The following is an 889304-nucleotide window of genomic DNA, read 5'->3' on the forward strand; positions in this document are numbered from 1 at the left end:
AGCCACGAACAGACCAGACCTCATCGACGGTGTCAGTGTTCAGACAGGGATTAGTGATCATGATGTTGTCATTACGACTATGGTTACGAAAGTTAAAAAGTCGGTCAAGAAGGCTAGGAGAGTATTCTTACTAGAAAGAGTAGATAAGCAGTTGTTAGCATCCCACTTAGTAAATGAATCGACTTCATTTACTTCCGGTACGATGGACGTGGAAGAATTATGGGCAAATTTTAAATACACTGTAAATCACTCATTGGACAAGTATGTGCCGAAAAAGTGGGTTACGGACGGAAAAGACCCACCGTGGTTTAACAGCGCAATTCGGAGAATGCTCAGGCAGTTGCAAGTTGCACTCGCGGTACAAGAAAGACCGGGAGAATGAGGACAGGCAAAAGTTAGTAGAGATTCGTGGTGCTGTAAAAAGAGCGATGCGCGAAGCATTCAACCACTACCACCGTCATACCTTAGCAAAAGATCTTCCTGAAAACCCAAGGAAATTCTGGTCTTACGTAAAATCGGTAAGCGGGTCGAAGGCTTCCATCTAGTCATTCACTGATCAGTCTGGCCTGGCAACGGAAGACAGCAAAACGAAAGCTGAAATTTTAAATTTAGCATTTGAGAAATCTTTACGCAGGAGGATCGTACAAACATACCGCCATTTGAGTCTTGTACAGATTCCCGTATGGAGGACATAGTGATAGACATCCCTTGGGTCGTGAAGCAGCTGAATGGGTTGAAAATAAGAAAATCGCCAGGTCCTGATGAGATTCCAATTCGGTTTTACTGCATTGGCTCCTTACTTTGCTTGCATTTATCGCGAATCTCTTGCCCAACGTAAAGTCACGAGCGACTGGAAAAAAAGCGCAGGTGACGCCTGTATATAGGAAGGGTAGAAGGACGGATCCTCAAAATTACAGACCAATACCCTTAATATCGGTTTGTTGCAGGATTCTCGAACATATTCTCAGTTCGAATATAATGATTTTCCTTGAGACAGAGAAGTTGCTGTCCATGCATCAGCACGGATTTGGAAAGCATCGCTCCTGCGAAAAGCAACTCGCCCTTTTTTCACATGATTTCTTGCGAACCATGGATGAAGGGTATCATACGGATGCCATATTCCTTGACTTCCGGAAAGCATTTGACTCGGTGCCCCACTGCAGACTCCTAACTAAGGTACGAGCATATGGGATTGGTTCCCAAGTATGTGAGTGGCTCGAAGTCTTCTTAAGTAACAGAACCCAGTACGTTGTCCTCGATGGTGAGCGTTCATCGGAGGTATCATCTGGTGTGCCTCAGGGAAGTGTCGTAGGTCCACTGTTGTTTTCTATCTACATAAATGATCTTTTGGATAGGGTGGATAGCAATGTGCGGCTGTTTGCTGATGATGCTGTGGTGTACGGTAAGGTGTCGTCGTCGAGTGACTGTCGGAGGATACAAGATGACTTGGACAGGGTTTGTGATTGGTGTAAGGAATGGCAGCTAACTCTAAATATTGATTAATGTAAATTAATGCAGATGAATAGAAAAAAGAATCCCGTAATGTTTGAATACTCCATTAGTATTGTAGCGCTTGACAGTCACGTCGATTAAATATTTGGGCGTAACATTGCAGAGCGATATGAAGTGGGACAAGCATGTAATGGCAGTTATGGGGAAGACGGATAGTCGTCTTCGGTTCATTGGTAGAATTTTGGGAAGATGTGGTTCATCTGTAAAGGAGACCGCTTGTAAAACACTAATACGACCTATTCTTGAGTACTGCTCGAACGTTTGGGATCCCTATCAGGTCGGATTGTGGGAGGACATAGAAGCAATTCAGAGTGTTGCGGAAATGCTTCATGTACTCGGGTGGGAGTCTCTGGAGGAAAGGAGACGTTCTTCTCGTGAATCGCTACTGAAGAAATTTAGAGAACCAGCATTTGAGGCTGACTGAAGTACAATTTTACTGCCGCCAACTCATATTTCGGGGAAAGACCACAAAGATAAGATAAGAGAGATTAGGGCTCGTACAGAGGCATATAGGCAGTCATTTTTCCCTCATTCTGTTTGGGAGTGGAACAGGGAGAGAAGATGCTAGTTGTGGTACGAGTTACCCTCCGCCACGCACCGTATGGTAAATTGCGGATTATGTATGTAGATGTAGATGTGATACCATGTTGAAGCGTTCGATTGGCATTTACAGCAATGGAGGGCGTTCATAAAATGACTTGCATTAAGCGTACTGATGGCTTTTTGTGTTTGCTAGGCGTATGAAATTGAATTTTCTGGGCGATTTAGATTATATCACGACAAACACCTATTTTAATGAACTTTTTTTCACTCATAGAAAAAGTCTTCTGACTACTTTGGTACTACTCGCCACGAATTCCTCTTCTGTGCCAACCTTTCCATCTCAGAGTAGCAACTGCAAACTGCACTCTCAATTATTTGCTGGATGTGTTGCAATCTCTATGTTCCTCTACAGTTTTTATCTTTGAAACGTCCCCTTTGAACAATTATACAAGACTGTGCTTAAACTGACACACAATATTGTTTTAGCGCAACGCAATCTGACTTTAGGAAAACTCTACAAAGGAATGGCCCTGACTAACATTAACCTGTACCTTTCACAAATCACTTACCTCACCAAAAATCTTCGTTACTCGAACTACTGCAATACAGCGAGCGCCACTACTGCCAGCTAAATAAAAGATTCAAACTACGGAAGTCACTAACTACTGATAGGGATAGTTAGCAAATGAAATATTTTAATAGAGAACAAACAATGTATTTACCTTAATAGTCATAATATATATAGCAGTTCATAATATCCAGTATAACAAATTTCAAAACTCCGCCATCTCTCTCCCCACATCCACCACTGCTGGCGGCTCACCTCCAACTGCGCAACGCTACGCGCTGTTCACATCCAGATGCCCAACACTACAATGGCAGACAACAATGCAAACTAGCCACAGACTGCACACAGCACAGCCAGTGATTTTCGTACAGAGCGCTACGTAACGTTGCCAATAAGAAAACATAAATAGCCTACTTACATAGCCCCCATGCTCCCCACAAAAAATTTTACAAATTGTTGTGGGCAGTGGCCAAATATGATTTGATAAAATTTTTCATAATTACAATAACAAAGATATCAAATGCACACACTTATTGATACAATGTTGGTCAAAAGCTAAAACTTTCTCACAGTCCATAAAGACAGTCCTGATCATTCATCATAGTAAAACTGCCGTTTCTTTTCTCAAAGTCTGAGCAGTAAAAGAAAATGCACACGGAAGTAGTGGATTTCCATGCAGTCTTGAAGAAGTAGTGTTGTCCTTCCAACGGAAAGACAGTGCTGACTCTTGACATGCTGACAGGTAATGGGCCACAACAGAGAAAACCCACAGCAGAGCCATTCGACGTTTTGAAGAAGATTGGTAGGTAGGTCATCACAGAGCAGACCCACTGTAGTCCTGGTAGAGAGTATGGTATTGGTGGGCCACCAGAGGTGCAGACCCACTGCAGTGCTTGTAGAAATAATGATATTGTTGGGTCATCAAAGATGGAGACCCACTGTAGTCCTTGTAGAGATAGCCAGCAGCCATCTGTTGTGACTGTGCAGGTGCACAATCACCATCGAAGAGTCTTGCGGATAATATAGCAAGTTCATAACCACCACTTGTGCACTCACAAACTTTTTTGAATTGTCCTTAGAACCAGCAATGCTGTTATCCAGTCCCTTGCTGAATTATTAACACATGTGCAAACACTAACAGTCCCAACTTCTCACATATTGTCCATATACTATGACCAACAGAAACGTGTGCAGTGAAATGGAACTTACAAGTTAATAATATGATGCACTGGCGTCAATTACAATTTTATAACATAAGAATACAATTACAAAGGTACAAAATACATCATTAAAAACATAACAATACAGATAACATTTGTGGTACAGGCTTTACAAAAGAATCGAACTAACATATACATCAGTGTTACAGGAATTATGATAAAGTAAATACATAAAAGATCAGAATAACTTTTGAAACATCAACTTTACACATGAGCATTAAAACAGAACAGAATAAATAATGTCTAAGCATATTTACAAGGTAAATAACATATTATTAATGCCAATTATATTTGAGGATAACAGTATTCCTCATCATAGTGAATGTAGCTTAGTATTAGAAAAATTCTACAACATAAGTCTTATCAGATAAACATATAAATACAGGAAGAACATAAATACACAAGGGTACACAAACAATAAGCGGAATAATACAAGGAAAGGACAGGGTTTGTTTTACTGCAGTATTTTGCAAACAAAACTTTCTTTACTTCTCGGAGATCTCCCTTCGTTCTTCATTATTTCCAAAAAGTCCTATCTATACCTGCTTTCTGTACTTTTCTCGTATAACCTCTCAGTGCATTTCTTCAAATTCATTGCAACTCATTCTCTTATAGGCTACCCCCTCTTAAGCTAACTTAAATCTACTGAGCTCAGATGCTAAACTAAGGGACGAGGCAATGCATCAGCACATAACAATTAACACAAACATCAATGACAAAAAATTTAAATAGGCAAAGCAATTGCAATATTACAACTAATATGCAATGAGCAGCAAACAAGAAAAATAAATCAGTAATAAACTGGCTTATCAGAGTAACACAAAGTCAAATTCAGTAACACTATGCCTGGCAAACAGCAGTAACTTATACCTAAACATGACATAGCTCAAGCAGAAAAAATATTACAGTAAAGACAACAATGCAGATAAGGGAAATGTATATTCACATCTTGATGTCTATGTAATTAAAATGGTGCACCACAACTTATTCTACAAAAAAAATTACCAAGTACTTGAAAAGAAAATTCTGTATGCAATTCCTGTGAAATGTTTTTGTGCTCCTTCGTTTTTTTTTTAAGTACATGAAAGTTATTCTTTACTGGGTCTGTAGGCATAAAATATTTATATTAGTACATCTATGAAATTTTATTTTAACCAATATGGTGCAGCTAGAAACTTGATATTAAACAAAATGAGTAAATAAATACATAAAGGAAGCCATATGGCATTTCTCTCAACTAGAAAGACAGTAGTCATAATCAGGTGTATAGACATAAAAATATTTCTCGTCATTTCATTAGGCATTGCAGTAAATATCATAAATTAAGAGCTCCACAGTGTTATCATGTTTTCAAGTTTGAGGGTGTCGTATTTACGATGCTTTCTACAAAGGAATGTCAACAGCAAGGATAAGGACCTCCCCTTTTTTTCTACCTGTGCCTCTGGAAAGGCCCTCACTAATGGCTTTTTTTTTTTTCAGGCGTCTGACGCAGCTGGGTGCCCCCGACGCATTACGTGCAGGTGGTCACTTAACTTTCTTACGGAAATATTTACGACAGCAGTTTGCACAACAGTGACAGTCTCGTATAAAATTTCACAGGTCGAGAATTTACATTGGAAATGTGTAGCAACAAAATCCTATGAATATAACAGTGTTCAAAACGTTTTCGTCGGCATTGTGATACATTCATGCATTTACATGCATTTCATAACTCTTAAAGTACGATTTTTGGTTTCCAACATCCTTTTTCACAAGTCAGAGTCCCTAACCACTATTCATTACTCCTTACCTTATTCGTCGACACTTCTTCAATATTTCATCTGAATAAATACGTAGCATAATCAAATAACTCATATAGCATCAGCCTATTAATCATAAACATACCTCAGCAGCATAATACACATAGTCATCGTAATAATAACATCTTAACACCTCAGTCAAATCTCAAAAACGTCGTAGCTTTCTGCAATAATTTCAAAACCTAAAAAAATTCTCTGCTCATTTCAGTAGTGTCATCTACCTCAAACGTACTTTAAAAATCGTGATCCCATACCAAATATATCATTCAAAGCTCTCATAATTTCACAATGGGTCCGAAAAAATATGAACAGTTCACACAGTACAGACAAAATACAGTTTCATAAGTGTGAAGTTATCCAATTGTGTAATTGCGTAAACACGTGTCACTGATGTAGTAAAAAAAGTTTGTCTCTCTCAGTTAAATGATCAGATAGCTGTGTAATTATGTGTTAGAGAAATATGGTACCAACGTGTAAAGTTGTATAAGCAAATACCATATTAGCTAGGGCTCCTTGTGCTTGCCAAACACATGATACACAAAGTAAGTGTGTACCTCCCTGAGGATTAATGTAATTATACCCTCAGATGCTACAGATTACAAGAATGGAATGAAATGTGTTATGGAAAACCTTTGTATCATTGTACTTCAAATATCTTTAAAAATAAATGTTTTAAGTACAAAATTAATCACTCAAATACGTGTACTGTAGCGCTAAACTGTGCGTCTTGTTGTAAGATAATCTCTGTGGAAGTGTCGTAGTTATCGTCCTCCGAAAGCTAAGTTCTGCAGAAGTCAATGTACTTACCTCATGATAAACAAAAGTGAAATGCATTGCGTATAGATATCTTAGTTATTACGCTTATTGCTGTGATGAGGAAAGTACTGTGCTGTAACGTATTGTTGTGCTAAGGAAAAGGCTGTCTCATTGTAGCTATACCACAAAAGTTACTACTAAAACATGTTTTACTTTTCAGAATAATACAGAAAAACTGTGCAGATATGAAACAGAAACACCGCAAAAGCAACATTGTAAATTTTCACTCATTAGTAGCGTCGTGATAAAATCGTGTAGCTGTCACACAAACTAACCACTGTGTCATCTGGTATCTCACAGAAAGTACTTTAATTCCAGGATGTATTTCCAAGTAAACCAAAATGTTGCATGAAAATCTCATTAGCAGTACCAGTATATGTCCTAAGTATGTAAGCCTGATAGTCGTTACGTAATCGTCCAACTAACAAGCAAGAATGTACAAATACAACACTGTGTCGTCTGTTCACTATAACAATGCATTCGTAATTTCTGTTTAAATAAGTTCTCTTGGTTCTTGACTGGATATTTAACTTCAAACATTGTTGCATGGTAACAGTTTCTAAAACATACTAGAAATGTGAAGTGAAACGTTTTATGGCAAAGACAAAGTTATAAAGCAGATTATCTCTCAATAAACGGTTTTACATGTGAAATGTAGTGTAACCCTTTGCTCTTCCTAGTACGCAGAGTTTCAACTTTAACGCAATTATCATGTGGTATACGTCGGTAAAGGATACTGGAATTTTTCTCAAGGTTAGCGTCTATGTTATTTTTCCCTGAGCCAGCCGGCGCAGGTGGCTGCCTGCGGTGCGAGTCATTGTCTGTTTCTTTGTTGGCGCGCGCCGTTACTGGGATTTGGAGACCTAACTTCTACAAATTCACTGTGACGAGAGGGCCCTGCCCTGTTTAAATCCCGCCAGTTCTGATGGAATTCAGGTCTGTCGTTACGATCACATCGTCTGTCATCATGTCGGTAGTTCCTGTAGTTTCTTTCTTGTCGGTTAAGTGGTGCAGAATTTCTCCCTGAATCGTAACTGCGCGCTGGACCATTGCGTCTAAAGTTATTCTGTCTCCCGTAATAATAATTGTTTTGGTTCCCATATTGTCTGTTTCTCTGATTGTCTCTGTGATAGTCATTACCACGGAGAGGTGATCTTTCCCTGTAATTATTACTACTCTGCCAACGGTTGTCATACGGGTGTTGTCTGTTTTGGTCACGATTTACGTTGTGGAGGAGGAGGACATTGGTGTTTAACGTCCCGTCGACAACGAGGTCATTAGAGACGGAGCACAAGCTAGGATTAGGGAAGGATGGGAAATGAAGTCAGCCGTGCCCTTTCAAAGGAACCATCCCGGCATGTGCCTGGTGTGATCTAGGGAAATCACGGAAAACCTAAATCAGGATGGCCGAACGCGGGATTGAACCGTCGTTCTCCCGAATGCGAGTCCAGTGTGCTAACCACTGCGCCACCTCGCTCGGTATTTACGTTGTAAGAATAGCCTTGTCGTGTCCATTTATTATTTCTTTCATCGCGGAATTGCGACGGATATGACCTGCAGTGATTGTTTTCCTGTTTTCGCATTTCGCGGCTGTCTGTGTCAATTTCTAATTCTTGTAAGAGTCCCTGAAAAGCTTCAATGTCGTCTTTGCAACGTCCTGCCAAAATAATATGTCGTAAATGTTCAGGCAGTTTGATTAAGCAAATGCGGATGAGTTCTGAGGGGCTGTATGGGTTTGACAGGTACTGATTCTTGTGCAACATGTCTTCAAAATATTTCACAAGATTGGAAAATTCCGATTGTTCGAAATGTTTCATCATTATGATGCGACGTTTTACTGGTCTTGTGTAGTTTGAGACCAATATGCTGAGAGGAAGGCATGGTAAAATTCTCCTTCACTGTGACAATCGTGAATGACCGATCGCATTCTTACAGCTGGTTCATTCTCCAAGAAGCCACACATAAATTCTAACCTGTGCTCCAATGACCAGTTGGGAGGAAAACAATGAGAGAATTGATGGAGCCACGCTTGTGGATGAATGTCGTTGGCAGAATTCTTAAGCGTTTTGAATTTACGTGTAGTAATGAACAGCTTATAGTCAAAATCATCGTGTCGGCGAGTAGCATGTCGGTCATTGTTACGTCATTTCGGCGGTTCCATCTCAAAATTCGGTGTACCTTGCCAATTTCTTTCATAATTTCCGAAGTGCCCTGAGTTATTATTTTGTTGCTGTTCCATATTTCTATGTCCCTCTTCCCGTATTGGAGCGCGAGTGGCCTCTGAAATACGTAATTCTTGTATTACCTGTGTCAACTGATCTTGTACTTCCCGGATTTCTCTTTGTTGTTGCGTATTAATTTGATTCTGATTTTGTTTGAATTTCCTAATTTGTCCGCACTTTTCTGTGTCATTAAAGACTACTGGTTTTGTGTCATTCAGATTATCATCTACCTTCGTAGATAAATTATTTAGCTGATCCGAAAGTTCAACTACTTTCTCTGATAATGAACTAATTTCCTCCATGTGTCTTTCTACTGTGTCCTTTAAGTTTTCCTGAGTTTTTGCAAGTTGCGTAACCGAATCGGTAGATGCAACTGAGTCCATTTTAGCTTGCAAGGTCTCATGATTTTCATGAACAATAATTTGCAGTTCTTTTATGGCTGCTTCGTGATTCTGTAGTGCATTTTCATGACGCGAAAAAATAGGTTGGAATGCTCACAAATTTGTGTTTTTACGTCATTACAGACTTTTTGACATTTCGATTCTATTTTATGTAACTCAGTAGTTAAATCTTCACGTGTTTGTTCAAGCGTGGTGTGAAGATTTTGTTCCATTGCGTCTAACTGTTGCTGTGTTTGTCTCTGGTGTTGTTCCATTGTGTCTAACTTTTGAAGATTTTGTTCCATTGTGTCTAACTTTTGAAGAGTTTGTTCCATTGTGTCTAACTTTTGAAGCTTTTGTCCCATTTGTTGCATTAATTGTAATAACAATGGACTGGTGTCTGAAACATGTTCCTCAGTGCTATTCGGCAATGCATTTGAACCGGCAATATTCGCATTTTGAAAAACAGAAAATGTGTCTTGGCTTATTTGAGAAATGGTGAGGACGCAAAACCTGAATCTACAGTATTTGCAAGATTGTGTCCTGTCATTTCGGATTCCTGAGACAAGCTGTTGCCGACCGATCGATCGATAATGCTTCCCTGTTCACTAATTGTTTCACTGTCCACACCATTGTTTGCAGCCCACTCCATTTCCCTATGTACAAATACCAAATTACTACTTTGAACATTAGTTAATTCATTACATGGTGGCGCTAACACACTGCTTTCGTCTTCACTGTCATTTCTCAGTTTACTTTGGAGCCTAGTATTACGTTTCTCACACGCCATTATTGTCACAATATTTCGCACGACAACACAGAAAAGCACAATTTGAAGAGCAAAAATAAGAGAACACATTAACATAGCACTGAAAATAGTATCTAGTTAATTGCAGCTGCGAAATACTTGGTGCAAATCTACATGCATGCCACAACTGTTTTACTGTACAACAATGAAAGGCTGCAACTACAAAGGAGATTCTCTCTACAATTACACTCTAGCAATAAACAAAATCTACACTAATTACACAAACTACAAGAAGAAAAAAAATCAGAAGATTCCAGTGAGGTATCCTAGGCTAAGGGTCGACATATGAAACGTCCCCTTTGAACAATTATACAAGACTGTGCTTAAACTGACACACAATATTTTTTTAGCGCAACGCAATCTGACTTTCAGAAATCCCTACAAAGGAATGGCCCTGACTAACATTAACCTGTACCTTTCACAAATCACTTACCTCACCAAAAATCTTCGTTACTCGAACTACTGCAATACAGCGAGCGCCACTACTGCCAGCTAAATAAAAGATTCAAACTACGGAAGTCACTAACTACTGATAGGCATAGTTAGCAAATGAAATATTTTAATAGAGAACAAACAATGTATTTACCTTAATAGTCATAATATATATAGCAGTTCATAATATCCAGTATAACAAATTTCAAAACTCCGCCATCTCTCTCCCCACATCCACCACTGCTGGCGGCTCACCTCCAACTGCGCAACGCTACGCGCTGTTCACATCCAGATGCCCAACACTACAATGGCAGACAACAATGCAAACTAGCCACAGACTGCACACAGCACAGCCAGTGATTTTCGTACAGAGCGCTACGTAACGTTGTCAATAAGAAAACATAAACAGCCTACTTACATCTTCTACAGCTTCCTTGTTCCTCTACAGTTTTTATCTTCTACAGCTTCCTTTAATACATGGAAGTTATTTCCTGATGTCCTATCATCCTGTCCCTTCTTCTGGTCAGTGTTTTCTGTATGTTCCTTTCCTCGCCGACTCTGCAAAGACCCTCCTCATTCCTTACCTTAGCAGCCCATATAATTTTCAGCATTCTTCTGTAGCTCCACATATCAAATGCTTCGATTCTCTTCTGTTCCGGTTTTCCCATAGTCCATGTTTCATTACCATACAGTGCTATGTTCCAGGCGTAAATGCTCCGAAATTTCTTCCTCACATTAAGAACTATGTTTGATAATAGCCAACTTCTCTTGGCTAGGAACGCCCCATTTGTCAGTGCTCGTCTGTTTTTTATGTCCTCCTTCCTCCATCCATCATGCGTTATTTTGGTCCCTAGGTAGTAGAATTCCTTAATTTCATCTACTTCGTGATCTCGAAGTCTGATGTTAGGTTTCTCGCTGTCCTCATTTGTGATACTTCTCTTTACCTTCACCTTTCTTCGTTTGAGTCTCAGTAAATATTCTGTACTTATTAGACTGTTCATTCCATTCGGAATACCCTGCGCTTCTTCTTCATTTTCATTGAGAATTATAATGACATCAACGAATAGTTTCATTAATATCCTTTCACTCTTAATTTTAAACCCACATGTGGACGTTTCTCTTATTTGTCTCATCGCTTCTTCGATGTCTAGATTGAACAGCAGGGGTGAAAGACTACACCCCTCCCTTACATACTTTTTTAATGCGAGCTCTTCGTTCTTGGTCTGTTTCTTCTTGGCTCTTGTATATGTTGTATATTACCCGCCTTTCTCTATAGCTTACCTCTATTTTTCTCAGAATTTCGAACATCTTGCACCTTTTACGTTGTTGACGCTTTTTTCAGAACGACAAATCAACGTGCCTTAATTTTTCTTCAGTCTTGCTTCCATTCTCAACCGCAACTTCAGAACTGCCTCTTTGATGCCTTTACCTTTAGGAAAGCCTAACTGATCGTCATCTAATAGATCCTTAGTTTTATTTTACATTCCTCTGTATATTATTCTTGATAGTTGGTTGAAGTCAAAAACTATGAAGCTGATGGTGCGATAATTCACGCTCTTGTCGGCTCTTGCTATCTTTGGAATTGTGTAGCCGTGTCTCCGAAAGTTTGATGGTATGTCGGCAGTCTGATACATTCTACACAGCAACGTGAACAGTCGTATTGTTGTCACTTCCCAAAATGATTTTAGCAATTCCAGTGGAATGTTATCCATCCCTTCTGCCTTATTTGATGTTAAGTCGTTCCAAGCTTTTTTCAGTTCTGATGCTAATACTGGATTCCCTATCTCTTCCCTGTCGACTCCTGTTTATTCTTCAGTCACATCATCAGAGAAGTCGTCCCCGAATAGAAGCTTTAAATGCACTCATTGCACCCATCCGCTTCCTCCTCTTCATTTAAGAGTGGAATTCACGTTACACTGTGCCCTCGGAGTCTTTCACGGCAGCATGACTCGATAAAATCTTCTCGGTTTTGAAGCCACATCAATTCCAATAAAATGCTCGAGCTTTCGATGGCTAGCTCCGCCATCGTCGCCCTGACGAACTTTCAACTCCTAAGTGACTTGTATTTGTGTTTCGTGAGTTTCCCTGAATATTTTTGTACTTCCTTCTTTCGTCGATCAACTGAAGTATTTCTTTTGTCCCATGGTTTCTTCGCAGTTACCTTCCTTGCATGTAATATTTTCTTTCCAACTTTTGTGACAGCCCTTTTTAGAGATGTCCATTCCTCTTCAACCGAACTGCCTACTGAGCTATCCATTATCGCAGTATCTATAGCCTCAGAGAACTTCAATGTTTCTTTTCATTTTTTAGTACTTCAGTATCCCACTTCCTTGCACATTGATGCTACCTGACTAGTCTCTTATACTTCAGCCTGCACTTCATCTTTACCATATTGTGGTCTGAGTGTATATCTGGTCCGGGGTATGCCTTACAATCCAGTATCTGATTTCAGAATCTCTGCATAACTATGATGTGATCGAACTGAAATCTTCCCTTATCTACCGGCCTTTTCCAAGTATATGACCGTTTTTTTGCGAGTCTTGAACAGATCTTTCTCTATTACTAACTGATATTTATTGCAGAAATCAATTAGTCCTTCTCCTCTCTCATTCCTACTACGAATCCCATACTCTCCCGTAGTCATTTCTTCTACTCCCTTCCCTACAACGGCATTCCAATCCCATATGACTATTAGATTTTCTTCTCTCTTTGCATACTGCATTACCCGTTTGATATCCTCATATATTTCCTCTATCTCTTCATCCGTTGATTGCAACATGGGCTTTTACACCTGAACTGTTGTTGGTTTTGGTTTGCTGTTGACTCTGATGAGAACAACCCTATCACTGAACTGTTCACAGTAACTCACTCTCTACCCTACCTTCCTATTAATAACAAATCTTACTTCCGTTTGAACACTTTCTGCTGCTGTTGATATTATCCTATACTCGTCTGACCAGGAATCCTTATCTTCTTTCCATTTCACTTTACTGACCCACACTATTTCAACAATTACATATGGCAATACTTAATTACATATGGTAAAACAATTACATATGGCAAACATGTAAACATGTATGGCATGTAAACATGTATGGCAAATATGTAAAACAATTATTGCCAATACTTAATTTGTGATTGTAAAGTGTGAGGCAACTCACAATATGTTGTTGTTGTGGTCTTCAGTCCTGAGACTGGTTTGATGCAGCTCTCCATGCTACTCTATCCTGTGCAAGCTTCTTCATCTCCCAGTATCTACTGCAACCTACATCCTTCTGAATCTGCTTAGTGTATTCATCTCTTGGTCTCCCTCTACGATTTTTACCCTCCACACTGCCCTCCAATGCTAAATTTGTGATCCCTTGATGCCTCAAAACATGTCCTACCAACCGATCCCTTCTTCTAGTCAAGTTGTGCCACAAACTTCTCTTCTCCCCAATCCTATTCAATACCTCCTCATTAGTTATCTACCCACTCACAATATACGACTATTAATTTTATTTGTTTTCCGAAATATAGGCTCTGATACTGTATTTGGAAATGTCACATCTCTTAATGTTATCATCTTTGATTGTGCGTTTACACGCAGCACATACTCTTCTGTAGTCTCAGTAATATTTCCTTTCTTCCCTAATAAGACCTATGTTTTGTGTGTGTGTGTTTGTGGTGGTGTAGTTGGTTACAGGCTTTATTTTGCGAGCTAAAGTTTCCAGAAATGTAACTCCATATAGGAAATACAAAATTTAATTATTTAGATAGAGCTGCAATGTGAAAATCGTACTTTTCATGTTGCTGATGTACTTTTAAAATTTTGTTAGCAATAATATAGGTCAAATACAGTCTGTAAAGCTTCTAGAAAACCGTATGATTGCAATCTGTAGTTATTTACATAGCCTCCTGTAGGCCTGTGTCATTGGTAATAACAGCAGCAATTTTCAATCAGTTTCATCGATCCTAATTTTTTAGTGAATAACATCATGTAATATCTCTGTTCCTCCTAAAATGGTGCTTGAGGAAATTTAGATGCGGGAATATATACTTTGACAGTGTGTGACTTAGAGTAGGCCATATTAGTTGCATTCAGGTTGTCTATTCCCTGCTTAGTGCAGTATTTAGATAACAAGTTTTTTTCTGTAGTTATAAGCATAGCTAGGTTAGTTTTATGACTTCAAATTGTGATGTCTAACTCCTAAAATGTCAGCTGTTATTAGACATATAAGTCAAACATTGGTGTACATACTTCAGAATTTTGGGGGCTAATTTGGTGAATATGTGGGAATGTGGAAAGTAACTCGCCCTTTCTTTTATACTGCAGACATATTTTTCCAATATTGTGACATCCCATTAATTAATTTGAGTCTGACAGCGCTTTTTCATATCTTAATCTCAATTAAGCCCTCAATAACGGGTGTGAACATTGCATTTTTTGCGCTACCGACGAATTTTGCAGACTCTTAGAATATTGCATTATCTTATCTGTGGAAAATAGTTAATTTATGACTCTGTAGTGTTTTTTACTGTAGAATTATCTGTTGCTAATAGTTAGAACTTCTCATTCATGGTAAAATCAACAAATTATGGACGATTTTAACAGCGGAACCATCTGTTGGTGTGGTGCAAAGATCGAACTACACTCAATTTTTCAGTGCAGCCATCTACTGGTGAACTGGGAAGTGAAACAAGACTTGCTTTCATTTTACGACTCATAATGGGAAATAATCTCAGTATTTGGAGAGACGTAATAAGAAAATGTAACAAATTGTGAATAGCTGTGGTTATGGTGGAGTACTTACAGAAAATTCATTCTTTTTAATGAATTATTTCGTCATACATTAATAATGCACGGACAAGTTCCTCACAGATTTGGTACTTAGCAGAAGTTCAATTAATAATGCAGTGCAGATTGGAGACGTACAGTCATTTTCGTTTTTTGTAATTTCAGCTAACAACGTGAGGTTTACATATGAGGGGCGTTCACTAAGTAATGTGACACTTTTTTTTCTTGGCCAATTACGGTTGAAAGGACAGGAAATTTGCTGTGGGTCATCTATGGAATATTCCCGCTTCAGCGTCTATAGTTTCATAAAGCTCTGATAGGTGGTGGCACTATACATAACCTTACAAAATGGCGTCTGTAATGGAGGTGCATTCCAAGGAGGGACATGTCACTGAGTTTCTTTTGGCGAAAAACCAGAGAATCACACATATCCAGAGGCACTTGCATAATGTCTACAGAGACCTGGCAATGAAAGAAAGGATGGTGACTCGTTGGGTAAGGCGTCTGTCATCACTGCAACAAGGTTTCCCAAGCCTGTGCGATCTTCTGCGAGCTAGCTGGCTGCACACAGCTATCACTCCTATGATGTTGGAGCGTGTGACCGCAGTTATTTGAGGTGACATAAATCACAGTCAAACACCTTTGCTGAACATCTGGATATCTGTGTCGGTAGTTCTGACACACTTATCCACCAGGGGTCCTATTCTATATCGTTCATACCGATCGGTGCAGTAGGTTAGTCTCGGTAGTGACATCATTTTCGGTTCTTTATTCGAATTTACTATTCAGTAAGCTTCTGAGACCTGTTACCGAACGGTCTTCCCGCCGATTTTTCGACAACTGTACCGAGAGGTTTTGGACTTCGGTATGGCCCTGTCTTTCGGTTAGCTGTCGTTTATTTGCACTTATAATTTGTTATATTTAACATATCGAGCAGTAGTAGCTTTGGATTTAGTGATTGTGTTACTAAAGAACCACCACAGGACGTGTCCGGTTGGAAAGTGAGTTCATAATACACTATTTTCCTTTGTTAGAAATATGGTTAGGTTAGGTAGTTACTGTAATGATTACAACATTAAAAAAAAGTTTTCCGTCAATATTCTCTCAAAATACCTGTTATTTTATGCAATTAAAAGTTTAAAGATCATTAAATATCAAGACATCAGCTCTGCTCACATATATTACATGAGTGTTAGCTGAAACTACTAGTGAATTCATGTACTGTTTTCTGCAAATATTTTACTTATTAGCTATCAAAACGCGTTTAAAACTTTTAAGTAACAACGCAGAGGAATTTTGTGAAGCCTGATAGAGGAAACCTTCCAAATTTTCATGCATTTACGGCTTACGCCCGCATCATTCGGCAACGAAGCCAGTCTGTGTCTGTCTTGAGTGAAATAAAAAAAAAGCACTAATATCATGTAAGCTGCAGTAGCAAAGTTGATAAGGTGACGAACTGCTCTGGTAAAGGACGTAGTTTCGTATTCTGCTGGATGTGGAAATATTTTTTTTCCTCTTCGTGTTTGCAACACATTCTGACACTCTGTTAATCGTCAGAGTTAAGCATTTTTCTGAAATATTCGTTCTAATTTACATGTAAAAGCGCGTCTTCTCAGTAACGAGTACCTCCGATTTCGTAACTTCCATATGTTCAAGTAATGAAAGATGAAATTACTGTGTGTGAAACAAATGACAGTGACATTTATACTACTTCTTGTCACAAATAATTCATCATTTTTTTTCGAATACGTAGCGATTTACGAGTGCGGTCAGACTGGAATCTAAGAGCACAAAGTAAATTACTGCGAATGAAACTAGCAGCAATTGTCTTTATACTCCAGCTTGTCACAAGTATCTATCGGCGATCGAATCGTTAACAACAGTAGACAAAGATGAAAGGTTCCCATTACAGTGTTTTCAGACTATACCACCGTATATGAAACATTTTGATTCGTCAGATACATGTTATAGACTACAGCGAACTTCTATACCACCCCTCGCCACACGCTCTTGAAAAGGCAATTTTTTAAATTTTGTTTTTATAAAACAAATCGTTGCTGTATCATACAGGGAAGTAAGCTACTTCAGCATTTGGATCTCTAGGAGCGAACTACAACCACATTCTATACATCTTATTCTTTGACATTCTCTTAAAAAATTTTAGGTTTCTTGGAGATGTGTTCTGTCGAAGCAACTAACTGAAGGCAGTTTATTCCCATATGCGTTTCGCTTCTTTTATTTGTGAAGCATCATCATGAATAAAGGAAACGAAACGCGTATGTCAATAAACAAAATGCCTTCAATTAGTTGCATAGACGGAACGCACCTCCATGAATTTTGAAGCAACTAAGGAACGACGGAAAACAGAAAAAATTCTATACTGCATCCCCAACTCATATTTCGAAACGTAAAATCCAAAACAAGACGTTGTGTGAATGATAATAAAATGACATATCGTTATCATACATTCATGGAAGCCCATGGTCAGCAGAATTTGAACAGTGTTCCGTACTCTAACCACACTTCTTGGTACTGTGAAGAATGTCATGCCTGTGTCGGCAGCTAGCCGCTTCGAGTTCGTGCCACAGTGGCGCTGCAGTGCGCATGCGCGGATCTGAGGCTGATTGCTTTTCATTGGTTAGCAGGAGAAGAACTGACAACAGTGTTTCGGTTCGCTAGGACCGTTCGGCATCGCTTTCGAAATGCTTACTGAATAATGTTGGGGCTCCATTTCGAAAACAAGACGGTTCGATGCGCTAGTGTACTGAACCGATCGGCAAAATGACGGAAAGGTACAGAATAGGGCCCCAGTTGGGGTACTCAAAAGGTGTGTGCCCACTGGATTTCTCGCCGCCTAACAGAAGACCATAAAGAGCAACAAAGAACGACCAGTGTGCAATTGCTTGCATGTTACAAGGCTGATCGTGACAAATTTTGTCGAACATCGTCACAGCCGACAAAATATGGGCTCATCACTTCGAATCGAATATAAAATGACAATCCATGGGGTGCCACTGCATTACCCCTCCTCCGAAGAAAAAGTTCAAAGCTCACGTGAGTGTCTTCTGGGACTCTGAAGTGGTTATTCTGTTTGATGTCTTCCCTCATGGCGCAATGATCAATTTGTAAGTGTATAGCACTACTCAAAGGAAATTAAAGGAATGACTTCAGTGTGTTCATCACCACAAAAATGCACGCGAACCTCTCCCTCTCCATGACAGTGCAGGGCCTCACACAGTTCTGCACACCAGAGAGGAGCTCACGAAACTTCATTGGACAGTTCTTCCTCTTCCACCCTACATTCTGGATCTCGCACTTTCCGACTTACATCTGTTTGGCCCAATGAAAGATGCACTCTGGAGAAGAAGTACATGGATGATGGGGAGGATTATGATGCAGTAATACGTTTGCTCCACCTTGTCGACCAATAGAGTGGTACCATGTGGGCATTCAAGGATTATGTTAAAAAATAGGGGTTTGTAGCCAAAAGATTGGTGAACAATACGCTATATTGAAATCCTGAATAAAGCCAACCTGCTTTCAGAAAAAAAGCATTGCATTACTTATTGAACACCACTTGTATATTCTAATATGCACATCATTCTTTAGCAATGTCAGGTAATGATGTACCATACATGCTGCGTATATAAGAACAACAACTATTGCAATTCTATGAGAAAACGCCCTGTGATGTACTGTGACATCCAAGCTTTGTAATCGTGAACCATACGTTTCCTAAAAATCAGTGCACATACTCGCATACACCACCTGAGACGTTCTTTCACAGCACTCTGAATAGTTGTGCTAGCACTCATCAAGATTCTGAATGTTGACTCCTGAAAGAGAGTGTGCTGATCGAATGTCAGTTGTTATATTTCCCAACTGTTCTTCGGTACTTGCTAACACATATTGTATGGTAATCCAGTAACACAGGGGACATGTGAACATTGAACATAGCAAGTCAGAGAAGTTCTGATGTAATATACACCATTTGTAGTGTGAAAATGTTACATCCATACCACTGTATTGGGTATTTTGAATCACTACCACTGCAATGAACCCACGATCTAAGTATAAACCTGCAACCAAACATTTACTATCACTCGCATTTAGAGTGCGCCTTACAGAGAATAACATCACTTTAATAGCTCAGGTGTGACATGGTAGCTGTCTGATGAGCAGTGCTGGTGGGCAATGGAAACTCCATGATGGGAAACAGTTGTTATATGTCAGATAGCCTGTCGCTGTGGTGTTGATGGACGTATAAGCTGGCTGCGTTTCCTGATCCCATAATCCATGTATCTACTGTGGTGCCAGATACTCAAACAGCAGATCTTTTTAATCTGGTATGCTAACTGTGTGCTGTTGCTGCTGCTAGGCTGGTCGCGCAGGTAAAAGAATCTCAAACATCTGCGTGTCCTGGTCCAACATATCTGCTAGTGCTACATCAGGGGTCCATTGCACTCTTGGAAAATAAAAAAAGATCGTAAGTAAAAACACAAAGAATATATTAATAAAAGAAAAATAATAATGAGGGAGGTGGATGGATTAATACTCACTTTCAAATGTAATGTAATTGGATAGATAAAAAATCTACTCACCGAGCGGCAGCAGAATTACACACACATTGAAAAAGGTTTAAACAGGAACTTTCAGCGTTAGGCCTTTGGGAGTAAGTAAACGAACGGACTAGCGCATAAGGTAGAAAATAGACGACAATTTGAACAATACAGACGACACCAAAGACTAACAAGAGGATAACATACGAAGGAATGACGGCCATAAGGGCTAATACAACAACGAAAATAATCAATTTTTGACAATATAATGTAACTGCATAGATAAAAAAGCTACTCACCATGCGGCGGCAGGAGAACACACACATAAAAAATGATGACCTTGATTTTGATCTTAGAACCTGCACAGTGGATGGACGCCCATCATCAGACGCCTGGGCGGCGTACCATGTTACACCGTGATCGTGAATCAGGCGCTTGGTATCTAGTTGCTATCCTACTATAGAGGGGGTTATTTTGCCAAATGTGTAATTCGATCGATGGACATTTGGTCAATAGAACTTAGTACGTCATACTGGACGCCGAAGGTTCAGTAGACAAGAAAATGACAGTGAGTCTATCGCAAGTAAACCTGATAGGATAACGAATGTACATAAGTTACTAATATTTATAAACAATTTATCAGATAAGATGTACAACAATGTAAGACTGTTCGCTGGCGATCCTGTTGCCTACAAGGGACTCTCCACTTTGGACGATCGTGAGGAAATGTAGGAACACCTGGACAGCATTTACACTTGATGTAATGATCGTCAGTTCTTTTTAAATGTGGGAAAATGTAGGATAATGCCTGTAAGAAGATAAAAAACCATATACTATCTAATTACAAGACTACTGGTGAACATCCTGAGAACGTCATGTTCATGGATATTTGGGGTAATACTAAGAACCAGTGTGAAGCAGGACGATCACGTAATGTCAGTATTATATAAGACTTAGATTTGTTCGAAGGGTTCTGGGAAAATTCAGTGCGTTTTAAGAGGAAGACGATGTTGTTGTCGTTGTTGTGATCTTCGGTACGAAGACTGCTGGATGAATGTTTGCACACTAGTCTATCCCATCCAAGTCTTTTCATCTCGGAGTAACCCCTGTAACCTACATCCATTTGAACCTAATGCGACCTATTTTAGAGTATTCTTCCGGTGATTTGCTGTCCTCATCAAGTAGACATGGCAACAAACATCGAACGAATTCAGAAACATGTCGCTATAGCCCATAAGTCTCTGAGAAGCTCATCTGCAGAAACCAGCACGGTTTTAGGAAACAGCGGTCATGCGAGACAAAGCTGGCCCTCTTTGTGCATGATATACAACAGTCTCTAGATACCGGCTCCCAGGTTGATTCCATATTTCTCGACTTTCGATGGGCGTTCGACTCAGTTCCGCACTGTCGCTTGCTCCAAAAAGTGCGCGCTTACGGTCTATCCGATGACATATGCGGTTGGATAGAAGGTTTTCTAACAGACAGGGAGCAGTATGTCGTCCTGAACGGGGTGACGTCAACAGAAACAAGAGTAACTTCAGGTGTGCCCCAGGGCAGCACAATAGGTCCACTGCTTTTTATGATTTACATAAACAATCTGGTTGATGGTATAGACAGCGGCATTAGACTGTTTGCCGATGCTGTAGTCTACAGGAAAGTAGTACCAGACGAAAGTTGTGAACGAATCAATGAAGATTTGCAGAAAATAAATGTGTGGTCTAATGACTGGCAGTTATCTCTCAATATTAGTAAGTGTAACCTACTGCGCATAACAAGACGAAAATCCCCATTAATGTACGAGTACAAAATAAATGCCCAGTCTTTGGAAGCGGTAACATCCGTCAAGTATCTGGATGTGACTATTCGAAATGATCTCAAATGGAATGATAAGATTACACAAGTAACGGGCAAGGCGAACTCTAGATTGCGGTTTATAGGTAGAATCCTGAAGCGATGCAGTCCTTCAACAAAGGAAATTGCTTACAATACGCTAGTTCGTCCAGTATTAGAGTATTGTTCGTCTGTATGGGACCCTTACCAGTTGGGTCTGATTCAAGAGATTGAGAAGGTCCAAAGAAGAGCGGCAAGATTCGTGACTGGTACATTTACCCATCGCGAGAGCGTTACAAATCTCCTAGAAATTTTGAAGTGGGACACACTTGCAGATAGACGACGCGCTAAACGGAAGGGGTTGCTCACTAAATTCCGAAATCCGATCTTCGCCGAGGATGTAGAGCATATACTATTACCACCAACTTTCAAATCGCGCAATGATCACGATTCAAAGATAAGGGAAATTACAGCTCGTACTGAGGCGTTCTAGGCGCTTCAGTCCGGAACCGCGCTGCTGCTACGGTCGCAGGTTCGAATCCTGCCTTGGGCATGGATGTGTATGCTGTCCTTAGGTTAGTTTGGTTTAAGTAGTTCTAAGTCTAGGGGACTGATGACCTCGGATGTTAAGTCCCATAGTGCTCAGAGCCATTTGAACTGAGGCGTTCAGACAATAGCTTTCCCTTGCGCGATTCGCGAATGGAACAGAGTGTGTGTGTGTGTGTGGGGGGGATATGACTTTGACGCAAATTGTGTCCTCCGTCACATACCGCTTGGTGGCTAGCGGAGTATATATGTAGATGTAGATAGCAAAAGTACTTGAGAAACTTGTACGGGAACCTTTGGGAGAAAGCCATCGAGTTCTTGCGAAGCCCTGCTGAGTAAGTTTAGAGAACCCCTACCAAATGAAGACGACTTGTTTACACCGTCGCGTATATCACGTAGCGTTCATGAGAGTAGGATAAGAAGGATTAACGTGCATATAGTCATAGATTTTTCTCTCGCTTTATACCCGCATAGCACAAAACAGAAGACCGAAAATACTAGTACGATGTACGCTCCGCCATGCACTTTACAGTGGTTTGCGGAGTATAAATGTAGATGTATATGTGCAAGCAGTAATGTTATTTACATTAACCCGAAATAAAAGTTTTCAAAATTCAGTGAATTCTTTATATCGTATTAGTGTACCTAAATTTGTCTATTTTTCGATACTTCTACTTCTCGAAGAAAGACGTCCCGGACTTGCACAGTCATTCTCTTGGGAATGTTTCCCAACATTTGCACGGCTCACGGCTCCGCACCGGTTCTCACAATAGCTGACATCTCCGTTAAGCCTCTTCAGCATATCTTCCCACGGCCAAGCCAGCAGCCGAGTAAGTCAACTTTATGTTTTCGGTGATCCCTCCCAAATGGTGGAAATCTGCTTTCAGAAAGCCTGGAACTTCGCGGGTTATAGGGCCTTTACGCTCATTCCTCGCACTGATTGCTTCATTTGTTCAGTAACTGAGGAACTATAGCTATCAAACGTCTGATTTTGCTCCCTAAATCCTTATTTTGACTGCAGAGGGCCAGGAATCAGCCATTCGTGACTTCCTCCTGTCTGTGACTCATACTATTTGATGTGCCACAACATGTACGATTATGTTTTGAAATCGTATACAACACGAAAACTTTAATCTCATAATATGTAGCAGCAGTACAGTATTTCTTATTATTTTCTTGATCATGGTTTGAGGCAGCGCTCCACGAATTCCTATACTGTGCCGACCTCTTCGTTTCAAATTAGTACTTGCACCTTGAGTGGTGATTGATTTGTCTTGTCTAGTTTTATCCTCTATAGCTGCTTCAAGTACCATGGAAATTATTCCTTTATGTCTTAACACATTTTCCGTTCTGTCTTTACTTTCTGTTAATGTTTACCGCATGTTCCTCTCCGTGTCGATTTTATGGAGACTTCTTCATTTATTTTATTTGTCCACCTAATTTTCAACATTCTTCTGTAACATCACATCCCAAATGATTCGATTCTCTTTTTTCCAGTTTTTCCATCCAGAGTCCATGATTCACTACCACACAGTACTATACTCCTAACGTAGATTTTTCAAAAATTTCTTCCTCAAATTAATGCGAATGTCTGATACTAGGAGAAATGTTTTGGCCATTTCTTCCTCAAATTAATGCCAATGTCTGATACTAGGAGAAATGTTTTGGCCATGGATGCCCTCTTTAATGTGCTAGTCTGCATTTTATGTCCTCCTTCATTCGGCTATCATGCGTTATTTTGTTTCGAAAGAGGCTGAACTCCTTCAAGTCGTCAGCTTCGTTGTCCCCAATTTTGTTATTCAGTTCATCGCTACTGATTACTTTCATCTTTCTTCGAACTACTCCCATTCCATAGGGTGAGCTTATTACACTGATCTTCCATTCAACAGGTCTGCAAATCGTTCTCACTTTCATTTGGAATAGCAATGTCATCAATGAATCTTATCGCTGATATCCTTTAATCACGAATTTTAATTCCACGTCTAAAACTTTCCTTTATTTCTGTCCTTGCTTCATTAATACACATAATGAACAGTAGGGACGAAGGACTGTATGCCTGTCCTATACCCTTTCTAATCCGAGTACTTTGTTGTCGAGCTTCCACACAATAAGCATGCACGAAAGTAGTTGTCATATTCGCTGGTGTATCCAGAAACTATGGCAATTCACGAAATGTTCACGCAGAAGATTTCTACAATTAATTCAGATTGAACAAGCATAAACAGACATTAATATGTATTTGAAGAAAAAAGCTTTGTAATATAACATGTATCTAAAATGGATTGAAAAGTATAAAATAGTTTCTGCTACCACATACAGATTCATAGCCCCATAAAGATAGTCCTGAAAACTTGTACTTGGGAGTTCTTACTAGCTATGGAATACTTATAACGTTTAAAACGAAGAGCGTTGAATGCATGCAATAGATAGCTGCTGCATGAATAGTTCACATAAATTATTAAAAAATGCTTTGCACTGCAAAAGATATGAACTGAGGTGTGATTTTTCTCAAAGTCAGCTACTCTCTACACTGTTTACTATTATCTGTTGCATGCGCCCCATGTTATTCATTTTAGATTTTACTAGTATTATCATACCTATCAAAAAACCTACAAGCACAAATTTTCAGGACTATGCGTTTGGGGTTAGAAATCTAAATGGGGCTGCGAAATTATTTTATATTTTTTAAATCGTTTTAAAAATGTTTTGTGCTTTTCAGTCAGCTCGTGGTCGTGCGGTAGCGTTCTCGCTTCACACGCCCGGGTTCCCGGGTTCGATTCCAGGCGGGGTCAGGGATTTTCTCTGCCTCGTGATGACTGGGTGTTGTGTGATGTCCTTAGGTTAGTTAGGTTTAAGTAGTTCTAAGTTCTAGGGGACTGATGACCATAGATGTTAAGTCCCATGGTGCTCAGAGCCATTTGAGCCTTTTTAGTCTTGTATATGTGAAATTTTTCAATCTACTTCAAAAGTTCTGATGAGATTACATTAGACATGTGGAAAATTTCAGGTTTCTTTCAGTTTTCTTCGCCTGAGGTAACGAATATATTGCTTGCTCTTACGTATATCTCACGAATAGATCACGAAGTTAAAAATTAGAGAGAATCGAGCTCACATGGAAGTTTATCGGCAGTCGTTCTTACCGTGAAACATTCGCAACTGGAATGGGAAAAGGGGAAAATAGCAGTGGTACACAAAGTATGTCCACCAAACACCTGACACGGAACCGATTTAACAGTGCATTTCACCCAATTATGAGCTGTGTTGAAAGTTTCAAGTCTGTAACTCATCCCAAAGTGAGTTTAAAATCAATTACAAAATTTGTACCGAACAGCCAGACAGAAAAATGAAGTACCCTCCGTCACACACCAGACAAGAAGGTGAGTTAATATTTCATTGTCATCTAGTTCTGAGCTATGTTTAAAATTTCAAGTCTGTAGCTCATTGGGCAGTTAGTTTAAAATCGGTTGCAAAATATGTACCAGACAGACAAGACAGTGACCTAATAAAAAAGTGTTAAAAATTAAACAAATTATCAGTCCATTGGTTGTTAGGAGACCGCAGTACTTTAAAAGGCATGGCCTTTTTAGGAGAAAAGAAACAGCAGAGCTTTAAAAGGCATGGAATTCTTTGGATAATTCTTATCTGTCATACAGATTTAGGTTTTTCTGTGCTTTTCCTGAAACAACTGAGGCCAATAATTTCTTTCGAAAGACCAAGACCAGTTTACTTCTTCGTGTTTGTCCAGTACGAGTTTGTGCTCAAATTCTAGAAAGAATCAAAGCCAGAGATTGACGTCCCTTCTACGAGGAGGTGACTAGGCACAGAGCACAAGCTAGGATAGGGAAAAGAATGGGGAGAGAACACTACCGTCATTTCAAAGAAACCATCCCAGCATTTGTCTTAAGCAGTTTATAGAAACAGTGGAAAACCTAAATCTGGCTGGCCAGATGGCGATTTGAAAGACCGCCCTCTCAAATATGAGTCAGGCGTGTTATCGGTGCGCCACCTTGTTAGGTTGCTACGTCTCTGATAACTTCAACGTTGAAGAGGCTTTAACACTCATTCTTTCTTCCTTCCTTCCTATTTTAAATGGTACGCACCTGCCGTATCACAATATGAAAACTGGATCACATAGCCTGTTAAGTACACTATAGGTTCACAAGTATGCCGACACCAGTTGGTGGACATTAATATGGAGTGTGTGCACCCTTAGCCTTTATGACGGATTGAACTCTTTTGGGGATGCATTCAGTGAGGCGTCTGAACGTATGTGGAGAAGTGGCAGCCCGTATTATTCAAGATCCTAAATCAGAGAAGATAGTGATATTGGATGCTGGGGTGTGGAGCCAAGCTGATGTTCTAACTCTTCGCAGAGGTATACCATGATGTTCGGATGGGACTCCAGGCAGGCTAGTCCATTTCAGGACTGTTGTCTGCAAACCTTGCCTCACAGATGCTGCTGTATCACTGGCTGCATTATTATACTGATGCAAACAATCATCGCCTCCGTATTGTCCCTCTGCTGTACGCAGTACACAATGATTGTAAACTGTATTCATATCCTTCGGCATTTAGAGTTTTCTTGAACGCAGTAAGGGGACATAACCACGAAAAACACTTCCACACCGTAACCCCACGCCCTCTGTACTTCACTGTTGTAACAGCACACGATGGCAGTTAACGTACTCGAGGGATTCATCAGGCGCGGTTCATCACTCGAGATCACTGTCCTGTGATGTCGCCCTTTACTCTACTTCAGGTGTCGCTTAGGAGGATCGTACAAACATACCGCCGTTTGAGTCTCGTACAGATTCCCGTATGGAGGACATAATGATAGACATCCCTGGGGTTGTGAAGCAGCTGAATGGGTTGAAAATAAATAAATCGCCAGGTCCTGATGGGATTCCAATTCGGTTTTACAGAGAGTACACTACTGTATTGGCTCCTTACTTAGTTTGCAATTATCGCGAATCTCTTGCCCAACGTAAAGTCCCTAGTGACTGGAAAAAAAGCGCAGGTGACGCCTGTATATAAGAAGGGTAGAAGGACGGATCCTCAAAATTACAGACCAATACCCTTAACATCGGTTTGTTGCAGGATTCTCGAACATATTCTCAGTTCGAATTTAATGAATTTCCTTGAGACAGAGAAGTTGCTGTCCATGTATCAGCACGGCTTTGAAAGCATCGCTCTTGCGTAACGCAACTCGCCCTTTTTTCACATGATATCTTGCGAACCATGGATGAAGGGTATCAGACGGATGCCATATTCCTTGACTTCCGGAAAGCATTTGACTCGGTGCCCCACTGCAGACTCCTAACTAAGGTACGAGCATACGGGATTGGTTCCCAAATATGTGAGTGGCTCGAAGACTTCTTAAGTAATAGAACGCAGTACGTTGTCCTCGATGGTGAGTGTTCATCGGAGGTGAGCATATCATCTGGAGTGCCCCAGGAAAGTGTCGTAGGTCCACTGTTGTTTTCTATCTACATAAATGATATTTTGGATAGGGTGGATAGCAATGTGCGGCTGTTTGCTGATGATGCTGTGGTGCACGGGAAGGTGTCGTCGTCGAGTGACTGTCGGAGGATACAAGATGACTTGGACAGGGTTTGTGATTGGTGTAAGGAATGGCAGCTAACTCTAAATATAGATTAATGTAAATTAATGCAGATGAATAGAAAAAAGAATCCCGTAATGTTTGAATACTCCATTAGTAGTGTAGCGCTTGACACAGTCACGTCGATTAAATATTTGGGCGTAACATTGCAGAGCGATATGAAGTGGGACAAGCATGTAATGGCAGTTATGGGGAAGACGGATAGTCGTCTTCGGTTCATTGGTAGAATTTTGGGAAGATGTGGTTCATCTGTAAAGGAGACCGCTTGTAAAACACTAATACGACCTATTCTTGAGTACTGCTCGAGCGTTTGGGATCCCTATCAGGTCGGATTGAGGGAAGACATAGAAGCAATTCAGAGGCGGGCTGCTAGATTTGTTACTGGTAAGTTTGATCATCATGCGAGTGTTACAGAAATGCTTCAGAAACTCGGGTGGGAGTCTCTAGAGGAAAGGAGGCGTTCTTTTCGTGAATCGCTACTGAGGAAATTTAGAGAACCAGCATTTGAGGCTGGCTGCTGTACAATTTTACTGCCGCCAACTTATATTTCGGGGAAAGACCACAAAGATAAGATAAGAGAGATTAGAGCTCGTACAGAGGCATATAGGCAGTCATTTTTCCCTCGTTCTATTTGGGAGTGGAACAGTGAGAGAAGATGCTAGTTGTGGTACGAGGTACCCCCCGCCACGCACCGTATGGTGGATTGCGGAGTACATATGTAGATGTAGATGTAGTATTGACTACAGAAGTGAGTGGTTTATGAGGAGCAGCTCGCCTAATGTACACCACTCTTTTTAACTCACTATGCAGAATCATTACGTTAGCTTGATTGATGGTAGCCCTTTCGAACTGACTAGCGATTCTTTCCGTTGATTTCATGCGATTTTTTACTGTGATTGTTCCTTCGCGTTTCCACTTCACAATCACTTCACCGACAGTCGACTTGGGCAGCTGTAGAAGGGTTGAACATCCCTGATCAATGTTTTACTCAGGTAACATCCTGTGACCACTCCATATTCGAAGCCACTGAGCTCAACTGACCAACACATCCTGCTATTACTACTTCTCTACGGACAACACAACACTCCCCGCGTTCTTTTATACTGGCGACTCCACCTCTCGTGATAACTGGCCGTCAATTCCGCATTACACACGGTTGTCCGGATGATTTTTATCTGATAGTGTAGTTAGATCCACATTTTAACGCGGAATCCGAATCACAGTAAGTTTCCTAAGGCTCCTACGAGTATTCTACTACAGAAGCGACCTTACATACTAAAGTGAAAAAGATTTATATTTCACTATGTCCATACGAAGAAAAAGCACGCAAAAATAAGGACTGTATCGCACCCAGAAGGGGAGGAGGAAATTAAATGAAATTACACATCCTGAGAGAGTATGTGATGTTGTAACAGTGATTATAAAATCGAATCAAATTTATAAAGAACTTGGCAATATGAGCCTATTTATCACTATGACACTACACCCCATGTGGCCTGGCATTCACTTATTGGGTGGGTGTTGTAAAGATGTAGTTATCCGCTTTCTGAGGCAAGCTGGTCGACAAGTGCTGTAACTGGTGTTAGACATCCTTGATATTGGCATTGGGACGGAGTTGGCATCTGACCTGGTCACATACATGTTCTACTGTAAACAGTTCTGGGGATCTTGCTGGCCACAGGTACCTCAAAATCTCGCAGACAATTCTTAGAGATATGTGCCACATGTCTATGAACATTGTCCTGTTGAAAAATGGCACCACGATACTGTCACATGGTATGTAGCACATAAGGAGAGAGGAAGTCTGTGACATATCATTGTACTGTCAGAGTTCTCTCTATCACTACCAGCCATGAAGTCGTAATTGCTGACTTCTGACACTATCACCCTGGAAGTAACACTACTGTGCTTTTCGATACATTGGAAGAAAGGGACCTCTCTCAAGGTCACCGCTATACTGGCCACCAGTAAACATCCAAGGTAGTGCAGCGCCGCGATTCATTGTCGAACAAAATGAACCCATTCATCAGCAGTCCACGTTTCCCCGATCTGACAATACTCCAAACTCAGCCATTTGTAGTCTGGTGCTAAGAGCAGCCTACGCAAGGAACGTTAATTCTCTAGTCATACATACATTAATTCTTGTTCCATAGATGATGAATACGACATTTCGTGATGATGTGGAATGTGTCACTTTAACATAAGTTTTCTTTACACAAAATAATTAATTAATTAAATTTTTTTGCAGTTACTGCTTCATATCTAGAAAACATCTATTGCGTAGAAGGAGTTATCATTTAGAAATTCTTTTAATTTGCTTTTAAATGTTGGTTGGCTCTCTGTCAGACCTTTAATACTATTTGGCAAATGACCAAAGACTTTTGTGGCAGCATAATTCACCCCTTTCTGTGCCAAAGTGAGATTTAATGCAGAATAGTGAAGATCATCCGTTCTTCTGGTGTTGGAGCTATGCACTTCGCTGTATTTTTTAATTTGTATAGATTATTAATGACAAATTTCATCAGAGAATATACGAATTGTGAAGGTACTGTGAATAAACGGATTTCCCTAAATAAATGTCTGCGAGTTGATCTCGGGTGGGCTTCAGCTATTATTCTGATTACACGCTTTTGTGCAATGAATACTTTCTCTCTTAATGACGAATTCCCCCTAAATATGATGCTATATGAAAGCAGTGAATGAAAATAGGCGTAGTAGGCTAATTTATTGATATGCTTACCACCAAAATTTGCAGTAACCCTAATAGCATAAATAGCTGAACCTAGCCGTTTCAGCAGATCATCAATGTGTTTCTTCCAATTCAATTTCTCATCAATGCACACACCCAGAAATTTTGAGTATTCTGCCTTAGCAACAGACTTCTGTTCATAGTCTGTATTTATCAATGGTGTTATGCCATTTACTGTACAGAATTGTATAAACTGTGTTTTCTCAAAATTTAGTGAGAGTCCATTTGCAGAGAACCACTTAATTTTCTGAAAGACGTTATTTATAGTTTCCTCGGCTGATTCTTCCTTGTTGGGTGTGATTACTATATTTGTATCATCAGCAAAAGAACTAGCTTTGCATCTTCGTGAATATAGAGTGGCAAGTCGTTAACATATATTAAGAACAATAAGGAACCCACGACTGAACCCTGTGGGACACAATTCTTGATACCTCCCCAGTTAGAGGACTGTGCTGATTTTTGCAGACTATCTGACTGTTAATTTCAACCTTCTGCAATCTTCCAGGTAAATATGAATTAAACCATTTGTGCACTGTCCCACTCATACCACAATACTTAAGTTTAGCTAGAAGAACTTCATGATTCACACAGTCAAAAGCCTTTGAGAGATCACAAAATATCCCAATGGGTGATGTTCGGTTATTCAATGCATTTAATACTTGATCACTGAAAGCATATATAGCATTTTCTATTGAAAAGCCTTTCTGAAAACCAAATTGACATTTTGTTAGTACTTCATTTTTACAAATATGTGATGCTGCTCTTGAATACATTACTTTTTCAAGAATTTTGGAAAAATCTGTCAGAAGTGAGATTTAGTGGTAGTTGTTGTAAGTAGGCTGTTTAGGTTTTCTTATTGGTAACGCCACATAGCGCTCTGTATGAAAATCACTGGCTGTGCTGTGTGCAGTCTGTGGCTAGTTTGCATTGTTGTCTGCCATTGTAGTGTTGGGCAGATGGATGTGAACAGCACGTAGCGTTGCGCAGTTGGAGGTGAGCCGCCAGCAGTGGTGGATGTGGGGAGAGAAATGGCGGAATTTTGAAATTTGTAAGACTGGATGTCATGAACTGCTATATATATTATGACTTTTGATGACTATTAAGGTAAATACATTGTTTGTTCTCTATTAAAATCTTTCATTTGCTAACTATGCCTATCAGTAGTTAGTGCCTTCCGTAGTTTGAATCTTTTATTTAGCTGGCAGTAGTGGCGCTCGCTGTATTGCAGTAGTTCCAGTAACGAAGATTTTTGGTGAGGTAAGTGATTTGTGAAAGGTATAGGTTAATGTTAGTCAGGGCCATTCTTTTGTAGGGATTTTTGAAAGTCAGATTGCGTTGCGCTAAAAATACTGTGTGTCAGTTTAAGCACAGTCATGTATAATTTTTCTAAGGGGACGTTTCATATGTCGACCCTTAGCCGAGGATGCCTCATTGGAATCTTCTGACTTTTTCTTGTAGTTTGTGTAATTAGTGTAGCTTTTGTGTATTGCTAGCGCGTAATTGTAGAGAGAATCTCCTTTGTAGTTGGAGTCTTTCATTGTTGTACAGTAAAACAGTTGTGGCATGCATGTAGATTTGCACCAAGTACTGCAATTAACGAGATATTATTTTCAGTGCTATGTTAATGTGTTCTCTTATTTTGCTCTTCAAATTGTGTTTTTCTGTGTTGTCATGTGAAATATTGTGACAATAATGGCGTGTGAAAAACGTAATACTAGGCTCCTAAGTAAACAGAGAAATGACAGTGAAGACGAAAGCAGTGTGTTAGCGCCGCCGAGTAATGAATTAACTAATGTTCAAAGTAGTAATTTGGTAATTGTGCATAGGGAAATGGAGCGGGCTGCAAATAATGGCGTAGACAGTGAAACAAATAGTGAACAGGGAAGCATTATCGATCGATCGGTCGGCAACAGGTCGCCTCAGGAATCCGAAATGACAGGGCACAATCTTGCAAATACTGTAGATTCAGGTTTTGCGTCCTCACCGTTTTCTCAAATAAGTCAAGACACATTTTCTGTTTTTCAAAATGCGAATATTGCCGGTTCAAATGCATTGCCGAATAGCACTGAGGAACATGTTTCAGACACCAGTGCATTGTTATGACAATCAGTGCAACAAATGGGACAAAAGCTTCAAAAGTTAGACACGATGGAACAAAATCAGAGACACACACAGCAAAAGCTTCAAAAGTTAGACGCAATGGAACAAAATCTTCAAAAGTTAGACACAATCTTCGGAAGTTAGACACCACGCTTGAACAGACACGTGAAGATTTAACTACTGAGTTACATAACATTGAATCGAAATGTCAAAAAGTCTGTAATGACGTAAAAACATAAATTTGTGAGCATTTTCAACCTATTTTTTCGCTGCATGAAAATGCATTACAGAATCACGAAGCAGCCATAAAAGAACTGCAAACTATTGTTCATGAAAATCATGAGACCTTGCAAGCTAAAATTGACTCAGTTGCATCCACCGATTCGGTTAGGCAACTTGCAAAAACTCAGGAAAACTTAAGGACACAGTAGATACGATTTCAACACAAATGGACCTCTGAAACTTGGTTCAGAAAAACACATAGAGGAAATAATTTCACTATCGGATAAAGTAGCCGAACTTCAGATCAGTTCACTAACTTATCTACAAAGGTAAATGATGATCTGAATGACACAAGACCTGTAGCCTTCACGGACACTGAAGAGTATGAACAAATTAGAAAATTCAAACAAAATCAAAATCGAATCAATACACAGTACAAAGAGAAATCCGGGAAGTACAAGATCAGTTGGTACAAGTAATACAAGAATTACATATTTCAGAGGACACTCGCGCTCCAACACAGGAAGAGAGACATAGAAATACTGAACAACCACAAAATAATAACACCTGGCACTTCGGAAATTATGAAAGAAATTGGCAAGGTACATCGAATTTTGAGATGGAACCGCCGAAACGACGTAACAATGACCTATATGCGACTCGCCGACATGATGATTTTGACTATAAGCTGTTTATTACTACACGTAAATTCAAAACATTTAAGAATTCTGGCAACGACATTCATCCACAAGGGTGGCTCCATCAATTCTCTCATTGTTTTCCTCCCAACTGGTCATTAGAGCACAGATTAGAATTTATGTGTGGCTATTTAGAGAATGAACCAGCTGTAAGAATGCGATCGGTCATTCACGATTGCCACAGTGAAGGAGAATTTTATCGTGCCTTCCTCTCAGCATATTGGTCTCAAGCTACACAAGACCGAGTAAAAGATAGCATCATAATGATGAAACATTTCGCTCAATCTGAATTTTCCAGTCTTGTGAAATATTTTGAAGACATGTTGCACAAGAATCAGTACCTGTCAAACCCATACAGGCCCTCAGAACTCATCCGCATTTGCTTAATCAAACTACCTGAACATTTACGACATATTATTTTGGCAGGACGTTGCAAAGATGACATTGAAGCTTTTCAGGGACTGTTACAAGAATTGGGCGCGACTGCTACAGTCGCAGGTTCGAATCCTGCCTCGGGCATGGATGTGTGTGATGTCCTTAGGTTAGTTAGGTTTAAGTAGTTCTAAGTTCTAGGGGACTGATGACCACAGATGTTAAGTCCCATAGTGCTCAGAGCCATTTGAACCATTTTTTGTTACAAGAATTGGAAATCGACACTGACAATCGCGGAACGCGGAAACAGGAACACAACAATTACAAGTCACATCCGTCACAATTCCGCGATGAAAGAAATAATAACTGGATACAACAATGCTATTCTCACAACACAAATCATGACCAAAACAGACACCACCCGTATGACAACCGTTGGCAGAGTAGCAATAATTACAGAGAAAGATCGCATTTCCATAGTAATGAATATGACAGAGACAATCATAGAAACAGACAATATGGCAACCAGAACTATTATCATCACGGGAGACAGAATAACTTCAGATGCAACGGTCCACTGTGCAGTGATAATTCAGGGAGAAATTCTCCACCACGTGACCGACAAGAAAGAAACTATGGAATCTACCGACATGATGACAAACGATATAATTATAACGACAGACCTGAATTGCATCAGAAATGGCGAGCTTCAAATAGGGCAGGGCCTTCTCGTCGAGGTGAATTTGTAGAAGTTAGGTCTCCTAATCCCAGTAACGACGCGCGCCAACAAAGAAACAGACAATGACTCGCACCGCAGGCAGCCACGTGCGCCGGCTGGCTCAGAGAAAAATAACACAGACGCTAACCTCGAGAAAAATTTGAGCAATCTTTACCGAAATACTATATACCACATGATAATTCCACTGAAGCTGAAGCTCTGCATAGTAGGAAGAGTAAAGGTTTACACCACATTTCACATGTAAAACCGTTTATTGAAAGATAAGCTGCTTTTTAACTTTGTCTTTGCCATAAAACTTTTCACTTCACATTTCTACTATGCATTGTCAGACTTAGAAACTGTTACTATGCAACAATGTTTGAAGTTAAATATCCTATCAAGAACCAAGAGAACTTATTTAAACAGAAATTACGAATGCATTGTTATAGTGAACAGACATCACAGTGTTATTGTGTGTGTACATTCTTGCTTGTTAGTTGCACGATTACGTAACGACTATAAGGCTTACATACTTAGAACATATACTGGTACTGCTAATGAGATTTTAATGCAACATTTTGGTATACTTGAAAATACATTCTGGATTTAAAGTCCGTTCTGTGAGATACCAGATGACACAGTGGTTAGTTTATGTGACCGCTACACGATTTTATCACGACGCTACTAATGAGTGACAATTTATAATGTTGCTTTTGCAGTGTTTCTGTTTTATATCTGCACAGTTTTTCGAATTCTTCTGGAAAGGGAAACATGTTTTAGTAGTAACTTTTGTGGTATAGCTACAATGAGACAGCCTTTTCCGTAGCACAACAATACGTTACAGCACAGTAATTTCTTCATCACAGCAATAAGCGTAATAAGTAAGATATCTATATGCAAAGCATTTCACTTTGTTTATCATGAGGTAAGTACATTGACTTCTGCAGAACTTAGCTTTCGGAGGACGATAACTACGACACTTCCACAGAGATTATCTTACAACAAGACGCACAGTTTAGCGCTACAGTACACGTATTTGAGTGATTAATTTTGTACTTAAAACATTTATTTTTAAAGATTTTTGAATTACAATGATACAAAGGTTTTCCGTGATACATTTCATTCCATTGCTGTAATCTGTAACACCTGAGGGTATAATTACATTAATCCTCAGGGGGTACACGCCTACTTTGTGTACCATGTGTTTGGCAAGCACAAGGAGCCATAGCTAATATGGTATTTGCTTATACAACTTTACACATCGGTACCATATTTCTCTAACACATAAATTACACAGCTATCTGATTATTTAACAGAGAAACAAACATTTTTTTACTACATCAGTGACACATGTTTACGCAATTACGCAGATGGATAACTTCACACTTATGAAATTGTATTTCGTCTGTACTTTGTGAACTGTTCGTATTTTTTCAGAACCATTGTGATTCTATGAGAGCTCTGAATAATGTATTTGGTATGGGATCATGATTTTTAAAAGTACGTTGGAGGTAGATGACACTGTTGAAATGAGCAGAGGTTTTTTATTTAGGTTTTGACATTATTGCAGAAAGCTACGACGTTTTTGAGACTTGACTGAGGTGTTATGGTGTTATTATTATGATGACAATGTGTATTATGCTGTTGAGGTATGTTTATGATCAATAAGCTGATGCTATATGAGGAATTTGATTATGCTATGTATTTATTATGATGAAATATTGAAGAAGTGTCGACGAATATGTATATGAGTAATAAGGTAAGGAATAATGAGTAGTGGTTAGGGACTCTGATTTGCGAAACAGGATGTTGCAAACCAAGAATCATACTTTAAGAGTTATGAAATGTGTGTAAATGCGTGAATGTATCACAATGCCAGCGAAAATTTTTTGGACACTATTATATTCATAGGATTTTGTTTCTACAGATTTGCAACGCAAATTCTCGACCTGTGAAATTTTTATATGGGACTGTCACTGTAGTGCAAACTGGTGTTGTAAATATTTCGGTAAGAAAGTTAAATGACCTTCACGTAATGTGTCGTGGGCACCCAGCTGCACGACAGTCACCTGGAAAAAGCCATTAGTGTGTGCCTTTCAGAGGCACATGTGGAGAAAAAAGGAGGCCATTATCCTCGCTATTGACATTTCTTTGTAGAAAGCATCCTAAATACGATACGCTCAAACTTGAAAATATATTATTACACTGTGGAGCTCTTAATTTATGATATTTACTAAAATGCCTAATGAAATGATGAGAAACATTTTACATCTATTGTCTTTCTAGTTGGAGACGCCATTTGGCTAGTGAATGACGTTTCATATATTGCTTTATATATATATATTTGCTCATTTCGTTTAATATCTAGTTTCTAGCTGCACTGCAGCATTGGTTAAAACAAAATTTAATAGATGTACTAATATCACTATTTTCTGTCTACAGACCCAGTAAAGAATATGTTTATGATGTACTGTCTTAGAAAAGAGAGCACAAATAGACATTTCCCTTCACAGGAACTGCATAAATAATTTTTTAACGATTTGGTAACTTGACTGCTAGAGTAAGTTCTTGTGATGCATCACTCTAGTGTTAAGATGTGACATAGGTATTAAATATGGCCATTTTTACTGTAATATTTTTTCTGCTTGAGCTTTGTCATGTTTAGATATAAGTTATTGCATTTGCTGCTGCTTGCTTTGCCAATTTCCAATTTTTTTGTCATTGCTGTTTGCGTTAATTTGTTATGTGCTGCTGCATTGCCTCGTCCCTTGGTATATGTATCAGAGCTCAGTAGATTTAAGTTAGCTTAAGAGGGGGTAGACTATATATGAAACTAACTGTGATGAATTGGAAGAAATGCATTAAGAATCTGTAAGAAAATGGTTTGGCCAAAAAAGTAGTGTACAGTGGAGAAAAACTATTTTTGAAAGAGGATGTGAACAGAATACAGAAAGCAGGCTTAGATAGGACTTTTTGAGAATAATGATGAACGAAGGGAGAACTCCATGCAAAATACTGCAGTAAAACAAGCCCTGTCCTTTCCTTTCGTGTTATCCCACTATGTGTTTGTGTACCCTTGTGTATTTGTTTTCTTCCTGTCTCTGTGTACTGTTTCATAGAATTTTTTTCTCTTCTAATACTAAGCTACATTCACTATGATGAGGAATACTGTTATCCTCAAATATAATTGGCATTAATAATATGTTATTTACTTTGTAAAGATGTTTAGACGTGATTTATTCTGTTTTGTTTTAATGCTCAAGTGTGAAGTTGATGTTTCGAAAGTTATTCTGATCTTTTATGTATGTACTTATGTCATAATTCCTGTAACACTGATGTATATGTTATTTCGATTCTTTTGTAAAGCTCGTATTACTACAAATGTTATCTGTATTGTTATGTTCTTTAGTGATGTATTTTGTACCTTTCTTATTGTATTCTTATGTTATAAAACTGTAATTGACACCAGTTCATCAAATTAAGTAACTTGTAAGTTACATTTCACTGCACACGTTTCTGTTGGTCATAGTATATGGACAATATGTGAGAAGTAGGGATTGATAGTGTTTGCACGTGTGTTAATAATTCAGCAAGTGACTGGGTAACAGCATTGCTGGTTCTAAGGACAATTCCAAAAACTTAGTGAGTGCACAAGTGGTGGTTATGGACTTGCTATATTATACGCAAGACTCTTCAATGGTGATTGTGCACCTGCACAGTCACAACAGATGGCTGCTAGCCATCTCTACAAGGACTACAGTGGGTCTGCATCTTTGATGACCCACCAATACCATTATTTCTACAAGGACTACAGTGGGTCTACACCTTTGCTCACTCACCAGTACCATTATTTCTACAAGGACTGCAGTGGGTCTGCACCTCTGGTGGCCCACCAATACCACAATCTCTACCAGGACTATAGTGGGTCTGCACCTCTGGTGGCCCACCAATACCATAATCTCTACCAGGAGTACAGTGGGTCTGCTCTGTGATGACCTACCTACCAATATTCCTCAACTTCGACTGACTCTGCTGTGGGTTTGCTCTGTTGTGGCCAATTACCTGCCTGCATGTCAAGAGTCAGCACTGTCTTTCCGTTCGAAGGACAACACTACTTCTTCAAGACTGCATGGAAATCCACCACTTCCGCGTGCATTTTCTTTTACTGCTCAGACTATGAGAAAAACACTGCTATTTTACTGTGATGAACGATCAGGAGTGTCTTTATGGACTGTAAGAAAATTTTAGCTTTTGACCAACATCGTATCAATAAGTGTGTGCATTTGATTTCTTTGTTATTGTAATTGTGAAAAAATTTTAACAAATATGTATTGGACAGTGCCCAAAACAATTTGTAAAATTTTTTGTGGGGAGCATGGGGGCTATGTAAGTAGGCTGTTTAGGTTTTCTTATTGGTAACGCCACATAGCGCTCTGTATGAAAATCACTGGCTGTGCTGTGTGCAGTCTGTGGCTAGTTTGCATTGTTGTCTGCCATTGTAGTGTTGGGCAGATGGATGTGAACAGCACGTAGCGTTGTGCAGTTGGAGGTGAGCCGCCAGCAGTGGTGGATGTGGGGAGAGAAATGGCGGAATTTTGAAATTTGTAAGACTGGATGTCATGAACTGCTATATATATTATGACTTTTGATGACTATTAATGTAAATACATTGTTTGTTCTCTATTAAAATCTTCCATTTGCTAACTATGCCTATCAGTAGTTAGTGCCTTCCGTAGTTTGAATCTTTTATTTAGCTGGCAGTAGTGGCACTCGCTGTATTGCAGTATTTCGAGTAACGAAGAATTTTGGTGAGGTAAGTGATTTGTGAAAGGTATAGGTTAATGTTAGTCAGGGCCATTCTTTTGTAGGGATTTTTGAAAGTCAGATTGCATTGCACTAAAAATATTGTGTGTCAGTTTAAGCACAGTCATGTATAATTTTTCTAAGGGGACGTTTCATTGTTAGCATCAGACCTATCCCCTTTTCTTATGCACTGGTTTAACAATAGCATATTTTAGTCTACCTGGAAGAATGCCTTGTTTCAGTGAGCTACTACATATATGGCTGTGAGTCCTACTCATATGTTGAGAACAAACTTTTAGTACTCTATTGGAAATGTCATCAATTCCACATGAGCTTTTACTTTTGAGTAAATTAATTATTTTCCTAATTGCAGTAGCAGAGATGGGTTGAGTTTCAATGTTATCAAATTGCATAGGTACTGCCTCTTCCATATACTGCCTTGTATTTTCTAATGAATATCTGTATCCTATTATCTCTACAACACTTAAAAAATGATTATTAAAAATGTTTACTACTTCTGACTTCTTGTTCAAAAATGTTCAAATGTGTGTGAAATCTTACGGGACTTAACTGCTAAGGTCATCAGTCCCTAAGCTTATACGCTACTTAGCCTAAATTATCCTAAAGACAGACACACACCCATGCCAGAGGGAGGACTTGAACCTCCGCCGGGACCAGCCGCACAGTCCATGACGGCAGCGCCCTTGACCGCTCGGCTAATCCAGCGCAGCGACTTCTTGATAAACTTTTCATTGTGTTTGAGAGAAATACAGTCTTCCTGTGCTCTCAGTTGCCATGTTTCACTTTCAACAATTCCAAATTGTTTTAATTTTATTATCAGAGGTGCTAATCTCAGATATAATGCACACACTTCTCGACTTTTTAATAACTTTTCTTAATAGAGTGCAGTAATTTTTATAATGTTTCACTGTTTTGGGATCATTACTCCTCCTGGCTATTAGATACATTTCTCTTTCCTGTTTATAAGATATTTTTATCCCTTTAGTAATCCATGGTTTCTTACAATTATATTTCACTGCCTTCTTAGGGAAATTCTTTTCAAATATACTTACAAAGGTACCATGAAATAGGTTAAATTTTAAATTAACATCATATTCCCTGTCTAACTGTTGCAAGGTTTCACTAAAATTTTGAATTGTTAAATCGTTAATTGAACGCACTATTTTGGAGGACTGTTTTGCTTTACTGTATGGAGCTATATCATATATCATGATCAGACAGACCATTCTTTACAGGAAAAGTTTTTATTTGATTAAACTTATCGTGGTCTATGAAAAAATTATCTATCAGTATGCTGCTTTCCTGTGCCACCCATGTAGGAAAATCAATATCTGATTTTAAATTGAAAGAACCAAGTTATACTTCAAGGTCAAGCTTCCTATCGGACTCTTTCAGAAAATCTACATTGAAGTCCCCACAAACAATAATTTTCTTTCCTCTGTCTGACAGATAGCACAACAAAGAATCCAGGTTTTTCAAAAATAGTTGAAAGTTTCTCAATGGGGACCTACACACAGTTACAAGAGTAATAGGAGGCAGATTACAAACTATCTAACAGATCAAAACGAAAATTTCTGTTCCGACACTGACAATGTTGAGTGTTTATGGAAAAAGTTCAAGGCAATCGTAAAATGCATTTTAGACAGGTACGTGCCGAGTAAAACTGTGAAGGACTGGAAAAACCCACCGTGGTTCAACAACAAAGTTAGGAAACTACTGCGAAAGCAAAGAGAACTTCACTGCAGATTTAAACGCTGCCAAAACCTCTCAGACAAACAGAAGCTACACGATGTCAAAGTTAGCGTAAGGAGGGCTATGCGTGAAGCGTTCAGTGAATTCGAAAGTAAAATTCTATGTGCCGACTTGACAGAAAATCCTAGGAAGTTCAGGTCTTACGTTAAATCAGTGAATGGATAAAAAAAATGGTTCAAATGGCTCTGAGCACTATGGGACTTAACTTCTGAGGTCATCAGTCCCCTAGAACTTAGAACTACTTAAACCTAACTAACCTAAGGACATCACACACATCCATGCCCGAGACAGGATTCGAACCTGCGACCGTAGCGGTCGCGCGGTTCCAGATTGTAGAGTCTAGAACCGCTCGGCCACTTTGGCCGGCAGTAAGTGGATCTAAACAGCATATCCAGACACTCTGGGATGATAATGGCATTGAAACAGAGGATGACACGGGTAAAGCTGACATACTAATCACCTCTTTCCAAAGCTGTTTCACAGAAGAACACCGCACTGCAGATCCTTCTCTAAATCCTCACACGAACGAAAAAACGGCTGACATCGAAATAAGTGTCCAAGGAATAGAAAAGCAATTGAAATCACTCAACAGAGGAAAGTCCACTGGACCTGACGTGATACCAGTTCGATTCTACACAGAGTAACCGAAAGAACTTGCCCCCCTTCTAACAGCCGTGTACCGCAAGTCTCTAGAGGAACGGAAGGTTCTAAATGATTGGAAAAGAGCACAGGTAGTTCCAGTTTTCAAGAAGGTCGTCGAGCAGATGCGCAAAACTATAGGCCTATATCTCTGACATAGATCTGTTGTAGAATTTTAGAACATGTTTTCTGCCCGTGTATCATGTCATTTCTGGAAACCCTGAATCTGCTCTGTAGGTATCAACATGGATTTCGGAAACAGCGATCGTGTGAGAGCCAACTAGCTTTATTTGTTTATGAGACCCAGAAAATATTAGATGCAGGTTCCCAGGTAGATGCCATTTTCCTTGACTTCCGGAAGGCGTTCGATACAGTTCCGCACTGTCGCCTGATAAACAAAGTAAGAGCCTACGAAATATCAGACCAGCCGTGTGGCTGGATTGAAGAGTTTTTATCGAACAGAACACAGCATGTTGTTCTCAATGGAGAGGCATCTATAGACATTAAAGTAACCTCTGGCGTGCAACCGGGGAGTGTTATGGGACCATTGTTTTTCACAATATACAGGGTGCCAAACTTTCAGGAAACATTCCTCACACACAAATAAAGAAAAGATGTTATGTGGACATGTGTCTGTAAACGCTTAATTTCCATGTTAGAGCTCATTTTAGTTTCGTCAGTATGTACTGTACTTCGTCGACTCACCGCCACTTGGCCCGATTGAAGGAAGGTAATGTTGACTTCGGTGCTTGTGTTGACATGCGACTCATTGCTCTACAGTACTAGCATCAAGCACATCAGTACGTAGCATCAACAGATTAGTGTTCATCACGAACGTGGTTTTGCAGTCAGTGCAATGTTTACAAATGCGAGTTAGCAGATGGCATTTGATGTATGGATTAGCACGGGGCGGCACGGGTGCGGCACGTTTGTATCGAGACAGACTTCCAGAACGAAGGTGTCCCGACAGGAAGACGTTCGAAGCAATTGATCGACGTCTATGACTCGCGACTGGGGAAGACCTAGAACGACGAGGACACTTGCAATGGACGAGGCAATTCTTCGTGCAGTTGACGATAACCCTAATGTCAGCGTCAGAGAAGTTGCTGCTGTACAAGGTAACGTTGACCACGTCACTGTATGGAGAGTGCTACGGGAGAACCAGTTGTTTCCGTACCATGTACAGCGTGTGCAGGCACTATCAGCAGCTGATTGGCCTCCACGGGTACACTTCTGCGAATGGTTCATCCAACAATGTGTCAATCCTCATTTCAGTGCAAATGTTCTCTTTACGGATGAGGCTTCATTCCAACGTGATCAAATTGTAAATTTTCACAATCAACATGTGTGGGCTGACGAGAATCCGCATGCAATTGTGCAATCACGTCATCAGCACAGATTTTCTGTGAACGTTTGGGCAGGCATTGTTGGTGATGTCTTGATTGGGCCCCATGTTCTTCCACCTACGCTAAATGGAGCACGTTATCGTGATTTCATACGGAATACTCTACCTGTACTGCTAGAACATGTGCCTTCACAAGTACGACACAACATGTGGTTCATGCACGATAGAGCTCCTGCGCATTTCAGTCGAAGTGTTCGTACGCTTCTCAACAACAGATTCGGAGACCGATGGATTGGAAGAGGCGGACCAATTCCATGGCCTCCACGCTCTCCTGACCTCAACCCTCTTGACTTTCATTTATGGGGGCTTTTGAAAGCTCTTGTCTACGCAACCCCGGTACCAAATGTATGGACTCTTCGTGCTCGTATTGTGGACGGTTGTGATACAATACGCCATTCTCCAGGGCTGCATCAGCGCATCAGGGATTCCATGCGACGGAGGGTGGATGCATGTATCCTCGCTAACAGAGGACATTTTGAAGATTTCCTTTAACAAAGTGTTTGAAGTCACGCTGGTACGTTCTGTTGCTGTGTGTTTCTATTCCATGATTAATGTGATTTGAAGAGAAGTAATAATATGAGCTCTAACATGGAAAGTAAGCGTTTCCGGACACATGTCCACATAACATATTTTCTTTCTTTGTGTGTGAGGAATGTTTCCTGAAAGTTTGGCCGTACCTTTTTGTAACACCCTGTATATAAATGACCTAGTAGATAGTGTCGGAAGTTCCAAGCGACTTTTCGCGGATGATGCTGTAGTATACAGAGAAGTTGCAGCATTAGAAAATTGCAGCGAAATGCAGGAAGATCTGCAGCGGATAGGCACTTGGTGCAGGGAGTGGCAACTGGCCCTTAACATAGACAAATGTAATATATTGCGAATACATAGAAAGAAGGATTCTTTATTGTATGATTATACACTACTGGCCATTAAAATTGCTACACGAAGAAGAAATTGATTACATTTTCACGCAATTTGGGTGCATAGATCCTGAGAAGTACCCGGAACAACCACCGCTGGCAGTAATAACGGCCTTGATACACCTGGGCATTTAGTCAAACAGAGCTTGGATGGCGTGTACAGGTACAGCTGCCCATGCAGCTTCAACACGATACCACAGTTCGTCAAGAGTAGTGACAGGCGTATGGTGACGAGCCAGTTGCCCGGCCACCATTGACCAGACGTTTTCAATTGGTGAGAGATCTGGACTTGTGCTGGCCAGGGCAGCAGTCGAACATTTTCTGTATCCAGAAAGGCCCGTACAGGACCTGCAACATGCGGTCGTGCATTATCCTGCTGAATGTAGGGTTTTGCCAGGGATCAAATGAAGGGTAGAGCCACAGGTCGTAACACATCTGAAATGTAACGTCCACTGTTCAAAGTGCCGTCAATGCGAACAAGAGGTGAACGAGACGTGTAACCAATGGCACCGCATACCATCACCCTGGGTGATATGCCAGTATGGCGATGACGAATACACACTTCCAATGTGTGTTCACCGCGATGTCGCCAAACACGGATGCGACCATCATGACGCTGTAAACAGAACCTGGATTCATCCGAAAACATGACGTTTTGCCATTCGTGCACCCAGGTTCGTCATTGAGTACACCTTCGCAGGCGCTTCTGTCTGTGATGCAGCATCAAGGGTAACCGCAGCTATGGTCTCCGAGCTGATAGTCCATGCTGCTGCAAACGTCGTCGAACTGTTCGTGCGGCTGGTTGTTGAGTTGCAAACGTCGCCATCTGTTGACTCAGGGATCGAGACGTGGCTGCACGATCCGTTACAGCCATGCGGATAAGATGCCTGTCATCTCGACTGCTAGTGATACGAAGCCGTTGGGATCCAGCACGGCGTTCCGTATTACCCTCCTGAACCCACCGATTCCATAGTCTGCTAAGAGTAATTGGACCTCGACCAACGCGAGCAGCAATGTCGCGATACGATAAAATAGCGATAGGCTACAATCCGACCTTTATCAATGTCGGAAACGTGATGGTACGCATTTCTCCTCCTTACACGAGGCATCACAACAACGTTTCACCAGGCAACGCTGATCAACTGTCGTTTGTGTATGAGAAATCGGTTGGAAACTTTCCTCATGTCAGCACGTTGTAGGTGTCGCCACTGCCGCCTACCTTGTGTAAATGCTCTGAAAAGTTAATCATTTTCATATCACAGCATCTTATTCCTGTCGATTAAATTTCGCGTCTGTAACACGTCATCTTCGTGGTGTAGCAATTTTAATGTCCAGTAGTGTACGATAGCGGAACAAACACTGGTAGTAGTTACTTCTGTAAAATATCTGGGAGTATGCGTACGGAACGATTTGAAATGGGATGATCATATAAAATTAATTGTTGGTAAGGCGGGTGCCAGGTTGAGATTCATTGGGAGAGTCCTTAGAAAATGTAGTCCATCAACAAAGGAGGTGGCTTACAACACTCGTTCGACCTAGACTTGAGTATTGCTCATCAGTGCGGGATCCGTACCAGGTCGGGTTGACAGAGGAGATAGAGAAGATCCAAAGAAGAACGGCGCATTTCGTCGCAGGGTTATTTGGTAAGCGTGGTAGCGTTACGGAGATGTTTCGCAAACTCAAGTGGCAGACTCTGCAAGAGAGGCGCTCTGCATCGCGGTGTAGCTTGCTGTCCAGGTTTCGAGAGGGTGCGTTTCTGGATGAGGTATCGAATATATTGCTTCCCCCTACTTATACCTTCAGAGGAGATTACGAATGTAAAATCAGAGGGATTCGAGCGCGCACGGAGGCAGTCGTTCTTCCCGCGAACCATCGCGACTGGAACAGGAAAGGGAGGTAATGACAGCGGCACGTAAAGTGCCCTCCGCCACACACCGTTGGGTGGCTTGCGGAGTATAAACGTAGATGTAGATGTAGACAATTATAAAATTGCTATTATTTAGTTTAAGCTCACAAACACATGCTTCTGTATGTAACTCTACACAAAATTTTTTAGTTTCCAAATTTTTCACACTATGACAGATTTTAACGTAGTATATGGCAACTCCTCCTCTCTCCATAGTGTCTCTACTTACATGTGCTGAAAGCTTATAGCCACTTACATTTACCATTTCCATACCTGTGACTATATGATGTCCTAGTCCGGCTGCAATTGTAACGGATGATAGGGAATCTTATATGGAGTTTCACAGTCCATTATTTGTTCGCAGGTGGTGGCCACAAATGTGAAGGGGTTATGATATGCTTGGTATTCAAAACAACGATCTTCACTTGTAATGGGCAGACGTGGTTGATCAGTAACTCGACAATCTGTATGCCTTTCCTCACATTCGCATGAAGTGCCCCATTGGGCCATTGGCAGGTCCGAACCCCCCAGAAATATTGATACTGCACGATTCGATCATTCGACGAAACGAATCCCATAATGCTTACCTTTTCAGAATCTGTCAGGTGCTGATAACGCTGTCTCACACGAGTATGGAGCATCCTCATGTCCTGCACAGTGCTTGCTCAACATCAGGGGCTGTTCATGTCCCTTACCCAGCCTACCAGGACTGGTAACAAGTCTTAGCAAGAAGTACTCTAATGCACTCTGCTGGCCGTTTAACCTATCTCACGGAATTGCATCTCTCAACTATGCAATTATGTTACCACACAAACTTTTTCAAGAATATCCGTTACGAATATTAGCCTACTTTGTCCATTAATACAGCTACATACATATTGCATAAGCCGCTTTAAGGAGTCTGGCGGATGGCACTTTGTGTACCAGTGGCACTTCCCCATTTATCGTTCCAGTCTAGAATGGATTGCAGGGAGAACGATTGCTGGCAGGCCTTCGGGCGGGCTCGAAGCTCTCTACTTTATATCCTCGAGATACACGGAGGAGGAAGCAATGTATTGGATGACTCTTCTAAGAACTTACGCTCTCGAAACTTTAACAGAAAACCACACCGCGATGCTGAACACTTCTCTTTCAGCGTCTACCACTGGAGTTGGCTGGGCATATCCATGACGCCTTCGTGCTTACTAAATGAACCTGTAACGAAACTTGCTGCTCTTCTTTGGATCTTCTCTATTTCCTCTATCAGCCCTATCTGGTTTTTTTTCTGAGGATTCTTCCAGTGAATTTCAGTATCGTGTCTGCCATACCAGCTATTAAATTTATGTGGCCGTTCAACTTTAAACTGTTCCCCACACTTACTCCTCGATATGTTACGAAAGTAACTCCTTTTTGTCTATGTATTCGCAGTAGGTCATAGTTGTTTATGTTGAGGATCAATTAACACTCCCTGCACCATGAGTTTATCATTTGCAGATCTTCCTGCATTTCGCTAAGATTTTCTAGCATTGTGACTTCTTTGTATACAACAGTACATACGCGAAAAGCCTCAGTGAGCTTCCAACCTTATCTACTTGGCATGTACATATACAGTGTGTACATAAAGTCCGGGAACACTTTCAATTACTTATTGCACAAGAACTAAACATTGTACAGATGTCATGCATATTACATTTTGAAGATAAATTCTGAAAGTTTTTTTTACAAACATTCGATATGCGAACCATGAGTGACCCGGTAGACGTCAGTACGGTAATCGTATTCTTGCCATACCCGTGCCAGTCTCAGCATGACATCATCGGCTGTGCGGTCACTTCCCGTATTCTCTCCTGGAGCTCTGCTACATCACATGGTAGAGGCGGTACATACACCAGATCTTTAATGTGTCCCCACAGAAAAACGTCACACGGAGTGGTCGGGGAGGCCATTTCATAAAACAGCTGTCCCTTTCTGTAGCATGGCCGCTTGTCTTTGTCGTCGTCATTGAGCTTCTGCACTAGCTCCAATCTGAATGGTTTCATAGACAGGTTCTGTCGCAGAACTTTCCACACTGTCACTGGAGCCATTTCGAGTTCACAGGATGCACGACACACCGATTGCTTTGGACTCCTTATGAATGTCTCTCATACGCTCTCCACATTCACTTCACTCACAGTGGGACATCACTTCTCTTTGCCGGGCACAAGCAACCTGTCATAACGAATTTGTTGTGCCTGTGGTAAATGGCCTACCTTGTTGGTGGCTCTTACCGTACTTGGTTCTAAACGTCCGTTGAACAGCTGTAGCACACTTGTTTTTGTCCAACTCCAACACAGAGAAAGCTCGCTCTGCACCTGAACTCGCCATGTTTGCGACTAGCGCTGACTATCGTCAAATTACCATACTACTCTGTGGCAGTATACATTAAAAGAACTTTCAGGGTTTCTCTTCAAAATGACATATGTATAATATCTGTACAACGTTTGGTTCTTGTGCAGTAAATAATTGAAAGTGTTCTCGGACTTTATGTACACCCTGTATTATGAATAGTAATGGTCCTATAACACTCCCTTGGGGCACGGCCAAAGTTACTTTTAGTCTGAAGACGTCTCTCCGTTGAGACTGATATGCTATGTTCTGTTTGCTAGAAACTCATCAATCCAGTCTTACAGTTGGGCTGATATTCCATTCGTTTGTATTTTGTTCATCAGAGACCAATGCGGAATTGCATCGAACGCCTTCCGGAAGTCAAAGAACATGGCATCTACCTGGGTGCCTGTCTACAGTGTTCTAGGTCTCGTGGACGAACAGAGCGAGCTGGGTTTCACTCGATCATTGTTTTCGGAACGCATTTTGTTCCTACAGAGATTGGTCTCTAGAAATGCCGTAATACGCGAGGATAGAACATGTTCCAAAATTCAACAACAGGCCGACGTCAAAAATATAAATCTATAGTTTTGCACGTCTGTTCGACTACCCTTTTTTAAGTCGGGAATTACCCGCGCTTTGTTTTTTTTTTTTCAATCAGTAGAAACACTTCGCTCCTCCAAAGACCTACGGTACGCTGCTGCCAGAAGAGAGGGAAGCTCTTTCCCATATTCAAAGTAGAATCGAATTGGTTTCCCAAAAGGTCAAGTGGCCTTTCCTCTGTCGAGCGATTTCCCTCGATTTTCTATAACTTGGTCACTTATTTCGATATCTGTCATTTTGTCGTTTGCGCGACGATTTACAGGAGGAATTGCAGTGAGAGCTTCCCTTGTGAAACAGTTTTGGATCAAGACGTTTAGTATTTCAGCTTTTCCTCTCACTCTCCATTTCGAAGCCCTTATTGTCACAGTATCTGGACATATGGATTCGATCCGCTAATGATTTAATGTAAGACCAAAACTTCTTAAGATTTTTTGCCAAGTCGGTAGATAGAATTTTACTCTCGAATTCGTCGAACGATTTATACATGGCCCTCCTTACACTAATTTTAGTTTCTTTTGGTTTTTGTTTGTCTGTAAGGCCTTGGCTACTTTTAACTTTGCAGTGAAGCTTTAGTAGCAGCTTTCTAAGAGGTCGAACCACGGCGGCTCCTTTCCATTCTTCACATCTTCACTCAGCACATACAGGGATAGGCAAAATAATGTGAACACCTGTACTTATTTGGGAATGGTTTATTAATAAGGGGTTGGACCCCCATTTGCCCGTAATACAGCTGCGATTCTTCTTGGAATACTAGCAGAAAATGATTGTGTAGTCTACAGTGGAATGTCATGCCACACTTCGATCGGAACCTATTCTAACTCCTGTAGTGACGAGGGAGGTGGAAATCTGCTCCAGAGTCTGAGCTCCAATGCCGCCCACAAGCGTTCGATAATGTTAAAAGTCTGGGCACTCTGCTGGTCAGGGAAGACGCTACAGTTCAGTTACGTGCTCCTCATACCACGATTGTACTGTCCTGGCTATGTGAATGGGTGCATTATCGTCCTGAAATACGGCACCAGTGTTGGGGAACAACATTTGAATCATGGGATGTACCTGATCACCCAAAATGTTCACATAATCGTTGGCTGTAACACGGCCTCTGAGAGTAATGTTGGGACCAGCAGAATACCATGATATGGCTGCCCTCGCCATCACTCTTCCACCTCCATGCTTAACCATTGAAAACAAGCAATCAGGATTGTAGGGCTGTTTTGGCGTTCTCCAAACGTAAAGCCTGCCCGATGTTGGAAATACCGAAAATGTTGACTCGTGGGACCATATGACGTGTTACCACTGATCAGCCATTCAGGATTTATGCTGCTGACGTCATGTTTTACGCTTCTTTGCACTGGTTGTCGTCACTAATGCTTTCAGTATAGCAGCTCGTCCTTGGATGTTCACTTTACGGAGTTCTCGGAGGACAGTGTCCATTATAACAATATGTTTACTTTTGTGCAATAACATATAGCTATAATCGGCAGTGGAAGTATATTTGCAGAGAAAAGCACATAATGATATATATTGTATTTTAGGCATAACTAGTTATTGTAATAGTTTTGAATACCTTTACAGGTCAGGAATTTTACGCAGACTGTGTGCGACTGTTTCTTGTTGAATCGGCTGATCAGTCGGAAGTTGCTTTGCAGATGAGAGTAAATGACTATTGAAAATATAATTGATTTTGAATAGCTCAACCTGAATCTCCTAAGGGACCGAAGTTTATCATGCATTTACCAGTAGAATAAGGTGCGGAGAAAATGTTTCGCCGTATGCAACTTTCGTCCGATTTCGACGAAACAATTCGTGAGTGTGAACCATCAAACTTTGCAGAAACATAAAAGAAAATCAAATATGTATGGTCATGAAGTAGTGAGACATAGGTTCTATACTAAATAAATAGCCCATAACAAGTTCCATTTAACTTTGAATTTATGGTAATCAATAGATAACGAACTTACAATGCTCTGAAGGACCGGTACTTCTCTTCTCATAATGAAAATAAATCCTTTAACATTTCCAGATACACGTCGCACAATATGGCTTCTCAAATAAATCTACTGCTATGCAGTATGGCACTTTCACATTACACTAAAATAATATTTTTGAAGAATAATAATACGGTGGCAAGACATGCGTGTCCGACACAAATTACAAGACACAGAAGAGAGAGTAACTGTTCATCGAGAATATCTCGTATATAAAAAAAAAAAAATGTGTAGAAGTGTTCTTCTTTTGTCCACCTTTCGCGCAGCGGCTTTCAAGGTCAATAGCTCACTGCATCTCTGATGGCGCTTCCACAATAAACACGTCACGTCACAGGACGTTCGTTTTTTATATTCTCGCAACGCTATTTGCTAACTGTAGCTGTTGCAGAGCAACTGCTCGGTTAGTGAATGATTTAAAATGGTAGGGCAATCACATAATGTTACATTGCCTTCCATGGGAATCTTGGAAATCAAGGAGATTACCAAGATTCACATGTCTCCGTTAACATTATGGGATTGAATACTTCACGGATTTACATGGATCAAACACGGTATTTCTGTCATTTGATTATTAGGATTATACAAATATGGTGATCTCTCATTCTGAGACAAAAGACAATTCTTAAGGTAAAGATACACAGAAAAAATTTGAAAAGTAATGCAGTAAATCTACAAAGTTTACAATCGAGATAATACATTATGCTCATTATATTCTTTTTTAGAGAGTTCATAAAGACCATCTTTGTGGCCTCAAGTTATTGCCCAGAGCTCATAGGCTCTTTGCTCCTGCAAGAAAACACATAGACATTCGTCTTTTTATACACATATAATTCTCACACATGGAATTTCTCACACGTGTCCATCTTCCATTGCTCACTAGTTGTCATGATTTTTACGCTTTCATTATTTGTGTATTTGATAGGTAAGTTAAAATTGATTCTTCTCCCGATGAAGCTTATCCCTTGAGAAATTGGATTGCTACTTTGCGTTCTCCGAGAAGAAAACTTTTCATCAGCTCTGGTGGGCGAGTCTCGCTCGCACGTTAGGTACACACGTTACATGTAACAAAAAAATATGAATACCTATTAGTCTAAGAACTAAGCTTAAATCTAATTTTAGAACGTGGGATTCATAGGAGTCAGACTTTGTCACTATTCGCGTTTGGCGTTGGGTTTTGCTGTTCGCATTTCATTCACGGGATTACATTTTGTTTTTAGTGCATAACATTAGCATAGTATGTGATATGTTGTGAACCCATATAAGAGTCTTTTATTTTGGGAGCGGCTTTCAAGGAAAGTCCATTACGTTGAACTACAGCGGCAGTGCTGTGCTGGTACACCACGTTAACGCGTTTGCTGCGTCGATGGCCGTTGGTACAGGCTGGTTGACAGTGCTGAATCGCAGCTCTAGGCGCTCACTAGCCGCCACGTGGTATTTCAGCTTTCCCGCGCACGGTTCAGTGAACACGCTGCGTCGATGCTGTTGTGGTGTTTTGTGGTTTGCTGAGCTGGTGCGGAGGGACGATTACCAGGGATAGACACTCAATTGAAACCATCCCGGCCTCCACATTTTCCAGCCGATTTTGAAGATTTTAAGGTAGGCTAGCGCTCGCACTTTGCAAAGCAGCTAACACTCATACTTGGTTTCTGTGTAAGTAGGCTGTTTACGTCTTCTTATTGGCAACGTTACGTAGCACTCTGTATGAAAATCACTGGCTGTGCTGTGTGCAGTCTGTGGCCAGTTTGCATTGTTGTCAGCCATTGTAGTATTGGGCAGCTGGATGTGAACAGCGCGTAGCGTTGCGCAGTTGGAGGTGAGCCGCCAGCAGTGGTGTATGTGGGGAGAGAGATGGCGGAGTTTTGTAATTTGCCATGAACTGCTATATATATCATGATTATTGAGGTAAATACATTGTTTGTTCTCTATTAAAATCTTTCATTTGCTAACTATGCCTATCAGTAGTTAGTGCCTTCCGTAGTTTGAATCTTTTATTTAGCTGGCAGTAGTGGCGCTCGCTCTATTGCAGTAGTTCGAGTAACGGAGATTTTTGATGAGGTAAGTGATTTGTGAAACGTATAGGTTAATGTTAGTCAGGGCCATTCCTTTGTAGGGATTTCTGAAAGTCAGATTGCGTTGCGCAAAAAATATATTGTGTGTCAGTTTGAGCACAGTCTTGTATAAATTGTTCTAAGGGGACGTTTCATCTGATGCACTACTCTTAATCACATCACCGCCTTCGGTTACACAACCGGAGTATCATGGCCGTCAGCATATCTGCACGTTTAACACTTATTATTTTCATCGTGAATGAAATTATCACTTATTTATAACAACGCCGTATTGCTTTATGTCTGTGGAAGACTTCCACAGCATTTTAAGCCTTCACTTATACTCTATTATGTACGCAATACTTTTTATTTTTTATTTATTTATTTATTTTTTTACAGTTTATATCAAATAGTTTGTCTCACTTTGAAGCTTGCTAATTGAGAGCTTCGATTACCATGACCATTTCAATTTCTGTTGCTTTGTTGGTAATCACCATAACGTTTCGCTTTACATTGTTCATCATCTTTCTCTAAGACTAATTACGCTTACAGTTCACAGTCACAATACATTAGTTTCTCCGATTTGTTAGCAATTATTTTTTTGGGTTCATTTGAATCGTTCTTTCTATTCATTTAAGTTATCACTGTCGTTTCGACAAAAATTTCCTTTTTAATAGATGCTAGGATCAATCATACACACTCTATCGCCCTCTCACATGAGAACAGAACACCATTCAAGAAAATATTAAAATTGCTTATCGCGATCGCGGTTCGCGTCTCGGATTGACTTTAAAAGAAAAAGTAAAGACATTTCAAAACTAGCTTTCCCCGGTTTCGTACACGCGTTTCCTTTTGAAAATCGTTTGCCAAACCAGCCTTCCACGTCAACCGCATTTCTCAATCTGTGACGTCAGGTCTACGGGACGGGTTTAGGCGGGTTAAGATATTTACACAAATTCAGAAGAAAGACGTAGATATAATAGTATATAGAAGAAGAAATATAGCAAACAATTCCTTGTTCCTTATGACTTAGAAATTAATTTTTCATTCCGTCGTACGTCTGCGTACGCACTGTAATTAAGAACTACCTGCTTTGTTTTACAGGCGGTTTCATTGTCATTTTATTTTCGCTTTGACGCCTGCTTTCGTTGCGTTGCATTGACCTCTATATATGACGTTAAGTCATCATTGCTTTGTCCTTGTCACTTATGCTCTTATGCTTTGTATTTTATTTCACTTATGGCTTTAAATGTATCTGACCTGCGTATTGCCATTACAATTAACGCCATTATCTAGCTGAAGGATAGAGCTTTCGTTGTTATGTTGGTACTTACAAGTAACTCACATGCTTCGTAAGCATTACGTTATTTTAATGCAAAGATGAACTTGTTCCAGATTTCTTTGTACATTAGAACTTAATCTAGACATCAAAAAATGGTTCAAATGGCTCTGAGCACTATGGGACTTAACTGCTGTGGTCATTAGTCCCCTAGAACTTAGAACTACTTAAACCTAACTAACGTAAGGACATCACACATATCCATGCACGAGGCAGGATTCGAACCTGCGACCGTAGCGGTCGCGCGGTTCCAGACTGTAGCGCCTAGAACCGCTCGACCACTCAGGCCGGCATCTAGACATCGCTGACTTAGAAACTAGTTACTTATTTTCCTTTTTAGTGTCATCATGAACCATTAATTGTCAAGCAACCATTGTCCTTGACGAAAATAAATTTCCTTTTTCGATCATTGCTCCTTGAACAAAAAAAATTTCTTACATACTACGTTTTATTTTCATTTCTTTACCATTTCATATCGCAGAAGCCGGGTTGTTAGGCACGTCCTTCTCTTTATATTTCATTTTTCTCTCATAAATATTATATGCGTAAAACTAAATCTTAAAACTAGAGCTCTCGGAGTTGATCACTTTCTTTGTTAAATAAGAATATTTCATCAGCTTGTCTGTACATAAATTATGGCTCAAGGTATTTTAAATTCTGTATAGCAAGACAGGCTCACTGTCGTGTAGTTTATTCTAAGCACTTTTAGCGAAGTGAGGTCAGTTTTCACTTAGTTACTAGCGGCTAACCATAAAGCTTTCTCTTGCTACGTGGGCCTGTGTTTGCAATTATGTTACCTATTTCTCCATATTACGGGCTTCTCGACGTTTGCAGAGAAGGAAGTGTTTCCTATTACTTGGCAATAGCAACAGGTACGAGAACGACGTATCAGGATAGTTTGACCAGACTCAGCAAACCATGTGGTTTGGACTCGACTGAAATTGATAAAAACTGGAGTTTTGAATTTTGAGGCTTTCCCTGAAAATCATTAGCCTGTACACGCCCACACTGACGGCGAGAAAAAAAAATTGCACTCCAATGCGAGGCGCTGGACGCCAAAAGTCACAAAATATGTGGGTCAATAATTTGTCAAAGGATTGCATGTAACAAAGACCTAGTAAAGTTTTCCCTGTTAGACTATATTCTTCAGGGGTACTGGCTGGCTTTACTAGAATGACAGGAAGAGGAACCTCACAATAAATTTAATTTCGGTGCGGGCAACAGGGAGTAAAGTAGTATTTGTTTTGTATCCCAGTTCAAATGAAATAAAAAGTAAAATGTATGGGTGTATTTCAGTACCTAAGGAGAATTTCGATGACAAAAAGAAGCTTGATATTCGCCACACTGGACAAGCACCTGTTGCGTTCGTTAACACGAATATTCTCTCATGATTTACATTTACATATACAGCTCTCTCTGGAGAAATCTATTGTTCTCCCTTCTCATGTGATAGTCTGAGAATCGTGGTATACAAACAGGACTCATGTCAAAAATTGGAACCTTTCAACCTGAAACGTCTCTGGGCGATAATTGACATAAAGCTGGGTGACCATGTGAAGAATTTAAATGTACAAAGAAAGATGGACTATTAATGTTTAATCTCTCCTTCTGAAAAAAGAATTTAGATGAATGGGACATGTGGTCCGAATGTGAAAGTTGTTGAAGATCTGTTATGATGAGATTCAGATCGGAGAGAGGAAGGTTGGAGCACAAAGGCTTCGTTTCAAGAACATCACATGAGTCACAGCAAGCCATAGAGTCCAAAGCATGAATAGCTGCAGTCGGCAGACCAAGAGGGGGCACTCACTCATAGTTTTTCTTGAGGGTTTAAAGACATGACAGGGCTTCAGCAACTTCTCATTGAATCTCCAGTAATTTCCTTGCAAGCCTCGAATAATGGAAATGAGACATTGTGAACCAAAAGCGCCCAAAGCACAGGTACAATGTCTTGAGAAAAATAGATATTTGTGTAAATCAAATTTGTATGCAAACTGTCAGTTTCATAGGTTTGATTCGTTTCTAACCAAGTCTCAACGTCTCATATTTCCTACAAAATATCGTGTACCTACTTCATATTATGAAATTTTAATTAATATTTAAGATTATTATTATTAATGTTAATCCACAAAATTTTCATATTTAGGCTAGTGGAAATAGTTTATCTTTCACTGTTGTATTGTTTGTAATGAATGTGAAACTAGAATCAGAACATAAAGAACAGATACCAAATGCACCGCCCACACAATTACAGCCTATATCAATATTTGATGATCCTTGTTATCATCATCTTCATTAAGCACATTTTCTGACTCCATGTTCAGCTAAAACTATCTGTTCACTTCAGGCACGAAATTTAAGTATTTAGGTATTAGATTTTGCAAGGCATCTATAAAATGTGGAGAAATAACAAACTGTGGTCTCCCTCGATGTGACTTGGAGACAATTGTGGCTCCCCGGGGCTCCAATGACGAATGTGTTATTGTAAATAGCAGTTCGTAGCAACCTGTTGAAAACTTTATGATTGTAAAATCTCTTAAATGTATGTTGCTATTATATATATCCACTTTAGGTTTGGCAGTGAGGTCGGTAACATTCTTAAGATTCTGAAATCCTCAACATCCATTTTGCAGACTTGGATTCTGAAACCATGGAACGTGGCTCTATGATGCGGCATTCCTTCAAGAACTTCCCATTTTTATGAAGAAATGGGCTTGTCTTTATGCAGCAATGCAGATTTGTGCTTTGGGCCCATATGGAAGTGAATTTCAGAGAAATGGGTGAGACAGATTTTCGGAAATGTTCATGTAGACAATGTACCCCAGATCACGTTTCTTACGTGATCTGGGCAGTGTAGGGGTACAGTACTGATAAAGCTGATTTATCCTAAGACCAACAAATGTCAAGAGCACGCATACACACTACAATCTCAATCAAAATCGACGACGGTGTGCTTTAGACCCTTATAATTCCCTGCCAGTTTCTTTGTGTTTATTTTCTAATGAGGCTATTGCAATGTCTGTTTTCGTAACATTCTGCGAGTGGTACTAATAAATGAAGGTGGGCATTTACTGTCTTTTTTTTATTATCGAGTTGAGCCTCAATGGACTGCGTGGTAACAACGCATTTCGTTTTAGTGTCTAGGTCTTGCTCTTGTTCCAGCTTTGACTTGCTGCCAGTAACTTCTGAGCCCACCAAGAAGTGCCTGTTTATGCTCTTCGGATAATGATCCTCTGCGTCTTTTGAACGTTGATGCCATTTTAAAACCTTCTTAGTTGTTCACCGGTCTTCTAAATTTGTTATTGTCAGGAATTTCTCACTCTGAGAAAGCTCTTTTTCACATTCATCGGACCATTTTGGCCTTGTTTTCTTAGATTGGATGAAACTCCATATTCTTTTTGTTAGATGGTCACCGTCCATCCTCATGAGATGACCGTAAAATAACAATCGTCTTCACCGAGATACCTGAAACTCTTAACTCGTACGATTTTTCCCAGATTGATGATCATCCATTCACGTCCTGCACAGATGTTCGTCATATATTTTTTCTTTTGAATAAAGATCTGGAGTCCAACTTTTTCAGCAATCTCTGATAGCCTATTGATCTTGTTGATTTTACGCGGCATTTTTTTAACGTAACTGCGGTTTATGATCTTTGTGCTACAACCACAATTGTTCTGCCTTTGTCGAATTTGAATTTCTCCGTTCGCATTTTTGCCACCAAACAGTAACCTTTTTGTCTTAGACAACCAGCGTCCATTCAGTAGGCATTATGCGGCCAGGATCTTGAGGTAAAATTACACAAACATATCTGAACATTTCTTTACTACTTGCTCCAGCTAAAAACCGGAGCACTTTGTTTTTCATGACAACTTACGACTTACCTTAACTTCATATCTTGTTTCTCTAAAAATGGGGGCGTTTTTCGCATTTGCATCTATGTGTCTTCATCTACAAATAGGTAATACAGGAAATCGTTTTCTACCATTGAAATGTAGCTCATTCAACAGATTTTAGTGGCTACAGAACTTCAGTTTAAGTACGAGCGGCGTGACTAATACCGGTGTTATATCTTTTTGGCTGATACATTGTCGATTTAGAGCATAACAGAGATAAGAACGGTGCCTCCACTGCCCATTAGGAGTACACACTACAGATTGATCGATGGATGATTAAAGGAAAACGGACAAGGAAGTGTGCTAATGACTGATAAGCCGTGATAGATCTTGTTCACCTCTGTCATGTCTTCAGTAGCATGAATGCCGCTTGTCACATTTTCCTCTCAGTTTTCCTCGCTAGGGACAGTGGCAGATAAAGCAAATGGCAGGCAAGATTCATTCGAAAGGTTCCATGAAACGGCAGTTTATCTGCAATAGAGACTGTATACGAAACATACTTGGAGATATTTTTATATGGGCATTCGGCTGTGGTCTGAGGCACGTTTCTGTGAGTAACGTTTCGTCCACTAGTGTTGGAGACCTCACCAGAGGCTATAGACGCTGGTAGTGTTTTCTAAAGAAAACAAGTTCATCAAATCGAACTACTTATACTAAGTGGCACAATGGTTGGATCGTGATGTCATACAACCGCTGTCGTTCGTGGAGTCGACGTGTGTTGTGGAGCTTGTACTGCTGAAGAGATGGCACAGTCTGCTCTGTTTAGCACTAACGCCACAGTTTGTCTCATTTCAGTCCTTCTTTTCTGTTAAAGTTGTTCTTGTGCTTCTGAATGTTTGTGGCCTGTCTCTACTTTCTGGGATAGGAGACGAAACGGTAGACACAAAAGCAGGCTTTAAACCTCGGCTTAATGCCCATATAACTAAACCCAGCTAGCACGAAAATATCTCCCTACAGTGTATGTACATAAAACATTTGTATGGCTCACAACTGAATATTTTTAAAGTGTACAATTTCCTTATCAGATCGCGTTGACGCGCACCTGATGTACAGAAGACGGAATTTATGAAATAGCAAGATTGCAAATTCTGAATGACGATAAAAATAGCTTAGCAATAGGGGAATCATATGTACATTTCTAACATCCTGATAAGGTGCCGATCTGACAGTGCCGTTTATGAATAAAAAACGTTTGCTAATTATTAAACTGTCTATGACAGGATTAAGACAAATACTACGAAGTAGTCGTTGTTGCCAGGCTGAAACTTCGTTACCTGTCACCTCTCTAAAGCCTAGTTTACACGACATTGGGTTGCGCCACTCGTTGCTTGGAATGAGTTGCACGCAAGTGGTTTCATACATGACTGTAGACACGGCGACACCAGTATACACTTCAGTTTCGTCGTTTTGTGTGTCCCTGAGACGTGTCTGAAATGAAAGTTTTGGCAGCTGCACGTCGCACGAGTTGTGATAGAGTTAAAGCTTGTTGCGTGGAATCGCTGTATAAGAAAAAAAATAAAAAACGTGTTTCGATTCGTGACTGGATGAAGACAAGACGTCAGCTCGGTTGCTCGGCATCCTTGCTTAAATAACTTATAATGGAAATCCAAGAAGTTCTTTTAATTATATTAGAACGCCATCAGAACTGTTCACGTTTCTTCTAAATAGAGTTAAATGTGTGATAAGGAATAAAGGTACTGTAATGCATGAAGCACTGTCGCCGGAACTGAATTACATATCACATTGCGTGCTTTACAATCGAGAACACTCGGCAAGCCATAAGATACGGTTTTAGTTGGTGATAACGCTTTTTCATTAACACCAATAATTATTAACTTTAACAGTAATAATTATTGTCATTAGCAACAATAATTATTCGAAGCAGGCCGCATTAAGAAGAGAATGGTTTGCAAACTACTCTCTTGAAGATAGATCTGTACACTGGCAATATTTCAAAATTCTAACATAGGTGAATGGAGAGTACTGCAGCGACGTTTTAAATAGACGAATGTTAAATAAAGAATGCATCTTCTTGAATTTGTATAGCCTTCCCTCCTGTCAACAATATTCCTTAACAAAGAGTTGGCCGACTCGAGCGATGGGATTTTAGTCTTGTAGACGAGAGCATTGCCACAGCTAGAATTACACTTGTATGTACACTACTGGCCATTAAAATTGCTAAACCAAGAAGAAATGCAGATGATAAATGGGTATTCATTGGACAAATATATTATACTAGAACTGACATGTGATTACATTTTCACGCAATTTGGGTGCATAGATCCTGAGAAATCAGTACCCAGAACAACCACCTCTGGCCGTAATAACGGCCTTGATACACCTGGGCATTGAGTCAAACAGAGCTTGGACGGCGTGTACAGGTACAGCTACCCATGCAGCTTCAACGCGATACCACAGTTCATCAAGAGTAGTGACTGGCGTATTGTGACGAGTCAGTTGCTCGGCCACCGTTGACCAGACGTTTTCAATTGGTGAGAGATCTGGACTTGTGCTGGCCAGGGCAGCAGTCGAAAATTTTCTGTATCCAGAAAGGACCGTACAGGACCTGAAACATGCGGTCGTGCATTATCCTGCTGAAATGTAGGGTTTCGCAGGGATCGAATGAAGGGTAGAGCCACGGGTCGTAACACCTCTAAAATGTAACGTCCACTGTTCAGAGTGCCATCAATGCCTACAAGAGGTGACCGAGACGTGTAATCAATGGCACCCCATTCCCCACGCCGGGTGATACGCCAGCATGGCGATGACGAATACACGCTTCCATTGTGCGTTCACCGCGATGCCGCCAAACTCGGATGCGACCATCATGATGCTGTAAACAGAACCTGGATTCATCCGAAAAAATGACGTTTTGCCATTCGTGCACCCAGGTTCGTCGTTGAGTACACTATCGCAGGCTCTCCTGTCTGTGATGTGATGCAGCGTCAAGGGTAACCGCAGCCATGGTCCCCGAGCTGATAGTCCATGATGCTGCTAACGTCGTCGAACAGTTCGTGCAGATGATTGTTGTCTTGCAAACGTCCCCATCTGTTGACTCAGGGATCGAGACGTGGCTGCACGATCCGTTACAGCCATGCGGATAAGATGCCTGTCATCTCGACTACTAGTGATACGAGGCCGTTGGGATCCAGCACGGCGTTCCGTATTACCCTCCTTAACCCACCGACTCCATGTTCTGCTCACAGTCATTGGATCTCGACCAACGCGAGCAGCAATGGCGCGATACGATAAACCGCAATCGCGATAGACTTCAATCCGACCTTTATCACAGTCGGAAACGTGATGGTACGCATTTCTCCTCCTTACACGAGGCATCACAACAACGTTTCACCAGGCAACGCCGGTCGACTGCTGTTTGGTATGAGAAATCGGTTGGAAACTTTCCTCATGTCAGCACGTTGTAGGTGTCGCCACCGGCGCCAGCCTTGTGTGAATGCTCTGAGAAGCTAATCATTTTCATATCACAGCATCTTCTTCCTGTCGGTTAAATTTCGCGTCTGTAGGACGTTATCTTGGTGGTCTAGCAATTTTAATGGCCAGTAGTGTATTTTTCTTAACTCAATTGTATAAGTGCTCATAACTTAATGAATTTTGCCCTGCAGCTCAGATATTGTCAAACCATCTACGTTATGATCGCACATGACGGTCTCAGTTGCAGCAATATGTTGCTTATTTTTGTAATCAGCATTACTGAAATCCCACAAACACCTATGCAAACCATAGCTATCCAAAAAGCGAACATTATTCTCCGTTCCCCACTTCATATTTTAGTTTGTCTACAGTCTACGAACACACGTAACCTCAAAACTCATGAAACTAGTGTCGCCAAAGTTGAAACACGCCGAAAGTGTTTACTTTCACTAACGAGTTGCGCAAACGCGCGGCGCCCATGCGCAGTGATCGGTAGCGCAGTTGCCTGCAACCTAGTGTCGTCGTGTAAACTAGACTTAACGTTATATCTAGCTGATAGAACGGATGCCTGTCTGCAGCTGACTTACCTGCAAGGACTGGAAAGTCTTTAATGCATCCCGTTACTTCCCTAAAAATACTGAAACGCATTGAAAACTCTGACATGGTGAGTGCCTACTGGCTTTCGTAGAAATTCCTCTTCATATTATGAAACACGTTTAGTTCGCCGAATTGGTCATTCGTGAAGACGGACATCTGTCTCTCACAAACGGGAGTTGTTCTGCTTGAGCTATTTTTTATTCTTCTCTCTCTCTCTCTCTCTCAGACACACACACACACACACACACACACACACACACACATACACACACTCACTCACTATATCACTACAACCGGGAGAACGGATTCATAGGAGAATCTGATTTTCAGCGTAGCCTTAGAATAGTAGCTAGGGAAAAAAATCGTAAATTTTGCTCCTCTAGAAAGTCAGTTTAGGGACTTCATCAAACACCTCGAAATTTTAGGTCCGGTCTCCCTGTCAATCGTACGATTTGTGGTTAGTAAAAAAGACAACCGTATCGCATTATTCACTCAATGAACACCAGATAAAAAAAACGATTTACACGGGGTTAATACTCCTTAACTATTCTAACCACAACTCTTCATTTTCAACAGACGTTCAAAACATACGAAAAATCCATCTCTATCGACTTTTCGTAAAAAGGCAAAGATTCGTCTCTGTTTTTGCTCGAGGGAGGGAGAGTGTGACACACGTCTGTGGTTTATTTTCGGTTACCTTCTGAATTATAACACGATTTGACCAGGTTCAGTTATTTGAAAACTTAATACATGTGCAATGACAATGAAATGACTGCAGATACGAGGTGCGTGAGAAAAGTAATGAGACTGACAACATTGCGAGCGATCTAGCAACGCAATGTTGTTCTACTTTCGTAGACAGGCGTATTCGTCCCTTCAAGATTCTCAGTCTGAGTTTCAGCTCAAGAGATTTTTGAGAGCTCCATCTCTGAAGTTGTGTTTTTGTCATGTGTTAACGAAACTGGAACAGCGGAATTTAGAGCAACGTTATGCCATCAAGTTCTGTTGTAAGCTTCATTCGATCATAGCAACAATGCAATTTTCCACCCTTCATACTCATGGACGAATTCGCAAAACGTCTCGTTAGCCTTTATCACTGCAGTGAAAGAGAGAACCACATATCTTCATTACAGAAACGTTACCGACAAATCTAAACCACTGTTACGAGTTTGCTGATTGTTATACGAGGTGCTATCCAAAATTTTTGGGACTGGTGCTGCTATCTGTTGAAAACCTTACCTTTTGACTAATGGTCACCATCATCCTCGAAGTACTTCCCATCGGCACGTACACACCGGTTCCAGCGCTTCTGCCAGTGGTCAAACTTTTCTGGAAGTCATGTTCTTTGAGGGTGTTTATCACCGCCAGCGATGCTTCTTGAATCCTCTCTAGAGTGTCTACACTCCCCTCCTTCCCCTCCCTCTCCCCCTCCCATTCCCCTCCATCCTCCCCAAGAAAATGACAGTAATTTCAAATTTTGGCAGAAAAAAGGTCACTTGGGCTACCTCCACTAACCTTACAAAATGGAGGGAAAATTTTGACGGGAGAAAAGGTCACTTGGGGTACCTCCACTAACCTAAGTCATCCAACCACAACCTCTTCATTGGAATTGGTGGGAAAAGGACTCAGCCTGTGCTGGGCTGCTGGATAGAATGGACGTAAGTATTTATTTTGCATTCAGTGTTTATTTAAACAATTAGTTTTCATAGGCAGTACCTCTATCCAGTGTGTTCATCATGAGGCCTGGAGTCCAACTAATATAGCACACAGTACAGCTACCAAAGGGTGCTTTCATCCCACAGCGGTGTGGGGGAAAAATTGCGGGTAAAGTACTCAGTGTGTGTCCAGCTGCTGGAGAGAGGAAGGGGTGTACTTTATTTATTTTCATTGGGAAGTGTAGAACAATTTATTTATAAATGAATTTTACATAGCTTATTTACTATGCTGATACAAAACACTATCCCTGGCGTGCTTGGGGTCACAATAAATAGCCTACAGAGCTGCAACTAATCGTAAATTACCGAAATAATGCAGTACACTGCTGTACAGACACGCAAACAACTTGTAAATTATCGAAATAATGCATGTAACACGCTTTGCAAACACGATCACTAATTGTAAACTGTCGAAATAATGCATTGCAAAGCCCACAGACATGTTCACAAAATAATGCAGTGCACTGATGCACAGACACGTTAACTGCATGTAAATCTGGTAGAATAATGCACAATGCTTAAACACCCAAAATAATGCAGTGCACAAACACTCATTGCATGTAAAAATGCTTTCAGGCTCTAGTTAAGAAATTCGATGGTGGCGTATCAGTGAACTGTTCCCTACAGGGTTCCAAAATGAAATGATGACCGGATGCATTCTTCCTAGCGATCCTATCAGTACAGTCCATCCCACATGCGAGATGCCTCTGGCCATGCACATGTTTACGAAGCCACTGTGGTTGACACACACCTTTAAAAGCTGTGAGTCCATCGCCGAGTGAGATGTCTGCATAGTGGCTCACCCTCGCAGGCGCAGCTAAAAGTTTGTCAGTGTTGTATTGACATCACCTGTCTATGTAAATAAGAGGTAAATCTCCCTCTGGGAAATCATAAGGGTCGCTTTTGTTGTAGGAGCTTTCGTAATCTCAGCTTCTCTGCATGGAAATTCTTGTCCTAACAGGACCTGTTTACGAAGATAGCCCAGAATGACACCAAATGCATTCTTCGTGATGGTCCCAATGAGGCATCCGTTGTTACCCTTCCTGGAAATCGTGACGTCCTGCTTTCAACAAACGTCTCAGAAACGGTAAACGTTCTCATTGCTAAAAGCCTTCATCATGTCTGTGCACGATTGCGAAAACACTGTTAATCATAAAAGCATTCTTGCTGTTGGAAAGCGAGCACTGTCTAGGCACAGACGGGAAAATCAGAACAATTATGCAAAAAGAATTCTATGCACAATCCTACAGAAGAGAAAAATGGCTGGAATTTTCGGTGTCCTACAGCTGTTGGTCTGAAGATGTTATAATGTCACAATGGCAGATGAGGGACAGCATCTCACCAGAGATGGACGGTCTGCTTCAATCTGTCTTTGAACACTTGAACAAAGAACTTACTCTAAGAACTTTCTGTATATACATTGTCCCCATCATGTTTGAACCAGTCTGCACCAGCACGAAGGCTGTCTTGTAAATGAATGGAGCATTGTCATTGGCTCTTACTGAAATTACCCACCAGATTACTGATGCTGCAGGTGTGGGAGCATTGTCCGCTATTTTTCTCTGCAGACGAGACTTTCAGCAGCAAAACTCTTTGTACAGATCGCCATGTCGTACTGACAGTTAAGCCTTGCAAAAGTGGTCTACAGATCATGAAATACGGAAAGACACTCCCTTTATTACACTGCTCTGCCACTGTAGAGGAAATCTTGAATATTTCAGCATGAAACCGCTCTCCAACATGGCTATATATCACTACATACCGTATCAATTTCCATTCAGACAAGCTGAGACACCACGAAAGCTCCTACAACAACAAAAACGACCGTTACAATTTCCCAGAATGACTTGACTCTTATTTACATAGACAAGTGACGTCAATATATCACCGACAACCTTTTAGCTGCGCATGTAAGGGTGAGCCGCTATGCAAACATCTTGCTCGGCGCTGGACCTGCAGATTTGAAAGCTATGCGTCAGCCACGGGGGCTAGGTAAACACATGCACGGCCAGAGGCATCTCACATGTGGGATGAGCTGTCCTGACAGGACCACAAGGAAGAATGCATACAGCCAGCATTCCATCTTGGAATTCTGTAGGGAACAGTTTAGTGATACGTCTCTGTCGAATTTCTTAATGATAATCTGAAAGTGTTTTTACATGCAAAGTGTGTTTGTGCACTGCATTATTTTGGCTGTTTAAGCGTTGTGAGCGTGTTTGCAGAGCATTATACATGCATTATTTTGCCAGGTTTACATCTAGTTAACATGTTTGTGCATCAGTGCACTGCATTATTTTGTGAAAAAGTCTGTAGGCTTTGCAATGCATTATTTTGACAGTTTACAATTATTGATCATGTTTGCAGAGCGATTTATATGCGTTATTTTGATAATTTGCGAGTTGTTTGCGTGTCTGTACATCAGTGTACTGCATTGTTTCGGTAATTTACGAGTAATTTCCACGTCTGTAGGCTGTGCAATGCATATTTCGATAATTTACAATTAGTGAGCGGGTTCGCAGAGCGTTTTACATGCACTATTTTGATAATTTGCGAGTTGTTTACGTGTCTGTACATCGGTATACTGCATTATTTCGGTAATTTACGAGTAGTTTGCAGGCCTGTAGGCTATTTATTGTGACCCCAAGCACGTCAGGGAGAGTGTTTTGTATCAGCATGATAAATTAACTATGTCAAATCCGTTCCTTAATAAATTGTCCCAATTTCCCACTGAAAACAAATAAAGTACACTCCTTCCTCTCTCTAGCAGCTGGACACAGATTGCGTCATTTTCCTGCCACTTTCCGCCTAGACCCCGTATGGGACAACAGCAGCTTCTGGCAGCGGTACTTTGTATTACGTCAGTTGGCCTCCAGACCTCATGGTGAACACACTGGATAGAGCTACTGCCTATGACAACTCTAATGGTTAAATTAAAGACTGCATGCAAAATAAAGACTTATTTCCATCCTGTCCAGCAGCCCAGCACAGAGTCCTTTTCCCGCCAATTCCAGGGAAGAGGTTGTGGTTGGATGACTTACATTAGTGGAGGTAGCCCAAGTGACCTTTTTCCCCCAAAATTTAAACTTCCTGTCATTTTATTTGGGAGGGGGAGAGTGGAGGGGGTTGGGGAGGGAGGGGATTAGGCTAGTGGAGGTAGTCCACTTGACCTCTTTTCCTGCCAAAATTTTAACTTCCTGCCATAAGTTCATTGTAACATTGCCACATCTATCGCCGCCATTTTTGAACCGCCATCTTGTATAAATCTGGCAGTAATGCACGTGGGTTACGCCGCCCTTGCCCTACTACTTGCATTCATACTCCATTGGAGTGATACTTTATACTGTATCAATGTGCATACTTAGAAATGCCTGGCATTTAAACATACAAAAGCTAAGAGGGCAAGCATCACACACCTGGGCTGACCAATATGGTGCCCCTGGGTTTGGTTGATGGCTATGCTCGGCATTGGTATAGCCATCTCCCCTCATTCTAACCTCCTTGTTTCGAACATAGTTCCAAAGTATATAATTATAAAGGCACTGTTAAAATAATATTACAGGGCTTGAGAACATTTATCAAATTTACAAATTAATTCATATTTGTGGTCCATGACATACTCAGAATTATCGTCGCAAACAGGACAGCCACCTTTCAACCTGTGCATCGTTTTTTTGTGCAGAGGAAAGATATAGTGGATCCCAACATTACTTGGAGCCAGTGTAAATGGCAATGCCCTTTCCTTTTGTGGTGATCGAGTGATTCTGGAGCTTTCTAGAGGCGCAAGACGACTAGCGATTTTTTGTATATACCAGCGTCTGACGAAGGTGAAGACCAATTTGAGAAGAAAAATCATTTAATATGCTTTCTGCCATCTTAGTAAAACTAAAAAATTATTGAGCTAGGAACACCATCAATATGCCAGTTTTTGCACCCAATAGTCTGGCACAGTGGTCGTGAAACTGTGGCCTGCTGGCCACATGTGGCCTGAATCACGTGTTCATGTGGTCTGATGTTCCCAAACTGTATCTTATAAAATATGCCGCTAGCAACTAACAGCAGAATCCAAAAACGTCAACTAACGTTAAAAGCTTCTGAAGAGTCCATTTTTCTTGCTCAATAATAAACGAGAATAACAGAGACGGTAATATATTAAGATGCGCTTAATTTTAATTGACAGTGGTGAATTCGGCCGTGAACTAAATAAAGTTTGTCGTTTATGGCTGGCCGCTGTGGCCGAGCGTTTCTAGGCGCTTCAGTCTGGAAATGCGCTGCTGCTACGATCGCAGTTTCGAATCCTGCCTCGGGCATGAATGTGTGTGATGTCCTTAGGTTAGTTAGGTTTAAGTAGTTCTAAGTCTAGGGTACTGATGACCTCAGATGTTAAGTCCCATAGTACTTAGAGCCATTTAAGCCATTTGTCGTTTATGTCAGGGACAGAGTGATATTTAGCGCGGCCATTGAAGGCTTAAAAGAAGTGAAAGGGGGCAGATTTTATTGTTTGTCTTCCAGTGCTGACGACTGACGAGCGTGCGCAACTATAGCTCACGCAGAATACGGTGGCCGATGTGCAGTGACTAGTTTTCGTCCAAAGCGCTGGCCGAGTTCATTCGTTTATTTGGAAGTGGAGGCCGATAAGTGTTTCCCACCTATCGCCCAGTCAGCGAAAACAGAATCGAGGCGTGCAACGTGCAATATTTCTCAAACAATTTTACAAAAATTGTTCTTCATTTTTGTTTTACTTTTAGCTTTATATGTCAGATTCATTATTATGTGCCCATCATTTTGTTAATGGTCATATTTATTGTTATACACTAAAGAGCCAAAGAAGCTGGTACACCTGCATAATATCGTGTAGGGCCCCAACGAGCACACAGAAATGCTGTAACACAATGGTGCATGGACTCGACTAATGTCTGAAGTAGTGCCGGAGGGAACTGACATCAGGGCTGTCCATAAATCCGTAACAGTACAAGGGGGTGGAGATCTCTTCTAAATAGCACATTACAAGACATCTCAGATATGCTCAATGATGTTCATGATGGGGAGTTCGGTGGCCAACGGAAGAGTGTTCCTGCACCCACTCTGTGGCAATTCTGGACGTGTGGGGTGTCGCATTTCCCTGCTGGAATTCCCAAGTCCGTCAGCATGCACAATGGACATGAATTGATGCAGGTCATGATACAGGATGCTTACCTACATGTCACCTGTCAGAGTCGTATCTAGACGTATCAGGGGTCCCATATCATCCCACCTGCACATACCCCACATCATTACAGAGCCTCCACCACCTTGGACAGTCCCCTGCTGACCTGCAGGGACCATGGATCCATGTGCTTGTCTCCATACCGTACACGTCCATCTGTTCAACACAAATTGAAACGAGACTTGTCCGACCAGGCAACATGTTTCCAGTAATCAACAGTCCAACGTCGGTGCTGACGGCCCAATGAGAGGCGTAAGACTTTGCGTCGTACAGTCATCAAGGGTGCACGAGTGGGACTTCGACTCCGAAAGTCCATATCGATGCGTGAAACACGGAAAAGTGTGCGTTGAAAAATAAAGGTCGCTATGACATTGCGTTTGGTGCATATTTCATAATATATTGTTGCGTATGAAACTTAGGTAACATTTTGCATTTTTCTTTAGACTTGGGTAAAGGTATCTATCTGCCACCAATCTCGAGAAAATTTATCTGATGCAGAACACTCATCTGCAATCGCGCCTCGCCAGCGATAAAGCCAGAATGAAATATCTACAACATTCCTCATGTTTCATGAACGGTTTCAGATATCGAAATGAGATATTGGCAAATAATAGCATGCAAAGAGGAGAGTATTTTACCATATCGTTATTATGTAAAACTTCATTATCTACCGTGTTATTCCAATAACTACAGACTTTTTCGGTGAACGAATGTAATTTTAAGGGACATCGATGGCTGGTGAAACGAGAAATACTATAGGTTTTGGAACAACATATTTGAAGACATTAGACTTTTTTGCTGAGGATGTGCTTTTTCATAAGCTACTGACATTACTTTTCCTCAGTCCTCAATTAATAAACGACTATTTCAGTATTCTCTCGCAACTGTGTCTGCATAACAAGGCAATGAGGTGAGACAGTGTAAATTCCGCTGTGTTTTGGCAAAAGAAGCAAATTTTGATATGGCAACTGGAGAAATGAGTAGGTTTTACTCAAAATTCGCCACTCATAACGCTTCTCTGGAAGTTACAAATGGGTAACAAGCCAGGTGAAAATAAATTGCTGCATTTTCGATGGAATTGTTTTTAGATACTAATGAAAGCAGAGGTGACAGTAGATCTTTCTGAATGGCCACTATGCAAGTGTGGGAGTGGAGGGGCCTCACTTAATATTTACAAAAAATGTGAGCGTTGGCTTCAGTTTAGAAAGACACTTCCCCTCCATCGCTCGGAGCGGCCCACCACCACTGCCGCTCTCCGCACGCTTCCCCAGCCAACTACGCCTCTAGCGGCCACGGTATTTTCGCGCGCCCTATACCACGGAGCCGACTGCGCATCTAGCAGCCGCGGTATTTTTGCGCGCACTATACCACGGATCAGCTGTTATGGTATAAATTCCAAACGGAAATTACTTGGCTTCCTGAGTGCGCATTGGAGAGATCGTCATGTTCAAATGTGGTAGTGCATGTTTGTAGCAGGTACTACGAAATCAAATTAAGGCTGTTGTGATAAAATGTAGTGACTATAATAAAAATGACATCCAAACATTTAGTAAACCTTTATGATCGTGTCTCATATTGAAATTAGACCCACTGTTATTGCTTAATACAACATACTAATTTAAGTGGACTGCCAATTAATAGTAAGAACGGTGTGATAAAGTGGCCAGGACGGGAAAAGTGGTCATTGCATGTTTTTTGCCCTGGACAGCTCTGCTGCTTGCTGAAAGGTGGTCAGATTAGTTCTAATATACGTATATCGCCATTTTCGTAAGTGAGATTACAGAGGAAACTTCTTCCGTTTTTTTAGTAAGTTTTTGTTTTGTTTTGAGTCATCTCATTATATTATTGTTGTTTCTTCACTTGTATGGAGAGTAATATCTTTCTTTAAATCATCAATGTTCAAACAACGTTTTTGGCCTACAAATGTAGTTCTTCATTATTTATTTCAGTTTGATACTTTAATTTGTCCATCGCTAGTGCGACATGGCATCCAATCGTGAAACGTGACCACACTACATATCGGGAAAAGTGGCCAAGGTGTTCAGCCCAGTAAGAGTTACTTATTCCCAAAAAACACGCACAATATACAACAGATAAAACCGACTTCTCATCCCTTTTATATATACAGCTACCACCCAACATTCTATCCATTTGAAATAATTTAGAATTAATTAAGTTACAATATTTAAAACCATCGCTGTTCTATTTGGCCTAATACAAAATGTGACTGTAAAATGTCTGGTGTTCTTTCATATACTAGGCCTTGAAGATGCCTAGAAAATGTAGCTGGGAATTTGAAAAATAAACATTGGATCCTGTTGCGATGACACTGGCCGCAATATCCGCTTAGGTACGAACAATTGGTCACTATGTGAGGCTCCAGAAAAATGCATATCGTTCCAATACATCGTTTTCTTTTTCACTTAAAAATAATTGGTGTGGCGCCTTGCGATATGCATAAGTGGTCAGCTTCTGTGAATAACTACGGTTTGGTGAAAACTGAATTTCTCTTTGAGTACCTATTCCCCCCCCCCCCCCGCAACCCCCACCCCCACTCCCCATCCCCAAAACACCTTCCTTCCTTGCGGCCCGATCCGTCGTCCTACTATGTTTGACGACATGGCTGGTCTAGCATGTCAGGATTTTAGTATGCATCGTTTTTCACCTAATCGAGGAAAGGGTACAAACATATGCCTATACGTATTTAATGTTTAATATATAACAATCTTTTATTTTTATTTATTTATTTTTACTGAAAAATTGTCCATAATAACTTACAACAAATCTTCTCGTTGAAAATTGAAATAATTATTTGTGAGAACTGGATATGTAATGAACTAAACTGCTGCATAAACGTTTTCGACACAACTTAATACCTTCTGCAAGAGAACTACAGGCCGTGAGGTTGGGTTGTATCACCGACCAGTGTCTTCTCCGACTTAGTTTTGACGTGTTCCATTCTTTTTTCCACTCGGTAGCAATTCTCGACGCTAGGAAATTTTAAAACTCTTTCTGTGAAAGTTTAGTATCAAGACTTAACCGTTTAGACATTACTTCTTTCGCCAACTGGTTACCCTTCTCATTATCGAATATTTCACTGTAACTTTTAATCCAGACAGGTTGCAGTTGCCACAGACTGCTGTACGAGTTCCAATATTTTTCTTAATAATGAAGTAATCTTTTTCTTAAACCAGCTCTTGGTCTCCAGGGCTTTCACTGCAGACATCGAGCATCTTAACAGCAATTTGTTTGTTTTGGAATTCTCATAAACTTCAATGCCTCTCTTATGGCAACGCTTTCGCCTGTATACATAGAATGCAACGCTACTACTTTCCCGAAAATGGTCATTACCTACCGAAATTAAGCACCTGATTGCAAATAAACTTAGTGATCTAAGACTGGAATTATAATAAAGAAAGTAAATATAGAAGTTTTCGGAAGAAACTCGAACAATTTTCCATCTGTGAGATCAACAACAGAAAGCACACTTCGCAATAATCTTCCTCAACTATTTCGAAATCTGCGTTAACTCCCTCGCACCAAATGATTTATATATGTCTTCGTTTGTTTTTGATTTTCTGTAGTCAGTGTGAGTTACATTCGCTCCTTCTTTACCTAGACTGGAACTTTCGCTTTATACTGCAGCGCCTCATTTATCAATACAAAGGTTTTCTCTTTTGTCTTTCGTTCCTAATTACTCCCTTCATTAACACACTCCATCCTTCTTTTGAAGAATTACATTCAGTACTTCATCCTAGCACAATCCTCGTGGTTCTGAAATTTGTTGCATCTCGACCAACCTGTTCTTTAACCTAAAATTTGCTTGATAATATTGGTAGAGTAGCATAGAGGATGTCGAATAGAGCAAACTTTCCAGACCGCAAATGTACTGTTGTATAGCTAAGACCATAGAACGACCACTAATCAGCGTCACACACTTAAGTTTGTTCTGTAAGCGAACATTTTTGATGCTGCGACAGTCATTCGCAACAGGTGGTACCTTCTCGTGAGATTACACCAATAATTTTTTCCACAATTTTGAAGTGAATTTGGAGGCAGGAATTATGGGAATTTGCTTCAAAAATATTATTTGACAAGAAAATGAGTGTTTAAAATTGAATTTCTGTTTTATTTGTTCATCAGCGGCTTAGTTCACGCCTGCTAATCTACAGTACTTGTTAGAAAAAAAAAAAACCCTCATTCGCGGTCTGTGCAGATTAGCGTGTAGTTGATTTGTGATTTAATAGTCAAGCTTTATCCGGTAAACAAATTGAGAAATTCACGATTAACGTAACCAGCAATAAATATAAATTTGAAGTTTGCCTAGTTTCGACTAGCTAATTTAATTTGTATTACCTGTAGAAAGGCAGTTAAATGCACACACTTCTGTGCGCTCATCACTGCTTGGTTGTCGTTTTTTGGTCCTAGCTCCACCACAACGCAGTCGAAAATTTTGCTTCATTAGACGTCGCCCATCCTACTCCGACCTTATCATCAGGTTGTGGACCTCCACCCTGTAGGCTTGTCTTGCGCGATGCTCACGTTCCGAGTTCTATTATGAGAGCTCCCACAGGAACAAGGAATTTATAAGTTTTGATATTTGTTAAAATGACTAACAAGAATGGTGGAATCGACTAAGTCTTTTGATTTTGTTGAAATGACTAGCAAGAATGGTGGAATCGACTAGGCCTTCCAGAAAGGCTTTTGATACCGTTCCATACAAATTGCGTGCATATGGAGTATCATCTCAGTTGTGTAACTAGACTCGTGATTTCCTCTCAGAGAGGTTACAGTTCGTAGTGATAGACGGTAAATCATCGAGTAGAGCAGAAGTGATGTCTGGCGTTCCGCAAGGTAGTGTCATAGGCCCTCTGCTGTTCCTCATTTACATAAATGATCTAGGTGATGATCTGAGCAGCGCCCTTAGATTGTTTGCAGATGATGCTGTAATTTACCGTCTAGTAAAATCATCAGACGATCAATTCCAATTACAAAATTATCTAGAGAGAATTTCTGTATGGTGCGAAAAGTGGCAATTAGCACTAAATAAAGGAAAGCGCGAGGTCATCCACATGAGTACTAAAACAAATCAGATAAATTTTGGGTATACGATAAATCACACAAATCTAAGGGCTGTCAGTTCGACTAAATACCTAGGAATTACAATTACGAGCAACTTAAATTGGAAAGACCAAAACAAAGAGTGCGCTTTGTTGGCAGAACACTTAGAAGATGCGACAAACCCACTAAAGAGACAGCCTACATTACAGTTGTTCGTCCTCTGGTGGAATATAGCTGTGCGGCGTGGGATCCTTAGCTGGCAGGATTGACGGAGGACATCGAAAAAGTGCAAAGAAGGGCAGCTCGTTTCGTGTTATCGTGCAATAGGGGTGAGAGTGTCACTGATATGATAGGCGAGTTGGGGTGGCAGTCACTGAAACAAATACGATTTTCTTTGCGGCGAGATCTGTTTACGAAATTTCAGCCACTAACTTTCTTTTCCGAATGCGTAAATAATTTGTTGACACCCACCTACGTAGGGAGAAACGATCATCGTAATAAAATAAGAGAAATCAGAGCTCGAACTGAAAGATATAGGTGTTCGTTTTTCCCACGCCCCATTCGAGAGTGGAATGGTAAAGAAGTAGTATGAAAATGGTTCGATGAACCCTCTGCCAGGTATTTAAGTGTGAATTGCGGAGTAACCATGTAGATGTAGATGAAGATGTCTTTGATTTTGACTTGTTACCTTTACACAAAAATGTTCTCGTATTTACTTCGCTGAATACTAGGTGTTTTCGGTTCGTTGTATTAATTTTCCTGCTTCACTTTTTGCCTGTACTGGCCATCATGCTTGCAATTATATGGATTCGCCGCAACTGGCGTTCAATAAGCCTTCCAAAGGGTGGAACCAAACGGTGCTTTTGGCTGGTCATCTGAGCTGAGTGCTGTTGAGCACTGCCAGTTGGATATAAACGTAAGCTGTGCGTGTACTTCAGTGACCACAGTGCGGTGCGACGTTGTAACTTCCGCACAAAATTTATGTAAATAATATGAATATGATTCTAATTTAGTGTAACCTCAAAACAAAATTTCTTTCCCATTTAACCTCCGCACAAAATTCATTCACATTTAACCTCCGCACAATATTCATTCACATTTAGCGTAACCTCAAAACAGAAAAATTCCTAAAACTCTCAACAGTAAAAAATTATAATATTGTCGTTCACATTCAGTGTAACGTCCCAACAAAAAAAAAAAAAATCAGCAACCTGGTAATAATATAATGTAACTAACCTCTCAATTAAATTATCACTCACTTGTAACTTTTCAATAATTGACTGTGAATTTAACCTGGTAAATTTTGGACGTCAGCAGGAATGCGTAATGGCCCTGAAAGATCATTCTGAATAAAAGAGAAACATTGTTACCTCAATGAAGTCGCCGGATAACGCATATATATCTGCTCTTAAAATAATCTTTTCTGGCACACCTCTGTGCAATGCTGGCTGATAGATTTGTCATTTATGAAAGGAAGCAACTGATTTTTCTTTTGCAACAATTGGGATGATCATGGATGGGAGAAATTAGTAAATTCTTTAAATTGAAATGAATGGTTGTTGAAAGTTACTTTTTATGAGAAAGATTATTATTACGAGATTTTTTAAAACATTTATATGGGACTTGAGATGACATTACTACATATGCGTGAGGCTGCTTTTTATCTTATACAATAATACTCAGGCCCCAGCATCGCTGCACAGCGACCGGCCACCCAACACCAGACCAGACCAGAGCAGACAGCAGACTAGCGCAGACTAGCCACAACTTACTGCTACCGCTACACAGTTCGTACTCAGTCAACACTGCTCTCTGGTCAGTGATTCTCTTATACCTTGCATATCGCAGGGAGCGCATCAGCAATACATCGAAACTACATCTGCTCGGACCTCTTACATAAAATTACATCTGCTCGGACCTCTTATATAACCCTCCACTGGGGTGGCAAAAATTTGGCAGCAATGGTGAGTCAATTGGACTTGGCATGAGCAACAAATTTCCCTTAATTAACTAAGTTTACAGTCACAGAGTATATACATATATATATGTGCAGAACATAAAATAAAATAGAGTGCACATGCACTGAGTACAGAACATATCATGAAATCACAAAATGTATACGCAATGAGTACAAAACATATTAACAAATGATGTAAACTGCACACGCACTGTATATATTTCTACCATTTTACAAGAACTAGGATATGCAATGAGTACAAAACATATTAACAAATGACATAAAGTGCACACGCACTATATATATTTTTTACCATTTTACAAGAACTAGGATAGGAAAGGGAAGGATTGCATCATGGTTGTAGCACAGTAGGTTGCACATAGCTGCACTGAAAGTCCATATCTTTCTACAGAAGCACAACACCAAGTGAGACAATCTGAAGTTCTCTTCCCTGAAATATTAATCAGTGTAGCCAAGACACTGAAATGTCGTATTAATATTCAATGTTATCATTTTGGTAGTGCATTAGGTACACCAAACAGTGGGACCATAATAACATCTCCATCGTTCAAGGTGGTGGACAGCATGATGTGTCAACACCACATTCTTGTAGAATCCATACTCTTTCACCAACGTAGAATTAGTGCAAAAACCAAATATAGTGCTCCATGATCATGAGGATGGACAGGACAAACGGATATTGCAGTAATTTCTGGTAATTAGGTCAGAAGGTAAAGGACATTAAGTCTTATGCTAGTCATCATTGAGAATTACACTAGTCTATCAACCGATTTGAGTAATTGTTGGCACTCATTGCCTAGTTACTAAACATTTCTGTACTATGTATGGAGTATTACAGAACATTATTCATAAGTCATCTAATTACAGTAAATATTGGCACTCATTGGCCAGTTTCAAACCATTTTTATGCATTATTCAGAAGTCATCATTCAAAATGAGAGTTAATTAATGGCATAGCATTTACATAATTCATCTAATTATAGTAATCATTGGCATTCATTGACCAGCTACAATCCATTTTTTTGCATTGTTCAGAAGTCATCATTCAAAACAGGAGTTAATTAATGGCATAGTATTTACGTAATTCATCTAATTATAGTAATCATTGGCACTCATTGGCCAGTTACAAACCAGTTTTTATGCATTGTTCAGAAGTCATCATTCAAAACAAGAGTTAATGAGTGTAGCATCAAGCTACTGGTATTCATATATGATATCATGTGAGTGACATAAGACAAATTTAAAATATAAGAAACAGTGGCATTCATTGGCCAGTTACTAAACATATAGTAAGTATTGAATATTACAAAACATTTTTCATCATTCAAGTGACATACGACATATTTAAAATAATTATTGGCACGCATTGTCCAGTTACAAAACATTCATATCGTTTTATAAAACATTATTCAGTATTATTCAGAAGACATCATTCAAGTGACATAACAAAAATATTATTTACAGAAATTATTGGCATAGCATTTATGCATTATTTTAAAACATCATTCAGTATTACTCAGAACTCATCATTCAAGTGACATAGTACATATTTAAAAAGTAACACACTGTAACTATTACTCAAGGTCTGTGGTTAGAAAACATCTGAGAAATTTGCATTATATTTAGAACTAGAAATATCTCTTAAACTGGTAGCATTATTTAGGACTGGTAATACAATTTTTTGTGCTAGCAATGCATTGCGTTGGGATCGATAATTAATTGCTGGGGCATGAAAATATTTGCTTTTGACTTATTGCTGCAAATAACAATTAATAACATCATTTGTCATGAGTCAGCTGTAGCAATGTCATGAAACAAGTAGAGTATATGTGATCACATTCATGAATGACACACACAAATGGGTAAAAAAAATGCAAGTACTTGAACAGGTTTAATGACTAACTGCTTATAGCACATTAATTTCATGAATAACTTCTCCTAGAAAAAATACAAAATGGATTATTGAGCTGAAAGAAGAAACGCATATTATGCTGAAAAGTAGTGAACTTTGAATTAACTGGTAATGAAACATGTACTCAATATGTATGTACTCTAGCTGTCCTTTCCAAAACATTCAGTCATTATACCATGCGACATAAGACATACTGTCAAAACGAACTGCAACAAATACTTAAATAACTACATAGCATTTCTTAACTAACAGTAAATATATAAACTTCATCATTATCCTCATCTGCAAAGAAAAACTTCATTATTCATATTACCATAACTTCATTACTATCATCACCCACAAAGAAAAACTTCATTATTCATAATAGCATATTCTTCATATAATTATTCATCATCATTTATTATCATCTGCAAAAAAGACACTTCATTATTCATATTACCATTTACTTCATACAACTATTCATAGTATAGAGTTTCTTACTTCTAGCATATTTCATCACTAAAACTAAGATGTGTAGTTCTGTCTGACAGCTTGCATCAATCGCCTTGTATTCTAAAAGAAAAATAATTAGTTAAGACTGCTATCATACGATGTGTATAGTATATTCTTGTTAATGCTTGTTAATTCTGATCCATTTACTCTTCATGACAAGGTATTGTATCTTCTTCCGTTCATTCCGAAGGTGAAATTCCCATTGCATAGTAATCCACTGTGGTTTGTTTAATTTATTTCTTTTAAACGTTATTGCTTTCTGAAAATGATGGAAAAGGATTAATATCTTGCATTTAAATCATTTCCTCATTAAATAAAAACTTGTTTCTAGTGATATAATTAAGCATACAGCATAGCATGACAGAAAATGTATTGTCAAAAACATAGACAGTTTTCAAGTGCAAAAAAAAAAAAATTGTACACAGAGTATCATAATGTAGTAGCAAAAAAAAATGTAAAATAGTCAAGATATTGAGATATCATAAGGAAAAATGTCAAAGTCAACTGGAGTTTGTTACATCTTAAACATTTCATAGCGCATACAGACAGAACAGGAAAACAATCATACATACACGAAAAATGGAAAATGTGCACGGTCTGATATATAATGACAAGAAAAGCGGCCTGCTAACCTTATCTTCCCGGGCACTTGCCAAGAAAAAATACGATCATTATCAGTAAGTACTCACATAAATATAATTGCTCAAGTGGTCATAAAATATGTAAGTTTATCTGGAAAAATGTGCACGGTCTGATGTGTAACGACAAGAAAAGAGACCTGCTAACCTTACCTTGCCGGGCACTTGCCAAGAAAAAATATAATAATCATCAGTAAGTGTTCATATAAATATAATTCCATAAGAGGTCATATAAAAATCAGGAAATGGCATTACAGTGTGATAAATCATAAAGTACGTTCATTCAATAAAGGGTTTAATATTGGAAACATGGTGATTGCCCTTGCTTTTTCTGGTTCTCAAAGTTTCGACGTGTACTACATTGGGGTGAGAAATGCTGCGAATTCGATATGGACCTGCGTATAGAAGCTCAAATTTACTACATCTACTCTTTCCTCTGTTGGATAAATAATGTGTGCGTACTAATATCTTCTGTCCAATGTGAAAGTCACGGTGTGTACAAACCTGTTTTTGTTGTCTTCTTCGGCGCTCTCGGCACGTTTGATGTTGTTGAGTGCAATGCCAATTATTTCATGGTGTCGTAGTCGACGAGAGGTAGGAAAGGATACTGATTCTTTAATTTTGTTAGGTGGTTCAACATTTTTCAGTATAATAGTCGGAGATAGCATAGTGGATTCATTTGGTATCGACTTAATTACATCCTGGAATGAGAGTATGAGTGTATCCCAATCAATATGTTTATTATGGCAGTATATTCTACATAGTTTACCAATTTTTTTCATTAGTCGTTCACAAGGGTTCACTTGGATATATACACTCCTGGAAATTGAAATAAGAACACCGTGAATTCATTGTCCCAGGAAGGGGAAACTTTATTGACACATTCCTGGGGTCAGATACATCACATGATCACACTGACAGAACCACAGGCACATAGACACAGGCAACAGAGCATGCACAATGTCGGCACTAGTACAGTGTATATCCACCTTTCGCAGCAATGCAGGCTGCTATTCTCCCATGGAGACGATCGTAGAGATGCTGGATGTAGTCCTGTGGAACGGCTTGCCATGCCATTTCCACCTGGCGCCTCAGTTGGACCAGCGTTCGTGCTGGACGTGCAGACCGCGTGAGACGACGCTTCATCCAGTCCCAAACATGCTCAATGGGGGACAGATCCGGAGATCTTGCTGGCCAGGGTAGTTGACTTACACCTTCTAGAGCACGTTGGGTGGCACGGGATACATGCGGACGTGCATTGTCCTGTTGGAACAGCAAGTTCCCTTGCCGGTCTAGGAATGGTAGAACGATGGGTTCGATGACGGTTTGGATGTACCGTGCACTATTCAGTGTCCCCTCGACGATCACCAGTGGTGTACGGCCAGTGTAGGAGATCGCTCCCCACACCATGATGCCGGGTGTTGGCCCTGTGTGCCTCGGTCGTATGCAGTCCTGATTGTGGCGCTCACCTGCACGGCGCCAAACACGCATACGACCATCATTGTCACCAAGGCAGAAGCGACTCTCATCGCTGAAGACGACACGTCTCCATTCGTCCCTCCATTCACGCCTGTCGCGACACCACTGGAGGCGGGCTGCACGATGTTGGGGCGTGAGCGGAAGACGGCCTAACGGTGTGCGGGACCGTAGCCCAGCTTCATGGAGACGGTTGCGAATGGTCCTCGCCGATACCCCAGGAGCAACAGTGTCCCTAATTTGCTGGGAAGTGGCGGTGCGGTCCCCTACGGCACTGCGTAGGATCCTATGGTCTTGGCGTGCATCCGTGCGTCGCTGCGGTCCGGTCCCAGGTCGACGGGCACGTGCACCTTCCGCCGACCACTGGCGACAACATCGATGTACTGTGGAGACCTCACGCCCCACGTGTTGAGCAATTCGGCGGTACGTCCACCCGGCCTCCCGCATGCCCACTATACGCCCTCGCTCAAAGTCCGTCAACTGCACATACGGTTCACGTCCACGCTGTCGCGGCATGCTACCAGTGTTGAAGACTGCGATGGAGCTCCGTATGCCACGGCAAACTGGCTGACACTGACGGCGGCGGTGCACAAATGCTGCACAGCTAGCGCCATTCGACGGCCTACACCGCGGTTCCTGGTGTGTCCGCTGTGCCGTGCGTGTGATCATTGCTTGTACAGCCCTCTCGCAGTGTCCGGAGCAAGTATGGTGGGTCTGACACACCGGTGTCAATGTGTTCTTTTTTCCATTTCCAGGAGTGTAGATCGGAGAAATGTTTCTTGTTCGTAACACACGTGTCCATATAGCAGATCGAAACTGTGGTCCATTGTCAGAAATTACTTTCAATACATGCCCTACATGAAATAAAGAATGTTTGACAAATGTATTCGAAATCGATTTAGCAGTAGCTTTGCGTAACGGAGTGAAGTTTACAAATTTTGAAGTGAGTTCAACAGCGACAAAGATGTAGCAAAAACCTCTATTAGTTCTGGGAATCGGACCAAAAATGTCTACAGCAGCCATGTGTCTCAATTTAACAGGTACAATGGGATGTAACGGAGGAATATGTGAAGTCGTGTCTGACTTAGCTTTCTGGCAGATTTTACATGACGCTAAAACTCGTCGAATACGTTTCTCCATGTTGACAAAATAACAGTTCTGTCTCAGTATAAGAAAACATTTTCTGGCTCCGTAATGTGCGTAACTTAAATGAGTATACCAAATTAATTTGTTAACAAGCTCGTTAGGAATGCATAATAACCAATTGTTGCTGTCAGGGTGAGAGCGGCGAAACAGAATGTTATTGCGTACAGTGTAATGGTTTCTGATGGTAACATTATTCCTATCTTGCCAAAGGCGTTTAATTTCTTTCCATATGTTGTCTTTACTCTTCTCTTGTGCTATGTCTCGTAATGATGCCGAAATGAAATTTTCAAATGCAACTTGTTGAATGTACATGACGCTAAAATTTGCTTGGCAGAAGTTGGTTGCGATGTCTTGCTGATTGTTGCTCAGAGAACGGGATAGTGCGTCTGCTACAATATTTTGTGTACCGGGAATGTGAACAATTGTAAAATTAAATTCCTGTAAATAAAGTTTCCATCTGCTTAACCTGTTGTGTGTAAATTTTGCTGGAAGTAAAAACTGGATAGCTCTATGATCTGTGTAAACGGTCGTATGTCTTCCATAAAGAAAATGCCTAAATCTCGTAAATGCCCATACAACACAAAATGTTTCAAGTTCTGTAACAGAATAATTGCGTTCAGCAGGTGACAGAATGCGAATCGCAATGGCTATGTTTTTAATTACTGTAGTGCCATTTTCTTCAATTTCCTGACAAATGTGTACGCCTAAAGCTGTGTTAGAACTGTCGGTGGCAATGGAAAAATTTCTAGTAAGATCTGGATGTGATAAAAGAGGTGCGTTCAACAAAGCTTGTTTCAGATTAGCAAATTCAGATTGTGCTTGGCTATCCCATGACCAAATAGTGTTTTTACTCGTCAACTGACATAATCTAGGGGTGTCTAAAGCCGAGTAATGAATAAATTTACCAAAAAAGTTAATTAATCCCAGAAAGCTGCGTAGTTGTTTCTTCGTCGTAAGTACAGTAATGTCACGTAAAGCTTAAAGTTTTTCCGGGTCAGGCGCAATGCCTTCTGCTGAAATTACATGTCCAAGAAATTTTATAGAAGTTTTGCCAAAGTGCGATTTGCTAAGATTAACTGTGAGTCCTTCTGTACGAAAAGTTTGCATCAGTTGTTCATGAATCAGATTGTGTTCAGACCAGTTAGCTTCTGCAATAAGAATGTCGTCTACATACGTTGTGATTCTGTCTTTAAGTTCTGTCGGAAGTATAGTATTCAATCCGCGAATAAATGCTGCTGAAGAAATAATTAAACCGAACGGTAATTTACAAAATTGATAACAGTCACCAAAACAGAGAAAAGCTGTGTACTTTCTGCAGTTCGGATGGAGCTGAATTTGCCAAAATCCCGATTTCAAATCTAACGTGGAATAAATAGCAGTACCATGAAATTTCTGTAGAAGTTCTTCTAGTGTCTGTGGGCGATCTGTTTCATTAATAATAATGTCATTGATGTGACGCGAATCAAGTACGAGCCGAAGTGATCCATCCTTTTTCTTAGCAATATGGAGCGGATTTATGTACGGACTAACTGCCGGTTCAATAATTCCTTGGTCAAGGATAGCTTGCAATTCTTTCTTCACTTGATCTCTGTGAATATAAGGAATGGGATAATGTTTGGCTTTAAATGTGTCGTGCTGTTTAACTTGAAATTCATACATAAAACCGGACATAGTACCAGGGACGTTGTCAAAAACTGGACCTTGCTGTAAAAGAATTTTGCGTAGTTGCGTGCGTTCGTCGTCTGTATTTGCACTGCTCTGTTTAGCTTTATCACAAGTCATCTGCATAAAGTCATAGTCGGCTTCGTCTGGAGTATTATAGTTGTGTACGTACGTATCTGTGAACAATGTGGAATGACAGTCTATGTTACGTGATGCGAAAATGACCTCTGTACGATTAATTGTTTGTTCTTCTGCAGATAAAGAGTGCTGAAATTCCAATGCCAGTTGTACATTTTCATCCTTTAACATTAAATAGGAATTTTGAAAGTCAATAACTGTGTCGTGTTGTACCAAAAAACTCGTACCTAAAATAACGTCTGTTGTCAATAAGGGAACAATCCAAAAATTTGAGTGGAACGTATGACCTGCAATACAAAATGATAAGTGTGTCTGTAACTTTACATCTACTCCTTTACTAGATACTTTAGTTTTGCCTAATGGCAACGTAGGATAGATATTCTCTTTGTTACATTCGTTGAAAGTTTCCTCATTTATAACTGACATAGGTGATCCAGAATCGATTACTGCTGAAAATTTGGATGACCCAATCTTTACTTCAATGACAGGGTGGGAAATGGTTTTTTGAATAACTGGTTTTTCCTGCAAAAGAGTGTCTCGGATGTCGTCAAAAGTAATAACATTTTCGTGAATAAGATTCTCTGTGTCAAAAGTAGTGCTTGCGTTGCTGGAAGATGCAACCTGTACTGTATCTAGTCAAATTCTATCTGACGTGCTGTTATTCACGGGAGGATGCTGTGGCATCTCGACTATTTGTACTGTTCTGTTACTTCGTCCTGACGTATTACGTTCGGGATGATATCTACTGTCTGGTTGATTCATGATAATTTGTTGTTGCGGATAATTCTGCTGCTGGTAAGACCGACTGTTACACTGAAAACTGTGCTCATTACTCTTACGTCTGTCATGATAGTCATTACTATACGGCGCGTTGCGATAGGAATTGAAATGGTGTGTTTTCTGTACGCAGTGATTTCCTTGCTGCTGTGCGTTACTATTTTGTGTGGCCGACGCTATACGTGCAGGCAGTGTTGCCAACACTAAAAAACCCGAGTCGCTAGATTCAATATCAAAAGTCGCTAGAAAGTCGCTAAAACTGATTTTACTAGGGGTGTATCGAAAATTTCGTGCTGTGAATGGTGCAATAAGCCAGTGGGGGGGTTAATAAAGTATTAATAAAAATTGTCTCATATGTAATTGCTATATTGTCTTAATTAAATGACGCATCGCTTGCAACAACATACATATAAAATACGCTAACGTTTAATTAAACATGTTATCAACATTGACGCAACACATAAATTGTTGTTTTAATCACAGTAGTCAAATATACTAGAAATATACAACTGTATTTGTAACAAAAGAAAGCAAGAACTCAAATTAGGCTACAAAATATGTACATGCCGGTATGTGAGCTATTCATCGTCGTCACTCAGAAGATCGAATAACTCTTGTGTTTCATGCTCTGACAGAACTGTAGTTGATGTAGAGGGCTGAACGTCGCTCTAAAGATGATGTTAAAAATCGACCGGTTTTGTCGCAAAAGAGTAATTTTTGTTCGTTCCAATAAGCTCCAATACGTCTGACGGTATGTCAAAAGATGCACAATCTTTAATTTGTTTCTTCAATTGGTCTCTCAATATGATCAAAGCGTTAATTGTGTTTAACGATAATCTGTTACATAGTTTAGTTTTTATAATGTTCATAGAATTGAATATTCTTTCCACTTCTGCATTTGAATGCGGTGGGCATAGAACAGTCATTGCTAGCTGTGAAATCAAAGGAAAAGGAATCGCCCCTGCGGCATTTTTACACTGCAAAACCTCACTCCAAAATCGAACAGTGTTAGTAGTGTTATTCCACCTAATGAAGTTGATATTATGCCATTCTTGCAGCATACAGTCTACGAAATCGCCACTAAAACCCAATTCTTTGGCTACATCCGCTACAGCAATATTTTTATTCACTTTTAGTGTTTCTTCAACATTCAGCATTGACATTTTTTTCAGGATCGTAACGTTGCTTGGCAGTCTTTGTTGAATTTAGATATTGATACCTCTGTGGATTCATCTATTAGTACACTGTATTTTTGGTTACCTATATCTTCAACCAATGATTCTGTAAAATATGGAGCCAAAGCTTCAGTTATAATGTTGTGCACTTTGTACGATATAATTGCATGTTTTTAGCGCCCTCATCACCGGAAAACACCTTCTTGCACAGTATTCCTAAATCATCCACAGCTAAAATAGGACAATGTTCAGCAATAAATAAAGAAAGGGCGCCTTCCGCTCTGCTTGCTATTCTAACTGTAGTTTTCGGGACAATTTTCACAGGTAAGGTGGTTTGTGTTTTTTTTAAATCAATTTTTTGTTTATGCTTAATAGTTTTCGAATGCTTTCTAATATCACACAATTTAGCATAAAAAACTGTTGCACATACTTGACATCTTGCCTTTGATAAGTCTCCAACGACTGGTTTCAGCCACCCATTGAATTCAGGTTCTGCTTCCCACGCATCCCGATATTTTTGAGCGTACTGCTTCTTCTTCTGCGGTAAATCCATTATGTAGGCCACCACAACATAAGTTTCACCAATTTATAATCACTGAAAATACATTAAAACTCAGGCGAACTAGAGGTCATGAAACAATCTACTCACTCAGTAACTCGATATCAGTCCTACTGTTCATTGTTTAAAACGTAATGTCTGAGATACCCCTACCGAATTGTTCTTGCGTTACCACCGTGCATGTGGTAATAATTTGACTGCTAGTTAACATTTCGAATAATTAGAGGTTGCTGGACAGAAATGTATTTTATTATACTTAATATTACGTATGTTTTTTGTCAATTCGAAAAATAAAGGTAGTTCAAAAGTTAAAGAATTACAGATCGATACGCTATCGACAATAACAGGCTAGGGGGTAATGAAAATGGATTGTTCTATAGTCAAGGTTTGCTTACTCTGTAGGCAATTCCCACATTCAGGTTTACTAAATGCTGAACAATGCTGCACGATCTGCTAAGAACTTAATTTAACTTAGTAATCTAGAACAAAGTCAGTGTAGTACCCATTCTATAGTTAAAATCTTAGTTTTGTTAATGAAAATACTGGCCCAAAATAGTTTTGATTTGTACTTCAAAAGTCGTCAGTACTCCAAAAGTCGCCAGAAAAGTCGCTAAATAATTTTTGTCGCTAAAAAGTTTTTTTTGTCGCTAAGACGAAGGCAAAAGTCGCCATTTCTAGCGACAAAGTCGCTAAATTGGCAACACTGCGTGCAGGCAGCGAAACATTAAAGCTTGGTTGACCTTGTAGACTACATTGTTGGTTAGGTATGCTAACCGGCTGGTTTTGTTGCTGTTGTAAGGAAAAGCCTCTATTGTTGCCAAAGTGTGTCTACGATTGCTGATAATTTTGTACATACTGGTGATTACACTTCTGTCTTTCATTAAAATTAAGCTGATAATTCTGGAGTGTTTAATGAAAATTGTCACTTTCGATAAAACTTGTCGTATCAGGTTTTTCTTTACTCATCCTCAATTCTAGATAGATCGATAGTTGAAGAGCTGTTTTGATAGATATAAAGGATAGTAGAAGAGAAGGCAGCAGTGGAGAAAACTAAAGATGAAATAGCACTACTACGGCACATATTCATCGAAGTGAATGAATCCCCTGAGGTCATTTACGCGCTGCAAATAAATATTAGTTTCTGCGTTACAGGCAGTGCCGGCGAAAATACAAAAGCAAGTTGTTGTATCCAATCCAATTCTAGTTTCTGCATTACAAGCAATGTCGATGAAAATTCAAAAGTAAATTGTCGTATCCAGTCCAAAGGGTGTATTTGTGTTCTGTCATTATTAAATACTTTAAATTTTCTCACGGATAGAAAGTGCTTGTAATCAAAATTTTCGTCTCTGAATGTCTGAACAGGTTCAGGATTGTATGCTAATCTGTTTGTGACTGTTCGGAATCTAAGTCACGTACTCTCTGTAAATTACCGAAATTATACAGGCTGTGAGAGTGTGAGAAATGTTCGGAATGTGGCGTATGCTGTGCCGTGTTAGAGGCTGAAACATTTTTCATCTCTGTAAAGTTGACAATTTTCTACGTAATGTATTATTGGACGAACCTATCTCACTAATCGTCTGCTGTAAATTTCGTAATTCGGGAGTTTGATTAAACGAAACTGGTGAAGTATCGTCTGATTTGGTGTCATTATTACTTTCGATAACGTCAATACGACTGGCCAATTCATCATATTTTTCAGTCAGTACTTTTACATGATCGTCGTTTTTAGCGTCACAAGCATTAATTTGTTTTTGTATTTTACGTGTGGTTTTGTTCAATTTTTGAACGTCTGCTTTGATGGCATCGGGATCCTGTATTAGTTCCAACTTTTCAAGTCTGTTGGTCATTGTCTGAAAGTCTAATGTGTGTGTGTCTGTTTTTGTTTTAAGATCGGAGATTTCATCATGCAATTCGGTGTTCAACTGTTTGATAGTATTAATTTCGTCTGATACTGTAGCAATATTGTTGTCTACGTATGTTTTTGCTTTCGTAAACAATTTACGCTTATCTTCCTGTCTCTGTACAGTAATTGTTTCCATGACTTGTTGTTTTACTTTATTCTGTTCCTGTATAAATTTACTGTAACGCGTTTCACTGTTTTATAGGTGGTGATTAAAACGTTCGTTAATTTGGCTGTTCTGTTGGTCAAATTTCGCCTCTACTTTCGCATCCAGTGTGCGTGAAAGTTCTGCTGACATTAATTTAAACTCGTCGCGTAACTGTGTTGCGTTTTCAGAGCAGTGTTTAGCGACTGCACTAATTTCATCTCTAAGTAATTTAGTTGTGGCTGCATGTGTATTATTTAATTCTTGAGCCACAGATCTAATTTCTTCACTACTGGTCCTAGCACAAGCCTTAATTTCCTCACGTAATTGTTCTTTAGTATCATGGCATTGCACGGCAACGGCTGTAATCTGTTCACTAAGTTGTTTGTTCTGTTCATTAAGTTGTTTGAAATTGTTGTCTTGCTTATCATTCGACTGTTTGAGACTTTCATTAAGTTGTTTGAAGTTGTTGTCTTGTTTTTCATTCAACTGTTTGGAATTGTTATCTAGTTTTTCATTAAGTTGTTTGTAATTGTTGTCTTGTTTTTCATTGTTTTCAATAATTTGTAGCAATAATGCCATAATTTGATCCAAGCCAAAATTAGCGACTCTTTTCTCTGAGCTGTGTGATGGTGTGTCTGCATTTGTCACGTTTTGTGTAACCTTTTCATTCTCTAATTCACAAAAAGGTTTGCCCATCGGATGTGCACTGTTGGTCGCTACATCGGAATCAAATAAATCTGACATATTTTGACTACACTGTTCATTTTCGTTAGAAACGTTTATCTGTTGGTTACGTAAATTTTGCAAATCAGGTGTGTCAAGCTGGGCATCGTTTATTGTAACGAAACGTGCCTCGTCATTATTTGCCGTTAAATTAAGTGTGGACATAAATGAATTTGTTTGCTCATCATCTGGAATAAAAACATTACTAGTGATCGGTACACACTGATTATCTGTAATCAGAGGATTATCACTATTACACAGAGTGTCGCTAGTATTATCGGTCAAATTATTCGAGTCAGCTTTTTCACTCATTGCACATCGCGATGTACTGTTAACAGTTTTTCGTGGCATTTTTCACAAATCAAAATTAAGCACAAAAATGAAACAAAGACGAAGTAAAAATGGAACAAATACAATTACAACAAAGAGCAATAAATTGCCGATGATCTGTGAAAGAAAGAGTACAAATTAGTAAATGCGTTGCGCCAGATGCAAACTACATTTAAGTAAATAAGAGCAGATATATGACTACTTCTCAGAAATTCACAAAGAAATACGATCCTGGCAAGTTGTTGCCAAGTGTAACCTCCCCACAAAATTTATGTAAATAATATGAATATGACTCTAATTTAGTGTAACCTCAGAACAAAATTTCTTTTCCATTTAACCTCCGCACAAAATTCATTCACATTTAACCTCCGCACAAAATTCATTCACATTTAACCTCCGCACAATATTCACTCACATTTAGCGTAACCTCAAAACAGAAAAATTCCTAAAACTCTCAACAGTAAAAAAATATAATTATGTCGTTCACATTCAGTGTAACGTCCCAACAAAAAAAAAATTTCAGTAACCTGGTAATAATATAATGTAACTAACCTCTCAATTAAATTGTCACTCACTTGTAACTTTTCAATAATTGACTGTGAGTTTAACCTGGTAAATTTTGGACGTCAGCAGTGCTGCGTCATGGCCCTGAAAGATCGTTCTGAATAAAAGAGAAAAATTGTTACCTCAATGAAGTCGCCGGATAACGCATATATATCTGCTCTTAAAATAATCTTTTCTGGCACACCTCTGTGCACAATGCTGGCCGATAGATTTGTCATTTATGAAAGGAAGCAACTGATTTTTCTTTTGCAACAATTGGGATGATCATGGATGGGAGAAATTAGTAAATTCTTTAAATTTAAATGAATGGTTGTTAAAAGTTACTTTTTATGAGAAAGATTATTATTACGAGACTTTTTAAAACATTTAAATGGGAATTGAGATGACATTACTACATATGCGCGAGGCTGCTTCTTACCTTATACAATAATACTCAGGCTCCGGCATCGCTGCACCGCGACCGGCCACCCAACACCAGACCAGACTAGCGCAGACTAGCCACAACTTACTGCTACCGCTACACAGTTCGTACTCAGTCAACACTGCTCTCTGGTCAGCGATTCTCTTATACCTTGCATATCGCAGGCAGTGCATGAGCAATACATCGAAATTACATCTGCTCGGACCTCTTACAGCGTCAAACATTAATTATCACAAGAAATGTGGATCTTGGCTTAATTGCTTAATTTGCTTCAGACTCGTCAGTTGTATTAGAAAATATCGTCGAGACAAGTAACTGGAATGACCTTTTGCCTAGATGGCACTTATCATGCTGTTACCACATATTTCTGCATTACAGTTTTGATAAGCGTATTGTTGTTTCGTGATACTTTGTAAGTTTTGAAATTGTCACGTCAAGAGTGAAAAGTATCATTTGTGTGATGTATGCACTGCCCTCCTAAACACCAGAACTGACTTTCGGAAGTCCACGTCTTTTGGGTGGTGAAGCTGTTGCTGAAAATGTACATGATGGAGACGGGATCTGCTTGCCTGCAATGTGCTAGCCTGACTATTCCACTGACACACAGTTTCTCTTGAGCAACAGTCGGTAGCAGGGAGCCAGCTGGTGGCAATACACAAAAGACAGAGCTGGTGAATACGACGCTACCGCACAACACCTCACGGTGCATTGTTCGCGCCCCGATACAAAACACACCAGTTGTTCTTCCCACTCACGTTGCAGCGCCGAGAAAGGCAGCACAGTACGTCAAATCTCTACCGTTGATTTTCATTCAAGCAGAAGAAAAAAATGAAAAAATGGTAGTCTGATAAATTAGTAGTATTGGCTGCTAGTCCAACATGCAGCATGATACCAGAATGAATTTTTCATTCCGCAGCGGAGTGTGTGCTGATAGGAAACTTATTGGAAGATTAAATCTCTGTGGCGGACCGAGAATCGAACTCGGGACATTTGGCTTTCGCAGGCAAGTGCTCTAACAACTGAGCTACCCAAACACGACCAACAACCCGTCTTCACAGTTTCACTTCCACTAGTACTTCATCTCCTATCTACACAGTTCTCCTGTGAAACTTGTGGGACTTGCACTTTTGGGAGAAACGATATGGCTTAGTCAAAGCCTGGGGGATGGTTCCGGAACGAACTTTTCGCTCTGCACCATGGCGTACGTTGATATGAAACTTCCTGGCAGATTAAAGCTGTATGACGAACCGGGAGTCGAACTCGTGACCTACCAAGAAGTTTCATATCAGCGCACACTCCGCTGCAGAGTGAAATATTCGTTCTGGAAACATTCTCCAGGCTGTGACTAAGCCGTGTCTCGTCTTTACCCTCTCTTCCAGGAGTGCTAGCCCCGTAAGTTTCCCAGGAGAGCCGGCCGCGGTGGTCGTGCGGTTCTAGGCACTCCAGTCCGGAGCCGCGCTGCTGCTACGGTCGCAGGTTCGAATCCTGCCTCGGGCATGGATGTGTGTGATGTCCTTAGGTTAATTAGGTTTAAGTATTTCTAGATCTAGGGGACTGATGACCTCAGATGTTAAGTCCCATAGTGCTTAGAGCCATTTGAACCATTTTGAACTACTAATTACTTCCTTTCCTGTTGCACTCACAAACAGAGCGAGGGAAAAACGACTCTCTATATTCATCCATACGAACTCTAACATCTCTTATCTTCGTGGTCATTCCGCGAACTGTACGCTAGCGACAATAGAATCGTTCCCCAGTCACCTTTTGAAGTTCTAAATTTTCTCTCAATAGTATCTCGTGAGAGGAACGTCGGCTTCCCTCCAGGGATTTCCGTTTGAGTCCATCAAGCGTCTCTGTAACATTGTCGTGATGATCGTATCAACCACCAGCAAATCTACCAACATTCTTCTGTATTGCTTCGATATCTTCCTTTAATGCTACGTCGTGGGGATCCCTTACCCTCTCGCTCCACTTAAAAACGGGTGGCACTAGTGTTCTATAGGCGACCTCCTTTACAGATAAACCACACTTTGCTAAAATTGTCCCAATAAATCGATGTCGACCACTCACCTTTCCTGCTACGATCCTTATGTGCATGCTCCATTCCATACTGCTTTTCAACGTTATGCCTGCACATTTAATTGACGTGGCTTTTTTCTACATGCAGAGCAAGATGACATCCATCACACCAACTAAAAATTTTCTCTAAGTCATCTTGTCCTCCTACGGTCATTCAACGACGATACCTTCCCATATCACTGCATCATTAACAAACAGTCGCAGATTTCTGCTCACCCTGTCCGTCAGGCCATTTATGTGTATAGAGAATAGTAGCGGACCTATTACTCTTTCCTGGCGCACTACTGGTGATATTCTTGCCTCTGATGAACATTCACCGTCGAAGAAAACATCCTGAGTTCCATTAGTTAAGAAGTAAGTGCACACTGTACAACAGACGCTGTGCTTGCTGTACTGGCGAGCTAATGTCTTATGGTTTTTTTCTCTTTTCTTTTTTTTTTGACGAATTATATTTTTGGTCACCATACCATTGTTCCACAATATTATCCGCGTTGCTTGTTCAGTTCACATTATTCCAGAAAGTGAGCGGTAGCTACCAGGGCAGATGTGTTGTAACGTACCGTTTCCTAATCGCCCATGTGTGTTAGATCTTTTCGCTGTTGTGCTCGCATCTGCCAGTTTATGATGCTAGGGAGGAAAGAGATTTTGTTCTAGCTGCAGATGATGGGCTGGTCTCCCCCTAGTCCTCCTTAATGGATTGTGATCGGAGCTGACTAGGCTTGACTGTGCGATCTATCAAACGATAGCCCTTATCTCCCATCCCAGTAAAATCATGCTCACTGTATTGACTGAGAGGCTGAAGACATTATTTCAACAAATATTAGATGAGCAAACTCGGTTTATTCCAAGAAAGGAAATGCTTGTCCAGATCCTAAACATACTTCAGCTCACAGAGAAGGCAAGAGAATACAATATCAAGATGTTCATGTGCTTCGTGGTTTACAAGAAAGCTTTCGACAAGGTGGACTGTCCTTATCGAGATGAGTACGCAGAGATAGCTGGTATATCTGACCCAGTTACTGTATTTTTCGAACACAACTACTGTAAGAATCGATAACAGCTTCTCAGACGTGTTTTCTACTAATGCCGGCATGAGACAAGATTGCATTCTCTCTCCAGCATTGTTCAATGCATATAGTATTTCTGAAGACTGATATGACTGCATCGTTGGAGGTGGCAAACAAATTAACAATCTCAGCTATGCAGTCGACACTGATAAATGCAACAGACTAGCAGCAACTGGAAGCCATCATGCAAAGGTTGGCCGAACGAAGCAGAGACTATGGTCTTGAAATCAACAATACAAAGATCAATGTGATGATTGTAGATCGTGCTAATTAGAACGGACCTGACATTACAACTATTGCTGCCTATGAGGACGTCAGCCTCTTCGAGTATTTGGGTTCTATTGTCACTGATACTGGGATTTGCGAGCCTGAGATCCGTAGGCGCATTTCTATTGCGAGAAATTATACAGCAAAACTTGCTCGCATGTGGAGGGACACCTCCATCAATGCCAAGACAAAGCTCGCTGTCGTCCGGACTCTAATTTCCTCTATCGCGACATATGCAATAGAAACTTTGACGCTGAAGATGGCGGGTTGTCGCACTCTGGAAACGTGGTGCTACATAAGATAGCTTCGAATGCCATGGACAGCACATCAAGCTAACAAATCGATCCTGAGGCTACTCGGCATCAGAACAAAACTTTCGACTCTTGTCAATCAATATCAGTTGAAATATATTAGTCACATGCCAGAAGGCAAGAGGCAATGGGAAGAATCATGATAGAGGGAAAAAAGACGACACCCGAAGATCTAGAGGACGAGCATCATTACAGTGGATATACCAGATTAAGAACTTGACCAGGATGTGCTTGCAGTAAGCAAGTCACCATGCTTCATGGAGATAGATCGTCAAGGAGCTTACCACATGATCCCGCTGCACATTCGCGTAGTGTTAGACCACAGACAGGTTTTCCCTAGGACATCCAGTTCTTTTCCAAAATATGTGTCAGAAAATTTCTAAAAATGCTGCCAGGAAACATCACCTTACAGAAGTGCTATATGTGGCAGCGGAAAATGGCCAATGAAAATGCCTATATCCTGCTCTTGAATTGGCTGAAAGACCTAAACGTTAATTAATTTCTTAGAGTAGTCTGCAGCTCGCGAAACCGTGTAGTCGACTTGTGGCCCTCATGGGTTGGGGGTGGATTTTTCTTAATTCTGGAAGTTGGAAGAGCGTGATCCTTCACGGCCAATAGAGGTATTTCTTGCAGCAGAGGAAATTGAGAGCTCGGGCGTGAATTTCAGGTGGAACGCTCGTGTGTTCCAGGTGAGGGTTTCCCAGTTTTGGTTGGTTAGTATCTGCTAACGTGGTACAGCATAATCTCAGTATCGCACTCAAATTATGCCATTTCTCTTTGAATGCAAGTCAGAAATTGCACTAAAATTACACCAGTTCTCTTCAAATGCGTGCTGGTTTGCAAATAAAACGGAACTAAACATGTTTTGTTGTGCCCTCTCAGCGATGACAAGAAGTCAGGGTCACGCACTGAAATGAAGGTCGGACACGCTACCGTCGGCTCAGAGAAGGAATGCAGTTGTCGACTGCTCTTGCTCTGATGTGACCTCATCGTTTCTGGCGCTACAAGTGCTACGTTGCTCAAGCATCAAGTCAGTATTTTCCTTGGAACTGCGTGTAACATACTGTACAAGTGTAGAGCTTGAGGAATTTTTGGGGCGGAGTTGTAAATATACTGTGGCCAAGTGGTGAAATATCTCTGGATAGCAACGTAAATAATCACCTAATTTCTGATCTTTCTGCAGTAAAATTGAAAAATACAGAACATCTAGTAAGAGATCAGTGAAAATTGTGTTATTGACTTGCAGTACCTCTAAATAACGGAGTTCCTGAGATAAGTTCCAGTCCGTCTGTGTAGCAGCCATGTGTGTGGTGAGTTAGATGCCGTTGCAGCGCTTCAGAATACTCGTTTTTGACGCGTCGAAATGTATCGACTATAAAGACGACACGACCAACCGGAAAGATACCTTAAAGATCGAATCTTATGGAAATTTTGCACACCCTAAACCACATGAAGTAGAACAGTTCATAGAGCAAGCAGTAAAGCTAAATACAGAAGATTCAGTTCGGATCCATCTGTCGACTAAAAATAGTTCAGCGAACATAAAAATGACGAACTCAGAATGTTGTGAGACGGTCATCGAATCATGTGAGGGAACATTTAAGTTTAAACATTGTGACGGAAATAGAGGAGAGGTTCAGGTCACTCGCACAGGTCTTGGGATTAGAACCGTCAGGACTTTTGAAATACCATTTGAAATTTCAGTAGGTGAAATTAATTCAACTACAAAAGGACATGGGAAAGCATTAACTAACATTGGAGAATACCCTGTCCTAAATGGTCTTAGACATATATATATATATATATATATATATATATATATATATATTTAGGGTGAGTCACCTAACATTACCGCTAGATATATTTCGTAAACCACATCAAATAGTGACGAACCGATTCCACAGACCGAACGTGAGGAGCGGGGCTAGTGTAATTGGTTACTACAAACCATAAAAAAATGCACTGAAGTATGTTTTTAACACAAACCTACGTTTTTTTAAATGGAACCCCGTTAGTTTTGTTAACACATCTGAACATATAAACAAATACCTAATCAGTGCCGTTTGTTGCATTGTAAAATGTTAATTACATCCGGAGATATTGTAACCTAAAGTTGACGCTTGAGTACCACTCCTGCGCTGTTCGAGCGTGTGTATCGGAGAGCACCGAATTACGTAGGGATCCAAAGGGAACGGTGATGGACCTTAGGTACAGAAGAGACTGGAACAGCACATTACGTCCACATGCTAACACCTTTTTATTGGTCTTTTTCACTGACGCACATTTACATTACCATGAGGGGTGAGGTACACGTACACACGTGGTTTCCGTTTTCAATTACGGAGTGGAATAGAGTGTGTCCCGACAAGTCAGGCCGATAGATGTTTAGTGTGGTGGCCATCATTTGCTGCACACAATTGCAATCTCTGGCGTAATTAATGTCGTACACGCCGCAGTACATCTGGTGTAATGTCGCCGCAGGCTGGCACAATACGTTGTTTCATATCCTCTGGGGATGTAGTCACATCACGGTACACATTCTCCTTTAACGTACCTCACAGAAAGAAGTCCAGGGGTGTAAGATCAAGAGAACGGGCTGACCAATTTAAGCGTCCTCCACGTCCTATGAAACGCCCGTCGAACATCCTGTCAAGGGTCAGCCTAGTGTTAATTGCGGAATGTGCAGGTGCACCATCATGCTGATACCACATACGTCGACGCGTTTCCAGTGGGACATTTTCGAGCAACGTTCGCAGATCATTCCGTAGAAACGCGATGTATGTTGCAGCTATTTGGGCCCCTGCAATGAAGTGAGGACAATGTTTCAAGCGTCAACTTTAGGTTACAATATCTCCGGATGTAATTAACATTTTACAATGCAACAAACGGCACTGATTACGTATTTGTTTATATGTTCAGATGAGCTAACAAAACTAACGTGGTTCCATTTAAAAAAACGTAGATTTGTGTTAAAAAACATACTTCCGTGCATTTTTGTATGGTTTGTATTAAACAATTACACTAGCCCCTCTCCTCACGTTCGGTCTGTGGAATCAGTTCGTCAGAATTTGATGTGGTTTACGAAATATATCCAGCGGTAACGTTAGGTGACTCACGTGACTCACCCTGTATATATATATATCAGTGTGTGTGTATACAGAGCTATAGTAATGTATGACTAACATTACGTGTATGTGCGGTTGCAGGCTTTCTCAGCGTATTTCAGCTATGAAATCTTCACGGGTTATCAGCCGAGTGGCGTCGCCTTCTAGTCGCAACGTGATTGGTCGGCGGCCGGAATCTGATAGCGGTCCACCAGCTACAAAGGCGTGCGACAGATAGCCCCCCTGCTTCAGATGTCAGGGCCTCAACCACATTGCGGCACACTGCTCAATGGCAGTGAGGTGCAGAAAATGCGCCGAGGCCCATGATACACGAACGTGCAACATAAAACACACGGACCCGCAAATAGGGTGCGCGCTGTGTGGCAAAAACCACACAGCGGGTTACCAAGGTTGCGAGGTCCATAAAAGACACACACAGCAGGCAAAGGGCGCAAAGGCCGCCCCCCACACACGAAAAGAAAACACCACGAACCCATCCAGACACACAAGAAACCAAAACATAACACACACAGACAAGGCCTGGGTAAAACCAAGGCCAGACACACCAAGGGCAACATATGCGGAAGTGGTTTCTCCCCCGAGGAACCACGAAAGCATTGCCCAACCACCACAACATCAGACACCAACACAAGAACAACACCGGGAAATACACAGCAACAACGACCAGGTCCACCTTGACGGAGAGGGCCCTAGGAAACCCCAGACACACTTCCCCCCCATGGATCAGTTGTTAGGTGTAATGGTGCAGACCATGAACCTCGTCATGGAAATGATGAAGGAATTCAGGGAAGCCCAAAAGCAGAACACACAGATCCTCGCTGCCCTTCAGGCAACAGTCCAGCAGTCGCTCTCCTCTGCGACTTCCTCAGAAGTATCAAAACCCCATCATGGATAGACGACCAAACATCCAAGGCCTGACAATGTGCGTCTTTAACGCAGACGGCATTGTTAATCAAGAGGTCGAGTTCAGAGAACTCATGAAGGAGTTCTCCATCGACATATGCATGATGGGGGGAAACCCACCTAAAACCGGGAATAAAAGCGACAGTCCCCAACTATGTTAGCTATCGCAAAGACAGGCCAACCCAAGGCGGAGGGGTGGCCATATACATAAAAAGAGGGATCCCCCACCACCAGGTATTCTTACCAGCTACCAACAAAATTGAAGCAGTGGCGGTGGAAGTAACCACTGCCACCGGACCCCTAACAATTGTTGCAGTCTACCGACCCCCACATGACCAGATAGATGAGGGAGACATAGCTGCTCTAGGGCAAATTGAAGGCAAACTCGTAATAGGGGGAGACTTCAATGCCAAACACCCTGACTGGAATTCTAGAGTAACTTCCAGAGCAGGCGCCAAACTGCAACAACTAGCGCGCACCCACCACTTCGAAACATGGGGTCCAGTCGAGCCCACACGTTTTCCGAAAAACGGAAGCAGGCCCGATGTGTTAGACATAGCTCTCACTAGGAGGATAGCAGGGTTTTTGACCGCAAGGACAATCAACAGAATGTCCTCCGACCACAACCCAGTGATTCTGGAGGTCGATGTGGGAGAATGGGTAGCACTCCCACGGTACCAGACGTCGTACAAACGTACAGACTGGGAGCGATACCAAGAAACTGTCGCCTCTGATATCGCTCGCGCTCCGCCACCTACTGCCGAAACAGTAGAACAAGCGCTACAAGACCTAACAGGCAGCATCTTACAGGCAGCGGAAGAAGCCACCCCTCCACAAAGGGATGGCCCACCACCGCAAATACAGCTCCCGGAACACTTGCTAGCTCAAATTCGACATAAGAACAGAGTAGCAAAAGAGTGGAAGATCACCAGAAATCAGGCCACCAGGAGGCTGCTCAATCGTCTACAGAGAGAACTGAAGGTAGCGCTCAATGAGCACAGAAACCAGCAATGGCAAAACCGCCTCACAGCTCTCAAAGTAGACGACCACACACTATGGCAAGCGACAAAACAGTTTACAAAACGACGCGCTAGGATGCCGCCACTGCATGGCGAGCGGGGACTGGTCTACAGCCATGCTGGAAAGGCCAACGCCCTCGCCGACTCCTTCGAGAAGCAGTTCCAAGCGGCAGAACCCCAGGACGACGAGCATGAAAGAGTGGTCCGTCGTCAACTGGCTGTCTTCCTCAATGCCGAGGAGGACCCAGAGGACGAACCCATACTTTTTGCCCCCGAGGACGTGGCAAGAGTAATCAGGTCTCTCCCTACAAAAAAGGCGCCAGGGCACGACAGTGTCACAAATCAGTTAGTCAAAAAACTCCCACCCACAGCGATCACACACCTCGCGAACGTCCTCAACGAGATTACTCGATCCCGTGTTTTCCCAGCTTGCTGGAAACATGCGGAGGTGGTCGCGATACACAAACCAGGGAAAGACCCTCTATTCCCGCAGCACTACAGGCCGATTAGCCTCTTGCCAACTCTCAGCAAGATCTATGAGCGCCTCCTGCTAAGACCCATACAAGAACATATTACCAGAGAGCAAATTCTGCCGGATTTCCAATTTGGCTTCCGACAGAACCACTCTGCCCCACAACAGGTCATGAGAATGGTTGAAGCAGCAACAGAGGGCTTCAACCACAGAGGCTACTGCGGGATAGTGCTACTGGACGTAGCCAAAGCCTTTGATTCAGTATGGCATAGAGGGCTACTCTACAAGTTGTACACACAAGGGCTTCCCGGGAGCATAGTTCAGCTGATCAAGAGCTACCTCACGAATAGGACTTTCTCCGTCAAAGTAGAAACTGCCACCTCCACCAGAAGGCGTATTCGTGCTGGGGTGCCACAGGGATCGGTCCTGGGGCCCGTATTGTACAGTTTGTACACTGCGGACACACCAACAGCCCCCCTGGTGCACACCGCACAGTACGCTGACGATACAGCCTTCTACACGAGAAACGCGAACAAGGACCTGGTCATCCGTAGGTTACAAAGGGTTTTAGATAACACAGAAACTTGGGCCCGTTGCTGGCGCATCACCATTAACTCTGAGAAGACGCAGGCAATGCTGATTACCCGCAGGATCGGAAGGCGCGATCCTCCTCAACGTCCCCCCCTACACCTTCACCTAAATGGAACCCAACTCCCCTGGCGCAGAACCGCCAAGTACCTTGGCGTAACCTTGGACTCTCGTCTTACGTGGAAACCCCACATAGACGAAGTCCATAGGAAGGTCTGCGCCAGAATGTCCATCCTATATCCTATCCTGAACTCAACAAGCTCCATTCCATGCCCACTAGCATTAAATGTGTATCAGGCCCTGATCCGGCCAGTAGTGGAGTATGCGTGCCCTGTCTGGGGATACGCGGCGAAGCAGCACCTGGACAAACTCCAGAGGCTGCAGAACCGCGCCCTCAGAAGGGCACTGCGCTTACCTCTTGGATTCCCTACAGACGACTTGCACGCCGCAGCCGAAATCCCACTCCTGAGAGAGCGTTTCCAGGATCTGGCAAGGGCCTTCTATGAGGGTTCTTCCAGATCCAGAAACGCACTCATCCACTCCCTAGGTCAGTATGACATGTCCCGCGATAAGCACAAGCGCCCTGTGACGATCTTTGACGACTAAGTCGAAGAGAAAATCCCTACACCAAATCCATCATCCTGTTCCTCCCCATACAACAACAAACTTCTCGCCCACCTCAGGCAAGTACCAGACACACTCACAACAATCATCACAAATCACAGACACCAAAAACTACAGAAAAATCACACACACACTTTCACAGGGGAGTAAAAGCCTAAAGGCTACAGACTCCCCCTCACACTTCCCCAAAGAGGGGAAAGCAAAAGATGAGAGAGAGAGAGCCCCCCTGTTGCAATCTGCACAGTACCTAGACGATACAGCCTTCTACATGAGAAATGCGAACAAGGACCTGGTCATCCGTAGGCTACAAAGGGTTTTAGATGACACAGAAACTTGGGCCCGTCGCTGGCGTATCACCATCAACTCTGAAAAGACGCAGGCTATGCTGATTACCCGCAGGCTCGGAAGGCGCGAGCCTCCTCAACATCTCCCCCTCCATCTTCACCTAAACGGAACCCAACTCCCCTGGTGCAGAACCGCCAAGTACCTTGGCGTAACCTTGGACTCTCGTCTGACGTGGAAACCCCATATAAACGAGGTCCACAAGAAGGTCTGCGCCAGAATGTCCATCCTATACCCAATCCCTGAAATCAACCAGCTCCCTTCCCTGCCCAGTAGCAGTAAACGTGTACCAGGCCCTGATCCGGCCAGTCGTGGCTGCAGAACCGCGCCCTCAGGAGGGCATTGCATTTACCCCTCGGATTCCCCATAGATGATCTGCACGCCGCAGCTAAAATCCCACTCCTGAGAGAGCGTTTCCAAGATCTGGCAAGGGCCTTCTATGAAGGTTCTTCGAGATCAGGAAACGCCCTCGTCCACTCCCTAGGTCGGTATGACATGTCCCGCAACAAGCACAAGCGCCCCATGACGATCTTCGACGATTAAGTCGAAGAGAAAATCCCAATACCCATTTCCTTAATCCTGTTCCCTCCTATATAACACCAATCATCTCGCCTACCTCAGGCAAGTACCAGACACAAACAGAACAATCATCACATATCACAGACACCAAAAAACTACAGAAATAATCACACACACACGTACACAGGAGAGTAAATCCCAAAAGGCTACAAATTCCCTCTCACACTTCCCCAAAGAGGGGTAAGTAAAAGATGAGACCAGCAGCATCCGAGACGACACGAGGCGCGTTTTCTTGTTGCAGCGGGCCGCGCCGCCGGCCGTTTCGAGGACTTCGGCTGCCGAAGAGCTAGTCTGTGCCCCCCCTCCCCACCCCAATAATAGGGAAAAAGTAGGCCAGGACCTGGAAGCAGGCCGTGGAACCACAGAAAGGTTTTCCGCCACCTCCGTCCAGAATTCCGCGTCTGCCATCGTTCTCCTAGGGTCAGCAATGCAACCGGAAAACCCAACGGTGACAACAAAAGTTGCAACTGACAATCACCTGGCAGCAACCCCACTAACCGCTCCAGGTCTGACAACCGGTACACGCAAATCACAAACAAACAATTACATTGTCAGTATTTGCGATCCCCTCCCTCCCTCCTCTCTCCTTAGCACGCTCCTGCTTGCCAATGCCCGAAATCGCCTCGCCGAACACATCCTCGACCTAAATGGCAAGCAGAAGTCTCGTCAACCGACCAAAATCCTTCCCAAACCCGCAACGGCTACCCAACCACCTACCCGATCTCAGTTCCTCAAATCCCCCCCCCCACTCAAGTCCACCTCATCCAAACAGCGGCGTGTAAAGAAGGACCGCAAGGACAAGCACCCTAAGAGCAAGAAACGCTCCAGTACCACAACCACAAACACTCCCTCACCCTCAGAGGAGCCTGCGCCCCTGACAGCACCTGTAGTCACCCTGGGAGGGAACCAGGAAACTGTCGCCCTGGAAGGGAACCACATAACCGGGCAGGATTCGGACGGTTTCGTGCTGGCGAAGAAAACCTTTCGCCAGCCGAGGCTTCTGGCGGCCCTGGGAGTGGAACCCACCCCGAACAGGTTCCAGGCAGTGGCTGATGAGCCACAGACAACACAAAACAACACAACAGAAGCACAAACACAGAAACAAGTCACCCACCAACTCCCACCGATTGTCGCTGAGTTTACTCGGAATTACGAGGAACTCTTTGAGCTGCTAAAATCGGAAATTGGGGAAGACAGCTTTAAGGCAAAACCTGCTGGTGGTGACAAAATAAAAATAACACTTAACACATTGGAGCACTACAACACAACCAAAACATTTCTCACAAACAAAAACATACCCCACTACACGTTCCCCACAACAAAAACACAGAACAAAAACATAGTAATCAGAGATCTCCCAAGACAACTGTCCCCCCAGGAAATCAAAACAGACTTGACTGCCCAGGGGTACGTCTTCAAGGCAGTTGGGCAAAGTTGAAAGCAAGTGGCCCCTATACCAGGTGACACTTCCAGATATCCCCCAAAACAAGAGGGAAATAAAAATGGTCCTGGCGGTGCCTGTCACCACTGAGCTGCTGCGCCGTAAAAACAAGATGGAGCAGTGCTTTAGGTGCCAAGGCCCAAACCATATCGCCACACATTGGACAACGGCGATAAGATGCAGGAAGTGCGCCGAAGCCCACGACACGAGGTCCTGCACACAAAAACACAAGCACCTGCAAATAAGGTGCATGCTGTGTGGCAAAAACCACACAGCGGGCTACCAAGGTTGCGAGGTCTACAAACGACAAACACAGCAGGTAAAGGGCGCAAAGGTCGCCCTCCACACACGCAGACAAAACACCACCACCATAAACTGTCACATAAAGAAACAATACACAGCAACACACACAGACAAGGCTTGGGTAAAACCAATACCGGATACACCGAGGGCAACATACGTGGAAATGGTTTCTCCTTCGAGAGGCCATGAAAACGTAGCTCTTTCACCACAACACCAAACACAGACACAAGAACAGCACCGGGAAACACACAGCAACAATGACCAGGTCCACCAAGACACAGAAGGCTCTAGGGAACCCCACACACAGCCCATACCCTTGGATCAGGTGTTAGGCATTATGGTGCAGACCATGAACCTCATCATGGAAATGATGAAGGAATTCAGGGAGGCCCAGAAGCAGAACACCCAGATCCTCGTTGCCCTTCAGCCAGCAGTCCAGCAGTCGCTTCCCTCTGCGATTTCCTCAGTAGTTTCAAAACCCCATCGTGGATAGACGACCAAATATCCATGGCCTGACAATGTGCGTCCTTAACTCAGAAGGCATTGTTAATCAAAAAGTCGAGTTCAGAGTACTCATGAAGGAGTTCTCCATCGACATATGCATGATGGCGGAAACCCAACTAAAACCGGGAATAAAAGCGACAGTCCTCAACTACGTTAACTACCGCAAGGACAGGCCAACCCAAGGTGGAGGAGTGGTCATTTACATAAAAAGAGGGATCCCCCACCACCAGCTATTCTTACCAGCTACCAATAAAATCTAAGCTGTGGCGGTAGAAGTAACCACTGCCACGGGACCCCTAACAATCGTTGCAATCTACAGACCCCCACAAGACCAGATAGATGAGGGAGATATAGCTGCTCCAGCGCAAATTGAAGGCAAACTAATAATAGAAGGTGACTTCAATGCCAAGCACACAGATTGGAACTCTAGAGTAACCTCCAAGCAGGCGTCAAATTACAACGATTAGCGCAAAACCACCACTTCGAAACATGGGATCCAGTCAAGCCCATACACTTTCCAAAAAATGGAGGTAGGCCCGACGTGTTAGACATAGCCCTCACTAGGAGAATCGCCCACAACCCAGTGATTCTAGAGATAGATGTGGAAAAATGGGTAGTACTCCCATGGTACCAGACGTCTTACAAACGTACAAACTGGGAGCGATATCGAGAAACTGTCGCCTCTGATATCGCTCGCGCTCCGCCACATGCTGCCGAAACAGTAGAACAAGCGCTACAAGATCTAACAGGTTCCATCTTGCAAGCAGCGGAAGGAGCCACGCCCCCGCAAAGGGATGGGCCGTCCCTGCAAATACAGCTCCCGGAACATTTGCTAGCTCAAATTCGACATAAAAATAGAGTGGCAAAGGAGTCGAAGATCACCAGAAATCAGGCCACCAGGAGGCTGCTCAATCGTCTACAGAGAGAACTGAAGGTCGCGCTCAATGAGCACAGAAATCAGCAATGACAAAACCGTCTCACAGCTCTCAAAGTAGACGATCACACACTTTGGCAAGCAACCAAGCAATTCACCAAAAGACGCGCTAGCATGATGCCACTGCATGGCGAGCGGGTTCTGGCCTACAGCCACGCTGAAAAGGCCAACGCCCTCACTGACTCCTTCGAGAAGCAGTTTCAAGCGGCAGAACCCCAGGATGAAGAGCATGAGAAGGTGGTCCGTTGTCAACTGGTTGTCTCCCTCAATGCTGAGGAGGACCCAGAAGACGAATCCACACTTTTCACCCCCAAAGACGTGGCAAGAGTACTTAGGTCCCTCCCCACAAAAAGGCGCCAGGACACGACAGTGTCACCAATCAGTTAGTTAAAAACCTCCCGCCCTCGGCGATCACACACCTCGCGAACGTCTTCAACGAGATTACTCGTTCCCGCGAGTTCCCAGCTTACTGGAAACGTGCGGAAGTGGTCGCGATACACAAACCAGGGAAAGACCCTCTATTCCCGCAGCACTACAGGCCGATAAGCCTCTTGCCAACTCTCAGCAAGATCTATGAGCACCTCCTGCTAAAAACCACTCTGCCCCACAACAGATCATGAGAGGGGTTAGAGCAGCCACAGAGGGCTTCAACCACAGGGGCTACTGCGGGATAATGCTACTAGACGTAGCCAAAGACTTCGACACTGTATGGCACAGAGGGTTACTCTACAAGTTATACACACAAGGGTTCCCCGGGAGAATAGTTAAGTAGATTAAAAGCTACCTCACGAATAGGACCTTCTCTGACAAAGTAGAAACCGTCACCTCCACCAAAAGACGTATTCGTGCTGGGATGCCACAGGGATCGGTCCTGGGGCCAGGTTTGTACAGTCTGTACACTGCGGACACTCCAACGGCCCCCGTGGTGCACACCGCACAGTACACTGACGATACCGCCTTTTACACACGTAATGCGAATAAGGACCTGGTCATTCGTAGGCTACAAAGGGTTTTAGATGACACAAAAACCTGGGCCCGTTGCTGGCGCATTACCATCAATTCTGAAAAGAAGCAGGCAATACTGATAACCCGGAGGCTCGGAAGGTGCGGACCTCTTCATCACCCCCCCCCCCCCTTTAACCTTCACCTAAACGGAACCGAACTTCCCTGGCGCAGAACCACCAAGTATTTTGGCGTAACCTTGGACTCTTGTCTTATTGTCTTATGTGGAAACCCCTCATAGATGAGGTCCACAGGAAGGTCTGGGCTAGAATGTCCATCCTATACCCAATCCTCAACTCAAGCAGTTCCCTTCTCTGCTCTGTGGGTGTGGACGTATATCAGGCTCTGATACGGCCAGTAATGGAGTATGCATGCTCTGTCTGGGGATACACAGCGAAGCAGCACCTGGACAAGGTCCAGAGGTTGCAGAACTGTGCCCTCAGGAGGGCACTGCACCTACCCCTCAGATTCCCTATTGACGATCTGCTGCTGAAATCCCACCCCTAAAAGAGCGCTTCCAAGATCTGGCAAGGGCCTTCTAAGAAAGCTCTTCCAGGTCAGGAAACGTCATCATCCACTCCCTAGGTCGGTATGACATGTCCCGTGACAAGCACAAACACCCAATGACGATCTTCGACGACTAAGTCGAAGAGAAAATCCCCACACCCAATTCCTGATACTCCTCCCCCCTCCCCCCCCCCCACACACAATATCAATCATCTCGCCAACCCCAGGCAAGTACCAGACACACACAGAACAAACATCACATCACACAGACAACCAAAATCACAGAAATATACACACACACAAGTACCAAGTGGAGTAAAGGCCGCAAGGCTACAAACCCCCCGAAACACTTCCCCAAAGAGGGGAAAGTAACAGATGAGAGCAGCAGCAGCATCCGAGAAACTGTCGCCTTTGATATCGCTTGTGCTCCGCCACCTATTGCCGAAACAGTAGAACAAGCGCTACAAGACTTAACAGGCACCATCTTGCAGGCAGCGGAAGAGGCCACCCCTCCACAAAGGGATAGCCCGCTGCCGCAAATACAGCTCCCGGAACATTTGCTAGCTCAAATTCGACATAAAAATAGAGTGGCAAAGGAGTCGAAGATCACCAGAAATCAGGCCACCAGGAGGCTGCTCAGTCGTCTACAGAGAGAACTGAAGGTAGCGCTCAATGAGCACAGAAACCAGCAATGACAAAACCGCCTCACAGCTCTCAAAGTAGATGATCATACACTATGGAAAGCAACCAAACAGTCCACAAAAAGACGCGCTAGGATGCCGCCACTGCACGGCGAGTGGGGTCTGGTCTACAGCCATGCTGAGGAGGCCAATGCCCTTGATGACTCCTTCGAGAAGCAGTTTCAAGCGGCAGAACCCCAGGATGAAGAGCATGAAGAGGGAGTCAGTTGTCAACTGGCTGTCTTCCTCAACGCTGAGGAGGTCCGAGCGGACGAACCCACACTTTTCACCCCCGAAGACGTGGCAAGAGTACTTAGGTCGCTCCCCACAAAAAAGGCGCCAGGACACGACAGTGTCACCAATCAGTTAGTCAAAAATCTCCCACCCACGGCGATCACGCACCTCGAGAACGTCCTCAACGAGATTACTCGATCCTGCAAGTTCCCAGCTTGCTGGAAACATGCGGAAGTGGTCGCGATACACAAAACAGGGAAAGACCCTCTATTCCTGCAGCACTACAGGCCGATTAGCCTCTTGCCAACTCTCAGCAAGATCTATGAGCGCCTCCTGCTAAGACCCATACAGGAACATATTACCAGAGAGTAACTTCTGCCAGATTTCCAATTCGGATTCCTGCAGAACCACTCTGCCCCACAACAGGTCATGAGAGTGGTTGAAGCAGCCACAAAGGGCTTCAACCACAGAGGCTACTGTAGGATAGTGCTACTAGACATAGCCAAAGCCTTTGACTCAGTATGGCATAGAGGGCTACTCTACAAGTTGTACACACAAGGGTTTCCCGGGAGCATAGTTAAGCTGATCAAAAGCTATCTCACAAACAGAACTTTCTCCGTCAAAGTAGAAACTGCCACCTCCACCAAAAGGCGTATTCATACTGGGGTGCCACAGAGATAAGTCCTGGGGCCCGTTTTGTACAGTCTGTACACTGCGGACACACCAACGACCCCCCTGTTGCAATCTGCACAATACCTAGATGATACAGCCTTCTACACGAGAAATGCGAACAAGGACCTGGTCATCTGTAGGCTACAAAGGGTTTTAGATGACACAGAAACTTGGGCCCATCGCTGGGGCATCACCATTAACTCTGAAAAGACGCAGGCTATGCTTATTACCCACAGGCTTGGAAGGTGCGAACCTTCTCGACCCCCCCCCCCTTTCCATATTCACCTAAATGGAATCCAACCCCTCTGGTGCAGAACCGCCAAGTACTTTGACGTAACCTTGGAGTCTCGTCTTACATGGGAACACTACATAGACGAGGTCCACAGGAAGGTCTGCGCCAGAATGTCCATCCTATACCCAATCCAGAACTCAACCAGCTCCCTTCCCTGCGCAGTAGAAGTAAACGTGTACCAGGCCCTGATCCGGCGAGCAATGGAATATGCATGCCCCATCTGGGGATACGCAGCAAAGCAGCACCTGGACAAACTCCAGAGGCTGCAAAACCGCGCCATCAGCAGGGCACTGCACTTACCCCTTGGATTCCCCACTGGTGATCTGCACGCCACTGCCGAAATCCCACTCCTCAAAGAAAGATTCCAAGATCTGGCAAGGGCTTTCTACGAGAGCTCTTTCAGATCTGGAAATAACCTCATCCACTCTTTAGGTCGGTATGACATGTCCCACAACAAGCACAAACGCCCTATGACGATCTTTGGCGACTAAGTCGAAGAGAACATCCCTATATTCAAATCCTAATCGTCTTCCCGTCCCAAAAATAACAATCATCTCGCCAACCCCAGGCAAGTACCAGACACATACAGAACATTCATCACAGCATCCCGACACTTTGCCTGAAGACGATGGATACGCAATCCATTGAAACGTTGTGACTAGAAGACAACGCCACTCAGCTGATAACCCATGAATATTTCATAGCTGTGTATGTGCTCAGGCTGTAGTTTAACTGGACTTGTACACTCAAAGTATATACAGCGAAGGGTGACCAGATACCACTAGAAAAATCAGTCATTCCAATGCAGATGAGAATGGTGCCAGTGACACATGCAGCGGCAACTCCGACGAACACAGTCATCGAATCAAGTGTTGCGATAGACACAGACATAAAGATAAAAGGCACTGATCATGGCACCGTAACTGAAATCATCAGTATGGGAAAGATCAGTCCAGCTCACCCCCAAACAGCGACACAGAATGTGAACAACCTAGTACAAATACCATATGACATGAAGAGGAAGAAGCTTTTGTACAAGATTCAAGTACAGAAAATGAGGAACATAAACAAGGCGGACCGTCCTTAAAAAAGCACAATAAAGAAAGGGTAGTTCCTTCAGTTGCCGACGAGAAACCCAAACAATACGTGAAAAGGCAAATCAGATATGGAGCAAAATAAGCTACAAAATGCCTGAGAAAGAGGACTTGATTCATAGGATCCGTCATACAGCAAGGATCGTATGGAATTTGTCTGACGCAGAAATGATTAACCAAGAGAAATATGAAATCAAAATGACTACCAAAAAATGTAAGACAGAACGTATCGTTGGGCGGTAATATAACACACTTTAGATGTCGTTTATGCATTTGTTTAGCGCTGAAGTAAGCGAGAATAACATGGCAGTACAAAAGTTGCAAGCTGAGAGAGCATAGAACAAAGGTAGTACAAAGATGCTAGAGTCCAAAGATGTGGCGCTTTACGCCAGAGGCGCCACAGAGGGCCCCCGCTCCTCCTCTCCCCCCCACCCTGGCCGTGCGGAGCACAGCGGCGGGAAGCTTCCTCACTTGAACTCGTAATCATCGTGCCAGTGCGGAGGTTTAAGGTGGCGTCCAGCAGAAGCACTGGGCGCATCGGGACCGCGCTGTCAGGAACAGCTGCATAGGCAGCACTTCGCTCGAAGGGTCTGTGGCGTTCGGATGCGGAGCAGCAGCGACGACAGGCAGATTGAAAGCGTCGGAAAGCGGATCGGAGAGGGACCACGCCGGTTTTAAGCGGTTAACGAAAACTTTTTGAGGTCGTCCATTTAGATGAATTATGAATGTATTCACTCCACAATATAAGATATGGTGTGGGCCAGAGTAAGGTTGTTGCAAGGCCACTCACATGGAGTCATCGTGCAGCATCATGAATTCTCATGATGCAAAGCCCTTGTGGACGAACACGAGCGGCATGGAATGAGGGCGAGGCAGACATGTGCACATACCTGTTCCACAAGGACCAGAAGATCGATGGTGGCAGCCGGCGGTGCATCCTCCACAAACTCTGCTGGAAGGAGGAGGGGTTCTCCATATAGAATCTCCACCAGCAATGCATTCAGGTCTTCCTTATGGGCGGAGCGGATGCACTCGTGCGATCAAGGCTGTCTTTTTGTCTTCTCGGTCCCTCGCGGGGACCGCCCCAGAGGCGATCGGCGTCGCCGCCGGTACCGCTGGCGCGGCGGTTGTCTTCTTTGCACCCTTCACCTGCAGTGCTGCTGGGGCAGCCGCTCGGACAGGCACGCGAACGTCCTTCTGCGAGGTCGCAGAAGTGTTCGCAGGTACTACTGCACGGAGGCCTTGGGCAAAGACTGCACACAGTTTCTCTTCCTTCTCTGCAGCCACGGCGACTTTGAAGGCAGACCTCTCTGCCGCCATGACGGCTTTGAGGGCTGCAGTGGTCTCCTTCACGGCGGTGCCGAGTTCGAGGCCACAGTTCTTCTCTGGGGTGCGAGCTGCATCCCGACTGCCAGCCTCCTGGTGGTCGTCCCTGCTCCTGGCAGGTGGAGCTGCTTCTGTGCTGTCCCTCAGCTGCGCCGGGCTGGTCTGCGCCCTACGCCGTTGCCGGCGTCGTCTTCTCTTCTTCGGCTGCCTCGGTGCGGCCGCTTCGCCGCCGTCGGCACGGTTGGGGCTTCAGAAAGCCGGGCAGCCGCGCCAGCTGGCGACGTGCGGGTCGCCACACCGGACACAAGTTGGCAGAACGTTGTTGCCGCGATCGCAGGCGCGGCTGTCTTGCTCGCCGGAGCACTTGACGCACCGCGCCACGTTGCGGCAATACTTCGCGACATGGCCCTCGCCCTGGCACCTGAAGCACTGGGGCTGGGGGTCCATGGCGGTCGGGAGAGCCTCTGTCGTAACCGGGAAGCCCAGCAACTTCCGCAAGTTGAAGATGTCGCTCTCGCCGTCGGCCGTTTGCACTGTCACGGCATAGAGCGGCGCCCTCTTCTTGTTGGTTCGGTTGTGCAACCTTGCGGTTGCATTACCAAACCCGGCTCACAGCGGCCCTTCCCGAACTGCTACCTCGTCACAGCACCAAGGTAACCCCCTTAGAAGTGCCTTGGTCGTCTTCTTCCTTCCAACACAAGGTTCCTTCTCACGCGCTGGCGGCGCGTCGACAATGTGGTCGGCCACTGCGACCGTGATCGCACTGTGGTCGGCCACGTTTGCAGCCCTAACGCAGGTCAGCGAGTCTGTGTCGAAAGACTCGTAGACCACCTCGTTCTTGGCGGAATTCGTCATAATGTCGAACAGCGCTGTCCACCCGCCTTTGCACTTGACGTACAAAGGGGGGACAGGCCGCGACTCGTCTTCTCGGAGCTTCCTTGCCTGGTCGGCAGACTCAGTGAGTTGCACAACCGAATGACCCTTTGTAGCAGCAGGGTCCCTCTGTGCGTGCTTCTTTCCCATGTTGTGGGGCGCAGAACCGACAATCTGCAGGCGTTGTGAAAACAACACACGACAATTTGCTTTCCGCGGCGCCCACAGCACAGAAACCTCTTCACAAGCTCTCAACGGCCGAGTATGCGTAGCCCGCGTTGGCAGCGATGCGCGCAGCTCGCTAGCTCAGGCCGCTCTCGCGTCGGCGCCGGTGTCGATGAGAACAAGAATGATGCACTGCCTGGCTTTACTGTCATCACTCAGCAATTCGTATTGATCGAATATACACAACAGCAAACCTGAAAAACCATGTCCTTCAAACTGAAATATGGCCGACCATATTTTCAGATCACGTGACGTATACATCCACCATGGACTTAGAAAAGTAAGAAACTTGCGGAAGCTCTGGCTCTGAGCATTATGGGACTTAACTTCTGAGGTCAGCAGTCCCCTAGAACATAGAACTAGTTAAACCTAACTAACCTAAGGACATCACACACATCTACGCTCGAGGCAGGATTCGAACCTGCGATCGTAGCGGTCGCGCGGTTCCAGACTGTAGCGCCTAGAACCGCTCGGCCACTCCGGCTGGCAAACTTACAGAACCAGATGACAATGGAAGCTGCATGTAAAATATTTTAAAGACCCCAGATCTCATGAAGCTTTCAACAATATACGGAAAGAATGCGGGAAAAACTTCTCCTTATACAATTCGGCAGTCACATGGTGGTTGAAATGTGCCAAACCAGCGATAAGAATATCGATGATAAATTATTTACGTGAGAAAAATATTTGGCAAAAACGGATAATTCACTTTTATTGTCAGTGCTTAAGACACCAATAAAAACTTAACACGTCGGCAACTAAAATTACGTGAAAATCAAACGAAAGTAAGCCCAAATCTTGGCATTAAAGAGGCATCAGCTGGAAGACTGTAAAATTAGAACCCGATTTCAAAATGCAGTGACAAGAGAACAAACTGCAATATACCATGTGATACACGAAAGCAAGGGCAAGAACAGAACAACAATAAACGAGATAAAAACTTCTGACAGCAGGTCACCGACGGAGCAGCATGGCATCAAACAAGAAATGCATAACCACTTTAAAAAAAGCGAATAAAATAACTGACATAACGGAGCAAAATTTCTTTGCATCCAAAGTGACAGGAAGACTCGACCCGGAAGAAGCCAACAGTCTCTTAATGCAGATATCGGAAGAAAAAGTAGTGGGCTCTACAAAAAAAGCCCCAAAAATAAATCGCCAGGACATGACGCTTATCCAGGTATACCTATACTAAACATTTAAAGGATCAAATGACAGCCAAGCTAATGTACATCTGTTATGAATTAGTCAACACCGAAAAGAACATACCAAATGAATTCCGGGAAGAAACAATGATTTTAATGTCGAAACATCAGACAGACAAAATAATAGCAAGTTTAAAGACCTATAAAGACAAAATAATAGCAAGTTTAAAGACCTATAACACTCTTAAACTGTGACTATAAATTATTTGCACTTGTTATAAATGAAAGCCTAAAGTTAGTTAACTTCTCATGGTTGGGATTCACAGTAATATAATATTTCTTAAAAGACACAATAATAAATATTTTATACAGTCAACGGCGACTATGATGTCTTTTAAGAAACTAAAGTTAGTAATGGTAACATAACAGCACCAAAACAATCGAGCGTGGGCAAAGACAGAACCATCCACCTGACACTATGAGACAACAGGGATACCAAACCGACGGCTACAGCTTGTAAAGTAAAATGTGCACTGGTATCGCTCGATTTCGAAAAAGCTTTCGACAGACTGAACCACTCCTACCTCTTTCACACTATGCGAACAATGAGCTTTCCAAGACCTTTTGTTGACGTCGTAAAGAAACACCCCAAAAACACCACATCAAGAATTATCGTAAATGGTCAACTCAGCAGTCCAATCGAAATCAGTAGCTCAGTAAGGCAAGGATGCCCGATGGCCATGACACTCTTTGCAATTGCAATCAAGCCTCTGCTTTTTAGCTTAAATAATAACCCACAGTCGTTAATAATACATGATCGGCGGATAGTATGCAAGGGGTATGCTGATGACGTTGGGTTTCTGGTAACGGACGCCAGCGAAACGGAAGCATTACAAATAATGAAGAATTACGAACTAGCATCAGGCACGGAACGTAACAGAAGTAAATCTGGAATGATGAATATAGGTCGTAGATTAGAAGCTCTCACCCAAGAAGAAATTAAAGAAATTACCCATATGAAATGTTTCGGGATAGAATTCACTTTTAATAAAAGGCACATAATTGCTATAAACTACAGAAAAATATTCACTAATGTACGAGCCATTATACGTCAACACAACCAAAGAATTCTTGGGATGTACATACAAAGCGTGGATGTGGTGAACATCTACATAACATCCAAAATAAATTATTTGGCACAGGTTCTGCCATTGCCGAAAGATGTGGCCAAAATAATTTCATCCGCTATCGGTCACTACGTTAGCCGCGGACGTATATTTAAAGTGAGACGTGAAACACTAAAATTGTCAAGTCTTACTGACGTATACAATAAAGCATAAGCGCTGTCGTTAGTTAGTTAATAACGTTTTCCATGGATCATTTTGCACAACAGATAGTAATGATGTGGAATGAGCATTTATACATTCACAGCGCAAATTAATTTGTATATACGGTTACATTCTGAAAATTTCTAATTTTTTTCAAAAAGAAAGAAAAGATATACAGATGTGGGTTAGTAATTCCTACCCACCATTATTTACACATCACAATAATAGAAATTCTTCTAAGCACTAGAAGGAGTTGTCAAGGAGAAACTTTCTCAGTTTGTTATCAAATATTACTTAGCTGCATGTCAGACATTTTATATCACTGGATAAATGATCAGAAATTTTCGTTGCAGCATCGTGCATTCCTTTTTGTGCTAAAGATAACCTTAATGTGGACTAATGAATCCCATTTTTCCTTTTTGCTCCTCTTGAACTGTAGTGGATTATTTACAGAAAACTTCATGAGGCAATAAATATACTTCGAAGCAGCAGTCAGAATTACCAGCTCCTTAAACAAATGTCTACAAGATAATCGTGGGTGAGCGGTACATATTATTCTCACATCACGTTTTTGCGAAATGAGGACTTCCTTTCTTATAGATAACTTAACCCAGAACATTATTCCGTACCACATTATTCAATGAAAATATGCAAAATATGTCAACTTATTGATATGTCTCTCCCCAAGATTTGCAGTGATTCTAAGCGCAAATGTGGATAAACTAAGTTATTTTAGGAGTTAAAAAATGTGTTTTTTGCAATTTAAATTCTCTTCAATATGGACCCCTAAAAATTTTGTAGTTTCCGTCCTATTTATTATTTCCTCAAAAATGGTTCAAATGGCTCTGAGCACTATGGGACTTAACATCTGAGGTCATCAGTCCCCTAGAACTTAGAACTACTTAAACCTAACTAACCTAAGGACATCACACGCATCCATGCCCGAGGCAGGATTCGAACCTGCGACCGTAGTGGTCGCTCTGTTCCAGACTGTAGTGCCTAGAACCGCACGGCCACTCCGGTCGGCTTCTTCTGTTTCTGTATGTATGTTTGGATTGTTTGTATTACTACTGTATCTGCAAAAAGAAGTAATTCTGCTTGTCGTGTACTAGATGGGAGATCATTTAGATACACGAGGAACAGCAGTGGACCTAAGATTGAACTGTGGGGAACCCCATATGTGGTTTCTCCGCAGCCAGAATTATGTCCCTGGACTATTTTGGTTGAATTATTAAGTACAACTTTCTGCATTTTTTGGTTAGCTATGACATTATCTGTTGTTTGGCTGTACCATCAGTCTCACAAAATGACAATTTAACTAGGAGAATACTGTGATTCACACAGTCAAATGCGTTGGAGAGATCAACTGAGTTTTATTATTTAATCCTTGTAAAATCTGATTAGTAAACATGTAAATGGCATTCTCAGTAGAGCAGTTCTTGTGAAACTCAAACTGTGAGTTGCTAAGGATAGTATTACTGCTAAGGTGAGATACTATTGTAAAACTTAAAACAGTGGAAGAAGTCACTTAGTAACATGATGGCATCACTGTCAACTGAAATAGCGCTGGCCACCCTTGACCCCTCTCTCTCCCCCCACCCCCTCTCCATCACATACCAGATGAATCATACCATTTGAAATACTTCCTCTTAGAATATAGTTATGCTAAAAGGAGAGCTCCTGAGAAAATTATGACCAAAGTGAAAGTGGTGTACAAGAATTTGATGCATAATAAAAGTAGTAATGTCATAGAACAAATGTATAAATATTTCAACTGGCACAAAACATAGAAGAATATACATGATCTGCTATTACCCACCAGTGTAAGGGCAATGTGATACTACGTTGTCAACAGAAAATTCCCGACGAACTCGAGACTGCATACCTTTCATTTGGCAGATTCTTCACCGTGTGCCACCTGCAATCTAATTGACACCGAAGAACATTATTTCGTTTGTGGCAATGCAAACAACATATTGCTAAGAGAAAAAAAATTAGGCAGTCTCCAAAGGATACCACTCAACTTGGTAACACCAACGAGCCTTCTACTTCCAAATGAAGAAACTTGCTGGTTAAAGGGACATACAATATTTTACATATTCTCAAAAAGGGACAGGAGTGAAGAGGATTTCTACAACAAATTAACAATTACTATGAAAAAGGTGCATTCTTTCTCAGAAGTACTGTAATGTGAATTCTGCACAAATGTCACATAAGAATTTACACAACTGAAAATTTGTTACAGATCTCAATACTGAAATACTAAAATATGAAAAAATAGGGTATATAACTATTTATAATTTAATTTTGTTTTCTGATGACTATGTGAAAGTGTTAAATGTTAAATAAAGTATTGGGAACGTAAAGAGTGCTGACTGGCGATTGATAGGTTTGGGTTCAATTCTTTCTGCTTTCATTATTATTCTTTTCATATTATTTTATTCCTTGTGATGTTAAATTGTTAATTATAAAATTTAAATATGTTTCAACAGTTCAATTTATCTATGTAAACTTAAAATATTCAATTTAGTTATGACTACTATACTTGTATGCCAGAAATCTATAGATGGTGGTAAAAAAAGCGAGTATACAAAAATTAATATGAAAGTGTTTTTTGCAGATTATATGCTAAAGAGGCCCTTTTCTGTTAGATCTATGGAGGAAAAACTGAGATTTGAGCTAGGCAGGTCTACTCCAAATGAAAATCTAAAAACAGGAGGTCGATGTACGAGGCTCATTGTTTGGCTCAAACTATGTGAACAGAAGCAGGTAGATGCTCCCTTTATGTTCCCAGAATATCTCAACTGAGTGGGCCATAAGTAAAGGTAAAATGCTAAGGATTTGCACGTAGAATTTGAGGGATTTTTGAAGAACAGATTGCCTATTGCCATGGTAGCCCAGTGGTTGTGACAGTTGTGATAACTCCATCTTGCTGTATATACACAGAACAAGTCATACTCCAGGTCAGTTAAATGTGCTTTTGGCAGAGGCTGGTGTGCCATGTGATGACGTAATAGAGGTGGAGATGAATTAGGAGTTTCCGGAGGCTAATGTAGTACTTGTCATGGGTGTCAATGATACCACCAACAGTGCAGTTGAAGATGATCCAAATTCTACAATAGTTGGCATACCTGTCTTGAGAGTGTGGAAAGCTGACGAGGTTGTTGTCATGAAGTGATCACTTGGTGTGGCGTATACTGCTGTTGACAACCCAACTACCTACAATCCAACAACATCAATGGTGCTTGGAGATTCAAAAAAAGATGTGTGATGCTTATCTTAACAGATTAAAAGAGGAGTATAAGAACCACTATGGTACTGAAGAAGATTAAATCTGGCAGAAGTAAATTGTTGTTATCATGTGATTACAATATTGTCCCAATATTATGTACCTGCCTATCCTGCAAGTTCCACCATTTGTTTATGAGGATCTTAATATTTTGTGATATTTAACGATTATTCTCCAAGTGAAAAGTATGTTTGGATATGTTGACATTTGCTAGGACTGCGTTTGGTTGAAATAGGTGCAAACAAAATTTGAAATAGAATATTTTACATGAGAATGAATTTTAGGTTATGTTTGTTTGTACGTTCTGCAGCCACAAGTCTTTATTAATACTGTTCATTGATTACAACACACCATACTATGTAACCAAAGAAGAAGATTTAGGAACAGGATATAGGGTTTTAGAGAAGAAAGTAGGTTTTTCTGTTAAATATAAATCATTTGCACAACAGTGATATGTGGAAGAACATGATTCTATACAGTATAAGATATTAATTCCTTATTTATAGCCATAATTGTGTATAATGTAGATAAGAGCAGTATTTCAGATTGTACTTGTAACATGTTATCTGTCCATGTGTGCACTCTTGTAGCTACTTTGGAAAGGAGGAAAATACTCTTTTACAGATGGTAAATTAAAATCTGAATGTTTCAAGGAAAAAGAGTAGTAAGGTGCACCAACAAGAAATTTGTCAGCTTGGGCTTGACTCCCTCTGCTACTACCTTTTTTCATTTTATTTTATATCCCGCATTTTTAAACGATTAATTATAAAATTTAAATACATTTAAACAATTCTATTTATATATGTAATAATTTTATCTTCAGTTTGGTTACGATTACGACCCTTGTAAGACAAAAGGCTACACGCACCATGTTGTAGCACATTGGTAAAACTTTGCTCGAGCCGCCATTTGTGTTTTCTTTAAACCCATTTTACACAGTTGACTTTCTTACTTCAACTGACTTCTAGTGACAATTAAGTCTACTGCAGCACATGTGACCTTTTATTCCCTTACCGAATCTCATCTGTCATGAGTGGTCGTTTTCGTACATAAGTCATCGCCAAAACTTTGTGTGTTGTCAACTGCACAGCTTGGCACCTGAACGGTGAAAGTGATCTTATGAGGAATTATTCTTTTTACCCAATAATCGAAATATGGTGACAAAATGTAAGAAAAAGAAATGATAAAACGCTGGTGTGCAAAACTTATGAACGAAAGTAACTTTCGTAACGTGTATCACTGCCAAGTAATACTGCTCGATAAAACCCGTACCATACATAGAAAGAACTGTTGCAATACAGTAGAGAAGGTAACTGGGAGAAATACTCAACAGGACCCACAAAAATGGCACTTTTATTCCTAATACACAACGATTTGTGATAGTCCCTTGAAGGCAGGACATGGTTCTTAATAGAGTGTGTTATCCCCACTGACAGTGGTGCATGCTCTATAACGTACTCCCATGCTGGCCAGAAGGTTGTTAAGGAGTTCTTATGGTAGGGCGTTCCATTCCCCCACTAGCGCAAATGGCAACAGCTTGATGGTCGTCTGTGTACATGGACGTTCTATAATACTTCTGCTCAAAGCATCACACACAGGCTCAATGGGATTTAAGTCGGGGAATGGGCAGGCCTGTCTATTCGCTGAATATCCCCCATTCCAAGAGCTCCTCCAACCACGCAGTTCGATCGGTCATGGATTGTCACCCATAAAGATGAAAGCAGGACAGAATGCACGCTTGAAACGATGAATATGGGGAATAACAATAACATTGACTGACGAGTGTTCAAAGATTTGGAGGTCAGTATACCCATGCAACATTATGCTTCCCCATACCATAACAGCTGGACCACCAAAACGGTCTTGTTTTGGCAAAATTCCTGGGTGCATACACGCATATGGCGAGAGGTAGGAACACGTTTCCGTGAGAAAGTCGGATACCTCGGTGTCTGGCTGGACTGAAAGCTCTCTTGGGGGCAACCATATACAAAACATCACCAATACAGCACACGCGATGCTTCAGCAAATTTATGCTATGCTTAACAGATAAATCACACTGAATAGCAGAATGTCATTATCTGTGTACATGACATTTATTAGGCCAGCTGATGTCATGTACAGGCCTAGTCTGGGGTTACAAAGCTCCAACACATCTGCACGGCCTGCAGATGAAACATACGAAGTTATTACGAGGGCTATTCAGAAAGTAGGGAACGTTTTGGCATTAAAAAAAACTTAAGTACAAGAAATACATCTGAAAGAGCGACTGACATACTACTTTCCCACATAGTCACCAAACACTTTGGGGCACTTATCATGGCGGTGGACAAGCTTTGGAGACCTTCGTCGTAAAATTCTGCGGCCTGAGACTTCAGCCTATTCTGGTCAAGATGGCGTCGCGTATGCAAGCAGTAGTAAATCGCGCCGTAGAAAATCGTATTACATTCAGTTTAAAATGCATAGTCTGCCAAAACAGTGTTCACAGCGGTATCCGTTTGTGCTCTTTCTCACATATATGGATCAATCTATCGTGTATGAAGAACAGAAAAGTGATAAATCCGAACTGTGTATGTGGCTTTGTTCAGTGCAGTGGTGAAAAAGTGCAGTCAAGGTGTATAATGCTGGTACTGAAGAACTCATCTCTGATGTGCTGAAAGAAGAACTCGCAATAGCTAAAAAATATATCAATGACATCGAATCGTTAATTAATTCTTTGAATTTCGATTTTAATCCTTGTGTGAAAAATGTACAAAGTGAAACTTACAAGACCCTCAAAGAAACCGTTAATGAAAGTCAAAGTGCTCCAATATCTGCTATAGTTACGAGAAACTCGTTTGCACCCATTGCACAAGAGAAACACCGAGAAATGAAATTATTGAGAGAAGACGAAACAAAACCAAAAGTTTGTATATTTGCAGACAGCCATGGGTGAGATTTAGCCACGATTCTTATCAATATACAATCTAAATTTTCCGTTACTGCCACAGTAAAACCCGGGACCCCTTTCCAGCAGATAATTAAAGATTTAAGCCATCAACCAAACGATGTTCGAGTAATTATTGCTGGAGCTAACGATGTTTATAAAAATGAGTCGAAAAATACAATCACAGCATTGCGAAATGCACTAGAAAGAATCTCGCCAAGAAAAACAATCATCGTTAGCATCCCACACAGACATGACCTAATAAACAGTTCGTGTGAAAATAATGAAATCAAATTCACAAACAGAATGTTTCTAAAGGTATGCAAAGCATTCAAGGACGTGCAGTTTTTGGACAGAAATTCCGAAGAGATGGAATGCACAGGAACTGGCTAGGAAAACGTGTACTCGCTAAAGCACTATTAGGAGAAACATTCAAATTATTTGAAAGCACCACTCCTCCTATCACACTAAAAGCACCTGTGCTCATTGAAACTTTACCATTGGAAGAAATACAGACAGTGTCGTCAAAATAATCTTTCAAAACTAATGGAACAGCTGACAGGAAGACTTCGTATGCAGCAGCACCTGTTTGTGAATCAACACAAACAGGTCTCTTATACAAAAGCAAGACAGCACCAGTAGTTACAACTCAAGTGGGAAAGGTAGTCCACTACCAACTTGTGAAGCAGCAGCAGCATTTAAGGAGGAAGAACGGTCATCAATAGCAGAAACAGCAACACCAACCCACACAGGATCAAGTGTACCAGCTGACAGTGTAGAAACCTCACCAACAGGAGATCCATCCTCTATGGCAAAAAGGAGCACAGTAGTGACTGCAGCTGTTCCACGTAGGATGTGCCTGAGATCAAGAAAGTCCTCAGCTGCAAATGGGGATTTTTTTATGGTAGTGGGGCAGAAGGAGGAAGGTTCCAATCAGAACATAAGTAATCCAGTTAATAACAACAAATGTGGATGTTACCAGCACAACAGCTCTCCCTTTCCTGCAGAAAACTGTTCCTGTAATACTGGTATGTCAAAAGAAATAAAACTCAGTCCCAACAGTGGCAGCACCAAAACCAATCATGTAATTAAAAATAAGCTCAAAATTTTTCAACAAGATATTCAAAGCCTGCTCTGTAAGTTAGACCAATTTATTGTAAATATTGATGAACCAACAGGCGCAAATTGTGCTCATATTCTCTGTCTGGCAGAACACCATGTCACTTTTGGCATCGAAATGCTCAATATTCCAAACTATGTATTAGCTACCTCATTTTGTAGAAGGCATATGTGCAAAGATGGGGCAGCTATTTATGTGAAAAACAGTCTGTACTTTAATACAATAGATGTAGAGAAATACTGTGTAGAGAAAGAGTTTGAGGCGTGTGTCACAGAAATAGTAGATGCTAACAAGAAACTGGTAATCATAGCAGTATACAGGGCGCCATCTGGTAATTTTAAAGTATTCATGAAACAATTAGATTCTGTGCTATTGTATCTCACAAGGAAAAATAGGAACATTATAGTGGCTGGAGATTTTAATATAGATTTCCTAGATAGACAGAGTTTGCAAATCTAATGCATCCCTGCAATCTTTTCTCCACTGTCAATTTTCCCACAAGAACTATTGCCACTTCCAGCACTCTAATAGACAATATCTTTGTGGATATGAGTAGAACTCATCACATCACAGTTGAAAAAGTTGTAAATGGTCTCTCTGATCATGATGGGCAAATACTCACAATTGACAACTTTAATACAAATCAGAACAAAGCTGGTGCACAGTGGAAAACCATTAGAAACATAACGAGGAAAATATCCAAAACTTCAAATTATACATTTGGGAGACTGACTGGAGATATGTTTATCTTGCAAAAGATGTTAATACAAAATATAATTTATTTACTGATGAATTATCAGGTATATTTGAAAGTGTCTTTCCAAAAAAGGTCTGCAGACTGCAAAACAGACAATCAAGCAAAAAACAATGGCTCACCAAGGGCATAAAAATATCTTGCCAGAGAAAAAGAGAACTGTATATAATATCCAGACAATCCAATAATCATATATGAAGACAGTAACTGTTCTCGAAAGAACAGAATACTGTTGATGAACGTGCAGCTTTTCCCTAGAATAAATGATGACCAACTGAAACCCTCAGCTGCCGACAGGTGTTGTTGATATGATGCACCACCTGGACAGAGCGTCTGCCATGTAAGCAGGAGATCCAGGGTTCGAGTCCCGGTCGGGGCACACATTTTCAGCTGTCCACATCGAGGTATATCAACAACACCTGTCGGCAGCTGAGGGTTTCAGTTAGTCATCATTTAATCCAATAATCCCCTCCAGATGAATTATTATAGGACGTACTGTAAAATTTTAACTGAAGTCATTAAACATCTAAAAATATGTGCATACAACCTGAAATTAATTGTTCAAATAATAAAATCAGAACGATTTGGAATGTAATAAAGAGGGAAACAGGTACGGCACCACCTGACAATGTAAAAACTGCTGTCCTAAAAATTAACGATTTGGAAATAATTGATAGTAAACAGATAGCAGACACATTTAACAACCACTTTCTGTCACTTCTCAAATAGGTTGCAGTGGTGACCGAAGGGAATCTGCAGATATTCTGAAACTTAACCTCCCATGATGTTTTAATGATATAAATGTAACACCCATAACTGTTAATGAAATTAAAAAAATAATTCACTCATGGAAAAGTAAAGGATCTTCAGGTATGGATAACATCTCTAGTAAACTGTTGAAAACCTGCAGTAATGATGTAAGTGTAGTACTTGCTCACATCTGCAACACATCTCTTTATGAGGGAGTTGTTCCAGAGAGAATGAAATATGCCATTGTGAGACCTCTTTTCAAATCTGGCGATGCTACAGATGTCAAAAATTATCGTCCTGTCTCTCTCATAACAACATTTTCAAAGGTTCTTAAAAGGCTGTGTATAACAGGATTGTGGAACATCTTGATAAATTTAATATTATTAACCACAGACAGTTTGGTTTTCTAAAAGGGGTTTCCACAGAGCGTGCCATATATTCACTCACAAATGATGTCTTGGAGTCTATTAATAGTAAGAAGTCACCTGTTGGTGACTTCTGTGATCTTTCCAAGGCCTTTGATTGTGCAAACCACAAGATACTCTTGGAGAAGGCCTACCATTACGGAATCAAAGGGCCTATAGGTAACTGGTTAAAATCATATATTGAAGACAGGAAACAAAAGGTGGTTCTAAATGGCAACAAAGCATCTTCTAATCTAATGGATTCTGAATGGGGCGAAATTGAGCATGGAGTTTCCCAGGGATCTGTCCTTGGACCCTTGCTGTTTTTATTATATGTTAATGATTTACCCCTGTCCATTAGTAAAAACTGTGACTTCACTTTGTTTGCTGATGATACAAGCATTGTAGTAGATGGTAAGTCTACTGTTGATCTGGTGACTGATGTTAATGATATACTCAGAGAAGTTACAGCTTGGTTTTCAATTAATTCTCTTTCAGTTAATATTAAAACCTAATTTTGTACAGTTTCACACAAAAAATAAAACTCTAGAAAAATAGTAATTACTCATGACAACCAGGAACTAGAACAGGTGCACTCCACTAAATTCCTGGGGGTTCACATTGACAGTAGGCTCAGCTAGGAACAGCATGTGTCCCTTACTCGAAAAAGGCTTTCATCAGCAATTTTTGCTCTAAAAATTATTCATTTTGGGGACATCAACATTTTAAAAATCAGCTTACTTTGGATATTTTCATTCTTTAATGAGTTACGGAATAATCTTCTGGGGTAATTCACCAGCCTCAGAAAAAATCTTAATGGCTCAGAAGAGAGCAGTCAGAATCACGTGTGAGGTTCCTCCATGAACTTCATGTAGAAAACTTTTCGCACAGTTAGGTATACTGACCACAACATGTCAGTACATATACTTTCTGATGAATGTAGTTAATAAAGACTATGCTCAGTATGAAACAAATTGTTCATACCATAACTACAATACTAGAGGTAAAGATGATCTACATGTTGAATGTTGAATGGAATACGCATGCCAAATAAAATAAAATAAAATAAGTCACGCCCGCCTGTAGTTCCGCGTCATCACCAAGGCACTGCGTTGCAAGCCAGTTCATCATCTTGGGAAACAAGTGAAGTCGCTTGGTGCAAGATCGGGGCTGCAGGGCGGATGAGGGAAAATTTCCCATTTGAATGAATTAAGGAGTTATTTAGTGCGGTTTGCCATGTGAGGTCGGTCATTGTCAGGCAAAAACAAAATTTTGGACGTCAGCTTTCCTCGGCGTTTGTTTTGAACTGCTCTTGTAAGGCTGTGCAAAGTTTGACGGTACCAGGCAGAATTTATGGTTGCTCCACGTTCGAGAAAATCAACAAGAAGCACACTTTGCCTATCCCAAAACACTGTCGCCATCAACTTTCTTGCTGACAAGGTTTTCAAACATTTTCTTGGTTTGCCCCAACTCCATGGACTGTAATTTTGTCTCGCAATTAACGTGTTACACCCAAATCTCGTAACCGGTTACGATTCGATCCAGTAATGAATCACCATGTTTGTGGTAGGCATCCAGAAATGTCAACGTTGCCCCTATTCACTCTTCTTTATGGTGCTCTGTAACCATTTTGTGCACCCATCGTGCATAAAATCTGTGGTAGCCTAGCTTTTGAGTGACAATTTCAAACAACAAAGTCCGTGAAACTTATGGAAAAGAAAGCAAAAGCTCAGTTACTGTGTAGCGACGGTTTTCACGAATCGTTTCATCAACTTTAGCGAAAGGATCGTCAGTCACAATGCTCTTCATCATGAACGCTGGTTCGGCCATTTTTAAACCGGATGCACCATTTCCGGACGGAATATTAAATCATTGGGTTTTTTCCGTACACTTCGCACAGTTGATGATAAATTTCTATAGGTTTTAGGTTTTTTGCCAACAAAAACCGTATCACAGACCGCACCTCATAACTGGTGGGATTTTCCATTGCAGCGCACATTTCAAATTCGAATATCGAAAAAACCAGAACTGCAGAGACGTTCCCATTGTCACGGATGGATGCCGACTAAGCTGCCGAGCACGCACATACCAAAATATACGCGATTGGTGCGCGCCTAGCGACGTCAGACGGAAACATTTCCTAATTTCTGAACAGCCCTCGTACGAATCACAAGCAATGCGCCAAGAAACATATGCACCACAGACGTATACAATGAATCACAACTCGAGACTCTCGTGGAGGTATTAAAAAATTCGCCACATGACTGCACAAAAACTTGAGACATTCAAACAACCCCTTCAACGTAAGTCTAGGGGACTACGATCACAACCATAGGTGCAGCGCTTAGTAGTCCAAAAACACTTTTCCTTCTTTTTTTCTTGAGTTCTCAGTCTTCTGACTGGTTTAATGCGGCCTGCCACGAATTCCTCTCCAGTGCCAACCTCTTCATCTCAGAGCAGCACTTGCAACCTACATCCTCAATTACTTGCTGCATGTATCCGATCTATGTTTTTCTCTACAGTTCTTACCCTCTACAGCTCCCTCTAGAACAGTGGTAGTTATTCCATGAAATTTTAACAGATGTTCTGCCATTCTGTCCCTTCTTCTTGTCAGTGTTTTCCATATATTCCTTTGCTCACCACGTCTCCGGAGAACCTCCTCATTTCTTACCATATCAGTCTACCTAATTTTCTCCTGTAGCACCATATCTCAAATGCCTCTATTCTATTCTTTTCCTGTTTTCCCACAGTCCGTGTTTCATTACCTTTCAATGCCGTGCTCGAAACATACATTCTCAGAAGGTTCTTCCTCAAATTACAGCCTATGTTCGATACTAACACATTTCTCTTGGCCAGGAATACCCATTTCCCTTAGGGACAATCAACGAGCTATGTTAAACCTTTATTGAGCACACCAACAACGAAATATCAGCGAGTGCCTTTACTACAGCAAATCTGAGTGGCACTGGTCGCTGCACTCATACAGCCTACTAACCAAAGAAAATAAGGAAGCCGAACACCGAAACACAAACTCCACACGACTCAACATAACGAGCGGACGATTTCGAAATCAAATTGCCCTCCCTGATGACGACTTTGGGCCTTTTATAGGTAGGCGTACGCTGGCGCTACAGCCAGCCTGGGAGATGTCGTCGCTACCCAGCTACAGTGGTAACCCCCTCTATTAACATTTCTCTACACACAAGCATGAACCGTCTCTGGACCAACAGTTCTACTACCCGTCCCCACTGCCGAATTTTATTTTTTTTTTTCTCCTCGGCGTTTGACGAAGCACTTTCTATATCCACGGCCCTTAAAAACCGCTACCCTTCAATCGCTTTCTGTCTACTATCTTTTCGGTAGGACCATATTGGGGTATTGGGGGATAGTCGTACCCAGACGTACCGATGACATCTCAGATCCGCATCGTGTGACTCCTTGATTAGCATACTAATCATTTATTTTTATCAGAGGCGACAATAGAGCTTTTTGTGTTGGACACCATGCAAGTGCGGGCGTGGAGGAGCTTCACTTTAAAAAACAAACGCAAAACTGACGAGGGCGATGGTGGTAATGGCCGAAAGCTCGAGATTTTAGCCTGTATTGACGCGACAATAAGTCCGAGAGTATTTTATACAAGAATGTCGTCCCGGTCCGACACAAATTTTTATTGTCACCATTCCACTACACAGCTGATGGTTGCCCACATTCGCAACTGTGAATACATTTAATGTATAAGACGTGCAGGTGACATAAACAATACTCCATCTCTGCGAAAAAAAATTCATTCGGCGAACGGTACGCTTGTCCGCAAAAAGAGTGGGGTTCTCCTAAATGCAACCAACGTAATGTATCTGTGTCGAAGGTCCTCTAAACAGTGAAGCCATGTGGAGTACTGTCGTTTGACTATACGCAATGGATACAACAAGTGGGCACTAGCGAACACTGCTCATTGTGGCAGTCAATTCAGACGTAAACTAATACCGTCGTACAACAATTTTATAAAACACATTATTACAGATGAGACAGTGCTTAACACTCAACTGACACTGCGGAAGCTTGAATGTGTGATCGAGATTCGAGTAGGCATAAAGAGACATAACATATCGAAGTGTTCACCAGTATTAGTATACAAGGCCAAATGTCTGAACCTGGGAATAAATGATGATACGTTTAGTACTGCACCGGCAACCCCACGAAGATTGTATAGCCCCTGTGTGGTAACCACGAAATTTATGTAATAAAATGCAATGCACAAGTGTCAAATCCCATGAAGTAATGTTGTGGTGGTGGATGGGCAGTAGAACCTAGTACCTATGCGAATAGTTAACTAAGCACAGTCAGATGCTAGATATTAAATGTGTTTACCAATAGCGTGATACTGGAAAGTGAAACGACGATACAAATGACTTTTGCAGGGATTCGCTATTCTCCTATGGCTACAAACAGACATGACATATTTATTGTTTCTTCACCAGTAGCGAGATGTGTACTTGTTCGGCTAGAGGTAACGTAACGGATAGTTCTGTGCTGCCTGAGACTCCAACCCCGCGCATACTGTCGTTATTGACCCCACACGAAGAGGTGTCAACTATCAAATTCTCTTTCACTAGTAGTTAGGGTTGCGCCATTCGTAGAGATCTGGAGGAGTCTGGCATCGTGAGGAAAGAACGAAATGATGGGACAATATCATCTCGAAGGGTTCCAATCCAGAGAAAAATTGGAATCGGAGCTCGAATCCCAGTCCAGTGGCAATATGTTCAGAATCTCGACTTTACTTAAAATAAGAAATGAAGATCCTATGATCAGACATGACGACTGGATCGTGAACTAAAATAACGTTTCTAGTGTAAGAAAGCTTACTTGAGACAGAGTTTCTGCAAGCAGCGACTTACACCTCTGACAGCCAAAACTAATCCAACTCTGCTCCAGTCAGCAGCGAATGGACATGTTCAGTGTTGATTTGGAACCATGACACAGTCCTGCGTTGTTTACTTGGCGATACTGGAGGTGAACAGGGTATGTTTGCAGTCTGGTACCACCAGCGGGAATCGAATACACACCTTAGCCGTCACAAGACAGCCTCAGTGCAACCAACCAGCGAATTTCATATGTACTACCATCATGTTTTTGTCATAAGGGATACGCAGTATACAGTACGAGAAGTGTTGACGTCCACATGTGTAGTTGTGAGTAATCTGTTCGCAGTCTAGTGGTCAACGTCATGCAGTGCTAACACAAAGCCGTGATATCAAACCCATTCTTTTCCATTCTTTTACAGGCCACATTCCATCAGTCTCACAGAAGGTCATAGACAGTTGGGTTCATTTTCTGGCCAGCCAATAATAGAAAAATCTTGCGGAAACATGTTTGTGAAAGAGCTCATGAGTGCCTCTCACGGTAAGACCAATTTCAGGGCCATCAGCCAGCAGCCGCTTGATACAGACCGGCAGCCATCCAAATGATCACGACGCATCATGTTCCTTGGCGATTCTGTCTGGCTAGTTGCTATAAGCATCCTTAACTGTGGTCATGTTTTGTTCAAATTTTTAGTATAGCTCATGCTTTGACAACTTAAATGTTTTTCATTTTAAAGTTTGAGGAGCATAGTTTGTGCATTAGAAAACGAAGTTTAAAATGGAGTAAATTCTAACATTTGTGGCATTGTGTTCTGTTTGTTTTTTGAAAGAGTGAAAGCAGTGGAGACGATTCGAAATACCTGTGTCCTGTGTGGAGGGAGTGTTGTCGATAAAGCCAAGTTGTATAGTTTCAGATACGATTGTCTTGAGATAAATTACTCACCACATTCAGGAAGACAGACAGTCGTGGATTAAGGATGTTTCTGCAATTTACTTCAAATGGCTCTGAGCACTTTGGGACTTTATATCTGAGGTCATCGGTCCCCTAGAACTTACAACTACTTAAACCTAACTAACCTAAGGACATCACACACGTCCATGCCCGAGGCGGGATTCCAACCTGCGACCGTAGCAGTGGCGCGGTTCCGGACTGAAGCGCCCAGAACCGCTAGGCCACACCGGCCGGAGTTGCAATTTACTACTACGGCCAATGAGAGAGTATCTGATAATTGGAAAGTGTGATGGCCAGTTAACCTTGGTGTGACAGTTGCTCAGTAGTCATATTGAGACTAATAGGAAGGAAGGAGGATTATGGTACATCATCTCTTCGAAAACGAGATTAGATGCGAGGCAGAATCTCAGACTGGGAAGGATGTCGAAGGAAGCCGTCTGTGTCCTTCTAAAGGATTGATCCTGGTATTTTCCATAAAAGATTTAAAGAGGTCCCCGTAAACCTAAATCAGTTCAGCCTGACGGCGATTTGAAGTACAGTATGGTAACTTCATAAAGAGAAAATAGTGGGTAACCATGACAAACATTATCGCAAACGACGGCCTGTATACGTCCACAAATTGTAATGTTATTGATACACGTCTGGTGGCACGAGAAGGTGTTTTGTGTTACTAACTGTTCCACAGGGATGTCCCCTTCCCAACTGATATTCGTTGTTAAAGAAAAATGAAATCCCTTTAGTCGCGATCTGGAAGACAACACCAAGGCTCTTGGTACGCAAGCATACCAACTGCACACCTTGTTATCTGGCACATTCATGTGTTTACCTTTCTCGTCCCCATATCGATCAGACGCCAAGGAGTTTAGTTTTTGTTTTCTTTGGTTTGTTTTGTTTTCGCGATTGCGCTTTAAACCTGTCTTTAACTCAGAATCAGCAAATCGCTACATGCTTGGGATCGAACAACTACCTGCGCATCATCAGACGGTTTCCGATAACGAGGTGGAAAATATTGTTGAAAATTTCTTCGAAATTTATGTCTAATTTGTTCAATAACCTAACGGGAAACGCTGTTAATATGCACTACACTGGTGTCACGTCATTATATCACATAACGAATGGTTATCTTAATTAAAGGTGAAGTCTTTAGTCACACTCAAGAAGCTTCACCAGACTGTAACGTAAATACGACAATGTGGGTGTGAGAGCACTTGCTGAATGAAACACAGTTAACAGAGTATTCAGTGATATGATTTCAGCAACAGATTTGTGTATTATAAGTAGCAGTACAGTAGTATTTTGTTTCTTACCTCTAGATCTACAGTGTGTTAATTGTAAGACGGTAGAGTTGTGTGGGGAGTGCGGGAAGAGGAGGAAGCAAGCATTGGCTGGCGATAGGAGAGGAGCCGTTGGGGGGGGGGGGGGGGGGGACAAGGCACGCATACCAGTTGCAGTGCTGGCACTACAAATTGCGCGTCATACTTACACGAAAGCAGACGAAAGGCTTGGAAGTAAAACTCGCTTTAAATGTTGTTCGTAAACGAAACTGAAATCGTCATGTATATATATATATATATATATATATATATATATATATGTGTGTGTGTGTGTGTATGTATGTATGTTTGTCTACTATGTGCTCACAAACCATTCATCCGATTGCAATGAAACTTTAGTAAGATGTTCTCCGAACGCCCGAAAAGAGTAATGGACAATGTTTCAACAGACAAGTCACCGTAGCATACGTAGCACAATTGATTAGGTAAAGGTTTGTCATGCATCGGACCTGGGTGCGATTCCCACTGCTCGCAATTTTTTTTCATTTTATTTCATTCCCCGCAATGTTAAACTATTAATTATAAAATTTAAATATACTGAAACAGGTCGTATAGTATAACGTAACTGTCAATCTCTATATATAAAAATGAATGTATGTATGTATGTCTGCCCTCTGTGCGTTCCCAAACCATTCATCCGATTGCGATGAAATTTTGGTGATTTGTTCTCCGTACCCTCACGAAGGTTCCTAGCCGAAAAAAAAGAAATAAGACACATTCTTGAGGAGATATGGCGTCATAAACAATGAGATGCCACCGAGGGAAAATACCCAGATTTATGCATCTACTATTTGAGAATGAGAGCACTTAGCGACCGGCTAAGCCATGCTGTGGCTAAGCCATGTCTCCGCAATATCCTTTCTTTCAGGAGTGCTAGTTCTGCAAGGTTCGCAGGAGAGATTCTGTGAAGTTTGGAAGGTAGGAGACGAGGTACTGGCAGAAGTAAAGCTGTGAGTAGCGGGCGTGAGTCGTGCTTCGGTAGCTCAGTTGGTAGAGCACTTGCTCGCGAAAGGTAAAGGTCCCGAGTTCGAGTCTCGGTCGGGCACACAGTTTTAATCGGCCAGGAAGTTTCATATCAGCGCACACTCCGCTGCAGAGTGAAAATCTCATTCTGGAATGTGACTATAGTTCAAAGACCCCCTGCCAAGCACCTCACTGTGAACTGCAGAGTATTCATGTAGATGTGGATTCAGATGTCAGTGGAGGGTAAGCAGGAAGAAGGGAGGTATCTGGGAATGGATAGGAGTGCAGAAGTGGAAAATAAAAGAGTGAAAAGCTTGCAAAGTATTCCGTACTTAGACGTGTGGCATAGTTTGTGTTATCTTTGTATGGAGAGAAAAGGAAGGAATATTTTCAGAACGAAGCATGGATTATATGTAAGGGGGTATAAAAGAATTCACTTTCATAGGTTTTAAGAGGAATGACAGAGGACAATAAAGAAGACAAAATCAAACGAGAACCAGAAGTTTCAATGTAAACCGCTAGAGTTGTTTATAACGTTCTGGGAGAATAGAGTAGAAGATAAAATACGAGGAATTAGGGCTCATACGGAGCTCTATTTGCGAGTGGAACAGGAAAGGAAATGACCAGTAGGGTACAGAGCACCATCCACCGTGAACGGTTTTGTGGCTTGCGGAGTATCGATGTAGATGTAGACGTAGCATCGCCAGCTGCATCAAATCAGCCTTCTAACTAAAGACCACAACAACAACATTCTGTGAAGGCTCGTTTGCTTCCTTCTACACCAGTGTACACATGAGCTATTGCCTTTACCTGACCGTCTGGGTTTCTTGGGGCTGACAGTACGCCTAAACCATTATGGGAGGCATCTGCTCCTGAAGTATAGATAGCCCGGCAACATACAGTATTCGGTTTTTCGTGTTAATGTCTGTAGAACGTGTTTGCCTCTTTCGGGCCAAGTAAAGAGACTCCTTCATGGTGTAAACTGTTCGGAATGTTGTTGATGTCCACAGCATAATAGTTGACCTTTCCTAAAACTGCCTATAGTTCACTCAGTTTCTTTGGTTGTAGTGTGGAGTATGTAATGGTTTAGCCCCACAAAATTTTGTAACTGCAAAAGTCTCAACATCTGATGCGCCCCAAAATCGATGGCACATCGTAGGCCAAGTGTCAACAACGATGAAAATTCTTGGTATACGTCTTCCAACATTTGAAAGAGAATATCATACCTGATCAGATATGGAAAATCCTTGACAATGAGTCCGAATGTGGTACAGGCATCTGTCAACATTGCTACAGGCTGTGCTGCATACCTTGAGGGCTTCTTTTTCTGTAATTTCGAATACTTGTGATTACCAGCTAAAGAAACTATGTGATACGAGAGTGATTGTGCAGAAGGTTGCAAATGGAAAATAAATCCAGCTGACAGGAACATGTATTGTAAGAATATATAAATGGTAGAACACAGCCTATCGAATTTGTCCTTTTCACAGAATGCAGTCACGATATTATTCTCGGATTGTACTTCGTACAGACTAGAGATGGGCAAACTCGTTCATCCTTGGGAACTAGTTCGCTGGTGATCGTTCTTTTTTGGGAACCGTTCATTTTTACTCGTTCACCGTTCCTTTGTGCTTGGCATATGGTTCTTATGAAAAACTGAAAACTAGTAGTGTGGGTGACTGAAGGATGGAGGGCACCAAGAGGGCACTTCCCTCCCCCCCTGGAGTACAGAGTTTTTTTTTTTTCATTACAGAATTCTCACACACTTGTAGAAGTAATTTCCGTGATTCTGCAGAACCACTCGTTTAGCCAACTGTAGCGTTGTGTGGCTGATTGTAGGGAAATAATATAGGGTGGCGCACGGAAAACCGGCCCCGAGTACAGATTGCTCGCCAATTGCGCACGATTTGTTCCCCGTTACGAGCAGATACAACAAACAGATAAACATGTAATAATCAGGCAGTGAAAAAATAGCAAATAAGCTAATGCACGCAACAACTGCGAAACAATAGATGACGATTGTTGGGGGACAATGGGCAGTCTGGTACTCGGGCCGATTTTTCGTGTGTCAGCCTGTACCACTGAAATAATACTGTAGCAGCAGACTCTCGATTACGGAGCGTAGGCTTCATTCGGTTGTAAGTCGGCCTGCCTTCCATAACAATGAACATGCCGTTTTACCTTGGATCAAAGAAATCGGAAAATAGCCGCTCGTCTGTGACGTACCGACTTCCTTCACTACCTTCTTCGAAATATTGTTGTGGAGTTGCGTATGAGGCGTTTCACCGCTGTCGTGGAACCGAATTCCTCGTCACAGTTTTCTTAACTTAATCAGCAATAGCTAAAGATCGCGCTCCCTAGAGCAATGTTTTGTTTAACAGATTGCCGTGTGCATTGCGCAATGCCTTAAAATTTTTTTTCCTGCTTCATCACTTTCGAGAAAGACTAGTCAAAGGTTCTTTATGACTGGTTCATTTTTGTTTATAACCAATAGTATTCTCATTTCTGATCGTTTCATACTTCAGATTTTTCGCTTTCAGTATCAGTTTGACGTTACTATTACTTGATAAAAATATGTTTTCTAAATATTTTGCTGTTTTATTTCCTAAAACTGGTCATTTTCTTGAATACATGTTAAATGCTATCGTAAAATGATATAACGTTAGATCGTCAACTTGAGAAATGTGTCATTTCCAGAATCATATTAGTAACACAGAAAGGTTTACTTCAAAGAAGATAATCGTGAATCATGCCTGTCTTATAAGTATCAAAGTAGTCTACCCATAATAAATACGAATATTGAGTCGATGTCCATCATTTCGCCGAGAGTTCTGGTGGCATGGCACATCTCAAAAGTGATAATTAATTTATATCACAAATGGTTATTTTAGAGCCTTGCCCTTCTGCTTGGAAAAATTTCTGCGGACACTCACGACTAGCAGTATTGCACCCTACAAACACTACGTTTTACAGTGTTGGATAAGAATTGTAGAAACAGTTTTTTAAAATTACAATTCATAAATCTTTCTTTCATGACACACTCATTTCCAACAAAAAAATATTACAGGTAATACAAAATTTGTAGTATTTGAATAAATAATACACATTTTATCAACTCAAGTGGGATCAGACATTTTCGAAAGACGTGCTATTAAAAAAATTAATGGCTTGAGGGATGTAAAGGAGATTAGAATGAACTAAAGCAGTCAGACTGCCCTGCAATTCCTCCAAAGGATTACCAACCGAATTTGAAATGTTAAAATGGTACACGGGACTGTTTAGATAAATTCATTTCACTTCATTGTAAAGCTTTATTTAACAGCTTCTAGAACACATATGTACAAGCTTAAACATTGCCGTTGATAAATATAATTTCTGAAATTTTTGATGGCCCCAGCCGACTTCTTTTTTCAGTCAGTGTTTGTCCTGCTTTCGAAAATATCCTCTCTGAAAGTACTGAAGCAGAGCCTATTTAGGACCAATGAATATAAACGTGGGTAAAGAAGTTTCCTTTGTTCCCACCACAACAGAGGATCACCATCCCTCGGGAGCAACATCTCAGAAATGTATTTGTACATTTCAGTTACAAACATAGCCTTAGAATCATAAGTATGTGTTGTTTTTGCTACTTGTTGTCAAAGGCTTTCCACAAATTAAAATTTGTTAATGTTGGAAAAGATGATGATGATGGAAGTCCCTTTGAAGAGGAAGCTACTGAAGTGGGTTCATTAGATTTTTCTTGTGCTAATAGTTGATGAACTTCACTCACGATTTCATCGTATGCCTGCATATACTTCGTGCTTCCTGTTGTGAACCCGTTTTTTTTTTTTTATCGTGGATTAAGTAACGTCGCTTGGCCAACAACATACAACGTATTAACAAGCCGCTCTTCGGCAACATTTGTCATCGTCTCAGGCACTGCAACTGTTACGGGGGGCAACCCTTCCTGGTTTTTAAACGTAGACATGAGGTTTAAAAGCGTCCAGGTTAAAGCCTCCGTTTTGGGCAACGACACAGTTTCCTAAACGCTCACCGCTTTAGTTACTTCATAAAAGATTTGAAGTAACATAGTTGAATATTCTATTATATCCGACTCCTCTGGCGTCAGTTTATGCTCATCGTTTCCGAGAACAGCTAAAGTGGAAATTATGGGCAATTTGTTTCACGTACTAGCATGTCGAAAAGCGAGTTACATCGCGTGGGGACTTCTTGTTTTAGTTTTAGTATCGGCAGATTCATTTGCACTTGCATTTCCTTTAGTTTATTCATTGCAACTGAACTTTTTTTGAAAAATTGAATTAGACATTTAATTTTTTCGACCACACTCTCAATTGGTTTTATACCAGATTTGACAATTAAATTTATAGTGTGGGCGTAACAGGGGATGTGAACCCATTTACCAATTTTGACCGCAGCAACCATGTTAGCTGCATTGTCGGTTACAACTTCCACTATTTTGTTGCTTATTCCCCAGCTGGTCGCTTCTCTTTGTAGAAAATTGCCTATGTTTTCTGCAGTGTGTCGAGGCGAAACTTCCAGGCAACACAATACATTCGAATGAAGTCTCGAGTTATCATCCAAACAGTGTGCAGTAATCGCAATAAAACTTTGATTGTTCGAGGCAGTCCACCCGTCAGTTGTCAGAGCGACTGCTGCCGTCGAATTCAATTTTCATCGTAAATTATCCCGCAATTGACTGAATATTTGCGGCAGCAAGCTGGTCGAAAGCGTTTTCCTACTTGGAAGCTGGTAATTGGATCAGAGCAGGGAAACAAACTTCCTAAACTCTTTGTCTTTCACAATGCTGAAGGGATGGTATTCCTTACAAATAATTTTAAGCAACTGTAAGTCGATTTCTTTGCTTTTATAAATTGGGAGGGGCTTAATATTACTGACAAAATTTGTCAAAGATGACTGTCCTCCTCCTATTGAAACAGGTTCAAAGGTGGCAAATGCAGGCATCCTGCTGACCAGATTGTTCGACGATAGTGACAGATTCGCTCACAGAGGCTGAGGAGGTAGAGGCTGGGGTGAATCGCTGGCAAGATGCAGTTGACGTCGTAGCACTTGTTTGTGCAAATGTTGACGATGGAAACCTAGATCGAAAATGCGTCCTCTCCAGTGGCACTGTGGAGTGTTTGTTTATAAGATGCCTTTTTAAATCAGCCATGGAGCCTCCTGCAATACTGATGATGGCTTTGCAATATTTGCATTCTCCTCTATCCACCTCTATTTTCTTGTAGTGATACCACAATACAGACGTTGAAAATCTTGGAATTTCATTACTAACTCGCCTTAAAAAGTTACCTTGAAAAGTTTTAAAGAGAATCTCTGTATGCATTGTACAAATAATCATAAATAAATATTGAAACGTAAAATTACACATGATTAAAATAGTTGGAAATTGAATAGCAGGGAAAGGTGTTGATAAAGTCAATGATAAAAGATTCGAAGTATAATTATGGTTGCTCTTATGACAGTTTTAAAAGTTGTGCTTTCTTTTCTTGGGCTACCAACCCTCCCTTTCCTTTCCCCATCTGGGCTCCATTCCATGTAAAAACGAGCTGTGAAATTTGAGCTCAATGAGATAAGGCCCCTTGACCATAAAAATTTGAAAACCTTGGAAAAATATTAAGTCCACCCAAGTATTACTTCTGCACGACTGCATGATAAATTCATTAATTCCCTTATGTCGACAGATTGTTTACTTAGACTTTCTTAGCTGAATGCGTTTTTCGCATCGCAATATTCGTGTGACGAGCCAGTGACTACAAGCAGACAAAGATGTTACTCGGTGGCCACATGGTCAGGTAAAGACTAACAGATAGGCCGGCAGGCTCAGCGCGAACGGAAGTATGGATTTATGGAACTAAAACCTGTTTACGACCCAGCACGGCCATCCCAGAACACAGTCGCCTTTCCTTTTCGAGGGAAGATCTTTTAAGTGCAACGTCTTTGTTTTCTGTTCGTTTACGTAAAATAATTCACTTTCGAAATAGAATTGCTCGCTTTAAATAACTGGCCAGTAATGAGACGTCTATCAAACCAACATTAATAGTTTTCTTTTGCTATTTGCTGGTATCTACATCACATTGTCTGCGCATCAAACTGTCATACTAACTGTGCGGCGGGAACTGAAGATTTATTTATATAAATCATAACTTCCGACCAGGAGCTGAGAAACGGCATATAAAATCAAAAGCTTTGTATCAGCAACAGTGGCAACTACATAAGGATGCTGGAATATCGTCTTAGCTTTATAAGTGAAAAGAAAGAAGATGGGGGGGGGGGGGGGGGGAGTGTTCGTCAATGGAATCAGTCATCAGTTATTTGAGAAAGAGAACTTCTGAGCGCGCAAGGGCAGTCAGCTCTATGTTTTTCTTTAATAAGTGAAAAACCATGGCCTCTAGCGAAAACGTATACCGATATAATACTTAACTACATTAAATTTCCTACAAAAAAGGTCCTATTCATTGTTGTAGCACTAATAGTTTGCGTATAGAGAGCTAGAGAAGAGAACATGAAAATCCCACGCGACGCGCATGGGCTATAGCTCATGTAGTCTTGTAAACCCCTTGGTGGCTGTTTCCCAACTTAATAGACCACAAGTGTCTTGTATATAATTCTTCGTCTCGACGTCCTCTACACAGCTACGCTACGTTGTAAACAATAATCGTTTAAACCTATGTATGTGAATATACACTCCTGGAAATGGAAAAAAGAACACATTGACACCGGTGTGTCAGACCCACCATACTTGCTCCGGACACTGCGAGAGGGCTGTACAAGCAATGATCACACGCACGGCACAGCGGACACACCAGGAACCGCGGTGTTGGCCGTCGAATGGCGCTAGCTGCGCAGCATTTGTGCACCGCCGCCTTCAGTGTCAGCCAGTTTGCCGTGGCATACGGAGCTCCATCGCAGTCTTTAACACTGGTAGCATGCCGCGACAGCGTGGACGTGAACCGTATGTGCAGTTGACGGACTTTGAGCGAGGGCGTATAGTGGGCATGCGGGAGGCCGGGTGGACGTACCGCCGAATTGCTCAACACGTGGGGCGTGAGGTCTCCACAGTACATCGATGTTGTCGCCAGTGGTCGGCGGAAGGTGCACGTGCCCGTCGACCTGGGACCGGACCACAGCGACGCACGGATGCACGCCAAGACCGTAGGATCCTACGCAGTGCCGCAGGGGACCGCACCGCCACTTCCCAGCAAATTAGGGACACTGTTGCTCCTGGGGTATCGGCGAGGACCATTCGTAACCGTCTCCATGAAGCTGGGCTACGGTCCCGCACACCGTTAGGCCGTCTTCCGCTCACGCCCCAACATCGTGCAGCCCGCCTCCAGTGGTGTCGCGACAGGCGTGAATGGAGGGACGAATGGAGACGTGTCGTCTTCAGCGATGAGAGTCGCTTCTGCCTTGGTGCCAATGATGGTCGTATTCGTGTTTGGCGCCGTGCAGGTGAGCGCCACAATCAGGACTGCATACGACCGAGGCACACAGGGCCAACATCCGGCATCATGGTGTGGGGAGCGATCTCCTACACTGGCCGTACACCACTGGTGATCGTCGAGGGGACACTGAATAGTGCACGGTACATCCAAACCGTCATCGAACCCATCGTTCTACCATTCCTAGACCGGCAAGGGAACTTGCTGTTCCAACAGGACAATGCACGTCCGCATGTATCCCGTGCCACCCAACGTGCTCTAGAAGGTGTAAGTCAACTACCCTGGCCAGCAAGATCTCCGGATCTGTCCCCCATTGAGCATGTTTGGGACTGGATGAAGCGTCGTCTCACGCGGTCTGCACGTCCAGCACGAACGCTGGTCCAACTGAGGCGCCAGGTGGAAATGGCATGGCAAGCCGTTCCACAGGACTACATCCAGCATCTCTACGATCGTCTCCATGGGAGAATAGCAGCCTGCATTGCTGCGAAAGGTGGATATACACTGTACTAGTGCCGACATTGTGCATGCTCTGTTGCCTGTGTCTATGTGCCTGTGGTTCTGTCAGTGTGATCATGTGATGTATCTGACCCCAGGAATGTGTCAATAAAGTTTCCCCTTCCTGGGACAATGAATTCACGGTGTTCTTATTTCAATTTCCAAGAGTGTATATATATATATATATATATATATATATATATCACGTTGTCTCTGAGTTCCTAGGCGAAGAAGAGACTTTATGGACGAATAAATAGTTTTAAAATAAAATATGGTTTTCTCATCACACTTGCCATACACGCTTAGTAAAAATTAGGTTTTTATGGTGCATTATTAAAGTTAATGCAGCAATAATTATAATTAAGTTCGCAGTAATAAAGTTTTTGGTTTTAAAGCTCCTTCTGAGCAAATGTTTTTGAGATAATAAGTAAATACGATTTTATGGCAATCTATGTCTTTTAAATGGAGAGGCACCCCTTTACCTACTAAGCCAAAATGACTCACAACCCATTTCTTTTTTTTTCTTTTCAAAGAAACCAAACTTGCAGGTAATGCAAATTAGAAACAACCAAACTTAAAAATAATTAAAGCCTTCTTCAATGTAATGTTTTGTATATGAAGGATACACGAAAATCGTTTTATATGAATTTTCTTACACTGCAAATTAAGCAAATTATTGAAAGTTAGTTGCTAAATCAAGTCGATGAAACCAAAACATATATGAATAACAAATTAACTTGCCTTGTTATAAGTATGTCTTCCGCTGTTCATCGATATAATGAAGTGAGCTGATACGCCCTTTTGTTACCTGAAAAGACGTACCTATTACATACAACGTAATTTTTATGTAATTTACGTAACTATAAAATACTTTTTCATTACCGGTCATGGACACTGAATAGCCAGGACCAAGTGCAAGAACAGTTTGAAACACATGTAAAATGGGCGAGCGCAGTGAACGAAACGAACAACTGGATACTGAACTAACTAGGAGCAGTCGGCAGTGGAACTGAGACAGGTGGTCATGAGAAGGACGACGGGTGCGGCCGAGGGAGACCGAGACTGAGACGAGCACGCGACAGACGCTGGAACAAGTGTGCCGAAATTACCGCCGCGATCGCCAAGTGAACTGAAGTGCGCGACATTTACGACGGTGGCCTAGTTTAGGTTTGTTCTGCGCATCTGACGTCACAAAACACAGTCAGCCAATGAACAGAGAACGACGTTGCCAGAGCTAACTGCAGTGCAGAGCACGGACGAGTGTCTTCAGTTTTAGAAACGTTCAGTCATAAATAAAGTAATTGAACAAAAGCAATGTCTTGATAGCAGACTTTCTTTTATAGAAAGTTTGGAAAAAAACATTCTTTATACCAATTGCTTCATATTATATTAATTAATTAAACCAAACAAGCAATAAGCCTCCTAATTCAGGCGAAGCAAGGAAAGGTGTTTGTATCATTCTCACTAAACGTTTTTTCGCAATAAAGAACAGCGGTAATTGTTTATTTCCTACTGTACTTTGACGAAACGTGAGTGATTCATAGTAATACCAACAGTGTTTGTCGGTATTTTGGGTGGCATTTTAAAGTCTTCTGGGAGACATATTGAATGACGAGCTGCGTTAGCGTAATTGTGTAAGTTTCTCGCTGCTATGCAAAAAGTTCTGAATTCAAACCTTGTTCGGTACTTAATATTTTCTTTATTTAAAACAATATCGAAGTGTCTTACTTCATGAATTTTATTCGTTTGAATGTAATTGTTTTGAAATTTCTAGTGGCAACTAAAATCGACCATATGGAAAATATACGCTATGAACTTTTACCTTTGCAAACTCTTCAAAATTTCGTGCAATGGTTTATTACATCTAATGCTGCACAATAACGGCATTGAACATCGAAACAAAATTAAGTCATTTATGGGGGGAAGGTATCAGTCAAGAAGATGTGTAAAAAACAAATTTTTGGGCCAAATAGTTATTGTGAAATCGAATGATAAAAGTGTGTCAAAGCAGTCGAAACACTATGTATCTGCACAGGCGAGCAGTGCAGTGATGACAAAATCGCACGTCTGCGGCGAAAGGGTTAATGTCGCCTGGTGGCTTTACTTCATAAACTGCACGCTCCCCCCTAAACGACTAAGTTTGCGAACTATACTATTGCTCTGCTTCTCTTGGCGCGTGCAACTGGCAACGCAGCAATCTCCCGCGTCTGGGGAAAATCAGGGCTTCATATTGACGAAGCTATTCTAACAAGCACACATAAGGAAGCTTGCTCTTGGCGGTTGTTTTCCGGTGAAGACACTGTTATCCAGCTGTTAGCAACGAGACGAACTCCAGTAGTCAATACAGGTACTCAGCTGAACTGTGAAATTTTTGTCGGTAGCAAAAAGGTACTCAAACTCACAAAAGTACTTCACATACCAGCAATAGTCATATGCACAACAGGAGGTCGAGGAGATTTTTTTTTTCTAAGTCATCATTCTTATGACTGGTTTATTGTGGCCTGACACAGATTCCTCTACTGTGTCAATCTCCTCATCTCAGAGTAGCACTTGTAATGTACCTCCTCAATTACTTGCAGGATGTAGTCCAATCTCTGTTTTCCTCTACAGTTTTTAGCCTCAGCAGCTCCCTCTAATATCCTTATGCCCTGATGTCTTAACTGGTATCCTATTATCCTTCTCTTCTTATTTTCAGTGTTTTCTATATATTCCTTTCCTCTCCGATTTTGCGCAGAACCTCCGCGTTTCATTGCCGTACAATGCTGTGCACCAAACGTACATCTCGCAAATTTCTTCCTCAAGTTACGGTCCATGTTTGATATTAGTAGACATCTCGGGTCAGGAATACTTGGCTCTGACCACTATGGGACTTAACTTCTAAGGTCATCAGTCCTCTAGAACTTAGAACTACTTAAACCTAACTAACCTAAGGACATCACACACATCCATGCCCGAGGCAGGATTCGAGCCTGCGACTGTAGCGATCGCGCGGTTCCAGACTGTAGCGCCTAAAACCGCTCGGCCACCCCGGCCGGCGGGTCAGGAATACTCTGCTTTTTATGCCCTCATGGGTTGTTTTGCTGTCTAGGTATAAGAATTCCTTAACTTCATCTACTTCGTGATCACCAATCCTGAAGTTAAGTTTCTCGCTGTCCTCATTTTTGCTACTTCTCATTACTTTTGCCTTTCTTTCATCTACTCTGAATTCATACTGTGTACTCATTGGAATGTCCATAAAGCAGATCCTTTAATTCTCCTTCACTTTCACCCAGGATAGCAATGTCATCAGTGAATCTTTTCATAGATATCCTTTCACCTTGTGTTTAATTCCACTCTTGAACGTTTCTTTTATTTTCATAACTGCTTCTTCGATGTATAGATTGAATAGTAGGGAAGAAAGACTACATCCTTGTCTTACACTCTTTTTAATCCATGCACTTCGTTCTTCACCTTCCACTCTCACTATTCCCCCTTGGACCACCCACCGATCAGCCAGTGTTCGTTTAGAGTGTCACTGTCTAAACGAAGCATATTTTGGGAGGAATGGTGGAAGATACTGCAAAACGACATCATTTAAGCTTCAGAGACTCCCCTTCAGTAGTGCTTGTGAACAAGAAAGCCGGTATTACTGCATCGACTACCGACAACTGAACAAAATTACGCAAAAAGTATATCTACCACTTGCCGCACGAGGAAGACATCCTAGACTGTTTGAAAGGGGCAAAGTGTTTGTCAACTATGGACGTGCAGACAGATTACTGAGAAATCGAGGCTGACGAAGCTGATCGGGAAAAGACTAACTTTACAATACCTGACGGCATCTATGCGTACAAAGTTACGACGGTTGGACTAGGTAATGCTCCTCCCACCTTCGAGTATAGCATGGACAACCGTCTCTGACGCCTTAAATGTATGACGTACCTTTGCTTTGTGGTGACATTGTCGTTTTTTCCGTATGTATTTGAAGAATATCTAAGTTGCCTGATAAATGTGCTGAAGTTTGTTCACACCGCAGACCTCCGCCTGAATCCAAAAAAGGGACTCTTCATCACCCAAAAAACGAAAATCTCGGGGCTTCTAGATAATGATGATACAGTCTGTCCTGATCCAGAGAAAATTAGAGCAGTCACCTGCTTTCCGACTTCTTGGCACGTTTGTGATGTCAGAAGTTTTGTCGGAATGCGGTTGTAGCCTATTAATGACGATTCATGTAAACGCCTTCTGTACCGTCGCCGTCCATTGCAAGAACAACTGCAGAGAAACGCGAATTTTTCCTGGAACGAGGCGAAAAAACCTTTCTTCGTCCGTAAGGAGACGCTAACATCTTCCCCAGTGCTAGCATTATGTGATGAGAATGCCAAGGTGTAGTTATAGCACAAATTCAGGAAGGTGTAGAAAATGTGATAGCTCATGCTACCAGAGTACTCTCGAAGTCCGAGATGAACTACGCTACAACCGAGAAAGGGTGCCTTGCAGTTATTTGGGTCATCAAAAAGTTCCAGACGTATTTATTTGACAGACCTTTCACCGCTGTGACAGAGCACCAATCTCTGTGTTGTCAGACCAGCCTGAACAATCCGTCAGGTCGACTGATGTGATACGCGCTGAAGCTTCAGTAGTACAAGTCACAGTGGTATACAAAAATGGACGCAGACACAAGGACGGCGACTGTTTTTCAAGGAATCTTTTGTCAGAACGCAGCAGCATGGACAAAATCTCACTAGTCGCTGTATTAAATGACGTTGCTGCTGAACAGATGGAAGACCCAGCATTGCTGTAAGCCATAGAGGCGTTGAAGGAGGAACAGACCAAAGAACTCGAATTAATAAACGGTACATTGTATAACAGGAACTGTGATCCGACGGGGCAGAAACGATTTCTCGTAATCCCAGCTCATCTACAGCTCATGAAGTATTTCCACGACGCTCCAACATCTGGTCACCTCGGATTCGTGAAGTCTTGAAATAGGACCAAACGCAGATATCACTGGTAAGCTCTCCAACGATCCGTTAGACACTATGTGAACCACTGTAGGGAATAAATACAAAATATATCTGTTTTAAAAAGCAAATAAAAATTCGCTAAGCCCCTTCGTAAGAGTCAGTCTGCACTCCTTCCATTCTAAGGAAGCATAAATTCGAAGAATAGGATCGATGACAACTGAGATATTTGTACCAAATAAATTAATAAGAAATTGAACTGATCCACCATGATACACAAAAGATGTCAGATCACTGCTGCAGAAGCAACGAAAAAAGCATGCCATATTTAAAAGAACATAGAATTTCCAAGAGTGGCAATGTTTCAAAAAAATGGTTCAAATGGCTGTGAGCACTATGGGACTTAACTTCTAAGGTCATCAGTCCCCTAGAACTTAGAACGACTTAAACCTAACTAACCTAAGGACAGCACACACATCTATGCCCGAGGCAGGATTCGAACCTGCAACCGTAGTGGTCACGCGGTTCCAGACTGTAAAGCCTAGGGCAATGTTTCACAGAAGCTCAAAACTTAGACCGAACGTCAATGCGAGTTGCTTTTAATCGTTTCCACAAAGAAATTCTGTCTCAAATTACGGCAGAAAATCCTAATACATTCTAGTCGTATGTAAAGTAGCCCACCAACAAGACACAATCAATACCTTCACTGTGCGATAGCAATCGTAGCGTTGTCGATGACGGTGACAACCAAGCGGAATTATCCGTACTAATCACGGATTTCCTAAACCCCTTCATCAAAGAACGCGAAGAAAATATTCCAGAATTCGAATCAATAACAACTAGCAATAAGAGAAACATATAAGTAAATGTCCTCATTGTAGCGAAACAATTTAAATTACTTAATAAAGACAGGTCTTCCAGTCAAGATTGTGTACCAGTTAGGTTCATTTCAGAGTATGCTGATACAATGGCTGCATACTTAGCACTCATATACAACCGCTCGCTCTACGAAAGGTCCATTCCTGAAGACTGGAAAGTTTCACAGGAAATAATAGTAACCCGCTGAATTATCACTGACGTCGCTCTTCAGTATGATTTTGGAACATATACAGTCTGGACATCATGATTTACCTCGAAGAAAACGATCTATTGACACACAATCACCACGAATTCAGAAAAAGTCGTTGTTGTGAAACAGAACCAGCTCTTTATTCACACGAAGTGCTGAGTGCTGTCGACAGGGGTCCTCAGATTAATTCCATATATCTATAGTCCCAGTTAGCTTTTGACACCATATCTCACAAGCGACTTCTAATCAAATTGTGTGCGTATGGAGTATCGGCTCAGTTGTGCAACTGGATTCATGATTTCCCTTCAAGGAGATCACAATTCGTAGTAACTGACTTGAAGCCACAGTGTAAAACAGAAGTGATTTCTGGCGTTCCCCAAGAAAGTATTGCAGGGCCTCTGCTGTTACTAATCTATATAAATGATTTAGGAGACAATCCGAGCAGTCCCTTTGGATTGTTTGCAGGTGATGTTTCATTTATCGTCTCGTAAAGTAATCAGAACATCAACAGAAATTTCAAAACGAGTTAGACACGATATCTGTGTGGTGAGATAATTAACAATTCCCACTAAATGATGGAGAGTGTGAGGTCATCCACATGAGTACTAAAAAGAATACATTAAATATCGTTTACAGGATAAATCACACAAATTTAAGGGTTGTCAATTCAACTAAATACTTAGGAATTACAATTACGAACAACTTAAATTGGAACGATTACACAGATAATGTTTGTGAGGACACAGTGAATAACTACTTGCGCAAGGGCCAGAGGTGGACAAACACATTATTAACTTGCTCAGATTCTGACGCTCTTTCTCTTGAATAAATGATCCAGTTTTTCTGAAATTGTAACCTGACCAGGAGCGAATTATTTTGTCTCACCTGTGTGCTTTGGTAGTTTAGTTTTGAACGTCTGTATGTTAACCAAATTTATTAGACACAGTTCTTGCACAGTGTCTATAGTCGCTTGTTTGTCAGTATAGTGCAGTTTTCCACCATCTTTGGAATGGATACAGATTGTGATTGCTGTGTGCGGACATGCACTGAGTTGATGACACTTCGCTCTCAGCTCCAGGCTGTGTTGGTTTCGGTTACATAGCTTGAGGCTGCATTGGATGGGCACCACTGTTGTGGACCGGCGATGGGGATCCAACGGACGTCCAGCACGACCCAAGAGTCCGCCGACCGATCTACGCCGGTGGTCAGCCCAGTTACTGCTCGCATTGGAGTTAAGTCCCTCACCTGTGGTCGAGCGGGAGGTCGTCACAGTATAGTTGACAGCACTGATTGCTGACCTCTAGTACTGAGCCGAGAACAGAGTTTGAATCAGAGGCTCCGATTGTTCTGCGACAGTGTAGGTTGCAGATTCCTCGACTTGCGAATATAGGGTGGTGGTTTTCGGGTTCCGCTAAATAGGCCAGGAGCCCATTACACGCAGGAGGCTGCTACACGGCTAGCGGGGGCTGTGTAGCGTGGACTGTGAGTTTTTTTTTAGATTAGAGGGGCTCGGGCAAACACAAAAAGGGCTTCAGTCTCAAAGAGTGCAGGTCGAACATAGGATGAATGTAGATCTAGGAACCATCAGTATAACAGTTGTAAACTGTCATAGCTGTGTTGGGAAAGTACCAGGACTCCAAGCGCTGAAAATTGGCTAAAGCCGAAGGTAAATCCAGTCAAAATGTTCGCAAATGATTCAACGGTGATCAGAAAGGATAGGTGGAGGCGTGTTTGTTGCTGTTAGAAGTAATCTATCTTTTAACGAAATTGAAGTAGGTAGTTCCTGTGAGTAATCAAGGATAGAGCTTATTCTTGGCAACAGGAATAGTGACTGGATCCCTTTATCTACCTCCCAACTCAGATGATATAGTTACTGAGAGGTTTAAAGAAAACTCGAGTCTAATTTTAAACACTTAGCCAACTCTTACAGTTGTAATTGGTGACGACTTCAATTTATCCTCGATATGTTGGCGAAAATACATGTTTAAATCCGGAGGTACGTATGAAACATCATCCGAAGTTGTACTAAACGCATTCTCTGAAAATTTTTTCGACCAATTAGTTCATGAGCGCACTCGAGTAGTAAACGGTTGTGAAAACACACTTGACCTCTTAGCAAAAAAATAATCCTAAGCTAATACCGAGCGTCAAAGCGGATACAGGGATTAGTGAACTCACGGTTGTCGTAGCGAGACTAAATACCGTAACTCCCAAATCCCCCCAAAATAAATAAGCAGATAAAAATTTGCTTGACGCCTTCCTGAGAGAGAATCTCCACTCCTTACATACTAACAAAGTAAGTGAAGACCAGACGAGGCTTGAATTCTGAGAAATAGTATCGTTAGTAATTGAGAGATTTGTACCAAATAAGTTAACAAACAACGGAGCTATCCCTCATATTACGCAAAACAGGTCAGAACACTGTTGCAGCAACAACGAAAAAAGCAGGCCAAACTTAATCGAAAGCAAAACCCCCGAGATTGGTGATATTTTACACAAGATCGAAGTTTAGCGCGGACTTTAATGCAAGATGTTTATAATAGTTTCCACAACGAAGCAGTCTCAAAACCTGGCAGAAAATCCAAAGAGATTCTGGTCGTACGTAAATTATGCTAGCGGCAAGGCACAATCAGTGCCCTCTCTGCTCAGTAACAATGGAAATACTGTCGATGACAGTGCTGGTAAAGCAGAGTTACTAAACACAGCCTTCCGAAATTTCTTCATCAAAGAAGACGAAGCAGATATTCCAGAATTTGAATCACGGACAGCTGCCAACATGGCTAACTTCAAAGCAGATATCCTCGGAGGAGTGAAGCAACGTAAATTACTTAATAAAAGCAAGTCTTCCGGGCTGGATTGTATACCAGTTATGTTCCTTTTAGAGTATTCTGACGCAAAGCTCCACACTCTATCTAGGTATTTATTTCTGTTAAGGCCGTACATTAGTGTACCAAATAAACGGAGTTTCAGTGCTAAACGTTCTACTTCATTGACGGGATTACTTTCCAGTTTAGACCCGAGTGTGGTTATTCGACGCGACAACATACAACAGTGGTTGCTGTAACACTGCTAGAATGCGAATTTCGCAAGCAACTTGTTTGTTCATTGCTTCAGCACTGAAAGTGCTTTTGGCCAGAACATCGCGCTTGCTATCAGATATAATTGATGGAATGCATAAGACAATAGAGCGACACTAATTTGCTGAAAGATTCCCAAATTACAAAAGTGACATGGAAGAAACATTGCTGATCTATGGTCAATGTTAACGGGTATTTTTCACGGTCTGCTTCAGCCCGGAAAACACTGTATTTCTAAATCGTTTACGTCCCTCGGTGATGATATGAGTTGAATGGGCGAAAGTCCTGGTTCACTGCTTCAGACTCTCTACCACTACGTTCCCAATGTGGTCGCATTTGTTACAAATCCTACAGGAACATAGAAGAAAGGACAATCGTACCATTCATTGACATAAAAGCAGTATGGACACGACAAAAGGGCTTGTTGGGGGAATGCACTGATGCTTGGTTCGCTGTTCCTTTTTCTGACAATGGTGTTGCTACACGACGCTTAGCCAACGGCCTACACAGAAATGACCGATGGCTGACTGAGGCCTCAGCTGCTTAGAACGAGACAGCAGTCAGCCGAACTGCTGGCAGTCGTTATGTTGCGCCTCATGTGCACCTCAGACATGACTATATGTCTGTGACATCTCACTCCGGACCAAAGAAGAAAATACATTGGGGCAGGGAACTTCGCTAACATTAAAAGGAATTTTTAATTTTATTAGTATGTCTGAACAATTTTTAATGGATCTCCCATGAACCTAGCAATAAGCTGATGAACGAAGACCAGTCTGGACTCAATATTTCTGCCAAGAGATCTCGTCCAAGACGTGGAGGAGATGACACTGCTGACAGTTGTTGAATGCACTTAGTAGAACCAGTGGCGAATCATTGTTCATATCAAAATCAATACACATGTAGCCTGAGCGCAGTGGCGACTTATTCAGTAAAATCTAATGAGATAGAAACAGTCAGAATGTTCTGCACTTTTCCAAAACTGCTATTTTTTTTACTTCTAGATGAAAGAAATAAAAGATACAGACACACAATTACAAATGTTGGCAGCAAAGTAGAGCCCAGTTGACATCAATAGCAAGTGTAAAAAGTTTCGAAAATAATTATTCACTCGTGTTTTGGGACAAAGTGTATAATCATCATACTGTAGTGTCGCGGAATAGTAAAGAGTTGGAAACGTGGAATATTGTCAAAGTTTCGTTGCCTATGCCGAGAGCTAGAGGCAGTAGGTTAGCCAAGTGGTAGGAGCATTGCGCATATATCGGAATGTGTCGTCACGCAGGGGCAATGGCCGAGTTACACACAACAGGCGAAAGAGAATTGCTTAGCACGCGGGTTTGTGTTAGAAGGAGAATTTCGTAGAGTGTAAGACAGAGGTATAGCGTCAGCTGTACTGCTTTTCACAAATTCGCGTAAGTCTGCCATAACAACACGTAACTGTGTCGCAAGAACACCTAAGGGACGAGTACGACAGATAAATCAGCAATAAAAGTGGAACGAATGCGGTCATTAAACGAGCATGACGTCAGGACGTCGCTCGTGCTTCCTTTAAATAAGCCAGCTTTGATAGCAACAAGGCACTCGCAGTCAGACTTGCAGTTAGATGTGTACTGGGTCGCGGCGTAGCGCTCAGCTCGGTGATCGACATGTTAATCTTTATTAAGGAGATGTTGCAGTAAGGGCGGCCCATCCAGCAGCAGACGTGATGGGACAGTACTAGCTCTGGTCCTCTCTGCTGCCGCTGTCAATCATCAACCCAGGATTAGCAGACATCGCGGCAGACTCGCTCGCCGCCAATGCTGACCACATCAGTGAGCCATCGTCGAGATCGTGCGGGGCCTAGGCCCTGTGCATCCGCCGTCACAACCGGATGAGCCGACGACGCTGGGGGACTGCAGCCCGTTCCGCCCGTCCACCGCGGACGACCCACCAGGAGGAGCAGGGAAGAAGACGGGGTGGGATAAAGTACACTCCGCACGACGAGAACGCCTCTCGTGCCGACAGCGCCGGGACTCCAACCCGGAGCCTCCTGCTGTCCGCCGCCGAGCCGGCCGGACAGCCGGACACCACCAGCCACGCGCGGCCGAAGTACGAAGTAAGGACATTCCTTCGCTACATCACAGCACGCGGCGCTGCGCTAGCAAGACTGGTGCAGCCCGGAGCTGGTGTCATCGGCACGAGTCAGCGAGGACTCGGGGAAGGTCGTTGATATCACCAAGTTTAGCCGGCCTGTGTTACGCGGACCACATTGTACTCGGCAGGAATAAAGGTGTTATGAAATAATAATGTTTGTTTGGCGTTTCTGACGCGTCCACAGTCATTTCCTAGCATCCTGACAACTGGAGAGGTCACCGCCCGGCCTCCAGTCCACCATAGGCGACCGGGACCACCGGAGCGTCTACAGATTTGGTGTCAGAAGTCCTCGCGTCCATCGCCTATAATACAGAGAAAGAAGAGGATTTTAGCACTAGGAGACGCTAAGTGTAGCAGCAGTATACGAAGGAAGACAGTGACAGGGATGGCGTATTTCAGTCCATGTGCTAGGAGACATACACATAACTCTCTTCCATTAGTGTGACCTCATGAGTACCATCATCTGCAGGATGTTTGAGATCAGACATTAATCAGGTGGAGTGCTTTAGAGCTGTGGCATAAGGTCCTCCTCTCTCGCTCTCCAACCCCCATTCTTCAAACTGGCACATACAGTTAGAAGCAGCTAGTGTTCTTGAGGTCGACATCAGGGAAACATCAGTTGAATCTTCTGGAAACTTCTGAGGCACCCATAGGATAGCTTGCATGTTAATCTCCAGTGTGTAATACGGTATTACAGTGTCAATGCGAAGGAACCTTGCATCGTACTTCTTACAAACACAGGCACTGCAATATCGCATTTATCTGCCGATACCAGGCTAGCGACTTTCGATTAAATGTATCCCCCAAATGAGAATGATGGGAAGTATACGAGTGCAGGTTAATGACAACGGATGAAGACATATGTAAATTTGGTTCTGGCCATGACATGGTCATATAGCCTTAATGGTCAAGGTGAAAATGAAATGTCGTGTGGCTAGGGCCTCCAGTCTGGTAGACCATTCGTCTGGTGGAAGTCTTTTGAGTTGACGCCACTTCGGTGACTTGCGTGTCGATGGGGATGAGATGATGATGATGAAGACAACACAATACCCAGTCCCTGAGCGGAGAAAATCTCCAACCTAGTCAGGAATTGAACACGGGCTCCTGGGCATGACATTCCGTCATGCTGACCGGGGTGGGCGGTGGTCAAAGTGACCACTCGCGATGTTTGGGAAATCCAGGTTCAATTCTTGGCCAGGTTTTCAGTGTCATCATTCCATTCTACAGTTAGAGGTTGCCCATTTTTGAAACTGTGAATACATTTCCTGTGCTCCATTGTGTGAAATGGTGGCAGTGACGTCATCCATTTGTATATGAAGTCTGCGTTCAGCTGCTAATCATCTTTGTGAGAGGCCTGAGGGGATGGCGTCAGAACACTGTTGTGGGAATGAGGTCGTTCCTTGAGAGCTGAGGGCTATAATGTATCCACTTGGTGTGCATAGTGGGGCACACCATCATTTATTTTGAGCCAGAGAACAGGAATAGAAATGAGTTTGCCAATTTGCAACCATTGATAGTGGTTCACCAATTACAGACATAGCTGGTTCAGATGATGGGTTTCCTGGTCATCATGTACTTATATCATACTAGACCCTAGGGGTGGGGAGGGATAGAATGTCTATGGCTCATGTCTGGCATGCATGGTGAATGAATGTGCAGACGAGATAATGTTGCAAAGACCTAATCATATCCTTTCCAGTGAACTATACTTTAAGACAAAAAAAGAGAGAGAGAGAGAGAGACGCACCACGAAGGAATTATCCGAATGGGATGGAAATAAGTAGTTGTGATGTACATCTACAGACAAACAAATGCTTACAGTTTCCGGAAATCGGTAGATGTGATGTACCGTACAGGATGGCAGCCAGTCAAGGAATATTTTCGGGAATCAGTTTAAAAAATTTATTTCAAAGGCCCAGTGGAATCTTTACAAATTTTCTCCCTGAGTAATTCACGCCGTGTCTACGTGACACAAATCGCTTGTCTTTCAAAACCGAGGGGGTTCTGTCCAGTTAAAGCTGCTGACAGGAGACGCCCTGAGTCCTCTTCTGAAACTGCTAGCGAATTCACGCCATTGGTCTTAGCCAATAGCGTGCACGGGATACTGATCACGTATGTTAACGCTGGAGTCTTCTGCGGTACCGAACACAGTTGCTTCTCTCCCTTGTAATCCAGATCTCAAGCAGAACAGACGTCTTTTTGAAAGGCAGAGCTTCTGGCTCTGCTCTTCGCGACCGGCCACCAACGTAAATCAACATGGACCGCTTCCCTTTCCGTTGCTCATTTCACTTAATTGTTCGACCTCCTAGACTGGCCTAAACCTGCTAACTTCCGACCCTACGCGCGCCTTTTGTACACCGTATATCGAAATACATTCTCTTTATTGTACTTAATTCCCTGTTTTGTCATTTAACGGCAGCCCTGGATGCCCACTATCAAATCCTGACTGCTCGACCTCCTGCACACTGCCGCCACGAGGCATATTTAACAACCTGCTTTCCCCTTCCCTGCCATTTTATACATTAACACTGGTGTCAGAAGTTTCTCTCCCCATCCCCAAACCACGTACTCTTTTTACAATGGTTTCAGAAGTGGGATGTAACAATTATATCCCCCCTTCCTGGCACGAGCTCATTTACAGTACATACACAGACAAACAAATGATCACAATTTCAGAAAAACTGGATGATTTATTCAAGAGAAAGGGTTTCACATAATAAACAAGTCAATAACACTCTAGTCCACCTCTGGCCCTTATGCAAGCAAGTATTCGGCTTGGTGTTGATTGATAAAGTTGTTGGATTTCCTCCTGAGGGATGTCGTACCATATCTGCCCAACTGCCCGTTACATCGTCAAAATCCCGAACTGGTTGGAGGAGCCTGCCCATAAGGCCCCAAATGTTCTCAATTGGGGAGAGATCCGACGAGCTTATTGGTCAAGGTAGGGTTTGGAAAGCACGAAGACAAGCAGTAGGAACTCTCGTCGTGTGTGGACGGGCGTTATCTTGCTGAAATGTGAGCCCAGGATGGCTTGCCATAAAGGCCAACAAACCGGGGCGTAGAAGATTGTTGATATACCGCTGTCCTGTAAGATTGCCACGGATGACAACCAAAGAGAACCTACTATGAAAAGAAATAGCGCCCCATACTACCATTCCTTGTTGTCGGGCTGTATGGTGGGCGACAGTCAGCTTGGTATCCCACCACTGTCCAGGTCGTTTAGAGGCTCGTCTTCGGCGTTTGTCGGGGCTCATTCACCAGCAGGACACATCACTGAAGACAATTCTACTCCAGTCAGTTAGATTCCAGGCGAAGACGTGTCTAGAGACCCCTTCGGACAGTGGTGGATTATCAGCCTAATTGTCACTTGCCATACAGTCTGACAGCCGGGAGTAAGGGTCTGGGTTGCCATTTAATTTCATAATAGGACGTCTTTTGTTGTCATCCGTGGCACCCTTACAGCACAGCATTATATCGGCGATATCCTACGCTCTGTTTTGTTGACCTTCATGGTAAGTTTTTTGGGCCTATGTTTTAGCAAGATAATGCCCGTTCACACACAGCAAGTTTTTCTGATTCTTGTCTTTGTGTTTGCCAACCCCTACCTTGGCCAACAAGGTCCCCAGATCTCTCCCAAATTGAGAACGTTTGAAGCCTTATGGGCAGGACCCTCCAACCATTTCGGGATTTTAACGATGTAGAGCGCCAAATGGACAGAATTTGGCACAATGTCCCTCAGCAGGACGTTCAACAACTCTATCAATCAGTGACAAGTCGAATAACTGCTTACCTAAGGGACTGATGCATAATTGACTTGCTCAATTTGTAAAGCTCTTCCTATTGAATAAATCACCAATTTTTCTTGAATTTGTAATCGTCTGTTTGCCTGTACATGAAATCTACCGATTTGGGTCCTATTCAGATAATTCCTTTGTGGTGCGTCTTTTATTTTTCTTAGAGTGCATTTAGTTTGAACAGGGATGTTGGATCGTCAGTGGCTTTTTTTTTGTATGGACCTTAAAATTTGTAGATATTATCAAAGTGAATGAGTGCGATATAGTTCGGCGTGTTTCACAATGTTTGAAGACGAGTACGTTAATATTAGAGATGTTATCTTTTATTCCAGAAGAACCTTGACATCTTTCATAATGAATTGTAAATAATTACAGTTATGCCAAGTAGGCAGGCTGCAGTGTCATTTTTATGCAATCGTGGCTGAAGTAAGTCTCTCTTCTCATAACCCGACTGCTAACCATTAGGAATCACGGTCGGAAAGCTTAAAATTAGAGGGATGATAGCTTACACTTGGTATTGGCTGTGTAGAGAAAACGAGGATATAGTACAAATAATTATTATTACCATTGGGATGATAGATAGTAAGATCCAGTTGATTAACTGCATGGGGGAATACATGTCAATGGGAGCAGAACAGTAGTGATACGGGTGATCACTATACACATTCTTTTCTCACAGCTGGAAGTGATTAAAAATGTAATATGTCAAGTAGAGTCAAAGCTTGATACATTATATCACCATACGTGATCCTTGTCCAACTCATAATACAAGACGATGAGGAGAAGGCTGAGGAATCAGGGCACTCTTTATTCATAAATTTGTACGTGACGCTTTATCCAAACAGTTGCTGTCCACACTAAAAAAAAAGTAGTCCCATCAGAGGACAGGCTGACATATCAAATACACCACGTAATGAATTAAAATTTGTCCCATTTTAAATGGAGATGACAGTGACAATATAAGGACATGGCTATGATTTTTGTCTTTCGAAATTCAAATTAAATACATTAACACATCTTCTGTCCCTTTATTTAAAAAGTGCACTTACATTCACGAGTCCATTCACCTTCACACGTACTTTCAATGCACAGCTACAGAACTTCTCGTGGAATAACATAAAATGAAGATGAGATCACACACAGGACTAATCTGCAGCAAGACAAACACAAAATGCGAGTGTGAGCAAGAAATTTAATGGGGCAAAGGCGTATGTGCCTGGCAGCTCTCACCTCTCTGCTTTCTGCCACCGTGACCATCACCCGTACTGTCTCCACAGCCTCCTTAGTCATACCACCATAACATCCATAACCTCCCTCGTTACCTGTGTCTTGACTACCATCACCTCCTCTTCCACTTCTGCCTCTGCTATTATAGATCCAGCCATTCCATCTAGCTTTTGCATTGCTTTTACACTGATGCTTCGTTTTGCCGATCACAGAAACTCCTGTACAACATGTTCAGGTTCAAATGTGATACATCAGACACTTTTCCACTCGTTCTTTGACTTGACAACTGTCATTTCTACCTCCAGTATTGTTCCTCATTGTGAAAAGTAGTTCTTTATGTCATCAACTGACAGGCCTTAACCAGAGTCTTCTCATACCTGGCCTTCTCTATCTTTGGCTCAACTTTTCTCTCATTTATTATGTGGTCCCCTGCACTCATCACCTTGTCAATTGAGTCTCCCTGTGAGAAAAAACCAAGGCAAACCCTCTTGACCTGCCAGTATTTAAGTCAATCTTGACAGTAATGGATTCAGTCTCGCCAGATGTTTGGAAGTGTTCCCTTCCTTGACTGTCGTTTTTCAGCTGATGCCACCAAAAAACAGTTTCCTGTCACTGTCCCTCCTTATGCTTCTGCTCTAGTGCTGTCTGTTGGCACATCACCATCACCTCCACCATCAGCTTCATTTGTTTCTTTCCCTTCAGCATTAACTTATTGTTGCTGCTGCTGTTGCTGTTCGTCAGATTGGCTTTTCTTTTCACCACTGTCCTGCTGATACTCGCCGTTTCCAACCTCATAGTCGCGATTTTCAACCATATCTAATATCCGATTCTCTCACACGACTTAATTCTAACTGCAGTTGATAAGTTGGTAGCTTTGACTGTATTGTTCTCAGTTGCCGTTACTATCAGCACATCTGATACAAAAGACTCCCAGATCTCCCTTTCGCATGCAATATCCCATCCAACGTACCCCAAAAAGGTAGCAAGCCACACATAGTAACTGAAACACAGAGAATGTGGCCCTAGAGTAAAGAGATAAACGTCAGTTTTGACCCCATGGCTAGAAGCTGCATAGTCTCCTTTGCCCAAAATTTGCCTATCACACTGTAATGTATATCCTGTTATGTAACTGAATTATAATAATTGAAACCAAGATACAATAAATTCTTTTTCTTTTATTGAGATGTAGCTGACTGGTGGTGCAATTAATTACATTTCACTCATTTCCTGACATATACCACCTTTCCTGGACACCACACATTTGTAAAAGCGCTATGGTAAGGCAGCTGGTGTATATACTGGTGCGCCTTCAGTTTGTGATAATAATGACGATTCATGTGATCCTTCTAGTTCATCAACTTACTAAGCAGAAACCTGTCTTGCTTCACTGCAGAGTAAATTTGCCAACGAGTCCTCCTTACGAAACCTAACTTTACTGACAAAAGAAAATAAAATTATACCCACTACAACTTCATTTGCACACAAGAAAGGAAATTATGCATACACCAGTTGCAACCTCATCGCCTCTTTCGATACACATCACACAGATAATCAACACAGTCAATGACATCACAGAAAACAGACTTTTTCTTATGTAAGTATAGTGCATGTCAACTGATATTACAATCTGATATTATAATTTTTTTTGCATGTTTAGTTTATGACTATCGTCACGGGAAAATTCGAGTAGTCATCCCTACACTTTGTTGTTTACTTTTGAAGATTAATCAACAAATGTGACATCTGAAATTAACTCTTTTTTGTTACATAGACGTCTCAGAAACCACAGCTATGAAAGTGTAAGTGTCTCCCTCCCCCCCTCCCCAAAGTTATTTTTAATATATCAGAAGTAGGTTACAGCACTTTTATGGATTAATCGTGCATAATTGTGCTGTCTGGTGGAAGGATTTAGTAGTGCATTGAAACTCATCCATAAAAGAGAAAGTGTTCACAAAGACTGCCAATTTAAGTCCATCATCTTTCACAATTAGAGCTCAATGTAAGTGGGAAACTCTTCCGCCTTAGGCACCACTAACAAAGGATCTAAAACTACACCCTGTAGAATGACCAAAAAGTTATATGGGTAGAAAGTCACTGAAGAATAGACAAAATTTGTTGTGTGTGCCATGTTGAGGGAATTAGATCAGGAGATAAGACACAAAACTGAGTTTTGCTATTTCTGCAGGAAAATACCTATTGATAAAATTGCGGATGATATCGAATGAAGATATCTGCTCGGGCCGACCATCCAGTGTCGACACAACCTTTTCAAAACCGGAATTTTTCAACTAGTTTCTTTCAATAAAAAGGATGTTTCCACACATCACTCTGCAGCGCACTTCAAACCAAATATAATGGATGTGCAAAGCAGGGATTGTATTCTGCATATTTATTTATCTTATTTATTCGTTCTTCTAAGCCACTGTACTTTCCTCTCATGTTTCTAGCATTGCAATAGCTTTGCCCATGACAGTCTTTGATGTCAATACTATTCTCATTTAAAAATTTAGTAAACTTTGGTCGAGTTGCACATATTGTACAACAGTCCACTAGCTACATGAAACCACCATTCTAGATGGCTCATATCAAAAGTACTGTAACAAAAGTAAATTCACTATATGAGGAATGATCGCATGTAATAGCAGACTTACAAAAAACAATACAGTGTCCATTAATTACTTTTTATTGATAATTGATTGAGTTACTATGAGTATCTCAGAAAATACTAGGGAATTCCTCTATAAGTTTTGCAGAGGCGTCAATTAATGACAATGTGCATGTGACCAGCACTCACTTTTGGAAATGAGCTAAAATTGTTACTTCTCATTGTAGATTTGGACACCGCCGTCTTCCCATTGGACAGTAGATAAAATACCATTCATATTTAACTTGGTGGACTTTTTTTACACCCAGATGCGCGGCCCCCTTAATGCATGGTGTTTGTAGCACTTGTTAACTCTTGCTATGTGGCTAATCCAACACTGCAGGTAGACAGTGTCAGTGACACCCAGCAGCACATCTTCTTCTTGACCTATGCAGTCCTGGAAATTTATCATTTACCCTGAAGTGGATCCCAATGCCCTCCCATACAATCCCTTGAAGAATTGTTTATTAGACCGATGACCTCAGCAGTTTGGTCTCATAGAAACTTACTACCACCACTTGTTTTTACAGTATTTCGACTCTCGTGGAGCTTGAAGTGGCCTTCCATAGGAATTTTAACTGCCACAAGCATAGTGGGCAATTCTACTGAGATTGAATAGACCTGCCTGATTCAACTGGTGATTGTCGGTGCCATTGTTATAAGCCTCAATGTAAACAGTTCCACATGACTTCTTCTGTCAGAGCCATGATTCTTGTGCATTCACCAGGGGAAGGAATTCGTAACAACTCCCTCAAACTCAAGGATCCCAAGTTAGAAAATTGCCTCCCCATCCTTAGGGCTTTTGAACAGTCTCTACTAGGTATTTAGAGCAGAGGGCAGAGCAAAACCTCTCTGTCGCATCTTCCATTAATGCTTTGGGCCAAATGCCGACTGCATTTGCAGTTCAACAAGAGTCTCAATCAGAACCTTCACAATGTTCGATGCCATGCCACATCAGCACCAACGACTAAGGGTGCTGCTAGTGTCTGCCTTCACCATCACTGGGACTTGGCTTCTGGACTCAAAATTAAAAATATTCTTTAACCACCTTGAATGTAGTCTTGACGGTATCAGGGGCCTAAACAAAACAATTATAATATGTGGCGACTGTAACACTGACTTTAACAAAGTTTCAAAAAATAGAGATGATCTTATTATTATTTGTCCAACATACCACCTGCTCTCAATTATAAATTCCCCTACCTGAGTTACAAGTGTATCCAGCACCACTACTGATATGATGCTGATAAACAAGGAAAGCCATGAAAATGCAGCTAGAAACTTCAGCACAGGTTTCAGTGACCACTATGCACAGCTTCTTGAAATACCTTCAATGCCAAACTTAATTTAAAAAATAGAAACAAAAAAATAGGAAGAACCTTCAGCCACTAAAACATTGAATACTTTAGGAATTTACTAAAGAAGGAAACATGGGCTGAAATGTAGATATGAAAACACAGATGAGAAGTTCAACATATTTATGGATGTATTTATACACTATTTTACCACGTCATTTCCAGTTAAAAATCAGAAAATCATGTGTAGTACACTTAAAAGAAATAATTGCTGGTTGACAACAGGTATAAAAAAAATCATGTGTTGAAAAACGAAGATTATATGAGATCTCCAAGACTTTCATGGTATCCAATGAATTCCTTGCATATTACAAGAACTATAAAATGATACTTAAAAAAGTGATCAAAGAAGGTAAGGTAATGGCAAATGACTTATATAAATGAAACCAATAACAAAATGAAAGCTGTATGGAGTATAGGCAACAGCAAACTGACACTGTTCCTCCACAAAATTCCAATATTAAATTGAATTGTAATGGCAACGAAATTAATGATCCTAAAGAAATAGCAAATGTGTTCAATACTTATTTAGCAATATAAGTGAGCAATTAACTGCTGAAATCAAATCTTGCAATACAAACTACCCAGTATCCTCTGTAAATACCAACATAAATTCTACTTCACCATTTCTGTTTCTAGCAACCCAGAAAGAAGTCCTGTTGGTTATCAGAACTTTAAAAGTGAATCATTCCACTGGAATAGACAGCATTCCAAACAGCCATATTAAAAAATGTGGAGATCTCATTACTGAATTATTAGCTCACCTTTATAATAGTTCCTTTCAAACCAGAATTTTCCCATCATGCCTAAAAGCATCTAAGCTCAAACCACTATTCAAAAAAGATAAAAAGGATGAAGGGTCTAACTACAGCTCCATTGCTTTTCTATCTGTATTCTCAAAAATCATACAAAAAATTTTCAAAAAAGAGTAGTAGATTTTCTGGAAGAGCAAAAAATACCATCCACAGCACAACATGGTTTCATGAAAGGCTGATCAGCTGATACAGCAGTTTTTGAACTATTAAGCGAAGTACTTCAGAAACTAGATAATGGCGAAAATGTCATTGGAATATGTCCAGATCTCTCTAAGGCTTTTCGTATCATATACCACACAAAACTATTGCCTAAGCTTGACAACATAAGGCTTAGAGGAACATCTAACAACTGGATAAAGTCATACCTAAGGTAATCGAAAACAAGTGGTTGAACTGCTACTTCAAAATTTCACCAAACTCACTCAACACTATTCAGACTATGAAACCATTAAATATGGAGTGCCACAAGGTTCAGTTCTGGGATCTCTTTTATTTCTGTTATATGTGAATGACCTAAACAAAACCTGTGAGAACAACATCCAGTTTGCTGACGATACAAGAGTGTTGTGAGTGGGAAAGAAATGGAAATGCTTCAGAAGTCTACAACAGAGACACTGAACAATATTGAAAACTGGTTCAGTCACAACAAATTTGTAATAAATGGGAGAAAAACAGTGGTACTAAATTTCTGTAATGTGAAAAAAGGCGAGCAAATTCTTCAGATTATGTTATTTGACAAAGACCTTCAGTATGTAGACAACATTAAGTTCTTGGGAGTATGGCTCCAAGATAATCTCAAATGAGGAATGCATATTGAACAAGTCTGTAAGAAACTAATCACTACATGCTACTTAATGAGAATATTAGAAGGATGTTGCAACAAAGATTCTCTGAAACCTGTGTATTATGGCTGTATATACGCATAATTGAAATATGGAATTATTTTCTGGGGTAACTCTTCTCCTAGCCGAAAGCTCTTTAGGCTACAAAAAATAACTATAAGAATAATGGAAGGTGTAAAATGGAACAAAACCTGTAGACCACTCATTAAAAAGCTAGTAATCCTCCCACTTCCATGTATATATGTGTATAAGACAACCATTTTCGTGAGAAAATATTCAATGGAAAATCCCACTCTCTTCCAGAAAAATGAAAATATCCACTCCTATAACACCAGCCAAAGAGCAAACTTTCATTTAGAGCCCTCCAATACCACCCTGAATAAAAAAGGAACCCTTTATTATGGGAAAGTTATTTATAATAAACTTCCCCCACAAATTAAATCAATAAATGACCAGGCAAATTTCAAGTCAACTGCTAAGGCATATTTGACTCATCACTGCTTCTATAGCCTCCACGAGACCCTTCAGGAAGCTCAGTAACAATTTGTGTCTTTGCCTTAATGACATATCATATAAAGGTTACTAGAACTTTAATGATTTACCATGTAAATGTTCCTGTAATACAAATATTAATATGCCAGTACAGTATATGCTCTTTCTGCTTTAAAATATCTACTCTTTATTTTTGTACAATATTTGCTCTGTATATTGTAACTCAGAGCTCATTTAATGTAGAAATAATTAAATTAATGCAAATTTAACATTATATTTTGTTATACATCGACTTGTCCTACATAAGAATGTACTATCTGTGTACAATATGATTACCAGGACCAATAAAACTCTATTCTACTCTACTCATTGGAGACAATTAGGAGTTTGCTATCAGCTGCTGACCTTCACTAGGTTATTTCGCTCTATATCTGAGTGGATATTAAAGCATGAATGTCTCTCCATTACATACTCCATTCTAAAGTTAGGATTTGTGTAAATCCTGTGATAATCCCGTATTTTTACAAGCTATTGTAGTGACTAAATTTTCTCCATAAGAAGAGTATTTTGGTTTATGTATTTTCAATAAAACTGTTCTATATTGTACAATTTTTCGAAGAAATGTTCAGTACAATGTTTCTCTTTTGGACCTGTTACTGCCACTCACTAGTACCAGTACAGACTGACTGGGATTCTAAGACTCGATTTCTCGGTGATCTGTTTCAAATTTTTCCTCAATATATGCAACCGAAATGTGCTGTATCAAAATTACATGTCTCTGAATCCTCTGCGTTACTAAAAAGGGCTGTCAACGTTGGCAGATAATATCCATATCAAACTAAAAACATCTCCCAGTATTCTGACACTGTCTGATATTACAAGTGAAATCTGACTGCAAGAAAATTACATTTGTCGTGAGAACCATTGTTTTCTAATTTCATGCAAATTTTAACGTAAACTGAGCTACCTCGTTTTATTTTATCAGGGAAGTGTAAACACAACTACAGCCTTAGTTAGGAATATGTGTCAATACGCTATACACACTGTAAGTGACTGTTGAACACTGTCTTGTCCATCATATCACCATATATGATGAAGATATTGAAATAATTTCGGGGAGTAGAAAGAATGAAAAGTAGAAGAAGAAAAAAGAAGCACAAATACAAGCACTTTGATAAAGCTTCACATGTTATCTGAAATTTCTGACAGCGTCTGATAAAAGGCGGAGATGCTTGCTGATATTTTGTGTGATCGAACATTTAAGATTTTGTTATGATAATTTGCTAAGCTCTTTTTTTGTTTATACGAAAAAAGATATAACTTATTGGCAATTACGATGTAATTATATAAAACATGAAAAGCTTTGAAGTGGATTAACGCTTTTTTGATATCCTAAAAACTCTGATTATATATATTATCATAACTAATTTGAGAGCCGTGTACTACCTCTTATATGATCATTCCAAAAATAATCATTGATCCCCAGTTTTATCGGATCCATAGTTATCGAACTATATTGTACGTCTCTGGAATAGTCCACCTATTGTTATCTATGACAGAAGTGGGATTGTAGTGACGTCACGGCCTGTAACGTCGTAACGTGGCGGATTAGTGATTAATAGGAGGGGCTGTCAATTTTCGTGGTTTAATGATTTCTGTGAAACGGTTTGCATAAAAGTTACATTTAATATACGTACTAATTTAGATAAACGAGCCGAAAAATGTCATCCTCGGGCGATTTCGGCAACCCATTACGCAAGTTTAAATTAGTTTTCTTAGGAGAGCAAAGCGGTAAGTTGTGCTTTACTGTTTTCAGCATAAAAGTATTCTCTATAAATATTACGAGCAATATATCGTGATCATGCTGTGATTATTTTATTGGCAACTAGACTATGTACTTACGAAACATGACGTGCATTGTTCATATCCGGCTGTCAACTACTGTCATACCGTAATTTGAGTTTGTTAGTACTATCGTGAACCTATTTTTACATTGCTGTTGCTTTGCCTAGATGTAAATAACGGGCATCATACAACATATTTACTTTCTGCGGTAGTGACGGGTTCCTTTACTTACAACTTTACTTAATAGAGAACAAACTTTCATCGAAGTTTTTGCGTATTACCAATTAACCCATAAAATTCAGCAAATATATTTCCGTATTTTACTCATAATTTGTATTATAAAAGATCGCGGAAAGGCCATACTAAGTTTGCTCATAAAAATTACCAATTTTCTAAATGAGACAAAAGTGCAAAAATCCGAATGACTATTTTAAATTCTTCTGTTCTTGTAATATGTTGATGCAAAGTTCACTGAAGATAGACATAATTCGTTGTTTTTCTGTAAATAGTACATGCCCTGTATTAAATGTCATTGTTTTTTGTGTTAGGAACTTTCAGCAATTTCCATAATGTACGTGACGTTTTTAGGTATCAGCAACGTCGTTTTTATGTATCAGCAACGTACATTTTTCACGATTAAGGAGAGTCAGGCTCAGAATATGGGTAGTTGAAACTTAGGATGTAATACTTAATGATACTTCGGTTTGTCAGTCTGAATACTGAGCGACATGTAATAATAGCAAAACATCCCTCTGTTTTGTCATTGTACTGCAATGCTCGTGCTGTTTATTCATTACTTCCCTCATTCACTGCTATTGGTATTTTCAATTATTTCTTAACAATTGTAAATAACATCACTCACAAATGGTTAAGAATTAGAAGTGATGGAAATGAATTGCTTTCTCTTATAATGTACGTGAAATGGAGAAGTAGGCAGTTGTCAGTCATATGGTTGTAGGTGCATGTAAATCTTCAGTGACATGTTTCAGTGGTGCTGCTGCTGTATAGAACCTTCTGCTCCATTGATATCATGAGTAAATCTGGCTCATAAATGTACATCTTTGAAAGTCAATATGACAACTATGAGCAGCACAGTATTACATGGTCACTACTATGTCCTGCATTAGACATCTATTGATTTGATCCCGTTAGGAAATAGTGGGCTTCACATTCCCTTTAAATCATTCTGATTTAGGTCTGCCTTGTGGTTTTCCTAAGTAGCTTAAAGCAAATATTTAAACAGTTCCATTGGTTTTGTCCCCCATTGTTGCCCTACATGAGATTGTGCTCCATCTGTAATGGCCTTGTCATTGGTGGAATGTTGTACCCTAAATTCTTCCTTACATCTGGCACTGATACAATCAGTTCATACCAAGTGAAGTGATGCCGTAGTTAGAACACTGGACTCTTATTCAGGAGAATGATGATCAAATTCTCATCTGGCCACCCAGATTTAGGTTTCCTGTGTTTTCTTTAAATCACTCCAGGTGAAAGCCAAGATGGTTCCTTTGAAAAGAGTATGGCCAATTTCCTTTGCCATCCTTTTGTAATCAGTGCTTTTGCTTGGTCTCTGATGATAGCAGTTTTGACAGGGTATTAAACTCCTTTTTCCTGCCAGAAGTTCTTGCAGTTTCATCTTTGAATGTGATAGGAACAGAAAATCAGAAGAAGATAGCAATTAGAAAGAACAAGTATATCAAATGAATTAATAATTACAGTTGCCAGCTAAGTAGGACATACATTGCACATACAAGTGACTAGGGTAAAAGTTGCATAGTGGACTGTGCTTGTATTTTTGTTGTTTATGTATGATCTGTGTACATAATATGCATCAAAATACTCATCCATTATCTGATGTAGGTTTTCTAAATTCATCTTTGAGTTTTAGCTTTTATGGTGAGAAGTGCATTAAATAGGGCATGAGCATAAACAGTAGGGTGTGCAACAGATAACTGTAGTACCACAACCTTCGTTTGGCACTCACATTTGTTGGCTTTGCCAACTCTCAACCAAATTACCTTCCAATGTAACCTACACTTTGGGTTATGCTACAGATCAGTGTCAAGACAATAAAGACTTTGGAGGGAGGGGGATCAAGTGTCACACTCTAGTCTTGGTTAATATTTATGGAGTGTTTCTTTTACATGTTGGTAAGATCTAGTTTGCTTGTTGCTTTCTGGTGCTGAATTTTGAAAGCTGCCTAAAACAATTTAAGAACTTGATGGCATAATTTAACATGCATTGTTAAATCATTTTATCAAAAATGCTTGTAATTAACAATTTTCTTTTTGCAGTTGGGAAAACGTCTCTCATCACAAGGTTTATGTATGACAGCTTCGACAACACATATCAGGTAATGAACTCATCCTTATTTTGGTATGTGAAATATTTCAACCTACTTCAGACATTTTACAGTAATGTCTGATGTACCCTAAATCAACATGGCGTAGATGACATTCATTTGCTCGCTCGCTCACACTTGATGAATTTCTGCATTGGTTACAATAACTATTCGGTCTAGCATTTTATGTGCCAGAAAGTGAATTCCACTTTGATGGTTGAAAATGGTTACTGCAGTTGTAAGGCATTGGTCGTTGCAGTTGTTAATGCATGTTAAGCATGGTTAATTGTTAAACGGGGGTATATTTGGTTATTAATATGAATTTCCCTATATATATTTTCTGCATTCTGTGGACAGCTTTTTAAATTGAAGTTGCCTATGTTTGAAATATCATATGAATCACATGTCAAAAAAAATATATTGGCCTACTCACATTACAGGGACAAAAATTTCACGATAAAAATAGTAAATAAAATGGAGAAAATGAATGTCACTTACTGTGGATTGATGTTTTGGGACATAAACACTTAACTAGTTTCTGATCCGTCAGTGTTTTTCTTTTGTAAGGTCTCTCACGCTGAATAAGGGTTGTCAGTGTACTGTTGTGCCAACGAATTGTTGCACATCAACAATGTGCCACTGTTTATCTATTTTCATTTTTGTTATTACTCGTCCAATATAAACATAAAAATATTGCTGTGCAGTTGGATTAGTGCAGTGCTTAAAATGAAAAACTGATTAGTTATAACAGTATTTGTAAATGAAAATTATACACCCTAGTCTCAATGTTTTGGAATTTGTTTACTATCAAATATAAACACTCAATTTTTCAACATGTAATTGCTGTGACTTTACTTGATTGTATATTTATTAGGCCATGAATATGATTATTCCTTACACATAGTTACATTCATTCCTACTTACGTTATTATCCATTATTCTTTTACCCTGGGATGAAGGGAAGTAGTATCACACTATAATTAAAAGGTTTGATAGGTAATATAGATTTATAAATTGCAATGGCTGTTGTAGCATTGTAATGTTTGCAGGTGCATGTTGTGGTAATGTAAAAGGAGGTGTGCTGGTGTAGTCCATGCAGTTGTGCAAAGCCACTATGCAAGGGTGGCTTAGGGGTTGTGCATCTGCCTAGCAGAAGCTTGGTCAAATCCCAGACTTCTTACCTGAAAGATTCTGCTAGAATGCAGTGTCAACACTTAAAATTGAAATTAACCAGCCCTTTTTCAAACCTCATTACTTCGTTGTAGTACAAGCCAGCAATGTAACATTTGCAGATTGTGTAAAAGAAATTGCTCAACAAATTCTGAAAATTTACTGGCTAAAGTAAGCATAGTGTCCATAGTTCTTCCATTTTGTGCTGCTATTGACATGACATCATTGGCCATAGCCAATCTGGTGGTGATATAGCGTAGCCAATTGTAGACTGACATGAGAAATGCTGAAAGTGCCAAATGTCAAACTAAGAAAACAAAGATATATTCACATTAAAAATCATATTATTTGAAAGGATGCAAATTATAATTTCATATCATTTGCAGTGCCTAACAGAAAAAAATATTATAGAAGAGTAAAAAGTTCAGAATTAAAAAATTTATGAAAACGAAATTTAGGTAAAAATGTAAGTGACATGGTTCACTTCTGAGGAGTCACTGAATGTGCAAAGCTCTTATTTCAGATCAGTTACAAAGAATACAGTAACTGAAATCACTGGTACAATAGGAAATAAAATTCCCTGTGTTTCACTTAAAGACAGTGGACCCTGTCTCTTTCGTTTTCAGCACTTAATATATTGATCAATGGGAGGTAGTGAATATTTCCTAGGACGAGTAGATCATGCAGTTTGAACCCCAAAATTACTGCGAGTTTTGTTTTGTTTTATTATGCTGTACAATGCGCAGCTAAATTCTAGTGATTTCAACTTACGTCTCGGTAGTTCTTTTTTACTGGACAACAGCTGCCACTTTGCTTCAGACACTTTCCTTGAACACTTTGCCGAGTATTCTTCTTCATTTCTAATCTTGTTGTTCCTTTCCATCATAAAACACAGGACACTGAAATTAAGTAACATATGCTGTTGCTTGTTGCTTGCAGCAAAGTTAGTGAGAAAAAGGTTGTATTGTGCTTACCACCAGTCACATACATTTGGGGCATTCAGTATTCCTTATGCCTCAGACATAGGAACTTAGACACTGCATAATCTAGTGTAATGTTTTGAAGTGCCAGGGAAGTCATTTGGGTACTTTCAACGTATCTCGAGTTATTAGCCTTGGCACATTCAGTGGTTTACAGGAAACAAATGAAAGTATCCAATTTTGACACTTTCTGCATTTCCAGTATTGAGCCTTCAATTAGAATCACTCACTTGTCAAGTCTTGGTCATCACAAATATTTGGCTGATGTTTCCAAACATGTCCAATTTATGGTGTTGTGGTCAGGTTGGTACCTAGTAATGCAGCTTAAATTGCTGCTAATGAAATGAGCAGCAATGAAATTTGCAATCTTTTTCAACATGTATGAGTGGCTATTTTGTAAAAGATACTGCAAGATTTCTGAGGTTGTGGTTAGCTGAGAACTGATAATACAGTTTACATTGCTCCAAATGAAATAACATTTCTAATCTGGATTATCACAAATATTTGGCTGTTTTAGGGTGAAACAGAATAACAGCCAATTTGATTTAGGAGGGAAAGAAAATTATGGATGAACAATTTGACTGACTCCACATCCAAAACAATTCATCGTGATCACTTCTCGTCATTTGTTAAGCAAACCATTACTAACAACAGAAAATCTGCAAATATCTTAAGTACGTTTTCAAGCATTTACTTGCACTAATCTAACGGCTTCTGTGTATGTAAAATGATCCTTGGACAAATGAATGTAAATACTGATCCTTAACAACTGTGTCAACATTCCAAGATTCCATTGGCTTATCTGAATATCCACGAATGTACAACCAGCTGATTCATATACACACACACCCCACAATATTGTTTGACGTATTGCAACATGTTAAGGACACACACACACACACCTGTTCTGTTCATATTTGTCGGTGTAAAAGACGCATCAGTGTAAAAGACTTGCTCTTTTAAGATCTTTTTTAGGGAAAAAAATTTCTCACCTAATACATCTACTGTAAAACAACTATAACATGTATTTGAATGTGTGTCAAATGTCTAGGCAGTGTAAGTAGAAAAGATTGCTCACCTTTTAATTTTTATTCTCAGAAACAAAGGAAGAAATACTTGAAGCTGTTATGTCAGTGTCTGCATCCTCATACCATAAATTATCCTCTGTACATTCCACTCCAATATTGATTCCAAACTTCAAAGATGGGTTAATCACTGTTTCAGTTTCTATAGGAGTCCCATGAAGCTCTGACTCTCTCACATGAGAAATGCTGTATCGTCCTTCTTTCTGATGGTGTAGTTTCAAAATCTGTTTCAAACCTCCTACATTCGTCCCTTAACTAGTGCGTTGATACATGCATCTAACAACTGAAGTAAACTAGTAGCCCACCTGGAATTACAGATAACGTGTCTTAAATTCAATTCGTCTTTTTTTATTGTCTTGTTGTGAGAGACCAAGTCTGGTCCCTTACTAACAGGGCAGACTTCTTCAGTTGTTCTCCACATTGACTATACCAAATGTAATTGGCAAGTGACTGTGCAATGGGTCTTGTCATGATGTGAAGTCTTAACAGTAAGTGATCGAATAAGTGTTTGCCTGGGATGCACCCAGTTCTAACAGAAATGTCTTTTGTGCCCTTGGAATTAAGTTCTGTTTGAAGTTACATTGAAAGTTAGCAGAGTCTTGCCCCTCTATCAAATTTGCAGAAGTTCAAACTTCCCTCTTTTCCTTGCATTAATGACAAATCAATGAAATTCAACAATTTGTTCTTCATACTCATCATCTGCGATATTTTTGCCTTGGTCTGCATACAAAGTTGAGACCTCTTCATAAATCTTAAACACTACGATGTTGATATTGTGAAGCTTGGCATTGCTTTTGCTCGAGGAAAAATTTTGTAAAAACTGAAATTCCTGCTTGTCTGTTCTCTAAAATCCAAGTATTTAGCTGTGCTTCAAGTTTTGGCCATTTAACAGTTCCACTTCTCATATTATATTTACTGTAAGGTAATTTATTTAAAATGTCTACCTGATCCCACCAATGTCTTAAGATTTTTTTCAATTGGAGGTGGCCCGAAATGGCTTTCTACAGCCCTGTTTTCATGTTCTTTAGTATATGCAATCACTTGCACCTTAAATGCAATAGTATAGCAATACCATTTTACAGCCACCATAGTTTGCAAGCAAAACCACAATAAAGATATGACTCAAGTGGGTCTCTGCGCGAGACACAATAACTGGAGCTTGAATGAACAATATATAAACTGTTAACAGCTGCACATGTGCATCTGCTAAACTCTGAACAGTGTTCAAAATTTCCAAGGAAGCTAACAGTGAATTGCTTCAAGCCCAAACACAGAAATTTTTAGCTTTTAGGTACATACCTTAACTTGCTACCAGTGTATGATACACCCAGTTTTCGGGCCTATTTTCGAAGGAAAACGTGTTTTAAAAATGTGGAGAACATCAGCATCAGACTTGGCTGGAAGTAGAAAGAGAACTGAAGAGTAGAAGAGATGGAGCAAAAACCAGTAACATAACAGGCAAGTTTGTGGATGAAGGCTGAACCAGTTGCACAAACTGTACCTAAAAAGGAGTCTCTCTCTCTCTCTCTCTCTCTCTCTCTCTCTCTCTCTCTCTCTGTCTGTCTCATTGTTTTCAATTGCAAACCCTCCTTTATTCCTTTATTATTACTTCAGCTAACAGTGATAAGGTGTGTTGCTATGCACCCAAGTAAGCAACAGTAATATAAAATAAACAGCAGGCCAAGTGAGAAAAAATTTACATTCCATGTTAGCAGAATAACCCCATAATGAGGCAGTTGCCCGCGAGATAATTAGTAATCGAATAAGTGTTTGGCAGGGATCTGATGGAATTGTACTGTTCAATGTTCCGAGTGGATTATTACTGTGCAGTAACACTTGAATGTGACGACTGTCATGTGATGAAAGTTCATTTCATTGTTTAATTAAACTGAGATTAAACTGTGATTCTACTCATACATGTTTACCTTGGTAACAAAGATAGTTATCCTCTACATGTATGTAAAGTACGCCATGCACCCACTCCCGTTATGAAAATTGGTGTGCTTGCTCAAGGATTATAAAGAGGATAAGCAGAAGTGTACAGTTTTACGTGAGCCACAATAAAGTGAAGGTTAAGGTGCCAGAAATAGTAAAGGTAGAGAAACAAGTTATTGAGCTTGAGTATTATATTTTTAGTAAGACATAAGGTCTACAGACCTCAAATTTGTTGCAGTGTTACTGACAAAATACTATTAGTGACTTTGGAAGTGCCTCACAATGGAAGCGGCATTGAAAAAGCTTGTTAAGAGTATTTCAAGCAGAAAACTTCGGAACAAATGGAGTGAAAAAAAGTTAGAATTAACAAGAATCAAAAAAATTGTCAGATTAGAATTGTTCCAGAAAAGAAAGATGTAACCTATAACTATGCAGTACACAACAAATCATCTGCAAAAATTTAATAGGAGAGGAGGAATAAAAGTTCATAAACTTGTGTGTGACAAGTTCAAAACTGTTTCCTACAAATTAGCAAATCGAATGACTATGAACAGATATGAATATCTTCCTGGAAGGAAATAAGCTAGATTGACTCACACTTTGAATAATTGTCATATTGAAGACAGCTTTAAGAGGCAGAAGAGGCTCAGGAGAACTCAAAAACAGTGAAGCTTATCATTCATATGGAGTGACATAATACCAAGAAATGCTTAAATAATTACCTGTCTTGCCAGTTGGTATTTACAAAATAGAAAGACGGAGTAAAATCGAAGTACCAGGAATAAAAGTAGGCAGTACTGTTAACCAGTGGAGCAGCAACTATAATATTACTCAAAACAGGAACAAGTCGATGGTGAACTACCTGCTGTATAAGAAATCAGTGGCTGGAAACTGGTATGGCCATGTTATAGCAATGAAAAATATAGACAGCAAGCACAATGATTTGATGTGGAGGAAGCAAACTGGTACTAGGCAGGTAGTGGTTAGGAATGGTCAAGACAGAAGTGGTTTGAGAGGAATTAAAGTTCAGAAGCAGGAAATGTGAAATGAATAGAAGAGTAAATATTTTTTGCTCCATGCCCAGGAACCTAGAGTTTAATAATATTTTCATCTGAAAAAATAAAAAAAATAAAATGAGGAACACACATTAGGGGGTATGCATATGAAGAATATTGATCTCCATACTTTCTGTGCTTCGACATAAGGCATGTACTTCTCAGTTATTGTTAAATTGCTACATGGGAGATTGTTTTTACACTGTTTCATATAAAAATCTCATTCTGCCAAGGCTCATTGTTAGTTTCCCACATAAAGTTACCAATTTATCCATGTGTACTTCCAGTAGTTGGTGCCATTACCCAAAAGTTGCAAATTGTTTGAAACCAGACATGTTGGACTTCAGTCCTGCAGAATCCTCTTCTGTACACAACATAAACATTTGTGTGTACATGTATTCTTATTCATCATGAATTAGGTTATGTTTGACTATGTGGTACATCATGCTCCAGGACAACATAAAGCCCTAAATTTTTATGTTTTTTAACATATCAGTTTCTGATATTTACTTTTGGTTGTATAAACTTTATTATACCTGAAGCCGTTTGGTAGAGTTATGACATCATTTAGTGTCTGTCTGGCTGCTCAACAGTTGTAAGTAGGTGCATCACCAGAGTTCGTTCATATGAAACAGTAGTAGATAAAATGGGAGATAATATAATTGAAACCCATTATGTCACTCTTCTAAAGTTCATGTGACATCACATTGATTTGAGGTACTGTGCTGTCATGGTTGTTACTATAGAAGTAAAAGGCATTCATTTTAATAATGCACGAAAAGATGGCACTTTTAGGTTTTGAGAAAATAAAAAAGGTTTCCAAAATATATACACGCCTTAAAAAAGTTAAAGGAAGATAATAAGGCTCTGATCTCTAGATTATTTCGTTTTAGCTGCTGTTACGCGATGACAGTATTATTTGACCTGGCACGTTTAGGACCATTTAGTGCGTTATTGTTGTTTGGTATGAAGCCATGAAGAATTTAATATTTTGATAAGGCATTTAATAACAAAGCCCATTGAAATAGCGTATTTACTAGTTTCTCTGTGTCCGGTGCGTTTTGTTACCAAACTCAAATTTCGATGTCTTTTTATAGGGTTTAGAGAAACACTTGCGTAGAATATGGACGGAGACGTACATTTTACGTTAGAAACGCGCCAGATTTCCGTGAATGTGTTTAATTTACGGATATAATTTATTATTATTACGTTAACAATAAAGAAATAACCATCCACAGACAGGTCTGTTAAGTATGTAAATATTTTGCATTTGTTGAAAATGAACTCTAGTATCGGTAGAAGATTGACTTTGGGTCTGGAGAAGTATCATTAAAATTTTTGACGTAAAATAAATGAAAATTCCCAGATTACATATTTAATTTCTATTGTTAGGCCTACTCTTCTTTGTTCGCCTTCCTGTTATTCGTAGTTAGAGTTCGTCATTTTTCGTTAGTCACAGGTGTGAACAGGAACCTCTTTCAAAAGTAGACGCGGTTACGATTTGTTTCTCTAGGTAAATGTCAGCATAGAGCAGTGTCACCGACCTGCTCGGTACCACAGTGGAAGGTAGGAGAACGATCGTCTTAGGAGGGAGTATTGATTTTTTCCCCCGTGTCGCTGTTAACAGGCGCCGGGCTGGCTGTGTTGAACCAAGCGCCTCAGCGGCGGGACATGCTGCAGTGTGCGCGTCAGTACACATTGTTTAGATATTTTTCTTGGCTCTTTGTTAGAAAGGCCTGTTTGACCCAGTCGAAAACGATTGGTACAAATGAAATCGTGGTTGGTGCTGATTATCTCATACTCTGCAGAGTAGCTTCACATCTTGCGTGTTACCTATTTTACTGAGAAGAAAAGTATTTTGGGTGGTAAAACAGCATTGAGAGCGAAAAGGACAGATACTAGTTTTGGGCAGACCTGCAGACGTAAGAAAGTACTGAACGCGTTAATGTGAGAATTTTGTAGGAGAAGTATTGCCTGAGACTAAGTGAGGCTGCTCTCTGAAGTACAGTTAATCTGTTTCTGATAGCAGAGTTAGAAAAGAAAAAAAGATTTTCAGAATTTTGGGTTACGTTCACAGTGGCACCGACAACGGTCGTCAAACTGTAATCAGAAGTCGTCCAGTAACATCAGCTGACATCATGGTCAGTGTTCCCGATCTCATTCCTGAGTTTTTGGCGGGGTAGTGGTGGTTAGGTTAGAATCTATTCTGCGTATGAAGCAGTTTAGATTTTAACCTCAAAGTGGATAACATGACACTTCTGTACTTGGATACGAGTACTGCAACGCGGCGTTTGCTATTAAGATGATGCCGAATGCATGTAAACGAGCTATAGGACTGCCACGAAAAGAACATGATGAGTACTGTAAACTTCTCTGCACTGTAAAAACTTGCCAAGTGGATTTGAGAAAGGAGGTAACAAAATTGCTGGTGCCAGTGTTATTTCAGATTGAGTATAGCTTTTAATAAAGAAAATCATCCATATTACAGCGTCTTTTAATAGACTTCCACGAAGCTCCAAAATTCGATATGGAATAATTTAAAAAATCGTAGTATTTGGGATGCAAGAATGAAAATATTAGCCTTTAGATTAGTAATTTAGGGCATCGTAAATAGCGTCAAACATATCACACAGAACTTTGAAACTTTACTTTTCAGAACTTAGTATACTTGTATGCCGAATGATTGGAAAGATGTAATAGTTGGACGTCCAATAACAAAGTGACACTTATAGTTTTACTTGAGCCAGAACTGTATCGGATTGTTTAATAGAATTCGAATCACACCTCAAGTACTCGAAATCTGCTTTGATGAATTTATTTGATGATAGGCAGACATACGCCAACTAACCTTCAATGGCTGTCATTCGGATTACGTGTGAATGACAACGTTTAGAATAAGATATTCTGCACACCTAAAGTACTGAAAAGTGGAAACATGTACGTACATAAAATTTTCAAACCACTTCATGTGACAGAATCACAATTCTACTGGAGTAAAAACGGCAGTAAGCAGTAATAATAAATTTTAGACAGCTGACGTCCACCCATCACTGCCCAAAAAGATCCCTTGCAGTAACTTTAAGCATAAGATACGCCATACTTGTCACGTTAACTAATTTTTTTAGAGGTTATAATCTGTTCCTTAAATTTCCAATAAAGACTTTGCCAACTTGTTGTTTCCAATAAACTTCGATTTCAGTCCATTAAGTACGCACTGAATCCCTGTTATGATATTTTTCATCCCCGAGGGCGCCACAGACTTCTCTGACTGCACTTAAGTTTCCAACAGTCCATTTTTAGTGTCGTATTGGGCATTATGACCCAAAAACAAGATGATTTGAATTTCACCTATCTTCGTCAGAAATCCTTACGTTCAGGCGATGAGATATCCTGCATTGAGACCGCGCATGTGGTGGCGTAATTATTCGAAAAGATCTGCCGTCATTGTCCGATGAGCTCGGTTGAAGTGGCACAGATATCCGTGGATACCGCCGACGACCGACATCGGCCGAAGACGGCGGATGAAGCCTTCGGCTGCGGCCACAGTGGCTCCGATATCTGTGGATTTCGCAGACGGCCCGCGTGGGCGGGGACGACCGATCTTATCCAATCACTACGTCCGCGGTCGCACTACAGCCGATCTTATCGCCCGAAAGTACAGACCTCGGACGACGATCGGTGAAATTAAAATCAGTTTTTCTTCGGTCGAATCGACCCACGTTCTCGCACACACAATATGGAGTGTGAGAAACTGACAAGATTAGTTCAAGAAAGACTGTGGACTGAAATCGCAGGTTTAGTCGAAGCTTCAATAGGCAAAATCTTTATTGGAGATTTTAGCCATAGATTATAACCTCAAAAATAATTTGTTCAAATGAAAAGGGTGTATCTTATATGCTTATAGCTACTGTACTGGATCTTTTTGTGATAGGTTGTCATTAGTTGTCCACAAATTTATTACTTCTTACTGGTGTTTTATGCCAGTAGGGTACTGATTTGGTATGAACTGGTTTGGAAATGTGGTGTATAGTATGTATCTTCACTTTTAAGTGCTTTAGATTTTCAGAGTATTTTATGCTACAATTTATGCTTGTCTTTCACTCGAATGCTAAATGACAGTCATTGAATGTTAATTGATGTAAGTCTGTTTGTAAAATTTGTCTGCTTATTCTGATAAGTGTATAGTACTCACCATTTTGTTTACAAGACAAGAAAGCTCATTCACATGCATTCAGTGTCTCTTTAACTAGCAGAAGTGGCTACGCAGCACTGGCATCCAAGTCCAGAGGCATCGTGGTATCGACCCCACATTAGTAGGTTAAAATCTAACCTACTACATACATAAGAGGTTCTAACATAGCCTAACCTCCTTGACTGACCATACTATCAGCCGATGTTATTGGGCGACCTCTGCCAATGGCGTCTGATGACAATTGTTGGTGCCAATGTGAATGCAGCCTTAGAGAAGTGTCTTCTGTATGTGAGAACTTTCGGCAAACTTCTTAATAGGTTGAAAACTAAAGCTCTTTTAAAAGAGGCAATCTGAGATGTGTGGTACAGAGTAGACAAAGGCTTCATTGTTGTCAAACATATAGTGGCTTAGAAATCGTCAAATATTCGTAGGTGCATAATTAGAACTGTAAAGCTAACCTTGTGACTGTTGACGGCTGACTGTAAACTGGTTAAACAGCTACAAACACATTCTTGGTGCCTGGGAAACTATGCCTTGAATGCATTGAAGTGCAGTGCTCTGACATTTTTTAATGACCGGAATAAGCGTGCATTCTGTGATCGAAGTACACCACCTTAGAACTTGGCCCCATTTGCGTATTATCAGTAAATTTAACATCGTCAGAAAATTTGGCAGCTGCATGAATAAAACAATAACATTCCGGTCCCCTTGAAACCATTCTGTTAATTTCCGCTTTGTCACCAATGTGATGAAAAAATATGAAAATAGTGTGTCAGAACAACCACAAAATTATCAGAGCACCTTACCAGCAAGAAGCAGATATAAATCCCTGACATATCAAATACTGACATTCGTAAATTTATATACACATAAACAGCTGTATACTTAAAATTTAATGCACCTTAATTAGCAAATATAAGAGTTGTATTCTTCCAGCAAAAAATTAAATTTTTAAAACTTTTTTCCCTGTTGTAACAGTTTCACAGGTAGAATAGTACTATTACTTCTAAATTTGTTTTGTGAATCATGTGTTGGGGAATATCTCTGTACGAGCTGTTTCTTGGGTGTTGTTATTACTGTGTCCATGCATGCTCTATGTGGGTATCAGAATGACTTTCCTAAGTTTTTCTTCATAGAATTTGCTTGAAATTGGGCATATTTAAAATTTTTCCTGCCTTTTTTATTACACGAGTCAAATTTGTGACCAGTTGTGTTGCTGTTTGCACATTGTTGTATTCATGTAGTCTAACCGAATATTGCTACCACACATTTGGATAGAAGCCACAAGCATTTTGTAAGTAATGTCTCCTGGGGATTCCCAATAAACAGCAGTGGCCTGAAGCCTGTTCCACAAAGTATTGCCCAAGTAATAGCAACAGGAATTTGAGTCTGAGAAACCAGTCAGCTGAGTATATTAGTTAAGTACATGAATTCTTTAACACCAGTTGGCAATATAAACAGTATGCTTGTTAAAGACTGACTACATATTCTTTCTCTTAAGCATCACACACAACCACATCATGTACTGCGATTACATCTAATATAATCTATTAGTGTGACTTATTTTGGAGCTATAACAACTCCAAAGAGCACACTTGAAATTATTCGTGTCATCAAAATTCTTGTTTCTTACCCTATTCTCGTGATCCTTAAGTGAGATAATCAGGGGTGGCGGCTGAATTGTCACTTAGTGTAACGAAAATGATTCCGTACATTTACCAACAGGGTTTTGCAAGAATGTCACCATCTTTATTTCAAACTTTCCCATTTAAATTTCAGATGTGATGATACATGCTTCTCCTCAGAATGTACTATCTTGGTATAATGTATTAACTTCTGCAGTTTGTCAAACAGTTGGTCCTGGGTCAGCGTCATAATACTTGATGTCATTTAACAAGCAAGAAGCAATGCCTTTGCTGCATCCTAATTCAGGTGTTAAAATGCTGAATAATATTACAGAGCTGCAGTATTCAATGTTTCCTCACCAAATTCCTCCAAAATTGTTACTTGTTCAGTTCATTGCGGCATCAATAAAGATACTAAGTACTTTTAAAATTATTGAAGTTGCTTTTTCTGCAAAAGTTTCACTGCAGTTTTCTTCTTACAAAGTGACCATAAACCAAACACACAATGCTGATACACTAGCCCAGAGTAAATGTCTATGTCATTATGATTTGATTTTGGCCCTGTTAAAGGCTGTAGACCTACTGTAATCACATTTTTTCGTAATCAGTAAAGTTCCATCCCTGATTCTTTAAAGAATTGAACTCCCATGTTTTAGGTTGGCACCTAAGTTTGTAGCATTTTTCATTTTGCGTGCTGATATTCCCGTTCCTAAGGATTTATTAATGGGTCATTTTCTTACTTGTAGTTGACTGTTCCACATGAGTTTACATTTTGTCATTTGGAGGTAGTGAATGGTGCTGTGGATGCTTGAAATTGGAATGCCAAGTGAAAAAATATCCAACAACAGTATTCATTGTGGAAAGGTTGACGCATCTGTGTCAAGTGACATGAACTTTGTGATGGCATGGACATAAACATAAAGCAGTGAGTGCTATGGAACAACCAATATGCACTCATGACACAGAAATGATGATTGACAGCACCAGGGATGAAAAAAAGTATCTAACAATAATTAAAGTCTTGCAGAAGAAATAAAAAAGTTCTCCACAAAATACGAAAAAATTCAGATTAGGCTGATAGTTGTGCTTCTCAAGTTGCCCAAGCTCACGTTGCCCAAGAAGAAAATTTAGTAACTCCTGTCGGCAACTCTGAATCGTCGGCGCAGTGGTGCCTACATAAAATAATATGTACAGATATCATAAATAGTGTTTCCTCTTGGGCATCAGTTCGTATGAACAATTCAGACATCTTACCTCAAAAAGGACGATCGCAATTGGAAATAAATTTCTGGGGCTTGTCATAAATTTGCTCCTAAGGCAGCTGATCTAATACTGGTTCATTTTTGTCCAAAAAAGTTGGCAAACATGCAAAAACTGAATATCTCTACTCAGCAAATACATGTTTCAAAATCAGCTAGCCCAAAAGCAATGATAAGCAAAAACATTGGTGTACTCAGTGACAGTCATGAATGTGTAATTGGTGCATTATTGAGAGATAAATGTTATTTCATGATAACAGATTTTGTAAAGCCAGTAGTGCAGTTTTATGAAATAAACTAACAAACTATTCTTAAAAATCTGGCATCAGTAAAGGCGATTTTGGTGTACTTCTTGGTGGTTCGAATGATACTCATATAGAAATCGTTAAGTTTACAACAGAAATGAAGAAAAGTTTCAAGAATTTATTACATACAAATATATTCATTGTTAATGTTCCTCCTCATGATTATTTCTCTTCCTGGTCCTGTGTTGACAGAGAAATTTGCATTACAAACAAACTAATCTCAGAAATAATGTAAAGATAGATACATACAGTTTAGGAAGATGACTTTCATACAGCTCATGGGCTACATTTAAATATATTGGGAAAAGACCAACTAACAGGAAATCAATAAAATCATATCCTCAAGAGAAGAACCCGAAGTTTCAAAATAGCCAGACAAACACAAATTACAGAGTGGTTTAGACCAAATATAACAGTAGCGTGGGCTCAAGCAGAACAGTGCCAACCATTCAAAATCATCTCATCTACTGAAAATTTCCTGCAAGAAGCCACACACAGAAACAACTAATCTGCAAATTTTTTAGGTAAGTGCTTTGTCATAAATGCTTTTAGAAAAAGTTAATTACACCTTCATCTCAAACCACAAAGCCCAATATTTGTTGTATTACGTCATAATGTCCAGTTGATCAGAAACAAAATTCCATTGCTGGGAGTGTTTCTTAAGTCTCAGATTCAGAAGTAATGTGTATTACTGAACAGTGGCTGTGTAAAGAAGAAATTCAGTCAACGTCTATTCCAAGGTACTCACTAAAAAGCCACTATTGTAGGCAGTTCTTCACTCATGGTGGTACTGCCATTTTTGAAAGGGACCAGAAAAATCAGAGGTTTGATCTGAACTGTCAGTAGATAAGGACTTTGAGCTTTGTGTGATGAAACTGCCTGATCTAAACTATATAATTAGAAATGTTAATAGAGCAGCAAGTTTTAGTATTTTCATCATTATTAGAAGTTCTGCTCATTAGCGTCAGCTCATTAAATCTGAAAATAATACTTCATGGTGATTTTTAAGTGATTCTCCAAAAACGCTGTAATACTTCACATGCTGCGATAAATGTGTGCAAATTATTCAATATTATCCCTACAATACTCTCTCCAACAAGATCAACTGAGCACACAGGTTCAATAATTGACCAAATCTTCATAACTGATACTAGCTCTGTATTTACTGGTGAAATACTGAGCATTGGTTACAGTGACCATGATGCTCTGCTACTGAGCATTGATATGGGAAAAGTAATTCAAAGAACCACCTTTTCTGAAGACAGTATTAAGAGTTTAATTTCCTGTTAGCCAGTGAAAATTGGAAAAGTATTTACATGCAAATTGCTGATGGCAGTAGGTTCTTAAGTTTTCATTACATATTATTTTAATACAGGATTACCTCTTGAAACAAAAATTTCAAGCAATAAAAATAGAAAGTCATGGGTAACAAAAATGAATGTAAATGTCTAGTGAGAGGAACAGATTTCTACAATATTTCTTAAATACAGTCTCTAAAGATTTTTCCGATTGTTGCAAAGCCTACAAAAACACATCTTAGAATTAATAGACAGGCAAAACTTTTATGGAATGGCAATTTCATAAGTAACTCTTCAAACAAAATGAAAGCCGTGTGGAAAGCTATTAAAAAAGAAACTTGTAACGCCTAAAAAAGAGAACATATTTGTTACTTAAAGATTCTAAGGTCTTAGATCGACATACAGTTGTCAACAAATTCAGTGAATATTTCAACTCAGTAGCCAGATATTATTCAGGCTAACTGCAAGGTACCAATCTCAAGTTCCACCAATCTACCACACACTACTGACATTTTAATGTTAGTTAATGAAACAAACCCCAGCAAAATTATGAACATAATAAAATCATTGAGCAATAACACATCTAGTGGCTATGATGAAGTACCTGACTCCATATTAAGTGTTTGCTCACCTCATAGTAAAGCCATTATCAACCCTCTTCAACCATTCACAAAAAATTAGCATTTTTTCCAGCTCTCAAAATAGCTTAAGTCTCACCATTATTTAAAAAAGGTTCATCTGATTTAGAATCCAATAATCGACCCTTGTCTTTATTAAGCATCTTACCAAAAGCCCTGGAACAACTTTATGACAGACATAAATTTCACAACCAAGCACCTGTCAGCAATCAACAACATGGCTTTAGAAAATCAATGTGCATCCAAACTGCAAGACAGACAAAAAAAAATCACTTTACAGGAGCTGGGTTGGGAAGTCATTCTGCACCCACTTTTATTCACCATACACTCTTGGATTTTCACGTCTTCCGCTCTATCAAACAACCTTCAAGGAACTTCCTTTCTGGATGAAAATGTGCCCTGAACATGACTCAACGAGTTGTTCACCTCACAGCCATGTGGTTTTTAGAGTCGCAGAATCAAAAAGTTACCCCAGCATTGGCAGTTAGTTGTAAATAACAAAGGAAAATATATTACTGATGACTAGAGTGCTATGTACTTTTGTACCAACCTAATATAAAACACCTTCAACTGATTATTTTACAAATTAATTAATGTGTTAAACATTTGATTAATCATGTAAGGGAGAAGTTTAAAAAAGGTTTGAAATTATGTTTAAAGTTTGTTGGATGCCACCTAGTGCCCGCTTTCTCAAATATTGGAGGAATAATATTCACTTTGTGACTGTAATGTTTTTCTTACTGTGTTAAGTCTTTAAAATTGTAGGCCTACCTCTTTAATGATTGACACATTTTAAATTTTGGTCAGTAATTACATGCAACATTGCAAATGAAATTTGTTTCCCCTTAAAGCTGTTAGATAGGCAACCTGCAACTAATCCTTGTACCAGATTGACTGTTTAGTAATATAGATTGGACAATTGTTTAATTAATTTTGTTTGTACAGATTCAAATTGGCGCATCAAAATAGATGACAAAGCTGACAATTATTTTGCTGCTTAAACAAGGGTGAAGAAGTTTTTATTACCCCCTCCATTGTCTTTCTGCAAAATAATATATAAATTTTATTTTGTAAATAAATACTATTACTCCTTGCCTCCAAACACACTTTACCTTAGATATTATAGGTATACATTTTTGCTAGATAATTAAATCAATTTTACTGAATAAGATTTCAACAGTAGTTGCAAAAGAATTAAATCAAAATCTCAAGTACGACTGAACAACTTCTCAATTGCAATTCAAATGCCACAAAACGGAAAATGTACTTAAAAACAGACTCAAAAATGGAAAACCCAGGATCGAACGTAACAATATTATGAAAAGGAAATTACATTCTCCACCAGGGTTTTGACTATCTGAAATGAGAAATGTCCTCTCCACTATCTTTCCCACCCCTTCCACAGTGATATTCTGCCGTCCACCGAACCTACACAATATACTCGTACATGCCTAACAACCCAAGCTCCTCCCACCCCCTTAACTTGTGGCTCATATCCCTGTAAAAGACCTAAATGCAAGACCTGTCCCATACAACCTCCCACCATTTACTCCAGTCTGGTCACAAACATCACCTATCCTATCAGAGGCAGGGCTGCCTATGAAACCTGTCATGTGATCTACAAGCTAAACTGCAGCCAATGTGCTGCATTTTATGCGGCATGACAACAGACGTGCTGTCTGTCCTCACAAATGGCTACTGACAAACTGTGGCCAAGAAACAAGTGGACCACCCTGTTGCTGAGCACGCTGCCAAACACGACATACTTCATTTCAATGACTGCGTTACAGCCTGTGCCGTTTGGATCCTTCCCACTAACACCAGCTTTCCTGAATTGCACATGTGGGAACTCTCCCTGCAATATATCCTACATTCCTGTAACCCTCCTGGCCTCATCCTTTGTTAGTCATTGTCCTCACCCATCCAGCCCCTTCCCTGTTCCCATTCCAACACTACAAAGCCCTCTGTTCCACCAATGCACCCAGTCTTTTTACTTCTCCACTTATCCGCTACCCCCACCTCTTGCCTGCCCTCCATCTAACCTCCCGATTGCATCTAGCTGCTCTACCCCTCTCCACCTTGTCCCTGTGTGCTCCCCAGCAGTAAGTCACTATCCCCCACCGCTACCCTACTACCATTACCCCACCCAGTTGAGCTGCTGCTGCTGCTGCTGCTGCTGCTGCTGCTGTTCAGTGTGTCTTCAGCTGCCAGAGACTGCAGTCATGCATGTGTGCGTGCACGTACGGTCTGTTTTTGACAAAAGCATTGTTGCCGAAAGCTTATTTGTGATGTTCTTTTTGTTGTGACTATCTGCTACTCAGCATCTCTGCGATGTGGTGAGTAACTACTATCCTTTTCATAATATTGTAAACAAATCAGCAATTTCTATTAATTTTTCAGTGATTGAATAATGTCCAGTGGTGGCACAGTTGGTTGAATTTGACTCTCATGGTCACACTGCTCTTTCACGTAACAAAATACAATAAATAGATTCTCATTATTGGGTGTTGCTGAAGTGGGAGAAATGAGTGCTGAACTTCATTTTTGTGACCTTACACTGAGCACCTCTGTCATATTTTGTATGGGGCATATCAATCTTTCATTCTTAGCTTCATGTTTCTGAATTTATTTGATGTGTGCTGCCATTGCCACACTGATAAGGACTCCAGATGCTGGAGTCCCTTGCATTTCTCTGGAACCTTTCCAGCAAATGTCTTCCATTCACCTTCTGTAATCCTGATGGTAAAATCAAGCTTATCCCCTTTTTGTACAAATTGTTTCTATTACCCGTAAATATTTAAATGACAACATACAACCCAAATGTTCGCTACTGATTTTATAATTATGTACTATTGAATTCTTTCTGTTTGTTACAGACATTACCAAGCTATTCCTTGCATTAAATGAAACTTTCATCAAAGTTTGGCTGGAGTTTCTTAAAATAGACAAACAACAATATTTTCTGGTCATTGCATTGTTAGCAAACAGTCTTGTAGTTCTGCTTATTGTATTTGATAAACTGATTATTCGTATAGAGACCATCAGAGGTCCTGTTCTCTTTCTTAGAAACGCTCCCAATGCTACTTTTTTTTCTTTTGAACATCCACTACCCAGTATCACATCTGGTTTCAGTTAGTCAAAATGCAGCTGGAAAATCGCATATCTGCAAATATACGCAGTATGATTGAGTGTATTTTGGTTATTAGTTGACAGTGTGGTGCTGTCATATGCTTTTCATAAGTCTTGAATAAAACTACCATTCAATGCCCATTGACTTTTCACAAAATATTGTGTATTAGTAAAGCAAGCTGCATTTCACAAGAGTGGTTTCTTTCCGAACCCATGCTGGTTCTTTGAAAGGTGCTTCCATTCCTTGACGTATATCATAATGTTTGACTGCAGAATATTCTTATTGATTTGCTTTCTGCAACAGACGGAAGATCTGTAAGGCATTGGTTACTGGGGTCCGAGGTCTGGGAACCCTCTAATCCTGGGATCTTTGTGGCAATTCCTTCACTTTGAATCTTCCCCAATGAATCCTTCTCTCCTCCCTGAGGTTTCAAAATATCTATTAAGTTTGTTGCTTTCATTTTTGTGTGCATGTTGGTAATGGTGTGTGTGTGTGTGTGTGTGTGTGTGTGTGTGTGTGTGTGTGTGTGTGTGTGGTGGGGGGGGGGGGTAGTTAAGTATGCTAGACTATGAGAGCAGAGGTCTTAGGTTCAATCCCCAGTCGATCTTAGGATTTTCATCTGCCACTTACCTCCTCCTTCTACATCTACATCTACATCTATACTCCGCGAGCCACCTTACGGTGTGTGGCGGAGGGTACTTATTGTACCACTATCTGATCCCCCCCTTCCCTGTTCCATTCACGAATTGTGCGTGGGAAGAACGACTGCTTGTAAGTCTCCGTATTTGCTCTAATTTCTCGGATCTTTTCGTTGTGATCATTACGTGAGATATATGTGGGCGGTAGTAATATGTTGCCCATCTCTTCCCGGAATGTGCTCTCTCGTAATTTCGATAATAAACCTCTCCGTATTGCGTAACGCCTTTCTTGAAGTGTCCGCCACTGGAGCTTGTTCAGCATCTCCGTAACGCTCTCGCGCTGACTAAATGTCCCCATGACGAATCGCGCTGCTTTTCGCTGGATCATGTCTATCTCTTCTATTAATCCAACCTGGTAAGGGTCCCATACTGATGAGCAATACTCAAGAATCGGACGAACAAGCGTTTTGTAAGCTACTTCTTTCGTCGATGAGTCACATTTTCTTAGAATTCTTCCTATGAATCTCAACCTGGCGCCTGCTTTTCCCACTATTTGTTTTATGTGATCATTCCACTTCAGATCGCTCCGGATAGTAACTCCTAAGTATTTTACGGTCGTTACCGCTTCCAATGATTTACCACCGATGGCATAATCGTACTGGAATGGATTTCTGCCCCTATGTATGCGCATTATATTACATTTATCTACGTTTAGGGAAATCTGCCAGCTGTCGCACCATGCATTAATCCTCTGCAGGTCTTCCTGGAGTACGTACGAGTCTTCTGATGTTGCTACTTTCTTGTAGACAACCGTATCATCTGCAAATAGCCTCACGGAGCTACCGATGTTGTCAACTAAGTCATTTATGTATATTGTAAACAATAAAGGTCCTATCACGCTTCCTTGCGGTACTCCCGAAATTACCTCTACATCTGCAGATTTTGAACCGTTAAGAATGACATGTTGTGTTCTTTCTTCTAGGAAATCCTGAATCCAATCACAAACCTGGTCCGATATTCCGTAAGCTCGTATTTTTTTCATTAAACGTAAGTGCGGAACCGTATCAAATGCCTTCCTGAAGTCCAGGAATACGGCATCAATCTGCTCGCCAGTGTCTACGGCACTGTGAATTTCTTGGGCAAATAGGGCGAGCTGAGTTTCACATGATCTCTGTTTGCGGAATCCATGTTGGTTATGATGGAGATTTGTATTATCTAAGAACGTCATAATACGAGAACACAAAACATGTTCCATTGTTCTACAACAGATTGACGTAAGCGAAATAGGCCTATAATTATTCGCATCTGATTTATGACCCTTCTTGAAAATGGGAACGACCTGCGCTTTCTTCCAGTCGCTAGGTACTTTACGTTCTTCCAGCGATCTACGATAAATTGCTGATAGAAAGGGGGCAAGTTCTTTAGCATAATCACTGTAGAATCTTAAGGGTATCTCGTCTGGTCCGGATGCTTTTCCGCTACTAAGTGATAGCAGTTGTTTTTCAATTCCGATATCGTTTATTTCAATATTTTCCATTTTGGCGTCCGTGCGACGGCTGAAGTCAGGGACCGTGTTACGATTTTCCGCAGTGAAACAGTTTCGGAACACTAAATTCAGTATTTCTGCCTTTCTTCGGTCGTCCTCTGTTTCGGTGCCATCGTGGTCAACGAGTGACTGAATAGGGGATTTAGATCCGCTTACCGATTTTACATATGACCAAAACTTTTTAGGGTTCTTGTTTAGATTGTTTGCCAATGTTTTATGTTCGAATTCGTTGAATGCTTCTCTCATTGCTCTCTTTACGCTCTTTTTCGCTTCGTTCAGCTTTTCCTTATCAGCTATGATTCGACTACTCTTCACCTGTGCAAATGATTGTTGGTACAAAAAATGCTGAGTTCCGCTGTGGTTTGGAATCAGTGTTAAACTTTACGCCTCCCCCCAATAGCTGGATAAGTCAGTTCAAAGGATGTAGCAAGCCAACAGCATCAAGCCAACAGCATACCATGTCCAGCAGAACCATGTGTTCTCAAGCACTGTGCTGTTCAAATCATTGAATTGATGACTGCTGAACTTCAGTGCAGTATTACATACTTCACCCGCTAGGCAGCAATTTTCGCAATATATATGTGTGAACTTCAGTGTTTTTTTTCCCATCTTGAAATGCCTTCTGGTTACTCTATAAACTTTGTTGGGCTACTGAAGCATGTGTACATCAGTTTTGTCTGTTTCAGTTTATGGATGTGACTGTAATGTCTGCAAGACTAATACTTCAGGTTAATTTTAATATTTTATTTCTAATAATTTTGCGTACATATGAGTGTGTGAATAATATCTGTAGCTTGACTGAAATCTACAACATTGAACTTGTATTTCAACCATACTTTGTTGAAAGCAAACATTTTTATTATTGTCCAGATACATTGGACAGTGATAATTCATCGGGTTTGATTTCAATATTTTCAGTTTAATCAGTCTCAGTTGAGATGAGAGAAATTTGAAATACGTTTATTATTTGAAGTTGTGGGGAGACTCATCTGTTGAACACTGTTGTAAAATACATATATTTCCAATCCATGTCTTTGGTTGAAAAAGTAAAAGGGAATAAATGTTTATGAAACATATTTGAGAAATAATTGAATTACTGAAAGTAAGCCATAGATCAGTATATATTCTTAAACAAGGGAAGCATATATTAAAGGTACTGATATTATAAAAAACTAAAAATAACTTACCAAAAACAATTTCCCTACTGTCAAGCTTTCAATGGTTGTCAACAGAACAGCAGCTTCAACCAAGAACAAAATTTATAAAATACAGTGAGCAAATATTTCAACACATATTTTACATGGAGTACACACACACACACACATAAAGGCAAGGTGAGCTGATAGTTGGAAAAACATAGGAAACTCAGTTAACACAGTGTTTCTTTATAAAATTAGCAGATGTGTACACATGGAGGCCAGTTATAAAATGGACAGAATTTAAATTTAGTATTTTCCTGATTTTATTACACTTGCAACAGTTTCATCTTAGTTGTTTCATTTGTTACATTTCTTTTTTTCTTTCTTTACAGGCTACAATTGGAATTGATTTCCTGTCGAAGACTATGTATTTAGAAGACAGAACGGTATGTAAAGCAACAGACATGTGTTTTAACTTCCTTAAGTTTAATTTAAAACTTAAAGCTGCAGTTAAGGAGCTACTTCTTAAATAGGAAAATGAAACTGAGGATTGTGCAGGACTCATTGGATCCCTCTAAAACAATACTCTTGGCCACACCAAGTACTTCGTTATCCACAATGACTTTTCACTTGGCACTAGTGGCTGTGCTGTTTTTCTAGTGTCACAAGGTATGCAGGGTAATTTCTATGAAGTTTAGAATGTAGAAGAGATGGTACTGGGGAAGTGAGTGTGTATGAGTATGGGTTGTGAGTAATGTCTGGGTAACTAAATAAGATAACTTGGCTGTGAAAGGCAAAGGTTTCAGGGTAAAGTCCCAGTCTGGAATAGTCATAATGGTCTGTTTTCACATACAAAAATGTCGTAGATTCCCAGAACCTCTGTACCAACTGTTCTTTATATTAAAAAATTTCAACCTATGGTTTTAACCTCGAGCTGTGAGTTGTATTTCTGTGCACACTGCATCAGGGACACTGTCTTAAAAAAAGTGCATAAATAATTGACAAAAAGTCTCATCTGTACTGATATGCTTGAACTTAGGAACAGAAACTAGTGATGTATTACCTGATTTTTCTATAACATATTTCTTTCTGTAATTCCCCCACCTCCCTTTCCCTACCACACTCTTGTTCTCCTTCAGGATAACTCGGTAGTTTCCAAGATGCATTGCAATCAATGTACAGGGTGTACATAAAGTTCGGGAACACTTTCATTTATTGCTTAAGAACTAAACATTGTACAGATCTCATACATACTGCATTTTGAAGAGAAACTCTGAAATTTTTTTACAAACATTCTATATGCGAACCGTGAGTGACCCAGCAGATGTCAATACGGTAATTAAATTCTGGCCATACCTGTCCCAGGATGCCATGGTCGACTGTGGCAGTCACTTCCTGTATTCTCTTCCGGAGCTCTGCTACATCACGTGGTAGAGGTGGTATGTACACCTGATCTTTAATGTGTCCCCACAGAAAAGTCACATGGAGTGAGATCTGGTGATCAGGGAGGCCATTTCATGAAACAGCTTTGGGGAATCAAGCTCAAATTCAATCCATTCATGTGGATGCTTTGTACTCCAGATTGGACAATTATGCCTGTTCACTTTCCCATTAGTGTGAAAACTGGCTTTGTCACTAAAAATTAAGTGATCACAAATGCCATCCCCATCCTCATTTAATTGTCCGCCGCTCGTGGTCTCGCGGTAGCGTTCTCGCTTCCCGAGCACGGGGTCCCGAGTTCGATTCCCGGCGGGGTCAGGGATTTTCACCTTCCTCGAGATGACTGGGTGTTTGTGTTGTCCTCATCATTTCATCATCATCCAGGAAAGTGGCGAAATTGGACTGAGCAAAGATTGGGTAATTGTACGGGCGCTGATAACCACGCAGTTGAGCGCCCCACAAACCAAACATCATCATCATCATCTTCCTCATTTGATTATTGCAACTGTGAACAAAATTCAAAATGCTTGTCTTTTTCGTCATCATTGAGCTTCTGCACTAGCTCCAATTTTAACGGGTTCATAGGCAGCTTCTGTCGCAGGACTTTCCACATAGTCATTGGAGCCATTTCGAACTCATGGGACGCATGACGTTTCGGTTTATTTGGACTCCTTATGAATGTTTCTCGTACGCGCTCCATATTCACTTCACTCACATTGGGACCTCCGCTTCTCTTTGCTGGTCACAAGCAATCTGCTGTAATGAATTTGTTGTGCCAGTGGTAAATGGCATTCCTTGTTAGTGGCTTCTTACTGTACTTGGTTCTAAACATCCATTGAACAGCTGTAGCACACTTGTTTTTGTCCAACTCCAACACACAGAAAGCTTGCTCCGCACCTGAACTCTCCATGTGTGCAATTATCAGCAGATTACCAAACTACCCTGTGGCAGTATACATGAAAAAAAACTCTCAGGTTTTCTCTTCAAAATGACATATGTATTATATCTGTACAGTGTTTGGTTCTTGTGCAATAAATAATTGAAAGTGTTCCAGGACTCTATGTACATGCTGTATAATTTTTTTATTTTATTTTCCAGTGTTACTGACATCAAAAGGTGGATGTAATGATTTACTTAAATGTTATCTTAGCAACAAGTGCTTGTGAGTTGACATTTAATCTGTCTACTTCAACAACCTTGTTTTCACCACCTACAGCAAGACTCATTTGTCACAATCAAATAACACACCTTCCAACAAAAACCATAGTAATCATAAACAGTGTTTTTAGATAACCCAGTTTCTGAATCAGTGGTTTCTGACATATATTCTTGAACCTGTCAAAGCACTAAAATAGTACCCTGCTGTATCGGTAATTTACATGGATCGAACAATGTGTTTTCCCAGATTGCAATTATTTTGCAATATTTTGTGCAATATAATTGGAATGGGAAGTCAACATTGCTGCTGTTTTTTCCAGGTTTCACATGCATCTCCCCATGACAATCCACACATTTCCTAAAATTGTGATTTGGCAATAAATGATACTACAGAGCTCCAAAGCTACTTTCCCTAGTACACACTCTCAGAATTAATTCTCATTAGGTAAGAGTAGTGAAAGTCAACACTGCACAGGCTTCATTCATCTCTATAACACTACTGACATTAGAGGAAGCTGTGTTGTCAACAATGCTGCAAACAAAATTGATCTCTCTTGCCATGGCAATTGTGTGCTAGATATATATTGCTTCCATTGGATCTTGAAATTACTGATAACTTATCTTGAATTACATATTCTCCAGAAGCTGCCACCGTATATTTGCCTTTCCATGAAACAGAAATAATTTTAAAGCTCAGCCAGAACCTTCGCTAGGACTATGTGTGGTAGGCTGAAAATGTAACAAAGCTAAAGACCTTGGACTGGAATCTGTTCAACTTTGGACAAACTCCTCTTCTTTACAGAAATCTCATAAATTAGTGCTGCATTCTCTGAGCACACATGACCACAATTTCATTCTACAGTCTAGAAATTAATGGAACTTGCATGTTTAGGTACGCCTCCAACTTTGGGATACTGCAGGACAGGAAAGGTTCCGGAGTTTGATTCCTTCATATATACGTGACTCAACAGTTGCTGTGGTAGTTTACGATATCACAAGTAAGTACAATCACTTAATTATACTATCTTTTAAAAATGTTGCATGAGTTTTTGCTCATTCATTGATTAACTTAATATTAACAAAAAATTAAAAATTGCTTTTTAAATTTTTTTTTCTTCTGGGCTCTCTGTTTGAATTAGAAGTACTGATAAGACTGTGAACTAGTAACTTGCTGACAACTTTTATAAAAGTTTATTGCTACCTCATAGCAGCCATAATGGTGCTCAGTGCATTTATTTTCCAGACTTGAAGTGTTTGATGTTGAAATGACTGAGGTGGGTGTTGCTTTACCATGGATACAATCAATAACTCCTACGCATAGATTTCAGTACGAAAGTTAGCCACTGCATGTTACTTTTTGCCACGTGTGTGTGTGTGTGTGTGTGTGTGTGTGTCACAAACCTCAAAGCACCTATCGCATTTCTTGTGGTGGCACTGTGAGACAGCACTTTCTTTCCACTCGCCATGAATGTCTAGTGTTTCATGGAGTTGATTTTTATCACTGTGATATCGAATTAGGTACATTTTTGCATTAGTATTCCCAATAGACAATTTTAAGAATAAAATTTGTTTTCTGGGCTTCTGATGCACTGCTTGAAGTATGTCACAGTTCTGAATAATGAAAAATGTGGTTGAGTAGAAAACTCGAAACTGCTAAGTTTGTCACCTGTATATCTGTGCAAAGAAGTGACTTAAAAATGTTCCTCACCTATCGTAAGCAGTTGATATTTTAAAATTTCCTTTAACTGTTGCTGTTCTCTTCAGTCTAACGAATGGTTTGATGCTGATCTCCATGCTAGTCTTGCACTGCGCAAGCCCCTTCGTGTCTAGATAAATCCTGCAACTCATCTCTTCAAAAATCAAATAAAAACAGTCTTGATCATGTTTTCAGATATTTGCTTGCTAAGCAATGTAGTGTTTCGGGGTATTAGTGAACATCCCAACACACCGTTGGAAAGCTGTTGACAAGAGGTGCTCATGAGTAAATTGAATAAGGATAAATGTAGTGGGAAAGGGAAACTGTGTGTTTTCCTTTCTTATTTGCAGTGAATGTGGAGCAGTGGTGGAGTCAGCAAGAAGGGGGCCAGTAAAAATATTACAACCACTGGTCATCTGGGAGTCATTTTTGCCATGGTGCAGCAAGTGCCTGAATCAGAGCCATGGACTAAATGACGCACCAATGGGGCATAATGAACAATTGAAGAGTGGTAGTTGTTTTTCTGGATTTTATCTCTGATCCTACAGTATGCATGTTTGAATGTACTCAAGAGAGTGGTATTACCATAGCAATAGTTAGTTGTGTGGTGAAAAGTAATAACAAAAATGTTGTGCAAAATATACCCCTGTTTGTGAGAAGTGTGGCATTTATGTAGTAGCACAATAGAGAGAACTTGCAGAAGCATTCCAGGGACCTTCACCGCAGTTGGTTTGGCAAGGAGCTGGCACGGAAGGATCCAGACCACAAAAAAAAGAAAAAACTTCTTTGAGAAGAGGGGATAAAGGTAATACTACTTTCATCTGGCAATGTATTGGGGTCAGAAAAATATTGCCCTGTTATATCAGCCAGGGATGCAACTTCCTGCTACTGCTGGTATAAGATCCACCACAATCTCACAAAATAAACAACAGCAGGAAAAGAAAGGAAAATACACCTCAGCAGCCGACTTCAGCCCTTTCCTCAATTTTTAAGCTTTTTCCCACAGTTTTATTATGGTCCCATGGCCTGAGGAAAGGGCCAAAACCATTTGCTAACAAATAAAAATCTGAAAATACTATAAAGACTGTTGTTTGATTTTTAGCATTTTATACCAATCGCTGCTTTGCTCTATTTACTTAATGCTTTCTAAAATTTTACATGTATTCAAACCTGCTTACTGTAGTCAAGCTTTGGTCTCCCTGTAGAATTTCCACCACGCACACTTGTTTGCATTGCCAAATTGATCATTCCTTGATGCCTTGGAATGTTGTGTTGAACTATCCCTTCATGTTGTCAGATATAGCTATAAACTCCCACCCACCCCCCAACTTCATTTCAGGTATTCATTAGTTTTTGGTATATATCACTCTAATTTTCTGTAGTCATCTGTAGGAACTTGTTTTTAAAAAAAAGCCTTTAAAAGACTTCATGACACTTGAATTTATTTTCACCTTTAACAAAGTTATCTTTTCAGAGATGATTTTCTTACCATTGGCAGTCTCCAATTTATATCCTTTTTACTTCGGCCTTCGGCATTTGTTTTGCTGCCCAAATAGCAAAATTTTTACAGCTTATATTATCTCTTTTTATAATTTAATTCTGTCAGCATGACTTGACTTAATTTGACTACATTCTATATACCTTGCTTCACTTTTGTTGTTCATGTCATACCTTCAGTTCAAAGCATTATTCATTTCATTCACCTGATCTTTCAAGTCCTTTAACAGGTCTGACAGTATTAAGATATTGACAAACCTCGTAGTTTTCATTTCTTCTCCCTGACTTTAATCTCCTTACTAATTTTTCCTGGGTTTCATTTACTGCTTGTTCAATATACAGATTGAATCATGTCGGAGGTAGGCTGCAATCCTATTTCACTCCTTTCTCAACTCTGCTTCCCCTTCATGTCCTTTGACTCCTATAACGTCAGTCTGATTTCAGCGAGTGTATTCCAATCGAGAGTGCCAAAACCGCTCTCTAAATCTACAAACGTTTTAAGTTTGCCTTTCTTCAGTCAATCGTCTAAGATACATTGTAGGGTCAGTATTGCATCATCTGCACCTACATTCCAGTGGAACTCAAACTGATCCTCCCTGAGATCAGCTTCAACTATTTTTTCTATTCTTCTGTAAGTAGTTTGTCTAGATTGTGCAACTATGACTTAGTAAATTGATAGTTCTCTAACATTCATACTTGTCAACATCGACCTCGTTTTATACATTCTTCTTAAAGTCTAAGGGTATTTCCCATCTCATAAATTCTGCACACTAGGTGGAATAGTTCTGTCATTGCCAGTTTTGACTAAGTCTTTGTGCTCTGTTGTATTGTTCCCACAATGTTCACCCATCTCATCTTCTTCCTCTATTCTTTCTATAATAGGTCGTAAAATGTTTCTCTTGTGTAGAGCTTCTGTGTATTCCTTCTACCTTTCATCTCTCCTTTCTTTACTATGAGCTCAGCTCTTAAAGTTGGAGTATGTACTTCTCCACATTCAGCAGGTCTCCTTGATATTCCTATGGATGGCATCTTTCCCATAGTCAAGCACGCTTACACAGACTTCGTTTTTCTTTGGGTCACTCCTGCTTTGCTGTTTTACACTTTGTCACTAATTTTTATAAGCCTGTATTCCCTTTCCCTACTTAATTTTCTGAGTTGCACTTTCTCCTTTGTCAATTAAATTCAGTCCCTCACAAGTTACTCAGATTTATACTGTATCTTGTTTTATTTTGCCAACTTGATCCTCTGCTGCCTTCTTTCATATATCAAAGCCACCCATTCCTCTTTTATTGTATTTCTTTTTCATGTTAGTCAACCATTGCAAACATTCAGCAACCTCTGATTTTTTTATTTTTCAATTTATCCAGTCCTCACAGCTTCAGTTCTGCCAGTACAATGTCTCCTACCTTCCAAACTTCACAGAAGCTGTCCTATGAACGGGGCATGAGTCGTGCTTGGGTAGCTCAGTTGGTAGAGCACTTGCCTGCGAAAGGCAAAGGTCCCAAATTCAAGTCTTGGTCCGGCACACAGATTTAATCTGCTAAGAAGTTTCATATCAGCTCACACTCTGCTGCAGAGTGAAAATTTCATTCATGTAACATTTTTGTATAGAGTTAATAAGGAAACCTATTCAGGTCTAGTTACTGTTCATTTGGATGCTGAGTACTGCCTGTCAAATAATTGTTTGTAAATGTATAGTTTACCTGACCAATGATACTTAAAAGCATTGAAAATGAACATTGGAAAAAGTATTAAATATGATGTTTTAAATGTTTAAAATTATGCATAAGAAAAGGCCTTTTTTAATGGAAGAAAATTTTCTCTTTGGTATTGAGAGTTAAATAAAATCCAAACCACACATTAGGCATATTTGTTAGTGTGTTGTCATTAGCACAATTACATCTAATTGATTCCATTTGCAGATGCGAATTCCTTTCATCAGACATCTAAATGGATTGACGATGTTCGGACAGAACGTGGTAGTGACGTAATAATTATGCTTGTTGGCAACAAGACTGATCTCTCAGATAAACGACAGGTCTCCACTGAAGAAGGAGAACGGAAAGCCAAGGAATTAAATGTCATGTTTATAGAAACTAGTGCAAAAGCTGGCTACAATGTTAAGCAGGTAGAGTAAACTTAATTTTTGTCTTGACATGGCTTATAGTAAGTTTGCAATAGGTAACATATAAATTAACATTTTGTTAAATTAATTTACGCTTGGAAGCAAGCTTAAAATTTTGTCTTGCATGAATAAGGAGTATTGTTGAAAATACCTGTTACCAGTTATTTGTATAAACTGTAAAATTGCTACTTCCATCTTTAGTACCTTTGTGATTTACAGAAACGCACTTTAAGCAATGTCCATTGTTGCTAAGTAATATACTGTAGCATCTGCTGGATTTGGTGGCTGCTGATGTTTTTATCTGTGCTAAAAGTGCATTGAAACTCGAGGCTCATCATGATGTTAAAGTTATTTAGCACCATATCAAAGTAACTACAATTAAAAAGCAACAAATTTTTGCAAAATGCGAAAGAAAATTGGAAGTAAAATGGTTTCTCGTGCATACTTAAGCCTTCTTGAGCTTTGAAGGTGTTGCTTCGAAGTAGACAGTGGTAGTGCTAAGCCCTTTTTCAATTACACACTACTTATAAATCTTTTTTGTTTGATATATGTATCATCTATGAATATCACCTGAAACACAGAAATGTACACATTTTTATTTTAGAACTCGTGTATGCAATTTGTACTAAATCTGTCAATTCAATTGAATTATTATTCTAAAAATAATTCACTCCATCTGAAGATGACAGTATAATGCTTCAAAAGACATCGTTGAATCATAAAAGGCACTTGTTTGTCATTCTTCTGTGTTTTCATTGGTTTATTTCAATGGAAGTTGGGCGGTATGTGAGAAGCAGACTTGATAAAAGTGTTGCAATAACTATGTTTATCAAAGCAGTGCACTAAATTTTCCTGTAAACATATTCGATGTCTAGTTATTGTTAGCACAAACATAATTCAAGAAGTAGGGAGAGACAAATGATCACCTTTTATTTCATATAAGTAATGGAAATTCCTGTATGGAATAATACAGGAATGGAATAATATAAAGGAAAAGCAATCACTAATATATAGCTGACTGGTTTGTGGTACATAGGGCACAGAAAAAACAGTATTTACACTATTGTTCGCATAATGTAAGAAGGCAGCCAAATTTTCAGCCGTTCTGCGCATCCCTCTCTGCTAGTCACTGGTGGCCAATAATATTCGTTCTCTTTCTGAGCAGCTAGCAGAGAGATACAGCTAGAGAGTGAGAATCTCGCTCCTACATGCTGTACTGTTGTTGCATTTCACAACAGAATTATTCATTCAACTATCAATTCTTTTTTTCTTCTTGCAGCGGTATAGCTGTGAATTTGTATGAAAGAACAGATACCATCTTCATATGTACAAGCCTTACCGGCCAATGATCTTCGGTGCGGATGCACTCAGATTGCTCAGACTCTTACGGGGGTCAGTAGATTGACTGCCGCGAGTAATGAGTATAGTGGGCAGGGGCACTCCAAATGTAGTTTGTGGACAGTAAGTTGGAAATGTGGGTCTCATGGGGAGCGTGCCAAAGATAAATCCCTACAGTCGTACTATCCTCTGTATCCTCGATGGTTGTCAAACAGTGTGTGTGCCATGTAAGCAGGAGATCTCGGGCTCAAGTCCCAGTCGGAGCACACATTTTCAACTGTCACTCTTGATATTTATCAACACCTGTAAGTAGCTATTGGTCTGGATTTCATTGTAATTTCATTCTTAGAGAGCTGCAAGATCACTAATGGTATCATATATTCATATGTAAATGTCGGAGCTGTAGGAACTGTAGAAACAGTTGGTTTCATGTTGCCTGGAAAGCGTCGAAATCGCAAGGAACCTGTAACACAAATAGGTAGTTTTAAGATTGAAGTTTTAAAGTGCTTCATGTGAATGATGAATGCCCAACATAACAAAAATGTGTTAGTTATGCAGGCTTCTGTGGTAAGCGCTTCATCAAGGTAAAGAATTTTAAATGATGTTGGTTCCAGATATGTTAAGAGTTTTTAGTTCAAAGAAGTGACCTAGGTGCAGTATGAACTATATCCCATATAAAGAATCAAGATTCAAGAGGAGGAGGTAGTTCAACAATGTATTAGGTTCATTAAACATGGGTCAATTATAATCATTCCAAGATGATCTGTTGGAAAATGAGTGATGGTACTGGCGGTTTTAATGTTCTCATAGGGATAAGTTCTCAGATAATTATTCTGCTTGCTGACTCTTCTTCTGGTTTTATTTCTGAGAATAAACTTGTATTTACGTTCAAGAAAAACAGCAGTGATAACCATTCGACAATTAACACTGTCAGTTTCGTGACATGATTCACAATTCTTGTCATACCTTGCTTCAAAGTCGGTCATCGCCAGTTATAATTCAACTGTTATAGAGAAAATATCAAGTACAAACACCAGAAAAGCTGATATTTTTCTCTGGCTTAAAAATAAAAACATTAAACACCATATGAACCAGACTCGTACCGATCTGCTGCAGGTCGTTAATTTATACTGTAAAAGTCATGTGACAGAACGTACAAACTTGACTTCCTTGCAAATGAATGGGATCACACAGTTTGCATTTACCCCTGTGTCGCTGTCATCGTAGCCCTGTGTCAGTCATTGTAGCCCCATGGAATTTGGGTAAAAAGTTTTAAGGCTATGTGGGAGAAGAAACAAAACATTCAAGATGACATTGCGAATATCTTGTGCATGGGGCAACAGACAACATCCCACCTCTAACGTGGGCACAGTCTGTGTGGCATGTTGAAAAGCTTCAGAAAGAAGAATTTGACAGGGAAGTGATGATGGATATAAGCCTTGAACCTATCATCGTAAATCTAAAATCAGATTGTTTGGAAACAGACTCATAGAAGTGACAGTGGTATTACAATGTAGACTTCGGAACAAAGTAATAATATTTCTTAGTTTTAAAGACTCGTGGCTTAAAAAATGTTGGTCGACATATCAGTTGCATGCATAATAATGAGAACTTCCTAGCCTTTTTTATTAGGACTTTGTATCCTTTTGATGATGCGACTATAATGTTAAACATATTGCCCAATGAGAAGTTCAGCTTCTTCCACTATGTTGTAAACCTGTCATTTTCAAGGCACGAACTGGATAAGGCCCTAGAATGACAGTAACTGTTACTTGTCGAGATATTGGTGGTTTTCGATGTTGTCGGTCAGATACCCTGGAGTTATTTACAGTTGATGGTTAATTATTTGCTTGTTCAATGGATTATAAATACAGTCTTTGACTGTAATATCGAACATGTTAGTTTACACTCATAATGCCCTTTAACGATGAAAAATAACAACTTACTGACCGTTCTTACGATAGTCTTTTACATGTCTTCTCCACCACTAATTCTTTCTTACACACCGTGATTACACTTAACTATGGTCACACATACCCACACTCACATTTTTAAAAATTCTATTGAGCAGAAGCAGTTGTCAAGCAAATGTAATTATTTCAGTTTGTGCTTGAAGTTAATTTTGTTGTATATTAAATTTTGACTTATAATGCAGTTCAAATACAAATAAACAGTAATTATTGCAAGCAGTTTCAATATTGTTTTGAGAAAAATTGTTCTTCACGTCTTCACGAAGTGTATCAGCTGTTCTCGCCTCCTGACATCATGCAGAGTAAATCTGTGGAGCAGTGGACGTGAATTAATATTTCTCTCATGACGATTGATCGAAATTGGTTTTAATATTTATTATTCCCCTCATAGATTTGAGCACATAATACAATGTACCGTAGGCAAACGAGCCTGACTGTTATCCGCAGCGATGCAGTTCGGTAATGTGGTCTTTGCCCACTCTCTGTTGGCGCACATGCGCAGTTCTCATCCCCCCATGCTTCCTTTTCGCTCCGCGTTTTAGCAGAAGTGCCAGCCTAGGTGACGTGGGCTGTAGGACATGGGCTTACCATTATAATTGGTATCTCAGCCTGTCACCCGTCCTATCACAAGAATGTCAACCTTCTCCAATTCCATCAGTCCCTCACCTTCATCATTCTGGTCCATCATAATCATAAAATTCAAGCTCAAACCAATCTTGACAGCCTCTACTAGTTTTGCCATATCCTTTTGCTCTGTACCAAAACTTCGTGTGTGCTATCACTACTATAGAAACTCTTGCCTTTAAACAGTTAGAACAGTATTTCCAGTGCCATCTGAGGAAGCGTATCCCTGTTACTCCTGTTATATGCTTGAACAGGATTACCTACAGCCAAGAGAGAGCCTGTCGTTCTGTTCTAACTTCTGTGAACCCTTCATAACTCCCCAACCGTGCCTGGCTGACTTTCTACTTTCCCCATACCAAAAATTTCCTCCCTCCTCCATCACAAACAGTGCTCCTTAACACCCATCGTGTAACACTGTCATCAACCTGTTTTCCAAAATTCCGGTCCCTGCAGAAGTATCGGTACTTTCTAAAGGCCTCACCTTTAGATCAAATCCCAAGTTCATTCATAGTGGATTGGTAAAGGATCTTTTTCCTTTTAGTCATTCTCTTCAGTGGAAACATTTCTCAGCCCCACACTCCACTGACAACAGCCGACCAAAACCACATGTAGAATCTTGCTTAACAGTTGCATTCTTGCAACTGTGATCTTCCTCCACTTCCATAGTCATCTCCAGGAAACTTTACAGGAATGCCTCACTTATAATCTGGCCTCCTCTTGCTCTCCTAAATTCCTCTTGAATGTGTCCCACTCACTCTTATGGAATAGACAGCTATCCGTAACCTGAAAACCAATCCAGCCTTTATCATCCTTCCTGCAGACAAAGGCTCCACCACAGTGGTCATGAATCGTAGTGACTATGTTGCTGAAGGTCTTCCACCAAGTTTGACACCTCTCTATACAAGCCTTACAGCCATGATCACGTTCCAGAAGTCCAACATAACGTCCAGCAGCTCCTCAAGGCCTTCGGTCCATCCCAGAACCTGACATTTCAATCCATCTCCCTCCTCATACTAGCTGCTCCACACACTCCTACCTTTTACCTAATCTCACAACCACACTCACAGATTTCCCTGCTGATTGTCCTGTTGTGGCTGGGTACATTGCTCCCACAGAACGAACCTCTGCCTTTGTTGGCCAACACCTCCAAACTACTGTTTATAACCTCCCATCGTACATTCAAGATACCACTCGCTTCCTTCACCACCTTTCCACAGTTCCTGTGCAATTACCCCAGATGCCCTGCTGGTCACTGTGTATGTGACTTCTATACACAGGGTGGTCCATTGATCGTGACCGGGCCAAATACCTCATGAAATAAGCATCCAACGAAAAAACTACAAAGAACGAAACTTCCTTGCTTGAAGGGGGAAACCAGATGGTGCTATGGTCGGCCCGCTAGATGGTGCTGCCATAGGTCAAACGGATTTCAACTGCGTTTTTTTTAATAGGAACCCCCATTTTTATTGCATATTCATGTAGTATGTAAAGAAATATGAATGTTTTAGTTGGACCATTTTTTTCACTTTGTGATAGATGGTGCTGTAATAGTCACAAACATATGGGTCACACTTTAGATGAACAGTTGGTAACTGGTTTTTAAAATTAAAATACAGAACGTAGGTACGTTTGAACATTTTATTTCGGTTGTTCCAGTGTGATACATGTACCTTTGTGAACTTATCATTTCTGAGAATGCATGGTGTTACAGCGTGATTACCTGTAAATACCACATTCATGCAATAAATGCTCAAAATGATGTCAGTCATCCTCAGTGCATTTGGCAATACGTGTAACGATATTCCTCTCAACAGCGAGTAGTTTGTCTTCCGTAATATTCACACTCGCATGTTGTAAGGCATTGTCGGTGGATCACGATAGCAAATATCCTTCAACTTTTCCCATAGAAAGAAATCCGGGGACGTCAGATCCGGTGAATGTACGGGCCTTGGTATGGTGCTTTTATGACCAATCCACCTGTCATGAAATACGGTATTCAAGACCGCTTCAGCCGCACGCGAGCTATGTGCCGAACATCCATCATGTTGGAAGTACATCGCCATTCTGTCATGCGGTGAAACATCTTGTAGTAACATCGGTAGAACATTATGTAAGAAATCAGCGTACATTGCACTATTTAGATTTCCATCGATAAAATGGGGGCCAATTATCTTTCCTCCCATAATGCCACACCATACATTAACCCACCCAGGTCGCTGATGTTCCACTTGTCGCAGCCACCGTGGATTTTCCGTTGCCCAATAGTGCATATTATGCCGGTTTACATTACCGCTGTTGGTGAATGATGCTTTGTCGCTAAATAGAATGGGTGCAAAAAATCTGTCATCGTCCCATAATTTTCCTTGTGCCCAGTGGCAGAACTGTACACTACGTTCAAAGTCGTCGCCATGCAATTCCTGGTGCAGAGAAAATATGGTACAGGTGCAATCGATGTTGATGTAGCATTCTCAACACCGACTTTTTGAGATTCCCGATTCTCGCGCAATTCGTCTGCTACTGATGTGTGGATTAGCAGCGATAGCAGCTAGAAAACCTACTTGGGCATCATCATTTGTTGCAGGTTGTGGTTGACGTTTCACTTGTGATTGAACACTTCCCGTTTTCAGACTGAGATTTTCACTCTGCAGCGGAGTGTACGCTGATATGAAACTTCCTGGCAGATTAAAACTGTGTGCCCGACCGAGTTCGAGTCTCGGTCGGGCACACAGTTTTAATCTGCCAGGAAGTTTCACTTCCCGTTTTCTTAAATAACGTAACTATCTGGTGGACGGTCCGGACACTTGGATGATGATGTCCAGGATACTGAGCAGCATACATAGCACACTCCCGTTGGGCATTTTGATCACAATAGCCATACAACAACATGATATCGACATTCAGACTTCATGGCAGATTAAAACTGTGCCGGACCGAGACTCGAACTCGGGACCTTTGCCTTTCGCGGGTAAGTGCTCTTATCATTTCTTTCAGGAGGACTACTCCTGCAAGTTTTGCAGGAGAGCCTCTGTAAAGTCTGGAAGGTAGGAGACGAGGTACAGGCTGAAGTAAAGCCGTAAGGACGGGGTGTGAGTTGTGCTTGGGTAGCTCAATGTAGAGCATTTGCCCGCAAAAGGCAAAGGTCCCGAGTTGGAGTCTCGGTCCGGCACACAGTTTTAATCTGCCAGGAAGATCAGCGCACACTCCACTGCAGAGTGAAAATATCATTCTATGATATCGACCTTTTTCACAACTGGTAAGTGGTCCATTTTAACACGGGTAATGTATCACATAGAAAATACTGTCCACACCGGCAGAGTGTTACGTGATACCATGTACTTATATCTAAAAAGAAAGATGATGAGACTTACCAAACAAAAGCGCTGGCAGGTCGATAGACACACAAACAAACACAAACATACACACAAAATTCTAGCTTTCGCAACCAACGGTTGCCTCGTCAGGAAAGAGGGAAGGAGAGGGAAAGACAAAAGGATTTGGGTTTTAAGGGAGAGGGTAAGGAGTCATTCCAATCCTGGGAGCGGAAAGACTTACCTTAGGGGGAAAAAAGGACAGGTATACACTCGCGCGCACACACACACATATCCATCCGCATATACACAGACACAAGCAGACATTTTTGTTTGTGTCTGTGTATATGCGGATGGATGGGTGTGTGTGTGTGTGTGTGTGTGTGTGTGTGTGTGTGTGTGTGTGTGTGTGTGTGTGTGTGTGTACCTGTCCTTTTTTCCCCCTAAGGTAAGTCTTTCCGCTCCCGGGATTGGAATGACTCCTTACCCTCTCCCTTAAAACCCAAATCCTTTTGTCTTTCCCTCTCCTTCCCTCTTTCCTGACGAGGCAACCGTTGGTTGCGAAAGCTAGAATTTTGTGTGTATGTTTGTGTTTGTTTGTGTGTCTATCGACCTGCCAGCGCTTTTGTTTGGTAAGTCTCATCATCTTTCTTTTTAGATATATTTTTCCCACGTGGAATGTTTCCCTCTATTATATTCATACCGTGTACTTATACGTTTGTGACTATTACAGCGCCATCTTTCACAAAGCGAAAAAAGTGGTCAAACTAAAACATTCATATTTCTTTACATACTACATGAATATGTAATAAAAAATGAGGGTTCGTGTTTAAGAAAACACAGTTTGTATCCGTTTGACCTGTGGCAGTGTCATCTGGCGGGCCAGACAGAGCACCATCTGGTTTCCCCCTTCAAGCTAGACGAATTTCGTTCTTTGTGGTTTTTTCGTTTGATGCTTATTTTGTGGGATATTTGGCCCAGTCACTATCAATGGACCACCCTGTATACAAATGTTGTGCCCCATGCCCATGGCTTTGCAGCAATTGAACACTGATACCAAACCCACCAACTGTTTCCTAGTCCTCCTAGCCAACCTTATACCTTATCCTGACCCACAGTTACTTCATTTCTGAAGGGCAGATCTGTAAACAAATATGTGATACTGTCACAGGTACTTGCATATCACCATCCTGTGAAAGCATACTTATATGCCATCTGCAGGAAACCTTCTGATGCAGTCAACTTGATATCACTGCCGTATACACTGTTACCCTTAAACAGTTGGAAAAGCATTTCCAGCATGGTCTGAGTAAGCCATCATTGTTACTACTATCAAAACTTATGACTCACGTGGAACGTCTCAACATGTCATATTCAGAGATCTTGATCTTGACATCTCTGGTGGCTCCTTAAATACATCTGTTCACATCAAGTGCACCAACAGTACCTCCACTTTGACAGCTGTCATCATTGTCGAAATGACCGATAACCTTGCCTGAGACATTATTCACAGGCAGTATGCTAGCCATCTCATCCGTGAACAGATCTCCCAAGCTATCTCCTCCCGACACTAGTAAACCCCTTTAACTAGCCTCTGGACAACATTCTTCTGATCACGCCTGGCCTTGAAAAGCTCAACCATGTCATTCACCAGGTCTTTCATTACCTCTTGTCATGCCTTGAGATGAGGGATATCCTACGAGTAAATCTACCTACATCACCCAAAGTAGTGTTCCACTCCAAACCCTCATCCCCCACCTACAGAATATCCTAGTCCATCCAGTTCCAATCGTGCACTTCATGAGTCTTTCCCTTGCAGTTGGCCCTGCTGCAAGACCTGTTCCAACCCTCCATTCACCACATGCTGTAACTGTCCAAAGGCACTTCATACGATATAAAAGGGGGGAGGGGGCTTCGACCCCTTCTCACTCCGAATTAGCCTCAGTTTTTATGGATGTCACCCCCCATCATCTTTGGTAATGACCACTAACGCTGTGACGTGACCTCCCCTCTGCTTCTTTATGTCTAAGTTGTACTCTTGTCACACAGTAATCGAGTGGAATTGCAATGGATATTACAGCCAACTACCGGAAACACAGCGGCTTGTTTCCTCTTATTCTGTGTTCGTGCTCTTCAAGAAAAGAATTTCTGTGATGACCACTTTCCAACATTTTGTCGTTATCGGGCATTCTGTCAGAACCGTGCTGGCCCTGAGGTAGCATCTGGAGGGCCCACCATTGTCATTAGTGACTGGATTTTCCTCCATAGCAATGTGGAAGCAATAGCAGTAAAAATGTGAACGACCCCAGCAGTCACCATTTGCAATGTCTACCTCCCTCCAGGTAGGCCACTTCCTTATGTTGAACTGCCTACATTAATACAGCAACTCCACTCGCGTATCTCCTCCTCAGGGATTTCAATGCACACTACCCCTGTAGGGGAGTGCCACTTCAGTGTGACGGGGTCTTCTAATTGACCAGTTTATAAGAGACTGGTTTGTGTCTCCTCAATGAAGGTCCTCTTACCACTTCAGTGCCACTCATGGCACCTTTACTGATATCGATCTCCTGATCCCCTCCCCTGCTCTCACAGCTTCATTACATTGGCCACCCCATTATGATCTTTGTGATCACTTTCCGGTGATTTTATTGTGCCCCTGCCGCTGCCACGCAGGCAAGCCCCCACATTGGACATTCCCCAGTTGGCCTTTATATACGTTAGCTCTGCACTTGGACACCTCTCGGATTGCATTGATGCAGTTTTGCAAAACATCACTGATGCTATTCTCCATGCTGTTATCCCCCTATCCACAGATCCCCGTCGTCATCAACCAATACCATGGTGGACCACGGACGTAGCAGTCGCTGTACGGGACTGCCGATGGCCACAACAGGGCACTACAAAAATTTAACCAACACCCTTTACAGACCAGCCTTACTGCTTTTAAGCATCTCCATGCTAAAGCTCGGTATCTTAATAAGCAGAGTAAAAAGGAAATCGAGGAGTGCTATGTTTCCTTCATGGGTACCTATGCCTCATCCTCTCAGGGTTGGTCTAAGCTCCAGAGCCTTCTGGGCACTCAGTGACAATCAACTGTCCAGGGTATTATCCTAAAGGGTGCTCTGTGTACTGATCCATTGGTCCTTGCAAAACCTCACAACACACTTTGTGACAGCATAGGCATTACCTTACTATACTGGCGCCCTTTCTCTGGCAGAAACAATAAGTTGAACAAACCCCCCCCCTGCCCCCCCCCCTCCGCCCAACCGCCCCCTCCTGTTTTTCAACCCCCACCAAGCTGAAGTCTGTAATGACGCTTTTCACTGAATTCTTGCATGCTCTTACTTCTTCATATGATGCTGCCCCAGACCTAGATTCAATTCACAACCAGATGATCCAACATTTGGACATTACCCAGAGGTAACATCTACTCTGGATCTTCAAACACATTTTTCTTGTAGGTGTCTTCCCCTCGCAAAGGAAAGACAGCATTGTTATCCCCATACTTAAGCCCGGGAGGAACCCAACGTCTCTCGATAGCTATTGACTGTTTAACCTGACCAACATACTTTGTAAATTACTTGAGAGGATGTTTAGCTTCAGATTATGTTGAGTATTTTATATACTCAGATTGGAAACAGAAGACTGACAGGCTTTTCGTGAATGCAGACACCTTGTTTGATCTTCTTTGGCCTATATAAGGAATACGACATGGCTTGGCACTGTCAATTTTAGTTACCTTCCATGACTGTGGCTTTCGTGGTGGCCTTCCAATTTTTATCCACGTGTTTTTATCCCACAAGCTCTTCCAGGATAGATCTCCGCACCCCTCTGATCCAGAAGAACAGAATTCCAGAGGGTTCTGTGTTAAGTGTCACTCTCTTCCTCATCGCTGTCAATGGGCTTGTAACCTTTGTTGGTCCTCTGGTTAGCCCAGTGCTGTATATCAACAATTTTTCATATGCTGCAGCTCCCACCGGCAGAGTCAAAATTCTTGACTCTCCATTCGTACAAGAATTACTGGCATGTCTTAATGGATGATACCAGATAAAATAGTTTGCTGTTTCGCTGCTCATCTTACCTTAACCTGTAAGATAACTTGCAGAAAAGGTAGGACACACCATACAATTGAGCAAACAACCAACAAGAAGGGAGCAATAAGTGAATAACAAAGTTTGCTATGTCCTGTGTGTTGGTGCATTCATGGAAGAAAATAGTAGTGGCTTCCAGCAACTCCGTTGTCGAGAATAGTTGCATGCTGCATCAGAATATTCTAAACAGTTGAATGTGTGTTTTTTCCAACCACTTACTACACTGGCTTTGTTTAATTACCAACATGAAAAATGAGGAATCGGATTTATGTCCATAAAAATCCATCATCGGTAAACTTTTAAGTTCTCCATTATTGTAAAGATGCCACTTTGCAGGTACAAAAGTTAAGAGATACGCATCCCACTGCATTCCCCCAGAAAGACTACTGACTGTGTGTACACTTAAGCATTAAGGCTTAATCACCTGTATTGCAAGGCTGACTAATCAATGAATGTCTTTCCCATGTGTAACTATGCATCTGTTATTAACTATCTTAAACCAGAAGGGCACTCTGAAAAGTTTGTGGTAATTGTGAGCTCTGTGTTCCAATCTAAGCCAAGGGATATAGATGGTCTCTCCGAAGCCCTATACACTTTCAAGTGTCATGTGGTATTGGCGGATTTTACTATTGTCGGCAGATTTTGTGTATTCAGTTCATATTACATTTGCCACTTTAAAATTTGAGTGAATACAGGCTTTTTTAAGAGGGGGGGGGGAGAGAGAGAGAGAGAGAGAGAGAGAGAGAGAGAGAGAGATAGATTTAGTTTTAATTTGAAAATTCCCTGGTAAATTGTTTTCAGGGATCGTATAACGGAACCATCTCTGAAAAGATTTAAATACCAAATTTTGATTGTGAATTGCCGAAATATGTAAACTGCAACATAAGGAAGTGAAATGCAATGATTCTAGATTCAGAAGTCAATTTACAACTAAAGTTACTGTAGTTACCACCATAGAAATTAAAGCAAACCCTTAGAAGAATAGAAATGACACAAAAAACCTCATGAAAACTTCTAAACAAGAAAAAGGGTCAGACAATCAGTGTCACATGTATCGACAGAAGGAAAAAAGGTAACTCTTAGCTATGAGAATGCTGTAATATGAAAATTTTCAGAATGAAAACATAGTTCCTTTAGTTGTACAGCTGGCAGACTGAGTGTCCACTGTATCTGCAACTTGCACCAGTAAGAAATACTTCATTTATTGCTGTTGGTTAGAGCCCAGAAAGTAGTGGAAGATGCACAGGTCAAGCAGTTTACCACATACAGCATTTAAATACATAAAATTGCCTAACATAACCACTGCACACATATATTGAAGTATATTGCCCAAGAGACACACACACACACACACACACACACACACACACACACCATAGCTACGAAAATGGAAGAGAAATGGAGTTTGTTAAAAAAGACATCGAAGTAATAATATGTCTAAACAATGACAATAGCAAGTTTTGAGTCCACTCACTATAAAACAACAAAACTAAAATAATAGTGCTGGTATACACAGGTTGTAGTGTAAAATAGGCTCTTAACGTGCACATATTAAAGCCCGTGTTAACTGTCCCTCTGTCACGGGTATGGACTACACTTCGCTCTCTCCAAGGTTGCCATCGGCAGTCCACCCTCGCAGGCCTTCACCTCCCGGATGGCATTTTTACGGACCCATTAGTTCTTGCAGAACATCTAGCGACCCATTTTGCAGTGGCATCAGCGTCAGCCTCCTATCCAGCTGCTTTCCTTCATCAAAAACAGCGGGCTGAAGCTTCCACCTTATGTTTCACCCCTTGTGAGTCAGAATCTTACAACGAACCTTTTACTGAATGGGAATTTCTTTCTGCTTTATCTTCTCATGATACGGCCCCTGGCCCAGATTCCATTCATAACCAACTGCTTCAACATCTCAGTGCTCCACAACGGCAACATCTTCTTCGGGTGTTTAACCGTATCTGGCTCCAGAGTGACTTACCTTCTCAGTGGAGGGATAGCATTGTGGTTCCTGTCCTTAAGCCTGGTAAGAACCCACTATCTGTTGACAGCTATTGGCCAATTAGTTTGACCAATGTTGTTTGTAAGTTACTTGAACAGATGGTAGCCCGTCGGCTCAATTGGGTCCTCGAATCTCGGGATCTATTGTCCCCTTACCAGTGTGGCTTTCGAGAGGGGTCCCTTGGTCGCCCCTGCCCTGTATGTGGATGATTTCTGCATTTGGGTTAGTTCCTCCTCGATGGCATCTGCGGAACGGCAGCTCCAGGTAGCTATACGGCGTGTCTCTGCATGGACCCTCTCACACGGGTTTCAATTCTCTCCTTTAAAATCGCGAGTGGTCCACTTCTGTCGCCGTACTACGATCCACCCTGATCCAGAGCTCTATCTCGCTGCACAAAGATTGCCTGTGGTCCCAGTTTCGTTTCTTGGGTCTTCTTTTCGACGACAAGCTCACTTGGCTGCCCCATATCAGACTCCTGAAGGTAGGATGTTTCCGTAAACTCAATGTCCTTCGCTTCCTTGCCCACTCCTCTTGGGGTGCGGACCGTTCCCTCCTCCTCCGTCTTTATCGTGCTCTCGTTCTGTCTCGCTTGGACTATGGTTGTCAAGTTTATGGTTCAGCTGCTCCTTCCACACTGCACGTGCTGGATCCAGTCCACCATCGTGGTATCCGTTTGGCCACCAGTGCCTTCCCTACTAGCCCTGTTGATAGTCTCCTGGTTGAAGCTGGGATCCCCCCCCCCCTCTTTCTGTTCGGCGGTCCCAGCTTCTGGTGTCATGCACTCAGTATCCATTCCTCTCCCACTCATCCTTCCTATTCTATCCTGTTCCCAGACCATGGATGTCGCCCACCCGACTCCCGCCCTCGGGCGGGTTTACCGGTTGGGCTGCGCCTTGCGTCTCTTTGCCGTGATTTTCAGCTTCCTTCTTTGTCCTGTCTTCCTCGCTCCCTCCCCTCTACCCCTCCTTGGTTAGTTCCTCGGCCTCGAATTCGGATGGATCTCCGGCGAGGTCCGAAAGATTCCATCCCCCAGGTGGTGTTCCGTTCCTTTTTCCGCCAAATTTTATGGGAGTTTCGGAATGCTGTTGTTTTCTACACTGATGGCTCTAAATCTGCTGATCATGTGGGGTATGCCTTCACGTCCTCTGTCGGAACGGAAAATCATCTGCTGCCACCTACATGTGGGGTGTTTACTGCGGAATTGATGGCAATTTCCCAGGCCCTTACCTTTATTAAACAGTCCCAACACAACCGCGTTTTGTTATGTACGGACTCGATGAGTGGCCTTCTTGCTATTGACCAGTGTTTTTCGCGCCATCCCTTGTTCTTTGCCATCCATGACCATCTCGCTGATCTTCACCGTGCTGCTTGTTCCATTGACTTCCTTTGGGTCCCTGGCCATGTGGGTATCTCGGGTAATGAGCTCGCTGATCGTTTGGCTGGGGGAGCAGTTACTTACCCCCTGTTTTCTGTAACCCCTCCTGCAGCGGATTTACGGCTTCACATCAAATCCACTTCGCACAGTCATGGGCCACTTCTTGGGAGGCTACTCCCCTGTCTAATAAACTTCGTGCAATTAAGGTGACACCAGGCCCGTGGCGTTCTTCCTTTCGCCTCCCCGAAAGGACTCGACCACACTGCGTCGTCTCCGCATTGGCCATACCAGGCTGACCCATGGTTTTCTTTTGCGTGATGAGCCACCCCCACTATGTGGTTGTGGAGCCTTCCAGTCAGTAGCCCACATTTTGGTTGAATGCCCCCTTCTTTTGGCTCTGCGTGCTAAGTATAGGCTCCCCAACACTTTACCTTTGATGTTGGCTGACGATTCCCGGATGGTCTCTCTGGTTCTCGGTTTCCTCCGGGAAAGTGGTTTTTATTCTCAGTTTTAAGGTTTTTAATCTCTCTCTGGTATTGGGGCAGGGCGGTGAGTGTTTGGGTGTCTCCCACTGTAAGCGGTGTTCGGAGATTCCCGATTCCCCTCCCCGACCGAAATCCTCTTTTCTTCCCCTTTTACTCTGTTTTTACCCTTTTTTAAAAAAAAAGTCTTGGTGAGTTTTTCTATTCCCATACGTACTTTCTACATTCTAGCAGTTGTACCTTTTACGTTACAGGTGGTCTTGCCTATGCTGCTTCAAGCATAGTGTTGGGTTTGTTCTCTTGCCGACTTCCCTCATTTTGTTTTTTACCAATGACAACATGACTGCCCTTTTACGTTTTTACCTTTTTCCGTTTTATTTTTCTGACTTTACTGCGAAGTCCCATTAGCGGAATGGAGCCTATTTGAAAGAAGGGACTGATGACCTTGCTGTTTGGTCCCTTAAACCTCAAACAACCAACCAAGTGACAGCTTATGCGTTGCATATCCATTGCTCCCCGGACCTCCCGAACTACTGTTTCCTTTTTCCAGATACAGAGATTCACCTCTTGCAATGGTGGCCTGGGGACTATGATTGCCATCCACATACAGTCCCTGCCATCCACATCCAGTCCCTTTTTTTTCTGTTCCTCTTCACCTGGCCTAGTCATGCACATCTCCTTGGTGCAACCCCTATCCACAACTCTGTCTTGAGCTATCACATGGTCCGAAAGACTCAGCTCATCCTGAGGCCCTCCGCTCCCAATTCTTCAATCTCGGCATGTTTTGGTGTTCAGAAGTAGCCTATGCTGGTGGCTCAATGGTTGTCAGTCATGTTGGCTTTGCTTACGTTCATGTGGGCTGTAATGAAATCGGCTCCTTGCCAGAAGGCTGCAATGTTTTTGCTGCAGAATTGGTAGCCATCTCTTGTGCTCTTGACCATATCTGTTCCTTCATTGGTGATTCCTCCCTCATCTGGAGACTCTGTGAGCAGTTTACAAGGTATGGACCCATGTTACCATGACTGTTCAGGATTCCCTTTTTGCTCTTGAAGAGTATGGAGTCTTTGTGGTTCTAATCTGGGCCCCAGGTCACATTGTGATCCAGAGGAATAAACCTGCTGACAAGCTGACTGAATTGGCTACCAATAAGCTACCTCTTGAGATCAGTATTCTGTAATCAGACCTTTGATGAAATTACGATGTCAACTTAAAAGGATTTGAAATATGGAATAGCGTACTCTGACTTTGCTGAACAAACTACACACGATAAAGGAGACCACAAGTTTGTGGAGGTCCTGTGCAGCCCTTTTGCAAGAACTCCATTATCCTTGGCCAGCTCCACATCAGCTATACTTCGCTAACTCATGGTCATCTCCTCCATTGCAAGGATATGCCCCACTGTCATTGTGGTGCCTGTTTGACATTGGTTCGCAGTTTGCTGGACAGTCCTGACATAACATCTGTGATGGACTCTTAATTCCTGACTCACTACCTGGTGTTAGCACACGATGGGTTGTAGAGCCAAAACTTAAGGTAACTGCCTATGCTAGGTGTTTGCTTGGGAAGTAGTAAAAGTGTATGATACCTCAAGATCATCCAGTCCAATGTGGTGGCAGTTCTGTAATGTCAGGGAGAGGTACTCTTTGAACTGTACAATGCCCATACATATGTTCTGGTTTACATAGTGTGCATTCCACAGGGTGGCCACCAAACCCTGAAACTGTGAAAACTGGGAAAAAGCCTTGAATTTTGAAAAAACTTGGAAAATACCTTGAATTTCCGTGAGAAGCCTGTCGTTTTCATCTAACAATTTTTTTTTTTTTCCAGTCGAACAATTATAATATAGTATACATTAAAATACTGTGTAAATGTTCCAAATTGTATGTCAGACTTGTTATTTATAAATCAAAACCAGAATTTGCTTATGTTTGTGAAATATAGGGATGTGTATATATGTCATGTGATTTCAAAAAATATTATTAAAGTTGATAAGAAAACAATATAAATTATGTTACATAAGGATAGCAAACTCGCATTTATGTAGTTTGCAGATCATCTGTATGTATGTCAGTGTCTTTTTAGAACCATAAGAACAAAAAATGAAGCATGTTAGTTAGAACAAACTGATATTTTCATTTAGAATGCATTATTGAGCATGTACCAGTAATGCTTGTGTTACTGTTAGGCTCTCAGTGAGACTGAATCCTACATGTCCTTTTGGTCCTGAAATGTGTTTTAGGTGTTTTTTGAATTCCAGAACTCTTTAAACTTCCAACATTCTGCATGAGGCCTGTGTGTTATTACACACACTGAGGCATCAATATTCGTTGATGTGGTGCTAGTTTTGGAGGACAAAACTTGTTTGACTACATAGATGTTTTAAAACCATTGTTGTGAAAAATATGAATGAAAAACTGAAACAGAAAAAATAGCTGTTCATTTCCTGAAAGAGTGTCATACAAAATGCATTAGGTTTTCAAATATCGTTTTGGAAATAGTCAGTCCTCTCTCTCTCTCTCTCTCTCTCTCTCTCTCTCTCTCTCTCTCTTTCTCTCTTTCTCTCTCTCTGTGTGTGTGTGTGTGTGTGTGTGTGTGTGTGTGTGTGTGTGTGAGATAGATAATTGAGGCCCCTCCCACAATGTTTCCTCAGAAATAGGACTTGCACCGATCCGTCACTTCATATTGCAAAGTATTTATTAGAGAATCATACAAGTTAGAGATGGGCTAAATGGTTATTCTGAAGGAATAGTTATTGTGGTTCCAGTTTTTTTATAACTGTTACTTTTAACAGTTATAAATAACTGTCACGTTATTTTTCAGTGCCGAATACTGAATTCTCTGACGGGGTTACAGTTGAATAACGACGTAGGTGGAATTCATCATTTTAGTTACCAGTATAACTGCTAGTAGTGTGAAATGGCAGGTATGTCATATGAATCATGCCATAAGCTTAGCTAATTAACTGCGGGTACATTTCAGTGGATGTTCGAATGATTATTAGTGTGTCATATTACATGTACATAGGTTATCGGTCGCTATGAGAAATATTATCCTCACAGCTGTAACAGAAAGTACTCGGAACTTCGCCACGGCATTGTTTAAGTAAAATGTTAACAACTTGTGTTTTTAAGTATGAAGTACTGTGTAAGCTGAAAACTGCAGATCAAATTCGAAGCTTAATTTCTTGTGCTGTTCACTTAATAGAATAAGTGTATGGCCTTGTAAATATACATCATGTGATAGATTCGTTTACTCTTGTACAAGATATTCCTATTCGGGAAAGTGAGAGTACACCAATCCAAGTTTCATCTGAGATTTGGAAAACTGCTAGGTTTCTCCAGAAACAGCATGTGTATAACATGAAGACATGCAGATCGAAAAGATTGACATTTGTGGGATTACAACTTGATAATAAATTCAGTTGGGAAGGGAATACCATAGAATTGCCGAAGCGCCTAAACAAGCCTGTATTTGCAGTGAGAACGATGTCAGATGTAGGAGACGTAAATATAAAAAAGGTTACATACTTTTACTGTATTAAATCATAAGGGATCATATTCTGGAGTAACTCATCCAACCAAGCAAAAGTTTTTAGCATGTAAAAGCGTGTAATAAAAAATCATTTGTGGTATAAATTCAAGATCATCATGTAGGAACCTGTTCAAGGAACTTGTATTCTAGCCACTGCTTCCTAGTATATTTTATTCCTTCATGAAATTTGTTGCAAGTATTCCCAACCGGTAGCTCAATACATAATATAAATACTAGGAATAAGAACAATAATCTACATAAAGACCTAAAATCACTTACCTTGGTCCAGAAAGGGGTCCAATATTCAGGAACACACATTTTCAATAAATTGCCAGCAAGTCAGCAACCATTAAAAACTTAAGTTTCAGATAAAGGACGGTTTACAGGGACTTTTGAAAGGCAACTCCTTCTACTCTATAGATGAAAATTTTAACAGGGACTGTTAGACCAGCTTAAGTAAAAATTCTGCTATATTCCAGTTCTGAGCACTTGGTCACAACAGTCAAGATCAGATATTCTGTGTATGATACATTTATTAAAAGTGCATAACTATGTTTTATTCTGGCAGTGTATTAATCCTGTAAATATTAGCAGCTCCAATTTACTGTAATATATTCCACATATTCTGACAATCCCCTGACAGATGATGAGGATATTAAGTATTATATTCAAATGTTTTATGTTATGCTTTCTGACACATTGTTTGTCATTCCTCCTCCCCCCCCCCCCCCCTTTTCTTCCTCCCCGATGGCCAGAGGCTATTTCCATAGAAGTACGAAAAATATTTGTTCACTCCGGTAACTATACTCTCTGGAAATATCACCGGGGTCTACTACGACCTTTAACTGGAATCAGGAACATAGTTACTCAGTTACCAACTTCCAGGTTACCTGTTGGGGTTGCCCATTAACTGCCAGAGAACAAGAACTGTGAGCAAATAACGATAACTGCCAGAGAAAAAATACTGACCTCTGAGAGTTACTTCCATAGTCGCTCTACTTTCTTGTGGTAACTCTATTTGTACTACCCGCCTAAACTAAATTGACAAATAAGGCGGTGGCTCAAGGGGACGACAATACATGCCAATGCCTGTACTGCAGCTCCTATCAGCCACCACTCTGATATTAACTTTATTTAATAGTTTGTGCTGAAAGTAGCAAAGGCATATGAAATAGTACACAGTTCTACCAACAGATGGCACATAGTCTCTTATTTCCACGACCAATAGAATGCCCTCCAAATGGTCTATTCCTCTCCTCCGTAGCCAGATCTCCAATGAGTTGACGCAAAAGCGTAGTACGGTCATCGCTCAACAGATGGCGCAAGGCACTGTTGGCAGTTATTGAAATAACTGCCAGTATCAGATGAGTGGTTATCACAGTAACCTTTACTTCTCAGTAACGTGTTATTTCTATCACTTACATTATTTTTTGCCACCTCTAATACAAGAAATTTATGTGGTAAAGAAACCAATTTTAAGTTATTGTTGCCTCTATAAACTTCAACGAGAAAGTTCTAGAAGAAACTGAAGTATTCTTTCAGAATGAAATGCAACATTCTACAGCCATTAGTTTGTGGGAAATGATTCTGTATTTTAGTGAGTTTACCCTTTGTTGCTCCTGTCACGCACTGGCTGTTCAATCCATCGAATGATTATGAGACATGTAGCTTAAATGAACAGACAGTGTTATATAAATGAATGTAGCTCTTGGTCGATTATATTGTAGGCTATGTGTTGCACGTCATAACATGACTTGGTGTAGTTTTTATGACACACACTTCAAAAATGTTACTTGTTATTTCGAGCACATTGTGTTTGCTAACCTCATGTGGATAAAAATAAGTTATGTGACAACCTGGAAAACCAGGGGAAAAAACCTTGAATTTGAAAATTAAGATTTGATGGCCACTCTGGTTCCAGTACACACGCAAATTTCTGTTGCCAATGTTATTTACAGAAGTGTCCTCCACTGAGTATATACAGGACTGGATGTATCGTCAGATTTGGTTTGAGTTACCATGTTCTGACTTCAACCAGTTTTGATGTCACATAGTATAGGCACCTAACCAAGGTTTCATATATCACTCTGAAGATGATTCAGTGCAGGATTACAGAGCATCATGTAGTGAAAGATACTGAAATTGTCATACAGAACAATCTGTAACCATTGGGACCATCGTGATGTACTTATATACAGTGCAGTACAACATTCATGTAGCATCATTGATCCAAGTACTTTCTCATTTTCACTGCTGTAGGGAATTTTGTAGAAGCTATTTACCATTATCACAATAAAGAGAAGCATACATTTTATTTATAGTTCTAAGTTCCTCAGTAAGCCATTGCGGCATTTACTGTTGCACTGATTTGATTAAAAATATAAATTGGAAAGACATTAAAAGCATCATTTATGCTAGATGTTGTATTTTTGAAAATAATGCAAAATATTCCCAATGTTTTGTAGCTTTTCCGACGTGTCGCTGCAGCCCTTCCAGGCATGGACTCTACTGAAAACAAACCACCAGAAGACAGTATCCTTAAATACATGAAATATATATTTTTTTAATAATGTTGGTTCTCTATATATTTTAAATTGTTTGTGTGTGTGTGTGTGTGTGTGTGTGTGTGTGTGTGTGTGTGTGTGTGTGTGTCTGTCTCAAGGTTGTAGTAGTTCCACGTCAGTGGAAAGTTAACTTCATTTACTACCCACCTCCCTCCTTTTTAAGACACTAGTTTCCAGTGTTTAATGTGGCATATTTTGACATTGTTGTTTTTTTAGTTTTTTGCTTTTGTTCATTAAGGTATTTTAAATTATCTGAGAGTTATTATTATTATAACTAAGACAGCCGCATAGTTAATATGGTAGCTTATGTGTTTTCCATAATGACAGTGGAATATGGCAGTGTTTGTAAATGCACTTTAAGAAAAATCTCAGTTTGTTGTGAATATTTCCTGGTTTTCCCATTACGTAATTGAATGAAGCATTATCCAGTCTTGTAATGGAAGTAGTGCACTGTATTTAAATGTAACTTGGCTTTTCATACGAAAGTTTCTGTAGGTGAATGTAAGACACTATCTGTAACTCCACTCCTGGAATTTCCCATATGTGAAATGTCAAGTTTCAGTGTGCATATAGTAATGATATGATTCCACAATCACTCTCCTTTGTATTCATGTTTTCTTTATTACATGTAATTTTTCTAAATTTAAGGTACATGCTTTCAAAAATATGCATTATCTAAACATTGCTTATTTATGTAAATATTATTCTTTATGTATATTTGCAGCAGAAATAGTAACTTACGCATAGGACTATTAGTGAAAAGTAACCTGAAGTGAAGGGCTGAGAGAGGTGCTTAGGAGTGTTACCTACTAACCCTCACTTTTTTCCTTGTTTCAGGGATATTATTAGTTATAAATTAAGGCAATCGGAATTTGTTTAGTAGGTTAGAGCTCACATACAAGTAAATTTTGAAACGTGACTATTGACTTCGTACCCCTCCCATTCATTGAAAGTAGAATAGCATTTATTCAATAGTTCAGAAGAAGCAAAATATCTGAAGAAATTAGTTTGACTAAAACCTCATCCTGGATAGTTAAATTTTACACTCTCACTCTTCACTTTCACAATCATTAGTAGCTTTGTGGATTGTTGTCCATGATTTTATTTGTGCATGATTATTAACGCATTGAGTCACTATCAGGCTATTTTAAGAGTTCCACATCTCTTCACCTGTACTACGAATGAATGTTATTCTCTCCACCATGTTTTCCCTGCTTTATGAATGTCAACGTTAATCTCATATATTGTGGATTACACTCGCACATAATGCTGCTACTGTAACTGTGACCCCACCCAACACAAATGATTGCTCCCTACAAAAAACGCATGTGCACCTGAATGAAAAACTCGATGCCAGAAACAGTGGTGCCTGATGAATGTCCACCTGGCTGTCAAAGAAGTTAGCCACAGTAGATAAGGGACACTAGTTTGTTACACATCACTGGGTAAATTGAAGATGCCAGTATTTAAAATGGGTACTGAATTGATTGGTGAACCTGAAGTTTTCAACTGAAATAAACATGGAAATAACAGCAGTGGGGCTGAGAATAGATCACTAAAAGTTGAAGTGAAAATAATTACATTACAGCAGAACAGAAATGTTAGGTAAATAGGGTAATGAATAAAAAAATTCTTCAGAACTCAAAGATAAAATAGCAAGATTTAAATGAATATAGGTAGAAATTTCTACTGGGGGGTGGGGGTGGGGGGCACAGGATAGCTTAGTTTACTTATAATCAAGAATGTGTGCTTGCTTCTGGAGCTGAAGGTTAATTATCTGGCAAAAGAAAGGGGGATGGGAAACAGAATGAATTGTATATTAATTAGGAAATACACAGAGGATATTGGATCAATGGAAAAATAACTGAGCAGCACGAAAGGGAAATTAATATTGAAATGGCAGAAACAGATTGTGCCCATAAACCTGTGCAGTGATAGTACAGTTGGCTGTGGATGGGATACTGGAAACAAGCATCTCAGAATATATATGGGAACTTCCGAAATCTGACTAGTGGATAAGAAAGGAAAATCATTGAAAATAGTTATTGAAAGTAAGCAGGGATGGCTAGAGGACAAATGTAAGGATGTAGAGGCTTATCTCACTAGGGGTAATATAGATACTGCCTACAGGAAAATTAGAGACCTTTGAAGAAAAGAGAGCCACTTGTATGAATATCAAGAGCTCGGATGGAAACCCAGTTCTAAGCAAAGAAGGAAAAGCAGAAAGATGGAAGGAGTATATAGAGGGTCTATACAAGGGCGATGTACTCGAGGACAATACTATGGAAATGGAAGAGAATGTAGATGAAGACTAAATGGGAGATATGATACTGCGTGAAGAGTTTGACAGAGCACTGAAAGACCTGAGTCGAAACAAGGCCCCGGCAGTAGACAACATTCCATTAGAACTACTGATGGCCTTGGGAGAGCCAGTCTTGACAAAACTTTACCATCTGGTGAGCAAGATGTATGAGACAGGCGAAATACCCTCAGACTTCAAGAAGAATATAATAATTCCAATCCCAAAGAAAGCAGTTGTTGACAGATGTGAAAATTACCGAACAATCAGTTTAATAAGTCACAGCTGCAAAATACTTACGCGAATTCTTTACAGACGAATGGAAAAACTGGTAGAAGCCGACCTCGGGGAAGATCAGTTTGGATTCCGTAGAAATATTGGAACACGTGAGGCAATACTGACCTTACGACTTATCTTAGAAGAAAGATTAAGGAAAGTCAAACCTGCATTTCTAGCATTTGTAGACTTAGAGAAAGCTTTTGACAATGTTGACTGGAATACTCTCTTTCAAATTCTAAAGGTGGCAGGGGTAAAATACAGGGAGCGAAAGGCTATTTACAATTTGTACAGGAACCAGATGGCAATTATAAGAGTCGAGGGGCACGAAATGGAAGCAGTGGTTGGGAAGGGAGACCTCTCCCCGATGTTATTCAATCTGTATATTGAGCAAGCAGTAAAGGAAATGAAAGAAAAATTCGGAGTAGGTATTAAAATCCATGGAGAAGAAATAAAAACTTTGAGTTCGCCGATGACATTGTAATTCTGTCAGAGACAGCAAAGCACTTGGAAGAGCAGTTGAATGGAATGGACAGTGTCTTGAAAGGAGGATATAAGATGAACATCAACAAAAGCAAAACAAGGATCATGGAATGTAGTCGAATTAAGTCAGGTGATGCTGAGGGAATTAGATTAGGAAATGAGACACTTAAAGTAGTAAAGGAGTTTTGCTATTTGGGGAGCAAAATAACCGATGATGATCGAAGTAGAGAGGATATAAAATGTAAACTGGCAATGGCAAGGAAAGCGTTTCTGAAGAAGAGAAATTTGTTAACATGGAGTATTGATTTAAGTGTCGGGAAGTCGTTTCTGAAAGTATTTGTATGGAGTGTAGCCATTTATGGAAGTGAAACGTGGACGATAAATAGTTTGGACAATAAGAGAATAGAAGCTTTCGAAATGTGGTGCTACAGAAGAATGCTGAAGATTAGATGGGTAGACCACATAACTAATGAAGTATTGAATAGAATTGGGGAGAAGAGTAGTTTGTGGCACAACTTGACAAGAAGAAGGGACCGGTTGGTAGAACATGTTCTGAGGCATCAAGGGATCACAAAGTTAGCATTGGAGGGCAGTGTGGAGGGTAAAAATCGTAGAGGGAGACAAAGAGATAAATACACTAAGCAGATTCAGAAGGATGTAGGTCGCAGTAAGTACTGGGAGATGAAGAAGCTTGCACAGGACAGAGTAGCCTGGAGAGCTGCATCAAGCCAGTCTCAGGACTGAAGACCACAACAACAACATGTACTTACTAATACAGGCTACTAAGTCATGTTTCAGCAGAGGGAGAGCTCTCTGTAAGGTGATGATGATGACCCATTTCAGTGTGTGGCCATATATTACATGGCAGTGTGTGCATTTTTTAATTATCTTTCCCTATTTCTCCCTCTCTTCCACTCCAGTTACAAATTGTTAGCCTTTGTTGTAAAATCAGAGAAATTTTAACTTACACAGACATTTTGTGAACAACATATGAAGTGAAGTAATATGTTGTTTGACTCCTCGTGTAATGTGCATGCTATGATTCTTAACATTAAGCATCTGTGCGATATACTGTACCTCTCTGATAGTGTGTGCTGTTTTAGTTGATTGTACGTCTCTTGGCTAATAATGACCAAACTGACTTGCGAAGAAACACACAGCATTCAGTGGAAACGAACTTCAGAATTATTTAACACGCTTTCTCTCCTTTTCTTTCCCTCTCTATCCCCTTTACCAGCAGTTCACATCAAGAACTGTTGTTAGAGATCTACATAGGATCTTTTTTTCAAACCAGAGTGCCATGATCACTTCTGGGTAGAAGGCTACAAACAAGAAGTCACACCTACAGCCTGCATGCAATGCTGATAGTCTTCACCACATGAGCCTGGTGTCAACAACCTGAAGGTAACTTCTAAACCCAGAAAAGGCAGCCTTGCTGCCAACATAAAACAATGTGTTCATTGACTGGCAGCAGAGGCATTCCCTCACTCAAATCTCAAAAGATGTGCCATATTCTTGCAAATGTAGAGTGTGCCCACTGGGCTAGTCTGTGTGTGGCAGTTCATTTCTCTGTGGAACTCCTTGACGTACCAAAAATAAGAGAACATACTTACTGACCCCATTGGCTTATTTTCTCACGCAAAAATGTTTTCGAATGATAGTTCGATTGACCAGAAGAGTGGCATGTCCACCATGCCAGTGTTTCTGCTAGACGCACAGCGTAACTTGGTATTTCATGTGAAATGGTGCTGGTAGCAAATCTAGAATATTGTACGTATTTCTCGACATAGTTACGGAGTACGTAGCTATCTGTCCTGAATGATGGTAAAGCACACAAAATTTATTGCACTCCAGGTGTGTTGAGATAGAGATTGTTTCGCTTGTTGTTGGTTAAGAGTGACCTTCAGAACAGCCAGGAAACTAGTTCCATCCCGTGCTTTCTTGGTATGTATCCTATTTTGATGGATATTGTCACTGTAGGGTAGAGCCGCAGACAGTCTCCTACAACCATGTGAAAACTTATGAGGCCACAGCATAGAGGTACGAAACAATAGGGCCTAGAAACTGCCATGAGTCAGTGGAACGTGGCATCCAGGCGTAGAGATGACTAGTTGCCATCATCAAAGTGACAACCCCCAGGGGAGTCCGTAACTCTTTTGCGGATACTTGCATGGCGAGCACGGGACCCCGAGCTAGTGCAGCCCTCTTACCTTTCCGGGTTGCATACCTTCCTTTTCCACATCCTTCCCCGTCCCCCATCCTTCTCCCCTCCCCCTTCCCCCACCTCCCCACCTCCGCCTCTTCTCTTCCCCTTCTCCCCCTCTGGGAGTATGTTTTGTGCCTACGTCCGGATAAGGACGCCTGTAACTGTAAGACAGTCTCTCATCTTCGCTTTCTCTGCTGGAAAGTCTCTGTCCTTCCTTTGTCCTTCTCTTTTCCTTGCCTCTTCTCTTTACCCTCTTCTCCGCTGTGGCATTTGAGACCTCTTATTTCCTTTACTTTTCTTTGTTTCTCCCTTTGTCTTTTTTCCTTCCAGTGTGTGTCTGAAGGCTGACCCACGCATTCCCATGTGTAGACGGTGACGGGGTAATGCATAATTCCACGCCCCGGGTAGAGAGGTAGGTCACATACGTACCCAGGCAGGGGTGATTGCCCAAGCTGGTACCTTCCGAATGTGCCGATTGGTCCCTCCGTCCGTTTCTCGGAAGGTGTCACTTGAAGTGTGAACAATCACCTAAGGCAGGCATGCCCTCAGAGGGCCCCCACAAGGAAGGAGTGCGCCATCAGAGATGCTGGTAATTGCGGGGGATACTTCTGCAATGGTTTCCTCATGATCTAGTTTGTCTGCTCACAAGCGAAAGTTAAATGAGTCTCAGCCACGGACAATTTTTCCATTAGTACCACAGTTCCTTGTTGTTTCTCAGTCGGACAAAGGTCAAGACTTCTCCACAGTCAACCCTTTCATTATTCAGAAAGGTGTTGACACAATTGAAGGTCCTATAAAGTCTTGTTCCCGATTACGAAATGGCACCTTGCTGTTAGAAGCAGTCAGTGCCCTACAGGCACAAAAATTGCTGCGAACTTCACTACTACACACCTTCCCTGTCCGGATGGAAGTGTACCGCACTTTAAATTCATCATGCGGGGTGATTTATACACACCCCCTTGAGGGATTGCCCGATGAGGAAGTTCAAAACTACCTGTCTGACCAGGACGAAACGGCTGTTCGTCGAGTCATGAAAAGGGTTGACAAGAACTTGGTTCAAACCCGTACTATCTTCTTCACATTTCAGAGTTCAACTTCCATCGAACATAAAAGTGGGCTATGAGATAATTTCAGGTCACCCTTACATCCCCAATCCTAAACATTGCTATCAGTGTCAGCGGTTCAATCACACCAGCCAGTCGTGTTCCAATCCGGCCAAATGTGTTACGTGTGGCAAGGATGCCCATGAAGGTGAAGGTGCTTGTCCACCTCCATCCCCTCGTTGCATCAACTGTATGAGTGACCAAGCTGCTTCCTCTCGAGATTGCTCCATTTTAAAGATGAACGGCTTATTCAGGAAATCAAATCAGAGTGAAGGAAAAGGTGTTGACATTTACTGCTCGTAAGTTATTCGCCAATCAAAAGCCCACTGTGCCTCCTGCAGGTAAATATAGCACTGTCCTGGCATCTTCTCGGTCTACTAAGCAGGCAGCCAAGCAGACTTGTGTTCTCACCTTTAGTGCCGCGGTCATCGATCGGCCAGCGCAAAGATCACCCATTCAACCTCCCCACTATCATCTTCTCACCCTTCTTCGGCTTCTGCTAAATCACAAGCCCCAAAATAAGACACCCGGACTTCCAAAAAAGAGCATACTCGCGAAGATTTTTTATGTACCCTGACTTCTGAACCATCGATTTCTCCCTCATCTCATCGACCTGTTTCCAAGAAGGCTCATAAGAAACCCAGTTCCTCTCCTCCTCCACCATGGCGTATCTCATCTACAGCACCACCTGGTGGTAACTGCCCTCGACCGTCTTCTGTGTTGCCAAGGCGCACTGCTGGCGGCCGATCGCTGGTGGCAGGAGCTGCTCCCGAACAACCTATGGATCAGGATCTTCTGCCTTCGGCTGAATGCCGTTCCATGCTGTCGGCTGCCGGCTCTCAGCAGTTGCTGAGTCGAGGGCAACCATGATAAAATTCTTCCCTTTCCTGTCCACCCTATGTCAATTATCCATTGGAATATCCGCGGCATTAGAGCCAGTCGGGATGAATTGTAGAGCCTTTTACGATCCTACTCGCCGGTCATCTTTTGTCTTCAGGAAACAAAGCTGCGTCCCCACGACCGCTTTATTTTCCCTCATTTTCAGTCAGTCCGGTTTGATCTCCCCTCTGTTGATGGCACTACAGCACATGGAGGACTCATGATTCTTCTTCGTGATACTGTCCATTATCACCCAATCCCCTTAAACAGTTCCTTCCAAGCAGTTGCTTTTCGTCTCTCCCTTTCTGGATACACCTTCTCTCTTTGTACTGTATACATTCCATTGTCCACACCGATGGCAAGAGCTGATCTCCTTCATCTCCTTGGTCAGCTCCCGCCCCCTATTTCCCCCTACTTGCTGGTTGGGGACTTCAGTGCCCACCACCTGCTTTGGGGATCTCAGTGTCCTTGTCTGTGAGGCACCCTATTGATTGAGGTCTTCCACCAAGCGGATCTTGTTTGCCTCAACACTGGGGACCCTACATTTTTGTCTGCCTCCACGACAAATTTTTATCATTTGGACCTTTCGGTTGGTACTGTTCCGCTAGCTCGGCACTTTGAATGGTTAGCTCTTGCTGATACACACCCGCGTGACCATTTTCCATGTGTCTTTAGATTGCAGCCATAACTGCCATCTGTGCGCTTGAGACGCTAGAAGTTTGCCCAAGCCGATTGGACACTTTTTTCGTCTCTAGCGACATTCGATGAGAGTCGCTTTCCTAGTGTCGACGATCAGGTCACTCATATTACAGAAGTTATTCTTACAGCTGTGGAATGTTCAATACCTCGCACCTCCAATTTACCCCGGTGCCCCCCAATTCCTTGGTGGAACAAGGCATACCATGACGCAATACATGAGCAGCGACATGCTCTTCACGTTTTCTGCCACCATCCTACTTTGGCCAACTGTATCTGCTATAAGCAGTTACGTGCGCAATGCCGGTGCATCATCCGCGATAGCAAGAAGGCAAGCTGGGACTTCTTTACTAGCTCTTTTAACACCTTCACTCCCTCCTCTGAAGTTTGGAGTCGAATTCGACGGTTATCTGGAGCGCCTAGTTTCTCCCCGATCTCTGGGCTCACTGTCGCGCATGATACCCTGTTGCAATTTTTAACTCATTGGGTCAACATTTTGCTGAGATTTCGAGCTCTTCAAATTACCCGCCAGCCTTTCTTCCGAAGAAACGTGCAGTGGAAGTGCAACCTCTTGCTTCCTCCTCTCAAAATAGCGAAAGCTATAATACTGTTTTCTCCATGTGGGAACTCCAACACACACACACACACACACACACACACACACACACACACACACACACACTCTCTTCTTCTCGCTCTTCTGCCCCAGGACCGGATGGTATCCACATCCTAATGTTGCTGCATTTATCATACCATAGTCTGTGCTACCTCCTTCGCCTGTATAATCGAATTTGGACCGACAGTACTTTTACCAGAAGATGGCGGGAAGTCATTCCTGTCCCGAAACCTGGAAAGGACAAACATCTTCCCTCCAGCTATCGCCCCATTTCTCTCACGAGTAGTGTATGTAAGGTTTTGAAGCGTATGGTGAATAGCCGTTTAGCTTGGTGGCTGGAGTCCTGCAGTCTTTTAACACATGCCCAATGCGGTTTCCGAAAACATCGTTCTTCAGTTGACCATCTTGTTGCTCTCTCCACTTATATCATGAACAATTTTCTCCGGAAACGCCAAATAGTAGCAATATTTTTTGATCTGGAGAGAGCATACAATACTTGTTGGAGGACAGGCATCCTCCGCACACTGTTCTCTTGGGGCTTTCAAGGTCGGCTGCCCCTTTTTATTCATGAATTTATGGCAGAGCGCACATTTAAAGCGCAGGTGAACACTACTCTCACCCGTACTTTTTCCCAAGAAAACGGGGTACCCCAGGGCTCCGTGCTAAGTGTTGTACTGTTTGCCATTGCCATAAATCCAATTATGGATTATGTCCTTCCTGATGTCTCGAGCTCCCTCTTTGTGGATGATTTTGCGATCTACTACAGCTCTCAACAGACCAGCCTTCTTAAACGATGTCTTCAAGGATGTCTCGATCGCCTCCACTCTTGGTGCATCGAAACTGGCTTCCGCTTTTCTCCCAGTAAGACCGTTTGTGTCAATTTTTGGCATCGTATGGAGTTTCTTCTGCCTTCCCTACATCTAGGCCCTGTCAACCTTCCATTCGCGGATGTCGCTAAATTCTTGGGACTTACGTTTGACAGAAAACTGTACCGGTCCACCCACATCTCCTACCTTTTGGCTCGCTGTCTGTGATCCCTCAACCACCTTCGTGTCCTGAATGGTACCTCCTGGGGAGCAGACAGAGTGGTGCTTCTCTGCCTCTATTGCACTTTAGTGCGCTTGAAATTGGACTGTGGAAGCATAGTTTAGCGTCTAGAGCTTTTTACACCAGCCCTGTGGAAAGCCTTTATGCTGAGACTGCTGAATCTCCACCATCCAATCGGCGAGCTGTCCTGAGTCGTTATGCTAGCCATCTGTCTTCCATGCCTGCTAATCCAGCTCATGACATTTTTTTTGACACCTCCTTGGATTTAGGGTATGCAGGCCGCCCTTCCTCTCTCCTACGACCAGGAGTCCGCTTCCGTCAATTGCTACATTCTCTTTCCTTCCACTTTCCTATAACTTTCTTGGCAACTTGGGATACAGCACCACCCTGGCTTCGCCCCCAGACCTACCTGCTCCGTGAACTTTGTCAGTTTCCCAAGGATGGTACCCCCTTCTCTCGTTTATCATCAGGCATTTGCTGCTCTATGTGCACAAATGAAGGATGCCACATTTATTTACACTGACAGCTCAAAAACATCATTTGGTGTAGGGAGTGCCTGTATTGTTGGTGATACACCTAATAGATTTCGGCTTCCCGACCAGTGTTTGGTGTTCACTGCGGAGCTTTACTCTGTTCTCCAGGCTGTCCAATTCATCTGTCGCCATCAGTGGATACAGTATATAATATGCTCAGATTTGCTCAGCTCTCTCCTCAGTCTCCAAGCTCTCTACTCTGTCCACCCTCTGGTCCACCGGAGTCAGGACTGCCTCCAATTGCTCCACTTGGGGGCCGTCTCTGTGGCGTTCCTCTGGATCCCAGGACATGTTGGTATCCTTGGAAATAAGGCAGCCGATATAGCTGCCAAGGCTGCAGTCTCTCTTCTTCAGCCTGCTGTTAACATGGTTCTCTTCGCCGATCTACAGTGTGTTTTATGTTGTCGTGTTGCTCTTTTATGGCACGCACATTGGTCTACACTTTCCAATAATAAATTGCGGGACGTGAAAGCTCTTCCCTGTGCTTGGACCTCTTTCTCCCGACCTTGTCGTTGGGAGGAGGTAATTTTAACTAGACTCCGGGTAGGGCACTGTCTTTTTAGTCATTGACATTTTTTAAGTGTCGGTCCTCCCCCGCTTTTCCCCCCTGCTCTCAACTGTGGACGATAGAGACCTTTTACTTGAGTGCCCCTATTTTACTCCGTTATGTGCCTGTATACAACTGTTGCCTTATATATCTTCCATTTTAGCAGATGACACGCGCTCAGCCGATCGCGTTCTCGAATTTATTAGTGCCAGTGAGATGACGTCGTTCATTTGAAGCTCTTTTTGGGGACAAACAATCCCCCTTCTACAGTGGTTTTTTAAGCTTTCCTTCTGTTTTTAGTTTCCCCCACTTTTTGAGTTTCGCTCCCATTGCTGCTGATTCCCAGTTTTTTTACCTTTTCCTAAGCCACAGACCGGGTACTAATGACCGTAGCAGTTTTGTGTCCTAAAACCATAACAACAACAACAAAAAAAATCAAAGTGACAACACCATCACTGTTGCAGGTGAACTTTGAAAAGTATCAGATGCTGCAATAAGTAAATATGAACATTTCATGCCATTACATAGGTTGTCTCTGGGTGCAATTGCAGTGTGTCCGTTTGTAGTCTGTGCTGTTTGACTGTGATGGTAATTGTCTTGTAAGTTAACTGAGTTTTAATTAACAAATGTCATAATCTGCACCTTACTATACGTCCAGTCAATATGAGGGACTCTTGTTACTTCAGGGACTTCATAGACACTTATTTTATAACTGTTATGTTACCTCAGTTGTCTCTTTACTCATGGAGGTACGAATTAAGAAAGACTGAAATTCTGTTACATGAAAAATTTACGCTCGTTACTTCTAGTAGTCAGTTTTACCTGAGCCTTAAGACTGTGTAATCTCTATATGGCAGTGAATCGTATGAACTGATACGTGGCACAGCAGTGTATTACTGACTATTGCCAGTACTGAAAAATTTGTGTATGCAATATTTTTAAGACTAACAGGGTGTGTACGACCAGGAACAACTGGGAAATCCAGGAAAAACCTGGGAATTTTTCGGAATTCCGGGAATTTTTCATTGTTCTGGCTTTCAGTTAAATTTTTGTAATTTTGACTGGTAAGAATTGATTTTCTAGCGAAGAATGTTACTGTGTCCTGCTACTGGAGGATGATACTGCAGCAATAAAATATAAACAAGAGGGAAAAAAATAAAACTTTACTGGCAAAGGAAATGCGCCATTTACAACAATAAAACCACTGTGCGCGCACAAGCGTCTACAAACAGTAAAAATATGCCAAAGGCCTTAGGGCGAAGACTATGTAATACTTTGTAGCAATAAACTATTTTCTATGAGCGTGACATCACAACTGTTTACATTAGGTTCGTTTGACCCATTGCCAGCAGGCTCATGCACATTCGCAGTTGGCTCACGTATCTGTCAGTACCTTCCCCGCTTCCCGCTACTTGAAGTGTGGCTGTTAGTTGTGTTGGCAGCAAGCAGCCAGATGCTAACGAGAAAAATTAGTGGGGCGGGGGTTTTCCCCACCTGACCCCTGTTTGCGTAAAGTGATTTTGTTATTTCCTCGTCGTTTACAGCTCCCACGTCAAATGAAAACAAAACGGATTTCTGTGGCTGGGAGCTATCAAGTGAATTATAATAAATTCACGTAATTATGGAGGGCAAAAATATATTATTAATTTCAGTTTTCTGATTTTATTTCGATATTATTAGCAGTCACTCATTAATCGCCTTGCAGAACAATGAAGTTATTTTTGTCAGTTTGCCAAAGAAATTTGGCTATATTAATCTTTCTGCTGAGGCACTCAATTTATTTGAAACAGTGTTTCGTTCCACACTATTGGATTGTTCAACTGTTCACTGAATTTCAAGTGCACATTTTCATCTTGTGCCATGTACAGCATTATGCCATAATAAAGAACCAAATATGAGATAGTTCAGTATTGGTACTCCAAGAAAATTTACATCCCAAAAACCACACTGAAAAGTTAATATCAAATCGGACCTGCTTCATTGTGAATCTGGAAAACAACCATGTGCACTTAAAGCCGAATTATGCGTTTTAATATGGTTCACGAAATTCCGATGCTTTTGGAGTATCCTCTGATGTCCTGTATCTTTTATGGCATAATGTAAGCTCTCGTAGTGCTTTATACATGGAGACTTCCTACACCACTGCAGCTGCGCACGCACAATAATGCCTGTTTTCTGGTGCTCTCTGGCAACTGCTAATCGAACATATTTCTATCAGTCTTGGGCTAGTATTGCGAACGGTGATTCAAAAAGCGTTACTTTCAAAGTAAATTTCTTTTTACTCAAGATAAATTATGTTATGTATGAGAAAGTGGGATGAATTTCTTGAATCACAGAGTGTTTAAAACTGAACACTTTGTGGACCAGCCACTTACAAGAATTTTGAGCCCAGAAGACCAGACATTTATGTCATTATTTTAAATGTACTGGCACATTTGTGTGATGTATCTTAAAGTATAACACACGCAAAATAGGTCAATATTACGTCTGAAAGCTTAGCTTAGCTTCTCTTGTAGCTTATTAATCATCGAACCAATATTATATGTGAAAGCTTAGCTTTTCTTGTAGCTATACTATGTATATTAATGTAAACCATTAACTTTTCCTCCTTGTGTGTTAGCGCTACGTAACTGTGATCTTGCTATTGGCTGACTTCATCACATGTCCTATGCTCTGAATATCTGCTGTCGTCGGCTGGCGAGAATACGTGGCATGAGATATGATTGGCTTACAAAAGGACAACGCAATCACTGTTTCAATGCTCCGGAAACTAATGTGCTGTGTTTGGTGCAATTCGAATTTATACTTTCGTAATACAAAAATATGCAGCGTATATGTTGGTGCACATCAAAGGTCTTTCCAAAACGTCTCGCCCGTTTTTTTCCCCGAGAAGGAGTGATAAGTTTTACAGTTCCAAAGGAATAATCTACAGAAAACCTAATGTCACTTAGCACGGAAAAAGTGTATTTTCACCCGGGAAAAAGTATATTTTTTAAACGAAATATCCGGGAATTTTTGTTGTTGTTGTCCACGTATACACCCTGAATAAGGCTGCAGTCAGTTGGCGTCAAACTGACATACTCTTATTACCAGTTCATGGCCAATACTTCAGTAATATGTATCCTCGGTGAAGTAATAGTACAAAAGTTTCTAGATCATATAGTGGCCATATAAAAATTATATCTACTGTGGAGGCAGAGAGAGACAGGGAAGTACCCTTTTTGTATTCTCTGCGTTGGAAAAATACACTAAAGAGCTTGCAGGTAAACACAAGAAGTTTCCATGATCTGGTGCTGAGAGCTTTTCAAATGCATTATGTTGTTATAAACTAATGTCACTTAAAGCAGGTAAGTCTGAATAGAGATACGAGAGGAAAAAGTGTTAAAACTTTGCTACAGCTGTTTTATCAGAGACAGGATAACTTGCTGGTCAAAGCATGCAAGGTGGTGATATGCATGGATAGACAAATAGAATTGACTAATGTGTGGCAGCGAAAGCAACAGCAGTTGCACTGTTGTCAGTGCCCACATCATTTGGCTCTTCTTTGACAGAACATACAGTAGGTGTGGCACAGTCTTTCAGGAGCTCTTTTCACAAATATTAAAATTACCAGCCCACCTTTTAAACTTTCAAAAGCTGTTTACTCCCATATATATGGAGAGAACATCATTGTGTCCTCACAGACCCTTTTTTCCCCATGACAAAATGAAATATCAAAGTGGTGAGCCATAACATCAGAAGTTTCTGTGTCTGATAACTGTGGAAGACTATGAATCTCTCTCTCTCTCTCTCTCTCTCTCTCTCTCCCTCCCTCCCTCCCTCCCTCCCTCCCTCCCCCCTATCTTAATTGTTATGAATCTTGTCTTTCTTAATATCATCCTGACAAATTCGAAACTCACAAGTAAATGACTTTGTTTTAGATGATACTTCACTTTCAGAAAATCCTTTCTTCGTAGTCAAAGTTTGTGTTGGTGTTATGAGATGAGCAGAGGTCTTACAACTGTAGGGTAACTGTATTATTACCTGAGTACATATTCAACTTTATTTAGTTTGTTTGTTATGTGTAGTTTTAGTTCAGAATTTTGTGTGCTATTCAAATTTCTATAACAAGTTATATGTTTTGGCTGTATAATTGTAATTCATTTTTCATCCTCATAATTCCAATAGTTGCAGCATTATATTAGTCAACAATTAAATATTTAAGTGGCAATAATTCCTTGATTTTGAATGTGTTCAAATGTTTCATTTATTTGCATGCTATATACAAATTGCTTACTTCCGGATTACGGATGTCCTCTTTCCTACAGCAGTATTCTTAAAACAACTGAGACAGTATTGTATGCAGTATAATTTTCTTCTTGTACATATGTCCCTGCCTGCATACAGAATGGCCTGGTGGCATTCTATCACGCAGAATGTAAGAAATCTGTATGTTTCACACAACTGTTAATAATGCAGAAATAAAAGATTTGATGTAGATTCCAGATGGAAATGGCAGTTTTGAGCATTCAGCTATACTTGTATGACATTCAGGCTAATCCATCTGTTGGCGGTTTGTGAACGTCCGTTTCTATGAAGAAGGAAATGAACAACAGTTGTACTTGGTTCAGGATACAAGTGCCATTAATTTTCATATTGGCTTGTAAAGATGTAAGTTGCAGTTTAGTTAAGTGTCCTTGCAGTATCATATATTGAAAGAGACTCTCTCTTGCCTTGCCAACAGTGATGATGCCTGTCATGTGTGGGATCTCTCTCTCTCTCTCTCTCTCTCTCTCTCTCTCTCTCTCTCTCTCGTGTGTGTGTGTGTGTGTGTGTGTGTGTGTGTGTGTGTGTGTGTGTTTTCAATGGCAACATTTTTAATAATCTAGTAGCAGTAGATACTTTGTTAAATCCACATCTGTGCTTCAATCTCGAAGTAGCCCTGAAGTTGGCCAGTAAAACTTTGATTTTTATTGATTTGTTTTAATGCACTTTGAAAAGAAAGCTTCATACGTCACACTGCCTGTTGAAAAACTTTACTTTATTCTTCTCATTGTTCAGTTTCATTTCTTTATGTTAATTTTTGTGACTTCATAATTATTTTGTGTAGTTTTGTATTATTTTCCTTAATATTTTTTTAGTGCAAGAGGTTGTGTTAAAGGATACACCCAATGAAGTGAAAAACCAAGAGGGAGGGTGCTCATGCTTAAGGAAAGGTTACTGAAGTCTCCTTTTGCTGGAAGACTGGTTTGTTATAATTTACATGGGAGCAAAAACACATGGTTGCAGTACATTAACACAACGTGATCAGGTATTAAAGTCAGTGCTCCTCAAATGAGATTTACGTGAATTGTGTGTAATTGTTTTGCTGTGTGCCAGCAGAAAAATGCTTTCAGAACTAATTTGTTCGTGGGCATCGGCAGCTTGAGGAACTGTGGAATTAAGTAAAGTTGTGTTTTCTTATCCACTGAGGGTTAAAGCTGATTGTCATGCAGGTTTTTTAGTGATCAATGGCAAGTACTTCCATAAAAATATTGGAAAGATGCAGACAAAAATAAAATTGTGCGCAGTGGCATCTGTGCATATCCGCATAATTTGTGCGTAAATGGCGTAGAAAAATTTCTTTCAGAAAAGAAATTCTATGCAGACAGTATACAAGCCTCACATTTCATTTGGGTATGTTGCAGAACTTGTATGTTGATGTCAGTTTATCAAACTGTATTGTCTTCATTAAAAACAGTAACCTGTCATTATCAATGGCTTTCATCATTTGTTTTGTATATGACTTGCCATTTATTAATATGAATGCGCATTGTACATAAGTTATTTTTAATGTTCAGCTCTACTTGTAGTAATTATTTCATGTGTAAATAAAAATAGTAAATCTGTGAAGCCTTCAGTAGTATACAAATCATTCCATTACATTAAACTAAAAGTTTTGCTTAATAACTCAGTGTTACCTAATCTGACTTGGCTTCATTTGAGAGCTGAGATATTTTTATTTATATAGTACCTGCAGAGAACAGTATGTTGCCATAGAATGTCTTGTGAAGTGCATTTTAAGATGAATCTTCATTGCAGAATTGATTTCACTTCTGGAAATTTTATGCTTCATATGTAGAAATCTGCATGAATTTTGTGACTACTGTTTATAGTAGTTCAATTAATGTAATTTTTACTTTTTACCCAATTTTACAAAGCAATTCTATTAATGCATTGAGCATTTCAATCTTACCTTACTGTCTAAAACAATTTAAACAGTAGGTAGATAGATTAATGATGTTTGGAGATGTCTGTATATAGTTTTTCAGAATTGAAAACTAAAAAAAATTGTAAAGGTAGATGGAAATAAAAATGTGAGACTTAATTTATTTTTATATTTGTGTTTTTGTTCATGTGTCACAAGTGTCCTTATTTCAGTATTTTACAATGAAATTTTTATCATATCATGGCTCATCAAATAGACTTTGTTACAATACCAAATGTGGCTATGATTAATTTGAACCTGCTGTATGAAATCAGTTGCAGAAGATTTGATGTTATACAAATAACTACTGTTGCTTTAGGCATTGAAAACTACATATTTTCGTGCTAGTTATACATCCACGTAAGAGATGAAAATATTGAGAAAGTCAACTCAACATATATCCTTTTTTCCCTCTTCCCTACTCTATTCTTACTTACTCTCCCTCTCTGTCTGTGCCATTGAGATGTTTGTGGTACAAAATGTGTCAAGTGTCACATACACTGCATAGTCAGTAATTTAGCTCCTGTTAGTGACAGTAATACCTACTGGGTAATATTTGGCTTTGCTTTGTTTCTCCAATGGAAGTTTCATTACTTTGAGATTGTCTGCTGCAGAAGCTAAAAGCATTTAAATGTCATCTGTGAATTGAATAATTAAAACATTTTCAATATCTATTTTGTTTATAATTATTCTTCTGTGAGTATTAGTTCTTATATTGAAATGCTAATGTACTAATAGACCTCATGACTGAGTTACAAACCTATTGCACAAATTCTGCTGCTACATTCTGGAGTACATTAAAGAAAATTTGGAGAGCACATTAATTTCATATAGAAATTCCATTGCAGTATCCGCACCAGGTATGTGCCCAGCAACTCCATGACTGCAAGGCAAAAGAATTAGATCAGTCACTTCTGAATCGTAATGTATTTTTCTTCTGATTTTGTATCCAAAGAACTATGATATGATATATTAAGAGACCATGAATTTGCATCTGTTAGTTGTTTTTCTGTCAATTGGTTCCTGCTTCATGAGACAGGTGAGTGATCATCTCTGAAAATATAAATTGGAAAATTATTTATTATCCATTCACAAGTGAAGCATTGTCATTTTTAAATATTAAGTGTCCCAGCTAGAATGAAACAAAAAAAATCCAGTGGTCACAACAAATTAGTAAACTCTGCCTATTATGTGACTTTCAATGAAGCAAATCAACCTGATACAGCATTTCATCTGTTTGGTACTATTTCCCCCCCATAATGTCTTCACTTGACTGCCGATTTGTGCTAGACAAGGCATTAGTTTCATAATTCCTACAGAGAAACCAACAAAGCAGTGCAGTATTCTGCTGCATTGATATGAACTTCAAAGTGATTTAAGTTAAAATATCAGTCTTATCAACAAATTTAACTGTCTAGAATGAAGGTAAAATGTGAGTCATTTTTGGGAGACTCGTGAAAATGAAGTCAGTTGTTATGGTTCTACTTCCCTTAAGTTGTTCATGTTCCTGATTATTCCTTCTGAAAGATAAATTAGTAAGTAAAAATAAGCAATTAGTGTCAATGGTAAGAGTGCCAAAGGGGGTGGGGTTATGGGAAGCCGCAGTATTTGTCTTTGGTACCTCTGTTGCAAATTTTCACTTTCACCCTGCTGAGGGAATACTTAGTGGTATAGGAAATGCTTAATTTGCATAATGAAATTTTTGTAGATTACCTGTATTACACAATATAGAGGCACATAAATTCACTGTTTGATGTGCAAAATTTGGCCTGTCACATAATCTGAAAGTCTTGTGAACGTCGCGGAAGCAGGTGTAGCATTTGGTTCAGCTGCGTGGAACTCTAGCATATTATTCATACAGAAGTGTGATTGCTGATTGAATAGTTTCATGTACCTGTTCTAACTGATCAAAAATAGCTACAAACTTTTAAAGAAATCCAGTTACTGGACTCAAAACGTGTATGTTCCTTCCCCGATGCTACAAGACCTATTACACCCACAGTTGCAACAGAATTCATACAGTTTCTACATTTTCTTCAATCCTAACAAGAATTAAATTGCAAAACTGCCCTTTAATTTTTGGCTGATTCCTGGGTAAGGATGCCAGTGGTAAATAAAAAACATAGAATTGTATTCGTTAAAAATGTATTTTAATTGCAGGAATCATCAGTTGTCTTGCCTTCAGAACATAGTGTAGCAATAAAGAGAAAATTCTTTTAAAAAATTAAATAGCAATCCATACTGATATAACTTATCATCTGTGGAACTGTCATTCAATGCTGCATTACAGTTTATGGCTGGTGAATGACTAATGAAAAGAATTTGTACTGCATGCATGCATTTTGTGCTTTAGATTGGACAAGGTTGTTCTGTCAGAATAAAGTGTCTTAAACTATGATCAAACATGGACCAAGAGGATGATGAAAGGCAAATTGTAGTGTGTAAGCTGTTTGTGACATTAAAACATTTGAATCTAATTCTTCGTGGACTAATCAGCATGCTTATATGGTTATATATGAATAATGTAATGCATGTCTTAAAAATAACTTTTTCTAATTGCTCTTCAGTTCACAAAAATGTTAGGTTTCTCTGAATAACTTTTACTTATGGTTGATATAAATGAGTTGATTTGTTGATGGGATTTTTCTACTGTAATTTGTTTAATCTAGTTACTCATATTTTCCCTTAACCACTTTTCTGTAGCTGTTGATCTTCAGACACAGACACCCCAGCAAAATGACCAACAAGATTCTGAAGGTGGCTGTATGTGTTAAAACTTGAAAGTGAATGAAAAATGGAAGAAAATCAGTTACATTTGCAACAAATCTGGGAACAAGCTCGTTGTCATTGTGATTGTTGCAAAGACTGAGGTTAATTCTTGCTTATTTCAAACGAAGTAATGTAGGATATTGAGTTGCTGTAAGATGCCTAAATTTTTTTATTGAACACCGTCAGTCGATAAGGTCTTCATTGTATTTCATAATCATACTTACCTTTTTAAAAATGCTGTTACTGAAACTGTCATTCATCAACTTGGATCTAGGACTTCGGATTCACATGTTACTTATATTTATGCTTTACGTATAAGATATTTACATAAAAAGCACAATGTTAACATAAAAACAGAAACTGAACACAAACTGTTAATATCCCATAAAATAAGTAGTTCTGAGTAGTCGTTGGGTAACTTGTTTTAATTTTGTTATTGTGAGGCAAGAATTGTACTGTGTTGTAATGCCTACACAATTCTGTAAAATTCAGTTTTTAAAGTTAGCTCAATTTTGTCTAATTTGTAATAGACATCATGTTTTTCAGAATGTGTACAGAGAAGTGTCCTGTTCTCATGTTGTTCACTTTTTATGTTCCTTTGCTTTCATTACAACAGTCCTAAATTCAGCTTGAAAAAAAAAAAAAACCCAAGCATTGTTCAGAGAGTAAAGGCTTGTACCCATCAGTAAAAAGTTAAAGCTAATACCTGTTAGTGCACTATCATCCAGAGTTCTAGTTGCATCATTTTGTGAGAGTTTTATAAAGCAATTCTGCATATAAGATAGAATTTAATCAGAAAATAACTTTTAAGATGGGATGCTGCAATATAATTCTATTAACATATGAAAATTAAAGTATAGAGTTGAATTTTGGAGATGTTGTTCATGAATTTCTGTGGGAACTTGCAAAAAATAATTATATCCGTTACAAATCGTATAAATATTTAAGGTGTTAAGTTATAGCAGACATCAGGATTCATTTATGCAGTTCATAACAATTCATTATGGAGAGAAACTGAAGTCTTGCAAAAGGAATCACTGTCACCTCAGTAGCTAACTTATTTCGTGTGGTATCAAAGTCGCTCTTTATTTTAAATTGTGAGCACTTTGTGAATCTCGATACTTTTATTTGTGTAATTGTTTGGTTTGTATAAGATAAATAAATCTGTCTGTTGGAAAGTGATGTATTAAGTGAGATGCTTTAATGTTTACTGGTTGAATGTTTTTGCACCAGTTAAACTTTGTTTGGCTTTTGTGCAGCTTCCCTGTGCATTATTGGCTCAAAGTTGGTGAGATTAATTTATTATGAATTCCATAGTGGAATGCTTATTTAAAAATAAAAATCATTGAACATGTTAAATGGTTTGTCTTTATAAATATGTAGCAGCATGTTGCTTGAAATGCACATTTGAAACAGTATTAACAAATTTTGTAATTGTGATTCTGTAAATAACAATCTAGAATTACTAATTTCTTTTATTTTATACTGTAAGTTTCAAGTAAGTATTACATATCATGCCATGTAATAAGAAGGAATAATAGTAATAGCTTGATTTCACTGGGGGTGTTTGTGAATTTAGTAATTTTTGCCAGTTCTGAGATTGTCACATAATTTGTTAGATGTCAATATGAAAACCGAGAACTACCACATTTTGTAACTGAGTTTGCAATTTTTCAATTAACCTGCACCTAAAATTTTGATTGTGGAGTTATCAACAATAAGCTGGTATTTGATTTTGTTGGAAACTCATTTAGAATACTTAAGACTGTGTCCACAGTACAAGGTTGTAAGATATTTGCGAAGACCCATTAACTTCAGATATTTAAGTTACCAATTTATAATTGGTAACTTTTTAAATATTTTTTTTTTCAAATATTTGAAGTGGAAAACACGAGGAAGATGTAAAGTGCTTTTAGAACCAGCAGCCCCCTCGTGCCAGAGTTTGTCATTGAGGGCTTATTCAATGTCCCTTTCTTTCCAGTCATAAAATCTCCCTTGACCAAGAATCCATTGTCACCTTTCCTATATCCTGAAGCTTCACCAGTCTTATTCTTCAACTATTACATCTCGTCTACCAATAAGAGCGCCTGGTTCTGATGGCTAGCAGCTTTGTCTGAGTTGATTCTATTGATACTGTAAAGAACATTAAAAGAAAATGGTAGCTGCTGAGGTTTCACTCTGAACTTTGTTGCAGAACATACATTCAGCTATAACAAATTTTTTAGGTTTTGTTTTGACATTTTTGTATTGCCATTACACTAAACCCTCAGTTTTTTAATAATTTTTATGTTGAAAGTCTGTATTTCCTGCCACAAGTCAAGATTGATAAACTCACTAACAGTAAGCTTTGTTTTTCAGACACATCAGAATTTGAAACCCTGTTTAGATTCTCAAAAGCACCCCATGGCATTCACTTCTGTTTATACTCTGTCTAGTGTTTTCAGCTGCCGCTAATTTAGAAGCTTGTCAACTTCTACAACTTGCTTGGTAATTTGTACACTATTTTCTTTTTAATATTTGTTTTATTGTACATCGCTTAAGTGGTGTTAGAATTTATTTTCATTTTATCCATCAGTTTCACTCTATTAAGTTCTATTAGTTGTTGAAGTTTATCTATACTAAAAACAAACAGTACAATGTTATTAGCAACTCGTGCAGGCTTAGTGCTCTGCAAATTCCAGGTTAAGGAGGAGGCCACCAGGAATGTGGAATGAGTCAAGTTATACATTAGCAGCCACTGCAGGCAACTTCTGTTGAGTATCTGGAGATTGTTAGCCATTGTAGATAAAACTTCAAGCTGTCTATACCAGAAAAGTTCAGTACTTATGTGATATAAACATTACTGCTGATCAGAATTTACATCACACAGTTGAAATATTGTTATAAATTATAGGAAGATTGGCTGGAAAGGTATTTGTATACTTTCTTTAATTCAGGTTTTCCAGTTTCCTGACTGTTGTCACCAATAAGCTGTTACACTTCTGCAACTCTATTGTAAACCTTAGACAAGGATTCATATTCTACAGAAAATTGTATATGCTGCTTGGTTGTGAATTTCATAGTTCATAACAAAAGATGATGATTCAGCTGTATTCCTTTAATATGTATTCCATTCTCATTCCTCCATTTAAGGACCTGGAAACTTACCTGTAGTACTGCTGAGAGTAGTTTTGGTGACACAGAATCGTCCTGCACAACTCTTCTTCCAGTTCCTAACTTTTCACCATCAGTTTAATGGAAGCTGTAGCACCGACATAACATATGTAGAACAAAGCTTTTCTCAAGTGGCACTGGATCAGATGTTTTAAAGTTGGTCAAAAGATCTCTTAAAATCTGCCAATCCTAGACAAGCAGTAACCCATAATTATTGCTCCATTCTATAATTCTGCTCAACACATGCTAAAGGTCCATTGTGCTGTAACAACTACTAAAGACATGCTGTTCCTTTGCCTGAATAAAATTTATTTATTTTTTTCTCCTATGTGATAAGTTTAATGAATGTCTTGTCTGTTCTGTAGTTCTCTTCTGTATGTTCTTGAGAATGATATTAATTACTACATTCTTCCAGTTCTGTAAACAATTCTTGTCCTCAGACTTTCTGTAGTTTTTCAGTTTCATTTTGAAGTAATTTGCCTCTGGCCTTAAACCATTTGTATTGGAAACACCATTGTCTCTAGGCACCTTACTGTCGTTCACCCTGATGGCTTAGTAATCACCATGTGGTATTACTAATTACTTGCAGAATGTCTTGTTTTATTATTATGTATCTGTGCTTATGATTCATTTCTGGAAGTTTGTTACTTGAAGCTGTTGTCAGCATAGAGTTTGAACTGAACATCACAGTGCCACTGGTGTACAGTTGCCATTCTCCAACCGTTCAACTGGCTTAGCCTGTTATAGGGGGACCTACAATTTGTAGACTCCCAACCACAGTGCACTTCATATTTTTCATGCCACCATAGGTGAAAGAAGTAATAAGTGACAGAAAAAATCCAAGGACCAGTGGGCGATTGAAACTCAGTTTTTTAATTGTAGTCCAGCAGATCAGATGCCCGATGAGTCACTCTTTAACTCTACAAACATTTAAGGAAGCTTCTCTCTGTTGATAGAATATCATCATTTCTCTCTGTTGGTATTCTATCATCTGATACCTTAACAAACAAAATGTAGTATCTTACTGTTTTTTAATTCCTGTGTTTTATGCTTCATACATGTTGTTTTCCACTGTTTCTTTTGCCATGTTTACATTGTAACTCCTCTGACATCCTCAAGTGTAATTAGCAATAATTTCATTTAACTCATAAAATTGTATGTAGGTTCTCTTTCTCATTCTATTTTGGTTTTTTTTCCCCACCTGCAATAATTGTCTTCAACTTCGAATAATCTTCATTTTCTGAAATGCCAAACAAGTTGCTTAATTGAATGTTGTTGTTGTTGTTGTTGTTGTTGTTGTTGTTGTTGGGTGGTCTTAAGTCCAGAGACTGGCTTGATGCAGCTCCCCACACTACTCTACCCTGTGCAAGCTTCATAATCTCCCAGTACCTACTGCAACCTACATCCTTCTGAATCTGCTTAGTGTATTATCTCTTGGTCTGCCTCTACAATTTTTACCACCCACGCTTCCCTCCGATACTAAACTGGCGATCCGCTGATGCCACAGAACATGTCCTACCGACCAATTCCTTCATCTTGTGAAGTTGTGCCACAGATTCCACATCTCCCCAACTCCATTCAATACTCCCTCATTAGTTACATGATCTACCCATCTAATCTTCAACATTCTTCTGTAGCACCACATTTCGAAAACTTCTATTCTCTTCTTGTCTAAACTATTTATCTTCCGCGTTTCACTTCCATACATGGCTACACTCCATACAAATACTTTCAGAAATGACTTCCTGACACTTAAATCTATACTCGATGTTAACAGATTTCTCTTCTTTAGAAATGCATTCCTTGTCATACCCCCTCTACATTTCATACCCCCTCTACATTTCATACCCCCTCTACATTTCATACCCCCTCTACATTTCATACCCCCTCTACATTTCATACCCCCTCTACATTTCATACCCCCTCTACATCAACCATCATCAGTGATTTTGCTCCACAAATAACAAAACTCATTTACTACTTTAAGTGTCTCATTTCCTAATCTAATTCCCTCAGCATCACCTGATTTAATTTGGATACATTCCATTATCGTATTGTTTTTCTTTTGTAGATGTTTATCGTATATCCTCCTTTCAAGGTCCTGTCCATTCTGTTCAATTGCTCTTCCAGGTCCTTTGCTGTCTGACAGAATTACAATGTCATCGGCAAACCTCATAGTTTTTGTTTCTTCTCCATCAATTTTAATTCCTATTCCAAATTTTTCTTTTGTTGCCTTATGTACCACCATATTATTTGAAACAGTTCTCATGATGATGTTTCTGTCTTTGGGCTTGACTAGTCTGTTTCTTTCTAGGTTATGAATCTAAGGCCACTTGAAATGTGGAAATGATTTAGGACTGTTGCATGCTGTACATGTCTCTACTATTTGATAAAATGTGGTCAGGTTAATGTTTACTTTTGTTTGGTACTTGTCAAGTCCATTTTTTGTTGTTTTTTTCTGCAAGAAAATACTTTCTGTTAATGTATCTACATTTTCTCACTGACAAATTAGTCTTTAGTTCTTGTTCTACGTCCATATTAAAATCTGTTATCACCTTGTAGTGGAATACATCATCATTTGTGTGCATCAGAGGCTATTTGCTTAAGTGACAGACCATTAACCCAAAGATTTATACAGTTTGATGTTGTATAACTCCTTTCAACATCACAAACCTCTCCTCAGATTTAAGGCTTCTGAAGTTTTTGTCCCTGAACAAAAAAAGTTGTTACAGTTGTGGTTCCAAGGTCAATGCTGTACCTATTTGGCCCACCATCCTATAGCAAAGTACAGTTAAAATAGTATCTAGGCATGTCTCATGGCCTGGAGCCATGCCAACTTCCCTCAGTCCATTTATCTCGGAATGCAAACCACCCTGAAAGTAGAAAATGTAGTAGGGCCTCCAACAACCCTACCAATGTTACACCTGCATACCGGGGAGTGAAGAGTTCAGTATGATGTGCAAATTACGTTAAATTTTGGCAGAGCAGTCTCATATTGGGCCTAAGTGCCTATAAATATCGAAGCCTATGATGAATACCAGTCTGTTTGCAAATCGCATGCAAACAGGGATGAATAGTTAGTTTTTGTGTCAAAAATAATGCATTTAGTTGAGATTGTAGCAGATATTGGTGAGTTACTGTGGGTTGGTTGGTTGGTGAATAGCTCATCTATATTTGTTCTACATAGAGTGATGCAACACCTTACTGGTGCTAACTACTGCACAGTGTGATTAGCTGGACTGGACATTTGGGTCCACCCTGCTGGGTTCACCAAGATGTAATTAAGGGCATTCACTCCCAGTTTTAAGTAGTCACCTTTTGCAGCCATAGACATCTAAAACTCACGAAATATAACTCCCATGTACCCTCCAGAAAGTGACAGTAATAGAAATAAATAGACTAAAGTTTTATCACTTGATATTAGGTTTTGTATCACTCTTCAGTGGAATAGTTACAAGAATATAAGGAGTTTTCCTACTGCATTGTTAGATAGATGTAAGACATATTTGAAATAGTGAATAATTATAATTGCACAGGGCATTTCCTGTGAAAATACCTGGATGATTCTTTTTAGTATGAATTCTACTGTTTTGATGTTGCTCAGAAGGTAGTTTATGACCCATTATGCAGAAGGGAAAATGTGTGATGCCTGTCATTTGACCTACAAGGAAATGTAGACTACTTTTAATCATAGTTGGAAGCTAGATATTTTATTCTTTAGGACATTTCAAAATCTTGTATTTTTAAGGTTTTTTCACGCACACTATGAAATTGCTTTGCCACACTATTTTATCCACCCTAAGTTTTATGGACATATAGTCTTCATATAATTATTTTTCTCATATTGTTAGTTACTTTTCAATACTTATCAGTCAGTAGTAATCCTTTTAAAGCTGCTAGTTTTGTAACTAGTGACCCACACAATGTTTTTGTATCCTGTAATTCTAGCTTAAAGATGAAAATACACTGATTTATGGTAAGAATAATTTCCATGTAATTGTGGAAAATGCAAGTGAGGACAATTGTAGAAACACAAGATACAGATTGGCAGTGGCAACAACGTAGACAAATGAGTTGAAGACTACAAAAAAAAAGAAATAATCTGGGAAATATTCAAATTTTAGTTCATTGGGCCCATTGTCTCCCTTTGACTCTGCAGAGACAGATGAATTCCTTTCTAAGTACAGATCATTGCTTTATATATTTTCATTAATCATATTTCTTCTTCCCGCAACACCTCTCACTCTTGACAGATATCTGTCATCGCAAAAACTTGTAAGATTTTTGGCCATATTAATGTATCATCACTATTATATATAATAAATATGTTAATGGGAGTAGAAATAAACTGGCAATTGAAATTTGCATTTCAGAGTTGTAATAATAATGGGTTTGCAATAATAGTACAAAGATAGAAACTAAATTTGGAAGAAATGACTGGCTACGAGTGGCGCTAAAGAATTTAAAAAATGGAGATGGACTAGTTGGGGGGTAAAGTAGCAAACTACAGTTAGATACTAAAGTCTGCATACACCCTAAAAATAACACTTTAAGTTAAAATCAATCAAGAAAATATTATGTATTCACTTTCTGTGACATAAACAGACATGTTAGGAATTGAAAAACAACACATACATCACATAATTAATAATAATTCCATATACTGACATCTTGAGCGTATAAATGGAACAGCGGTCAGATACAAAAGTAAAAATATACTGTGATGATCTTCACTTTCAGGCCAAATTTAATATTTTGTATTGCCACTGTCTGCTTCAATCACAGCTTCCAAATGTCGAGGCATAGTGTTCACAATTTTTTTTTGTGTACACAGGTGTAAAGTTACTCCACTCTTTCACTAAGGCTGCTTTTGAATCATCTTTGCTTTTGATGTTGTATTCTTTTATCCTACACTTCAGTTCTCCCCAAAGCTGTTCAATTGGGTAATATCTGTTGAATGGGGAGGTGAATGCAACTGTTTTGGTGCATTGTAAAGTAGCCATTCTTTTACAATGGCCATATGCTTGGTGTCATTGTCTTGCTAGAAAACCCAGTCTGTTTTTAGTCCCAGTTTCTCCGCAGATAGCTTCAGATTCTCCTTTAAGATAGTGATACATTTCCATTTATTCATAATACCTTCAATAAATGCTAAATTCCCAACTCCAGCTCCAGCCATGCAACCCCAAACAAGAATATTTCCACTACCATACTTCACTGATGGGACAAGATTCCTTTTTCTCCACACCTTTTGCTGTCCGTCACACTGGAAGAGGTTAAAGTTACTCTCATCCGTGAAAAGTACTGTATTCCATAATGTGGAATCTTTATTTCAGTGCATAGTTGCAAATTCTAGGCACTTCTGTTCATTTACCCTGCTTATGAACGGTTACTTCCTTGCTGTTCTACTTTCAAATCCATTATTGTGCAGCAGTCTTTGTACTGCTGTGGGATGAACATTATTTCCACTAGTATTTGCAACATCTAATGTCAACTCCCTAGCTGTAATTCTGGGATCTCCATTCACTTTCCTAATGATGTGTCGGCACTCCCTGTTAGATAATTTTGGTGATTGTCCACATCTGGCTTTGTCTTCTACACGTCCTTGATCCCTGTATTTTCTTATTATGGTTTGGACACTTGCATGGCTCCTAACAATTTCCACAATTTCCTGCAGTGAAAAGCCCTCTCCACTGAGCTCAATAATATTTTTCCTCACCTCCATTGGCATTTCAATTCTTTTTGAATCCATGTCACATGATCGAATTATGTATTCCAATACACATCTTTTATATCAACAATCCACACCACTTGCACTGTGTTCACTGCAATATCTCTTGCAACTAACAACAGACTCAAAGTGCGTGTTGACTTCTGTACCGCTGTAACCAAACACTGTTGCATCTACCATGCTTTCAGTGCACGATACCGATCTGAAGACCGTGGTTTATGTTGTTATGGATATGGACACAGGCACAGAGTTGCACGTCTACCTCTGTGCATCCAGGCTGTATGCATCATGTTACAAAATGGGGGTGTAAGTAGACTTCAGTGTCCAACTGTATAACACAATGAAATGACAAAAATCTTTTTATAGGGATGTGGAGCAAAATGAGAAGGTCCAACCTGATAAAATGAATGTAACACAGACAGAGAGAATTTTTTTTCCCTTGATGCAATAATTTATAATTTACCAACAGCCGTATGTATTGTAGAGAAATTTATTTTATGAACTTGTATGTGCTACCAGATTTGGCATTACATTGATGCCATATTCAGGCCCTTATACAGTGAGTAGAACAAATGTACTATTATAAAAAATATAAAACATACGTTAACAATTGACAGGTATCATGTTAACTCTGTGAGTGACTCAAAAAGACATATTGTGTATCATTAAAACTATACGTAACATTAGGGCAAATATGGTTCTGCCTATGTCATGCTGTTAATAGTTCACACTGTTATACTTGAATACAGCATGATAGCTGGACATATGTATACGCTATTATTCATAAATCCGTACCACACAGTTGTAATAGGCCATGCAACATGTCAAATGTACTGCATACAACCATGTGTCCAGTGGAAGTATATATATATATATATATATATATATATATATTTAAAAAGAAAGATGATGAGACTTACCAAACAAAAGCGCTGGCAGGTCGATAGACACACAAACAAACACAAACATACACACAAAAATCTAGCTTTTGCAACCCACGGTTGCCTCGTCAGGAAAGAGGGAAGGAGAGGGAAAGACAAAAGGATTTGGGTTTTGGGGAGGGTAAGGAGTCATTCCAATCCCGGGAGCGGAAAGACTTACCTTAGGGGAAAAAAAGGATAGGTATACACTCGCACACACACACATATCCATCCTCATATACACAGACACAAGCAGACATTTGTAAAGGCAAAGAGTTTGGGCCTCAAATCCTTTTGTCTTTCCCTCTCCTTCCCTCTTTCCTGACGAGGCAACCGTGGGTTGCGAAAGCTAGATTTTTGTGTGTATGTTTGTGTTTGTTTGTGTGTCTATCGACCTGCCAGCGCTTTTGTTTGGTAAGTCTCATCATCTTTCTTTTTAAATATATTTTTCCCACGTGGAATGTTTCCCTCTATTATATTCATATATATATATATATAGACACAAAGATGATGTAACTTAGCAAATGAAAGTGCTGGCAGGTCGACACACACAAACGAACACAAACATACACACAAAATTCAAGCTTTCGCAACAAACTGTTGCCTCATCAGGAAAGAGGGAAGGAGAGGGAAAGACGAAAGGATGTGGGTTTTAAGGGAGAGGGTAAGGAGTCATTCCAGTCCCGGGAGCGAAAAGACTTACCTTAGTCGGGTATACACTCGCGCGCACACACACACATATCCATCCACACGTGTGTGTGTGTGTGTGTGTGTGTGTGTGTGTGTGTGTGTGTGTGTGTGTGTGGTATACACTCGCGCGCGAGTGTATACCCGTCCCTTTTTTCCCCCCTAAGGTAAGTCTTTCCGCTCCCGGGACTGGAATGACTCCTTACCCTCTCCCTTAAAACCCACATCCTTTCGTCTTTCCCTCTCCTTCCCTCTTTCCTGATGAAGCAACCGTTTGTTGCGAAAGCTTGAATTTTGTGTGTATGTTTGTGTTCGTTTGTGTGTCTGTCGACCTGCCAGCACTTTCATTTGGTAAGTCACATCATCTTTGTTTTTAGGTATATTTTTCCTACGTGGAATGTTTCCTCTATATATATATATATATATATATATATATATATATATATATATATAATAGAAGGAAACATTCCACGTGGGAAAAATACACCTAAAAACAAAGATGATTTGACTTACCAAATGAAAGCGCTGGCACGTCGACAGACACACAAACATACACACAAAATTCTAGCTTTTGCAACCAACGGTTGCCTCGTCAGGAAAGAGGGAAAGACAAAAGGATTTGGGTTTTAAGGGAGAGGGTAAGGAGTCATTCCAATCCCGGGAGCGGAAAGACTTACCTTAGGGGGAAAAAAGGACAGGTATACACTCGCGCGCACACACACACATATTCATCTACACATATACAGACACAAGCAGACATATACAGAGGCAAAGAGTTTGGGCAGAGATGTCAGTCGAGGCGGAAGTGCAGAGGCAAAGTTGTTGAATGACAGGTGAGGTATGAGTGGCGGCAACCTGAAATTAGCGGAGATTGAGGCCTGGTGGATAACGGGAAGAGAGGATATATTGAAGAGCAAGTTCCCATCTCCGGAGTTCGGATAGGTTGGTGTTAGTGGGAAGGATCCAGATAACCCGGACGGCGTAACACTGTGCCAAGATGTGCTGATCGTGCACCAAGGCATGTTTAGCCACAGGGTGATCCTCATTACCAACAAACACTGTCTGCCTGTGTCCATTCATGTGAATGGACAGTTTGTTGCTGGTCATTCCCACATAGAAAGCTTCACAGTGTAGGCAGGTCAGTTGGTAAATCACGTGGGTGCTTTCACACGTGGCTCTGCCTGTGATCGTGTACACCTTCCGGGTTACAGGACTGGAGTAGGTGGTGGTGGGAGGGTGCATGGGACAGGTTTCACACCGGGGGCGGTTACAAGGGTAGGAGCCAGAGGGTAGGGAAGGTGGTTTGGGGATTTCATAGGGATGAACTAAGAGGTTACGAAGGTTAGGTGGACGGCGGCAAGACACTCCAGGTGGAGTGGGGAGGATTTCATGAAGGATGGATCTCATTTCAGGGCAGGATTTGAGGAAGTGGTATCCCTGCTGGAGAGCCACATTCAGTGTCTGACCCAGTCCCGGAAAGTATCCTGTCACAAGTGGGGCACTTTTGTGGTTCTTCTGTGGGAGGTTCTGGGTTTGAGGAGATGAGGAAGTGGCTCTGGTTATCTGCCTCTGTACCAGGTCGGGAGGGTAGTTGCGGGATGCAAAAGCTGTTTTCAGGTTGTTGGTGTAATGGTTCAGGGATTCCGGACTGGAGCAGATTCGTTTGCCACGAAGACCTAGGCTGTAGGGAAGGGACTGTTTGATGTGGAATGGGTGGCAGCTGTCATAATGGAGGTACTGTTGCTTGTTGGTGGGTTTGATGTGGACGGACGTGTGAAGCTGGCCATTGGAGAGGTGGAGGTCAACGTCAAGGAAAGTGGCATGGGATTTGGAGTAGGACCAGGTGAATCTGATGGAACCAAAGGAGTTTAGGTTGGAGAGGAAATTCTGGAGTTCTTCTTCACTGTCAGTCCAGATCATGAAAATGTCATCAATAAATCTGTACCAAACTTTGGGCTGGCAGGCCTGGGTAACCAAGAAGGGTTCCTCTAAGTGACCCATGAATAGGTTGGCGTACGAGGGGGCCATCCTGGTACCCATGGCTGTTCCCTTTAATTGTTGGTATGTCTGGCCTTCGAAAGTGAAGAAGTTGTGGGTCAGGATGAAGCTGGCTAAGGTAATGAGGAAAGAGGTTTTAGGTAGGGTGGCAGGTGATCGGCGTGAAAGGAAGTGCTCCACCGCAGCGAGGCCCTGGACGTGCGGAATATTTGTGTATAAGGAAGTGGCATCAGTGGTTACAAGGATGGTTTCCGGGGGTAACAGACTGGGTAAGGATTCCAGGCATTCGAGAAAGTGGTTGGTGTCTTTGATGAAGGGTGGGAGACTGCATGTAATGGGTTGAAGGTGTTGATCTACGTAGGCAGAGATGCGTTCTGTGGGGGCTTGGTAACCAGCTACAAAGGGATGGCCGGGATGATTGGGTTTGTGAATTTTAGAAAGAAGGTAGGGGTGCGAGGTGTTGGTGGGGTCAGGAGGTTGATGGAGTCAGGTGAAAGGTTTTGTAGGGGGCCTAAGGTTCTGAGGATTCCTTGAAGCTCCGCCTGGACATCAGAAATGGGATTACTTTGGCAAACTTTGTATGTAGTGTTCTCTGAAAGCTTACGCAGTCCCTCAGCCACATACTCCCGACGATCAAGTACCATACTCGTGGAACCCTTGTCCGCCGGAAGAATGACGATGGATCGGTCAGCCTTCAGATCACGGATAGCCTGGGCTTCAGCAGTGGTGATGTTTTTAAGAAGGATTGAGAGGCAAGGCTGGAAGTCGGAAATTCCTGGAAAGTTTGGAGAGGGTGATTTTGAGGAAGAGGAGGTGGGTCCCGCTGTGACAGAGGACGGAACTGTTCCAGGCAGGGTTCAATTTGGATAGTGTCTTGGGGAGTTGGATCAATAGGAGTAGGATTAGGATCATTTTTCTTCGTGGGAAAGTGATATTTCCAGCAGAGAGTACGGGTGTAGGGCAGTAAATCTTTGACGAGGTCTGTTTAGTTGAATCTGATAGTCAGTCTCCCTCGACTGACATCTCTGCCCAAACTCTTTGCCTTTACAAATGTCTCCTTGTGTATGTGTATGTGCGGATGGATACGTGTGTGTGTGCGAGTGTATACCTGTCCTTTTTTCCCCCTAAGGTAAGTCTTTCCGCTCCCGGGATTGGAATGACTCCTTACCCTCTCCCTTAAAACCCAAATCCTTTTGTCTTTCCCTCTCCTTCCCTCTTTCCTGACGAGGCAACCATTGGTTGCGAAAACTAGAATTTTGTGTGTATGTTTGTGTTTGTTTGTGTGTCTATCGACCTGCCAGCGCTTTTGTGTGGTAAGTTTCATCATCTTTCTTTATATATATATATATATAGAAGGAAACATTCCACGTGGGAAAAATACATCTAAAAACAAAGATGATTTGACTTACCAAATGAAAGTGCTGGCAGGTCGACAGACACACAAACACAAAATAAATTAAAGTAAAAGAAAATGTGACATAACCATATCAGAATACATAAGTTACATATGTGTAGCCTAGGTCGTATTGTGTGTGCTACAACAAATAGCTGCCACAATATTAATGATAAAAGGCATAAAAGAGTTTGTCTTAAAACCCAATTGCATTCACGAATCAAACGAAGTCAATCGTACTATAATAACCATCAAACAACTGGTCATTGTAGGCACTTTATTAGAACCCCTATGTAAGACCACCTCACACTGTGCTTAGTGGATTAATGCAACGACAGTAGCTGCATCATATAGTCATAGTTACAAAGAAGATTCTCAATATCTGTATATCAAAAAATGTCTATCTCCCTACATATAAGTCCTATACAGTTATGTAGGATTATACCAAGTGGAATCAAACGATTAAAAAGGAAAGGAAGAAAAAGAAAAAATATAGGAGGCCGTGTATATGTCCGAACATTATGTGTGGACCCAGAACAGAATCATGTGGTAACCAACACTTTTCATTACTGCTGTCAGATTGAAGCCGCCTCCCTGTTTGTTGACACTAGAAGGACCAACCGCTCTACTTTCCAGATATTAAGTGAAACATTGTTGAGCTCTTTTCTCTCGCGGTGTTCCAACTTATGCAAATGTATTGTACGATTCACACAATGAAATGCCTCCGTTAAATCAAAAAAAATACCTGCTGGCCTCAGCTTATTGTGTAGACCTGCAAGTTCCTCACACACAAAAGAATTAATGACATATTTTGTGGATACTCCTTTCCTTACCCCAGATTGAGAGTCGACAGCAAGTTATGTGAACTGAGACACGCCAATACTGTCCTATAAATTGTCCGCCCCGATAGCTGAGTGGTCAGCGTGATGGATTGCCGTCCTATGGGCCCGGGTTTGATTCCCAGCTGGGTCGGGGATTTTCTCCGCTCAGGAATTGGGTGTTGTGCTGTCTTCATCATCATTTCATCGCCATCCAGTGAGCAGGTTGCCCAATGTGGTGTTGAATGTAATAAGACCTGGGGCCTCCCGGCCAATGATGCCAAATACTCATTTCCATTTCCTATAAATTGCTTTCTTATAAACCTTTGAAAACACTGGCAGTAAAGAAATTGGCCAGTAATTGTCAGTTTAATCTCTTTCACACTTTTTATAAAGTGGTTTTACCAAGAAATTTTCAACCTGCTAGCAAATTAACCACATGTTTCACAGGTGAGTGAGTGCAAAATTAAATTGTGGTCCACTGATCATAATTCTAACTGGCATTTTGACATACCCATCTGAGTCATTGCTCTTTAATGATGTAGTAATTAATTGAGTTTCATCTTTGGTTGTTCCCTATTGCTGCATGTGATGTGTTGAACATACTTTCAAGAATTATCTATATTTACCTACACACTGATAACATTTTGATTTAAGTAGCCAGTTATTTACAAGAAATGATTCACCCAGTTTCACTCTCACACAAGAGAGTTGTAATATGTTGAGCACCCACATTCTGTCCTGATACCTCTTTCAAAATTGGCCATGTAATTTTCGCTTTGTTCAGAGACTTTCTAATCTCTCTGTGTAATACAGTGTTTTAGCCTTATGACATTCCTCAGCACCAACTGACATGTATTCAATGCACTGCTTTTCATACAGGTATGGCTGCCACTAAACTTGCTGAGGACATAATTGGTTATTGAAGAACTGTCCACTTTGGGGACATCTTATATTCAGTTGCTGGGTAAAGATGGTTCAAAGGACCATAAGTGCCAGTGATACCACAGAGACCAATTGGATCCCCTTATGTGCTATCAGCTTCCCTGAACCAGAGTCATGACTACAGGGATATGCCAATATTGTTCTATACATTGCTTTCTTACAAAGTTTTGAAAAAACTGCTAGCAATGAAATTGGCCAGTAATTGTCAATGTTATCTCTTTCACACTTTTTATAAAGTTTTTTTCCTAACAAGTTTCTCTCCAGGATATCCTTTTATCCTGCAATCCTCCTGGGCTTAACCCTCATCAATATACCCCTTTGTTTCTTTTTCTTGGTAGTATTTGTTTATTTATTTACACAATAAGTAAGTCTGCTACTTTTTACTTTTTTACCTTCTTGTTTCCTCTTCCACCCCACACCTTTCCCCCCTCTATGACCGAGCGAGGTGGTGCACGGGCTAGCATACTGGATTCGCATTCGGGAGGACGACGGTTCAATCTCGCATCCGGCCATCGTGATTTAGGTCTTCTGTGACTTAGCCTAAATTGCTCCAGGCAAATGCCGGGATGGTCCCTTTGAAAGGGCACGGCTGGCTTCCTTCCCTGTCCTTCCCTAATCCGATGAGACCGATGACCTCGCTGTTTGGTCTCCTTCCCCAAACAACCCAACCCAACCCAACCCAACCCTCTCTATGGTTTATTCCCATCTCCTTTCCCTCTTTCTCTTACCCCGTCTTTACCCCTCAATATCAATGTACTTTCTTTGACCTACTCTCTCTCTCTCTCTCTCTCTCTCTCTCTCTCTCTCTCTCTCTGATGCCCCTCCCTTCATCTTTGTCTCCCCTTGCCCTCGCATCTCAGCCTGCCTAAGATGTCAATGTCCTGCCCTCCTTTTCTACCTTTGCCATACTATACTATACACTATCCCTTCTTTCTCCCAGAGGAAGGAACTTCAAGTTTCAATAGCTTAAAGAGTTGTTTTTACTTTTATATATGTCTAAGTCAGCAGTATCCTGAAGGTAAGTACTGGTCAACCATTAAGTCTCCTTGTGATCTTATATAAAAATCCTGGCAGACATGTTTTTAAGCCCACTAAGGCTGTTCAAGGATGATGCAGGGAAGATGATAGGAAAGTCACTTCATTAAACCAACAGTTGTTCCCCCCCTGTGCATCATTCTTTCATGGAATAGGATGGAGGAGTGGGATAGTTCTGGTATATCATGTACCTTTTTGTCACATACCATACAATGACTTATATAGTACAGACGTAGACAGGGTAGGCATCATTTTCATTATCCCACACATAGATTTTCTGTAAGACACGTAACGTGTATCCACAGGACATGTGGCCTGTAATTGAAGAAGTGTCATGATGATCTCTCCATTGGCAAAAGATTCCGGAATAGTTCGGATCTCCGGGAGGGGACTGCCAAGGGGGAGGTTACCATGAGAAAAAGATTGAATAATCTACGAAAGGATAACGTTCTATGAGTCGGGGCATGGAATGTCAGAAGCTTGAACGTGGAAGGGAAACTAGAAAATCTGAAAAGGGAAATGCAAAGGCTCAATCTAGATATAGTAGGGGTCAGTGAAGTAAAGTGGAAGGAAGACAAGGATTTCTGGTCAGATGAGTATCGGGTAATATCAACAGCAGCAGAAAATGGTATAACAGGTGTAGGATTCGTTATGAATAGGAAGGTAGGGCAGAGGGTGTGTTACTGTGAACAGTTCAGTGACCGGGTTGTTCTAATCAGAATCGACAGCAGACCAACACCGACAACGATAGTTCAGGTATACATGCCGACGTCGCAAGCTGAAGATGAACAGATAGAGAAAGTGTATGAGGATATTGAAAGGGTAATGCAGTATGTAAAGGGGGACGAAAATCTAATAGTCATGGGCGACTGGAATGCAGTTGTTGGGGAAGGAGTAGAAGAAAAGGTTACAGGAGAATATGGGCTTGGGGCAAGGAATGAAAGAGGAGAAAGACTAATTGAGTTCTGTAACAAGTTTCAGCTAGTAATAGCGAATACCCTGCTCAAGAATCACAAGAGGAGGAGGTATACTTGGAAAAGGCCAGGAGATACGGGAAGATTTCAATTAGATTACATCATGGTCAGACAGAGATTCCGAAATCAGATACTGGATTGTAAGGCGTACCCAGGAGCAGATATAGACTCAGATCACAATATAGTAGTGATGAAGAGTAGGCTGAAGTTCCTGACATTAGTCAGGAAGAATCAATATGCAAAGAAGTGGGATACGGAAGTACTAAGGAATGACGAGATACGTTTGAAGTTCTCTAACGCTATAGATACAGCAATAAGGAATAGCGCAGTAGGCAGTACAGTTGAAGAGTAATGGACATCTCTAAAAAGGGCCATCACAGAAGTTGGGAAAGAAAACATAGGTACAAAGAAGGTAGCTGCGAAGAAACCATGGGTAACAGAAGAAATACTTCAGTTGATTGATGAAAGGGGGAAGTACAAACATGTTCCGGGAAAATCAGGAATACAGAAATACAAGTCGCTGAGGAATGAAATAAATAGGAAGTGCAGGGAAGCTAAGACGAAATGGCTGCAGGAAAAATGTGAAGACATTGAAAAAGATATGATTGTCGGAAGGACAGACTTTGGTGACATTAAAAGCAACGGTGGTAACATTAAAAGTGCAACGGGAATTCCACTGTTAAATGCAGAGGAGAGAGCAGATAGGTGGAAAGAATACACTGAAAGCCTCTATGAGAGTGAAGATTTGTCTGATGTTATAGAAGAAGAAACAGGAGTCGATTTAGAAGAGATAGGGGATCCAGTATTAGAATCGGAATTTAAAAGAGCTTTGGAGGACTTACGGTGAAATAAGGCAGAAGGGTTAGATAACATTCCATCAGAATTTCTAAAATCATTGTGGGAAGTGCCAACAAAACGACTATTCACGTTGGTGTGTAGAATATATGAGTCTGGCGATATACCATCTGACTTTCGGAAAAGCACCATCCACACAATTCCGAAGATGGCAAGAGCTGACAAGAGCGATAATTATCGCACAATCAGCTTAACAGCTCATGCATCGAAGCTGCTTCCAAGAATAATATACAGAAGGATGGAAAAGAAAATTGAGAATGCACTAGGTGATGATCAGTTTGGCCTTAGGAAAAGTAAAGGGACGAGAGAGGCAATTCCGACGTTACGGCTAATAATGAAAGCAAGGCTAAAGAAAAATCAAGACACTTTCATAGGATTTGTCGACCTGGAAAAAGCGTTCGAAAATATAAAATGGTGCAAGCTGTTCGAGATTCTGAAAAAAATTAGGGGTAAGCTATAGGGAGAGAGAGGTCATATACAGTATGTACAACAACCAAGAGGGAATAATAAGAGTGGATGATCAAGAACGAAGTGCTCGTATTAAGAAGGGTGTAAGACAAGGCTGTAGCCTTTCGCCCCTACTCTTCAATCTGTACGTCGAGGAAGCAATGATGGAAATAAAAGAAAGGTTCAGGAGTGGAATTAAAATACAAGGTGAAAGGATATCAATGATACGATTCGCTGATGACATTGCTATCCTGCGTGAAAGTGAAGAAGAATTAAATGATCTGCTGAACAGAATGAACAGTCTAATGAGTACACAGTATGGTTTGAGAGTAAATCAGAGAAAGACAAAGGTAATGAGAAGTAGTAGAAATGAGAACAGCGAGAAACTTAACATCAGGATTGATGGTCACGAAGTCAATGAAGTTTAGGAATTCTGCTACCTAGACAGTAAAATAATCAATGACGGACGGAGCAAGGAGGACATCAAAAGCAGACTCGCTATGGCAAAAAAGGCATTTCTGGCCAAGAGAAGTCCACTAATATCAAATACCAGCCTTAATTTGAGGAAGAAATTTCTGAGGATGTACGTCTGGAGTACAGCATTGTATGGTAGTGAAACATGGACTGTGGGAAAACCGGAATAGAAGAGAATCGAAGCATTTGAGATGTGGTGCTACAGACGAATGTTGAAAATTAGGTGGACTGATAAGGTAAGGAATGAGGAGGTTCTACGCAGAATCGGAGAGGAAAGGAATATATGGAAAACACTGATCAGGAGACGGGACAGGATGATAGGACATCTGCTAAGACATGATGGAATGACTTCCATGGTATTAGAGGGACTGGTAGAGGGCAAAAACTGTAGAGGAAGACAGAGACTGGAATATGTCAAGCAAATAATTGAGGACGTAGGTTGCAAGTGCTACTCTGAGATGAAGAGGTTAGCACAGAAAAGGAACTTGTGGCGGGCCGCATCAAACCAGTCAGTAGACTGATGGCCAGAAAAAAAAAAGATTTTCTGTAAATCCCCTCATGAAAGAGAGCCCTCAGGGATGTGGAGTGAGGTAAGTTATGCATTAACTGATGGGAGTACCCACTGCAGACTACTTCTGTAAATTATATTGGTAACCAGTTATGACTAGTACCAACCTACTCCCACTGGTAATTATGGATATTGCTTCTTTTTGTTTTAATGTAATATTGCATAAGAACTATTTATGTACTTCTAAGAAGAATAATATCAAATGCATTATGGGGCACAGGTTGGGATCTTGCTAAGGACAGTAGTTGCGTCATTTTTGGAATCTCCATGCCATCATCGTGTTTACATCCAAAGCCTGGCCTGGAGGATTCAGCTTGTGCTTCATATTTCATAAAGTCACCATTGGACTCTATATTTTCATTATTTTGTCATCTTGTGGAACTCCAATTCGTCAGAACATTTCTTCACTGATGCTAATGATCTCAACTGCCACATTGAACTATATTTTCCATTTGTATACCATGAGTAGGAACTGGGTGGACTGGCTGTATCCTCAATAAAGTGTATTTTACACTTTGGCAACTCAACTGTGAACAGGCACTGTCACCATTTTATTTCCTGTCTGCTTTTGCTGGACGGTACGTTTATGGTTATTCTTGTTTTTATGGAAAGCATCCATAACCTGGTGGGGCTTGTCTGGCATTGTTCTGGGGGGGGGGGGGGGGTGACTGTGACTGGTCCTTGTTTCCACTTTTTGTTTCATGACCTCTCATTTCACTCTAATCTTGTGGGAGGCAGCTACTCTTGTGCCCTATTGTATGACATCAAATAACAAAAACTCCAGGTAGGAAAATAAACAATGTAGGGAAAGGTGCTTACAGTAAAGAAGACACTTTACATTGCAGACAAGCACAGATAAAAGACACTTAAATAAAGCATTCAGTCGCTGCCTTTATACTCCAGCATCTTTGGCCAGAATGAAACTATCACGTGGAATGCAAACAGCAATCTGGAGGGGGCAGGGAAGGAAAAGGGTTAGTAGTGTATGGGTGGGGAGAGAGACGAACACTGTCCTTTGGGGTGTGCAGGGACTAGAATGCCAACAGGTGCACTGTCAGGAGGAGGTGGGGAAAACAGGAGCAAAAAAGGAGAGAAGCAGGGAAAGACAGGCCGATGCACTGGCAGAGGGCAGCACTCTGCTCCCTATGCAAGGTACTGATACTGTGCAATCCCTGCTTCATACATCAAATCTCTGGCATTGAATCCCTCGCTCTTCAGCACCTGGAGGAACATTTCGGACACCACTTCCATATGTTATCCAATCTGCTGACATCCTACTGCTACCTCAGGACACCACTATCCATCCCTTATCGTACTCACTGTGTTCTTCCTCATCCACCCCTCATAACAGCTAAGCCCTGTCTACCTGAGCTTCTTCAGCTTGCCACATCCCCTATACCAAAACCCTCAGCTCCTCAGAAGTTTCAGTCCTACCCAAATTTAACCATGCTGTACTTGTCAAAGACCTAATCTCCTGCCGCCAATTCCTCCAACCAAAACCATCCTAATTTCAACACTGGACCTGCCTCTTCCAGTTCACCCACCTCCAAGCATGATTCCCCCCCCCCCCCCTTAACCTCCTAACCACCCATTGGTCACCTCTTAGGAATTCCTTACCTCCAACTTAGCCTCACTTTCCTTCCCCAGGTCCCTTCCTCAGAACACCAACCTTTCAGTAGAAGAAAGAACAGCCATACACAACCTCAAAACAAACCCTGACCTAACCATCCTACCTGCAGACAAAAGTTCCATCACTGTTGTTATGAATCACGACGACTATCTGGCATAAGGCCTCCACCAGTTACACCTGACTACTCTACCAATTAACTCTGCCAGAGTAATCCCATTTCAGAAGTCCAACACAACCTCCAATCCCTGCTTACGCCTTAGGTCCTTCCCAGAACATCTTCCCTGAATCCATTTCCCTCCTCAACCCTGCACACTCACCTTCTACATGCTCCCCAAACCTAACAATCCTGGACACCCTATTCTGGCTGGTTATTGTGCCTCTATTGAAAGAATTTCAGCCCTCATTGATCAACACCTCCAACCAATTGCCCGTAATCTAGCCTCATAAAAGACACCAACCACTTCCTTCAATGACTGTCCATCATCCCCACTCCTTTACCTCCTGGATTCCTTTTCTCACTGTTGATGCCACCTCCTTATATACCAACATCCCTCATGCCCTAGTCTTACTGCTGTTGAACCTTACCTTTCCCAACGTCCCTCAGACACTAAACCCACTACCACATTCCTAACTTTATCCTAACCCACAGCTACTTCTGCTTTGAAGGGAAGGTATATATACAAATCTGCAGCACAGCCATGGGCACCGCCAGCATTCTCTTATGTCAACGCTTTTGTGGACCATACAGAGGAGACCTTCCTAGCCTCCTGAAACACCAAACCCCTAGTCGGGTTCAGGTTCATTGATGATATCTTCATAATCTGGGCCAAGACACCCTGTCTTTGTTCCTTCACAACCTCAACACCTTCTCTCAAATCCTCCTCAACCCAACGTGCCACCTTCCTAGATGTTGACCTCCTCCTCTCTGATGGCTCCATCCACACCTCTGTCCACATTAAACCCACCAACAGTACCTGCATTTTGACAGCTGTCATCCCTTTCACACCAAAAAATCCTCCCATATAGCCTGGCCACCCAGGGATGGCTTATCTGCAGTGACAAAAGCTCCCATGCTCAGTATGCTGAGGTTCTCACCAAGGCCTTCACAGATAGGCACTATCCCCCAAACCAAGTCTGTAAACAGATCTCCTGTGCCATTTCCCCTCACATTACCAATCCTCCCTCCACCTCCAAGAACCAGCCACAAAGGAGTGGCCCCTTTGTCACCCAGTGCTACCATAGACTGGAACAATTGAACCACATCCTACACCAGGGGTTTGATTATTTGATTACCTACCACCAAGCTCTGAAAGGAGACGTCCTACTGAGATACTCCCCACCCCCTCCTAAAGTGGTGTTCCACCATCCATCCAACCTCCACAACATCCTAGTCCATCCCTATCCCACTCCCAATCCCAACCATTTGCTGCAAGGATCATGTCCCTGTGGAAGAGCCAGGTGCAAACCCTGCTCAATCCACCCCACCTAGCACTTCCTATTCCAGGCCTGCCACAGGTTTATCCTACCCCATCAGGGACCAGGCCACATGTGAAAGCAGCCATGTTATCTACCAGCTCTGCTGCAATCATTGCTCAGTTTTTTTATGAATATATTGGTATGACTGCCAACCAGCTTTCGACGAGGATGAATGGCCACCACCAAACTGTGGCAAAGAGCAAAATAGGCCACCCTGTGGCACAACATGCAGCTGAACATAACACACTTGATTTCTATGGTTGCTTCATTACCTGAGCCATCTGGATCCTCCCCTCCACCACCATCTTTACTGAACTCTGCAGATGGGAGTTATACTTGCGACACATTCTCTGCTCCTATAATTATCTCAGCCTCAACCTACAGTAACTAATGTCCCTGCACCAGCAACCCCAATTTTGGTGGGTGGGCAAAATATGCTCTTGGTGTCATATTTCTGGAGAATCCTGCTGATTTTGCCTTTCTCTTCACTAGACATTTGGACACAGTGTGTACCACAAACCTGCGCACACTGACTTATACCTACAAGCCAGCAGTTGCCACCATCCACCACAGAAGAATGGAGTGCTCAAAACACTGGTCCACAGAGCACAAACTCTGTCAGATCCTGATAGTTGGGCCACAGAAATAGAACACTTACGATCAGTGTTCAGCAGGAATGGGTATTCCTTTGGAGATATCCAGAAGACACTCCAACCTGCCAGTCAGCCAAAGGATTCAGAAGAAGAACCAGAAGAGACAAAGAAGATGGCATACCTGCCATACGCCACACCTGTCTCTGCCAATATCATCAGGATTCTCCAGAAATATGACATCAAGAGCATATTTTGCCCACCCACCAAAATTGGGGCTATGCTGGGAAATGTAAAAGATGACCTGGGGCTAAGCAAGCCAGGTATTTATAACATACCATGCCACTGTGGGATGTCATACATTGGCCAGACCACCAGAACTGTGGACATCAGGTGTAAAGAACACCAGAGACACACCAGACTCAGACAGGCAACTAAATCAGCCATTGCAGAGCATTGTCTGGAACTTGGTCATTCAATGGATTACAATGACACCAAGATTGTGACATAGACCTCAAGATTTTGGGACAGTGTCATTAAAGAAGCCATTGAGATTAAGGTCACAGATAATCTAATCAACCGTGACTTGGGATACCAAATCAGCACTGCCTGGAATCAAGCACTTGAGCTTGTGAAAACTCAATGCAGGACATTCCGGGATTCTACAAGAAATAGAAGTGGAGACCGAGAGAACAGCCGTGAGACAAGGTGTCGCACATTAGAGACCAGATTTGCCACACCCCAGATCATGAACTCGACTTCAGAAGACGGCCAGGCCAGGTGCGGACAGCGGTCGGAACAACGGCAACCAGACGGGGCCAATGTAACCTCGTCTGGCGGGAACGGACCGCAGACAGAACACACGATGCGGCACAGACAGTTTCCCGCATTAAGGGCAAGAGAGTGCTCTCTTGCCCTCTCTGAAAAGGGTGTTGACAGAATTGTATCTGAACTTTATTTTATGAGTTATTTAACAATATGTCAATTATAGGCAGGACTAGGTTTGATTAGAATACATTGTTATTTACTGTTGTGGGTCTCAGTGTGGTAGAATTGCAGAATGGCGGTATCATCTTGTTTGGTATGGGTTTTTCTCTTTTGTAGTGTTGTTTTAAAAGTTCAAAAATGTACACTGGCATGACAAAAGTCGTGGGATACTTGCTGATATCATGTTGGACCTCCTTTTGCTTACCGTAGTGCAGCAACTTGACGTTGCATGGACTCAACTAAAACTAAACTGAACTCTGCCTGATCATGCCGTGAGGGCCACAGTCACTGGAAGTCCCCTGCAGAAATATTGAACCATGGTGCCTTTATAGCTGTCCATAATTGCAAAAGTGTTGCTGGTGCAAGGTTTTGTGACCAAAGTGATCTTTCCATTGTGTCTCATAAATGTACAATGGATTAATGTCAGGCAATCTGGGTGGCCAAATCGTTTGCTTGAACTGTCCAGAATGTTCTTCAAACCAATCTCAAACAATTGTAGACCAGAGACATGGCTCATCATTATCCATAAAAAATCCACCGTTGTTTAGGAACATGAAGTCCATGAATTACTGAAAATGGTCTTCAAGTAGCTGAACATAGCTGAAGCCCCAGTCAATTCAATGTAAACACTGCCTACACCATTATGGAGCCGCTACCAGCTTGCATAGTGTGTTGTCGGCAACTTGCATCCATAACTTCGTGGGGTTTACACCATGCTCAAATACTACTATCAGCTCTTACCAACTGAAATCGGGATCATCTGACCAAGTCACAGTTTTACAGCCATTCTAGGGGCCAACAAATAAGGTCATGAGCCCATGAGAGGTGCTGCAGGCAATGTCACACTGTTACCAAAAGCACTTGTGTTGACTGTTTGCTGCCATATACCATTAATGCCAAATTTCACCACACTGTCCTAACGGATACATTCATCATACCTCTCACATTGATTTCAGTGGTTATTTCACGCAGTGTTTCTTATCTGTTAGCAATGATAACTCTACACAAAAGCCACTCCTCTCAGACATTGAGTAAAGGCTGTCAGCCACTGTGTTGTCCATGGTGAGATATAATGCCTGAAATTTGGTATTCTTGGCACACTCTTGACAGTGTGTCTCTCAGAATATTGAATCACATAACAACTTCTGAAATGGAATGTCCCCTGTGTTTAGCTCCAACTACCATTCTGCTTTCAAACTTTGTTAAATCCCACCATGAGCCATAATCATGTTGGAAACCTTTCTTCATGAATCATTGTGTACAACTGACTGCACTGCAATGTACTGCCTTTTATACCTTGTGTACAGATACTACTGCCATCTGCATATCTGCATCTGCTATTCCATGACTTTTGTTACCTTAGTGTACATGTTAATTTGTGCACATGACAAAACAAGAAAAAACGTAATCAGGCCTATCATGTGAGAATAATATCAATGAGTCACAAATAGAGCTAGTCAGCTCATACAAATACCTGGGAGTAACACTTGTGAGGATGTGAAATGGAATGGTCACATAAGCTCAGTCATAGGCTAAGCAGGTGACAGACTTTGATTCATTGGTACAACACTGGAATGTAGAGTCTACAAGGGTGGTTGCTTACAGAAACTCTTGTGATTCATACTAGAATATTGCTTTAGTTTGTGAAACCCAAACCAAATAGGTTTCCCAGGGGATACTGAATACATTTAGAAAAGAGCAGAACAAATGATCACAGGTTTGTTTGACCCTTGAGAGCACATACCAGAAACTCAAAAAACCTGCCCTGGCATATGCTTGAAGACAGATGTTGACTATCCCATGAAACTTTAAATATGAACATTTTTAGTTAGGCTTTGCCATCACTGTGATTAAAGTCAAATGAAACAACATATTTACTGTTACCAGCCAGAATTTATTTTCACAATGCATTTTGGAAGTTTAAACCTCGTTCATCAGACGTATTTTTGTGGATTAGAATGATATTAAGTGTTGTGTTATGGCTTTATGTACTCCATGGCAATAAACAATATTAGTGGCAGTCAACTGAGACCATGTGATACCAGAGAAATAGTGTGATGAATGGATTCAAACAATGCAGACATCGCTTGATTGTATCAACTCTATTATAATAAAACTTGTGCTTATTCAGATATGAGTTGTGTTACATCTAACCTATAGTATAGTACTAGATTAGTGACCTACGACAACCATGTTTGCGTTCATTTCAGGACATCTATGGTTATTCTACAGCTACAGTACTGCCATCTTGCCTCCACTGTGCTGAGCATTTCATGCATCGAGACAGCACTTCTCCTGCTATGATATCCAGGGTTACAGATAACATCATTCACACACCTCAGGTTATTAAAAATGATAGTGACATTCTTCATAACACTGCTTTGACAATGAACAATGTTGCTGAGCAATGGAGTGTGTCAGATAACCTACTCTGCGGTTTTGGAATGGACTCTGCTCCACTCACAAACTGTGCTACTTTTGAGCCATACTAAACCAGCTTGGTGTTCACTCGCTTTAGCCAAGGTGTCACCCATGCCATGCATGAATTCATTTGTTCTGGGCCTCATGCAAGCAGCTGCACTGTATTCTGACCTGTCCACTGCACATCAAATTGTGCCACATATGGAGTCAAACTGGACAGCTGTTTTTTCTCTATGGATGTCACCATAGCAACCTACTGGACTGAGGACTGATCTTATGTTGCCACCTTTTTGGCCGATCAACCAAGCCTGTGTTTCACCATCATGGAGAGCATTTTTGCTTTGAGTGGCATCATCAGTGGCAGCACAAAATTCCTCACTCTGCTTAGACACTTGGTAAGCACGCAGATACAATCAGCGATATCATCCTCACCTCCCATCGGCAAATAAATAGGAGGCTGCTAAAACAGAACTACTCTACTCCCTCTCCCATTCGCCAGAAGAGCCATTACATCACACTATCTATGGTGAAGATTTAAAGGCCAGGACACCATCCCAACTAGGGCATCAGTTATGCACTGAAATAGATTTGGACATTATTCCCAACCATACACTATCGACATTACGGGTCATCAAAATTCCCCCGCAAGGTCAACTGACCATGGCTGCCATGAGCAAGAGCCTCTACATGCATGCTTCAAAACTGTGGACAGAATATTTTCTATCATTCACCACTGACACTATATTAATTGTGTGACACAGACAACAGTGGCACTGGACATGACTCGCAACCACAGTGAGAGCACAGCCAACCTCTCACCTACCACAACCTGATCTTACTTGACCTCTACCAAATCTAATGTCACCACCACCAGCCATAGTGATGACCTATGTACCATTAAAAAAAAAACATCTATTCAACAATCAAGTTGCACCTGCATCTGCACAGAACCGCTTCAGCTGTCACCATACATGATTCTGTGACTCTGCTTGCCGTTGTCGTCACCCACATGACTACCCAAATTCGATGCATGGCTTGCAGGAGGTGCACTTAACCATGCAGGATATCTATATCACCTAGTCATTCACAACAATGATGCCAGCTCTCACCTACCTCGCCCTCATCATGACAACAGGCTCTTCATTCTTGGCTGCATCAGGAGCGGATGCTTCCTTGTTGACTCCAGTTCAGAACTTAGTACATAGCTGACTTCTTCTCCAACCCCCGATGCCTGGCTTTTTAGCCCTCCAGCTTTGCACAGCAAATGATTCAAAAGGCTGAGATGATGGATCTCAGATCTGCATGCTTGAACTGAGTTTTGATGACATTTTCAACTGGACATTCACTGTTAGGGATATTAGTAAGGCAGTGCTCGGTGTAGACTTCCTTCGAAGATTTCACTTGGTTCCTGGTCTGTGCAGTGGTGGTTTGACTCAAAGTGCTCTGTCACAGTTATCATCAGCCATGCTCCCACAGCGGCCCAGCACAATGGAGTCATCCACTATATGCAACAGCTTCCACCACCTTACCCGAATGTCCAACAGCCAGTGGTACCTTTGGACTGCCTATACACCACTGATAGGATTCAGAAACTACAGTAGCTCTATTTTGACTCACATGCAATAAATATCCATTTGCAACATGAAAATGATGCCATCCAGCACAGAATTCATGAAGTTGAGGAGTAACTCCATGTGGCAATGCACCATCTCGACCAGCTTCATCGAACCCCTCTGCCTGATTCGTACATACCCGCTGTCTCCCTGCACAGATCTGACCTTGAAGCTCTTTCACCATCTGTGGATTTACCTACAGCATTGTCACTACCTGCAGACACAAAGGTCAATACTGTGCTTTTCAATTGTCCTCCTGCTGATGTGCTTTCGTGCTCTTCCCCACAAGACTGGTTTGTGCAGTGTGGCATTAAAAACAGAATGATTCTTAAAATTAGCTCTAAGCCTGGCCCCTCAGTACATCACAGACCCTGTAGACTACAGCTAAGGTAGCAGTTGACAAACTCCTATAGGTTGCCACTGTGCAGCCCCGTGATAGTTTCTGGGCTTCACCCATCAAATTAGTTCCCAAAAAAGATGGATCTCTTAGGCTGTGTGGTGATTATACAGGGTGGTCCAAAAGTCCGGAACACCCTGATAAATTCCAAATGGAGTAGCAAACAAGGAAACAGAGTCCCTATATGCGAGGAATGGGAAGGGGGAAACTTTATAGGCTATGCAACCAACATGGCAGGCATCTTGAAAGCTGCCAGCTTGGATTCAACTCCAAAATTTCAAATGGGAATGTGGTCATGTGACATATCAAACAGATAGAGAATTTCACCAGAAAAACAATGCCATTGTTATTTTAAACATAGCTTTATTCATTCTCGGGTTATAGCCAATTACTTGCGGCAGCAGTGGGACGCTCAGCAGCATGAGTATTACGTACTGAGAAGTCATAAAATGGAGTCTGAAATGGTGCAAAGTGACTATCCCATGCCTGATACGTTACATGTGTTTAACTGTTAGCTACATGTTAGTTACATGTGTTTAACTGCTAACGTTTTAATCATTGTTTCCTTATTTACAGGTTTCAAAATGTCCTTAACAAATGAAGAACGCATTGAAATCATCTTGATATCAGGAGAAAGAATCACACGGGTCAGGAGAAAGAATCACACGGGTCATTGCTGATGATTTCAACAGTTGTCCCCCAACCAGACAGCCCATCACTCGCAGCGCAGTTGCCACGCTTTTGGCCTAATTCCAAGCAACAGGTTCTGTCGCAGATAAACCTAAGGCTGGAAGACCAAAATACGCCACCGATGAAGCAACAACAGTAAGCGTGTTGGCATCATTTAGCAAGAGTCCGCAACGGAGTACTCATCGCCTGTCACAAGAATGTGGGGTTAGCTGTACCTCCATACTGCGAATTTTATCGCAGCACAAATGGCACCCGTAAAAAATTCAGCTTCTCCAACACCTGAAAGAGGATGACCCAGACCGTCAGGTACAGTTTGCAGATTGGGTGACACAGCAGCTGCAGATAAACCCACGTTTCCCCTATCAGGTGCTGTTCAGTGATGAAGCCAATTTCTTTATCAATGGTGAAGTGAACAAGCAGAATCACAGATACTGGTCCGACACAAATCCACACTGGACTGATGCTTCCAAAACGGTTGACTCACAGAAATTGATGGTCTGGTGTGGTGTGTGGGGTACCAAAGTCATTGGACCTTTTTTTATTGATGGTATGTTAACAGCCAATGGTTATCTGAGGTTATTGGATGAAGAAGTGTTTCCCTCATTCTTAACGGAGGACGGGACATTTCCAGAATTCTTCCAGCATGATGGAGCCTCACCACATTATGGGCACAATGTGTGAGCATACATGGAAGTGCAGTTCCCTCAAACGTAGATTGGTCGTAGGGGTGCTGTGGAGTGGCCATCACGTTCACCAGATTTGACTCCTTTGGATTTTTATCTTTGGGGTCATGTCAAGGCACTGGTTTATTCTGTGAAAATACAGGATTTGCATCATCTAAAGCAGCGCATTGTTGATGCGTGTGGTCAAATTCAGCAATATGTGTTGGTCAAAGTTCATCAGGACTGGGTTCGGAGGATAGCATTAACAATCCAACATAACAGACAACATATCGAGCCATTCCTATGACTGTTGGTGGTCTCTCAGGACTGTGTAACATCACCATAATGTCTCTTCAGCACATAACACACATGCTGCTGAGCGTCCCACCGCTGCCACATGTAACTAGCTATAGCCCGAGAATGAATAAAGCTATGTTTAAAACAACAACGGCATTGTTTTTCTGGTGAAATTCTCTATCTGTTTGATATTGCACATGACCACATTCCCATTTGAAATTTTGGAGTTGAATCCAAGATGGCAGCTTTCAAGATGCCTGCCATGTTGGTGGCATAGCCTATAAAGTTTCCACTTTCCCGTTCCTCGTGTGTAGGGACTCTTTTTCCTTGTTTGCTACTCCATTTGAATTTTATGAGGGTGTTTCCAGACTTTTGGACCATCCTGTAGAGATCTCATTGCTGCCATATATTGAACTGCTATCCAATTCCAAACATCCAGGACTTCAATCACTGTCTGGCAGACGCCTCTGTGTTTAGGGTCACTCACTGCAATAAAGCATACCTGCAAAGCCCTAGACACCCAGAAGATATCCACAAAATGGCTGCTATTGCACCTTTGGGCTTACTTGAGTTTATGTTTATGCCTTGCAGATTCAAGAATGCCCCTCAAACATGGCAGCTGTTTATTTACAGTGTACTATTCAAGTTCCCATTCTGTTATGCTTACCCTGATGATATTCTTATTACCTCACTAGATGAAGTCTCCCACAACATACAGCTGAAACAAGTTTGCAACACACACTCTGACAGTGGAGTTGTGATCAAGAAAGAAAACTGCCAACTCTGAAAAAGAAAGAAGTTTTCCTCAGCAAACATAGTAAACGCCTCCAGCATTTGCCCTAAAACACAGTGGATAGAGATCATTCAACAACTGCCGCCACTGCAGGACTATTGTGAACAGTATCACTTTTCAGGCATGGTTAATTTTTACCACTGGCACATTCCGCAGGCAGCTTCTCTTCAGGCATCACTCACTCAAGCCCTCATCAGGAAGAACGGTAGACTCACATGGACTTCAGAGATGCAATCCGCTTTCAAATGTCTTAAAGACTGCCTTGTCTGACCCATTACTTTGGTGTACCCTCTCCCTGATATCCAACTCATCATAATGGCAGACACATACAGCTCTACTTTTGGTGCTGTCATGCAACAATAGGTGGGGATGTTCAATAACCACATCATTTTTCTTGAGCAAGATCTTGCATTCACAGTGCAAGTGATCAGTGTCGGATCAAGAGCTACTAGCAATTTATGAAGCAGTATGTTTCTTCTGGAAAGACATCAAGGACAGCCTCTGATTATTTATACAGACCATCAACCACTCGCAGACTCTATAAATTCATCCAAGGACATCTGCCACTGACCATTTTGGCATTTAGCTTATGTCACATTGTCCACCATCAACAGCTATGATATGAAGCACACAGTAAATGTCATGCCAGATAACTTCTCACACTTCAATGCCATGTCATTGCACTTCTACTATGTCTAGTACATGGAAGCATGACAGCAAGACCAATTGTCACAGACTCCTCTCCATGACTTCTCCACAAACCTCTGTATCAAACTTTAGCCTATTCTGGGCATGACCTACCTGATCCCCTGTAATATCTCACAAAAACTTTCAGGGCTTTTATTTCCTCAACCATATTGTCATGTCTGTGAGCTTTTACATAAATTAGGACAAATTACATGGAAAGAAATGGAAATAGCTGTGAAGAAGGTGAATGGGGGGAAAGCCCCAGGACCTGATGAAGTATCAGTGGACATGATAAGAGCAGCAAGTCCAGTGGGAATGCAGTGGCTGTATAGGGTACTGTCAGGTGTGAGGAGAAATAGTACAATACCTGATGATTGGAGAAGAGGAGACACTGTTCCCATCTTCAAAAAAGGCAATAAACGACTCTGTAAAAACTACAGAGGAATAAACCTTATGAGTCATACAGCCAAGATTTTTGAAAGAATTTTACTAAATCAAACAAGTGAAAAGATAGAAAAGGACCTGAGTGAAGAACAGCATGGGTTTAAGAAAGGAAGAAGCACAACTGACCTGATATTTTCTATCTGTCAAATGATGGAAAAAAGTTAGAAGTATAACAAAAGGGTGATAATGGTTTTTATAGATGTAGAAAAGGCATATGACTCAGTTAACAGGGAAAGACTGTGGGAAGAAATTAAGAAGGTAGGTATAGAAGATGGATACATTAATGTAATAAAGACAATGTACAGAGGACACAACTGTAGAATTAGAACACCACTGGGGAACTCTGAATACTTCGAAATAAGACAAAGACTTAAACAAGGAAGTATTCTGTTTCCTGCACTTTTTAATGTTGTGGTGGAGGGAACGAATAAGGCAGTTAAAGATACAGTAAAAGAAAAAGACAAAAAGATTATTTTTGAAGATGATATGGTAATATGGGATGACAAAGAGGTAGATGTGCAGTTACAGGTTGATGCATGGAAGGAAATAATCAAAAGGTATGGATTAAAAATAAATAAAGATAAGAGTGAAGAAATGGTATTTGGAAAAGACAAAGTGATCAACAGGACTATTACTTTGAATGGAGAACCCCTCAAAGTGGTAGACATTTTCACCTATTTAGGGAGTGAAATATCTAGTGATGGAAGAATAACCAATGAAATTAATAGGAGGTTACAGAAGGGAGGCAATTTCTACCAAACAATAGAACACCTGATTTGGAATAAGGAAGTTTCAGTAAAAGCAAAAGTCCTTTTGTATAAGAGTTATTACTTCCCTATTGTCACCTATGGAGGAAAACATGGACAATGACAGAAAGAGACTGGAGCAGACTGCAAGCAGGGGAAATGAAATTTCCCAGAGCAGTTAGGGGAAAAACAAGAATGGACAGAGTAAGGAATGTAGGTATTAAAAGGGAACTTAAACAAGAAAGTATGAGAGAATATATTTAAAAAAAAAGAGAGATAAAGATGGTATGGGCATGTTTAGAGGATGTGTGGGCAGAGACTTCCCAAAATTATGGAAGAACTATAGACGGATGGCAAAAGACCTAGAGGGCACCCAAGAACACTGTGGAAAATGGGAGTGAGAATATCTGTGGAAAGGAGAGGTGTGACATGGCAGCAAGTGGAGGAACAAAAGTGGTGGGAGTACTGAGCCAAATGGAGAGGACTCATCAGCACCCAGACCCGGAAGTAGCTAGAGCGGGATCCGGATACTACTACTACACGTAACCTTTTGGCCACAGCCTTCATCGGAAAAAGAGAAACACACACCATTCATACATCCAAGCAAGCACACCTCATGCACACATGACCACCAACTCCGACAGCTTGGGCCAGAATATCACCATAATGTGGTATGGAACCAGCAGCCTGGAGGAGGCAAGGAAGGGAGGGGAAGGGATAGTTGTGTATGGGATTGGGGGGGGGGGGGGGGAGAAAAGAGCCCTATCTGGCAGTGTGTGCAGGGACTAGAGTACTAACAGGTGCAGAATGAGGAGGTTGTGGGGCAGCGAGACGGGGAAAATGGAACGAAAAAGGAGAGGAGCAGGAAAGCATGGATGGGGTGCACTGCCAAAGGGTGGAAAACAAAGAGAGTGGGAGACAAGAATGGGAAGGAAGTGGTACGACAGTTGGGGTGGAAACTGTTGAACAGAGGGTGTGGGGACACAATGTTACCATACGTTAACACTGGGATACTTTCGGGAATGGAGAATGTCATGTAAGGATAACTCCCATCTGCTGGTGGAGTGAAGGATCCACATGGCACTTGTAGTGAAGCAGCCATCGAGATCAAGCTTGTTATTGTAGTGGTGTGTGTTGGGAGCCAAGACAACTGCCCATGGTAGCGAGCCATGGTGTGACCCGCTGCTGGATGGCTACGAACCCCATGTTGGCCTCAGAGGGTCTAACCAGCGACCTGCCATGGACTGGAATGCTGGCACCCCATCTGCTGCTGTGTGTAGCCAGTGGTGTGACACGCGCCACCATTAAGGAGAGCTGTCACACTTGAATGCCCTGCGTTGGCCTCAGAAGGTTGAACCAGCGCAACACCGTGGACTGGAACACTGGCGCCCCATCTGCTGCTGCGAGTAGCCGGTGGTGCAACATGCCCCGCCATCCAGGAGAGCTGTCACATTTGAATGCTTTGTTATTGAACTAGCACCTATTTATATGTGGCTGTGCGCCTCTGTTTTGCTAAACGTGCCGCTCTGTATCACATACTCCTAACACTTAGGTTGGCCAGTGGGCCCCTTCTGCCTGTGACTTGCGCTGTGCAAACCTCTGCGTGCATTTTTTCCAGCGGTTCTATGCCCCTGTGGCCTCTTTTTAACTTTGCAACTGCTGGTGAGTGTAACTCACTGTAAACAGGTACAGACCTGGCTGTAACTTTTGTGCTCAGACATATTGCACCAAAACTGACTTTTCCTATCTCAAACGGTAGTACTGCTACATTATTCCCCCATACGGAAAGACCCGGTCCCCAGGTCAACCTTTAACTAACTCTTAGCTTGTTTGGGTCGACACCTATGACATATTTCCTTACTTTTAGAAAACTTAAATGTGGTCTAGTGCTCCTTAAAACACATGACATGAAACAAAATGTAAAAATTCCTTACTAGACAACCACTGCTCGATCAACCCCTTGCCTGCTCATCTCACGCCCTCGGTATCCAATCCACTAGGACTTGGACTACCCTTGGTTCCCTCTTGGAATTGGCTCTCTGCCTGATCAGATTGAAAACAACACATAACAAAGTTAAGGCTGAGAAGACACTTGGCACAGAGGTGCTCAAAATGATCATTATTTGCTGTTGTCTTTCCCTATACTAAGTGACATGCTGCACAAGCTATTTGACTGATATGAACCCCTCTTGCCCTAAAATGACTGGTTTATGGATGTCAACAGACATGGCTCCAGAGTTTGATTTAACAAGGTCAGATTCTGCCTGGGCAAAACTCTAAAGTGGCTTCTGGCCAATACATCTGTGGCTGTGTAACATTCAATTGTGAGAAACCTGAAATTGATGCTGGCAGGTGGAAGGGTGGTCCTATTATGTTACACGCAGTTCCATTGATTAAAATTCCACTCCCCTCGAGCTCTATGCATTTCACTTTGGCAAATACTCCCTGCTCAAAACAACTTGCTACTATTACCAAACTCCTGTAGGTGGAGAAGATCCAATGCATCCCGACCCATTGCCAGCTCAATTTTGGCTCCACGATGTCCCTTGGACAGTTTATTCCTTTCCCCCTAGCTAAAAATAGCTCCACCGTGCATGTGTCCAGATTGGTGCTTATCATCCTGGCTGGACATACTGTTACCTTCCCTCTATGGCAGCTCCATAATTCCTCCCTTATCATCTCGTTGTACTGGCTATTAACTGCCGAGATCAGCAATACCTCCTCAGTTTTTTACTTCTACCAGCTTGCTCAATGCTCCCCTTTTCAGTGACCTGAGGACAGTGATCACCATCACCCTTCCTCCCTCTTCCAAAAGACTGCTGTCCCCAGTAGGCTCACAATACTCGAAAACACATACAACATATGAAAATACAATGCCTAATTAATCTATGCAAACCCAATGACACATTATGCTGTACTCTATCTTCCTGGTTTTCTCTGCACTGAACACTTCTCTTCACTGTCTCTCACTTCCTCCTCCCTTCCTGTAACATGCCTGGAACAACATTGGGACAACCCTTAAACGGCTGCAACTGCCCAATGTGTACTATTGTTGTTCTATTTGACAGCTAAAGCTTAACATTAACGGGGGATGTGGTTTCAACTACTTGGTATGGCTCTTGATACCTCATGAGGAACTTCTTCATTTTCCCTTTTTGCATAGGAACTGGACAGCATTGCCCATTGCCCTACTGTATACTTCCTTTCTGTAGCCTCACCAAATCAAATGGTATGGCATTTTTTGCCCATACACTACCTCATATGGAGACAAACCGGTATTGGTGTGGACTTTTGCATTGTATGTGCATACAGTATGCTTCAAATACTCGCCCCACTGACGCTGATGAGAATCCACATAAAACCTCAGCATCTTCCCGATTGTTCTGTGTAGCCGTTCCATGCTTCCGTTCACCTGTGGATGCAATGTGCTCGTCCTAAACTTATTTACATTCAACAATTTACACAGTTCCTTCATTAAATCTGACATGAAGTTGGTCCCTTGGTCAGTAATTATTGTCTCCGGTAAACCAAACTTCAAAATTCAGTTGTTTACTAACAATTGCGTGACCATTGCTGCCTGTTGATTTGGCATAGCCACCATCTCCACATACCTCAAGAAATGGTCTATTATCGTCAGAATGAATCTGTTCCCTGATGGTGTTCACCTGAAAGGTCCTAATACATCAATCCCTAACAAAGAAAATGGACATGTCACTTTTGGCAATCATTGTGCCTGTATCTATTTCTGACTCAAATCTGCTCTCTGCACACATGGGATACAATTCTTGGCATACTGATCCACATCTACTTTCCTACCTCTCCACCAACACCTCTCCACCACTCTTCTATTCATTGCTCTACACCCTCCATGACCAGATAACACATGATCATGTGCTTCCTTTAAAATCTCATCCCTCAGCTTCACAGGCACTACTACCCTTGGTCCTAACTTCGTTTCCCTGAACAGAAGACCATCGTACACATTAAATTGTGGCTGTGTCTGATACAATTTACAATCGTTGTCCACATCCTGTAATTCTTGCCATACCGCTATGTCATAACCTATGACTTCTAATTTTGAGACCTTCCTACTTAGTGCACCTGCATTACCCTGCTTCTTCCCAGGCTTGTGCACCACCTCATAGTCAAATTTGCTAAGTCTCACAGCCCATCTAGTGGGTCTAGTGGACAGATCCTTCATCCCCAACAACAACTTCAATGCAGTACCTGTCACTACCAAAAATCTTCTCCCATATAAATAACATTTAAAATATGTGATTCCATAGATTTTGCTAAGCATCTCCCTCTCTGTTGTTGAGTAATTCCTCTCTGTTGTTGAGTAATTCCTCTCTGTTGCATTCAACTGCCTAGACGCATAGGCTACAGGATGTTCTTTCCCATCAATTTCCTGACTTAGAACACACCCTAATGCTTGATTTGGTGCATCGCATGCTTAGTATAAACTCCTTTTCAAAATCTGGAAACACAAGAACCGGACTTCATGTTAACACTTCTTTCAGTTTGTCAAATGCTTTCTGACACCCTTCCATAACAATCATGTCAATGGCTGTGCTAAATTTGCAAAACCCTTCACGAACTTTTGATAGAAATTGCAAATTCCAGTGAATGACTGCACTTCCTTAACTGTTTTCGGCTTCCAAAAATCCCTTACAGCCTGTACCAACCTCAGATCTGTTCGCACTCCATCCTCACTGATAATATGACCCAAATATTTTACTTCTTTTAATGCAAAATGACACTTTTCCAAGCTCAATGTCAAATGAGCCGCTCTTAACCTCATAAAGACTTCCCTTAATTGCTTTTTATGTTGCTCCATACTACTTGAAAACACTATAATGTCATTCAAATAGACAAGACACTCCCGTGGTTTCAAACCCCTCAACACACTGTCTAGCAACCTCTGAAACATTGCCAGAGCGTTTTTCAAACTGAATGGCATTCTGATGTACTGTTAATGGCCTCCAGGAGTAGAGAAAGCAGTTTTTGGACGATCCTCTGGAGCCACCTCTAACTGATGATAATCACTTGTGAAACCCATCACAGAAATGTACAGGCATTGTCCTAAGTGATCCAGAGTCTCCATTATGTCTGGAATGGGGTATGTGACAATTACTGTCTTATTACTGAGGTATCAGTAGTCACTACAGAACCGGTATTTCTCAGTTCCATCCATAGATATTTTAGGCACAATGTCAATGCCCGCTCCCCATAAATTATTACTATGCTCTATAATACCGTTTACAAGCTGCTGATCAATGAAATCCTCCACAATCAGCTGCAAATACCTCGATATTCTGTATGGTTTACAGTAAACAGGTGCTTCACTCCCTGTTCGTATCCTATGTTGAACTAATGGAATTGCTGGCAAAGGCCCTTGCGGAAAAACAAATCCTTAAATTCCCACAATAATTCTTCTATATGCTCTCTTTCTCCTCCTTTCAAATGCTTAATTTTGCTACACAGTGCAGTTCTATCAGCAGTTAGTGGTTAATCACTTCACCCACCTCTTGAACACCAGTTTTCATCATCTGGTACATCCAAATTTGCTTCTAAAACCCCTTTTCTCAAATTCGCATCTACACCGCTAAAATTATCCATGTTCACGGGAACTACTACCTGCTGTTCCCCTCCTGTATGTGTACAACACTACATTTCACAAAACAACCCAATGGACCCAAAACTTTATTATCCTCCAATGCTCCAATGGTTCAATAACGCATACTGTACCCACAGGTAGATTCGACTCCACACTTGCCGAAACTGACTTCCTGGTGCCACCAGACACACACTCATGTGAATTAAGCCTTAATGCTAATGTACGCAGTTCAATTGGTTTGTTCATTACTTTGAACACTACTTGTGACACTCTGCACTGACAACAGCTTCCCCTAGCTGAAATAACATTCCACGAAATTCCACAGTTCATTGACCAAGGTCAATTTTGGCATGATGTTGATGCAAGAAATCTACTCCTAGGATCATGTCATAGCCCTCACTTGCCCATGGTACTACCTCCATGCATGCATCAAATTGGACTTTCCCTATGCGAAAGTTAACTGTCACTGACCCCAAAGGTGTGACCTCCGTATCCCCTATTCCACGCAACCTATAACGTGCTGGGTCTAACTTCCTTCATCCCATTAAACTCTTAGTGGCTACTGACACTTGCAACCCTGTGTCCAACAAAATTTTAAGTGTTTTAGTTCCCATGGATCCTACCACTGAACATTCCACCTCTGCATACGTATTTGTAGCATTTAAATTAAACGGGAGCTCCCTTAGGTGGGTCTTAGGCCCTCCATGCCATTTAACGATTGTCCACCTCTACTAATTCCACTTCTTCATCCTCCACACTGCTGATTTCCACCTCTTCCTCTATTCCTCGGTGACTGGGTACATTGCCTCTGCACATGCCCCATACGACCACACTTGTAACATTTTATTCCTGCTGTAAACACTGTTTGTCCATCACGTACCCTTTTGCTATGTCTGTCTCCTCACATTGGATTGCCAGTTGAATGGCTGAATACAAATCTTTTGGAGTCCCTTCACGCACATTGCGCAACATATGTGCCGGTAACGCCCTCAATAATACATCGAGTGCCCTTTGCTCAGTCTCCTGTAACAGAATACCATTCGCCTTATCACTCTGACCCAACTTGTAAGTGTACTCAATAATGTCTCTTATTCTGTCCACAAATTTCTCTACTATCTCCCCCTGTATCTTTGTCATTGTAATCAACCTCTCCCTAAAGTACTGAGCGCTATTCTGTTTCTTGTACCTTTGGAAAAGCCCCTCCTTCAACTGCTTAAACTGCTTTGCCTTCCTTAAGGCCTCAGAACACCTTACATATGTCTTTGCTTCACCCATTAATCTGATCTTGGCTACATGTAACAACTGTTCATCCGACCAACCATTCATCACAGCTGAAGTTTCCAAGTCCTCCACAAACAAACACACATCCTCAGATGCCTTGTCAGAAAACAGAATAATCAAACTTGTGGCAGCTGGATCAATCTCCTGCTGCAGCACCCTAGGCAAAAACAACTGATCCGATGTGGTATCCCACTCACTTCTAGATGTCAATTCACTTCTCAACTGCATACTGTCTGTTGTCAATTGTGCTACCTTTTCCAATAAAATCTGTACCGCTTCTGGTACTGACACACCTTTTATCCACGACTCTGTTATTGTGTTGCCTTCATTCCCCATTAATTCCGAAACAAAACAATCAAGTTCAAAAATAAGCCTACTCCCTACACCTCAGTATCGTCATACTCAGTAACGTCATACTGAAACCAATAAAAAGTAATTAAATGTCACGAAAAAATAATAGATCTTACTGCCCCAAACACACTAACATTTATTCTGTCAAAAAACAATATGCCTATGCAAAACATCTAAAATGGCCTGCTATGGGCCATACTCAAAAACACAAAAAAGAAAGAAAACATCCAACACTCAAAAGAAAACTTTTCAAAACTCACCACATCTTGCGACTGTAATGCAGGCAGTGGGCTCGAACATCGTACTGTACAGATGACTTCCACTATTTTGACACCAAATGCAGTGGCAACTTCTGACACCGAATGTAACAGCAACACCAAATGTAGCGAGAAGATGTAGAAGGCACTGTATTGAGACTCGTCCAAGCTTTCCAAGTGATTTATTGTTTCCAACTACAGTGCCGCGTACCCCTCAGGCTGCGTCACCAGGTCCTGCGATGCTGAGGACACCACTTCGCTGACTGTGAAACTGCTTGGCACAGAATGGCTGCCTCAGCGACCCGTGCCAGCACTGCTGTGTGTCGGCCTTGTACGGCCGCAACTGCCTCAGCGCCAATCGCCAGGAGCCACAGGCAGCCTGCTGCAAGCTTCTTCACTGCCGTGGTTCAGATTGCGGGCGACAAGTGCCTGCGCTCCGACATCCGAATCTGTGGCTCTTGCCTCGGGATGCCTCCGGTGTGTGTTGGGAGACAAGATGACTGCCCACGGTAGCGAGCCGTGGTGTGACCCACTGCTGGCTGGCTACAGATCCCATGTCAGCCTCAGAGGGTCGAACCAGTGACCCACCGTGTACTGGAATGCTGGCGCCCCATCTGCTGCTGTGAGTAGCCGGTGGTGTGACATGCCCCGCCATCCAGGAGAGCTGTCACACTTGAATGCTTTGTTAGTGAACCGGCACCTATTTTAGGCGGTTGTGTGTATCTGTTTTGCTAAACATGCTGCTCCGCATCACGTACTCATAACACTTAGATTAGCCAATGGGGCCCTTCTGCCTGTGACTTGCGCCATGCAAACCGCTGTTTCTTTTTCTGGCGATACTACACTCCTGTGGCCTCTTTTTTTACTTTGGAACTGCTGGTGAGTGTAACTCACTGTAAACAGGCCAGTGCCTGGCTGAGACTTGCGCACTCAGAAATATTGTACCAAAACTGACGTTTCCTATCCCAAACAGTAGTGCCGCTACATTATGTTCAGCTGCATTGTTGTACCACTTTGCTGTTGGCTACAGTTTGATGGTGGCCATCCAGCCTGGTGGACGGGATACCAATATAAAAGCTGTGCATTGACAGCAGCAGAGCTGATAAATGACATGGCTGCTTTGATAGGTGGCTTGGTCCCTGATGGGGTATGATAAACCTCTGACAGGACTGGAATAGTGAGTCGTGGGTGGGTGGATTCGGCAGATCTTGCACCTGGGTCTTTCACAGTGATATGATCCTTGCAGCAAGGGGTTGGTATTGGGAATGGTATAGGGATGGACTAGGATGTTTTGGAGGTTGACTGGGCAATGGAACACCACTTTAGGATGGGTGGCAAGGATCTCAGGTAGGATGTCCCTCACTTCAGGGCATGATGTGGGTAATCAAAACCCTGGTGAAGGATGTGGTTCTGTTGTTACAGTTCAGGGTGGTATTTGGTGATGAAGGGGACACTCCTTTGTGGCTGATTTTTTGGGGTGATCGGAGGATTGGGGATGTGAGGGGGAAATGGCACAGAAGATCTGTTTGCGGACTAGGTCTGGGGGATAGTGCCTATCTGTGAAGGCCTTGGTGAGACCCTCAGCATACTGGACAAGGAAGTTCTTGTCACTGCAGATATGCCATCCCTGGTTGGAGGAATTTCTTGGCATGAAAGGAATGACAGCTGTCAAAATCCAGGTATTGTTGGTGTCTCTGTCACTGCCCTCCAAATGGCATCTACTTATGTGCCACACTGTACCAACGACTTCCATGCACAACACAGGCTTCATGACCATGCAGATTGTTGATGCAGCATCTGATGCCTCAGATTACTTCCTCTGATAGTTGAACCTGTATTTATTCCTGCTGATCCCACTTCATCCCTCATCCTCACATACTTCAGTGTTTGACTTTCCACACCTGCCCATGCCAAACACACTTGGATCCTTGACCTAGCTCATTCCCCTTCTCCCTCTCTTCCCTTATTGCAATACGCACACACTCCTGTACCTCATCTATTCTTTTTCTCCTACCTTTATGTACGTTTTAAACATATTTGTGCATTTATTTACGTAGTTTCACTCTGTTTCATGTATTTTTAAGTATCTGTGCATATTTTTGGATGATTGTGCGTGTTTTTGCGTCTTTTTACATTATTTTTTACTCGTCTTTGCTCTTATCCAACTCCTCTCACAACCATCACTCCCATTTTCTTTACATAATTCCTGCCACAATGGACCCATGCTCCATCTTTCTGTACCAGCTCAGAAAAGTATCCCTTTCCATGGCTAAACCCACATCCTATTTCTCAAATGTCACCTAAACCATGAAATCCCCCAAAACGGCCTAACCGTAAAAATTACTTTTTCTGGGCTCCACCCCGCCTTTTACAATGACCTTCACATTTTCAGATTCTGCCAGTCCCTGGCCCTCACAAACCTAGTACTGCCAAAACACATCGCCATGTCACAAGCATTCCAGAACCACTCTGTTCCCTAAGCAAGATACTGATACTATGCAATCCCTGCTTCATACATCACATCTCTGAAATTGAATCCCTCACTCTCCAGCACCTGGAGGAGCATTCAAGACACCACCTCCATATGTTATCCAACCTGCTGACATCCTACTGCCAACTCAGGGCACCACTACCCAATCCAAACCCTACCCATAGTGTTCCTCCTCATCCTCTGCTTATAGCATCTAAACCCTGTGTAGCTGAACTTTTGAACTTGTCACATACCCCAAAACTCTATTAACACTCCACCTAATTCAAAGCCAACTACCTGTTGATCACCTTCCAGGAATTCCTTACCTCCAACTTAGCCTCATGTTCCTTCCCCAGGCCCCTTCCTCAGAGCACCAACCTTTCAGTAGAAGGAAGAGCAGCCATACAAAACCTCAAAACAAATCCTGACCTGACCATCCTACCTGCAGACAAAGGTTCCATCACTGTTGTTATGTATTGCAGTGACTACCTGGTGGTAGGCCTCTGCCAATTATCTGACTCCTCTGCCAATAAACTCTGCCATTGTCATCCCATTCCAGAAGTCCAGCATAACCTCAAATTGCAATCCCTACTTAAAGCCTTAGGCCCTTCCCAAAATCTCTCCCCTGAATCCATTTCCCACCTCACCCTTATGACACCATGTACACCACTACATGCTCCCCAAAATCCACAAACCCAACAATCCTGGATACCCCACTGAGGCTAGTTATTGAGCTCCCACTGAAAGAATTTTGAACCTCATTGAGTGACACCTCCAACCAAATGCCTGCAATCTAGCCTCCCAGGTCAAAAACATCAACCAGTTCCTTCACCGACTCTCCACTGTTCTCACCCCTTTACTTTGTGGATCCATAATTGTCACTGTTGTTGCCACCTCCCTATACACCACTACTGTTGAACTCTCTCTTTTCCAACATCCTTCAGACTGCAAACCAACTACCCCATTCCTCATGCTCTTAACTAACTTTGTCCTAACCCACAACTACTTCTCCTTTGAAGGTGAGGTACACAAACAAATCCACAGCACAGCCATGGGTGCCCCATGGGCACCCTTCTATGTCAAACTGTTTATGGACCATCTAGAGGAGACAACCTTCCATGCCACCCAAAACACCGAACCCCTAGCTTGGTTCTGGTTCATTGATGATTTCTTCATGATCTAGACTCAGATCCAAGACACTCTATCTTCATTCCCTCTCAACCTCAACACCTTCTCTCCCATCCACTTCACCTGGTCCTCCTCCATCCAGTGTGACACCTTTCTAGACATCAACCTTGTCCTCTCTAGTGGCTCCATACACACCTCTGTCCAAATTAAACCTACCAACCACCAACAGTACCAGCATTTTGACAGCTGTCCTCGCATACAGACCAGACAACCATGGGATAATGTATCTGCATTGACAAGACCGCCATTGCCTAGTATGCTGAAGGTCTCACCAAGGCCTTCACAGGCAGACACTATCACCCCTACCTAGTCCACAAATTGATCTCCCATGCCATTTCCCCTCACATCCTCAATTCTCACACCACCCCTAAGAGCTAACCACAAAGCAGTGTCCGCTTCATCACCCAATACTGCAGCCTGGAATCACTGAACCACAATCTTCGCCAAGGTTTTGATTACCTTTCATCATGCCCTGAAATGAAGGACACCCCACCTGAGATTCTTCCCATCCCTCCTAAAGTGATGTTCCATTGCCTCCTAACCTCCACAACATCCTAGACGATCCCTATACCACTCCTAATCCCAACCCCTTATCACAAGGACCATATTCCTGTGAAAGACCCAGGTGCAAGATCTGCCCAATCCACCCATCCACCAGTTCCTATTCCTGTCCTGTCACAGGTTTATCCTACCCCACTAGTGGCTAGCCCACCTTTGACAGGAGCCATGTCATTTACCAGCACTGCTGCAATCATTGCACAGCTTTTTATATTGGTATGACTACCAACCAGCTGACCACCAGGATGAACAGAAACCACCAAACTGTGGCCAATAGCAAAGTAGACCACCCTGCGGCACAACATGCAGCTGAACATAACGTGCTTGATTTAAATGGCTGATTCACTGCAGGAGCCATCTGGATCCTCCACTCAATCACCAACTACCTGAACTGCACAAATGGTAGTTTTCCTTACAAAACATTCTATGCTCCCATAATAATCCCGGTCTCAACCTACAGTAACATACTGTCCCCATAGTCTCCATCCTACAGTTTCCACCGTGCCTCTCCTGTTACCCCCTACCCGTTCTTGTCTCCCACCCTCTTTGTTTACCAGCCTCTAACCACGCACTCACCCATCTTTCCCTGCTCCTCTCCTTTTCTGCTCCATTTTCCTCATTCCCCTGGCCCGCAACCTGCAGACCCTGCACCTGTTGGCATTGTAGTCCCTGCACACTTCCCCAGACAGCACTCCTCTTTTTCCCCAACCCTACACTGCTATCCCTTCCCCTTCCCCTTCCCCTTCCCCTTCCCCTTCCCCTTCCCCTTCCCCTTCCCCTTCCCTGCCCCCTCCAAACTGCTGCTCCCATCCCAATTGATAGTTGCAGTCTGACCCAAGCTGCTGGAGTTGGCAGTCATGTGTGTGTGCTTGCTCGTGTGAATGAAATGGTGTATGTTTCTCTTTTTCTGATGAATGCTGTGGCCGAAAGCTTATAAATAACATTATTTTAGTTGAACCTGTCTGAAACATAACATTTCATCTTTACGGTAAGTAGCAATCTGTCTTTTGCTACATTATTGTCATTCGGTCATTGCTACCTGAAGTTTCCATAGTTTGAAAACAATATGTCAGTTTATGGTTCTAGTTTGCTGGAGGCCTTTGAAAGGATGAACAAAAATATAAAAGTAAAAGTATAAAAAGCTTCAATGGTGGCAACCACTGGAGGTATTTCTACTTTTGCATTTACATTTCCATTCATCATTTCAATCACAGACCTGCACAAAACTCTGAACTATGTATTGAAATAGTGCTTTGTTTTTGTCCTCTATTAGACAGTGCAACAGGTATTCCAAAGCCACAACAAAACAGATAAGTCATTTTAATTCACATAAATCCACCCAATGAAAGTGTTTTAAACTTCTGAAATGTATTGTGGAAATAAAAAATTGTTTTTGATGTTGCTGAGCAACAGTCATATAATAATTTTTAATGCACACAGTGCCATTTGACTGAATTGTTTTTTATTTAATTACAACCCAGGTTTTGGCCTTTTATGCCATTTTCAAGTGACTGAATTTATGTCATTAACCAGGTACATTGCAGGACATAAACTCAATCACTTGAAAATGGCATAAAAGGTCGAAACCTGAGTTGTAATTTAATAAACAACAATGCAGTCAAATGGCAGAGTGTTCATTTAAAACATAAATAAATTGTGCCTGGCAACAGTAAACTTGTTGTTACATTTGATATCCATGAAAGCCTACTTACAAGAGAGTTGAAGGGTCATTGTGACACTAGGTGGTCACTAAACAAAGAGCAGTCACTGCTTTAAAAAGAACACTGAACAAACTGTATGCAAGTCTGGACGAAATGGCTGATATTAACCAAGACAAATGGAACCTGGAAACATCAGTGGGGGCTCAAGGACTCATCAAGCAAATTCCTATGTCTTTTGCATCTGTGGGAAAGGATTCTAGTCTCGAGTGATAAAATCAGCAAGTCACTTCAGAAAGAGACTGTTGCAGTCGACAAGGCTAGAAAAATGATAAAGGGATTTTCAAATACAATTCAGGAAATCCAAGATGAAGGTATTGGTCCAGCAATTGACTATGCAATAAAGCAAGCGCAAGAAATTGGTATCGATGATAATTTTGCTGAAAAAAGACGGAAGATCATAAGCCAACGTCTTTCACATTCAAACAAACAAATGCATGATGACTACCTCAACTCAAAACAAGAGTTTCAGAGGGAAATAAATTTGGTTTATGATCAAATCCTGACAGAGCTCACTAAGAGGTATGAGGCAATGGCTTTAATATCTTCAGAATTTTATTTTCTAATGGGAGAAGCTCTAAAAAAAAAGAGCCAATTGATGTTCTTCTTAAACATGCTGCAGATTTTGCGACTAAATATTCACATGATGTAGATGTGGTTGAGCTGTCACAAGAATTGGAAATTTTTCGAATGCAAGCTAAAGAACTCATTAACGATGTTGAAAAAGCAACACCACTTGACATTCTTAAAAAGAATCAAGAGTTTTCTTTAGAAGATATATATCTGAATATCCAAATAGCTCTTAGAATTTACTTATCACTTCCTGTTACAGTGGCCTCTTATGAGTGAAGCTTCAGTAAAATATAGCTCATCAAGAATTATTTAAGATCATCCATGGAACGTTTGTCAAATTTAGCCATTTTATCGACTGAATATGAAGAGGTAGCAAAACTTAACTTAGAGGAATTAATTGATAATTTTGCAAAAATCAAAGCCATGAAAGTAGCATTTAAGTATGTTATGTGGACATGTGTCCGGAAACGCTTACTTTCCATGTTAGAGCTCATTTTATTACTTCTCTTCAAATCACGTTAATCATGGAATGTAAACACAGCAACAGAACGTACCAGCGTGACTTCAAACACTTTGTTAAAGGAAATGTTCAAAATGTCCTCCGTTAGCGAGGATACATGCATCCACCCTCCGTCGCATGGAATCCCTGATGCAGCCCTGGGGAATGGTGTATTGTATCACAGCCGTCCACAATACGAGCACGAAGAGTCTCTACATTTGGTACCGGGGTTGCGTAGACAAGAGCTTTCAAATGCACCCATAAATGAAAGTCAAGAGGGTTGAGGTCAGGAGAGCGTGGAGGCTATGGAATTGGTCCGCCTCTACCAATCCATCGGTCACCGAATCTGTTGTTGAGAAGTGTACGAACACTTCGACTGAAATGAGCAGGAGCTCCATCGTGCATGAACCACATGTTGTGTCGTACTTGTAAAGGCACATCTTCTAGCGGCACAGGTAGAGTATCCCGTATGAAATCATGATAATGTGCTCCATTGAGCGTAGGTGTTAGAACATGGGGCCCAATCAAGACATCACCAAGAATGCCTGCCCAGACGTTCACACAAAATATGTGTTGATGACGTGATTGCACAATTGTGTGCGGATTCTCGTCAATTGGGCCAACTGGTGGTGAATCGAGGAAGTACAGTACATAGTGATGAAACTAAAATGAGCTATAACATGGAAATTAAGCATTTCCGGACACAAGGCCACATAACATCTTTTCTTTATTTGTGTGTGAGGAACGTTTCCTGAAAGTTTGGCCGTACCTTTTTGTAACACCCTGTATATGCCGAGAAACGTCTTCACATTTTCTTGGGACAAGGGAAAATATCAATCTCTCTGTATTTATAAGGGGGTGCAATCTTTGCTTCCTGGAGGGTTCTTGAGAGGGCACCATTTTAAATTCTTGCCAGGGGTGCCACATACCTAAGGTACACCACTGGTCATTCCTACCTGAAGTTTCCATAGTTTGAAAACAATATGTCAGTTTATGATTCTAGTTTGCTGGAGGCCTTTGAAAGGATGAACAAAAATATAAAAGTAAAAGTAAAAAAAGCTTCAATGGTGGCAACCACTGGAGGTATTTCTACTTTTGCATTTACGTTTCCATTCATCCTTATAATCACAGACCTACACAAAACTCTGAACCATGTATTGAAATAGTGCTTTGTTTTTGTCCTCTAATAGACAGTGCAACAGGTATTCCAAAGCCACAACAAAACAGATAAGTCATTTTAATTCACATAAATCCACCCAATGAAGGTGTTTTAAACTTCTGAAATGTGTTGTGGAAATAAATAAATTGTTTTTGATGTTACTGAGCAACAGTCATACAATAATTTTTAATGCACGCAGTGCCATTTGACTGAATTGTTTTTTATTTAATTACAACCCAGGTTTCGGCCTTTTATGCCATTTTCAAGTGATTGAATTTATGTCATTAACCAGGTACATTGCAGGACATAAGCTCAATCACTTGAAAATGGCATAAAAGGTCGAAACCTGAGTTGTAATTAAATAAACAACAATGCGGTCAAATGGTGGCATGTTCATTTAAAACATAAATAAATTGTGCCTGGCAACAGTAAACTTGTTGCTACATTTGATATCCATGAAAGCCTACTCACAAGAGCTTCAAGAAATAGTATTAACTGAGGGATTTAGGAATACACAATAATCACAACAACCTCCTGTGTACTGTTCCTGCAGGGATTGTAGAAATGAATTGGACTAAATACAATACACAGAGGCACTGAAGCAGCCACTACTCCTACACTTCATACAGGTATGGAACAGAAAAAACCATAATATGTTATACAGTCAGAAATATCCTTTGCCAGGCACTTCATGATGCTTTGGAGAGTATGGAAGTAGATAGATATGACTTCATACACATCACTGAGACAGCTCTTCGGAAAACCAAATGTGAAATCAAGGTCACTTTGTGTCGTATGGCAGACTCCAGGGTTTGTGACTAGTACGGCAGACTCCAGGGGAACAATCAGTTGAAGATAGAGGGATGGAACATGGTATAATTCCCACTTATTTCACATAATCCTCAACCTAGCAAGTTTGGTGGAAAGTAGGTGTTTTTCTGGATTATGCTTCACCTGAGCTTTCTGGTGAGATATAACTTAAAAGAAGGTAAAACCGTTTTGTAAGGTGAAATTTTGTAAATTACATTTTTCCACATTTTGATAATTTTGAAGATTGTTTATGATTTTTGGTTTGTAACAGACTAGGCTGAGAATCAAAGCACATTAAATTTCTTTGTTATTAATTAGTACCATTTTGTTACGTAGTTTCAAACATGTTAGGAATTTTAGTTTTTTATCAAGTGTCGCTAACTGGGAGAGACTAATTCATCTTTTATGTCAGTAGGTATGTGTTTGCATCCTGGATAGCATAAAGAAAGTTATTATTCCAATTACAAGTGTTAATCTTTGAGTCATAGTGAAAAAATATCAAGTGAACTTTTTGAAACCAAGTCTGACAAGTTCTGTTGTTCAGCAACCACCTGATTATAAAGTGAAGGGATCAATACCATGCAAAAAGTGTTACAATTCTCAAGGCTGTCTCTCCCTTCAGCAGCAGCCTTCCTCAGGCCATGCAGTGTATGAGTTGGTATCCTGCAACAATGCACTGCAAGTTTCAACTGGCCTCAAGCGTGCGCAATCAGAGATGGCTGGCAACATCACGGGTCCATTGAGTTAATGCCTGCTTCTTAAGGCAAAGCTATTTTGTAAGGATGAATCTGGTTTCTCATGCATTATCATCTTCAAATAAGTTGCAGGATCCTATCCTGACACTGTACAGCCTTTGATGGACACCCAAAATTTGGCCCAAAATATTAATAATCCATTATGTTACTTAACCCATGGGACTGGTTACCTGACAGATGCTGCAGTACCCACCCACCTCCAGATTAACAGTAGCCAAGCCAGTTGTTGGCCACTAGTGCTGACTGCAAGTACAGCTACAGTTGGCTGGCTGCTAGAATCCAGGCACTGACTGTCGAAGACAGACACATGCAGCCGAATACCATGTGCTTAATAACGTTGGCAGACCACAACAGCAACCTGCTGATCTTTATTCATGTCATATGACAAGAGCAACATGTCACTCTGCGTACATGCCAGACTCCAATGGGTCCCATAAGAGGCACCAGCATCTCATGCCAGCAGCGCACATGTCTGATTGTGGTCCTGCGAGCATGGCACTACGTTTCATCCACATATCACATAATGTGTGTCCCTACATCACGTGACAACTCTTGGTATTCCTCCCACTGGATTATTTAAGATGCTGCATAACCACTATGCAACAGCATGCCCTCTGTTCCCTGCAGTGCATACTTGTTTCATCTGCGTTTCTGCTGTAGCTTCAATATCTAGTTACTATTGCTTATCTTTTATCAATATTATTAGTTACAATCAATGAGAATTTTGTAGGCAATTTTGTTTACTCTGTATTAAACTTGCAATGTGACACCTGTAATATCATTATAAAATATGATATATGGACAAAAATTACCTAAACTAAATTATGTCTTGGATGGCCCATTTCATCACCCAATCTTAATTGCCTGGGAACTGTGTGTGACTATTTGAAAGAGTAGGCAAAACATGGTGATCAACAGCCCTGTAATTGGATAGCTGTATGGGATCTAATGTTACACAGTGTTAGTATGATGTCTCCTGGAGGCGACTATTTCTTTTATTCTTTTTTTTTTTTGTTGTTGTGCTTATATAGCTTAGTCAGCATACTGAATCTCTGGTGGTCACATATGAAGACAAATGTGTCACACAAAACCACATATGAGCCAGACAGCCACTAACCATTAAGAGGAAAATCAGAGAGATGATCGACATGGTAAAGTAAAGCAGCCAGTATTAGATTTAGAATGAAAAGCAAAAAAAATTTAGTCTTGGGACCAGAAAACATGACAAATGGATTAGGTTCGAACTTGCTACATTTTTGGTGGTGGAACAAAGTGCTAGTGGTCAGGGAGGCCTGCAGTTCACCAGGCCAGATGTGACTGCAGCAGTGTAGTGGGTAGATCCAGGTGGATATCTGAAGTCCTATAATAAAAACAGCATTTACATATGATCTTTTATTCTATGGCAAAACATATCATTCACAGTTGTGTTAGAAAGTGGTCAATGCTCTCATAGTGCAGGCCACACTCAGTTTGTGAATTGTGCTTTGATCAACAAGCAGCCTTTCCTTGTGGGCAGTGGGTAGCATCACACAGGTGACATGATAAGCACTCCAGCAGCATTGCACTGACTCAGGCCCCAAAGCAATGGGTGGATAGTCAGCCACACCACATGGTATGAATACACAGGTCAGTGTGGGATGCACTGTTGCATAAAGAGCCTAGTGCAGATGGCAGTGCCTCACAGCAGTGACATGTGCCTACATGGGCAATGTTGGACAGCAATAAATTTTGCCCAACAGGTGATGCCAGTTGGGCGGCTAGGATGGCTCAGGCGCAAACAGTAAACTTCCAGGGTAGACAGCCAGCAGTGGATGGAAGTTAGCCAGCAGGTGGCCCGCTGGTTGGAAGGCACCAAATCAGTGGTGTTCAGACTTAGTGTGAATCGCAGTCCTGCAGCTAGTAGTTACAGCATCTGGCAGTGACAACTTCCTGACCCATTTCTGAATGCAGACTAGCATTCACCTCCCATCATAGCTGGCTACTGGGGGCAATTGATACTGCCTGTCTAGAATGGGTAATATTTATACACCCAGTTCACTATTATTTAATAAATGGTACTGCTTCTCTCCCTAAGTCACAACAGAACTATGCTGCAAGGCATGGTCGTTGGGCAACCATGACATCATTGTCCCAGCCTTTCTGTAGTGTCAGCAATTACACAACCCTGCCTGTGTCATACCAGTGCAGCAATGTTGTCTTTCAGGAGCGGTTTCTGTGGTGTCAGCATAATCTACTTACAGCATCTTATGCAGAAAGACTTACCCAGTCCCTGTAGTGTGGTTTCTTTCATCAGCCTGCTATAGCGTCTCCTGCTAGGTTGGCCATGGGATTTTTCTGCTGAGAGAGGCAGAACTATGGCACAACATGTCTCCCCTCTTCGGAAAATCTGTTCCACCAGATTGTAGACCATCTATAACTCTGTAAAAGGTCTCAACAACACATCTCATAGCTTGGCAAGTATGTACAATATATTTTGATTCTCCTTATACTAATCAAGCATGAAACACAATGTTCATTGACTGCTTACTTCGTTAGTTATTATTGCTGGAACATCTGCTCTTCAGTAATGCAGCCTTCTTGAGTTGTTATTAGCTCATGCAGTGAATGGAGTTGGTTGGGTTCCAAGGCTTCATTGAGGTAAGTTAGGTTCCAGGCTGGGAATATTTTCAGTGATATATCTGGCCAGTATAACAAACATTGTATCACATTCACAATGGTAGTACCAGATATGGTAGCTGGGAGATAAAATGTTAGTCCTGATATGTTACAAATTATGCAGTTACTTAGCAGGTGGCTACCTTGCTGCTCCACTCATATCACACACCTAAGTTGGCCTAGCTCAAAGCAATTGGCAACATTCACTTCAGATTCATACGTGGAATATATTCAATGTACACGTCCCCTTTGAAAATAAGATTGTGGTGACAGGATATCTGATGAGCAACCTTCTGCTATTGTTTTGATTATAAATAATTGCACCTTGCATGGCTCTGTGTTGGTCTGGACAACTTGGGATGGGCATATCGCAATCCACTCTCTCTGACAATGATGGAGTTTATCTGCTGGCATGAGCACATAATTCTTCCTTTTCTTACAATTAACTCTATCATTTTTATTTGTATATACTATCCTAAGGATAACCACTTTACTGGGCGGGGGTGGACTGTGAAACATTCATATCATGTGCTGGTTCTCTCTACCAGAAATTGGACCAGTACATGGAGTCAAGAGTGCTCCTGCCATTGCAACATGGTAAAATAATGACAAGGTTTGTTTGGTTAGTGTGGCAATGAGCTCTAGCTCAGCCGACAGTACCTCCTGGACATTCCATAGCCAACCAGGAATCATTGAGGAGGCAGCAGTGTATATCTCAACTGCCTACGCACTGCATGCAGTATGGCCTCCTGCATCTCATTACCTCTAGCTGAGCAGCCCTATATTGTCAGCTAGTTATCGCAGTAGTCTTGCTGCAGCTATTCCCAACATCAAGAAATCTAAATGGGTGTATACAACATTCAGGTCCCAATTCACCAGACCAATGGCCAGTTTCACATACTCAGTGGAATCTGTTAGCTTTCACAGGATTTCATTTTTGTTCAGTATGCCATGTTACAGGTTAGTCAACTGTGTAGTGTACCACACAGTTAAAGCTTTATTACCATCCAATATTTCTTTCACCCTCCCAGAGTATCATCCTTGGTGGTGATGCTACCTGGGGAAAAGAAGTTATTTACCATTGCATACGCATATGTGTCTGCCTGTTGATTTGGATCCTAACATACTGTGAGAAATGATCTATAATGTAGCAACAGCAGGTATTGTCCAATGGGAAATTGCAACAGTTAAAGTTAAGTTTTTCAGAACAGCCACAAATGTCACTCAATATTTTTTTACTGACCTGTTTCACTCAATTTAACGTGAGCATCATCTTGAACCATGGAATTTACAGTTCAAAGTAGTTGACTGCTTACTCTGAACAGTAAATTCCACAGTTTCTGATGGTGCTCTTGTTAAACTGAGCAAAACTGGTCAATAAAAAATACTGAGTGTGACTTATGGCTTCCTGAAAAACTTAAATTTGATCTGTAGTAGTCAGAATGTAGTTGTCTCCTACTGCTGTCTGGCTAAAAGGTCCAATCATCTCAAAGGATTTAGGTACCTCTGGCAACCTCTGTAGCAGCACTTGATGAATTAAATCTACAGGTTGCATTCACGGCACACTGATGTTAACATACTGGTTTACATCTTGTTTCTGTGTTCTCCACCAAAAATGCTCAACTGCTCTCCAATTTGTTATCCTATGCCTTATATGACCAGATAAAACATGATCATGTGCTTCCTTGAATAGTTATTCCTGCAATGCAGTAGGCACTACCACACATGGCCCAAACCTCCTTGTCCTACCGGGCATACCACTGTGAACTGCTAACTGCAACTGTGTTGTTAATAGCTTGCAACTTGTGCCTTCTGCCATTCCACAAGGCTATGACCCATAACCCATATTAAATTCTGTCTCCCTTGATTTCTGGAAGGCGGTCATTAGAGTTCTGCACTGCCACCTAATGAACAAACTATGACCATATAGAATGTCAGACCAACTGCATGACTGTATTGATGAGTTTCTAGTAAACAGAACACAGCTTGTCGTTCTTGGTGGAAAGAAGACTTCAGACATAAAAATAACTTTGGCATGCCCCAAGGGAGAGTTGCAGGATCATTACTTTTCACATTATATACGTAAAGGACCTAGCAGACAATGCCAGAAATTCTAGGTGACTTTTTGCGGATGAAGCTGTTATATGCAGGGAAGTCAGAAGACCAGAAAATTGTAGCAAAATACAGGATAACCTTCTTAGGATTGACGTTTGGTGCAGGGAGTGGCTACTGATCCTGAACATAAACAAATTAATGAGTTGCTTATAAACAGACACAAAAAGCCTTTATTGTATGATCACATGATTGCAGAATAATCACTGGAGCAGATACTTACATAAAATATGTAGGAGTATGTGTATAGAGCATTTTAAAGTGAAATGACAGAATAAAACTAACTGCAGGTAAGGTACCAGGTGAAGAAGTATGAAACCAGAATTTGGCTGCAATAATTACACATGTATTGTTTGAAACCGATAAACAATATTTTATTCAAAATAATCTCCATTGTTATTTATACATTTAGCCCACCTCTCTGATATGCTATGAATTCCATGCCAAAAAAAAACACTTCTTCTTATGACTTGCTAACCAGTCAGTGAGCCATTTTCATACATTGCGTATTGAAGTGCTGTTAAATGAGAGCATGTTCCAGTGATGCAAACAGATGATAATTGGACAAAGCTTACTTGTGCCAGAAAACTTTGCATTGCATGTATCAATGATGGATCCATTTTTACTGCATCTTGACTAATTACCTCCCCTAAGTAGATTACTTCTCTTAATGCAAAGTGACACTTCTTGATGCTTAAGAACATTGTCTCACTTACATACACTTTAAGAGTCTATTCATCAACCGGTGAAACATTGCTGGTGCATTTTTTAAACCTAATGGCACTCATTGATACTGATAATGACACCACAGAATTGAAAATGTAGTCTATGATCAGTTCTTTGGCACTACTTCCAGTTTTTAGTATCCACTTTTCAGGGCTGTTGTGGGAAAGAATTTAAATTGACTAAAGTTATCCATGCTCTCCATAATATCTGATAATGGATACACATTTGTAATCATTCTGCTATTCAAGTAGTGGTATGTACAACAGAATCTATATTTCTTTGTACTGTATGATGATTTTTTTGGTACTGCAACAACTGATCATACCAGGAACTTGTACTTTCCTCAGTTATGCCGTTGTTCAGTTGCTGGTTAATAAATTCTTCCATTATTGGTTATAAACAGTTGGGTATCCTATATGGTTTCCGATACACAGGTGACGTAGCTTTTCCATGCCTACACACTCTGCTCTCTTCAAACGCTCCACTTCTCAGCATACTTATTCTGGCAGTTTGTTTTTGGCTAAAGTCCACACTTGATCTGTCTATATCAGCACTGAAATTATCCACACCTGAAGAAAACCACTCACTAATGATCCACTTTCTGTATGCATATGACACTCCTACATGTAAAACATTGTGATAGGCCTACAACTAATTCATCATTCGCCTCTAGGGGTTATACCATACATAATACCTTGACAGATAGTTCCATTTCCAAAAACTGTGAACATGTCAACAGGTTCCTCAAGCCTAATAAATTCCATCCCCAAGTTCCTATGGCAGTCCCATCTCCCAGTCATAACTCTTGCACATGAAACATGAGAGGGAGAGAGAAAGCAGTCAGTCCACTCAGCCCACTGCATTCTTGATGCAGCCTGCTGCAGCTGCCGATGTCACCCTCGATGCAGCTGTCTATGGCAAGAACAACTCTGACACCACTTGCAAATCCCACAGGTGAATAACCTCTACAGTAGGTAGTGGAGCTAGACTACTAGTGGTCACAAAAGCATGTAGTTCACCACTCTGGCTGTGGCTGCAGCAGTGTGGCGAGCAGGTACCAGGTGGATGTCCAACATCCCATCATAAATACAGCATTTACATGTAATCTTTTATTCCACACCAAAATGCTTCAGTTGTGGTGGTGCTATCTGGCACTCAATGCCCTCAAGCCACAGGCCAGACTAGTTGGCTGAAGCATGCTTGGATCAGCAAGCAGCCTCATGTCATGGCCACTGGGCAGCATAGCTGTGAGCAGCAGTTGGCATCGCCTAGCAAGTAGCCTCTAAGCTGGGTGACATGGCCATCACTCCGGCTGGGTGACACTAATTGAGACCTCAAAGCAGAGTGGTATGCAGCAACAGGAGTAGTCAGCCACACAGCTCAGTGCAGGATGCATCGGAGTGTGTAGAATCAAACCATAGATCCCAGTGCAGATGGAGGTGGCTCACAGCAGACTTGTGTGTCCACACAAGTGATGATGAACAGCAACAAAGTTTGCTCGCACCAGACGATGAACAGCCAACGTATCCTATATAATAGTAACTATTTACTGAGCACCTGCAGTAAATTATAATCTATTCATAAATCATCTAGAAGCTCTTTTGGGTTATTTAACAGGAAGAAACAAAGAAATTTTGATTGCTGGTGACTTTAATACAGATTTTCTAATGCAATCTTCAAGTAAACATTTACTGCAGTTAGTAATGTTGTCTTTCAATCTAACTCACACTGTAAACTTTCCAGCTAGGATCACTAAATCCTCAAGTACAGCCATTGATAACATTTTTGTAGACAAATCAAAGGAACAAAATCATATCATAAAACCTGTAATAAATGGACTATCAGATCATGACATGCAGCCCCTTGTGTTAGACGTAAATTCTAAGCAGATTATCAAGACTGCTACATCTGAGTACAGGAGAGTAGTCAATCAACCAAAAATTGAGTGTTTTAGAAAACTACTCAAAGACATGGAACAATGTCAGTACCATGCTAACTGTTTTCCTCTAAAAGTTACTCAAATTAAACAGAAGTCTATAATAAAACCATGGATTACACAAGGAATAAACATAACCTGTAAGACAAAAAGGAAAATGTATCTGTCGGCCAAGAATAGCTCCAATGCTGATGATTTAGCTAAATACAAGGAATACTGTAAAATATTAAAAAAAGTAATTCAGACATCTAAACAAATGCACTACGAGAAGAAGATAGCAATGTCAGGGAACAAAATAAAAACAATATGGGATATAGTAAAAGAGGAGACTGGTAGAACCAGAAAGGAACAGGAGCAAATAGCATTAAGGGTAGATGACACATTAGTAACCGATGGGCATAGTTTGGCAAATCTATTGAACAAGTACTTTATATCTGTTACTGATAGAATTGGATTGTCAGAATCAGTAAATAATGTCCCTGAACATCTGAAACTGGCCTTTACAAATAGCTTCAGGTACATGAATATGTCACTCACATCACCAAAAGAAATAACTTCCATAATAAAATCTTTAAAAACAAATCATTCTAGTGGTTACAATGAAGTATCAACAAAGTTAATTAAGGCATGTTTTTGTGAGTTTAGTACAATTCTAAGTTACTTGAGTAACCAGTCAATTATAACTGGGACATTTCCTGACTGGCTAAAACATACAGATGTTAAGCTTCTCTTCAAGAAAGGGGATAAAGAGCTACCATCAAACTACACTTTTGGCAGCATTCTCAAAATTTTTAGAAAAAGTAATGTACAGGCACCTTCTCAACCATCTGACCACAAATAACATATTATCAAGAACACAGTTTGGATTTCTGAAGGGTTCTGATATCGAGAAGGCTATTTACACCTACAGTGAAAATGTACTTAATTCATTAAATAACAAATTACAAGCAGCAGGTATTTTTTGTGATTTGTCAAAGGCATTTGATTGTGTCAACCACAACATCCTTTTAAATAAATTAGAATTCTATGGTGTCACGGGCAGTGCTGCGAAATGGTTCAATTCATATCCCGCTAACAGGAAACAAAGGGTGTCAGTGCAAGGGACTAGTGAATTAAGTCATCATCAGAAAGGGAAGAAATTACATGTGGTGTCCCACAAGGATCTATCTTAGGGCCATTGCTTTTTCTTGTGTACATTAATGATCTCTAATCAGTTACACTGCCAGAAGCAGAGTTCATTTTGTTTGCAGATGACATAAGTATTGCAATAAATAGTATGTCAAGTGTAGTTCTAGAAAGATCTGCTAATGATATTTTCATGGATATTAATAAATGGTTTAAAGCCAACTCATTGACATTAAACTTTGAAAACACTCACTATATGCAATTCAGAACCTGTAAGAGGTTTCCACCCAGCATATGCATAAAGTATGAAGAAGAGCAGATAGAAGAGGTTGACAGTCTTAAATTCCTGGGATTACAACTTGATAATAAATTCAGTTGGGAGGGGCACACCACAGAACTGCAGAAACGCCTTAACAAATCTGTATTTGCAATTCAGGTTTTAGCAGACATAGGCGACATAAAAATAAAAAAGTTTGCATACTTTGCTACTTTCATTCCATAATGTCATATGGTATAATATTTTGGGGTAACTCTTCAAGTCAAACAAAAGTTTTCAAAGTCCAAAAGCCTGTAATACGTATTATTTGTGGAGTAAATTCACGGACGTCCTGTAGAAACCTCTTCAAAGAACTGGGTATACTAACTACTGCCTCTCAGTATATTTACTCCTTAATGAAATTTGTCCTAAATAATGTATCTCTTTTTCCAACAAACAGCTCAGTTCATACATACAATACCAGGAACAAAAATGATCTGCACAAGGACTTAAAAGCACTTACTTTAGTTCAAAAAGGGGTCCAATACTTGGGAACACTCATCTTCAATAATTTGCCAGCAAACACAAAAAATTTAGTTACAAATAAAGATCAGTTTAAAAGGAGCCTGAAAGACATGCTAGTGGCCAATTCCTCCTACTCCATTGACGAATTTTTTTTAATAGAAACAAATAATGTATTGTATATACTCATACTATTAGTATTGTTATTTCAGCTTTAAAAAAAAAAAAATACATGTTCCACATCCACGAGGATCTCCTCAGCATGGATCTATGAAACGGAAAACTAACTAATTTAATCTTCTTGCACAGGTGATGGCAGCTGGGTGGCTAGCCTCACATGAGCCTGGGACCCAAGGTTAGGTAGTCAGCAATGGATGGAAGTTAGCCAGTGCGTAGCCTGTTAATTGGAATGCACCAAGTCAGCGACATTTGGTTTTAGAGCAAACAGCACGCCCACAGCTAGAGGAGACAGCAGCTGGTTTTGGCAGCTTGCTCATACATTTCTTGAAGGAGACTAGCATAAATCTTCCCTCATATCTGGCTGCTGGTGGCAACGTATTCTCCCTGTATAAAATGGATAATATTTATCTGAAATGGGTCTGCTATTGTTTCTTAAACAGTAGCACTTCTCTCCCGTAAGTCACAACAGAACACAGGTGGCTGTTGGGCAACCATGACTTCACTGCCCGGTCTTTATGTTGTGTCGGCAGTTTTACAGCCCTGGCTGTGGCGTGTCAGTGTAGCAATCTTGTCTTTTGGAAGCAGTTTCTGTGATTTCAGTATATTCCACTTACAACTTATTACACAAAAAACCTTAACCAGCTCCTGTACTGTGGTTTCTTGTGTCAGCCTGCTGTGATATTTCCTGCTAAGTTGGTCATAGGATTTTTCTGTGGAGCATTAGTGCAACATCAGAAAGCCATGAATCAAAGCAATCAGGTAGATGCAATACTTTTTGACTTCCAAAAAGTGTTTGACTTGATACCAAACCAACAATTATTAACAAAATAACAATGATGTGTAGTATGAAACAAAATCTGATTGGATTCAGGATTTACTGGGAGAGAGAATGGAGCATATCATCTTGAATGATAAGTCATAAACAATTATGTTTTTCCTAAATCATTTTAGGCATGGCATAGGAAAGTGTGTTGGAGCTCTTCTTGTTCATATTATATAGAGTGGAAAAGGAGCTACACACACAAAACTTTTAGAGTGTTTGGAGGAGATAGAAACCAACACTTTTTTTTATACATTAATGTCATGGATGCATTGTTTCCCCATAGGGATCAATGGATGTTTAGATGCTAGTGATATCCAGAGATGGTGTTCAAACTGCTGTGCGACAAATATTGTTTTAGAGAGGTTGTTAACCTCCTACGGATTTCTTTTTATGGGAGTAGCTGGAGCTTTTGATAATGTACAAAATATCGATGGACACACCAGAAGAGATGACTGCCTGTTCAGCTGAAGCTGCTGCCACTATTTGTGAAACAACTTTTTGTTTTGAGTGTGTTAGACAATAATTGGCATGCAGATGCCAATTGTGCATTAATGTATGCAGGAGACATTTTTAGCAATCTCTCTAAAACAATATTCATCAGATGGCAGCTTGAACACCATCTTTGAAGATCAGTAGCGTCAAAAACCTCGTGGACCCCTAGCAGTGAAACTGTGCACTATGACACTTTTTTTTACATAAAGTATTTCTTTTTGTCTCTTCTAAACACTCTAAAATCTTATATACATAGTTTCTTACACCCTTTATATTAATGATGTGGCAGAATATTGATAGTAACATCAGACTTTTTTAAGATGATGCAGTTTTCTATAGTGATGCACAGATATCGAGTTACATCTTGATAAGATTTCAAAGCGTTGCAAAAACTGGAAACTTGTTCTAAATGTTCAGAAATGTAGTTTCTAGGACCACAATGCAAGGGCACCCATTCTCAGGGGCAAGAGGGCAACTGCAGCCTCTTCTCCCCCACCCTTCCCCCCTCAAGGAAAGCAAAAAATATAGTGAAATCAAGTGTTTTTCTTTCAAGAAAATTATTTAAAAGTATTACGCAGGTTTTTAACAGGGTCAGAAATGAAACTTTTTTATGGCTACTAACAAGTTGCCATTCATCTTACAAAATATTAAAAATATTCCATACCCCCAAAAAACTATTGTATGGGTTCCCTTGCTAAAATGCCAATGAATTACAACTGAAATCAGAAGACTTGTACAAATACCTGGATATGACAGTTTGTTAGCTATAAAATTAAAGAACCACACTGGTGCAGTCAGTGGTAAAGTACGTAGCAGACTTTCATAATTTGTCAGCTTCGGTATCATAATCTCATATTGTGCTGCATATAATTAACTGAGATCTATTAATGAAACAAATACAATGAGCCTTCTTTTCATTCCACACATGTTTTTATCAAGATTACACTTACCTCTAATGCTGATCTCTGTGATCAAAACCATACTGATTTTCTTTCAGTGTTTTGTTTCCATCAAAATAAACACATATTTGTTTATGTGTGTCATCATTTTAATACTTTAATACAATTCATAGAGGTGTAAGTTTATTGTCACATGTTTCTTTTTGTATGTATTCAAGCGTTTGCGTAGCGATAAGTGTCGAGAGAAGCAGTGAACAGTGTATCAAGATACCTTGTTCCAAGTATGTGTAAACATAGGAGCATTGCACTATAAAGCAAATGCGATGGCGCCTTAGTGAGTCTGTGAAGACACTGACTTCAGATGTGGGGGGACTGACGTTCCTGCTTTTCTCCATGTAATTATGCTTTGATGGTTCTTTCAACTATGTCATGGTTAGCTACCTTTCATGTTCTAATTAAACACATTATATTGATTATGCTTTTTCCTTGTATTAAGCTGACAAATTCAAAATCACTGAAAAAAAGCAACAACAAGACCTACACGATAATGTACAAGTGTATAATGTAAAATTACGATAATGATAAAATTAAACAAAAACTGTGCTTTAGGCATAATTTTTGTAGGCCAGTTATCACTTCACAGATTTCAATAAGGAAAACAAACTGTTGAGGGCACAGAGGTGTTGAAACGTGTTACGATAAAAAAAAGTTTTGCTTGACGTGTAGTTTCCACATCCAACAACTTTTACTACAAACATGGAAAATATAAGAGCAGCGAGTCTAAATTATAAATATCACCCCAACCATTACTCAATTTTAAGTGAAGCAGCAAATATCATGAAATGAGTTCTAAATAAACTAAAATTATACATTTTACAAGTCTGAGGATATAATTGGAATATAAACCCTCATCCCCTGTCCCCATCCCCTCCAAGAAAAAAAAGTAATGTGGGAATGAGGCATTTTCTCAGTCGCAGAATTGGTTGATAGGTTTGACTACTAGCATGTTAAAATATCTTTCTGGTGTAGCTACTGCCATTTTGACACACCACCATGTGTACTGATGAACTGGTCTTTTCTTTGTTGACAGAACAATACAAAATTTATTTCATATTTGTTACTTTTCTTTCATGTAAAATAATAAAGTTGTACGATCAACTTTTATTATTTCTTCCCTTTATATATATTATTTTTATGCTTAATGACGGAAAATAAATATATAAATACCGGTGACCCTCTCCTAAGGGCTACTTTGCACCAGTTTGTAAAACATAATTAAATTTCACAGATGTATCTGTTTATAGTACTAGGCTATCTATACATTGCTTATATAACATCGTTTCAAAAATCTTTCTGCAAAACTACTATGTATTATATGATTTGGTTTGAAAAATCTGTCCATACGTGGAGCAAAGTACGATATCGCTAAATGTATTGACTGAGGAAAGTCATCTTGTGCCATTTTTTTCTAGTACTTCGTGCCAAATATGAAATCATTAAATAATAACGCGGATTTAACGTACCGGTACTTCATGAAACAATAACTGAGAAAAGCACGGGAAATGGCGAATGTGTTCTCTTCTTGTAGTTATGTACTTCACTTTAACGTTTTTCTTTGGTATTCTATTGGTGTTTCTCCAAAATTAAGATTAGAACAGCATTATTTAATTTCCAAAGCGTTCATTTGGATACGAGCTATACAACGATTCATAGCAAATATCATGGAAATTATTGACGCCAGAAATAATACCTTACCAGTATCGCCTATTTAAGAATATTGTATTGTATTGTATTTTTATTGATCCAGGCAATCATAGTATTGTACAGCTGTACATATGATATTGGATAGGTCAAGAGAGCTATTTACAAGTAATTTTTACAAATTGATTTTTACATTATTTTGTAGCAAGGAAATTATCTATCTTAAACAAAACAGTTAATACAAATTTTTACAATTGATGTTTACATTATTTTGTAGCAAGGAAATTATCTATCTTAAACAAAGCAGTTAATACAAATCATAGAATTGTAAGGTTGTACATACGATATTGAACAGGTCAAGGGAACATATTTACAAGTAATATTTAATAAATTGATTTTACATTATTTTGCAATGAGGAAGTTAGCTATCTTTAACAAAACAGTAAATACAAATGTTGTATGGTAAAATACAAACAGCCAATATAAATGTAATAGTAAAGTAGTCCAGTGTATTTCATAGACATGCACAGTATATAATAATCCAGTATATTTCATAGACATGCACAGTACATAATTTTCAGACCTAATTGAACGTTTCTCATATTGTTTACATTTTTTAATCCTTTCAAAAAAATGATCAACTGCATAAAAACAATGGTCCAAGAGATATTTTTTAACTTATGTGAGAACGCTCTTGGGTTCTTTGTTGCTTTGATTTCATTGGGTAAATTATTATACATTTGTATCCCAACATTTAAAACACTTTTTTGGTAGCAGGTAGTTCTGGACTGAATCATATGTAGGTCAGATTGCTGCCTTGTTGCATAGTTATGAATATCTCCATTGAATTTTAGTGTGCAGTCATTGTTTAACAGGTATGACTTGACAAATGAGACGATATTATAAATGTAAACAGAGGGCAGTGTCATAATGCTATTTGTTTTGAAATGTTGTCTGCATGATTCGTTATGTCTTAGATTACATATTATGCATATTGCCTGTTTTTGCATTTTGAAAATATATCTACCTCCAGGTGAGTTCCCCCAAAATATGATTCCATACTGTAATGTAGAATGGAAGTAAGCATAATATACATGTATGAGAACAGATTTTGTGACTGATTTTTTGAATATCCTTAAAATGTAACACACAGTTGAGAGCTTTTTTGAGATATAATTTGTGTGAGTCTCCCACTTAAGATTTCCTTCAAGCCATATGCCAAGAAACTTGACAGAGTCCACACACATAAGCTCTTGGTTATTTAGAATCACATTAGGCCTTTTGTTGTTTTTGGGATGAGAGTCTGAAGTTGATGTACGTTGTTTTCTGTATGTTTATAATCAGTTTGTTCTCGTTGAACCATTTGCTGAGTGACGACATAAGCGGTTTAATTTTTAGGTTGTGGTCCTCTGTATCAGTACCCGTTATTAGTATACTTGTGTCATCGGCAAATAGTGTGGTATGTCCTGTAGCCAGCTTCGTGCTTATATCATCAATGTATAGCAGAAACAGTATGGGTCCCAGGATTGAGACTTGTGGCACACCATATCTAATGGGCATTGTGTCAGAAGAGTGGACAGTAGATCGATGGGTGGTTGTATTATTTATTTTTAAAAATTAATTTCAACTTTTTGAAATCTGTTTGACAGGTAAGATTCTAACCATTTGTTTGCAATTCCTCTTATACCTTTATTTCCTAACTTCTTAAGGAGTATGGTATGGTCAATTACATCAAAGGCTTTGGATAAATCTAAAAAGATACCAGTAGTTCTACGTTCTGAAACCTATACATGTAGTATGATTTTCTTGCAAAGTCTACAAATGTAACTAAATCGGAGAAAAACTGTTTTGCACGGCTTATTTTTTCCTGCAGTGACCTTATTTTTTAAATTATTCTCGCTTTTTCATTGTTACTACGATTGTACTCTCAGTTATCGACTGACGCGAGAGTCTCAGGATTACTTTTCGATTGCTGATCAAATTCAGGATACATCGAGAAGGCTGTGAACGCAGGAACAGGAAATGATGTCAAAGAACTAATTTGTGCTTACATTTGGAGATCAGCCAAGAAGCAGAGAGGTGTGTATGTCAGATAGTGTTCAACGCTGTGTGGGTGCTATGGTGTGTGACGTCTGTGTCGTATTGCGTACACAGTGATTACGTATCGTGGAGCGTAGTATGAAACTGTCGAATTACGTTGTGCGCTTTTAGCTTTGTGAACTCCGTGCATTAAATTTAAAGGTGAGTAATACCTCTCATAACATAGATAAGATGGGAGATGTTCAAAATATTTAAATATCATAATTATTTGTTTATTATCGATGGTAGGTTGTTTATTGTAACATTAATGGTGCTTGGCGTCGCACAACAGTATTAATCACTGCACTTTTCCGAAGGTGGTCGTTTTGTTTACATATTTTGTATGCTCAATTTATGTATTGTTTACGTAAGGAAAACGTCATGTACATACGGTAGTTGTCGTTTAGTGACAGCTCTTTGCCCACCGGTGTTGACATTGATTTATTCCCATGTACAGACGTGTACTGTTCAATATCTTCATAAATGTATGCGAACAGATAATACGTAACCATGCTCTGCTGATTTAATTTCGAAATAAACCTCTAATAATATTGTATGGCAACGTTTTTGATTTTAGCTATTCCTGTTATTTGGTTATTCAATTTGGAGTCACTGTATTTTCCGTGAATAATTTGGTTCAGACACTGAACTTCAGTGAAGTTTATTAATCTGAGCTCTCTCTAATATTCAACAAGCATGTTGATTTCTGTGTTAGTTTACTTCTGTTTAGTGGCATCTTTATATTTACTTTGATACTAACTGCTTATAAAATCGAAAATTCCCAGTACGCTTAGCTTTTTCCACAATTCGCAAGCTCTCGGTAAGGCTTGCTACAGTCTTTCTTAGCCCTAATAATGTCGGTACTTTATGGGTAGGAGAGCTGAAAATTCTGGGGAGAAGTAAGAAGGGAACTTGTTTAGATATTGAAGCTGATTTGATGACACTTCTGTGTTAAGTACTTTGTCAGTCACGAGGCAAAGCCGGGGGGGGGGGGGGGGGGCGTAGGTAATCTTTTTGATAGGGTATTTGGTGGTCCATAGGTGTTCGGAATGTATCTGTCAGGTTTACTTTGAACTAAAGACGACACGACGTGATTTTTCATTCTTACTGTTTCATTGTAACCTGCGAAATGCTTGTTTCTAAATACCGGTAGTATATGTGTTGTTTTTACATAGAAGTTATTACGAAACCAAGTGTCAAAAGTAGGCAATGGACATACAGTTCCACATATAAGCATCAGTGCTTTTCCCAGAGGGATTCTAAAATATTATGACACATATAATCCGGATTTTGAAATATCGATATTACGAATATTACCCAACCTGAACAGCACAAGTTTTATATCACGTATGCTGTAATCAGATTCTTGTACTAACTGCTTGATGAAATATGAAGAAATCTGCATCCGACACAACATTAATTGTACAACTCTGACGCATTTTGCGTCTTTCCGAGAAGGCTGCAGTGATCATAGCTGTCATGTCACACCAAACCACGTGCCGGGATACACGCTCCCTTGATGCTGTAAAGATCTAGTGGTGGTGTGGTTAGTACCTTGCCCAGTAACATTATGTAACAGTGATGGACTGGCCTTTAAAGTGAATCGAAAGACTATGTCGATGGAACTTCTATTTCATTTGCACTTAAAACGCCTGTTAATTGCACCCTGCATTGGCAGGTTAATGTGTTAATTTTAGGTGAATATGCAGTACTCAAGAGCAGACGAATATTCTGTGCCACTGCCATTACCAGGTAATCAGTGGTTCAACAAGAATAACAATCACAGTGCTGATGGCTCTCTTTGCGGTGTGTGTATGGCTGTCTTTCCGACGAGGTGGATTCTCCTTCGGGAGGGGCGGAGTTCAAATCCTGCCGGGCTATTCATATTTAACTTTTCATGGTTTTCAAATTTATATAAAATCAAAGGCTGTAATGCGTCCATTGAAACGGTGATGAAACGACCTAATCCCTAAAATGACAATCATATTTTAAGTGTTGTATCAAGCAATAAATAAATTTATTCGGTTTATCATGCCCCAGCCCGCAATTATAATCCCCAAGAAACCAGTCACTATGCCCAGTGTTTAGGGTGTTCCCTCGAGTAGTCTGTTATGTTTTCATTGAATGTGAACTTCCGATTGTTCTACGACAGGAGGGTGCTGGTTATCAGCCTCGCTCTCATTGCCGTACTTACTACTTCCGTGGTGTGTGTGTGTGTGTGTGTGTGTGTGTGTGTGTGTGTGTGCAAACATCACTGTATGTAGTGTTTGAAGACTTATAGTAGTCTTTCCTGCAAAGAAACACGCTTCCCTTTTGTTTCTGCTATTGTTCTTAAGTCTCGGATGCGTATATGTGAAACACGTGTGTGCTTCTTACATTGTCACTGCCCTTAGGTCTTTATTTCTTAGTTGGTCCTGTCCAACCCAGCACTGTGCACACCTTTTCCAGCGTTTGAAATTTGAACTAACCACTTCCCCCAAGAGTCAAGAAGGTATGGTTTAAGATAAAGTTCAGTTTACTGCATACTGATCCCATTGACACTGCTTATCACTGCATTTAGTTTTGATGATTTAGAAACTTACTGAAAGCTAACTCTTTGAATCTGTTGCTTCTGCTAGTTACCGTTTATGAAATACGTAACTCAGGCTCTTTTTTATTGAAGCGAAGTTAGCCTTTGTTGACATTAGGTTTGAATAGTCATTTTCAGATCTGTTCACTGAAAAAGCAAACCAAATTCTCTTCATTATTCGACATACCAGTTCGGCACCTCCATATTGTAAACTGTACAAACCGAATCTTTAATTGGCATTTTTCTCAGCCAGAAGCTGCTGAATGTAGAGTGCCTGCAGCACAAGGCTAGATCATACTGTTTTCCACAATTGCATAAAGACAGCTTCTGGATAATTAACACCTTTGTCGAATATGATAAACTACATCGCATAGAGGGTCATTTGCGATACCAGAGGACACCCTCTTCTCAGGAGAGGGTAACATTGGAAAACAACATAACGAGTAGTCTTGCCTCGTATAAAGTAGCTACGTTCGGGAAACGCTGTATGCGGGAAGCTAATAAAAGTGTTGTTCAAGCAATTTTTTTTATTTTTTTTTAGCACTATGGGACTTAACATCTGAGGTCATCAGTCCCCTAGAATTTAGAACTACTTAAACCTAACCAACCTAAGGATATCACACACATCCATGCCCGAGGCAGGATTCGAACCTGCGAACGTAGCGGTCGCGCGGTTTCAGACTGAATCGCCTAGAACCGCTCAGCCACTCCGGCCGGCTTCAAGCAATTAATTACAGGATGGAAAAACGCTCGGCATCTCTCTACAGGTCGCTCGCGTATGACAGAAAGCGTGGGTAGTGCATATTGCACTTCCAGTCACATTGTGACCACCTGTCAGAAGCCAGATTAACCACCTTTTATACAGCACAGACAGCTTCGAGATGTGCTGGAAGAGTGTTTGAGAGATTCTGGAAGGTACCGACAGGAATGTGCAGCCATGCCAACTGCAGTGCCGTGGCTAGCTGTGGTAGGTTTCTCTGTTGAGGATCCATGGCGCAGACAAACTGCGTGTACGGGTGGACGTGGTCGCCAAGGATAATTGCGTACGTGAGTTGGTCCATTGTGCGTTCGAAAATGACGGAATCATCTGGGGAAAGCCGCGAAAACATTCCTAGACCATAACGCTCTCTTCTCCGGCCTGGACCCTTTCGTCGATTGATGCAGCCTGTTTGCTTTCAGACGTTTTGGCGCAGTATGCGCAAGCGGCCACATGTCCGATGGAGCATTAAACGTGATTAATCTGAAAAGGCCTCGGTGGACGTCCAGTTGCGGTATTAGCGTGCAAATAGCAGCCTTAGTCGGCAATGATCACCAGTCAGCATGAGTGCATGAACCAGGCGCCTGCTACAGATTTCCATATGCCGCAACGTTCGTTGAGGAGGCATTGTTGGTAGCCCCCTTCGTTCATCGTGACGGTCAGTTTTCTCAAAACCTGCATGTATGTGCGCCCAGACGCATCTCCACTGCCGTCTTTCATCCCCGTTATCTGTTGTCCATGGTACACCACAGTTTCCTCTGTGCTGGCAGTTTTGGTAGCACCGTTTTGCCATGCATTGTGTACTTTAACAGCGCTGCACGCGAACCGTTTATAAACATAGCCGTTTCTGAAATGCTTCCACCCGTGGCCTGGAAGCCACTGATCATGCCCTTTTGGACGTCAGATAAATCGGTCCGTTTCCGCTTTACGATAACGACTGCACTGTTCACTTCCACGAGACGCTTTATATACCGTCCACTGCTAGTGCTGCCGCCTGTGAGTGATTATTGCATGCTGAGGTCAAACAGGCGGTGGTCACCATAATATAACTGGACCGTGTATAACACACAGCAGAGTGGATGATAGACTGGCGGCAAAAGCCTCTGTGACTATAGCTGTTGCTATGGCCATATTACGCTAGGTCTTAAAATTCGCTGGAGACTTGAACTGGAACGTAATTATAGTTCCGTCAGAATGGACCACTGCGTTGATAAAAAAAATTAATATCAGTAATTATCTGGTACGTCAAATAGTACAAGAAATGACAGAATTACATCGTTGTAAAAAAAATAACTTCCTCGTATGGCTGAAGAGGCACACCATCGTAAGAGGAAATAGTTGTCAAGGCGTTTGTGAAGGAGGCAGTGCACAATGGATAGGATCAGACGCCATATGTACGAGGTGTGAGCAGAAATTAATGGGAATTTTTGTTTTTATTAAAGACTTTCTATTTATTCACCACCACCACCACCTTTGTCCCCTTAGAAGTAATCCTCGTATATATTTTACTCTAGTGCCAGCGCTTTTTCCAAATTTGGAAGCATTTCTGGAAACTACTTTTCGTTAGTGTTCAACTCCTTCAGTGATTCTGTTTTTATCATCAGTGGGGGCAAAACGAGGTCCTTTCATGGTTCTCTTCAGCCTCCGGCATAGAAAGAACTCGTAGGGGGCCATGTCCGACGAATACGGTGGCTAAGGCAACATAATGGTTTTCTTTTTTGCCAAAAAGTCACGAACAAGCATTGAGGTGTGAGCTGGAGCATTATCGTGATGCGATTGGCACGGCTGGTTTTGCCACATTTCTGGTCGTTTTCTTCGGATTACTACACGCAAACGACACACAAATTCCAGATAGTATTCCTTATTGATCGTGCGACGTTAAGGCAGGAACTCATGATGCACTGTCCCATTGTAATCGAAGAAAACAGTGAAAAACCTTCACATGTGATCGAACTCGACGAATTTTTTTTCGGTCTTGGCTCTTCAGACAGTTTTCATTGGGACGATTGGGCATTGGTTTCGACGTCATATCGCTATACCCATGTTTCCTCATCTGTTATAACATTCTTTAAACGTTCTGAATCGTTGTCGGCTTCATTTGTCAATTCCTGAGCGATGTCTACATGACTTCGCTTTTGGTTGATATTTAACAATCTCGGAACAAACTTTGCTGCTACGCGTTTCATGCCCAAAACACCCGAAAAAAATTGCTTGGCGTGAGCCAAAGGATATGCCGACATCATCAGCAACCTCGCTGATTGTGATTTGGTCATTTTCCAGAGCCTTTTTCTTTACGTCTTCCACATTGTCGCCAGTAACTGATGTGCTAGGGCGTCCAGGGCGGTAGTTGTTTTCAGCGTCTTCTCGACCCTCTTTCAAACGTTTATATCACATGTAAACTTTTGTCTTACTCATAGTAGATTCGCTAAAAGCCACAGTTAACATTTCGAATGCGGTGCTGAACTTCATTCCAATTTTTAAAGCACAGTGTAATGCGGATTCTTTATATCCATCTTCTTTGAAAGAAAAAAAATTCGGCGAGCACTCGAAAACACGTGTAACTCTCAACAATAAACTAGGTATTAAAAATAGCTGAAAATGCAAACATAGATCAGGAAAATGTGTACCAACAAAATAAGAAAATTAGAAATCTGACATATAAACTCCGTGAAATTGAATTCCCTTCCTTTTTGATCACACCTCGTACACTGTCTCCATCATGTCAGGGTCCAAATGAGAGCTAGTTGGAACAGCAAACTGTTTAATACAAATACAGGGAAAAGCACTATGCGAAAATAGACCTGAATGTCCCGTCACGATCGTTGCGTATCTAACGCGTGTCATAAAAGTTTCTCATGACAATACTCTGCCTCTGCTTCAACCACTGAAGATGTAGACAGCACCTTCGTCGATTACAGTGGATTGGATCACCCCTGTGCCATTACGTAACAGGAGACATTAAACAATATGATTGACTATCCTCTGCAGTCACGAACTTGTCTGAAAACTCATTGTTAAGTAATTAGTCATTTCCGTACAAGAAAACAGTGGTCTCTCTGGAGCACTATAGATGGTGTATAGGTGATACCACGTGGTCACGTGATCGTCAACTGCTGGCGCAAGTCATGTCAGTGTTGTTTAGGTGCCTGTCGATTCCATGGAATTAACTCAACGTCGTGAAGAAGTGACAGAGTGAGATAAAGGAGCTATAGAGTGTGGGCATCCCATCACCACATTTCGAATGAAGTTGCCTGATTTGTTTGTCAACGCATACCAGTCGACTCTCCACAATGAGTGATGTACCACTCGCAGCAGTTGAATACCACGTAGTGACAGTGGACATAAGATCCTAAGCAGTAAGGATAGTTTCAAACATGAAAGGAGTTCATGCATTCAGTGACAGCATGTCCACATGATTCAGTTTCGAGCGAACATTGCGAAGATAACTGCATGCACTGGACAATATCGAAGTCGGGCACCTCGCAGAATGCTACTGCTCGCTGCACTCGTTTCACGTGAAGCTGCACGTCTTCAACGGATCAAACAATACAGCGACTTGACAGAGCTGACTACGGACGTTTAGTGTGTTCCGACGAATCGCGGCATTGCCTCTTTTCAAATGATGCAAGGTGTTGAGCACACGGACGAAGTACTTGAGCGATTAACATGCACTATGTGGAAGGTGTTAAAGTCAAGAGGTGGTTCTGTGATGTTTTGTGGGTTTTTCGAAGCATAACTTTGGTCCACTCGATGAGGCTGCAGTGGACATGAACAAGGATGTTTATTTTAATGTTACCGATGACCAAATGTTGTCCTTTCAGCTACACTTCCTTCTTCCCAATGTATAACCATTTCACAGTGCAGCATGATGGAAGTTCTATACTGAAAGGATCTTTGATCTGTTTCTTGATTAACGTGTCTGGTAAATACTTCAGAAAGCAATCACCAAGCACAGTTAAATAATCCATAGGTGTCTTCATTCAAGAGAAAGTCATTGTCTTCTAAAACCCCATGAAGAGCAGGGAAAACGTAATAAGGCTCATATATTGACATCCAACGTTTACCTCCATAATGGTAGGTTCTTTCTGAAGACTGAAGTTTTGTCTAACAATTGCAGGACGTTGGCCTCGTTACCTTGAAGGAACATTTTCAGTGAATGAATTTTTCAAAGGTGCCACAAAGTACGCAGACATCGAAACACACTGTCAACGTACTTCTGACCTCAAATGTTTCTCCTGAACAAGACAATGAGTAAAGTTCATTCGTGATTTCATACGTCCTTTTCAAGACACTCCCACGTGAAAGCCAGCGAGAGTTACTGAAATAAAATAGGGAAATATGCTCATCCCCATATCAACACACATTTGTTGAAAACATCTCTACGTAACAGGCCGACTGTTAATGGAGTTTGTACACCATCATGAAGGACAAGGGTCATGCTCGGTGAATAAGAGTGTGTCGAAATAGCATGGGAGCCCTTTTACGTATCAGAGCCTGCAATCCGGCGTAACAGCCAGCTGTACCGCGAACTCCATCTGCACATACACCTACACAGTTTTCCCAATTAATATCGTTTTCTCCCAGAAAGTTAGTATTTTAAAGAGATCTGTTGCTTTTGTTCCAAGAATTCTTTTCCTACGGAAAAAGTTCATGAAATTTGTCGCCACGTATAAACTGCACGCATCCTAAGTAGAGCTATAAAAGTTTGACACTCTTGGCAAGTTAAGTGGACGGCCGAGGTGTTTGCGTATTGTCATTGTTATTCCTAGCATGAGTAAGACAGTAATGGTGAATGAAGAGCAATATGCAGCGGTTCCGAAAGACAAGAGTGGTAGCGCAGAACATTCGCTCCCGCACCGTGTGAATCGGCTGCCGAGGGCAGACCCTTCCCATAGGGCCAGTATGTTTCCCGCGAACGAGCCCTTTCAGCCGTTCCGGCAACGTTCGGCTTCTTTACACAAGAGCCATTCAATGCGAAGCGAGCCTGGTTCCTTCCCCTCCGCTCTCCCACAACCCTGCCAGGCATAGGAGACGGGCGCCTCTTCCCAGGTCTCAGTCGAAAGTGGACTCTTGTTGTAACAACGGTCACCAATGACTTCTTCGTCTACTGGACGTTAATCCGTTAATGTTCTTTCCTTTAGGTCTACAATAGTATTTTTCTGTGGTAGTTACGTCTCTTATACTGATTACTTGACTCAGATTAGGGATTAGATTCGACGATACGAAAACCCAAGATAGTTTTTTTCTTTTTATTGTTGTTGAACGACTACGTCCCCTCTGACGAATTATTTTCGAAGGGACATTTGGCTATATTAATTAACGTAATATGACATCAACTTGCGATTTTTTTAGATCACTTAAGTCTATAAGCTACCTCAAATATCATTTTACAGGTGTCAACTGTGTTTTGATTTTTGTCGATTTTCTTCTACATGTTGTTTCGGGAACTCGAGGCTAACGTACGATGAAATAGGCTACAAACAGATAATCTTTTGTTGTACATAACTGAAGGCGTATCCCAGCGAAGTGTTTAGAGGCCAATTTTGGATATGTTACGCGTTAATCACTTAGCATACACTGTTAATAGTAACCTCAGATCTTTTTCCAGATGATGCTGTTATCTGTAATGAAGTATTGTGAAAAAGAAACTGCACAGATACTCAGCCTGTCTAGATAAAATTTCAAAGCGGTGCAAAGATTTGCGTGGAACCTCGTTTATCAGGACGTCGTAATCCCTGTTTCCAGTTTCTCGGTCCCAACCCTACAGCTGCCTCAGTGTGGATCTGTTCCTTGCAGAGTTAAGAAGCAGTACCGGTATTCTTTTGTTCCCGTGATTTGAGTGTCCGTGAGTGAAATGGCTTCGCTGCGAAAGAAAGTGGTTGTTTCTGTTAACAAAATAGTTGGAAGCACTATACAGAATAGACAAGAAAACTGCTAATCGTCAGTGGCAGACTGGTAGAAGAATCGAAAAGGCACTGAAGACTCCTGCTTCAAAGTGACTAAAGACAGTTTGCAGAACTGCGGTACAGTAAAGAAAGCAGAAAATGACACTAGATGAAGCAGTATTCGTTTGGTTCAGTGAGAAGAGGGGATAGTGTTAAGATATCCTGTCCAAACCTGCAGGAAAAGTTGCAACTCCAGCCGAACTGATGTTAGTGAAACGTCTAAGCGATCGCGATGCTGTCGAACGCCACACAAGTTCGCAACAAAAGGAACTTACTATTTCACTGAATAAAAGTGAATATACTACAGTAAATATAAAGTGTCAAAATGTTTCTCGTTTGTGCCAAAACAAATATTTATATACTGTTGCACTTATTAGAGTTTTTGTATGCAGTAGAATATTTCCGAAATTTCGGTAAATCGTATTGCATCCGGTCCTACCCAGACCGGATAGACAAGGTTCTCGTATAACTTAAGAGACACAAAATCATAGTACGCTGTGACTATCAGTCATAATTAGAATCATTAAATCCATATAAATACCTGGGCGTAGCAATTTGTGCGGATGTGAAGTTGAAGTCGTAGGTAAAGCAGATAGACTTCGGCTCATGGGCAGGACACTGGAAAGAATTAAATCTGCAAAGGAGACTGCGTACTAAAGACTCGAGGGACGCGTCCTAGAATATTACTGAAGCGTGTGATACCTATAAGAAATAATTGTGACGATGGATACTGAGAGTCCAGAAGAGGACAGCACAAATGGTGATAGGTTTGTTTGCCCCATGGGAGAGACTCAGTGGAATGCTGGAGAGCGAGAACTGGCAGACACTTGTAGACAGACGCCAGCTGTTCCGCGAAAGACTACCTACAAAGTCCCAAGAAACAGTATTAAGTGAAGGGACAAGAAATATACGGGGTGTCCATAATTAAAGCTCCAGTTTCAAAACGCTGTAGAAAGAACCATAGGCTCAGAATGACGTCCAATTTAGGCAGCTTAAACTGAAACTGGAAGGGGGGAGTCACGAAGAAGAAAAAAACGAAATATTGACCAATAGATAACGCTGTAAGCATCAGAATATGCACACCACCCGACGCGCTGCTCATGGCTTTTCTTCAGTTTGCGCCCGATACGTCCAACATGACTGTCTCCAAGAAGGATCGCGCACTTCTGGTAAAGCTCTTTCACAAAATCGGTGACTATGGGCCATTAGCGCTGCAGTAGTTCCGGACACTCAAGGATATGAAAAAAGGGGTGGAGGGAATCAGCAGTGTTCTTTTCAGACAAATTATTCCGGAATTTACTTCCAGCGATTTGGGGTAAACGGCGGATAAATATGGTTTGCAGGAAGGGATTTGAACCCTGGCCACATCCCTGAATGTTTATCATAATATAACCGCAACATATTTCACACTGTTGACGGCGAACACACCTGTGTCTCCACCTTTCGGTAAGGCGAACGGGTGGAGGAAAACCTGTTGCGGAGCTAGGGCATCCCTCTGACAGTCGACGCTTTCTTCCTCTCCTTTTTCTTTTGCGGTCATGTCAAGGGTGTCGTGTATTTCTCCAGTTGCCTCCTGAACTGAGGTGACTGTCGAATCAGCGACAAGAAATATTACCCTGCCACGTTCCAATTACTCGGAGGATCATACCTGATTGTTGCCAAGATTTAATCCATATAATGAATCCTAAAATAGACTTCGTTGAACATCTGTGGTAATTTGAGTCTACCTTTACTAATAACCTTGTTAGAAATTCGCTACAAAAGCAAAGAAAGCGTCAATCCGTTAGCGATGGATTCGAAAGCAAAATTCTTTCTATCGACTACCTATCCTAGGTAGCTCTTGGCTTACGTTAAATCAGTAAACGAATTTGGCACACTCTCTGCGACCATAATGGCGTTGAAACACGATGGCACAGTAAGTATTTTTCCAAACGTGTTTCACTAAGGAATATGGCACCGTAGTTCCTCCTTCAAATCGTCGCACTAACGATGACATAGGGATAGAAAAGCAGCTGATATCGTTCAACAGAGGAAAGGCCACTGGATCTGACGGGATACCAGTTACATTCTGCACAGAGCATGCGAAAGAACTTGCGCTTCTTCTAACAGCAGTTTACAGTAGGCCTGTTGAGGAACGAAGCGTTCTTAATGGTTGGGAAAAAGCACAGGTCATTGCCGTTTCCAAGAAGGGTCATCGAACATACGCACAAAAATGTGATTGTGTATCTCTGACGTATGACTGAATTTTGGAACATGTTTTAAGCTCTCTTACTGTTCCACTTCAGGAGACCAAAGATCTTTATAAGAATTAGCTTGGTTTCCGAATACAACGATCGTGTGAAACCCAGCTCGCTCTATTAATCCACAAGACCCAGAGAGCAGTAGATAAAGGCGCCCAGGTAGATGCCGTGCTCCGTGACTTCCGGAAGGCTTTCGATACAGTTCTGCACTGCCGCCTAGTGAACAAAATACGAGAGTACTAAATAACAGAGCAACTGTACGATCGGTGTGAAGAGTTCCTAGCAAAAAGAACACACGTTATTCTGACCGGAGAGAAGTGTTCAGACGTACTACTAACTTCGGGTGTGCCTGTGGAGCGGTCAATTGTTCAGTGTTTCAATTGTTGAGTGTTAGGGGACCATTAATGTTCACAATACGTGTCTAAGTGGCCTAATAGATAACGTCAGAAGTTCCATAACGCATTTCGCGGGCGTTGCTGTTAATACAGAGAAGTCGCGACGTTAACAAATGTGAAGTATCGCGTATACATAGACGGCAAGGCTCGTTATTGTATGATTATACCATTTCAGAACAATCACTAGAAGCAGTTACTTCCATAAAATACTAGGAGTAAGGGTGCGGAGCGATTTGAGGGGGAAACAACTACATAAAATGAATCGCGGATAAGCCAGATGCTCATTGGAAGAATCTTCAGAAAATGTTGTCCATCAGCAAAGAAAGTAGCTTACAAAACCATCGTTCGACCAATATTTGAATATTGCTCGTCAGTCTGGGAACCGTACAAGGCAGGATTGACAGAGGAAATTTAGAAGATCCAAAGAGCAGTGTGTTTCGTTACAGGTTCAGTTAGCGCGAAAGCGTCACAGAGATGCTCAGCCAACTGCAGTGGCAGGCGGTCTGCATCATAGTATGGTCTTCAGAGAGCGTATGTTCCTAGAAGAGTCAACCAGTATATTGAGTCCTCTTACGTATATCCCGCGAAAAGATCATGAAGATAAAATGAGAGGGACTCGAGCTCACCCCGAGGCTTACCGGCAATAGTTTTTCCCGTGAACTACACTGCTACTCACCGCAAAGTGGCTCGCGGAGTACAGATGCAGATTTGGTGCGTGAGAATATGAATACTATCGTGGCTGCCTAGTACTTCCGTCTTTACTGAGCGACCAGCATGGCAAATCTATGTCCGGGCTCATTGTTGTGGAATCCGTCCGCAAATGCATACATATTCGCAGTTATTTAACATCTAATTGGAATTACTGATGCATGCAACATACGGCTTGAACACGAAGTTGGTCAATCGTGTATAGTTACCTTTTTATATTAGATTTTGTTTTAAATAAGTACGTTTGGTCTAAGAGATGGTTGAAGAGTGTTAAACGACAGTTAAGTATTAGCAGACAGAAACTATAATGGAGGCACTGGACATTCAGTGTCAGGGGATAATTCACAACAACGTTAGTGGCTTTAGGCAATCATTGTCCCACGGAGGCAGGAAAAATGTCTGTATGCTTCAGTATGCACTTGCCATTAGTAGAGAAGACAAATGGGTGATATCCAATGTCTGATCAAAAGTATCTATGTAAGACGGAATTGACCATTACATGTCACGAGAGCCGGATCCACCAATTTAAAAGGAGGCAGGGAATACTGTGTTGTCAGTAAAGAGGCAGTAAAGCAGAATGGATCGGTCAGCAGAGCTCAGTGACGTGGACCAGTCATTGGGTATCACCTGAGTAACAGATCCATTAGAGACATTTCAACCCTCCTACAACTGCCCGAGTCGACTGTTGGTTTGATTGAAAAGTGGAAACGCGAGGGACCAACCACAGCTAAAACAAAACCGGGCGAACCTGATGTACTGACGGAAAAGGATTGTCGCGCATTGCGGAGGGCGGTTGTTAAAAACCATGAAATCAGTAGAAGGAATCAGTCACGAGTTCCTAATTGCTAGCAGCAGTTCAGCTAGGACAATGTCTGTGCGCAGGGAGCTAAAAAGAACGGGATGCATCGTCAGGCAGATCCTAGTAAGCCACACATTTCTGCAGTCGGTTCTAAGTGCGCTTGAGGTGGGGCAAAGAGCGGCGCCACAGGACAGGGGATGACACGAAACGAGTGCTTTGAAGTGATCAATCACGCTGCACCTTGCATGACATATAATTTTTAATAAATAAGCTGGAGGAGGAAGCCGTAAATGCCATATTTGAAACTAAAAAAGATTCCATTGAGTTGTCTTTTTAGAAAAGAAGAGAGATACGTAGGCAGCGACAAAAGGTTAGGACATAAGAATAATGAGTCGGAGTAATTATCATTTGATGCAGTAATGATGTAAAAAGGAAAAGGAAAAAATAAGGAATTTGAGTACGTACCATGCACATAGCCCGTCCTAAGCCTGGATAATATGTGAAGGGATGTTATTACAAAACTGTGGGCAGAGCCTCTTCCACCCTTCTGTGCTCCGCGTACCTGCAATACCGTTTGACAGATCTTCCGGTCATTCTAACATACTTTTCCACACACAGACGGTATACAGTATACACACAACATTGCGTATGTGTTCTATTTGCCCATTGCCGTTCCGAGACACACTGATTTCCTTGGTCCGTTTTGAAACATCCTTGACGCCGAATTCTCACAATATACAATATCTGTCCGTCATCCTGAGCATGTATGTTAGAAAGACCATGCCCGACACATCTTCTTTAGACTTGTGACTGCACTTGATATTAGCTTCGTGACTCTTCTTATGCAGTTGCTGGAGTACCCCGTGCGCTTTCTAGGTGCCGCACGAGGTGCTGTTGCGCACCCGTGCAGGAAAGGGGCATTGTTAATACGTTCGTATCGCGCGCAGGACGAATATGTGAGCTGAATACGTGTGTGTGTGTGTGTGTGTGTGTGTGTGTGTGTGTGTAGGAATACTAAGTAAAAGAAAACGTTCGATCCATCAACGTTATCCTACCTTATTATCCCACAGACAAATCATCTCGCTACCGCCGCTGTTACGACGCAGCAGACAAAAGCTGCTACTGTGGCTCATTCATACCCTTGTACCTAATAATCTTCTATATTCTGCAAGTAGCTGTACAATGCACGGCGGAGGTTACGCCGTGTCAACGTTAACGGCTCCGTCCTTACTCCATTCACGTGTGACGCGAGCAGAAAAGTGTTTGCGTACCTCTGTTCTCGTCCAAATTTCTAATCTTATTTTCATGATATCGACGCTTCTAATGCAATGCAATCTGCTGTTGCACCATTTTTCTGAAATAATGATTTTCTCATTTTACACCACGCCACCTTTCTTTCAAATATCCTTACTCCAAATTTCTAAATACATCTCCGTTAGATTTTTCGTTTAGGCTTCTCTGTCTCTTAAGATCCTAACTACGGTTTTTCGAATGAATTGGGTACCTGCTGTCACACTTTGGTCCACATTTAACCAGAACTTGCACTCTGTTCACAAAGAAGAAATGTCACATCGTTCTGTTCTTTCTTACGATCACCCAGTGACCATAATCTCCTGTTGAAAGCAGTATCACAAGCGAACAATCTAAAGGTGTTGCGGTCTTTAGTTGCTAAGTCGTTTATGTACGTCGAAAATAGTGGCATTTCTGCGATTGTTAAGAGTATTTGTGGAGCACCCAATCGTACTAGAGCCTCTGTTGAATATTCGCCATCTGTTGTAACGTTCTGGGTTTTATCATGTGTTAGGATACTTCTTGTATATCACTCAGCAGTACGATATATTGTCGACCACCGATCGGAAATGTAGAAAGATGGACTTCCTTCTTCACTTGCGTCTACGCCTTGCAGTACATTGCGTCTCAAGGAAAATAGAAAAATTAGCTCTTTATTGCACCAGCAATATGTGGTTTTTCCGACTATTTATATGCATTACATTAACACTCTTACTGAGTGAATCAGCTGCCAGTCTTAGCGGTGGTCACCATTTGGTCGTTGTCAGTTTCTCGACAGTTTCGTAATTATGCGAACTCTTTACACATTAATGGGCCAAAACATTGTGATCACATGCTCAACCCCTTAATACCTGAACAAATTTCTACTAGAAATAAAAATTAAGTTATATTTTGTAACAGTAATGAAGTTTGCGTAAATAAGGACAAATCTGTTATGGCTGTCAGGTATAATTGGCTATGTCGCATATTTGCAATAACAGGCATTTTAGAAATTGAACACTATACCATTTCATTTAGTAAGAGATTTTTATTTAACATTTTAATGATACATTAGTAGGTTTTCGTGATTAAAAATAACAACGTGGCGGCATAAATTTTAAATAATTATATATAATAAAATTACCCTTATTCGTGAAATCCTTGGAAACAGTTTATCATCTTGTTTAGACACACATGAACGTACACTTAATAGACATGAATACTATCTGCCCTTTACAATTTGGTCTTTCACAGCTTTGTCTTGTGTCTTAAATGCGAGGCCAGTGACCGCTACAATGTTTCGGGCAAACTTAACTTGAACATGTTTTGTTGGACCCCGATCCTTTTTGCATAGTACTTCTGCCTCTATAATAGTTGAAGGCCTCTCTTTTCATTTGTAACGCCTTTTCCTTTTTTGCGGAGTGGGTCTTCTATTTTGAATTTAAATGATACAGAAATTGGTAATTACGGGGTTTTTTGAAACTGTCACAGTCCCTTACAAAAGCTTGAAAATCTCCATTTGCATTTCGTGGAGCATAAAACCCCATGGATCCATTGCCTATAAAATAAAACAGGCAGAGTATTTGCAGTTCCATTAGAAATTCCACATTATAATAAAAGTGAAACGTAATCAGTCAAAACGATGTTCAGGTCGGATGTTCATATGAATTATTGGTAATTTTGCAATAAATTAAAGTATAAAACGAAAATAATGAACAGAGTTGGTCACTGAAGAACTCTGGTGCTATAAATCAACGGGAATAATGATGCATATTTTCACGAACAGTATTTGTGACTTCACTTGCACTTGCAACTAGTTTATTACATCAAAATGTTATTTCATCACATCACAGGTACTATAGAACAAACACACCATTTTCAGAACTGTACTCACCTTAGTATGTAGCTGTAATTGTACAAACAAGGACAGTAACCTTTCGTGCGTGTGTCATGAACAAAATTGCGAACAGCAAGTCGCTGTAAAAGTATCCTAGGCTGGTCACTGTGGCCGAGTGGTTCTAGGCGCTTCAGTCCGGAACCACGCGGCTGCTACTGTCGCAGGTTCGAATCTTGCCTCGGGCTTGGATATGTGTGATGTCCTTAGGTTAGTTAGGTTTACGTAGTTCTAAGTCTAGGGGACTGATGACCACAAATGTCCAGTCCCATAGTGCTTAGAGCCATTTGAACCGTTTTAGAAGTATCTTAAACATTCGGGAGACGGAAACACCTGTCACAGGCATTGTTAGCTCCGTGTAAAATCTGCATCTACCGTCATTGGCACTCAGAAACAATTAACCTTCCATTTATTAACGAGGCTCTGGCATGATGCGTATTCGCGACGCATGGCATTAAGGGGTTGATAGCATGTTGGTCTACCACTGAAATGCCATACAACCGCGATTCTTCGACAAGGTCATGATAGGCATGTGGCACCAGATATCGTCGCACAGGTCATGAAATTACCCCAAATCGCGGACCAGTAGGATTTCAGATGTGGTAGATCGGATTTAGACCATATGCAGTTGGTGAACAAGGTGTGTGTGTTCACTATCATGCACATGTTAGTTCTCAGTGTTTCCTAGATGTCGGGGGGGCTGTCGAGAGTTACATCTAAATATTTAGGATGTCGCCTGTGTAATAACTTTTTGCTGCGAAAGATTACAGTCAGTTCCTAGTTTGCCATTCGGTGCTATCTGGGGCTGTAATGAAAACACCTCGAGAACTACAACACAAGCATTTGTGTATGCTGTTGCCGAATACTCTTCTGCTTGGAAAAGAAGTAGCCATATCAACAAACATACTTCTACACGATGCAATGAGGATCGGGCAAAGTACTGTTCAATCCACACCATTATCATGGCTGTCAGTTTTCGCCAATACTGACCCACCAAACCTGCAACTACAAAAGCAATAACGCTTCAATAGACGGAACTCAAAAGTTCTAGAATTACTAATTCATGAAACACTGAACAATTGAACAATTGACCGCTCCACAGGCTAAAATCTAGAGAACAGGTCTGGGTAAAGAATGGGCAACTAGCCCCAGAAAGCTGTGGTCTAAGAAGAGAATGGAGATACAAGTGTGTCCCTCCACGAGTAGGAGAAGATAGTAAAAGAGATCCTACCATTATACACGACTGCCTAAAAAGAAAATTCATGGGTACCCGGAAAGGTTTTGCAGATATAACACCTGCAGCAGTCAGCTGGCTCGACTCTTTGGGTATTCAAGTACCAGGTGATTCAAAGAGAAAGAACAGATTTCAATATTTATCAAAGACAAATTATGACAGATAGAAACACATTGCGCATGTCACTTGATAGATGTTCAGAATTTTGGCACTTCTGCGCTGTTCTTTGTTTGTAGCAAGAAGGCCACTACACCACAACTTAACAAGATCGTGTTCATTCCATTTTGCCTCCCAAGTCGCCAGAAATTACACCTTGAAACTTTTTTTGGGGGGTACATAAGAGTTCTTGTCCTACCTATGGCAGCTACTTTTAAAGATCTGAGAAATCGAATTGTTGAAGCTGTCGACTCAATAAAGTGTTCTGTTGATTCGTATGTGGAATGAAAGAGACTGCTGTTTCGATGTTTCTCGAGCAACGCATGGTGCTCAAGAATAGTGTATGATATAGTCTTTGTGAAAACATAAAACTTTGAACCTTCCTCTATCCAGTGATATTCGTGATGTGTTTGTCTTTCATATTTCGTAATAAGCAATCGAAATCTGTTCTTTCTTTTTGAATCAACATGTATATTGGAAATGACCATATCAACCTCTTATAGCCACTGCCGGTTCTCCAGCTGCCTATATAGCATAATTCTGTGAGCAATACTCTGATGCTGCTCAAAACACGGTAGCACGTTTCGTGACACAGACAGTTACACTGCTGGCATCGCCGTCGGGGAAGACATGAATCACCGAGCGAGGTGACGCAGTGGTTAGCACACTAGACTCGCATTCGGGAGGACGACGGTTCAATCCCGCGTCCGGCCATCCTGATTTAGGTTTTCCGTGATTTCCCTAAATCGCTTCAGGCAAATGCCGGGATGGTTCCTTTGACAGGGCACGGCCGACTTCCTTCCCCATGTTTACCTAATCCGATGAGACCGATGACCTCGCTGTTTGGTCTCTTCCACCAAATCAACCCAACCAAGACATGAATCATGAAGGGACGCAGGTGGTACTCAGTAATGTTCACGTAGTGCACAGAGGTCATGGTGCCTTCGATTATACCACAGATCGCATAGAAGCCCAGGTGAATGTGCCTCCGAAGCATAATACTGCCATCACCGGCCTGCGACCATTGCGCGGTGCGTGTTTCGAGCAGCCGTTCGGAAGATGGCGACGTATCCGGAAATGTTTGTAGACCTGGTGTAACCAGAGACATGACTGATTCAACCAAGCGACACGTTTCTAGTGATCGACGGTCCAGTATCGTGATACCGTGTTCACTGCAATCCTAACAGAAGAGCCGTTGGGTCAACATGACACCACGTTGAGGTCGTTTTCTGCGGAGTCCTATGTCAATGTGCACTGAACAGCGTGCTCCGGAACTTGTGCATGCACCCAGCATTTTAATCTGTCGTCAGATCTCGTACAGATCGCCGCCTATCCCGCCTTTCTATTTTTGCAGAGCGGGCAAGCCTCCGACCTCAAAGATCTGTGATGAAGCGCAGAAATACAGCTGTTGCCTACTCGTGGTTTCACCGTTAGTCAACAACTTCCTGTAGATAGTCACGACAGCAGCACTCAAAACAGCCGACCACCCTTGCGTTTCCGAGATGTTGGTTCACATGCGTTGGGACATGACATTCTACCTTATGTCAAGATGCTTATGTCAATGGGTTTCCTTTATTAGCGGCCCGTATAGTCATCAAAATGGTTGTCCTTTCGTCACTGCTCCGCTTACATACTTCACTTACCGCGTCACGTGCTTGCCACGCAACAAGGCAGCATTCAGTCTATCGTTGGGCAGAGGTCTTAATGTGTGGGCACACCACTTTGTGACGTTTGATTAAAAAAGGAATTGACCAAGAGCGAGTAGGACTCGCGATTTGAGGGCTCTGTGCAAACTTCATGTCTGTATATAGAAGGCTGTGTCGGACTGACTCATCTCCCAGCCCAAACCAGTAAGGATAGAAGCTTGAAATTTGTAGAAGGTGTTGATCTTACACTGTAAACATCTTTTAAGAAGGGATTGTTCGAAATTCCACTCCTCAGAGAGTGAAATAGGGATCAAAGTCTTTTTGAAAATGTGTCGCTCTGAAGACAATTTAGCTTATCATCATCATTATCATCATCATCATCATCAGAAGTATATGTGAAGGTAGTATCTGTTCCCGAAAGAACAAATACAATTGAGGACCGTGCAGCCTCTCTAGAATGAAATGATAATTAAATCGACATCCTAGCTGCAAACAGGTGTTGATATACATCATTGGGGACATGTTGAAAATGTGTGCCCCGACCGGGATTCAAACCCGGGATCTGCTGGCTACATGGCAGAGGCTCTATCCATCTGAGCCACCGAGGGCACAGTGGATAGTGTGTCTGCAGGGACTTATCCCTTGCACGCTCCCCATGAGACCCACATTCCCAACATGTCCACACCACTAAATTCGTAGTGCGCCTAATAGAAGTTTGCCCATCACACACAGTACTCGTGGCAGATTAATCTACCCGGCCATTGACCTTCTTGTGCGAACACACACTCTATGCCCCAACTCGTACGGGACTTCGTAGATCAATCTGCCACGAGTAATGAGTGTGATGGGCAAACTTCTATTAGGCACACTACGAATGTAGTGGTGTGAACATGTTAGGAATGTGGGTCTCACAGGGAGCGTGCGAGGGATAAGCCCCTGCAGGGGCACAATCCTCTGTGCCCTCGGTGGCTCAGATGGATAGAACATCTGCCATGTAAGCAGCAGATCCTGGGTTCAAGTCCCATTCTGGGCACACATTTTCAACGTCTCTCCAATGATGTATATAACGCCTATTTGCAGGCAGGGTGTCGATTTAATTCCCATTTCATCATCATAAGTCGTTGTGCTCATTGCTGAGCGTCGTGATCCCATGAACCAAGCGTCTCCATTCCGGACAGTTGCCAGATACTCTTAGTGCTTGCTGAAGAGGTAAACCAGAGATCTTCTTGATTTGATCTATCCACCTGCTCGCTGCTCTTCCCCTTGGTCTTGTGCCCTCGATCTTTCCTTGCAAGATTATTTTCTCTAAATTCTCTCTCTGTCCCCCCTCTCTGTCCCCCCTCTCTGTCCCCCCTCCCTCTCCCTCTTCTCACAATATGGCCAGAGGACTGATAATTTCTTTGTTGACTCGAGAAGAAAGGCGTCTGGAGATATCGAGTTGCTCAATAATGGACACATTTGTTCTTCTTACTGTCCATTTTATGCGTAGCATCCTATGCTAGGACCAAAGCTCAAACGCACCAATGCGCTATTTGTCTCTGGCCTTGAGTGTCCATGTTCTGCAACTATAAAAGAAGACAGAAAACACGAGTGTTTCAACTAGCCGGATCTTCGTGCTATTTGTTATTGTTCTGCTCTGCCAGATCTTCGTGAGCTTCTTCATAGCCATTCGCCCTAATGTGATCCGTCGTCTTATCTCATCTTCACAGCTTCCCGTGCTGCAGATCGTTGACCCAAGGTAGACGAAGAAATGCACTGCTTGCAGTTCCTTTAATCGACCTGTGAGCTCTATCTGTTCTTATCGATCAATTACCGTGGTACAACAACAAAGTTAGGAAACTACTGCGAAAGCAAAGAGAGCTTCACTCCAAGTTTAAACGCAGCCAAAACCTCTCAGACAAACAGAAGCTAAACGATGTCAAAGTTAGCGTAAGGAGGGCTATGCGCGAAGCGTTCAGTGAATTCGAAAGTAAAATACTAGGTACCGACTTGACAGAAAATCCTAGGAAATTCTGGTCTTACGTTAAATCAGTAAGTGGCTCGAAACATCATGTCCAGACACTCTGGGATGATGATGGCATTGAAACAGAGGATGACAAGCGTAAAGCTGAAATACTAAACACCTTTTTCCAAAGCTGTTTCACAGAGGAAGACCGCACTGCAGTTCCTTCTCTAAATCCTCGCACCAACGAAAAAATGGCTGACATTGAAATAAGTGTCCAAGGAATAGAAAAGCAACTGGAATCACTCAACAGAGGAAAGTCCACTGGACCTGACGGGATACCAATTAGATTCTACACAGAGTACTCGAAAGAACTTGCCCCCCTTCTAACAGCCGTGTACCGCAAGTCTCTAGAGGAACAGAAGGTTCCTAATGATTGGAAAAGAGCACAGGTAGTCCCAGTCTTCAAGAAGGGTCGTCGAGCAGATGCGCAAAACTATAGACCTATCTCTCTGACGTCGATCTGTTGTAGAATTTTAGAACATGTCTTTTGCTCGAGTATCATGTCGTTTTTGGAAACTCAGAATCTACTATGTAGGAATCAACATGGATTCCGGAAACAGCGATCGTGTGAAACCCAACTCGCATTATTTGTTCATGAAACCCAGAAAATATTAGATACAGGCTCCCAGGTAGATGCCATTTTCCTTGACTTCCGGAAGGCGTTCGATACAGTTCCGCACTGTCGTCTGATAAACAAAGTAAGAGCCTACGGAATATCAGACCAGCTGTGTGGCTGGATTGAAGAGTTTTTAGCAAACAGAACACAGCATGTTGTTCTCAATGGAGAGACATCTACAGACGTTAAAGTAACCTCTGGCGTGCCACAGGGGAGTGTTATGGGACCATTGCTTTTCACAATATATATAAATGACCTAGTAGATAGTGTCGGAAGTTCCATGCGGCTTTTCGCGGATGATGCTGTAGTATACAGAGAAGTTGCAGCATTAGAAAATTGTAGCGAAATGCAGGAAGATCTGCAGCGGATAGGCACTTGGTGCAGGGAGTGGCAACTGACCCTTAACATAGACAAATGTAATGTATTGCGAATACATAGAGAGAAGGATCCTTTATTGTATGATTATATGATAGCGGAACAAACACTGGTAGCAGTTACTTCTGTAAAATATCTGGGAGTATGCGTGCGGAACGATTTGAAGTGGAATGATCATATAAAATTAATTGTTGGTAAGGCGGGTACCAGGTTGAGATTCATTGGGAGAGTCCTTAGAAAATGTAGTCCATCAACAAAGGAGGTGGCTTACAAAACACTCGTTCGACCTATACTTGAGTATTGCTCATCAGTGTGGGATCCGTACCAGATCGGGTTGACGGAGGAGATAGAGAAGATCCAAAGAAGAGCGGCGCGTTTCGTCACAGGGTTATTTGGTAACCGTGATAGCGTTACGGAGATGTTTAACAAACTCAAGTGGCAGACTCTGCAAGAGAGGCGCTCTGCATCGCGGTGTAGCTTGCTCGCCAGGTTTCGAGAGGGTGCGTTTCTGGATGAGGTATCGAATATATTGCTTCCCCCTACTTATACCTCCCGAGGAGATCACGAATGTAAAATTAGAGAGATTAGAGCGCGCACAGAGGCTTTCAGACAGTCGTTCTTCCCGCGAACCATACGCGACTGGAACAGGAAAGGGAGATAATGACAGTGGCACGTAAAGTGCCCTCCGCCACACACCGTTGGGTGGCTTGCGGAGTATAAATGTAGATGTAGATTATCATGAGTTTGGATTTGCTGAGGTTGATGTGTAATCCATATGAAAATTAGTATTCGGTTTCCCTGTCAGAAGTAAAAAAAAAAATGTTTCAGCATTACTGGAAATTCAGCTACTAAGGGCAATAGTGGCAGAAAACATTTTTTGAAAATAAATCGTTAGTAAGGAACTATTGAAGCATTTTAAAGCTACGTCTATGAAAATTGGTATTTGACTTCTCTGTTAAAAATTTAAAAAATAAGTTTTTCAGTATTTTGGACATTCAATCCTCTAAGGGAGTGAAATAGGGAATGAAAAGTTTTATGAAATTATTCGTTATGAAAGCCTTTTCAAAACTATATCTATGGAAATTTGCGTTTGTCATCTCTGTTAGAAAAAAAACCAAAACGTTTGTTTCTCGTAATTAAACTCCAAAGGTATAGATCGGGGATGACATTTTTTAAGAAAACGTTTCATTATATTTAAAAAAGCTAAATCCACGAAAACTGATATTTCACTTCTGAGCTAGATACCAAGAAATGTGTGTTTTGGGAATAAGTGTCTAAGGAAATATCACCACAAGAACGCAAAAGGCGTGATTAACAAAAACCATGCACTCCGGCTACCAGAATCGCTTTCTGGTCAGAAGTATCATACATTCGAAAACACACCACGCTTTAGTAGCCTAAATTAGTGTGGAAACTTTGTCAGAATGGCGCAGAAGAATAAAAGGCTGCGCTAAGCTATTTATGTATACAGACAGTTCATCTATCCGGGGAATGGACAATCTCTCCGATTTTTGGCTGTTATGGACATTGATATTGGGAAGATATCGGTCCCAGAAATTCCAAGATTTTCGAGAATGTTTTAAGACGGATAACAAATGGCAAGATAAATATATTTTTTCGTGTGATATCACAAGTTAACAATTTTATGATTTTTTTTTCCCCTTCACTTTTACTTTGAAACCTTTGCTTCTTGCCAAATTTCATGATTCTAGACAAACGGGAAGCACCCTATAGGTTTTAATTGGTGCGTTTTAATCAAAATATGTAACATGAATGCCCGTATCTGTTGATTGCATTGGCTTAGAAGTTTAACGTATTTATACCTTAGTACGTGACATAAACTTAAACTTGATTCATCTACCCGTTCCTGAGTAAAAGGGTTCTACACACACACACACACACACACACACACACACACACCCGCGCGCGAATGGATGAACAACAAAGTGATCCTGTGTGTGTGTTCCGTTTCTACCTATTGAAGTACAGAACACTAAAAAATTAAGAAAGGAGTAGTCTGGTATCTCCACTTTGTGTGACCTTCGGCACTTCGAAGCCGTGGCTTCCATTTTATATTGTGTTGGCGTCGTATGCGTTTGATTCAGTAAGAACTAGAACATCTTCGTTCAAAAAATCTAACAATTTTTTATGTACCGGTATATCCCCGCTGCTGTGTAAGACTGTTGGAGACGAGACGTATTCCAGAGAGAATTTTAAGTGGCACAGTTTCTTACACTGCGCTATTTATGAAAGTGGTTCAGGTTGTTAAAATACGGGGGCAGCGCCTTTTCATCTACAGGTCATTGGTGGCAGGAAAAAAGGCGCGTTCGGTACCAGATGTCATCGGCTGCGTAGAGAGCACGGGGTGCCAAGTGTGTAGGTGGGCGAGTCGCGCCCGCGGAGCGCGACCTGTCTTCGCAGTCTGAGGTGGAGGTGCGACGTGATCGATACTTCGGGGTTGCATGCTGGGCTGGGCGTAGCACCTCCTTAGCGCTCTTCCGCCCAGCCGCTTACCTAAAACTTCATTTATTTTTCTTATGCAGAGCGTTTTCTGCAGGGAGCTGCATCATGAAAACCATATGGCGCACTACTTTTGTATGGTGTGTAATTATGATAAAGCCTTCAATTTCCTTGCATTGCTTCAAGGTAATCCACTATAAAAATAGGGAGTATACTTTCTCCTTTTATTGCTCTTAATGCTGGTCTCAAAATCAAACTGTTATTGAGAGTAATAAATGTCCGTTCAAACCGCCGCCAACGTGTCGTCTCGTCAAGGCAACGTTCCATTAAACAATGTAGGCACACTACACATAGTGCAAGCGTCACATTAGCCCACACTGTCCCGTGTGGAAGAACTAGTAATAGGCACCCAGGGCGCAGAGAAGCACCTGAAAGAATTGAAAATAAAAAAGTCGCCAGGTCAGGATGGAATCCCAGTTCCGTTTTACAGACTGCTGCATTGCGTTAACCCCTTACTAAGCGTGCAATTATCCCTAATCTCTCGCCCAACGCAGTACTAAGCGACTGGAAAAAAGCGCAGGTAACTTTTACAGATAAGAATGGAAAAAGAACGGATCCGCAAACTTACAGACCAGTAGACTTACCATCGATTTGCTCGAGATGTCTTAAACATATTCTCAGTTCGGAAGTAATAAATTTCTTTTAGACAGAAAATTTTACTGCCGCCAACTTATATTTCGCGGAAAGATCACAAAGATAAGAGAGATTAGGGCTCGTACAGAGGCATATAGACAGTCATTTTTCCCTCGTTCTGTTTGGGAGTGGAACAGGGAGAGAAGATGCTAGTTGTGGTACCAGGTACCCTCCGCCACGCACCGTATGGTGGATTGCGGAGTATGTTTCTGGATGTAGATGTAGAAAACCTTCTATCCACAAATTAACACTGATATAGAAAGCATAGCTCTTGCGAAACTCAGCGTCCTCTTTTTCTCACAAGGTACCTGTGAGCTATGGATGAAGGGCAACAGGCAGACGCCGTAATTCTAGAGTTCCGGAAAGCCTTTGACACTGTGCCTTGTTGCAGAATGTTAACGGAAGTAAGAGCATACAGAAGAGGTTTCCAGATGTGTGAGTGGCACGGAGACTTGGCAAGTAACAGAACCCAGTACGTTGCCTTCGACGGCGAGTGTTCCTCAGAGACAAGGGCATAGTTGGGAGTGCCCAAGGGAAGTGTAATAGTACCGCTATTATTATCTGTATACATAAGTGATTTGGCGGACTGGCTGGTCAGCAATTTGCGGTAGTTTGCTGATGACGCTGTGGCGTGTGGTAAGGTGTCGAAGTTGTCTCTGACTGTAGGATGATACGGGGTGATTTGGACAAGTTCTAGTTGGTGATATGAATGGCATGTAGCTCTAAATGTAGAAAAATGTAAGTTTATGCAGGTGTGTAGGAAAATCAGTCCCGTAATGTTCGAATACAACATTAGTAGTGTGCTGCTCAACACAGTCACGGTGATTGAATATCTAGGTGTAACGTTGCAAAGCGATATGAAATGGTGTGAGCACGTAAGGATAGTGGCAGGAAAGGCGAATGGTTGACTTCTGTGTATTGGGAAACCTTTAGGGAAGTGTAGCTCATCTATAAAGAACAAGGCGTATAGAATACTAGTAAAAACCCTCCTTTAGTACTGCTAGAGCGTTTTGGATTCGCACGTTGTTGGATTAAGGCAAGACATCGAAGCAATTCAGAGGCGGGAAGCTGGATTAGATCATCACGTTTTACAGATGTTCTTCAAGAACTCAAATGAGAATCCCTGGAGGGAAGACGACGTACTCTGCGAGCACTACTACTGAGGAAATTTAGAGAACCGGAATTTCAGGCTTATTGCTAACCGATTCTATTGCCAACGTTCATTTCTCGTAAGGACGTCGAAGGTGAGAGATATTAGGACTCTTAGAGAAGCGTATAAATAAGTTTTTCCTCGCTGTATTTGCGAATGGGACAGGAAAGGAAATGTCGAATTGTGGTACAAGGTATCCTACGCCACACACTGTGGAGCGGCTTGCGTTGTATGTACATGTAAATGTACTCGGCGGTGAAAGTGTTTAGGGAGTAGCATTAAGCTTACGAACAACCACAAAAAAAAACTCATAAGTGGTGTCCATGTCATAGGTCAGATGGTAAGTTGTTCACACTGGGCTAAAGTGAAAGCAAAAGAAGTGTCGTACAAATATTTTAATAGGTGGGAATATAGATTTTGTTGAGAATTTCACGGATGACATCTTGTAGGGTGATGAACCGAGTAGCAGCGTCGACTTGAAGCAGCGTTTCAACGAGTTTCTGACTCCCCATCTTCGGGTGAAGTGTGGGTCGTTGTGGGGTGTGACCTGTGATAGCTAGTGTACCGGAGCAGCCTATGCACCGGAAGGTCCCATTGTGTGTCTCCGGGAGCGTTCCGGCCGGTGGTGGTACGCTCCGGCAGAGTGCTGGTGCTGCCTATACATTCTATCTGATGTCTGCACCGCTCACAGGCGACACTGGTTTTGTTAAAGTAGCATGCTTGCGGTACTTGGTTGAAAACGGCCATCGTCCTGCCAGGCAGAAAAGTTTGTAGGGCTGAAGACAGCATCAGCTTAGTGTACATGTTCGATATTGAGTAGGAATGGGTGCGGGTCGTCTTAATGCTTCGCCCGATACGTACTCGGCAGAGGAGGCTGCAGTTCAGTAATTATAGAAGATCGTATTACACTGGAACCTGTTGCTTTGCCTGAAGGTGACTAATTAGGCACCTTGTTAAAACGTTGCTTATAAAGACGTCGCTCCATTCATCTGAGAGCTCGAACGTTTACTCTGCAACGGATTAATAATATTTAGATGGCAGTACGCTCTTTGCTTTATCCTGTGCATCTTGTTTCCTCTCCAGTTGGAGAATCACGTCAAACAGCTATATTTTCCCATCGAAATAGACGTTATTCCACTGCTGACGCAATTTTCATGAAGACTTTGCTAAACGTTTATCTACGTTCTTATTAATTATCGGAATAGGGTTTTGTATCCGTGTGCTGGAAAATCTAAATTAAATTTCATTTCCAGATATTCGGTGTTCATTCGTAGTAGGAATACTCGTAGGACACATGTTCTCAAGAAGCCTTCGGAATTTGTCACGAAAACGCGGCAAGCAGTAAGAGAAGTTAAGAAGCCACAAAAGCACAAACTGACCAACGTGAACCAGAATAGCTCAACTGAAGATGTTAAGACGATGAAGCTGCGCGAGATCAGTCGTGATACGACCGTCCCTCAGCGTGAAAACTTCATCCACAGAATCCTTAGTGACAAAAACTGACTTAGTGGTTACTGGTGATCTTAAGTCTCGACTTCTGAAACAAATTGTCGAATGTTTCTGTGTGACATGGCATGCAGTGAGAATGTTCCATAAGCGCGAGGATTTGACAGAAAGTTGAAAACAAAATGACACTGGCAGCGGCTATTAAGAGTGTATTTATTGTTAAATAATAAAAAAATGAACAAGATAGTCGCCTGAAACTGTGAACGTTAACATTCAGTATTTTGCATTCTTTGTTGCAACAGTTAACGTTCTGCGCCATGGGTGACTTCTGTATTGCTGCTTCAAGAGCATATTTGGTGCTACGGAGAAGTAGCCTATCTTTTAAGCATAACTTATGTAGGGGAATAGGAATGGAAATTATTTTGCAGTGATGATAGACTTTTTGCTGTGGTTTTCGCAGACGTTTCTCGAAGTTCTACACTATAGATGATGTTTAACTTCCATTGAGACCAGAAATGATCAACGGTATGAGAATTTAGTATAGTGGGTGTTTCTTACCAACGAAAAACAGTTAAATAGGTTATTTTCCTACCTGCATCCAGGACATTCAGTTTCTTTTCTGAAGTCTGCAGTAAAATTAATTTTCGTATGCTTGGTTGGTGTATGACGCGGTAATAAAGTATTGATTTATACATGTTGTTGAAGATTTTGCAAATACTTCCATGGAATATTTTTAGGTTAAAAACTAAACACTTATAGAATCACTTTGTCTGTCTGTCTGTTAAAAATGCTTTTTCTCTGGAACGGGTAGAAGTTTCATGCTTAAATTTATGTTGCATTATAAGGTCTATTGACTCCTGGCGGTATAATAAATGTAAGCTTTTAAGTCAATGCAACCAATAGACGCGGACATTTGAGTCACATATTTTAATACTCGCTTAATCACTCATCAAAACCTATAAGGTGCCTCCTGCAAACATTGAATCATGAAATTTAGACAGAAGCAAGGTTTCATGTTACAGGTAAAGGGAAAAAATCTGAAAAGGTTAATTTGTAATTATCTCACAAACAATTTTTTTGTCATTTATAATCCGATGTCGAATTCTAAATTAAAACAATCAGTAGTTCTGTATTCACGCTGATTTGGTCGTAGTGGTGAAGTCAAATATCACGCAAAGAATGACTTTATTGTTCATATGACGCGTTTCGGAATGTATCCATCATCAGAAATCCAGGAGCGATTACTGCACTTAAATATGGCGTTTCAAATTGTATATGAAGTAAGCATTCCCAGACTAGTCTGCGCGAGTCCTGCTCGCGCATTTTATGTTGACAGCAAATTTACACTGCACTGCATTATGCGAAGTCCTGTAAGCTGTTGTATGTAGCTAAAATGAAAAAATCTTAGTTCTGAAGATGGCTAGATTGTTAGCTGAAACTAATCAGTCAAAAAGAGATGATTTCCTGTGCTATCTTGACTTCATGGGTTTTCAATCCCTAACATAAATAAATAAATAAGGCACATGTTATATGGGATATTTTATTCGAATTCATCCATAACAGCAGCACCTAAAATGTACTTTTCCTCTTACCGGTGACGCCGCTTGGTATTGAATATGAGGCGCAGCGATTGAGAGGAGAGAACGGCGAGCAGGTAGTCAGAAAAGGCCGGCGCCGGATGCAGCGGCCGTTCCCAGGGGTTGCCAGCTGCTTCCCACGGGTACGGCTTCAGCTACTGGACTTGTGCTACTGGCGAGGCACCAGCCGCCACGCTGCTCCAGTCGCAATTACCAGGATGCGTTACTTTTGCTATAGCAGTAACACCATAGCATTCCCGAACATCTATTTTGCTTGAAGAAACCAATCACTGTACTAATCTTAAATACATATATAATGCGTCCAAGCCCTAGGTCAAAACGCTACTGGACTATTTACTAAAAAAATCTAGGTATATGTGTAATCTCGTACTATGGCTGGTTTTAGCCCCAAGTGACACACACACACACACACACACACACACACACACACACACACACACACAGAGCCGCATGAGGGGCTACCTGTATACTGGTTGTGTCATACCGTAGAACTTCGATTAATAGTCGCTTTTGGGACCAGGCCGTGGTCGGAACGCTAAAAAGATCAGTTAGAGGCGAATGAAGAAACAAGTCATTTAGAGCTCAGAAAGGCGTCGTAAAAAAAAATTAAATTCAGTTACATTTCTAATAAAGAGGAAGGAAGACAGTTTTATAAATTGAAAAACGTTTTAAAAGGCTTAATTTTGTGTTTCTGTTTCGTAAACCATTACTTTGCGACTGCACCACACCACTTCTTTGCCCACAGTATTCCGTAGCTGTAGCGGTTTGCTGCTGTTCCAAATATGTGAGTGCAGTCATCTTCTTTCTTATCACAATCATCTGACTCCTCTTGCTCGACACTATACTGTTGCAAAGCAAGATCAGTAATGTGATCATCTTAAAGTTCTTCATTGGTAACGGCAGCAAAACGCCTTCTGGTACCTATTCCTCTAAATCGGTATGCTAGATGTCACTCCGAAGAGTTTGCAAATCAGCGACTGAAGCTGCAGCGTCTGACTCATTAAATTCTGGAAGTTCTTGCTCGTGGTTTAGGCAGCGATAAACTTTATTCCATGATTTTTGTAGCATTTTTCCCGAGATGGAGCGACTGTGTAAATTTCGTCTTTTATGTTGAGGCTTTTCGTTGTTTCAGAGAGATCACAGGCCTCTTCTATTTCTCTACTAAAACGTTTCTTATTTCCTCCTGTAACATGATTCTAACCAGTCAGTAACACCTTGGTACATTGGTTGGATTATTGCAGTCATATGGGGGCGCAAAAGCAGCTTTCATGTCATGTTACTGAAGTTGACACTCAGGGGTGGCTTGGGGCGTTGTCTAGCAATAACAATCCACGGAGTTGTAGGTTTATTGATTTCAAGTATTTTTTAACCGTCAAAACAAATGCCTCAAAACACTATTCTTTAAACAAAGTACCATTCATCCAAGCACTTCTTTTCACTTTGTAATGAACGAAAAGTGTTTGTTTTTGAAGGCTTTTGGTTTCGTAGATTTGCCGATTACAGATAACAATTTACTTTGCCTGAATCTGACGAACGGTTACACTTAACCACGAATGGGGTTCTCCAACGTCACTATCGATCAAAACTGAATATGCGTTACTTCGAAAGCCTTCTTCGCATAAATCCGAGGTGCTTGGCCAGTTTTCTACGACCTTTAGTAACATTAAGGATGTTTGCCATCCTTCATTGTACTGAAATCTTCCAGTTTCTCGTACTGCCTGAAGCGCATATGGCTTATCATTAGCATGTTACTGTTTACACAAGTATAAATAAGAAAATACATATGCCTACCACGGATATGTCTCCATATTACCGAGTTGCCTCGTAGACTGTCCCCGTATCACCCCAACATAGTCTGAGCATTCCTAAACGAACTACAAGCGTCACAATAAGAAGATCGTGAGTTCTAAATTTGCGACTTTCGTAAAGTGTATTGTCCGTAAGTCTCTGGATGCTGTCAGAGGTGCTAGTGCATGTAACAGAGTTACGATAAGATGTATTTACTTAACACTTACCCCCACAATCCATTTGTCATTACAGACTGTAGTGGTCCCTTCTTATGGAGAGCATCGTTTCTCAGAAATTGTTCTATCTGTTTCAGCTTTTATTGTGAAGATAATGCCCACGTACAGTCGATAGTGTGTTCTAAACTGTCTTTTAATATAATCTGTTGCGTCGTTAGGCATAGCGTATGGTAGGAGGTGCACTGGAAACTGACACCTTGTAAGACAGGACCATCCATCTTAAGCGCTTTGTGAACAACCTTACAGAACGAACCGAGCGGGGGGAAGAAAAGCTATAGCCACGGCTCACTGGAGACCAGACGTTACAGTTTTATGGAAATGTGTTTACGAAGCTGGTCATCAACGACAACACAAAAACTTAGTGAAAGGCGCCACAAGACTTACAAAAAGAAGAGAAAAAAAAGCTTTACTAGCTCCGAGAACTTTACATTACTCATCAGTATCAGCCATTTGCAATGGCGTTTCAGAGACTTCAGATTTTCGTAAAACAGGCATTTTCAGGATGAAACAGAGGTACATAGACTGTAATCGTCAATGTAGTAGCTGGCTCGCCTCTACCACTTTCTTGAATTAAGAGGTCACACGTCATCATAGATCTAATAATATTAGATAATGTATACAAACTTAAAAACTTCCGCACTACGCCATCTACATCCGATGGCTTTTTTTAGCCTAAACGATAACATTGGAACGCTACAAGTTAACTCGTAGCTAATACTTCTACACATCATGTTTCTGTGACAGACTGGGAGGAACCAATCCAGTGTCTCCACCTGATGGTCTTACATTACGTCACTGGAATTCAGAATGTGCATTGCAGCGATGGGTTAGCAACTCAACCGCAATCATGTCAGCTGGAAACTACTGAGTTTGATCTGGATATCTGTCATCGAAAATGTGCTTTGCTGCTACGCTGCTTCGAATTTGCATTGAATTCTTCAGTGGCGGTAATGCGTTCCAAGCCGTCTTTCACCCAAAGACGTATGTAAAACCGCTTTAAATTTCTGTGGAATAGTCATCGTTCGTGACTATCGATCACTGATGAATCGTACAGTTTTTCTTTTAAGCTCCCTGTTTAACAAGCAAGCGATTAACCTGTTACACTACTTACGTAGTTTCCGCTGCAGTGAACTAGGGGGAAAAAAAGAAACAACTGAAAATGAAGTTCCTGAGCGCAACTGAGGTACTACAAAGGTTGTTCCTAATAACAATTTAGTAGGAGACTTGCTTGCAGAACAAAACTGTGTTGTACCAAAAGTCGAACTTGGGACCCTGGCCTTTCGCAAGCAAGTGTACTGTCGGCTGAGCTATCCAAACACGGTTCACGACCCGTTTCACAGCTTCACTTCCGCCAGTACCTCTTTTTCCCAACTTCCAGACTTCATCGAAGTTGTTCTACATACCTCGAAGGATTGGCACTTCTAAGATACCGCGTAGATAATAGTTTAGCAACAGCCTAAGGGGATGTTTTCAGAATGAATTTTCACTCTGCAGCGTAGTGGTCGCTGATTTGAACTTTGAAGTTTGGAATCAAGAGTGAAAATTCATTAAAAAAAATCCAATATATTAAATTAATAATGAACTAGTCGCCCTTCACTGACGGATCATGAAACACGTACACTACATCGAAAATTTTCGGAATTTAACATTTTAATATCAACAAGTGACACAATTTTACGCTGACAGCATAAATTATAATATCGTGCAGCACGTAGCATGACAGCTGATTGTGGTTCAATACAAAAAGGAACAAAGCGAGAGCATAATTTGCTGATATTTAATTCATAGGAAGTTTCGATGAATTATCAACTTTTCAATAGTTTCTAGCGCCTCGCGTTAGGAGAAAACCACCTAAAATAATGAAAGTAGCCTGTGAGAAATTGAAAACTGCAGCGTCTCGCACCGCAGCCCTGAAGTATTGCTGGTGACAATCTCTCTCCCAGCGCGCATCCAGCCCACAAGACGTAGCTGTTCACAGATCGGCGCCAAGACGACGAGCTTTCCCGACATTTTTCTCAGTGACATTTTATTATGTGAGCTTTTTATGAGAGGAAATGTTAAACACTTGAAAAACGTTTTTCGTCGTATGTTTGTATTTATGAAAACCATGAATGTTACATATCTACTGAAAGCCATGAGCGTTATATATATATCATGTTCAGAATTTTAGGAAAGCAGTGGGCCTTTGCTACATTGAAGTATTTAAGTTCTTTTGTTTATAGCAGTACTAAGAAAATAGTAATGAATACACCACAGTATAACGAGCAAAAAGATACGCTCTCGAATACACCACAGACAATAATGCGTATCAAAGTATACCACCCTGTTAAGTAATATTAATTTCTTCGGTCGTCTGCTACCTAGGAAGTCTCAGTAAGTCAAATGAAACGAGTTAGTAAGATATTAAAGGAAGGATAGCACATGCTAAAGCATCATTCGTAACCAAGTTACGGTTTCTAACGTCAAAAAGTATCTGGAAGTAGACGGAAAAGCACGTTTGGAAACATGACTCTGGTGTACGGAAACACGTGCATCTCGTAGCCTGACCCTCGCAAAAGCTGAAGAAATGAAATGAACTCATTCAAAATGTGATGCTTGTGAAACATGCTATGAATGTTATGGACTGTAAAAATAATCAGTGAAGATGTGCTATGAAGAGCAGAATAAACATCTCAGTTGAATGCAGTGGTAGAGGAAAGAAAAAGTAGAGTAACGGAACAGTTGGCAAGACATTCAGTATGGTGCACGAATCTGATGGAAGGAAAGATCAGGGAAAACGAAGGAAGAGCAACCAAAATTGTTATTTTATAGACTCAATAAATGAAGGCCCTCACTCAAGCAGAAATGAAGGAGCTGGCCCTGAGATTATTACCTATGATAGACTCAGGATATGAAGTTACCTGCTGACCTGATGCTTGAAGACATAGTGCCTCAAAATGTACTGACTGATCATTTTCAACAGTTATACTCGTACATGGTAACTGTAGCCTTAGATTCATTCTAATTCTAGGATTTCCCGCCGTTGCCAAGTTACTAAATCCCGAAGTTACACATGCCAGAAATGTCATAACACTGTCGTCAGTCTGCTTCGCTACTCCCAAAGTGGTGAATTTCACGTTCTGTTGTCCTCGATTATTGTCGTATGTCCTCTCCTGCTCATACTCCCAAGTGTGAAAGTGCCGTCGGGACTCCACACCTGTCCACGTAATAACACCGAAAACCATGTATTTATCGCTAGTATCCGTCGTTCTCGATAATTTTTACAAGTCTCCTTCTTCCCTTACTCCTCACCCCTAGTGGTGCTTAGGAGTATCTCACCTTCACAGCATTTTTTTTTTCCGTTTAGAATAAGCCGTGTGTGTAGTGTTCGATTGAAATTTCTGCAGGCATCCAAGAGCTATCAAACAAATATAGCTCATCACGTCTTCCATACGAAGATTAGTCTCCCCGAAAAAGTCAGTTTTTCTCGTTGCAGACAAGATGTTTTTTGGTGGAATTTTGTATGTGAATTCAGTTACTCCGTACCAATATTCGATTTAACGATGTGTATTAGGAGAAACGGCGAAGCACGAAGAATAAACGGAAACTGAAACAATAGGATAGTTTTGCTGAAATTTGTTGATAGTGACACTGTATCGGGATGTGTTAATACTGCGCCCTCATGACTTAACTCTCGATCCGTCTCGAGTGCTGACTGTAACAAAACAGATGGCTGTGGATCGGTAAGCACTGCTCGCCTCGTCTCGTCTTTCTTTGCCACGTCCGATGCGCTGAGCTGTCCTGAATGCTGCGGCCATGCTGTAACACTATCGACAATGGGACCATCAGACCTGTTAATCACGGATTTCGAAGAGTCTTGGGTGTGTTGTAGTGGAACTGTGTCGAGTACATGGCTGGCAGCTTTTCGTGGGAAGGGCGCTAGTTTCCGAGAACATCGACGTTGAAGTTTTAGATGTATCTTCTGTACTCGTAACGTTATGTTTCGACCAAGCTAGCGAAGGGTACGGCGTGAAATCTTGACCGTGTAATTCTCTTCCAATTTAATCTACAGTGTTACCATTTAATAGTGTATGTCCTGCAAAGTTATATAAAGTAGTCAGTTTCGTCCTAGTAACTTCATTTATAAATCCATCGTTACAGCAAACGTTCTTCAAAAGCGTACTTCATTTGTTACAGAGATTATGGAATCGACGTAATCGCTATCGCTTGCATCGCTTTCTATCCTAGAACAGCATTCCGTATGGTATTCATCGTAGAAGCAACCGAAACACAAATTCATAGAACACTACGAACATTTAATGAAAGTCTCGCAGACACATGGAGTTTCCAGAACCGACACCGAAAAACATAATTCGTTTATATTCAAAAAGATTGTTCTTTATTCCACCAACTTCGATGCGAACAATACGTGTTTGATCATTCCTGTGAAAGCGGTTGCACTACATGGATGCAGAATTAAGGAATGTATTTTTATTGAATCTTTCATCGAAGCTATTACTCTGTTGCTTTCACCAAGTCGGGAGCATTGATTTTCTTTTTTTTTTCGTGAAAATTTTAACCTGCCTTTACAAATAAACGTCACAAGGATGGCAAAATACATTCGGGTGAGAGAATTTTTACAGTGTAGGTGCCTATATTATTTACGTATAATCTGATCAGTCTGTGCTCCCAACAAATCAACAGTGTGAAATAAGACAAAGGCATGATTTAAACCGGTACCGCCACTTGGTGTCCATGAACCGTAGGCGTTGCTTTACGCTCCCTTGACCGAAACATGTCTAACGTTAAAAGTGTAGGAGGTACATACGAAACATAATGCGATTTTCTCGGAAACTGGGGGCAGTCCCATGAAAGGCCACTATCCGGTTACTCAGCACACGTCCCTCTATAATTTACGAAAGTCTCATAGAAATTCATGATTAACAGTTGTTATTGTCCGTTTGTGAGTCGCAACAAGGGTACTGGTTACTTTTCATCTGTTGCTGGCTCTGTTAATACGCACGTCAAAACGAATATCGCAATACAGTAGTCTAGGACCGCTATTTCCAATGGGTGCATAACATTTCAATTAAAAAGCATTGTTTATGACTATAAACGGATGTTTCCGTTGATAATGGGCTCCGCTTGGAACACATGAGTGGTATTTGTTCGCGCGACTCCATCGACACATTGCAAAAACAAAATTGTTGCCAATACACACACACACACACACACACACACACACACACACACACACACACACACACACACACGGCGACACTCCCCAATATATAAACTGACAAGGGGGCCCTAACGGACTTGAGCCTCTTTGATTTTCTTAATACTTACAGGATAGGAAGCTCAGTGAGTGGACGTGAATTTCCTAAAATAGTACGACGTAAGTATAACTTATTTTGAACTTATTAAGACAGTTGTCGGTAGCGGAGAGCGTAGCGTAGCGTTCGTTCGTTCTTGGGGTAGTAAAGTCACTGGCTCGAATATCGCTAGTAGCAACATTGTTTACTTTCATTTAACTTCCACACTTCTTAACTAAAAGAAATGTTAAATAGCATGTAATGTATCACCGTGTTTAATCAAAATAGGTTATGTTTTTGATTACCGATCGTGTGAAGATAAATTAAAAATGATGCAGACATGCAAAATGCCTTATTCTTAAATGAAAAAATGGGTGACTCAGTTTTATTGTGCAGTCTCTAAACATAAAAAAAGCGCCTGGATTGCCGTTCGTATTAAAGCGTCGCATCCTGGACGGGGTGGTGCGCTGGTCCCGGATTGAATCTGCCCGTCGCCTAGTGGTCTCTGTATCAAAAAATGTGGCCAAAAATCGAAAAAAGAGATAGTTACAGAATAATTTGACTACTAGCGAATCTTGTAGAGGCGGCCATGGAGGAAGCTTTGATGCGTGTAACTGCGAAAGGAAAGCCGGATATCATTGATATCCGAGATGCTACATTAGTTTAAAGTTACTGCTCTCGGCTTAGCGTTCAGGATGTGTAACAGCTCCGAAATATCACAGTTGTTGAAATTGTCACTTTTTCTCGGATGTCATATTTCAGCTCTGTTTGATGGAGGGTATTGAGGAAGGTGTGTAGAATATTAGCGTGCATAATGTTTCCATTAATTTATACTACTGTGTGTTTTAAGTAAATGTCAAAGATTGTTCTACATATTATCCTTGTAAAAAAATTTTTACCGAAAATTAGCAAAAAAGTTACATATTCAGCGTTATTCAGAAACTTCTGACATGGGGCCTATAGCTTAGGATGATTTGTAATAGAATGTGAAAGAAAATTCTACCCGTCTCTGCGCTGTACTTTTGAGATAAACAAGACGCCGAGCCACGCTGGGCAGGTGTTTTGATAGACTATGGCCGACCACTAAGACAACTGTCGCCTTTTTTAATAGATTTTATATGTATACATCTCTGCGATGCCACTTGGTGTGAAGTCAAAACAGTTTAATAATCTTTATTTTGTAAAAACTATAGTGACTCGTACGGCATTGCAGCCGAATAACTTCCTCGACAGTCGCAGAGGATTTTGCTAGGTTAACATCCAATCATTCTCAAGGTACAAGTGAAACGAGTGATCGTGGTGCATGGTAACTTCCACAGTCTCATTTTATTTGTGCTTTAAAAATGACTGATCGATTCTTGTCGAAATAATGGCGGTCCGGGGTAGGTGGAACCCCAGTTCATACTGATCATGGAAAACCCTAAGAACGAAAAAAATTATCAAATTCAGCAGCAATGTTTTTCAACAATTCTGTACAGTGCATCCAACTTTCTGTTCATGAACGCTCCCACCGCACCCACTCCCTCTCAGTCCCCTTGTAATATGACCCTCGCAACAAACAGGGGCAATAGAATACAGTACTACTAAAAGTTAACTTGATGATATTGCACCAGGATCTGTTTATGGCGGTTGGCCGAATTTAAAATTAGCCGTGTCGTCGTCGATTATTGGCTGTTGTACGTCCGGAGTACTGTATAGTTATTGTGTTAAGTACAAAAACAAAAACGTGCGATGCGGATTAACACAGAGATCCGGATTAATGAGAGCCGGATAAACGAGGATCCACTATATGAGCAGTCCAGCAATAGCTTTATTGTAAATTGTTTTAAATGGCGTGTCCGCCATCGACTTTGTACTATTGTGGTGTACACAATAGCAATTTTGACCGTAAATCACTATCAAGTGGTTAAGGTGGTGGGAAAACGGCAGTTGTCAACATTAATAAAATGATAAAATGCATGTCACCATTCGTCATATACTCATTCGGCGATACGTAGCGTGCGGTGTAAACATGTGTAGAAACGAGTACAGTTTCGAAAATTTTATTTCCATCTGTTGCAAACCGATGGTGTGTGTGACGAATGCTGACGTGAGGTATTTCAGGCTCACATCCTTTTTATTAATTTCATTGATATTGTCAATTGACGTGTTTTCAGCGCCTGAAGCTCTGCTTAAAGTCGAAATTTGGATTGTGGAAATTATGATCAATAGTATTGTCAATGGCGAACGTTCGTGTGGTCTTCAGCCCTATCCAGTGCATTCTTCTTGACCCCTGAATAATTACCGCAGCCTACATCCCTTTGAACCCGTTTGCTGTATTCAACCTCTGATCCCCCACTACAGCGCCCCCCTCCCCGCCCTCCCGCCACAGTTTCATTTCCGTACAAAGCTACAATCCTACAGATACTTTCAGATAGGACTCCCGTACACTGAAATTGATATTAGATGAAATCAGAGTGCTTGTTTCCAGAAATGTTTTTCTTGCTGTTGATAGTCTGCATTTACACTGAGGTGACGAAAGTTATGGGATACTTCCTAAAATCGTGTCGCGCCTCCGTCTGCCCTGCATGCAGTATGGACTCTACAAGTTGTTGGAGGCCCCTGCAGAAATACTGAGCCGTCCTATCTCTATGGCTGTTCATAATTGCACAAGTTTTGTCGGTGCAAGATTGTGCACTGAACTGACCTGTCGATTATGCCCCGTACATGTTCGACGAGACTCATCCATTACATGTTTATCAAAGAAGAAACGTCCCAGCACATGAGCTTTCCACAAACCACACACCCTCACCTTATGGCATCCCTGCTTTTGGATGGACTCATCCAATGTGGGCTGCCTGGAGACAGTTTCGAACATTTTATCTGTTCACTTTACTATTGACATCAAACACAGCTTCATCAGTGAACAACACACAGTCTTCAGTAAAATTAATATTTTCATCCAATTTATCTGCAGACCATTCACACATCTGCATGCGTCAATCAAGGTCATCTTCATTTAAGTGATGCAGTATCTGTGACGTGTACGGATGAAGCCTCTCCTCAGCCAGGATTTTTTTGGAACACCCAACTCCGTGGATGTCCGACGAAGCGATGTCTTTGGTCTAGCATAAATCTCGGCCGAGAGAACCTCTTTCGTTTCGTCAGAAGCCTTTGGTCGCCCAGAGTGGGACTTTTCAAACACATCGCCTGTTTCTTTAAACTTGGTGATTAATTACCCGACAGCAGTAAAACAAATAGGTTGACGATGAGGGTGTCGAAGGTTAAATTCTTCTGCAATTTTGCGATACGACCATCCTCCTCGGCCGCATACCAACTCCACTCGTTCGTCTTCAGACAGAGCCGTCATTCAATCTGGAAACAAAAAAATTATGAGAATTAATAGAATTTTTGTTGCCATTTATTTGTTAATATTTATAGGATATAGAGTATTTATTACAAATTATTAGAATTCCCTATGTACCCAGACAGTCTGAACACCCTGTACTGCTGGCCGCGGTGGCCGAGCGATTCTAGGCGCTTCAGTCCGGAACCGCGCGACTGCTACTGTCGCAGGTTCGAATCCTGCCTTGGGCATGGATGTGTGTGATGCTCTTAGGTTAGTTCGGTTTAAGTAGTACTAAGTTCTAGGGGACTGAGGACCTCAGATGGTACGTCCCATAGTGCTCAGAGCCATTTGAACACCTTGTACTACTTAGTCTCATTTTCCAATCTAATTCCCTAATAATCGTCTAATTTTCTTAAACTACGTTACATTAATCTTGTTTTAGATTTATTGATGGTTGCCTTATTATATGTTTCGAAGACATATTCTATTACGTTCAGCAGCTCTTGCAAAACCTTCGCCTTCTATGACAGAATTTTCTCATCGGCAGACGATGTTTTTATTTCTTGTGCCTGAACTTTAATTCTGTTTCCGCATTTTTTCGTGGTTTCCTTAACCCTTTCGTGGGCAAAATCATTCAGCAGTTTTTTAATGAATGGAGAGCAAATAGTAGTTAACAGATAGGTATATTTATCATACAGAATATCAAATTTGCTCCAACTGTGAAAGTGGGGTCACACAACAAGGTGGGAAGTATTCTTCCCACTGCCCTTCCTTGGGGTTAAATGACAAAAACATCTTTTTCAATATATGTCACATTTATTTGATAAATTTACTTCTCTTGTTACAATGATTGTTCACAATTATTTGCCATGAAATTTTCTGAAACATGGGTCTTTGCAAAGTGGTATTTGACAATATGTACAAACACAGCGAGTGCTCTTTTCCGCAGCTTTGGTACTACAATGACGGCACGTCCAGTAGGTTTCTCCTAAATAGGGTTGATGCTCCCCTACAGCCACATGACGAAAATCTTCAGGTACTTTACCCCTTTTTGCCAGAAAGACAGGTTTCTGTCCACGCCTTTTTTGGGATGAGAAGCCAGCGACTCAGTTGTCTGGCTAGATGGATCCTGCGTGTGAGTTGATCATGCTGTCCACTTTCTCTTTTACTTATTTTCTACGGGATAAAACTGCTCACTGCAGCAACGCCCACCAGGAAATAAAATATTCTGTGCCACCATTTTACAGAATGTCTGCCAATAGCATACCTTTCTCGTAATTGATCAAACTTATCGACACCACCCATTATTTTGTTGTATTCTGCCACAACTTCGGGACAAGAAATCTCTGTACTAGTACCATCCTTGTTTTTCCTTTTCACTGTGGCTGTTTCTCATGGGTCATGAATTGAGGACAGGAAAGTGACTGAACGGTTATCCATCCATTTTACTGCAGAAATGGCTCCTTTTGTTTCAAACTGGAATTCTCGTTCCAATTTTACGTTTTCCTTCATAAATTTGGGTAAATCAAAAGTATTTACCTTATAGCTTTGAGGAAAAAATCGCAAAATGTCACACAAACAGCACTGAATGGCTCCTCTACAGAGCAACACTCAGCTATACAATGTCTCTGCGCGAAGCTACAGCAAAAACGGCGGGAACATCAGATTGGAAGTAGTACCCTATACTGTTCACTAGGTGGTAGCACCGTACAGAGGTGGGAACTGTGAATCCCACGGGACTAGGAGCGAGTTCATTGTAGTGGGGAGCATGTTTCCCACGGCTCACGAAAGGGTTATCAGTACGACTTTCTCGTTCCCTTCTCGACTATGACTTTCCTTTCATCTCCATCGAATCTTATAGCTGCAGTGTGTTCATTATAAAAAAAGAAGACTGTAATCCCAAAACAAAATTGTGTATTGTAGAATTAGATGTGTTTCCTGAGGATATTCATTTCATTCGGATGTAATATACCAGACGGCCCGAAGAATTTTTTAACGTACCTGTTGTGTGCTTTGAGTGCGGTGTAGGGCAGTAGTTTGATATTTGTGGGGAAGCTTCAGAGAATGCTTGCTGACATTTAAATATTTCCTGTCGGATTGACCAGGCAGGTAGTAGCAGTTGTATGAGCGGAGCCTTTTGTGGGGAGCCGGCGGTGCGGAGCGCGCCCGTCGCCGGCTGGACGCAGCAGACAGCAGCCGGCCGGCGCAATTGGGCGACCCGCCGGGGTAGGGCCAGGGAGGCAGAACAGCGGCCGTCGGCGCGCTGAGTGAACGCCATCCAGCCAGCGCGGCCGGGCGCCGCCCCTGCGCTATCGATCGCGCGCCCTCGCCGACGCGCGGCTGTCGGGTTGTCTGCGAAAGCGCGCCGGCGTGGCGTGGCGTAGCGTGCGTGCGAGCGAGCGGCGCTTTCCCCCTTGACTCACAAAACCCCTGCGTACGGCCTCGCTCGTTCTGCCCCCTCCGCGTTAGACTGCGTGCACAGATTAAAACCAAACGCCCCTTCACGGGGCCCACCCCCGTTTTGCAGCGGCCGCTATAGATTGCTGTCATATTGCGTGACGGGCATTGTGCGCGGCTGCGCGGCGGCAGTCTGTGTTCGCCAATTAAAAACGGCAGAACGGCGGCATTGTGCGACAGACGAGCGCGAGCGGTCAGTCGTCGGCAGGCGTACGTACGTGTGTGTGTGTGTGTGTGTGTGTGTGTGTGTGTGTGTGTGTCAAGTTGCGTTTAAAGGGTCGATAGCAGTCGTGACGAAGTGGGCCCCGCGGGAAGACGCACGTCCGAAATTGGTTTCGCCGAGCTAGCCAGCGCTTAATCGCTTTCTCACTTTAGTTCCTAATTGCTGGAGTCATTCCTCGCGTCGTCTAATTAAGAGATGGAGCGGCTCGTGCGGCGCTTACTCAAGTCCTCGCTTAATGTCCGCCGTAGCTTCCGCTGCGCGCTGGCGCCGCTGCGTATTCCTAAACGACGCGATTGATAGCAGGAGCAGACAGCGCATTGTTCTAGTAGTACTTCATCAAGCTGTGTTCGCACCGGTACTGAACATAAATAAGCCTCCAGCAGCTTCGTAAACCAACAGTAGTTGCTCATTTACTTGAAACTGGACACGCAGTTCACAGTATTGATAACTACCTATACCCACAACTGTCGTTTTATGCAGCCCGCAACGTGGAAGCTGTTCTTCATAAACCAAGAGCAAGATCTTCATATTTTCTCGCTCGCTACGCGCAAATTATTAGTTCTACAGAAAAAAAATAGCGGGGCCCTTCTGTATGAAATGTAATAGTAAAATTTTATAGGGATGCATTTTCACTGGAGGCCACGATTTCCGACGTGTTCAAGAAAAGCTTACAAAACTGCCCTTCAGAATCACCTTCACCTCACACCCATCCCTCAGCAGTCAGGATTTGTAGTATGTTGCTCGTGGCATTCCCTCCTATCACTTTACTAACATTTCATACTATACGAAATTTCCCGATTGTCTACCGTTTTCGGTCTCTTTTGACTGGGCTAATATGCCCAGAGTATAGACGGCTTTTTCGTTAACATTGCTAATTTAAAGCCTGAAGAACACAGCGATGAAACTGTTTATTTTGTGCCCTAAACATTCACAAAACAGATAAATTTTACAGTTTGTAAGTTCTCGACTAAGCCGGGAGCGTAATAAGGCCAGTCATTTAAGACTTAAAAAAGGTCGAATATAGTCGCATATATTTGTACAGTGGTAGGAGGGAGTGCCATGAACAACACACTAGAAATCCTGGTGGGACTGAGTGCGGGAGAGGGGGTGTGTCTGAAGGTCATTTTTGTTAGTTTTTCTTGAATAACTCGAAACATTACGGCCGCTAGCGAAAATTAGTCAGAGTAAAACATTTAACTACAGTAAATTTCCTACAAAAGGTCCTGTTCATTTTTCTGTGCAGGACAAACAGTTTGCGCGTAGCGAGCGAGAGAATACGATAATATCTCCCATGCCTTAATGAACATCATCTGTAATATGGCGCGTTGCATAAATCGGCAGCTTTAGGGGCAGCTAAATTACCCTGTATAACACGCAAGCAGAAACTAGTAACCGAAAGCTGAATATCCTAGAACACCAGAAATTTTCAGGCACACTATTAAGCAGTCAAATCACTTATTTAACGACAGGTTATAGCGAATACGCCATACTTCTCACTACTGTAGAGAAACTTCTCCATACCAGGCATACCTCATAGTGAACACAGTGACGATCTTGGAATTTTTTTTTATTGTACATTTTCGGTCACGTATCACACAAATGATGTGAGTCGTTCCGAACGATAAGGGCGTAAATCGCCGTCGAGCCCGCATTGAAGTCAATATCAGAAATCGGTGAGACAGCTTTTCGTGAATGTTCATAAATACAGTGTGGGCCTACAGCACAGGTAAACCTGAATCACCATAAGATCAACAGATTCCTGAAGCATGAATAAATGCTGCAATCTCACAATAGACGATGATGTGCTTCATGCCCTTACTGCCCTCGGCGCCTCGAATCACTGTCGATTCCGACTTACTGGCTGGCCATCATCGAATGATATGTTTGAAAAGAATGAAAAGGGGAGAGTAAAATACGAGGAACACAAATTAACTTATCTGCACTAACGAACATGGCTGAATGCCTTACATAGTAACTAATCAACTAAACAGGTTCAGAGAGGAGCTCAGAAACTGAACATTTTTGCGCTCTGATTGTTGACGACGATTTGGCATTACAGTGCACACTATACGGATAATGAGAATTTGCGATGCTGGACGTCGGTTTTGACCAGTGACCGTAAACATGCTACAAAGCTTGTAAACAATATGGCGACTATAAACTCAAACCAGCGGCGATTATTTTCAAACATAAGAAGCACTGTTTTCAGTACGAGAATTTACTACATCGCGAAACAAATACTGCGAACTACGTGTTACGACAACAAACCATTCTTAGAAACGAAACGAATCGAGTATCGCAAAAACAAGCTCTACAGCTATAATGGACATCACCCCGCCACGTACGAACTAAAAAGCAATATTCGTCGTAAATAAGTGGTAGCTGATACCGGAAAATGCAGTTTACCTATATATCTATATATATGCGATTGCGTTGCGTAGTTACGAATATATGTACTTTTGAGGAGTAATTCGGAACATTGGTGACAAAAAGTACGCCGGCCGCTGTGGTCGAGCGGTTCTAGGCGCTTCGGTCTGGAGCCGCGCTGCTGCTACGGTCGCAGGTTCGAATCCTGCCACGGGCTTGGATGTGTGTGCTGACCTTAGGTTAGTTATAGGTTTAAGTAGTTCTAAGTTCTAGGCGACTGATGACCTCAGAAGTTAAGTCGCATGGTGCTCAGAGCCATTTTTCATCTGTACAATCGGAAGAAAACAATCTAATATTGCAAAACAGCTTTATAGCTGTAACGAAAATTACAATATACAGTAAAAAAAATTTAACGTAAATAAATCGACGCTGGTATCGAAAATACTTTTCAGTTATGCACCTCAGTTGTAGACGAAGATGTGGAGCTACAATTACATGCATGTACCAGTAGGAAACCGAATCGGTTATCACGTAAAACTTCATTTATCGGAATGAAAACGCACCGAGTATAGTAAGAAAACACTTCAGCTGTCGTATGGACAACGATAAACAGTACGAATTTTAAAAATTGTCATAAAGAAGAAGACTGGAAAATCGGCTAAATATTATTCCCTCCGAAACAGAAGGGGCAGTATTTTTTTATACGCAGCAAAGATTAAAAATATAATTTCTTTCGTAACTAAAGAAAATATGACGTGTAGTGCTGTACAGAATTGCAAATCAAAATGTGACGTCGAAGCAGCGATTACCATTACGTCACTGGTCAGAGCCGACAGTACTGCAAATTGATCTTGATTTCAGAATACTTCAATAGTGATGTGGTGGTTCTCCAGGACGTTATGAATGTTACCCTGGAATACTCCGTGACACGCCGCTTGAATTTTCGCGCCTAGCTGCTACAAACTCGTGCAGGGCTGCATTTCTGACACCAGAGCGAATAGCACTACACAGTCGATTTTTTTGGGGGAGAGGGGGATGGTTAGGTGTTGCTCTGACAGTGTATCCACAGCTGCAGTGCTAAATCTGGAGGGGCGGGATACGAAATAGAGCAGTAGCGCGGATTTAATCTAATGGCAGACCCGCTGCTCACATGTCATTAACGAGACACGAACCAACGTTTTTCGTGGAAATTGAGTTTCACCTGAAACACATGGTACGCGCTGCTGATTTGGGCTGACACAATCTACTCATCTGCAAAGCCGCGTTGGAAATATTTGCCGAAAAACCAGAGGAAATGTGTTTTAGGGCTATTTGAAGAGTAACCCGATACGTAGTGAAGATTCTGATACTTAGCTGAGTTTTACCAGACGTAATTTTATCTTCTAACGATGTCTCCGGTGTACTAAGTTTTGTAGAGTAGGAAGTTTTTTGTACAATTGCAAGGGGGCGGAACAGTTGGATTTCGCAACCCACAGTATTCTGAATTTCGCGAATGAGCAGAGCAATCTGTTTCATACCTGTGGTGTTCGTGTATCCAGTTATTCCTTTAGAAACTATTTATTTTTTTTAGAATCGAAAAAGTTATCACAGGTTAACACTAAAGATTTTCCAGATCGACGCCTGTAAGAAATCTGTTTTCTGCGCATCTGTCCTCCGATTCTGCTTAAAGTACTGAACGACGATCGTGTCTCTCCATTCACATGGTACTTCATCCCAGCGATTTGCGATATGCTGTTGTCAGAATAGCGACAGGTCTTTTACAAATTTGATATGTAATTTAACGGACATCTACAGCTGGCTGGTTGTTTCCTTTCCTCTATCGGGCGCTTTCAGTTGTTAGCGCCCGTGATAAACGGCGGTGATAGGCATATTGCGTCCTCTACTGCGACCCTAAGCTGTCGGGATCTAGGACATGTGACAACAAGCCGCTCATTTCGGCATTGGCCATATTGCCTTCGTAGAGGGCATGCTACCCGTTGCCACACAGACAAAATCGTGACTCATCACTAAAGGTCACCCACCGCCATTCTGCAAGTCTCCATCGCAGTCGTTCACGTCCACCATTAATGTGCGATGATACCACTGTTACAGTAGCAGTCGTTTTAAGTCTGTATCTAGCTGGTCCTTCATTGCGTGGCCGTTCACTTGAGGTAAGGACATTCACTGAATGCTGTTTGAATAACAGCAGTCGTGGTAACTGGAACTGTTAACGCTTGTCGTAAAACACCAGTTCTCTCTCGTTTATAATTCCTAGTAGTCAGCTATGACCGGTGTGACTTGTGCACATGTGCCCTCTCCTTTCATTGCTATTAAATTTCGACGATGTCTGTCACAGGATTGTGTAGTGCGAGATACACTGGACTTTTCAACCAGTCTGTCACAGAGTTACGCCCTTTTTCTATCGTACGTGTCTAGCTGAAAAGATTGCAGTCTACTGCCCGTCGAAGTTTGCAGTGATATTGTTACACATGAATAGACGAGCGCTCTGTGACGCCCTGCGTAACGATAGCCATGTGCTGAAATGGCTGGCCAAAGTCAGCAAGTTTGATTAGTCATTTCGGTCTGATCCTTATAGCTGCACGTGTTATAATGTTTGTGAATGCTCCTGTATGTATTTTTTACACCACCGTTTGTGAAAATTGGAACACCCAGAAGGAAAGGCTTAATTGAACAAACACAAGGAGAATGTTTGGACTCTCGTTCCAGCAATAAGCTCTTAATATTACAAGTGAAGCACCCTAACTCACGTAACAAGAAAGTAGTGTTGCGCGAAGCTGAAGGCGAGCCGACAGGCGAAGTGGAAACGTGAAGTCATTGTCGCTATGGCTCGTCGATGTCACAGGGTGCAATATGAATGTGCTAGTTCAAACAGGGCAGAATGATTGGTCTGCATGAAATGGGGTCGTAGACTAAGATACTGAGTGTACGCAAAACATATGCAAGTTGCACGCAGCTTGAGATGTCCGCCATCCTGTCTGTGTAGCAGAACCGGGCCGCACTCTTTCATCGGTAAAGGCTGCTCGACTGAGAAGTGCAGCCTGTGTGCGTCAAAAGATGGACCTAGCGCGCTTGGCCTTGCGTCGGCAAACATTTTCCAGTAAACACAAGCGACCCTAACTATGTGCGTGTGTGCAAACTATCGAAGTTTCCGACTAGTGTACTCGTATCGGTGCCACTTCATGTCATACGGTGACGGCAGCATATTTTTTGGACGCTAAGATGGGGACCAGTCCGGCAGCCAATATTGTTGAGCGGCCTAACGTAAAATAATCAGTTGTGGTGATTGCGCCATTGGATGCAACACGCGATCTTTACTGTAAGGTACTTGGCCAGCACGTTCGCCAGACTTTTGGCTCTTTGAAACTGTGTAGGACATGATCGTTCGGCAGATTGTTTAGTAAGATTCGCCAGCAACCGCTGTAGTTGCTTGGTGGAGTATCAGTAACACTACAAGGAAGGTGATTGTCCAAATCACCCTTTATTTCAAGTTGAGATATTTAGAGGTAGTGTTCGCAGCACGCGAGCGTTTCACGCTGTACTGAATTATTTCAGAACATGCACAACTCACCAATGCTCGTTTGCGCTATAATTGACTTGAAGTAAAAAAGTTATTTTTGTTACAGGTATCTTTCTTGTTACAATTTTCGCATAATTACTCGCATATGCCCATGATTGTAAAAGGAACAGTTAAAATTAGGTAACTCACAAAGGTACTCCACACGTGTACATCAGCCATTCATATTAAAACTCAAGGCTATTTCAGTTATTTTGACTTCAGCAGCTCTGTAGCTGGGCCTAAGTATCAGACTGTTTGCCGCTGACGGTCTTCACGTTTTGCGTCGTAAGTTTGCGGCCAGATATCGCAACCTTAAATATTTATTTGCATTTCTTGTGAGAGTTTAAGCTGTACTTTTGGCAATGCCGGTTTCTGTTGTCTTGCCTGTGTCTTTTGTTACATTTTTAATTAAGGTCGTCAAATATCGGAAATGTAAGTAGGAAATATCGCGATAATTAAGCGGAAAAAACTAGGGTGGGAAAGTAGAACTGGATTCAGTGGAATCTCTGGAGGTAATTTGATGCAGAAGCCATGGTATGCTCTTCTGACGACGGATGAATATGGATACAAAAACACTGTGGTACCTTTCGTATTCCGTTTCCCCCACTCTGACAGTTTATTTTTGGAAGAAAGTGTTAATTTTGTTTTCCCTGCTCATAAGACTATCTTTGACTTCGTGGGTAGTGCCTATGATATAAATAATATTCCTCCTATAGACTGTTGGATGGCTCGCGGTAGTGTCACATATCGGGAGGGGGGAGGAGAGAGAGAGAGGGGGGGGGGAAAGAGGATGGTGCTTTTAAAAGGGGTAATAGACCGTCCAAATAAGAGGGTTCAAAGCTTAGTAATTTCAGATAAGGAATTAAGGGCGGTAATAAAAGAGCGTATAGGTTTTTTTATTCACATAAAAACTTGAAGCAACAGCTGAAGCGTACAGCAAGTGGTTACAGTAAAGACCGACAGTCTCAGTGCACGCATTAAAACCACTGCTATCTTTTGGCGAATGAGACAGGCAGATGGCAACTAATTCCTCTTCGGTTTTGTCTGAGGTTTGATGCAGCATGATTAATATAGTCCCACAGAAGCACCTAGCATTCGTCGCTCAGTCATGACCATATGCTCCTTATTTAAAACTTTTACCATCAGTATAGTTCTACCCCTAAAGTTTTGGAACAACCTGTGTATTTAGAGGCAGCATGTAATGGCCATAGAGCAAGTGCACTGAACAACCTGGGTGATTCTTTTACGCTTCAGATTCATAATCTACATATATACTCCGCAAACCACCTGATGGTTAGTGACAGTGGCTGCTTCTTTTACACCTACCACTGTCCCATTTCCCTGTTAGTCACGAATGGTTCACGGGAAGAATGATTGCTGGTAAGCCTCTGTGTGGTCACGAAGCTCTTTTCGCGAGATATACGTAAAAGGAAGCAATATATTGGTTGATTCTTCTAGGAAGATAACACTCTCGGAATATTAACAGTAAGCCACACCGTGGTGCAAGACAAGAGGAGTTGGCTGAGCATCTACGTGACGCTTTCGCGCTTACTAAATGAACCTGTAAAGAAACTCGATGCTCTTCCTGTTTTCTTTACCAGGCCTATCTGACAAGCAATATTGAAGTTTTGTAAGCTGCTTCCTTCGTGGATGGACTACTCTTGCTGAGGATTTTTCCGATGAATCTGTCTGGCATATGCCGTACTAAGTTAGTTTCATGTGGTCGATCCACTTAAAGTCGCTCCATACGAATACTCCTAGATATTTAATGGATGTTGACCGCTTCCAGTGATCGTTCTACAATCGCGTAATCGTACAGTAAAAGGATCTTCGTATCTATTTATGCATAGTACGTTACATTTGCTTTCGCTGTGGGTCAACTGCCACTGCCTGCAACAGGCGTCGATTCTCTGCAGATCTTCGTGCATTACAGTTTCCTAGCTTCGCGACTTTTCTGTTTACATCACCGTCATCCGTGAAAAACTCGTGGAACTAGAAACTTTGCCAGCTGTATCATTTATACATATTCTGATAAGTAATAGTCCTATAACATTCCTTAGGGTATGTACGAAGTTACATGTAGGCCTGCGTCTGGATATTTTTCTTCGTTAATTATGATATGCTATGTTCTGTTTGTTGGAAATTCTTCAGTCTAGTGTCGGCCAACCACTGTCGCACTCGATGTGATTTTAATTCCTTTTGTCTGGTCTCTGTGTCTTTCTTGTCCTGTGTGACGTCTTTTGTCATCTCCATTGTTTTTATTCCTTGTGGGGGTTTAAAGTTCATGGAAAAAGGGACCGATGGCCCTAGTAGTCTGGTCCCTTCAATCCCACAAACCAACTAACCAATCTTCAGTCCAGTGACACAGCTGTTCTGATATTTCGTACTCCCGTATTTTGTTCTTATTTATGCGACAATACGGAACAATATCGAACGCTTTTCGGAAGTCAAGGAGCACGTCACTAACCCGGCCGTCGGTATCTACTGCTTTCTGAGTCTCGTGGACGAACAAAATGAGCTGGGGTTTTCGCAGAATACTTGATAATTCATTCAGAGGAGATTTCTGGTGTCCAGAATGTTACAATACGGGAGCATAAAACGTGTTCCAAAAGTCGACATCGTGATGTTAGAAATAGGCCTATCGTTTTGTGCATCTGGTTCGGTGTCCCACCTTAAAAATGGAGGTGATCCGCGCTTTTCTAATAATTTGCTAAGAGTGATAATATTAATGCTTAATACTGATGACCTATACTTTTCTTGCAATAGTCGTTTCCAGTGCTACGAGGGCATTCTATGTCAAGCTTGGCAGTGTCACAACAAACGAAAATAAAAGGTATTGGCACGGTTATCTGGATCTTGACAGTCTTAAATTTTAGTACTCCATCCATCATTTCTGCTGTCGACCTTCGCACCGGTTTCAAACGTGTTACGAATTGTGGCGGAACCTGTTAAACCTGGATACGTCACTCAAAGCGAACCCAAGAAAATGGCGACTCGAATTTTAAATCACTCGTGCTTTCTAACATACCGATGAGGTCAGCGGAAGAAAGTGCTAATCCGCAATGGGGTATTTTGAGATACTGCATATTATATTTATGTGTGGCTAAATTTGAAGACAAGGACATAGAGGCAGTAAGACAATTTACATAATCGGCAGTGCATTCAAGCTTTACATGGAAAACTACCTGGCAGCAGCTGTAGTGCATTCAAGAATAAAACGGATAAAGTGGACAGTGAAATCCGTGTTCAGCTGGGGATTCGCAGTTAGCACCTTCTCCGCCGACCTTCCCCCAAGCCGCCGCCCCCACGCCCGAATTCTCATAAAACTACCTAGGCTACATATACGTTTTCAGCCAGCAGCTGTCTTCACAAAAACGTGTTAAGATTTGAGCTCGTCTGTGTCCCTTTTGGTAGAAATGCACGTCCAATGTCCACGGCTTTTGCGTTACGTGCTGCGGTTGGTAACAAGTCGCCTGATGAACAATATGTAATAAGCCGTCCGGAGTGGCCAAGCGGTTCTAGGCGCTACAGTCTGGAACCACGCGACCGCTACGGTCGCAGGTTCGAATCCTGCCTCGGGCATGGATGCGTGTGATGTCCTTAGGTTAGTTAGGTTTAAGTAGGTCCAAGTTCTGGGGGACTGATGACCTCATAAGTCCCATAGTGCTCAGAGACATTTTTTGAATATGAGTATGTAGTAAACACGACGAATCATGAGTTAGATGTGGTTTGCCAATTACATTAATCGTCCACAGCTTCCTGTGATTGACCCGCAACAACTTAAGCTGAACTATTAGGTACCAACCTAAGCACAATCTCGGAAATAGTGGCATATTCGGGAAAACAGCCAAATACTTGTAATAACCAAGATAAGATTGACCGAGTGTCGTCGGTTTCCGTATGTCATCGCGTCATTGTTTCGAAAAGCAATACCGAACTGTCAGCAGCAGTACGCAACGGGAGACCCGCGAACACCGTCGGTCCACTTCAGCCCAATTTGTATATCACAGGGACTACTGCACCTTAAGTACTTTGTCTCCAAAAAAATTAGGCTGTACAGACGCATAAAATGTCTAGTTATGCTCTGCATGTATATAACACTGGTTTTAGTTACTGACAAACATATGTTACGCGAAGGGCATATAAAGCCAGGTACCTAATACAGTTACGAAGTTGGGAGTCGGATCTTCAAGGCTTGCAGTTGTTACATGTTGAGCTTCATTGGTTTGTGCGATTCCGTCACACACGCGGTATTCTCTACGAATCCTAAGAGTCAAATGCCAGACAATTTAGTCAAATCAGAATTGCCCTCTGTTCAGAGCAGGGTGCTCAGACAGAACTGTAAAGTTATTGTATATCTAGCTGTGTAAATACCAAACAGCTACCATTCATTCTAAATTTTTTTTGCACGAATTTAAAATTGGAGAAACTGGAAACATTATTCGCTACTATTTGTTCGATTTTCGCTGCTTCGTAATGACATGATCAGAAATATTGTAATATTTTTTTTCCATGTGGATGGGAACTGGTTGTCGGACGAGTTGTTATTCGATCCGGATTTTAAATCCGGTGAGTAATTTTACGTTCTCAAATTGCGATGCAGCACATGGTCATGGTCACTTCGCGGGGTGTGAGCTGTAGTGTGGTTTCGGACGGCGTTCCAAACGGCAGAGCAGATTGGGTACTTCTTTATTGCTAGCCTTAGACCCATGGGAAGGGGAATTATCCAAAACCGTGCATGGCAAGGCACTCGAGAATGCATTCTGGTCACGTGGTACTGACTGTTGCCCATGTTTGTTACTGTACTTCGCCTGTCGTTATCGTTAGTGTGCCACATTTGTTCACGTCTGTTGTTGCTAGTCTATCACGGACTCTGATCAAGGGAAAAAAGCCGGACCAGCGGCACTTGGACGCGGAATGTTACCTCCATTTCAGAATTTGTATAGGCGTAATCATTTGAGCGCAGGCACGCTTGATTTTGAAGTTGCAACTGTGCTGTAGGAGTAGCAGGTGGACAGCTCCGCCTTTTAAGCCCAAATTGGTGTCATTATTTAGCTGGAAGACTAGCTCATCAAACAGACTGACTTAGTAGAGTTAAATAAAGAGTGAATAAATTGGATTGTTTTAGCGTAAACCATAGAGTTGGATTCTAGCGACACTTCCCGATCGCTCTATTTTTGAACTGTTATTCTGAGATATTTTTGTTTGCTAAGTTAGCCGAGCAAGTCAACAACAGCCGATTGGAAATCAAGCTGAGACGTCAGCTTTGTGTGTTTCCAGTCCAGTGGCTGGATCTTGAAAAGCAAGTGGAGAATGTTTGCCATAAAGTAGGGGTAGGTTGTTAGAGCTGTTAATGCGAATCTAGTGTCGCTTGTCAAAAACTGTTAAACTGATATGGCAGTGCAGAGGCGTGATCCACGCCATCCGATTAACAATGGACATTCAGTGGCGTAACGGGAGCGCGCATTTCGCAAAAGACTTCCGCGTGTGGACTAATACACGGAGGCGCTTTCGCAACGTCGTACTGATTAGGGTGATGAGAGAAAAATTACTTTGACTTCAATTTTTTAGGCCTTAAAACCGGCACAGTCGCTCTCCATATTGAAAGACACTTTTGTAATGTAACAGTACAAAATTTTATCGCGTGTAAAGTGTAGGACGCATGCGTAAGTATGCGTGTCTGCATTCCGGCGCTACTTCTTGGAATTAGTGGTTGTTTGTGATAACTGGAACTTCAAACTATTTTCACTCATACGAAGTAGGTGTGTGTGGTGCATTAGAGTATAAACGATTTATAATGTGAAAAGGTTTTCAGGTTTTCCCACGAATTTCAGAGTGCTCGAGTTATATTTTATGCTTCTTGCCGCCCTTAAATTACGGAAAAGTTTGTATTTACGTGTTTCACACCTAGTCTACTGCTGCCAATTTTTCTCCAGGTGCTGGGGAGGTCTTCCGATCGGTACTTAAGTATAACAGTTAACTGGGACCGCACTGAAAAATACCAGGAGTCAAAAGGAAACCTTAAAAGTGTCATTGTTCTGTAAGGTGGCAGTACTGTTACTAATGATGTAAAGAATATCCTACAGGCAGCAGGATATTACAGACAAGCGAAACGTGGCCGCCATACCAGTTCGAAATTGTTGCCCCGATTGCGACGTTCTGTTTCACGTTTTTTGAGCAGAGAAGGTACGAAACTTACTGAAATCCGTCGGCGAATGTAGGTCCGTTAAGGTGATCCATGTCTATCACTGCAGCAAGTGTATGAGCGGAGCAGGAAGTTCGTAAATGGCCTGACTTCCATGACAGACGCATACTGGCCGGCACAGGTGCACCCCATTGTGACGCCAGACTCTGCTACAGCAGTTAAAACCATTGTGATGGGAAAAAGTCCAAGATGGTGGGTGAAATAGCCGAAAATCTGAACATTAGTCACAGCTCAGCGCATCACATCAGTTCTGAAGTGCTTCAATTACGCAAAGTGCCTGCAAAATGGGTGCCACAGCAGTTCACTCCATAAATGAAACATTATACTTAACCACATCCGCAATACTCACTAGACCTCGCACCGAGTGATTACCATGTGTTTGGACCACCCAAAGAGGCAAAGGGAGGAAAGAAATTTCGTTCTGATGAATAGGTGCAGCAGGGTGTGCACGTGTGGCTGTGCACAAGACAAAAACAATGTGTGTTTTTTTGAAAAGGAATCCGTGCACTTCTATGTGCTGGAAGAAGTGTGTTGAACGACAGGGAGACTGTCGAAAGATGATTCACTTGCGTTCCACTTTTGTTCAAGAAAAAATTTTAGGCCCGTATTTGTGAGATCTCTGGTAAGTTGGTAGAGCGTCAATTATCGTACGAAAGGTCCCGAGTTTGAAACTCACTGTTTTCTTTTTAACAGGCTATGCGTGACATTGTTATATGGGAGAACATTTTTCTGCCATGTAAACGAATGTTCCGGAGTTTGTAGCAATGTTCTTTTGGTAGTCTACTTTCACTTCGTTAGTTGAAAGGAGCAAACCAGTAGCGTACATTTGTATAGATACCGCCACACCTATCTATTCAAATGTACGCTATAGATTTGCTACTTTCAACTAACAAAGCGAAAGCAGACCGCCAAAAGAACATTACTACAAACTCTGAAACATCCTTTTACATGGCAGAAAAATATTCTCCCATATAACGATTTCACGCGTAATCTGTTGAAAAAAAAAAATCGCCATCTGTGGGTTTCGAACTCGTGACCTTTAGCACGACAACCTGACGCTCCACCAACTTACCAGAGATCTTCACATAGAGTACTCACAAATACGGTTTGCCTATAATCCGTAGTTCTGGTGTCACTTTTAATTACCGTTTATGCATCTTCTTCTGGACGACAGCACGCAGCACAAACTAAATAGGTGTTTTGGTTGATACTCTATCGACACACAATGTTTGACACCAGTCTGAGTTTCTGACATCTGGAGGTTTGGGTTTCAGCTTACAGTCAACGAGGTGGCTCGTACAGTGGGCATTCAGACCGAATTATTCGGCCCTTACACATTGTTCAGCCAAAACATGACTACTCAATAACATGTTTGTCCACATTTGGAACACAATACAGTATTCTGCGTGACATGGTTTTGAAAAATACTTGTCACGTTTCCGGATATGTCATCAGAAGGCAATGCATAATTCTATTAGTTCCCGTAAATTACAGGCCGGTGTTCCGAGGGCTCGTAGCTGACGCCTGATGGCGTCCCACATATATTCCATCGTGTCAAGATCATGTGAAATTGATGGACAAGGCTTCGACGAGTGGTTACTGTCATGGTCCGTAAACCGCGGTACCACGATACGGGCCTACTAACGTGCACAGTTATCCTGCTGGAAGATAAAGTCGTGGGGAAGACATCAAGTATGAACGGATGTAGGTGTCTCCAATAATACTCCTGCAGACCGCAGCTGTCATGGCGCCTTCGATTACTACTATAAGACCCCGTGGACGCCCACGTGAATGTCCCCCATAGATAACATTGCCCTCAATGGCCGGCGACCGTGGTGTGGAACATGTTTCCAGCACACATTTTCCTGGATAAGGCGTATCCGCACACGACCCTCGACCTGGTGTAACAGAAAACATGTCACCCGACTAGGCGACAGATATCTATTCATCCACAGTCCAGTTTTTATTATCCCGAGCCTGCTGCAGTTTTAACTGACGGTGTCGTTGAGTCTACATCTACATCTACATCCATACTCCGCAAGCCACCTGACGGTGTGTGGCGGAGGGTACCTTCAGTACCTCTATCGGTTCTCCCTTCTATTCCAGTCTCGTATTGTTCGTGGAAAGGATTGTCGGTATGCCTCTGTGTGGGCTCTAATCTCTCTGATTTTATCCTCATGGTCTCTTCGCGAGATATACGTAGGAGGGAGCAATATACTGCTTGACTCTTCGGTGAAGGTATGTTCTCGAAACTTTGACAAAAGCCCGTACCGAGCTACTGAGCGTCTCTCCTGCAGAGTCTTCCACTGGAGCTTATCTATCATCTCCGTAACGCTTTCGCGATTACTAAATGATCCTGTAACGAAGCGCGCTGCTCTCCGTTGGATCTTCTCTATGTCTTCTATCAACCCTATCTGGTACGGATCCCACACTACTGAGCAGTATTCAAGCAGTGGGCGAACAAGCGTACTGTAACCTACTTCCTTCGTTTTCGGATTGCATTTCCTTAGGATTCTTCCAATGAATCTGTCTGGCATCTGCTTTACCGACAATCAACATTATATGATCATTCCATTTTAAATCACTCCTAATGCGTACTCCCAGATAGTTTATGGTATTAACTGCTTCCAGTTGCTGACCTGCTATTTTGTAGCTAAATGATAAAGGATCTATCTTTCTGTGTATTCGCAGCACATTACACTTGTCTACATTGAGATTCAGTTGCCATTCCCTGCACCATGCGTCAATTCGCTGCAGATCCTCCTGCATTTCAGTACAATTTTCCATTGTTACAACCTCTCGATACACCACAGCATCATCTGCAAAAAGCCTCAGTGAACTTCCGATGTCATCCACCAGGTCATTTATGTATATTGTGAATAGCAACGGTCCTATGACACTCCCCTGCGGCACACCTGAAATTACTCTTACTTCGGAAGACTTCTCTCCATTGAGAATAACATGCTGCGTCCTGTTATCTAGGAACTCCTCAATCCAATCACACAATTGGTCTGATAGTCCATATGCTCTTACTTTGTTCATTAAACGACTGTGGGGAACTGTATCGAACGCCTTGCGGAAGTCAAGAAACACGGCATATACCTGTGAACCCGTGTCTATGGCCCTCTGAGTCTCGTGGACGAATAGCGCGAGCTGGGTTTCACATGACCGTCTTTTTCGAAACCCATGCTGATTCCTACAGAGTAGATTTCTAGTCTCCAAAAAAGTCATTATACTCTAACACAATACGTGGTGACACGTGGGGTCGTCTGCTTTTTAGCACCATATTTATAACAATGTGCGTCGAACGGTATGCTCTGAAACACTTGTGCCTGCACCAGCATTGTACCCTGTCGTCCGATCTGCCACAGCTCGCCTACTGTCCGGGCAAGACTGTGACCTTCGTTTTGTGATGAGGCCTGGACGCCCAACACTTTGTCACCTACTCGTGGTTTCATCGTCCTTCAACCAGTTTCTACAGATACTCAAGATAGTAATACACGAACAGTCGACTAGCTGCGCCGTTTCAGAGATGCTGGTTTCCAGACGGCGGTCCATAAGAAACTGCCTTTCGTCCAAGTCGTTTACGTCAGTGCCTTGTATTCGCGGTCCCTAAAACGTAGGAGGGTGAAGTATTTTACTAGATTTTTGCCGAGTACTGGTTGTTGAAATTTCGTAAATCGGCTTCAGCAGGATATTGGCATCCACCTTCTAGTGTCTGTCGCTTGAGGTTTTCAGCATCTTCATGACACACCACTCTCGCTTCGGTAAAACAAACCGGTCACCATTTGTGTTGTCTCCTCCCTTGTAAAAGTTCAGTATCCTCCGCCAGTGTGGGCTCCACACACATCAGCAATATTCTAGAATATAAGGAATCTCCGTAGACTCACTGTTTCCAGTGCCCTATAAACTGTAGTCCGCTACTTTCTTACCAGTTACTAAGTCTGTGTAAACTTTCCGTTGCGTATCCCTACAAACTGTTACGCCCAGGTATTCATATGAGTTGAATGATAGCAGTTGTGACTCATATGTCGTTAAAATATACTGCTGTACTGCTTTTGAAGAAGTCAGTATTTATCGGCATTTAAAGCAAGTTGGTTATCGCAGCACCATTTTGAAATTTATCAAGACTTGACTGGATATTTATGCAGCTTTTTTCGGATGATATCTCATGTAGATAACGGCATTATCTGCGGGCATCTCAGGTTTTAGTTAATGCCTGCGTCACTAAAGGACTAATCCGGGGCAGAATCCCTGTTGAAGATTACCTATCTGACGGCCCCAGCGGCAGCAAAAATTTTATTTTGGTATTTCGAAGAATTATTCACAGAATTTAACAATTTAAAATGCTTTCATAATAAACTCATTAAGAGGTATGATCTAATGTTGAAATTTTAACACAATAAGACTATTACATTTAGAAATTGTCTTGGGGCAGTGTATCTTACGACGCCCAAATTACCCAGGTTATATTAATGCAGTATTTGAGAATGAGAAAACTGAGACTTCCAAGAAACTTTGTGGATAATTTCAATCCTTTCCATGTTTCTTCTCGCCAGCATTCCCAAAAAAAAAAAAAAAAGTTTCACTTCCGACGTTTTAGCTGTTCATACTGTGAAACTTCAGCACGAGACATGACATTTTAATTCAGGATATCTTACTGCTAACTCTAATGGCAATACATCAGCAGGCATTAATTACATGTACCATCGAATGTACCGCCAAAATTATATAATTGTGTAATGGGATGAGTGAAACTGTTGTTTTATGCATGGGAGTTTGGTCGAGAAGAATTGCGGGTACCGAGCGGTTCTAGGCGCTACAGTCTGGAACCGCGCGACCGCTACGGTCGCAGGTTCGAATCCTGCCTCGGGCATGGCTGTGTGTGATGTCCTTAGGTTAGTTAGGTTTAAGTAGTTCTAGGGGACTGATGACCTCAGCAGTTAAGTCCCATAGTGCTCAGAGCCATTTGAACCAATTGCGGGTAGGAGAAGGGGATTTACTGATTGTCTGCTGAGTCATTAATATAGAACACGAACTGCAAGGGGCCGTACACACTTCCCTGGGGCACCCATGAAGTCATTTGATCTGTCGATGACTTTCCATCCAAGATCAGCATGCTGTGCGCTTCCTATCAAGATACCCTCCACCCAGCCACACGTTTTTTAGTACGTTACTAGCTGTAGTGCCTGGCGTTGCGTGGGGTGTGTAATACCTGCCGTAAAAAGTAATTGCCCCTGTGCCTTGTTGATAATCATAGCGAATGCAAGCCGCATGGGAAAAAGGAGTTGCTTTAAATCGAAGGATATGTTTGAATCATTGGGTGTCAATGGAACGTGACGACTGAATAAGTCTGCACGTTCAATATTCATTAAAATAAAGTTCTAGCCTTCCGGTTCTGATTTTTGCAGATATACACAAATTTCAAACCAAAAGGTTAATAATAATTGTACCTTACATGACGTTTTGATTGCTCTACGAATTAAAAATTAGAGTAATATGTCTGTAGTACATCATGTGTCTAAAATGTAACGGTAAAATACATATTTTTATCATTTCAGTACACTTGATTTTGTGCAAGAAATATTTTGACTCTAAAAATATGCTGTTACATTTTGCGAGAAGTATCTCGTTGTGTTTTCGGGGAATTCGTCTTCTATAGTTTCAGCTCAGTTTTTACTGTATGAATTAGGGGTGTGTTTGAGCACGCTCTAACTGTTCGAACACTTTCCGTCACAGTTCCGGAAATCTCGGATTGTGTTCATATATATATCCTATGGCCGTCCAAATGTTCATTAGGGAATCGCCTAGAAATTTTAAGCAAATCGGCCAAATGTTGGTAACAACCCGTTCCCCTTTTTATATATTACATACAAATGTTTCAAGTCATATATGAAATCTTATGTAACAGTGTCTTGAAGGTAAAGTGTGTAAAATATCATCCACATCGAAATAAAACTGTATGTATGAATTATAAACAAACGTTTAATTATCGTTGGTACAGTACTGAGTCGAAGCTTGTTAGAAGTAAAGAAATATAGCGTCCTCCTGGTTGCCTCAAACCATGGATTTCATGTCACGTGACAAAAGCGCGCGTTGGGTTTCGCATGGCCGATGTTAGCGGACTCCATGCATTTTGGCGTGGATGAAATCAAACTGTTAGAGATCCCTCAATATCTTTGCGCTCAAAATATTGTAGAAGATGCTAGAACAAGTGGACGTACTGGTATCTCATTGTGCACGAACTCTGCTGTAGTGCACAGTTCCGTAGGTGCTATTTACCTCTACGTGTGCCACGCTGAGTGCGCGTCTCCAGAGAGAATGACTGCATTGTGGTACGATGGAGTGTGGCAGTCGAGGGGGAGGGCTTTCCCCCTACGTGAAGAACACGTTAGTCGTGCCATTCGCGAGCAGGCTGCGGTGAGCGGCGGGTTCCGGAGATGCGGGCCGGCAGCCAGGCTTCCGCTGTGGAGAGCAGAGCACAGCACAGCACCGTGCAGCGCCGTGGGCGGCGGCAGCAGGAGCCGGTCTGAAATATAAATGCCGCGGGCGGCCGGACACGGCGCCCTAATGGCAGCCGCTCCACGTAAAGTCCCTCCCTTCGCATTCGCTATTTTGGTACTCGGCGAACTAGGGCACCGTCTCCCTCCCACGGATACCACCTCTTCCAGTGAAAAATGTGCTTCGGAGGCACCCATCAGCCCCACCCCTAACAAATTGAAGCGTATACGGGGGACGTTCAATAAGTAATGCGACACTTTTTTTTTCTAGAGCAATTTCGCTTGAAAAAATGCGGAATTTGTTGTGGGACGTCGTGGAATATTCCGGTTTTAGCCCCTGTAGTTCCGATAGGTAGCTGCGCTATTCATAGCCTTCAAAATGGCATATACGGAGGTGAATTCCAAGCTGGGAGCTGTCACTGAGATGCTTTTGGCAGAAAACCAGAACATCGCAGATATTTATAGGCGCTTGCAGATTGTCTACGGAGACTCGACAGTGAACAAAAAAGCACGGTGAGTCGTTTCTCATCGCGACAGGGTCGCGCAAACCTGTCAGACTTCCCGCGTACTGGCCGGCCACACATAGCTGTGGCTCCTGCGACGTTGGAACGTGCGGACACACTCATTCGAGGTGATCGATGGATCATAATCAAACATTTCGCAGCTAAAGTGGACGTCTCTGTTCGTAGTGCTGACTCACTCGCGCAACAGTTAGGGGTCCTACTCAAAGGTATGTGCCCGCTGGGTTAGTCACTGCCTAACAGAAGACCATAGATAGCAGTGAAGGACCATCTGTACGGAATTGCTTGCGCGTTGCGAGGCTAATCGTGACAGCTTTTTGACGAACCTAGTCACAGGCCATGAAACATTGATTCATCACTTCGAACCGGAAAGAAAACTGTAACACGTGGAGTGCCGCCACATCACCTCTCCTCCGACGAAAAAGTTCAAAACCGCATCCTCTGCCGGTAAAGTCATGGCGATGGTCTTCGGGGACTCTCAAGGGGTTATTCTGTTTAATGTCCTCCCTCATGGTGCAACGATCAACTCGGAAGTGTGTTGTGCTACTCTCAGGAAATTGAGGAAAATGCAAACTAACTTCGCCTTCTCCATGACAACGCAAGGCGTCACACAATCTGCGCACCCGAGAGGAGCTCAAGCTACATTGGACTGTTCTTTCTCATCCATCCTACAGCCCGGATCCCGCAACTTCCGACTACCATCTGTTTGGCCCAGTTTAGGTTGCACGCTGCGGGTAGCGGTACGTTGATGATGGGAGGTTATTTATGGAGCAAGACGGTGGCTTCGATGTCGACCAGTAGAGTGGCACTATGGGGCACACAGGCGCTCACAGTAGGCCGTCGCATTGGACCGAGATTATGTTGAAAAATGGGTAATAATATGGGGTATTCGAACAAGGGTAATGGAATATAGTCGAATTGAATTGCGCTGAGGGAATTACTTGTTATGGGCATCCAAGGGCTGAAGAGGGGACCAAGTGGATGAAGTTTCGATAAGGAACACATCTGTTACCGGCTGACATACATTTATATCATGCTTGTTACTTGCAGCCAATCAATCTGTATGTATTTTTGGTCGCATAGATTACTGTTTCGCCGAACTGTCGTGATAGTTTAGGTGCATTGGCGTACTAAAATTTGTTAGAGATCTGGTAGTCCCAAAGCTTTGTATAGTTGCTAAGGAAGGCAGGAGCACAACTTATTTTGTCTGTTGAGGTATTAATTCTTCGCCAAGATAGGGCAGCCCGATACAGCGGTCGCAGAGCATACTCATAAAAGTCAACCTTTATCGTCTTGAGACGTTTCCATTACATACTTTTCTTATTCTTCGTCCTTGCGGCCTGATCTTGGGCAGACACTATTAGGGCATCTGACTCTTACAAGTTACAGGTGTGTGTGATCTTTGTCAAAATGTAAGTTTTCCAGGCCGTGTGTCATCGCCGTTATCTTCATAACCATTATCCTTAGTTGCGTATTAGTCTTTATTGTGATTTTTTCTTTCTATAACTGGAGAAGTGTAATTGGTTGATTTTAAGACATCCTATTCAGTTGTCAGAATGATTCCAGAACTTCGTATTGCTGTAAGACTTATTATCAAGGATTCTGTCATTGGAATGCTGTCGCTTCAGTCGATGGCGCAAACGTTTGGTTATTAATTCCACTCTGCGTAACGACGCAGAAGTTTTGGTCGCTGCATGTTTAAGTCCCTTCTGTAGCGAACATATGAAATGATGAACAGAGAAAATTTACTTTCACGTCTTTTGTCAGTGTTAACGACCCCTCTCTCAAGTGTAACCCGGAAAATAAACTTAGCTTGTGCCATGTGACAAGGCCAGATGTGTGATGGAGTTGTTCGAGGAACACAGTAGCCAGTTCCAATTGATATGCAGCTTGGCGTACCAAACTCTGTAAATTTACGGTGCTCTGTTGCCCATACTCCTCTCCACAGCCGTGGTTCCTACATGTGCAGGTGTAAAATACCGACTAGTATGAATTTTCCCCCCACTGATGCAATCGGTATTGTGTAAAAATCAGCTCAGTGGTAAAAGTTTTTTTGCGAGTGACAGCAGCAGTCACGAAATACGGCATCGGATTCGCGGACGGTTTTAGGTAAATACCAGTCACGACTGCTGGTTATATGCCTCTTCCAGACTTCTCTCAATACATTGCGGTCTTCAGTTTTTCACATAAAAGCTCGAGTCGCTGTTGCTTCAGTTACGTCGTCCTTGGGTTTCTTTCTTGTGACGATCACAGAATCTCCTTCGTCTGTCTCACATTTCGTCTCGCTATGTACCCGGCCCATCTCCATTATATTTTACTTAAATGTCATCATTACGCTGTCAACTCTTTTCTTTCTATTAACCATGTGATGGTTTCTCTTCCCTTTCTTGTTACGCCCAACATGGAAGGAAACTCTCTCAGCGCCTCGCGACGACGATGAGATCAGGAGCACAAACTCGGAATGGGGAAGAGCCTACATCTACGTGATTGCTCTACATTTCACACTTGTTTGTCATAGGATTCTTAGAACCACATACAGATTATTTCTCTACCGTTCCTCTCACGTAGTGCGTGGGAAATATGAACATCTAAATCTTTCCGCACGAGCTCAGATTACTTATTTTATTATGATGGTCAATTCTCTCTCTGTGGATGGGAATCTAAAAGCATATGCATTTGGAGGAGAAAGTTGGTGATTGGTGCAGAGATCCCGCCGAGTGTTATTCCAACTCGCTTTCCATATCCGTGACACTCTCACCCCTATTTCGTGACAATACAAACAGAGCTGCCCGTCGTTAAACTTTTTCGGTGCCCTCCTTGAATCCTCCTAGTAAGGATTCCATACCTCACAGCAGTATTCTAGAGGCAGTTTCTTCAGCAGTTTTGTTGCACTTTCTAAATGCTCTGCCAATAAAATGCAACCTTTGGTGCACATTCCCCACAACATTTTATATGTGATGGTTCCAATTTGTTGTTCGTAATAGGTACTAAAATTTGTGTGATTTATCGTGCAACCAAAATTCAACCGATTTTTTTTATATTCAACATCTCACGCTGTTCATTGTCACTGTCAAGAATCGGAAAGGAACCATTTGGGCTTGCGTCGTCCTTGATTTAGGGAAATCAAGGAAAACCTTGATCTGGATTGCGAGCCCCCCCACAAGAGCCCAGTATGTTACCACTGTGCCGCCTCGCTCGGTTGCCCAATCTGTATCATTCCATCGTCAGTTGACAACGCTCAACTTTTCTCCTGTATGCACATTTGACGTCGTTATATATCACTTTCGTAAGTTATTATTGGCAGTAAACAATTGTTATAGACTTTTTGTCTCATGCTCTAAGTCCAGCATTGATTTTCCCAAACTTGAAATTATTTTCATTTTTCCGTTCATTTCTTCTCTACCTGCAGGTTATTTGCAGTTGCCCTAATTTGAAAAATTCTTCGCGTTTTCATCAGTCTTAACTGTGCTCTATCGGCTCACTGATCGTAGGTTATTTTGTTCTTGCTGTAATGAATATTCAGGATTACTGCGATGCGTGTTACGTGCAGTTCCTGCATCCATTGCGGAATTCCTTCTGGATCCGAAGCAAACAAAGCAATGTAATCACCATACGCTTGTATGTAAACGCCTGGTGGCAGACAATTTACGAAATGTCTGTGGTACGAGTTCCAGTTTCTCTTATCTTCGTGGTACGTACGGGAAAGGTATTGGGTAGCAGTAAAATCGTTCCACAGTCAGTTTCAAGTGCCGATTCTCTAAATTTTCTCAGTTGTATTCCTCAAAAAGAACGTCGCCTCCCTTCCAGTATTCCAGTTTGAGTTCCCGAAGTGTACCTCTGTTATACTTGCATGTAGTTCGAAAGTACCGGTAACAAATCTAGTAGACCGTCTACTAATAGCTTCGATGTCTTCCTTCAATCGGACCTGAAGCGGATCCCATACATTGGAGCAGTTCTCAAGAATGGGTCGCACTAGTGTCCTACATGCAGCCTCCTTTACAGGTGAACCATACTTTCTTAGAGTTCTCCCGATGAACCGAAGACGGTCTATCGCTTCCCTGCTTACATGTCCTCCCATTTCATATCGCTTTAAAACGCTACGCCCATATATTTAAAAGAAGTAACTGTGTCAAGGAGCACACTACTGTTGCTATATTTGAATATTGCAAGTTTGTTTTTCTACCCATTCGCATTAACTTAATTTTTCTACATTTGGAGCTAACTGCCATTCATCATATCAACTAGAAGTTTTGTCTGTCATCTTGTCTCCTCTTGCCGTCACACAACGACGACACCTTCCCGCACATCACATCATCATCAGCAAACAACTACAGATTGCTGCTCATTCTGGTCGCCAGATCATTTGTGTTTATTGAGAATAAGAGCGATTCTATCAAACTTCCCTTGGACAGTCTTGGCGGAACTCTTGCCTCTAATGAACATTCGCCATAGGGGACAAAGTACTGGCTTTTGTTATTTACGAACTCTTGGAGCCACTCACACACATGGGAATCTATTCCAAATGCTAGTACCTTCGTTAATAGTCTACTGTGGGGCGGCGTGTCCAGTGCTCTTCGAAAATCAAGATAGAATCTGGCCGTTGTCCTTAATTTATGGTTCGCAAGAAATCATATGAAAAGAGGGCGAGCTGGCTTTCGCACGAGCAATGCTTTCTAAAATCGTACTGATCTGTGGAAAGAAGCTTCTCCGTCTCAAGGAATTTATTACATTCGAACTGAGAATATGTTCAAGAATTGCAGTCACTCGACGGTAAGGACTATGGTCTGTGATTTTGCGGCTCCGTTATTTGACCCTCGTGATATACAGGAGCCAATTGCGCTTTTTTCCAGTCGCTTGAGACTTCGCACTGGGCGAGAGTTTCCCAAAAAATCCAAGCTATGAAAGGGGCCGAAGCCGTAGGCTTCTCTTTATAAAACCAGACTGGAATTTCATGTGGACCTGGTGACTTATTTGCTTTGAATTCTTCCGGTTGCTTCTCTACGCAAGAGGTCCTTTTTACTATGTCCACACGGGAGTGTCTGCGAAACGACGGTATGTTTGCACCATCCTCCTGGGTTGTGTGAACGATGTGTTAATACGAGATTTAATAATTCATCCTCCCTTTTGCTGTATTTTACTAGCCAGACTGTCGACGACCGTCCGGATAAAACTCTTAGAGCCGCTCGGGTGCTTGACAAAGTCTCTTGCGAAGGTATAACAGTGGTAGTTGTATGCTTCGCACATCGATTGCGCGTTTACTTTTGAACCAAGAGTGCAACAAGTTTTGCTTCCTCAGCATTTTCCGAATTCAGTTATAAACCACAGTGGGTCTGTACAGTCTTTAATACATTTACTCAGTACATACTTCTCCATAGCATGAGTTTCAATCCGTTTACACTTTCCCCATAGTTCTCGTAATTCCATGATACTGGAGCTAAATGTCAATTCATTGTCTAAGTGGGATGCTAACAACTACTTATCTGCTCTCTCTAGCAGAAATACTCTCGTAACCTTCTTGATTGGTCTATTAACTTTAGTAACCATAGTCGCTAGATCATGGTCACTAAGCCCGGTCCCTATCGTGACACTGTTGATAAGGCCAGACCTGTTTGTGGCTTCTTACATAGTCAGTCACACAGACTGCGACGCTGATCGCGATCAATTGCAACGTTTTTAGCCCACTGTCACCTGTGCGAAAGTGTTGACTAAGATCGAGAGGTGTTGAATGTCTTCACAGCTTCCGAGGCGGATGACAGTGTCACACACCGGCAATCCATCAGGTGATGCTGCGGGCGGGTTTGGAATTTAAAGAAAAAGATAAACTAGTGATTATATTTCGTACCCCCGTAATGTGACAAGCTATCTCCGGGGCGTGTAGCACCGCACTATATCGGATAGGCCACGAGTTATAATTTGAGTCACAGATGTATAAACTCATGGTGCTATTTCATTTGTCTTGTCCACTCCGTGAGTATATCCTTGTTAGATTCTCACATTCCTGTATCAATAAAATTTCAGGGGCTGTACCGTTCTACATTTCACGTATTGGTTTAAAGTAAGCAAAATTTCGCAGGTTTCTAATTCGGATTTGCTCTGGGTAATATGTATGTCTGATTCTCTTTGCCGGTAGGTACGCTGGGAACGAGATAAGATGGGTAAGTAAACGCACAAAATATCTGCAGAGATTGCTGGTTACACTCGGCGCTTGTAAGGAAAAATACCACAGCTTAACAGAGGTCTTCGGTGCTTCCTCTCCTGTGATCCAAGGCGACGGCTATCGTTTGCATGTTATCAGCTCACGGTGCCGTCAGCGACCTATAGCGCCAGCGGCGGCGTTTACACAGAGTTATCAGCACTCGAGCGTGTTGCTCGTCTGTCCTCCGGCAATATGCGCCATATGGCACACACGAGGATGTAAATTTTTCACGCATGTACTCCACACGCTGGTTCAAAGAATTGGCACATTCAGAGGAATTCGAATAGTACTTCGGTTGTGAAGAATCGAGGCGCGATAACAGATACGACTTAAAAAGCTGGCATATTTCAGGTACTTTCATTCCATAATCCCATACGGGAGCATTTTTAGGGTTCGGTACCTCAGTGTGTAAAAATTAAACCCACGTAGAGTCATTTTGGTGTCTATGTGATTATCTGTTCGTCTGTTAAGACCCTCTTTTTTTTCATTCGAGAATTGTTAGAGAACTCTAGAATTTTCCAAATCTATTAAAAACTGTGCTAAAAATTGAGATAATTAACCATAAAATTTGAGTTTTTTCTAAACATGAAGTTTAGAATGTAACAGCTCATTCATTTTTCATTAATTAAATAAATTCTAGAGTTTCGTACACCTGTAAGTATGGTTTGTATGCTGTGCAAAATTCATCGAAGAATCTCTCTTACTTGTGGAAAGTGTACCTATAGCAACAAATGCAGCCAATAGTAAGTGAAAAAAATGATGAAATTTCACACGTAAAAAAAATTATTTTGTTACACTTTTGAACTTACATTACTACGAGTTCGAATCCTGTATCCTTCCTGGTCGTGTTGACAAAGTTTTATGACTTTATTTGTAAAGGTATAGACAGTGGAAATTAAAATGTCGTTTGGTGCCTCTCCTGCTCCAAGTCGGCCCGTTTGACGTCCTACCCCCCTTAAGGAAATCTTACTTCAAAAAATGTGACCAGTACATGTAAGGATTGTAAACGTAATTTTCACTTTGATTATATATGGCTACAGTAGCAGAATAATTATGGTATGCCTCTCAGTATATTGTACATTCAGATAGTTCGTAAAAAGTTTTTGACATCTTAAATGAAGATCTTTTAAGTTTTCGATGTATTCCACATCCATGAGGCTCATTCCTCTTACGGCCTGTGGACGAAACATTTAGCGTATCTCTTTATGTAACACTTTACACAGTCATGTTATGCTCTACAACCCTGAGAATTTCTTCACTAGAGTTTTGTGGAACAAAAAGTAAATCAAATTAGGGGTTTTTCCTTAAAATATAAAAACGGAGTGATGTGGCGCAGTGGTTAATCCTCTTTATTCGTTCTCTGCATGATTGGCGCTCAGATCCCCGTCCGCACAGACAGCTTTAAGTTTTCGAGGGTTTCTCTAAATGAGCTGTCTTGAATGTCCAGGTGATTCTTTCGAAATATATGGTGACAGGTTTTCCGCCCCCATCCTGGGCAAGTCCAAACTTCGACTACGTTTTTAAAAGCCTCTTTGCCGACGGCACATGGATGTTCTTAAGGAATGTAAACGGATTGAGACCATTCTGGTAAGTCTAGTGTGTCCTTAAAGCGCTCGGTATATTACGTCCTGTGTTGACGTAAAATAGGAAAGCTATAGGTAAAAACTAACAGTTGTGCTTCTCTCTGGCAATGGGGTAGCAGAGATGGTCTTTTGATCTTATCCAGTACTACAGGCATAACTTAATACCGAGGAGACATAGTACAGACTCAACGTCATATTCCAGCCACGTTCGTTGCAAAACTCTGATTTATACCGGGCAAAGGTGGCCTACTTCAATTATCGCGACGAAGACTCCTCGCAAGTGCGAACTGTGGTAACGTGCCTGCACAGCACTCTTCTCTTCCGTGGAACAGAATGTAATCAGTCAGTGTAATGCGTGCCTTATCTGTAGGACATAAACACCTAAACTGTGTGATAACTAAGAGCACACTGGCGTATTGCAGCGCAACAGATGGTCAGTAACCAATAAATAATTCGTGGGAGTCAATTTTGTTGAATTATTGCTCCCAGGTAAGCGTGTGGCGTGAGATTACTCAGCCAAAAGGTTTAGTTTTGGCCTGAAGGCCATAAAGACAAAAGTCTGAGCTTTATACGACAGTTTACACGTGCACCGAGCCACGAACACCAGCAAATGTCACCTTTTGACAGTGCAGTGGTAATGCAATTAAAATAAAAAAGTTAAAAGTTGAACAATAAATATAAAGGAAGAAAGGTATGCGACCTCTGCGGTGATGGAGGAAGCTGGTTGTGAAAGATCAGAACGTACGGCAGGTCACATCCCAGGGCGTGGCCGCAGTGGTGTGGTGGCAGCTGTAGGGAGATAATTCCTAATGTAAACAATAATGCTTGTATAAGTATTTTATTCTACAAAAATTACAGCAGTGGAGACAGAGTTCGAAATCTGGTCAAGGGGAGGCATTCCTTCCATCCTACAACAGAAAAATAACTGGTTATAATTTAAGGTAGATGCTGAATACACTTTAGGTAAACATACTACTGCAAAATATTTACTCACGCGCCAAAGAAAGGAGCAACATTTGAATGTAAGGTCCCACAGGTTGTGGATTTTCACAGCATCGTGACCTCTAAAAAGAAATTGCATCTTCAAGTTCTCACCACGAAATCAGATAAATTTTGAACAAGCGTGAATACTTGAAAAAAGTCAATGGTTTCATGAATCTTACATACTTTAAAGTCCTTCCTAAGGATACTAAGAAGTTATTCAGATATGAGATTAAATGTGTAACTAATTCTTGTAAAAGTAGGGTACGCTTGTGATTTTGAAGCCAAGCTAATAACTAAAATGAAAACAATCCTCCTAAACTGTATGGGCTTCCAAAACTGCATGAACAAGGAGTACCCATTCGAATGAGTACCCATTCGTCCAGTTGTATCATTCACTGCTACATCTTACAAACTGGACAGTAATTAAAAGTAAGACAAACTTCAAATCAAAGTATAGCATTTCAAACTCAGTGGCCCTTGTAAACAGGATAAGAAATCTATCTCGGACACAACTAAATTTGTAACACCCAGTAACACAGTAAAACATGGAGCAGACCTATCAGTAATGCAGCATCTCATATCTACTCTCATATCCAAAGAAGGTTCAAAGCAGAGTTAGACGCAATAAAATTTATTGCTGCAACTGATGGCTAAAAGCCTGTCCTGATTGACCACATCGTGTATAGGTCACAAAAATTGAAAATTATCCCCTCCGCTATGCTCCCTCTGCTGTTCCTTCAGATGTCTGCGGCAAGTGACGTACAATCCCATACGTAGGACAGGTATGACAGAGTTCAGTCAAAACACTGAAATTCTTCAACTGTGTGGTTCCCTACTACATGAAGAACAACCCAGTGTACTTTCAATAGTAAGGAATAAGACTCAAGTTTTTAGCCTACAATGGCGTAAACAAAATTATTTGTCCAGATTTTGATAAGTTTTTTTATATTGGTTAATCAGGCACAGCCATAGCATCAAGGTTGGCTAAACATGTACACAGTTGGAGGTTGCAGAATAATGACCCGACATTTGTTTATCATTTACTAAGTGAGTGTCGCAGCTACCTTCCACAGTCTCATGTCCACTTAACAAACATAAACGAGAAACTTACCTGTTGAAAGCATATCAAATCAACAAAAATCTTGCCTACTGTTTTAACGTAATCTTAAATGACGAAAACAATCAATACTTCCTCTCCTCTAATCTTAACTTGACCCTCAGTTTTCCAGTGCTTCCACACAGTCTGTTGCATTCTGTTGCACAGTTTTTCGTGTATTTATTTATTCTATTGTGATAGCCGATGTACTCAATATATTCTAGTGTTAAATACTGTTAGTGGTAGCTTTTAATGGGTTTCCATCAGTAACACCTGTTAAAGTGTTTCTTTAGTATTGCTGCCACATAATTATTTTATGTTATTGGGTTTGTTAGTTTAATTTATTGCAAGACACTGTTTTTAGAGTTTTTTCCTGTTCGCCCTCTTTATATTTATTTACTGTTCAACTTTAAAGTGTTGTTGTTTTTTACATTACACAGCAGTGTGAAAGACGACATTTACTCGGTGCTCGTGTTACAGTACAGATAAGCAACATCTTTCCAATGTTATTTTCAAATATTATAACTACTTTGACGACGATAGTCAGATACTCTGATGATGGCTTTGTAAACCGAAAACTGTTCAACTGAGTGAATTAATTCTGTACAACATACACAGTATTGTGATTTTTATTTATAAAGCGCTGCTTGTTGTGACACGGCGCCTGAGAACGCTCATCAAGGAAACGTCGAACCTGGCCGCTGTTCGCGTACTACAGTCATATCATCGGGAATTAGTTGGAAGACAGTGAAACCATGAGTAGGGTTCCAACGAAGTGTTCGATGTCCATGTCACACAACACAACCTTGAGGTCGGAGGCTTGCCCATTCTGTAAAGCGGGATAGTGACGATCTGACGGCAGAGTACAGTACTGGTGCAGACACAAGTTTTTTCGGAATACACCGCTCAGCACATATGGTTGAACGTAGGTCTCTGCAGCAGCGACTACTTCGTGTTACCACAGTGGCCTGACGTCCTCGTCAGTTAAGGTCGCAATGGGCATGGGATCATACGGATCGAACTGTGTATCAATGGAAACGTGTTGCCTGATATGATGAATCACGTTCCTTGCTGCACCAGGTCGATAGTCGTATGCGGATACGCCGCCATCCAGGCGAACGACTGTCAAAAAGATGCCTAGCACCGCAGGCTAGTCTGCATCCCTTCATGCTTGATTTCTTCTACGACGACGACGTCGTTTTCCAGCAGAATAGCTGTCCATATCACAAGGTCAGAATCATTCTACAGTGATTTGGGGAGCATGAAATTAAACTTTCGTTGATGTCTCGCCGGCTAAATTCGCTTGAGCTTCAACCGAAGGAACACTCAAGGGACGCAATCGCTCGCCATCTCCATGTCCATAAACCACCAGCACTTGAACTACGGTAACTCAGTGACATTTGTGTTGACATCTGGAGCCAAATACTTCCGGAGACCTACCAAGGGCTTGTATCCATGCCACTCAGAATCGCCGTTACATTTCGTTCCAAAGGTGGACCAATATGTTATTACGGAAATGATCATAGTGCCCATTGTAGAGAAAAGAATGGTTGCGACCTTGCTTGTCTCGCTATTCAAGGCTGTTTGGAATGTGTCTTCAATAAATACAAACATCTTCCGGATTCCCCACAGAGCACAAATGTTTTATATGATCAGTTTTGAGATCAGTGATAATTGCTGTTAACTCCATTTATTGGTGTTGATTTTAAATGAGTAAAATCCCTACAACAAATTCATGTCCATTTTTGAACATGCTCCTATGATGTTATTGATGAATGTTTGCAATGTACTTTGCTCCATTTAATTCATTTCCAATTAATATTTCCAGTGACTAAAGGACTATTCTGTAAATCTCTTCCTAGGCAGGGTATTGAAAAACCCTGTTTTGCCATTCTGATTTGTGTGTTTCACTCCAGGTGAATTCTGGAATGATTCTTACATCGGCAACACGATGATTGTCTCCTTCCTCCAACTGCCCCCCCCCCCCCCCCCCCCCCCCCCCCCCCCCGCCAGGGGGCTCGCCGCTCTTTGGCGGGTTCATGCCTGGCTACTACGGGACCCCAAGCTCTGCAGCATTTTTTCCCTTCTGTGCTGCATGTATATCCTCTTGTTATTCTTTTTCCCCTCCCTTGGGAAACATGTCTGGGATGTTATTGGGAATGTTCTGCATTGTCTGTCGCTGATGTAAGAACAGTCTCACCTTTGTTTTTCGCTTTTTTTCCCTTTCTGTGTTTCCCCTCTCCTCTCGATCCTCCACTTTGGCGTTTGAGGTTTCTCTTTTTCTTCATCCTCCTGAGCGCTTCTGAAGTCCAGCCCACGCGTCTGCCGCATAACAGGTGACTGGGTAACGCGTAATTCCCAGTCCAAGTTCGAAAGGTAGTGTTCACACGTACCTCCTGGTACAGACCAGGTCCAGGGAGGTGTCCCCCCTGCGGGTTCGGGGGTTAGAATAGGCCTTGCGTCCCTATCTTAGTTTTGCTAATGAAACTTAATGATGCATTGCTCCAGTGCGCTGTCACAAGGAACCTCACTTTCATTTCGTCTAACTGGTCGCAGTAGACAAATCACACGTAGTTCAGTACGCTGGGCGGTTCGTGACGCTTCTACACTACTCTTATATTGAGATCATCCTGTTTGCTATTTAGCCTATATATATTTTAGGGCCCTCATTCAGTAGCTTGTGTAATCCACAACTTCAGCGGTTATACTTAGGTCGTGGTCGTTTCCATAAAGTTCGAGGGTTTATTATTATTTGCCTCCAGCCCAAAATAAAACATGTATTTGCTCCACTTCAATATTGCCGTTCTCAATGTTGCCACATACAATTTCCCAGAATAGAATATACATCTGAATTTCAGACCAAACACCACTTGCCTTTCCCTTGGTTTAGAGATAGGAAAACAAATTATTAATATAGTTCCAGCAATCATATGCCGTTCTCCAGAAAATTTCTCTTTGCTGCTTTTTATTTTGCGGTCTTCGGCTTCAGTAATGGAGTGGTATTTCGTACGGGAAATGCAATGTCTGTAAGAAATTGTTGTTCCGTCCGTTGGTAATCTTACGTCGGAAAAAAAGCATGTATCCACATTGGTGTCATATTTTAGGGCGTATGCTCTGGACCATTTTTGTCATGCGCTCACAACTAGTTATTGCTTTCACGGATAGTCATCTCCACTTAGGAATTTTGTTCTTCACGTAATCTTCATATTGGACGTATCATTGGCTTTATCGTTGATCCTAGATAATTTTTCACAAAGAAAGCCTACATGGAATGCGTCTGAAGCTACAGAATGTACCATGCCTGAATACTTACTGTTACTTCTTCGCTGAACGCAAGAACGATTAAAATTTTTTCGAGGGTGTTTAAGCAATGAATTTAAGATGGACTATTGTGGGTTTGGAATAGGGCATCACTTCTTTGAACTTTTCGTGTTTACGAATTTTCAACATATCAGTAGTTCTTTCGGAGGTATCAGATTTTTTATAAAAGGGTCACTGCTATCTGGATACTCGTTCAGGGCTCGAATACTAACAGGATCAGTGTTCTTTGAAATCAGTGAATACTTTGTAGACAGCAAGGTTGTTATAGAAAAGACTTGAAAGAAATTTATTCAGTCGAGACGATAGCTAGGGGAACGAGGAAAACTAAATCCGAAACCCTGGCTGGAAATCATTTTGCTGTAGTGTTTCCAGTCTTGTTTGCAAAATGGGTTGTACAAATATGTAACAGAGGGGCGATTGCTTATACGATACTTCAAAACCACTGAAACACTGGAATATTGTTTTCTTCTGATTCCTCCATCTGTCATTCAACAATAATTCGATCACCTTCAGTACTACCGAAGTCTCGAAGCGTAGAAAACCTATACAGACTGGAGCGCACACCCAACCACTGCTAGTAGTCCGTCTCGTGCGCGATAGTTCGTTCTAATTACTCTCTCCTGTGGAGCTGGGCAAGCAGAACAGATGGCAACGGTCTCGTGGCATACAGACCACCTTCGCGGAGGCGCCTGCGAACCGTGCTGGCAGATTCAGGTCAGCCAGTGACGCACGCACTTGTTTTGATGTGGCGCGAATGTTTCTTAGAGCCACCCACGCGGACGCGGTAGTCATCATCGACACGTGGTCGCACTCCACTGCCAGTATACCCCAACGTTTCGATATATGTAGCTAGTTCCACGTGTTACGGCTATGCACCACGGAAAATATTCACTCACAGTTCGCGTAAACACCAGTGCAGTACGTAAGCGCTGTGATTGTACTGTTCCGTATTACCTGAGTTGGGACTGTATTATGCATAACGTCAAAATGCATTGCATTGTGCGGACTCTTTGGGAATTTTCTCAGTATTAGAAAGAGCCTGGTGAGAATGTACGGTTTAATAAGTTGCATTTGGATTCGGTTTATTATTTTATTCTGTGAAATTGTCTGGTGCATCCTAGACAATATTGTAGATAAACTTCAGCCACGAATGAAAGAACGTAATAGAGAAAGTGTGGAAGAAGGCCTGAAAATGAATTACACTGAAAATAATGGACAACACATCGAAAAGAAAATAATACAAAATTACAAAGAAGCCTTTAAACCGTATCAAGAGTTCTCAGTTGGGACAGTCAGTGGGAAATTATAGTGGTTCCACAAGTACACACTACCAGATACCGTAGCGTGGCATGCAGATTGTAGTTTAGTAATGGACAGAATCGAGAACTTTAAAAAAATTAGAGTACCCTGTTCTATATAATCAGAATCTTATCTTCCCCATGCAGGACACCACAGCTAAGGCGGGAAATGTGCCTTGCATGCACAAAATAAAAACACCTAGAGGACAGTTCGTGTAAACCAATACGAATTGAGACACATTGTGAAGGCACTGCCAGTTTAGGCATTTGGAAATTTTAAAGATGTTCATTAGACAGTGGTTTCATAAGCCGAAACCGGCAGTGAAAATAAACAACAGCCTAAGCGAAGAAAAAAATATAAAAAAGAAATCTAATAATCAGAAAACTAAAAACGTTCATGGGCACAGCTTGACAGCTAGGACATACGCTTCGACCATTCAGCCGGCTGTATTCCTAAAGTGATCGGTCTCGGTTTGAAAACAGTCTAGACTTAAGTTTAAAATGAAGATCTTTAGTATTTCCTTTAGAACTTCTTCGCAAAATATTTTCGCCTTTTTTCTTAATTTTTGAAAACTAATGGAATAGTTTTTAAGTAAATGCTGTTGTTATGTTAAGGGCATTAAAAGTATGTATGGTAATGTTTGAACGATCCATTGTTTTTTTAATAAATGGCTTAATTCAATAAACATTATTTCTGTAACAAGGAAACTAGTGAAAGCTTTTGCATTGAAAGCCTTTGCATCAGTTCCTTGTGTAATAAATTTTTCCTCCGCAATTCGAAACAGTACCTCATCATTAGTCATCTGATCTATCCCTCTAATCCCCAGGAGTCGTCTGTAGCACATTCCAAAAGCTTCTATTCTCCTCTAGTCGGAACTGTTCGTTGTTCACGTTTCACTTCCGCAAAAGGCTTAATCTCAAGATATCTTGAGGAAATATTTCAGAAAGCTTAAATTTATATTCGATGTTAGCAAATTTCTTGTCTAAAGTCGACATTAGAAGAATCATGACTGTAGGGCAGTATTATAAGGTTCATAATTCAAAACAGCACCCAGGCGCAAGTATTTACTGCTGGAGACTCGTTTTGTAGACTTTACTGATTTTGTGCACCACGATAAACAGTGTTTCGTTGAAAATTCAGTTTACTTACCAAAGATTTTTCAGTCGGTAAAAACTGAACCCTTATAGGAGCACTTTATCTTCTTGTCTGTCTGTCTGTCTGTCTGTCTGTCTGTCTGTTCAGACCACTATTTCCCAGGAACGAGTAAATGTATAAAGCTCGGCAATGTAAAAAAGTGAATCTTCTAAGTCAACACAATCAAAAGGTACGACCATTTGTCATATTTTGATACTCGCAAACTCACTCATTAAAACCCATATGGTACTTACCCTTGACGTATAATCATGAAAGTCAAGAAGATAGGTTTCACAGTACAAGTGAAGGAAGAGATAATAAAATTGTTAATTTGTAATTATATCACATGAAAAATATTTCTTTTGTCATTTGTTATCAAACTTCAGAAATTGAAACATTCTTGGAAGTCTTGCAATCCCTGGAACCGATATCTTGCGAGTATCAGTGTAGATAACAGACAAAACTCGTAGAGATCGTAGAGTCCCATAATGTGTGAACTGTCTGGTAATACATAATCAAGTTTGTGCAGAACCCTCGGTGCGCCATGTATTTCCCTTGTGATCTTCACAGAAAGATAAATGAAACTATTTTGAAGTTAAAAAACATGAAATACGGCGAAATTGTACGTGGTATATGTTTCTGTGCGACCAATTCGTCGCGTGTTTATGTTACGTATTTTAAAGTTGCCACATTTTGGCCCGTGTACTATGTGACAGTTGTTATATTTTCTGGAAACTGCTTGATCACACATCCTACGTTTTATGGCAGTATAAGTACTTCGGTATGCAAAACGTGCCCCAGCTTCAAACAAGTAACGAAAATATTATTTTCAAAGACATTAGAGTACTAAACAAGTTACAGACGCTGTATATATTTACTATTATAACGTCTTTGAAAGCGATGTTTGGTTACGTACGTGAAGCTGGTCCACGTTTTGTAAACGTGGAGAGTGTGTGCTGCCATAAAACGTAGAAAGATGTGTGGTCAAAGAGTTTCCCGAGAATTTAAGAGCACTCGGATAGTGCGCGTGCCACGGTGTGGAAACTTTAAAATGGGTAACACAGATGCATGACGAATTCGCCGCACGGAAATATATACCACGTGCGTTTTAGCCATATTTCATATTTTATTAACTTTAAAATAATGTCCTATATGTTTTTAAGAAGGCAAAAAGAAAAAAAAATCTGTGGCAAATTAACCGAATTTTGAGCGAAACATTTTTATCGTACTGCACAAAATCAATAACGACTACAAAACGAAGCTCCAGCACGAAAGCAAAAAGTTTGTAGGAGACATCTAGAGATGGCTTTTTAATTAATCCGAAACTAGTTGGTTTCATTTAAGTGACCGTTTTTGAACCATATTTGGGGCTGTATGCTTTGTCAAATTACGAACTGTTCTCTTTTTTCAGAAACTATTTTCTTGTTATTGCCAGTCTGCATTTAAATACTCTCTACTTCGGCAATCGTCGGTTACCTAACTCCCCAAAAAGCAAAATTCATATACTACTGTATTGTCTCATCCTCTAATATCATTCCCTAAAAATAGCTAAATTTGATTCGACTGTTTTCAGTTACCCTCGTTTTAATTTTCTTGTTGTTTTTCTTATCTCTCATCAAGAGTCTCTAAATTCCATTCAGCTGCCCTTAAAGGACCTTTGCCGTCTCTGACTTCGGCAAATCTTATTTTCTATTTCTTCTCCCAGAACATCAATTCTTACTCCATTTTTTGTGTGTTTTCTTTGTTATTGCCATTTGGCCATCGCTGCACAGCCATCCACCACGTTTACAAAGCATTCTTGTGAATGGTTATTCTACTATGCATTTTGTGAATTGCTGTTCACAAAATGATGTAGGATATGAATAAATGATTGATGCAAATCTCCGCTATAAACTCCTCAAGTGATTATACCACAATAATAAAAAAGAAAACATACGAAAATAGACACATAATGATCTGTGTGTCTAGATATTATGGTCACACATATTTAAGTGGTTGAAGATCACATTTAAAACTAATGCACTATCTGTGTTGACGTCGTCACTGTAGCTACGTTAGAAGAGGAATCTTTGCGTTAACCAATGCGCTGATTCAGGATTTTTTGTTGTGTCTTGTACGTGGTACACGAGAACAGTAAATGATTCACATCTCCTTCTTTGCATAAATCACATAAGGGAGATTTCTTCAGTACTTTACGGAATAGGTGGGTGGGGAATTTGCCATGATTTAACCGCATGCGCGTAATCGTTGTTATGAACCATCTGCTCGTGTTACTCAGTAAGCCAACGGGACAACGGTATTTTAGGATGCAACTGGCGCATTCCAAATTTTCTTCTGTTTCATTCACGGCGCACACGGGTTAAATTTTGAGTAACTTGGGGGATGGACTAAAACCCTGTCTCACTCCCTCCTCGACTACATCTACATGATTACTCTGCAATTCACATTTAAGTGCTTGGCAGAGGGTTCATCGAACCACAATCATACTATCTCTCTACCATTCCACTCCCGAACAGCGCGCGGGAAAAACGAACACCTAAACCTTTCTGTTCGAGCTCTGATTTCTCTTATTTTATTTTGATGATCATTCCTACCTATGTAGGTTGGGCTCAACAAAATATTTTCGCATTCGGAAGAGAAAGTTGGTGACTGAAATTTCGTAAATAGATCTCGCCGCGACGAAAAACGTCTTTGCTTTACTGACTTCCATCCCAACTCGCGTATCATATCTGCCACACTCTCTCCCCTATTACGTGATAATACAAAACGAGCTGTCCTTTCTTGCACCCTTTCGATGTCCTCCGTCAATCCCACCTGGTAAGGATCCCACACCGCGCAGCAATATTCTAACAGAGGACGAACGAGTGTAGTGTAAGCTGTCTCTTTAGTGGACTTGTTGCATCTTCTAAGTGTCCTGCCAATGAAACGCAACCTTTGGCTCGCCTTCCCCACAATATTATTTATGTGGTGTTTCCAACTGAAGTTGTTCGTAATTTTAACACCCAGGTACTTAGTTGAATTGACAGCCTTGAGAATTGTACCATTTATCGAGTAATCGAATTCCAACGGTTTTCTTTTGGAACTCATGTGGATCACCTCACACTTTTCGATATTTAGCGTCAACTGCCACCTGCCACACCATATAGCAATCTTTTCTAAATCGCTTTGCAACTGATACTGGACTTCGGATGACCTTACTAGACGGTAAATTACAGCATCATCTGCGAACAACCTAAGAGAACTGCTCAGATTGTCACCCAGGTCATTTATATAGATCAGGAACAGCAGAGGTCCCAGGACGCTTTCCTGGGGAACACCTGATATCACTTCAGTTTTACTCGATGATTTGCCGTCTATTACTACGAACTGCGACCTTCCTGACAGCAAATCGCGAATCCAGTCGCACAACTGAGACGATACCCCATAGGCCCGCAGTTTGATTAGAAGTCGCTTGTGAGGAACGGTGTCAAAAGCTTTCCGGAAATCTAGAAATACGGAATCAACTTGAGATCCCCTGTCGATAGCGGCCATTACTTCGTGCGAGTAAAGAGCTAGCTGCGATGCACAAGAACGATGTTTTCTGAAACCATGCTGATTACGTATCAATAGATCGTTCCCTTCGAGGTGATTCATAATGTTTGAATACAGTATATGCTCCAGAACCCTACTGGAAACCGACGTCAATGATATAGGTCTGGTCCCCTTTCATGTTCTTGACCTGCTATAACTACAGTCTGGTTTCTGTACCGGTTCTGAAAAGTTGAAACCAAAGGGGAAGACGAGGTCTCTGCTTTTGGGGAATGTGTGACCATGCAGCGGACATGCTGTGTGGCGCCGCGGCAGAGCAGTGGGAAGCGCGGCGCGGCCGCCGCAACTGGCCTGTGACCGGGAAATCCGGCGCGCTGCTCCCTCCGCCGGCCCGGCGCGGCGCGCCCTCGCCTCAATAAAACGTGGTTCGCGTTGCTCGTGCCGGTAACTACGCTTCCTGCGACGTCATTCGCGGACCGACCCTCTGAGGCGCGCGCGCACTAACAGCCCGCCGACTGTTGTACGTCGCTCGTTCGCTTCGAATGGCTGCCGGAGGACGACGAGCCAGCGCCTTTATCCCCAGATGGAACTTGGCGTATTTCCTGTGCTGTTTATCGCCTCACCTAACAGCAGCCGTACTCAGCGGTTTCCGAATACACTTGGCTTTTAATATTATCGCTCTGCTTGGTCTCGCAGTCGTAAAACGAGCATTAAGTCTTCGGGAATCTATTCAGATATTTCGGAGACAACCCGAGTGAAAGAACCTTAACTATACGAATTCATTTGCTCGTATTTGCCCAGGCCACGAATTACGACTGTAGTTAAGGTAGTCTGTACGGTTGTGGTGACCACTGTATGGATGGCGTAGTTGTCAGCGCATCTGCCAAGTAAGCAGGAGGCCCGGGTTCGAATTCCAGTCCGGCACAAATTTTCAGCTTGCCCCATTGATATAAATCAGTGCTCAATGGCAGGTAATGTTTTTAATTCCTTTGTCTCTTCACCTCCTGGAAGCATGTATTGATACGGTTGGGAAGGTTGCCATAAAACCATTGCCTTTGTCCCTCAGGTATGCAGGGTCAGCGTGGTTAATCGGATTTGGCAATGATAGATTAAGGGATGGCCGGATGCCCTTCCTGCCGCCACCCCGTACCACCTCCCCCCCCCCCCCCCCAGGATGGTATTAGTGTACCCCAATTGTCTGCGACTAGTGTAATCCATGGAATAATGCGAAAGTGTTCAGATGTCTGCGAGCCATGTAACTGAGGCGGGACGTGGGGACCAGCCCAGTATTCACCTAGGGGGATGTGGAAAACCGCCTAAAAACCACATCCAGACTGGCCGGCACACCGACCGTCGTTAATTCGCCGGGCGGGTTCGATCCGGGGCCGGCGCGCCTACCTGAGTCCACGAAGCAGCGCATTAGCGCTCTCGGCCAACGTGGCGGGTAAAAAATGACTGTCCAGTATGGAGGAGGAACTTAAATGTTATATTGCGCATACCCAGAACGAGTGTAAGACTTCAGTATTAGCATAGATAGAGAGAGAGAGAGAGAGAGAGAGAGAGAGAGAGAGAGAGAGAGAGAGAGAGGGGGGGGGGGGGAGAGATTATTTAAAGTTCAATATTAGTCTGCACAATATCGCGTTAATGCATAAAATTTGTTACTGGTGGAACTCGTGCCCTTTCTTCTTCGCAGACTTAGAAGCATTATAAACAACGCACTTGTGCCCAACATTAGAAAAAAAGGTATTAAAAAGTCGTGATTTGTATCCTTTCCTCCGTTTTAGAGAGGAGTTCAGTTTTTCCCAACGTAATAACTAGGGGCGCAAATTTATTGCGAGGAATGCAATAATTTCAACTGTAAATGTATATGTAGTTGAGATTAATTTTCGAGGCAGAGAAGGTTATGTCGAAAGAGCTATATAAAGCTGCCAAATAACGGACGTATTAAGCTACGGAGGCTACCCCGCTCAGTACTTTACTGCGTATAATTACCTTTCAACAGAGGCCATTTCAAGTTACTCCTGAGAAGCTAGAATAGATGGCCGCGCAAGCCATAGAGGCAACTGAGCTGTCGGAGAATATTTATCTGATGCCTTCTTTTTACCTCTTAGTTTTCATATGATACACACTAGATACCTATACACAGCCGGAGCTTTACTGGTAGCTGAGCTTTTCGATGCAACGACTATTAACTTTTAAGACGTAGTGAAACAACGAGCTTTGTCACTACTTTAGTAAACACACACAGTCCCATTCTCATAGCCGCTAAAGAGGCAGGCAAGCTTCCATCTGCTAAATCCACGCGGAACTTATCATCCATGTAGATTTACGTGTTTGTGCAGATAACATTATAGATTTGACATTTTTGTCTTGTGTAATACCATTTGCCGACGACGCCATTTGTAAATAAACTACGGCACGAAGTAATGAAGTATATTATTGTCAGGTTCCCAAATAGAGCTTGTACATAACAGAAAGATAGGACAGAATGAAATTGTTTTGTTAATAAGTAGATAAATAGAAGACTTGCAATCATAGCGATCAGAGTCGAATTGCTGGGCTGGTTACTCATCTTACACCTGGAAACGTCCTGCCAGCAATTTAAAGTAGCATGATCTGTTACCCGTAGTACTGAATCTGTCAGGAAAGATAATGTTGGTTTTGTATCGCCAGACTAACAGGCAGTTAATGTATGGTTTTAGCAGAATGTCATGGCAAGCTTCTCTTTGCGATGCTGTTGCAGATTATCACCATAATGTTCATTAGAGAAAAAACATACTTTCGATAGCACACCCTAAATGTGCCCAAGAGCACTCTAATTGACTTCGGGTCACAAAAATACCCATGTCGCCATATGAAACGAGTGATAAATTTTGGAGGCGACGTGGTATTGTGCTGTGTCGTTGGACATACACGCTATCTTCACTGGTTATTTGCAAGCCTTTTATGGTATGTAGCAATGAGTACTTCGTGTACCATGCTCTCTTTCTCTCCTGTTCTGTTAGAGTTTCGAATGGTTCGCGGGAGGCACGGTAGTAACTTCTTCCCACTAAAACGTTGTAGACTCGGTCCGCCAAACGGCTATCGTATATAATCAGTACATGACATGCTTCGTTCAGAAGTGGATTAATTCTTTCTTTATAGTGGTATTCTTAATGTGCCTTGTAGGCTCAGTGGATATCAAGGCTTAAGAATGTGCACAGTCAGATAATTTTGACTGATATCTAAACGCGACTTACACTTTACGGAAAGCACGGTGTAGGTAAAAATTTCAGAATTTCAATGTGTTTAGGTTCTTCGCTGGCATGTCTTGTCCCAGCCACACACAGTGAGCTAGTTCACGCCATGCAGTATAGTAAGCGCGAGCTGCTGGATGCTGGAGGACGATGCCCCTCAAATCACCGTGGCGATGAAAACATTTTGTTTGATCACTGCTTTACAGTAATTAAATTCACTTATGTCTGTAGCCGAGATTATTAATTTCTAATAAGGAAACGAAATATTTGGGGAAAACCCCTGTCACACGGTGCAAAGCTTAACTTTTGCGTGATTGGTGACTGCCAAGCCAGCTTCATGAAACTTGGACCATCATAGATATAACAGCTACAGTAAAGTACGAAAGGTAACTAAAAGAAATACGCATTGAGACAAACAGAACTGACACTTTTGACACCGAAGCCATCGCGGTGTATGATGGCCCGTTGGACATTGAAAAGACGGAACTGCTTCGGATGGTTGTTGGTGCACGCGGCCGTGCTGCAATACGTCCCCCTCCAATGCATCCGACACGTGGTCGGTGGAATTAATTCGGGGAAACAGGTCGGGCCCATTCGCCGAATATCCTCTTGCTTCAGGATTTCTCCACCTGCGTTGTTCGGTATGGTCGTGCATTGTCATCCACAAAAATGAAGTCAGGGTCTAATGCACCCCCTGAAAGGATGCACATGGGGAAGGATAACAAGTGTCTCAGTAACGTTGACCGGTGAGTGTACCGTGTTCAAAGATCTGGAGGTCAGTACGCCGATGCAACAATATGATTACGCATATCATAACACCTGGGCCACCAAAACGGTCATGTTCGGCAGTACGTTATATACCCTAATATGGCGAGAGATTGGAACGCGTAATGCACCCAGGGACATTGTCGATCCGTTTGGTGGTACAGCTATTATGGGCGTACTGACCATCTTATCTTTGAAATCTGTACACTTTGTGGCCAACACTATTGTGAGATTGTACGCCATCCCCATGTGCGTCTTTCCAGTGGAGCATTCGGCTCTTACTTCATCTTTGTGCATGACAGTGCGCGATCAAATAGAACTGCGCAGGTGGACGAGCTCTTGGAACGAAAGGATATTCGGCGAATAGACTGACTTGTCCGTTCCCCGGGCTTAAACCCCATCTAGCACGTGTGGGATGCGTTGGCGAGATGTGTTGCAACACGTCCACATACACCAACGACCGTCCAGCACTTGTGAACCAAGCTAGAGGAGGAATAGAACGTCCTACCACAAGAACTCCTTACCAGCCTTGTGGTCAAATGGGGGAACGTATCACAGAATGCGTTGCTGTCCATGGTGATCACACCCCCTATTAAGAACCACGTCCTGCCTTTTGTAATGTGCAGGGGACCATCGTAAATCGCATTGACTTCAGTGTAATTTTTATCTTTCAATAAAAGTTTCACTCCTGTTTCTCATTACGTTCTTATTTCAGTTACATCCTGTACTGTACTGTACTGTACTATACTGTAGTAGTTCTACGTAAGGTGAAAGTTTCATCAAGCTATGTTAATCGGCGGTGGCACGTCATCTGAAAATTATTTTCGTCTTTAAGATTTTCACACCATTGTACATGCCATAACCTCAAATTTTTAGGTATAAATGGCTTTTGGCTACCTCATAAGTGCCACAGTTTTCCCAAGCCCGTTCAGAATGTAACTGTACGTATCTTAAACATTAACGTGTTGAGTTATATCTGTTCCACATTTTCCCCACTGGTAGGTGCGCGCCTAAGCGATTATCCAGTAGAAGTATTCCAATGGGAAAGCAAATTTTGTACACATAATAACCAGAGGTTCTAATATATATCACATTTTAAAACTTCGCCCCTAGATGATATATTGTTGGTACCAGTTTTATATTGTTGTGGATTAAGTCTTCGCGTTATCCTTCATTAAAAGTGAAATGACAGGACTCATCTTTGGTGGCTGTTCAGTGCGTTCAGTTGATCTTAAGAACTGAAAGAGGAGCAGTAATATTGACTTCAGTCCATGTATCTGGATGATCTAAGTTGCCATATTACAATCAAATTATCAACATTCATGAAAATGAGGTAACATGTGATGAGTACATTCGTTTTTTCGCATTTAAAAACTGGTGTTCGTTAACATCCTTCATTGAGATTTTTCTTGGTAGATGGTCCATGAGCTTTGAACAGATTCGTCACGTCTCGAGTAGAGGAATGTTGTTCGTGCCAAGTCTGTTTTTAATGCTAAGGAAAATGCTGTACACGCGCATTGCAGTGATCCCTGACTACCATTGATGCAGTCGTCAGATTTGGAGCAGTCTTTTTTTTAGTAGCTTATTTGAGTTCCCGTGATCTCGGATCTCCAGTCGTGGCCCAACCAGTGTGGAATTGCCCTGTAACGTACCGTGATACCCAGTGGATGTGTCCCGAGGGTCGCCAGTGAGCTCTCGAGAGGCGCGGTGTGGAACCCCCTGGTCTACGTCACATGATTTTACTATAGCGACCCTGACAAAGGCGTTGCGTCCAGACAGTAGTGCAAAGCCCACAATAACACTGAAGATGATTCATTATGTGACCCTAAAACATGAAGCGGTAATTTGTAATCTGCAGACCTGGCGCGGACAGTCTTGTGGAAAATTTTAGCAGATGACTCTTGACTCGGCTGATAAGCGCGTTAAATTCGTAGTCGCTCACGACCGCTTAAGCCAGTTGTACTGGCAAGGTGACCTTACGTTGGGAAAAAATCACTTTAGAAGATTGCTAGAATTTGGAGCACTGTTTTGTACAAAGCATTTCCACCATTTTACAATATTCGCGGGTGATTGAGAGTATCTTAAGTCCCATAATCACAAAGTCTGGTAAGACTTTTTGTCGTTTTATTTAAATTATGTTTTTGTTGTAAAATGCAGTTCTTAATTAACAAATATTCAAGCATATTTGTAAACAAAAAATCTTCTAATTTTTAATTTCCAGTCACATGAGACTAAATTAAAATTTGATACACATGCAAATGCTTTATAAGCGAAACAAATTTAGATACAGGAACAATACCATCAAATCTCTAGAAATATTTTATTTTCTATTTATTCTGAGTATTTCCATATTCTTGAAATTAGTAATCACAAATCGAAAAAATTCAGTGTTTGTTAATTAACATTTACATGTGATAATAAACAAACAAGTTTTTTGAGTACGCCCGGAAAAAGACCCCTGTAACCGTGTCCAAAAGGATGATTTCTCAAGAATGGTTTAGCGTAATGACTTTCATGTCAGCTGACTCTGGCCGTGGAGGCCTGCACAGTTGTGATACACACCTAATTCGAATAATGTAAAAAAAAACCTACTAACGAGGTTAGGACATCGCGATTACATTAAATATAAGCGACACACTCAGCTAAAAGAGGCTGTGTTAAAGTAGTCGAAATGTTTTGTGATTAATAATTATTCGAAGGCCAATATTTTTCAAATTTAGAGAATTGCGTCGTATTGCTTTAGGAAATTAAAAGATAAAAACATATTGCGCGTGTCACTGGATAGAGGTAGGTTCAAAGTTTTGACACAGCTGCGCTGTTGTTTGTCGCAACATGACGACTACACCACAAGAGAAATCATTGTGTGTGTTGCAATTTGTCAATCCATTATTCAAATGCAACGTGCATTCCGCCGTCGATTCAGCAAGAAGCCGCCTGTGTACAAAGAGATTTGTGTGTCATACAAAATTCTTGGAAGCTGGTTGCAGCGGAAGAGGATTGATCGACCACGCACGTCTGATGAAAATGTCGAGCGTATGTGACATGCGTTAACACGGAGCCCTTGGAAGTTCACAAAATAGGCAAGCCAGGAAATTCAACTTCCTCAAACAACAGTGTGACGTGTTCTGAAACACCGTCAGCATATAAAAGCAAAGTTGCAGTTACTGCAGTAATTGCGTCCCGGCGACCATAACAGAAGGTACGAACTTGGCATTTCATTTATCCAGTACATGGTAGAGGGCAGTTCTTCCAAACGACTCATGTTTTCTGACTAATCGACGTTTCATCTATCGGGTAAAGTGAAATGCCGTAAATCTTGGCGTCGAACATGACTCACCGCAACTGAAAGGGTTTGGTGTTGTTTCTGTTTACAAAGTTTATGAACATTTCTTTTTTTCTGAGAAAACTGAAAGAATTGTCGTACCTGGACATGCTTAAAAACTGGTTGTTTCCTCAGCTTCACGAAGATTCCAATGATTTCATTTTTATGCATGACGGCGCCGCGCCTCACTTTTACCTTGAGGTGCGGCGTTATCGTAATACCACGATCCCACATCGTTGAATTGGAAGATGTGGCCAACGTCAACTTGTTCATTGTTTTTGTCACCAGACTTCACTCCTCGCGATTTTTTTTTTTTATAGGTATATAAGTCTTTGCCCCACGCGTGGCAGCTACTCTTAAGGGTCTGAGAAACTGAACTGTTGAAGCTGTCGATACAATTAACAGGGACCTGTCGATATGTGTGTGCGGAATGAAATGGACTACCGTTTCGAGGTTGCTCGAGCAACGCACGTTGCTCATTGAGTGTATGGTATCGTGACTGTGCGGAACCTAAAAATTTTGAACCTTCATCTGTCAAGTGACAGGCGCAATGTGTTTCTATCATTAGAGTTTGTCTGTAATAAACAGTTGAAATCTGCATCCAATTTTAACAGAACAGAAAGGAGATATACCAGACTGAAAACCAAAGACTATAACGGAAGGGGCATTATACAAACATCAAAAACTGTTTTGCATCACCTCGGTCCCTAGAGTTCCGGTAGCTGTACAGAAAATTGGAATAGAGATCAACATAAACATTATTTCCGCCCTTTTCATTGCTCATGAAAATAACACGTTGCATGTTGTACCACCATACAGAGAGACCTTCAGAGGTGGTGGTCCAGATTGCTGTACACGTCGGTACCTCTAATACCCAGTAGCCCATCCTCTTGCATTGATGCCTGTATTTGTCGTGGCATACTATCCACAAGTTCGTCAATGCACTGTTAGTCCAGATTGTCCCACTCCCGGTTCTACGCGCTTCAGTCTGGAACCGGGCGACTGCTACGGTCGCAGGTTCAAATCCTGCCTCGGGCATGGATGTGTGTGACGTCGTTAGGTTAGTTAGGTTTAAGTAGTTCTAAGTTCTAGGGGACTGATGACCTCAGATGTTAAGTCCCATAGTGTTCTGAGCCATTTGAACCATTTGTCCCACTCCTCAACGGCGATTCGGCGTAGATCCCTCGGAGTGGCTGGTGGGTCACGTCGTCCATAAACAGCTCTTTTCAATCCAGGCATGTTTCATAGTGTTCATGTCTGGAGAACATGCTGTCCACTCTAGCGGAGTGATGTCGTTATCCTGAAGGAAGTCATTTACAAGATGTGCACGATGGGGGCGCGAATTGTCGTCCATGAAGACGAATGCCTCGCCAATATGCTGCCGATATGGTTGCATTATCGGTCAGAGGATAGCATTCACGTATCGTACAGCCGCTACGGCGCCTTCCATGACCACTAGCGGCGTACGTCGGCCCCACGTAATGCCACCCCAAAACAGCAGGGAACCTCCACCTTTCTGCACTCGTTGAACAGTGTGTCTAAGTCGTTCAGCCTGATGGGGTTGCCTCCAAACACGTCTCGGACGATTCTCTGGTTGAAGGCATATGCGACACTCATCGGTGAAGAGAACGTGATGCCAATCCTGAGCGGTCCATTCGGCCAGTTTTTGCCCCCATCTGTACCGCGCTGCATGGTTTCGTGGTTGCAAAGACGTCGGGAGTGAAGTTGCACATCATGCAGCCTATTGGCGCACAGTTAGAGTCGTAACACGACGTCCTGTGGCTGCATGAAGAGCATTATTCAGCATGGTGGCGTTGTTGTCGGGGTTTCTCCGAGCTATAGTCTGTAGGTAGCTGTCGTCCAGTGCAGTGGTAGCCCTTGGGTGGCCTGAGCGAGGCATGTCATTGACAGTTCCTGTCTCTCTGTATCTCCTCCATGTCAGAACAACATCGCTTTGGTTCACTCAGAGACGCCTGGACAGTTCCCACTGTTGAGAGCCATTCCTGGCACAGTCACAATGCGAACGCGATGTAACAGCGGTACTGTCCGTCTGGTCATGGTTGAACTGCAGACAACACGAGCCGTGTACCTCCTTCCTGGTGGAATGACTGGAACTGATCGCCCGTCGGACCCCTTCCGTCTAATAGGCGCTGCTCGTGCATGGTTGTTTACATCTTTGGGCGGGTTTACTGACATCTCTGAACAGTCAAAGGGACTGTGTCTGTGATACAGTATCCACAGTCAACGTCTGTCTTCCCGAGTTCTGGAACCGGGGTGATGCAAAACTTTTTTAAATGTGTGTGTGTGTGTGTGTGTGTGTGTGTGTGTGTGTGTGTGTGTGTGTGTGTGTGTGTGTGTGTAAGATCTGGTGAGCGCGCGAAAAGCCGGCCGCTGTGGCCGAGCGGTTCTAGGCTTTTCAGTCTGGAACCGCGCGACTGCTACGGTCGCAGGTTCGAATCCTGCCTCGGGCATAGATGGGTGTGATGTCCTTAGGTTAGTTTAACTAGTTCTAAGTTCTAGGGGACTGATGACGTCAGATGTTAAGCCCCATAGTGCTCAGAACCATTTGAGCGCGCTAACATCGGCCACCGTATGTAGATTATTGTAAATCGTAATTCCAGCTCCATATTCAGAAGTTTATAAATCTACTTTTTTGAACCGGTACGGACTTTTAAGCCGCAGGAGCTCCCTGTTTGTCTGTTACAAATCGCACAAAAGACATTTCTGAGCCAAAGAGAGTGAAAACTGGCGTGCTTGGCTGGACAGGGTTCTCTTCTCCCGTTAACTTTCGATCAGCATTCGATAGGCAGTCAAATCATTAGGATGTTTTAGAAGAAAGGGAACACAACAAAGTGAAAATTCCAATTTGATAAACAATCTACACTCCTGGTCATTAAAATAGCAACACCAGAACGACAGCAAATTAGAAAATTTTACGTACTGTGCGGATATAGTATAGTAGGAAGGGTCGGGGTTAAATTTGCCGTTGATACGTGGTATGGAGGGTGCGAGTTTCAGGACAGAGCTGCCACCTCTGGCGGCAGCAGCGGCTCTAACGCTACTGAGCTTTCGATCCTGCTTGAATCCCATGCAAGAGTTAATCGTAGTGGGTGGTAAATAATGTGCCAGTCTCTCTGTAACCCATGACTAATTTTAAGTGGGTGAGTGTTATGGAGAACATGCTTCTTCTTGGAGGGTGGTGTAGTACGGTAACATTCATCCTCCTTCGAGACTCCACATTGATGCTTCCATAGTGATGCTGTGCGCAGAACCGGGACTCGTCTGAACGACGTGGTGCCATTTGTGTGTCCGCTACTGTCGTACGCCTTACCAGCCACGCCAACGGAAGCCGCAAAATGGTTGCCTTGCTTGACAATCTTATTAGTGATCCAGACGGCGGATTGTCCAAGTCAGTTTCCTGGGGCAAGGTACGTGATGTGGTTCTAGTGATCCTTTTTTTGAGTTATCATCTTCTGACTGGTTTGATGCTGCCCTCCACGAATTCCTCTCCCGTGCTAACCTTTCCATCTTAGGTAGCACTTCCGCAACCTTCGCCCTTAGTAATTTGCTAGATGCATCCCAATCTCTGTCCTTCTGTACGGCAGTGGTTCCCAACCTTTGTTAGACCAGTACCCTGAGTGCAATTAGGTATTAGGTAGTACCCCCGCCCTCACTCCCCCCTCCAACCTCCTCCTCCTCCTCCCCCCCCCCTCCCCCCGCTGTCGTCTGTTGCCCACACCGTCCCCCACATTATCGCACAATATCTAACTTAACTGTAGAATGAAAGACCTTTCCTGGAACACGTTTATTTTTAAAATGATGAAAGATGAATGACGTATAGTTTGTGTGTGTTTTGAGAATGAATGACGAAGGAATTCGTCGTGCATCGGAAGTGCTACTTATAATTCGTTCTCAGATAAGAAAGCCAACTACCCACGGCGAGGGTGGACACTCCTAACAAAAATATACTTCCGCTGCATTACTCCTCTCCATTGCGGCACTTGTTTAACCTGCACACTGCTGTAACTCCATTTAAAATCATCCAAGTAAAAATGTGTGCACTATACTTACTGGTCGGTGTTTTACAAGTGTTCTTTACTCGATGATTCTGTGAAAAACCACCTCATTCCTTACCTTATCAGTCGACTTAATTTAAAACATTCGTCTGTAGCACCACATCTCAAATGTTTCTGTTCTCTTATATTCCAGTTTTCCCATAGTCAATGCCACACTGCCATACAGAACAATTCCGTGCTCCGAACGTACATTCTCACAAATTACTTCAAGTTAAGACCTGTGCCTGATACTGGTAGACTTTTCTTGGCCAGAAATGATCCTTTATGGACTGTTCTCTTGGGTACATATCACGCGGGCCACTGAAATCCTTCATGGCGTTGAATGTGGCCGTTCTGAACCCGTCGATTTCGCATTCGCCTGATACTCGTTGAATTGCAATCCCACAATCATAAACCAAAATCTCGTTTCGGAAAGATATTGCCCATGTCGAATCCTGACATGTGCTAGTAGATATTTCTTCTTACACAAGACATAACAAGATCTTCTCACAAATATACATATACATACACATGCGATTCCTGAATTAGAAACCCACTTCATGATCTTCCCTTAAATACAGAATGGAGATAGTGTACTCGTGTCTCCTTTGCGCAGTTACGCTGAAATGCTTATAGTCTGTGTATCCAAGCATGTAATGTACTCAGTGCCGTTTTGATATCTGTTGCACACAGTCTTCATGGTTTTGAAATTTCGAAGTGTCTCGGCAGATGCGATGTTTTAATCATTTAAAATACAGTGTTGTCTGTACTTCCAGTGAAATGAAATGTAAAAATGAAATCGGGTCGAGAGTAAAGAAACAAATATCTGTGGATATGAAACGTGAATCGATTTATATTCGCCCGCGTCTGCTGATGCGGCGCAGGTGAGCACCAAATTGCGAGCCACGGCGGCGGGACGCCGAGAGGCAGCGCAAGTTCGTAATTGGCAGCGAAGGAAGCTTTTCCATCTGGTCATTTATTCAATCACACGGGGCGCGCGGAGAGGGGCTGCCGAGGAAATGGAATCAGGGCCTGCGCTGTAGCTCGCGTACCCCCCCCCCCTTTCCCACCCCCACACCCCCGCTAGACTCCCATCGCAGCTCTCCCGTCCCTTCACCAATTACCTGTACGCCCAATCGCTGCCGGGCCTACTCTACCTCGGGAATCTCTGTACGTCGTTCACCTGACCATCTGAGCTCTTTTTGACTTCCTTCCTGCCAGTCCGTCAGTCATTTGTAGCAAATGTAGCTTGCAGTGAAAAGCTGAGACAGTGCTATTCTTCAGCGAGGCTGGCGCAGTATGGCTGACACAATATGACGCTCGTGACTTGCTACGCACCATAACTCATAACTTCAGCTTATTTATTACAGTGTAATGCTGTAAGATACAGCCTGGGCTACTTAGCATCATTTATTTGGATTGCCGGTTTCGGCCTTCGGTATACTGCGGTGGCAAGTCATGGGATATCATATCGTGTCTGACTTCATTTTGCCCCGCATAGTGCAGCTACTCGACGTGGCATGGACTCACCAAGTCGATGGAAGTCCCCTGCAGAAATATGGAGCCATTTTGCATGTATACCCGCCCATAATTGCGAAAGTGTTGTTGTGGACGAACTGACCTCTCGATTATGTCCCATAAGTGTTAAATGGTATTAATGTCGGGTCATCTGGGTGGCCAGATCATTCTTTCGAATTGCCCAGAACAGTTGTGGCCCGGTGACTTTGCACATTGTTATCCATAAAAATTCCATCGTCGTTGGGAACATGAAGTCGATGAATGGATGAAAATGATCTCAAAGTAGTCGAATATAACAGAGGAGCCAACCCAGGCTTCTGGAGCCGCCACCAGCTTGCAAAGTGCGTTGTCGGCAACTTGGAGCCATGGCTTCGCAGAGTCCGCGCCACTCTAGACCATCAGCTATTGCCAACTGAAATCGGGAGTCATCTGACGATTTCACGGTTTTCCAGTAGTCTAGGGTCCAGCCGATGTGACCACGAGCCCAGGAGCGGCGCTGCAGGCGATGTGCTGTTAGCAAAGGCACTGGCGTTGTCGTCTGCTGCTAATAGCCCTTTAACGCCAGATTTCGACGCAGTGTCCTAACGTGTACGTTCGTTGTGCGTCTCATATTGATCTCTACGGGTATTTCACGAGATGTTGCTTATCTGTCACCACTGACAAATGTAGCAAACGCCGCTGCCGTCTGTCGTTAAGTGAAGTCCGTCGGCCACTGTTTTGTCCGTGGTGAGAGGTAACACATGAAATTTGGTATTTTCTGCACACTCTTGACACTGCGGATCGCAAAGATTGAATTCCCTAACGATTTCCGAAATGGAATGTGTCTCACATCTAGCTACAACTAACATTCCACGTTCAAAATCTGTTAATTCCCGTCGTGCGCCCATAATCACATCGGAAATCTTTTCAGGTGAACCACTTGAGCACAGGTGACAGCACCGCCAATGCAGTGCCCTTTTATACCTTGTGTACAGGATACTAGCGCCATATCTCTATGAGCATATCTTTATCCTAAGACTTTTATCACATCGGTGTGCAGTCACCCTCGGAGCCGTACATGTAATAAAAGAAGACAAAGCTGTAGGACAGTACAAAACTGAACGTATTGTGGGAAAAATGCAAACAGTGGCAGTAATAAAAAAATAAATATTGAGTCAGTCAGTCTTACTAACTGCAAAAACGGAACATTCCCACTTGTAGGTTGCCTATCTATCTCTGCTTCCAGGGGCAAAAAGAGTTTAAATACTTAACATGATTATTAACTGAATTTAAAAATTTTAAATGTTGTCATAATGTACTCATTAAGAGATATAATCTTCTGTTAAAAGTTTGACAAAGTAAGCCAACTATTAGAAATTGAGTCAGCGTAACTCACGGGATGCAATTACCCAGATTGTATTCATCCAGTATTTGAGAATGGGGGAGCACTGGACGACTCGCACAAACTTAACGGATAATTTCAACCCTTTCCGTAACTTTTTTCTTCTTTCTCCGGCACTCCGCACAAACTAATGGAAGGAAAGAAGCCTATGGCTTACTAAATTTTTCGCTGTTTATGATGTAAAGCTTAAACATCGGCATGACGTTTTGATTTGTTGCACCTTTACAGCTAACTTGAATCGCAATGAATTTTGCAGTATTTACATATACCACTGACTGTACTTGCAAAATTACATCACTGTACGACACACAGTTCGAGATATGACGTCATAAAGATTGAGACGAGTGAAAAATTAGCTTTCGGTTTAGACGGAGCATCCAGAGTTTGATAATGGGAGCACTTAGTTGCCTGTAAACGCTTTAAACATAATTTCAAGTCTTTGCTAAATTTTTTCCAGATATTTAACATATCAACTTATTTGTAAAATAATTATAAAATTGAAATTGTGTCGTTATACATGGGACTTCGAGTCTTTACAGAATCGGGGGTTTACGGGTATGTTAAGAGTGTAGTTTACGGTCGAACACGTGAAGATGATCACCTGCAGCAGGTCGAGCGTGGCACTGGTGTATTTATTCAGGTATGCCACAACCAGCGGTCGCGCAGACAACACCGGGCCAACGTCAGATCACAAACCCACAGATCATATTCCTGATTACGGAATCAGGCAGACATCAGGCTCCTCGATTTAGCCTGTGTGTTGCAATAGGCATTCCGAGAAAACTGGTACTACTAATTCAAAATGTTGACTTGTTTTTTTTCTGCCACATACCCACTGCATAAAAACAAAACTGAATCATTCAGAAAACACGGTCAGATATCACTGTACCTTTGTACACGTTCACACATTTGGTGGGTACGTAAATGATAACTGCAATTCTCAGTAACGATTAGAATGGCCACCAGAATGCATTAATGTTGTTGGTGTTTAATGTTGTTACCAGACTTGGTAGGGTATATAAGGGGCGCGAACAGCGTCAGAAGTTGAGTGATAACTGTAAAGGACATGGGGATGCCGCGTGCATCACATAGTTCGAAATGGACCTCTTGAGGGTTTAAATCCGGCCGGCAACGTTCAGATTTGTGGGGTATTAGACACTGGACTGCATGAGAGGTGACGGCGAACATACTCGTAGCCAAGGTTTCGGTCCACTGCTGACCACCACAAGGGAGGCTCGCCGAATTTTGCACCAAGCGTATCGTCTGTCACCTTAGAAAAAGCAATGCCGTCATCCCGTACCATTTGTCGGAGACTAGCAGCAGCTGGACTACGGAATTACCCCTGAATAGGCTGCCGTGCACACAGCATAACGTGAGGGCTGCGTTTGTAGTGGTGCCGTGACTGGGAAGCATGGACTGCTGATCAGTGGCAACGCATTGTGTTTAGCGATGAATCACGGTTCTGCACTACTCCGAATGACGATCGTCGTGGAGTATGGCGGCGATCTGGGGAGAGATCCCATTTATCTAATGATTTGGAGAGGCACAGCGGCGTTACTGCTGGCGTCATGGTGTGTGGAACCGTCAGTTATGACTTCAGGTCACAACTGGTAGTGATTGAGAGAAATCTGGCGCCACAACGGTAGGTCATGGACATCCAGCGTCCTTTTATCACCTCTCATGCGACAGGATCGTGGTGACATTTTTGAACAAGACAGTGCTCGTCCATACATGGTATGTGTCTCTATGAACTGTGTGCGTGCAGTCGAGGTACTCCTTTGGCCAGCAAGATCTCAAAGATAGTCAGGTATCCCGTGCAGTGGTAACCCGCCTGAGCAAGCAGGCATCGCAGCAATGATGCCCGCCGACCTGTAGTCCCACGTGGATGCTGAGAACTAGGTGCCTGTCCGTTGGGAACACCGGGATTCCGTACTCTGACTATCGCACCAAGTGGTCTAGGCCCTGGCTGGGTGGCACGCGTGGGGAGAGCCCTCGTTCGCAGTAGGCGGCATCGTGGCGGATATCTGACCTTAGTTACCAGTCGCGAGTCCTCAGACATAACGCAGTTCTGTGCAGATCGTTTCGACCCTAGGTACCTTCCCATCTTGGCCACGCCATGGGAAGAATACGAAACCAAGCTACTTACATAAACTTAGTTCCCTCAGTTTCTGGTTTATACATGTACAGATGAGGTGTATTTCTCTATTGAGCTAGTGTTGTTTGAGGATAACACTGAAAATGTATTTGGCAGACTCTCCCCTTAGTGAACTATGAAGTGGTATCATCTTAAGACAAGTTCTGCCCCGCTCCGTACTTTACTCTCTAGTAAACATCGTGGTGATGTACCTGTTACCACAAGAACCTAAACATGGTGCAGGGTTTAATTTTCAACCAGAACCTAACGCTGCAGATAGACGAACAATGCAAACACTTGAGTAGGGAGGCGCACACGTGCTGAGCGAAGCGACCCAGTGGTTAGCACATTGGACTCAAATTCGAGAGGACGACGGTTCAAATCCGCGTCTAGCCATGAAGATTTAGGTTTTCCGTGATTTCCCTTAATTCTACATGCAAATTTCTGGCTATTCCCTTTGAAACATCACCGTGTGATATCTGCAGTTCACGATGTTCTCTCTTATCTTTCTTGTAATGCCTGCTCGGTTATCGTTCTGTGGGTCCCAAGTCATGTGGTTATCTCGGGATATGAACTAGCAGACTAGAGAAGCGATTAGTCACCCAACATTCTCCTTGATCATCCCAGATGCGGATTTGCGAGCGCAAGTAAGATCTCTCTTCACTCGGAGATGGAAGGTCTAATGGGCTATTGTCATTCCCTGCCCCTCTCCTCCCTCCCCAACTTCCGCTGATAAACCCCGCGCTATCGAGTAGAGTGTTGCTGTATGACGCTGCTCCTTCCGTTTCTCCCGGAAGAAATCCATCGTCCTGTGTCAACCCCGTGTCGGTTGTACCAGATTAATCCACAGTTTTATTTTATGTAATGAACCACAACCACGTTGTGATTGCCGAGCCTCACAGACCGTACCTCACGGAAGTGGAATGTCCCCTCCTACTACCTCTCTACGCTAACTAACCATGCTCTTCCAGATTCTTTGCCTGTAATATTGGCGAGCAACGTACGGACTGTTTAACTGGTCTTTCTTTCTCTCAGAGAAAGTGGTTTTTGCTCACGGTTATAACGTTTTATACTACTATTGGAGCAGGGACTGAATGATTGGGGTTTGGGGACCGTCTATTCTGCCTCCTCTGCCAATTTCCGTGATCATTCCTGTTTCACTCTCATTTTATTAACTTTAGATGTTCCTAGCGTTTTTTTCTGTCACACCCTATTTCATGATTTAGAAGTATTACTCCGATGAAAGCGAGACTTTAAAAATTCTTTATCCTTTTTGTTGTCCGATAGCGAAAGAAGTTGGGCAGGTTTTTATGCTTCCTCCTACGTCGATTGTGGGTGCTGTTCACATCATCAACACTTAAACTATACTCGATATAAACGTTCTCCAACCTGTTCCTCAGATTTTTATTCAGTGGGTTGCATAGCAATTTCCTCTACTTGTCTAATGCTTCCTCGTCTGTCTCTGTCCTCGATCTTATGTCTGTGTCACAATTTAGGTAAGCAGCACCTTTGTGTAACAACGTGAAATTGTAGACGTCAAACTGTTTGTACCTGAAGGTTAAACTTAGCTAGCTTTGTAGAACACTTGTGTTGCACAACAGTTCGCATCACTTTTATCTGACAAAATTAAGACCTTAATTCCCGTGAGAAGCATTGTGTAAGACAATGGAAATTTATTCCTCGAGCGGAGGTTAGTCTTATGTCATAGCGAGAAATTGTGTCTTGAGAAACGCTGAAAACTGTAATGAAGCTTTATTGCCTCCTGAAATATTCCCCAGAGGTGTGGCGCGCAAGTAGTTACCAAACGGAACAAATCTTACTTCGCGCTGCCTTTGGCGTTTAACGCGTCTACTGCCGCTGATGCAAATTCTCCGTTACAGGCCGCAGGCTAGCGCAAAGTTCGTGACAGACGTGAAATGCTCCGTGAAGGAAGCGAGTTAGATGATCAAACTTCAAAACTTGTCTATTCATATTGTCACGCGGTTATAATTCCTCCACAATTCAGTGTGTGTTACCGTAAAAGCGTTTCCACATTAGGGCTGCTGACGTCGCACATAGTTCTCAGTTACAAGTGATGAGCGAGTAAGAAGACGGGTGATGCGATCTGCGCAGACAGGGACTGGGCGACGCCAGTGTGGTCCGTCTCTGTCCCACGTCACACGCCCAGTCGTGCCTAGCCTAGTAATTTGCAGCGCTGGCCACTGCCCTTGCTTCTGACGCTCGCTAGAAAAGTTTACATATCCGGAAAACTGTCGCTGCCGCTTCTTAACGTAATACTCCTCGTGTTTGCATTATTCCAACCCTAGTGCACACTACAGGGGCCGAGTACCTCCACTATACCTAAAATAACATGAAAATAAGCGCTGAATATTATATGTGCACCAAGATATGCACGCGACAGACAGACTCAGCCTAATAACGTTGTTGGTTGGAGTGTCGCATGATTCACACTGTCCCTTGCTGCTGTGCATCTCCCCACCACCCTCCTTCTCAGATGAACACCACTTTAACTGTCTAACTGAAACCTTCAGCTGCCGACAGGTGTTGTTGATATATCCCGATGTGGACAGCTGAAAATGTGTGCCTCTCCCGGGACTGGAACCCGGGATCTCCTGCTTACATGGCAGACGCTCTATCCATCTGAGCCACCGAGGACTCAGATGAATAGCGCGACTGCAGGGACTTATCCATTGCACGCTTCCCGTGAGACTCACATTCCCAACTGTCCACAAATCTACATATGTAATTTACCTTATAGACATTTGCCCATCCACTCATTACTCGCGCACTCTTTGGCGATTCCCGTAATAGTTTGGGCAACCTGTGCGCATTCGCACAGACGAAGGTCAGTGGCTGGGTAGCCCTTAACTATATATATGAATGTGAGTCTCACGGGAAGCGTGCAAGGGATAAGTCCCTGCAGTCGCGCTATTCATCTGTGTCCTCGGTGGCTCAGATGGATAGAGCGTCTGCCATGTAAGCAGGAGATCCCGGGTTCGCGTCCCGGTCGGGCACAAATTTTCAGCTGTCCAGATCGACGTATATGAACAACACCTGTCGGCAGCTGAGGGTTTCAGTTAGTCATCATTTATTCCAGGGAAAAGCTGCACGTTCATCAACAGCATTCTGTTCTTTCGAGAACAGTTACTGTCTTCATATATACTTTAACTGTCAATGTAAAAGGAGGAGAGGGGAGGGGGGGGGGGGGGAGAGCGAGCGAGCAGGGTAGGAGAGGACAGTTTTCCTTATGGGTGGCATTTTCAGTTAGTGGGTGCGAGTGTTTGATCCCAGGCTCTTCTACGCTTCTGTAAAAGATTGAAACGTTGATTCACTGTTTAAATTAGAAAAGGCCTTACACGAAAACAAAACTAAAGCTTTGTTGAGAAAATGTAACGCCAAATTTTACTTACGCTACAGACAAAACGTAGATAACGAATGCCAAATGATGTCACTTATGTCACACATTAAACTTCCTATCTGTAGTAGTTTGTAGGGCCATTGCCTGCGAACGACTGCTGCTTCACCCTTTACGTTAGGATTATTGCGCATACCTATAGAAGTCGCGAGAGCTAAGCACGTCGCTATCCTGATCATTAATGACGGCTTATGTCTCCTTCAAGTGGGTCCGTAATAGCCGGACTGGTACGCTGAAATAAATGGACGTCTTATCCATGTAGCCACATCGTTGTGAAGCGAAACTTTCGGCTTAGAAGGCTTCAAGTTGAATTAAAATCTCTGAATAAGTAAAGGATTTAGTTTGTTATTCCGCTTTCTGTAATCCACACCAGTGAATAGAAAGTATTGGGGAGGGAGAGAAGAATAAAGTTTTTTAAAGATACTGTTACTCTGGCTTTTCAGCGTGTTTCTTTTAGTCAGACGGTTTTACAGCGCTGTCTCGTTATTACTGCACCCTTTCTCGCTTCATTTTTTTCCGACCTCGAGATACTTTGTACGCGAGAGATTGCATGGAATGAAATAGTAGGTTTTGTAAGCAGATACTTCGCTTGCGGCAATGTGCTCTTACGAATAACGTCAGAGCTGTTTGAAGTACTTTATGTAACACTAGAAGAGGCGTAAATCGTTCTTTAGTGCGTTCCATTTTAGCTGTGAATATTGGACTTAAAAAGAAACTGCGGTTGATCTGGTGACAGCGTACACATAGTTAAAAAGTATGTGCTTTCATATAACGAACAGTGCGATAACATTTAGTTACAGTGTGACCATTATTACATTACAGGGACTCTCATCACGTAATAAAAGATTCCCATGTAAAATGACCGCAATCTCCAACTTCAGGAAATTTTCTTCCTAGCTCAGTGAGATCTTCTCAAGGGGGGGAAACCGCGTTAGGAGGCTGTTTTACACTGATATTTTGGGATTTTTTTTGGGTGGTAAGAATTAATTAGAATTTAATCAAATTTTGATATTTCATTCATATTTCGAACAGTTTTTGTGAACTTTTTTGGATAATTTCAGCCCAAAATAACGAAGTTACGCTGTGATGTCCGCTGTAGGTTGTGAGTATAGTTCTCAAATTCCGTGTAGTGTAGCCATTCCGATTTCTATCTGAAATCAAAAAGGTTTTGATTTTACGTGAACAACTCATTTTCTAAGAATATGAACCTCAATGCAGGTGGAAATAATGAAAATTAAAAATTTTGCAGGCGTTGGAACAATTTATTTCGATTTTCACGACTTTTTCTCCATTTATGCAAAGAAAATACCCTTAAAATCATGATATCATCTCACAGGTTGGTTCATATAATTCGTAATTTTATAAAGAATCATACTATCAGTTTTCATAATGATCGGCTCTATATTTTTCGAGTTAGACAGCACCCAGATGTGAAAGTCATCTCGAGATAAAAACGTTTGAAAAATAAGTTCTTGGAAACTAGAAATTCAATGAAGTTAACAATAATGTTAAATGCTCACCGATTAATATGCTATTCCAGCAGCATATAGTAATCCTTCTTCCTCATAGCACTTCCAGGTTAGTTATCATCACACTGTTTCTCGTCGTGCTGGTTCCCGTGGAACTTTCTTTTACGCGGCCTTCTGCGGCACACTGGACTCGCATTCGGGAGGACGACGGTTCAATCCCGCGTCCGGCCATCCTGATTCAGGTTTTCCGCGATTTCCCTAAATCGCTCCAGGCAAATGCCCAGATGGTTCCTTTGAAAGGGCACGGCCGACTTTCTTCCTCTTCCTTCCGTAATCCGATGAGACCGATGACCTCGCTGTTTGGTCTCTTCCCCCCCAAACAACCCAACCCAACGTACTGCGGCGTTCTTTAGACTCATGGTCGTCTTCCGGATGCGAGGACATTTCTGTCTCAATTACAAACATACTCGTAGAAAACTGAGTCAGAACTGACTCCAAGTAACGTACAGCGACCCTTTAACGTAATACAATCGAAATAATCCTTTGTGTTGATGCTTCTAGTACCTTCTATACCGTCATTTGAAAAGAAAGATACAAAGGCGGGGTTCCGTTCGAAGGCTACTTTACTATACAAAAAGACTGTGAGGTTGAACCGGTCAAGCCTACACGACGTAGTGCTCCCTCCTACCTGCACTCGAGCCTGTACCCGATGTGCACTCTTTTCTATGCTCATAAAATCTAAAAGAATGAGAATTTCACTTTGAAATTCTGACAACATATTCTTGGACAGTTAAGCTAAGGATTTATGCAATTAAACTCTGATTTTTTGAACCTCCTAATGTGGTTTCCCCTCTTAAATCGTGGCTTACCTGCCACAATTTCTTGAGGCTAAATTGAAACTTCATGGAAGCACTGTAGGTTATAAAATATTATAAATCAGTGTAGGGAGTAGTATTGTCTGAGATGTTTAGTTACCTACTTGTCTGACTTGAAGGCGAGTCAGAATTGTACCTAATTCCCTAAGCTCCATGTCTCGCTGCGAAGATGGTAAGAGGAAACCACAAAAGGCGAGGAAGAAAGAGCCACTTTGATAAAAAATGCTAATGCTATTCACCAAAGTTTAAGCTAAAATGTTCAGTAGTTTCTTAAATATATTGGAACACACTACGTTACGTAGTTTAACGGTAGTCAGCAAGCGTTGATGATATGAATTAGGAATAAACTGCAATGGTGAAGAATAAAATTACTTTCTTAGTGAATTTTTTTTGTGGGGAGGGGATGCGGGTGTTCATAAGAAGATCTAAAAAATATTAACAAAGAAAAGAGGTGTACCGAACGAAGTGGGTATCAGTAAAATGCTTTTATATCGATTGTGACAGTTTCATTTACGGTCCAGTAACCTTAAGTTGTTGTCAGCGTCTGTAGCTGAACGGTCGGAGCGCCTTACTGCCGTGGGAGGACCCGGATTCGGTTCTCAACACTGCCACGGGTTTTTCATCGTCGGAAGGGGTGGTGGCGGGGACGGGGTGGGGGGGGGCAGGGTGGCAGCTGATACGGGGTGTATGGGTGTATTCAGCCTCGTGAGACCAACTGAAAAGCTACTCGATCGATTAGTAGGTGATCCAACGTAAAGAAACTAGACGACGACTGGGAGAACTGTGTGCTGACCACATGCCCCTCCGTATTGCATCCAGTGACGCCATTGTTGGAGGAGACACGACGGTCGGTTGGACCCGACTGCCCCGTCTAGAGCCATAGTGCGGAACTTTACCCTATCTAGGTTTAGTTGTTGTTAGTTGGTCCAACACCGGGAGGCCACTCGTTGGGATCACTAATTTTTTTCAAACTTCGTATACCTTTAGTAGACCACTGGAAAGATGTGCAAGTACTAACTTGCAGTACTCCGGAAATTCCGAGGAATTCGCAAGAGAAGTTTTACGCGTCAATTATGCAACTATTGTTTGGTCCCCTCTCCCCAATCAATCAACCAACTGATGTATCTGTGCGTAGGTGGCGGACGTCAGAGTTCGTGGTGATCAAGTGGTTAGCTTTCGAGCGTCGTAAGAAGAAAGTGTTTGAGTCGACGGTTCGACTCCTGCTCCAACCTTCATTTTTTGTAGCGCAAGTGTAAAATCTGCGATATTCAAAAAATTTGCGCCTACGCAATTCGTTCTTGCTACTTGAGCCACGTCTCACCGCTACCTTGGTTAACTACCAAATGGGGCCTGCTTCTGTTGTCTGCAACTCAAATCGTTGAAGAGCAGAGTGCTTGTAGCTCGGTACCTAACCAGATTCCATGTTTCAGGGATTTCGCAAATCACTGCAGGCATACATTGTCAGGTAAACTCTACACGTTTCTTCATCTACTTGTCTGTTTGTTATAACAATTAAATTTAATTAAGAATAGTTAGTAGTCAAATAACGTGAAATTCAGTAAAATTTCATGCAAATACGTGTTTTTTAATTATATTCTTCTCAAATGTCATAAATTAAAGAATATGAAAAAATATAGATCAAAAATTACGTTCGAGCAGGACTCGTACCGTCGCCTCGTATACATTCGTCTTGCGTAGCTCGAACACTAAGTATTTGACCACCATGGACTCCAAAGTCCGGCACCTACGCACAGATACACCAGTTACATAATAGACGCATGAAACTTCTCTTGCGATTTTGTCGGAATTGCAGATTAGGGCACCTAACTGCTTGCACATTGTTGTTTTGATTTCCTACTAAAGGTGTATAAATTTTGAAGTAAATCTGTGATCCCAACGTCGTGGCCTCCCCTTGTAAGAACACTTGTCATTGGTATCAAATAGCATGGATGCCAAATGCGTATTAAAAAAAAACTTACGGAACGTCTTTTAATGTAGTGATCATATCTAATTCAGTTTTTGAAAGAATAAGCGTGGGGGAAATAAGTGGAAACGTGAATTTGTTATTGATGGAGGATAGTGTTGTAAGCATGTAACGGTATTCGTTTCGGCGGAACGGGTGAGGACTGGATAAACGGATCGAACTATGGCAAATGTATGATCTAACGGAGATGTAAGACAATGTAAGTTGAAGAGACAAAAAAAAAGTCGCACAGATTTGTTGGTCTTTACTGTATTAAAACTTTCTGTGAAATGAGCACATCCTTACCGGACAGGCTTGTGGTGGCGTATAAATTAAATGTTATAGGCTTCGGGGATGCAGAGAGAAATTTCGATCGTCTCCAGCCTTAATCAGCTTTGTGAATGGGCAGATTGGGGTGTCCCGAAACGTAGGAACAGACACTTGCGTGCTACAGTCATTAGTCCGTCAATGAAGTGTACAACATACACCGAAACGGCGATTAGCGCAATGGCCGTTGGACGCTGGAGCCTTATTTTCTCTGCAAAAAATAGTGAATTTTGTGGAGGACTGACAAAAGGCGACACAGCTTTAATCTCACAATGCTAACCAAGTAGACGGCTCTGGCTTATTCTCTTGTTGTTCAAACGCTAGTTCAGATGACACTGGAAAATGCAGTTTTGTAATGGAGTCGTGGGAATGAGTAGTCCGGTCAGATGAATCTCCTTTCGTGGCAAAACGTCGCGATAGTGACGTGAAGAAACAGTCATCCAACAGAACGCCTTCTGGTCACATATACATACGCAGATTGGTGGTGGAAATATTGCATATGGAGAAATTGATCTGTGCTCCCCTGGGACGTTGGTTCTTACAAATGAAATCAGCGAAGCTTTTGACTGCTTCTTATTTGCACGCGACCTTTCATGGCACACCATATTGCTGCCGCGCAGTCGTCTATGTGGTCACGGTCGCAATGCAATAAGTTACGATCAAAATGCGATGTCGCAGACGTTTTGGTCTGAACAGTCAAATACATGTGGGACTTTAATCAGGCGCCAGTTCATAACCCACAAACGTCCAATAGTATCGTAAGATGTGGTGGGGACGTTAGTGCCATTTGCTTCTCGCCAAATGCCAGTATTACTTGCAACAGCGAATAGCGGCTTTTTGCGTTCCATAAAATGCACACAGCGTTTCCGTTTTCAAAAAAAGGTGGTCAAATTGTTGCAAACAACTCTAGGCCTGTATCGCTGATGTTAGTATGTTTTACAATTTTTTCGCCGTGTTTTATGCTCCTGTGTTGTGACGTTCCTGGAGAGTGTAAATCTTCTCTTTATGAATCCTCATGGATTCTGCAACCAACGGCCGTTCGGAAACAGCTCTCTCTCTCTCTCTCTCTCTCTCTCTCTCTCTCTCTCTGTCCGTCCAAGAGACCCAGAAGACAGTAATACCGGCGCCCACGTTGATGTTGTGTTCCCTGACTTTCGGGGGACATCAGATACAGTTCCAATTTATCGTATGATGAACAGAATACGAGCGTAGGGAATGTCAAACCATCTTTGTGGCTGGACTGAGGAGAACACACTGCGTCATTCTTAACGGAGAGAGAACTTCAGACGTACAAATAACTACGGACTGTTTACAATACATAGAAATGACGTGGGGGCTAATGTCAGAAGCTCCTTGAGGCTGTTCTCAGATAATAATATTGTATACAGACCGTAATGTTGGAATTCCAGCACAGGGTCGACGCTTGGTGCAGGGCTTGGCAATGATCCTAAAAATAAAAAAAGAAATAGAATACTGCTCACAAATAGGCGGAAATTGCCGTTATTCTATGATTACACGATTGCCGAACAACTAGTGGAAGCAGCCACAGCCATTTAAATGTCTGACACTATGCGTAGGGAACGATTTAAAGTGGAAGTACCACATAACTAACCGTAGGAAAGCCAGGAGTGAGACTAAGATTCGTTCTCAACAAATGTAGTAAACTAGTCCACCCGCGAAAGACGTAGCTCACAAACCCGTCATTCGACCGGCACTTGACTATTGATTTTCAGTCGGGATCATTCCCAAGTAGAGTTAAGAGGAAACACGCAAGATCCAAAGAAGAGCAGCGCGTTCGCACAGGTTCGTTCAGTAACCGCGAAAGCGTCACGGAGATGCCCAGCCAACTCTAGTGTGGCAGATGCTACAAAAGATGCGCTGCATATCACAATGCGGATTACTGTACTTTATTATAAGAAGTCAGTCAGTATAACTCTTCCTCCGTATATCCCGCGAAGAGACCATGAAGGTAAAATTGTGATGGGTGCTCAAATGGAGACCAAAAATCGTTCTCGCCGCCTACCAATCGGCAGGAATTGAGGAACAGGAACCAAGCGGTGGAGGGGAGGCTGATATTGGTACACAAATTACATTCCACCACACTCCATAAAGTAGCTTTTTATATAAAAGCTGGACTGAGGTTTAGATGGTCTGTTTCTTTCATAGTACATGAAATTATAGTACTTTCACTTGCACGCCATCAAAAGTATGATCTTCATTTATGGCACATCATCCATTCAGAATGGGTGATACTTCATTACGGGGTTTTCGTGTGTAATTTAGACTTCGAATCCTTTTCTTCGCGATAAATTCTTGAATAGATCAAATGCAGTCAGATCTAGATAATGCTTAATGTTCTAAATGTATTACAGCAACGGTGTTCGTGGATATGATGTTGGAATCACGCATTGTCGTGCAGTTTTGTCCTGACTGCGTTTAACAACTGTGGTTCTTATGGCTGCTTGCAATGTAGCTGTTCTGCAGATTGCGGCGTTGTAGGCGCAAAGAACTTGACAAACATTGCGCCTTGAGATTCCCAGTGCTAGTTTTTCATACGACGTATTGCGTGGTGAATATTTTTGAATGCGGTGACCCAACATGTTTTACGTCATCATCTTGGCTGGCTTTCTGATGGAACGCGTGAATTCATTTACATAAAGTTTTTCAGGACAGCCACAAGTCGCACTCCGTATGTTTTATTGACCGGTGTCCTAGTATAATATTAAAAGTGCATCATCAGAACCTCTGGAATTTACAGTGCGAAATACACAACAAGGTCTTCCATTGACACGAAAGAACATTTTCCATTTACAGTGTGGTAACTTATGTTTGAAGTACAGTAGTTGGCTGATTACATTGTCGGCGCCAGCTGTACAGCAGTGGTATTCTTATTCAGCGCGATATCTTTAAGTGTATGTAAATGGAAAGTTCATTAATGTCAATGTAAGATTGCATGTTGTCACACTTCGTATATTTCACAGCGTAAATTCCAGAGATTCTGCTGATGCTCTTGTAATACTCGTATTACAGCGAGAAACCGGTCAGTAAAACGTATCGAGTGCGAATTGTTGCTGTTTCCCTGCGAGCAATGCCTGCTCACTACATTTATATCGGTTGTGGTGGTAGGCAATATCCAACAATATTAATTGAAATTTATCAACTTCCAACAGTCTACTCCACATACGAGTAAACTAACTTCGTCTGCATATTTCGTGTGCCGATATCTAATAGATAATGCATAGAAAGAAGAATAGGAACAAAAACGATAAAACTTAGGCTGACGGTAGTGCAATCTACAACCTTCACCTAACAGAACACTGTGATTCACAGAGTGGACTTGGGGTGGCTGCTGTCTGACTTCAGTGACAAGGATGCGCTACCGTCACCGCAACTTCCCGTCCAGTTCAACAGGATAGGCGTCACTCACTCAGCTTGTTGTTCGCGCGACAGCTTCAGTACGTGATTTTAGATTAATTATTCCTTTTGTGTGAAGAGCATCGCAGCCATTAAGCCACTTAGTGCAGGAGACTAAGGGAATTGAGGCACCAATGTCACCAATATTGTCACATCAGAAAATGCAAAACTTTAAGAATCATCATGAAATTTAAGAGATTCTAAACTGTTCATGTCAATAAATGTGAATTCCCACAGAGCTCTTGTGTACCAGCTCATAGACTGTCGTTCGGACAACAGAGCGGTATTTACATAAACTTTGATTTTTGCCCTAAAGAATACGCCTTATAACTAGAAAAATATTTAGCAACTTTGTTTCAGAATAAATTCATGTTTTTATACAAGTCTTCGAGATTTTTCTCCTGCAGTATAAAGGAATTATGCCGTTTACCATAATGTATTCGTATGATCTATAATCAACTACTGCGTTCTTTACGCCCTCAAGCAAAATTTTTAGTCATGGGATTTACGATTTAATGTACGCTGAGACCACAGTAGATCAAAATAAACTTGTTCTATTCGGTGTCTCATAATTAATGGTGAAAACTGACACGGGTGGAAGTATAAGATACTAGAAGCAAAAACGTTCCAAACCTGACTTTATATATGAAATACGGTCCCAATTGCCACAAATAGACCATACAGGTGTATCAAAATAAATATCCGGGTTTTAAGGCTGTGTAGTATTTATTACAGTCAAATTATTGTTATAAGTAATACATCTAATGAAAGAGCAACTCAGTTTTTCTTAAGTGTTCAGTGTGAGCACCATTCATCACACGGCACACATAGTCGACGCGTACCAACTTTGCAAACGAAATGTTACGGCATGACGATGAAGATTTTCTGGATCGTGGCGTCTTCAGTGATGAATTGATACTTCACCTAATGGGGAAAAGTGAACACACGCGGTCTACTCTTCTGGGTGTCGGCAAATCCCCACGATATGGTAAAACTGCAGCGAGACTCTGAATCGAATATTTTTTATGTCATATCCCGGCTTAAAGTTTGTGGGCTTTTCTTTTTTAACGAAGTGTAACTGTGTTTATCTTGATGCGCTGGAACTATGGTTCTTTCCTCAGCTGAAAGCACCTGATGCATAGATCTTAATTTGGCAGCAAGATGGAGTGCCGCCGCACTTGCATAACTCGGTACACCATTGGTTACATGATGTACCCGACCGCTGCACTGTCCGCAAGGGGCCGGATGACAGAGCTAGTTTTGCATGGTCTCTACGTTCACCCGATGTGACGCCATGCCTTCTCCAGGGTGCCGAATGGGAAAAACTTTAAGTTCTTATTTACTAATAGTTGTTGTTGTAATCTGATACGGTATTAAGGATGAGGAGGGGTGTGAGTCGTCATTTATTGGTACTTGTTCTGTTTGTCATTGGTGCCGGCCGCGGTGGTCGAGCGGTTGTAGGCGTTTCAGTTCGGAACCGCGCGACTGCTGCGGTCGCAGGTTCGAATCCTGCCTCAGGCATGGATGTGTGTGACGTCCTTAGGTTAGATAGGTTTAAGTAGTTCTAAGTTCTAGGGGACTGATGACCTCAGATGTTAAGTCTCATAGTGCTCAGAGCCACTTTCATGGCTGTCATTGGCAGAAATAAACGTCCTTAATTGATGTTCGCTGTATTTCTTGCCATTGGTGGAAACAGGCGAACAGGAAACGGACGGCAGTTATGGATGCCGGCTGAGGCGTGCCAGTACTTTATCTTCGGCTGCTGAGGTCTCCCGCGCGCTACAGTGGCCTTACGTACACGGTGCGGTTACATACCCTGAAGAATTGTATTGATAGTGACAACAGCTGCGTAAGCCTCGCTTACATTGTAATTGTTACACCTTTGCTATTATTTAGACGTATTTACTCCCTTCGCACGATTGGCCTATTCCGGACTTGAGGCCATTCTCCAATTCAATTGAATTATATCCTATCATTTAGCACCGGACATGGCAGTTCTGAAAGCGAGCACATACACGTGCAAGCGCCAAATTCAAAATAGAATGTTTACTGAATACAGTAATAGTCATCGTAAAAACTTTTGACATATTCTTAGTCACCGTATGTGCCCGCTTTCGTAGTGACAGTAGTTTCTACGACGGCTATTTCTATATTCATTAAACATTGTTATAAATTTTACGCTTGCACGTATATGTGCTCTTTTAAAGAACTGCCCTGTCCGTTGCTAAATAGTGTGATACATTACGGCATGTTGGCACCTACAACACTTAAGAACAGATTGCAATTTGGCCAGTCGTGCGAAATTAAATGAAGTAAATACATGTAAACGTCACACGACGTGTAACCATTAAAAGTTCTTTCTGGATTCTTTAGTCTGCTGTCAACCCATTAATACCTAAATAGCTTCCTAGATGAAATATAAAAATAAAAAATCGCGGTGTTTTACATACCAGAAGCACTCAGGAGAACGCAGCACTTGTCGGAGGTGTTGGTACATTTATGCAGAAGCAGGACCTACAGGCACAGGCGCTCAAAAACAGTTAGCCTTCCCGTTTTTAGCAAAGCATTGGTATGATGCGAATTCGCGACTTTCGGCATTAAAGAATTAAGGGCCGGTTTAAGCCGAAGTGCCCCAAGCTGCCGCTTGGGGCGCCAAACTAAGAGGGGGCACTGGAGGCGCCACACACATTTCTCACACGTGTCATTTACGTACAAGACGTATCACAATAGTAACGCCGCTTGGGGTACCAAGCTGAGCGGGCGGCAGTGCGAGATTTGTGGTGTGTGCCTGTTACAGTTAGTAGCAAAAACTGACCTGGTTGGTTGATTTGGGGGAAGAGACCAGACAGAGGGGGCATCGGTCCCATCGGATTCGGGAAGGATGGGGAAAGAAGTCGGCCGTGCCCTTTCTAAGGGACCATCCTGACATTTGCGTGAAGCCATTTAGGGAAATCACGCAAAACCTAAATCAGGATGGCCGGACGCGTGTTTGAACCGTCGTCCTCCCGAATGAGTGTCCATTCTGCTAACCACTGCGCCACCTCGCTCGGTCAAAACTGACGTGGGTGAAGGTGTAAGAGAGAAAAGAGGGGGGGGGGGGAGTTTGTACTAGACTCTGTACTTACTACAAAACGTCCGTAAGTTCATTCACAGTACATTAGCTTTCACTCGAGGTAACCGTTGTAATGCTGCTTCAGTCCGCTCACCTGAAAATATTGTACGTTGCCTCATTCAATACAAAACTAAATTGAATCAACAAATGTCACTGATCGTGCACGCACCGCTCGTATGCTACTCCGTCTGCAGACCACTAGTCAAACTGCCGCGTGCCAAATCGGCAGGCGCCAAAACCACTCCTTATGCCAAATCGGCTGGCGCCAAAACCACTCCCTATGGTCGTTAGATGGTTCATCGCCGCGCCGTCGGTGGGCTGTAGTCGAGCCTGGCCGTACATGAGTAAGGGCAAGATTCGGTACGTAGAAACGTATCGATATCTCTGTACCTATCCTTACACGAGTCATCTCAGAAGTGTACAACACTCTCTTTGATACGTTTGCGGAGCTAGACCTGCGAATTATACAGCCTAAGCAAGATTTGCGATATGAGACGGGAAGGTTTGATGGAATTCTTAATTCAGTGCAGAGGCGAGTCCAGTATTCCACTGAAATGAGGGGATGACATATGGAACTCATCCTTTAACAGACATGAGTGCACAATAAATTTCAACATGGTATGTGCCATAGTAGTGAGGCGGGCCGTTGGCAAAATTTGAGTCAATTTACATGGAGAAGCTTACATTTAAAATACATTTTTTGGTAACTTGGACAATATGACACACTGAAATCAGCGGCGGCTCCCAACCACGCATTCTCAGTTATAATAAGAGGGTTGGAACTTAAATAGTGGCAACTATTTATTCACAACCGATACAAAAGACTTACATGTTTCCACCTGTTACTGTCGTTCAAAGTAGTCATCAGCGTTGTGTAGAACCCGTTGCCAGCGATGTGGAAGGCGTAGTACACCGTTAGCAGAGCCTGTTCTGTTGATGGTGCGAATGGAGCGGTCTACTGCCTGTCGAATCTCTATAACAGTTCTGAAGTAAATGCCACGAAGTGGTTCCTTCATCATCGGAATCAGATCAGTCACAAGGATTTATGTCCGGGGAGTGTGGTGGATAGTACAGTACTTTCCAGTCCCATCGACCGAACAGAGCAGCCACAGTATGCGCCCGCACATTGTCTTGCTAAATGATGAGTGGGTTGCGCAGAAAGTGTCGCCGCTTCTTTCCCAAAGCTGTTCGCAAGTGATGCTAAAAAAAAAAAGAACAGTAATACTGTGCGTTGACGGTCTGCCGTGGAGCAACGTAATACGTTAGGATAACACCATCACAGTCGTAGACGAGAATCACCATAACTTTCCCATACTGGGGCTCTGACGCACTGTCGACTTTCACGGGGACCATTAATGACGCCATTCGTTGGAGTGGCGCTTCAGTTTTAGCTCGTACGATGTGGCCCATGTCTCATCCAGTGTTAAGATACGGCGTAAAAATGCCTCTCCTTCGCGCTCTTAGCGCTCCAAGTGCGTCTTAGCAGCGTCGTAACGCATCCATTACTGCATTTCCGTCAGGTCATGTGGAACCCATCGTGATAGAATTTTTCGCATGCTCAGGCGTTCTTTCAGGATGCAAAGCACAGTCGTATACCCTAATCCGGTTTCGTGGGCGAGCTCACGAATCGTATGGCGTCGATCACTGTCCACTAACGTGGCAACAGCATGCACTTCTTCTTCAGAGACGCTATGACAACCTCCCCCATGTATGTCTGCCACAGTTTGCCGACCTTCGTTGAAGGCTTTTACCCAACGTGCCACTGTTCTGTACGGCAATGCCGATTCCCCGCACGCCTCTTGAAGACCTTGATGACACTGTCGTGCTGTACGACCTCTGCACATTCGATATTGATCCAACTCCGTTGTTCCTGTTTCGAAAACATAGTGACAGCGTTACGTTAGACCGCTCGCTCACAAGTGATTGTTTTTCCCTCAATTATACGCTTGTGGGTGACGTGGGACAGGCGAGTTCATTTGCTCGGAGTTAAGGTAGGTATGTCAACAACCTTTGCTATCAGCGACCGCAGTAGATTTCATTGCATAGTGTCTCCACAGCTCCAACCTACGTATAAACAGCTCCCCAGCGGACCTATACTTGCTGGAACGATTTTGCTTCTGTTATAGTACATTTCCTCTTAGACAGTTTTCGCTATTATGATACACCGTGTAGACTGATGTGACAAGTCATGGAATAGCGATATGAACATATACAGATGGCGGTAGTACCGCGTACACGAAGTATAAAAGGACAGTGCATTGACAGAGTCATCATTTGTACTCCCAATGTTTCTGACGTGATTATGGCCGCACGCCAGGAATTGACAGACGTTCGACGAACGTATACGTTAGGTCAGTGCGGCGAATTTTGGCGCCAAAGGGCTATGAAAGCAGACGACCGACGCGAGTACCTTTGCTAACAGCACGACATAGCTTGCAGCACCTCTTCTGGGCTCGTGACCATATCGGTTGGACGCTAGACGACTGGAAAACCACCATGACCTGGTCAGATGAGTCCCAATATTAGATGGTAAGAGCTGATGGCAGGTTTGTGTTTGACGCAGACCCCACGAAGCCATGGACTCAAGTTGTCGACAAGGTACTGTGAAAGCTGCTGGTGGCTTCGTAATGAGAGTATGGGTGTTTTTACATGGGACTGACTGGATCCTTGGTGCAACTGATGAGTGACCATTTGCAGCCATTCATGGACTTAATGTTCCCAAACAACGATAGAATCTTTTTGAATGACAATGGGCCATGTCACTGGTTCGCAATTATTTAAAGAACTTTCGGGAAAATTCGAGCTAATATTTGGCCTCCCAGATAGCCCGACATGAATCCCATCGAACTTGTATTGGGCATGGTCGAGAGGTCAGTTGGTGTAAAACATCCTGCACCGGGAAGACTCTCGCTATTATGTACGGCTGTAGAAACAGCATGGCTCAGTATTGGGGTCTTCCGACGACTTGTTCTGTTCATGCCACGTAGAGTTGGCACACTACGCCGTGCAGGAGATGGTACGACACGATATTGGGAGGTATCCCATAACTTTGCTCACCACAGTGTGTGTACGGAACGACAAAGATTGGATAGTAAATACATTGAGTTTCGATCTGTTCGTGGGCGATATATTCATGAACATAGTGTTTAAATCGTGTGCAGCGTCCTCGTTATTATTATTATTATTATAATAAACCGTCTTTTATAGATTCTAATGAAATTTTAAGTTGTAAACATACAAATGCTCGACGTCAGCTAGATAGCGTATGCGGAGTGAACCCGAAATGTACCGACAAAATGTCGTATGTATTTCAAGAATATTTTCTGAAACTTTTGTTGAAAGTGCTCCGTGGTCTTCAGTGTTTCGTTAAGAGTAATTGCATTTCGTTTGATTTCTCACAATCGTATCTGTATTGTTCAAAATATATGCACAGCAGTGTAACTGATGTTATGCATTGTGTGTCTTGTTCTGAAGAACACGCGCAATAAACAAACTGTTCCATTCACTTACGGTAGATATTTGGTGTTGACAGCGGTAATGCCTATTGTACTCTTCGCCTTCAAGCGTGTCTTCATTAATGGTCGTGTCTCGCATTAGTTTCTTCGGTAGTGTTATTTCTGTTCCAGCAGCGACCGCAGTAAAATCACAGCAGTTTTGCATGTGTGGATTCGCACTAACGAGAAACTGCGTCCATCCTTGTTATATTGATTGCGTATTACGAGGTTTTTCACCGTTGTGAAGATATTTGCACAGAAGAAAAGGTAGAGAGAGGTTGCTATGGGTAGGCCACCTAAGGAAAAGGTGTAATAAAATGCTCGGATACTGAAATAAATATTTTATTTTCAGTGTAACTTAAACATTGTTTTATATTTCACTACAGTAGGCACAGAAGACAAATATTCACTGTTAATGAAATATTTGAAAAATAAAAACACGTGTCATCGGCCCTATCAAGGGTCTGGTTTCCTTCATTTGGCCAGGCAGTTTCTTTGAATGGGGCATAGAGAAATTGCTGTTAAATACTACACACATCTAAATAAGTGTCGATACATTTAATGTTAATTATTTTTAGGAGTTTTTTTGCTAGCATCTGAAACTGAATATCGAAATAACGGAGGTTAAAAGTAATGTCGCCTTCGAAGGTAAAAAAGAAAAAAAAATTGATTGCGCGCGCGCGCGCGCACACACACACACACACACACACACACACACACACACACACACACACACACACTATTAGAAGACACACAATGAAACCCAGTACTTGACTTTAGTTCATAATGTCCTACTTAATCTAATATTAGACGGGGTTCGAGGTGACTGTTTCAAGGCAACTCACACTGCATCGCTTAACATCACAAATTCTCCATCCATTGCACGTAATTTTTATGTTGCGAATGGTCGCACTTTCCAATGACGGCTGCAGAAATTAATCACGTTTACCATATCACTACGACTCTCGAATCATTAATTTTAGTAAATTACAAGAACATGGTGCAAATCTTACTTTCTTTAATTGTTGCTCTTTGTCTTCGTGGAACAAATCACCACACAGATAGCGAGTATTGAATGTGTCTGTTATCAATTTCCACATAGAAACCGAGCAGGCGCATCGATAGCAACCTTACCGTAATTGGGCAACAAATCGAACAAATCATAATTACGACTATCGAGAAAGTAACAGACGTTTTGAAAAAAAAATTAACAGCATAGAAAAACCAAATTTTATTATATACTTCTTAAAAATACGCCCTTAACCTATTTATCTACATAATCGTCATTCAAATTGGGGGCTTACCATACCGTGACACAACTTCCTCAAGTGTTGTTCACAGTTACGTTACGATCGATAACTTTCACCATTTCTCGTAATCTTCGGGGAAGGTCAGTGCTGCAGCCATCTTCTGTTTCTTGTGGTGTTCATTTAGGATTTTGGGAACCCACCTAGCACAAAATTCGTGGTAACTAAGCTTCTACGCCGCAGTTTTGTGCACCGAACTCCGTGAAATTTGGGGAAAACGTTGCGAAAGTTCCGTAATCGTGAAACGACAATTTCCACGAATTTTGACGTTGATTATTACCAACATTCGTCAGTCGCAAGGCTAGGCCTAACAATGCGCTCCTCATCGTGAACATTGGTACGGCCATTACTGAAATCAGTGCACCATTGCCTCACTCGGTTTCCACTCCTTAGCACTTTTCCGTACACATTACAAGGATCGCGGTAAATTTCATTTGGTTTACAGTTCTTTGCCTACAAAAATCCAGTCACAGAACTCATAATTGGCGGGATTTTCCGTTGCAGCGCACATTTTAGCACGTCACAGAAAGCAAAGTAGCAACGATACAGACCACATGCTACCGCAGAGTACTGAGTGTAGGAACGATATGGCACCAAGATGGCGGCTGTAGCCCCGCCCATCGCTGCGATGGACCAAAACATCTATTACATTCCGAATTGTTTGTTGTTGTTGTCTTCAGTCCTGAGACTGGTTTGATGCAGCTCTCCATGCTACTCTATTCTGTGAAAGCTTCATCATCTCCCAGTACCTACTGCAACCTACATCCTTCTGAATCTGCTTAGTGTATTCATCTCTTGGTCTCCCTCTACGATTTTAACCCTCCACGCTGCCCTCCAATGCTAAATTTGTGATCCCTTGATGCCTCAGAACATGTCCTACCAACCGGTCCCTTCTTCTTGTCAAGTTGTGCCACAAACTCCTCTTCTCCCCAATTCTATTCAATACCTCCTTATTAGTTATGTGATCTACCCATCTAATCTTCAGCATTCTTCTGTAGCACCACATTTCGAAAGCTTCTATTCTCTTCTTGTCTAAGCTATTTATTGTCCACGTTTCACTTCCGTACATGGCTACACTCCTTACAAATACTTTCAGAAACGACTTCCTGACATTTAAATCTATACTCGATGTTAACAAATTTCTCTTCTTCAGAAACGCTTCCTTGCCATTGCCAGTCTACATTTTATATCCTCTCTACTTCGACCATCATCAGTTATTTTGCTCCCCAAATAGCAAAACTCCTTTACTACTTTAAGTGTCTCATTTTCTAATCTAATTCCCTCAGCATCACCTGACTTAATTCGACTACATTCCATTATCCTCGTTTTGCTTTTGTTGATGTTCATCTTATATCCTCCTTTCAAGACACTGTCCATTCCGTTCAACTGCTCTTCCAAGTCCTTTGCTGTCTGACAGAATTAAAATGTCATCGGCGAACCTCAACGTTTTTACTTCTTCTCCATGGAGTTTAATACCTACTCCGAAATTTTCTTTTGTTTCCTTTATTGCTTGCTCAATATACAGATTGAATAACATCGGGGATAGGCTACAACCCTGTCTCACTCCCTTCCCAACCACTGCTTCCTTTTCATACCCCTCGACTCTTATAGCTGCCATCTGCTTTCTGTACAAATTGTAGATAGCCTTTCGCTCTCTGTATTTTACCCCTGCCACCTTCAGAATAGCCCTCGTAAATTACTGTTCTGTAACGAGCCACCGGTGACTACCAGTCTCTTACATCAAAATGTTCAGAAAATGTCTGTTTAAAACCTGCGGAACCATGTCGTTGGTGGCCAGGTTCATCCGGTATGAAGTTTGTTGCGGCAGACGCTGAGGTAACATTTGGTCCAGGCAGGTGTTCGTACTACTGAGAGAGAGGGGAGAGCAGAGTTGGCTGCGTGCCTGGCGTCACGCGCGCGACCTCGGCTGGTTTCGTGAGCTCACGCGGCCGGCTCGCGCCAGCCAGCTGCATTCCGCGTTCCTTCACCCCGGTCGCGCCGCAGCAATTACCCGCCCTAGTAGTCCGAGTCGGCGCTCGGACGGAATTCTGAGGGCTAGCGACTACTGCGCAAGTGCAACGCCGCTTCCGTGCCAGACAGGTGGCCGGAGCGGGTTCAAGATGTTCGCAGGAACAGTCACAGTTCTCTCTCTATAGTGCGCCGTGAGGGCAAGCGAGCCCTCTTCCGTTGTTCTACTCCAGTGGCGCGTGAAACCGCAGGTAAACTGGCCACTAACCAGCACGCTCCTGGAATTTTCTTAGTGTGATTCTCTTGCCAACAGAACGAAGTTACTCCAAATATGCCTAATACGTTGCTGGCAATTAAGATTGCAGCGCTAAGAAGACTGTGCAACAAACGTCATTTTGACATGAGATGTGTTAGATTACTGCATATGCAAATGCTCAGCATTTCAGCACAACATAGGAATCACGTCGCCTTCATTGTGTATACGAGGGCTGTTCGGAAATTAAGGTCCGATCGGTCACGAAATGGAAACCACTGTGAAAATCAAAAATGTTTTGTTTGCTACAGTTAACTACATCTTCCAGCTACTTCTCTACGTAATCGCCACTCCTACAAGGAACCCCGTGAGCGCGAGGTCGCAAAACGCCAATGATCACGGAATTTGATACCCCCGTATTGTCCACCGAGCAACCACAATACTGGCTGCCAATGACAACAGGAGCCGGGGCTGGAGGTATCCGATGGGGAACATAGCATGAGGCTACGGAGCCTAGTAGAACTGCTTAGTCGACGAATAACTCAGAAGTGCTACAGTGCTAGTAATTTGATACAAAGGAGAGCAGTGACAACGATAAACAAAGCAAACATTGCATAATATCCACAACAGCAGTTGCCGAAGTTGGCATTTCGTAAGAAAGGAACCCAAGGAATTTCGCAGAGTGAGAAAGAAGAGGCACATGAAATATTAGCGTTTCTGCGAGATGAGTCAGTATGTGTGGTGTCGTATAAGCTCGACTGTACTGACAATGTGCATGGGGCGTACATTGTTGATACGTCCTAAACAACTGAAAGTGATATTGAAAAAGGTATCGAGCCATGTAGTTTATCCTCCTCGTCTGACAGGAGCCACAAATCCCGTCTCCAGTGAAATGTAGTGGAGGACAATCGTTGTCGAAGTAGCGGATACTAAACGCAATTACGTACGATCATCCGCAGAATAGTTTAAAAAAATTACGAACAGATTTTGAATAACTACACAGCAATACAACCGTGTAGTGCGTAAGAAAAACTACGGCTATTCATGGGAGGACAAGGTGCACATGTTACAGAAACTGGTGTTTGCGCGTTTCAAGGATGCTCGATAGAATTTACAGGATGTGAATGATAGTGACCTAAGTTATGCCCATCTAATTTCGCGCGACGTAGATTTCGGTGATTTCAAGGGAAACAGTAGGGGTAGCATAACTTCAAAAAGTGCTATAGAATTGGAAGAAGTAAGCTCATCAAATTTCAAACAAAGCGTCAACTTGACGATGTTCTACGAACTGCGGCCCGAAAATTTGTTGATGAGATAAACAAACTTATCCCATCGTTCAATAAAGAATTTTTTTTCAGCTCCGACCAATCGGGCTTTGAAGAGAGAATGCGTATGGAAGGAATCCCCGGAAACTAGAGGTACCAAAAGATGTATAAAGACCAAGTAACGCATTCGTATACAGTTCTGCTGCCTGTTAGTCTGTATTGTAAATTGGCTGGAAAGTTATTTGTGATGCGAGAAGTTGGAACTGCTGTGCCGCCTACGATTCTTTCTCATGTGCGTGTTCTTGCAAAGGCTGCAGGGGATATTTACGTCACAGCAAGCAAGAGTGGGAAAATGGGCATAAGAGAGCTAAAACTATGGTATGAGCACTGCTTTTGGTCTGTGGCTCGTCAAAAGAACTTGCTTGTGCTTGATCCGTAGTTTGTGTATAAAAATCATACCCCATTAGAGCAAACTATTCCTCCTGAAAAGTGTGTGACATTGCAGTTCAGACCACCTGGAAGCGATGGACAAATTCAGCCTCCGAATGTTCATTTTTTCCTGGCCTATAAAACGTATTATTGTACTTTTTGCAGCTACGCCTTAAAAGATAGCCAGTTTGACAGTAAGCCCCTAGACAGGCTGTTTCCCTTTCGGTTGCATGCCGTCACATTCCTTCAGTTCTCATCCCCCCGTTACACCAATATGATTCTACAGTATATGCATTCATTGAGAGATACGTAGCTGGACGTCCTGCACGGTTTGTAACTACCAGAGTTCATTTTCAATCGTAATGGTGCGAACCTTTGTGATCATTGTGGCGTGCCATTTTTCATTCGGTGTTCATGGTGCAAGTTAATTGTTTATTTTGCACATTTCTTGAATGCCGACGATGTCCATCGATCCCATAGTAGGTTGACCTCCCGGACACCCATCATCTGCCGTTCTCCTGATCCGCGTGGTGAGTCATTAGCAGCTAATATTTTTCCTGTCGTAATTATTAACAAAACACTTTCAAATGAGCTTTAGTAAAGACTGCACTTGCAACCTCGCACACAAGGGATTCCTTTCAGACCATTTGTCGTAGCGTTGCAACATCCTTCCAATACCCTCGTCTTAGAAGGCAGCCGCCTGTGCTTTTCGCCACTTCTCTGAGCTGGTCGGCAGCTCGTTGTCGGTGCCAAAATCTTAACTTTACAGCCAGCGGTTCTTGTGAGCAAATATGCTCAGGGGGAGCCAGTTCGGGGCTGTATTGTAGATGGTCAAACACTTCTCATCGGAAACGCTGCTGGAGCGTCGTCATTGTGGTTCGCAGCTGTCAGCGTGTCTTCGATTATTACCACAGGTCCCATGTAAGTGCAGACGAGTGTCTTCCACAGCGTAGTACTGCTCCCACCAGTCTGCATCCGTGGCGCGCTGCACGTTTCGAGCCGCCGTTCATCTCGATGGAAGCGTTTGTGGAGACGACCAGCGATCTAGTGTAGCATACCTCGACTATTTACTATAGGATAGTGACACAAAGACGATCGCAGGCCGGAGTGGCGCTTCAGTTTGGAACCGCGCGACCGCTACGCTCGCAGGTTCGAATCCTGCCTCGGGCATGGATGTGTGTGATGCCCTTAGGTTAGTTAGGTTTAAGTAGTTCTAAGTTCTAGGGGGACTGATGACCTCAGATGTTAAGTCCCATAGTGCTCAGAGCCATTTGAACCACTAAGACGATCCTTCTGTTGAGTATACAAATCGTCCCTAGTCCAAGGCCCATCCAAAACTCTTGACCCTACCTTTTTATCAACAGTAGAGCCCGAAGTATGATCACTGAAAAATCCTGATCTTACGCGCGACGTTTTGCAACGCATTAGGTACGTATGCTCTCGCATGCACACGGATGACATATGAAAGACTTCAAAACAACAGCTAGAACAACACAATACCAAGACAACGCAGAATACGTAGCCAAGACAGCGATACACAAATTTACCAATACTTACGAAAGTAACTAGTTCAGTAAATAAAACTTAAAATTCACTGTTTGCGAGGTTCAGTAATTCAAACAGTTATAAAAATACTACTTTCAAAAGTTAATTACGTCTGTTGTACTACAAAATATTCGTAATGACTGATTAATCAACAAGAAATGAACCTCTGACTAAAGAGAGAATTTTGCTATTGGCAAAAATTGCCATCTATTACATTAACATTTTTCCATTCGTGGTATGATACTTGGTACTTCAGATAATAGGATATTGACCCTGTTTATGGTCGCATTGACTTGGGTTAATAACCACCATAGAATTATTATTAAAGTTCACACAAACAAGGCATAGTCCAAAGAAAATTCCAAGACACTGGCAAGTGCTTTCCAGAGCTAGACGTCTGAACTGGTTTAGCCTTACCTTCTGCGAAGCTGCTGGCCCTAGGCGGCAACAGTAGCAATAATTCTCATCTTCCATTTGCTTAGGTCAGGCAGTACTACTCTTTTATAATCCTCTCGAAGCCGCCTCGTCAGTCACTGTAGTGCGACCAACGGGAATAGCGCCTCTCACAGCCACAAGGCACTGCTGCTGGCGTAGCCACAACGCCAGCACCACACACTCTTGCGTCCTCTTTCAGTCGCAAGTAAATCGCGTCTACTACTGCTCGCTACTCTCAGCGAGTGTTTCAAAGAGTCTTTCTTATCAGTCAGACGATATAGACTTCATACAAAACAACACTGATTAGCCAAAACATTATGACCACTGCCCACCGCGACGTTGGATGCCGATGGTGGCGTTGCGGGCACGTGACGCAGTTTTGAAAAGTATGTAAGCGGAGTAGACATGGACGGGGGATCACCCCCAGCGAAGATATGGGCTGCAAGTGGGGAAATTCATCGAGATCAGCGACTTCGACAAAGGGCGTATTATTATTACGCAGGGTCTGTGAAAGAGTACCTCGAAGACGACGAAGCTGGTCGAATATTCACGTGTTACTGTCGTGAGCATCTACGGAAAGAGGTAGGAGAGTGAAACCACCTCTAGGCGCTAAATGTCTGGAGGTCCACGACTCTTCACAGAACATAGGGTTAGGAGGCTTGCCGTGTCTGCTCTGTAAAGTAGGAGAGAAGGTGATCAGTGGATTTCTGTCGAAAGAGCGCAATGCTGGTGCGCGCACAATTGTCTCGGAACCCGCCAGTCAACGTACATTGTTTAACATGGAGCTCCGCAGCAGACTATAGCCCTGCGTGTTCACATGTTCACGGGACCACCGGGATTGGACCATCGAGATTGGACCATCGATCAATAGAAACGTGTCGGCTCTTCGGGTAAATCACATTTTTGCTACAATAGATCGCTGGTCGTCTCCACAAACGCTTCCATCGAGATGAACGGCGGCTCGAAACGTGCAGCGCGCCACGGATGCAGACTGGTGGGAGCAGTACTACGCTGTGGAAGACACTCGTCTGCACTTACATGGGACCTGTGGTAATAATCGAAGACACGCTGACAGCTGCGAACCACGTACATCCCTTCATTCTTGATTTCTTGCCGGACGGCGATGTCGTCTTTCAGCAGTAAAATTGTCCGTCTATCGGAACCAGAACCGTGCTACAGTGGTGTGAGGAGCATTATAATTGAAGTCATGTTGATGTCTCAGCAACCAAATCGCATGGAACAATTTTGGATCGCTATCGGGCGCCATCACAGCGTACATAAATTAGTGGACCGTTATTTACGCGAATTGCATGACATGTGACATCTAATGCCACATACCTCCACAAACCTACCAACAAATTGGCGGATGCGTGATACACAGTCAGTGATGTATATCTTTCCAAAGACGAGCAAACACTTTATTAAGCTAGTGGTCATGATGATTTGGCTCATCCATGTGCATCCCTAACATATCCAGTGTGTATGCTATACGAAAGTTGCAACATTTATTTTTGTCGTTCATAAAGGAGAAATCAGGAAAACATTACCTTCATCAAGAGGAATAGACTTCAGTGATCCAAAACGTGATTATTATATACTTACAGAACCGTGTTGTAGGGTGACGCCTGTTGCGTTCATCGTGATACCACGACTGTCATATTGTTGAAGAGGAACCCAGTCAATGCATGCTGGATAATATGACCACGTCGCGTACATTCAGCTAGGAAGTGGGTTTATTTGCAGCAAGAAAAGTGCGCTTTCTTTTCACTGTTGTATGCAGCGTCTTGACCCGCCACCAGAAAACTTTTTATTGCGTCGTGCGCGCCACACGGACTTTTACATGTTTCGTTACACTAAGGTGACAGAAGTCGTGGGATACGTCCTAATATCGTGTCGGACCTCCTTTTACGCGGCCAAGTGCAGCAACTTGACGTAGCATGGGCTCATCAAGTCGCTGGAAGTCCGCTGCAGAAATATTGAACCATGCTGCCTCTACGGCTGTCCATAATTGCGGAAGTGTTTCCGGTGCAGGATTTTCTGCACGAACTGACCTCTCGATTATGTCCCATAAGTATTAAATGTGTGGCCAAATCATTCGTACTAATTGTCCGGAACGTTCTTTAAACCAGTCGCGAACAATTGTGGCCGGGTGACGTGGCGCAGAAATCAATGTGAGACGTATGACGAACGTATCCTTTAGGACAGTCCGGCCAAATTTGGCGTTAATGGACGGTGGCAGCAGACGACCGTCGCGAATGCCATTTGTAACAGAACGACAGCGCCTGCAGCTCATCTTCTAGGTTCGTTACCATATAGGTTGGATCCTAGACAACTGGAAAACCATGACCTGGTCAGATGAATTTGGATTTCATTTGGTAACACTTTAACTTCTTGTAGCTCTAAACTGTTACATCTTGAATGTGTTCGATGCTATGTAACCGTAACATCTCGTTGTTAGGTCGGTGCTTTCAAAACTGTTGCTTCATTAGGCATTGTTGGGTGTAACATTAACTACAACAAATTCCATGGACGGTTGCATAGTGCACCACCCGTCTACACTCATATCATTAGAGACGGAGCACGAGCCGCCGTGAACCAAAACGAAGAAGAAAATTCGCTATGGCCTAGCCAAAAGAAGAGCCCCGGTATTCACCTGAAGAGATTTTGAGAAAACAGAGAAAGCCTCTGCAAGGTGGGCTGGTTGGAGATTTGAACCAGGTTCCTTACGAGGGGGATAGACTGAAGTAACCATTGTGTAACTCCACTCCGTGCAGTAAGACGAAAGCTGTGATTTGTAAAGAAACAAAGAATACGTTTTCCTTGATGTGTCATGATATTAAGTATCTGACACGTGGACAGTCACTTTACCCTTGTTCCCTTTTTTGCGCTGTCTGAGTGCATCGTACGAATTGTTTCATTAACTGCAACCATGTTAGTTGTGCAGAATTAATAATTCATCCTCGAAAGGAGAGGGATAATGATGTTCAATGTGCGCATATGAACAGATCCCTTTTTTCTCCGCCAGGGCCATTATTTCAGAGTGAAACATTATCTTGTTACGGGGCAAGTTCACTTAAGCTAGGTTCCAAATTCTACAAAAGTTGTGCCTCAAACGGATCTTGTTGCATAAGCGTGACTTTACGATTCTTAATTACAATTAGTTACACTAATTTTTTCGTCATATAGGAGCTACAGCTGGACTTGAAAGTACCTCAGGTATCTATTTAGGTGCTCAGTAGATTACATTGTGACTAACTTTGGCGATTCGTACTGTTTCTTTTTTTGTTCTTAATAATAATAATAATAATAATAATAATAATAATAATAATAATCCCCGTGGAGGCCCGGGAAAAGAATAGGCCTCCGGTATGTTCTGCCAGTCGTAAAAGGCGACGAAAAGAACAAACCACTAATAGGGCTAACCCCCCTTTTAGTGTGATTACTTGGTTCAGGACAGAACTAAAGAAGCCTCGGACAAGCGCCGTCATGGTCGGGGACGACGCTTGAACCCTATGCCCGCCCACAATGGTAACGACACTGCTAGCCAACTGGAAAATGATTTAAATCCGAATAGAGGTGTTTTGCAGGATATGCTTCCTGCAACCACCCTAGAAGGAAAACAAAGACAGAGGATGAGATGGTCAGATGAAGTTAATCGACACCTCATGTTCTGTTATTACCAAGCAACAAACCTAGGAACCAACACAACTGGATACAGATCACAAGTATACACAACATTTATTACCAGATACCCGGAATTAAAATTTTTAACAGAACAACGACTAGCTGATCAGATCCGTGTAATAATCAAAAATAACAGGATACCCCAGTCAGAATTAGAAAACATCAAACAACAAGTACAACAAATTCTGGAACAAAATAATGTGCAATCAGAAGAAGAAGAAAACACAGTAATGGACACAAACATCCCAGAGCAAACAAACAAAGACCAACACGCATCAATTAAACAATCAAAGGAAAACGAAATCTTAAGACAGCCACCAGAACCAGCACAAATAGAACACGAAGAGAGACACGTGTTAGATATAGAAGAGAAATTTCAGCTGACATATATAGAATACAAAGACACAAATACAGACATTAGACCATTCTTGCATAGACCGCCAAATAACCCACAAGTCGAAACAACAATAAAAACTATCAACACAATCATACACAACAAAATAAATGAAAACACAACTATGGAAGAGTTACAACTACTGGTTTATATAGGAGCACTCACTACACTAAATATACACACTAGGCAGAGATCGGAACAAACCAACACACAGAAGAAACCCACAAAACCAGCATGGCAACACAGGTTACAGATCAGAATAGAAAAACTGAGAAAAGACATCGGACAGCTAACACAATTTATAAGAAATGAAATATCAGACAAAAAACGAAAAAGGTTAGGTAAAATCTCACAACAAGAAGCAATAGAGCAATTAGATGAAAAAAAGCAGAAATTGCAAGCATTGGCCAAACGACTTAGAAGATACAAAAAAAGTGAAAATAGAAGGAAACAAAACCAAACATTCAACACAGACCAAAAGAGATTTTACCAAACAATGGATAACACACACATTAAAATAGACAATCCACCAAACATAACAGACATGGAACACTTCTGGAGCAACATATGGTCAAACCCGGTACAACATAACAGGCATGCACGGTGGATACAAGCAGAAACAGACTCATACAATATGATACCACAAATGCCTGAAGTGATAATTTTGCAACATGAAGTCACCCGAGCAATTAATTCTACACATAATTGGAAAGCCCCTGGAAATGATAAAATAGCAAATTACTGGCTAAAGAAGTTCACCTCAACACATTCACATCTAACTAAATTATTTAACAGTTACATTGCAGACCCATACACATTCCCTGATACACTTGCACGTGGAATAACCTATCTGAAACCTAAAGATCAAGCAGACACAGGAAACCCAGCTAAATATCGCCCCATAACATGCCTACCAACAATGTACAAAATATTAACTTCAGTCATCACACAGAAATTAACGACACATACAACACAGAACAAAATTATAAATGAGGAACAAAAAGGCTGCAGCAAAGGAGCACGAGGATGTAAAGAGCAACTGATAATTGATACAGAGGTGACATATCAAGCTAAAACTAAACAAAGGTCCCTACACTACGCATACATTGATTACCAAAAAGCCTTTGATAGTGTACCCCACTCATGGTTACTACAGATATTGGAAATATACAAAGTAGATCCTAAATTGATACAGTTTCTAAACACAGTAATGAAAAACTGGAAAACCACGCTTAATATCCAAACAAATTCAGATAACATCACATCACAGCCAATACAGATTAAGCGTGGAATATACCAAGGAGACTCATTAAGTCCTCTCTGGTTCTGTCTTGCTCTGAACCCACTATCCAACATGCTAAATAATACAAATTATGGATACAATATTACTGGAACATACCCACACAAAATCACACATTTGCTATACATGGATGATCTAAAACTACTGGCAGCAACAAATCAACAACTCAACCAATTACTAAAGATAACAGAAGTATTCAGCAATGATATAAATATGGCTTTTGGAACAGACAAATGTAAGAAAAATAGCATAGTCAAGGGCAAACACACTAAACAAGAAGATTACATATTGGATAACCACAGCGACTGCATAGAAGCGATGGACAAAACAGATGCCTATAAATATCTAGGATACAGACAAAAAATAGGAATAGATAATACAAATATTAAAGAAGAACTAAAAGAAAAATATAGACAAAGACTAACAAAAATACTGAAAACAGAATTGACAGCAAGAAACAAGACAAAAGCTATAAATACTTATGCTATACCAGTATTGACCTACTCATTTGGAGTAGTGAAATGGAGTGACACAGACCTAGAAGCACTCAATACATTTACACGATCACAATGCCACAAATATAGAATACATCACATACATTCAGCAACAGAAAGATTCACATTAAGCAGAAAGGAAGGTGGAAGGGGATTTATAGATATAAAAAACCTACATTATGGACAGGTAGACAATTTAAGAAAATTCTTTCTAGAACGAGCAGAAACTAGCAAAATAAACAAAGCAATCACTCATATAAATACATCAGCTACACCATTGCAATTTCATAACCACTTCTACAACCCTTTAGATCACATAACATCAACAGATACAAAGAAAGTAAATTGGAAAAAGAAAACACTACACGGCAAGCACCCGTATCATCTAACACAGCCACACATAGATCAAGACGCATCCAACACATGGCTAAGAAACGGCAATATATACAGTGAGACGGAAGGATTCATGATCGCAATACAGGATCAAACAATAAACACCAGATATTACAGCAAGCATATTATTAAAGATCCCAACACCACAACAGATAAATGCAGACTTTGCAAACAACAAATAGAAACAGTAGATCACATCACAAGCGGATGTATAATACTAGCAAATACAGAATACCCCAGAAGACATGACAATGTAGCAAAAATAATACATCAACAACTTGCCATAAAACATAAACTAATAAAACAACACGTTCCCACATACAAGTACACACCACATAATGTACTGGAGAATGATGAATACAAATTATACTGGAACAGAACGATTATGACAGATAAAACAACACCACATAACAAACCTGACATCATACTCACCAATAAAAAGAAGAAATTAACTCAACTAATTGAAATATCCATACCCAACACAACAAATATACAGAAGAAAACAGGAGAAAAAATTGAAAAATACATCCAACTGGCTGAGGAAGTCAAGGACATGTGGCATCAGGATAAAGTCGACATTATCCCAATTATACTATCAACTACAGGAGTCATACCTCACAATATTCACCAGTACATCAATGCAATACAGCTACATCCAAACATATATATACAACTACAAAAATCTGTAATTATTGATACATGTTCAATTACCCGAAAGTTCCTAAATGCAATATAACATATACCATACAGTTACAAGGAAGTCACACTTGACCGAGGTCCGCGTCACGTTCCATTTTTAACCAGACTTAAGTCTGAGAAAAAAAAGTCAATAATAATAATAATAATAATTGCCGTGGAGACCCGGGAAAAGAATAGGCCTCCGGTATGTTCTGCCAGTCGTAAAAGGCGACGAAAAGAACAAACCACTAATAGGGCTAACCCCTCTTTTAGTGTGATTACTTGGTTCAGGACAGAACTAAAGCAGCTTCGGACAAGCGCCGTCATGGTCGGGGACGACGCTTGAACCCTATGCCCGCCCACAATGGTAACGACACTGCTAGCCAACTGGAAAATGATTTAAATCCAAATAGAGGTGTTTTGCAGGATATGCTTCCTGCAACCACCCTAGAAGGAAAACAAAGACAGAGGATGAGATGGTCAGATGAAGTTAATCGACACCTCATGTTCTGTTATTACCCAGCAACAAACCTAGGAACCAACACAACTGGATACAGATCACAAGTATACACAACATTTATTACCAGATACTCGGAATTAAAATTTTTAACAGAACAACGACTAGCTGATCAGATCCGTGTAATAATAAAAAATAACAGGATACCCCAGTCGGAATTAGAAAACATCAAACAACAAGTACAACAAATACTGGAACAAAATAATGTGCAATTAGAAGAAGAAGAAAATACAGTAATGGACTCAAACATCCCAGAGAAAACAAACAAAGAACAAAACGCGTCAATTAAACAATCAGAGGAAAACGAAATCTTAAGACAGCCACCAGAACAAGCACAAATAGAACACGAAGTGACACACAGGTTAGATATAGAAGAAAAATTTCAGCTGACATATATAGAATACAAAGACACAAATACAGACATTAGACCATTCTTGCATAGACCACCAAATAACCCACAAGTCGAAACAACAACAACTATCAACACAATCATACACAACAAAATAAATGAAAATACAACTATGGAAGAGTTACAACTACTGGTTTATGTAGGAGCACTCGCTACACTAAATATACACACTAAGCAGAGATCAGAACCAACCAACACACAGAAGAAACCCACAAAACCAGCATGGCAACACAGGCTACAGATCAGAATAGAAAAACTGAGAAGACATCGGACAGCTAACACAATTTATAAGAAATGAAATATCAGACAAAAAACGAAAAAGGTTAGGTAAAATCTCACAACAAGAAGCAATAGAGCAATTAGATGAAAAGAAGCAGAAATTACAAGCATTGGCCAAACGACTTAGAAGATACCAAAAAAAAGTGAAAATAGAAGGAAACAAAACCAAACATTCAACACAAACCAAAAGAGATTTTACCAAACAATAGATAACACACACATTAAAATAGACAATCCACCAAACATAACAGACATGGAACACTTCTGGAGCAACATATGGTCAAACCCGGTACAACATAACAGGCATGCACGGTGGATGCAAGCAGAAACAGACTCCTACAAGATGATACCACAAATGCCTGAAGTGATAATTTTGCAACATGAAGTCACACGAGCAATTAATTCTACGCACAATTGGAAAGCCCCTGGAAATGATAAAATAGCACATTTCTGGCTAAAGAAGTTCACCTCAACACATTAACATATAACTAAATTATTTAAGTTACATTGCAGACCCATACACATTCCCTGATACACTTACACATGGAATAACTTATCTGAAACCTAAAGATCAAGCAGACACAGCAAACCCAGCTAAATATCGCCCCATAACATGCCTACCAACAACCTACAAAATATTAACTTGTCATTACACAGAAATTAATGGCACATACAACACAGAACAAAATTATAAATGAAGAACAAAAAGGCTGTTGCAAAGGAACACGAGGATGTAAAGAGCAACTGATAATAGATGCAGAGGTGACATATCAAGCTAAAACTAAACAAAGGTCGCTACACTACGCATACATTGATTACCAAAAAGCTTTTGAGAGTGTACCCACTCATGCTTACTACAAATATTGGAAATATACAAAGTAGATCCTAAATTGATACAGTTCCTAAACATATTAATGAAAAATTGGAAAACCACTCTTAATATCCTAACAAATTCAAATAATCACATCACAGCCAATACAGATTAAGCGTGGAATATACCAAGGAGACTCGTTAAGCCCTTTCTGGTTCTGCCTTGCTCTGAACCCACTATCCAACATGCTAAATAATACAAATTATGGATACAATATTACTGGAACATACCCACACAAAATCACACATTTGCTATACATGGATGATCTAAAACTACTGGCAGCAACAAATCAACAACTCAACCAATTACTAAAGATAACAGAAATATTCAGCAATGATATAAATAAGCCTTTTGGAACAGACAAATGTATGAAAGATAACATAGTCAAGGGAAAAGAAGATTACGTATTGGATAACCACAGCGACTGCATAGAAGCGAAGGAAAAAACAGATGCCTATAAATATCTAGGATACAGACAAAAAATAGGAATAGATAATACAGATATTAAAGAAGAACTAAAAGAAAAATATAGACAAAGACTAACAAAAATACTGAAAACAGAATTGACAGCAAGAAACAAGACAAAAGCTATAAATACTGATGCTGTACCAATATTGACCTACTCATTTGTAGTGAAATGGAGTAACACAGACCTAGAAACACTCAATACACTTACATGATCTCAATGCCACAAATATAGAATACATCACATACATTCAGCAATAGAAAGATTCACATTAAGCAGAAAGGAAGGAGGAAGGGGATTTATCGACATAAGAAACCTACATTATGGACAGGTAGACAGTTTAAGAAAATTCTTTATAGAACGAGCAGAAACTAGCAAAATACACAAAGCAATCACTCACATAAATACATCGGCTACACCACTGCAATTTCATAACCACTCCTACAACCCTTCAGATCACATGACATCAACAGATACGAAGAAAGTAAATAGGAAAAAGAAAACACTACATGGCAAGCACCCGTATCATCCAACACAGCCACACATCGATTAAGACGCATCCAACACATGGCTAAGAAAAGGCAATATATACAGTGAGACGGAAGGATTCATGATCGCAATACAGGATCAAACAATAAACACCAGATATTACAGCAAGCATATTATTAAAGATCCCAATACCACAACAGATAAATGCAGACTTTGTAAACAACAAATAGAAACAGTAGATCACATTACAAACGGGTGTACAATACTAGCAAACACAGAATACCCCAGAAGACATGACAATGTAGCAAAAATAATACATCAACAACTTGCCATAAAACATAAACTAATAAAACAACACATTCCCACATACAAGTATGCACAACAAAATGTACTGGAGAATGATGAATACAAATTATACTGGAACAGAACCATTATAACAGATAAAACACCACCACATAACAAACCTGACATCATACTCACCAATAAAAAGAAGAAATTAACACAACTAATCGAAATATCCATACCCAATACAACAAATATACAAAAGAAAACAGGAAGAAAAATTGAAAAGTACATCCAACTGGCTGAGGAAGTCAAGGACATGTGGCATCAGGATAAAGTTGACATTATACCGATTATATTATCAACTACAGGAGTCATACCTCACAATATCCACCAGTACATCAATGCAATACAGCTACATCCAAACATATATATACAACTACAGAAATCCGTAGTTATTGATACATGTTCAATTACCCGAAAGTTCCTAAATGCAATACAACATGTACCGTACAGTTAAAAGGAAGTCACGCTTGATCAAGGTCCGCGTCACTTTACGTTTTTGACCAGACATAACGTCTGAGAAAAGAAAGAAATAATAATAATAATAATAATAATAATAATAATAATAATAATAATAATAATAATAATAATAATAATAATTAACCTGGTGAACTTGTTGTTTAAACTGTTGCAATTATGTCAAAACCATGTTAAAAACCTGAACCAATAAATTATTATTACTGTTCTTAAAATTAATTACTATTGGTAGTATTAGTAGAAGTAAATTTGACCTTCTTCGAAGATATGGTGTCTTGTAGAAAGCAGCGTGATATATTCTATTGTCAATCTAAGCAGCTGAATTTTAAAGGTTGTCATAGTGCAAAAAGTTAACGGTAGTACAGAAAATGAAAGATCGCATGCATCTTTCTCTCAGGGCCATACATAATGTACTGCACGAATGTAACTGAATACGGTCACGCGCTAAGTTTTTGAATTTCATGCTGGATAACAGGCGGAAATTGCCTTCGCTCAGAGACAAGAGCTTTATTTGCATATGATTGGTAGCGGTACCTGACAGCTTATGCAGATGAACAGTTCCGGTCAATCCTCTGTCCTCTTTGATCTTTATTTTTTTATTTTTTGCCTTTTTATTTATGGTACCTGAAAATGTCGTCCCTAACGATAAGTCATTTGCATTGGCTACATTTTGCAAAGGAAATTCCATCCTGATCAACTGTATAGATTATTTCTATGTAATTTTGTGACGAAATATTATTTTGTTTGATTAGAGGAAGCACAGGAGATATTTAGTGGATCGTTACATGGCTTGATCATGAATGGCTTCAGGGCGAAGACAGACTGCCAGAGCAACACGCATCTGAAAGGTAGTACAACAATATTTAAATAAAGTCGGATCGCATTGTGAGTGGAATTTTTTGGGTAGACGCTTACTAAATAAAGCAGAAATTTTCTTCGTTCGTCTCACGACATTAGAGCGGCACGATTATCGTTTGTTAGTGTAAGAGACTTGATAGTCATCAAGTCTCTTACTGTGTTGTTAAATATGAGAGGAATTGTTAGGGGACCACCTTACTGTTAAAATATATGCAAGATTTTATTGTAACTACACTCATCCAAATAAGCTGTGAGGCCCACGTCTCGTAGACTTCATTGTCCCAGGAGCGCTCTGCTACTTTTCCGTATTCTGCACTGCTCTTCCTGCGCATTTAATTAAAATATAGAGCATAGCATGCGAATGTTGAACACCGGCGGTAAGTTGTCGCAGTAGAATACCACTACTGCGCTGGTAAATGAGAACCGGGAAGATCGGATAAGGAGACCTCTAACTGACTGCTCTGCCCTCCCATTTTCTTCATATTTGCCGGACCATCAATTATCAATTTTCTAAAGCAGTACGATGCACACTGAACGTCTAGCGAAACTTCGGCTTTGTTTGAAAGACAGGTTATCAGACTCGGAGATCCAGAACAACTAGAACAACTTACGATATTAAACACGCTTTCAGGAAAGACAAGAATTACCATATTACAGAACTAGAGGCAAATGTGACGGAGAACCACGTCTCAGAACTATACGACAAGGTGAAATACTTGGCACGGACTTTTCACCCAGGACTCAGATTATTAAAGACGACCAGGGGAATATAGTCACAGACTCAAAAAGCTTCGCTAAAGTATGGAGAGAAAACTGCATCAAGCTGTACGCGGAGGACTCTCGACCAATGTCAAGGCACCAAAACACAACACGCACTCAATCAGCGATCCTTAGAGAAGAGGTGGAACATCCACTGAAAACGCTGTGAAATCAGAAGATACCAGGCCAGGATGGAATTATTACTGAAGTCTTTAAAACATGTATATACAAAGGGTGGCCGGACCTCCTGCATAGGTTATGTCAGAAGATTTGGATGTCTGAAAATTGGACAGACCAACTGTGCCTCTTCATTTTCATACCACTGTTAAAGAAGGGCTCTCCATTTGACTGTGTGAACTATCCAATGATAGTCCTTATTTATCATGCCAGTAAAGGCATACTTACTATACTGAATGGGAGACTGAGGACCTTTTTACTTCCTCAAATATAATCTCAACAAACTTTGTTAATCCACACAAGGAACTCGTCAGCAGATCCTAATATGCGGCAACGCATAGAGAAGGCAATGGAATATAATATGTTCAGTACATACGGTGAACACATTGTGAGGGAGGATCTTGAAGACTTACGTGACGGCATCATTGCAGGTGGCAGAAAAATTAACAATATCAGAAAAGCAGTCGACGCTCTGATAATCGCAAGAGACAAACGTCAACTGGATACTGTCATGCGAAGGTGGGCCGAACGAGGCACCGAATATGATCTTGAAATCGACAATACAAATACCAAAGTATTCACGGCCCTAATGGCAATAGACCTTACATCAGAAGAATTGCTGGCTGCGACGTCGTCAGTCGCTTCGAGTATTAAGGAACTGTTGTCACTGGTACTATAGATTGCTTCCCTGAGATCCGTAGGCGCGTTTCGATTGCGAGAAATTCTGCATCAGAACTTGCTCGCATCTGGAAGGACATCTCCATCACTGCCAAGAGAAAGCTCACCCTCGTCCAAACTCTAATCTTCCCTATCGCGACCCATGCAGCAGAAACTTGGACGATCGCTGGAAGATTGATGCTCTGGAAAGGTGTTGATACAGAAAGTTACTTTGAATACCATGGACAGCTCATCGGACTAATGAATCGATATTGAGACATCTCGGCATCAGAACAACTGTCAACACTTTCCAGTCAAAATCAGTTGAAATATTTTGGTCGCATTGTCGGAAGAAAAGAGACGATGGAAAGAATAGTGATAGAGGGAAAAGTCGACTGCCGAAAAGCTAGAGGTCGCACACCATTGCGAGGGATAGATCTGTTTAAGAATTTCACTGGGATTGGCTTGCAACAAGCAAGTCACCATGCCCAAAACAGAGCTTTGTGGAGACAGGTTGTCAAGGGGGTTTACCACGTGATGCCACAACATTGCATAAGGTTAGGTTAGACCAGCGAGAAAGAGAAAGAGAGAGAAAGAGAAGAGAGAGAGAGAGAGAGAGAGAGAGAGAGAGAGAGAGAGAGAGAGAGACGATGCACTTCTAAAAAACTGGAATAAATTGCCTTAAAGATTTCAGAGCGTCAACATGCACTCCTGGAAATTGAAATAAGAACACCGTGAATTCATTGTCCCAGGAAGGGGAAACTTTATTGACACATTCCTGGGGTCAGATACATCACATGATCACACTGACAGAACCACAGGCACATAGACACAGGCAACAGAGCATGCACAATGTCGGCACTAGTACAGTGTATATCCACCTTTCGCAGCAATGCAGGCTGCTATTCTCCCATGGAGACGATCGTAGAGATGCTGGATGTAGTCCTGTGGAACGGCTTGCCATGCCATTTCCACGTGGCGCCTCAGTTGGACCAGCGTTCGTGCTAGACGTGCAGACCGCGTGAGACGACGCTTCATCCAGTCCCAAACATGCTCAATGGGGGACAGATCCGGAGATTTTGCTGGCCAGGGTAGTTGACTTACACCTTCTAGAGCACGTTGGGTGGCACGGGATACATGCGGACGTGCATTGTCCTGTTGGAACAGCAAGTTCCCTTGCCGGTCTAGGAATGGTAGGACGATGGGTTCGATGACGGTTTGGATGTACCGTGCACTATTCAGTGTCCCCTCGACGATCACCAGTGGTGTACGGCCAGTGTAGGAGATCGCTCCCCACACCATGATGCCGGGTGTTGGCCCTGTGTGCCTCGGTCGTATACAGTCCTGATTGTGGCGCTCACCTGCACGGCGCCAAACACGCATACGACCATCATTGGCACCAAGGCAGAAGCGACTCTCATCGCTGAAGACGACACGTCTCCATTCGTCCCTCCATTCACGCCTGTCGCGACACCACTGGAGGCGGGCTGCACGATGTTGGGGCGTGAGCGGAAGACGGCCTAACGGTGTGCGGGACCGTAGCCCAGCTTCATGGAGACGGTTGCGAATGGTCCTCGCCGATACCCCAGGAGCAACAGTGTCCCTAATTTGCTGGGAAGTGGCGGTGCGGTCCCCTACGGCACTGCGTAGGATCCTACGGTCTTGGTGTGCATCCGTGCGTCGCTGCGGTCCGGTCCCAGGTCGACGGGCACGTGCACCTTCCGCCGACCACTGGCGACAACATCGATGTACTGTGGAGACCTCACGCCCCACGTGTTGAGCAATTCGGCGGTACGTCCACCCGGCCTCCCGCATGCCCACTATACGCCCTCGCTCAAAGTCCGTCAACTGCACATACGGTTCACGTCCACGCTGTCGCGGCATGCTACCAGTGTTAAAGACTGCGATGGAGCTCCGTATGCCACGGCAAACTGGCTGACACTGACGGCGGCGGTGCACAAATGCTGCGCAGCTAGCGCCATTCGACGGCCAACACCGCGGTTCCTGGTGTGTCCGCTGTGCCGTGCGTGTGATCATTGCTTGTACAGCCCTCTCGCAGTGTCCGGAGCAAGTATGGTGGGTCTGACACACCGGTGTCAATGTGTTCTTTTTTCCATTTCCAGGAGTGTGTAAAAAACGTGTCGACCATTTTACCAGGGCCGCCATTAGCGCATTTTAACAGAGTCGCCATTACCTGAGTGTGTATAGCATGTCTTGTAATTGCGAAATCGCCGGCTACATTCTCGCTAGCAAGAACTTTGATTTTGTATTTTAAATAAAAGTATATATTTGTTATCAAATCGAAATAATAATTAACAAAGTTTGAGTCATAATTTTTTAATAGCAATAGCATGTTTCATGTTTCTATTTTCAATTACGATTATCTTGAAAATTCACAGTGAATTACAATTTTTATGACGTGCGAAAACTCAAATAGAAAATAAGTTATTTACTTACTTCTATAAATTGAACAGTAATAGTAATAGCGATATACACACAGAATGATTTTAAATCTTCACATCAAACGCATATAGGTGATAGAACAGTTTGTTCTCCGTGATGTAATCTAAGAAAGAAAACGTTCGCTAACGTTTCTCGGCAAAGCTAGAGGTCCTTCAGTATTCGCCGGTCGTGGGACAACGAGATTTCACCTAACTAGCAAGGTCTGCTAACTATGTGAGCTGCATACTACCTACTTTGGTAAACTATAGTGATTTTCAGCAAGAAAACTATAAAAACGAGTGTTTTTAAAGAGAGAAATATTTTTTGGAGGCGGTACAGGAACATTAATTTTGCGAAGCCCAGCCTCTTTCACGAAGGGATATAACTGCATTATAGGCAACGTGCAGTGCACACTTGCTGCACCGTGGCTCTGCTGCTTCTCTGGGGCATAACGAACACAAAATGATTTCCAGCGTCCGGGTAGCATTGGCGAACATTCTGCCTCTAACAAAAGTTGTTCCCTGTGTCATCTATCACCCCTAGAATTTTGATGCAAAAACTTTAAAACATTCTGAAATTTTTTTCCACTAACAAAGACGTGCACTTATTCGTATAAAATTTTAATTCATTCTGAGTACTAATATTTTAGTACGGTTAGTAATAGAAAGTAAACATTTTTTAAAAATTATGAACCAATGTTTGTCGTTTAACATCGGTATTTGATAATGAATTTATAATTCAGGTAAAAATAAACTACAAAAATCATGTGAGAATCTAGTCAGCAAGCATGTGATCACAGGGCAAGAGCACTACACACAAGCAGGCAATATTAAAAATTCCCGAAATTGTTTGTACTCTGCGGCACTCGAAAATCTACAAAGAAGATTTCTTCCGGTTTTTTGAGCAGGGTGTAGAGTTGCTTTAGGACATTAATATCCGAACACTGACCTCCAGATCCTATAAATTTTAACAAAATGAGAGGGGCATCCGTAAATTCCCATCGTCAGATACGTTTACGTTGAGTTTATTCTTATAAGGGAAGTTCCGCAAGGGTCACCACCAATAACTTCTGTCATCCTAGCAAAAAGCTTGGGGCTATCCTCTTAATAATTTGTGGTTGACGTCAATTAACCTCATTATAGAACTTCGGAAACGCGAATTCTCCATACTCCATTGGCTTGAAAGTACGCACAACAACTTGAGGTTCACGCACAAACAACGTGTTACGTCAGTGAAGATTTCTAAACTAGGAAAGTGTCCACATGATGTTATTGGTCATCAGCAACTAAGGCACCTTCTGCCAATTCCTCCTCGTGTTGATAGAATGGAATCACAGATTTGTTGTACATTTTTTCTGCAATAGGTGTCATGTGCTATCAAGTACCTGATACATAGGGCCCGGGTTAATATGTAAATAATATCTTCGTTTTAAGTGAGTTTCATTCTTTTTGTAGTTTACTACATATATCATAACATTCGGAGTCTGAAAATGTAACTTTAATTTTCCATATATTTCCATATTTCAAGGATTAGTCCATATTTTTATACCAAAAATGCATAAATCCATATTTTCAACGCTACGTTATATAAAACTAATCTTACTGAAGCGTAACAGCATTAAAAAATTTCATTAAATGACACTTCAAAGCGCGATTTCTAGCCTCGGAATGGATGAGCCGAAAACACAAATCGTACCATCTGAAGCAGCCTAGTCTTTCAGACAGCTTGCATGCCCGTTAGTGTTGCTTCCCAGGCATTATTGGAAGAGAGAAAGAAGCAAAATCACTTCCGGGGAGTGAACCATTGAAATGATGATTTCGGAGTGGTGGGGAGGGGGAGCAGTTTTAGACATGTTGTCCAGTGTTGTCAACAAACTCTTCCCTGTCAGTCATCCTGTAGTGAAAATGTTGCACTGAAGTTACAAGCTTCTTTGAAAGCAAATTTATGAACAAGCTATTATCGAATGTGATACTTGTTCGTATTAATGAACTTGATATTAAATTGAGAAAGCTAAAACGCAGAACTAAGTAGTTTACAGACGGTACCTTATATGCCGTCTTCGTCGAAGGCAAGTTACATGATTTCTGTTCCTCCACTTTTTCTGTTTCGTCATTCGATAATCTTTCGCATGGAACGCAAAACAATTAGGCCATACAGTCAAGCGGGCTAGTTCTACAGCTACTTACACATCTACGTTCGTCCAAGTATAGAGGTTGCGTATCTCAGTCTGTGGTATATATACCGAAAGATAAGCAACAGTTACTTCAAATTGCAAAAATATCTCGAAGATTTCCCAAACCCATCGTAAAGTACAGATGAAAAAGTACTGTTTTGTTAAGCTTGTGAAAAATCCTTGTCCACGGAGAATCGGTTTCTAATACCACAGCACATATGTACCACAAAAGCGTAAGATAAATATTAAAAGGAAGAATAAATCAAATAACAGTTTGTTTCTGATGTAACAGCCAGTGGCTCCCAAAGATCTACCTTTTCGAAAGATGTGTGTTATGCCATGATTTTTGCGGATATGCCATTATGTAAATTAAATAACCCAGTGTATAAAAGCTTCCAAGAGAAGTATTCAGGCAAACACATTCCTGACGAATCTACACTTAAAATGTGTCAGCAGCATGTACAAGGATTGTTTGGCATCGATTCGAGACGTAATTCAGGATGGTGCTATATGGGTCGCAATGGACGAGATTACGGACACCCAGGGGCGGTGCATTGGCAGTGTAGTAATTGGTCGGCTATTTGAAGATACATCGAGAAAATCCTTTCTTTTGGCGTGTGAAAAACTTTCTAAATGTAACCACCAAACATCAGCAAAACTCTTTAAGGATGTTGTGAGTGTTTTATGGCCTATTGGCGTAAAACCCGAAAAAGTTATCTTTTTAGTTAGTGATGCTGCTCCGTATATTGTTAAAGCTGCAGATGTCCTGAATGTTTTATATCCTTTCAACGTGCTTGCCATATGGAATGAATAGATTAGCTGAATGCATAAGGACAAATTACAAAAATGTTGATAGTTTAATATCAAAAATAAAAAAATATTTTTGAACGGTTCCAGTAGAATCTCAAAATTTAAAGAGAATCCCGATACATTACCAGAACTAGTACTGACACGTTGTGGTACATGGCTAGCAGCAGTTGAATACTATGCTGAGCGTTTCGGTGATATTAAAAGAATATTTCAGTTTGAAGATCAGGCTGCTTGTATTTTGAACGCAAAACAACTTGTTGAAAATTATGCTCTACAGAGTGATTTAGTGTACATCAAAAGCAATTACTGTTTTTTATCGCATCAGATTAAGGTACTGGAAAACCTTTAAACATAAGTGAAAGACAATGTAAAGATTATCGAAGGCACAAAAATTAAATCTAGCGAAGCAGAAGGGACCCGTTGCTGGGTTGTTAAAGCAAAAATTGAACTATGTACTTGTGGAAAATAAAGGTTTTAATCTGCTGACAAAAATTAAGTTCGCTGTGCGGAAGAATAGATGACAAACTTGACATCCCATACTGTTGTTGTTGTTGTTGTTGTTGTTGTTGTTGTTGTTGTGGTCTTCAGTCCTGAGACTGGTTTGATGCAGCTCTCCATGCTACTCTATCCTGTGCAAGCTTCTTCATCTCCCAGTATCTACTGCAACCTACATCCTTCTGAATCTGCTTAGTGTATTCATCTCTTGGTCTCCCTCTACGATTTTTACCCTCCACACTGCCCTCCAATGCTAAATTTGTGATCCCTTGATGCCTCAAAACATGTCCTACCAACCGATCCCTCCTTCTAGTCAAGTTGTGCCACAAACTTCTCTTCTCCCCAATCCTATTCAATACCTCCTCATTAGTTACGTGATCTACCGACCTTATCTTCAGCATTCTTCTGTAGCACCACATTTCGAAAGCTTCTATTCTCTTCTTGTCCAAACTAGTTATCGTCCATGTTTCACTTCCATACATGGCTACACTCCTTACAAATACTTTCAGAAACGACTTCCTGACACTTAAATCTATACTCGATGTTAACAAATTCCTCTTCTTGAGAAACGCTTTCCTTGCCATTGCCAGTCTACATTTTATATCCTCTCTACTTCGACCATCATCGGTTATTTTACTCCCTAAATAGCAAAACTCCTTTACTACTTTAAGTGTCTCATTTCCTAATCTAATTCCCTCAGCATCACCGGACTTGATTTGACTACATTCCCATACTCACTTCCAGAATTCTGCAAATCTAAGTTTTCTCAAGTCACATTCTGAGACATTGAAAGAAGCGTTCTTCCGTTCAAGCAGAAATAGTTTCAATTTTGAAAATTTAAAAAGAGACATATGATACTATATTGTAACAGTACAAATAATGCCAGTGAGACTGAAGAAGCATAATTTTTTGTTTGTTTTTGGTATAATAAAAGTTGGTTCGTTTGAAAATATTTGACTCCATAGTTTTTCCATGTATTATATTTTTAAGTCCATATTATATGTACATATTTGTCATTTGTAGTACATATTTATACGAACACCACTGATAAGAAATGAGGAAATTACAAACCTCTTTCACTAAGTTGAATATTGTTGTTCAGCGTGGGGTTTCTCGTAATCAAGGTTGTATTGGCGTCTATTACCTTTCTGTCCAGAACTAGTTTTTCTTTCTTCCAGCCGAGCGTAACCTGCAAGACCGTTGGAAATAATTGAAAATAAGAAAGTGTGGCAGATTAAAACTATGTCAGATCAGGACACGGACCTAGAAATTCGCCTCCCACGGACAGCGCAGTTGAATTGCCTACGAAAAATGAAGTTCCGGACTAGAGACCAAATCCAGCACACTGTTTTAACCTGCCAGCAAGGTTGCGAAACATCGTTCATTCAGCTGCAGAGTGAGTGATTCATTCGGGGAAGAAACAGAAACTCATTTACGGCGAGGTCATCACAGACTGTACAAAATTTCGGATTGGACAGTATCATGAAAGAAGTTAGCCGCAGTCTTACTTACGAAAAGCGACGTAGCGACACTCTTGAAAATCTGCTTCTTCCAAATACGCAGATTGTTTGGGAATAGATTGATGCGAAAGTATGCGTATCATTAATTTGGTGAAAACGCATTACGTGTGTGTGTGTGTGTGTGTGTGTGTGTGTGTGTGTGTGTGTGTGCGCGCGCAGCTACGGTTTCCAATAAGTAACTAAGTTTAGGTTCTTCCAAGTGTACTAACCGAATTTGATGTCACGTGTCGCCGTAGCTGCCGTCTCCTCTCACGTTCTGCACTGCTGTACTAATGTAACACCAGACGAATGTAGAATTTTACGTCTGCCGTGTGGTGAGAGCCGGCAAAGAGATATACGTATTTTTCTGGAGCAATGCCATTCCTTTGGTTGTTTGTTAGGGTTGAAATTAGAGTAACCAAGATATAAAATCTGTACAAACTCAGTAACTACAATATTTTGATGCTGGGTGGGTCCATAGCCTTAATGTAATTATGAAACGTGATTGTTTCCTCTTATTGCTGTCAAATAATGTATTGATTATTTACTGCGATTACAATTTCCGAGTATTAGTACTTATTATCAGGCAGAAGTCTCAAATCCAATATTTACACACTTAGATGTGTAAGTTATGAGACACCATTCGTCCTCTGTCTAGGCTAGCACCTGTCACTTGTTACCCATTTGTCAAGTGGGACCATACGAATATACGAAACATTACTATCGAGTTTTTTTATCTGGTCTTGTGATTATTTGCGTACGTTATGACATGGACACCTTGATATTTGGTTTAGGAGCCGTATTTATGCCTGTGTAGAAATGTGTCTGAGACTTCTGCCTGATGTTCAGTTGTAGTAACCGAAACAGTAATTACTATAAATAAAAATAAATCATTTGACCGCAATAAGCGGAAACAACAGTGTTTAATAGTTTAATGTTATGATCCGTTTTACAGTGTTACTTACATTCGTTATAGCTGTTCAATGCTACAAAGCTATAACGATTAAGATTATTACTTTTCTCTCTATGCACCGTAAGTCAAAACCTTTCTGTTTGTGTACTCGTCGCCTGGATTTGAAACTCCATCATCTTCAGCGTGGATTTTTCTGGCGCCAGAATCATTCGATAACGGCCAGTAGGTCTCTTCAGCTTTTTTCTCATTCAGATGAAACGATCTCACTGCGTCCCTTTTTCGTATGGTAAATCATCAATCAAAAACAAAACACACACACACACACACACACACACACACACACACACACACACACACACACAAGAGCTATAAGATTCCGGCATGCAATTCCAGTCGTTCAGTAATATTGAACTGAGCGCACAATTCTCCGGAATTTCTATTCCGGTGTTATTCGAAATACGCTGCAGTTAGGCGGTGCTGTCAAAGACAGTGGTAGGCAGAGTGCGATTCGATACCTTCTGAAATTTATGGTAGAACTCTAAATAACAATGGGGAAATACTGCGTAATTCTCGAATGCTGAAAACGTTGTTGTAATAGGTTTTCCCGATACCTATGAGGAATATAGGCGATGGTCTGTATCAGCAGCAACAGCATGCGTTGGCTCTTCAGTATGAAATGAATAGCTGTTACTGCCAATTATACGAAATTAATACTTTGTACCTGCCAGCATACAATAATAAAATAGCTACACTTCCACAGGTAGTCATATCCTGTATTAAGTGAACCGACCTTCAGTATGTTCTGCAGTAATTTTTTCAACCTGACGTAAGCAAAAAATTTTCTTTTTCCAGCGGCGAAAACTTATTCTGCCACTTATCTAAAAGGATATAAAAAATCATTTACAGTAGGAGTCAAGTACCACTGTCATAGGGATTTAGCTACTAATGCTGTTTGTCGTTAACATCCATTGAACATGGAGCACATGAATGCAGCGTCTGTTCTTAGAAAGAAACAAAGTTCTTTCCTTTGTAGAATTATCAAAGGCGTTAACGATAATCCGATGTACCCAAGGAAGATTTCAAGTGCTTAACGTGTACTTAATAACCTTGGTTCGCTATGGAGGCTAGGTTTATTTTCCGTCTCAACTTAGAGATGGTTTGCTCGCATGAGCCGAGGGAGGAGGTTCCATTTTTACTTATCGTCGGAACAGTTCCCCGGGAACATAAAAAGCGAGCGGAGCCTGCGTTCTGGAGATGCCAACACGCTTATCGCAATCCAGCTGTTCCGCGCTGCCGAATGTTAAGATAACCAGTAGACAAAGCCGCGGCACGAGCTTTCTCCGCCGTCTACGAAAATAACTGGCTCACATGCATCCTTAAAAGCCCCGCTCACCAGATAATATCGTCGTTCCCCTTCGCGCTATATATAAAATTCCCGGATGCAACGTAACTTTTTGGGATGAGCTTACTACCCGCCGTGGTTAGCTTGCCGTCCTCATCGGTGCAACCCCCAGTACCGACATCGATTCCCTCAAACTGCGTTGCCTGCTAAAACTGATTGTTGCCGAAGAGAAACCAACAGAATGTAAAACGCATCACATTGCGTATCGGAGGGCATTTGCCAGTCATGAAACTTCGCACATACGGTAGTAAAATACGAGGGTTGGAACTTTAATAATGGAAACTATTTATTTAGAGCTCGTACAAATAGATACGTGTTTCAAAGTTTTACTGACCTTCAAAGTAGTCACCAGCATTGTGTATAACTCGTTGCTAGCGATGTGGAAGTCGTAGGATACTCTTAGCAGTGACAGTTGTGTTGACAGTTCGAGCGGCACGGTCTATTGCCCGATGAATTTGTAGCAGTTCTAAAGCGAATGCCATGAAGTGTTTCCTACAGTTTAGAAATAGAGTTGAACTTAAGAGGGCTTAAGTCAGAGGAGTGCAGTAGGCGGTATAGCACCTAGCTGCTCCATCAGTCAAACAAATCAGTAACAGCTTGCACTGTACATGCTTCAGCATTGTCCTGCAAAATGGTCAACACAACTGGCACTGATAAGAGTATCCTACGGCTTCCACACCGCTGACAACGGATTATACACAATGCTGGTGACTACTTTGGTCAGTAAAACTTTCAAACACGCATCTATTTTGAACGAGCTGTAAGTGAATAGTTGCCACTATCAAAGTTCCAACTTTCGTATATTTTTGTCATGAGTCTACTGACTGGTTCGATGCGGCCCGCCACGAATTCCTTTCCTGTGCTAACCTCTCCATCTCAGAGTAGCACTTGCAAACTACGTCCTCAATTATTTGCTTGACGTATTCCAATCTCTGTCTTCCTCTACAGTTTTTGCCCTCTACAGCTCCCTCTAGTACCATGGAAGTCATTCCCTCATGTCTTAGCAGATGTCCTATCATCCTGTCCCTTCTCCTTATCAGTGTTTTCCACATATTCCTTTCCTCTCCGATTCTGCGTAGAACCTCCTCGTTCCTTACCTTATCAGCCCACCTAATTTTCAACATTCGTCTATAGCACCACATCTCAAATGCTTCGATTCTCTTCTGTTCCGGTTTTCCCACAGTCCATGTTTCACTACCATACAATGCTGTACTCCAGACGTACATCCTCAGAAATTTCTTCCTCAAATTAAAGCCGGTATTTGATATTAGTAGACTTCTCTTGGCCAGAAATGCCTTCTTTACCATAGCGAGTCTGCTTTTGATGTCCTCTTTGCTCCGTCCGTTATTGATTATTTTACTGCCTAGGTAGCAGAATCCCTTAACTTCATTGACTTCGTGACCATCAATCCTGATAAGTTTCTCGCTGTTCTCATTTCTACTACTTCTCATTACCTTCGTCTTTCTCCGATTTACTCTCAAACCATACTGTGTACTCATTAGACTGTTCATTCCGTTCAGCAGATCATTTAATTCTTCTTCACTTTCACTAAGGATAGCAATGTCATCAGCGAATCGTATCATTGATATCCTTTCACCTTGTATTTTAATTCCACTCCTGAACCTTTCTTTTATTTCCATCATTGCTTCCTCGATGTACAAATTGAAGAGTAGGGGCGAAAGGCTACAGCCTTGTCTTACACCCTTCTTAATACGAGCACTTCGTTCTTGATCGTCCACTCTTATTATTCCCTCTTGGTTGTTGTACATATTGTATATGACCCGTCTCTCCCTATAGCTTACCCCTACTTTTTTCAGAATCTCGAACAGCTTGCACCATTTTATATTGTCGACCGCTCTTTCCACGTCGACAAATCCTATGAAAGTGTCTTGATTTTTCTTTAGCCTTGCTTCCATTATTAGCCGTAACGTCAGAATTGCCTCTCTCGTCCCTTTACTTTTCCTAAAGCCAAACTGATCGTCACCTAGCGCATTCTCAATTTTCTTTTACATTCTTCTGTATATTATTCTTGTAAGCAGCTTCGATGCATGAGCTATTAAGCTGATAGTGCGATAATTCTCGCACTTGCAGCTCTTGCCGTCTTCGGAATTGTGTGGATGATGCTTTTCCGAATGTCAGATGGTATATCGCCAGACTCATATATTCTACACACCAACGTGAATAGTCGTTTTGTTGCCACTTCCCCCAATGATTTTAGAAATTCTGATGGAATGTTATCTATCCCTTCTGCCTTATTTGACCGTAAGTCCTCCAAAGCTCTTTTAAATTCCGATTCTAATACTGGATCCCATATCTCTTCTAAATCGACTCCTGTTTCTTCTTCTATCACATCAGACAAATCTTCACCCTCATAGAGGCTTTCAATGTATTCTTTCCACCTATCTGCTCTTTCCTCTGCATTTAACAGTGGAATTCCCGTTGCACTCTTAATGTTACCACCGTTGCTTTTAATGTCACCAAAGGTTATTTTGACTTTCCTGTATGCTGAGTCTGTCCTTCCGACAATCATATCTTTATCGATGTCTTCACATTTTTCCTGCAGCCATTTCGTCTTATCTTCCCTGCACTTCCTATTTATTTCATTCCTCAGCGACTTGTATTTCTGTATTCCTGATTTTCCCGGAACATGTTTGTACTTCCTCCTTTCATCAATCAACTGAAGTATTTCTTCTGTTACCCATGGTTTCTTCGCAGCTACCTTCTTTGTACCTATGTTTTCCTTCCCAACTTCTGTGATGGCCCTTTTTAGAGATGTCCATTCCTCTTCAACTGTACTGCCTACTGCGCTATTCCTTATTGCTGTATCTATAGCGTTAGAGAACTTCAAACGTATCTCGTCATTCCTTAGTACTTCCGTATCCCACTTCTTTGCGTATTGATTCTTCCTGACTAATGTCTTGAACTTCAGCCTACTCTTCATCACTACTATATTGTGATCTGAGTCTATATCTGCTCCTGGGTACGCCTTACAATCCAGTATCTGATTTCGGAATCTCTGTCTGACCATGATGTAATCTAATTGAAATCTTCCCGTATCTCCCGGCCTTTTCCAAGTATACCTCCTCCTCTTGTGATTCTTGAACAGGGTATTCGCTATTACTAGCTGAAACTTGTTACAGAACTCAATTAGTCTTTCTCCTCTTTCATTCCTTGTCCCAAGCCCATATTCTCCTGTAACCTTTTCTTCTACTCCCCCTACAACTGCATTCCAGTCACCCATGACTATTAGATTTTCGTCCCCCTTTACACACTGCATTACCCTTTCAATATCCTCATACATTTCTCTATCTGTTCATCTTCAGCTTCCGACGTCGGCATGTATACCTGAACTATCGTTGTCGGTGTTGGTCTGCTGTCGATTCTGATTAGAACAACCGTTGTCGGTGTTGGTCTGCTGTCGATTCTGATTAGAACAACCCGGTCACTGAACTGTTCACAGTAACACACCCTCTGCCCTACCTTCCTATTCATAACGGATCCTACACCTGATATACCATTTTATGCTGCTGTTGATATTACCCGATACTCATCTGACCAGAAATCCTTGTCTTCCTTCCACTTCACTTCACTTCACTGACCCCTACTGTATCTAGATCGAGCCTTTGCATTTCCCTTTTCAGATATTCTAGTTTCCCTACCACGTTCAAGCTTCTGACATTCCACGCCCCGACTCGTAGAACGTTATCCTTTCGTTGATTATTCAATCTTTTTCTCATGGTAACCTCCCCCTTGGCAGTCCCCTCCCGGAGATCCGAACTATTCCGGAATCTTTTGCCAATGGAGAGATCATCATGACACTTCTTCAATTACAGGCCACATGTCCTGTGGATACACGTTACGTGTCTTTAATGCAGTGGTTTCCATTGCCTTCTGCATCCTCATGTCGTTGATCATTGCTGATTCTTCCGCCTTTAGGGGCAATTTCCCACCCCTAGGACAAGAGTGCCCTGAACATCTATCCGCTCCTCCGCCCTCTTTGACAAGGCCGTTAGCAGAATGAGGCTGACTTCTTATGCCGGAAGTCTTCGGCCGCCAATGCTGATTATTTATCAAAATTTAGGCAGTGGCGGGGATCGAACCCGGGACCGAAGACGTTTTGATTATGAATCAAAGACGCTACCCATAGACCACGGGTACCCAATATTGACTGTTCAGATTATTTATCCTTCCCTTCGTTTCTACTAGAGAATAATGGTGGAAAGTAAAACATGAAATACTACTGCCGAACACGAGGAAAAGCGTAACAAGCAGTGACAATGTGCTGTGGATGCGCGCTTCTGCTTTTATATGGCATATGGAGGCCGTCCGTCAGGTGGTATTCTATTGTCAACGACGGTGTGTGGAAAATAACGTGCACCATGGGACCGAAAAAGCACTGACGGAAAAAATCGCAATATCACAAAAAAGTTGAATAACGAAATTTCGGGAATACATTTCTAAGTGATTAACACTTCAAGATCACAGAACGAGGTAATCACGAGATAAGTCATTGCAAATGTGAAATGCTGGTACATTAATAACCGGTGAAACCGCCAGAATGATCACTGCAAGCATGCAAACGTGCCCGTGTTTTTGTGTAGATGCTAGGTATAAGCTTGTGGGATTGAGTTGCATGCTTCTTCCACTTGGTCGATCACTACAAGGACAGTTTATCCTGTTTGTGGATGACTCTGGAGTTGTCTGATGAAGACTGGAGAGAGATGTGATGATCGAACAGGCCGGGGCAGTATGTCGAAACTGTGTAGAGGAGTTTGGGTTGCAACACCGGTATGCGGGCGAGCGTTACCATGCTCCAGCTCTGAGACACATCTCCCACTTAACCACCTCCAAGGCAGGATCGGTATACGGCGCTACGCCTCAACTGGCATGCGTAATCCATTTCGTGGCGCAGTTGTGACAGGTAATGAATTATGAGTAGTATTTGTGGGAAGACTGTTAGACGCAGATAAAAGCAACTGACACAATGGAGTGGGTACATAGTAAGATACTAGTTCTCACAATATCTGTATCTGTCCCCCTTCCACCCAGTATAGCTGGACCCGAGCGGAGCGCGGTTTGTCCGCGGTAGCGTTCTCGCTTCCCACGCCCGGGTTCCCGGGTTCGATTCCCGGCGGGGTCAGGGATTTTCTCTGCCTCGTGATGACTGGGTGTTGTGTGCTGTCCTTAGGTTAGTTAGGTTTAAGTAGTTCTAAGTTCTAGGGGACTGATGACCATAGATGTTAAGTCCCATAGCGCTCAGAGCCATTTGAACCATTTGGAGCGCGGTTTAACACTGTTTGTGACGATGTGCTGCGTGTTGCAGGTCGTTGTGGAGGGGCAGCCCACAGCCCCGGGACTCCCCCGGTCTCCCACGGCGCCCGCGCGCTCGCAGCACGCGCCGTCCGGCAGTCCGGACATGGACGACCCTTCCAGCAAAAGGCAGGCCACCAGGTAAGTACCGAGGCACGGCCGTGTCCAAAAGTTCACGACATTGGGGAGCAAATGAACAGCCATTGTAAACGATAAAGATCTGCCCTGCAATCTAGCTTTGCGCAAACTATGTAAAAAGGTAGTCCCCCTCCTTGTGTAAAGTATGTGATTGCAAAAAGTGGTAAATTAAACCCGTCATGCTTCAGTAATTATAGTAGAGCGTACCTTTAGAGTGTCAGGAGGAGACTGCGTGAAAACTAAGACACACATCAATGATTAGATCATCGCTTCAAGTTGTAATTCAAAGGTGCGCAGTATGGGCACCGTTATTGACGCACCAAACATAAATGTGTGTTTACAATTCATTGGAGTTGCTGATACGAATTTCCCGGTATGACGCGACACTAGCCCGCTTTGGATGGTTGCCTATATGTAGGCACGGACTAATTCGATATGACAGTACGGAACGAACGATTATCTACATCTTCTGACAGCCTGCCCACAGAGCAAGTAAACCACAATGTGTATTACGAATCGAAACGTAGAGAGATCCACTGATATGTGTAATTTTCATCTACGTCATACAATTTTCACGCAGTCACCTTCTGAAACCCGTGGAAATACTTCGGAATAACCCTATAGTTTGACTGTCTCCGGAATGTTGTGTTCTGTTGTTGATACAACGTATCGCCACAAAAATGCTATTGGAAACTATTTTGCTGGGTAAGAATCGTCGGGGGCGCTCAAGCAGGCCAGCTCAGGTCGCACCCTCAGCCGCCATGGATGTGCTACAAACAGGGCCATATTTACCTGCGGGTCGTTCAGGCTTCAGTCCAGGAGCCGGAACCACAAAAATTCGAAATAAAACATGGTCTTTGCTTTAATATCTTGGGTGCCCCCTTATCATAAAAGACGAAGGCGTCGTTATTTTATGACGGATTATTCGGCTGAATTATTCAGCTGATAGCTAACACGAATGAAGTAAGCATTCACTTCTCAAAAGCAAGCACTCCTACTCATCAAATTCTCAGTAGCGTTGGGTCAAAGGCAAAACTCGTTAAAACGTATAACAGAAGGGTAACGAAACTGTGGCAGTTCGAAGAGTGTTCTATTTCGCGGAATGCTGATTTATTCCAGTCCTCACTTATTCCAGTCCTCACTTTATCCAGTCCGGTATACAAATATTTTTCCCTGCTGTCACCAGACGCCGATTCTTGAGTCTTAAAGCTGTGAAAAACCATTTTCAGATATCTATATTCGTTAACGAAACAGTGCAGGACTCGTTCAAGATGTCTTCAGATCCACAGCGGTTGACATATTACAGACACATGACGTCATAGCAAGGTAACGCGGCTTCCATAAGCGTTGCAGCGGGAAATTAAGCTTCAAATGGAAATAACAAATTTTCCTGTATCCGGTCTGCAGCATTGTAACGGCTGTATCCGTCGTGATAGGTGAATAACAGCAATATAACAACAAATTAAAGCTAACACTGTAATTAGATCCTTTTATATACTTGGTCATGTGATCTTTTATTATGGACCACCTTAAAATACAAACTAATCGCTATAAAGCAGAGGAATTTAAAAACGAAAGTGACAAACTAATCTTTTTAATCAGTGAAATAAAATTTTAAATGCAGCATTAAGGATTTTGATTCGAAATGTCTCCAAAATGCTATTGTTAAGAGTTGTCACATAATTTCCTGTGGTAGAGCCCGTACCACCGGTTCAGCCTAGGGCTCTGTAGATCATACACACTTCTGGGTGCAAAGTGACGTTTCGTGTTTGTGTTTATTGTGGATAGGTGAAAGATCGACTACTGCTGCGTGACAAAGTTTAACGACATCTGCAAGATAAACGTCCATAGAGAATACAGCTACCTCAAAAGTAGCAGTTTTAAGTAAAAAAAAAAAGTGTCGAAGCCTCAGAGCAGTTGTGATCTGCCAGACGTCAAACACGCACGGCACTGAATACACAAACATCGATGTTGCCGACTCCTCAGTAGTGAACTGTGAATGAATGGAGGAATGAACTTTTTACAGGTAAAACTCTCATTAGTGTTCACGTATAGAAATGTGGCACTCCAACCACACGTAAGATTTTCAAGAGGTTTAATTGGTCGAGGTGTACTATTCATCAACGATAACACCCGTCCGCATCGAGTGTACTGGTGTATGGAATTTCGTAGATGAAGATAACCACCGCATGGGATGGCCATCGATCTCTCCCTATCTGAATCCTATGTCCTGCTTAGGATGCTTCAGGAAAATAAACTACAGCCCTTCGGTCGCCATAAAGCATAAAGACATCTTAAAGCTCTCCACATAGAATTTCTCTGAAATGGGAGGTCTTAACCCGCATCACGGAGCATATCACGTCATGGCCAAGTATGTGTGACAGCTGCGAATAAACATAGCCACTAATATTGTATTGTGTTTTACGAGGGATTTTAAAGCTTTTATTCTGAAATCTGTATTTTTGGTTTCCAAACTTGTGTAAGTACATATTTTGGACTGCATTGAATGCCAACTGTATTGTGGTTCATCGTATCCTCGTTCTGTAACGCTTCAAGCATCCTGTTTGTAAGAAGTGATGAGCTGTGAACACGAGTGTACTTCATTGTGTACTAGGTTACAGGAAGTATCTGGATACTCGCTTGAAGTGGTCTTGATGGTTACCATTGCACACATTATGTAGTGGTGTTTTGCACAGAATTAATATGTTACCTCTGAATGAATGTCGATCATCTGATGGTTTCGCTGTGGAACAGCATTCTGTTCTAAGTTTGAAATTGCAGTGACAGCAGGTACCACTCTTGAGTGAGTGAATGCTGTGTTACGATAACTGTTTCCTAGAAAGTATTAATGGGGACGCTGTGAAACCTACTCCATGTGCAGCCTAAAATGATACAAGTTTCAGAGATGTATTTTAAAAAAAAGGAAATTCACGAAGCTTACTCTTATCCTTCAGATTTCAGTACAGCGTGGAAACGGGCATTCCACTGTCCGGTGGAAGATCAGTATCTTCCACGAAAAAGATTATTTGTTGCTACTTCAACCGGTTGCTGTGTTCATCCATAACGTTTCTTATTTGAGTGAGTTGAATCTTGAGCCCGCCCCCACCTCCATTTCCCCATTTATTTTTTCAGTTACCCCAAAGGACGGAATTCAGACAGAAACAAAACTCAATCTGAATGTTAAAGGGCACCCCATAGGTACACAGCAGTGTTTAGTCAGAGAGTTGAATATCCGCTGACATCAAACTTTCCTGTACTTCAGGATACGGTGTACAGGATAGTGTGCAGTGCCAAATGAAACGCCGAACTCGTGTATGAAGTCAACGCTGATTTTCATGGTCTTGTCTGAGGGATGAAGTAGTGAAAACAGCAGAGGATCAAGTAGGTGAAAACACGAGGTCTAGTAGAAATCCTTGGGTAACACAAGAAATATTGAATTGATAAAAAGGAGAAAATATAAAAATGAAGTAAATGAAGCAGGCAAAAAGAAATACAAACGTCTCAAAAATGAGATCGACAGGAAGTGCAAAATGGCTAAGCAGGGATGGCTAGAGGACAAATGTAAGGATGTAGAGGCTTATCTCACTAGGGGTAAGATAGATACTGCCCACAGGAAAATCAAAGAGACCTTTGGAGAAAAGAGAACTACTTGTATGAATATTAAGAGCTCAGATGGAAACCCAGTTTTAAGCAAAGAAGGGAAAGCAGAAAGGTGGAAGGAGTATATAGAGGGTCTATACAAGGACGATGTACTTGAGGACAATATTATGGAAATGGAAGAGGATGTAGATGGAGATGAAATGGGAGATACGATACTGCGTGAAGAGTTTGACAGAGCACTGAAAGACCTGAGTCGAAACAAGGCCCCGGGAGTAGACAACATTCCATTAGAACTACTGACGGCCTTGGGAGAGCCAGTCATGACAAAACTCTACCATCTGGTGAGCAAGATGTACGAGACAGGCGAAATACCCTCAGACTTCAAGAATATAATAATTCCAATCCCAAAGAAAGCAGGTGTTGACAGATGTGAAAATTACCGAACAATCAGTTTAATAAGTCACAGCTGCAAAATACTTACGCGAATTCTTTACAGACGAATGGAAAAACTGGTAGAAGCCGACCTCGGGGAAGATCAGTTCGGGTTCTGTAGAAATTTTGGAACATGTGAGGCAATACTGACTTTACGACTTATCTTAGAAGAAAGATTAAGGAAAGGAAAACCTACGTTTCTAGCATTTGTAGACTTAGAGAAAGCTTTTGACAATGTTGACTGGAGTACTCTCTTTCAAATTCTAATGTGGCAGGGGTAAAATACAGGGAGCGAAATGCTATTTACAATTTGTATAGAAACCAAATGGCAGTTAAGAGAGTCGAGGGACATGAAAGGGAAGCAGTGGTTGGGAACGGAGAGAAACAGGGTTGTAGCCTCTCCCCGATGTTATTCAGTCTGTATATTGAGCAAGCAGTGAAGGAAACAAAAGAAAAATTTGGAGTAGGTATTAAAATCCAGGGAGAAGAAATAAAAATTTTGAGGTTCGCCGATGACATTGTAATTCTGTCAGAGACAGCAAAGGACTTGGAAGAGCAGTTGAACGGAATGGACAGTGTCTTGAAACATGGATATAAGATGAACATCAACAAAAACAAAACGAGGATAATGGAATGTAGTCGAATTAAGGAAATGAGACACTTAAAGTAGCAACGGAGTTTTGCTATTTGGGAAGCAAAATAACTGATGATGGTCGAAGTAGAGAGGATATAAAATGTAGACTGGCAATGGCAAGGAAAGCATTTCTGAAGAAGAGAAATTTGTTAACATCGAGTATAGATTTAAGTGTCAGGAAGCCGTTCCTGAAAGTATTTGTATGGAGTGTAGCCATGTACGGAAGTGAAACATGGACGGTAAATAGTTTGGACAAGAAGAGAATAGAAGCTTTCGAAATGTGGTGCTACAGAAGAATACTGAAGATTCGATGGGTAGATCACATAACTAATGGTGATGTATTGAATAGGGTTGGGGAGAAGAGGAGTTTGTGGCACAACTTGACAAAAAGAAGGGACCGGTTAGTAGGACATGTTCTGAGGCATCAAGGGATGACAAATTTACCGTTGGAGGGCAGCATGGAGGGTAAAAATCGTATAGGGAGACCAAGAGATGAATACAGATTCAGAAGGATTTAGGTTGCAGTAGGTACTGGGAGATGAAGGAGCTTGCACAGGATAGAGTAGCGTGGAGAACTGCATCAAACCAGTCTCAGGACTGAAGACAACAACAACAACAACATTGTATACGTCAGTGAGCTGCCTGTAGTAACGACTTCGTGAGCTTTGTTAGATACGTAGAATACGTATTGTTCCTTTGCGGCCATTGTGGAACACTCGACACCCGGTTATTAGCACTCCTCGACTTGCAGTTGGAAATAAGCGGCGGCTGTTTCTTACATAATACAAGAGGGTTCATCCTTGCACCGGACATAGCTTGTAGATTAATTTATTGTATGTGATGGATACCATTCGGCGGCGTTATACGGGTCTGGAAACCGATGCACACCAGAATAATGGATAAATTTCTCTCTTTGAGTTTCGTTACAGCGAACATTTTACTTGCAGAATGAAAGGTTTCCACGTACTTACAAATAGCTGGAAAGAACATGCGTGGTACGGCAACTACCAGTCCGAAATAGATGAGCTACAGAAGTTTGTAAATCGCAGTAGACTTTTACACAGAAGTTTAAACTGTTTGGGTAACAGATGCATTTAGTCGGTGAAGCCTTCGCTTCTTCTGCAACTAATTTTTCCGTTTCAGCAGCCCATTATAACCTAACATTTATTTACAAATAAACAATATGTTTATAAACCACTGTCTCGTAATAAGAGTATACTGATTTTGTACCGTCTGGCAAAGCAAGATTATTAGGCGCCATCTGTATGGATATTACTGTCAACTGCGCATAGTCGCTAGACTTCAACAGTACGCATATGATATTTTAAATGCGTTCGCGTTGAGTTTATGCGATGCGCAGAATTGTTCCAGGGTTACGTAGATCGAAAAAAATAACTACTTCATAAATATTAAAGTTGCCAGTTAGCTGTGCGCATTTAGGATGCAGTGCGCAACGCCGCTCGGTTCGAATTCCAGTCCCAGGGGCCAGCTGCCGACCACGGGTGTTGAATGCATTTTATGTATTTAATACTGATGTCGGAAATGCCATTTCCATTCCTCTAATTAATATTGATAGTGTATTCACGAACCAAGTAAATATATTCAACGTGGTGTTAGTTTCGGGAACGATATTACTCTATTTGTTGATAGACGTCTAGTTGTGCAATGTCCCGAGTTGTTTCTGCGACTCTAGGAATGTATGAAGATCATGTTAATCTGAAAGCCATTGCATCGTGGCAGTGGATGAGTAACTTTGTTCCTTAATAATTTTGTCCGGATGAGAGAACGTCATTTTTTCCATCACAATGTCGTCTTGAGCTATTTATAGGTAGTCAAACTTCACAAGTTTGTACAGATGTCTTCAGCTACACCCATCTCTTATGTATAATGCCTTAAGTATAATGTCGCAAGAGTATTTTAAAGAAGTTCCGTTGAAATGCCGACGCATGTGTGGCTATATAATTATAAGTGTATTTGTGAACATCGATCAACTGGGCTGTATGAAAGTGCAAACAAGACGATCCGTTTGTGTCTTGTGGTTGTTTGAATTCTATTTCGAGTGATTTGCAGAAAATACGAACGAAAGTTTTTCAGAATTCTGATTTTACCGTGATGAACGTGACAGTTCCAGTAAAAATGGAAGAAATCCGCTCTTCTTAATACTTCAGTCTCGCTTTATTCTTACGTGTGAACTCTCTTCGGTTTAACTCTACTCCTGTTACTTCTCGGAGTCCTGTATCTCCTCCGACCGTCAGTCGTCAACACGTATCTCTGACGTCGTTACGCTGCGTTCCTCTTCCGGCGCTACTTCCCGGTTCCGCAGAACATGTTCCGATGTTACGCGATTCAGAGCGCACAGTCTGCTTCTAATTTGTGATTTCTTTAATTTTTTGGTATGTGCACAAGGACGAAAATGTTGTTGTAAAGAACAAAAAATCGGTGACTGGCAAACTAAATCAGATTAAAATATGTAATTTCTAATTACTACCAACACTTCGATTTAGGTTAATGCAGCCGGGAAGTTAACTTACACTAGTTCGAGTGCGCTGTTTTATACTATGTACTCGTATCAACCTATAACTGATCGGATGGTTCCAAGGTCAGAGAAAGGCTGAGGTTTGGTTGCACACGCTGCCTCCCCGCCCGCTCTCTCTCTCTCTCTCTCTCTCTCTCTCTCTCTCTCTCTCTCTCACTGCTGTAGGTGTACAACAGTCAAGTTCTAACGATGGACTGAACATGTGGCCACTTAATCGTTCGGATATGGTCAAGTAGTGGCTAAAATTTATTGGAGTAGTTGTGGGCGTCGACGAGTCGTACAGAAACCACAACAAAATCAAGAAATAAAATTTAAGTGCACCTATGTTGTTGCGGGAATTTACATGTAACATGTGTGAGATGCTATTGAGAATTGAAGTTTTCAGAATCTAAAAAGTTTCTCTTTAAAGTGTTCTCTGCAGGTCCCCACTAGGTGTGTGTGTGTGTGTGTGTGTGTGTGTGTGTGTGTGTGTCGGAGGGGGAGAGGGGCGGCGGTACGTGTTGGTGTTTCACTGTTACATTAGTTCACCCGTGATTGGTTGCACGGTTAATTCTGTTGCCCTCTCTTCGACCTTAGAAGGAGCAACAAAGTATTCGTTCATGGCACAGGCAAAGTTGTTTAGACATGATACGGCCTCGTAAGGCACGTTCCCACCAACAAATTTCACATACTAATATAAACAGGTTGACAGCTACTAAGCCTGTCAGTTTGTCACAGTTGTATTTCTTCTGTTCCAAAAGTTTCTTAAAATAAAAGGCGCCAGGCCAAGGCGTAAGAGGAAGCCCCTATTCATTGCCTTTTATGGAGTAATGCCGGTCAGGCACTCATTTTCCATCAGCCTGTAAGCTATATTCGTCACGGCGTGACTGAATTGGTTTTGCAAGTGCCACGAAACCGGGTATGATAGTATAATAAAAAGATTAAATAGAACAGAAACAGCTTCGTAATTCCCAAGATGTTTGTACAGAACTGAAAACAAATTCGAAATTCAGTCATGAAATATTATTGTTTATGGAATTTGTGGATAATCTATTGGAAACGTTCGGTCACAGCGTTACTGCGTTGTAAGTGGGGTTGCATCAGTTACAGTAATACGTAGTGAATGTTACTTGGTGACTATTTCAGTACCTACAATTTATTCCCAAGTTTGAAACGCTATTTCCCATAACATTCGGACAATATACACGATCTGAACAAATATTGCTCATCATCTTTACGAAGCCTTTGTGTAATTTCTAAGCAGTTCCAACATCCTTCACAATGGGAAGAGAGCAGGATTATCAATTACGGTAGTCTCCTAAGTGGTCACTTAAAAAGTTTCCCGCAGATTGCATGGAAGTCTCTTGGAGATTCCAGAATAGCTTCTTCGCTAAAACTGCGTCTCACTGGTGGAAGAGATTCGTTAAGTCACTCCTCTCGTTAGTTTGTATCTTGCATGCAAGAGCTTGTTTCATTATGAGCTCTAAAATTGTGACACCAGTACTTTTCTGCGGCAATGTAATCTAATGAAAAGATTTCTAAATAATTTGCAGCTGTATCTGAGCATCATATTTACTGAGCTTTGACACATTACATTCGGAAAGATACGTCCGCACGCGATACGCGTTAGTGAACGTTATTGGTGTTACTAGTGACACGCTGAAACGTACTGATTGTGTACTTGGAAACATATTTTTGTTTGAAAATAAAGTAATTCATTTGTAAATGAGTAGACGGTATATCTTGATTAATCATAAAGTTCTGTGTGTACATTTCACCTTACTTTACTTTTCCGCGTAAATGCGTCAGGCAAATTGTGTAAAATGCTGATAGCACGATGCTCCATAAATTTATGTTCGCAGTGAAAATGATCAAGTCGGCACCAAACCTGCTGAAAGTCCGGATCAGTCTTTCTGTTGGTCAGCCGTACGCTAGTTTAGTGGGAGAGTCCGTCGTCAGTAACACTCGGTATGTGTGGTATCGATGAAGTAGACTCATAGCGCCCCCATCATCGCTCTTTCTCGGAACTGAGAAAGCTTCTCCTGCGTGATTCATAGCAGCGCACACTCAGCAGTAGTTACCTGTTGCTCTTGGAAAAAGGGGCGAGCGCTTGTAGGGGAGGGGGAGGGGGAGAGAGAGAGAGAGAGAGAGAGAGAGAGAGAGAGAGAGAGAGATGCCCGGTAGTTACATGCTCACCATTTGCGGTTGAATGACCGACCTAATATTGACTTACATCGACGCAATTGTAAATGCGTGTGAGCCTGTGACAGCCACAACAATATGCCACATCTACATTCTTCGAGCCATAGAATATCTTCAGCAGAGTTACTCTTTAGTGGCATTGACGGGAAGGGTTTAACAACAGGTCTGACGGCAGCCCGTTGTAGACCGTTGTAGATGCAGAAATCGCCCTGGATGGATGTAAGGTAAGATAAATATAGTCTGCGTTTTATATTTTCTGTGATTTGTAAAATATTCCTTTGTTTAAAAAACTTTCTTCTATAATGTATGATCTATCATTCAGACCAATCTGTCGACGCCCACATTTCACGGGCAATGATCGTGTTAATTTGTGTATTAGCGTCACCTCATCTGTTAGTTAATACTCCTTTGTCCCAGTTGCACCATTGCCAGAGCTTATAAAACAGCTTCAATAGCGGGTCATCACGTAAAAACAAATGAGTATCGTTTGTAAAAGAGGTATCTGCGCTAACCGATGACGGCTTCCTCATGAGTGATATAAAAACTGTTCGTTGAGATCGTACATTACTGCACATTCAATCATGCACTAAACCAAGTAAAATCGTTGTTTCCTGTTTCTAACTAACATCCACAAGGTGCGGCATTCACAGGTTCCGCAACCTCATCTTCAGCCGTACGCTGGTTACTTATTAAAAGTACGTTAAAAGTGCGTTTCTGCTGCAGGCAGCCAATCCTCTTCATATTTCAGTTAACTCTAAAATTGTTGTGAGTTCAATATGGGTCCTAGTTTACATGTGGGTCTAAATTTATAAGCACAGTGGTGAAACTACTCATGTGGCATGTGTGATTGTCGGCTTTCCCAGCGTATGATTTTGGTGTGTTCTCGGGGACTCCGCCCCTGCCTCTCTCTCTCTCTCTCTCTCTCTCTCTCTCTCTCTCTCTCTCTCTATTGCTGTCACGCAAACGAAATCGAATCTGACGGTAAAACGTTTTAACTCTGGTGTGAGCATTTCAGTCGTGTGTATTTTGGCTGGCGTACTTCGAAAGAGATCGCTGCCATTGCTGCACGCGCGATGTCATGAAATTAAAATTTTTGCGAGAAGTATACTGTGGAAGATCAAGGATTAATTTTCCAAACCCCGAAAATTCCTCCCCCGCCCCCCCTCCATTGCGACGCATAAGTTTGAAATTGGACACAAAGGTGCCTACTTACTTTTCTGTTTTGGTGCAAAAGCGTGGTGCATTGCGACGGCGTCCTCGGGCTCGGTGCCGACACATGCGAGAAAAGTCCACAGCTCGGTCGTTCATGTGAGCTGTAAGGTGGGTTCATGATGTCATATTGGCACCAATTTCAACACAGTTCATGTGAGACGGTGAGAAGTTCGTCACAGACCCTCTTACGCGCGTTTCACCCCTTCTCTTTGACATCTCTGCGATGGACGCACGAACCGCGACGCTTTGCGTTAAAAAAACGCAGTTTTCTCATGGGTGGCTGAGAAAAATATTTTCGACACACCGCCGCTCGAATCGACACAAAGGCCTCGGAGTGTCATAAAAGGCGTCAACGAACTACACCTTTCCCTTGGGCGTAAATTTCCACATGTTTCTTGGTTGAAAAAGACAGTTCGCAGTACTATTGTCAAGAGGAAGATGCTCTTGACAACCTTTGACATTATGAACATATGAAGATGGTAACATTGGTGATCTTGCAGCTCTCGAAGAATGAAATTACAATGAAATCAGACCTTTAGCTGCTTACAGGCGTTGCTAAATATCAACGGGGACAGTTGAAAATATGTGCCCTGACCGGGACTCGAACCAGGGATCTCTTGCTTACATTGCAGACGCTCTATCCGTCTGAGCCACCGAGGGCATAGTGGATAGTGCGACTGCAGGGACTTATCTCTGGCACGCTCCCCGTAAGAACCACATTTCCAACTTACAAGGGAATGGTCAGACTTGTCATGCCGAAACATGTATTGCTTTTATTAGCACTGTTATTTAACTGTGCAAAAGGTTCGTATGCAAAATTGTAGCTGCTGATATGAACTGGAAGTCACCTAAAAAAAATCACGAACATGGCTGTGTTTCCTGCTTTGCGCTTGCAGTGACGGCTGGCCACCCCTGGAAATGGCGAGTCGCGAGCGTTGTGCGCATGGTCGGGAAGTGCGGCCGTCTTATCGCTGCACGGTTAGGTGGAAAGGGGAAAGAATATTCGTTTCTGTGGCATGCACGTCCTTTTAATTTCTGGTACGTATTTCGAAACATACCGTCCTGAAACTGGTTAGAGATGTGAAAGATATACTGTACATGTTCATCTATACTCCACAAGCCACTTTACGGTGAACATTCAATCTCCCCTCACAGGTGATGGCGAACCCTGTAAATGTTATGCTGCTTGCCATGGAGATATACCACAGACGCCAAATGAAGCAATCAACAGAAAACACGCGTGAAGACTATGTGTTGTGCGACATGGTTGTTAAGCTTCTAGACGAGCATGTAAATGGCGCAGACATGTGGCTAGAAACAACTGAAACACTCGATATTGCAGACTGTGAATCTACAGACGGCGAAGACACCGACGAAAGTTGCACTCATGAAGACTCTTCGAGTGATAGTGCCACGTACCATCATCAATTATCTCCGAAAGTAACATCAGCAACTACAATTACCTTATCAGACAAAGAAAAAGCTGTGACGTATTGGTTGAACGAAAGTGGTAAGAAACGCCTACGTGTCAGTACTGTTCAAAATAAGTAACGGTTTGTCCGTTCTGAACGTGAATTGTATAGATGGAAAAAGGAAGTCGCTGGACGACGTAAGAGTCGACTGGAAATTGCGACGGAGATAAATGCGCGACTTGTTGAGCTATTTACCGATGCCAGACAACAGTAATTTAGTGTCAGCGATACAACTTTGCGTGATTCGGCGTTAGAGGTTGACAACGCGATAGTCGCTAAAGAATTTACAGCTTCTCAAAGTTGGATTAGTCGCTTGAAAAGATCACATAAAATTGTGGCAAGAAAAATAACAAAATTTGTATCGAGAAACAGGTCGGAAAATGAAGTGACACAAATCGAAATAATAGCTTTTCTTACAAATGCAAAAAATAAGATCGCTAGTTTTAGTGAATCGTACGTGTACAATGCAGATCAGTCAAGTTTTCAAAAAGAAATACGTGCGAAAAGAACACTGACATTCAAAGGGGAAAAACATATTGAAGCGATTGCGCAGTCCACGACTGCACTCACCCATTCATACACTACAATGCCAATAGTTAGTCTGGATGGTTCATTGCTGCCTAAGCTATATGTGTCTCTTCAAGAACCAACTGGACGTTTTGGACCACGTGTCAAAAGAACAATGTTCTACGCAAAAAAATCTTGTGGTGGACTCATCGACGTCTGGAAAAATGGGAAATGAAAACGTTACACTTTTCATGCGTCATGCTTTTCTTCCGTTCTGCGGGAACAAATCTCTTCTCCTTCTACATTGGTGGTCAGGTCATAAAAGGTCTGATTCATTAACAGCTGTATTTCGAGCCCACCCTGACAAAGAAGTAGAGATACTTCAGATTTCACCCGGCACGACGAACGTAATTCAACCTTTAGACAGAGAATTTTTCCTTCAATGGAAGACATTTTACAGAAAACTAACAGAGAAAATTATTGTGTGCAGATCACTGCAATTTCCTGTCTATCACCGTGACAATATTCTGCAATCAGTAGCACATTATCAATTTTCCTCCCCACGGTTTCAGAATTTGATTAAATAGCGTGGCACTCCTCGAAATATACTGATACTAGGCCTGATTCATTCCTAACACCAGCCCAGTTTTGTCTACAGACGTCTAACAACGTCTGTGATTCGCAGGGCTGTCATATGTCGTCTGCTTGTATGTTCCTGGTGCACAAAAAAACCTATGTTTTGAACATTGTATCAATATTTCGCATTTTTGCGGTAATTACAAGAAATAAAATTTGTACGTCTTCTAAACCGTATATTTATTTTTGTCTATTTCACAGCTATTTGGAAAGAATGCTGTAGATAACATATCAGCCATATTTGTCAACGAATGTTTAATTATCATACGATCGCTTTCACTGGGGGAATAAGCTCTCTCACTGCTGTGGCAAGAGAGCGGCGCGTAGCTAACGTCACCTTGTCCCTAGATGGCGTTGGTATAACGTAGCGAGAGAAGTCAGGGTTGTACAAGAGGCAGTTATAAGCGCGGAAACCATGCGACAATAATGTCTTACTTCATAAAATTGTTTACAGACTTCCAGGACATGTCAGCAGCTAAAATTCTGCATACAGACTTCTTGCAATGTTAACTCACAGTGGTAAAAAAAGCAATACAGGTTTCGACATGACAAGTCTGACCATTCCCTTGTTAGTGTCTGCACACTACATTTGTAGTACCCCTGTTCACTATACTCATTACTCGCGGCAGTCAATCTATCGAGTCCCGTAAGAGTTTGGGCAACTTGAGTGCATCCGCACTGAAGATCATTGTCTGGTAAGCCTTATCTATATGAAGATAGTATCTGTTCTTTCGCCTTAGACACCCCTTGGGTGGGATTTGCCTTCCTTCAGCCGGCAGAGCATCCTCCAGACTGAATTGGTGTCAGTTTCTGACAGGCACATTTGTGACGTGCGTATTGAAGTTTCGTGGGTGGCACTGAGGCTGTTGCCGAACGGGGGTTGTAGAAGGACCCTTTGCCGTTTTGTTCACTCACGTTTGCTGCACTTCCGTTAGTTCATGCCACAGGAGGGCTGAAAAAGCATAAGTACCCTGTGTCCGATAGCGTTCAAATTTCGTTGACGTTTTTGAATGGTACCCAGTGGTTCCATCCGGTACATGAGAGTAAAAATTGTGGTCGCGCTGCACTCCAAAGAGTTGCCATGACATCCAGTGTGGATGCAGCCATCCATCGTCCTTAGAGAACTGATGAAACATCAGAGGGCGTCAGCTGTGTGACAGGTTGTCACCGACAACTTCCTGTTGCTCATCGCCCTGCGAACTGTTGTTTTCAACCGCGAAGTGTGTGGGAATTTACGCTCCAGGGAAAGAGGTGTTTTCCTTTGACGCCTATTGTGCTACGCCATGAGGCCTTTTCGTGACGATTCCTCAGCCACCCGTAAGAAAACTGCCTGAATTCGACGCTGAGCGTCGCGATTCTGAACTTCATCGCAGAGACGTCAAAAGAAGGGATGAAATATGGGTAAGAGGGGCTGTGACTACCTTCTCATTGCGTGACACGTCCACGGTCGCGTTGCGCAGAATTGTGGTGCACTGTGGTGCCAATAGCATTAGCCCACCTTAGAAGTCGTAGGACGCCACACTTGCGCTTCATTTCAAAGGGAGCTTGTAGGCACCTTAAAGCCAAATTTTAAACTTACAAGTTCCAATGGGAGACAATTACAGGGTTTCGAAAAAGTGAACGTTTAATTTTATTGCGCAATGTAGTTACTGCATGTTACTTCGGGACGGCAAGGCAGCCAGCGGTCAACCAGGACTACGGAAATTCAAGGAGGGTACCTAAAGGTGTCAAGTGTGCTAAATTAGCTGTAGACATACTTCGCTGTCTGAGCTTTGAAATAGGTGCTGTTTTCCTCTTTTGTGGGACAATGTACGTTTAAACTTCGCCAGAGATACTCCTGATACTACTGGGTTTTCGTATCCGCTAGACTCTGGCCGTCTTAATAGCAGTACATGGAGGGATTTGTCAAAATTGAGAATCTGTAAATCATTGTTACGCTGATTTGCACAGCTTGGAACTCGATGAGCACCTTTACACTTACATTTTCATAAAACTTTGTGTACATGGAAGAGGACTGTTCAGTTAACTTATGCTACGGCGCCCTGTATTGGTTATTGAGAAAAGGCTGTCTCAAAAAACATTCCGTTCTAAACGGAGGTTTTTTCATTGGTGTTATTTCAGACTTTCATATAGTAAGTGGTGTTAGCTTTAAATGTGCCAGAAGTAATCGGTATGGTAGATCAGAGTGTGACATTTACATTAATACAAGTAGATGGTGGTGCTGTTCCCACTGCAGCCATCGTACTGGGCATATCCTTCTGCCTATATGAAGCATGATTTGAATAATGTACATTTCTGTTGTGGATTTCTCACACCGGAACATAATAGGGGTAATCGTTTTTTTTTTTTTTTCCTGATGCGTGAGGAAGGTATGATCTGCCGATGTTGTCGTCCTTCATGGTGAAGTTGTAGGTCTGGCAAGTGTGTGTGTGTGTGTGTGTGTGTGTGTGTGTGTGTGTGTGTGTGTGTGTGTGTGTTTCAAGCGCCTAAGATGCGTGTCTACCCGGGCATGACTATTCCATAGCCGCCTGACCGGTTCTCTGTATCACGCCTTGTAACTCAATTTCGGAAATGTCGCAACTATAACACACCTTCCCCTTGATTCGTTCTTCTTTCTAGCCTATGAATAGCGCTGTGCTTCGTTGGAAATAGCACGAGCTCTGTAAGCATCATAAATCAGGAACAGCAAGGCCGAAAATACGCCTGTTTGGGTCGGAAACCTTCCATCAACGCGTTTTATGACCTCTCGTCCTCCGCGCACGTTTACTTACGCGCATCTGAAGTGTGTAGAGATATCAAGCGCCCTGCAGGACCTGTTCCACAGGACCTACTCGGTGTGGTGGGGTTTCCGACCGTTGAATTTCCGACCCGTGACGTCAAAAACTTTGTTTTTCCAACCACAAATATTTTAGCTGTAGGTTTGCCGACAGTCAAAGGCAACCGCAACATTCGGGAGGCTCTGCCAACAGTTTTGTAATAAGAATACCGCTTCACTTTTTATTCAGGCTTAGGACTGGCTGTGCACCTAGTACATAGGCATGTTTATATGTTTATCTTATTTTTACGTTTTTATCTCTTTTTTTTTTAGTATTTTCACCTCTTACTTTCTACACCATTACTGCAGTAAACGGTGTAACTTCTTGTCTTACTTTATGAATTTAGTTTCTTAGTCAGTTTTTTGTAAGGAAGTAAGAGATTTTAAACACCTTTAATCGCCCGAGTCCTTGTGTACACCGAGAAGCCAAAACATTGTGACCACTGCCTACCGCAACGCTAGATGCCGCCTGGTGGCGTTCCGGCCACGTGACGCGGTAACGTAAGTATGTAAGCGGAGCAAACACGGATGGGGGATCACCTTAGCGAAGATATGGGCTGCAAATGTAGAAATCTATTACGATCAGCGACTTTGACAAAGATCTACGGCAAGGCGTAGGACAGTGAAACTACCTCCGGGCGCTAAATTATTGAACATTCACGTCCCTTCACAGAACGTAGAGTTCGGAGGCTTCTTTGCTACGGGCTGATTTGTGGCATATCTGTGGAAAGAGCACACTGCTGGTACACGTACAAAGATTTCGGACCACACCGTTCATCGTACATTGTTGAACATGGAGTCCGCAATAAACCACCTCATCGTGTTCACTTGTTGACCAATCATCATCGTCAGTTATGATTGCAGTGGGCACTGGACCATCGGAATTCGATCGTCGATCAATGGAAATGTCAGCTCTCAGGTGAATCGCATTCTTGCTGCACTAGATCGCTGATCATTTGCACATTTCAGATCATCTAGGTGAACTGCGGCTCGAAACTTGCAGCGCGCCACTGATACAGGCTGATGGCAGCACTATTATTCTAGGGCAGACATTCTTCTGCGCGTGCTTGGGACCTGTGGTAGTATTCGAAGACACGCTGACAGCTGCAAACCACGTGCATCGCTTCATGCGTAGTGTCTTCCTCGACGGCGATGTCATCTCTGAACAGTTTGACTGCCCGTGTCTCGAAGCCAGAACAGTGCTACAGTGCTTTGAGGAGCATTATAATGAAGTCAGTTTGATGTTTCGACGACCAAATTCGCGTGATGTGAATTCTGTGGAACCCATCCGGGTCGCTATCGGGCGCTATCACCTTGTACGCAAATCAGCGGCCCCGTTATTTGCGTGCATTACATGATCTGTGCGTAGACATCTAATGCCACATACCTCCAGAAAACCTACCAACAAACTGTCGGATCCCTGATACGCAGAACCAGTGATACTTCGTTCCAAAGACAGACAACCAGGTGGTCATAATTATAATGCTTCGGCCCATCATTGTGGTCTTTGAATGCCTAGTAAACTTCTGTCAAGATAGGTGTGTCTTTGCCTTCTTTTTTGAAGATAGAGGCCAAGGTAATCCTCTTTAATTTAAAGTGTAGAGTTTTCTGCGTCCTCCTTCAGCTTATTTATCAGAAAGTACACGTTCAGATGTTTTTGATTCATTCCCGAATGTAATTTCCTTTGGCAACCTTCGACAGCATTCGTGGCCTGTTTTCCTGGTTACCAACATTCCACATTTCAGTTGGTATACTAGGACATTTCATGCACTGATTGACCATATAATTGCGAATTTCCCGACGTTTTCTTCACTGGATATTTCCACCATTATTTCCATTAAAGTTTCATCAGAACTTTGGTGGAAGTGTGTCAATGCAGCGCAAAGGAGGCGAAACAGTCGTTCTTCTTCTCTAACGGCGTATTTCTCTGTTGCTCCCAGTAATTGTAGTTTCTTCCACATATATTAACTGAAGTGAAAATTGCAACCAGAAAAGGATGTTTCAGGGAACACCGTTTTCATAGCTTTAATTGCAGCCATTTTGAAGTCTTAACACTGCAGTTTGTGGTGACCACCCAGGTATCTTATTTTTCGATACAGAAAATATACTTCAATATGTATTTTGACTTTCCTCTGGCAGAAAACAAACAAAAAAAAAAGAAACCAACTTCGTCCCTTCTGTTCTGTTTCCGCTGTCAAAGTGTATGGTGTACTGTCTTAGAATTGTTTCGACAACTGTCAGATGTCCAGTCCTTAGTAAGTTTCATTTTCACACAGGGTTTTCTGTGCTTCTTCATAACCGGACAACAGGTTTCTTTGGTCAGGAGAACCATCGTCAGTCTTTAGAAAGCTATTGCATTCAGTTAATTTCAAAATGTCTGCGTTCAGTTGAATCTTCGAACTAATGCAGGGGATCGGTGTCGTCCCAATACCTTTCCTACTAGCTTTTCACAGTGCGGTCTTGGAGTTTTCATAATGTGGCATATTTACGAAACCTGAACCTTTATCTTTCAGATGTCGAATTTTCTCCACAAAAATGTGTAAAACAGCACTCTTCCTTGCGTTGACATTTTTTCCTACAGTTATGCATTGGTTTCTTGACCTGCACATCTGCTTCTTCAGGAGGACAAGAACATTGCTGTTCATCAGTAATTTTGCGATTCCGTTCGGAAATCAGCCGCATCCATTTGTTATACTCATCGTATTTTCTGTGCACACGGCATCGATAACTATCCTTGAGAAGATACGGCTTCCTTTTCGCTGTTGCAATTATTTTCATCACTCACAGTGTATACAACTCGAGTAGCTTAGGCCTATGAAACTACAATATACGGAAGCAAAGGCTGTCGGCGCGAGCATTGCCTGACTGAACGGTGACAACACAACCGCTGCATGTGAACGACTGGCTAAATCAGCAGTGGTGGAGGCTCTGGTCGAAAACCCTAGAAGCAAAGCGCTTGGTCGGAAGTCCCGCGGTAACGTTGGCACCTATAAAAGAGTCGGAAAGCATATCAAGCCGCCCACTCTGCATCCAAAAATGTGTCGCGGATCATTAGGTTCTTAGAAAAGAGACCAATATTGCAGAAGTTCAACTCCCACTCAGGGAGCGCTACGGGACCATTAGTCTTGGCGGTCATAGGTAATTAACCTTGCGGATAATGTTGGAAGCTCCATGAGGGTATTCGGAGATTAAAATACTGCGTATCGATAGATCGCACTGCAAGAAAATTGTAGCGAAATGCAGGAAGACCTGTGGAGGATCGACGCTTGGTGCAGGAATTGGCAGTTGACCCCTGAACATAAACATATGTAATTGATTGCGATAAGTAGGTGGAAGGGCCGTTATTTTTGTTTAAACATTGCTGAACAATCACTCTAAAAAGTAGAGTCTCTTAAGTAGTTGGGAATATGCGTTCGGAGCGATTTAAAGTCACATGAAACTGGTAGTTGGAAAAGATGATGTCAGGCTGTGATTCATTGGAAGAATTCTCGGGACGTGTAGTCCATACAAATGATAATGCAGTGTTGCTTCTTGGTGTGGGAGTCTGATCTGGTAGAACTGATAGAGGATATAGAAGGGAACTAAAAGGCCAGAGCATTTCGTCGCGTGTTCGCTTACTGGGAGTCAAAGGTGTTCCTTAGATACCAGTGGCAGACGCTGCAAGCAATATGTGTGGCACGAAATGGTTTACTTTTTAAATTCCGAGCGGCGAAGTTCGAGGAAGAATCGAGCAGCGAATTGCCTCTTCCTACATACTTCAACTGATCAAAAGTAGTCGCTCGCATATTAGTCGACGTTAATATGTCGTGTGTCCACCTGTCACCTTTTTGGCGGCTTGAACTCTTCTGGGGGACACTTTCAGTGAGGTGTCTGAATGTCTGTGGTGGAATGGCTGTCCTTTCTCCCTCAAGAGCCGAAATCAGAGAGGGTAGTGATGTTGGTCGCTGGGGTTTGTAGCGAAATGACGTTCTAACTCCTGCCAAAGGTGTCCAACTGGGTTCAGGTCAGTTTATGTGGACAGTAACATTCCTTAAACGGACTGGCTTGCCTAAGCTTTTGCGTCACAGACTCAGCTTTTGACAGGGTGCAGTATCATCCTGATACAATTCCAACTGTTTCTTTATAGTACTCAGTACATAAAGCGGCAAAAAGTGTTCATATTCTTTCGCATTTAGCGTTTACTTAAGCACAGTAAGGGAACCACGACATAAATATGAATAACAACCCTGTACTGTAACACACTTCTTCTGTACAGAATGTCTCAAAAGGTTAGCTGAACTTAGGTGCAGCATCCAAACTAATTAAGATATTTACACACGCCTGGCTTACGTTAACACTATCTCTCGAGGTTTGTATGTCATTCAGTCAGTTTCAGCATGTGCGCCTTTGGTGGCTCGCACAACATCCAGCATGTATTCAAGCTCTATCCAGACTCTGCGCAACATATCTGCGTCAGTTTTGGCAATGGCAGTAACGCTTCGGTTCTGTAAATCGTTTGATACTCTCTTTCCTTGACGCACCTACATAGAAAGAAATCCACCGGTGTAATGTCAGGCAGGGGGCATTATCATGCAACACAGTGATGCCGTCCGTCAACATTCCTGGACTTTTGGACTTGTGCCGCACTTATATTTTTGCAAAGTGTCCACGTAACGCTTTGCGTTAATTGTGGCGCCGTGTTCGAGAAAGTCAATAAGCAGTGGGCCCTTGCAGTGAGTGAAAAAGGTCATAATGACTTTCTCGGAGTTGGCGTGCCGGTTTCGACTACACTGCAAAAGTTTCAGTGAGAAGCCTTTACACATCCTCCAAACAGTCAGGATCTCTCCCCATGCGATTTCCATATTTCTTGTGCCCTGAAGAAAGACATTCGTAGCTTTCCATTTGCTACGGACGAATCTGTGTACGCCTGGGTACAGTCCTAGTTCTGTACGCAACTGCAAACATTTTTCGTTGTAGGCATTGGCAATTACGGCCATTACTTTTGAAATAATACATAGTTTACATAATTTTTTCCTCTGTCTCGTTTTCATTTGACTTTCCTTTGTATTAAGATTTTTGAGCTTCTCGTTGATACACGGATTGCTTGTTCCTCGTAGCAAAGAAACTATTGGTTGCGAGGAATAAGCGTGGTTGTCATCAGCTGCTGTGAAACTATCATGGAACCGTGGTTCTGCAATTTAAAATTTGTAAGTGTACAGACAGAAGTAAGTTTGTTGCATCTTTCGTAGATCATTCTTTTGTCGAAATGATCATGATAGTTAATTTACAGGCTGTGTATACATGACAACATTGATGAACACGTTGTGTTTCTGTGCTACTCATGCAAATACACTTAAAAATTAAGGGTTGTTTCTGTTATGTTTACAGTGTACCACTTTTAAACAAAAAAAAATCGTCCCTGTAATAGGAGTTGTCCAGAAAAAATGATTTTAGGTGATCTAAAACTTGATTTATTATGTGTCAGACAATTTATGTTGTTGGACAAATTATCAAAAATTTTTGTTGCTCAGTTTTGAACACCTTTCTGAGCCACTGACAGCTTCAATAGTGGGTAATAAAGGCCTTTTTTTTCCCTGTAGGTATTGACGTCACTGTTATCACATTGTGATTGGTGATGTATGACGAATTTCTTTAGCGAACATTTATGTATTGTGAAGGTGCAGTTAAATTCTTCTAAGTGCTTGAAGAGGTACTTTTGTGCAACCTATAGGCTATTTTCCTTCCAAGTGGTGAGATATCCCAGAAAATTAATACATTATTTGAGAGGAAATACGCGAAATATGTCGGGAAATTGATTCGTTTGTTTCAAAGACTAGCTGTGAGACTTACATAGGATAGTGAAATTTGCGTGGAGAAGGTTTGTGCGCAGTGGTTCTACTAGATACATGGTGCCGAATAACATTGTCAGACAACGCATCGACAGCCAAAGAGAGAGCGACAAAGGCGTTCATCAGAGAAGACGAATCTGTGTGTATGACCAGAGACAAGTGCAGTGGGCTTCAGTAAATTTGATAAAGATCACATTAGCAGCTATAATTATAGAACTGCCGATAAGAGGTCAGAGATACCCTTGAGCTTCAGCGGCTGCAACACGAGATTTATCTGATGACGGGCCTATACATCGAAACCATGTATAAAAAAAAATATTTTTTGAAGTCAGAGTTTTAAATTGCACATTTTAAACAATCTATCGCTGCGCATTTTGCTGTAATTTTCATATTTCATAAAGAACGTATCTGATCTTGTCTCTTTGATGCATCAAAGTAGAAACAAAAGGAATTACATTTAAGGTTTACAGCGTAGACCTGTCCTTTTGCTGCATGTAACGCAGCCTGGCGTGAGAGCCATACCGCAGTAGCAGATTCCGGCGTCGTGTCTTTAAATTGTAGCTTGTTTATTGCTTATTTTAGCCAAAAGTTTAAACGACAACATTAACAAGTGTTATCACTGTAGTCACCGTTAAAATGTATCGTTACATTAAAAAAATACCTGCTCAAATATTTCAGTTGATATGAGAGTTGACAGGATTAAACATAGAACGCAAAGGGCATTCTATTTTGTTATATGCCGAAAACCGTTTTTCAGTATCTTGAACTGATCGCGGAATAAAAGGGTTGCAGGTTGGAGGCTGATTGACTCTGTATAATGTCAGTTTGGAGGCATCGGGCTACACGATATTGACACATACAACTACATAGGTTTTGAATGATTAATTGTGATTTTCTCCAAGGACGCGGAGGACGACGTTTGTAAGTAAGTGTTTCAGTGAACGCTAGAGAGATGTGAGTGGGGAGGTGAACGCGGGACAGAGAGAATCAAGGTGCTTCCGGAGAGGAAACGGAGCAACCTGTTCACGGAGCGTGAAACGGTAATCTGATAAGGAGCGTCAAGGGTACTGAGAAACTGTGAAACACAATGCATTCCGCGTGACACTGTATAGGGCAGGACTTGGCGGAGCGAAACGGGACGCACCGCGCGGAAGGCGGAGAGCCGGGCTCCTCACGCCGATCGTGTTACCCACTTGCGGCGGGCGACTCGCGGAAATTCCTATAACGCGAGACCGGCGGTGCAGGCGCCTGCTCCGTGGCCTACTGTTGGCGTCTATGCAAGGCAGCGTCATGTTTCTTACTGCAAAAGCTCTCGCTTCGAGGAAGCTTCTGCCCTTCGGAGCGTCGAATCGAGGGCTCAGTTGGCACGGTAATTCTTGTTCAGTTCGCGTCTCCGCTATCGCCGCTGTCTAAGATCATCGTAAATTTCTGTGACCTGCGTCAGGATGAACTGGAATTCCGGTGTTAACGGCAATGGAGGCCGTTGTTATAAATTTTCTAACGGAGGTAGGTCGTCTCAACATTAATAGGTCGTGTTAATTGCGCAAAGTTTTCAGCTAGTTACAGAACGCGACTTTCCTGATGATCTTCCGATAGCTTAAAGTAGACTAACGGACAGTTCGGCACTTCCACCTAATGAACACAATACGAATGTACTGAACATCAGAGTAGCTGTTTTACTGGATTGAGGAGTTACTAGAAAACAAAATACACCACGTCATTCTTAAAGGAGAGAATCTTCAGATGTGTCAGTAACTTTGGGGTTACACCAAGAAAGTGTTACAGGACTATTACTTTTCAGACCATGTAAGAGGGGCCTTCAGTAAGTAATGCAATTTTTTTGGCAGTTTTCGGTTGAAAAAATGTGGAATTTGTTGTGAGACATAGAGGAATATTCACACTTCAGGCCTTACAGTTTCCTGAAGTTCCTGCAGGTGGCGGCGCTATACGCAGCCTTCAAAATGTTGTCTGCAACGCAGGTGCGTTCCAAGCGGAGAACTGTCATTGGGTTTCTTTTGGCGCAAAACCAGAGCATCGCAGTTATTCTAGGCGTTTGCAGAAGTTCTACGGAGACTCGGCAGTGAACAAAATCGCTGAGAGTCGTTGGGCGAGGCATCTGTCATCACAGCAACGAGGTCGCGCCAACCTGTCCAATTTCGTGCGTGCGTGCCGGCCGGCCACACACAGCTGTGACTACAATGTTGGAACGTGCGAACACACACATTCGACTTGACTTATCTGTTGATATTGCTGACACATTCGTACACCAGTTGGGGTACTGAAGTGTGTGCACGCTGGGTTCCTCGCCGCCGAACAGAAGAGCATAAAGATCAACGAAGAACCATCTGTGCGGAATTGCTTGCGCGTTACGAATCTGATGGCGACAGTCTTTTTGTCGAACATCGTCACAGACGGATGAAACATGAGTTCATCACTTCGAACCGGAAACAAAACGGCAGTCTGTAGAGTGGCACCACGGCACCTGTCCTCCGAGGAAAAAGTTCAAAGCCGCATTCTCAGCTGGTGAAGTCATGCTGACGGTCTTCTGGTTTTCAGAAGGGTTTGTTCTGTTTGATGTTCTCCCTGATGGTACAACGATCAATTCTGAATTGTATTGTGCTATCCACAGAAAATTCAAGAAACTCCTTCAGCGTGTTCGTCGTTCCAAAATGCGAACGATCTTCTCTTTCACGATAACGCTACGCCTCACACAAGTCTTCAACTAAGTACCTGGGTGTTAAAATTACGAACAACTTCAGTTGGAAAGCCCACATAGATAATATTGTGTGGACGGCGAGCCAAAGGTTGCGTTTCATTGGCAGGACACTTATAAGATGCAACAAGTCCACTAAAGAGACAGCTTACACTACACTCGTTCGTCCTCTGTTAGAATATTGCTGCGCGGTGTGGGATCCTTACCACGTGGGATTGACGGAGGACATCGAAAGGGTGCAAAAAAGGGCAGCTCGTTTTGTATTATCACGTAACAGGGGAGAGAGTGTGTCAGATATGATACGCGAATTGGGATGGAAGTCATTAAAGCAAAGACGTTTTTCGTCGCGGCGAGATCTATTTACGAAATTTCAGTCACCAACTTTCTCTTCCGAATGCGAAAATATTTTGTTGAGCCCAACCTACATAGGTAGGAATGATCATCAAAATAAAATAAGAGAAATCAGAGCTCGAACAGAAAGGTTTAGGTGTTCGTTTTTCCCGCGCGCTGTTCGGGAGTGGAATGGTAGAGAGACAGTATGATTGTGGTTCGATGAACCCTCTGCCAAGCACTTAAGTGTGAATTTCAGAGTCATCATGTAGATGTAGATTGGACTCTTCTTCAACCGCCCCGCAGCCCGGATCTCGCATCTTGCTACTTCCATCTCTTTGGCCCAATAAAGGATGCACTCAGCGAGTAGCAGTACGTGGGTTATGGGGAGGTTACTGATGCAGCAAGCCGTTGTCCCCGACGTCGACCACTAGAGTGGTACCATGCGGACTTTCAGGACCTCCCGGCAAGGTGGTGTAAGACCGTCGTATTGAACGGAGGTAATGTTGGAAAAATAGTTTTGTAGTCAAGAGGGGGGAACATGTCGGTGTATTAAATCATGAATAGAACCAACCTGTTCGCAGAAAAAACGTGTTGCGTTACTTATTGATCGCCGCTTGTCTAGCGGATGAAGTCCGAAATTCCATAAGATTTTCCGCGGATTGATAGTGATGTAAAAAGAGAGGTCGCAAGCATAGAAAACTGTAGCGAAATGCATGAAGATCCGTAAAGAATACACACTTTGTACAGAGATTTGCACTTGAGCCTCAGTGTAAGCATAGGTAGTGCACTGCGCAAGAAGACAGAAAAAATCATTATTTAAATAATCGCTGGAAGCGGTCACATACGTAAAACATCTAAGAATACGCACACGGACCGATTTCAAATGGGACGACCACATATAATTAATCGCAGGTTATACCCCAGTCAACTAAGACCAAGAAAGGTCGATTAAGGGAAAAATTCAGTAGTCCCAAACTTTTGTACGATGGTAAGTGTGTGCCGTGAACAACATGCTAAAAATCCTGGCCGCTGGGCTATGAGCGGGGGGGGGGGGGGGGGGGGGGCACGTTTAAAGATAACTTCAGTGTTTTTCTTAAACTCAAGAACGGCTTCTAGTGAAAATGTGCCCGGTACAAATTTCCTGTAAAAAAGGATCTATACATTTTTTCTCTAGACTAATAGTTTCCGCAGTGCAAGGAATGGAAGAATCATAGATTACTAAAAATAGGGCTTTAATGAAATACAATTAATGTCTATTGTCAAAAGAAATAGTTTAAGAACAAATATGTGTTTACCACGTCTAAATGAAACAGAACCGTATGAAGGGATAAATTCTGTTCTGGGGGTGTAAAAGGTGCAGGGGGGCGGGGGGGGGGGGGAGGATGTAGACGGGAGAGGAAGGGTCTATGTTCGCAAACTGAAATACGAGCGTGCGATTCACCCTCTGTAACCCACTACATTGTAACAAGCAACTACAAGGTGTTTCGTAAACTTATACCGACCAACCGCAGCACACCTTACGAATCACTGGCGATGCAGTGCGCAGAAATGCACGGACGGTGTTTATTTTCCATAAAATGCATTAACAATGCATGCAGAACATTGACAGAGTGGTCAGAAACCGTCTGAAAACCTTGTAAGGGGGTTACTACAGGGGCAGAGGGGTTGTGCTGAGAAATAAGTAAAGAAAAAAGTTCTATACTTCACGGCGTTTCCTTGTTATTCAACAATGAATTTAGGCAATAAGGTGGTCGCGCCCGCAGATTCAAGAAGCCTGCCAGAGACGGTGTCGCCAAAGGTGTTCATCGTTTGGTTTCCTCAAACCGATAAAACGTAGGTTTTACTTCAGTAACTTAAATGAATCACTTCCGAAAAAGGCATGTTTTAACTAGTAATGAGCATTTCAACAAGTGGTAACTCATGGACCCGCAGACGTCTCTGCAGTACCGCATTTTAGCGCATCCAAGTGCTTGAATTTGCCCACGCAAGGAATTGATGGCGAACTAGCATGTTAAATCCGTTACTCGGAAACGGTGCAAAGTACCCAACTTTTTTCGTAACAATTATTTCTCAGCATAACCTCCCCTCCAACACCATTACAAACTTTCCGAACTGTTTTGACCACCCTGTAAATGAGTTACTAATTATACTAATGCCGGAAACTATTATGGACAGATTGTACGTAAATCTAAGCACTGTTGTTCAACATTGTTAGAGCAGACATAGATTCGTAGTCATCTCCTACGGCAGATGTAGCTTTCTTCCGGGAAAGGAGACTTCCTCCACCACGAGCGCTGTTTCAGTTTGTCATTGTGGTCTTCAGTCCGAGGTTTGATCTGATGTTTTCTGTGATTCATAGATTATACCTCTCCCCCACTTCCTCTCAATTTCTCTTACGTAAGTAGACAAAATAACTTTACTGGACTCCTGTTTATATAGTGGAGTTATTTTCAGTTTATTAAATGAGTACTTATTTGCAGTTGTTAAGTGACTTCTATTTTTCCATCGGAAATGCGCTAACGCAGTTGAGGTGTTTTTTTCTTTAATTTCCCGCCAAAATTTGAATTTCTCGCTATTTTATCCATTGACCTTTGTGAGAGGGGGTGGGAAGACATCCTGTGACGCATAGATGACGTCAGCACGACAGAAAACCACTTCAGAACTCTTCGTTGTCCATGTAGTTCGGAGGCTATACCAAAATTTACAGTATAAATAAATACACACACTTCCGCTTAATTTTTTGTAAATTGCTTTCATCACGCCGATTGCTTTTTTTCAGTTCTAGAAACTGTTTCATTTCGCCGATACATACCCTATGCGATCAAAAGTATCCGGACACCTGGTTGAAAGTAACTTAAAAGTTCATCGCGCCCTCCATCGGTAATGCTGGAATTCAATACGGTGTTTGCCCACCCTAAGCCTTCATGACAGCTTCTACTCTCGCAGGCATACGTTCAGTCAGGTGCTGGAAGGTTTCTTGGGGAATGGCAGCCCATTCTTCAAGCAGTGCTGCACTGAGGAGAGGTATCGATGTCGGTCGGTGACGCCTGGTACGAAGTCGGGGATCCAAAACATCGAAAAGGTGTTCTATAGGATTCAGGTCAGGACTCTGTGCAGGTCAGTCCACTTCAGGGATGTTATTGCCGCGTAACCACCCCGCCACAGGCCGTGCATTATGAACAGGTGCTCGATCGTGTTTAAAGATGCAATCGCCATACCCGAATTGCTCTCCAATAGTGGGAAGCAAGAAGGTGCTTAAAACATCAATGTAAGCCTGTGTTGTGATAGTGCCACACAAAACAACAAGGGGTGCAAGCTCCCTCCATGAAAAACATGATCACACCATAAAACCACCGCCTCCGAATTTCTGTTGGCACTACACACGCTGGGAGATGATGTCCACTAGGCATTCGCCGTACCCACACCCTGCCATCGGATCGCCCCATTGTGTACCGTGATTCGTCACTCCACACAACGTTTTTCTACTGTTCAATCGTCCAATGTTTACGCTCCTTACACCAAGCGAGGCGTCGTTTGGCATTTACCGGCGTGAAATGTGGCTTATGAACAGCCTCTCGACTATGAAATCAAAGTTTTCTCACCTCCTGCCTAACTGTCATATTACTTGCAGTCGATCCTGATGCCGTTTGGAATTCCTGTGGGATGGTCTGGATAGATGTCTACCTATTACATATTACGTCCCTCTTCAATTGTCGGCGTTCTCTGTCAGTCAACAGACGAGGTCAGCCTGTACGCTTTTGTGCTGTAGGTGTCCTTTCACGTTTCCGCTTCACTATCACATCGGAAACAGTGGACCTAGGTATGTTTAGGAGTGTGGAAATCCCACGCACAGACATGTAACACCCAATCACCTGACAGCGTGAGTTCCGCGGAGCGCCCCATTCTGCTCTTTCACGATGGCTAATGACTACTGAGGTCGCTGATATGGAGTACCTGGCAGGTGGCAGCACAATGCACCTAATATGAAAGACATATGTTTTGGGGGGTGTCCGGATACTTTTGATCTGATAGTGTACATCAATTCAGCAAGATTCGAAAGTCTTTCGTATTAGATATTCTCCCCCATTACCTGAACCAAATTTGAGTCAGGCAGTAATAAAAACTGCAAGAAATTGGTGGTTAGCGAGAACTAAGAAAAATATGAAGAAATACTTGTCGCAGAATCTACCAGTGTGGTAGGAGATTGTTCATGAATAAGAATGCACTGAAAGTAATTGGCAGCGTGGTTTTTTTTTATCATTGTAGACTGAAATAATTTTATATGATTTCAAGAAAAGGGGTGAAATCAGTCAATCTTACAGATATTGATTCGAAATTGAGAGTGTCTTTTAAACTTCTTTTTTACCGGAAGTCTCTTAGCATCCATAAGTACAGAAAAAACAGCATAGGCGATCTCTTTGGGCCGTCTGCTATCAGTGCCAGTTACGGAGCAATCAGATAGTCAGCCGTATCGGCTGAGTTGTACTTACTAATGCGGTAATGCATTTCCTTTTATATATATCAATCTTCAGCAGATGAGTTGTACGGAATAATACTGTGCCAGTGGACGACCAGTCAGATTCTCAAAAAATGTTTCTGATCACTATGAGACTTAACTTCTAAGCTCATCAGTCCCCTAGAACTTAGAACTACTCAAACCTAACTAACCTAAGGACATCACACACATCCATGCCCGAGGCAGGATTCGAACCTGCGACCGTAGCGGTCGCGCGGTTCCAGACTGTAGCGCCTAGAACCGCTCGGCCACCCCGGCCGGCGTCAGATTCTCGTTGAGATACTTTATATGCAGCAGCTGTAATTATTATCATAAAAATAATACGGCCAGTAGCCGTAGCACACGTATACTGCGGTGTTACGTTATTGGAAGAAGGTCCTATTTACGTGTCAGATAGCCTGTTATTAAGTCACGACATGAAATTTTAAGATATTCTAATTATTTAACTGCTCTCATCATTTTTCTTAATCATGTTTGAGATCAGTAGTTTTTATTTCAAAAATCGTGTACAGTCGCAGTCACTGTACTGTTATGATTAGATTATCGCCTTTTTAATATGCAGTGTGAAAATGGCTAACGCTGCTTCCTGTTCCATAGTGAAACAGGGTGGTGTTAATGTTTTTCATAAGTTTACAGAGAAAAATGTAAGTTTAATTTTTGCTAGGAACTTCTACAGGTAAAGCGTTTTATATAACCAGATGTATAGCTGAACCGTTAACGTCGTAAATTTGGTGCTATCCATGGATCCCTTTGGTCTGCTTTCTTCCGTAGGTCTAAAGGTGGAAAAAATGTAAGTTACTGTGGATGAGCAGCAAAAACACACCCATGATGGGATACAGCATTAGTACTGTCCGGCTTGACACAGTCGCGTCGTTCAAATATCTAGGCTCAACGTTGCAAAGCGATATACACTCCTGGAAATGGAAAAAAGAACACATTGACACCGGTGTGTCAGACCCACCATACTTGTTCCGGACACTGCGAGAGGGCTGTACAAGCAATGATCACACACACGGCACAGCGGACACACCAGGAACCGCGGTGTTGGCCGTCGAATGGCGCTAGCTGCGCAGCATTTGTGCACCGCTGCCGTCAGTGTCTGCCAGTTTGCCGTGGCATACGGAGCTCCATCGCAGTCTTTAACACTGGTAGCACGCCGCGACAGCGTGGACGTGAACCGTATGTGCAGTTGACGGACTTTGAGCGAGGGCGTATAGTGGGCATGCGGGAGGCCGGGTGGACGTACCGCCGAATTGCTCAACACGTGGGGCGTGAGGTCTCCACAGTACGTCGATGTTGTCGCCAGTGGTCGGCGGAAGGTGCACGTGCCCGTCGACCTGGGACCGGACCGCAGCGACGCACGGATGCACGCCAAGACCGTAGGATCCTACGCAGTGCCGTAGGGGACCGCACCGCCACTTCCCAGCAAATTAGGGACACTGTTGCTCCTGGGGTATCGGCGAGGACCATTCGCAACCGTCTCCATGAAGCTGGGCTACGGTCCCGCACACCGTTAGGCTCACGCCCCAACATCGTGCAGCCCGCCTCCAGTGGTGTCGCGACAGGCGTGAATGGAGGGACGAATGGAGACGTGTCGTCTTCAGCGATGAGAGTCGCTTCTGCCTTGGTGCCAATGATGGTCGTATGCGTGTTTGGCGCCGTGCAGGTGAGCGCCACAATCAGGACTGCATACGACCGAGGCACACAGGGCCAGCACCCGGCATCATGGTGTGGGGAGCGATCTCCTACACTGGCCGTACACCACTGGTAATCGTCGAGGGGACACTGAATAGTGCACGGTACATCCAAACCGTCATCGAACCCATCGTTCTACCATTCCTAGACCGGCAAGGGAACTTGCTGTTCCAACAGGACAATGCACGTCCGCATGTATCACGTGCCACCCAACGTGCTCTAGAAAGTGTAAGTCAACTACCCTGGCCAGCAAGATCTCCGGATCTGTCCCCCATTGAGCATGTTTGGGACTGGATGAAGCGTCGTCTCACGCGGTCTGCACGTCCAGCACGAACGCTGGTCCAACTGAGGCGCCAGGTGGAATTGGCATGGCAAGCCGTTCCACAGGACTACATCCAGCATCTCTACGATCGTCTCCATGGGAGAATAGCAGCCTGCATTGCTGCGAAAGGTGGATATACACTGTACTAGTGCCGACATTGTGCATGCTCTGTTGCCTGTGTCTATGTGCCTGTGGTTCTGTCAGTGTGATCATGTGATGTATCTGACCCCAGGAATGTGTCAATAAAGTTTCCCCTTCCTGGGACAATGAATTCACGGTGTTCTTATTTCAATTTCCAGGAGTGTAGAATGCAACGGGCATGTTAGGCTTGTGGCAGAGAAGGCGGGTGGTAGACTTTAGTTTATTAAAATAATTCGAGGAAAGTGTGATTCATCTGTAAAAGAGACCGCATATAAGACGCTAAGGCGACCTGTTGAGTACTTTTAATGTCTGGGATCCGTACCAGCTCGGATTAAAGAAAGACATCGAAGCAATTCAGAGGCGAGCTGCTGGGTTTGTTATTCGTTTCGAGGAACACTAATGAGAAAATTTAGGGAACCGGCATTTGAAGCTGACGGGAGAAAGATTCTACTGCCTCCAACATAAAGTATTCATTAGGACGACGAAGATAAGATACGAGAAATTAGGACTCATATTAAGGCATATAGACAGTCGTTTTTCCCTCTGTGTGCGGGTGGAACAGGAAAGGAAATGGCTAGTAATGGTACATTCCGCCACGCGCCGTGCGGTGGATTGCGGAGTGTCTATGTAGATGGGAGCCTGGGCGGTAGTCGTTGACGTTTGTGGAGTCACAGTACGTTGTATTTTCTTTAGTCTTGTAGTTCTCGTATACATAAGAGAGTAAGGCCTTTTACAGACGTATGAAGCACGGATGCATGATGGGCGTTCAGGGGACAGCGGCGCGTGTTGCGGTGCCTGTGCCCCGTGTGCTCGTTAAGCGAGGCTAAACAGGCCGTCTCTTAATTGGACTCGCACTGGAGGGTGCGGCACGCGCCGCTCAGGGCCCGCCTGGCCAGGCGAGGCCGGCCCAGGTAGCGCCGAGCAGCGCAGCACCAAATAATAACAGCCCGCAGATCGATACCCGGGGCGGGGCAGGACGGCGGGACCCCGCCCTCGCCGGGGCACCGCCTCGCCTCGCCTCACCTCGCGCTGGCGGGCGGTGCCCCCGTTGCCCGTCAGCCGACCACAAGTGGCGCGCTGCAGCTGCAGGCTCCTGCAAGCGACAGACCGGCAGTCGGCACTGCAGTTGTGCAAAAGACAGGCCGAAAATTTGGTTCTCCCAAATCAAGCTATCCTGACGTCATACCACTACTATAACGCGTATCCGACTAGGTCACGGCTGTTATCCTTAACATCTTTGTAGGATGGAAGTTCAACCATCTCCATACTGTGGAGTCCACCTAACTGAGATTGCGGACCTCAACCGTGTGATATTGGGATGTTTATGGTACGACAGACAACACCGGAAGTTTCTTAAGGCTTTGATCATAGCAGGAATTCCGCAACCTATATCTACGGCGGACCTGTTTAGACACCTGACCAAGACGTACGATGTCACTATCTCCCGGTTTCTGCAGGAAGCGGATATCCAGGTATAAATCAGACACAAAGGTTGCAGCGTAAAAAGTTGGGACATATGGACTGTATTGAGTGTTTGAAGGTACAAATTGTACCATGAAGTCTAAATGGAATTAATGTAATTTGTAATGTCTATGCTACATAAGTCGTATACCAGATCTGTAGATACTAACTTCTCTGATTAAATAGATAATGCTAAAACCAATAAATTAAAAGTAAAACAAAAAGCATCGACTCACAGTCACTAATACCCCAGCGGTTTGTCTACAGCTGACACATTGTGAAAAGACATTACAGCTTTATAAGAAAACCAAAATAAGCGTCTTTGCTCTCTGGTACTGTGCTTGAGATGATCTCGCTGTGTGTTATAGAGTGGAAGCTTGTGTAGCCGGACCTCATTAATCCGGATCCTTTAAACTTTTTGAATTTTTTTAGTACTGTATAATAACTTCACATTATTTGATATTCCATATTCGTACACTGGCAACAGTTAACAAAGAAAATCATTACATTTTAATTTAAACAAATCTTGGCAAGAGGTCACCTAAAAAGTCGACATCGAGCGATATACCGAGGTCACAAAAGTGGGATAGCGAAATGCTCATATACCGATGTAGTATCACGTACACAAGGTATAAAAGGGCACTGTATTGACAGAGCAGTCATTTGTACTCGGGTGATTAATGGGAAAAGGTTTCCGACATGATTATAGCCGCACGACGGAAACTAACAGATCTTGAACGCGGAATGGGAGGTGGAGCCAGACGCATGGAACATTCCATTTCGGAAATCTTTAGAGAATTCGGTATTCAGAGATACACAGCGTCGAGAGTGCGCCGAGCACACAGATTTTCAGGCATCTACCCCCGTAGGCAACACAGTGGCCGACTGCCTTGACTTAACGACGGAGAACAGCGACGTTCGCGTAGAGTTGTTAGTGCCAAAAGACAAGCACCACTGCAGAAATAAATGTGGCACGTACGACGAACGTTTCAGTTAGGACAGTGCGGCGAAATTTTGCGTTAATGGGCTATCGCTGCAGGAGACCGACGCGAGTGCCTTCTCTAACAGCACGACTTCGCCTCTCCTGTAATTTGGGTCATATCAGTTGGACTGCAGACGACTGGAAAACCGTGGCCTGGTCGGTTCCGATCTCAGTTGGTAAGAGCTGATGGTAGAGTCAGTGTGTGGCGCAGACCCCACGAAACCACTAACCGACGTTGTCAACAAGCTGCTGGTGACGGCTCCATAATGGTTTGGGCTGTGTTTACATGGAATGGACTGGATTCTCTGGTCCGACAGAACCGATCATTGACCGGAAATTGTTGTGTGTTCGGCCACTTGGAGACCATTTGCAGCCATTGATGGATTACATGTTGGCAAACAACTATGCAGTTATTATGGACGATTATGCGCCATGTCACCGGACCACAGTTGTCCGCGATTGGTTTGAAGAACATTCTGCACAATTCGAGCAAATTATTTGACCACCAAGATCGCCCGAAATGAATCCCATCGAAAATTTATGGGGCATAATCGAGAAGTCAGTTCGTGCACCAAATCCTGCACCGGCAAGTCTTCAGCAATTATAGGTGGCTGCAGAGGCAACGTGGCTCAATATTTTTGCAGGGGATTTTTAGCGGCTTGTTGAGTTGATGCCACGTGGAGTTGCTGCACTACGCCGGGCAAAAGGCCCGATATGTTACAAGGAGGTGCCTTTCGTCGCCTCGGTGTACAGTGCTGCATTGCCGACGTGTGCTGCAATTGTAAAATGACATCAAACAGAAAAGAGGTGGTAGTCTCCATGGTGAAGACTGCGTTGGATGGATAAAGGAGGATTCTTCTAAAGCAGTGCTCCCAAATTTGCTGTTCAAATATTTTCAAAGAATCGTGGATTTTCAGACATAGGCATTATAGACACAAATGACTGTGTACGAAACGACAGTGCCTCTGCCTGCTGTTGGCTTTCAGTTGATGAGATTTTAGCCGATTGTTCGTCTGCAGACAATTGTGATAATGGTATGAGGTGACGAAATTGGCGCTCAGTCTTAGGACGCAGACACCAGCACAGTCACAAACGCAGTCGGACAAATTAATAGTTTGTATAGAATGCCAGGAGGAAACAACGTCGGTATAACTATTGCTGGTGAAAAGCCTACATGATAGTGCGACACACATAAAATACGTCAAATGCCAAAGTAAAAACGCCTTCAGCCATATAAATGTCCAGTTTTATTTTATTTTTGCTACCAATTTCAGCGTTAGATTACGCCATCTTAAGGGCCACTGACCGGCATGCAGTAAGAATCCTACCTTTTATACAGTTGAAATAAGAGCCAACATGCAGTCACTGGTATCCGTAGGCTTCCTTTTAACAAAGCGATCCTTTCTATCATCACTTGCATGACCGTATGGTGGCCCCTGTTTTGATTGTATAAGAGGTGGGATTCATCTTGCACGTAGGCCAGTGGCCCTGAAGATGGCGTCGTGTAACGCTGAAACTTATAACTAAAATAAAATAAAACTGTAAATTTAGACGACTGCAGGGATTTTGATTTGAATTTCTGTATTAAACAGAGGTGGCCCCGAAATCCCCCTGTACAAAGATAGACTTAAAGACGCACAAACGACGTACGAGTTTAGTTCAAACCAAACTTAGTCGCTATCTTAAAATAAGAAATTCGCAGTTTTTCCAGTGTCTGGTGGACAGTTACCAGAAAATAATGCGTAATTCGTGAAAATAAATATAACTTCTGTTTTTATGATCTATATTGGTTTAAGAATCATGATAGAAGGTTGTATACATGGAAGAACCCTGGAGACACTAAAAGGTATCAGATAGATTATATAATGGTAAGACAGAGATTTAGGAACCAGGTTTTAAATTGTAAGACATTTCCAGGGGCAGATGTGGACTCTGACCACAATCTATTGGTTATGACCTGTAGATTAAAACTGAAGAAACTGCAAATAGGTGGGAATTTAAGGAGATGGGACCTGGATAAACTGACTAAACCAGAGGTTGTACAGAGTTCCAGGGAGAGCATAAGGGAACAATTGACAGGAATGGGGGAAAGAAATACAGTAGAAGAAGAATGGGTAGCTTTGAGGGATGAAGTAGTGAAGGCAGCAGAGGATCAAGTAGGTAAAAAGACGAGGGCTAGTAGAAATCCTTGGGTAACACAAGAAATATTGAATTGATAAAAAGGAGAAAATATAAAAATGCAGTAAATGAAGCAGGCAAAAAGAAATACAAACGCCTCAAAAATGAGATCGACAGGAAGTGCAAAATGGCTAAGCAGGGATGGCTAGAGGATAAATGTAAGGAAGTAGAGGCTTATCTCACTAGGGGTAAGATAGATACTGCCTACAGGAAAATTAAAGAGACTTTTGGAGATAAGAGAACTACTTGTATGAACATCAAGAGCTCAGATGGAAACCCAGTTCTAAGCAATGTAGGGAAAGCAGAATGGTGGAAGGAGTATATAGAGGGTCTGTACAAGGGCGATGCACTTGAGGACAATATTATGGAAATGGAAGAGGATGTAGATGAAGTTGAAATGGGAGATACGATACTGCGTGAAGAGTTTGACAGAGCACTGAAAGACCTGAGTCGAAACAAGGCCCCCGGAGTAGACAACATTCCATTGGAACTACTGACGGCCTTGGGAGAGCCAGTCCTGACAAAACTCTACCATCTGGTGAGCAAGTTGTATGAAACAGGCGAAATACCCTCAGACTTCAAGAAGAATATAATAATTCCAAACCCAAAGAAAGCAGGTGTTGACAGATGTGAAAATAACCGAACTATCAGTTTAATAAGCCACAGCTGCAAAATACTAACACGAATTCTTTACAGACGAATGGAAAAACTGGTAGAAGCCGACCTCGGGGAAGATCAGTTTGGATTTCGTAGAAATACTGGAACAAGAATGCTGAAGATTAAATGGGTAGATCACATAACTAATGAGGAAGTATTGAATAGGATTGGGGAGAAGAGACGTTTGTGGGACAACTTGACCAGAAGAAGGGATCGGTTGGTAGGACATGTTCTGAGGCATCAAGGGATCACCAATTTAGTATTGGGGGGCAGCGTGGAGGGTAAAAATCGTAGGGGGAGACCAAGAGATGAATACACTAAGCAAATTCAGAAGGATGTAGGTTGCAGTAGGTACTGGGAGATGAAGAAGCTTGCACAGGATAGAGTAGCATGGAGAGCTGCATCAAACCAGTCTCAGGACTGAAGATCACAACAACATGCCATGTCTTTATATTTTTTTCTCACTTTCCGAATTTTCGATGTTCCGAATGACCTGTGTCGCCACCTAACCCGGAAGTCGCATTTCAACGTAGGTTGTTTCTGAGATAATGCTGTTATGCCTCGAATAAGGAGATGGAGCGTGCACCAGCGCCTGTAGGAATTTGACGACGACAGGGCGGTAGCTTTTACAGGCTGGGGTTTATAGTTCCATAGTATTGCTGCTAGAGACGATTCGGATCCCACGACTATCTAGAGAAAATGTAGAATCAGCCAGTTCAGGAGAGCCCTAGTCAACGAAATTTTATGTATTACTTATATCCACTGCATATTGCAGTCTTCATCGTCATATGGGCCAAGCATATGGCGAGATGATAAATGGGGGCCATTGGATATACAACACGATCATCCGTTGTTTCCATAGCCGGTCATTTGCAGAGCAGCCATTATGTTTTTCACATGTCAATGCCGGATGCTATGCATTGTCTTAGAGAACTCCGTTGCATTATGTTTCAGTAATGTAGCGCATGCTGCCCGTATAGTCCTGACCTACCACATTTTTGAGAGTGTTGGACTATAGCCCTGGCCATCACGTTCTCCAGATCTCTCACCCATTGGAAAAGTCTAGTCACTGGTTACTGAGAGAGTGCCCCAGCACCGTCGACAGCCATTACGATTGGTAAAGTCTGAAACAGTTGAAGCAACATGGAATGATGTACATGTATCTCATCTAACCTCAGTTGAGACTCGATGCCAGCCGCGTTAGAGCCGTTGCTGCTGCCTGAGGTGACAGCTCTGTGTATTAGACTTCACACCCTGCATACCCCAGAATCTCTTACAAATTGAACAGTGTATTCTTCCTGCTATACTGTCTGTGCACAATAAGTAAATTTTCATTACTTTGTGTCATTTCTGGTGTTAAAATTTTAATGCCCAGCAGTGTACCAAGACTCTGTAGAGATTTAAGGGACACAGAGACTGTCTTTTCAGGTTCTCTCTCTCTCTCTCTCTCTCTCTCTTTCTTTCTTCCTCTTTGTCGCTTAATTTTACCCTTCATTTTGATTCATGCCAACATGCCTTCCCCCATTATTTTATCTTTTTTTTTTGTTAGTTTACAGTAACGACTCCTTGAAATACGCAGTCATGATTCTCATCTCACTGGCTGCGTCCGAAATGACGTGATTTGACATCAAGTCCGTTTATCCTTCTGATTTTTCTCTTTATCTGAATTAATTTTCTAATAATGGGAGTGGAGTTAATTTGGAAACGTCCGCCCCCGGTAGCTGAGTGGTCAGCGGGACGGAATGTCAATCTTAAGGGCCCGGGTTCGATTCCCAGCTGGATCGGACATTTTCTCCGCTCAGGGACTGGGTGTTGTGTTATACTAATCATCATCATTTCATCCCCATCGACGCGAAAGTCGGCGAAGTGGCGTCAAATCCAAAGACTTGAACCCGGCGAACGGTCTACCCGACGCGTGGCCCTAGTCACATGACATGTCATGACAATTTGGAAACGACTGTCTCTAATGATTTTTTTTAATTCGTCTCCCAAACCTTTACGTTCTAAATCATATAGATTGTAGATGACAGTAAATCAAAGACTTCGACTTAAGGAACTGATGGTGGGAAATGAATATTATGGTTTTTATTGACAGAAACAGCTACACCGTATAGTTAAAGATGCAAGTTCATAGCTGCTGCTCGGAACGACGATTCCCATTTTCAGGGCGTGCGTTATAACACAATACATTGACACGATTGAACTCGGGGTTGAGAGCCATTTAGTCCCATTTGCTTTGCACTTTGCGTATGATGAGGAAGTAATTGCTGCATTACCAGTGCTCTGCGTTCTGAGGGCAGTGCACACAAATGTTGAAGTACTATGTGTAATTTCGTTCTTGCAAACGCCTTTTCACTTCGTAAAACTAGGTGAGCACTATGTTGTTTTTCCTAACCCCGTCGGCATTCATTTGTTGCCGAGAGTGTTTGGTGTCTAATTCGAATTTTGTTTCCTGTGTGTGTGTGTGTGTGTGTGTGTGTGTGTGTGTGTGTGTGTGTCCTTTCCTGTAAAGTTCCTTTAATGTATTAAATAATATGCCCTTACAGAGTATAGTGTTTTCATTTCACCAAAACCTGTTTGCCTTCTGCTGTTGCTTTCTGTATATGGAAGTTCTCTTCTGTTGTCAGTTTGTGGTACAGATCAGTTATAACCTAAAATATTTTAACTTTTTACAGATTTAAATAAACAAAATCCACTAGAATGGTGCCGAAACCTGTTTGGGTAACGAGAAAAAATTGTGTGTTTGCATAAAAGGCGGACCTATATCCAATAATTTAACTACAGACACGGAAAGAAAGACAAGAACTGGTGCTGGTGAAGAGTACAGACGTCTTTTTTCAGTAGCTGACTAAGGGCAGTGTAGTTTTTGTTGCGCCTTTTGCTAATGATAAAAACTGTTTATTTAGAGGAGGCACTTTTGAGGTTAAAAACATGCATCTTTTACGTTGAATTGTACTTACAGGGACGGCAGAGTCGTAAAAAAATCTGCACACTGGTGGTGATATACGTCCTCGCCACTGTACATTACGTTTGCACTGTTACGTCAGAGATGTTGTGTATCTTACAGATAAGATTGTTCACATTGGATTCAAAGATAAAAGGTTAAATGGTTTCTACAGAAATGTTTTTCTTTCTTAAAAAATATGAATGGGTGCACCAGAATATTGACATGTGCATAACTGAGTTGTTAAATGAGGTATTTATGTATATATAACGTTTATTTTCATGTATTCAGAACAGTTCGTAGTCCGTATGTATTAATTTTCCTGATTTTTAATCAACAATATAGCGCTGTACGGCTGTACATACGCAGACCGCAGTTGCATATTTATGACTTACAAGGAGATGAAGAAAGATAAATTATGTTACCTGCACACTGAAAAACGCGTTTCATGGTTTGTCACTTGAAAACATTTACTAGCCATTTGTGTCCTAACCCTAACAATGACATGCCATTCTAGATAACAAGAAACAAAAGTGCACCTGAAAGTGTAATTGCCAAAACAAACTGTACAAAATGAAACATTCAAGGAACCCTTCTCCCCAACCTGAAGGCAGCATTCCTCTAGTTTGATAAGAGATGTGAGCATTACGCGAGATACCTCAAATTCTTTAATTACTCTGTAGGAAATACTGCAACCAGACATAAGTTTTCTAGAAATGATTTTATTTTACCATTACTAGTTTCGGGCGTGAGCCAATAACTATTTCGTTAATTAAGTAGAACATAATTAAAAACAGACATCTTTACGACGCATGTGGCTGTCTGCTTCCGCAGAGCTTAGAGCGCCTGTGTCGCTCCCTCTGTCAAACGGTAACAACTTTCCTAACAGCGAGTGTCGTGACTGTATATATTAAAATGTGGCAGTAGTGAGTGACTGAACTCTAATTCGAGAGGACAGTGATTCAAATACCCATGTGGCCATCCAGATTTGGGCTCTCCCGTGTTTTGCCTAAATCTTTTAAGGTAAATACCGGGATGATTCCTTTTCAAAAGGACACGGCCGATTTCCTTTCTCATGCTTTCAAATTTGAGGTTATGTTCGGTCTGTAACCTCATTGTCGACGGGACACTATACTCCAAATATACCCTATATTCTTTGGAAAGAACAAAATTTACATTTCGAATGCTTGGTAGTGGTTATCTAGGTATTTGGCAGGGACAGATTCTACAGATTTCGCAGGTACTGTTCTCAAAGTTAGTTACAGTTATAGAATTAAATTATAACGGAATGATTCTCCGAGTAATAAAAAGATAGTTCAATCACGTGCGATCATATTTTCCAAATTGAAAACTTTAAGGCTGCAAAAAAAGTGTAGGTTAATAATTTTATGAAGTAAGTTTCATCTTCTCGCACTAACTCTATGTACGAGACCGTTGACTTGTACAGTGGAACGTACGACCACGGGCGACATAGATCCTGAACTGAATTTTCATTCAGCTGCTCTTCAAAAGGTCACAGGTAACGTCTGCTGCGCCAAATGAAATCTCTGGTGGACGTCGCATCCGTATAGACTGGGAAAGGTGCTTCCATTATGCAGGATTAGTTTTGCGACGAGCACTTTCGTAATATTGTACCAAAATAAGAATCTACTTAGTAAAATTACTTTTAAAGTAATTCCTGCCGTTAAGTTATTGCGACGTACCAAATTGTAATATGTGGAATAATTGATATTACATGACGCTCTTGAGTTTAGTGATATACATTCACCAGCTTTACAGTATGTAACACTTATATCGATTAGAAGTAGGTTTATTTTACGTAACTGTTTATCTGCAATTATGGAGTGTGTTTTTGTTATTTGAAGTCCTTGATTTGTGACAGGAAAATTAGTTTTGTAACGTATATATGAAAAAAGAAAAATGATGAAAAAAGAAAAATGATTTGTTAAAATGATAAATTATTGTAATATGTGTACGTTCATAAAAAGAAATTGGTTACTGAAAGCTGGTTCATGCTTAGAGTACTTCTATTTGTAATATAGAAAAGATATAGGGAAGTCCCTCCGCAACGGAAGTGGCATGACGAGATGTAAAAGGTGGTTTTGTCGGTCGAACTGGGCAGTTCCTTGGTTCGTGGCTAGCTTCGACGGTGCTAAGAGAGACAATTGGAAGCTACTTTACAATGGATTTGCCTCGGATGTGGATCTGGCTATTATTTGGTATTCTCCGTAAAAAGGAATGGCTCTGATATGGTAAAAATGAAAATGTCGTGTGACAAGGGTCTCACGTCGGGTAGACTGTTCGCCGGTTGCAAGTCTTTTGATTTGATGCCACTTCGGCGACTTGGGCGTCGATGGGGATGGAAATGGTGAAAATCTGACGCTAAGAAGAGATTTTATAGAGCATTCGAACATAGAGCCGTGAGTACAGTTAACCGCCATGTCGCTTGCCACCAATCTTCGTCACTGCATCACTAACTTCATGCATTCAGTAATGTATATGGGCATGGATCAGCTAATTTGTGTGTGGTTTGAATAATAATCACAAAAACAAATTTGTATCCAGAACCATATTTTCCGTCCTGATCACGAAACTATGCAGGGTCCTCACCTAAGTGCTACTAAAACAGAGCATCCTGATTTAAATGAACAATTCATGCATTCAAATGTTTTAAAGTGATTCTTTGCCTAATGTAAAAGGAGAAGTAAAAGTTAAAACCTAAAAAGTGAAGTTACATAGTATTTTGCTAAAGTATCCTTAGTTTATTACAAAGTATAGTTTCGTAGGAATACAGTGCCAGATTGTGGGAATATTTTTTCTAAAATACCTGCTTCACATGTGTTAAAAAGAAATATGCTTATTTTCAAAAATAGCTTTGTTTTGATTTCTATCATGGGTGGTTCCTTTTTTGAAGTTAATTAAGCCTAGTATTTTTATTTTCTTACACAGTTAATTATGAACTGCTCCAAGTGAAGTGAATGATTATTTTTTTGAATTAGCCCTTTTTTTTACTGTAATAGTCAGAGAGTTGACTAGAGAAACTATATTAGTTTATGGGTCCCCATCATATTCTCCACGTATTAGGAAAAAATTGAACTATTACTGTTGCTAAGGATAACTGAGATATGTAGAGGAGCACAAACAGGTTATTTATGAGATTCATCTTTAATGACTTTCTTATGTTAGTTAAGATAAAAGCTCCTTATGTCAAAATTTAGTTCTGCACTTCATGCACTAACATTTCAGTATTTGATTAAGTAATGCTCTTGATTGTAGCTGTCATTGGTATGAGCTTCGTGCAAAATTACTACTTACATTTTACTGATTATGTGTGCGTTATTGGTAACTGCTGCTACACACAGTCCAGAGTATACTGTGTCAGTTTGTATCCTGTTTGCTATTCAAAGGGAAATCTAAACGAAAGTAACTTCAATAACAAATATTCAACTTTCTTAGATGTGTATTTCCAAATTAATGTGCCTAATTGGGCTGACGACAGTTCATTTTTTTCATTCGCTCATGATTTTATCACTTTCATTAACTCCCAAGGTTAAAGTCCGTTCGATTTTTTTCTGTTAATTTCACCAATTCAAAATTATAGTCAGGTACCTTTGTCCATTGGCCACACGCGCGGTCAATCTTAAAAATCCCCCAGAGGGTAATATTGGCTTGTTCCACGGCAAGTCGTGTTATAAGTACAGCAGCTACAAAATATTCTCAACGTATCTCCAGTACAACAAAGTGAGTGTTGGTGTTATTACCGTAGATGACACTCTATTTTCATTGATTATAACCGGAGCAACAGCATGATCGTACGAAAACGTTTGAAACTCACAGAAAACCATTAAGACTCGGGTAAATAGCTGATTACCCGAAAATATTCCATCAATAAAATAAATTTCCACAGTTTTCGTGTACTTCTAAGAAGTCTACAGTAGCAAAACAAAGATATCATGCTGCTCTGTAAATTATCTGTGCAGCACCTTGCAGACTGCCTTCTAGAACATCAACCACAAACAGCGGTGGCACGAAAACAAAAATTAAGTGCTTTTAATATAGCAAATATGTTGAAAAGTTGACTGATTTATTTATTTATTTATTTTTTTTTTGTCAGCTGGAGAAAGCGTCCCATCCTATTTCGTTGTTGGAAATGCAGAGAGAGAAAAATGAGGTGTTTGCCAGTGGACGAGTCAGGCGGACAGGTTGAGCTATTTATGCAGCGTGTGTAAATTTTTTCTGGCCGGAATAAATAACAGGAAGAAAACTTAGTAAAATGTCAAATCAAGACACATTCAGCCATCTAAATGCCAAGTTTTATTTGTGCTACCAGTTTCCGCTTTAGATTACGCCATCTTCAGGCTCCCTGATCTACGTGTAGGAAGAATCCTACCTCTTGTACGATCGAAATAGAAGCCAGCAACAGTCACTGCTATCCGTAGACTTCTTTTTAATAAAGCAATCCCTTCGATCTTCACTTGCAAACTTGATTCGACATTTTATATTGAACAGCCGAGGTACTGCAACTATATTGTATAAAGATGGACATACAGAAATCTGAATAAAGCTACTCACGGTTGATCATTTCTACAGGAGCATTGTTGTCATAAATTTTAAAGCTCGGCATTTTTTCCGCAATATTTTATTCACTTCGGTCGTCGTAGTTGTCGAAGTGGCTTCGTAATGTAGGAGCGGTTGACGAATATGTAGTTCCCCATTTCACGATTTGTTATTTTTTCCATAAAGTGGTGATCTGTGAGAATATTAATTGGTATTTCTCCATCAAATATATATTTTTTAATAGGAAATATGCTAATTTCCATAGTTTTCTCTTTATATTTTACTGACAGTAGATAAAAACGCGTGTTTGTGTGGTCTCCTGTAGGTATCGAGGCGTTACGCTATGACGGAATTCAGTCACTTGTTTTTGGAAGCTCTCCCAAATTTTCGTTGAAACTGTTTTCATGGCATCGAATTGCAGCGGCTTCTTTCAACACATGAACACCGTGTTCATTGAATAAAATAAAATCTGGATGTTAAGCTTAAGATGGTATTGAGTCCACCGCGTCTAAAATTTTCAGTATGACTCCGCAAACAGTACAGCTTTTAAATCATTGACACTGACAAAGCATTCATCCAGACCCAACAGTTTTAAAATTGGATACTGTATTTAGTCATCACTAGTTTTTTCGTTTGTCAGTATTTTCAGGGATTCTTGTTTGCTTTTAGAAGCGATTCTTAATTCCTGTTTAGGTAAAATTTTGCCGACTCGTATTAGCTCTTCCGGGAAACTGTTGTATCCTCCGTTCTGTGACACACGTAAATAGGACATGCGTGACCTTAATGGTGTCATTAGGCGCAGCACGAAGTCGCTTTCTGTTAGGAAAATCCAGTTCTGTCAGAAATGACTCTGCCTCCAGTGTGATTACTTCTATCTGAATTATTCTGTTTTTAATTTATGACTTTCATTTCAAGATCTATTAGGAGAGAGAGATATGTATATCAACCGTAAGTAGCTATGAATTAAAGTCGATTATCAGTAGTATATTTAGGTTTAGTAGTGCGACCAGACCTCTGATGTTCACTGAGCGCTATTGATATGGTACTTACACGATGTTTAGAGAGAGGGTAATACAGGCCCACTGATTCTGACTTACGGCTATAAGTCTTTTCTTCACTAGAACTGTGAATAACGGCGAATACTTTCCGTGGAAAATAAGAATCTTTATTTGTTCGTTGTAGTGTCTGTCTTCGAACAGCATCTCCCTTATCTTTACAGCCGTAGCCGCAGTTAAAGAACTCCTAGAGTGAAAGTTGTAACTCGGGTAAAGTCGAAAAAATTCGAAGTATTCTGCGTGAAAGGAGGGAGTCTTCTTTCTGTGTGATGTTTTGGGCAACCACTCCATGGAATTCCATGCTCTTACGATAATCAGTTCCGATTTAAGATGTGATCGGTGTACTGTTGTGACTCTAGAAGCCTTGAGCGATCAGATCCAAGAGATACCGTTAGCATGGCTTTATTTCCTTCTGTGAAGGTACTTACTGAACAGTTCAGTACTTACTGTAATATGGCGCGTAACAGCCGTTGTTAGTTCTGTATCACCATCTCCCCCCCCATCTCCCCCCCATCTCCCCCCCATCTCCCCCCCATCTCCCCCCCATCTCCCCCCCATCTCCCCCCCATCTCCCCCCCATCTCCCCCCCATCTCCCCCCATCTCCCCCCCATCTCCCCCCATCTCCCCCCCATCTCCCCCCATCTCCCCCCATCTCCCCCCATCTCCCCCCATCTCCCCCCCCATGCTCCCCCCCATCTCCCCCCCCCATCTCCCCCCCATCTCCCCCCCATCTCCCCCCATCTCCCCCCCATCTCCCCATCCCCCCATCTCCCCCCATCTCCCCCATCTCCCCCCCATCTCCCCCCCATCTCCCCCCCCATCTCCCCCCATCTCCCCCCCCATCTCCCCCCCATCTCCCCCCATCTCCCCCCCATCTCCCCCCCCATCTCCCCCCCATCTCCCCCCATCTCCCCCCCATCTCCCCCCCATCTCCCCCCCATCTCCCCCCATCTCCCCCCCCCATCACCCCCCCCCATCTCCCCCCCCATCTCCCCCCCCATCTCTCCCCCCATCTCTCCCCCCATCTCTCCCCCCATCTCCCCCCCATCTCTCCCTCCCCCCCATCTCTCCCTCCCCCCCATCTCTCCCTCCCCCCCATCTCTCCCTCCCCCCATCTCTCCCTCCCCCCATCTCTCCCTCCCCCCCATCTCTCCCTCCCCCCCATCTCTCCCTCCCCCCCATCTCTCCCTCCCCCCATCTCTCCCTCCCCCCATCTCTCCCTCCCCCATCTCTCCCTCCCCCCCATCTCTCCCTCCCCCCCATCTCTCCCTCCCCCCCATCTCTCCCTCCCCCCCCATCTCTCCCTCCCCCCATCTCTCCCTCCCCCCCATCTCTCCCTCCCCCCCCCATCTCTCCCTCCCCCCCCATCTCTCCCTCCCCCCCCCCCATCTCTCCCTCCCCCCATCTCTCCCTCCCCCCCATCTCTCCCTCCCCCCCATCTCTCCCTCCCCCCCATCTCTCCCCCCCCCCATCTCTCCCTCCCCCCCATCTCTCCCTCCCCCCCCATCTCTCCCTCCCCCCCATCTCTCCCTCCCCCCCATCTCTCCCTCCCCCCATCTCTCCCTCCCCCCATCTCTCCCTCCCCCCCATCTCTCCCTCCCCCCCATCTCTCCCCTCCCCCCATCTCTCCCTCCCCCCCATCTCTCCCTCCCCCCATCTCTCCCTCCCCCCATCTCTCCCTCCCCCCCATCTCTCCCTCCCCCCCATCTCTCCCTCCCCCCCATCTCTCCCTCCCCCCCATCTCTCCCTCCCCCCCATCTCTCCCTCCCCCCCCATCTCTCCCTCCCCCCCCATCTCTCCCTCCCCCCCCATCTCTCCCTCCCCCCCCCATCTCTCCCTCCCCCCCATCTCTCCCTCCCCCCCATCTCTCCCTCCCCCCCCCATCTCTCCCTCCCCCCCATCTCTCCCTCCCCCCCATCTCTCCCTCCCCCCCATCTCTCCCTCCCCCCCATCTCTCCCTCCCCCCCATCTCTCCCTCCCCCCCATCTCTCCCTCCCCCCCATCTCTCCCTCCCCCCCATCTCTCCCTCCCCCCCATCTCTCCCTCCCCCCCATCTCTCCCTCCCCCCCATCTCTCCCTCCCCCCCATCTCTCCCTCCCCCCCATCTCTCCCTCCCCCCCATCTCTCCCTCCCCCCCATCTCTCCCTCCCCCCCATCTCTCTCTCCCCCCCATCTCTCCCCCCCCATCTCTCCCCCCCCCCATCTCTATTTTATGTGTATCTGTTGTGTTTATTAAACTTCTGGAGAAAAGCTACGAACGTATAACCAAACAAATAAATTTAAATGTTATGAAGCCTTTTCAGAAGGTATTTGTCTGAAGTATAGCCTAATAGTGAAGTGACACATGGAGGATAACCAGTTCAGACAAGAAGAGAATAGAAACTTTTGAAATATGGTGCTACAGCAAAATTTTGGGGATTACACGGATGAATCGAATAACTGAGTAGATAGTGAATAGAATTGGGGCAAAAAGAAGGGGTCGACTGTGTGGTATTCAGGGATCATAACTTTCATAATGTAGGGAACTGCGTGTTCGTGTAAGGGGGGGGGGAGGGAGATAAAGGCATGAATACAGCAAACAGAATCGGGTGAATGTAGGTTGCAATAGGTACGTAAAGTGGAGAGGATTACGAGGGATAGACTAGAGTAGAGAGCTGCATCAAAAAAGTCTTGGAACCAAAAGTAGAACGAGAAACAATAGTATCTTTCGAGGGAATTATGACACTGTTTCCTGCTCTTATGAAATAAAATTGGCTATGTTTACCATCTACGTTTCCTCGCGCCTTTTATTGACACTTAGCGTTCGATGTTGTTATGTACAGAAAAAGAAATATTGTGGGTGCTCATGTGATCCTGGTACCAGAGGGTGGCGCTGAGGCCTGTGCATGCAAGAGGACGTGCGTGGGCGCAGGTAGTTTTCAGGGCGAGCTGCCCGCAGTGGGCCTGCTCGTTTTGAAGCGCCGGAGCCGTGATTGGCCGCCCCCTGGCCGCGGCCGATAAGCGGATTAATTTGCCCTCTGCCGTGCCGTGCGCTGCCCCCCACGCCATCCGCCACTTGCCCACGCGTTGCTGCAGCCATTACCGACGCTCGCTCGGATCTTGTTACAGTGGCGCCCGGAGCTCGTACAGGGTTGCACCTCGCAAATTCTCCGCTTTGTTCTGCTGTCGCTGTGTTACATGCGGCCAGCTACTGAAGCTACGTAAAACCGCGCTGATAGCATGGCCGCACCAGCTGATAAAGCTTTATTGACATGCTTGCTGACGTGGAGGGAGGAACAGAGCGTCGATTCTCACGCTGAGAACGAGGGAAACATATTCCTCTGATTCTTTCGTGACGCCTGAGCATCGGTTCCGTTCGAACTGTTCGTGAAAACTACACTACTGGCCATTAAACTTGCTCCACCACGAAGATGACGTGCTACGGACGCGAAATTTAACCGACAGGAAGAAGATGCTGTGATATGCAAATGATTAGCTTTTCAGAGCATTCACACAAGGTTGGCGCCGGTGGCGACACCTACAACGTGCTGACATGAGGAAAGTTTCCAACCGATTTCTCATACACAAGCAGCAGTTGACCAGCGTTGCCTGGTGAAACGTTGTTGTGATGCCTCGTGTGAAGAGGAGAAATGCGTACTATCACGTTTCCGACTTCGATAAAGGTCGGATTGTAGCCCATCGCGATTGCGGTTCATCGTATCGCGACATTGCTGCTCGCGTTGGTCGAGATCCAATGACTGTTAGCAGAATATGGAATCGGTGGGTTCAGGAGGGTAATACGGAACGCCGTGCTGGATCCCAACGGCCTCGTATTACTAGCAGTCTAGATGACAGGCATCTTACCCGCATGGCTGTAACGGATCGTGCAGCCACGTCTCGATCCCTGAGTCAACAGATGGGGACGTTTGCAAGACAACAACCATCTGCCAGAACATTTCGACAAAGTTTGCAGCAGCATGGACTATCAGCTCGGAGACCATGGCTGCGGTTACCTTTGACGCTGCAACACACACAGGAGTGGCTGCGATGGTGTACTAAACGACCAACCTGAGTGCACGAATGACAAAACGTCATTTTTTTCGGATGAATCCAGGTTCTGCTTACAGCATCATGATGGCGACATCGCGGTGAATGCACATTGGAAGCGTGTATTCGTCATCGCCATACTGGCGTATCACCCTGGCGTGATGGTATAGGGTGCCATTGGTTTCACGTCTCGGTCACCTCTTGTTCGCACTGACGGCACATTGAACAGAGGACGTTACATTTCAGATGTGTTACGACCCGTGGCTCTACCCTTCATTCGATCCCTGTGAAACCCTACATTTCAGCAGGATAATAGACGACCGCATATTGCAGGTCGGGGCCTTTCAGAATACAGAAAATGTGTGACTGCTGCCGTGGCCAGCACATTCTCCAGATCTCTCACCAACTGAAAACGTCTGTTCAATGGTGGCCGAGTAACTGGCTCGTCACAATATGCCAGTCACTACTTTTGATGAACTGTGGTGTCGTGTTGAAGCTGCATGGGCAGCTGTACCTGTACACGCCATCCAAGCTGTGTTTGACTCAATGCCCAGGCTTATCCATGCCGTTATTACGGCCAGAGTTGGTTGTTCTGGGTACCGATTTCTCAGGATCTATGCACCCCAAGTGCGTGAAAATGTAATCACATGTCAGTCCTAGTATAATACATTTGTCCAATGAATACCCGTTTATCATCTGCGTTTCTTCTTGGTGTAGCAATTTTAATGTCCAGTAGTGTAGTTTCTCAAGAAACTACTAACCACTGAATGTACCGTGTGACACGTGGATAACTAGAATTGCAGAATAGTGGCACACATTTCGGCGGAGAGGACCCCTCTGAACCAAGCGATAAGGGTATACACGATAAATACACCGTAACATGGGCCTCCAACTAAATAAAGAGCTTAAGTTATATTTTTAAGTTTTATTATTCACTCATAAATGTTACACGTGGTGGGAGATTGTGACTACTTTTATTTAGCCACAACAATGAAATCCTACACGAAGCTGGAATGCCATTGTGCTGTACGAGGTCTGTTCACAAAATTCCGGAACTTTGCCCATAAAATTTTCCTACACTTACCTTTTACTTATTGTGCGTGGTCTCCTTCGAAATACAGGGTGTTTATAAATGAAGATCTGGGTTTTATCGCCTTACAACATTTATTATATTAAACTTAGTTATAAATGATATGTCGAATCAAAGAGCAACTCAAACCGTTTTACCAAGAACTCTTTAAATCTTCATTGTGAGCACCATTTTCCACACGGCACTCATAAAGTCTATAGCAAATGGCTTTCATAACAAATATCTTTCGTAAAAGAGGTCCAATGAACTACGTAAAATCTCTTAAACTTCAGGAAGAAGGTGCCACAGGCACCACTGTCATATTAAACGCGATTCGAGCTATCCTTTTCAGTGCGCTATAGCAGGCAAAGGGATAAGAATTTTTCATAATAATCAATACTTCCGACTGTATCTAGGAAGTTGTTGAAGATGATACTGTTTCCAGCTATCGAACGTGATGTATTTATCAGTGGTCGAGAGCTTCTGAGAAAGACAAGTCTGGGGCATGTGAAACTGCCACTTCAGTGGCTTTTTCGCAAAAAGTTACTTCCAGTCAACAGGAGAGGCTTTTTGCGTGCAGGCAATACAACCGCATTTAAGTGGTTTAGGAATTTCCTGGGTCTTAAATGTACGCGAAAAATTTCATAATTATTTTTAAAATTTATTTTCTTGGAGGTGAATTGCCAGGTAGGAGGGTAGTGGTTGATGATACTTTATTAACTGTTGCTAGAAATCAGTTTGCCAATTTTCCAAACTACATGAGAAGAACATGTAATGTGTCTCACGTACCGTTAGTCCCTCACATTCACAGTATGGACTACTCCGTACATTTAATCTGTGAAGATATCTTCTGGTTGATCCGTGATTAAATGTGTCGTGGATTTTCGCCTTAGATGTGTAGAACCAGGGCATCGAAGAAATACTCCCCTATGTTCGTCCATAAATATTTGCCTTTACTAGTTTTTGTTGATCAGTGATACTCACATGCCCTTTGGCAGTTTACATAATTTATGTTAGTTAAACGACAGGATAGTTCAGATTTCCCGACAAATATCAAAGCGGGAAATAAGTTGTCAGATCAGTAAAATACTTGCGAAGGGACGTTAATCTGCGTCCTCAAGGCATGCGTGAAGTGCTGAATTTGTGTGAACACACCTAAGTACAAATGCCACTTTCCTCGTCTTAAATTTATGGCGGGAACAAGACCAGTTCTTCTCCCTGCAATGTTAGGAATGGCGTTACATGTTTAAGCCATTGGTTCACCAATACTCTTTTGCCAGCACAATAGAGTCGTCACAAATGTGATGATTTCCTGTCGGCTGCAAACTCAGAACCTCTAAGCAGCGCTCTAGTAAAGAGTAGCTGATAGGATACGACGCTCTTCAGTTAGCGCAGTGTAATTTAACCGAGATATTAAGATTGCGATCGACGGTCAGAATAGACAGTGAGCGGAAGAAACGCTGGGTATACAAGACCATAAATTCAAGACGGTGCAGTTGTTCTCAGACAGCAACAGTAGGGTGAAACGAATCGTATACCGTCAAAGCAAACAGCAGAAAGCAACTGAACTGTTGCGAGACTCTTTCTAACAGCGCTAGGCCGTAGAATATCGACTCAAGCCGATGCAGGCTTCAACAGAGACGGTAACTCTGATATGTTGTTGCTGTCCGTTATCGTGGGACAGTCCAGACAGCGATAGGCCCGGCGTCGGGCACTACGTGATATGACGACTGGAGAACACACAACTCTGTAGCTTCAGCGTGCGTACGCAGTAAGGAGAGATTGATATAATCAGTATTATTATTATTGTTGTTGTTGTTGTTGTTATTATTAATCTGCATTAAAGAACTAAAGAGAACACCAGACACAGCAGATGAGATCACTTTTGCTGGGTTTCGTGTCCTGTCGCCAGTGTTACACTACCGAAGTGCCTAGGACTGCGTGAAATATCCACTGATAATACGCTCAGATCTCAGTAACGTGGCTTTCTCTGGTTGGCAGATGAACATTTTAGGGATGCAAATGATAAAGCTCTCAGTGAGGTCTTTCCGCACTGCACCCACTGTGCCAGGAACAATTGAAACTCCTTTTACTGTTTCATACCATAGCTGCGGAGTTAATTCCACGTAAACTATTCCATCTGCTGTTCGCCGCTTCTCCTCTCGCCTCGAATAGCGATGTCTTTTTCTTCACAAGTCATTTCTTAGTACTTTGTACCAGCTACAGACTGCTCAGTAGTTCTGATCACTACAGACCAGATTATATGCATTTGCATATTTGGCTCCATTTCACCGGTTATTGCATATTTTAACTAAAAACTAGTGACGATGCATATTTTCGCTCTAGCTCGATCTAGTTTTGATGTCTCACAGATTGACCGCGACCTAGACCTGCGTGCCGTCGCTAACCGAGAGGCCACTGGCTGGCGAAATCATTACAAACGGCCCTGAGCACTATGGGACTTAACATCTGAGGTCATCAGTCCCCTAGAACTTCGAACTACTTAAACCTAACTAACCTAAGGACATCACACTCATCCACACGCGAGGCAGGATTCGAACCTGCGGCCGTAGCGGTCGCGCGGTTCCAGACTGAAGCGCCTACGAGGTGCATTCAAGTTCTAAGGCCTCAGATTTTTTTCCTCCGGACTGGAAAGAGATAGAAACATGCGCATTGTTTTAAAATGAGGCCGCGTTCATTGTCAATACGTCCCAGAGATGGCAGCACTGTACGGCAGATGGAATTTTACCGCCAGCGGCGAGAATGAGAACTGTTTTAAATACTTAAAATGGCGACTTTTTCCTTACTTGAACAGCGTGCAATCATTCGTTTTCTAAATTTGCGTGGTGTGAAACCAATTGAAATTCATCGACAGTTGAAAGAGACATGTGGTGATGGAGTTATGGATGTGTCGAAAGTGCGTTGGTGGGTGTGACAGTTTAATGAAGGCAGAACATCGTGTGACAACAAACCGAAACAACCTCGGACTCGCACAAGCCGGTCTGACGACATGATCGAGAAAGTGGAGAGAATTGTTTTGGGGGATCGCCGAATGACTGTTGAACAGATCGCCTCCAGAGTTGGCATTTCTGTGGGTTCTGTGCACACAATCCTGCATGACGATCTGAAAATGCGAAAAGTGTCATCCAGGTGGGTGCCACGAATGCTGACGGACGACCACATGGCTGCCCGTGTGGCATGTTGCCAAGCAATGTTGACACGCAACGACAGCATGAATGGGACTTTCCTTTCGTCGGTTGTGACAATGGATGAGACGTGGATGCCATTTTTCAATTCAGAAACAAAGCGCCAGTCAACTCAATGGAAGCACACAGATTCACCGCCACCAAAAAAATTTCGGGTAACCGCCAGTGCTAAAAAAATGGTGTCCATGTTTTGGGACAGCGTACCCATTGCGTTCCAAAGGGCACTACGGTAACAGGTGCATCCTACGAAAATGTTTTGAAGAACAAATTCCTTCCTGCACTGCAACAAAAACGTCCGGGAAGGGCTGCGCGTGTGCTGTTTCACAAAGACAACGCACCCGCACATCGAGCTAACGTTACGCAACAGTTTCTTCGTGATAACAACTTTGAAGTGATTCCTCATGCTCCCTACTCACCTGACCTGGCTCCTAGTGACTTTTGGCTTTTTCCAACAATGAAAGACACTCTCCGTGGCCGCACATTCACCAGCCGTGCTGCTATTGCCTCAGCGATTTTCCAGTGGTCAAAACAGACTCCTAAAGAAGTCTTCGCCGCTGCCATGGAATCATGGCGTCAGCGTTGTGAAAAATGTGTGCGTCTGCAGGGCGATTACGTCGAGAAGTAACGCCAGTTTCATCGATTTCGGGTGAGTAGTTAATTAGAAAAACAATCGGAGGACTTGGAACTTGAATGCACCTCGTAGAACCACTCAGCCATTCACGCCGTCGAAATCATTACAGATGAGGAAGAGGAACAGGCAGGCAGAGTCAATGCCCCGGTTAATCCCCTCCGCTGTTGTATCGTACGCGTCGGCATCAGTTAAACTACGCAAGCTTTTAGTCGCATGTCCATTGTTTCAGTTTAGCTTTGTGTTTACTTATACACAGTTGAACGTGTTAAAAAAAAGTGTTTCAAATAGACCAGCAGGTCAAGAAAAGTCTTAATAGCGGAGGAATGCAGAAGAAAGGACCACGACAACAACTTCCGACAACAGCAAGTTGCAGTAGCAGGGATTTTTCCAAAGATAATAAAACAAATCATTTTAACATGTATCTATGTGAAGCATTCATGCAAGCCAGTATTCCTCTTCACAAACTTACAAACCCTGTCCTCAAAGACTTCCTGGGCAAATATTGCTTAAATCAAAATATGTGCTAGCTGAATCAATTTTGCGTAAAAATTACATACCGACAATTTACGTAAATGTTCTGCAAGAAATACGCAATGAACTCAAGGGCAGCATTGTCTGGATTTCAGTTGGCGAAACTACACACACTTGTGGCCGTTAAATTGCAATTGTAATTGTTGGTGCCTTAAAAGGGCAGCCTTCCTCTTCCTGTTTAGCAGCCTTCAAAGAACTTGTTAAAGTATATATATAAAGTATATATCAGATTGTAAATGAGGGTTTTAGAAAAATATTTACCGGATCTTTTGCAGGTGAAAGTGTGTTTGTGCTTATTTCAGATGCTGCTTCCTATATGATCAAAACAGGAAAAGCGCTCCGAATATTTTATGCCAATTCGATTTATGTGACGTGCTTTGCTCGTGGAGTACGTCGTCTTGCTGAAAAAGTACATTCCACGTTTGTGAATGTAAATAAACTGATTTCATCCACAAAGTGTTTCTAAAGGCTCCTGATCGCATCTAGATCTACAGAGAACAACTACCAAATGTTCCTTTACCTCCCGCACCAGTGGTAACTCGTTGTGGCGCGTGGTCGAAGCTGTGTTGTTTTACAATGAACATTTCGAGGCCATTAGAGGGGTAGTAAACGACTTGGATAGTGCAGAGGCTTTGGCAGTTTGCCAGTGCAAGGAAGCTTTCAATGATTCCGGTATTAAAAAAGACATTGCTGTGATTAGCATTCATTTTTCCCATATAGCTGCAAGTATTTCCCATACACCTGCAAGTATGCCAACATAGCACCCAAATTCAAATACTGCCCAGTTCCCTCAGTTGATCTAGAACGGTCCTTTCCTGCTTATAAAAATGCTTTGAGTGATCTAAGACACAATCTCACTACCCAACATTTGGAATAGTACTTGGTCGTTTATATTTACAATAGTAGAAAAATGTAAAATAAATTGTAAATGATGCTTTGGTCCAATAGTATTAATTAAAAGTTAATGCTGTTCAAAAAATTCGTGATTGTACGTTTTTTAAATAAAATATTACGGAGTTTTTGAGCGTGCCATCCGCGTGTTACCGACAACAATAGCAAAGAAGGAGCAATTTTTGAAACGCGGTATGCGTCCTAATTTTGAAGATTTTTAGAAAATAATCCCAGAAAGGCTCCCTTCCTAACCTCTACCAAAAAATATTCAAAAAATGAGTGTTCTAAATGTACCGATTTTTCGCGTGGCCGGCGCTCTTCCTCGTAATTCATATGCACAGGTTCGACTTTAATATATAATGCACGCAATAACTACCATGTTTTTCGTTATTTGATCTTGCATATTTCGACACTTTTCATGCATATGTGCATGTATATTTTAAGGTTTTTATGATGCATGTAATCCGGTCTCTATTGATCATTGTCGACTGCTTTTCTTGGCTTATGCTCCCACCATTTTTTTGTCAGGGCATACAATATTCCTTGAGTAAGTTCCAGATTATCATTTACGCGTAAACGTTGTGGTTCTGATTATATTCCGCGTGTGCGACCGTTTCCCCAAGTTCAGTTCAACGTGAAGAGAACTGTTCAGCTGGTTGATATCTTGCAGCGGCATGATAATAGTCGAACACTCGTCTTCTCTCTGCAATAGTCTGCCCTGGGACTTAGTGTTTGAGTTGTCCTCATCATTTCATCATCGTCATCATTCGTGATAGTGGCTAGATTGGAATGTGTAAAAACTGGGACTTTGTACGGGCGCTGATGACCGCGCACTTGAGCGCCCCACAAATCAAACATCTCTGCAATAGCGTACAATGTGCACAGGACGTCCACAATGGAAAGACACCTACGTGTTGTCCTCTGTCTTCAAAATTTCTGTTTGTCTGCGGGGCGTTATATATGGGAGAGGAACTGGTTGTACCTGCATTGGTCGGATGCTGGGTTGTCGTTAGACGGCGCAACATAAGCCCGAAATGACAGAGTCCATTCTCCCTTTTGCGATCGACTGGTGGCGGAGACTGCAGCTAAGTATCGATACAATACTTCTTTAGCATTATCTGTTACCTCCTGATGTATGGGTTGGAAACTCATGGCTGCTGTCTCTTACTTAGTCAGACAGTTCTGGATGGCATAAAATGCTCCATCTTCTCGTACTACCTGGCGTATGAGGGAGGCTAGGTGATGGTGGTTTTCGACGACTGCCACAGAAACCACATCGGGTGTTCTATCATACTTATTTCGTACGACTCTTTTCTGTTGATTCCCTTGATTCGATGACGCCGCTTTATCAATTTTCCTGTAACTGTGACTTCCTTTGCCAGAACAACTTGGTCCACCTCTTCTGAGACCTCTCTCATCAAGTGACGGATTTTGTTTGCTTCGGTCACATTCCGATTTCCAATATGGCATAGGGCCAAAACATGACGTATGTGGGACTGTGTCGTTTCGCCGTGACGCTGAGCTCTGTTCGTCAGTCACTCTTCCGCTAAAAGCACGTGCTGCTGATGGTCGCCTAACGTTACCAGCAGATCTGCTGGGGTGTGCCGTCCAAGTAAAAGTGCACATTTGACAAAAACATTTTATCCGACCTGTTGTACTTCGCAAGTCGGTCGAGTCTTTTCAGCCATTTCGTCGCTCCTGACCAGCGCCTCCGGAAAACATTGGTGGATACCTGATGGGCAGCTGAATTACTACTGTTTCGGAATCCAATGTTCTCTGAATATACGGACCTTGGAATCTACATTCTGCTTGTATTCCGGTTCTTGCCCGAGTAGGCGACGGCTTTCACGTTACCTAATTGGAGCAACGGTGATGTAGATGTTCTGAAGTTCGCGGCATATACACTAAACAGTGTCACATCGTAACTGCCTTAAAAGTCCAAATCCTAAAACAAGATCGTCAGTGAAGTATAACACTTTGCACCGAAAACACGTTTGTTATAGACACCAGCATACAGGCAGAACTGAACTACTGGAAGGAGAGAACGACTTTTTATACAAGAATTAAATATTCCAGAATATAAAAACATTCAAACATAAGAAATGTCTAGAACCTTCCGGCAATGATAAATACTAAGTAACAAAAATACGCTGGTGTTTTGGTATGAACGGGTGGTCCGCAGCACGCCAGCCACCATTGCTAATACCTACTGCAGACAGCTACTGCAGACAGCTCACGGCAATATCAGTTGATAAATTTCCTGTGACAGATCTGAGTTTCTTATATTTAGCGTAGAAACATAGGCCAGACACTGAAATGGGTTGCTTTAAAATGCAGCCGACGTTCGCAGAGACAGTTAGCGAAATACCGACGAAGTCGTGCTTGAAGTTGTCATGGCACACTGAAGAGGGAAAATTAAGCTTTTAATACAAATTTAGTTCTTTTCACTGTCGTGCTGAGAAAATCAGCAGCATCGCGGTTTACGGAGTGAGTATATTACTGTCCAGTTTCGTTGCCTGTCGGTCCGTTCGCACGCGAATTCCTCAGTGTAGCTTCGGTCGTAGAAATTCCCAGAGCGGCGCACCGAGCCTTTACGCAACGAATGACGCGTTGAGTCCTCGGGACCGGGCTGAGTAAGAAGCGAGGTTTTCCCGACGAACGTTAGAAGCGCTCGTGGTGACGACAGAGGGCGTGCGTCTCCGCCTACACCTAGCAGGTGACGCACTGTTAACGGTCGCCTGCTGATACGCTAAGGCCGTCACGTCTTTCAGGTTGCAACCGTAAGTGATTTCTACGGTCAAGTCATGCCGCTTTCCTGTTCACGAACTGCAAATGTGGAGATAGAAAATACACTATAGCCTACGAACAAAAGCTGAATGACGCGAAAATGAGCGTAAGGTGAGCAATGGAAGTTGCGTTCATTCACTTTGAAAGTAAAATTTTCCCAACCCTGAGAAGTTTTGGTCCTACATAAAATACGATGACGGGAAAAATCGTAACACCAAAAAAATAATTAATGAAATTTCGGGAATACATTTCGTCATAATAACACATTTAAAAACATTGCAATATATAAAGTGCAAAGCGTGAGAAGACATTGTAAATGTGACATGCTGATACATTAACAACCAATGTAACCGCAAGAATGTTGACTGCAAGTATGCAAAAGTGCGTGCATTGTGTTGCCAGGTGCCGGATGTCGGTTTGTGGGATGGAGTCCGATGCGGGACGGGTAATGTTTGTGGATGACGCAGGAGTATTCGTCCGATTATGTCCCATATATGCTCGATTGGAAACACATCTGGTGATCGAGCAGGCCAGGGCAACAGGTCGAAACTATGTAGAGCATGTTGATTTACAACAGCGGTATGTGAGCGAGCGTTATCCTGTTGGAAAACACTCCCTGCAAAGCTGTTTATGAATGGCAGAACAAAGGTCGAATCATCAGACTGATGTGCACATTTTCAGTCAGGGTGTGTGGGGTAACTACGAGAATGCTCCTGCCGTCACACGAAATCGCACCACAGACCATAACTCCAGGTGTAAGTCCAATGTGTCTAGCAAGCAGACAGGTTGGTTGCAAGCCCTCAACTGACATCCTACTAACCAACACGCGGCCATCGCTGGCATCGAGGCAGAACCACCTGCCACCAGAAAACTCAACTGACCTCCACCCTGCCCTCCAATGAGCTTTTGATGGCACTACTGAAGTCGCAAATGGCGGTGGTTTGGGGGTCACTGGAATAACGCTACAGGGCGTCTGGCTTGGAGATTCCCTTGAGGTAATAGATTTATAACAGTTGTCACTGTCGTGTCTACTGCTGCAGATGCAGTAAGATGTGCCAGAGCCATACGCTGAAGATGATGGTCTTCCCTCTCTGTAGTGCCACGTGGCCGTCCAGATCCTGGTCTTCTTGCAACCGTACATATTAGTGACCACTTCTGCTACAGTCACGTAAAGTGGCTACATACAAGTCGTTCTGCAGTATCGCTGAAGGAGTATCCAGCTTCCTGTGTCCGTATTACACGACCTCGTTCAAACTCAGTGAGGTGTTGATAATGGCGTCTTTCCCACTTCAAAGGCATTCTTGACTAACATCAACTGACCTCGTCCAATCTCAAAGGTAACTAACCCTGAATTTTAAAATTTTCACGGCGAATTTACTGTTCAAACAAATTTCGTGCTTGCAGCCGGTCGTCGTTAAATATCTCGCACGATATTTCAACTGGGCACCTGCCAGTTATCTCTTCAGGAGAGCCGTCGCAGACTGGCGAAAACTTCCTCCGTTCCGCAATATATAGCACGCTGTTAGTATTCTGCGCATTCGTCGAAAACTTGATAGATGGAACACACTGCCCGCCGTCAGCGCCCTCGCTGGTGGAATAGCGGAACTCAGTCGTACTCTGCATTGCTGTTTGCCTCGGCCGCCGGCGCACTCTGTCGTCTTCGAAATGTAGGATATTCCTTTCACTATTCGTATGGCTGACATGTCACTTTTCATTATTTAGTGTCAATTTTCACATTTTGCACCATACTGATACCTCTCTTAAATAATTTTTCCGTTGGTTTTGATCATCCGATGACTTTGCGAAACAGCAAGTGACAGTACCGTCTGCAGACAATCTGAAGGGGGCTGCTCAGATTGTCTCCTAAATCGTTTGTATACGAGGGTTGGAACTTAAATAGTGGCAACTATTTATTCACAACCGATACAAAAGAGTTGCGTGTTGCACTTGTCACTGTCCTTCAAAGTAGTCACCAGCGTTGTGTAGAACCCGTTGCCAGCGGTGTGGAAGGCGTAGTATACCGTTAGCAGAGCCTGTTCAGTTGATGGTGCGAATGGAGCGGTCTGCGGCATGTCGAATCTCTGGAACAGTTCTGAAGTCCTTCATCTTGGAAATCAAATCAAAGTCACAAGGATGTAAGTCCGCGGAGTATGGAGGATGGGATAGTACTTCCCAGTCCCATCGACCGAACAGAGCAGCCACAGATTGCACTGAATGCGTCCGCGCATTGTCGTGCAAAATGATGGGTGGGTTGCGCAGAAAGTGTCGTCGCTTCAGCTGAGGCTGAGCGTAAATAAATGAAAGGAGAAGAAATCCATTACTGTCTGTTACACTATTGGTGACAAATTGCTGGAAAAAGTAGTTACAGCAAAATATCTAGAAGTAACCATCCGGAGCGACCGTAAGTGGAGTGACGACATAAAACACGTAGTAGGAAAAGCAGATGACAGACTGAGACTCCTTGGAAGAAACTTAAGGAAATTTAATTCATCCACGAAAGAAGTGGCTTACAAAACACTTGTTCGACCGATTGTTGAGTATTGCGCATCAGTCTGGGACTTTTATTAGGTTAGATTAATGGAAAAGACAAAGATCATCTAGCGAAGAGCGGCACGTTTCGTCACGTGGTTGAAAGAATGTGTCCTTCCGAATTTCTAATCTATCGATCCAGCAGAAGCGGTGAAAGTGTAGGAAACGCATCTGGCGTAAGACCAAACGAAACTTGGTATTTGAATCGCCATCTCTTGTGAAAATAAGGCTTTTTAAGCTATCTGCATATGTTAACAAGGTAGGGAGATAGCAATGGATACTTGAAAACTAGCACTGAACTTGAATGTAGTAGACGGAGAACGGATCTTGGAACACGCCTACACAAATGCATCCACCGTTAACTGAAGAGTTGGTTGTGCAGTTTCGCCTGATCTTTGCGGAATGTGTCCATGGTTTTTATTATGAGACGGAGTTACTACGGCTCTGCAACACTCACGAATAGAGAACAGCAAGAATTGTTCATGTGTTGGCTCGATGGAACTGCGGCAGCCATCGATCAGTCCTGCCCAAAGAACATCCTGCTGTCACGTATTCCTGGCACGCCTGTCGAGCTGCGTAGTGCGGGTACTAGGATAACACTCCTGTAATACCAGGAACGAATTAGCCATCTTAACGCAAAGGAGCATTTAGATCTAAAATTTATTGCTTTGGACTTGGAGCGGCAACAGAGACCTGCACTGTATGGCACGTATTCCAAAAAGCTGTCACGGTGTGCATCGATGGCCATGTCATGTTCGTTCATGATTTTTATTTGCATCACGGCGACCTGCATTGGTAACTCTAGCCGCTCTGTAACCTTGGTAAGTATTCTGAGATTGCTATTACAACCGTCTTTCATAGTTGGAGAAGACAAAAAATCCATGAAAGTTTCCGCCTGGTTCTGTCGGAAAATCTAGTAGTTTAGTTTTATTCGGCATTTTTACTTCATCCTACGAGACCTTGTTCCCATTTTAATTGCGAAAGTATTGTAAATTTCCCCCGTTAGTAGACTTCAAAATTTGACGTTTTTGCTGTTGAAACATTTCTCGTTAAAAATCTTTTTCCTATCTGTGGTCTTAATTGCATACAAGCAGGCTATTTATTTGCGCAGATATTTTAAAAGTTTAATCAGTTCACACTTTCTTGTTTTTTTTGGTCTTTCTTTGTGGAAAAACGCTTACGAAAAATGAAGTCCGAATGCATCCTACGTAACGGGTCTCACAGACAGTGCTAGTGATACAATAATGATTCAAGAGACAAGAGCACAAAATCATAACACAGGCGATAGCGGTGAGGACGGATTAATTTCCATCTCCTTTAGAAGACACATTTTACACGAGCACCTGTTTTACCGCAGTTGACTGGTCGTGACAAGTGAATCTACTGCAGCGCTCCTGGCGTGTTAGGCCGCGGTGGCCGTGCGGATCTGGCGCTGCAGTCCGGAACCGCGGGACTGCTGCGGTCGCAGGTTCGAATCCTGCCTCGGGCATGGGTGTGTGTGATGTCCTTAGGTTGGTTAGGTTTAAGTAGTTCTAAGTTCTAGGGGACTTACGACCTAAGATGTTGAGTCCCATAGTGCTCAGAGCCATCCAGCGTGTTATTTCTGTACTGAGATTCAACTGTCACGAGCGCTTGGTTCTTGTTTGTACGTTTGCGTCAAAATTGCGTATTGTGCGAGTGCTGTCTTCTGCAGATTTACGCACCTCAATGGTGAGAAAGTAGTTCTGTGGGATCGCCGTTGTTACAGTAGTTGACATATAGCTACAACATTATAAAACATCAGTAATAGGAGTTTGTTAATGACAAAAGCAAAATTCGTAATCGATGCTCTTGCGAAAGGTTGTACGGTAAATTCTCCACACTGCTGAAAATTGAAAGAAAGGAAAATTTGTCGAAGCATTTCGCCGCGCGGGATTAGCCGAGCGGTCTCAGGCGCTGCAGTCATGGACTGTGCGGCTGGTCCCGGCGGAGCTTCGAGTCCTTCCTCGTGTGTGTGTTTGTGTGTGTGTTTGTGTTTGTGTTGTGTGTGTGTGTGTGTGTGTGTGTGTGTGTGTGTTTGTTTGTCTGTCCTTAGGAAATTTAGGTTAAGTTGTGTAAGGTTAGGGACTGATGACCATAGCAGTTAAGTCCCATAAGATTTCACACACATTTGGTCATTTTCGAAGCATTTCAAAACAGTATTTAACAACACACAGTTTAATAAGATACAAAAGCGCAAAATCCACTACTGTAACACAAGTATGAAATTGGAGATTTGGATTAAATTTTGATGTTAGCAGATGACGACATCCCCCTCTGTTACGGCGCATGCACGTTTTTCAGAATACTCAGGACGCAGGTAAGCGATATCCTGTGACTAAAACATCAATGAGTCAAAATAGAAGTGAGCTGACTCATACAAATACCGATTGTAAGGGTATGAAATGAATCGATCACACAGGCACAATCGTAGGTAAGAGAAGTGGCAGACTTCGGTTCACGTGCAGGATGCTGGGAAAATACTCCTTATGAAACACATGCGTTTTCCATCTTAGAATATTACTTCAGTGTGTTGGACCAATGCCAAATAAGGCTAACAGCGGATATTAAACGTATACGAATAAGGGCGGAACGAATGGTCACGGATTTGACTTCAGAGAGGGCGCCAAAAACATTCTGTAAAAACCTGAATTGGTGAGCTATTGAGTAGACCCCCCAATTATTCCATTAAAGGCTACTCACGAAGTTTCACAGACCAGTATTAAGTGAAGAATGTAAAGATATTCCTCATCCTCCTCTGTATCGCCTCTTTAGAGACCATGAAGACTAGAAAAGCACGCACAGTGCCATTTTAAACAGCCCGTGCTCCATACGTTCTTGGAACGGAAGGAAAACCTACCCTTAGAATCTACATGACTAGTCTGCATTTGACAATTTTTTGACCGTTTCATTACCAAATAGCGCCTGGGCATAAATGAACACCTAAATATTTCGGTGCGAGATCTCATTTCTATTTCTTTTTTTATTACGATGTTGATTTCTCAGTATACTCGTGGAAGTCAACAATGTTTTCGCATTCGGAGGAGAAATATTGTGAAAATATCTCGCCGCAACGAAAAGCGTTTTTGTTTCCTTGCCACATGAATTCGCGCGTATCGCATCAGCACTCCTTCGCGGCAATAGAAAACGAGCGGTCCTCTTTCGAATTTTGTCCTATCTGGGTTTAGGATCCCATATGGCGGAGCAACACCAAAAACAAGGATGAACAAGGGTAGTGTAGGCAGCCTCTTTGATGGATGTGTTACATCTTCTAAATGTTCTGCCAATAAAACGAAATCCTGGTTTCGCCTTTCTAATAACATTTCTGCTTGTTGGTTCCAATTAAAGTTGTACAGAATTGTAATATATATGTATTTTGTTAAGTCGATTAGCTTGAAATTTTTGTGAATTATCGTGTAACCGAAACTTCATTTATTCATGTGGAAATTATCACAGTTTTTATTGTTAAGGTCATTTGCCAGAGGCATTTAAGCAGTCGCCCCTACCGCGCTCCATACGCTATTGGAACAGAAAGTAAACGTGGCGTGTGGTACTGTACAAAATACTTGTATCCCTCTACTATGCTCTTCACAGTGGTTTGCAAAGCCTGTATATAGATGCAGATATTCCGTCCTTTGGCGTCCAGTGTGAACCGACCTTAAAGCAGAGCGTAGTGAAAGTGTTGAGCAGAGACGGCCAGAGCGCAAGGTAGAGGCCTCGGTGTGCGCCGCAGGTACACGAGGTAGCTACACAGCTGGTGCAGCCAGCCATCCGCGCCGCTCTCGTAGCGCACGCACGCAGCGTATCGGCCGCTTCCTGTGCAGAGGCCGCGCCGCGCCGACACGGTCGCTGCGCTGCCTCCAGCACGTTACCCTGTCGCAGACATTTCTGGCGATGACGCTGACCAGCGCAGCTCTAAAGCCGTTTGGGCTATAGTGCTTTTGCTCGTGTTGGTCCTTTCTTTCTGCCGGATTACAGGTCTTTGTGACTAATCTCGGCGACATGTACCATCCGCAATTGCCTCTAGCCTTATTCTTTAATCAGTAGCGAAAAGTGTGTTCGATCGTAACACAGAATGAAACGCCATTTCTACACACTAGTGTGCGACGTCAAAATGATCTATAACTTAGTTTGGACGATCTCGTGCATTGCGATGAGTGTCATCGGTGAAACTATGTACTATTTCGTCAGAGTGCCTCACCATATTCACCTGTTGATAAGGGCCAGTCGTGAAAGACTCCAGCAGGAGTCATGGCGAAGCGAGAGTTCATGAGTTCCAAGCAGTGATCTTCATCTTCGGTACTCGGATAATAGCTTACTGTTTTTGAAAGGAGATGGAAAGAGTACTTCGTTGAGTGAGCTGTCAAATCCGATCTTGAAACTTTCTGGCAGATTAAAACTGTGTGCCGGGCCGAGACTCGAACTCGGGACCTTTGCCTTTCGCGGGCAAGTGCTCTACCAACTGAGCTACCCAAGCACGACTCACGCCCCGTCCTCACAGCTTTACTTCTGCTAGTACCTTGTCTCCTACCTTCCAAACTTCCTTCCAAAAGTAAAGGTCCCGAGTTCGAGTCTCGGCTCGGCACACAGTTTTAATCTACCAGAAAGTTTCTTATTGGCGCACACTCCGCTGCAGAGTGAAAATCTCATTCTGAAAATTCCGATCTTCTTTTGTACTCTGGACAGTGGATGTCGGAGGGTACTTCGTTCCAGTATTAGTGTGTTTCTATCGTATTCCGTACTGGCATTGAGCGAGGAAAAACTTAACTGTATACACGGTAATTGTGCTAAATGGGGAAAAATTTCAGTAAACGGTCCTTCAGAGAGTAAGGAACAAAATAGCCATGTGGACGTACGGCCGGAAATTCTTTCCAAAGGAGGTAGACCCATTTGATGGTGGAAATGAAAGATCTTTAACAGTGACTCGGGTATCAGTACCAGCCAAGTGGCCCACCAGCCTGAAGTTAGTAAGTCAGTAAGTCGATCGTGTGGAACATTCTGCACGACAACTGCCATTATCCGTGTCACAACGCGTGGAGCCATTATTACCAAGGACGTGCCTCCGCGGCGACGGTGTTATCGTTGGTTCGTCGCACAGGCCACCACAGTGCTGGGGTTACTGTCATCCTTCCCATTCACAGGTGGGGCAAGCTTAGCGAAGGGCAGCATCGTCAGCCTTCACAACACCCATCTATGGCTGCGATGAGTCGCCACGGCGTGGTTGAATCGAATCGTCAGTGCCGGTGCAGCCTCAGTGTGTGGGCGGGGATTATTGGCGGCCGCCTCGTGGGACCAGGCATCCTTACACAACGCCGCACAGGCGAGGCAAACCTGCACTACCTGCGGGTGACACTGTCTACCCTGCTGGAAGGCGAGTCTACGCGATCCTTTGAGAGATCATTTCCTGCAGTTCGTCTCAATTCAGGAAATGACCTTGCGTGTACCTCTGTGCGCGCAATAATCTCGTGTCTGTCAGTACGCTACATTTATGTCTGTTAAGTAAGATCGTGGTCCAGTTAATCAGTAGAAAAATGTATTTGACAGCAAACTAAAACATACACGAGCTCCATATATGAACAAAAGAAAAACATTATTTCAGTTAATTGTAAGTCCAGTCACGCGCAGCCCCGATAATTGCTTGGCGTCTCCGAGGCATGCTTGAAACCGTGTTTTCCGCTCATGCACTTGGAAGAGACGTCCAAACGCGTCGAATTTCCGTTGGTAGCTGTTTCAAAGTGAGTGTATTTTTTCTTTACACCTTTTTTGACGTAAGACCATACTTTTTTGACGTAAGACCATACTTTTTTGACGTAAGACCATACTTTTTCAATAGGATTAGCATCAGGCGACTATGAAGGCGAATCAAGTACCTGCACATCTTTCTCCTTTTTCCAGTCACTGCAAAGCCTACTGCGGTGCTTCAGATTATTGTCCTCTAACAGTATCGAATCTGCATTTTTGTCGATGAACCAACGTTTAGCAGTCGGCATCAAACATCTTTTATAAACATAACGCGCAACCTGCATCCACGTCTCTTCCTGTATATCTCAGTCAAGAATTCAACGTAAACTAATGTCTTATGGACAATGCAGAAAGTACAAAGGTTCCCTCTGTTGGGTTGCGAAAGAACTAAGGCGACATCTTTTACCATGCCGACCAATCTCTTACTTAAGACTGTAACGTTGGTGACTGAAAAAAATGTCGCACAGTCTCTGTCGCTCTTAGGCTCTCAGGCTCTCAGAATTCACTCGACCCGGCTTCGCAGGATTCCCCTTTGTTCCTTGAGCATATCTATAGGGGTTACATCGATCTGCTACGACCCTAGCAGCGTTTTGTATGCAGTTGCCTTTACGGGTGCACTGCACTTGACCAGAACCCTACCAGAAAAAGCTGTCTTCCTTTAGTCTTCATTAATACAGTTCTTACGTGTACTTCCCATTTCATATAGCTTCTTAGTATTATCCTTACATATTTAAACAATGTGATGGCCTAGATGCTACTCTTATTGTGTCGTTCTGTATATCTAATTTCGGGAAATCCATAAGAAATATCACAAATTCGTAACACTCATTCTTATTGACTAGCGCACATAAGATACGACGCTTTATTATCATTTAGGGCCATTAGAGACTACTGCTCGAAGAGGAGCGCTAGTCTTGCAAGCTTTGCAAGAGTGATTCTGTGGAGTTTGGAATGTAAGAGATGAAGTAATGGCGGAAGTAAAGCTGTGAGATCGGGTCGTGAGTCGTACTTGGGTAAGTCAGTTGGTAGGACACTTGCCCATGAAAGGCAATGGTCCCGAGTTCGAGTCTCGGTCCGGCACACAGTTTTAATCTGCCATGAAGTTTCAGTTGTTGATTGGTGATCTGTACTTTGACGGTTAAAGGCGTCATCCTGATTCAGTCCCATGGTGTTAATGTCTTTCCTTACCTCATCGAACCATTTATCGGATACGGTACTTCGGGTCTTTATAGGAAAACCCTACCAATGTGTAAAAAATCTGAGACTACATGAACTTTGTCTATAAATTTTCCTTCGTTCGCTGCATTACGTATTTGATTTTCATTTCAATTTCGAACATTCTCTATTGAAAATTGTAATGATGGTTGTATACCGGCTAAACGCGTCGTGGTGAGAAATGTTAGTAGAAAATGACTTAAGCAGTAAAAATTATTTCATAAATTTGTAATACGGTCGCTGACCTCAACGAATTCCACACAACATGAATAAATCTAAGTTTCGTTCTTGTTCCTGACGTGCTTACTCCGCCCATTGGGCGTCGGCAGACACCCACGAATATTTGTTGCCTCGGGTATCGCTTCATTAAAGGGCAGCGAGCGCGAAGTTTCGCTGGGAGGCCGGGGGCGGGCGAAGTTGGTGTGCTGTCGACACGCCGCGACAACTCGTCGGCTGGCGCGGCGGCAGCTGTTAGCTGCTGGAGGCCACAGCCAGCAGACACCTGGGGCCTCTAGACTTTTAAAAGTCGGGAGGATGGGCGCCGCAAACCTGTTTACTGCCTGCAGCGCAGCGCTGCGTTAATTTACTGCGCCGCCGCACAAACACTGGCGAGAGTCCCGCCGTCGGCTAAATGTATAAGCTCCCTTATCTCCGGAGGCCCTGCTCACTCGCGCTCTGGTGCAACTTCGGACGCTTGTCGTTTGCAAGATTCTAAAGCATTGTTTTTCACATACCGAAAATGTTGCTCTGGCATTATAAATATTGATATGCAAATACACTGGAGCGAAAAATGGCAAGACCAAGGAGGAGTTGTGCGACATGAACGAAAGTTGGCAGGCTTGTTTCTGCATCTGAAAGATGTCTGTTAATTTCTTGCCACTCGCAAGAGTGGCACTAGTAGCGCCACTACCAGGATTCAAATAGTGTTTGCTTAAAATACAGACTGTAACGGTCGTGATCGTTAGTTACCTTTGAGATTGGACGTGGTGAGCGGATGTTCATCAAGAATGCTTTCAAGGCGACAGAAACACTATTGTCACACCTCACTGAGTGTGCACGAGGTCGTGTAGTAAGGGCTACGAGAAGGCGTATGTTCCTTTTGCGTTACTGCAGAAAATCCTGGCAGGAGTGTAGCCACTGTACTCAAGAATATGTACGTTCGCAAGACCAGGCTCAGGATGGTCACGTGGCACTAACGAGAGGGGAAGGCGTATGGCTCTGGCGCATCGTACTGCATCTGCAGGATCGATTTGAGCAACAGTTTGCACCACAGTGACACATCGAACTGTTACAAATTGGATCCATCAAGAACAGCTCCGAGCCAGACGCCTTGTAACGTGCATTGCACTGACAAACCATTCCCGATTGCGACTTTAGTGGTGTGAAGCGAGAGCTCATGGGAGGGCAAGACGGAGGTCTGTTGTGTTTTCAGTTGAAAGCTGGGTCTCTGTGTCAGTGATGCCCATGTGCTTGTTAGGAGGAGGCTAATTGAGAGCCTGCATCCAACACGTCTGCGTGCTAGACACACTACACCTACTCCCAGAGTGATCATGTGGGGGTGCGTTTCAGCAAGACAGCAGGAGCACTCCCGTGGTTATCCCTAGCGCCAGGACTGGAAATTTGTACGTCAGTGTGGTAATTCGACCTGTTGTGCGGCCATTCATGAAAACATTACAGGGATTGTTTTCTAACAGAATAACGCTCGTCCGCTTATTGCTGCTGTAACCCAGCATGCTCTACAGAGTGTACACATGTTGCCTTCGTCTGTTAGATGACCAGGTTTGTCTCCAATCGAGCGCATCAAACGATAACTCCGGCGTCCGTCTCAACTAGTATCAACCGTCCGCTTTATTGACTGACCAAGTCCAACAGGCATGGACTCCATCCCACAGGCTGACATCCGGAACCTGTACAACACAGTGCATGCACGTTTGCTTGGTTGAATTCAACAGTTAACTTAAGATCTTGCAATATTTATCATTCAAATATATTACGTAGGCAATCCTATTCCGGAAATTTCATTCCTCTACATTATTTCTTGGTGCTCTGACTATTTTCCGTCAGTGTAGATAACTAGGTAATTCAATATAGATAGTCCAAAATATCTTACGTACGTTTTACTGAGCAACGAATATCCCACATGGCTCGAAGCTACCTTCGCTGAATTCACTGCGTGCCTCTCCAATTCGTTACCTTCGGTAGATTCCGATAGACGGAACCGTGTAGTTAATGGCATGTGTTTTTCCCCAAATGCAGTTCGTGCCGACTCGGTAGGTATCGAATTCCGACTCGGTAGGTATCGAATTCCTCCAGTGCCTTATTCTAAGCAGGCCAAGTCGGTAGCGTCACACGAGTACCGCCTACATTATATCGGCCGCCATGTTTCTTCCCCGCATGCAGTTCGTGTCCGACTGCCGAGTCGGCAGTATTTGTAAGCTTTCAATTCCTTCCTACCAAACGCGATTCACATGCTTCGTTCTACCATGCACTACGGCTTTCGCCGTGCGGCAGACCGACGTTTCGTTACCTACGATCTTAAATAGCGGTTTTCAGATGCTGCAGGAAGTGGTTGGAACACAGCAACTGTATAGTACTGGGCTAATAGGAGTCAGTGTCCTGAAAATTCAAAGAATGCGTCCGAACAATAGGTGCCGTGATGACTTGTACGGTAACTGCGTGTCGTCGGTAAATTAGTTCCACCTACATATGTTTCTTCCAAAGTGCCGGTAGCATACAAACCTGATTTTTCCTGGGGATCATATCTCGTGTTCTATTCGTGGTGGAAAGATAGGGTCAATTGTTTTGGATAGCCCTTGGGCTAGGGACTCTTCGTATACCCAACAGGAGGACCGTTTTAGTGTCACTGTTCTACAGTACAGGGTCAAAGTGTGAATATTACCCACTTCTTCCTGCTTAGGCAAATGGAGCAAATCGGTTGTTCTTGTTGCATTTGATGCGGCCTACGGCAGAGTTTAAAGGGCTTTTGAAGACATCGTTAATTCATGGGTGGTTCCTTAGAAAACCTGAAAAAGTGTTTTTTACTATATTTTTCGTACCAAAGCCGAGCATTGGATTGCACGACAGCTATGAACAGCAGATGGTTGAAAGTATTACTATATATTTCTAAGGTCCTGCTCCCTTACAACCCTACTTTTGTGCACGTGAATTCCGGTGTTAGATGCAGAATTAGTTTTGCATTATTTCAGTTTCAGATAGGTAAACTATCAAATTCTACTAAGCTATAAAATTGTCTTCATGTAAGTGACATGCCCTGCTGTGGCAGGGAAAAGAACAGCGGAAAAATGCTCCTATCGGAGCACAAAAAAGGCACATACTTTTGTTTAAAAGACTGGCTGAAAATTTGGGGCCGGCCGCGGTGATCTAGCGGTTCTGGCGCTGCAGTCCGGAACCGCAGGACTGCTACGGTCGCAGGTTCGAATCCTGCCTCGGGCATGGGTGCGTGTGATGTCCTTGGGTTAGTTAAGTTTAAGTAGTTCTAAGTTCTAGGGGACTTATGATCTAAGATGTTGAGTCCCATAGTGCTCAGAGCCATTTGAACCATTTTTGAAAATTTGGGTAGCAGCTGCCTCATTCTACCTTCGTTAGCACCTTTAATAAAAAAAATTCCCAAAAAATTTGGCATGCGAACATATTTGCGCTTTTTTATGCTGAGAGCGAAGGAGACAGTGGAAATGGGAAAGAGGCGGAAAAGTGATAAATACTGGACGGGACGATATTAGTCAGTGATTCTTGTGTAGTAAGAGCGATAGAGACAGTGGCAGCGAGAGAGAAAGAGGGGGGCACAGTGGCAGTGGAACGTAGTCGTCAGTGACAGAACAGTACTAAGGAAAGAGTGAAGGAGACACCGCCAGTGGGAGAACAATAAAGAGAACGAGAAAGTGGAAGTGGGTGAGAGCCAGTGATAAAGAGACAACAAGGAAGACAAAGACAGAGATAGAGATAGTGACAGTGAGAAAAGTCAGCAACAGCAGGAATGAATGATACAGCAGCAGTAAGAGAGAACAAGAAGGAGACTATGACAGAGAGAGGAGACAGTAGTAGTAGGAAAGAACGAAGGTGACTGTCTCTGTAATGACAAAATGAGTTGGAATGAATGAGTAAGCGAGAATGGGCAAGTGGGAGTGGATGGGTATGAGCGCCATACAGCGATAGCCTAGTGGGTGTGAATGAGTTACTTTTGGGGAGCTCGTGTGAGTGAGAGGTGAGCTGCATATTAAAAGGAGCGCGAATATGTTCGCATCCCAAAACTTTAAGGAAAATTTTGAAAGGTGCTAAGGAAGGTAGAGTGAGACAACTGGTGCCCCACTTCTCAGTCAGTCTCTTAAAAAGGAGTATATTTACTTTTTTGTGCTCCGATAGAAGCTTTCTTCTACTTTCCTGATATGAGCTGATAGGCTATTACATCTGTTTTACGACGACTTGGTACACTACTCGTAGGAGTTTACGTTAAGGATAGTCAGGAACATTTTCTCATTGCGTAGTGCAGTTACCGTGTAGCAGAAAAGAAGCAGAGGTGTGCTTTCTACTTCCAAAAGACCCAAAAAATAGATCCCATAGTGCTCAGAGCCATTTGAACCCAAAAAATAGATCAAAGTGTCAACAAACATAGTCAGTGAAGGGTTCACTGGAAAAAGAATTATACGTAATGGCATTGTGTAAGCTTTTCACCAAAATAAAAACTAGTAAATCAATCGGCAGCTGAACAAAAGTTATTTATTTAACTTTACCTGTTTCAAAAGAGGAATCTATCATCTTCAAAAGTGCGATATAGACTTAAATCACAGGTAAGTGGACGTCAAACAAGGATCATGCGATAGAGACGTCCTTCGTTAAAGAGAAATAAAGTGTCACATCGCGCAAGAAGTACTAACCAATGGACTGATCAGGTATCGACGTGTCTGGCTGCCAAATCACACAAAATCACTAAAATGGACTTACGCAGAATTGCTTTTATGCAGAATTGCTTCCGCAGCTCCATGAAAACACTCGTTTCCTCCCTTCCACATATGCTAATCCTGTTGCTCTGTCCGTGGTATATATAAATAAAAACGTAAACGTCCAGGAACGTGACACAAGGAAAAAAAATGAAGTTCCACGTCCAATCAGTAAGTGACAGAACAGTGCTAAGTAAAGAGTGAAGGAGACACCGCCATTGGGAGAACAATAAAGAGAGCGAGAAAGTGGAAGTTCTAAAACCTACATTGCAGATACCACGATGAAAATTTATATTAAGTCTTCCACATAACGTAAAAAATTATTTCATCATTCTCGTTTTTAGCAAAAGTCTAAGGTCACTCTTTCTGGATCACTGCTTCTATTCAGCGGCAGACATTTTAGTACATGTGAAAGACTACTTGAAACGAGAAGGTGCAAAATACCCTACTGCAAGTAGTGCAGACACTCTTGTAGATAAGACAGTGCTCTTCTATATACGTAAAATCAAATACGAGCACACTTCCAGTAAATTAACAAAGTCCTAGAATCTTTTCAGAAAACGCTAAGACGAATAAAAAAAATTGTATCACAACACGAACCAACTACATTTGTCTTCGCAACACCGCGCCTCTATCTGCTACACAACAGCTGTTGGCTTCTACGGTCGTTGTCATTGGCTGACAATTTTAACAGATCACATCAACAAAGACTCGTATTTGTTATATCTTCCGTGCACCGTTGCCTTGAAGCGGCACACTTTAATAACACGCAAGTCATAATACGAAAACAACTAAATCTGAAATTTATTACCACTAATATGTTTCCCGTCATTTTATTACAAATCATCTGAAAACGAAATTTTTTCGAGAGATCTCAAGCGCAGGTGATCTGAAACGGAATGTGTTCATAGGACTTATGTTGTAATATAAAGCCCGCCGAATATGTGCTTCAACTAAACACGATGAAAACCAATATGGCGTCTCCCAAGCGGTGTGCTTCTGATGTACAACGCGATTTTGCACCTCAGTGACCACGTTCCTTTCCATGAAGCAAAAAATCGGATGTGTCCATTTGTTTCACGTTGCAGAATCCTCTGGAACATTAAGTTCCACGTTGTGGCGTTGCAAGACTCGACCAGCTCCTCGCGCAAGGCGGCTCGTCTGGTGGGCCTGGAACCTCCGTTTGTTTCGAAGGATCGATTTTATTTAGATCCGTGCCTTCTGTCTAATAACTGGGAATATGACTTTATTATGAAAGGGTCAGTCGTATTACTTGTGCTATAATTGGATGGGTAATTTACGAAATATGAACGATTCTGGCTTTCGTTATTTTAGGATCAGGTTGATTTGTTTCTGTGATTCGCAAGGTGGTGTTGGGCAGTAATGATGTTGCATTGAAAATTTTTGTAGCTTGGTCTGAATGGTCGGGAGGATTTTGTGATTTTGTCAGTCTTTATATTTGTATACAGTTCCTGTTTGGTACTGAATAGCATCCGTGGCAATTCTGATAAATCTGCTTCGGAATCGCCGAACCTTGGTGGTGATGGCGTCAGAGGCCATCGACCGTACCACGGAACCGTATGTAATCACTGGGAGAATGGTTTCGAAAAGTCTCGTTTTTGTGTGCTGGTGGTTAACCTATTTCCATTTATTAGAAGATAGTCTAAAAATTATGTCGGACCCTATATTGCTAATGTCATGACGTGGTCTTCACGCGTTAGGCTCTTGTCCAGTTTGATGTGTTGTTATAGAGGTCCGCTTATTTGCCGATATTACGTGATAGGAATTACAGTGGAAACTATCAATAATCGTTGATAGTCCCGGCTTCTCCCTTCTGCCAGTCAGCCAAAATGGAGTTGAATGAAGATCCCGAAAAGCTGCTGCAACAAGTAGGACTAAAGTACATTATATTAGATGTGAACGTGGCACTGGCCCAATAGTACATACAGCACCCTGATGAAAGCCACTTAGTGACCAAAACGTTGGCAACAGGCAGATACAGCCACATACCCGGAAACGTTTTATTGACACGACAGCGAAAGCCTACACTCGCGCATAAGTTCTAGACACTATCGCTGTGCCGAGCGTACCTGCCACATAGGATTCTTTCTTTCCTTAAGTATGCACAAAATCATTTTGTATCACAGCTGTAACTAGGGATTTTTCTTCTCCCCTTCGTTAAAATCACAAAACAACGGTAATGTCTTGATGCTACGCTGAACTGCCAGAGAAGTATGTGTAGCTAGATATTCACGTGGCACAAACACTTTTTCTGTAATAAATAAATCATAAATACGTTAACACGTCGGTGTGACTGCTCATCCTTAGAGGCTTAACGCGACTCAGCTACAGGGCGTCCAGGAAATCAGATACAGACATTGGTTTCGATTAGTTCACGTGGACTGTGTCTCAACGGTGCATACGCCACCGAGGAGATAGTTTTAGAATTTAATTTGTGGTAAGCTCCTATGAGACCAAACTGCTGAGGTCATGGGTCCCTAGGCTTTCACACTACTTAATCTAACTTAGGGAGCCGAACGGCAACCCCGCGCGACATAGTTTTAGGACCATTAGTCCACACATACTTGAATGTTTCACGTCTCATTTTGATAACTTTTGCTCTGTTGGTTAGTAGAAAGGGAGTCGTCACACTTACCTTCTAACGATGTTTAAAGCAAATAGAAGCAAAAGAAGCGGCAATTTACTTGCTTGGTGGTCGACTTGTTAATTGTTGGCTGCTAATGAATCTACTACTGCTGTTAGATAATTTCTGGCCGATCTTAGACACCACAACCATCGACCCCTTCAACAAACGATCACAATTGCCCCACACTCAAATCTTAGCAGTGAAATTACTTCCATGGATGAAGGCGCAGCACACGACTTTCCAGCGACTTGCTCTCGTACTAGTCTTTTCATCTAGCGACAACAACTATTAAAGTGGCTTTAAAGGTCGTAGCAATCCTTTGTGAAATTCACTTTGAAGTTTTCTCTTCGTGCTTCTGTGCACACTGAAGATACATCACACAAGACCATTCAGAGACAGAGCAGTGGGCACTTCAGCAGCAGCAACAGCTGCTCTCCAGGGAAATGAGATGGCGGCGTTTTGCAGTGCGCTTCATACAAACAAAGGCAACCCTCAGCTGAAGACGTAATTGCCGTCTGTCCGTGAGCGCCCGTCCAACTCGGTTGGAAAATCCCCCGCGCTTGGTGCACTTGTGTAGGAGAGTTGCAGAGGGCAGGGGAGCGTCCTGTGAGCCACGAAAAAACGGAAGATGGGGTACTCTGGTATATGTCTGCTTTTGAACTGAACAACAGACAAAAGCAAACGAGGGAGAGGGAGGTGGGAGGGGGGGCGCAACACTAATAATGAGATCATATTTTTTTAGTCGTTACACATTTTGGCACAGATTTGTTTTCACTTCGCGTGAGTACTAACTTACGTGCAAAATATCCGAGTAGGAAGCTCGGAAATCTCAGCGCTGCGTACTGTTCACGGTTATTTTGCCTAATAATGTATACAGTTAAGATCACTTAAATTATAGCGGGTATACACCCTGGCACCACGAAGGAATTGTTTGAGTGGGACGGAAATCGCTAGGTGTGAAATGAAATGATCGTACGGCATTGTCGGCCGGGAGACCCCTGTGGGGTGTTCGGCCGCCGAAAAATGAAATGATCATAACTAGGTGTTATGTACGTGTATGGACAAACAAATCAATAAAATTTCAGAAAAATTGGATGAGTTACTCAAGTGAAAGAGCTTCACAAGTTGAGCAAGTCAATAACGCTTTGATCCACCTGTGGCCCACAGGCTAGCAGATATTCGGCTCAGCATTGATTCATAGTCGTCCAAACAGCTTGGGATTTTGACGATCCATCATGCCAATTGGCAGTTGGTTAGAATTTTGCACGATATCCCTCAGGAGCACATCAAAACAGCTCCCTCAATTGATGTCAAGGGCCAGAGGTGGATTATCGCGTTATTGAGTTACTCAATTTGTGATTCTCTTGAATAAATCCTCCGATTTTTCTGAAATCGTAATCATTTATTCATCGCATCTGCCGATTTTCGTCCCATTCGGATAATTCCTTAGCGGTGGGTAGTTAGACTTTGTTTTAGAGTGTGTTACTGAATCCAGAAAATTGGCAACAATAAAGTATGACACATAATGATACCCTGGAAGAAATGGAAAGTTGAGTACACAACAGAAGGAAATTAAGAGGAAATTACTTGAACGATTGAAAGTGGAAATATTTTTAATAAGTTTTAATAGAAACTTTCTGGCAAATTTATAAGTACTTGCCGGGCCAGGTCTCGAACCTGGAACCATAGTTTCAACGAGCAGTGTCCTTACCGACTGAGCTATGGACAGTGACACATGACCATCCTACACAGCTCCACTTGTGCCTTTACTTTTCTCCTACGTGTAAAGGCAATGAAAGAAAACTCCAGCTTCGAGTCTCTGCACGACACACAGTTTTAATTTCTCATAAAGCTTCAGTGCAACGCGCACTCCGCTACACAATGAAAGTAGCCGGCCAGTGTGGCCGAGCGGTTCTAGGCGCTACAGTCTGGAACCGCGCGACCGCTGCGGTCGCAGGTTCGAATCCTGCCTCGGGCATGGATGTGTGTGATGTCCTTAGGTTAGTTAGGTTTAAGTAGTTCTAAGTTCTAGGGGACTGATAACCTCAGAAGTTAAGTCCCATAGTGCTCAGAGCCATTTGAACCATTTTTTGAACAATGAAAATAGTCATTCTGTGGAGAGCGGTATCACATTTAACATAATGTATTTAAAGAGTATCTTTCACTAGCATAAAACCTCAATATATTTATATCACCTGTAATTGTTATCTACAGTCAGTCTGGTTTGATGTAGCCCTCTGCGCTAGCATATACTGAGCAAGCCAGTTCATCTGAGAATAACTACAACAACCCACGTCCATTTGAACCTGGTTACAATGATCATCTCTTGGTCCCCCTCTGCAATTGTTACGCTCCAGAATGTGCGCTGTCGGCTGATCCTTCTTTTTAGTCAAGTTTATTTGCCATAAATTTCCTCTTCTGAATTAGATTCAGTACCACCTCATCATTTACGCGGACCACACATATAATATTCAACATTTTTTCCATAGCACCATACTTCAAAAGCTTTGTAGCGGTTCCTTTCGAATTCCCCAATGCCTAACTAATTAACTAGATTGAGGTATACAGTGTTTCTGCCGTGACACATTGCTGGGTCGGACATAATAACTGCGCAAGTTGTTCCTCACAAATTGTTGCATGTGGAGGGCTACGTTGACCAACTCGTAAAGAGAAGGCCCAGCACACCTTCAAGTTCCTTAAGAGGAGGTTGGCTTACCTCATGTCGTTTAAAGCTGTCGCGATGTCCCCAGTGTTCATCCCCGCCGGTCGTGGGCCCGAATATGCATGCAATCGGCTGTCGATGATGGAGTGGCAAGTGGGGAAAGTCTCAACACTAACTGAATGATAGTCTAGAAACAAGGATACCACCTAATTTTACTAAAAATAAGGGGAAAATCAGGATTTAGAGCCAATGTAAAGGTAATACTTGAATCGAGGTTAGCGGAACCTAATCTTCACTTATTATCGATCACTGTTGCAAATTTTTAAAAGAATCTCTACACGACTTTAACGATCGCACAAGATCGCACAGAAACGTACTCTGAGGCCAAATAATATCTTCATTTAAGTTTAATTTCACAAAAGTGCAGTCGTAGTAAATGCATAGTGTCGGCCTGAATACTAGTCTAAGGCTGAGTAGCGAGTTAACTTTTAGTGTATCGCGCGTGCATACGCAGAGCGCGTTTCCGACTGACCGGCTTCTTCAGCCACTGACTGACAACATGATATAAAACTCTAATTAAAACTTGAGCTTGATTTTGAAGTTACTGACATCACATTTAGGTAGCTGCAATTTTGGATGATGTCAACAGTCTAGTGGGAGTCGTATTTAAACAGTTAATATTAATAAACAAAGCTACACGTTTGCCGCAAAGCCTCGCAATGTTCCTCAAAAACTTTCTCTTTGCGCTCCAGTACGACTAGACTCAACTCACCCCACAGTTCTCACGCTCCTTGATCGTCTACTGTTTTATGGGACAGGGAGTGCTACTACTCGTAACTGCCTGCTGACTTTACAGCGGCGTGAACCTTACTATACTGTACGATGAAACCTAGTTTAAAAATGGTGGGCGCTTGGGGGCATAAATGGCACAGCTTCTTTTCTTGTCTGAACTGCATATCCTCTACGGTTTACTTCCCAACGAGAGTTCACTCAAGGCGAATAAATGCAGAAAAGACTTCCCCAACACTTAAATTACATGTCACCAAATTCCTCTTTTTCAGAAGTAATTACCTTACTTTAGCCGGTCCGTATTTTGCCGTCACTACTTCGATCATTAGTTACTCTGTTGCCCAAACTTGTCTGCTACTTCACATTTAGTGTCTCATTTCCTAATGGACCCCCGCCCCACCAGGATATCTGATTTGAGTACATTAATAAAATGTATTTTTTTCTGACGTATATTGTGTAATGTTTTCAAGACACTATCCATTTATCCACTCCTTTGGCCGTATCGGTACGAAAATTCGTATAAATGGAGCTTGCAATTTAAGCACGTTTACATAACCATGGACACAACATCTAAAACAGGTTTGTTACAAACTGCCGAAATTCATTGTAACGTAAGAGGTACCAAGTCTTACGTAAAGAACTTCATAAAAACACTGCGAGCAAACGGTGGAGATCACTGATTAGACAGATGATAACACCGGAAACCTATGTCCAGTGAGAGACCAAATAGTCATATTTCATAGTGCTAATGTACGGTGCAAATACTTTCTCATACGGTGAACAGCTGTCAACGAAGCGATGCAGCATGATGTAACATGACATAAGTTAACAAGTACGAAATAGAAACGTTTACTGAACACTAGTCTTTTTCTTAGTTACAGTGAATGAGCGGTAGCACGCAGTCCTAAGTGGTGACCAACTTGTACTCTGTCCATCTTTCGCTCCCTTCTCCCGGACACTCCTCAGCCGCATCCCGTAAAAAATTCCGCGTATTTTAGATTACGTAGTTGTATGATTAATTGTAAGTTTTATGTAATTTACACCCACATAAAATTGAGTTTAACGTGTCGCAAAGAAACATGAAATAATGAAAGTAGTATTGCTCTCGACTTAGAAAAAAAATTGCGGTCACTTGGCATCGTCTAATTTGAGTAAGCACTTGAGTCCTGATGACGCCAAAAAGTTAAGTTCTTGCTCAAATTTGACACTGCAAGAGGAAAAAAATATTTCACCCTGCAGTAGTACCAGTAAAGTGAACAAATCCGTCTATTGGTACTTCATTTATGTTTTATTTCCCGAATACTCATTTGGCTCTAGGAAGAAGGGTATAATTAGCTCACAGTATATACATAAGAACGGTAATAGTCGGCAACAGAGGTTGTTGTTGTTGTTGTTGTTGTGGTCTTCAGTCCTGAGACTGGTTTGATGCAGCTCTCCATGATACTCTATCTTGTGCAAGCTTCTTCATCTCCCAGTACCTACTGCAACCTACATCCTTCTGAATCTGCTTAGTGTATCAACTCTTGGTCTCCCTCTACGATTTTTACCCCCCACGCTGCCCTCCAATGCTAAATTGGTGATCCCTTGATGCCTCAGAACATGTCCTACCAACCGATCCCTTCTTCTAGTCAAGTTGTGCCACAAACTTCTCCCCAATCCTATTCAATACCTCCTCATTAGTTACGTGATCTACCCATCTAATCTTCAGCATTCTTCTGTAGCACCACATTTCGAAAGCTTCTATTCTCTTCTTGTCCAAACTCTTTATCGTCCATATTTCACTTCCACACATGGCTACACTCCATACAAATACTTTTAGTAACGACTTCCTGACACTTAAATCTATACTCGATGTTAACAAGTTTCTCTGCTCTTCAGAAAAGCTTTCCTTGCCATTGCCAGTCTAAATTTTGTATCCTCTCTACTTCGACCATCGTCAGTTATTTTGCTCCCCAAATAGCAGAACTCCTTTACTACTTCGTCTCATTTCCTAATCTAATTCCCTCAGCGTCACCATACTTAATTCGACTACATTCCATTATCCTCGTTTTGCGGATAGATAATCCCTAAAATATATAGACATAGAGAATTAACGTGATTTTTGAAAATAGAATGGAGAATATTTATGTCTATGTTTCATAACCTACTGATAGCTTTTGCTGCTACTATAATTTAAATAAATGTAAATGTCGAATGGCACTGTTGGTCCCAAGGGGTGGATTCAGCCGCTTGTCGTAAACATTGCCCTTCCTCCGTGACACTGGCCCCTTTCGTTTGTTGGTTTGGGGGAGGGTACCGAGCAGCGAGGTCATTGGTGTCATCAGGTTAGGGAAGGATGGGTAAGGAATTCGGCCGTGCCCTTTCAAAGGAACCATCCCGGCATTCGAAACGATTTAGGGAAATCACGAAAAACCTGGAGGAGGCTGGCCAGACGCGGGTTTGAACCGTTGTCCTTCCGAATGCGAGTCCAGGCTGCTAACTACTGCGCCACCTCGCTCGGTATTGGCCCCTTTCCTTTGAGGATATGAGAGACTTGTCGCATGTGTAATAGTAGAGTGTAGGTGGTGTAATAGATGACTGTATATTGTAAAGTTATGTTTGTATTTTAGATGATGATGATGATGATGATGATGATGATGATAGAGGGTGGAATTCCCGGCCGGCACATTGCTTATTCCTCCGAACAGCACCAAGAGGGTGCCCCAGATTAACGTCTCATCAGACGAAGGAGTCACTGTCAACACTGTCAAATGTCCTCACTTTATGAGACACTGCTCATAGGTTCGGATTTTAATCGATGAACTGGCGCAAAGACTGGTGATCAGGAACGTTTCGCCACCACTTAACTACTGCTAATATAAAGAAATGGTTTTTAGATCGGCTGCGTTAATTGCCAAATTTTTAAAACCGTAATGCGAATCAGGTATGCGTAGAAGTGTTCAAACTCGAAGTTGTATTGATGCTCTTTTGTGAAGTGCAAGCGGAGGAAACTAGATTCGTTTATGGATACTTAAAAGACCCATACTACCAAAAACCTGATAGCTTGAACTGTTTTGTCAGATGTCGTCCGAACGAGAAGCCACGCAACAGTTTCTTCTTTGCTCTAATCCATGTAAAACTTTTTACATTGGAAGATAAAAATGGACAGAAGTTTTTGTTACTAATCAAAGACGAAAAGCTGCTCAGTTTCCTGAAGTTCAGCTACGTCAAGGTTTTTGCCTGGCGTGTTAGGCGTGAAATCTGTAGCGGTAGATAAATTACGGTGGCAGACCGAAGTCCTATCTCGAAATTAATGCTTCTCCTCGAGATAAAACATCACAAAGATAATTCTGAAACCACGTCTTTTGAATGGTTATCAAGTTTTTAATGCATATCCTTAAGATAGGTCAGGAAGTCCGTCAGTGTTGGACTTCTGTTCAATGTTCTGTAGTGCACGGAATATCAGCTGGCGTTTGGATGTAGCTTCTAGTCTGGTTGTAGCAAATCTGTAAGGTTTGTTTCCTCTGAAGTTCGATTTGGCATTGCAAGTTTCCTCCTAATCCAATTCTTAATAGCTGTTGCACTACGTCTGCTACGGCTACTTCGTGGTAGTGGGTGACGTTCTCGAAGGGTCTTTGGATACTTCGGGACATAAAGGTTATCCACATGGTTTTAAAGGCAAAAATATACTATCAATCGCTCAGTTACAACAAATAACTCTGACTCTACTATTCCATTGCGTAGCCGGTACCAGCTGTGTGTTGTAGACACTGACTGGTTAGACTACGATGCTTTGTATGCTACACATTATTTCAAAGCTCATTCGCTCTTAAGTGTATTGTGATATTTTACGAAGCAGTCACATGCTGCACTGGTAATTTATCTGAGATGTTCGTATTAAGGGCCTGTTCAGCTTACCGAGCGAGGTGTCGCAGTGGTTAGGACATTAGACTCGCATTCAGGAGGACGACGGTTGAAATCCCTGCCTGGTCATCCAGATTTAGGTTTTCCTTGATTTCCATAAATTACTTCTGGCGAATGCCGCGGTGCCTCCTTCGTGACGTTAAACTCGAATCTTCCTTCCTTCTCGCGATCTGAGAGACTTTAGAGATGTCGTGGTGCTGTGACTGTTTGGTTTGTGGCTGACTTGTTGGTCAGAACTGTGAACAGAAGCTCAGCTCAAAGGCTTCCGAAAACCAGTTGAGAAGTTTGTTGACACAGCTTGAATATGCAAATATTTGCGCCTTGAGGAGCGGGAATTAGCGACGTGATTTGTTATCCCCTGCCGTTAGGAGCAGCAGGATGTTAGGTGACGTGTCACGTCGCGTATAAACACAGAGTGAGCATGCGCCGAGTATCTGTACTACTAGCTCCTGTCAAGTGCTTTTTTTTATTATAGTGACGATGGATGAAGTAATGATACGCATGCACACAGCCTCTTTTTGGAAAAAAGAAAAGAAAGCGACGTTCTTCTCGTATTATTTAGCCAAACATGTTCCCGCACGCCTGCGCCAACCTCCATTTGTTGCACGACAGATATGTCAAAAACTATTGAAACAGTGATAGTAATAACGAAATATTAATCTAAGAAAGCGTAGATGTTGTTGTAGTTCTTGCTTTACATTAGACATATTTTGTTTTGTTGTAGAGAATTCATTCATTTTGATTGAATAGCTTGCCACCAACATAATTGCTTTTCATCGTGGAAGAATGTCTCCTTAAACTGCATGCGTGTACATTTTTCACTTGGGAACTTCAGATTTTTGTCAATATTCTCTTCTTGATTGAAGTGTTCCTCACGTGGAAAGGGAGTGAAAGAAACTTTGAACATGGTCTTCATCTAACCACTTGCTCCATAAAACACCAAGCGGATGATAATGCGCTGAGGTCAAAATCCCCTTCATGATATAGAGATTAAGATTTTCTATGATTCCTGTAAACTACTTACCGATGATGGCAGTGTAGTTGGTACCCTAGAAAAGGACACACATTTCTCGCGTGATGAGGTGATAAGTATTAGGCTTAACACTGGGTATTAAACACTCCAGCGTAACATACAGTTTGGTTCCTTATATTTGCAAAGTAATAACATCAACAAGACCATGGTTAAAAAAAAATCTATTTATCATCGTCGAAGGGTGTAATTTATAGTACAGTTTCTTCCGCATTTTGCCGCTTAATACTGATTTGCAGCAAAACTGGTAGGAATTTAGAGAAACCGGTGACAGCAGGGTACATTGAATCGGTGCCATAGGAGTGCGCACTCGACTCAATTGAAAGAAGAGTTCATTTGGAAACAAGTGTGTGTTTAAGAATCCCAGTCCGACGTTGACTAATTGGTGACATGCGTTCGCTGTACGTGGTATGGTGGCACTAGAAAATATTTTGTCGTTGTGGAGTGAAATTGTGTAGTTTTTTCAAATACGTACAAAACAGTGTACTCCTATGAAAGCCTACAGCGAACTGAGTGTTTACGTGTCATTACTGCACCGCTGTAACTGATACGTTTCCATGCGGACACGAACATCATGGTTAAATGTGCACGGAGCGCGTCTTTGTCGCTATACTTCAACAAAAAATTATGTATTTGTTTAATTGTGCTGGTCGATGAGTAAGCACTTTGCCTGCTTGGTAGTTCACACGGAAAACGCTATTTTTTTAACGGTGTTTCATATTCAACCCTTTCGGCCACGAATTTTTTTTCCGAAAAAACATTATGGCTTTGCTATCCAGTTCTTCGAATTAAATTATGATTTTTCAGATATCTAAAATATTCAATGTCCACCCCCTCCCCCCCGAGGGGGGATACAACGCATTCCCAAATGAGGACATAGTGCTCAAGTGGGTACAGTATAAGTCGAAAAATCTAAGTGCTTTATTTGATTTTATTTCATCAAAATACATAAATTACACAAAGCTTAAATGATTATGTGCATTACTATGGTTTTACACTGGTGAAGAATGATAATCAAACAAACAATTTTCATTTTCTATTTTTTGTCACTAATCAGTGGAAGATGCCCAACGTTGTGCAAACGAACATCAGCTTCTGGACGAAGTTCCGCATTGGCTCGTTTTGAAGTATTTGGAGATGGCATTGGACTCTCACTACTGGAACGTCCCTGTTTCCTGGCAGATGACTTACCTGTTTTTGTCAGTACTTTGACCACACTTGCCCTAAAGTGAAGCAAATCAAGGGTCTTATTTTTAGGAACCCCTAATTCTGATTTGTTTTTCTTGTACTCAATCCATCCACTTACACATGCAATATCAATTGCATGAGCAAACATGCGAATCGTTCACTTCCGCGATCTGATGAATGTGCGATAAATTGTGATCAGAAAACACATCTTGTCGATCCCTCCCATATGTTGATTGTAAACTTGAATAACTTTTGGTCGGTCGATCTCAACATATTTCTCTTCAGTTTTATCCCTTCTTCTATACACATCCTTGTTTCCAATTCCCACAAGATTCGACGCCATTGCCACTGGCTTATCGTCATACCACTTTGTTACTATAACTTCTCCATCTTCACTTATCCGTCCCTCAGCAGAGCCTCAACACGTTTCTCCATGTCTTTGTCCCTCGAAAATGATGGGTTCTTGACACGTTGTTGACGCACCGTACATACTGCGTACACATTCTTATTTCTCAGGTACTCCAGGAGACTATGCTTTAAGAAATAGTTATCGAAAATGAGAAGCACATTTGTTTTATTGATTCTTTCTGCTACACTACAGATGCACCAAGACCAAAAATTTTTAACATTGCTGGATCAAGTTCTGTCGTAGAGTGTTGATATTTTATAAAATCAAACATTTGACCGCTTGTTCCACAGACTGCAAATATTTTTATTCCCCATGGTTTCGGTTTACCCTTCACATATTGTTTTACATTCAATGATCTCTTGAAAGGCATCATTTGCTCATCGACACGAAGATGTTCTTATGTTGGTAAACTCAGCAACCGTTCTCTTATGGAATTGTATATTGGTCTGATTTTCCAAAATATATCATTTTCGTCAGGATCACTTGTTATGTCAACACAGTGGAAGTTCTGTCTCAATTTTAAGAAACGGTTAATTCACATAATGTCTGCTATTTGGGAGATACCTAGCTGCGAAATATTTGTGCATTCCACATTTCTGCACAAGAACGTAAGTTAAATAGTTTTAAAAAAATTGGTAGGGACTCTTCAAAGGTTATCCAATGGCTCAAGAGTAACATTTATACCATTCGATAAGTTAGTCCTCTTTTCCTCCATCGTATATTTTTTTAGGTGTTAATTATCCAAAATTGTGATACCACTGTAGATCGACAAGTCCACCACATCGCTTTCTGGCGCAGTACCTATTTTAGGATGGTCTTGTTCATTATCAGCATAAGGGGCTCTCCAGAACCCAAATAAAAAATGCTATTACAAAAGACTCATAAAAAACGTACATCTGAGTATCCCAGATGAAAAAGCCGCTAAATTAATTTTATGTCTATTTTGGGGTGGTCACACGGCCGTATAGATTTTCTTCAGCACCTAAAAGATAGAGTATGATTCAGGTTGCAAAATCAGCTGTAAACCGGCGAAAATGGCTTTCGAAAATCGTGTTCGGTTTCAATAGCAGCTAACTGCATGTTGTCTTCGGGTCCAAAGCCCGCTAAAGGCCCAATAGGCATGGTTATCGCCCTTCCATGCCCGGATGCAAAGCACGTGGAAAAGACAACGATATAATGTCATAAATTTCTATGCTATTACAGACTTTCACTCACAGTGTCGTCATTTGGAGACTTGTATAAAGTCACAAACATGTCAGTTTCCTTTCGTTCTTAAAGACACCTTTAGTTTTCACCTTCAAGAATGCACCTTTTTAAGGACTTTTTTTTTTTTTTTTACCTGAACTCAGAAGATATTAACCGGCTGACGGGACGTACAGAGATTACTGGGAAACGTCCATGTGGCTGTGCACATTGTTTTGTTTTATGGTACCACAGATTGCAGGATATGTCGACACTGTTCTCAAATAAACTCTATGCTTACGACAATATGAGAACAACAATCACGAATGATATAATTTAACGAATTTTAATATACTAACAAGGGAACTTCCCCGTCGCACCCCCCTCAGATTTAGTTATAAGTTGGCACAGTGGATAGGCCTTGAAAAACTGAACACAGATCAATCGAGAAAACAGGAAGAAGTTGTGTGGAACTATGAAAAAATAAGCGAAATATACAAACTGAGTAGTCCATGATAAAGATATGTAACATTAGGCATCGAATTACCTCAGTAGCGCCGTGGTCCTGTGGTTACCGTGAGCAGCTGTGGAACCAGAGGTCCTTGGTTCGAATCTTCCCCCGAGTGAAAATTTTAATTTTTTATTTTCAGACAATTATCAATGTTCAGGCACACACACACAATCAACTTCGTTCTCCAAAATTCCAGGACATGTTCAGATTTGCTTCGACATATGCAGGATTTGACGGTCTACACACGGAAAAATTTGAAAACGTTAAAAACATATGTTTTGACAGAGCACAGGGAAAATTGTGCGACTGTCTCAGTCATTTGTTGCGGTTTATGTGACAATCTCTTATGTTTTCATCACTTTTTTGGGAGTGATTATCACATCCACAAGAAAACCTAAATCGGGCAAGGTAGAAGAATCTTTTTACCTATTCGCCAAGTGTACAAGTTAGGTGGGTCGACAATATATTCCTGTCATGTGACTCACATGCCGTCACCAGTGTCGTATAGAATATATCAGACGTGTTTTCCTGTGGAGGAATCGGTTGACTTATGACCTTGCGATCAAATGTTTTCGGTTCCCATTGGAGAAGCACGTCCTTTCGTCTAGTAATCGCACGTTTTTGCGGTGCGGTCGCAAAACACAGACACTAAACTTATTACAGTGAACAAAGACGTCAATGAACGAACGGACAGATCATAACTGCGAAAATAAAGAACTTAAATTTTTCACTGGAGGGAGGACTTGAACCAAGGATCTCTCATTCCACTGCTGCTCACGCTAACCACGGGACCACGGCGCTCCTGATCTCACTCTGTCCTTGATGTAGCATATTTTGCACATAGACTACTCAGTTTGTATATTTTGCTTATTTTTTTCATAGTTTCACACAACTTCTTCCTTTTTTCTTGATTGATCTGTGTTCAGTTTTTCAAGGCCTATCCACTGTGCCAACTTATAACTAAATCTGAGGGGGGTGCGATGGGGAGGTTCCCTTGTAAGCATTTATTTAGTATATCCTTTTGTAAGGACGCCATGACCGAAAGGGTTAATTCTTTATGGTAAATTACTAAGCTATCTATTGGGAGCGCCGATTTGTTTAATCGAATGCAGAAATACGGTTGCCATTTTAGATGAAAGAACTGTTCGCGATCGAATTTGTACTCTCGAGTCCGCCTTTTTCCCCAAAATCGCAGAAGGGAAATGCCGGGGTGGGTCTTGTGAAAAAGGACGTGGCAGACTTACTTCCTCATCCGCGGCCGATCCGAGGTAGTACTCTAATGACATCGTCCTCCAAACCCTGGTATCCCTTTCTTGCAAAATTTGTAATATTGTTCCAGCCGCCTGTGACAAAATTCAAACAACTGAAGATAAACAATCATGTGGCGTGTGACTTACAGAATTGGAGGCGTGACGCGCGAATTTTCCTTTCTTTCGGTATCTTTACTGATGCTGGACATGGATGTCTTACAGTGGAATCAGCATTCTGTAGCTCAAGAAATATCTTGCGTCCCAATATTTTGAGAACAATTAAATGGTAAGCTCAGGGCTAGATGAAAGCCAAGGCAGTTGAATGCAGTGCAACATAAAAAGGTGTGTTTATCGGTACCAGAGAAGCATAGAAATTTATGGTGACTATACTTTAATGAACAGGAGGTGCATTTATAGGAATCTTATACTACATTTTGCCGTAACGCCTTATAATTTGTTCTATCCTGGCGGCCATGATTTTGAGACGGCCTTTGAAGAGTCAGGAAAAAAAAAAAAAAAATTGGACTTGTAGCCAGAAGTTGTCGCCACCAATATACTGCATTGATTTACAGTTTTTCATAGCTAACACTGGAGGAAAGTACTTCCTGTTGACGTCGTTCTATTGTGACATAGCGCGTTATTCCAACACTCGCGGCAAGACATTAGCTGTTGCCTGGAATAGAAACTCGTCAAAGAGAAGGAACTCGTTAGCTGACGTAGTTAACCTGCGTCACAGCGGGTTAAGGGGGCGCGACTGGTGATTGCTAGGTAGGTGAAAAATATCCCTAAATTCTAACGGAGTTCTTGTTATGTCTAAATATATCGTATATGTGAAACGTCAAACCGTGACACCTCCTTAAAAAGGCACTTCAGTTAATAGTAGGCATCATTCGGTTTGTTCCTACACGATCCCGAGTATGAAAACTTCGAGACTGAAGTAGTACCTTTGCAACTTCGGCAGGTGCAGTTATTACGAAGCACTCCGCCCTGTTTCAAAAAATATGCAACTGCACGCAGAATCAGATGGCAAGTTTTGCGGATAGAGTAAGTTGGCTGCGGTTCGTACTGAGTAAAGTCGTAAAAAATTCATTGCAGTAAAGAAATGTAAGTTTACTACGGACAGTAATGCAACAAGAGCCCTCGCTTCCAGGGTTCATTAAGCGGTTACACTGAAATATGGCACGGGTACTCAGCACTTCTAAACATTGTCAGCCATAATCAATCTTTGTGCAGCAGTGTGTCCGCTGTTTCTGAACTTGTCGTTGGATTGGAACAGTGCGTCGGACTGGGACACGGATCCGGATCCTTGTATGTTTCTGCGTTTGCCTCACAGGTTTAATATTCCAGGAGGCTTCATCAAGCTTGTTCCAACGATTGCTGTAGCTTTTCGCAAAGGCATTGGTGCCTACAAGGAAGTCAACAACTTAAAAAATCTCTATCGTGAAGGAATCGTACTGAACTACTGCATCTATTCGATGCTACCCAGCTAAATGATTCTTAAAAGGTTGAAAGGAATGAGGATCAATGCGTTACCGAAATTATCCTGCTGTTCTGAGCTATTCTCTTTTTCGATTTTGACAATTAGTGACTTTCACCTCTTCGCAGATTTGAAAAAGAACTCAACTGATGGGGTTAAGTGTCGCACGCTGACCTGTCCAGAAATTACGTGGCTGTAAACCTTTAGCGCGATTTTATATAGGAAGACACCTATGCTAACGTTGGAACTAAAATGTACAGGGTACCATTGCCATGCTGCAGGTGAATGGATGTAACTCACCGCGGGGATGGTTTTGACGTAATATCGTTATTGCTTTGCTTACAGTTGCGGATGTCACCTAACTCTACATACTGCCTTCATCTGGCAGCTTGAACTTCTAAACACACAGGACGCCTCAGTATTGAAAGGAAACACAAACAGATACAATCAGTCTGTTACCGGAAAGTGACAGGTTTAGGGAGACGGAATGCACGCCAGAATTATCCATTAGCCAGAGACAGATTGGGCATGATATTAAGGTGACAACACCGCAGGAAAAAAAAAGTACCTTGGCCGCCGCCCACGCCCCTTCCCTCCCCCTAACGGAGGGGTCAAACGCGCACTTCCAGGGCGTTATCTCACGTTATAGTTAATTCATTATCAACAAGTTCATTAAGGTAATTCAGTTCCCAAAATCATTGCATGTCGTAAGGAACTTTGTTATGGTGATTGCCAATGGTGTTATGTTTTGGCTATGTTGGACACAGAGGAGCGAAGTGGCGCAGTGGTAGCACACCGTATGCGACTCGTATTCTGGAGAGTTGCAGTTCAGATCTCTGCCCGGACATACAGCTTTACATTCACCTTCATTTCATTAAATCACTAAGGCAAGTGCTGGGATAGTTTGTTTCAAAAGAGCGTGCTCAGTTTCCTTCGTCACGCTTCCCCAATCTGGGCTTGTCGTCCGTCTCTAATGACACTGCTTTACACGTTGAACTCTAATCTTCCGTCCTTACAATAGGTTTTTAACTCTGTCCTGTTCAAAGAAAGGTTGTCGCGAATAGTCTTCTTGATTTTTATAATTTCCTTATTTTGGTGGGATACAGAAATCTACGCGCAACATTTTAACTGATGGTATTTTTATTGCAGTTAATGTTCGTACTGATCATTTCTCTAATTTACAAGACGATGACTAGAATGTGCTACAGACTACTTAAAAATTTTGGAGTTTCTGTTGCTGAGGATGAGTGTTCGTGTAATCATCGATGATTTGCTAGAAAATCATCGATGATTTGCTAGAAGGGACGAGTGGCCCTGTGAGGGGATGTTCAGCTGGGGATACATGCGTTTCAGATATTTAAACCATATTTGTCTGGGATTGTTTAAGAGTTCAAATAGCCACGACATTGAGCGCCCAATAGTCAATCATAGTAAGTCAACAAACAGGTGAATTGTGCCCTATTGTTGTCTCAGGCTAGACTAGTTCAAAACATCTCACTTCCGTCGATAGCTTGGTGGGGAACATTAGGTGCTGGCACCATATAGTCAGTTTAAAATTTCGAATGCCAGTTAGTAAGGATTGTAATGAGTGAGCCTAGCATATACTGAACCCCATTTTCTTCGAATTAAGGACTCCAGAAGAAACATGGAGATCAGTTATTCAGCAGTAAAACATTCCAGGGATGATTGCAAGGCCTTGGCCAACGCATAATAAGGAAGCTCCCATTTGGCAACTGTAGCGCAGTCACAGATATCGTAAAATATTTCCTTTTAAACACATCTGCGTCATTAGCTGGTTTTTTAGCACTGATATGCCACTCATTCCGGAGTAACAGTTTATGACACGGTTGGAGGGGCCTGAATTTATCAGCAACGACCTCTAATGCGGTCTATAGATAATTGCTTCCAAAACAAGAACAACGCTGGTTCTTAATTTTTACATTCAGTTAGAATTGGGTTGCGTGTTGAGATTTCCATGGGCAGTCCAGGGTAAGTACATTTCTTCCTTGAATACACTTACTTTTGCTGTAAAGCAGCGTTAGTAGGATAATTAAGGTCAGAATGGGCTTTTTTATTGCCATATAAGCACTGCATTGATTCTTTCGTCGCACTTATTTTACACGTTGCATCTCGTATTTCAGTCACACGATCAGTTCCGAATGATCAGAGCGAGAGCCATGTCTGAAATGCGTCAGTAACAGGCACTAATGAAAATCCTCGTGTAGCGAGCGCTGCTGCGAGAACGTGTTCATATAACATCACCCACATGAAATTAACATGGTAACCAGGGTGAGTTGCCAACAGAACTCTTACGATAGCGTCGGGATAAAGACCCACGGTTTCCAAACCTTTCGGGTCACAACTATGTAGGCGGTAGAGTGTGTTCGGAGATTGAAAATGAGTATTTATGGCGGGACATGATCCTTGATGAGCAGTGCGTATATTTTTAAACTATTTACGTTTCAAAACAAACGACTGCCAGTCGCAGCAAGGTCTGTGGTTTCTCTTGATGAAGTTAATCTTAGCCTCTAAGACAGGGCTTAACAACTGGCCGGTTTTGAGCGCGAGTATTCGCGTCTGCTCAGGCACGTGCTCGCGAGCAGGTGCAAGGTCGCGGAGAAGGGAGGGAGGGGAAATGCGCGCGCACGTTTGAATAGGGCCGCAGCGTGCCTATTGAATTCGCGCCGACTGTGTAACGTTTAAAGTAGAGATGAGTCGAACTCGTTCATTCCAGTGAAGTACTTCATTTATTTCACTCTTTGCCGTGAAGCGTTCAAATGAAGTAGTTCATTCGTGAAGTACGGAAGCCTGTCGAAGTTGCCCATTCGCCGCTCAACCGCTGCTACGCTCGCTTCGCCTCGCTCGTACAATGAAGCTTCGTAATACTTCATAATTTTACCAACAGATGGCCGAACTATGCACTAACGTGCACGCAACGTTTTACGCTCTTACAGCGTCTGAGTTAACTTAAAGAGAGCATGGTCGAAGGGGACAAAGAAAAGATAAACAGAGAAGCCTGTCACATATAAAGAAGGTATTACATTTAATCTTGCTCGAAATTTTCTCATGAAGCGTCCAAAAAAGTCGTTATCTGCCAAATGAAATAGTATTTGTTGTATTCATGAACTGAAAAATAGGGCTACCAACGAAATGCAGTCCAATTTTATGTTCCTTGTAAAATTTAATCCAAAATAGAATGAGTATGTTTACCACTGTCACAGTCTATATACCTACGTTAAGTAATTATTCAGAAGTTTTCCTGTAGATTTTATTTTTGTTGAGAATAATAACCCTCCAGATTCAAAACGTAAACTGTCACCTCTAGTCATTGGTACGATTTTAGGTAAAATCCCTCTTTCAGTGTTATTAACAAACCTTTTATTTTCATGTTGGTTGTGCGTGCTCACACAGCCAGCCCCTTCGTTTATATCTAATATTCATTTGTCTGCAAGCGCTGCCAACGGTAGGCTACCCGTAGACGCGAAGTATAACTGCACGAATAGTCACGAGTAATGTCAGCACTGCACGTAGCAGCTGACGCTGCCTTCCCCTCGCCCCTCACCACCCCAACCACTCCTAAACCTATCGTTCCCCACAAACATCGCGTGATTCGTCGACAGGCAGTAGAGGGAGGACTGATGTGAAGGGAGAATGAGTGACGTAGCGCCGATGTAGTGGGAGAGGGGAAGAGAGTGAGTGAACTAGAAAAAAGTGTGGAGTGTGCTATCTGTGAAGAGTTTGAAGTACCAGTTCATTGAAATTGAGTGGTTAGTTCACACTTCACTGAAGTGAAGCGTTCATTTGAACAACTCATTCACGAGCTCCCCATCACTAGTTTAAAGTACTACGATCAGCTCCAACAGTCACTTCGCTGGTTAAGAATCATGTCAAGTCGCCGTTGTGTAACCCCAACCATGCTTTCGCAGTTCAACCCCCATTGGGAGGAATTGTATCTGTTTACAGAAAAAGATGGTGTTGCAAAATGTTTAGTATGTCACAAAACGCTGAATTCTTTTAGGAAATTTAATTTGCAGCGACATTATATGTCGTACCACGCGAAAGACTACGGAAGTGGAAAATGTAATGGACGAGATCGTGCACAGGAAGTTATTAAACTTAAAAGAAAGCTATCCGAAGAAGATCTGGACGACAAAGAAAAATCAACTGAGGCAGCTCTCAGAGTGAGTTACAAAATTGCTTTGCCTTTAGCAAAATCCCTGCGCCCCGTCGCTGATGGCGATTTAATAAAAGAATGTTGGGCAGTTGCAGCGGAACATTTGTGTCCATCTCAAGTTGAACAGTTTCGGATTGTGTCATTATCTAACATGACCATTATGCGTCGCATACAGGACATGGCAGACGACGTCCAGAGCCAGCTTGCAAATATAAGATTTTATGGCGTATTCTCTAGCTCTGGACGAAAGTGTTGATATCACTGGAACAACGCAGCTTGCCATATTTATTAGAGGTGTTAATAGAGATTTTCAGGTGAGGGAGGAGCTCCTCGATGTAGTAGCCATGAAGAACACTACAACCGGAGGTGATATTTTAAGTAGTGTTGAAGAAAGTGTTGAAATATAGGATTGTCGTGGAATTCTTTAGTTTCAGTGTCTACAGACGGTGCACCAGCGATGACAGGGAAAAAATCAGGTTTCGTTGCGCTGTTGAAGGAGAATATGCAAAAACTGACCGTGCCGAATGAAATAAGGCGCGTTCACTGTGTGATCAACCAGGAAAACTTACGTGCAAAGAGTATCACTCTAAAAAATGTGATCAGTGTTGTTGTTCGTACTACCAATTACATAAGGAAGCGTGGGCTAGAACACAGGCAATTTAAAAGATTTCTTGAGGATATAGAAAGCCAGTATGGTAGCCTGCCTTATTACAGCGAGGTCCGCTGGCTTAGTCGTGGCGAATTATTAAATAGATTTTTTTGCATATTAGATGAGATAAATATGGTCATGGAAATAAATAACATGTGTGTACCTGAATTGAAAGAGCCTTCATGGAAATGTGATCTCGCGTTCTTAGCAGATTTAACTAGCCATCTGAATGCTTTGAACATTTCACTACAAGGTAAAGATCTGCTAATTACTCATTTCATAGATCGAATACGAGCTTTTAAAATGAAATTGACCCTTTGGGTGAGTCAGCTGGAAACAGGAAATCTAGCTCATTTTCCTAAATTATCATCCATGCAAGATGTTCACAAAGACTGTGAACATTATTCACATAGTTTAGCTGTCCTTAAGGGAGAATTTGATCGACGCTTTCAAGACCTGACAGCACTAGACAGTGATTTTGATCTGTTCTCCTCTCCATATTCAGCGAATATTGAAGAGATTCGTCCTGAGCTGCAACTAGAAATTATTGACCTGCAGTGTGACAGAGAACACAGAGACAAATTCGAGAACAAGAAAAACATTTTGGAATTCTACAGACACTTCCCTCAGGATAGATTTCCTCATTTGCACAAACTGGCGGCTACAATAATATCAATGTTCGGTTCCATGTATGTTTGTGAATAACTGTTCTCTGCAATGAAATGTAACAAGACGCGCCTGAGAAACGCATTGTCTGATCGAAATTTAAACTGCACGCTGCGCCTACGATGCACAAGAACAATTACTCCGAACATAGACGCAATTGTAAAGGGAAAAAAGTACAAGATAACCGAGAATCCCACACTTCAGTGACACCTTTTATTGTGTAACAGTTCACAAATTAATACGAATGTAGAGGCATACACTAAGCTAATAAAATTGTGCGGCACGTGTACGTTCTCCTTTATTTGTTTCATTTGTCGCAGTAATAATTCGTGAGTGATATCCCTGCAGGTGGCCGCGGATTTACATTGACTGGCGGCAGCTGTTGTGTGCCCCACGTGACTCTCCCCACTCCCCACTCTGGTCCGGTAGTGGGGCTAGCGTGCTCGCGCTGCCCTGTGCTCGCGCCTTGCTGCTCACAGCTTGCTCCGCGAGCAAGTATGTTGTGAAGCCCTGCTCTAAGACGTCGACACTTCATGATCAGCACTCGAAGGTGGAGCATTACTTGATACAGGAACCTACACACTCACACTCACACACACACACACACACACACACACACACACACACACACATACATTTAATATACAGTACCCGATCAAAAGTATCCGGACGCCTGTTACTGGAAATTAAAACACTTTGTGTCCACCTCTCGCCTTAAGTTACGTTGTGCAAGACGCGACAGTTGGCTGCGACTGCGACGCTGCCCCCTACTCTTTTCCCACCCTGGCAGACGGCGACACGGCCGCAACACGACAGGAGTCGTCGCTGTTTCCCAAGCTCCGGTCGGCGGCGGCGGATTCAAATACGTAAGAAAAATAAGAATTCCGATTTTCTTGCTGTAAAATATACTGTATGTTAATGCAACAAAGTTACATCGGCTCCCAGAGTTAGTTTTTCGATACAGATTCTCCTTTTACTTTAAAAAATTGAAAAGTATCTCTTCTGGTTTTGCGTGTTTTTTTTCGCTGTATATTACTTCTCTATCAATTGTGAGGAAAGTAAAAGGCACAAAAAATTGATGTTTGCGTATCTTACAGTTTCACATCACAGCTTGATAATGAGGTGTCTATTTTTCCGATATTCGTCACAGTTATTCCGATATTTAATTTACAAGTAACCTACTGCATAAAATTTGAATTGTGTGCAGTGAAAAATGTGGTCGCTGGCTACTTTACGTATGATTCACGTTAGGACATACATCGTTGCCGATGAAAAGAAGCTAACATATCGAAATTATTTTTAAAGTTGAGATCAGAATGATATCGATCTCCGTTTCCGAGATTTGGGCTCATATATCGCCGGGAGCGTCGCGACTAGCCGCCAGTTCTGTCGACGCGCAACGAGAATCGTGTGGTCATCACACGACAGAGAATGCATTTGCTTTGTTTCGCTGACACATTTGGACCTAATGAAACCATTTTATGTCATATATTTCTCCGGTATGAGTTACTAATATTTCTCCATATGCTCTTGACAATTTCATTTAAAATGCCACGAAATGTAGGTTTCTTAAAGCCAAGTGATCAAGCAGAACCCATTTTCTTGGTTTTGCTGAGGCATCTGTACCTGTTCAAAGCTTTCTTTCTCGTTTATTTCTCTGATACGAGTCCCGAATATTCCTCCATCTGTTTTTGCACATTTCACCTAAAATTCCAATGAAAGATAAGTTTATTAACAATAAGCGCACGCTAGCGTCATTGCATTGTTTCAAGTTCTTGACAACAAGATAGGGTCACACCTTAAATATCTCTGGAATTTTCATTCTGAACGTCTACAGTATACACTGGCAGAAACGTGGAAGAAATAATGTCCGTGCTTGTTCACAGAATTTCTCCAAATTATACTTGTCAGTTTCTCCCATGCAGAAACTTTTGAAACAAGCTAAGGCAACTTTCATAGCCGACTGACTCTTTATTCCCATCCAAATGAACTTCCATATTCTTATATTCTGACAGCATACATCGTTATGGACGACATGAACATTTAATCTTGCCAAGCTGCACTCAAAAGATGACTCCAGGATTTACAAAAAACGAATTTCAATTGTGAACTGTGTCAGACCAGAAGGGCCTTGTCAAATAGTAGTGCACTTTTGGCACAAGTTTTTTGAGCACCATCTTCTACCAATGAATTGAAGTGAATATGACAAATTACTTATTGCAGCATACTGTTTGCGCACTCTGTTGAGAAACGCCTTCCTCAAAAACGAACATCTATTGATTACAGAAAGCTGCACAACAATCTGGTGGTGGTTTTTCACAACTAGAAGGTATCATCAAGACACCAATCTACCGTTTACTTTCAAAGTGAAGTTATTGTAAAATGTAACTTTCTCGTTGTGCTTTAGATTGTTCATTTTATAATGTACTTGCCGTTTTCAATTTTTATCGTCACAAAAAAGAGTAATGCGAAAATTGACCTTCAAGTTCATTTTCATCATTCTAATTCTGCATGGATTATACTGATTTTCATAGCAGGCCTGAAAAAATTTGCATTACTGGGAAAATATTATATATTTCACTCACCTGCCAGTTTCAACTGTGCACCAATTTCTTCCCAAATTCTGTCTCTGAACATAGTGTCTCTATATTTAGGGTTCTTCAAATCGTAAAGGCAAGGATGTTGCGAGACCAGCTCACAGACCATCACATCCTGTGAGTGGCTCATTTCAGTTTTCCTTGACTGGCTCGACATCTTTCTGGCAGCCGCACGTCTTTGTGTCATCCGACTTCCGTAGCAACACGGCTCACTGGTGCAGTGCTGCGGCAGCTGCCGCAACAGTCGCGCGTCGCATCCCAAACTCGAACTGCGCATGCGCCAGCAGGCAACTTCTGACGTCACGTAGCGACCCGTCGCAGTCGCTAGTGTGCGTTGCGTCTTGGACAACGTACCTTTAGACAGCTTGAAATCTGCTGGGGACACTTTCAGTTAAGTGGCTGAATGTCTGTGCCAGGCACTTAAATGTGATTTGCAGAGAATCCATTTAGATGTAGCTGTAACTGAATGATACTCCATTCTTTCTTGATATCCGAAACCAGGAAACTTAGTGATGTTGTAAGCTGGGGTGTGGAGTGAAACATTCCAATTCATCCCAGAGTCGTTCCATTGCGTTCAGGTGGGGGCTCTGGACAGGCCAGCCCATTTCAGGAATGTTATTGTCCACAAACCATTGCCTCACAGATGTTGCCTTATGACAGGGACATTGTCATGTTAATATAATCGATCACAGCCTTCGAACTGTTCCTCTACTACACATAGTACACAGTGCTGTAAAACGTGTTCGCATACTTCTGCATTTAGCGTTTTCTTTTGCACCATAAGGGGACCACACGTTAGCCACTGAAAACAATCCCATACCGTAATACCACCCCCTTGATACATAACTGTTTACACATATGGCAGGAAAAGTTCTCCAGACATTTGCCAAACCCAAACCCTTCCATCCGATTGTCACATGGTATGGCGTGATTCTTCACTCTAAATCAGTCGTTCCAAGTTCTCCACTGTCTAATGGCATCACTCTTAACACAGAGGTAACAAAAGCCAAGGAATAGCAACATGTACATATACAGCAGGATGGACGGGACACTCCATTTCGGAAATCGTTGGAGAATTCAGTATTACGAGTGTCAAGATTGGGAGGAGATACACATTTGAGCATTACCTCCCCCCACGGACAGCGCACTGGCCGACGGTCTTCACTTAACGACAGAGAGCAGTAGCGTTTGCATAGAGTAGTCAATGCTAACAGATAAGCAACACTGTGTGAAATAACTGCAGAAATCAATGTGCCACGTACGACGAACTTATTCGCTAGAGCAGTGCGGCGAAATTTGGCGGTAATGGGCCATGGCAGTAGACTACTGAGGTGAGAACCTTCGCTGGCAGCACATCACCTGCAGCGCCCCTCTCCTGGAGTCGTGAGCATCTGAGTTAGACCCTAGACGATCGGGAAACTGTGGCCTGGTCGGATGAGTCCCGATTTCAGTGGGTAAGAGTTGATGGTAAGGTTAGTGTGTGGCGCAGACCCCACGAAGTCATGGACTCAAGTTGTCAACAAGGCACTGTGGAAGCTGGTGGTGACTTCATAATAGAGTGGGCTGTGTTTACATGGAGTGGACTGGGTCCTCTGGTGTAACTGAAGCGATCATTAATCGAGAGATCGGTTCGTGCACAAAATCGCGCACCAGCAACACTTTCGCAATTATGGACGGCTATAAAGGCAGCATGGCTCAGTATTTCTGCAGGGGACTTCCAACAATTTGCTGATTCCATGTCACGTAGAGTTGCTGTACTACAAAAAGAGCTCCGACCTATGTTTGGATGATTACTTACGTCACTTCAGTGTACATCACTTCATGCGTTGCTTAGTATTGATTACAGAAATGTGTGCCTCACAAGGTGCTTCTCGACCACTGTACCCCATTATTTTTAACTTTATGGACAAAGTCATTGTGCTAGTTGTTAGCAGTTTGGACCTCAAGAGCGATTTTTTTTTCTACTGATTTTATGCAGTTTTATACAGTCACCGTCCACAGTGATCGACGTCTCCTGTCCGTCACTACATGAGGTCTGCCTGGCCTTGGTTTAGCTTTGGTCGTGCTTTTGCGTTTTCGCTTCACAATCACATCACATCACATTACCAACAGTCGACTTCGGCAGATTTAGGATGATTGGTATGTCACTGTTGGATTTGTTACTCAGGTGACATCCAGTAAGTCCTCCATGTTCGAAGTCACTGAAGTCTCCTGACCGACGCATTTTGCTGTTACCGCTTCTCTACTAGCAACACAGTACTCCGCGCCTCGTTCTATACTGTCCGCAGCTCGTGGTCTAGTGGTTAGCGTTGCTACCTCTGGATCACGGGGTCCCGGGTTCGATTCCCGGCGGGTTGGGGATTTTCTCCTTCCGGGGACTGGGTGTTTGTTTTTGTCCTCATCATTTGATCATCATTCATGGAAGTGGCGAGACTGGACTGAGTAAAGCTTGGGAATTTGTACGGGCGCTGATAACCGCGCAGTTGAAAGCCCCACGAACCAAAAATTACCATCCTCCTCCTCCTCCTCCTCCTCCTATACTGGCGGGTCAGCCTCTCATGACATCTAATGGTCACTTCCGCATTACCTAGAGATGTAGGATACTTCCAATTTGATAGTGTATTGTGTTGCAGAATATAATCCCGGAAAGCGGAACTAATGTTCAGAAAAGTTTCACAAGAGATGTCTTCTTAATTCGAAGAAAGTAATCGATACGGATAAAAAAATCGAGGAAAGCTGGGACGTTCAAATTACGTAGATCTGGCCAAGATTCTTGACAAGAAATTGTTTGCTCAGTTGATATTGTTGGGTCGTGCGGGGAGGTTCATCAGTAACTGCTGTTCAACTTCTCTGCTAAATGCACACTAAGAATAAAACAACGTGGAGAGTACTAATCGAATAAAAGACATGACGTGTGCAAGTGGTGGGGACGAAATGATTTCTAGCCCCAAATTGAGTGTTTCTAATGGGTTATCCAGAACACTCCGAAATGTAACACAGTTTGTATGTTTCACATATGAGGTTTCTTTGAACCATGATTGTGTTTGCAGCTGCCGCAACATGCATTTCTGGACTGATAAAAATCTGTACGCCTCGCTCGTTTCAGATCACAAGCAATGTTTCTCTGTGAACTTGTGGCCTCGAATTGTGCAATATAGATAATATAGGATCTTGTTTGCTACCATACTGTTAGAATGATGTAAGTTTTCTGGTGCTCAATCGAGATATGCCGAAACACTTGTTGGAGGTAGTACCTCTTGTCCCTGTGAGAATGTGGTTTGAACACTATGGCGCACCATCCAACTTTGATAGTAACGTTAGTGGACATGCGCGACTAAACAACAGACACCTCATCATTGTATTGGCTGGGGAGTATTATCCTGTGACCTGCACTCTCGCTGGATGACACGTTTAAAAGATTTTTTTCTTGTGGGGATTAATGGAGTCTTTAGGCGTATAAAACCCTAAAAGACTCAAAAAATTCATTGAAAACAGATTATCGTAACTTTGGGCAGCTGTCAGCTTAAGATGTCACTATAAGGTATACATTTATGTCAATAAAAACTACACGTTCTTTGCGGAGCATTGGTTGCTGGTCCAAAAGTATATAGCTTAGAATTCATTATTATCTGTATACCTTTGAGGCTAAAGATCCCAGATACTTCCTGTACAAGTAAAATCGCGCTCATGGATGTCATGTCGGGCGTATCGGTGACTAAGAAAACGTTGTATGTGGCCTTGCGCTATCTTAATTTTGTCAACAACTCCAGGCTACCGCCAAAGAGATTCGGAGTAATATACCGTTAGTTCGGTGTAGTTTTAATAGCAATACTGAGTGCGGAACACATACAGTGCAATTAGTCTGTGATGAACTACAGGATGCAGTAATAATTAGAAGAGCGTATACAAACCTAATCAGAACAGCTTGGCCTGGCCAAGTGCAAAATCGTTCTGAAATAACGAAATAAAGTTTTAAATTATTAATCCAAGACGGCTGGATGACTCTTAAAGATATATCATATCAGTATATCCATTGTGGATGACGAATTGGGACTGCGATTTGAACTGGCTATTTATCTGGTAATAATGTGCAACCAATCCTTATTTTTTTACGATTTATTCGACCATGAATATGTTTTCGAGTCACTTCAGGCTCATCATCAGATGGAGGTGTTAAAAGAACATTATGTTGTGCACAAGGCAGTGCACTCCGCACCAGAACTGCGTCGAACTACACTTGGTCCACAACATAATGTTCGTGTAACACCTCCATCTGATTTTGAGCCTGCAGTGGCTCGAAAACACGTTCAACGTTGAATAAATCGTAAAAAAGCGACTGGTTGCATATTTATTACCAGATAAATCGCCACTCTTTAAGACTGTTTTGGAATAGTAGTGAGAGAATTATGATGACAGACGCACTGTCATAGAACATCAGATTTAGTTAGTGGTTACTTTCTGACTGAAGGCGGTAGACTGGAAATTAGTTTCGGCTAAATAAGCCTTTTTATGCTAACATATTGCGACACATCGTAATTTGGATCTTTATTTTTATATACATTTTACTGCAGTATTTTTATATACATTTTACTGCAGTAAACTGAGAATTTTTTTGTGGAATTTGTTTGAAATGTTTAGAGAGGTTGGTTTTCGACTGAAGCCGTGCTACTCGCTAGTTTAGAGGAGTGACGACGAATGTCAAACATATAGTCTGTCAACCCCCAATTGTATATAGAATCGAACTTTCATTTATAAAACAGATTCAAACATATGATTACTTTACAAATGAGTTAATGTGTCAAATATTCGTCATTAAGTGAGAAATGTGTCAACAAGGATCTGTCCAGAGACAGTACCGCGACGCAGTAAAAGTTATTCTGACATCGTAGATCTTATGTACTTCTATGATTAAATACTTGTATGTATAAACGGTAGTCACTTCGGCGCACCAAACCCTTAGTGTGAGGCCGCCACTGCGATCGTTATTGTTGAAGCGTGAGTAAAAAAATTATTTATCATCTAAGAAAGGAACAAATTCGGTGTTCTGTATAATCTTTGTGTGAGAAACGACTGTATAACATGTCGTAAACATGCGGGAAGGTTTATCTACGTAGGAATTTATCATTGTTCCTCGATATCTGTCTACTGAAGTGGACCCCAAGCGACAGTTGTAAATGCTAATGAAGTGATACGGCAGTGAATTTCATACTGTCAGTCGGCGTAACGTGTAAGAACGTCCTTACATCATGCAATTTTTTGCCGGGTTATCTTTCAGCCAAATAAACTACTTTTTCTCATAATTACGTAACTGCAGAGTGCGCAGACACACAGGTTAAAGCAAAACAATTTCCTTATTTAATTTTCCCACCTTTCGCACAGTCGTTACTTCCCCTATTAATTGTTTCCTTGTCTTTCATTCATAATATTTTTCATTTCCAACAGATTTTCATTTTTCCTATATACAGGGTGTTTCAAAAATGACCGGTATATTTGAAACGGCAATAAAAACTAAACGAGCAGCGATAGAAATACACCGTTTGTTGCAATATGCTTGGAACAGCAGTACATTTTCAGGCGGACAAACTTTCGAAATTACAGTAGTTACAATTTTCAACAACAGATGGCGCTGCAAGTGATGTGAAAGATATAGAAGACAACGCAGTCTGTGGGTGCGCCATTCTGTACGTCGTCTTTCTGCTGTAAGCGTGTGCTGTTCACAACGTGCAAGTGTGCTGTGGACAACATGGTTTATTCCTTAGAACAGAGGATTTTTCTGGTGTTGGAATTCCACCGCCTAGAACACAGTGTTGTTGCAACAAGACGAAGTTTTCAACGGAGTTTTAATGTAACCAAAGGACCGAAAAGCGATACAATAAAGGATCTGTTTGAAAAATTTCAACGGACTGGGAACATGACGGATGAACGTGCTGGAAAGGTAGGGCGACCGCGTACGGCAACCACAGAGGGCAACGCGCAGCTAGTGCAGCAGGTGATCCAACAGCGGCCTCGGGTTTCCGTTCGCCGTGTTGCAGCTGCGGTCCAAATGACGCCAACGTCCACGTATCGTCTCATGCGCCAGAGTTTACACCTCTATCCATACAAAATTCAAATGCGGCAACCCCTCGGCGGCGCTACCATTGCTGCACGAGAGACATTCGCTAACGATATAGTGCACAGGATTGATGACGGCGATATGCATGTGGGCAGCATTTGGTTTACTGACGAAGCTTATTTTTACCTGGACGGCTTCGTGAATAAACAGAACTGGCGCATATGGGGAACCGAAAAGCCCCATGTTGCAGTCCCATCGTCCCTGCATCCTCAAAAAGTACTGGTCTGGGCCGCCATTTCTTCCAAAGGAATCATTGGCCCATTTTTCAGATCCGAAACGATTACTGCATCTCGCTATCTGGACATTCTTCGTGAATTTGTGGCGGTACAAACTGCCTTAGACGACACTGCGAACACCTCGTGGTTTATGCAAGATGGTGCCCGCCCACATCGCACGGCCGACGTCTTTAATTTCCTGAATGAATATTTCGATGATCGTGTGATTGCTTTGGGCTATCCGAAACATACAGGAGGCGGCGTGGATTGGCCTCCCTATTCGCCAGACATGAACCCCTGTGACTTCTTTCTGTGGGGACACGTGAAAGACCAGGTGTACCGCCAGAATCCAGAAACAATTGAACAGCTGAAGCAGTACATCTCATCTGCATGTGAAGCCATTCCGCCAGACACGTTGTCAAAGGTTTCGGGTAATTTCATTCAGAGACTACGCCATATTATTGCTACGCATGGTGGATATGTGGAAAATATCGTACTATAGAGTCTCTCAGACCGCAGCGCCATCTGTTGTTGAAAATTGTAGCTACTGTAATTTCGAAAGTTTGTCTGCCTGAAAATGTACTGTTGTCCCAAGCATATTGCAACGAACGGTGTATTTCTATCGCTGCTCGTTTAGTTTGTACTGCCGTTTCAAATATACCGGTCATTTTTGAAACACCCTGTATTAGCGTCAAGTGGTGACATGAAAGATCGTAGAACAATCTTCTGAGATGAATTTGTTGGTCCCAAAAAAGGTAGTTTCGTAAGACGTGGTTTCTTGGGTATAAATTGGCGGATTCTAATTGCTAAAGAGATAACATTCGTATACGGGAATTCTACAGACAGTTTTTGAAAATGTGTGCGCCTTTCATTCCAGCATGCCAGGACCCTCCCGAGCTGACTGCGATTTCCGCTACAGCAAGAACGCTGATTTACGGAAGAATGTTGTCACATTTGCAACATTTTAAAGTTAAAACAATAGCTGCAGTTACCAGAAGGCCGAAGAACAAACAAGGACGCAACCGTGATTACGATGCAGACATCAACGAAACTTATATATATTTGGATGGCGAAAAGTAAGTACTAAGTATTGTTTTCGGGAAACTGTTCTATATGCAAAGACTCTTTAAATTCTGCAACATACTTACGAAGGATCTGAGATGTTCTCAAGAGTAATAAAATGTCTTACTCAGTATGTAGATAGACTAAAAGGAACCCCATTTCGAAATACGTTTCTTGTCCATGTGTAGCGTCCTTCGCATTAGCTACTAATTTACTAATAAATAAACATCACAAAGAAATGTCTTTAACGTAGTATAAACGCCGTGTTATGTGTGGACAAGTTAACTTGTCAATGATATTTGGTATTTATCTGCCTGATGTATTAAATAGCCTCATAAGCTTAGCGAGTTGACGTGAGGACGTGTAGCAAATACACGCGCAGAAAATTATTTCTTGCGGCGTTTAGTAAAATCGTCATAACTCTGATGTCCTAATGTACAAGTTGGTGAGTGTTCCACCCTAAGGCGACCAGTCTTGTTCTTCGTTGACAAGACCTGTTATCCTGAAATAGCGTGTCTATTTCGAGATATCATTAATTATGTAGCACATCAGAGTAAGATATGTTTCAGTGCTGAACGCGTTACTGTTAATATCTCCTGTCGATTCAGTTAGACTCCTGTCCTTTTTGCGACCAGCCGTCGAATATAGCTGAATTGCGGCTTTTGAAGGCACCCCAAAAACTGAGTTCTCGAAAGTTACTCCTCGTTGTCTTCGTCTTCTAGCGGAAAGCATGACTAACCTGCAGCACAGGTGTTAAAGACAAAAGTAAGAAAATAATTAAGAAATTACATTCAGCTAGTTGGAAATTTGTGTTTAATGTTTCACATTAATCATTTGTATCTCCGCCTTGAGTTTCTCACTGTCTGTTTGCATTCAGACCCACAAACTGACACAGTAAATAGTGTTAGTCACGCGAATATTGACTAAATGGTTTCATGGAGGGGACATACTTAACGCCTTGCATTACACCAGCGGTCCTGCCCGACTAGCGCTGTTGACGACCGATATACACTGTTGTCCCAGTTCCGTTAGGGCTTCTGGTGTGAAGTTCCAAAACTACGATGCTATCTTAGGGCTAGTTGCAGCATTACGCTCCTTGAAGTGGCAACAGCAGCCTTGTAGAAGGTCGCTGCAGGCGACGCCCTGCCCGGGAATGTAACAGCATGTTCTGACACTTGTCGGAAAATGGCGGTGGAGCAGCGAAGCAACATAAAGTTTTATTATGCCTGTGGTCGAGAATTCGTCGAATTCGAATGCCGAGAGACAGGCTCCTGGTCTGTCCTCCGCGAAAACACCCCGACCCACAAAGCGAAGATCGTGGGCGAGATTTTGACCACCAAACGGATCAATCCTGGACCACTCGGCGTTCGACATAATTACGGACATTCAAGATAACTTTACTGCAGTACTAAATGAAGTTCCAGAAAGGACTACAGTGCGTGTATCAGAACACTTTTAAAACCACTTTAGCTACCTATTGATTCACGGGAAGTCTATTTGGAACAAATCCAGTGATTCTGTGAACATAATTCATGGTTTACTTTCCAACGCCGCTTTCCTAAAGGAACTGGGACACACTGCGTATTGTTCAATTACCCATGCTAGATCGTAATGCCTTGTCACTTACATTGACTCCGAAATGGAATTGTTTGCAGCAAGACAAGTAAGTACACTGTCGGAAAAAATTATTATACCCTTTTAGAGGTTTCCAATTCACTCCAGATTTATTGTTGCAGCAGTGCATGTGTTTACAGGAAGTGATCACATTTACAGATCAATAGCAGAAGCAGTATTGATTCACGCTGAATCACACATATTAGTGGGTGGTGTAGCCTCCACAGGAGGGAATGCAGGCACTGACTCTGGAATACAGTCGATCTTACCGATGGCGAATACTGTCCTGTGATAAGTTGTCACACCTGCTCTGCCTGTTCACGCAGTTGTGTATGAGTTGTTGATTGATGAACCACAAGAGTCACTTCTCGTGTCATTATATCCCACATGTGCTCGATTGGAGAGAAGTCCAGAGATCGTGCTGCCCAGGGAAATTGCTGCACGTCTTGCAGAGGATGTTTACTTTCACAGGCAGTATGTGGGCGAGCATTATCCTGTTGGAACACATCACCTTCCTGTTGCAAGAACGGCAAAAGAATGGGTCTAACAACATTCTGCGCATATCTGTTGTTTGTTACTATCACCTCCAGAAACAGCAAAGATGAACAAGAGTTGTAGCTTATCGCACCCCGGACCATTAGAGATGGGGGATCCGCTCTTGAACTAATTCATAGAGTTGAATCTTTCAAAGGAGTGAACAATAAGTGATTCAGAAAAAAAGAACGGTAGCTCCAAACGTTTCCCACGGCAGAGAGAGAGAGAGAGAGAGAGAGAGAGAGAGAGAGAGAGAGAGAGACGGAGCATATCAGCGGCACCTCTGCTGGTCAGAGCACAGTGCACGCCACACAACACCGCCAGCGTCGGCCTCTGCCCTGCTTCTGCCTCGGCTGCCTGCATCGTGCAGTGTGTGCCCCATTGGAATTTGTGTTTCACATATGCCGTGCCGTCCCTGTGCTTCCTCTGCCGTCTGGCGCAGCTTAACTTCGCATCGCACTCTGTCGGCGATCGTTTCAGTCGCACGTCCTGCCCTCTGGGCAGTTGATGCGAGCAACAGGACAGAGAGCCACCTAGAGGATAACATAGGAACTACTTACAACAACCTGCTCGCAAGGGAAAGGACAATTTGTCTCGGAGCGGGTGAGTTCACCGCTTCCACCACCCTCGGAACTCGCCCGCTCAACGCTCAACCCACCGTCTCGACTCTAGCCAGAGCGTTGAGCAAAGCGACTCAGGTGTCACTCTGGTCTCTGCGGTCTCAGCTCACGCAGTAATACAGCTCGCGGCTCGACCTGCTCGACTCAGCGCCTCTGCATCGGAGTTCGTCCCTACTGGATATTGTTCTTCGTAGTAATACCGCTATGTATATTACATTATTATTTTATGTATACATCAATTGTTTTTATTTAATTTTTATTTGTTTAAACTGATTAGATTAGGTTCCTGATGACTCCTCTTACTATAGGATTTTTATTATGGACACTCGAATTTACGCTTTAATTACGAGCGAACCGATAAACGTATCGCAAAATGTGATACACCAATATTTTCCTTGTTTTATTCTGCGTAAGGCTATATGCAGCACTCTCGTTTTACAGTCAAATTTATATTTTTTTTCTTATTCTGGTATGGATTTTGCGATTTTAGGCGTCTTCGGAAGGAAACGTTCACTTTAAAAATATATGGCTTGCGATGTATTTGTATGAGGTTAATGAAATTTTAATACATTATAGCCAAATATATTGTTAATGTAAATCTCAAGTTACAACATTTTCCGATCACCCAAAAAACCACGATAGTGCAAAATAAATCAATAATCAAAAACTTTGTCATATCGTGGAAATTTCAATAAACAATACAAAATTCTTACTCATTATCTGTGTTACTTCAAAATAGGATCAAATAAGATCAAAATACAGGTATAGTACTGGAATAAACCAAGTTTAAAGGGCAATGTGCCTTCCATTTATTTTCTATTGTAAATGAGTGGTGAGTCATGAAAAAGAGCTAATTCATTTCAGGGAGTGAACAGTTCTGATCCAATCTCTGAAAAGAACAGTTTTGCCCATCTCTACGGACCATAAGGCCTGGAATGAGACCAGTGTGTCTTGGACGAATGCATTCTACGAAACAGTGCTCACCAGGATTACGCCGTACACGCAAACGACCATCACTTTCTGCGTGCGGGCAGAATCTGTGCCATTCCATCCTTCAAGTGATCCTCTGACAGCACCAATCGAGCCGTACACGTAAATGCTGTGGCTAGAGGTGTGCGTGCCCATACTCCCTTTGCTAATAACCGGGCCTCCAACAGTTCGTGTTGACACGTCTGGATTCACAAGTTCTCTCATCTGTGCTGTGGTGGCTGTGCGATTTGCCACTGCTGCCTTTACAATACGACGTTCCAGGCGGGCGTCTGTGCTGCGTGGACGTCCAGAACCTCGTCTACGGGTGTGAGAATTTTCACATGACTACTGATGCTAGTATCGTTGCACAACTGAAGTAGCACGTCCAGATTGTATGGCAGTTCTCCGAAAGGACCATCCCGCCATTCGGAAGACGACAATTTGACCCCTTTTGAACTCGGTCAGTTGGCTTTGGGAAGCAAGAGTGCGTCTCGGTGGCATGGTTACCTGCTTGCTTCAGACGTGTACACCACACGGGGTCTTCTGGCAGTGAGCATTCACTATTAAAGGAGAGACAGAGCTGGCGCTCTGGTAGCAATGCCACGGCACTGTGTAGGCGGATAACGTTGAAACCATTATCAGTACATCTGCTATCTCCCAGGTGGCATATGCCGTCTTCGGATCAAAATTGTCGTTTTTCCAGGTGTACAATTTTTCTTTTCTGTAGCGCATCTTTCGACAACGTTTTGAGCGACAAAGTGGGTCAGCACCGTGACCATCGTTGTGGCGTCCCTTGACGCGGCAGTAGGGAGAGGCGCGCCAACTGCAGTAGCCAGCCACCGGGCTCAGACGAGTACCGCTTTTGCGTACAGCGTCCAGATAGACGCATATGTGAGTGATAATCTGAGATGAACGAACGTTGCCAGATGGCTTTCAACATTGTCATATGGTTTCAACATCACGCAAATGGCATGGTGGGCCATTAGGCAACCAACACGAGCAACTGTTCGTTTGCAGAGTCTATATCGGACATCAGACGTTGGATTTCTCACGTGTCATGGCCGATGGATGTTTTATCTTCGAGGTGTCTGTGACGTTGTCTTTGAATAAGGAATCGCAAAGACCCACTTCCATACAACCCTGGCGAGCACGTTAGCACGTTCTCCACATCCTGCCCCCCCCCCCCCCCCCAAATTGCTAGTAACTGGCCAAGAGACTGGCACAGCACCAGTCGCCAGTAACTACGATTGATGAACTCTGACACAGTTAAACCAGCGTGAAACGGCCGGTGTATCTGTCGTCCACCACACCAGTTCCAGCCAAGTTAGAACCGCTGCTGCTGCTGCTTCTTCTGCATTACATTTTGTATCATCCGTAGCCCCAGATCACCTAAAAATTTAATCAGATGCTGGTGGAACCTTGAACTTTTATAGTTTTAAATAACGACAGTATTTGAAATAAGCTAGTCGTTGCAATATGCGTAGTTCCGGGAATGCCGCCTTTCTCTCTGAGCAGGTGTTGAGGTTGGAGCCACCCCTGTAATGGCGACGCTTCTCGCTGACAGCTTCTAATGTTCTTTTCCTAAAGCATTGTAAACTTGTTACGTATTGTTTATGACGGTAGTATTTACATCACCTCGTTGTTGACAAAACTTAATAATTTGTAGGCAAATACGAACACAAAAGTAAAGAAATGTGATTTACCGCTCATGACGGCATTTCACTATCACCCTGCTAGTAATTTCTGACTTTCGACCATAATATTTACATTTACCTGTATTTGAAGAGAAGTTTAATGAGAGGTACGAGTATAAGTTATAAAGAAGTAAATAAATGAGAAAGGTATAAGTTAGAACGTATTGTTCGCTTCCTACCTGGTGTATCACTAAGGCCATAGTAACCTCTAACTGTATTTTGAGATTTTAATTGCATTTCGTACTTTCTGTAAGCACGTTAGGCCGTAGTAGCAATAGGCAAATCACAATTCAGGGGGACAATGACAAATGTGTTTGTCGTTTTGAAAAGTATATTCGTTTAGAAAAGGCAATTTGTACGATGGGCAGAGATGGGCTATCGCAGTGATCTCAGTTTATTATCTACGACAATGCTGGATAGAAATTATCCAGTTAATAATTACTTTAAAACAATTAAAATGGTTTTTGTAATAAGATAATATGAAAAGGGAATCTATTTGCGACTAATACGTTAGTTTCGTAAAATATAGGTATGAAGTCTGACATCCATGATGCCATTTTGCCTATGATAGTTGAAAGTCTCATATTATGTTAGAATTTTCCAAATAGTAAGCCTTAGCGTGTTACATATCACCACATATTTTGAAGCAATCTAGCCTAAATAATTTCATTCCTGTCTTCAGTTGGGGGAAATCCGTTAAAACAGGAAGCCTCAGTGTAAACAGCATATTATTTGCACCACTACCCGGTTGCCTATTTTGTGATCGTACAATTCTGTATTGAAGTAATAGTCCACTTTTTAATGTTGTTTAGGTAGCAGTTGTATGATCAAAGAGCGCTTCGCGGTCCTAGATCTTTCTTTATGATGCTACACGGACAAAATGCAACTGTGAGAACGACGTGCGTTTCCAGTTTCGCGCCGAGGGAAAGGCTTCTTCTCGCAGACAGAAGACAGGAACACGTGGGGGCAAGAGAAATCACGTGCCTCTAGCGGTTAATTCTTAAATCGCCTCTCTCGTTTTTTAATGGTTGGAAAAAATTGCAACGCTAAAATATAATTAATGTAAAGTAATGAAATTTCGGGAATACATTTGTCTAAGTAACATATCTAAGTGAATTGCAAGACCACAGGGTAGTGTAAGTGCGAGATAAGCCAATGCTAATGTGACGTGCTGTTAAATTAATAACCGGTGTAAATGATGACTAAATGAAACCCTCAGCTGTCGACAAGTGTTGTTGATATACCTCGATGTGGACAGCTGAAAATGTGTGCCCCGACCGGGACTCGAACACATTTTCAGCTGTCCGGATCGAGGTATATCAACAATACCTGTCGGCAGCTGAGGGTTTCAGTTGGTCATCATTTATTCCAGGGAAAAACTGCACGGTCATCAGCAGTATCTGTTCTTTCAAGAACAGTTACTGTCTTCATATAAATAACCGGTGTAACGGTCAGAATGTTGAATGCAATCATGCAAACAGGCGGAATGTCGACACACTATAGAGCGTGTTGAGTTAAAACTGCGGTATGTGCGTGAGCTTTATCCTGTAAGAAAACACCGCCATGAATGACAGGACAGACGGTCGAATCACCAGACTGACGTACCAATGTTCAGTTAGCATGCGTGGGATGAACGCGAGAGTGCTCCTGCTGTCATATGAAATTGCGCTCCAGACCATAATTCCAGATTTAGGTTCAATATGTCTAGCACAGACAGCAAAGGACCTGGAAGAGCAGCTGAATGGAATGGACAGTGTCTTGAAAGGACGATATAAGATGAACATCAACAAAAGCAAAACGAGAATAATGGAATGTAGTCGAATTAAATCGGGTGGTGATGCGGGAATTAGATTAGAAAATGAGACGCTTAAAGTAGTAAATGAATGTTGCTATTTGGGGAGCTAAATAACTGATGATGGTCGAAGTAGATAGGATATAAAATGTAGACTGGCAATGGCAAGGAAAGCATTTCTGAAGAAGAGATAGAGTATAGATTTAGTGTCAGGAAGTCGTTTTCTGAAAGTATTTGTACGTAGTGTAGCCATGTATGGAAGTGAAACATGGATGATAAATAGTTTGGACAGGAAGATAATAGAAGCTTTCGAAATGTGGTGCTACAGAAGAATGCTGAAGATTAGATGGGTAGATCACATAACTAATGAGGAGGTGTTGAATAGGATTGGGGAGAAGAGAAGTTTGTGGCACAACCTGACTAGAAGAAGGGATCGGTTGGTAGGGCATATTCTGAGGCATCAAGGGATCACCAATTTAATATTGGAGGGCAGTGTGGAGGGTAAAAATCGCAGAGGGAGACCAAGAGATGAATACACTAAACAGGTTCAGAAGGATGTAGGTTGCAGTAGGTACTGGTAGATGAAGAACCTTGCACAGGATAGAGGAGAGCTGCATCAAACCAGTATCTGGACTGAAGACAACAACTACAATGTCTAGCACGCTGACAGGTTGATTGAGGTCAGTGAAATACACGCTACAGGGCGTTCGACACTGTAACAGTTCGTTGTGTCACTGTGGTGCTACCTGCTACTAGATTGCTGATAGACGGAGTACGCTGCACCAGAGGCATACGCCGACGCCTCGTCCAAACTGAGTGTGTTGATGATGGCGTCTTTGCCTCTTTGAAGGCATTCTTGACTAACATCGACTCAGCACGTCCAATCTCAAAGGTAACAAACGTTCATGGCCGTTGCAGTGTGCATTTAAACCAAACGTGATTTGCATCCTCATAGTGGCACTACTAGCGACTGGCGCGAAATCTGAATAGATAGCATCTTTCAGATGTAGAAACACGCCTACGATCTTTCGTTTATGTCGCACAACTACTCCTTGGTGATGCGACTAGTCTTCGAGCATTATCCATGCCTGTGCGCTTGGTGCTGGCCTACGTCATCTTGGCCCCGGTGCGGTCCTGCGTCCTACTACACTGTATACGCATAATAAGTAGAATTTCGTTGTTTGTAATCCTTTCTAACGCTGCAGTTTTAAAGAACAGCTGTTTACTCTAATGACCTCGATGTCAACGTGACGATAAACCCTAACCAGAGGCATAGTTCTGGTCTCGAGTGTTGCTGGCACGAGCTTATCGGCAACGTGAAATGGGAAGACTTCTGCAGCATTCGAATACCACTTCCGAAGCATCAGATTTCCAAAGCACCAAAAACACGTTGGCATCGCCACGTTCTCGGATTCCGTAACTCTGCGGTGGGCGTGCGTGTTAACATTGCTGGCCACACCGTCCAGTCACTTTTGACACTTTATGTCGACCCGCCAGCCGTCGTTCGGCGCAGCTGATGTTCGGCGAGAGGCGCGCGGAGGCCATCCGGACGGCAATCGATAGCGTCCCGACAGCGTGTCCCTGCCAATCTCTCTCTCTCTCTCTCTCTCTCTCTCTCTCTCTCTCTCTCTCTCTCTAATGCAAAGCTTCGTAGCGAAAACAGAGAGAGAGGGAAAAAAGACAATGATCGTTGGCAGGCGACGACAGGACGCTCTTTCCTGATCCCGTGACCTGTCAGTGACAGGCTTGCAGCGGAAGCAACGCAGCTGTCACCACGAGATAAAAAAACTCCATCGTTGGATGCCGGCCGCAATCCGGCTAAAAGGCTGGTAACCGGGGCCTGCACACCTGGTCCTTAATAGTGTAGCGATGGCAAAATTTTTCTGTCAGTTTCATTTTCTTGGATACACCCAGAAGATGAAGATACTATATGATATTTCTTACCTGTTATTCTTGTTAGTGTCTTTTATTTCCACTCTGGTAGTCTCAATCTATGGATTTAGCTAATAATTAGAACAACGCTTATTGTTCCCACAGCCAGTCAACCACATAAACAAGCAGCGATTGGCGTTCACCCGTTTATTTATCTCAGGTCGTATAACCCCCCTTTTGTCTGTGGAAAAGTTTTCTATTTCTAGGAGGGACGAGGGTTCCCCTGGCACACACATCACGTGCACTATGCACGCATTCAAAAATCGACTTATGATTCGATAAGCGTAGAATGTGTTCAAAAACTGACAGTGATACGTTTCAAAATGATATGAACAATCTATAGACCAACGTGCGCTGGATGCTAGGCGCTTTGTGAAACACGGTTTTCTCTTCAAGAATATGATTTTGACGCCCCCTGAAATTGCTACCCGGGGAAGATACTTCGGTTTGCCCCAGTGCGTTGTCCGTGGGGGGAAGTAATGCCTGAAAATTGGTGTTCTCAGCACTCTTCTGACACTGTTGATATCGGAATACTGGATTCGCCAACGATTTACGAAATAGTGTCCCATCCATCCAGCTCAAACTACCATTCCGCATTCAAAGTCTGTTAATTTCTCGTGCGGCCATAGACACGTCGGAAACCTTTTCCCGTGAACCACCTGAGTACAAATGACAGCTCCGCCGATGCACTGCCCCTTCATACCTTGTGTCCGCCATCTGTACATGTGTATATCGATATCCCACTACTTGTCACCTCAGTGTAGTTGCAGAGAAAGTTATGTGCTGTGCTTAAAGACTCCTAACGGCACTAACGTGCATACATTACCTTGCAAGATCTCTCCCTCAACACGTCGTACATCAAGATGATGAAGTCATTGTGTTAAAAAAAATTCTTTTTCTTCTTCATCATCGGTACCGCTACAGTCCTGGTGATTCTTGGCTTCTTCAGCGGTTTTCCTCCACATTTCTCGGTTGTTTGCTGCTCTTTTCCATCCCCGGACTGGTATTTTTCTTGGAGTGCATTGATATTTCTTCCTACTATAGCAGTATCATCAACGTATACACATATCTGCATATTTTTCATAAATATGATGCCTCTTCTGTTGATTTTATTTACTATACTATGCAGAGCTGTATTGAATACGACAGTGTAGAGACCATCACTGTGCTTTGTCATTATTAAAGTCAAAGCTTTCACTTGTTCTATTAAAGGCCTTTACTTTTGCTCTTGCCTCTGTCGTCGTCATTCTGATTAGTCTTACTAGTTTAGCATATATGCCATCTTCTTCCAGTACTCTGTATAATTCTTGCCCGTTTACGCTGTAAGAGGCTTGTTTGCAGTCGATGAATGGGAAATGCAGATCTGTATCATATTCATAGAACATTCCCATCACTTGTCTTATCACAAATATTTGATCAGTTGTTCCTTTGCCTGGTCGAAAGCCACGCTGTTATTCCTCTGGTATGTCTTCCGCGCACTTATGTATCCTTCTGTTTAATATACTTGTGTAACACTCCTAAGAACGGCTTGTAAGGTCTTCACCTCTGTAGTTTTCACATACTGATCTACCCCCTTTGTTATAAATGGTGACCATTATTCCAGTTTTCCAATTATCTAGCATAGTTTCCGTTTCCCATGTATCTTATGTTGATGTGAGCAGTTTATTACAGCCTCTCCACCAATTTTTATTAATTCAGAGATTGTGCTGTCTCCCCAGGGGGCTCTATTGTTTTTCGTCTTGTGCACAGCCTGGGAAATCTCTTGCAGTGTTGACTTCCTTGCCTCACTAGCATCACTGGCTAGTTTCAGTATTCCAGTTCATCTTCTTTTCTGCTACGTTGCCATTTGTTAAAGACAGTTTCTCTCTCAAAACTGATTTTATCACAAAGTGGTCTGAGTCACAGTTTGGTCCTCTTCACCTCCGAACATCTATAATTGACGTGGAGTGGCTTGCAGTCACTAAAATATTGTCAATCTGATTGACTAATTTATTGACTGCAAACTTCCAAGTACCCAGATTAATAGTTTCGTGTGGGAAGAAGGTACTTTTAATAATAATATTATTCCTTGCTGCGAACTGGCTTAGTCTCCATTTGCCTTTGACTCTTACTTATAGTGATCGAGTAGGCCAGTTTTCGAAGGGCACTGCAGGCGTTTGAACCGAAAAGGCAAATTTGTTGGGATAACAGGAATTCGTGGTATGAAATACCGTCTCTCCTTTGGCTCCGCCGGTGATGACTATGATGACCCGCACGATGTGCTTCCTCAGCTACGTGATGGGTAAGCTGCTGCCATTGCAGAGTCTTAGTAATTTCAGGTTTACGTATCATATGACAGCAACACCCAGCTTCAAATCCAACTAGTTGGTGGGACGCCAGCTTCCCCCGCCCCCTCCCTCCCCGACAGCTCTAATGAACTTAGAAATCCTATAGGGTACGTACTAGCACCGTCTCTTGTCATCACTGTATCGATTGACGTGTAGGTGGTCACCACACAAGTTACTTGATCAATAATTTTCTTTATTGCTGTTTCCCACCGATTCATTCTCGGGCGCCAATATTGTTCTTAGGTCTTTGTAGAGTTGGACTCTTACAGTAGTTGTGAGGTGCAATCTTCCTGCTTTTATCCACAGTGGCGAAGACTTGAGCCACGCGATGATCTGGTCTGCCGCAGTGTCTCTCTCGACGACCTGCAGCATCTGTCGGAAGCCGCCCGGGAGCAGGTTAACCACTCCATCCTCCAGCGTTCGGTTACGGTGATTGTCTTGCAGGCTTCAAGCGAGTGCGCATACGTTACATTGTTACGGAAGTGTTGATTTTATCGTACTGGAATATTTGTTGCCTTATATTTATGTCCTTACGTACTTCATTTGTCAAAACAGTTAAAAACTAATATCTACTCTGAACTTCATGCATTCATTTCATAGTCAACTTCCACGGATGTCTTTTCGGTCACGGTTCCCATCCCACGGGAACAGTAGTCACGTTGACCATCCAACGGGAACAGCGGTTTTTTCGGAATAAAAGCTAGCCTACGTGTTAATTCGGTGTATGGACTGTTGTCTTCATTCCAAAGTTCATTCAAATCGCCCCAGCCGCTTCATCGTGAAGGAATGACAAAATAACTATACGAAGAAAGAAAATAAATTTGTATTTGGGTGCAGCGCATATTTCATCATATTTGTGCTTGCAACATCATCTGCCCTCATGTGTGCGCCTGTTAATAGTGGATATGCTCGCGTATCATCATCAAATCCACCATCATTCAAAACCTACCAGGTAAGGGCATGACGTCTCCCCGTCGTACAGCATTTAAATGACACCATTGTTAAAGTGTCTTGAAGGGTCTCTGAAGCTATAAGACACGTCTGACGATCAACGGCCGAAATGCAACGGACTTGTTTGAAAGTATGGATTACACACTTTGAGGATTGTATAAGCACTGTATTCATTAAGTCGAAACGTGTTACGTAGGACGTATTAAACTGTAAAAATATTTTCACAAATATGATACAGTTCAAAAGTCAAATAGCAAATAATTTTTTCCTAGAGTAATTATTGATCCACATTTCGCATTACGTTTTTCAAATCAATAAATATCGTCCACTACACACTTTTAAAAGTAGCCTGCGTGTTAATTGAAGGTATGAGCTAATTCCATTCCAGATTTCTTCCAAATCCGTTCAGCCGATTCAACGTGAAGGGATAACAATCATACACACAAACTTTCGCGTTTATATGTGTGACCGCGTGGTCTTGGGCGTCTTGTCACGGTCCGCGCAGCTCCCCCCGTTGGAGGTTCGAATCCTCTCTCGGGCATGGGTGAGTGTGTCGTCCTTAGCGTAAGTTACATTAAGTAGTGTGTAAACTTAGGAACCGATGACCTCAGCAGTTTGGTCCCATAACACCTTACAGCGCGCACGCAAGCACGCACACACACACACACACACACACACACACACACACACACAGTACCAGAGAAAATAATTTCTGTAAAATATACACAACGCTACAGTCGTATTGAAATTTCACTTCCTGGAATGTTGCAGAAGAATGGTAGTAGCTTATTGCAACTTCCATATTTGACCCTGTATATATGTTATCAGCCTACTCCAGAATTTAACAAATAGGCCAGTGACGGAGGTCAGAATTATCCCCATTGCAATTGTGTTACCTGTAGATATTAAATTTTAAAACAGACGGTTACGATGTCAAGGCCGTTCTTAAATTATTAATCAGCCTAATATTGAAACGTTGTCATCGCTCTCCCGCAGCAGTCGTCTCACCCCGTTTTGTTGAATTTACACGTCGGTCAATATGCTGTGGATAAATTGAAGAACAGTGAGTACACACAAAACGTATATGCAGTTCAGCGGTCCATGGAAAATTGTAGCTACTGCCATGCGACTGAAATCGCGGGTTCGCTGTTAGCATCCCAGCGCTCTGTGTAATTAATGTGATGGCGACAGGGCACTCAGCCCTCACGTCTGACGTGACCCCGTTCCACAGTTTGGTTTTTAAATAGTCATGGCGTGCTTTAATCCAGACAGCACCGTGCGTTTAACGATCAATTTGTCGTGTTAGTGGGCACATAGGCTGCTTTCGGAGAATGAAGATGCTAAAAAGCAATCGTAAGTAATGCTAATTTCTTATTCTCAGTGAACAAGCATGTATTAAAGCGTTCGTGACGAACGTAAATGTACTTCTGCGTCGATCTGCGAGGATCGGTAAGATTGTTTCATGTGACAAATCACTCGAACATGAAAAAATATGCCATAACTACACTGTAAATTAATTTGTTATACTGTTAATGTTATGAAAAGCACAGATTGCTACTCACCATATAGTGAAGATGTTGAGTTGTGGACACACCTTACAAAAAGGTTGCCAAATAAGTAAGCTTTCGGCCAAAAGGCCTCCTTCAGAATTATTGGGTGTGTGTGGGTGTGTGGGTGGTGTTTAACCCAGTAGGAGGCATTTTGGCCTAAGGCTTACCTGTTTAGCAGTTTTTTTGTTGTGCATGTCTGCCACCCGTGATGAGTAGCACTCTGCTGTTTCCATAATATTGTCGTTATTCCATTCTGGATTTCCCATTATTATACTGTTGCGATGTAAGTAATTAGTACAACAGACCTAAAAATTTGAAGATTAGTCAGTCATAGAATTTTTCTGTTACCTGTTCTACGTTACTAAATGTGCATGTGATTGTGTTTCAGGACGAATTTTTAATATATCTGGTGGTGAACTTAAGCATCTCAACAATCCTGATATGCATATGTTTCACACTTGTAACATACACTGATCCATTTCATAGTTTAGCCGTTGGTGTGTGTAAGATCGGTTATTAGAGCACACCGTTCGCTTTGGAGTCTTGAATATGACCTAGAAATGTTAGGAGGCGGTCTTGTGGGCCGGAGTGGCCGAGCGGTTCTAGGCGCTTCAGTCTGGAACCGCGCTGCTGCTACCGTCGCAGGTTCGAATCCTGCCTCGGGCATAGATGTGCGTGATGTCCTTAGGTTAGTTAGGTTTAAGTAGTTCTAAGTTCTAGGGGACTGATGACCTCAGCTGTTAAGTCCCGTAGTGCTCAGAGCCATTTTTAGCGTTCTTGTGATCCTCCACTCCTGACGGAAGTCATCGCAGTCAAATGTTGCGTGTGTGCCAGTCGTTTGTATGGAATCAGCGTATTAAGATGGGTCGACGTGGAGTCATCGTACTAGTGCCCATGAACACGTTTTGAGTGAAGTTGCCCGTTTTGTTGGTGTATCAGCACGGGCTGTGTATCAACGCGGGCTGTCTATGAGGAATGGAGTGCCACTCACAGCAATGTAAGGCAGCGTTAACAGCCGGCCGGAGTGGCCGAGCGGTTCTAGGCGCTTCAGTCTGGAACCGCGCTACTGCTACCGTCGCAGGCTCGAATCCTGCCTCGGGCATGGATGTGTGTGATGTCCTTAGGTTAGTTAGGTTTAATTAGTTCTAAGTTCTAGGGGACTGATGACCTTAGAAGTTGAGTCCCATAGTGCTTAGAGCCATTTGAACAGTTTTTGAACAGCGTAACAACTAAGAGACAGCGACCAGAGGCTAGTGTCAAGCCCTTTCAGTGACAGTCGGCTTGAAATTCGAGAGGAACTGTTGCTATCACTGAATGCAGGTTCATTCCAACAGAGCGCACATTATGTAGGGAACCACGTGAAATGGGCATTTGGTGTCGGGTAAGTCACGGAACACCTTTGCTATCAGAGGCACGTACACTGAGGTGACAAGTCATGGGATAGCGATGTGCACATTTAGTGCACATTTACAGATGGCGTTAGTGTTGCGTAAACATGGTATAAAAAGGCAGTGCATTGGCGGAATTGTCATTTGTACTCAGATGATGCATGTGAAAAGGTGTCCGACGTGATTCTGGGCGCACCACGGGAATAATTAAGACTTTGAACGCGCAGTGGTAGTTGCGGCTAGACACATTGGATATCCTGTTTCGGAACTCGTTGGGGAAGTCAATATTCCGACATCCACTGTGCCAAGAGGGTGTCTAGAATACTAAATTTCAGAATTTACCCCTCGCCATGGATAACGGAGTGGCCGACGATCTTCACTTAACGACCGAGAACAGCAGCGTTTCCGCAGACCTGTCACTGCTAACAGCCAAGCAACACTGCATGAAATAACTGCAGAAATCAATGGTGGACGTACGGCGAATGTATCCATTAGGATAGGGCGACGAAATTTAACGTTACTGAGCTATGGCAGCAGACGACCGACGCGAGTGCCTTTGATAACAAGACGACATCGCCTGTAGCGCCTGTCCTGGACTTGTGACCATATCGGTAGAAACCTAGACTATTGGAAAACCGTGGCTGATCAGTCGAGTCCCGATTTGATTTGGTAAGGGCTGATGGTACAGCGAAAGTGTGGCGTAGCTATGGACTCAAGTAGTCAACAAGACACTGTGGAAGCTGGTTGTGGCCAAAAGGAAATGCTCTTCAATGATGGCGTGGAGCTTGCATGAAATTCGTCCAGTTCTTTTTTGATTTGTGCGGCAGTCCAACCATTCAAATGAAAACGTTTAATAAGAGCACGAAACTCGGTTTCTCAATATTCAGCAGCAGTCGACATACTGTGTGTAATCTCCAGCCTGCCACTGGCCATCATTGTCTTTTAGACGTCTTGCTTCACTTTTCGTGGTGGATGTCTTGCCTTCCTCTTGCCTTACAGAGCCAATTTCCAAATTCGTTTTGTCCACCTACCGTCATTCGTCCTTTCCAGATGGGCGAACCACAGTGAAGGTTTTGTTTCTATTGTATCGATTACAGTCTTGCTTCGTCATTCTTCAAATGGTCCTTCAACAAAATTCCAAAACATCTCGTAAAGTCCATTTTTAGTGCCAGTAGCCTCTATTCCTTTGCTTAAAGTCGCGTATCTCTACACCAGGTGAGATGTGCAGAACGGAGGTTGAAGTCCAAAAACGTAGTTTGAAGAAACGTAGAATTTTTAAAAAATGAAAAAGAATTGTTTATGAACTACAGTTTTATTTGTGAGATATTTGCTTGCAAAAGTAAGTCACATATTTTGATACTGAAAGTCGGGAATTCTAGATAGTTATTATGGAATTATTACAAAGCATCAAAATTACCTGAACTTGAAATTTGATTCTATACTAAGTATGACAATGCGTCCAAGTTTCTCATCACACTCGAATGAGAGATTGCATTGCTAGAAATTGTCGTCATCTTGTTCATTGGTGCTGGCATGGCGTCATTTCCTTGATCAGGCTTTTAAAAGTATTTGAAGAAAGCATGTGGCCTTGGAGAAATAAAAGGTAATAAAACCGCTTTTTTCGTCGTTCTGTTCTGTTACTGTTGCTGTTCTTCTCATTGCATACAGTTCGTTGTGCTCAACAACTGCGAGTGAACCGATGGACATAGATGTCAGAGTTTAGTGGTGAAGGATAACCTCCACCCAAATATTACCCTCTTCTATATTCGCAGCCACTTTTCCCATTCCCTAAATGGCTTTTTTCCGTGTTGTTCCACAACTGACTGTGTAGATACGAAATCTAAATATTGCGTCACGGTCACCTAAAATAACTTTTTTAGCAGTTTTTACTACACCCATCCAGTCATAGTTTCTCATTTATGTAGAGGTTTCGAGAATTACTATAAACCTTCCTAGTATTACTCGATTACACGACGTCGTTCATATTTCTTTTAGGCCCTCATGGTGTGGTAATAGTAGATTCACCTGTGTTACGAATTAAATCAAACTGTTGTAACTGGAATGTAAAGTTAAACTGCAGTTTCATAAATAAGTATATTAGACCTCTGCGAATTCTTAAAACAAAAAAGACCAAGCTTTAATTTTGTTTGCTAGCACAGTTCTTTCTTCTATTGCTAAATATTCAGTCGTCCGCATTCTTGGTATTCGCCTCTCGCAAGCTGAATGTTGGATCGTCCTTATTTCCAGCTGCAATAAGGTAAGGGGAAAGTACGAAGTTTTATGTTCTGTGGGTATTCCCATTCCCATTTGAATCACTTCTCTCTCTCTCTCTCTCTCTCTCTCTCTGTCTGTCTGTCTGTCTGTCTGAATAGCTTCCTGTAAGTAGATTTTAAATGCGATTGACACCGTAGACACTTCCGTAACACGTGCCCACGTGTTGATTGAGATCTCGAGCTGTTTCGTATTGACCGCTATATTCGTTCGCCTGGCTGACCTGTTTCCCTTGTAGTCGTTACATCACCGCTTCTCTACGCAGAATTGTTTACAGGGAAGCGATATGGCTGCATGGCTTTAATGACCCCAGTTCGACTGATCAGCAGTTTTGTACGTAAGCGGACTGGTTTAGTTTTCCAACAATACGGCAATCCTGAATAATCTCTCTGTGAGTGTTACCTCTGATGTTCATGTAATCATTATTTTGTATAAGCAAGATGGAATGACTTTTGTCGGTTGTTTATAAAAAAAAGTTGTATTGCCACCAGAGCTACGAGATAATATCAACACACACTTCTAGGTATTAACTTCATTACAGTATTTGGTGTAAATTGTTAAAGTAAGCTAATCATTGCATTGCAAATGTTTGCTTATTCTCATTTTGCTTACTGTATATTTCCCGCTTATTTTTTGGAACACACATTTTTTATTCCCAAGTGACAGATTCTCAATCACACTAGAGATCTACCATAAGCAGTTTACACCATTTTCTATAGTTTTTGTTGTTGCTAGATGTGAGGTGGTGTTTTGTAGTGTATTTTCAGTTATCATTATCTGATTATTGCTTTGTAGTGGAGTAATAAGGTAACAGACCATTAAAGGCAGCGTTGATAACCTTTTTTCGACTGCAAAGCTTCTAAATTTCGATCGAATATATGTTTCTTGTTAGATGACCATGTTGTGCCGTGGAACATGTTTTCACCTTTTGAAAAACTATACTTTTCCAGAGTAATTATTGTAATTTTAGAAAGACACTGTAGGACATAAAACATGAATGCCATCATTTAAAAATGGAATAAAAAATTGTATTTAACTTCTGTTAAGGGCAAGCTAGGGGCGAAAGTCAGAAAAAGTACCGAGGCACAACCTTTCGCCAACTTCTTTTCGTAATACCCTATAGTCGACCGAGGAGAAAAAAAGGCCGAGGCTTTGGAATATACACGTAATTAAGCATTAATCTGAAAATATTTCTCTCTGTCGGTAAAGTGTTGCATTTCTTGTAAATGGCTTCTGGTTTTTTTTTTTCATATTGTTTGCTCAACGTTTCAGTGAAGATGTTGCGCAAATAATTATTACGGAAATATTGTAAGATTATTATACAAATGAAAACATGGTCTGCTGTAAGCTGTGTGTAACAGTTATTTAATTTGTGCCATTAGCTAAAGAAAGTGGCACACTTGCCTAATATCATCGTGTAGGCGTCCCCCCCACCCCCCACAACTCTCCCGCGAGCACGCAGAAGCACCACAACACGACGTGGAATGGACTCTACTAATATCTGAAGTAGTGCTGGACGGAGTGACACTATGAATCCTGCAGGGCTGTCCGTAAATCCGTAAGAGTACGTGGGCGTGGAAATCTCTTCCGAACAGCACGTTGCAAAGCATCTCAGATATGCTCAATAATGTTCATGTCCGGGGAGTTTGGTGGGCAGCAGAAATGTTTAAAATTGGAAGTGTGTTCCTGGAGCCACTCTGTAGAAATTCTGGACGTGTGGGGCGTCGCATTGTCCTGCTGGAACTTCGCAAGTCCGTCGGAATGGTATCTGTCCGAAAGAACAGATACCATCTTCATATGGTTAAGGCTAACCGGCCATTGACCTTCTGTGCGGATACACACGCATTGCCCTGACTCTTACGGGACTCGGTAAGATTGTCTGCCGCGAGTAGTGAGTGTAGTGGGCAGGAGCACTAAGACTGTAGTGTGTGAACATTAAGTTGGGAATGTGGGTCTCACGGGGAACGTGCAAAGGATAAATCCCTGCAGTCGCATTATCCTCTGTACCCTCGGTGGCTCAGATGGATAGAGCGTCTGCCATGTAAGCAGGAGATCCCGGGTTCGAGTCCCGGTCGTGGCACACATTTTCAACTGTGCCCGTTGATGTATATCAACACCTGTCGACAGCTTATGGTCTTGATTTAATTATCATTTCATTGAATGAATGCAGGTGATCAGACAGGATGCTTACGTAACTGTCACCTGTGAGAGTCGTATCAGGGGTGGTCCCATATCACTCAAACTGCACACGCACCACACCATTACAGAGCCTCCACCAGCTTTAACAGTCCCCTGCTGACGTGCAGGGTCCATGGATTCATGAGATTGTTTCCATACCCATACTAGTATTTGTCCATCCGCTCGATACAATTTGAAACGAGACTCGTCCGACGAGCCAACATGTTTCCAGTCATCAACAGTCCAATGTCAGTGTTGACGGGCCCAGGCGAGGCGTAAAGCTTTGTGTCGTCAGTCATCAAGGGTACACGAGTGGGCCTTCGCCTCCGAAAGCCCATATCGATGATTTTTCTTTAAGTGGTTCGCACGCTGCTTTTACTGGTGGCCCAGCTTTGAAATCTGCAGCAATTTGCGGAAGGGTTGCACTTCTCTCATGTTGAACGATTCTCTTCAGTCATCGTTAGTCCCGTTCTTGCAGAATCTTTTTCCGGCCACACGAATTGGTCGTACGGGGAAAATCCCCCACTTCATCGCTACCTCGGAGATCTGTATCCCATCGCTCGTGCGCCGACTATAACGCTATGTTCAAGCTCACTTAAATCTTGATAACCTGCCATTGTAGCAGCAGTATCCAGTCTTAACAACTGCTCCAGACACTTGTCTCATGTAGGCGTTGCCGATCGCAGCGCCGTATTCCGCCTGTGTAAATAGAGGGAGTTACAAAAAGGCACGGCCAAACTTTCAGGAAACATTCCTCACACGCAAATAAAGAAAATATGTTATGTGGACATGTGTCCGGAAACGCTTAATTTCCATGTTAGAGCTCATTTTAGTTTCGTCAGTATGTACTGTACTTCCTCGATTCACCGCCAGTTGGCCCAATTGAAGGAAGGTAATGTTGACTTCGGTGCTTGTGTTGACATGCGACTCATTGCTCTACAGTACCAGCAACAAGCACATCAGTACGTAGCATCAACAGGTTAGTGTTCATCACGAACGTGGTTTTGCAGTCAGTTCAATGTTTACAAATGCGGAGTTGGCTCTGAGCACTATGGGACTCAACATCTGTGGTCATCAGTCCCCTAGAACTTAAAACTACTTAAACCTAACTAACCCAAGGACATCACACACATCCATGCCCGAGGCAGGATTCGAACCTGCGACCGTAGCGGTCACGCGGTTCCAGACTGACGCGCCTAGAACCGCACGGCCACACCGGCCGGCAAATGCGGAGTTGGCAGATGCCCATTTGATGTATGGATTAGAACGGGGCAATAGCCGTGGCGCGGTACGTTTGTATCGAGACAGATTTCCAGAACGAAGGTGTCCCGACAGGAAGACGTTCGAAGCAATTGATCAGCGTCTTAGGGATCACGGAACATTCCAGCATATGACTCGCGACTGGGGAAGACCTGGAACGAAGAGGGCACCTGCAATGGACGAGGCAACTCTTCGTACAGTTGACGATAACCCTAATGACAGCGTCAGAGAAGATGCTGCTGTACAAGGTAACGTTGACCACGTCACTGTATGGAGAGTACTACGGGAGAACCGGTACCATGTACAGCGTGTGCAGGCACTATCAGCAGCTGATTGGCCTTCACGGGTACATTTCTGCGAATGGTTCATCCAACAATGTGTCAATCCTCATTTCAGCGCAAATGTTCTCTTTACGGATGAGGCTTCATTCCAACGTGATCAAATTGAAAATTTTCGCAATCCACATGTTTAGGCTGACGAGAATCCGCAAGAAATTGTGCAATCACGTCATCAACACAGATTTTCTGTGAACGTTTGGGAAGGCATTGTTGGAGATGTCTTGATTGGGCCCGATGATCTTCCACCTACGCTCAGTGGAGCACGTTTTCATGATTTCATACGGGATACTCTACCTGTGCTGGTAGAACATGTGCCTTTACAAGTACGACACAACATGTGGTTCATGCACGATGGAGCTCCTGCACATTTCAGTCGAAGTGTTCGTACGCTTCTCAACAACAGATTCGGTGACCGATGGATCGGTAGAGGCGGACCAATTCCATGGCCTCCACGCTCTCCTGACCTCAACCCTCTTGACTTTCATTTATAGGGGCATTTGAAAGTTCTTGTCTACGCAACCCCGTTTCCAAATGTAGACACTCTTTGTGCTCGTATTGTGGACGGCTGTGATACAATACGCCATTCTCCAGGGCTGCATCAGGGAATCCATGCAACGGAGGGTGGATGCATGTATCCTCGCTAACGGAGGACATTTTGAACATTTCCTGTAACAAAGTGTTTAAAGTCACGCTGGTACGTTCATTTGCTGTGTGTTTCCATTCCATGATTAATGTGATTTGAAGAGAAGTAATAAAATGAGCTCTAACATGGAAAGTAAGCGTTTCATGACACATGTCCACATAACATATTTTCTTTCTTCGTGTGTGAGGAATGTTTCCTGAAAGTTTGGCCGTACCTTTTTGTAACACCCTGTTTATCTGTATTTGAATACCCATGCTTATACCAGTTTCTTGGCGCTTCAGTGTATTTTGGGTCATACCGACATGAATAACAGTGCATGGGTGTTTCAAACTTGAAATACTTGATGAAATATGAAATTATATATTTTTTATGAATTACTGTACTGTATAAAATTTAATTGCGTTTTATATTTCCTTAATTAGCCCTCTGCCACTGGTTACATACTGTTTAGTACATTAGTTAAGTGTGGTATGGCAGCAATTAATGTTGTATAATATTGAAAGACCGTAGACCCAACACAAATAAAATTTTAAGATTATTAGCTGACACGGTTTTACAGAATTCGAATAGCGTAGCAGGTACTCACTAACTGTCCAGCAGATACGCGTATATAACTGTGAACGCAAAAGAATCCGAGGGTTCAGGGCGTCCCTATGCTTCCTTATTGCGCACTTTACAACAGAACGCTAAGTTAAGAGTATACCTCCTTTATGAATGGTTACTCTTCAGATTGGGAGCATAAAGTTGTTAATACAGCCTGTTTGTGCTAGTAATCCTCTGGAACATTGATACCCAAACAATGCCTGTGCTCAGTCTCTCATGACACTGGTGTTTGTGTGTTTGCCCAGCCCCGTCCTACCAAATAATTTTCCAACTCTTTGAGGCACTTCGTGTATGAATGCGACACGTAGGCAACGGACAGGCCCAGTATTTAAATGGCTGAAAGTTTCCAACAGAGACTCCGAAATTCGGCAATGAGACAGTGATGAGATGTGCAAATGTGAAGACCGGCGGTGAAATTACAGCATGTTGCCTGTGCCCTTAAATTACTTCAGGCATGGATCGCCTGTTCAAAACTATGGTTGGTGTGTAACAGTAGTGACTACCCAGGGCGGGGGGAAGCACAGTGAACACAACCTATATTGCTTAGGCACATTACTGGATGATTGCAAGCAGACACAGAATTACTTTGGAAATATTTCAACACAATATATTTTGTGTGTCGAATGACACATCTGCATGAGTGACGAATAAAATAAAATCACATTCAGACTTTAGCGTCGAATTTCTGGAAACGCTCACATCGTAATGTTTCGATAATTTATTTATGTACTTCGATATATACAAACAAAAAGTAAGTACGCATAATATAAGGTTAACACACAATCGTTTGCTTTTCATTTTTTCTGGATACTTTGCTCATCGATCGCATTTCTTCGAACAACCGGCTTATGATTCGTATCTTAAGGAGGTAAAAATGTTGTTAGAAATATGTTACTGAGATTGTAGTCTTCTCAGTTTCACATAATTTTTGGCGGTTATTTAGAGTTATTTCCAGTCATGTTAGGACTCTTTCTAGCCCATTTTTTGTCACTGCAGTACCACTTTATGAATATTTCTATAGGCCCATTACAGAGAGACAACGCGTCATCTAGTTGTATTGGTGAAAAACGCTACTTGAAACATAGTTTGGTAACTTCAGAACCCTTGCGATGACCCTAAAACCATTGTCATGCCTTCACTACTGCATTTAAAACTACATTTACGACACCAAATACGATAACTTTGAACCTCTGGATCTATTTAAAAGTTAACGATAACGAAGTAGTTTCAAGGATCCCTGAGAATATCAACGTAAGAACATATAGTAAAAGTTTCGAAGATTTGCCATGGATAAAAATTATGGAAGTGGTCATTCCACAATTAGTACTTCTCGTACACGAAAATCTTGGTTTTTCGGGGTTCCTCAGGAAGCACGCATTATCAAATGGTCCTTTTATAAGCTGCCTAAGATCCACACTAGATCACAACTAATGCGAAAGAACCAATCGATTTACTTGAATTTGGCTGGGCTGGATGAAGTGTGTAACGCTGAAAATTTTGACCCTGTATTGTAGGATATTGCAGCATGACCGATCTTCCGATAGGTATGCTAGCGATTGCTAGGCCAAGGGCTGTCCAAAACACTTGATCTCCTATCTCTGTTATCTGTGGAACCCGAGACATGACCCCCGGAAAAATCTCACTTTTGCGCGCGGCGTTTTGGAACAGTTACTCGTCAGAATCACAGTTATTTCTAATGAAAATACCAGTTTCTCATATCATACAAATGCAGGTCGGTGTTCATTCCCGTCACTGTGTAAACCGCAATTTTGCTCTAAGATACGGCGCATATTGTATGATCTGAGGACGGACGATGCCTGCCACAACCTATAAGATCATTAGAAATGGCGATTATGCCGGATAATTGGTCTCAAAACAATCAGTTGCTGTAGTCTCCAGCTCGACAGAAATGTCAGAAATTTTCTTTTAGTTATTTCTTGCCTTGCAGTGCTTTCCTAAAAACGAGGAAAAAAACACTGGCCAATTGAAGTAGATGTGGCAACGCGTAATGTAAAAAAAGTGGGTTAAAATTTCAGCAACCGTTAGACGTTTGATTATTACTTTAACACAACAAGAAAACTGAACGTATTCCTGTACTTACACGTTACTTTACGGAATCTTATTTCTCTAAACATTCTGTACACCAACCAGAATATTTACCGTATCTCCAGGAAAATGTAGTCGGCTTCTCATTGTAGTAACCTCGCTTTCTACGGATGACTTTGCTACCAAAGGAAAAAAAAGATGGTAAAAACGGGTTCAGTTCTTGCTAATTGCGTGCTCAGTCAGAAAGGTCAGTCCTGTTTACCAAGCCCCATAAGGTTGAGAGTTCACGGTCGAGACCGTTAGCCGTTATTGCTTTCACCATGGTGAGGTATGTTTCTGCATAATTGTATACAAACAGTTCTTGAATCGTGAATTTGAACTGAAGTTAGTTTGTTTGAACTCATTGGGCGTAGACGCTGAGTTAGTGTTAATCTCTCGGCACCCCGGAAATAGTAGCTGATTATTATTTTTAATATTTTATAATCTTGCGAGGACCGCGTTTTACACTAAGTATTTGACAGATTTTTATTGCGGAACCGCGTGTTCGTAAGGGAGCACTGACACAGCAATATCCCTCTCCCTCCACCTTAATTTTCTTCTCTAGAACAGCTTCCTAGATATTTTAAACAGTCTTCATTTTGCTGTAAATACCATCTGTTGTAGGCGACGTTTCAGGAGTGATTTTGAGAGACGTGATGTTAAGATTTCTAGTACAGAGTTGTTACAGAGATTACAACTTTCACACTGTGGTCGTTGGTAATAGTTGTATGTAGCAAACGGTAGATAAAAACCTGATGTCAGACATTTAAGTCACCAATTTCAAACGACTAGCTTAATGGTACTTGAGGCGAGTGATGTGGTAGCAGTATACAATGATTAGCCAAAACATTGTGATAACATGCTTAATAGCGTATTGATCCGCCTTTGAAACGCATTGCAGGAGCGATTTTGCTTGGCATGAATTTGTCAAGTTGTGTTGGTAGGTGTCTGGTATCAGATGTCTGCGCCAAGATAACACAGTTCCTGTAAATCAGTGCCGGATGGTTTATGGGCTCGGAGCTAGCGCCCGACAGCGTCATGTGGGTGTTCCATCAAGTTCACAGGCGAATTTCGTGGGCACATGGTCCTCAGTTCACTATCATGCTTCTCAAATTGTGTTGTAGAGTCTGTTATCCTGCTGAGAGGTGCTATTGACATCCACGTTCTTCGATATGGGGCGGGCGTCAAACACTTCGTCGCTTACTCTCAAAAGGGAACGTCCCTATCGCACCCCCTCAGATTTAGTTATAAGTTGGCACAGTGGATAGGCCTTGAAAAACAGAACACAGATCAATCGAGAGAACAGGAAGAAGTTGTGTGGAACTATGAAAAAATAAACAAAATATACAAACTGAGTAGTCCATGGGCAAGATAGGCAATATCAAGGACAGTGTGAGCTCAGGAGCGCCGTGGTCCCGTGGTTAACGTGAGCAGCTGCGGAATGAGAGGTCTTTCGTTCAAATCTTCCCTCGACTGAAAATTTTACTTTCTTTATTTTCGCAAAGTTATGATCTGTCAGTTCGTTCATTGACGTCTCTGTTCACTATAATAAGTGTAGTGTCTGTGTTTTGTGACCGCACCGCAAAACCGTGCGATTAGTTGACGAACGGACGTGCCTCTCCAATGGGAACCGAAAAAATTTGATCGCAAGGTCATAGGTCAACCGATTCCTCCACAGGAAAACACGTCTGATATATTCTATACGACACTGGTGACAGCATGTGCGTCACATGACAGGAATATGTTGTCGACCCACCTAACTAGTACACTTGGCGAATGGGTAAAAAGATTCTTCTACCTTGCCCGATATAGGTTTTCTTGTGGATGTGATAATCACTCCCAAAAAAGTGATGAAAACATAGGAGTTTGTCACATAAACTGAAAATAAAAAGTTAAACTTTTCACTCGAGGAAAGACTTGAACCAAGGACCTCTCGTTCCGCAGCTTCTCACGCTAACCACGGGACCACGGCGTTCCTGAGCTCATCTGTCCTTGATATTGCCTATCTTACACATGGACTACTCAGTTTGTATATTTTGATTATTTTTTCATAGTTCCACATTACTTCTTTCTGTTTCCTCGATCGATCTGTGTTCTGTTTTTCAAGGCCTATCCACTGTGCCAACTTACAACTAAATCTGAGGGGGGGTGCGATGGGGAGGTTCCCTTGTTAGTTCCACAGTCCTTCAACCTCTTGCATAGAGATGCTCACGACAGTAACAAGCGAGCAGGCGACTAGTTTTCTCCTTCCCGAAATGCTCGTTCCTAGGCTCCAGGCCCTAATAATCTGCCCGTATGTCAGGAGTTCCCCATTTTCGTGCTGGATTGTGGGCAGAACGATTCCCCATTCATCTCTGCTTCGCTCATACAGTATACTGCTCGTGCCACGTCAAGTGCCTGCAACGTCAAATGGCGGTATCCAAGCTCGCGTTGGGCAGTGGTCATGTTTTGCGTCCTCAGTTTAATATGTGAAGGTGCGAAGATGAAGGAAAATTGTAATAATGACTTTTCCAACAAAAGTTTTTTCTTCGCAACACGATACCTCCAGTACTTATTTATTTATTGAACATTTATTTGTCATCGTTGACTGTTGATTCACATTTTCCGTGGCTGCAATGTAACGAACCCCAACTCATTGTCGTATGTCTAGACTTCCTGTCTGTAAGTGACATAATTGGCCTCTTGGGTCTGTCTCTAGCAGCTTACTCTTCCATGGCCCTCGCTTCGACACGCATTTCTCTGGCGTTTTTAGCAGAAGAGAAAGGTGTGGGATGTTACTATTATGAAAACTATTATGCAGTTCTATGATGGGCGAGAGAAACGTTCAAAGACGGAAATACGAGCAAAAAACGTAGATAAATGAAATTATAGATTACTGTCAACAGATGTCTGTCACGTCTTCTCGTAATTACGAGTTTACCGTCTATTAATATTGTAAGGCACTCGATACATCAAGCCACTGAAGCGACTGCCGACGTCATTGTTCGAAGGTAATTGACCGATTAACGTAATATAATTCAAAAAATGGTTCAAATGGCTCTGAGCACTATGAGACTTAACATCTGTGGTCATCAGTCCCCTAGAACTTAGAACTACTTAAACCTAACTAACCTAAGGACATCACACACATCCATGCCGGAGGTAGGATTGGAACCTGCGACCGTAGCGGTCGCGCGGTTCGAGACTGAAGCACCTAGAACCGCTCGGCCACCACGGCCGGCTAATATAATTCTTACGTAAAAATATATACATAAGGAATGGAAACATCAGATCGCCATCAGGATCTCAGGGTGTATTTGCTTAGCGATATTGAATAGGTAACGAAAGAGCACTTAAATTTTACACAAAGTTACTGTTATTATGGTGGGGTAGTATCAGGTTTGACAGTATAATTAAATTCTACTTACACATTGAAAAAAAAAACATATTTTACCTAAAGACAACGTTCATTGAAACCTGTGCTTACTCTCCAACAGCCAGAACGAGCAGAGACGCCATAGAATAGCGAGAAGATACGAAATGGTATATCATTCGTTTTACAGCAAAAGATACACAGAGTTCGTTTCCATTTGGCCTCTTTAGCAAAAGTCACTGACAATGAAATTTTATTATGATTTTAATTATAAAATATATTTTTACGTAGAAAACAAAAACAAAAATTCCAATATATCAGTGTTAATGTTTTTATTGGTATTTTCCATCTCAGCCTTTAAACGATTATGAAGTCGCATGTGGGCAATGTGTATATGTATTTCATGTCTAGCTTATGCAACTTTATACCATGTAATGATGTATTATCGGCATGACTTTAACGGAAACATTGATAGTGACAGCTATACAGTCCATAACTAGGCATAACAAGGAGCGAATGAACATTGAAATATGTGGATGAATGGTACAGAAATGGATCGTACTCGTGTGCACTTGATTACGAGAAACTCGTCACTCCATATCCTACATCCCTGACAAGAAATCTGTCTCAGACAAATGTAAACATCTGGAGCGCCCGTTTCAGAGGACAATGAACACATCCTGGTGGTCATTTTCATTCGGTGGCATGGTCAGAAGGTAGACGCACGGCCTGGGAGTGGGTCTGCGCCTTGTCGCGTTATAGGCGCGGCGTCTGCCGCCTGGTAGATGGTCGGCCCACGCCCTCCGGTTCTCCTCGCGGCGTATTTCCGCACGCCGTTGGCCCGTTACGAGAGCGGAAACGAGCTCCGAGCTCCCTGCTGCCTCTACACAAATAGCCGGCCAGCTCTTAGCCAGATTGGGAAGAGACGCGGTCTGTGCCGACGAGAGGACGCCACCACACCCATCCTTTCCTAACGGCCGACACGACCAGGCGGCGTGGCGCCGAGTACGTCACAGAAGCCGCGTGTCTTGCAGGGACCCATGACTGTCCTCTTCACGTCAGTTGTCAGCCGATCTTTTTATACTATAATTTGTTTAGTTTTGACCGTAAAAGCCATTTCACGAGCTAAAATACACTGACAGAAAAAAATTCAACCCCCGAGGAGGAGTTGTGCTACATAAACGAAAGTTGGTAGACGTGTTTCTACATGTGGAAGATGATGTCCATCCAAATTCCGCGCCAGTCGCTTAAGACTGGCACTACTAGCGCCACTACCAAGATGCAAAGTACACTCTATAACGATCGTTAGCGTTAGTTACCTGTGAGACTGGACATGGTGAGTTGATGTTAAGTAAGAATGCCTTTAAGGCGACAAAGACGTTTTTAACACCTCACAGAGTTTGAACGAATGTAATAGGGTTACGAGTAGCCTTATGTTCCTCCTGCGATGACTGGCAGTTATCTCTCAATATTAGTAAGCGTAACCTACTGCGTATAACAAGGCGAAAATCCCCATTAATGTAAGAGTACAAAATAAATGCCCAGTCTTTGGAAGCGGTAACATGCGTCAAGTGTCTGGGTGTGACTATTCGAAATGATCTCAAATGGGATGATCAGATTACACAGGTAACGGGTAAGTCAAACTCTAGATTGCGGTTTATTGGTAGAATACTGATGCGATGCAGTCCTTCAACAAGGGAAATAGCTTACAATACGTTAGTTCGTCCAGTCGTGGAGTATTGTTCATCTGTATGGGACACTTACCAGTTGGGTCTGATTCAAGAGATTGAGAAGGTCCAAAGAAGAGCGGCAAGATTCGTGACTGGTACATTTAGCCATCCTGAGAGCGTTACAAATCTCATAGAAAGTTTGAAGTGGCACGCACTTGCAGATAGACGACGCGCTAAACAGAAGGGGCTGCTCACGAAATTCCGAAATCCAATCTTCACCGAGTATGTAGAGCATATATTATTACCACCAACTTTCAAATCGGGCAATGATCATCATTCAAAGATAAGGGAAATTAGAGCTCGTACTGAGGCGTTCAGATAGTCGTTTTTCCCTCGCGCGATCCGCGAGTGGAACAGTGGTAGGGACATACGACTTTGGGGCGAATTGTGCCCTCTGCCACACAGCGCTTGGTGGCTAGCGGAGTATATTTGTAAATGTAGATACTGCAGAAAGACTTCGTAAGAATGTAGCCGCTATACATGACTGCTGGCAACGGTGGTCACGTGAATGTACGGTCGCAAGAAGTCCGGGCTCCAGACGGCCACGCGGCACTGCCGAGAGGGGAAATCACCGTGTTCGGCATGTGGCTCTGGCCCGTCGTACTTCATCTGCTGCAGCAACTTGATCAGTACTTTGCACCAGAGTGGTGTAACGAACTGTTAAAAGTCTGTTACTTAGAGGACTACTCCGAGCAAGACGACCTGTAGCGTGCATTCCACTAACCCCAACTCACAGACATTTGCGACTTCAGTGGTGTCGGGCGAGAGCTCATTGGGGGGCAGAGTGGAGGACTGTTGTGTTTGTGATGAAAGCTGATTCTGCTTCGGTGCCAGTGATGGCAGTGCGGTTGTTAGAAGGCGGCTGGTTGAGAGCATGCAAGCAACCTGTCTGCATGCTAGACATAGTGGACCTACACCTGGTATTATGGTCTGGTTGGAGATTTCGTATGACAGCAGGAACAATCCCGTGGTTATCCCACGCACCCTGATTGCAGTTTTGTATGTCAATCCTTTGATTCGACCTGTTGTGCTGCCATTCAAGCACAGCATTCCAGAGGTGTTTTCCAACAGGATTCGCCCACATACTGCTGTTCCAACTAACAAGATCTACAGCGTGTCGACACGTTGCCTTGGGCCGCTTGATCACCAGATTTGTCTTTAATCTGAAGTGTATTGGACGTCATTGGACAATAACTCTAGCGTCAACCACAAACAGCCTTAACAATCCCTGTATTGACCGCCCAAGTGCAACAGACGTGGAACTCCAGCCCACAAACTGTCATCCAGCACCTGTACAACACAATGCACGCACGTTTGCATGCTTGCATTCAACATTGTGGCAGTTACACCGGTTATTAATGTACCAGCATTTCACATTTGCAGTGACTTATCTTGAGCTTACATTAACCCGTGATCTTGCAATGTCAATCGCTTAAATGTGTTACCTACACAAATGTATTCTCGAAATTTCATTACTCTACATTAATTGGGTTTGTGGTGGTGTGGTTTCTTCCCGTCAGTGTATTGTCTATACGTCTGTAAACCCTCTGTCTACATGCTGCAGCCTACACCAGTTTAAACCTGCTTACTTTATTCGTAATTTGGGCTCACCCTACAATCTGACGCCCCCCTCCCCCCGCTCACACACATGCTTCCCACCATTATGAAACCAACTATCCTCTGATATCTCAGGATGTGTGTCCTATCAAACTACCCATTCTTTTAGTCAAGTTATATCATAAATAACTTCACTGTAATTCGATTTAGTAGCTCTTCATTACTTATTCCATCTACTCACCTGATCTTCAGCACTCTTCTGTAGCACCATATTTCAAAAGCTTCCATTCTCTTAACAAACAATAAATATTTTCAGTTACGATATTGCATAGTACACTTACCAGAACGAGACTGAGCAAAATATCGGTACAAAATAATAATAATGGTGGTGGTGGTGGTGGTGGTGGTGGTGGTGGTGGTGGTGGAGTGATAATAAACGTTTCACATTTTTATAACTTTTTCGTGCTTCAGCATAAAAACATTCAGTGTTCACGACGATGACTGGTGACAACTCATTGAGCCTTTCAGATTTAACAATTGACATCAGTATACAAACACATTGTTTCAGTACTTATAGGGAAAAAAGAACCGAAAGTGCAGGCACCCAGTAATAGACAAGTATGCAACTTTCCACTCAGTCATGCATCGTCTGTTATCTGTTTCCACAGACAAGGAAGATTTCATAGGAGAGTGAAATACAGTAAAATTTATTCCCTCTGCCAGTAACTATAACCGTGTCCTAACTGACCACATCTTGCATAGGAAACAAAAATTGAAAATTATCTCCTTTCTCTCTGACACTGGACTCGCATTCGGGAGGACGACGGTTCAATCCCGCGTCCGGCCATCCTGATTTAGGTTTTCCGTGATTTCCCTAAATCACTCCAGGCAAATGCCGGGATGGTTCCTCTGAAAGAGCACGGCCGACTTCCTTCCCTATCCTTCCCTTATCCGATGAGACCGATGACTACGCTGTCTGGTCTCCTTCCCCAAGCTACCTTCCTACCTTCCTATCTCCTTTCTCTGTGCTCTCTCTGCTACTTCTGCCAATGCCTGTGGTCTACAATCCTACACAAATGGCATGTATCACAGAATGTAGCCAAAACACTGAAATCTTACAACTATAGGATTTCCATGTGAGGACCACCACATTTACTAGCTGTCAGTAGTATATATAAAATTACTTCTTCTGATTGTGATAAGTTTTATACTGGTCAGTTAGGCACAGACATAGCAACTAGGGTGGCTGAACATGAACGCAGCTGGAGGCTGCGGAATTATGACTCCACATTTGTTGAGTATGCACTGAGTGAGGGCCACAGCGTCTACAGTCCCGTATACTCCATCCAACAAACAAAGACCCAACATATTAAGTTGGGAGACCTGGAAATCACAAACTAAACCCATAGTCCTGTTTACGTATTAAATGACCAAATACAGCTCAGCCCTTTCCCTCTTCTAAACTTCACTTAATTCTCACAGTTTTCCATTGCTTCTCACAGCGTCTGTTCCACTTTACGTGTATTTATTTATTTTATTGTGACTGTATTTCATATAGTCTGTATTTTTAATTCTTTTACGTTGTTTCTACACCATCTTCCAGATGTACCTCTTCAAGTTAGTACGAGATAACAGTACTGAAGACTAACTTCATTTTTGATTTTGAAAGACGAAAACCGGTTAGCAAAAATAAACCATACTGTAGGACATAAACAATATTACACTTTTCATATATAATTACAAAAAATTAAATGAACGGTGTGCTCATATCTTGGCAGTCTTTGGAGTAAGTTACTGTGGGAAATAGATCTTCCCTCGTTTGTACATGAGGACTGTAGTGGAAAATTTGGCAGATTTAATTTGAGATACAATTTTGTGTGTTGTATCAATATGCGTACCAATATTAAATGGTTCAAATGTGATTCTTGCGGACCCAACACTGGGAATTATTATGTGAAAAGCCGCAGCCTACAGTAAGCATGCCTCTAGCTCCGGTTTTAAATGATAGAACGTTAGAAAACGCAGGATGCACATAGCTCATCCAGTCAAGTCTATTGTGTTATCGTGTCGATGATGTCATGGACATGGGCTCTTCCGGCAGGATGGTGCCCATCTACTTGCTAATCGCGTTTACCATAGCCTGAGAACCTTCGTCCTGTGTTCCATAGATCAAGGACACTTCTTGTTCCACCGCTCTAACAGCAATCTTTCTTGTGATCAGTGGCACAACCACGGTCAGAGTCGCATCACCTTTCGGCGGATATTTCCCTTAGTCGTACTGGTTTCTGCATCGGAACTGCAGCGAAAGACCTCTGCAGTAGGTGACAAGGTCACCTGAGGTTTGATCCGTAGAGTACGACGTCGGTAATAGCTATCATTATATCAATTGTCGGTGAATGACGCAGCTAGCCACAAATTTGTGGCTGGTTACGTCATTCACCGACTGTCATTAACGGCCGCGGAGTTCACAAGATAAACAGGGACGAAAAGACATTAAGTTTATTATTTCTACCCGAGTGTAACGACTGAATTTATACATGCCCAGAATGTCCACTTCTCAGGAATACGGTAATCATGCAATTAACGTGAAATCCTTGACTCAACGTCCAAACTTGGACACAAACGATCATCATCCTATACAACTAGCTTTATTTATCTCTGTCACGCTGACTCACTGCCGCTGCACTTCTGGGTGCCATACGTCAGGAATTTTCGTGACAAGATCAGCATTTTAATGTAAGTGCGAATGGCAATTTATATTTTTCAAGAAATGTCCAGGGACGTCTCATTGTCACTAATTTTACTTGCAAAAGTTCTACTTGGTTCTGTGTTTGTAATCGGTAATTATTAGTTGCGAGGTATTTTCGATAAGGAAATTGGCATAGCCTTTAGTGGTTTTGATGAAACAAGATAGCACTTAGTTTCGAGTAATGCAGGAGCGTAGAGAAACTTCCTTTTACGGGCAAATGCCAATATTTACGGGCTCCCGTCCTGGTTGGCTCAGGTTTAATCTGCCAGAAAGTTTGTAAACTTCCCCGTCCCCAACGTCTTCTAGAATGATAATGTTCACTCTGGTTTGCGGCAGTCAGGCGATTGAAAACACGTTCGTTTCAGACAAGCAAGTGGCTATCGCATTGAACTGTGTGTCTAAAACCAACCTGTCCACTGCATCCTTTTCTGAAAGGAGTCACTCAGTTTTAACAGTTTTATTTCACATAGAGCAAGTTTCTGGTCCAACAGCACTCATCCTGCTTGGTTTCTTTCCTCTTGATGACGTTAAGATAATGTCATTTATTGAGTTATTTTACCCGAAAGATATCCGTCTTTCACTAGACGGGTGGCTATAAAGAAATATTAGTTCGTCATATGCTACTAATTGCTGCCATATGCCCCTACACGTATCATTCAGCGATCTTCAGACTGCTGAGCATTTCAATTAGCTTCATGAAATTATTTACCATGAATGTTCAGTTTCTGGGTTGTTGCATAAGTTCTTAGCAGGTTTCAGTAAGTTTAATAAACAAAACATGTAAACAGTCATCAACACTATTTTCTCCATCACTGTTACATCAGTCTGCCAACGCTGGTGTAACTTTTCGATTCCGCGACTGTAGAAATCACGTGGTTTTGAGGCGCGAAGAACTCGTCGAGCCATGTCCAGACCGCATTTTTATCCGGAAAGGAAGTTCTTTGAAGATTTTTTGATAGAGCGGAAAAGTTGAAAATCTGAAGGCGGAAGATCAGGTGAATAAGGTGGGTGCGGAATAACTTTCCAACCCAACTGCTGCATAGCGTTTTGTCAGTCCAGCAGAATGCGAGCGGGCGTTATCGTGAAGTAGCATTACTTCAACTCAGTCTCATTGGTCGTTGTTCTTGGACTGCGTCCACAAAACGTCTCAGCTGTTGACAGTGAATGTCAGCAGTGACTTTTAACAACTGGGGGAAGCAATTCGTACTACACCACGCCGTCACTGTTCCACCAGATGCATAATATTATCTTTTGTGAATGCGCGCAGCTTTTTGTATGGGAAGTTGTTGCTTTGTTTGGACAGAGCCAGTCCTTTCTTTTCCTGATATTAGCGCGCGCGCGCCCGTCCACGCACACGCACACACACACACACACACACACACACACACACACACACACAATTTCACGTCACCAATAACGATACAGTAAAAGAATGGTCAGTGTTGTTCAAGAGCCAATTGAAGACGAGCAGACAGAGATGAACGTTTGGCCACCCGCTGATTTTTGTGATTTTGGCTTAAAACATTGCTTTACCCACACACCCGATGTTTGAACCTTCCACATTGCACGCAAATGTCGCACGATGATGGAATGATCACAGTTCATCACATTTGCCAGTTATCGATTACAGTGACGTGGATAATTGTGGATTAATGCGTTTAAACGATCTAAAACAGCCGCGCGGTGTGGCTGCGTGGTTAAGAGTTGCGATGTCAGGGATTGCGCGGCCTCTCCCGCCGGAGGTTCGAGTCCTCCCTCGGGCGTGGGTGTTTGTGTTGTTCTTAGAATAAGTTAGTTTACGTAGTGTGTAAGCCTAGGGACCGATGACCTCAGCCACTTGGTCCATTAGGAATTCACACACATTTGGACATTTGATCTTCATCAAACACCGAAAGTCTTCCTGAATGTGGAGTCACTAATGTCAAAACGAACCTCCTCAAAACAAGAAAACCATTTTCTTGTCATGCTTTCTCCAGTGTCCTTATCCCCATACACGGCGCAAATGTTTCTGCCCGTCTCCGTTTCTGTCGTTCCTATACTTGACTCTAACAGAAGAATAATACGGAAATGTTCAGATCTCTTCCACTAGACACTCCATTTTCTAGCGCCGACTGCCACACTCACAATTTCCAGATGACAACATGATATGTAAAATCAAATAGCAACAGTGATCTACAAATAAAAAGACAATCGGTAAATTAACTCATAACAACCGGGATACCAACAAACAAAAGAAAAAGGCTACGAATTTATGCACCAACCTTACACTATCGCGGTTCAGATATTTCCTATCACTTTCAAGCAACTTATTCTTTAATCTTTCGTCCGCACTTCCGGGCCGCAGTTCGGCCGTAACACTCGACCACTAGCCGCCTATTGACTCAATCTTAAAAAGCGCTTGCAGTCTACAGACGATTGCGCGACCGTTGGCGTGAAACATTGACGCCCAGAATCAACTAGTACATCAGCGATATCGCAGGCAGTTAGGTGTTGCTGGCGATCTTCCGTAACGGTACCCTTAAAAAGTTTAAAACCGGCGCACAACCTTGGCCGCAGTGAAAATCAATTCTGGTAATTTGGTTATTAATCGCTTGACACCCAATTAAATGACACTTTTTTCCATGAGACCTAGTGAGGAAGGAAAATGGGAGTGTAAATTTTATGATAAGTTACAGCAGAAATATCCTTAATACGCAATTCAAAATGTATGTCTATCCTAGCAACATGTACGGTACCTTTTCTGACGAAAGAGTAAAGCTTTGACTGTATTCTATAATCGGGCACATAAAACTAAAAATAGTTGTCCTGTGTCATAAAATTTTTAGTTGGCAACCTTCCTGCATGTAATTACTCTCGTGTGCGTGATGTCGCAAAGAGTGCGTTCTTTAATGTGTACGAGAGACTTCTGGTCATATCATATGCTGTATTTAATTTGTTCGTTTGTTCGTTGGTAGTGAGAGCTTATCTCGTGGTGGGCTGGCTTCTTTACGGTCGTTGGAAGGCGGCCACGCACGCGTGGACTTGCGCATGCGTGGTTGCCATTGGAAACGAGTCGTTTCGTGCTCCGGGATAAACAGTACTGGATGTCGGACTGTCAAGGCGCCCCAGCCCGCAGAGTCGTCGGCCATCTTCCAGGCCGCTCGTTCGTTCCCGGAAACGGCCGCACACAGCAGCGCTGTGTCGCAATAGCCACCCACGCGTCTCTCCACTGCGTCGTTTTCTAGCCCGGTGCCCTCTTCCTTGACAGGATTTTCTTCGTCGTCGCACTACTTGGTCCACTTGGTCCAGCGTTAACTTGGTTGCTACGCTTAGTTTTGAAATTTGGCAACATGTTCGAGGGAAAGGTCCCAGTTTAATCAGCTAATCCGGCACACTATTTTAATCTGACAGGGAATTTCAAATCGGCGAACATTCCGTTTAAGAGTGAGAATTTGTTCTGGAAATACGTTAGAGATTAACGCCTATATGATTACCCACCAAATTCGCACTCACGTGCTCAGCGGAGTGTTCATAAAACCACTTTCAGACTATTTTTCTATCGTTCCAGTCTCGAATAGCACATGGTATAAATGAGCACCTAAATCGGTAAAAGTGTACTCCAGGTGTCAAGCTTGAATTTTCTGATTTGCTGTTACTAGCGATTCGTGTGATAAATGATGGGCATGAGCACGATGATTCATGAATGGGATGTGATGAATAGCCGATCACAGTGCTCATTCGTATTTTCCTGTGGCTCCTAAACCAAACTATCTGATACTTCGTTTTTTCATTCATAACAATGTAAGGTGAACGGTTACGTAGAATTGTAACCATCACCTTGGGAATTGCAACGTACTCGAAAAAAGGCTCTATATGCGTGACTACAGAGATTATAAGATAGCGTGTTTTTGTTGGCTGCCGTGTTCTATCACCCCGTTGGCTACGACCAATGATAACAAACTGCCAACAGCAGCACACGACGACAGAGCCGTAGACTCCGTAAGCGCGATTTAGCGCCCTAAACCTTTCGCTGCCAGCTCGGATTTCTTTTACTTTTTCACGATAATTCCCCCTATGCAGGTGCCAGTCAACTAAATACGCTGGTGGAAAAAAATCGCAACACCAAAAAATAATTAATGTAGAGTAATGAAACGTCTGAAATACATTTGTGTAAGTATCATATGTAAGTGATTAATATTGCAAGATCACAGGTTTATGTAAGCTCGAGATAAGCCATTGGTAACCGCCAGGATGTTGAATGCAAGAATCTAATTGTGTTTACTCATGTCGACCCGGCCATAGTGGCCGAGCGGTTCTAGGCGCTACAGTCTGGAACCGCGCGATCCCCACGGTCGCAGGTTCGAATCCTGCCTCGGTCATGGATGTGTTTGATGTCCTTAGGTTGGTTAGGTTTAAGTAGTTCTAAGTTCTAAGGGACTGATGACCTCGGAAGTTAAGTCCCATAGTGCTCAGAGCCATTTGAACCATTTGAACACATGTCAAATGTCCGTCTGTGCGATGGTGTTCCATGCCTGTTGCACTTTGTCGGTCAATAAATGGACGGTTAGTGCTGGTTCTGGATGACGCTGGAGTTGACCGATGATGTCCCAAAACGTGCTCGATTAGACACAGATCAGGTGATCGAGCAGACCAGAACAACATGTCGACACTCTGTAGAGCATGTTGGATTACAACAGCCGTATGTGGGCGAGCGTTATCCTGTTGGCTCAAAATGGTTCAAATGGCTCTGAGCACTATGGGACTTAACATCTATGGTCATCAGTCCCCTAGAACTTAGAACTACTTAAACCTAACTAACCTAAGGACATCACACAACACCCAGTCATCACGAGGCAGAGAAAATCCCTGACCCCGCCGGGAATCGAACCCGGGTACCCGGGCGCGGGAAGCGAGAACGCTACCGCACGACCACGAGCTGCGGACATAGTATCCTATTGGAAAACGCCCACTCGAATGCTGTTCATGAATGGCAACACAGCAGGTCGAACTACCGGATCGACGTACAGATTTGCAGTCAGGGTATGTGGAATAACGAAGAGTGTATTCGTGCTCTCATACGAAATCGCACCCCAGATCATAATTCAAGGTGTAGGCTCAGTCTGTCTAGCATGCAGACAGGTTGGTGGCAGATCCTCAAATGGCCCCCTCCTAAAAAACACATGACCATCATTGGCACCGAGCAGAATAAACTTACATCAGAAAAAGCAACACACTTCCTCCCTGCCTTCCAGTGAGCTCTCGCATGAAACCCCTGAAGAAGCAGATGTCTGTGGTTTGGGGTCAGTGGAATGCACGCTACAGGGAGTCTTCCCCGGACCTATCCGTGAAGTAACAGATTTTTAACAATTCGTTGAGCCACTGGGGTGCCAACTGCTGCTAAAGTTGCTGCTGCAGATGAAGTACGATGCGCCAGAGCCATACGCCGAACACGAAGAACTTCCCTCTCAGCAGTGCCACGTGGCCGTCCGAAGCTCGGCCTTCTTGCGACCGCACATTCTCGTCACCACCGCTGCCAGCAATCATATACAGTGGCTACATCTTTGCCAAGTTCTTTCTGCCATTTCACAGAAAGAACATACAGCCTTTTGTTGCCCTATTACACAACGCTGTTCAAACTCGGTGTGGTTTTGATAATAGCGTCTTTATCGCTTTAAAGGCATGCTTGCTTAACATCAACCCATCACGTCCAATCTCACAGGTAACTAACGCTACTAGCGCCACTTCAATGCGACTAACGCGAAATTTAAATAGACGGCTTTCAGATGTAATAAGACGACTACCAACTTTCGTTCATGTCGCACAACTCCTCCTTGGTGTTGGGATTTTTTTTATTTTTTATTTTTTTATTTGTCAGTGTATTTTCGCATTCGGAGAAGAAAGTTGTTGTTCGAAATATTATGAAAAGATTTTCCAACAACGAAAAACGCCTTTGTTTTAATGATTTCCATCCCAGCTCGCGTCTCATAACCATGCCGTGTCTCCAATATTTCGTGATAACAAACGAGCTGCCGTTCTTCGATGCTCTCCGTCAGTGCTATCTGGTAAGAATTCCGTACAGCACAGCAGTACTCCAGAAGATGGCAAATAAACGCAGTGAAGGCAGTCTCTTTAGGTGCACTTTCGAAGTGTTCTGCCAATAAACGTTCACCTTCCCTACATCATTTTCAATGACGTGGTTTCGATTTAAGTTGTCCATAATTGTAGACTCTTGGTATTTAGTTAAATCTGGAACCTTTAAATTCATGTAATTTATCGTAGAACCGAAATCTAACGCAGTTTTTAGTACTGGAGTGGAGGACCTCACATTTTATAACTTACAATCAATTGCTACTTTTCACACCATGCAGATACCTTGTCGAAATCATTTTACAAATCATTTTGGTGTTATGATGGCTGTACTAGACAGTAAATGGCATCATAATTTACAAATAATCGAATATGGATGCTCAGATTATCTCTTAAATCGCTTATATAGCAGAGGGCCGCCGGGGAATCCCTGATATAAAATGGATTTCACAAGAGGACAACTCATCATTTACTGCAAAGTATGACCTTTTGAGAGGAAATCGCGATAGCAATAACATAGCCGAATCGATATTACAAAAGCGAGTAATTTGATTAGAAGCCACCTGTGTAGAACCGTGTCGAAAGCGTTTTGGAAATGTAAAAATATGGAATCAACTTGAGGTACCTCCATCAATAGCACTCATTACTCATTTGTGTGAATGAAGAGCCAGTTCTATTTTACAAGAAAGGTATGTTCTGAATCCGTGCTGTTTACCTGTTGCAGCTTGTAAAACAGTGTCCCTTACAATTAGTAACTTGTTACGCATGTCGAAACCGTTACTTAAAGCTGAGATGCTACGTATTTACATGTAACGTACTACGCGAGCCACTATGCGGCGTGTGGCGGAGAGTACTTCTGGCGCAGGTACCACTTCTCCCTCCCCTGTTGCATTCACGAATTGTGTGAGAGAAGAACGGCTGGCGATAAACCTTCATATGAGCTCTAAATTCTCTAATTTACTCTTCGTAGTCATTTTGCTAGACAAATGTGCGACGAAGTAATGTGTTGCTCGAGTTTTATTGGAGCGTATGACCTCGGACTTCCAACAGTTATCTACTAGACGAAACGTGCCACTTTCCTTTGAGTCTTCTCTATCTGTAGTAGTTGGCAGGTTGATCATAATCACCAGACGGCTATCATTACATACGATAACGAATAAATAGATTAGTAAATAAATAAATCAAACAATCTTAAGTATCTTTGTTACTGGTACAACCTGATGAGGGTTGCAGACGGATAAGCAGTACCCAAAAATCGGCTTCACAAATGTTATATAAACCATTCCTCTCGTGGATGGTTACGTTTACTTACGATTCTTCGTATAAGTTTCAATCTGATACCTGTTTTCCTACAATTTGTTTAGTGGAGTAATTTCATTTCCTCACTTTCTCTCCAGCCGGTTACTCCTACGTATTTTACGGCTGTTAATGGGTTATTTCCAGTGTTCAATAGCCAGTAACGTAATAAAACTATAATGGGCGTCTTCGGATATTTATTTACAAGTATTTACGTTCAGGGTCAAATGACAGCCCAAGCGCAAATTGCCGTTCTTACGACATTGCAATCTTCCTGTAGACAACAGAATCTGTGTCCGACAATATTCCTAGCGGAAAAGGCCTCATCTGTGGGGAAATCGTGCTTGAAAATTTGATTAGCAGTTGAGTTTTCTAATAAGATGAATATACCAATATTTTCATCGTTACTAAGTGCGGTTTAACTACGTATCCAAGGATTTTCTGAAAACAAAATCATTTCAGAATTTACTTATGTATGATTTTTATTAATCATCAAAAAGATATGGAGTTATCCCGTTGCTCAAGTGGGTTTCAGGAACCTGGTTTTCAGTTGTAGCTTTTAGTAATTGTTAAGCAATGAAGTTACGAATAAAAACTATTTTTTTACATAGTTATGTAATGGTTGTCTTTGCAGTGTACAACCATAATATTGTGATTTCATGTGTAGATACAGGTGGCGATTTCGACGCCGCCTTAACTTCTGTTTCCCTCGTGACTCTCAAAAGTTCCTTGTTTCGTATTGTAATCAAATACTGTCGGATTTAATAGACTGTTTACGCATGTAACAGAAAACGGAGACGTCCTCTTTCGGTGCTGATTGTAAATCATGCACATAAACGATCACACTGGTGTCTAGATCACGCGGTTCAGTTTATAGAGTTCTTTTTTTGACTGTTTCAAGCTGCTTCTCCGATTGGGACAAGTGATACTTTGTGCTCTTTTGCTGCTTACTAATGTCATCAGAGTTCCCGTATGCCATATCTTTCTTGAGCTCGAAAAAATCTCCTACGTAGTCCGTCGATAACAGTAATAGTTCCTCCTCCTCATATGAACTTATTTCCCGAAGTCATGGGTCAAGGCACCTACCTCGGCGCCCTGGTCCACGGCGGTCCGGATTTCATGGACGAAGAGAGTGAGCGGAGTTCCATAGGATCTCCGTTTCTTGAACCCGTGCTGATTTTTAAAGAGGAGATTTTAGTTTTTTGATGGCGTCATAACACGTGAGCGTAAAATGAGTTCGATAATTCTTCTACTCATTGATGTCAGCGATGTAGACATGTCAAGTACATTTGTCAGACGACTCTTCTTGAAAACGGGAATGACGTGCACTTCATTCCAGTCGTTTGGTACCCTTCGTTTTTCTAGTGACCTACGATAGACTATTGCTAGAATGGGATCATGTACAATCTTTTAGGTATCTCATCCGGTCAGATGCTTTCCCATTGATCATCATCTTCAGTCAATTTTCTGTTCCGCTATCACTTATCTAATATCTGCGATTTAATCTTTCGTGTGATTATTGAAATGGGTAATCGTATTACAACCTCTGGCAGTGAAAGAATTTGGGAGAAACGAAATTCAGTATTTCGGCCTTCTCTCAGCCATCATCCAATCTGTGCCAAAATGATCATGTAGCGACTGAATTGATGATTTCGATTTGCTTCCCGCTATGAAAGCAACAGTTGCCTAACACAATTTTAACGAAGCGCTTTCTTGCCAGATTCCGCACTTGTATCACGAAACCTTCAAAGTGACTGACGTGGATTCGCAATGTCTAACGAAACAGACAGATGACCTTTTTCCGAGAACAAACTTAAGTTTCTGCGTGTAACACAGTGGCACGAATATAATTAAATGAAAGGGGCGCAGGTGGGAAATGCAACACGTCCACCGCCCCACAATCCACCGTTCATCATTCAGGTGATAGTTTGAATATGTACTTCCTGCTTATTCACGTCTGTACTGTGAAATTAGGAAGTACTCCTGACAAAATATTCTACATGAATATAAAGGTGTTGAACAGTGAATATACCATCGGTATTAAAGAAGAACGTGCTGTGTTTTATTTTACTTCAATGCCAATAACTAATTATTAGTGATAAACTGTTATGTGAATGTTAATGAGTATTCTTATTAATTTGGGTATGAATAATCGGTTGACATGAAAATGAATGGCACTGCTGATACTCTGCCGTCCGCAGCTCGTGGTCGTGCGGTAGCGTTCTCGCTTCCCGCGCCCGGGTTCCCGGGTTCGATTCCCGGCGGGGTCAGGGATTTTCTCTGCCTCGTGATGACTGGGTGTTGTGTGCTGTCCTTAGGTTAGTTAGGTTTAAGTAGTTCTAAGTTCTAGGCTACTGATGACCATAGCTGTTAAGTCCCATAGTGCTCAGAGCCATTTGAACCATTTTGATACTCTGCTCAATATTAATAATCGTAATAATGAATTAACGAAAAAAAGTAGTCGTGATGAGGAAGAAAAGAACAAATGCGGACTGCACAAAGTCAGAGAAGAGACGCCAATTGCTGTAAATAAGTCGTGTTAAGCTACTAGTGACTGCTGTCCAGAAATCTTGAAAAGATAATAGTGTGTCGCCAGAAGACGACTCCCCACCGCCCCTCTTCCATATCAGGAATTGGAGCACTGTGGTCTTAGAGTTAGTAATATAAGTCAATGACAAGGCAGAATCCTGCACAAAAGGCCATTCGAAGAAATGTGAAACACAATACCTGTTTGGTTACTTTTCAAGTACTGAGGCCGCACCAAGTTCAAGCAGGCTTTGATTGGCAACATGGTTTCAAAACAGTCATCATTAAAACAAAGATGGTATAGCGTGCCTCCACAAGATAGATTAAAAAAAAAAAAAGTGAAACTCCCAGAGTCGCAACGTCGGACACGTGTCAAAATAGCACGGTATTTTGACGTCAAATGGAAACATCAGCTGGTGATCTGAATGGCTTGATGTCTAAATATCGCGCCACTTTGCTTCTTCGCAGTCAGTACTACCATCGCCAGACGCTGGACTGGATCCAGTTCAAAAACAATCTGTGTGTATAACTGAATCTGCAGCAAAACACAATAGTACGGCTGACGTCAAACAGTAGAAAGCGTTTAGCCGAAACTCGTTGCATTGTTAAGTATAAGGTTCGTAAAATTCATAAACGCTGCGGGGCACACCTTAGGAATGTTTTCAGAAAATCGCTAGCATTCATTCAGGCAACATTAGTGTTTATTTCAAACTTTTAATAACCCAGAAAGAGCCATTCGGTGCGCTATTTTGCAGCCGCTGTACACTACCTCCTTCGAATAATCCTTTATAGGCTTATCCATAAAAGGAAAATGACTAACACTGTCGCCCTATTTCTCATAACCTCTGGATTACGACAGATGAGTTTTCATTCAGTGCATTGTTTGAGCTACCAATCTCGTATCCCTAGGATCATGATGTCATTCACAATGATAAATTATTGAATTACGTAAAAATTTCGCGTATCTCGCAATCTCTGTGCTTCCTGCGTGTTAATGTATCATATGAGGCTAATAGATCTTCTTTACTGTAATACGATAAGGGGGTTGTGTTAATGTGCGAAGGGATGCGTGCAACCTCTATTTACTAAAATATAGATTACCTTTCAATCATTTTTATACGGTTAACAGGGGAAGCAGTTAATGAAGAGTGGCTCCGGAACGAGGGGAGCTGGTGAGGTCAGATCACTAGTGTAAACTCGAGACATCAGTAAAATTCCCACACAATTTCCACACCATTTCCACATCGCAATAGATAAGCAATAGATAAACCAGACACATACCAAGGGGCCAGTGTATTGGCGTACCAAGATCGTGGTGGTGGTGGTGGTGGTGGTGGTGGTGGTGGTGGTGGTGGTGGTGAAGCAACTAAGGAACGACAGAGAACGTTAACACATCAGAAGTCTTTCGTATCATACATGTACTCAAATCTTTCTGAATTCAAAACACTGATGAGAGCGAATGATAGTTGATAATCTTTGCTATGTCCGTCACGTTTCTCATGCAGTGTCGTCCCGCCTGCGTCTACATTTAAAGCTGTCAAGTACGCGGTAGAAAATTATTCCCATCCTATCGTTAACAAGCAGAGCGTGGGAAGAGGGGAACATGTCAGCTGTAACTGGTCTACTTTTTGCGACCTCCAAGGAAGACACACACACAGGAAATGCAGAAAATTAAATGTTATTCCTAGGTGCCTTACTAAATTAGTGGATTTTGGAGAAGTTTTTCCATATTTCGATATGAAGTTTTTGAAACAGCCTTCTGAGAGTCAGGCATGGGTGCGATCATGTTTGGTCAGGTCTAGCTAACCTACTACCATGCTACATGAAGTATATTGGGTGTAGATCAAGTATTGATCTATTAGCAAACAGAAAGCGCATTCCTGATGGTTTCATTCCCTCGACCGTAGCTCTGGAGTCCACGGAGCTGTGCAAAAGGGTGAAAAAAAAAAGTGATGCTTCTTCCGTTGTTAGTATATCTACTAGTTCGGAGTGATAGCTCTCTGTTAAAAAACGAAAGAGGGTACGTGTTAGGTACTAATCTGCAGTGCATGTATCTAAATTAGCTGGTATTGCCGATACGATTATCTGTGCCTAAATTACGGGCATCTGATAGCCATAGTTAAAAAATATTCAGGGCGTAGTAAATAAAAGTTTGGGTAGTGTGAGATAAACGGAATGCTATTTACTTCCAGTACCTGTTCCTGCTGGAAGCAGACGACTTGTTTGAGAAAGTCAGGAGGAATAAAATTTTAAGAAAACTGGCTGCATATTAACGAATTATTGCACACAGAAATAATAGTTCATGCTACAGTATCACACCTTTTGCCACAGATACTGTTTATCGCTTCCAAGAGTCACAATGAACAAAAGTTCGCTGCATTACTTCTGAATAGATACTTGCCATCGACTAACGTGGCGAACAATTGTGTTGTCAGCTGCACTCACTGTATACATTTTAGAAGAACGTATCGAAGAGTTGCTGTGCATTGTGTGCCATACAGGCAGAGGCGTCGTTCGATGACAGGCGTGTCAATAGAAAGTACTGTACGGTACGGTCTCGGCGAAAACGAAAACGGGAGACGCACAGAACACGCTTGGTCTGTTAATCAGCAGATGTCCGAGGACGGATTTAGGCGTAATTCCATTAAATCCGACGTACAGCTTCGTTGGGAAACAAGGTGATCTCTGGGGCAGCCAATTAAATGCTATGAGGATGGCCAGAAAACTGCCACGAGAGAGAGAGGCAACAAATTTCAATAAACGACAGCTGAACTGGTTGGCAGTCTTACTATCCCCTCCTCTCATCTTCTCCTTCCCTCGAATCAGCGGGATGATACCGACAGTTTGTAACATTCTGTTGCACGTGATACAAGCCTAGGCGTTGTATCGTTATTCTCTTTTCGTAGATTGGCAAGCGGAATATTCGTCCCCTGCACATTTGTCACTCGATGTTTAGTCTGATTTTTCTCCTGTTGAAGTGTCAGAATATGTAGTTTTTAACTTCGTCCCACTTTTCACATTCCTTCACACTTTGACTAAGATACCCGTGGCCACGCAAAGCAAAATGAATAACTTGAAACCTGGCCATTTCGGAATTACTTTGCTGGCTGAAACGTGGCACTAAAAAGGTAAAATCTATGGTGCAAGTACGTGAGCGGATTGCTAACCTGACTGCAGATACGAGGGTGGTTTGATAAGTCTGGTAAAAAAGCAAGGAAAAAAGTTTGTTCGTAAACAGTTCACCTTACTTCTCGAAAGTTTCCTTTGAAGGATATGCACGTGGTCCAGCGAATCTCCAGCTTTTCCGTCTCATCGGAAAAATAGGCTCTGTCAAACTTTGCAAAATACTCGTTGACTGCAGCTATCAGTTTCATATTTGATGAAAGTTTCTTCCCAGGAAGCCAAAATTTCAAGTTAGGGAAAAGAAGAAGTCACTTAGGTTAAGTCTGGTGAGTAGGATAGATGAAGACACTTGTTACCGCTGGTGTGTGAGATACTGCATTAACCTGGCGAAGAGAACTTTCTTGCGTGCGAACCTTGGTCATTTTTAAGCCAAAGCAAGTTTCAAACGATCCAGCAATGAAGCATAATGGAGTCCAGTTATGGTTCTGGCTTTTTCCTACTAATCTATGAGGATTATTCCTTGGGAATCCCAAAAAAACAGTGCCCATCACCTTACCAGCGAAAAAAATGGTCTTCGCCTTCTTCGGTGCTCTTTCACCAGCCTTTGTCTATTGTTGCGTCTGTCACGTTGACTTGTTGTGTAATGGTAGATTCAGGTTTCATCAAGAGCCACAAATCGGCGCAAAAAGTCTTGCGGATTGCGATTAAACATCGCCATAGTGTCGATATGTGAAGGATGCGCTTTTGGTCGACTCTGAGGACTAGAGGTGACCTCGCACACAGTTTCGTAGCTAGTTCTCCGTGCAGGATATTATGCACTCGCTCTATTGAGTTGCCTCGAGTCTCAGCAATCTTCAGATTCTTTTTTTTTTTTTTTTTCGGCGGTCTTGCATTACCATATAAAGGATTCAGTCAGTGGTTTCCTTTGTGGTGACCTCAACTGGGCGTCCGGAACGCGCTTCGCTTCCGGTGCTTGTTCGACCACGTTTAAATTCATTAATCCAGAAGTAAACAGTCTTCAGAGATAGTACAGTGTCCGCTTGAATTGCATCCAATTCTGTTTTGATTTGTGCGGCAGTCCAACCCTTCAAATGAAAATGTTTCACAAGAGCATGAAACTCGGTTTCCTCGATTATCAGTCGCAGTCGTCACACTGATCAATTCAGACGGCTGTCAAGAATGAACTGTGCGCCGTACGTTGTGGAAATTCTCTATGCGGTCCTTGGAATAATCAAACTCACCAACTACGAAGGCACAACAAAAACATTCCATCCCTTCATGGAAATTTACCAGACTTAACAAACAACCGTTGTAGAGTGTAGCCTTTCTTCGACATGTAGCCTTTCCTCGTTGAGGCACTAGGAGTGGTTGGGGGACGGTGGTGTGTCCATCGTCCCGACTGCCTTTTACAGCAATCAAAGATCGCCGGTACTCATTAATAGCAGGCTGAGTGGACCTGTGCCACCCTGGAGGGACTGGGACGAGGAACAATCCCCGTCGCTATATGGAAGTTAACACGGCACCTCCATGACCAGAGTCTAGGGATCTCCTTCGCTAGCCACCATGCCCACGGAATATGGCACAGGTCTGACATAAATTATTGGTTGGTTGATTTCGTGTTGGGGACCAAACAGCCAGGTCATCGGTCCCATCAGATTAGGGAATGATGGGGAACGAAGTCGGCCCCATGCGCTTTCAAAGGAACCATCTCGGATTCACCTGAAGAGATTTAAGTAATCACTGAAAACCTAAGTCAGGATGGCCGGACGCGTGTTTGAACCGTCGTCCTCCCGTAAATTATTTCTGACAACAGCGCACTCTACTTGATCCTGAGCTATCGAACACCCTCGTGAATGAATGAACACCAACATTAACAAATTAGGCAGCTAACCTGTAGTTTCGGTTGGCAGCTGACACAACAGCTGAGTGAGTGAGTGAGTGAGTGAGCAGCAGAATTGAATGTGGTGTACTCGTGCAATGGTGATATAACAAACGTTCATAAGATGTTGTACATATGTTCGATATTTGCATGTGTGTAGTGCTAAACTTCTTGATGACGCGGACCACTTTGGTCACTGATGGAAAAACTTAATCCGACGAGGGCTACCTGATAAGGTGACATACACGCCTGTGTGTAATCCCTAAAACACTGTACTCCAATCAGATTCTTAATATTCTCTGGAGTCCATCCTATTATATCATTATAAGTGGTTGGTCTGCTGAGTTGCATATGCATTGCGGGGAAGCAGTTCACGCGTGCCAAAGGAAACGCAATAGTAGTAGTACATTTTTTTCTGATCTCCACTTCAGGAGACTGACGTAGCGACGGCCAAATTCAGCACGAATATGCTCGCTGAGCAAATTTTTCTCCGTGTTACCAAGCACTGCGCAAGAACTGTTGCTTGGAGATGCTATAGATACAGTGAAACTGTTATCTCACTCGGTTGTAGTCTGGACCACGATCGTGCAGGTTATAACGTTAGTCTCTTTGGATGCGTCTGGATTCATGTTGACTCAAAACACGTTGGCAGGTGTAGGGGTTTTGTCTGAAATGGTTGCTCTTTGACGTCGCTCGGTCTTCAATGCTACACAACGCAGTGCCCACTATTCTGGCCTTTGGGGAACTGACACTTAGGTGTGCATATCCTTCGGAATAGCACAGGGAAATAGAAAATATGCGCAGGTCATTTGCGTTTTCATCGCACTCGAATTTTGGCAGTCAATGAATATTACAAATTCCCAATTGGTGATTTAAGAGATACTCTTCGGAAGTCTTTATGATGATTTTAGAAATTATTTTATATTTGACACATTATTATTATTATTATTATTATTATTATTATTATATTGGAATAAGCAGTAGAAGTACTGCTAGTATTAACTTATCAGATCTTAGTCAATATTATCTACGAGGTGTGTGAGAAAAATAATGAAACTGACAAACACTGCGAGCGATCTGACAACGCTGATTTGTTCTACTTGCATAGACTGGTGTGTTCATCTCTTCCAGATGCTCATAGTTTCAGCCCCGTACAGCCGTCACTGATTTCTGAGAGCCCCGTAATTAAAGGTTGATTTTGTTCTGTGTTACGGAAGTGGAACAGCGGAATGTAGAACAACGTTATGCAACCAAGTATTGTGTTAAATCTGGTGAATCCGTGAGTGTGACCTTTGTAAAGTTGAAATAGGCTGTGGCGAACATTTCTTATCAATAACACAAGTTTTTTACTGGTACAGATAATTTTTGGAAGGCTGAAAAGACACGTTGAACATGAACCTCGCACACGGGGATCATCAACTTCAAAAACCGACCAAAACCTCGGACTTAGGCGTGCTCTTGTGAGATTAGACCGACATTTAACAATAATGATGGGTGACCTGTTAAACACTTCCATCGTACATCAAATTTTGACTGAAAATTTGCACATGCGAAAGGTTTGTGTCACAATGGTGCCGAAAAACCCCACAATCGAGCAGAAAGACTATCGAAGAAATGTATGCGTTGATCTTCTTGAGAGTACTGCCAATGACCACGAATGGTTCTGTTGTGTAATCACAGATAATGAATCCTGGATTTTTTAGTACAATCTTGAGAAAAAATGGCCAAATAAGACTGTCGCACTGTGATACTACCTCGGCCGCGCGGGATTAGTCGAGCGGTCTCAGGCGCTGCAGTCATGGACTGTGCGGCTGATCCCGGCGGCGGTTCGAGTCCTCCCTCAGGCATGGGTGTTTGTGTTTGTCCTTAGGATAATTTAGGTTAAGTAGTGTGTAAGCATAAGGACTGATGACCTTAGCAGTTAAGTCCCATAAGATTTCATACACATTTTTGAAAAAGCTCGAATGTGCAGATCAAAGATCAAAATAATGCTGATTGCTTTTTTGAAAGTAGGAGCACCGTGCATAAAGAATTTGTTCCTCCAGGACAACCCGTCAACCGGGCTGTTTACAAAGATGTCCTTGAAAGACTCAGGAAATGGTAAATCGAGTAAGCCCGGACATTGCAGAGAAATGGATGCTGCATCACGACAGCGCCACATGCCACACCGCCACTTCCATCACAGAATTTTTTACTTCAAGAAGCATTCCTTTTGTTCAACAAGCCGTTCACCTGATATGAGTCCTTGTTACTTTTTTCTTTTCTCGAAGTTGAAAAATATCCTAAAAGGTATCCGGTAGAACATTCAAAAGAATGTGACAGACGTGTAAAAGCCCTTCCAGTTGAAGCCTTTCACCATTGTTACCTAGACGAAACGACTACCTGCCACGCTGATGACCTCGATGTTGAGCGCCCATAAACCCCCCCCCCCCCCCCCCCCCCGACTACCTGCCGGTGTATAGCTGCCGAAGGGAACTATTTGAAGGAGACAATATTGATGTTCGAAAAAAAATAAAAACTTACTTTTGTAGCACACCTCGTATTCACATCGTCTCTACAGACCCTCAAATCATTTTATCACTGTTTGTCGTTTTAAAGTTATCTTATTTCTTAGGTAACTACGATGTAAAAAAAAAAAATGCTGTATTTGTGATACCCAAGTCTGACGTAAGAGGGCCTGATGGCCATAATCTGATCAGGTTAAGTACATAAATATTACCCCTGGGCAAAGAATCGTTTGGCGACTAAGGGAGGTGTAATTGGGCGGAGGAAGAGTTTTCAATATTTCAGCATATGGCTGACAAACTTCCACCAACAAATGACTGTGAACATCACGGAGAAACAGTATTGTATGAGAGAATTGTAGTGCAATGATGCGTTTCGTGGGTAAACTTAAAAAGGCAGACATGTGACGTAGACCACAGCGGGTGCTACCTTAAATCTTGAATTAGACTTCGTACGGTAGGACCGACACCACCATTCGGTTAGCGCAGAGAAACCGCTTAATGTGATGGTCAGACTTTTCTCGCCCTTTCGCTTTTCCTGGTCTTATTATGTGCCATACTCGGAGGACGCAACCAGTTTCTGCCTTTCTTACTGTCTTTTGGGCGCCGTCATCAACACCGGCCTGCCACGGCTTCTCAGGTCGTGACGATAACCATCAGTAAAGATCAGTGTCCAAAATAGAGCGGAAATGATTAATTGTCCATTAATCACTTAAGAAATTGAAAATCGCACGTATAAAGGGTTATTTTGCATTGTTAATAATCTGAACTCGATCTACTGATATTTTCAAGTCAGAGCTTTTTAGTGGAGCTACGTACATTTTTACAGGCTGTCAAGAGGCCATTGAAAGAAAGAAATAGTGATTTCGCTACGTAATTCCGGAAACCTTAGTGGAAAGCATTCGCAGAATACTCACAGTATCAGTTTCGTATGTACTCCCAGCAGTTACTTTTCCAAGAGGTGAGAGACTGTAAATGCGAAGTTACGCATTTTTCTTAGTTACATGAACTGTGAGATATGCTGCTCCAGAGACTTAGGTTCTGCCACGGGTTCCTTGTCCCTCCCTTCTCCCCTCGCTGTTCACCATAACAATTCAAGCATGACTTACTTACCAATGTAATAATGCAGTCAGTCATTAGCCATCCCTTCAATGGTAGCACATCACCAGCAGTTCAAACAAAATTCGTACAGAATAACTTACACTTCATTCTCGCTCAAGACGGTAATACGGGAGCCACACAGTTTGGAACACTCAGGATTGGCGTACAATGAAAATTATGTAGTCGCTAGAACGAAAGTACGCAAAAATCTTCATTAGAGCAGAAACGCAGTCAGATGTCTGTCATGTTACTAGTGCTCATATTACGTACGAAATGGTTCTGCTTAGGTCATTGATATTTATAGGATACGTGCTCTAATTACCGTAATTCCAAGGGGGAAGGTCACAGACGGAGTGTGTTCGCCCGCCTAGAGCTTCCCCAGAAGGCAAGTTAGCCTGGCAGTTGGTCGCCTGTGAACGCCTCATCAAGGGCTGTGTGTTCCCAGCGGCTTTTTCTTTAATAAAACTGCTCCGTCCACGATCGATACTCACCCGTAGCTGAACTTGTTCCGCCTCAAAGCGGCCAAGTTCCGTCCGGGCGACGGAGTTGGTCATCGTCGGAGTTACCACACTGTCGCCTCGTTGCTGGAAATCTGGCGCCTGTGTGCACCAGACCACCCTTACTCAGAATCAGTTGGATTAGCCGTAACGCAGTAGAACTTAGCAATCAAAATTAGAGTGGCAGTCCCTATAATTCCATTCCTTCTGAATTATACGCGCCATGTATTATCTTTTGTTTGCTATCTTGGTTAAAAAATAGTAGTAAGACTACTGCTTGTACTGCTCTTCAGGGGACAACTACTACAGTGACCTAATACTAAAACGCCGACAGCACTAACAGAATATGCTACATAGCAAAATACCTACCAAAACAAAAACAATCCTGAATTAATTGATAGTGCGCTATTATGAAGAACTGCTAAAATAATACATGTTGTGAAAGATGGAGAAAAAGCAGATACTAATTATATGTTCGATAATTAACTGACTCGGAAAGAACATTGTCTTGCCTTCACCTCTTGATTTACCACTCTTCAAATAATTGTTGTTGTGGTCTTCAGTCCTGAGACTGGTTTGATGCAGCTCTCCATGCTACTCTACCCTGTGCAAGCTTCTTCATCTCCCAGTACTTGCTGCAACCTACATCCTTCTGAATCTGCTTAGTGTATTCATCTCTTGGTCTCCCTCTACGATTTTTACCCTCCACGCTGCCCTCCAATACTAAATTGGTGATCCCTTGATGCCTCAGAACATGTCCTACCAACCGATCCCTTCTTCTAGTCGAGTTGTTCCACAAAAATCTCTTCTCCCCAATCCTATTCAATACCTCCTCATTAGTTATGTGATCTACCCATCTAATCTTCAGCATTATTCTGTAGCACTACCTTTGGAAATCTTCTATTCTCTTCTTGTCCAAACTATCTATCGTCCATGTTTCACTTCCATACATTGCTATACTCCATACAAATACTTTCAGAAACGACTTCCTGACACTTAAATCTATACTCGATGTTAAAAAAATTTCTCTTCAGAAACGCTTTCTTTCCCATTGCCAGTCTACGTTTTATATCCTATCTACTTCGACCATCATCAGTTATTTTGCTCCCCAAATAGCAAAACTCCTTTACTACTTTAAGTGTCTCATTTCCTAATCTAATACCCTCAACATCACCCGACTTAATTCGACTACATTCCATGATCCTCGTTTTGCTTTTGTTGATGTTTATCTTATACCCTCCTTTCAAGACACTATCCATCCCGTTCAACTGCTCTTCCAAGTCCTTTGCTGTCTCTGACAGAATTACAATTTCATCGGCGAACCTCAAAGTTTTTATTACTTCTCCATGGATTTTAATACCTACTCCGAATTTTTCTTTTGTTTCCTTCACTGCTTGCTCAATATACAGATTGAATAACATCGAGGAGAGGCTACAACCCTGTCTCACTCCCTTCCCAACCACTGCTTCCCTTTCATGCCCCTCAACTCTTATAACTGCCATTTGGTTTCTATACAAATTGTAAATAGCCTTTCGCTCCCTATATTTTACCCCTGCCACCTTCAGAATTTGAAAGAGAGTATTCCAGTCAACATTGTCAAAAGCTTTCTCTAAGTCTACAAATGCTAGAAACGTAGGTTTGCCTTTCCTTAATCTAGCTTCTAAGATAAGTCGTAGGGTCAGTATTGCCTCACGCGTTCCAATATTTCTACGGAATCCAAACTGATCTTCCCATAGATCGGCTTCTACTAGTTTTTCCATTCGTCTGTAAAGAATTCGCGTTAGTATTTTGCAGTCGTGACTTATTAAACTGATAGTTCGGTAATTTTCACATCTGTCAACACCTGCTTTCTTTGGGATTGGAATTATTGTGTTCTTCTTGAAGTCTGAGGGTATTTCGCCTGTCTCATACATCTTGCTCACCAGTTGGTAGAGTCTTGTCAGGACTGGCTCTCCCAAGGCCGTCAGTAGTTCTAATGGAATGTTGTCTACTCCCGGGGCCTTGTTTCGACTCAGTTCTTTTCAGTGCTCTGTCAAACTCTTCACGCAGTATCATATCTCCCATTTCATCTTCATCTACATCTTCTTCCATTTCCATTATATTGTCCTCAAGTACATCGCCCTTGTATAGACCCTCTATATACTCCTTCCACCTCTCAGCTTTCCCTTCTTTGCTTAGAACTGGGTTTCCATCTGCGCTCTTAATATTCATACAAGTAGTTCTCTTTTCTCCAAAGGTGTCTTTAATTTTCCTGTAGGCAGTATCTATCTTACCCCTAGTGAGATAAGCCTCTACTTCCTTACATTTATCCTCTAGCCATCCCTGCTTAGCCATTTTGCACTTCCTGTCGATCTCATTTTTGAGGCGTTTGTATTTCTTTTTGCCTGCTTCATTTACTGCATTTTTATATTTTCTCCTTTTTATCAATTCAATATTTCTTGTGTTACCCAAGGATTTCTACTAGCCCTCGTCTTTTTACCTACTTGATCCTCTGCTGCCTTCACTACTTCATCCCTCAAAACTACCCATTCTTCTTCTACTGTATTTCTTTCCCCCATTCCTGTCAATTGTTCTCTTATGCTCTCCCTGAAACTCTGTACAACCTCTGGTTCTTTCAGTTTATCCAGGTCCCATCTCCTTAAATTCCCACCTTTTTGCAGTTTCTTCAGTTTTAATCTACAGTTCATAACCAATAGATTGTGGTCAGAATCCACATCTGCCCCAGGAAATGTCTTACAATTTAAAACCTGGTTCCTAAATCTCTGTCTTACCATTATATAATCTATCTGAAATGTCAGTATCTCCAGGCTTCTTCCATGTATAAAACCTTCTTTTATGATACTTGAACCAAGTGTTAGCTATGATTAAGTTATGCTCTGTGCAAAATTTTACCAGGCGGCTTCCTCTTTCATTTCTTAGCCCCAATCCATACTCACCTACTACGTTTCCTTCTCTTCCTTTTCCTACAGTCGAATTCCAGTCACCCATGACTATTAAATTTTCGTCTCCCTTCACTATCTGAATAATTTAATTTATCTCATCATACATTTCATCAATTTCTTCATCATCTGCAGAGCTAGTTGGCATATAAACTTGTACTACTGTAGTAGGCGTGGGCTTTGTGTCTAACTTGGCCACAATAATGCGTTCACTATTTTGTTTGTAGTAGCTTACCCGCACTCCTATGTTTTATTCATTATTAAACCTACTCCTGCATTACCCCTATTTGACTTTGTGTTTATAACCCTGTAGTCACCTGATCAGAAGTCTTGTTCCTCCTGCCACCGAACTTCACTAATTCCCACTATATCTAACTTTAACCTATCCATTTCCCTTTTTAAATTTTCTAACCTACCTGCCCGATTGAGGGATCTGACATTCCACGCTCCGATCCGTAGAACGCCAGTTTCCTTTCTCCTGATAACGACGTCCTCTTGAGTAGTCCCCGCCCGGAGATCCGAATGGGGGACTATTTTACCTCCGGAATATTTTACCCAAGAGGACGCCATCATCATTAACCATACAGTAAAGCTGCATGCCCTCGGGAAAAATTACGGCTGTAGTTTCCCCTTGCTTTCAGCCGTTCGCAATACCAGCGCAGCAAGGCCGTTTTGGTTAGTGTTGCAAGGCCAGATCAGTCAATCATCCAGACTGTTGCCCCTGCAACTACTGAAAAGGCTGCTGCCCCTCTTCAGGAACCACGCGTTTGTCTGGCCTCTCAACAGATACCCCTCCGTTGTGGTTGCACCTAGGTACGGCTATCTGTATTGCTGAGGCACGCAAGCCTCCCCACCAACGGCAAGGTCCATGGTTCATGGGGGGGTTCAAATAATTATAAAGCACTATAGGTTGTGGCGGGTTTCCTCAAAGGTTCTGTAAGACTCGACTCCGTACAATACCTGCAGATCCACGCTGCCCACAGCAATTCATATAACTGTTACACTTCCGTTACTGAAATGCTGTCGTGTAGAAGTGTGTCTTATACCGGATATAAAATTAGTCACCCCAGGTGACATTACGCTAATTCGTTTAGCACCGCCTCAGCCTGATAATGGCCTCAATACGGGCGTGGAAGAGGCTCAACAAGTTTCTTCAGGTATGGGGTATCCAGACGCCTCATTCATCGATAATTGGACTCCGCAGAGATAGCAAATTACGCGGCTGGTCATTGCTCGTTTCACCCGCTGTTGCAAACTGTCCGACATTTTATGCGGGTTTCAGTTAGTGTGATTTAGCACGCCAGTTAGTCAAACTATAAACTACCGTTGCATGTGGTGCGGTCATATCGCGAAGCTTTCTTCAACGCCATAGTGGGCTTCGCTCTCAACGTCTGGGTGCATCGCCTTCTACTACGCAGCTACGAAATAAAACTACGATGAATTCAGCGGAGAGTACTTATAGGATTCACAGGTGCCTTTCACACTACACCTGTCGAGGGATTACTGGAGATTCTTGGCATATGTCCGATGGATATCGTGGTACGTTATAGGACAGCACTGTATTGCGTGGGGCTTGGATGATATGACCGTGTGTACGAGATTACAGGAACTCATATAACTGATAAGACAATTAAGAGTCTGGAAGTTAGATGAATGGCAGTTTGACTGGGTTTGAATGGCAGTCTGACTGGGACACTAGAAGCACTGCAAGGCGGAGTTGCAATATATTCCCAAGTATCACGATCGGACTCAAACTGCGCGACTTTGCTGCCACTCGGGGTATGGTGCACTTTTAGCAGATCACAGTCCATATCTCAAACATGTGCATCGAGTGGGATGTAGTAACATACCAATCTGTGAATGTGGAGAAGTAGTTTACGCTGATCATGTGGTTTTTCAGATGCCCCTTTTCAGGTATCTCTGCTGCACACAATTTGACTGCGATATGCAAACAATTGTGAGAGACGAAAACTTATGAAGTACAGTTAATATGATTGCACATATAATCTAATAAGCAGCTGCTTAGCTTTCAGTCTCCAAGATCAAGTGGATGCTATGAATCGCCACACACACACACACACACACACACACACACACACACACACACACACACGTACGTCCAGAATTACCGAGGCACTCACATACCAGTGTGGGCAATCTAATAGAATAATATAGCAACAATTTTTTTTAGAAGCAGGTATACCTGTAGTTAATCGGCAAACCTCTACTTATTCCGAGGTCACTAGTAACGTATCATAAGCTGGGAGTTACTCATTTCGAGCTCGAATTAATTCCTTCTATTTCTATTGATTGATCTGATGTTCAGTTTTCTGTTTTATTTTTATTCTAACTTTAACGGTAACATAATTTTTACGGTATACAAAAATAAATCATTGTCCGTCACTATGATCGTAGAGTATATACTACCCGCTTAGCGTTTCCTGATAACAGGTCAAAAATTCGTGGCAATAAATTCGAATTGAATTGAAAATTCAAACTAAGAACTTAGATGTGCAGCCCTCTTAACACAACTGTAATCTAGGAATACGGGATTTCCCTCAGCTACAGAAGAGACAACCATTTGTCACCGAGAATGTTGAAATATACATCCTGGCTCCTGATCACGTTAACTTGAATGAGTGGTCCCAATTCATGGTAGGAAAAACGCCCTCCAAAACATTTCAGAAAACACCTCCAGCCTGAACTCCAGCATCTACACGCAGCGGGTTAAGCGCCACATTCGGCAGTGGTGCACTCGACGCGTCCCAGCTTTTGAACAAGAGGCAAAACTGCGACTCATCCAACCGCACTACACAACTCCCGTCAGCTGTTTCCAGTTGCTGTGTTCTTAAGCCCACTGAGATGCGCCATCTTCGTGCCTCTGCGCTGTAGACTGGAAGAGTCCATTGCATGCAGGTACCTTCGCAAAGCTCGCTCAGAAATTGACTGAGATGCACCCGCCTTCACGGACAGCAGAATTACTGTCGGGTGTGCAACCGTTTGTGGTTAACAAGGCGTGATCATCGTCTGCGGTCCGTTTCGGTTATGATCTTTTTACGTCCACAGTTCTTACCAGTGTTGTATGGCTGCGAGTGGTGCATCATTCCTTGTAGACACGTTTCCGCGTTGATGCAATAACTAACCGAATAACTTTATTCACGGTTTGGTTATGGTAATGTCCAAATACGATATCTCTTTTCTGTTTTAAGCCGATCTCACACGAGACGAGGTAGCTACCGTTGACGTGAACGCGGACGATACACCCGACCTTAAAGAGCGCGAGCGCTGTCAGCACACGGAACAAGCTGGTTAACGTCATATGAGCTTTCAGCGCTCTCAAGCGGTGACTGCTTTATTTGGCTTGCAAACCACAATTTCTTTTCGAAAATGGATGCGCGTAAAATAGCTGCATTTACTTTGACTGTCGAAGAAGAGCGGAGAAAATCGCGAAGAAGATTCCGGACTCGTCGATGGCTTTGAAGAGCAAAGAATTTTAATCTCATTTTCGGTTTGAAACTGAAAAAGTTTAAGGTATAGCGGTTAATTTCAGTTTGGGCATGCATAGTATCCACATTCTCGATTATGACTACCATCATTCTGAAATCATTTACTGCATCATATAGATTTAAAGATAAAGATTTCTTTCTTAATTTAAATGGAAGAAGAGCTTTTTATCGGAGCTGCACACAATCATTGAAAAAGATGTTTACGGACAAGTTAGAAACATCAGTCAGTCAATGAACTCAATCAGTGTTTTCTTTCTTATGTAGACCGGCAGTCCCGTTAAGATTCCTGGTCACTGTAGAAACCTGCCACTCCAGTCACTGGTCTCTACAATAAGAGTTGCAGCAAATATGTTATTTATAATAAATTACTCGACTTTTAAGATAATACTTCTATTAAATGAATAAGAAAGAACCAGGATTTTTCAGAAAACAAAAGGTGAAATAGAAGTCAAGAAGGAGATGACCACGAACCTGCTACCTGTCACTTAACGACTCAACAACTCATGACGCTATCAACTGCGCTATAGTTTCTACAGAGCAACCAGCTCTCCGTATGTGGTATACGCTGTCTAAAGACTTATCTACAAATGTCATTAGTTGCTATTTAATATGCATATTGTATTAAAAAACGTGCTTTTGATAGATCATCGTTATACTGCAGCATTGAAGCGGTATCCTTTCGTAGCACCCAAGTTATAACACTTAAAAGATCAACTACCGGAAACCTTTACCTACCAGTATGTAATTTCCTGTCATTTTATAATAAAAATCGCAGCTAAAACAACGCGTTTTCGAGAGATGCCCAATTTGCTGATGCTTTGAAACAGCGAATATTCATACCACGTATTCTGTGAGAGAGAAAATCCACCAAAATTAAATAAAGTCGCATCTCATTGACCACGTTCCTCTCCACGAGGCGAAAGTCTGACATCCTAATTCTTTATATTAAGCTCCGCAACATAGTGGAACGTGGATTTCCATCCTGTGGCGTCACCAGTTCCTCATTTACGTGCGTTGCCAACACACCACTTCACTTCCATGACTTGCATGCAAGATCAGCGGTGGTAAGGCACACGACTGCCAGGTGCTGGTTCTTCACAGTGTACGGCGCTCAAAAGCGAGTAGTGTGATGTTTTAAAGGAGGTCACTATTAGCTTTACTGATGATCTTATATGGCAAATATTTGCTAAATAAGAGATGTGCAGAAAACCATTCTTTGGATGACGAAAAACTGCCGATACATGTGAGAAAAGTTCTTCTTTATGGTGGAATTGACTGTAGATGACCAACTAGTGGGGTGTGTAATTTATGCTCTTGCATCCAGACGGGAGATCTTCATTTTTCTTGCCAGCAACATGAGGGGTGTTTAAAGGGTTCCGTTTGCATTATTACCCCTCGCTGAAGTGACGCACGTAACGGTCGTGTCCTTACAGGAACCACATACCTTGTCGCGATGCGTATTCGGAACTTCAAATGATCGTAGGAGCACCAGCACATACATAATTGACCTCACTGTGGTGTTTTTATAAACATTTTCTGTGTTGGTCTCGACGTAACGTTTGCTACCTTGCCGACGTGCTCCGAGTTGTTGGGATCCTACAAAAGATGTTTCGTAGGGAGATAGAGAAGTTTCGGTCACGTGAGCTCTGACAATGCCACCTGAGACCAATTTAAACGTATAAAGCTACAGGCGTTGTTCACAAATGTCTCCTTTTTTTCTGAATGCGCAGCAGATGAGTTGGATAGGAACCACGTCAAGTGGTATCGCGTTATCGTGCTTTGGCAGAATGCGCTATTAATCGCTGTCGAATGTGGGGGAAGAATATGCACAGTCACTGATCCTTATTACTTATGTCCCACTCCAGTTGCTAAGCGTCTACGCTGCAGTTGACCGGTATTTTACTAAATTTTATAGCATTCGTCTGGGCGAAAATTCTTTGCACCATATCCGTATTTCCTACACGCATCAAAGCAGTGTAGATGCGTACTGTACTGCAATCTGTGTAATGATTCCCCTAGCGTTGTATCGAAGGCATTGGTGAGTCACAAGAGTATATCATTCACTGGTAATAGGGTTTTAGTTTAACGTTATAAGCTTGCCAGACACTGACTGTAGATTGGTAGCGTGGCTTTTTTCCGTTATTCAGACGTGCGGCAGAAAGAGATCTTCTATCCCGACATTGCGAAGTAAGTGCGTTCTCAACGTGACACAGTACTTTTTTGTCGCGTTAAAGCTCTCGCCCTCTTTTGTAAGGTGTTTACCTTGCCTCCCGGCGACGACCCTTTGATATTTATTTTTGCACCCGAGTCTCCCTTCTCTTTTCATGCGCTGCATTTGACTCCGTACAGTGAGAGATAACTTGGTTCACAGCAGGCGGTATGGCAAAGCTGACAAGCAGGAAAAAGACAAAATTTTAATCTGCCTTTAGTTGCGAATGGTCTAGGGAGTAATGGACTTTCCACGGTGTGAGCAATGATAGCCTAGTAATTATTTAGTGTCATTAGGCAGCATAGGAACTTTACCAGGATGAATTAACGGAAGAGTTGGAGGACATACATTCTCTCGCCGATGAAATGAACCCGTGACAAAGCGCGCAGTTCTTCTTTGTAACAGTAATGTTCAGCGGACTGCAGATGGAAACTCTGAAAGAAATGTTCTGCATCGCGGTGAACCTTATTCTGAAACTCGTTGAACATACATTATCTGATCATAAGTATCCAAATACCCCTGTATATCGCAGAATTGACCCCTGCATACCACCGAGAGGCGAACCGGCTAGTATAGAAGAAAGGAGGGGAGTATTCTGTTGTCATTAGAAAAGCATAACATCAGGACTGGTCAGTTAGGGGAACGTGGACTAGTCATTAATGTCACCTAAGTAACAAATCAATAAGGGACATTTCAACCCTCCTAAAGCTGCTTAAGTCGACCGTTGGTGTTGTGATTGTGAAGTCGAAAGAAACCCGTCATGGATTCCATAGTGCTGCCGGCAGTCCAGCTTGCACAGCGACCATGCTTAGGGAGTTGAAAATATCGGGATGCAGTGGTCGAGAAGGTGGTGATAAGGCACATTTCTTTGGTCGGAGCTTGAGGTGATCTAAAGAGCGCCGCCACCAGACGATGGATGAAGGGATGCGAGTGATTTGGAGTGACGACTGACGCTATACCCTGTGGCAATCCGATGGGAGGGTTTGGTTTTTGCAGATGCCTCTAGAACGCTACTTGCCGTCATGAGTAAACGATTTTCGGAGGAGGTCGTGATACGGTATATGGATATTTTTCGTGGCTGGGGTGTGGTCCCGTATTGTGCTTAAGAAAATGCTAAATGCGGAAGGACGTGAACACATTTCACAGCATTGTGTACAGCTTACAGTTGAAGCCCAGTTCGAAGACGATCATCATATCAGCATGGAAATGCACCTGTCGTAAAACAGCATCTGTGAGGCAATTTTTGTCAGGAATAACGTTTCTAAAATGGACTGATCTCTACAGATTCTTGACCTGACCCAATACAACATCTTTGGAAGCGCGGCCAAGACACTACCTTCCCTGGTTTCGGCTCTTGAGGAAGATTGGACTGCCATTCCTCCACATACATACACCTCTGTGAAGATTTTCCCAGCAGAGTTCAAGCCGTCAAAAAGCCGAAGATAGGACACATCCATATTAATGTCTTCTAATTGAACAGACATTGTATGTCCCAGAACGAGTCGGGAAACATGGTATTTCCTCCTAGATAAATTAAGCGCGAAGAGCACGATTCGAAAACTAGGCAAGTTTTGTCTTAAACGGACAGGAATTGAGAGGCTCTCTTCCCTCTTACCATGTGCTTGCAAAAGGGGGGGGGGGGGGGGATTTTGGACCGGTGGACTACGATATCGTTACTCTGAGTACTCTCCACCACCCTTAGTATGGTGCCCTAAGATACATGCATTATTATGATAGTTTTGCGTACATAAATATTTGTTGGAACGCAGTTGTTAGTTGATGCAAGGTTCCAACAATATGCTTTCGGAAACGAATGATCTTGGGGTTTTCGGCGAGAATGGGGCCAAATGTCGGCTATGTTGTCATGTTGTCAGATTAGAGGTTGGAACGATTCTGTTTACAGAGGCGTGGCCCCTTCATAACCATCCCCATCTCTGTAAACTGCTAGCCATTAAAATTAGAACACCGTGAAGTCTGCGTACAACAAACGCCAAATTGGCGTGAAGTGTACAGCATGTTTAATAAGCAAAGGATTAGCATTTCACTGCAGCAGCAAAAAGTGTTTTAAGAGTTATGCCACCCAAATTCTGGATTTAAGGAAAAATTACGCACCGGGTTTCTTATTGAGAAGTCGCGTTTGAACGTGAATTGTTCGCGAGAAGTTAGTGTTGTGCTTCGTCTAAGGAAGACCACGTGTCGGAATTAGACACGAAAGAATTATCGCTTGTCGAGACCGTGGTTTACCATGCCGCGATGTTGCTACTCCGTTTGTTGGCATCATCCGACTGTCATGATAGTATGGAATCGATGGGTTAAAAATACCCGTACACCACCCATTCAAGACCTCAACAGTCCCATATGACCCCAGCGCCGGTAGGACAAATAAAAGGGAGAAGCGAAACGAAAACCTTTAAATGGCAATTAAAAATACAAATTTGCACCATTGTTCCGTAAGTTGGCAGTACTGTTACCAGTAATGTAAGCAGTGCCTTCCAGGCGGCAGCGTACTACAGGCAAGCGAAACGCGCTCACAGTACCAGTTCAAAATGGCTGCTCCACTTGGCGACATGCACCAAGGAAGAACAGCGTTCTGTCAAGAGTTTCCTGAGCATTGAACGTACGAAACCTGTCGAAATACATGGGCTGAGGTAGGATGGTGGTGCACTGGTGACACATGGTGATGCTTCGCTGATGCGTGACTATCAGTACAATAGGTGTATGAGTGGAGTAGGAAGTTCGAAAATGGCGTGGCTTTGTAACAGACACTCAGCGCCCGGGTCAGGTCTACCGCGTCGTGACACCAATGTCTACTGCTGGAGTGAAAGCCATTGTGGTGGAAAATCGTCGTGTGACTGTGAATGAAATAGCCGTTAATCTGAACATCGATCATGGCTCAGCACATTACCTCATTCATGAAGTCCTAAAGTTTCGCGAAGTGTCTGTAAGATGGGTACCACAGCAGCTCGCTCCAGAGCTGAAAGAGACAGACGTGGACGTCTGTGAAGAACTTTGCGGCACTTTGAAGCAGAAGGTGGTGGCTTCTCTGTAAAAATCGTTACGGGCGATGAAAACTGAGTACACTAAAACACAAAACAGACAGCAAGCAAGGAATAGCACTATTCCTAATCACCAAAACTGAAGTAGTTTCGGATGCAGCCATCTGTAGGGAAGGCTTACTGACTCATGTGGGATTAACGAGACGTTGTCCTGCAACTCTACACAACTAGAGGAACACTATTACCAGCGCATCATATTCCAACACGTTAAAAAAATCAACTTCATCCTGCAATAAGATAAGTGACGTGGACTTCTGCCTACATGCGTAATTTGAAACATGACAGTGTTCGGCTTCGTACTGCCCGTGCAACCATCAGAGACTTGCACTTTGATACTCTGTCGAAACCTCCATACTCAACAGATCTCGCACCGGGCTACTCTGCTGCATCCTCCGTACTCTCCAGGTCACGCACCGAATGATTAACACATGTTTTGGACCACTCTGTAAGATGTGATGGGAGGAAAGAAATAACGTTCAGATGAAGAGGTGCAGCAGGTGGTACACCAGTGGCTGCACACACACGAGAAAAAATTTTTTTTCCAGAGTAATACGTCGTGCACTGCCTACGCGCTGAAGGAAGTGTGTTGAACGACAGTGAGATTGTCGATAACTGATAAACTTATGTTCCACTTTCGTTCAATTAAAAAATTTAAGGTATACGTTTAACTTACCCACACAACATTGGCTTGGCCGTGTGAGGTAGTACGGCCAAGTCACGTACATCGAATTTGGAAATGGACTTGGTTGCAGCAAGATAAGGACCCACACGAACAATGAGACTGTGGAGCACAAAGAACTGGCTGCACGGCAACTACTGTTGCGGCTTCCATAGACGCTGCAGCAGACAGGCGCACCGACATTGGTATGTCGAACAACAGTGGACACAAAGGGATGGAGAGGTGGAAGCGTAAAGTTCCTGATCATCAGACTTTGCTCCAGTGTCCTGGTTTCAGTATTAAACCTCTCCTCAGTGTCTCGTGAAGTGAGGTCGTGTGACACTCTTGATGTTAATCCCTCCGTCGGATGGGGACGTTAAGCTCACCGGCCCGCTTGGGTGATAATCGAGAGGAGTAGGCTATGTGTGGAATCACAAATCAAAATCATTCCACGGGCGTCTTAGCAACGGCTCCAGCATCACCGAAGTTGCTATTGCATGAGCTGCACACACTTCATACGCACAGTAAGAAACATTTTGTTATTTCCTATGCATACTGGTGTTGCAATTTTAATTTGCAGCAGTGTAATTTGGTCACCAATGAGTGTACTGTCAACTGACGTAATGTTTTTATTGACTTTACGCTTTGCTTTTGTTACACCTCTGAAGGCCGCATTCGATTTCAGGGTTGTCTCAGTATCGAAAGAACAGTAGCAGATACGCGATCAGTAAGAAAAGATTTCGTCCAGCCCCAATACCCCTTCATATTTTACCATTGCTCCTGTGTTGAACAGAAGTCTCTTAATAAGAGCAAGTTCGTTATAAGCAACATGAGACGATCATTACGGCCGAGTTTTGTTTACAACTTTACCTCCCGTAAGACTTTTACGACTCGGAATATTATACCCTGTAGGAGTAAAAAATGGTTCAAATGGCTCTAAGCACTATTGGACTTAACATCTGAAGTCATCAGTCCCCTTGACTTAAAAGTACTTAAACCTAAGTAACCTAAGGACATCACACACATCCATGCCCGAGGCAGGATTCGAATCTGCGACCCTAGCAGCCGCGTGGTTCCGGACTGAAGCGCCTAGAACCGCTCGACCACAGCGGCCGGCGTAGGAGGAAATAAGTAATAATTTACCTGCTCTGGCCACTGGAGAGCTATTAAATGAAGCAGAGCCGTCATCTGTCGATTCTTATAGTAAAAGGAGGGTCTAATTGTTGCACCAAAATTGTTAGAATGGACAATGCGGCAGTTACTTGCGTTGTAGCCGGGTTATTTGGCTAACCTAAGCTGGGATGGCGGGCGCCAGTCACGCAAAGTAGCTGCGTTTTGCGGGACACGGTCCACACGTGTTCTCGGTATATTGACATCAAACCAATTGGATCTTAGGACCCCTTAATCATACTGAAATCTCCGTCATTAGCGTTAGTTAACTAATAATTATTGCAAATACCAGGCTACTGGTCAGTAAAGCCGCTATAAGAAAACTACTAAAAACTAAACTCATCTCCTTCCGAATAGGCCTCGGAAGACCCAACGGTACCGACTGACCGCCGTGTCATCCTCAGACGATAGGCAACACTGCATCACGTGATAAGAAACTAATACATAATTTTTCCTAACGCCACATTACATCGTTAACATTTGGAATAAGCGACATGACACAGTTATTTTCCAAAATTATGTTCTTTGTGCAAAATCCCACTATTAGGTTTGATTGTGTTTAGTTCACTTGATCAGAATTTTCTGTGCACCAAGTACTTGTTATCAATTTGTGATGACTGCTTTTGCAAATCGTGTAAGCCACATTGAAAGTGAGATTCCCTGTTTTGAATTCCATAGCGCTGAACAGCGCTCGTAAAATGGAGAGGATTCTCTTTAATTTAATACGCAGCTATGATTTTTTTCATCTTACTTGATAGCAAAGCATTGCAATAATTGCTCATATAAAGCTTCACTATCTTCAGAGTCATCGTTTGGCCGTCCAAAATGTTTCTAAAAATGAGGCAAGGGCAACGGGGGTCGGTCTCTCTCTTCTCTCTCTTCTCTCTCTTCTCTCTCTTCTCTCTCTTCTCTCTTCTCTCTCTTCTCTCTCTTCTCTCTCTTCTCTCTTCTCTCTTCTCTCTCTCTCTCTTCTCTCTCTTCCTCTCTCTCTCTCTCTCTCTTCCCCCCCACCCCTCTCCCCGCAATGGGCGCCGTTCGTCGAGGAAGGTGACAGAATGCATCTGTGTGTTTCCTAATTACTGCGTATAGCAATGTACTCCCGGGTCTGCTATCACAAAATAGTTGGAACACGAAATCGTTGCTCATTTCTGCAATGCTCATATAACAAAACTGTCTCATTCTAGACGTTGCAAAATTGGGAGTTCTCTGAAAGTACTTTTTCGGTGAATACATTCACTAACTTTCGACCGGAAAGTAGGTTGCGATGCTTGCCACGTTTCGTCACTGCAGTTGCATATACTTTCTCCATGTAGTGCTATTAAGTTTGTCCGCACGGACGACCTGGGTGCGGAGGTGAAAACCAGAAAGAACACTGTGTCCGGAGCTGGAGAGGCTGCGGGGGCGCACCGTTCAAAGGTCGGCGGTGTTTGCGCGGCTGTTGTCAGCCCAAAATGAAGTCGGCGGCTGCCAAACTGCCGTGCGGCATCAAAGGAACGGCCGCGGGCTACCTCTTTCCGAGGCGTGCGGTTAACGTCAAATTTTGAGTCCTAAGTGCTCTCGTTGTTTGTTTGCTGTTCCATTTAATAGAACACAAATTCGAGAAAAATATCGAACGAAGCACGAAGCAACACGAGACCCTGCGCCAGGCATCTGAGGAACGCAGAGTGGGGTATCAATATGGTACGATTGGCCTCGAGATTCATCATACATATACACTACTGGCCATTAAAATTGCTACACCAAGAAGAAATGCAGACGATAAACGGGTATTCATTGGACAAATATACGTATTATACTAGAACTGACATGTGATTACATTTTCACGCAATATGGGAGCATAGATCCTGAGAAATCAGTACCCAGAACAACCACCTCTGGCCGTAATAACGGCCTTGATTCGTCTGGGCATTGAGTCAAACAGAGCTTGGATGGCATGTACAGGTACACCTACCCATTCAGCTTCAACACAATACCACAGTTCATCATGAGTAGTGACTGGCGTATTGTGACGAGCCAGTTGCTCGGCCACCATTGACCAGACGTTTTCAATTGGTGGGAGATCTGGAGAATGTGCTGGCCATGGCAGCAGTCACACATTTTCTGTATCCAGATAGGCCCGTACAGGACCTGCAACATGCGGCCGTCTACACTCCTGGAAATTGAAATAAGAACACCGTGAATTCATTGTCCCAGGAAGGGGAAACTTTATTGACACATTCCTGGGGTCAGATACATCACATGATCACACTGACAGAACCACAGGCACATAGACACAGGCAACAGAGCATGCACAATGTCGGCACTAGTACAGTGTATATCCACCTTTCGCAGCAATGCAGGCTCCTATTCTCCCATGGAGACGATCGTAGAGATGCTGGATGTAGTCCTGTGGAACGGCTTGCCATGCCATTTCCACCTGGCGCCTCAGTTGGACCAGCGTTCGTGCTGGACGTGCAGACCGCGTGAGACGACGCTTCATCCAGTCCCAAACATGCTCAATGGGGGACAGATCCGGAGATCTTGCTGGCCAGGGTAGTTGACTTAAACCTTCTAGAGCACGTTGGGTGGCACGGGATACATGCGGACGTGCATTGTCCTGTTGGAACAGCAAGTTCCCTTGCCGGTCTAGGAATGGTAGAACGATGGGTTCGATGACGGTTTGGATGTACCGTGCACTATTCAGTGTCCCCTCGACGATCACCAGTGGTGTACGGCCAGTGTAGGAGATCGCTCCCCACACCATGATGGCGGGTGTTGGCCCTGTGTGCCTCGGTCGTATGCAGTCCTGATTGTGGCGCTCACCTGCACGGCGCCAAACACGCATACGACCATCATTGGCACCAAGGCAGAAGCGACTCTCATCGCTGAAGACGACACGTCTCCATTCGTCCCTCCATTCACGCCTGTCGCGACACCACTGGAGGCGGGCTGCACGATGTTGGGGCGTGAGCGGAAGACGGCCTAACGGTGTGCGGAACCGTAGCCCAGCTTCATGGAGACGGTTGCGAATGGTCCTCGCCGATACCCCAGGAGCAACAGTGTCCCTAATTTGCTGGGAAGTGGCGGTGCGGTCCCCTACGGCACTGCGTAGGATCCTACGGTCTTGGCGTGCATCCGTGCGTCGCTGCGGTCCGGTCCCAGGTCGACGGGCACGTGCACCTTCCGCCGACCACTGGCGACAACATCGATGTACTGTGGAGACCTCACGCCCCACGTGTGGAGCAATTCGGCGGTACGTCCACCCGGCCTCCCGCATGCCCACTATACGCCCTCGCTCAAAGTCCGTCAACTGCACATACGGTTCACGTCCACGCTGTCGCGGCATGCTACCAGTGTTAAAGACTGCGATGGAGCTCCGTATGCCACGGCAAACTGGCTGACACTGACGGCGGCGGTGCACAAATGCTGCGCAGCTAGCGCCATTCGACGGCCAACACCGCGGTTCCTGGTGTGTCCGCTGTGCCGTGCGTGTGATCATTGCTTGTACAGCCCTCTCGCAGTGTCCGGAGCAAGTATGGTGGGTCTGACACACCGGTGTCAATGTGTTCTTTTTTCCATTTCCAGGAGTGTATTATCCTGCTGAAATGTAGGGTTTCACAGGGATCGAATGAAGGGTAGAGCCACGGGTCGTAACGCATCTGAAATGTAACGTCCCCTGTTCAAAGTGTCATCAATGCGAACAAGAGGTGACCAGACGTGTAACCAATGGCACCCCATACCATCACGCCGGGTGATACGCCAGTATGGCGCTGACGAATACACGCTTCCAATGTGCGTTCACCGCAATGTCGCCAAACACGGAAGCGAGCATCATGATGCTGTAAACAGAACCTAGATTCATCCGAAAAAATGAAGTTTTGCCATTCGTGCACCCAGATTCGTCGTTGAGTACACCATCGCAGGTGCTCCTGTCTGTGATGCAGCGTCAAGGACAACCGCAGCCATGGTCTCCGAGCTGATAGTCCATGCTGCTGCAAACGTCGTCGAACTGTTCGTGCATATGGTTGTAGTCTTGCAGACATCCCCATCTGTTGACTCAGGGATCAAGACGTGGCTGCACGATCCGTTACATCCATGCGGATAAGATGCCTGTCATCTCGACTGCTAGTGATACGAGGCCGTTGGGATCCGGCATTCCGCATTACCCTCCGGAACCCACCGATTCCATATTCTGCTAACAGTAATTGGATCTCGACCAACGCGAGCAGCAATGTCGCGATACGATAAACCGCAATCGTGATGGGCTACAATTTGACCTTTATCAAAGTCGGAAACTTGGCGGTACGCATTTCTCCTCCTTACACGAGGCATCACAACAACGTTTCACCAGGCAACGCCGGTAAACTGCTGTTTGTGTATGAGAAATCGGTTGGAAACTTTCCTCATGTCAGCACGTTGTAGGTGTTGTCACCGGCGCCAACCTTGTGTGAATGCTCCGAAAAGCTAATCATTTGCGTATCACAGCATCTTCTTCCTGTGGGTTAAATTTCGCGTCCGTAGCACGTCATCTTCGTGGTGTAGCAATTTCAATGGCCAGTAGTGTGCGCGTGTGTGTGCGCGCGCGCGTGTGTGTGTGTGTGTGTGTGTGTGTGTGTGTGTGTGTGTGTGTGTGTGTGTATGCGCCACTGAAGGTGCTTCATAAATAAAGTAAGCGAAATATCAAAAATTGCTTTCATTTATCTGCAAAGAAGGAACATTCGTCAATGAATTTTGAAGCAACAAAGAACGACGGAAAACGAAAAAAATGACTTCTTTCTGACCTGAGTATGTTCTGTCTAGTGTTCGGCTGTGATACCCTGTCGTTGCGGGCGGAAGCTAAACCTGGAACTCAACGTTAGATGAGTGCAGAATTTGCAAAGGGGAAAACAAACGAGAGGAAACACAAAGGACTGGCATCGTTACAAAAAGAGGGGATGAAAGCTATTTTAGTGAACCTTTTTTTATGAAACCATCCTAACAGTGTCGGAATAGTTAAAGGATGAACGGCCGGATGAGCGCAATATTTCGGCACGCGACCACGCTGGGATCATCAGGTGCTTTGTCAATGAGTTCATGAAAGAAACTGACGGTGGGAAGTAGTCGCTGGCCGAAATATTGTGCTCGTTGGACTCCGGCATGCGGCCGTTCACCTGTGAACTATTCAGACATGATGTACGCTGGGAGAAGCTAAAGAGTAACATCCCAACATTCACTTAACGGGAGTTAAGGATATTACGGTGCTTAAGCTCTCTTGGTATACTACCTTGCTGTAGACTTAATGTATTAATTTCAGCACTCTGTCGTAGCAGTGATCTTGTATCAGCCTCGTAATAATTAGTAGTAGTATAACAAACAATGTGCAATGCATTTTTTTATCCTTACTCAGAGTTACAATACAGACTTGCAGACTGTCTTTCAGTTGCGCAAGATGAACTTCTCTCGACCGCAGTGTCGATCGGTGGACTGAAACATAAGGAAACGAAGAGAAACATCGGTTCTTACTTCTCAAAGAAATCAATAAATAGAAAATACATGTGATTTGTTCTCATTACCGGGTGTTGCTGAATCGGAAAAAATGAGTGTCCTAGTCCACATTTTGTGACACTACCATAACCACACAAAAGCGAAGTAAGACTCGTATGTCGTTAAATTGTGCTATTTCGCACGTGGTGACAGGAAAGTGTGTTGTCTGTGGATGGCGTTATTCTCGCCCATGGGTACGCTTCTTTATCGATGGGAACCTATAAAGTAATAAGGGTTGTTCCTGAAGATAAGGCAGTAACGATTTATTAGTTTCTCTCTGCATCTTCTGCAGTGCGGGTGTCCGTTGTATGGGTTGATCTTTTAGTTACAGTCCTTTTTAGTGATCCGGTCCTATTCGTATATAAAAACACATGGTAAACGTTACCTGATAAATATGTACGCTTGGGCGTCGTCGTTACATTCAAGGGCAATAAAGTCAATATTTTCTGCACAGCCTCAACCATTCGCCGCCTCCACTTCCTCCATTCTGTGTAATACTATTCCGCTGTTACGTCTTTTAAAGACTCTTTGAAGACCTATGGAGTGTGGGGTCATAGTCTACCCCATGTTGACGTACGTTCTGCACGTTTGAATGAAGTGTGGTTTTATCTCCAGTTGTTGATTGTTGAACAATTTACCAATGTGTTACATTTTACCAATGTGTTACATTTTACCAATGTGTTACATTTTACCAATGTGTTACATTTTACCAATGTGTTACATTTTACCAATGTGTTACATTTTACCAATGTGTTACATTTTACCAATGTGTTACATTTTACCAATGTGTTACATTTTACCAATGTGTTACATTTTACCAATGTGTTACATTTTACCAATGTGTTACATTTTACCAATGTGTTACATTTTACCAATGTGTTACATTGTGCTGGCCAGCCTTTTAACTTGCGAGATTAGTATTCGTGACTACATTGAATATAATTTTACATATATAAATTGATCTATTTAAATATATTTAAACTTTGTAATCAATTGTTTAACATTGCTAGGAATAGAATAAAATGAAGAAAAATTTTAGTAGCAGCAGGAATCTAACCTGGGGCAACCAGTTAAGAGTCAGTGCTGTTAACCACTCGCCCACGGAGTCGTTACAACCACCTCTTATTATAAACCTTTCATACTCTAACGCTTACACAATGTTACACTCAATTCAAAGAAAAATATTGACCTGGTAGCGTGAGCAACGTAGTACTCATAGTGCCAGATGGGATGAAATTGCGTTAGTGTATGCGCAGTCGAAAACAGGACAACTGCGTCCCTCCTCTTGAGTTCATCGTAGTGCGTCTGACCTTAATTTCAGTTCTAAACACTGGTTTCTAGTCATCGCGGAGAGAGCGCTAAAAAAACATGTTTTCGTCCTTTTTATTTGCATATTAGCTTACATTCATACATTCAAATAGAAATGACATAATTTTAGTGAGATTAACCGACTCGCTTTCTGAGAGCTATGGCTTAATTTTAGTGCAATATTTGCAGTGTGCTGTAGCCTATTAGCACGCGGTAACCAGCCGCCGCCGCCGCCGCCGCCGCCGCCGCTGTTGTTGAAAAAGGTGTCCACTTGTCTAGCCAGTGTCAAACCCCAACTTGTTGTGGGGCACTATGTGTCTTTCTTCTCGAGAGCGCCAACACTACCGTCTCATCAACATTGACTTTCAGATTTACTTCGACAGCACTGAGGGTTAGGCTTTTTCCTATTTCCCTATCTTGGTGTCCAACTAAAGCGGAGCTTGATGTCATCCACATGAGCTTCGAAGGGTGCGTTCCTATTCACATTGGCATTTTTCCATTCGTTGCTTTCTCAAGAATTATGTTGAGCGTAATAGGTGAATTACCGTAGTGCAAACGTGTGCATATGTTACTCAAGCTACATGAATCTACCTGCTATAACACTGTTGCTTTTGTTCCTTTCTCACTATGTCCATTAACTTACATGGCACCACCCTTCTCTATGAGTGTTGTTCATGCTCTGCCGTAGGACGTTGTCGTAAATCTTGGAGAAATCTATAAATTTTTCCAAAATTTGTTATAGTAAATAGGTGAACTCCCTTTCAGGAATGATAATTTATTATGTCAAAATGATTTCTAAATTATATCGGTGAATTATACGTTATGTCGTCACATACCTAGTGTCTCTCTCCATTTGGGACTATGTCACTTTTTAAAAATCACTGCAAGAGATCTAGCAAATAACTACAAATTACTTCAACAAACTGCAACTGTTTTCGTAGTAGGATTAGACAAAGAACTGCCGCTGCTACTGTGAATGTCCTTCGCGGCCTGCCACGAGGTGACACAGCCACTTCACTGCTGGCAATTACTGCATCCAAGTATTTCCGCCGGCAAACGATAGCGTAGGCGGAGAAAAATAGGCTGCAGCCTTATCGGTATGCCCTTTGTACCTCTTCAGTCGCTTAATTAATGTGAAATTTATCGCGAACGTGTTGCTACTGCTAGCGTTGCGCAATCCCCTTCCGATACCAGCTTGAAATCTGATTAGCATTGCAGTAAGACATCATCTAACGATATTGCTTGCTTGTGCGACGCCTGTCGTAACAGACGCTTCGGACCGTCGCCTACGTTGGACTAAGACGAACAGCACGCCGTTTATTAAGTCATAGGACGTCACAAATGTAGGAAAACTACAGCGATTACTATTGATATGGAGTCAGATACGGTCATATGCTAATGATGGCTAATCCTACTAGTAAAATACTTGCAGTTTGTTGAAGTAATCTGCAGTTATTTTCAGCTTTCTTGCAGGGATTTTTAAAAAGTGACATAGTCCCAAATGGAGAGACAAAAATTAGGAATGTTACATGAGAAGTGTGTGGGGTCCGAAGAGAGATAAAAGAAGCTGTAAGATCTTTCAATTTTTTCTATGCCTTCGTGTTGTGTTCTTTATAAGAAAGTTAGTTATGGGCTGCACTTATACTTGGCAGCGAGGTAGTTAGATATCGGAATACAAGGTGGTATTGGGAAAGGATGGGGACAAAAATGAACCTTGTCGGTGTCAAATACCCATCCCGCCATTGACATTCAGTGATATTGGTGAAATGACGAAAAGCTCAAGCCTGGATGGCTAAACAGGGGCTTGAACCGTCACCTTCCTGATTTCGAGTTCTCATCATTAAACAGTGCGTCATCTCGTTTCGTGTCTAATCTGTCGCACAGCTGATGAGGCACTATCTGTTTTCCTTCTCTGAAATTCCCTTGTCCATTCTGTACGTTAGACTGCACAGTTGGTTAAACCAGCGATGAAAAGCAATCAGCATGGGCCCATGAACCAGGCGCTAGCTGCAGAGACCCATGGGCAGCAACGTTCGCTGAACGGTCGTTGAGGAGCAACTTTAGTAGACATTTGATTCAACAGGGTGGTCAGTTTCTGAACAGTTCCATGTGTATTAGCCCGTATACATCTCTGCAGCCGTCGTTAACCACTGTCATATATGGCCCGTAGTGCACCACCATTACCTCGGCAGCGATTTTGGATAGCTCAATTTTGCCACGCACGATATATTTCAACCTCTGCGGGACACGAACAGTTTCACAAATGGTTCCACCATTGGCACGAAAGTCTATGATCGTGCTCTTCTGGACGTCAGATAAATAGCTCCGTTTCTTCATTATGACATCGACTGCACTGTTTTCCGCGTCGCCCGGCACTCTGTATACACAGAAGCGCCAAAGAAACTGGTATAGGCTTTCGTAATCAGAGATGTGCAAACAGGCAGAATACGGCGCTGCGGTCGGCAACCCCTACATCAGACAAAAAGTTTCTGGCGCAGTTCTTAGGTTGGTTACTACTGCTACAATGGCAGGTTATCAAGATATAGGTGAGTTTGAACATGATGATATAGCCGGCGCACGACCGATGGGACACAGCATCTCAGAGGTAGTGATTAAGTGGGGTTTTTCCCGTACGACCATTTCACATTTCACGAATGTACCTTGAATAGCAGGAATGCGGGAAAACATAAAGTCTTAAACATCGCTGCGGCCTGAAAATGATTCTGCAAGACCGGGACCAACGACGACTCAAGAGAATCACCCAACGTGAGAGAAGTACAAGCTTTCCGCAAATTGCTATAGATTTCAATGGTGTGCCATCAGCAAGCGTGAGTGTGCGAACCATTCAACGAAACATGATCAATATAGGCTTCGGGAGCCGAAGGCCAGCTCGTGTACCCTTGATGACTGCACCACAAGAAGCTTTGCGCCTCATCTGGACCAGTTAGCACCGATATTGGACTGCTGATGACTGGAAGCATGTTGCCTCGTCGGACGTGTCTCGTTTTAAATTGTATCGTGCGGATGGACTTGTACGGGAATGGAGACAACCTCATGAATCAAAGGACCCTGCATGTCAGAGGGGACTGTTGAACCTTGTGAGGCTCTGTAATGGTGTGGGGCGCGCGCTGTTGGAGTGATATGGGACCCCTGATAAGTCTAGATACGACTCTTGACAGGCGACATGTACTTCAGCATCCTGCTTAATCACCTGCTGCATCCATTCATGTCCATTGTGCATTGCGATAGACTTGGCCAATTCCAGCAGGACAATGCGACACCCCACTAGTCCAGAATTGCTACAGAGTGCCTTCAGGAACACTCTTCTGAGTTTAAATACATCGGCTGGCCACCGAACTCCCCAGGCATTAATATTACTGAGCATTTACTTTTTTTTTTTACATTGTACAACGTGTTTCCACAATTTTGGAAACTACCATGTGTAGTACATGGATAAAAGCGAAAGAACACTGGAAATTACCAAAATGGTAGAAGTGTTCTCTCTTTTCCAGCCATATATTATGCAGAAAGACAGAAGAAGATAATATTTTGGCACTACATGCAAGGTGGAGTGCAACAAAATAAAACAGCAAAACGGACCGGTTCGTCGACGCGTGTGAATTTTCCCCTCGTTGTGTTATTTTCATGACGTTTCGTTAGAATTCATGGGTATATTTATCTCCCGATGTCAACCAGTCCCACCATCAGCGTCTTGTATTCTTTGTTCGCTTTATACGAATCGTTAAAGCGAGTGCAACAAACGCTTTTCTGGATTAAAAGCCATTCCCTCTAGTGTCAAAGTAATTTCGCGGCGGCTGCTTCAAAAGTGAGCTTAAATTTGACAAGATTTGTTGATACGTCTTTGCGCTTGTTTGACAAAGCCGTGGGTAGGAAACAGCGGCTTTGACAAACAATTTAGACCATTACCAGGGCCCTTCTTAACCTACAATGACTTGTGAGCCTCGTGGCCCGGTATTTGACCCAAATGTGATTGTCACGGTCCTGGATGGTGGAACGTCGGTCTAGTGTAGTTTGCACGGAAAAAAGTAGTGTACCCGTACGTTCCGAATGATAACACACCCACTGAAGATTACTGATTTGTGTTGTTGCTATTGTAAGAGTGCTAATTAAGTGAATTGTTAGTGATACCAGAAATTCGAGATAAATGATATTGATTTATACACTACAGGCCATTAAAATTGCTACGCCCGAAGATGACGTGCTACAGACGCGAAATTTAACGGACAGGAAGTAGATACTGTGATATGCAAATGATTAGATTTTCAGAGCATTCACACGAGGTTGGCGCCGGTGGCGACACCTACAACGTACTGACATGAGGAAAGTTTCCAACAGATTTCTCATACACAAACAGCAGTTTACCGGCGTTGCCTGGTGAAACGTTGTTGTGATGCCTCGTGTGAGGAGGAGAAATGCGTATCATCACGTTTCCAACTTTGATAAAGGTCAAATTGTAGCCTATCGCGATTGCGGTTTATCGTATCGTGACATTGCTGCTCGCGTTGGTCGAGATCCAATGACTGTTAGCAGAATATGGAATCGGTGGGTTCCGGAGGGTAATGCGGATTGCCGGATCCCAACGGCCTCGTATCACTAGCAGTCGAGATGACAGGCATCTTATCCGCATGGATGTAACGGATCGTGCAGCCACGTCTTGATCCCTGAGTCAACAGATGGGGACGTTTGCAAGACCACAACCATATGCACGAACAGTTCGACGACGTTTGCAGCAGCATGGACTATCAGCTCGGAGACCATGGCTGCGGTTGTCCTTGACGCTGCATCACAGACAGGAGCACCTGCGATGGTGTACTCAACGACGAATCTGGGTGCACGAATGGCAAAACTTCATTTTTTCGGATGAATCTAGGTTCTATTTACAGCATCATGATGCTCGCTTCCGTGTTTGGCGACATTGCGGTGAACGCACATTGGAAGCGTGTATTCGTCAGCGCCATACTGGCGTATCACCCGGCGTGATGGTATGGGGTGCCACTGGTTACTCGTCTGGTCACCTCTTGTTCGCATTGATGACACTTTGAACAATGGACGTTACATTTCAGATGCGTTACGACCCGTGGCTCTACCCTTCATTCGATCCCTGTGAAACCCTACATTTCAGCAGGATAATAGACGACCGCATGTTGCAGGTCCTGTACGGGCCTCTCTGGATACAGAAAATGTGTGACTGCTGCCGTGGCCAGCACATTCTCCAGATCTCTCACCAATTGAAAACGTCTGGTCAATGGTGGCCGAGCAACTGGCTCTTCACAATACGCCAGTCAGTACTCTTGATGAACTGTGGTATCGTGTTGAAGATGCATGGGTAGGTGTACCTGTACACGCCATCCAAGCTCTGTTTGACTCAGTGCCCAGGCGTATCAAGGCCGTTATTACGGCCAGAGGTGGTTGTTCTGGGTACTGATTTCTCAGGGTCTATGCACCCAAATTGCGTGAAAATGTAATCACATGTCAGTTCTAGTATAATATATTTGTCCAATGAATACCCGTTTATCGTCTGCATTTCTTGTTCGTGTAGCAATTTTAATGGCCAGTAGTGTATTATATTGTGTTGATTGACGATAAATCTAACACAATTATTAGATCAGCTAGTGATTATTTACGAAGTATTTTATAAAATTAAACCAGCTGGATCTTCCTCACGTACTTACATTACGTAAGTCGTGCGCGATCGGTACAACGTCGGTCCGATATTCCGAACCGTGGAATGCCTCGAATGCTGGGCGACCGTGTTTACAGTTTGGGCGCGGGCCATTGAAACAGAAATTGTAGGTTAACGAGTTAAGAGGGAGGTGTCCTGTAACCATAAGCATGACGAACAGCTAAATCTTTGCGGCGCACATCAACAGTCTCATTGTTAAGAGTGTTAAGTGGGTCAGTGTTGGTAGTACAGGCGGTAGCGTCGGAACCAGGTAACGTGCCCAGAAGCTGCTGTGGCTTCCATGGCGGTCTGTGCGGCTAATATCGGAAGGCCAGCAGCCGCCCCCTGCAGGAGTGGCGGCGGCGGTAGCAGCGGTAGCAGCGGTAGCGGGCGCCGGATGTGCGGCTGACTGGTCTACGCGTCGGCCGCAGACAGTCCGGTGCCCGGCCACAGACGCCGCGCCGCTGATCGATAAGCGGACGCTGTACACGCACGCCTGTACCCCTCTGCCGCGCCGCCTGGCCCAGCCCGGCGCACGCGTCACGCCTGTTGCGCGGCTCGCCCAAAGTGCATTTTAATTGCTGTGCATTAGCTTAGCCACGCGTACGTGATAGTGATGTAGTAATATTCGTTTAAATAACGTTTGTTTATTGCTTATTTGACCTTACTAAATCAGTGTGTGTGTGTGTGTGTGTGTGTGTGTGTGTGTGTGTGTGTGTGTGTGTGTTCCACACAGTGAGGAGGAAACATACAACACGACCTCACGTGTTCAGTCCCACCGTACTCGCACTGACTCACACAATCGCTCTCTCTCTCACGCGCCTTCAGACAACGGAGAAAGGGTGAGGGCTACCATACCAGGGATTAAAACATAAATGACAGAGCAGCTAAAAAACGGCTCAAGCAAATGTGACCAGCTGACTACATGCAAAACACGCGGGTGAGCCACTCTCCTGTTAACACATTAGGACAGTCTCCCCAGACCACATTAAGGCCTTACGGCCCTCTCTCACATCTGACCAGGAACATCACATGCCAAAGAATTTTCGAAAATAATAATAATAATAATAATAATAATAATAATAATAATAGATATAGAAGAGAAATTTCAGCTGACATATATAGAATACAAAGACACAAGTACAGACATTAGACCATTCTTGCATAGACCGCCTAATAACCCACAAGTCGAAACAACAATAAAAACTATCAACACAATCATACACAACAAAATAAATGAAAACACAACTATGGAAGAGTTACAACTACTGGTTTATATAGGAGCACTCACTACACTAAATATACACACTACGCAGAGACCAGAACAAACCAACACACAGAAGAAACCCACAAAACCAGCATGGCAACACAGGCTACAGATCAGAATAGAAAAACTGAGAAAAGACATCGGACAGCTAACACAATTTATAAGAAATGAAATATCAGACAAAAAACGAAAAAGGTTAGGTAAAATCTCACAACAAGAAGCAATAGAGCAATTAGATGAAAAGAAGCAGAAATTACAAGCATTGGCCAAACGACTTAGAAGATACAAAAAAGTGAAAATAGAAGGAAACAAAACCAAACATTCAACACAAACCAAAAGAGATTTTACCAAACAATGGATAACACACACATTAAAATAGACAATCCACCAAACATAACAGACATGGAACACTTCTGGAGCAACATATGGTCAAACCCGGTACAACATAACAGGCATGCACGGTGGATACAAGCAGAAACAGACACATACAAGATGATACCACAAATGCCTGAAGTGATAATTTTGCAACATGAAGTCACCCGAGCAATTAATTCTACACATAATTGGAAAGCCCCTGGAAATGATAAAATAGCAAATTACTGGCTAAAGAAGTTCACCTCAACACATTCACATCTAACTAAATTATTTAACAGTTACATTGCAGACCCATACACATTCCCTGATACACTTGCACATGGAATAACCTATCTGAAACCTAAAGATCAAGCAGACACAGCAAACCCAGCTAAATATCGCCCTATAACATGCCTACCAACAATATACAAAATATTAACTTCAGTCATCACACAGAAATTAATGACACATACAACACAGAACAAAATTATAAATGAGGAACAAAAAGGCTGCTGCAAAGGAGCACGAGGATGTAAAGAGCAACTGATAATAGATACAGAGGTGACATATCAAGCTAAAACTAAACAAAGGTCCCTACACTACGCATACATTGATTACCAAAAAGCCTTTGATAGTGTACCCCACTCATGGTTACTACAGATATTGGAAATATACAAACTAGATCCTAAATTGATACAGTTTCTAAACATAGTAATGAAAAACTGGAAAACCACACTTAATATCCAAACAAATTCAGATAACATCACATCACAGCCAATACAGATTAAGCGTGGAATATACCAAGGAGACTCATTAAGTCCTTTCTGGTTCTGTCTTGCTCTGAACCCACTATCCAAGATGCTAAATAATACAAATTATGGATACAATATTACTGGAACATACCAACACAAAATCACACATTTGCTATACATGGATGATCTAAAACTACTGGCAGCAACAAATCAACAACTCAACCAATTACTAAAGATAACAGAAGTATTCAGCAATGATATAAATATGGCTTTTGGAACAGACAAATGTAAGAAAAAAGCATAGTCAAGGGAAAACACACTAAACAAGAAGATTACATATTGGATAACCGCAGCGACTGCATAGAAGCAATGGAAAGAACAGATGCCTATAAATATCTAGGATACAGACAAAAAATAGGGATAGATAATACAAATATTAAAGAAGAACTAAAAGAAGAATATAGACAAAGACTAACAAAAATACTGAAAACAGAATTGACAGCAAGAAACAAGACAAAAGCTATAAATACTTATGCTATAGCAATATTGACCTACTCATTTGGAGTAGTGAAATGGAGTAACACAGACCTAGAAGCACTCAATACACTTACACGTTCACAATGCCACAAATATAGAATACATCACATACATTCAGCAACTGAAAGATTCACATTAAGCAGAAAGGAAGGAGGAAGGGGATTTATCGACATAAAAAACCTACATTATGGACAGGTAGACAATTTAAGAAAATTCTTTCTAGAACGAGCAGAAACTAGCAAAATACACAAAGCAGTCACTCATATAAATACATCGGCTACACCACTGCAATTTCATAACCACTTCTACAATCCTTTAGATCACATAACATCAACAGATACGAAGAAAGTAAATTGGAAAAAGAAAACACTACATGGCAAGCACCCGTATCATCTAACACAACCACACATCGATCAAGACGCATCCAACACATGGCTAAGAAAAGGCAATATATAGTGAGACGGAAGGATTCATGATTGCAATACAGGATCAAACAATAAACACCAGATATTACAGCAAGCATATTATTGAAGATCCCAATACCACAACAGATAAATGCAGACTTTGCCAACAACAAATGGAAACAGTAGATCACATTACAAGCGGGTGTACAATACTAGCAAATACAGAATACCCCAGAAGACATGACAATGTAGCAAAAATAATACATCAACAGCTTGCCTTACAACATAAACTTGTAAAACAACACTTTCCCACATACAAGTATGCACCACAAAATGTACTGGAGAATGATGAATACAAATTATACTGGAACAGAACCATTATAACAGATAAAACAACACCACATAACAAACCTGACATCATACTCACCAATAAAAAGAAGAAATTAACACAACTAATCGAAATATCCGTACCCAATACAACAAATATACAAAAGATAACAGGAGAAAAAAATTGAAAAATACATCCAACTGGCTGAGGAACTCAAGGACATGTGGCATCAAGATAAAGTTGACATTATACCAATTATACTATCAACTACAGGAGTCGTACCACACAATATCCACCAATACATCAATGCAATACAGCTAAATCCAAACTTATATATACAACTACAGAAATCCGTAATTATTGATACATGTTCAATTACCCGAAAGTTCCTAAATGCAATATAATATATACCGTACAGTTAAAAGGAAGTGACGCTTGATCAAGGTCCGCGTCACTTTCCATTTTTAACCAGACTTAACATCTGAGAAAGTAAAGAAATAATAATAATAATAATAATAATAGGAATACAGGAATCAGATATATACAACAGGGTGATTTTTGAATTTAAAAAAAATCAGGCGTTCAGTCTTCGAGCACAGAACTAGACCAGAACAAAATATTTCTCGACAGAATAGTGAACAAGGTTGTGAAGTATGAGAATGAATGAATATTGGACACGGGGAATAACCAGACACGAATTAATGTGGTTCCTCGATGGACAAAATGGAAAGAGGAAATAATAATAATAATAATAATAATAATAATAATAATAATAATAATAATACCACAATACACTGAAGCGCCGAAGAAACTGGTATAGGCATGTGTATTCAAATACAGATATATTTAAGCAGGCAGAATACGGCGGTGTGGTTGGCAGCCTATATAAGAGGGGTGGGTGGGCTGTTTGGGGAAAGACCAGACAGCGAGGTCATCGGTCTCATCGGATTAGGGCAGGACGGGGAAGGAAGTCGGCCGTGACGTTTCAAAGGAACCATCCCGGCATTTGCCTCGAGCGATTTAGGGAAATAACGGACGTGGGATTGAACTGTCGTCCTCCTCTCCCTATATAGGAGAAAAAGTGTCTGGTGTAGTTGTTAGATCGGTTACTGCTGCTACAGTGACGGGTTATCAAGATTTAAGTGTGTTCGAACGCGGTGTGATAGTCGGCGCACGGCGCACGTGCAATGGGACACAGCGTCTCCGAGGTAGCAATGAAGTGAGGATTTTCCCATGTGACCATTTCACGAGTGTACCGGAAAAAGTTCCTGCAAGAACGGGATCAACGACGAGTGAAGATAATCGTTCAACGTGACAGAAATGCAACCATTCCGCAAATTGCTGCAGATTTCCATGCTGGGCCATCAACAAGTGTCAGCGCGCGAACCATTTAACGAAATATCATCGATTGGGCTTTCGGAGCCAAAGGCCCACTGGTGTACCTTTGATGACTGCACGACACAAGGCTTTACGTCTCGCCTGGGCTCGTTAGCACCGACATAGGGCTGTTGACGATTGGAAACATGTTGCCTGGTCGAGTGCGTCTCGTTGCAGATCGCATCGAGCGGATGGACGTTTACGGGTGTAGAAACAACTTCATAAGTCAATGCGCCTTGCATGTCAGCTGGGGACTGTTCAAGCTGGTGGAGGCTCCGTAATGGTGTGGGGCGTGTGCAGTTGGAGTGATGTGGAATGTAAGCATCTTTTGTGATTGTCTGCACCCATTCATGTCCATTGTGCATTCCGATAGACTTGGGAAATTCCAGCAGGACAGTGCCTAACCCCACACGTTCAGAATTGCTACAGTGTGCTTTCAGGAACACTCTTCTGAGCTTCAACATTTCTGTTTGCCACCGAACTCTCCAGACATGAATATTATTGAGCATATTTGGGATGCCTTGCAACGCGCTGTTCAGAATAGACCTCCACCCCTTCGCACTCCTACGGATTTATGGACAGGAATCATGGTGTCAGTTCCCTCCAGCACTACTTCAGACTTTAGTCGAGTCCATCCTAAGTAGTGTTGCGGCACTTCTGCGTGCTCGCGGGGGACCTACACGATATTAGGCATATGTACCAGTTTGGCTCTTCATTGTAGTAATAGGCATTAAGAGTGGTACACATTATTTTAGCACATTTGAGAGCATGTTTATACTATCGTAATCGGAAGGGATAGAAAGAGGAAATGATTTAAGTGACAGTGACTGGCTGTTAGGAAAGAATAGAATTTAAATGTAGAAGTCTGCCGACAAGAAGATGGAAAAAGCTATGGGGAAGGGATTGGTGAGAGTGAGCTGCAGGCTGTTACGTGGGAGAGATGGTTGTTGTTATACAAGGCCCATTTGCTGTCTTTTGGAGTTTTTAAGGAATTTAATTTCTGTGAGATTTTGAAGAAGGTTGTCTTAAGTCGGGTTCCCTACACGGAAAATGATTTAGAGAACATGGCTGTGTTTGTGATGGTACAGGGGATTTTACTATGTTGAGAAACAGTATTTCTGCTATGCTTTTCAGTAGGTGGTGTAAGAGTGTTTCGTGCGATAGTCCTTCGAGATTAGCGTCACCATAGTCAAGTAATGGGGAGCGTTAGTGACTCTCCGAGCTTCTTTTTAAGCTCAAAACGAAATAACTTTTTTATGTCTATGCAGGGAATGAAGTAATGCTGACACTTTCTCTCGGGCTGCAGTTGTGTGTTCAGTCCAGTCTAAGGGACTGTCCAGATTTACCCCCAAATTTTTTGTCACGAAGTTAACTAAGCACATCGGACAAAAACTTTGTCACAACTGCGAACGTCACGCTAACACCGTATAACACCAGCTCTAGCTTTGATAATGGCCTCAATTCGGCGAGGAAGAGAATCCATAAGTTTATCAAGCTATGCCATATACAGCTGAAGCCGCTTACTGACCATTAGATTTCACCCCCTGTCCCAAACAGCCTTAGACAGTTGCTATGGGATTAAGGTCGGTTGCTTTAGAGGGCCAGTCGAGGTGCGATACATAACCTGCTAAGTATAAGGGCATTATTATTACAATTATTTTGTCACTGATTGCGTTGGCACTTTATTATGATTAGCAATTTCGACGTTATTTTAATCAGAACTAGTTAGAATGCATACTTATCTTTATTTTAATCTCATTTTTAATTTTTGTTATGTTTATAGTTGAAAAACCCAAATGAATACTCAGATCAATTTTTAATGGAAACTCCTGTGGTTTTAGTTGCTTGTTTTAAAAAGTATATTATCAAGTAAGCCAGCCATTATGAAGCAAACCACATATTTTATATTTGTTGATTATATCAAGATGCCAAAACCATCCATCTGCAGCACTTTCAAAACATGGACGTTATCGTCTTGGAAGTCGGGACTGTCCACAGCTTACCCACCCTGAAAATGTGGGACAAAAATTACGCTTGGTCACAGACAAATTTAAAATGAATTTCCTGGTTTACGTTTCCAGTAATCTGAATGAGTGGGCTCAAATCATGGTACGAAAAACATCACAGAGCCAACTCTGTCCTGAACCACACTGTCCAAACACTCCAGGTTAAACACCCTTTTAATCTGTCGGTGTACTCGACTCCTTGCACTGTTGAATACAGGCAACATCGCTACTTCTCGTATGGCATTACACGCCTTCATCTCTTACTGTCCAAATCTGGACCATTGAAGAAGAGCAGATTTGTGTGTCGCGTGAACAAGGGTCTTCTACTGGGAACCCAGGCAGCCTTCACAGCGTGGTAAAAGCCGAGAATCCAAAATTCTGTGCTACTGTTGGCACCAGCAAGCTATCCACGTTGATGAGTTGTGTGGGGTGAATGATGGGCTTAACTGGCTGTAACTGTAATGTATGGTGTGTCACAGCTCGATGAGGCAAACAGACTTTTCTATTGTCCCTGGCCGACGCTGACGTAAGGGCAGCAACTTGCACCCTGCTATGCTGACGGCAGGGTACCGTGAACCCTGGCAGCCCTTGCTCCGCATGCGTCACAGCAGCAGCACGTAGAGACGGCTGTGCGTGGGTTACAGGTTGCTGCTACTGGCAGGAGTCTTACGGCAGCATGGATAACAGGTCGGCCGGGCTGTGGCACCTAGTCTCGTGAAGGGCTTGCTGCTGGCGGCAGGCGCAGCCCGGTCTCGAATCCATTGCTGCTGCTGGCGGTGTCCAGTGCGGTACTTCTGTGCCTCTGGCGCCCATTTGTTCCACTAAATCCCAGCAGCTAGTAAAGTCGCCCACAACAACACCTCCCCTGGTGTGGTGACATCGCCCCACTCACTACGCAGTTACCGCTCTGCGCTGCAGTTTACTACTGCACACGGATATTCTCGCCTCGCAGTCCACTTGTGTGTTACTGTGACCTACCTGTCGTCTCACTGGTGGCTGTTAACCCAACGATCCATGTCTGCTTTCTTACTCTTCTTATTACTTTTTATTACTTTTTCAAAAGACTTGACAACTTTTACTCAAAGACAGGGTAGCGGCACCACAACGGAAGAAGAATACATAAAAGTTCGCAAAAAATAATGGCAGGAGGTCGTTCCATCTCTCAGGGAAAATTCCTTGATATATTGAAAGAGAACTAAACTGAAGTAAGTAAGTAAGTAAGTAAGTAAGTAAGAAGGTAATGAGCCATGACAGTAATAGAGACGAGATAGAAGTCGCGGGGGCATGTGAGCGTTGCTTATCACGGAAGCATCAGCATGTTGGTGTCACACTGCTTGCAGAACCGGCTATGATTGCGTGTTACAGCGATTTCGGAAGTCGCATGCGTCTTCTCGAAATACGACCGGATTATCATCGCCAGTTTAGAGTGAGTGTCTAACTGCCAAGTAACGAAGTTCAGCATTTGTTGCAACTAAGATGGCGGTAGAGTTGCACTTCCATATCCACTATGAACTGTACCCACAGCGTGGGCTGGAGAACGTGTCGCAGTCTATTTTATTTCCTTATTCAGTATGCCTCCTCTGCAAAATATTATCCGTTTCGCCAACCTTATCGGGGAGGCATGCCTGACCTGCCGTTTTACTGCTGAGCGGCAGGGGGACTTCAGTTTCTTACGTTGGCTGGGTCAGAGTAGCGCTAATCCCGATGCTCAGAGGAAAAAAAAATTTTCTTCCGTGATGACGTAGTCAGGAAGCAAGTTCGAACGCAACAGCCCCTTTCTTTCTTCTTAACGAATGTGCGAACTTCAGACTATTGTAATATATTGATTTCCAGTAATCTCAAAATTATCTGAACCATCTAATCTTGCGGTCAATTTTGGTGGCGTGCCTCGATCGATTCGGAATGTTGGGCAAAATTAGGTGCGTGCGCGCGCGTGTATGCGTGCGCGTGCGAGCGCGCTGTCATTTGGTTCGTAATCTCTTGTACATTTCTAATCTGTGATTAGATTTTATATTAATGAAATATTTCGTTACTCCTTCTTACTAAAGGCTGGACGAAACGGTCTTTCGGACCTGTTCATGTGTGTGTGTAAGAATTGGAGAAGTCTGTGGTTCACAACACATTCACCAATTGATTGCGATAATTTACGTCATTGGTGAATGGTGACACCACCGACTTGCGCTAATTCTACGTCGCACCACAAAACTGACAATTGTGCTCCTTTAAAAAGTGACGAAATTTTTGACGGATGAGCTTATGTTTTCACTCTCAGAGAACCCGACGAACATTGCTCCAGGCATTCAGCAGTTGCCAAAGTCTTAAAGGTGCATTTTATGTCATGTGGGGCGTTCAGTTCGCCTTTGGTTAACTCCAGTGTGTCACGTTACAACAGGGACGATGTGCACAACTTCTGATTCAGTACGACAGTTACTAATTTGTCAGAATCCAGTATTTGCTAGTCTTTTCAATGCAGATGGTTGGCATATTACATTGACGGAAATGAAAAATGTTAAACTAAGAATTACTAGTTCGAGGTTTATCAAATTGTGTGGAGGTATTCATCACACAACGGATTTTAAATGACTGAACTTTCGTTCGACTTGGAACTAATGTCCACCACCACCACAATCACAATCGTTAGTATGAGGTGTGGCGATTTCTTCACGACTTCAAAAATATTGTGTGGGTTCCAGGGTTTTATACCCAGATGCCACGTGTGATAATTCTTTCTTATCCCCACATGTCCTGCATTTATCAACTATTTCTTGCTCTCCCAGCATATAATTCCGGTAGCTCTTCGTTGCAATGACCTAATCATGTATTGCTGTCGCAAATTAGTCTGTTTCAGTCTGGAAACGTGCGTGTTCGACCAGTGTTAAAAGTCTTCCAGATCGGTATGATATTGGCTGAGGATGTTCTAACGCTTGTAGAGTTATTTTCTATTTCATCTTGTAATCTTGTCGTCAGATATTTGTGTTTTTAGAGGTCGCAATTGCTACCAGTGTTTCTGCCTGATTGAGGGGTGTGAAGTTATCGCGGTTTCTGCTGTGACACTATTATTAATTTACTATATTAATTGACCATTGAGGTGACGCAAATCATGGGATAGCGATGTGCGCATACACAGATGGCGGTAGTACGAGGGGCGTTTGAAAATTCCGCGAAAAAATAAAAACTACTTACGTGTGTAAACCTTTTTTTTTTTTCGACATTGTCTCCTTTTAGACTTATGCACTTCGTCCAACGCTGTTCTAATTTGTTGATCCCTTCCGAATAATAGGAAATATCAAAGTATGCAAAATAGCTATTAGTTGCTGCAATCACCACCTCGTTTGAATAAAATCTGTGCCCACCAGCCATTTCTTCAAATTGGGGAACAAATAATAGTCCGAGGGAGCCAAGTCTCGAAAATAGGGGGGATGTGAAACGAGTTAGAATCCTATTTCCATTAATTTTGTGACTAAAACTGCTGAGGTGTGTGCTGGTGCATTGTCTTGACGGAAAAGGACTTTCTTCCGGTCCAATCGCCGGCGCTTTTCTTGAAGCTCGGTTTTCAAACGGTCCAATAACCATGAATAATGAGCACCTGTAATAGTTTTACCCTTTTCTAGATAGTGGTTGAGGATTATCCCTCGCGAATCGCAAAAGACAGCGCCATAACCTTTCCGGCCGAAGGAATGGTCTTCGCCTTTGTAAGTGTAGATTGTCCCTTGGTAAACCATTGTTTAGATTGTTGTTGGGTCTCAGGAGATAGAGCAAGAAGAAGACTAAAGCTAACAAGTGGTTCCACGTGCTCTTTAAAGGGCTAAAAGAAGTTGTAATAAAATATTTAAAACGTCGTAGAACGCAACAGAAGTCTTACGCAGATTTTCCATCTCACATAGGTCCTAAAAATTCTAAACATACGAATAGCTTAGTGGGAGTAAAACTTGCAAGTTCAAAAACCTTATGAGCTGCAGGACTCCGTGAACTCGTGTCAGCATGTAATAATATCTTTATTCCATGTCTTGTGGCAGCATGGATTATTTGTTCGCTTATTACCTGACCAAATGTATTTCAGAAGTTAATAGCTTAGGGAGTGAGGTGACGCGTTCTATTGCCAAAGCCACATGTTAATTACCCCACATAGCATCCATGTGTCAACCGTGTGCGTGTGCGTGTGCGTGTGTGTGTGTGTGTGTGTTTTGATTTTCCGCCCAAGCTAACAAGTCCATTTACTGAGACGCCCCAGACGGGTACCGCCAGATTGCCTTCCGCCACGGGAGCGTTCGATGCTATATTGCCATGTCTGCCTACAGTCTATTAAGAGCTACGCCCTTGGGAATTGACATGGAAGTGCGTGCAGATGCGGTTTGACAGGTAACTGCCGCCACGATCGTTAAAGGCAGATTAGAGCAAAGTGGCGTCGACTCTTAGTCGATACCTCGCATTGCATCCAACGAATGGACCTAAATCGGATTGTACTCTGTAAAGAGTTGTTTGGTAAGTCAGACCTGCACAGGATAATCGCTTTCTAAGGCTAATGCCGCACATCTTAGTGCAAACCCCATCTATGCTAAAATGGACTGTGTATTAAGAACCATAACGGCCATACTCGTGAATCGGTACACTGCTTAGAATTCTCTCTCTCTCTCTCTCTCTCTCTCTCTCTCTCTCTCTCTTTGTGTGCGTTCGTGAAATTCCAAATCCTTTGCAAGTTGTGCGTCGACCTTCCTGGCCGGCGACTGTGTGTTGCCCCATTTAATCCCACATACTCGTATGCTCGTTTAGAGACAAGTGACTTGTGCAGCCTTTCTGCCCACAACTCTTACAGAACGACGGGAACATGTCGAACAAACGTAGAGTAACATGACGTGATGGAGCACGAAGTCCGTTCCAAAAATTCCAGAACATTCGTAATTTTGCGCCAATGGTGTGTTGGAACATCGAGTATAGATTTAAGTGTCAGGAAGACGTTTCTGAAAGTATTTCTATGGAGTGTAGCCATGTATGGAAGTGAAACATGGACGATAAATAGTTTCGACAAGAAGAGAGTAGAAGCTTTCGAAATGTGGTGCTACAGAAGAATGCTGAAGATTAGATGGGTAGATGACATAACTAATGATGAAGTATTGAATAGAATTGGGGAGAAGAGGAGTATGTGGCACACTTGACAAAAAGAAGGGACTGGTTAGTACAACATGTTCTGAGGCATCAAGGGATCACAAATTTAGCATTGGAGGGCAGCGTGGAGGGTAAAAATCGTGGAGGGAGACCAAGAGATGAATACACTAAGCAGATTCAGAAGGATGTGGGTTGCAGTAAGTACTGGGAGATGAAGAAGCTTGCACAGGATAGGGTAGCATGGAGAGCTGCATCAAACCAGTCTCAGCCGCGGCCAAGGCTGCGGTCCTCCAGCCTCGGACAGCTTCTTGTTGTGTCCCTTCGTCCGATTTTAGCAGGGTCATTTGTCAGCGCATTTTATCGCTGTGGCATGCCGATTGGGCTGCACTTACAGACAACAAGCTTCGGGCCATAAAACCTCTTCCCGTGGCTTGGACGTCCTCCTCACGCCCTTCTCGGCGGGAGGAGGTAGTTTTGGCCCGGTTAAGAGTTGGACACTGCCGGTTCAGCCATCGCCATCTGCTGACGGCTGCGCCGGCGCCGTTCTGCCCATGTGGGCACTTGCTGACGGTTCGACACATTTTAATGTCCTGTCCAGATTTTAACACACTGCATCTAGATCTTAACCTGCCAAGTACTTTCGATGCCATTTTAGCAGTTGCTCGTGTTCTTCGTTTTATCAATTTGACCAACCTCTCTAAGGACATTTGATGATGCTGTTTTTTAATCCTATGCCTGTCAGTCTGTCTTTTATCGTGTTTTCCCTTTTAGTTGTTGCTTTAACCTTGTGCCTCGCGGTGCATTGTTAACGTTGTCAGGGCGCTAATGACCATTGAAGTTGTGCGCCCTAAAACCACAAAAAAAAAACAGTCTCAGGACTGAAGACCACAACAACAACAACAACAACAAAAACGGTGTGTTAGAGCGAAATGGTGTTGTGTGAAACTCACGGAAACCTTTACAGAGAGACACCAAATGATGCCGGAAGCCTTTGGTGTTGAGTGCTTAAGCCGTATTCGGTGTTACGAATGGTTCACACTGATTAAAAATGGCTAGACAGAAGTAAAAGATGACCCTCATTCAAGACGCCCTCGATGTCCACCGACGGCGCTCATGTTAGGAACGTCAACGAAATTGTGCGAGTCAATCGAAGACTGACTGACAGAGAGATTGCAGAAGAATGTAACATTTCAGTTGGATCATGTCATGAAATCCTGACACAGCATCTTGGAATGCATCATGTTGCCGCCACGTTCGTCCCACGGCTCACGAATCGCAACCAGAAAGGCTTTCGCCTCGCAATCTGTGAAGAGCTTCTGGATCAGGCAAATGAGAATGAAATGTTCCTTAAGAGAATCACAACTGTTGAAGAGACGTGCGGCTACAGTTACGATGTTGAGACCAAGATACAATCTTCACAGTAGGTTGAGAGAGGTTCTCAAAGACCAAAGAAAGCACGTCAGGTCAGGTCAAATCTCAAAGACTAGCTGATAGTTTTCTTTGACTTGAAGTATAAATTCATAATGAATTCGTGCCACAGGGACAAAATGTTAGAGGGTGCGACGTGTTGCGACGCCTGCGAGAAAAATGTGAGAAGGAAACGGTCTGAAATGTGACGAAGCAATTCATGGCTCTTGCATCACGATAACTCACCCGCACGTTCATCCCTATTTGTACGCGACTGCTGCACAAAAAACGAAATCACTCTGATGTCTTATCCTCCGTACTCTCCAGACCAGGCCCCTGTGGACCTTCTATATTTCCAAGGTTGAAAACCCCGTTGAAAAGACGAAGATATGAAACTTAGACGAGATAAAAGAAAATCCGCAGACGTCGTTTCGCGCTATCCATCAAGAGGCCTACCAAACCTGCTTCCATAAGTGGAAACGGCGCTGGGAGCGGTATTTCGAAGGAGACCACGCACAATAAGCAAAAGGTAGGCGCAGAAAAATTTTGCGTGGCAAAGTTCCGGAATTATCTGAACAGACCTCCTATTCGCCATGTATCGACTTCATGCCAAAATGCCATCATTGCCGTTCATGGAGGATGCACCTCGTACTATGTTTCAACATGGGTACATATCTGGCACTTTAGAATAGCTTGCGATATTGGGCTGTAAACGTAATTATTTCATGTTTTCTATATATCTGAAGGTTATACAAGGACCAGAACTATTGGCGACGGACACTAGGTTCAGGAAACCAGTTAACCTAAAAACAAACTATTAAATTCATCAAGCTGAAATAGTTTCAGGAGAAAGAGGAAAAAAGTTGCAGGGTAGAACAAGTGACGATGAGGATATTTGTGTCATTTGGATTAGATTGAAATCATTATCACTGCAGTGAGCAGAAATTGTTTATTGGAATGTAGTAGCAGATACAAGGAAGACAAGGAGTAGTTTGTGGAATGAGGAACTAAAGCGGATGATGGATAGGAAGGAAACCTGTTAAAGATACATGGCATATAACACGGAAGAAGACAGGGTGGAGTAGGGAAAGAAGGAATGAAGTAAAAGAATAGTGAAGAAACCTAAAAGGAAATCTTAGGGAATTTGGGGACATGGAGGGCAGGACACGAGAGAAAAGTATAAAGAGCGTCTGGTAAACCGTTAAATAACTGAGAGCGAAAGATGGGAAGCAAACAAGGAAAAATAAATGTCAGTTTGCAGCAGTGCTTGAGCTGTGATGGAGACATTGTGAAGAACAGTTAAAAGAAATAAAGATAGTATACGAAGAAGAAATTGTTGTCGGACAATATGAAACTATGCAAAACAAAGAAATGGAAGGAGAGATATAAGAACAGGAGGCAGAAACTGCGGTTGACCAAGTTAGAAAAGGCGAGACTGCGGACCCGATGGGGTAGCTCCAGATACACTCCTGGAAATGGAAAAAAGAACACATTGACACCGGTGTGTCAGACCCATCATACTTGCTCCGGACACTGCGAGAGGGCTGTACAAGCAATGATCACACGCACGGCACAGCGGACACACCAGGAACCGCGGTGTTGGCCGTCGAATGGCGCTAGCTACGCAGCATTTGTGCACCGCCGCCGTCAGTGTCAGCCAGTTTGCCGTGGCATACGGAGCTCCATCGCAGTCTTTAACACTGGTAGCATGCCGCGACAGCGTGCACGTGAACCGTATGTGCAGTTGACGGACTTTGAGCGAGGGCGTATAGTGGGCATGCGGGAGGCCGGGTGGACGTACCGCCGAATTGCTCCACACGTGGGGCGTGAGGTCTCCACAGTACATCGATGTTGTCGCCAGTGGTCGGCGGAAGGTGCACGTGCCCGTCGACCTGGGACCGGACCGCAGCGACGCACGGATGCACGCCAAGACCGTAGGATCCTACGCAGTGCCGTAGGGGACCGCACCGCCACTTCCCAGCAAATTAGGGACACTGTTGCTCCTGGGGTATCGGCGAGGACCATTCGCAACCGTCTCCATGAAGCTGGGCTACGGTCCCGCACACCGTTAGGCCGTCTTCCGCTCACGCCCCAACATCGTGCAGCCCGCCTCCAGTGGTGTCGCGACAGGCGTGAATGGAGGGACGAATGGAGACGTGTCGTCTTCAGCGATGAGAGTCGCTTCTGCCTTGGTGCCAATGATGGTCGTATGCGTGTTTGGCACCGTGCAGGTGAGCGCCACAATCAGGACTGCATACGACCGAGGCACACAGGGCCAACACCCGGCATCATGGTGTGGGGAGCGATCTCCTACACTGGCCGTACACCACTGGTGATCGTCGAGGGGACACTGAATAGTGCACGGTACATCCAAACCGTCATCGAACCCATCGTTCTACCATTCCTAGACCGGCAAGGGAACTTGCTGTTCCAACAGGACAATGCACGTCCGCATGTATCCCGTGCCACCCAACGTGCTCTAGAAGGTGTAAGTCAACTACCCTGGCCAGCAAGATCTCCGGATCTGTCCCCCATTGAGCATGTTTGGGACTGGATGAAGCGTCGTCTCACGCGGTCTGCACGTCCAGCACGAACGCTGGTCCAACTGAGGTGCCAGGTGGAAATGGCATGGCAAGCCGTTCCACAGGACTACATCCAGCATCTCTACGATCGTCTCCATGGGAGAATAGCAGCCTGCATTGCTGCGAAAGGTGGATATACACTGTACTAGTGCCGACATTGTGCATGCTCTGTTGCCTGTGTCTATGTGCCTGTGGTTCTGTCAGTGTGATCATGTGATGTATCTGACCCCAGGAATGTGTCAATAAAGTTTCCCCTTCCTGGGACAATGAATTCACGGTGTTCTTATTTCAATTTCCAGGAGTGTATAATGAAGTATGGTGATGCAGAGGTGTTAAAGGAATTACTAAGTTGTTCCAGTAACTGTGGGAGGATAATAGTATCTCAAATGAATGGAAGAACAATTTAATCATATAGTTGCATAAAAAGGGGAAAATACATGACTTTGATAACTACGGGGCTATCTGTCTATCGTCAGTAGTTTATAAAGTCTATACTCCTGTACTGGAGAGGTGCCTGAGAACGGCGGTGGAAGAGGATGCGGAGGAGCAGCAGGCTGTTTTACGGCAGGGCGGCAGATGCGGGACCACACTTAAAAATTATAAAAACGCTTATGGAGAACAACATAGCCAAGCACAGGGATCTTTATCCCGCGTTTCTCAATCTTAAAGCTACAGTTCACTCCGTGCCAAGGGAGTATGGGTGGGAAACACTGACAGCCAAGAAGATACCGATGAAACTGATAAATACTGTGAAGAATGTGTACGAACAATCAGTGGAAGTGGTTCTTACTGATCGCGAAAAATCCCATTGGAGAAAGGACTCGAGCAAGGTGATAGCCTCAGTCCCTTATTCTTCAACAGCGTTCTAGATGAAGTAACAAACGTCGAAGACGCGAACCCAAAGAACAAATGTTCGAATGTGGAGACTATGACCAGTTTACCTGCAAACATGGCTGTACGCAGATATTATATTGGTGGCTGACACGCCAGAAAGACTTCAGCAAGCTGTAATGGAATGGCATGAAGAACTAAAGAGGAATGATATGAATGCAGGTAAAAGCAAATTAATGTGTGTTTCAAAACACACACGAACAACAACCCAGTATACTCTGTAATGAAAAGCCCCGTGGAAGAGTGGACAGATTAGAATGTCTTGGCTACTGATGCAAGAATATGTAAAGAGGTCCAAATAGACCTAAGAAAACAATCGCAGTATACTGTCAGATAAATAACACAGTAGTAGGGTAGAAAGAGATCAACAGGAAAGGCAAAATGCAAATTTACTATGCAATTATAGCACCAATTATAGCGTCTGGTATGGAGAGTTTGGTACTACGAAACACCTAAGTAGCTTTACTGAAGTTCATGAGGAGAGCAGTAGGAAAGACCAGGAGAGAGCGAGTTAGAAATGGAAGAATACGAGAAGAGGCTGGACAGAAAACGCAGTGAGTGAGGTGGTTGAGAAGCGTGAGTTGAGATAGTATGGGCACGTTAAGAGATGGGAGAGGAACGAAGAGCTAAACAAGTACCATATTTGAAATGCGTATGCAGGGAGGAGCTGGGCGTGGAAGACCCTGTATCGCGTGGGACGGCGGGGTCGAGAAACTGGGACAAAGGCTTGGAAAAAAAACACCGTGAAAAAGAAGAGATTGTGCCAGAATATATCGGAATGGAAGAAATGGCTAGATTGCGGCTACCCTGACGCTTGAGAGCGTAAGGAAATTGTAGTAGTAGTAGTAGTAGTAGTAGTAGTAGTAGTAGTTTCCCATATGTGTTGTTTCACTGCAGTCAACGATTTCGTGGCGCAAAATACAAACACATTAGAGTCTTCTGCTGTGACTTACCTCTAGATTCTGTGATGAAGCGTGGACATCATGTCGCGTATTTCAGTGGATTTACCTTTTTTGCAGTACGTATCGTCGCTATAATAATTCATCATTTGTCCCCGCTCCGCATGTGTACTTAAGTCTTTCGCTCATCAGTGTATGTTCGTGGGTCGAGACCAAAGACGCCGCCACAAAACCGAAAGAGGTAGCGCAGTGTCGTATAAATAAGACTCCCTTTGTAAAATACGACAGCTGAAATCCAAATGCTGGAATAGTTCCACCGAGACCAACACGGTCGATTCCTTTCCCCGTTCCAGATTGTGCTCCTCCGCTAACGATTTTATCGGCGACATGAATCCTCATTCCTTATTCAGACTTAAATGTGTTCGCCGAAATACACAATGATTTTAGAGCTTTCCAACAGGATTCACTTGTTCTGACTCGTGACGGCAGAGCATAAGTGGTACGATGTAGAGGTGATGGGTTCCACTGTGTGTGTGTGTGTGTGTGTGTGTGTGTGTGTGTGTGTGTGTGTGTGTGAGGAGGGGGGGGGGAGACGACAACGGATTTGCATGATTTTACGTTGTGAAATATTCAGGAAAATAATTATGTCTTTGCGATTTAACTCCTAGCTGGAGGCGACCACAAATTGTAAAACAGTGCTAATTGCGGTGGCCCTATCGTCCTGTATAACATTTCACCTTTTGATAGACACCTGCATCGTGCGCCTAAACGGGTCATAAGCTGACGGTGGTGATAGAATGTTAATTTTAGCTGTAGTAATGGGGCTATTACTTTAAGTTTGAGTAAGTACAAATTGTCACCCTTTATTGGGTGGATAGTGTCCCAGTCCATCCGACATGTAAAAATCCTTGGCTGTTCTACAGTGCATCGTGAGTGCTCGCAGTCGAACATTCTCAAAGCTAAGTCATGAGGCGCGTTAATGGGACATACTGACAATTACAAACGCTTGGTTCAAGGTTAGTAACATTTCAAACACTAGTATTTGTTTTGGAAAACACCTAATAAATAATTTTTTTAAATCTCGTAGGTCATGTGTAACAATGAAATATTTAACTTGAAAACCCGTCAAAGATTTTAAAATCGTTTGAGACCGATAAATATGCAGCAAACAAAAAAGTAAGGCACAGCTTAACCTTATTTAACAATCTGAAAAGACCAGAGTACGTTAGCGCAGAAAAGGAATGGTAAAAAGAAATGCTTTCGTTTTTACTGAAGAAATATCTGAAAATTACATGAAATGATTGGGAAAGCGACAACAAATTAACAAAAGACAGTAGAGCTAAAATTATGATCAGCTTGTCCCGGTTTATTGTTCAATGAATATTCCTCGTTGCTGGTGTAATTGGTACTACTACACGCAATCAATAAAAAACTGTTTTCAGAACCACTCAACTATGACAACGGCGTATCATAGTTATTTTCGACGCTGTGTGTTCTGAATGTTCCGAAAGTATTGAAAAGCAACTACGCTTCTTGTTTCTTTCATACAACTAAAAGCTGCGATGAACGCTGATGTGTAGTCGGTGCGACGCTTGCAGTGTTTTTCCAGCGCCCAGTTAGATGGAAACGCTTTGATGAGTGATTTAGATATTGATCCCATGGAGCGCCCCCCCCCCCCTCTCTCTCTCTCTCTCTCTCTCTCTCTCTCTCTCTCTCTCTCTCTCGTCGACGCCGTCGTACTGACCTCACTAATTTAGGCGGAAATTTATTAAGAACATATTTCGTTAGTTAAATCCTGGTACAGCACCGAATTAAAATCTATATATATCTGTGGTTTATAATTAAAAACTATCACTATATTCTCCAAAAGAAATGTTACAAAACTCATTGTTGTAATTGTCTTCAGTCCAGAGACTGCTTTGATGCAGCCCTCCATGCTATTCTATCCTGTGCAAGCCTATTCGTCTCAGAATAACTACTGCAACTTACATCCTTCTGAATCTGCGTAGTATATTCACCTCTCGGTCTCCCTCTGCGATTTTTACCCTCCACGCTTCCCTCCAGTACTCAACTTGTGATCCCTGATGCCTCAGAACGTGTCATTCCAATCGATCCCTTCTTCTAGTCAAGTTGTGCCACAAATTCCTCTACTCCCCAGTTCTGTTCAGAATCTCCTCATTAGTTACGTGATCTACCCACTTTATCTTCAGTATTCTTCTGTTTAACTGACGTAAATTATGTAAGCCGAGACTTGGTTGTCTCACAACCGTTCTCTGCATTGAAGGTAGTCAGAGTTCTCTTTTCACGACTTATGATACCGTCCGTAGACGACAAAACTCTTGCTTATACAGAAGAGTGACTGAGAACATCTCATGAGTGTACAAATGTCGTCAGTACTCTGAAGCCTTTTCTGAAATACTAAATCACGTTGAAGTCGCTGCCAGTAGTTACTGTGCTGCTATGGAAAAGGAAATTAGCGTTTGGCGTGATTGACCGGGAGGCCCCTTACGGGGCAAGTCCGGCCACCTTGGTGCAGGTCTTATTACATTCGACGCCACATTGGTCAATCTGCGCGCCGGATGGGGATGAAATGATGATGAAGACAACACAACACCCAGACCCTGAGCGTAGAAAATCCCCGATCCAGCCGGGAATCGAACCAGGGCCCCTTAGGACGGCAGTCCGTCATGCTGACCATTCGGCTACCGGGGCGGACATTGTACTGCTACTTATGTCGATAGTGAGCTTTAGTTTCCAAAAATCACAGATAGCTTTCGCGCTGGACCAGGAACAGCTGCATCTCACATTCTAGACAATCAGAATAAAGCGCAACGAAATGGAACACTGTATCCAGCAGTGGTAAAGCGCTACTGCAAACGTTACGTGTGAGTACTAAAGTAGGCTTCAGGCGGATCCAAAATACTAGTCCTTAGACAAGCCGGTTCAGTACTCGAGACCCGAGCTCCCAAGAAAAAGGTTGCAACTAGAGAAACGAGAGAGAGAGAGAGAGAGAGAGAGAGAGTGTGTGTGTGTGTGTGTGTGTGTGTGTGTGTGTAAAACTAGTTACTGATCTTAAAGATGGTTCTGAAATGCAGTTCTTTCCTGTTTCAGAGTTTTCAAGAAGAGTTCGCCGAATGGGAAGGTAAGTAGAATTCACTTCCATTAGCACCTAATTAACTGTAATTAACAAACACTCCTTAATAATAGTTCCATGAAGACCATTTATATTTCGTAAAGTGAGATTGCCTTAAGTGGAGAAGTCGTGTTATTGGTACGATTCTTGGCAAGTGAAAAGATTCGAAAGCCGTAGAACGTTTCCTTTTCTAAAATAAAAAACCGTGTCCTCGGGCAACTGAGCGGAATCAACATTGTTCTTTAGTTCGTCACGATTTTAAAATATGTCTTTAATGGCAGATGTATTTTCTGTGGAAACAGTTCAAAATATTATATAATTAATTAATTTCTGATACCTCTTTTATTAAATTGATCTCATAATTTCTTTCTTTCAGAACCAGAGTAGAGGGTAAAACGCGTGGACTAAGCTCTGACGAAGAGTTATACCCCGAATACCGGTTTGACAAGCAGTGAAAGTGCGGCTCATTGTGTACAGTGTCGTACAATAAATATGTTAAAGCTGCGGAGGACCAAGCATTCAAGATTTTTATCTTCTACTTGTGTTCTGACATTACAGTAGAATCTCACCAGTCTGGCAGCCGCCATAATCTCAGAAGTGACTAATCGTGGAAATCAAGTGAGGGTACTGATTAGTGACACAATGAAGACTCACATGGTACACTTTTGTTCAGGTTATATTCCGCAAAGCCCGCGACCGCGCTTCTGGCCCGACTACAGGTCAGTGTCGGCTGTTCATATTTTTTCTGAGTGGGTGTTTATCCAAAAAAACGGCTCCCACAGCCCTCTTTCTCCCAGAAATTCTGAAAACGAGACTTTTGAGCGACCAAAATATCCCTAACAGCGGTTTGCTGCAGAATCCTTGAAGGTATTGTCAATTCGAATATAATAAATTTTCTCGAGACCAAGAAGCTTAGTCCACGCATTTGCATAGTTTCAGAAAGCATCGCTTGTGCAAACTCAGCTTGCCCTTTTCTCATCTAACATACTTCGAACAATGAATGAAGGGCAACAGGCGCATTCTGTATTTCTAGATTCCCGGAAATCATTTTAAATGGTGCCTCATCGCAGACTGTTAACGAAGGTACGAGCATACGGAATTGGTTTCCAAATACGGCTAGAGTTCATCAGAGACAAGAGCATCGTCAGGGGTGCCCCAGGGAAGTGTGACAGGACCGCTGTTATCTGCGATACAGCTTCTAGGACTTGTAGAGGGAAGTGAAATAGGAACCCATGTCCGGAAACATACCGTTTCCATTCTACGACCGTGTAAGTTCCGATGTTTAACTTACCCACTTCTGCTTGAGGAACTGAATTAGGCGTGAAACAGTTCAATTATTAGATAATAATTCGAAAGGAAACATAACGAAACGTCTATTTATCACATAAGCACATTAAATGATGTTGAGCGTATGGCATTGGTGGCCGGGAGACCCCTCGCGGGGCGGTTCGGCCGCCGCTCCACAAGTTCTTTAACACCACTACGGGGACTTGCGAGTGAATGAGGATGAAATGATGATGAAAGACACACAACACCCAGTCATCTCGAGGCAGAGAAAATCCCTGATCCCGCCGGGAATCGAACCCGGGACCCCGTGCGCGGGAAGCGAGAACGCTACCGCAAGACTACGAGCCGCGGACGCATAAGCACATTTATTTGCATTAACACTTAATCATTACATCTTTACATTATTCCAAGACAAAAAAGAATCGCGCGAACTGTACGTACAGAGTAGTACTGATGCATTACAATAGCGGCTCGATGTGGCTCGATGTTACAGACACTGTATCTACGAAGCATGTCCTGGTACACTCTCTCCGTCCCAAGTTGTATCTCTTCAATTTCTAGTGCAGCGGCCGGAACCCGTGCCAGCAGATCTTCATTTGTATGTGCAGGAGTCTCGCAGCAAGGCAGACGTTAAGTGACATCAGCTGAACGTCCGACGTCGTACATCTCATCCTGTCCATTCTATCGCTTACCAGGACAAGCAGCTTTGAGACTTTCCTCAATCCCTCAGCAGATGTGGACGCGTTACACATCTAAATTGAATCCGCCGTAGAACGGAAACGGTACGTTTCCGGAGATGGCTTCGTATTTAAATATTATGTTCTCACTTCCCTCTACATTTCGCAGAAGTTCGTAACAGGAATTTTCGAACACCTTGTATACATAAATGATCTGGCGAAAGGGTGGGCAGCAATCTCGGATCGTTTGTTGATCATTGTGTCGAAGTTGAGTGACTGTAGGAGGATACAAGATGACATGAAATTCCAAGCTGGTGTGATGAATGGCATCTAGCTCTAAAAGTAGAAAAATGTAAGTTAGTGCAGATGAGTGGGAAAAACGAACCCTATATGTTCAGTTACAGCTTTAGTAGTGTCCTACTTGATGCAGTCGCGTCGTATAAATTTCTGGGCGTAACATTGCAAACCGATATGAAATGCAAGGAGCATGTGAGGATTGTTGTTAGGAAGGCGAGTGGTTGACTTTGGTGTACTGGGAGAATTTTGGAAAAGTGAGGTTCATTTGTGAAAGACACAGCATATAGGACCCTAATGCGAGCTATGATTGAACACTTCTTGAGTGCTCGGGATCCTTACCAGTTTGGATTAAAGGATGACATCGAAGCAATTCAAAGGCGGCGGGTAGATTTGTTAGCAGTAGGTTCGAACAAGACGTAAGTGTTACCGAGGTGGAGGTGAGTGGACTGCTGTAGCCTGTTGTGGGGCTGTGAACCACTGAGGGCTACGTCGTTTCTCGGTCCCCGGTTCAATGCACAGTACACACTCTTAACGATTTTCACTATCAGCTGCCTCAGTACGCTAATCACTAAAGGTTGTTTCCCGGCGCATGAGCCTATTCTGTATATTGATGCCTGACAAGCTTTGCTTTCGCGCCCCCCCCCCCCTCTCTCTCTCTCTCTCTCTCTCTCTCTCTCTCTCTCTCTCTCTCTCTCTCACACACACACACACACACACACACACACACACCATGAATCTATCCATGTCTGTTTTGGGTGTTACTAAAATGAGACTTTCTGCGGTGAAAGAGAAACTGTTCCTCCTCTTGTACAAAATATCTTCTTTTCTTATAATATTCTTGACTCACTGGAATAAATTTCACTTGGTTATATGATAGTTCGAATATCGAAGAAAAGACAGGTGTGTACTGGTATTCTTAGAAGTTCTCTGCAAAATCAATGAGCCGGGCTAAAGAAAAACATTGCTCGACAAAAAATAATCTCACTAATTTTTTATATTGTAAAATTGTCGAGAGATGTCGCCTAATAAGCGCTTAATAGTGTGAAGAAACGGCTTTTACCATCTGTCTACGGAATTCGCTCAGAATAAGCATCAAATTTTACGGAATTAGAAAAATACAAAGTTTAGCACGTCTCTGCGCCACTTGTCCTCGTCCCGTTTTTTAAATTTAGTTTCCTCGATCATGTATTTTCATAAATGTCTGTGTTCTGACGCTGAGAGAACTTTGATGGAGCTTCTATTTCAATTACAACAGCTATTATACCTCACACTGATGAGCAACGAGCTCATCGCTTGAATACGTCGTTCACCCATTTGGTATCGCAGCTTTCACGAATGTGCGGCAGCAGCTACACCGTTATGATGCTGCTGCCCAGTTTGTAATGGTTGCGCCGCCATTTGGAATAGTAGCTCGCCCAAAGGAAAGGAGATAATACGGCTGTTGTCAGGCGTGTTGGAGTAGACACGTTACTGTTTGGGTAACGAAGTTTCTGTTATGGAGAGCAACTTTACCAAAAGTAGGAGAGAACGCGCGCTAAGATGTAAGTACGTCATTGAAACTGCAGTTAACGCAGCTGTTCTGTGAACGTTGCAGTGTGTTTATACGAGAGGCGTTCAATAAGTAATTAAACAACCTTTTTTTCTCGGCAAATTTCGGGTAAAACAATGCGGAATTTATTGTGGGACATCGTGGAATATGCCTGCTTCAGCTCCTATAGTTTCATGGAGTTTCCGATAGGTGGCGGCCTTATACGTAGCCTTCAAAATAGCGTCTGTAACAAAGGTGCGTTCCAAGCACAGAACTGTCACTAAGTTTCTTTTGGTGGAAAACGATAGCATCTCTGATATTCATAGGCGCTAACAGAATGAGAATGTGTACAAAGACCTAGCAGTGAACAAAAGCCCTGCGAGTCGTTGGGCGAGGCGTCTGTCATCATCCGAACAACGCAAGGCCACATTCAAGCCTGTTCACCCAAGAGGAGCTCACAGAAATGCATTGGAATGTTCTTCCTCATCCGCCCTACAGCCAGGATCTCGCACCTTCAGACTTGTATCTGCGTGGACCAATGAAGGATGCACTTCGCGAGCAGCAGTAGTTGGATGATGGAAGAGGTTATTGCTGCAGCAAGACGTTGACGCCGACGTCGAAGAGTAGAGTGGGACATTGCGGGCGGACAAGCCCTCCCTGTAAGGTTGCGTATGGCCGTCGCATCGAATGGAGATTATGTTAAAAAATGATTTTGTAGCCAAAAGAGTGGGGAATAACGTGTTGATCTCTGTACCAGAGATCGTTAAACAGCGTGGGCTAGGCGGAGGAGGAGGCGATAGGTGAGATTTGAAAGGGTTGCATTGTTGTTGCTGTTGTCTTCAGTCCTGAGACTGGTTTGATGCAATTCTCCATGCTACTCTACCCTGTGCAAGCTTCTTCATCTCCCAGTACCTACTGCAGCCTACATCCTTCTGAATCTGCTTAGTGTATTCATCTCTTGGTCTCCCTCTACGATTTTTACCCTCCACGCTGCCCTCCAATACTAAATTAGTGATCCCTTGATGTCTCAGAACATGTCCTACCAACCGATCCCTTCTTCTAGTCAAGTTGTGCCACAAACTCCTCTTCTCCCCAATTCTATTCTATACCTCCTCATTAGTTATGTGATCTACCCATCTAATCTTCAGCATTCTTCTGTAGCACCACATTTGGAAAGCTTCTATTCTCTTCTTGTCCAAACTATTTATCGTCCATGTTTCACTTCCATACATGACTACACTCCATACAAATACTTTCAGAAACGACTTCCTGACACTTAAATCTATACTCGATGTTAACAAATTTCTCTTCTTAAGAAACGCTTTCCTTGCCATTGCCATTCTACATTTTATATCCTCTCTACTTCGACCATAATAGCAAAACTCTTTACTACTTTAAGTGTGTCATTTCCTAATCGAATTCCCTCAGCATCACCCGACTTAATTCGACTCAATTCCATTATCCTCGTTTTGCTTTTGTTGATGTTCATCTTATATCCTCCATTCAAGACACTGACCATTCCGTTCAACTGCCCTTCGAAGTCCTTTGCTGTCTCTGACAGAATTACAATTTCATCGGCGAACGTCAACGTTTTTATTTCTTCTCCATGGATTTTAATACCTACTCCGAATTTTTCTTTTGTTTCCTTTACTGCTTGCTCAATATACAGATCGAATAACATCGGGGACAGGTTACAACCCTGTCTCACACCTTTCCCAACCACTGCTTCCCTTTCATGCCCCCTCGACTCTTATAAGAGCCAAAATACTGTTCTCCATTTTTTTGTTCGTAAAATACATTCACAATAGTTTTCAAATAAGGATTTTCGTACGGAAGAAATATTGTTTTCTTTACTTTTTCTCTATTAGTGTAAAGCTGTTTATTCCAGTGAAACGGATTAAAAACAACTTTAGGCAACAATTTATAAAAAAAAGAATTTTTTCTATAATTGGAAATGAGGAAATTGTGAAGCGCTAAGATATCGATTTTGAAGTAGTCGTGTTCAGTCTGTCGTAAGTGATATTCATCAGTATCATCAGTTCCATACATGCAGACAAAATTTCAGTTTAATCGGAAAATAAGAAGTTGATTCAGTATTCATCAAAGTTTCAACCACAGAGACGTACTGCAGAAAATGTAAAGTGAACAAAAACCTATAAAAAATAGTAGCGATGGCTTCCCATCACTTACTGGAAGTGAAGGCCGTAAAGGTTTGACAATATCTTCTTTTCATATTGTGGTTTTTAGTTGGTTTCCTACAGTCGCCCTAGATTTGGCAACGGAATCTAAATTTATTTCTCAGAATGAAGTTGCTGTCCTACCTTCCACAGCCTCTCAACATTATACTATTTTCAATGATTTGGCATCTGTTAGCAGCCTAATGCTATCGCCGGTTATTATTATACAGTTAAAAGGTTTTACAGGATACTATCCATTTTGTTTCCCGTCAGCGATCTCAATAAATGTGTCTGAATAAAACGAAGTGTTAGTTGTACATGGGTCCGCACACTATATATGACGAAACTGCCTAGCCACCTGACCGAAACTTTTCATCGCAATACTTTAGAGTGATCTGTACTTTGTAAGACATTGTGTGCAATGTTGATTTGGGCCTTCAGTTCGCCAAAGCTTTTGAGTTAAGCATTGCAAGCGCCGTCATAACGTAACGGAGATGTGTGGCCAGTTCTTTATTTTTGTTTATGCTTTGTCCACCTTGAAGAATGAAAATAAGATTGATTGTTGGAATTATCTTTTACATAAGCACATACATTTGCAAAGACCTATCCACATGATGAGAAAGGTGTGAAATACAATAAGCCATTACTGTAACAACATAATTTCTTCACAGCGAACAACATTGCATATTCATTACCCGGCGTTTGCAAATGAACTTAGTGTCACGCCATATTCATACGCTGGCAACACGTTAAATAATTATAAACCAAGGTGCTTGTCACTGTCTGAGGCTTTTTTAACTCTAGTACCCTTCATATCAAGCTGTATGTAATGTTTATGAAAAGACTATTAAAGTTCATGGTTCTGTTGCTTTTCCTTCATGTTTAGCAAACAATTTAGTATATGGAGGGACGAAGCAGTTCGTATTTTTAATTTTTTTTAAATGTAGTCTACGAGACTCATTACTTTCGCCTCCACAGATGCTTTTGATTGCTTGTTTTGGGAAATAAGAATAGTTTTGCTCCACAGGAATTGCCCTATATTTGTGGTACGTAAATTTCAGGATTTAATCATTGTTAAATTTTGTTACGTATTATTAGTAATTTTATGGTCACCTGCTCGGTGGACAACCCGTGTTTGATCCAAAGCTGTGAATTTTTAAACAAAGGTGTATGCTTGACGAGCATTTCCGTGAAGAGTAAAAATACATAAAGATAAAAATAATTAGTAATTTTTAAAAATGTAACCCTCTTTGTTACCGATCTTTTACAGAAGATCGGTAATTAAGAATTTATATTCGCAAATTAAAACGGGACTTTGTGTGCAGTATATACAGGGGCGGATAAAAATCGCAACTTCAAAAACAATTAACGTGGAGTAATAAAATTTCGGGAACACTTATGCCTAGGTAACGTAGTAAGTGATTAACAATGCAAGATGACAGGTTAATGTTAGAATGCTGGGTTACGACACTTGTACGTGGGCGTGCGTTATCCTCTTGGAAAACACCCCCTGGAATGTTGTTCTTGAATGGCGGCATAACAGATAGAATCGCCAGATTAATGTGCAAATTTGCAGTCAGGGTGCATGGGATAACAACGAGTGTGTTCCTGCTGTGATGCGAAATCACACCTCGGACCATAACTCCAGGTGTAGGTTCAGTGTGTCTACTACGCAGACAGGTTGGTTGCAGGCGCTGTACTGGCACCGAGACAGAACCAGCCTTCATTAGGAAACACAACAGACCTCACCCCCCTCCCCCAGCCCCCGCCCCCACCACCCTCAGTGAGCTCTGGCTTGACACCACTGAAGTCGCAAATGTGGGTGGTTTGGGTTCAGTGGAATGTCCGCCACTGGGCGTTTGGCTTGGTGCTGTCCTTGAAGTAACAGATTTGTAACATTTTGTTCTGTCACTGTGGTACATTCGAGGGACGAGCAGGTGTAGCCACTTACATGGCAGCAGCTATGATTAATAGTTGGCAAGTGCTGCAGTACCTAACATCCAGTGATCGGAAGGCAATTTTCGTCTTAGGGGGAAATGAAAATAATACAGGGAGACAAACAGAGGAAAGCAGGATTGGGTTGGACATCAGGAAAGCAGTTTGGGATGGCTTAGCTGGCTACCTTGCACGATTTCCAATGGAATCGCTTGCAGTTATGTAGACTGCGCAGCTAGTAACTGAAATCTCGCAAACAGGACCTGAAATTTACACGCCTAAGAAAAGTTAAATAGTCAGGCTACAATCTTCTGGAGCCCAGAACTTTCCACGCTGAGACGAAGGGTAAGATAGAGAAGAAGAGCTTATCAATATGCTCTAGGACAATCAGAGCGTATTGCTAGGCTCCATGAATACATGGCAGTTTAAGATGTGCTCCGAAATGTTGCTTCAGGAAACTAAAAGAACACTCTGGGAGAAATTTCTGCAAAGGCAACTGCAGTTTGGCATTTGGGGAAAACCTTATAAATTATTGACTGAAAAGGTTAAGGGACCTACTGCTATGTCCACAATTTGTAAGGCAGATGGATAGAGTGAGTCAGCAGAATATCTTCTAACCGCCCTACTTCCTGGTGATAAAACACACAGTTACGAAAATATATCCACAAATTATAAATGAACTGGATAACTAATACAACAGATACACGTTTTGATATCTGTCGCTCAAGAAGAAGTTGCTGTAGCAATTTCCAAGCTCAAAACTGGAAAGGCAGCTGGTGCGAATGGTAGGTTGACTGATAGTGCAATATTTGACTGCATTACTAAACGTGCAATATTTGACTGCAACGAGGCGTTGCGAATAGGTGGGATTCGCCGATATGGAAAACAGCTAGAGCAATAGTAATTAAAAAGGGAAAAGATAAAGACCAGACATCACTGAAGATCTGCAGACCTATTTGCATATTAAACGTATTGGCCAAAGTTGCTTAACGTCTGCTGTGTAATCGGTTGCAGACGCACATGAAGATCTTGGGTATAAACCAGTGTCAGTAGGAATTCAGAAAGGGAACTCTGTAGATGATGCTGTTAATAGAGCTCTTCAGATTGTAGAAGATCCGACAACGACGTACGCAGTCGCGCTCATGATTGACGCCGCTGACTCATTCGACAATCTTTGGTGGCCTGCACGCCTTCGAGATGTCAGGGTCCCCAAAGGTCTGTATGAGAGCTTTGTAGATTATTGTAGTGGACATAGCGTCCAGTGGCTAGCGGGGATGATAAAGGTAATCAAAAAGGTCACCAAGGGGTGTCCTCAAGGCTCCATAAATGGTCCACAGTTCTGGGACCTTAGTGTAGAACCCCTATTACATCTGTTAGACGAGGCATGTGCTATTCAAGGTGTTGTCGCATACGGAGATGGCATCCTAGTAGTTGCGACTGTATACTCCTGGGATACTTGAGGAAAATGGCTCTGAGCACTATGGGACTCAACATCTTAGGTCATAAGTCCCCTAGAACTTAGAACTACTTAAACCTAACTAACCTAAGGACATCACACACACCCATGCCCGAGGCAGGATTCGAACCTGCGACCGTAGCAGTCCAGCGGTTCCGGACTGCAGCGCCAGAACCGCTAGACCACCGCGGCCGGCACTTGAGGAAAAGGCAAACAGTTTGCTACCTCATGTTCAGCTGTTGTGCAAGACCAACAAACTGACTCTAGCTGTTTATAAAACCACATACATACTTCTGAAAGAAAGACTTTCTCTTACCAGAAAGCATTTCCAGAAGCTTGACGGAATACCTGTCAAACGGAGCACTGTTCTTATAGTTTTAGGCATTCTTCTAGACGAGAAAAGAAACTTTCTAGAAAGCGGCCGAAGTTACGCACAAGACTGCCCGTACTGGCACTGCTGACTATAAATTACCGTTGCGTGTGGTGCGGTCATACCTCGAAGATACCTTCAACGTCATTGTGGGCTTCGTTGCCAGCTTCTGGGTGCATCGCCATAGGCTAGGTACCTACAAAAGAATATTGTGACGAATTCAGCGAGCGTGCTTCTGAGGATCACTGGTGCCTTTCGCACTACACCTAGTGAGGGTTTACTGATAATACTCGGGATGTGTCCAGTAGATATCGTGGCACGTTGTAGGGCGGCGCTGTGTTGGCTGGGGCGTGAGCATTATGATCGTGTGTTAAGACACCACAGAAACACATGTTACTGGTAAGACATATAAGAGACTGGAAGTTAGATGAATGGCAGTCTGCCTGGGACACAAGAAGCACTTCAAGGCGAGTTTCCAATATATTCCCAAGCATGAGGGACAGGTTCAAAACTGCGCGACGTTGCCACTACTTAACTATTAACAAGTCACGGTCCATATCCCAAACATCTGCATCTAGTGGGTTGTAGTAACACAACAGTCCGTGAATGTGAAGAGGAAGGTTCCACTGATCATGTTCTTAGATGCCCTTTTTTCAGGTAGAGAGACACTGCCGACATTAAGACTGCGATTTGCAAACAATTCTAAGTGACCAAAACGTGTGGACTGAAGTCAGTATGACAGCACATCGGATATCTAAAAGGCAGCTGCTTAACTTTGCCTGTAACATAAAATGGACAGTCCAGATATCAAAATAATCACAACAGGCCATAAGACGCGTTTCCTCAATTATAGATTGTATTCTATTTCGAGTTAATCCCTACTAGAACTAAAAAAAATACTTGCTTATTTGACCTTCATTGAACGTTGCCATGACCTTGAACAATGTATCTTTTTATATGTAAAATTTTACGCTCTTTTCAAATCTTAAATATTCCTGTTCCCATTTTAAGAAACCACTTTAACCTCCAAATAACCTTAAAAATGATGCTGACCTTCATTGCCACCTACATCTTTCGTTCAAAACATTTTGCTGTAGCTCATTTATATCCCTAGCCATTTCCCATTATGGATTAAAATGGTCCACTGTGGATATAAGAAAAATCGTAGAAATCCGATTGCCATATGGTCTCCCTGTAAGGTGATTCTTACCTTGGTGCTTTAGAGGTGCTAACTATAAGTCTTTGTCAGTTGTATCAAGTATAGTGTCATCTGCATGTAATGTGGACTTAACAAAAGCAATTCATTAATGTGGATTATGAATAGTAAAGCTTCAAACACAGAATCGTGTGGCACACCTCGCGTGACATCAGAGACATTTAATCTCCTTTTGCTGAGCTGCACTGTTTGTTTTCTATTACTTAGGAACTGATCAGCGAGCGCTCTGAGCTTCTAAATCCATAGCTGTAGAGCTTCTTTTAAATCGATTTAGTTTTTGAATTATAAACTATGAAATTAATATATTTTTGTAAAATCTTGTAAAACTATGTAATCCACGATTGCTAGTCGCCGTTCATATGTAATGCTATACTACAAATAAATAAATAAAAATAATAAATGCTTTTAAATCAGAAGCATTTGGCCGACGGTCAAACGTTTTGTCGAGATCAATAATAGTGGGATCAACATAGAACAGAGATTCAAATGAGGATAGTACAAATGAAACAATATAAGTTACTTTTGCTGTGCAACAAACGATATCTGAAACCATACTGTAAGTCTCACAGAAAGTTGTTTATAGATAGTTCACAGATTTTTAGCTGGACGCAGTACTGTATTGGTTTTGTAAGGATGAGTACAAGAGAGACTGAGTGATAATTATTAGGATATGATTAGTAACTTTTTGAAGATGAAGGGAACAGCCACTGTTAAATATCCAATAAATCAGTGGACGCAGCTGATATGCTTTTATATCCAAAAAAAATTGTAACAAAATCGGAGAGACCATAAATGTACCGGTACTATGATTTTGAGTGACGTGACTTTGCTACTGATGCGATGATATCACATATTTAAACCTCCTTCCATTGAAAGACGTTGCTCCAGAAAGCTGTTAGTATACCGTAAATTCAGGATGTTATCAAATTTGTGGCTTCGTTCATCTGGAGCGTTCTTTTCAGTGTAATATAATTGATTTTCTCTGCTTCAAAATTACTTGACTTACATTAAAAAGAACATCGCTAGAGTTCTAAGCTTTGTGGGTCATGTGTGAACCATTTATGCACATCTGTGACAGATTTCCTGGCATTTTTTACTACTTAGGGCAACAGGTTGTAAAGATATCTGAGAGTGCATTATTGTTGTTGCGGTCTTCGATGCGAAGGTCGGTTCGATGCACCTTTCAGGTGTAGTTCAACCAGTACAAGCATTTCCTTCTATGAATAACTACTGCAATTTTTGCACTTTCCTTCCACTCCCTCCCACTCCCTTTCACTCCCTTCCACTTCTAAATTTACTGTTCCTTCGTGTATCAGGATGTGTCTTACCAACCGATCCCTTCTTTTAGTCAAGTTGTGCTGTAAATTTCTTTCTTCCCCGCTTCGATTGAGTGCCTGCTCGTTAGTTATTCGATTAGATTAGATTCAGTTTTCGTTCCATAGATCCAAAAACGCGAGGATTCTCGTGGGTGTGGAAAACTTCAGAAATTATAACGCAAAAAACATAAAACATCTGAATATAATACCCACTACCGTGATAATTTGTCAAGAGATTGTCAAAATAGGCTAATACATTACTATAAAATGGAACTGCTAATGTTTACAGAATTCTGTCAGAATGAAAGATAGTTCCAGAATGAGATTTTCACTCTGCAGCGGAGTGTGCGCTGATATGAAACTTCCTGGCAGATTAGAACTGTGCGCCCGACCGAGACTCGAACTCGGGACCTTTGCCTTTCGCGGGCAAGTGCTCTACCATCTGAGCTACCGAAGCACGACTCACGCCCGGTCCTCACAGGAGAACTTCTGTAAAGTTTGGAAGGTAGGAGACGAGATACTGGCAGAAGTAAAGCTGTGAGACCGGGCGTGAGTCGTGCTTCGGTAGCTCAGATGGTAGAGCACTTGCCCGCGAAAGGCAAAGGTCCCGAGTTCGAGTCTCGGTCGGGCACACAGTTTTAATCTGCCAGGAAGTTTCATATGAAAGATAGTTTTCCACTTTTAATAAATTTATCGCACACAGAATGCCTAGTGTTCACTGTTGTGACCAAATGCTGTCAAAATTGAAATCTAAAAGACGTTTTTACTTAAGCTCGTCTAACAGTTTCTGTTACGATATTTATATATACCGGTAGAGTAAGAGGAGTTGCCTATCAAAAACTCTTTCAAACTCTGTTTAAACAGTGCCTTATCTGAAACTATGTTTTTTTATGACTGCTGGCAATTTATTGAAAATGTGTGTTCCTGAATATTGGACCCCTTTTTGGACCAAGGTAAGTGATTTTTTTAAAGTCTTTACGAAGATCGTTCTTATTCGCGCAATTGGTTCTATTTATTGACCTGTTGGTTCGAAGCAGAGACCTATTACTCGCAACAAATTTCATTTTGAAATAAATATACTGAGATGCAGCGGTTAGAATACAAAGTTCCTTCAACAGGCTTCTACACGATGCTCTTAAATTTAAACCACAGATGTGTCTTATCATACACTTTTCCATGCTAAAAACTTCTGCACAGTTTGGCGAGTTACCCCAGAATATGATCCTATATGACATAATAGAATGAAAGTAAGCAAAATATGCAAGTTTTTTATATTTATATCTCTTACATCTGACATCATTCTCTCTGCAAATACAGACTTACTTAGGCCCTTTCAGCAATTTTGCAGTATGCCCTTCCCTACTGAATTTATTATCGAGTTGTGATGCCAGAAATTTAACACTATCAGCCTCTTTGATCTGCATGTTTTCATATGTTACACACATACTGGAAGGAAATCTCTTATAGGTTCTGAACTGCATACAATGACTCTTTGCAAAGTTTAATGACAGTGAATTAGTTTTAAAAGATTAATTAATGTCAGTGAAAATTTGATTAGCAGCCATTTCTAAATCTGTACTTGACTTGCTACTTATTGCATTGTTCGTATGATCTGCAAACAAAACAATCTTAGCATCTGGCAATGTAACAGACGGGAGGTCATTAACGTACACAAGAAAAAGGAATGGACCCAAGATGGATTCTTGAGGAACACCACATATAATTAATTCCCAATCATATGAAGACTGACTGTTTACTGCACAGGTATTTTGCAATGACACCCTTTATTTCCTGTTAGATAAGACTTGAACCATTTTGCAGCACTGCTGGTGACACCATAATATTCTAATTTACTTAAGAGAATGCTGTGATTCACATAGTGTAAGCCTTTTGACAGGTCACAGAAAATGGCAGTAGCCTCTAATTTACTATCTAATGAATTAAGTACTTTCTCACTGAACGTGTAAATAGCTCTACATCTACATCAGAGTCCTTAAGAAACCCAAACTGTGACGTGGACAGTATATTTTTCGCAGTTAGACGCATAAGGAGATGCTTACACACAACCATTTTAGATATTTTTGAAAAAGCTGGCAAAAGTGAAGTTGATATATAGTTTGATGGTATCTCTTTATCCCCCATCTTGTAAATTCAGCATATTTTAGCCCATCTGGAAATCTTCCGCTGACAAGAGATTGATGACACAGGTAACTTAAGACAGAACTCAACTCCCATGAGCACTCTTTGATTAACTTTGTTGATATATTATCATAACCACTAGAATACTTAGATTTCGAGGATTTTATGATGGATGCAACTTCTTTGGGAGACGTGAGTGTCAATTCAATTTCACTGAAGTTAATTTTTAAGACTGGGCTCAGATACTCCATTGCACTGATCACCAAACCTGATAACCCCAAGCTGTCAGTAACAGAAATGAAGTACCTGTTTAAGAGACTTGCAATACTACATGCATTTGTTGCCAAAGCCTCATTTATTTTTAGAGCCATCTGTTCCTCTTCCTTTATGGCACCATCTGCCTGTCTTCACCACATCCCATGTAGTTATTTTGTTATAAGAAAACTGGCCAGGAAGCAGAGGATGGCTGAGAATAGTGTTAGTACGAGTACTACAGACCTGCCCCTACATATGATTTCAAACATCTCACTTGTTGCACTAGTAGCTGCAAGCAGTTGAGAAAACATGGAATAATTGTGAGGCTGGAGTAAAGAAGACTTTACGTTATTGCATAATATTAAAATTGTAAACCAGCAGTTGAAAGAAACCATCAGCTGAGTAGAACCATAATTTGGTTTTAAAGTCGACATATCACACATCGTGTTAGATAGAATGGCACGTAATTGAAATTGGTTAAAAGAAAACTGCTATTTTCAAACCCCAAACTCATCACCATCTCAATCTGTATTCAGTGTCTTGCACGTAGAAAAGGAGAATTATTAAGTCAGATGCGCCATGTCCAGAATAGTAATATAATATTTTATTTTACCTTTTCCACTCCATTCTCAAAGGGATGAGCCTAGTGATCGAACATCCTCACCGCCTCTATGGCAGTGCCATCTTTGTCAAGCCTATTATTCAGCTTCTCTCCACGCCAGTATTAATGAAACACGACATAGAAATTCTCACAATAAAACCGAGAAATTGGTACTGCAAACGGCTGAGAGCAAGCGGAAACTGCAGCTGTAATTTTTCGCGATGGCATGCAGCTTCACTGTATGGTTAAATGATGATGGCGTCCTCTTAGTTAAAATATTCCGGAGGTAAAATTCGGATCTCCGGATGGGGACTACTCAGGACGACATCGTTACCAGGAGAAACATAGCTGGCGTTGTATGGATCGGAGTGTGGAATGTCAGATCCCTTAATCGGACAGGTAGGTTAGAAAATTCAAAAAGGGAAATGCATAGGATAAAGTTATAGTGGGAATTAGTGAAGTTTGGTGGCAAGAGGAAGACGACTTCTGGTCAGGTGAATACAGGGCTATAAATACAAAATCAGATATAGTAGATTTAATAATGAATTAAAAAAACGCGATAAGATACTGTGGACAGCATAGTAAACACATTATCGTAGCCAAGAAAGACACAAAGCCCACACCTGCCATAGTATTAAAAGTTGATATGCGAACTAGTTCCGCAGATGATGAAGAGATTGAAGAAATGTATTGTATGATAAAAGAAATTATTGAGATAGTTAGGGGAGACGAAAATTTAATACTCGTGGGGAATTGGAATTTGATAGTAAAAAGAAAGAGAAGGAAAACTAGTAAGTGAATCTGGACTTCGGTAAGGGATGCAGGAGAGAGCTGCGTGGTAGAAATTTGCACAGAGAATAACTTAATCATAGCTAACACTTGGTTTAAGAATCGTGAACCCCTCTGCAGGTCTGGGGGTTAGAATAGGCCCGAGGTATCCCTGCCTGTCGGAAGAGGCGACTAAAAGGAGTCTCGTACTTTTCGGCCCTATAAGTTCAGGTACGATTTTATGGTTTGACCTGCCATTTTGCAAATTCTACAGAAGTGCAGGCCATATGGGGAAGAACGCCTTAGGTGGTGCATGAGTCCTCCATAGTGCCCATCTTCTGAACCTCTTGTCATGGCTTTGCATCTCCACCTGCAATTAAACCATTTGGGCAAGGACACTCTCCAGGGTATGTCACCCTCCTCTGTTGCCTCCTGTCCTCTTTCGCCCCCATGACAATACTTCCAGATTCAGTGGACGTAGGTACCCTCCCCCCAGCTGGAGAAACAACGGCCTCCTCCGGCTCCTCTCGTGCAGAAGTTGTCCTTTGGCACCCTCTCTCCCAAGATCTCCACTAATGGCATGGCAGACACTCGCCAGTGGCTAAAGGAGCCAAAAGCTGCTGGATCAAGAGCTTCACGGTCTTCCTCCGTGTCTGAAGCTACTTTAGATAAGTCTTCCCTGCAAGCCCCTAAAGAGAAGCGCGAGGGCAAGCAAACAAAGACGTCTGCTAAGAAAATGGACCCTGCGGTGGCCCCACCACCACCACTCCCCACCAGTTCGGCATCTGAGGATGAGGTGGAGATCTTAGCGTCCCTTCAGGACCTGGATCTCACTAATGCCTCATCCACAATAGGAATGGATACAAATACTAAATTGGTGGCAACAGGTGCCCCTGAGGCGTCACCTGCCTTCTTGTGTGCTTCATGTCTTCCTAGCCTCATGATAACGTCATCCTCCAGTGGAATCGCTGCGGTTTTTTCCACCACCTGGCTGAGCTACGGCAGCTGTTACGCTTTACACCTGCTTTCTGCGTTGCCCTCCAGGAAACCTGGCTCCCGGCAATGCGGACCCATGCCCTCCACGGCTATAGGGGATATTGCAAGAACCGTAGTGACTATAATAAGAGTGTCAGGTGGAGTACTGAACTCAGTATGCCGTGAACCTGTGCCCCGTCAAATCCCTCTTGAAGCTGTGGCTGTTAGGATAAGGACGACACAGGAAATAACCCCCGCTATCGGGTGGAGAAATGTAGGGTCCCCCCTGAATAGGTCAGGCGTGCACTACAAGCAGGAAGCGGCTATAAGGGTAGCGGAGTACGTGTGTAGTGTACATAAAGGTTTTTTAGGTTAGAGAATTCCCTCCCTAGGCCTGACAAGACTCCCCCTGAGACCCGACAAGGTAGCAGTAGGCAAAAGGCAACAGGGAATGACAATATTAATGTGGTAATAGTAAACTGCAGGAGCGTCTCTAGAAAGGTCCCAGAATTGTTCTCATTAATAAACGGTATCAATAGTACTAGGGACGGAAAGTTGGCTGAAACTAGATGTGAACAGTAATGAAATTCTAAACTCAGATTTGAATGTATACCACAGAGACAGGCTGGACAGTGAAGGAGGAGGCGTGTTTATAGCGATAAAAAGTGCAATAGTATCGAAGGAAATTGTTGGAGATATGAAATGAGAAATAATTTGGGTGAAGGTCACTGTTAAAGCAGGCTCAAACATGGTAATTGAATGTCTCTATAGGCCCCCTGGCTCAGCAACTGTTGTGGCAGAACACCTGAAGGAAAATTTGGAAAATATTTCGAGTAGATTTCCCGACCATGTTACAGTTTTGTGTGGAGATTTTAATTTACCAGATGTAAACTGGGAGACTCAAGCGTTTATAACGGATGACAGGGACAAAGAATCGAGTGAAATTTTGTAAAGTGCATTATCTAAAAACTACCTTGAGCAGTTAAACAGAGACCCGACTCGTGGCGTTAACATATTAGACATTCTGATGACAAAAAGACCCGAACTATTTGAAACAGTTAACGCAGAACAGGGAATTAGCGATCATAAAGCGGTTACAGCATCGGTGATTTCAGCCGTAAATAGAAATATTAGAAAAGGTAGGAAAATTATTCTGTTTAGCAAAAGTGACAAAAAGCTGATTTCAGAATACTTCACGGCTTAACACAAAAGTTTTATCTCAGGTACTGATAGTGTTGAGGATCAGTGGACAAAGTTCGAAATCATCGTACAATATGCATTAGATGAATATGTGCCAAGCAAGATCGTGAGAGATGGAAAAGAGCCACCGTGGTACAACAACCGAGTTAGAAAACTGCTACGGAAGCAAAGGGAACTTCACAGCAGACATACACATAGCCAAAGCCTTGCAGACAAACAAAAATTACACGAAGCGAAATGCAGTGTGAGGAGGGCTATGCGATAGGCGTTCAACGAATTCGAAAGTGTATTCTATGTACTGACTTGGCAGAAAATCCTAAGAAATTTTGGTCTTACGTCAAAGTGGTAGGTGGATCAGAACAAAATGCCCAGACACTCTGTGACCAAAATGGTACTGAAACAGAGGATGACAGACTAAAGGCCGAAATATTAAATGTCTTTTTGCAAAGCTGTTTCACTGAGGAAGACTGCATTGTAGTTCCTTCTCTAGATTGTCGCACAGATGGAAAAATGGTAGATATCGAAATAGATGACAGAGGGATAGAAAAACTGTTAAAATCGCTCAAAAGACGAAAGGCCGCTGGACCTGATGAGATACCAGTTCGATTTTACACAGAGTACGCGAAGTAACTTGCCCCCTTCTTGCAGCGGTGTACCGTAGGTCTCTAGAAGAGCGTAGCGTTCCAAAAGAGTGGAAAAGGGCACAGGTCATACCCGTTTTCAAGAAGGGACGTCGAACAGATGCGCAAAACTATAGACCTGTATCTCTAACGTCGATCAGTTGTAGAATTTTGGAACACGTATTACGTTAGAGTGTAATGACTTTTCTGGAGACTAGAAATCTATTCTGTAGGAATCAGCATGGGTTTCGAAAAAGACAGTCGGTGAAATCCAGCTCGCGCTCTTCGTCCACGAGACTCAGAGGGCCATAGGCACGGGTTCACAGGTAGATGCCGTGTTTCTTGACTTCCGCAAGGCGTTCGATACAGTTCCCCACAGTCGTTTAATGAACAAAGTGAGAGCATATGGACTATAAGACCAATTGTGTGATTGGATTGAAGAGTTCCTAGGTAACAGAACGCAGCCTGTCATTCTCAATGGAGAGAAGTCTTCCGAAGTAAGAGTGATTTCAGGTGTGCCGCAGGGGAGTGTCATAGGACCGTTTCTATTCACAATATACATAAATGACCTTGTGGATAACATCGGAAGTTCAATGAGGCTTTTTGCGGATGATGATGTAGTATATCGACAGGTTGTAACAATGGAAAATTGTACTGAAATGAAGGAGGATATGCAACGAATTGACGCATGGTGCAGGGAATAACAATTGAAGCTCAATGTAGATAAGTGTAATGTGCAGCGAATACATAGAAAGAAAGATCCTTTATCATTTAGCTTCAATATAGCAGGTCAGCAACTGGAAGCAGTTAATTGCATAAATTATCTGGGAGTAGGCATTGGGAGTGATTTAAAATGGAATGACCATATAGAATTAATGGTCGGTAAAGCAGATGCCAGACTGAGATTCATTGGAAGAATCCTAAGGAAATGCAATCCGAAAACAAAGAAAGTAGGTTACAGTACACTTGTTTGCCCACTGCTTGAATACTGCTCAACGGTGTGGTATCCGTACCAGATAGGGTTGATAGACGAGATAGAGAAGATCCAACGGAGAGCAGCGCGCTTCGTTACAGGAATATTTAGTAATCGCGGAAGCGTTACGGCGATGATGGATAAACTTCGGTGGAAGACTCTGCAAGAGAGAAGCTCAGTAGCTCGGTACGGGATTTTGTTGAAGTTTCGAGAACACACCTTCACCGAGGAGTCAAGCAGTATATTGCTTCCTCCTACGTATATCTCGTGAAGAGACCATGAGGATAAAATCAGAGAGATTGGAGCCCACACGGAGACATACCGACAATCCTTCTTTCCACGAACAATACGAGACTGGAAGTGAAGGGAGGACCGATAGAGGTACTCAAGCTAACCTCCGCCACACACCGCCAGGTGGCTTGCGGAGTATGGATGTAGATGTAGATGTAGAACTGTCTGCAACGTTTATCTTCCTCCAGATGGTGCAATACCACTGAACGCATTGGCTGCACTGATTCATCAGCTCCCTAAACCTTTCCTACTTTTGGAAGATCTTAATGACCGTCACCTCTTGTGGGGTTGCACCGTACTTACTGGCCAAGGTAGAGATGTCGAAACGTTGCTGTCTCAACTCGACCTCTGTCTCTTAAATAATAAGGCCCACACACATTTCATTGTGGTTCATGGCACTTACTCGGCCATTGATTTATCCCTCTGCAGCCCAGAACTTCCATCTGTCCATTGGAGAGACCACGATGACTTGAGTGGCAGTGACCACTTTCCCATCTTCCTGTCACCCCCCCCCCCCCCCCTCCTCGCTCCCTCTCCCAGCGCAATTCCCCTGGACTTCCACCAAGATGGCCTTTCAACAAGGCAGACTGGGGAGCTTTCACCTCTTCTGTCACCGCTGAATATCCCCCACATGGTACCATCGATGTGGTAGTTGAGCGGGTCACTAGAGCGAATGTTTCTGCGGCGGAAAACACGATCCCTTGCCCTTTAGGGTGCCCCGGCGAAAGTCAGTACCTTGGTGGTCACCGGAAATCCCTGAGGCCATTAAAGAGCGCCAGTGAGCTCTACAGCGACGTAAGCGGCACCCTTCCTTGGAGCACCTAATAGCTTTTATACAGCTCCGTGCCCGCGTTCGCCAGCTTATAAAAAGACGGAAACAGGAATGTTGGGAGAGGTACGTCTCGATCATTGCTCCTGGGCCAGATCAGATCCACAGTCAGATGATCAAACATCTCTCGTCCAACTACAAGCGACATCTCCTCGTCATCTTTATCCGGATGTGGTGCGATGGCGTCTTTCCATCGCAATGGCGAGAGAGCGCAATCATTTCAGTGCTCAAACCCGGCAAATACCCGCTTGATCGGCCCATCAGCCTCACCAACATTCTTTGTAAGCTGTTCGAACGTATGGTAAGTCGGTGGTTGTGTTGGGTCCTGGGGCCACGTGGCCAACTGGCTCCCTACCAGGGTGCTTTCCGACAGGGTCGCTCTACCACTGATAATCTTGTGTCCCTCGAGTCTGGCATCCAAACAGCCTATTCCGGATGCCAATATCTGGTTGCCGTCTGTTTTGATTTACGAAAAATTTACGACACGACCTGACGACATCATATCCTTGCCACATTATATGAGTGGGTTCTCCAGGGCCTGCTTCCGATTTTTATCCAAAATTTCCCATCGCTCCGTACTTTCGGTGTCCAAGTTGGTGCCTGCCATAGTTCTCCCCCATATACAGGGGAATGGGGTCTCGCAGGACTCTGTACTGGGTGTATCTCTATTTTTAGTGACCATTAACAGTCTAGCAGCAGCTGTTGCGCCGTCTGTTTCACCTTCTCTGTACGCAGACGACTTCTGCATTTCGTACTCCTCCACAGTTTCCAGTTTTCAGTCGCGAAGTCGTGTGTCATGCACTTCTGTCGGCGTCGTACCGTTCATCTGGAACCAGAACCTTACCTTAATGGCGATCCACTCACTATAGTGGAGACATATCGATTCTTAGAACTTATTTTCGACACCTGATTGACGTGGCTTCCTCATCTTCGTCAGCTGAAGCGGGAGTGCTGGCAGCACCTCAGTGCTCTCCACTGCCTGAGCAACACCAACTGGGGTGCAGATCGCTCTACGCTGCTGCAGCGGTGCAGAGCCCTTGTCCAATCCCGCCTTTACTATGGCAGTCTGGTTTATGGTTCGGCAGCCGTTTCAGCATTGCGACCCAGTGTACCAATGTGGCATTCGACTGGCAACGGGAGCTTTTCCAAAGAGTCCGGTGACCATCATCCTGGTGGAGGCCGAAGTCCCTCCATTGAAGGTTAGGCATGCACAACTGCTGGCCAGTTACGTTGCACACATTCGTAGTTCACCTGAGAATCCCGAATTACTGTCTCCTTTTTCCACCCACGGCGGTTCATCTCCTGCATCGGCGGCCCAGGTCAGGACTTTCGATTGTGGTTCGCGTCCGATTTCTCCTTTGTGAAGTGGAGTTGCCTTTACCATCTATACTCGAGGCCCATTCACGTACACCGAGCGAGGTGGCGCAGTGGTTCGCACACTGGACTCGCGTTAGGCTGGACGACGGTTCAATCCCGCGTCTGGACATCCTGATTTAGGTTTTCCCTGATTTCCCTAAATCGCTCCAGGCAAATGCCGGGATGGTTCCTTTGAAAGGGCACGGCCGGCTTCCTTCCCCGTTCTTCCCTAACCCGATGAGACCGATGACCTCGCAGTTTGGTCTCTTCCCCCAAACAATCCAATCCAGGCCCGAAACTTCGCCTGGACCTTTCACATGGTCCTAATGACTCAGTTAACGTCGCGGCTCTCTACTGTCACTTCCTCTTGATTCTTGATATATACTGGGACCATGAAGTGATTTACACCGACGGCTCGATGGCTGATGGTCACGTTGGCTTAGCGTATGTTCATGGAGGACATATTGAACAGCACTCCTGATTCCACTGCAGAGCTGGCAGCCATTTCTCGTGCTCTTGAATGCCTCCGCTCATGCCCTGGGGAGTCTTTTCTTCTGTTTACTGACTCCTTGAACAGCCTATAAGCTATCAATCAGTGCTACCCCCGCCATCCTTTGGTAGCGACCATCCAGGAGTCAATCTATGACCTGGAACGGTCCAGTCGTTCCGTGGTGTTTGTGTGGACCCCAGGCCACGTCGGAATTCCAGGAAATGAACTTGCCGACAGAGTAAACGGAAACCTTTTCTGGAGATCGGCATCCCCGTAACTGACCTGCGATCATTATTACGCCACAAGGTTTTTCAGCTTTGTGAGACGGAATGGCATAATCTCAGTGCGCACAACAAACTGCGTGCCGTTAAGGAGACTACGAATGTGTGGAAGTTCTCCATGCGGGCCTCTCGCAGGGACTCTGTGGTTCTCTACTGGCTCCACATTGGCCATACGTGGCTAGCTAGCACATGGCGACCTCCTCCGTCGCGAGGATCCACCTCCGTGTCACTGTGGCTCACATATGACTATCGTCCACATCTTCCTGGACTGCCCTTTTCTAGCCCCTCTGCAGCGGACTTTTCACCTTCCCAGCACCCTACCTTCGGTGTTGGTGGACAATGCCTCAACAGCAGGTTTAGTTTTGCGTTTTATTCGTGAGTTTTTTTTTATCGTACCATCTAAGGGTGGGCTTTAAGCCTTCTCTCAGAGGCCGTCATCCTCCCTCCATTTTAACTCCGTCGCACTTGCTTTGCATTTGTTTGTCGTGGTGGTCGTCTTTTCCCTACAGTTGTTCATCTCGCCTTGTCTTTTTGAGGTGGACGTTTTAATGTGTTGCAGAGTGGCTGGCTCATCCTCTTTTATTATTGTGATCAGCCAGCCCAGACTATCTGCTCTATGGTTTTAATACATTCTTCTACTTCTCCTTGTGTTGCATGTTTTCGCCGTTTTTTGTTCTTTCCATTCGTTTTCTTTTTAGGTGTGGTTTCCCATTCCTTTTCTCGCGTCTACTTTCTCAAACGTACTTTTGCTGTTTTTGTACCTTGAGCCTTGCTTGCGCCAGGAAAAAGGGACTGATGACCCTGTAGTTTGGTCCCTTTATACCACAAACAAACAAACATAAGAATCATGAACGAAGGCTGTATACGTGGAAGAGGCCTGGAGACACGGAAAGGTTTCAGTAAATTATATAATGGTAAGACAGAGATTTAGGAACCAGGTTTGAAGTTGTAAGGCATTTCCAGGCCCACGTGTAGACTCTGATCACAATCTATTGGTTATGAACTGTAGATTAAAACTGAAGAAACTGCAAAAGGTAGGAATTCAAGGAGATGGGACTGAAAGAACGATAGGTTGTAGAGAGTTTCAAAGAGCACGATTTTCAGAGGGAATGATTGACAAGACCAGGGGAAAGAAATACAATAGAAGAAGAATGGGTAGCTTTGAGAGATGAAATAGTGAAGGCAGCAGAGGATCAAATAGGTAAAAAGACAAGGGTAGTAGAAATCCTAGGGTAACAAGAGATATTTAATTTAATTGATGAAAGAAGAAATTATAAAAATACAGTAAATGAAGCAGGCGAAAAGTAATACAAAGCTCTAAACAATAAGATCGATGGAAGTGCAAAATGGCTAAGCAGGGATGGCTAGAAGACAAATGTAAGGATGGAGAAGCATATGTCAGTAGGAGTAAGATTGATACTGCTTACAGGAAAATTAGAGAGACTTTTGGAGAAAAGAGAACCATCTTTATGAACATCAAGAGCTCAGATGGAAAACACTCCTGAGCAAAGAAGGGAAAGCAGAAAGGTGGACAGAGTATATATAGGGTCTACACAAGGGTAGTGTACTCAAGCAATATTATGGAAATGGAAGAGGACGTAGATGAAAGTGAAATGGTAAAGAGTACCGAAAGACGTAAGTCGAAACAAGGCTCCGGGAGTAGACAGCATTCCATTAGAACTACTGATAGCCTTGGGTGAGCCAGTCATGACAAATCTCTTCCATTTGTTGAGCAAGATGTATGTGACAGGCGAAATACCCTTAGACTTCAAGAATAATACACTAATTCCAATTCCAAAGAAAGCAGGTGTTGACAGGTGTGAAAATTACCGAACTATCCGTTTCATAAGCCACGGTTGCAAATTACTAACACGAATTCTTTAGACACGAGTGGAAAAACTGGTAGAAGCCGACCTCGGGGAAGATCAGCTTGGATTCCGCAGAAATGGAACACGCGAGGCAATACTGATCCTACGACTTATCTTAGAAGATAGGTTAAGGAAAGGCAAAACTACATTTCTAGCGTTTGTAGACTTAGAAAAAGCTTTTGACAATGTTGACGGGAATACTCCTTCAAATTATGAAGGTGTCAAGAGTAAAATACAGGGAGCGAAAGGCTGTAATTTGTACTGAAACCAATTGGCACGAAATGGAAGCAGTTGCTCAGAAAGGAGTGAGGCCTATCCCTGACGTTATTCAATCTTTATTTTGAGCAGGCAGTAAAAGAAACAAAAGCAAATTTTTAAGTAGGAATTAAAATCCATGGAGAAGAAATAAAAGCTTTGAAGTTTGCCGACGACATGTAATTCTGTCAAGAGACAGCAAAGGACCTGGAAGAGCAGTTGAAAGCAGGGTATAAGATGAACATCAACAAAAGCAAAACTAGGATCATTGAATGTAATCGCATTAAATCAGGTGATGCTTAGAGAATTCGATTTGTAACTGTCAGAGAGATGTCACGTGTGGGGAATTTCGAGTAAAACGTACACATTTCTTTTGTTGACATTTTAAAATTTGTAATACTTCACTTCTGTTCTTCAAAAACCTATAGCATATCTTGTCACTAGTTATCTGTTGTTGTTGTTGGTGGTAGTGGTCTTCAGTCCTGAGACTGGTTTGATGCAGCTCTATGCTACTCTATCCTGTGCAAGCTTCTTCATCTCCCAGTACCTACTGCAACCTACATCCTTCTGAATCTGCTTAGTGTATTCATCTCTTGGTCTCCCTCTACGATTTTTACCCTCCACGCTGCCCTCCAGTACTAAATTGGTGATCCCTTGATGTCTCGGAACATATCCTATCAACCGATCCCATCTTCTAGTCAAGTTGTGCCACAAATCTCTCGTCTCCCCAATTCTGTTAAATACCTCCTCATTAGTTATGTGATCTGCCCATCCAATCTTCAGCATTCTTCTGTAGCACCACATTTCGAAAGCTTCTATTCTCTTCTTGTCTAAACTATTTATTGTCCGCGTTTCACTTCCATACATGGCTACACTCCATACAAATACTTTCAGAAACGACTTCCTGACTCTTAAACCTATACTCAATGTTAACAAATTTCTCTTCTTCAGAAACTCTTTCCTTGCCATTGCCAGTCTACATTTTATATCCTCTCTACTTCGACCATCATCAGTTACTTTGCTCCCCAAACAGCAAAACTCCTTTACTACTTTAAGTGTCTCATTTCCTAATGTAATTCCCTCAGCATCAACAGAGTTCATTTGACCACGTTCTATTATCCTCTTTTGCTTTTGTTGATGTTCATCGTATATGCTCCTTTCAAACCGCTGTCCATTCTGTTCAACTGCTCTTCCAAGTCCTTTGCTGTCTCTGACAGAATTACAATGTCATCGGCGAACCTCAATGTTTTTATTTCCTTTCCATGGATTTTAATTCCTACTCCGAATTTTTCTTTTGTTTCCTTTACTGCTTGCTTAATACACAGATTGAATAACTCGTGGATAGGCTACAACCCTGTCTCGCTCCCTTCCCAACCACTGCTTCCCTTTCATGCCCCTCGACTCTTATAATTGCCTTTCGCTCCCTGTATTTTACCTTGGCCACCTTCAGAATTTGAAAGAGAGTGTTCCAGTCAACATTGTCAAAAGCTGTCACTAAGTCTACAAATGCTAGAAATGTAGGTTTGGCTTCTACGAGCTATCTGTGGCCCTTAAAAATTACGTTCTTTCATCGGAAAAGATAGTGGAATAACATGGTAGATAATGAATTTTTGCATAATAACCATACGGCAAAATACACTCATTTTTGTGTGCTATCATTTGCTAAAATCTCATTTTGATATCTCAAACTGTTCATGAAATATAAGGAATGTTATGGATATTTCATTCTGGCTTTATCGTTGGTGCAGTGTGATCCCAAATGAGTGCGCTATGTCAGATCACTTTTCTCGAGATTTATGACAGATCATCCAAGTCTAAAGAAAAATTCAATGCGTTATCCAGGTTTCATACACAGCGAAATATTATATAATATAATATGCACTATGTGTAAAATCATAGCGACCCCTATTTTTCATTGAGTGGCCAGCATAACTGGATATGCAGATTATCTGAAAACTTAGGTGTCATCACTCTAACCATGAACCTGCGAAAGGATGAGAGAAAGTGAAAAACTTATGGGAATATCTAGAACAAGTGGGTACCTGGAAAGGCAGTGAGAAAGTTGACACACAGGCAGCAACACCAACAATAATAATCAACAGAGTGATGTTAAGAGGACCTCACCCCACTAGAGATACTATGAATAGATGAAACCAGGAACACAATGGACATTATTATAACCATTCAGGGAATAGACATAGAAATGTGATCAATAATAGAAATTATTACAATAATGCATTTAACAATACAGAGACAATAGACTAATACTCTTCCGGGGAGAGGCTCAGTCCCTTAAAGCAGTAGAAAACAAGCCTCAACAAGTCTTTTCTAGCTTAATTAGGTAGAATTATGAGCAGAGTTTAACAGATGTCTTACTACAGGAAGCAAACAAACAAACAAACAAACAAAAGAATATATGAAACCAAACCTGACGTGCATTGTAAGTAAAATAACTGGAAGTTATTTTAGACGCTGGTAGTGACATATCAGTAGAAGATCACTATTTTTTACAGCTAGATAATTTATTATATGCATTCCCTCAATTATGTCACAGGAGTAAAGATAATTGGTGTAACAGATATGTTGTTTATTGAATGTACATTAAACACTCATACATTTCAACAAGCGATGTTTGCAGTGGAAGGTTTAAATTTACCATTAATTTTAGCCGTAGACTGGTAGTTGGACAACATATTGTTGAACTTCCAGCAGGGGACTGCACCATCCCCATGCAGACAACAAGATAACTTGGCTGTCATTTATTTTGAGCAAACCAGCACAGGCAATTTAGGACTCGGTTTATTGACAGAAGCTGCATTAGAACAGTGAGACAGGCACCAATTAGGGGCAGAATGGTACAATTGAATGAGGCAGACATAATTGATAACATTAAAAAAATCTAAGAATCAATGCATTAAGGAAAAGGGAGATATGATTTCTTTATCATGTAGACATATAAAAACATTTTCAACATGCCCAGGTCTTATTAAAGACTTTGTAGTTCGAAGATTAAACAACACAATCCATTTTGTGTCAAACCCTACTCCATACCTGTATCAACAAAGTCAATAGTACGAAAAGAAATTGATAGAATGTTACAATGGAATGTTATAGAAATGTCCAATGGCTGCCATAACAATCCATTAGTTATTGTTAAAAAGCCAAGTGGTAATCTACATATAGTGTTGGTAGCATGAACTGTAAATAGAATAATAGAGACAGAGAGAGAGAGAGACCCCCTATAATAGAGCAACTGCTTGCAAAGTTTGAAGGAGTAAAATACATCAGCACAATAGGTTACTAGCAGATTGCCCTGCATTAAGGGTCAGAGAAGTACATGCCATTTGTGTTTGAAGGAAGGTCATATCAATTCAAAGTGATACCATTCGGCCTAAATGTAGGTCTCAATTTTCGTAGGGTATTTGGATAAAGGATTGGGAAGTGACTTAAAAATAGTGTTAGTATATGTTGACAACATAGTTACAATGTACACAACATGGGAATAACACCTGCAAACATTGGATGAATTTTTTATCAGATTAGGTTGCCAAGGTGTCACTACTTAATTGCCAAAATCGCAATTTGATAGAAAAGAGGTGAAATTCTTAGGACACATTGTAAATACTATTGATATTCAGCCAGGTCCATACAGAGATGCGATTACAAAGTCCCCAGAACCTACTAATAAAAAAAAACTCAAATCATTTTTAGGTATGGCAGGATTCTACAGAAAAATCATAGCCAGTTCAGTGCTTAATGCACCAAATTTTAGAAGTTTATTAAAATAGAACACAGTGTGGAGATGGGATGTAATTTGCCATAAGAATTTTCAAAAATAAAAGCAGGCTTGTCAACATGTCAGCTATTGGTTCACTTGAATTTTGGCATTTCCATATGGCAGTGGATGCACCAAATTATGGATTGGGGTGTCACGTATTCCAAGAATATGTGACTGATCAGGCATCAGAGCAAAAACCAATAGTTTTTGCCAGTAGAGTACTCACACAACATGAACAAAATTATATCAGTACAGGAAAGGAAACATTAAAAGTAGTGTGGGCATTCAAGCAATTTAAATAACTGCTAATGGGATATGAGACAGCAATACATGCAGACCATAGTGCATTAACCTTTAAATTTGCTGTTTATTTTCTAAAAGTAAATACATACAAGAAAGACAAAACATTTTTATAAAAACTTTGGAAGTGAGCCATGCAAGGACAGCCACTCCCAGTTATATATTGCCTTACACGAAAGTCATACTGATACAAAGGACAATTGGAAATTGTTCAAAGGAATACTGTTTCACAGGAAACAAAACGCACATAGATGGTTACTATGCATCCCACAAAATAACATATCTTGGTATGCACACATAGGATATATGCCCATTTTGGCCCAAAAAAGTTTATAATTCATATGGACACATTTTGCTACTTTAATAGTAGGAATCGCCTAGTTAGGAAAATCTTGAGCATGTGAGATATGTTGGAAAGCTAAGGTACTATCTATTAGTATCCACACTGCATTGTGTCCCATCATTCCATATAATTTGTGGGACTTCTCGACTGTGGACTTCTGCGATCCACTGCTTAGAGTTTGGGAAGAATGATGTGTATATCTGTGGTGTTGGAATGCTGGGCTAAACTAATAAAATTATTAAGGAAGGCAACATCTCATCATATTATAATGAAACTAAGAGATGATTTAAGAAATGTGAGTAAACCAAAAAACTTCCTGTCAGATAATGGAACACAGTTTCCAGCCAGGCAGATTAGAGAATATTTGGTGTGGGAAGTGTGAACTGTATATTAATTTCTAAATATCGTCCACAAAATAACCCAGCAGGAAGGGTCACACACAAGTTGCAGAGGAATTGCGGAGCAATTGCTAATGAGAGGGTGAGAGAAGAAAAAAAGAAATGGGAGCAAGGTAAACCCATACAGTACAAAGTGGGTGATTTGGTTTTTTGTTAGGAGTCACAAGTAGACTGAAAAATGTGAGAAGGTTGTAACCAAATTTCACCCTTTATATCAGGGGCAGTTCTTAATAACTACCATGCCACACCCAAAAAACAGCTATTTTAATTGACCCAGTGAAAGGGAAAGATAAAGTTACATACAGTATTCAAGACTTAAAACCATTCATCAGCGAATAAAAGGATAATAACAGTAAGAATGGTCTCAAAATTGTCTAGTGTAAGTAGCAGACTTCATAACATCAAAAATTTGTTAATCAAGAGACAATGCGACTTTTAGATGTTTTGTTGTGTTTTGTTGTGTTCTGTTGTGTTCTGTTGCGTTGGGGAGGGAACAAATCGAATTGACTTTAAAGTCTGGTTTAAAAGTGTAGGTGAATCAAAAAGAGATTGTTTGGGTGTAGGTTAAGGTGTATATGGAGACAGCAATTTGTAGGTAAGAGGCTATCTGTGGTGTAGAAAATGTTTGAATCTGTCAACCATAGTAGTACAAATGCTAGTTGATAACTATTGTGTATTATTCAGTACTGCAATAAGATTTGAAAGACATATTTTCATTTATTGTGTGCAGTGATGATTTGAACAGTATTTTACCAAACATAACAGTATATGGATTGTAATTTTTCATGGGAAAAAAAAGAATTCTTCTCTGTTTAATTATTTACTTACCTGCTGTGTGATCTCAACACGTGATGGTAGATGGACTTACAGACTGAGATGCATATAGTTGTATGTGTAACATACATACCTTAAAAAAATGTGAAAACTTGTTAGTAGTCAAACACTTGTTCAGTTGTAAGGGACAGCAGGTGTGAGGGTAAGAGATTTTCTAGACTTTTGTAGCCAAAGTTTGGAAGTGAAATCTCATACTAATTTTGAATATAAATGTACAAGCTTTATTAGTAGAATTATATGCATTTTGTTATCCAGGATAATTGTTTAGATTTTAAAGTTTTAATTGTTATACAAGAAGATTCATTAGGGGATACATCCTGTTTTGTGTATTTTATTATTTGTATGAGGTATTCCATCTGTCTCAGTGCCATTACAAGAGAGTTGAACACCTCTTTGGAACTTTGATGGGCACAGTTGTCAAAGACGGCAAAGAGTCTTCTGCGCCAGCCACACTATCAAGGAATAGCAGTGACCAGAAGTTTATATCAATAATGTATATATGTATGTATTGAAAAAAACTCTGTTTTGTTACACAGAAGGTATGTAACAAGATATTTACCATCAGAAGCTGTCCTGTAAAAAGATACCTACCATAAGACGGTGCCCTGAAACAAGATACCTACCATCTAATATGTGTTGTATTTAAAGGCACAATAAACGCCTTAAAATATTGGAATTGCTAAGTCTTGGTTTTTAGTAAAAAATAACTTATTCTACAGATAAAAAGAATATTTAACAAGTTGGGGGTTTTGCAGACTTAGAGCTGAAGATCACAAGGTATAATAATAATGGCGTGTGACGAGGGCCTTCGTCGGGTAATGTAAAATGTAAATGAACCCTCACAATTTACAGGTCAGCATAGTAGATAGAGATGTCACAGAAATGATGTACCAGAAGGAAGGTTTTTTGTTTTTTTTTCCCCTAACGTTATTTAACATCTATACCAGTGACCAACCACATCCGTCAAACACGAAGAGTTGCCTTTATGGCAGTGATCTGGCATTAGCGAATCAAATCATTTGGAGATGCTGAAGTCCACTTCAACCGTGTCTCTTTCATCTTAGGCGTGTTCAGACATGTCACAAACTTAACATTACCAGACGAGACACCCCCCCCCCCCCCCCCCCCCCCCCCCCCCCGCGCGGTTTTAGGGGTTAGAATAGGTCCGCGGCATTCCTGCCTGTTGTAAGAGGCAACTAAAAGGAGTGTCAAACATTTTGGCTTATAGGTGATGGTCCCCTCTTGGGTTTGACCTCCATATTTCCAAATTCTTCCGAAGATCAAGCCAATTGGTGAAAGGGCGCCTTCTATGGTGTTTTGTGTCCATCGTGCATAGAGACCTTTTGCCACATTCCTCGTTGTCGCATTGCTGTCCCACTCGTTCTCCATCTCTTGGGCGAGGATACATTCCTGGGTGCGATTTCCACCATGCACTGTGCAGTGTTGCTATTTGCGGAGACGACGACCATGGACTTCCTTGCACCTAATATCCAGCACAGTAGCCAGTCCGTTGTGGTGGGGCCGCCATGTACCCCGTTGGTTGTAGCCCCCTGACAACACAGGGATCGCTCTGCTGATGCCACGTATGCCAAGGAGTAGTTGCATATCTCCCTGGGGCATCGGGACTCCCGGCAATGGCCATCCTGCCAGGTGGGGAGGGCCCTTGGTCGGAGTGGGTGGCATCAGGGCGGATGACCCACAGTGAAGTGTGATACATCATCTCTTGCTGGTGGCCAGCTGCCAGCAGTCTCTAAGCGTTCTCGGGCTCAATTCAATGCTCAGAAATAAGATCCCAAATTGTTCGCCTCCCTGGACACACCGTGGGAGAAGCGTAAGGCTCAGGATGGCAGTGACACGTATTCGTCCCAGTTCCTAGTTTGTATGAGAGCTGATGGGGAGCCTTTCATGTCAACAAAGCCTCAGTTCTTCGTAGATAATTTAGAGGACAAGTTTGGGGAGGTGGAGGGCTTGTCCAAAATGCGCTCTGGGTCAGTATTGATAAAAACGGCATCCTCTGCCCAGTCACGAAGGTTACTTGCTTGTGACAAATTGGGGGATGTTTCAGTTACCATCACACCCCATAAGAGTTTAAATATGGTCCAGTGTATTATTTTCCATAGGGACCTTCTTTTGCAGTCTGATGATGAGCTGTGCGCCAATTTAGAGTGTCAAGGTGTTCATTTCATCCAGCGTGTTCATCGGGGTCCAAAGGATAATCAGATTGTTGCCGGTGCCTTCATCTTGTCCTTCAAGGGTGATAAATTACTGGAGAAGGTCAAGGTGATGGTCTACCACTCTGATGTCAAGCCCTATATCCCTCCCCCGATGCAGTGCTTTAAGTGCTGGAAGTTCGGCCATATGTCTTCCTGCTGCACTTTCAACCTGACATGTCGAGATTATGGACACCCATCACATCCCAATACTCCACGTGCCCCGCCTCCCATCTGTGTCAACTGCGGAGAGCATCATTCACCTTGCTCGCCAGACTGCAGGATCTTACAGAAAGAGCGGAAAATCATGGAATATAAGACCCTGGACCGAATGACCTATACTGAGGCTCAGAGGAAATATGAACGACTCCATCCTGTGTGAATGACTTCCTCATATGCCGCCGCTACAACAACGGTGATAGCCCCATCAGTTCAGCGAATTCCAGTCGGCTTACTGAGCCATACAACACCACATGCCCCCTTGCCCATGGGGGGCACTACCCACCCTGTTGCTCCTGCGCCACCTACCTCGGGAGCAACACCCCCCACCCATTGGGGACGTCTGTCCCCGGTTCTGAGCCGGAGAAGCATCCAACTTCTTCGGCTCCTCTCACTCCCAAGGGGTTCCTTGGGTCCCTCCCTTCCCAGGTTTCCACAAGTGGGAAGGATGACGTCCGGCAGTGGCATAAGAGCCCACAAGTAGCTGGTCGTAGGGCTTTGCGATCTTCCTCTGTCCCAGAGACTGAATTGGTGAAGCCCTCCCAGCCAGTGAAACCCAAGGAGCAGCAAGAAAAGTCCAGGAAGATGATGTCCAAGACGAAGGAACTTAGGGTGGCACCCAGCCCACCGCAACGTACGAGCTCCATGTCTGAGGGCGAGGTAGAGATTCTATCGTACGCTGAGGACCTAGACCTCGCCGGACTCTCAGACACAATGGATGTCACTCACACAGGTACTCAATCGGTGGCAGCAGGTGACCCAGCAACGTAATCTGCCTCCTTGGTCCTTTCACTCCTTTCTCGGCCATGGACAGTGTCATCCTCCACTGGAACTGCAGTGGTTTTTTCCACCACCTTGCTGAGCTCCAACAAATTCCCAGCCTTCACCCTTTCCACTGCATTGCTTTTCAGGAAACTTGGTTTCCGGCAATGTGAACCCCCGCCCTCCATGGCTATCAGGGTTATTATAGGTACCGGGCATCTTACGAGAGGGTATCTGGTGGTGTCTGCATCTACATCCTTCACTCCATTAACAGCGAGTCTGTCCCTCTACAAACACCTTTAAAGGCTGTCTCTCTTCGGGTGTGTCATCAGTCTCTATCTTCCACCGGATGGTGATTACCCGCAGCATGTCCTGGCTGCACTGATAGCCCAATTGCCGCCACCTTTTCTGTTACTGGGCAACTTAAACGCCCATGACCCTCTGTGGGGTGGATCAGTGGCAACAGGCCGAGGCAGCATCATTGAGAAAGTATTGGCACAGCTCGACCTTTCTCTTTTAAATAATGGTGCCTTCACACATTTCAGTGTGGTGCATGGCACATACTCAGCCATCGACCTTTCGATCTGCAGCCCTAGCCTATTACCATCTGTCTAATGGAGTGTGCATGACGACTTGTGCGGTACTGACCACTTTCCGATCTTTCTGTCACTGCCACAGCGTCACTCTTCTCACTTCCACTGCCACTATTGAGCCTCTTTCCAATGACACCATTGATGCGGTGGTTCACTCGGTCACCACTGGCACCGTTACTGCCTCAGAATCTGCCATTCCCTGTTCTTCTGGGTTCCCTTGGCGGAGGACTGTGCCTTGGTGGTCGCCTGAGATTGCTGAGGCTATTAAAGATCACAGGCAGGCACTCCAGCGCTGCAAACAGCATCCCTCATTGGTACATCTCATCACCTTTAAACGGCTCTGTGCCCGAGCCCGCCGCCTCATTTGCCAACGCAAGCAGGAGTACTGGGAAAGGTATGTCTCCACCATTGGCCTCTGTACCTCTCCATCGCAGGTTTTGGCCAAGATTAGGCGACTCTGTGGCTGTCAGAACCTCGTCAGCGTACCTGCGCTTTCACTGTATGGAGCAGTCTGTGCTGACTCCTACACAATTGCAAACCGCTTAGCGGTGCATTTTGCTCAGAGTTCCACTTTTGCGAATTACCTACTGGCCTTCCGCTCCCTGAAAGAGCAGTTGGAACATCGGAGCCTTTCATTTCACAGGCGCCACCTTGAATCTTACAATACTCCATTCAGTGAGTGGGAATTCCAAAGTGCCCTAGCCACTTGCCCTGATACAGCTCCCGGGCCAGATCGCCTCCACTGTCAGATGCTCCAACACCTCTCTGTGGACTGCCAGCGGTGCCTCCTAGACCTTTTCAACCGTATCTGGGTTAAGGGTGAGTTTCCGTCACAACGACAGGAAAGCTTCGTAATCCCCATGTTGAAACCTGCCAAGAACCCACTGGAGGTGGACAGCTACCACCCCATTAGCCTCACCAACGTTCTCTGCAAGTTGCTTGCACTCATGGTGAGCCAGAGGTTGAGTTGGCTACTTGAGCCTCGGGGCCTTCTGGCTCCGTCTCAGGGTTGGTTCCGTAAGGGCTGCTCTGCCACTGATGATCTGGTGTGCATGGAGTCTGCCATCCGTACAGCCTTTGCCCGCCGTCAGCATCTGGTCGCCGTCTTTTTTTGACATGCGGAAGGCATATGATATGACATGGTGATATCACTTCCTCTCTACGCTTCATGGTTGGGGTCTTTGTGATCCGCTCCCGATTTTCATACAAAATTTTCTGTCACTTCGTTCCTTCCGTGCGCAAGTTGCGACCTCCGATAGTTCCTCCAGAGTTCAGGAGAAAGGGGTACTGCAATGATCAGTCTTAAGAGACTGCCTCTTTTTGATTGCAATTAATGGGCTTGCTATGGTGGTGGGACCGTCTGCCTCATCTTCCTTGTATGCTGACGACTTCTGTGTATACTATAGCTCCACAGGCATTGCAGCTGCTAAATGGCGCTATCCGAAAGGCGCAGTCTTGAGCTGTAGCGCATGGCTTCCAGTTTTCGGCTGCCAGGACCTGTGTTATGCATTTGTGCCGACTTTATCTTAACGGTAAACCTCTTGCTGTGGTGGAGACACATCGATTTTTGGGATTGGTTTTCGATACTTGGTTGACTTGGGTGCCTCATCCGGCAGCTTAAACAAATGTGCTGGCGGCATCTTAACACTCTTCGTTCCTTGAGTCACACCAGCTGGGGTGCCAGTCAGTCTACCCTTCTACGGCTGTACCAGGCATTAATTCAGTCCCGTCTAGATTATGGGAGCCTAGCTTACGCTTTGGCATCCCTTTCCGCATTGCGGTTGCTGGACCCCATCCGACACAGTGGGATCCAACTCGCCACTGGAGCTTTCCGGACAAGCCCTGTCAACAGCATACTTATGGAGACAGGTGTCCCACCATTGCGGTTCTGGTGCCAACAATTACTGGCCGCTTATGCTACACACGTTTGTAGCTTGCCCAGACATCCCAGTTATCGTATCCTGTTCCCTCAGTCGGTTGTCCATCTTCCGGAATGGCGACCGCGGTCAGGGTGTACGATTGCGGTTCACAATAGAGCTCTTCTATCTGGGCTTGAGGTTTTCTGTCTTCCACCTCTTTTGCGGGCCCCTGTGCGTATACCCCCGTGGTGTGTGCCCCGCCCATGCCTTCGGCTCTATTTGGCACAGGGCCCAAAGGACTCGGTCCCTCCTGAGGCCCTCCACAGCCGCTTTCTTTTAATTATTGGCGCGTTTCAAGTCTCTGACATTGTCTATACTGATGGTTCGATGGTTGCTGGTCGTGTCGGTTATGCTCTTACTCTAGGGGATCATTATGAACAACTCATTGCCGGCTGGTTGCAGTGTTTTCATTGCCAAGCTGGTCGCCATCTCTCGCGCCCTAGAGTATATCCGCTCCTGCTCAGGTGAGTCCTTTATCTGTAGTGATTCCCTGAGCGGTTTATGAGCTGTCGGCCAGTGTTTCCCTCGCTCTCGTCTGGTGATGGCTATCCAGAAGTCCCTCCATACTGTTGCCCGTTGTGGCCGCTCTGTGGTCTTTGTGTGGACCCCAGGTCATGTTGGCATCCCAGGAAAGGAACGTGTTGACACGCTGGCCAAATAGGCTGTCGGTGCACCAGCCTTGGAGATTGGCCTGTTGGAGAGTGACCTCAGCTCAGTCTTGCGGCAGAAGGTACTTCACACCTGGGGTGAAGAATGGCGCACCCTTCCTTCACCCAACAAACTTCGAGCCATCAAGGAGGCTACTTGTGCGTGGGTCTCTCGCAAGGACTCTGTTGTCCTCTGCCGCCTATGCATTGGCCACACCTGGATAACACACAGCTATTTATTGTGCCGCAAGGACTCACCTTTATGTGGCTGCAGGTCAGCTTCGACGGTGGTCCATATCTTGTTGGACTGCCTACTTTTAACTCTGCTCAGGCAGACATTTGTGCTGCCTGATACGCTTCCTGCACTTTTATCGGATGATGTTATGATGTATGATTTAGTTTTGAGTTTTATTCGTGCAAGAGGTTTTTATCTCTTGATCTAAGTGTTTGTCCCTTTTTTTAGTGTTGAGTCTGGCCTTTGGCCTATTATTTTAGACTGGGAATTTAGTGCGTTCCGTGGTGGTTGGCTTTTCATTTTTTGTTTCTATGGTCGGCCAACCACTGTCACACTCTGTGTGATTTTAATTCCTTTTGTCTGGTCTCTCTCTGTGTCTTTCTTGTCCTGGGTCGTCTCTTGTCATCTCCATTGTTTGTTTTTATTCCTTGTGGGGGTTTAAAGTTCATGGAAAAAGGGACCGATGGCCCTAGTAATCTGGTCCATTCAATCCCACAAACCAACCAACCAGATAAGGGATACAGTTAGTAAACACACCGCACTCTAAATATCTCATGTCCGCCGCTCGTGGTCTCGCGGTAGCGTTCTCGCTTCCCGAGCACGGGGTCCCGGGTTCGATTCCCGGCGGGGTCAGGGATTTTCACCTGCCTCGAGATGACTGGGTGTTTGTGTTGTCCTCATCATTTCATCATCATCCAGGAAAGTGGCGAAATTGGGCTGAGCGAAGGTTGGGAAATTGTACGGGCGCTGATAACCACGCAGTTGAGCGCCCCACAAACCAAACAATATCATCATCATCACTCTAAATATCTGGACCTCTCATAGAGCTTACGACGTGTGTGGGTACGTGGTGACTATCACAGGCCCCAAGCTGTTGCAGCACCTACTTCCTATCCTGTGCTGCAATCTCTATCCTCCCTCTTCTTGCTCTCTTTCTCATGTTGGCAGCTTTTGATGTAAGCCTCCCTATTCAATAGGTTCTGCCTTCCTTTCTTTGGATTTTCTTTCGTTCACAACCTTTTGGCTGAAATAATTTGTGGTCCCCTTCTGGATTTGACCTTCATGTTCCGCATTTTTCTGTAATGTGGACTGAATTGGGGGAAAAATCTTAATTGATGCCTACTGCATGCAGTATTGATCATCTGCATATAGTACCTGCATTGGTTCTTACTTCCGCTTCAAAGCAAGGGTGGTAGCCAATCCAGTATCGTGCGGTCATTCTGTGGCCTTTCAGTGCAGCCTCCTAACAAGACAGGGATCACACTGCTGATGCCTGAGCTACTAGCTCCCCACACTTTTCAAGGTGCAGGTGCTTATTTTCCTTGGGCATCAGGATTCCTTGCAACAGTCGTTGTGCTAGATGGCCTTTGCTGTAGCTGGGTGGCGCCCATGGGAAGAGCCCTTGTTTGGAGTAGTTTGCATCAGAGCTGACTTTTGTACATGAAACGTATTAAATTACAGCAGAGCAATGGCTGTTCTGATCTGGCTGTCTTTTCAGACAGGAATAAAAACTTCAGTTCGACAGACAATTACAACCCTATATGAAGTCTTCACGGGTTATCAGCCGAATAGTATCGTCATCTCGTAGTAAGGTTTCGATGGAATGCGTCTCCATCATCTTCGCCTGAAGATGATGGAGATGCATTCCATCGAAATGTTGCTACGAGATGACGATGCTACTCAGCTGACAACCCGTGAAGACTTCATATATGAAATTCGCCGAGAAAGCCTGCACTCGCAAGTTACAACCCTACTGGTTTTCCTACCCATGGGTAAGAGGGACAAGCCAGAGGTCTAGTAGGGAACATGAGGAAAAATGCACAGTGGATAGCTTTTGATTAAAGTCTGTACTTTTGCACAATCTACAGCTCTTCAGACATACGAAATCTTGGTGACATACCAGTGACCATGGCCCACACAAGATTCTGAATATGGTCCAAGGAATCAACTTCTGTTGAGACCTTATGCTCTAGGCGGAAGAGGGTCTAAGGGCTAATCTTGATTGGCAAGGTATATATTTCCTTGACACGTCCAAAAAGGTTCCAATTATGCTAGATAGACACATAGGTCTTCATCGTAGGTTTTGAAGGGGATGTCCATGTGGAAAAATTTTCTCATGATTTACAGGTGTGATTTGAAACCCTAGATCCCACCACTCAGTAGTTGCTTTCAGTGCTTGTGCTGTGATCATACTTCATCCCACTGCACAGGTGGACCCAAAATGTAGTAAATGCAGATGATCACTCCACGAAGTTAGTCACTGTAAACAACCACCTTTGTATGTCAGTTGCAACACTATCCTCCTCTGTCACCAGTTTGCCCTGTCTTCAAGTAAGAAAGGAAAATACAGTAACATAAATCTGTTGACTGACTGTCATACTGATGCATAAGAAAAAAAAAATTAAAGACATACATCCTGTTGATATGATGTCCAGGTATGTGATAGTCACAGACATCAATCCCAATACTTCAATTTCTTTCATACTACGCTTCCATTGTGGCACCATCTTTGGTAGCCACTTCCCACACCCATCTGGGGGAGTGGCTTCCTCCACTGGCATCTACTAGTTACAGGGCCCCCTCTTGGGACGCTTTTCCGTGGAAAGCCACAGATAAAGAGCCCAACACCAGCCAATGGCTGAAGGAACTGCGACCTGTGGGTCCCAGGGTTGCCCACCATTCACCAACCCCCCCTCCCCTCCCGTCCCCCTGTACTAATTGAGGTTAGACCCTTGCAGGAAACCCAGCCACAAAAGGCGAAGGAGGCTGAAGAGGACGACTCTACTCTGGTCACCCCTGAAACATCAGATCCCCCACGCCATCATATTCTGAACCAATATTTATATTGATCACCATCAGTGCTATGCAGAGATCCTGGGGCAAGAACGCTCCTCCTAGCCTTTCACATCTAACCTTGAAACAACTAACAATATCAGTCAGTGCAACCGTAATGGACATTTCTGCCACCTGCTGGGACTGTGACACCTTATTTCCCCCTTTTCTGCAGTTAGCATTGCTCTACTAGGAATGCACTTCTGTAATGATCATTCCGCAATCCTCCATGGTTATTGTGCATTCTGTCAGGGCCACCATGGTCTGCACAGCTGTGGTCAGTTAGAGGATTCCCCTTTGTATCACATTAGGAGCAATAGCAGTGTGAATGCAAATGACTTCAGTAATCACCATTTGCAGTGTTTATATACATACAGGGAAGCCACTTACTTACCTAGAGTTGACCACATTAATCCAACAACTGCCCCCTCCCCCTCCATCACTTGCCTCTTTTGGGTTTTCAGTGTGCAGCACCCCTGTTAGGAAGTACCACTTTTTCTGGTCGTGGCCTTCTAGTTGACTGACTTTGTGCTGACCATGATCTGTGTTTCCTCAATGGTGGTAGTCCTTCCAGCTACCACATTGGGTGCTTCCAAAGAGCCACTTGGCAGTTGTATTACTCTATTGTTACCATCACTCCCCCTCTGTCAGGTTGCATCAGTGAGGTTATGACAGATGTCTCTGATGCGATCATGCACGCTACTGGAACTGTTACTCTCCTTTTACATGCTCCCTCCACTGCTGGCTGGTGCCATGGTAAACTCAAAATATTGCAATAGTTGTTCAGGATTTTTGGGGAGCCCTGCAAAATTTTAAGTGCATTCTTCGCAGATAAACCATATCACTTCTAAGTGACTTTATGTTAAGGCTCACTATCTAATTAAATTCACTAAGTAGGAATACTGGGAATGCTGCGTATTCTCCCTGGGAACTTATGTCCAGGCGTGGGCCAAGTTCTGTAGTCCTCTGGGCTGCCAATGATCAAAAATTGGCCCGGAGGACAGTCTTTGCACTGATGCTTCAGTTCTTGCTGAATAACTTGTGACCCACTTCGAGAGAGCATCGGCCTCCTCCTCTTAACTGGTTACTTTTCTATTGTAGAAACAACAAGTTGAAGGTCCCCATATATTTCACTCCCAGCTGAATTGCATAACGTACCTTTCACTGATAGGGAACTGCTTCAGACTCTTGCCTAGTCTCGTGATACGTCCCCAGGCCCTGATTCCATTCGTAATCAGATGATTCAACAGCGGAATGCTTCTCAAAGGCTACACCTACTTAAGATCGTCATACTTATTTGGCTTGAAGGTGTCTTCCTTTCGCAATGGTGATACAGTGTCACTGTACCAGTTGTGAACTCAGGCAAAAACCCAGTGTCTCTCAACAGCTACTATCCAGTTAGCATCACCAACATGCTCTACAAACTGCTTTGTTGTCCACAGATAAAGTTCACTTCCCGAGTACCGGAACATTTTGTCCCCCTATCATTATGATTTCCAGGAGGTACGCTCCACAGTCGGTAGTTGGAAACAGCAATCTGACAGGCTTTCTCCAAATGCTGACACCTCATTCCAGTCTTTTTTTTAGCTATGTAACGTATGAGACACCACTTGGTACCGTTACATTTAACATTCCTGCCATGACTGGGGATTTTGATGCTCCCTGACGATTTTTATTCATGATGACGATTCCCTTCAGTAGCTACAGATGATTTGCATATAGAGTAGTTTTTATTCGTCAGTTTTTATCCCAATGGTTGTTCTGGGTTCAAGTTGGTAATTCACTCTCATCTGTATGGAGCCAAGAGAATGGCATCTCACAGGGCTCTGTCCTGAGTGTCACACACTTCCTCATCACCATCAATGGCGTGACGACAGAATTAAGGTCGCTGGTCATCTCTGAACTGTATGGTGATGACTTCTGCATATGGTGCAGCTCACATTCAGTAGCTTCAGCTGAACGCCAACTCCAAGGCCCATCTGACTGCCCTGTGCGCAGCCCCTTTCACATGGTTTCCAATTCTCTTGCAAAAACACAGGTCATGCATTCTTCATTGTACCACAGTCCATTCTGAACCATAACTCTACTTGGTATGCAGCACTTGGAAATTGATGCACAGTCCCGGTTTTTGGGCCTTCTTTTTGATAAAAAGCTGTCTTGGGTACCCAATATGGGTCAGCCAAAGACTAGTTGCATGCAGCAGCTTACTGCTATTTGCTTTCTAGTTCACACCTCTTCGGGTTCAGATCGTGCTACTCTTCTCCATATTTACAGAGTCCTGGTGTTCTCCTGACTGGACCATAGTTCAAGTTCTATTGCTTGGTGGCACCTTTGGCTTTAAAATTGTTGGAGCAAGTCCTTCATTAGACAGTCTCATTGCCAAAGCAAGGATCTTACCTTTCCAGTTCCGGTAGTACCAGCTTGAGTCAGCTATGCACTTGCCATTCGACAATCCCTGATCATCCACCATATCCCATTCTTTTTCCATATGAGGAGCAGTGACCTTCTGATACCTGCCTTTGGGTGAGATTAGCAGTTGGAACGCATCTTGCAGCCATCTTACAGGATGTCCACCTCTCCTCCCTGCGGTGTATTCCACATGTTTTCTCATGCATGACTCTTTGATTGGTGCCCAAACAACAAATTAGGACTGATTTTCTAGGTCCTAAGGTCTATTGCCCTCGATGGCCTTTCAACGCCTGTTACAGTCAGTGATTCAGGATCAGGGTGCTACCACTTCTACACTGATAGCTCTGAAACTATGGATAAGGTGAGACCTGGTCAGGTAAGACATTTGTTGCCAAGACATTATAGTGTCTATACAGTGGAGGTGATAGCCGTTAGCAGAGCCCTACACTTTATTAAACAGACCTCCCTTGACCGTGTTTCAATGTGTAGCAACACAGTGAGCAGACTTCAGGCCATTGACCGATGTTATCATCACCCTGTAGTCTCTGTTATCCATGACCTTCTCACTGAACTTAGTTATACTGACTGCTCAGTTGTCCTCCTCTGTGCCCCAGTTTGTATGGATATCTGAGAGAATGAACTGGCAAATTGTTTGGCTTAAGGAGCAATTATTCGCTGTTCCCCGCACACCCCCCTCCCCTGTTTGCTTTGCAGGTCGCCGTTAGATTTTCAGGTGCAAAAGAAGTCCCTTGCTCACTAGGAGATAGGTGACATATGGTTGGCTACTGCCCCCTCTAATAAGCTCTTCACCATCAAGGAGACTACACAGTCTGCCACTCTCCTTTCCGTTCCTCCTGCAAGGAAATCCACCTTCCTATGTCACCTCTGTGTTGTTCATACTGGATTAACCCATAGTTTTATTTAGCATAACAAGCTACCCTCACATTGTAGAGATGACTTAGACAGTAGCTCATGTCCTGGTGGAATGACCCCTTCTTCTGGCCCTCAATGGTAAATGTGGCCTCCCGAACTCTTTGCTCCTAATATTGACATGATTCTTCGCCAGTTGAACTAGTTCTCCATTGTAGCCCTAAAGTAGTTTTTATTTTAGATACAAGGTTTTAAACTACCTTTGTGGCAGGGGCAGCATGATTGGGGTTGGAGCATGTCCCATTGCATGCGAGGTCTGGGATACTTGTGACCCTACCTCCTTGACTAGCTCACCCTTTCATCCCTGTCTTATGTGTTTTAATTGGTTTTTGTTACAGTTTCTCTGTTTCTGCCGCACCCTATTTTATATTTTAGAGGTAGCACCCTGTTAAATAGTTGGTGCTCATTAACACCTTGACTACACTGGAGCAAGGACGGGAAGGCTGGCTGTGGGTGGGAAAACTCCCTTCCCTTGCAGAGCATTGGGGTGCCCAGCTACTATCTTACCTATTTCTCCCCTCTTGTTTTTATCATTGATGGTCCAGCTGATTTTCATTACATTTTTAGACTTCTAACTTTGTCTTCTGAATCTGTGAACAAGAAAATGTTTTTTGCTCTGTAATTGTCTTTGCCCTTCATCAGACTGGTGTGTGTGTGTGTGTGTGTGTGTGTGTGGGGGGGGGGGGGGGGGGCTGGTGCTTGGATGAGCCCCAAGAGACTCCTTGTCTGCTCGGTCTTACATACTGATCCAGTCCATACACTTTTCTGAAAATTCTTTTCCAGCTCTGGCATCAGTGCCTTCCATGTCATGGTATTACCTCTCCTACCTACTTCCATCATCAGAAAATGTGCTTTGTGGACATCACAAATTCTTTATTAACCACCCCTGAATCAAAGGACTGTTGACTTTGCTGTTTAGTCCCTTCACATCCAACCAACTGATCAACGAATATAAGTGGGAGCACTCTGGGTCGATATGTGACATACAAGTAGCACTGTGAGAATACAAGAATGAAGGTGGAAGTGAGAAATTATATCCTTCAAGAGATCACTCGTTGTAGCACAATGGGCTCTCAATCACTAACCCTGAGAAAAAAGTCACAAGCGATATCTTACAGTGCTACAGTGTGTGTGCGTGCGTGCGTGCACCGATCTGGTACAAATGTATGCACATAAACATAGTTGACAAGGCACTGAATGAAATATGAAGGCTTCTGACAAGTTGTTTGGAACCAGCTAGCAGGCATAGTGCCACCATATGTTCATCATAAAGTAGCTGCTAGTGCGGAGATAGCAAATCAGGATCATCAGGAGAATCGTCAGTTACATGGACACATTCCAGCAACGCTTGAGGTTCATAAGTAGTTTCCTCAACACTACTTCAGTTCTGCAAACAGCAGCAGCTGTAGTGAGTAAATGATTGTAATTCCTTTGACTTGAGGGTAAGTCTACCTGACTTCTCCCTTTGGAAACCCTCCAACCTGGGCATGAGTAGAAATCGATCATGTGGAGCTCACTCACTTGCTCTGGCATTGGAAGATTCAGAGTACTCTACAGAAATGGCACTTACCTGTGGATACTGCAAACTGTTACTGCATAGAAACGCACACTATGGAACACCTACTGGAATGTCAAATATGTGCTGCGGCTTGCGCAGAAGGTTTGCTTGCAGCTCCGAGAGCAATTGAAGTTGCAAAATTTTGGTCATCAGTAGTGTACCTTGATAAACATTTCTTTCATTTGGTTTTAATGACAATTTCCATGTTTTGCATTGTTTCTGACTTCAATAAATAAATAAACAAACAGACAGATAGATAGATAGATAGATAGATAGATAGATAGATAGATATTTGTCAACGAAAATTCTTTGTTGAAGGAAGAAATCTAAATGACAAATTGATGTCTAGGAACAGTGTACAAATAGCATTATGTCAATACAATTAAAAATAACGAAGTAATGGGACTGAAATGATTACCATGGCTTATTCACTGTAATTTTTAACGTGTTTGTTGACATCCTTTGATAATGATTTGACAAGGTTAGTAGTTTTAAAACTAGACAAATGTATATTTTAGAAAAATATTATTTATTGCTCACTGGAGGGAACAGGAAATAAACTGCCATTACTGATGTACAAGTATGACAAAAAAGTGAGTGGTTAAAGATGATGTACTAGTCAGAATAAGATTATTACAGTTGAGAAAATCATTGGGAAAGTTGCTCATCTAATAAAGCTGATTTTTAAAATGATATAAGGATTTAAAGAAAAAATTGGCTGCTAATACTTTAAGTAATTTGTAACAGTGTTAGTTTCAGCTTCTGTTTTCCCATACAATTGGTTTAATCATTTTGATGTGCCCTTGCTTTCATATCAGATTTATTAATAGTTAATAGTTGGTTGTCACTTAGCTCTGGTACACCACTATGTCTATACCCACATTATACCAGTATCAACATGGTAGTAATTACAATCAAAAGTTTCTTAAGACAACTTCTGCAGTAATGTTCTCATATATATCTCTCTGGCCATTAAATGAAAACAAATGGCAACCATATTGTAAGTGAAAGTGATACTGCGTCCTCAATATTTTTTATAGTCACAGTAGGCTTAACCAAAGTTATAAGCAGTCATTGTAAATGTCGTGGTTTGCACCATTTTTAGGCTTTATATTTTTAATTTATTAGTAATAGGTATTTCATTTTGTTGCTGCAGTGTACATTGTTCTAATGTTATGTTTTCTTGTCTTTCAGATTACTGTATATTTGGGGAAAAGGGATTTTGTTGATCATATAACACACGTGGATCCCATAGGTGAGAAAATATTTGTATATTAAATATACAAGGGTTGGATGAAAAGTGGCGGCAACACTGCCGTAACATGAAGGATGTTTGTCAAATGACATGCATGCTGTCTGTAGCTGATAGCAGCAGATCATTTGAAGTAGTGCAGTGAGTGTGATGGCTGTTTTTCAGTCAGTTGCAGTGTATACTGTCTGATAGTAATGGAGGCCAGTTCAAGCACCATAACATTATATTTGGGAAGCCTACTGCTGAAATTTGTTGAGATGTGCCCCACATCTCATACTAAGAGGAAAGTGACTGCACCTTCTGGCACTGCATCCCATCATCCCTCATAGCAATACATGATGCCACATGGCAAACCCTGTGCCTGTGTACATGGGAGTGAGAGATACTGGAACATCCACCATATTCACCCAAAATGACTCCTTACGACTATGAGCTGTTCGTCAAAATGAAGGAACCTCCTTGTTGCACGTGCTACAACACAAGAGAAGACATCATCCATGGCATAGGACAGGCAGTCTTTGTGAGACATTGATAGATATGGACATGCTGAAAGTGTAAAACGCTTTCCATATGTGTTGGAGAAGGTGATACAGATGTTGAGCGATTATATTGAGGGCATGTAATATAGTGGATATCTGTCAATAAAGTCTGGTATGAATTGTAGCGGTGTCGTCACCACTTTTTATCCAACCCATGTGTTTGTCAGATAACTGTAAGTTAGAGATAGTAGCTACAAATGTTCACCATCATACAAAGTTTACTTGTCAACTTGTAAAAAAAAGATTTCACCCTGCAATATATGTAGAAATGAATACATTATATAAAACAGTAAGTCTCCTTGATTTAAAATAATGTTACGTATGGGAAAAAGTACCACCACAGCTGTAACTTGAAATGTCTTCATTCTATCACACAAGAAGTTTCGGCAGCACATTACCGCCATCCTCAGGCCACGTTTACCAAAGAATAACAACACAGTGACCGATCTCATTGGTTGGTCCTCTCCCACGAATCAACCAACCAACCAAACAACAAACAAACAATAGCACAATGCCAGTATATGAAAATTAAACAACTATGAAACAATGAGCACAAAAAATTGTGGTACTCTAATGTATTAGTTGAAGTAACCTTAAGGTAATAATCTATGAAGTACCAATAGAGCACACATGTCAATACCCCCATTTTTTTCCTGTATTAATGTATAAAATGTAAACACAGAATAAACCTGAATAAGGTCACAAAACGCATGGCTTCATCATATGTAAAAACAGTGGACATCTAAAATGGGCAACTTTCGCTCCTTTCTAACTAAATCATTAAAATAACACAATGTATCATGGTATAAATTTAACGAAAGGTCCCAAATAGCAGATATGATCAAACGAAGAAGTCCAATAATGAAACTTCCTGACAGATTAAAACTGTGTGCCCGACCGAGACTCAAACTCGGGACCTTTGCCTTTCGCGGGCAGGTGCTCTACCATCTGAGCTACCGAAGCACGACTCATGCCCGGTCTCACAGCTTTACTTCTGCCAGTATCTCGTCTCCTACCTTCCAAACTTTACAGAAGCTCTTCTGCGAACCTTGCAGAACTAGCACTCCTGAAAGAAAGTATATTGCGGAGACATGGTTTAGCCACAGCCTGGGGGATGTTTCCAGAATGAGATTTTCACTCTGCAGCATGGCTTATCTGGCTTTTAATCTGCCAGGAAGTTTCATATCAGCACACACTCCGCTGCAGAGTGAAAATCTCGTTCTGGAATCAAGTCCAATAATGTTTAAGACATGTGCCAAAGATGTATACGTGTTGTAATAACCTAATGGTGAAAGTGAAACCAACATGGTACAGCCTAACCACAGATCCTTTGCAACTGTCTATGAACCACACAATTTGGTGACAACCTAGCTCCAAAGACTGAAAAGTCCCTCCTCTGAAAACTCTTGATAACTATGTACCCTTCAATAACGAGATGTACTAGACCTCAAGTATTGTTTTCACTATTACACTCTTCTGTGATAAACACCGACCCCTAATTGCAAGAAACAAAACTAAAATACCCACTTTAAACCATACTTTCCTCTATAACAAAGCACTCCTAGAAATAAAACCGAGGAACCCGAAAACAGATTTAAATACCTATAACCTAACTGCTACAGCTTCATTGTCTCAGGGTTTGGCATGGGTGCCTAAGACAATCTGGTACTCTCTGATCTCTAATCATACACAATACATAAATATGTAGGCCAGTAGACCATCAGATGAGCTGTAACCAGGACCGGATCGGGGGAGGGGGAGGGGGAGGGGAGACAAACCAGGATATCTGCCTTGGGCGTCAAATTAAGGGGGCACCAAATTCATATTCTTGAAGAAAAAACCGTGATTTACAAATCAAGTAGCATCCAGCACACGTTGGTGTATCGGTTGTTCGTATGATATTGAAATGGATCACTGTTGGTTTTTGAACACATTCTAAGTTGCTTTCTGAATGAATCATAAGTTGATATGCGAATGCTTGCATAGTGTACGTGATGTCTCTGCCCGGGGAATCCCCGTCACATCTATAAATGAAAAAACTTTCCCGCAGACAAAAGGGGATGGGACTGAAGCTGAATAAACATGAACGGCTGAATGCCACTCATTGTTTGTTTCATGTGGTTGATTGGGTGTGGGAATTGTAGGCTTAGTTATTAGTGAAATCCATAGATTCAGACTACCAGAGTGGAAATAAACGACACTAACAAGAAAAAAACAGGTAAGAAAGATTACATCGTATATTCTCGGTGTATGCAAGAAAATTTTGACAGAATTTTTGCTAGATCGCTATGCTACTGAAGGCCAATTGTACAGTTTCCGGTCAGCAGCCGCTTAAATCTATTCTCGGAGTAGCACGGAAAACGGGTTGTACGAACACGTAATAACACCTAACCTGAGAATAAAGGCGGGATAACTGAACCGGTGATTCTGGCAGGGTTAGTGAAGTTAACCGGAGAATAAGTTTTACGTTTTGACCACGTCATGAATATTTGCAGAATTAGTGATAACGGGATTGTTTGTTAGAATGGGTAACGAGAAGAAACGAGGACATCACACAAATTGTATGGAAGGATATTATGATTCCAGAATTATATAAAAGTTTACTACTACTACTACTTCTACTTTTCGATCTCATGCTTGAGAAACTGGGGCATACGAATGACATATGAAACTGTTTTGTAACAAAAAACTTTTTGCTTTTAGTAGGTCTAATAGGCATTTGATAATGGTACTTCCTGAATTATGTTCTGTCGCGTTATTTATGTAAATGAGGTAGATAAAAACTACCATTTTTTTTTCCATGTCAGTCTCGCTTATTTGGCATGTGTTAAAATTGCTGAAATATTAGAAAGGCCTATTTCATTTTATCTACCAGACAGTGACAAAATACATGTAATCAAATCAAGAAGCCACACCAGTCTTGGTTACTGTTAATAAGAACAGTTTTTTTTAAGTATTAGACAACGTCATTTAAATTTTTCATGTAGCAAAATGTTTGACGAACTTTTATGAGATAATAGATTCTTTCACGTAAAGGAAAGCACACAGTGTAAAGCTGTAGCAAGATTAGAGAGAAAAAAATGCTGGGACTTAACGATTACCTTACATTATGTTACATATATCGTTTCCCGTGAAGAAATGTCTACTGTCTTGCTTATCCCTTGTCTTTACTGGTTTAGTGTTTCCTATATTTAATTTTAACTCATACAAAAGAGAGAGTTATTAGCTCTCAGGCAATAAAGAGTGCAAAAAAAAAAAAAGGCTCTGAGCACTATGGGACTTAACATCTGAGGTTATCAGTCCCCTAGAACTTAGAACTACTTAAACCTACCTAACCTAAGGACATCACACACATCCATGCCCAAGGCAGGATTCGAACCTGCGACCATAGCAGTTGCGCGGTTCCAGACTGAAGCGCCTAGAACCGCTCGGCAACATTGGCCAGCCCAGAGAGTGCAAACTTTCTGAAGACTTCTTATTGTTCTGGTCACAAATAATCCCACCCAGCATCAGTTGTGGTTTTTTAAATTTTTTTTTTATTTAGGGGGATAGCATGTCAAAACTGGTCCACTGTTAGCCGGAGAGGTACCACAGGACATTTTAATTTCCACTGTCCTGGATATAGGTTTGACGGCTTCCATTACAAAATATACACATTTGAGTTCTACAGTGCAGTGCGATAGAAGGATGCTGTGTGAAGAGGGGTGGCATTGCATTTTAGCACACTTTTGACCACTGGTAATAACATGTCTTACATTTCCTCGAACATATATGTTTTATATATCAATCTCTTCAGAATGATGTGCGCAACAAAATGAATATATGTTTGAAAAATGTCAAGCGCTCATCGGGTGAGGGAGAGGGATGTTCGTTCTATGAAGTTTTTGGTCCGGTTTGGAAATATTGTAGATCCGGGGCTGGGCGTAACAACAATAAAAAATGCGGTACATTCCCTTCTGAAACACCCATTCGTCGTCGGCTGATACTCGTATCAGAGTTTTCATTTCTCTCCTGAGATTTCCTTTGTCACGGTTCAGGCGTGGAAGTGTCGTTGATGGCTTAGCAATCCAATCCTAGCGTGGAACAGGCGGCCACAGACATTATAGCTGATAGTAGGTGGAGGACGTGGCTGAGCCTGGAGGAGTTTGCGCCTCCGGCGTTTGTCATCCTCCATTATTCGACGTTCCAGCTCAAAGTTTTGAAGAGCATTTGAGGTAACTGAGCACCAGCGACTTTGGTCTTCTGCTATTGTGGACCAGTTACTCGGATCGATGTTCAAGTTTTTCAGATTTTTCTTTTACTGATCCTTATAACGTTTGAGAGGGGCACCTCGTGGCCTTTTACCTGTGCTCACTTCGCTGTACAGCATTTGGCGTGGAAGTCTGTCATTTTTCAACCGCTGGACATTTCCGACCCATCTGAGTTGATGCCCAATGATAAGAGCTTCCATGCTATACATTTTTGCTTTCTCAAGAACAGCCGTGTTGGATATGAAGTCATCCCATTTCAGGTTCATGATATATCTTAGCTTCTGTTGGTTGAAGCGTTCTAGTTTCTTCAGATCACAGCGATATAACATCCAGGTTTCGCAACCATATAGCAGGGTGGAAATGACTACAGCTTTGTACACCATCAGTTTGGTGTACAGTGTTAGGTATTTATTCAGGAAGACACGCTTTATAAGACGTCCAAATGCTACATGGGCAGCACGTAATCTATTCTCCACATCTTTTCCAGATGAGCAGTTAGATGACAGTATGCTTCCCAGGTAGAGGAAATGGTCCACTTGCTCCAAGGGTGTATCATAAATGGATACGCTAAAGTCAGGAACAAAAAGCCAGGAGTTGGCTGCGCCATCACCTTTGTCTTTGGAATATTGATGGAGAGACCAAAGCGTTCGTACGCCCTGCTGAAGGAATCAACTAACAGCTGCAACTCTGCAGGTGAATGAGCTGGAGAAGCATTGTCATCAGCATACTGCAGCTCTGTCACACGAGTGGTACTGGTGAACCTTTTTGAATGGAGTCTGGACTGGTTGAATAATCCTCCATCAAACCTGTACTTTAGTTCTATTCCTGCATTGTTTACGGTTGTCTCGTAAAGCACAGCTGCTAGATACAATGCAAATAATGTTGGTGCAAGAATGCATCCTTGTTTAAGCCCACTTGTTATTGGGAATTCACCAGTCGTTTCATTCTGGCAGAGGACCTGTCCAGTCATATCATCGTGGAGAGCTTCAATCAGGTCAACAAAATGTCCAGGGCAGCCGAAGCGTTTTAAGACCATCCACATGGCTTCTCTGGGAACTGTATCAGAGGCCTTTTCTAGATCGTAGAAAACAAATAGTAAAGGCTTTTGCTGTTCTCTGCAGTTCTCCTGTAGTTGTCGTGCACAGAAAATCATGTCAATTGTCCCTCTTGAAGGTCGAAACCCGTATTGAGACTCAGGTAGTATAGTCCCTGAAAGTGTCTGGAGGCAATTTAAAAGGATTCTTGCAAAAATTTTGCCAGTGACAGAGAGTAGAGATATTCCCCGGTAGTTACCACAGACGCTTCTGTCGCCCTTCTTGAAGATGGTGGCAATTGTGGAGTTCTTCAAGTCAGCTGGTACCTTGCAGGTTTCCCACATTAATAGAATGAGTGAGAAGAGTCTAGTTTTTAAAGGCAAGCCGCCACCCTCAATAAGCTCCATCGGGATGCTGTCAGGTCCAGGAGCCTTCCCAGGTTTCACACTCTTGAGTGCCTTGAAAAGTTGGAGGATCAGCCATCCAGGGTTTTGGAGGGTGCTGTGGGACATTTTTGAGAAAATCTCTAGCGGCAGTAGAAGGGTGGTTTAACAGTGAGCTGAAGTGCTCTTTCCAACAATTTAAGATGTCCTGACTTTCAGTAAGAATGGTGGAGTTGTCAGCAGCTTTCAGTGTTTCTGATGAGGAGCGGATAGGCCCATACAGCTCTTTAATACCAGTGTAGAAGCCATGCAGGTTCCTTGCATCAGAAAGATTTTGGAGTTCTGTGGCTTTCTGTTGCCACCATTTGTTCTTGATTACTCGTATTTCAGTTTGACATTTCTGCTTGAGTTCTTGAAAGTGTGCTTTCTTTTCTGCACAGGACGGATCTTGAGCAAGGGATAGGTAAGCATCCCACTTTGCATTGATGATGGCTTGGATTTCTCCATGGTTGTCATCAAACCAGTCACTTCTTTTCACCCATTACTTATTATGAAAACAGTAGAGCACGATATGTGCAACGTCACATGCCTTGTCATATTGATGTAATGTGTGCGGTGACAAAGGGAAAACAAGAAATGGAAACTGGACCTTTACCTCCATAATACCAAATAACAAAGTATCACGCCGTAAGAAGTAACATATGAGAAGAGTAACCCATAATGAAAATCTACGGCCTAAGTAGACGCAAACAACTTGATGGGAGTTCAAACCCATTATTGTAGTAACTGTGCAGCATATCCTGATAAGAACTGCTAACCCTAAAATTTCCTTTTTGAACTCGGGAACACAGGATGAGTATCCTTAGTAATTATTATACGACAATTGGTAAAATACAAATCACAGCTGAAATCATTATCAAAATTACACCATGATAGGAAGACTAAGAACCAGCAAAATGTGACATGACACATCAATAAAATACTCAAGAACGTGGCTCAGAGGTTGAAAATACCGCTGCAGTTGTAAGTTTCTTCTATTTAGAACACAACTGGTTTCGGGCTCTTATACGCCCATCATCAAGTGTTATATTGCAGACAGCAAGAGAGTGGTGATAATAGTTTTTACATGCTGTAATATACATAAAAATTTTAAAAACCACAGGTTGGGCTAAGTTCTGTAAAACCTAAGTCAGTGCCAAAGTGACACTAGACAGTACTATGGACGACTGCTTGGGTAAAGAAATATGCAACGAATACCAGGACGCTTATACTTTGTGCTGTGACTGCAAGTGCCGTGGTAGACTAGTACAGGACACAGTGTATTATGAGCAAACGCAGAGCACGGAGTAGTGTACGCAAAGGGGGAAGCAAACTGTTAAACCAGAGTGGCAAAAGTACTGCCATCTGTTGACGGGAAGAAAGCGGGGCCACTAGCCCGGCCGTTCACAATTTGAATTAGTGATTCACACTGAAAATCAAAAAAGACCTTTACACAGAAAGTTACATGAAAAACATTAAAAGTGCATTGCTAGTGGTAAAGGAACATACTGAACAGGGCATTACAGGACTGTAGTAAAACTGAGTGGAAGTTGGTGACATAAAATTTATGTATAAATTGTAAAACACAGTGAAAATTTTCTCTTTCTACTATGGGCATGCGAGCTTATAATTTAGTCAGTTAAAAGAACATACACATGTGCTGCTCCTATTTAAAGGCATCTCGGTACTGAACAAAATGGAAGGTATCAAAACCTTACAATCCACACTGTCAGAAACTATTATGCCAATTAATAGCTAGCAGCAACAGCACTAAAGGAAAATATTAACAGACGGCTGTATTTCACCACTCTGGTTTACCAGTTTGATTCCCTCTTTGAGTACGCTTTCTCCTTACTCTGCATTCACTGATCATACACCATGTCCTGTACTCGTCGACCGTGGTGCTAGGGGTCACAGCACTAAGTGTAAGTATCCTGGTATTAATTGCATATTTCTTTACCAAGGCAGCCGTCTGTAGTACTGCCCGGTGTCATATTGTCATTGACTTAGGTTTTACATACAGCATCTAGCCTGACCAGTGGCTTCTAAAATGTTTATGGAACTTTTTTGCTTTTTTATGTGTGTTACTCCAGGTAAAAGCTATCATCATCTCCAGTCTCGTGCTATTTTCAGTATAACACGTGATGTGATGCCTGAGCCTGAAATCGGTCGTGTTCTAAATAAAAGAACCTTAAAACTGTAGCATTGTTTTTCAACCTCTGGTATAATGCTTAGTTGCAGATGTTCCTCCAACAGGATTTTTTGTAGATAAATAAGAACCAAATACTAGCCAGAACCAATTAGGGTTGTCAGTAAGAAACATAAATCCAGAATGTATTACAAAACAGCCCATTTTCCCTATCAGCTGGCACTTGCAAATGTTACTAAAATGTCTAACTATATATGAAGATGTTTCTAGAAGGAAATTTTATATATGAAGATACCATAACTTCAAAAGAAAAACACATCTAGAAAAACCACATAGCAGGACATATTAGCACTAGCAGGAATAACAGTGGGTAACCCACCATTGATCATGGTTACTAAAAACTCGTGGATCTATGTGTCAATGTGACAGGTCTCATTACTACAGCCAAACACTATGAACCACAGAGACCAGTATGAATAAATTAGGCAAGCTAATACATATATCCAAAAATGAGTATGTGGGAGGGTCGGCCTAAGCACATATCCCTAAAATAGCCAACAGGCTATAACCAGTGGAAATGCCACACAGTCAAAAACTTACAGAAACCTAGTAAAGCAAAGCATTACCCCATGGTTGATGCATAATTGCCCACAGATGATGAAAGAATAAATCAAATATCTATAAACATTTAAATACTACACCAATCATAGCTTAGGATTATGATAAACTACCCACAATTTTATGTACGGTAAGTAGACTAAGGAACATCGTTGTACAAATAAACAACGCTTTAGAATAAATAAGACCATACCAATATAGTAATAATGAAAATGAACTGCTATGACAACAATCATTTCATTTCCAAAACTAATCACAAGAATGCAACAACCATAGGTAGAAAGTACTAAGGACTAGTATAGAAGTTGTGATGCCACATTACACTAACTTATAAAATTATCAAAGCACATGGTGACCCTACCTAAAGGGCATAAAAACAAGAAAAAACACTAAAACCACAGAAGTTATGTGACAGTGACTGATATCACTACACAAAGGTACAAGCCAAACATTCCCTACATAAAGTAGGCAGCCTCTCACCATCAACAGGCCTCCATCTTCACCACATGCCAGCATCATGGTAGATTATCACCTTAACTGCCAATCCTACCCATGTCCTAACCATCAAATATCAACAAAATTCTATGCACAAAAAACTAGGCAGACCTGAGGGGGAAAGTAATGTTGACGAACTAAGGGGTTAGAAGGCAGGAGTGAAGGGAAGTTGGAATAGCCGTGGAGGGAGAGAATGATGCAATACCAAATGAACCAATATGTTATGTCAAAACATCCTGGAGTCAAAAACCAAGATCCATATTTATAACACTATATACTTGAACCAATGACCAAAACTACAGATATTGAAGAGGTTGGTGGAAGAATGACATCGCTGTTAAAATTTCATATTGTAATAAAACAAAAGCTAACCCAAATAACAGCACAAGCCGAAAAGGTATATATCTGGAATGTACAAAAGTACTAGTTCCATGACCACTAAACACTTAGGCCTGTGTGATCATAAGAACCATAATGCTAACCATAGAAGAAACACCACTATTGAAATAAAATCAAACCATACCAGCACCAGGACTAGCTATGAGCACTCCATATCTTATCTCTGCATAAATCTAGACTACTACCAGCAAAACACCAATCATCATACGATGTCAGACTTAGTATACCCTATAATTAAAAATCTGCTCTACACCAAACAAAAATAACATCAACATTACGGTATGGTGTTGGAGGAGGAGGAGGAGGAGGAGGAGGAGGAGGAAGAGGAAGAGGAAGAGGGGGGGGGGGAGATGGGAGGAATTGCACCTATATGGGTTCCCAGGTTTTATCTCTAAGAGGGCATTATTATGAAGGAATATACTGTTTTAAGTGGATATTTTAGTTTTGTTTCATGGGGTTAGGTGTTCGTGTTTATCACACAAGGGTGTAATAGTGAACATAATATTTGTGGCCCAGTATATTTGGTTATTTAAGGGTACACAGTTATCAAGAGTTTTGAGAGGAAGGACATTATAGTTCGTGGAGACAGGTTGTCACAAAATTGTGTGGTTCATGTGCAGTTGCTACGGGTCTGTGGTTAGCTTTTACTGTTAGGTTCTTACATCATGTATACACCTTTGGCATATGTCTTCAAACATCAGTGGATATTTTTCATTGGATTATATCTGATATTTGGAACGCTTAGTTAAATATTTACTGTGCTGTTTTAATGATTTGGTTTGAAAGGAGCGAAAGTTGTCTTTTCAGATGCCCATTGTTTTTGCATATGACAACAGCCCTGTATTTTGTGACTATGGTTCAGGCTTATTCTGTTCTTGTGTTTTATACACTTATGCATTTCTGGACTAGCGCAAGAAAGAAAATGGAGGTATTGAAATATGTGCTCTTTTGGTGCTTTGTAGAATATTACTTTAAGGTTACTTCAACTAGTACAATAGCGTACCATAATGTTGCATGTTAGTTGTTTTATAGTTGTTTAGTTTTCAAATATTGGCATTTTGTTATTGTCCTTTGGTAAACAAGCCCTGAGGATGGTGGTAATGTGCCACCGAAACTAGTCATGTGGTAGAATAAAGATGTGCTGAAGATGTAGCTGTGGTGGTACTCTTTCTTATATACATCACCAGCTGAAGTCCCTGGTCCATGCAATAAGATGGACATCCATAAATTAAAATAAATTTCTTGCGTTCTCATCAGTGGAATATATTGCAGGTGTAACTCTCATGTACTTAGGTTTTATATTTTTAAAGGAAAATAAATTAAAGTTAGTCTCTCTCTATTACTAAATACTGAGGGCTTCAATACGCCATTTGTTGAATTCTTTTGTCATATTACAGTGCCAGTGTTCTTTTCACACTATTTGCTTTCAAATGTTCTAATATTTTAGGTAAATATCACATAGTATGTTGAAAGTATTGTATGTAATTGACACTGTGTAAGAATTCAAATATTGTGGGATTGTTTCTGAGATAGAATGCTTGTTCTATATTTTTTGTTTTTTGTGACTAGTTATTAAGACCAAAATTTCTTTCATATACTTTTAACAGTTTGATGTTTTTAGTGTATTTTCATTTTCTGTGTTTCTCACATGCTGATCCTTGACCCCAGTGTTCATGCTCATTATATTGGTAATGTCTTTTTTAATTTTAGATGGAGTGGTACTTATCGACCCAGATTACGTTAAAGACCGGAAGGTGTTTGGTCATGTTCTTGCTGCTTTTCGGTATGGTCGTGAGGATCTGGATGTCCTAGGACTTACTTTCAGGAAAGATTTGTACCTTGCATCAGAACAGATTTATCCCCAGGATAGCAGCACATCAAAGAGGCCACTTACAAGACTGCAGGTATTGTTGTGGATCTGTATTTAGGATTTTATATGAATTATTTTTTTAAAGAGCTACTTATCTTACTTCAGAATTACACTTTTACAGGAACGTTTAATCAAGAAACTAGGACCAAATGCATATCCATTTTATTTTGAACTACCTCCCCACTGTCCTGCTTCAGTAACTCTCCAGCCAGCACCAGGTGATACAGGAAAACCTTGTGGTGTGGACTATGAACTGAAAGCTTTTGTCGGAGAGTCTCAAGATGATAAGCCACATAAGCGGTAAGTTGTATAAAATGAAATAATATTCTGTATTAAATTTTTTCTAGTAGTATTTCATTTAATGAACTTTCTCGCTCTTACTGAAGTTTCCTTGGAAGTCGGACAACTGTTGAGGGGATGTACAGTCATTTTCATCTGTGGTGAGTGCAGTGATGGAAAACTGTATTTTAAACCTATCTAGTCTCCAACATTTAGAAACTCTGCCTTGTATTTCATGTGATGTTAAATTCCTGTTTATTAATATTAATGTCTATGTGGATTTTTATTTTGTCTGCATGTTATGAAACAAATGTGATAAAATGAATGCAATGTTTTAAAACAAGAACTTTTTCCTTGGTAGTAAATGATGGGTTGACTCTTTTACAGTGATTTGTTTCAAATTCATTTGGGAAGCTTCTTATCCTTTTCTTCTTATTGTAATACTCAGTCTCAGCCCTCAGTAAGTAGCTATTTGAAATTTCATAGCTGCATGATTTAAGGTGGAATGCTGTGTGTGATGATATCCTGCAGAAGAAAGTAAATAGTAAATTATCACCTATCTTTGATTTTTTAAACAACAAAAGAGGGGTGGGGGAACATGGTGGCAGGATGAATTAGGGTTGAATATGATGGTGAAAATATTTGCATTAAGTATGGGAAATGTTAATATATGTGTATGAAGTAAAATTGCGCAGCAGCAACTATTGGGATAAAACCCTTTTTTAATTCTTAATTTCTAAATACCATGAAACTAGCTTTGATGCAGCTGTACTGATATTTTCCATCTGTTTGTGATTCTGAAGTATATTCATTTTCTGGTGTCAATAAAATGTGATACTGAAAGGTTAACATACATTAAATTTCTGCGAATTTTAAAAGTTTCTTCAATTGTGTGTTCATAAAACACTACTCTTGACTTCTTCTTAGGTTCTAATTCTCCTTTCCCATATGCATCACAGTCCATGCTATTGTCATGTATGGGACATATAATTAAATAAGAAAATGATTATATGCTGGGAGATACAAAGGACCTACTGGTTGGTTATGAATTATAACTTGATCGTAATAGACAGTAGGGTCTTTGTTTAGAACTGCATTCTGACCTAATTGAGTTGGCCCACATTTGTTTGTATTTGTGGGGGAAAAACTGAGGTTATTATTTGTGACCTTCTCTGTTCAGTGTTTTAATATTAATTATCTAATCAACCGATCACGTTGTAGAAATTATGGTAAAATAAGTTGACCTCCCACTCTAGGATCTGCATTCAGAATTCACCATGATGAGGTTTGGGAGGGGCGCACACATCCTTACAACCTGCAGATCGTATTTCATATGCAACAGTCTACCAGAATGTTCCATATGCAAAAGTCCACAAGAATGTTAAAGTACTGCCAAATTTTTTAATTGCTGAAACCCTATACAAGCCCAAAAAGTATTGAAGATTCATGAAAACACAGTCTACAAAATTTTCTAATCGCCCCAATGGCTTAGCTTACTTGTGCCCAGAAACAAGCATAGAATTTGAGCAGAAATGAAGTAGTCACACCATGCACTGCTTGAGAGTTCAACTGCAAAAATTTACCCACATGAAGACATCGGTTGAACTTACAAGCACATGCTCTGCCCACTACTGGCCCTGAATCAGTTGTGGCTCTCCAAAATTAAAAATGACGAAGGATTTAATTGTGACAAATATTGATGTTCGAAATAATTTATGGATATGTACACATACTCAAGCCAGTTATTTAGAGTCAACACATTATGCCTTTTATTGTACTGCTCTGAAAATTTACATAAGGTGCACCACTTCAGAATGACATCAGTCATCATTTATTGTTATCTGTTTGCTAACTAAAAACTTATAGATCTAAGTTTTGGATAAGTGGGGTAATAAGAGTCATTGATGGATACGTGGTGCTGGTCCCGCAATAAGTGTGCATATTATATTTTGAGCATACTGGATTAATTTGCATATTTTTCATTAATTTCCACTGCTACTTCTTTGATCAGCACAAGAAATACACCGGGCATAATGTGTGAAGGACCTTCTGTTTAACCTCTTAGCCTTACGTATTTGATTGTTTGAGTAAAGCAATGTGTGTTGTTGAAATTATGCCTTACTTAAACGTCTATAATTTTTATAGACTGTATCCTATCAGTTGTCTGATACGTTCATGTTATTCACCTGAACAGTACACTTAGTTCGGTATTGATGATACCTATAATTTTTGCAGCCCGAGTTAAGATTTTTACATCTAATATGATATATTAACTTGGTTGGGGGATACAATGGCACTGCACTGCTTTCATTACCTATGGATAAACCAGCTCTAAGATATTATTTTCACCATCATATGAAAGTACTCCCAGCCTCATTCTAACTCATTTCTTATCTGGGCTTAGCCAAGAGCTATGTCTCTGCACTTAGACTATCTCCACAAGGAAATTATTTCATAACTTCATCCACCTCTGCTGAGAAGTTGGGTCCATCATTGAAATGGCAGCTGTAGTGTTGCCAGGGGTAATGATCAGTGAGTGGCAGTATTTGTAAGTGACAAATTCTACCTCCCACTTATGTGCCACCAATTAAGGACCAAGAGAGGTTGTGCAGTGTTGAGATCCTGGACTTGTATTCAGGAGGACAGCCATCAAATGTCAGTCTGGCAGTCCACTTAAGTTATTGGCTGGTATGGTTCCTTTGAAAAGGCATGATCAAGATCTATCAAAATCAGAGTTTGTCTCTAATGACCTCAGTGTTGTTGAGATGTTGAACAATAATCTTCCTTTAGCCACCAATTGAAGGCAGTCACTATGACAGTGCATGCCATTTGTACTTGTAATGAGCTCAGTTTGGTTTCCATATTGTTCAGGAGACTTCCATAGAATTATAAATCGGCTATCTCTGTATTTTAACCCCCCTTTGAGACATATGTTGCACACTGCATTGGGAGCTATAATTCCACCTATTTTAGGTGTTGCATACTACCACACACCTTTAACTTAAGAATAGAGATGAGTTTTGGACATTTGTTCATAAAATAACTGCTCGAGACAAGACTGTCTGCTTCATCCTGATTTCACCAAGAATTTGCAAAGTTTAATTTATGGTTCTATAAATAGTAAGTATAATAGATTATCTTTTGTTATTGATTTATCTGTCATTGTGAAGGACCAGTGCATACAAGCTGTTTTATTCTGGTCACACAAGTAAAAGTTTTACCTCAATATAAAAGTGGAGAAAAAAACCCCCTTGAAGATAGAGCATAGGAGAATTATATATTTAGCCATTCCACAAATTAACTTTTGAGCATTAAATATCATAACAGAAATAAGAGTTTCCTTGTCATTTAATAGAAAATGTTTTTTGAACTTTTCAGTCAATGTCACCCCATTTTGGTATGCTTGTCGTATGAGAGATATACTGATCTGCATTGTTAATGAAATAGACTAAACTTAATTTCAAAATTCTGATGCACTTTGTGGGCCCTGTTCAGTTAAGAGTTGAATTAACATGTTTCATACACCTGGAGGCCAAAAAGGAAAAGATGAAAGTCTTTGAAAAATTTAAAATTCCTCAACCACAGACTGCCAGTACTTGAGGTCGCTATTATCTATGGATGCACAAAAAGGTCATAGTTCAAGGATCACAATGACACTGCCACAAGCTGTGCTGCATGCATTGCTGTGTAGCAGTTAGTGTCGCTGGCTGCTGTGCTGCCGTCTCCACATCAAACTTGACCACCACCCAATTTTTTACAATCATATTGACCAACTAGGATCACATTAACAACTTCAGTTCCTCATCTTCCTTTGTTGTTGTTTCATTTTTCTGGTATTCCCTCATTTTCTCCCCATGTAGTCTCTTCTACATTCTACATTCTACATTTATACTCCGCAAGCCACCCAAGGGTGTGTGGCGGAGGGCACTTTACGTGCCACTGTCATTACCTCCCTTTCCTGTTCCAGTCGCGTATGGTTCGCGGGAAGAACGACTGTCTGAAAGCCTCTGTGTGCGCTCTAATCTCTCTAATTTTACATTCGTGATCTCCTCGGGAGGTATAAGTAGGGGGAAGCAATATATTCGATACCTCATCCAGAAACGCACCCTCTCGAAACCTGGCGAGCAAGCTACACCGCAATGCAGAGCGCCTCTCTTGCAGAGTCTGCCACTTGAGTTTGTTAAACATCTCCGTAACGCTATCACGGTTACCAAATAACCCTGTGACGAAACGCGCCGTTCTTCTTTGGATCTTCTCTATCTCCTCTGTCAACCCGATCTGGTACGGATCCCACACTGATGAGCAATACTCAAGTATAGGTCGAACGAGTGTTTTGTAAGCCACCTCCTTTGTTGATGGACTACATTTTCTAAGGACTCTCCCAATGAATCTCAACCTGGTACCCGCCTTACCAACAATTAATTTTATATGATCATTCCACTTCAAATCGTTCCGCACGCATACTCCCAGATATTTTACAGAAGTAACTGCTACTAGTGTTTGTTCCGCTATCATATAATCATACAATAAAGGATCCTTCTTTCTATGTATTCACAACACATTACATTTGTCTATGTTAAGGGTCAGTTGCCACTCCCTGCACCAAGTGCCTATCCGCTGCAGATCTTCCTGCATTTCGCTCTTCCTTTCTTCTGCCCATGTTGCTCCCAATTTTTTTATTTCTTCTGCTTTGAAAGCCTTCCAAATTTAGTATTTTATTTTAAAAATGGTTTCTTTCTGTTATTTCTGATTCTTTGATGTTGTTTCTTTCTACATCTTTCCTTACTTCTGTAATCCATGCTACTGTCGGTTTATTCTTCCAGAAATATAGGAGTGTTTATTTACTATTTATAATTTCTTGGAAGTTTCTTGAAATTTATTAAGTTTGTAATGTTTGCATATTCTGGGATATTCAGATTCTGTATAAATAGCAACATTCTGTGTCCATGAATTCAGTTCTGTTTGTACATTGGTGTTTGTAATAAATGTGCTCTCAGTGCTAATTGTTGCACTCAGTTGAGGACCCTGCTTTCAGAACTGAACTATGCGTGTTTACAATGTGACATAGTTTACTGGAGATCCTGAGTGTTTGGCAAATGTTTGCTTTCAGCTGGATGACACAGCTCAGCATTGGTCTGAGAATAATGAAGAGATAGTCAATAGCTTGGACAAATCTCAGGCTGATCTGAAGAAAACATGTGGTAACAAACAGCAGCAAGTCTGCTTAGCAGAACAACAATTGGAGAATAGGGCCTAATGTCACAGGAAAACAATAGTCTTATATACAGAATTTTTTGGCTGTAAGCCACATTGTGAATCTAAATATGACAGAAGATGACAGAATCTCTCTCTTGATGAAAGGAGTCATCGAAGATGATTACTAAGCTCTTCTGGTAGAGGCTGTCACAAGAACCGAAGAATTCATCAAGTGTTGGCAGCACATCAAGGAAATCCAACAAAAAAGTCATACAAAAAAAGTATGACTGTCTCATGAATGAGGTCCATATGGTAATTGTGTAAGATCACCACCATGTCACCTATCTCGTGATAGGTGGTAAGAGAAGAGATGGAGAAGTTTATGGCAGTCAGAACTATTGTAAATGGTAAATGAGAGATAGCAGCCATGAATGTCGACCCCCATATGTCAGGAGGCAATAGAGAATGTTGACGAAGTAATATATCAGTCTTTAGGACCAATCTCTGCCAACAATCGAATGCACCAATAAGAATGAACTTGGCCAACTTGGGCACGTGCTGCAGCCACACAATGCAGCATCTGACCAGTGCGTATACATCCATCTCCTCCACCAAGTATAATGCCATACAGGAGGAGACATTTTGAGGATGGAGGACAATATGCCAGTATGTTCTCACTGTTGACACATTGTATGCTACTGCAGAGAAAAATGAATGTTTGACGACTGCTATATCACTGGAAATTGAATCATCACAACTGTTCTTTACACTCTAGTCAACTGCAGACGATTATAGTTAACCTATGAGACAACGCTCATTGCCGTGCTCTGGCCAGGTCACTCTTCAACATGCTGAGGCTGTTCGTGTTTCACGTACAGCGGTACCACTAATGCTTAGCTGCTGAATTGAGAAAACTAAACAAGGTAACCAGCTATCGATATGAGACCACCACAGAAGAAAATCCTGCATGGACAACAGTCGTGAAGACGTCAAGAAAACTAATTGATGTACTAATGACGGCCAACCTGTCTGGGTGCTACTTGACACAGCGGCTTATGTTTGTGATATGAAAGTGACTGTACTGATGGCTGGTAATGGGAAATATGTCCAGCCAACACAAACGTGCATTTCAAGAATAACTATCAAAAACAGAACACAGCCTTCGAATTTGTTGTTGTAGTCTAACGTAGTCATAATGTTGTTCTCTGATGAGACTTCTTCAGGCTTCACAAGCAGTCAGATGTGTAAAATAATGGTTTCAGATTGACAGAGCTGTTCCAGCAAGCACACATAACAATGACTGCTAGATTGTATAAAAGGAACTATGATCCAGTGATGCAGCAATGGTTGCTTGTCATCCCAGCTCACTTACACCCAGCTATCCTGAAGTTTTTCCACAACATTCCAACATCTGATGACATGGAATTCATGAAAACTCAAGATAGAGCCAGACACAGGTATCAGTGGACAGGGCTCTACCAAACCATTATACACTGAGTCATTGAAAGGATGGAAGCAACAGAAACACGTGCCACTCTTACCTCCAGGACCTCGGGTACCAGTTCGCAGCAGCACCATTTCACTGAAGTGTAATCAGCCTCTTGGGGATGTTCTTGAAGTCGAGAACAGTAATCGATGGATAATAGTCAACAGTTACTACCTCATTCTCCATACTGTCACCAAATCCACGCTCACTGCTGACGCTCTGGAAATTGTAAGAGTCTTTGCAGAAGACATTATTTCGAAGCACGGAGCACCACGTCCGATCATCTCCGATCGTGTAACAAATTTCCTGTCGTGACTAGTAACAGAAGTAATTTCGCATTGTGACATCACCCGCAAGATAACAATTGCCTACAACCCACAGGCAAATGTCCTCGTACAATGCTTTAATAAGACATTGTTGGATATGCTCTTGATGCACGTTGATGTCAAAAGAGAGATTAGGATGCAGTGCTGCCCATCGTGACATTCTCATATGACGCAGCAGAGTGAGGCACTACAGGCCTAACTCCATTTTTCTGCTCCATGACTGTGAGGCCAAAATGAAAGTGGATACACTGTTCTTGTTTCAACTGTATTATAAGCAGGTTGACTACTTGAAGCACCCCATCACCAAGACTGATGAAGCTAGATAGCTGGCTCACATATGGACCCTGGATGCCCAGGAGGAGGACTGATAGCACTATAATGTAAAGCACAGGACAGTGAGATAAAACCTGGGAGACTTGGTATGGGCTTTTATGCCTGTTTGGAAAGTGAGACTATCAGAAAACTTACTACTGTGCAACTTTGAACCACATATTGTTGTTCGTGGTTTGTCGGTCATGACAAATGAAGTCAAAGATTATGATCTTTCATCAAGAAGACAAGATCACACAGACATCATCCATGACCTCCAGAGGAATTCCTACTACAATCGTGAAATGCAGACTGATGATGAGGGTTTCTCATTCAAGGAAACTAAAGATGATTGCAAAACAGGAGAGGCTACCTTCTCTTTTCTCCTTAGTGAAGAGGATCTGCCAACACTGTTGTACAGAGGACCATTGACAAGATCTAGATCAAGAGTGCTGTAGTCGGCTCCAATGAGAGCTTCTGAAACAGCATCTTGATATTTCTCCAGGAGAGGGAGCAGTGCCATGACATGGGCTGCATGCAACATGGCATAGCCATTAGTATTGCTGGCTAGACTGCTGTGGGACACCAATTCAAACGTGACCATCATGAATTATTTGTTGTTTAGTTCTCAAAATTTACGATGTTTGTAATGTTTGCTTAATCTGGAAGTTCAGTGTTGGTATAAATAGCAGCACTCTCCATACAGGAATTCAGTTCTGTCCGTACTTTGGCATTCGTAATAAACATGATTTCAGTGCTATATGTTGTTCTTCATTTACGACCGTGCTTTTGGATTTGGACTTATTGGGGTTATGATATACCAATGTACAATGTAAGCAAATAAGCCTTGCAGTAGGAAATTTAAAAGATTGTTGCTCGTCCGTCCATGTTTGGTGAATCTCCACTTACTATCTGATGTCTGATAGAAAATCATATATTCTATGTTGTGTATCTCCTCAGTATGAGGTGCATGTTATTTAAATTTAAGTATTTCACATTTTACACCCTGAAATCAGAGCTGTTGAAAAAAATTCTCTTACTTGTGTGTGTGTGTGTGTGTGTGTGTGTGTGTGTGTGTGTGTGTGTGTGTGTGCGTGCGTGCGTGCGTGCGTGTGGAGAGAGAGAGAGAGAGAGAGAGAGAGAGAGAGAGAGAGAGAGAGAGAGAGAGAGAGAGACCCCCACACCCCCTTTTTAAACCAAGTGAATCAGTGAATTGTTTAATACGCTAGACTTACATTCGGTAGATGTGTGTAATATATGTTCAGTGTGATGTCTTACTCCTTGTCCACTCCAGCTTATACTCTCACTCATTGCTTTATTGTTAATGGGTCTTAAATTTTTGGGGAGGGGATTTTAACGTGTTATGAATGGCTTGCTCATCCATGTATTGGTGACCAGACAGCTCCAATTTTGTGTCTAGTAATTAAACCTTCATTCCTCCTGCATTAATAATTTTATGAATTTAAATGTGAGGTGAAGATGAATTTAAATAAGAGTGAAAAGAATTCAAGTTAACTTCCGTCTTTCCGTTGTACGAACTTTTAGCATCATTTTCTTCCCATCACCGAGTGCAAAAAATATAACAAATGGCAGGGACAGAGAATGAAGTGATCTTGTCCTTGCTTGAAAACTACCTTCAGCAGACAGAGAATGGACTCGGAATGGTAATGTCTTGGATATCCTAATGACAGACATGTGTGAACTTCTCAATTCAATTCAGTAGACACAGAAGAGGGAATCACTGAATGTTATTACATAACATTGGTAACTACAGGTGCGAAAAAGAATATCAAGAAATGAGGAAGGTAATTCTGATTAGCAAGTGTGACAAGGAGAGAATTGCATATTACCTGCAGGGTCAACATCAAATTTCCTGTGTGTAGCAGAACAATGTAGAATATCAATGGATAAAATGAACTATTATTGTACAAATATGGTTAAGGCAGATGTAAGGGATGGGTTAGACATGTTATAAAGTTGGTACTGAAATGAAGAGCTTATTCACAGATTTAAGTAAAGCTAATACCTAGTTGACAAATAAAAGTAGAACTGATCTCGCATGTATGTAAGGCAAACAATTTGAGAAGTGTTAATTGAATTGGAAAGTAAAATTACATCTGCCAGTCTGAAGAAAACGCCAGAGAAGCTTTGGTCTTACTCAAAGTCAGTATGTAGATAAATTGTGTGTACACTCACTCATTGGTTATACCAGAAATGGAGGATGCCACAAGGAAGACCAGAATCCATAATTAAATCTTCCAAAATTATTTCACTGAAGAAGAATGTACAAGGCGAATCAAATATAAAATGGAATTTTTATTTTAAGCACCGTTTTTGTTAACGGAGAGCAGTGCAATCTCTGCTCCTTGTTTCCAATAACTTACTCCACAACTGGGATGTTGTCATACCATTTTTTTAGTCAGAATCACAGTGTCAGAGTAAGAGGTACTGTCATCTGTTGTGCAGCACATTGTAATAAGGTTTCTCAAACAAAATAGGGTGTAAAATTGTCCAAAATTTTGGAAAGACTCTTGGCACAGTTCAGGGACACCACCCAGTGCAAGACTAGGGTGTGTGCACGACACAAACAGTTTTTACAAGGATGAGAAACATTTGACAACTAACACATGTCACCTGTGGATCAACATGACAAAGTATATTTGCATTGTTAGTCAGCTTATTGAAGATGATCGTTGAATAACAATTGCAAAAATTGCTACCGAGGTTGACATGAACTATAGTAGGGCTCAGATAATCATTACTGACAACAGATTTCAGAAAGTGTCTGCAAGATGGATGCCAACACTCAATACCACACAGCTGCCCAAACTTGACAGAAAATTCAGGGATTGTTCCAGACCCTGTGCTTCATAATCTGGACTTATCACCCCGAGATTTTCATTTCTTTCAACCACGAAAGGAAGCAGTCAGAGGACAACACAGATTTGGCAATGCGGGTGCTGTCAAAGTGTTCATGCCCAACTGGCTGCTGTCACAGCCACGTTCATTTTACAAAAACGGGATCAAGAAACAGCCTATTCGCTGGGAAAAAAGTATTTCTCATTCAGAAGATTATGTAGAAAAATAAATTCATGTGTACGAATTTTTCTGAAACTTAAATTTAAAATTATAAAAAATTTTCCCTGTTTATAGTTGACTCACCCTTGTACTACAGTTCCTTCTCTCTAAACTGGTTTACATACACTAAAGTGGCATATAATTATTGAAATAAGTAAAAAAAAAAGGTAATATCCCATGGCAGAGGAAAGGCAACTGGAGCTACAGGTATAATTCTATTCAGTTTTTCACACTTCTTGTCAACCTAAGATCGGTTGTAAGCACTTGATCAGTTTAATTAGTTGCTTCAGTTTGGAGCACTCTTTTCATGTGGTAGAACTAACATAACAGTTGCGTTCATCTACAATATAAAATTGCTTGAAATTATCTCTCTCTTGTCTGTCTCCATAGCTGATTGGTCAGAATGGCAACATTCCATCCTCTTTAAGATGCAAGTTGTCAAACTGGCATCAACTAAAAAGACTTAAATGAGATGACCAGTTTACCAGGTGGGAAGGCCTTGCCACCTTAACAGTTCACACTTCATCTGTGTGTTTTCATATCAGTCTTTTAACCCACATTTATTCCATCAGATTTCATCTTCTGATTCAAGTTTTTGCTTTTGGTTTCCTTTTTAGAAATTATAACCATCATTACTAACATTTATTGTAAATCAGAACCAGCCTTATTCACAGTGACATAATAGGTCTTGTGAGTAGTTTGTTTCCATTATCAACTAACACAATAGATGGCTCTGTTTAGTGGAGGTGGGAGAGAGAGAGAGAGAGAGAGAGAGAGAGAGAGAGAGAGAGAGTCAAAATACATAGATTCAGATAACAAGCTTTATTTAAAGACACTCTTTTTAATTAATATTACAGTATTGATAAAATTAACTGTCAGTGTACGTTGCCTTAAAAAAAAAAAAAAAGTTTCACATTTGTACTCAATCTTCAGCAACATTCCGTTTAATTTTTATTTTGGTATTTTTATAGTGATTTTTGTTTTTGTATGTTTTTAGCCCTTGTACCTCTCTGTCAACACCATTCAATCAATATATTGTGCATGATTCGCATGAACTAGAACCGACAGTCTGTGAAGAGCTCTGATTTTTATTTTGATGCACTAAATCTTGCATTAAATTGGCCTTCAGCGTAATTTGAAATTGTGTAAAACATAATTGAAGACATTTAGTAGTTCTGACTTATGGCTTGGTTGATGTCATAAAAATGTCATTAAGGGACAATATTATAAAAAAGCTGTTTCAGAGAATATTAGCAGAGTGATGGTGGTGATTAGTCTGACAGCTGCAGCTGTGAATTTCTGCAGACACGTCACTGTATTTTCGTTTTTGAACAATGGTACACAGATAGAAACTGTACTGGAGGGCATCAGATAGTAGAAGCTTTTGTTGCTGCTGATTATTGTTGTTAAACAAACATTTTGTAAAATTTTGATTCTTTAAAATCTCTGTATCTCCCCAAAAACAAACGTAGCCATGGGCCTATAATCCTGGACAAAACTCCATGAACTAAAATAAGTAAATCCGTTGTAGTTGCAGATTTGGGTGTCTACTAACAGGGGCCCTGTACATGAGGCTGGCTGTAGTTGTATATAGGGTAGTGGCAATGCCAAAAAATTGTAGGAAGATCAGCAAAGGATTGGCACTTGATGCAAGGACTACCAGGTTAAGATCATTTGAAGAGAAAAAAATTAAGGTTTGTGTATAAACATGGGGAAGACCTAATATTGTTTGACTGTATGGTGGGTGGTTTCTGGAAGTGCCATTGTTAAAAGTGTTACATGTGTGGTACATGCAACATCTATAGTGACATGACCACATAGAATTCGTCGTAGGACAGCAGAAACCAGAGATACAGTTGAAAACTACTAAGGAAGTGTAATTCATGACAAATCCTCCACTTCAGTATTCTGTTCAAAGATGACACAATATGCATGCTGTTTCCTCTCACATACATCTCCTGAAAAGAAATGACCATGGTAGTAAAATTAGATACATTGTAGCTCATACAGAGACTTGCTGACACACATTCATGCACGCCATTCATGTACGGAATGGGGAAGGAATTTTCGAGTAATAGTACCCGAAGTAATCTCTGCCACACTCCATGAGGTGGGCTGTGGATGGAGAGACAAATCTTAAATTTCTGTTGGATATACTAACTGGTGCCTAGATAATGTAATGTAATGATCATCTTGCCAACAGGATGTTTAACCCTAATTCTAGGTAATCTCATGCAGTCCATAAGGCATAAATATGGCTTGAAAGGAAAAGACATTACTGTTCAATACTGATAGATTAATGATACTGATGTCACTTCCTGGTGCTAAAGTTCTCAGATTATGATACTATTTTAAAATTACCTGTGTTGTTGGATGAAAGGCAAAATTTTAAAAAAGATGAGGAGACATAAAGAATTATAATGCATTGTGAAAATTGATAAATCAGAACCTAAACAAAATTGGCCAACTTCTACATACCTGTGTAGTCACAATAATGTATGGAAAGTTTTGGTTGAGAATTACAAATTATGTAGGAATAAAGGAGACGACTCACCGAAAGGCAGAAGCGCTGTGTCGTCGATAGGTACACAGACGAAAGATACAGAGCTTGGCGAGCTTACAGAATGCACTTCCTTTTTCAAGCATGTTTTTCCAACAAGTTTGATAAAGGAAGTGCATTGCGAAAGCCAGCCAAGCTCTGTACCTTTTTGTTTGTGTACCTATTGCCAATGCGGGACTTCTTCCTTTCAGTGAGTCGTTGCCTTTATCTGTGTAGTCAGTATTTCAGTGTATGGGCTGCTTGAGGACTCTTAACATGAATTTGTTGTATGGAAGGTTTTGTGTTCAGTGCTTCTGTTGAGACAACCGTTCAGAAATGCCTAGTTTCAACCGTTCTAGATTATCTATTTATTAGTTTCACTTTCCACATATGTAGGTTGTCAAAAGAGAAGGTAGGTAGATGGCAGTGACTAATTGACAATGAAGTCATTAGAGCAGTGAATTAGCTGAGCTTTGGCAAGGACTGGGGAAAGAAAGAGTTCAAGGGGCTGTTCCTTTTGCTTGGAATAGTTTAAGCCAGACATTGAAATCCTACTTTTGGATATGAATTTGTAACCTCCTACTGCTGAATGATTTTTCTGACTTAACAACTGCACCATTCCTTTTGTTACTTGTCATAAAGTTTCCTTCAGTTTTTCATGACTACTGGCTAGAAAGTGGTCATTGTCAGTTGGATAACTCACTGTCTGGGCGCTTCAAATTATAGCTTACATAGGTGGATTTCTGTTGTGGTAAAAGATGCAGTCTGAAGTAATGGGTTATTTGATTCGGGGAAAAAATGACAATACAGAATTAAACAGCAAAAGTGATAAAGTTTGTTTACAAAGTTCAGAGACTGGCTTTGGCACATCTTGTTGTGGTCCGTTGCATCAGAGGATGGTGAATTTCTTTCCATTTGTATGTGATATTGCAGAAAAAAAATGAAATTTTCGATACTGAAAAAAGTAAAAACAAGAATCATCACAAACTGTTGTTCTTCTGCAGATTGTAGAAAGTTTTTGACACTCCACGGTATGGGCCACACGCTTGCTCATTGACTACCTGTTCCTCGAGAATAATTGAAGGAAACTGAGAAATTACAAACATTAATAGAAAACTGTGTGACGATCTAGGTGTGAGCATTATATACAGTTTATTTGGGGAAAAAAAAAAACTGGCTTCACAGTATTGGACATGTTTGAACAAAATATTAGTGTAGGTAAAAATATGAAGCAGACTTGGCATTACTGGTGTGTGTGTGTGTGTGTGTGTGTGTGTGTGTGTGTGTGTGTGTGTGTGTGTGTGTGTGTGTGTTTTAGTTAATTAGCGATTCGGACAGATATCAGTAGTACTACCCTCTCTCATATGCAAGGCATGCCACCCAAAAGTGAGTATCTTGTATGTTCCACTTGAAATTACTTGGTGTTAAGTTTGGGAGAGAGAAATAGGAAATAATAATAATAATAATAATAATAATAATAATAATAATAATAATAACAACAACAACAACAACAACAACAACAACAACAACAACAACAACAGATACTGAAAGTAGTAACAGGAGTATCTGAATCATTAAGATTTGCTGTTAACAAAGTGTGTTTTTTGTTGGGCAGGAATTCAGTACGGCTTGCCATTCGGAAGATAATGTATGCACCAAGCAAACAGGGTGAACAACCATCTGTAGAAGTTAGTAAAGAATTTATGATGAGCCCAAATAAACTGCACTTAGAAGCATCATTGGACAAAGAGGTAATTGCTGTTCCTAATTACTGAAGCACTTAAAATCACTTTTATTATTATAAGTCATTAAACAATTTTGTTACAGCCAATGAAAATAGTGTCGATGTGATGTGATGTGATGTCTGTAGCTTCTGGGACAAGGGAAGAGACATGGGAGAAAGGATGGGACTAGAGAAGTTGTGGGAGACTGTACTGACATTACCTTCTTCCCACTGGTAGGGTCTCTTATCAGTGCAGCCACACTCCACACTAAGTAGCTCAGTGCCTCAACTTACAAGTTTTACCACTGGGAATCCAATGCGGACGTCCAGTCCAGCAGCTTCTGCCAACTAAAAAATTACATACATCCGAAAACCTCATTCCTTACTGTTCCCCAGAAAGATCCTATGCGTTGTTTGACAAACATTGCCTGCGAATTATCCACAATGTAAATTCATAACATTCCGCAACTATCTTTAGTTAACGTAAAAGTTTTTTGGGTGTGAAGTCACAACATCCTTGAAATTAGCCTTCAAAAGATGCATAAAATTTCTCCTGGTCAGCTAATGGAGAAACAGGTTTAATAAATTTGTGAGAGACCACTTTTATATTGTCATGATTGCTCTACTGTATGTGGTAACAAGACACAATTTTAAAACAAGCTGCTCATTTAATTGGTTTCCTTTGGTGGAATGATAGGATGAGATGCTTATGGCTGAAGACTTCACTTGTATCTTTGCCTCACTAAAAATGAGTGAGTGACAGTATAAGCTGGTACTTCGAGTTTATGTAGAAGGGTCGTCACAGTTATTGATATTGGAAAATCAATTACTCTTTGGAATTTATTTCTCCTTTGTTGTTGCTGTCTTCAGTCCAAAGAATTCTTTGATGCAGCTCTCTATGGTGCTCTGTCCCTTGCAAACCTCTCCATCTCCGAATAACTGCTGCAACTTACATTCTTTTCAACCTGCTTACCGTATTTGCATCTTGGTCTCCCTCTACAATTTTCACCCCTCCCTCCCCTCCCAAACACATACACACAAACACATTCATTCACTCACTCTACCCTCTATTACTAGACTGGTGATCCTTAGATGTCTGAGAATGTGTCCTATAAACTGATCCCCTCTTTTTGTCAAATTGTGCCACAAATTTTTTTTTCTACTCAATTCTAATGAGTACCTCTGTATTAGTTATGTTAGCTAACCGACCAGTCATCAGCATTCTTCTATAGCACCACATTTTAAAAGCTTCTATTTCTTCTTACACGAACTGTTTATTGTCCATGTTCCACTTTCATACTAGACTACATCCCAGACAAATACCGGGTGATCAAAAAGTCGGTATAAATTTGAAAACTGAATAAATTATGGAATAATGTAGATAGAGGGGTAAAAATTGACACACATGCTTGGAATGACATGGGGTTTTATTAGGGGGGGGGGGAAACAACAACAACAACAACAACAACAACAACAAAGTTCACAAAATGTCAGACAGATGGTGCTGGACAGCAAACCGTCAGTGACTGTGCATGACAATTGTCATGCTTGGCCTCCCAGGTCCCCAGACCTCAGGCCGTGCGACTATTGGTTTTGGGGTTACCTGAAGTAGTACGTGTATCATGATCGACCAACATCTCTAGGGATGCTGAAAGACAACATCCGACACTAATGCCTCACCATAACTCCGGACATGCTTTACAGTGCTGTTCACAACGGTATGCCTCGACTACAGCTATTGTTGAGGAATGATGGTGGACATACTGAGCATTTCCTGTAAAGAACATCATCTTTGCTTTGTCTTACTTTGTTATACTAATTATTGCTATTCTGATCAGATGAAGCACCATCTGTCAGTCATTTTTTGAACTTTTGTATTTTTTTGGTTCTAATAAAACCCCATGTCGTCCAAGCATGCGTGTCAATTTTTACCTCTCTATCTACATTATTCCGTGATTTATTCAGTTTTCAAATTTATACTGACTTTTTGATCACCCGGTACCTAAAAAGTTAAATGTATAACCAATGTTAACAAATATCCATTCGTGAGAACCACTTCTCTTGCAATTGCCAGTCTACATTTTGTATCCTCTCTACTTCAGCCATCATTAGTTACTTTACTGCCAAAATAGCAAAATTCATCTACTTCTAGGTTCTCATATCCTAATCCCACTTCTTTTAGCACTGCTTTATTTAGGTGGACTACATTCCATTAACAACGTATTGATTTTGTTGATGTTCATCTTGTATCCTCCTTTCAAGACACTATCCAGTCCATTCATCTCCTCGTCCAACACCTTTGCTGCCTCTACCAGAATTATAGTGTCATCGGAAGACCACAAAGCTCTTCTGCCAGAACTTAAATTCTCTTTCCAAGTTTCTACTTCGTGTCTTCCACAGCTTGCTGAATGTACAGATTGAATTACATCAGCTATTTTCTACAACTCTGTCTCTCATCTTTCTCAATTACTGTTTTCGTTTCATGTCCTTAGGCTCTTATAACTGCAGTCTGGTTTCTGTACAAGTTATAAATGACATTCCACTCCCTGTATTTTTTCCCTGTTACCTTCAAAATTTCAGAGAGAGCATCCCAATCAACTATGTCAAAAACTTTCTCCAAGTGTACAATTGCTATAAATGTGGGTTTACCTTTCCATAACCTATCTTCTCAGAGAAGTTGTAAAGGCAGTATTGCCTGACATGTTTCTAAGTTTCTCTGAAATCTAAACTGATGTTCCCCCAAGATCAGCTTGTACCAGTTTTTCCATTCTTCTTATGTCAGTATTTTGCATCCATGACATATTAAACTGATAGATCTGTAATATTCACACATGTAAGCACCTGCTTTCTTTGGAATTGGAATTATTATGTCCTCCTTGAAGCCTGAGTGTATTTCGCCCATCTCATACATCTTGTATGCCTGGTGGAATAGTTTTGTTATGGCTAGGTCTCCCAGCAGTATCAGTAGCTGTGAGGGAATGTTGTCTACTCCAGGAGCCTTTTTTCGAATTAGGTCATTCGGTGCTGTGTCAGATTCTTCTCGCAGTGTCATATCTCCCATCTCATCTGTGTGTGTGTGTGTGTGTGTGTGTGTGTGTGTGTGTGTGTGTGTGTGTGTGTGTTCGAATTAGGTCATTCGGTACTGTGTCAGATTCTTCTCGCAGTGTCATATCTCCCATCTCATCTCTCTCTCTGTGTGTGTGTGTGTGTGTGTGTGTGTGTGTGTGTGTGTGTGTGTGTGTGTGTCCACTTCCTTTTAACTATTATTGCCTTAAAGTGCATTTTCTTTGTGTGACCCCTCTATATATGCCTTCCACTTTTGCGCTTCCACTTCTTTGCTTAGTATTGGTTTTCCGTTTGAGCCCATGATATTCCCATAGCTTCTCCTTTTTCCGAAGGCCTCTTTAAATTTTCCTGTGGACGATATCTACCTCCCCCTGCCTCTATATCCTTACATTTGTGCTCTAACCATTCCTGCTTAGCAATTTTGCACTTCCTGTCAGTGTAAGTTTTTTAGACCTTTGCATTCCCTCAGCCTGCTTCGTATGCTGGATTTTTATATTTTCTTTTCATCAATTAATTCAGTATATTGTGCGACATTTGAGAATTTCTGCTAGGCCTTGTCTTTTTACCTATTTGATCCTCAGCTGTCTTCACTGTTTTCATCTATCAAAGCTACCCATTCATCTGATACTCTATTCCTTTCCCTTATTCTTGTCAACTGTTGCCTAATGCTCCCTCTGTAACTCACACAACCTTGAGTCCTTTAAACATACCTGGGCGCTATGTCATTTATTTCTACAATTTTGTAATTTCTTCAGTTTGAATCTACAGTTCACATCCAGAAAATTGTGGTCAGAGCCCACATCTGCTCCTGGGAATAGCTTACAGTTTACAATCTGGTTCCAAAATCTGCCTGATCATCAGATAATCAATCTGAAAACTTCTGGTGTGTCCCTGTGTCTTCCTCGTGTACAGCCTTGTTTCATCATTCTTAAACTTGTTGTTAGCAATGATTAAATTTGCTCTGTGCAAAATCCTACCAGCCAGCTTACTCTTTCGTTCATTTCTTCCAGTCCATATTCACCTACTATTTTTTCTTTTCTTCCTTTTGCTGCTATCAAATGCCAATCCTCTATCACAATTAAATTTTTGTCTCTGTTACCTATCTGAATAATTTCTTTTATCCTATCATACATTTCTTTACTCTCTTCATCTGTGGAGCTAGTTTGTATATAAACTTGTACTGTTGTGGTGGATGTTGACTTCATGTCTGTCTTGACTGTGACAATGTGTTCACTGTGCTGTTCATAGTAGCTTGCCTGCATTCCTATTTCCTAGACTTACTCCTGCATTGCCCCAATTTGATTTAATATATTTATGTTGATTTATAAACATATACTAACCTGATCAGAAGTCCTTTTCCTCCTGCCACTGAACTTCGCTAATTCCCACTACATCTAATTTCAACCAATCCATTTCCCATTTCAAATTTTCTGATCTTCCTGCCTCATTAAGGGATCAAATGTTCCATCCCTGACCCATAAAATGCAAGTTTTATTTTTCCTGATGACATTCTTCTGAATAGTTTTCACCTGGAGATCCGAATGGGGAACTATTTTGCGTGCAGCCTGTTTTACCCAATGGGACGAGCTACAATGAAATGTCATTTTCTTAGCAAAATTGTGTTGTCCTGTGAAAAAGAGGACAATGATTGTTCTCATCATATCAATATTGAAAAAATTGAAGTTGAAACATCAACACAAGACCGCGAAAGCAAATGCTTGTCGATATTCTATCTGAACAGCTGGAAAATGTTAGATTGCATCATACATATGACAGTACTTGTTAAAACATCACTTGTTTCCACAGGAACTAGGCAGCGCACAAGTAAACACACTTAAATCATTTTGTGAAAGGCATGCTGGCATGGTCACACATGTCCACAGCTTCTGGGGAAGGTATGATGCAACATGTTCTCAACAGGGAAAAGGTTGACAGAAGTTGATTTAAAATATACAAAATCATTAGTCAGTGATTTGCTCTTTATCTAATGTTGTGTGTTGTTCATGCTAATATTTGTACAGTGTGCATGTAATTATTCTTTGCTGCCTATAATTACTGATTTATTTGTTGTGTATTGCCTTTTCTTTCAGCTATATCATCATGGAGAAAACATAGCCGTGAACGTTCATATAGCCAACAACTCAAATAGAACAGTCAAGAAAATAAAGGTTTCAGGTAATATGCATGGTTTTTGTTGTTGTTTTTCCTCTTGTCTTTTTTAAGTGCACCACTTCTGATGTATTGGTTCAGAAATATCAGATTGGTTTAAACTATCAAAATCAGATATTCTGTAGTTTAATCAAAGTGTAAAAATAAAAATTGTGAACTGCAGTTGCCTATTGAAGAACTGAACTATCCCTTATTCATTCAGCAGTATAAGGAAACATGTCCAGATCATCTTCATTATTCTCTTAGGACGCTTGCTTTGAGAAGGACATGCCCAACTTCGTTTCCCATCCTTGTGCAATCTAAGATTAAGCAGCAGTTCTAATGACCTTGTTATAGATGGGACGTTAAACCCTAATCTCCTCATAGTCGTACATCATCTTGTGAGACAGTACCTTTTCATTGTTTATTATTATTATTTCTTTCTTTACTTTCTCAGACGTTAAGTCTGGTTAAAAATGGAAAGTGACGCAGACCTTGATCAAGCGTCACTTCCTTTTAACTGTACGGTATATGTTATATTGCATTTAGGAACTTTCGGGTAATTGAACATGTATCAATAATTACGGATTTCTGTAATTGTATATATAAGTTTGGATGTAGCTGTATTGCATTGATGTACTGGTGGATATTGTGTGGTATGACTTCTGTAGTTGATAGTATAATTGGTATAATGTCAACTTTATCCTGATGCCACATGTCCTTGACTTCCTCAGCCAGTTGGATGTATTTTTCAATTTTTTCTCTTGTTTTCTTTTGTATATTTGTTGTATTGGGTATGGATATTTCGTTTAGTTGTGTTACTTTCTTCTTTTTATTGGTGAGTATGATGTCAGGTTTGTTATGTGGTGTTGTTTTATCTGTTATAATGGTTCTGTTCCAGAATACTTTGTATTCATCATTCTGCAGTACATTTTGTGGTGCATACTTGTATGTGGGAAAGTGTTGTTTCATAAGTTTATGTTGTAAGGCAAGCTGTTGATGTACAGGGTTATTACAAATGATTGAAGCGATTTCACAGCTCTACAATAACTTTATTATTTGAGATATTTTCACAATGCTTTGCACACACATACAAAAACTCAAAAAGTTTTTTTAGGCATTCACAAATGTTCGATATGTGCCCCTTTAGTGACATCAAGCCGATAATCAAGTTCCTCCCACACTCGGCGCAGCATGTCCCCTTCAATGAGTTTGAAAGCATCGTTGATGCGAGCTCGCAGTTCTAGCACGTTTCTTGGTAGAGGAGGTTTAAACACTGAATCTTTCACATAACCCCACAGAAAGAAATCGGATGGGGTTAAGTCAGGAGAGCGTGGAGGCCATGACATGAATTGCTGATCACGATCTCCACCACGACCGATCCATCGGTTTTCCAATCTCCTGTTTAAGAAATGCCGAACATCATGATGGAAGTGCGGTGGAGCACCATCCTGTTGAAAGATGAAGTCGGCGCTGTCGGTCTCCAGTTGTGGCATGAGCCAATTTTCCAGCATGTCCAGATACACGTGTCCTGTAACGTTTTTTTCGCAGAAGAAAAAGGGGTCATAAACTTTAAACCGTGAGATTGCACAAAACACGTTAACTTTTGGTGAATTGCGAATTTGCTGCACGAATGCGTGAGGATTCTCTACCGCCCAGATTCGCACATTGTGTCTGTTCACTTCACCATTAAGAAAAAATGTTGCTTCATCACTGAAAACAAGTTTCGCACTGAACGCATCCTCTTCCATGAGCTGTTGCAACTGCGGCGAAAATTCAAAGCGTTTGACTTTGTCATCGGGTGTCAGGGCTTGTAGCAATTGTAAACGGTAAGGCTTCTGCTTTAGCCTTTTCCGTAAGATTTTCCAAACCGTCGGCTGTGGTACGTTTAGCTACCTGCTTGCTTTATTCGTAGACTTCCGCGGGCTACGCGTGAAACTTGCCCGCACGCATTTAACCGTTTCTTCACTCATTGCAGGCCGACTCATAGATTTCCCCTTACAGAGGCATCCAGAAGCTTTAAACTGCACATACCATCGCCGAATGGAGTTAGCAGTTGGTGGATCTTTGTTGAACTTCGTCCTGAAGTGTCGTTGCACTGTTATGACTGACTGATGTGAGTGCATTTAAAGCACGACATACGCTTTCTCGGCTCCTGTCGCCATTTTGTCTCACTGCGCTCTCGAGTGCTCTGGTGGCAGAAACCTGAAGTGCGGCTTCAGCCGAACAAAACTTTTTTTACGTATCTGTAGTGTATCGTGACCATATGTCAATGAATGGAGCTACAGTGAATTTATGAAATCGCTTCAATCATTTGTAATAGCCCTGTATTATTTTTGCTACATTGTCATGTCTTCTGGGGTATTCTGTATTTGCTAGTATTGTACATCCACTTGGGATGTGATCTACTGTTTCTATTTGTTGTTTGCAAAGTCTGCATTTATCTGTTGTGGTGTTGGGATCTTTAATAATATGCTTGCTGTAATATCTGGTGTTTATTGTTTGATCCTGTATTGCAATCATGAATCCTTCCGTCTCACTGTATATATTGCCTTTTCTTAGCCATGTGTTGGATGCGTCTTAATCGATGTGTGGCTGTGTTAGATGATACTGGTGCTTGCCATGTAGTGTTTTCTTTTTCCAATTTACTTTCTTCGTATCTGTTGATGTTATGTGGTCTAAAGGGTTGTAGAAGTGGTTATGAAATTGCAGTGGTGTAGCCGATGTATTTATATGAGTGATTGTTTTGTGTATTTTGCTAGTTTCTGCTCGTTCTAGAAAGAATTTTCTTAAATTGTCTACCTGTCCATAATGTAGGTTTTTTATGTCGATGAATCCCCTTCCTCCTTCCTTTCTGCTTAATGTGAATCTTTCTGTTGCTGAATGTATGTGATGTATTCTATATTTGTGGCATTGTGAACGTGTAAGTGTATTGAGTGCTTCTAGGTCTGTGTTACTCCATTTCACTACTCCAAATGAGTAGGTCAATATTGGTATAGCATAAGTATTTATAGCTTTTGTCTTGTTTCTTGCTGTCAATTCTGTTTTCAGTATTTTTGTTAGTCTCTGTCTATATTTTTCTTTTAGTTCTTCTTTAATATTTGTATTATCTATTCCTATTTTTTGTCTGTATCCTAGATATTTATAGGCATCTGTTTTTTCCATCGCTTCTATGTAGTCACTGTGGTTATTCAATATGTAATCTTCTTGTTTAGTGTGTTTTCCCTTGACTATGCTATTTTTCTTACATTTGTCTGTTCCAAAAGCCATATTTATATCATTGCTGAATACTTCTGTTATCTTTAATAATTGGTTGAGTTGTTGATTGGTTGCTGCCAGTAGTTTTAGATCATCCATGTATAGCAAATGTGTGATTTTGTGTGGGTATGTTCCAGTAATATTATATCCGTAATTTGTATTATTTAGCATGTTGGATAGTGGGTTCAGAGCAAGACAGAACCAGAAAGGACTTAATGAGTCTCCTTGGTATATTCCACACTTAATCTGTATTGGTTGTGATGTGATATTATTAGAGTTTGTTTGGATATTAAGTGTGGTTTTCCAGTTTTTCATAACTATGTTTAGGAACTGTATCAATTTAGGATCTACTTTGTATATTTCCAATATCTGTAGTAACCATGAGTGGAGTACACTATCAAAAGCTTTTTGGTAATCAAAGTATGCGTAGTGTAGTGACCTTTGTTTAGTTTTAGCTTGATATGTCACCTCTGTATCTATTATCAGTTGCTTTTTACATCCTCGTGCTCCTTTGCAGCAGCCTTTTTGTTCTTCATTTATAATTTTGTTCTGTGTTGTATGTGTCATTAATTTCTGTGTAATTATTATTATTATTATTATTATTATTATTATTATTATTATTATTGTCATAATGCACATAACTGTTTTCAAATAGCGGTTGAAGGCTTTGGTGTCGTTGCACACCTCCGTTTGCCAAAATGAGTATTTTTGTTGATAGGAAAAGATCAGACAGTGCTGCCAAACAACAACAACAACATCATCATCAAGAATAAAATATAAGGTGTGAGAAAAACAAAACAGAAAATCTCTACTTCAGGTAGCAAGTAAGTTAAAGAGATACTCAGTGAGGACACATGAAAACTGAAACAATACACACTGCTAAATTTGGCTTGAAAATGCCTACAACATTCTCTGTAATGGTGCAAAAGTATGACACCCTGCAACATCACCCTCAAGCTTTGTGACACCTCAAGCAGTAAGATGTTGATACATGCGAAAAAAAGGCTGTAACTCAGAAGTTCATGAGAGATGTAAATAAGTGAATGATTATGTCACATTGGTACCACATTCCACCACAATTCTGTCAATGTCATTGTGTACATGTTGCATGACCAGAAGGTCACCTCCTCCTCTTACCCACAGTTCACCCCCCTTCTTTTAACACCACTGCAATGGAGGTCAGAATCAAGACACCTAATCAAGACACCTAGCACTGGAATCACGTGGTTTTATTATTAGTGGCTGAGGAAAACATCCCTCTGCCTCGGCCTCTGCCTCTGCCCCTGGGAGAGCCACTGCAGGTCATTACTGTGCTGTTATCAAAAACACTCATGTTGGCTGTCTGCTGCCATAGCTCATTAAAACCAAATTTTGCTGCACTTTCTAAACAGATATGGCCACTACATTGCCCGTGGTGAGAGGCAATGGCTGAAATGTGATATTCTTGGCACGCTCTTGACATTATGAATCTCAGCATATTGAATTCCTTAATGATTTCCAGAATGGAATGTCCCATGTGTCTAGCTCCAACTACCATTCTGTGTTCGTAATCTGTTAATTGCCACCGTGCAACCATAATCACATTGGAAACCATTTCATATGAATTGCCTGTGTTGAAGGGACCGCTCTGTGAATGCACTGTCCTTTCATACCTTTTGTACATGATACTACCACTATCAGTGTATTTGCATCTAGCTGTCCAATGACTTTTGTCACCTAATCGTACGTTACATCCAGCTGGATAACAAACTGTTTTGTAATAGGTAAAGGTTACACTAATAAAATGGTTATTACTAATATTGTTAAGAGCTATTGTCTTAACTTACATTGTTAACCGGTGAATTTGGAGGTAGCTTGGGCCTGGTACATCTGATACGTAGAACCTGATGACAGAGTGAGGTGTCAGATAGTCATTATCAGTGTGCTACACTTCTTTAAAGTCTGTCCACATTTTACTTACACACAAACCTCCAGATATCAGACACTCAGATCTGTACCAAACATTGTACGTCAAAAGAGATTTGGATGTTAGGTAATTTATGATGATCTGTTAATAGCCAGTGTGGGGCTTACAGCACTTTTTCATGTTTCTCTAACATCTAAAACTGTCTGGTCAGTATCGATATGAGATGCAGATACTTCATTGTTGCTGCTGCTGCTGTTGCTACTACTGCTGTTGTCTTTCCTCTCTTGGCAATGTAGTTAGTCTGAATTGGTTTTGAAAAAAGCATAAATTTTTGTTGAATACTTGCTACAGATTTGCAAGGATCAGCTACTGTTGCCAAGAGAAATCCCACCTGCTTTCATAATGTGCAGTAACATGTGTCAGAAATTAAACTGGATTGGCACAATTTAATCCAAATCTTGATGCAGCAAATGCTTTGTCAGATTGATTTTCAACAACATTATGCTGATCGATATACGGCATTTAGCCTACATCATGACAGTGTTTCACTGCGTCAGATAAGTGACAGAATAAATATGACCTAAGATGAAGAAGTGGCAACCAGTGCAAAGATAATTTTGTGGACTGCACAGAGGAATTTAGGTATAGAAATAGAACACATATTACTACTGAGAGTAATGTAAGAAGCAAGGGTAGAAAGCTATAGGGAAATATCTGAAATAAAAAAGAAGTTGCAGGAAGAGATCATAAGAGAGTTCAGAATGTTGCATCAATCATGTCATGTAATACATATTCACAGTTTTAAAGCTTCCTGACTCATACAGACGTATTGTTGCCCACAATTTTGCTTGCAATAGGATGTAGTGATCTTCCAAATTTTTTTCTTAAAGACAATAGGATTATTCAATGGTATATGCTGAATATTCAATGGTGTATGCTTGTGAATTGACACAAAACATGGTATACTTTGCAGGCTTAAAAATATGCACTCAGACTCAGAGTTGAAATAACTTTAAATGATGAGTACGATGGCAGCAGTACCTTTAAGAATGCCATTTATTACTGCAAAACACCTATTGGTGTTGATGGCCCAGCAATTAAATAAAATATAAGTTGAGTAACAGGGAAATAATAGATTCCTACTTCACGTAATTAGTTATGAGCAACAACATAGCTCGCGAGATATTCACTTCTAAATGCATTCTACGGCTTCACTGCAGAAGCCACGGAAAGCTCAAAAGTGCACAAGTTGGCACTACAAAATATTTCTATCTCCCGCGACTACGCGCAAACTGCTCAACACTCTCCAAGTATTTCCTGCGACTATCTGTCACGCCTTCCCGTCCAGCACCCCTCTCATGTCCTCTGTGACCTGATGCTCCTCACCCAGTTCCATACAGTCTTTCCATTGACTTCGGTAGTCACCTACCATAGTGACGAGTGCTGTGATTGGCCAGGGTGCTCCCACCGTGTCTCCAAGCCAATGCACTCTCTTAAACATATTGAAACACATACGAAATACTGGATTTACATTTAAATAGCTTGAAATTAAATAAATATTCCTATGACTGGACCATAAATGCACTCTAACACACATTATTAAATTCATTAACAAACAAATAAACACATATCAAAGGAATAGTAACAAAAGTAGGCCAGTAGCCTAATGTGTCTGTGCTTTCTAACACACAGTAAATATTTGACCAATTTCTTCACGAATAGTATATATCAGATATAAACAAAGACATAGATGAATAAATATATTTATAAGCATCCTGCTACCATTTTTTTCATGTAACTGTGGAATACTTATGGCCTGACGTGATCAATAGTAATCGGCCACTTTGACCACTAATAACTCGTGTACTATTCAAGTTACATGCCTGTAATTCATAGCAATTCAGGTTTACACTAATAGCTTTCTAAAGACATGCCGATCTACAAAATTGGATGAACTGTTTAGATTTTGGGAACTTCTGTCTGGGTGTTACTTTTTTAATTTACAGTCAGATAGTAAACTTTAAAGTAATAAAGGTATTGAAAATCTGATTATACTGTCAGAATCATAGTGCTAATAATGGTAACATACATGTTTCTTTTTAAGGTATCATGATTCCTTTTGCTATTATTAATTTTTATATGAACTGTGAAATGTCTGCCATTATGGTTTCACATAGTCTGCCATCTTTGGCACTCCTGGCATACAAATCCCCTTCATCGACACAAAGCACAGACCTCGACACAGCATCTACATGGAATTCCCAGCCTCGCGGTCGGCCTGGACCACATGCTGGCCTACCCCTCTTGCTCCGGCTAATGTTTGGTACCACGTGGTTGCTGACGAGCCCCGGCTTGCCGAGTGGCCCGTGCGGCCACGCCAACTCCGAACTTGGAATATTTTCAGGGTGTCACAACTCGCCCGTTAACTCACAACATCAAGAATTGAATGTTTTTGCGATGAATTACATAGTGTTTTGAGAGGATAAATCTCTGGTGTCAAAAGTTAGACTTTGGCAACATTTACTGCTTGTCATTTTTGGTGTTGAAATTACTAACTGAATATTTTGAATGGAGTGCACAACTTATTTTTATGCTTAATTTCCTGTATTATAAATTCCTCTTTAATACTGCTGCACAGCCCTTAAATTTTAGTAACACAACTGTGTTTTAGAGCAACATAATTTTAAAATGAGTGATGTCTCTGTTTTGCAGTGCGGCAGTTTGCAGATATCTGTCTATTTTCAACGGCACAGTACAAATGCACTGTTGCAGAAGCAGAAAGCGAGTAAGTGATTACAGTTCGTTTACGCTTAATAGTACTGTTAGTTGAAGATGTAGAACGTAATATTTAGCATTTCTGCAGTGATAAACAAATGTTTACAATGGAGAGACATTTCTCTGCAGTCGGAGGACACATAGACATTTTTGCTAAAACAAAATACGTTTTTAAATAAAAGATAATTTCTTTTTCAGAATTCCAGAATGCTGAATCTGATTCTAAGTGCCGGCATTTAAGGTGGAAATAATGCTTTAATTACAGTTAATTTTGAGTATGATTTATCACCTTACTCAACATTTAAGTGTTTTGTAATAAGAAATACAGTTCAAATGTGTGTAACAGTTAGCTAGGAGAAACAGTAAAAACACACACACACACACACACACACACACACACACACACACACACACACACTGAACCTAGTAGTTTTGAAAATTATGATAGTGTTGCATGCATCTACCGTATTTACTCGAATCTAAGCCGCATTTTTTTTCCGGTTTTTGTAATCCAAAAAACCGCCTGCGGCTTAGAATTGAGTGCATAGCAAGTGGAAGTTCAGAAAAATGTTGGTAGGTGCCGCCACAACTAACTTCTGCCGTCGAATATATGTAGTGCTACACAGGCATGCTTTGTAGGCACAAAGATAAATACGGGTGCCAAAACCTCTGCGTCAGTAAATAAATAAATAAAAAAAAAAAAAAAAAAAAGGTGAAAGACGAGCTTTTTTTTCTCCGCCCCGAGTTTCGACCACTGCATTTTCATACATTATCCAACGAAGCAAATACAAATTCTGTATTGTTCATCTTCGAATGTAGCACAATTTAAATGTACTACTAAAATCCGACTGGCAAGACTGTTTGGGATGTTTGTCAATATGGCAAACTCCACGTTCTGAATTTTTTCCTACCTGTGAGAATAGATGGTTGCTAATAGGAACCTGATGAAATGTGAATCACATGCAGTATTCTCTTCACCATAAGAATAATACGAATATAAACATTTTGCCATGTATTCTTTCGTGTTTGCTGCTATCTCATTTAAATCCTGTCTGCCTAATAAACTACGAAACTTGAGTGAGACAATAGCAAACGCGGAAGAATATACGTATCGTGTCATGTTTATATTCGTATTATTCTTGTGCCTAATAGTGATACAGTCAGAAATGAAGCACGGCAACCGACTAGATTTTTAAATCTAAGATGACTCTAATTTCTGTGCAGAATTCGATGTACTAAAGAAGCGGGCGCAAAGATTTTCAAACGGGGAAAAATTTTCGCCTAACTCTTGTTCAGAACATGTTGTATCATACGCAGTCTATTATTTGGTTCTTGTTGATCATTATCAAAGAAAGCAGCAGTGTAAGTAACAACAAATAGCAGTCTCTTGCCATTGTTTCGCTAATGAGACGATTCCTCTCTTTTTCTTTTTTTTTTTTTTTTAATTGTAAGCGGCGGTAGCGTGCACAAAAGCAAGCCATGCCGCGAGCGGCGAGAGGCCGTAAACACGCACTATCAGAATGCTACAAACAATGCATGACACTGTACAGTAATGCATTTTCAGCTTGGAGTGACTGACGTAAACATCGATAACAAAGAAAACGGCACTTATCAGATCAAAGCAAAATGAGCAGTCGATCAAACCAGACGAAGCACGTGAAAAAGGAAGGGTACCCGTATAAATACGGACGGAGAGCCTGACGCATAGCAATGACTACCCGGTAAAGCTTAACTGCTAAGCTTACGACTCGAACCAAACTACTGTAGCTGTATCGTCATTCATTTGACCTAAATTGTGTCTCATATTACAATGGACCAACTTTGTTTTGATTTGGAGGTGCGGCCTAAAACTTTTCTCTCCCCTTGAATTTCGAGTCTCAAATTTCAGGTGCGGCTTAGATTCGGGAATTTTTTTTTTTTCCCCTTTATTTCAAGTCTCATTTTTCAGGTGCGGCTTAGATTCGAGTGCGGCTTAGATTCGAGTAAATATGGTACATACTTTTTATGCCAGTTTTAAATATTGTTCCTCCTGATATTTATAGGTCTACATTATCATAAAGAATGCATCACACTTTTACACATCACCTCTTTAAAGAAATGAGTGACTCGATGCTGCTAAACATTAAGCATGATTTCATCTTCTTATAAGTGGCAGACGTGTTTAAGTTCCAGGTTTGATGACAAAACAATCACCATAGTTAGCTCAACTTCGAAAGTGACTCTGTAAATGTTCCCATTTTTTATGTATCATCTGTTAGTTACGTAAGTTAAATTGCACTTAGTATTAACTAAATTGAAAACAATTAGTTACTTCCTCTAGAGGTGTTCAGAAAATAACTCCCATTTACATACTGGGGAATTCAATTTGTTTTCAACAGCCCTTACATATTAGATTATGCTAAGGAAGTCTCAGTTGTAATGGAAGGAGTGAAGATAAGCACTCTCTGTGTAGCTGAAGAGATGCAGAGTGCCTCACAGCTGCATGAACGAGATTGAAAAACACACACACACACACACACACACACACACACACACACACTCTCCTCCAATTTCTTCTTTATAGAAGACTCAATGTGTTTCAAAATTCACGTTACAGTCTTCTGGAGGTTGTGAAACACCCTGTCAGAATTAATATTAGGCACTTCTTGAGGCCTTAGAAGGGATTTAATAGATTGAGTCATACAAGCAACCCACGTCCGAAAATGTCATTCAATGACAATACTAAAGAGCTTCAAAGTTATAGGAGCCAGGACCTGTAAATGTACATATGCGAGGGTTGATTCCATGATGATATTGTTACAAACTTTCTAGGATTACTGAGAAGAATAAATGTATCAGTTTGAGGCAAGGGTGCCTGTACTGGAAACAAAAAGAGTAGAAAGTTACTAGTAAAAACTGTTCCTATACCTCTGACATTGGATTACATGTACTTGGACTGTTATTGCTAAGATTGTAGTGTGGGCAACATTCAGAGGTGGTAGTATGGAACAAAACAAGTAAAAAATCCAGTAAACATTAGCTTGAAAACATCTCCTCTGTTGAACAAGTGTTCATAACTCTTAAGATATGTATTTTAGACCCGATGTTTACTAAATATTTTTTTTCTTGTTTTGGTCCATATTACCACACCTGAAAGTTGCCCATCCTACAATCTTAGCAACAGTACCACTACATGTATTCCACTGTCAGAAGTATTGGAACAGTTTTTGTTTATAACTTTTGACTAGTTCATTTCTTGCAAAGGGATCCTTACCTCAGATTGACACATTTATCCCTCTCCATTGTCCTAGAAAGTTCGTGACATCACGGAATAATCCTGTATGTACATACATTTAAAGGTGCTGGCACCTATAACTTTGATGCTCCGTAGTGTCATTGGATCACATTTCCGCACATAGATTTCTGTGTAAAACTTGCTCCATTAAGTCCCCTCCACAACCTCTAGAAGTGTATAACATCAATTGTGAAACACACTGTGTGTGTTCAACAATGTAGGAAAAGATAGATTGCTACTTACTGTAAAGAAGACACGTCAAGTTGCAGACACTCGCAATTAAAAGACACTCGCAATTAAAAGACACTCGCAATTAAAAGACACTCGCAATTAAAAGACACTCGCAATTAAAAGACACTCGCAATTAAAAGACACTCGCAATTAAAAGACACTCGCAATTAAAAGACACTCGCAATTAAAAGACACTCGCAATTAAAAGACACTCGCAATTAAAAGACACTCGCAATTAAAAGACACTCACTCACAGCTTTTGGCCACAACCTTCATCAGTAAAAGGGACACACACATACGCGCACCACTCAAGCACACAAGATTGCCAACTACTTGGGCCGGAATGCAGCATCACTTGGGATGCAAATAGCAATCTGGAGGGGGAGGGGGGGGGGAGGGTGAAGGCATAATACTTTATTGGTGGAGAGAGAGACAAACACTGTCTGATGGACTGTGCAGAGACTACACTGCCAACAGGTGCAGCATCAGGAGGTTATGGGGCAGGGAGGTGGGGAAAAAGGAGCAAAAAAGGAGAGGAGTGTGGAAAGCCAGGTGGGTGCATTGGCAGAGGGTGGCAAATAAGCAGGGTGGGAGATGAGAATGAGGAAGAGATTATAGGACAGAGGGGGTGGAAACTGATGGGTGGAGGATGTTGGGACAGTATTTACCATAGGTTGAGGTGAGGATAATACAGGAGTGGAGAATGTGTTGCAAGCATAACTCCCATCTGCTCACTTCACAAAAGCTGGTGGTGGAGGAAGGATCCAGATGACTCGGGTAGTGAAGCAGCCATTGAAATGGAGGATGTTTGTTCAGTTGCATGTTGTGCCACAGAGTGGTCTACTTTGCTCTTGGCCACTGATTGGCAGTAACCATCCATCTGGTGGACAGCTGGTTGGTAGTCATATCAGTGTACAAAGCTGTGCAGTGATTGCAGCAGAGCTGGTAAATGACATGGCTGCTTTCACAGGTGGCCTGGCCCCTGATGGGGTAGGATAAACTTATGACAGGACTGGAATAGGAAGTGCTTGATGAGTGGATTGGACAGGTTTTGCACCTGGGTCTTACACAGGGATATGATCCATGTGGCAAGGGGTTGGGATTGGGAATGGTATAGGGATGGACTAGGATGTTGTGGAGGTTGGGTGGGTGACAGAACAACACTTTAGGAGGGGTGGACAGTATCTTGGGTAGGATGTCCTTATTTCAGGGCACAATGATAGGTAATCAAAGCCCTGGTGAAGGATGTGGTTCAGTTGTTCTAATATGGGTGGTACTGGTTGATGAAGGAGCACTCATTTGTGGCTAGTTTTTGGATGTGGTGGGTGGAGGGTGAGGGGAAATGGCACAAGAGATTTTTTTGCAAACTAGGTTCGGAGAATAGTGCCTGTCAGTGAAGACCTTGGTGAGGCCCTCAGTACACTGAAAAAGGTAGTTGTCGCTGTAGATACACTGTCCCCAAGTAGCCAAGCTATATGGGAGGGATTTTTTGGTGTGGAAGGGATGATAGCTGTTAAAATGCAAGTACTGTTTGTGGTTGGTAGGTTTAAGGTTGGTAGAGATGTGGATGGAGCCATCATCAACATCTAGGAAGGTGGCACACTTGATTGAGGAGGAGAATGTCAAGCGGATGGGAGAGAACGTCTTCAGGTTGTGAAGGAAGAAAGATAGGGTGACATCATGAAGATATCATCAATGAACCTGAACGAAACTAAGGGTTTGGCTAGGAAACTCTCCTGGAGATAGTGCACAAAGAGGTTGGCAAAGGTGGGTGCCATGCAGGTGCCTATCTTTCCCTCCCTTCAAATAAGCAGTAGTTGTGAGTTAGGATAAAGTTAGTAAAGTGTATGAGTAATTAGGTAATGGGGTTGGATTCTGAAGGATGATGGGAAAGGTAGTGTTCAACAGCGGTAATACCGTGGGCATGAGGGATGTTGTTGTATGAGGTGGTGGCATCAGCACTGACAATTAGAGGCCGAGGAAGTAAATGGGTAGGGATGGTGGGGAGTTTATGAAGGAATTGGTTGAGTCTTTAATGTGGAGACTAGATTACGGGCAATTGGGAGGAGGTATTGGTCAGTGAGAGCCGAAATTCTTTCAGTGGGCGCAATAACGAGCCACAATGGGTAGTCCATGATTGTTGGGTTTGTGGTTTTTGGGGAGCATGTAGAAGGTGGGTGTGCATAGTGTCATTGGAGTGAGGAGGGAAATAGTTTCAGGGGAGATGTTCTGGGAAGGGCCTATGGTTTTAAATAGGGATTGGAGTTTGTGTTGAACTTCTGGGATGAGATCACTCTGGCAAAGTTTGTTGCTGGAAGAGTCAGATAATTGGTGAAGGCCTTCTGCCAGGTTGTCACATTGATTAACAACAACATTGGTGGAACCCTTGTCAGCAGGTAAGGTGAGGAGGTTATGATTTGTTTTGAGATTGTACTTGACTGTTCTTTCTTCTGCTGAAATGTTGGTGTTCTGAGGAAGGGACCTTGGGAAGGATGGTGAGACTAAGTTGGAGATAAGGAATTCCTGGAAGGTGTCCAGCAGGTGGTTATGGGTGGGGTGAGGGGGGGGGGGGGTGATCATGGTTGGATGGTGGTACGAATTGGAAGAGGCAGGTTTCAGTGTTGGAATTACGGTGATTTTGGTTGGAGGGATTGGTGGCAAAGAAGTGCTTTCATTGCAGGAGTTGGGAGGAGGAGAGTAGGTTTTTGACAACTCCAGCATGGTTAAATTTTGATGTAGGACTAAAGTTGAGGCCTTTGGATAGTACTGAAACATGTGTGGAGTTGAGGGTTTTGGTGGGAAGGTTAACAACAATGTTATGGGTATGTTTTGTCTCTGGATTTGGTGGGGAGTTGGTAGGGAGTTTGGGGGATGTGGCAAGTTGAAAAGGTCAGTGAGGCAGGGTTTAGCTGCTATGAGGGGTGGACGAGGAGGAACACTGTGGGTACAATAGATGTCAGAAAGTGTGCCCTGAGATGGCAGTAGGCTGTCAGCAAATTGGATAATTTATGGAGGTGGTGTCTGGAATACTCCTCGAGCTGCTGGAGAACAAGGGATTCAATTTTGGAGATGTGACGTATGGAGTGAGGATTGCAGAATGTAGTATCTTGTGGAGGGAGCAGAGGTGGTTGTGGGATGCCTGTGCCATGGAGATGTGTTTTTTGCAGTACCAGGTTTGTGATGACCAGGGATTGGTGGCATCTGAAAAGTTGCATTGTGAAAGTAGGGGTGGGATCCAGAGAAAGGAATCTTTATAGTTAGGTTATTTTTTGTGGGGGGGGGGGGGGGGGGATTTCATGGTTTAGGCAGCATTTGAGAAACAGGATGTGGGACTGTGTTTCAGCTAGGGAAAGGGATACTTTTCTGAATTGGTGCAGAAAGATGGAACAAGGGTCCATTGTAGCAGGAATGGTGTAAAGAAAAATCAAAATGATGCAGAAATGGGCAAAATAGGTGTTGCTGATTGTGAGAGGATCTGGCTAAGTGAAAAGACTCATGTAGGTGCATAAAAATACATAAAGACATGCAGAAACACACACATATGCAATAATATGCACAGATATGTAAAAATACATACCAATATGCAAAAATACATGAAATTGTGGGAAACCATGTAAAACTGTGTGCAAATACGTTAAAAACATGCAGAAACGTGGGTGATAAGGAACGATGACCGGTAAACCAAGAGAGGAGGAGGGGGGGGGGGGGGGGTGTTAGGTCAAGGATCAAAAGTTCATGTGGCGTGGGTAGGTGTGGAAAACAACTCTCAAGTACGTCAGGATGAGGGATGAAGTGGGATCAATAGGAATAAATGTGGTTATAATTTCAGAGGAAAGAATCTGAGGCATTAGGTGCAGCATCAACAATAAAGTAGAGAAAGAATTGGACCCTGAGAAGAGTAATGCTATGATTAGCGCAACGAAGGAAAAAATCACAGGATTGGAGGGTGAAAGAATGCCGTTAAGAAAAAAATCAAAGAATAGAAACACCAGATAGGAATATCGACAGTGTAGGAGAAGACTGATCGCTATTTACATTGAAGAAGACATGTCAAGTTGCAGACAGACACGAGAGAGAGAAAGAGAGAGAGAGAGAGAGAGAGAGAGAGAGAGAGAGAGAGAGAGAGAGAGAGAGAGAGCGCGCAAGCAAACACACCTCACGCACACACGGCCAACTCCTGCACCTCGGGCCAGGAATGCATCGCATGGGATGTAAGCAGCAATCTTGCCTCCAGCACTTTTTAAGTCAATATTTGAACAGGGTCTGATGTGACTTCCATAGATTTAATTTTCTTTGTTTTGCTTAGCTACATTATGTGATTGGAAGTATCCAGACACATAGCTAAAAATGACGTTTAAGTTTGTGCCGCCCTCCTTTGGTAATGCTGGAATTAAATATGGTGGTGGCCCATCCTTAGCCTTTATGACAGCTTCCACTCTCGCAGACATACATTCAATCAGGTGCTGGAAGATTTCTTGGGAAATGGCAGCCCATTCTTCACGGAGTGCTGCACTGAGGAGAGGTATTGATGTCGGTCAGTGGGGCCTGGCACGAAGTCGGCATTCCAAAACATCCCAAAGGTGTTCTATAGGATTCAGTTCAGGATTCTATGCAGGCCAGCCCATTACAAGGATGTTATTGCCGTTTAACCGCTCCGCCACAGGCCATGCACTATGAACAGGTGCTCATTCATGTTGAAAGATGCAATTGCCAGCCCCAAATTGCTCTTCGACAGTGGAAAACAAGAAGGTGCTTAAAACATCAATGTAGGACTGTTCTCTGATAGTGGCATGTAAAATAACAAGGGATGCAAGCCTCCTCCATGATAAACATGACCACGCCATAACACTCCCCCTCCGAATTTCACTGTTGGCACCGCACACACTGGGAGATGACGTTCACCATGCATTCACCATACCCACACACTGCCATTGGATTGCCACATCGTGTACCGTGATTTGTCGCTCCACACAATGTTTTTCCATTGTTAAATTGTCGAATGTTTACACTCGTTACACCAAGCGAGACATCGTTTAGCATTTACCGGTGTGCTGTGTGGCTTATGAGCAGCTGCTCGACCATGAAATCCAAGTTTTCACATCTCCTGCCTAACTGTCAGAGTACTTGCAGTGGATCCTGATGCAGTTTTTAATTCCTGTCTCATGGTCTGAATAGATGTCTGCCTATTACACATTACGACCCTCTTCTACTGTCAGCAGTCTGTCAGTCAACAGATAAGGTCAGCCTGTACACTTTTGTGCTGTGTGTGTCCCCCCTTCACATTCCCACTTCACTTTCACATCAGAAACAGTGGACCTAGGGATGTTTAGGAGTGTGGAAATTTCGCGTACAGACATATAATACAAGTGACACGCGATCACCTGACCATGTTCAAAGTCCTTGAGCTCTGCGGAGTACCCCATTCTGTTCTCTCATGATGTCTGATGACTACTGAGGTTGCTGGTATGGAGTACCTGGCAGTAGGTGGCAGCCCAATGCACTTAATATGAAAAATGTCCGGATACTTTTGATCACATAGTGTATTTGTCATCACATTTATCGTTCTGCATGGGGAAAGCTTCTGTGGATTCTCCACATAACTGAAATCTCTTTAAAAATGGCAAGAGTGGAAGGGGAAGAGGAAAGGGAAGGAAGAGTAGTGCACAGGTGCGGACAGAGATGAATGCATTCTGGTGGAGTGTGCAGGAATTAGACTGTGTGTGTTTATATATACTGGGGTGCGATGGTTCTTTCTTTTTTTAAATATAAAGTTTCTAAATTTGCTTGCTTCTGAAACAGTTACTTCCTGGTGGTAAAGTCTTATTTAGGGAAGAAATCTGATGTCTTCTTGCTGGAGAGACAAGTTGTTTGTCATCGATTAATACTGTACGTAATCCCCATGATGAACACTAAAACATAGAGAAACAAAGTTTGGTGTGGTAGGAAAGCCTTCGATCTATTTATTACTTTATTTGTAGGATTTATTCATCAGCTGTTTCTCAGATGGAGTGAGAAAACAAATTATACACAAAATTTCATAATCTTGTTAAGCTGGAAAATAAAATTTGAATATCTGGTGATAAAATTTACTTTTTAGGTTACTCTCCTTTGCTTCTGCAGTTCTGCACACTTTTGAGTAAATTGTTGAAATGTAACTGATAAAAAGTGGTTCTTATTTTCTGAACACCTCACTTATGGATATGCTGTACATTAATTGTATTAAACACTTTTTTTATGTTGTCAAGCACGTAATTTTTTCCCTCTGTTATGCTCTAAATGGTTGTTACTGGAATCTGTTCAATGGGGACAGTGGTCTGACCTTGTTGACGTTACAGAGCATGCGTGGTGGGGCCAGGCTTCACCCTGTCGAAAGTGTTCTTGGTGAAGCCATTACTGGCCAACAACAAAGATAAACGTGGTCTGGCGCTGGATGGACAGTTGAAGCATGAGGGCACGAACCTCGCCTCATCCACCATGTGAGTTTGATGTGGCAGGAAAGGGCATGACTTATGGGTGCTCTTGAGTTGAATTTATTCATTAGTTGTTTATTTTTGTTTCTAGTGGACTGGGAAAATACTGAGTTGCATTTGAAGCCTTTGAAATATAAACTGTAAGCCACAGGACATGTCCGTTGGCTGTTTCAGTTTATACTGTAAATGACAGGCAGGGAAATTTATTATTTTGCACCCATTGACATGCCCATGACTGCCCCACCGAGATTGAAATATATTGTTTTATCATGGGTTGTATTCTGTGTGCCTAGAGAGGGCTGTCCCATCGGACCAGGGTTCACCTTGAGCAAAGTGTTTGTGCTGACGCCCCTCCTAGCCAATAACAAGGACAAGTGGGGCTTAGCTCTTGACGGACAGTTAAAACATGAAGACACGAATCTTGCCTCCAGCACTTTGTAAGTCAATATTTGAACAGGGTCTGATGTGACTTTCATATATTTAATTTTCTTTGTTTTGCTTAGCTATTTGTCATCACGTTTATCGTCCTGCACGGGGAAAGCTTCTATGGATTCTCCACATAACTGAAATCTCTTTAAAAATGGCAAGAGTTGATTCAAGTAGACTTCATTGATTGGAAAAGACTGTCACACTGTTGAATATGAATATAACTAGTGAGAAACTATCCCTTAGTAGTTCTTGATGAACCAGAATGATAAGAGACACACTGAAGCCTCCTCAGACCCTCTGTGATGTGTACTCTGCTTGATTCTAATGTTAATGTGCTTCATTTATTGCATTTTGCTACATTGTGTTGTAATGCTGGCTAATGCATCTGACAGGCAAGAACTACATGATTACTGTGGCATTTTAGACATATTAGTTTGCTTTTGTTACATTTGTGATCCTCCCAAGTCTTATTTGAGCATGCTTCGCATGTTTAAAATTGTGGGAAAGGTGCCTAGAGTCATTGTCTTGTCAGTAAATAATATAAACTTTAGAGCATGATAAAGCTTACTTTGTCACTTCTGCTCAGCAGGATAATGCGTAGCGGGTAGAGATGCAGTACGCAAAAATAATTGACATTGATTTCATGTAAATCTTCATTTACTTATGTTGAAGGTATCACTAATATATATCTGTGAGAGTGTCTGACAACCTTTTTTGATTCTGTATTTTTGCCAAAGTAATTATTGAGAAAAATTGATGAGATAATATTAACAAGATGTTGCAAAATGGATGTATGTGATACAGCAGAAATTGTGGAAGGATAGTGATTTAAATGAAACTGTCTGCCAGATTAAAACTATGTGCTGGTCTGACACTTGAAATTGGGACATTTTACTTTCACGGGCAAGTGCTCTACCAATTGAGCCATCCAGGCACAGCTTATGACCCACCCTCATGGATTTACTTTCTTGAGTACCTTATCTCCTATCTTTCAAACTTCATGAAGTTCTTGTGTATATGTTGTAGGACTAGTGATCCTGGAAGAAAGAATATTGCATAGACATGGTGAAGCCTCAGCCTGTGCGATTGCTTCCAGAATGAATTTCCACTAAGCAACAGAGTGTACTTCGATTTGAAACTTCCTGTCAGATTAAAACTGTGTGCTGGACTGGGGTTTGAGCTTCGCTTTTTGTGTACAAGTGCTCTACTAGCTGAGCTATCCAAGCATTACTAATGGCCAGCTCTCACAGTCTGTGATAGGCAATGGCCCCAGCTTCAAGTTCTGGTCTGGCAAACAGTTTGTCTTCTAGGAAGTTCCATATCAGCACACACACTGCTGCAGAGTCAAAATTCATTCTGGAAGTGATATATATATGATTGAACAGTAGTGTTAGCATGGCTGAGGTAAACTCGAGACAGAGCTTAAGGGTCATGTGACTACTAATTGACTGGCAAACAATTTTCAGTGCCTCTCTGAGAATACTTCACATTGACACTTCATTATATTAACAGTGATTTGAAATGTCAGCATTTAAACTGTGTGGAAGAATAGTTTGATTCTGAGATTCCACTGTGTTGATTTTGTCTACCCTGAAGCAATATTGTCGACACTATGTATGGACTGTGATTAGTATTAAAGCAAGATAACAACTTCCATAGCTTACAAAATGATTTAAAAATGAAATATTTTGATTGTGACATAATGACACTGACAAGTTTTTCTCCAATATGAACAGTTTAATTGAAATTATTGACTTTCCTAACATTAGATACCAAGGAAGTTAAATTCTTTTGTCACATTAACCATAGCAGCTATTCATGGCAAAAATGAGACAATGAAAGGACTGGAATATTTTATAATGAAGTCCATCTGCTATCTTTTCCGTTTCTGTTTGCCAAGGTACATCACGAAGAACCTTCATAGAAATGTCAACATGCCAGAAATGCACACAGTATCTGTGAAAGTTACATGCAGTGTATTCTGAACTGAAACCCTTGAAGTTGTATGGAAAATATTTAGAATGTATTCCACCACAAATTTGAAGGTTTCAGTAATGAATGTCCCAAAACTCCTGAAGTGAGTGCTTAAGCCACATTGACACTGAAATGATGCTACTTTGGTACATCGGCAAAGTGAAAATACTATGGAAAAACAGCAGGCATAATTAATAATAAAGTTTACTCTTGTAAACACATTTTGTAGCACATTATGAGAAGCAATGACTGCCAGTTAGCTTAAAGTGTAATGGCAGTATTAAACTGCTGTCCTCAAATTCATGAACTTTTTATCTGGTAATATGGGAAATGTACATACTAATGAAAATTTTATGTCCCAAAATACAAGATGCATTAAAATCTATTAATGAGAGCTGTATCAGAATTACGTATGATCTACCTGCTAAAATGAGAGAGAGTGTAAGTTGACAACATTAACTTTGGTCGATATAACATCCCCCTTTATTGGTGAAGTCCTGGAGGTCACTACATCTTTCAAGAGCTCTCAAATGTCAAGCTTTAAACTTAACGTGAATAGCCTAATGGCAATGTAACTGATCACAATAAGTGAGAAATCAGGGTACGAATTTTGACCAGCACAAATTTTCATTGTCGTCTTTCCGTTATACGACTGATGGTTTCCCATATTCAAACTGCGAATATATTTCTTTGTTTGTAAGTTTTCAGTTCCGAGCTGTTTGAGTGACATTCCACAAATATTACTAAAATATTGACTAATTGTTTCATAAATTCGGTTTTATGCCATTCACAATAGTTTAGGACTCATTTAGGAGGCTGTTTCCCTTGCTATAGATGGCTGTTGTTTGTTCGTTGTCTAGTAGCATCTGTGTTACTAACCAGCAAGTAAATTAAGGAAATGAAGCCACTTGCCTGTAGCGAACTAGTGTGTGAAGCATATTAATGCGTAAAAGAAAAGGCTATTCACAGTACCTTTCGAGCTCTTGGTCTTTTCCTAGTGAAGGTGTTTTTCTAGTGAAAGTGCCTGTGGGTCCCTCACGCCATCTTCCCCCCCCCCCCTACATCTTTTCCACCCCCGCTCCCACCATCTTTTCCACCCCCCTCCCGCCATCTTTTCCACCCCCCTCCCGCCATCTTTCCCACCCCCCCTCCCACCATCTTACCCACCCCCCCTCACGCCACCTGTCCAACCCCTCCCCCCTCCCGCCATTTATCTCTCCAACCCCTCCCCCCTCCCGCCATATATCTCTCCCACCCCTCCCCCCTCCCGCCGTCTATGTCTCCCACCCCTCCCGCCGTCTATGTCTCCCACCCCTCCCGCCGTCTATGTCTCCCACCCCTCCCGCCGTCTATGTCTCCCACCCCTCCCGCCGTCTGTCTCTCCCACCCCTCCCGCCGTCTGTCTCTCCCACCCCTCCCGCCGTCTGTCTCTCCCACCCCTCCCGCCGTCTGTCTCTCCCACCCCTCCCGCCGTCTGTCTCTCCCACCCCTCCCGCCGTCTGTCTCTCCCACCCCTCCCGCCGTCTGTCTGTCCCACCCCTCCCGCCGTCTGTCTCTCCCACCCCCCTCCCGCCGTCTGTCTCTCCCACCCCCCTCCCGCCGTCTGTCTCTCCCACCCCCCCTCCCGCCGTCTGTCTCTCCCACCCCCCCTCCCGCCGTCTGTCTCTCCCACCCCCCCTCCCGCCGTCTGTCTCTCCCACCCCCCCTCCCGCCGTCTGTCTCTCCCACCCCCCCTCCCGCCGTCTGTCTCTCCCACCCCCCCTCCCGCCGTCTGTCTCTCCCACCCCCCCTCCCGCCGTCTGTCTCTCCCACCCCCCCTCCCGCCGTCTGTCTCTCCCACCCCCCCTCCCGCCGTCTGTCTCTCCCACCCCCCCTCCCGCCGTCTGTCTCTCCCGGTCTCCCTCCCGCCGTCTGTCTCTCCCGGTCTCCCTCCCGCCGTCTGTCTCTCCCGGTCTCCCTCCCGCCGTCTGTCTCTCCCGGTCTCCCTCCCGCCGTCTGTCTCTCCCGGTCTCCCTCCCGCCGTCTGTCTCTCCCGGTCTCCCTCCCGCCGTCTGTCTCTCCCGGTCTCCCTCCCGCCGTCTGTCTCTCCCGGTCTCCCTCCCGCCGTCTGTCTCTCCCGGTCTCCCTCCCGCCGTCTGTCTCTCCCGGTCTCCCTCCCGCCGTCTGTCTCTCCCGGTCTCCCTCCCGCCGTCTGTCTCTCCCGGTCTCCCTCCCGCCGTCTGTCTCTCCCGGTCTCCCTCCCGCCGTCTGTCTCTCCCGGTCTCCCTCCCGCCGTCTGTCTCTCCCGGTCTCCCTCCCGCCGTCTGTCTCTCCCGGTCTCCCTCCCGCCGTCTGTCTCTCCCGGTCTCCCTCCCGCCGTCTGTCTCTCCCGGTCTCCCTCCCGCCGTCTGTCTCTCCCGGTCTCCCTCCCGCCGTCTGTCTCTCCCGGTCTCCCTCCCGCCGTCTGTCTCTCCCGGTCTCCCTCCCGCCGTCTGTCTCTCCCGGTCTCACTCCCGCCGTCTGTCTCTCCCGGTCTCCCTCCCGCCGTCTGTCTCTCCCGGTCTCCCTCCCGCCGCCCGCTCTCTCTCTCTCTCTCTCTCTCTCTCTCTCTCTCTCTCTCTCTCTCCCCCCCTCCCACCTCCGCTTCCCCCCCTCTCTCTGTCTCTCTCTCCCCCTCCCACCTCCGCTTCCCCCCCTCTCTGTCTCTCTCTCTCCCCCCCCCCTCCCACCATCGCTTCCTCTCTCTCTCTCTCTCTCTCTCTCTCTCTCTCTCTCTCTCTCTCACTCACTCTCCCGCCTCCGCTGCTGTACCTTGCCATTTCCCCTGACATGTTCTACCCTTTCAACTGATTTCATCTTGGTACACAACTGCTGAATTGTCTGTTGGATGACATGTCTCGCAGTTGCCTGCTCTACTCTCCTTGTAACACTTTCCCCAAGTACATCATCCAGGCAACTGCTCTAATTGATAATCAGTAATCAGTTTCACTGCAACCAAGGTAGTGTTTATTTGAGTGCCCGTGCGGTTGGTTATTTGAATGTGTGTACTTTTGCTAGAAAAAGTGTAAGAACTCAAAAGCTATTGTGAGCTCTATTTCTGTTGTGTGTCTATGCACTGTACATTAGTGGTTAGCTTTGCCTTGTTTTAGTATTGTTCCATCCAGGATTTTCCATTATTGTTGTTTTTGATCTGTGGTAGCTTTGACATAGGATTATGTTCTTAGTGTGGCTTCCTCACCACCTTCTCCTGACAAATTTTTAGTAGGCAGTTATACTGATGGCACACTTTTACTTGCCCCTGAGTGAAAAATGCTGTGAGCGGAAGCTTGTGATTGGTTCGTAGCTCACTGGTTGCTGAGACAGGCCCCACCCACTTCTCCCAGAGTAGCCAGCTTGTAGGTTATAAAAGAAATGAAGATGTAATGGATTAATACTTCGCAGAATTGACAGAGAATGGATAGTGAGGTGCTAGAAGGTCCAGGTACAGTCTTTTCACACATTTTTGATGTGGTTGGCAATGAGCATAAACATTCCCGAGCAGCACAAAGTTGGGCAACTTCCAATGACCATAGAGGGGCAAAGTAAGTGTGTGACCAGTACATAAAATTGGTAATGAATATTATCATTTTGGAATGCTATGTTGCTGTTACTGCCAATCTTAATAATAAGTGCACTTCTGTCCTTGTGTTTTCTATGGATGTAATATTTCCTCCTCATTTTGTTTTTGCTTTAGTGTGTGTGTGTGTGTGTGTGTGTGTGTGTGTGTGTGTGTGTGTGTTTATATAGCAATATTTTTCTGTGCCACATTTTTATATAAATGAGAAATGGTAGTCGTGAGTTGAATTACTCTCTTCCAGTTCTGAGGGCATTCTGTCTCACAGTCTTGTTTAGGATGAAAAGTCTTTAAGGATTTCCAAATGGGTTCAGACTCAATTCAGAATGAAGCACCATTTAATTACTGTCTAAATTATTTAATAATGTAAAACTTCTTTGTTATTGTTTTGTCTGGTAGTTATCTCTGGTATCACAGAGGTCTAGTGGAATGCTTTTTATTTGTGCAAAAGACTGAGTCTGTTGGTAGGACAGCAGTGTCGTTATTGGTGTAATTGTCTTCTGTGATTGATTTTCTTGTTTCATGATTACATTACATTTATTTATCTCATCACTCAAAAAATGCCCCTTTGTTCACCAACTGGCCTCAGGTCCTGTATCATGATGTTATAATTACGAATCTTAAGTTGTTGTCATGTAAGGAGGGCATACAAGAAAAGAAATGTCTTGCAGTTCTTTTCTGAGAGAGGTGCATGAAAGACTGTTACATGTTCATGAACTGCGAAATGGAGCAAGTGAGTGCTATTCAAAGGAAAAATCAACACCATCATCTCCACCTTCCTTCTACCTTTCCCTTAAATTATTTATACTGCGCTCAACAATATTTTCTTTATACAGTAACATGGTTTTGCCCAGGGCAGCATCATCAGTGTTAAGGAGTGCCAGCTCATAAATTATGTGGTCTGTTGTTCTTTTTGACCTGTTTAATAATGTTCAGAACCCATGTTTCAGTTGTCACTTGTTTTTGAATTGTGGAATCGACTGGCCATTTGGGCATGGTTGTCTGATAGACATAAATTGACTACCATTGTGTAGCCCAAACTGCTAGGGCTTCCGCTTTAGAGTTGTGCAGCACGACTATTAAGCCTCTACAGAGACTAGACGCCTAAATAGTCAGGTGAACTCTGCACATATGCAATCAGTATCTCTTTCAGGACTAGGATACTATGTGCTTTGCCCAAAACATTCACCCCATTGCTATTGCATTTTCAAGAGAGAAAAAGAATAAAGGAAGGAAAGAAAGGAAGAAACATAAGGAGAAAATGCCATTGTCTTGACTTGAAAGTGGGTCTCATTTTTCCAACAAGTGACCTACTTGTGGTGAGTCTGAACTTGTTCACCAAGGCCCATTTACTATGAGACAGATGATGTCAAGCTCCAAACTGTCAATACACTTCTGTGATGCAACCACTGGCAGCCAAAGCATGAATAAGCTCATCCATAGGAGTTTTCTGCTTGGTGTCAGTTGAGCTGTGGTTGCTGATTTGTCAAGGCTTCATTCTTATTTGCCATGTATATACACATGATATCCCCTGGTAGCCATAGACACATCATGGTGGGAACAATGCCAAGCACTCAATTGTCTTGGACTCACTGTTCCTGAGGAAACTACTCCAGATTCGATCTATTGGTGCAAGTTTCTCAACCTTCACACAGAACTTAGTGATAGTACCTTTGTGTACACTCATGTCTCTCAGCCTGGCCATGGTGTCAGCTATGCCTTCATCATTGGCATTTTTGGTATCAGCTTCAGGAACACTGCTCAGTATTTACAGCAGAGCTCTCACCTCATTTCAGGCCATGCAGTATACTGGGCAACACAGCATAAAAGACCACAGCATTTGATGTTCTATCAAGGGAAGGCAACCTTGTATTGAAGACCACTAGGAAATGATAAAAATAAATGTGGAAGAAGTGATACTAGAAGTACGTGGATAAAGAAAACGAAGGAAGAAAAATCAGAGATTTTCAGAAGAATGTGATCAAAAAGTGAAAGAAAGAAGAGCGGCAAAGGAAAACACCTACAAGAGGATTCCAGTGAAAGTAAAGAAGCATCTGAAAACGTTAATAGAGAAACTGAAAATCTTCTCAGAAGGAATAAGAGAGAACATGTGGGTAGTGTAATCAAAAGACCAAAGAAGGATAAAAGGGCTGGGAATAAAACAGGTTTTTACAGATCAGTTACATTTTTCAGAAAAATATATATACCACAGATGTGTGGCATCAGAGATAAAAGTGGCAATACAGAACTGGAAAGATCCAAGATACAGAAATTTGGAGGGAATATTTCGAGTAGCTTCTAAATTTTGAATATGAAAGTGAAGAAATGGAGCAACAACATGATCATCAGAGGGTAGATCCCTTCGTGGAATCACCGACAATGAAAGAAACAATAGATTCAATCAAAATACTCAAAAACAACAAAGCTCCAGGACGAGATGGCATATAACAGCTGAATTGTTTAGGAAGGGAGGAATAAAAATTGCAAAACAAATACACAAAGTTCTTACAAACATCTGGAATGAAGAAAGAATGCCAGAGGAGTGGACAGAAGTGATAAAAATACCGGTTCATAAAAAGGATGACAAACAACGGTGCAGGAACCACAGAGGCATCTCATTAATTAGCAATACCTACAAAGTGTTCTCAAATATCCTCCAGAAAAAATTAGAACCATATTTAAGAGAGATAATAAATGAGAAACAAATGGGATTTATGAAGAATCATTCAACCATGACCATATATTAATACTGAAAGAGGGCATATCCAAATATTGGAAGTACAACAAAACAATGGCAATACAGGTTGTTGATATTAAGAAAGCCGTGATACTATATGCAGAGATAAGTTGAGAGAAAATGCAGAGATTCGGAATACCGAAGAACATTATAAATCTTTTGAAAGTGACACTGAAAGTCTCAAAAAGTGTAGTGGAAATGGATGGAGAATATTTCAAGGTCTTTGACATAAAAACAGCAATCAGGCAAGGAAGTAGAAAATCACCCCTCTCATTCATCATTGTAATACTGGAAGCGTTACATGCAGCAAGTGAAGCAGAAGAGGAAATTAAAATGGGAACAAAAATAAATTTACTGGTCTTTTCATATGACGTAGCGCTAATCTCTGAATATCTTGGTGACCTTAAAATACTAGCAAAAAGACTTTCAAAAAGGAAAGGAAGCTGGATTAGAAGTAAATGATGAGAAAAAATATTCATGAGGTTAAAATGAAATTACAGAACAAAAAGATGGGAAACACTGTAGATGGATAACCATACGTTTGAAGAAGTAGGCGAGTTTAAATATCTGGGTGTAGTAGTTAACAACAAAAACAATGAGGAGTAAGAGACCGAGGCGAGGATCAAAAGCTGCATACACACTCTGCATCATACACACTCAACAAACTATCGTCATTTAAAATTTTTTGAGAAGGAACTGAAGTAAAAATATATAAAACTGTAGTCAGACTAGTATTACTATATGGTGTAAAATATGGAAAGTAGATAAATGCAGGGAGAGAAAGATAAATACAGGGAGAGAAAGATAAGTTTTTGAAAATGAAATCCTGCGAAAGATATTTGGACTAATGTATGAGGGAGGAGAATGGTGAAGATAGAAAGAACAGGGAGCTGTACAGTGAACCAGATTTAGTTGTGGGAGCCAAGAGAAGAAGACTAAGATGGACCAGCCACATCTATAGAAGAGAGCAGGGATCTTTACTGAGAGGTGACTTGAGGAATAAAACGGAAGGCTGAAGAACTTTAGGCAGGCTGAAAATGAGATGGAGAGACCAGGTCGCCAAGGATCTCTAGGTACTGGGAGTAAGAAAAGATGATGCCGAAGACGGAATACTGTGCAAGAGGCTCCTTGACGAGGCCAAAAATAGACTGCAGTTTGTGGGGTCAGAAGAGTAAGAGTAAAGTAGAGTAGCAATATGGCAAAGGACATTTAATCTTTAGTTTGGGATATCCATTTCTATGCAGAGTTTTTTGTGTACTCTTCTCCAAGAGGAAGTCCTTGTTCTTAGCTCTCTTTCTTTCTGTCAATTGGGCGTAACATGTAGTCGCTTTTAACTCCTTTTTTGTTGTAGTGCTCTAAGGTTCTAACATGGGTGTCTATGACCTTATTTGTTTTTGTGCCATAAAACAAAATGAACTAACCCCATTGTTTTGGACAGTACTATATTCAGCCCCTGCGTAGTTCAGAGCTGTACTCCACATAAGCTGACTAGGCATAAATAATTCTATGAAACAAAATAATGAATGTGATTGAAGAACATTGTTCATCTGACTGCATAAAAAAATCTAAAAAAATTTTAAAAAATTAAGTATTTTCTCTGTAAGACTCTTTCATTTATACTACAGAAAAGAATTAGAGAACAGTCCTTGTACAAAAGAAGTTCCATTTTCACTATCAGATTAGGTATGTGCCCATATGGGTGTGTTGGTTCCTTGAGTGTTTTTTAAGTGTCAGGATTTATTGTTACTGTGTGAAAACGCACCAGTCTGTGAGAAATCTTCCAGTATTGTTGCCAGTTTGAAATTCACTTTGATCAAGTTAGTAAAAATCAAATGTGTCCATCACTAAAGATGTACTATCAAAAGAAACAATTTAGAACGGACTTCAGGACATTTTTAAGAAAGATTTAATTGAGGACATTGCTGTTAAATTTTCAAAGTAATGTACATTTATAGGAATGTCATTACTTTTGACACAGTCTTCCAATGAATCTGTGACCATGTTGGCTCAGTAATATAGGAATGTCATTGCCTGTATAGACTGTATAATTCTTATTAGGTTGTTCTCATTAAAACTGAGTTGCAACTGTTGTTTTTGAAATCATTTTGTTTAATTGTTGTTTGGATTGCTGCTTCTTTTCTTGCATGTTGCTGCTTGCTATTAAAATTGTTTTGCTAATTTTCCATGTTTTTGTGATGCATGGAGTTTTTGAATGCAATAAGAATGAAGCTAGTCTGCTCAATGGACCCTGTAGTAAAAATTAATTTGGTTTTTTAACAGTTATAAAGATGTGGTGAGCACTGTAAATATTTTAGGAAGACTCTATTATCCATGGTAAAGATTGAGGGCAGAGATTATTTTTTTAAAAATGTTAATCTTTCATATACCTCAATTGTTGTCCAGTTCATATCTGGTCACATAATTTCAGTGTTCCTCACTATATTATTAAGTGATTCGATGTGGAACTAAAAGAAAATGTAAAAGATGAGTTGCTGGGTTATTTTACTAATGTTATGTACTACACTAAGATTGTTTCGGTAGTATCATTAATAGAAGATCCTTCATTAATTGCAGAGTTGCAGATCCTTCCCAAAGAGAGAATCTTGGAATAATTGTGCAGTACAAGGTCAAAGTGAAGCTCTGTCTAGGTGCACTTGGAGGGTATGTTGAATGTTAATTTACAGTTCCAAATTTCATTTATTCCTTCCTTCCACTTCTTACTCTCACCCTTATGTTCTTAGCTGTTTGTATATAATCCTAAATTCATTTTGTTACAAGCAATGCTTCTTAAGTCTGTGCTGTTTCCTGTTACTGTAATTTGTCATTGTAATACTGAAGTACTACATTTTCTAGTGTTTATAATAAGATATTAACTGCTTTTCTTTTCTTGATTTTCTTTACACTTTTCTCTTTTTTGTAATTCTTAAAATTTTTAAGCATATTTTTTAAACTTTCCATTACTATGCAGATTTATTTTATAAATTTCAGATCTATTGTTTTAATGTAATAAACAGATTGTTAATAACCTCTTATCACAGTTATTTGTGCTGATCATTTGTTCCTTAAATTCCTCAGATCTACAGAAAATTTTATAGTAATGTAAAACTAACATTGTCAACGTTTGGTGGTTGTTATAGTGTATTAAAATAAGAGTAGATATTGCTGTTCAGAACTAGATTTACATTTTCTTAATGAAAAAATGCAAGATATTTTTTTGGTGTCTGGAATTTTATTTTAATTCAAATAATTCTCCAAAGACCCTGGTCTGATATCTGCTTAAATAAATTTCATGTAATAGCTCTCCCTCTTATGGTATACTTAGTTTGCTGCTGAAATATAAGTAATTTATTTTATTACTGGTAACAGATTTTTGCTGCAGGTTAAGAGAATTTGTTTTTCTGTAAGTGCACTCTCACTGCTGCAGCCAGATGAGGGACAAAAAGAGGGATTGGGCAACGAGGAGTTGTTAGTTGTGGGAGAGATGAACAGGTGACACTCTGAGGCAATGATGAAATGGAGATTAATAGATTAATGCTTACAATGAATCACAAAACTGAGGCAGTACCAATTATTAAACAGCTGTTGTTTTGTGTGTGTGTGTGTGTGTGTGTGTGTGTGTGTGTGTGTGTGTGTGTGTGTGTGTGTGTGTGTGTCAGGTGGGAGGGTGACAGCATTACAGTTATGGGATATACTTTGTAAATTTCAATTTCAGAGACTTGATTGCTGAGCTGCCGTTTATTCTGATGCATCCTAAACCTGAAGAAGAGCCAGCACCATCTACAGCCCGGCCATCTCCATCACATGCAGTAAAGGAAGATGGTGAAGAAGTTGTGCCCGTTGACACAAACCTTATCCAACTTGATACGTAAGTATTTCCTTATGGTCTTTGTTTTATTGCACAATTACACCAATGGGCTAGAAAAAGAAGTTTTTTTCTTTTATATCATTCTTATGTATGCCCATTACACAGATTTAGATTTTCTGTGGTTTGCTTCAATGTATTAAGGCAAATGCGGACTTGGTCAGCTTAAAAATGCACCCCCTTCTTTCTTTTTTGTAGTCCTCATAATCATATTTTTTAAGAACCTGAAAGAAACATGAGTGTTATTGTTTGTTGAACTACGGGAGAAATATTGAGGCATATGGTAGCCATGCTGATCAGTGGAAATGCTTTCCAAAGCAGTAACATTCTAGTTGTGTGTCACTGTTATATTTTTGCTTTTAATAAAGAGCGTCAATTCTCCTGCATCTGTCCGGTCGTTTTCCGTCCTTTCTTCCATTACTATCTTAAATATTTTGATGAGAGTCTTACATTGTATATCAAGATCAGTTGCTTATTTATATTAGATTATGAGATGAAATTAGATATTATGAATTACTGAGTGGACAGAAATAATAATGTGGTCCTTGTAGCAGCAAACTGCTTTGTCATAAATCTAAACGAAAACTTATATAACTTGAGTTTTACTTTATAATTGACTGCTTTTATTGTTAAATAGTTATGATTTGAACTGTTATTTGCTCATTATTTTCACAGGGAAGGAATATGCCCTGATCAAGATGATGATATAATCTTTGAAGATTTTGCAAGACTGCGATTGAAAGGTGCAGAAACAGATGCTTAAAAATGGTCATCGTTGAAAAAAAAAAAAAACACTTCGCTTCTTCATTGTGCACAGAAATTACTTTGTTTGGAGTAATAAGTGACACTGCAATAATCACAGCAGTGAATCCTTTTAACTTGAAGGTTGCAACTTCCATTTGAAGCTCTGGGGCTTCACTTGTAATTTATATGCTTCTTGAAGTAACCAGAGGTTTCAGACAATAGAGGAAGTGGTAATGGCATACATGTAAGGTGGGGTGGCATTTTCTGGTGTTAAATGATTGGTACTGAATAACAACATAGCCATTTTCATTTTGATATTTTTTGTATTGCATAGTAATACAACACTCCCTTCACCGTATTCTACTGTTACCTTATGTTGCTACACTTTATTTTAGTTACGTGTCATCAGTCTGAGCATTTTAATTGGTATTTTTAGTGAAATCTCTCTCTCTCTCTCTCTCTCTCTCTCTCTCTCTCTCTCTCATATGTTGACCTAGTCAGGAGATAAGGACTGTAAGATACTTGTCGTTTGTACAGTTTTTAACCATAGACAAGATTCTGTTGTTGTTTCTTATCCTGTAGATAATGACTTAATTTAAACTGGATTAATAATCCAGTTGCTGTAGCCTGCAATAATGTAATACCTTCTTTGCCTGTGCACATAGGCCAGTACATGATAATCTATAGAGGTGACCGTGTATTGCTATAGATTGTGTTCCTCTTTAATCCAGTCACCAGTGATCAATTTCTTTTTGTTGTTGTGTGTACTTTTGAGTGTATAAGAAACTGTAGAAATGTTTACCAGTTGTTATTGAATATTGGTTCCTTAAATTTTGCCAGTATTCATGGTATGCACCACATGTAATCACCCTGCATTAAACTTTTTAAATCAAATCTGTTAGGTGAGACGTTGTTGTTGTTCCTCTTTTTTTTTTTTTTTACTAGAGTATAACTAGATTAAAATATTGGAATCAGGAGAAAACCATTTGACGTAGTATTTAGACACATTCTTTTTTTCCAAAAACTAAAGAAAAAAAAAAAACCTCACTCACATGCACAAGCTTGCTTTACACTGTAATAGTGTAGTCCCACTATGGTGTGAGGAAGTGTTTATTTTAAAGAATATTTGTGACTTCTATAAAAAAAAAAGCTTATTTTTCACCTGGAAAATGCTGTTTTTCGTGGTCAGCTCTCTTGGTTGAGGCACAAAAATTCTCTCTCCCAGTTGGCATATTCGTATGTTTCCTAAATTTATATCTCAGTAAATATCTTAATTAATCACTTTCTTTGTGGGATGTCACTTTCTTCCTTTAATATTTATTTGACTTTCCTGTTCGATACATTTTAGCGCATTTTCTCTGGAACTATGTATAGCAGTCCATAATCTCACAAGAATTATATTATTTGTTCTCTAATGATGATGATGATGATGATGATGATGATGATGATGATGATGATGATGGGATGATGATGATGATGATGATGAACTTTGACTCAATTACGTCATCATATTGTTGCCTTTTCATACATGGAAACAAGTAAGTGCACAAAACTAGGTCAGATAGGTGTGGTAAGAAAATTGTCATTTTTGGCTGGCCATTCAAAGTCAATGGACAATTTTGGCAACAATCATCCTCATTCCCAGAGTTTTTTAAAATTCACTGACCTGAGCCCCAACACAGTCTAGTTAATGCTGTCTTATTTTCCGTGGTCAGTCATTGGTCCTCGAGAAAATTAACAAACTGAATCAATGTTTTTGTCTCTTTTGGTAGTTAACAAATTTCCAGAACATGACTTGTCATCCATTAACATGTAAACATTTGTGACTTTTGAAAACAATCTGCTCATCAGTCTTTCCCAAAGTGTCATCATTGCGAACTGCTTTCACCATAACAGTGCTGCAACATTTTTGCTTAACAGAAAAAAAATGTAACCATTTACACATTGTTCATGTAAATGTAACACCTAAAAAAATGAGATAAGAGCAAGCCAACTGCAACTGAGAAGATAAAACCTTCCAGGATCATCACAGGTAATACTAAACTCACAAGTTAATATATTATAAAACATCCCTCTGTGCCAGGACAGGGTTTTATTGGAGACCTGTGGATATCTGTTGATAACGTATGAAATGGCTTCTGATTTCAAACGAAGGAAAACCAATTGCTCAGTGAGGTTTGGTTTTATTAAAGAAACAAAGAAAGGAAAAAAATTAATATAATCCATTGTGGTTAATGTTTGTACCATGACTGGATTACATTTGTAAAACATACAAGGAGAGACTTCACACTCGGTGATCAACTTAGAATGCTTTGGAAAAAATTGGTTACTACTACAGTATACGAGCGGGTGAAATTAGTTCTAGTTGTATACACTGAAATATGAGCACAGTGTTATGAAATATTTGTAGCACAAACACCATGGAAACTTCGTATATATGGAATGTAGAAGTAGTTTTGCACAATACCCAAAAAGTGATACTCTGTGAGGTTTGCTGTTTTTTTTTTTTTTATTTTTTATTTTTTTTGCCAGATGTAGGCCACTAAGCCTTCCCCATCCAGTCCTACTGTTTAAGATGGTTGTTCCTGGATGTCCCACTAGCCTATTCCTTACTCTGGTAGGAATTTTTGATATATTCTTTTCGCACATACACTGTCTACTACATGTTCATTTTGTATGATCACATATCAAATGCTTTGTTTCTTTTTTGCTGGTTATCATGTGGCTGACTGTCTATTTGTGCAGTAATTCTCCTATGTCTCCCTCCCTATTCTAATAGTCAATTTCTCTTGAATCTCTTTCATTGGTTAGTTGCAATACTGCATTTCCATCTTCTATAATGTCAACTTTTCTATGCAGGATTTGCACATTTTTATTCATCACTGGGTTTTTGTGGTTGTTAAAGATTGTTAGTCAGGTGGTGTAAGTGATCCCCATGATTTCAAATATCATACTTCAACTTACACTGCTGAAGATTTTTCTAGGTTCACAAATACATTGCTGTGAAAGTGTCCTGACTTTTCTGTTTGGTTGCTGAAAGCAAAGATGCAGCTGGTAGCCTAGAGGATTAGCATTCATTTATTGGAGGTGGTGGAGGAAGGTGGGGGTGTGGAGGCAGGCTAAATTCTTATCTGCCATTATGTAGATGTCTTAAATTGCATAAGGTGAATGTTGAGATGGTTTCATCTATAAAGTCATATTTAATTTCCTTCTCTATACTTGCCCTATCTCAGCTTGTGTTCAGTTTCTAATGACCACCTTGTTGAGAGGATGTTAAATCTGAAAGCTTCCTTCCTTTCTCTTTTTCGTCATCCCCTTTTATGCTTTCTTCCATTACTAAGCATAGTGTCAAAATTTCTCCACTAGGCCCTTTTGAATTCAAACTACCTTTGCCCACCACATTTATAATTTCCCTCTCAATTTTTCTACACATGCCCATGTTCAGCAGTTTGAAAGTATCATGTCAGACTGACCATGTGCTAACTTTGACAATTATCTTCTCGCATTACCTTTAATAGTGAGGTGATGAAAATTTTGCATAGAAGTGAAAAGTCTGCTGTTAAACAGATTTTGTCCACCTGTTAATTTTCACTCACTCTTCTAATGTAGTTGCTGTACTTTCCATAACTGTTTGTAACTCAGATGTTCTTTCCTCAAGTAGGCTGATTTAATTTTGTAGCTACATGTCCAGCTGGTTTAGTGTATCATCCTTAACATTTATTGTATATCCTGCTTCCCTTGATAAGCTTAAGTATAGTTTAGTTATTTATGGCTTTATTGTCTCTTTACTTTCACCGTACCAGTGGTAGCCTGTCTGGTGTTAATCATTTGCTTCATTACATTCTACTCAGCTACTGTTGAATGACTTTCAACACTTGAACTAATTCTAGTGATTTTTGTGTGTGTGTGTGTGTGTGTGTGTGTGTGTGGCGCGCGTGCCAATTTCTCCATTACCTTTTTCATCTATTTTGCAAAGCGCATCCTGCCAAGAAACTTGCCTGCCTTCGTGAAATATAAGATATGTATTAATTTTATTAGATTAAGTCATACAATTTTGTGACAACTTCTACAACTTTGTAAGCAGATCAATGAAGTCGGCCATTCTTGCTATTTAATTACTTTGTTGGGCAGTGTGATACGTTGGGTTAATAAGTTGGAAGGTTATAGTAGTAGTGTCATCTCTCTTCAATCAGCTAGTATGGCATGGTTTAAAGTTTTTATAATACTGTTGTCAGTTACATTTTGTTTGTTATTAGTGCCCAATAAAAATAACTTACAAAGCTTTAAGTTTAAGGATGTTGGATTTCTGTGTGAAGTATTGCCATTACCTGCTGAAGTAATTCCTGAATATTGGGAAACATTACAACAATAACTGGGAGTTGCAACCTTCCCACTTTCCTTTGTATCTCATGAAACTATGAATGGAGCATTCTTGGATTCTTTTATTTCTGTTCTAAGGCTTATTTGATGTGATACAGTGTATGGAAGGATAATGACAAGTGTTATTTTAATACCGCAGTTTAGAACAATGTACCTACCCTTTTAGTCAGTGCATGAATTTCATTCTCTGCCATTGCTTATTTAACCTGTTGTTGTTTCTGTCCGTTGTTGGACAGATTCTGTTGTATTCTTAAGGCTTTTATGGTTTGTATGCCTTCTTGCCTTATTGTATGTGAATGAAGATAGTGATTTCTGATAGACAGAACACACACAATTTTGAAGACATAAGGTTCTGAGCAATGTGCTTTTGATGGTAATTCTTCCTTTTTCTATAATTTTTAATGGGCTGAATCGTAGCCACAGTTTTCACAATATATTTTTGGTACAGTTTTATAATACTTTATACACTTAATTAGGAACAAATACAGAGAGATTTTGTTATGAAAGTGCGGGTTTCTCTTAACTTTTTTTATTTGGAGAGAGTTAGAATATGATTTCAAAAATGTTACCAAAAAGCCACTATGAAGTTATCTCTTAGTGGTCATACAGTCAAATACTTCGTTTCTAAAGGAATATTTGTTTGAATTAACATTCTCTGCAACAAGTTTCATAAGGCTGCAACATTCTTAATTTATACTTTTTACTTTTATGCCTACACATGTATATTTTGATGTTTGTAAACATTTTAAACTAACAACCAAAGAAATATTGTTTTGCATTTCGTGTAAATGATTTAATCCTGAGGCATTTGCCGTGTTATTTATTCCATTTTTTTTAGTAGCACAATTTGCAGTTTTGTATTTTGTAGCATCCCTTGTTAATGATTTAGCATAAGTTATATTTCAAGTGCTCAAAGTCTTTTGTTTATCTTGTGCTTATGATAGAATGAATGGTTGTATGTTTGTGTCACACTTAAATCATCTCACGTATTTTAAATGTGTTAGCGTGTATGTATAGCTACCCTTGTGGCTGCCATGCCAAAGTGAAATATGATTTGGGTCGGGTTTATTCATACCTCAAAGCAACTAACTGAAACAATGTTCTGAAAAAAAAAAAATTATGTTCGTAGTTTTCCAGTTAATTATATAAAATGCAAAATGTATTAACAATGAAACTTGATGTTTTTAAGGATATTTATTCTGAAATTTTTACATTGTGTGTGTTGTTCCTATTTAATGAAAGTGACTGCTAAGTACCAGTGACAGCATTACCACATGTTGTGTTGGATAAACACATTAAATGTCATAAGTATAATCATAGTGTTCGATAGTCGCAAGTTTATGTGTCTGTATTTTTGTTGTGTGTGCATGTGTGTATATAGAAGTGCAGGATTATTGATCACTCAGATTTGTTAGTCCTCTTACATTTGTATAATGTAATGAAATTGTTAGTGTTCTGTTTAATACTTGAGTGAATGTCCATTCAGGTAAAATATATTTCTTATTATGAGGGTGATAAGTTATCGTACATCTTTTCTTTTTGGTAAATTCTGTAGCTAAATTATGTATTTATGTATCGTAATTATTTTGTGAAAGTGTTAAAAACAAAATTTCACTGCTCATGATTGCACTATAATAACTGAACTTAAAAGCTCCCAGTATGCAAAAAATTGTAATTTTGAAAAGACTTTCATCATTTGATTTCAAACTGCCATGTTATGGTCCTTTTTAATATGATTATTTTAACAAAGAAGGGTAAGATGTAAACGTGACATGTGAATAAATTTAGCATATTTTGTAAATAAAAATTAATGTAAGTTATTTTATACAGAAGTACAGTTACAGCAAATCAACTGAAATTTTTTATTATTTACTATACATTCCCTTTTCCATGCCTACACACATGTAAGCATTGTGGCTAATGTCTGGCATCACTCATTCACTTGTGCCCTGAGAAGAAAACTGTGCACCCTTAAAACACAGTTGCAGAACAGTTGGTTCTGGATAACAACATTGGCTGTGGCTCATGTATGTTAAGCAACTTGCTGGTTGTAAAACCTGCAACTTGCTGGTTGTAAAACCTGCAGTGAGCTTTCTGACAAATAGTTTATGAAAAATGTTAATTGTTTGGATTCTATATAAAACTACTACTTTTGTGGCGGCTTTCGTAGCGACAAACACTTCGCTGTAGAAACGGCTTACGAAGTCACCGCCACACTTTTAATAGCGGGCTGACCGGTCCGCTGGAACAGTGAACAGAAAGATGAAAACCCAAACACTCTGATTAAATAAAAGTCGGTACTTATCTTTATTAACGAAGATACAGAAACACAGTAGTGAACTCCGTGTCTACAGAAATCTGTCTAGTTCAAGTAGGAGCGGCTAGGCCAGCGTCGGCTGACGACAAACAACAACTCAGCTGCGATGAACACACAACGGACTAGCGAGTACACAAATCGGTGGTGAGTATACAACTGAGCGGCGAATACAGAACTCCTAGCGCTCGCGACTCCAGCGCTTAAGAAGCCAGAAGCCAGCGGTGGCGCGCGCAGACTTGCGGTGATTTCCTGTATCGCTGGCGCTGCTTATGCGGACGGCGTCCGGACTTTGATGCTGCCAACCTTTTGGCAGCGGGCTCGGTTGGCATTACTGGCTAGGATATAACACTCCTCCCCCCCAAATCGCCGCACCGTCGTTGAATAATGACGTGGCGAGCGTCGACGGCGGGGGAGGGGTCTGGCCACAGGCGTAGCAGAAGAGACTGGGGCGGAGACTGTCGTTGGTGGCAGTCCCCGGTCCGCACCCCAGCATTGGCTGCGCGGGGCCTCGGGAAACACCGACTGAAAACCGAGGTCAGGGTGCATGTCTGTGACCACGGGCGCAGCTTCTGGTACTGGACGCGACGGGGCGTTGGGACCCACGAAGAGAGGCAGCGTCTCCTGACGCTGCGTCAACGGCTGCTGAGTGGGCGCCGGACAAGGCGCTGCAGTGTCATACTCCTTGGGGGTGCCCAAGGAAAGCGGCTGCAGGACAGGCTGCACAGCCACTGCTTGGGATGGCGGCCCGGCTGAGGGGTCGACGTCCATCTGCTCCGAAGGCGGGTGGCGACTGAAGAGGGACCGCAGGCGCCGGAGTGACCACCTGGGGCGCTCCCAGATGAAGCTGCGCGGGAGGCATCAACGGGACGGGCTGTCGGCGTGGTAGCGGCGACGGCTGCTGCTGCTGCCCTGGTGGCGGCAGCGAAGTCGGAAGGTGCAGCTGGAACCCGCCGCGGACCAAATCTGTGGACAAAGAACGAGCGGCAGAATCCGGGCGGCCAGCGTGGCGCAACTGGTTCTGATGCCTCCTGTGCACCCCAGTAGCACCTTGAACAGTATAAAAACCGCGACCCTGGCCACTTATCACGGTGCCTCGTTCCCAACGATGGCGACCATGATAAACTCTGAAAAAAACGGCATCGTTGCGCTGAAAATGCGTGCGATGCTCAGAAGCGGCGGGTCGATCCGGGGGGTGCAACAACCGTAAGTAGGGTGCGATGACGACGGCCGTGGAGAAGCTCCGCAGGCGAAGGGCCGTCGCGTGGCGTGGTCCGGTACGACGACAGGAACGTGATGAGGGCCTGCTGACGAGAGTGCGTAGCACGAAGGCGGTCCATATGATCCTTGAATGTGCGTACAAAACGTTCCGCTGCACCATTCGATTGAGGGTGGAACGGCGGAGTAAGAACATGGCGAATGCCATTGGCAGAACAAAAACTTTCAAATTCAGCAGAGGTAAATTGTGGACCATTGTCAGACAAACTTCTGGAAGACCCTCAATACAAAAAATTGAAGTCAACGCCTGTATAGTTTGTGCAGACGTTGTAGACTGCATGGGCACAACAAACGGAAAATTACTAAATGCATCTATCACGATGAGCCAACGAGAATTCCAATATGGACCAGCGAAATCAATATGTACTCGCTGCCAGGGACCGGCAGGGCGTGCCTACTCAAAATAGCGTTGAGGCGGAGCAGCTTGGTGTTCGGCACACGTCGAACAATCTGTAGACATCTGCGTAATCTGCTTATCAATGCCGATCCATGTACAATGACGGCGGGCAAGCTGCTTGGTGTGGACCACTCCCCAATGACCTTGATGCAACAAGTCGAGGACCTCGGATTGGAGCACTTGGGGAACCACTACACGAAGCTGGTCATTCTCGGTGCGTAACAGCAAAACTCCTTGTGAAACAGACAACAGATGACGTTGCGGATAATAGCGACGAACCACAGGATCCGATATGTCCTTTGCCTCGGACGGCCAACCACGTTGAACAAAATGTAATAGTAAACTCAGATGAGGATCCGTAGCTGTCTCACGTGCCACCTGACGATAATCAATCGGAAAATCCCGGAGGGATTGATGCTCATCGGCGTCAATCTGATGGCAAGAGTCTTCAGAGGAATCGAAGACATCATCCGCAGCAATCGGCAATCTAGAAAGTGCGTCAGCGTTTGCATGCTGAGCTGTAGGGCGATGCAGTATCTCATACTGGTATTGTGATAACAAAAGAGCCCAACGTTGTAGTCTCTGAGCTGTCTGCTGAGGAACTGGTTTAGACGGATGAAACAGTGACGTCAGAGGCTTGTGATCTGTTACTAAATAGAATGGTCTACCATAGAGGTAGTGATGGAATTTTGTGACACTGAACACAATAGCCAACGCTTCCTTGTCCAGTTGGCTATAATTACACTGAGCTTGGTTGAGCAATTTAGATGCGAACGCAATAGGACGTTCGGTGTTACCGACTCGGTGAGACAACACAGCACCGAGGCCGAAAGAAGAGGCATCACAAGCTAACACTAGAGGCTTGTTTGGGTCGTAATGGACCAGACAACGATCATTCAATAAAGCCTCTTTAAGCTGCTGAAAGGCTGATTGGCAATCAGCTGACCACACAAACGGAACATGCTTACGGCGGAGACGATGCAACGGTGCAGCAATCTGTGATGCATTAGGTATAAACCTAATATAATATGTCAATTTGCCAAGAACTGCTTGCAATTCATGCAGATTGCGAGGGGCGGGCAAATCACGAATAGCTGCTAAATGTGACTGGGAGGGATGAATGCCTTGAGCATTAATAACATGTCCCAGATACTCCATCTCTGTAAGGAAAAATGAACATTTATCGATGTTGCAACGTAGGCCTGCCTGAGACAACACTGTAAACAAACACTCCAAATTACGGAAATGTTCAGCAGGCGTCCGACCGGACACAACAATATCGTCTAAATAGTTGCAACACGATGGCACATTAGCCAGAAGTTGTGACAAAAAACGCTGAAAAACAGCTGGAGCTGGCGCACAACCAAAAGGCAAACGCAGAAAACGGAACAACCCCAACGACGTGTTTATGACAAAATACTGTTGTGATTGCTCGTCGAGGGGCAATTGCAAATATGCTTCACTGAGATCAATTTTGGAAAAGAAACAAGCTTCCCCTAACTTATCCATCAGCTCGTCCGGTCTAGGCAAAGGAAAAGAATCAATGACAGTCTGAGGATTAACTGTCGACTTAAAATCAGCACACAAACGTAACTTGCCAGACGGTTTCTTTATAATAACTAAGGGAGAAGCCCACTGGCTCGCTGAAACGGGTTGAATAACACCGTTGTTTTGCCAACGACGAAGTTCATCTTCTACAGGTGCCCGGAGGGCGTGAGGCACTGGACGAGCACGAAAAAATCGAGGCTGAGCATTATCTTTTAACGTAATATGAGCGGCAAAGTTCGCAGCACAACCTAGTTCGTCTTTAAATATGTCACTGTATTGGTTACACAAATCGGTTATGCTGTCTTGAGGAACAACAACAGAATTAATTTGCAACACATTGTCTTGGATAGACAGGCCAAACAAGTCAAAACAGTCTAATCCGAAAATGTTTACACTGTCTGTAGCGCGGAGCACTGTGAATGAAACTGTTTTTGTATTGCCACGGAATGTGGCTGGCACGCTACATACACCTAACACAGGAATTTGTTCTCCACTATAAGTAGCCAAAGAATGTTTTGCCGCTGAAAGTTTAGGGCGGCCGATAGCCGCATACGTAGCACTATTTATTAGAGTCACAGACGCACCAGTGTCTAATTGAAAATTGAAGGTCTTATCCTGGATGCGTAGCTTCACAAATAGTTTATTACACTGTCTCTGGATCGGTGCAGTGGAGGCGGAAGACACAAAATCAGCGCGTTTAGCGTGTGTTCGCTGCTTACGACAACTCGTGGGTTGGGCGGGTGGAACAACAACTCCCGCTTCACTTGCAGTCTGTACATAACTTTTTACAGCGTTTGAATTATGCTTGGGTCGCATAGCAGAGGGCTGGGTGGGTGGCTTATTGCGAACAAGTTTATTACCCACACGAACCGTGGAAGAGTCTTTTAAACACGACCTTCTGGGCGGGCTGGCTTTGAATAACATGAATATTCATGGGCTGGGCAGCACTAGAATTGTTCTTGCGTTTACGCAAACAAACAGTCTGGATGTGTCCTTTCCTTTGACAAAAGTGACAAACCGCGTTTCTTAACGGGCAACGTTCACGAGGATGAGCAAGAACACACTTAGGGCAAGACTTAACTCTATCATTTTGCACACGCGGCTGACGAATGTTTTTAACATGACGCGGCCGGCTAGTGTTTACAGTCTGACTCTGCCGGTGGGGCCGCGGGCGTGACATAACTTGCTTAGCACAGGCAATTTGAGAAATACATGGCTGATCGAACTCACACTCAGCATAGTCAAAAGTATCTTGGGCTTCAATGATGTTCATCACAGTCTCTAATGGCGGGTCAGGCAACTTAAAGATAGCAGCACGAATACGAGAATCTGCAATGTTTTGAGTAATAGCGTCTCGTAACATGACATCACTGTAGGAAGCTCCACACACACAATTAAATCGGCACTGACGGGTGAGGCCCCGTAAATCTGTTAACCACTGTTTATTAGATTGATGTGGCAGTTTCTTTAATCTGAAGAACTTGAATCTGGCTGCTGCCACATGAACTCGCGACTCGAAATACTCAGCAAGCTTGTTAACAACAACGTCATAGTCTAAAGCTTCTGGCTTGGATTCCGGGAACAACTTACAAAGTAGTCTATAGACTTCCACACCTGCAGTGGAAATTAAATAAAGCTGCCGCTCATTACCTGTGATTTTGTAGACTGTCATGTGCGCCTGCAACTGCGCGAAATATTCTCGCCATTCTTCTCTTGATGCATCAAAAGCACGGAAAGGTGGTGCTGCCTGTGCTTGTTCCTTTTGTGTTGGTGGATTAGCCGCTTGTTTGGCGATTGCTTCCACCAGACTTTGTATTTGCTGACTCTGTAACAAGATCAACTGTTGTAATTCGGCAGACATAGTGAACACAAATTAAACCAGCCCCCAAAATTGTATCTCTATAATGAGTATAACAAGAAACAAGTTGAACCAGCCCTGCATACGAGTTCGGAAGTCCTCGTCGCCAGTTTTGTGGCGGCTTTCGTAGCGACAAACACTTCGCTGTAGAAACGGCTTACGAAGTCACCGCCACACTTTTAATAGCGGGCCGACCGGTCCGCTGGAACAGTGAACAGAAAGATGAAAACCCAAACACTCTGATTAAATAAAAGTCGGTACTTATCTTTATTAACGAAGATACAGAAACACAGTAGTGAACTCCGTGTCTACAGAAATCTGTCTAGTTCGAGTCGGAGCGGCTAGGTCAGCGTCGGCTGACGACAAACAACTACTCTGCTGCGATGAACACACAACGGACTAGCGAGTACACAAATCGGTGGTGAGTATACAACTGAGCGGCGAATACAGAACTCCTAGCGCTCGCGACTCCAGCGCTTAAGAAGCCAGAAGCCAGCGGTGGCGCGCGCAGACTTGCGGCAATTTCCTGTATCGCTGGCGCTGCTTATGCGGATGGCGTCCGGACTTTGATGCTGCCAACCTTTTGGCAGCGGGCTCGGTTGGCATTACTGGCTAGGATATAACAACTACTACCTGGCCAAGCTTGGCTGTGGCTCAGTCTGCTTAAATGGAAAATGCAGAAAAGAGAAAGCTTCCTGTCAATCTCATTTTTGAGACGTTTGTATTCCTTTTTGCCTGCTTCATTGACTACCTTTTTGTATTTCTCTTTTCATCATTTATATACAGTATCACTTGTGTTACCCACCCCGATTTCTACTAGCCCCTGTCTTTTTACCTACTTGATCCTTTGGTGCCTTCACTGTTTCATCTCTCAAAGCTACCTGTTCTTGTTCTGTTTTATTACTTTCGCTCCCTCTCTACTACCTCTGGTTCTTTCAATTTCTCCAGGTCCCATCTCCTGACATTCTTACCTTCATGCACTTTCTTCAGTTTGAATCTACAGTTCATAATCAATAAATTGTGGTCAGAGTCCACATCTGCTCCTGGAAATGCCTTACAATTTAAAACCTGGTTCCTAAATCTTTCTTACCATTGTATAATCTATCTGAACCCTTACAGTGTCTCCAGGCCTCTTCCACATATACAACTTTCTTTCATGATTCTTAAACCAAGTGTTAGCTATGATTAAGTTCTGCTCTGTACAAAATTCTACCAGGCAGCTTCCTCTTTTATTCCTTACACCCTTTCCATATTCACCGACTACTTTTCCTTCTTTTCCTAGTCCTACTATCGAATTCCAGTGCCTCGTGACTATTAAATTTTTGTCTCCCTTCACTAACTGAATAATTTCTTTTATCTCATCATATATGTCTTCAATCACTTCGTCATCTGCAGAGCTAGTTGACATATATACTTGTACTACTGTGTTAGGTGTGTTCTTGATGTCTATCTTGGCTATAATAATGCATTCACTATGCTGTTCATAGTAGCTTATCTGCTCTCCTATTTTTTATTCATTATTAAACCTGCTCCTGCATTACCTCTATTTGATTTTGTTTTTATTACCCTGTATTCACCTGTCTTGCTCCTCCTGCCACCAAACTTCACTAATTCCCACTATAAGTAACTTTAATCTATCCATTTCCCTTTTTAAATTAAATTAACTAACCTACCTGACTGATCAAGGGATCTGACATTCTCCGCTCTGATCCAAAGAACGCCAGTTTTGTTTCTCCTGATAACGATTTCCTCCTGAGTAGTCCCTGTACGGAGATTCAAATGGGGGACTGTTTGACCTCTGGAATATTTTACCCAAGAGGACACCACCATTATTTAACCATAAAGTAAAGCTGCATGTCCTTGGAAACAATTACGGCTGTAGTTTCCCCTTGCTTTCAACCGTTCGTAGTACCAGTACAGCAAGGCAGTTTTGGTTAATGTTACAAGGCCAGATCAATGAATCATCCAGACTGTTGCCCCTGCAACTTCTGAAAAGGCTGCTGCCCCTCTTCAGGAACCATATGTTTGTCTAGCCTTTCAACAGATACACCTCCGTTGTGGTTGCACCTATGGTACAGCTACCTATATCGCTGAGGCAAGCAAGCTTCCCCACCAATGGCAAGGTCCATGGTTAATGGAGGAAGGGTATAGTCTGTTTGTATCTAAAAATACATTACAGGAATGTGTAAATATTGTAAATAAGTTGGAAAGGTACATTCTGAGATATATATATTTTTTGTAACAATGTTTTCCCTAAATATACGTATATTAAAGAATTAAGTACCAGTATTAGAATTCAATGTTGTGACAAAATTTAAAAGCAATCAGTAAAGAACTTTTTGGAGATCACAGTCTTGAACAAACCAACATTTAAATTTCTATAATGATTCCCCTTTTATTATAAACATATTATGTAGATACCAGGTGGCATTCCAGTAGGTACATAAAGAGTATTCAAGTGCAATGTTCTGTCAGTATTTCAAAGCAATCTGTGAAGAACTTTAGGAGATACACAATTTTAAACTAACATTTACATTTTTATTTGTATAGCTTGTAGCCTCCACTTCTCCCTACACCTCACATAGTGAGATGGTGCAATGACCTTTATGGTGAAGTCTTGTTAATGAGAAATAGGGTTCGCATTCCCAATTTGCCATCATGATTTGAATTTCATGTAGTTTACCAAAATTTCCTCCAGCAGATTCTGGGGTGGTTCCTACAGAAACCATATGGCAGCATGTCTTGTATCTGAATTTTTGCTCAGTTTTTAATAATACTGCTAATGACACATTAAAACATAACCTTCCTTTAATCCGTAACTGTATTATTTTGACAAGAAGTTACAATGAAGAGCATTGGGAATGTGAAGATGTAATATTCTGTTAAAATTATGTCTACTGAAGTATTTAGCATTTTTTTTAAAAAGGTGCGTGTGCGAGTGTGTGCTCTGAACTAAGGCAAGAATATATATGATGGCTGATTTATTGAAGTGAACATAAATTAACACTTCCATAAAGTCTGATATCGCGGATGTAATGGTACAAGAGTGTGAACAAACAGGTTTAAAGAAGGTTTCGATCTTGCTCAGTTTTCAATTACTGGTGCTCATATTGGTTCCATAAGTTTCCTATTCTCAAAGGGCAGCGGCAGCGCTAGGCAAAAACTGAATGTCGGCAATGAATCAGCTTTGTGAGGCCCCTTTCACTTTCCAGTGAGAAAGAAAATGTTAAATTAAATGAGCTGAATTATACACTGAAAATAAAAAAAAATGGAAAATCCAGGATGGAATGTAACAATATTATGCAAAGAAAAGTTGCTACTCACCATGTAGCAGAGATGCTGAGTGGCAGATAGGCACAACAAAAAGACTCTTACAATGAAAGCTTTTGGCCATTAAGCCCCCCCCCCCCCCTCAAACACACACACACACACACACACACACACACACACACACACACACACACACACATATTAAAATAAACGAAACTTCTGGCTTTTCGCCTCACTGAATTTTTTTTAAGATGATGATATAGTTAATACCAACTGCTACCGCCACTTCAGTTGATGGTACTGACAATGCCCAGATTGTCTTTCTTGGCACATTGTGCTTCTTAAGTATGTCTTAATCAGTTTTAACTTTGAGAAACTTCTCTCAGCAGAACCTGTACTTACCGGAACTGTGAGTGTCATTCTGATCGTTATGTAATGATTTGGATATAATTCTTCCAAATTATTTTGTAATATGCACTAAATAATCACATTATTGGGTCCCGTATGTTGGACTTTAAAAGTTTGAAAGGCTATATTCACTATTTTCAGCTTTTCGAAGTATTGTACCTAAATCATTACAATGTTTGTGAAGGTTGACGATTTCAAATAATTCATATCGTAAATAAAATGGAGTTAGTCAAAATATTCATTGAGTGGTTTGAACCGACATTATGTTGACTATTACAGCATCTATTATTGTGTTAACAAAGCTAACTCTGTACTGCATTTCAGCAGATTTGTTCACAACCAAACATTCGTTTTTTTATATACTATTTTTATTTCTTTAACTGAGACTCGATTTTGTAACTACGTTTTTCTACAAACAATCGAGCTTCTCCAGCATTTGTTTCAAATACTGTTTTACAGAATTCCTTAAATCCAGTCACGAAATAAACGTAAAGTGTCAATAGCGACTTTCAAGTTCACTGGAACCAATTTCCATAATGTTTCAGACAGAGGTTTCAATGTCAATTTCAATTTAGTTTTTATAAGATCCCAATGATTGCTTGTGTAAAAAGGACATAAACTTTATTGATGAAGTTGAAAAACGTTTTAGCTGTTGTAGAAGTGTAGCGGCATCTAGCAAAAGCAAATTCCAACAATGGCATCTGCACAGCGTGAACAAAGCTCATGGATTAAGATTGAGTATTCTTGTTCTAGCACCTTTATTAATGCCAATCATATTGGCGTCATTATCGTATCCCTGTCTTACAGTTCTGGTTGTCTAGGGCATTATTTTCTGCTTAATTTAAAATAGCATTTGTTAAATCCTCTCCCATTGTTTCTGCGATGGCAATAAACCCAGCGAAATGTCCCTCTCTCTCTCCAGTTGAGAAATTACAAAATCTTACTATTATTGACATTTGTTCCACACAGTTCAGATCCCTGGTACAGTCAAGCATGAAGGCATAATATTTTGCTTGTTTGACTCTGTTTATAATTTCGTTGATAACAGAATTGCACATTAATGTAATTAATTAATTTTGTGTCTCATGGCTTGAATAATGCTGACAAATTTGCTTTTCATTAATATGTTGCAAGTGTTCTTTTAGTACTAGATCATATTTGGATTGCAGTTTAAATAGGTCTAGAAAATTTCCACTGTTTCTGCTACTGCTCAGGTTAAGGGATTCTTGATACCTTCCAAATGCCAGTTTGTGTGAAGCTAAGTGTTTTATAACATTAATCAGTCTTTCAAACAAGCTGTACCAATACTTTTGTGATTCCCTAGTCACTCTCTCATTTTCCTTATCTATTGTTTTTCCATATTTGATTCTTTTACAAAATTCCATCCATCTAATCGTGCACTCCATGTATCCTTGACTTTGTTCATGTCTTTGCAATTCCCTACTCAGATATTTCCAGTCACAACATCCTCCTATTACCATCTGTGTCTGCAAATGTGAAAAAAGTCGACATGGAAAGCAATAAACTTTGTCTTGAGATGTGGCATAAGCTAACCATCTTAGACGTTGGTTTTCACTGTTACTCAATTTTCTAGTTAAATTAAATTTAGTAAAATGTCTTTTATTTACATCTTTGGGGCGACTTTCATCAGGTTTCTCTACATTGTGTTGGGGACAATTTTGAATTAAATCATAATGCTGCAAATCTGTTACTAGAAATATCCACTTTCCTGGATCTAATTCTATAAATGACTGTCTTACTTGAATGGTTTGCTCTTGATTATCATTTTTGAAGTTTTTATTCATCTCACAATCTCAGATCACAGCAGTTTCACTCAACTCAGATGCTGTATCAGAAAGGGTAACAGATTCATTTGACCCTGAAGCTGGTTCTGTTTAAGAAACTAAAGACACTTGGATAAGAGCTCCATCGGAGGCCTGTGGAGCAGTTACACCTGAAAGAAGTTTTCTTAAGAGACTTCATCATACTCAAACTTATAGCTTGATTGGATATAATTGTCTCAGCCTTTCTTTTTCTTTTTGCTGCACCAGATTCCCATTTTCTCCCTATGTCTCTGTCTCTTGAGTGTCCTGACACAATGATCTAAAAAATATTTTGTGTTAAGTACGTTAATAAGTACTGTAGGGTACTTCAAGTACTCAGTGGCATAATATAGAGTGAATAGCCTGTGCGATTAGCATACATGGCAGAATATATATTTTTTTATTCTGTCATGTGACAGCAGCCAAATAAATACATCAAGAAATATATTTGTATACCGACTTACCATAGGATAGGGTTCCTTTAGTATGTATGGTTGAAATTGATACAACCACACCTTCATATATGACTTGTTCACTTGTATCAGTTCAATAACTTGAAAAAAAGAGTGAAGTGTCACTTGGTAGGATTGGTTTCAGAGCTGTCACTACTGGCTAAGACAATGATCCTGCCTGTATTGTGTCTTCCACAGAGCATTGTTGCATTTATTTGTTGTTGGATCAAAGTGTCAATTCAGAAAAACTATGCATACCAAGTGGGCTGCAAATATGATATATAGAAAAGTAAGTGTATTTTCTGTTTAACATGCATCTTTCTTTAATATGGCAATCAGCTTCCTCTCTAAATATACACTTTAGTAACGTATCTTACAAAAATTTTTTAGTCTGTATGGACGATTGTACAACAAAACAGTCTCCTTAGAGTTCCATGCGTTACTGCCATGTAGTAGACCTACCAGAACCAGTCTGCAGCCCCAAACTTGTACGCTTGGTATGCTGCCCCACAGGTGTACACCTTAGATACATCTTGTAATGGGACTCAGCTATCATAATGTTGCCAGATGACCCCAGATAAATATTACTATGTTCATATGCAAGTAGAGATGACAGTAAATTAGCTAAAATTTTAACAGCTTCAATAACTTCTTTGCGGGGCCACCACGGGCATCTGGCCATCAGCAGTCACCGACGCCTAATAACGCCACTGTCAAAGAGGGCTCATGCACTATTCAGTGCTAACTGTGGCATGAATGGCACAGAGGCTTTGATTTTGTATCCTACTGTATCCATGGACACTGTTGTTGTAACCTGCTCTTTGCATTTTGATAGTTACACACTCACTGTCCAATCAATTGTTTGAATTATTCACTGGTTTATTGAATAAGTTCTGGGTATGAAATTTAGATAAATTCCAGTACAATTTCTGATTTGTAGTTTATATTTCACCATCTGCAGTAAATTATCTTATATTTTTGGACATAAAAGTTGCTCCCTGCAAACTCGTTGCGGAGTGATTTAAAGTGGCTTCCAACATACACCTTGTATAAATTTTTGATAATTAGAGTGGAATTGACTTATTGTTGATTACTAGCTTTTCACAAATTACAATTAAAGTTTTATATTTGTGAGTGACTGAATACTGGAATAAGATTTGTTTGAATGGTTGGTTTCAGATAGAACAATAATTTCTGTTGAATTACACTAGCTAATTTGCCTAAATACAGAATTCTATTTCAGTTACAATGTTTTCACTAAGCTATTCACTTTGAAACTAAACAAGTGCAGGAGTTGCTAACTTATTTCATCATTAGCTGTAGAAATGCTACAGTCATTTACATGCCTTTTTTGTCTACTCTATTGGGAAGTTAGTAATCAGGTATATGTTTACCAACAAACAATGACAAAAAAATCAATAATTACCGTATTTACTCAAATCCAAGCTGCACTTTCTTTCCGGTTTTTGTAATCCAAAAAACCGCCTGGGCTTAGAATTGAGTACAGAGTAAACGGAAGTTCTGAAAAATGTTGGTAGGTGCCGCCAAAACTAACTTCTGCCGTCGAATATATGTAGCGCTACACAGGCATGCTTTGCAGGCACAAAGATAAATACTGGCGCCAAAACCTCTGCGTCAGAAAATAAATTAAAAGAAAAGGTAGAAGAATGTAAACATTATGTCATGTATTCTTTTGTACACTCCTGGAAATGGAAAAAAGAACACATTGACACCAGTGTGTCAGACCCACCATACTTGCTCCGGACACTGCGAGAGGGCTGTACAAGTAATGATCACACGCACGGCACAGCGGACACACCAGGAACCGCGGTGTTGGCCGTCGAATGGCGCTAGCTGCGCAGCATTTGTGCACTGCCGCCGTCAGTGTCAGCGAGTTTGCCGTGGCATACGGAGCTCCATCGCAGTCTTTAACACTGGTAGCATGCCACGACAGCGTGGACGTGAACCGTATGTGCAGTTGACGGACATTGAGCGAGGGTGTATAGTGGGCATGCGGGAGGCCGGGTGGACGTACCGCCGAATTGCTCAACACGTGGGGCGTGAGGTCTCCACAGTACATCGATGTTGTCGCCAGTGGTCGGCGGAAGGTGCACGTGCCCGTAGACCTGGGACCGGACTACAGCGACGCACGGATGCACGCCAAGATCGTAGGCTCCTATGCAGTGCCGTAGGGGACGGCACCGCCACTTCCCAGCAAATTAGGGACACTGTTGCTCCTGGGGTATCGGCGAGGACCATTCGCAACTGTCTCCATGAAGCTGGGCTACGGTCCCGCACACCGTTAGGCTGTCTTCCGCTCACGCCCCAACATCGTGCAGCTCGCCTCCAGTGGTGTCGCGACAGGCGTGAATGGAGGGACGAATGGAGACGTGTTGTCTTCAGCGATGAGTCGCTTCTGACTTGGTGCCAATGATGGTCGTATGCGTGTTTGGCGCCGTGCAGGTGAGCGCCACAATCAGGACTGCATATGACCGAGGCACACAGGGCCAACACCCGGCATCATGGTGTGGGGAGTGATCTCCTACACTGGCCGTACACCACTGGTGATCGTCGAGGGGACACTGAATAGTGCACGGTACATCCAAACTGTCATCGAACCCATCGTTCTACCATTCTTAGACTGGCAAGGGAACTTGCTGTTCCAACAGGACAATGCACGTCCGCATATATCGTGTGCCACCCAACGTGCTCTAGAAGGTGTAAGTCAACTACCCTGGCCAGCAAGATCTCCGGATCTGTCTCCCATTCAGCATGTTTGGGACTGGATGAAGCGTCATCTCACGCGGTCTGCACGTCCAGCACGAACGCTGGTCCAACTGAGGCGCCAGGTGGAAATGGCATGGCAAGCCGTTCCACAGGACTACATCCAGCATCTCTACGATCGTCTCCATGGTAGAATAGCAGCCTGCATTGCTGCGAAAGGTGGATATACACTGTACTAGTGCCGACATTGTGCATGCTCTGTTGCATGTGTCTATGTGCCTGTGGTTCTGTCAGTGTGATCATGTGATGTATCTGACCCCAGGAATGTGTCAATAAAGTTTCCCCTTCCTGGGACAATGAATTCACGGTGTTCTTATTTCAATTTCCAGGAGTGTATTTGCTGCTATCTCATTTAAATCCTGTCTGCCTAATAAACTACGAAACTAGAGTGAGACAACAGCAAACTCGGAAGAATATACATATTGTGTCATGTTTATATTTGTATTATTCTTATGCTGTATAGTAATAGTCAGAAATGAAGCACGGCAACTGACTAGCTTTTTAAATCTAAGATGACTCTTAATTTCTCTGCAGAATGTAATGTACTAAAGAGGCTCTCGTTCAGAACATCTTCTATCGTATGCAGTCTATTATTTGGTTCTTATTGATCATTATCAAAGAAATCAGCAGTGCAATTGAGACAATTCCTATCTTTTTTTTTTTTTTTTTTTTTTTTTTTTTAATTGTAAGTGGCGGTAGCGCGCACAAAAGCAAGCCATGCCATGAGCAGCGACAGGCTGTAAACACTCATTTTCAGAATGCTACAAACAATGCATGACACAGTACAATAATGCATTTTCAGCTTAGAGTGATGTAAACACCTATAACAAAGAGAACGGCACTCATCAGATCAAAGCAAAATAAGCAATCAATTCAATCCAGACGAAGCACGTGAAAAAGGAAGGGTACCTGTATAAATACGGTCAGAGCACCTGACACATAACAATGGCTACTTAGTAAAATTAAATGTTAAGCTTACGACTCGAACCAAACTACTGTAGTTGTATCTTCATCTATTCAACCTAAATTGTGTCTCATGTTACAATGGACCAACTTTGATTTGATTTGATTTGGAGGTGCTATCTAAAACTTTTCTCTCCCCTTGAATTTCGAGTCTCAAATTTCAGGTGCGGCTTAGATTCGGGAAAATTTTTTTTCTTTGCTTTTGAGTCTCATTTTTCAGGTGCGGTTTAGATTCGAGTAAATACGGTAATGATGTTTTGTAATAAGCAGAGCTTTTAGGCAGACTAGATAACTCCTTACAACCAAAGGAATGTAATAGGTAACAGAGTTAAGTTGATAAGGCCTGCGTCAGTATTTGAGATTTTTTGTACTGTTCACTTGACGTAAAGATACCATTATTGAAGATATCACAAAATTTGGAAAAAAATTAATATAATATAGATGAGGTCTGTTCAATAAGGAATGATCATACTTTTTTTTGACAACATACCTTTACTCATCATTGTAATTTTGATGGACCTTCTCAATGCGATGCACTTGTCCCAGTGTTTGTGCCAGTCTTCAAACACATGCTGGAAACCATTTTTTGAGAGGTCCTTCAAAATCGCCTCTGCAGCCTTCACCATTGCTTCTGATGATTGATAATGCCTCCCATGATGTTGTTTTGGTGTTAGGGAACAGAAAAGAGTCACATGGGGCTAAATCCGGACTATAGGGAGGGTGAGGGATTCACTTTATGTTGAGTTTTGCACGATATTCAGCAACAACATTGCCAATATGCAGCCATGCATTATCGTGGTGCAACATCCAGCCTGCTTCACGGACATGTGGTCTTTTGCGTCTGATATGGACTTGCAATGTTTTCAGGATATCCCTGTAGTATTATCCAGTTACTGATGTGTATGCAGGTACAAATGCTGATAATCCATTCTACGAGTATCAAAGAATGATATGACCATAACTTTCCCAGCAGAAGCAACCACTTTTGCTTTTTTGGGGGTTGCTGATGGAGGAGATTTTCACACTGAGCTTTGCTGTTTGCTCTCAGGATCAAAATTAATGTAGCCAAGTTTCATCAGCATGATTATGTTTGAAAGAAACTCTGGATCTTCCTCTAACATCAACTTTAACTGCATGCAGACCTGCACGCAAATGTCTTTTTGTTTGGGAATCAACAGCCTTGGAACTCATCGTGCACAAACTCGTGTCATGTAATTTTTCTGTCACCAACATGTGGGTGGCACCCAATGAAATGTTTAGTATTTCAGAAAGTAATTCATCAATCCTGTCTCACAATGACAGCAGCAGTGTTGATGTTTTCTTCCGTAAGAACAGTGACTGGAACACCGGATCCACCTACCTTTGAAATTTATTGTCTCCCCTTTTTAAACATTTTAAACCACCTTCGAGTTGTGCTTTAGGGAAGAACAGACTTCCCATAGGCCTCCTGTAACATTGTATAGCCTCAGCTGAAGATTTGTTGAGACGAAAGCAGAATTTCAGAGCCGCGTATTGTTCCTCACGTTTACCTCCATTGCAGCGTAAGGTGATACTGAACATGTCTGACCTTGCCTGCAGTCCCAACAATGAAACTACTATGACATGTTCGTTGTGCATTAAGCTAACAGAATATCGTAAGATTAAATTTTAGTGTGAGAAATTATGACCATTATGACCATAAAAAAATTATGATCATTTTTTGTTGAATAGCCCTCATATGTATTGTGGGGAGGGGGGGGGGGGGAGAATCACACATTCAAATTCAAAATTATTTTGGTTGTTGTAACTGGACATGAGCCTACAATAAAAAATAAAAAAATACAAACTGGTCAAAACATAACACAGAAGAAAATTGTGTTTCGTAGTTAAATGTTTTTTCTTGAAAATCAGAAGATGCGTAGCAAGAGAAAACAAACTAGGAAGATAATACACGTATTACTTTTTACAAAAGAAAGAAACTTCCCAGCTTCCAGTCACTTCACTACTTTTTGATTCCAAATTCACTTTTCACAGTTACATGTAGTTGAGACTGTGTCCATAGCTTTTTCAGGTCCAAATAATTGTCCCGTGTCCCCTAATTTCATCAGAGTCTTTGGAGATGGCTATACTCCATCATTGTGCACAGAAAGCAAAACAAGACATCCTCTTCAGTATATAATCAATTGTCATAACTAAACCTATAAGAAAATGTTTCATTGTTAGAGACATCCATTATATACACTACATATTTCTCAAATTGTCACAATAGTTAACATATAAAGAGAATGGAATCTGTTTCACATCCTCCTATACTTGACAACATATCATTGTTTCATTTCTCTGGACTCAAAACACAAAGATCTAATTTTATATTTCAAACAACCAAGCATGTATTTTACATATTACTAAGAGAACAAAACCCTGATCACAATACCCTAACATAATCACTAGTTATATTAAGGAGATAGAGGCTGTTGCAAATCATTAATTACTTCACTCAAATTAGATTACTGCCTTCACTCAACCAGAAAATTAAATACTCATTAAATTCCCCAAACGTCACCAAATCGCCCACTCTTGTTAGAATATTCACATTACTTCTGAACCCTTGTTATCAGTTCTTTAGCAGTATTATTTTTCCTTTAAAGTATCTTCGTAACCATAAGTCAGTCATTACCCATAACAAAAATAAAATTTCCCAATAGTGTGTAGAACGGAACATGCAGCAATATATAACTAGTACTTTTTCAAAATATTACTCTTTCATCAACTTTCCATATTCAGTGTCATGAAATTACACAGATAAATACTAGCAAATGTTGCTTAGCTCGAGCAGATTTTGCTGTAGCAAAATTATACCTGCCTGTAAACAGTTAGCATTATATTACTCATACATATCTGTTAGTTCCATCATATCATTTCAATCCTAACCTTTGTTGGGTTCAAATTAATGATATGAATATAATAGAGGGAAACATTCCACGTGGGAAAAATATGTTTAAAAAGAAAGATGATGAGACTTACCAAACAAAAGCGCTGGCAGGTCGATAGACACACAAACAAACACAAACATACACACAAAATCTAGCTTTCGCAACCAACGGTTGCCTCGTCAGGAAAGAGGGAAGGAGAAGGAAAGACAAAAGGATATGGGTTTTAAGGGAGAGGGTAAGGAGTCATTCCAATCCCGGGAGCGGAAAGACTTACCTTAGGGGGAAAAAAGGCCAGGTATACACTCGCACACACACACATATCCATCCACACATACAAGACACAAGCAGACATTTGTCTTTCCGCTCCCGGGATTGGAATGACTCCTTACCCTCTCCCTTAAAACCCATATCCTTTTGTCTTTCCTTCTCCTTCCCTCTTTCCTGACGAGGCAACCGTTGGTTGCAAAAGCTAGATTTTGTGTGTATGTTTGTGTTTGTTTGTGTGTCTATCGACCTGCCAGCGCTTTTGTTTGGTAAGTCTCATCATCTTTCTTTTTAAATATATCAATCCTAACCTTTGTTATGTAGAGCAGTGCATACTCAGTAATTACCATACTGTAGGGCAGATCCCCTCCCCCCAAATGATTAACACCCTACCTAACACATTTCTCATTATTACTTCATTATTTGGTTGATGCATCATTATACCTCATATCCTTCCTTCATCTTTACCTCATTAATCCATTATTTAAGAAATAAGCACCTGGTTTGCTCCTCATGTACAAAACTGAATCTACAGAACTAAACTTCACAGTAACAAACCCTATTATTATAGGCAAGCTTTACTCTCATTACATAACATACAATATACGTACTTCATACCATCACATTACTTTAACTGTGGCCTGAAGGGAAATACGTATACAAACATTTCTTTTCAATTCCTCATACATTACTACAGGGAACTCTATCTTAACATTATTCTATTTTAATGATGCCAGAAGTGCTATAGCATGACACATTTCAACACAGATGGACAAACCTCTACATAAATGATTTCACTGCGCACGAAACTTTTGTATGTTGCCACAAATAGCACTAAATCATGTGTTCAAGATGTTCTGACTCCAAACATTAGCTCATTACTTTAGATCTTAAATATGATTTTCAGCTACTGTTGCATTTTTCACATATCCTGACACACTTTTAATTTTCTACTTACCTTACCTTTTGGCTGAAAGAAATTTAGTAGCGATGAAACAAAAGTGTTCTCATTATGACCTTCACAACTAAAATACACACAGCTCCTCATCAATTTTGCCAAATACCATATATGTATTGTATACTGTTCCTGCCTCCATCCTTTTGTACTTCCATTACTTCTGATCATTTCTCCAATACAGTCCAACAGCACAGAATAAATTCTGCACTCAGTCATATAACCATACTGAAGGTAACACAAAAGTTGGAGACATGTAGTGACCAACTTACATGCTACTTGCTGGATATTAGAAGAGGATGAGTGCCTCAGGAAAAAGGAGGGATGAGACACCCAGCTCAGGGAAGCTTTATCACCATGTAATGAATTCAATACAGAGCATTGAACCACCTACTTGCTGGTAGGTTCACAATTAATTTGATCCTCTGCTATTCCACCTAATTTTATATTACTGATTTAAGAACAAAACTTCTGTTTAAGAAAATGTACATTCTCCTTTCATTTGCATTGCAGATTAATTCCTGATTCATGTTACTACAAACTACTTCCTGTACACCTTCATTGAAAAATGTTCTTCTCACACAAGAATTGAAATTTAATTTTTGGGCTTGATACTGAAAATTTCTTTTTCAAATTTACAATGAAAATAATTTCTTGCAGTTTCTCACCAAATATTAGTGTTTGCAAACTGTTCACTATTTAATGTATCTCTAATGCTCTGTACATATCAATCACTGATGACTTGTGAACAAGTTTATTTAATTTGGTGACTTTTCTCCTCTCAGTTCACATTTCAGCACAACATGATTTACATCGATTGACATTTACCAATTGTGTTTCATATACCTTATTACTAATTATCAAGGCTTTGGATTCTTTGTTGATAAGACCATCAACTTTGCCAACATTTTCATTTACTATCAGTATAAACTCTGTTTCAACATCAGATGTACCATTATTTACATTAACAGTTTTCTAATTAATCCCCAGATCCTGAATATTAACATTACTTACTTCACTGCATCCGTGACCACCACCACCACCACCTCTACCACTTATATCAGTATTTACACCCATATTTGTATGCACTAACCCGAGTCATTGACTGAGATAAGCATGTTACCTGAAACTTTGGCACATTTTGTTTTCAGTGTCATTTACGTTAGGTTCAGTTAGTGGTAGATCACCTACATTACTGTTAATTATCAAAGTCTCATTCATCTTCTTTCGTATTCTGACATCCATTCACACTATTATCTACTATATCAAAGAACATCATTCATTATTTCCACACACTATGCCTCAACGTCCACACAAACAGCAGCTTTGTGCTCAATAGAATTACATTTTTTCACAGTTTCACGTATCCCTACACTAGTGGTCAACTTTGTTCACTGTCATTTTAGTCACTGGTAACACATTCATTTTATTTCTAATGGGCAAAGCTTCCCCACATCTGTTCCTCAATAAATTGATCAATGAGACTGAACCATTTCATTTAGTACTGATAAACACATTGTGTTACCACAGCTACTTTGGTCTCAATAGACTGCTCTTCATTTACTTCAGTAATAATCACCAATAACTCAACTGTTCCTTTCCCGTCAGCTTCCTCTTCCAAATCATTTACCTTCCCAACAGCTTAAGTCTCCATCTACCTACTTATCGTTTCAGCCTCACTCACTTCAGATTAATCTGCTTATACTTCATTTACATCTGTGTCACTAGTTACTAATTCATACACTCTTTCATTCTGACTTTCAGTCTCATACTACTCTGTAGCATCATGCCAGTTCTCCACTATCCACTCATGTTCTGCATAAATCTCCTTGCAGTTGTCATCTGATTTATCCTTACTATTCTCTCATGTCTTTTTCACCCATTTATGTCTCACCCTAGCTGGTATTCATTCTTTAATTGCATATAGTCTGCTTCCTGCTCTTCCATAACAGCTGGAAAGAATTCAACTGCTTTGTAAAGTCTTTTGCCAACTATCTGATTTCTCCACCTCAAAGCTCTGCTGTAGTGATCGCATTCCAGGAGTCCAACACAGTTTCCATCCCCTACTAAAATTTGTAGGCCCATCCCAGAATCTCTCACACTGATGATACCCTGCACACCCACCTTCTACGTGCTCCCCAGAATCCACAAAGCCAACAGTTCGTTAAAGGTGGTTGTTGTTCTTCCATCAAAAGAATTTTTGCTCTTGTTGGCCAACACCTCCAACCAACTGCCTGGAACCTAGCCTCTCACATCAGATCACTAAGCGCTTGCTTTCCAACTCTCTGTGATCCCCATCCCTCTATCTCCTGGGCAGCTATTCGTCACTGTTGATGCTACACCCCCATACACTCAACATCTGTCATGCTCATGGCCTTGACACTATCAAACAGTAACTCACCCAAAGTCCCTCAGATACCAAACCCACTACGTCGTCCCTTGTACACCCGACAACTTCTCCTTTGAGGGGACGCTATGTGAACAAATCCATGAAACAGGCATGGGCACCTGTATGGCACCCTGTTGCACTGACTTTTTTATGATCCATCTAGAGGAAGCCTTCCTAGTCTCCCTAAACCTCAAACCCCCATCTGGTTCTGGTTGAGTGATGGTATTCTCATGACATGGACTCGGGGCCAAGACATCCTCTCTTCATTCCTTCACAAATTCAACACCTTCTCTCCTGTCTACTTCACCTGGTTCTCCTCACCCAATGTGCTATCTTCCTGCATGTTCACCACTACGTCTCTGACTGCTCCATCCACACATCTGTCCACATTAAATCCATCAACACTATCTGCTTTTCAACTGCTGCTATTACCTCTATACCAGAAATTTGCAAGCAACCATGCATGCAAAGTGTTAGAGCTGCTGGAGGAAAGTTAGTTCTGGTGTTATATGCAGCTGTTGTGACAGATGGTTTCATGCATGGGTGAGGGGGGGGGGGGGGGGGGGAGAACGTAGTGGCATGAGAACTGGGGAAGTAAATGTGACTCTTCCACAGTATTACAAAGTGTGTTCAAGAGACAGGAAAATAGTTGAACAGGAAGGGAAGATTTGAGTCTGTAAGGCTGAACTTGATAGTACAAGGGAGGAACTGATGACATAAAGGGGGAGAAGGATACAGATAAGTGGAAAGTGGTAGCAGAGAATAGAGGCCACAGAAAGGGAACAGTATGTGACAGTTTCATCAGTGGCACAAAAATAGATTTGCCTCATTACTTCAATTAATAAGAAGAGGCTCATGTAGACGTATGTGTAGTTAATACCCAAAAACTTTTCGTTAGCAAACCAGATGTTTTAAGAAAAGTAGGAGGAAAGTTAGGTGACACATACAATGTCACAAACTTGATCTAGCTCAGTGCAGCAAGTGGTAGGGGATGTAGGATCCTTGTGCAAGAGATTTACAAAGCAGGATCATGTCGTGATAGTTGGTGGAGCAGTAAAACACTATTACTAGGGATCAAGGTTACAATGTTGAGAGTGACTTGGTAAAAATAGCTTCCACAACGAACCATTGAAATGTGGGAATAGTGTCTGCTTTCATGCAGTATGATCAGTCCCAGCTGTGAACACCTCTGTAAGGAGGGTCAACATGGAGTTAGACTGATTGCTTTGGGTGACTGCTGGGTCAAATATGGGTTTCACTAGGCATGGCCTTCATCTCAGTAGGAAAGGGAAGGGTCAATTAGCTAGTTAAATAGCAAAATCCCTAAGGAATTATTTATGGGAGTACCTCTTTTTTGCCGGCCGCAGTGGCCGTGCGGTTCTAGGTGCTGCCGTCCGGAACCGCGGGACTGCTACGGTCGCAGGTTCGAATCCTGCCTCAGGCATGGATGTTTGTGATGTCCTTAGGTTAGTTATGTTTAAGTAGTTCTAAGTTCTAGGGGACTGATGACCTAAGATGTTAAGTCCCATAGTGCTCAGAGCCATTTGAACCAACCTCTTTTTTAGGTTAAGATCAGTGTGCAGTGCTTCAACATTGAAAGGAATTTGGCTTAATGCGAAGTTCATATGGACAGGTACTAAAGATGTTAACATATTGCAAGATTCTTATAAAAGTATAGTGAAAAATAATGTCAATATATTGTTCAGAATATCGGGGAAATAAAGAACAAAGTAGATGATCTTATTGTTTGTTTGGAAGATTTAGAAACTGAGGATCTACTATATGTACTATGTCTGTCTGAGCATTGTACAAGTCACAGATACAGAAAATGTTAGTGTAAGTGGCTAAAAGCCTTCAGCACATATAATTAGAAACAATATGAAACAATATGGAAAAAGGAGGAGTTGTAATATATGTTAAAATTTATGATAGTGTGAAAAATTTAGAAACAAAAAATGTTTGTGTAGAGCAGCATACAGAAGCAAATGTCTGTGAGCTTAAACTAAATAATGGCTCTTTTATACCTGTAACTGTGCATAAATTCCCACTGGGAAATTTTCAGCTATTTCTGAAAAACTTGGATTCTTTGTTGTGTTATCTGGAAGACAGAGGAAAGTTAATTATTATTTGTGAGGTTTCAGCCTAGACTTTCTGAAAGAGTCTGATAGGAAGACTTACCTTGAAATCTTTCAGTTTGATATTAGTTACTGATTTTTATACTTGGATAGTACAGGAAAGCAGCACACTGATAGATAACATTTTCAGAGACAATGACAAATTTAAGCAAGTAAACAAACATTTATCCTGTTAAGAATGGTCATACAGTAAAGCTAAACAATTATCCAAAATGATGCATTCAGTTAATCGTTTAACAATTGCAAATTTTGGGAAAGCTTGCAGCAGTTAGATTGGGATGAGGCGTATGGGGAACCTGATGCTAATTTAAAATATAACATATTTCATGATATTTTTGTAAGCATATCTGAAAAAGTTTCCCTATGAAAACAGTGAAATGTAATTATTAACTATATATGGAAGAGGCAAATCTATGAAATTTTTTAAAACTGAAATTCTACCCGACTCTCCTTTGGAAATTAGGAAAATAATAAACTCGCTCAAACTAAAATCTCACATCAAATTGATGGCATTTCCAACAGAGTACTAAAAGCTTATTCCCAACATATAATTAGGCTTCTCAGCCACATATGTTACAGTTCACTGAAACAGAGCATTTTTCCTGATAGACTGAAATATGCAATTGTTAGACCAGTGTATAAAAGGGGGAGGCAGATTTGATGCAAACCACTACTGCCCAATCTCATTTCTAACAGGTTTATTCAAATTTCTTGAAAAAAGTAATGTATTCAATAGTAGCTTCACTTATTTGAAAAAAAAGAAATAAGGGCATTTTCAACAGAAAATGCTATATATGCTCTCACTGATCAAATATTAAATGCTCTAAGTAACTGATCACTCACAGAGATTTTTTGTTTTCTCTCATACCTTTTGATTGTGTAAAGTGCAGAATTCTTCTAGATAAGCGTAAGTATTGTGATATGAGTGGACAGTGCACAAATGGTTTAATATGTGGTGGCTACCAACCATAATGACCATGATATCATCATTTATGCCAATACAGTTAACGACAATGTGACCCACACATAACTGCTGAACACCAAAATTTGCATGCCACACCAATGGTTCCCATTCCGGACCATTCAGTGACTCTCAACTGACTCTTCCACCATCTTTAGACATCAATTGTGCTAGTGAAATGTTTCAATACTGTGGTTCCTCACAACACTAGTCTCAAACAATTGAAAGCGACAAACGACCCACTGTAGAACCTCATCGCCACATCCCACTTTGAGAAACTCTATGCAATGACTGGACTGCACCATTCTGGCTGCATGGATTCTCTTTCATCCACCACAGACAGCACACCTAACACGTCTTCTGCACCACACAAAAAGTCATTCGACCTGCCCTTGCTGCTGCTGGTTGCCCAGTATTTCAAAATGACCAGAGAACATACACTGGTTAATCCAGACAAAATATTTCATGAATCACTAATTTGATATTAATATTTTTGGAGGCACTGTTCACTGCCAAGCACCACAGCAACACTCTCTGCATCCTTCTTCCACACAGCAGCTGAGCCCAACCAACTATGCCTGATTGCTTCCAATTTTGAAGTCACAGTAACCGGCTGGAGCGACAACCTTCGCACATCTACAAACCCCCTTCTCCCTGTGACCTGCTCTGCACCCTCCCGTGCACAGAATTCTGTTGAGCAGGTCGCTCCCACACCTGCACAGAACTTCCCCATCAGTGTCACACCCAGGTCAGGGCAGAATGCTGCTGAGCACTCTATGATCTTCACTGCACAGAACATCATCAACCACACTGCGCCTCCGCAGCAGTTCCATGCAATCAACTGCATTGCAAGCAGAATTGGTTTGGCCATGAGCTGGCATTTTACCCCCCCCCCCCCCTCCTGCAGTCCAGCACAATGACTTGCAATCTGTCAAACCAAGTAACAATGAGCTGTGTGATCAAGCCTCTCGTGCTGACACATCCACATGCGACTGTCACTTGGCTTGTGACTACTCAATAGTGCCTGTAACAGGTTTATCTGTTTGAGAAGTCTATTCTAGTCACTTCATCCTTCTGCATGACAGTTAGTCTTCCCTCACTACAGTGACAACAATTGCTACTGCATTTCACACCTCCGACTGTGCATGTGAATGGGATCTTTTCACCAACTTTGATTATGATGAGTGTTCTGAGAGGCTTCCATCTCTGCCTGTTCCTTTTTTTCACTTTCAATGAACCATTTTCCAGCAGACATCAGCACTGATATAAACTCACCGCTGTTTGAAAGCTCAATGACAATGGACGAACCTACAGCATTGCAAACACATGAAGATGCCAGCACATTAATCACAGTTCACGGATCCATGACCCAAACTCTACAAGTGTCATCTTCTTGGAGCCTCACATGGACATTCTCTTGTAAGGGCATAATAAAACTAGACCTAGAAATGGACTTTTTATGCCAATTCCTCCTGTCCTTGTATGTACATCACTCCTGTACATCACATTGGTCACTGAATCCCAGGACCTTTTGCCCTGACACCTCCGCCCCTCCCTGGTACACCAACTGTTCAAGACAGACAGTTCTGAGACAGTCGTACATCCATCAATGTAGTCAAGTTGTGTAGCTTGTTAGCAGATGAGTTCATGGTGATCCATCAACACTACACTGACTGCCATGTGTCAGCATACACACTCCATAAGGGTATCACAGTGTTCCCACAATGTAATAATGACACATCCACTGCCCTTACCATCATCTGCAAGCAGCTCAAGGGCTGAACAAACAACCATCATGACAATGAGTGTGGCAGCACACATGCAATCTCAGTCCCTTCGACCAGTCATGCCTACACGAAGTCTGACCACACATGAACCACACAGCATCTGCACTGTTGCTGATCCCGGACATGCAACAAAACACACACAACAGTACACAATGTTTCTTCTTGCCACCTGGCTCCTCTGGCACTGGCATCTCTGGGCATGCCCTTCTGGCTGGACACCACACTGTTACCATCTCTCTCACCAGAATGCAGCTCGATCACCATCCACTACCAATCTCCACATGACATCACCAGTTTCATTGACTACATTCACCTGGTCCCACATTCAATTACCATACACCTACCACAGGTTGATTATGGTCTGTAATGTCACATTCAGAACACATCAGAGGAATCAGACACAACACAATGCCAGTGTGACCACTGTCAACTGCACTGTCACTGACAACTTCAGTGCCAGTTCCTGAGATGACCTCAACACAACAATGCCAGACTCTATGACTGCATCTCTCCCTACACTGACTTAACAACAACCCAAAACAGATTGGTACCCAGTACTCTTGCCTCTTCCCAACCTCCAACCCATCATGGATAGTCACTGCACAGGCCAAGCCCATCAGAGTTTGCACAATTAGTGTATCACATCAATTGCACCACCCTCTCAACATACGCCATCACTCTGATCAGATCAGAGTCCCTTTGGTACACATGGACGCCACATGCCGACATCCTCACCATTGACACTCCAGACCCTTACCCTACTGCCTGCCCCCCCTCTCTTTGGCTGAATCACCAGCATCCTGTGTGGACACATAAGACATTTCTCACATCAGCCACAGATATACCAATGCTCAGTAGTCTTATGATAAGCACCACGACTTTGAGAAATGATCCAGACGTGTCTCATGAAAGAAGCAGCCATGGCACAACTGGTCATGTGGCTCATTGCCTACGAGAAACAGTTCAGCTGTGCCCGATTCCAACTCCAGCCAAGACATGGGTGATCAGAAGAGATTCATAACTGCAAGAAATGGTCCAGCTATGCCTCCCTTCTAGGCCAGCCGTGATGCGGCAGGTCAGGCAAACTGGCCATACAGGGTGCCCAACATCGGCCGCCTGCCACATCACCTCATTGACCTCAGTGATGCTCCTTCATTTCCTGCCCTGTGCTCCGAACTGCCATGGGGGAGAGGAGGGGGGGGGGGGGCTATCGTCCATAACCACCTCACTGGCCAGTGAGAGTGGCTTTGTGGACTCACTCTGACTGTTGAGTAAGCATTGTGCTCTGTTCATGTGCAGTGTCTCGTATAATTGTCTTCAATAAAAAGTGTGTACTCTATGTATGGATTGTGTATTTGATATTCTGCACCTGTCCATATCCCAAGTTCCCCTCAAATTCAAATTTAATTGGAAGAGTGCATAAGGTTGAAATAAACAGTTCACATAATGTGAAAAAATCTACAGATTCCTCAAACTGGGGAGACATCAAGAATGGGGTCCAACGGGGTTCAGTTTGGGTCCCTTACTGTTCTTAATGTATTGATGACTTGCCACTTTAGTTCATAAAGATGAAAAGCTAGTTCTTTTTGCTGATGATAGTAATCACACCCAACAAAGAAGAATTAACTGAGGAAATTGTAAATAATGACTTTCAGACATTTTTTTAAGTGGTTCTCTGCAAATGGACTCCCATTAGATTTTAATAAAACACAGTGCATACAATTCTGTAAAGTAAATGACATGACACCATCAATAAATATAGAGTTTGAGCAGAAGTATGTAGCTAAGGCAGAATATTCCAAAGTTTCAGGTGTGTGCATTGATGAAAGAGAAACACAATGGTGATCTACTGAAACATTTGAGTTCAGCTACTTATTCTATTAGGGTTACTGCAAATTTTGATGATTAACATAACAGTAAATTAGCTTACTATGCATGTTTACATCCACTGCTTTCTTATGGCATCATATTTTGAGGTAACTCATCATAAGCATGAAATCAGAATAATAGCTAGAACCCACCCAAAATCATCTTGCAGACATTTATTTAAGGAACCATGGACAATCACACTACCTTCGCAATACATACATATTCACTTACAAAATTTGATATTAATAATTCACACCAATTTAAAACTAATAGCAATGCGCATAGCTACAATACCAGGATAAATTCTGATCCCCACTGTTCTGGGTTAAATTTAACTTTGGCACAGAAAGGGGTGAATTATGCTGCCACAAAAATCTTTGATCTCATGCCAAATAGCACCAGAAGTCTGACAGATGGCTAACTAGCTTTTAAATATAAATTAAAAGAAATTCTGAATGACAGCTCTTTCTACTAAGTAGATAAAATTTTAATGTAATTAGTAATCACAAAATTATTTAAAAAAAGGATTGAATTATGACATGTACAGAAACTTTAGTTAAACTGACATGTTCCACATCATTATGAGATTTTGTGCTCATGCTCTATGGAACAAGCATTTACCTGACATACCCTAATCTAATTTAATCTAAAAAATCCCTCCCATACATTCTAGCCATCCACGGACAATGTTTTTTGCAGCAGCAAGAACTCGGTTGCCCAGTGTGCTGAAGGTGCCACAAGGATCATCACAGACAGGCACTAGCCCCCAAGCCTAGTTCACAAACAGATTTTCTATGCTGTATCCTCATGCACCTTTAATCTCCCCATCACCCACAAGAATCAGTCACAAGGGAGTGCCCTCTTGTTTCCCAGTATCATTCTGAACTGCAACAACCAAACCATGTCCTTTGCCCTCTATTTATCACTCCCGTAGGGGTTATGAGGACAAGGTCAGATTAATTACAGCAAGGCATTTAAACAGTCATTCTTCCTGCACTCCATATGTGAATAGACTGGAAAAAAGCCCTAATAACTGACAAAGTGGGATTTATCCTCTGCTATGAATTTCCCTGTCATTTACAGAGTATGGATATAGATGTAGATGTAAATGTGGGTATACACTAGTCTAACCCCTCCTCATGCTCATTGGTATCTTTTTTCTATGAGTTCAAGTTTTGACTTTTATTAGGATACTCAATTTCGTTCTTCTTTTCTGTTGTGAAAGTCTTAACTACAATATCTTTTTCTTTATCATCTAGTCTTTCATCAGATAAATGTCTTTTACATCAGGAAGGTAAAGTCTGTAGCAGAGAAAATCCAAATCATATCTGGGAAAGGTTCCTTTCATTGATTTCTTTTCAATCTTTCTCTGTTTGTGATCCTCAGTGAGAACACAGTAGTCTCACCTGAAACTTCTCTTAGACAGATATATATTCTGTGTCCAAAGTGCAATTCTACAGGGTTATTGAACTTCTCCAGTTTGATTTAGCATTAAGCCAGAACAATTTGTTGGTTCAGCCTACAGAATCTCATTCAGGTTTCACACATGTATTGCGGATTGTGCTGACTCTACAAATAAGCACATTTCTCTTTGATTTCTTTCATTTTGTTGAGGTGTGTATGTGTTTTGTCTTGATGTAAATAACTCCCAAATTCATCTAGAAGCTCTTAATGAGATAACTCATGATTTTGATCTCATTGTCTTATGGTTCCCATTTTATTTTCATCCCAAACTAATTTTATACCTTTTTCATTAAGACAGAAATACGGAAAACAAATTCACATTTCACATTCAGAAAATAAACAGTTTGGAGATGTGAAAAATCATCTTCAAACAATAAAAAATGCCTTGATGCTCTTAACAATATGAGATTCATTTCCTACAGGTCACCATGAATTATATCCCAAGTATTTTCAGCAAACATCATATTCATTAGATGAGAGCTGTGGTTGTGATGTTGTTTGCCTTAAGTACAACCGACACATGTATATTCATTCCATTCATCAATAAAATCAAATGACATTTATTTTTAGCATGTGTATGACATATATGACATTTTAAAGAGCTAACTTTTCATGCCACATTTTAATTGAGGTTGCTGTTATATATTTGTTAGACTCTTTTGTATGAAACAATATTTTATACTGCTGTTGTTCATGTCAGCCCATTGCTGCAGTTTCCTGACTGTCAACCCTTTTGAAAACTGAGATGTTTGCATTTGCAGTTTGAACAGAACCTTTATTTAAAATTTCAGTAACAGAAAATAAATTAAAGGTTATATCTGGTGCATATAAAATGTTCTTCAGACCCATGACATATCATCATTCCCCACTGAAAGCTGCTAATTCAAAGTATCCTACTCCAATTCCCTCTGTTTCAGTAGCATCACCAATCAGTACTTGTGGATATTGATTCAGTTTTATGTAATTTATTAACCAGTTACTTCTAAATGTCATGTGTTGCATGGCAACCACATCAATTGTACCAAATGTTTTCTTGATTGGGTAACAAAATCAGGTTATTTGTATTAGCAATACATAATCCAACAGTGGCTAATACATTTGAAACTTTTTAATTCTATACAATCAGATTGTTCACTTGTCTCATTTCTGTCTAATGTTGCATTTGAACATTCCCTGGCAAAATGATCTTTTTGTTTGTAGTTGTTAAGTGAATAATTGTTTCTACAATATGCAAAGTATTTGGCACATTGTTTATTTCTACAATGTTTCTTTATACACAATTTTTGTCACATTTGAAAAACTGAACTGTAGACTTTTTCTACTGAATTGCTTTGAAAAAATGTTTAATTTGTTCTGAAATACATGCATTTCAGGTCACGTTTGACTGTTCTGTCACCTTTAATCCAGGTTCTTCCAGACACAAAGATCCAATAACATTTCAAGATCCTTTTTGGCTGCTACTACATTATGCCATGTAGAACAAAAGTGGTGAAGTTTTGATAGTAACATTCCAAGAATTTGTGGACTCTGTGCCACAACTCCACCTTCTGCTGCTAAATGTTCCACATTTTCTTGGCTCTGCATAAATTTTTGAATAGCTGACTTACTAGTACCATATTTGTAACTGAAGACATTTCTCCGCAAACCTTCAATTTTCAAATCTGGTTTCATGCTATAAAACATAAAATTTCTCTAAATCATTTTTTAAGTATTTGACTAGCCGATTTTTAATTTGCTTCTTTTTCCAGGCAATGTTGCTACTGCCATTCAAACCTACAAAAATTTGTGCCTCTAGATCTTTCTCCCCCCCCCATGAACCGTGGACCTTGCCGTTGGTGGGGAGGCTTGCGTGCCTCAACGATACAGATAGCCATACCGTAGGTGCAACCACAACGGAGGGGTATCTGTTGAGAGGCCAGATAAACGTGTGGTTCCTGAAGAGGGGCAGCAGCCTTTTCAGTAGTTGCAGGGGCAATAGTCTGGATGATTGACTGATCTGGCCCTGTAACACTAACCAAAACGGCTTTGCTGTTGTGGTACTGTGAACGGCTGAAAGCAAGGGGAAACTACAGCCGTAATTTTTCCTGAGAGCATGCAGCTTTACTGTATGATTAAATGATGATGGCGTCCTCTTGGGTAAAATATTCCGGAGGTAAAATAGTCCCCCATTCGGATCTCCAGGCGGGGTCTACTCAAGAGGACATCATTATCAGAAGAAAGAAAACTGGCGTTCTACGGATCGGAGCGTGGAATGTCAGATCCCTTAATCGCGCAGGTAGGTTAGAAAATTTAAAAAGGGAAATGGATAGGTTAAAGTTAGATATAGTGGGAATTATTGAAGTTCGGTGGCAGGAGGAACAAGAGTTTTGGACAGGTGAATACAGGGTTATAAATACAAAATCAAATAGGGGTAATGCAGGAGTAGGTTTAATAATGAATAGGAAAATAGGAGTGCGAGTAAGCTACTACAAACAGCATAGTGAACGCATTATTGTGGCCAAGATAGACATGAAGGCCACGCCTACTTCAGTAGTACAAGTTTATATGCCAACTAGCTCTGCAGATGATGAAGAAATTGATGAAATGTATGATGAGATAAAAGAAATTATTCAGATAGTGAAGGGAGACGAAAATTTAATAGTCATGGGTGACTGGAATTCTACAGTAGGAAAAGGAAGAGAAGGAAACTTAGTAGGTGAGTATGGATTGGGGCTAAGAAATGAAAGAGGAAGCCGCCTGGTAGAATTTTGCACAGAGCATAACTTAATCATAGCTAACGCTTGGTTCAAGAATCATGAAAGAAGGCTGTATACATGGAAGAACCCTGGAGATACTAGAAGGTTTCAGATAGATTATGTAATGGTAAGACAGAGATTTAGGAACCTGATTTTAAATTGTAAGACATTTCCAGGGGCAGATATGGACTCTGACCACAATCTATTGGTTATGAACTGTAGATTAAAACTGAAGAAACTGCAAAAAGGTGGGAATTTAAGGAGATGGGACCTGGGTAAACTGAAGGAACCAGAGGTTGTACAGAGTTTCAGGGAGAGCATAAGGGAACAATTGACAGGAATGGGGGAAAGAGATACAGTAGAAGAAGAATGGGTAGCTATGAAGAATGAAATAGTGAAGGTAGCAGAGGATCAAATAGGTAAAAAGACGAGGGCTAGTAGAAATCCTTGGGCAACGGAAGAGATACTGAATTTAATTGATGAAAGGAGAAAATACAAAAATGCAGTAAATGAAGCAGGCAAAAAGGAATACAAACATCTCAAAAATGAGATCGACAGGAAGTGCAAAATGGCTGAGCAGGGATGGCTAGAGGACAAATGTGAGGATGTAGAGGCTTATCTCACTAGGGGTAAGATAGATACTGCCTACAGGAAAATTAAAGAGACCTTTGGAGAAAAGAGAACCACTTGCATGAATATCAAGAGCTCAGATGGAAACCCAGTTCTAAGCAAAGAAGGGAAAGCAGAAAGGTGGAAGGAGTATATAGAGGTTCTATATAGGGGCGATGTTATTGAGGACAATATTATGGAAATGGAAGAGGAGGTAGATGAAGATGAAATGGGAGATACAATACTGTGTGAAGAGTTTGACAGAGCACTGAAAGACCTAAGTCGAAACAAGGCCCCGGGAGTAGACAACATTCCATTAGAACTACTGACAGCCTTGGGAGAGCCAGTCCTGACAAAACTCTACCATCTCGTGAGCAAGATGTATGAGAGAGACAGGCAAAATTCCCTGAGACTTCAAGAAGAACACAATAATTCCAATCCCAAAGAAAGCAGGTGTTGACAGATGTGAAAATTACCGAACTATCAGTTTAATAAGTCACAGCTGCAAAATACTAATGCGAATTCTTTACAGACGAATGGAAAAACTGGTAGAAGCCGACCTCGGGGAAGATCAGTTTGGATTCCGTAGAAATGTAGGAACACGTGAGGCAATACTGACCCTATGACTTATCTTGGAGGAAAGATTGAGGAAAGGCAAACCTACATTTCTAGCATTTGTAGACTTAGAGAAAGCTTTTGACAATGTTGACTGGAATACTCTCTTTCAAATTCTGAAGGTGGCAGGGGTAAAATACAGGGAGCGAAAGGCTATTTACAATTTTTACAGAAACCAGATGGCAGTTATAAGAGTCGAGGGACATGAAAGGGAGGCAGTGGTTGGGAAGGGAGTGAGACAGGGTTGTAGCCTCTCCCTGATGCTATTCAATCTGTATATTGAGCAAGCAGTAATGGAAACAAAGGAAAAGTTTGGAGTAGGTATTAAAATCCATGGAGAAGGAATAAAAACTTTGAGGTTCGCCGATGACATTGTAATTCTGTCAGAGACAGCAAAGGACTTGGAAGAGCAGTTGAACAGAATGGACAGTGTCTTGAAAGGAGGGTATAAGATAAACAGCAACAAAAGCAAAACGAGGATCATGGAATGTAGTCAAATTAAGTCGGGTGATGCTGAGGGAATTAGATTAGGAAATGAGACACTTAAAGTAGTAAAGGAGTTTTGCTATTTGGGGAGCAAAATAACTGATGATGGTTGAAGTAGAGAGGATATAAAATGTAGACTGGCAATGGCAAGGAAAGCGTTTCTGAAGAAGAGAAATTTGTTAACATCGAGTATTGATTTAAGTGTCAGGAAGTTGTCTCTGAAAGTATTTGTATGGAGTGTAGCCATGTATGGAAGTGAAACATGGACAATAAATAGTTTAGACAAGAAGAGAATAGAAGCTTTGGAAATGTGGTGCTACAGAAGAATGCTGAAGATTAGATGGGTAGATCACATAACTAATGAGGAGGTATTGAATAGAATTGGGGAGAAGAGGAGTTTGTGGCACAACTTGACTGGAAGAAGGAATCGGTTGGTAGGACATGTTCTGAGGCATCAAGGGATCACCAATTTAGTACTGGAGGGCAGCGTGGAGGGTAAAAATCGTAGAGGGAGACCAAGAGATGAATACACTAAGCAGATTCAGAAGGATGTGGGCAGTAGGTACTGGGAGATGAAGAAGCTTGCACAGGATAGAGTAGCATGGAGAGCTGCAACAAACCAGCCTCAGGACTGAAGACCACAACAACAACAGATCTTTCTCAATCCAAGACTTTATACATTGTTCAGTTTCTCCTCCTGTGAGTTTAATTTCCTGTCCAGTTGCTATTGAATGAAATGTCTTTGACTCTAATGCCAAATCTAGTTTAAATCAATACCAGAGAAGGAAAGTTGCTACTCACCATATAGCGGAGATGCTGAGTTGCGATAGGCACAATAAAAAGATTCATACACTCCTAGCTTTCGACCATTAAGGCCTTTGTCAGCAGTAGACACACATACACACATGCACACACACACACTCACGCAAACACAACTTGCACACGTCTTTTCAGTCTCAGAGAGCTGAAACTAAATCACCAAGATTGCTTCTCTCATCATTGTCAGCAGCTGAGCTTAATGGTCCTGAAACTGGTAAGGCTCTCACTTTTATGGCCAGAAGATTGCATCTAATTGGCTGCATTGTCATGATGGCATCATTGAAATTGCCCGTACTGAGGTGGTGTCTTCTACATCAATAAATTATGTTTTTGCTCTCCATCCAGTGCCATTCACAGTGCCATCGCTCACATTGGGGTAACAAGTGAAATTTTCAACTGGATTGAGGACTTTTTGGTAGGAAGGATGCAGTATGTTATCTTGGATGGAAAGTCATTGTCTGATGTACAAGTAACTTCAGGAGTGCCCCAGGGAAGTGTGTTGGTACCTTTGCTGTTCATGTTGTATATTAATGACCTTGCAGACAAAATTAATAGTAACCTTAGACTTTTTGCAGATGATGCAGTTATCTATGATGAAGTACTGTCTGAAAGGAGCTGCATAAAGATTCAGTCACATCTTGATAAGATTTTAATCTGGTGCAGAGATTGGCAGCTTGCTCTAAATGTTCAGAAATATAAAATTTTGCACTTCACAAAACAAAAAAAATGTAATATCCTATGACTACAATACCAATGAGTCGCTGTTGGAATTGGCCAACTGATACAAATACCTGGGAGTAACACTTTGTAGGGATATGAAATGGAATGGTCACATAGGTTCAGTTGTGGTTAAAGCAGGTGTTAGACTTCAGTTTATTGGGGAAGTGCAATTAGTCTACAAAAGAGATTGCTTACAAATCACTCGTGCAGTTCTAGAATACTGCTCAAGTGTGTGACCCGTACCAGATAGGACCAACAGGGGTATTGAAAATACACAGAGAAGGGCAGCACGAATTGTCAAAGGTTTTTTAAAGGAAAACACCACCATTTTATTGTTTATTTAAATACTATCCATGTCATCATTTTCAAGTATTTGATTTCATGTCCTTAACATATATTGAGGAAACTTAACATGTTGTCAAGCTCAAAGTTGGCCACAAATTAAGAACAATATTGGCTCCCCATGAAATGCCATCTTGTAATGGATGAGTAAATAATCATGGGAGCACATCATATTTAGTAAAAACAGGCTTACACCGGTAGAAACAGGCTCATCAACATAAGCCTGTTTTTGCTAAATATGATGTTCTCCCATGATTATTTAGTGATCTGTTACAAGATGGTGATTTTACATCAGGAATTTTGTGGGGAGCCAATATTTTTCTTAATTTATGGCCAATTTTTAGCTTGACAACATCTTAAGTATCTTTAAATATATGTTAAAGACATAAAATCAAATACTTGAAAATGTCATAAAAGACCAAAACCTGGATAGTACTGAAATAAACAATAAAACAGTCAAACTGCAGTGTGTTCGTTTAAAAATATTGTATGACTTTTGCTCAGCAACATCAAAGTCCCCTATGTATCACTAACATAGGGATTATGAGGATAAGATCAGAATAACTACTGCATGCACAGAGGCATTGAAAAAATCATTCTTCCCATGCTCAGTATGTGAATGGAATGACAGGAAACCCTAATAACTGGTACAGTGAGGTGTACCCTCTGCCATGCTTCTCATGGTGGTTTGCAGAGTATAGATGTAGCTATAGATGTAAACTGGGCAGTAAACTATGACAAGTCTTCCTCTGTGCTCTTTCTTCATCAAGTACAGGTTTCTATGCAATGCCAAGTGTGTAGCCAGTATCTCTAACAAAGTTGTTTTCACATACTGGTAGTCTAATTTCAACTGCTTCATTCATTACAGAGTCCAATAGTTTGATACGTGAGCAAGAAATCTTATTTGTTCAAACAAAATCTTGTGTTTATTTTATCCAGATTTGATATGACAAATAAATCAAGAGCTTTTTATCTGAGGACTCAATCGCAAAAGATTTCATAGGTACCAAGAGACATAATTAACATTTCCATGATGATCCTATGATTAATTTCCTGTTATGATTCAACAGAATCCATTGATAACAGACAAAGCTTATTACAAGGTGTACAACTTTGCTTCCACTGTTTTTTCCCCAATATTTGAGGCTTTAATGAAACAAATTGGTTACACATGTATCATTCAAAGTGTTTTCCATCACTGGCCACTACTTTCTCCCATCTTTCAGGCAATGTACAAATCCCATGTCGAAAAAATTGTTCATCTTTTGAAGCGATCCACCAATCGATCCAATTTGTGACTTCTTCATGAGATCAGAAGCGTTGGTCAGCCAGGCCATGCACCACTGATCTAAACAGGTGATAGTCAGAGGGAGCAATGTCTGGAGAATATGGTGGTGGTGGTGGTGGTGGGGGGGGGGGTGTAGGACTTCCCATTTTAATGTTTCCAAGTACGTTTTGACTTCTTTTGCAATATCGGGTCGAGCATTGTCGTGCTGCAAAATCACTTTATCATGCCTCTCACTGTATTGCGGCAGTTTGGCTGTTGACGTGGAAGCATGGCTGGGATATCCCCATGATTTTTTGTGTTTATGGTTATCATAATGAACCCTTTTTCATCCCTGGTTGCAATGCGATGCAGAAATCCCTTCCATTTTTGCCTCTGAAGCAACTGTTCACAAACACACAAATGCCGTTCAAGGTCTCTTGGTTTTGGCTCACACGGGACCCAAGTTCCTTCTTTCTGAATCATGCCCATAGCCTTGAGATGTTTTGAGATGGCTTGCTTTGTCACTCCCGCCAATCGTGCCAATTCTTCTTGAGTTTGACATGAGTGTTCACTCAGCAATGTCTCCAATTCTTCATCTTCGAAAACATTCTCTCTTCCACCACTATGTTGGTCTACGATGTTAAAATCACCATTCTTGAAGTGTTGAAACCACTCATGACACAGTCTTTCACTAATAGCATCCTTATCATACATACTTGAGAGCATTCGATGAGACTTAGCCACTGTTTTCTTCATTTTGAAACAAAACAGTAGCACCTCCTGCAAGTGACAAGAATTAGGCTCATTAACTGACATTTTCAATAAAGAACAACTTTATGATGCAAACACAAATTGACTAATGTTTGAATGAGATTATGTTGACCAAGGTCCAAGCTAACTGCCTGATGTCTGCGATCTGTTTCTTTCGACTCATACTTACCATTGTCACTGTAGTGGACTGACCCGACAGCCAATCCACTATGACTTGTAGCTGAATAGCATGCGTTTAAGCTCACGCAGACTGGCGTGAGGTCTGGAACAGTTAAAGGAGTTGAGTCTACTAAATAAAGTATGAAGCTCTTTGAATACTTAACTTTAATCCATAATTGGTGTACATCGGTCTGATGGTTCATGCTTCATTAGATACATAGCAAAGGATAAATGGCGCCTTGCTAGGTCGTAGCAATTGACGTAGCTGAAGGCTATGCTAACTATCGTCTCGGCAAATGAGAGTGTATTTGTCAGTGTAGCTTCGCTAGCAAGTTGGCTGTACAACTGGGCCGAGTGCTAGGACGTCTCTCTAGACCTGCCGTGTGGCGGCGCTCGGTCTGCGATCACTGACAGTGGCGACACGCGGGTCCGACATATACTAACGGACCGCGACCAATTTAAAGGCTACCACCTAGCAAGTGTGGTGTCTGGCGGTGACACCACATTCCTCCCCCGCAAATCGGCAAACGGTTGTGTTATAAGGCTTCCGCCCGCCGTGGGGAGGACCCCATGTTGACGTATGCGACGAGGTGGGGAGCCTAACAACAGGCGAGGCTGTGCCACCCGCACCCGGCCATTCGGTCCGAGGGGAGCTAGGAAACGCCTGAAAACCTAGTCCAGGGTGCACGCCAACATGCGGTGTATGCACCCGAAGATAGTCAGGAGGGGCCGAAGGGTCGACCTCCATCGAGTCGGAGCACCCGACGGGCGAAGACGACAGATGGTACGGAGCGGGCAAGAGTTCCATGTCGGAGGACAGCTGGTCACAGGAAGCTATCGGCGGCGCGTGACCCAGGTAGGTGCCCGGCGGTTGCAGCGACGCGTCCACTGCGGGCGGTGCTGGCGAGAGAACAGGCGGCGGCGGCGCGTTGCCATGGGGCAAAATGGAAGGCAGCGTCGGTAACACCTGGGGATGAGGCGAGCCAGTAGATGGGTCCCCAGGGCGCTGACTGGACGGCACCGTTGCTGAAAGCAGATGGGGAGCGGGAGATCATGTGCGACGACAGAGGCGCAGCTGATTGAGATGCCGACGCATCTCACCAGAGGCCCCCAAAACCAGATACATAGCGCGGCCGAGGCAGCGAAGAATGCGCCCTGTGAGCCAACGCCGTGAACCGTGATAGTTGCGAAAGTATACAACGTCGCCTGGGGCAAAAGCAGGTGTCTGCCGCTGCACAGGAACCTGATGCGGCGGATGTAGCAAAGACATAAAGGTTCGATGAGGGCGACCATGAAGCAACTCAGCCGGTGAGCAACCATTGTGGGGCTGAGAGCGATACGAGTACAAAAAGAGCAATAACGCGTCCTCCCGAGAATGCGACTCTTTCAACTTCAACATCTGGGACTTGAAAGTCCGGACCAAACGTTCAGCGGCACCGTTGGACTGTGGCGAAAATGGCGCGGACGTCAGATGTTGAATACCACTGGCCCTGCAGAATGATTGAAATTCTGCGGACATGAATTGTGGGCCATTGTCGGAAACTATAGTCTGCGGAAGACCTTCAAGGCAAAAGATAGCGGATAACGCTTGGATGGTGGCAGAAGACGTCGTGGAAGACATCCGGACAACAAAATGAAAATTACTGAATGAATCGACAACAACCAACTATCGAGCATTCCAGAATGGACCAGCAAAATCGATGTGTAAGCATTGCCAAGGGAAAGTGGCTTTTGGCCATGCAAAGAATTTCTGCGGTGGTGTGGATTGTTGTTCGGCACACGCCGTGCAAGAAGAGCACATATTCGTAATCGCAGCATCAATTCCGAACCAAGTACAGTGCTGACGAGCAAGTTGTTTCGTTCACACTATACCCCAATGTCCTTGGTGGAGAAGCCGTAAGACAGAGGACTGTAACGAACGTGGGACCACGACCCGGGACTGATCATTATCGGAACGCAACAGCAAAACACCACGTCGTACAAAAAGTCTCTCCTTGTGAGCAAAAAATCGGCGAACCAACGGATCCTCAATCCGTGACTTTGACAAGGGCCATTGCGTAGCAACAAAACCCAAAACGGTAGCAAGGACAGGGTCGGCAGCTGGAGCTGTAGCTACACGACGAAAATCAATCGGAAACGATTCGACCATGTCATCCGTTTCCGAGTCAATGAACATGCAAGCAAGTTCAGAGGAATCGAATGCTCTGTCCTCAGCAACAGGCAAACGGGACAACGCATCGGTGTTTCCGTGCTTAGCAGTGGACCGATACAAGATATCGTAGCAGTACTGTGAGAGTTAAATAGACCAGCGAATGAATTTCTGCGCTGTACGTGGAGGTACAGGCTTGTTCGGATGAAAAAGCGATGTCAAAGGTTTGTGGTCTGTGATTATGGTAAACTGACGACCATACAAGAAATCATGAAATTTAGTAACACCAAAGCCGAGAGCCAAAGCTTCTTTCTCGATCTGTGAATAATTTCTTTGCGCAGACGAGGGCAATTTGGACGCAAAGGCAATAGGGCGATCGTGCGAGCCATCTTTGTGCACAAGCACAGCACCGATCCCGAAATCCGATGCATCTACCATCAACAAAAGGGGTTTCTGGGGATCGAATGGTGTAAGGCAAGTATTAGAAAGCAACGCCGATTTCAACTGGCGAAAGGCACGTTCGCATTCTGTCGTCCAGACAAACGGAACAGCTTTACGGCGTAAGCGATGAAGCGGAGCTGAAATGGAAGAGGCGTGCGGCACATATTTGGTATAATAATTTATTTTAACCAGCACACTCTGTAGCTGCTTCAAATTCTGTGGCGAAGGCAAGTCTTGTATGGGACGGAGGTGCTCTGGACTGGGATGTATGCCTTGGGCATTGAGTACATGTCCCAGATATGGCAAATCACGAGCAAAAAACACACATTTGTCCTTCCGCAAGCGAAGACCATTTTGTTGCAAGACCTGAAATAATGTTCTGAGATTGGCTAAATGTTCTTCTTCCGTCTTTCCGGAGATCACAATATCGTCCAGATAGTTTGCTGCAGTAGGGACCGATGCACAAACAGTTTGTAAATATTGCTGAAACAATGCAGGGGCAGAGGCACACCCGAATGGCAGTCTTTTGAATCGGTACAAACCAAGATGCGTGTTAACCACCAAAACGCGCTGGGATTCTTCATCCACCGGTATTTGCAAGTACGCATCTGCTAGGTCCAACTTTGAAAAATATTTACCCGGGCACAGTTTGTCAAAAAGATCTTCCGGGCAGGGTAAAGGAAAAGTCGCAATCACTAGTTGTGGATCCACTGTTGCCTTGAAGTCCACACAAAGTCTCAATTTTCCGGAAAGTTTGTGCAAAATTACTAAGGGTGAAGCCCAGAGAGAAGCCTGCACATGCTCAATTACACCTTGTGATTCCAAATCGTGTAATGTTCTTGCAACCTCATCATGCAATGCGTGGGGAACATTGCGTGCTCTGAAAAATTTCGGTTGCACGTTTACTTTCAGTTCCAAATGTGCTTCATAGTTCTTAGCGCAACCAAGGCCCGGTGCAAAAATGTCTGCAAATGCTTCACATAGATGAGAAACACTGTCTGAAGGCACAGTCTGGTTCACTGATAGGACCTGATTTACTGTAGACAAGTTAAACAACAGAAATAAATCTAAACCAAACAAGTCCACTGCAGAAGAAGAACGAAGGACGTAAAATGACACATGTTTTGTTTGTCCCTTGTATGTTGCAAGAAGGCTGCACTGTCCTAACACAGGGATTGCTTGTCCTGAATAACTATTTAACTTAACATTTGCGGCACGCAACGGAGGTGCGCCCAGTTGTTTGTACGTGTCTTTATTGATCAATGAAACTGCAGCTCCGGTATCAAGCTGGAATGGGATCACGTTGCCATTTATGACCAAATCTACAAAAAGTTTATTGTCCTGCTGGCGACAAGAGCGACTGTCTCGTGCAACGTGAACTGACTCTGGTACAGAATCACGTGCGACTTGATGGGATTTCCGGCGATGTCAACGCACACTGTTTGTGGGACAAACACAGTCACTGTTAGAGAGAGTGGCACTGGGCAGAGTGGAATTAACTACATGAATTTCCATGGGCGAGGGTTCACGAGCCTGAGTATTCTGGGTTCGATTCCCATTCCGGCGTGAAGCAAAGGGCCTGGAATGGTTGTGAGTGTCCGTTCGGAGCTTTTTCTGGCAAACACTTTGAACATGTCCTTTTTTATTACAGAAAAAGCAAATAGCCTGGCGTGACGGGCAATTCTCATGCGAATGTCTAGTAGCACACCGCGGGCATGATTTCACTGCATTTGCATGCTGGCGCGGGACACGTGGCGGAGGGCTAGGCAGCAGCTGCATGGACGGGCGTGAGGGCTGTTTACTGTTCCGTGCAGCTCACCCGGTGGGCCTGTTAACGTGACACACGGCTGGCGAAGTTTCAAATGATTCCTGAGCAAATTCAAGTGTGTCCTGCCGATCCAATATGTCCATCACTTGTTGAAGGGAGAGATTGACTAGTTTCAAAATCTATTCCCTTATACGAACATCAGAAACGTTCTGTGCGATTGCATCACGCACCATAGTATCTGAATAAGGGAGTCCACATTCACACTCAAAAGCAACAATCCCTTGTAAGGCCTTGCAAAGTTGCAACCCAGTCCCGATTAGTCTGACCGGCCGTACGTTTTGTACGAAAGAATGTATACCTTTTTGCAACCACATTGACTGAGTCTTTGAAATATGCATCTAATGCAGACAAAATTTCTTCGTAGGACAGAGTTGCTATGTCGCATCGGGGAAATAATTTCACTATCACACGGTACGTCTGCACCCCTACACAAGAAAGCAAAAAAGGCTGCCGCTCAATACCTAGAATTCTGTAGGCGGCGAGATGGAATCCAAATTGGCGTGACCACTCCATCCAGCTTTCCAGTGCCGCATCAAAAGGATGAAAAGGTGGAGCAACAGCATGTTGTGGCTGCGGGAGCGGTGGAGCAGCGGCTGCCGCATCGTTATGCATTGCACGTTGACCCTGGACGAGCTGTCCAAGGGCATCCAATAAGGCCTGCGTCTGCTGATTCTGCAAGCGATAAAATTCGGACAGTACATCTGGAGATTGTGGTGAAGCCATGACACAAGTAAATTAGAGCACACGCAAGACAAACACTAAGTACTCGTCGCCAACTGTAGTGGACTGACCCGACAGCCAATCCACTATGACTTGTAGCCGAATAGCACGCGTTTAAGCTCACGCAGACTGGCGTGAGGTCTGGAACAGTTAAAGGAGTTGAGTCTACTAAATAAAGTACGAAGCTCTTTGAATACTTAACTTTAATCCATAATTGGTGTACATCGGTCTGATGGTTCATGCTTCATTAGATACATAGCAAAGGATAAATGGCGCCTTGCTAGGTCGTAGCAATTGACGTAGCTGAAGGCTATGCTAACTATCGTCTCGGCAAATGAGAGTGTATTTGTCAGCGTAGCTTCACTAGCAAGTCGGCTGTACAACTGCACCGTGTGCTAGGATGTCTCTCTAGACCTGCCGTGTGACGGCGCTTGGTCTGCAATCACTGACAGTGGCGCGGGTCCGACGTATACTAACGGACCGCGGCCGATTTAAAGGCTACCACCTAGCAAGTGTGGTGTCTGGCGGTGACAACACAGTCACCACCTATCAGCAAACATCAGAAGCAAAGTTGTACACCTTGTATCTGTGAATTTACAGCAAGTAACCAATTTTATTGAATGCACCTCTTTCATTTACTGACACTAACTTGGGGGTTGATGTTACTTCATTTTATTTGCTGATTTGAAATGCATCACTGGCCTGTTTGTATGCTCCATCAAATAAAAAGTTTCCTCCTTTAAACATCATCAAAATGGTTACGTATCAGTAAAGCCACCCTCTTTCAAGAGGTTATGGGTGCAGATAAACAGAAGTCTAAAACTGGATAATTTATGATTGGTCAGGTTTTATAAAGAAGTACACATTAATATAACATATTCTCATACAACATACTTCACAAGAATAACTGAATGATTATTTTAAAAAAATTGGAAACATATATAAACACCATGCATAACATATAACAACAAAACATAAAAAAAAAAAAAGATTGACTCTCCACACTAAGTTATGAGTAATTTCTGTCAATAGCTAAAATTGTTTCTGAGAGAATATATGCTTCTAGAATGATATAATTTTCTGTAAGTGACCATGAAAATCAAACAGAAAATGTTAACCATTGATTTTGTATAAATATTGGGTTATTCAAAATGATTTAGATACTTTCAGCTGTTTGTAAAAATGTTTGTATTGAGGTAAGCTGATATATGATTATATGTATGAAAACAAAAATTCAAGAAGACTACTGTATCCCCACATATTGTGTGTGTATTGTGTATTAAACTGGAGACCTAGAAATGACAGAGAGGCTTCAACCCGCCGTAGCCCTCAGTGGTTCACAACCCCACAACAGGCCACAGCAGTCCATCCATCCCACCGCCACCCCACACCAAACCCATGGTTATTGTGTAGATCGGCCGCAGTGAACCACCCCCTCCCCCCTCCCCCAGAAACATCTCATACCAGACGAGTGTAATCCCAAATGTTTGCATGGTAGAGAAATTATGGTGTACGCATACCTGGAGACAGTGTTTGTGCAGCAATCGCCGACATAGTGTAACTGAGGCGGAATAAGGGGAAAACAACCCGCATTTGCCAAGGCAGATGGAGAACCATCTTAAAAACCATCCACAGGCTGACTGGCACATCGGACCTCGACACTAATCCGCCTGGCAGATTTGTGCTGGGCACTGGCACCCCTTCCCACTCGAGAAGCAGCGTGTTAGACCACGAGGCTAGTTGGGAGGACTATCCATATGTCTAATCATATTTATTACCTCAATGCAAACTTTTTTACAATCACTTGAAAGTGTCTAGATTACTTTGAATAACCATGTAGAAGATTTTTCTTTAAAAAATCAACTTTCTACTTTTCATTTTAAAACCATCCATTTCCTGTTGTCCTTGATGTTGACATACTGCATTACCATACTGGCTGAAAAATGGGGGGTGGAAGTCAAACACGGACTACTTTAAATGATGTAGCCGACAGATACACATTTGTGTTTCACAGTTGTTCACTTTCACTGTTTACAACCCCCACCCCATATACACATTTAATATGGCCAGTGCACTATTGTTTGACTTTTAATAAACCTCATTAATAGTTTGCAGGCGAACTTCCACATCCTGCTACAATAGTTTACTACCACACAGTTCTTGAAGAATAACAAGGTACATATGGAACAGAAACTGTCATTGTTTTCACATGTGGCCTGATTGCGTTACACTTATTTCACGGATGCATTGTTGTTGATCTAACCAATACAGGTTCCTCGTCTGAAACTCGGCCATGGAATGACTGTCTCAGGACCAAAAATCGGGCCCTTATATATCCTCACAAAAATAGGTACTGAAACTACACATTGTCTGAAGTTAAATTTACAATTAAAACTTAACTCGTTAAATTAACTGAATACGCTGAAAAATTGGTTCTCGTTAACAGTTTCTTTTACTACAAGGGTTAATCTGTAATATTTGTTTAAATCATGAAATTAACATATATAGTTACACAAACAATACTTTTGACAAAACTGTTAATTACTTTGGAATTAATTAAGGGCTGGCTTTGCTAACATGTTTTCGAATAGGGCCAAATAAATACTTAAAGAATGCTAGTGTTTTGTCTTCCAAATGCTTATAATTATGATAGAATTTATATTTATTTATAAGTCAACAATAGAATTTAAGTTACAAAATCATTACTGATTTCACCTATAACAATAGATACTAACCAGGCATAATCGAAATAAATTAGAAAATTAATTACATACATAAAACTAAGCACGAAATTAGATCTGGTGTTATATTCTTTAAAACTGAGGGCCAGCCTGTCTGTTTTATGGAAATGCAGATTATACTAATGTATGTTAGTAGTATGCTAGTGTTTTGTCTTCCAAATGCTTATAATTATGATAGAATTTATATTTATTTATAAGTCAACAATAGAATTTAAGTTACAAAACCATTACTGATTTCACCTATAACAATAGATACTAACCAGGCATAATCGAAATAAATTAGAAAATCAATTACATACATAAAACTAAGCACGAAATTAGATCTGGTGTTATATTCTTTAAAACTGAGGGCCAGCCTGTCTGTTTTATGGAAATGCAGATTATACTAATGTATGTTAGTAGTAATTAGTCAAAAATGAAAAACAAATTAAGAGGAAGATGGCAAAACAAGAGGGGAAGTAAAAATATCCGAGCCTGCTTCGGTACAGACAGATATCTAAACAAATGACCACAGGATAAAAAAACCAACTAAAATCCCTCAACAGAGTAATAATAACTTCAAATAACTTCTATATAGCACATGCTAAAGAACTTTCTTCTCTCCTACTACTCATCCTGGAGCTCTCCAAACCATGGATATACACCACAAGCTGTGTGATGCTTGCATTGTCCTGATGGTAGATGCTATACTGCTGAGGAAAAATAAACTAGATTTATGGGTGGCCTTTGTCCACAAGGATAGATGCATACTTGTGTTAATTTATTAATCTATTGTACCTTCCAGAAAGATGAGATTACTCAGGGAATGCTGTGAAAACATTTCCCACACCATGATGCTCCCTCCTGTATTTTTCTGGTAATGGTTCAGCATGTTTGCTTTGAGTCTTTTCACACCGATGGAGCATAAACTATGATTTGTTTGAAAACGCTGCCTACTGCCACTCACTGGATGTCCAGTTTAAGGTATTAATGTGCACATTCCAGCCTTTGTCACTGACAAACAGCAGTTATCATGATACTTGAACAAGGCACATGCTGAGGAGGCCCATACACTGCAACATTAACTAAACAGTCTTTTGGGAGTCATTGTTGGCAGCCCCTTGGTTCATCTAGGTGACCAGTTGGTCAACAGTTGCATGTCTATTCACCCATACACATTCAACCGTGCCATCTATGGCCCATGGTGTACCACAGTTGTGTCATTGCTGGGTGTGGACAGCATCATTTTGCCAAGTGCAGTGTAATTTAACCATGATGGCACACAAACTGTTCACAAATTTAGCCATTTTGGAAATGCTTCCACCTGTGGCCCAAAGCCAGTGATCATGCCCTTTCAGACATAAGATAAATTACTCTGTTCCTGCATTACAATGAGTGCACTGTTTCCACATCATCTGGACACACTTCATACCCCCTCTACTGTTAGTGCTGCCACCTGCTGTCTGTGAGAGATGGTGGTTACATTAATGTGACAGGACCATATACATATAGGTCATTCCTGTTTTTAAGGATGATCATGTAATGGATGCACTCAATAATAGGCCAAAGTCGTTGCCACCAATCTGTTGTACATCTTGGAATTGAATTTTATACTCAATTTACATGAACTTTACAAACAACAATCCTATGAGACCCACCTTCCTCTATTCATCAATAAGACTCAAGCAGCATTATGGCTGGCACTCTGTTCCTTGACTCCGGGAAACACAATTTGGGAAAAACAATTCTGCATTTACCTAATGAACCACATATGGCTATACAGACTACTACAGCTTTCTGATTAGATTTTAGATTGAAGAGTTTGTAGCAAATAGAATACAATATGTTATTCTTCATGATGAAAAATTTTCTTTCATAAAAGTATGAGGCACATCTGTAAAGTAAGTTTCCCTCCCGTCTGATAGCTAGCAAGCCATATGTTGTACGAAGTGACTGCATGTACATGATAGAATAATGACACAGCATGGTACATACACTAACAGAATTTCCCAAGATCTCACAGTACCTTCATAGAAGGAGTTGAAAACTGAATCTGGTATTGCAGCTTTGGGTGTATGTGAAGCACAGTTGTTGACAAAGTTTTTGAACACAGAACAGGGTGCCAAATGAAATTAATTGAAAGCTATGCCAAGTCTGTGGTACTAATGTCACAAGCGAGCAGCTGGTGCATCACTGGTGCATCACTGGTGCAGAGACTTGGCAGCAGGTCACCAAAATTATTATAGGCAATCTTATGGAGTTTGTGCGGGAATGTGTTACAGAGCATCGTCGCTTCACAATTGCAGAGCTCGCCTATCAGTTTCCATTGGTGTACCACTCCCTGTTGCATGAAATTATAAGGGAGCATCTGTTCTTTTGGGAACTGCATACCAGATGGGTGCCAAAGCAACTAATTCCAGAACACAAAGCAAAGCACAGGGGGGCAGCTTTGACTTTTCTACGGTGGTACCATGAAGTAGTGATGAGTTTCTAACTGGATCATGAAATATGATGAAACTTTGGTTGCATGCAATACTGCAGAACCCAAGCAGCAATCAATGCATTGGCTTCATAGTGGCTCTCCCTGCAAGATGAAATTTAGGGACACCGTGTAGGTGTGGAAAGTGCTGTGTTCAGTGTTCTGGGACAGACAGAGAGTTCTTTATATTGGCATTCCTACCAGCAGTGAGACGATTAATGCCAAATGTTAATGCAAAACAATGAGGAAATTGTGACAGGCCATTCAGGACAGGCAACACAGGATGTTTACTGCAGGTGTTGTCTTGCTGCACAATGATGCTTGGCCACACATGGCTTGCTGGACAATAGAGTTCCTGCAAACGTTCAGCTGGAAAGTGACTGATCATCAAGGTTACAGTCCAGATCTAATTCCCAGTGATTTTCATCTGTTCCAGAACCTCAATAAATTCCTATTCAGTTGGAGACAGCGTCTTTAGACTAACACATAGGTGAATTCTGGTTGTGAATATGTTGAAAAATTGGGAATGTTACAGTGCATAATTATTCACGAGACAGATATTGTATATGACCAGTGGATAACATCAGAAGCTCCATGAGGCAGTTTGCTGATGACACTGTTATAGGTAGAGAAAATAGTGGTAGAATGCAATAAGGTTTGCAGAGGATCAGCACTTAGTGCAGACGTTGACACGTAATCCTTAACATCAACAAATGTAACATTGAACAAAGATCTTTGTTTATCCTTGTTCACACTCTAGGTGGTCTGCATATCCAACCCTTCCTCTTTAACCAAACCTATCCCTCTCCCAGCCAAGGAAGGAACCATTAGTTCCAAAAGTAACATAATGTGTCACTTTAACTTTTATCTGTGTCCATCCTCAGTACTACACATTTTGCCTCATGAAGGTAATTAGTGGCCAGAAATTCTGTTTCATAATGTATTAAATTTTCATGAATAATTACTACCCTGTTGTACTTCTAGTATTATGTGAGGGTGGAAATGACAGTCAAAGAAAGGCAATCCTTTAAATATACTGTTTATACATGCATAACTAAACTAAAACTCTGTCTGAACAAGCCTTGGAAGACCCAATGGTACCAACCAGTTGCTGTGTCATCTTCAGTCAATAGGCATCACTGGATGCAAATATGGAGGGGCATGTGGCCAGCACATGGCTCTCATGGCCATTATCAAGTTTTGTGACTGGAGCCGCTACTTCTACGTCAAGTAGCTCCTCAATTGACCTCTCAAGGGCTGAGTGTACCCTGCTTGCCAACAGCTCTCAGCAGACTCAGATGGTCACCCATCCAAGTGCTAGCCAAGCCCAACAGCACTTAACTTTGGTGTTTCAATGCAGACCGATGTTACCACTGGGGCAAGGCTGTTGGCTGTTTACATATGTAAGTATTGGTAAATTTGAACGGTGGCTGTTTTATTAAAATTGGTAAATTTGTTATCATTCAACTCACAGTGAAAGCATAAAAGGCCATAGGTCTGTGTGCTAAAGATGAGTACACGAGAATGGCTGGAGACAGGGGCAAGGTCTGTGCCACTGTAAGTAATGTTAAGGAGTTTAATTTCTAGTGATGAGTTGGGTATGTTATTTAATATCATAACTTTTTGTGTGGAAGTTTGAGACTTAGCACAGCTCTTGAAGGCAAAGTGACTGCCTTCAAGTGTGAGTTCATAACTTTAACATTGTACCCCAGTGCGTAACTTTGACTGAGCACTTGGTTATACATTATCATTGTACGTCTAGCTCAGCATAGTTTTGCAGGCAGTTTCATATTTGATTCTGAGCACTTGTTTGGATCAAACTCTTTTTATATTGGGACAGTTACAATTCTGGACTTATGAATTATTTGCTGCAGTTCTTTGTTAGTTTCTGGTGTGCTTGATAGACATTGACACGCATTTTGTGTGGACAGTCATATAGTTATTTTAGCTGCTGAATAGTACTTAATGCTTTACTTTTGGATTAGTGAAAATATAGTGCCATAAATCTGTAAAAATTTGCACATTTTCTGACACATACATGTCTTGCAACTATATAGACTTCTCTGTAGTAGTTTTGATTATTAATTGTGTAGAATCTGCACTTGTTGTGAGGCTACAATTCCCCAGTGACTCTCCAGATATTTCAGTAATAACAGATTTCTGTGGTGTTGGCTACTATTATTAACCTTTAGTGATTTAGTCCTACATTATCTATTTATAATTTGATTGATTGATTTTTATTGTTGTAGAGACCTCAGAGATCATCTGAGGCATTACAAAAGCCAATAGTCAATATAAACCTGCTTCAAAAGATTTGTTTGCACAAAGTATAATTTGTTGATTTACTTAAGGGCTTAAACATAAGGGTGTACTGCCACTCCTGTGACCCAAAACAAAGCCAGCTTTGTCACTAGGTCACACTTTTCTCTGATTTTCAGGTGCATTCATTATACTTTCATGACTAAATGTTGACTATAATTGCAATAAAGAGCATGTTATCCAGTGGTATGCTTAAACTGTTACATGCCACTTTCATGTACTGTATGTGTAGTATCACAAATATAAGCTTTTCCACACCAACACAGCACTCTGTAGACTACAGCTTTTGTGAACACAGATAATCCTTTACCACAACCAGAAGAACATGTGGTTTTGTAGGTAGCCAGAAAATTAATTAAGCATAGTACTTTTTTTTAAGGATCCTGCCTAATTTAGGTGAAATGATGCATACATAGAGGTGGAGAGGGGGAATGCATTGGACTGGAATAGCTCCATTCCTCCTTTATCTTGTGACTGATCACATTTACCCTTCACTGTAGCTGTGCAAATATGAGTAGTGGAATATTTGTTTTCTTCAAACAGAGACTGTGAGTGTTCCAACTTCTTTATATTACTGTCCCTGTCAGACACAACAAGAACCCAGTACACAGAATTTGTGTGAAGGGTGATATATTTATCAGTGATATTTATGATGAAAACACATACTAATGTATAATATTTGGGGTCAAATATACACAATCACAAGCTCTTACAATCTTACACCCCTAGATCTAGTCCCCAGGTCCATTTGATCACTGAATTAGATGCACTTAAATGTCCATTGTTGTTCCTTTGTACATTCAAAGAGAACATCAGCAGTGATATGGTGGATTGACTGTCAGGAGTTACCACAGACACAATGTGCAGAATGAGCCCACACCCACTTGTGCTGCAGGTAATCACATCTTCCTTGTCTGTTTTGAATCTGGTTCATGATTGTTCACTGATGTCTGTGGAGATCAAATCCTTCTATCTGAATGGGAGGGTTCTCAACTATATATGTGTTGACTACTAATGACTGATCCCACTGGGTTTTCCATGAATGGTTGTTACTGAAAAAGGACCCAAATAGCTTCTTTCCTGTGTGCCATGATGATTTCAAGCATTGGTGTTCTGTTTGTACAATATATTGATGAATGGGTATCTGAGGATCCAACTGACTCATGTTTCAGATCTTCAGAAGGGCAGTGGCAGTTAGAAACCTACACATCAGTTCATGTGGGCTTAGATAGCAGCTTTAGTGAAATTAAGCTAAGGCTGTTTTAATGCAGTTGTAGTGCAAGGAGTTGAGGAAAATGATATGTGAGGCATTTATTAATTATGAATGACTATGAAGCATTATGTTGTAAGAAACTTGCAGTCCATGGTTGCAGTTTTGGACTGCAAGTTTTTTACAACATGTTAAATAAGTGACTGTGTTGTCAACGCCAAACTTTACCATGGATAAAGTGTTACATTTATAAATACACTTATATTCATTATTAAATCACTGCCACCACTGCATATTGTTATGATTGTGGTAATATGACAATTGCCTGGCCATTCTGTTTCTCCAGACCGCAGCATTCTGCCATATGAATAATTATTTTTCTCTCCCCATTGCGAATTAAACTTTCCCTAGAAATCTTTACACTTCTCAGTGGTGTAAGGAATGACCTCGATGGGCCAGCAATGGCTTTATCATCACTCATTATTTTGAATTACCTTTGCCCAGTTCCCAAACAGCTGCTACTGTTAGATGGCTAAGATTAGCAGACATTAGAGTGTAGACAGTCGGCATGAAATGTTCCAAATACTGTCAACACTACAATGAAAAAAAGCCACCTTATTTTCTTAACCAAACTGAAATATTCGACAAAACTGAAGGATTCTTTCCGTATTATACCTGTCATGAAATGGATAAAATTGGGTAGCTATATGTTGTTTTATATTTGGCCTTATGTTTTCTTAAAATATTACAGGGTGCATCCATAAATGTATGCGGGTATGTGGGTATAAAATGGCAAATGAACCTCTGCTGCCTAGTAAACTGAGCAAACATTTTAAAACAACACATTCACATTTGCAAGATAAACCTGTAAGCTATTTCAAGAGATTGTCTGAACAGCAAATATGGGCAGCAAATTCTTTTAAATGCCTAATGCCTGTTTCTGAGAATGCTCTGATCGCTTCCTAACAAGTCTCTGAACTAATACATCTACATCTACATCTACATTTATACTCTGCAAGCCATCCAATGGTGTGTGGCGGAGGGCACTTTACGTGCCACTGTCATTATCTCCCTTTTCTGTTCTAGTCGCATATGGTTCGCGGGAAGAACGACTGTCTGAAAGCCTCCGTGCGCACTCGAATCTCTCTAATTTTACATTTGTGATCTCCTCGGGAGGTATAAGTAGGGGGAAGCAATATATTCGATACCTCATCCAGAAATGCACCCTCTCGAAACTTGGCGAGCAAGCTACATCACGATGCAGAGCACCTCTCTTGCAGAGTCTGCCACTTGAGTTTGCTAAACATCTCCGTAACGCTATCACGGTTACCAAATAACCCTGTGACGAAACGCGCTGCTCTTCTTTGGAGCTTCTTTATCTCCTCCGTCAACCCGATCTAGTACGGATCCCACACTGATGAGCAATACTCAAGTATAGGTCGAACGAGTGTTTTGTAAGCCACCTCCTTTGTTGATGGACTACATTTTCTAAGGACTCTCCCAATGACTCTCAACCTGGTACCCGCCTTACCAATAAATAATTTTATGTGATCATTCCACTTCAAATCGTTCCGCACGCATACTCCCAGATATTTTACAGAAGTAACTGCTACCAGTTTTTGTTCCATCATATAATCATACAATAAAGGATCCTTCTTTCTATGTATTCACAATACATTACATTTGTCTATGTTAAGGGTCAGTTGCCATTCCCTGCACCAAGTGCCTATCCGCTGCAGATCTTCCTGCATTTTGCTACAATTTTCTAATGCTGCAACTTCTCTGTATGCTACAGCATCATCCGCGAAAAGCCGTATGGAACTTCTGACACTATCTACTAGGTCATTTATATATATTGTGAAAAGCAATGGTCCCATAACACTCCCCTGTGGCACGCCAGAGGTTACTTTAACGTCTGTAGACTTCTCTCCATTGAGAACAACATGCTGTGTTCTGTTTACTAAAAACTCTTCAATCCAGCCACACAGCTGGTCTGATGTTCTGTAGGCTCTTACTTTGTTTATCAGGCAACAGTGTGGAACTGTATCGAACGCCTTCCGGAAGTCAAGGAAAATAGCATCTACCTGGGAGCCTGTTTCTAAGATTTTCTGGGTCTCATGAAGAAATAAAGCAAGTTGGGTCTCACACGATCGCTGTTTCCAGAATCCATGTTGACTCCTACAGAGTAGATTCTGGGTTTCCAAAAACGACATGATACTCGAGCAAAAAACATGTTCTAAAATTCTACAACAGATCGATGTCAGAGATATAGATCTATAGTTTTGCACATCTGCTCGATGACCCTTCTTAAAGACTGGGACTACCTGTGCTCTTTTCCAATCATTTGGATCCTTCCGTTCCTCTAGAGACTTGCGGTACACGGCTGTTAGAAGGGGGGCAAGTTCTTTCGCGTACTCTGTGTAGAATCGAATTGATATCCTGTCAGGAGTAAAGAGTAAAGAGTATCAAAGAGTAAAGAGTATCAAAGCTCATACTATAGATGAGTCATTTATTTTGCCTGCTTGCAAAAAAATGATCATGACGATGCTAGGAAATGATGCAGCTATGAAAATAAGCAAGATTACTTTGTCGAATGATACAGTTCACAGGCGTATTATAAAGATGTCTACTGATATCAAGAAAAATTTATGCAGTAATAAACTCAAGCACTCAAACTTTGCATTGCAAGTTGATGAATCGACAGACATTACCAACCAATCTCAACTCTTAGCATTTGTCCGTTTCATTAATCAAGATCAAATAGTATATCCATTTCTTTTTTGCAAAGAGGTAAGTGTGTCTACTAAAGGTGAGGACGTTTCCAACATTCTAAATGATTGTCTTAATAAGTGGCAGTTAACACGGAAGTCGAATCTAGACATTTGTACAGATGGCTCCCCTTCAGTGGTAGGCTGCGTTAAGGGTCTTATTCCTTTTGAAAAATAAAATAAAATAAAATGAAGATGTTATCATAACTACCTATGCCACAACTAAAAGTTACATTTTAATTAGTAAGTCCAAGTTTCAGAAATGCTTTTGTTTGTTGCTAAATGTAAATACTGTAATAGTGAAAAATTCTTTATCATTTAGTGAGAGGCCTATCCAGTAAAATTGTAGAGGAATATCAAGTGTGTAAAGTAACGAAATGTACAATGATATCCCCTGTAACATGCACAAAACATAGTGAAGTGAATATTTGCCTTGCTTAAGCCACGAGGTGTATTGGGAAGGGAAGGAAACCAGCCCAGATATTCTGTGTTATGATGAATCTCCCACTGCCACCTGTCAAATCTGAGATATATTATAACTGTTACCCCCAACCCCCAATGAACCACAGACCTCGCTGTTGGTGGAGAAGTTTGTGTGCCTCAGGGATACAGGTAACCATAGGTGAAACCACAGCGGAGGGGTATCTAACAGAGGTCAGACAAATGTGTGGTTCCTGAAGAGTGGCAGCAGCCTTTTCAGAAGTTGCAGGGGCAACAGTTTGGATGAACACACACACCCATGCCCAAGGGAGAACTCGAACCTCCACCAGGACCAGCAACACAGTCCATGACTGCAGTGTCTTAGACCGCTCGGCTAATTCCGTGCGGCATTTAACAAGTCACAGTTGCAAAATTGTAACATGAATTCTCTACAGACAAATGGAAAAACTGGTAGAAGCCAACCTCGGGGAAGATCAGTTTGGATTCTGTAGAAATGTAGGTATATGCGAGGCAATACTGACAGTACAACTTACACTGAAGGGCCAAAGAAACTGACACACCTGCCTAATATCGTGTTGGGCACCCGAGAGCACGTAGAAGTGCCGCAACATGACGTGACATGGACTTGACTAATGTGTGATGTAGAGCTGGAGGGAACTGACACCATAAATCATGTAGGGCTGTTCATAAATCCGTAAGAGCATGAGGCAGGGAGGTTTCTTCTGAACAGCACATTGCAAGGCATCCCACATTTGCACAATAATTTACACATCAGGGGAGTTCCGTGGCCAGCGGAAATGTTTATACACATAAGAGTGTTCCTGGATTCACTGTATAGCAATTCTGGACATATGGGATGTCGTATTGTCCTGCTGGAATGCTCAAGACTGTTGGAATGCGCAACGGACATGAATGGATGCAGATGACCAGACAGGATGCTTACGTACATGTCACCTGTCAGAGACGTGTCTAGACATATCAGGGGTCCCATATCACTCCAGCTGCACATGCTCCACACCTTACAGAGCCTCCACCAGCTTGAACAGTCCCCTGCTGACATGCAAGGTCCATGGAGTCATGAGGTTGTCTCCATATCTGTACATGTCCTCTGCCCAATACAATTTGAAACAAGCCTCGTCCAACCATGCAACATGTTTCCAGTCATCAACAGTCCAATATCAGTGTTGACGGGCCCTGGCGAGGCGTAAGGCTATGTTTCGTGGAATCACCAAGGCTGCGCGAGTGTGCCTTTGGCTCTGAAAGCCCATATCGATGATGTTTCATTGAATGCTTTGCACGCTGATGCCCAGCATTGAAATCTGCAGCAATTTGCGAAAGTGTTGGACTTCCGTCTCGTTGAAAGATTCTCTTCAGGTGTCAATGGTCCCGTTCTTGCAGGATCCTTTTCCGGCCGCAACAGTGTCAGAGATTTGATGTTTTATCAGATTCCTGATATTCACGGTACATGTGCTCTCGGGTGCCCAACACGATATTAGGCAGGTGTGTCAGTTTCTTTGGCTCTTCAGTGTAAGTTGTACTGTCAGTAATTTTTTTTGTGAGCAAGATGGCGGCATGTGTACACGTAACTTTAAACCACTCTGCAGTTTTTGAGGACTTAATTTCAATCAAGTGTATTGTTTGTGACGAAACAGTGCTAAATGGAATCAGAATATGCGTGTTCAAACATAAATGGTGCCATTCACACTGCTTTGCTCAAGACGATTTACAAATACAGTGTAAATGTGACAGAGTGGCACGGCCGCGAGATCGCGAGTGAAAAGTGCTACGCGGGAATAGAAGACAGCGTGCATGACGAACGTCAAAAAGAACTTGACATTATAAAAAATATATATGAAAACAATGGAAAATTTGGTACTAACCATACGGGAACTGTCTGAATCATCAAGGCAACAAGATCTCATTAATGCTAGCCATAAAATTCGTAGGTCTGCACAACCAAATGTACGAAGTGTAAACACTACGACTGTAACTAGAAATATGAACGAATTGATCACTCAAAAAGACACAAGTGAATTAAACGCAAGAAAAGAAAGTGTTAATAGTGCATCTATGGATAAAAAAATGAACAAACTATCCACACAAAAATATACAAGTGGATTAAACGGAGCCGGCCGCGGTGGCTGTGCGGTTCTGACGCTGCAGTCCGGAACCGCGGGACTGCTACGGTCGCAGGTTCGAATCCTGCCTCGGGCATGGGTGTGTGTGATGTCCTTAGGTTAGTTAGGTTTAAGTAGTTCTAAGTTCTAGGGGACTTATGACCTAAGATGTTGAGTCCCATAGTGCTCAGAGCCATTTGAACCATTTTTGATTAAACGGAGGAAAAAAAGTAAACAACCACGTTAAGCATAAGCAAGGATACAAGCAACAGACATATATTTTTGCAGTCATGGGAAAGGAGTTACGAAAATTATGAGAAGAAATCACCCAGACCTTAATGTAACAGGCATCATCAAACCAGGCGCGCCATTACGCGAAATTCTGAAAAACAGTGACAACATATTAACGACCGGTAACAGCTGCATCATAATAGGAGGCGCAAATGATGTTTACTGTAATGAAAATTGGCGTGCAACAAGAATCCTAAAGGAAACAATCAAAAGGATGCCTCGAGTGCTTTTCTACATTGTTAGTATCCCCAGGAGACACGATCTGATGGAAAACTCTTGAGTAAACATCGAGATTGTTACAGCAAACAGGCTATTTGAGAAAGTATGTAGAGGTTTCCAGAATACGACTTTCGTAGAGATAAACAGTGTTCACAGAGAGCACTTCACAAGACATGGGCTCCACATGAACGTAAAAGGGAAAAAGATTATTAGTGCCGAAATACTTAAATTTATTAGTGAGTCATCTGTAATGGAAGTGTCTCCAATCCCAATATCGCCAAAACAAGAGTTATCTGTAATAGTGGAACCATCATTATCTGCAGCAGCAAAGGCTCTGACTTTCTCAGCAGCAGTGTCAGATAAACCAATAGCAGCAGAATCACCACAATCATCAGCAGAGCTGTCGTCATCAGCAACAGCATCCAGAACAGCAGACCCCATAATACTACCTCAAGGCAATGAAAATGCATGTGAGGAAAACATCCAAGGGTCATTAGTTGCAGCAGCTAACAAAGGAGGGCAGTCACCAAGTCGGGGAGCACAGGAGCCACCAGCAACAGCAACCACACAGAAGAGGTACCTGAGGCCTGGGAGATCAACAGCACAAGCAGCTTCAAATCAAGACAGATGCCTGAGAACTAGGAGACCTGCTACATTAAGTGAGGATTTTTTATGGTACCAAGTAAGCAGAAAGAGAACATGGAAAAAGATGTAAGTAAAACTGTCCATCTTAAATACCAGTGTGACAATAGTGAGAGGAATATAAACACTGGACAAAGATACGATCCAGGTTTAATGACACAAACTGAAAAAAATCACTGCATAGTACCAGAAGCAAAGGGAGCAAGTGAAGTGCTTAGTATATTACAGGAAGGGGAACTATTACATTTAAAGCCAACTGTTAGAATACTTCACCAAAATGTTCAATACATAAACAATAAAACAGAGGAACTAGAGGTAATATTACAGGAGTATAGGCCAAACATTCTATTAGTTACAGAACATGGGCTAAAAGAAAATCACATGGGAATGTACAACTTGAAGAACTATGTGAAAGTAGCCAGATTTTGCAGAACTTCCTATGAAGGTGGTGGGGTTGCCATTTTTTCTAACTATAAATCAACTAAAGCCATAAATATAACAAAATATGCTATTGAATTGAGCTTTGAAGCTACAGCACTGGAATCTAAAATTACTGGGAATTTATGTTGTGTATTAGGTTTGTATCGATCACCAAATGGTGTAATTAAAACCTTCTTTGAACAGCTGGAAGATATAATCCAACACCTGTCAAAAACATATGCTTATTTGATCATTATAGGAGATCTGAACATAGACACGAGTAAAAATACAGATGATACTAATACCCTACTGGACTTATTGTGCATATACAATCTAAAAATAAAAATAGATAAACCAACCAGAGTAACAAAGCATAGTGCAACTATAATTGATCATGTAATAACAAATATTCCTACATCCTATTGTGACACACAGGTAATAAACTCCATATTAGCAGACCATTTTGCAATCATGATAGACATAAATATAAAGACTAGTGATTCAGTGCAGAAGATATGGGAGATGAGAAGACAGAACTACCCACATAACATAAATCTGCTAAAAAAGATGTTAGAGGCAGAAGACTGGGAAACAATATATGCAGCTAAAGATGCAAACACCAAATGGAACCAGTTTTTTTCCTTATTCAATTATTATTATGATGTTACATGTCCTGTTACTAAAAGGCTTGTCAAACAGCAACAAAAAAAGAAAAGCTGGGTGACTGGAGAAGTAATCCATGCCAGAAATAATCTGAGAGTGTATTATGATCTCTCCAAACAAAAAAATACTGAGGCCTACAACACACTTTATAAAATAAAAAAAAGAAAGAGTACTGTTGTTTTATCAGAGAAACTAAAGCATCATTCATCAAGATGTCTATAGATAAGGGAAAGAACTACTCAAAAGGTTTATGGTCGTTCATTAATGAAGAGAGAGGAAAAGTAACAAATCGGGCAGAGGACATCTGCCCACTGATGAGTGGGAAAAGCAACGCAAAACCCTCTAGAAATAGCCAATACTTGTAACAGATATTATATTGCTGTATCAGACGAATTAATAAGACAAAATAAAACAAATGCAGTAATTAAATTGTTAAACCCCCCACATACAAATCATACTAAGGTTTTCATAACTACATCAGATACAGAAGTGTCAAACCTAATAAAACAACTCAAAATTAAATATTCATCTGGCTTGGATGGTGTCACATCACATCTCATAAAGGAATGCAGAGAATGTATATTAAAACCATTGACACACATGCTGAATGCTGCGATAGAAGAAGGTATATTTCCAGATTCACTGAAAGTAAGTAAAGTGAAGCCAATAATTAAGAAAGGGAACAGGGATGAATTTGGAAATTACAGGCCAATATCATTGATCTCAACATTTGCTAAAATCTATGAAATGATAATAAAGAATAGAATTGTAAGTTTTATAACAAAGTACAGTATACTGCATTCATCACAACATGGTTTCAGAGAAGGGAAGTCAACAAAAACAGCATCACCAGATATAATTGAGCACATTCTTAATTTACTTGACAGGCAAGAAAAGACATGTGGGATTTTTATGGACCTATCTAAGGCATTTGATTGTGTGAACCACTCAAAATTAATGATGAAATATTATCAGTATGGAATTAGAGGAAAATGCTATGACATACTTAAATCATACATTACAAATAGGAAACAATGCACTGAAATCAGTCATACTAGTGGGGGAAATATAACAAACTACAGATCAGAATTACAAACAGTTAAACACGGTGTGCCGCAAGGGTCTGTGCTTGGGCCAATACTATTTATACTCTACGTAACTGACTTCCATAGCTATATAAATCAGAAACTTATAATGTATGCTGATGACACAACAATCATTTGCACAGCTGACACAAAGGAGGAGCTTGAGAAGGAAGCACTCATGACTATCGAAAATGCAATTAAATATTTAACACAAAACAACCTGTTTATGAATCAGTCTAAAACAATGAATGTAGTATTTCAGACCAAGCATAGTGAAAATTATAATATAAATGTTAATATAAATGGAAAGACCATTAAAGAAGTAACCAGCACAAATGTTCTAGAAACTATAATAGACAAATATTTGGCATGGGGGGAGCACATAGATGCACTGTGTAAAAAGATAAATAAACAGATCTTCATCATGCATAAAACAGCTAAGGCTGTGGATGATAAAGTCCTCAGATCAATGTATTATGGACTTGTCTTCCCACATTTGTCTTATTCAGTTCATATATGGGGAAGTGCACAGCTGGCTACCTAAAAAGAATATTCACAATTCAGAAAAGGGCAGTGAGATGCATTACAAAAATACCACCAAGACAGACAAGCTTTTGTACACTATAATATTATGACAGTATATTCACTGTACATATACCAAAGCATAATGACAGTAAGGTCAAGCGATAAACACCTCCTAAATAAAAATGTACACAAAGACGGTACAAGAGGAAATGAAAATTACTACATGATAAACAGAAATCTAAAACTGTCTATGACTGCCCCAGAAGAACCAGGCAAAAGGTTTTTTAATAAACTCCCCAAAATCATTCAAAAAGAAACAGACCTAAAATGTTTTAAAAATCATTTGAAACTATATCTCACAGAGAAATGTATATACACTTTGAGTGAATACTAAGTTGGTGTTTAAATATGTTATATCATTACTGAAATGTACCTTTAAAAATTATCATTTCTGTTTGTTGTTTGGATTTGTGTGTACATATAATGTGAAACATGCAATACCTTTGTATGATTATGGACTATTTCTGTTTAATTATTTGTTTCATTTATATATAATGAAATCAAGTTTGATGTTAATAGCCTATTGTATGACACACCCAATACTCTCAGCTGGATTTTCAGCTGGAGTCCATGGGCAAAGAATAAGTAAATAAATAAATAAATATGGGAAAATCCCCACTTCATCGCTACCTCAGAAATACTGTGCCATTGCTCTTGTGGCAACTATAACATTACGTTCAAACTCACTTAAATCTTGATAACTTACCGGTGTAGCCGCAGTAACCGATCTAACAACTGCACCACATATCTCTGTATTTGAATATGCATGCCTATACAGTTTCTTTGGTGCTTCAGCATATCTTATAAGATAGGTTAAGGAAAGGCAATCCTACATTTATAGCATTTGTAGATTTAGAGAAAGCTTTTAAACAATGTTGACTGGAATAATCTCTTTCAAATTTTGGAAGTGGCAGGTGTAAAATACAGGGAGCGAAATACTATTTACAATTTGTACAGAAACCAGATGGCAGTTATAAGATGTGACGGGCATGAAAGGGAAGCAGTGGTTCAAAAGGTAGTGAGATAGGGTTGTAGCCTATCCCTTATGTTATTAAATCTGTATATTGAGCAAGCAGTGAAGGAAACAAAAGAAAAATGTAGAGTAGGAATTAAAATTCATGGAGAAGGAATAAGAAGTTTTGAGGTTTGCCAACGACATTGTAATTCTGTCAGAGACAGCAAAAGACATGGAAGTGCAGTTGAAAGGGATGGACAGTGTCTTGAAAGGGGGACATAAGATTAATATCAACAAATGCAAAACAAGGATAATGGAATGTAGTCAGTCAAGTGATACTGAGAGAATTGGATTAGGAAATGAGACACTTAAAGTAGTAGACAAGTTTTGATATTTGAGAAGCAAAATAACTGATGAAAGTCGAAGTAGAGAGGACATAAAATGTAGGCTGCCTATGGCAATGACAGCGTTTCTGAAGAAGAGAAATTTGTTAACATTGAATATAGAATTAAGTGTCAGGAAGTCTTTTCTGAAAATATTTATGGAGTGTAGCCATGTACAGCAATGAAACATGGGCGATAAATGATTTAGATATGAGAGGATAGAAGCTTTTGAAATGTGATGGTACAGAAGGACGCTGAGAATTTGATGAGTAGATCATGTAACTAATGAGGAGGTACTGAATAAAATTGGGGAGAATAGGAATTTGTGCCACAACTTGACTAGATGAAGGGATTGGTTGGTAGGACACGTTCTGAGGCATCAAGGGAATACTAATGTAGTATTTGAGGGAAACGTGGAGGGTAAAAATTGTAGAGAGAGGCCAAGAGATAAATACAATAAGCAGATTAAGAAGGATGTAGGTTGCAGTAGTTACTCGGAGATGAAGAAGCTTGCACAGGATAGAGTCCCAGCTAGCACTCAAGCTTATTTCAAGGTGGATATTCAGTTTAGGTTCAGTTGAAAATTCAAGAGTGAAAAATCAGCCATTTTACACAGCTTATTTCAAGGTGGATATTGAGTTTAGGTTCAGTTGAAAATTCAAGATTGAAAAATCAACCTGTTACACAGTTTACATCAAGCTGTAAAAATTTAGCTTGAATTAAAATAATTTTCCCAAGCTTGAAATAAACTGTAATTTCCCTGGAAGCCTGTACAGCAGATGAGCGCACAGCATAGCTTCCATAGACGTCCACAGGAAGCGCCACAAGCGTTTATAAGCCTTGCACTGACTCTGCTAGGTTTACAGCCATTTTACTTTTGTGACGCGCGTTAATGATTGTTGACTGTTGTGAAGTTTGTTTTATACTGGAAAATAGTTCGGTAAGTGTGTGGCGTCTCCTGCCTTACTGCTACACCGGGTCTGAAGAGGATATATAGTGTATTACAGGTACGTTGGTGCATTTTTCTATAGTGGTACGTTAATATTACAAATGTTAAATATTATTACGTAACATAAAGAAATATCATATTCTTTTATGTAGAAAAATTGAGCCTGGATGAAAGTGAAATTGATTACCAGCTAAGAATACATATTACAAGTTGTTCAGCAAAAAGAGGTCATTTTAAACTAGCTCTCTAGTTCGTGTCACCAATAAATTAAAACTTAATGTTATAATAATTAAAATCTCGCCTTTTTTTGTTCTTTTACATTTCAGTTCCCCAGAACTGGTAATTTCTTAAATTCATTTTGATTTCATCTTTTATTTCATTTTGATTCAGTTTTACTCACCAAAAAATAATTGTGGGTAGAATAAAAGTCTACATTTTTCTAAACAGTAGATTCCTTATAAGCTTACAGTATGAGGTGTATATCATTTCAAGTAATTGCTTCTATATAATTCAGATTAAATGGCCCTGAAACTGTTAGAAATAGTGATGTGTGGCTTCTTCATGAAGTCATCGCAAAATTACCCAAATATCATCTTTACTTTAAAAATTTCAAACAAAAAGTTATTTCAAATTACTTTAAAACTCTTTGGAATGAAGTCACCAGAAGCAGCTGCTTACTCAGTGACGTTTATACTAGTTAATGATTCTTACTACATCAGTGAGTTTGAAGTTATTTTGCTAATCTGGGGTATAAATTATATTTAGGTTGATCAGTTTCAACTTTTTACATTTTTTATGTTTAGGTATGGCTAACATTTTCTTTTACCTGTTACAAGATCATTATACCGGCAGAAGTCAGCGATATTTGATCCTTCTATGGTCTGTGTGCTGGGGCTGGAGGGGCTTCAGAATAATTAAATTTTAAAATAAAACAGTTTTAAACACTTTGAAAATAAAAAATTTTAAACATACATGTCTTGATAATTTTTTCACACCATTTCCATTCTGATATTTATTTAATTAATTAGGTTCAATAAATTCAGATTAATAATTATATAGTTTAAAACAAGCTGTAAATACCAGGCTGTATTCCACGTGTGTAGATACAGCTGGAGCCAAACTTGATAAGTCAAGCTTGAAATATAGCTTGAACTCTGCCAACTTTGATGTTTGTTTCAAGCTTGAATCCAACTACCAGGCCTGAATATTCCAGCTTTGATCAAGCTTATATACTTGAACTTTACATCTGGAAACAAGTCTGAAACCGGCTTACTGTGCTATCTGGGGTAGCATCGAGAGCTGCATGAAACCAGTGTCTGGACAGAAAACCACAACAACAACATTATAAACGTATGCATAATGCCATAACAGAAGCAAGTGAAGCATCTATGCAGAGGGCAATGAAAGGAACTGTGGATATCTGTCAGTCTACTAACATTATTGCTACATTGGATGGTTCCTGGCAGAAGAGAGACCATACATCACTGAATGGAGTTGCCAAAGTTATGTCCGTAGATACAGTTAAGATGCTGTACTATGACTGTCTGACAAAACACTGTGAAGGTTATGCCAATAAGGTAAATGAACACATATATGACACAAACTGTGAAGGGTTTAGTGGTGGTATGGAAATCAAGGGGACATTCATAATCTTAGTAGTTCAGTTGCTAGATGTGGTGTGCGATATGCTTGATGATCGTGACTCTAAAGGCTTCAACAGTATTGTAGCTGCTGAACCATATGGTGTAACAAAAATTAAAGAAATAGAATGTATAGGAGATGTGCAGAAGAGAATAGGCGCAAGATTTAGGAAACTCAGCAACGACATGACTGGAACAAAACCTCTCTGCTGGCAAAGCAACTGGTGGAAAAAGCAAACTAACCAAATCAGAAATAGAAAACCTCACAGAATATTATGGTCTAGCCATCAGGAACACAGTGTAGATTTCAGTTAGATGGGCAAAGCAATTTGGGCAACACTGTTTCTCAGAATATCCACTGATGAGCATCCAATTACGGCCTCTGCACAAAAAGAAACACTTAATGGTGCAAGTGTAATAGCTGCGAAACATCTACATCTACATGGATACTCTGCAAATCACATTTAACTGCCTGGCAGAGGGTTCATCGTACCACCTTCACAGTTCTCTATTATTCCAATCTCATATAGCGCGCGGAATGAATGAAAGCTTATATCTTTCCGTACGAGCTCTGATTTCCCTTATTTTATCTTTGTGATCGTTCCTCCCTATGTAAGTCGGTGTCAACAAAATATTTCCGCATTCGGAGGAGAAAGTTGGTGATTGGAATTTCGTGAGAAGATTCCGTTGCCGCGAAAAACGCCTTTCTTTTAATGATGTCCATCCCGAATCCTGTACCACTTCTGTGACACTCTCTCGCATATTTCGCGATAATACAAAACGTGCTGCCTTTCTTTGAACTTTTTCGAAGTACTCCGTCAGTCCTATCTGGTAAGGATCCCACAGCAGTATTCTAAAAGAGAACAAGCGTAGTGTAGGAAGTCTCCTTAGTAGGTCTGTTACATTTTCTAAGTGTCCTGCCAATAAAACGCAGTCTTTGGTTAGCCTTCCCCACAACATTTTCTGTGTGTTACTTCCAATTTAAGTTGTTTGTAATCGTAATACCTAGATATTTTGTTGAAATTACGACTTTTAGATTAGACTGATTTATCGTGTAACCGAGGTTTAACGAATACCTTTCAGCACTCATGTGGATGACCTCACACTTTTCGTTATTTAAGGTCAACTGCCACTTTTCGCACCATTCAGATATCTTTTCTAAATCGTTTTGCAGTTTGTTCTAATCTTCTGATGTCTTTATTAGTCGATAAACAATAGCGTCAACTGCAAACAACCAAAGACGGCCCTTCAGATTGTCTCCAAAATCGTTTATATACATAAGGAACAGCAAAGTGCCTATAACACTACCTTGGGGAACGCCAGAAACCACATCTGTTTTACTCGATGACTTGCCATCAATTACTGCGAACCTCTTTGACAGGAAATCACAGATCCAGTCACATAACTGAGATGATATTCCATAAGCATGCAATTTCACTACGAGCTGCTTGTGTGGTAAAGTGTCAAAAGCCTTCCAGAAATCCAGAAATACGGAATCGATCTGAAATCCCTTGTCAATAGCACTCAACACTTCATGTGAAAAAGGAACTAGTTGTGTTTCACAAGAACGATGTTTTCTAAATCTATGTTGACTGTGTGTTAATAGACCGTTTTCTTCGTGGTAATACATTATGTTCGAACACAATATATGTTCTAAAATCATGCTGTATATCAACGTTAACGATATGGGCCTGTAATTTAGTGGACTACTGCTAATACCTTTCTTGTATACTGGTGTGACCTGTGCAACTTTCCAGTCTTTAGGTGCTGATCTTTCGTCGAGGGAACAGTTGCATATGATTGTTAAGTATGGAGCTAATGTATCAGCATACTCCGAAAGGAACCTAATTGGTATACAGTCAGGACCAGAAGACTTGCTTTCAATTAATTGATATAAGTTGTTTCACTACTCTGAGGATATTTACTTCTACGTTACTCATGCTGACAGCTGTTCTCGATACGAATTCTGGAATATTTACTTCGTCTCCTTTTGTGAAGGCATTTCGGAAGGATGTGTCTAGTACCTCTGCTTTGGCAGCACTGTCTTCGATAGTATCTCCGTTGCTATTGTGCAGAGAAGACATTCATTGTTTCTTGAATGGAGGTAAGAATAAGGGGAGAAGGCGCTACGTATTCCAGCCGTACTACGTTTTGAAGCCATGGGAGCGTGGCTCGCTGCCATGACACTCTGACCAAAACAGTGCCAGTGTGCTATAGCGCTGCGTGTATTACAGTCGCTAATTGCACCATATACGCATGTAATGTCATCAGATTGGTTGTTTCAAAGTTTTTGTTTAAAATAAAATCTCGTAAAGGCGAAATTCCGCATTTCTTCTGATTAAAAATAGTTTTTAATGTAATATTACGAATAGCTAGCCTTCAATGTAAATGATACAATTTTGTTAATTCAGTAATAAACGTGTATCACAAAGTAAATAATAGAAACTGAAAACTAAGTTAGTTATACCCTCCCTCCAAAGCTCCATAAATACATCTTGTTTGTAATATGTACTGGAACATTTCAGTTACGTTACACTACTGGGAAACACTGTTCATTACCACCAATATTTACTGAAATACGGTACATAGAATGGCAAATCTACACAGTGTCCTGTTTAGGCCTATACTTTACGCCAGTTAATGTAGTGTTAGCTTTTAATTTGGTACATGATGAAGACAAAGTGAGTTACTCAACACTTCGATTATCGACGATACGTACGTATTATATTGAAACGTGAACTTGAAAACTAAGAATTTAATTCTTTGAATTAACATACTTTTTGCAAATGTTTTGGGTGTGTAGGGAAAACTGATGGTACAGCAAATTTCTCGGAGCCTTACTGTTGAAAGGGAAGTTCGGTCTATGTCCTCTTCTCGGAAATGCTGAGAACATATAGTGCGCCATTTAGGCGCACGCCAATTCTTCCTCCTCAGGGCATTCTCCCACAGAGCTTTCCGACTTTCATTTTTAGGAAATCTAAAATCATACAGGAGAAAAACACACTATAGTACAAGCACCGATGTAGCACACGTTCATTCACAATGAAGTTGTAAAATCACACTTAACGAGACAACTTACACAAGAAATGTTATTCCCTTCGATTTCGCATCACAATCAGAACGATTCGTACATCCGAACACCACACAAGTCACCATAATAGCGCAAAATCCTTCCAAAAGCGAGCGACAAGCCTATGCACACAAGACTACACATAGCTTCACAGCTGTGACGTCACGGCGTCTCCCTCTATTCTTACCTCCATGGTTTCTTGCTGCTAACATGCTTCACATACGACCAGCATCTCTTTGGATTTTCCGCCAGGTTTCGAGACAAAGTTTCGTTGTGGAAACTGTTACAGTCATCTCGTATTGAAGTCTGCGCTAAATTTCGAGCTTTTGTAAAATATCTCCAATCTTTGGAATTTTGAGTCTGTTTAAATTTGGCATGTTTCGTTGTTTCTTCAACAGTGTTCTAACTCATTTTGTGTACCAAGGAGGATCAGCTCCGTCGTTTGTTAATTTACTTGGTATAAATCTCTCAATTGCTGCCGATACTATTTCTTTGAATCTAAGCCACATGTCGTCTACACTTATACTATTAGTTTGGAATGAGTGGAGATTCTCTCTCAGGAAGGCGAAAAGTGAATTTTTATCTGATTTTTTGAATAGGTATATTTTTCGCTTATTTTTCAAGGATTTGGGGATTACAATGTTCAATCTCGCTACGACAACCCTGTGTTCACTAATCCCTGAATCGGTTTTGATGCTCATTATTAACTCAGGATTATTTGTTGCGAAGAGGTCAGGTGTGCTTTCAAAACCATTTACTATTCGTGTGGGCTCATGAACTAACTGCTCGAAATAATTTTCAGAGAATGCGTTTAGCACAATTTCGGTCGATATTTTATGCATACCTCCGTAATTAAACATGTATTTTCGTCAACATATCGAGGGTAAAGTAAAGTCACCACCAACTATTATCGTATGAGTCGGGTACGTGTTGAAATCAAACTCAAGTTTTCTTTGAACCTTTCAGCAACTGTATCATCTGATTTTGGGGTCGGTAAAAGGATCCAATTATTATTTTATTCTGGTTGCCAACAATGACCTCTGACCATACTAACTCACAGGAAGTACCTACTTCAATTTCGCGACAAGTTAAACTACTTCTGACAGCAACAAACACACCATCGCCAACCGTGTTTAGCCTATCCTTTCGGAAAACCATTAGGTTCTTCACAAAAATTTAGCCAGCTTTCAGTGCCTATAACGATTTGAGCATCAGTGCTTTCTATTAGCACTTGGAGCTCTGGTACTTTCCCAACACAGCTATTACAATTTACAACTGTTATACCAATGGTTCCTTTATCAATGTTTTTCATGTGTTCAGCCTGCATAATTTGTGACTGAAGCCCTTCTTTTTTTTCCCAAGACCCTCTAACCTAAAAAACCGCCCAGTCCACACCACACAGCCCTCGCTACCCGTGTAGCCACCTCTTGTGTATAGTGGACACCTGACCTATTCAGCAGAGCCCGAAACCCAACCACCCTTTTTCATTATTATTTCATTCAGTATTAAATCTACAAAAACAAAAACAAAAAATTGTGTGAGTAATAACATAGTGCTTGCTCACACAGTGAACCACATTATCGAACAACACATTAAATGCTTTAAGCTAAAGCATGTCATATGTTCTTAAATTATCAGGAGAATAAAAAAACAATTTTTTAAAAAATACATAAAACAGTAAATTCGTAAATATTCCTGGTTTACTGTTTCAAAAAGTTGTTTTGACCTTTTATTTTGAATAATGTGGAAGTGCAGTGTACCTAAAATAAAAATTGCATGTAATTCAGCACATAACATAAAAATCAATATTCGATCCACTATCTACTCCACAGTTTTTAAATTTTTTTCAACATCTATCAAAGTTTTTGAGTTGCTAAATTTCAAAATACTGGTAAAACTACAGGCCAAGATGTCCATGTCTCCTTAACGATAATTGTTTTCGCCTGCAGCCGTTTGCACGCCGCCGTTGAGAGCTGACAATGGCACTTCCATCCTTCACCAACTGCGCTGTATATACTTCATGAGGCAGGTTTTAGCAGAGCTGCATTAGACTGCTTTTCAATCTTAACAGAGAGAACAATGCTGCTACACTCTCCATATTCACTGATGAAGAACAGTGTCCTGTAATCCGTTGTTTTGTGATGTGGTGTTGTGCCAGGTGTTGAAATCCACATAAGACCTTCAGCACATTACTGCGGCAGTCTTTTATCACAGCAAAGATTTTACCAATGGACTGCACCATTCAAAAGCGCCAAATAAGGGCGAAGGACGAGGAAAGAACAGGATGTCCAGTCACATCCACTACTGCTACCAACATACAGCAAGTCCATAAATTAATTTTTAATTAACGACAAGTTAAAATGAAATATATTGGGCGTGACCCAGAGAACTGTCGCTGTGCAGATGTCTTAAGAGTGGAGTGGACAGGGAAATTTTTTTGCTCACCCAATGTTAACTTGAATTGTCGCTTACTGTACAAACTGTCTAAAGTATTTAAAGCTACTGAATTCAACACAAGGTTAATCTGATCTTTGACTTGGAATCTAAATGAAGGAAAAATATTTAAACCAAACTGGTTAACAGCTGCTTTCGATTCTACTAGACAGAAGTTAGTCATTTACACACATTTCTATGCAGTATCAGTTGGCAGCTATATGCAGACTCAGTTCCAGGACCAAGCTACACAATTGGCTGCTTGGGGCACCAAGCTGAGAGGGGCACCAGACTCATCCAAGTGCAACATCTGTATACTGGTTGTATCACAATTAGTGTGAAAAGTAACACTGGTAAAACTTTATGATAATAGATGCAAAAATGTGGACTAATTAAAAAGTTTTCATATGAAATACACTGTCTGATAAAAATGGTGAAGCACTAAGAAGGAGGGGAGTAACTGAAATAAAACTTCATGGGTTAAAAAGGTATCAATTGTTATCACTGAAATAACAAAATCTAGTCAAATTTATAGAGAACGTAGCAGTATGAGATCACTTATCAGTACGATGATGCTCATCTTCTGGCCTTAATGCTTGCACTGACTCATTTGGGAAGGGTGTCATAAATCCAAGAGGTTTGAAATGTTGCCTTGGCCTGTATGATCACCTGATCTATGTCCAATGAAACGTGCATGGGACATCATGAGATGTCAACTCCAGCATCATCCGCAACTAGTGTCAATCGTTCCTGTGTTGACTGAATAAGTGCAACAGGCATGGAATTCCATCCCACAAACTGACATCCAGCGTCTGTATGACACAAAGCACGTAAGTTTGCATGCTTGCATTCTCGCAGTTACACAAGTTATTAATGTACAAGCATTTTACGTTTACAATGACTTTTCTCAAGCTTACACTAACCTGTGATTTTGCAACGTTAATCAGTTAAATATTTTACACAGACAAATGTAATCCCAAAAGTTCATTACTCTACATTAATTATTTCTTGGTGTTGGGATTTTTTGGTCATTGTATCTTCAGATCTAGCACGTGAATAAAAAATTATAATCATTCTTCGATCAACCGTTAGTATGAGAAAAATCTTAATCCATTTGTTTATGACAATACGTCAGCTAGTCCAGAGCTTTAGTCTGCATTGTGTCAGACGCAGTTCTGTGAAGACAAAAGTATGACTTTCACATTTTACAGATCTTAATCGTCCAAGTTTCGCGACTTTTCCGTTACGCATAATAACAACTTTGTAGATGAAAATGTCAAAAAGGTGACTTACTTTTTCTATTTTAGTTCATAATTTATTATGGCATCATATTCTTTCATAGGTCTTCTTACAGGAAGAAAATGTTCCTTGCACAAAAGTGTATAGTAAGGATAATATGTAATGTCCACTCTAGAATCTCTTGAAAACAACCCATTGAGCAGTTAGGCATAATGACAACAGTCTTACAGTACATTTACTACTGCATGAACTTTGGTTCATTACATTACATTTATACTTGTTCCATAGATCATGAATACATTTCATAATGATGTGGTACTTGTCAGCTTAATATAAGTTTTCATTACAACTTTTTTTACAGTTACTGCTTCATATCTAAAAATTCATCTATTGAGTAGAAGGAGTTGTCATTCAGAAATTTTTAATTTGTTTTTAAATGTTGGCTGGCAATCTATTAATTTTCAATTCTATTTGGCAAATGACCAAAGATTTTTGTGGCAGCATAATTCATCCTTTCTGTGCCAAAGTCAGATTTAACCCATAACAGTAAAGATCATCCTCTCTTTTAGTGTTGTAGCTATGTACTTCGCTATTGGTTTGGGACTGGGATGGGTTATTAATGACAAATTTCATAAGCAAATATCTGTATTGTGAAGGTACTGTGAATATCCTGAGTTCCTTAAATAAATGTCTGCAAGGTGATCTTGGGTGGCCTCAACTTCTTATTCTGATTACACGCTCTGATGAATGAATATGAATGTGAGGAATTACCCAAAATGTGACGCCATATGAAACCAATTAATGAAAATATGCATAGTTGGCTAATTTGCTCATATGTTAACACCAAAATTTGCAATAACCATAACAGCATAAGTAGGTGAACCTAACTGTTTCAGCAGCTCATCAGTGTGCTTCTTCCAATTCAATTTCTCATCAACTGTTACATCTAAAAATTTTGAGTAACAGGGCTCTGTTCAAAGTCTATAATGATCAATGGTGCTATGCCATTAACTATACAGAATTGCACATACTGTGTTTTCTCAAAATTTGGTAAGAGTCCATTTGCAGAGAACCACTTAATAATTCTCTGAAAGACATTATTTACACTTTCTTCAGCTGATTCTTGTTTGTTGGCTGTGATTACTATACTTGTATCATCAACAAAAAGAACTTGATTTTCATCTTCATGAACGTGAGTGGCAAGTATTAATATATATTAAGAAAAATAAGGGACCCAAGAATGGACCCTGTGGGACACCATTCTTGATACCTCCCCAGTTAGAGAAATCTGCTGATTTTTGCTACTGTACTGTTAATTTCCGCCTTCTCCATTCTTCCAGTTAAACATTAGTTATACCATTTGTGCACAGTCCCACTCATACCACAATATGTATGCTTATGTAGAAGAATTTCATGATTCACACAGTCAAATGCTTTTGAGAGGTAACAAAATATCCCAATTCAATATATATATATTTGATAAGTGAAAGCATATATACAATTTTCTGTTGAAAAACCTTCCTGAAAACCAAACTGACATTTGGTTAGTACATCACTTTTACAAATAATGTGATGCTCTCTTGAATACATTGCTTTTTCAAGAATTTTGGATGAAACTGACAGAAGTGAGATTGAGTGGTAGTTTTTAGCGTCGGCCCTATCCCCTTTTTTATGCAATGGTTTAATAATAGCATGTTTCAGTCGCCCTGGAAAAATGCCCTGGTTCAGTGAACTACTGCATATGTGCCTGAGAACCCTACTTATCTGTTGGGAACAAGCTTTTAGTACTCTGCTGGAAATGCCATCAGTTCCACGTGAGCTTTTACTTTTGAGTGAATTTATTGTTTTCCTAATTTCAGTAGGAAGGTGGGTTGAATTTCAGTGTTATCGAATTGCATAGGTATTGCCTCTTCCATATACTGCCTTGCATTTTCTAATGAATAGCTGGAGCCTATCTTCTCTACAACACGTAAAAATGATTGTTAGAAATGTTTTCTAGTTCTGACTTTTGTTAAGAAACTTTTCATTGAGTTCAATAGAAATAAATTCTTCCTGTGCTTTCAGTTGCTCTGTTTCCATTTTAAAAATATTCCAAATCGTTTTAATTTTATTATCAGAAGTCCTTATCTCAGGCATATTGCACGTACTGCTAAACTTTTTAATAACTTTTCTTCTTACAGCGGTGTAGTTTTTATAATGTTTGACTGTTTCTGGATCATTACTCATTCTAACTGTGAGATACATTTCCCTTTTCTATTTACAAGCTTTTTATATCCCTCTAGTAAGGCATGGCCTTTTAGATGGTTTACTGCAGTTATGTGTCACTGTTTTCTTAGGGAAACTGTTTTCAAATTTGTTCACAAATGTATCATGAAACTGATTAAATTTTTAATTAGCATCAGGTTCCCTGTACACCGCACCCCAGTCTAACTGTTGCAAGCTTTCCCTAAAAATTGCAACTGTTAAATCGTTAATTGAACACACTATTTGCATTACTGTATGAAGCTGTACACAAGTCCGCACTTAACTTCGAGCTTCTGTAAAAGATCGCCAATCTTGGGGATTTTGCGTCTGTTTAAATTTGGCATGTTTGTTTCGTTGTTTCTGCAACAGTGTTCTAACCCATTTTGTGTAGAATATTCAAGAAAGATAGTAGGAGTAATTCACTAAATTACAAGCCCATGTCGTTAACGTCGATATGCAGCAGGATTTTAGAACATATATTGTGTTCGAAAATTATGAATTACCTCAAAGAAAACGGTCTATTGATACACAATCAACATGGGTTTAGAAAACATTGTTCTTGAGAAACACAACTATCGCATTATTCACATGCAGTGTTGAGTGCTAGTGACAAGGGATTTCAGATCGATTCCGTATTTCTAGATTTCTGGAAGGCTTTTGACACTGTACCACACAAACGGCTCGTAGTGACATTGCGTGCTTATGGAATATCGTCTCAGTTATCTGACTGGATCTGTGATTTCCTGTCAGAGAGGTCACAGTTCGTAGTAATTGACGGAAAGTCGTCGAGTAAAACAGAAGTGATTTCTGGCGTTCCCCAAGGTAGTGTTATAGGCCCTTTCTGATCCTTAGCTATATAAACGATTTTGGAGACAATCTGAGCAGCCGTCTTCGGTTGTTTGCAGTTGACGCTATTGTTTATCGACTAATAAAGACATCAGAAGATCAGAACAAACTGCAAAACGATTTAGAAAAGATATCTGAATGGTGCGAAAAGTGGCAGTTGACCTTAAATAACGAAAAGTGTGAGGTCATCCGCATGAGTGATAAAAGGAATTCGTTAAACCTCGGTTACACGATAAATCAGTCTAATCTAAAAGCCGCAAATTCAACTAAATATCTAGGTATTACAATTACGAACAACTTAAATTGGAAGTAACACACAGAAAATGTTGTGGGGAAGGCTAACCAAAGACTGTGTCGTATTGGCAGGACACTTAGAAAATGTAACAGACCTACTAAGGAGACTTCCTACACTACGCTTGTCCTCTTTTAGAATACTGCTGCAAAGTGTGGGATCCTTACCAGATAGGACTGACGGAGTACTTCGAAAAAGTTCGAAGAAAGTCTGCACATTTTGTATTATCGCGAAATATGGGAGAGAGTGTCACAGAAATGATACAGGATTTGGGCTGGAAATAATTAAAAGAAAGGCGTTTTTCGAGGCGACAGAATATTCTCACGAAATTCCAGTCACCAATTTTCTCCTCCGAATGCGGAAATATTTTATTGGCACCGACTTACATAGGGAGGAACGATCACAAAGATAAAATAAGGGAAATCAGAGCTCGTACGGAAAGATATAGTTGTTCATTCATTCCGCGCACTCTACGAGATTGGAATAATAGAGAATTGTGAAGCTGGTTCGATGAACCCTCTGCCAGGCACTTAAATGTGATTTGCAGAGTATTCATATCGCTGTAGATGTAGAAGCTATGCCATATACTGCAACTAGTTGTGCATTATGATCAGACAGACCATTCTGAACAGGAGAAGTTTTTATTTGGTTAAATTTATTTCAGTCTATAGCCAATTATCTATCAGTGTGCTGCTTTCCTGTACCAACCGAGTAGGAGAACCAATAACTGATGCTAAACTTAAATAACCAAGTAATACTTCAAAGTCAAGCTTATTAATGGACTCTTTCAGAAAAGCTACAATGAAATCCCTACAAATAGTAATTTATTTTCCTCTGTCTGACAGATCACGCAATAAAGAATCCAAGTTTTCAAGAAATAGCTGTAAACTTCCCAACGGGGGCCTATACTTTGGTACAATTTTAAAAGTATCATTATTCAGTTTAAGCTCACATGCACAAGCTTCTATATGTTGCTCTACACAAATACTTCAGTTTCCACATTTTTCACACTATGGTAAATTTTAACATACGTGGCAATCCTCCTCTCTCCATAGTGTCTCCACTTACATGTGCTGAAAGCTTATATCCACTAGCAGACTGTTATCTTTTCCATATCTGTGGCTATATGACGTTCAGTTTCCAATGGTCTGTTGCAATTCGAAAACACCGGTAACATTCGTCATTAGTTACAATAATACGAAGAGAAATTCCTTATACTAATTATAAACCACTCATAATTAGGCACAGAAATCAGTCACACATCCCACCACAAAAATATTTGAGAACTTACTCATGGAAGTTAAGAATCTAAGTGATACAGTTACAAAATTAATTTCAGACAGTAACTGAAATCACTATATTTGGTGGACTACTCTTCCACTCCATCGATTAAAAAAAAGTGTAATATTATAATGGGTGTATGTGGATGTGTTTGCCTGTTGTTACTTGTAAGTCAGTGTTCTCAAAAAGGAATTATTGGTAGCAAAGGTTAATGCAAAAGACTGCAGTGTATATAGTCAGTATGTTGTCTTATTTTTCGCTGACAAAAAGTATTTTGAGTATTTCACTATATAGTGAGAGATCGCGTTTATTATCCACGGGACAAAGAAAAAATTTAGCATCTTCTTAGAGTAATTAGAGAGAATGTTGCCTGACAACTACTTCGCAAATCATTAATATCTCTACAGCTAACTCTCTATGTTTTAGAGTTCTGTACTTCATTTGGTAAAAACGGAAATCTTACAGGATCACTTTGATGACCGTCTATCTGTCTGTCTGTCTGACTATTCAAAACCCTTTTTCTCAGGAACGAGAAGATGAATCAAATTTATGTCACATACTACAGTCTATGGTGCCTTGATAACGTAAGAAAATTAGGCTTCTAAATCGATGCAATAAATAGACCATGGCCATTTATGTCACAGATTTTGATAACTGGAAACTCACTCATTAAAACCTATAGGGTAGCATTCTTCCCATTGACACAGAATCATGATATTTGGCAAGAAGAAACGTTTCACACTGCAAGCAAACGAAAAAAAATATTAATTTGTAATTATATCACATGAAAAAGTATTTCTTTTTCATTTGTTATCCAATTTCAAATTAAAACATTCTCGAAAATGTTGGAACTTCTGCGACTGATAACTTGACAGTATCATTCTCGATAACAAGGAAAAGTCGTCGAGACTCTCGATTCTGGAATGGACGAACCATCTATATACACAACTAGCTTACTGCCCACTCCTTCACTCGCATAGACTGTATAGCCTGCAGAGAATTTTCGTTTTTATTTAATCAAATTTTTATGTTGTTCACAAACGGTACACCTTCTAAGTTTTTCATGCTAATTAAGGCCGTTTAAGTACGGTCTTTTTCGAATGAACGTCTGACCAAAAAGTGATTCTGGTAGCTGGAGTTCAAAGTCACACCTTTTTTGTTCTTGTGGAGATATTTCAACAGAAACTTTCATCCCATAACAAAAAAATTTCATCCCATAACAAATATTTCTTTCACCGAGAAGTGAACGAATTTTCATAAATTTAGCTTTAAAATTTTTTGATGGAACGCAATATTTTCTTAAAACTTTTCATTCCCTACTGCCCTCCGATAGGACTTAAATTTCCAGAAATACTGAATCACATATTTTTTTTATATATGACCTAGAAGATGTAGCCTTAAAAATCCTTTAGTAGTTCATTAGTAATTATATTCCAAAAACTTTCACCCAGTATTTTATCCTCTTAGTTGCTGAATTTCCAAAAATTCTGAAACACATACTTTTTATTTTCTGACTGAGAAACCAAATACCGCTTCTCATAGTTCTAACTTCAGTTTCCCTTAACAGCGACATCCTTTCAAAATGCCTTTCATCTCCTATTTCACCCCCTTCAGAGTGGAATTTAAGATAGTTCATGATTAAACAATGCCTATAGTATAAGCTTCACTTCCTCTCCAAACTTCATAATGCCATCCTTAGCGGTTTGGGCTGGACAGTGCATCAGTCTGACCCACTTTCACCCCCTTAGGGGTTGAATTTCCAAAAACCGATCTAGCTTTAAAAATGCTTTCAGAATGAAATATTTCCATAAAATGTTTCACCCCCAAAGGATTTGAATTTCCAAAAACAGTGACATGTTTTATTTCTAACAGAGAAGCCAAATAAAAATTTTCGTAGATTTAGTTTCAAAAATGCTTGCACAATGAAATATTTCCATGAAACTTTCATCCTCCATTTTACCTCCTTAGGAGCTGAATTTCCAAAGACAGTGAAACACTTATTTTTATTTCTAACTGAGAAGCCAAATTTAAATTTTCATAGATTTAGCTTTAAAAATGCTTTCAGAGCAAAATATTTTCATAAAAAACCTCATATCCCATTTCACTCCTTAAGGGGTTCAGTCTCCAAAAACAATGGAACACGTATTTTTTTATTTGTAACCGAAAAGTCAAATACCAGTGTTCATGTAGCTTTAAATATACTTCAGTATATACTAGAAATCAGTAAATAGACTATAAAGAATTTGAAAGAAGTAAATAAAAATTTTAATATCCATGAACATGATACAAGACAAAAGGAAAAATTTCATGTCCAGTCAATAAGGACATCAGCCTGTAAAACCTGTTTACTAACAGCACTATACAAATTTAAAATAGTCTTCTGTATAAAGTAAAAGACATATCATCATTCTTACTATTTTGTAAAACTCTAGGCATTCTTATTGTATCATTGCTTGAATTTCTAAATCATTTAAGATATGAAAGACTTTAAACAAGACAGTGCAGCTATGGCAAGAACCTTTGTGGATAAAGCTGAAATTCATGTATCTGCTGAAATAATTACTGTATTGTAGTGTGTGTGTGTGTGTGTGTGTTTATGTATGTGTCTCTGTTCTGTATCTCACAATCTGGAAAGATTTATGGGGTGAATCAATAAATCAGTAATTCTTTAATAATGTTATGTTTTCAAAAAATACTTTCACCCACTACTCCACTCCCATAGTTTTAAATTTCCAGAAATGCTAAAACACATATTCCTTTTTTCTGGCCGAGGAACCTGATACCAATTTTCGTAGGTATAGCTTCAAAATTTCCGTAATAGCGGCATTTTTTTTTTTAAATTTCATCTCGTATTTCACTCTCTTAGGGTTGGAATTTCTAAAAACCCTATTTAAACGATTCTTACAGTATAAGACCCACATTTTATCCAAATTTCAAGTTTCTGTCCTTAGTGGTTCGCGCTGGGCGACAATGAGTCATTCAGTTAATCAGTCAGTCAGACAGGACATTACCTTTTTGTATAGAGATTAGGTTTCTACGGAACCCTCACTGCGCTAGTCGAACTCACCCTCGACAGTTTCAAGAAATTTTCCAAATTGTGCCTTGAAAATTACGCGGTTACCTGTCGGAATATCGGAGCTATTGACAAATTTATCGCGAGTTATTAGAGCGTAGTAAATGCTGGGAGAAACTTTAAGTTCAGAACTAACAAACTAAAGAGCTGCTTCTCCTTCGGCAATCTAGCGAAAATTATAGTTATGTCACTCATAACAAGTGAATTTCTTGGGATACGAATTTCCAATCAATAAAGGCCAGGACGTTTTCGTACAATATATATGACACTGATAATTTGACAAAGAAAAACATGTTTAAATCATTAGTCATTAAAATCAAGAACTATTATTGTCTTACTTAGCCCCGGACTGTACATCGTAACACCATCGTCGCTGCCATCGAATCTACATCTGCATCTACATCATATGCTGCAAGCCGCGTAATAGTGTGTGGCGGAGGGCACTTTCTGTACCACGAACTGAGCCCTTCAACTCTGTTCCGCTCAAGAACAGAGCACGAGAAGGACGATTGTCGGTAAGCCTTTGTATTGACTCTAATTTCTCGAATTTTCTCCTCATGGCCATTACGCGAGCCGTATGTGGAGCGAAGTAATACGTTCTCCGACTCTTCCTGTGAAGTTCAAAAATGTTTCAAATGGCTCTTAGCACTATGGGACTTAACATCTGAGGTCATCAGTCCCCTAGAACTTAGGACTATTTAAACCTGACTAACTTAAGGACATCACACACATCCATGCCCGAAGCAGGAATCGAACCTGCGACCGTAGCGGTCGCGCGATTCCAGACTGAAGCGCCTAGAACCGCTCGGCCACAAGGGCCGGCTCCTGGAAAGTGCTCTCTCGAAATTTCAGTAGTAAATCCCTCCGTGATGCACAACTCTTCTCTTGTAACGTCTGACAGTGGAGTTTCATTGGAGTTTGTTGAGCATCTCCGTATCGCTCTCGTGCCGACTAAACGATCCAGTGACGAAATGTGCCGCTCCTCGTTGGATCTTCTCTGTCTCTTCTATCGGTCTTATCCGGTAGGGATCCCCTATACATCTACATCTACATCTACATTTATACTCCGCAAGCCACCCAACGGTGTGTGGCGGAGGGCACTTTACGTGCCACTGTCATTACCTCCCTTTCCTGTTCCAGTCGCGTATGGTTCGCGGGAAGAACGACTGTCTGAAAGCCTCTGTGCGCGCTCTAATCTCTCTGATTTTACATTCGTGATCTCCTCGGGAGGTATAAGTAGGGGGAAGCAATATATTCGATACCTCATCCAGAAACGCACCCTCTCGAAACCTGGCGAGCAAGCTACACCGCGATGCAGAGCGCCTCTCTTGCAGAGTCCGCCACTTGAGTTTGTTAAACATCTCCGTAACGCTATCACGGTTACCAAATAACCCTGTGACGAAACGCGCCGCTCTTCTTTGAATCTTCTCTATCTCCTCCGTCAACCCGATCTGGTACGGATCCCACACTGATGAGCAATACTCAAGTATAGGTCGAACAAGTGTTTTGTAAGCCACCTCCTTTGTTGATGGACTACATTTTCTAAGGACTCTCCCAATGACTCTCAACCTGGTACCCGCCTTACCAACAATTAATTTTATATGATCATTCCACTTCAAATCGTTCCGCACGCATACTCCAAGATATTTTACAGAAGTAACTGCTACCAGTGTTTGTTCCGCTATCATATAATCATACAATAAAAGATCCTTCTTTCTATGTATTCGCAATACATTACATTTGTCTATGTTAAGGGTCAGTTGCCACTCCCTGCACCAAGTGCCTATCCGCTGCAGATCTTCCTGCATTTCGCTACAATTTTCTAATGCTGCAACTTCTCTGTATACTACAGCATCATCCGCGAAAAGCCGCATGGAACTTCCGACACTATCTACTAGGTCATTTATATATATTGTGAACAGCAATGGTCCCATAACACTCCCCTGTGGCACACCAGAGGTTACTTTAACGTCTGTAGACGTCTCTCCGTTGATAACAACATGCTGTGTTCTGTTTGCTAAAAATGCTAGATGAACACTACTCAAGAATGGATCGAACACCTTATAAGCCACTTTCTTCTTGGATGAGTCTGGTTTCCTTTAAAGATTCTTCCTAGGAATCGGAGTCTGGGATCTGCTTTTCCCAATATTTGCTTTATGTGATCATTCCTCTTAAGATCGCTCTGGATAGCTACTCCTAGATATTTTACGGCAGATACTGTTTCCAGCAGTTTGTCATCAACAGTGTAATTATACAGTAGCGGATTTCTTTTCCTACGTACGTGCAAAAAGTTACTTTTATTTATGTTCGGGGTCAACTGTCAGAGCCTGCACCTCCCTCAATTGTATGGAGATCATTCTGCAAATCGTTACTATTTCTGTCGTTGCTACTTTGTTATACACAACCGCTTTATCTGCAAACAGCCTGAGAGAACATCCGATGCTCTCTACTAGATTATTTATATATTTGCTGTGAACAGTAACTGTCCTATCACACTTCCTTGAGGTACACCGGAAATTACCTTGACGTCTGTCGCTTTTGTTCGTTATGAGTGTTAATGAGTGTGTCAGGAAGTGCTTTCTTTACTGTTATAATGAACCAGAGGAAGAAATCTGCGTAAGCGAGATAAATAATGCAAAAGAGACAATGGGTGTTGTGTCTGCATCTCCGTTCAGTTACTGAGAAAACAGGAATCGAAAGATCTCCTAAGTGTTACTGTCGAAAACAAGCTGCAAAAGGTGTTTGTGTGTGAAATTATAAATCATTATAGAAGAAGCTGCTAATACAAAATCCATAACTAAGGTACATCATTTGATAGAATAAAGAAGAAAGTGAGCACAACATGGCGACGAGAAATAATATTCTAGCCCATCTTACTATAAATTGTGACTATTTAGCGTTAGTTGAATGTTGTATGTCTGGTGATATTGTATCAAAAGGTGTTAGGCTATGTTCAGCAACACACAGATGGTATCATACATCATGTTTCGCTCGTCTGGAACTAGGAAACGTATCTTGTGATTGTGAAAAATACCGCACCGGTCGCGAGACAGCAGTGCAAAAATGTGGTAACGGTTTGGAAGTCAACGTGATAGACGTACTGCAACAGGACCTTGCAGGAATTACAGCATATGCTGGAAAGCAGAATCACATGGTACAATGTTTATCAGAAACTTGTGAAGAAACAGACTGGAAAGTATATATCCACTGCAGTTCAGGTAACACAAACTATTTAAACCGGAAACGTTTACGAAACGAGAGTGTTTTAACGTACAAAAACAAAGTAAATTGCTTAAACAAAGACAGTGAAATTCTCGGGATGGCAAATCGTGATATAGTGAACGATGGAATACCCGATTTTCCCCGTCAGGATTGTGCAAAAGGACGATTAAGTCTATCTAGATGTGGTGTAAACTAAAACTTTGCGCAGGTGATACGATATGAAAAGTATTGTATTGTATTTTTATTGATCCAGGCAATCATAGTTTTGTACAACTGTACATATGATATTGGATAAGTCAAGAGAGCTATTTACAAGTAATTTTTACAAATTGATTTTTACATTATTTTGTAGCAAGGAAATTATCTATCTTAAACAAAACAGTTAATACAAATCATAGAATTGTAAGGTTGTACTTACGATAGTGGACAGGTCAAGGGAACATATTTGCAAGTAATATTTAATAAATTGATTTTACATTATTGTATTCATGATGAAAACAATCCTCTCAAACGACCATTTGGACATGAAAGGCGTGGTAATAGAAATCAAATAACGCAAAACATTGTGGGGAATAAAACAAGAGATGTTGTTTTATATTCAGACAGTAATGGAAGAGGGTTAGCAGAAAAAATACGATATCAGAATGGACTCAGAGCTACAGGTTTCATCAAACCAGGTGCCTGAATGAAAGAAATTTAAAACACCTGTAATTACAGTCATCACGCATGGCAAAATCAGTGCATAGTAATATTCGGTGGTGCAAATGGTAACTATAAAAACGAGCTAAGAGAAGCTACTCAAACACTAAAGACAGTCCTAAACAGAATAAAAAATCAAAATGTTATTGTTATAGGGTTAACTCACAGGCATGATCTACCAGAATGGTCATGTGTAAATAAAGAGATCAAGAAAGCCAACAGGATCTACCAAAAAATCTGCAGATCCATGGACAATGTTTTCTTTCTTCATACAACTGATTTGGTAAGAATGTGCTTCACAAAACCTGGAATACACTTAAACAAGAAAGGCAAGTCCTATTTATGTGAAAAGCTTGGGGAGTTAATGAAAACTATTTCCATAAACAGTGAAATACATGACCCAATTCCACTGGAGGCAGCAGAACATCCAGACAGAAGACATTCCACTCAAACATTCAAACAGCAACTGGCCATTGAAGATATTGAAGATTTAGAGGCCACAGAAGCAACAGTTGCAAATGGAGAAGCTCTGATAACATTGGCAGAAGAGGAATCAGTGTCACCATCAACAGCTACTACAACAGCAGTAACAACAAGGAATGCAAAACCATTAGTAACAGAAGATGCAGGATGCAGTGAAGTGAACATAAGAACAACAGTGGTGATGGGAGCAGTGTCATGACCACAAACAAGTCAGGAAGCAACAGCTACAGAAGTGGCAACAGTAGAAGATATATCATGTAGCAGTGTGAACAAAAGAAGATCTGTGCCTCCTTCCCATCTAAAGGATTTTTTAATAGAAGGAAGGAAGAAGAAGTGCCCAAGATAAGTAACTATAATTATTTAACAATATTTCACCAGAATGTTCAGTCAATAAGGAACAAAGTGCAACAGTTAGTAATTGAAATAGAAGCCATAGATAGCTTGATAGTCTGCATTACTGAACACTGGTGCAATAGATCTAAAATTGAATACATAGTTTTACCTTCTTATGAATTAGCATGTTATTATAGCAGAACATTAAATAGGGGTGGGGGCTCATGTATTTATGTGAAAAAAGGACTACAGTTCATAGTTAGTAGTGATATGATTTCTTTGAGTGAAGAAAAACATTTTGAACTTTCAGTAGTAGAGTTAAAAGAACAAAATACCATTAAAATTGTATATACTGTGTTTATATATGTCTCCTAATGGTGATGTCAAAACCTTTTTCACTAAATTAATACAAATGTTGCACAAAATATGTAATCCTAAAGCACATATTATTATTTGTGGAGATTTAAATATCAATATGCTGAAAATGGGTGAAGTCAGCACCAGGTTATTGAATATCTTGTACAGTTATGGTATCTCACAACGGGTAACAAATGCCATAAGAGTAACCGAACACTCATCTTCAATAATTGACCATATTCTAACAGATATTAACCATAAATGCTGTGAAGTAACTGTTAAAAACCTTGGGATATCAGACCACTTTGGTCAAAGTGCAAAACTTAAAATATCTACAAAGTTACAACCAAAAGTGCTTAGCTACAGAAGGGTTTTTTTCTAAATCAAAAAGGTGTGAATTTGCAACACAGATGACTGGCCAGATATGGTCAGAAGTATATTCAGGAACATATGTAAATGAAAAGTTCAACAAATTCATGAATATATTCAAGTAAAGTAGTACTTTCTCTTGGGGGATCTAGTAGGAAGACTTGGGTAACAAAAGGTATCCGAAAATCCTCTGAAACACTCAAATATCTGAGATCTATAAAAAATGATAAGAGTGACCCAGCCTTCTTACAGTTTTTTCTTAGGTACAAGAGGACACACAGAAAACGGTTGCAGGAAACAAAGAGAATCCAAAATGAAAAGACCATACAGAACTCAAACAATGAAAGCAGAGCCATTTGGAATATAGTAAAACAATAAACTGGTAACTCAGAATCAAAGCAGATGGACATAAAAATTATAAATAAAGGTAGTTCAATAGATAATCCTAAGGACCTGGCTAACTTTATAATCAACTACTTTAGTAATATAGCAATAAAACTGCAAGAAAAGCTTCCTAAAACACAACACACAATGGCAAAGAACTATGTATCTCACACAATGCTACTACTACCCACCAATGGAGATGAAATCAGTAGCATTGTACATAAATTCAAGAGTAAATCATCCACAGGTTTAGATGAAGTTCCAATATGTGTACTAAAAGACTGCATTAGCAGCATAAAAGAACCCTTAGCAGACATTATAAATGAATCGTTCTCATCAGGTTGCTTCCTTAATTATCTAAAGCACGCAAAAATTCTTCCCATACACAAAAAAGGTGATACAGAAAATATAGAGAATTAAAGACCAATTTCATTGCTGTCTTCTTTTTCAAAAATAATGGAAACTATTATGAAAAACAGACTTATGGACTACTTTAATAAATACCAACTCCTATGCAAAGAACAGTTTGGTTTCAGGACTGGAAAGGGAACAGGAGCAGCTATAGAAAAATTTACATTAGTAGTTCTGGAAGCCCTAGATAAAGGAGAACAAGTAACGGGCATTTTCCTAGATCTCAGCAAAGCATTTGATACAGTTGAACATGGAATACTACTAGGTAAACTTGAAGCACTAGGAACCAAGGGGGTTGTAAATAAATGGTTTAGATCTTACCTTGCAGAGTGCAGAGGGTGGAGGTATCTCAAATTTCAAGTAGCTCAAATTATTTAGTGAAACATCTTTCAGATGAAGAATATTTGAACATTGGAGTACCTCAAGGGAGAGTGTTAGGCCCAGTACTATTTCTTATTTATATTAATGACTTCCCACAGTGAGTAACGCAAGGAGAAACAGTGTTGTTTGCTGATGACAGCAATATAATAATTACAGACAGGACACCAGAAATGTTAAACGTAAAAGCTGAAAAGGCACTTAAGGAAGTTCACAGCTGCTCAAATAACAACAAAGTAACCCTTAATGCGAAGAAGACTAATAACATAAACTTCTATATAAAGAAAAAACCGAATATGACAAAACTTAAAGTTCAAAATGAAACTGTAGAGTGTGTAGCCAGCACAAAATTTTTGGGTATTTATGTTGATCAACAATTAAAATGGGATGAACATATTAGGATGCTTGGGAAAAAAATTAGCACAGCATGCTATGCCTTACGAATATTAGTAACTGTGTGCAATAGTTCATGCCAGAGAATGACAAACTTTGCACACATACATTCTATAATAAGTTACGGCATAACATTCTGGGGTGCAAATGCCCAAAATATGAAATATGTGTTCAGATTGTAAAAACGAGCTATCAGAATAATGAGCAAAAGTCACAAAAGAGCACACTGCAGTGAGCTATTTAAAAAGTGGGGTATTCTGACTATCCCAAGTGAATATATCTTGCAAACTACAGTTTTTATTCACAAAAATATTGAGCAATACTTAGCAAACAGCTGCATACATGACCACCAAACCGGAAACAGTAACTGCTTGCAACTAGACAGAATGAATAAAACTAAAACACAAATCAGTATGTTTCACCAAGGTGTCAAGATATACAATAAATTGCCAAAAGAAATCAAAAGCATAAAGGAACTATGTAAATTTAAAGCATTCCTTAAAGAATATTTATTAAAAAATAGTATTTACTCGATTAGAGAATTCATGCAGCATAAAATTGGCATAAATAAATAATCAGGTTAATCAATTATAAAGTGGACATTCTAGATTGCAATTTACCCATACAAGTATTACAGGAGACTTGTGATGTATTTCTTTTGATTGGAGCAGGTTCTTCAGCATTATATAATTCAATGATAAATTGTGTGTGTAATATAGATATATATATTATGAATTTATTGTATATAGCTTGTATATCATTACCTTATATGACAAAATAATGTACATATGTATTTATAATGACGACATCCATACAAAGAAACTTGTTTACAGATGAATGAATAAATAAATAAATAAAGAGCGACGTGTTGACTTCTGTCTGCAAGGATGTCTTCAATTCAGTCGCAGGTCTACTCCGATACTCGATAAGCTCGATTTTTTTTTTTTTTACTAAATGGCATTGGGAGACGGTGTCAAATGCCTTCCTGAAGTCGAGGAACATGGCATCAGCCTGAGCGCCATTGCTTAGACACTGTGGACCTCACGGAGGAACAGAGTGAGCTGAGTTTCGCAGGATCTCTGGTTTGTGGATTCCATGTTTATTTTTATAGAAGCGATTTTTTTTCTCCACGAATGTCATAATTTTGAGCATAAAAGATGCTCCATAATCCTAAAACAGTTATATAAGACAATATAGAACTATAATTTTATTCATCAATCCCACGGCTCTTCTTAAAAATGGGAGAGAACTTCCAGTCGCTAATTACCTTCCTTTGCTCAAGCGATCTGCAATAAATTACTGCTAGAAATGGAGCAAGTTCTTTCGCATAATCTTTGTGGAATCTTACAGATATTTCATCTGGTCCTGACGCTTTTCCACTATTTAGCGACTGTAGCTGTTTTTCTATTCCGCGGTCGGTTATCTCAGTATCTGCCATTTCGACGTTCGTACAACGACTGAAAGGAGGAACCGTATAACGATCTTCCACGGTGAAGTGACTTTGGAAGACCGAAACCAGTATTTCGGTCTTCTCTCTGTTATTTTCCGTTTCGATGCCTCTATGGTCACTGAGTGAATCAATGAATGATTTTTACTCACTTACTGATTTTGCATACGACCAAAACCTCTTAGGATTTTTACTCGGATCAGTTGAAAATGTTTTACTTTCAGAAGTCATTGAAGGCTCCTCTCGTTTCTGTCCTTACGCTCATTATTGCTTCGTTCATCTTTTGTTTGTCAGCTAGGTTTTTACTTCTCTTGAATCTGAGATGAAGTTCTCCTTGTTCACGTAGAAGTATTTTAACGCGGCTATTTAACTATTGTAGGTCTTTCCCGCCCCTTAAGACCTTACTGGGAATATATTTGTCTAGGGCATATTTCATGATTCCTTTGAATTTTTTCCATTTGTTTTTCACATCTTCGTCCTCTCACCGAATATTTTATGCTGACTGCTCAGATACTCTGCAATTTGCATCCTGCCACTCTTGCTAAGCAAAAATACCTTCCTATCTTTCTTAACTTGACAATCTTCGTCAGACACGTTCTCATAGATGCTATTACAGCCTTATGATCACTGATACATTCCACTACGTTAACTGATTCGATAAATATAGATTTTTTTTATTGCCAGAAGGTCTAAGACATTACCCTCACGCGTTGGTTGTCCGTCTGCTCAAACTAATTTTCGGAGAAGACATCCAGGAGAACGTCATACGAATCCCTGTCTCTGGCACCAGTTTCGATAGCATGACACTTCCAAACTATACCTAGCAAGTTGAAGTCACCCCCTATTACAACGGCATTATCAGGATAATTATTAACGATATTCTGCACGTTCTGTCCAATGCGCTGTACCACTAGAGCGCGAGATACTTAAGCCAGATCAATTCACAATCGAGATCCGTGATATGCTCGCTAGATTTTATCGAATCCTTTATTACGATAAACATGCCAGTACCATTGGCGACTAACCTATCCTTAGGAGTAAATTTCCAATTTGAACGTAGGATTTCATTGTCATCAACATTTTTCTGTTCCTGATAATATGTGTGCATTATAACTTTCAGTAAGCGATACTAATTCTGGAACCTTTCCTTGGATGCTCCTGCAGTTTAGGGGAACCTGGCCTAAAATAACACACCCTAAGCAAAACTGACTCTGTACTCGATATTTATGTGTATTTGTTTGTACAAAGTTGCAAACACGAAGGTAACTAACAAACACATGTTTTAGTACACAAGATATTTTAAAAAAGAAAATATTTTTTGCAGAAAATTAGCACTGCAAAATTACTTCAGTGTTTCATTTTACCCTAGTTACTGGGGTAAAATGAAACACGTGTAGGTTATTTTACCCTAGTAAAAATATCATGCTATAAAGTATTCAGTCTTTGCATATGTCACATACAAATCTCTTAGCTGTTCTAGGAAGACCTGCACATTCAGCATGTGCCCACATAGCATATTTTACACACCGCAGCCAAGTTTCCCTAGGCTTAGAATGACTAAAAAGGTCTTTGCAGTAAATACAAGGAACACCGTCCTCGTTAGCATCTCCACCGAAAATATCTGCTTCGTCTTCACTTTCATCCCTGAATGTCAGCTGTCTTTTTGAATTTCTTCCCGCTTTTCTCCCTTCTAATGCTCGTTTTCCCGCAACCTTTGCTTGTAAATTTAATAGATATGGACTACTGGTTAAAATTTGGGAACCATCCCGTTTTCTTTTGCTTCGAACATAAGATCCAGAAGCTGATGGGACTGATAATATATCCTATGGTGAAACTCGGATATGTTGGGTCTCGGAACAGTATGTTTTCCTTAGATCTCGTAGAGGGGTATATGGACTATTCTCACTATTTCCATTAGAACCGTATGGAAGTGTAACGTCTTCTTTTGAAGTTCAGTCATTTTGGATACGTTGTTCTTCTGAATGTGTTCGCTCAACAATATTCTCCTCTGTAACTTCTCCATTGTCAGTCTCTTCGAGCTCTTCATCAATGTTTGTTACTAAAGAAGGCAAAAATTCGTGCTCCGGATGCCGTTTTCTCTCGCGTAAGTGACTACTTCTAGGCCTTCATGCGCACTATGCCCATCTAATAGTAATAAAACCTTGTTATCTTTGCTTCCATTTGCATACTTTTGAAAATGTTTAAGCCAAGTGAGAAATTAATCTCCCGTCATCCAGCCAGACTCACTAGGCAGCCCTAGTGATCCTGTAGGTGCGCCATCTAAAAACTCGTGCTTCTATCTTTTCCTTGGAAAAAGTAGAGTTGGCGGGATAAAGTTTCTTGATGAGCTCATGCAGCATACAACAGTAACATGCTGTTCTCTCTCTGCACTGGTGATTGTTCCAACTTGTTTTTTATCAGTTGCCGCAAAGACTTTTTGAGGTTTCTGTACTGTTGAAAGTGCTGATTCGTCAACATTCCATACTCTAGCGGGCTCAATATTATTTTTCTGTAATGTTTGTTCAAGAATGTTAAAAACTTTTCTACTTGCGGTTTGTTAAAAGACTGGGCTCTAGCTGCTGAAGTGAGCTCTGTTTTTCTGAGAGAAATGTCTGGATTTCTCTTTCGAAATCCCCTAAGGCAATCCCAGCCTGCCATTTCGTCTTTTTTGCTGAATCTGTGAGGTATTCTATTTTGCTCTGCTAAGCTAATTTTCCTATATCGTTACGTGTAAGACCAAACATTCGGGATTCTAAATCTTTTATGTGATCGACCAGCAATGTTTCAAGTCTCTTAGAAAATGTAAGGATAAATCGTCCCAAGCCTTTTTCTGCTCCACTGATACGTTTGTTTTTTCCCATAACTCTTCGACGTAACGTAGCTTTTGGAACACCAAATGTCTTTGAACCTTTTAGCCATCCAATATCTTTTCTTTCAATAGCTTGAATAGCTTGTTTCATTGAGTCTTCGTTCCATGACTGACGATCTGTCTCTCTCTCTTGTAGGTCCCAACCATTTGTGCTGAAAAGAAGCTGAGTATTATGCATCTATTGTTTTATGCCAGAAGCACGCGAAAAAAAAGAACAGAAACTAAACTATACTGAAGAGCCAAAAAAACTGGTACACCTGCCCGATATCGTGTAGGGTCCCAGTGAGAACGCAGAAGTGCTGCAATATGACGTGGCATGGACTCGACTAATGTTTGAAGTAGCACTACAGGGAATTGACGCCGTGAATCCTGCAGAGCTGTCCATAAATCCGTAAGAGAGGAGGAGGGGGATCTCTTCTGAACGGCACGTTGCAATGCATCCCAGATATGCTCAATAACGTTCTTGTCTGGGGAGTTTGATGGCCAGGGGAAGCGTTTATACTCAGAAGAGAGTTCCTGGAGCCACTCTGGAGCAATTATGGACGTGTGGAGTGTCGCATTGTTCTGCTAGAATTGCCCAAGTCCATTGGAATGCAAAATTGACATGCATGGATGCAGGCGATCAGACAGGACGCTTACGTACATGCCACCTATCAGTATCGTATCTAGACATATCAGAGGTCCCCCATATCACTCCAAATGCACACACCCCAAACCATTCCAGAGCCTTCACCAGCTTGAACAGTCTCCTGCTAACATGCAGGATCCATGGATTCATGAGGTTGTCTCCACACCTGTATATGCCCATCTGCTCAGTACAATTTGAAGTGAGACTCGTCCGACTAGGCAATATGTTTCCAGTCATCAACAGTCCAATGTCAGTGTTGATGGGCCCAGACGAGGCGTAAGGCTTTGTGTCGTGCAGTCACCAAGGATACACTAGTGTGCCTTTGGCTCTGAAAGCCCATAGCGATGATGTTTCGTTGAATGGTTCACACTGACACTTGTTGATGGCCCAGCATTGAAATCTGCAGCAATCTGCGCAAGGGTTGCACTTCTGTCACGTTAAAAGATTCTCTTCAGTCGTTGTTGATCCCGTTCTTGCAGGATCTTTTTCTGGCTGCAGCGATTTCGGAGATTTGATGTTTCACTGGATTTCTTATATTCACGGTACACTTGCGAAATGGTCGTATGGGAAAATCCCCACTTCATCGCTACCTCGGATATTGTGTGCCATCGCTCGTGCGCCGACTATAACACCACGTTCAAACTCAGTTAAATCTTGATAACCTGCCATTGTAGCAGCAGAAACCGATCTAACAACTGCACCAGGCGTTTGTTGTCTTATACAGGCGTTGCCAATCGCAGTGCCATTTTCTGCCTGTTTACATACCTCTGCATTTGAATACGCATGCCTATACCAGTTTCTTTGGCGCTTCAGTGTAAATTACTGTGCATCAGGCAACTGCTGCTCTGCTTCCGCTGCTGGCTCCTCTGCTCGGCTCGGCTTCTGCCGAATCACCTGAATATAAACTTACCATGATGGGATGAAGACTGGTGTCCTTGTATCCTTCTTCACTTCCCTGTAAAAGTCGTCTTTCTGAAGTTTTTCGGCTTGTTGCACGGTCTGCCTACGCCGGAGGGGAGATGTGGTCTACTGCATCATGCATTGACGATACAGTATCTGCTGTCTTATCTATATTTATTCTTTTCTACCACATAGCTTTTAACCTGTGCCCAAATTAATTCAGTGGAGTTATATTGGCAGTGGTATGGTGGTAAACGGAAAATTGTGTGACCACATTCACTTACAAATTAAATCAAGATTGTACATTTTCTTGCATGACTTCTTTAAATTAATTAGCTGCGGGAGTAAGGCAAGGGTGTGGCTTATACTGTGTGGAATATTTTTATTTTTTAGTCAGAGGACGTTATCCGTTTTCGTGGTGTTTGTATTCAGTGTTTTTTTTTCTGTAACAGCTGAGTGATAACTGGCATTGTCCATTACAATGACCAGTTAAAGAGCAGGTTCTGGCAGAAACTTTTCTATGAACCACTTCTTGAAAATGGCAGCTTTCAATTCCGAGTGGTAGATATTGCCACTTTTCTTGCACCTAAATATATGTTTGTTCCAGAGGAAGAGCCAACAACACAGAAGAATTATTCGAGGACCTTTTCATGTGGGAACTTTGTAACAGCCAGTACCGTCACTTTTTTTTCCTGGAATCATTTTTGATGCTTCGTCCAAGACAAACCAGGAGCAATGGCTGAGGCAGGGATATGTGTGTTTTATATTCTGGTGAGCTGGAGGTGACTTGATGAGGATCCAGGAGCTATTGTGGCCCACTTGTAGTGATTGGGTACTCGCTAGGGTCCCAACATTTGTGTGCAGCATCACCAAATTGCAGCAGGGAGCAGGACCTGGAGCCCTTGTAGGTTGCATGACCTTGTTGCCATGCATAGCTTCAGGCACTGGTGAGTGTTGCTGCACACATGATGAGGACTGCTGCAATCTGCCATGAGTGTGGCCCTTCAAGTCAGCCCAACTGCATTCATGTGGCATGGCAGGTGTGGTCCACCAAGGACGCTGCTGAGCTGAAATTTGGGACATTGTTACGTTTTGACTATAGCGAATGGCAGTGAACATTGTGTCAGCCATAGACAAGTGCCTCTGGTTGGGTCTGTCTCATTCGTGATCATGGTGACCTGTAGTTCTGTCAGTAGCTTGATCAACCACAGGGCCCATAGGGAGGGGGCTGAGGTGCAGTAGCTGTGCAAGAAATGTGATGGTATACTGTCACTCACACATTACCTCTTGAAGTTGCTGTTTCGTCATATATGAGTGTCCTTCTAACAGCACTGCCTTTACCATCTCGTATCTATTCTCCAGCGGAGGAAACTTGATGATTGTGTTGTCACTACTGGTGGCTTACTATCGCCATTGTATCCACATCCTACATTGGTGATCCCATGTCAACCGCGAATACGCGCAAATTCGTCTCCAAAATCGATCATGCTTGCTTCATAGTGACAGTGTGGTAGTCGTGCACCACACCACCCAGCACCTTACCTCCATCAATGGACGAAGCTCACAGGAATGCAATGCAGCATCAATATGGACAGTGTGTGAATCCGACTGTGAAACCTGCGTGCTCGAATAATCCGTTTTCATTACTGCAAGCCAACAGTAGCATGACGCTGCATCAACAATGGTGGTATAACATCTCGTTAACTGACTGAAATCCAGTGAATTCCACAAACTCCTTCAAGTGTCTTCTCTGTTATAATCATTGCTGCAATGCCATGTTCACTTAATCTATTTCTTGAACGCCACGCAACATATTTCAACATTCAACCAATAACAATTATGACTGTAAAGCCAAAGTCATCCTAAGCCACTCACAAACAATTTGACTGTAACCAAGACAGTACCCACAAGCACAGACGGGCCTTAATCGTAAACAATTGGGTGGCACATTACTAACGACTTCACATAATTCTGCAAATTGAGTATGGAGTTTGAGAGCCACCTGGCATCTCACAGTGAGTGCAAGTAAAGGCACTGGACCTACTTGTGGCCATTGTCATAATGGTTCCACATAACTGAGTGCCTGGAATACCTCGACACCCTTTTAAGTGTCGATTTTTCTTAGTCTAGCTCAATACTGTTGTTTGGTAGATAAATAAAAATCAGGATCCTGAATGATTTTGTTTCTAATCTTTGTCTGGTGAGGATATCAAGTACTTCCCACATTTAGCCAACCAGAATGGCTGGTAATGGTCAGGGCAAGCGTAGGACCAATGGCACAGGTGTGCTGGAGATGGCAGTGTCTTTACAAGGATCTCAGAAAACATAGATGGTAATAACAAGATTGAGATGACAGCATAATTTGGGGAAGGCAACAAGGGTGAAATGCCTGTACAATAGTTACGTGTGGAATTGCACGATGGTTTGTCTTTGAAGATTCTGACCATAGTTGCTCTTAGGCAGTTTGACTGGCTTGAACTAAAGTGATTCACTGTCACTCAACTATTGCCATAATGTGGAGTGGCTACAATGTTTCAGATTACATTGGTGCAGCAGTTGAGATAGTGGATGATTCCTATGTTTCCCACAACTTAATAAACGGATAGCCTCTTTGGTGGCTGTCAAAAGACTAATTTTTGACGTTTCAAAGAGAGTGTACTTGTGTCATTTTCATGGAAACAACTGAAAACAATAATGGTTCAAACTTCCTGCCAGATTAAAACTGTGTGTCAGACTGAGACTCGAACTCGGGACCTTTGCCTTTCACAGGCAAGTGCTCTACCAACTGAGCTACCCAACCATGCATCAGACCCATCCCCACAGCTTCAATTCTGCCAGTACCTCATCTCCTACCTTCCAAACTTCACAGACACTCTTCTGCAAACCTAGCAGAACTAGCACTTATGGAAGAAAGGTTACTAGGAAGATATGGCTTAGCCACAGCCTGTGGGATGTTTCAGTTCTGCCAGTAACTCATCTCCTACCTTCCAAACTTCACAGAAGCTCTTCTGAAAACCTAGCAGAACTAGGTACTGGCAGAACTGGAGCTGTGAGGAAGGGTCGTGAGTCGTGCTTGGGTAGCTCAGTTGGTAGAGAACTTGCTCACGAAAGGATAGGCCATGAATTCGAATCTCGGTCTGGAACACAGTTATAATCTGCCAGGAAGTTTCATATCAGTGCACACTCCGCTGCAGAGTGAAAACCTCATTCTGGAAACATCCCCCAGGCTGTGTCTAATTCATGTCTCCACAGTATCCTTTCTTCCAGGAGTGTTAGTTCTGTTAGGTTTGCAGAAGAGCTTCTGTGAAGTTTGGAAGGTAGGAGATGAGGTACTGGCAGAACTGAAGCTGCGAGGACGTGTCACAAGTCGTGCTTGGGTAGGTCAGTTGGTAGAGCACTTGCCTGCGAAAGGCAAAGATCCCGAGATCAAGTCTCGGTCTGGCACACAGTGTTAATCAGCCAGGAAGTTACATATCAGGGTATACTCCACTGCAGAGTGAAAATCTCTTTCTGGAAACAATGGTTCAGTAAATTCTGGTCACTAAGGACATCAAACATTTGTGGCTAATGACAACAGTTTGTGTGTAGTCTGGGATATGGCCAAATGTATGAACCTAAATGTTCAGTCATCCTTGATAATATGGGCATCTTAGTAAGCTACAGCCTTGCTGGGTCATGCTTAGCAAAATGGTGAGATTCCAATGTGTGCTCTGCATAGCTGCACTGTTAATGGGGGTGGACTAATATGTTGTGACAAAACTTGTCAGGGCTCCTCAGTTGTTGTCAATGGCACCATCTTACTTGAACTTTCTGACCAATTGTCCCATTTTGGTATTAGATACTGGGTGGAATGGAACAGCAGACAGATACCACCTACCATAGTTTTCATAGAAATCCTCAATCTCTGAGGAGACCAATTGTTGTCCATTACCGCAAATTATCATGTGGTGTGCTCCCAGGACGCAAAATGTTGGACAGTATTCAGATCATCCACGCAGTGATTTAAGTGATGCAGGCCACACAAGGAAAATCTGATAGAGCATCTGCTACCACCAGTCAAATCGTTCACTTCAATAGGCATATAAGGTGCATCTACACTTACATCATCCTCCACAAGTCACCTAATGGTGTGCATCAGAGGGCACCTCTGGCACCTCTAACTGTTCCCTCGTCCCCTGTTCCACTTGCAAATGGAATGTGGGAAGAATGGTTGTCAGCAAGCCTCTGTGTTACCTCTAATTTCTTGTCATGATCATTTCGTGAGTTGTGTGTGGGATGACTCTTTCCGGAAAGTGTTCTCTGGAAGATTCAATGGTAAACCTCCTCATTATGCACGATGTCTTTGTTATAACAACTGCCACTGGAGTTCATTGGGCATCTCTTAAAAGTTCTCTTGCCGACTAAACGATCCCGTGACAGAAATTGTCTATGTTGGATCTTCTCTCTCTCTTCTACCAGTCTTATCTAGTAAGGATCCCAGACAGATGAACAATACTCAAGAATGAGTCAAACAAACACCTTATATGCCACTTCCTTTGTGGATGAGTTACATTTTCTTAAGATTCTTCCTATGAATCTGTAATAACTTCAAGTTGAACAAATATACACTCCTGGAAATTGAAATAAGAACACCGTGAATTCATTGTCCCTGGAAGGGGAAACTTTATTGACACATTCCTGGGGTCAGATACATCACATGATCACACTGACAGAACCACAGGCTCATAGACACAGGCAACAGAGCATGCACAATGTCGGCACTAGTACAGTGTATATCCACCTTTCGCAGCAATGCAGGCTGCTATTCTCCCATGGAGACGATCGTAGAGATGCTGGATGTAGTCCTGTGGAACGGCTTGCCATGCCATTTCCACCTGGCGCCTCAGTTGGACCAGCGTTCGTGCTGGACGTGCAGACCGCGTGAGACGACGCTTCATCCAGTCCCAAACATGCTCAATGGGGGACAGATCCGGAGATCTTGCTGGCCACGGTAGTTGACTTACACCTTCTAGAGCACGTTGGGTGGCACGGGATACATGCGGACGTGCATTGTCCTGTTGGAACAGCAAGTTCCCTTGCCGGTCTAGGAATGGTAGAACGATGGGTTCGATGACGGTTTGGATGTACCGTGCACTATTCAGTGTCCCCTCGACGATCACCAGTGGTGTACGGCCAGTGTAGGAGATCGCTCCCCACACCATGATGCCGGGTGTTGGCCCTGTGTGCCTCGGTCGTATGCATTCCTGATTGTGGCGCTCACCTGCACGGCGCCAAACACGCATACGACCATCATTGGCACCAAGGCAGAAGCGACTCTCATCGCTGAAGACGACACGTCTCCATTCGTCCCTCCATTCACGCCTGTCGCGACACCACCGGAGGCGGGCTGCACGATGTTGGGGCGTGAGCGGAAGACGGCCTAACGGTGTGCGGGACCGTAGCCCAGCTTCATGGAGACGGTTGCGAATGGTCCTCGCCGATACCCCAGGAGCAACAGTGTCCCTAATTTGCTGGGAAGTGGCGGTGCGGTCCCCTACGGCACTGCGTAGGATCCTACGGTCTTGGCGTGCATCCGTGCGTCGCTGCGGTCCGGTCCCAGGTCGACGGGCACGTGCACCTTCCGCCGACCACTGGCGACAACATCGATGTACTGTGGAGACCTCACGCCCCACGGTACGTCCACCCGGCCTCCCGCATGCCCACTATACGCCCTCGCTCAAAGTCCGTCAACTGCACATACGGTTCACGTCCACGCTGTCGCGGCATGCTACCAGTGTTAAAGACTGCGATGGAGCTCCGTATGCCACGGCAAACTGGCTGACACTGACGGCGGCGGTGCACAAATGCTGCGCAGCTAGCGCCATTCGACGGCCAACACCGCGGTTCCTGGTGTGTCCGCTGTGCCGTGCGTGTGATCATTGCTTGTACAGCCCTCTCGCAGTGTCCGGAGCAAGTATGGTGGGTCTGACACACCGGTGTCAATGTGTTCTTTTTTCCATTTCCAGGAGTGTATTTCAATGAAGTCGGAATACATGAAAGTCACAGATCAAGTAAACAGAGTAAGATGTGTGTACACTTTAACAGTCAAATCATAACTGAGTCCAAGTCTAGCGGCCGCTGGCTGGCTGGCCGCATAGATGGCGCTGCTGCTGCATGGCTGGCAGACAGCGCTGCATGTAGAGGATGTGCGTAATTGCGCAGCGGCACTTTCAAAGATCGGCGAGTCACAACACTTTTCCCCTTTTGAATTTTTTGAACAGGTCTTGATGGAGGTGGCCTGTAGATTGCTAACGTCCATAGGTGTTGTTTGACTGGCCGTAAAGTCTTGAGGAGGAGGCTTCCCGTACGGACAGAAGTGTCCCCGATGATAATGGGTCGAGATATCAGGAGATGTGGGGATCGAATCTGTTGGGGCCCCATGCACCAATCTGCCCGTTGCGGCAAGTCTGGTTGTTACAACAGGAGACATGGGCGATGTGTCTGCGTCCGTAGGAGAAGGAGGCGAGTAGAGTTGCTCCAACAGATGATGGCCATCTGGTTCCTGCATGGGCACGTCTCCTGGTGGCGTCAGTTCTTGTGCTGGCACTGATATGATGGTGAGAGAACTGCATTGTGAATAATGAGAGATTCCAGAATCCCGAACGTCAGGTAGAGCTGACGGTGGTGTAGTGGCATCCGGAATAGGCGTTGCCGGCACACGAGGATAAAGCTGGTCCGAATGACGCACTGCAACACCTGTGTCCATCTGAATTTCATACAGACGTTGGCCACGTTGTCGTAAGATGTGTCCAGGACTCCATTTGGGTGCCTGCCATATCCCCATACCCATACAAGGTCATCGGTGGTGAACTGGCCAAGCGAAGGCACCCACAGCTGTGAGGTGGAAGGCCGCATAAAATGAAGTAGCGTGCGGGGCTGTCGGCCATGTAAAGGCTCAGCCGGGCAGTGGTCGCCCATGGGGGTGAAACGGTAAGAAGCCAGAAATTGGAGAAGCGCATCATCAGCAGAAGAATTCAGGAGTTTCCTCATCTGAGCCTTAAATGTGCGGACCAGTCGTTCAGCCTCACTGTTTGACTGTGGATGGACCGAAGGGGCGTGACATGCATGACGCCGTGACGGGCACAAAAATCCGCAAAATTGGAAGAGGCAAATTGCGGACCATTATCAGTAACAAGAGTAGAGGGAAGGCCTTCCAAAGAGAAAATGCGAGCTAGAGCATTGGTGATTGCTGCGGTGGTAGGCAACGTGCAACGGACAATGAGAGGAAAGTTAGAGTAGGTGTCAATAACGAGAAGCCAATAAGTACCTAAAAAAGGTCCCGCGAAGTCAGCATGAATATGCTCCCAGGGCTTCTCAGGCGAAGGCCACAGTGACAAAGATGACTTCAGGGTGGCGACCATGTGTGCTATTTCAGAGTCCATGCCAGGCCAGTACACATGACAGCACACCAGAGATTTTGTGCGAGAGACACCCCATTGCCCTTGGTGAAGGAGGTGCAAGATCGAAGCACGCAAAGACGCAGGTACTACAACATGCGGCAAAGCATTTTCGGTGGAAAGGAGGATAACACCATCCCTAGCCGTGAGGTGGTAACGCAAAGCATAGTAGTTCCGCAACAGATCAGAAGTCTTAGCGGACAGTTTGTCTGGCCAACCCTTCTGAATACAGCGTAAAACCTGGAAGAGGGTAGGTTCAGAACCCGTAGCAGCCGCCAGCCGGTCCCGGTGATGGGGAACCCGTACACAACCCGCTGCTCGGCAACATCCAGGTGGAAACAAAAGTTCGTTCGTATCGAATGCCCCTATCGATTGCCAGATCAGGACCCATGGGAAGGCGAGACAGTGCATCAGCATTCGCATGTTGAGCCGTCAGCTGGAAATGAATCTCATAATTGAAACGAGACAAGTAAAGAGCCCACCGCTGGAGGCGGTGTGCAGCCTTGTCGGGAAGTGAGGTTGATGGATGAAACAAGGAAACAAGTGGTTTGTGATTCATAACAAGATGAAATTTGGATCCATAGAGAAAAACACCAAACTTATGAAGAGCATAAATAATGGCCAAAGCTTCTTTTTCAATTTGAGAATACTTTTATTGGGCATCCGTGAGCGTTTTGGAGGCATAAGCAATGGGTTGTTCAGAACTGACAGACAAACGGTGCACAAGGACTGTACCGACCCTGTACTGAGACGTGTCCATGGCAAGAACAAGATGTTGGCCAGGTCGATAAGTGGCCAGGCACAGGGCCTGTTTGAGCATAGTCTTCAATTTCTGGAAAGCCGCATCATATGATGTGGACCAGTGAAAAGGCACGTTTTTATGCAACAGGCGATGCAACGGCTCAGCCACCAATGCAGCAGATGGTAAAAATTTGTGATATTATGCTATTTTCCCCAAGAAGGCCTGCAGTTCCTTAACAGATGTAGGGGAGGAAGGGCATCGATCGCAGTGACAGTTTTCTGAAGCGGACAAATACCATCCCGAGAGAGTTGAAACCCCAAGTACGTGATAGATGCCTGAAAAAATTTTGATTTCTGAAGATTACACTTAAGACCGGCAGTCTATAAGACATGAATAAGTGTGCAGAGATTTTGAAGATGTTCGTCAGTGGTGGAGCCAGTGACAACAATGTCGTCCTGGTAATTGATACACCCATGGACAGTGAGCAATAATTGTTCCAAGAATCGCTGAAAGAGAGCAGGGGCGCTGGCAACCCCGAATGGCAAGCGTTGGTATTGATAGAGGCCGAAAGGCATGTTAAGGACCAGAAACTGCCGGGAAGCAGCGTCGAGAGGAAGTTGATGATAAGCTTCTGACAGGTCAAGTTTAGAAAAATACTGGCCTCCAGCAAGTTTAGTGAACAATTCTTCAGGTTGAGGCATAGGGTAAGTGTTGATAAGGCATTGAGCATTTACAGTGGCTTTGAAATCGCCGCAGAGATGAATATCACCATTTGGCTTAGCAACGACAATGACAGGAGAGGACCACTCACTGGAAGTGACAGGAAGCAAGACCCCTGCAGCAGTGAGACCATCCAGCTCCCATTTGACCTGATCACGAAGGGCCACAGGAATGGGCCGAGCCCAAAAAACTTAGGCCAAGCAGTGGGTTTGAGCATGATATGACCTTCAAATAATAATAACAATAATAATAATTTTATTGTCATTCAGCTGATTACAACAATAGACAAAGTCAAGAGCATATATTTCTACATAAACTACTATATCGATGTAAATTGGTTTGCATAAAATAGGTACACGTTATTATGAATACAGTATTTTCATCTTCAAAGAATTCATCAATGGTGTAAAACGGATTGTTCACTAGTTGTTGTTGTTGTTGTGGTGGTGGTCTTCAGTCCTGAGACTGGTTTGATGCAGCTATCCATGCTAATCTATCCTGTGCAAGCTCCTTCATCCTCCAGTACCTACTGCAACCTACATCCTTCTGACTCTGCTTAGTGGATTCATCTCTTGGTCTCCCTCTACGATTTTTACCCTCCACGCCCTCAAATGCTAAATTTGTGATCCCTTGATGCCTCAGGACATGTCCTACCAACCGATCCCTTCTTCTAGTCAAGTTGTGCCACAAACTTCTCTTCTCCCCAATCCTATTCAATACCTCCTCATTAGTTACGTGATATACCCACCTAATTTTCAACATTCTTCTGTAGCACCACATTTCCAAAGCTTCTATTCTCTTCTTGTCCAAACTATTTATTGTCCATGTTTCACTTACATACATGGCTACACTCCATACAAATACTTTCAGAAACAACTTCCTGACACTTAAATCTATATTCGATGTTAACAAAATTCTCTTCCTCAGAAACGCTTTCCTTGCCATTGCCAGTCTACATTTTATATCCTCTCGACTTTGACCTTTGTGGGACTGATGACCTTAGCTGTTTAGTCCCCCTTAAACATCCCAACAACCACCACCATCTACTTCGACCATCATCAGTTATTTTGCTTCCCAAATAGCAAAACTCCTTCACTAGTAGCTTGTATAATTTAGCTTTAAAGATATTTACAGGCAGTTCTTTAAAGTGAGCACTTAGTCTATTAAACATCCTTAGTCCAAGAACTAGGTAAGAGTTATGCGATTTTGATAATCTATGATATGGTATGTCTACAGATGTTCTGTTTCTAGTATTATGGCTATGAATATCACTTCTCAACACAAAATTAGACACATTGTTTCTAATGTGCATTAAAACATTGTAGATGAATAAGTTTACTACTGTAAGACACTGCAATTTAATAAACAGAGGTTTACAATGTTCTGTTTTATCAGGATCCGTTATTATTCTTATTACTTTCTTCTGTAAAAGTAAAATGTCATTTACATGACAGCTAATACCCCACAGTAAAATTCCATAAGAGATGGTGCTTTGGAAGAAGGCAAAATATGCTGATCCCACATAGTCATTGGGAACATGTCTTTTTGAATTTCTAATTAGATAAATAACTCCTGAAAGCCCAGCCAATATATTTTTAATGTGTGGTTCCCACGTCAATTTATTGTCAATAGTAACGCCTAAAAATTTAACAGTTTTTTATTCCTGGTAGTTAGGAATCTCTTTGAGGCTAAAGTAAAGTGTCTGGGTTTTGTTTTCATTTAGCAAGAAGCCATTAGCTTTGAACCATAATGAGGACCGAGCAAGGGTATTTTCGGTCAGTGTTTTCAGTGTACCTAGATCAGAGCTTTTATGTAGAAAAGTTGTGTCATCAGCAAAGAATATTGTATGAGAATTTATGAATAAGGGCAGGTCATTAATCATTAGTATAAACAGTAAAGGTCCAAGCACCGACCCTTGAGGCACTCTGTACCTAACATTAACCAAATTTGATTTCTCCCTACCAATGCACACAACTTGTTGACGGTTCTCTAGAAAAGACCTGAACATATTTATACTGATGTCATCAAAACCATAGTAAACTAGCTTATTCAGCACAGTGTCATGCTCTACACAGTCAAAGGCTCCGCTCAGGTCACAAAATGTATCGTGGGCATAGTCCCTAGCCTCGAACACATCTAGGACTAATTTTATGGGGAGTCCATTGCATCCGTTGTGGATTTACCTTTCCTAAATCCAAACTGTTTATCACTAATTATATTTAGTTTACCCAAGTAGGCACTAACTTGCTCATACATAATCGTTTCTAAAATTTTTGACAAAACTGGCATTATGGATATAGGTCTGTAACTAGCGGGACAGTTCTTTTCCCCTTTTTTGTATATGGGCACAACTCTAGAAATTTTAGTATTTAGGGGAACTTACTTTCAACTAGGCATTTGTTAACACAAAAGGTTAAAGGATAAATCACACAATCAATAACATCTTTCAACAAATTACATGACATATCATAGTAATCAACACTAAGTGAAGGTTTGAAATTTTTCGCTATTTTTAGGATATTATTTGGGCTCATGTGAAAGTGAAGGTGCTTGGGGGAAGCTTTTCAAAGCAGCTGCCCGTAATACTAAGTGCATTTTCAGGTGGTTTGATTATTGAACTACTAATTTCTTCAATGGACTGAATGCAATATTTATTAAATTCTTCTGGGGTAATGGCAATTTTGTCTTTGTGTTTAGTGTGTGCTATGGAGTTTATTACACTCCAGGCCTTCTTGCATTTATTGTTAGGTTTTTCAATGTTTACTATGTTATGCAGTTTCTTTGCTTCATTTATTTTGCCTTCCTATACTTGCATTTAGCTTTAGCATACAGGTCTCTATACAGTTCTGATTTACTGGTTTTGTACAGACTAGAATACAGCATAACAGTATTTTTCAGTTGCCCTAACTGTGGAGTATACCATTCCTTCATTTTCCTTTTCTTGTAATTACTACTAATACTCACTGTACATTTCTTCAGAGGGACGTTATTTTCAAATTCATTTAAAAAGACGGAGAAAAACTTTGTGAATACAATATCAGCTGAACAGTGTTGAAGCCTAATAAAACATGTGTCCCAACTGAAATAAGTGAAGGCATGTCTAAACCTATCCATCCTCTCTCTGCTCACTGGTCTAGTAATCACAGTTTTAGAATCTGGTTTGGTGCTGTCTGAAGTTACATTATTAAGACTAAGATATACTGCATCATGGTCTGAGAAAGGGAAACTAATTATATCAGTGGACATACAAGTTCTCTTAATATCTGTAAATATATTGTCTAGACAGGATGAGCCTCTGGTAGGTTTGCAGTTAACATAGTACAGGTTAAATTGTTGAAGCACATTTTTGAGCTCTGTCACAGTTTTTCTGTCCTGCAGGGCATCAAAACTTGAATTGATATCCCCTCCAATACATACATACATACATACATACATATGCACATTAAGAGTTCCTAAAGTTTCTCCAGAAAGATATGGGGGTCACCACTAGGTGGCCTGTACACTACTACTACCATTAGCTTAAGGCTCTCAGTTACTAGACCTGACATTTCAAAATGCATTTCATCACAAAGGGTATTGAGATCTATCCTGCCACAGTTTGGTGCAAGAGGTGTTTTTGCATATATTGCTACCCCACCACGTAAGTGCTGTTTTCTGCAATAGCAACTAAGTAGTGTGTAATCATCCAATACTTTGTACCCAAGCTCATCCTCTTTACACCAATGTTCACTTAAACATAGAATATCTATCACGTTTTCATCTGAAAATTCGTTGACAATTTTATCTGCCATGCCCCGAATATTGAGGTAGTATATTTTAAACTCTACTTTAGGCATTTCTTTTTTTTGCATAGCCTCTTAGTTGACATGACCTACTGTTACTGTATGAAAGCTGACCTGGTTGTGTCCTTATGTTACTAGAACACCCAACCTGGTCTATGCATACAAGTTTTTTGTCATCTCAGTTGAAACATAATCCAAACACATTACTGGTCTTTTTTCCTTCTCTAGCTTATCCAATACTATTCCGATAATTGTATCACTTAAAACACGTTTACCTAGATAACTGAAATGTTGACCATGCTTGGTATGCCATTCTCTGCTACAACTACTGGTGTTAATTAAGGAACCATTCTTAAAGTGCTTACAGATAGCTTTGTACTCCTTGTTTGTCTGCTCCACTTCCTTATTCACACATGACCACTGGGGCAAATCATGTCGATGTGGCACATTAACAACAATCACGTTGGTGTGGGTTAACATTCCGAGAGTCTTCTTCACTGTTGAAGTAGCAATCTTCCTTTCGTTTCTGCTGACGTCGTTAGCTCCGGCCATTACCACTACAGAGTCTCTGTCCACGAGGACTGTGCTTTCTTTCTTGATTGATGTTGAAACACCTCGTAAACCAGCTCCTGATTTAACGGTACCTTCTATTTCAAACTCGTTAATCACACGAGGTCCGCTTTCCGTTAACATAGCTGCTAATCCTCTGGCGTAACTGTCTGAATAATTCTTGGTTTTATGTTTTTTCTTATACCTTACTTGGCTGTTCGCTAAGTTTTGAGAGTCCTGCTCCACCTTATAAGATGAGTGCCTGATACAGTTTCTATGTCATCTGTGTTTTGAAGCGAATTATATTTGTTATTTAATGGTGACACAAAGTCCTGCCTATGTTTATTGTTAATATGTTTGTAAGCGCTCCCCTTCGATTTTACAGTTACCCATCTACTGCTAGGCCTGTTGTTTTACCACGCCATTGCTCCGACTTGTGTGTATTTAATTCATATTTCTCGTACAGTTTTTTTAATTCGTCCTGTAAGAGTCCAATAATGGTAATATATGATAGGTTTTCCTTTTTGATACTGTCGGTCTTCCTTGCTGCATCACACGTACACGTTTCTTGATCATTAAGGGATGCAGCCTTTCGTTTACAATCCGCACAGTTACACATAGTCGCACAATTATCGTCGCTTCTCAGGGAAGGATCAACCTTTCCGCAACGAAAATGAAATTTATGGTTACTCTGGACACAGACGAAGCCACTTTTAACAGGTTTCGTGCACTTTTTGCAAGATTGACACTGTATAACACTATTTTCGTGAACTTCTATATTCAATACTTCCGCAACTGACGAAAATGTTGTCGACAAGGAATCCAATTGAGCATAAGGAATAGCATCAGAGACGATATTGACAGAGTCATCTACGGAGAACCCAAAAACGCGAAAGGCATCGAAACCAAAAAGATTCTCCGCGTTACTACAGTCGACCAAAAATATGGGAACAGTGCGAACGACAGATTTGTAAGATACCTCAGCATCAAATTGTCCCAAGAGAGAAATCTTCTGTTTATTGTAAGTCCGTAATTGCCTAGTGACAGGTGACAGGACTTGAGAACCCAACTGAAGATTCGTATGGGAATTGATGATAGTGGCAGCAGAACCAGTATCCACCTGCATGCGAACATCTCGACCAAGTATTTGGACAGTGAGGAATAACTTCCCTGAAAAGGAACAAAGTACAATTGACAGACAACACAGAATCAGAATCAGCGTCATGTTCAAGAAATCATGGATGCGGTCGTATTTGGAAATGGATGACACATGACCCTTTTTTTTTTGCATTTTTGTCACATGGCACAAAGTTGTGGACAATCTTCTCATGAGTGTTTCGTAAAACACTGCGGACAGGAAGGAAGTTGCCGTGGGTTTTGCTGCAGTTTCTTAGAGGTTTGTTTATGGTTAGGCTTAGGCTGCGCTTGGGAGTGTACTGCGGCCACGTCGGCTGGTGGGGACACTCCACACACTTTGTCAACATCGCACAGAGGTCGTATTTCCCCGACGTCACCCCATGCCTCTATTTGCGCTCCAGCAGCGCGAGAAATTTCAAAAGACTGAGCGATGGATAGGACTTCATCTAGAGTCGGATTTGCCAACTGAAGGGCACGTTGCCTAACTTCTTTGTCGAGCGCCGATCGGATAATAGCATCCCGTACCATGGAATCGGCGTAGGATTCTTTGTGAACTTCAGTAACAAACTGACACTTTCTACTGAGGTCGTGAAGTTCAGCAGCCCAAGCACGATAGGATTGATTCGGTTGTTTTTGACAATGATAAAAGGCAACACGAGAGGCAACCACATGCATTTGCTTTTGAAAGTAGATGGACAGAAGTGAGCACATTTCAGCAAAGGACAAAGACGCAGGATCTTTCAAAGGAGCCAATTGCGACAACAACCGATACGTTTGAGGTGAAATCCATGAAAGGAACAGAGACTTACATGTTTGTTCGTCCGCGACATGAAATGCCAAGAAGTGCTGTTGAAGATGTTTTTCGTAATCAGACAAGACTTCCGCCATCTCGTCGTAAGGAGGAAAAGTAGGTAGAGACAAGGACAAGAGATGCCCCGCATTTGATGCCGTGACGAAATCACGAATCACATTTGTGAGAAGCGTTTGCTGTTCTATGAGACCTTGCAATAGTTGCTCTAAAGTAACCATGGAAACATGTGGGTCAATGATGGAAAAGAAAAATCACTACCTCGTCGCCAATTGTAATAACTTCAAGTTGAACAAATATATTTCAAGGAAGACACAATACATGAAAGTCACAGATCAAGTAAACAGAGTAAGACGTGTGTACACTTTAACAGTCAAATCATGACTGAGTCCCAGTCTAGCAGCCGCTGGCTGACTGGCCACTTAGGTGGCGCTGCTGCTGCATGGCTGGCAGTCAGCGCCACATATAGAGGACGCGTGTTAACTGCGCAGCGGCACTTTGAAAGATCGGCGAGTCACAACAGAATCTCAGTGTAGCATTTGCCTTTCTTACTATTTGCTTCATGTCGTCATTCCACTTAAGATCACTCTGGATACTTACTCCTAGACATTTTTTGGTAGATAATCTTTTCAGCAATTTTACATCAGTAGTATAGATGTGTTGTAGTGGATTTCTTTTCCTATGTATGTGCAATATGTTACATTTATTTACATTCAGATTCAACTGCCAGAGTCTGCACCATTCATCAGTTCTCTACAGGTCATTTTGCAAATTGATACTATCTTCTGGCTTTACTACTTTCTTATAAACGATGGCATTATCTGTGAATAGTCTTAAAGAGCTTCCAAAACTATCTACTACCCAATTTATAAACATTGTTAACAGTAACAGTCTTATCACTTCCTTATGCACCTGCTGCTGAGGGTTCCTCTGCTTGGGTCAGTATGATAATCACCGCATTGGGCATGGGTTATGCCTCTTCAGTGGCATGTTCTGAGGTGGGCCTACAATAGGTAGAGTGGTTGCTCAAGAAAATGCTTAACAGGTTCAGACAGGGGAAAAGAGGCTTGAGTAGTTTATGATCTCTCATTAGGTAAATTTTCATTTCATACATAAAATTTCTGAAGTAATTAAATTGGAGCAATGACAACATTTTTGAGGCAAAAGCAATTGGTTTGTCAGTGAAATCCCAAATTTTATGTGATTAGACAGTATCAAAGTTCTAGGAAAGTTTTTGTAGAATGTACACACTTTTGGGTGAGTGGGGATCAGTTACTGAAAAACAGAAGCATTGAGTTGTTGATAGGAATGCATGAAAAGAAAGAGTATTGTCTAGCTTCAGAGTAATACTCTTATGAGCTAAAGTAACACACACACACACACACACACACACACACACACACACACACACACATGCATGTGAGTGGGAATGCACTGTCGCAAGCATACGTACTCCTACGCCTTTACGTCATGCCAGCTGGATTTGGCAAGTGAGCTAGATTGTGGTGGGGGTAGTGTTGGGTAGGGTGGAGAGAGGGAGCTGGAGGTGGGAGGCAAGGAGAGATATTTTTTTTGGGGGGGGGGGGTAGCTGGGTAGCAAGTCAGAGGGAGACAGACAGTATGTTGGCTAGGAATGCAGGAAGGAAGGATAGCAGGAATACAGGCTAGGCAGGTGATGCGTGGCAGTCGGAGCTGATGAGGAGTGATGCATGCTAAAGGTGATGTGGAGATACGAATTGGGAGGGGGTGAAATGATGGAGGAAGGGGGAACTGCTGGGTGGAGGGTGCAGCAGGAACAGTTACGAGTTTGAGGCCAGGATCATTATAGGAGCAGAGGATGTGTTGTAAGGATAACACCAGTCTGTGTAGTTCAGAGAAGGTGATGGCGGAGCAAAGGATCCAGATGGCCCAAGTTGTGAAGCTGCTATTGAAACTGAGCATGTTGCACTCAGATGCGTATTATGCAATAGTTTGGTAGTGGTCATTATCACAGTGGACAGCTGGTTACGGTAGTAGTCATACTGGAATTGAAAGCTGTGCAATGTTTGTAGTGGAGTGGGTATATGATATAGCTGCTTTCACAGTGGGCCTCATCTCTGATGGGGTAGGACAGGCTTGTGACAGAACTGGAGCAGGAATTGTTGGGTGGGTGATTTGGTCTACCATAGGGATCATATGCCAGTGGCAAGGGGTTGGGAGTGGCATAGGGATGGAGTAGGATGTTGTGTATGTTGGGTGGGCAATGGAACATGACTTTAGGATGGGGGGGGGGGGATTTTGGGTGGAATGTCCTCCACTTAAGGGCATGGAGTGAGATAATCAAAACCCTGGCAAAAGGTGTGGTTCAGTTATATCACTCCAGGATGATATTCGATGATGAGAGCGACACTCCTTGGTAGCTGAGTCTAGGTGGGAGGGGGGAGAAATGCAGTTTTCTGATGAAATGGCATGGGAAATCTGTTTGTGGACTAGTTTTTGAAAGTATTACCTGTCTTTGAAAGCCTTTTTGTGACCTTCGGCATACTGGGCAACAGAGTTAGGAAAGTTTCCTCTAGATAGCCGATAAACAGATTGGTACTGTATAGGAAGGTGCCATGGACTTGTTTGTATACCTTCCCTTCAAAGGAAAAGTAGTTGTGGGTCAGGATATAGGTGGTAAGGTATATAGGGAATGACGTGGTGGGTCTGAAGGAGGTCAGTAGGGGCAGTGTATGATAGTGGCAAGGGCATGGAAGTGAGGAATGTTTGTGTATAGGGAGATGGCAACAACAGTGATGAGTAGGAAACCAGGAGGTAAAGGAACAGGGATGGTGGAGAGTCAGTGAAGGAAGTGGTTGTCATCTTTAATGTCGAAGCATAGGTTTCAGGCAGCTGGTTGAAAGTGCTGATCAACAAGTGTGGGAATCCTTTCAGCACAATATCCATCTACTATGGGTCATTCATAATTGTTGGGCTTGTGGACTTTAGGGAGCATGCAGAAGGTGGGTTTGCAAGGTGGTGTTAGGGTGAGGAGGGAGATTAATTTGGGTGAGACGTTCTGGGAAGTGCCTATGGATGTCAGTAGAGATCAGAAATTTTGTTGAACTTCTGTGATGAGTTGACAAAGTCAGAACTTGCAGGTGGAGTCAGACAATGGGTCAAGGCCCTCTTTCAGGCAGTCACTGTGATTCATCAGAACTGCAGTGGGTCCTTTGTCTGCAGGGAGGATGATTTCGTCAGGATCTGTTTTCAGGATGTGTACAGCTGTGCTTTCTTGTGGTGAAGCTTTCTGTTCTTACAAAGGGAGCTGAAGAATGATGGCAAGGCCAAGCTGGAAGTAAGGAACTACTCTAAGGGACTGGGGTGTGGTTATGTGGGAAGGGGTGGGGGTGGAGGGTCACAGTTGGATGGTACTATGAATGGGGAGAGGCAAGGATAATCCAAACATGGAACACAAACCTTTCAGCAGAAGAAAGGATAGTGTAGGAGAATAACCATATGGCACCCTCCTATGCCAACCTGTTGATGGGCCATTTAGAGGAAATCATCAAAATGGCTCTGAGCACTATGGGACTTAACTTCTGAGGTCATCAGTCCCCTAGAACTTAGAACTACTTAAACCTAACTAACCTAATGACATCACACACATCCATGCCTGAGGCAGGATTCGAACCTGCGACCATAGCGGTCGCATGGTTCCAGGCTGTAGCGCCTAGAACCACTCTGCCACCCTGACCAACTAGAAGAAATCTTCATGGCCTTCCAAAACTCCCAACCTTCTGTCTGCTTAAGACTCATTGATGATGTTTTTATGACCTGAACTCAGGGCCAAGACAGCCTATCCACATTCCTTCACAATCTCATCAACTTCTCTTCCATTTACGTCACCTGGTCCACATCTACCCCGTACACTACCTTCCAGGACTTTGACTTCCACCTCTCTGATGGCTTCATCCACACCTCAGTCCACATTAAACCCACCAACTATCAACAGTCCCTGCATTTTGACAACTGCTGAACCTTATACACCAAAATGTCCCTCCTGTACAGCCTAGTGACCTGTGGACAACATATTTGCAGTGACTAGAACTTTCCTGCCCATTATGCTGAAGGTCTTATATGCCCTTTACAGACAGGCAATACATCACAAACTTAGTCCACAAACAGATTTCCCATGCTATGGCATATGCCATGCCACAACTGCCCTGCTCCCACCACCACAAGAATCAGTTACAAGGGAGTGGTTCCCCCTCCCCCTCATCACCCAGTATCATCTTGGACTGGAACAACTGAAACATATCTTTATCAGAACTTTGAATATTTCTCATCATGCTCTGAAATGTGGGGCATCCTATCCAAAATCCTTCTGACCCCTCCTAAAGTGGTGTTCCACTGCCCACTCAACCTATTCTATATCCTCGTCCATCCCTATTTCACTCTCACTCCCAACAGCTTGCCACAGGAATATGATCCTTGTGGCAGATCAAGGTGCAATACCTGCCCAATCCACCCACCCAGCACCTCCTACTCTAGTCCTGCTACAGGTCTAGCCCATTAAGCCATCAGAGGCTGGGCCACCTGTGAAAGCAGCTATGTCATACACCAACTCTGCTACAAACAATGCACATCTTTTTTTATGTCTGTATGACTACTAATCAGATGCCCACCAACATGAATAGCCACTACCAAATTGTTGCCAACAACAAAGTTGATCACCCACTGGCACAACATGCTCAGTTTTGAAGACAACCCAGGCCATCTGGGTCCTTCCTATCACTGCTAGCTTCTCTGAACTACACACATGGGCATCATCCTTACAACACATACTGTGCTTCCACAACTGTTCAGGCCTCATCAATCTCCAATAGCCAACTACCCTCACACCCTTCACCCCAACAGTTTCCTCTTCCTCCATCCTGTCATCCCCCCTCCCCCAAACCCAATTCATGCACCCACATCACCTTCAGCGTGTGTCACTACCCAACAGGTTTGACAGCCATGCATCACATGTGTAGCCTGTGTACCTG

The 889304-nt window shown here is 41.8% G+C and overlaps 2 protein-coding genes, 1 non-coding gene and 1 pseudogene across 4 annotated transcripts; 2 read left to right on the forward strand and 2 right to left on the reverse strand.

Moving 5' to 3' along the window:
* Positions 1–155730: 155730 nt before the first annotated feature.
* On the reverse strand, positions 155731–156485 carry LOC126130449 (RNA-binding protein squid-like; annotated as a pseudogene).
* A 6896-nt stretch (positions 156486–163381) lies between these two features.
* Positions 163382–237526, forward strand: LOC126091834 (ras-related protein Rab6). 2 transcript variants are annotated; one of them, XM_049907103.1, is made up of 7 exons: positions 163382–163610; positions 165959–166017; positions 188393–188446; positions 191491–191596; positions 195714–195919; positions 217097–217163; positions 236810–237526. In XM_049907103.1, the coding sequence occupies exons 1-7, from the start codon at positions 163541–163543 to the stop codon at positions 236878–236880; spliced, it is 633 nt and encodes a 210-aa protein (XP_049763060.1). In that variant the 5' UTR covers positions 163382–163540; the 3' UTR covers positions 236881–237526. The 2 variants fall into 2 exon arrangements, with proteins under 2 accessions (XP_049763060.1, XP_049763053.1); XM_049907096.1 differs by lacking the exon at positions 236810–237526 and adding an exon at positions 233001–234236.
* Positions 237527–303061: 65535 nt separating this feature from the next.
* On the forward strand, positions 303062–771469 carry LOC126091850 (beta-arrestin-1). The gene is made up of 13 exons (XM_049907116.1): positions 303062–303207; positions 454603–454730; positions 660437–660467; positions 706780–706840; positions 718454–718647; positions 718735–718913; positions 733442–733577; positions 738706–738790; positions 746640–746712; positions 756543–756683; positions 767984–768070; positions 769122–769274; positions 769947–771469. Exons 2-13 carry the CDS (start codon positions 454696–454698, stop codon positions 770032–770034), a joined length of 1263 nt encoding a protein of 420 aa, XP_049763073.1. The 5' UTR covers positions 303062–303207; positions 454603–454695; the 3' UTR covers positions 770035–771469.
* Trnas-cga (transfer RNA serine (anticodon CGA)) lies at positions 520227–520301 on the reverse strand. Its single transcript has one exon. It is a non-coding gene; the product is annotated as a tRNA-Ser (tRNA).
* Positions 771470–889304: the final 117835 nt, after the last annotated feature.

This window comes from Schistocerca cancellata, chromosome 1 (assembly GCF_023864275.1).
Source record: "Schistocerca cancellata isolate TAMUIC-IGC-003103 chromosome 1, iqSchCanc2.1, whole genome shotgun sequence".
Lineage (NCBI taxonomy): Eukaryota > Metazoa > Arthropoda > Insecta > Orthoptera > Acrididae > Schistocerca > Schistocerca cancellata.

Bases quoted from the DNA above. Each gene is read 5' to 3' on its own strand.
- LOC126091834 (XM_049907096.1), top strand. From the start codon at position 163,541: ATGTCATCCTCGGGCGATTTCGGCAACCCATTACGCAAGTTTAAATTA. The intron at 166,018-188,392 runs GTAATGAACTCA...CTTTCTTTACAG, and splicing joins GCTTCGACAACACATATCAG to GCTACAATTGGAATTGATTT. The intron at 195,920-217,096 runs GTAGAGTAAACT...AATGTTTTGTAG, and splicing joins CTGGCTACAATGTTAAGCAG to CTTTTCCGACGTGTCGCTGC.
- LOC126091850 (XM_049907116.1), top strand. From the start codon at position 454,696: ATGGACGACCCTTCCAGCAAAAGGCAGGCCACCAG. The intron at 718,914-733,441 runs GTAAGTTGTATA...TTTGTTGGGCAG, and splicing joins GATGATAAGCCACATAAGCG to GAATTCAGTACGGCTTGCCA. The intron at 769,275-769,946 runs GTAAGTATTTCC...TTATTTTCACAG, and splicing joins AACCTTATCCAACTTGATAC to GGAAGGAATATGCCCTGATC.